Source organism: Zychaea mexicana (assembly GCF_025766255.1).
Source record: "Zychaea mexicana strain RSA 1403 chromosome Unknown BDB00scaffold_1, whole genome shotgun sequence".
NCBI classification, from domain to species: Eukaryota; Fungi; Mucoromycota; class Mucoromycetes; order Mucorales; family Lichtheimiaceae; genus Zychaea; species Zychaea mexicana.
In genome coordinates this window covers 1-1,056,481 of record NW_026516664.1, presented here as the reverse complement: position 1 = coordinate 1,056,481, position 1,056,481 = coordinate 1, and the positions used below count along the sequence as shown (strand labels likewise).

Here is a 1,056,481-nt window from a genome sequence, read left to right as displayed (position 1 = left end):
ATGAATGTGCTTCAATGCACATATCCTAATTGATACAATCCACGTTGCTACTGCTAACTTGCATCTATAACATTAAATAATAATAATAAAGCAAAGCAATAGAATGGGTGTGTAGCAACGTGGGTGAGAGGATCTGCAAGAAGTTTAAATTCAGCATCATGTCTGCAGGAGCGCAAACAATACGTCATAGTGCATATCTACTTGATTAACATACAAACAATTTAGACATGTTTATTGTACAGCAACACCTCAATTTTCCAATAATTCATAGCCAATGTCAAGAAAAGAAGGTCAGACAAAGAAGGCGTAGAAGCAGCTATGTTTTTTTTAAAATCTCGAAGAAGGATATAGGATGTAGTGTGAAGGACGTGTCTGAGAAATGAAATTGTATAGGATGATGGAATGCAAGTAGTTGAGCATTGTGTAGTACTGTGGATAGTGGATGCATATCCTTATAATATCATTAGGCGCTTAGACGAACGACATCACACCAAGAAAGGAAGCGTTATTGTCATGGATGAGAATGAACGGGTATTGAAAACAGCAACATCGTCATCAATAATTGGACTTGATCGATGATATGTTCGCTTGTATTGGACCTTCTACAGTGGACTCCAGCTTCTGCACCTCCCTGCAAAGGGAGTTTTCTACATTGCATCATGCACTACATCCATCCCAAAGCGTCCTTTAACCCATTTTGGGCGCCTTTAAACAATATGCAGCACCTTTTACGCATCCTAAACGGCAGTTACATGCATTCAAAAACATGTAAAAGCGCTCAAAGACTTTTTACACATTGCAACGCCATAGTCTTATTGCTTAAACAGCTCCCGTTCATTTGTTGCAGATTATCTATCTGATCAGCTATACAGCAGCCGCACACCATCCTTCTGTTTGCTGTATTCGGGCATCGCATTTGATGATCACTCGTCAAGAACACCTGTGCTGAGCTGCATGACGACCTGCATATAGATGGGATCACACCATCATCTTCGGTAACCGCAGCGCATGCTCAAAGATCGCCCTAGGCGACCATGCTGACAACCAATGGTAAACAGATACTCAAGTACACGGACTACATACATGCAATGTATCATTGGCAAAGGCGGGGTAACCCATTTGCCACGCGGCAGTTGGCTTCCGTGTCGTCGATCTCTTCATCTCACTGAATCCGCTGTCGTAGACTCTAGTCTGCATATATTCGACGATCATCCGCTCTGCTCACATCGCCATCGCTGCACCTTCTCATTTGCGCCATATACACCTTGACAGACATTACCAGCACCTAAGGCGCCACGTTACTAGCATTGGAAGTTACAGCGACTATCCGATCCAAAGGTCGATAGGCTTTACATTCTCACCAGTTTATCAGCAACACCTCCGGCATTGACACAAAACTTGAATGGTTTATCTGTTAGCGGCTACATGACTTGATTCCTGATAAAGCGGTAATTGAGCAACTGGGAAATGGCATTTAGCAGCAGCTATCTAGACGATGCCTAGGACAACGACCACGCTCTTGAAATTGGTTTTGGAACGCTGAGCTACAAGCTAAAGTAGATCAATGCGAAGCTGCCCTATAAACGATGACGCCAGCAGTCGCCAAGTACAGCCTCATTAATCGTGCACAACTTGGGTCGGATTACTCGTCCTGCTGCGAAGATTCTATCCGTGAGGTACTTTGCACTCGCAAGCGTATATACATGGCAGCAGTTTGGTGCGAACGTTCCAGTTAATGAAATAATGCTATCATCAAGAGGGTGTTGAGAAACCGACAAATCGGTCATCCTTTCTCGCACCCAGACAAATATTCAACAAGCGGCAGATACAATGGTGACACATCTCGCTCAGGTCTTTGGAGGGTGAGCGGGACCGGGCAAGGTGGTTCATCAACTTAATTTTTTGGGCTCCACACAACGACAAATCTTTCCGCCCAGAGGATAATGAGATAATCATAAGAAAACTAACACCAAGGGGTTTTCTAGCCAATGACCACACGGCCTCCCCCTCTAAGTTTGCTTAAATCGAATCTTTACATACACTCACTCTGCTGGCATTAATCCTGGCGTACCGCCCAAATCGTACCTATCGATAAGAAAGATCGCCACCATCAGCCTGACAAGTGTTATACTTACCCATTATCTCACCGATTCCTCATACACATGAACGCGTCTCGCCAGACACTGTTGACAAATGCACACTGTTTATGCAAACACTGCAAATACCCAAAGAGACTACTTTAATATGCCATTATTATTCTCAAAGCGATATCTACCTCGAGCAGCTCATACATCAACGTAGATCCAAGGCTACAGGTAACATGACACTTGAGAGGTTCATGGTAGCGTACCTTACATAATACATAACCTTTTAAAGTAACCATCACGTGAAAGACTCGACACCAGCCACTGTCCAAATGCAGGTCGCTTGGTACGCTACGTAGCGTTTTAAGGCGTCCCAAAAAGGGTCCCACTGAGCGTGATAAAGACCTCCGCTCTGCAAATAGAATCGCGCTATGTATTCAATTGTACTGAACTGCCAGATCATGGAAAATTGTCAATTGCTTGCATCCTCTCTATTTCTCTCTCGCTTTGCTTTCTCTCTCTCTCTCACTCTCAACAGCTTCCTCTTTTTTTGTTCGCCATGTGCCCATGTCCAACAGCTTCTCCGTCTTCAGCATTGTTACGCCTGAATCATTAGGAAATATGAGAATCATCTACTTATTTGTAGTCTAGGTACGCCTAACATTTAAAGACAAAGTCTTCGTATTTGTTTCGCGTAAAGTTAAATGAAATCAGCAAGAGCATGCTGTAAGTATGGCTAATATGATTGTACTACCCAAAGTTTAAGGTTAAATATTCTTCCCATGTTGTCCGAAAATGGAAGCACCGTTCTTTTACGGAAGGTACACTACCCTAAACATCTTTAACTAGAAATTCTCCAATACGGTATTAGATTTTGACTACTACCTACCGCACAATCGGTCGACCTGTTTCTGAATATGGTATAACAATTCTTACGGCTCTCTCCTCTCTCTCTGCCAAAACATCTTGCAAAGCTGCAACAAGCCCAAAATGGCTGCATCAAGACAGTCTTCAATCGCATTGCATCGAAACCGTTCCGTAACTATAGCACCATTATGATCTTAACGGACTTACCATCAATGCAATCTCAGGCTCACATTCTACCATTCGAGTTCGTGTAGACGCGCCTGTGCGAGCTACCGAATTTCACCGTCGTAGCCCGACTTATAAGCTTTCTTTCCTATAGGATAGAACAAGAATCGTGACGAATACTCTCTGGCGGGTCAGTCCCGTACTTGAGCTTGAAGTATCGTTGGTGAAATGGTTCGCTCCCGCATTTTTATTTCGTGTGTGATGTGTAAGCAATGGATCATTTTTATCGTCATCAGATTACTCTCTAGTATCTGTTATTGTTATTATATCCCCTCTGCTTTATTGTTTATGCGTTATTATTTGCTCTTGCTCTTTTACATGATGGGCTGCCTCTTGTCACGACTGACGAAGAGCTCCGTGCACAGCGCACCGAATTTTAGACGGCCAAATGTCTTTGGCCCAACCGTGTAATCAACCCTGTCCTCTATTTCGCTGCCTTCTCTCTCGCGACAGACACCTACCGGCTACTCAAATGGCGCATATATCTTAGCTCCCATCGTACCTCCCTCAAAGACTGTCGTTGTGGCACTCAACTAGCGAAGCACTATAGGACTGCCCCTCTTCTTAACCCACTCTACAAATGGGGCTTCTCGACGCGTTTGGCACCGTCCCAGAACTCGAGCCCCGATATACACATTCTTGACTGCCTTATTATACAATTGCGCATGATCGAATGCAGCACTCACACAAAGGAAAGTGGCCACCCCGTTGGCCAACACTCATTCGAGTGCTTCGTGAGATCGACCGCCTCAACGATCTAGTCGCCGACCACCCCCAAAGGTCGAGCCAGCCCGCAAGGATGTTCTCCTCAAGCGAATCATCACCGCTAGAAACAACCCTTGAGGAATCTTTGTGCATGCTTTTCTCTCTCTCTAACTACTATCATTTCATCTCTTCTCTTGCCACAATTGATTCCCACTGAGGGGCTTCTTAGTGATTGCCACCATATTCAACTTTTTTTTGTACTCTAAACAATTAGTACCGCAAGGAAGCGACCGCATGCTCATGGCGCAGGTCAACTTCCTCGGTTTCCATGTTTTACAGCTTCACCCAGTAGCCAAGAGGTTGCAGAAGCTATGGTGCACCAGAACAACTTTAAGCTATATTATATCGTCGAAAAGTACTTTTGATGGGACGAGGTACTCGATAAAGCAGACCACTAGCAACGCGTACTTTTAGTTCTTTGTTGAACCAGCCTCCTCCATAGTCAATGTACTGGATTATCTCACTGGCAATAGACTGCCAACAGGTACGATTGTGGCTATGAGAGTAGCACATAAGGCAATCAACCAGTGTCCGTGAGTTTTCATCGCATTTGAAGAAAGTTGGATGTGAGTGGGGGGGGGTGGATAGACGTGATGAAGAATTCGACCTCAGAAGCTTCTTCTTTTGCTGCTGGGTTGCATATCTTTAAACAAAAAAACACACTCGCTTCCGATATCTTTGTGCTTTAACAAATTTACACAACAACATCAACAATTATGCTTTTACGACTTGCCAACACTCATGTTCGTCGCCATACGCTAGCGCTGATTCGACAACAACAGCACCGTCAAATGCCACAAGTAGCAGCAGGAATCCGTAGTCCTTTCCGAATCCAACAACAAATCGCTTCATTTCACCACAGTCAACTGCGCACAGCATCCCTGCCAGACGGTTGGGACGCGTCCAGTGCTTCTCACCCAATCGTACAAAAGATCCGTGAAAATCCTCAAGTCATGGACCAACTCGTTGAATTCACAATGTTGTTGCAAAAGAAAGGTATCGATGTTGCTGGTAAACAGCCCGGTTTTGCTGACGTAAGGACATGATCTCACTTGTTTTCGTTTTTTGCTTTTCGATGTTATGTTTTGGTGACTGACACACAGTGACCATAATAAACTTGCTGATGGTAATAGATGATGAAAATTATGAATGATCCCGAGGTAAATGGATGGGAACATCAGTTGGAAGGGGGGGAAAACGGCACAAGTATACTAATAGGTGGATACCATTTTACCACAGATCAAGGAAGTCGTAAAGAAATTAGCCCAAGAAATGCAGGCTGCCGGTATTCAATTGGATATGCAGTCCATTGCTGAAATCCAAAAGAGCTTAGAAGGCTACAAAGATGAAGAACAAAAGGAAGGTGGTGTTGTCAACAAAATGAAGGGTCTATTCAAGAAATAACACAAGTGATTCCGCACCAAATGTATAATCCATCTGGAAAACGCAAAACCATTACAACACCCACCTCCTCATTTGATCGGAAATAGACATGATAGATATACATATTCATACAAGTTTTATTTAGTTTTTATATAAAGTATAGAGGAGCTGTTGTAGTGGTTGACTGCATCCTCCTTTGCACTGATGGAAATGGAGCGTGTTGCTGCTGCTCTCTTTCTCCTGTTTTAAAAGGGAAAACATATAACCTGCATCATGCTTGTTAGTTATTGACGAGGCTTTTATCCAGATTTGGTAAAGATGCGATGGAGGTACTTAGAAGCGAACAAATGCAAGGGTGCTACAATCATATTGCATAGCTGTGTACAAAATTCGGTAGTAGAGATGCATACATGATTGTCATGATCTGGGACATACACACACACACACAGAGAGAGAGAGAGAGAGAGAGAGAGAGAGAGGAGAGAAAGGGAGGGAAACAATGCATATGCGTCACCTTGCTACTACTTTTTAACTTACCAAGCTGCAACAATGAAAATCCTGTTGAGCAAGGTACATATGCCACGATGAAAATTCAAAGTGATGCGAGTCCGCTTGCTGATGAAACAATGACGACATGATAATGTCATACCCCAGAACTAGTTAATATATAAAGAGCCAAGCATGAGACGCTTTATAAAAAAGAAAGCTATCTGTCTTGAAAGTGATAAGAGAATGAACGAACACCATCAGGCCGATTTTTCAGCTGTGCCACCAAGCAATGCCCGTGGAGGTAAACACTAACATTTCCCCATTGTTCTCTCCTTTTCACATGCAGAGACAAGTCTCGCGTGGCCGCTCGGGGTGCTTTTGATTTTTTCTTCCCATTGTTACGCTATAATAATCCAGAGTAATTTATCCAAACTTCTTTTTCCCTTTCATATCCTTAAAATAGCACCGTGGCAACACCATCGAGAACCTGATCTAGGCGCCGAGGATCCATGGAACCATACCAAAAACGCTAGCGCGCATCCTGAGTTGTACAACAGTGCTCATGGTACTGTCGATACCGCAGATGAAGGGTGGGAGCAGCAGCAGCAACAACAACAACAACAACAAATGAAAGATCGTCATCATACCAAGAACAAACAGCACGCTCACCCAGATAATGAAGAAGAAGCCTCACCTGGAGTGTTTGGCCATACAGTGGAATCAAAACGGAGTCCACAGGCCTTTGTGAAACGCGATCTAGACAATGTATAAAATAAACTGTCATTCGTTCATACGCTATATTACAAGCTGCTGCTGACCTTCATTATTATCGTCACCTTCCCCCTTTTTATTATTACTATGATAATTACTGTCAAACGTCAAGACTGTGTTGTACAGAACCACGTTTTTCTGTACGTTTTTTCTTTATTTCTCCGTAGACAGAGAGAGAGAGAGAGAGAGCGAGATAGAGGTGGACGACGTTGGACAGGCCCACGTTGTTTTACGAGGCCGATCATCATTATCACCAGTATTAGAGCATAAAGGTACAGTAGAAAGCCACACAAAAAGTGGACCATACAGCTCCCTCCCCCCCCCATGGAGCCCTTTTGTTATTCTCCACGTGTATGTCGTCCGTGCCTGCGTTGTGCTATGTGTTGTTGTGCGTTTCATTGTTGTTCATCTCTGGACAATAGTAAATTTGATTGTTGGGTTGCTGATCAATAAAAAAAAACCTTGCTGCAGAACTGGGTTCCATCTTTACAGTTTACGCTGCTATGTACGATCAGGAGGGGAAGTATGTAGTTGGGTGGGGATTTGCAATCCCTTGCATACCAAAGAGAGAGTGAAAAGAGGGACGATCCCTATCTGCCCTTTTTCCCCACCTGAATTCTTTGTGCTCCATCTATCCAAACCAGAAACAGTGCCTGATGGTGACAAGCAAAAGTATTCGTCTCGGGGTACCCTTCCACCCGCAGCAATAACAATATTACAGTGGTGCTAGTAACCCGTATTATACTGGCTTGAAGAATTATACTAATATCTGTGTGTTGTACCATGGTCCTCTGTCGGACGAAGAAAACGTGCGCAACCTTTCCATCGTCAACTCCGCCCTTGTTCGCTCCCCCCTCTCCTCTCTAACTCTCTCGCACACCGTACATAATGACGGATTTCGTGAACCCAGATCGTTTCGCCACCTATATAATAGGGGCAGGCGATGATGATATGGTTGAAGGTACTAGACATTCCCCTTTGCTTCGATTACGGAAACGTATCTATCGCATTTCTCGCACACACATTCCATATGCTGTGATAACAACAAGGAGAAGAGCAAGTGAAAAGGGAAAGGGAAAGAAAGCAACAGAAATATTATCCGTTCTTTGCGTGGTTGATGGACGACGCACACAACGCACACATAAAAGAAGAAGGAACGTGTGACCATAACAAGGGATTCCGCACGATGTCGGATGCAAAAAAGACAGTTTTTTTATTCGCTCTTGTGTGTGTGTGTGTGTGTGTGCTGTGTGCTCTAGTATGTAACCTATGCACAACACCCGAGGCCCTCGCTTAGAGAGGACGATGATGATCATCGGCCACACTTGTCCCTCCTTTCTTTTTTCTTTATATATAGCGTTGGCTTTTTTCCTCGCTTTCGCGTTTTTTTTTCTTTTTTTTTCTCTTCTTCTCTAGATTGGTTCCCTTTCTCCGTCCACCTATTTTAACTTATTTCGTTTACTCTTTCTCCCACTCTAGTCTAGCACCACTTATTACGCCATCTATTAGCAGCAACTACTTAAGCTACAGCATACATACATCTATAAACTGCTGAAATACATCTACTGCCAAAATGCTTCACTGCATGCCAACAACGTACCCAACAAACAACAGCCAGGCAAAAGCAATGCTGCAATCGACTACCAAAGAAAGCGGCAAAGTATGTCACTGTGCTTTTTAATTTTTTTGACGTGTGTACGCAATTTGTGATATTAACCACTATCCTTGTTACAGCGCACGCCTGGGTTGCTTGGTAACAAACGCTCGTCACTTGGCAACCTGCGCAAGTCGAAATCATCAACAACCGCCGACAACCGTGCTCGTTCTGCGTCTGTCGGTAGAAAGTCGTCCATGGTCGTCGACATGACAATGAAACGCCGTTCGACCGGCTGCTTACGACGAGGCTCGTTTATCAACGCATCATCGACCAGCAACATGTCTCAAGGAGCAGGAGCAGGCAATAAGGTAACTACAGCAACCTTAGTGAATACCAGAATGTGTGACCCGATCACATGAACACCACCAAAGTGTTATATAGCAATCTGCTTTAATAAACTCTAAACACTAAAATTTTTTTTCTTCTATGTGACATGCTTTTAAATTCATTAGGAGATATGGCGACCTCCAGGATTCTACGAAATTCCCAACATCCTGGGCAATGCCTTTTTGAAACCCGAGCCGCCTGTGCCAGCAGCAAAGACATACAGTCTGCGTCCATACAGTCCCAACAAGCACATATCAAAGCGTCCTTGGCTTCCTGTCGGACCGCACTCCGAGATTCCTCAGCTACCACCGCTGGTGCGTACAGAGAATGAGTTCGAGCGGAGAATCCGCAAAGCGTTGCCCAAGGTTCAAGTGTCATCCCTCGATCCGCGCAACAAATATGGCACCTTCAAAGAAATCGGCACTGGGTAACCTATCTTTCCCTCCTTTCACACCCCCCCTCCCCACAACCCCCCTCTTTTTCCCAGACCTCATATACTAAGAAAATGACCTTTCATGACTATTTAGTGTCAACGGAGCTGTCATTCGAGCCAACCATCGGTACAAAAAGAACTTGCTCCTCGCGATCAAACGATGTCGACTTGATCCTGACCGTGAATATCGTGCTGCCATTATCCGAGAACTCCGTATCATGTCCTCAGGCCATGCAAACCTCATTCGATTGCGCGAAGTTACCTTGTGGCGTGACGACGTATGGATCGCCATGGATCTGATGCGCTGCTCCGTGTTTGCTGTTCTCTGCCAACGCGGCATTCCTGAAGAATATTCCATCTACATTACTCGCGAAACGCTCAAGGCCATCATCTATCTGCACGGCAAGGGCTTCATCCATCGTGATATCAAGTGCGAGAACCTATTGCTGGGTTGGAATGGTGAAGTCAAGCTTGGTATGTGTATTACCCTTTCCCCATTCCCCTTCCTAATCCTACCTTGATAACACAGCTTTTGATCGTTACACTACTTGCTGCTGCTGCTGCTGCTGCTGCTTATGCTGCTTTGCTTTGCCTGCAACACTTTATTATTTCGCCAAACCTTAAAAACTGGAAATGACTCACACAGCTCCCAAACTAAACGACTTTTTTTTTTTTAATTTATAATAGCTGACTTTGGTTTGGCTACACGCACCAACAAGCGGAACCGAGACCGTTTGGGCACTAGCAAATGGATGGCGCCCGAGGTGATTCGCGAGCAGTACTACTCTGAAAAGATCGACATGTGGTCGCTGGGTATCACTGTCATTGAAATGATGGACCGTGTGCCACCGCACTATCTGCTCAAGGACGAAATCGAGCTGTTTGCCGCCATTCTGAGCGAACCCAGCCCGTCATTCACTTACAGCTACCCAACAATGTACATGCGTGGTTTGGTCGCCTGGCTCTTGGACGAAGCCCCAGAAACCCGTCCTAGTGCAAAGGAGGTCCTGTCGGAGATCGATGCACATGTGCAGAGCCGTCTGTTGAAATGCGCAAGCCAAGCTGAAACGGCTCGTTTTGTCAATCATGTCTTGCCTCCAGCATAACCTCTCTCTTACTCTCCCAACACTCCTCGCTATTCGAACAACAACAACAACAGCAACCCCACCCAACCAAGCCAAAAAGATATATAAAAAAACCATCACAGTAAAACAAAACAAACTATCAAGCCCCAGCAACAACAACAACAACAACACCCAAAAACAAATTATACGCCATTTCCAACCATCCGCCGGCTTACACGCCACTTTATTCACACACACACACACACACACACAAAAGCGTTCCTATCACCAGCATGCATTTTCTATTTTCTATTTTATTTTTGCAACCCGTTCCATAACCAGCACACGTACATCTACCCAACCTCCCCCTTTTCTTTTAAAATTATCATTTATCCCCCCCCTCCGCACACCTAAACCCTTTTTCTATATACCCTTTTCTTTTACCTCATTTACGCCCGTCACAACCCGTAAAAACCACATCTACAGATGTCCGACTGTCCATCGACTGGACCGGAAACCCCCCCTCACCCCCACCCCAACACATAATGCATCCACTCTTCAAGAAACTCATCTAATCTCTTCTCTATGAAAACTTTGTATGTTCTTCTATATATATTTATATATACTCTACATAACTTATCTCCCTCTTCTTCTTGTATACATGCTTGCATACATACACATACACAGGACACATCCCCGTAGATGTGCACCCTCATGTGTATGTGTGGCAGGAAGTATCCACTATTGTGTTGATTAAATAAAGACAAAGCGTGTTCATTTTCTTTTGTACAAAACGTAAAAATAAACCGTTTCCGAAAGTATTGGTTTCTTTATTACAGTGATAAAAGCTTGGTAAGGAAGAACCACCACGTACTGTCTAGTTGTTCTCGGGATAGTTGTCGAGCTAACGAGTTGAAAAGTGAGAAAATGAGTGTGCAGCTTCACAAGGCGTATCCGAGGAAAGAAAGTGCTTACCATGAGTGATAAGGTTTTACTAGAGTTGATTGCCTGATCTCGATAAATTCCTACTAAGCTTTCGGCCTTTTCATAGAGCGTGTTTTTGAGCGAAATGACGATAAATTGGAAAGCATCATTGGCATGTTCCCGGATATAGGTGGCAATCTTCACCACATTGGTGTTATCCAGCGCTGCATCCACTTCGTCAAGTACAAAGAACGGTGAGGGTTTAAAGCTAGAACGAAAGAGAGAGAGATGAGAGTATATAAGTACGATTGTATACCCACAATAGACGCAGATCTGGTGTTTTGGTACTAGGTTACTACTACTGCTACTATGTACCTGTGGATAGCGAACAGTAATGCAAGGGCTGCAATACTCTTTTCACCACCGGACAATTGATCCATGTCACGGAACCGTTTCATGGGAGGCATCGCATGGTACCGGATACCATCCAAGTAGGGTTCATCCGTGTCTTCTAGACTCAAGTACGCAGTACCACCGGTTGGAAAATTGGCTGTCTTGGTAAGGTTCTTGTATATTTCATCGATGCGTTCAGAAATATGACTATAGGCGTCATAGAAACGCTTGTATCTAAAACGAGATGTGTCAGTTGCTTACTATGCAAGCTTGTTTTCCCTGTTTGACGAAGCAAACATTTACCTCTTTTGCTTGACATTATTGAATTCTTCCTTAGCCCGCTTAGCAGCCTTTCGTGCATTGTCAAAGGACTCTTCAACATCCTTTAATCGTTGCTCAACCCCTTCAAGTCGATCAATAGCCTTCAGATTCGGTGCCATTTGCTCAATCTTATCACTGAGCTCTTTAATGTTATCCTTGAACTTGGTTTCGCGTTCAGCGTCATTGTCATCACGTAGCTCTTCACCCAAACTTGTATAGTCCACCTCAACCATCCAGTCTGTTGACTTGATCGATGCCTGTGAAGAATCGTCTAAATCCATCGAGTTTCCGGAAGCAGTATCTTGATTCTATATTGAACTGCATAGATCAGTATACTGACTCACCCATGCTATACACACATCACACAAATGAACTTGGTGTAACGTACACCCAGAATCGTGCTTTCATCCATAATCACATCGTCCAACGTTCCTCGGGCCATGGGCAACTCAATATCCTCAAGCTTACACTTGCGGAAGATGGATACACGCTCGGCATGAGCCTTTTCAATTTCGGTTTCAAACTTGAGCATCTCCTTGAGGTACGACTCCACATCACGTCCCTTACTTTCCAAGCTGTACCGTAAGTCATTGATAGCCTGCTGCCGTTCGTCCTCGTCGTTGGTTTTTTCATACAGCTCAGCATTTAACAAAGCCATATCTTCCTTGGCAGCCTTGAGTCGATCCGCAAGCGCACTTGCATTACTCTGAAGCTGTGCGATCTTCTGACTGTCGTCATGGTACTGCTTTTCCAACGTAGTCAAGCGCTGTGCTAGCTCTGCAAATTGTTCCTTTTCGAACGAAAGCTGGGTTTCCAGACGAGAGCGCTGGGCAGCAAATTGTGCACGCGCTTCAATCACTTCTTCGGGTAGTCCGAATCGCAATTTTTCGTATTCTCGGATATTCTCAATGTTGAGTCGTTGGCACAGATCGCCAAAGATTTCGTCCTCAACTTGGGCAATAATGGCTTTGGTTTGCTCGATACTTGCTGACAAGCTGTTTAGTTTTTCTTGAGCCTAATAATGCGATGTATTGCATAATAGCAGCAACAGCAGCAGCAACAGGAAGATCAGAAAGAGAGCCCCATCCCCCGTGACAACAACAGAGAGACAAGTTGCATAAAGTAAAACCTATATGCATGACAAGAACAAAAAGTTGTAATACGTTACCTGGGCATAAGGGGCATCGGCGTTGGAAATCTGCTCCTCCACATACCGAAGCTCACCCTGCACGTCCTGCAGCTTTCTTTCCAATGTAGTCTAACCAAAAACCTTGTTAATTGAAAATCCAAATTACTTGTTGTAACCAAAGAAATAGAGAGAGAGAGAGAGAGAGTCCTCGAGGTTCTCGAACCGCCTGCTACACTGCTATACACCGAATCCATCTCTCACTCTCTCCCCTTCAAAACTTACAATTTCTTCACGCAGTACTCCTGATTGAGCTTCAAGACCAGCACAGCCACTCTTTGCAGCTTGCTCCGCGCTTCCCATGCGTTTGCGTTTGTTCAACTCGTTCAACTCAGCCAACAGCTTGTCACGCGTTCGCATTAACCCTATAATGTACACACACATCAATTCGTTGTTGTTTCTTTTGCATAAATAATGAAAACTAACCGTCAATATCTCGTTCTTTCCATCGAGGATGTTGTTGATTGCTCCCGTGGCCACCCGTCATTAAGCCACTTTTATGAATGACACTACCGTCCAATGTCACCGCTAAAATAATATATGTTTTTTAGAATGTCGATTAAACACACATTTAAGCATGTTGTTTTTTTTACCTTTAACTTGTTCATTCTTGTTATAGCAAATGTCCCGTGCAATATTAAGGTTGTCACAGACTAGACTGTTGGCACAAGCATACTGGATCACACTTTCAAATTTCTTGTCACATTCGATAATGTCAATGGCCAGACGACTGCCACGGGTGTAGTTCCGGAACCGATCGTTCAGTGGAGGTACGCTAATTGAGCTTAGTGGTATAAAAGTAGCCGTTCCTGCACGTTGATCTCGCATATACTATTCATTCGAATGTAACAAGAGAGGTGTCAGCTGGGAGGGGGCAAAAGGATGAACTCTCATTTTGAAACAGTAGGAAATCTTATACCTGGATGCATTCAATAGCTGTCCTTTGATCATCAACAATGATGGAATCCATGTTACGGCCTAGAACAGTAGCTACTGCAGCATCATACTTTCTTTGTGTTGGTTTGCATAAATCGGAAAGTTTCCCATGCATGCCTAAATTGTCATTGTTGTTGTTAGTCGTGTGTTACACAATTATCTGCTTTTCATGCCACTTGCTTCTTACCAGGAAAGATCTGCTTCATCAGATTCAAACATTCAGTGAATTTGCTTTCCTTCTCTGACTCTTTTTGACCAATCTTGGCTTCCATCAACTTGTTTAGGATTGTTTGAAGCTGTTCGTTTAATTCGACCTCGCGTTGACTTTTTAGAAGGACATAATCCTTAATATAAATACAAACAGTGATATACGAAGAACGGATTGCACGCTTGAATCGAATGGAAACGACTTACTGGGTAGTTTTTCGCTCGTGCTCTAATGCTTCAAGCTCTTTCTTGCGCACTTGTAGTTCCTGCGAGACCGTTTGTGCTTCAGCAGTGAGAGCATTACCATCTTCATTCAGTTGACGCTGATCTTCAAGCAGCTGGGCCTTTCTCGTTTGGAACTCTTCAGTCTTCGAACCGATCCGTTTGAGATTTTCTTGCTCCATCCGGTGTTGGCGTCGCAAGTTTTCCAATTGATGTTCTTCGTTCACTGCGCGAATGCTCACTTGTTGCTTCCTGGGAGATACAATGTTTGCTTCGTTGTTAAGATAAAACCAAAAAAACCCATTCCCGAGTCTAAAAAATCCAAAACTTACAGTTGTTCATATTCTTCAATCTGCTCAGGTGTTAATATAGGTCCCTGCACCAGTCCACTCTTGGGTAATGACTCTTCGTATTCTTGAGACGCCTTTTGCAGTTTGGACATATTTTGCTCCAAACCTTGCACCACTTCGGCCTAGTTATACAATGTCAGTATACATCGATATATACACCAGGTACATGTCATCTAGTGCTATCTCCTTTTCTTTTTTACCTGTTGATCGTGCTCACGCTTCAGACGGTCACCAGTCTTTTTAGTCTGATCCAATTTCTTTTGGATATGTTTGACCTGTTCTTCCATTCCCAACAGCTCTGGACCCTGTAATTTTATTGTGTAAGCTTTTGTTAACCAAATGGCAGGTAGAGACAAAGGAGATCCAATATACCTGTTCTTCCAACTGTTTCTTTAGTTTTTTGACTTGCAACTCTGTCTTGGTTTTTTCTCGATGAGCCAAGGCAGCGGTCTTTCTTGCTTCCTTGAACTGCTTTTCTAGTTGATTCTATAGATTTCGTCAATGCCATATAGCATTGTTAATATTCGTTCCATTTTCCATTTCTATTATCTTTCCTATCGAGTCCCATAATTAGCTGCTCTTGCCTCTTCCTTAAGCATATACCTGATCTTCAGTTGCACCATCCGCAGCCATACGTCGTTCCGAAGCTTCTTGCTCCAGTGCATTTGATCTTTGTTCAACATGATACAACTTCCACAACAAGTATTCGACTACAACATCACGGCGCTGACGTACAAGGCGTTCAAAGTTCTCTGCCTCCTTCTTTTGCTCCTGATACTGCTTGATTTCTGCTGTGATGCCTCGCTTTTTGTTGAATGTATGGGCACTGTCATCAATTGCACGATCCTGTTCCTTTTTCAACCGATCATATTCTTCTTTGTACTCCAACGACCTGATATCCCCGTATTCAAAAACATGATACATGTCAGTATCACGAACCAAAACCTCCACATTTTTTCTTATTTCAAGTAGCTGTAATATTATTTACCCGCTAATCTGTTCGACTAGCTTTGTCAAATCCTTTGCGTTCTGACTTGCAACGGATTCGACATCACCTTGAAACACCAAGAAGTTTTTAGCCTTGACCAAGATATTTTCTTTCTCGAGCGCAGCATTATATTCAGCATAGGGCACGACTTGGTCGTTCAATCGGTATTCGGCTTGACCAGAGAGATGAGCAATACGCATAAACCGAATCTCGCGGCCTTCGGACGTTTCGTATACGAGTTTGACGTGACCACGGTCAGGCTGCTGTTGTTGCTGCGCATCAGCACCATTATTGCTATTACTGTGCCCATTGCTTTGCTTTTGTTGTTGTCGAAGCGCGCTAGGTCGATAAATCATGTCGCGTAGATTTTGAGATCGTAGGTGAGAGGAATGGACACCAAGAACAAAAGAAATGGCATCCATGAGATTGGATTTGCCTATAGTAAAAAAGGCACAGAATTAAAGATCGAGAAAGATTAAATAACGTGGTATGATATTTAGGGAAAAAGAACCAAAAGAATTAATTAGGGTACCTGAACCATTGGGACCAATAATGCTGGTGAACTTGTGGAAAGGTCCAATGGTCTGTTGACCTTTGTAGGATTTAAAATTTTCGACTTCTAGTCGAACGAGTCTTCCCATGACAATTGTAAAAGAAAAAAGAACAAGAAAAAGGCAGAGCGCGCGGCGCGTGTCGACAAGTCTAAGAAAAAAAACGGAAAATGAATTTTTGGGCTTAAAACGCGTCGTTGCCGCGTGCGCGTGCGCGCTTCTCTCATCCATCGCGAAGAGCGGGGTTAATCTTTTTGACAGGTTTATAATGAAGAATGGTCAGGGCACTGTAATACTGTAGCTTGAAATAGCTTAGATTTTGGTAATGCACATCTCACGGGAAGTCTTAGTATTGAAGCGGTCATCAATTACCGCTTCGTATATAGAAGAGCGTATTCTCTTGTATCTTGAAAAAAAACGGAAATACTTGGCCGTTTGAAAAGTTACGCACGTTCGCTGTTTCATTCTTAATGATCAGGTGATGACGCTGCTGTTGCTGTTGCTGTTGACAAGAAATAAAAAATATCAGGTTTATTTAATGAAAAGTAAATTGTCTGACAAAACAGCAATATCGTTTGACCACTCATAATATTAAATAAGTGTCGTATTTCAGGATTTTTTTTAAAATTAAATTCAAAACATCCTCTTCTGAAAGCAAAGAGTAAAAGAGTACCACCTATATCTATTGACATCAAAAGAATAGAATGCCGCTTTTCTAAGAAGATCGATGATTCCGTCAGACTTATCAGTGACTGATACTAAGAGGAAGTTGCTATCGCCGGAGTATATGTTACAACTGTAAGTTGTTAGATATAAGGAAAGTGAGCAGTATTAGCCACATAGCGATATATATCGACGAGTCCCGGTAGTTACATTGGTGGTGCTACTAGAGTATCACACTAATTTAACATGTGAAGACTGCTTATTTTCATTATCCAAGTTAAATAGTACTCAAAGCCAAGTTATAGGTTTATAAAGCTGCCAGAATACCAAAACGCATGTAGGGAAGGTACATTTCTCTGCTAGCAAACATACTATACTAGACCTTCTTGTCATCGAATGCAAAGAAAAAAAGGACATTTTTAGCAAAGTCATTTCAACCACAACTATACATTAACCGTGAATAAATTAGTACGCCGGGCTGATGCATTTTATTGTATTGCAAAGCTATGCCCAACTAATGAGAATAGCTGCTTATCGACCAGTCCGTAAGAATGGGTGGACTAATGGCACAGCTGAGAAGGAAATCTGCCGGCGCTACTGCATGAATTGAATTGAGAACGAATCTCAAGCCACCCGAAAAAGGGACAGATTGACTGAAATTCATAACTTTTTTTTTCTTTCTCTCTCACTCTTTGGATATACCCCCCCCTCACACACACACACACACCCCTCTCAACCCACTAGATTTAATCCATAATAATGGGAAAGCGGAATCGTGCAGCTCTGCTTCCCACTCAACTGCCACAATTACAAAATCTCATCAAGCGAGATCCAAAATCGTATGAAGCCGAGTTTCAACAACAATACCGCCACTACCAGTCGACTTTATCCATTTTCTGCTTAAAACCCAATGAAGAAGCTAAAGAATTGGGTGAATTGGTGACATTCATCAGTCAGGTCGCTTCATGCTATCCGACCGAAACGGCCGAGTTTCCACAACAACTGGTCGATTTATTACAGCAGCACTGTGTCGTATTGAATCCTGATGTCCGCAAGAGTTTTGTGCAGGCTCTCATTCTCTTGCGTAATAAGGGTGTTCTTGATAATACTCGGTATATAAGCTCTCGTTGCTGCTGATTATGTGTTTGGTTATATAAATTATCGAAAACTGGAAGCTGGTATAATTAAACAAACCCCATTCTCTGTCTCTGTGCTTATTTTGTAGCTTGCTGCCATTATTTTTCACACTGTTCAAGTGCAAAGACAAGCAATTGCGAGAACTTTTGTACAGCCACATTGTGAATGATATCAAGAATGCCAATCTCAAGGCCAAAAACAACAAACTGAATCGATCTTTACAGTCATACATGTTTACGATCCTCGAATCCGTCAAGACGGGCAACAGTGACGAGAATGCTGTATCAGCTAAAAAGAGTGTGGATGTGTGCGTTGATTTGTATCATAAGAATGTCTGGTAAGTCTTTCATTTGTTCTATCTGACTGGAGTGTTTCACTACAAATCTAATTACGGAGAGATGAAAAAATCTAAAGCTAAATGACTGTACTTTCCAGGAACGATTCCAAAACGGTCAATGTGATTGCCGAAGCTTGCTTTTCCCCAGTCAACAAAATTGCAGTGACAGCCATCCGATTCTTTTTGAGCTCTAACGAAGAGAAAGACAGCAAGTCAGATAACGAAGATGAGGATGATATGCCAGATATTAAACGTATGCAACAAGCAAGCGTCTACACGAAAAAGACCAAGGCTCGATCAAGACGGTTGGAAGCAGCCAAGAAGAGAGTTTCGAAGAAGAATAAGAACAGCAAGAAAGCAGAGTCATTCAACTTTTCGGCTCTGCATCTGCTGAACGATCCACAAGGTTTTGCCGAAAAGCTGTACTCTAAGTTGAACGCCAAGGATGAACGATGGGAAATCCGTTTATTGCGTATGAACTTGATCTCGCGTGTGATTGGTATTCATCAATTGTCGTTGCTCGGCTTCTATCCCTATTTGGTTAAGTATCTGCAACCATCGCAACGGGATGTTACCATGGTGCTTGTTGCTGCTGCTCAAGCAAGCCATACGCTTGTCCCACCAGATGCATTGGAGCCCGTATTGAAGGCGATTGCCAACAACTTTGTTACTGATCGTGTGTCCAACGAAGTCATTGCTGCTGGGTAAGATATTAATTGTTTAATGATACCATGTGCTTTGAAATTGATGGTATTTTCTACACTAGTCTGAACGGTATTCGCGAAGTGTGTGCACGCCAGCCCCTGGCTATCGACGAAACATTATTGCAAGATTTGACACAGTACAAGAATCACCGTGATAAGGGTGTGTTGATGGGTGCTCGATCATTGATTGCATTGTACCGTGAAGTCAACCCAGAAATGCTGTTAAAGAAGGACCGAGGCCGTGCTGCTACGATGCAACTTAAGGATGGCTCAGCTCCTCACTTGCAATACGGTGCTGGTGGAGGCGATGGTGCAGGCTTGCAAGGCATTGAATTGCTTGATGACAAGGAACAAGACGAAGAAGGTGGTGATGACGGTTGGGAAGGCTGGGAAGTTGATGAGGATAGTAGCGACAGTGACGAAGAAGGCTGGATCAATGTATCGGACGATGAAAAGGAGGTCAATATTGCCATGAGCGATGACGAAGATGCCGACACGAAGGATAAGAAGAAGAATGGGAACGACGATGAAAAGAAAGAGACAGAGCTTGTACCTGGTGAAAAGAAACAACGTCGTATTGGCAAACGACAGCTGCGCAAGTTGCAAGACACGGAAGAACTCTCGGAAGAACAGCGTGAAAAGTTGCGCAAGGAAGCAGAAGCACGTCGCGAGGAAGAAGAAAAGAAACGCGAAGCGATGCTCAAGGTTGCGTCTAGCCGTATTCTTACACCTGCCGATTTTGTCAAACTGAACGAGCTTCGAGAGAACCAAGACGTCGAAAAGGCTGCTGGTGTCAAGCGAACAAACGACAAGAGCAACAATGACGATAACCAGATCGACGAGAGTGTAATTCTGGGAGCACGTAAGAAGGCCAAGATGGATTACGAGGAGCGTATGGCATCGATCCAGGAAGGCCGTGAAGGCCGTGAAAAGTTCGGATCCAAGAAGGGCAAGAAGGAGCGTGGCAGTACGACGAACCGCGAAAAGGCACGTCAAAAGAACTTTATGATGATTGCACACAAGCACTCGGTTGTCGCCAAGGGCAAACGAAGTTTGGTCGAAAAGCAAAAGGCATTACGAGCTGCGATCAACAAGCGCAAAAAGTCAAAACATTAGAAGGCTTGTCCTCCTCCACGCCCGTCCCCTTTTTCTTTCATTTTCTTTAATTTCTGCATTCTTCCATCATTTTCTCTGTTTTGTATACACAACGCACCATTTGTAACTCTTTAAAAGCATTGCCTACAACATCTCCTTGTGTTCTCACCCGTGCACATCGAAAGTGTTCTATTTATATTAAAAACTCCAAATGTATTACTACAGCACTAGCGCACTTTTTGAAATAGTCCCGACCTGTGTCCGACGATCGATACAATTTGACAGCTGTTTGTGTCTGTAGTATCAACCTATGAAAAGGTTCTCCCCCGCCTTAGTTTATAAGGTAGATGTGGGGGCCCTGACTGAGAGCACGCACTGCGAACAGTAAAGAGTGTCATTGACAATCAACTTGCTGCTTTGTTTACTTTTTGAACGGCGTTTACATTTTATAAAGCAAGTAGTGTCTTTTGCATTGACGAGCGATAGACCTGTCCTTTTCAGATCAACCTAGCAGCAGCAACCTAGCAGCGCTGAAAGTATTAGTAGCATAGTGGTACTAGTAGCAGCAGCAGCAACGGAAACGTTACCCAAGTCAGCACATGTTTTCCCTGCTGCTAGTCACTATTAGCGTACAGCCCAGGGACGTTCACGGTCTCCATTTGTGGGACGGAACCTCGTGCCGCATTGTAAAATGCGCATCATGATTGGAGCGCCGTTCCAATGTCGCGTGCAGGCAACTTTATAAGCTTTCATCTTTCCCCCCCCCTTCCACTCCAACCCAACCCTCTTTTTTTTCTTTCTTCTTACAATCGGTGTCCTGCCCTAATCTTGGAACTATCGACTTTCTAAAACCCCATCTACCCATCACTACTACAACAATTACTATTAAACAAATATGAGAGAAATCATCAGTGTTCACGTCGGTCAAGCCGGTATCCAGATTGGTAACGCTTGCTGGGAATTGTACTGTATGGAGCACGGCATCAACCCCGATGGCCGCATTCCTGCTGAACAAGAGACTACCGACCATTCGTTCGCTACCTTCTTTAGCGAAACCAGCGCTGGCAAGCATGTTCCTCGTACTGTCTTTGTTGATTTGGAACCCACTGTCGTTGATGAGGTCCGCACTGGCACTTACCGCCAGCTCTTCCATCCTGGTACGTTACCTTCTCTTTCTTCCGAGTGTGTGCAGAAGCGTCCAATTTTGTTCTATAAAGTTCTATATATTCTCTCTCTCTCTCTCCCTGGTGAAGATGATGACATATCTCATACATGACGGAGAGGCTTGGGAAAGAGCCATAGAAAGGACACAAGTGATAGGGATGATGGAGCAGGGAGAAAAAGGGGGTAATGGGTTTGGGAGGAAGAGAAATAAGGGGTGGAACGCTCTGTCTGCGCACGCGTACAGTGTGCGTGAGTGTATATGTGTACATACGCCATGTGTATAGCCATGTACTAACAGAAAAAGGGGCCCATCTGCTTTTATTTTGCTTATTGTAGAGCAACTGATCACTGGCAAGGAGGATGCCGCCAACAACTACGCCCGTGGTCACTACACCGTCGGCAAGGAACTCGTCGACTCTGTCTTGGACCGTGTCCGCAAGCTGGCTGACAACTGCAGTGGTCTGCAAGGCTTCTTGGTTTTCCACTCGTTCGGTGGTGGTACTGGCTCCGGTTTCGGTGCTCTCTTGATGGAGCGTCTTTCGGTCGACTATGGTAAGAAGTCCAAGCTCGAGTTCAGTGTGTACCCTGCTCCGCAGGTCTCGACTGCCGTTGTTGAGCCGTACAACTCGATCTTGACCACCCACACCACCTTGGAGCACTCTGACTGTGCCTTCATGGTCGACAACGAGGCCATTTATGACATTTGCCGTCGCAACTTGGACATTGAGCGCCCCACCTATGCCAACTTGAACCGCTTGATTGCCCAGGTTGTCTCGTCGATCACTGCCTCGCTTCGGTTCGACGGTTCGTTGAACGTCGACTTGAACGAATTCCAGACCAACTTGGTGCCATATCCTCGTATCCACTTCCCCTTGGTCACTTACGCCCCCATCATCTCGGCTGCCAAGGCTTACCACGAGCAGCTGTCTGTGCCCGAAATCACCTACTCGTGCTTCGAGCCTAACAACCAGATGGTCAAGTGCGACCCCCGTCATGGCAAGTACATGGCCTGCTGCTTGTTGTACCGTGGTGATGTTGTTCCCAAGGATACCAATGCCGCCATCGCCTCCATCAAGACCAAGCGCACCATCCAGTTCGTCGACTGGTGCCCTACCGGCTTCAAGGTCGGTATCAACCACCAGCGCCCCACTGTTGTCCCTGGCGGTGACTTGGCCGAAGTCCAGCGTGCTGTCTGCATGCTCAGCAACACCACTGCCATTGCTGAGGCCTGGGCTCGTTTGGACCATAAGTTCGACTTGATGTATGCCAAGCGTGCTTTCGTCCACTGGTACGTCGGTGAAGGTATGGAGGAAGGTGAATTCTCGGAAGCCCGTGAAGATTTGGCTGCCCTCGAGAAGGATTACGAAGAAGTCGGCTCGGATTCCCTTGGCGATTCCGAGCTCGAGGAGGAAGTCGAGTACTAGACACGTATAGCAGCGTTTATATACCTTCTCTCTCCCCCACCCTTTGATGATTCCATCCTTTTGATGATTCCATTGGAGATAATGAATAAAATCCATTGATCAAATACAATAACTGGTTCTCATCAATATTACGACGTATCAATAACGCTTGTGTGTTTTTATTAGCATTGGTCGTCGACGATGTATCCCTTGCATGAACCACCACAACTTCAACCACTGCGTTCTTGAACTGTTGCTAAAAGTGTACTAGCATTATGCTGTTGATAGTGTTTTGCAAGCTGAAATCACTTTGTTACCTCATCCGGCACGGATACCAAAAGCTTTTGGCACTCTGATATTTGATTCTGATTGTGCAAAAAGTGTTACCACTGACAACTTTAATTCTAAAAAGCAAAGGGAACGGAGCAGTAGAGTTATATAAACGGCCGATAGCTAGTGATTATCTTGTTAGATTATGTCTAGACCGATAGGTACCACCAGGAGCTGTCTTGTATGTTTGTTGTTATTGTATGCTGTAGAACTTGTCGATGGAGCATAGTCTGTAAAGTTCTGTGTCATCAGGCATTTAAACGTTTCTATGAGCGCGTGAAGTACGTAGTAACTGGCTTAGTCCTGGCTTCTCTTGCAAGGGTGCGCTTGATTTTCGTTGATCGCGTTTGGCTGCAATTGCTTCCTGAGGGAGTTGGGAACGATCAGTATGTGTCACAAAGATGGTGAAAAAGCAATCTTTATATATGCTATTTGAACTCATTTATCATCGCTTACTTTATGAAGACATAGACAGTGTCCTCCCATGAACTTGATCTTAGTAGCAACGAACTGAAACGTGTAAGAGCTACATAGATTTTGGCAGTCCCTTTGCGCAGTTATAAGTTGCTTAGAGAAGGTCGTCGCAGGTATAACAGTTTACGCTAACGGCTCTCATGAAAAGTGTGCTGATACTCTTTTCTCTGTGTCACTGTTAATTGTTCACGAGTGGTGAAGGCTGTCTTTCTGTGTATCAACAAACGGTGTGAGCTTAATTTTACATGTTTATATCTTTTACACGTTCAGACAAGTTCAGGGAGCAAACAGAAGATGGGTTACTAAAATAAGGTTTTTTTCTGGGTCATCAGGTCAGTGTACGTATGACATGTAATACGCATGTACACGGATCACATAGCCTGTAATCTAATTTATACCCCACACATCATCAACAGCCCCACACGCAGCATCAAAAATGCTCTTTAAGATAGTAGCTGGAGGTGGGTGTAGTGTATGCGTTGCCATTGGATACATACGTGCTTGTATAATAGATGCTTTAACAAGTACTACTGTTTAGCAAATTATAGAGCACTAGATCACTACTTTTCTGTTAAAAAGCAAGGGTATTTCACACACAGAAACAAAACTCACAGGCTAAAACAAGTAAGCATAATGAGTAATAGCACGGTCCAATAGCACAGCAGTACATACAACCGGCAAGGCTGCCCACACAACGGACCAGCATTTTATCCAGCTTTTTGGTGTGTGAAGAAAAGCAACACTTTGTCTCGATCGTTACGGAGCTACTAACTTGCTGACTGTTGTACACAAGCGAAAGTATAATCAGCAGAAGGCTTTATCGGCAGGTACATCATATGTTTAACAAAAAACAAACAAGTCAAACCTCAAAAGACATGCTCAGTAACAGTAGCAGTATTAGATCCTATTGAATTGTCGCTTCTGTCCGAAAGGTAGAACAATACAAAAGAATTCTCCATAACAAGCAGAAAGGTCATCATCGTCATGGTCACAACATGAAGGCTTGGAGGTTTCCATAGCTACCGCGGGGTACGTTACACACTGTCCAATTCTTTGCATGACACAAGAAATGATGAAAGGCTTTTTTTCTCCCATCTCGTCTTTCTCTCTCTCTCTCTCTTCTTCCCCTCCTCTTTCGTCTCCTTATCTTACAAAAATCACATCCTCCTCTCTCATTCCTCCCTTTCGACACTTTGTATATTTACACAGTCGCATACAAAGACACATCTCTCCTTCTCAAAGCCGCATCAGCGTTATCCAAAACTCCTCCCCTCACTTCCTTCTCATCCTCGTCCCACGGTTTTTCCTACGTTTTTTTTGAACTCATCATGTCATCAGATCATTCATCTTCAGCAACAAGCGATACGTTGCTGATGAAAGCAAAGTCATTATCCTCAAGTACCCTCGAGGTTCCTGGTGCAAAAATCAGCTTAATATCTCGAGTTAAACGATCGCTTTCATCTGCATCATCGGCCACGTCGTCGTCGTCGTCGTCGATGGGTACAGCACCAGCAAATAGTAACCACAGCAACAACAACTATAACAGTCATAGCTTACCTCGACGATTCATGTCCTCAGGTGCCATGTCATCTCCAAGGTATGTCATGCATTCTCTTTCCAGCGGAACAAAAAAGAATGGACGGCAATACCAAAGAAAAGGACAGGGAGATTATGGTGTGATTTAAAAAGAAGAAGAAAAAGCTTAAGTTTCCGGGCGATAGATTAGCCGATTCTTCAATGGCGCACTGGATGAGCGCTGTACGCGAAGAAGATGATTTTGGAGTTTTTTCAGAAACAACAAGGAGTAGCAGTACGGCTTCTTTCGACAACCAACAGTATTCACAAACATCGGGTACAGGAGGAGTCAACGGTGGCGCGATGTCAGATGTGATGAGTGAGTATCATATAAGGACTTTTGCAGATTCCTCTACGTATCTCGTTGACAGCTCTGCGTATCCCAATTTAACGATATTTCTCGTGTCTTGATCAGTTCAACAGCAACGAGACCATTATAGGCACGCAACAAAACAATCGCCACCAACGACACCTACTACAACTGCTGGTCGGAGTAGTCGATCGCCGATATGTTCAATGCACAGTGACAATAGTAGTTCGTTCAATCAACAATCGACTTCATTGTTTTCCTCGCAGAAAAAATCGAATCAACAGCAGCATCAACAGCAGCCGAAACGAATGAAAAATCTAGTCGTTTCAAACGATGTGGACATAATGTGGGCCCCTCCGCCTGCCATGTATTGGTCACGACCTGCAGTGCATGGTGCGGTACCTCGGCCACTGCGAGCACATGCGAGTGTTGTTGTGGATGATTTAATGTATGTTTTTGGTGGCACAGATAGTCATGGATGCTCGGAAACACTTTATGCATTGGAACTGGGTAAGTTATTTTTCGGACCTAGAAGAAAAAAGGGATAATAGAGACGAAGTGGGGAATATTACCCTCTGATGTAAAGAGCTGCAAAGGGTATTAACGGTCTTCCCTTTTGTGGCATGTATATATTCAAAAATGATAGATACGTTTAAATGGATTCGACCGACCGTATATGGTGATCGACCTCCACCATCACGTGCGCACAGTATGGTGGCACATCAAGGGAAAATATACATGTTTGGAGGTGGTGACGGACTAAACTATACTAATGATCTCTATGTCCTCGATACTGGTATATACTCATTCATTATACGAGTTCTTAAACGACTGTAGTATTGATTTTATACAACCTGTTTATACCGTCGTGTAGCATCTATGATCTGGAGTAAACCGGATGTACTAGGGCCACCCCCGTCACCGCGCAGGGCGCACTCATCCATTGTTTGGCAGGACACATTGTACATATTTGGTGGGGGTGATACAGATCGAGCTCTCAACGATCTGCATGCGCTTAATTTGGATGCAATGACATGGACACCCATTGATGTCAAGGGTACTAAGCCGTTACCACGCGGATACCATACGTCTACACTTGTCAAGGATCGATTGATCGTTTTTGGAGGCAGTGATGGACATGATACCTTTGATGATGTAAATATATTAAATTTGGGTAAGCAAAGTAATGTATAACCATTACCAGTCGGGAAGAGGCGATGTAACTTACACTATTAACATGTGAAATAGAAACGAATACATGGACGAAAGTCGACGTTCAAAGAGGAGCTCAGCAACCGGCCCGTTTAAAGCGATTATCCCATGCTGCCGTTGCTGTTGGATCATATTTGTTTATAACTGGTGGACACGACGGTACACGCTATTGTGATGATCTCTTACTACTAAACCTTGGTTAGTAGTGATGCAATTAGCTCAGAGTAATTGTAAGCATTAAGGAAGAGTTAACTAACCACCATTATTATATTCTTGCGCTCCTAGCAACAATGACATGGGAAACACGTAAAGTGTATGGGCAGGCACCTACACCTCGTGGATATCATACGATGCTCCTGTATGACAGTAGGCTGTTTTTGAACGGTGGCTACGATGGGAGACAGCTCTATAATCAAATCAATGTGTTGGATTTGAGCAGTAGTGCATATCTTCCGCAAATAAGCAATTTTTCTATCGATTAATAATGTTGTATAGTATATACCCAAATCCTCTCATACACTTCGCTTCTTTCTTCTATGTTCCTTTTCTCAACTAGGTTTTCTCTTCCCGTACTATATATTTCCGTACTACTGTACATTATAGTTTCGCCTCCTCCTTCTACAAAACAATAGTATGTAATCTAAAAAGAAGAACAAAGTGGACCGGTGCTTCATATTACATTTTATATTTTGAAGTTTCCGCACTTTTAGCATTTCACTGTCAGAACATAGACCTGAAAGTTGTCACTTCATACTGAGAAATTTGTGATAGATCTACTGTTGAACCACGAGAAATTAGTGTTGATGTAATTTACATTCTTTTCCTCTTTTTCGAGTGAGCTCCTTGAATGATCTTTGTATGTAACCCATTATTGTATACATACTTATCAAACTTGCTGTTATAGCATGTTTCTTAGCTGTACAAGAAACCTGAAGATGGTATAAAAGAGCATCATGCTCATGGAATTTTACCGGAATATCTTGTGAAGAACATGTCAAGTGTGACACGCCACGCATTTGGATTTCGAAAGGCTACGTAAACTAAAGAAACCGCTTTACGTGTTGGCTTATGCTCCGGTTATGATGTGCTCCCAGGACTAGGTCATGCTTGTGAACACAGTCTTATTGCCATCACCGATGTAGGTTACGCGATGACTATGAAGGCCCTGCTGGAAAAGGAATCGCATTCGTAACTGTCTTGCTTTTTGGCACTTCCTAGTAAAGATAAAATGCCATAATATGCAACATCGAGCTGTAAAATAAATTCTTGATGTGTTCAACTACGAAGATCCTGTAATACTATAGAAGCAAAAATAAATCGATTATTAACTGTACGTGTTTTATTGACATTGCTTATCGAAAACGCGTGCATAAGGCACCAGTCGCGTGTAGATCTGGATCGGGAATTTTTTTGTCGCGTACGCACTTGTACCTGCGAAAAAAATCTTTTTGTGTGACAAACTCCGGTTGCTTGTAGTGTCTAACACAGTGCGTACTATTCATTGTGCTTCTCTTTTATCATTGTGCTACTTCTACCACTTGTGTGCCTTTCCTCTTCTCTTCGTCCATTCCTTCTGCTTCTATAATAGCCTTCTCTCAAAACCTGACCAACGGGCTACTACATACAGAGCTAACATACCTTCATGAGTACCCTTGATGCTTTTGGATTCCATACACAGAAACATGCACCACAGCAGCAGCATGCACCGCAATCCAAAGGAGAATCTGCACAACAACGAGTAAAGTCCATTGCTTTCGACGCTGGAACCGTCGACGCTTCTTCCTCTACTCCTTCCTCCTACAAGCATTCCGCACTACATCAACAACATCAAGCTGTGCCCTGGCTCTGTGCACCTACCAGCAATTCTGAGCCATCACAATTGCAAAAGCCATCCCTATTCCTCGCCACTAAGAGCACCAAGATTCATACCATCACTACTGTTACAACGAGAACTAGACAATCTACTTTGCCCTTGGCCATGACAAAAACGCCAAAGAAATGCGGTAAAGGACCAACGGCACGGCCAGTAGCAGCAACAAAAAAGCCAGTAACGGGACCTATCACGCGTTATTTCACAGCCAAGCAACAAGACGCCTCTATGGAGATTGATGCAGATCAACGGCGAGTGCGAAAACAACTGTCTTTTCAGGAATTATGGCAGCGGATGGTTCAAGAGTACAGCCAGCACCGAAACAAGAATGAAGACGATGATTGTAATCTATTAAAGCAATCCAGTCGACGACGAAAGCATGACGACGATAGTGACGATAATATCAATAACGACGAAGAGTGCTGCGCAGTGGCGGTGACAAAAAGCACGTTGCGACAAGGACGACAGGCTACCAAAAAGACGAAAATTACAGTAGATCACGAATTCTTGCTAAAGTTCCAACAATTATTAACGGTCAATAACCCTCCACTGTACAAGATACCATTGGTTGAGAATAAGGATGAAGAGCAAGAACAGCAACAAATCGTTGTTGTAACGGTACGACGGCAGCTGACAGCGGACGAATCGATTGCTTTCCTCAAGCAGATTGCGGACGAGCTATTGTTATGATGTTCATAATTCCCCTGCGCTCCACAACAACGACAGAAAAAATTGTGTAAATATACCTTTGTTTTTTATTTTATTTTTCTCGTAGCGCCATATATGCATGCATGCGTGCATGTGTAGCGTTTTTGCTAATATTGTCTATTATCCCGAATCAATTGCACAATCTGTTTGACCCTGATAATAATCATAATAATAATAAAGCAAGCATATTATTTTTTAAAAGCAAAAGGAGAACTGATTTTTTGGAGAAAGTGAGTAATAGATAGACAAAAGAGAGAAATGCAGAGAGAAGATTATACAAAGAGAGATAGAGAGAGAGAGAGGAGAGAAAATGGGATATAATTGTTGAGGGTATGCCTTTGAAGGTGAGATGAAGCCAGGTAGTAGTTTGGTTAAAGATGAAATGATTTTGCTGACGGTATGTATATGAGACGTGCGATATGTATAAAGAGAAGGGTATCAATGGTATGCTTTTAGTATCGAAAGCCCCATACTTCCAATGCGAGGCATTCGAACTTTGAGCTAGTCGCTAGGGGTTTGTTATCAAACGTGGCACATGATTCTGTGTGTCCTTGGAGCAAATCTTCGTCGAGCCAGATCGCCACGCGGCCATCTCTATTAGGAATATGTGTGTGTGTGATCAGCAACAATTGAATAGCTACGGGTTTATTCTTACCCATATATGCACCGAGTACAATTTAAACTTACCCGCCACCCATGCTGATGTAGTCTCGAGCAGAATAGCATAAATAGTCGTTTTTGCCTGTCCAACGATAGATATCCAGAGGTAGTACGCTGGATTCTGTATTAGCAGCAGCAGCAGCAGCAGCAGCAGTAGATAGCACATCAATATCTTGATCAGCTACATGCATGCCGTTGTTGGTCGACGACGAGGAGGAATCCAACCTCCAAAGGAAACTGTGTCAAAAAAAAAGATGTTAGAAATCATTCCCGTTCTTTGGTGCTTGTTTATTTACATGTAGCTACATGTCTGATAATACTCCTGTTTTTTGTGCAAAAGGCTCAACCAATATTACTTACCATTCGCCTGATCCATAATATCGTGACTGGACATGTACTGGTTCTGATAAGTAGGCGCCAAAGATCTACGATTTGTTATGCATATGAAGTAACAAGTTTATTATTTTCGTTCTTCAAAAGAATTTTCGAAATAACATCATATTATCGTCACCAACGATTCTGCTATTGCGAATCAATTACCTCGTCGTCAATGGTCTGAATAACTAGCACACAAGGGCCGTGGTGCTGTGATAGCTGGCGATACATGGTCTGTAGACTCGCTCCATGTTGGTCCATACTGTACAGCAATGACCATTCGGAGCATACTGCTACGCGTGATGGAAAATGACTTCGAAGCTATTGTTTATCAATATTAAAATACGTACAATCAGTAAAGCGTTTGGTTTTATATCTTTGTGCTGAAACGTGCTCTTTTATATTTCTGTTCTTCGCAAAAAAAACAGCCAAAAATGAAATAAATCAAAACGTACACGTTCGGCCATGTTCACGTCAAGACATCCGGACGTATGCGGCAGACGCTGTGTGAGCTTGATGGATGGATATTGGGTAGCAGTTGCAGCACTAAGGATCGACTTTTTCTGCTCGCGTTCGTCATCGTTCACTTGTTCTTCATCTTCGTCGCTGCTAGCGCTGCTAGAGCTGGCCGTGCTGGCCGTGCTGACTGTGCTGGTGCTAGTCGAAAGCGATAACGAACTAAACAAGCCGGTGCTGCTTCGCCGCACCATTGTCTCTCTTTGTCGCCGCTCATCATGCATTTCGAGGTGTCGAGTAAGGGTGTTTGAAGAAGAGGAGCGTAAAACAACGTTAGCTTTTGCTGTCGTCGTAGAAGTTGTAGGTGCTGCTGCTGCTGTTGTTGTACCGCCTTCGTCGAAATAATAGAATTGGGTGCATTGGATAGGCGAAGTGTCCAGGACTGCTGCAATGATATGGTGAGGCTGTTGTTTCACATTGGTCGCTGTTGTTGTGTTTACGATAATTGATGGCAATGATGGAGATGCTGAAAGTTTCATGTTTTTTTTTTCTGATTAAAAAAGAGAAAAATAGACCAAAAATGAGGTTTCGAAGTCGAATGGAAGACTGGGCACATTTTTATATGGGCCGGTCCTTGTTGCATTTTTACGCCAACTTTTTTTATCTTTCGTGGGAAGCTTTTCTCCCCGCGGATGAAGCACAGACCCCCCTTTCTGTCTCCTTTTTTTTTCTCTCTCTCTCTCTCTTTTTTGCTCTTTAGCTGCCTCTGAAATAGTTAGCTAGATAACAGAGAGGTTGAAGCGGGCCGGCACCTTCCACCGTCAGTCCGTTTTTGTTTTGTTTTTCTTTTAAAAAAGGTATTTTCATCATAGTTTCCCACACCATTCAGTAATCCCCGCAAACAAAACATAGAAGAAAGCATCATTTATTTACATTGGATAATGGGCACATCGATCTCTCTCGATAAACAGATGTTGTAGTAACTCATGGCAACTAATAGCATAGGCACACGTTGCCCTAGCAACGGCGAGAACGGCGACGACGGTTCACTACTAGAAATAGAACCCTGTGGTAACCACGCCACCTTTTTAAAGGCAATCGGCATGACATTCGTATTACACCAACAACATCAACAACAAAAAGCAGCAACTGGCGATAGTGGGCGACCCGTGTGACCATCGGACCAATCAGTGCAGTGTAGAAACTTTCTTCTTGAACACATCATTTCAATCCTCTATAAAAAATCAACAACAACATGCAACAACATCGCGATGTTCGTATACCAAATGAAATGAACCGATCCAATTCTGCACCACTCGGAGTCGGATCCGTTTTTCCAATATTTTTCTCTTGCCAATCCCTCGCTCTTCTATTTATAACAGGTTTATTTTCGCCCTCGGCTGCTGCTAGCGCAAAGCTACATAGCACGATAAGGTTCAGCGTTAAAAGAGATGACAATACAACGCGAGAATGAAGAAAGCCAGCACTTGGGGAAGATGAATGTCACCAACTTTCTGTTTGCGGAAGTGTAGTCACCATGACCCATTGTTATGGTGTAGTGTATCTTTTATCCGGACAGTCGGGAGGCCCTCCTCTGATCTTCTGCCTCTTCTTTAATTTGTTGCCTTGGTTGTTTGTATTACCTCACCACTGTATTGCTAACTATGTTATACACATTCACGCGAAGAGAAAAAAGAGCGGACCGTGGGTGATTGAGAAATATGGAAAATGACATGAAACATTATCCGTGTGTGTGTGATAATACGGCGCACACTCACGCAAAGGGTGGGCTTGAGCTCGGTTCCGTCGTCGGCCATCACAAGCATTGTAATTTCTCGTGGTGTTTTAAAAAGAAGGATCTGGACTCACATTCACATAAGTGCTTGCGGCACCAATCCATGTGCGCACTGTTCTATTCTTACTGTAATGCACTCAATTCATGCTAGACTTGGGGCAAGATCTACCCTCCGCCTTGTACTACTGCTACACGAGAAGAAGAAAAAACACTTTTGCCTTTTTTATCCGTCACATGTCTCTTATGTACCGTTCTTAGCGATAGGTTTATCAGTCGTTCATCTACAAAGGCAATACAAGCACTCTTATTGGTGCAAAAAGTAGTATCTTTCTTTCAGGATACACATGTTTGCTACTACACAGACACCATATCATTGCCCTTCACTGTGGCTTCAGCAAGTGCCTGGCTACGCATGAAAACTAAGACACACATTCTTATTGTATGGAGAATTTGAAGGAAAGTAGTTTAATTTACAGACTACATATGTCTTGTTTGTAATTGAAGGGTAACATGAATAATGCTGACTGCTAAAAGAATGCTAGAGAAGACACTATTGGCGGTTTTCTCTGTTGTGATCGTGCCTGGGAACTACAACTACCAGCTCTTACCCACGTGAATGGACTGCCATACACTCAACATTGTGTTCTGTCCAGGACTCTCTTATTAATGCATGTGGCATAGACATGAGCTTTAAGATGTGAAACAAGAAGAAAGAATTCAATGTTTTATGTACAAACAAGATCTGGCTTCGTATTTCTGCTCATCTTTTTGTTGATGTTCTTCGATACAGAGTTTTGTACAGTGCTATAAAGATGCTTCAACATCGTTGTTACATACTTTACTGTAGTAATGACTCCTTTTTACACTACTATCAACCTTTTTGTCATGGAACATTGCAAAGAAAAGGCCGATAATCACATATATGCAAAACAAGAAAGATGTCAAGTCGATAAAGAAACGTGAGAATGAAGTGTCCATATGAGTAGGGAAACTGCTAACTGAAAACAGCAGGAAAAAAAAGATTCAATTGCCTATACAAGAAGATTAGAAAAAGAATATACATTATCTACAGAATTATCAAAATACTATTGCTTTCGAGCTAAGATTTTAAAAGAATGCTCTCATGCCCTTGGATGATGTTTATTGTTGGTACGCCTCTTTCTCACGTTTCTAGCGGTGCGATATCAAGCATTTAAGTGTATGTATCTTATTTCGTATGATCAACTGTGTATGTGCAAATTGTGTATTCTAAATGTTTTAGCTCAGTGACAGTACTTGTATTCGCGTATATTCTTTCCGTCGCCTACGACGATGCTTCTCCCCGCTGTGACAGTTGACGACGAATGCGCACGCGATTTAACAACTGTGTTTGATCAATACAGCACTAGAAGCGACATCTCTTAGCAATAATGCCGATGTTCGCATCGAGGAATCGTACATGCCACGCGGTAAAATACTCAGAGAGCGTTGTTGTCTTAAATTAAGCATATAATTTGAACAAAGAGTGCTCCAGTCATTAGCTCGGTTGTATTGTGCAGCCGGTCGTTCATCCGACGATGGTTCATTTTCTGCTGTGGTCAGGCCTTAAATACCCGTAAGTTGTCTTCAGGCAAATCGTTGGTGTAGAAGAAGACTGTCCACTACTGGATGAGATTTATATATCATTGAAACTGTTTAGACTAACAAGCGTTCGCCGATACATCTTCCGGCTCTCGTCAGTACCACAGGGCTCGGTTACTGCTACCAATTAATATGCTGTAGCGGCGCTAATGGCATCGGTATCTTTTTAATTTAACGGCTGTTTTCTTTGAAGCTCGCTACGACAGAAAGTCGCATAAGCAGTAATCGACGAGAAGCTTGACCCTCCATCAGCAGAGATCAGCCATTCTTTACTTAAATGTACGAACAAGGCATACATCGACCCGGAATGTTCTCTAAGTATAGTATGGTAATGATGACAATCATGGTACTTGAAGCATGTAGAATATGCCTTGAGCAGCTCTAACAAGCGGTTAGTATTTACTGTCAACAGCGATATAGCTGTTATACGAACTGGATAAATTGGCATCATTCACTTGACATCTGGAAGATTGCGTCGTTGTTGTTGGGATAAAATATCATCTTAAGATCGCTCTATATACTGTTAGATATTTCAGAAAGATCTTTACTCGTTTCAAGATAAACTCACACATTCCCTTATAGATCCCTTTTTCTTTACTAATAGCTCGTGGCTGGAAACAGTAGAGGCCATGCTGGCAGCATTGTCATCACCTGCTCTCAAACAACAACAATTGCTTATGATCAATGCCAACCGCTTAGATTCATCACACCGGAGGTAATCCAGATATTCTTCATTTTAATCCTCTTAAAGCTCGCGCCAAGAAAAACGGCAATATTCTAGGGTAACAAAATGCTTGACAACGGCACTATTGTACGTTTTTGATACTAGAGAAGCAACCAATTGGTCTTATGGAACCAAATCGTGACGAGTTCCACAAACGTGGTAGTATTACTGAGCGGCGTGCATACATAGATCGACAGTAATTTTAGGAGCAAATACTGCTGATGCAGATAAGTGAATAAACTGTTATACTGTAACTTATATATTATCGTAGACTTGGTCATTTATGTGCAGTTATAGTAGAAGTAAAACAAACTTTGACGTCGATATAATGAGGTTTCGTTACGTTGTTGCCATTCGGATATAAAGACGGGTATGGTTAAGAAAATTACGAGCATAATTTTTATGTTAAAGAGCCTAGGAAGTGGTAAGTAGAATCCTTCCTTTACCTTGGGGAAGTCTTGCAGAAATCAGTTACCCCTGGGGCGCGGGACCTGCTGTATTTCCAACAAGACATTGCGCAGCAAAAGTTTGTTGCATGAATCGGGTAGTATAAGCCTTCGAATTCAGAGTGAGAGAGACAGCCGTCACAAATTTCCAAAGAAGCTACTACCATATTTGGCATACATCAATTTCCATCAACTTTTTTTTCTTGTTGTAAGCTCTTTTTTGTGCCCTGCATAAATACACACGACGGTATGGAGGACAAACCGAAAAAGGCTCACAATGCCCCACAAGCGGGTAAAAAGGCCGAACGTAAAAAGGAAAAGAAGGCCGGAAAGCACTCCAATGCACCTAAAAATGCAAAGGTATACATAGATCCCCCCGGAGTGATCGATCTCAAAAAAATATGTCTATAATCTACTAACAGTAACGATGGCGATCATTAGGCTTTTACTTTCCAAAGCGCAGGCAAAGCAGAACGAGCAGCACGACGTAATTACGATATAGGAGAAAAGAAACTCCATGTCCCATTGGTCGATCGTACTCCTCTTGAAGCACCACCGGTGGTTATCGCCGTTGTTGGACCTCCAGGTGTACGTCTTTTTTTTATTCTTCGCTTTGCATACTCTCTTAATTTCATTCTGCTAAAAAAAAGCCATGTTTTATTATTCTTACAGTCCGGCAAATCGACCTTGATTAAGTCGTTGGTGAAGCGTTATACCAAACATAATCTCGCCGAAATCAAGGGTCCTATTACCGTTGTTAGTGGCAAAAAACGACGATTGACATTTATCGAGTGCGCCAACGACATGAACTCCATGATTGACGTTGCCAAGGTGGCTGATCTCGTATTGCTATTAATCGACGCCAGCTTTGGTTTTGAAATGGTAAAGCCTTTTCAGCTTTTTTTCCTTTTTCTCTCTCTTTTAAATTTTCAGTTGTGGGAAAGGACTCATAACTCTTTACTTTTTGCACAATAATTTTTTAGGAAACGTTCGAATTTTTAAATGTACTTCAATCACACGGATTCCCCAAGGTCATGGGTGTCTTGACACATTTAGACAAATTCCGTAACAACAAGACTCTACGCACGACAAAGAAACGACTCAAACACCGTTTCTGGACCGAAATTTATCAGGGCGCCAAACTGTTTTACTTGTCCGGTGTGATCAATGGCCGTTATCCAAACCAAGAAGTACAGAACTTGTCGCGTTTCATCTCTGTCATGAAATTCCGACCTCTTGTCTGGCGCAACACGCATCCGTATGTTGTAGCTGATCGTGTGGAAGACTTGACTGATCCAGAGTTGATCCATCTTAAGCCCAACTGTGATCGTACAGTGACACTATATGGCTATTTACGAGGTACCAACTTGAAACCCAACATGCGCATCCATATCCCTGGTGCAGGTGATCATACTTTGGCAGATGTGTCTGTGCTACCTGATCCGTGTGCCTTGCCAGACAAGGAACGGAAACGGTTGGATGAAAAGCATAAATTGATTTATGCCCCCATGTCGGATATCGGTGGTGTCATGTATGACAAGGATGCAGTGTATATCAATGTACCAGGCCATTTCACCAAAAAAGCTGCATTGGCTCCCTCTGAACGTCAACAACAACAAGGGGGCGAAAACGGAGAAGAACAAGAAGGCAATGAGGAGGACAAGGATGAAGAGGACGTACCCGCTGGCCCGGGTGAAAGAATGGTCATGAATTTGCAGGATGCTCAAGATACCTTAGCTGCACAGTTGGAAGAATCTCACTTGCGTATTTTCGCCGGATCCACTCCATTGCGTGCTGGTGATGTTAAAAAGCAACTGGTCGAGGAAGATTCTGAAGAAGAAGAACAAGGAGGTATAACTGAATCCATCGAACAAGACGACGCTGGTCGAAAGCGACGACGTGCAGTTTTCGGTAACGAGGATAATATGGATGAAGACGATGACGACGAGGAAGACGACGAGGACGACGATATTATGATGGATAGCGACGAAGAACTCGAAGAAGACGATGTCGATGATGAAAATATCCCTCAGCGTGGCAAAGCATTAAGCAAGTTTGATACACGCAACATCCCTCGAAAAGGCGATAAGGATGACAAGGAAGACAAGACGGACGAGCAGGATGTCCAGTTTGCCGACAGTGATAGCGACTTTGGCGGTATTGATGATGATGATGACGACGACGAGGGTATGATCAACGTCGACGGCCGCATGGCACATGACGACGATAAAGAATTGTCGGGCGAATTACGATGGAAGGCCAATCTGAAGGAGAAAGCTAGCCAAATGTTTTTTGGTAACCGCCGCGTCAACTTGATGAATCTTATTTACGACCGAGACGATTTGACGCCCGAAGCTATCATGGATGGTGACTATGACAATGAGAACGAGGACGATGAAGAAAAAGACGCAGAGGAAGAGGAATTCTTCACGTTGAAACGCGACAATAGCGGCAAGGTCAAAGAGGCAGTGGATACTGCTCGTGAATCTGTGGATATGGATGACCTTGACGTGTGGGGTGAAGAAGAGGTAAGCTCGGGTAAAGAGAAAAGAGTTTGTAACTCAATAAGTTCATCATTTCCGTTCATTAACACAACGTGACGGTGATTATTCTATAGATGCTTGACTCGATCCGCAACCGCTTTATTACAGGTGAAGACGACAATGGTGCCAACGGCGCCGCCGGTGGTGAAGAGGAAGAAGTTTTCGGCGATTTTGAAGATCTCGAAAACGGTGAAGGTGGCGAAGGAGCAGCAGCAGCCGAAGAAGAACAGGAGCTGGATCCAGTTGAAGCCGAACGTGCACGTATCGCCAAGCGTAAAGAAGAGTTGCGGAAAAAGTTTGATGAAGAGTATGAAGGCGATGATGATGAAGGCGGACCCAAGCTGGACTTTTACGAGCAACGCAAGGCTGAGATTGATAAGCAGTTGAATGTCAACCGAGCTGAATTTGAAGAGGATGATTTGCACACACGTGCTATGGTGGAAGGTTATCGTCCCGGCAGCTATGTCCGTCTATTGATCAAAGACATGCCTTGCGAGTTTATCCAAAATTTCGACCCTGTCTATCCTGTGCTCGTGGGTGGGTTGTTAACGTCAGAAGACCAGTTCGGTGTAGTCCAAGTGCGACTCAAACGTCATCGATGGCATCACAAGATCCTAAAGACCAACGATCCGCTTATCTTCTCCATGGGCTGGCGACGGTTCCAGAGTATTCCTGTTTACTCGCTCAATGACGGCACACGCAATCGCATGCTCAAGTATACACCAGAACACATGCATTGTCTAGCCACCTTTTACGGTAAAAAACGCTTTTTAGACATCTTTTGTGATAGTGGACAAGAGTCTAACTTTCATTGGCAATATTTCTTAATTACACTAGGTCCTGTACATACGCCCAATACTGGTTTCTGTGCTGTACAATCTGTTTCTGATAACAAGACGGTAGGTTTTCATCATTCGTAAAAGAAGTATTGGTATGTCATGGTTCTCATACTTTGATGTTTGTCCCTATTAGTCCTCGTTCCGGATAAGCGCAACCGGCGTTGTTGTCGATATCAGTCAGTCGGCCGAGATTGTAAAAAAGCTGAAACTGACGGGTACTCCATACAAGGTCTACAAGAACACGGCATTTATCAAAGACATGTTCACATCAGCACTCGAAGTTGCCAAATTCGAGGGAGCAACCGTCCGGACTGTTTCTGGCATTCGTGGTCAAGTGAAAAAAGCGCTTGCAGTATGTATACGGAAACTTCAGGGTCGTTTGCTGCTTGGTCAGGGTTTTCATTTGTTTTTGTTCTCACGCACATGACAACTCTATTAGAAACCCGAAGGTCATTATCGTGCCACGTTTGAGGATAAGCTGCTGTTGAGTGATATCGTTTTCTTGAGAGCATGGTACCCTGTAAAGCCTCGTAAGTATTATAACCCAGTCACGTCCTTGCTGCTTTCATCCAAGAATGAGTGGCAAGGTATGCGATTGACGGGCCAAGTCCGTCGTGAACTAGAGATGCGGGCACCACAGAAGCAGGATTCGGCATACAAGGTAAAGTGACACTCTTTTCCCGCGCCTGTGCGGTTGTGCAACATGTGAACAGAAGGAGAAGGAGACGATGGTGATGAGCTGACTTTTTATATTCTTTGTTGTGACCTTGTGCAATGGGGATAGCCGATTGAACGCAAAACACGTCGATTCAATACACTCAAAGTTCCCAAGTCGTTGCAAGCCGAGTTGCCATTCGCAAGCAAACCCAAGATCCCCAAAGCAGCGTCCAAAAAGTCGTATCTTGCCAAGCGTGCTGTCATTCTAGAGCCGGAGGAGAAGAAGGTCTTTACGTTGATGCAGCAGCTGAATACCATCAGGAACGACAAGGATCGGAAACGGAAGCAAAAGGACACGGAGCGTCGTGTGGAGAACATCAAAAAGAAGGCCAAGCTGGAGGCCACCAAGGCAGAGAAAGAAAAGGAACGAAGGAAGGAGTATTTCCGCAAGGAACAGCGCAAATCATCATCGGCAGCAGCCAGCAGCAAATAAAAGTCATCCCAACCAACAAGAACAACAAGAACAACAACAACAACCACAAAAGCATCATCCTCCCACAAACAGTCATCTTTTTTATTATCAATCTTATTACTACGACAGCAATAAAGTTTTGTACTTTGAACCTTTTTGCCATACCATATACAAACCAGCAACAGTTGCCAGCTTTGTATGTGTGTGAGCCCTGAGTCAAAGATCAGGGTCCCGTTATGTAAGAAGGAGGTCTTGGTTCATTTAGGACAACAGCAGCAGCAGCAGCAGCAGTAGCAGCATCGTCAGAGCCAGTAAGACCGGATTAGGTATATTGGCACAAATTAGGGTTGTTGTCCATCTTTAATTTCACAGCAGCATAAGCAGCCTCAGCCTCTCGAACACACAACACACAACACACATCACACGCGCACCCACACATAAGCTTAGAGACACTGCGCACATACTGCACGCACGGGGATATTTATAACTAACTCTTCCTCCCCTTTTTATTTTTTACTTCTTTTTCTTCAAGTAACCCCACTCCAACCTTATACACGCTCTACTACCCACTAACACTCGCTGCAGAGAATAGATGTCCTTACGCGATCGATTTTTCGCTGATCCGTTTACTGTTGAGGACGACGGGGAGGAACACGACGACAGCAAGTTAAAGCAGCCACCTGCCACTCGCAAAGAGCTATGGTCATACTATCTCTATTACAACGGTGTATGTGTCTGGGGTGATCATCATTGTCAAAATCATACAGAGGTGAGAGAAGAAACTCACAAGTCGTCACTCCCTGCATCCTCTAGGACAACGGGTACACCATGTTCAGTTACATACCCAACATCCTGCAATACCTGGCATATCGCGGCGGGTTCAACCCAGAAACACCAGACGTACGCGGATGTGATCTGCAAAACACGATGGCTCCTTGCAACGTATCGTGGATCGGCGGCTCGTCCGTGCCAGTGTCGTCAATGATGCTGTATGTCCAGGCAATCTCGTTCTCGATCCAGTTCTTGCTGTTCACGACGTTTGGCAGCTTGGCCGACTATGGACGGTGGAATCGGTACATTCTACTGCTGGCCACAGTGATTGGTTGTGCCTCGCAAATCTTGCCGATTGTCCTGGTCAACGATGACGGCTCAGGGTGGGGTGGCATGATGGCTATTAATATCGTGGCGCTGATCTCTTACGGCACGTCGCTGGTATTTTATGCAGCTGCGTTTCCTGTACTTAGGTATTTACTATGATGACAATAATGTGGACAACAAACAAATGACCAAGAAAGAGTTATATTTACATACCGTGTTTTACTTATAACGCACAACTATGCATGTTGGTAATCTATAATTATGCACTGGGCTTTAACAGTGACAATTTGCCGGCTGTCCGTCACGCCATCACCGACCCAAAGTTGACTCAGGAACAAATGCTGAAAGTCAGCGAGAAATGGCGAAACCATATCTCGGCATGGTCAACCACATTCTCCAACATTGGCTTTTTGATCATGACAGGTAAAGTGTTATAAAGAGCATGGTGAGCAAGAAAAAAAGGAAGAAAGCTGATCTGTCATGTGAACGCACGGCACACATAAATGAAATAAGGTGTGCTGTCGGGGGCATCGTTTTATCCGTGGACCAATGGCGATGTTTTGGGCAACGATCCTTTGTACAACTTTATCGGCACCGTTGTCTGTGGCGGCTACTGGGCACTTAATGCGTTGCCTTACTTTATGTTCCAACCTCGCGGTCGATCTGGTCCTCCGCTTCCTGACAGCGCCAACCATATAACGATTGGCTGGAAGTCTATTTTTACTGCACTCAAGTAAGAAGGTCTATTTCTAAAAAGTGGTGGAGCACGTGGATGATGCTGCTGCTGCTGCTGCTGCTGCATGATATCTGCTTGCTGTTACGAGATGATGAAATGGTGGTGCGATGTGGCTGAATACTAACAAGCAGTTCCAACCTTTCGAACTACAGAGAAATCCGCAAACTCAAATATCTGTTCTTGTACATTTTCTCCTACTTTATGTTTTCCGATGCAGTCAGCACGACAAATCAGATGATTGCTATATTGCAGGGCGAAATCACCCAGTTTTCCGCTCAACAAATCACCATCATGAACTTGGCTTCTGCCATCACTTCCATCATCGGCTGTCTCGGCTTCCTTTGGGTCTCAAAGACCTTTGGTGTTCGTACAAAGACCAACTTGTTGATCATCTTGTTCTTGTCTGGCCTGGTCTCGGTTTGGGGTTGCTTTGGTATCGGTCTGGATAACTTTGGCATCAAGGTATGCATGTCGATACCTGTCGCTAGAAGTACGCTATAGAGTGTGTGAAATAGGTTAATGTTGGATCAAACACTGTTTAGAATACATGGGAGCTGTGGGTGTTTTACGTTTGGACAGGCTTGTTCACTGCACCTATTTGGGCCTGGCAACAGACCATGCTGGCAGAACTCGTGCCCAAAGGAAAAGAAAACCTGTTTTTTGGTTTGTTTGGCGTCGTTAACAAGGCTTCTTCGTAAGTGCTTCCTTCTTCTTCATACTACGTTATCTTATCTGTCTATACAACACGTTGCTTTATATTAATTTGATCTTGATAGATGGATCGGACCGGTCGTCATTGGTGCCATCACCGAACACACATCTAGTCTGTGGAAAGGATGGCCATTTGTACTCGCACTATTTTTCATAGCCTTTGTGCTCGTCTGTTTCATCGATGTTGAAAAGGCAAAGAAACAAGTCGAAGAGTATCAAAAGGCGCATCCCATGCCCGATTATGGCAATGTCTACGGCAGCCACCACAATGGTGATGCTAACCACAGCATGCTGGAAAATGCGTCGTTACCAGCAGAAGATTCTGTAAAGTATACTGTGTAGTAATAAGTAACAATGCAATTTTTTGATTTGATGTAGTATATATCAGTAATTCCCTGTTTCTTTTTTCCCTTTTCTTCTCCTCCATGTATTACATCTGTTGTTGTATCTTCTTTCGCTTTTTGTTCTGACCTAATATCATTAAAGCCTTTATTTTTTGGAAATGGTAAATGTAACTAATCAATGGATCATAACATTGCTTATATAAAATGATGATTATACCTAGTAGATACTTGTTGTAAGAATCTTTGGCGCTTAATCTTGCTCTTTGCAATAGACTAAAACTGCTCTATCGTGTTGACCTCAGGAGAATGAAAAGGAAAATATACACATCGATATCCGCGATATCAATATATCTTGTTTTAAGCGGAAGTGTGTATCGATGCGTTATTCATTATTAAAGAATGACCTTTCATATGTTAGTATCTACCCATTTCATCTAATGTTTCCTTCAGAAAGCTAGTCTAGTGACTTGAAACAGTTCCAGTGCTTAGAGTTTGAGATTCTTGCCCAGCCTTTCTCTTTTTTAGGAAGGGGTATTATAACATTTACCTAAGGTAAATCCTGAAGCAGAGATGGTGCCCAACACTGTGGTAGTTTTTGCTCTTGTTGTTGGCGTTCTTAAATAGCTGGAGTACCAACCTTTGACCAACCTCTTGTACATTTCATATTTTGTTTTTGGACTGGCAATTCATCCGCAGTTAGTTAAAAAATCCCTATTTATTTGATCACATTCTCGAACACGGTCATAGCGTATATTAATCGTTTCTGGGCTATTTTCTTCAACAGGCTGAAGCTGTGCATTTTTCAAGTAGAAATTACATTCTGTTCTCATAAAGCTATGAAATGCGCTACGAGAGACTTTGAGGTCACTAGATCTAAGCTCATGTATTAAATGCACATTTATATCCACGGTTGCAGCAGAAGGATTAGAAGCAACACACTTGATAATAGTCAGTTTATGCTCCTCCTTAAGAATGAGTTTACAGTCCAGTTTCTTGGTATCAAAAATTGAATCCGGATTCTCCTCATACTGCTTTACCCATCTCTGCGCAGCACGAACATGTACACAAAATTGCCAACGATTATTTCAACAAGAGACCTTGACTACGAGGATCGAGAAGCATATATTATAACAATGTAAAACTAGCAGATTTCATTGGGTTCGTTTCTCATTCACATATAAGATGCTTAGAGAAGTGTCATATTAGAATAAAGAGCTTATGGAACTCATATATAGTATGTAGTGATGATTACCAAATTGTATATACAAAAGGTAAGAGAAATTGATAGTAAGATTATAAGGTAAGTGAAATCCATTTCTTTTCCTTTATTTATAGTAAATCATCAATGAAATACTATCTAAAATGGTCTTCGTTAGACAGTTTTACTCTACATTCTTAATTTTGCAGTTAAAAACAGACGACATCTAAATCAAAGTTACGATTTTACTACAAATAATTCGACTTTATTTTATCAGCATACGTCAGTACTTTATGGAACCTGTAATAGATAGGCTCGGTCTGAGTTTGTGCGTGAATCAAGGTACCATATAATCGGCATGACAATCTGGATATAATAACAACTGGGTGCAACCCAACCATTTTCTTCTCAAGCCTCCTTTCGTCCCAATAACACCCACACGTACACAAACGTTCTCCACTATATAAACAACATTCAAATACAAAACATGAGCTTATTGTTAACACCCTCGCATCGCTCCATTTCTGACAAAAACCCCTCCATTGATTTTATAACTTGCCTTCCGTACCATGTGCTCGATTCTATTTTTAGTAAAGTCAGCAGCTTACGGTATTTAACACGGTGTACACGCGTGTCTAAAACATGGCGATCGTTTTTGCTTTCCTGGCCAGGTTTATGGCGCGATCTCTCAGATTTAAGACTCAACATTGCCCGAGATCTCGTACAATATGAGCGTTACTTTGACGGAAAGCATGTGCGCGTAGTACATATTCTCGGCCGCTCGAGAAGTGAACAAGAGCAAGCCATATTGTTCTTGGTGCAGCACAACTGCTATTGTATAGAAACAAGTATGATATAGCTCTATTGTTTTTTCGCAGAACATAACTATGATACTGTGCCGGTTTTACTAAAGTACAATATACATGTGTAATCGTACTAGTACGTATTGCCTGTTATCCGGAGATCAATGATCGATTGGTGGAACTTTTTAAAACCACAGGTCGTAGCTTACAGTCACTTCATGTCTATTCCGGCGGGTCCCAATGTGTGCTCTATACAGTACTGCAACATTGCACCGCACTCAAGGACTTGCGATATTCCCATTCCACCGAAGGATTCGAAACACTATCGCCAGACGATGTAATTGACGAAAATATACCAACAACGACACCCATCCAAGACCTGAGTCTGGACGCGATCATGTCTTATCCTTTACTTGAAAACACATTGCGTCTGTTTCCATGTCTAAAACGAGTGGATCTCAATGCATCCATTGTTGGTCGTGATTGTGGACATATACTCGAGTTTCTGGCTACATCTTGCCCACAGTTACAACAAGTTCAATTTGGTGGTGATCATACAGCGCCAGCATACATCCGAAACATATCAACATTATCATCGTCACCACCGCCACCTGCTAAATCGGCTGTGACGGCAGCAGCACTGCAAAAGGATAACGGTAGTATCCGTGTTTTGGTATTGAGTCAGCTACTTGGACTCAGTGATACACATCTTGTACCACTGTTCCTCAAACATGGCAAAACTCTAGAAGCGATCCACATTGAAGCTTGCTATACCTTGGGCGACGCAACATTCTCTGCTCTGGCCATGAGAGGCTGTCCACACCTACGGTACTTGTGCATCCGGCTCAACTGTTTTATGTATGAAGCTGCAGCATCGATCGGTGATAGCAATCACGATCAACAACAACAGCCTATTCATTTCCAACCCCACGATTTGTGCACATTTATACGAAACGCGCCATCTTTAGAGGAAGTCAACTTTAGCTATCTTACTGGCGTCACGGATCCAATAGTGGAAGAGCTTGCTGAACTGAAGAATTTGAAAGAGCTTGAAATCAGTCATTGTGAGAACGTTACGCAACAAAGTCTATGTCGACTTATTATCCAGCAGCAGCATAACAGCAACAAGAACGGCAACAATCATGGACGACAGCTGAAAAGCTTACATTTGTTGGGAATGAAGGGTGTCACGGACCAAGTGCTCAGTGCCATTGCTCAATACATGGGTAGGCAGTTGGAATCGTTGGATGTTGGCAGCAATGATAACATTACCGAGGCAGGATTCAATGCAATAGTAGATCGGTTTTCGCGAACCAAGGTTTTGAAATGGTTGGGCGTCAGTCATTGCTCGAAAATCCACCCGGGTGCATATGATTATGCGTGTCAAAAGTTGAAAACAACAACGGTCTATAGAGTAAATATGAAACCGGGCTATAATATTGTCTTATCACGATAACAGTTTTATTGTACGTACTTATACCCTTGGTTCATACCGGTTGTATTGTTGTAATCTACTAGACAACAATGTAGTGATGGTTTCACTAAAACAGCGTCATGTGACCGAACAACATCTCCTACCCCTATACTATGCTCTTGCTCTTTCTCCAAATAACCCCAGGTTTAAGCGTATATAGCTCCTGCCTTTCTTTCTCTATGCCCTACTGCTATAATCTTTCTTACCAATCTCGTATAATTTCTGACACAAAGTGAGCCGCACACCAAACAATGAGCAGCGCGCAATTAGGCTCATCGGATGACAAACTGCAGCAAGCACTATTGGAAACGATTCGACAGAATGGACGACTACTTGATGAACTGCAAGCAGCGCGACGACGTGAAGAACAGCTTATTGACAAATGCTTTCAGCTGGAAGAAAATTTGCTTCAATATGTGTTGGGAGATGAGAAACGGTCGCAATTGCTGAAGGCATTGATTGTAGACCAAAATGACAAGGACGAACACTTGAAAGAAACTCTACAACAAGGGTCAGTTGTACTACAACAAAATAACCGTAATCACCATGCAACTACTACTGCTGCCACCAGCGTGAGCAGTGCTCAAGATACCGATCAGGACACGGAAGAATGGGTGCAGTGGCAACGGGTACCACACTATGAGGTTGTAGTTAATAGCAAGGTTGTGTCTGAAGCTTTTGTCGCCAACAACGCGAGTGTGTCCTTTATCAGGGAGGACGTTGTACGACGCGCAGGATTAAAGCCAAACAAACTGAACCCGCCGGCTCGCTTCAGACTCTTGGGCAGTGTTCAACCGGTCGTTGTTGCGGAAACTGTTGTAGTGCCGATGAGGATTGGTGATTACCGGGGCCAGTGCCCAATGTTTGTGTATCAGCACATACGATCAGAGATCATACTCGGTGCAAGCTGGCTGCAAAGTGAACGTGTCTACTGGAATGTGGATTTCATGTTGATTGGTCCTAAGAAAATCCGTGTGGATCCAAAGCCACCAGTCATGGTGAAGAAAAGTGATCCAAGAGCGACGATGGTGGATGGGCCTGTCATTATCGAACGTCTCAACTAATAGTGAACGTCTTCATCTCTCTTCTGGTTGTATGTATGTACAATGTATTATATAGTCAAATAACCTCATTACTTTGCTGTAGCGATGAGCTGTGAACTAAGATATAGTTACACAGGAAAATAAAAAGTTTAACAAACTTCAGTTGTTTTTAATGTTTTCCAAATGATGATTATGAAATGGAGAAAGAAAAACGGTATATAGTATAAATATATGCACAGGAGCAAGAAAGAGACAGACTTTTACAAATGGAAGAGATGAATTTGTATGGGGGGATGAATGGTGGTTTAATTGATGTGGAAGGCTGGGAGGCTGAAGTGTTTCTCTACTCCTCATCGCGCTCGTTTTCGTCGCGCTCGTTTTCGTCGCGCTCGTTTTCGTCACGCTCGTTTTCGTCACGCTCGTTTTCGTCACGCTCGTTTTCGTCACGCTCGTTTTCGTCGCGCTCGTTTTCGTCGCGCTCGTTTTCGTCATCGAACTTCCAGTGTCTTCTTTGGGCAATTTGAGCATGTGCCGCTTGTAGGTCGTCCACTGCTACAGCAGGTTCAGGCACAGCAACTGGCCGAGCCTCGGTAATGGAGACAAGAGCCATAACGGTGGCGATGGTCAAAGTGATATAGCGAAATTGCATCTTTGCTCGAAGTAATAATAGTAGTGTGTATAGGAACACGAAGAATAAGCTTGAATGGTTGTGATGATTTACTGCTGGAATCCTCAAAATCTCGCGTATTTTTATATTTTTTTTGCAGCAGCTGCTGCTGTGCGTGGATGCTTCCTTTGATAGGCTATATAGTAACTGATGCTGCCCTGACAAAGTATTATCATTGATGAACTTTGTACGGTATCCCGTCAATGCATTAGTGCAGCGTATATGCGGGTTTCCTACGGGTTGTATAAATAGTACTTATCGGACCCTCACTATCTCTTAGTGCAGCAACGTTAAGATCTACTTTGGTGAGCCTCTTTGTTGACACCAGCCAACCACAGAAAGTAATATCTCGGAAGGTCACGCCATAAAGTATGCATTTGGTAAATAGTCAATGAAAGCATGGATAGTGATGGTTGGCGTTCTTTTTGGTTTGTTCGTTCGTCAACTACGCCGACTAGTTATCAAGCACTGTTTGAGGCGCACCGTATAATACCATTAGATGATTTACAACATGCATGTTTGGGGATCTAATGCACTGCACAATACCACATAACATTATGTACCTAGAACCGCTCGCTGTTGCTGCTGCATCTGCCACCGAGCGCCTTCCCTCTGTTTCTCTCGCTCTTCTCTTTCCTCCACGTTTATGAATTTCCTTTAAAAAAATATTTTCTGTATATGTAATTTGCGAAAAAGATATCAGTAGGAAAATGTGATACTAGGTAATTTAACATCTATACATCAGTAGTGAACTGATCCACTGTAATAGCGTGGTGTTGATTTTGACGGCAATAACAAAAGTTATTGGTTGTATTTCTAGTCAATAAGAAGTAGTGCATACTTTTACCATTTCTTCTATATGCGCACCGAATATCATGCTATGCCTGCATCTTTGTGTACACAACGAAGATGGAATTCCAGCAAAGAAACAACCCATCATTAGCATTATGATATAATCAATCATGTAATGTAATCATACCAATTTATTCTGTGCATTTTATGTACAGTCTATAATGCAGCAAACAGCAGCAGGCTTCAAACCAGGAGAAAAGAATGTAAAGCAAACGCTGATCATGTTTGTCCATCCAAAGCGCAGGTTCAACACAACATTACTGCATCTTTCTGTCACTATATTCTTCTACTACATACAACGCTCTGGCTGGTTGGCTGGAAAATCATTGGCTTTAAGCGGTTGGTTACAAGTTTTATGATTCTCCGCTAACTTTATTGACAATGCACACTACGTTACTACAGCAAAAGACAGCCGCCTCTTTCCATGCACATGACACTACAGATAATACTGCTTTCCATTTAAACAATAATATAAATCACTCGTAAAATCGCTACCTTGGTCATTTTTTTTGTATCTCCATGTCATTTTCAACAGTAATCTCCGTCATTATGCAAACAAATAACAGCAACTTAGTTTCGAAGAAGGTATTTCAAAATGGGCCGCGCTATACTACTGCTGCATTTCTAGAAGATCAGCCTAATGCAACCATACCAAATATGATTTATTATCAGTGACGAATAGAAATAACTCAGCGACGCCAAGGTCTTACAGCTACCGGTGCAGGTCGATATTTTCCTATTTTACTAACTCGGGTGATAGTAAGAATAAACAACGCCGGATTTCTAGTGAAAATAGAGAACTGAAGATGCTTCTGTAAACATATAGCCTACAAACAAACGAGCGGCATGACTCTTTCGCAAGTCTCAGTTGAATTATGATCTGTATTTTGTATCTGAAGTAAAAGTACGTGACAAAAAATATTCGATGTTACTACTACTGCATCGCAGACAACAGCAGCAGGAGGGAGACCCCTCTGGTTTTTCTCCGTCAAATTGAGAAAAGATCCAATCTACTTTTTTTTTCTTCTGCTGCGCATATTTAGTGCATAACAAATGGGCTGCAGGAGCGGAAGAAAGGAAGGTATAGCATAGTATGTATCATACAAAGGGCGTCCAGGGGGTGTGTTGCTTTGGATGTTGCTGTACTAAAACATGAATTACCTTGGATATACATAGGTACCAGCTGCGAAATAAAGAAAGTAAAATCGCATGCCGTTGGCGGATCACTTTTCAACATTGACTATGTTTAAAACTGTATGTACGTTTGACTCTCCTCTTTAACTTTGAAACATAAACACAGATCTGCAACCAACATGCCCTTATCTTCAGGATGTTTCTTTTTCATGTGTGCCCTAAAATATATGTATAGCAGTAGTTTTTAAGGGAGAGTAGCCGGAGGAAGACCTATAGACATATATTCATATCGCTGGTCTGAGCTCCACCACACCCGGTTAATCTGCAAGGAAGAAGAAAAAAGGTTACTGTATGAGAAGTTTGATTGTGAAAAGCGAGGGTGAAGCGGGCCGTTTATCGTAGTCACTACTACAACGTTAAAATCTTGCATGATATGTGCCACTTACAAGTAACACAAAATGTGTATGTCACTCAGATTGTGTCTTCTTTTACGTAGTAGTTTCTCGTTTATTGATGCAATGCCACAGTGGTTTAAAAAAGAACATAAGATTTATCGTAGGATCGTTTCTGGCCGCCTTCCATTTCCATCAATGGGTGCATGTCTGCTGGTCTCGATGTAAGATGATGCACGTAACGATTGCTATTAGAATCGGAAGCATGAACAAAAGAAAAAGTTGGAAATGTTGTTATTAAAGAGGATGTGCGTCTCATAGTATACATCAAGCGTACTGAATACTATTCTATTCGATCTATTAAGGATTACTGATGTACCAATTGCACCTTTTCGTCGCCACATCAAGACCAATTGTAGTGCCCAATATACAGCCTGACCGCGATATATGAGTTTATGGGTTGCTGTACAGCTTGTTATTGTTTCCAAATTGGGCCATCTAAGCGAAAATGAGCTTTTTTTTAACAACAGTGAAAATGACTTCGGTCCTCATAGAAGTAAAATACCTTAGCTGTGCATAGCATGCAGATAAATGGAATACTTAAAAAGAAAAGAACATCTTTTATATAGCCTATCAACCTCAGCAAGTTCGCAGCGAAGGCACCCAAGCATTCCAATGGGCCCAAGAACGCCTGGCCAGCGGATCACGCCTGAAGAGCGTCAACAGCTCTTTAGGATGCACTTTGACGAGCGGCTGTCATACCGTGAAATTTAAATCATTTCACATGTCCCTTTGGCGACAATACACAGAGAAGCACAAAATGAAAACTTCAGATTTGACTTGACTTGAGAATGCGTATGAGTGAGTGGGTGAGTGGGGTTCGTGAGACTATGATTGTGTTATATCATTGATTTACAGTCAACCCCCGTTAACGTCAAACCCGATAACGACAACCCCCGATTTTGTGATTCTGGATGCTGTGATTGGCAGTCAAATTGCTTATTCTCGGCTGTTATAGAACTTACCAGTTGTGTTCGTCTTGAACAGTCATACAATCTTGCATTTGCCCCGTGTTAATGTTCCGGTCATCAACTTCTGATTCGAATACAAATCGTGAGGGTCCGTCGCTGTTAGCATTATTACTAAAGTTAGAAAAGCGCGAGATAAACATCCATTAGACTGAATCCATACCTGCTAGTTACGTTACTCGACCGTGTCTGTTCATCACTATGGTGCAGTGTTTTTGCGCGTTTAGTCGATCTCTCCTGAGTCGCTTCGCGCTCGTGCTTCTTGAGGCACTCAGCGACGTGTTCTTTTTTCGAGATTTCGCGTTTATTATACACACCGCAGCAACTGCAACACTGAAACTTTCTGCGTGGAAGATGGTAACGAGATCTAAGGTAAGTATTCGAGATCGATATTTGTTGCAGAAAGCGTTTTCTTTTCATGCTGCTATGGCTACCGCAAAATAACTCCGCCGCCTGAAGACCAGGTGTGTAGATTTACAGGTGCAGAACGTAGAATCTAAGTTAAGATAGATGATGTGTAGATTTCCAGAACAAAACAGGGATTTTTCGGTAAAAAATTCCTAAATTTAAGGATTGCTTTTAGCAATGTGCGCAGAAGTTTCTATCGCACTTAACAATGTCAAGCGTGAATATCTGATGTCAAATTAGTGAAGAAGATTTGCATTTGCGAGGCGTAGATTTGCAGCAAAAATAGATACTTTGTAGATTATCCAATATCTCCCGCGACAAATTTCCCGTAGTGTATAATATTACAACTACGCCTATAGTTTTAGCAGCAGCAGCAGCAGCAGCAACGGATGGTATCACGAGATCATATGCTACTATCCACACATTTATATGACCAAACGATTCGCCAAACATCATAATCCACTGTTGGGAAAACTTCCATTGAAGCGACGATCCATATTGGTGGGACGGATAGTCATTTCGGCGCTCATTATCAGTAGTCGCCCACGGTATGCAATGCCTTTGAAAGCGATCCAGAGACGAAGTCCTTCTTGACCGATTGGTAAAGATGACATGAGCTTGATGAACATTTCCGTACACTGACCAGATCAGTGGCTCAAATCAAAAACGTAGCCTTGGAGCGTTCATTATACGGGAAACCCTACATGGTTTAAAGCAAACGCATGTAGTCCAAGAGCAAACACATATTACTATCCCTGTCAACTTTAATTGATATGCCACCTTGCCACCAATCAATGCACCAGTCGTGAATGGAATCACTGCTGGGAGGAGTCTTGCAGCGAAGAAGCTGCTGGTCCCCAACACACTCTGCTGTGGCATCTAAAGACAAGACATAGTAAAAATTAAGCGGATCGTAATTTATACCAAAAGGGATTATATGTTAAGCTAAGTGGGACGTAATGCACAGTAAACGGTGCTCTTAACGTATATAAAAAGCAACTGCAAAAGAGCAGGATTTTTCTCTCGGGTTTCATTATAACATCATTAATTCGGCAACGGCAAGAAGTGTGCAAAGAGACGATCAGAGACACAATGTGAATTTTGCTGTGAAACAGGCAACAGTAGGGGTAAAATCGCTTTCTTTTTTATTACCACATAATGAAGGCTCCGATCACGTACGCACAAACCCACACTATTGACAAGCATAACGTACGCAAATCATCAAGGAAGCAAAGGTAGTCTAGGAATAAGAAAATCAGGAAGAGTGCAACACAGATCTTTCTTTTTTGGATAGTGACGAAGTTACGCGTGTGTCAAACCTTGAACGTTCCAACAGCTTTCCCCTGAAACGAAAACTATGCGCATTGTGACGCAATGATTTGGCCAACTGACTTCGCACTCGAAATGCACAAAGGGATGGCGAGTGAACAAGGTGATAAATGGAGCAACAAATTACGTGCAAAAGTGTCAAACGTTGTAGGAAGTCATCGTTTATAGTGTTATTCTTCTGATCGTCCCAATGGATCTTGAACGCTGCTTAAAAAGAACGTAGAACTGCACAAAAAACAAACGAACCGAATTACTTTGTCAGCAGCAATGAAAAACAATGAAGGATGAGTCGATTTCACTAGCGGCAGCGGATACTTACAGTATTTATGAGCGGGCCAACGTATCTGCGGCAGCACATACTTGGAACTTTTGCAGCAGCATAAACTGAGATGGAGGGTGGCACCTCACCAGCAGCAGTATAAATTCGAGATGGACGGAAGAGGTTACACGACGTAGTTCAAAGAACCGTTGGTGGATGGCGAAAATGGTTGACGAGCACAGTTTAAGATAAAAGGCAACGGGTCTTTTTTATATAGTGCAGCGATGGTGTCCAATGTGTTGTATCTATGCCCGCACACGCACAACATTATGCACCACACATACAATCAAAAGATACTAATAAAATCGAATAGTCTGTGGACTACGCTATATACACATGCTGTTGCCTTGATGGGTGAAGGAAATGGAAACTGGCTGCTGGGAGGATCGTGTTCTTGATGTTTACTAATGCTAGATCAGGAACAGCTGACGCCGGGGAATCTGTTATGTTGCTTATCTTGTCGGTCACTCCTATTTCTGTCATTCATTGCTCACAAAAAAGCAATTCTTCCGTGAATGTAGTTGCTCATTCGCATTCGTGTCTTTGTTTTCGCTTGACACGGTGCCGTGCACGGCCCCACTCACAAACAAGCGCCGATACCATCGGAGGGTACAGCTCCGCATGGTGAGAGACACGTACCACTACCGCCGCAGCACATTTGTTTAGATGACCACTAAGCACACCCCCTTTCCTTTCCTTTCGTGATAGTCCCTTTGAGCCATATGCTAAAGCCATACTATTAAGCAAGAGCCAATGAAAATCCATGGAACTTGGTGGAACTTTTTGAAGTCCCGAGCGTGACAGTCAAAAAACGTCTATATAAAGCGAGCAGTTTCGCTTTTCTTTTACTTCTTTTTTTTCTTCACTTTAGTTCGTTTTGGAAAGGCGTTGGGCTGTATGCGCGGGAGTCACTGTCCGTGCTATGATCAGTTCCGTGCCAGTGCTGGCGATTGTTTAGAGTTTTCTGATGATTGGATGGGCTCAGTGGTCCGCCATGAAGAGATGACTGCAATGTACCAGTGCGGGTCAGTGGAGGGTGAGGAACGAACAGATTATTATTACTATTATTTATTACACACATTATTACACACAAATAAGAAAATGATAAACAAAATAAAACAATCTTTTTCTTTTCGCACTCTTCTCATAAACGTTTTGCCGCTTTATTTTATTTTTTGCTTTGCCTTTGTTTCATGTGCTTGACAAGTTCCTTATTTTTTTTTGCCCACCCACAGCTCCGTGCTAAACAAAGCGCAGAACAATGACAGACGACAGTAACACGATCACAACGCGCTTTATCACACTTTGGTACGCCTTTTTCATCTTTTTTCTTTTTTTGTTCTTTACCTTCTGTGTTCGCGTAGTTCTGCTCGCGAAAATAATCGAAAGGAAAGAATTTGTTGGGAGGGTATGGACACCAGCAACAACGGCGCTTAAGGCAAGCTGTTCTAAGCTGAGAGAACCGGTTTAATGGTATGTTTCGCTCGCCACGCCCCTTTCAACCCCTTAATTAACCGGAAACATCGTTGGCACAACTTTCACTGAATAATAAACCCACATAGAAACAAGAGAGAAAAGAACGAATCCACGTTAGACGGACTCATGTGCCCAGAAGCAAGGCTAAGATGCTTGACTCTCGTACGAGCCGACCATCCTGCTTTTTTTCATTATTTTGTTTTTTCCCACATATATCATACATCACCCACACATACGCCGATTAAGTCACACCACGTCTGATTGACTTTGATCGCTACTGCTGAGGGAGGTGGTTGATAAAATGAGCAAACCAAAAAACAGTATCAACCTGAAGAAGCAGCTTGTATGGATAATAGTAGCTCTAGGATGACGCGCATACTATTTACAATGACATGTAGTGGCTTTTAATGCTGTCCTTGACGGAAACACTACCGAACATTTTGAGCTCTATTCTGCTGCTCTGTTAAGGCATACGAGATCACATTCACGTTTCCAGACGAACGTGTTGGTTTCGTCATGGATTTTTCTGACGCTCAGAAAACCGGATATCTAAACGTCTACAAGGGGATTACTGGTCGTGACGACAGTATTACTTATGTCAAGGGCTGTACGGTTCATTATGAACGAACGTCCGAAAACTTGTCAAGGCCTACGATGATGCTATGCATGATGGTGACGAGAGGAAAATGGAGGAGATGCAAAAGGAGCTTCTGAAGCTGCTAGTTGTTCAGACAAGGAAAGAGTACAAGAAAGTGTTAGAGCGTGTGCAAAACATGTATCCCAGAGCAGTAGGTTTTGTTGCGTGGTGAAATCGTAAGGTAGTCCGTGACAAACATTACGGTCAGGACAATCATCATCTGGAGACTCGACATGGTGGGGGCAACAAAAATGGAGAAGGCCAAGAAAACGGGAACACAACGAAGTAATGGCAAGGATCATGGTAATCATCATGGCCAAGACAGCCACCATGCAAAGATTCGACGTGGGGAGTCCAATGAAGACTGCAAGTAACAAGGTGACCAGAGAAACCATAAAAATCAAGGAAATCATTACGGTCAAGGTAACTAAGTAGTAGCACGTGCTTACCATTGTTCATTTGTTACTGTATAACATTTCTTTCTTTTTCTTTTTTGTTTGCTCTGTGGCACTGGCATTATTTGCAAACACAGATGTGTGAATGTAGATTGTTATACATTGTGTATTCGCTCAATTGTGTTTTTTTCAAAGCGATTACTGTACAATAAATGTATATTCCTTAAGTCTTGTACATTTGCTAATCATTGTAGTTTTTCTTGTACAAATATTTTGTAATGCGTGGAACAAGAGATCCAACGTGTGTTTATGATAAGCATCAAGAACCTGTAACTTTAGTGGATTATACAATGTCACTTACAGGAAATGCTCAGACAGGTATACACTATTATTAGCGACAGACATTGACATATGAAAATCTTCCGTCTTCAGGATCTTTTGTCTATCAAATTATATGCAGAAGAGATTTGCGGCGTATGTGATCTTTTAAGAATATGCAATATATTCTTTTACGATATACGAGTCACTTGAATGCTAAATTAACGTCAAGAGTACGTACTACGTGTACATCGTTCTCTAACATCATCTTGAGATATCATGTCATTCATACATGGTATTGTCGTCAGTACCATAATAAAGCTTCGAATGTTCTATTTTTACCTACGAGTGTCAAACAAATATCTTTTCAACCGCTGTTCCTGGAAAATGGCAGCTATTTGCAGTAGCTATATAAGATACTCTTTCTAATTTTTATGTCTAAGTATTATATAAATGGTGACGATGGCTTTGATTACACTGTTTGGATCGCACTTACAAAACAACACATTTTTTTTTGGAGTGGATCCCATTGCAGAAACAGCATTTGACGCCTACCCGTATACAGCATTAGCCATAAATGAATCGCTCGTTTTTACACTATACTTAACCTTTACTATTTAGTATATAAGTTAGGGTAATGTGAATTATGATGGGGAATTCTTGCATTACAAAAGTATTTGGACTAGGTATCATCTTTTGTCTGTTACTTATGATATCCACAGCCAGCTAACGGCGAGGCTTCATTTTATTCTTCTGTTTAAACCATTTAGAAAAGTCTTATGTAGATCCTTTTTAAAGTAAGACATATATAAAGATTAGATATAAGCGTACTAATATGTAGAGTATATGCACCGCAACTTGTTACCATCAAAAATCGATCATCATATGTAGAAGCGCCAGTTTCCACTAACCGCCCTATCCCTAGAAATGGGGGGTACTTTACGTAAAAAAAAGGCTAAGATACCGATCACCCGCCACTTTTTTTTGCACGTTGATTCCAAAGTTCTATAATACTCAATCCTTGACTGTAAATTGTTCCTATAACTGTACGCCTCTCGCAACAATAATGATAGTCGATTAAATCAGATACGCTGATTACTCAAGTAGTTGTGTGCATCATCGCTGCTAAGTAACCGTATTGTTTAGAAACCATTTTAATATATGCGTTCTACAATAACATACTTGTTTTTGTTTGAGATCCTTTTGTTCTTTCAAGATAGTTAAGAGAGTATGCATTACATATGAGAATCTCCAAAGGACTAAAGTCACTTGAGTTTGGAAGGCGTTTAGTATTGTGAACATGCTTTGCAGAAACTTCAAAAACAGCTTGTCGTGGAACCATTTACGTAGACAGCTGACATAACGAAGATCATATGATCAAATGACAAATATTCATTTGCGCGCAGTGATATGAAAAGCGAAAAAGCAACGGGAATGGTCACAGCTATGAATATATGCCATGCACGGTGGATCCTTAGAAAAATGTGTGATGAGGATCGACAATAGGGGGTAAAGCAACCCTTTTCTACTTTGGAAATCTCATTATCACGGGTAGTGGCAAAACTAGCAACTATTACCGCCGCTTTTTTTATCAATGGAAAAGAAAGACTTCGTGCATATTCTATGAACTAATGAAGATTTATGTAGAGCAAATGAGAAGGTATAATCCTAGCACTGCCGCTATTATATTCACAGTGTAGTGATTGCAAGGTTAGTAATTAATATTTATGCGCTAGTTTATTTGTTTGTTTCCGAACAACATCTCACATTTATGCTAATTTAGGACTTTAAAGCAAAATAGGAGGAACGGGAGATTCTTCTATACTGGAGGCTACTATGCTGTAGCCTTTCTACCTTTAATGCAGCGAAGACCACGGTATATTTACTATGCAGTGGAAGAATTAAAAACGAGCAAGAAGGAAAGAGTCAATAGTATTCATGTATGCCAAGCAAGACACTGAAATAAGAGAAAAAAAAGTATATAAACTCAATAAGCAAAGCAAGACCTTCTCTGTTTTATCACGCGTATATTTTTCTTCGCTTATTTACCTACTGTCATAAAAATGAAGTTCATCACACTTACTGCAATCGCCGCTACCATTTTGGCTCTTGGCTTCGTTTCCATTGAGGCTCTTCCTCAACAGCAGTCATCTCAAGCAGCAGGTGCTGTAGATAATTCTGGTGCGGCAGCACCTGCATTATCCAGCACTCCTCAACAAGGCACTACTGGATATACTACTGCTACTACTGGCGCAGAGCATAAGGACAATCACAAGAAGGCAAGCAAGAACGGCAAGAAAATGAAGCGAATGACCTTGCACTATGGTGACAAGTATAAGGCAAAGAATGAAGAAAGGCATTCAACTACGGGCCAGACTCCGAACAGTCAGACATCTAACGGCCAAAGACGATCTGATCAAGCATCAACCCGTCAAACAGCACCTGGTCAAGCAAAATCTGCTGAAACATCCTCTAGTCAAGTTTCTAAGCTGTCCACTGACGCGAATCAGGGCAAAAATAAGGGCGAAGACGAAGAAAAGGAAACAGTTGAAAAGCAGCCATCTAACGGCCAAAAATCATCCGGACAAACAGCTACCGGTCAAGCAGTATCCAGCCAGACATCATCTACTCAGACTGCATCTGAGCAGGCCGCTAAGAAGCCTACGGAAGAGGACCAGGACACGGAGGAGATCGAGGAAGAAAAAAAGGAAAAAATGAACGAGCAGCAATCTAACGGCCAAAAATCATCCGGACAAACAGCTACCAGTCAAGCAGGATCCAACCAGACATCATCTACTCAAACTGCATCTGAGCAGGCCGCTAAGAAGCCTACGGAAGAGAACCAGGACACGGAGGAGATCGAGGAAGAAAAAAAGGAAAAAATGAAGGAGCAGTTATCTAACAGCCAGGAAAATCGCTCTGACGATCAGCAAAAGGCTCAGGACAAAAACGAGGAACCGAAGACTGCTAATGCCAAGGAAGATTAAAAGGACGTGGACACTGACGCTTATGCAGCTAAAGTAGGCGAGGAGGAAGGACGCAACTAATTAATTTATATATCACGTTGTTGTTCATGAACTTCAGTTCTCAAGTGAATAAAGTAGCGAAAGCCAATACCACAATGTTTGGAGCATACTGTAGTTTGATAATTCCTCCTTGTCTTTGCACCCTATAATCTACAATAATGTAGAATTTAGTCATTATGCTGCCATCTCCTGATTTAAAAAAGCTTTTGTGTCTTTTATATGCACTCACAGCTCACTCCATACTATACAGCATGTGTTGTATTGCTATGCTATTTTGTTTATATTTCGCCTGGGAAATTTCCTAGTAAAAAGAAGGCTGAGAAAAGCAGTATTGCCGAAACAAAATGTAGTTTATGACTTTTGAGGTGGAAGTATGTACAATGCATTATATTAATTCAGGGGCGATGCTACCGCAGGAATTGAAGGTTAGCCATGTACGCTGTGCGGTCACTGTCCGGCTTTGACGCCACAACACAACAATAACTAATTATTACTGATATTTTATTTTATTAGAGCTAGTAACCTAGTTGGTACGCGGCTGTTTTAGGGCTGTTTATACATATGCGTAGGGCGTAATAAAAGACGATAGAAAGATGCTGTATCCAGCGGAATGAGATCCACAACTAAGGTAGATCGTCATGTAGCTACGATGATATCATATGATATACTAGTATATGGACTCTCTCTTTCTCTCGTAATAGGAACTTTACCATTCATTATGCTTCTTCTGCATTTACCCAGACTTGATCCGCGAAGACAGGAGTTAAGAAAGATGACATTTTAAAGATCTAAACAAACAAAATAACTTAATAATAACGCATTCTGTCTCGCTTGTTAGACTTTTTTGCAAGCTCGCGTTTGAAAACCATACATCGATGTAAGAGGATCCTTGTAAGAATTTAGCTCTCATGCGAGAGAATAACTAGTATTGTAATGACTGAACAATATATTATACTTCATTGCAGCAGTGTGCTCTGTGAGAAACGAAAAAGCATGGATAGCAGCGGTTTTAAGTTGGATGAAGCAGGGTGATGGAGCTCAAATTCTATATAAGTTACTGGTGATTACTTTATTGAGAATAAATGACGAACTGATCATTACCATTTTCCTGGATAAAGTTTCAAAATATTTACGGACCAATAACATATACTATGCTAACAGCTCTGTTAAAGATAAGAGAGGGAGAAAAAAAATAGTTTAACACCCCCGTATAGTGTTAAAAAAGCATATAAATGAAGTATGTATAAGTAGTTGTTAAAAGTATATAATATAGCGAAGTCTAACACTTTGGCTACCATTGCAGCTGTCATCATTCTGACCTTCAATATTATCTCCGCCGATGCCCTTACCGAAAAGCATCAACCCCAAGCAGAAGATGCTGGCCAGGTTATCAACCATCGGGATGTTATCAGTGACAGTAATCTGGAATCTGCTATCCCTGATATTGAAAAGTGTGCAACTCAACCACTCGGATAAACGTGCTCCCTAACACCGCGACAAACGTATCATCAATCTTCGGGATAAGCGAGTCATCAACCTTAGAGACAGGCGATCTAGCAATAATCCTCGGGACGGAAATATCAATGAGGGTGTGCCACAGCAAATTCAGAACATTGTCAAAAGAGTGATCGATCATAATAATTATATAGAACTAGTACTATACCATCAATTTCGCTGTTTTCAACCTTCTTCGCATGTTGCTGTATACCTGAGGACAAAATTTATGTGTCCATTTTCATTCGATCATACGGTCTGTATTTTTGTGTATACAATTGCCATCTTTCTCATGCTGGTGAACGTTGACAATCTTGAGGTCTAGAGAGCTTATATAAATGGTCTCTCCATTGTAGCCATTGGAGTGTAGTATCTTACGAGCTTTGTGGACCGCTGCGCATTTCATTCGGTTGGGGGCTTTCCGGATCATTACTGTATATCATAGCGAGCTCCGTTTTCCGTTCGAAGCCGGCTATGAGTAGTTCTTATTTCCACATTTGGATGCTTTTTGATCCACACACAACTGGCATAATAGTCCTTTTCATCGTGAGCGGCCAAGTATTATTCCGTGCAGAAGGGAACCTTGTCTTGTTGCCACATGTACAGTATTCAAGCGTGCATTAGTGCACGTGCTAAGGTTTAGGCCGAAACTACGAACGCGAAATTTCTAATCGCATGAGAGAACAAGTTGGTAACACAGAACACATAGTTCTTTTTCTTCCATTTCAGCTTCACTTATGGTCAAGCTTACGTGGTCAATCGTATTGTTAACCTGCTTGGGTACAGCCGTATCTGTAACAGCTGATCGACAGACGTAAGCCCTCTTTACTACGTGTATAGCTTCTCTCGGTAGCGCTTTTGGTTTTTGATACGACGACACGAAAATACGTAGTGCACCTGTCAGACCATTGCCACCAGCTCCACTCGCTTGTAATAACTTTCCAAAATATTACAACCTTCCCGTAAATCGATTCTTTTGGCTCGGTGCTCATGATGCCACTTCTCAAGATCGTTCATTGACCGAAATGCTTCGTGATGGTAAGCATTGACGGCTGTGCAGTGTCCTGCAATTACGTATGAAAGTAGCAGCTAATACATTACGACTGTTATGTATATAGGTATCCGATTGCTTGATTTGAACCTGTGCTCATCTTCCGAGTAAGGGCTTCTTCTTAAACCTCTCGCTTCATTCAATGCACAAGAAGTAGAAGAATAGAAGGATTGGGAGGAAAGAAAGGGAGCGAAGGATGAATAAAAAGGTGCGACCCTAAACTGATCAATTATATGGATGTATAGGAACGCGATTGTCGCTTGTTCAGATTCGAGTATGACGCTTCAGGATATAGCCGATGAAATACTAGACTATGCTCGCGTACAAGAGGAGCAAGTGATTACTGTCAATGCCAACATGCCCGATGATGTTTCTCTATCGGCGTTTGAGAAAACGTGGGATCAAGCATGTAAGGTACATACCGAGCGAGTTGAAGGCATTGACCCCTTTGAAGATGGCCAGGTAATTGGTTTCTGCAGCGAGAATTCGGTATAAGTACTTCCGACACGCAAATCAGTAATACATGAATATACGTAGTGTCCATTTATATACAGAAGAGACATAGCATGGAAGTCCTTGGGCAGCTTGGTAAACTACGACCCAGAAGCGCCACAGTGGGAAGGCGATGGTGAGCTTGTAGGCATTCGCTCAAAGATCGTATTGACAACGAATAGAAGTGGTGGCCCAAGAAACAGCGTCTATTTTTCAGAGGTAGCATTATTACGGTCGCAACTAATGAGCGTGACGGTATAAAGCAAGGGGTTAATGCCGGTTCTTCTACTTGATACATAGCAATTCTGGCGATCGACTCCTAAGCAGAATACACCGAATTTGAATGAACAGTTGAATACATTATGCAAAACACCCGGTGCTGTGGGGATTGAAGGTACCTGTCGGTTCTAATTGGGCTTCACTTGTATATATCGCTAATTATCGTGTCAATGTCGTACAGGGTATGTCGATCCATCATCTGATGGCGGCGACAGCAGGTACGGACAGCGTTTTTCTCAAGTTTTAATTTGAAGCACTGATACTAATGTGAAATTTTCTCATCATCCTTGATTAGCAGCAAGGACGAAGGCAAGGTATGGCCTAATTCCTGTCATCGATGATGAAAGATGAAGAAAACGATGCTCATTTTCCCTGATTGTGTAGGCTTATTTCACACCTACTATTTGGGAGAATGCTATTGTTTCTCAAAATGGATGCAATATTGACAATGCCGGGGCAGACGTGTTCGTGAATGCGATACTGGTCGATCAGTACCACTATCATCTGAAGTACCTGCATGAACTGCAGACACGCATGATACCCGTTAATTTTGCAAAGTGGCAAGGACAGTCAAAGATCAAATTGGCCCCCTCGAAGCTTGTCTCAGTCCACCATCCACACGAGCGAGATGAACTGTAGAGAAAGAAAGAAAGAAATAGCAAGAGAAATAAAAATAAATCAAATGGGTAATAGATGTTTGTTGTTACACCTGGATCTAAGCCCGAGGCAAGACACGGAACGTTTAAAAAGGGGGCGTTAATCTGATTGGGTTTTACTTTAGAGCTCTTATACACTGCCAAGTACTCAGCAGGCCAAATCCCCCACAAACAAAACTTGCAAGCTCCCTGCCCATGGCGCTGCCTGCGTTTCTTACCCGCGAAATGAATAACTGGCGAGTAGCTGGTCGGCAACGACTCCTACTCGTTGGCACTTTGGCTCTTTTGACCATTTCACTCTTGTTTTTCTTACCTGTCAGTAATTTCGTTTCTCTCAATGGAGCAGAAGAACAGAACGGCCTTGACAGCACAACCGCTGCACCAGAGTCACCAGTATTACCTGCGCAACCACCCGTGGATGCGCCTCTTTCCGACTTTAAGCCAGATGATCCCGTCCGAGCATGCTTTGTCATCCTGGTTCGTAACCGAGAACTCAACGGCATCGTTGGCACGATTGAGCAGATTGAACAGCGATTCAACAAAAAGTATCAATACCCATACATTTTTTTGAATGACGATGACTTTACCCAAGATTTTATCGATACAACGTCCGCACTGACGACGGCCGGTACGCGCTATGGCAAATTGGACAGTCAAATGTGGGGTTATCCACCGTTTATCGACCAGAACTTGGCAGCCGACAAACGAGCAGAAATGGCCAAGCTAGGCATTCCCTACGCAGAAAGCGAGAGCTATCGCCACATGTGCCGGTAAGTTGCAGATCCTGTTGTTGGTGGAGCGGCAAGGTTACACTGTGACATAAAAAAAGAGATATCTCGGTTTCTCTCTGTATGTGTGTGTATGTTTTTAGCGTTATCCACTCACCCCACTTGCTCGTCGTTATCATTACTCTCTTATTCTCTCTATCTGATATAGTTTCCAAAGCGGGTTCTTTTTCCGGCATCCTTTGTTGGACGAGTTTGACTACTATTGGCGTTTGGAGCCTGATGTGGATTATCACTGTGATTTGGACTATGATGTATTCAAATTCATGCGCAACAATAACAAGAAATATGGTAAGGATCATCATCAACTTGGCAACTTGGCATATTAACATCTATTTTTCACAGGTTTCAATATTGCGTTCCGTGAATTCGGCGCGACTGTCCCATCACTGTGGCAAACGGTTAAGGACTTTGAGCGTGATCGCCCCGAGGTTGTGAAGCACTGGCCCATCAAGGAGGATTCATTGTATCGCTTCATCACGGACGATGATGGCGGATCGTACAATCTATGTCATTTCTGGACCAACTTTGAAATTGCCTCGCTGTCCTTATGGCGCTCAAACGATTACCTCAAATTCTTCAACTATTTGGATCAGTCAGGTGGATTCTTTTACGAGAGGTAAGAAAAAAAGATGATATTGTACGGCTCTTGTGTGCATAGCGTTGCATGTATTAACCAAAAACATACGCGCACTACGGCTGATATTGCAGATGGGGCGATGCTCCCGTTCACTCGATTGCTGCAAGCATGATGCTCCGCAAAGATGAGTTCCACTTCTTCAACGATATCGGCTATCGACACACGTAAGTTCTCACATATTAATGTTGATGAATTTGCGCTCAGTTTGATTAAACGCAACCGTATTTAGCGCATACACGCATTGCCCAGTGGAGCCTGAATACCGTTCCAAATGCAACTGCAACCCAGATGACAACTTTGGTAAGACCATTTATACTGCCACAGCATACACTATTTTTTTCATGTCGCAGAAACTCTAATCGTTTCTTTTCCGCAGATTACAACCCCGGCCTCAGCTGCTATTCGGTTTTTAAGAAAGCATTAGAAGAATAGTTTTCTAATCATGTTATCATTAGCACCATCACCGTGTAAACATCCAACACATACTTAAAAACTGGCAACTGCACTTATAGCATACACGGCAGCATCTTTAGCACATGTAGATTCTATTCTTAGCAAGTAATAATTGGTTCTGTGTCACCCTAATCGAGTGGAGAGTTTCTTTATTGGGTTAAACATCCTTTTTTTTGCTCGTTTGTGTTTGTGCCTGACTCTATAATTTGGTCCTTTCACTTCTTTTCGCTCTCTCTGTCCGTCTCTTCTCTTGCTCTCTCTTCCCTCCTTTTTTCCTTCTCCCCTTCCGTTCTTTCTTTCCTTCCTTTCCCTCTACTCACCTTTTTACATATCCACTTGACCGAATGCGTCCTATCACGTTTGCGTTGGCTGCCGTGGCTGCTACGATGCTTGGTGTGTCTGCAAAAGACCAAGTTGAGCCCGTGCGTCTGCCCATCCGTCGCGTTGCACGTCGCAACCTGCCCAACGACGACGTACGCTACCATCGCAACCGTTTCCATGCTGTCGACTACGATACCATCCTCGACAATATCGGTGAAGACAGCGCAACCTCGTCAACAACTGACAGCAGTAACGATGACGAGCAGCAGTCGACAAAGAACGCCACGCACTACGTACCTCTACTTAATGACATTGAATTATACGAACTCGCCATCAACGTTTCGATTGGCACGCCCGCACAGGAATTCCTACTCCTATTCGACACTGGCAGTGCTGATACTTGGATCCCGTCCAACAAGTGCTCAGAAACGGATGGCTGTCTGTCTGGCAGCCAATTCGATCCCAGCCAATCGAGCACGTACCACGAAACGAAGTATCCCTTGAACATTACATACGGCACCGGTAATGCTTTGGGAGACTATTTTGTTGACACGATCAAGATCGGCGATTTGGAATTAGACAAGCAGGTTCTGGCCATGGTCGATACGAATGAAGGTCCCATTGCACAGCAAAACACGACCGAAAACGGCGGCGACGAGTATGTTTTGGATGGTATTTTCGGCGCCGGTTACCCAGGCGGCACGATCATGTACCAGCGCTTCAACCAATCCTACTATCCTTTCCCACAAGCATTGTACTTGGCCAACAAGATTCCTCAGCCACTGTTTTCGGTCTTTATCGGCGAGTCTGAAGAATCAGAATGGTGTGGTGAAATCATGTTTGGCGACATCAATGAGGAAAAGATGGCTGGCGATGTGGTGTATACCGATGTCGTGACTTACAAACACAAAGCAACAGGCTTGCCAGTACACGAGCGATGGACAGCATGGATTCAAGGCTTTCAGTTGAAGAACGTCAACTTCAAATTTGCCGCTCAGGGCACCCCTTTTGCCATTGATACTGGATCAAATTTCATGTATTTGCCCAAACACCTGGCCCAGCAGCTGGCGAAAACGATTGCGCCCGATGTGCAGGTGGTGGACAACCAATTTTTGGTTGACTGCAAGTACTTGGATGACGAGAACGAAATCAAGATTGTATTCCCTGAGTCCGGCGGCCAGGGTACATCCGTGTACATTGGCTTGCCCATTTCCCGCCTCGTGGGTCGTCGTGAAGAAGATGGCCAGTGCATGCTGTTCTTTGTCCCCTCTGAACATTACATCTTGGGCAACATGCTTTTGCGTAACTATGTCACCGTGTTCGACTTTGGACAGCACCGAATTGGATTTGCTCCAGCAATCGAAGGCAAGGACACTTCCACCTCTGCTTCGCCTAACGAGGATGCCAATAGCAACGGTGGCAATGCTCAACAGTAGCAACAGTAAACTCGCAATTTTTATCACTTTTCTTTTGTGTGTTTAGAGTAAACCTTTCTTGTAATATTTCATTGTGTTGTATACCCCTTCCTGTCTTGCTTTCTTCCCTTTCTTTATCCCGCCAAACCGATCATCATCAACAACAACAACACCGAACCAATCTACTTGACTAATAATATAAATTACTGTTTCTCAATTTTACTTGGCCAATTTCATCGAGGGTCCTGGAAAGTCCTCGAGAAATAATGATTGCAACCAGAGAGAAAGTGAAAGTAACGAGGTGTACTGCACCGGATTTCAAGCCGGAGGATGCCGAAGAATAGCATAACATACTACTCGATTTAGAATCATATAGAGAAAAACATGAAAGCTTAAGCGGAATAAAAGCAACACTTAGAAAGGCGCACACCGATGTTGCAGATTGTTCATCCTGCGCCATGAATTGACTCGGCTGAGATCAAAACAGTGTTCGCGTAATCTGTCGTCTACTTTACAACAGCTTCTCAACTTCTACAAAAGGGAGATAAAATCGGAAATTATAATTTGCATGGACGTGTATGGGATGGGAACGATAAAGAGGATGGCGTATGGTAATCAGTGGAATTGAGAACGACCTCGTCCTCTTTTTATGCACACGTTTGCATTGACGTAGCCAAAGGGATGGCGATAGAAGCAAAGAAGGGGCTCTTGTGGCTGCTAGTAGTTGCATGGCAAGCAAAGATTGAAAATCTCACGTAAATTAAATGAGTGTGAGTGCATGATCATCCCATTCCTTCCCGTTCCCTTTACAACGCGAGCCGGTTTTCACTGCTTTGTTTAAATTGATGAGCACCATCGTCTGTAAATTTGTTGTTTTGACTGCATTTTAAACAATTTATCTTTTTACATACATCTTTTATACCCTCTCTTTTTTTCCCTTTATTACCGCCAACCTTCCTTTGTTTACAATAACAAAAAGTCATGAATGACGAAAAGAAGGTTCCCGCCAAAGTAATAGAAGATCCGGCAGCAACACCCGAGATATACTATGATGCGGATTCGTCGATGCCATGGGAGGAAAGACAAACTACACAAAAAATAAAAGAAGGAGAGCCCGTTACCACAGCAAGCGATGAAGACGAACATTCGGATATCAAAGTCGTTAATGAGCTAGCCACAATGGAAGACGATGCGACGTTGCCCTGTCTTACTCTTCGTACGTTGATCGTTGGCTCAGTGAGTTAAAAGTTTCCCGTACTAGAAAGAAGAGAAAAAACAAGTTTATAATGGTAGAACAGCAGTACTGACGACGGATGATTTCTAAACTGACATGTGCGCCTACTCTATCATCATCATCAACAACAACACCCTGGTTGGCCCACAACAACTAGTTATTAGGATGTCTTAGTGCATCTGTTTATCAGCTGATGCTGTTCAAACCTGTTGGTTTACCACTTTCCAACACGTTCATGCTAATGGTCGCCTATATTGTATGCAATGCCTGGGCGCGCTATTTACCCAAAGTCGAATGGCTCAATCCTGGTCCCTTCAACGTCAAAGAGCACACGTGCATCTACGTTCTCGTCTCGGCTGCCAACACATCCGCTTATGCGACATACATCTTATCTGCACAAAACCTTTACTACAGTGACCCCCCGGGTGCGGCTGGCTCGATATTCTTGCTCTTTGCGACTCAGATTGTGGGGTATGGTATTGCCGGCCAACTACGCCAATTCTTGGTGTATCCTCCGGATATGATTTGGCCCACATCATTACCGACTGTCTCCTTGCTCCGTACTCTAAACTCAAGCAAGTCCGAAGCGCGATGGAGAACACGCTTCTTTTTTATTATATTTGGAGGCATGTTTGTATACGAATTTATCCCACAATACCTATTTCCATTGTTGGGCGGATTTTCTGTCCTCTGCTTGGCCAACACCTCGTCGGTCTGGTTTCAAAGACTCTTTGGCGGCCTGGCAGTCAACGAAGGTTTGGGCATCATGCAGCTCAGTTTCGATTGGAATTATCTGTCAGCCATGAACCCCTTGGTCTTACCACTATGGGTCCAATTGAATGTCTTTGGCGGCATCTTGCTCATGTGGTTCCTGTATCCACTCATCTACCACTATGACGTCTGGGATGCACAAAGGTTTCCTTTCTTGTCCAATTCAATTTACTTGTTCAACGAAACGTCACAGCAATCTGAAGTCTATCCACAGCATTTGGTCCTGAATCCGGATAATTCGCTAAACAGAACCATGTTGGATCAGGTCGGGCGACCTAGTTTTCCTGCAACATCGGCCATCAACTACGTGTTCATCAATTTTGCTGTAACGGCGTCGATTACGCATGTTGTGTTGTATTATGGCAAGCGACTATGGAGAAACATGCGCAATACGCGGGATCATTTCAAGGAAGGCAAGATGGATATACATATGCGATTGATGTCTGCATACAAAGAGGTAAATGCTTACATATAATATCTCTACCTCTTTGAAGCAGGAGGTGAAAAAGGAGCTTCTTGGAACGTACATACATATACTTAGAGATTATTAACTCCTATAACAAGCAGGTGCCTGCATGGTGGTACTATACGATTTTTGTTATTGGCATTGCCTTGAATATCGGGATCGCTTACGTTAATCACAGCCAATTGCCCTGGTGGGGTGTAATTCTGGCAATCGCTATATCAACTGTCTTGTCACTTCCACTGAACTTAATCACGGCCGTTACGGGGCAAGGATTTGGGCTGAATGTTTTTGCCGAAATGATATGCGGTTTCATCCTGCCTGGTTTGCCTGGTAAGAAATAACACAACCGAGCGAAAAAACTTGCATCCAATAACGCTTCCCTCCTACTAATGGTATACTCGTCAAAAAAATCATAATCATATCTATATATGCAGTGGCCAATATGTATTTCAAGACACTGGGCTTCAATACATTAAGCCAAGCTGGACTTATGGCTAATGACCTGAAGATCGGCCACTACCTCAAAGTACCACCCCGTATAGTCTTTTTACATCAAATCCTCGGCACCATTCTTGGCTCGTTGTTCAATTATATCGTCAACGAAGTAAGTTTATTTGTAACAGCACTCCCTTGGCCTTACTTACTTCCAGTATTCCCTGTCAGATCATTCTGTAAAAAACTCATTCTTTTTAAAGAGCGTGGTCAGCAACGAACGAGAGATCTTATTGAATCCAGTTGGCAACAACGTCTGGAATGGTGCTACTCCACAAACCATCAATTCAGCCGCTATCACTTGGGGTGCCATTGGACCTATGGCTATGTTTGGCCCCGGCACACGGTATTATATTGTCTTGTGGGGCTTTATCATTGGTTTCTTTTTACCACTTCCCTGTTGGCTACTGCACAAACGGTTTCCGCTCATGGGATTCGACCGCGTCAATATCCCCATGATCCTGGTCGGTCTCTGCACGTTACCCGGTGCAGCCACATCTTATATCACAATTGCACTCTGCTTGGTGGTGGTGTCGCAATGGTATCTGCGCCGATACCGTAGAAATTGGTTTATCAAATACAACTACTTGGTATCGACAGGCTTAGATTCGGCCACTTCTTTGATGGTTTTCTTTGTAGCGTTCGCTTTACATGGTGCCGCCGACGGTGTTGATCATCCGTTTCCCATATGGTGGGGCAATCGTCAAGGTAATACCAGAAAACAAAAGTCTACATCTAGTGGAAAATCTCCTGGTACACGTGACATGAAGCTAACCAGTGTTTTTACATATGTAGATGCAAAATATCTCGATTACTGCTGTCTCGACTGTAATCAATAGACGTATATACCCTCCTTTTACACACATACGTACAACTTTCCACTATTCCCTATATTACGCACTCCTTAATCATGTATACATTGCAAGCAACATTTCACAAATTCCGAATGAAGCAAACTGAAATTTTAATAATAAAGTAACAAAAACTATACTAACAACTAATTTTTAAAACTAAGAAAAACCGGAAGAAACCTGTATATCAGAGAAGAAAAGAGATACGAGTAAGCAATATGCTCGATATTATATGTTTATAATATCCAAAGAAAACACGATGCACAAAACCAAAACCAAAGGTATTATGAGGGAACGCTCACGTAGTAAATAGGCAATAACGTTTTTTCCCCATTATTGAGTCAGATCAGGTCTGTGTTGGTTTTCATCATAGCTAATTCCCTTTCCTCCAGATACCAAAGGGGAGCTTTGCACATACGCGTCTTTATGGAAATCATCGATATAATTTTTGAAATAAACTTGCCTTTTTTCTTGTATGAAAACTGTTGTACGAGAGAAAGATGTATGTTGAACGCAGGGGGCCCGGAGCTTTTTTTATACGCGAAAAAATTTATTACAAGCAGTCCCACTTCTTTTAAGGCGGCGCGTGCAATCTCGGCTGTCAGGGGGCCCGTTGCGTGGATCAAAGTTTTTCCTTATCAGGGTCGAGTGACAAAGCTGGACATTAGCACGGCCGTTTGGCATGGCCCAGTGTAGTGCCATAGGGGCGGTGTTATGCATTATGTATTACAAATGTACCATCCAGACTAGATATTCTTTTTTTTAACATTTTTCAAAATGTTTTATCTTGCTTCTTGCATATAAGAGTGCTTCTTCAGAAAAAGTGTCACATCCCTCTAATTTCAAGTTTCGTAGCGTCTTTACACTATCTATTACATCCTGAAGACCAATATCTGTGACTGTTGACATATCGTCCATCTCGAGCGTCTCCAGGTGGCTCATACTTGCGATTGCATTGAGGACGCAGTCGTCCACGGCATCGATATCCTGTAAGCACACCTTTTTCACAGTGGCAGCCTTATTCATCCTCTTGAAAAAGCGAACAAGTCCTTGTGTTGTAACACGGGACTCACCAGCAAGCTCGATTGTTGTAAGCGTCTTCAGCTCAGTCATGGCACTTAGCACGTCGTCATTTAAGCAGCTACAGTACCAAAACCGAAGCATCCGCATCGTTTGTTGAGACTCTGGAAGCGCAGCGTACGTCTTGCACATTTGCACTAGCTGACTGGCAGCATGGTCTTCACCCTCCTCTGATGAAGCACGAGCAATTTCCATGTCCTGTAGACTGGTCAGCTTTAACATGACATCAGTAAATGCTGGTATATTAGACGAGCATGTTGGGCTGAAAAACGTGACGGAACCAAGGCTGCTTCCAAGGGATCGTAAGAAGAGCGTTTCAATGTGTTCCTCGGGCCAGTAGGTCAATTTCATTAGTCGTTCGAACCCTAAGGGCTCTTCAAAGAGTGACGGGTTGTTATCGTAGTCCTGGCTTTCCTCCTCCATATTTGCATAAACTCTTTGCAACGTCTTTGCATGCTTCTTCAGCAGCGGCAAAAGTTTGTCAGCGGGCGCACCAGTACCACCATTAGGAGTATAAAGGGCTCGTAATCCGGGTCCGACACTCTCGTCTTCCAATTCATTAAGTTGCACAATTTCAAAACTTGGGCTATAACCAAAGATCACCAGGTCCGGGCAGCATCGTCCTTCATGGATCACGTCAAGGACACTTGGTTCGCACCCGAATACTGATAGTCGGCGTAGTTTAGGGCATCGTTTCAGAATCGCTTCAAGTGCTTCACCAGTAGCTATCCCTGTGTCCAAATCCAAGTCGACAAGCGCACGGTGTGACCCTCCCATAAGTTCAAGATCGCCGATGAGAGATGCAAGTGTTGCTGACCTTGCGCTGAACACCAGCTTTTCGATATTTGGGCAATAAAATAGTAAACTCGATAACGAAATCTCTGTGTTGCACGAAGCAAAGAAAAGTTCTAGACAAGTCAAGGTATTTTGCAATTGCCACAATGCACTTGTGTACAACATGTGCATATTTGCATTCATAAGCCCAGTAGTTTCTCCTAATACACATTTTGTGGATTCAATATGTGTGAGAGAGTGACTTAAAAATAGCAGACACTACCCATTTACTTCCATGTACATAACACATACTTGTCATTTTCAACGACTGGACATTCTTGAATCTCCCTGTGTCCATACAATCCAAGTAATGAAGCAATACTGATGTGTTCGACGTCGATATAGTGAGATTTTTGACATGCTCGGCAATATACGGTAGCACGCGTGCAACTGTAGTGTCATTTTCGCTTCCCTTGTTTGATATAAAGTTCCAGGCGGACTGACATCCCACCAAGTTTCTGTGCCATGTACCAGACACATCCAGTAAACAGATTGACCGTTCCTTGTCAGGCACTCGAGCGATAATGTTGTCGATAATAGCATGCGTATTCTCTGTATCATCCTTTGCAGCAAGCGCAGCAATGATGTCAAGACGTATGTCGTTCCTTTCCATTGCCCTTGTTTTGCATTGCAGAAATTGATTGTATGCTGGGTCGTCGGGCGAAATAGTTTCCATGGCTGCTTGACACGCCTCAGTAGCTTTTAAGTGTTTTCCTTGCATATCTAAAAGACTGACAAGACGAAGGTGTCCAGCCGCAGTGGTAGGTCCATACGAGATCATGGTTTCGGCATCTTTGACAGCTTTGGCAAACTGGCCTTTCATTCCAAACGCATAAGCGCGATGGTCAAGCAACGCAATGAGTTGATATTGTTGTACAAGTAATTCCGTATTGGTCGCATGTTCAATGAGCTGACTGTAGTCGTCGCATTGGTCGAGAACGGTCTTGATTAGCTGGAGTGAATTGTGGGCAGCAATGGGGTCAAAGAGTGACGACGGAGTTGCTAGGTCCATATCTTTCGTGCTTTCTGCTGCTTTATAAGAAGGAGCTAATGTAGAGTACGTTAGTTGTCAGCTAGTTACACAGGCGCGCCACATTGCATAAAAGTGTGATATCGAAATTCGCATACTTTGAAACAATTTGTTGCAAAGACAGAAATGTCACCTACGATAGTCTTAACAAAGTCATGGGCTTTATATATGATGGCAGGTTTGATCGTTGATGCAACAAAGTGTGTTACAATGAGGCTTTTCTTTTCTCGGAGGAAAATCCGTGTGATACGTATAGAAGAGGAGGCGCAGTTATTGTATTACCACCATTTCAGTATGCAGATTGAGCTGCCGCAGTCAAACGTCAGCCGTAGCAAGCGAAAATCTGTTAGCGTGGAGGCTTACGGATTTATGACTAGCAAACGCTACGGCAATGCTCGTAATTAAAAGTCATGATTTTCTGAGCCACGAACTTGAGGGTCGATTGGTCGCTATAAACTTCGTATCCAGCGCCATATATCGCTTATCTGACACGTTTCACCTATTGAGCGGTAACTCGGCGATATCATCGCAAGAGCAGCACCCCAATGTTAAACAGCGTTCCGATCGATTTGAATAGTGCGTTTTGCTTTTGGTAGTGATGGGAACAGAAAAAGGATAAAGCCGGGTAGCTTCGGATATCCATCCCTGTGGTGGTAATAATTGCCAGGTCATGTACTGTATTGGTCGTCTTCCTGTTGTGCTGCTTAGCGAGATTTTATTTTTTTATTTTTGACAAGAATTCTGGTTCCGCTGTTGCGGAATCGATTCGAAGTACTGTATGCAAATGATTTCCATAACTGAAATTCATGATACTTGTGGTGAATGGTAAGAAGTTAAACAGAAGCTGTTGATTGTCTCCCTAATCGAAATCCCACCGCTCCCATTCTCTCATCCAATCCTAATGGTTGGCTTCTTTCTCTCTAGTGTCTTCTTTCATTTGCAGGCACCAATACATAGATCTGAGCAACCAAACAATGTATCAACTACAGTTGTTACCGCACTCCATCTTATCACCATTATCGAGCCGTTACGCCTATATAATGAGCACCATCATGAACGCGTGTCCCAATACCAAAGACGTGGCCATTCTTTTAGGGCACTCACCGCTGCTACTACAACGACGACGCACGGCAGTAACAACAATAACTGTACCATGCAGCACCGAGTTTCAGCTTATAAAGTCCGTTATCGTAGCAAATCTTGTACCACGAGTAACAACCAGCACCCTACAAATGGTCACCGAGGTGAAATGAGTGAATTGCAGTGGTTTGGATTTAGTAGCCATCATCAAACAGTCTTCGCACCTACAAGAAGATGTCCTGGCATGTACGGGTGAAACTTGGCGCCAGATATTATCCGGGCACTTGCTGCTTTGGAGAAGCTTGCGATCTTTCTCTTGCGTATGTTTTGCGACCCGATCACGATAGCTTACTCTACAAGCTATTACATGCAGAACTCCGTTGTCGAACAGTCCATTGAAGATGTTGGTGTTTAACGTCGCGAACAATATCATCTTGAACCATGTCAGCAAGCTCACGACTCTTCATACGCTCTTCTTGTGCAACGGCTTCGGCTTGGCCACTCGACAGGGTCGTTTGCGATTTGCTCAGCAAGTTAGTAGCATGAAAATCGGGTACTCGACATGCAATTTCGACTTGCACGGTCCTGATTTCTTTGATTATCTCGCAAAGACGCCCAACTTGACGACCGTGAATTTCTTGCCATGTGGACAAGGAACGGTATCTGTATTTTCTGACCAACGAGCCATCGCTTCACAATATGAATCCGCCCATGCGTCGCACGTTTGGGGATGATATTGATAATCCAATCATGGTCTGTATTGGATGAACAAGACAACCGCTATCGCCGTATCAACATGGTTAATGTTGAAGAGCAACCAATCCCTGATTTCAACCGTTCTTACACCAGGCTTCTTCAAGGAGCATTGGAAGGAATCATTTTGCATTTGGAATCACAAAAAAAAGTCACACCTTTTTCCTTTGCTTATGTACTATATCAGAGAAATCATTTTGCTATGATTTACATACTGCAATACTTGCTCAATCAATTGAGAGGATAATCATCGAAAGTCTGTATGGCTTTTTTTATAAGTACTGGTGCTTTTCTACTAAAGTTATCAAATATGCACCGATATTTACACAGGCAGATCTGCTTATAAGTAAGTGGCCGTTGCTTATGCTCAGTATTAGTACACACATTTTTGTATAATGTACGATATATTCCTCGTATACATATGTCTTGTATGATAGTCAATTATTCAAGTATTTATAATTGCATGAGATACGAATACATACAACATTTTGAAGACGCAGCCTGTGCTATGCTGAGACACAAAGAAAAGAAAAAAAAACTTTGCTGTCATCACTCATCGATACCAAGAATTTTAGTATAGAGATAATGTAATATAAAGTATCTTTCTGGTACATCAAACCTAATTCCCCCCTTCCATCCCGATTTAACCCTTTTTAAATGCGCTAACATATTGTTCAAAGGAAACGAATGAGTGAAAAAAGAAGTTTATATATTGATCCTTGTCTTAGACAGTCTGAGATAGGCTTCCGTGGCAACACCGATTATTTACATCCGACCATGTTTTTTATCAACACGTTCCCCGTGTTCTTCCCTGGGGGTGGGCGGGGGGTGGGGTTTATTCCTGTTTCATTTGGCCCTACCACACGAAATATGAGCTGGTCCCTCCGCTTCGCTGCGTGTCAGCATCTGTCCTTCAGGGACCAGTTACTGGGGCTCTGCCCCAGACCCCGGGTGGGGGCAATGCCCCCCTATCGCCTCCCAAGTGTTCTTCAAACAATGCTGAAAATATGTTCTCAAAGTATTCTGCTTAAAAGTGATGTCGAAAACAGCTGTGGAAATTGTTTTTATTGTTTGGTTAAGAAAAGGGTGCCGTCACTGCTTATAAAAATGCCCAAAGTTAATACTTCATACACAGTAAGAATATTTGTATCATTTTACCGTGTCAACGCTAATTACCCGAGTTGATGCATTCCGTACTCTCTGATGATTCATGCCCAACACATCGGCAATCCTCGCAAATAATGAGGTGGTCGTGTAATTCGATGTACACCTCGCAACTGAACAGATCGTGTTCAGTTTCTTCGCAAAATTTACAGGTTAGGAATCTTCAAAGGTGGAATTCTCTTGCTCTTGAAATGGGTCTTGGACATTTTGTTGAGATAGAAAACTTTGGACATCAGGAAAGATGCGATGGTTACACGTTCAACCAAGCTCGCTCTACTTACTAAAGCAAAGACCGAAACCCTATTTTTTGTTACGGTCTGGAGATGCTTTTGCTAATATGACATTGATGATCATATTTGCGTCTCCCAACATCCGCTCTAAACCCGAACCCCTACCTAGTTATATTGTATTTTAGAATCAAAAAACAGGGCGACAGATGATGCTTGACAGCGGAATAGAAAGAAATAATAATGGAAATAACAGAAGAAAAAAGAAATCTATATTGTGATGATGGTGGTAGTAGTGAGGATCGGTAGAGCAGCGTAAAGATTTACTCGTCGGTAACAGTTGGTTGTGTGTGTGTGTGTGTGTGTGTGATTGCGGTTGCGGTTGTGGCGGTGTAGGAGGGTTTAAAAGCACCTCACGGTAGACGATGTTGGTGGTGGAAGCTGTGGCGGGGTCGGTGACACGCTCAATGTCGATGGCAACACGGATATTGTTAGGGTTGGTAGCGCGGGAGAGTGCAACATACAATTGACCGTGGGCAAAGACAGGCTCGCAAAGACGGATGCCGACATGCTCGAGAGATTGACCTTGTGCTTTGTGGATGGTCATGGCAAATGCCGGGCGGACAGGGAATTGCGTGCGTTTGAATTGAATAGGAGAGCGTGTTTGCGATGGTGTGAGTGTTATGCGGGGGATCAGGACAATGTTGCCGGCATGAGGTCCAGTGGCTATTTCAGCTTCAAGTACATATCGCTGGAAAGAGCGTACGATCAGCCGTGTCCCATTGCAGAGACCACTTTGGGTGTGCAAGTTTCTCAAAAGCATGATTGGGCAACCGACTTTGAGTTTTAGCAAATGCGGTGGGAGGTCGGATGGATTCATGGAATTGAGCAGCTCTGGTGGGTATGTCATTTGATCTTGTGGATCATCCACTGTAGCAGCGCTCTGGAATTCGTGTACAGCACCAGGGAAATGGTCGAGTATCAAATCGTTGATTGCTGTAACGTCGACATTCTTTGGAGTCAAGATGGAGCGACTGATGAGGTATTGACGATCCACGTGTGGTAGTTGAGGTTGCCGTAAATGGCTTCTATGAGCTCGTACGTGTTGTAATATGGCATGGGCATTCGATCTGGAAGCCGAACTCTGTCATCAGTGGTTGGCACCAACAGCTCAGCACCATCACCAATGCAAATCAAATATTGCGCAAACTGGGGAAGCTCGTTTGCGTCATTGGTGTTGGCAGCCTGTTGGACGCGCATATTGGTTTCCAAGGCGGTGGACGGTGACACTGGGGCAAATTGATGAACGATTTAGGCACTGCTGTACAATTTGCGAGCGCGATGCATTTGGTATCATAGGAAGGACCTACTATCAAAAACTTTACTGTGAGTACTACCGCTTAATAGTAAAAAAATGCAAAGTAGAAGAGAGGATACAATGTTGGATACCTAGCGAAAGTCAACACCAAAAACCATGATTTTCCACTAAATAGAACATTGGCAAGCGCTGGATCGTCATGTTTCATGAGATTTTGGATACTCCTGTACTGTATACATAGTGTAGTGAATACGTTGATATTTGTATTGATACTTGTATCCAGCGTGTTTTAAACGATGACACTTCTCAGATGATGAAGGATTTGAAGTGAGCTTCATATCGTGTTAATGACGGTTATCCTTTGAGTCTTTCCTCAATGCGATACCCGTCTACTCACAATGACATACATTCACTGTAAAGCAAAGTTTCTGACCTGGAGGAGCCACACACCTCGGCGCGTCATAACCATGAGAGAGCAATCTGATTAAATAGAATGAACTGGCTCAAATGCCGCGTAGCATGTGTGTTCATCATTACTATATAACCGCGCGGCCACAGCAATCATGCCACTCTTCTTCCTCTTCGTCAACTTTTCTAAACCAAAGCTTTTCAATATGATTGTCATTGGAACGGATTAGAGGATCGGAGAGTGTATGTTTATGGTGGTGAGTGAGAAGAGTGTATGCAACCGGTTGTGAGTATACAGTTATGATCCGTTTATCTCACTTTCTTTCTTTTTTGACACAGACCTTCTTCTCGTCTTAACCTGGTCCTTCTCCCCTTCACGTTGGCTCACTCAAAGCACAAATGCAAGTGTAAGTACACTATGGAAAGAGTGACGTGTACTTTGAGGTTTTGCATGTGGATGTGATATACGAAAGAAGATCTGAATTTTGACGTGTCCAAAGAAGTGTGTGTACAGCATACAGCCGCTAATGTTATCCTCCTTTCTTCTCTGCTACTACAGAAGGAATTCTGACTTTATGATACGGTTGTTTCGGCTTAGTGTTTGCATACCACCCATAAGCACAAGCAACAACTGTAAGTACGGTAGGGAATGAAATGTGAGCATGAGCTGGAGAGAAGTCGAGTGTCTGTTGGAGGTGCTGATGCCATGACGTGTCAAGAATAGTTGCATATTAAGAACAGCCTGCTCATGATCTTTCTTCCTTTCTTTCTACTTCCGGTTCCGCTTTATGCTGGTTGGGTTCATCGTGTCCGGCGGACAAGTAACAGATAGTAAGTATAAGCAAAAACAGGGGACGTGAACATTGGTAGGTGAGTAGGATGGCCTGGGTGCTGTAGATGACGTGCCAAGGGTGTGTAGTGTGCGCAGCAGCGTGACGGGAAAGGGTTCCTGACCATGACGTGTGCAGTATAGCAGTCTCTCAAAAAAGTTTTCTTTCTCTCCTCCCTTTCTTCTCTTATTCTTTTACAGAATTGGTCGTGCCCTTCTTGCTTTTCATCTCTCTAACTCAAGGCTCTCTTCCTCCAACTCAAGGATGTCATAATCGTAAGTATAGCTGTGCTTGTGTTTGTCTTTGCGGGTTTTACAAACCAGGAAGATGTCTGCCGTGACATATCAAAAAGTGTATGCAGCTGCTCATAGATGTCTTCTTTTTTCTATTAGAGGATGGCTCTGCGGTGATCTGTTTGGACTTGGATTGGCTTAGACCCCATCTCTCTCTGTCTATAACTTTGCTGTGAAACGACAAAACAAATGTAAGTCAGCTTGGGATGGAGGAGGATGGTAATGCCGTGTCAAAAATAAAGATAGCACAGTGGGTGCAGCCCTCTAATAATCTTTTCTTTTTCCAGCTAGAAGAAGTGTTTCTGTCTTGGCTGTGATTCTCTGCCATGCTCTGGCTGTGTGCTCGGCTCTCCTGTGTCTCATCGTAGAAGTATGGGTAAGCATAGCACGATAGAATCTTGTATGTGTGTGGTTTAACAGTTTCCCATTAACTGTTCATCTCTTTTGTTTCTCGGAATGGCGATAGTGCACAGACACCTCCATGCTAGTCAAGATTGATGCTCCACTGTCATCCCGCTCCTAGAAGCCGACCTGTCAAGTAGTCTATCGGCAGTGGTCAAGATCTATCCATCCATCTGGACGGTGGCGTGTGCTTTTTGCTTTGACTTGGACCTGAGGAAGTCCTTAAAAGCCTCATCTTCTTCTTTGCGTTCTTTATATATTTTATACCCCCCTCCCCTCCTCCCCTTGCTCTGACCCAGGAAGTCATTAAAAGCGTCTATTGCGTTCTTAATATAGTTTATCCCCTTCTCCTCCCCCTTTGCTTTTCTCTCGCAGTTCCTAGTAGCCTCTGTCTCGACCCATCTTCGGATGTTGCATCGTTTAACGCGAACGGCTGTTTTTTTACTCAGGCAGCCTCCGGGCGTAAGTCCTGCTTCATTTTCAAATTCCCCGTGCCCACGGGTCAAAAGTGCGGCCGAGGTCCCTCATGAATTTGGGGAATGCTTTGCGTAAGTACTTGCTTTCTCTCTCTCTCTCTCCGTGTGCGGGTGGAATCATATGGAAAGAGCGGAGGTTCCTTTTCTGGATTTTCAGAGATTTTAATAATAAAGAAGATGAGGAAAGGAGTAGTACTGTAGAGTTTCCAAAAAAATCAAACCCCTTCTCTCGAATATACAGTCAGGTATATAACAACAGCCATGCTTTTTTCCGTTTTAGCCCTACAAAATAATAATATGCTCCACCAAATCTACTGAGATGGTTCCACTTACAAAGCGATGACGGACATATGCATGGAGGCATCTACATAGATCTTAATTAGAGAGTTATAGCTCCGGAAAGTATATTATGCACATGTACGTCAGCAGCAGTAGGATTTATTCTCCATCGAGCTGAGGGTGAGTGGCGTGTCAAATGTGCGGAGGCATGATAAAAAAAAGCACTAGTCCCTATTTGTATAAAATACTCGTATTTGGTAAAAATGCAAGATAGTTACGTACAGTCATGCACACCTGGGAAAAGCACATTCATCCTATGATAGTGTATCGTTCTACAAAAGCGCTTTCTATAACAAATGGTTTTTAGACAAGGTACGCGCGCGATTGAATCATTTCTTCTGTAACGACTAAGTATACACTGATGAATAAGAATAACCGAACTACATTACATATGCGTCTTATGTTTGGAGCACATGCAAAAGATGTGTTTGTTTGTTTGTTTGTTTGTGAGTGTCTATATATGTAATACATGGCACTTTGTACAGTATAACAACTTTATTGATGCTATTGACAGGCTTTAGTAGCACTTTTTGATGATGGCGGTTGTTGCTGGATGATGGGCATTACACGGCGCAGCTGCTGCCGAGTGGGATTCGTGGTTACTCCTATTGGTGTAGCAGCAGCAGAAAGACGAGTACTAGTGTGTTCATGATATATATAATTTTGACAACACATTGGAATACTAGCAATCCAGGGCAGCCGTAGCAATTGCTGTGCTGAATAACGTCTGGAAGGATCCGGGTCCAAGAGTCGATACATCATGTCGCGTGCTTCAGGTTTAAAGAGCTTGTTATTGTTAAAGAGGGAATACTGGCGATGGGGATGGTAGCGCAAGTACGAGCGATAATAACTGTCGCAGAGTTTAGCGCTAGCAAACAGCATTTCGCCTCGGCGCATGACATAATAAACAATGCCAGCAGACCACATGTCAGCCTTGTCACCTCTGTATTCTTTCTGTGTGTAGAGCTCTGGAGCAACGTAGCTAGTTGTGCCACACAAATCGTAGCTATGTCGCTTTTGTGTCTGCCAAGCGTCCCGCATAACATCGGCTACCCCAAAGTCTGTAATCTTGAGTATGTGGCCATGTAAAAGCAGGTTCTCGGGCTTGATGTCGCGATGCGCGATTCCCATTATATCGTGCAAATATTCTAGTCCTTGCAAGAGCTGTTTAAAGTAGCAGTGAAGCTCGTCCATTGATCGTAACTTGCCAACGGTGATTGCTGTACAAAGGTCGCCGTCTGCACACTATTATCCATCGTTTTGATCAGCATAAACAAGATGTTCTGCGCGTGTTTCTGCAGCAGATATTAGACTGCTTACATATTCCATGACAGTAAAGTAGCGACCTGTATCAGGATCCTTTCCCAAGTCAAATGTTCTGACAATGTTGGGATGGTCCAAAGATGATGCAATGCAATACTCTGCAGCGATTTGTTTCATGTATTTGCGCTCGGGAACGCCTTTTGGCCGCTTTCGAAATGTTTTGATGGCAAGCAATTGTAGTGTGCTTTTGGATTGTACGAGACGGACATCCGCATAGGACCCAACACCAATTGACTTGCTTACATCCGTGTATTGGTCGCTGTCATCTTTACTATTGTAGCAGCTCTTTTCCTGCTGGTTTTCATTACTGTTGTTGTTGATGTTGTTGCTACTACTACTACTACTACTACTGTAGCTGGCTTTGGCTTTTTTGTTCTGGCTGCTACAGTAATCGTACTTTTGCTTTTGGTATGAGGGAGTAGACGATGGCGTTGTTGGGGGCGAGATAACTTTGGATTTTTCGCAGGTGGAATGCTGTTGGCAGTGATGATAACGGCGCAGGAATATACTGCCAAGTGTTTTTCGTAAAGAGGAATGTTGACGATGATGCGAGTGCCGCCATAGAAGGAATGAACGCGGAATATGTTGCCGGTGTTGCTGTTTAGCATCATAATCAACCTTCTCTTCTTCTTCGTAATGCTGGATTACTTTAAAAGAAGACGATAATGAGGTGGTGGTGGCTGGACTTGGAGGAGGATATGGACATGGCATTGTATGTATGATATGTACTATTTTGGTATGGATTGGAAAAAAAGGTTTAAAGAGAAGGGAAATATATAGAAAGAAAAGGAAGGAGGATAAAAAAAGGCCCAAGGTGTGTGGGTGCAATAACGCTAACTTAAGCGTGGTGTGCTCTGTCTGTTGAAAGAAGGGAAGCTCTTTCTTACTTAATATGCAGGACACAAGGTTCCGACAAAAAGAAAAAGCATGCAAGAACCATATACGCAGCATTGCGTCCTTTATCCTCCTTCTCCTGTGTACGTGCTCCCTTGTCCCCCGACCCCCACCCCCGCCCCACCTCCTTTTGTTTCTTTTCGTTATTTTTCTCTTTTATTCTTTTGCACGCTTTCCCTTGTATATGTACAAGGTCTCTTGATGCGATGTGTGAATATAAAATGGTTGTTGTGGCACCCGTGATTCTTCTTCTGTTCTCGCTATTAGGCACTTTCCAATGCAGCAGCTGGCTCTGTCGGTCGGTAATACAAGCCTTGTCGGACATAATTGCGCAATATGTGATAATGGTCACCTAGCGTTTGCTGTGCGTCGTCCGCACTTATCAATGTCTCGCAAATAGTAAACTTCCATCTCTAAATATGGTCATAATGTTTAGTGATCAAGGAACAGTTATTATTGTTGTTATTATTATTATTGTTTATCAGTCCAAAAACTGGGTTCTTTTTTGTTTGTTTCAAAATAATAACAATGAAAGAAGGAAAAATACCTGGCCCTCCACGGTATGTTCAGCTGTACGGTCCACTAAGTAGCCTAGAATATGCTCATTTCGTACCATTTCCTAGGTAAGGTATGCGGTTAATCAGTATATCCGGAAAACCGAATACTTATTGTTGTGCCCTTTCAAGAAAAAGACATCCGCCCCTTATTTCCATAGCCGCTCAATAAGCAACTTTTGCATTCTACTGTATACACCTCACAACTCTCTCCTTGAAAAAGAGCTATTATTATCTATCTTCATCTACGGATTATTAGTTTTACCTGGCGACCCCAAATGTGTGAAGCAATGGAGTTTATGCAGGTAAACGCTGCCACGCGAATGTCATCCACGGGCTGTTTTGCTGTCTGGACCAAATTATCCAGTGTCGTCGGTCTCCCTAAAGCAACAGTCCTCGGCACTCTTAATATTTAGACTTTTCCATCAAGTTATCCCACTCCCCCAACATAGAATCTTTAGATCACGTTATTACTATGCGCATGTATATTTTGTATTACCATCCATTGCTTCATAGACTTGACGCGTCATATGCTCTGCTGCAGGGTCCCCTCTTTTTGATGGAACACATAATAAATGTTCTCGGTCAGTTACATTACAACTGATAATGATAAAACACTCCACTTGGTTCCATGCTATCATTATTCTTCACTGTGGTAATGCGTCCTGCCGCTGCTGTCTTTAAGTCACTAACCTGACGCTAATAAGCTTGGATAAACTGTGAAGAAACTCAACCTTCAAATCACCTGCAGTTGTTTGGAATAATCCCATGAATTTGTTCAATAAGGATGACGTATTCTGGAGCAAACCTAGGCCTTGTGCAGTCGAACCGACCAGACCAATCGATCCAATCACTGCTGTCTACAACAATGACACGCATTATGCAAAAAAAAATGAATTCTTCTCGTTCGGCATTTACTATATCTTGGTGCGAATCTACTGCTATCTGCTACTACAATCTTTCAGATAGTGTAGTTTGTATACAACAGCAGTTCTTTTTCGTGATTGTTTTCATCCCCTATCTAAGCCAACCAGCATCGCCATTCTTACCAATATTTCCTTATTTGTATCGTCATCATCCAAGCGTCGCTGCAATTTATCCAGGTACTTATATTTGCGCTCGATCGGTTCGAATTGAATTTCCTTATTAATTTTTTACGAAGAGAGTATAAAGGTTGTTAATTCTCCTTATATTTTACAGTCCAAGATTATTGATATGCTCTCCATATATGACACATACATTAAAAGGATCGCTCTGTTTGTTACTAACCGTCCCCAAATATAATTACCTGGTTATGTGCAAGTTGTGAAAAGAATAGGATAGTGGCAGACTTGGTCAAGATCACTGCGGTATCATTATCGTCTCCTATATCCAAAGAGGACGACAGATGTCCTAACAAATTTGATTTTTCCAAAAAGGCCAACCCAGCGGGCGTATCTGCAATCTAACATGTGCATATAATAAAAGAGAAGCGTTTTGCATTCCTAAGTAATCGACTCATAATATTCAAGGACGAGAGCTGAGGTAATAATTTTCAACCTGCCCTCTTCTCTCTTATTGCCCAATATATTTAAATACCTGTCGCAAGATCTCAATGGCGTTCAAAGCTACTAACGTATCCGTTGACTGGACTTCATTGATAATTCCGTTGAACATGCCCGATGCTTCCCCTATTTCAAACGCTCGACTGGATGATCCCGCGACCCTGACAATCAGCTCATACACTCGGAAACGTACTGTCTCGTTTCTAAATGTAGTATGCATGTGTTATTTGACTCTTTCGTTTCGCAATAAATATATCAACGGAAAACCAGTAAGATATACGTAAAACACCTACGTCCCCAATAAATTTCGAAGAATAGCTGCATTTTGGGTAAAAAGAACGTCAGGTGCTTTGCAAGAGATCTATAGCCGATATAATAGTTAATAGTTGGATATCGTCCATTGATTTGGATTGGGTCTGAGGATACCGACTGACCTTGGCAGCAATATCCACGGCTTTGTTCGCTGTTTGTGTCTGTTGGAATGCAATAGTTGCCAACACAAAGGTAAACACATTTGATCGGGCCTACATGTGTATCAAGTATCAATGGAGTCGAGGAGATGTTAACATACTATATAGCAAAACATGATAGAAAACTATATATGTGTCAGAAATGCTGAAACAAACACATACTACTTGATCGATCGTCTGATCCGTCGAATTTAAGCATCTTTCCACTTGCAGCAATGATAAATATCGTATATCCGGCGAAAAGTGATTCAGACCTTGTATTAAGAACATCTATCGAAAATCGATTAACTATTTTAAATATTTTATTTTCTTTTTAGCTTCGAAGTACAGTAGTTGAGCTTACCATATTGTTCTCGTCGCCAGCAATCATGTCGTAGGTGAATGGATCTAAAAGTTTACGAATAACTTCACATAACACCCTATTCAATTCTTCTTCGTCATCGCTTCCTTCGACAACACCAAATAACATGTAGAAATTAGCCAGTGAAACAGTTGCGAAAACCGATTGTGCTTGATCAAGTGTGACATCTATGCCACACCAAAAAAAAGGGGCCCAATTTTTTTTTCAGTTGTCTACAATTGAAAATGCAACACGGTAAACCCTTTTACAGATATTCCTTCTTTACCATGAAGAGACTGTGAGAAAGAAGAGAGAGCATTTATTTTTTCTCGAACTGTAGATGTTGAATTCGGATCAATGATGTTTGCAACGCGTTCGAGTGGGGTTGTAATTGACGGCATGGTTTAAACTTCCTTGTTACTAAAAGCGAAACGCGCAAGCGGTTTCTTACGCGCACGGTTCAGCCGAGCGGCACTCTAACAGAACCCGAACATATCCGGGAGATCCAGCTTTTTAGGCGTTCTATACGGAGTATGAAATCGCCTTCTGAAATCACTTGGCTTCTGTCTGCCGTCTGTCTCTCTGTCACGCTTTTCGTTGCCATGACAACACTATGGTGTATGGTTGTATTTTACTACAAGAGACAAAATCCTCATAGCTTTATAAATTGTTGTACTTGTGATGGATTCTAGTTAAAGAAGAGTGGACTTCAAGATCAAAATAAAATTTATTAAGAGCGATTCTGGTACTCATTATTGCAATGGGGATGTAGCGAAAAAAACGAAAGGAACGATGCAAAAAGTGCTGCAGGAGAGAGAACTACATATGCTACCGTCGCACTGATATCCGGAGCGCAGCGTGGGGGCTCATTCAGCCGAGCGAAGCGAGGCACGTGACATTGATGATAAAGACAGTGATACTGAGTTCAATTACACACAACGGAGTATCAAGTATAGAACGCCTTGCCAAGGGTCGCCGCAGGCGACTTTTTTTACGCCAATTTTCAGACACATTGTGATATCATGGCAACACTAATAGCAGGATGAAGACAACGACAAACGACAAGCGACAGGCGACGTCCCCGGTACAATAAAATGTTTGGGGTCAACAGACTCCCTCGGACCCATGTCTTAGTGTGAAAGAAAAAGCCCTTGTTTCTCGATTGACTTGCTCTTTCTAAAAAAAAATCTAGCAACTCTGGTGTCTTTCCATTTTTTATCACGATAAACGAAATAATGTCTGGATACAAAATCAAAGCCTTTGCTACAACTGATAAAGCCGGTCAATTCAAGGAAATTACCTATGACGCACCCCCTCTCAAGGAGGACGAGGTGTACATCAAGTTGTTGGCCTGTGGTCTATGTCACACAGACGTGTTATACATGAGTCAGCCTGGCACGATCCTTGGCCACGAACCTATTGGTGAAGTTGTTGATGTCGGTGCCAAAGTCAAAAAATACAAAAGGGGTGATTATGTCGGGTAAGTGCCATAATTATATAACATGAAGCAAAATGCACATCAATTAAATGGTACATACCCAATTATAGTTACTCGTATCTGAGAGACTGCTGCCTAAACTGTCGTCAATGTAACTCGGGGCAGGATATTATGTGCCCTAACCGAGTCATGTTCCCCGAAGGCAACAACAACGCGTACGCTCATGGTGTAGTTTGCAAAGACAAGTAAGCCAAGTAAAAATAATAATTACTTATGATGTATCTTTCTGTTGGAACGATTGACTACTATCATAGCTAACTTGCAGTTTCAACAAAGATTTGTGTATGCGATCCCAAAGAACTTGAAGCCTAGTGAAGCTGCACCATTGATGTGTGCTGGGTTGACGGTGTTCAGTGCATTAATGCAAGCTAATTTGTCGCCTACTGCACGTGTGGCCATTGTCGGTATTGGAGGATTGGGCCATCTAGCGCTACAATTCGCCCGCGCTTGGGGATGTCACGTTACTGCTATCTCTCACACCCCTGTAAGTTTATTCAACCCTGCTTTGCCGGGTGTTGCTTACGAGTATTAGGTTATGTGAACCGCTGCAGTTAATTCTAAACAAATGTGTCTGATGTTTCTTTCATGCAGGGTAAAAAAGAAGAATGTCTCAAGTTTGGTGCGCATGACTTTATGGCATCCAAAGACTTTACACCTGAATACATTGAAAAAGCGCCTAGATTTGATCTGATCCTCGATACAGTCAGTGTTGACCTTGAGTGGGATACATATCTTGAATTGTTGGATCGGTAAGTAGTTTAATACAATTGGGAAACCGTCCTTTCTTTCTTATTTTTCAAGAAGCTACACAGAAGACAAGGAAAAATGTATTTTTAATTATAAAGTCATTTACAGTAACGGATCGTTCTTTTTGATCGGTATCCCTGAGAACCCTATCAAGATTTCAAACATTTTGGGTTTTTTGCAATCTCAGCGAGTGTTCAAGGGCGCCATTTTGGGTGGTCGATATATGGTGGATCTTATGCTCGAATTCGCATCTCGACATAACATTAAGCCTGCTGTTACGGATTATCCTATGGTATGTATCCAACATGTGTTTGTTTCTTTTCTATTTGATGAAGTTTTTTTCCCTAAACAGCCAAACCTTTTTTACAGACACCTGACGGTATAAGTCAAGCCATAAAGGACAGCGAAAGTAACAAGATTCGTTATAGAGCAGTGCTAATCCCTCAGCATAATGAATAACTTTTTACATGGATTGCTTCCATCAGTAAGGCTAATAATAAGTTAGCGAGCAGCAATAAATTGTGAAATTATATAATTGCTCCTTTTGTATGATGGCGTTTCTTTTCTTATTATTACAGCAAGAAGCGTGAATAATTAATGGAAACAAATGAAAGCAATAAACAAGAAGACAAAATAACAGGGCTATTGTTCTTCCTACAAAGAAATATACAACGAGCGTAATTTGCCCGTGGGATAAACAATCATTGCCGATGCATATAAGCCAACAGATAGACCGAGTGCGATCCGAAGCATGTGGATTGGATAGAGTCCTTGGCTCAGATCATTCTGATGCAATAATGCAAATGCATCTCGCACACCTATAAATTTTGCAGAAAAATTCTTAGTTCGTAATCACACAGAGACATACAGAGAAGGACAACGGGACCATGACAATAGCACCATGTTAGATATACACGTACCGATACTTCCAGGAACAAGCAGTGTAATGCCAACACAGAGTGGCGCTAACGGCGGATCACCCGTCAATTTCAGTGCAAAATTGGCGTACAACCCCATAGCGAATGCTGCTATCGTACTCAGTATCTGTGCATCTGTCACGATTTTGCCCAGAAAATAGAGAACACAAAAGCCAATGGCTGCACAGGCTGTTTGGGTAGCCCATTGATGTCTTGATGAACCATACGCCAGACCAATTGATATGCTCATAACTGGGAATAGTAGTAGGTAGAACCAGGGGGAAATGGGATCACCACAGGTACCTTCGTCTTGGATGCTTGGATTGATTGCCATATACACGCTGCTTCCAATTTGCAAGCCATAGGCTAGCATAAACGCATAGATGACAGCGTAGATGAGTCGGATGGCACCTGTTGTTACTTGGTGTGCAGATATTTCCATCTATTGATGTTAAGCTCTTTAATCGCTTTGACATTTTACGAATGTCCTGAGGAAAGAAAGGAATAAGAGTATATTTACCACTGCCATGGTCATTCCATATCCTGGCAGCAAGATCAATATTGACGATACCGCGACTTTGGAGAAACATACATAGTCATGCAAGACTCTGCCGAAAATACCGACGATGATACACGCTGAAACTTCAAACACGGGACCATAGACCGGGAAATTCATCGATGCAATAAATAGTACTGCCACAATAAGACCCAATCCGGCGGCAAGCGAGGCGTCAAGCCAAGAACCATTAAACATGCACACCGATGCAGAAAACCCAATGGCAGCAAAGGAAAAGCAGACAGCGAAGTTACCACATGTTGCTGGCGAATCAATGATTTCATGCAAGGAAGCCAAGCAGTCTTCTAGACTCAGATCCCCTTTGTATAGATTATTCATGGTTTTGGTCACTCGCACGAGCTTGCCTGTATCGAAGCTCTGTGCCGATTTGATAGTCAAGGTTTCTGGTTCGTAAGATTTTTGCTGCTGCTGCTGCTGGCTACTATTGCTACTGCTAGTATCGTCATGGTGGTATGTTTTCGCCATCGAAACCAGAACAAGATCAGGGACGATTGAAAAAGATGCTTCAATAGCCAGCATTTTGGCCGCATGCCGTAGCGTGTCTTCCTAGCAATTACATTAGTTAATATTGGACTTAGAAACTTGACCCTTTTTCCATAACGTTATCGATCCAAAAAGCGTATAAAAGATCCATTATATCGTATCATGTTTTGAAAAGAGATGATATAGAAAATTAGAGTCTACATTCAGTGCTTTTGCTTGCTTACCACACGATGGCACGGGCTTCCATATTGTAAAAGACATTGTCCAAGGGTTAACAAGATTGCTTTTTTCGTCTGAAATAACTGCTCGGGCGACGATAACCGACTTGTACTCGTTATCGAATCATTTCGCATGTCCACCAAGACGTCGCCTTTATTATTATTGTGTCGTCGTTTTATCTTTTGTTCTGCTGAACCGTCATGATTATAATGCTCCCTAGCAACGTGCGACGGTGGTGGTGGTCTTCTTATGCTACCCATCAAAGCAATAGAGTTACTCGCTTCAACAACATCGACAACAGCAGCCATATTATTGTTCTCGTGCTTTGTTGTACTGCTACTGCTGCTGTTGTCGGGATCATTCCTTATAATGTCTTGATCTATTATTTTTGTAGTTGATGTTGTCGAGGAATATAGGTTTTCTGTTGTTGTTGATGGGTGTTTAAGACCGTCGTTATCAACAGCACTGTCATCAAAGGGGGATGATGATGGATTGGCTGATATACTTGTAGGTGTTCCCACCACCGTGGACTTGTCCGACTCTTGCAGTAATTGTGCCGAGCCAACTGCGGTAGCAACAACCGTATCGCTACTCATTGACCGACCCGTTTTACACAAATCATCAGTATTTACATTATCCATGATAATTGTTGCTGTCTCTTCTGGCCGTTGCTGCTGATCTATGGATGGTCGTAATACTGCAGCTGTGCCGGACATTCGTGATGGTGATAATCGACGTCGCATATAATGAGAAATGTTTGTGTAATGATGTGATTATTGTGAATATGAAGCACAGACAGAGAGATAAATAACAAAAAACGGAATATGATAGGCTTGTTGGTGTGAAGTGTAACGCATTTAACGCTTTACAGAGTTGTTGTTGGTATACAGCAGCTGCAGAAAAAGTTGTGTGGAGAAAGAACAAAAAAAGAAACAAAGAAACAAAGATGGTGTTACGTTTATGATCGATTACGCCTTTGCTGTATGCTGCGATCGGTTATAGAAATTAAAAGATAAAGGCTACCAATGATGCGTGAGGGAGAAGGCTAGGATGGGGGAAGGTGTGGGGGTGACAGTAGAAACATGCGAGCCGTGCAAAATTGGGAATGGTTCGATCTCGAATTTCACTATAGCACTGCCGCGCACACTTAGCCTCAAGGCATAATATAATAAACCGAACTTAACATTTTGTTGATTTTTTATATAAAGCTATAAAGGAGATACCGTTAAAATTTACAAAAGTTATTCTTATTTTCTGTTTTTACATCTCTCTTTCCTTGTCGGCCAGGGTCAGAGGAAACGAGAAGTGGAAGAAATCCGAATTTTAAGCTATCAGCTTTCGTCTTTCTCTCTCCTTGCTACCTACTAAAACTCCTGCATACTGTATATAACGTCTACGTAACGTTTACAATAGTTGAACTGAAACAATCATTGTGATAACTATAAAGGATGTAGCATCCGACTGTTGTGCAAATCTAGTAGATACTGTATTTATTGAAACGAAAGAACAACGCACACACTTTTGATATGCTGCTGCTATTATCATATCATTATTACTTCTACTATGTACTACAATCGTTGGATTTTATTCTTATACTGTAAACACATACTATTCGAGTTTCCTTTGTTTTGCATTTCATATGCCTTGTTTGCATATATTTGTTGAATTAGCTCTTATCATACTCTTGCCTACCAAAAAAGTAAATTATATTACCACCATAGCACCTTTTAAGAGCTAATTAATATCATCGCCGCACCTCAGGAAAATAATATCTTCCTTCTAGAAAATGTGTGGTAGTGATGATATGTAAATTAATCACTCTACTAAGTACTCATAAGCTAAAATTTATAGAGAGGAAGGCAACGGTTTCTTCGCAAGTGCTCTCTCAATGACGGCATTTCGACATTGTTTCTAGCATAAAGGGGCTTGCTTATAGTCATACAGGCAATTTACATGACGAATGTGACTTATAACGTCATTTTCCCTTCTGTTAAAATGTGTGAGGGCCCGTTGTCGCCCGTTACGTACATGCGATTGGGCAAAACTACAGACGATAAAGCATTTAATCAGAAAACGCGCAATTCATCACCTACGATTTATTTGCGACTCTTTTTCACTAATCTATATCTCAGCATTCGTATGCAAATCTAATTCGCAAAACATAGCGGCAATAACAGGCACATTTCTTAATGCGCTCCCATATACACGAGCAGTGAAGAAACGTTGTATGAGCTTTCATTTTCTGTACTATGATAAATAGCAGTGTTGATAGCAGTTTGAAAATATTAAGGACAGGAGTAGAACATTGTACAGTATTTCTTTAACTTACGGCCCTTTATGACGTGGATGTTACATATGCCTATAAACTCCTTATTGCTGTTACCAAGATAGTATTGTTTCCGTCTGTCCAGATTTCTATAAGAACTTTGCAACATCATCGTAAATAACGTACAACAGTCAGACATTTGAAAGCGTAATCTTTAGCTTGAAAAATGTATCGTGAATTTATACGAGTGACAACACAAAAAAACCATGATCAAGAACCCAACATCCTCTCGACTGACTATTCAGCAAAGTCCCAACAACGACATCAATGATAAAATTCGACATTGCCATCGGTTTAATCCTCTGCAAGCGATTAGCAATAATGTTTAAATTTAGCGTTTTCTCAACTTGGCGGCAACTCACTATGAGAAAGCATTAGACGTGAACCCTTTCTCGACAAGCCTCCAAGTATCGTACACAAAGTTCCTCCACTAATGATCACCATCCATCATTGGCATCTCCTATTAATTGTGTACTACCTTTTTCTTGCGGCGAAACAACATCAGTAACATCAATATTATGACGAAGATCAGCGAGGTAGACGAAATCCCTTATCATTATAGCCAAGTAATATGCTACTAAGGACTCGCGATGACGCATTTGCGCAAGCAAACATCACGCTTCCTTGCTCCCGATGCGGCGCGTCGTCCCCTAGCAACAATAACCGCGCAACATATCAAAGGTATTTTACCTTTAACCCAATCTGGGCGCCTTTGAATGCATTTACAGCACCTTAAGATGCATTCAAAGACATGTAAAGGCGCTCTAAGGCTTTTTACAAGTTGAGATGAAACATCATCCTGGTAACCAAGGATCAAGGAAGAATGAGTCTGACTGGAATACCACATGGCTACCAGCGTGTGCTCACGTATTCTTAGCTTCGCAAAGACTATCGAAAAGAAAGACTTACTCTCGGGCAGCCATGTACCCCGTACACCAACCTCTTTGTTGTCAGCTGCTGACGGCAAGAAAGAAGCAACAATCTGTTCTACGGAACCAAAAGGATCAGAGCAAACCTCGACCAGAAGCAAGCTGTAGCTTACACAAACGAATCAGATGATCGATGATGATGTACATGCTCGCAACATTATATCAGTAAATATACCTTGATATCAGTGTCAATTCAAAGTACTTATTCAGTAGCATTAACAGTGGTATATACTTTCTTTCTTCGTGTAATACAAATCGTCAACACATACATCATCATCGCCAATTCAACAAGAGTGAATTGTTCTTGCTGAGCCATCTTAATGCTTTTGTTATAATAAAGCCTACATTCAGCAGCGGAATCTTTTTCAGCTTAAACGTATAGATATTCATCATCTTAAATCGGCTTCATCGAAACACATTTACAAACTCGTTTCTAAGTAAATAGTAAGTGTTTCATGTACTTTTTCTTTTTTAACTTACAACACCGAGGCGGCTGTGCTTTCCGCCTTCTTTTGAACGGCCCACAGCAATAAGTACAAGTATTTTCTGAGGTTTCATACCTCTATTCAATATAAGTTTGAGTTCCTGTGTTTGCCCTTCTTTCCATCTACTTGTACACTATTATCACCAGTACCGCAGCTCCTACACCTCTTTCCACCACCTCCTCTGTTGAAACATCTCCAATGACTTTTCAGAATCCCAGATTTTTCGTTATAGGTACGCTTCTACTAATTCAGGTATTCAATCTTACGACTGCGTCGATGCTAAGGAAGCCAAGAGGCCCAAGAAGAAAAGGAGTGTATAGCAATATATCTCTGGAACTCTAACTTCTCATCTTTCCACTTGACGGCGTGTCAATGCAAAACAATAGTTGATAACAAAGGCAACAGCAGCTCCGAAAGTAACGGCCAACTAGACTATGATATTACATATAACGCTCGGTGTGTCCGGGTAAACCTAACCTCCCCAGAACACTAAAATATGTTTCACTCCTCGGGACACCCACGCCTTCCCTTTCCTGACTCCACCCTTATTCCGTAGAGGAAATAGTTTCTTTGAGAATAGTCTACGGCACTGAAATATACATGTATATAACTACAACAGTGAGGAAACATCGCGCCTATTATCAGCTGTGGAAGGTCAGCTCCAGAACTTGTCTACGGAGGAAAAAGCTGGAATCGAAGATATTTATGGACAAGCCACGCCGATGCAACTGTATACAGACGGATTTCATTGGGCCAACAATACATAAACGTGAGAAGAAAAAGTCTGCATGATATTCTCTCTCTCTCCCCAAAGTCACATTAACAATATCTCCAGTTTCTTTTCTCTGACCATTATATATGCTATTCATGGGCTGAAGACGTACCGAATTCATATGTATGCAGGTGAAAGGTCCAGGCAGCAGCAGGCAACTCCAAAGCAAAAAGAGACACTATATGCTGCAGTCGTACAGTCAATCAGTGAGCTCGTTACTAAGCACGATCCAAGAAATAATCCAAACTATCAGCCGTCTTCACCATCGTAACTGTGATGAATAAAGGAACAAACTGTCGATCCTTTCATTCACCACTAATATGTATTATGTTTCAAATATGTTGACTGACAACAAGTTCATTTCAAACGCGTAATCATTGCTCTTCATCCCTGTAAGTTATTATGCTCAACCGTTCGTTTCTAGCTCCCTGGCACATCTCACCGCGCACAATATATAGCGCAATAACACCTAGTGCATATACACATTGGATCTCTTCATTGACTGATAATTCTGACTATATTCACCAAGAAAACGCTCAGTATTGTTGATGCACTACCTCTGGTCTTCACCTTTCATCCTGGTCGCTTGTTTGCTGCATAAAAGGTTGACGTGTTGCTGTGTTACACAACACGTCCATGAAGAGATTAGAACACAAGCTTTGTTTGCGTGTTACAAAAAGTTGAAACACCTGTGCTTAAGAAATAAACATGACAATGACTGATTGATACCGAGAAGCCCCTTGTTTGTTTATAGTAAGCGTGGGTGTTTATACTGTACCAACATGGTCATGCGACACCTACTTTTACAAACTAAACTGGCGAACTTCCTCTCATACATGATATCATAGACCCAGCATTCTTCACGGTTCTTGACACAACAGTGACATGTTATGTTACGTTATCGCTGCTAAATAGTTGACCTCTTGCAATGTAAAGATATTAGAAAAGAGGAGAGTAATGCACTGAGGCGCAATGCATGAGGTTGTGAATATTTCTGTACCAGGTGATGTACGAATAATAATTATGGTGTCAAAGTTTCTGTGAGCATGCGCGTAGTGCGTGTGTGTGTGTGTGTGTGTGTATAGTGCAGTCCTCTCTACTTATCCCAAAACCACAATAACAGTAACTTTTACCCCCTCTCTGGTTCTTCTTTTTTCCTTTTCATCTCACCACACACCCACAAACGCGTTCTTTTGACATTTTGGTGACAAAGGATCCTCAATTCACTGTAAAGCTAAACTTAATTTTTTTCTCGTTTTCATACGGGTCAAAAGATGGTTTGACTTATTTATTTGGGACTATCTGAATGGTCAACTGTTTCTTTGTTTTAAATAGAACAACTGATTATAATTTTAAATTTTCTTACGGAATGCGTCCGAGACAATCGTCGAATCTCACGTCGTCGTCTATGCCCGTTGACGACCTATATGGAAACGAAGGCATGGCGCCTGGCAGGTCATTGGGGGACCCCCGACTTTTATTCCAACAACGTGCTACCGGAGCAGCAGCAACAGCTGGGTTGGCACCTCAACTCATTCAACGCAGAAGATCGGGCCTCGATCTTACACCTACGGCTAGTAGCGATGGCAGCGTCGGTGGTGGTATTGGTTTCGGTGGCACCACTCCAGCTACCAATAGTAGTGGTGGTGGTGGTGGTGGGGCCAGCCGTATGTTTGGTTTGACACGACAACAGAGTGAAGGAGGTACAGTTAGTTTCTCCTGATGACTTGATTTGATAAATATCTATAAATGATATGCTCATTTACCAAACTACTTTACAAGGTGGTACAGCAACCATATTTCGTCGACGCGACAACAACGCACGCCGCTTGCAACATCGACGACCAATTCCTATGCATCGCAGCTTGGCACGAAGCCAGACAGACATTCGCCTGCCGCGTGAAAACAGCATACCTCTTACAAGAAGTCGATCACGTTCGCCTATCCGTTGGGCGCGTACATCTACTGTCAATGGCATGCCGTTTGATGCTGCTGCTTCTTACGATGATCTGTCGCGTGAAAATTCCGCGTCTGCTACTAGTGGTGCTGCGAGTAGAGGAGGAGAATCTGCATCGTCCGGTTGGCGTCGCCTTTCTTCTTCGCTGGCGCGCATCTGGGGCCGCTCCGAATCCGATAATAATAACAACGAACAACAGCAACAGCAACAGCAGCAACAAAATATTGAATGTTTTCAGGATCGTTTGGAAGGACCATCGTCTTCATCATCCGCGCACCATCATCGCCATCATTCTCTTGTGACTGCAGCGATTCCTGCTTCTGCCGTTGCTGCTATCCCTGCTGATGGAGCATCGCAAGTTGTTGATGAGGAGGAGGATACAGCAGAAGAAGCAATGATACCCACCAACGATGCGAATGATAATGCTGATGCGCGACCAAGTGCCGTGGATCGTGCAGACGATGAAGACCCCGATCCACTGTTATGCCCTATCTGTCGCGACCTGTTGAACTCTGTCGCAGTCACTGTGTGTGGGCATACATTCTGGTAAATCTTTTATTTGTCCCATGTTGATAAGAGTTGAGATCAAGGCGCACTAAAATTTGGTTATTTGTGTGGACATCGTGCATAACAATCCACAGTTATCCATGCATTTCACAGTATGTGGCCGCATCCCCGGATTGTCCAATTTGTCGTTCGCGACTTACACAACAGCAAATTTTGCCCAACTATCAGTGTACGTATCTCTTTAATATTAAAAGGAAAGAAAAGACGAATAGCGCTGTTAATACAAGACTTTAACTGTTCTTTATCAAAAAAATAAAGTTTCAGACCTAGTCGAAATGTACCGAGAAGACAAGCGCCGCGGTTCTCAGAGTATGATCCGCTCGGTACAATCAGAACCGAAGCGTAACAATGCCGCGTTACTTGAAGCTATTTTGAAAGACCTGCCGTACAAAGGTTTGTTGCTGATTATTCTTTCAAAGCGGTTTGATCCTACCAGCAAAAATAACTAATCAGCTGTTCTGCCATGCCCTTTAACTAACCAGAGGCGTTGGCACTTTTGCAACCAGCTGTTGCTCGAAAAAAGCAGGAAGAAGTCGATCGCAAGGTTACGGAAACTATATTGTTGGAAGAATTTCTGGCGAGACTAAAGGAAAAGCACAAGTGTGTCATCAGTGAACTAGAAACACAAATCAAGGTGATCGATAATGATCTGGTGCGTGCCAAGAGCAAACGTGCCGTTAATTACATGAATGGCGTAGAGGAAGGCCTATCATCATCCAGTCTTTTATTGGGAGGAACTAGTGAGGATGCCACCGTCATTGACACTGTTGAAGGTGATGCTAGCGGCAACAGTGCTACGACAGCTGACAACGCTGCAGACTCACTGGCTGTTGCTAACTCATTGCATCGCGCTGGTCACAAGCGAAAAATCCAAGTACGTATGTTAATGAGTTTTAGGGCACGGAGAATAAGAGTACTAGAAATTGAGAAGTCGGGAAAGATGATTTGCTTACTTCAAGCGCTTTCAAACATAAAAGGAGCTACTTGGGTTTGGTGGCGATACCGCTTTGAACGATAGTGTGAGCCAAGCCAAACGTCAACGACTCTATGAACGATTTGAAAGCTTACATGAACTATACTTGAAAGAAGCTTGTATCGCTAGTAGTAGCGGCAGCAGCAGCAGCAGCAGCAATAACAGCGGTAGTGGTACAGACCATCCATTTCATTACGACCTTGACAAACTTTCATCCTTGCTTTACGAGACAACTCGATTCAGCTCATTTCGTGTATTGGATACCCTCTTCCATAATGACAGCAACACATCGAGCATCATCTCTTCTATTGAATTTGACCGCGACGATGAATTCTTTGCCATTGCTGGTGTGTCACGTGAAATCAAGCTATTTGATGCAAGCATGATTGCGGACGCGATCTCGGTGCAAGACTCAATGATGGATAGTGACAACATCAACGATCCTTGGCCTCGCGGTAATCGTGATACGCGCGGCTCTGGTTTTATTGGTCATTTCCAACCGTCTCAGCTCGTGCATTGTCCCGTCAAGGTGATCCCAGTCGGTCAAAAGATCAGGTAGAGATATACTTGAAATCTCCCTCTCTCTTACAAAATGTGCTGGCTAATTTCTGATATCACGGTTCATGTGCTTATTTAAAGCTGTCTGTCATGGAACACATATGTGAAATCGCATATCGCAAGCTCGGACTATGAAGGCACTGTACGTGTTTGGGACGTGAACGAAGGCCAGGCAATTCGTACCTTTGATGAGCACGAAAAACGTGCTTGGAGTGTGGACATGTGCTCTGCCAACCCGACGTATCTTGCATCCGGTGGCGACGACTCCACTGTCAAGATTTGGTCGACATCCATGGCACATTCAGTCATGACGTTGCCTTTCAATGGAAATGTTTGCTGTGCCAAGTTTGCTCCTAATGTTGCTAATTATTTGGCTGTTGGTACAGCTGGTAAGAAAAGATAAGGGGCGCGATTGTAAAAAGGAGAAGAAGATGTGATAACTTTTAATTACCAACAATGGACGCAATTTTGTTTGATGACGATGATACAGATCACAGCGTTATTTGCTATGACCTGCGCAACACGGCGACGCCCATCCAATCTTTCAGTGGCCACAGGAAGGCTGTCTCATATGTCCGTTGGCTCGACGACAACCAACTTATTTCCGCGTAAGTTTTATTACTGCTTTCTACATTGTGTTCAGATCCACCTGTAATATAAGCTCACACACGGCATCTGTTTTCTAGATCTACAGACAATACCCTTCGTCGGTGGAACAATACGAATGGTGAATGTCAGCTCGTCTATTCTGGTCACAAAAATGAGAAGAATTTTGTTGGTCTGTCTGTGAGCAAGGACTGGATTTCGTGCGGCAGTGAAGATAACTCGATCTATACCTATCACAAGGGCTGCAAGACCCCCATCGCCAAATTCCGATTCCCTGCAGCGCCTATGGCATTCTATGACCCACAATATACCCAAGAAGAGGACCAGCTGTCTTCCGGATTCGTCAGCTCGACGTGCTGGAAGAGGGATACTAACACCTTATTGGCCGCAAACAGTAAGGGCATCATTAAAGTGCTTCAAATGGTCCCATAACTATGATGATTCCTCTTTACAACCTTCAACAAAATAACTGTACGTTATGTAAAAAAAAAACCTTGTTTTTCTCCTCAACACTGCAACCTAAACCTCTTTTTTATTTAAAAAAAAGCAAAAAACTTTAAAAGAGGGCGAAACAAACCAAATTTACAACTAGTAGTAGGAATTGAAAAGTAAAGGAAGGCCAAGAAGAAAAGGAACTTGGAAGGAAAATGTAGAGAAGATAACTAATCACCTAGATAGAAACTATAGAAGTAAGGTTAGCAGTAACAGTAGCAACTATACTACTACTACTACTTACTCCTTCAAAGCATCTGCCAAAGGTGCTGCTGGAGTTACCCCTTGAATACCGTTGCCATTGTTGCCACTTTGTTCAGCACCGTCTGTGCGCAACTTCTTGGGTGGCGGTGTGTTGGATGCCATTGATTCTGACTGTGCCACCAACTCTCGTACTCGCTATAACGTTCAAATATGAGTAAATTATGAATTAAAGTGAACTTTGTTCTTCCCTTTTCTTGTTTTCTTACTTTTTCTCCCTTCTGCACTTTTCTCTCGCCAGCCAACTCCTTGGGAAGCATCGAACTATAATAAGATAAGATTTAGTATGTATGTATCATCGTTATACAAAAAATTAATAAAATAAAAGAATGTATGAATTAATGAAGATATACGGCCATTTATTAAAGACCCTGTCACTTCATTTGTTCTTATCCACCCGTTACTTTTTTTTTACCTCTTAATCGTCTTGACATTAATTGCCATTGTATCTGGTTCATACTTGTCCCAACCTTTAACCAATTTGAGGAATTCTTGTGTAGGATACACCAAGTCTAATCGTCTTGTACCACCAGAGCCAGCTAAACGATACAACAACACTCAGTATCCAACATTCCTCGTCATCCTTGATACATCAAACACAGCCAACAATATTATTAATTTACCTGGTTTAGGCTCCACATAGAGACCGATAAAGAACGATGTTGTATAGATTGTTTTGATATTATTGACCTGTTCTTCTGTCAGACTTAATTTTTCCTTGATCTGCTCCAAATGATTTGCATCCATGTTTCCTTCACTAAGTGTGAACGAACGCTCAGGCAAATCCACGCCCTTTGCCACATCCTGCTGCTCTTGATCTGTCAAACAATAGTGTACTTTATCCACGCCTTTCGTACAAGGGTGGGCAAGAATCAACAACTCGACAAATTCGAGCTTAATAATTAATTGTCGCAACTTGGACTCCACCAGACCCGACCTAATACATAGATATAAACAATGCTTAGCGGAAAAACAAGCCAAGACACACACACACACACACAGAGCCAAAAAAAATACCATCATACCATTTCAATTGTGCCTCTGCTGATTCTGCGCACGCGACGATTTGGAGATAATGCTTGTACGCCTGGAAGAAGTTACTATTTTCGAACAGATCTACCCACTTTCCTTTTCCGCGCATGATCTGTTCCACCATTTCCGATGCTCGCTTAAATTCCTTGATCATGATCGTCCGTGTCGAATCCGTCACGTTGTGAGTCGAGCACATGGATGGATATGCCGGTGTGATGATAGGCATACGGTGACTCTTATCTGCTGGATAAAGCTGTTTTCAAATACATTAGCAGGTTAAATCTCTTTCTTTGTCTTTTAGATCACATTTCCCAACTTGTATAATACATCAAAACTCCCAAAAACCGAATATATACATAAATAATTACCTTTGGATTCCACACACGGACTTGCAAAGGTCCATCCTCAATTGGCCTTAAAAGTACGGGCTGCGGCCATTTCCACTGGTACAAAATACGGAAAAACCGATCGACGATCGAAGCACCACATGCATTTGGATACAGCTGACATATCCGGGCCACCAACATGGCCCATGCCACACCGCCCAAGAACCCCATCACATTAGAATAGATCCCACGGCGTTTGCCCCATAATTTGATGGTTCGAAGTGCTGTACGGAAAGTATCAATGTTCGGCACAAGACGTAAGATCTCGTCGGTCACACGTGAACCGTTCAAACTTCGAACACATCGCTCGTCAACATTTTTTAAAAGATTGTTGTCTGCCAGTTCCAAATCGTCCGGTACTCGAGCAATGGAGAGTGGAGCGCACAAAAGATCGATCTGATATTCTCAAATCGTGTGTGAATTAAGATCATGATCCCTTCTTCTTTTACTGCATGATGTCCCAAATAAATCTCTTCCTCGATGGATAATTTTCCTCTTCTTAACGCACAGAATAAATAAATTCTTACCGGAATACCCGAAAAGTGCATGTTGATAACAGGTACATAGGCATCTGGCACCGACTATGTGTAAAAGAGAGGAGTTTAATTTTAACATTAATCTTCCACATATTACCCTTCTACAAATAGATCTCTCGATATATACACGCGCACAAAATCAAATGGAAATACATTACCGTAAGCTCTGTTACTTCAGGCCGTTCCTTAAGCATATCGTACATGACCGTAAAGAAATGATCTCTCTCCACGTGTTTGGGAACAACACAAAGAGTATCAATATCAGCGCCTTAAAGATAAAGACAAATCAACATGCGATAGTGTAGTTGTTGTTATTGTTGCGAGCTTAATAGTCTCCAAGGAAAATAACAAAAAACATATGTGTGCCCTTTTCTTCCTTGATTGCTTGAGCAAGCAATGGCTGCTGTCGTCATCGCTACCACAATATGAAACAAGCAGAGATTAAAGTTACCTGCACCGTGTACACCCAATCGGTAACTGCCAAATGTAAAGATCTTGCCGCCAGCTTCTCTAGCTAACGAATCTGGGAAGCCTTTCATTTTGCTCACTTTGTAAACGAATTCCTTGACCAGTTTATTTAGTTTCCCCAAAACCACGACACTATATGCATGTATAAGATGATCAATAAAAATTGCAAATTAAGTTGAGACTGACAAAATCCTTTAAAAAGATCCATTCATTACCGCTTTTGTGCCTCTTGTTCGCTTTCAAATAATCCATGGTCATGGAGTGTTTGTAATAGATCTGTAGTGAGCTTCTTTTGCTCTTCTGTGGGATGTGCTAAAGAAATGGGTGCAGTGACGCCCCATTGGCGTCGTTGTTGTTGTTGCTGTTGCTGTGATTGCTGTGATTGCTGAGGTTGTGGTTGTGATTGTGACATTGAAAATAGTTAAGAAGGTAAGAGAAAGAAATAAGGATGCAATACACTCATACACTCAAAAAAGGGGAGCTTTCTGTTATTACCAAATTTGGTTGTGCTGGATTTATTTGATAATTTCACCAATGACAGCTGCTTTAGCCATCCGTACATTCACCTTTTTTTAAATACATGCGTAATTGTAGAGTTGTTTCCAGCACAGAGCTTCCGATTATGTAAATGTACTGATATGATGTACTGTCAAGAAATAATTAATCACTGTTCATCTCATTTGATTCTTCCCTGTAGCGATATATACAACGAAATTTGTTACAAGAGAAACATATCTTAGTTGTAGCAAAGCTATTTGTACACTAAAAGTAGAGTATCAATGCTAGAAAGGGAAAAGAGAGCCTCCTGATTTGGGTAGAGGTCTGCCAAAGTCCATTTTATCCGCCCCATCGAAAACAGCGGTCAGGTATGGATTCCGCAGGCGAAAACCGCTGCTGTCGAAGCCTGGTGATTGCACTGGCAACAGTTGGAGCATAATTATCACCAGACACGCCAAGGAACCCTCTTGAAGATGTGGACTCTGGTTGATAGCTACGGCAATGCCTTCGCCACTGCTCATTTAGTCACGAGAGGTAAATGTATCTGCTGACACTCTGTTTGCTCGATCGAGAACGCTTCTTTCTTAAGAGGACGACGACGAAGCTGATATACTCAAGTCAAGTTAACGAGCGATAATGTCTTCAGCGTAATGCTCTTTACCCGCATTACATGTCGCCAGTCCTAATTCGTTGCCGAGGAAGATAGACTGTAATGTGGATATTTTACTGACGAGGTCCAGAAATTGTGTCGTCTATTATGTTCAAAAGGAGTTTGGTCAACGGCATGTTGTTCCTGCGAGATATTAACGTGTTTGGTAAGCAATTTGTAAAGTGCGCCAGCGTCACTATCACCATCGTGGTAGCGAAAAGGAAATTTCAATCCGACATGGTTAATCAATACAAGCTCCTGCAAAGACGACAGTAGCGCATTTGCCTAGATTACGACGGATGCGATAATATCGCCGACGGTATTCAAGAAGTCTTCTTGCAGGTGATGGCTTTGATTGATGACGGATGCCAAGTCTGAGCCGCTGCAGTTAGTTCTGACCTGTTGCCCATTGTCTCCCGTGGCAGATGAAATGAAAAAAATTTATGCGGGGACTTCTGGGACAAATGCTCTGCTAATAACATGAACTTGGCGAGAATGAAAGTTCTGTTGTTGTTGTTCTGAGGTTGGCTACCGCTGCTCGTCACCAGCAAACGTTGTCGTTGTTGTCTTTGCTCGATAGAAAGAACTGATGTGGTAACCATTGCTGTTGGGTTGGGTTCAAAGCGACAACTGATGAACTTGAACCTCGGGCACGATGCCACAATAGGTTGTATAAACAATTTTCCCTTTTGTCGATTGAATTTCATGTCAGTGATATATTTGGACAGTAACTCCAAGTGTTTAGCGAACTGGACTGAATCGTCGACCGATCAACACGATTAAAATCCTTGTTTGTATAAGAAAGAATAATCAATAATAATGATACGTCAAACTTTTGTGATTTGAGTCAACAACCCAGCTCCTCCCTGTTCTGCTTGAGCGGTTGTTTTCTCTTCAAAGCAAAAAATACGGGCAACCGTCTCTTCCACATTCTACTGTCTAAAATCTTACCTAGATGGAGTAAATATGTACAGTTGCGGCTATACAAAGTAGATAGCATATCCAAAAGGTTGCGCTGGAGGTAAAACTGACGAATGACCAGTTCACGGACATGAGCGCCTAGACAGCGATGCAAAATCACTGTCTTGTCCGAATCATGCTTGACGCCGTTCGAGCGAACAGTGTGCCACATTTCTTGCTTATCATAAAAATCAGATACACGCTTCATCCAAAGTTTTGACATCCTCAATACTCTCAAACAGTCACTTTTGCCCTTGATGTACGAAAAAATGGTTTGGGCGAGTTTGTGTGCGCCGCGCATTGAACTGGGTCAACTTTTTCTGTTGTGATTACTGCACATCTTTTCTGCTCCTTTCCATCTCGAGCTTGTAAGTGAAGGTTTGGGAAAGAGGAAGAAATAAAGGCAAGAAAAGCGGATTGTGAGAAATTACATGCTACTAGCAGTGCTGTTGCACAGACATGACTATCTAACGTTGTCAATTATTTTTTTCTTTGCGATCTATTAGCTTAGAGTTCGCTTATCATAATTTGGAACCGTCTAAGTAGACCATGAGGCTTTTCGAATATGGCAAATTGACGGATGACTGCTGTTGGAGGAAAGGAATTAATAACGCAGAGCTACTAAAGTTATGTTATTGGTATACAAATTACTTTTTCCAGCCGATTACTCAATACTAAGTAACTATGTTCCTTACTCTTCATTGTGGCTCATAAAAATGTATGTCATACTCTTCGTATGTACTCGAAAGAAAGTAAATCAAAGATACAGTTTATACGCCATAAATTCTTAACGTTATAGTTTCTTTTTTCTTTGTCCACCCTTAAAATAAATCAAAATCAACATATAGTAGCCAGCTGGAATCCTCTAACTATAATGCATTGCTCATTTATGTACTTACTACTACATAGTTGTTGTATGTGATTAAAATAGCTCCTATCTATCAAACCTGGTTGAGCTCGTAGAAGACGACAGAAGAGGATAACCTTAATAAGAGCTCGGCCATCAATTGTACTAACATCTGAGTATGGTATGAGCAAACTTTGGCGAGAATAATGTAATTAGAAGTTAGAGAAGCAAATAGACACTTGTCTAACACAAGGTGACGTGCAAGCCAGGATAATAGGAAGGCTTGTACAGTAGAGAATAAGAGTGCAAGAAATGAAACACTTTAGGGTGAGACATCCGACAACTAAGTATAGCTGTTGTCTGACAAAGAAGCAAAGATGGTAAACAAGACAAAGAAGTTTTCAGTTTGAGGCATGACATATTAAAGTACCTGTATCATAAAGACACTACAGATTTTTTGAAATCGCCACGTAAGTATGGAAACAACTACAGTATAATCTTGTAACAATAATGCCTGCTCGTCGTTGACGGAACAATCAGTAGGCGTACATACTGTGGTAAGTTTGTGTAACCCTGTCATCAGAATCATGATTGCCAAGCAATGGATTAGGACCGCGATGTGATGCAAAAGTGCAGTATCAACTCCATATACAGTCAAGCTGTTTGGTTCCTGGTACTATAATGGCATTTTTGATCTTGGGCCGATAGTCATTAGCAGAGGAACGCATATATTCTTTTTCTGTTCGCTTCTACACGAAAAGCCAAAAGAGAAACCATGCATATGCAGAAATAAGATTTACGGAAGTCGAGAAGGTACCACAAGCAAGGGGGTGATGTATGAGAACTGTCAAAATAAGAGAGACAGGAGAAGCAGCGCATATATAATCCGTTTGCTGCTATGCTCTTGACTCCTTCCTTCCTTTTTTCTCTTCTACATTATTACGCGTTATCTTGACCTTGCTCTCAAATAGAGCCTATGCTTCCCTTTCGAGCATAACATGATTCGCGTTATTCTCAGTGTACTGGGCGTTTCACAAATCTGGATCATGTCCAGAGACTCGTGGCGGCAATGGAGAAAATTACGAGTCATGAAAAGAGATTACCAGGCTGCACTCCATATGTCTGACAACACTTGGTCAACGACGAACAACGGCAGCAATGGAAAAAGAGATAATGGCAGCAAGAGCAGTAGTAATTATAATGATACGCCGACAGCAACCTTGTTCGAAGATAAGAGCAATAAGCCGTATATGCACGATTCTGCTGCTGCTGCTGTTGTTGTTGCCGACAACGCAGCCATGTTAACGAACCACAACAATTCTGTGTACGTTGTCATCCCACCGGCGCTCAAGGAATACGCGAAACTGGTCTTGGAACTCAAAGCACAAGAGAGCAAGATGGTCAAAGATGCAAAGGATCGTATGCGGAACATTGCATCCATGCCCATGGTTCTATGCGCTGTCGGATTCATTCCCGCCTGCATCTCCTCGTTCGGTGGACTTTACAGCAACACTGCAACGCCCACTTACGACGACTACGACCAGTCCATTGTCGGCAAGCTGTTGATCGTGTTGGCTGTCTGGTGCTCTTTCAGCATCCTGCAAACCATTATCTGGTACCGGATCGTTCCGTCCTATGTCCACCGCAAGGTCATCCATAGACTCGTTAAAAAGAAAAAGATGACCATGATCGTCGGGATTAGTAGTAGTGGTAGTAGTAGTAGCCATAGTAGCAATAATCGTAGTCGAAGTGGTGGTAATGGTGGCGACTACAACAACCAAAAAAAGATGCCGCACAAGATTTATCACCAAGGCACATTGCTACGACTATTGGCAGCAACATCCACTGACCGTGGTAATGGCAAGAAGGCGATAGTGACACCGCATTTACTCGAGCAGTACCAACACGATATACGGAAATTCAAATTGGAAAAGAGGGTGATCAAGCTGACAAACCAGATGATATTCCTGCAGTTTGTGTATCCTTTTCACGACATCCTCAACTGGCTGACATATCCGATCATGCTCCTGTTACAAATCATCATCTTGTATTTTCTGTGGTGGTGGCCAAAGAGCGAGAACTACAATACCCCTATGAAGGCGCAAACCATGTTTTCAGTTTGGATCTTTGCCATCAATGTCATCCTTGTGATCGCTGCGCCGTCTGTACGCGATGAAGAAGAAGGAGAAGACGACGAGGATGAAGATGAAGATGATCTAAATAAGCACCACAGTTCTCCCCACCACTAACATCACGCATGAATGGCGTACATATTTCCACGCATGTACGTATTGTACATATCAAACATTGTTTTTCGCATTTTATCACGTTCTTTTGATTAAATTTTACGCTCATAACAGAAGAAATGTTCTGTTGGAACTTTGAATTAACATGTTGGCGATCATATCATTAGCTCCAAAACAAGTGATATTTAGAGTGCTATACTCGATAGTCCATTCCAAGCACAAAAGAAATTTTTCGTGGGGATTATCATAATTGCTGGCGATTCGCTCGGCAACGTTACAACTTTTATAGTAAAGGTATTGTATATGTGTATAGGAAACAGAAGAGTAGAAATATGGACAGAAAAAAAGAACGACGAATGCAAAATGTGAAGGTAAAGCAAGGGGAATGTAGTAGCGTACTGGAGAACGAGAAAAAAAATGTATACAGGCAAAAGAGAAGTAAATAGAATTATTTAGCAGACAGGCACATTGACGGCAAGACCACCCTGGCTGGTTTCCTTGTATTTGGACATCATGTCAAGACCAGTCTGACGCATCGTTTCAATCACTTGATCCAACGACACTCTATGTTCACCTTCACCGTTCAGCGCCAACTGAGCAGCTGCAATCGCCTTTACCGCAGCCAGTGCGTTGCGTTCGATGCAAGGAACCTGGACCAGACCAGCAATTGGATCGCACGTCAGACCAAGGTTGTGCTCCATGCCGATTTCAGCAGCGTTTTCGACTTGCTCGATCGAACCACCCATGACGGCGGTGAAGCCAGCTGCAGCCATGGAACATGCAACACCGACCTCGCCCTGACAGCCCACCTCGGCAGCCGAGATACTGGCACCACGCTTGTAAAGCATACCAATGGCCGAGGTGGTCAACAGGAACTCCATGACGTCCTTTTCGGGGTTCTCGGAGATGAATTCAATGTAGTACTTGAGCACGGATGGGATAGTTCCTGCAGCACCATTGGTAGGGGCAGTAACCACACGACCACCGCATGCGTTCTCTTCGTTTACAGCAATAGCATAGACCGAAAGGTAATCCAAAGCTATAAGATACATTCCATGTCAATCATCGTTCCATCCTTCTATCCTCCTCGACCGTCCTTTTTTCAAGCTGTCCTTACCTGGCAAGAAGAAGCGCTTGCGTTGGCGCTTGGGCAAAACAGTCAATGCGCTTCGGCCATCACACTTGGCGATGTCAGGAGCACTCGAAGAAGATGATGAAACGCTGTCAGCAGCAGAGGCAGGCTCGGCAGTAATCTGGGACCTGCTGTATCCTCCCTTGCTTGGTATACTGGGGTATAGACCCTTGAGAAGTTTCTGGTAAAGGGCAGGTGCACGTCGACGGATCTTGAGTGAACCAGGCAAACAAGCTATCAAGAGCCATCCGTGTTAAATTGATACTCTTTCCTCCTTCAATCACCTCTTTGTGTTACCTTCAGAGGATGCCATCACACCGTTCCGGATACTCTCATCCATGGTATCCCAAATGCGCAACAACTTGTTTTTGATTTCATCATGCGTATGCCATCGCAACTCGTTTTCATAGACGACCTGTGCAATGGTCATGTTTTCACGCTTGCAGACCTTGAGCAGCTCCTCCGCATTGGAAAAGGGTAAACTGACGACAGCGACGTCCTGCTGACGACGTTCATCCGCAACGACCTCCTTCTTTTCCTTGGACTCCTCCTTGTAGTATACGTTTTCACCGTGATCCAGCTGGGTATCCTCATTGACGACGAAGCCACCGCCAATGCTAAAGTATTCGTTGGTGGCAACCAGGTTGGAGTTGTCGTCGTATGCACAGAAGCGCAAGCCGTTGGGATGCTGTGGCAATGTTTTGAAGTAGTTGAATACCATGTGCTTGTCGTAGTCGTAGCTGATCCGGTGCGTGCCGTCCAAGCAAATGGACTTGTTTGTCTTGATATCATTGATGCGAGATGGGATCGTGAGAGTATCGACCTCGTCAGGTGCCTCGCCCTCAATGCCCATCAGAATAGCATCGGGCGTACCGTGACCATCGCCTGTCAACGCCAATGAACCAAAAAGATCTATTTTTAACACTGTAAATTTCTTGCATGATTTCCTGTAGACTTGACTGAGAGAAAGGGAGAGAGAACCTACCGACTCGCAACGTGCGCACTCGCTCCAACACCTTGTGTGCCTTGAGATCATTGATGAAGATTTTTGCAGCACGCATAGGGCCGACGGTGTGCGAGGAAGAGGGTCCGACGCCGATCGAGAACAAATCAAATGTGGATACGACGGCGTGGTGGTCCTGTTCTGGCTGATCTGCCATCATGGCGTCCTCCTGTGGCTGTGCGGCTTCGCTTGTCGAGGTAGAATAGAGACGAACAAGTGGCCGTGAATGGAGAATAATCCGCCGATGGCTGGGTGGTGGCAGACGAGGCAATGGCTTTGCTGCTGCTGCTGCTGCTGCTCTGCGAGCCATGGATGCTACGACGTTTGATCTGGTAAATGCCAACATGATCCTTTCTGATAATCGGTTTTTTGTTGTTGAAACAAAGAGTGGCGAGTAAAGTGGGAAGGAAGAGAAGGGAAAAACAAAAAGAAAAATCACGGCCCTTTTACACGGTGGCAAAACCGACTGTTTTCTTCTTGTGCTGTGTTGAAACGGAGTGGGGCGTTGCTTTTTTTTTCACACGCCGTATCCAATCAGAACGCTGATTCTGGCCTCTATCATGGTCTATCCAGGAGACCAACCCTCTCTGTCCCTCCACTCCTCCCCCAACGGAGGGGATATCGTTCTTAAAACAAAGGGGCTGGTGGGTGCGTAGTCATACCCGTGGTGGTAATGGGAGAGAATTATAGAGAAAGCCCCTGTGTGTATGTGTGATCTGCACTATATTTTCTGTGATCAAGCGTCCTGTTCTGATATACTTCCCAGCCCAACCCAACAGAATTTTTTATCTGCTTGCATGTCTCACAACTACTCCGGCGCCTCTTTTTGACAGATCCCTTTCATCTTGCCTCTGCCGCCGCCATCATCATCAGTTTGCCCGTACTTGCCCATCGTCTCTCTAAACATATTTGCTACTCTCCGTTCCCGCGACAGCTTTCTTTTCTCTCATTTTCGTTCAGTTGGAAACATCCACCCAACGCCATTCCATAAACTGATTGCACCGAGCCAAAAACCGTGTAAATTTTTCGTGGATAGCGAAAAAAAAAAGTTATGAGAGTCAGTGCTGGACCTCGTCTTTCTCCTCAGAGATTGCACCAATGTATAATCATACCAACGAAGATGCCAATAGCGAAGATATATACCGTATAGCCACCATCCGAGTCATGAGTGACTATCACAAAAAATGCAGGTGCTTTTCATACACTTCAATGTTGGCAGCACAAAAATTTGTAACTATTCCCCAGTTGGCCGTCTGTCATGCCGCCGCTCACCGTCCACTCATTGTGTCCGACTCTTTCTTTTTTTTTTTTTTTTTTTGACACGGTGGCAAAACTCGGTGAAAAGTGGTTTCCATTAACGGCTGTGTTTGGAAAGCCCTAGCCGCTTATAATCCGGGGTATGTTCCCCACCTCCTTTTGTGTTCTTTCCGCGCTATACAGCTAATCTCGGTGCAACAGATGACGATTACTGGGCAGCTGCTGCTATTATATGAACGCCACACACATTAACTGTGCGTAACACAGATAGATAAGTATTGTTGCTATATGCTGCCGTTACCGTGCATACCACCTATTCCTTTTCCTTTGACAGTTGGCCATACAAAATAGGAGAGAGGTGTTTCCTATCTTATGGAGGTGTATACATCAACTGATTCTAGCTCATTGCCTTTCTAATGTGTCACTACTCGACAATTTGTTTCCTCTATTTGCTTTTGCACGTGCAACAGATCCTTTTTTTTAAAATTACTGTCGTTCTTCTTGTGTCATCTAACTCGTAGATGGGCAAACTCTGAGGAGAAAAGCTAAATCAACTATATTGCCTCTGAATTTTTTCAAGTACATGACAGGATGTACTCCATTACTATCATTACTCTAGAATATCAGCGAAGGGGACCTTGATGAGTTCACGGGTAATAGAACCGAAACTAGAAGAGGAACTTTCATTTGATTGTCGCTCATCAACCGTATCGCTATTACTTTTGTTCTTTGGATGAAATGGAGAACTGCTGGTTGTATTGGTGTGGGAGAATATCTCTACAACGAGCAGCACCTGAGGAAGCAACCCATCCAATACGATGTTGCCTTCACGACTACGACGTAGCGACGGTCATGATGTGAACCGTAAGATTCAACGCTGGGAACATTCAATGTTGAGAAGCATGATAACATATGATAATACAATCAATAACCCGTGATATTAAAACCACTCTAATCGCATGAGTATGTCCGTAGCGTGTGGTTGAAACCATCGATCGCACCAAAAGATCTTACAAGTGTGCCAGCTTTTTCGGTACCTCAACCGCGAACTGCAGCTACATGATATTAGCTCGCTTTCCGATTGTCTCTGATTCGTTTGTGAAAAACTTAGCTACAATATCTCTAGCTACTTAAGTGGCTGAATTGAGTTTATGAGCTATTAAATCTTTTTAACGCATGAGTCGTCATAGCATGATGTATACTTTTGCTACATATCAGGTATCTGAGGAGATAAAAAACGACACTGCAGGATTTCTATCATATACAATGATGTATTGTATACTAGGTATCTGGTGCGTGGTTACGTTTATTAATTCTGTATTCTTGATTTATGAAACTACTCGTTGAAAGTTTAAGTTCTCGGTTCGGTCATAGCGGGCTTCTCACATCAGATACCGCGCCTTGGATGATGACGTTTCAACGTAGACTAATTGATCAGGTAAACAAAGTAGAACATATACGAGTTAGCTAACATCAAAGTAGAAGAACAAACGAAAGTTCTCCAAGTAGTAACTGTTTTAAAATATTTACAGAGGCTATGCAACAGTCGTTTAGTAAAATAAAAAGAACGTTGTTAGTAAGCTGAGTCATGTTCAAAAATCATAATAACATTTCTGGTGTAGGAAAGAGAATCACTAACAGAATGTAATACATACACATATTTTCTTCGCATGTCCATCTATATTTAAGACAGTAAAATGTTAGTCTACGTTCCGGTATATGTAAAAGATTAGCACCAGAGAAAACATATAAACAACATGCAACACCACTTCTTATTGGTTGAAAATAAAATAGCTCTACATATATAATCAACAAAAACCTATAGTACAAGACATACACTTTTTACAATATGCACATTTTCCATCTCGAGTAAGTTGCGTCCCAGAGTTTGGGTCGATTGGCGGCATTTTTGGTGACAACGAAAATGTTACTTGTTCGAGATACAGTATATAATGGGAAAGAAGGCAACAAAGAAAGAATTAAAATAAATGTTCAAGGTATATCTCTCTTTTTTATATGCAACGGAATTAGTACCATCGTCTCCACACCCGTTACTGGGTCTTGTCATATGACTTACCCGATCTTCCCTTGAACAGGCTCTATTGTGCTCACCCATATGATGTTTCATGGCGTACAATGCTTTGTTAAGCTTGCTACATAAGCCGAAAAAATATTCGCGATAAACGTATAATAAGCGTAGAAATATAAATCTGGCAAGGGCTGATTACGCCGTCTCATGAGGTTCATTGAGTGGAACTTGTTGCTAGAATCTTTTTTTGTCGCCCGTTTGTTATACAATAAAGCTGAATTGTGTAACACCTTAATACGTTGATTGCAAGTATATACATAAAAAAATATGGTGTAGAAATGGCGTTTTTATTTTTCCACAAAAAGAAGGTTATGCAATGTAAAATTCCATTGCTGTCAAGAAACAATGGTATATCTTCGTTTTGCATACTCCAAAGCGACCCGAGTAACAGATAGACATTGGACCAATGTGAGAAAATTTATTGATGCAGCTAGATTGTTAATCGCGATAATGACAGCATAATCCGTCACAGACCCCAAATTTCGTAACCAGGCGATTTTAAGATACGGCGTAGGTGCGCGACTGTCAAAGGCACCAATTAAGTGTCTGTAACTACTTGCAAAGAGGCAATCGAAAACTCTTTGAGGTTTTTTTTGACAAGGTGCTTGATCCCATCTGATGACACTGCTTGAAGCGGGACCGTATAGGGTAACAGTTGTCAGTATTGATATGTCGTCAATGATGGAGAGCACGCGATCAGTGACACTTGGACATTCCTCTAGTAAGATGCACTTTAGAAGACCTATTTTCTCGCCGACATTGTCTTTGATCTGTGGCTATTTGTCCATCCGATGTTGTTATTGTTATTGTTGCAGCAGTAGCAGTATCAGCATAATGCTTGTACAACCGGATTAAATCGGGTTCGATAACAATGGGCTATATCGAGGTGCTACAGCAGCGAGAATTTTCCCACGATCATATCGATCACAGGCTCAACGGCATTCATGCTGTTCAGTTGAAATTCGTCAGAGGAGCACGTCTAGGAATCGATCCTAAAATATATATTCCTAGCAGCCCATTCCAGTTTAAATGAAGCAAAGGCTCCTCAGAATAGGTAGTCTGATACCATTTATAAGAGATAATAGATAATGGGATCTCGTTTGGCGACATGAAAAGCTGCTTACAGAACTTCAATCGTGTCCATATGCTTTCGCAACAGTGATACTAAGGGGTCAGGTGTCGCACCACGAGTATTGTTCCCGGTATAAAATTGTCGCGCACTGGGTCGCTGGTGTCCGTTGGTATCGCTGTTTTGATGCAACTCTGGTACCACTTCACCCAATATTTAATCAAAGTCGGCTATTTGGAGATTTGTGCAGTAATTAGATCTCCTCAAAAATAGCATCTTCTACCACGTTATATAATACCACTCTTCGTAAGTGAGGGCCCTGTAACAATATGGGGCTGATGTACTGTATTCACGGTTGATTGCTAGTGAGTTCATTACTAGATCTAGAAGTGCGTGGTTTGAAGCCGCTGCTGTTGCCGGATGTAGCACCTGCTAAAGCCATCCTTACTGTCACAGAAGAAGTTAATGTAATCACCGTGAGAGGATGTGTTATAGTACACACCAGTTTGAATAAATTGATGCATACATTGAGCAGTTCAATTACTATCTCTCCTCCATATCAACTCGTGTGATATGGGCTGTTTACATACTTTCCCCTTCGGAACGACTCAAGCCTTTAATAGCGTCCTCCTACGGTACATGGTAGATGTGGTAGACAGATACACTCGCTCGTTGCTGTTAGAGACAGGTCTCGAATATATGGAGCAATTTGCGGCATGTGCTTGTTTATATATGATGTAATCAGCAACCGTCAGCGTCTTCCAGGCTAAGGAACATGCAAGTAATCGTTTTCCCCACGTTTTGATACGTATAGGGCAGCAGCTTCTTTGGCTTGCTGTGGCAAATTGCACAAGATGGTGTACGCGATTTCTTCAGAAAAATTGCCAAAAAAAGTCCACCCGCTTTTTTGCCGATGATGAAGTCAAAGAACCTTTGTTGTCATGTGTAGTTGTCTAAGCTTTCATTGCTAGTGAGATCTTCTATATACCGGAATTGAATGCGTCGATAGCTTTGTGTTGCTTCCCTTAACACACAAAGAGACAGCCAAGGCGATAGTAGCCCTCAAATGAAGTCGGGGCAAGAAGGGAGATCATTTCTTCGGCGTCATAGACAGCTGCATCGTATTTCCTACCAAGCCCAAAGCGTACGCGCGTCGATCCAGTGTTTAAAGTAGCAGCTCCTTAATATCGTCGATAGCAGTTGCTGTTGTTTCAATAAGCTTACTGGAGCCTATGGAGAGTTACATTGCGGTGTCAGGCATGTTTAGTGTATCATGGTTTTGGCATTAAAGATTGTATGTTCTCTATCATCTTAAAAAAATGGCCAGTGTATTATAACTAGGAAAGAAAGGGAAAACGAAAGACTTTGATTCTAATTAAATTGATAAAGATGCTACTAAGCCTCTGTGTATATAGTTACTGATATGTAGATGCTCATTTTGCAAACTACAGACTATCTATCTTTGTAAAAAGAAAAAGGCTTTTCCACCAGCTGTTTGTTTCTCTAATTATACATACGAGGACATCAATCATATGATGCAACAATATTAACCACCAGTTTGCTAACATCTCTGGAGAATGATGGTTTGACTGAACTCTTTTTTAAAATTAAGAGATCGAGAGAACTGACAACAGCGTTTCTCTGCCATGCTCAATGGATGTTACTTATGGAGTGAGAACAATAGCAGACATGTCTTGTGAAACTCGGGCTCCCGAGTCACTTATTGCAGCTGACTTGAAGACCAATGGGATTCTGTCCCCATTGTTGCTGTAGCGAGTGATAAAGACTCTATCAGGAAATGCGTTTCTCTTGCTGATATCTCGATGAAGCAATTTAATTCATCGTACAAATAAATACGCTAATGACATAACTCGAAAGCACGCAAATGAGTAAAGAAGGACTGAAAACTCACCGAACCAATTTGCAGTAATTTTAAATATATGATTTAGTTGTATGTCTTTGTGTAGTTCGAGCAATATAACCAGCTTTCTAAATGATATGTAATATGAAGAATCTTTTATTGTAATTTCTTTCAAACAAAATTTGTCATTCTTTATCATACACGGCACATCTTCGTTTTGCGTATTCAAAAGCAGTCTGAGTAATGGATCGACATTGGATTAATTTCAGTCTTTTCAGTGATGAAGCTAAACTATCTACGGCGATAATGACACCATAATCTGTCACATTTCTCAAGCTCTGCAGTTTCAAGGTTTGAAGATACGGTGTAGGATAGTTGTCAAAGGAGCCGATCAGAGTACCATCCGTAACCACATCAAGGTTACCTATGGCAAGCATTTCCACGTTGAATAGTTTTTTCACCAGCTGCTTGATTCCATTTGAGGTCAACGCTGGAAATGGCCCATGCAGCATAACCGTTGTCAGCGTTGATATGTCACCGGCAGTTGATAGAACTTGGTCCGTGACACTTTGACAATCCTGGAGAGCAAGAGTTTTGAGGAGGAAGCACGGTGGTCGGCGTTGAGATTTTTTAGTTGCTGGTGTAGTGGCGGCGACGTTGGCATACTTTCTGAAAAGCCGGATAAAGTCCCAATCTATATTTGACTCTTTGGAGAAGGCTAGCCGGAAACTATCGAGTTGCGGTGGTAATTTGTCGATGAGTAGGTCAAATACTGGCCCCATTGCAAGTATATTTAGTAGTTGAATACGGGTCAGAGGAGCATTACACGGAATCGATTTCCAAATATTTGTTTCCACGAACCCGTTCTGTTTTGAACATAGAAGCAAGTTCTTTAAGTTGGGGAGCCGAAGGTTAGTCATACTAGAGGATGAGAGGAATCTCGTGCGGCGCTGGTGCTCAAGCTCTTCAAGGGCTTCCGGGCCGACCAAGTCTGTTCGGTCGCCAAAGAAAGGTCGGCGAAAGTTTGCTTGGAGTACTTCGATCGTGTCCATATGCACTCGTATTAGTGGCATTAAGCTCTCGAGTGTCACGCCATATTTTGTGTTACAAGTATAAATTTGTCGCAAACCACGTTGCTGCTGACGATATTCGTTGTCGCTGTCTTCCTGCAATTGTGGAACGCTAGCGTTTTCAGGATTGAATCCGAGAATCTGTATATTCGGACAATTCATGTTGATAACTTCCAGAACATCATCCTCCGTCGGGCTATAGAGTGCTAATCGCCGTATGTTTGGGCACCGCTGCAGGATAGGTCTAATGTAGTCGCGAGTGATTAAAGATGACTTTATTTGTAGGTCTTTCAATGCGTGGTGGTAATAGTGATGGTGGTGGTGAGGATTGTCGAGGAAATGATTATGGTTGTGGTGGCGGTGGTGCTGCTGCTGCTGATAGTGGTGGCGGTGGTGAGGATTGTCGAGGAAACGGCAATGGTTGTGGTTGTGGTGGTAGTGAGGAATGTCGAGGAAATGGGAATGGTTGTGGTGGTGGTGGTGCTGCTGCTGATAGTGGTGGTGGTAGTGGTGAGGATTGTTGAGGGAATGGCAATGGTGGCGGTGGTGGTGGTGGTGGTGCTGCTGCTGCTGCTGAATTTGTCCACTATTGTTGCTACTGTTACCGCTGTTACCGCTGTCGCCAAGAGTAGTTACCGTGAGCGATTCTGTTGTAGTAAAAACCAATTTGGATAAATTGATGCAGGCAATGAGAAGATAAGCAACTTTCACCGAGATGAGCCTTTCGTCGATACTCAATTCCAGCTTGGTCAACGTGGTACGCATCCGCCAAAATGCTGTTAGCAATGACAATGGTGTAAGTGGGTTTAGATTCTTGACAACTTTGGCTAGACGTTTACGAATAGACAGAAGAGATTTACATCAGTGACATAATTATCAAAACATTTTCTCTTTACTTCCACAACTTTCACATTATAAAAATGTACTCAATGCAATACCTTCCAATCGAAGCGATTTAAGTCTTTTATACCATCCGTTTTTCATCGCTGACAAGTGTTGGTGCCAGATACGCTCGCTCGTTGTGGTAATAGACAGGTCTCGAGTATGTGGAGCAATATATGTCAGCATGTGTGCTATGCTGACATCACTAGTATTGTCAGCAACCGCTAGCGACCTCCAAGCAAAAAAGCATTGCAGTAACCGAATATTCCACCTTCTAGAGACATAGAGAATAGCAGCCTTGGCTTGTTGTGGCAACATCGACAGGATGTAATATACCAGCTCTATAGGTAAATCCCGAATAAAGTCGACTCGTTTCTTGGTTTGTAGTCGTGCTGCTTTTCTGCCGCTTCGAAGAAGTTGTTCCGCCATTGAAGGAGTCGAATCTTTATTTTCATTTATGGATTGAGGCGCCGTAGCTGATAAAATTTTTTGTAGACCAAAGTCGTATGCTTCGATAGCTTTGTGTTGCTTTCCTTGACTTGCAAAGAGACAACCAAGACGGTAGTGACCCATGAATGAAGTTGGAGCAAGTGAAATCATTTCTTGAGCATCATGGACTGCTGCTTCGAATTTCCCCGCCAAGCCTAAAGCTTGTGCGCGTTGATCGAGTATCAGAAGTAGTGATTCCTGGATGTCGTCAATATCAGCTGTTGTTAATTCTATATGGCTGTTTGGGTTAATGGTAGGCTCTACCACTGCGTGAAACATGCTGACTGTATCAAATGGATTTGACATTGAAGAGTGCTTTTCCTTGGTGGGGCTATTTGTGAAAAAGTGTCGGTTTATGAGAAAGAGAAGGACGGAGGAGAAAGGCCTTTCCTTGCCATTTGTACTTTTCTAATAGCAGGTAGATGTTGCTTAGCCTCGGTGTACGTATGCATTATTATGCAGTGAGCTAATGAAGAAAATTGAAAATCTCGACCTTCGTATAAGTAGGCGACTGTTTTTTCTATTAATTGTAATGATGCTAAGTGAATAACGTGAATGTGGTTATGATATCGGTTTGTTAGCTTATTGAAAGAATGAGATCGAAGGAGCTGACAACAGGGTTCCTTTCTCTGACTTGATGTGTGCTATGTAATTTTTGAAGCGAGAACAATGGCAGACTCGTCTTGTGACACCCAGGTTACAGATTCACGTATTGTAGCTCACATATAGGCAGAACGCAACTACAACGGTTTGGGTCGCCCATAGTGCGGGGAATCAATGCAATTATGCAATAGTTGTCTATCTCGCAAATATCGACGGGGAAGAAATAACTGAAAAGAGCGAAAGAACAACGGAAGGGGACGAAAAGAAAGAGCTACCACTAAGTTCATATGATATGATATGTGCTTATTTGAATTCGAAAGAAACTCGAGGAACAAGCGTAATAGCTGGTACTTTGTCAGCGATGATGTTTAATTTGATGTGTTTTTATTGATCTTTTTGTTTTTTCAAACAGAATTGTACAGTTATTTTATTGCTATCGATAATCATACACAGTGCACTTTCGTTTTGCAAAATTAACAGCGCTTTGGGTAACTGATCGACATCGGGTCAGTGTCAAAGTTTTCAATGATTTAGCTATATTGTCAGTTGCGATGATGATTCCATAATCTGTCACAGATTTTAGATCCTGTAGTCGCACGATCTCGAGGTACGGTGTGGTACGGTTGTCAAAGGCACCAATAAGCGTGTCGTCTTTAACTGTGGCTAGGATACCAATTGTAATCTCTTTCAAGTTGACGAGTTTTCTAACAAGTTGTTTGATTCCATCTGACGACACTGCTGGAAATGGTCCGTATAGTATAAGAGTCGTCAGTGTTGATATGTCGCCAATGGTAGAGAGAACTCGGTCCGTAATGCTTAGACACCCCTCTAAAAAAACGCGTTTAAGGAGGCCTGATTGTCGTCGTTGCGTTTGAGCTGCGTTTTCTCGCACTTCAGATGTTGCTGATGTTGCAGCAGCGGCAAGGTTGGCATAGTTTTTGTATAACCGAATAAATCCTGCTTCAAAATCGTGCTCGTTACAAAGCGCTATATGGAGGACTTCAAGTCGCGGGAAGCTATTGACAAGCATGTCGACCACCCGATCCATGGAGCTTATACCGATGAGATAAATTTGCGTGAGAGGAGCGCATCTCGGGATCAGTTTCCAAAAGCTTGTTTCCAGGACCGTATACCCGTTAGAATATAACCTTAAGCTCGTCAACTTGGGTAACCTGATATTCATCAACTGAGATGATAGTAAGCTGTGATGTCCCTGTAACCAATCAAAGGCTCCAGGATCCACCAATTCCGGGTTTCCAATAAAAGGAGGACGGAAGTCTACTTCAATAACTTCAATTGTGTCCATATTCTTACGAATAAGTGGTATTAATCTCTCTATTGATCCAGCAGATTTATTGCTCCAAGTATAAATCTGTCGCAAACCAGCTTGTTGCTGATGGCCGTTGTTGGCGTCTTTCTGCAAATCTGCCGTGGGGACCTCATTAGAATTGAATCCGAGAATCCGTAGATTTGCACAAATATTGTTGATATCGATAAGAATATCGTCTTCCACCGGGCTATATAACACCAATCGCCGCAAGTGAGGGCACTGTCGCAATTTCGGTCTGATGTAGTCGCGGGTGATTAATGATGCTTCTATTTCGAGGTCTATAAGTGCGTGATGGCAGGGCTCTAGATACTGCTGTTGCTGAACTTGCTCGTTGTTATTGTTATTGCTGCTACTGTTGTCATTGTCAAAAGAAATCACCATGAGAGGTTCCGGTGTTGTATATACCAGTTTGGTCAAATTGATGCAAACAATGAGCAGATCAGTCAAAGTTAAGCTATCAGGGGAGAGTCTTTCATCAACGTTGAGTTCGAGCTTTGTCAACGTGGTGCACATTCGCGAAAGGGCTGCTGTCAATGACAATGTAGTATGTATACCAAGATTGTCAACGACTTTGGCTGTACATATATAACAAAACAGAGGTTTTACATTAGTAATGCACAATTGTTTTTCTTCTCCCCATTTCAATAAGCATAGTAGCTTGACGCATTTCGTACCGTTCCAATGAAAGGACTCGATTCTTTTGAAGTATCCGCTGCTCATGCTTGATAAATGTCGTAGCAAGACATTCTCGTTTGCGGTTGAGAGTGACAGTTGTCGAATATGAGGGGCAATATACGGCAGCATACTTGTTATGTTGACGTCTTCGATTTGATTAGCTATTGACAGTGTTCTCCAAGCCAAAGGGCATGTAAGTAATCGTTTTCTCCACGTGCTTGAGACGTACAGGACAGCAGCTTTGGTATGCTGTGGCAACATGGACAAGATGACATTTGCCACCTCAACCGAAAGATCTCTAACGAAGTCGACTCGTTTTTGACTCTGTTGTTGTGCTGCTTTTCTGCCAGTCAAAAGCACTTGTGCCGCGGCAGATGGAGCCATTTCTTTGTTGTTGTCTGTTGCTTGAAACGTTGTCACCGGAGAGAGATTTCGTAAACCAGAATCGAATGCTTCGATTGCTTTGTGTTGCTTCCCTTGACTTGCAAAGAGACAGCCAAGGCGATAGTAGCCCTCAAATGAAGTCGGGGCAAGGGAGATCATTTCTCGGGCGTCGTGGACAGCTGCATCATACTTCCCCACCAAGCCCAAAGCGTACGCGCGTCGATCGAGTATGGGGAGAAGCCTCTGCCTGAGCTCGCCAATGGTAGTCGTTGCAACTTCAATGACATTGCTGGAATTTACGTCAAGCATTGTCATGGGTTGCTCTTTATTGAATGGATGAAATGGTCTTGTTTTTAAGATAAAGTTTCTTCTTTGTTGAATTTGTCAGTGAAAAAAGCGTTGGTGAATTCAAAAGAGAAAGGATTAAATATCTTTGTGTCTATTTAATAGGAAGCAGATACGGCTGAGTACATGTGAATGTGTGCACCATTATGCAGCGTATTGCTTTCAATGTATAAGATCTTCACCTTCACAGATAGCCTTTCTAAAAACTGTTTGATTTTCCTATCGACCGCGATGACGGCAACTGGATGGTCAGAATCTAACCATCAGCTTTGCTGACTCTCCAAGAAATTATCGTTGAAAGAATTCACGTTTGAAACTCATGGATGGTGTGGCTGACAACACAGTAGCTTTTTTTATGCGTGTTTCTTTGAAGTGGAAACAATAAAAAGTGTCAGATGTGCGTGTGACTCCTTGTTTAGTACACCTAACACCTTCCCGCAATGAGTCATCTACAGAGCCCTCACTGTTGGTCGTCAGTGAGCCCAATTACTATTACTTGATAGAACAAACTTTTTCTTTGTCGTTAACGAACCGAATTTCAACCGTGGTGTTGATCATTTGATTGTTCACAAAACCAGATAGCGTTGGATCATTTTTGTGCCCTTTTTTTTCAATCTGAGGAAGAAGTAAATCCACTGCGTCTAGTAGCAATCTCAATATCATGAGAACGTGTCAAAAAGACTTACTTTACACAGTATAAGTAGAAATATACACCATGCATGTGCCAAAGAGCAATGACTTCATGAGCTATCGTTATGTTCATGTTCCTTGAGTTTGATAATATGTAAATCGTCCTACCAAAATTAACATATTTCTATGCCCTGAAACTCTTTGAAAGATGAAAGCTTTTTTTTGCTGTCATTGTCACATCAAAATATCTACGCTTAAAAATGATTGATTGTATTAACTTTACTGTTCGCACCGGTAGGTAGCAAGTGTTTATACACATGTAGAAGATACAGGACTCTTCTCGTTTAGTTTAACGTCGTTGATGACTCTATCTAAATCGGACCTGAGTAATACAATTTCTTTAAACAAAACCTGCATTCAATAAAGCAATAAACAGCAACAGAGCTCCTCCAGTGTACCTAGAGTGAAGTAAGTCACAGCATAATAAATATGCAATCTGTTAAAGCATATGCAGAAATGCCATTATTGCTGTGCTGAAAGGAAGATCAAAGCAAGCAGATCAGTAAGATGCGTTGGTAATTAACTCGGTTAGGCTCTTACTTTGCAGCACTTGGAAATTCCCTCGTTCTGTGCAATACAATAAAAAAGGTGGATGGAGGACTTAGAAGCATCATTATAAATGTCATAAGCCTTACAGGTAGCTCGCTAACTATCCACCAAAGGTAGTGCTATTTGTCATTGTAGGCTGCTACAACACATTGTCGGTTCAAATCTGAACAGCCACACTTTTTTATCCGCGGATCAAAATATTTTTTTAACTCCGGCGGTGCCCGGGGCGACGGCAACAATGCGAATTCGCCAGAGGGATGATTATCAATTGCGGTGCGCTGCAATCGGCGGGAGATAATAAATCCTATTGGTAACTGGGTTGAACGAGCACCCGACTGGGTTCGTGCCTCTCTTTGCACACACACACACACACACACACAAACAAAGGTAAAGAAGAGATTAGAGCGACTACAAAATAATTTTGTGTATGGAGTGGCTGCTGATGTTGCTTTTGAGACAAGAGGACAACGATTTGAAGTGAAGTGAAGGGTCAAAAAGCCAAAGGTGGGGGCCCTGGGATCTAGGCTTAAAAAGGAAATAAATTGTGGACGAAGAGTGAGTCATTGAAATATCATCAGCCAATCAAAATAGCTCAGCGCATAGTTTATAAACAGGCTCGGCTTGACACCCATCAAAGCTTCTTTGTACTTCTTTTCTTTTTTCTTTCTGCTTTTGTGGTGAAAGCATAACACACGCTAATTTATTAATTAATCTCCTAACCCTCTTCTTTAACCATCCTATTCTATTTTTCTTTGCGCTTAACTCCTGTTTGTATCTTATTCACCATGGCTGCTGCCCACTCTTTCTCCGCTTAAGCGTATCTTCTCGTACACACGTTACGGATTCATTAATTACATTTTTCACCATATAACATTCACCACCACCCACACAATTTTTTTCTTCGATTATTCGAATAAGTTTTTATATTTCAATTACCCCAGCACATCCTGTGTTACTACTACAACTTACACCATGATGGTACTCAACTCTTTACGACTTTCCAACAACAACAACAACAACAACAACTTGAACAACAAGAAGACTTGCAAGAATCGAGTGATCAATAATAATTTGAACAACAACAATATCAATTGCTCCTAAATAATCAAACATCCAACAAACAAACAAGTTACATAACAATCGATCTCGAAATGAATAATTCCGTATTTGATCCTACTGTCGACCCCTTGTTTGACGACTGGCTCGTCCAAGACGCTCTTGGCTCGCCATCGCCATCATCGCCTTCCCCTTACATCAAGCACGAAGAAGTAGAAGCACTTCCCGCATGCTCTTCATCAACATCGTCGCCTGTCTATGCTTCAGCTGAACCGCTTACTTTGTCCTATCCGTCGCCCGGTTTGTCCTCGACATCGTCATCCCCCATATCGTCTACATCGTCTGCCGTGCCCTCCCCGGAACAGCAGCTCCAAGATTTGTTTGGCGGCTTGGCGAACAACCCGTTGACTGCAGCCTTGGCTGCTCTGATGTCCGCCGCTGCAGCCCAACACCAGCATCCAGTGCAGCCGTCCGTGAAGCAGCAACCGGTCAAGCAACAACAGAAGAAACCTTCAGGAACTTTCACTAGTACTACCACTACTTCTGCTGCTACTGCTACTGCTACCACCCCTGTCGCTACCTTCAAGGCGAGCAACAAGCGAAAGCGCGAATCATCCGACCCACCGCTTAGCCCACAAGACGAAGCGGCCATCAAGCGCCAAAAGAATACAGATGCGGCTAGACGATCCCGCTTGAAGAAGGTGCTCAAGATGGAGGCAATGGAATCCCGTGTGTCTGAACTGGAAAAGGTCAACTCCAGTTTGATCTTGCGCGTTGCGGTTTTGGATTCGGAAAAGACTGGGCTCCGATCCAAGGAATCCTCCTACGAGGAACGCATCAAGATGCTTGAATCCCAGCTTGCTCAAGCTCACAAAGCCTTGGCCAACCGCTCATAAAGAATTAGCTTTCTTAAAGTTATCCTTCCCTTTCTCTCTTTCCTTTCTCTGTTTTTAAGCAATGCATTTACTATCAAATATAAATATGTTTTTTGATCTGTTTCACTCTTGAATGATAATAAGTACATGGTCACCGTATACATAGTTGAATAACAAATGCAGAGAGAGTTTTGCGCCAACCCAGAAGCAGGCATCAACCAAGAATGATTATGTTTCACAAGATGTTAGGAAGCCCTTTTTGTTCCAAATGCTCGTTTATGCTTTGGCTCGTCTCCTATTGTGAAGCATCTATAGTAGTACATAAATTTGGCGCTGAAAGTAAACGAAGAAGGCTGCTACTGCACTACGGATTTGTAAATTTAACATATGACAACATAATAACGGAAACAGCGCCTACATGATGCATACAGAGTAGACGAAAACGTTTTGCAATTTACTAAATGCGACGGTGTGAACACTGCGTCCCAAGGGACATACTTCTTGCGTCAGATCTAGAAAGGTTTGTGGGACCAAGACAACCCTAGCTGGACAGCAGGAGAAAAAGTGTTGAGGATGAATGCTGGAAGATCTCGATGAATTAAGTGGGGGGAGGGAAGGCAAGTACATACTAAGTAGCGTAACAGTAACAGCCATAAGATTTTAAACCTGCAAATTTACGCCGAATAGATACATGATGATTAATAAAATACTTTAAAGAGAGAGGGGGATTTAGAAAACTTAGAGATCTCTACGCCTCAAAAAATAAAAGCAGTTTCTCAAAAAAGAATGTACTGTAAATGCAACAAGCAGATAAAGGGTTTGGCTTTAAGTATACCACTCCTTAGTTATGTAGTGAGTAATTATGTATGCTTTATAAACAACCACACCAGCATGCTCGTACGGCTATTTTTCAAAGTGTGGCATTTTATTAGGTGTCACCAGACGATAGTATGCCTATTGCCAGCTCTCTCCTAGACGAGTCAGTTAGACAACGACAACGATGGTACTACTAGTAGCAATCGTGCAACTATGTATAGATCGTTGAAATACAAAAAGTGTACATATATTAATAGCCCCTTGTTTAAAACTCTGTGTGGTAGCTCGCGGTAACGATATACGGATGTTATGCAAAAGGTACTATAAGGTGATAATACCGGTGACATTGCATGTAGTATGCATGCAAGTTGGGTGGCAAAAGGTAGACAGTAAAAAAGAGAAAGTCCACCTCCACAGAACATTCTATGTAGCATTAACTCATCGAGCAGTAATGGACGCTGTTTGGTTTGTACCATTTGCTTCGAGCTGTGTGCATGCATAATGTACATAAGTACGCCACGGCTGATTACACTGAATTTTACTATCATTTATGAGCCTTAATGTGTGCCTACGCACCTTCACCCTTGAGCCCCTTTGCTTCGTTTCGTGTCAATATCTGCGGGATTTTGACTTTGGCGGTTAGGTGGATCCAAGTGTTCTGTAAGAGTTTATCTGGAACCGCAGATGTTGATATGATATCGATGTATGTTACTGCTATTAATTTGTCAAATTATAATGATGCTTATGCAATAGGAGATAACATGTACATATTAGAAAGCCGATTTTCGATTCGAAGAAAAACTTACATATTCTATTCTACCCTTTTCCACCTATTCGAAGGCTTCAAGTCATTATTAGATCTCTCAACGTTAAACATATATACAGCAATACTTCATTGTTCTGCTGTATCAAATACCCTAATGTAATGAGCAGCACAGTGCTTAGAATTGAGTAGTTGGATCAAAGATGGCAGGGGAAGATGAGAGGAACCGAACCGGGAAAACATATTTAACTCAGGACAAAAGTGACAGTTTCGGTTTGTCTCAATGTTTTTGAGCCCTTGCTAAGCGTAATCTTGTCTTTAAAGTCCTTGCAACAGACACAAAAACAAAAGAAATATCTTCGTACCCCTTATTTTAAGACGTGATAACGCCGAGGTTGGAATATCGAATGTCCAAAGCAAATCCATGGTAGATCGTTGTTGCACACACGTACATTTTCTGTGATCCCGTGAAATGTAGGTACGCGCGTGAACAAGGTACGAGGTGACTGTAATAGTAAGGATCTTGATATGTCCCGATAGAGCAATCCCAAGCGCTCTGATCTCGTAGCGTTCACATATGCTCTAAGGAATTTACTGTAGGGATCCTTACATGGCGGCACTGCAAGTTTGTGGAAGATTTGAAAGAAAAAAAGCCAAAAGAGCCATACAAAAGCTTTGTGCACTGGGCCAGGAACAGGCTTAGTTTAAGGGTGTCTTTAATCTTGATTTCAACTCGGGGTTTACAAGCTACTCCTATAAGCACATACTCTCTTTAAGCCACACCTGAAAGGAAAAAAGGGTCATGAGCACGAGTGGTTGGTATGTATTTGAGCGATTTCAAAGTTCTTGCCTACAGACATACAGGTGTGACTGAGAGAATAATTGGATCATCCCTCTGTTACAGTATATAGTCAATGGACATATCGAGCTTTGAAAGAACAGAGCATCAGCTTAACGAAACCGATCCACTTGACGACGGCAGCAATAGCATCAAGGACATCAGCACACCGCCTGTGCCCCTCCAATCAAAAAAACCATCTCAAAAAGATCAAATTCAATGTGAAAACCCTATGAGTAACATACGCTATTGTGTTTATGCAAAAGCCAGTGTACCTAACAACAGAACTAGTCTAGTATGAAGTGATCACATAAAGTCGTCTTTAAAAGGATAACCATAACTTTGTTGAGAAAAGTAATAATTGTACAATACAACCCATTTTATACGATGGTCTGCCAATCTTCTTTGTCTTGCTTTCTTTCCGCTATTCCTGCTTTTTTCATTTCAGTAAGATGCGCACACCATAGGATCAACAAGTGGATTTTTAATTATGTGCCCTTTGAAGGTCTAACAGAGTGAATTATACGACGCGATAAAAAGAGCCAGGAATGTATGTAAATAGCGCTCAGCATTTATGTAGCTTGAATCGTCTACATAGATCATGATTAGTCGAACCTTCCTGCTTATGTGTTATACCCAACGTACGTTAATATAAACGAGAATCTGTTTGGTTTGTTTGCGTGTTGATCTGTCCAGCTAAAGAGAATGGTTCGGTGAGCAAGTTTGATATGGCCAACGCCTCTTGGCGTTCCTCCCTGCCGCTACCACTACCGAGCCCAGAATGAATAAAGTGCTTATACAACCAAGCGCCGCTGACGTTGCATCCTTCAATCGACGCGTTTAAGTGCTCTAACTTTGAACAAGTAGTACTGGGTTCTTCCAACCGTAGTAGTAACAAGTTAGTAAAAGGCTGCTTCTTCAAAATTTAAGACTTTCGCTGGATAAGAGCACCATGAATGTGTGCCTATACTGTTACATCGCTTGGCAATGGCTACCTGACCTCTTTTCATTTTTTTTCTACTCTCGCCATCACTATTATTAGCAAACTAGCAGCATATCCCAGTTTTCTTTTTATCGTCAAAATGATATGATAATGTATCACATGATGAATATCTTACGTGTTTCTTTTTTGTTTCTACTGTTACTACTACTGTTTGAAGAAACAACGGACGTTTTTCTTTTTCCATGATCTGCAAGTGCTGCAACTATAAATACAAAGAAAAAAGTGGGCTCATTCCACATACTGTACAGTAGTAGTGATTGCTGTTGCTGTAATATGCAAATTTAGACGGTTGGCAAAACCAGCACTTGCAAAACAAGTGATCGACAAGCTCTGTACGGCAGCACTGTTCGTTATTGCGATGAAAAAGGAATAATGCAGGGTTAAAGGGTGCAGTGACGGTGGCCTTGAAAATGCAAAAGAAGCGAAGCAATTTCTTCTCTTTTTGATAATCGAAACGAGGTGGGGGAGGAGGAGGAGTGTACCTACTAACACGCCAACCCCAACTAGTACTACACTCTATCTCTGTTTGATTGATGTGTGATATGATAAATTACATTTCACTCTACTGCTGCATACAGCTTGGCGAGGAAAAAAATACTAATGTGGGCTGTTATTATGTCTTCTGCATCATGTACATACAGTATGAGTTAGAAAGTCTGCTGCTAGCTCAGTAAACACTAGGTACACTACATCCCCATCATCATGATGTTGCGGCTTTCTGCCACATAGTAATACCCTTGATAGCACTGCTGGCTGTAGTAGGTCACATCTGCATATGTAAGTATGTGCATAACTCAAGAGCAGATGGTTTCATTACATAGCACAATTAAAATGAGTCTCTTTTCCAAGTTTAAAATGATCATGTTTGTATTTGTCTTCTATGTAAAAAAGTGTATGTGTGTGTGTGTGTATATAACTACAATGCACAAAAAAACAGAATCTTCTTTTGTTTTTGGGTGTTGGGGAGAGCAGTAATAAAGTTACTTTTTTGTCTTAAGTCAAAAATAATAAAAAAAAAGGTTCAATAGATGTGAGAAGTATGCGGGTGTAAAATAGAAAATAGTAAAAAAGAAAAAAAAAAGGAGAAGAATATGTAAGATAGAGTGTGATTTTGTGCCTTGTATGTTGTGGTTATGTGAGTGCGTAGAACAGAGAATGTGAGTGGAAATGTTGTTATTGTTGTGTAGTATGTATAGAACGTGAAAAAAAGTGATGTAAAAAGAAGAGATACAAAGTAGAAATTATTTTTTTTTTTTTTTGCACAGTGGAACACAAAAAAAAAGGGGGGGAGGGAAATCATGAAGAATGTTCGCGACATTGACGATGACCAGCATAGTTCAGCACGACGCCGACAAATTCATCCAGGATTCTTGTTTGTTCAACATATCGCACTGGCTCTACGTCGGGATTACGCTCAGAAGCACTTGCACCACTCTTGGGTTTGGCGGCGGCGGCGGCAGCAGCAGTCTTATCAGCAGTAACAGTAGCTGCGGTTGATGCTGATGTGGCAGCCGGGGAGGTTGATCCCGACGGTGGCGGATGCGGGTGTGCTGCTGCTGGTGATGATGATGCTGGCGAAGACGCGTGATACGGCGAAGGCGCATAAGAAAGCAATGCATGCATGGGCGGCAGAGCCAAGAAATCAGCCGAGCTGCTACTGCCACTGCTGCTATGCGACTCGTTATCATCCTCCGTTAAAGGGGATGTAGGCTGCTTGGTGAAAGCAGAAAGATGATCGCTGGTGAAACTGCTTAGTGTGCTAACACTGCTGCTACTTGTTCGGCGCTCGTTCCGCCAACTAGGTGATAAGTGCGGCAGTGCTGGCGAGGATGATGCGGACGAGTGGAAGGAGGAACGGCGCACGTCGATCGATGGTAGTTCGATTTTTCGCTGTGCGCCACTGTAGAATGGAAGCTCAACCAAGTCATCTTTAGTTCGGACTGAAGTGCTGCGGGTTACCATGGCCTCGTCTTCATCGTCTTCATCGTCATCACTGTTGAGGACAAGGTCGTGTTGCTGCTGCTTGGTGTGATGATGGTGACGGTGGACAAGGCGACGACCACGGCTTGGAAACATGAGATGATGCTGGCTCGCCTGTTGGTGTGGCGATGGATTCATGCTGTTGCTGGTAGGCTGCTGCTGCTTATCGATCTTTTGTTGCTCCATCATCATGCGACGTCCAAGACGGCGTGTGATCTCATCGCACACGAATTGCTGTTTCTCGGGTGAATCATGCTCGCCAAACTTTTGACGTGCCAGCCGATATACACGACATCTCAGATCGTTTTGTCGATTCTTTTCCCGGTTTTCTGCTCGCCACTTGCGCATCCTAAAGGCAAACACGGGCAAGTAATGGAAGTAGGTTCCCAAATGAGCAAAACTGTGTTGTTGTTTCTGAGTGCAAGTAATAGTCGCTGTGAGAGGGCTACCCTACCTTTCAGTGGTCTCTTCCTTGGATACGACCTTCTTGGCATGGCCCTTCCATCGTTTCTGGTCACGGCTGCGGATATATGGAATGTTGTGGATGTTTGGGTTCTCCATGTGGCGTTTCCTGTAATGATGTTTATGTCTTAGTGCTGGCAAATAAGAGTTGTCAAGACTAGCTGAGGTAGCGTGTAGACTTACAAGTTGGATCGCGTGGCAAAGACTGTTGGTGATGATAAAGTAAGGATCCTTGTTAGCATCTGTGAACAATCAAGGCTGTGCAGTGTGTGGCACGACTTACTCTTTGGACACTGGGTGCAGGCGAAGATACGTGTAGTAGAGGATGGCGTTGTGTCGAGTTGTGTGGTCATTTGCACGAAACGAAAACAAAGAGGAAAGGAGATGGAAGATATTAAAGAAAGAGAGGGTTTTATGTACAAAAACAAAAAGTAATTAATAAAGGGAAGCGTTTTTGAAAGGAAGAAGAAGAAGAAGAAGAAGGAAGAGGCAGAAGAAAAAAAAAAGGGCAACAATTAAAAAGGGAAGCTTAAACGAAGGCATTGACTGACTGTGAGCTAAATTGTGATTTTTTCATCTATCCATTTTATCACATTTCGGGTGCAAACACTGTACTCTCTACTACTACTACTACTACTACTACTACTATCATTGCTGCTACTTACCCCCCCCTCCCCTCCCCTCCACTACGATTGTACTGCCGTCTCCACCCAGTCATGTACAGAGGCTGCGCGCAAGTATGCGGCAATAGCTGATCAAATATTCCCTGACTACACATAACACAAACAGATAGACAGTGAGTCAGTTAGCACATATGTGCATGCGCATAGAAATAGCATACTCGCCTACATATATGAAGTTTATACCAAGGGCTCCGGATCACCTTCTTTCTATCCACACACACACACCCGCTAACACCCCCAAAATAGTCATCATCAACTCATTTCTCCCTTTTTTTACTCTTTTGCTCCATTCATTTTTTGGCGGGAAATTCGACCCCTCCTATCAAATTCTTTCTCTTCCCCGCCCTTTATAGTAGCAAGAGCAGTGGAATGAACGTAGTAGTAGTCGACGTCGTCGTCGTCCGCAGCAAAAAGCGTGGACCTATGTTGGCAAGTGCTCAAGGCAGGTCGGTAAGAAAGGGCAAAGAGATCATCCCCGCGCCCTTCCCCCCGCCCTCCCCCAAACAATAAGCAAAGAGAATAATAGCACTTGTCTGAAATGTCATTAGAACTGTCCCTGTTATTTTTGGGCCGGATTACAATTTTATTTATGTATGGTGCGCTTGTCTGTTTATCGCTTGTTTTGACCTTGACGCATGGTGCTGATAATAGTTGTGACTATTAGTATGCGTGCGTATGAGTTCTCTTCGTAGCACGAAAAGTGACTTACTTGATATGCGTGCTGTTGTAGCTTTCAAGTGGAAAAAGGCTGCGAAATGATACGGATGATCATAGCATACATGAATGTTGCAACTCCCTTATCCTCCTAGGGCTCATGGCAGAGGAATTCTTCAGGTGGGAAAAATGATGTGTCGTCTCCACTCTTTCTCTCTCTCTCGGGTCAAGTAGCGCGAACAAGAAGTGCCCTGTCGTTCGCAAAACATCATCACCAACATCATAGTCATCAGAAAGAGCATTCCGGGCAAAACTAGATACGTAAATTAAAAAAAAAAGTATACAATGTCACGCATAGACATGCATCACCATCGTCGCCACTTGTATCGCCATCGTCACCATTTATCGCCAACAACAACAGCAGCATCAGCAGCACCTTGTTTGTTTTTTGTCACTTTAAACTGTGCAAATATTTTCTCTTTTTCTGGTCATTTTATTTGGGTGGGGGGGGAAGGGAAAGCGAGTTAGAAGCGAAATGGAAAAGGCTACTACTACTACTATTACTATTACTACTACTCGCCATCACTTTACAAAGTGGGTTGAAAAGGGGGCACGCATTCGTGTCCATGTCCAGAGAGAAGCATACCGACGAGTACACAGACTTGAGGAGGTTCTCCTCTTTCTTTCTTTGTATTCTTTGCTATTCGGCCATACACTATGTAGCAGATCACGATATATGCTTACAGCGTCCTCTCCCCCCAGCAGCCCCCCCCCCCCCGGGGGCATGAAGCCCTTCATATCAGATAGAGTGGAAGAATAACAAGAGGTTTGATGATAGGGACATGGCAATTCAATTGGGTCGAGCAATGCACACGCCCACCCATATCGGAGGTGGCACGGGATTGATTAAAAAAAAGTATTTTGGACATTCCGCTCTCACAAAGAAAAAAGATATGTTTTACTTTTCGTGTGTGTGTATGTGTGTGTGCGTATGTGTGTGAGTGATGTTTAAGCAGTGCATCATCATCAAATTACTTTTTAGTTTTTATTTATTCGAAATCATCACTTATTATATGTCCTCTGCCTTATTGTTTGTGCATCATTGTTTGTTGTTGCTCTTCTACATGCTTTTGTAAAAACATGCCGCCCCGTTTTTTATAAAGGGTGACTGGGGTGGGGGGGGGGAGGGGAGTGTTTATCACTTGACCGTACCACTTTCAGCTGAATAAATATATCACCTTGGCAGATGTACTTACTTGGTTACAGTAACTATAGAAAAAACTTCAGCGCTTGCTCCTCTAAGATAAATCGTATGATATATAAGATGTCTATTATTGGCAAATCACGGGAGGAAGCTTGTTTGGTGCTGTCATCAAAGACTTATGGTATTCAAGCGTCAATAGCTTAGTTTCGCCGAAACTCTTTAATCGTATATTTAAAAAGGCAAAACTGGATACAGCAGTGTTTTGTACTTGTTGCACAGAGCTTTCCACTTGTCTACTCCTCTTTATATCTTGCAGCTTCCATAATTTTTTTCTAGATCCCGTTACTGTTCCGGCCTTCTTCACCAGAAGATTGACCACAACCTCACTCTGAAATGAAATAGCTCGGATAACTCGAGCCTTTAAACTCTAATGCGTGTATATCCTTGTCATACAGGAGTTGTCGTGCTCTGGTATACTTGAAGTCAAATCCTTTATCTGCTTGTTGAATTTACAGTACACTCTTTTTTGTATAACTGCTTTTTATTTTATTTTTGGAGACGTAAAGTAGAAAAAAAATGCATTTAAAGATCTTCTAAGCCTTCTCAACTTGCCCCCCTTTCTGAAAGTGCTTTTCCTGATCATCATATACCCACTTGGCGTAAGGGTGCAGGTTTCAAGTCTTACAGTATAATAGTGCTATTACTGTTACGCATAAAAGAAATGCATCATGTACCTATGAGTACTTTCCGTTAACCCGCTGCCGTAAGTTGATCCTCACCACCATAATATCACAGATGAACCGTAGCGTACTTTAGTTGCCTTGTTCCCTTACATTCAATGCGAAATGTGTACACTAGCTCTACAGTACATGCATCATATTAGGAAACGAGGTAAGCGGAATACGGCGTAATTTCCATAGATGTAATATTACCGATATATACTAGGTATCAGAGAACTCGCGGAGATATGATAACTCTTTGATCTACTATTCGCTTGTCCATACTCACGGAAGCAAAACTGTCATAGAACTATGTGCAGTGACACTACTACTACTACTACTACTACTACTACTACTACTACTACATTGCTACAGATTAAAATGGCTTAGGTTTCAAAACTCTTATTAGATGGCAGTGCAGTAATAATATACACGTCTAACCCAACGTCAACTCTACCGTAGACAAAAATAGGGCTTCTTGCCTTCCAGGCATCCTGGGTCGCATAATCATATTCTATATATACCCTCTTCTAGTCTGTCGTATAGCGTCACTACATAGCCGATACACTTCGCTAATCCCTTCCTCCCACCCTGTTATGCCAGCAATGGCTTATGTAAATAAGGGTTTAGAAAGGCTCAGGATGATGCGCTTTTCCGCCTAATATCATAAGCTCTTCCAGTTAACATTGATTCATAAGCACATACATACAATCATACCATCCGCCTTGAAGTTCTACACTTTAAATACTGAGTCGAATCTGACGCCCATCCTTTTCCTTTGCCGGATCTTGACGACCTTACAATCTTTTGTTCTGACGTCTCTCCAGTGGATTCTGTGATTTCAGACAGCATGTGGAAGATTGAACGGATCACATTTGGAGATAGGCACACAATAATATGTATATGAGCTCTTTTCCCTTTGCAGGATCTTGATGGCTTTACGATCTGCTGTTTGGCCATCTCTTTAATGGAGCCTGTGAGCTCTAACAGTATGTGGAAGATCAATCGGATCACGTTTGAAGATGGACACACAGAATGATATGTATATGAACATGTTCAGGGATCGGCGGTTCGTCCGCCCATGTCATGATGAGCGATGTTGAGCTGTGGTTCTTGTTGAAAAACTAAAATGAAGGAGAGTGTGCGATTGCTTGTCGAACTACTAACTTTTCTATGTCCTACTCTGTTGAATTAGCTCGTAGAGCTCTCTCTTGAACCTGAAAGAGTTTTCACAAAAAAAATTGCATATGACATACTAAAAAAGCCAGGCCACCAGGTTAAAAAAAAGGCACGCGTACTGGCGTGTATACAGATGTGGGAGTTTTTGGGGGGGGGGAAGAAAGGGTGGTGCGATAGGAAAAGAAGAAAGGAAGATCATGAAGCAGCATTGTTATGCATGAAGGAGCGCAAACGCAGAAATTATAACCCGTGATCCTTTATTTTGCTTTTAGCCCTGGGGGTCTAAACTGTAAGATGACAACTGATTTGTACGCATAAACACACATTTTACCCGGATCTTTGTTGTTTTGAGCCGGAAGCGCAATCCCGTTACTGCTTCTCCTCCCTAAGAAGCCCACGCCAAGTGTTGCCCTGTGGTCTCCTAGACAATAATAGTAGCCTGTTGTCATCAATCTTATTTAATACCGTGTCAAAGATGAGTAGAGGGTGACTTCCAATAAGCAATCTGGTTCTAGTTCTGCTGCCGCTACACACAAATGACACAGAGATAACGATCGGAAGCAACTCACATTAATGTGTATATACACATCCAAATACGCCGGTCTGGACGATGAGCAAAAAATTAGGAAGCATACGATCTTTGCGCGTTCATCATACATATGCCTTTTGACCTTTTAAGTCAGTCATTTTCCTTCATTGTATGCATATTACGTAGCATGGCATACAACTTAGGAGCACGCAGTAACCGGCTGTGTATCATCTCAGGGATGGACGGATGATCCACATGATCTTTTATACCGCCTGGGAAGGTTTAACTTGGCAGAAGAACAACACCAGCAGCAACTGCCATTAGCAATAACCATAACAACAACAAATAAGCTATTCTCTTTTTCGATTTTGTTTATCAATCACAAAAAAAAGATGATGCTACGTATACGTAACATACCTAACCTGACTGCAATTGAGCAACATATACAGCGAATAAGATAGTTGCAACATAATATATTAATAACGGAAAAATAAAATGGTTAAAATAAAATCAGGCAGTGGTGGATATTATCAGCATGTGGCGTAAAACCATCAAAGACAACAACAACAACGCCAGTAACATATACCTCTAAATACTAGCTTTACTATCTATCAGTTAGCTGTACATAAAATCTCTTGCTTCTTCTTCCTCTTCCTCTTTCACTGCCTGTTCTGTTTCAACTCCCAATCGACATAGCGGACAAGTATTATGTAGTTCTAACCAAGGCACCAGACATTCCCGATCAAAGTAATGACCACTAACATTGAACAAATTAAAGAATTAGAGTTGAGCACACGAGTATAACGTATCAATATAACAACGAACTACAGGTTGTTGCAGCAGCTATCACTACGTACACTACGAATACTAATACTGCTATCACTACTACAATTACTATAATAACAATAACTCACCAAGGCATTTGAGTGACGCCGCTTTCACTTGCTTTTAAATTATCTTTACAGATAATACAGGTTTCGTCACTAGTGAGAAGAAAAAGTAGTTCTAATAGTTTTACTACAAAGTGCTTTCCAGTCTATTCGTCCCACCTTTTCTATAGCCACGCCCACTTTTTCTTTCCCTGGTTTCTTCCATCCGAATATACAGGGACGATTTTTTCCCTTCCACTGACAAACCTGTCCAGTTGACTAGCTTTAATTTTCGGAAGAAGTCGAATAAACCGTTGTGAAGCCGGTGGTGGTCCTTTGGCATTGCTTTGCGACTCTTCCAGTAATTGTGAAACAAGATCGTCGAGAAACTGTTCCTGATCTCGATTACCTGTGGCCTGCATTTGGTCTCGAAACTGACCAAAGAACCTGTATAAAAATATTATTTTTGCGACCGTTTTAAAAACTTCGTCTACCTTCTTTTAAAAAATGAGAGAATGAAGTTATATTTACTGCGCTGTTTGCATCAGTTGTTGTAAATTTTGTGCAGCATCGACATGGGTTCGACGCGTTGTTGTCGAGGGGGAAGCGCCCATAAAATCGTCTAGATCGACATTATAGTGTTGTTGCCGACGATCGTTGGTCGTTGTCTTTATATTGAGATCGTCTGTATGCAGTAAATTAGCTTTTTTTCTTCTTCTTCTTCTTCTTCTTCTTTATTGTGTAATCTTTATTTGGCTACATATTGGCCAATTAAAGGAAAGAAAATAGGTCAAATCGTACACACCGAAATAACTCGCCATATTATAACTGCTTTACTATTTGTTTCAAGAAAAGGAAAGTTCGGTCGTTGCGGTGCTTACGAATGCGCATGAACTGGGCAATGCCAAAACTCAACCCATTCGGGCCTAGCGACTCCGAAACTGTGGCGCAGATACAGCGTATCCCAAAGGAATGTACACGCAAAGAAAAGGCAAGGTAACGCTTGCTTTGCTTAATATCTTACATACCGTAGGCTCCAAATACTAGTCAAATGCAGCACTTGCCAAATAATGATTTGTCCAACCGATTTTTTTTTTTCGTATTTGCGCAGTTGGTTTACTGTGGGTTTTTTCGTTGCGCAACTCCTTGATTTTCACATCGCGCGCTAGTCGATTGAATCTTGTCTTTTCCAAAAAGTTTGATATGTATTCATTCTTTGAACCATGTATTTCATCTCCTTAATCAGATGTGCTGAGTATGTTTAAAGGTTAATAATCTGTATCTCAACGTTTCCACCGTCAGAATGTTGTTCTGTTTCTTGCGCTGGTACCACATGCTATTGTCCATATACCACGAGGATTTGCTCTGTACTTTCGCTCTCTTGTTCCAACATAATATTGGTGTCGGATAGACGACAGAGGGCGACATAGTAGTAATAGCAGTTGAACGATTAAGGGTGCTTACAATGCATGTATCTACTGGGTTTACTGTCATCTCCAGCCCTGATCTTGCCTTGGTGGCAAAGATTACGTATTATGCCTACTGCTAATATATTAGAATCATTCACTTTCAGAGCACCCTAGAGTAATCAAGAATTACATATGCACATATATTATATATCGTTAGCATCAGATGAGCGTTAAAGCATGTATAATAGGTTATCGTGTTTTTTGGGACTTATGAAATAAGAGGCAGAAGCAGTAGATACACATAGGAAGTATAAGGCGGCGATCACTGCACACGCGGAGGCGCGCTCGATTTTTATTCGTTTACTCGTAGACGGAAAAACTGACAACATAAAGTACGCGTATTTGTCGCGTCAAAAAAAAAAAAGCTGCGCTTTCCTCTTCTTTCCTTTTCTATCATGGAGCAAACTACGATTAAGCTCTTTAAGAAATCGGACAAACAGGAACTTTTTGAGTTTCTTAGAAAACAATCGACCGAGGAAGTGAGTGTGGCCGTACCTAAATTTGTCTGAATTGATGGAAAGAACGAAATCTGACAAGATCCCCTCCTTTTCTTAGATTTCAGAAGCAATTCGAACACGACTGGACACTAGTGGAATAGAAGACGATGTTGATCCAATATTGTTTATACGTGCCATTATCGTCGGTAAGTGGATGCCGAACCGCGAAAGTAGTAAAAGTGTTTGCTCCCTATATATTCACACTGAAGGTTCTTCTTTTGGTGATACAAGGCTCACCTGTACAAGGCGGCGACGACTGCACCTATCGACGGTTTTTAGTTTTCCGAGAAGCTATTGCTTGGTATATACATAGGCCAGGGGTGGATGGGTACTAATGATAGAGGGAGAGGGATATTTCTCGTGATATTTGTTATTAACTTGGATCGAAAAATACGTCTCTGTCTTCTTCTTTGAAATAAAATGAATTGCAGGTTGAGCAAAGACACGGATACAACATCAAGTGCAAAGCAAGCAGCCAACGTATTCAACCTTTTACTACCTGAGGTCGACACTTTGGAATCCAACATGTTATCTCGATTTGCATATGATATTATATCGTTTGTGGAGAAGCAAGTACAGGTCCAACCACGATTATTTGAACTATTATCCAAAATCTGGAATGTTCTTTCTACGACAGATGCCCAAGCGGATGGCGTTATCGAGCAACTATCAAAGTCTGATTGGAACCCTCAGTCAGCCATCAGTATTGCATCCGCGTTCAACGAAATGGAACTATCTCCTATTCAGCTCGACAAAGTGTGCAAGCGGATGATCTTGTAAGGGTTCCTCTCTCTTTCTCGCCGTCTTTTCCTTTTTTTTTGTTCTCATGGAAGCTAAGGTATGGGTAATAACTTTACATGCTCAAAATCATTAAATAAAATAGAGAGTTAGGAGAACTTGATGTAGAAGAAACGCCTCCGTTTATCTATCAGCTATTACTCTTATCACGCAAGGTATGTTGGGAGCTGGTACTCAAAATTGTAAGTTAAGAAAGATTGATTATAAGGTGATTGTATTTGAGCAGGGCATGAAAAAGGAAGTTATCAGCGGTATCTGCAAACATTTTATTGCGCTGAAAAAGCATGCCAGTGAAAGCGCTGCTACACCAAGGTGAGAAACGCAAGTAGAATGGAAAGATGGGTTCTCAATGTGATGGGACTCTCAAGAAAAAACAGGTTACATATAACACTGACAGTTTTTTTGGTTTCCATTTGCTAGTTTTCGGCGGATGGAAGGAACTGTTATGTTACATATGTCATTTGCCATTAAACAGGATCAAGACCTCGGAAAAGAACTAATTAAATATGTCTCTAATGGAAAGACGGTGGCGCTAGAAACATTCCCCATCGCATGTTTACTATCCGCAGCAAGAATTCATCGATTGGAGGATACGGTAAGTCTCATTATTTTTGCTAAGCATTCATTTAAAATTTACTTCATTTGACATATAAGCGAGTTTTGTAAATATGCTCCTTGGTATACGTAGATATTTGACATTTTACAGAAAGCTATTGTCAACATATACAAAGATGGTGAAAAACTCAAACAGTGCGCTTGGATTTCAGGTAAGCAAATTGGATGGGCTTTACACGGGGGCATATGTGCATTACAAATAATCTAATTTCCTTATTGTTATGATATAGATTTTTCGCGGATAGATGGGAATCGTCTCCATCAAGTCATGATGGAAATTACTGAGAACTCGGCACATGGATGGGACCAGCTGATTCAGTCATTAACACAGTTAGCGATGCTATTAATCGATCATGCATCCACTCAAAGCTTTGTGCCCGGCAGACCTTCTTGTAAGTAACTGATAATCAAAGCTTCGTTAAAGTATCTACTTTAACTAACCAACTTCTATTGTTATTAGCATCTTCCTCCCCTCCCCCTCTGCCTGCGATTGATAAGAGCAAACAAGGACCGTTGGATTGTGCTACCCTACTGGGAAAAGATATCTTGTCAAAGATGTTCGAGGTAATTTATTCTAAATCCGTGGCGAGCTAAAATGATGGATCTATTATCATTCATAATCGAACAGCAATACTAATGATAATGGTACATATTGACACATATATCCATAGCTGCATAGAATTGTACGGTCTGAAATCCTCGAACAGATTACGGCCCGTATCGTGTCACATTCTCCAAGCACTATGCATTTTCTCGATATCCTGGAAACGATTGTAGCAAAGGACTATTATGCCATCGAGCCATTTATACCCAATGTAAGCGCGCTTCAATCCTATCATCAAAAATAGACACAGGTCATACAGAATGAGATCAACTAGAAAGGAGAAACCAACATCAATTCTTATATTTATTTAGTTGAGAGATACCTTGGATTATCTTTCCTTGCTTCCATACGTGACAGCAGAACGGCTGCTGACAACTATCCAACCTGTAGCAAGCAGAAATGACCAATTCCGGGATGGTTTAATGCTCGTGTTACGTAAGAGCATGTTTGCAAAGTAAGTTATGCTGGGCTAAATGGGTGGGGTACGTTTATAGACATTGACCAAATGATCTAGAGACTTGAACGGACGAATGGTTTCTGTGAATGGATTTCTTGCCCTCCTGTCCAATGTCTTTTCCCAACAAAATTCCTCTAACTATTCTCAAGGCATTGCTTATGAAATCTTGGGTAAATATATGTCCACGTTTATTGTCTTTATGAGATTGGAAGCTGTACCAACTAACGTCTTCTAAAACCTTCTTTAAGGATTATTACGACGATGTTTTAATCAACAAGCTGAGATTCGAGCTACTGCCTACAAGGGCCTTGCAACTCTATCACAACATAAGGATATCGCTGGCGATATCTTTGAAATCCTTTATGCTCAAGTATTGAATATGATCTTTTTTTTTGCGTCTGGCACATTTTAATGCCAAGTACATTAACTTTGGAATACGATTGTATCTTTTCAAAAAAAGTTTCAGAGAGTATACGAAAAGGATCGTGGCATGGTCACACCTATTCGACTCGACGTATGTGTCGAAAACTCTCACAATGGTGGTGCCCCCAAAATAGCCGAACCAATTCATATACTTCTATCCAGTCTATTCCAGTCGTTACGCAACTTGGAAAAATGTCTCAATAACACTAGCAACTCTGTCATCACCGATCAAGTCAGCAAGTGTCGCAGCGACTTAGCATCGCTAGTGTTTCGACTTTCAAAATCAGATTTGGAGGATTATGAGTTGGACAAGACTGCAGATTTGGACTTGGCAACTCATACTGGCATGCGGAACAACATCTATGCGGGTTTATTGCAAGGCACTTATGAAGCGGCCATGGAGTATGAATACTTTGGTCCTCATGAATCATTGGAATCCTTTCAAACGATATTGAACCTGTTCAAGAAACGGATGGATGCGGCTGCCTTGTTGAAGGAAGGCTCATCCAATGACAAAGGTAGATATAAAGCAGTTGAACTTTTCTTTCTCCTTTAGTCAGTAGCTGTTATTATTGTTTTACGATACTTCTAACATGTCCAACAACAACAACAAACAATCAGGACGTAAGAGCGTAGCCGTGCAAGCTGAATACTCTGTCTCTTCACTCGATTTCTTGACGGATGTGACTCGGCGAATGTTTACTGAAGGAAGTGTTCAAAGACCTATTCGAGCATTGCGTGGCGACATTGGTTATGTCCAGTACATTGTGCTAAGCATTCAAACGGCTCTCAAAAAGGTAATGAACGCTGTACCAAACGTCATAATAAGCATTCTTTTGTTACTAGGTCTTTTTTGGGGGTAGAAAGGGATAAAGGGTCATGTAACAAAAATTTTAAGGCACGCGTCTTACTAACGACATTACTATTCTGCTCTTGTTATACCTATTTTCGTGCAGACAACCTTACAAGGTGGCATCCAGGAACGTAGCTTTGACCGATGTACAGAGCTGGGCAAGTTATGTCTGAACATTCTGAAATCCGAAGATAGTGACAGTAGCTTTGTCAATCATCAAGCTAAAAAAGTAAGTGTTGTTTCTGTTGCTGTATTAGCCGCACACATACATGCAGCGTTCTTGTTAATTAATTCTGTCTGAATGTATCATTTATAACTTTCTGCAGGGACACTCGGTGTTGGAATCGATCTGGGATACATTCAGGAACATTTGCGAGACCGTGCTACAGCTATGGCCGGACCAAATTGTAACCTTATTTTCACGCTTGACAGGATCGCCGATGGAAACAGTTGAGGGCAGCCATATCAACACTCAAGTTTTCAATGTTGTCAAAATCATTGAGGTAGAGACAAACATTTGCTATTAACTACTGTTTTTATTATTATATTCAAGAGAAGAGCAACAGCAACAACTGCATAATAACGCACGCACGTACAAAACTAAATTCGATATGGTTAAAATAGGAAATTATGACCAAATATCTCAGCGACAGAACACCTCTGTACAAGGAAGCTGCAAATCTTATGCAGGTTGTCGTATTTCTGTCTAAGCGCATGGATAGAAATGCAGGTGGCTGTGACTTTCGAGAACGGACAATGCACATGACCAAATGGCTTGAATCAATCATCAAGGAACGGCCCATCGAAGACACTGCATTGGCCAAACAAATCATCAACCTGTATATCCAGCTAAGTGCTGAAATTAATGATTTCAAGCCAATAGTATATCTTGCTCAAGACCTGCATACAATTCATGGCGATTTGGATTTTGACCAACCAGTGACTAGCGGTGATGAAGATGAGGCACAGGTGCAGTACATGATGATCAACATCAAGACTTGTAGTCCCATCACGCTACAGCTGCTGTCGTTCATGGATCAGCTAAACGACGATATGATATGGGGTATCGGTCGACTCAAACTTGCAGGTAAAGTGACAGTTACGAGTGAATAAACATGTTTCATTACTAATTCATTCTATATACAGCCTCAACAGACGCTAATAATATACACGAGTTTGAAAATGCCATGTGTGGACGCTTGATATTTCATCTGAATATCATGAGTGAGTTTACAAAAGCAGTGTTACTGGGCCAGCATGCTGAAAACTTGATCAAGACTCTTATCAAGACATACAAGACACTTTCTACGCTCATCAAATACGTATGTACTACCATTAACTTTGAACTTTTATCCTTGCTGATATATCTCTCTTTCCACTTTCTGATACGATTATTCGCAAATTGGTATATATCTCATGTAGAAACTGGTATCACGGCCGAAAGAAATATCGGATGACTTTACCATGGTCGTCATGGCTGCTTGTACACGCGTTACCGACAAAATGTACCGATTCCTGACAGTATATGGTCAACATCACGAACATAACGCTGCAGGCGCCAGCGGCACATCCACAGCAAAAAAGAGATCCAAGGACGGTAGCAACAAGAAACAATCGGTTCACAGCAAGGAAAAGGCCAAAATCTTGCGCGAATCCAAAATGATTCCTAAATTAATTTTTGAAGTCGAGGAGTTCGAACGGCACTTGATCCAACTGACTCGCAGATCCAACAAAGATTTGATGCAACACATGAAGCGCAGCACTTCACGCGATTTTAAGATCAACTTGAATTCGATCGAAGCAGAGCCACGAGAAGAGAGCGCGGATGAAGATGACGATAGAGCTGCCAAGGAAGAAGCCATGCAAGATTATTTGGCAGAAAATCGACAAGAGGATAATGGTGAAGAAGAGGAAGGAAGCATTGGTGATGGTGGCAGTGGTAGAGCTTCCAAGCGAGCACGGGTAGTTTAAATAAACATGTAAAGTAACTCTTGTGTAGTAAATAGCAACGAAAACAAAGATCTCACTTATTGTACATTACAACTCTTGGAATATATGAAAATACAAAGTTCTCTCAAATTAAGTAGCACTCTGTTGCCTACCAAAACTGATACTTCATTTATATATGATATCTAAAATATAAATGTTGGTTTGAGAAAAAGAAAGATTATAATGACATACAAAATTGGAGGGGGAAGGATGATAAAGGTCCTTCTTACTAAGAAAATAATAATGATAATAATATATAGAGAAAAAAATATACTAAACTATACTTGAAGCCAAAAAGAAAATTTAGAACCGACTTTCTAATTCAAGAAATGATTGTTTTTGACACACATTCTTTTCACAATATGTAATGTGTGTGATTCCATGATTGTTTCCCGCTTCTCTTAATACTTGAATCCGCTCAGTGGTTCCCATACACTACTGGAAGCCAACAAATTGGCCTGATTTGTTGCTGTTGTTGCTGCTGTTGCTGCTGTCGCCATGACATCCGGTTTACTAGGAGATAATGTCTTTGTTGTTACCGTGACTGCTGCTGTGGTCAGACCAGCTGAACCATCGGTCAAGCCCATTACTTTAGCTGCGTCTGCCATATGATCTTCGTCGGGACTAATTGGTAAGGAAGGTGGTCGTGGAGGAGGTGGGGAAAAGAACGCATCATTGGTTGTTGTTGCGTGATGATCTACTACTACTTCTTGTGGGATCGGTGGTACAATGTGTGGCAGAGGTCCTGCTGGTGGCTGTGGTGGTGGTGGTGGTGCCCATGGGTAATGCATTGCAAACAGGTTTGACTGGCGTAATGTGGAGGTGTTTTCAGAAGGTGTAGTTTCGGTGGAGGAGGTGGAATACATGGTTTCGCTCATGTTTGGTATGCCTGTTTTATAATTGTGAAGTGGTTAGTAAGTTTTCGTTTTAAAAATCCGTATCTACTTAGAAGGAATAAAAGAGCTTTTTTTTATTACCAATGGATCCGACTAAGGGATTGTTGGTAGGAATTGTCGTATCACTGCTGTTAGTCAATGGCGGCAAAGGTTCTTCAGCAGCGGGGACAAAAGCTTGCGGACCTAGATACGGCTGCTGCTGTGGCTGGAATTCGCCACTTAATGATAAAGGATAGTGTGGCTGATGATGAAGTGTCGATGCTACTGTTGCCGCTCCCGCTGTCGTGGCTGGTAAACTGTGAAACGGGTGCTGCAAGAGTCTTGTTCGTGCGCCGTCAAGCGATTGAAGGTGCTGCTGCAATCGGACTGTATCATTGACTCCAGGTGGTGGTACAAAAGGGTCGGATGCTGGTGGTGGTGAAGGTGTTGTTGCTGCTGCTGCTAAAGAGTTAAAATTCATAGGATACGGAAGTGGTGGAGGAGGATGGGGATGAGGATGAACTACAGCAGCAGCGGCAACGGCAGCCGACATATACGCAAAATTCGGTCGTGGCCGAAACGTAGCAGCTGGTAGTTGAAAGCGCGGTTGTGCCGCTGGATGATGGGAAGCTTGCGGCAATGGGTGGTGATGATTATGATGGTGATGAGGTACCAGTCCAGGTGCGAATTTATCAAAATGCACCCGCAATTGTCGGCCATGGAACTCGAATCCATCATATATCACTACAATGCATCAGTTTGAAATTCTTTCCGACCCTTGCCCTACTTTTCCTGCTCTTACATGCTCAAAAAAGAATCCCACCTACCCATGGCCTTTTTGGCATCTTCGTGCGTAGCAAACAACACTGTGCCAAATCCTCTACTACGTCCATCAGGACCTTGCACAACATCTGCCCTAAGGATATTGCCAGCATTGCGAAACAAGTCCTTGACATCTTGCCATTGACAATGGAACGGAAGCTAATACGTTTTTGCCATCTTGGATGTTAGAAACTTCGCAGGCATCCTCCACATACACCCTGTTATACCACTCCTCTGTTTACAAATTCCGCAACGCATTACATTGCCAACAAAAAGCTGCCTTCCACCTGGAACAATCTAGAATAGTACGCATAAGCACTGATTAATTATCTTTTTCCTTCTGAAACCATATGCACTCTATTCGTCCTTACTTCAGCATTCCTGCCACCAGTAGTTCCAATATGCATATTCTCCACCATTTTCTGCTGATGCTGATTTTGCTGCTGCTGCTGCTGTTGATTCTGATGATGATGATGGTGATGTGCCAGTTGTTGTTGCAGCTGTTGCTGTAATTGCGGCAAAAAGGGCATATAGTTATGGTGTTGATGTGGATGACGATGTGAAGACGACGGCTCGACAAATCCGCGATCTTCGCGGACTTCTAAAACACGGCCCTGCCACTTGTAATTGTGCAACATGTCTATATAATATACTTGGTTTTGAGTATCCACCGCTAACCCAGGCATATGCAGCAAGCTTCCTCATCGTGCTACTGCTGCTTTTACTGCCGCGCTCATGTTGCTTGATACATTCAATCCCACTATTATTACGATTATTGTACTATACAGATGAATATACATTACCAATCGCGCGTTGTGCATCCTGTACTGTTGCAAACAAGACTGTGCCATGGCCCTTACTTCTATTATCGAAACTCAGGGCCACATCCGCTCGTTGCACATTGCCGGCTTTACGGAACAAATCCTTCAAATCTTGCCAGCGTACTCGAAATGGAAGCTACATAGTATCAATACGATACAGTATATCTCGATAATTAGGCGAACATATCATTTATCCTTTCTGATCGGGCCCTGCTGTTCTGCATTTATCTCACTACAGAAAGAAGAGACATATTTACATTGCCCACAAAAAGTTGTCGAACATGGGTCACTCGGCGCGGTTTCTGTTCAACAACAGCAGTAGCACCAACCGACGTACTGGTCGTTGTAGTGCTAGTTCTCTCTTCGTCGTCATCCTCTTTGTTGTATTGCTGCTCTACTACTGGTTGACACTCTTGTATTTGCTCGTTTGACGACGGTGCTTTACTGTCTTGTTTAAAGACGAGTTGTGGTGAATGAGCTGTTGTGTGCTTCTTGTGCGATTCCAAAGTGTGCTGCTGCTGCTGCGGTTGTGCGGTTGCTATCGTGTCAACGACGTTGTCGGTGTTGCTATGGTTGCTCATGGTCGTCACCACTGTTCTGAATGGTGCTTTCGGGGAAAAGGGTTCAAAAGGGAGGTAACTCTCTCTCACTCTCACTGTGGTTTCGAGAGAGAAGGAGAAGGCCAAAGTTTCTTCTTTTGGTTCTTCGCCGCGCAGTCGAGTACAAGCCCGGAGAAAGAGTAAAAGAGAGGAGGGGAAGAGAGGGGTGGTGGAGTGGTTCAAAAGAAGAGACGTGTGGGCTCTTTAGGAAAAGTTGCCACACACTATCTCGGCGGAAAAAAGAAGAAAGCAAAGAATAAAAGAGGAGAAATTAGACTTCACACAGGGCAAAAGGAAGGCTAAAAAAAGAGAACGAGAAGAGAGAAGAGATAAAGAGCAAGGAAAAGAGAGGATGCTCTCAATTGGTTGGCTGCGAGCTTTAGCTTTTTTATAAATTTGATGGTTTCATATCTCGTAACCGAATGGACAGAAGAGGAAACCGACCTCTCGTCTTATTTTTTTACTACTAATTATAAGCACTACTACTAACCTGAAGCTAGCACGATGCAAACGTGAATGGGCATAAACAGACAATGTGCTTTGAAATGGCGCGTGTTTCTCTCTTGGTTGCGATAAAGAACCAGGCTGTATCGTTTGTTTTCCTATCCTGTTTCTCCTCCTCCCCTTCACCCCCTTTCGAGTCCTGTGCGAGCTTATTCTCAAATTTGCAGACAACACGAAACCGGCTATTTATTCATGCATCCTTTTCTTTTTCACGCTCCCTCACGTTGCGGACAATGGTTTATTGCTGTGCCAAGGCCATCATGATGATCCATTGTTTTTGCTCAACAAAGTGCTCTACCCCTCCCCCCTCAACCCAAAAAAGATTGTAGATTCTCGCGTTACAGAAAAATAAATGTTGCGTGTTTCTTTTATTAATAACTTCATGTAAATTTATTATGTCTTTTATACTTTTTCGCTTGTATACGTACGTAGTAGTAGTGTGTACTATGCATGTTTATTTTGCGGGTCTGACTCTTGTAAGATGCGCTTCTGATAATTTCTTTTGCATACAGTACATTGCTTTAAATGGGGCATTACTTTTGCCGAACCACTAGCCGAAGCATACAGCAATCATGTGGAGAATAATAGCGTCATCGACAATAATGAAAAAATGTCGCTTGTGCAACGTCTGTGCAACCACACAAGCTTTTGATGGGTTAAGCTCTTTTGTTTCGAAAAGTTCTTCTCTTTGTTCCTTTCCCATCAATCTTTCTCATTCCTGCGCCATCGGCTCTTCTCACATTCGGTTCTTTTGCTCTGTGCCGTATGCCTGTTGCCATTGCAACCGTTAACGGTTTTTGTTGCTAGGCATCCTACGACAAGCTGTTTTTGTTGCTACGCAATTTAACCCCTATAGTGTTGCCAAGCGATACAATAGTATCAGCGCCTTTTTCCCTGTTGTTGGCGGTAATGCAGACATAGTCTAATATCTTGAGTTTAGTTAATGCCTTAATATAATATAGGCGTACTATAATTGTAAAGCATAATGTCAAAAGGAGTCATAGGGTTCTCACAAAGTGTCACCACCAATGCCGCCCTGTGTGCTTGTGGCTTGGGACGTTGACTCATTTTCCTCTTTTACTTGCCGCCGCAGAAAAAAAAGAAGCCTGCGCGCCCTATTCTGCTTGACTCTCTCCCTTTATCTCTCCGCCCCCACCTTCAAGTTACGATGGAATTGAGCGTTCCCGTCAAAGCCATCCCATTCCATGTGTTGGCCATTACCGCCTCTGATGTACAACTAAAGGAAACAGTCCAGCTTAAGCCTGTGAGCGATGCTACTGAAACCACCCTCAAAGTCGACAACAAGGTCACCATTATTGGTGCTGCTTCTGTCGCCCGCTACCTTATCCGCTCGCGCAACTTGTTGAACGAACACGATGCCGCGTCGCAAAACGCTGCCCGTCTTGCCGATATCATTTTGAGCCAACCTGCTCCTATTGTTCAACAAATTATTTCCCAACAACAAACCAAATACCTCCTGGGCGAAGCACCACAACTTGTCGATGCTTTGGCGTGGGGCGTCTTGCATTCCGCCAATTTGCCCACACCACACCAATGGGCCGTCACTAAAGCCGCAATGACTTTGAGCGAAGAAATTGCAGCTGGTGCAGCACCTCCCAAGGTCGACGAAATTCCTGCCATTCCCGGCACCTCGCCCGAAACCAACGTCATGGATATCTTTAAAAACCTGATTGCTTCTCAAATGGCCACTATTACGGGTGTTGACGCCAAGTTGATCTACACTGCTTTGGACTTGCCCAAATCTTTAGAAAACGGTGATTTGGCTATTGCTGTACCCCGTCTGCGTGTCAAGGGTAATCCTGCCCAGTTTGCTCAAGAATGGGCCAAGACCTTCCAGCCTAACGACCACATTTTGGGCGCCACCGCCAGCGGCCCCTTTTTGAACTTCCGTATCAATGCCAAACTGCTCGTCAGCAAGACAGTTGCTATGGCTGCTAAGTACGGCTTAGATTATGGTAAGAACAAGTTGAACCAAGGCAAGCGCGCCATTGTCGAGTTCTCGTCGCCCAACATTGCCAAACCTTTCCATGCCGGCCATTTGCGTTCAACTATTATTGGTGCATTCGTCCGCAACGTCTATGACGCCAACGGCTGGGAAACAATCGCCATGAACTATCTCGGTGATTGGGGTAAGCAGTACGGCTTGTTGGCCATTGGTTTCGCTCGCCACGGTGACGAGCAGGCACTCCAGAATGACCCCATCAAGCATTTGTACGATGTCTATGTCAGTATCAACCGCGACGCCGAAGCTGATCCCTCGATCCACGACGAAGCTCGCGCTTACTTTAAAAAGATGGAGGATGGCGAAGAAGAAGCGTTGCAATTGTGGCGTCGATTCCGTGACCTGTCGATCGTCAAGTACAAGGAGGTATACGGTCGATTGAACATTAAATTCGATGTGTACTCTGGCGAATCTCAAGTCGGCGACGGTATGATGCGCGGTTTGAAGGCTTTGGAGGAATGCGGCTTGTTGATAGACTCGGATGGCGCCAAGCTGATTGATTTGACGAAATACAAGCTCGAAAAGGCTATTGTTCAAAAGCGTGACGGCACCACCCTGTACTTGACGCGTGATATCGGTGCTGCCTTGGAACGTTACGAAAAGTTCAAGTTTGACAAGATGATCTACGTTGTTGCCTCACAACAGGATCTGCACGTGAAGCAGTTGTTCAAGACTTTGGAATTGTTAAAGTATCCATTTGCCGACAAGGTCGAGCACGTCAACTTTGGTATGGTTCAGGGCATGTCGACCCGTAAGGGTACTGTTGTCTTTTTGGAGGACATTTTGGACGAGGCCAAGGATATCATGCACGATGTTATGCGCAAGAACGAAGCCAAATACAAGGAAGTCGCAGATCCAGAACAGGTCGCTGACGAGATTGGCTTGTCTGCTGTCAAGATCCAGGATAACGCCGCTCGTCGTATCAAGAACTACGAATTCGATCGTAACCGCATGTTCACCTTTGAAGGCGACACTGGTCCGTATATCCAGTATGCTCACGCTCGCTTAATGTCTATTGAGCGCAAGAGCGGTTTGCAAATCAATCACAATGCCAATGTCGAACTGTTGACCGAACCAGAAGCCATCGAAGTCTTGCGCTCTGTCGCTCAATACCCCGATCTCGTACGCAGCTTGATGAACGGTTTGGAACCATGCAACGTTGTCACCTATGCATTCAAGCTGTCGCACGATATCTCTTCATGCTTCGAGGCTTTATGGGTTCGTGGTGCTGCTCCAGAAGTCGCTGATGCTCGTCTGTTGATGTACTATTGCGCTCGGGTTACGCTTGGCAATGCCATGCGTCTGTTGGGTTTGAAGCCGCTCGAGAGAATGTAAATTTGTTTGTTTCCCCCCTTATTATCTTCCCTCCATATTGTATAAAAAATCATTTTCTCGCCAATAAGAACTATATAATTTGTTGTTATCCCAATTTAAGAAAAGAAGAAAGTTGCTAACTTGTTGTTTTTTATTGATACAAATTAAATGGAAGCGAAGAAAAAGAAAGTGTGCGTGATGAGGAAATGTAAGCAGGTAAAGAGTGTACGAGGAAAAAAGAGAAAGATAAGTAACGATTAAGAGTCTTTTTTACGAAAGTATAAGAAATCTATTAAGCACCAAAGGTAAGCGGTCGCTCCAACAACGTTCGCAGCTCTTCGGATATGGTTTCGCTCGGTGTTCTGACCGTTAAACGGTACATCTAAACAAGATATAGCAAAGCAATCAGGTCAGATAACTGTCTCTATAGACACACAGGCATTTGTTCGTAGGAGAAGGAAAACTTACATTCTGTTCAAGGTTTGGTTCCACTCGTAACAGGACGCCAACCTTACCAGCGCCCTTGCCCATATCAATCACACCAGCACCGACAAAATTGTTTGGATTAGGATCCACACCGATCAACAAGCCAAATTTGAATCCCTGCAACATGTTGCGCACGGAATCCAGGTTGATGGGGATTTGAGCAGTGATAATGACTTGATTTTCACGTGGTGGGCCACCTATCTGGTTCCATCGTTTAAAGAAGCTGGCACCATCCATGGTCGTGATTGGCTCTTGGAATTTGGTAAGAACAACCGGTAATTTGATATGCAAGACGCTGGTATTGTATTGAACAAGCAGAGAGGGTGCATCGGTGAACATGTCCTGACATTCGACCTGCAGAAGCTGACAGGCTTGTCCACCCACACTAATTTCTTTGGGTGAGTCGCCCGTCAGTTGCACCGTTACTTTCTCTGTCGATGGGGCATGTATACGAAGGTTCGAAAGTGGCATCATGGCTTTGTTGGCCAGATAGAGTGCTAGACGACCATGAGCGCCGTGGTATTCGGATTTGATAGAAAGTTGGATCTGCGAGTCTTCGTAAAGAACGCCTTCTGATGTGTACTGTGAACGGTTAAAGCCGAGCTCGTAGCCTGGTGCCAAAGGAACGTCATTCGGCGATGGTGCAGGTTCTTGTTGGGTGTTGTTATTGCTGATAGAAAGATCATCAAACGCTAGTAAATCGACGGCTGTTTGTGATTGCTGCTGAGGTGCTTGTTGTTGTGCTGTTGCTGTTGGCGTTGCTGTTGGCGTTGCAGCTTGTGGCGTAGTAGGCGACGACTGTGATGCTGCTGATTCGGTCGAGTTCATGCGTAACGATGCCATACGCTTCAACCCTTCTTGTCGTTCCACATTGGCTTCCTTGCCACCAATAAACCACACACGCTTGTCCTCGGTATCACCAATCTTTTGGTTCAGCTTCAAAAGTAGCGTAGATTCACGTTCAGGGAACGGTGGCATTTCCTCACAGACCGTCTGGAGCATATCATCCGTCGGCATGGTCGACACGGCAAGGTATTCACAGGCACGTTGCTGCAATTCTGAATCGAGCACATAGCGATACTGGTTAAAGACGGTCAAAACCTGGCCCTTGATTTCAGGGAACAAGTTGACAAACTTGACATAGGTCGTCAGCAGCAATGCGCGGGTATTAAGGGAGCACAAGTTGAATTTGGCATGGATGGCTTGGAACTGTTCGATGGGACTACAACCGGGATAATTGGCAATCAAATGACCAAACTCGCCCAAAATATAGCCGCCGACCTTGAGCATGGTTTCATTGTATTGTGGCGAACCAAGATAATTCAAAACGGTCTTGGCAGCATATTCTTGCAATTCTTCGTTATTGGTAACAATTTGAACGACACGGTACCATACTTCTTCACCGACTTGTTCGCCTGCAGTGGAGATCAATTGCAGGATAATATCGACGTACCACGAGTAAGCAGTAGCAAACTTTTCGGCAAGAATGGCAATCTTGAGCACCATTTCTTCACGCATGGCATAATCGGCCACTTGGAGATAGCGCAAGAGTTCAGACACAACGACTTTGGCGTTTGACATGTCGCACATGGAATAGAGCAAGTCAAGACCACGTCTGCGTACGCTGATATCCTTATCGCGCAAGGACATCATGATGGTTTCTTGGTGCCGTTTAATGGGTTCGAGCGAGTCGACACATGCTGCCAGATGAGCCATTGTTTCTAATCCAAGGTAACGCACGTTTGTCTCTTTGCTCGAAATAAAGCGGCCGAGAAGCTGTGCAGCTTGGGCGCAGATGGTGGAGTTGCTGTCGAGGTGGATGGCGAGATTAATTGCTTCGAAAAGAACGGCATTTTGTGCGTTGCTGTGTTGTACGTTTTTGGGTGCATCTTGGGAATTGGCTAGGATGATTTGAAGCAATTCACTGATATCCGATCGTAGCTTGACGTCCTCTGCATAAGTAGTTTAGGACATTGTAGATAACAATCGCACATATACCCTTTGATATTTACCAGGAGGAGGATAATATTGCAACAGACGCAAGCATTTGACTTGTAACCAAGGTGTAGGCACCTTGTAATAAATGTAATCCAAGCTATAATCTCTGTCGATTAAAATCCGTCTGAGTCTGTGCACGGCCTTTTCGTAGCATCCAGCATATTCCATGGGATGGCTTTGTGCAAGTGCCAACACCAAGGTTGTAACCGATAGCGCTACACCCTGCAAATACATTAGTTTAGCCTTCCACGCCGTAATTTCCTTATTCTAAGTTTATAGATTACATACCAAATCATAATCTTCCATCAGTGATATAATGCGTTCGGCCCAATCGGTGACCGGCATCACATCTGGATGCTTTCGATACAAACGCAACAGGGTCAAAGCAGCCTTCTTCTTCACAAAGCTCTTGGACGTTCTAGATTATGCACGCATACTTAGCAAACCGGGTGTGATATTTGTAACTTTGATTAACCACATTTGCAATAATAACATACGGTGAAATAAGCAATCGATGAACATCCGGGGCCAACGATTCGGCCATTTCTCGACCACCAATATTCGCAATCGCATGAAGAGCTAAACAGTTGTTGATTTCATTCATATCGTCTAAATCCTTCTTGGTAGAGTTCACCACCAAGCGGACCAAATCGCTGTTTTCGTGAAATAGTAATGTTACTGCCAAATAACCCTACCAAGAAAAAAACGCATATACCTTTAGCTAACTCTGTCATTATCGTCCACTCCTTATTACATAAAAAAGTCAAACACATCCCATTCTTTTTGCCAACGACTTACAATTTGCTTTTCGCTGTATTTCGTACTCGAAATAAGATTGACAGCTTCCAGATGGCCAAAATCGATATCCCATCCAAGAATATACATGTACAACAGCTTGCAGACGTATTTCTTTTTCTGATAACCATTCAAATTCGTTTCTATATACAGGTATGGTTTTGCCCCCGGGCAAGTAAATTAGTTTTCTAGCAATGCCTATCAAAGGGGCAGCAAGATAACCAAGTTACACTTTTACCCACTTACCCTTGAATTTAGAACGAATGTTGGCCATCTCTTTGTTGATGCGCTTCTCTTCGAGTTCACGCACTCGACCTGTTTACAGCCCCCTTATTAGCTCACTCGAGGCAACATATTATAAGAACAAAGAAAAGACTTACAATTACGAATGTCGGCTGAAATTCAGGACATTAAACAAAACAGTGCCTGATGTTAGTAAATCTTATGCAAGGTACCACAAAACGCTCGCGCGCTTCCTATTAGAGAAAAAGCATCTCACCGATGAACCTTTTTAATTCAATAGATAACAAGTTGTTAGTTGAATCGCCAAAGTTACGATGACTGTGTTGCTAACTTACACCGTCAAACCCCTCATGGCAGACATGGTTGGTATTTTCTTATGAAAAGAGTGGATGTGTGTTTAATAAGTTACAAAAGCACGAGGCGAGAGAGCTGGAAAAATGTAAAGAATAGGCCGGAGTTCCTACAATCCTTATTAGAGTAGGTCGTACAAGGTTCTTTGCGATTTTTTTTCTTGTTGGCAACAAAAGCGAAAAAAAAATTATGTTCAAACCAAAAACGTTGCAACTAGTGTCAATAACAAGCACAACATTACAACAATGCAGTCGTTTTTCGCAACAGTTGCAAAAAAAAGTGACATTTACATCGACTGCCTTTGTCGCTTCAAAACGATCTCAATTACGTAAACCCAATTACTCCAGTTTGACCAAACACATTAGACCGGATGGCTTGACAGGCCGAGAACGGCGCGATGTCTTGCGTGCCAAACTGAAAGATCGCCACACAGGTGGTGGTTCACGCCATACACCCTATATTCCAGTCAAGAACCGATTAGAAACCATCAACTCGGCACTGCCTCAACAATTAGCCAAATCGTTTGATGATCTCGAACTCGATTCTACACTCGTGCAGGCTGTACAGTCTATATTACCAGAACAGGCCCAGCCAACCGAAATCCAGGCACTGACGATCCCTGCAGTGCTGTCAACAAGGGACGCTCAACATATCCTGTGTGCTGCCGAAACTGGTTCTGGCAAGACACTGGCATATTTGGCACCTACAATTAATACGCTGAAACAAAACGAAAAGAAGAGACGATTGGACCGACCACGAGCCATTGTCCTTGTCCCTACCCGTGAATTGGTTGCGCAAGTAGTTTCGACATGCAAATCCCTTGCACACAAGGTCAAGTTTCGTAGTTTGGCATTGGATGGCAAGACACCCAGAGGTCGGCTGGTTAAGGATTTGGAACAACCGGTCGACGTACTGGTAACAACGCCTACTACATTGCGTGGCTATGTGACAGACCGCACACTCTCATTGACCGACGTCCAATACCTGATTGTTGACGAAGCTGATTCATTATTTGATGCCGGATGGGGCGACGACGTCAAATTCACTATGCAGAGACTTAAGAATGCCAAAACAATTGTTGTTTCGGCCACGTTACCACGCTCGGTCCACCGCACACTCGACGATCTGTTTGGCGAGGATGGGATGCTCAAAATCACGACACCCTCTCTCCATCGCGCGCTGCCCAACTTGAAACAATCCTTTGTGGATCTACAACGGTTCAACGGCAACAGACAACTCGCATTGTTGGACGTGCTGAAAAGGAACATCAAGGACGAAAAGACGCTGGTATTTTGCAATACCAGGAAAGCGGCTCAGTTATTACAACAATGGCTTGCAAGTAAAGACGTGAATGTACTTGCATTACACAAAGACGTGGATCGCAAACAGACGCTGGGCTTGTTCTCGGGTGAGATTACCAGTATCGCTGTTGCAGATGATGCGGATAAGGATGCAAACAAAGACAAGAATTACAATGTGTTGATCAGCACGGACATTGCCTCGAGAGGCATCGATACCACGTTCGTGGATCATGTTGTACTCTATGACTTTCCTGCGTCCATGATTGATTACTTGCATCGAGTCGGTCGGACAGCCAGAGCAGGTCGCACCGGCAAGGCCACGTCACTGATAGGAAGAAAGGATCGCATGATGGCGGATCGTATAAAGCGGTCGATTCGTGATGGAGCGGTGATCACCTAGTTGTACATAAGACTAAATAGAGTTTAAACGATGTATCATATGTAGTTAGTAGTTAACAGTAATGTATAATATGGAGTAAAGCACGTTGTCTGTGTAACGTACTCTGCTGCTTTCGTTTGAAGCACACTGTCTTAATTTTCCTCATCCCTCCCCTGCAGCAGAATGCCGTGACACTGTTTTGCACTTAGTGCAGTGATATCTACCATCTTTTAGGGTATTACACAACATTATAACTTTTGGGTTTTAATATAATCTGGGGTGTTTATCTTTTTCTAAAAATAAAAGGGTCGATGAAAAACTGACGTGTTATACATATATACTTACTATGTATATGCTTCTTCTCTCTGTTGTGACATGTTACACTGCTACGATACACACGTTACTCGAATTCATTTCAAAAAATGCTTTGAAACTCTTGTAAGTGGGGTAAATAACAGCAACAGCATGACAGTAATAGTAATAATAATGAATATGTTTGATATTTGGTTGGGTTTATTATTGGTTCTTTTTAGCAGACAAATCCAAAAAGTTCCAAAGAAAGGTTTTCATAAAGGTAATTTCGACATATGTTAGAGACCGACAAGAAGAGAGAGAAAGAGAAAAATGGAGTAAAAGAAAAGAAGGCATATTACAAGAAACGAGAATAATAAGAGACACACACAATAGGTGGTACGTTTACGTTAGAGAAAGTTGAACGGTTTTTGGGTTAAAGAAAAAAGGGGGTGTTGGTTCGCCATCGGTTGTGAGTAATAGCAGTAGTAGTAGTAATAAAGGTAGAAATGAAAGGAAGGTGGAAGAAAAAGGAGTGGCAAGTTGTATTTTTTTTTTGTTGTTTTCATTCATCATTCGTTTCGGGAGGTGTAGTTGTTGGGTGTGCGACATGTGTGAGAGCGAGAAGTAGTAGTAATAGTAGTAATGATAGTTGAAAAAGAAAGAGTTTGTAGTAGCCAAATGCAAAAGGTGAAAAGAAAATGTGTACAACAGAAAAAGAAGATATGATGGTGATGATGGGTTTTTTGTTTACAGTCGGTGATGCGGATCGTCTTCGCGTTCTTGTCGTGCAAGAGTAGTAGTAGTAGTAGTAGTAGTAGTAGTAGAAGATGCAGCAGTGGAAGCGGTAATGGCATCATCGTAATCATTGTGGTCTTCTAGGCTTGGGAACGATACGTAATCGTCTTTGAAGGACCAGCATTGTTTGTCGTCATGCCAGTCGTCATCAAGAATAGGCCAGGTTTCAACGGACGATGCAGACGAAGGTGAGCGTACCATGGCAGGCTTGTTATCCGGTTTGCGGTGATGAAGATGATGGACAGCCACGACGTCGGATTTGATATCGCGTTGGTGGTGCTGGAGCTGGTGCTGTTTTCGCGCCAAATCAACCAGAAACTGGAGCATTATGACGGGATGTGTAGTTGCTACGTCGTCAATGACAAGGACTATCACACGTCCACGCTTCTTTTACAGAGGAAAAAAGAAAGACGCGAATGGTAGAGGTTGTGCTTATATGGCAGTGATGATGGGGAGGGGGTGGTGGTACTGCAAGTTGAGAGGAGAAAAGAACGATATGGAGAATGATGAAAGGAAGAAAGATAACAATCGCAAGTTACGAAAAAAATCCCTTGGCTTTCAAGTATTTATATTTTTTTCTATTTTCTGTCGAGAGAGAGAGTGTGTGTGTGCACTGCGTAGGTACAAGCGTGTCTGTGTGTGTGTGCTTGAGCCTGTATGGTGGGGTTTCCCATTGTTTCTTTTCTCGGAACATCAAAAAAGAGGAAAGGATCTTCCATGTGTTGAAAAGATATGTCCGTCGATCCGCATGCGAACGAAAAAGCAGGTCCAGAGCAAGGAAGACCAGCTCCGGTTAAATCATTCAAGAGGTGACCACCACCACCACGGCTGCTGCTGCTGCCACCCAGCACCACTCATTGTCCTGTTTCTCTTTCTAGGCTAGATCCAGTGCTGGTATGTCAAGCGATCGCCTTAAAACAATCCCTGAAAACCCGCGGAGTGCAAAAAATGGATGATATTTATAGCGCTCCACACGAGTTCGCATGTCTTTTAAGTAGTTGAGGTGGCAACTCCTTCTTCATTCTTCGTCAGTCCAGGTAGAAAAAAGAAAAAGACCCTTTTATTTATAGCAGCAGCAGAAAGAGCAGCAACTAGGAAGAAACTCACTTGCTGACAACCCATAGCGTCACGAGTAAACACATGTTTCTTTCTACACTGGAAAAAAGTCGTTTTGATTTATAAAGATAGTACAGCTAAGTCCTCCCTAACAAGAGACACCACTCTACTACAGTTATACATAGCACACCACGTCTCTCCTTTTGTTTCTATCTATAAACCCACCTCGCCATCACTTGATGTTCTAGACAAACAAAAAGTAAGGGAAGGATCTTCTTGGAAAGAACGAAAATAGGGAAACAAGCTTTTTGCATGTATATTCAACCAGCGAGTGAGAATATGTTTGCATGATGTGTCAAAGACCTGTGTGTGTGTGTGTATGATATATGTACGAAATGCTTATTCTTCTACACCATTGTCCGTCCTTATAAAAGTATATGTACAACCTCGATGGGCACTTCTTCGTTCTCTTTATCACCAGCAACATGCTTGGATCGTTTCTTGTGTCGTCGGCGGCGTGGGGGGCTGCTGCGTTTCTTGTCAGATATCGGCTCCTCCTCTTGCTCCATGTCATCATCACCATCCCCTTCTAAATGAACGTGCCGGTAATATGCCTTGTTTTTATCCTGTCTGTCGTCGTCTTCGTCTTCATCATCTTGGTCACCTTGTTCCACAATCACCGCAGACTCGTTTGACGTAAGCATGTCAAATGGATGGTCCATCATATAGATATCGTCGTCTCCGTCGTCGTCATCCAGAAATTCAATAATCGATCGGTGTAATAATGATGGAAACCAGTGATCATGTAGTATTTCTTGATCCTCATCCTCGTCTCTGTCTTCTTCATTACGATCGTCTTGAGGTGTGAGCATAGAGTATTCGTCTTCTTCTTCGGACGAAACCCCACTTTCGATCTCGTATGTCGGTGGTGGTGCTTTGAGCAAGTCGGGTTGTGCAGATTCGTTGTCGTCTAGTTCACGTACAATGACAGTACTTTGAGTCAATGAAGTTGTACCGTCATTATAATGCTCGTGTGTGGTGAATCGAAAGCTCATGAGTTTTGATTTTGTAATGGAAGACTTGAGAAAAATATTAGTGCTAGTTTCAGATTCCTCTCTCTCTCTCTCTCTCTCTCTCTCCAGAAAATTCATGCAGCCCACGCTTTTTTTTATCCCCAGGCGATGAGTGGTACCGTCACACTCTTTCTGATGTAATGTTTTACAATAGAAACCCTGAAAATGAAGCTCAGACCAAGTCTTTTCGAACGCTGGTTTTGCTATGCTATTGATGACATTAACGCCACCAGGCAAATCGCCCATCATATTTGCTCACATTATTTAATCACATGCTTGGGGCCGACATTATGGCTATTATAAGCACACATCAAGCAGCCTAAGGCGATGTAGTAAATGTTGTTGTTTTGATAGGTTTCGGTAGGGTTGAGCAAGCAACAATCGTGGGTATTCAACCTACCGATAGACTGTACATATTGCTTATTGCTATAGAAAAAAGCAAAACGTAGGTGCACTTGCTGAGACATAGCTGTAATTTGACATGTCAATCTTTTAGGTGCATACTGCAGATCTTTCGGGTTGCTCTCAAATCCAGATAATAGAAAGGATTGCCAAAAATTGCGATGATTGCCGTTATGTTCGGATAATCACATATGTACATATGTCACAAACAAACCAAGAAGGCCGAATAAAGCTTATATTTATATAAATGCTTACTTTTTTTATGCTTCAAATTTAACAAAATACTACTAACCATCAACTGCTTTTTTGAAAAGCGGGAAGGGGGTGGATATACATCCGTTTACCTATGGTAGTAGTCTTGGGGTGTTGAAGCTGAGCAAGTAGCTTTAATGCCAGGGAGACAGCAAAAAACACATGTGTGAATGGGACTTGAGTCGAAAATCCAAGTCTAGTAGACACGCCAGCATGCCAGGAGAACGGATTGAACGACCATAGTCCTTGATTGAGTGGTTGTAGAATGGGAATCGGGCCAATCCAGGGTGATAAACAAAGTGGATGAGGATATTGAGAGGCGCCCATATAAAAAATTAAGCCCCGGGATTCTTCCTATACTGTCCACCTTCTCATCCCTCCGTATCGTATGATAGACCGAAACCAAGCATTGAGTTCTTCTCTCGATGCCGGATTTAAAACAGCACCAATAAATAGCTTGCTTTGTTTGGCGTTGACCTTCGTTTTACGATTGGGCCGGTAAGTACAGTACGAGATAGAAAGTGCTTAACTAAAGTTATGCTTATTAGTTACGGAAGATCACAATTTTCTGATACAATAACGATGGAATGGACTGGTCATAATTTTACCTGGAATTTTGAATTGAAACCAAACCTACATAACAAAGAGTTTGCTATTTGGCCAATGTCAACAACGGCTTGGTTACCAGTGGAATTCGTTAATCTCTGCGGCGACTCAATGTTGTTACATATTAAAAGTGCAACCCTTGAAAAGTGAGAGCGAGTTAGTAAGTAAACAGTGTATACGGAAATCAAAGTAGAAGAGAATCAATGTCTGTGTGAACAGATGAGTTTGGCTGTGGCAGTCCAGCTGGATACAGCGTAATGTTGAAAACCAAAGATACCGCAGAACAATGTCTGCACCAGCTGAAAGCCGTTACGTTGACTCAATTGGAAAACGTAGCGTGAAGAAGCACTCTGTCGGGACTAAGAATCATATAACACTCATATCAATACTTACTGTATGAGGTTTCAATTACATGTGTACATTAGAGGCTTACAACTGCCCAAAATCGCTTCCTCAAGAACCAATGGTTCTGGTTCGGGTGCAGATCGGTAAATGCTGCCGGCGTCTTCTTCGCCATAAATCCAGCAAATTATTTATCTTGCATACATTAAGAAAACAAATATATATGTATGCATTGATCATACTTCTTTACTTCTAAAAAATACAATCTAAAAGGTAGAGAAAACTATGTATCTGCGTGATCTGCCGCTGGATTTGATCGGTTTTCGCTAATAGTAGCCATGAGGAGTTCCTTAATTGCCAAATGCCTCCACAGCAGCATCTAAATTAAAAGTTCAAGTCCTACATAAGAAACTTTATTTACACATAAGAAGCAAGTGGACCACAATGAAGCAAAACTACACCAAGCTCAATGACAGCATTCGCATGTCAGGTGGTGGACCTGAATCCGACTGGCATTGGTGAGGACATGTTCTCAGTCTTGAAGGAGGACCCCTCCATCCACCCACCATACACAACCGAGTCGATAGATGTAAGTGCTACTGGTCATAGCTTGCTCTTTGCAACGGCTTAATCTGACAGAAGCGCCAACAACGCAAACAACATCGTGACCGCCCTCAGTTCCAGCACTGTCGTCACCACCGTCGTCACCACCGGCTACGAGATGACCAGGCATTGGACGCGGACGACAAATTGTTTTGGACGTTGACGAGGTCAAAGAACTTCTGACAACAGCGAACAATGACTTCCGTTATTCAGCAGAAGGCGCTATATCGGCTTGTTGCGTGACAACTTGCAGGACGTGCTCAGCAAAGATATCAACAATCGAAAGAGAGTTCTTGAAGAAAACGCATGTTCTTCGGACACAGACGTGAGGCGCACCATCGCAAAAACGTAGCGTTGTTGCACGGATTGATCAGCATCATCCATGCTTTGTTGAGCATGGTATCAAATGACCGCTGTGAGCCTCCAGCAGAAGGAAACGAGGAAGGAAGTGGTGCCGAAGTTGTCTCTGATCACATGCAGTTCATGATTTTGACAAACAAGTAAATTTAAATCTCTTCGTAAATTGATAGGCATCAGTATACGTAGGTAAGGACATACTAATGCGGCCACTGTTTCCGTATCTTCTTATGCTCGTGCATTTTGAAAAATTTGTGAACTTCAACTTCTGATCTTGCTAAGAACGTTATTAGTGAACAGTCAAAAAAGCGACAAGAAATATGCGAATAGTGAATTTATTGAAGGCGTGAATACACAGACGATGCTAGATGCTGTGCAATGCTTGTCTTAATCCTACACGCTGTCTTTGTTCTGCTGCTGCTCTTCTTCTTTGGGATGTCCCGAGTGACGTTGCTGGAAGAATGCATTCCTCGAGAAGTTGTTGCCGCAATTGTCGGCCCTGTTCCCGTTGCTGGTTCTCAGTTCGTCTGATTTCTACAGTTGGAGTTCGAACAGTAGTACTTGGCATAAGCTTAAGCGCACATCCACTTATTGGTCAGATGATCCATTTCGGTCCTGGCTCTCCTCCTGACCTTGACTTTCTCTGCTGGTATCGTTTACAAACGCTTCATGACGACGCACAGTTTCATTTTCTCCAGCGGCTCCTTCTATACCATTGGCGTTCAAGCAAAGCACAGCAAGCATAGATCGTCTTCACCATTCGTTTAATGGTTAACATGTATATATGTTTCCACAAAGTGCGCAGCGAATAGTCTAGGCACCAAAAGCATACTTGATCGCTACCCTGGATGACGAGTGGACTTTATTGAAAGCCTTGGGTCGTTGAGTAGCGCCAGCATGATTGAACGAAGGAACAACAGCAGCCATCTTCGAAAAAGCGTAATCCATTGGATATGAGCTTTAGCTTGTTGATTTTATCAATCCATTTTGGCTTTCAATATATAAATCAGTTAACAGCAATGGTGTACGTGTTTTCCATGCACATACGTTCCGGCTTATCGATCAGGTTCTTGTAAATAGTGCTTGGTGTGAATACATGCGAATCATTCACGCGACCGTATGTTGTATTCATTGTTTCAAGCACAAATGTTCACATGAAATCAAATCGCTCACCGGAATCTCCAGATCACGTATAGAAAACGGTCGTACTGTTGCATATGGTCAATAAACAAAAGGACGCATTGCTTTTCCTGCTTGTCAATGAACTGATTTCCTTTGAGAGCAGGCTTTAGATATCCTCCAATTTGCCGTCCGTGGCACTGATTACACGCGGAAGACGTTGGCTATCGCGACCGCCTTTAGCGCTAAAGCCGTTGACGATGTCTCGTATTCGTTGCACGTCGTCTTTTGGCCAAGTGATGTCTCGTTCAGCCACACGGCGCATGGCCTGCAAGTACCGATTCGTAAAGTTGTTCACTGATTCATCGGTAAATCCTAACAGCTCATACAGCAACCGCAAACTAAAGTAAGAATTATCGAAGCGCCAAAGTACAACTGCGACCTAAACTACAACCGAATAACCGCGCTTCGACCGACTTTCGGCATTTTTTTGGTCCAAGGAGAGCTGATTTACAAGTAGTCCAAAAGACTGTCGCGTCAGAAATAGTGAGTTTCGGACCGTTCGCGATTGGTGCTGTTGTCGTTTAGATAAGAATGTCGCACGGTCCACCAGTAATGCGTTTCATACGGTCGAGGTCGACGTTGGTGCACTCGTATGCCGTTTATAGACATTGTGTTAGAGTTAAATATCTCGAAAAATAATTAATTGACAAGTAGTTTGTTGCTTGAATAAAACTCAAAGATTAAGCCAGCAGTGGTATTGACAAATATCTTCTTTTCAACGGTGAGGACTTTTGTCTAAGCAAAGAAAGCTGAACATATTGCTCGTCTTCTAAGAGCAGCAACTCCTCTTCCTCTCCCCCAATGGTTACCGGAATCATTGCAAGGCTGTGTTGTGTTACTATGAAACAGAGACCATGGGCGTAAGTAATGGATGGTTTTTGGGTCGATCGATGAGTTTGATTGAAAGCTGTAAACTGAATCGTTGTCAATCGTTGTCGAAACGCGAAAATAGTAAACAGAATAGAATGAAACGCAACAAAACTTTACTGACCGTACCAAATGTTGACGGCGGTCTTGTCCTCGTCTTCCGGTCAAATACGCACTTGGTGGTAGCCGCCCTTGAGGTCGATGCTTATGAAGTGGCCAGGATTGGCTGGACGTTCGAGACACTCATTGGTATGCGGCATCGTGTGTGTTGTGACTAGTCGAACGGTTTACAGCTCGGTAACCAACGCACATCGCATTCACATTTGATACACATAATTTTCTATTGTAGAAGCGATATACACAGGGACAACGTTGCTAGACTGCCCTTCCCTGGTGTACTATGAGAATTGGCGTTCTGTGGGAAGTATGACAGGATTAAGTACCTTTAACGACATCGTAATAAGCGAACATTATCGTCAAGTAGATATCAGATCAGGAGAACTAGCGGGAAGGGAATAGTCACGAATAAAATCGTTACTATGTCCATGGCACGGTTGAGTATATAAACAGCATCATCCTTAGGAATGGAAGACAAAAGAGCGTCTAAATGTTAGTGTGTATGTTACACTTGTTCATTCACAGTAACAGAAATAACTTATTGTCCTTGCTGAACTTTTAGTCTAAACATAATCTGCGGCGCCATGTTGTTCTATACATCTTACAATAATGATACTTTACTGCGGAAACGCCATTTAGGCATGTTTAGAATTATTGCCACAGTAGTACACGACATAGCTTAATTTCGCCTCTGTGTCGTTCTGGTGGAATATATCTATCCCCAAGGAGAAGAGCAATATCACTTTGATGACTTTTTTTATTTTTATTGAATCGACAAAACATAGTCTGGTTTAAACTTTCGAAAAAAAAAATTATAACATTAGATGCCTTTCATTGTCAGCGTTTTCTGTGTTACACACACCGTTTACCAAACTGACAGTCGGAGCGACACTTGAAGAAACAGTTGATTGTCGCGTGGCCTAATGCCTGCCTGTCCTTAGCATTGACATTAACAGCGGATGTCTACTATATTTTGTGGTAAAGTTCATCATGATGCTAGAATAGAAATTTATTGGGAGGCTTGCTGTTCATCAGATGATGCAAAGGATGGCATGATTTATGATCTTACCCATACATAGGACATTAACCCACGTAACATTGTGGGTATGTACTTCTCTACTAACACTACTATGATAGCCGCGCGTCTGTTGTTAAACACCGTCAATTGCTGTCTTGAGCCATTACCCTGTTGTAGCTATGAACTTGTGCAACACAATACTAGGGACCACTCTCATTGGATCTCATGGTATTTCTCTTCGTCGCTTACGCTTCCGCTACACAATCTTACATAAACGAACCAGCGGCGTCTCAAATACAACTGTACAAGGCTGAGGTTGGACAAACTTCTCCAAGCGTCTGATTGCACAATATAAGCCGAGGCATTGGGGAATCATCGGGAAGTCAAAGTGGGGTGATGATGTTACTTATACAGAAGAAGAGGCAGATCTAATCAGATGATCTGATACTAGAACTCGAGTTAGTGCGACGGTACGGCAAACTTTTACTATAGCTGTAAATCCTCAGCTCAAGCAAAAGTCATGCTATAGTAGATGTCGAGCTTCGCTTACATGAAAAGGAGAATGTTAAAACCAGATCCTTTCTACGTTAGCCCAGAACTTTCATTGTAGTCATGAACAATGGTACACAATTTGCTCTATCACGCGTTTACCCATTCTTAGTCGGAGAACACGGCGATTTCCGGCTAGCTTACACGATAATCGAATGGTGGTTTCTCACCGCTTCAAATGAACACAAAGCTTCCGAACGTATTTCAAGGTTTCACTCGTAGTGAGGTGAAGCAAAGCGTGAGATTATTTCAATGTTCACCATATAGATGATACTGTATATCAGAAAATTTATTATTGTATATTGTAAAAAATTAAATAATGGTCGTGTGTAGTATATAGATGCATTATATGTAGAATATTGTTGTGCTGATGCGAGAGGTATTTATAGACATATCCAAAAGAGTCTAGGTGCCACCTTAAAAGACCATGCCCTTGACTTGTTTAACGTCGTTGAGGTTAATGTTTCTGACCAGAAGGGTCCAAATAAAGCATAGCGCCATAATTGCGGTTCCAGCCGCAAGCATTCTCGTTTGCGCATAGCCGTACGCTTCTTGGATAGCGATTCTTGTAGCCGATCCGACCTCATAGCTGAGCTGAGTGTTCAAGTTTGTGTAAATCGATGTCAAGTTCGCTTTGGATTCCTCGGGAAGATATTGGGCAAGTGCAGGTGCAAACGTGTTGCTCCAGATTGCACCGCAAATGGTAGCGCCTAGAGCACTGCCGATCGTACCAACTACGTAAAGGAAGGCAAGAGCTACGGCGATGTGCTGATGGTCGACGGCAGCCAATACAGCGATCTGGCCCATCATGATGAAAACACTTCCACCGATGGAGGTAAAGACTTGGCACATGACAAGAAAGCCGACAGATTGGTTGGGGCGGCGGAAGTAGATCATCAAACCTTGTGCCAGGATATAGAGGGGTACAGCAATATACAATAGCCACTTGAAGCGACCAGTTCTACGCATCAAGTAGCCAACTCCCAGCAAAAGGAGACCGGAGACGACTTCAAAAGTGTGGCCGATATAACCAGCTTCGGCTATGGTGACGTTGTTGACCACTTGCAAAAAGGATGTAAAGTAGTTATACCAGCAGTAGTAGGAAATCGAGTATGTTGCATTGATCAAACATGCGCCGACAATGGTACGGTCCGTCAGTATGCTAAAGTCGATCATTGGCACGGGAGCGATATACTTCTCATAGAGGGCGAAAAGAACGAGCAGAACGAATCCGACAACAAGCATGGCGATAATGTAGTCGGAGGCCCAGCCATTGGGTGCGCTACTAGCAATGTTGAACGGAAGAAGGAAGATTGTGAGACCGGCCGAGAACAAGAAGACACCACCAACTACATATCCAAAGTTAGTATCATGTATTGACTCATCATTTTTTTTAACGGAAGAAAAGTAAGGTGTAATACTCACTATCGAATTCGATGGTATAGTACCAGATCTTCTGTATGAATGTACGCTGACTCTTTTCATTCGTCAAAATGCCTTGCTTTTCAGCCTTGCGAAGGTTATACTTTAGAACAAAGTAAAGTGGAGCGGCCACGACGGGGAAAACAATACAAAAAGTTCCATAACCCCAGCGCCAGCTGATGTCGTAGTAGAAGTCTTCTGCCATTTTGGCACCGGCGAAGGCTGTGATAATGTATGGAGTGTTGATAAAAGCGTATACCAAAGCTCGATTCTTCAGTCGGGAAGCATCAGCTGTGATGATAGCGAGGCAAAAGATCATACCACCGAAGCCTATGGAGTAGAACACCTAGTAGAAAGACGTATTCTAACTGTTAGTACATCATTTTTTTTAGGTATCTGTAAGTTCAAATCGTTTTATATCATCTTATGGTAGTTATAAAGAGACTTACATAGGCAGCGCAGAAAGTGGGGAGATTGGTACATACGGCCATTAACACTAGGCCCAAAGTAGCGAACACGCACATGATAAGGTAACCTTCAGCACGACCCCAGACGTCAATCACCTTAGCCAAAGGAATGTACGTTGCGGCTGACATGGCACTTGCGACAATGTAGATCACATTGATAAGTGAGTGAGAAGAGAACTCGCTGGTAACAAAGGGGATCAAACTATAAGAGACTGAGGATTGCATGGCATTAACAAAGTAAAGGAACCAAACGCTGTAAAAAAAACCACAAGAATGATTGCATAATTAGCATGAAAACTCAACGGTTTGGCGATTCGATAAATGGCTAGAGCAGAAATTTACTTTATCAAAACAGCAACCAATGTAGTCTTCGACCAAGTTAAAGTCACGGCCTCGGCACGTTTAACGCCTTGTTGTGCTTCATCGGCAGGTCGATCTGGTTGTGGTTCTTCGTTGCCGTTGCTTGAGGAGGCGCTCTCAGCATCGAGCTCTTTTTCCTTTTCGTTCACAAACGAAGGCTCCTTTCCAGCAGATGACGTTTGAAAGACGGCAGGTCGGAAACGCGAAAAAATGGCCATTCTCGTTGTTCAACCGATAAGGAGGAAAACCTGTGAAGAAGTACTTTTTTGAAAAAATCTTCGTATTTATACGTAAAACCTTTGTGCCCAAGTGGTACAGATAGTGTACAACATAAGCATATATCGTATGCAAAAGTAGTACCGATCGCGTTCTTGTCCCAACCTCTCAACCTGATTTTTGGATCTTGATCGCGATAGAGCATCAGTTTACGTCCCCGAAAAGTTGTATACAATTCCGACGGTTTCTCCAAATTCCATGAGGGATGGCTTTAACCGCTCAGCCACTATATCGGAGAAAACAAAAGCAGTGGACGACAGATCCGTTAGCTACCAACGACAAAATGTTTTTACTGCGAGAATACCAATCGTATCCTTCACCAACAATGGTCATCATAAAATATGTAAATGTAAGCAGCTATTCATTATTTACGAAGTGATTACGAATTTTACTCATACTACACAAAAATTTGATATACAGTCATACATTCGTTGACACCCATAAAGCGACCCAAAACTTCATTGTTGTTTGGGATGCCAAAGCGGTTTTGGAACTGATCCGATTGTGCATTAAATGAGTTTTGCGATTTTCTGGTTTGTGTAACAGCGCGTAATGAGTGATCTTGAAAGTTGCTGTCCGCTGATATTTGTGTTGTACTAAAGATTTTTTCTAAGTTCATATTTAAAAAGCACAAAAGCGGACGTTGCTTGCAATTATGCGATAGAAGGGTAAAACCGGGATTTGTATAAGCTCGTCAACCCAAACGAACGTGCAGCAGTCTCGGAAATTACGCAACTTGCGACACCAGCAGCAATTAGACGTATATAAATCTCTTGAATATGTAAGGCTCCTATAATAATATCAGTTTGAAGAATATGATATCACAAATACTAGCGAAGGTGTATACTGGATACAATTCTTTTCCAATTGCTGTTTAATAGGCATAAACTAAGGCATTTGAGATCCATTCCCCGCAGAGATGAGCCATCGCTGTCAACTTTACAAAGAATTTACTCTATTAGTGCAGCAGTTAAAGTAAAAGCACGTTTTTGAGTATCATCAAAGGACCTTTCACCATTACAATTATGATCTAAAGTATCTACCTCTAAGAATTGGCTTATCGCTATTACTGATTGACGGCTTTTTTATACATCTGACGGTAGAACATTTTTCCTTGTTTACAGTTATCGCGACGAAGGAGCCGCATTTGTAGCAGTAGCAATACCATGCCAAATGATAGCCGGATCGTATAATCGCACAAGCTCATACATGACGCGTATGTAAAATGATCTGCAATGTTCTTTTTTACGCGTTTCACGTTCTTTTTATGTGAATTATGATACCCCTGTCAAGTGATGGAAGGTCAAATCCCCAGTCAGCCGCTGCTTTTAGGGAGCGTCAGCCTTAACTAGAACTGTTCTCTGTGAAGGAGTAATACAGAGAACCTCCGTATCATATACATATGCATAGACATAGCCAATTGACCACCATGAAAATTATAGGTTTTCATTCTAATCTAAACATGACGTTATTATGTTGTGTTGTGTGTTGGATAATGGTGACTTCATCTGATTATAATGCTGTAATTGCTAAGGTTTAAGCAGAAGGGGTTTCTCATCAGCTATCTTCCTTTTCTTATTTATACATTCTACTTTTTTCTTACTTCAACGTAAACGCACACTACAAAATGATGAACGCAGCTGCCAACCTCGTACAAGACAAACTGGGTGCCCATCCCACATCTGCATCCAACCAAGACACTCAGAACAGCGACACCAATAACAAGATGCTCGCTTGCGTCTGGCTTGGCAAAGAAAGTCTCGAAATGCAAGAAGTGCCCGTGCCGGCCATTACCGATCCCGAAGACGTTATTATCAAGATCACTGGCACGACTGTCTGTGGCTCCGATTTACACTTGTATCATGGCGAAATCCTACAACTGAAAAAGGGCGATATTATGGGCCACGAGATGATGGGTATTGTTGACAAGGTCGGTGACCGTGTTACCAAGGTAAAACCTGGTGATCGTGTCGTTGCCGCCTTCAACGTCGCCTGTGGCAAATGCGATTATTGTAAAAAGCAACTGTACACGTCATGCGACACTACCAACGATAGCACTTTCCAAGAAAAATTGTATGGCATGCGAATTGCAGGGGTTATGGGTTATTCGCATTTTGTCGGTGGATTTGCAGGTAAGATCTTATTCCTGCTGCTAAAGTGCACGACATGGTAATTAAACTGGGGTTCTATTTCTGCCGTTGTGGAAATTCAAACATCTAGGTGGTCAAGCCGAATATGGTCGCATCCTGTTTGCAAACACCAACTTGATCAAGGTGCCGGACAGCGTACCTGATGAAAAGGCTTTGTTCTTGTCCGATATTGTACCCACATCCTTCCATGCGGTCTGGGATACGGGATGCCAAGAGAATGAAGTAATCGGTATCTGGGGTCTTGGTCCTATCGGCCTGTGCGCAGTTCAATGGCTTCGCAATGTGTTCAAAGCTGCACGAATTATTGTGATTGACGACGTCCCCGAGCGATTGCATCTGGCGCAAATCCACTGGGACGCCGAGCCAATCAACTTTAGAGAAGATTCAGACGTCAACAAAAAGATTTTTGAACTCGTACCTGGTGGTCTGGATCGTGCCATTGATTGCGCCGGGTTCCGCTATACAAAGTCGTTGCTGCACAAGGTTGAGCATGCCGTCGGTTTGGAGACGGACTCGCCGGAGGTCTTGAACGAGTGCCTGCGCGCTGTTAAGAAGTTTGGGTCGATTGGCATCATTGCCGACTATGCTGCTTACACTAATCACTTCTTGGTCGGCGCCTTGATGGAAAAGGGTATTCGATTAATTGGATGCGGTCAAGCACCGATCCAGCGCCACTGGGAAACCTGTTTAAAGCACATTGAAAGTGGTTTGGTATGTGTATTGCCATGTGTTATTGTAAGATGTATATGTATGCTAAAACAAGAATGACTAACAACTTCACATACATATATTAGTTTGATCCAACAACAATCTTGACAAACCGATATCCACTTGAGACCACTCCCGAAGTCTATAAGCGTTTTGATCAGAAGGACGCGGGTATCATCAAAGTTTTTATCGAGACTAAGTTTAGCAACAAGCCAACAACTGGTACTCCAGCATTGAGCAATCCCGATGAATAAGTTTGGCTGTTTTTCTCTTTACTGTACACAGTCGTCTCAAGTAATAAACATCCAATAAGAACATTTATTGAAATAAGTAATAAACTTATCTACTTTATGATAATATGCTTTCTCATTCGTCAGTTTTATTAGTGGGACTCACTAATAGCTTGGTATCATAACGAGAGGTTGGTGGTAGATGGAAGTGTGGTTGAAACTGCCAATCGGCTTCAGACTCTTGTTCTCCGACAAGCGTCACTTGGCTCACAATTTGGAAGATTTGTTTGTTTCTTCCAAAGTTAACGACAACATGGGTGGTCGCGCATCCGATCTGCTCCTAAAGATCCTGGTACAACCACCAATTTTCCTATACCATCGTCGGATAGCGTCTTCGTCTTTGCCAATTACACTATTGAAACGATGCCACGGGTGCGGCCGGTTCGTACGAGGAGGAGAAAGATCAGCATTTACACATTCGGTTTCCACTGCTAGGAGTACTTCGATCCAGTGGAAAAGGGGTCTGGTCACCCAGGCGACAGCGGCAGCAACAACAGAATCAGCACCACTACCAGAGCAAGAAGAGGAAACACGAACGACTGCGACTTTTAATCCTTTAATAGAACACCCACGCGACATTTCAGCTGCCATAATTAAACTGTCCCGGAAACGACGGACAACCGAAGCGCTGCACAAATACCTTAGAGCACTTGCCCACGATCAGTTTCCTAGCAAAGAATCATTATACCAACTCTCGTACGCGCTTTACCGACAAAAGAATCTCACTGGCCTCTATGCATTGCATGATACCCTCCTATTACAATATAAAAACCGGAGCAAGAGCATAATGTCACAAAGCAGAGAGCGATCCATGGTGTACCTGTATACAATGTTGATCAAGCTCATTGCCGACAAGTCAACTTCACCGTCCCGTCACAACAACAATGCGCCACTGGATATGAAATCTATCGCACGCCTTTGTCACGAAATGGCCGAGTACAACCTATCCGATCGCACAAGCTTGTACAACTCACTGATCCATTTATTCATGAAACGACGCGACTTGTCAAGTTGCCATGCTCTCTACGACAATATGAAGCAACGACACATACCACCAACAGTGTATACGTACAGCATTATGCTCGAGGTATATGGATGGCAAAAAGATTTGGATGGCATGTCAAGGTTATTGGACGACATGTATGACCGTGGTATTTCTCCGGATGCAGGAATCGTCAGTGTGGTTGTATTTGGTCTATGTCGACGACGCGAATATGATACAGCACACAATTTTGTCAATGGGCTTTTTCAGAGCAGTGGAGGTGACGCCCGTCTCATTGGGATCAAGATGCGCGAACGCTTGTTGAAGGGTATTAATCAGGCAGAAGAGAAACGACACAAGCTAGTCCGTGCTCGCAAGATATGGAGGAATAATTCAAAGAAGAATAAAAGACGCAAAAAAGTCTGAATCAAAAATATATCGAATTCTAAACGTGTGTGTTATTCGAAGGGAGTTGAGATGCGGGTGTCTAGGAGAAATATGCCGAAATTTGTTATACACGTATGTAATATTTCGCAAAATTTGGTAATAAGCCAGATGAGCCTGTGTATTATAATATATGCATACATTTTTATTACTATGATACAAAAAAGTACTTTACTAGATAATCATTAATGATTGTAAGAAGTGGGATAGGGAATAATATAATGAGAACAGATATAGTAAGTACAGTGCGTGGTCGAGGTTATTTTTTGGTTTGTAGTAAAGATGTAGTGTTATAAATGAGTAATGGTAGTGGTTTGAAATTAGTGAGGATTCAAAGTTAGCTAGAAAAACTTGTTCTAGTACTCCCTGCTATTCTTGTTTGTTTGGTAATCCAACAACTTTAAAAATACCGAGGGTTGAAAGCTAGCGGGTTTGAAATTAAAGGTGTCGACTGGAGGAGTGGTAGTATAGTAATGGAAGTGATAATATGTAGTACAGGTACGCTTAAGTGATGTATCTGAAGTCGGGATGCTATTGAATGTGTTGAATAATAGAAGTTATTAGACGCATTCCTTTCACAAACAAACACCAAGCAAAAGCGATAATATGAAACTTACATAATCACACAAGTCCTCGCCTTCGCACGCCTTCTTGTATTCTTCTTCGGTCATATTATCGCGCGCCTTATTCATCCGATGCAACATATACTTGAATATACAAGAGAGCACAATGGCACCAGCCATCAGACCGGCACAAATCTGATGACCACGGGCATAAAACGGGCCGTCCTGCGCACGGTAAATCTGACCGCCGACAGCACCGCCAATGTTACCGAGTGAGACGATGATCGCAGTAGCAACACCTCGCTTGGTGTGTCCACCAATGTTGTTACTGAACCACGAGAGCATAGCAGGAATCTGGGCAAACACACCAATGGTCGTGATACAGGCAGAAATGTACATGGCTACCATGCCGCGGTTATTGAGTGTAATAAGCAGAACGTAGCCGAGTAAACCAAGAACACCAGGAACAGCAACGTGGAGACCGCGCTCGACTCGTTTATCAGCGTGCATTGCAGTAAGAATAGTAGCGACACATGCTAAGTCATAGAATCGATTATAAGTACACACAGATACATCATCCAATCATCCACAGTATATATTATCTAGTTTTACTTACCAAAAGCGTAAGGAGGTGCACTCATTGCTTGAGCCTGAAGACTGTTTAAGCATATAGTCGATTAGTACAAAGATACACCCTAGGACTCATGGTGAAACGTGCCAAAAAAAATCATCATTTTTTCACTTACTCTGAGAATCCCATGCCTTGAATAATGGTAGGCATAAACATACTCAAACTATACAAGGGAGCAACGCAGCAAATGTAGACGGCAGAATGCATGTATACTTTCCAGTCCAAGAAAGCAGCATAAAACTGCTTCATGGAGAAGTGGGTCTCTGTCGATGGACCGGCATCGAGCTTAAGACGGCGAACAACGATCTCGCGTTCACGTTCGGTCAAAACTATATGATAGAGCGATATTGTCACAAAGGCTCAGTATATAAGTGCTACTAACGACCATCGTAGAGTGAAATGAAAATAGCACATACATCTGTTCTTTGTCTCGGGGAAGTCTGGAAGCACAAAGTATGTGGTGCAGGCAAAGAATAGAGTAGGGATGGCTTCAATAATGAAAATCCACTGCCATCCATGCATCCCGCGAATGCCATCCATCTGCATAATGCCATAGGCCTATATGTCGGTGCGCGTTCAATTTCGTCGATCAGTATATTTTGCTTTGCAGGCGCGCTCAGCGTGTTTCCCCCACCCCTCCCCGCCCTCCATCAGGCCCCGAATTAATCCATCCCCCGTCGTTGTAATAAACTTTTCTTACCAAGACACCGCCGAAAGCCTAAAAGTTACACAAAAAGGGGAACCAATTGTCAATGATTGCAGTTCAAGCTCCGGGGATGAATTATACTCCATACAATAGTACTTACACCAGCCAAAGTAGAGCATCCAAAAAATAACGCCAGTCGGGTTGCTTGTTCTTTACGCGTGTACCAAAGGGTCAAGTAGAAAATGACACCGGGGAATAAACCAGCCTTTCATTTTCCAGCGCATGCGTATATTAGCATATCTTTGACTGTGCAGCTTACAAAACATAAAAGGAAGATGCATACCTCGGTGATGCCCAAGAAGAAGCGACTTGCCATGAGACCAGCACCGTTATGTACAGCTGCCATTGCCGCCATGGTCTACATGGAGAAAGAAAGAAGGTGAGCGACGGCCGCTGAAAGTTCATGCAAAGGGCCAAAGATTAGCTCCTAATATGGTATTTACCACACCCCATGCCATCATGACGATAGAAATCCATTTGCTCGGACCAATGTACTTGAGCATCAAGTTGGACGGAACCTCAAAAATGATCTATAAAAAAGAACATTGGGATCAGCGACGGATCAGCATGAACAAGGTTTTTTCTCCGCGTCCAACCAGATAGCACGATTCGCTATGACTCTTCACACTTACATAACCGATGAAGAAGATCGAGAGCGCCCAGTTATACTCACTGTCTGTAATGTCAATATCTTCGGTCAGGCCAGCAACCTTCGCATTACCTGAATACGTCACAGCAAGAGCATTCCTCGTCAGTTGTTGCCTATAATATTACTGCTGTGGATATACTACATACCGATGTTGACACGATCCAAGAAAGAGCAGAGATACAGAACACCGACATAGGGAATGATGCGCAGATCGAGCTTCCACAAAAGCTTCCGCCATTCTTGCGGTGAAGGCTCCACGAAGCCATCGTCGCTGACGGACTTCTGTGTACTTTCGATATCACCATCAGCAACAACTTGTTCAGACTTTTCGACAAGGATCTTTTCTGAGACCACGGCCGGAGGAGGGGTAGTGGAAGCCATGATTGAAGGGAAAGAAAGGGCTAAATCTTTTAGTGCCTCTATACGCCCGATCTCTTCTTATATACCCATCAGAAAAGGAACGAGGGGAAAAAAGAACCCCGCAATGACTTAAAATGGCCAAGATGATCTGTTACATTGACTGACTGATGTGCGATGGGTCACATGTACTCGTTGATGGATTTGGAAAATTTGTCGTACGGGCAGATCGAGGTCCTTCTCCACGGCTACACCATCTTGCGTGGGGAACTGGAAAAAAAAATACAGCCCGTGCCCTTGTTATCTCGCTTATCATTTCTAAAGTCACTCCTTCAGTAAGTAGCGGTATCACCCGCCCTCTTCCTCACTTTCGCCTGGTGAAGAGAACACACTGAACATGTATTACTCTTTCTCTTTCAAAGGTATTGTAGGATTCTCTATGTAAGAGGTAACATGGGCCTACTGGTAAATTATTCTATGTAGCTGTCAAAGGAATGTTGGAAATATATTCAGCTTTTAGGCCTTTGTACAGCTGTGCTTACCAGACAGGCGCACGTGCTGTACTTGATGTGTTATTTCTCTAGCACTCTTCCGTGTACCGAGATTTACGGAACCTGAGAATAGCAGATTGAGAAAACCTTTCGTTGAACAATTCGTTTTGGGTCGTTTTGCTTCCGTTCCTTCTTTCAAACCTGATCAAAAGTCCTTTTGTAGTAGGCAGTATAAGCCTACGGACTTTTTTTGATGCTTTCACTATTTTTGCGTGCTCACTATGTGCGACTTGAAAAGCATCCAACTTCATTTTTTCACACACACGTAGCCCAACTGAAAGTCATTTTGTATGCCCATACCAGCATCCAACATACAGAGCCACTTTTTTTACAACCCGAAACTCGGCGATGGTTACTGAAGCATCTTCTTGATTGGAACGTATTACAAGTGCTCTCATTTTCCAATGTGTTTATCCGTTTATTAGAAGCTAGTTCTTCTCTACTACAAAACCTGGTCGAAACAAGAGCTACGCTAGTTTTCTTTCGGCATCTCTTCTAACGTATGTGAGAGTTGAGACTAGATCATTAAGGTGTTGTGCATAGCACCGTGAGCACAATATATAGATAGTCACGATCTGCAGGTTTTGCTTTTCTCTCGACAATGTATACACATTGTAAAAAATGCATAACCTGCATCTAATAAGTAGTTACAAATTAATTCCGCCAAATGTGTGCATATGCATCGTTATTATGTGTATGCATGTATGAATAAGCATGTTTTCAGTCGTGTGGCAGACTTCTATGGACTCTCGCTCTTTCTCCAAGCACTACAATTTTATCGGCATGTAAACGCAACAGCCACTACTGACTAATGCACATTGTATCCTTTATTTGGGCAGTATGTATACTGCGGTAGTGTTAAGAAGGCGTGTCGACTGTTCCTATTCATTATCTTGAAATTATAGTTTCTGCCATACTTTTGGTCTTGGAAAAGGCTGCCAAACCGTCTTATCAGTCTGTACTTTCCTCGTAAAAGTCGATACCTACCAAGTATGACACACACAGTACTAAGTAGTGATCATGCTCAGGAGAACAGCATCTATACCGAGTACACGCATATACAGTAGGCACATTTAGTAAAACTTCAAAAACTGCTACTGCTTGCAAAGTACACATCTGCCTTCAAACTGCAGCTGTTACAAAGAGATTTTAAACTCTGTTGTGGTTGAATGATCCGAGCCAAAATAGATACGTAAACGATTTATACCAATTATTGTTACATAATTGAGGTGTTGTGCGTGCGGGGAAGAAGATGGGTTCTTCCTTCTCCCACGAACCAAGTATTCTACTATGTAGTTTACCAACTTTAAACAGTATTTGGAGCATTAAAATTCACACAAATCACTTATGTGCCCAGCCAGGGTCTTGGAATTCGATTACCTTAATTTTGGATCGACCGTGAGTAATACTCTTATCTACCTCCTTCGTTTTGGGTACATAAGGATACAGTGTTCAGATATGCCACGACTGTTGATATATTCTCTGTAGATGGAAGAGAAGAGCTCTTCGGTCGGTGCCGGTTGTACAAAAGAAGATATCACCAGCCGTATATTATGGGTTTTTTTTTCTAATTATATGATGGAAAGATCGCTATCATAATAACCGTATATCCTGTCTTGTTTGAAGTATAATTAGATCACCACAAAAAATAAAATTCATGTCATCACAGGAACCAAACGATCCAGCAGGAGCAGCATAAGTATTTCTCACGGTCGTTTACACCGGTTTCTTTTTTCAATACCAGCAGCACTATGTACGTGTCGCTTTTGTAGTAGCGGTTTTTTCTGAAAGGCTGCAAAAAGTGAGGAACTGCGAAGAGTGAGAGTGGCTTTGACCGTGGGCCGTTCACCTTAATAAGAAGCCTTTTTGATGTACTATATTGCTATCGTCTTTGTTTAATTTTACCGGGTTCTATCACCTATCTTATCATATATGCCAACACATTTGCTAAAATATAACATATGCTGCTCTTGGTGACGTTGCAGATATTTCGCAATTGTCTAGCCGAGAAGCCCTGCACGCCTAGAGGTAAAAAGTCAGTATATCTTGGTTTTGTTTGTACATAGTATTTACTCACTGCTGCTGTCACGTTACTCTTATGCAAACATAATGACAGCATCATTACATTCTCTGCTGATTAAAACGTACTAATCATTATTTACAGTAGAAAAGGGTAGAAAATAGGATAGAAAAAAATATAAAAAGTACTTATTCGTCAGTTTTTTTATATAGAAACACGCTTGTTTCCTGGACATCTTAAGTCAATGTCCCCATGTATATTCAATGGCACCGAATCATTACTCTTTGCCTGTAGAAGGATGCAAACAAGGTGGAATTGGTCACGCGTTGCGTCGCGTCGCGTCGCTAGCATTAATTTAACAGTAATCAACAACTTCGCTGATTTGTATTGCTGGCTGCCTGATCTGACACACTCCGCTGTTGCCTGTTATGAGTCATTGACGGCGGCCTTCCAGCTGAGAGGCTTGAACGCGTTGCATTGGCTTGTGACATCGTCTTCCTAGTTTCAATTATGTTGGTGCTGTACCCTTATGATGCACTCGTGGCTTATTTAAAGAAATGCCCATAAACATATCTGCTAAAGAATGAAAACCACTTTTATCATCTTTCACTTGACATTTTTTCTTCTCCGTCCCTTGCCGGGAACTTACCGACAACCCAATCCTCATCAAGATTAAAATTGTCCGTGCTCGAACTGGGCTTGAGGACGTCAGAAAGTACACGGGGGAGAATATGTATGGCGCTCACCAATTATATACTTTGAACTGTCTACATAGGATAGCTAACACATTTTGATTAGACGCGCCTTCCTGCATTCCAATCCGAAGGACAATGCTTCCGTGCTCTGCCGCAAGTATTATGTTGGTATGAACGATTATCTGTTCGGCCTTCCTGGTTCGAAAATTTCTACGGCCCAAGAGAATATCATAGCAATATGTCCAATATGACCAACGCCCTCTTACCCTCCATGTTCTTTCTCTCTCCATCCTCATCGCTTCTACTTCTTCCAGTGCTGTAACGCCCCCCCTACCACAATCATCACCATCACCACCGCAAATTCCGTCTCCAGTTGTAGCATAATAATCAACAACAACTGCAGAAAGATATGCAAATTACTCAAACCGTTCGAAGAATGGGACTGCTGCGGAATTGATGAGAAGAAAAGCAGTAGAACTGCAACAACTTCAACAAAAAGTCGCCACTTTCGATCTTAGAATGGCAAAACCAGAAGACTAGCTGCTAGACTACAACTAATTTATATGTTCTTCTTTACAGCTAAAAATACACTGTGCAGTTGCCACAATGACAATATAAAAAGGTTATAGTAAAATCAGCACAAGACTGCTTCTTTAGATAGAAATTTGTGTGAAGAAGTGTACCCTATACGCACAGAAGAGCAAACGAAGTGAGGATCTTGGTGTCCTTTTCCCATAATCGGGTTATTATGTAGCTCCAAAAGAAAGCTCGCGCGTAGAAGCACGACAGGAAGACAGCAGCTGATACAATATGCAGTCTGGCAAGCAATGACTACAGTGATGGATATCTGGAACTATCCCCCCCATTCCCCTCCTTATATTTTTAGCGGATGTACTATACAAATATGATGATGTATACGTGTACTTTAGGGGAAGTTGTATGTCAAAGCGTAAAAAATAATAAGATATATTAACAAAAAAAACGTAAAAGACTCGTTAAGCTTTCAAACCTTAATACTTTCCAAAGTGTGGAGCAAGCAGACAAACAAAATATCAGAGATTACAAAGAAAAGTTGTCTCGCCATGCAACTTTCATTCCTCACTAGTTGCCAAATTTAGGGTATGTCATAAGCGGCTACTGTTTTTATATTATTTCAATTCATTCTTTTACAAGTTTTGAGTATATGGAGGATAAACATACAGTAAGAGAAACATAAATACTTTGTCTTGCTTTGCTGATTATTCCGCATCATCTTAACCATACCATAGCTGTGAAATAGTGTTACATGCACACTGGCTTTTCCAATAACGGTATCGTTTTAATGCAACGGGAGGTAAATTTGACGGTTGCGTCGGGCATCTAAAAATGGTAGTGGTGTTTGTTTGGCAGTAAGTCGACCTCCTCAATCGCCTCCTTGTTTTAATCCTTGAGTCAAGACGATGCTATAAAAATGATGCGCACACAAACACCGGACTTTATACAGTGTTCGGTCTGTATTAGTCTGTTATTATTGCATATTGTCACAGTTTGACAACGTTTATAAGGTGCTTGATATCGGATTGTTAAGGATATAATTGTGAAACTGAGTGATATCGTTGGCAATGCTAAGCCCGATTCAAGTATATGTTTGCGATTTTGTAACGTCACGATAGCACATAGCAGTAATGTCATCTTATTCTCGATATGCGATCATGATATATGCAGCTTGCACTTTGTATTATTGTTACTGATGCCATCATGACGTTGAATTGTTTTAATGATATAATATCAATTCTATATCTAGACCAACAACCATCGGCTGTTGCTTAGTGTCGTTTTAGTTAATTGTGGCGATGCCAAAGCAGCTTCAATTTGAAAATCCAAGGTGTGGACCGTTTGTGTGATCCACAGGGGGAGCTGCAGCTAGGGTAAGTGATGACACCGATCCGCAACTACCCTTATATGAACATGCGTACGGAAAAACTTGATATTCGATTCAATATCAACCTTGTCAGTAAAAAGAGTGACTACGAGTAGTAACACTACTGTTGATTATTCCGCTTCCATGATTATGTTTCGGACGCAATCCTTGGATCCCTACCCCCGCCTTCCTCTGTTTGTTGGTGACGCTGCTTTAGATTTTCAAGCTCGTACACACGCGCCTACTATCGCATTAACTCAGTACACATTCACACTTTCGTGCGAAGGAACGGTGAATGCTACGGGGGCTGCATGCGAAGATTAAACAGGGCAAGCATAGCAATCAGATAAGAGCCAAGTGAATACTGCGTGCGCTGTAAAGCTCGGTACTGTTACAGAGCGTTGCCAAGCAGTATAAGCAGTTAGTAAAAGTATGAATACATGGAAGGACCGATTTTATCACCGCCGTTTGCAGGGCGTGAACTGCTTTAACACAATCAAGGAGGAGTTCTGACCCCACTCGCTGCCCGCCTTCCCGCCCACGAACCCAGTTATAGGAACCTATTTTTCCTTCACAAATTCATCTACGGGGCTAGAGTTTTCACTAGTGGATGGGCTAATTTCGTACTCTGGCTAGAGTATTCTTCGTATGCAACCATTCTCCATTTATGATCAAGTTCTTTTTTTTTTGTGTTAGACTATGTAAGTGTTTTTCATCCACGAGGATAAGCTGAATCATCAGTAGCAAATCTGACGCTAGCACCAGCTGCTTGGTTTTTTTTCCTATAGTGCATATTGAATATTGAATGGAGAATAAAGATGGTACTCTCGCTTTTCTTTACATCATCTTTATAATGGATGCTTTTATCAATATTTCACATGATGTCCAAAAGCACAGAAGCTCCCATGGATGTTATACTCATAGATTTACGATTTACTGGAATGAAATTTGCATACCATCTTGTTTACGATGTTAAGAGCACTGCAAATACACGTTAGTTCTTATGTTGTCTATAAATGAGTCTCTTTTGTTGCATATAATGCACTTGAGCTTTTTTCTCTATCATTGTGTTACATGTATACATTTAGTTGTATGTGCTCAGTACATGACGATCTTTAGCCTTTATGCAATGTGGAACATCCAGTCGTCAAGGGGATCAAAAAAAACTGTTCGGTGATGATTTAATTTTGGTACCAAATCCTGTGGCAGCAAATAAAGAAATTCAGCATCATACCCCATCGCCAACGTGAGGCGCAATAAAGTATTATGTACGTAATAAAATGAAACAGTATTCTTGTTTTTAAGGGAGTATCATAAGTATTATCTTTATTATCTTTATAGGCAAAGGAGGAGCTGTTGTTGCTGTCTTCTTTACACTGGGTTCTTCTGTTAATGTTGCAGTTACTGTTGGAATATGCCATGAGCATGTGGACCGGCGGCGACGATGCCGTATATATGGTGAAATCAAAGAACGTGCCGTGCTGATCATTGCCAACGGAGCAAGGAGGAAGATAGGCATGCATCGCGTAGGCAATCGCATTTATGGTGAATTCACAAAGGCATGTATGTTATGCATAAAAGAACAGAACAGTTTGGCAAACATGCATATGTGCTTCCTACATCAACAACAACATTGATGCATGAGGAGTAACATGTCTTTGTTCTCTGTTTCTGATACTAATGTAATATATAGTATAAGCCACGGACTTTTATACTGCACATTACCCAACGTTAGTTTCCATACATGCATAGCTTTTGTACGTGTTGTATACAATACTAACATAATCAAAAATGGACTTCCCTGGAAATTAAGTTGCAATAAGAGCTCCTTGAGTTAGTATACTACCACCTTCCTTTATTTCAACAATAAAAATAAGGTACTAGATATTCCCTTTATGCATCACTTGTGAGCATCCAAAATTTGGGGGTGAAGTTGCTCGATTTAGAATATTTTTCTGCGTATCAACCGAGGAGCAACCAAAAATAGAGAAAAGATGCATGCATAACAAATATGTAATACGCAGCCTTCACCTCGTCTACTACTAGATACTGCTGCTGCATTAGTACATTAAAAAGCGACAACTTTCTGTAGAATATACGCCACAGAGAACCAACAAGTCCTGAGAAGATGAACAAATCGCTTTTTCGAATATCCAGAATTCCATCCGAGTAGGAAGCAGTCGGGGGAACAGGAACATGTTGTATACACAGTACATACATTAAAAGTTGGGTAGCATCTATCTACTAAATGCAGCATGAGCGGTGAGCATGGAGGCAGAAGTATGATAGCAGTTGCTAGGAGGTCGGAAGGCGGGAGTTACATTCTGAATACACAGAGATACATGGTGCAAGGGCTATTGTAATGATGTGCTCGTATTATAACAATATATATTAACAGATATTATATTGTTGTGCTCGCATACACACGCAATCTTCTCACGGCGGTTGATACGGGTTTGTCCATATAGGACCATCCTGTCATACCTTGGGAAAAGTCTCAGTGGTACCGGCAACTTAATCTATCGGATGTAACACTGGGCTTTCCTTCATTCCCTTTGTGCGAGTAGCCTTCTGCATTACACCTCCAATACAGCAGTAGTACATAGTACCACCAATAAATAAGAGGCTTTGTGTACACACTACTTGGAAGTGCTGGGTGTATTTGTAAGCCGTGACATATAGAAAATTTTGCTGTCAACAGTTAGAGTTTGTCGGTCATTTTTTTTTAAAACATATGTCGAGTAGAGTGACAACGACTAAATGCTGATATGAAAAAGGAACTTTCGCGTATAAATACAGTTGAAGTATACTTTCGTAGTCTTTGCCTATCATCGTTCGTAATTTTATAGAATCAGAGAGTAGAGAGCTACCTGTTAGCATATTTGTATACTGTTTTTAATCTAACCACATAGAAATATAAAACTGTTAGTAGGACGGCTTGCAGTACTGTACGTGGACTGTACGTGGTTAAAGTGACGCTCTTGTGCTATCATGCTGGGTATATGATTTTGCTTTTATAACAGATAAGCAACACACACACCCATACATAAGCATCATCATCATTCTTACCACAAGTTACTGTCATCGTTGTTATCAGCAACAGAACGGCATCACTAACAGCACCATCACCCGTATTTATATCATATTTAATGAAAAATTGCTTAGCATCATAGGTTGTATCCTTTGAGTCCAACACAGACGATACTATGATCGCCACTATGCCGCTGTGTGCGAGAAAAAAATTGGCACAAGGTTATGAAGACAGTATTGAGGAAACAGAAACAGGCAAACTTGAAGGTGATACATATATTGAGGCAAAAAAAGCTACGTTTTATATACGAGCAAAGTTGAAGTTTGTTGTGGTTGCGAATTACTCATTTATAGTGGATGTAAGAGTCGTACATAGTAGCAGAAGGTATCTCATTCTGCTTATTATCTTATGATATTGTGATAATCGTTTTGGACGCATGAAACGTTTATCTTTCTATATACTACTGGATGGCTGATTAAAGAGGGTCATGGTTCATTACTATTGATAAGCTTGATATACCACACTCCGAAGAAAATATGGTTAGCATCCTATACCAACTCACGGTACCTGCGGTGTAGTAGGTCCAGTTGTATTTAGAAGATAATCAATCATGACCAATGGAGTAGAAGGCACACAAAAGGTGTAAAAGTCTCTGTCGGTCATTTGCCGTTGTTTTCTAAAGTGGATGTTAAATTCCTTGCCGAGGAAGCACCAACTTCGTTTCGTTGTCAATTTTGTGACCGGTAAAGACGACGGGAATGGTGGTATGAAGGGTGTCCACGGAAGTGTCGGTAAAAACGTCGCTCCTAATACGAAGGACGGTAATAACAAACATTATGAGAATGTGCGCTCTCGGCTAGTATGCTCACAGCTAGTTTTATCTCTTCAGGGCGTTCAATCATACTCAGTTCGTCAGGAAACACAACATTTACTGACGATATCACTAGCACTATTATACATTTACTTAATATCCGGTAAATGAAAGAATAACTTTAAATCGGTGATGGTACTTGTAATACAGCGTATCACTTAGCTCTTATACTGCGTAGTGTGTACGCTAAGCATTATTTCAAGTAGCGCTAAAGCCATCTCTTCTTTAAAGTTATCTTACGTTGGGATTTTGCACCATTTGCGGTGAAATTTGCCTTTCCGTCTTTCGGGGTTTATGATGCCAATCCTTTTGAATGTCAAAAAAAAAGTGATCGACAAAGACTGTCCCGCAAAATAAAGACTCTAGACATCAAAGTGGCATATTAATAGTCTCGTAGAGAAGACCTATAAACAAATAAGTCTGTATACACTTGTAGTAGCACCATCAATTGCTGTGCAGTTCCTTACTATTGTATATATGGTTTATGTGCCAAGATCAAGAAGATTTTCTACAGTTTTCACTCATCCCCGTTTAGTTCGGTTTCAGTTTCAGGGCACTAAACCATATCAGAAATCAAGAGCTTTCACTGTTCACTCTTTTATTACCTGTGCAACGAATGACAACGAGAACAGCGACTTCTTTTCCACTCCTTCTCGCTTTCTTTTATAACGCACATACTTACATATCATGGACAAACTTCCCTCTTCTATAACAAAGGCATCACGGAAAACTATATATCTCATTACTGCAACGCTAATAACACTCACATTCATCTTTACGTTTTCGACATCCCTCCGGGAATCATCATCAATTCAACAATTATGGCAACAAGAAAATACAGCAGCGACGGGTGGATCAGTTAATGCCGACTGCATTGCCAATACAGCTGTTGCCCATGACCGACTTGTAGAAAAGCAAGAGTGGGAGGAGTGTCTTTCTGCAGAAAGCGTACCTGATACCTACTTGTCCATTGTCATTGTGACTCGAATGGACGATTATGCTGGGTAACTACAAGCAGTAAAGTAAAAAAACTAATAAACCTTGAAATATTTATGCTGTTTTATATTTCTTTTTAGCAATCAGCATCATCGATTACAAAACTTTATCGACAGCGCTTATTTGCTTGCCGAACATTCCAAAACGACCATCGAGTTATTGATTGTGGAATGGAATCCACCTAGTGATCGCCGACGTGTTATTGATTCTTTCGTAAGTTTTAACTTTGTTATTGTTTGCTTAAAAGAATGGGAAAAAAAGGTGCTAAAAAGGGGAAAATTATGGCTTCTATTTAGCACTTCCGACACTCGGATTACTTGACATACAGAGTTATTGGCATACCTAAAACGATCCATGAGGCATTACCCAACCGAGGAAACTCGCCCCTTCATGAATTTGAAGGAAAAAATGTTGGCATCCGTTTTGCACGTGGCGAATTTATTGTGTGCACAAATCAAGGTATGTTCTGTGGATAGAGAGAGAGAGGCAGCAAAGGGGAAGAAAAGCGTTTTCTATTGTATGTGTTGGGTGAATTGGAGAATAGAAAGCAGGGAGAGAGAGAGAGGAAAAAAACTGATAGATAGAACTAAACGCGCGCGTTGCTAAATTATTCATAACTAATTAGATGATATTTGGTCACACAACTTCCTTAATGCATTAAAGTCGCGAGTGTTTGAGAAAAACGTGATTTATCTCCAACGCCAAGATCAGCACAACATGTAAGAATCATTTAATAAAGCACTCGCTTTCTCCTTGGTTATTAAGCTCAGTTAATACTAAAACTCTATTGTAACAGTCATGATCCATTACCGCCTTCGATTGTGCGTCTACCACCCTTTGCGGATGACGATGTCTTGTTCAGTGCCTGCAAACTTAACGATCAAGACTGGGGCAACTACAAATTGCCAGAACCTCTCAAGGTGACGACGGAAAACATTTTGAAGATTGCAGATCAGGCAGGAGATTTCACAATGGCACATCGCGAAACATGGAAGGTCCCTCGAGGTTACAGAGAAGCGGGAGGTGTTGCATGGTAATGTTCAACTATGGTCTGGTTGCTGAGAGGGAGAGATGGCAGCCGCGCGCAAATCAAAGAAAAAGTGGTGCTAGAGGATGGTTAATGTGAGATAAAGTAGAAGGAGTAACGGATGAGTGATATGTGTGGTTCAAGGGCACGTGCATTGTCAGGTACACACACACACACGCACACATACATGTGCACAGTATATTGATGGTTGCTGTGTTTTGCAATATAGGATGGATATTGAGTTTATCTGCACGGCTGCATGGACATTCGATATTCCCGTTGTGTACGACGAGAAGGGATTTACTTGTCATCAGGATCACCAAAATATCTGGGAGTTCAATACTGAACAGCATACTGACAACAAGAACATTGACATGGGCGAGATCATGCGCAAGGAGAAAGTGTATATGAACGAAGAAGGACAATGGGGCTTACAAAACGTAGATGTTTGGGACCTTCACTTGGAATGTACAGAGTTTCAAGGCGGATTATGTTGGTAGTTAGTAAGAATAAACACAGCCATCTTAAGAAGGAGACCTATATGATTGGGTGGTGAAACACTGCAGTGAGTATCTACCTTTATAATGACAAGGAGTTTATGCAACAAGAAGAATGCCAAATGATTTTTTTTCTCGCATACCATAATTGATCACTTGGGGGTGGGACAGGGAGGATGATTAAAGTAACAGTACATATGACTTGTACCATACCATGAGACCAAGCGGTGTTATGTGTTTTGATATACATGCAAAATGAAATACGGTTGGAAAGGGACCCCAAAGGAGTCGAAGGAGATCACGGCAGGGGAAAAAGAAACTCTTTCCTTAAGTGAACTAGTAGTAAACCCCCTTCTCTCTCTTTCGTGACCTATCTTGCAGCATCATTGAACGGAAGAAAGAAGGAAAGGGTGATAGCCTCCCTATCTATGCTAAGCAGTGATCAGCTTGTTTTAAAAGAACCTCCTTTGCCTGGGTGCTGAAATAATGTTGCTGTGGCGCAACTATGGCCAATAACGAAACAGTTTCGATAATGACCATCTTTACCGGACAAAGACAAGAGAGGTGTGTGGGGAAAGGAAAGAGATGGTATGTATGACGCAATCCCTCACTTTGTGGTAACGTCATTCATCATGATCAAAAAAGAAAGCGAAGAACAAGCACCCCGTTGAATACAGTACGGCAGAATGGAGGAACCCAAACTTGGGGTCTCTTTGACACGGCTCTGGTGACCCGCATATTATAAGACTAGCCGATAGCTGTACTAGTAGTCGTTGGATCTTGCAAACCAAATGCCCTATCACACCTACAAACTCAGTTAGACCTTTGGAAACGTGACAACGACAAGAAATTCTTTCAAGACACTGGTAACCGTACGCCTAGTTGTGCAATTCTCATACTAGGCATAGCACTAGCTTCCTCTTTGTTTTTTTTTTCACACAATGGTGTTGGTGTTGGGTTACGCATAATAGGTATAACAGCAGCGTTGTGCTGCCGAGGTGAACAAAGGGCTAGTCATCGACATAGCATAGACAGAAGCAGCTGCCGATGATGGATGATAAACCAGTGTTGTGGTGAAAGATTCAACATACGATAGAACTTTTTCTCCTTTTGGATGCAATGAACGGGAAATGTGGGGGAGATAAGAGAAATGAGAGATAACACGGCGGATCTTTAAAAGAAGCATATATCGGCAAGCTTTTTCCGAATAATTGGCCGTGTTAGGGGAACTGAGAAGGACCTTTTGTGCTGCTCACCTGAACAAGATTAGATCCTTATATGTAGTCGTTGGTAGTGCGTTGTCGTTGTAGTTTCTAACGATGTCGTGTGCCTCTGTGTGTGTGTGAAATTGTGGGGAAGTAGTACAAGAGGTGTTTGCAGCTGCTTCGTAAGCAGAGTGCTTACTAAGTTACATGCGTTGCACAAGGCAGATGCTGTGGAGGGAAAGCAATGTAAGCCAGCAACCGAATTGCGCGACCTCACAACATAGCAGTCACTCTACTTTTTCCAGCAGCAAAAAAGAAGCGTCGAGATCCGATCTGACAACGACCGTGCGCTGCCAAAAAGACAAAATTTGGCTTTTTTCGATGCTTTATCTTCTGCCTTGCTTTTGACATGTTCTCTAGGTCAGAGTTGTTTGTCCGGGTTTTCTGGGAGAGGGGGTGGAATGGAATGATGACCTTGTTGTGCCCTTTCCGGGACTTTTACGAAAAAATAGATTCTCCAGTTTTCCTGGATGCTAACAGGGCTGTTTTTTCGTGTCCTTTGCCTTTTGGTTTTCACACGGAAGCTGAGTGGTGCGTAGGATTAGGCTTATACAATGTTCCGGGAGAAGCACCCAATAAGGAAGTGTTCCCGGACTAGCGGCGTTTGGAAACAAGCAAAACAAATCAAGGGCCATGTGTATGTGTGAGTGTGTGTGTGTGTGTTTGCGTCTGCGTGTGTACGAGGTGAATCCATGAAAGACGACGGGATTTTAGCGTCAAGAGCACAAGAGAAAAATGCGGGGAAACCGGATGTGTGTGTGTGTGTGTGTGTGTGTGTGTGTGTGGGAGGCAGTGGGTGGATAGTATGCGGTGCGCGTGTCTGGGTGCAGAGTGAAACAGAGTGGGTTGAGATAATAGACCAGTTCTATCATTACTGAGGCCGATCATCCTACGCAATTGATTAGAACGGGCAGCAGTCTATTGGCAGTAGCGATCGTCTACATACACACACACACAGAGACAGAGAGAGAGAGAGAGAGAGAGAAAAAGCGCCCAGATATAGACTATGAGCACTCTTTGTGTGTATATCTCGAGAAGCGAGCCGGGCACTTTTTTCACTTCTTCTTGTCTCTTGATCACAGAATCACAGAGAACATTTGGGGGAGGGGGGGGAAGTGGACGAGCTCATTATTGCGTGTGGCACGGCGATGAGAATAATAAGAAAGCAAGAGCAAGATGCTTTGTGATACGCCCTTCTATGCCCTTTTCCAATACTAATAATAATAATAATAAGTCTTTTCCAAAGTTGCGCTTAAGGCGAGAGAGAGAGAGAAAAGGGCTCATGCAAACACAAAAAAGAGAGCATGCGTGTTTTTGTTTCATTTATGGCAGTGGATATTGGCAATAATCTGCAGGCTCCCTAAGTACTTTATCTTTTGCTTTTTCACATAGGCCACATAGACACATAGCAGCAGCACATAGCGACATAGACACATACTAGGTGCATCATGATAGGGGCTTCTGCTCTTGCTCTCTTCGTGCTACAGCTTCCCCACTCTTTGCATCATCTGAGGATTTTCCCACCATGCATTGGGTGCCTCCCACTTTCTTTATATTTGAAAGGAAGGGAGACAGGAGGAGAGCAGGTTGGGGGAGGTGAGTGGACACAGTGTAAAACACTGGCTTTTGATAGCCCGACCCTCTCTCACTTTTTTTTTTTTCCCCCAACCTACTCCACAGATAGCCAAAAACAAAAAAAAAAAAAAAATTACTGGAAAGAATATAAATACGAGCTTCCATTCTCCTCGCCTTGGTCATTGGTTATTCCTTTACACACATCTTCTCCTCTGCTTCTGCTCTTACTTTGTCACCAAGTCAACAATTAATAATGTCTGCTGAACAAGATATCGAGGCCAAGTACCAGGCATCCACTCCAGCACCCGTCGTTGCTGCGCCTGTGACAATCGCTAACCCAGGTCCTCTTGGTCTCTGCGGTTTCGCTCTGACCACTCTGGTCCTTTCGCTCCACAACGCCAGCGCCGGCATGCCCACCGGATCGCCCAACAATGTCGTCGTCGGTCTCGCCTTCTTCTACGGTGGTTTGGTTCAGGTAAAGAACTTTGGGAAGGGGGGGGGCGGTTCTGTTATCGGGTTCTATCTGGCCCGTTTGCGGGGTAGAATCTGGTGAAAATGAGATGGTGGTAGAGCGTAACAGGGCGGATCAGACATCCAGACAGACATCCAGACAGGAAAGCTAAACTTACCCGTCTTTCTCCAGCTTCTTGCCGGTATGTGGGAGTTCCGCACTGGCAACACCTTTGGTGCCACTGCCTTCTCCAGCTACGGTGGCTTCTGGCTGTCGTACGCCATCATGTTCATCCCCGGTGCCAACATCCAGGCTGCCTATGACGATCATCCAGGCCTCTTGGCACACTCGCTCGGTATCTACCTCACCGCATGGGCTATCTTCACCGCCTTGATGTTGATTGCTGCCCACCGCTCGTCGGTTGCCATGATTGCTCTGTTCTTCTGCTTGACCATCACCTTCATCCTGCTCGCGGCCGCAGACTTCCACGGCAGCAACGGCGCAAAGGTTGCCGGTGGTGCCTTGGGCGTCGTCACAGCCTGCATTGCCTGGTACAATGCTTTGGCCGGCCTCTTGACCAAGGAATCATCCTACTTCCTGCTCCCCACGGGCCCATTGTCATAAATGACCCTGCCCCGCCCATGCGTTCTTTGTCTCTCTTTGTCTCTCTTTCTTTATTAATCTAGATGAAGCAAAAGGAAAAACTAGAGGACACAAAGAAAGCTGCGCCTTCCCGCCCTCTATTTTTTCTTCTTTTTTCCATTCTAAGTAGTACTACCACCTTTTTCTTACTTATACAATTCCCTCTTTTATAAAAACTGTGGAGATATTATATCCCCCCCCACATCTTTTTGTGGGCCATCCCTTCTTTTTCCAACCCGAGTTTCTTACTTAATTATATTAATAATAATAATACTATTCTCTCTCTCTCTTTCTAAGCTCTACAGTACCATGTCCTCTACTTACAGGATCCCATACAACAATCAACCATGTATCACGCGTCTTGTGTAAGGGTGCCTCAGAAAGTTACCCATTCACCGGAGAATTTTAATTAGTTAGCCTCGTATTGCATTCATGGTGGGTTTGTTCCTTATTAAATAAGCCACACTCCATTCATTGCTGGCAATGAAAAAACAAAGGGGGTGGGGTTGAGGGAGTAGGAGTAGTCCTGCGCGCCCGAGTGAGTGTCCGTCAATAGGAGAGAGGCACACTTCTTTTCAGGGTATCACAAAGAAAAAAAAAATGTATTTTGACTTTAATATTCCGTACTTGCCCGAAGTTGATGACAAGAATACCGATCGCTTGCGATTGATTCTCGCTCGCTTCAGTCAAAGTAATCTATGCATTCTCCTCTTTGTGGAAAGTAATAAGTTCTGGCTGTTCTTTTGATTAACTGTGTACAAACATTCCGTAGTTGCCGAAAGTGTCGTTGCGTTAAATCATGTCATTGACCATCCAAATAAGGTGTGATATTGGAGAGAGGGAGGGTCCATTCTTCTTTTTGCTAAACGAACAAGTATTTGTAATAGGCTCGAGCGATTCCGTCGATTCCGTTTGAAATTGTTCAGCATTCCGTAGTGCAACTCACGCGCGTTACTGTGGAAACCAACGTTACACCTACTCAAGTAAATGGATTACACTTCTTTGACTTGACGGACCTGGAAAGAAAAAGCATCTCGCTGACTAAAACTTTGATGAATAGGAAGAGATTGACAGGCTGCGATCTAAATACCAACTGGTTGCTTTACGAACAAGCAACGAGGCAACGTTTGAAGCGGCATGTCGAACCGCTCACATCGATATCATCTCCATGGACTGTAGTAAAAGATTACCCTTCCGACTCGATCGGGGCGCTGTTCAACATGCAATTGAGCGCGGTCTTTTGTTTGAACTATGCTACGGCGCTGGAACGCGAGGTAGGTTATAATTCAAAGCGAGAGGGGGAGGTCTATATTCGGGATGAAATGGAAGAAGTGCTATTTCGGCTGACATGTGCCGTTTGTGCCTGTCTCACCTGCTTTCTCTTCCATTCAACACTTTGTTGTGTAACTCATCATATATATAACGGGCATTTCGGGGATGTGTGTAGACAATACTCAGCGGGCTTATGTACTACAGTTGAGCAAGGAGCTCATTGCTTGTACCAATGGGGACAATCTCATCGTATCCAGCGAGGCAAATTCTGTCGCCGACATCCGTGCGCCCTTTGATGTCTTGTACCTGTAAGTTTTATTAGACTCCTCCTCAACGTGACTAGCAACAACGACAGGCGTGGAATGATTGATGACAACTGCCATGTGTGTGTTAGCATGAAAGCATTTGGACTGCCCAATGACAAGGCCAAGTCGACGACCGAAAGGAATGGCGAACGGCTCATCCGAAAATTACGGTTGTGATCGACCCTGACGCACTAAAACTCTAAAAAAAAATACAAAACGTATAATACCATCCCGGATCCCTCTCCTACTCCTACGCTTCCATCTCGCATCTCGGATCGATTGCCTTTTAAGTAAAGGAACCGTTTTCGAGTTGGGGGGTGCAAAGAGAGCCAAGGTTATTTTAGTCCAGGGATCGTCGCATTCTGCTCCTTCCACTCCCCTTGCCCTTCCCTTCTTTGAGCACCACATCCCTGGTCTTAGTAGAGAAGGGAGTCTGTCTAATAAATTTAATAGCGAAATGTCTAGGACCCTATGTTACTGAATTAGACTCTTTCCTAATTCTGCATTGCAACTCTTTTCCCCTCTCCTCCTCCTCCTTGAATTCTTTCTCTTGGATCGATAAGGATTGCTAATGAGTTACAGTTGTAAAGTAAAGAACTTGTTTAAAAGTGCCTGCCGATCAGAGATTAGCTTCAAGATAATACTGTTAGTATTATTTGCCTATTTCTAGACACGTCCGAGAGGGAGAAGGTTGCATTGCTTATGTGTAGAAGAAGGTTTGGGGTCACGAGTGCACTGTGAATGGTGAAAATGGCTCATCATGGCTCTTTTCTTTCCATTTTAATGTAATTGGGACAAAGGGTTCTATGACACCTTGAAGTAGTAATGTAGCCGAGGTTGTCAAATGGATGTGGAAAAAGGAACGTCTTTACATTCCAGGAAAAAAAGTCTGTCGGTCTCTGAATGCCGGGTTAATGCCGAATGAACCAATGACATCGAAGAACGACTTACTCACAAAGTTTATACCGTACTTGTTTCTAGCACCAATAGAAAGCTGTCAACCACACGCGACATAGAAGTTTCCGTGTCAATAAGCGGATCGTCGTAGGACATTGAAATCCAGCTATAGATATTTGATTGGAATATCTTGGTTCATCAAACGTAAGTGATCGTGGTGGCATTGCATGATAACATAAGACGTGTTGGCAAAAGCCATTTTTGAATGCTAAATGACACGACAAAAGTGCCAGCCATACACAGAGTTGACGGCATAGTCATTATACTGCGGTATGGCAGCAGTGGTAATTACGAACAAACGCATGGAAACCAATTGTTTTCGCCCCCTACACATCGGCGACGGATGTAAGCAGCAACAATCTTTATAGCGAAACAAGTATAGGAACCATCTTAATAAATCATTGATTGCTCTTACAAGCCTCGCCTCTTCTTCCGTCGCTGCTATGATTTTTAAAAGCGAAAAGCTTCAATTTAACAATGTGTACCTTATACCGCCCAAGACAAATGACAGCTGTAGTAAGCTTACTACATCATAGTAGTGCAAGTCGAGTTCCGGCCCATGATACTATTATTCTTTGTCGCATAAAAAATCGTCAATCTATTTTTTAAGTGATAAGATATTGCGTTCAAATAATGTTCGTACGGACAGCCTGATACTCGTAATATCATATCAAAGCCATTTATTTTACAAGTAGAAAATGGTTGAACGTATTGCTACATTACCATCCATCCTGTTCCTTCTCAAATTTACAGCATGCTTAATAATACTGACAATACCAGTTACATGAAAAATTCATCGTCAAATTACTGGGCACAAGCTGTTTACTCCACCGAATCGAGAATCATTATCGGAAACAGTGGCTATCGAATACGTTTTCATCAAACAAGAACAAGAACAATCACCACTATTCGGCTTCGAATAAAGAAAATGTTATGTGCGGTTGCCAAGGAGATGCTCGAATAGCGAATCCGAGCCAATACTTAATATGGATCTTTTGGATCAAGATCTTCGATTGGCAAAATTAGTTATCTGAAGGAATATTGGATAAGTATCATGCTTTTTAGTTTAAATGTTTGTTTTAATTATGGAAGGCTGGATTGATCAGCGCCATAAGGCATACGGTCGCTTCCTTGCGGTACGAAATTGTCGATGCTTGAATGGTAATTTTACAGAGAGGGGTAGTTAGACAATAAGAAAGCATTGATGAAATGAATAAAAATATAGCAGAGGAATGATTAAGGTAATCGCAGAATGAGCTGGAGAGAGCGAGATGATGTAAGCTAGAAGCAGGAGAGAATTGAATTACGATAGTAGACGTATGTATCAGTAGTAGTGATCATGTAAAGGTGTCCATCATCCTTATTGGTCATTGTCGTAGCAGCAGCAGCAGGGTGTTCCAACCTAAATCCTCATGTCTCTCCGTTGCATCACCGGGGCGTATAAACATTATTGGACTGAAAAGAATAATTCATCGCTGGAAAGAAGGACACATGAAAATTACGACAGAACAATGAAAGATATGCATCTGTATGACGCTTTGAAAGCTTCTGCGATGTGTCTTGACATTAATCATCCAAAACGATAACTAGACAAGACTTATAATGGGTGATATACGACTACCGGCATAACATTCAGGTCATATGGTGGGTGATAGAGTAAGTGTTATTGTGACAAACAGCAACAAGAACACACCAGCAATGATATAGTGTATTCACGGACCTACGAGTCCGTTGAGGAGGAGGCTGTGCTTAGCAGGCTACGGCTTAGGAATGTTATATGCAAACACGGGCTGCGTACACGGGCTGCGTACACGTCTGAGCCAAGGGAAACAGGTGGGTATGACTGCTACTACTACACAATACAGCCCAAGAGAACATAGAGCGAATAAGAAGTCGTATTGAACGCGTACGTACTCAAAAGAAGGCAGTGGTGAAGAGGCTATGGAAGGAAAGCGCTTAATCAGCAGGAGAAAGGGCAATGCATGGGTTTGCTGCTGTTTGGAGAATGGTGATCGTGTGTACTCAAAAAGAGAGAGGACAGGGGATGGAACTTTTTCATCAATCAAAGCTGTGACATGCACTTCAGTGCCTCTGTCACATTATAAAAATCAATCAAAGCTGTGTGTCTTCCCTCAATCTTCTCATCTCTCTTTCCTCCATCTTCCACTTTCAACCCTTGTTTTACTCTACTACTACCTCTTGATCGCAATACCCAAACAGTGCTTTTCAAAAAGAGCAACACATTACGTACACTTGTAACCATATATCTCTTTGTATACAACTTCTTGTAAAAACATACCAGCACAAAAAATGTGGAAATATCTCCTTGGCAAGACTTTCGTGACCACCGGCGGCAAGGCTCAGAACCAACAGCAAGCGACTAGTGATAGTGATACGACAACGATGGCGACAGCGGTCGAAACACGACCTAGTCAACCTAGTGGTCTGATGGGGCTGCTCGGCATCTTTGGCACCATGAAGCGACAAATTTTCGGCCCCTGCTATGATCCGTACCATCGGGGCCAGGTAGCACAGGAAAAACAAGAAAAGAAGAAGCGCGTGACGAGCGACCAACCAAAGGGCATTGGTCTCTTAACTCAATGTTCGTGAGCACTATCTCCACCGTGGCCTATGAGCTCTTTGGGAACACAACAACAGCACAACCGCCGACAGCGGTAGCAAGTTTTAACGAAAAACAGCTACAGCACCACCATTCGCGACGTCGTCCACTCTTCCGTGGCCGGGATATCGACTTTACACATTTCAAGACATCGTACGCTTACAGAATGCAAAAGGCCGAACGCTTCATTCGCGGTATTTTTTTTTGCAATGCCAACAACAGCAACGAGAGCAAGATTATGACATTTTAAGAGATCCCTCGGCATGGGGCTTGCCTCCAGGTGCAGCCGACAATTACCGACTTGCGGTAGAAGAAGAGGATAGCAGATGGGGCCTGGTGTACGAGAAGGATCTCGAAGTCTGCTTCTTGGTATGTATCTGTCTTTTTTTTAAATATATTACATCTTCCAACAGCAAGTCTTCTCTCTCTCACTCACACAAACCGTGCTGTTTTGCTGCTTTCAAAATATCATCAAAGGCACCCATACCATCTCCGGAACCCAAACGCACTTACATTATCATCCCAGAAGCGCCTACACCACCAGCTGTACCCGTAGGCGTACCTCACTATTAACAGCATCCACGCACTTGTCGCCATCTTTTTCATAACGCAGTAGTACTATCATAGCAGTAGTAAAATAGGAAACCTTAGCCTTTTTCTTTTCTTCTTTGTTAGATCCCCTCTTCATTGCATATACTTTTAGGACTTTATTAATCAATTCTCCACACGTCCACATCTGCAAGCACACACGCACACATCCAATTAGAAACGCCAGAAGATCTATCAATCAATCAAAGAAACAAAAAAACCGAAACTACTGTAGAATTACACTTAGCTTTATTTTTTTCTTTACATACAACACCAATCAGCAAGAACATCATACATAAAATTCAGACTCTATTATTTCATATCCGCCCCATTTTCTTAAGTTTACAGTATATGATATTGTGTTATAATGAGGAGAAAGCTGTGTGTGTGTGTGTGTAATGAGTGCACTATATGCCACTCGTAGTAGTAGACGGATAGGCCTGCCAATCCGCCTTCTTGTCTCTGTTAGCTGAGTGTCCGCTTAGTAAGCAGAAGGGCAACAGCTCGGCACTTGCAGTACATATACAGTAATCGAAATAACTTAGTTTCTATTTGTAGCTGGCTGCTTTACTTGTGGGATTGTTGACAGCAAACAACCAATGCAGGAAAATCGAAGCTATCATTAAAAATTGGTAACGCAACAATAGGCTGAATACGTAAGTATGAGATAACAGTACTGTATTATTATCAAGTGCTGTGCAAGGCAACGGATCTAAAAAGTATCCACTTGGGTCTTCTTCCTTAACAGCTTCTTTTTTATCACTGTCACTATGCTCGCTTCTACGCCTACCATTCCCTGGTTTCTACCAGCTCTGCTGCTTTTGTTTGTGGGCGTTATTGTTGCTGCCGTACGGTAATCCCAGTCCCACCCCGTCAATGCTGTCTCTTCTTTTATCGGGTTGAGTATTTGCCCGGGAAGGACATCAAGATAAAATATAAATTGACATAAGAACTTTAGCTGAAATCTTCTGTGTGTATCTAATAAGACTCAAGCACGGGAACTTTGATAAATTGTGACTGTTGGGGCCTATATGCGTGTGCTGCTGCCTGATGCCTGCTGCACCGTGTGCTTTATAACGACCGTATTGGCGGGTGGTTTTGGAAAGCATCCGGTAGATGGGCCCCTAGCATAGTGAAGGGATGACACTGGACTACAGCCAGCGGGGGTTGAAAGGGTACCGAGAAAGGACATATGGGGATAGCGAAAGCAAAGCAAGTGTGGTGGGGATGGGGACAACGCTTTGGTTTATATTGGCAGCAGAAGATGTCATCATCGAGACACATTTACAGCGGCTCTTGACAACACATGACAAAAAGGTTTGTAAGCTTGCGTGGTTATTACGCTATGTGCTACTTGGTAGTCTTTTTTTAGGCATATTCATTTATGCTAGGAATACTTATGCATATATATAAATATTTCACTGACTAATTCCTTCTATTGCCTCTCCTCTTTTTCGTATCGCCTCTGTAACTATTTCTAAAGGTCGGATGTGATATAGAGAAGACGGATAGGAACTAGTTTCGCTGGCTTTATCCTCTTTCTTGGAGATCGTCAATTAGTCTAATCCAGCTCATTTGCGATAATGTTGTTCCTGCGTATGCCCTTGCGACTAGAGCAACGTTTCTTTGACCCCTGCTACCGAATGCTATGCCTTGTTATCCTCGTTTTTCGTACCCCTGAACCTCCCATGCTCCAGGAGCTCAGCGTCATTGTCATGTAAGTTCAACCCCATTCCTGCACTTTTGCTTTGTGGATAAAAATAGCTGGGGCTGTCCTTCTTTGGGCAGGTGGTGCCTGCAGCCTTTGGCGGCTTGAAATTTTTTTACTGGAAAGGGAACTATTCCCGCACTGGAAAGTCTTTTGGCGTGAAGTCGGCTCTTGCGAAATGACCTGGGTGCCCAAGGAAGCCTTTGCCACTTGGAAGAGTAAGGAATCCGGTCTTTAGTTTGATCCTGGTTTCTTGGAGGCGAAACCCGGTGCTTTTGAAATTTGGCGCCTGATATCCGAACAATCTGAACCTTTCTTTCTCGAGTGCCTCTCAAAGAAGCCGAGTATGCATGTATCTGGTCGACCTTCGCCCGGGTCGCTACAGCTGCTGCTATTTTATAACTGAGCGAAACAATTTTGTATCATCTCCTGACAAAGATACCTTACTACGACGACTCCACTAAAACCTTGCACCAATCAGCTAGGACAGCATTGTCGTCTGGCGGAACACTGAAATGGAAAATTGGTGCATGGAGATTGTTATAGGTGGATTCGCGGATGATAGTAGTAGGAGGTCGTTCGACTGGTGAGGTTGCTACAGGAAGTTGATAGGGTTGTGTAACGTAATTGTATGTAGCTGCTGTACAGAAAGGTTCGATAGTGGATGCTTGAGACATCCAGCTGGCATGGGGATTGCGTCGGTTGGGATCGTATTGCTCCTGTTGCTGTTGTTGTTGTCCTGGCTAAACTCCATTGTTTAATAGTTATTCGCAGTGGCATGAGTCGGAGAAGGAGTCCAATGTCTATGTTGCCATAGTACTGTTGTTTTTCAAGTGTTGCGGGATCCACGGGCTGTTTTTCCACCTTGGATAGCCGGTTATTCTTGTTGTTGTGTGTAGCAACAGCCGATCCATCAGCTCCAGCAGCACCGGTCATACCTGCAGTTACTGACGGAGGTGGGAGCGGCGATGGCTCCAGCGATCGTTCAGAAATGGCTGGTTGAGTACCACCATGAAAATAGGCTTGGCTCCCCATGTTATGATTAATCGCACCATTGCCCGAAAGTGACAACGAGCGACCCACAGCTGTACCTGCAACGATACCCAAAAGTTGCACTTTGAAGTCCGATGAGCACCATGATTGGTGTCGCGCTTCACTCACACAGCTTCGAGGTCGTCCTCCGCGTCTTCTGTTGATATTTGTTCAAACCTATGCGCTAGGGTATTGTCTTGACGCGATCGTCGTTTTTGGCACATCATGTATACACTCTGCGCCTGAAACTGAGCCAACAGTAGTACAGGCAATCTGACCACTTGATAAATTGGCTGCTGTTATACAAATGCTATTGAGCATCTTCCCACTCGGAGGCTCATTATTTTCGGTCTTTCCAGAACATCCATTTCTACCGAATATTGCTAAAAGGGCATTTTTTATTTATTCAGTTGACGACCTCAAGCAGTATCCGCTGAGGCATTACTGAAAATAGTGAACGTTCTACGCACGTAAGCTGTACGCTCTATACAAGCATAAAGCTGTTGTGGTGCTTCAGCTTAACACGCAGTTTGACCACTGGTAAAAATACACTCTTTTTATAGCGCCGATTCTTTGTTCTACTAAAGCGCACAGACCCGTCGCCAACATTTGTTGGACCAGAGCGGAGCACATCAAGCGGAGCAGCATAGTGATACGCACAATAGAAAAAGACACTAGCATGACAGTTGACAGACAACAACGATAGTATCGTCAAGACAGTCCTTCAAACTGCTGCAGCTTACTGGCACTTGAGAGCAGCAGCGGCAGCAGCAGCAGCAAGACGTTCAACCCCCGTCAGTTTGTTGTGGCTGTATAAAAAAAAACTCGACTGCGCGTTTTGCCTTTTTCTTTGGGACTGGAATGATGCAAGTGTTGTGCGTGTAGAATCAGTATTCGTTATTGCTTTTCACCTTGTTTTAGGGCTATCATCGTCATAACCCAAAGTGATGTACGTGCAGAATCAGTATTCGTTATTGCTTTCGGCGTACACTCGTAACTTTCTTTCATTTGCACTTTTCACCTTCTTTTTATTCAGGACTAGTGTCCTAGTGGGTGTACAGAGTGAAGAGAGCTAGTAGTGCACGACCATATAATCTTCATCATTGTACAGTTGACCCCCGTTTTTTGCACCTCCACTTTTTGCAGGTCCTCAGTTTTTGCAGCTTTTTTTGGAGGAATCCCGTTCACCACTTAGTAAAATTGCAGTTTCCTCACTTTTTGCATTTTGCAGCTGCAATTTTCCGCTTGTAATTTTCATTCTATTAGAGAGCGGCGACGCTGAGAATCGAACCAATGATGTTTGTTCTGGCTTTTCTTGCACAAATCATCCTGGATTATTCTGAGTTCATTCCAGATGTTTTTGATGTTCTGGGGCATCTAAATACTAGTTGTTTTTCTTGCAAACTATATACTGGTGTAACAGGTTCAGATGAAACAGTCATGTTAGCATCTTCGTTGCCTTTGTCAACAACATCATCATCAGTTATTCTTTCATTATGAACAGCACCAACAATTTCTTCATCGGACAGCAGTGGATTAACAGCTGCAATTTCCTCACCTGGATCTGCATCAAAAGTGAAGTTTACAAGGTTATTGGCACCATAAATAAGGCTTATATGATCATTGATCTGGCTAAGTGCAACTTCGTCTGCATTGTTTGATTCACTGTTAGTGCTGTTAGTCATGACTGCACCTACTAGATTTGTGTAGTGCATTTTTTATAGTGATATAATACTGATAGGCTGCTTCATTAATTCGTCAGTAAGCTTTTCCTATGTTTTTCTTTTTGTCATGATGTATGGTGTGAATAGTGTGTATAAAACAATTGCAAAAAGAATTAGGTCTTTTTATTTGAAGTTGCAATGTAAAAGTAACCTCAATTAAGTACTGATGTTCCTTAAATGGTTCACATAATTGACACTAGGTAGGCCAAGCTATAGTCAGCCTGTGTAACACCCTTATACCCGTCCTCGCTTTTTGCAGTTCCCCGCTTTTTGCAGTTTTTTTCACGAAAAACCGCTACTGCAAAAAACGGGGGTCAACTGTACATTTGCAATGTTCTTTGTTTCATCTTAACTCTTCTATTTTTAGGAGCCGTGGAGGAGTAGGTTCTGCCGGGAACCTAGGCTTGTGGCCAACATGGAATGGTTCCCGCCATAGCGAGACCTTTCTACTGTTCTTCTTCTATTTGTAGGTACTATGGAAAAGTAGGTTCCGTCGGAAACTGAGGCTTGTAGACAAAAAGGGAGGAGTAGATTCTGCCGGGAACCGAGGCTTGTGGGGAACAAGGGAGGGAAACCTCCTTTGAGGAACGAAGAATTCATAAAAGTCGGTCATATGCAGGCAACAATCAATAAACTTATTTTCTTATTATCTTTGCTATTATAAACTTCATCAATGTCGCTTCGGTCTCATGTCTAATTTCTTGAATGATGTACTTTGGCGCAATTATACTGTTATGAACACGAGCAAATTGATTGACTATTAATTAAACGCGAACCTTTTTTATCTCCTTACAAACTGCCCTTGCGCTTGGTAGTTGTTGGAGCTTCACTTCTGTAGCAGTTATGTTATTGCGAACAAGCCTTTTGTGCTTGAGTCATCAAGAAAAATATACGTTGTGTATTTGCTTGTGTGCTCTCATGAACAATACATACTTCTGCTTTTTTTTCACGACTATGTAACCTATGTAACAGAGAGTGCAAATTGCAAAGCAAACAGACCATCTTTATATCCACATCCACAAATACATGAGCCATCATCACCGCCTCGACTAGTGTTCAACTTCGGCATCGATATTGAAAATAAAAAAGCTGCTGTTCGCCAAGTACTCTTACCAGTCTATAAAATCCAATGCATATGCTCATTAAGGAAGCTACATCAACATCCAACTTGTAGGTTCTTGCCACTACTAGTCTATCATGCTACTATCTTCCAACATTGCCACTACCGATAACGTATACCAATTACATTCATTAGACATATCAGCTATGGAATATACCATCACTACTTATGGCTATACTAAGTTATCCGGACAAGTTATTCACGCTTCTTATCTACAATAGCTTTTACCAGCGCCAAATTTGTTGTGGGTGCTTTTATAGAAGCCGAATAAATTTAGACTTGTTCTTTAGCTTTTTACTACATAACTTAATCATTGGAACAAGTCAGACGGTCGAGGAACATCGTTTTAACTAGCCTTTCAATGTAAGGACTCACATTCTATCATAAGGATTTACATCCGTCAATATCATTTCATTTTTTGTGTTTAGTCCTGATTTCCATTTCCTGTGTCGGATGTCGGCTGGGTGGTAAGTGCAACATGGAGTGGAATAGCTGATGATGCATTTTTTTAGTAGCATAAAAGATACCCGTTTGTAAAACAATACACCACCTCGGTGGCACACAATGGATGCACCGGCACGAAAACTCAAGATTCTTATTACTCGCACGACGAATATGTCTTTAAGGAGCAAACTGTCAAGATCTTATACAATCAAATAGAAGTGCAACCTTGTGTACTGCTTTAATCATCGAGGCCATCAGCAAAGTAGCCCAAAAAAGTGAAAAACAGAAAAATGCAGCTGCCATGTAGTGAATGACCAGAAGATCTTCCTTTGCTATCTTACGCTCACTTGCTCCATCAAATCAAAGGGATCTAACGCTGCTTCTTTATATGCACGGACAGATAGTCGGTGCTTCTAGAAACCGCGCTGGTGCAAAAAATCCCAAATGGAAAATCAGTTTGCAATAAAGAGAACAATAGCACATCATCCGTCAGGTATGTTCATATCTAGCTTTATACGGATCTCTATTCCAGAATCTCCGTTACGAAGTATAACATCGAATACTGATGTGACTTCGCTGTATTTTAGGCATCTGTCACACTGACATAGCTCTATTCATGACATACACAAAGACAGAAAAACAAAACAAATCTATGGGGTTGGCGGCGACGACGGTTATTAACCTTTCAGCAAACCTTACACGGTGCAATTATAGCATATCAATTACTTTCTACCGAACAACTTTACGACCGTCAACCACTGCTTCGATCGTATGTGCCATATGTTATCATATTCCTGTATCATGTATACTGTATATTAGAAAGAAATTAAATCTGTTTGTAGCACAAATCACCAATAAGGACCCATTTCACAACTAATTTTCAGCCATTCAAGCTTTTACGTAAATATATATACTTGCTTTGCTTTGTGGATAAACAGCAAAGGTTATTTTCTGCTAATGATGTGATGGACTGATGGAGGAAGCGGAGTAGCGTGTATAAGGGTTTCGCTACATAGAGACGGTTTCAACGGAGTCGAGAAGTACAACAGGTAAACCTCATGGTATTTTTGCAACTAATTTCGATGGGAGTTTTATTTGGTTGAAGCCCCTTATGAGGGTTTGCGTTTGCTGCTAATCTCAAACGTCGAGGATATTTTTTAGAGCATCAGTGCAGTGTGGTAATCTAGGTTGTCACTATGTGTGCCTTTACCATTTGTGCTCCAGTACTGCCAAAGTTTGTAGTAATTCGAAGCTTTACGTGACTGATCGACAAAGGCAAGTTAGATATCACAGCTCACATAACGGTTAATCAGATTGGGGCAACTTCATCATACATAAAAAGAGATCACTACTGATAAGACCCTCGGTTCAAATCAAAGGTACTCGTGTTCTGCCTGTCTTGACGATGTTGATGGTGGTTGTTTGGAGAAAGATTTGCTGACAATAATTTCAAATACACGTCTTTCTGACAAGAACAAACGCCTCCCAATAGGGTGTAACACGGTATGAGCTTATTCATAGCAAAACATCCTGATACAGTAGGAGTATTGCGAGCAAAAAGTACCAATAAGGTAAAAAAAGTTGCTTGTGACACTATTAACAAGTAAAGACTTGTATGTCATTACATTTAACCATTTCAAAAAGTGGTGGTATATCTCGGTGTTATAAGGCGACTCGTCAGCCACTATATACGTATCGCGTAAAATTGTTGTCTTTGTATAATGAGATGTGTATGGAATCGCTATCGTTATGATTCATAAGTAAAGTTATGAGCTAAAGACTAGCGCTCACACAATATGATTATTATTTATTAGTGCTATTGGACATGTTAATAAAGAAATGATAAAGAACAAAGGCTTCTGCTATGCTATCTATAAGGAATAAGCACGCCAGGCAATCTCAAAAACCAGCCAAGCTTTGCGCAACATCTGACGTGTGGAGAAGGGCAGTTTCCATTTCAGGGACCAAGAATCAGAATAGAAAGGGATTTCCAAAGGCGCCCTCTTATCGTGCTGTGTCTCACAAGACGGCGAGTGGGAAGACAAGTACTACGCTTTAAACCACGAGATTGCACACACGCTCCTCTAAAAGAAGATATTGCTGTGTTCACACACAAGAGGCGCCACATAGAAGAACCCTATTTTTGCTTGCTGCGCCGACAAAGCCCTACACCTCTCACTCTCTTTGTTTTCCTTTCCTTCCCCTCTCTTTTATGTTTACTTGATCCAATAACTGCATGTTATTCCTTTTCTTATATAATAACAATGATGCAGCTTCCCAACATCGCTATACGTAGACAGAAATCGGCGGCACAATTGCGACCATCCACACCGGTAATAAATTTGTTTGCTCCACACGTAACCACTGCCTTAACCTTTAATTTGTTCCTGAAAAATGGATTCAGAGACGACGACGAATTTCAGGGCCTTTTATTGTTGGCGGTTTCCTTGGAGCCCAAAATAGCCCCTCACCTCCACAAGCAGCGCCATCAGAGACACCAGCAATAGTAAGGTCGGTCGCATTAGTAGAATCATCTTCTTCATCCAATGGTACTACTTCAACGTCACCTCCACCTCCATCTGCACTAGAGGATCACTTTGCAAACGATGACGATTACATCAGTGCATATCGACCCTCACCCCAAATCCTAGTTGACTATGCAAGATCCACTAGCGGCACACCTCTTTATGATGAGCAAGAGGATTATCTTGTTCCAATCGACTCTGCCAACTGCAGTCTGCTTTCAGTCGTGTCAGAAGCGTTTGTCCGCAAGCTAGGAAGTCAAGAAATCTTTACCGGTGAAGAGGCCGCTGTAAGTAGAGTGCCTTGAGTCGTTTGTGGCAAGAATCTGTGAGTAAAACCAGATGCTAATGCTGAATTGGGAGAGAAATATAGAATGCTTTACATGGGTTACTGTCAGTAGCGTATTATCCTGAGTATCAATGCATTCAAGTGGCAAATGCACTCATGCATTGTAAGCCGAATGTCTTGTTTCAACCATTGGAAGATTATGGTAATCCACCACGAAGCGACGTGTCTTTTAGTGCAGCCTGGGATCAAAAATACCTGTTGCGTTACGATGCACTCGAGGAAGAAACGAAACCAGTCGCTGTTTTATCCAACTTGACGCCATGTTATGTGGGTGGCTGTGAACCTGGAAACACCAGTTGCTACGCGCCGCGTTGTCCTAATAACCCTGGAAACGCAATGAAAAACATATTGGTACGAAGGGTTTTTCGAGGAAGAGGATATTCAGGGGAAAAGTGTATAAAAACGTTAATTTTCACATAAAAAATAGCATATTGATCAATCAGCGTCAGGTCCTTCAGCGGTGCGGTCTATGTTACACGACAACGTTCGAATTGTAAGTACGTCCTCTTTTGATATATGCCACCTATTGACCAAAAACAGGATGTAGATTCATCGATTACTTTGGGTGGCGGAGGAAGCGAACAAGATATGACACGGTACAATCCTCACGATAGCATTAGCAGTAATGAGGAGGAGATATCAGTGAGGGAAGCTGCACGACAACATGCCATTATTGAGCTAATTCGGTCGCATCGGTCATTGTGTCAATCGCTTGATATTTTGCATCATGTATGTAGTAATATGTTATGCTCATGCTATATATCATTGCTAAACCAAAGATTAAACTATTTGTAGGTGATCGTGGCTTCCATTCTGTCTGCAGACGATCTTGGGACGCCTGAACGCCGCACGACACTCGTCTCAAATGTCTTCGGCACGTACAATACACTTCGTGAGATGAGCAGAGCCTTGCTCAACGACATGCAGCTCAGGCGGTCTGAAAATGAGCGTAATAAGATACCAATGATTGGCGATATCCTATATCAGCATCTCAAGCTGATGTGGGATCCACTAATCGCTTATATCTCCAACATACCTCTCACTGAATATATTATCGAGCATGAAAAGGTGACCAACCGCCATTTTGCTGATATTCTTGAACGAGTAAAACGAGACAAGTGGATTGTTAAGTCCGGCGTGACTGCCATCCATTATATCTATCTGGCACCACGAATGCAGCTGCCACGCTATTTGGCTTGCTTACGAGAGATAATAGGATATACACATCCACATCATCGTGACATTGATTACCTTAAGCGGTGTAAAGACATAATTGAACGGATCGAGCTTGAATCGAACAAGCGATCTAAGAGTGGCCCACAACGACGTGTTGAAGTCTTACGACTGGCAGATGCCTTACGCGTGCCACAGCACTTGAACTTGAACATGGATCTAAATCTGGCCGCGCCTCAGCGGCGTCTTTTGTACCAGAGCACGCTCAAACGGTCAGGAAAAATACGAAAAAAGACGGTGAATGTGTTTATACTTGATCATATGATTTTGACAACCACAACAACACAGCGGGATACCAAGCATGAAATTTGGGATCGTCCAATTCTACTACCGATGCTGCATGTACCTGAAAGCAAAACAAACTGGGTTACAAGGCCGTCTTCTGGATCGTCAGTATCATCAGGAGGAGGAGGAGGAGGAGGAGGAGGAACAACAAGGCGCTCAAGGATGCCGCTGTTACACAATTCGTCACAAGAGGATATCAGCCCAACCATTACACTGAAGCATTTGGGCAGAAGTACCCAAAAGGAACGCAAGTTTGCCTGTGCGCCCGATGAAAAGAGAAGATGCTTAGCGGCTATTGACGATGCACGCAAACTGTACAAGCAGAACAAAAAAGATGTTTTCCGCCTGACGGTGCTTAATCGTACGGCCTTTCGTGTATATCATACCTCCCCGTCAAGAAACGACGAAGTATGTGGCTACGACAAAGTCAATTGCTCGGTGCCGCTCGGTAAGTCTCCTTGTGTTTTTAAAAATTAAAATACAGTCATACTATGTATATATAGGTTTCGTAAACTTTAGATTTCTTTCAGGAACGGACGACCGTATGATCGCTGTGGGAACAAATAGCGGTGTTTATTTGATACATAAGGACTCCAGCGCTGCCGATCTAATGCTCCCAAACATTGGCAAGGTGACACAAATGGCCATTATGTCCAAAGCTAATTTATTACTGGTCCTCACTGGTATGAACTTTACGAACAAGTTTATATTTGTAAACGTTTGCAAGAAAAGCTTGAAGAAAATACATATTTACTAGTTTCTTATTTTTTTTGCAGCTGTTCATGAGCTTAGGGCATATACCATCGAGACTATCATCGATGTGTCGAGAGTGAGAAACGGACAGAGCTCAGCGCAATCCATATGCGTTGATCACTCAGTCCAGTTTTTTCAGGTTGGCTCCACTGAGCGACATCAAGATCTGCTGATATACAAGAAAAGGCGACATGGAGAAAGCGTGGTGGTTGCTGTTAAGCCTATCGACGAAGTATACCACGCAGCCACCCGAGATCGAGTTCTTCTTATGAGCCCTCAGTATTTCAGCAATCGTCATGTAGTCGACTACACCAACTACATTTTTAGGCGCGTGCATCAGGTATATAATTACAGTTTAGGCAGAATAGAAGAGCACCTTAAAAGTACTAGAAACTAAAGGAGAACTAACATTACGTTGCTGAACGGTAAATCTCTCTTTGACAGGATAACATTCGAGGTAAAGGGGTGCACGGAATCCAGTTTTGCGGTGAAGGGAATGTTGCGCTAGTTTGCTTGAACAATATCCGGTTTCTTTCCTTTGACGACGGGGAGCCATACGAGCGACGATCTTCCTTGTCATTAAATGATAGACGAAGGAGGGACGAAGATAACACCGAAGCCCGAGCCGCTTTCCATTTGTCGCCTACTTGTGTTCTCTTGTGCTATAATCGCTATGGCTACCTCATTGATGCACATGGTAACCCTGTCTCATCAAGCAACGGCCAAGCTTATTTGTTTGAATGGGAAAGCGAACCGTTACGCGTTGTGCGTCATAGAAATCATATTATTGGATTCTCGGAACACTTTATCGAGATACGTCACTTATCATCGGTGGGTTCAATAATAATCACTATTCGACTGTGTTTAATATCATTACGTACTAGTTTAAGTACTCTAACATAGATATTTGATATTAGGGTGAGCTGGTCCAGATAGTACCAGCGGATTTATGTCAGCTAACATTTGAAGGCTTAGTTGACGGGGAACCTGTGATTCATGGATGTATGGTGGAAGCACACTCTTTAGACAGACAACAGCTTTTCCAGCTCGAATTGCATAGAAGATAGTTGCTTTAGAATTATAGTCTGATATTTACACAGCTTTGCTAAATGATGTCATTGGTATTCTATTATATACACTACTTCTGTTTTTACGTATGCGAGCTGTATACTGTATACAAGGATAAGCTTCGTGCGTTATTGTATCCTTTATTACCGCATGAAAAAGTCTCTGTTGCTGTTTGCCTTCTCAAGGAATTAGGGCTAGCAATACTTCCCTATATACACATACGATCTTCAAACGTTTCAATATATCATCTTCTTCTCTAATGTACAGAGCATTGGTTAATCCGTTACTAATATGTGATATGCAATGCGTGCTGCCGATCCTTGCAAGGCTTGTGACGCTGATTTGAAAAGAAGCGTGCTTGTGAAACAGAAGAAGGCGGCGCCGCAACCAGAATGCACATGATGATTCGCTGAGCCCAAGCTTGAAATCCCATGAGATACAGTATTATACACTACATTTTCGATTCCATCTGATACTGATTGTAGAGTATATTGCTAAAGCCATGGGGCATCAGATACATTGCTTGAGAAATGTATGTCATACACGTGTTAAGCCTACTCGCTCATATACTACTTTGTAATAAGTACTGCGCCACCAGAAAATTAACTTGCCGTGATATAGCAAACAAAACCCTAATAAGGGCTAGGTTGCAATATGAAATATGTCTTTTTGCTAAATGGTCATCATATTATGGAACTTTCAGTGTATTTTGTAGAAAAGAAGTAGTTCTAGTATTGTCACTTCGCCTGGCGCTGTTTGATATGATCGTCGATGTTTCGTGCTACTGTTCTATAATTATTGCTCAACATAGAGTAACCCAGTTTTAACATGTCGACCAAACAGCTGCGTTTAACTTGGTACCACTGCAGCTTTATACATTGTGATGATCTTCATCTTTTGTTGGTCCGCTAGGTTTTTAAGGAGCCACAAAAGCACAAGCCTAATGAGCAGTGAAGTAGTATGGGAAACACAAAGTATAAGAAGCAGCCTGATAGGCAAGGGTGCGGCGGCGCTCTGTTCTCAATGTCCTTCCGTTATATATTGTCGCACATCCGTATTTAAATGCCACTATTACCGAGAACTACCTTTCTTTTGTTCTTCATCACAACAGCAAAATGATCCGCGTCATTCTCAGTGTCCTTGGTATATCTCAGCTCTGGGCGGTGTCTAAAGATTCCTGGTGTCAATGGAGAAAGTTACGGCAGATGAAAAAGAGCTACCAGGCAATTATGTGTGGAAAGGGCGCTTCCAGCACCGTAATAAATAGTGACGGGAGCGACATTACCGCCACTCAATCAGCGAGCGACAAGCATTATATAAACGATACCGCAGATATTACACCAACGACGGGCAGCACAGCTAACGACACGACACGTACGATACCACTGTTCCTTAGTTATTATGCAAAACTGGTACTGGAGCTCAAGGAACAAGAAAAGACATTACTCGATGCTGGTGAAGCGCGAATGCTGAACATGGCTTCGACTGCGATGGTCTTGTGCGCTGTTGGTTTCATTCCTTCTTGCATTGCATCACTGGGTGTTTTATACGACGACGACACTATTGGTGCAGAGTACGAACACGACCAAGCTACTGTTGGCCTCCTGTTGGTTTTGTTGGGAGTCTGGTGCTCCTTCAGCATATTGCAAACGATCTTCTGGTACCGCATGATTCCATCATATGTCAGTCGCAGGGTGTTAGGCAAACTTGTAAGGTCCCGACGAAGAACCTCCACCGAGATTTACCACGTACGCATTTTAAATCAATTACGGCAAGAATGGAAACCAAGTCGGCGAAGTAGCGGAGCACATAAGACGATGGTGAATCCACAGTTGATCGACAAATGCCTACTTGACATACACACAAATGGACTCGACGAAATCGTCATCGATTCTACCGACCGCATTATTGTTCTTCAATTTCTTTTTCCATTCCATGATATCATCAACTGGTTGATGTATCCTGTCATGCTGTTGCTCCAGGTTATCATTTTGTACTTTCTCTGGCGATTGCCCAAGAATGAAGATTATGATACGTCAATGAAGGGTCAAAACATTTTTTCGATTTGGATCTTTGTCCTCAACGCTCTTTTGATACTCGCCACGCCATCACACCGGTGTCCAGCCTGCCAAGACGACGACGATGATGTCGACAGTGATGACAACGGCTATAATCATCATGCGCTCCATAGACAAGATCTATAAGGATATTTTTGTTATATGTATATACCAACTACCACCTCCAGCTCTTTCATCTGTTTTTGTGGAAAACCTTTTAGAAATAGAATATATCATCGCTTTGAATAACGCAGAACTACTGGCATTATCTCCCACAGGATTATGTATACGCATTCTTCCACAGTACATGACTGCATTGTTATCCATTAGAATCTTTAGGGTCCGGAACAACGTTGACCGATGAAAACTATGCTTCTGGATGTAGACGCTTCACCATATGGTTACACAGCTCAGTGTGCATTGTTATGACTAAAGAGGATAATATATTTTCCCTCGCTCTGCTGCGGTTGAAACATTAAGCAAAAAAATTACAGTGTGCAGTTGCTGCTGAAAACTAACTATGCATATGTTTGAGTAAGTTTCATTTATTGTGTCGTCGTCTAAATGGATCAACGCGGCAAATTTATTATGAATACGGAATGGTTGGGGCGCTTCCGAACCGGCAACATGCCCATCTATCATGTAAGCAAGAACATTCACGTTACGACCGATTGATTAATTACCAGGTCATATACTAATCACAGTAGCATTAATCTATAGCCGTATTCATATTGTTGATGTGTTAAACGGAAATTGTTGATACCTTCTGCCGCGCCACTTTTCCTTATAATGTTTTAAAGACGGCAGCCTCATTGTGTAAAATGAAAGATTCACTAAGTGTCTGATATAGTGGGCTATTTTTTTTGGTAAATTGATAATGATAAGTATTTCTTTTTGCGACTCCTTGAGTAATTGGAATAAGTGTTAGCAAAGAAAACAATTACAAATATCATTATGATCACCTCCTCTCAATATTCCATACCTTCCCTAATCCTCCCTCTTTTTCTTCTACACCAATCCACCACCCTTGCTACTTCCCTTAAACCATTGTATTTCACCCAGTATATATCTCGTTACCACCCTCATGTTTTCCATCGCCCAAACGCTTCATGCGCTAGTTGCAAACATGTTTGTTGCTTTTAGCAGCAATGATGACGACGCAAACGATAACGCCCAAAGTCCTTTCATTGGTGATGGGATGCCATCGTTAGTGGCGGCACAAAAACGCGGCCGAGAAAACGATGATGACGAGAATATGATAGTGAATTTGCGACGAGAACAACTCAACAACTGTCGTTAGTAAATTATCTTATTCTGCCGATCATTCGTTAATATCCGACAGCGAAGATAATAATCCTTCTTCTGATGGTTCTAATCTCTGAATATGACATACTCATGACCGGATAGCGGTAGTGAGTCATTTTTTATACAGAATGGTGATGATTATGACGACTGTGATCCCAAACATTCAAGTTTGATTATAAAACGAGAAGTAAATCCATCTACATATATTCGTGAAAATCTTTGCCGTTGCAGCCTTGTGCTATATCAATTCATTGTTTCTCATTTAAATTGAATCATTTAACACCAATACCATAGGTAGCGATGATAACCATGGTAATGCAAAAGAGGAACAAATGATTACTACTGTACTGCCACAACAACAAAGACCCATATAACGTATAAGGCTCACTATAAATGGGAGGCACCGATAGCATCAGCAATAGCAAGTTCAGTGACGATAAAATCAGATGAACAGCGTACGTATAGATGTTCTTAAATAAAAGTTCTATGTGTTGGATATGATGTACAATTAGTACTAATCTTTTTTTAAAAAAAAACATTCAATAGTCTATGATTTTATATATAAGAGCAACGCCAACAACAGAGTAGACAACAGAGCAAATTTATCTTACGCGTTCTTCCTCCGGGTACCGATGACGAAGATAATTTTTTTCTACAATATACAAAACGATGGGAATGCCCATACAAAAGATGCTCATACTATACGATTAGTAACACATCGAATGTTACCAAACATATTCGCAGCAAACATAAAATCAGTTACCCCGCAAATCGACGACATGGCACAGAAGTTCTTCAAACCCTCTCGGGACATAGTATTACATATGATGGTATGTAGCATCATGTGATTGTTTGTGACAGGTGCACGGAATACAATCTACGATTATGCTAAACTTCTACCATTGACTTTTTTCGATTACCTATTAAAAGTAGCAAAACTGGTTGACGTTGGCGATCCAATTTTAGTGCGGCCTGCTCCTTTATGGGGTGATAAGCACCAGAAGGTAGTGTATTTTACTTTTAATTACATTATTGCTCACATTTCCCTAAAATCTCTTCTGTTCTCTTCTAGCATACTGCCCATGTGAAGGTTGTTCCAAAAGCTACACTTCCTTCAAAACCATCTTTATGCACTTTCAAAGTTGCCACAAGCAATACTTTTCACCGGTGCATACAAAGACGGTTTACGTTTGATAAAGAAATCAGAGAATAGCCAAGATAAAATCATTAACCTTCGTGATGGTACTGTCTATTACATCGTTCAATGGTATACTGATAATAACGACAATGACTTTGATGATATACGTATATATATCATTAATTCTGGTTAATTTGTACCTTACAAACATTGATACACAATGTAGTGTCGTCTCGAAATGCCCTTAAACAAGGAGAAAGGTCATTATTCAAAGCTTAAAAACAGTGATCGCACAAAATCGATCGGTTAAAGAAGACATGGATGATTATCTTGCACTGTTACACTGTGCATCGTTTACGTTCCCTCGAGTAACCCCCTATAAGTGGCGATATAAGGATGGCGATATATGGTCGATATCTGTTAATTTTACCTTCTGCCAATTTCCAGACATCATGTTGCTCTACTTAGCGATAGACCAGAGAATAATGAACGGGATAGACGATACAGAATCCCCACAAGTGGACATTCGTTGATTGTCCTTGATTCAATTCGCTTTATATCCACAAAAATGAAACGGAACTAGGGTACCTGACGCAAATAGAAGATGTGTGCTATGGAAAATCCCCGCCGATTCGGCCCGGCTAGCGATTATCCAGTGCTCATCCAGTGACGTGCCTGTTGACCAAGTTCCAGTGGTACCTCTGGTACTTTTTTTTTTTTTTTTTCAAGCGCCTTCTATTTTGAGGAACCCTTCTTTTTAAACTCGTTCCAACCAAACCAGCCCTTTACCATACTCCTCAAACCCACATATACGCAATACAAAAAGTTTATCGACATGACAACAGCTGAGGCATCCGCACTTGAAAGCATTCCCGCTGACCAGCAAGGTAGCTTTTCTTCCTTTCTCAAAACGTTGGCCTCATTCACGGGTGACCTCTCAAGCTTGACTTGCCCATCGTTCCTGCTTGCTCCCATTTCCTTGCTGGAATATTCGTAAGTGATCTGTTTCTCTCTCTTCCCGTATTCAGGGCAAAGAGAAGCTTGGTTGTCATGTCATTCGTTTATGTTGCCCTGGCGACGCGTCCTCACCCATCAAACGGGCATCGCAATGGAAGGAGGAATGTTGTGAATTGGGGTGGTTATTGCTACTTTTTGTTTTGCTTTACGGTGAGAGGAGGAGTTTTCACAAAACAGTTATCATATGAAACGATAAGCCGCGGTCAATGCTGCTCCTTTACCTTCCGCTCTTGGAACAAGTAGAGTGGAGGAACAGTCTCATCATAAACGTGTTTGGATGGTGTGAGAGAGAAAGCGAGTTGGCCATTTTCTACGTGCCATATCAATGGGAGAGGGCAGTTCTTTTCAGGCGTATAACAGTGACATCCAGGACCAAGTTCGACTTTCGAACACGTGCACCAGAGTTTGTTTCATCGATAAGATTTTTGTAACTAACCCCCCCCCTTTTTTTTTACTTTGTATAGCTCGTTTTGGGCTGATCAGCCAGTACTGGTAAGACGGTGGTATAGTAGCAACAAGCTACAACACTGTGGACAAAGGGGAGGGGAGGGGGAGGTGACAGTGTATGTACATTGGACTCACCGATATAACGATATACCATGTAGCTTACCACGATCGGCAATTCTGATTCTGCTGAAGAGCGTTTCTATGCTGCAATCAAGTGGTTCATTTCGTCCTTGAACGGATCATTTTCCAGCCGCGTCCCCAAGGGCGAATGGGAAAAGAAACCTTTCAACCCCATCTTGGGCGAACAATTCATCTGCTCGTGGGATGACGGCACACATATTGTATGTGAGCAAGTTTCGCATCATCCGCCAGTGTCTGGCTTCTTTATCGAAAACAAGGATGCCGGTATCATCATCAATGGCCATGACGGACAAAAGACGCGCTTTTCGGGCACACAAATGTTGGTTGATCAGGTCGGTTACTGCACGCTGAAGCTGACCCAGCGAAATGAAACCTATCTCTTTACGCTGCCATCCTTGTCGGTAAATGGTATTTGGTATGCAGCACCCTATGTTGAATTGTATGGCACATCCTACGTCCAGTCGTCCAGCGGCTTTTATGCATCGATCGAATACACAACCAAGGGCTGGATTTCTGGTGAACTGCATCATTTCAAGGCCAACGTGACCCACGCAGAATTACTACCCAAGGCAACTGTGATTGAAGGCCAATGGACGGGCAAATCGACTTTGACCAAAAATGGCGGCTCTGCTGAACCCTTCTTGGATTTGACGACGATGGAGAAGCCTACACCCAAGGTGGCAGAAATTGATCAGCAAGGCGAATTGGAATCACGTCGTATCTGGCACAAGGTGGCCGAGGCATTAAAGGCAGGCGATTACATGACTGCATCCGCTGAAAAATCGGCCATTGAAAACGAACAACGCGCATTGCGCAAGGAACGGGCTGAGAAGAACGAGACGTGGATCCCAAAGCACTTTAATAACAAGACAGGCGAGGCCATCTTTGGTGACTTGCGCGAGAAAATCCTTGCTCAGAGTGACAGCAAATTTGTGGATACCATGGGTGCAGAATCTGGTTGGCTGTACAAGGACTTTGAAACCTTGGCTCCATCCTCTAACTAAAGTATTACTAATATTGCGAGTATGGTTCACCTACTCTTTATAAACACACGCTTACCATCTTTCTCTAACCAACTTCCCTTCAATCCACCGCCCACACACCTTTTCATACACAAAAACACACACATCACATGTTTCTCTTTATACAAATTATCATCTTGGTTATTGTCAATGGATACACATAGCAGATATTCTCCCATCCCGGTTTTGTAGACATCCCCCTCTTTGTCAACTATCATTCCCTTTGTCTCCCACTCACACTACACAACATAACTTCTTTCTTTCAGTAATATAGTAGAATGGTTCTTCTCTCATCTATTAGTCTCGCAGTGCATGTGTGTGTCTTTTTTTTGGAATGTTAGCTAAACATATATTATTACCAATTATTAACAGATCTGTACAAAGTTGCTTGCGACATAGCCGCATGTTTCAGAAAGTCTACCGCTCGCATCATCCCATTTATGAGCGAGCCACCATTGGAGATCATCATTACGTACAATAGCTAGCCACTGTCCTCTAGTAAAGCTCAAATCCTCTGGCCGTTCGCTATAACAGTCATAGAGTGCACGAGCCCATATCATACGGTTACCGCTCATCGTTGTTGTCGTTATCACTGGAGTATTGGCGGCAGCAGTCATACCGGCACTAGCAGTGATGGACTCGGCAGTGGTAGTAGCCTCCATTGAATAGCGTTGATGGCCATTATTGCTGATATTATTGCTGCTGTTATTGAGGCTCTGTCGCCTCCGCATCTTATCCACTGCTGCCCTTGTAGTCGATGATGGTTGTTGTTGATGCTGCTGTACACCTAATTCTTGTAATAGATCTTTGATTGAGTCACTGAATGCTTCCTCCATATCCGCATGGTGTTCATGATATAAGCTACTCGTGGATCGCCTTTTCGTCTTGGAGCGTATCGAAGATCTGCGGGGAGCGGTTGTAGTAGTGTCTGTCGTTACGGTATGTTGATTGTCGACGGAAAACATGTTGTTTCCGATAGAAACCACTACTTGTGCCCGCGGATCAATGGATTCTTCCTCTTCCTCTTCGTGACAATGTTGGTGTATAGTAGTAGCAGTAGCAGTACCATCAGCAGCAGCGGGTGCAGGTTTTTTTAATTTTTCATTTACGCTGGCGTACAGGTTGACTCGACGGTTATCTAATCGTGTTACAATTTGCTCGTCCTTTGCCGATGATCGTTGTTGCGGCTGTTGGTGTACTACTGGCGGTAACTGCTTTGTTAATCGAGTCGATGAACGTCGTTTCGGCTCACAAAAGCTGGTGGATCGTTTGGCTGTTGACTTGATAATATTGGTTATTGCTCCTCCGGCAACACTGCTTATAGTTCCAGTCAATGTGGATGATGTGGGTACATTGTATATTGCTGTTGCTGTTGTTGTAGTCGTAAAATTATTATCATTTTCAGTAAATTGAGCTATTTGGTATCTGGGTAACGTCTTTGCTGGATCATCGTTGTAGTCGACATAGACGGGTGGCTCTAAAAACCATCCTGTTATTTAGTTATCCGACTATGCGAGTTTGTAAGAGTTACTGTAGATGTGTAACCAATTTTGCTTTACCTGGTATCATGTTTCCGGTCCCCCTTTCCTCAATAAACTGCTCGATGTCTGCCTTTGGATTGCATTGATCAAGGGCCTTCCAGAAGCGCTCATAAGACTAAACATAATTCGATCCATGTGAGCTTTAAGTACCTGGTATTCATTTTTATAAGACTCTAAGACGTATAAATACCTCTTGATCTTGCCCAGATGCTGTGGACAAGATATTGACGTAAATACAAAGACTATGATGAAGAAACTCGATCCTCTTTTCCTCCATATCTTGAAACCGCTAAGAATATGAATACATGTATCGATTAGCCGCGATGTACAATATATTTTCATATCTTGTTTGTAATATATATAGTTTGCTTACATAACAAGCAACTTTCCATTCGCTGTTCCAAGTGGCGGTGGCATCGGCAAGCTTGCTGCAGGCATTCTTGTATTCCTTCTCTAATATTGATAAACACATACATTCAGCCTTCCTTACAGATATGATGTAGGCTCCCTTACGAATGAGTATATACCATATTGGACAGGTGAAAAGAACAAAGATTTTACCCAAAGTTTTAATCTCATTCTGACTTCGTTCGAGTTTCTGACGAAGTCGATCTGCTTCCCTGTATCCAACCGACGTAGAAGTCAGCTGGCTTTCCAAACTGACTTGTTTCGCACATTCCGCTTCGTATTTCTCTTTTGCCTACAAGTCCGTGATTTAGTAAGAAATCCACATTTTCATCTTCTGTATAAACTCATTTCTGTAGCGTTGAATAAATATACCTTTGCGACATGAGCAGCGTGAAGCTGTTTGTTTCTATGCGCTTTGTCAACATTTGTTTGCACCTAACAGACATAGACCACAAAAAACTTAAAAATCAAGGAACGGGCACTGTTTTTTCTAACAAAGATTGACTTTCCATTCTTATGACTTACTAGCTTTCGTCGATCTTTTTGCTCCAATATAAAATTTTCTATCGATAATTCTAACTCGCTACGAATTTTTTGCGCAAGCTCAATGTTGGCTTGAGCTGCTGCTTCCATTTCCTTTTGCGCCGACGCGAATAGTATCTTGAGCGTACCGGTTTCTTCGCGTCCGAGTTCCATCTTGGTCTGTTTGGCTAGCTTTTTGCCAAAATCCTCGTGCAAAGATGCTCTGAATAACAACAATAGTATTGTGCCTGTGTTAGAAGCTTTTATCGTTTTTCATTCAAATATCCAGTACCGACCCGTTACAAAATCGCAACCCAGTATATAACAAGGCGGTCAATAGAAAGTATTTAAGTATCCTTACTTTGCACTATACAATGCTCTAAGATCTTCGCAGGTTTTTTTCGCCATGTTCATTTTGTGCATGAGTACATTGTACCCTGCATCGTCTTTGCCCTAAAGTGATATTGTTATTTTATTATCCAGCATTTCGGTCGTCATTAGCAATTGGAGGTAGCTGTTTACCCAAAAGTTGTTTGCGAACAATCTTGCTTCTTCCACTGCCATTCTGCTTGTGTGTGATTGCGATATAGAAACAGGTAGAAAGGAACAGGGAAGGAAACAGCGCAAACAACGCGTTTCTTTTTCTGCATAATGAAATCGTCTTAAAATGGCAATCAGTAAGCAGTGACGGTAATTTCTTGCCATATACGCGAATTGTCGTTGCACAAAGAGAAAAACTTCTTATGGACGGCTGCTGCAGCGATGCCTTGTGGTGCCTGTAATAATAGCGCTAATGCTGTTCTGTAGCTGTTCAGCAAACTGTTTTGACGGTATGAGTCTAATGCCGAACTCACTAAATGTGAGAACCTATATCTTTCTCAATATGAAACAACGCCCTGCTGCGAAGCATTGAGTAGAACTGCTTAATTATAGGATTGTAAAGGCTTATACAACGGCAAAACAAAGAGACAGATATTACAGGGTAATGTATTTGATATAATGTAAACGAAGGATTTGTCTTCAGAAAGGGACGACCGCTTGAGGTAATTCACTAGCCTATTTGAAAGACCCAAAATCAATTGCATTAGTATGGGTGTTGCAACAGGCGTTAGAAACTACTATTACATCCTACTTCCCCCACGCCCCTTCTTTACTGCCGTCTACCAGAGAGATGTTTTCAAAGACTTACTGGAATAGGACATGCAAAGTTGACAGTATGATGGATCGTTGGAATGGGTATATGCACACCAATCACACTCACGACCGGTTTGATATCTGCGTTCACGCTTAAATCTTGCCCATTGCTACATCTGGAGTGGATATCTCGAAGCATGCTGAAATTCGGATCGGCCGTGTTGTTGTAATGGATATGAATTGGAAACGTGAAGTTGGTGAACCCAAAGCGGTTGATATGAACATCGTTGATTTGACCATCGGCTATGGCTGTTGTAGGCGCTGTCGGATAAAAAGCAATCGCTTCGACAGACGCCAGCGTGAGTGTTTCAACGTTCGGGTTGTTGATGCCAAACATGAGGCCCAAATTGATGGTGAACGCCATGTTCTCATTATATTGTCGGCCCTGCCTCTGAAACCGTGGTAACCCACTTGGATCATTGGTCACCCCGTTCATTTCAATGGTAGGCACCTTGAACATGGCGACCAAGACACCTGCAGCAATGGCTAGAATGATAATTACAATCAAAATAAAACAACAGATGCAGCGTATCCACATTGGACAGCAACAGCAGCATGGACAGCAGATAAAGTTGGCACATGTTTTCTTTTTCTTTTTCGGCGCTTCTTTCTCTACAATGATTACAACATATAGTTTCTGTCATTAGTAAAAGAACTTGTCAATTCTGTATTGCTCGTCGTATTATCATGTGTTTGTACATGGCATACTGTACCATTGTAAGGGTCTTCTACTGGAGTACCGCTGTAGTTATTATTGGACCACGCTCCTGCTCCACCAGCAGCAGCTACAGGGCCGTGGTCTTCTTGATAGTATGGCGAGTCAGCACGTCTTTCTTCGTAGTAACCATGATCAGGTGTTGGCGTAGTTGATGGATGCGCCATTAGTTGAATAATCGCTTGGTGGTTTAGTTTGAGTCGATTCGTCAATTGTGTGTAGAGGTTGGTGGTAATAATTATTCTCGTACTACTACTTGTATGAGTCCACTAGAAACAAAGAGCAGTAGGATAAAAATGTAAAGCAACAAAAAGTAAATGCGAGCGGTGAAAGAGACGATCCCGCGCTCTCGGGGATGATCTGTTAATATATCAAAAATTACCGCGATTCAACCAGTCATCCATTTATAAAATATATAGAGGTACAAAGATTATAAAACACGAAGCATCCTTTCAAAAAAGGTCAAGTGTAATATGCGAAAGATTGTTTGTATCTGGGGGCTGACAAGGCATAGTGTATAGCATATGGTATCCAGAATTAGAGATGCCCTCCTTAAAGAAAAACTGCAAATCCCCCTACCTGTGTCTTATTTCGCTTCCCGGTCATGATCGTTATATATGGATGTAGCTCGCCAGGGATGTGCAGTATATATGTAGTCTAGTGGCGTACAACTAACGGGCCGGCGACGTACATCAAGTTTGTTTCGTCTTTCCGGATCATGCAGCTTATTACATCAAATACATTGGTAAGCTTCCGACGTGCTACACAATGACCAGCTTGCTCTCGTTAGACATACGTATATGATGGTGAATTGGAAACCTACTCCGATTTCGTTATTATTTGGCGAAGACGAAATTGAAGGATATTAAGGGATGATGATGGTGATGATAGAAGGAAAAAAAATTCTAATTTGGTTAAACTCGATCCAACGGTCTCTTTTCTCCTTTTACTACATGATCCATGCATGTGTCTTTGTTGAAAGAGAAAAAGAAGAAGATGAACAAGAGAGCACATCATTGGGTTGAACTTAACGAGCGCTAAAAGATACAGTAAAGAGCGTAGCAAGTATCTTACTGTTTTATTTATTTTTTCCCTGATATAAGATCTACTTTTTGCTTTTTACGGTTGCTTCTCTGTTTCCTTTTTCACCAACACTTGCACTTTCGCTGCTGCTGCCTCCGCTAGAAGGCAAATCAACGTGAGGCAATTCCATACCTCCGGCCTTGGCTTTACTCACAACCTTCTGTGCCCACTTTACAACCGGCATATCAATCCTATGATGGAGAGAAGAGTGAAACTTATTAGCGGTCTGGTCGACCCCAATCCATTTCGTTGATTCGCTTACATTTTGCCATCCAGGTTAAAAGCACCAACGCCTCGTTCAGCATGATGCTCAAATCCTTGAAGGATCTTGATAGCACGCTTCAAATCTAACACACATATTTTTCAGTGTCTCTTTCCTTTTTCTTGTACTCCATCGCTATGTATATGGAACGTACCTGAAGGATCGGGCAAAAACATCTCTTGAATAACATCGATCTGAGCAGGATGGATTGCTTGCTTGCCAGTGAAACCAAACTCTCGGCCTTCTTTGCACTCATCGTGCAATACGGCTGGGTTCTGGAAATCTACACATACCTGATTATCCGCATAGAAGTAAATGTCAGTGACTAATCGATGGTGATATTCGTAGCACCGTGTTCATCTATTATATACCAGATCCAACGACTGTAATCCGTATGCAGCTGCTGCATTGACGATCATTTGTCGTGCAAACAGCATTTCCTTGCGCGTGCCAGTGCGAATCAACCCTATATGACATCAGAGTCCGCATCCATTGCTATTAGTTGTCGACCTTCAACAGATACAGCCCGCACAAACGGATCGTACCTAAATCAGCGCAGTAATCTTCGGCAGCAAACTATAGATATATTAGAGTTTGTGTTGGTTGACCACATTGTTTCTACCTCTCTCTCTCTCTCTATAATCTATCACATAAATCATTTCCTTCGTTTTTACTTACAATAAGAGCATCCAATCGTGGATCGGCTGTAGCAATTTCCTTGATGTTCATGATACCCAAAGCACTTTCGACAGAAGCGATCAGTCGAATCCTTTTACGCCTATAAGACGTGACATTCCACCCATTTGTCGTAAGTTTGTTTGCTCTCGCGTTTTCGTATCGCTCCATAATGCTTGATCCTAATCTGTAAAAACTTACTGGGATTCAACAGCTACGGCATCAATCATCTGGCTGACAAAATGGATATCCTTAGCACTTTGGACTTTGGGAATCACAATAGCTTGGAGCCGTTTGGAGTGGAGCTATGATATCAATTTCGCTCTTTAGTAATCAAGACATGTAAAGAGGCATAAACGGGTATGTATACTCACAATGACATTGAGATCGTCCAACTCAAGGCCTGTTATCCACCCAATAAAATACATCATTTATTAACTTTTCTCGGCCACGCTTAAACACACATGTAAGACAGATTTACCTGATCCAACAGCATTGATGCGTACAGCCTTCTCTGCTTTACCGTGCTCGGATGCCTGTATATGCACATTTATCATCAGATCTTTATATGAACCGAGGAACATGTCTCTCTTCCCTGTCCTGCTCGCTCATCTCAGCCGAGAATTGCATGATATTTTTTTTACCTCCAATGCATCAATCACCATATGTCGAGCTGTGCCTTTTTTATTTAAAGATACGCTATCCTCCAAATCATAGACGACACAGTCAGCACCCACAGAAATTGACTTGTGAATCTTGCGCTCATCGCTACCCGGCACTGTTATCGTTTATAAAATTGACCGTGTAATAATAGATAGTGAGCGTACTGCCATTGCATACAAAGAAGAAAACCAAGACAACCCCTTTGAACATATACAAACCATAAAACAGAGCACGTCGCGATCTTGAGACACTGGCAGAATCTGCTGAAGTACTAATGGTTCGCCATGTACCGATAATGGCCATGGGCGTCACTGTCGCGCGTGCCGTTGTCGCCAGCCCTGTTTTTAAATATTTCTGCATAAGCTTCCTTCTCTTTTTCCAAGAAAGAGGGTTTGACTCCACCTCTCTCAATGAAACAGGCTTTCAGCAAAAGGTCTTACCTGAGGACAATGCAGGCTGTGAGATGCGAATGGCACTTGCAAAGAATCGCATAATTGGACAGAAGAAAAAAAGCGGTAAAGCAAAAGGAGAGAGGAAGAGACAAGGAAACAAGGCCCAGCAAAGTTATTATATCCTATTTTAATTTCACTTCTCACGCCTTCAATACAATATAAATTCATTCGCACGGTAAAAATCATTTCCGTGCAATATTTACATCAGTACACTTTGAGCTTATGTGTATATCTTTGCTGAAGAGGATAGTTTGTCTCTAGCATATTGCACAGTATCCAATGTAATCAAGGGACACTGGCCCAAATTCATCCATTTTAAACTATCGCCAAGGCTATCTATCAGGCGGCGGATGCCTGCACTAGTTATCTGCTCGTTGCCGTGGACGTCCAGCGTCTCCAATGAGTAGGTGTGTCGCTGTTGTGACGATAACACGTCCAGCACATTGTCAGTTACCGCTTGCACATTGGGTAAGTGAAATTCTTGGATACTGGGTCCAGCTCGTTGCAGGAAGTGGATCAGTGCTTGAGAAGTGAGATTATTGTTGCTATAACTCTGTCGCTGCAGCAATTTGAAATGTCGAATGCCAGATGGCAAGGCATCTAAGACGGGATCGGATACGGTGTTTGTAGCTGTAAAGGAGGACAGGGCAACGTCAGTCAAGTTGGGTGCATGGCGGATCAGGCTGCATAAATCACTGGCAAGCGGACTGTAGTGTGTCAACTGGATGTGCAGTCCGGTCAGTGCTGGGTATCGATAGGATGCCAAGCAAGCCATTGCATTGGATGTTAATGGTGTCCCCTGGATATGCAGGCTTGTCAGTGTAGTGTGATGTTGATGAATAAGCGGAAGAACGTGGGTGCTGGATCCTTCGTCCGTTCCAATGAGCCACAATTCGCGTAAACCTTGTCGTTGTGTCGTGATTTCGTGGTGTTGATGATTGAGGCGGAACGATAATAATGGAGGAAATGAAGAAGAAGATGATCGCGCAGCAGCGATACCACCGTAAAGGCGCAAATGTTGAAGCTGGCGATGATAGCTGTGGATAAACCTTAACGTAACGTCAAAGTAGCCGAATTGCATGTCAGATGAGCGTAGCTGAAGCTGTCGCAAGTTTGGACAGCTCGACAGAATGGATAAGAGTCTTTGCTCATCCAGTGGAATATCCAATACCAGTCGTAGTAAATCTGGTCGCTGTGCGTACCGCTTTCCTGTTGTTTCAAAGCCATTACTGCCAGTTTCTTGATGATGCTGGTGTTGGCGGTGCGGAAAGCTGTAAAAACCACTGTGTGAATATTGGAAACTAATAAGATTTGGGCAGTGGTCCAGGACAGTATCCAAGAGCTTATCGCCTACACCCGAGTGGATTGTAAGATCCGTCAATGTGTCACATGCAAACAGCAACATATCATGCACGCTCATGAGTGTTGTCGGTCGACAGGGCACTTCCACTGTAATTTAGACGTTGTTAGAAATATAAAAGTTACCACTTACACCATTCCTCTTCATCCTCGCTCTTATTGTCTTGAGGGACTCACAAGTTTCAATATATCTACATGATTGATTGATGAAAAACTGGACCGACTGCTGACTGAACTCGGGTATGCGAACCGTGCGTACGTGTTTGGCCGAAAAATATGCAAGGTACGGTAACAAGTTGGTGTCGAGGTTGACATAACGATCAGCGATCGTGTGCCAAAGATCGGGCCAGCTCAGTAAAAACAGTCGCCAGCTTCTGGACACACGGGTGCACCGTATACGTTCGCGAAACGACAAGTGTGAGAAAATTATACCGAGGACGTCGTATGTGAGTAAGCGAACGAGGTCGTCACGGTCGTTGCTGTGGTAACAGTCGCCTTTTCTGCTGCTGCTGCTGCTGCTGCTGATTAGCTCAAGGCGTTGCATTGCGAATGGCCACAGTAGTGGTTTTATTAGAGTAGTTATGGTAACAGCAAGTAAGTAAAGCGAAAGGAAATAATGAAAGGTAAAGGAAAGAGAAGAAAGGCTATGCGTTACTATCTTTTTCCTTGTTAGCGAACGAAGTTCGACCGACCATATTGCTTAGCTGGTAACACCGGCCAGGAACAGCACCCTGGTGTGTGAGCCTCAGGGGTTGAAGAAACCGTATCAAAACCAAGATCGCATTGGATATACATACAGCAACGCACCGTGAGAAAAAAAATCAATAGAGTATTTCAAGGTTCCGGGTCTTCCGAAGCTGCAAGAAGGCCACATACTTCGTCCAATCATGCCCTACGGGAAGCTTTCAACTTGAAAACTGACATTTTGTTCTGTTCTTCTCTCGTTCTTTTCCACTCGTCGGATCAAGATAGCAGCATTTTGCCCTAGTATATTCTCCGGACACATAGCTCCGCCACACCCCAGCCCAACATATCAGATTTCCTTTATCTTAACGAAAGAGTCCATCCTGATTCATTCCAACTGCCTGGGTAACAAACATACAACCAGCTGCGTACAAATAAAGAGCCGTTCCCATAGTATCATCATATCAGCAGCCCTTCAAAAGAGTACTGTTTCGGTTACGCTTTTCTCTCCAAACTTTTTTTTTACCAATCGACAGTCTCCTGTGAAAGTGGACACTTAATAAATCCAGCTGACTATAGGTGCACATGGCATGAAAGTACACACGTGCTGTCATGCATCAAACATTCTTGGTTTGTGAAACCACAACAAACCTATTCAATCATCCGATGGGCTAATTGTTCCAGGCAAAAAATCAAAACTTCGAAACATACAGCTTGTCACACACCTTACATGTAATTATCAGGCGAATGACGATTCGTTTAAAGACAGTATTGCCGAGTCACTCGTTGCTCAATGCGATTATCAGAGTAATGACCGAAAAACCTAGAAAAGGAAGGATGATAAGGAGCGTCGTTGTTTGTTTGTTGTCCGTACACTTTAAACTTGTTTTCAGATAAAGGCATGATCGAGATAACACACGACATTTAACATAGAAAATTGCGCAAGCAATCTAAGATTGACTTGCATCAGTCCTCGGCCCCACTAACTTTGATATGTGTAGATATAAAATTTTAAAATTCATTACTGTACAATTTTCTGTAATATCACTCGGTATACCTTGTATAGTTATCAACGATATATGATGCTTCAAGTCTAAAAAGACCTTGATATTTTATAATAAAGCTGTATATTAAGATAATATCAAGCTTTTTTCTACCCCTTGATATTCCCGTGCAAGCCCAGTGTATAATGTAAGGGCTAATCGATTTTATAAATAAAAATTTTATTTGCAGCTCCGCGTGCCAAAGGTAGAGACGGACTGTGTGAGTATCAGGTGTGTCGTCGAAAGTGCAGAAATGACAGAGATTGGTACAATACGTGGTGATCAGTGTAAACGTCTAATGAACTGGGGGATTATGTTTTTGTTTTTTTTTGTTTTTTTGCTGTGGATATATGTAATACAAAGTTAAGAGAGGGGTGAAGGTTGGAAGCGTGCTATTAGGGAAAGAGCCCATGACACAACCGAGGTAGAATTAAAAGGTTCGTCGTGAAATATGAATCGATAATAAGCAGCCCAAATGGACTGAAAAATACAGGCTGCAATCGTTGGTATGCTGAGTTGCTGAATAGTTACGTGATTAGAAGAGGTGTCTGGAGGAAAATCAAGTTGTCGTATTAGTGTGATGATGGCCTGTTGATCTGGATCGGCATGGCGTAGGCGACCCCAAACGAGTTGCCAGATTTCGTATTTGCGTGCGCAGCCAATGATAAAGTGTTCGAGGGTATCAACGTCCGTGAAACAAAGGTTGCAAGTTGCTGTTGGTGCTGTGGATAAATTCAAACGATGTCGTCGATAAGCTGTGGGAAGGGTGGTGTTGTGAATCGCACGAAACCAGATGTTCCTTGCTGTATGTTCCATGCGCCATGTCCAAAAGGTAGTCCATTGTTGGGAAGAAATGGCAGGGTTGCAGTGTGACGGAGGACAGAATATGCGTCGATATGTCTTGGTATTCCATTTTGAGAGAGTTTGTTGTAGGCGACGACTGATAGGTTGTGCATCAAGTGATCCAGGAGTGCCAGAGTGGCCGCTGTTGGGAAAGCTGCTGGGTAGACATAAGCGAGCAAATCCATCAACAAAATATAAACGTCCCTGTGCTAGATCGTTGAAAAAGCGGCGGGTCAGAATAGGTCAATGAAGTCCTTCGAGGGGTGTGCGTGCGCGAATGAAACCTTGATTGGTGTCGAAAGTGAAGAGATCGGATACTTGTAAATGTTTGAAGCCTGGTCGTCTGAGCTGTTCGTTGCTCATTGACGGAGCCCAGATGGTGTTCAGTGGAAGGTGAAGGACAGAACTTGCGGACAGGTTTGCGGACATCCAATCGATAGGTAGTTGGTCTATGGCGCGATATAGAAAATAGTTGACCGAGGAAGGATCTTTGGCGTCCGAACCACGTAGCTGAGGGAAAACGAGCGTAAAACGGGGGTCGAGTGGTGAATTGGATGTCCCAAGAACGTGGTGCCAAAGACATGTCGTGATGTATGAAGATGTTGGTGAGGGTAAGGCAAACAGTGGTTCAAGCCATCGTAGTTGTAGAGCAGACTGTTGGAGTAACGGGGCCAAAAGTCCTACTCCTCCGTGAGATCGTGGGAGGCACAGTGTATCGAAGCCAATCCGAGGAAACATCCTTGTCATCATAAACTGGCCGCATATAGAGCGTAGTTTGCGAAAGAAGGAGGATGGTGCAGCGCCAACTAAACGTAATACATGCCACAGTTTGGACAATATTAGAGAGTTGAGAATCGTTGCGCGGCCCCGTATTGATAGTTGTCGTTGAGCGTGAATGTTGCATGTTGTTTTAATCTTGAGTAGCAGTTGGTCAAGGAAGACTTGCAATTGATGCTGGGAAGAGGTGAGTGGATACCCTAAATAGATTACTGTATTTGCTGAAGCACGAGTATGACAAGGAGGATAACCTGCATCGTCCAAGAGCTGGGACCATTCCGAAAGGGGTCTACCACTGAGGGAAATAGCCTGGGTCTTGTGTGGGTTCATTTTGGCGTTTGAAGCGGCTTGATAATGATCCAGGTGCACTTGAAATCGGTAGAAGTCTTGTCGGCAATTAAGGAGAACGGACGTGTCGTCGGCATAAGCTAGTATCTTTAGAGGACCAGGGCTTGGCAGAGTCGAGTTAGTTAGGCTGCAATTAGGTTGAAAGCCACGAATGGCTGAATCTTGAAGTATACAACGTAGCAGTGGTTCTAGGGCGAGATTGAACAGAATGGATGATAACGGATCTCCTTGACGTGGGCCACGTTTTTGTGTGAATGGTTCCGTCAAATGGCCGTTGATGTTGAGGTGAATACGTGTTGAGAAAAAGAGGTTGCTGATTGATGAGATGGTGGTGTCGGGAAAGCCAAAACGTTGCATCACTTTCTGTAGATAGATGGGGGATACCCGATCGTAAGCTTTTTCGGCGTCCAATTGGAGAACGATATGGTTGCTGGTTGGGTCTTGGCGAGCTTGTTCCATGGCCAGTTTGATGAGTAATCCATTGTTGGCGACGAATCTGCCGGGCATAAAGCCCATTTGGAATTGATTGATGAGTGGATCGGCCGCCTGAATAAGTCTTGAGTTCAAAAGTCAAGTGAAAATTTTGGCGTCCGTGTTGATCAATGAGATGGGTCGCCAGTTGCGCAAAGAAGTCAAGTCACCCTTCTTGGGTAATAATGTAACGGCAGTGGAATACCACGATGGTGGATATACCGCTTCCTTGAGTGCTTTATTATAGACGGAACACGCAAGTTCTTGATAGGCGGGGTGTTTGAGAACAAGATACCACAGCTCGTAGGGTAATCCGTCCATGCCAGGGCTACTCTTATGCGGGGCCCTTTTCGCGCCTGCAATCAAATCCTCTATAGTAAAATCGGTAGTGAGATTTTCACATGCATCACGGTCTAAAACGCATGTTGAAGGAATAGCGTTGAGTAGATGGGTGATGGAGGTGCTGTTGACTGGATCTGGTGTGTATAGGTCGGTATAAAACGATCGAGCTGCTGATTGAATATCGGCTGAGGTGGTGGCGATGTTGTCGTTGTTGTAGGGGTGCTGAAGCGATAAGATGAGACGTTGAGTTTGTCGTTGCGCTGCTGTGCGTTTTAAATATCCTGCGGATGTTTCCCCTAGCTCCCGCCATCGTGTGTTTGCGCGAAGTGCTGCGGTATCAACAATCTCTTTTTGAATAGAGGCAATTTGTTGTTCGACACAGGGTAAAACCATGGCAAGGATCCCTGGAGGAGGTTGGGAGCGGAGCAAACGATTCCGTTTTGATTGCAGTAATCGAAGTTGTTCTTTGCGCCAATCAGCTCGTTGACGGCCAAAACGTTTCATAAAGCGTTGCAATTCCTCCTTGAGTGCTTCCCATTGATCTTGTATTGTGTGGTGGCATTGTAGTTGTGGTTGAATGGTGGATAAAATTTGCGTCAATTCTTGTCGGAATTCTTTGAGCTGGGTGAAGGAGGGGTTTCCACGCCAGTATCCTTTGCCGCGAGGACTGTCACCAAGTTCAATAAAAGTAGTAAGTAGACTGTGATCCGACCATGTTTTACTAATGTTTTGAACAGAGGCTTTAGTAATATGGGGGCGCAAGGATCGTGATGCAAATATGAAATCGAGAGTGGAATAGTAGGTGTTGCCATGACGATAGGTTGGAAGTGGTGATAATTCGTTGTGATCAGTGATACCGTCCACAATAGTAGTGTTTAACATGGCACGCCATTCGCTAGGAACACAGTTATGATGCTCCGAGCTGTAGCAATAGTAATTAAAATCGCCTGCAATGATTAAGCGATCAGTGTAGGTACCGCTGTCGTCGGTGAAGATTGAAGATGAGAGCAGCTGGTTGAAAAACGTGTGTCGTTCCCGTAAAGAGGAAGATGCTGGCGCATAGATAACCAAAAAATAGAATGGTGTGAAGGTGCTGGATCTCGATTGAATGTGGCTGAAGATAATTCGCTCGGTGTTCCGTGTTAGGTCGATATCAATTTTGGTGATGGTGATGTCGGGAGAAAAGGCCGGTAAACCGCATCGATGTGTCCATAAGCTTACTGAAGGTTGAAATTGAAAATCGAAGGATTGTGTGATGTCGTCTGTTGTAGCGTTGGTTTCTTGTAGTGATAAAAGTTGTGGTTGTTGTTGGTGTAGGTATCTAATGAGAGAAGACCTAGCGTCAGAATTGTGTGTTTTCCATAAACTAATACAGTTTAAGGAACATATTTTAAGGAGGTGTGTGATATCATTTTTTTTTGTTTGTTGTTCTTCTAGGTTTTGTTTGTTTTTCTTGTGTTTTTTAGATATTTGATTATAATGACAGATCGACGCTTATTTGCGAGTTGCAGGTGTCCCCGTTTTGTTTTCTGTAACTTTCATGGTCGGTTTAATGAGTCGACCACTCTTTGTTCGTTGTTGGTCCGTTCGTGTAACTGTTGTTTCAACTTGTGGAAAGTGGAGTCGGAGCATAATCGCTGCCACTTTCTGTTCAGCCTCCGGGAGTCCCGACAAGTGCGCTCGGTCATCGTTGGACAGTGGGTAGTTGGTATGCCATATCGGCGTAAGTTGTTGGTAGGCTGCGAGTTACAGGATGTTGTTGAAAGATGACGGGTTGGATGATTTCTCAGCAAAGGTGGTACTGAGTGTTGTAGCTACGTTGTCGATGGTTGCGTCGGGGCGTTTTTCGGTAACATCATTTTCCAGCTCCTTGACTATGTTCATCAAATCTTCATCGTCACTGTCGTCTGAGTCACTTTCAAGAGGCGCTGTCTCCTCGTTCTGAGTTACCGTGTCTGGTTGTGGAACCTCGATAGAAGGTGATGCCACGTCAGATTCAGGTGGCACAAGCGTTGTTGGAGCCGTAATTGGGTCGGTGAGGCCTGTAGTAATGTTACGAACTCGTCTTCGTTTTAAGCCATTGTTGCCTTTAGCGCCTTGAGTATAGTCGCAGTCCGCGGTGCAGTTAACTGAGATGTGACCAACTTTACTACAAGTTCAGTAGGTGCGGAAGTTACGTGGGTTAGACGGGCAAATGTGGACATGATGATCGGGCTTATGACAGCTTGCACAGTGTAACGGCATTGCGGCCCAGGTAGCATAGAAGTAGTCGTCGGATGTGAGCCACGAAATACTGTGTGACATTTCGCTATATGGATGAGCGTCCGCAATAGGTTGTTGGTCCAGTACAGCAAAACCGTTCCCCATGAATATACCGGAAGTAGCATCGCGATAAAGTCCACAATCAAGGACGCGACCGAATACATTCAAACTAGTAGTAATTCCTGCAAGCAAGTGTGCAGGGGGCATGAACGGGAGCTTAGACAAGCGCACTTTGGTAATGTTGGCATTGGAGGTTAAAGCCAAGCAAGGTTTGATGAGGACGTCGCTTTTGAACTTGAGACCGGTGGTTAAGGCAGATCGAATCTCGTCAGCAGTTTCAAAGTATACTTCTATAAGTACTCGAGGGCCTTCGTGGACAGGTTGTGCTCCACAATTATTGGGAAAGGTACAGCCGATAAAAGTCATCAGTTTTCCAAGGGGTTCAGTGCGGCTGCTTAGGTCGAAGAAGACACTAGGGACCGAAGTGGGAGATCCTCCAACATGGAAGAAAACATTGGAATAAATTATCTTGGTTGTTTTTTGAGCATCAGTGTCGTCAGGTATAGTGATGATCTCGTGTTCTTTTTGCATTAAAGATTGACGGTGCTTTTGCGCCACTTTTGCATAAGTGAGGCGAGGCACTGTAAGTGATGGGGATGTAGGGGTTGGGTGCCAGAGCCATTGTCTGGCAAGTTTTGAGAATTAGCGGAAGAAGCCATGGAATAATAGAAGATATATATTTAAATTCAAAAAAAGTATGCATGTTTTTAAACTCCGGTCGATTTAAATAGAAATTGCATTGTTAATTGTAACCTAGTGGGTCGGTACTGCATTACCTTAATGTTTAAAAATATGGGCCTCGTCAAAGTTGGTTGGACCTGGGATATCACAGGTTTCACAAAAAAAAAATAATATTAATTGGGTAGCGGAATTTCAAGCCCCCAGCAAAATTCAGCAAAATAGCTGGACCGTCTTTGATGCAGATACGTTTCTGAAGATACCTGTTTTAGTAGGTTTCTCGGCCCTACGAATATACTGGTTAATGCATTACAGATCAATTATTACACCGGTTAATGCAAAGAAGAGCACAAAACGTCAATGAACTATACACATCAGAATGAAATAAAAGGCATAACACTAGTATATAAGGACATATTGATTAAGGTTACTATAAACCTTTCTTTTTTTCTGCTTTGTCATGTAAAAAAGTAAAAGAAAAACTCAAAAGATCTTGTTTGACGAATAGAGAAAAAAATATTGATGAGCTATTAACAGATAATAGTGAAATAGAAGATAATAACAATGATAGTAATAAACGAAGTCTTTCAAATCTTAGTACTCCTGATATTAGTAATACTAAAAAGAAGAGATATAATAATAATAATAAATGTAGAAATTTTGAATACAATGGATGCTATGTAAAAGAAGATAGTAATAGAACATATTGTGAACATTGTTTAGAAGATGGTTATTATACAGATGATGGTAATTCAAATGATAATAATTCAGATAATGATAATTCAGATGATAGCAATTCAGATGATGATAAAGAAGATAATGATTGCAATAACATTGATAAAAATTTTCAAAGAGATGAATATTGTTTACAATTATTATACAATATATTAATGTATGAAAAGAAATTATTAAGTGAAAATAATACCAATAAATTAAAAAATGTAGATATAATATTTGATAGAATAAAGAGTATTTTTATTGATCTTAGATTTTCGTTTGATTTTCATTATAATACATAATAACTGTTTTTAACATTTCAAACAAATTATGATGATATCTTTTTTTAAAAGCATAATCTAAAAAATACAATGTATATAGCTCAGAATCTTTTTTTATATTGGGCATATGTTTTCTTAAATGCATCCAAAAACCTTCCATACTGTTAGTATGTATTGTTGAATCATTTGGATCCACAAAATATTTTGAATGATCAATTGCTTTATGAATATATCCCATCTTGTGTAAGCTTGTATAAGATCGTAAACCATCAGTGATTATAGTTGTTCATTGATAAACTTGATCCTTGATTATTGGTAATAATGTTGACATTTTTCGATTTTGAACAGGCACCAAAAAGAACAGATTTGAATTTCTTTGATAACCACCTAATATCCATATATGTTTTCTGTATCGTTTATGCTTTGCAGTAGTAATTTTTGTTTTGCCAAAACAGCATTCGTCGATTTCAACAATTTCATCTTATCTACCAATTACATTTTTCCATAACTCTTGATTGTTAAGGATCCATGTTTTTATCGCAAAGCGTATTTTTGAATATAATCGTGTAACTGTTTCATCATCGATTCCCATTTATAGAGACACTTTTATAGGAGAAGGATCTATATAAAAAATAAATTAATATCCTATATGTTATATTATAAAAGATACATACCAATCATCCATTGACATAATAGTTCTACTATTTGTATTGGTCGTAGATTTGTTTTTTCAAATAATGTTTCGGCAAATACACCTTTTCTAATATTATCTGGATAATAATAAAATCGATATCTTTGATAATATTTTCCAATGGATAATGGTTTTTCGCATTTTTTACAAATAAAAGGTTTTATAAGTCCTTGCTTTTGTAAATAGATTATAGCTTGTTCATCGTCGTAAAGTGTTTGAAATAGTGTTTCATTTGATTTAAACATTTTGATAAAGAAAAAGAAAATAAGTGTTTTATGAAAAATCAAAAATTTTTTTTTATATAACTTTATATATTTTGTGTAACTTACCAAAGAACGCTTGTAACCCTAATTTGTCTGTCTGTTAGAATCAATAGATAATAAGCTGTAGTATATTAATCCCATTCATGTTTTTCCTACCAGTTATATACATACGATCATACCTTTAAGCTGCTGTATCAAAATTATCTGAGGGTAAAACAACTACACATTGTATATGATGACATACAATAAGCAGGTGTTTCTATCGATTTATGGGGGCAGAAAAATGGCCTCTAGGCAAAAGGGGGTAGTCAGCTAAATTGAAAGTTAGCAATGTTAGTGACTAACTCTGGTTTGGAAAACTGCTAATTTTAGCAAATAAATGGATTTAGCAGGCAATTTTTAGCAGGGAATTCTGTGCGCCAGTGGTGGCAATACCTCTTGAGAACTCATGTTATGTAAAAAAACAGCTTGCAGGTGAAACAAATTGCTACAGAACAAAAAAGTAAGCTAGGCAATAGATACCAACGCCAGAAACAACGATGATGGGATATTAAATTGGTACTGCTTCTGATTCGGTACTAGATGTCTTTCTTTTTTTTTCCGGATTTTGTTGTTATTAGGATGAATGATGGCAGTAGAAGAATAGGTCGCTGAGAACCATATTCGTTTTCATCTTCAGTCTCGCTCAATAAATCATACACGTCAGTCATTGTTTTTTTTGTATGGTAAATGACTCGGATGATGGACTTGATGTTCTTCAGAAAATCGGATGCAGTCGATGGATAATGATAAAACCGAGCTGGACGATTGATCCTTGAGACACAACCACAAGGACAATCCATAACGATAGGAAGCATATTTAAACCTAGCAGTCAGTCGAATTAGTGGACTGGATGGATGAAGAATAATTGTAGTGTATTGCAAATTAGTAAATTAACTCACCAGAAATGATGATACCACATGTCTTTGTATTTATGAGTTGCGACGGACACTCCTGAACAAGATCATACAGCATATCTTTCAAGTTCTTTGGCAGCTTCATGCCTGCTTCATATAGTGTTTTTGTACTGTTGACATCAGATATTTTTCCTGCTTCCACAGTGCCGAATTCCAAATATTCCGTGGTGAAAAGAATGTCGGTTTTTGTACCGATTTTTCGTCTAGATAATGCAGCAAGGGAGCGATCGAGACTAACTCGGGTTGAAGAGGCTTTAGAGACATATTCTCCACTAATCAGAATATAAACAGACAAGTTAATTTATCATGATAATCCATACGCAATGTTTACCACCAGATACATACGAAATAACATCAAGGTCTCCATTGTTGAAACAACAGTCAATTATTGACCATGCTCTCTTCATATAATCAGCTTGAGTCTTAAATTTTTTGTGCAGGCCATGCATCAAGATCTCCAACACATTCCTCACTGATGAATGAACCCAGTAAAGGTCTGCATCACGAATTGGGTGGAGGCTATGTTTCGTATGTTCGTTCCAGAGTTCATCCAATGTTTTCTATTGTTGCAAAAAAAATGTTATACATGTCTTAAAGCAAAGAAAAAACAAGAAACAAGAAACCTACCAAGCTGTTGTAGCAATCCAAATATGTTTGCATGCTTTTAGGTAATTCTGAGAGTGTTACTTTTTTTTCATCCTCTATTTCTTTCAATTCACTCTTAGTGAAATACTCGAGCCAGACTGGATCAGAAGTGTCTAAAATCATTGAATGACTAGGGCTAGAAAAGAACAAAAAATTAAGTACGAGAGAAGAAGAGGAAGGGTAAAACAATCAAGAACAAATACTTACTGTTCGTTGGACAGTTTCATAGCAAGCTCCTTAACTTTATCTTCCACCACCGTCCCAGTACTAAGTGTCCATAAGGTGTTGCGATTGAGACTTTGGTACATCGCATCAAACTTCTTATAGTCGCCTTCTTTTAGTTTCGGGGTGGTATTATTGGTGGTGGTGGTATTTTTTGTCGATGATGCTTCTGAAGGGGTTGCCGATTGGTTTTTGGATAAATGTTCGGAAAATGCTGTGGTCAGCACACCCCAGTCAACCTGGGATTTAGCCTAACAATTTGCCAAATATATAAAAAATGAATAACGGTGAACTTTTTAAACATGTATTAAACTGCTCTTTTTTATGTCATATATATTTAAGTACCCACCACAGTCAAGTTATGTTTGTGGACAATCTTTGCAAAACGCGCAGACCACAAGTCTTTATAATTTTCACCGAGATCCATTATTGACGCGATGAACTGACGTTTGCTCTTGATGAACTCGTCCAACTTCAAAGGGTGATTTTCTTGGTCAAGAACATATTGCTCTATAACTTTTTGTAACACGGATTATAACATTTTAGTAGCCATTGTCGTGTTCTCATTCAGAACCATCGTTATTGTTACTCTTTACCTTCGTCAATGGTATCCATGGCAACAAAAGACCTAATGTTTTAAAACAACTTTACACCTGCTCCCCGTTTCCCAGTAACAATTTGGGCAAGAAGCGGCAAATGGTAATTTTAAAAAAACGATGATATTTAAATTTTATCTAAATTTGCATAATATTTTTTTTAAAAATTGAATTTTATAATATATATAAAACTAATATCAAAATGGAAGAGACACATAAAAAATTTACATCAAAAATAAAAAGATCAATTATAATTAATTTTATGATTGAAAACAATATTAAAAATGTTAATATTTTATATGATGAAAAATATAAACAAATTGATTTTGAAATATCATATAATAATGAAAATGGTCAACAAGAAGAAAAATATCAAAAATATTATAAAATAACAAAAAGAAGAGGAAGTAAAAGAAAAAATACAATAACAATAAAACAAAAAATTTATCAACACCATCTGTTACAGATGATAGTTCATTAGAAGGTAATGATGTATTAGTAAGTAATGAAAATTAAAATAGAGAAAAAAATATTGATGAGCTATTAACAGATAATAGTGAAATAGAAGATAATAACAATGATAGTAATAAACGAAGTCTTTCAAATCTTAGTACTCCTGATATTAGTAATACTAAAAAGAAAAGATATAATAAATGTAGAAATTTTGAATACAATGGATGCTATGTAAAAGAAGATAGTAATAGAACATATTGTGAACATTGTTTAGAAGATGGTTATTATACAGATGATGGTAATTCAAATAATAATAATTCAGATAATGATAATTCAGATGATAGCAATTCAGATGATGATAAAGAAGATAATGATAGCAGTAACATTAATAAAAATTTTCAAAGAGATGAATATTGTTTACAATTGTTATACAATATATTAATGTATGAAAAGAAATTATTAAGTGAAAATAATACCAATAAATTAAAAAATGTGGATATAATATTTGATAGAATAAAGAGTATTTTTATTGATCTTAGATTTTCGTTTGATTTTCATTATAACTAGCGGTCCCTGCCTCGCTTCGCTCGGCTGAATGAGCCCCTCCGCTTCGCTCCGTGTCATTCAACGGGAACGCGTCGCAAGGGGGTTCCCCCCTTGACCCCCAGGTTGGGGGGCAAGCCCCCCAAACCCCCCTCTCGTTGCTTATTCATGGCTGAATCAGTGATCTTGAAGTATTCAAGCCTAAACAACTTCGCTTTGCATATTACTAAACCCTAACTGCTAAAGCACCCGAAACCCTACATTACTCTAATGTGTTATGTGTTATCAATTGTAAGTATAAGTACATAATATATGTTCGGTATGAGTGTAAAAGAAGAGAAATCTAAGTATTGAAATGGGATTGAAAAAATAAAGTAGAGTAGAGTGAAGTCAATGGAAAAATGGAAAAGAGAACTATATGAAGCAACGGAAAGAGGGACAGTATATCAATAGTAATGGATAGAGAAAAGCATAAATGCTCGTATATGAGTTATAGAAGAACTTCATTATATACGACATTTCTTGTATTGAGCCCAGGTTGATCAGGTGAAGTAGAGTTTTCTGGATCGACCATAATGTGGATGGCAGATGGTCTACGGACCCGAGACATTGCTACATATAGGAGGCCATGTGTAAATGGCGGCTCTGGTAGGTAGAGACCAACGCTGTCAAAAGTTTGACCTTGGGCTTTGTTGATTGTCATTGAGAATGCCAATCGAACAGGGAACTGCGTTCTTTTGAATTGTATTGGGCAGCGGGCTTGCGACGGTGTGAGGGTGATGCGTGGAATTAGAACAATTGTGCCAGTTTGTGGTCCAGTGGCAATCTCGGCTTCAAGGACATATCGGCGGACAGAGCGAACAATCAATCGAGTACCATTGCAGAGACCATTTCCAGTATGCAAGTTTCGTAGCAACATCACTGGGCAGCCAACTTTAAGCTTGAGGCAATGTGGTGGAAGGTCGGATGGATCAAGGGAATTAAGGAGTTCAGGAGGGTAAGCAATTTGGTCCTCTGGATCGTCGACCGAGTCAGCACTTTTTAACTCCTCAAGGTATTCGCCTGGAAACTGATCGAGAACCCGCTCGTTCAGAACAGCAACATCCTTGTTTTTAGGTGTCAAAATTGCACGACTGGTTAGAAAATCACGGTCCACATTTGGTGAGTTCAGATCACCGAACACAACGTCAATGAGCTCGTTAGTGTTGTAACGCGGCATCAGCATTTGGCGAGGAATTAAGACTCTATCTTCTGTATTTGGAACTAATGGCTCAGCACCATCACCAATTCGAAGTAGGTATTCGGCAAATTCGCGTAGCTCTGTAGCATCAGCTGTATGAGCAGCTTGCTGAACACGCATATTATTGCGTAAGTGGTGGACTGTAACATGGCGCCAAATCGCAGTAGCTCTGTTCAAGCATTGCTCGACAATTTGCGGGCGCTCAGCATTCGGAATTACAGGAAGGACCTATTCATAACATAAGACAATATTAAACCGTATGCCGATGTGCTCCCATTGTTAACTCTGACCACCCCAAACCTTAGTGCTAAATTAAGGTCATACCTGACGAAAATCACCGCCAAACACAACAACTTTACCGCCAAAAGGGACATCAGCAAGGGCAGGATCCTCAGTGCGCATGGTATCTTGTATGCTCCGGTTCACAGTTTCGATGAGGTCGCGGCTTATCATGGACGCTTCATCCCAAATAATGATACGCGCCATTTTAATTAATCTTGCTGTGTCAGATCGAGGTGTAAAACTGCACATAGACGTTCGATTCACCTCCAATGGAATCTTGAAGGTTGAGTGAGCCGTACGTCCTCCATCCAACAAAAGAGCTGCCGTACCACTTGTGGCCACTGCAAGGGCGATACCATCAGCGCGCCGGACATTTTCAAGTATAGCATTGAAAAGATATGTCTTTCCAGTTCCTCCAGGGCCGTCAACAAAGTGCAGTTTGGGCTCGTTTTGGGGAGCATCGAGAGAGCGAATCACAGCATCAAAAACTGTTTGCTGATCCTCATTGAATTGCAGCTGACGCTGAGGCTGTAAAGCCAGACGTGCTGTCAATCGACGGTGCTCGCGGATGAGCAAAGGCTCTCCAGCACCGACGTCATCATCCTCATCATCAGGCTCTGGAACAACGAATCCATCAAAATCTCGCAGTGATCTCGATAACTGAACCATGACGGATTCGATTTGCAGTAAAGCGCGGTTATATATGGCATCTGTGAATTGCAAACTTTGATCGTTCATGTCCTGACGTGCAGTGTGAAGATAGTCTTCCGCCATACTATCACGATGATCTAACCACAAAGCATAAGGATCTTCAGGATGGCAAAACACCAAAAGGATAGCAAAAAGCCGCCGTAATGCATGTGGTTGCTGGTAAGTGACTGCTTGGTCCATACAATCACTCCATTCTTGCTGGCCGGTTAGAAGACCAAGGCGTCGAGCAGTGGCCTGGAAAGTAGGCAGGATCTCCTGTTCTGGAGTACCTTTGTTGATTGTGCGCATGTCAACAAACGATGTTGCACCAGGGACATGATAAAGTAAAAGTCGAAGATGGTACTTTTCTACTTCGCGAGGAGAGACAGCGTAGATACGACCAATGGTGCCATTGAAACCACGTTCACGAATTTTCCATCGACGTTGAGCAGAAACAAAGACATGTCGTTCTGGAAAATCAGGGTATAAAATCGTGCGGGCATGCTCATACTCTTGGTTGTATTGAAACCATGCTGTAAGCGTGGTTTCGTGTGCCCGTCCGACGACTTCGGCAGGAGTTTCATCGTCTCCGAAATTCACTGTCTGCTCGTTTTCCAAATGAACCGCCAATCGCTGGTGTGCAGGATATTCATGGTGTAAGGAAAACGAAAACAGTCGCCAACATCCTTCCGAAGCAGAAACGTAGCGTGCGTCAAGAAAGGTTCGGATTTCATCGACCGGTTGTTCGTCATTCCCATTTGCATTTGCAGGATCGTTGTTGACTTGTTGTTGTACAACTGCGGCAGATGCACGATCATGACCTTTATAGACATACTTGTAGACGTATTTGATCGAATGAATAGACGTGCAAATTTCCACATTGATATGCGCATCATATTTGGCGCACAGGTAGATGTTGTGAGGGACCACCCAGCGATTGTCGAGTCTGATATTTCCTGGTTTCGTAACATAGTCTCCATTGTTACGTCGGCGGTACACAGGATAGCCATCGTCATTCATTGCCGTGTCCTCGTGAAACTCTTTAGGATATCGCTTTGTACATCTACCGTCTTCCATGCACGGGGATCGAGCATTTAACATGCCACATGGACCGTGCATCATATGCCGCTCAACAGTCGCACGTGCAGTTGGATAGCGCTCAGCATCGGGGAGTTCAGCCGAAACGATATCGTCACAGTGAGCAGTTGTACGTGGCGTGTCTTCGTCCGAAAGGATAAGCAATATGTGCGCATTTGGGAGGCCACGTTTCTGAAACTCGACAGTGTGAACGTGTGCAACGACATCGCCCAAGACCATGTTCTTCGTGAGATCTTCCATCAGCTGCTTCAATTTCAGTCTAAAAACACGTGCAGTGATATCAGGGCGATCAGGGGCACGCTGTCCCGGTAAAAGGGAATCTTGAATTTCTGGCCAGTTCGGATTGCAGGTGAAAGTAACGAAAAGGTCAGGTTTGCCAAAGCGACGCACAATGCTCATGGCATCTTGGTACAGCTGCTGCATATGGCGTGGAGAGCCGATAAATGATGACGGCAAGATAACACGTCTTCCAACGCTGGTCAAGTCATTATCACCCACGTTCATTGCGTCTACAACATTGCGGTAAAGATCGGAGCGCAATCGATCTTGGTTCAGGCGTATGAATCCCAAGCGGTTGGATTCCATTTTCGCATACATATCAACGATGAATTGTTGGAATAACTTTCCGAATCGATGTAAATCGTTGGCATCAGCATCACCATCAGCACCGTCACGAACCATGAGGCGGTATTTGTACCACTCCATTATGGTAATGTCATGATTATTTGAGTTTGCGTTAATCGCCCACCCTTCATCACCTAAAGTAATCTCAATACAACAAAATACTAATAGACAGTGCTAATAATTGCAGGGACGAACCTTGAGGGAAAAGCAAAACATATTGAAGTGCATCATAGAAGCGATGCATTTCGCTAATTCTTTGCAACTCATTGGATCTTGTTCTCAACACAATATCGCGTGGGCCAGCATCCTCGTTATTGTTTTCCACGATAAGGATACCAATTTCATTGGCAGTTGGTGCGTTGTAACGTCGACGGTCTGGAGTATTCTCTGATCTGATGAGCATTCTAACATTGTCAACCCCTTGGTCGCGGGAAATTTCGTTCATATCTCGGAAGGATTCGACAAAAGGATTGATACGATGCATTACGGCCTGTAATTGGCGTAGAGTGGAATCATTAAGGCGTACAGGGGAAACGGCGTGTCGATTGGCAATTTCAGTGGATGGATCGTGCACGTAAATTTGAGCAAAGGCGGGTCTATTATTTTCAGCCGGTAGCAATGAACCTATGCGATGGTAGACACTTCCATGAATTCGGAAATTGTACGCTCCACCACGCGAATTAGCAACAGTTTGATCAACGTTGACACCAAGAGATGTGAAGCTTAGAACACTGTTGTATACTCGGATGTTGGTACGAAAGTCCTCAGCAGCAGCATCAGTACCACGTAGCAATTATGAAATCTCTGGAGGTGTTGGATTGAGGGGTGGGAGCTCAACCGACCCTTGTTGGCAGCAAAGATTGAAACGTGGCGTGCGGAGAGAGCTATGAGATACACGCTCTTGGATCCAAAGGCGAGCATGGCAGTTACTACATTCAGTATCCATGGAACCAATGAAATGGCGCAGTGGATGGGAGTTTGTGGAAACGCGGGCAATACTATGAAGCTAAATTATAACGGCGTCATCAGTAATCATCAGTGTCATTGTGAAGATCCAAATAGTAACTAACGTTTTCTTGCTCGATCTGGTTTGCAGGATTATTAGGACAGCTTCTGTGCGTGCGTCTCAAATGACCCTCTTGTCCACAGCTTGAGCATACATGAACTGGAGCAGCAGTAGGTGTAGTGAGATTCTCGTTGTTTGACGGATTATTAGGGCAATCACGATGTGACCTTCGTGAGTGACCCTCTTGCCCACAACTGGAACAGACAGGCACAGCTTCTGGCGCTTCGCGAACAATGTCGAAATCGCGCTCATCAATCTCATTGTTATGGCGCATTGCCAATCTAGAAGGATTGTTTAGGCAATCACGATGAGTTACGCGTTGGTGGCCCGGCAAACCGCAAGAGTTACAAATGGGTGTTGACATGTCAGAGAGTTAAAAGTAAAAGAACGTTTGACTATTACTGCGTTGGGATCAAAAAAAAAAAAAAAACTTTTGCGGGACGTTCTCCCCCGCGAGCCCTCCCGTTGGGGTGTACCCCCCAACCACACTTCCTTCTAAACCCGAACTCACTCGCTTCGCTCGTTTACTTAAGGCATAAATATGACAAACTAAAGTTTATTATAACAAAAAAAAACTATTTCTTGGTTTTCTCCATAGCGTGCTGTTTCTTCTGGTGAAATTCTGCAATTGCTTCGTCGATTTCACCTATGCACGCGTTTGGTTCCATATACAGAGTCTTGTAGCTGAATGCGAGGTGCTTGATTCCAGTGGGGTAGGCCTCACGTATAGACTCGTAGTGAGTACTTTTGCCCAGATCTCTTCATCTGTAGGGCGTGGCGGATACTTGTTTGTTGTTGTTGCTGCCATGTTCAATTTAGATCGCTAAATTACTGAAATAAAAAAAAGAAAGAAAAGAAAAAACGTGTTGTGTAGCAAGCAATTTATACACACCTCCGCAGAAGAGAGGATAAAATATCTGGCAGAGGAACACATATTTCCTTTTTTGTGTAATACGTAACTTTTATTATTTTAATAAGATAGATGCTACTTTTATATGTAAGTTAATATATTTATAATCACCTGTTTTTAATGTAGAGTTATTATTAAAAAATCGTTAAAATTATTTCCTAATTCACAAAAGTGGTTTTCTATAGCTGACCGAAAACTTCCAAATACATCATTAAAATGTTTTTCTTATATATTCAATTCTTCATTAGGATCTTTTCTAATAGGATAACAGAAATTATTATTACTTAATGAAATATGTTTCTTTTTACATAAGTCTTCAAACTGTTTAATAAATAATGTGTAACCACCATCAATAGCTAAAACATCTCTTTTATCCATTTTCGCATATAATTTCATATCTAAAAACATACCACTATCACTACTAACTCTACATAGTTGACTATCAGAAACTGCAATTATAAAATTATTAATATCTATTAATACTTGTGTTCTTAAACCTGATGCTTTTAATTTATATGACCATCGTTTTTGTGCAGAAATGTTAGGCTTATCATATTCAATAGTATTATCATGACCATCTAATAGTAATGTTATATTTTTAAAATTTTTAGGGTTTTTTATTAATGCAGAATTAATTCTTATTTTAATATTAGAAAACATATTTTTTAGATATATATCTACATATTTATTCAAACTATCATAATTTGTTATCCAAAATTCTTTATAAAATTTATAGAATGATGTATATGGTATATTTCGTTTCATATCTTTAGATGTAATACCTGATACAAGATGATATATTAAATATAACCCTTTTTTAATTTCAAAATATGGTGAAGGATAATCCTTATGTGTATATAATTTAGTTAAAAAGAAAAATACAGAAGTATATCCTAGCTTTTGTAATAATTCTTTCTTAATTCCATCTATTTCTTTAATATATTTCAATTCTGTTCGATGCTTATAATTATTTTGTTTTTTCTTCCAATTTTCATTTATAAATCCCTATTCATTTATAATTAATTTATCTATCTCTTCCTGTAATAATGTTTTATATTTTAAAACTTCTTCTTTATTTAGTAAGCTATTATGTTCATCAAATACCATTTTGAAAATTTATAATAAAAACCGTCCTTTTAACTTATTTACAAAGCAATTAGGAAAAACTTATAGCCTTAGGTAAAAACCAGAATTAAATATCTATATAATTATTATTTATCTTATATTTTGATATCTAATTCATATAATATAATAAAATTCAATTTTATAAAAAAAAGTATGTAAAATTATTTTATAAGATAAATATTAGGTCATTATAGTACTGATAATTATATATAATAAAAAGAAGTATAAAGTTATTTTGAATTTTTCAAAGACAAAAAATGTTATTTTTTTATTGAAATTCAAGAACCTTTCTCTAAGAGAAAGAACCACAAAGAGTCGTGGTACAAGTTTTTTTACAACTTACACCTTATAAACTATCAACCGCTTTGATTTATATTCACAATAAATAAATAGAATTGTTCCTCCATGGTAATAAATGTAAATAGTTTTATATATTAAATTGATATTCATCTTAAAAAAATTTCAAAATCTGAAAATTATATATACAGTATTTATAAGAAATTATTATTAAGTCATTGATAAATATTAAACAATCAAATATGATATATTTAATAGTTCAAGTTTAATCCCCATAAGCTGGCATGTTTTTTTACAGTCTCCTCACATAAGCTGGCATGTTTTTTTACAGTCTCCTCACATAAGCTGGCATGTTTTTTTACAGTCTCCTCGTATAAGCTGGCATGTTTTTTTACAGTCTCCTCACATAAGCTGGCATGTTTTTTTACAGTCTCCTCATATAAGCTGGCATGTTTTTTTACAGTCTCCTCTAGGGGTCACAATCTGACCCGCGGGTCAAAACCGACCCGCAGGTTGAGGACGGGTCAACGGGTCGGGTTGATGCTTTTCTGACCCGCGGGTCAACCCGTCTAACCCTTGACCCGACCTGTTGACCCGTTGTGACCCGTGTATACATATGATATCTATGAGGTACTTGTATTCAAGTAGTCAATCTTCTTGTTGGAAAGGATCATTATATTAAAGATGTAGTTGTCAATATGTCTGCTATAGAACTGTAACATAAAACGTACTTATATTCTTTTTCATTGTGGGATCATATTTTATATTCAAAAGTGTAAGATAAGTAAGCTATAAGCAATATATGTAATAGTAGTAAAGAAGTAGCAAAGTAAAGAAGTAGCAATAGTACAATGAGAATAGACAATAGAGAGTGGCAGTGAGAGACGAGATTTGACAAAAGACGTAGAAGGAATTAAGAAAAGAGAAATGAAAGAAGAAGGAAGAAATGAAAAGAAAAGGGAAAAGGGAAAAGGATTACGGGCATTTAAAGGAAGTCGATTTTTAACCACACTTTAACCATTATACTTTCTTTAATGCATGTGAGCGCAAACGATTTCTTTTGTTATGGCACAAACCCTTTACCTTTAAGAATAATCACACAAAACGTAGATATTGCTAGCACTGCTAGGAATTTGCGTGCCATCATCTTAGAGAGCTGTGTATACATGTAGTTTTGCACTTCCAGTGCTCAAGCTCAGGTTGATTGACACCTCCTTTGTCACCAAATCAAAATCAGTAGTGACCCGTCAACCCGAGTTTTGACCCATCGGGTTGAACGGGTCGGGTCGGGTCAGTGTTTTCTTGACCCGTGGGTCAACGGGTCAGACCCTTGACCCGACCCGACCCGTCCAATTGCGACCCCTAACTGATAATAAGTACATATTTGAGGTTAAGTGGGTTGGATATAGTGTAAAGGATAATAGTTGGTTAACAGTTGATAAGTTTAATTCCCGGGAAATGCTACATGAATATATGGCCACACATGGTATTCAGCTCTAAATTAATTTCTTACTTATTTGCTTATTAAAAAATCTCATATTGAAACTGACCACATCAACCTTTCGTTTATTTGCCCAATTATATTTATGTTTTATGCATTCATTAGTTATACTTGTACTTATATTAGTATCTGTTGATTTATTTTTGACGTCAGTTTCTTTTGTTATATCTGAATCATCTATTATAGCCTTTTTTATATCCTTATGCTTTTAAAAATATTCTTTTGGCTGTATTTCTTCTACTATTTGCTTGTTTCTCCGTTTATTTTTAATGTGTCTTTTTTTCTTTTTACGTTTTGGTATATTATTTGGTATGTTGCAGTCACTGCTTTTCTCTGATTCAGATGTACTTACATCTATGTATTTATGTTCCTTTATATCTTCTGGTGGGTTTTCCCAATCAGTAGTATCATTTACAACATCATCACATTTTATATCATTAAACACATCTTCCCAATGCCTACAATCTACTGATGATGGTACCTTTATAGTTGACCATCCTCTATTATTTTGTTGAGGCGGATTATGTTGTTTATTGTTCTGTGTATTATTACTATTATGTTTTTCTTCTTGTTCCTTCATATATTCTTCTGTGTCAGCTAATTCTTGTAGTTCCTCTACTGTTTTATCCATCGGTGTATATTTTTTAATATCATCCTGACCACTATTATGTGCATAACGGATAAATGTATGCTGATCTTGGTATTCGTTTTCGAATTCACCTTTGTATAAGTCCTCATACATATCCATGTTTTCATAATACATGAATTTATTTTCATAATCCTTCACCTTCATTGTGTATGGATTCCATATTATATGACCTTTACGGTTCTTATCAACATAGATAATATATAAACGATTGAGCGTTGGCTCTAACTCATATACTGATTTGTTCTTGTATAACATGTGCGGCATATAGTTACTATTCAGTATTATTGGCATATTTTTCTTTTTAGTTATTGACTTTGTGAATTTGCCATTAAGTTTTAACCGTGTTCCTTCTAACATTTGGTTTAAAAATGTTAATTTGAAATCAGAACCTGTTTCTTCATTATACATAAAATCATAATCATCATCCTTATAATCTGACCAATCATTTTCTTTATTCATTAGATATGCTCGATGGCCACCTTGTTCTAATACATCAATGTTATATGTCTTACCTACATTTGATGGACCTACAATCCAGTATTGTGGTATCTTATTTTTACCACCAAACATTGTTTCAATCCTAAACATAGACCATATATGTAATTTATTTCTAGGGTTATTTTCCATATCTGCATCATGAAAGTAAGAATTTAAATTTGATTTTACAGTATCATATTTCCATAGCAATTCTGGATATATTTCGGTAGCCTTCCGCATATTAAGCTGCTTCATAATTAATTGATATCCAAGTAACTGTTGGTGCATTTTTCTGGTCTTAACTTCATAATTTGGATCCATATTATAACAAATATAATCTTTTCCTTTCATACAGTAGCTAATGGACTTTTGTGGATTACCACCTGGTTTAATATTTGGAGTAACACCATCGATAGTAAAGAATTTATGTGCTGTTTTTGTGTCGAACCACTCATTCATTTGTATCTATATATGAACATGTTTCTCACCAGTTTCTGGTGCAATTTCATCACATGCAATTGCCTTTTCAATTCGATAACCAATACGTTTATGTTTTATAAACCATTCCATGATTTGTTCTTTTGTTAAATGGAAGTCCTTACAAATATATGTGAACAGCCCTTTAGTATTTTGGAATCGGAATTCTTTGCCGCCCTGCGAGGAATCTGCACCAGAGGTGTTACCCTCTAACATTGCATCGTAAAATTGAGGATTTGAGGATTTGAGGAATTTTGCAAAAGCCCTAATCCATCCCATTATTGCAGTACGGTTCTCGTCCCTTACTTCCTTTGTTATGTTAGCCTTTTTGAGGTCCTTTTCAAGTTCGACCCTCAGTTGGTCAGCAATTGTTTTTTCACTAACATCTTGATGATGTTCAGTAAGATGCTTTGCTCTTTCTATTAAAAGCGTCAATGTTATTCCTAAAATAGGAATAAATTCAGCCATAATGGCAATAAATGTGAGGAGGTTCATTTGGTCCATGTTGTGTTTTCGTTTGGGGTAGTTTTGTTGGAGTGCTAAAAAATATAACAAATATATTTTGCTTTATATTCTGTGGTGTTATTTTTATATTTAAAAAAAATTCAATTTTTATTTTTTTTTCAAAAATTTAAATGTATGCATGCCAAGACATTCGTGCATGAATTATTTCAATAAAAATTAGTTTGGCTATCCTGACATATTTCAGCTAATTAGTCATCTAGGGTTACTAGACTGCATTAAAATCATCATAACTATGGCCAGTCCCCTTTGGTTGTAAAAGTATCAGAACAATGGGAACATTTTACATTTGACATTATGGCCAAGTATAAAAAAATTAAAGCAAAAGAACAAAATTCGGCTAAAGCTTATATGAAAGCAATAAAAAGTTGGTCTTTTCTACTCTTTATTTGTAACACGAACTTTCTACTTTGCATGGTGAGGCTACCATCTTAGTCAGTATCTGATGCATGAAAGAGCCAAGTCTACTGTGTAAAACAAAAACGTTGCAAAAACGGTCCTGCTAAAATTAAAAAAGTTTTTATTTTAAAAACTATTCAAAAACCCCGGTTGGAGCAAAATAGTTTTTATTTCGAGGTTTTTAAACAAAAACCCTAATTTAAAAACGTCGGTTGGAGATGCTCTTAACCAAAATGACAAAGAAAATTGAGCTTATGAAATTTATTTTTTGTCATTCGGCCAATTATTTTTACGGAAATGACAATTATTTTTGCGAAAACGCTAATTTCCATAGGTTTGGCTGTATGTTATATTTTTGTAAAGAAGCAAAAGGAAAAAAAAACCGTCAAAACCATCTGCTAATTTTAGTTACCAACTTGTGCCAAAAATAATTTAACCCTGTGACATTTATTTAAAATCCGATCAATTTTTTTTTGACTTTCGGCTAATTATTTTTTAGAAAACGCCAATTTCCATAAGCCTGACTGTATGATGATGCACTACTCTTTGTTTGTTTGTGACGCAAACAACACATTTCTACTTTTAGAAACAGAAAAACGCAGAAAAAAAAAGAGAACTTAAACATGGAATTGTAGGAAATTTTCTGGTTCAACGGACCGATGAAACCATAGGATTTTTATCAATACCACGATACTGACTAGGGGTCGCAATTGGACGGGTCGGGTCGGGTCAAGGGTCTGACCCGTTGACCCACGGGTCAAGAAAACACTGACCCGACCTGACCCGACCCATTCAACCCGACGGGTCAAAACTCGATTGACGGGTCACTACTGATTTTGATTTGGTGACAAAGGAGGTGTCAATCAACCTGAGCTTGAGCACTGGAAGTGCAAAACTACATGTATACACAGCTCTCTAAGATGATGGCACGCAAATTCCTAGCACTGCTAGCAATATCTACCTTTTGTGTGATTATTCTTAAAGGTAAAGGGTTCGTGCTATAGCAAAAGAAATCGTTTGCGCTCACATGCATTAAAGAAAGCATAATGGTTAAAGTGTGGTTAAAAATCGACTTCCTTTAAATGCCCCTAATCCTTTTCCCTTTTCCCTTTTCTTTTCATTTCTTCCTTCTTCTTTCATTTCTCTTTTCTTAATTCCTTCTACGTCTTTTGTCAAATCTCGTCTCTCACTGCCACTCTCTATTGTCTATTCTCATTGTACTATTGCTACTTCTTTACTTTGCTACTTCTTTACTACTATTACATATATTGCTTATAGCTTACTTATCTTACACTTTTGAATATAAAATATGATCCCACAATGAAAAAGAATATAAGTACGTTTTATGTTACAGTTCTATAGCAGACATATTGACAACTACATCTTTAATATAATGATCCTTTCCAACAAGAAAATTGAGTACTTGAATACAAGTACCTCATAGATATCATATGTATACACGGGTCACAACGGGTCAACGGGTCGGGTCAAGGGTTAGACGGGTTGACCCGCGGGTCAGAAAAGCATCAACCCGACCCGTTGACCCGTCCTCAACCCGCGGGTCGGTTTTGACCCGTGGGTCAGATTGCGACCCCTAATACTGACTGGCGCAAATTTTACGATCCTATCGCATTTCATCGATGGCGCAGTCTGTATGACACTTTGGTTGCTTCACCATCAACAGCAGGTATAAATATATAAATCCTCAATTGCATTTGCTGGTGGTGTGCAGCATTGTTGCTAAAAAGCCGTGGTATTGTAACAACACCTAGCCAATGATTGGTCAAACCGAGACCGTCGCAAGTCGATATGCTCATCATCGGATATACGAGGAGGCAGCCAACAACAACAACAACAACAACAACAACAACAACAACCAAATATCCGGGACCGATTTTCCGTTTTGCTCAGCACATACAAACCGGAACGCATTTACAATCCAGCTTTGTACATGAAATTTTCGTCACTTGGCACAAATTAAAAAATTAGATGTGCCTGCGTTTATGTTGGAAGAATGGGACGATCGCGTTCGCGTGCTTCCACAGTCTTTTGATTCGCTGAACAATCGATTTAACCCTGTAACCGAGGTCCATACTGAGGCTGTGTATATTTTGGACGATGACGTATTTATTGATATCGACGACCTGGACTTCACATTCAAAGTTTGGCAACAAGGAAACAACAAAGACAGCATTGTCGGTCATTTTCCGCGCATCCATCAGTATAATCCGGATACCCACGAGGTTGTATACAAGGTCGCCAATAAAGATACATATTCTATGGTATTGACGAAAAGTATGTTTGTACGCACTGAATACTTGTTTGCCTATACATGGTAAGAGTTAGAGATCATGTTGTTTGCTTTCGTTTCATATTTCATGTACATAATATGAAGACCAATTACTGTGTAATGCATAGTTTAATGGATAGAAAAGTGCATCATGCTATTGATACATGGACCAATTGTGAAGATATTGCTTTCAACATGATGGTCTCTGGATTACCGGGTGCACCTGCTATTGCCGTAACACCGCAAAATTATATCATCGACTTTGGACTCAAGAACGGCATCAGCACGAACCTGCAGCATATGGGGAGCCGAAGCGAGTGTGTCGAGCATTTTATTACAAATTATTGGAATGGGAAAGATCCGTTGCTCGTCTCATCAACTGCTGTCGTGCCCTATCATCGTCCTACGATCCGACGCGGCAGCTGGCATAAGATCGAACAGGTGCTTGACCGCTATCACTTGCCAACAACAGAACAAGCAGCTTCCGCCACTGCAGTAACAACCCCAGCGTCATCTTAGTCCATCATCAACTGCAGCATAAACAACAGACATATTTTGTATATTTGGCATTTTTTCAATTCTCCTTTGTACCATATTTTGCTTTATATTTGAATTCTTGCATTCTCAACCAGATGTTCTGCCATTACCCATACATATGTTGACTAGAGTGAAAACCTGTATATTTCATAGCATACAACGCGGAAGATGTAGAAAGATCTGTCAACATGCTTTTTTTCCATAGTGCTATTCCTATTCTGACTACATTTGAGATCTGTTTTGTTGCTTTGCGCCTAGTGACTAAGATTAGACCTAAGATTTCCTGTGCATCCAACAAGGCAGTTGTCAGTAAGGAAAAACTATTCCTCCGTCAAGCATGACTTGCTTTTTTTTCTTTCGCGGGAACAGTACGCGCTCTTTTTATCCGCCACACAGCTCCCTTACGCTTTCCTTAAAAAACTTACGCATAATGGTAACAATAACCGTACGAATCGACGGGCAAAATGGTCTTGCTAATTTATAATCTTGCTTATTTAGGCCTCTATTTCAGTAAATGCTTCAGAATCTAAAGATCTTTTAAAAATGGAGCGTGTTGGTAATTACTTGTTTGATCTCTCTTCGTTTATTATAACAAAAGAACATACTGTGAAATCCACTACTTGCGAAAACCTAATAATAAACGTGTCTTTCGTTTTACAGGAGCCCATTCTCACATTCGAGGCCTCGGTCTTGACGATGCACTTGAGCCACGCGCTACTTCGCAAGGCATGGTGGGTCAACTCAAAGCACGTAAAGCAGCAGGTGTCATTCTTCGTATGATTGAAGCTGGCAAGATTGCCGGTCGCGCAATCTTGATCGCTGGTCCTCCATCCACTGGCAAAACCGCGATCGCAATGGGTAAGTGAAGCTGTTAACTTGTTTTGCTGTTTGCTCACTGCAATATTAGAGAGATCGCTTTTTTTACTAAAGTGTTCAAATTTTTTACTTATGTGTATAGGCATGGCACAAGGTATAAATAGTCCCTTTTCACTTTAACGCACTGGCGACAATAGACAAAAAGAATATTGATGGAAACTAACGCGTTCTGCTTATTCATTTCTTCGATTGCTATTAGGATTGGGTACCGACGTTCCATTCACCATGCTTGCAGCATCCGAAATTTTCTCGTTGGAAATGTCAAAAACCGAAGCACTTACTCAAGCATTCCGTCGCTCGATTGGTGTACGAATTAAGGAAGAATCAGAAATTATTGAAGGTGAAGTTGTAGAGATCCAGATTGATCGATCCCTGACAGGCGTAAGTGCTCCAATAGAATGTCTTTACTTGTGAAACTCGTTGCTGTATGCTGGTAGCGTTGTTATATGTAAATCTCACTAATAACTATTGGTGGTATTTGCAATTATAGGGCTCGAAGACGGGCAAGTTGACGCTCAAGACCACAGATATGGAGACCATTTATGATTTGGGTAACAAGATGATTGACGCATTAAACAAGGAAAAGGTTATGGCTGGGTATGTATTATTGAATGGAAAGGAAAGAAGAGGGAAAATATCATCAAAATGATTGCTTTTCTGACAAGATTTATATCTTCTTTAGTGACGTTATTGCTATCGATAAAGCCTCTGGACGCATTACCAAATTGGGACGCTCTTTTGCTAGAGCACGGGATTACGATGCTATGGGCACAGATGTACGTGTATAAAGACATAATGCAGCTTCTTTTTTTTCGCCACCAAAGAGTAGTACTGATGAGCTTATGTTTATGTATATCTACGTAGACCAAATTTGTGCAATGTCCAGAAGGAGAATTACAAAAGCGCAAAGAAGTTGTTCACACAGTTTCTCTCCATGAAATTGACGTGATCAACAGCAGAACACAGGGCTTTTTGGCATTGTTCTCTGGTGATACAGGTGAAATCAAAGCCGAAGTGAGAGATCAAATCAATGCCAAGGTGGCTGAATGGAGAGAAGAGGGCAAGGCTGATATTGTTCCTGGTGTTAGTATTACTGATATGGTTGGACGTGATAGATTGTGGTAGCTATGGGATATGTTGTATCTAATGGTCTCTTTCTTTCTGCTAGGTATTATTCATTGACGAAGTGCATATGCTTGATATTGAATGCTTCTCGTTCTTGAATCGCGCTTTGGAGGACGAAATGTCACCTGTTGTCGTCATGGCATCCAACCGAGGCGTTACCAAGATTCGCGGTACAAAGTACAAGTCTCCACACGGTATCCCTGTCGATTTATTGGATCGAATGCTCATTATCTCAACCTCCGCATACCAACTAGAGGAGATCAAGCAGATTTTGACGATTCGGTAAGTAGTACTGAAGAAAGAGAGAGAGCATTAATCCGTGTATGACAACAATTACCGAGTTTGCTGATACTTGTCGACCGACTTTTTCATGATACGTAGGTGCCAAGAAGAGGATGTAGAAATGACTGAGGATGCAAAGGACGTATTAACAAAGATTGGAATGGAAACATCCCTACGATACTCGATTCACTTGATTACAGCAGCTCATTTAGTTGCACGAAAGAGAAAGGTGAGTTTTTGGTCAATTTCACCTATTTATATTACTGTAAATACTGATCAATCAAACTCACTGGCGGTGTGTTTCTACTTAGGCAACTGCTGTTGACGTTCCAGACATCAGACGAGTATACTCCCTGCTGCTTGATGAAAAGCGATCGGTGCAGTATCTGAAGGATTATCAAGACCAATACATGTTTAATGAAACCAACAACGACATGGCTGTAGATGCTGCCATGGAAATGTAAATTACGCTCACGATATATTTTTCCGAATAACATACTTATACTTTTTTTGTGAAATGAAAACAACAAAACAGAACAAAAAAATTGAACTAAAAAAATGTCGCGAACAACGCCAGAGAAGTTGTGAATACTATACGCGGAATCGTCAAGCTTGTAGAAGAGGCAGCGGATTTGTTTTGTGGAGGAATTGCTGCAGCTTTGATTTCATTATCCACTGCGATATCAGAGTTCTCAGCAGATGTGGATGATGTATCATCCGTAGGAGGGATTGCTGCTGCTGCTGCTGCTGCTGGCTCGGTTAACATAGAATTTGCGGGTTCCGTCGAAGACGATGCATTATCATCCACAGACACGGCTTTGACGGCCAACTTGCCTACACCCCACGGGATTTTTTCACCTATATGGTTATATAAATGGTATGGTGGAAGGGGATGTATAATAATCATCAGCAAATGGTCTTTTAAAAAAAAATTCACATGTGTTGTGCATTCACTGTGAGCTTCTGAGCGGCAGAATAAGATCGATAAAGAGACAAACCAGATGGCTGTTTAAGGTTAGTAGGGGGCTCTTGTTTGCCATCCTCTCCGACAATCGCAAAACGAGTTGTCCACGCGTTCTCGCCGTCCTCTGCATCATCATATCGTTGACGTTGATATGGTTGTCGTTGTTGTTGTGCAGAGCTTGCGCATTAGTGTATGTGTTGTGCTTGACAAGAACTTTTTTTAGAGTTTTGGAAAGATACACCATACCATTAGTGAACATGAAGAAATAGATAGGTGAATAAGGCTCAACAGAAGGTGCCTTGTATTTGAACGATGGCGGGCCTGCAGCAGCCGACAAGTTCTACAGCGCCAAAAATGGTGATAGAAATATGAGCAAGGGAGTATGCAAAAGCGCTATCAGTTGAGCATATAATAAAAGGCACTTACACTTGCAACGTTGGTCAAAAAGATTTGGTCCATATTATCACCCGTCATCAGATCTTGGTATGATAGCAATACATGCACTCGTATAAGCTTTCTCTTGTATACGTCAAGTCATGTATGTCTTTTTCTTTTTACCAATCTTGAAGTTCTTCCAGCCCTTTTTCATAGAGGGCTTCGCACCGTCGTCCTCTGTTTATCAGTGATATTGTATAGACCATCAGTTTGAAAAACGTTGTCGATATCGATAACAGATATGGATACAATACACAAGCGTAGCCTTACCCCAGGTAATATCATACTCTTGGCCCACGGTCCACACCGTACCCGGCTCGGGATAGGACGGAGCAAGAGCGGCGTTCGCCAAATGTGATAGGGCGATACTCAGACCTAATGTAATTAACAAGCGAAACATTATAGACCGGCAAAACAAAAAGGAAGAGCGCGAGAAGAAAAGAAAAATTTTTATGCAATATGGATTTTCACTATTGAAGATGCTATGTGTTCAAAATACAAATAAAGCGTCGAAAATCCAATTTGCAATGCGACGAGCTGTAAACAACAAAGGATGATCTGTTATGAGTTTGCTAGAATTCTTGTTCGTGAGTTTGTTATTGAGAGCATGGGACATTCGAGTCGCTTTCCTATATGCAGGAAAATTTTGCGTTTTCAGTAAAATAACTGTAACAAGAACACATAGCGTTTGACACATGGTGTAACTCACGTTATAGAACACAGACAACATTTGTATCCAATGTATTGGAATCATGGCCTTTGTTTTCGTACTTTATCGTAGCAGAATCTTTAAATGAGTCTATGTTCATAGTAGAGAACACCTTTTTCCTTTGCTCGGTTCGGTGCGCCGTGCACCGTGCTAATCGTCGTCATCCCAACTCCACTCCTTCACTGCACCGGCACCCTCCACTGGCATCGTTGATTTAAAGACGATATGATATCATTCCTTTGTCGGAGAAGAACCCGATCCGGTCCTCGCCCTATGGCACGTCAAAGCGAGATGCCTTTTTCGGTCATTTTATACTTCCGATGCCAATTAAAAAAGGCGTGAGGAAAATAAGGTAGGCGGGCTGATTGTCCTGATCCGCAAAGCGATAGTGCGTAAGGTAGCCGAAATGATACGAGAATTTAAAATTATATATAAAGGCTGGTGCCTGAAACATCGGATCAAGCTTATTAACCAACAACAACTGCAACAAAGCTCTTATCTTCTCCTTACTTCTACACCATGATTGCTGCTCGTACTGCTTCCATTGTCCTTGTTCCCGTTACTACTGCTGCTGGCTACGCAACTTATGTTCGCTCTACAACTCAACCCACCCAAGCCCATTCGCAAATCATGACTCTTAATGGCTCCGACTCTCAAGGACACAAGCAATGGCGCAAGTTGAACAACGGCATTGGCCTCGTCGATGTTGGCCGCAGCGGTGGTGGTCTCTAAGCGCATGCGCATCACAACAGCCACAAACCTACTACAAGAAACGAAACATACCAATTTTACATCCGTCCGACCAATGAACACCATATCCACTCGAATTCGCCGTCTCTTATCCTTCTCTTCCTGATTTCTTTGTTCTTTAAAAATACCCCACACACGCTTTTTTTTTGCTTTACTTTGCTTTCTGTACCGACAGTCGCTGGTTGACTTGTCTCCTTTGTATCTATAGCTATCCCAAAATAAATGTCTTGATGACTTAAAGCTCTTTTTTTGTTATGCAACAGATGATACCTTGACATGATTATTGATGCTGGTTTGTATTTTGTGATGGGTCTTTTCTTTGCTAGTACTATTTTGTTTTAGCTGAGAAATACAATAGAGTGCATTAATTACTTACTACTACTTTGTATAGTAGCATTAAGATTAGTAGTACCAGGACTTTATGCAGATTTATAGATGCTAAAGAATAACCTTGATAAAATATAAGTAAATCTTCGACAAGCTCTCTATATAGATGTGTACGAAAGATCGTTCTACTTAAATCAACAGTTTATGCTGCTCTATTGTCTACAAAGTAATAATTTATACAAAAAACAATCTATATTCTTAATATCCCAAGTACTTTCTACGCAACTCCAATGAATTGACTCTATTCTCTCGCCATTCTTCTGACAAACGTCCAGTGACTGGGTCAGAGGACTTCCAGTCCTCGATACTGTCACCTCGATACCCTTCAGCCCAGGCACCAATACGATCCACATAGCCCAACTCGCTTTGTACACCCATCACTAATTCCTTGCGCGAATTAGTCTCGTCCTTGATGGTCTCTTGCATGGTTTCCAGGGAAGGCAACATGATGCGTCCGCTATAACAACGAGCAATCACTGTGCTTTGTAGTTGCATCATTGGCATAGGTACAACACGGATCGGAAGGCCAACAAAGGTAAGAGTAGGGTTGTTGATATAAAACATGTACTCGTACAAGCCAAGCACCTTCTGTCCATCCACAATCAAATTGCCTTGTTCAAATGGCAAGAACGGGAAAGAATAAAGGTAACCTGTGGCGAAGATGACCGTATCAACGCCTTGGATCTGCTTGCCGTCTTGACATTCAACCATACCGGCTGATGCTGAAAACCTGCCAAGAGCTCCAATCCGTTCGGCATTTGCAGGCATGTTTTCCGCCACAGTTCGTGAAAACGAGGTATCGTCACCTCGTACACAGTGATATACCTTGGTGGCTGTCGTGGAGATTTCCCGAACCATATCTGCAGAAGAAGATCCATTTCCAACGACTAGAACAGTCTAATGTCTCCCGAATATCCAAAAATTAATCAGTGTTGCATACAAAATAGATTCTTCAAGAATCTGTATATATATATATATATATGTATATATGTACCTTGCTTCCATAATCTTCCGGACGACGATAATCTCGAGAATGGATCACTTTTGCTATACTGGCGAACTCTGGTAATCCTTCAACATCTGGTAAATAGGGCACATAGTAGTGACCCGAAGCGACCACAACTGCATCGTATGACTCGGTATAATTTGTCACTTTATTGTCACGCCATTCAGTGACACTGACTTGCCACTTCTTTTGCCTATCGTTATCATCCACCGGCTCCGCTCGAACGACCGTCGTATTGAAGCGGATCATAGATAACAAGTCGTATTGCTCTGCAGTATCTTGAATGTAGTCAAGCACTTGGGTACGCGTAGGAAACAGTGGGTAGTTTTTGGGGAATGGAATGTCACGGTATGCCATAACATCCTTTGTAAGATTGGTGTGCAGATTGTCATAAATGGCTGAAACAGGTGGGTGCTGTAGTGCCGGCTGGTTTGGAGGATCGACGTCAATTGCATTCACTGATGGCAGAGGTGGTGGAAAGTTTGGCTTTTCAGAATATAACCTATACAGGCAAAATATTATGAAATTTTTCTTTTCTATTTTTCTTTGTTTAACGTACCATGTACCGCCTACTTTCGCATTTCTTTCAAATACTGTAATAGTGTCGAATGCACCCTCTTCACGTAGTGCTCGAGCAGCAGCGAGACCGCCAGGACCAGCACCAATGACGGCTACACGGGAAATACGAGGCAGTTGAAACATGTAAAGGCTGCGATAGTTTCAAAAGGACAGCTGACAAAGGAACACAAAGCTTAGCAGCTATACCGAAACATAGAGGGGCGAACTCTATCGTTGTGGAAGATAAGGTTTTCTATTCAGCAAAGAAATCCCACGCCTGAATAATAAACCAAGCAATGGCGATGCATATCACGTTATAAGCAAACCACAAACAACAGCATTTATGCATAACAATTAAATGCGTATGTACGCTGAGTGCATATGCGACAGATCTACTTTGCACACCATTAGGCACATAATGTTGCCTTCAATGTTTCATTCTGCTATCGGATCATGGGCATTCGATATGATCGTGAACAGCTGCAAAGATCCGGATATACGTATTTCCATCGTAGAAATTTCGTGGAGATGATCGATAGCGCTTTGTAGACAATTGGTAATCAAAGACACAGTCAGTGGAAAGTTAGCGCTGTGACAAAAACGGGTCTCATAGTACCACTGTGCGTGAACAATATCTCATTGGAACACCCCATAATTCTCTTTTCATATTTAGCAAGGGAAGCGTATTCAGCATACTAGTTCAATTACTATTTCATCATTTCAACGACAATTGTACAGTGTGATGAACAAAAAGCACAATTAGTGCCTGATAGGTAACATGGTGAATTGAATTATACGTCACATTAGCATTGAGCGAGCGCATACGGTGACCAAGATAAAAGACTCTTTTTCCTATTGAATGGGCAAGCTCTCAGCATACTACGGAAGGCTATCACGTTATACTTCCCCCATTTACTAACTTAGCCTCATCAACCACTCTACCAGTTGTGGACCACCAAAGCAAATATGCCTAAATCATAAAACTTATTTATGCTAAGAAAATGTATAAACATAGGAGCATATATATGTGTTGATATTCGTGATGTAAAATGAATATATTTGTAACAAAAAACCGGAAAAATCATGTTCTTTCATCGTAATAAAGCAAGGGAGGGACTATTTTTGTATGTGTATCTGTCAAAGATGGTACTGCTCGCAAACTTTAAAGGCGGGCATCCTTGGGGAACTTCTTCATCGCTTGTCTCACACCCAAGTCAGCCATAATCTCTTCGGAACCGCCAAGGATGGCAGTGAACTTGTAGGTACGTTGCAAAGTTTCAATGTTGCGACCCATACCAGTCTTGGTTATAGCACGACCACCAAAGATCTGGCAAGCATCATCGCTTACATCATGAAGCATACGGGTGACCTAATAGATAGTTTGTGTAGATCAGTATCCGCTTCTCCCAATAGTTCATAGTGTCGCCATCAACATCAATAAGTATATTATATGTATACCTGGTATTTGCACAAAGCAAGTGGACCAGCCAACTTGAGTGCCTGTTCCATATAACTCATGTTGCACATTTGATAAGTGAGGTTCTCAACCCAGCTGTGCACACTTTCAACACTGGCGATCTGTAATAAAGAAAAGTTGGTTACTATATCACAAAAGGAAAAAAGCCCACATATGTCTCTAGTCGATGAATGCCTCTGTATTGCTTCCTACCATTTTAGCCAACTTGTTACGAATGACAGGTTGATCAATCAGACGCTTGCCAAAGACCTTGCGCTGCATGGCCCACTTGAAGCACTCTTCAACAGCCAAGCGACCACCCTGGGTAGCACCAGCAAGCATGACCCAACTATAATTTATAAATTTTTCACACACGCATTAGATATTCTGGTCAAACACCACCTTTGATAACTACATTTACACTAGTTGCGGTACTTACCGTTCGTGGTTGAAGTTGGACCTAAGAAAAAAACAATTATGATATGTCAGTAAGACAGGGTATAAAAACGGAAAAAGATGTACATTTATACTTACATGATGACCTGGAAGCCAGCACCTTCCTTGCCGAGCAAGTTCTCAACAGGAACCTTGACATTTTCCAAAGTTATGTAGGCAGTACCAGCACTAGGCGAATACGAGGTCTTGATAGGCTTGGTTTCCAAGCCCTCACTACGTTCAATCAAAAGCATGGAGATACCCTTTTCGGTGCGGACGGCAGTTGAGAAGTATTGAGCCCAGTGGCCTTAATGACGTCAAAATATTCACATGTCAGTCAGAAATATTATCACTAACTCGATGATGTATGTGGATTGATGTAACCCTATCGGTGCTTTTAAAATAGTTACCAGTAGTGATCCACTTCTTAACACCATTGACGATATAGTGCTTTCCATCAGGCGTAAGCTTAGCAGTAGTGCGAATGCTAGCGACATCAGAACCAACATAAGGCTCGGTGATGGCCAAAGCCATTCTCTTTTTGCCAGAGAGGACCTCAGGCACAATCTAATAAGGGCGTGGGTTGGGCGCGTGGAGCGGGAAATACAGGTTTAGCCGCGGAGCTTCCTCATATAACATGGCGTGTGACAAGTGTCTGAAAGGTTTTTTTCCTGCTCTCGCTTACCTTCTGCTTGAGAGCTGGCGAACCAAAGTTGATAACAGTTGGGAGAGAGATGGTCATACCACCGATCAAACCATCATCAGTACCGCGTGTACCCCAGCGAGCCTGTCACAGAAATAATAAAATGACATGTAGCCGGTTAGAACACAATGAATGACCTTGTTTTGCTACTAATTTTGCATTATTTTACCATCTAGTTTAATATAAGGAGGAAGTTGGTTAGATCATATAATCAAAATGTTTGCATGTCTAAAACAAAATTTAAGGGAAAGTACCTCTTGATGAACGATCATTTCATGGAAGTAATCGTACTCCTCGGGAGCAACGCCACCGGGCAACTGAATGTTGAAATCCTTCAAAAATTTACCAGGACCAATGTTGGCTGCCAAAAGACCGTGAGATCCGAGCTTTTGCTGGAATTCGTCACTGGGTCGCTCGCCGCTAACTTCATATTCACGTGCTTCTTCAGCGAGCTCGTCCATGATCACGCGAACAGCAGTACGGAACTTGTAGTGAGATTCCCTATAGTAATAGAATAACGATGACCCGCTCGTTAATAAAATATCTCTAGAATGCAGCACATATTGTATGTTCGTATTTCCTGTATGTATACGTAGAAAAAGGAAAACAAGGACATACTTAAAGTAGGGCGATTTGAAACCTTGCCAGGCGCTGGGTTCGGCATAAGGAACCTTGGAAAGGCTGCCGGGTTGACGGAAATCGATTTGGGGCTTTTCACCCTCAATGGTGCCGATCTCGTAACGTTTGTACTTTTGAAGGACTTCTTGACGATGGAGACCGTAGAAAGCTTCGGTCGCGTCCTTACCGGCGAATTCCAAGATAGGGAAAGCACCGCCAGGATGCCTAATAGATAATTATATATTACAGCATGATACGTTTCTTGGTTGAGTACGATAGAGTATGACTGGGTAATGAGGAAGTAAAAGGCTCATTTACGTACATGTCAATGAAGCGGCTCATGTCATACACGACAGTGTCAATAATGATCCACAGATCGTCTTCGGAAGCATGGCGCTTGACTTCTTCACGTGTATAGATTTTAGAGGGAGCCATTTTAATAGTCACAATGTACGTTTATAAACGATGTATATGGGGAGAGAAAGAGTAGGGAGGGTTGTAGAGAAGAATAAGAGAGAGAGAGAGAGAAAAGAATAATTGTCTAGCCAACGAAGTGTACAAAAAGAAGTGGGGAAGTACGTTCCAAAGCACACGGAGATTCAATGTATTTTGCGTTTGTAATGCGGATTCAAGAGCGGCGAAGACATATGATTCTTTGAGAAGTCGGCAGAGGGGCGCGGGGTACGGTGTGGGGGGGAGGGGGATCAGTGGAATAAGTATAAAATTCAAACAAACAGATACGCCAAATGTGCAGTGAATACTAACTACACTGGCCATGGGAATTTCAAATGCACTTGCATTTTCACAGAACTCTGGAATTGCAGGATGATGATAGTGGCTCCTTAATGTTCACCACGTATGCCATGGTCAGGATGGGAAAAAAACATCAGCTGCTCTTTTTCTGCATGAGAATATGAGCTGGCTGAAATGTCATCAAATATATAAATGCTGAATTACCTTTTACTAAGTTAGTCGAGTCAGTTAGACATGGGGTCGCACACAGCAATTTTGTCCTCGGTTTATTCATTGTCGTGAGAAACGATGCACAACATAAGCCGGAAGGGAGAATGAGAGAAAGAGCACTGCAAAGATCGCCACCGTCCCTTTCGTTATGTCGTTTTAGTTGTAAAGTGCATCTCATGTATATTCGAAAGTGATGCTTCTAGAGAAAAGCACACTCCACTCTCCATATTACTTGTCACGATATCTTTCTTATACCGGTTCCATTTGTGTAACCATGAAACAAATGTTTATTTCCTTATTTAGTGGAGCATCACTGGGCATTTGGGACCGAACTTGGCAGGTCCTAGCTCTGAAATTCGGTATCCATTGGGATAGACCGTGCCATAGATGCAAAAGGTTGGCATGTACTTGCCGTTCTGTTCGGGCTGCCATGGTGTACGCGTCCAATACTGACGACGGGGTAAAAGGAAATAACGGATAAAGTTGGCACGTAGCCGCAAAATACCGTGTAAAAGCTGGGTCATCATCCAAGACGGTTCTTCAAGCCCGAATGCTTGTCGATCAACTTTTTCCAAGAAGCATGGCAGTGCACCCCGAACCACTGGTTTCATGAATCGAGGGAGACGGCTGTATAAGAGGCACAATGTTGGTTGAGCGACTTTCCAGTTGGATGGAGAGTAACGCACTCCCCTTTCTTCATACTCCTAAATAGTGTTTGTTTTTGACGTCAGATTTTACTAAAGGACAGCAACGTTATATGTGGTATAATACCTTTTTGAATTCCATCAATCGCTCATAGGTATCTGGTAGATCTTTGATATTCATCTTGTGACCAATATCATACCACACCTTGAAAAATGCCTGTATATGATAGAAATACAATTGAGAATTCGGGTTATTTAGCTTCGCAATGTATTATTGCATATAATCAAGCTTTTGATGCACACTTGCGTTGACTTCACGGATATCCAGTTGGCGCCATTCAAATGCATTAATCCATCGGATTGGTTCGTTTACAAATAGCGCGATCGTAAAGATATAGTCATCGTTTAAAATAGGATATTTGCTATGCAACTCGTTAAGACGATGGATCGACATTTCCGCGCGTTCATATTGCTTTGCCGTTTCCATAGAGCTGACTTTCCGATTCTCCATGAGCTGGTTTTGTATTCGAGGATAGACATCGATAATCTCAGACAAGATCAACTCGGTGTCCTCCGCACGGCGAAGAGGATGCTTTTCTAGCTCGCGGGTGCTGACCAAAATTTTGCTCACTGTGGGCGAAGTAAACGTTTTAAATAATGCAACTTCAACGGACTCTCGACTGATTACTATGTACAGTATTCGTCGTCAGGATCATTTAAATCTTCCAACGAGAGAGTGGATGGTATATGTATAACCTATGTATGATCATGGTTACTTACATGGAAATTCTTTGCGGAACGTTTGGCAGTAGATCTCTTGAGCGATCTTGCCGTTTTTTAGGATGACGTCCGGATCTGGATAATCACGTTTAAGATTGTTCACATATTGATAGCGATAATAGCGTACAACCGCAATGTAGGTTATCAAGGCACCGAGTAGTATGAGAAACATTGCTGTTTTTCTTTTGAAAGAAAAAAGAAAAAGGTGTACGCCTGTTCGAGCAGCATTCACACTATATAGTAATTGAAAATCCTGATCTTAGGCCCCTTTAGCAAGTTGGCTGTTACGAGGAGCACACGGAGCCAACTTTTTTGCCACCCAAGCAACTTGTTTACGCATGCATCATGTGGAGACCATTTTCTCCTCCTCTTCCAACTACTTTTAAAGTTATAGGTGGTGATAAATACCTGTTTACCAGACATAACTAACTTGACAAAAAACATACACAGCCCCATTCCAATTATTGATGCACAACAAAAATTATTACAGTTCATCTTTAATATGTTCGGTTGCAGTAGTTACAAATGAGGGTATGGTTGCGCTGCTAATCAGTTCATCGGGCAACAAAACGTTGGAAGCTTCTGCTAGTGTTTCAGTTATAACGCTAACGGCTTTTTTCGTTACCACTGTTGCTATCTCTGAAGAAGGAGTAGCAGCAGCAGAAGCGATACTGGATGACGATGACGATGATAAGGGAATGATTTCGGATAAGAGAGTACCGGATACTTGTGCTAACGTTTCAGTGACTACGTTGGTCGCATCTCCCGTTGTCATGGCTGCTGAAGGTGAGGCAGTTGCCATCATGGCGGTTGACGTGGTTCCTGTTTTTGTTGCTGCTGCTGCCGCCTTAGCGCCTTTACCAGCGATCCAGTTCACCCACGATATACCGACGTCATACGTCCGTTTTTTGATGATATACGCCACCACGGTGATGAAGACAAATAATCCAAACAGTAATAATAGTCGGTCCCACCAATCCGCTGCCTCGAGTTGACCAACCAATCTTTTTGATATCACCATTAACGATCCAAAGTTTTGATATTCTGTATAGGTCGTTCCCAAAGTCCTTGACGAATCAGCTAGTAGATACGAGCGAAAAGGAAGAGCGTTAAAGATGCTATGTTTCTTTAGTTCTACCATATATAGTACATATTAGCAAGCATATGGTAGATATTACCAAGCATGGTTGTGGTGTATGTGCTCTTTTCCAGCTCCTGCTGCATCAATGTGCTCGTGCGCCGCAGTGCCTCGGTGACATCCGTTGATGCGCGCAAGAGTGATTGGTCTTGTCTGTATAACCCCATAATGGTAAAGTGTTCTAAAACTATTAGCATGGTGGACGCACTCCTGGTTCTCCTCTTTTTACATTCTTTCTTCCTCATACCCACGATTTCTTCGTTGTTTCAGTTCGAATTGTTCAGTAAAGCTCTTGTCGCCCTTTTGCAGACCCCCAAACAGCTCCTGGCGCATTTTCTGGGTTTGCTCATCAAGTCGTTTTTTGGATTGCCACAGTGCAGCACGTGATGTTGTTTGTAATCTATTAATACATGTAAAGAAGTGTGTATATTAATATATATGCCATGCCCTCATTTTCTATCTCACAAACACTTGTACACACACTCTCTAAATGTTCGATGCTTTTTATGCATATTGATATTTATATAGCTTACTGTCGGAACTGAGTCTCATATTGTGACAGTCTGTGCAAGATTTGAACTTTGGACGAGTCTTCATCCTCTTCTGCTAGTTCTCGAATGGCCTAAAAGAGTATGTTATACAGCATACGATGAGACATAATCTTTCCTAAAAAAATTAGAGGAAACAGAAAAAGCTCATCACCGGTGGTGACATTGGGGCAAAGGCAAACCTTGATGTCTGTTTCTAGTTCTAAAAGATCGCTTCTAATGTGGCTGGCAACATCCTCTCGAGCACGTATAGACTCAACGTGGTTTAGCCTTTCAACCTGTCGCTGACATTCTGCAGCGCGTTTATTAAGAGATCGGAACTTTGTTTCGACGGACATTCCGCGTGCACGCGCCGTGTGTGAGCAAAGTGGTAAAAAAGAAAGAGCTCTGTAACGTGGGTGGTGGTGTTTCGGAGAATGATGCAGGAGTTTGCTATGTATAAAATAATGCAAGCCAACCAACTTTTATGGTTGCAAAGCAAGCAAGCGCGGATTTTATAATGTAAACGTGATAAATCACATTTAAAGCGATCGCATTCTGACGACTTTGCGGTCAAAGCTTTTATGCCTATGCTCTCCTTTTACTTTGATCCAGGGCACCAAGTTAGAAAACGTATATGTGTTGTATCGGGCCTGGTACCTGATTATGATAAACATTGTCACTGTGTCTTTCAAATGTACTAGAAGAGCTACATCAGTCTTGGTCGCATAATTTGACGCTTGCACCTGACAAGTGATTTGAAGCCATCCTTTGTTTTTTTTAATTTGATAATGCTTCTTTTTAGTGACTCGCTTGGGGCGGCAGACTACCCAGACAGTTTGTTTTTGAAGAACAGCGAAGTTCGGTTGCATTCTTATAAAAAGGTATTGTAGTGTCCGCAACATTATAGTTTTCTGCCATTCGTTTCTACTGAAATGGCTCGCAAGTGGTATAAACTGTGTAAAGCATCTTTTGCGGCTCTGAAAGAAAAAGCATGTTGATATTGAAACAAGAGCATAGAAAAATAGGAGGAAATTTTGTTTGTATATAGTAAGTGTTGTTATGATGCTACTGTATTCAATGGAATTGGACAGCAACACCTATTGTATGGCATTGCATATAGAGATGTGCATACTACTTGTACTGAAGCATCATGACGTTGCAGACATGATAATTTTTTTTTATCGTATCAGCCATTGGCATGTCCGCGCAGCTCATTTACTTCTCCGGTCCATCCGAGGCTCTTTTCTGACTAAATAGTATCGTCATAAGCTACAGGGCCCTTTCCCGTGCAGTATGTCCCAACCTTTAGTTTGTAGCTGATGATAAAATGCCACAGCCTCTATATTATCCTTTTCTGCCTCTTTTGCAAATTGCAATCGTCACTTTATTATTGCCGATATCCGGGCCCGGTTGTGTTCTGTATATTACTGGGGAAGCACATTTTTCTTCCGTCATTGAATTTTATGTTTTTTTTCGGAGCCGTAATGCTTATTATCATTCCCTGTATTCCGCTGACAACAGTCATCTCCTTTTGATACAAGATAGCATGTTCTCTTTTCTCCGATATACTTTTTCTCTGGAAGACAAGGTATGGAACGGCATGCTCATAAGCACAAAGAAAACAGTATAAGAGAATAGGAATGGTGATCAAATAAAGAACAAAAGGGGGGGGGAGGATACCAAGTTGGAGAAAGTGTTTTCTTCGTTTTACGTAGAGTAGCATGATAAAATGCATCAATCAGACAGCAATTTAATTTAACTGTTTGCCATGAAATTTTAGGGGGGTCACTGAGCAGTACCACTGATGCCTGATGGTTCCCGATGACGACTGAAATACCATAAATATAACAAAGTGGGTGGTACAAGGGGAAAGGCTGACACGCACACAGCACACACACACTGTCTTTCTATCTGGCGTTATATTACTGATCGCAAAAAAAAAAAGAGAAAACGGCGACTGAACAGAAGCCGAAGGGGGTTTTTGAAATTCAACATTTGTTGCTACGTTACCTACAGTAACCAAGGCAATATGCGTCACCTAGTAATCGTTACCATTTATCCGTCTATGCTACTTAAGGATGGCAGTACGTGCGTGCCAATGATTCCATCAACCGGGCTGTCACTCGCTGTGATGCTAACACGCAAAAGTAAACACCTTGCCACCGAAAAGAAAAGGCTTCACACGTGTTTGCAGTCAAAGATGAGGGTTACACCGAAGCGGAGCATACTTTAAATGCTGCTGCTGCTGCTGTTGTGAACAATGCGCTCTGTCTCCATGTGACACACAGTTGCGTATGTGTATTACCAAATAACTCAGAAACAAAGGCACTCCGCGCGCTCCATTTGCCTTCCTTTTGTGCGTTGTATTTTTCAGGGCCTCGTTACTTTTTTTTTTTTTTGTCTCCAATCACTTTCCCCTCTTCTTTCTCTTTTCCTTTCTTTCTTCTTTTTTTTTCCGGGCATGTTTTTTGATGATTCTTTGGGCTCTTTTCTGGCTGTCACTTTTCTCGGGGTCGTCGCTCGCTTATAGCAAATCACTCAGTAACCAGAACGCCAGTCTTGTTTCTGTATATGCGCGTTTGTCACAACTAGGATCAAAGGTAGAGAAAACTCTCCTCTATCAACTTTTGCATATACGCACAGAGAAGCGGAAAGTACTAATGTTAGAGACAATGGTAGACATTGCTAAACGGATTGGAATCGGACGATTACCAAGTCATTGAGGATGCATTAACACGACCCAATATTACGCTCTTCTTACCGAACGACTCTGCGATACAGTCGGCCGTGGCGACAGGCACCCTCAATTTCACGCAGGTTAATGCAACGATACCACAAATTCTACGACACACGCTGTCCACTCCATACAATTCCAATTTTTTACTACGTGGACGACAGTACTTTTACAGCGACGATTCCACGCATCTCCCGCTAGTAATTGGGTCCAGTCAGCAAGACAATAGCAACAGCACACTCCTCCAAGTGTCGTCAGGCATAACTACTGCGGATGTAATTGTGAAAGATATCCAATGTAGCAATGGTATGTGTTGCAATTGCATATCCAGAATATCCCCCTTTTCCATCCTTAAAAAAATTCACCCCCACCCCCAATATTTTCTTCTTCGCGTAACAGTACACACACATGCACACCCAATTATAACTTGCCCCCCTTCCCCCCCCAACCAGCCCCTGTCTTGATACAGGACTGTAAAAAACAGCATTTCGTAAACTCAATTCCATCGATTCGCCCTTCCCCCCCCCAAAAAAAAAGCTTTTTCGTTGTGTGATGTTTACTTACCAGCAATCCGTTGTGTGTCGGCAAATAGGCATAATTCACCTCATTGATCACTTTCTACAGCCGCCCATGGCCACGTTATCTACCATAGAAACGTTACCCGAACTTGAAACGCATGAATTGTTGATGAAATCACTGAATCTGACTACGGTTGTGTCCGGGCCAAACAAGACGGTGCTGGCACCCATCAACGAGGCCTGGGCCGAGGCCAATTCCTCCACCATGCCCTACGGTACACTGGTCCACAACCTTAAATTCCAGGTCTTGGAAGGCATCTACTTGTCAACGTCGCTGTTTTCCTCAGTGCCTGATACGACGGTCACCCTGAACACCATGAGACGTGATTCGTCTCTCACATTCGAACGCTCCGCCAACAACGAACTCTTAGTTATCGGCAAAAACAGGGAGGACATTGCTCGAGTTGTACGTGCTGATGTCATTACAACGGAAGGCGTTGTCCATCTAGTCGATAAGGTATTATCTGCAGACTTTGATGGAGCCAGCAAAGTTAACAGCCAAACAGGCGGCAATGATCAAAGTGGCAGCAGGGGTGGAGGCGGGAGCACGCTTGCTGCAGCGCCGGTAGATGACCCATCCAATATACCACCAGCAGATATTCTTGATTCATACGGAAGCATTGGCACATCTATCCATCACCGCAGCCCAAACTTAATTGCCTTCATTACTTCTTGCATTATTTACGTGGTGCTTTCCGGTTTAGCTCCATTATAATGATACCCTCCTTCCCTTTGTCCCACTATTGTGTTTTCTGTTTCCTCCCGCTCTTTTCCTCGTGTTCCTGCTCTTCATCTGCTCTCTTCCAGAGAAAAAGGAACACCTGTTGTAAAAATGATAATATACAAAAAACTTGTAACACCAGAGAAACAAAAAGAAATTACTTTTTACTGTGTTTTGCCTGATGATAATGCTGGTGCTTTTACTTTGGTCATGGGATGGACTGTGGAAAGAACCTAAACCCAATATGTCTTTTTTTTTTGGTTGCCGTTAATGCCTATTTTCATTTATGAAAGCTTTCTATTTGTAGCTAGTAACAGATATATTGTGTGCGCACCCTTTTTACACCCTGCCTCTCCTATACCATAACCAGTTAGCCTTACTTTTTACATGTTTACCAAACCCCATTATTAAAACAGGTGAACCCTGCTTTGAGATGACACAATATGCAGCAGCAGCAAATTTCCTATATCTATTTAAAGATTTTACGATAACCCGTTTGTATGTCGTTAAATCCTCATGGATGACGATTAGTAAAATACACTTTACAGCCCGTTACTGCCGATTTTATTTTCTCAGATTTGGGATTGATCTGATGGCATAGCCGTTGCTGTTGTATAGCTTTCATGATGGACAAATATCCTTTTCGAGTAGCAAGGTACAACGCAAGAAAAAAGCCTCGCATGAGATGATGGAAAACAGTGTCACACATGTAGCAAGGCAATCAATGCGCCACCATAATAGTAGTTGTCCCTGGCCGTTGTCAACGAAGCTCCTCTAGCCAATGTGAAATATTACAATAGGTCCATGATGTTGTTGACATGAGAATTTTGGGAAGAGATCCTTGATACTATTTATGTAGTTTAATGTAATTAAACCCGTCCCTTTCCAACTGTTTTTTTAATTAAGTCCAGCACTTGGCAAAAGTAATTTTCTATATTAATTGTGATCCCAAAAAAAATTGTCAAACTTTGGAATGCAACGTCATGGCTGGATATATGATAGATACGGATATAGTTTGCAATCTACATACATTTTTTAAAAGTACCGCTTTGTTATTTGTAAAAAAGATGATATAATATACAATGTGGTTTAATTCTCAGGAAAAAAATGGATTTACAAAATGATGACGGGTTTGAAATAATTAATGGTTGTTGTTGCTGCTATGGTAATGCTCATTCGTTGATGTCTCGTTGTTGTCGTTGCTAACGGTACGGCTACTGCTCGGTCTTCTAGTGTTATAGTATCGTTCAAAGCTGGAGGCAAAGGAGTTGCGATCCTGGGTACCAAACTCTGGTAAGGACGGAATATCATTAAGCAAGTCGTCATAATATGTGATGCGATAACGTGAGTTGGTAATGGATGGTGTGGCACTTTGTCGACCAGGAACAGTGCGCGACCGAACCAGTAATGAGGAGGGTGGTCTAGATGATAATGAGTTATTGTCATCGTCTTCAGTTGGCGGTCCTTCGGCTGTCCAGTACCACGATCGTCGACCGCCTGTAGATCCTTGAACGGACGTTGATCTGCTCAATCGTTGCTGTTGTGATGGTGAAAATATAACACGGCTAGTGGGTCTGGACGGTGGTGAAACCATGCCGTGGTCTTCATTGCCATTGCTCCCTCCTTCTTCTTCTTCTTCTTCGATGTTTGGGTCTTCCAGTTCGTCAATCAAAGGACGACGGTGACGTGATATCGGCATGGTTTTGTTCCGTCGTAATTGCGGAACTTCTTGTTGTGTGTTGTCTTGCAGTTCTTCCTCGTGTTGCTGGGATAAAGTATGCCATGGTGCCGAATTGCGTCGTACCTCTGGTGCAACAGGCTCCTTTTCGATGTCCTTTTTCGTCTTCTTCTGTCTCTTCGGTTCAGAGCGTAATAACTCAGGCATTGAGGCATGACGACGCAGTAGTTGTTGTTCAGTAGTAGCGGTAAGCCAGAATAAGGAGTTGCGATGCTCGGGTGCCGAGTTGCGTCGTGATATAACGGTCTGTACAATCATTGAATCCATGTCGTCGTCATCGTCATAGCTGTCGCTGCTATTGCTGATGCTACAAGCTTGAGTTTGCCTGGAAATAGCACCAGGTTCTTCGATGTCATTGCTTTTGTTACTGCTACTCGTTGTCGCTAGAATGTTTGTCACCAGAACCGCGGTAGATTGTCGGACATCTTTACTGCTTGCTTCTGAAGACAGTGATGTGTTGTAGCTGTTGAAGCTGCTACGGCGCTCATCAGCATTCATGTTATGGTTGTTATTACTCGATCGCCATGCCATATCCATATGATTACTCTCCATCAGTCCTTGACGGCTGTGTTTGTCGTAATCATCGTCGTCATCATCAAAGAACCCTCGATTACCGACTGCGTCTGTAGATCGATTCAATGGAGTCGACTCGTCATCGCTTTCTTCAGTGTCGGTCGTATCAGCACCTTGTTCGAGTGCCTCATTCTCTGCCACAGTACAAAACTTGATCGGCGATCCGTCGTCCATCTCCAGCACAGTCAAACGACGGCTTTCTCTTCCGGTGCCTTGTTGCTGCTGATGATTTTGTTGCTCAAATCCATACTGTTGGTTCAAGTCCATACGGTGACGCATCATCTCAATGCCGTCATGCATGGTGTTTTCAGCACGATGATATACTTGCGGCAACAAATGCTTGACGTCTTCGTGTACCATTGGCGTCATTAATTTCTTGTGTAATCCTGGATCCTGGAATTGTTTCGATAGATCGTCTTCCTTGTTGACCGCTGCCACCGTGCTTGTCTTTTTCTTCTTGCTCTTCTTTTCATAATCGTCGTCCTCGTGGTCCTCCTTTTTGACAGACATCAACTCGCTAGGAGGTAAGATAATACCGGAGGATGAGTCTGTACCATTGAGGAACGAGCCCAAGGTCTGCATTCGGCGATAATAAAAGTACTGGAACGCCACAGTCAGTACGGGTAGCGGGATTAGAGCATAGCATTGGGCGAATCCATCCTTGAGTCGCAAGACGATGATCATCAGTATCTGAAAGAGCAGTGTTGAAGTCATGATGGATTGGAACAGGACAGGCCAGATCCGGCCACCGCTTTCGGTCTTTGTAACAAAGATATACATCAACATGTACTTGTACACAACAGTGGACATGGCAAAGAATAGTAAGGCGAATGGCAGAACGAGCGGGGCAATAGCCGAGTAGAGCAGAGCAATAGTGAAAAAGAACAGCATCATGTTGTAGCACAGAGGATAGTCGAACTCGGGCGGTTGGGCAACGTCGCGCAGTTCTCTTGGACTGGGTCGAGTAATCCACTTGCGTAGCGTGATAATGAACAGCGGCACAAGCTGGGCCATTTCCATAGTCAGACCAAGCGCCTTGATACACACATAATTGATCCAAAACGTCGATACATCGGAAATGTTCTTGGCGAGCTGGCTGACATAGTCTCCGATCGATGTTTCTTGTTGGTCGAGCGTACCAGACAGAATAAGGGACCGGATCTGACCAAAGATACCAATCAGGATGGAGGCCAATGTAAACACAAGCAGGTTGTTGATGATGAAAAAGACATAGAGCTTGACGAGGACTTTACGGTCGAGGGTCGTGTGGGTCTGGTAGCCTTGTTGCTTGGATAAGAAGCGGAACAAATGCGGCAGCAATATGAAGAACAAGGCCATGACGATGGGCGTGAACCATGATTGGATGATACCCATAAGCATCGTGTTATTGTCAATAAATGCTTCCGAATTTGGAAACAGCCGAATCAGATTGACCACATTAGAAGTTGCTGACAATGCACCGACCGGAATCATCCAGACAAAGATCAAGATCCAGTACACCAATCGTCCGATCCATCGTCGCGTGCGTCGTGTCTTTGCATCCATTGGCAAATTGGCCCAAATCAAGTCTTTAGGGGGCGACGACAGCCGTACACCGAATTCGCGTTGTTGCTTCTTGTCAACTTGCTTATTGAATGCCTGGTTGACGGTATGAGCGTGCTCGATACGGTCAAAGGAAACCCAGCCATAGTTGGAAATTTTGCTGGTGCTGTTTTTGCGTCGCTTTCTGATCTCTGCTTCGAGTTCCTTGACTTGGTCAGTGTAATAATCAATTGCGTCGACCTTTTTGCCGCCACAGAAAAGGAAACCATCCACTCGCATCGTCGGTCTTTTTTTCTTGCCCATTGACTTGCCATCTATGAAGTATTAGACATGTGTATACGCCCTCTGATGGTACGCGCTTGGATATGTATACATTACCGTTGAGATAGCTAGACAAGGCATCCTCCAAGTGCCGCACAGCCGCTTCATGCTCCTCGGTCAAACTGGTCAATTTGTTGCTGTGGAGGCCAATGATGGCTTGTTTTACAGGATACGGCAAGCGCATTGAATCCATCCAGGACTTTAGTTTATCATCTGAGCGGCTGTCCTTGGGAACATTACTGACCAAAAGCGAGCGGGCAGACAAAGCGTTTGGCGGGTGGCGAAAAAAGCGTTGACGCATCTCGATATAGTCACACGATGCGCGGTACATGAACCAAGCAATCAATATGGAGAAGATCCATGTGGCAACGGCAGGTGACCAATACCATCGGGTATCCGGAACGAACTCGTCGTTGGATGAGTTGTAATTGATGCCCGAGATGGACAGCAAGTCCAATCCAGCGGGCGGTGGCCAGTCTCTAATGTCATGAAGAATAGGTGTGGGAGGGTGGATAAATGGATGAATAACATTTCATTTCCCTTTGTACTGTTTTTTTTCCTTTCTTTTCTGGGATTGTTTGTGTGTGACACGAGCAATAGCGGTAGAGTGGTCGGAACCTCAAAACCAGAAATTGTTAGAGGAGGTGGGGAGATATGTGTACTTTACCCAGTGTAGTAAGTTGCAACTATATTAACAGGGACCAAAGCACATATGCCAATGATGCTCATGACAATGAGCAGACGTCGAATAAGACGTATGAATCTGAGAAACATGACGGCATCATAGCCGATGCGATCCATCAGGAAGTCGTCGTCGGCTTTCAGCACAGGCTTGATCCAGCTGAACCATCCAGTCCCAACAGTCGGTGGCCGTTGCCTATTCGTACATTTTAGATCAGCTCACAGTTCACAGCCTAATTGGATAATCATATAATACTGCTTCCTACTCAGGCTTGGAGAACTTGTATTTGGGTGCATAGACCAAGGTATGACGCGGTCGTAGAAAGCTGAATCCAGCAAGAACGAGTAATGAAATGCCAATATTGATCCCCAATTGGATGCCCATGGCTTTGAGCGTCAATGTCGCATCCGTCTTTTTCTGGTCAGAAAAAGGTACATAGACATTCATCGTTTTTCTTTCACTCTCTCAAGCAGAGATCGAGGGGAAAAGGAAGGGACAGGGGAGGAGTTGAAAGAGAAGAGTAGAAAGAAGAAAAAAAAAAAAAGGTTAAAAAAGACAGGAGTGCGGGTTGGAGAATGAAAAATTACTGCTGAGTGGGTGGTGGGTGGGGGACCCCTTGTTCGTGTAACACAACGCAGCAAACATGCGTGCGTGCACTTTAAATAAACTCGCTTTGTCGAGTTACACATGCGAAATAGGGTGTGTGCTAAATAGGAATATTTCTGCTCCACCCTTTGTCATTTATTTCATGTCAGCCATCGTCCGCGCAACATTTGCTAGGTGTGGCGCGGGCAACAAAAGGAGAGTAATACAAGCAACAGCTCTTTTATTTTTACCTAAATCCTATTATTATCATTATTGCTGTTATTATATCGCTACTGTGTAAGGTATCTTTTTGCCGATGATGACATGCTGCTGCTGTTACGTTTACTCGCCGCTATCGATTTTGGCTTATCGTAAATGTGACACTATAAATTTGATGACGTTATGGTAAATTAGTCGTATTGCACTCATACTGCTACTGGTACGCAATTGTGGCGGGTTTGGTGCTACTTGCCTTGTGTGCGTGACGATACCATAAAACGCTCGTTTTCCTCTTTGCATTACAGATGGACACAAACTGTTGACACTGATGGCACAGACCCTCAACGACATCGTGATCACCCGCACGTTGCTCAAGAGGTTCCAGAAATCGTTTTCCAGAAACAGAGGAGATGCCATGAAAGAACTGCTTGTGGTACCAGTATGCGCTGTTTTTCAGCTGTAGCCATTTACCCAGTTTGCAACTATCGCAATACCCTTCTTTCAATTGTCCTGTATAGCGGACCCATTTGGGCGTATACTCGTCTCCATCGTATCGTAGCTTTTGGCGTCTAGGTACAGCGCTCGGGTTGTGTCGTGCTATGTCCCAGTCCACATCGTTGATTTCAGGAAACGCTTCTTCTACGTGTTGCTCGGTATTAAGCTCTTTCTGGTTTCGATTGTGGCTGCTGTGACCACTATCAGCGTCTGCGTCGTCTCGGCTGCTATGGTCGGCACTAGGAGAAGCGTTGGCAGTAGCAACAGCAGCAAACCATTCTTTACTGTTGTTGTCAAAAGCAGTGAAATCGACAGATTTGCTTCGCGCCAACACTGCCGCTGTTGCTGCTGCTGACGCCACTGCATGATTGGCTGGTTTGGTGGTGGTAGCTCCACCGTTGACAAGACGACGTTTGGTACGCTGTTGCTTAGGCGATGATGAGGGACGTTTCTTGTTGCTACCGTTGCTATGGTAATGACTGGCATGGTTACTGATCTTGCCATTGTCAGTCCAGGACGACATTGAGGATGAGGAGGATTGGGTCATGCCGGGAATGTAGAGATTGGGTAGAGATCCTCGGTGTTGGTGGTGATAATGATAGTGTTGTTGGAAGCCATCAGCAGGCAATGGTTGTGCAACTGCCAGCAATTGCTCGACAGCAGCAGCAGTAGCAGTGGTGTCAAAAGAAGAGCGCCGACATAGGTCTTCGTAATCTGGTGCATTGTTGGTCTTGACACTACTGTTACTGCTGTGTGACCCGTCGTCTGTTTGATACATGGGTGTTGGTTGTTGTTGTTGTTGATTTTGTTGTTGTTGTTGGTGAGTGTACTCATGCTGGGAGTACTGATGCTGCTGTTGCTGTTGAAGTAACTGAAGCGTCAGCAAATCTACATGATAGATTGTGTGGATCAGACAAGTAGAAATTGAAATTTCCTTTGACAAAAACAGGAGGCAAGTGCTAGTAAGGTTTACCTTCATTGTTACTGCTGTGGTCGGAATCCATACACGACATCCCGGTGCTTTCCATAGCTACTGTCGCCGCACCAGTTGAGTAATAGCTTGTAGGCCAGTAGTAATATGGATTGTCAATACTACCGTTGGCTTTTGTGTAAAAGGCCTGCTGCTGCGGAGCTTGTGGTGGTGTTAGCGTTGGTGCTATTGCTGATTCAGGAGCGTGTTGCTGATTTAATCCTGATGTTGACGTTGTTGAGAGAACCAGCTCGTCTTGTTGTTGTGAGTAGTATACATGACTATGTAGTGGTGCGATAGGTGATTGGCCTGCTGTGGATGAGTACACGAACGCATTGTCAGTACTACCATCGTCGTTGTACGTTTGCTGTTGTTGGAAAATAAACATGTCGTCTCCTCCTTCTCCGTTGTTGTCGCCGCCGCCGCCTCCATCATCATCATCATCAACATAACCGCTGCAGATTCTTGCTGGTACTACACTACAATTGTTGTTGTTTTTCAGCCCACCATTATTTACGCCACTCGCAGTATTCATAGTTGTGTCTGTAGCAGAGCTTTGAAGAGGTGTTGCTCCCGTTGATGACAATAGCGCAAGCAGATCAGACTGCTGTGTCAATGGTGAGAAATGATACATAAGGTCGAGGGAAAGTAAGGATTCGGAAATAAGAAAAGGTAACAGATTGATGATAGTCAGGAGTAACAGAAAGAAGGAAGAAGAAGAGAGAGAGAGAGAAGAGGTGTGAGTCTGTGTACGATGCTTATGATGCAAATGAATTAATTTAAAAAAGGCGTGGGACAAGGCAAAAGAAAATGTAAACCGAGTATCAATTTTTTTTCTTGCTTTCGTTCGCTTCGGCTCAAAGAGCGGGAAACGAGAAATTAGGAAGGAAAAGGAGTTTTGGGGGATTTGTGTAGAGAGAAAGATTTCTTCTCACTGCGTGAGCTCACTCTTGGCTGCTGCTGCTGCTGCTGTTACTACTGTAGCTGCTGCTTCTGTTGACTGATTGTTTAGGAGAGTACAAGAGAGTGTGTGTGTACGTGTGTGACTTTTTTTGCCATTCATATGTTTCTCCCTGTTGTAGTACCTCTTCTTCTTCTCCCATTTATGTTGCCGCATCCCAGTTAGCATGCTCACGAACGGGTAACATGCAGTGGACGTGTGTGAAAAACAAATAAATAGTGTTTGTGTTGCTGATGATTAATATTAGATACAGGATGTAGTAGTAGTAGTAGTAGTAGTAGTAGTGGTAGGTAAGCTATATTTACATGATACATATTATAACACGCACAGTGCACGAGAAGCTTACATGTACATACACGCACATACATATTGTAGAACCAACAGCAGCAAAAATGGCGGAACTGCAGCCGCACGGCTGTCAAATACCGAGCCTCAAAGCTCAAAATACAAGGGGGAATGGGTGATGTGTGGGTGGGAAGATGGAGGGAACCCCGTGGCTTTCCTTCTTCTCCTCCAAACGGCTCGGCTATCAGGCGGATATACCAGTAACGTAGTTATTTCATTCGCAACCAGCTTTCTTCCCCCGGCTCGACCACCGCCTTCCTTTCACACTCTTCTTTTATTTTTTCCTTGCCATAACGTGGTCAACGTTTCTTCCCGCTTTGATCAGCATCCCCTGTGAACCTCTCGACTACTATATACGTACTGAGGAGATGGAAGTACACTAGCAACTCCTCCCTTCTGATGATCAATCGTATTTATCACCAAGAAGAGAGAGCGAGCCAACGCCCGACGATTAAAAGAACAAGGGGGAGGAGCAGGAGGATCACACCGCCCAGGGTATTCATAATCCTGTGGAACCTTCTCATAATGTTACAAGTTAAAAGCGAGCCGTACTTTTACCGTTTTATATTTGGTACAACTACAACAACAGCCGAAAATATAAGCAACCTATTACAGATGCTCTTTTGCTGTTGTACGCCACGGTGAAGAGGGGGAGATCGGTTGATGATGTTGATCTGCTCTACAGGCCGCAAATTTAAATCTGTCTTATAAAAGCTGTTCTTATGCTCATCTTTTCAGATAAGCACTTTCACATGTTTATTAACTAGGGAAATCAAGAATAATTGTATCGCTGGTTAGGTTTGGTGTTTTGGGCAAGTAGACATGCTTGGCTATGTCCGCCGTGTACCCGTACGACGCACGGACCCACGCACTTTTATAGGACCAGCCGTGTGGGAGAGGGAGAAACGGAAAAATTTATCGGTCTCTCATCTGCGATGGTCAAACATACTAGAGTAGTAGTAGCAGTAATAGTAGGTACTGCAGTTTATTAGGGTTTGTGTGTGCCCTATTTTTGTTACTCATCGGCAAAAAGTAATACCACCCAGATTGCCAAACTCTCTTAATTTCATATACTTCTCGGATAACATTCCATCATATCGTACTTCTTGCTGCTGCTGTGGCCATCATCGTCGTCCTTCTCGTGTTTTCATGAGGAGAGATGTGGTTCTAATATTCTAGTTTGGAATAAAAGTTCTATATATAAACACAGCTTGAAAAACATGAAGAAGCATTGTTCGTCATAGGGATGATCGATTTGTTTACCTAAACAGATAACAACAAACAACAGGGGCATTTAATACTATAACACCCTCAAAATACACTCTCCACACTAAGCTACCAAGTCTTCAAGTCACTCTGCACATTGTAGATATAGTAAATTCATAGGAGTGGAAAATAGACCCTTCAAAAGAAGGGAAGGAAAAAGGTCATATATAAGTTTGCTTTCCAACCTGCAGATATGAACCAAAAAAAAAAGAAACAGGAAGAGAGGTGCTAGATTCTTGGCTACGTTCATTTTTATTCGGCTTACTTTGTTTACTTTCCATGATCCTCTTGGTTCGAATGCTCCAATCTAGCACCTATTAAACGCCTGCGATCTGTGCGAAGAAAAAACTAGATTTCGCGTATTAAAGCCCTCGTCGTTATCGTTTGTTGATCAATCTTATAGGCAACAACCCTTTATGTATTGTATAATTCCTGTGTGCGACAGCACTACATACTACTTGTGTATAGTATGTATTTAGAGTTTGCGATGGGCGTATTTGCTGATGCTTACTTGTATTTATTTTTTCATGGACCCTACACAAACAAAATGCACAAGAAACGTGCTCCTGTATGATATACAGTATATTGCATACAGAAGAGTGCTTATACCTGCGAGAAAAAGGGGTTAGTAGGGTACACAATTAGGAAATATGAAGGATGATGGATACGTGCAATAGTGTAGTATGTAGTAATAGTAAATTTGTATATTTGAATTAAAATTGGTATTATTGTACTAATTGATTAATATTATAAAGCAACGCGAATCAATCACAAATCAGAACAAAATTAAGTGTATGCTGCCACGTGAGTTATGTGTGTGTGTGTGTGTATGTGTGTGTGCATGTCTTTAGCATTAACATCGATCAGTCGTCATGGGGTTTGGAAAGATAAATTGATGAAATGATGAAGAAAGGACGAGAAAGAGAAAGAGAGGGTATATCGTTATTACTCGGTACGAGGGTTGCGGGAAGCTTGTGCTGCTATTGTTGTTGCTGCTGTTACGAAACGTGTTGTGTATAAAGCGATGTAAGAGCGATATATAGATATAGATATAGGTAGGTAGGTAGATGAAGAAATTTGCTTTTAAAGATGTACTATATGATTCTGAGCGAAAAGAAGTTGCCATTCGGGAGGTTGTCACTGATCGCAAAGACGATGTTTGCATTGAAGCTGCTGCTGCTGCTGCTGAAGTTGTTGTCTTTGTTATTGATGGTGGTAAGAGGGTATATCGAATGAAACTATAGAAATAAACGGGTATCCAAGCCAGTCGAAAAGTCCAAAACCATCAATCGATGATCCTGGCTTGCACTAGACCCAATAAAAGTAGCGAGAGGTACGTGAGGAACATATCTCGGCATAGATCGCGGCAACTATATCTACTTACCTGACAATTCTATTCTTATTAAATCGTACGTCAAAGACCCAACTCGTATGTGCGTTCTCAAAGTTGAGAAGACATGTACCCGTCCTACACTCAATAAAAAGCGTAAGTTTTGTGGTTGTTTTGCTATACATAGATATATAAACGCACTTTATGTCCCAGACGCGTATACTATGGTCATAACTTGCACTGACAATTCTGTCATTATCAAAATGTACAGTTCGCACGAGATCTTGATGGCCTAGGTTGTGGACAATATAGGATGAGCCTTCCTTGTTGTTGTATGATAAATTAGTGGATTACTTGTCGATGGATGATTTTTACCTTCGCAACTCATGAGACATTCACCCGTCTAAGGAGGAATATTTGTATATGTATTAGAAGGGCTGGAATGGCGATGACTGGGTAAAGGGGGTTGGTACTGAAAAAAAGGGCGCGCCAAAAAAAAAAAAGTAAGGGGGATGGGGATGGGAGACTGGCTTCCTTACCTCGGCATCCCAAACCTTGATTGTTTTATCATTTGATCCGCTCACAATCCGCTTTCCATCGAATTGAACGCAGGCCAGCCCGCGCCCATGACCAGCGAACTCACGGACACACTCGCCTGTCTGTACGTCCCACATTTTGATCAGCGAATCCCCTGAGGCTGATACGATGTTGTTCCCCCTTAATTGGACAGCATTCACTGGACCGCGATGCGCATGAATCGTCCGTACAAGATCACCTGTCGCTGTATTCCATATTCGGATAGATTTGTCTTTGGAGCATGAGATGATAAATCGATCGTCGAATGAAACATCCAGCACACCTCCTTCATGGCCCTACATTACAAATGCAAGCCATATACCGTTAATAAGAGATACTAGATTAATGATTTGGCCAATGAACTCGAAATTACAACAACGACAACTAGTGTGGCTGTTGATTTTAATTAATTTACAGAAATCATTACCGTAAGACGACGGATCGGCTCGAACGTCTTCATACTCCAGACGACCACCGTCTTGTCGGACGAACCCGTCACCATCAACGAGTCATTGTACTGCAACGACAAAACACTGCCTTCATGAGCCCTGAGTGTGCGGATGCATTCATGCGTGTTCATGTCCCAGAATTTGATGGTACAGTCCCTGCCACCGGTGATGATTCGATGCTCATCAAACTGCAAGCAGTAAACGCTGTCGTGATGACCGAGAAGATACTGCGTTGATACTTGGCCGAGCATCCATCGACGTTCGAGCTGATATCGTTGCTTGAACCAATAATGCCAATTTGGCTCTTGTTCTTCGGGCTCTTTTACTTGTTCATCACCGTCCTCCTTGTGCTGTTGTCGAATAGCAGCAGGTATTTCTCGTGGCAGCCAATGCATCTCCGACAATCGCCAACGCCAAATGTCGTTATTTCGGCAGAGCGTGTACCACGTTCGACACACGCCCGACATGGTTACCAAACTGGTGACATCGATCAATGTAATTATTTGAAGCACCAATTCGCATGGCAAGCAGGAGAGAAAATCTTTTAGAAGGTGTTGATGATATTAGTGTGTGATTGTTGAGTTGGTTCTTTTGGAGGAGAACGTAGTAGTAATAGTAGCTGTGACATGGAAATGTCTTTACACGCATATGCTGTATGCGTTATGTATTCCCCTCATTTTGAAAAGACCCTTTCTTCCTCGCTGCTTTACTCCTGTATTTGATGTGATTTGTCTTTGTATAGTGCCATACAGAGAAAGAGAGAGAGAGAGAAAGTGTGTGTGTGTGTGTGTGTACCTATTTTCTTTTCGTCGCCGCGATCGATATGCATAACCATACTGTTAGTAGTGGTGGTCAATGCTGCAACTGGTAGCGGTAACACTACCGATGGGTATGGCACGAATGGTTGATGCAAAGAGAGAGGCATTGTCAATCGTCGTTTAGGTACGATCTGGCGTTTTTTGCACTTTCCGGTTGGAGATCTCGAAGTGACAGACCGGCTGGTCAATATAGCGCCCGAATGACAAGTTCGGACGTTGGCTGTTGTGGTTGTTGTTGTTGTCGTCAATGCAGCTTCAGTCATGAGAATGTCACATAGTTGACTAGCAGGATCTTGATTTTCTAAAGTCATAATGTCGGAAATTGAGCTAAAAGTTTGAGGTGGAACGGGAGAAGGTGTTCTGGCGGGCGAGGGAAGAGAGAGAGAGAGAGAGAGAGAGAGAAAGAGAGAGAGAAAGAAAAGGAAAGTGAGAAGGAAGGAAAGTAGGAATAAGAAGAAAAAAAAATACCTCTCTCCTCTGTGTCGTGTGTGTGTGTGTGTGTGTTTCCCCTTCCACTCAGTCATTTTGCAATTGTTAAGCACACAGGCAAGTTCAGCTGCTTCCTGTACTAATCTCGAACTACACATGTTTTTTTTTGTGAGTGCATGCCTGTCTCAGGAAAAAAAAAAGTAAAAATAAAACACATCATCATCGTTAGTACGCCCTCACTTCTCTCCGTGTTTTGACTTCTCTTTGAAGCTTCAGGGATTTCAAAAAACAAACAGAAGATCAACAATGTAAAAAGATAAAAAAGAGAAACGAATCTCTGATGAATGCCTTCTAACTGTTTCATCATTTCACCTTTGGAGAACCGTGCGTTTGTTACTAGTATTCCATGTGTCACCATTCTCTTTTTCCCATTTTGCCCACTCTCTCCCAAACGTGCGGTTCATGATCGATTGGGCGCGCGTATTTCCAAACATACACACTCTTTCTATCTGTTATAGGCGAGCGTGTATAATGCTACACCCCGTTATTACTGTAAAGAGCAAAAACATGCACCGTCGTTTTCTTTGTGTCTCTATGTCGCACACAGTAAACTACCTCAAATTGGAGACAGCCAGATTAAGTTGAGCTGGAATTTATTAGCCATGAGTATCATACATCTCCAGACGGGGTGATCAACCTCGCATTTTGCCTCATCTCTTATAGTTGCTTTGTGCATATATGCTGCTTGTTGTAGGGCAAGAGAAAATAGAGATAGAGATCGATTGCTTGTCTCGAAATAAACCAGTGTGTCTACAGACACACTTTAGGAATACGTAAATGTGTGTACTCGATATTCGATAAAGTAGTGAAAACTCCTTTTTCCATCGTCATCATCGTCATCATCATCATCATTATGACGTTACCTAAGAAGAATTACTTTATAAATTTGATATATATATATATATATAGTAGGTGATAAGTATATGATTCGTTATGTACGATCATCGCCCAACAGCCTTTTTCTTCTTTAGCTCCGTATATCTTAAAGCCGATAGGGTGCAAAAAGATAAAATGAGAGTTAAGGATACCGTAAAAAGTCGGTTCCCTGGTGGTTTTGTCCGTGCTCATTTTACTCTTTTTCTTCTCTCTCTCTCTCTCTCCCCTTCATCAATTTCCTCCTCCCTCCTCCCACCCTCCTCCGCGCCGATCTCCTTAAATTTGGTCGTGTGTGGTTGATGCATTATGATCGGGGGTTAATATAGGATAGCTTATAGTAGTTTAACAGCACATTAATTACTTGCTTTTCAGCTAGGTATACCTGGAAAATAAGCCCAACAAACACAGGGCTAAGTATACTGATTTAGTAATTACATAGAGTAAACGCCCCACTTTCATTTCAGGATATCTAAACCCTTCGATAGACAGAGCCTACGTTGAACGGAAATAATATTGTTGTCATGACAAGAGCAATTTTTCTGTCTCTGTTGCCATGGCAGCATTTGTGGTCTGTTGTTGTGGATATTCGTTTATAATCACGTAGTGATAATACTGTTTTAATGATAAGCAATCTGCTTATAAGTTGATTATCATGACGATTAGTATGTAGTCGCGAGCGTATAATAGATCCCCTAGCAACAATATACGATCTCTCGATCTCCAAGTTCTGTTTCTCAAATGCAAATTTTGTGTATATCACATCAGATCGCATCAGAATGGCTTATATGTAGTAAATAACTTACTACACATCAGTGAGAGCCGGAGAATACACATGGAAAAGGATTATATCATGTCCTTCTTCCCCTCCTTTTACTTTTCCCCCTGCATCGCATGGATCTGCAGGGTTATTTTTTTTTCACCTACTTTTAAAGTTATGTTTATCTTTCAATGTGCTGCTTGTTGAATGCTGGTTTCTGCATCCATATCGCTTTGCATTAAAAAAAAACAGCATATGCATATATCTTTACTGTTTGTGTTTCTGTGCTACTCATGGTAACTGGCAGCAGTCGTAGTGCAAACAAAGCAATTGAAGACATATGGCATATAGTTACACTATCACCGTTCTTTAGTCTAGTATGCTCTTATTCATATGTTGATTCTGGAGAACCCCGCTGTACTAATTGTTCCACCATTGATTCATTCCGCGAGAGAGAGAGAGAGAGAGAGAGAGAGGAAGGGAAAAAAGACAAGGCTGATGGCGCGCATTCGGTGATGTGGGTGTCCTGGGGCCACCACCACCACCACCTTCCGTCGACGTGGGAAACCCAAATTTATGGTTTAAGCAGTTGTCAATACACATACCAGTTTCAGGAGCCAAATTCCAATGAACTGTAATACAAGTATCTTGGAACAAAGAGTACAACATCAACCTGTTTCTTCCTTCTTCTTTTACGTTGACCATGGTGGTTGAATCATGCAACAGTCTTGTTCTTGATGGTTGGTTTTATATGTATACTGTTACTGCTAGACGTTAACTGGGACTCTGTGTGGAAATGCATATGATAATAAGATCAAAGAGGAGGAGGTATATGTAAGCGGCAACAACTAATTCGGTTCTTGGGTACATACAAACATGACAGGAAGATCCGTTTAGTAGTATCGCAAATGAGCTGAGAAAGGGGGACTTCTTTTTGACAACAGGCAGCTCCTCAATTTTATTTTGTTTTCTAACCTATTCACGCACACGGTGACAACGAAACAATGACTGACGCAGACACTGGTAAACAATTGCAGCAGTGGCAAAACACACAAACGACGCAATCTCGCACAAGATTTAAATGTAAACAAGTAATCGTGGTGCGTGTGTGCTTGATTTTTTTTTTCTACAGATATAGTAGATCCTCATGCGCTGTTTATGCAATTCGCACCAGATCTATACTTTGATGCACCTAAGCAATCCAACGGCGATCCCGCATTCCGAACAGTAGCAGACGTTGAAGAAATGTGGTACACCGTGGCGGAACAGTCAGTACCCACCTCCATACTACCGTTTTGGAAGACAATTGTAAGCCTTTTCCTCCTCTTACTTCTTATGTGCTGTGGTGTATGAGTTACATACATAACCCGTATACGTGTATATAACGAGCCCACATATCTGTATGTATGTCAAACTCTAAAAAAAAAAAAGAAAACGTGGACAAACGAGCCGCACTTGCTGATCCCCCCTGTGGAGAAGGCCGAAATTCTATCCATGACTGCCACTGCATCAAACGACAACGATCAAATAATACGACGCAAGTTGATACCCAAACGAAAAGCCAAAGACGCACCTCTGGCCGAAGATGTTGAATATCATGGCTATAACGGTGATAAAAGTAATGTCAGCACAAAAAAAAAAAGAGAGTTGTTATGCATGTTAATATATAATCTATTGTGTTATCATTATCAAAAGGTCGCGGACGTGTCATCTATAGACCAGTTGTGCCACCTGAAAAGACAGTAGAAACGACACTGCCGTTCTATTATCCAAAGGTAACTCAAAAAATACAAACGGGAGTAATTTACGCGCTAAAGGAAACATGAGCTAATGCTCACCAACATCGTACGATGGGGGGGGCCCTCTTTGCCCGTTTGCATTGGGGGGGGGTGGTATGTGATACTCTGTGCTTCTTGTTAACTTGTACGACAATCTACCGAAAAGGTGAAAGCATATAGTTTCGTGTACGACGCCACTTGTCTGCCAAGAAGGTATAAATTTAATTGTTACACGGCCGCGTGAGACTTGTGTAATCACATCCCTGATATATACTCACTGAGTATATAACTTTAAAATGGGGAACTCAGCCAAGACAACGACGACGACGACGGTGATCATGACCGTAACATAGAAATTCAAGGAACATTGCGTTTACAGATTCTTCCCATCGACGATCATCAACCAGCTATTACAGATGTTAAAATGGTACCAAAAACAAAAAAAAAGAAGAAGCAGAAACGAAAAGGATTCAGCCTTTATTCACATAGGCCATCATAGCAATATGCGCTCAGAACGATCTTACACAAACTTTTCAAATGGTGCATCCAAACCCGCCTTGGGTACCAAAAAAGAGCACAACACGATACGCTAGTCCCAAAAGAGACGTATGTGAACATGTACCAGCACCTCAAAGCAAAATATGCCAGTGACTTGGTTAGGTAAGTTTACGAAGAACTGGTTTCTCATCCACTTTAATTACCCGGACCACTCAAGTTATTATTCAATAACCACTTGATAGCAACTGGACCGAAAAGACGGATCCACAAAAGTTTGTATTTGAAGATATTGCAATTGCCAGCTATCTCATTTGTTTGTGGCAACAAGAAGAACGGTATGTGTGTGTGTGTGTGTGTGTGCCTATAGTAGCAATACTTTAGACTTTAGACCGAGTCGTAGTCATACCCTAGTGGCGAGCTAAAATAACAGGTTTCCTCCTTCTGTCGTATGACAACGTGTTTGCAAAATCAACCCGTTCTACGTACTCTAGGAAGCCTACTTTTGTTGATTTGGGGTGCGGAAATGGTCTGTTGACTTATCTTTTGACGAGTGAAGGATACCAGGGATATGGGATTGACGTCGCAGAAAGAAAGATATGGGCGAAATTACGCAATGGCAAGCATGATCAGTTACGAGGTATTCATATCTGCAGTGGCATAATGTGTGAGATATATATGGCAAGACATGGTACTAATTATAAAGAAACAAAACAGTGGAGGCACTTTATCCAGCACAGGCAGTTTATCCGGGTACAGATTGGCTAATTGGGAACCACGCAGATGAGCTTGTGCCATGGTAATAACAAGAACCTTTTTTTTTTTTTGTTCGTGATGCACATATACCGGAGAAAAAAAAAACAAAGTTAGCAGAAAGCTAACCTGCTAGGGCCATGGACCTTATATTATGTGTGCGCGCGTCGGGTTACCCGGATAACTATCGCTCTTTTGACTGTTTATATTGATTATTGCTATATGCTGTTATTATTATCCATTACAGGATTCCTTTGATGGCCGCAAAATCAGGGGCACAATGCAAGTAAGGAGCCAGAAAAAAAAAAAAAAAAAGACAGAGGCATTTTCGGCATCATCCACCCCAAAAAAAAAACAAAGCTCATCATGCTTTGCATTGTCTGTTCCCTCTTCCAATGTCTATACTTAGATTCATGGTGATCCCGTGCTGCTTTTATGGCCTAGACGGTACTAAACGGCTCGTGCTCAATACAAGTGCCAACGATAGTGACAGCAGTAGGGACAAGGAAGAGGAGGAGGAGAAGAAGAAGAAGAAGATGACCGGTGGTGGCAGCGGGGGCGGAAAATACAAGGCATACACACGTTACGTTAAAGACATTGCCACACAATGTGGCTTCCAGGTGGAACAAGATCATCTTCGTATCCCGAGCACAAAGAACATTGCCGTGGTGGGAAGGAAACGACTGGATCCATCGTTAGCGTCGTCTGCTGATCGCATGGCAGCCGCCATCCGAGCGATAGAGACGGCCGGATCAGCGTTTGTGCCTCGCAAGAATGATCGCGACAAAGAGCTTGAGCGTCGAGAACGTAAAAGATCAAAAATAGAAAAAAGCACTACTTGAACGTCCGGGTTCCTAAAATAAAATTTTCGTTCCCGCAACAGCCTATTCTTCACTGGGTCCCTCCCCTTTTCCCTTTTCTCCTCTTCTTTCGCTCTTTCTTTATTTTTATTTTTTTTTGTTGTCCCCTCCTTCTTTACCAACCGCCAGTCCCTTCTTTATATTCTTAAAAAAAAAGAGCAAACAGAAAGAATGCGGATTCCAGGCACACTTTTACTATTAGCACTGCTCGTATTATTGCAGACAACACTCATTGTCGAGTCCCAGGAGTCCTCTGGAGGAGCACCTGACCCAGAGCCTTCGACTCCTGCCACCACGGGTTCTCCTCCAGCCGCCTCGTCTGACCCTCCAGCTGCTACGAGTGAAGCACCAGCACCATCGAATCCACCTGCGTCGAGCGACAACCCACCTGCATCTTCGGACCCGCCTGCATCTTCGAATCCTCCTGCGTCGAGCGACGATCCTGCACCCACGTCCTCTGCTGCCCAGCCTTCATCTTCGGACGCTCAACCTACAGACAACGCTTCCTCCAGCGAGTCTTCTTCAGACGCTGAACAAACAGCCTCGAACACTTCTGATGATAATCAAAGCACCACACGCTCGGAATCGCCTACTTCTAGCAGTGATTCTTCTGATGGCGGCGACGACGATACCAATGTTGGCGCAATTGCAGGAGGCGTTGTTGGAGGTTAGAATTGAGGAGAACTGGTTTCTTTTCTGTCCCTGTCCCTCTCCCTTTGCGAAAATAATCTTTTACCAACTGACCCGTTCTTTTCTTTTTACAAAATCCCACTATTCGTATCATATCGACATGAACCAAACAATTTAGGTGTTGGTAAGTTTTTTTTTATTTTTGGAAGGGTTCTGAAACCGTACCTGTAAAAATGCAATCAGTTTTCCAGAAGAATGCCCGAAAACACACGAAAAAACTAATCAATTGGATTCATTGTGTAGTCGGTCTTGCTTTGATTGGTGGTTTGTTGGCATGGTTGAACCGTCGTGGCGGATGCACCGCCCGCAACAAGCAAAAGCGCACCACGGACTTTGAGGACTTTGGCTTGGCTGAAACGGACTTCCCTCATCATCGATCGCCGCCTATGGCAAATGCCAATATCGCTGCAGGTGGTGCTGCCGCTGCCGCCGCTGCCAAGAACGCACAGTCGCCTACGTTGCCGCGGTTGAACGATCAGGGCAATTTCTACAACGATTCTGGCCGTCACTATTACGAGCCTCAATTGAATATGGGCCATCCTCAAGAATACGGCGCTGGCGCCATGTCGCCCCCACAGCAACATCAGCAACATCAGCAAGGCTACTACTATCCAGATCAGGGTGGAGGTTATTATGATGATCAGGGCTACTATTACGATAGCAGCACTGCAGTGTCGAGTCAGCCCATGTACGATCCAAATGCTGCCGCTGCCGCCGCTGCTGCTGGTGGTGCGCCTATGCATGGTGGTGGCAGTGACTACTACAAGCCCGATACCGCCGATGGCAAGCCGCATTTGCGATCGTAAAAGAAACTAGTAGACCCATGCTTTCCAATTAGGTCAGGTCTCTCGTATATATATATATTTTATATATTTTTATTGTTGTACATTCGATTCTCGTCACAGGATCTTTATCTCCCTCTTCTTTCCTCCACCACCCCCTCTTCTCTATCTACCCCGTACAAAACACTTATATTTCTCTTCCTCTTCGCTTGCATCTGGATTCTGCACACCCTCTCTCTCTCTCTCTCTATTCTCCCTGTATTCGTCATAATAGCTAACACCCACAGAAATTGGTTACTATTCTGAGTTTCTTATATAAACGTATAAATATCTTAATCTCTATCTCTCTTCGGTGCATATCAATTGTAATTGTATTGTTTATTGATGCACGGTAATTGTTATTGGGTTGCATTGTGCTGGCGGAATCTGTCCCAATATTTCTGGCATGTGTTGCGCACACCACTGTTTTTCCGTAACTGTCATTTTCCACTTGCTCTGCAGGGTCTTGTGTCCAATCCTTTTCCTCCACACAAGTAGCAAAGGCCAAGTGAGTATAAACAGAAATGTGATATAGCAGAACCAATGGACGAAAACGTTGTCAACGACTCGAGCAATCCATGATCCGGGCTTGACCGTCACTTTGGCTTCTCTTTTTTCAACGGTGATTTGCAGATCGTTCGAGTAACCGTGAGCTCGTATACCAGCTGTCAGTACTACATACCATGTTACGAGATGTTGTTGTTGTTGTTAAAACGCATACTACGAAACACATAATCCAATGTCACATTGTCATATTCAGACAACGAGTCAGTTTCTTACATCGAATCAGCAGGTCTTCGTCCCACTCAAGGACTTTTGTAAGCTGCAGTTCTTTCAAGCGATGGGTGTCTCGTACATATTCTTCACATAGCTCTGGGACAGTCTTGACTCTGCCGGTTTTCCGGTCTGGCAATACAAGGAACCCATCCGATACAGGGGACACCCAATTCCTGCAATCAATGCGGTAGTCAAAGTCCACATGCATAAGTCTCGAGCCTGGTTTTGTATTCACAGGCTCTACAGTCAACTGCCGGCCACTTGAATCATATGTGCGCCGATATTGCTCGTACGCGTTGCTTATTCCTGAATAAGTAGCAGCGAATACGAGTACATATACAGTTCAGCACGCAAGAACAAAAACAGTACCATTCTGAATACGTTACTGCTAACGTTGCAGACGTTCAATAGAGAGACACAGTGAGCCACTAACCCTTGATGCGTACTAGAACTTTTGGTGGAGCGGTATTACGCTGTTGTAAGAAGGCGTATAACTCTTGGGTGAACGCATTCACTTTACAATCCCGAGATAGTATTCTGTCGTCTTGTGCATACGTTTCAAAAGGTGCCTGGTACTGTGGTGGTGGTGGTGGTGGTATGGAGGAGGATTGGGGTTGTGTGGTGGTAGTGGTAGAAGAAGTAATAGTAGTGTGAATTGCTGCTGGTGGTGCACTGGGAGACAACAGCCCACGCTGGTATCTAGGTCCTCTATCTGATAGTAGAAAATCATCCTCGTCTAGAATGCCGTTGTCGTCGTCGGCTTCGATGCCTTCGTCGGCAGTGCCAAGAAGCAACGCTTGGTGATCAAAAGATTCCTCGACATCGGGCAAGTAGCTTCGATCAGCAAGAGGAGTCTCGTTTGACCGAGGTAATGAACTCTTGGAATCCAGATCGTTGCCAGGTGTCCAAAACGACATACGTTAAGGAGGGTGGAACTATAAGAAAGGAAAAAAGAACAAACAACTGTGTGTCTGTGCTCGTTTTACTGAATTTGATGCCCTCTCCTTTTATCCATTTAATTGGGTCGGTGCCACACGCCTTGGCAAAATCAAACTCTTTGGTCTATTCTACCATTTTCTTTTATATATACAAGCACTTGCTAGCTTTCGGCATTAGATACGTATATTTTCATATAGTTAATGGTTTCCTTACAGCAGTGTGCAGGTAGTACATACGGTTGATTAATGAGTGAGCAACGTCAAAAAGCAGCACCTTTAACGTTGGTTCAGCTCGGGATCAAACATAACTGGCAATGTTTAACTATGAGCAGAATGCATTGCTCTTCTGAGCAGTGTAGCGTTTTAATGCCGTTATATGTAATACTGTCGCCAGTTGTTATGCAAAAAGGGAAATATCGCAAGTTATTGCTGGAACAACAAGAAGTGTTTGCACTCTTGTGTAACAATCAAGGAACGCTGCCAATTATTTCAAACAATAGCTTCTTTAACAAAGTGAAACAAAATCTCAATTGATACTCGAGACCAATGATACGAGTTCACGTTTCAAGCGGGGTGTCCTAGATCACTTGGCTTTTTTTTTGACGGGTAGGAAGAAAGGAGGAGGAGCCCAGGGAATGCCAGAGGAATAAAAGCCCTGTGCGTGCGGGACCGACAACCTTTTTAATTTTCTTGGCCCCATCCAACGGTATTGGCGCCAAGCTTTGTATCGACAACCCACTTTATCTTTTACTATCACTCATTCCCAACCACTCGCCTCAACGTTCAATGGGCAAAGACAATCACGCCAACTATTATTACACATACACAAGTCCTTCTACCATACCACCACCTTCGTCTTCGTCTTCCTCTACTGCTGCTACACCGAGTGCCCCGTCCGCCGATGATATAAATGGATCATCGTCTAATGCACCTCCGTCTTACGATGACGCTATTCAACAATCAGATCACACTGGCCAAGTCCTAAATAAGCCTACCAACAACACTCCTGAAAACAACTCCTATGTTCGAGACGATTCTTATACCAATACGATTCCCGCTTACAATCCTGCCAATATACCCGATGCTGACGAAGACGATCACGAACCGCTCCTTACTCAACAACCACAACCACAGCAACAAGAAGATCTGTTTAGAGGACGTCCAGCCCCACCCGGTTATTCGGTCTATCGAGCACCTTATGAAACCCTTAAAGACGGTACAATTCAATCGCGTGATACACATTTAAACCATGACGGCGAAGCTTTGCTTCAGTTTTTGAAACAAAGAAACACTGCTCCTCTCATGGCTGTGCGTTTTTATGGTATGAATCGAGTGATGATGGACTATGCATGATTGTCTCCGCTAACAGGGATGGCATAACAGGTTATCACGAAGAGACACATTGGCGAACGCGTAGCACACGGGACCAAGATGGCAACCTCGTGGAAGAACGCGAACCAGTGACTCGGCGTATTGACGATTTTTGTTTTGAGATTGATTGCAGCAACTATGTGTCACCCAACTGTGAAGGAATGTATGTCCTACCGGATCGCAAGACTGGATTTACCAAATCGGTTCGCGAGCTATGTGATGATTATGTTCATGAAAGGAACCAGCTTAAAGAGTTACGACTTACTAAGGTCGTGGACTGGGATTATGCTCAGTTAACACGGGGTAAGTGTGCCTTTGAAATGATATTAAAAAGAGAGAGAGAGAGACTCACCCATTCTTTTTAGCTTTTACTGCTGCAATCAGAAATTATGGATATTATCATTCGGTTGAGATATCATTTGAGATGAAGGAGCACAAGATCGTTGTCAAGACAAACTCCAGGGTGTCCCGGTTGGCGGATAATTGGATGGTTCGGTGGTTCTTTATCCTCACATGTCTTTGGATCCTCACTTGGCCGATCCTTTGGTTATGTCGCAAGAAGTTTGGACACAATTCGCTTCAAAGCAAATGGAAAATGGCTGTATCTGAACGTGATTGGTATAACGAAAAGGTCCAAGAAGTGTTAGGCCAAGTGCGACATCAAGGTCAAGCATTCGGAACAGTACCATTTATCCTTTGAAAGTTCATTTAAAATAAACAACTTTTCCTTTTCTGTGTAGTGTGTATGATGTATAAAAGATATTAAAAAAATCCAATTTTGGCTCTTTGCTTTTGTATGTAACATATATACTCTATAACGTCTACCTATGAATTTGTACATGTGAATGCGGAAAAGGCTCATCAAGAGCGTTTTTTAGAGGTAGTGAGTTATTGTAGCACAGCCAGCATGTCCTCTACCTTTGTGAACTTTTCTCTCGGCTTTCCAAGCTTTTCGCCTGCAGCAAATTCAGCTGCTTCTATCCGTTTCCAGTCGACATAACTGACAGGTCGAATGCCTCGCGATTTAAATATCCCTTTTAAACCATCCGCACCGTCCTTATCCAAATCGTCATTAAGCATAGGTCGCGCTTCCTTGATATCCTCAACAATGGTATCTGCCGTCTCGTATGCATCTGTCATGGTCGACACAATCACACCTGTCGGGCCACGTTTCAACCAACCAGCGGTATACATACCCGGTACCTTTGTAAAAAATTAAATTAGCATAATTTTCGAAAACAATGCCAGCTCCTATCTTTTTAGTGAGCTTAATCTTTTTACCTCTTGGCCTTCCGAATCCAGGATCTTGCCATAACGGTTTGGCACAAGGCCCTGACGACTATCAAAGGGGACACCATCCAGGGGCAAACTCTTGTACCCGATACTTCTCAAAACCAATCCACATGCGCGATCCTCAAACTGGCCGGTACCGATTGCCTTGGCTGCACCCAAGGGTCCACCCGTCAATTGATTCAATTCATAGCGAATACCTTGGACCCGAGTTCGGTTCGTATCTGTCAAAATTTCGACTGGGCTTCTCAAAAACTCCAGGCTCCACGAACGGTCTGCTGATGTCGTTGAAACAGTCGATCCCTTTTCCAAAATCCCCATCATGCGCTTCAAGGGTCGGTTTTTACTCAATAGAGGTTGTGCAGCTTCAATTTCAGATTTGATCCACTCCTTGTCGGCCTTGAATGCAACGTTCGGCAAGTTCATTTGTTCACGCAACTCCTTGGATGTGAATGCAGCCTATATAAGCAAAGGTTAGTTATATGCATATGCAACGGAACAAAACAAAAAAAAAAGAATAGAAAAAGAAGACTTGCCTGTAAAGGACCTCGTCGACCCACAACATGAACATGTCGAATCTTGCTCTTGGACAAAGTTTCCAATGCATATTCGGTAATATCTGTCTTGCGCAGCGTATCAATTGGACTCAAAAGGACACGGGCAACATCTAATGCAACATTACCCTGGCCAATGACGACAGCCGTGTCTGTTTCGTCCAGTGGCAGCTTTAGATTGTCAAATTGAGGCAATCCATTGTACCACGCCACAAACGCGCGGGCAGATTCGACACCGTATACCTCTTCGTTAGGAACACCCAAGTGTCTGTCCTCGCTTGCGCCGTATGAAAAGACAATAGCATCATAGTGTTGCTTGAGCTCTTGCACTGAAACTGTTCCCTTTTCAGCACTTTCAGACGACGGGCCGATATTGACATTGCCGAGGAATCGGAAGCGATCGTCTTCAGCAACCCTGTCAAACGTTGTCATTACGTTCTATTATATCATTGCTTTTTTTAAATCTATAGAGCTATATGTATGTGTATTTGTTTAAAAAACGAAAAAGTATGTGAGTATTAATATATACCTTGACTTCGGGATGATCGGGAGCAACACCGAATCGGACAAGGCCATGAGGGACAGGAAGACTGTCGTATACATCAATTTTGACATGGTCGACTTCTTTGAGCAAACGATGCGTGGTATAGAATCCGGCAGGCCCGCTGCCAACGACTGCGAGGCGGAATGGTCTAGTAGCAGCAGCAGAGGAAAAAGCTCGAATACAACGTCGAAGCACCATTGCGTTCGGTTTGTTGGAAGCTGTATGCGAAAAAAGAAAATCCGGTATTAAAGAGTGGGGTTCTCTTGAAACCTTGTACATATACAGTGCGCGCTTGATCGGACCTGTCTCGATCGGCCCGCACTTCATTGTTCGCGGGAAACCGGGCAAGTGCACTTTTAAAGAGTGACAAACCTTATTAGCATCAAGTTCTTTTTCCTCGACCTTATTCAAAAAATATGTATCTAGCATGACTTGCAACCCATAGAGATTTAAAGTAGTTCAAAATAGTCCAAAAAGCGCTCCATGCATGATCTTTATCGACCGAGAAAACTAAGGTTCGCAGGGACATGTTCTTCTTCAAATATCCTACCATTACAAGTCTTCCAGGGACTATATAGTGCATTGACAAATACAGAAAATGCAGTAGGAAACGAGTTGGCATGCATACATGGAAAATATGCAATATTGTTGTCGGAAAAGAAAGACACGTTAAGATAGCAGAAAAGCGGGATTTTGACATTTAGCTTCTTTTGCTCTCATATATTCTCCTCCACAAAATAAAATGGTAAGGAAACACTGAATTTCCATCATTATGCAAGCCGTTTTGCACTCGTGAATCAATAATTTACTTACGTTTACGCTGTTTTACAGAATTACGGGCTTGAACTAACACAGCAAGGTACGACAAAGGAAAAAGTCATAAAAAAAACCACACACGGCGCGATCGATCAATCGATTTTAAGAAAGACTTGAAACTAAATCGTATTGTGTTAATAATAATATCAACAACAGACGCTATCCTTCAACCTGACATTTACACGACCGCTTTCGAACCGTTCATTGCCAATGGCGGTGCACCCATGGACGCAGTATCTGCGTTGTCAGAGTCTTACGTTGGGTATCCTTCCATGATTAAAGTAGCTGCGGATGCTGCGTCTGTAATGGGCATTGATTGTCAAGCGATTTTACGCGAAACTGTGAAAAACAAACTCATGAATAAGTTTGATCCAAAAGCGATCGATCGGGCCCTCCTGAATTCACAGGTTTGTTTGCATTTCTCTTTTTCTTGTTGTTGGAGCAATACGGAACGGCTGATATAAAAAATGTATGTATACTGTTATTTGTATAAAAAAAAAAGTCTCCTGCATCAATGGATTGGTTAGATGGGCTCGTGCACGATACGGAATGGCGCCATATGATTTATGAGCTACTTAACAAATATCCTCGCTGCGAATTTTTGAATTTTGCAATCATGGTAACTTTGATGTCGACGTAGTGTGCGTGATGGATTGGGTGGGGAAACAACAGACTGATCATTGTACCGAAAATATTATTAGCGAATGGCAGAAGGTGGTTATCAACAAGAAGTTGCGCAGTTAAGAACAGCTTCAAGTTATGTCAAGGTTTACAATTATATCTTGAATGACGCATTTGCCAAACTTGGAGGAGAGGATGATATTGGATTTGAGGAGAATTTGCCGGCACTTTTGGTAAGCAAACGGTACAACCTTTGAGATTTTATTTTGTTTTGGTTATATGTCAATTAACAAGTTGGTTTTCATGCATGATAGCGCGTTTGCTCCGATCAACAACATACTTACTTGTATGCTCTAGTGCTTATACAGCGGCTGTATGAAGAGTTTAATGATATTTCTTTTCTTCGTCTGGCAAAGGAGCTGGAAAAAGCTGCTATTGCCCGTGGACAGTAAGTTATTCTTTTACCTTCATTTGCAGTACATCTTTCCGAGAGTTTAAAAGAAATCGTTTGCTCAACATCACTTACTTTCTTTCGAAAGACATGAACTTGTTTATATCATCAAATCATGCACACTCAACATGCCACAAAATCTAGCAACCGCACTTAAAGCCATTCGCGCATCTAGACAGCCAACACCTGGTGATTTAATGACAGTAAGCTATCTTTTTTGAAAAGCACACTTCACAAGGAGCAAACCTACTTACAAGGATGTATGAAATATAGATTTACAACATATATACCTCAGCACACGCGCCTAGCGTATACTTTATTCGTGATTATGATTTTATTGGTAATGATTAGACAAAAAAAAGATTTCGATTCTGTCAAGTATTATCATATGTGGCATTCCTATATTTATCCTTATCCGAATCATATAGTGCTTATGCTACAAGCACTTTACGTACCTGATGCCGTACCTAACATGAAACCAGACCTTGTTGACAAGCTGATAAGTCTATTGGCGTACGCTACTGCGTATAATGATTCAAAACCCAGAGATGTGAGTATCTTTTCTCTTCATTGAGGCGACTGAAAGAAACATAAAACAATCAATCGAAACTGTATCTAATAACTCTCACATGTCTTCAATAGCAACAAGAAGATAATTTGAGGCGCGTTGGTCGAGCTCTGAAAAACCTCCACAAGAGCTTACAGAAGAAAACAGGGGCAAACTTTTCAGGTGCAATGATTGAAATCGTCGAGGGCATGCAGTAAGTTTGTAAATTTAGACTATGTACAACAATGAGAAAGGTTGGAAATAGGCCACGACTTAACGGGCTCATTATATAATCGATTGATAGGGTTCCGGCTGCATCAATGGGTATACTCTTATGGATTGAGTATATTTCCACCCGAACACAATACTACGACACCTACTATCGGACAAGCGAAGTTCCGTTACCACATCTATTACTGGATGAAATAGCTTCCATCCATCCATTACAACAACCTATCGTCTTGGAAGTGATCAAACGCTGCTTCTTGCATCCTTATCAAAACTTTGCTCCAGAAACACTGGTAAGTGCTGTTTTTGTTGAATACAATAAAGGCTCTTTGTTGTTTTACTGCTTTTCTTACCATCGACTTACAATCATATATCTTACTAGGCTGCATTGCAAAAGCAATGGATCGAACGATTGGTTCATCTCGTGGAACTGAACTATACACTTCCAGTGCTCAAGTTTATCCGAAACGTGGCTCGAGAAATTGATTACAGTTTGACTGTACACTTTGTGACCAAAGTGCTGGAACTGGCGCAGGCGCCTTACAGTGTTGAATTTGTCGAACATATCATTGATACTCTCGTCCCCATTGCTGATACCCTTGTTATTGTCAAGGGCTTCGAACCGATCCTTCAGAAATTTATTGGTGACTATATTTTCCTTTTCCTCTGTTCTTATCTTTATCAATTTGAGATGATGTAAATCCTTTGCTTTGTTCATGAGAGAGAGGACGCTAATGCACGTGATGAATCATGTATATAGCGCAAGTGCAAGTACCTGGCGCTGTAGAGGACGGTATATTGACTGACGAACTTGGCGAAAAAATGGCAATTTTGGTTGCAAAGCGAAAGCCTCACCGAAAATCTTTACATTAGCCCACATTCTCTTTTACCATGATAATATCTTGACAATAAAATTCTTGTGTTGGGAGCGAATTGATCACCTGTGTAACTTAAATTTTCGTGCTGAAAAACGCGAAAGTAATCCGCGTGGATTTTTTCCATATAGTAACCTCACTCAATGGCTAAGACTGATGAAGAAACCAATGCTGAATTAGTAAAGCTACAACAAGAAATTACTTTTACATTACATACAATTGACGAACATTTTGCTCGATGCGTCCGGATCGTTTCTCAGGGCATCATTCCTGAGGTTGATCGCTATGCAGCACACAGCAAGATTGTTTGGGATGGTTTACAAGTAATATAGAAAATAAATAATCAGTGATTGTACATGTATACGTGTAGTGTAACTAAACGCTAACTGATGCAAATAGACATGGCTGCACTTCTTCCAACACGTTGAAAATAACACTCGCCTTCAGCAAACGAATCGACCACCACTAGATCCGAATATACCACAACAAGATTCAGCAGATCGTTCGCCTTGGGATCGTTTCAGAGACAGATTTTCGCCAACGTCTCAAGACTTGAGCAGAATCCTGCGTCGACCAGCGCTCGCATATCCACACGGCTCACGCACAACTGCATCGTCGACGACTTTGGCACGACCACAAGCAAGCGCACTTGCTTCAAGCAATTTATCCAACACAACCAGCGATGCATCATCGACATCGTCGTTCCGCCGTCGTACATCACCACCTAAAACGATTCCGTTTCGTTTATCACCTAACGAATTGCTGCAAACACCTGCTCGAGAAGCAGCACGGATGATGGTCAATAACAAGCTCAGACGGATTGGCGCTATGAGCCCATCTAGCGGTAGTTCGGAAGACCCTGAATCATCCAGTCGAGAACAGCAGCAGCAACAGCACCAGCCACAGCGAAAGGATGGACATGGCAATGAGACACCGGCTAGTTGGGTGGATCAAAACAATGAAAGCGATCGTGGTCATTTTGAGGAGTTTATGCGAGTACGACAGGAACGATACCAGCACATGGATTTGGATATTGAATTGCCGGTTTTTGGAAATCGGCCTGCTCCAAAGTCCCCTGGCCGACAGCGACATCAAGACACACAGGAACAAGACTTTGCGTTCGCGATATCTGATATTGGATCACCTTCTATCAACATGGATCAAGATCTTCGACCATCAGCCAAACGCATCCGCGATGATATGGACTGTACATCGCTACTACCTTCTCCTTCTGTCGCTCCTGATACTCGTGACCAACATAATGCACAAGGAGTCAACGTTAATGACGAAAACGACAGTCATGATGAAGTCATGAGTGGTCCCTATGAATTTACACAAATCCCGCCAACGGATCTTGTAGCACAGACAGATGAACGACAAAGCGAAACAGGCACGCCAGCAGGGAGTGTGGGTGGTATCTCAGTATCGTCATCAGCAAGCCAGCTTCCAAGGGAGTTCAGTCTTCATTACTTTGCAAGCTCTTATCGCGAACCTCCAGCATCAACGCAACTGACGCGGATATATACCCTCTTTGCGGACCGGCCGGGCCGATCCATGTCAGCGGATCAAGTGCTTGAGTTGCTGGAGAATGATCAGTCCTTCACAATAGACCGTATCAAACTTTTTATCGACGTGCTTACGACGAAAAAGTTTCTAAGAAAGGAAAGTGCTGGTCGCTGGTTACTGAGGATTTGAAAAGAAACAAGTTTTCAATAAAGTACGATTTTAAAAAAAAAATGTATGAGCTACGTAGGAGGAAATTTGTAAGCTTTTGTTATTGTTGAGCCAAGGCTAACATACAATGTACATCAACGATAACGTGGCTGTAAGAGTATAGTTAGTGTGATGTATTACATGTACACAGTTGCCGATACTCAATGCGCAAAGAAGGAAGCTATTTAAGCATAAACCGAGTATGTCCCGTCGACAGGCTAACTATTTTGGAGCCACAAGTAGACCTCGCCCCGCTACTTTCAGCTCCGAGGAGATTGAAGTCTATGCATTGAGAAACAAGGACCCGATGGGACGAAGTGTGAATATTTACAAAATGAAAAGGTGACAAAAGCGCCTCCTTCCTTTTGGATTGCTACTCTTTGGCCAATGTGTCTACAGTGATATGGCATATTGGGCTGGAATTATTGGATTAGGTACTGTATCACATCTTTTAAAGCTTTATAAATTAGTGATATGGCTGGTACGCTCTATTGATTCCTATGATATAACATTTTCTGACCTTTCTTTTTGCGATCAATAATTATAGGGGTCAATGTTTGTAATGAATCAAGTCACAGCAACAATAAGCTCATGTTTAGTCGAGGCAGTAGCCATCTTTTCCCAGAAAGCGCATAGTGGTATACTGGCCAGTATAGTACTTCCTTAAATACAGTACAGCAATTGGTCTCGGATGCCTTACAGTCTTTCTTGCTGCAGCCTGGGACGCTTATAATCTAATAATGAACCCGAGGTTTAAGCTGATGTAATTATAAAAAGCAAGCATATCGAAGATTGAGTTATAAATATGTAAAACCATTTACAAGAACGCATATGTACACTTCTTGATGCAACAACAGAACACTCATTGTGGCTGCATAGGCAGTAACAGAAATTAGCATCGTATGATCGCTGCCACAACCCTTGTATTATTGTCGTGGTTTTTGCTGCCGGTGCATCATCAAAGGCATGTAGTTACTAGTCCACGTATACCTGTACAATATGAGACACTGTACAAGCCTGCTTCATCCTGGCTACTTACATCATTATAATGAGCCCTCCATAATACAGATATGCTGTGTATGGCTCACAAAATTTAGGTCTGAAGGCTTCAAAAAGTATCTCAAATCTCTGACGATGTCATTTGATATGTAGATGCACTAAAGAGTAATTAATCTAATATTCATATTTTATTATGTAACCGTAGCAGTCGAAATCAAACAACCTGAACAAGGATTGCGTAAGAATTAGATATAAAAAAGACACCAACCAGCAAGAAAGAGGGGAGAAATAATACTAACTAGGACTGCAGATGGACCATTAAGCATCGCTTAGTAAATCGGCTTATTATCAATTAATTTCTGTGCAATTCAATCTTTTACAATATACTGTATATGTACCACGAAGGAAGATAATACTTCTCTTTTAGATAGGTTTTTTAGTATCCATGCTAATCGGTGTACATACTGCGGATGACAGTGATCGTATAAGAGCAGAGCAGAGCCTCATTCCATACAATGTAAATTTGTGCGCAGCAGCATCACGCGCTAGAAAGTAATATATATATCCCACAAGCAAATGCTCTAAACGACGAAAATGAATCAAGCTCGATTGCCGCGAAACTGGCAATAGCAACGATGCCTGCAGTCATGTGGGGTGGTATATAGTAACAATAAAAAGTAACACGTCGTTACTGAGGATACAGAATAGAGTTCGATAATGCAAATTTGTTTACACCATTGCTACATATACTTTCATAAACAAACATCTTTTCTTATATATTCTTTCTGTATGTAATGTTTTTTATTGTATAAATGATAATGCAATTTTGTATATTGAAAGTTTCTAATTGAGTTTTTCTTGCCGATCCCACATTTCCTTATATACACCATGTTCTGCTTTAAGTAATCCACTATGATTGCCTGATTCGACGATTTTTCCTTCCCGGAGCACAAAAATTGTATCTAAAGTTCATCATAAAAAGAATGTGTGAATAAGTCCTTTATGCTGGAAAAAAAGGTATAATAATACTCACCAGCATCTCGGATAGTTCTTAACCGGTGGGCAATGTGGAAGCTCGTCATTTTCGTATCACGCAATATGTCTCTGAAATTGGCAAGCAGGGACTGTTCTGTGTGGGTATCCAATGCAGATGTTGCCTCATCCAAGAACAATATCTTTGGGTTCTTAAGTAGTGTTCGTGCCAGCGATACGCGCTGCTTTTCGCCACCTATTTCAAACCAGAATCATAGAAGCAAAATAGTTAGGCTTGACTCTCTTTTCCGCTCTCCTTCCTGTAACTCTGAATCCACGTTAGTTAGTAGTAATTATTAAATTTATATACCTGAAAGCATAAGACCGCGTTCGCCAACCTTGGTTTCGTACTTATCCGGTAGGCTCATAATGACATCATGAATCTTTGCACGCTTGGCTGCACTATAGACTTCATCTTGAGTGGCACCAATACGACCGTATTGCACATTGTAGAGAATGGTGCTGTTGAATAAACTCGTGTCCTGGGGAACGACACCAATGGCCTTGCGCACGCTGTCTAAACGGATATCCTTGATGTTTTGACCATCGATATAGATGTTGCCGGATTGAGGTTCATAGAAGCGGAACAAAAGACGCAGGATGGTGGATTTACTATGATAGTAGTCAATTACATAGTGCAACACATAGAAGTATTAGCTTTGTCATGTAATATGAAACAAAATCCTAATTTCAATGAGCAAAAAAAAGACAAGCCTGGTTACGATACTTTACCCACAACCGCTTGGGCCCACGAAAGCTGCCTTTTCACCAGCGTTGACGGTAAAGCTGACATTGTTCAAGATGGGACGTTCAGGGTGATATCCAAACACAACATTTTCAAATCGAATTTCACCGCCCTTGAAGATAAGATCCTTGGCGTCCGGCGCATCCTGGATCATTGCTGGCTGGTTTTCCAAATGGAACATGGTATCCATGTCAATCAATGACTGACGCAGTTCACGATAGACGGATCCCAGAAAGTTAAGTGGCATCGACAGCTGGAACACGAGCTGGTTGACCATGACTACATCACCCACTGTCATGGTACCGTCCATAACCCCTTGGGCCGAAAGGAACATCATGGCCGTTAGTGCTGTGCTAAAGATAGCGTTCTGGCCGGCATTCAATGCAGCCAGACTCGACGCGACCTTGAGGGATGCCTTTTCGTACTTTTGCAACGGCTTGTCGTACTGCTCGGCCTCGAACTTTTCATTGTTGAAATACTTGACAGCTTCGAAATTGATCAATGAATCAACAGACTTGGTGGCAGCCTCGTTATCCGCAGCGTTAGCCTGCTTACGGAATTCGGTACGCCATGCGGTCGTTACGACTGTGAAAGCCGTGTATGCGGCGATTGTTGAAAAGGTCACTGCAGCGTAAGAAGTACCAAACTTGTAGGCCAGGATACCACATACCATGGAGATTTCGAGAGCCGTTGGCAGGATGTGGAATACAATCGAGCTAAGCAAAAAGCTGATACCCTTTGTACCGCGATCAATGGCTCGGTTGAGACCACCCGTCTGTCGAGTCAAATGGAAGCTCAAGTCGAGTCGGTGGAGATGTGCAAATACGTTCAAAGCGACGCGCCGGATAGCCTTTTGCGCAACCGTGGCAAACACCGCATTACGAAGTTCTTGGAACGCACTAGCGCCCAACCGTGCCAAACCATAACCGATAATAGCAGCACCACATACGGCCCACAGGGTCGCATCCGCAGGAAACGTTGTACCGAGTGAATCAATGACTTCTTTGAAAAAGAACGGGACTTCGACGTTTAACAGTTTGCCGCCCACCAAAAGCGACAAGGCAATCGCTACGCGAGCTTTGGTACCAGCGTCATTCTTGGGCCATACGTATTTCATGAGTTGTCGAATAATGGCCCAGTCGGTTGCATTGCGTTGCTTGTTGGCGCTGGCTGCTGCAGTAACGGTGCCATTCGTCTTTGTTGCAGGTTGTTGCTGTGTGGTTGTTTCGACTTTTTTAGTGACTTGTTGTTTTGTTTCTTGCCATAAAGGCCGGTGGCTAGAGAATGTACGGCGTAATATTAAGCTTGAATGTCGGTTCGAAGTCGATGGCGTCGTTGTTGTCGTCGTCGTTAGTGAAGCAGCATTAGGACGGGAAAGTACGGTACTATGAAATCGCCGAGCAGACAATGCAAACGTGGTGCTGCTGCCTGCTGACCGGACAGCCCGGAAACAGGCGAGTGGTATCCTCGGCAGCATTTATATAGTCGCAACGGAGACGTGTAGCTGATATAAAAAAAGGTTCCCCCTCTGTTCCAACTTTATATGCGTCTTTTAGAAAAAGAGAAGGCAGAAAAAAAAGCGATCCTCGCCTTCCCCCTTCTTTTATGTAGAATGAAAAAACCCAGGGTCCGCCATATACCCGCTGTCAAAAAGTGGCAAGGCGGGGATCGCGGGTTTGCGGTGATACGCAGTCTTGCGCATTTTGTGCCTATTTCTTCATCGCTCGACTCGGTGAAATGGGGATTGCTGGTTAGTTTTTTTTTTTTTTCGTGGCCCTGTCTCAGAATCAAACATTTTCATCAGCTTTTCTCAAAACAGTGCAGAACGAGCATTTTGTGCTTGCACAGCGATAAGCTGGAATGATGTGTGGTTTCATCAGATAACACTGAAACATGCATTGCAACATGTATTCTATCTTGATGATGACACATGATGAAGTGGATTTGGGGGAGAATATTTTGAGAGCAGTATCAGCATCATCATCGGCAGCAGTAGCACGTATACATAATACAAGTGCACGTTGTGTGTTGCATAATATGATCGTATATTTTTAATCTATGTCTAAAAGATATTTCATTCGGGCATATACTGCAAAGCTGATGGCCATCATGGGAGCCACCTTTATGTATCCGATGCTCAGGCCCACATAAAACCCTTTGAACCCTTTCGTTTGATAAATGCTTCTAGCCGTCTCCATGAATCCTACAAACTTGTTTGGATGAAGCAATCCGCCGACCTGCATTCGCCGTCGAATCACCTAAATAGAATACGTTTAAGCATCCCTTGTGTTCTGACCGTCACTATATTCACGCGCTTATACTTTACCTCTAATGGGTAGCTACTTGTCTGGGCAACCAATCCAGAGACACCACCACAACACAATTCAGCCCATGTTTTCAATGGCGGTTTCTCCATCATACGTCGATTTTCGGGGTCTGTTATTCTAGATGCGCGTGTATAGGGTGAAATGGTCGGATCGAAACGAAACGCTTGAGTCATGATATGATATGTCCAGAAAGAGACGCCTGCGTACTATGTATGTCTTTGTTAATAAAAAACTAGTATGGTTGTTGATATACTGAGTAACAATGTCACTGCTTTACCGGTATCTAATTCGCAACAAAGGAGAAATGTATATGAGTATTTTTATACTTGTGTCAAGTTCGCATCTAAACATTTATAAATATACGCACAATTCCTGCCACCGTTGGTAAAAATCCTCGGTAAAAGTTCAACAGATGCGTGGACGAGGCTGCAGCAGGCTCTTTGTATATTTGTTTGCAGGTATCGATCAAAGTAGGCCGTTTTCGGTTCTCTTGCTTGACCACATAGGCCATCCGGACACGTACAAGGTCCAATGGATAGGTAAATAATACACATGTCATTCCTGTCGGCCACATGAGGGTAGTATCTAGTTGTCAATTTTTCTTCTTGCAACGTGAACGTATACTAGGCTTATTCCCATTACCTGCAAGTGATCCAGCAAAGAAATGCTTTGCTGCTGTCTCTTGTGCCTTTGTTGGTATTAATAGCTAATAGAGTGCCCTGTGCGTGAGCCTATTTTTTTCTGTGTGGTATGTGCCTCCTTGTAAAAGTCATGGCAACCCAGGACTATAACATACTGCGCGAAACTGTTCAAGGGCAACAAATTTGATCGATGCATATGGAAATATTCGTAGTAACGTCACCGAATGGCCTTGAAATAGTCCCAAAACGCCAGTGTGCTTGATGATATCCCGTCCGGCTTTAAAAGCGCCGGTAAACGTTCCTATGATGGATATTACAGGCATGCAGTGTTGCATTTTTATTTAGCCAACTACAAGCTAAAGTGGTGTCCAGCAAAAGAAGAAAGAAAAAGAGCACCCATACCTGCATACTTTTCAAACACTGGATTTTGCGCTTGAAATAGAATCTTGACTCGATCCAATGGTGCGATTGCAGTCTTGGCCTAATTGTCCACAGTTATTTTTTTTTTCATTGTCAACAACACACCGTGCAAAAGAAAAGTAAGCCGTGGAAATAGAAATGGTAGATCACTCACCACACAGCCTGCCATGCCACCTGCAATTCCGGAACGTATTACATAGCCGAGATTCTGTTTACGTTCACGTTGCTCTGTGCCATGTGCCATTGAACAAGGTGTTCGGAAAAGGAAGAATTGTAGCCTGTGCAGCACCCGCCCCTCGGCTTTGCTGCTGCCGATTATCGGAATAACTTACGTGTAGATTATGCAGATTTGCGGAAGATCATTTACCAAGCTTCGTGTGCAACGTCAACGCTTATGGGTCGTTTATTGTAACTCTACAGCTTAATACTCCTCGGCAGTAGATACACGATAAGCAGGATAGTATACAGGGGAAGGTGTAATGGCATGGGAAACTGGCATGATTACGAGAGAATTGATGATTATTCATTTTTGATTATGTGTCTCTATTATCTTTTCTTTTCGTTGTCATGCCACTACGCAATCCATAAAATGGTGAACAGGAAACGTTCCTTTGAGGGAAACTTGGGCTCGAGCTCAAATTCAACAAAAGGTATATTGTTGCTCTCCACTATTTTTGAGCAAGAAGAGGAGTAAGAAGAATGAGAGATTGTCATCTGTTTCTTTGTTCACTTTAAAGAATTTTATTCATGCTACTAGGAAGGGTTCAATATAAAAGCAAGGCTCTGAAAAAGAGTAGCAGCAGCAGCAGCGAAATTTTCATTCCCACTTTCTTTTTCTTTGCGCATAGATAGAGCAAAATCATGCAGCCTTTCATAAAAGCTTTTGATTTGATACGTAACCTTTGGCTGAGGGTGATCCTGTTCATCGCAGCACCTGTATTTCCTTACCTTTTACCTGATCCGTACACCCAAGCTGGCAATGTCCGAGACGAATCCAAACCTGCTCATGAAAGCCGCGTCACCATGACCGAAATCATTGCTCCTCATCACTGCAATGTCAGAGTAAGATTTGAATACTTTACACACATCAGCTCTTTATTCTCACTAATTGCAAATACTATGTTTAGGGGCTTTGTCGAGCAGGTTCTATTATGGCTTGGGTGGATATCGCTGCTGGTATCGCTGCGAAACGTCACGCTACTTTGCCCTCGGTATACAGATTTATAATAGCCCTTTATCTGCCCAAAGGGTTTGGTTTATACACATTGATTGACAGATAAGAGTTGTTATCGCTATTATACTAGGTGACGCGATCCATTGATGATGTAGCTTTTCTTCATCCCGTGAAAAACGGTGATATAGTAAGAAGCGTTTCATAGCTTTACTCTCAACATACAAAACCGAGAAAACAAAATAAAGTATAACCTTTTTCCTAACCGACACACGATATGCTAAATATAGTTGACAATTCAAGCGTCCGTAAACAAGTCATGGCGAACATCCATGGAAGTGGGTGTCAAAGTTGAAGCACAAACACCACTGACAGGCGAACGATTCTTTGTAGCCCACGCATACTTGACATTTGTGGCACTTTCACCACGGCCGCAACCAAAAACCTATCTGGGCCTCAAATGGGTCGAACATCGTCCAACGCAAGTTCCTGCATTGTGCCCGCATTCAGACATGGAAAAGAAACGATATGATATGGCTGAGCAACGTCGCCAGTCCCGCTTCAAGGAAACGAACAAGAAACAGCCACAACAGTTGCAAAGTATCCGTGATTTGATGCGAGAGTGGTCGCAGGGTTTAAGAGAGCACGCACATCAAAACACGGCTGCAATTAAATCACATCCAGCGTTACATGCAGCAGCAGCAGCAACAACAGCAACAGCAGCAGAGGGGGAAGAGCAACCACGAGATAAGCATGAAGATGAAAGTATAAGCAGTAGTACTGGAGAAAAATCAAGCGAGACACTCAAGGGTGACGAGGACGAACAGCTGTCAGTGCATCATGTTACTACATCCAATAAGAGAAAACGGTATTCGATGGATCCAATCATGCAGCTCCCCTTCACTGAGACGTCGATGGAGACAACATTCGCAGAAGTGGTTGAACTGGTCATGCCTCAGCATGCAAATACACTAAACATTACCTTTGGTGGCATCATTATCCAGTGGCTAGAGCAGTGTGCCCTGGCTAGTGCCCATCGATTAACTAGAGGCTATTTGTTGACAGCAAGGTATTTACGCTATTTCTTCTCAGGTATAGTCATAGCAATCAAATGGGAGCAGACATATCGGCTGTTACTAAATGATGTCTCGTCGTAATAGCATCGATTCGCTTTCGTTTATTACACCCACACATGTTGGCGATGTAGTAACCATTCGTTCAATTGTATCTCGGACTTATTCATCCTCCATGGAGGTCTATGTGAGCATGGAAGCCGGTACGCTGTCAATGTTGATGGACACACCCGTAGTGTGGATAAAATTCGTTGCTTGTGACTAAAGTAAATAATAGAAAACTTACAAACGGGAGAGACCAATTTTACAAACGACGCGTTTTTTACGGTTGTGGCGATCGATAAAGATCACATACCTGTTCGGATACCGCGAACCATTCCGCAAACCGAGGCTGAAATGACACTGTTTGAAGGAGGAGCGAACCGTCGAGCGAAAAGACTGACACAGAAAGTGGAATTGATCAACTTGGTGAATAGCGCCTCAAGCCAAGGTTTAGCAGCACCCTATATTAGTATTCCGATGTCTCCATAGAATAAACATATAGTGCGCGAATCTTGAATTTTGTACGTGTCCTTTTTTTCCCCTCTTCTTCCGCGTCTCCTTTCTATATCCTTTCGAGAGTGTGTGCTTACTATAAAAACACCCTAGTTTACATATCGTACCCCAACATTAACTTTAATCAAAATGACAGCCTCTTCCAGAAATTCGTTTCCCTCAGTGTCACCAACGGGACCGTCGAAATCCCATGGTTTTATTAGGATTCGAGGAAAACGTGCGGAACATGTCAAACAGAAAACAGTAACTGAAAATGGCGACAAGGTAAAACCTACTTTTACCAACTGACAAAAGGATTTCGTATGAATTGTGAACATTCAATTCATGTTTTTGTAGAAGGGTAAATCGGCTCAAAAATCGCAACAAGCAAACGCACCTGACAAAGAAAACGACCAAGACGACACTCACAATGACCCACCGACACCTCGAAAACCCCTAACGCGCAATAGCAACAACAGCAGAAGCAGAAGAAGACGCTTGGAACCAGAAGATATTGATACCATTGATGAGGCATCATCATTGAAGCCTAGCAAAGGCAGCTCCTCCGAAAACCCGTGCGTCTTTGACTCTTCTCCGTCTAAACGTAATAGTAACAACAGCGCTGCTGTGGCGCGTAAGCGTCGCAGAACATCGTCAAGATCCGCAGCTCAAGAAAAAGTAGCAATTGCCACTCAGAAACATGCAAACGCGGAGGAAGAAGAAAAGGATGAAGAGGATGTTGGTGAACAATTCGAGGTGGAGGCGATTATGGGACATAAGGCATACCGGGTAAGATGGTGTTTTCTCTCGTTGTAAACATGGCTTTTTGGGGTGGATGACGTGAAAAAGAGCCATGGCAAGGATACTGAAGGATGCACATCTATGCACTTATATAGAGCATGGTAGTCAAATACGAAATCAAATGGCTTGGATATTCTGAAAAGAACAACACCTGGGAGCCTGCCACCAGCGTCCATGAGTAAGTAGCGGGTTGGACCACCTGGCATTTCTGTCGATGATCTCATAGCGCACCGCCTTTTATGACTCGAGAAGCATGTGCACTAACCATCAAAAAACGTGTGCTTATTCTTCTTTTTCTATGACTCCGTCGTCGCAGGGACTGCCCCGAGTTATGCGCTTCGTATTGGTCAAAGCATGAGGAACGGCCGAAGAACATCCCGACTGCTACATCGATAGCCAAAGAGCAGGAACAGAAGAAATCGGAACCATCCAAACCGGAAGACAAGTATCTCAAGCGGCTCGAAGAAAACAACATCACCAACGACGATCTCCACGAATCCCTACGGAACCAAGGATTCAAGATCGCATACGGCACTGGATTCCCTGAAGCAACCACTGACTGGGCCCTCGAAATGCGGCAGATCCATCTAGTGCAGCGCGTGGTGGGCACGGATCAAATTTTAGCTTATGTGAGCTGGTAAGGAGCATGTCTTCCCCTCCCCTTCTTTCCACATCACGCATCGATATTTGTCGGACTCTTTTTAGTTTTTTCATGAAGAAAAGAAAAAAATAATAACATTGATGCGCTTGCTTTTGTTCGCTCCAACTCTGTTTGTAGGGTGAACAGAAAGAAGACTGTGCACGCTGTACAAGAGCTTCACGATCACTGTCCCGGTGAGGTAAGCAGAAAAGCACCCTACCCCAAAGAAAAAACAGACGCATTTAAAGCTTACTGGTACGCCTGCACGCCTAACACACGACAACCCCTCTCGTTTTCTTTCTCTCTCTCTCGCTCGATATAGCTCATCAGTTACTATGAAGCCCGCGTACGCTTTGTAGATTAGCTTGTGTGTATACGTGTATGATGTCTTGCAAAAAGCACAAAGCAGGAAGCAAAAAGAAAAGGCAACTGCGGCGTCGACTCTGCATACTCCTCACACGATCTGCCTGCCCATCCTCTTTCTCCTCTTCCTCCCTTCCTCCTTTTTCCGTTCCTCTCTTTCTCTTTCCTCTTCTTCTTTTATTGTTTTCACCCTCGCTTATGACCTTTTACTGTAAATCCTAAAGCTTTCCATCGACTTTCTATTTCCAATTGTACCATTGACTCCAATTAGCATCGCGATCACTAAAAAAAAGGAAAGAAAAATATACAAATCGACAGATATGTGGATCGTTACACGGATTGTAAGTGTTTTCTGTATGCACACACGACCGACAAAAGTGGCATCTGTCATAATTCTTAGAGTCAGATAACTAGCCTTCAATAATAAATGAACCTTGGGCTGTCTCTCTCCGTATATAGTTTGGTGATTCATGGTGGACACGAGCCATCTTTGTCAACATCCTCGTGCAAGCCGCCCTCGCCATCCTCTTTGAAGCTGTCATTTTCAATTATCATGCCGACACAATCGATATCATCAACCAGCAACGGCTGAACGAGCAACACTACGGACAAAACTTGCTGACAGCCTATGCCAATGCACGCTCATTACTCGTGTACTTTACATTATTCATCATTGCGCAGATATTCACTGTCGTTCTGGTTCTTGATGCGGTTTGTTTCTCTCTTTGTCTCCTCTTTGTATGTGTATGTGTGTGAGAGATCGACTGACATCTTGTCATTTTATATTAAAATTCTCAGATATATCAAAAGAACACCATTGAGCTTATTGCCTTGGTTGCATTTGAAGTCGGCATGAGCGCTTACTCGCTTATCCAGTACCATCAGTCATCCAATCTATTCAGTGACACGTCTGATCCAAACGTCAACTTGGTCGTTAACTTTCTAGGAGACTCGCTCCATGCATCCAGCTGGGCTGAAATCACCCAAATCTGTTTAATGATCATCAGCAGCATCATTTTCATCTTTCTCGCGTACAAGCTGTACTTGGAGTTTGGCTGGCACATTTACAAAAAGATAGGCGCTGATCTTGCGATGCGAGGTAAGAGCTTTTCTGAGAAGAAGGCCGGGGGAAAAGACGTTATAGAAGGGGCGGCGTATGGACACACACAAGAGAAAGAACGGTGAATGTTGTCGTGAATAGTCAAAAAGTCTAGAAACTGACGTGCATTTTTGTTAGACCGCTACAAGATGTATCAAATCTTCATGATGCTTTTGAAGTTTGACTTTTTCTTTTTTCTCGGATTCTCTATCCAGTACCTGGCCTTGTTTATCGTTGCATGGTGGCCAGAAGCAGACACACCAGAGCAAACGACGGAGCTAATCAAAAAGTTGATTGAGCATATTGCACTGAGCTGTCTGGTCACTGTAGTCATGCTGCTTCTTGCTTACATGGGTGTAAGTATTCTCAGTAGAATCCTTAAGGTCGCAACACCACCCATCATCATCAAAGACACTCCTTATCTTAGTAACCAGCGTTTCGATGCTGTTCGTACGTCCCCGCTCAAACAATCATGCTTTTCTTTTCGTTTCTTGCATAGCTTCGCCGCGAATGCAAGTGGCATCTGTATACTTTTAGCGCATTATCCACAGCCAGTATGGCGTATTTCATTTACGTGCTGGTGCAAATCTCCCAAGAGCCGCAAAAGTTTGTCGGTTCCAAGGCATTCCTTACCTTCTTCTGTAGGTTTAAACAATGACAATAATTGTATTTATAGTTGTGGCTATTATGACCCTAAACTAACACAATTTCTCTGTTCGCTATAGTATGCGTAGATATGGTTTTAATATTGGTACGTGCGTCAAGACCCGACAATAAGGAGTAGTATAAAAATAACAACAGCACTGATAGATGAAGATCGCCATCTTTTTCATCTACATAGGTTACTGTTCCCATATCGATGATCTGTGTCCGAAACTTTAACCATGGTTTAATTAACCACAGTAAGTGTGTGTGTGAGAAAGGATAAAAAGCAAGAGTGTCTCCTGTCGCTTCTTTTGCGTGTTGTGTCCCTGAAAAAAAAAACTGGTCAATTGCTTATAGTCTCACATGCCACTGGAGCGGCAACATCCTCACACTCTATGGGCCCCATGGGGGGCGACAGAGAAGAGAAAGTCGAATCGCCACAGCGGTGGTCGATCGAGTAAAAAAAAAGGTTTCTTCAATAATATACACTTTCTTCTCCCCATTCTCTGTGACGATGACTAGTAATTAATGGATTTTTTCTGGAACTAGTTTGGCTACATGATCATATCAGCGCCCACAACCTCTTCTTCCGACTATCACGCTTCGTCCATCCTTATTACTACATGTTTACTTATATTACTACCTACTACTATCCATTTAATCATTACTTACTACTTTCTATATATACTACAACAATACTCAAAATACAATTATGAGCAGAAAAGTATTTCAATTAATGTCTTGTAATGGCTAATATGTAGTCAAGTGGAATGGTACAGTAACTCTCTAACAATGTTGATGCCGACCACACATAGCATCAATTATATGAAACATAACTCAAACCTTGACAGAGTCTCTACCGGACTCAATAGCTAATTCGCGAAAAGAGGCTCTTACATCATTACTATAACTATAAAAAGGTTACGAACAACTCCAATAGTGATGTGGAAGCAAACCTGATAGCAATGGTATAGACAGCGAAGGATGCTTTATGGTTACTTGTAAATATCTTGCCGCCAGGACAATGGTGGGACACCCTTAGCAGTAGCAATTAATTCTGTTCTCAGGTCCGTTGTGGGCTACCGTCAGCGACTGGTGCCTAAGTCATTCTCATTCCTAGTCGCGCCGTTCACTCGCATCCCTTAAATTTCTTGTCATTGCCTTGCAGTCCATGTACTCTCAGATTATGTACTCAATGAACCTGTTGGCATTTCGGAACTTCTTGTACCTGTATTTGACGCGGAGGCTGGGTGCGTGCACTGACACTTCTTCCCAAAACAAGCGGCGACAGTATCGGAGGGCACATCGGCATGGTGAAACATATATATAGCGTATCATAGGGTGATACATGCCGATCACTGCTGCTATAGCGTATTTGACTTCTTGACGACGACTATCACTTACACATCTCCTTCCCCTTCCCTTTGCTTTTGTGCCAAGTTGCGTCATATGATATAAGCGGCCCATAAAATGAGCCAACCAGAGCCTTACAAATGAGAGCCAATCAAAATGATGGATTGCATTGAAGACCCGAGCGTGACGGCAAAAAATTGTCTATATAAAGAGACCAAAAACCCCCACCCCTCCCTTTTTTCTTCTTCTTCAGTTCCAATTACACAAACTTTATGAAGCGCAAAGTGTTGTGTGAATCCTTGACTTGGAAAGCTATTAGCCAGGTTGAGGTGGATATATTCTACCCGAAAGATGCTTCAATGGTAGCAAGGTTGTTGGAAGCATGCCCTAGGGCTGCATCAACGTAATACAACAACCTTGAAGTATCTTTGTGCTTAGTTGACGTTGTGGGCACACACGGCACGGGCGCCACTAGTGATTGGCGAAGGTCTCTCATTGCGTAGCGACCATTCACTACCTGCGTCTTCGATCAGGTTTTGCTGTCTTCCTGGAAAAAAGAGACAGCAGGAGTTTTTCCCCTCTTTTTCTATTGGAACTTCCTAGAAAAGAGAGTTTCTCTTTAAAATACAATAAGAAAATGACAAAAAGATAATAATCAACAAGAGAAGCTTTCTATGTTTGATTATCATTATAACGGAAAGTTAATCTTTCGTTGGGTAATGACATTCTAATTCACAAAGAAAGATCTCTCGCTTACTGATCGACCTTGTGAAGTACTTTTGTACTTTGTTTGTGAATGTACTATTTGAGATTTAGGATCTCTTTCAAGTGCATATAAAGCGGTGGCAACTCTTTGACACCGTGCTCTCTACGCACGGACCCTGCTATTGTTCTTAAAAGTAAAAAAACGAGGTTACGTCTGTGTTTTTCTTTTCTGTGATGCAAGATCCGTTTGAAACAAATGACCATCAACGGCAGCAATTGAGACACGCTTGACTTCAAGCCTGATTGATTGCTGCGGATTCGCGTTGGCAAAGCAGGATCCGAAAAAGCTCATAATAATGTGATGTGCACTTGTTGCTCAGACCCAAGGACATTATAGTTCACTTTAAGACGCGCTGGTATTACGCGTATGGTTTTTTTCGTAAATCTCAATTCTAATATTATTGCTTTGATTCATTCGCGATTTGTAAACGGATCGACAGTGTCGTTGATTGTGAGTCTGTCTTCCTTCTCCTTTGCTCTTGTCAGCGAAATTATTCTACCTTTTTTTTTTATCAAGCATCACCCTCCTTTTTTCCCTTTATCGCTTAGTTCTCATGGGACGTTGAAGTACTGTACATCATTGACACGCCCATGACGATGGCAATATGAGAGGCTTATGATTATCAATCAGCTTATCACTGTCGGCAAGAGCTGGCGTGACAAAAGGGTCTAAAGGATGCAATAATGTTATAATAATGAGATTGCTATGCTATATGGAGGATCATGGACGCTTTGGTATTGGTGATGTTTATTAAATAAAGAAATTGACGCCAAGGTTGAAAGACATAAGCACCAAATTGATAAAAAGTTCTCTACTGGAAGATCATATCCCGTATAGAATTTACTGTAAAATGGTAAAGTCGCATCTATTAATATCAATGCAAAGATGATGTATTCTTTTGCACCTGTCAAAGAAGAACGTTCATACTAATTCCCCTCCTTCTTTTCTCATGTTTAATTGCTTATTACATCATCATTACAGTACTAGAAAAGCAAACGCAATAACTACCACGCACCATCGGAACTTTTCTTGTCCATTTTCTCTCTCTTTCTTATTCCTATTGCACTCCACATTAAAAGATACATGAATAATCATGGCACTGGATTATAGCCACGACCCATCACGACAAAGCAAAAACTTAATTGTTCGCAAAGAACATCCTTACAATGCGGAGCCGGACCCAAAAGATCTTATCAGCAACTTTATAACACCTGAAAGATACTTTTTCTGCCGATCCCATGGGTACATTCCAGACCTGGACGAAGGAACGCATAAAATATCTTTGGAAGGAATGCATACAACACCACGCTCGTATTCGGTTCAAGAGTTGAAAACCCAGTTTGAAAAGAAGAGTGTTATGATGGCCATGCAGGTGTGTTATGGACTGGGATACTGCTGAGGGTGGCATGATACATACATTTAAATCAAAAGTAATGCTTATAATCACCAAAAAGAAACTAAATATCATATACGCGCTTCAACGTGTTCGGTATACAGTGTGCTGCAAGTATCTTTTCCTTTTCGGAAACATTGATCAACCATTCCGGCTATCATGTGGCTTACACACTATATAATGGATTTCTTCTATAACTTAAGGGTAATCGAAGAGATGGTCTTCATAATGTCAAACACACAGAAGGGGTTCGTATTATTATCAAGTTTTATTTTCTAGATTAGTACAACATAGCCATGTGTGCAGACAATATACTGATAACATACGGCTCTTCATCGTGGGATGTTTAGGTGATTTGGGGACCTTGTGCAGTAGGGAATGCTGTATACTCCGGTTGTCGTCTCAAAGATGTTTTGGAAAGCGTGGGAGTTAAGGAAGCGATGGGACATACTGCCATGCTACATGTTGCATTCAAATCAGTGGAAAAGGTAATATAGAAAAAAGGTGGACACACTGTGTCATATCTTGAGTCCCTTATTTCTAACTGTTTATTTTCTAATATTAGTGTGAAGAAGATGAATGTTACGGCTCTTCGATTCCGTTATCGAAAGCTCTGTAAGTTGTTAAAGTAACACAGGCGGTACCAAAAACTGCATAAGCATTGAAGGCTTATCATGCATACATATGCTCCTTTTCCATACGTAGGGACGAGTTCGGCGATGTGCTTTTAGCTTATGAGGTGATATATCCAGGCATCGATGAAAATTAAGAGAGGGTTAAAGACTTCTGTTCTTTCCCTTATGACGTACCAATGGGTATAACTTGCATGTATTTACATCACTCAATGTAGATGAATGGGGCTCCCTTGACGCGAGACCACGGTTTTCCAGTTCGCGTGGTCGTTCCAGGATATATCGGTGCTCGCTCAGTCAAGTTTCTCAAGTCTATCCGAGTACAGGATAAAGAGTCTAATGCATACTACCAACAGCATGATTACAAGATACTTCCGGAAGATGTAAGTCTATTCATAAAGAGAGTGACATGGTTTACGTATTTTGCTGAAAGTAAAATAATATATTCCAATGTGTGGCATGTCATAGGTCGCAAACGAGAAGCAGGCAGAGGAATACTGGTCAATAACGCCAGCGATCGGTGAATATAATGTCCAATCATTCGTATGTAATCCCCAGCATGGACTTGTTGACCTACCAGATCTGGCAAATGCCCAACCTGTAAAAATACAAGGTTATGCGCTTTCAGGTAAAAATGATAATGTGGAAAAATTATTGTCAACGTTGCTCTGCTATTGTTGTTGCATCATATCTGATATTCACGATTTGTAAAAAAAAATCTAACAGGCGGTGGACGCAGCATTCAACGTGTTGGTAAAGTATCGTTCCGTATCAAGTGTATAGATTGTATCGTAAGTGAGAGTTATCTTGTTTATAATGTACATTGCCATATAGATGTCTCGGGTGATGACGGCAAGACCTGGGTTCATGCAGAGCTCCTATGTCAACCATCAGTTGAAAAGACAAGCGCATACACATGGAGCTGGACTTTGTGGACTGCTCATGTCCATGCCACGCCTGGTGTCCGGGTTATCAGCCGAGCAGGTTTGTACCAGTTGTCAGAAGAAATTATGCGTGCCTCTTCCATCGTCTTAAAGTATGCCCCTGATGATTTTAGTTGATTCTGCCGGTAATATTCAACAAGAGTTTCCGATATGGAATTACCGAGGAGTGATGAATAATTCATACAGAACTGTCAAGCGTGCTGATGCAGCTACAGAGTGATAGGTTTGTATTGTTGATGGTGGAGGTGATAATACAAGTTTATCTTTTTTAACTTTCATTCATGAAACAACAAACAATATGACAAAAAAAAAGAGGGGATACAAGTAGGAGAAGAAGAAAAAAACAAGGATGTATGTAATGTGTGTTGTGCGTGTGGAGGGTGCTAGCAAACAATGAAGTTGTTATGATTATCTTTCATTTTTCTTTAGTTGGAAGTAGAAACAGTAACTTCAACCTGGGTCTTGTCCTCAACCACCACGGCAGCAGCACCGCCTTGCAGTGCACCACCAGCAATAAGTTTTGCGTTACCAATAACAGCCATGATTTCATTGAGACTTTCCTTCCAGGTGCTGAGTCTTGAGCTCAATTGTTGCCACTGCTCCTTGCCAAATACCCGATAGATGCTTCGATGAACCATGACAGTCTTGTTCAATTGGTCAAGCTTAGCTTCGGCCAAACCAGCCCGAATCACATCAATAACCCACATTTCAACCTCTTCCTCGGGAATCTCCAAAGCCTTTGCAATCTCAGCATAGCTAAGTTCGCGAGACAAGTTTTCACAGCCCAACGATGCCAATGCAAGCAATCGGATTTTGGTAATGTTGTTTTCTTCGTTCGTGCGCTTCAACAAATCGGCGTGCGAGGATGCAAAAGTCTTGTATGTCGAAAGCGAGCCGTTCAGAAACACGTCGAGAAGTTCATATTCGGGAGAGCCCTTAATCTTTTGCACAACAGAGTGTTGGAACAATTCTTCAAATGCGAACCAGTTTTCGATCGAAATGGCTTGCAAAACCAAGTCCTTGGCGAAGGTTTCGACGGATGAGTCGAATGTGGCATCGTCGTAGGTGGCGAGCTTCTTTAACGAAAAGTCGAACGACAGCTTTCTAAATAATTTTTTCCCATCGTATTCAGTTTCTCTTCTCTTCTCCAAGGTAATATATATCTAACCCAGTTGTTGTAAAACAATATATACGTACTCTTCGCCTGCCTGCTTCAACTTTTCGCTCAAATGGCTATACAATTGTCGCTCAGTTTCCTTGTCAATACCCCACTGTTTTATCCATTTGTCGATGTGTTCCAATTGGCTGTACAGAGAATCTAATTCGTCTGCCTGGGCTGTAACGTCTACTAATCCCAAGAATGCATGGTAGCGGAGCGTCGAGTCGTTGGGCAATGCGTTATACAAGTTAAGCAAGCTAAATAAAGAAAAATCCACACGTCAGTTACTGTTGCCTTCTCTTCCGATTGTTTGTGTTCGCATAGTCATGATATTATTCAATCCGTAAGTCACGTACATTTTCTGCTTCAAGCTCGTCTTGCTGCTTTCGGTCTGGGTCAAAGTATCGATCAAGGCCTTGACGGTTGCTGCTTGATCCACAGAGTTCAGTGCAACAACGATCAACAAGTTAAAGGCACCTTCAACCTCTAATATGATCCGAACACACACAATAGTACCGCATACCAAGATTAGTCACTGCATAAAGTTGAAAGACGCGGTACAGCAGTGAAATAAGGAGAATGGGGGAATGGTGGTGAAAACAAGGAGTATATATACCTCGGTCGTTCTCAGTCAAGAAAAGGGAGCCGTCCTTTGCGAGCTTAACGTAGATGTCGTTGTTCTTTGCTGACAAGAGCTTTGCGATCTCTTGAACATATGCAGCGTTCTCTTCACCATCTTCGCCCTTCAACTTTGAAATGTATGAAGCGAGATCTTGGATCTAACCGTGATAAAATTTAAAAGCAAGTATTTAAGTCAATTGTCGTGACAAACAAGAAAATGGTGTTCGTCCTCGTGTGCGGCTTTGCTTTTTTCATGGATTTAATCCACCCGCGTCACAATGGGTGAATCAAGAAACCCCAAACTTGAGTAGCACTTTGAATTGGGGCATACCTGCGCCTCAACAGATCCTTGGACGAAAATACTGGCAGACATTATCAAAGGTCGTCGATTGATTTAACAAGGATCGAGAAGTCGGAAGCGGTGGCGGTTTCCGTAATAACTTTTTTTTTCGACAGGCAAACACTATCGTCAAGTCACGAATCGACTCCGATAGCGGCAGGGCGAAATGATCTTAAATTGTTATTGTCCTCCTATTATGAGCTGTAAAGCAGTGTCGTTGCCTGGATACACGACGGCGTTTTCCTTTATATTGTCTCGGTCAGTTAATTCGAGCCATAAACTGAATTGTTAGCTTTTTTTCCACTTACATGAGCAGGAGCTATAAGTCATTCAGGAGGATAGTTGCTGAGGTCACATCAGCGTATTGATTTGTTCTTTGGCTATGGGCACCCCACTTCCGCCCCAAGTTATGAATCTCAAGAAGTTTGTCGATTCTACTGATAAACCAGGTGTGCTCCATTAACAGTTAAGCTACTTTAGTGACGAACAGTTGCTCCAAATTGCTGTACCAGCAGTATTTATAGCTGTAGCACAAATATCACCTACAGCAAGTCGTTGCCTCTACTGTTAATAATTGTAAATATTGCTAGTAAAATAGCTTTGTGAGTAAGCAGATATGCTCCTCCAGTGTTTATATGTTAAAGTGCGCGTAGATTAGACTTTCTTTATTAATACTTTCTGTGCAATCTTTCGGATTTACAGCTTGGTAAGGTTCCTGTAACAAAAGCCAAAGTTTGTTGTATTGGCCATTACCTGAGAGGGTGCAAGCCGATCAGTCCGCTTGAAATAGCCTGTGTTACTGTGCTAGCCAATACAGACTGCATGTTCTCTAACTATTTACTATATCATCCAACAACCGACAGCTCGACAGACGCACATGGCGACGCATTGCCCTCGCTGTCTGCATTTAATAAGAACACTGCTAAAAAGATGGTCTGTTTGCAGTTGACGCAATTGGTGAAGCAGACGGCCTCACCTTTTCTTTTACCTTTTTTTTGGAAATAATGTACCGTACCTTTTTGGAGAGCCACATCATAGAGTCGGGATCTTGTATGTGATCAAAACTCTACTGCGAAACAATTTGCCGCAGTAAAATCAAACCCATATCAGCTGATGCCTCAGCAGCAGAGACGCTCGCGCTCTTCACTTTTCTTCCTTTCCCTTTCCCTATCCTGCCTCTCTTCTTCATCAGGTCCTTGCTCTTTGAGGAAATTATAAAATATGCTTATGGACCCAAACGACGTAGAGGTACGTACGGTGGATGCTGTTGCTGCGGAAAATGAAACGGGGCACGCGTGCCTTAGAAGTACTTTATGCACCTCGAGTAACAAGCGCGCGCGACTCTTTTTTTTTTGAATTATACTGGTAATGCTGAAAGACAGAACGCCTTCTTTTCTTTATCGCTTCTTACTACAATTAGGTTGCCCACCCACCAAGTGATGGCGTATCGTCGATGGCATTCTCCCCTACCAACGATCATTTGGCTGTAGCTTCGTGGGATCACCAGGTAATAGGGTAGAGAACTGCGCGATCGAACAAGCAGTCAAAAGAAAGCTAATGAATTGCCACATTTACACATGACTTACGAACGTGCCTACACACTACTATAATTCACCTCTCTCGTGCATACATATTAGGTGCGTATATATGGCGTCCAGTCAGCAACTGGAAGCACGACCCCTATAGCAGCCTATGAGCATCAAAATCCCGCCTTGTCAGTGGCATGGTGCAGAGTAAGATTATATCCTTGAAATAATAAAGGATCCAAGGAAAAGGATGGGTTCGTTATTCTACGTAGCAAGATATTCTAAATCATTCTATTCTCTGGTTTGGTAAATGATGGCATCGCAGGATGGCAATAGAGTAATTTCCGGCGGAGCAGATAACACTGCACGCATGTACGACGTAATTCGAGGACAAGCAATTCAAATAGCACAACATGCTGCGCCTGTCAAAAGTGTCAAGGTTTTGGGAGGTTTGGGAGACAATGTTATTGCTACGGCCAGCTGGGATCAAACGCTCAAATACTGGGATACACGATCGCCTCAGCCTATTGCAACGGTACAGCTGCCAGATCGATGCTATGTGATGGATACGGTTGATCAGTTGTTGGTTGTGGGAACTGCAGAGAGACACGTGTGTATCTTTGATCTGAAGAATCCCACCGTAATTTACAAGGTGATGCTTCTTTGAAAAACAAATACATGGATGGGAGGATAGTCTTGCTGCTGGACATAATGTTCACTAACCACACATGATTGTAATCTATATAGCAAACTGTCTCGCCGCTAAAGTGGCAAACCAGAGCAATTGCTTGCTTTCCGGACGCTAAAGGCTTTGCAATCGGATCCATCGAAGGACGCATCGGTATCCAGTATGTGGATCCCCGAGATCACGCGTAAGTCTCCTCTTATGATGTAGTTCAGAGCTAAACTATTAACCGAACGATATTTGTATCTATTAGGAAAAACTTTTCTTTCAGATGCCATCGCGACGAAAAGACAAAGCAAGTATTTGCTGTCAATGATATTTCGTTTCATCCTACATTCGGCAGCTTTTCCACTTGCGGCAGGTAATTATCTTTTTTTCTTTTGAATTCTCAAATGAGCTTGGTCAACTTATATGAACGATGCGAATCTATAATTTGATTTCAGTGATGGTACCACGTCTTTCTGGGATAAGGATTCGCGCCAACGGTTGAAGCTATTCTCTAAGGTTCAATGCACTGTCTCTTGCACAGCATTCAATCGTAATGGGAATCTTCTCGCCTATGCGGTTAGCTATGATTGGTCGCAGGTAAGAAAAAAAGAATACACAGAGAGAGAAAGAGGGGTTGGGTTTATGATGTCGGGTATATCTTAGCACTAATAGGTCTTTGTTCTCCATATCAATGCTAAATAAAACATGTTTACTTGTTATAATTCTTTCAGGGATATAAGAAAGCACCATCGCCATCTGGTACAAATCCAAACAAGATTGGGCTTCATGCCGTAATAGGTGATGAGGCCAAAACAAAAAAGAAACGATGAACTTTTCGCTGCTCCCTTTTCATCTGCACACTTACACACGCAAATTCTATCTCTCACCCGATGCAATCCTCTTTCCCCTTTCAGAACACTCGTATCATATTTCTCCTCCCAGTAGTACTCAAAAAGAATTATGGAAAATAGTACTGCTCACCCATTTGCATTAGCAAACAGAAACCTATTACCAGCACCTTCTATTATTTCCCCCAGAATAAAAAATTCTCCCTGCCTTTTATTGTTTAAACGCTGGTCCGAACAAACAAAATGTTTGGCTCTTCAATACATATTTTTAAAGGACGTGACATGAGTTATTATATCACGTGCAACAGATACAAAAGCAGTTTTCCGAATGATAATGCTGCATCTACACACAAACAATCAAGCTGTCAAATGCTTATGTACCACAAAGAGCGAACATGCAGGAAACCATATGATCTTTGTACAGACTGAATAAAGCATGACGCCACCATATCGTAGTTCACATACGACTTTTATAAATTTACATATAGTGACTTTAAATCCTCGAGTAAGGTCATTCGCTGTAAGCATTAATAATGAGCACATTTTTATATCAATCATAGTCACATTGAACTGTGCGAACTGTGTTCTGCTGCATCAACGAGGGCTGTATATGTACACAGAGCCGCGGCTTCTGATAAACAACATGTTAAATATTAAGTACATCAAGCCATCATGTAATGCATAATAGGTGGTAGCCTTGAGCAAAGAACGAAAACCTACATAACGCGATACAGCAACGGTGATATAAGTGTGTCGGCTAATAATTTCATTGGTATTCACTAGCTACGCGATTTTCGGTTTCTTCTATGTATATTGATGAGTTATCGACGCTACTTTATTTACTACAGCACTATTACATGGCGTCAATAAGGAGAACAATGACTTCTTGATTGTTTCATGATCGCCGTCAGGAGAGAAAGAACCAAAATATACGCTTATTGCATTGCTAGTTGATCTCGTTGCTCTAGCAGGAATGCTTGTCCTTCATGTATGTGCAACCAGTATATAAAACATCATAACAACGAAGCTATCAGTCATTTGTGTATGTACACATATGTAGCGCTGCAGCTTTTTAAAACATGTAGTTAACTGCATTATGATATACTTCTCTATGATATAACCTTCTAAATATACTGAGGAATTGTTTTAAAACGATTCTAGATTATAGCGTACAGTCACACAGTGCGTACATAGTGAATGTTATAGAGAAACAAAGAAAGTAGTCGATGATCCTCATTCAATATGATCATCGTTGCCCACAATCCTTTTTTTAGCCGCACTGTAATAAAATAAACTATGAGAGAATGACCCATTATGCTACTCCTCCTTACATTCCACAAGGGCAAAAGGACAAAAAGAAGGTACACGTGAATGTGTGCGTGTGATTGCGTGTGGTCGGCGTAATTCATACTACATAGAGACATTGCTACAGTACTTTCTTCATTTTATTGCACTTGATGTGGCCATAGCCGCATGCTCCCACCTTGTCGCTCTCCCTTGTTATCATCTTCTCCCTATATAGGACCTTACTGGGAAATATCATCACTGTTGTACAAAAACCATTACCGCTGCTAGCCATGTCCATTAACCGTTTTAAGGGAGGGACTGTGCACTTTTTTATAAAACAAGAAAAGATACATGTGGTTGATGATGTTATCTTTTTCCCTAGCGTTTGTCGTATGTCTCATTATACTACCATAAGCAGGTGTTGCTTTAATATGTAAAAGTATCAATATAGAAATCATTAAACATAATTCTGAACGATAGTCAAAGGGATGAGAGGACAGGGTGACATGCCAAATAGATAAGAGTAAGCAAAAATTTGTTAAACCGTTATCGGTTAAGAAGAAAGCGTTTGAGTACATATTGCATAATGTGTACATCGTTTAGCAACAAAGGATTGGCGGAAATATTATATGATATGCATACATTTAGTTATCCTGTACACGCGTTGTTACAATAAGGATAAAAATAGTTGTAGTACCGTTGTTAAAAGTGTCATAAATATACAGTAGGAATGTGCTCGGACCCAGTAACGACCAAAATAGAGCCATGTAGACATGTCATACGAAGCTTAGACTACCACACCCTAATAACCCACATCAATAATAAAAGATATCAACTTGTACTACTATACCAGTGCTTCTTGTAATAAAAGTGTGTAGCAAATAAAATAGTCAGCTAAGGATAGAAAGAGAAAGAAAGCTTCATGGTTTTGGCTTAAATTGGAACAATAACGTGCACAATCTGTACTGCCCCATCTTTCACATCGGATTCGTACGTGGAAGTGTGTAATTTTGCAAAAAAAATATACGATGAGAATGCAGCTACCATCATATGATTTAGTAACCAAATTTGCGGCAGACATGTATATATGATAGAAAAAAAAAAGAGTGAAATGGAACGCCGAACAGGTACACTGTGGAGTGGGGGATGAACGGATGGGACTGCACGCTGTGGGCGCATTGATTGTGCATTTAAATAAGTTAAATTAGGATGTCATGTTTTAAGCACAATCTAAAGGCAATAATATTATAAACATCATGTACCGGCGTTGTGTCGTGGATTAAGCCAAAGTCATTATACTTATTGGTGGGGAAATTAAACTTAAAGGCTTTCAGTTTGTGGTAGCTATTCCATGGAGGACAATCACATTATGGATCGCTGCATGAATTCTAATACGATGTAGAAGCTGCCATTGTGCTAGTACTGCTAGCTGTTGCTAATCGATATGTCAAACTGTAGTTGCTAATCAGCGGCAGCAATATTATGCGCCTATGTATCAACATCCATATCTCTTTCTAGGTACTCCTATTTCGTTTTCTTTTGGAACACATTCATTACGATAACCAAAAGGAATAACTTTGAAGAGAAAGTGAGGAAAAAAAATAACACGTTGGGGGCTACCGGGTGAGTAGGAGAAATATAGATATGCGGCAGCGGCACCGTCGATGCAGGTACAGCAGGTACGATGATCTCTCCCGCTGATGCATCATCGGGAGGCTCTTCATACTGTAATTTTACTTTATGGACCCTGCTTGCTGACTGTATACACAGCGTCAGCAGCAATCGTAGATTGTTAAGCTGCGTGCATTGTTACTCAAAATAGACGTTTCAGAGAGAGCAGAGCTGAAAAACGAAAAGGGTTTTTTCCCTCACCCCTCCCGTTTCAAGGCTCAAAGAGCATCATCGTTCTGCCACTTTCGATCACGGATAGTGGTTCAGGTCAGCTTTTTTCTAGAGCTTAGTATCCGTGTCTATAAAATCGTTATGTAAACTACTACCTAACACATACATACACTACCTAAAACGTCTATATAAGTACGATCAATAAAAGGGAGCAAGGATGGCTTTGAAGCACTTTATCATAAAAGGGGAAAACGAAACAGTTATCAGACAGCAGTTGCAATCATTATTTTTCCGAGAATAAATGACTACCATTAAAGATTTGACCATAGCCTTGCAAACCCAAAAACGCGTAAAGCCCGAGTGTACAAGATAGGACACATACATCAAAACGAGAGATATGAAAGGAGGAAGAAGCAACATAAACGGGACAGGAAAAAAAACCGAGGAGAATATAAGTGTAAAGTTGCAGTAGCTATGTTTATGTGGGAAAGTACACAGCGAAGCAAAGTCAGAAAAACAAGAGTTTTGAACAAGCCATAAATCAAGGGAAGGAGGAGAATCAGGAGAAACAAACGAAGAGGTGTGTACGCATGCTATGTGTGTGAAGCATTACAGTCCATCCTCTTACTATACATACTTGGTTTAATTTTACCCAGAAAGAACAGGAAGAAAAAAACGAATAGGCACCCTGTATGTGGGCTTGTTGAAGGAGCAGCAAATTGAAAAAAAAATGTAGTGAATATAGTAGTAGAGACAAGTAGTAATAATTGCAGACAAGCAGACATTCGTCCCAAAATCTTTTCTATATGAAAAGAGGGGGATAGGTCTGAGAAGGAGAACAAAAGGTGGTATTCGTCTTATGGGGGGAGGAGAGTACAAGAGTATTCTTACTGTTATATATTGTCACTAACATGTTGTAATACCATGCTCGCAGACAGGTAATCTGTGTATGTGCTTAAATGTTTGAGAGACAAGAAGAGGACAGGCATAAATGTATCCATACATAAGAAAACACACACAGACACAACATACACAAGCAACACTCAGTACTGATTAGTAGTAGGAATAGTACTTCTACATTACATTTGCAGGAGCGGTACTGTACGTATGTAAAGGAACGATAACAAGTGCGTGCGCTGTACATACATAATGTAAAATATGTATTATGCATTGTGTGCATGTGTACACCCCACAATCTCGGGAGAATACATTAAGATAATTACAATAGAGCGCCAATGAAAGCGGGGATTTCTCCCCTTCATCTTTGCATTGTTTTAAAGCGGGGATCATGTTAGCATCACCCACATAGTTTAGCATTAAGTTCGCGCTAAAGCATAAGGTTAACCGCCAGCACACTCATAAGATGAGTGTCATTAGGTGACAAGCAATGTTAGTACCATCACTGCGACTACTGATACTATCACCAAAGCGTTTTTCAGTTCACTTGTTTAAATTGTGATCGTGGCACCCTTTCCCTTGCTGTTTTAGTGTGGGATTCTAAGGCGTGCCCTTGAAGGTGTATGCTCTGTCCGGGATAGAGGGGGGGAGTAACATGTACCTGAAATCTTTTGTCGTGTTTAAGTGAAGGAAAGGGTGCAACAATGGAGTAATTAGCCTCTGACTCGTCCACACGCATATACTCACACTGTCTCTCTCTTGTCGCTCACTCTTTTTCTCTTGTCATTGCTTATACGGACATCCTCTTTTTTTTCCCTTTTCCTTTGTTTTCTCTCAAATCCCTAATTGAGCAAACTGGATTGAAAGGGATTGTATTATAATGGAGAAATTGAAACTGAAGCATTTAAAAAGCCAGGCAGGTCCCAAGGATACAGATGCCCCTCCGCACTTCTTTCCATTTTTCTCTAACAATTTACTTTTACTTTCAATTCTTGATACTACTACCATTATTATTACTGTCACAAATAAGTCTTGATCATAATGACTACAAAAGCTGTCTCCGCAACATCAACTGTATTGTCAAACTCTTCATCACTTGCTAGTATAGATGAAAGCGAACCCACTACTATGGGTCCAACACCAGCAAAATCGTTTCAGGAGGACATGAGGCCCATTCGCAGTGCAAAAGAAGTTCTTTATGAGCTCTTGCCGCAAATTGATGCTGCTGAAGTACGAAAAGCAATGAGGTCAGAGATCAAGCGCATGATAACAGATCATGAAAGGCTTGTCACCATGTTGCAACAACGATCTCAAATGCTCGAACATGAAAACGACGAACTTAAACTGATCTCTTCAGAGCATCAACGACGGTACGAAAAGGCTGTTCGTGAAATGCAGTTTTTCAGACGCAAGTTCGACCGAGCGGTCGAAGTACACAAACAACTACAACTGGTGAGTCGTCCACGGAGCTTATCCATCGAATCCGAATCTTCTGGTGACACAAGCCCACATCCTCACTACCCTCATCAGCCTCATCATCATAATCATCACCAAAAACAACAAATGCAAGGCTATCCGTTGACCCCTACAAGCCCGCAACCTTCTTCGTTATCGAACTTATTGGTAGAGTCAGCATATGACCCTGTCATTGGCCCTACAGAGCTTCCACTTCCTAGCACTCCTCGCACCAAATCGACCATGCCTTCTCGATCCTCATCCACCTCAACAAGCTCATCCGCATCACAGTACTGGGCGAACGCAAACAATCCAATGGGAACAATTCCCGGCCCGCCTTTAGAGCCTGCTCCACCCGTGCCACGACTACGGCAAAATTCGATTGCAACCAGCGTGCACAGTTCCCAATCCACAAGCACAGACGGGCAAGGGTCTGCAAATGCTAATACTGCCATTGTACAGCAATCGCAAAAGCAGCAACAACAACAAACGGTGTCAGCTGCAGTGCCAGAAGCTAATCCACGACGAAAGCGATCATGGCAAGCTAATCAGCAACAACAACAACAGCAGGCCGGTCAACCTATTCAGCATTTGGCCTCGTTCAGTACCAATGCTAATGCCTCGGCTGCTCCTGCTGATTCATCTACTGTAGCAGCAGTAGTAGCAACTGGTGTGGCACCCAATGCTTCAGCTGCAGCAGGAGCATCGAGCATCAATAACACAGCGTCATCACCAATTAATAATGCCAATGCCCCCCATTCTGTTCCCATGACACCAGTACGCTCCAGCACATCAACGAATGGTTACACAGGTGCTTCCTTGATCCAACAACGTCGTGTCGATCCTCTTATTTTCGGTGGCTCAGACGGCTTGTGGGAGACAATCGCAAAATCCAAGGGCAGTGATGTTACCGTAGAGAAAATTATCAGGTATATAAACAACCCATATGTTTGTCCACCAAATTATCACAATATCCCCAAAACAGAAAAGTATTTTTCTTTCCATGGCTAACAAAATAAAATTGTGTGTTTGTGTGTGCAAACAGCAATTTCTTGCGTCGAGGCGGGTCACCAAACACATCCAAACAATCACCCTCAGCCAATGCAGTCAAGTACGGTTATGGCATGATTCACGCACTGATCGTCACGAAAGCGCCGGGTTCCTTGGATTTGCTTTTGCAGCAAGGGGCTAATCCAAATGTCATGACTCTAAGTCAAATCGAAGATGAGAAGGTAAGGAATGCCCTTTTTTTTTGATGTGTCAAAAACTGGACCGCTATACTTACTCACGCATAAATTATGCAACAAATTCGGTGTTGTAAAAAAAATTATAATAACAGGTGACACCTTGCTATCTTGCTGCAAGTGTTGGCTGGCTTATAGGTCTGCAGAAGCTGGTTCAAGCAGGCGGAGATCTCATGGCTGCCCGTGGAGCAGGTGTCAAAAACAAGACTGTGCTTCATGTTGCTGCTGAGCACTGCCATGCTGCTGTTGTCGAATATATTGTGAATGTGACACAAGGAGGCTTGAATCTGGAAGAGGACAGCAACGGTAACTATTCACATTCATTGTTATTGTGTAAAAGTTTTCTTTCACAAGTTGTTGTTGATGCGCTATGCGAGCTAATAATAACATTGTGAAAATACATTCTGTGTATAGGTGCGACGGTGTTGCATTATGCATGCGCATCAGGTCATACAGACTTGGTCTCCTTTTTGGCGCGCTCGTGCCAAATTCCCGTGAATCAGCCTGATCACCGTGGCGAGTTACCTCTCCATTGGGCTGCGCGTCATGGACGTCTGGAAGTGGTCACTCTGCTCGTAGAACGGTGTGGCTGCGATTTCAATTCTTACGTTCCACGCAAAGTCGGTACAACACTCGATTTGGCCAAGGCCGGTGGACAACGACGTCTAGTAGATTATCTGAAGGGACTCGGTGCACTAACTGCGAAAAAGATGGATAAGCGTCGAGAAGAAGAATTGGCTCGAGAAGTGCCCGGACATCTGGAGTCTACCTTGACCAGGAACGGATTTTTCGGCGAGGACATTTAATAAAGTCTGTGTGATGGACAGACAAGCCAAGAAAACGAAGAAAGCAGCAATAATGCTAACAGTAACAACAGCAACAAAACAAAAGATCGACAAACAATTCAGATAGAATAAGGAGCAAGCAAGCAAGCCAAAATTTTAAGGAGTGTGCAAACGAAGATCAGTTACTCGTCTCTGCCTCTCTTTGTCCCCAAAAGAACAAGAAAAAGGGAACATTAACTCTGCTTATTGCTTGGACAGCAACGATTCTCTTCTCTTGCTCCTTATTCCTATTTATTACTTCTATTATTACAATTACAATTACTATTATTCCACCTCATACATTATCAGCCATACCTCGTAGTTTATATCTTCTTTCTTTCTTGATCCCACTACTACCACTACAAGCATTTCCTTTCAGCACTATGAACTGTTCCTGACTTGTGCTTTTTCGACCTCGTGTCTCAAGTTAATAATAAAACTGACGATAATGCAAAGTGTGTACGTGTCGAGAGCACCACGCTTCTGTAAATAACAACAATAACAAGCCATCATCAATCATGCTGCACCAAGCTAATAGCTTTGGTTACGTCGCCCCTCCTGCTCCTCCTCACGTGCAGCTTGGAACTGCTCTTTAAATGAGGAAATGGACTATCACCAAGATGCAGATATCTGTAATTAGTATTAGGGAGGACAGGCATACGGTGTATGTAATATGTACATACATTGCATGCAATTCTTCCGGTGCTCAAGAGAAGATGATATAACGGTAATGACATATGTTGCTTCGCGCAGAATGCAGTGGCAAAAAGACGGAAAAACAGCACTTACTGCATATGGCAGACACAACAAGAGTTCCTTTTTAAGCGCAATGCACAACAACGCACAAAATTCCAATAATAATAATAATAATAATCCCACCTTCTTTTTCTCTTTTCCTGTTGTTTACTGTCTCTCTTCTTGGGCTACTAACACCGATCGACAGAAATAAACGACAACAACAACAACACCTACTGCTTACGGCTGGGTTTCTTTTTTAACTTCTTTGTCTTCTCCTTTTCACTTACAAACTCCCTTTCTTCTATCTCTTCTTCCGTCAAACAAACAGTTTTTTTTGTCGTGCGTTTTCCTCCTTCGTCCTTTCTACTCCTCCTCCTCCTTCGTTTTGCTCCCTCTCTTCCACTCTTCCCCTAATATACCCATTACCCGATTCCGCGCCATAGTGCTTCATTACAACCAACAACACAATGCCTCTTCGTCATGTTACGGACCATTTCCGATCGAAATGGCGGAGATCGAGCAAGATGGACTCGACGCTGCCACCCACACCGTCTTCAACAAAAAAGCCAGCGGCAGCTTATAGCGGGAGCCAACAGCAACAACAGCAAAAGAACACAGAGAATACCCCAAATAGTAACAATACCAGTGTCCCTTCTTCAGGGCAGCAACAACAGCAGCAGCAGCAGCAAAAGACGTCAACAAACAAAAAGACAACAGCATCATCATCCACAGTCCTGGCGCCACCCAATCCAGATCTGCTACTCCAGGGCATTGGCGAATACATGTTTGTGGAGCCTTTGGGCCATGGAAAATTCAGCAAGGTCATGCTTGCCGAACATTATCTCACTGGGGAAAAATATGCCGTCAAGGTAAATCCAAGAAAAATATCAGTAAAGAAGCAAGAAGAGAATACTGATGCTTTTGCTGTTATTTTTCTTCCTTACTAACCCTCTACTACCTCATCCCCCACCCTCTCTTCCCCCTCTTGCTCCCTTCCATCCCTCCGTAACTCCTTTAGATTATCGATAAACGAGTCCATGATTACCGTATTCTTTCACGGCTGATTCGAGAAATTGCATTAATGGAGGCACTCGACCACGACAATATTGTCCATCTATACGAGACGATTGAAACAGCTGACTCCCTCTTTCTGATCATGGAGTACGTGCCAGGCGTTAATCTTGACGAGTACTTGCAGCAGCAAACGAATCGAGCATTGTCCGAAACCGAAGCACGTGCCATCTTCCGTCAATTGGTCGCCGCTGTTGATTATATCCATTATCGATGGGTCGTGCACAGAGATCTGAAGGTTGGTTCATATACCTTGTCTTTGTTTATTATACTAAAATTGATCCTTGTTGCTCTTGCTATGTAGGCACCTAACATTCTACTCAAGCCCGATGGCCAAGTCAAATTGGCTGATTTTGGTTTGGGCAATCGATTTGGATTGCAACGCCTCAAAACTATCTGCGGTAAGCAGCTTTTGCTTTGCATTGGCGTAGTAGATGGGGGTTGGGGTGGGGGAGGGATATAAAGCTTCAATGCTAACATGAGGAGTTACACAAAAAAAGGAAGCATGTTGTACTATAGCCCGGAGATCATCACTGGCCAAAAATATGTTGGACCTGAAATCGATTGCTGGTGCCTAGGCATTCTTCTGTTCCGAATCACCGCAGGACACGAACCGTTTGGTCATGCGCGCAGTAAGTTGACTATCACCAATCAATTGCGATGAGCATCTTGTTGCGTACGATATTCTTACAAAGATCATCACAGCTGTGGGGGAACTGAAAAAGGATGTTGTAAGCGGCAATTATCCCATGCCGTGTCACCTCAGCGAAGATTTAAAGTCCACGATCCGCAAATGCTTGTCCCTTGATCGGAGGAAGCGGTTGGGCGTACGCCAAGCGCTTCAAGGCGACCCTTGGTTGAACGATCACGGACGGCTGGAAGATCCTTTCAGCCGAAACAGCAATAACAACCTGAATGCCGAAGAGGCCATTCGTCTACGCACAGACCGCGAGCGGTCTCGGCGGCAATATTTGCGAGATATGGAAGAGGAGAAACGAAAAGGCCTGCGTATTCGCAAGACGGCCATCTACCACCCGGTCAATACTACCGTCTATTTCACTGGCAGCGTAGCACATAGTGCCATATCCAGCGTGGATGAAAATTTCGACAAGGTTGAGTTAATGCGCGCAAACTTATTTCAGGAAATCCGGGTCATCTTGGACCAGGTGCGTCTACGGCCCATCAATCATATGAGCATGACCGACCTCAAATCCCCGTTTTTGCATATTTTCCGAAAATTCAAACTTCCTGAACAAGCGCGTATACGCAAAACCACATCCACCCTCAACCTATCGCAGCTGTATAAACGCGTGACAAAGGACCAGATCAGTTACTATACCATCGAGTGCAATGTACGCGCCGTCTCGTCCACAACGGCCGTATCGGGCTATTCCACAACCTCGCTCTCTACAAACTCACTAGAGAATAACAATAACAATAATGACTCATCAGCTGCTCTTCCTCCGCTCGCAACCACTACTGCTACTGCAGCTGCCACATCAACAACACAGCAATTCCCGTTACTTGCGACCTTATCTGCCCAGCAACAAGATGAATACGAGCTGATTCTACTGGTCCAATCCGCTTGCGAATTACTTGGGATTACCTACAAGTATGAATCCAAGACACAGCTTCAATGTGTGCTCACACTTCGTAATTACACGCCCGAGCTGCAACAAGAGGAACAGCAATCGGCATCATTCCGTTACCATCCAAAGCTATCCCAGCAGCATCATGGCAACCCTGGCTCTCGTGACAATTCTGATGTATGCTCAGGTACATCGAGTAGGGCGTATCCTAATCAGCAACGCCGTCGAAGCCAGCTCTCATCCTCACACGATAGCGAAAGCAGCAATTTCAGTGATCACAGCTGGGCTAGTCGATGGAACCGAGGCCTGAAACGCCTTTCGCTTCCAATGCTGTACAACCACTTCAGCAATACCAATCTCAGCCAACAACAACGGATATGGTCCAATTCAATCCAAGTCAACTCATCTGCCGCCCCTGGAAGTGTAGCAAGCACGGGTGGAGGTAGTACAAAGCACCACAAGTACCAGCAACATCGCCATCCTCAGCAACAACAGACCCAACCATCATCCCAACAGCAATTAGATACGGAACTGACTGATGATGACATGTCAGTATTCATGGTGGAAGCATTCGCCGTGCAGCAGCACCTCCATCATCAAACGAAATTTGGAAAACGAGACAACAACAACCAACACCAGCGTATTGTCGGTTTACGCTTTTCAAGTGTCAAGGGCTCCTCCAAAGTTTTCAAGTTTGCAACGGGTTGGATTGGAGGTGTTCTAACATCAAATGTGACAGCAAACACATTCACATCCCCATCCAACAACAATCCTTCCAAATAGTGGTTATAGCATATCGATGTATAATGCTAATTTTATACTATTTATTCAATCATCTTCATCATTTCATTTCGTGCGCGCATATATCCTCATCTCCCATACTCATACCACATCCTCCCTTTTCGCCGTTTTATTCTTCGCCTCTTTTACATCATCATACTTCTCGTTCCCTCTTACTTCCCTTCTTTTTCAAGTTTCTTGTTGTAAATATATTAGTATTTCTTTTTTTAGCTATTTATTAATAGTGCATATAGTATAATATATATCATTGTCACCTTTTTTGTACTTATTCGTACAGCAACAACAAAATTCGCAAATGTAAAGACCACTCTTTCTACTTCTTATCTTATCTTCTACTTACAATCTACTAGAGCAAGCGTACATTATTACAAATATATACGCTTTGATCAGCTCCTTGATGATATATACCCCAATATTGAAAATTCGTATCTTTTCTTATAATCAAGCTACTACAGTTCTAAGATTCATTATATATTGCAAGCGAACGAGCTTTTAAGACTTTCAGGTATGATATCATGGTTTTTATCCTTTTTGTATGAGGACGATCTGAAGGTCTTTATGTCTTTATTTCCAGAGAAAACGCTATCATGACACAACCATTCTGTCGCTCGTTGTACATTACCTTGATATTAGGGCGGTGGTATAAAATTTGAACCGTTGTCATGGCAAATAAGAGAAACACTATGAATATGACACACTGTTGCTACGAAAAATCTGAGGATTGCCAAGGAAACCGCTAGCTTAAAAGTCGGTTGCTATGACTTGAAAGATTAGACCGTTGCTGCGATGATCAAACTAGCTTGAAAGTAAGCCTTCATCATAAGACGGATCAGAAGTTGTTGTTGCTTCTAAGGTGTTATCATAGTCAAGGTCACTGTATACCCTACTAGCCGGGAAACAACATTATCAAAAAGACTTGCATAATGTTATATACTCTAAAATTTCTTTTCACAGCCCTTTCACACTGTAGAAGGTTTATAAAATGGTCATTCTGTACAAACATCATTGTTTATCAGACGCAACAATACAGAAAAGCAGCTGAGCCAAATTTTTCTGTTGCGTTAGCTGATGTGGCTACTAATGATTATCCTAAATAGGGGGCCAAAACTAAAAGTACAATGCTTGGCAGCAGTAGCTTTCTTTAATACAGCAACTGTCTTGAATAGCTGTCACCCCACCTACTAACTATGTCAGCCCCGTTTCCAGGCACAATATATTTTCATTCGCTCTACTTTAACTCATTCTCACACTTGATAATCTTCCTAACCTCATGTGATCCGCCTTCTCTCTCTTATACCCTGTAAAATCTTGGCCTCTTGGCGCATATTATTTGGATGATCATAACAAAATTCTTGCACTTTGTTATATGTTGCTCAGCATATTTCTTGTACCACAGGACACGGGGCATCATCATCACTCGAAAAAGCAAAAACCCGATGGTCGGTGTTTGCCACTTTTAGATATACCTTAATTTTGCGATTTTCAAACACTCTGCTTTGGTTGTGGTCCCCATTAAGCTAAGTACAGAAGATGTTCTCGACAAACAAACAAAGTCCAGCACATCCTTTTGTTTTCCAGAAAGAAACCGTTCCTTCGGGTCCAAGTAATCTGATACGTTTTCACCGCACCTTAACCTGTCTATGTTTTTCTAGCAAGGTGCAGAATGAAATAAATGTGAAAATAATGTTGCGGGCTCATTAGTACTAAAGAGGCTGAGGAATGGACAGTAGAAAACATACTGGTGTACGTGGTCGGGTATCCTATTGTTTGGATGCGCTTCTAAATGTCGTGTTACGGTCACACACGGACAAAAAGCATGAAAATGGATTCCGGATTGCCCTTTGCATGCATAAGCTATATATGATCATCATTCCACATAACTTGGCTCCTTGTGTATCCCCCCCTTCTTTGTTAATGAAACGTGGGTACTCTTCACTGTTTTTTTTTCTAATTGTCTCTCGCTCTTTGTCACGACTCAGCAAATTTCCATTCTTATCTCGTTACTGTACAAAGTTATTTATCAATTAAAGAGAGTCCAACCAGAACAATTACAAAGAAAAAAAACGTGCAATATTTGAGATGCTCAATCGATACTCTAACTTCTTACTCCCTACCTGACAATATAGTGAGACGACAGCTAAAATTTAGGCAATTATATTTTTTGAACATCGTGTTTCTACCGGGCATTTGGTAGTACATACAATATGTGTATTTTACTGTTGTGTAATTCGTTTACAACAACAAACTGGGTGGAGTGGAAACAAAACTTGCTGCTGCACAAAAACTTGTTTCATGAGCCATCTTTGGCAATGGCATAAGCGCAGTAAGCATGTACATTGTGCATATCCTAAAAGCTCTTTGATGTCAATTGCAGTTTGAAGAACAAATCCAGCAACTTTATGTGTTCTACAGCTGATTGACACTACTAGGTGATGCATGATGTTATGTCTTTTATTGCTTATCGTCATCAACCTTCAGTGTTTTTTTATACATTTACCTTTTCGCAGCAATGCAATTCTGTAGCCAGCGCCTCATTTCGCATGGGGTCCATAAAAATAGAGTATATTCTGTGTATATATAAATACCATAGCACCAATAACCTTCTCTGCAAGAATTACTTTATGGGCACATAACAACAATGATGTTCTCATTAATGGTGACAATGACGATGAGTCTGTTTGCTTTTCAAAAATATATGTAACAAACAAAACATGGTATATGCTCAGGTAGATCCGGTTAACAGGAGAAGCGAGATCAGGATTATCCCATGTGACATTGCTTTTTAATTGTGTAAAGACCGCGTAATATTGATCGTATTTTATCTTATGAGAAGCAGCAAACACCGCTTATTACGAAATTATATTTATTACAGTTCTGACCGTTTTATATATTTTACTGCTGTTTTTCATGCCTAGACATAGATGATTGTTAACAAGAGAAAGCAATAATGTACGATGAAAGTATATTTATCAGCAAAGTAGCCTTAACTGTTGCACAAAGTTCGTTTGTGTTTTTTTGGTGCGATTTAACTGGTTGCCACAAGGTTAAAAGAGCTGCTACAGTAAACTAAATATGTGGATAGCGGCCAAGTATGTAATGATCACAAAACACACTTGCTATGTATTGCTAAGTACTGCCCGTGGTATGGATATACTATTTCATTTTACAAATGTCATCGTTATTCTATCTGTATATCACACAGAATTACTGATATTAGGTGTGCTGTTCAATGAATGTGTGAGTATGTACATACTAAGTACATGCTGCTTAATGGATGGAAAAGAAAACTTAGATTTCACGGGGAACGTTGTCCTGGTGGAGTCAATTTTCGATATAATGGGTTTTGAGCTTGGTAATTCATCTAAACGAGAGAGGAGGATATACAGTATGCTTCATTACAGAAAGACCTGTTGCATATACATGGTGTTGTTATTATTGAGAAAGAAAAGGTAACAGAAAGAAAGGAGGATGGAATGCAAGAGGGTACAGGCATCATAAAATGGCGTTTTGCGGACCTAGTACAAGTGTCATCAAGAAATGAAACGCAAAAAGCATAAATCCGGGTGGGATCTGGGTAACACAACGTTAGGTCACTACAAACGTAACGGGATCTTCGGCTCCCATCGCTTTTCTTGTTACCACAAAAAAGGACTAGTAACGGCGCACTAAACTTCCTTTTTTCCCCTTAGTCTCCTCCCGCCTGCGGAACACAAACTCTTCTTCCTACTATACATACAACAACATTATGTGATCAGGTGAAACTCCCCCATCTTTTCCTCTGTTCCGTAATCATGTCTGCAGTAGCTTGGTACCACGATTATTCGGTTCTCTCTCGCTCGCTCTATTTTTTACACGACATAAACTTGGGGGTTAGGGAAAGAAAAAAGAGCAAGCGGAGGGAAAAGGAAAGCATCGGCTCGGGTCTTTGCTTAGTTGGTTCCGTTGCTTGTGTGGCTTGTTATTCTATTTGAGTTATCGATCGTATGAGTGGAATCTTGCTAACCGAACCATCGTGGGGTAAAAAGCTCGAAAGAGACTGCTGTAAAGCATCATATAACAATTAAGCTACACCTACAGAGTTTAATTAATAAACCAGAATGCGTTACAAGACAATAATAATAATCATGCAGGTATTTTCTGACACTCAAGGAGTAAAAGAGAGAAAACAGGGTTTAGTATCAAGCCGAGAAAGCTATGCTAAAAGGTATTTTGATGTAATGCGTAGCAGCAATATTATCTTCAGCAAACAAAAGTAGAGTAGTAGTAGTTGTTGTAGTAATACTAACATTAATAACCGTATAATGTATCGGAACAAAAGAAGGTTTATTTCGTCAGGATTTTTTCTTGTGTAGCTGTGAAACTTTCTATATGGATCACTTGTCACGACGGACAACATAACAAAGAGGGTGTGTGTGTATTTACAGGCTATAGCAGCATCAAAACATCATCCATGACCAGCGATTATATTCTATCGCCAAGAACTACTCTGCTTCATAACACACAGGAAGTATTAATTGGCATAACGTCAGGATAGACTTACCATGACGGTTGCGTATTTGTATTGTTTTTGTGTATCCCACATTAGGTGTTTTGGCGGGCAACTCTTTTGCAGATAATAGGATCGGGGGGAAGGTATCTTAGGGGGAAAGGGGTTGGACTCAGAAAGGGAGGAGGGTGGCGGGGGAACAGCTTGCTAATTGGGGGAGGGGATCGAAGAGAGGGCGTTTGAGAGCGGCGTGCGTGCTGTCGTTACGCGCGCTCGCGTTACTTGTTGTGCAATTGTTGCTATGCACAGAGTGACAGAGACGGACTGCCATGAATCTGGGGGGATTTTATGGAAATACATAGTTGGTGGCAGAGAGGTAGACAATGAGTGAATCCTGATACTACTACTACTATTATTACTACTGCTACTGCTACTGTGAGGGTTAAATTGTCAAATCCAAATACAGAACAACAGCAGATGCAGCAGTACATCCCATACTGCGAGCAGTGTTTGAGCGAATAGGCCAACTGACTAACTGGAGAGTAAAATAAAAAAGCAGGGCCACCACTGCTATCTTTACGCAGCGTAAACAGGTCATCCATCGTCTTCGACCTGTGAGCCCAAACAAAAAACAGTATACGCTTTTCTTCACTTCTTTCTCTCTTCTTCTACTACTCCCTCTGTTTACGCTTTTTTTTCTCACTTGTTTCTTCCCTTTTACTAATTTCAACTCTTTTGCTACGCAATGACCTCTACACGCTTCCGTTGGCTTTCCTGCTCTAAAGATGATTTCCCATTCAAGCGACACAAGGTACCCAAAGCCTGCCAATTATGCCGACAAAAGAAAATGCGCTGCGATGGCGGTAAGTCAAATGAAAAACAAGCAAGGCCTCAAGTTCAACACTAAAAAAACAAACGCTAATCCCGGATCTCATCTCTCCCATAATTGCGCATGCCCTCCACAGTGCTGCCGTGTGCCCGGTGCACTCAGCATAGTCTGGAGTGCTATTACGAAGACGAGGGCCGGCGCCAGCGGTCCGAACACACCAAAGTCAAAGATGAGGTTTCAAACAGCGACGACAGTAGTCATAGGGACGACAACACCATGGCAACCTCTGGACTTTATAGCTTTTCGGACGAGTCAAAAGCAGCAGCAGAACAGCTGTTAAGTCTAGACAAAGAACCATCTCGCGACGGTCTATTTCCACTTTCATCGCCACAATTACAGCAAAAACGGTCATCAACATCATCATCAGCAGTTTCGTCAGCATCCTCACCACTACTATCACCATCACCATCAACATCTTCCCAAAAACCACAGCAGCAACAGCAACAGCATGAATACATACGATCCAGCCTGAAGCGAATATCATTTGCCAACGATTTATACGAGTCGATGCGTCAAAACGACTCCAATGTAGTTACCAAAAGCTACTTATTTGGAACACAATTGCCGCCGCTTTTGTTTGATTTCTTCAACCTGACATCGCAACCATACAAGATATGGTCTTCCTTTATCACGCAATTCAGCCTTCTTTTAAACAAGAGCAACAGCAAGAATAACAGCAACAACAACCGCCATGCTACTATTCCGGACAGTCTCGCCAAAGATGTGATCACTTTGTTTTCCAGATTCAACTTATTGTACAGCGCCATGTTCAATTTCCCTCCACTGCATCACGCAGTTGCACCCGCATTGTCGCAGTTATTCTGCGGCAGCGCCTCCGTCAACAACGCAGCTACTCCCAGTACCATATCCTCGGGTTTACAGACACCCACAAGCAGCAACAGCCCGAACAATAACAGTAGAAATGACAGCAACAACACTACGAGTCCAATTGAACAGACGATGGTTCTTGCCATTCACGCAGTGGTGTTCCATGCTGCCTTTCAATCGCTCGCTACCAGCTGTCAGAATATTGCATCCAGCTTAGAGCATTATGCCGACCTGTTCTATCGGGAAGCACACCGTCAGTTTTGGGACGCAACGTTAACAGTTGACAAGAATCGACCGCTTGACACCAGCTCATTACTACGACTGACGCGAGTAGCTATATTGCTTGCACATTACCAATGCGCTGCGATATGTGAAGAGCAGGCCTATACGACGCTGAGAATAGGCATAGGTTATGCATTACGGTGTGGATTATTCGACATTATCAACAGTGGCAATGGCGACCCATCGATTACCGCAGCCGAAAAAAAGCGACTCAAAGCACTGTATCGCATCTTGAACGCATGGAACGTCTGGTTTTCTTTTTATTTGCATCGGAACGAATGGGACAGTGAGCTGCATGGTTATGATCAATCGCTTTCGCCTACCTTGCTCAAAATCAATGATGCAGCAGCTGACAGTAAAGGATCAAAGCAGCAGCGATGGGCCATGCAAGTGACCGACACGTACACCGAATTTTTGAAACGATTGGGAAAAACCAACATGAAGTGCTCTGAGATCAAGGTAAAAACCCGTGCCCATTTGAGTTACCCTCTTTATATTTTTCTCATCTGTCACTCAAAGCACCGCTTATTGATCAACTGCTTTTCATATAGCAACAATTAGAAGCACTTCAAGTTTTGTCCAACTCGCACGGCTATGATGCTCGCAAATCATCAGCCATCCAGCAATCAAAGCAGCAGCAGCAGAACCTTTCTCGACCATCGCAACAAGCAACTCTCCCTGCCTGCATTCTTTCGCTATACCACCACACTTTGACGATCCAAGTGTTCTTTTGCCAAATACCAGCTTCATTAAGTTTGTTTCGATGCAACTCAGCTTCGCTTGCATCCGCATTGGATGCTCAGAGCAACGATAGCAAGGTTACAACCAAACTATCACCACGCAACATGATTTTGGATATATGCGACTCAGCTGCTGCTGATATCGTTCACATTATTGACGACCTCACCATGGACTACCACACACTACCTGGGGAGACTGACCAGGTGCGCCATCACGATCCGATCGTTCATGCTGTCCTTTATCCGCTTTGCATAGCTGCGTCAGTTTCAGTATCCTGTCTTCGGCAACGCAAGCCATTCCAAGCTGAAATGAATGGTGTCCACGACGATAACGACAAGAGCAACAGCGACATTACTACTACTATTAGTAGTAGTGATAGTAGAGCCAGGAGTGCAAGTGGCAGTAGTGTCGGGAATAGGAATGGCAGCAGCAGTAGAAAACAACACCATCTCGGCAACAACAGAAAACGGTCGAGCACACATGCTGCAGAAGCTGTTGAAGCTGCTGCGGCTACTGCTGCTGCAGCAGTTGTCGCATCCACAGAACCAAAAGCTGCTACGCTTATGCCCATTTACAAGCTGCAACGATTGTTGAATCCGATCCGATCACAGATCGAAGTCGCAAACGTGTTTGCAGAGTCCTTTAACGAAATCCAAGCCACAGCAGCCAAGCGACTTCCACCACAAACAACAACATTGATCGACAATAAACGGTTCATCCCCGCACCACCGACGGGTGTGATTAATCCACAGTTACAACGTCCTCCTCCGACAAAGCCTTCCAGATTTGTCGATCACCAATGGCTCGATGCACTTGGACCGGGATGGCCTGACGAGAGTTTGATGAATGAGACATTTCCACTGCAAGCAGCGGGCGGTACAAGTGGACGAGGGCCTGGATATCCTCTTGATCGCAATGATATTGATCGCGAGCAACTAGAAAAGCTGTCGCATAAAAAGGATCTCCGTAGTAGCGGCAATAACAGCACGAGCAGTAGCAGTGCAAGCACTGTGGTTAACGGTATTCAAGCAACAAGTGCCACCACCATGACAGCGAATACCAACACGGATGCATTTAGGACAGCTCATATGTATAGCGAGGCGGCCGTCACTGCTGCTGCTGCTGCTGTAGCGGCGCATAGCGCTCCAGGATTGTCATTGCGAAATACCATGACAGATTCCCTCGATCCGTACTCGGCGGGCGGATTTTCTAGTCGCAAGAGACGAAACACTCTCGCCGTGCAACACCAGCAACAACAACAAACAATACTAGCCCATGGTCAGAAACGCCAATATGCAGCAGCAGCAGCAACAAACTATCCCAACTTGGATATGGATTATTCGCAGCATCAGCAAATGATGGCGAATACCCCGAAACGGATGCGCACAGATAGTGTTTACAGTGACGATGCTGTACGACAGATGGAAATATTGCGTGCTGACACCCGCCATCAGCAGCAACAGCAACAACAGCAACAACAGCAACAGCAACAACAGCGATTGTCAGCGGCGGCAGCAGCGGCTGCAGCAGCTCAGGCAACCACAAACGGCAACTTCAACGCGCAGCAGCACATTCCAAACAACTTGAATATGCAGGATATTCATGACCAATCTGGGTTATCCATGTATACAACCGATTTCTTTCTAATGGATTTGACGGATCCAGCAGCAGCGGCGGCTGTAGCGGCAACAACCAGTGCAGCCTCGGAACAAAACATCTATCAACCACGTATACCTGATCGGACGTCGTTACGTAACGAAGCGCCATCAACACCTGAACCATTCTCATCCACTGTGATGAACAGCACGAGCTCAACCGTTGCCGTGACTGCTGCTTCTGCAGGCAGTAACAACAACAGTGGTGGTTGTGGCATGGTCAACAACATTACATCAAGAGCGCCCAAGGTTACGTTGCTCCCAGCACCACAACCGAATCTAACATCTAACAAGAGCTGGACCCAGTCTCGACAGAAGGATTGGAATATTGACTTTCAACCTTCCATCATTGAAACGCTTCATCAAAACACCCATATGAGTATAGAGCCAGCTTCATTTGGGACTGCCAACATTGTCGATCCATCCTCCATGAGCATCAACATAGATCCCATGACTTCGCATACTACTGCACAGCAACCAAACTTAAACGACAACAGCAATGTGCTTCTTTTCTTCAACACTATGAATAGTCAACAGCAGCATCGGCTATCACAACAACAGCAACAGCAGCAACATCAAGGAGGCGGTAATGGCGGTAGTAGTGGATGGTATGCAGCATCCCCGTCATCCAGAACGCATGCATCATCCTTAACGAGAATGCACCACACACAAAGACCGCCTGGAATTTACACCGATGGTAGTAGACGGCAGCGACATCAGAAACGAACTAGGTCACCACGATCGTCATCGTCCTTGGATCAACAGCCTTCTCCTTCCTCTCATCATCATCATCATCATCCTCCTCCACCTTCACTTTCGGAACCGACAAACTCGTCTGCCAGTGATGGTCGGTCTACATCTGCATCTCCCGCCATGTTTAATCAGGACCAATGGATTAACGTCTCACAAAATAAAGTGCCAACGGATGTGCTGACATCGTGGCCTTGAGACGCGGCTCGCTCTTATAGCATCTTCTATCTATATATTTTACTCTATATTACAGTTTCTTTTATACATACACACGCACACACATTTATATATAACCCCCACTTTTTTTTTCTTTTTGTAGTACATACCTTTGCGATGTATATTTTTTATCACCCTTTTTATGTATTTGGTTTCGTTTTCTTGTCATTATAGTAGTACAATATGTATACATAAATATTATCCAGCGATCCGCATCTTCTTTTTCTCAATGATACATTTAAAGCATCGTACATATGTGCATTAGCATGAAGTAGAATTGGTTGATCAAACACTGGAGTGATTCATAATAAACATACCTGTCTCAGAAATGGGAATAAATTTTATTTTCCTAACAAAAAATCATTACAAACGGAAGACTACTTTCAACAGAGCCAAAGATCCACTGAACCAGCTTATGCTTCGAAAACATCCTTTTTTCATCATTTGCCCTCCTACAACACAATTAATCTGCATGACTGAGAATCGGTGCTTCCGGTGTTTAATATGATAGACAATTAATCTCGTCTACTGTAATATGTATCATAACACATGAATAAAATAGGAAAATGTCTGTTGTTGGTGTCCTGCTTTCGTTATGGTCATATACTTTATGTTATCTATTTAAAAGCATCAAGTACTGACACTTGGTATATGCTTAAACCGTTATTCAATGGTTACAGTATGCTTTAATATGTAAAATTTTTTTTGATACATCTGCACCTATGTACTACTACGGTATTGAGTTCTTCCTTTTGCACCACTTGGTACTTGACGCTATTTCGGTTTTTGGACGACTTGTTAAATTCTTCAAGTATCGCTCAAAAAATGGAAACACTATGTAAATTAAGGGTGATGTTTTTTTTTTCATTTTCTTATCGGCGGCGACAAAGCAGATACATAACAGAGAAGAGTCTGTTATCGAGGATGCGTCATGTACATTTATGCTGTGCACCTACGTACTACTGCGCGGGCCGATCAAGAACTAACATCCGATCCGTATATAGAGCGCCTAAAGTCCGTTTGATCAGCATGGCACTCTGTACGCGTACACAGCATTAAATCCTGCAGTAATTATGGAAATCATAATACTGGTGCTACTACAGCAGCTACAATTACACCGGAGAGAAATCTTTTGTTGGCCGGGCCGGTATCCGGATGACTCTATAAAAAACGAATACCGCGGACGCAATGTACCCTGTACAGTGCAGATCGGTTAACTCCTCCGCCTACTTAGTTTACATAGCAAGTTTGATTATAAGAATGTTTAAGCAGCATAAAACTTCTTTTGATGTGTACACTAGATGCGTTTGGCTGTATTAAGTGCAATATACTGTACGTTTAGATTCGATACCGGCAAAAGGAGGGTTACGTATACTATCAAGCACTCTCTTGATTATAGGGAAGCATGGCAACGATAGCGAAAAGCTGGACGTACATATTGCTTGCAATTATATCATCCAGTACCTGTGCTTCTTTCCCATATTGCCTCGCCTACTGTGATTAATGTACTATGTAAAGCTACGTATGTAACTGGCCCTAATCCTTCTTTACAGCATGTTTTGAAACCGCTATGTAGAAAGCAATAACGTCACTTTTACAGAATGGCGAAGAATGATGAGCTCTAATAGATTTGTAGCATGACCACTAACAAAGAGCAGCAAATGAATATGCATACTACTCTCGATGATATGGGAACAGTTGTTTACGTTACCATGAATGCGCAAATCCGCAGTGTTTTTCTTTCCCCTTCTTTTGCTAACATCCTAAGTACAGTACTGTACGTGTATAACACACGCAACATGCGATCAGTGCTATTTCTGGCAGCCAGTCAATAAACATTTGTTATCAGCGACATATATAGGAGGCTATTTAATGTATAAAAGGAAAAACGCTGTAGAGATATTTTTATGCCATGCTTTGTACAATAGCATTGACAATGCTTCGAAGAAAATCAAATGTCAAGTTTGTTGAGCTTGATGCTGTGTAGGTTGAGACATTGCTCACCGAGAAAAGCCAAGGAAAAACGTGATCAGATAGTGTAATCAATGTTTACGAGCATAGCATATCCACAATGCACATGGCATTATCAACAAAAGAATGTTCGATTGTTTCCAGCATCATAGCGCCATGGAATGATCTACAAGCACTCGCTATATTGATATATGTAGCAAATGCCATCCTTTACACGTTTTATTTATCAAAAAAAAAACAGATTTTTCTTCTAATGTCATCGTCATCCAAACCCTCGGAGAGAGAGAGAGAGAAAGGGGATAGAGGGTTTATAGGGAGGAAGAAAACAAAGGAGTAGTTGTTGGATATATCTTTTTACAAGTTGGCCGAGCCACCACCCATCTTTTGCAGAATCTGGTTCACCTTTCCAGCCTCCATGTATTCCTTTACCAAGGCACTGATGCCCTTGAACTTCTGATCCTTGGAGTCCTGAACAAGTTGGAACATGATAGATTCTGAGGTGGTGATGGTTGCACCTGCCGATCGCATACGCTAATATCAGATAGAGTGTATAAAAAGGGAGATGTGAGATTTTCCCTATCGCTCTAATGACATACATCGTTTCTTTGACTGTGCTTCCCCCCCCCTCCTTTCTTTAGCCCCAACTTACTTGGAGTGCAATGGCAATTTCCGAGTGATTCTGGGAGGAGACGCCGTCTGCAAGGACATGGACATCATAATTGTTTTCTAGGAGATCCAGAGCGGTTTGGAGCACACACACATGGCTCTATATAATTATATACCACGACAATAAAAACAGATTGAGTAACATTTCCCACACACGGACTCCACCCCCTTCACCTCCCGCCCCAGTATGTAGTAACCCTCCCCCCCACCCTTTCCACGCTCCTCGGCATTTCCGGGATTTGTTGATGAGCAGCATCCGCCTCAAAGATGATAATTATACAGAAGGGGAGGGGGAGGGGAAGGGAGGAGACACGAGTGCTTTTTATTACCTCAATGCCAACAAGGATCACGGACCTTGTGTTGTTCTTTTTGAGCACGGTTTCGACCTCAGGAAGGAACATGCTGAATTTAGTCTTACTCAGCGTCAAGGCGGCATCTGAAACGTCGATTTCCTGCACGGTTGGGCCGAAGGCTTTTTGGGTTGGGGAAAAGAAACAAGTCAAAAAAAAAAAAGGTCAGAGAGGAGGTATATAACACACATAACACGACGAGTCTCGCTTGTTGTTATTGTTGTTGTAATTACCTTTGGGGTATTGTTCAGTAACTACTACAGGAATGTCAAGGTGCTTGCTAACCTTCAACTTTAAAAGACAAAGCAAACGCGGGTTTTTTTTTTTTGAATATAATTCAGTTGACACGTTTGTCATTATGAGAGAGAGAGAAGGGGTACGAAAGAGACAAAGAGTTCTTATTTTTGGATTAGTCATACAAACCATTTTGTTGGCAACCGTAATAACCGAAGGGTACTGCCAAATGACGCCCTTGAAACGTTCTTGAATATCACAAATGAACAAACTTGATGTTTGAGGAGCAATCTTTGCAATTTTAGGCAAGGACATTGTATGTGTGTGTGTGTGTGTAGGTTGTTGAAAGAAAGGAAAAAGAAAAAGTTGCTGCAAGTGTGAATCAAAAAAAGCTCAGCGTGTGAATATATGTAAGCTAACGGATTGCGGATTGCGCCATAGCTTTCATCCGAAGCTTGTATGTGTACATATATGCTGGATCAGAGTGGATGACGTTGCACACACACATACATACAAACACACAGAGAATATTCCATGTAGCGCGGTGCACACGCACACATAGCAGAACAGAAAAGTCCTGTGTTGTGATCGACTGCACCAAAGATTTATGCTGTGCTCCACATGGCCCCATTGTTTATCAGTTGAACACAAGGAATTAAGAAAGAGGGCGGGCAACGCAACAATAGTCGTACGATGGATATAGAAAGAATGCAATGGGGGGTGGGGGCTGTTTGTATGTAATATAAATGGCAAGGATTTGCAGCAACACCACGGGCTCCTGTGTGTGCTGGCTATACCAAGTCAGTCAATCTATCTATCTATCTATCAATCAATCAATCAACCAACCAATTAGCATTCTTATCCAAACAACAAGGTAGCATAGCTGCATCGGGAAACTAAACAATAGGGTCTGGCAGGTCAGAATCATACGATAGGTGGTGATCTTGACCAAAACTAGAGAATGTTCATGTAGAGTTGCTGTTACTTGTTACTTGTTGTTGTGTGTATCCAGCAAGGAACCCAGCAAGTGCATGTACCTGAACCGGGACAACAACGACAACACCAACAACATGTAATATCATTCATTACCGGCTTGGAGTCAACCTGCGCGAGGAGCGGACGCTACTGTACAGAGAGTAAGATGCAAAAGGAGGAGTAGTGTTGTTGTTGTTGTTGTTATTACTACTACTACTACTTTTGAAGAGAGCACATAACATCCATTTACGGCACAGATCGACATTGCCCAGCGACGAAATAAGCAATGATCGGCAAGCTGTCTGTAAAACTCCCTTCTCCCTCTCAGCTCTCAGCGTTTCATTTAATTGAGGCCAGTGCCCCCGTCCCTCCAGCATCTTTCTCTCTTCTCTTTTCTTTTTCTTATTTCCCACTTCCACCTATACCTCTTCTTTTCTTCCCCTCTCCTCCCCTCCAACAACACAAAAAGGTTCTGCTGTGGTCTGCCCTCCACCCACCCCTTACTTCTTTTTTTCTTAAAAAAAAAAAAAAAAAAAGACGACCCTGCCTCCCTTTTTTTTTTATCTCTCTTCTCTGTCCACCCTGTCAAGACACACACACAGCCAACAACGACAACAACAACCAGCAACGAAGCAGCAACAACAAACCAGCCAACAATTTGTATTTTCTTCCCTTTCTTCCCAAACATAACAAATACATCATGGTGCCAACGCCCGCAGCCGCCGACGAATATCTGCTTAGTCTGCGAGCCGTGCGAGAACGCTGTTTCCGTGTAAAAGACGCCGGTGCGCGCAACGGACTGCAGCACTTTGACGTTGACCCGTCGAAGCTGCAAGATGTTGTCCAGTTTGTGGTGGCTCTGATCAAGCGTGATTTTGACAATCCCTCTTCAATGCCCGTCCACGGAATCTGGCGTCACTTTGAGACCGGCCGTCCTCGTATCCAGCATCTCCTCAATTCCTGGTCGAGTCTAGGCTTTGACGCGACAGAGCAGACCAGACGGGTTCTGGACTTGTTTGTCGTGGGTGTGTTGTTCGACACCGATGCTGACCATGTTTGGTCGTTCCGCGAAAAGGCCACGGGAAGAACTCACAAGAGAGCCGAAGGTGTCGCTGTCGCAGTGCTGGAACTTTTCACAGCTGGCGCATTTTCGAGTGATGTAAACAACCCTCATCGAGTTGACTGTAAGTAGTGATAGTAGTAGTAGTAGTAGTGTTTGCTTGTCGTGGGATGGCTGGGATGGCTGGGATGGACGTCGGCTCGGGAAGAAAGAGGAGGACAAGAAAGCTAAAAATTTTCAAATGCTATAAACATGTGTAGCTGAGGCTTTAATGAACTTGTCGCTGGAAACCCTTCACGAAGGATTCCAGGTCGATCACGAACGTAACGTTCTCATCGGACTTGAAGACCGTCTTGATCTCTTGCGGCATTTGGGTCAAGTATTACAAGAGCGCGCCGACTTCTTCCAACAGACTGGGCCTGTCCCACGTCCTGGCAACCTCATGGGTAAGACACACTGGCAATGTTTGGTGAGGTTAGCAAGATTAAAAGAGAGAGAGAGAGAGAAAGAGAAAGAGAAAGAGAAAGAGAGAGAGAGAGCGCTAAAAGCCCAGCGGGACTTGTTCTACTGCTTACGTTACTTAGATTATCTCCTGGAACACAAGTCCACCATCAAGACCAAGAAGGGTGCCCTGATTCTCTTGGAGACGCTCTGGCCGGTTGTGCAGGCCATGGGTGAAGTGTATGTGGCCGACCGAGCTGAAGGCAAGGGCGGGATCCCTAGCCTTGGCGACGTGTACCCATCCAACTCAATCCAGTTCTCCAACAACCCGCAGTCCACCGATCACTTGGTGCCGTTCCACAAGATGTCGCAATGGCTTGTCTATTCCATCATTGAGCCCATGGAACGTCTGCTGGGTGCTACCATTGAAGGCACCGAGCTATTGACACCACTTCCCGAGTTCCGCAATGGTAAGCCTGCCTCTTTGTTTGTTTGCTTATACGTAGCCAATGAATCCACCGGGAGGAGCGGCAGGGATAGATAGATAGATAGATAGATAGATAGAAAAAGACACACGCTTCGTCAAGGAGGCTAACACAAAAAGCGGGGATTATTAGGTGGGTTGCTGATGGACACTGGATTCATCTCGCTGAAGCAGCGCGAACACGCTCGCGGCCTCGAGAACTATCACAAGAACTCGCTTCTGCCGGGCCAGCCCAAGATTGAGGTTGCGCCGATGTTTGAGATGAACGACCCTGTGATTATCGAGTGGCGTGCATTGACTACAGCTTATCTGGACCTAGTGGCGGAGCGCGTGCGCGACGTCCTACGATTGAACCGAAACAAGCTTACATTGACACGAGTGATGGACGGTGCCACTTGGGCCGTAAGTGCCTTCTCTCTCTTGCCTTTGTTATTATATTAAATCTTATATTCAACAATGCAGAGCTTGTTGACTCAAAACAAAACCTTATTTCTTTAATTTAGGCCGGCCGTGAGCTTGCTGAGATTTCTCGCCCCAACACTCAAGAGCCGCCGATTATCGTCAAGGTAAGAAGGGCATAGAGAATCAATTGTTGGATAAGGAAAGCTTACCAAACGTTCACGCATTCGTTTCTCTAGTACGGCAAGTTCGTGATGCACTAAACGACGATCACACACACACACCCGACAGTCCTTTTCAAATAACAACAACAAACAATAACGACCAGCAAAAAGCAAAACAACACACACACACACACACACACACACACTCAATAACAAATTACCAACAACAACAACAACAATTATACTTTCTACTATATCGATATCTCTTTTTTTTTTCTTTTCTCTTGTTTATCTATACACACATATGACGACGAATGAACGAACGAACGAACGTACGACGAACGAACGTACGAACGAATGAACAAACAAACAAACACCTCCTTCTTCTTCTTCTTATATAGCCCATTTCTATTATTATTGTTATTACTGTCCACCTTACTCAAGGCCCCTCCCCGCCCCTCTTCACCACCAGCAGCAGCAGCAGCAACTCATGAAAAAGCTGCAGGTTGAATCCTGCCATCCTTTCCTTCTTGCCTCTTTTTTAATGACTATCCCCCACAATAGGAGGCGGGGAGGCAGAGACCTTCTTTTATATTTCTTATCACTTGACCTACCTACCTACCTACCTACCCTCCTCTTCGCATCAAAGCACGGCATCTCCTGTCCTTTCTAATCCCTACATCACTCTAAACCTCCTCCTCCTCCTCCTCCTCCTCTTCTTCACCGCAAACCCCCGCTCTTATACTCTCATTCATTTACTTTTTTTGAAAAAAAGAAAATATGATTTTAATTTTACTACCTTGGCCATTGCTTGTTCAATGGCCAAAAACAACCCTATTTGTGTCACCCAGTATAGATTGTCTGCCCCCTGAGCGGGTGTTTCTTCTTTCGCAGATTAAAGTGTATGTGTGCGTTGCGGTTGCGAAGCCCCGTTCTGTGCATTGTTCCACAAAGGTCATAACAGCCACCCCGACTTACAACAAATTATTTAACGTTAGTTGAGAATACAGTCACATCAGAAAGTAAAGTCGCTGAATTTGATCTTCTCAGCCATCCTTTTTAATTTAGTACCCATCGCCATCAACATGCTCATATCTGAAAATAATATAACCATCGTTTTCCATCCTTCCTGCCATAGAATTATAAACGTATATTAAGCAGACAACTGAAACAGTATAGGCACCGTTCAATAGCTTTATTTTTTTACAGCATTCCTATTACTACACCAAAAGCAACGGGTTGCTCCATATAATGCTATAATACATCTATCATAGCTTCATCATACCTTTTTATCGACCACAGTCAATACCCTCTTCATCACAACCGTTTTTTATTTATGGCCATATTCACGCCGCCGTATATTCACAGTTGTTGCGGTCGTCGAATGTGCTTACAAAAAATCATCGGTGGACAGCAAGACTTTTTGCACGACATCAAAACTCAAACACCGCGACTTTACTTTCTGATGATATGACTGTATGCTAGTATATTCTGGACTGGACACTACTTTTTATATACACTTGATCAAGAATAAGCAGTACAATGTCAGCTCTTGGCTTAATAATGCGCGCTTCTTCTTCTTCCTTTAAACGACGTTTGTTAGACCAGGCGTCTCCTCGAAGAACTTGTCCACTAGGTTGTTGGCAAATGTATAGAGCTCTGGATCTGGAACTGGATTGACAGCACCCAGCGCCTCGACGCATCCAGGTGTTACCTGCACCACCTCATTTCCCTGAGCATACAAAATCCATAAAACCTTGTGAGCTCACCCCACCTTAAACTGACCGAATGTGTGTGTTCATGGAAAACTTACTCGTGGCACGCGCGTCAAAAGCATCTCAATGTACGAAAGCCCAAGTCTCATTTCTTCTGCGTCTTGGGATTGAACCAGGTCAACATATGCTAGACATTTAAAAAAACAGGTTTTAGCGGGATCTCTTTCTTCTTTGAGACACTTTCTTTGGTTTTTTTTTTTTACCAGGCAATAGTCGCTGATGTGGCAGCAGTAGCATATACTTTTCACCGTGATATGCAATGTTCAAAAGACAGGTTGCGGCCTAAGAAAAGAAAAAAGGTAGGTTTAGCTTTGAACTATTTAACCAAAAGACATGTGCCAATTCATACGTACCCCCTTGCGGATATCCAATGCACCATGCTGCACGAGGGTGTCGGCAAGATATGCGATTGCATTTGCATCCACTACTCTTTTAACAATTTCTGGGCGTTGTCTGTGCGGGGGATCAAGTCAAATTAGTACCCGATGGGGCCATTGTATGCATATGCATCTAATTAACTTTTTTTACAAAACTTACGATGAAGTGATATTGGATAGGACCCAAAGTGCTTCTTTTTTGACCACTCTGTGTGTAAGATTATCGTCAGTTATTGAATCCTAACTAATAAAAGAGTCCTTTTTCTTATACCTGTGCTCAGAGTGAGTCAATAGAAGCAAAGTGAAGAGGAATCCATCTTGATCAAGCAGAATTTCAATGTATTCGTCAGGACCGCCACAAAGATTGCCTAGCGTACGCAGCAATGGCAGAACCACAGGTCCTTGTTGGCATAAATCACGCAGCTCGCGTACCTAAATCCATATTTGTTAGAATTGCAGATGCCACGTTTTCTATCACTGTCTAATGCATCATATTGTATTGAACAGTAGCGGAGAAGAGAGAAAGAGAGAGGGAGATACACACCAGTATACCCGCAATTCCTTGCTGCATGATCTGTTGTCTGAACTGGAGCGATCCAGCTGTCAGATAGCTCATGACCCAGCATACTTCAGTTACAGTATCCGGCTGGAAGAAAAGAGAGGTAGTATGTGATGAGGAGCCAGTTTCCCAACCAAATAACACACATACAACACGTCAAACTTACCGTCTTGTCTCGTAAGTGTCGGAACAAAGGCTTTGCAATTGCTGCCACGATAAATTCATTCAACTGTCTTTCGTTTCCACGTGCCAAGTTTGCAAGTGCAAAGCATGCAGTTTGTACTAAACGTGAATCCTGTAAAGAAAGGATTTCATTTATCGATAAGTTGTCGACGCTGCTTTTTCTCCCTTACTCCTTCTCTCAAAGTATTAACCATACATTGGAATCCAAGAGTCGAACAAGTGGAGGCACAGCGCCATTGTTCCTAATCAGGGTCCGCACTTCATCATCCTCGCTTGTCATATCACCTAATTCTTCGGCTGCCATATTACCCAGTGCACCTGCAGCAGCTTCACGAAGACTCTATATCGAAGATATGCATATCCTTCTTTTTCAGCTGCTATTCTGAAATGCCACCTCCCAACAACAAACCAGCCCATATCATTTTCTTCGTTTAAAGAAAAAGTTCTTTACCAAACTGTCAGCATCCAGAAATGAGACCATGTACGGAACAGTTGTTACAGACTTGATCCACAGTTCTTGCGGTCCAGCTGCGATATCTGTTATAATCTCACATAAGAATCAGCATTTACTACTCTCAATCTCTACAGCCCTTCTTGTAAACAAAGACTTTTACTTGACAATGTTTGGACCGCCTGCAACCGTTCTTCGGGATCCGTGCCAGACATCATACGCTACTCTCGCCCCCCCGGAAAGACAAGGTTAATCTCTTATCCAAAAAGTTCCAATCTTTCAGGGAAATCAATATCCATCATTACCGTAAGCGTTTCAATGCAGTCACCGTGCGTAATATAGTCGATGAGTGCTTGACAAGGTTCAACGAGATACTTGCTCAAATACTGTGCTGCTTCCATGCGAGCGCTTTGATCGGTACTTTTCAGGTCTTCAGCAAGAGCACTGATTTGCGCTTCCGACAAACGATAGTAAGGGTCAATGTCCTCTGAATTGATTTTCATCATATTCAAGCAAGAAATTAATATAGGTTAAAACGAGGTCTCTCTCTCTCTGTGTGTGTCTCTCTCTTACTCAACACAATGAAATGGCTTAAATGTAAACATATAAACTTTAGTTACCATCGTGTTCATTGATTGAAGGCATTTCGTCACCGGAGCTCTCTCGTTGTTCATGACGAGACAAATGGCGGAATCGTTTGGCACTAATGAGCTGCTCGCGATGTTTCTTTCGTAATGATTCATCGAGAACGACGCGTCGCTCACGAAGTTGTTCTGCAGAACCAATACTGTTTCTTTTATATTGGGCTCGACGGTCGGGCATGTTTTTTTTCTTTTTCAAACTATTTGTTGTTGTCTGTATGTATGAAAGAGTTGCATTAAAAAGAAAAAAAATGGTTACTGGGGTTTATGGCCAATTTTCATGCAGGTTTTGCATAATGCAACCAATGACAGCTTGTATGTCGTTTAGGGTCTTTTTATTGGATCAATATCATCATTGGACGTGATAGCATCATGATATTTCTCGCGCACACTGATAAGCTGGGAAGTGTAACATATGTGATCATCAAAATATAAGCAGGTACAAATATCTGCACTTGAACGATAACTGCTGATGACGGTATGCTAAGTACTGTAAGCAAAGAGCTCGTAGCTACACATCACCGTTTACTGTGGCGAGGTTAACCATCCCATCTCTTATTATGATAGCAGTCTGTAATCAATATATGGTTTGCTACTATTCTAATAGCATCAGCTTCCTCCTTAATCATTCATTACACGTAACAGTGACGTGCAGTAATATCTGCATATCACTTATACTAGTGAATAGTAGCTTAAACAGCTTTAATAAGCCTTGTGTCAAATCTGAAATCAAACAAGTGCTATATAAATCCCATAATAATAGGAGCATCCGAATGTAAAGGAAAGGTTGGATTATATGAAGGAGATGAACGTATTAAAAAAGTCCCTTTAAAAGTTTGGGTCTATAACGTGAATTCTTCTCGTCAACACGAGACACGCTTCTCAAAAAAGGTTGGCTTTTCCTTGAAGCTAAAATCATGTCCAAAAGTTAAAGGGCTGATAGGGTTTTGTAATGCTTTGACATGCCCAAGAAGACAAGGAGACGACCAGCGACTGACTTGATGTAGCTGGCTCATGAGCTTGCCCGGTCATGCCAATCAGCGTGTCGGTTCAAAACCGTTGCTCCAACTTGATGGCTTCAGTGACAATGTTTCCAATACACTCGGGCAAAAGCAGGTGGTGAAGTTGAGAAAAAGAGCAAGTAAGTGAAGCCGGTGTTCTCTGGAACACAACTCATTGCTGGAAGCGAGGCCGGACAATGGGGCGACCGTGCTCCAAGGCAAAAAAGAAGGAATCACGGAAAAAGAATCTACTCTCGAAGGCAGCAAAAGTAATAAGACATTCAGCAAAAGAGCTGTTGTAGATTAGTGCTTGCGTTTAAAGCTAAGTAGAAAGGAGCATTATATGATCGCAGCAAATCTACTTTAAAACAGTTGCTTGCTTAGCGATCGCGAAGATAACTAGTATAGTACAGCTACCTCCATTTTTTTCACTATGATAACTTTTTGACTTGATATAGTCGTACGCATTCCACCACCTTATCTCACATACTCCAAGAAAATGATTTACTCACAGCTGGTATCCCTCGTCGATATCTTTCATTATAGCTCTTTGGAGGGTATGGCTCGAAAACCAACAATAATGATCATTCTATACATCTGCTTAGCAGCGAAATATATTCATAACAGTTGATATTGTCGATACAGAATGGAGTATCATATTTTATACATACCACCATGAGCAGAAAGTAATTAAAACAAACAAAATCGTGGATATCTATATCTACTTATAGTTAACTAAGCGGTGCAGTATAAGCCTTATGAATAGGTTCTTGTAACTCTGAGCTATTGTCAATGCTGCATTGCGCTGCTGTGGGACTAACATTGATCGAAGTGTAATACAGCACCATCTAACTTGCTTTATATACATCATTTACACTTGATCTGTAGTTGTTGATGAGCCATGATTGCTTGGAAAGCTCTTTTTGATTAAATGGCAATAGTCTCAGCTGCGTTCTTCGTACATACTGATAGTGTTCTTTCACCCAGTTAAAGAAACGTACAGCATCACTACAAAGCACTAATTATACTTTCTTTTATCAATCCAAATTCTGGTGTGGCTGTAAGCATATAGTTTGTGCAACTTGATTAGGGAGCAACGAAGAGAGCTTAAAAATAACTGTGCTAGACTTATCCAGAGTATTTAGACAGTCTATTTATAGATAAAAGCCATCTTCGTTGGGATTTTCTATATTCTTGTTTATGTCGTTGATGATGTTTATGAAGCAGAGAACGAGTTCTTTGTTCATGCTTATCTTTTCACTTGGCAGAATTTGTGCCCCCCCCAAAAGCAGCTGTCTTTACGTGGCGCTGTTTCCGACAAATGAACTAAAATTAGACACTTAGCTTTTCAGGTAACTGCGGCCCATCACAACCTTTCTTCTACTTCCTTACAAAACCAAGTTCACTTTTACAGTCTAACAACCACAACAGCAAAACAATGCCCACCGAAAAGGAGAAGATGCTTGCTGGTGACCTGTATGTTCCATACGACCGAGAACTCACCCAAGACCGTGACAAAGCAGCCTTATTACAAAAAGAGTTCAACGACACTGTGGACGACAAAGAACGCTATAGAGTAGCCAAGCGCCTTTTCGGTCGAATTGGCAAAGATTCTAGCGTCAGACCCAATGTTCGATGCGATTATGGCTACAACATCTTCCTAGGCGATAAGGTCGATATCAACTTTGACACGACCTTTTTGGACGTTGGAAAAATCACAGTCGGCGACCGTACATACTTTGGTCCTGGCGTTCACATTTATGCAGTGGGCCACCCTTTGGATTCCGTTGAGAGACTAAGTCATCAGGAATTCGGCCAGGACGTCAAGATTGGTGATGACTGTTGGATTGGTGGCAGAGTAACAATCTGTCCTGGCGTCACGATCGGCAACGGTGTCACCATTGGTGCCGGCTCACTTGTTACCAAAGATATCCCTGATAATGTGCTGGCATTTGGTAGCCCTGCCAAGGTCATCAAGTCTGTTTGAAAAAATAAATAGAGAGTCTAGTTGCCCAATAAACTAAGAGTTTTAAGCAAAAGGGGGTTGGTTCAACAAGTGGATGAAACTTGCCAATAAGCAACAGTGCGGAGGCATAAAATCTGTAAAGTAGCAGCGTTTCCCTGCTTGGAATCTTTCTGTTCCTCTTTCATAACTTAATTTTTTCATTTTTTCAAAATGTATAACGGCATTGGTCTGAATACACCCCGTGGTTCAGGTAAATCAATGCAATATATGCATCCTTACAACAGTAAACTATTGCCAGTGTATTAAACTAACACTTTCTTCCTCATGTTATGATTTACAGGAACGAATGGTTACGTTGTTCGTAACTTATCGCATGTGCGACCGCCCAGAATTGACAAATTCCAAGATTCGTCAGTCAACGATCTCAAAGCTGATCGCCCTACGTTCAGAGCTCCCAACAAGGACATTTTGCTTCATGATCGTAAAAGAAAGGTTGAAGTCAAGTGCATGGAGCTCCGGATCAAGCTCGAAGATGACGGTGTCGATGCAGACGAAGTCGAGACCAAAGTCCAAGAGCTTCGTGAATCCTTATTGAACAACTTTGAAGAAGTCCAACCCAGAGATGCTAAAAGGTATAGTATATTCCTTTGTGTTTTGTATTTCTAATATCACCATTGATTGTGTTTTAATAACTGAAATAACTTCTTCAAAAAAAATAGTTTGCAAGAGCATGAGACTCACCAACGTAACGCTGCAAAGGAGCAGGAAAACAAGAAAATGATGCGAGCGTTAAATATTGACAGTGAATCATACGTTGAAGGTGCAGCTTTTGACCAGGAGCTTCAGGAAAAGAAAAGGCAAGAACGTATTGCCAAAATGGAAGAAGAAAGGGAGAGAAGACAAAAACTTCTGGAGAAGCGAACAAGACGTGAGCGCAGTCCAAGTCCACGACGTAGCAGCAGCAGAAGAGATGAAGAAAAGCGAGACAAAAGAAGACGTACTACCACTTCACGCCGAAGATCACCAAGTCCTACATCATCATCACCTGATGCTTCGTCCGGGTCTGAAGACGACAGAAGAAGAAGAAGAACAAAGGCCAGCAGCAGCAGACGACACAGATCTCCTAGTCGTAGCAACAGCAGTCATAGTGACAGCGACCGTGGTAGCAGAAGAAGCTATCGTCGCGACGATCGCCAGCAATCCTCCCGCAGTAGCCGCCGTCGATCACCAAGCTACAGTGCATCAGAAAGCGAAAATGACCGTCATCGAAAGTATAGCAGCAGCCGTCGTTCTCGTCGTACGTCAGTCAGCAGTGCTTCTAGTGTGGATCGGGAAAGAGGAAGAGGAGACCGTCGTCGAAGAGCTCGGAGTGCGAGCGTCAGTGATAGCGGCAGCGGTAGTGAAAGTGATTAAAAAGAGCAACTCGTATACTATTCTATTACTGCAATTTAAATGGAAATAACGTTCTTTAAATGGAATTTACCCAGATACCAAATACTTCTCGTGGTTGTGTTGCAAAGTGGAATTACTTTAACATAATGTGGTCGTGTGGGAGGGTGATTCATCTCAATGCAAAAGAGGGTTGGATAAACCATTATTCCGAATTCCTATAAATGCGGATTCTTTGAGGGTTTTGCACTTTTTCACAGCTTACTAATCTATTTAACAATGGCAGCCAAGTTGAAGATCGACATTATTAGCGACACAATCTGCCCTTGGTAAGTCATATAGAGTATAAGGATAATGATGTTTCCCGTTCTCGCTGTCCACCTCGAGTGATGTTTTTATGTTTTGGCTCATATGGTACCAAATTATTATAGGTGCTTTATTGGCAAACGCAGACTGGAGAAAGCTATTGAACAGTTCCAGTCTACGAATCCCAACGTGTCGTTTGACATTGAGTGGCACCCATTCCAACTGTCGCCAACAATGTCGAAAAATAACCCAAAGTCTAAAATGGAACACTATCGCCGCAAGTTTGGCGAGCAACGCGCTGCAGAGATGGTTCCTTATATGCAAAGCGTTGGCGCGCCTGAGGGTAGAATAATTTACATTTCTCCACTCTTCTAGCTGTAATGGTTTTTTGCTAACATATGTTTATGGTATGTGTTATATGTAGGTATCAAGTTCTCGTATGGAGGTGTTATGGCCAACACATTGGACTCTCACAGACTCATCTATTGGTCCAAACAGTTTGGCAAGCAGAGCGAGCTGGTCGAAGAACTGTTCAAGGACTACTTTGAACGCGAACGCAATATTGGTGATAATCACGTATTGGCAGCAGCTGCCGGCCGCGTCGGTCTCGATAGCGAACAGGTAATCTGGCGTTATATGGAATTAAACACATCGGAAAAGGGAAGAATTAACTTGTTAAATACAAATAAATAATTGAAGGCTTTAAACTATCTCGACTCGGATGCTGATGTCGATTTGGTGAGAGCAACTGCCGAGCGAAACAAGACCGAAAGCATTAGTGGTGTGCCCAATTACACCATTCAACACAGGTAAAAATAAAAGAACACCGTTTTGTATATTTAGTACACTGTTGTGGCTACTGACATCCTTCTTATTAGATTCGGTTTCCCGGGTGCTCAAGAACCGGGAACGTTTACTCATTTCTTTGAAAAAGCTTTGAGAGAGCTAAAGGAAACCCCTTCGACGCTTTGAGCAGACTTGTTCGATCAGTTTAAATATAGCAAAAAATAATAGTTGTTGGTGTGTATTAATAAAGATATGAATAACCCATGCACGTGACATAATATATTTAACAGACAAGACAGGAAGCAAAGGCTGTTCGACAATTAAAAGTTCATCGAGAACTTGTTGCCCATTGATTCTAGAAAAGCTTTTTTCTCCTTCTGACCACCCTTCTTTCCATCCTTTGGCTCCTTTTTGTTCTTATACGATCTACTTGGCTGAGGCGAGCCTGGCGATCCTAACGAGTGGACAGTTGTGGGTGTTTCGGGGAACGCAGACGCAACAACGCTGCCATGACGAGGTGTTTGGGGCGGGCTCGACGATGATCCCGGGTATCGATACGCCTCTGCGCCTGCACCGGCATATCCTTGACTACTGAACGACTGTCCCATTGCAGCGCGTGTCGAAGTGCCCTTTGTCAATGGACTTCCCATCGGCGATGCATACGAGGGTGTCCTGGTACGTGTGGTAGCGAACTTTGGGCTTGTGCCGGACAAATGATCAAACATGGAAGACATCGGTACAGTGTCTATTGATGCTTGCCGCTGCAGAGGTGACACGCTCGAATTTCTACCATATGGAGATGATGTCGGCGAGGAGGGTCGAACGCCATCTTGCTGTGACCGTCGAGGCATAGTTTGGCCCTCGCTTCTTCCAGATACTGATTCAGCATACATTGAGTAGGTATTCTCACGAGGCGCCATGGGCGAGAATTGCGACTGCTGCTGTTGTTGCTGCTGCTGTTGTTGGATCATCTTTTTGGCTGCAATCATCATCTTTAATGCGCGCACTTGCAAGCTGGTTTGGTGGGATAACGCGGCAGTTTCAAAAATTAAGGGTGCGGTTGACATGTTGAGCATCTGATGAAGTGCGTGCGTTGCCAAGGCTCGTAACCGGGGTAAATCGTACATGTCTGCCAGCAGAAGAAGCTGTGAAAGGATATGCGGCTGGTATTGCTGTGCGGTCAACAGATTATCTGTATAAATGAATTGCAAAAGAGCAATTACTACTGGGTGCGGGTATGGGAAGGACATGCTATGTGCTTTGAGAACTTGCTGCTGCTGCTGTTGTTGTTGCTGTGCTTCAGCTTTTGATTCGTCACCATTGGCGTCAATGTCGTTCTTCTCCTTTATCGCGTCAATCGGTTTGCGGGTCATGATTGTTGCACGGTTCTCCTTCATCAACTGCTCGAAATAAGGCCATCGTTGACACAAGACTGCCGAGTTGACCGGGATGGACTGGTTTTCAATAGTGACGATACGGAAATCCGAGACAGCAGGCTCGTTGAGCAAGCTGAGACCCATCTCTTGCGCCAATGTCGAGCAAGTAGACTTGGGAAGGTTGTAGACGCCAAACGCCTCCATATCTACCATCGCAACGTGATCAAAGTTGACTTGGCGATGGTTGTAATCATCCAGCAAGTTACGTCCACGGTGACCGAAAACGATGAATCGGTTCGTGGCTTCGTGAAGGACACCCCGGTTCCATGAACCTTGAGTAAAAACGGAGCCGGTTTCGATGCGCGACCACGTCAACGTGCCGAGATCGAGTGCCCATACAGTGAATGACTGGCTTTGTGGGGACAAGTAGGTGCCTGCAAGTACTAGATGGTGACCCAAGGTATGGCCAGTCGGGAATCTCAAACCAGGAGGCATCGCAGACCCAGTCATGTAGTTTGAGCAATCCTCGATGGCCGAAGAAGCGCCGGAAGGTGTAAAGATGAGCTGCAGTTCGCGTTTGACATCGGCAAAATTATAGTTGGTATATAGATAAATGGGGCACGGCGCGTCGATGTTATTGTTGTTGCTGCTGTTGCCGCCTGCGGCATACTTGCTGTCGTCGAGTGGTGCTGTTGACGGGCTGTCTGTCGGTGCTGTCACGCCCATACTCTCTCTGAGCATAACCGGCAAGCGAGTCCGAGGAGGAGCGGTGATTGCAATGGATCTGTAAGCACCCACGTGCTTGTCAAACGTTTTGGCGTGCACCCACTCCCATGTTTTGAGATCCAAAACATTGATTTCCCCAAGATAGCCGTTGTTCATATCCTGACCTCCAATGATCACCAGCTTATCTTCAACGATCGCAGACAAATGCGCATAACGGGGTCGCGGCGCAAACAGAGACGGCTCGACCGTCGGTCGTTTCCAGGTCATTGTTTCCACATCAAACACAGAAATGTCGTCGAGCACGCACAGACCGTCTGTTGAGATGCGCGAATAACCCATACCGCCAAACACAACGATGGTGTTGTTGTAGACATCAGCTGAATGAAAATAGCGAGGTTTGGGCGGTTTGGCGGAGTCGGGTGGTGGTATATGGCGCGTCCATTGGAGCGTATTGAGATCAAGCACATACATGTAGTTTGTCATTTTTCTGGACGTCACCAGCCGTCCAGCAAAGACAAATACTCGGTCACCCACGACGGTCATGGATGCGCCAACCAGTGGCGGAGGTGTTTCTCCACTCGTGTTGTGAACTTGTGTGATGATTCCGGAGATGGATTGCATCTGCATCGTTGCTGACGGCATTGTTGTGTGTATGTTCTATTTGGGGGTTCAGTGATATGTAGAGATAGGACGAGGTATATGTATAAATGTATATGGTCTAGTATTAAGTAAAGGAAGGGAGGAAGAGCTGGTGGCCGAGCACAAGATAGAGTCAACGTCTAACCCTTATTTTTTTTTTAATTCGACCTGTTTACACACAAGGAGTGAGAGAGTAAGTGAGAGAAAGAAGAGAAAAAGAGAAGGTGGGGTTACTTCTAGCCTTGGAAAAGCCAAGCAGAAAAGCGAAACAAGGAACCTGAGTGGAACTAGGAAATGAAAAAACTTATCCTTGTGTTGCCTTGGTTGCATGCCTGTGGAACATGGGAAAATGTCCGCACTTGCTTTTTCTACAGCCTTGTAGCGCGTGCTGTTGCATTCATGACAGTCTTGCAATCATGCTTCATTTCAGCGCCAAACACCCCCTTTACTTGACTGTAGTTCGTCGCCAGATAGACATTAAAAATTATCAATTTCTCATTGCATTGTGTGCTGTATCAAAGGAGGGGGCAAGAAAGGTTGTGTCGGAGCCGTAACACAGGAGTTTGGAGGACCCACACAATGCCGAAACTAGTTTAGATCAGTTACTGAAACCAAAGCTTATTATGTACATTCAAGCTGCACCTATTACCTCTTTCTTGAGAAATATAACCCATTGCTGTTTCCCTTGATGGTGCGTCACGCATTAATATCAATCTAGTTGTGTATCTTCCGTTTCTTCTTCACTGGAAATATCAAAGTACAAGCACCGCAACAATATCATTCATCAAGCTCGTTGATATTCCAAAGAGAAAGCGCTTAACCAAGGACGGTTGGTCCTTTCACACCCGCCTTTATGTCTAAAAGGGAAATCAAGCTCAAGGAGAATCACTGTATATTTCAATGACGTAGCAAGAAGCTCTCCAGGTTTTTTGTCTATACGTTCTCATGAATATATATATAACCTTTCAAGGACGGTTCCTTTTCCTGTAGCGTAAAATGAAAAAGATACAAAAGCCTGGAGCCTAACGCTCAGAATAATGATCACTCAAGTCAAAGGAGGGCACAGAAAGAGTGCGATCGCCCAAAACTTATATTATCCTTCCACAAGCAATTCTCAACTGTTTAGGAACTAGAGTAGGTATTCAACCATGTGTAAAGGCGGTTCTTTGAGTTACACGATTCAGGTTGAGGTTACACACTAGCTTTCTGAACACTTGATCATTGTTTGGTATCTTAACGACGATAATACACCGTATTGCAAGTATTGGAAAAAGATTGTGGCGTAGGGCATGTTGGGTTATAGTTACCGAGACTTTATGTGTTTTCTGACTTTCTGCTACAATCAACTAGTAAAAGCTTTGATTATGGAAGAAACGACACAACAGTAATTACTTATTTATACGGTCGACATAGTAGTTTTGTTTTGACTCGTTTATCCTTAGATGCAAAAGATTAATATTTGCTCGAAAGATGACCTGTAATATTTGAATTTATTTGAGTATGCATATAACAGGCTTAAAATTATGCATCGTTAAGTACCGTTTACCAAAGTAACACAGTACGTAAAGTAGCGATTAATGCCTCAAAGGCAGAGCTCGAACCCCACGAGTGGCTTGGCATTGCTCCGGACCGGAGTATGGGAGGAGGGAGAGGCACATCCATTAATCCTGCTGGCCCAACTCAGATTCGCCCTCTTTCACGAATATGGTATGTAAATTGATACAGGAGAGCATAGTATGAATGGATGAGAAAGCGATGGTGGGAAAAATGGATGAATGGATGGATGAATGGATGGATTGGTTGATGGGAGAGGATACAATCAAATGGGGGAGAAGGAGATACTACGATCACCATGGCCACGACGTATTACGACCCGACCGACCATTAAATATTATACGCACCTCACATATCAGCAATCATCAACATCATCATCACCAAAAGAACAACGATATACGAAAAGAGCAGACACAGCAAATTAACGTGGAAATACGGGTGGATAGATAGTTGGATGGATGGATGGATGATAGGGGTGCTGGTCGTGCTAATGGGGGAGAGTTTCGAATTTCCCAATTTCTTTTGGAAATTATGCGCATGTGAAATTAACTCGAATCTTAACTCTCATTTTAGGCTGACGCTGCAACTGTTACTATCCGCACCCGCAAGTTCCTTACGAACCGTCTGCTTCAACGCAAGCAAATGGTTGTGGATGTCATCCATCCCGGTCGCGCCACTGTTGCCAAGGAGGAGCTCCGCGAGAAGCTTGCTAAAATGTACAAGTCCAACAAGGAAGTTGTCTCCGTCTTTGGCTTCAAGACTCACTTTGGTGGTGGCAAGACCACTGGCTTCGCCTTGATCTACGACTCCGTTGAGTCCCTCAAGAAGTTCGAGCCCAAGCACCGTCTTGTCCGCGTACGTGTCTTTTTTCCAAGCATTACTATACAATTACGTATTTACCCGCAATTTGAATGGAGCTGTAATTAACGTGGGTTTTTATAATAATAGATCGGTCTTGCTGAAGCTCCCAAGGGTGGCCGTAAGCAGCGCAAGGAAAAGAAGAACCGTGCCAAGAAGCTCCGTGGTACCAAGAAGGCAAAGGCCGCTGCTGGCAAGAAATAAACGAACAAGTGAAAAGAATGATGCACTTTCTTTTTACAAAGTCAAGGAGCTGGAACTTGTTCATTATTTCATATACACCGCAGTAGCAAATAAAAAAAGCATTACAATAACATTACGGTCGACTCTTTGGAACTTGAGCTTATAGGGATTTTGGATGCAGGCAGCGAAAGACGTGGAAGCATTTACGTTTGAAACAAGGGCACGATTCATCGAGTTGTTTTATAACATGGATGAGCAAGGCGGTTTATTCTAGGACCCACTGTTTTGGTTTGTGCACAGTGGCATGCTAGCTTACTATTCAGGAACCGTGAAAGCTGACAAATAATGGCATCTCTGGTGGAGTTTTGAAAGTCTTAGTGTTTTGCATGATAGTATGAGCTTCGCCTGTAGGCGTTAAGCCATTTCCTGCAGTAGAAGGCGTATGCAGTTATCATCACTCATTGAGGAAACGTTGGGCATATTTTGATTTATGCAATTAATTGCAGAGCGATATTGATTGGTTGACATCAGCTGTACAAGGAGTCGACGAACGTAGCGGTGCGCAACAAGTTTAATGCATGGTTTCTTTTCCAGTACAAACTGAAATGCATCACTCATCTACAAAAAGACGACTGAAAAGATAGACAGCACAGGAAGATGGATGAGGTAGCCTTATTCGTTGACTTGATAACTAGCGTATCCCCTACCCTCGAGAAGAAATATACATAACATGCTTTTTTATACGATATATTTCTAAATGAAAGTGTTCAGTATCTTAGAGACGAAGGATCTTTGTCAAGCTACTATTCACTTTACAAAATTGCTAATCCGAATTTGTATGTAGTGTATGCAGTCTTTTCTGTTGCTTGAAGTTGCTTGGCAGTAGTACTCGAACCCTCGCCGCGCAAATCGTAGCGTACAATTGTGAGATATATTGGTTGTTCCGTTTACCGACATTGACACCTGGATACGAGATAGATAGCACAAGCATGGAACATTGGTTGCATGAGATTTAGAATGACCAACATCCGACGTAGCTACTATAGTAATCGGTCGGTCAATACACTAGCTATCCCGCTAATGCTATATGCCAACAAAACCATTATGTGTAGTGTATATGCATTGAATTAAACCTGAGTGAGGAGAAAAACCACAAGATACTGACCACTAGCTATTTATACATTCTCAGATACACAGTGGAACCTCAATTAACCTCACCAGGAATGAAAAATAACATAGTAAAATTTCACATCTGCGTATATTTCACATTCAATGGATTATTCAGGGTTGGAGCCTTGTAGGATCATAATAAAAAGTACTCCTCCATATATACTTTTCAGAAAATAAGCACTGCACATTATTAATTTCAACTGAATTGAATATAATATAAAAAAACCCAACTTGGAAAGAAGTAGCTAAAGAGCTTTGTCTAGCGAACAGTTTTGCTTGGAGCTAGTCACGTAACTCTCGTAGTTTGGTAGGGAGACTAGTTATACAGTAGCTTCTTCAACTTCACCTGAGGCCAAGAAGTTCAAGACAGTGTATGGTACAGTTGGGCGCCAAGCAGTCTCTGTTCCACCGGGTGCTTCTTGGTCGTCCATTGTCTCTTCATCTGGTGTACATATCTTTATCTATTATTTATGTGGAGAAAAGGTCAATTCGGCCAGGTAAAGGTGTTAAATAACAGGCTAGGTGAATTAGATGATCCATCATCAGAACCGAGCAGTACATGTGAAAAAAAAGGTCAAATCCGGCCAGGTAATTATATTGGATAATAGGCTATGTGAAATACGTGATCATTCTAGTGAAAGCTTCATGAGCGTTGGTATCATAACCCATGTAACATCAAGATGTGCCTGAAAAAAAGAACATCCTTACATGGCAGTTTGTCCTATTATTCGTTAACTTCCACAATCCGTGAATTTCAGGTTTGAAATTATAGAGGGACCACTGTATTTGCGTCGTACCCATACTCTTTGACATATAGTAGTGTTGGATTACTCGGCCACATCCGATATAAATCATATTGTATTCATTCGATAAAGTTCTCTGAATTCGTTCTTGAGCTTTCTACACGTCTCTTTGTTATATAATTACATCATACTCAATCAGCTTATTTGCATTCCATTTTCTAATCAGTAGATTATTTTCTCATTTCTATACATATGTAATCATAAACAAAATCGTTTCTAATTTATTAACCCCTTCAAGGGTTCAGTCACTTCTGCGCCTGGGAAAGTGAATATCAAGAGAAGGTACAACACAGTGAAAATGGCGTGTATGCGCATTCTATGTAATTTTTTATAAGAGAGTCAAAATGCCATTAGTGATTAGGGTCGATGTCGGCAGATAAAGCTCCTGGCAGCTGTACCAGTGCACCGCGACGTTGTTGAGGGGTCGTTCTCGATTTGCGTTGCATCTATCTTCGGCGTTTCTTCGTTAATACTTGCTTTCATATCTACGGCAATAGTAATGACACTTACCTTCGTTAAAATAAAGAATGAAAAAGCTGGACAAAGTTTAGCAGTACTGGTTTACTTACCAAAAAAAATATGTAATTTTTTAATCTTTCACTTGCTTTATTCGATTTTATTTTCGGTGCTTCATGATCCTTAGTATATGGCACCATAAAACAACATTTCCTCTGATTTTTACTTTTTGAACAAACAAAATCAATACAACAATATAGAAAAGGGGAAAGTATGTATTTTTTATAGGGTTCTATTCATTATGGTATATATCTATTTAGCGCCTATACGGCATTCCTTTGCGTGCACCATCTTTACAAGGAACTCGTTGAGTGGCACAGGAACATTCCGCTCTCTTCCCAAACGGCATAAATAACCATTGATATATTCGATCTCGGTTTTTCGCTGCGCCAATACGTCCTGTACAGTACTACAGTGATATGGCCCAGATACCACCAGTGTATTATACACGCTATCATAAAGCTCGTCCTCGGTAGCATTTAGCTCCGTAAGCACCTGAGACGCTTCCTTGGAGACCCCACGCAATAATTGGAGGCCGTAAGGATTATCCAGAAGCGATTCATTGGTACATTCCAGTAAGGCCGCAACAGCATTAATCGAGCCGTTGACAACAAGTTTCCGCATGAGGCGTTTACGTAGCTCAGGCCATTGTACAAGTGCGACATTCAATCCGGGACATTCGGCAAAAGCTTGCATTAATGGCTGTACAATTTCATTTGAAGCACCAGGCATAGGACCCAACGACATCCCCTCATTCAATCCATCCCACCCGGAGCTATGCTTTACTGAAAATGGCTCGAGTCTTCTTGTAGCGTGCTTGTTTACACCAACGATGATGGATGGTCGTAATAATTCTGCATATTCGTCATCGCTCTTGCTGTCGTCGAGATTACCATTTATCGGCCATAATTTGCCAAGTAGTTCGTCTGCAACACCCATTCCATTCTGGAGTAAAACCAAAGAGCTGGAGCGTGACAAATGAGGCTTGATTGAGCGTACAGCTGCCAGCGCATGCTGAGATTTGGTCGTGACAACAAGGGCGCTTACAGGCTCGGTGAGGCTACTACTATCACCAATTGATACGGCATCAAACCCTCGTAATATGACCGGGTCCGGGCGATCAACGCGTCTGAAGGTGATTGCGCTTTGATACCGATTGCGAAATTCTTGCACAGCGCTTCGAGAGCGAAGAATTAGGGTGACATTATGTTGACGAGCACGAAGCTCGGATGCAACAAAGCAACCAACACTGCCTGCACCAAGGACATGAACGCGCATATGAATTTGCGATAATATAAGCGTTGAAGAAGAGAGTAGTGAAAGAAGAGGGAAAGTGGAAGTGTTGTAATGATGTGATTTTACCGCTCCCCCTCCACTGAATGGCCATATTAGTATTTAATCTATAAAAAGCTACATAGTGACACAGCTGTCTTTTCGTCCTGCTTTAAAGATTAGCTACAAACTGCGTCAGACCGCCGTTTAACTGCAACATGTAGCTGCCTTTGTCTGCCATGCACAAATGGGAGAACGTGTTGATAAACACATCGTAGCTATATGTATCGTTCATGATGATGATGATGCTGTTTACAGTAAAGGGAGGGTAGCTTTTCTTCTCAAGAAGATCGACAGTTCTCCAGTTTTCCTTTTTATGAGCGCAAATGATCAATGTCCAAAAAAAAATTCCATTTAAATGAACTTGTGGAAAACCAAGCCATTGTGGAACAACATAACGTCATTGTTGGTCCTTTTCTCTGTGTAATATTTTGCGGCATGTATTTTAGGAGCTATTATACAGTACTTTCCTGCATCGTGAAACGTCAAAACACAACAAGCCAATCAAGATTTTGATCCACCAATGACTCACCTTTTAAGTTTCTTGGCTATAGCAACTGATACTGCATTATAAATACGATCATCGTTGAAGGCATTACAATTACGTAGGTAGATATGTCTGTCATAAATAGCAGTAGTTTACGCAACACGATCGCACTTTAGTGTTGCAACGGTGTGTTACAACGGTGAGCTCGCTGCTGTCCCCATTCACTACTTTGCTATGCATCAATGCTATATATCAGCCTTTAGCTTTCCCAGTATAATTATCGGGGAAGAGAATATTTCACGAACATACAGCAAATCCACTTGATTATTAATACATACGTAAAAAGCAATGACATGCAGATCTACACAGCTGTAATTACTGCGTAGACACGAGTAAATAAACAGGAAAATAACAACAGCAAATTAGAGGATATCACAAACTGCTACTGAAAACCTGTGTAAATGCTCCAATAATAATATACAGTACATTGACGAGACTTACGCTTTCATTTAAAATTAAGAATGGAGGTAAATACTGGAGTCAATACAGATATCGTAAAAAGCTAAATTAAACAAAGCTGTCGGCGATGATGACCTCATTGCGACTGATATAAGGGCTGAGGCCTATCGTGTATCATATCGTGTGCACATGTGGCGGCCACAACAAACGCCCAGATTTCGGACTTCAGTGTCTTATTTGCACTGATAATAAAACCCTCTTGAGATGTATACTGCTGTGAGGTGCTTTTATTAAATGATTTCAAGAGAGGGATTTATGATTCAGACTAGTAACGCTATTTTGCATGAATCTGATGCTCCTTGGCATGAAGCAACAACACAAAGAACGTATTTGTTGGGACAGGGATATTGCGCTCTTTGGCTTTTCGGATGATGTAGCCGTTGATATATTCAATTTCTGTTAGGCGTTTTGCCATGATATCCTGGACTGTGCTGCATTTGTTTGGAGCTGCATCAACAGCAGTGCCGTGGACGATATCATAAAGCTCGTCTGGTGTTGCATCCAATTCAGGACTCAATACTTGAGCACATTCTTCACAAATCTGACGTATCAATTGACAGCCCTGCTCACTGGCAATATACTCTCCATTGGAGCACTCCAAAATACCAGTTGCCGCGTTCAACCCACAGTTGACTACAAGCTTCTTCATCATGAATTGGGATAGTGTTGACCAAGGTACAATTTTGGTGTTTAATCGAGCAAGTCCAATCATGCCTTGCATGACCGATTGGACCTGATCCCCTTGTTCTGCTCCAATTTCGGGCGATGGCGAAACAAAGTAGCCATCAGTAGGTTTGTCCCAACCGGCATTGTGAAGAATGTCGAACGGTTCCGTACGCATAACGGAATGGCGATTAACACCAATTACGATTGCGGGTGCCTCTTGTCGATCAGGGCCAGGCCATAGTTTTTCGAGCAACTCGTCGGCAACACCCATGCCATTCTGGAATAACACCAAGGTGCTGGATCGTGATAGGTGTGGTTTGATGGATCGTACAGCTTCTGTTGCATGCTGGGCCTTAGTGGTGACAATGACAGCATCCATATGGGTGTTGTATGAAGTGTCGCCGGCTACCATGGCATCGAATCCACTAATTCTCACGGTTTCATCAGGTTGGTTGACACGTCGATACGTTATCTCGTTTTGACGGCTAAGGAAATCCTGCAAGGCTTTTTCTGATCGCAAGACAAGAGTGACATCGTGTTGAGAACGAAGATCTACTGCAAAATGACAGCCGATAGCACCAGTACCGAGGACGTGATATCGCATTGAGGATGAAATGTCGAGAACGACGACGGCGACGACGATGGGGAACAAGGGATGAATAAAGCTACGACCTTTAAAATTAGAAAAATGAGTCACGGATTCGCTTTTATCGGCGATACCAAGCTTCGATTCCGACGTAATACCTAGAACGGCAGTGCATAGTGAATACATCATTTTAGTGAGCAGAACATATGAGATATACACGCCCCTGGCATATGCAGGCGTCAATATAACGACACATGTATAAAGAGGCTCGGTCCAAGTCCTTGGAGTGTTTATCGATCACTATAGTCACTCCACTGATAGCTTGCTCTGGAGTAACTGGTGCCTGGCCACCACCCATGTCTGTTTGTACGCATCCGGGGTCTATGACAGGAACCACACAATCCTCGTCGCCTAAGAAGCTGGCAAAATCTTTGATGAGGAGCACATTCTTTGCTGCCTTGGAAACCCGGTACGAAAACCCGTATGTGTTTACAGTAGTATAATATATAAGCTCATGGAGCCGTGGGAATTTTCTTGTAAAGATAAGCATAACAGTAGGTGAACTTACAGCAGTTGCATCGAAATCTGTTTTCTTTTCAAAAATTGATTGTAAGATAATCTATTCAGTGTACTAACGGTCTCTCTGTGATTCCTGTGTTGGCAGCAGCGGAGCATATAAAGACGCAAAAGAAAGGCATGTATATACATACCGGAGGCTTGTTTGAAGCATTGTTCAATTTGATTGATGCAAGAATAGAACATATATTGACAATGACGCGTGTAACTCGTTTGCGCAGTAACGGCATCAGAGTTTGAGTAACGTTGGACGTTCCGCCCATGTTAGTTTGAAAAGCTTAAACGTAGTTCGATAACATGATAATTTAAGCGTAAGAATGAAAAAACACAAAGCTTGAAAGATTCCAAGCTGAGCTCACTTGTTCGAAATATTATGTCCTCGTCCACCGTATACGCCCGAGTTATTAAACAACGCATTAATACCGGAAGGCGCTATTTGTTGGACTTGTTCAACTGCTTTTCTTTAAAATGATATTGTGAATTCTTCTGTTGTAAAGCAACTGCGTGAAACGGCCTTTCCACTCACAAGTGCTTGCAGTTACACAGACTTGCCCAGACGACATGCATATGCGATAGCCGTGTCACCCTTATTAGAAAGTTGTTGGACAAATTCTACATTAAATCCGTATGATGCACCAGATCCGACATATGCATAAAAACATAATCGTCATCGATTTACACTTCAAGTGCAGTTGTCGAGAATTTGTATATGCGCTCCTGGTAAAAAAGAAGGTAACGTTGTATTAATTTGTTGCTTTCCAAGGAGGGTCCTTTACAAAACTGCGTAATTTATAGCTAACAACAATTAATCTAAGCAGCTACAAATGAACGGACCCTCAAACAACGACATGACCTTTCTGCCATTTATAACCACCAACTTTTTGAACCGGATAATGGGCTTGAAGAGCATATATGTAATATAAAATGGTCGCCTTCAGATGCGTTTTCGATATCTTAATGCTTCCTAAACAGCATTTACAGTCATTCAAAGACATGTAAAAGTATGCTCGAGCGCTCAAAAGCCTTTTATATATTGGGATCACGTATTGCCTGCTTGAAAACTTCCACAATCTCCCCTAGAGGAAAATAGTGACATTGACCAACAAATCATCAAATGTTTCGACCGCTTCGCTCAGGTTGTTTCTTTTGAAGAACACGCCAGCGTCACAATAGGCGACCAGCGCTCTTCAGGCTTCGTCGAGTTTACCATACTGTTCTAAGCTTCGGCGCGAATGGTCAGGAACTACTTTTTGCAATGGCGTAAAGCAAGGAAGCCTGATAATATATTTGCTGATACTCCACACACTGACCGCTTGTTGATTGTACTACTTGCCATCGATGAACATAATCAACAGTATGTTTTGCATCGTGGATAATATGAAGAAAGACACTGATTGTGATTCTGTAACAGAAGTGAGAATGAGTCTTCCTTTTAAACGAGAGTACCCCAGAACTTGTATAGCTTGAACGCCGGGAGCACCATACCAGGCGATCGCAATCCAGGGAATAATGAGTGCGTAGATATACGGTCGCGATCATCGGCTGCTGCCTTTTATTAAGCATTCAGTTGCAGTTTACAGTTTGAGAGAGCAGACAACTTTGTGTATTTGGAACAAGAAGAGTTTATTCAACAACTTTTGTAATATGTTTCATATAGTAAAGCTCTTGACAATTGTCTAATTGCAATACTTCCAGTAACTACAGGATGTATCAACAACGAGGAGTTTGCACTGTTTTAACTTTTAAAAATTTTAATCATCCAAGCCCCAAGAAGTGTAAAAGGAGGCGATTTATAAAGAGAACGCAGTGCAAAGTCCAACAGGAGAACCAAACATCGTAGAATTGAAATGTTCTGATAGAATGACACATCACCAGCCCTCGTCATCTAGTCTGACAGCGCTATTACCCAATCGCAATAACAAAGGGTCCGTCCGATTTGCTAGCTCCGGTCGTCTCCGCAAAAGGCACTTGCCACACCTTCGCCACCGTATACATAGCAAATCAGCAACCTACAATAAAGTGATATGGATTGGGTCGAGTGAACCCTCAACATAATATTTATAGGTCGAACAGACACGACAGTATCACTTGTAGATATCTTGTCCGCCAGGGCAAGTGATGTGAGTCCTTAGCAATTTAGCAGCAGTTACTGCTTCCCAGATCGCACACGAGCACTCATCCATCGTTCTTAATCATCGTTGGCATTGTGTCTTTCTTCCTTATCACTTCTGATTGCGTTGCTCAGTCGCATCATTTTATCTCTTGTAGTTCACGTACTCGATGAACAAGTTGGCATTCGAAACGTACCTGTCTTTGACGCGGAGGCTGGGTGCGTGCACTGACACTTCTTCCCAAAACAAGCGGCGACAGTATCGGAGGGCACATCGGCATGGTGAAACATATATATAGCGTATCATAGGGTGATACATGCCGATCACTGCTGCCAACATATTTGACTTCTTGACGACGACTATCACTTACACATCTCCTTCCCCTTCCCTTTGCTTTTGTGCCAAGTTGCGTCATATGATATAAGCGGTCCATAAAATGAGCCAACCAGAGCCTTACAAATGAGAGCCAATCAAAATGATGGATTTCATTGAAGACCCGAGCGTGACGGCAAAAAATTGTCTGAATAAGAATACCAAAAACACCCCACCTCTCCCATTTTTTTTTCTTCTTTAGTTCCATTTACACAAACTTTATGAAGCGCAAAGTGTTGTGTGAATCCTTGACTTGGAAAGCTATTAGCCAGGTTGAGGTGGATATATTCTACCCGAAAGATGCTTCAATGGTAGCAAGGTTGTTGGAAGCATGCCCTAGGGCTGCATCAACGTAGTACAACAACCTTGAAGTATCTTTGTGCTTAGTTGACGTTGTGGGCACACACGGCACGGGCGCCACTAGTGAATGGCGAAGGTCTCTCATTGCGTAGCGACCATTCACTACCTGCGTCTTCGATCAGGTTTTGCTGTCTTCCTGGAAAAAAGAGACAGCAGGAGTTTTTCCCCTCTTTTTCTATTGGAACTTCCTAGAAAAGAGGGTTTCTCTTTAAAATACAATAAGAAAATGACAAAAAGATAATAATCAACAAGAGAAGCTTTCTATGTTTGATTATTATTATAACGGAAAGTTAATCTTTCGTTGGGTAATGACTTTCCAATTCACAAAGAAAGATCTCTCGCTTACTGATCGACCTTGTGAAGAACTTTGTTTGTGAAATGTACTATTTGAGATTTAGGATCTCTTTCAAGCGCATATAAAGCGGTGGCAACCATTTGACACCGTGCTCTCTACGCACGGACCCTGCTATTGTTCTTGAAAGAAAGAAACGAGGTTGCGTCCGTGTTTTTTTCTGTGATGCAAGATCCGTTTGAAACAAATGGCCATCAACGGCAGCAACTGAGACACGCTTGACTTCAAGCTTGACCGACTGCTGCGGATTCGCGTTGTCAAAGCTTGGTTTAAAAAGGCTTATACGATATTTTATAACGCGCTGGTATTGCAAGTAGGATGTTTTTTTTTCCCGCTATTCTCCGGTTTCCAAAAGTACCACTTTCCTCTTGACCATTCGTTTTTCGTAAACGGATTCCACCTTGTCAGTGGTGTTTTAAGCTCAAGTACGGGCAGGTACGGGCAGGTACGGGCAGGTACGGGCAGGTATGGGCAGGTATGGGCAGGTATGGGCAGGTATGGGCAGGTATGGGCAGGGGTGGTATAGTAGCGAGCCCAAATGTTTTACCACTTCCTCGCCGTTTTGCAGCGCGATTCCTTGGTATGGGAACTCGGTGGCAGTGATGGTAGCAATGAGTTCGCCAGGTTCGACCTGAGCGCTTTCGCCTGATAGGCTGACAGCTACCGTCGTGATAGTACCCTTTTGGTCTGTCCATGATGTCGGCATGACATAGATTCCTTGCAACACGGCACCCAATGCAGGTTCAATGTATTGTCCACCTGTCGCGTCAGCTTTAAACTCTAGTATTTTGATTTCACTAGGGCCCAACTTCAAGGTCTTTCGTTCTGCAATTGCCTTGGCATCGCCTGTTTGCTCGACCACGGACACAGGAATCAGATCAGGTTTGTCCTCTTCGAAGTTCGGCCCCTCGCTGGTGTTGGGCATCCAGTCTGATCTCCCAAAGCCTTCGTGGGTAGTTATCAGCACGTCTTCTGCCCTCCCATCATTTCTCGGGTCCGAAAATAGAAGCAGATTTTTCCTTGCCATAGGGACAGCATTTGCCTTAACAATGAAATGGAGCCCAAGAATGAAAGGTGTGTAAGGGTTTGCTGTCACCACAAATGAATGTGATACCTCCAACTTCTCAGAAAAAGGTGAGGCGGACTCGGTTCAAGGCTCCAGTGCAAAGTATCGTCGTGCCTCCAGCAAAGCGCAGGATGCGATTGGTTGGTGTGAGTTGACTAGTCAAATCAGCGGCTTCCATAACACTTGCAGGCATTACGGAGGTAAGCGATTCACCATCAATCAGGGCTTCAACCTCGAGATCCCCAATCATGAGCAGCACAGCTTGCAACTTTTTGATGTCTGGGTACAGGCTTGAGTCGATAGTGATCACCTCATTTACAGCTGCTGTCGTGCCCATGTCGGATGAGGTGTGCTTGTTGGCTTCTTCAACTTGACGCACCCGGCCGGCGTAAGGGCTGATGGACACCAACAGACTCCAGAAAGTTGTCGAACAGTGCAGGGGCATGAAAAAGCAATTGTGGTATAGGTACCGATATATTGGTTTCCCATAAGGCCTGACGCATATCGAAGCTTTTGTACCTTGTTGTCTTCCCCAAGAATCAGCGGAAAGCTCTTCACTGCTTTTTCTTGGATTGATGGATTTATCTTGCCGCTGGTTACTGACTGATCATCGGCTGCCTTCTTGGCTATCTTGGCTGCTCTAGCCTTTTCCAAATTTTGCAATCGTCGTCGTCTTGTTGTCTCTGTCCTCTTCCTTCTCGTCGTCTTTTCCTTCGTCGTCTGCAGCTCTTCGTCTTTTTGCTGATGTTGATGCTTTGGTGTTGTTAATTGCTAAACTCTCCAGCTCCTCCTCAATTGCTTCAATCAGGCTTACGGGCATTATTGTAGAAGGGTCCCTCATACCCGCCGATGAGGGCCCCGGCGAAAACCCGAACTTTCCTCCGCTGGCTGATTTTGAAGGTAAGGATTCTTCTCGCACTCCATTCAACTATGCATCTTCTTGCAGTACTAACATGGTTTCGGACATTTCCAAGCACTGTGACGTTTTCACAGTTGAAGCAAGAAAATGACCTTGTTGATTTTGCATTGTCGGCCATCATTTGCTTCATTTGGGCTTGGATCTGGTCCATGGCATTGGCAACCGCACTTTCAACGACGATTTGTACGTCTCCGGTTGATGAGGGGGCCTGGCTTGTTATTGTTTGAGCATTTCTTCGACTTGGTTCTGGAGTTGTGTCGTTCCTTGCTTGTGCAACGTTTCGGTTGCTTTGTTGTTGTTGTATGATACAAAATTGATGGGTTGTACCATCGCAGATGATTGTGATTGCTGATGCTGCTTGCCTTCTTCGCATTCATCCGGCCAGCTCAATGCCTCTGGCAGCTCGCTCAGGCTGTTTGCTTGTTTGTGATGAACATAATATTGGTACCCAGGCAGCAAGCCGTCGCATACAACATCGATTATGTCTTCATCTGTCATCTTTCCCTTTGGATCGGCTCTCTTTCTGAGCTTTAGCATGGCACAGAGGTAATTGTATGCAGATTCTCCTCTCTGTTGCTGACGACTGCGGTACTGTTCTCCATATATATAGTGTCGCGTTCCTGCGTTTGGAGTATGTATACATGAATCGCATGCGATTTAATAGGTTATGTATGATTGCTGCTTTCAGATAATTCTTTTCTAACATCATCCCACGAACAAAAGGAGAAAGAACATCTTTACTTTGAGTCTGATATCCTACTATAATAAAAGGAACACCAGCTACCAATGAACGGACCCTCAAGCAACGACATCGCCTTTCTGCCATTTATAACCACTAACTTTTTGAACCGGATAATGAGCTTGAAGAGCATATATGTAATATAAAATGGACGCCTTCAGATGCGTTTACAATATCTTAATGCTTCCTAAACAGCATTTACAGTCATCCAAAGACATGTAAAGTATGTTAGAGAGCTCAAAAGCCTTTTATATATTGGGATCACGTATTGCCTGCTTGAAAATTTCCACAACCTCCCCAAGAGGATAATAATGACATTGACCAACAAAATCATCAAATGTTTCGACCGCTTCGCTCAGGTTGTTTCTATTGAAGAAAACACTAGCGTCACAATAGGCGACTAGCGTTCTTCAGGGCTCCGTCAAGTTTACCATACAGTGGTCTCCCGCTTTTTGCAGCCCCACTTTTTGCAGATCCTCAATTTTTGCAGATTTTTTTGGAGCATACCCGCTCATCACTTAGTAAAATTGCAGTTTCCTCACTTTTTGCATTTTGCAGGCCAAAAATGGGGACCTGCAATTTTCCGCTATTAACTCGAGAGCCTGGGACACAGAGTCTTGAACCAGTGACATCTACATGTAATGTTGATAGATAGCGTCCTTTTGCTCGTCAGTAAGCTTTGGGTATTTTGCTTTTACCATAGTGGTGTGGAGGTGTCGATAGTGCAGTATATAAACATCAAGAATTAGACGACAGCCTTTTATATAAGAGTTGATTTATAATAAGTAGCCTCAGTACAACACCGACACTTTCAATTGGTTTACTATCATTGACACTTGATTAACATAATAGACTCAGTCTGTGTAACATCTCATACTCATCCTCACTTTTTGCAGTTCCCCACTTTTTGCAGTTTTTTCCACCAAAAACCGCTGCTGCAAAAAGCGGGGGACCACTGTACTGTTTTCAAGCTTCGGCGCGGATGGTCAGGAACTACTTTTTGCAATGGCTTAAAGAAGCCTGGTAATATATTTGCTGTTATATCTATTTCCACAAATTGACCGCTTGTTAATTGTACTACTTGCAGTCGATGAACCCAATCAACTGTATGTTTTGCATCGTGGATAATATGAAGAAAGACTTGATTGAAAGTCTGTAAAAGAAGTGAGAATGCCTCTTTCTTTTAAACGAGAGTACCCCAAAACTTGTATAGCTTGAACGCCGGGAGCACCATATTAGGCGATCGCAATCCAGGGAATAATGAGTGCGTAGATATACGGTCGCGACCATCGGCTGCTGCCTTTTATTAAGCATTCAGTTGCAGTTTACAATTTGAGAGAGCAGACAGCTTTGTGTATTTGGAACAAGAAGAGTTATTCAACAACTTTTGTAATATGTTTCATATAGTAAAGCTCCTGACAATTGTCTGATTGCAATATTTCCAGTAACTACAGTATGTATCAACAACGAGGATTTGAACTATTCTAAGTTTTTAAAAATCTTATTCATCCAAGCCCCAAGAAGTGTAAAAAGGAGGCGTTTATATAAGAGAATGCAGTGCAAAGTCTAACAGGAGAACCAAACATCGTAGAATTGAAAGGTCCTGACCAAAAGCGGATCCGTTTATGTATCCCATACCCCGAGAAATACTGCGACATAGTAAGGCCTAACAACACAGTTATGAGCAGAAGTGCATTCATAATTTTGCCAGTACTTGATGAACTTACAGAAACGACCTCAGTTGGTATGAGATCAAGAATAGCTTTCGACTGTAATGTTTGTAGGTATACACAATTTTATTTCTGCTTTATAAACAAATATATAATTTATTATCGCTGATCATCCGCTTCTACAGCACCACCCGTTGCCACTCGAGAAAGATAGCTGAAATCTGCCATCAATGCGGTTTCCTCTTCAATGATTCTAAAGATGCTGGAGATATCACTGCCTTGTCGCTTCAGCATCATCATTGTTCGTTCACGGATGCCTTGGTCTTCTTTGCTGAGCGCGGCAATCACCAAACAGACACGTTGCAATGTGAATAATCCTGCATCCAGTCGGCGTAAATAGAAATCGTCTTTCAAAACCTCGATATCTTCCTCATCATATTCTTCTTTTTCCTTTTCGATCTCTGCGCGAACACGTTGGTCTTTGCCCTCGTAAAATTCTTTCATTTCTAATAAGCGGTCAATCTTTTCGAAATTGTCGTCTATGAATTTCTTGACCAAACGTAATCGTTGGACGTCGTTTCGGGATAAGTTTCGCAATAATGATAGAATAATACACATGATATGTTCTGTAATAGATGGGATAATGATAGAGAGGTAACTCGTCAGTTTTGCTCACAGCAGTAACGGCTTTCTTTTTATTACCTTCATCTTCTGATTCAACGAATGTCTTGCTGTACGCCTTTTTTAACTTTTTGACACCCTAAAATTCCACATTTGTTTTAGCCAACTTACCACAGAAAATAAAGCTGCCCCAAACAAACAGAATAGTAATTCGTTACCTTGCCCATAAAGATAGGGAACAACACCTTGAGACCCATTGCATCCACAAATCGCAAACAGTTTCCACGACCTGCTTCAGTTGTCAAAGCGTAGTTCAGCACCTTCATTGCACGAATACGAGCAAGCGTTCTCTCTCTATATTTTTTTACACGCCCAAATAAAGGTACCCAAGAAAAAGTTAGTAAATGAAAAATCGTTATATAGATAAGATCAAGTACATACTTAAGCATTATCACCATTAGTTCGACACCTTCACCCTCTAAGAACTTTTCTTTGATTTCAGGTTCATTAAGTCCAGAGCATAACGCATTGAAAAAGTTCTCCACCATTTCACTTTCATCCTCATCCTCTGGATCCTTTTTACGATAACCCTGTAAACAGCAACATATAGTGTAGAGTTAGAGCAAAAAAATGCAACCATAAATAGTTGTATACCGTAACTAAGCTCCTAAAAGTATCTTGAGAGTAGTGCTATGTTGTACTTACTGAAAGTGCACGAAGTAAAACATCGACACCATTCAATTCTCCTAGCTTTAAACGGATATCTAGAGTAGAATGTTTGACCAGGAGCGAGGACATTGTTTGTAAGCACGTATAGTACAATAACAAGACCATCTAGTTCAAGAGTAGTTTATTGCTCTCACCTCGGCTTTCTTGTAATAAGATCGAAATGATTTCAGCGGCATATCCACGATTAGAATCATATCCTTTCCCTTGCACACGCTTCAACAACCAAGGCATTATCTCTGTTTTTAGAGCAATTCTTTCAGCCAGCTGAGGATCTAGACCTAATAAACTTTCCATGATTCCTAAAGCATGATATATTTGCGAATTAGATTCGCATATGCAGACACTTTCGTTCTTTTTCTTTTTTCTTTCTTACCCAAAATTTTGAATATGCCTTGTCGATCTGCTTCTTCCTTTTCATCCAAACGCTCAAGATTTTGGACAAGCAATTCTAACAATTCGTTTTCAAGCTAACACATACATATCCGGTGTATACAATTTTTAGCAAATTTCAAAAGATAATTAGGAACACGGAAAGGTGAGGGGAGGGAGTGTTGCTTACCAATGCATTTGCCAACGCCTTCATACCGTTTGTTGCTTCTTCTGATCTCTCCAATTCATCTTCACCGGTACCAACGTCTTCATCGATAAGCTCATTGATAAGATCAATAGCATCAATCGCGATATCCGTATTTTCATGGCTCAACAGCGACATAATGGATGGAACGCTTCCAAGTTTTACGATTTCCGGATATAAATGAGGTGCTTCGGTCAACGTCGCGAGGTTTTTTATTTCTTCGTCCAAATCTGCTTCTGACTCCATAAACTTTTCAGGCTGATCAGCATATCGGACACGTTGTTCTTGGTTCTTGTTGATGGCCTTTTCAAATTTCAGAATCATTTTTTTGACATTAAGATCGTTTAAAGAGTCAGGCTAGAGAAAAACAAAATATATAGACCGTTAGAGTGAGTGCGCGTGTATGTAATAGAGCTTTAGTTCAATAAATTCCTTACTTCTTCAACATCATATTCATCCACTAGATCAAGGAGTCGACTTTGTTCTTCTGTTAAACCGCCACCAAAGAATCGACCTTCGTCGTCGTCTGCGCCATCCATATATTCGTCATAACCGCCGTTGTCCATGGGATAATCGTCATCGTCCTCCTCCTCAATAGTAACTGCACGTCGCTTTTTGCTGCTACTACTGCTTTCACCAGCGTCATTATCTTCTGTTGTTGCTTGTGCTGAATATTGGTCCAAGAATTGTACATCGGGTGTTGCTGGCATTTTCCGTTTATTCCTGCCACTAGGGATGGCAGGAATCTATTAGTTGTTATTAGCCTTCTCTTTTTTCAGGTAGGCGTATAAAAGTAAAACGTTCATTCACAAAGATCGCTAACCTTGAACATTTCATCGATATTCATTTTATTTATAGTGGTGTATACGTGATCGCTTAGTGAAAAAAGACAGCCGAACGAAATAAATTCAACTGAATCGCGCTCTTTTCCATTAGCACGGTCAGTCGGAGGTTGTTATATATACGTGACACGAAGTTGTGCATTGGCAATAGGATATGTGATCGTAGTAGTTTATATGTAGTGGTATAATTCGGTCATTTTTATTTGATTTATTCATTCAAGATACCAGTAATATGTGAGATTGAGAGAGAGATTGAGAGAAAGAAAGACAATGTCTAGATGTTTTTTATGCACCTCCTTCGTTCCATGCAATAACAGCCATCAGGCTTAATCCAACCAACATGGCTCCAAACTCGGCCAAGGCCTGTCGACGATCCTTCTGCATCTTGCCTGTGACTTGCAGCAGCTCAGGAATAACGCCCACAGTTGCAATGTACATGAATCCTCCAGCTGTGAACGGGATAACCAAGTCGCTCCATTGCAATCCGGTATCAAGAATACCGCCACTGCCGCCGTGGTTGTGCAGCTCTGCGTGAAGCTTATCGTCCATCGATGCTGAACCCTCGTCACTACCGGCCCGCGAGACCTGCTCAATAACGATACCAATAATTGTGCCGAGGAATGCGCCCACGGCCGTGGTGAACTGTGCCATCATGGCGCGCTGCTTGCTGAAACCAGACTGGATGAGAATAGCATAATCGCCAACCTCGTGTGGGATTTCGTGGAAAAACACAGCAACGGCTGTTGTCGCGCCAACGCTCGGGGACGCATAAAATGAAGCTGCCATGGCCAATCCGTCCGTCATGTTGTGCGTAAAGTCGGCAAACAAGTTCAAGTAGGCACTCAATTTGATACCATTGTCAGTCTTGGCCTTATCATCATGCTCGTGCTCGTCCTTTTCTTTCGTGACGTCACCGTCATCGCCCTTCTTACGTTGGCGAAGACCTTCCGATTGCTTATCGTTGTCATCGTCCTTTTTATGAATAGCCACGCTCTCGTCCTCGTTCTTTTTCGTATCGTGATGATGGTGATGATGACCGTGTTCTTGACCATCTCCGCCATTAAATACGCGCATCAACTTGTCCATGACGAAAAAGAAAAACAGGCCACCAAAGATGCCCATGCCAATCAGTACGTTCTTTTGTTCATTTACATGGACAGCGGCGCCACTTTCGACGTGTTCTCCGAGAAACGCGTGTGGCAGCAGATGTAGAAAGACATCGCCCAACAAACCACCTATTTTTTTTTGTGGTTGCTCGTTATTAAGACATACGACCCCATGAAGAACAAGCACTCTAATTTCGGAGGGGAGAATAGTTTGTTACATGATGGAAAAGAGCTTTCTTACCAACTGCAAAGCTGACCAACACGTTTAAGGCGGAAGTGTTAATATCAGGTGGCACGAAATAAAGAAGCAGATTTGGAAAGATCGAAATGTAAGCTGTTGCCAGAAGCGAATTGACCATGGCGCTGCCTGGAAACAGGTAGGCAAACGCAGTTGCCTGGAACGACATGGTTGAGTGTGTGCTGTTGTTGGAAGGAAGGAAAGTGGGGGAGAGATAGAAGAAAGGCGTGGTGTGGCAGGATCCAGACCCCCTCCCTCCCCTCTCTCTTTTACCCCTTTCTTTCTCGTACACGGATCGTCATTTCATTCGCCGGGGTCGGGATTAGTTAGTGGCGCGTCTTCTATTTGAACCCTAATAGTAAAGCAGACCCTTGATGGTGTTGTCCGCATAAAACAAGGAAACTATGATAGAATTGGATCTTTTCATCTGCTAGATAGATTGGAAGCCTCGGGCTCGTCTCCTGCCTGCAAAGAATAACATAAGCCCTCGTGATGAAGGACTTTGCAGGAGGAGGGAGAAAGGCCGATGTTTAGCTCAGCACTGGCAAATCTTCTGGTTCAGTATACAGCTGCTGAGCAACAACTTAAACAGAACGGCCTTAATTAGACACCTACATGCATAATGTGTGTGCGTGATAACTTGATACATTAAGAGCTCATGTATGCTTTGACAGGCCTGTTGATTACCGTTGGCTAATGGTAGTGATATTCAGAGCAGTTGGCGAATGAGGGGCAGCTTGGTTAAAGTTTAATGTTGTTGGCATGAAGAAATGAATTGAGTGTATATTGATAATGACATGTTGTGTGAAGTGTGGGTCGTGGGATGATTGCTGCTGTTGCTGTTGTTACTGGGATATACATAATAAATAGGCGGGGGAAAGAAAGAAAGAGTGGGAGAGAGAGAGAAGGAAGAAAGCATGGAGGGTATACATCGCTTAAAGAGTTAGAAAGAACGGTATAGAGTGGAGAGAGAAGGAAGAGAAACAAAGAAAGAAAGGAAAACCTTGAAAGAATTAGACGCTGTGCTTTTTTCTTGCGGCAAAAGCCCTGCGCATAGCAATTTCTTTCTCGTCTAACTCGTATAACTCGACCTTGCTGGTCAGCGCCGCCTGTCCCTCTTCAATCAGAGACTGCAGACGTTCTTCCATGCGGGCAAACATCTCGTCTTGCTTCTCTTGGGCGGCCTGCGCACCAGGATTCGTTTTGGGAGGTGGGAGCGACTGCGTACGTCTTTTCTTATTCGATGCCGTCTGTGCTTGTGCCTGTGCTTGCGTTGGGTCGGTGGCGGACTTGGTGGGAACAGAAACCTATACCACACAACATTCCCGCCAAGGAAAGCTTAGTTTCATTATATCTATGGCATGTGCATGGAATATGCTTGATATCACTCTTTGTAGGTGTAGGCCATACCTCGGTGTTGTCGTTTTCAATAGTGTCATTATTAGGAAATTGGACCATTTTCGTCTTTTGGGCAGAGCGACTGCTGCTACGAGAATGTTGACGATGGTGCTGCTGATGATGGTTACTTTGTTGTTGCTGATGCTGTTGTGATACTGCCAGGGTTTCTGCCCATCGTTGCGTCCGTTGGCGTTTCGAGTCTTCTAAAAAGTCATGCTGTTTCACAACAGCGTCATGGTTGAGTTTAGGGGCATGTGTCTGTCTCCACTGTCTGATATCCAGCACGGGTTGCTGCTGTGTCTGTTGATGATAGTGACTTGATGCTGTCAGTGATGCTTGTGGAGCGCTATTATCGAGAGCACCTATCCAATAGTTGTAGGCCGTGATAGCGATGGCTGACGTAAAAATCAAAGCGTCCACTATTCTCGTAAATAACATTTCGATTATGTCGGATCGTGAAGACGACGACGATGTCAATGAGCTATTGTGTGAGCTTGACGACTGGCTGCAGGCGTTGTTTTCACGGTACCGCCGGTACAGGGCGGATATCCGGTCAGGAACCAAGTCGGTTGTTCGACCGTACTGTTGCTGGTGGTTGTGAATATTGAAATCATTCTTATTATTACTATGTCTTGGTACTGCTGCTGCTGCTCCTGCGGTGCGACCCTGGTGACCAGTTTCGAATGAACGGCGGGGTGACGATTGCAGTCCATTGAAAGCGGGAGGTTTCTCGGGATCAAAAAGGGACATATTGTAATATAAGACGGCGATTATACACACGGGGAGAGTGGGAAAAAAAAAGAGTGAAGAGAGAAAAGAAAAAGAGAAAAGTATAAAAAAGAAGAGGAAAGCGAAAAGTATCAAAGAAAGCGGAAAACGGAAAAGCCGGCAGGTTGCAGGCTCTTTTCTGTTCGCGTGATTACAGTTTGGACACGACTGGTTCGAGCATGTGAAAGTGTGCACCCAATCGCTGGGCTGATTGCCAACACTACAACGTTTGTATCTCTTTTTCACTCCTCTTGTTTCTTTTTTGTTTTGCCCCACTTTTCTTGTCGTAGAGATGCACAGAACGGGCCTACGAGAGTTACTCAAGCAGCGTGCTTCGTTACATACTATTTATTGTCGCATACTATGTATTGTTGTTGGCGAGAAGATAACAACTTGGAAACGAGAAGAAAGAAGACAGAGGACCGCACATAATCTCATTTTGATATTATGTCATCATCACCTTCATTACAGTATCATTGCACACTCCCCTCACTGTGCACTTTGCGTACGACAATGACAAGATATCCTTAACAAGGGTGAGAAGCGTTTCCACTGTAACGTAGCCAGAGGGGACTGTCACACCAATTTAGTTCGAATGCAGCTGAATGTGTGAGTGCATGCGCATTCTACAAGAAAACCTTGTCAAGAGCTCAATTCTTTCCAAGAACGACAATGATTTGAATACTATAGCCCGGACATGAATGATGCTCATCCTGTAGCAGTAGCAGTAGCAATAGATAGCAGCGGTTAAAGATAGTAAGATACCTGTATAACACCCTATGGCGAATAAAGAAAGCCGATAGAGATCAGCATCCCGCCACCCTCTATCTTCTTCGTGGCATGTGAGCAAAGGAATCTAAAAGCAATGTCTGTCTTCGGAAAAACACCTCACACGCCTACAGTAATAGCAATGCAGGTTGATATGCATGTAATATAGACACACCACAGGGATTATGCGGACCGTCTCTTGAAGACATATTAATCCTGGTGTTTGCATGTATATTGCGTCGTGATGCGCATAGCGTAAACGAGTTGACGATATAACGACGATGAAACATCAGTTTCATTCTCTATAGAAATGATATTGCAAATGATAAGGACCCCCTCGTCACTTAAAGAACTCTTTCAATACTGTTACTTCACACACTGGCTTTCATTTTGAGGTCTCACAAGCACACAAGATGCGTTGGTGAAAAAGAACTCTAATATTCACCTGGAGATGGAATATATTCTATTTTGCACCATCACTACAGTGTATGCCAGCAAACAAACCGATACTTTAATACTTCTAAATGGTGGTACGCGCATTTACCTCTTCAACAGCGCATCTTCCCGTTCTCTAAGACACTGCTTTATCTTACTGCTGCTGCTAATCACATATGGCAAAGATAGATCTCTCCAGAATTGGATACTTTATTATCTGTTGTCGGTACGATAACGGTGTATCTGTGTGCATCTCACCTCGATCTACTTGTGCAAACTTTTTCTTTTTTGGTCCGCACCTTAAAATTATATTGTGGCGCCACAACTTTATATTCGCTTTCTTTTTCGCCTTAACTTTCTTCTCTGTCGAGTAGACTACTGGCGAAATAAGAAATCCGCTTGGTTTTACAACCACCGGTCACGATATGAATCGAAGTATCACTGCTGTCAGTTTTGCATGGTTGTTGCTGGATGTCATCGTTAATTCTACATAGTAAGCTAAAATGCATACTTATAGACGTATTTTGGCCAGTCATCTAGGTTAGAAGATGTCCAACGGATATACACAAAGTACACAGCATATCCGTGAAATCAGTCGGGATGTTATAATGCTAAGTTACTTGTATGTACCAGTAGCATCGGTCTGAATCATTCACACAAGGACTGTTTAACAGCTAAGGGCAAGCTGCGCTATTATTGGGCTAGCCGGATAATACAGTGCTTTGGTATTCAATATCAAACACGTTGATAGTCGACAAAAATAAATTATCAGATGAGAGTATCGTCAAAGAAATACAAAAAGCTGAACAGGATGCTTGTAACAAGGCAAATCCTCCCAAGTTTTGGTGGTAAATAGAGCGACGCTCAGTGACTCCATAGCAAAGTGGGTGTCATGTGAATCCGAAATATGTTGTTTGCCATCAGTGTCGGATATCCAGTCGTTTGTGTGATTTAGGTTGTATCATAATGGTTGGAAATCATGCCCTGTTAAACCCGAAATTTACGAGCATTCGATCTGTGTTCAAGCGTATTTTCTTCAGCCCGGCTTGTCAGCATATGATTTAGGACAGCTGCCAGCCATTCTATGAAGACCCAACCTACTCAAAGTCGTGCACCATCACCGTATAATATGCCGATGTAATAGTTCTTTGGATGATTTTAAGATCGTCAATCTATCACTTTTTGCTACCCAAAGAAAGCTCTCATACAGATAAGATATAATTTCTTGTTATATGACAGTCCCTGGCATTTGCTTGATAAATTACTATTGGTATGGAGTAGTGTCAAGCGAATGGACACGTAAGTTTGTTTTACATACAGTAAGTTTATGCCAAACGACAAAGGTATATATCACCAGAATTAGAAACTTCTTATTTGATTTGCTTAATACAACGATGATATATTAAACTTTTTGATCTACTTGTACAACCTTTTTCTTCTTTGGTTGAATCCATGACATTTTATGGCGTCACAACTATCTTTCCCAACTACTGTCTTCATCCTTCCATTAGATAATAACCGATCCCTTCCTTTCATACATTCTAGTTAGAGAATGATGCGAGCGTCTAAGTGACCATCATAGTTATTTTATACTATTGTTGTTGGGTGGGGTTGCTTTTCTTCGTGGCAGACCAGAATGCACACTCATAGACGTATTTCAGCATGCCATCTGGGTTCGATGTGTAAGTTGTGTTTACAGTTTTTTCGTTCTGTATATGTCATTTAAAACCGTCTTATGTGAGCGTTTCTTTTCCCGTCTATGAAATCTTATACAAGAAAAATGATGGATCAGCTAACCTTAAACTCGAAACCAATTTCTCGAGAAACCCTTTTAACGTCTTCAAGGCTTAATTCTATTGAGCCTTCGCCAGGAATATCCTCAAAATGGTATAAAAGGGGACCTAGATTTTTTGTTAAAAGCCATTAGAGCTATAATAGCATCTACAATAAGCTCGAAAGCATGACCATAAAGGACTTCTGGAAACTTACCAATATTAATCCATGTGCCGCCTTCCTTCAGAATATTATGAATCACTTCGAGATAAGCAATGATGTTTGTTGCGGTGTCGATAAAGAAGCATGTTACGACCACATCCCAAGTGCCTATAGGGTTAATGTATTTCTTTTCGCGTTACTATAATATCTCAAAGATATATTCTCATCAAGCAACAGTTATTTCTTACCGTAACCATCCTCGTCGCCTCCATATACTTCAACAAATTCTCCAGCAGCCATTGAGAAATCGGCAGTAGCTGGTAACTGCGATGGTACAATATCTGGTATACGGATCGGTTTGAGCTGTTGTTCAGAAGATCGGATGTTGGAGAACGAATGCACAAAAGGATGTATTTCATATTCATGCGGTCTACTGATTCTATGTAACATACCGCGTTTGAAACATCAGTTTTACAGATACTTTTCTTCCATACACCAATTTAGTTTAGAGAGGTAGACCTAAGCTAGTTTACCTGTTCAGTACGAAATTGGATGCCACCAGCTACCGTGAAGACGAAAATCAGAGAATAGCTTTAGTGAACGAGCTTTTTCACATAAACTCCCGACCATATCAAATAGAGCTGATCAACATACCATAAAGAACGAGAATTCATTGCCTACATGTTGTTTTTATCATGATATAGAAAATTTACGATTTTTAAGTAATGATTGTCACAGTTGATATATCGGGTTCTGTTTCAAGTCTGCTTTACCCTGAGAGCTGAAGCCTATTGTCGTCGTCGTCGTCGTCATTGTTGTTGTCGAAAATAACATTAGCAAACAATAATACTACTTGGACTGCATAAAATACAATAACAGCTGAACGTACCTTTATTGGCAATATCATATGCAAGGCGTCCTAATCCAGCTCCAGGAACAAGCACGCGAACATTTCCCCTAATAATAGTAGTACACAGATCAGTTAAACTCAAAAGTATATTTTTCGACGATAGAATGCACACACGCACCTGTCTTTTACATCCACACTGCCATATATGCTTTCAAGTTCTTCTAGAATCGGTCCGTATGTTGCATCACGCTCTGCTTTTCCCTGGTTTCGTTTTTAAAAGAGAGGTAGAAAAAGAAGAGTGCATAACAATTGGCTTTTAGTTTCCCCGTACGTACATACACGATATATAACCTCTTCCTTTTTCGTTCGGGTTCATACCTCTTCTGCCCAGTCTCGAACAAACTGCTTCAGTGTACTTCGCACTTTATCCATATCCATTGGCGTCACTGGAGGCTTGTCACTCTGTACAACAGCAACATTAAATATCATTGTTTCGTGTATATCGACACAAACGCGTTATATACCACACGCGCATGTGTCCTTTTGATATACGTTTTCTTATTACCTGAATTTGGGAACCTTCGGCGACAAGCGCCCGAGGATCGATACCCATAAACATACCAGCGCACTTTACGATATCTCTGAGCATAATCATATTTTTCTCTATACAACGATCAACCTGATCAATTTTCTCCAGGCTACTAGGAATGAGGCGCTTGTGATGTTCTGGAAGTGCCAAAAAGTTGGTTCGACGACGATGATTTCGATTGCGCGCGTGGGCCTTATAGTACGTGAATGCTGTCAGGACCGTTCGCAAGTGAGCTCGTTCGGCCTCGGCTGGATCAATGAATTCACCATGGTCATGGCCGTGGTGATCATGCGCGTGGTCGTGTGTATGTCCGTGTGTTGCCATTCTCAAAGTGTATTTTTATACTTCTCTGTACTATATGCAAAGGAAAGGGACAAAGAACAACCGCCGCTACTAATCTCATCATCACATAATAGCAGCAGCAGCAGCAGCAGACGAGCGGGATCAACAGTCACCACCTCTCTCCGCGATACTGTGCTCCACATCGTACTAAAGCGGTATATTTTCGTTGTTATAGCATTTCATATTTATAGCCACGACACATAATGAACACAAAAAGCATTCTGATTACGCGCTGTGCTTAACAGTTTACAATAATGATCTTTTTTTTCTTCATCATTAGATTCTGGGCTAAGGAAAAGAGCTCTTTATAAAGTAGCACTGATCATGGTCCTGATCGAAAAGTAATTTTATATGTCGGTGACGATATCAATGGGAGCTTTCTTGAAGCTAGGAGTAAGCAATAACAGCAGTAAGAAAACAAGCGATGTCCAGGGACATGTAATGAAGCTTATTTATTATTAAAAGGTCAGGAAACATAGGAAGGGTAGCTGGACACCATAAGAAGCGGTCAAACCTCATGCACTAGGAGGAGTATAGCACTTGTGGCGCATGACTTATTCAGGCCTGATGCTACCCGGATTTAGCTATATTGAAAACGGCCTGCTGCAGCTTATCATTAACATCCGTCCATCATGTTACAAAAGCATCCCGCTCTGACACAGTGTGCTGGCATAAAGAAAGAAGCAGGGAATACGGGTTTTGTCAGTGACGAGCTTGTTTGTTCATACACCGGCGATGTTATTGAGATACCAGGCTCACGACCCTTACTTGGGAAAACTGAATACATATAACAAGAAGTATGATATGTACTTGCTATCTAAGCTCCGTTGTAGTGTATTGGGTAACATGTCCGCTAAGGAGCAATTGTATGAACTTACAGTGCCGAAGAAAACAATCCTCAAACGTTATAAAACGATACAAGGCATTAAAATGGATTTCGTTGCAAAAGAAGATTATTGGAATATCCCACATTGGAGAAGAATTAAATGCGAAAGAGGTCGACTCACACGAACCCAACCACAACGCTCATTTACTATCGTGGTGATCATTGCGCTACTTTGATTATCGAAAACAGAAGTAAAAGATCCAAGCAAGACCGTGATCCGACAAACGATCAGGATCTAAGCAATTCTTCCAACCACCTTACGTCTCTCGGGGAGCGTTCAACTTTTCTGGAGCATACACGTTTGTGCTTGTATATATTTTGTCTTCAGCCTTCAGCTTTCCAGGAATTGTTCAATATCAGAACATTAAAATTCGCCGGGATTTGCGACGAACAGCTTATACAAGATGGTGAGATAGTCAAGTAATTCGGTTGTTGACATCCTGCATACAAACATTGACTTCTCATGCTCGAGCAAAGGGCCTAAAAAATCAGTCATTCTTAAAAGCGAGTCAGTCGCATCTCTCGATCATGACTCGTTGCATAAGCGTTCTTGCATTTGACTTGTTTATATCTGAGAGCATTGACGTTGTGACCAAATAGTTTGGGACCAGAGTTTTAGTAAGAATGTTATCAGCGTAAAAAAAAGAAGAGAAAGTGGTGGCACGAACATGTTAAGCACCGGATAGCGACTGCCATTTCGCCTTCTTCTCGACCATCATCCTTCAAGAGTAAAAGCATTCTTGTATTTTCGCAGCTCTATGAATCTATGCAGTCTATTAACAAGAGTGCTATCGTATCTGGAAGAAAAATCCACCTTTTTTACGCCGCCATTTCTGTGGTTGTTTACAAATGAGATTAAAGTCGTAAGCGGAGGAGATGAGATGGCTCGGTTGTTGCGCTTCATACAATTTACTGATGAAGAATTATATATGTGTAAATGAAATATATTATATGTACATGATGCAAAATAAATGTCATTAGCCCATTCATCACGCGTCTAATAATATTATTGCATCGTTTACTCATACATTCTTTAATACCTCGTGCCACGCCAACTCTTACCACGAAAAATAAGCTGACTGATGCAATTGGCAATCTGCATTGTATATGTGTATATGTGTATAGCATGACGTGCCACATTAAATTATTCATGGAGGTTACGCGACAGAGATAATGCGCGGGTAATAACTAAAATGATAAAAGGGTCATTCTTCGCCTGAAAGCGCGAGGGAGACATAACGCAAGCTTAAACACCACTGACAAGGTGAAATCCGTTTACGAAAAACGAATGGTCAAGAGGAAAGTGGTACTTTTTGAAACCGGAGAATAGCGGGAAAAAAGGCATCCTACTTGCAATACCAGCGCGTTATAAAATATCGTATAAGCCTTTTTAAACCAAGCTTTGACAACGCAAATCCGCAGCAGTCGGTCAAGCTTGAAGTCAAGCGTGTCTCAATTGCTGCCGTTGATGGCCATTTGTTTCAAACGGATCTTGCATCACAGAAAAGAAAAACACGGACGCAACCTCGTTTCTTTCATTCAAGAACAATAGCAGGGTCCGTGCGTAGAGAGCACGGTGTCAAATGGTTGCCACCGCTTTATATGCACTTGAAAGAGATCCTAAATCTCAAATAGTACATTTCACAAACAAAGTTCAAAAGTACTTCTTCACAAGGTCGATCAGTAAGCGAGAGATCTTTCTGTGTGAATTGGAATGTCATTACCCAACGAAAGATTAACTTTCCGTTATAATAATAATCAAACATAGAAAGCTTCTCTTGTTGATTATTATCTTTTTGTCATTTTCTTATTGTATTTTAAAGAGAAACCCTCTTTTCTAGGAAGTTCCAATAGAAAAAGAGGGGAAAAACTCCTGCTGTCTCTTTTTTCCAGGAAGACAGCAAAACCTGATCGAAGACGCAGGTAGTGAATGGTCGCTACGCAATGAGAGACCTTCGCCATTCACTAGTGGCGCCCGTGCCGTGTGTGCCCACAACGTCAACTAAGCACAAAGATACTTCAAGGTTGTTGTACTACGTTGATGCAGCCCTAGGGCATGCTTCCAACAACCTTGCTACCATTGAAGCATCTTTCGGGTAGAATATATCCACCTCAACCTGGCTAATAGCTTTCCAAGTCAAGGATTCACACAACACTTTGCGCTTCATAAAGTTTGTGTAAATGGAACTAAAGAAGAAAAAAAAATGGGAGGGGTGGGGTGTTTTTGGTATTCTTATTCAGACAATATTCTGCCGTCACGCTCGGGTCTTCAATGAAATCCATCATTTTGATTGGCTCTCATTTGTAAGGCTCTGGTTGGCTCATTTTATGGACCGCTTATATCATATGACGCAACTTGGCACAAAAGCAAAGGGAAGGGGAAGGAGATGTGTAAGTGATAGTCGTCGTCAAGAAGTCAAATATGTTGGCAGCAGTGATCGGCATGTATCACCCTATGATACGCTATATATATGTTTCACCATGCCGATGTGCCCTCCGATACTGTCGCCGCTTGTTTTGGGAAGAAGTGTCAGTGCACGCACCCAGCCTCCGCGTCAAAGACAGGTACGTTTCGAATGCCAACTTGTTCATCGAGTACGTGAACTACAAGAGAAAAAATGATGCGACTGAGCAACGCAATCAGAAATGATAAGGAAGAAAGACACAATGCCAACGATGATTAAGAACGATGGATGAGTGCTCGTGTGCGATCTGGGAAGCAGTAACTGCTGCTAAATTGCTAAGGACTCACATCACTTGCCCTGGCGGACAAGATATCTACAAGTGATACTGTCGTGTCTGTTCGACCTATAAATATTATGTTGAGGGTTCACTCGACCCAATCCATATCACTTTATTGTAGGTTGCTGATTTGCTATGTATACGGTGGCGAAGGTGTGGCAAGTGCCTTTTGCGGAGACGACCGGAGCTAGCAAATCGGACGGACCCTTTGTTATTGCGATTGGGTAATAGCGCTGTCAGACTAGATGACGAGGGCTGGTGATGACGATGTTGAAGATGTCTAGCAAGCTCCAGCCCGTGTATTTTGACTTGAAACTACCTAACACAGTGGAGCATGTATATGTACTGTACCAGTAAAAGAACAAGTTTTCTCTAAAAGTCGGTTATACAATACAATATAACTTGCAATAGATTTGTTCATTACAGCTATCGTTTACTGTACATTCCACCCACTGTTGTTTGATAAGAATATCGTTGATGATAGCTCAAATAAACCATTTATTGTGATACTTATCAAGTAACCGATCCATTTTATTGTGATTGACCTCGTCTAGTTTTTATTATTGATTTTGTGACGAACTTGATCGATGCCTATCAAGAATCTGTTCCGCATGGAAAGCTGTTGCACATAATCATCTTTTAGGCGATCTAGCATGCCCACAAGTGTGTCGCTTAAAAATATCTTAACATCGCATAGCTGATGTGCTAGAATATGAGTGTAGCACGAGTAATCGTCATTGCCAAGCTGCACAGAAAGTTTCCACCTTTCTAATACATTCAGGATAGGAGAATACAGTATATGTAGACTCGTGGATGATACGTTGAGAACCTTCTTAGGCTAGCCTGCGTAAGAGAATACAACTTGGTTTTGGTCTGCTCTAGGTATGCAACCATAAGGCGGAGACAGCGTTCTTGTTTAATTACTGCCGCTCCTGCTCTTCCTCGATGCCCTCATGTACTTCATCCTCGTCTCCTTCGCTGTCTTTATGTATCCCTTTTTTTCGTTGTCAGAGATTGTCTTGATAACCAATAATAGCTTATCCGTAATCTTTTCAGCTGAGTGAATCTGTCCTATGCATCAACGATTCGGATATGCCAAAATCCATTACCTCCCATTTCGATTCGATGAGCAGGCAAAGATGAGCCCGCTCTGGTAACTGTAAAACGCCAATGAAAGATTTACCTTGTGGTTTAAGATAGGCTCAAACTAAAATTCAGGGCCGTATTTTGACTTTTGATCATCATATGCAAGCTTCTAACATTTTTTGTTGACAATCTAACACCATGATCATAGTCGCGTGTTACAGCTCTCTACAATCTCACCAGAAGAGGCTAAACAATATGCCCAGCGTGTTAGAGAATTGTTCCTTTTCCTTGAAAACATCATGAGACAGCACAATCGCATCAGACGCTCTGCCACGCAACGTCAATAATCACAATAACCATCCTTTTCGTGAGCAAACTAGTATTATCGAAACAAGAAGTTGTTAACCTTATCGTAAACACTTTTATTGGTAATTTTGGGAAAACTGCTTTGCCTGCTTTCATATAATGTATTGCATTGACTTATTAGGATCGTTAATTATTGTATAGGAAAACATACCGTTGACAAGTACAAGGCAGTCCCAACCGACTGGCCCGACGTTGTCTATGAACCTGTCTCGAATAAAGATCGTGAACTATCCCAAGTATTGATCGAAATTTAACACACTGCTGACATGACGTTTTGTTTACGAGTAAACGAATACTGTTTTCAAATGGCCGAACGATACTCTGTTACGCCTGTTGGTGGTTGTGAATATCATCATTAATACATTATTAGGTATTGTTAGCTATGGTAATTAAGGACGATACCGACCTTCCTTTCGCCGCAGCACTTCCCTGTCCTGGTTGGGCGCGCTCTTTTTACTTATTGAACGCTGGCACGATCCGCCCATATCTTAATACTGAGCCCTGGACCCGTTGTTGCTGTTGCTCAAATTTTTATTGAACAAAATCAATCCTTGATATCTATGACACGACGAGATGATCCCATGATCCGAATGCTTTTCCGGGCTGGCCAAAGAAATTTTTGGAGTTGATACATATCCAAGAATACGAGTTTCGATTTCTGGAAAGTTTCGTGTTAAATAGTATGTAGTCCAATGGGACTCCAAGAGCTGATGGGCAATCCTTACATGTTACAAAAGATCTGGCTGCTTCAGCTAGTCAAGATATGGAATTGCATAAACTACAAATACTGGACCCCTTGCATGTCCTGTTCTTGTGTAAGTTGTCGGTTTTTTTAAGAAATGCGCTCGAAAGCCTTGATGTGAGAGCTTCTAAAGTATGATGGCATTTGTTGAATGTTGCACAGAGTTGGGGAGCTGCTTTATGCTTTTTGCAGATAAATATAATCTATCATAGCACAAGTCGTCTGAGACCAGGAGATGACAGCGCCCTCTATGCTTTTGTTTAAAAACAAAGATGTATGTAGCTTTTGCCACGGATGTTGATGTTTCAGTGTATCGCAGCGTGGGTATGATACACTATCCTCTACATTTACGAACTGAGACTCTTCAATACAATTTGGAAGCAAGCGCTAGTAGTTGGTAACAATCCATCATAAACTGAGAAAACGAGGCGCGAAAGTCGGATTATCCTTGAGGAGCTGTATGAGGCTATTATAGTCCATCTCGTATGTGATCACGAGTCGTGAGAGAGAAGCCAGAACATTGCGATAGTTGAAAGACGTCGCCCGAGCGCTGCGCCTGGTGTCTAAATATATACAACGCAGGATCATCGTACTGGAGCACTCTAAGAATCGAATATATTAATTACGCGATCATCGTGTACACTTTATTATAAAGTACTGTACATAGAGAATACACCAAATAGAGAATTAATAAAAATAGCCTATGCTATGTATAGCAAGTTGTATGAAATAATGTATCATATGCTAGAGCTTTAATTTAATTGTTTCCGGATGAAATATGCAAAAAATGACAAGGGTGATTGTATGTGTAGCTTATATGTAAATTGTATGGAAATATCAAATGTAAGAAAGGTATGGATTATGCAAGAATGAAGAGAAACAAAGAGAGGATTAATATCATAGCGGGAGGGGAAGGTTGTTAAGAAAACGCAAATGAGGTCCCAGGACTGCAGGGGCAACCAAAACTGTTAAAAGCAGTGCACAGACCATGACAAGCACGATGCCGTACAGTACTGCCGTACGTATGCGCCTCTGTCTTTGGGAAAGCGTGTATACAGGATGTCGGATTTGCTTGGCTGGCCGAAGCCAGAACAGCATGAGAGAGTGCCATTTATCAATCCCGGGTACAAGACATACCATAAAGAGCACAAATAGGATAAAATGTGCTAGGACAAAATCTGTTGGAAACAGCGTCATTTCGATAACTTTGCAGACAAATTCACGTAGCGGTTGTGATAATGCGTACCACCCAAGCTATTTAAAAAAATACCTATGTCAGTATACGGATACAGTACTATTTCTTCTTAGAAGATGTCATAGTTATATAGACCTACCCCTCGGCCATACCAACGGCCAGTCCACCATGCTTGATTGCTTTCGCCATTGTTAAATTCACGCGCCAGCAGCACTGTAATGGCTTTTGATATCGCTCGTTGGACACTTGCAATCGTTATCAACCCCAAAAGTGCTCGCTCAAAATGCCATCCTTCCAACAAGTAAAGCGCCTCGAAAAAGCCAATAAATGAAACAACTGCCCAAGTGTGTGCCACAGCTGCAACAGTAGATCCGAATTTCACGTTGCAGCACAATGAAGCGAGAGGACCGAGCAGAACGGAAAAGCCGACGCAACCGCCAAGCACAGCAGCATTCAATACAATGGGGCCCATCGATAAAGCACCAATACGTGTCAACCCGCTCGTCTTGCTCTTTTCGTTACCATCAGGCATGCTGTGAACAAACAGGTATGCGATAGTGCAGATGCATGCGAAGCATACAGGCATGACAATCTCCGTAAAGAAAACAACGGAAAAGTTTGCTTTCGATTGTACTTCCTTTGTCTTGGTGCTCTTACGCTTGACACCCGTGACCTTGATCCGTTTCGAGCGACAGAATCCAATCCACGAGCTGGCATGGAGCGCACCGTTTCCACGCGAAAGCCAACGCAGGAATTCCCGGTAATCAATCAGAAAATCGACGAGGGCAAACTGGTGAGGGTTGAAAACGAACGGCGACAAGATCAATGCAAAAACCGTCACCCAGAAATAGAGGAGGTGAGGCATCCATATGACGATTGATCCGAAGAGGAGAATCAAGAAGCTCCTGATAGCAAAGTAGGTGCTCGAGTCAGCGTACCGGGCATACAACTGAGAAAATGGGACCCTTGATGTTGCAAAACCACGTCCGGTCGCAATGTAGCGTGCACCGCCAAATGACAGGTTGCTCAAGATGGCTTGGGCATAACACTGTGTGACAAAGATCTCAAAGAACGGCGAAAACGACAGTAGCTGTTTGACAAGACGGGTGATGGCTCGTAAGAAACCACGCTCATTCACTTCTTGCAGAAACAGCGGTAGAAACGAAACAGCGAATATAACGAAGATGGAGATCACCACACGCTTGAGCCAATCAAAGACCGGGACGAGATTATAGCAGCCTTCAGGTATCAGTGGTGCATCCTTGGGAGCATCAGGGTTGAACTCGCACAAGGTGACGGGCATTGCTAGAGCGCCAAGAACCAGGATCACAATCATGAAGAGCTGCACCGAGAGCATGATGAATATGTTGTTGACATGAAATCCTGGGTGTGCATAGTAGAAGGTCAAGAATCGGTCCAATGGTAGCTGCGTCCCAATATAGTAGTACTCCCGCGAAAGCATCTGCTCCCCCATGCCAGTGCCGATTTTTGTAACAAAGTTGAGAATCGAGCCGAACCCAAGATCACGGCCCTTGCCACACTGGAAATACTCCACGTGCTTAATACGTCCGCCTCGCTCGAAAGCATTCATACCGGCATAAATATCCTCGTTAAGATGCAATCCCTTTTGTGCCTTGCTAACGCCCCCTCTCGTAGTCATGAAAACGCCGTTGAGGAAATCAGGATGACCATAATGGAGCTATATGCACGTAAACAAACAGTTGAAAGGTTAGCGTTTCTTCCCAAAGAAGAAAATGGTTTCCCACGCTTGTCAAAGCTTTACCTTGCCACCAATGGTTGCCATGATACGTTGGCTTAGCGTTCCGAAGGTCTGTTCCTTGCCGGCAGCAATGTCACCAAGCACGCCAATATTTTCAGAAAAAATGTACTCGCGAGCGCCAACAATAGCCACAGGTCCACCTGATTTTGATGGTTTACGGTACGGAGATGTGTTTGTTCCTTGCTCGAATTCGGCCAAAACGTTGCGGATCTTGAGGCATTCTTCGAGGTAGTTGTCCTGGTTTGCATCTATCAGCTGGAGGTATTCACCACGGCAAAAGATCAGCGCGTGGTTTTGGTTGTCAGACTTGCCATCGCCCAGGATAGGATTACCAGGCAACCGAATTCGGTACTTGGGCGAGCGCGTGCCGTCCGCCAAAAGAGGGCAGTGTCCATCAATGAGCACCGAATAATAAACATCTTCCTGATCATCGCCCTTGACCTTTTCGAGATATGCAATCTGTAAATTCGGATACGCCTTCAACAGAACCTCGGTGCTTTCCCTCTCCTCATAGTTGAAGGAGGCATACCGCTGCATGGCAAGTACGAGCCTAAATTTGCGATGAACCATTTGGTCGAGTTCAAGGTCTGTCTTCTTTTCATCCACAAATACGTCGGGCTGCTCAACGCGGTACAGAAGTTTGATGGCGTTGTCATAGTTCATGAAACCAGACACTGTTCGATACAACGTTTGCGATCGCAAAGATGCCCATATCCGAGTTCGCAACGTGTACTCTGGAGCCGAAGATTTGAAACCGACGCAATAAAATGGCAAATCGTCCGTATCCTTGTGCACGTGTGTACGCTCCGAAGATGTGGCGCTTCTGCCATCTTCACATGTTGATGAGTCCAAAGCCGCGTTCAAGGTCGTGTCGATCGCTTCATCCGCCAGTATTTTGGTATCCTTGACGAAGTTGTCCCATTCAAACGGGTGAAGACGTTTGAGGTATTCGAGCAGCGTGATCCGTGTGTTTTGGTCTTCTTCGCGGATAATTTCGCGCAGCGTAAGCAAGATCTTCTCCCCGCAGTGGGGCGTGAGCACCGTAAATGTTGGCATGTTAGGAACAGGAAGTGGTTCGGGCATAGGTGTTGTCAAGCTTTGAGCGAAAAACTGCACGCGACGCTCAGCTTCGCTGTGTTGTGGATAGTACTCATTCTCATATGCAATATCTTCCTGAGCAACGAAGAACGTGGGCTCTTCTAGTGATGTCTTCTGGGAATCTGAGATATCAGAAACCTATAGAGTCAACACTCTCTGTTTTGTAAGTATACGACAATAATATATATATGCACAATTCAGCAAGAAATACAGTTAGAGAGCTTCTTGTACCTGCTGGTATAATAGCTTTGCAACGTGATCGGCAGATAGAAGATGATCCCGATACATGGCGATGATAAAGGCATTCCACACTTGCGAGCAAAGAGCTCTGGGCTTGCACTGCACATTGAGTTCGGACACTGCCAGGATCTTGGCGTGAATACGTCTTGGTAACCGAGAAAAAATATTACGCCAGGGTGTCCAAATGGAAATGCCGAGATAGAAGGAGTGTGCGACAGAGAACATGGTATTCCAGACGACATACCACAGGTAGGTATCCAGGAAGAACAGGATTAACTCCATGAGAGTCATAAACGCCAGCGTAATCATAGGCATATATGCGCACAGAGCAGAGCCGATAATAGGGTCGCTGCAATCTTTAACCTGCATTCTTGCCATGGCTGTCAGTGAATCCTTAAAGGATAGTGCCAAGAAAAAGTATGACTCGAGAAGCTTGCAACCGAACACACAGGCCCACAGCCCCATCGATGTAGCTCGATCCATGCGTCTCAACTGTGGAAAGTTCGCTGTAAACGTTTTATGCACCAGCGCCTTGCGTTTATCATCTTGCTGGGATCGCTTTAAAAATAAACGAGATTGGGGGGTGACTGCAAAGAAAACGCTGGAGGCAATGCTTATTAAAAGTTGAATGACAGAAATTGCCGTTGCAAACGGACTCGTACGATCGAACATCAAGCAATACACCGAAGGAGCGGTGTTGAGCAAGAATATGGGAACAAGGAACGTAAATCGCCGCATGAGTATCCCAGCACGATTCCAGGACATAGGCACATATACATACTCCACCAAGCACGCCAGTAATACAATGAGAGTGGCCACACTGCCACCAAGAGCAACAATGGATAACTGGACGGGTACCTCCTTTTCAGCTTCATCCTTGTCTGTGCTGAGGTACAGGGCACCGGCATTGGCGCTAATGTAGTACCAAAACGCCACCACATGGATAATCCACACACGAGTGAAGTTGATTGCTAGATGCATCCAGGAACGCTTCTCCTTGAAGGTCTTGCTGAATGCCTTAACCCATCGGACATCACGCAGAGCATGATATCGTTGTTCTGCTGGCAGATCCATCAGTTTACTCTTGTCCTGCAACTTGAGCTTTGCAATGGTGTCTTGCGACCAAAACAGCTGATTGACGTCGTCGTATCCAATGATTTCTGCATGATCCCGTTCGCGCTTCTGTCCATCGGCTCTGTAGCTCTGTTCCCGTATAAAGTCATACAGTGGCTGGATGACACTGTTTAGAAAATCGCCTTCGGGCGCTACCTCCATGGTTTGCTGTTGTGATATTGGCTTGTAAGCATCGTTTGCGCACTTAAAGATGAAACACAGTGCTTCCGGACAAAAGCGCAGGTTGGATGCTTCACCCCAGATCAGTAGCCAAAGCGCAAGTTGTTGTATTCGATCAATATTTGATAATCCTTCCATTGAATTCATCCAAGCTTCCAGTGCATCGACAAGCGTTGATACCCCGTTCTCGATGTTGTTGGTCTCGCCGTCGATATCTTGTTGAGCGGCAAAATACCACTGTCGATAGTTGGCGTCTGGACCACCAATATATTCAGCATGTAAAGTATGGAGTGCTGCCAAAGGAGACATACGCGACGAGCGTGAGTCGAGCATTATCATAAGATGGTCATACATGTTTTGCATGCTGCAGAGCTGAAAGCCGAACGCATTTGTAAGGTGAACAAACGTCTGTTGAATTTCGTCTGCAGTGCATGGTACAGCTGAGTTCCAAGATGCATAGTTGGTTGCTGCTGCTCCGTTTGTCGTTCCTGATCCACCTACCAAGGTGTCATTGGAAAGGCTCGCGACGCCATTATCGCATTGTTCTGCTGTTGGACCATAGGTCGTTAGTCGAGTAGGTGCGCGGTGTCGTTTGGTCTCAAGCTGTGCAACGAGTGAATCGGTTGAAGGCGCGTAGCGGAAATATCGCCCAGAGTTATGAATGTCATCCCGCACATGGCCATAAAAGTCGACATCATATCCTCGCGAGGGGTCACGGACAGTAGGAATGCTGCTACCAGTCTCGAGCGATGCGTTGCTTCGTGCAGTTGAAGGGTACTGATAAGCAGATGATGGAGATAATGGTCGGTTGTTGCTAGCGTTATTCCTACAATAGCATTAAGGAAATTAGTTACAATTGATTGTCTCTACTACCACTGTTTACTTGCATTGTTGAACCGCGAACTGTGTGTATTGGATTGCTATCCTGCGGAGCATCATTGTCTCCTTCTTCAGATGTAGGCATTTAACAAAGAAAAAGCGCAACGACAAACTGAAAAAAGGAACGAAAGAAAGGGAAAAGAAGTACAATATGGAATGATGATGGCCAAGTCTATATAGGCTTTTGGTTTGAGTGCTGTTACCGTTATCTGTGGAGAATGACGATACAATTTTTTAATCTCGCCAAGACGATATGCATAACTCTCGCCGTATCGCTTCAATCATCGTTCTGCGTTTGCTTTTACATGGGTGTACACACGTGCATTTTGTGAGGCACTACGTTCCAAAGCTCCCCCTATTTATTAATTTTTACTTTCGAATGTACACATGTTGATTAAAAAACTATTTACACTTTTAATACCATTCATAGGGGTGATGTGAGTGAGGATGAAGACTTGGTGTTTGAGGCGGTGAGGGCTGTACTGGTACTGGCATTACTTGCTGTGGTGGTGATAATAGCACTGCTGCTCGTGCTTGTGTTGTTGTTGTTGTTGCTGTTGCTACTGTTGAAGGCATTGCGTGCTTGAGTCCAGATAACGTGGCAAAGCATATTTCCAAGGCTCGCGATCTGTTCTCCGTGTGGTTGGATCGAGCGACTGCTTTCTCGGCACACCATCCACCCCTGGATTTGGTTATTTGTGTCAAGCTGCAGATGAATCAGATAGTCCATGTATCGACCGTGGTTGTAAAGAAGCAAATGTCGTTTTCCATTAGCCGCTCTGACATCCTTGACACTTTTCTTACGCTGCAATGCAATTAGCTGATCAAAAGCTATGTGCCAATTCAGCCGTGTTTTAAGCAATGAGGTCATATTCCGATCCAGTTCGCATAAATCCGTGTGATCAAATTCGCTCAGTAATGTGGTAAGCCTTGCTGATTGGGGCCCAGGAAAAGTGACGAGCTCGGATGCATATAGCTCGCTCCAGTCGTTGTGACGCTGGCAATATACAATGACCTAGACCACAGGGGGCGTTGCGAAGGATTTGTTATATGTATTTTAGCCACCTTTTCTCTCTCTCATTCCCCTAGTTCTTTATCCCTGTCATCCCTTTATCCCCTTTTTTGAGCCTTTGTAACTTACATCCGCAACAATAGCATCTAATCGGTCGCGAGCATTGGTTACAATGTCGTCCAACGTATAACCCTCGAGAAGGAGCATATTATCGATTGGATCTGTCAGGACAGCGCTTGCTTTGGGTGATGGACGTACATTCTTGTACATGGTCGTTGGACTTGTGTTGCCTTGATATACGACCAGTATAAAATATTCTAGCCAAAGCCCTTCTTCATCTACTGTCGCCGGTGTTACGACGAGTGTGTGCTTCCACTGCCCCGGTCGACCACCATTAGGACTGAATGATAGATCGTGGCTTGTCACCGCTGCAGCAACAGACTTATCCTTTACCAGCATACTACGGAGTCCATGGCGCGGCGAACTTCCAAGCAAGTTGTCAAAGAACTTTTGTCTGCCCACTGTAACGTCTGAGCCGATCTGATAAAATCCGCGCACGAGTCGGTTGCGTGCATACGAAGCGGGTTGTTTATGTATTGTCGCGAATTGATGAAGGACGTTGAGAAGGTTGAGATTCGCCAATACTGCAGTGCCGACGTTTTCGCCGCCTTCAAGCATCGTTTGAATATGTCGTAGATGGAAGTCATAGATGAACGAATTGACGTGGATAAATTGCTTAAAATTACCACTGGTCTCTTCGAAACGACGGAAGCTCTCACGATCTCCTTTATAGCCTTGTCTTCCGTAACGTCGATGTAGAGTGTATAGTGTAACTGACACATATGTGCCAGTAAGGCGCAGTTCGCACAAAATGGAGCCACCCTTGACTACCCGAAGCAAGTAGACGGGCGCACAATCGATGGCAAAATTGCGTGATATCTGGAATACGCTCGTGTCTGTTTCTGAATCATCTGACGATGCTAAATCAACAAGGTGCATATCCACACCTTCCAAATACTTGCTGTAATCCAGAACGAGCTCGTTCATCAATTTGGTATACCATTGCGCTGTCTGCTCTCTGCCTGCAGGATCCTCGTCAAGATTATCCCAGTTTTCATCAAAGCGCGAAAACAAGAACGGCGTGCGGCAATAGTGCAACAAGCGAGATGAACGCAGGATCGCCCGTACATCCCGACGCGTCAACAATTTATCAGGGGCGCTGGCTTCATCGACGATATATTGGCGACTCCATCTATTGTAGACTTGACGTGCCTTGCGATGGATTGTCTGCACACCTGTCCTCCGAATAACTGCCTGAAAGAACGGGACGCCATGGCGTTTTAGAAGATCGTGGTCTCGTCGCGTGTCGTCTTCAGCTGCTGTAAATTCCGTCAGGGTCGTATCCAATTCGTTTGCTTCACCCGTCCATAATTGAAGCTGTTGCTGCTTGTCATCGTGATCAGTAGACTTGGTCGTTATAGTGGGGGCAACACTGCTGGTATCGTTTCGCTCCGTCGTAGTAGTAGCATAGTTTATCATGTCTTGAAGCTCAAACATGGTATTTGTCTTTTTTGCGGACCGTGCAGTCGTGCTCTCTGCCTTCGATGTAGTGGTATCGGATTTTTGCTGCTGCTGCTGCTGCTGTTGTTGTTGTTGTTGCTGTTGTAACTTTGGTAGCTGTTTAGGCGATGCTATATGGATATGAGGTGTCAAATGTTGGTTCATGACATGCTGCAGCGACGGCACTGCTGCTAAAGAGACATAATTTTCCACAGTCTGCTTTAATGGTGCACTGTGATGAAAAACACCCATCTTTTGTTGAAGAATATTCAGCAGGACAGCATGACGTGCTTCCTGCCGGGTCACTACACGAAATATACTATCGAATACACTGAGACTCGTCTTTTCCGACCAGTTGTACGTGTATACAGCAATCCCTGTCACGTCCACTCGTATAAACAGGAAGCAGTGTTTGGCGACATCAACACGAGGGACACTGCTTCGAGACGCTCTACTGGTTAAGCCGGACATGGACCGAGATGTGCTTGATGACCGTGACCGATCTTCTGTAGCTTTGTTGCTATCTTCTGCTTTGAGCTGTTTTTTGATCGATACCGAATTTTGTGATGTTACCGAGCTTCTTCTTGACCATCCCGTCGTTGAACGTTCTTCGCTGGCTACACTTGCACGCCTTTGTTCTTCCATGCTACCCAGCTTTTCAACAAATTCGCTCAGACCGCTGATACCCACAAGCCGGATGTTGTTCCGTATACGATCATGGAGGAGTTTTTGACCTTGATAGAGCTCCCAGTTCGTTGTAGCTGATTTTTGTTGGTTGAGTAGTGTCCAGGCAACCGTCATTTTTAAGTTGGTGTCCAGGTTACAAAGCTCACAGTTGATATAGTCAACCAAATCGTCCATTGACCAAGGCATTATCCGGATAGCTTGGTCAAAGGAGTAGACGGTAGGGCTCTTCCATTCGGCTGCTTTCTCCAGAATATACAAGATTGAATCGATAAATGTCTTACGCAGGGCTCTACCAACATTGGAACTGCGGTCGTCGAATAATAATGCTCGATGTAGCAAGGCTGCACCATAATCAATCGACACAGTTTTTTCGATCAAATAATCGCAGAGCGATTGCCGGAAACACTCGTAAAGATGATGTAGCAAAGCAGCGGAATCTACAGCACCAGTGACCCATAGCTCAATCCAAATGCGACACGCCTTGTTGTTGCTTTCTGCTTCAGCTATTGCGGATGTACTTTCACGAAACTCGCCTTCTAGACACGCCTTTATTCGTTCAGGGCTGATATCCATGACATGGTCATCTGGTGAGTTGCTGTTGCCGTTACTGTCATCGTTTCGGACGGCTTCGCTCGTCACGCAGATACCCGCAACACCTTGACCTACTGCCAATTCCAAGGGAGTCGAGGATCCAGGGACACGTCTTGTGCAGTTGTAGTAGAAGCAGAATTGTGTGTTTTCAGTGGTTTCTGAAGCAGCTAGTCCAAAAAATCGTTTTTGATTATATTCCTTCACCGCATTGGTTACATGAGGCCCAGTGAATGGCTTAATCGTATCGGCCAATATTGACTGCTTGAAAAATATCAACAGCATAGTGGGATCACTAACGAGCAAAGGCATTCGTAAAGTCTCCTTGCCTGTTGGAGGTTTATCCATTGGCATAACGAATTTGACATCCTGTATACAATACAAAACATGTCAGTTCTTTCTTTACTCTTATACTAGCCAAAGAAGCGAAATGGCATAACATACGGCAGGCGTTGGCTTGCTATTCGGATTTCTAAGGAAGAAGTGCTGGACTTCGTTAAGGGTGATCTCTGTCGTCAATCGGTTCTCAATAAGATCAATAAACTCTTGTTCAATCCATGGTGGTAAGTCGATACCGTGGACTTCAAGTACAAGCTCGCGAGGCCTATCAGATCCACCGGTCGACGTTGATGCATTTTTAGTTCCCTTCCTCTCATCCGGTGATCGCAAAGGTGATGCGTCGGCTTTGGCGGGCATGGGTTGCGGGCTACGTGATACGGTCGCGGGAGTTGGCGTGGAGGTGACGATATCACCGCCTACCTCTTGTTCAAATATTTTGCAGTACACAATTGAGTCGTCACGTTCGATAACATACATGTTGGGGCGATTGCCCACGACGAAAAGGCGTAGAACATCTGCTGTCAGATACTTGAGCGCGACATTAGGCTGCAGTCGCCAGTGCAATGGGAATCGTTTGGTATATATGACTGGACATGCGAACTGGCCGGGCTTAAATTTGCCAGTTGCCACCAATGACCCGTCGTTTTCTGAGACTGTGTATATATTGTCCTCGTCCTCGTCCTCGTCCTCTTCGTCGGACGAATCGATTCCATGATCAGAGACAACATTGCTCGGTTCGAGGAATTTACTGCAGGAACGTGTCTCTTGAAGACTTTCGAGAAGCATGAGTCGGTTGGTGCGCTCTTGGATTTCTGTAAGCTTCTCCTTCGCACGCTGCAATAAATCAGACTGTATTTGAAGTTTCGAATAGAAAAATATCGATACATAGCGCTCGTGAGGTCGCAGGACAAGCCAGTAGAGCGGTCGATCTTGGAAAGGTACTGCAGTAGCAGATTCCCTTGGCGCCGTAGTAGCATCGTCTCCATCTGTTCCAAGTGTACTAATACCGAGACCGTTGCATAAATCGTCATCCCCTTCATCATCGTCGATACTAGGTTGCGTTGCCGTCGTCGAATCTGTATGTCGTTCGTCGTCAATTGATCCTTTCTCGGCAGATGATGAAGAGCATAGCAGATCCTCCTCTCGCATGTTGTATACTGCATCTTGACTGACATAGAAATAATCATCGACTCGCTGTAGTAGATAGCTTTCTGGAACCTGGCCGCACTTTTCGAGCTCATCCATAAACATTTGACGGCTATGATGCAAATCCTTGACGAACTGGAACGGGACGTTGATGACAGTGGGAAAGTTGACAAACAAGCTTCCTCGGCCAAGTTGCCGATCAACGTATTTAAGAATAGGTTTGGTGATAACAGATGCTTTGAGCAGGCCATGTAGCGTTTCTTCTGTCAATAACCAACGGATACGAGCTTCCGTTTCTGCCAACGCTTCCTGTTGGTCACGTGGCAAAGAAGGGAAGCAGGATGGCCGGGACCGCATTGAATTAATTAATGACCTACATTTCCAATACTTCCATATTAGTAAACCCGCTCTTTCTATAAATCATTCTCTTAATAAAATAAACTTACTCGCGGGGGAAAGGCGTGGATGGATTCGTGGTAATATACTCTTCATCGTGTGAGCGAGACATATTGAGACAGACAAGATGTAGTAATACGGTCGTCGATCTAGAGTTCAACGGAGACCAGTCACCATCGGCGCTATCAGGAATACTGGGCTCAAAGTTAAAGTGCTCCTTGTTTGTCGTCTGGCCAGCAAATGCCGTCGGTAGTGATGTGATTGGTATTGTTACTGTGGTGCCTTTTGCAGGGTCGGTATAAACACATTCTAGTCGAATGAGCAAAGGAATTTGTGAATAAGCAACCAAATCCACTAGAAGCGCTATTTGATCATCCAACGACGAATTCTGGTCACTTGTTCTGCTGAACGGAGGTTTGTAGTAGAACAAACTCGGTTCCTGATCATCGGTGGTGCGTAGAGGCTCAAAGTAATATCGAAATATGGATGCAAAGCGCTCCTGAATTTCGAGTATGCGACTTTTACTGCTTTTAAAAAAACATAAGCCTAAGAACAAAAGAACTTAGTGTAAATGAAAGTGACAATGTCTTTACCTATTGTTTTCACCTGCTCCATGTCCTTCCAAAGCCATCACATTGACAAATTCTGTGATATCAATATCCATAACTGACTCATCACAGACATTCAAGACTTGCGCCAAATCATCTTTATCCACTAGAAGGCCACGCATGAGACACGTATAAAACGATCGAAAGAAGCTTTTGCAGTATAGCCGCTTCACATCTTGCACCACTCGCAGTGCCCGCTCAGTCAGACCGGATGTGTGCTTGTCGTTGAAATGGCCCTCGATCATTTTTGGTCGCATGGTATCTCCCAGTCCGTCATCTTCATGAACGAGCCAATCGATGGGTTTTATGGAAACCTCGTTGTCATCGTCATCTATAACTAGCTTATTAATGACTCTACTACCACTGTCGGCACGTGGGTCACTTTTAAGTGGTTTGAGTGGTTTTCGACGAACGCATTCAAACATAATAAAGTCCACGCAACTGTCTGTCGTAGTGGGCCTTTTGTCAGACGACAGCCCGTGAATCACAGTATGGAGACCAGGGAATAGCGTGATCACAAATGATCGGACGTCGAAGAATGTGACGAAGCAGCGCATCTTGCGCAGGTCTGTCGCAAGCTGCATCCCCGAGAAATACTGCTTATTAGCAGACTGCAAAGCACGCTTCAATTCTGTCCAGAACCGTGAGCCACTGTCATGATGGGTCATGATGATTTCTCCGTCTGTCATCTTTTCCAGGGCATGCTCCGCAAAGTAATGCAGCAATGCATAACTTTGCAAACCCAGATCAAGCTGCGCAAGAGTCTTTTTATTCTTGTTCAGCGTCGGGTCCGGTCGGAGGCATATGTCTTTATGATTCTCTGCTTGTTGCTGCTTGAGAAGGGGCTCAATTGAATGATGCTGGTGCTGTTGATCTTGTGGTGCGTTATGATAGCCATTTCCGTTTGGCAGCTGTTTTATGGGATCCTTGGGTAAAGCTTGGAATTGGGGCGATGCAAAGCTGGCAAGGACGAACACGTTTGAGCGGAGCACAGAGGTGACATCAAACAGTTGTGGAAGCATCATGACCATGGTAGCATCTTGTTGCGGAGCAGCAGGCTCCCTTTGAGACTTTTCCTTGATGTCCCCCTTCCCTTTAGCACGAGCAACAGCGTGAACTTGATCAAAAGTTACTAGTTGAGATATCGTTTTGCGATCAGGATTGACGGTCCATGCCTTGAGGGTTTCGTATTGATCATGGCTACTGCTAGGCTCCATCCACAATTCAGTGGTAATTTTGCCAGTGTCTGCATCTTTCCATATAAAATACTGGATCGCGCATGAGTCGTTGCTTCCAGGCAGGTGAATTTCTTGGTAAAAGTGCGTGCCGTCTGGTCGTGGTGACACCAACTGGAAGCCTTGATCAAGACGTGCCTGGCACAAGAATTGGAATGCCAGATCATGCAGTGGCATCATTTTATGCTCGCGGTGATATTGATTTTGATGGCTGTCGGTTTGCCACGTCCACGTTATGTGCCGCAGATAGTCCCGGACAATATGTTCACTCGTTAGCCACATCGCAGCAGGCAGATACCAAGCGCGCGACCGAATCCTTTGCGCACCTCCGTCGTTCTCATGGTAATGTCTCGAATCTCTCATCAACAAACGAGAATACGGTCGATGGCATATCATGCTGGATGGCTCATTAGGTAGCTCCAAAATATGCAGCAGATGTTCAGTTGTCCGTTGTCGTGCAAGCACATCCATGTTAAAGAACAGCAGCCGTATGGAAACAAGTCGCCCGTATTCTCTTCGTACTCGTACCTCATAAAATGAAGGTGGATAGCTGAGACTAAACGAAAACAATCCTTTCGCGTCGTCGTCGCTCATTTCCGGATTCGTTACAAAGCGGTTCATGACCCGCACAAAAGTACCGTCGCCACCTTGGAAATCAGCCCGCGATGCCAATATTTGACCCACATTTTCAAGTGCCTCGTTGATTGCAAACTCAACTTTAGCGACAAAGTCTTGATTGTATGCAGACGACAGTTTTGGCGACATGTACGGCGAGACATCACCTAACAACAGATCGATACAGTTGTCATCGTACCAGCTGCGTGTCCGCGGACGGTTGGGAGAAGCATTGATGTGTTCCCAAAAATTACGAAACGTATCAATGAATGTGCTTCTTTGTTTGTTTGCTTCGGCTAGCTGCAAGCCTGAAAGGTATTTGCTGTTGAACCCCATAACAGTCTTGAGCACTTCGTCGCTTTCGTATATGTCGACAAGGTAGTTTTTAAGTTTTTCTGCTTTGACATAAGCTGGTGCATTGTATGTATCACTTAGGTAAGGCGCGCCAGTCACTACACCCATCATTTGTGCACGTCGTCGAAACGCATCCCAATTCTGAAGCATGTGTGCAAATTCGGCGTCCGTGCGCACGAAAATCTCTGCTCTTGGTGCTTTGGCTCGGCTGAAGATGCTTCTTGGTAGAAGGCACGGATCCGTTTTCAGTTCCTTTAGTGGTCCAATGATTGTCGGCAGCCATGTTGCACGGATGCGATATTCAATGACAACATTAGGTTGCCATTGTAGTGCCATGATGATCTGTATACGCTCCTTTTTCACAGAGCTGAAATCCGGGGCATCGAAAGTGCGTAGCGCACTAATATCTGCTGTCGTTGTAGCAGTTGTCGCAGCTTTTTTTGAGTTTTCGAAAGAGACCGAGTGGAGTATGAAACCTTCTCGAGCACGCGAAGCAATTACATGCGAGAACTCTGCAGGTAGCAGGTATTCGCGATATCGTAGTAGTCGTAGCGCATCCTGGGGCGCGGTGGAGCTTGGATCCCAAGGAAAATTGTACAGTGTCTGCTGTTCATTCATGGCGAGCCTATCACGTCCCCCAGTATTGCCTCTTTCTTGTGTATCATGGAGTCGTAAGTCGTGATGTCGTGGTGTTAAAGTAGATTCTCGAAGCAAGAACTTGGAGTGGTAAATGTTGGGTGACTTGACATCGGTTTGATTAGCTGGAACAACCGTGAGAACAGGTTGATCATTGCTGGGTGCTGTCGTTGTTGTTGCTGATGTAGTATCACCAGCCACCGTCTTGCACTGATCCGAGTATGTAAACGATCCGCCCGTCGCTTTGGCAAGAAACATGAGAATCTCGTTATCAGGAACAAACCCAAAGTTTCTGCCAGGGATAAAGCTATGCATGGATCCGACCTGAATGATGTGGCAGGTAACATCCTCTTCAGCAAATTGGCGCACAAATGTATTGTCGTGCACGTTAGATTTCATCGAGCCATCAGTGATCAAAATCATCTGCGGCCGTCCTTCTCGAGAAAGTAACTTCAGTGCGAAATGGCCAGCATGTAATATACGCGATAAGTTGGCACCTGATTTGCCGAGACCCCATACTTCCCGTTTTGAAGAATGGTAGGAGGATTCATTATGCTTTTTTATGTTGCTAATGTTGTTGCTATCCGTGGGCGATTGGCGTTCTGTCGCTGTGGATTGATTCGGTCGCTGCTGGTCTTGTTGCTGCTGCCGCTGAGACGGTGGAACAACAATAGGAGAATTTTCAGGAGGTAGCGATGTTGCATCCAGTACGCTGACATCCTGTGGAATAACAACTTCGCCTCCGCCCACGTCCAAATCATATTCCAGCGTGGATCGTTTTCGCTGCATCAAATTTCTAAAGTTGGCCGTGTCTTTTTGAAATGCAAGGAAATCCGAGTACAACTTGGCGACGATGTGGTGAATGTTGTGTGTGTCGACATTGACATTTTGCATGAATACGCGGATCGTTGGGTGCTCGGCAAGCATTGGAATAACATTGATATTGGATGCAAACTGAGAGCAATCAGCCATTACAGTTAACCGGATCTTTGGCCGCAGCTGCATGATAGTATATGCTGGTAAGTAAACAAGCTCATTTCGCAGTCTACTCCTTTCTCATTATTGCATACAAGAGCACTTACAATAGCCTTTTCTTTATCGGATAACGGCAGTGAAAACGGCTGAACAAGACCTTCTAGAGAGTTTCTCAAACTGTAGATGGTACAAGTAACGTGGTTGACATGTTAGCGTTACACTAACTTCCCGTGGGGTGGTGCAGCTGCAGGAAGGAGAACCCCGTTAGTTACCTTTCGAAAGCACCTGACAGCAAGATCGTCGGGGTTGTGCTTCCCACGGTGGCAAGACTGGAACTGAGATCCAGGATATAAACGAGCCGGTACACATATGTCATTGTCATGAGATTCGTTCGAGGTGTCAATGCAAACACCTCTTCTGGACCAAGCGACGGATCGCCTGTAGCATCAGGCCAGGTTGCTTCTGTACAAAAAAAAGTATGAATGAAATCGTCCATACACTAATCAGTCTTGACTGGTAAACTCGCATACACCGTCCTATACCTCTTACTCTTTCAAGTCAAATCCCCCTCTTTAACTTATGCATTACCTTCGGGTCTCCAGATAGCCTTTCGGCTTCTTGAAAGATACAATACTTTCATGACCTATATGAACGAGCAAAAACATTTTAATGCGCTATACCCTAAAGGATTGCTTAGCGCAGATATACGTGGGTAATGCTTACATCGTTCTCTTTACTTGTCAACGGTTGAAACAAGCTCTTGAGGAACCATTGGATATATTCATTATTTGTGGACACACGTGCATAGTTAAGCAGCACGATGGCCGTTCGAGCTTCTACCACCTTTCCAAATACATGTGTCATTGACCTTGCACACACGATTCACTTGACCAAGGAAGAAGATCGAAAGCAGCTTTTACCTTGACTTCATTACTGCGCGTCTTTTGATCAGAAGTTGTGTCAGGGTCAGCGGTGGTCGTGTCATTTACAGTTCGTAAGTTATCCGGACGCGCGTCGCCAGCGTCGCTGTCGTCGGCATTGTGTGGCATGGACCAATTGTGCTAAAAGACAAACCAGTAAAGAACACACCAGTGAAGAACGCACTGCTATCGGGCATTTTGGTCTGTTTCATTCTAGCGAAGCAGGCGGAGTCGACCCTTCGCTTTGCGTTTTAAAATTGTGTTATCAGTAAAATGATTTAAAACAAGGGCCTATTGCAATTTATTTACGCGATATGCTTTAGTGACATGTGTTTCGTCAATATAGAAGCGAGGGCTACGAAGAAATGGCGAAAGCGGGTTCTTTTGGAGAATGCATGATCTACAGTAATACAGAGTGACGAGACCAACAGCCACAGCCCACTGTTTACCGATGTTTATTATCTCGCATATCTATTTATATAATATAACTCTACCATACATCTCTTAATTAGTGGACGAAAGTCTAGTTCCTCTCTAGTTTACTCGCTTTTCATACGATTTCCAAAGTTCCTCGCGCATTTTGAACTTTTGTGTTTTACCTATAGATGACAGACATGTGTGTTAGTTCTAAGCTACTGACCATACCTAAAGTAATCATGAGGATAGAAGAAATTCAATTCCTACCGGTACTATTTATGTAAGAGGAAATGTGGTCAGCGTTATCATCGTTGCTCACAGTATAAATTAATGTAAGGAACGGTTGAACAGGTTGCTCACCTCGTCTTTGGAATGCTATCAACGAAAGTCACTTTCGCTGGACACTTGTAGCCGGCCAAGTTCTTTCGACAATGAGCGATTATAGCTTCAGCTGTAATAGTGCGACCCTCCCTTACAATCACGTACGCAAACGGTCGTTCGCCCCACTTCTCGTCAGGTCCGGCGATAATGGCACTAACAAAAGCACATCACGGTATCAGCAATCGAGGGTATCACATAGACACTATGTCCTCCACACTGAAGTTCACACGAACCATTCAAATACTTCTTCCATTGCCACAATTGTATTCTCCACTTCAATAGAGCTGATATTTTCACCACCAGACACAATCACGTCCTTGGATCGATCCACAATCTCAATCACGCCATCGGGATGTCGCACGGCCAGATCGCCAGACCAGAAAACGCCTTCCCTAAAGCATCTCTTAGTTTCCTCCGGATCGTTATAGTATCCTAACATGGTGACGTTTCCGACTAAGCAAATTTCCCCTATTTGCATGCCGTCTGCTACAACGTCCTTGGCAGTCTGCTGATCCAGTACGCGGACCTCGTCCTGCGTGATGATATTGTAACCCTGTCGTGCAACGAGTCGCAAATGCTGGTCCTCAGGATATTGAGTAAGGGATCCTTTATCGTATGTGAGGACACAGGGACCGTATGTTTCTAAAAAAAGATGATATGCATAATCCATCAGCTTGGGCAGTTTCATATGCTTTTTCAGTCATCTAGTATAAAACGTGAAAGAAGAAGAGACATGCCTGTTAATCCATAAACTTGTGTGAGGTATATGTTAAGGTCACCAAGGCCACGGATGATCTTAGGTGCCAATGGTGCACCGCCACTAAAGGCTAAGACTGTGTGGTTGGGACGGACGGCGTCCTTGTGATGGCAGATCTCATTCTGCACAGTAGGTGCACCGCAATAGTGCGTGATACCGAGCTCCTTGATGAGTTTCCAAATATAGGTATAATCAAGCTTGTTAAGCATGACCTGCGTTGCTATTTCCTAGTGGTCAGTGACAGCCCTTATATCACGGAAGCCTTAAGATTCAAAAAGTTGAACTTACCTCCAACGGCAACAAGCGCCCAAGGGAAATTCCATCCATTGCAATGAAACATCGGAAGGGTCCACAGATAAACCGTTTCAGGTGTAAGGTGTGCCTGCACACACATCCCCACAGCCATCATGTAGCATCCGCGGAACGACGCCATTACCCCTTTGGGCTTGCCAGTCGATCCCGACGTATAATTGATCGAAATAAGTGCATTTTCGTCTGTCGTAAGAGGCAGGTCGTTCCATCCCAACACCGTCTTTGTATTTTGCAAGAGTTGTTCGTATTGACAGGGCGGGTCACCATGGTTCTGATAGTCTGCAACGTGAATCATCTTAACTGCCTCCTTGACGCCAGCAGAGACACGGGGAAGCAAGTCATCTTGTACTAGCAGCACAGAAGCACCCGAGTGCTTGACCACATACTCGATTTCCGGACCAGCCAGACGCGTATTGAGAGGCACCATCACAGCGCCTGCAGCAGGAACGGCGTATTTAGCTTCGAGAAAGGCCGGTATATTTTGGCAGAGGATAGCTACACGGTCTCCTGGATGCACGTCAAAGCCGTGGATTAGGAGGTTGGCTAGACGTAGAGCTCGATCTGCAAGCGTCTCGTAATCAAAAGAACGGTCTCCGTGGATGACAGCGGTCTTGTTGCGGTACACCATGGCACTTCGCAATAGAAAGTGAATCGGATCAAGTGGAGTGTGATAGGGTACCTGACCAGGCTTGCGGTGAACACGATCTTTATTATAGTGAAACCAAGAGTCAAATTATGAGTATGCACTACGTTTCATTCCCATTAGGGAGATAGCAAGTGCTGCTACCAATACTGATGACCACGGATATTATATTGTTTATTTCAGTGAGGTTTACATTTTTCATGGTCGGGGGTATCTTTAGACGCTAGATGGTTGGCAATGGACTGGACTCGTCCTTTAGCAACTGTAGAGGAAGTCATGCCGTGTGAAAGAAAAAAGGAAGATTTATGTGCGTGGAAAAAATTTCCCATGCTCAACCTTTATAGCCGTGCTGCACTGACATACAGCCCGGAGTTTCTACAGGTGCAGCCCTCTTGACCAAAAGCGTGCTGACATGAATTCGGTTTCTTTATGCCGAAGGAAAAAACATGCAAAAGCAGTACCCAACCCTTTTAATTCCTTGCTATGACTGATAATCAGGATGATACGAGTTTGCCAAAGTCAACAACAAGTCTAACTGACGACTCCTGGACTCTCATACAATCTTAGCGATTAATACAAAAAAATGTATGTTTATCGGTTACGTAAGCGTCACCTAAAGGGCCGCCAAAAAGAGAAAAAAAGGATTATTTCACTCCCTTACATTAAACGACAAGTTCTGCCCAAAAACAGCATTCTGATGGCTGAAGAAAGCTTAAATAATTGACTCGAGTGTAAATTCCATCAGGCCTTGCAGTAGCTCAAACTGGTTGACTGTCCCCTCCACCATCTTTTAGATCTTTTTAAAATACAAGACAAAAGACAACCCGGCTCAGTGAACAAGAGCAAAAACCTCGGCTGCTATATTTTTCAGTGTTAATAATCCAACCACACTTCTCCTTTCCGGTAACGTCACTTCTCTTTCTACTTGTGTGTCTTCACCAATGGTTACTTTTATGAATATCATCTTTTTTTTTCACACGCGTTTTCTGGCATCCGTGCCAACCTTATCAGTAAGCTTATCCAAAGCATCCCGGTCCGGATAATTGTATAAGCTATTCCAGAAAATCCTCATATGCTCTTTGTTTCCAAGTTAACGTGCTCACTCGCGAGATATTGTTGTTATTTGACAACAGTTAGCAAAAGATTGATCGGGTCATTGTTTCGTCTTCATATAGTGCTATATGGTAGTGCCAGATCTTTAAAAACATGTACATCCTGGAATATCGTAATTGCAGAGTATAGTCATACTTGGAAACTGCACAAAGTGGGTCGTATACGTTGGTGGATTGACCATGACAATAAGAGTAAGGGTGTTGCATTACAGTAAGTGTAAGAGTGCTAATGCTGCATAATATGGGAAGGAGAATAGCACACTGACAGCCTTTTAACTCATATACATATGTAGATGGCACTGTGACGATACGTCCTAACGCTCACGAAAGAACATGGTGTGAAATAAAATGCCCATTTCTTTGTAACACTCGGTAGTACCTGAAGTATCAGGTACAGCTTCCCAGACAGTGTTACCATCCTCCATGTCCACTTGGAACTTATGAGTAATCGTGTTAAACTGCCGCGCCTCCCCAGTTAGCGAGATTCTGGCATTACCTTGTTTTATAGACCTTTTCTTATTAACTGTTTTCTCGCGAAGAAAGAAGTAGAAGTAAAAATATGTCAACACTGCATTCGTCAAGTAAAAAAACGCATGCTTGTCTGTTTACCAGACGGGCAAAAGAATTTCTGCGTTACAGACATGGCAAAGTGCTGCTTAAAACAACGATTATAATCGTATGTCTATATAATCTCATTGAGGTATCCTGTTTCCCCATTAGTGACCCCATCATCAGCTAGCCACTAACGCTCCTAACTACTCTCGCTATTCATTATTTGCGCGACACACAACCACCCTACTTCTTCTCGACGGTGGTCACTACAACATCTTGCCTGCTTACATCAGCTTCTTCATGTATACCTGCTATTTATGTGGAGCAACGCTAAAGATATGAAATAAAATAGCAGATCTAATCCATTAAACAACATGTCAACAATTGCGTTGATACGGCAAAATCTTATTGTTCAATTTAAAGAGTGAATCCTCCTGTATACCTTAGTAGAGCAAATGGTCCGATTGCTCTTGTAATAAAAACATAAAGCAATATATTTTGCCGTTGGAGCTAAGATATAATAGCTAGTGGAATACATAGCTTTGCGAGCCGCTTTACTTATTCGACTAGTAGGTATATGCAATATACTATGCTTTTTTACAAGTTTCTGTTGGTATGCTAAACGTTATATGTGTGTCATGTTAGAAATTAGTATGTCGTTCTCAGGACAATAATGGTTTATTATCCATTTTGGAATAAATGCCGCTTCAGCTCTTCAACCATCAACAATATTACCAATCGTGTTGTTTCTATCTTTAAATAACCACACATTAACTAACTGCGAATGCGTGGCAACATGAATCTGTTGAAGAAAACAAAATGACCCTACCACTTTGTGAAACAAGATTCAGCCAAGGCGACGAAAAGCAGGAGATCCGATTAGACGTTAAAAGCTGGGAAGTTACATATGTTTTCTAGTGCGCTATGTATTCATGAAGCATATACGCGCAAGCCACTTAGTACTCTATGGAATAATCCTGTATAAAAACCGGTTAAGCATCAACAGATGTTTGTTTCCGCTTTAAGAAATTGATAAATATAACATAGCTAGATTAAGAAGTATGTGTTTACATGCTTCACGAACATATATAAGACGTCATGTCAGCTCAGATACGTTACACTGAAGAACGGATATCAAGTCATTCTTGATCACATAAGAATTGTCTAAAAGCTGCCAAATGTTTGGACATTGCCCACCCCAAAAATCCAGTGAACAAAGCCATATGTTAGCTGTTCTACCGTTGCAATAGTTCACTTTATAATTAGCCAACATAACGTGAAACGACGACCAACCGAAAGTCAAAATAGAATGGTAACAGGCTTAGCTCTTGGACGACGATAAGAGTTATGTAATTCTTGCTAATATGTATGTATGTGCTATCTCAATTATTGCTTTTCTCTTCTCATAACGCTGAACTGTTGCCCTATAAAGTATATATCACTTAATCAGCACTTCGTTACTGTTTGTTTTAGAAGAAATAAAACTTGGAGTACATATATTACAGGTCGTGGCTATTGTACAAAACGTTTTATCAATGCACCACAAAAGTATATGTGCTGTGCTACTATGTGCGATTTTGATGCAAAATATCAAAAAGACAATACGGTATCCCGTGAATTAGCTAAAATTAACGAAAATGATCTTTGGCTTTTGTATGTTCTTCTACTTTTCCGCATAACACTTTAAATCGACCTTCTCGTCATTCGCTATTTAATAACGTTAATAAAGCAGAGAAGAGCGAAGGCACTAACAGCAACAGCAGGACCTATTCCGAGCGGATAATAGGCATTTTCCAGCTTGTTACAGATGCGTATAACTGTAACCAGACCATACAGACCCAGTTTCTAAATACTCTGCGATGATATCTGTAACCTCCTTAAAACATGCCTTTCGGTTAAAAGGGGCTAATACTGTACAGACAAGGTCTAAATTACTATTCCGTCACTGAAATGCGCCATTCTTTTTGATTTTTTTGAGCTACAACAAGGGCAATAAGCATGATTAAGTTGCGTACAGTATGTGGAAGCTCATGTTTATCTTATTGTTTATTATGACTGCTCACTATCAGTGTTCGTTATTGACAAAAGCAATGTCAACGGTCCGCTTCGACTATCTGAAGTAAAGTAATAAGCCGACGTAAAGATTAAATGCTTATTTTGTTGCTAAAAAAGAGTATCATACACACTCCGTGCCAAGAAATGAGAAAGCTCAGTATTATAATTGCAGTCCGTCTCAGCATTATATAGCATATCGGCAAAACGAAGCCGTTGTTTGGCACTTTTACCTTTTGGCGACTTGGAGTGCCACAAATCCGAACGCGAGTCGCTCGGAAGAATGCGTTTGCTGCGTGCATTGTTGTACAATGATGTAAAACGTTAAAAAATGCGACTTACCTTTCCTTCCCGTTTTGCCTCTTCTTCGAAATATAAAAGGATGACATTGCTTCGACGAGCAATTTCTTTCAAAAGTACACCTCTGTTTCACTTTATTTTTCAAGCAACTATAAAATATGGGATTCCCTGCTGGTACTCTTACTGTCGAACTCCGTAAGTTTTTCGTTTTCTTTTTAGAAGCGCTTTCAAAATAAATAGCTCTACTCGATTTGAAATTTCTGCTCATCTATTAACATCGTCATGTTCCGTGTTATCTGAAACTCTAGGTGAAGCTAAGGATTTAAGTAGCGAGGATTGGTTTGGCAAGGTAAGCAAAAACAATCAAACGTCTTTGGAAGGAGAGGAGAGGAGTGGGTAGTAATAAGTGACGCAGCAAAAGATACTCATACACTTCCATCTGTTCTTCTTGTAGAACGATCCTTATGTGTAAGTTAGGGTTATCGATAAGTCCGGGGGATCAGTGTAAAAACTTTCGGGAAAGTGACTAAAACAAATGCTTTCTTGAACACTATAGCGAGTTGTGGCTCGATGACGATTACAAGCAGCGCTCGAGCGAAGTCTCCAACAGCAACAACCCCGTGTGGAATGAGACCTTCACCTTCAACATTGCCGAAGGTGACTCCGACAAGAAGCTTCACTTGAAAATCATGGATAAGGATTTGTTCAGCGACGATAAGATCGGTGATTGCAAGATCAATATCGAGGAAGTTATTGAAGAAGGTCAAGTCTTTGAAGACTGGGTCAGCTTGCCTGCCTTGCTCGGTTTGTCCAGCAACGGCGAAGTCCTCGTGAGCATCAGCTTTGAGCCCAGCGAGTAAAGGAAAAAAACAATACCCAAGTTTTATGCAAAGCAACCATACCATACACCCCAAACCAGTGTGTTGTAGATTTATTAAACATTATTTTTCTCTCCTCCACCTCCATTTGTTTTTTGTTTGTATGTATCATATACAGTAACCTGTAAAGTACCTGATTCGAGTACAGTTTTTGAAATGATGATGTTAGACGAGTGATGGAGCACGTATGTACATAAAAACGTAATAGCGAGCAACATCATTTAGTTTACTAAAGAACTATTGCCTGACTGGTTTTAACATGCCTTCTTTGAGTGACATCACAAAAAGATCGACCCGATTTATAAATTACATACTAGTCTTTGCTATCTATAAGTAGAAAACTGAAAACGCGACGATATCTATAGTAATATATGGTGTGCTCATCCTTCCAGGCACAAAGGGTGTTTCTTTTCTTCCTTTCTTTGCACTCGCCAAACTCAAGCAATAGAGAGGCCGAACTATGTAATGTCGGCACGGCACCCTTCCAGAAAGGCCACGAAGGCTCCTCATAGAGCACTGACGAGACTCATTGTGGGACTTGGGACTATTGTTGCCAGCCGAACACGCTGCAACCCTGGGCAACACGTGTCATCCATCACCTAATTTTATAAGCCATTATAGTGTACAACAACAATGCGAAGTCCGGCCGAGTGTTCCGAAAAAGATTGTCTTATTCCTTGTGTCATCCTTTACTTGGTATTTTTTGTTCCTGCCGCTTGGTACTGCTAAACCTTGTGTCCTCGTGGCTCGTGTCCCCCTATTTACATTTGTTCTCAAGCCGCAAGATGAGTGTAGCGCACATGAAGTTAACGTCGCTACAGTAAAAGAACGGTTATGCACTTCGCCGGTGTGGGTAACTTTCAAATCCCAGACACAGGCGCCGCTACAGATACTGCATATTACTGTATGCACAGTTACTCAATGTTTTTGTTGATCATGCTTCGGCTAACAATACAAGAGCGACATATGCAAAGTGAGAAACAATATATATGATGTGTTTATACTAGATATATATGTACCTTAGTTTGAGGAGGGTACCAATAAGAGGAACAAGAAAAGAAGGTTGTTCTATGTTCATTTCGCGCCTTCACGGCGGGTAAAGGATGCTTAAAGTAACCTTTTTAGATGGATGCACCTCTGATCTCCAGAAAGAGGTTTTCCATACTGTGGCTCTCATTGCTACATAGAAACAGTTTAAGCTGATTGCTTACACTCTGTCTTGACTATTTCGAGTCTAGCCGAGCTGAAATCAGGGTCTTGGACTTATTGCTCGTGGATAAAAGTGTTTTCAATCGCAAAAAAAAGGAGTGCCCCTAGTTTCTCAGAGGGACTAAGAATCCATTACCATATGGAGCGTAAAGGCCGCTGTACAGAATATTTGAGTATTTCAAGCAATTTTAATCTCTTATGTCAAGTATTAGTAAAGATAGGAAGAGAATGCGTGCTCAGCGATGATTCTAGCCCTTTCCAGAGGAATATATAATGATGAAGCCGCTTTTTGCTAATTGGAGTAGTACGAGGTGCTAAAAAAAGACAAAACAGATGCTATTCCTTGCTGCATTGTCGCACAATGACGAAAATCGCAGTAAAAATGCAGCTCACCCTTATAACACCACTTTCCGTTTTGCCTCTCCCTTATATAAAGGAGCGTGTTAGTTGAAGGGTGAGACATTACCTCTTTTTTTCAACTCTTTATATTTGGCAACATTAAAAATGGGTTTCCCTGCTGGTATTCTTACTGTTGAGCTCTGTAAGTTTTCTGTGTTGCTTTTTTACGCGTTCGACAAATGTCTATAGCTTTATCTGCACATACTTAACGCATGTTACGTGCTGCCTGAAATTCTACTACAGACGAAGCCAAGGAGCTGAAGGGCGAAGATTTGTTCGGTCAGGTAAGTTGTTCGAATTGGTGGCACAATAGTTGGATGGATACAGCAACAAGTGTAACAAAAACAATACTGATGCCACTATTATTGTTTCTTTCTCTTTTAGAACGATCCCTATGTGTAAGTTGGATTTTGTATTGAATGTGGAGTGTGTCAGTTGTCTAGTGCAAGAGATTCTAATGAGGAAACGTGTACAGTGAGTTGTGGCTGGATGATGATTATAAGCAGCGCTCTACTGAAGTCTCGGGTAGCGATAACCCGGTCTGGAACCAGACCTTTGACTTCAAGATTGAAGAAGGTTCCCATGACAAGAAGCTCCACTTGAAGGTCCTTGACAAGGATTTACTAAGCGACGATAAGATTGGTGATGCCAAGGTCGATCTCAGAGAAGTGGTTGAAGACGGCCAGGTTTTTAACGATTGGGTCGAATTGCCCGCCAAGCTTGGTTTAACCAGCCATGGTCAAGTTCACTTGAAGATTACCTTCGCCCCCAACTAAAAAAAAAAAAGAAACTCATACCTCGTCATTTGCCATACAAAACATCATATCCCATATCTCTTACTAGTGTATAATAAATGCATACCATGTTATCCTTCATTCTTTTTGCTGATAAACTCTGCTTTCACAATTTATTGGGGTGATTTTCAGACCGGTGAGATGGATGTGTACGACGGGCCGATAGTAGCACCATACAGAGTCTGTTACACACCTGTTGACAGATTGCAGCTGTGCGCATCCGTTTATCCCATGCATAAACACTTGACTCCATATAATGCTTCGTATTGGAAATTATAACACCAAGAGGCCATCGATGCAGAAAGTCGCCTATATCAGATATCCCCGAAAAAAAAAAAGAGAAAGCTTCCATACTAACGTTGTCGAGATTAGTAGCGCATATATCTACTCCGAAGAGCTACTGCTTGCAAAAAGCGTTACTGATAGATACGGTCCAAACACACAGACGGTGGACCATCATGAGTTACATGCATATTCTGCATAGGGAAATGAAGAATATTGGCGTGTCTTCCCTACATGAATCATTTTTTTCCTTCGTCAATACACAATGAACCTTGTTTACTGCCCACTTTTTATATGATAGTGGTATAAATGACAGGCATCCTGACTTCAATCAGAGGTTGCTTTCATTGGGCCTTAAGGAAGTCGTTTCTCTGAAAAATTTTGACACCCAAGTTTAAAATCCCAATCTCTTGAATATCGTAATGTCTGATTGTGCGCGCATATCTGGCTCATGCCTTGATGTTATTTATGTAAAAGTCATATTATACCTACAAGAAGTGCGAGAATGGGCAAACTCAATATGACATAGTGAACTATGAAAGGAACCTAATAGTGTGGCACAGTAGCGGCTAGTCCAAAAACAGTTACATTTGCGCTTTGTCGTTAGGGGCTTTTTTCAATTCCAGATACAGTTAGCCTGACGATGGACAGTTTCCATATCATTCGCATAATTACCTGTTTTAGTATTTGGATGTAGATCATGTTGGTCTGTATTTTGCTTTATTGCCCACTTATTCAACTAGAGGTGAAAAATATGAAAGTTCTTTTGAATCGGTGGACTGTTTGCGTTGACTAGGATAAATGAGATTAGCTGTTATGCACTGATGATAGATAGGGTATGTGTGAAGTATGATAGCAGTAATGGAGTACGAAAAATAACAGTGTGCATCTTAATCTGCTCACCGCAAAAGTAAGATAGGACACTATTTCGCGCGGATTATAAACTTGCTGTCAGTCGTTTGGAAATATACATACAATGACAGCTCTAATTTGGCCACGCATGGTGAATTCCGGTTAAAAGGGATCGCTGGAAGGGTCTTAATTAATGCAATAATTGATTATCATAGCTGCATTTCACCAGCCATCAGTCCATCACTACTTTTCCCAACTACACCCTGGTCACATCCTCTTTGTTTAACTTGACTCTACCGACGCTATTTATCTCAACCAACTTTAGCCATATGAAAAGCCAAGATACGTGATCACATACTGCTGGTCTTTTTCTGTCAGTTTATTTTCACAATGACAGCATCATCTATTGTCTTTGATAACGTTGTCAAAGGGGGCAATAAAGGAAAATGCTTTACTAAATTCGGCTCAAAGGCCGATAAAATGGGTACAGAGCAATGCAATGCTCAGCATAATATCGAGCACAATCGGCCGTTTCCCATACAGTTTTTTTTTTGCGGCTTCGAGTGTCACAAGCGCACCAAGTATGGAAGAGCGGTTTACAGCTGCTGTTGCATTGTTGTACAATGATGATGTAAATAATTGTAGAGAAAGTACAACTCATCCGCACTTTCCGTTTTGCCTCTCGCTTCAAAACATATAAAAAGATGTTGCTTCTGGGTGGCATGAAGAAAATCATAACTTTTTTCTTTTACATATTAACAAAAAATGGGTTTCCCTGCTGGTGTTCTTACTGTCAACCTCTGTAAGTTTAAAATCTCTATTTTATTTGCGCATACGCTTGGCATTCCGCTAAAGTAGTATTGCTACTACTTTACTATTGCTGTTTACCGTGCGCTTATATGTGTTGCTTATATATGAAAAACCATAGACGAAGCAAAGGAATTGAAGAGCGAGGATTTCCTTGGCAAGGTAAGCAAAGCGAGCAACTATTGAGAGGAAAAGAGAGGGCAACAACAAGTGGCACAGCAGAAGATACTCATATCAATTTCATTCGTCTTTCTTCCAGAACGATCCTTATGTGTAAGTTGAAAAATTGATTAGTTGGGATTTGTATGAATGGTAAAGAAAGTCATAACTAAAGCAAACACATCCATGAATATTATAGCGAGATGTGGCTCGATGACGACTACAAGCAGCGCTCAAGCGAAGTCTCCAACAGCAACAACCCCGTGTGGAATGAGACCTTCACCTTCAACATCCAAGAAGGTTCGCATGACAAGAAGCTTTATTTGAAGGTCATGGATAAGGATTTGATGAGCGACGACAAGATTGGTGAGGCTAAGGTTAAGATTGCCGATATCGTTGAGGGCCAAGCTTTCGATGACTGGGTCAAGTTGCCTGCTAAGCTTGGTTTGTCCAGCCACGGTGAAGTCCATATCCGCGTCGAATTTACTCCTAACTAAACAATAATTAAAGTACTTTTGTATCATACAAAAACCATCATACCTCACTTGCTATAAATAATGCGTAGTACTTATATGTAAACATCACGTCTTCCTTACTTTTTGTTTGTAATAAATACAACATCTATAATACACTTTAAAGCATTGATTCCCTATATATTGGCAAAGTTTACTGCTGGCGTAGTACATCTACATGCTCATAAAGAATAATTGCATAGAGACACTAATACAACTTTGCTGGCTAACCTCTAGAACTAGTGCGCTTCTGCCTATCCCAATCGCCAACAGCTGCTATTGGAAATTATTACGCTGTTATGTAAATCGCATGTCTTCTGACTAAATGAAGCCTTTTCTTCTGATGCTATGTTTTATTATCAATAAGCTCTACTTGAGAAATGAGCCGTGTTGTATCCAATCGACCCCATCACCGCCCTTGTTGCGTCCTATCCATTCATCATCATTGTTCGTGAGAGGAGGAGACAGCAAACAACACTACATAACTGCTTATATTTTGGAGCAAAAATTTCGATTCGAGAGTTTTCATAGCAACAAAAAAATAAGGACAGAAATACTATGTTTCTGGATGATCTACACAACCTTCTAGACTTAGTCCAGCATGTGAAATCGAAGCCTTTTCTCACATTTAAGAGTCACACGGCATAGATAAAAGGAGAAGGAACCGGGCGCGATCGAGAGAGTTTTGGGGCTTCGACAAAATGATTTTGTCGAAATGCCTTCCAAATACAGAACAACTATCTTATTTTAAAAAAGTAGCTTGTGTCATACTCTCGAGGGAACTATTCAGTAACTCAGTAATAAATGGATGCTAAGATGACCCCACTGATTTTTTCCCTCTGAAAACTTTGAATGACAATGCCACTTATCGGCAGGTTGGTCAATTGAATATATGCTTTCTTATTGGAGCGACACAAGAATCTACTTTGCATTCGTGTTCCGCTTTTAGAATTCGTTTTGTCAAGTGGTTCGACAATACGATCAGCTTCAGGAAATGAAGTGACCAGTATTTCCTTATAAAGGTTCGACAAAACCGATTTTGTCGAAACCCCAAAACTCTCTACATCGGCCCAGTTGAAAGCGGATTAAGTGTGTGTTTGTTGCTTGTGTGAGAAACGCTAGTTCTAATTCTTAAAATATAATAACAGCAAAATATAGGTTTCCCGGCTGGTCTACTTATTATTCAGCTTCGTAAGTTACTTGATTTTTCTTTTTCATGGACGCTAAATCTATCCATAATAGCTGGTATGTCCTTGCTGCTTGATGTAAATATTTTCCTTTTAACATGTACTACATGTTTAAACCTCTGCAGGTGAAGCTAAGGAATTGAAAATTGAAGATTTATTCGGCAAGATATGAAAGCGCAAAAGTATCTTGCTGCTCCTCCCGGTAAAACCAAAAGCCAGCAGCAATGATACGAGAAAGAAAATGCTCATGTATTTTTACCATGTTCATTCATCCTCCAAAACGACCCCTACGTGTAAGTTGTATGACACATGTACAAGAAGCTGCTGTATATGCGGATAATAAGAACGGGTTACTAAGGAAAGCAATAATACGATATACGCTACTAGATGGTAATTATAAGCCACGCTCGAGTGAAGTCGAAAACAGCAACAACCCTGTCTGGAATGAAGTGTTCAATTTCAATATCACCGGAAGGTTCGCATGAATGACCATGCCCAGACATTTGATGACTGGGTTAAATTACCAGCTAAACTTGACTTATTTAGCCACGGTGAAATTCACCTGAACATATCATTCATCCCAAACTAGAAGCAAAGAGCTTACAGCAATATGTACAATACTATATTATATCTTAAAGAATGTGATAGTAGTTGTCTATAGTCATCATCCTCATATCTTTCTAGTCACAGAATGATATAATAAATCGCGAAACGTGTGAAACGTTATATTCTGTATCTCGGCTGGAGGATATCCGACGAGTTGGAAGCATGTAAAGCAGTGATAGCTTTGATAGTAGTCTTGGTTCCAAAAGCCATTCCATTATTTCCATATAAAAAAAGGTTGCCTCACAGTATGTTCCTCTGATTCAAAGCCTTTTTACTTTGATCGAAGCGAATCGAATTCTTATTGTGTCTAGATTAAAATGCAATGTGTGTATGTATGACAAATATAGATATTGTAGGTTTCAACTTTTATGCAGAGATGAAGGTCTTCATGCTATCGAGCCAGTGGACATATTCCTTTTGTTCCTTGTACTCGACGTAGTCAGGCAAGAAAGCGGCCAAACCAGCATTGACACCGCGTTCTTCCAAGTAGCGGGCAAACAAACCCTGCAAGTTTTCATCCAATTCAGCAAACTGAGGACCAATGTAAAGGCCACGACGTTGCCAGTCAGCCTCAGCAGATTGCTCGTTGGCCAGTCTGGATTCCTTGTAGAACATGACGCTTTCAATGGCCATATCGCCATCTTGGGCGACTGTGTCAATGGTCACGGCACCCTTACCATCCTATTGTACGCATATACATATCATTCATTTTGTTTAGCGAATTAATAAAGATTTCTCTCTCTCTATCTCTTTCTCTCTCTCCCTATCATGATGGCATTGCGTTATTACCTTTTCAACAGTGATGGATGCACGGACGGGGAAGGAGGGAGCAACATCATCCTCAGCTTCTTCACCTTCAGCCAAAAACTCATCGGCAGGGCCACCGTTGTTGATGTCGGCAATTGAGAACAAAATACGGATCCTTACAATTCACTTATATAAGTTTACCATGTACTCACATCCTTTCATCCTCTCTTATATATTGAATAACAACTCACTTTTCATTGCCAAACGAGCGGGTCAGAGAAACTTCGTCATGGCCAAGCTTGTCCTCAAGCTAAAACAGATACATTTTTCTCAAGTAAGTCTACAGCCAGCCGAGCTCAATCTTTTCATTTTGTGTGAAGATATATATATATATATATACCTGGAAGGAGTTGGCTTGCAAAAACTCCTTGACGAATTCGGGCTGGTCTGATTCCTCATTAGCCTTTTCATACTGAAGTTCTTCTTCAAGCTTGTGTACAAGATCGGCATCAACTTGGAAATTTTATAGACAAGAGTGTTAGTAGGCATTATCGGAATTATGATAATAAAAGGTTAAACAGATCATGTCTTGTTTTTGGCGACAACAGTATGTGTTGTTTACTTACCAGTGCCACTGCTATAGAAACGGGTGGCGATAGGGCGAGCGACCATGGGAGCCAATCGAGAGGCAGTAATGGGAGCACGAGGAGCAGCAGCATAAGCAGCAGCCTTGAAAGCGGGACGGCTGAGTGCACGAAGAGAAGTACGAAGCAATTGAGAGGCCATTATGTTTTTTCAAGAGAGAAAAAGAGAGAGAGGATTTGAAAAAATGTTGGTAAACACTGCCGCACACGCAGGAAATTCGGGTCGCGCGACTAGCCCGGGCACAATGGCTGACATTTCAGTCACGCAAAACCGCGGGATCAACGAACTATTTACAACTTTGTGGAGAAAAGTGGGAGTGGCTCCACTAAACGAGAGCCTTGGTTGTCTAACTTACCTCACCGCCTGCAGAAACGTACTTGGCCGCCTATTTAAGGTTTGGTGACATAAATTCAGCTGGTAGAAATATGCCACAAGAAACACTGCTTGTGGAAACAGACTATGATTTTTGAAAATTGCCAAAAAAAAATAAAAGGTTCTTTTAAACATTTTGCATCAACAAACTATCATGAAACATGCACAAGTCAATAATGGATACGAAAAATCCCTTCCTCACTCGTCTACTAGATCATGCTCAGAAGGTTGATTTTTTTGTCTTTATGAATTTTCGAGCACTTTATCTTTGACAAACTAACTTATATACTTCAAAGCAGTAGCTAGACGTTGGCACGGTAATGGTGAAAAAAGACCCGTGGGATATGATACACGAGAAGGTTATAGGAATGGCGAAACGATACTGAAGCGAAGGAGACAACTATCACGAGAAGCCAGTTATTGTACTGTTGCAATAACCGAGAGCTCACCTGAGTATGACATAGAAGTGGGCTTAAATGACAGCAGCAGCGAAGAAAGCTAATCATGACAGCAGTGGTGTACAGAAAGGCTTTGCTGATCGATTTGCTGCAGACCAGAGAGCAAGTCCTCTGGATGACAGCTGAAGAAGGACATGCACCCTTGTCATTGTTTCTCGATACAGACTTTGCGTGAGTTCTTTGTACTGTATCTCCTACGTGTACGGGGGAAGAATACAACATCTTTACCCTCGCAGACGTCAGTACGCACACAATCTATCGTAATTATTTCAAAGGTGATAAGTTCGCCGACGTATTTTGAAACCAGAAAGCGAACTGCGTCAGACCGACGATTGAACGTCAACAGTCCTTCCCAGTGTGGATCACTGTAGTAATCGTTCTGGCAATATAGACGATATGGGTTATGCACCTTGGTATACATATGTGCTCTAGGACTAGAAGAGCATCGGCTCGTACGCGTGACAACAATGATGTTTGAGACATTCGTCGTTGACGTTCTCCAAAAAGCGTGGTAATACCTTGAGTCTGTGTGGGCAAAAGCTCAGAGAGGCAAAGGACGTGTTTTCTAAGGAGCTGTGCTGTACACGTTCCATGCAGGCGGTCACCTGGATTCTACTGCCTTGACCACGATAAGCGTCCCGGGAATCAATGGCAGCTCACAGTCTCCAGAATTTTGCTTTTTAAAAATTGCACATGCAAAAATTTCCCGAGTTGGAACGCTACATTAACCACACAAAAAGATCCAATTTAGACGCGTTTGGTGCAATGCACACACAGTTGAATCGGGCAGTTATTTGCCAGCAACTATTAGCACCGCAGCGCCAGGAATATTGGCTTACCTCTAGAAAAAGTCGATACGCTGTGGAAGCTCGTACGTCGACATCAACTCTGTCACTCAGGTGAGCATCCCTTATTGCCCAATAACCCAAATTTCGCACGTATTATATCACTTTTTCCAGAATACATGACCTAACTGGACATTACAGTATCTCAAAATGAATTCGTGCTTACAGTGCATACATACATAACAGGGACTCTTCCTATTCATATTGTAGACCTACAGCAAGTACAATACTATTGTAGCCCCGAAACGTTGCATCAGTTGATGTTGTAAGATTATTAAGAAATGAGTTGAGAATGTTATATTTTTTTCGGTAAAACATGAGAGAGAGGCATTGTAATAAACATATAGGATGAAGGTTGGATAATGGGAAGATGTGTGTTGCTGCGAGGGGATTCGAGTGTGTGTGTGTGTAAGGAAAAAGTAGAAGAAGAGAGTGGGTATAAATATAAAGTATATGTAATGCAGGTAAGTTCATAAAAAGAGCGGGTTAAATGACGATATTTGGGGAAAATGGGGATGGATAATACAACACAGGGCGGGTGAATAGGAGGGTTTTTCGGATCGGGTGCAAAGGACGTTTTAAAAATGACGGTACTACGTTACATGTAATTTGGGATGGGTAGGAAAAAAAGACATATGAAATATGAAAGACAGGGACATATGCCGTCGGGAATGAAGATGCTGTGTGTAAATGTCGTAATAGAATAGACGCGTTGCCACCTTTTTTTTTTTTTAGCGCTGTACTGACCGGTGCTGGTTCAGTGCAACTGCAGGCTCGCTTGACGCTGGAATCTCTGTTGCAGCAGCAGCGATCGATCCTGTCTCTGAGTCTGGATGCGTCAGATGCTTTGCAGGAATACCTGTATTTCGTCTGGTACTACTGCTGTTGCTGTTATTGTTGTTGTTGCCGTGACTATGATGGTGGAATGCTACGTTCGATTTAGCAGTTGTAGAGGCATGGCCGAGTAATGCGCGTGGCACTGGCAGCAATCCAGTCATGCGCTTGACAACCCAGAGCGTGATGTTGAGTGGCAACAGGATTAACGTAACAACCATACCATGTGCTGATTGCCGTTGATCTTGCTCAATACGATAGCAGATGAACTGGTCGAATTCGTTCACTTTTTGCTCGATCGACGAAAAGCGTTCTTCAGACCATGATCGCAACCCGGTTTCCTTCTTTTCGAACCGTCGCAATGTCTTGGCCAGTTGTTGGATGGTCGGGTTAAGTCCGTCTGTAACCTATTGCATCACAATGTTCGTGTGTGTGTGTGTGTGTATGTGTTAGTTCAAATAATCACATGTTATTAATATTCAATTTGGAGGAGAGCGAGAACAATGGGCCTGTGTGTGTTTGTGTAATGGCCCAAAGAAGAGAGAGACAGTGAGCAATCATGGTGTTACCTGTCCCAAATCCTTCTTGGTGGCAAATGCTTTGCGCAACGTATCCAGCTCATCCTCCATCAGGTCTAATTTGCGCTGCAACATCTGCACCTGACTTTCAGATGCCTGCATTTCGCTTTGGAGGTAGAGTGTTCGTTCGCGCAAGAGAGTCATCACATGTGCCAAGGGTTTCAACGATGCGGCAAGCACGAATACGACGACGTTGAACGAGCTCATGTAGCGCTCATAGTTGCTCAGGAAGTAGCGACTGTACTGTAAGGTGTAACCTGCGAGCAGAGGTGAAATGATAACCCAGAACAAGCCAACGAGTTCATGCCGGCGTAGTTCTTCGGCAATGATCGCACGACGCTGGAGCTCAGTAAGTTGCTTTCGTTCATCTAGAAGAATGCTGGATTTCTGATGGATCATACGGCGAGATCGTGCACTTTCATAGTACGACCAGGGAACTACATGATAGTGTTTGTAGTCAAGAGTTGTGTGTGAGAGTTATCGGTTAAGGGAACAGTGTTGCACGCAAGTGAGGCAAAAAGAGCGTCTCCTAGCGACGTACCAGTCATCCATTTAAAGACATAGTAAAGAATCAGTAGTATCATGACAAAATCGCTCCAGGCATCGGCACTGCCAGCGAAAAAGGAGCCTACGGTAGGAACAACGGCCAGAAGGATAGGCCAGGAGATATGGGGCGAGAATGCACTGTCGCTTGACGTGGTGGTGGTGTGTGGACGAGCAGAACGCGGTTGATATCTGGCACCGCCGACGCCGGCAGCAGCAGCAGCAGCAGCAGTCGCTGCTGTGGTTGGGGCAGGTGCAGGGCGCATTTTCGCTTTATGATGGAGTGGTGGAGGTTGTTGCTGTTGGCGTTTGTGGATGTAGACGTCTTGTTCGGTTTCTGAGAACGTCATAGCGTGGCAGTATCCTTTCTTAGAGAAGTAATTAGAATAATAATTAGAATAGTAAAGGAGAGGAGAAACAGGGAAGGAAAGAAAAGAGGAAGGAAGAAAAGGAACTGGGTTTTCGTGACCCAAGAAGAGGAAAAGATGTGTTAGAGGAAGGCTGTGAAAAAAATACACATCCAACTCCGTCCTCTCGAATTTTATGCCTTGCTTCGTCAGCTGAATGTAACTGCTTTCGGATTGACTACGTTGATGTTCTACAGCACAGAGAAAGGGTTACCGGCTGACGATGCTCCTGCTGCCACGCTGGCCTGTTCCGTCTTCTTGGCCCAACTTGAATGTCCGTAGCGTGTATATGAAAGTATGTGCTGCTGTTGTTGCTGTTCCAGTTGTACGATAGCGTATGTGCATTGATATCAAACAACCATGGGCGGATGTTTTTGATATAAACAACAACAACACGGATTAGGTTCAAACTGCTGTGTTTCGGACCCTCCAATGGATTGATATATGTGCATTCAATGCGGTCACAGTATCATACCCACCCAAACGTAAGATGTATTCCTTCTGTGTATGGAATATAAACAAATGCCACAGAAAGAAACTTATATAAATATGCGTTGCGCCTCCTGTTCCTTGCTCCCTTTGATGTATCGTTTCTTTAATGCGATACTATGACTATTTGCTAAAGTGAAAGTGAAAGAGAGAGAGAGAGAGAGAGACCAAAAGAAAAAAAAAACGTGTCATGTGTTTCAGCATTATTTTTTGCCCGCCAGACTAGACCTTCCCGTCCTTGCAGTCGCTTTGCCCCTGGCTCGTCGCAACCCAGCATATAATATACGCCAGCCAGCAACAGCTGCCATCACTGGACACTAGTGCTACCGATACTGGCATAATCTAAAGACGGATCTGTGCGTGGGACGGTACGTACGTGCTATATCTATCTACATCAACAAGGTTTATTAATTTTATTGTTTTCGGAAACAGACAGCGTGTGTTGGTTGTTTTGTCGTGTCCGGTGTGCGAGGGTGTAGTAGTGCGTGGAGTGTTGTTGTAAAAGTGCAAAATATATATAGAGTGTGTGTGTGTGTGTGAAGTGGTGTATGAGAAAGAAGAGTAAGAAATTCTTTTTTTTTATATATAATATAGAAAAGCTATCACTCTATGACGATGCTGCTGCTCCCGACCGTGCTGGTGGCACATAGTGATCGTAAAACCCGCTATCTACTTCTCGTGAAGAAGCTGCCGTCGTCGTCGTGGGCGGCATGCCATCATTGTCGTCAGTGACAACGGCATCATCATCCTCGAAAGGATTGACATAAGCCGGCTGTGTTGATTCCTTGTTTTGCTTGACGGCAATCGCTAATCGCTGTGCCAATTCCCAATACTCGTCATCCAGTTCGATACGCGGCTCAAGTGATCCGTGCAACCCCATTCGCAATCCATGGAACACGTACATTGCATCCCGTTCGGCATGGCCCAGTTTCGACTCACTTTCCAAACAATGTTCAATGATTTCACGTGCCCGTTCTACGATATCTTCAATGTCATCGTCGTCGTCGTTGTTGTTGTTGTTGTTGCTGTCGCGACTACGTCGATAATACTTTTTCAAAACGTATCGTAGACTGAAATGGACTTCCATACCACCTCGTCGCAATACATGCTGTCCATCGCCAATCTGTGCAAGCTGTTGCTCTAAAACTGCCAAGAAGTGGTTTCGAATATCGCATGTCGATGGCAACACAAACAAGATATAATTGAGCGTGTACAGGCGATGCGTCACGAGTTCCCAGAGAGGGTCCGGTGTTGTGTGCGGTGATGATAATGATGATGATGCAAGGATGGGCTGTAAGGTTTGCTTCAGCCGTGCAGCCATGAAGAAGGCACGGTTCTGACATCGTTTGTCGCTGAAAAAGAAGGAGCCAAAGACGTCGGCAAACTCACCGCTCTGTGCTTCCTTGGACATGGCTCGTAGGGTGTCGCCAAAGCTTTGATGGGTCAGGCCTCGGCCACTGACGGTGCGACTGCGAGGTAGGGAGCGGCGTTCATTATTGGACGACGGCGTTGATGTCGGCGTTGTCGAGCGAATGGGGACGGTGGGCTGCTGTGATGGCGTGGAGGATGATGGCGGCGGGTTCGGTGACGGTGAGCGTTGTTGTTGTTGTTGTTGTTGTTGTCGATGGGCAAAGGCAGATAGTTTGACGGAGCGGACCCTCGAGAGTTTAGATGAAAAGCTGGACATGAATAAGGGTTAATGCAAAGGTATGAGTTGGGGTGTATGTGATGTGTGCTGCGACGCAGTTTGAAGAACAAAGATAGAAAGAGAGAAGCGGATGGGAATGGAGAGAAAGAAAGAAAGAAAGAAAGAAAGGGGCGTTGTGTGTGTGTGTGTGTGTGTAAGTGTGTAAGTGTGAAGAGAAGAAGAGAGAGAAAGAGAGGAGAGAAAGACGAATAAAAAATAGAACAAAGTAAAGCTGTTGGCACCCTGCCATAAAAAGCCAGCCCGGACACGTTGCTGTGTGCCCAAGGCTGTCCCAATTTAGCAAATCTTTGTGCAGCTTGTTTTCTTGTTCTTGTCTTTTTCTTAGTCCCGTTCGCCCAATGCGCGCATCAATTGGTCTCGCTGCTGCTCCGTCGCCGAGAAGCTGGAAAGTGTCGATGACGACGACGGGTACTACACAGGTCCATTGATGTGAGGTGAGGAAACAAAAAACATTCAAGGGGTTCGGACAACACAAAAAAGCAGCAGCAGCAGTAAAAACAAAAAGGGGCTTTTTTTTTTTACCAGCACATCCCGAATACGGGATTTCAAGTCGACCGAGCTCCGCGAGTCTGCTTCCTCGACCAGCCTTTGGATGTACTGCTTCATGATCTCGTTCTGTGCCTCGGTTGTGCGATGCTGCAGCCATGTCGCAAAGTTGCCGCACTTTAAGAACTGTGCGTACAGATCTCGCAAGGGATCTGCGGTTGCTGTGCGAGTCTTGAACGTGGATTTGAACGGCAGCTGCCGTTGATGTTCCTTGAGCGACTTGATGAACTGCTCGGTCTGGAACGGTCTCAATTGAGGAGGCCCAGCAACAGCGTCCGTCTGGTATTGCCTGCCATTTTCAGAAGGGGAGTAGTTGTTTTGTTACATTAGCGCACTCTGTGTGTGTGTGTGTGTGTCATTGACATGCATAACTGCTTTCATAAGAGAAGATAAAAACCTGTTGCTACTTACACGGGTGCAGGTATAAGCGTGCTAAAATAGCGATCCAGTGGCACGAGGAACTTTCCCGTGAGATCCACAAAGTGCCGTCGCAACATGTTATTAAGCACCCAATCTATGAATTTTTAAAAGTCAGTGCGAAAAGATTTAATTTCAACAATCGTCCCTCAGTCCTTGGACTTTACCCGGTGGATGTCCACGCATGCTTGCTTCTGTCAGCATCTTGAGCAGTTGTCGGTCCTTGGCAATAACTGCCTTACGCTTCGATGTCACCCCCTGCATTGGTGTGTAGTGTGAACGTTTAGATTTGACACTGCCGCCATCGCACTACTGTCTCCATGGTAAAAACAAAACAAAGAAAGACACACACCTGAACAAATTCAAATAGGATATTGGACTTGGCACCCAAGCCGGCCTTGGGTTTATGCGTCCTTACATGATTACCGTGGGCAGATATCAAAGTGCCGTCCGGTTTCCTGTCGTAGTGTATCATTGTCATCACGTCAGCTTACTAACTATTCGGCCGCCACTGATGATGCCCTACTTGCATCGCTCTCTCACTCTGACTGTCACTGTCGCTTCTGCTTACTCCCCTGCATCCGCTTCTTTCTTGCCTCCTCAAATTCCTCCTCTCCTTCTTATCCGACTCTATCCAACGCATAGTGTCGTTTAGCCTACCTTAATTGCTGTCTGCCTACCCGCACCACATGCGGCCAGTGTTCAATCGCAGTATTGAAGAATGGGTTGGTAACTCCAAGGATAAGGTTTGTCGGTGGCTATATATAAACCACAGTCAGCAACTTGGATAATCACAGTAGAGTGAAAGGCGAATGACCTACCTTGCTTTTCGTGACAAACGATTTGAAATCTGTATCCTGAATCGTAAAGTATGGACGATAGTCTCCGCAATAAGGGATCTGCATGAAATCGCAAGCTTAGCATACACAACTTTCATGCTTAAATTGATGATAGCCGCACTAATAAACTTACGGGATTAATGAGATCCACCATTGATACCACCGCCTCACTGCAGACACCTGGATCCGGTGCTATCACAACCAATGGTTCTGCTAACAGCATCAACTCCCATAATAGCCACAAGTCTTGAAGGATATCTTTGAAATGATGGTATAATCCCCCGACTGGTAAGGAAGCCATGATCTACCGTAGCACATGTCATCCGTTTTGGCGTTACTAAACACTTGTTGGTTCCCCACCTTGTCATTGATTTGAATCATACCTGCATATCTGGTTGTAATCTGTTCATATCGAATGATGTCGTTTCTAACAACTGAGGTTCGTACGGACGGGAGATCTCGACTTGCAGTAATTGCCCCAGAAAAGGTAAATCAAGAACTTTGCCTTCAATCACTGCACCCCTATTTTACATTAGCATGCATACACAGCTCTGTATACCACCATCGATCCACCCCGTCACTAACTCACTACTACTACTGTTCAGTCATCCTTTTCGCCCCCCCCCTCCCCCAACCCAAAAGCATACCAATGAGCGATATTCATGCATGCAGCCTCCAACATGGGCTGACCGGTGTCAAAGAACGAAGGGCCCAAAATAGCCACTATCCGAGAGAACAGCCCAACATAGGGATGCTGTGACAATAGCACCAATGATTTCTACAATGACTGTCAGTCAAACAAAAAGGGCATTTGCTGATGCTGGTTACACACGCTCTGTGGCATACCTGGAAATAGCCCCGACGAATTCGTGGATCCTTTTTCTGTCGAAAGAAAACATAACCATAAAGGAATCCCGCGCTGGTTGTTGGTCCTGTCATTGTTAAAAAAAAAAGAGAGATAGATCGGATCGCAAAAATTCCTTATTTAGAGTGTGGTTTCCCTTTTTGAGTCGAGCCAAACACACCGTTGTTCTCCCTCGGCTTTAATTTACCAGATACAGCCAATCCAGCAGTACTGGCGCGCACTCGGACATTGTACACTTGATCGCCCACTTCAAACACGTTTGAGTCTGGGAACGCTGAAAAACAGCTACACAAGAAAGAAAGTACGGGATTATTTACCATCGGGGCTTTTCTCTGAATGGATCACAACATGACCATGTAAAACCTTACATGTTTTTCTTTTCGTCGTCTGTGAGTTCCATAGGCGGATACACATAATCAAGCGCTGTATAGATGATACATATGTGTCAACAGATCAAAACAAATTGGCAAAAAAGAGGGTGACGCGCGTACACGAATACGCGCGGTAGATTCCGTCCTGAACATGTCCGACACCCACACAGTTTCTCTGAACAAAAAACCTATCCCCTTCCTTCTGACTTTTTCTTTTTCCCCCCTCCCCCCCCTCTGGCTATTTTACCTTGTCCAATCTCCAGATCAAAGTTGACGATACAAAAGCCAATAACCCATCTCCGGAAATGCTGCAGTTCTGCCGGTTCCAGCTTTAGCATGGCATCCTTTGCCCCGTTTTCTGTAATATCCACGCCCATCACGTTTTCATCATCGCTGCTGTTATAATTGGTATGTGCTAACGACGACGATGATGTCTGTAAGATGGATCCAGCCGATGTTGGCTGTGATTGTGCTGGTAATAGATGATGATGATGTTGTGGAGAGGGTTGCTGTGATAATGAGGATGGCGGAGGAAGAGGAGGAGGAGGAGGAGGAGGCGATGAGTGTCGACACTGAGCAGATGCTAGTTCTTCCAAAAGATTCGGTTCCGAGCTTGACTTTTCTAGGCGAGAGCTCAAATAGGATTGAGACGACGGTTGTTTCCGTATAGAATAGAGTCGAGGCGTGTCGCCAATATCTGCTTCTTGGTGACGTGCTGTTGCTGCCATGGCTCGTCGTGCTACTGCTGGAGATGCAGAGGGCGACGACGGCGATGTCAACGAGCTCCGCGGGTTACTCGATGCATAGGACCACGGACGCGCTGCTCCTGCTGCTCGATTCGACGCCATTGATAGATCGTCGTCTGCATCGTCATCGCTTAATAAAGATTGCATGGACGAAGTAATTCGCGAGCTGGAGAGATCCGATTCCATATATTTAGTTATTGAGAGGAAGGAAAAAATGAGGGAGAGAGAAAAGAAAAGGGTTGGCGGAAAGAAAAAAAAAGGCAAACGTTAAAAGAAAGACACAGGATCTGATTCGTGATTATTATGTGAGAGCGAGGGTGTGTGCGTGTGTGTGGTGCACCTGCACCAAAACGGCCTTGCCGTAATCGGTATCCCAAATGCTAAGATATAGTTCCGCCGTTTTTCATGTACCTTTCGCAGCCCATTTTTTGATTGGGCATCCATTGTCATTGGGAAATTGTACCACTCTACATACTCATGTATTCTATATAGCCACTCTCTCCTTGAGTCTTTAGTCACTCAGAATACCACAACAGGGCGACAAAGGGTAGTGTACCGTTGTTGAGCGCATCTTTTAAAAGAACAAAAATATATCATGTGACGCCAGCTTGCTTGTCCTGTAATGGCTGATACATATAATTTGTGACTATAGGTTTTTGAATGTTTTCTACCGTTGCAGAACTACTGATATAGAACTCTATGCCTTTTGAAGGTGTAATTTTACCGTCGCTCTCTTCAGACTATACAAACAGAGGCATCGATTTGCTGGAAGGCTTATCGGGATGCTCTTTTGTCTGATAGCACTTGGTTAACGCAAGCTGCTCATAACGAGAGAATTCATCGACCCTTTACCATAGTTGTATCTTTGGTTGGGATTGATGCCGCGAAATTTGTGATCCACTTGATGCTACCTCAGCGAGTAGCTGCTTTTGCATTCTATCGCTTATTGTATATTTATGATCCCTCTTTTATCAGCGGGTCGTTGCGTATATAAGCCATCATCAGCAAGCCTGAACTTGTAGTGCCTTTAATGCGTCGCTTGCAACCTTTTCTTTATGGAAAGAGTTTTCTAGGTTAAATTCTGAGAAACTACAGAAAACGAAGACACAGTAGCTGTTTGAGAATCATAGGGTGATGATACGACGAGATATGTCAGTGGTTTTGGCTTCTATGCTCTGTACGATGCGATTGCACATGGAAGATACAAAGCAATTGGTTAGCGAGTGACAGGGACGAAAGCTCGGTCATGCGAATGTTTTGCGTATCGACATTGCATCTTGAGTCAAGTCCGATAAGCTTCTTGGAATCAAAAGCAAAAGTAACAGATAATACGGAAACGAGCTTGATTTGATCCGTTCATCGCCGGTGTAATCTATTGGCGGAGGAGAAAAAGCCAGCAATCATCTGCTTTCGCTGGGACCAATCGTTTCCATTTCTTAGCTTCTGCCTTTTCGTTTCCCTTTCGCTTACAAATTCAGCCTGCCTCTTTCTTTTATTTTTTACCTTACTCCCCACTTTTTTTTTTTGACTTATCAATCGCCCAAATGGTTGTTGCCAATTTCGAAGCTTCTCAGGGTGAATCGGTTCTCTTTGTCTCACCTGCTACTGTTAATCAAGACGCATTGGCAAAGGCTAAAGCCTCTGCTCAAGATCAAGTCGGTGCCAATGGCACTACGGCGTTTGAAGCAATGGAACGGGTTGCTGAAGGTAAATAATATATAAAGTTGGAATCCGAGGATCCAGTACTTGCATTGTAACAATTGTTTCGGCATTCATTCATTCACTCACACATTTGATATATTTTTTTCTTGAATAATTGAAACAGCACCCTTGGCCAAGGCGAGCTACAACAAGATCTATTCCAATGCGATCCCACCCACCAATTCCGTACATACACCTCAAGTTCTTTCACGATTCCTTTCAACCCTCACAGCCAGTGGCTCGCTTGTTTTGATCGAACCCGTTTTGTTGACGGAATTGAGCAACTCCATGTGTCCAGTGACCCGCAAGGAAGCTGACCTTGTTTCGCTTCTCAAGCTTACGGGTTTCGTGGACGTCAATGTGACCCGTGTGGAGCCAGTGTCGGACGCGGACCTCGCCGAATTCATCCAAGCTTGGGGCGCTGTGCGTGTCGAGCAAGGTGTTGAGGCCTTGTCAGGCAAACTCGCTTTGGCCCATGTCGAGGTGAAGAAGCCTGCTTATGAAGTTGGCCAAAAGATGACATTAAACTTTCGCAAGAAAAAGCCAGCAACAACACCTGCAGAAACCAAAAAGTCTGTTTGGAAAATATCCGGCAATGATGACGACGAAGATGAGTTGGAAGACGCCGATGCTTTGTTGGACGACGACGATCTGGTAAAGCCAAGCAAAGAGTCTCTTGTTCGTAAGTACTTACTGATCTACATACATATATATATGCGGATACGAGAATAGACTGGTTAAATGGGTTATCGCACACATAGGTCCTGATGACTGCGAAATGACCGATGGTCGTCGCAAGGCATGCAAGAACTGCACCTGCGGCCGTGCTGAAATGGATGAAACCGATGAGTCGGATAATGTCGTATCGCTGGATCTTATGGAAGATGACGGTGATACCAGCGATGATGTGGTGGATGTGGATCCAACACCCAAGGCTGTTGGCGGCTGTGGTAGTTGTGCCCTGGGCGATGCATTTCGTTGCTCGACTTGCCCTTTCCTCGGTATGCCAGCCTTCAACCCTGGTGAAAAGGTCACGTTAGGTGGTATGTTTGAGAAAGATGATATCGACATCTAGATCTATCTATCTTTTCCCATTCCCCTCGCTGTACATCTGTTTTTCTCTTCCTCCACCCCTTTCTCAAACATTCCCCCATTTGTTCCATCATCCTCCTGTCTTTGTAACTAGCAAAAAACTCTCTTATCATGCAAAATTGCACCGCAAACCCCACACACATAACAATTCACACCTATTTTCCATCAAAGTTTCTACATATAACAACAACCCACGTTTATTTGCATCGTTATACTTTTTTCTCTTAATGTTTCTTCTACCTACACAGTAAATTGAAAGCAGGTCTTACTCCTGTTTTAGTTTATCAGATTCTCTGTCGAGTAAGCTTAAGAGGGACGGATGCACGATTATCAGTTTATATGCACTTTTTGAGCAGAGATCATGCACGTCATCCACAGTAATTTGCATCATTGTTTGAAAAGATTCAAAAGGTCAGTCGTCATTCAACATAATGATAAGTAATGTGTATATACGGGGACCCTCTCTCCGATGTTGGTACTATAGCATTCCGCTAATTTCTTCTACTACTAGTAGTTGTTATAGCGTGTAAATCATATACCGGATTCTGCTTTCTTTAAAGTGTCTATATATATAGCATGCTGCTGCCCATTTCATGTATCTGATGCCAACTTTTTTGGTTGTCAAAAACAAGCTGCCGTGTAGCAGGAAACATAACATGTTGTAAAACAAGAGCTCCCAATGGATAAGGAAAGTAAACAAGTATATACACTTTAGCGATTAATATCGGCACTGTATATAGAAGAAAGTCGGCTTATGATTTCGCTTTTCATGTATGTATCCATTTAATGTGATGACTAGCAGCGTAGCCAAATCTTCCTATATACGTTTGTTTTAAAGTAGGCTAAGCATATATTATAGTGACGCGTTCCTACGTTTGGAGTAAGTATACATGAATCGCATGGACTTAATAAGTTATTTATGATTGCTGCTTTCAGATAGTTCTTTTCTAACATCATCCCACGAACAAAAGGAGAGAGGACATCTTTACTTTGAGACTGATATAATACTTTAATAAAAGGAACACCAGCTACCAATGAAACGGACCCTCAAATAACGACATGACCTTTCTGCCATTTATAACCACCAACTTTTTGAACCGGATAATGGGCTTGAAGAGCATATATGTAATATAAAATGGTCGCCTTCAGATGCGTTTTCGATATCTTAATGCTTCCTAAACAGCATTTACAGTCATTCAAAGACATGTAAAAGTATGCTCGAGCGCTCAAAAGCCTTTTATATATTGGGATCACGTATTGCCTGCTTGAAAACTTCCACAACCTCCCCTAGAGGAAAATAGTGACATTGACCAACAAATCATCAAATGTTTCGACCGCTTCGCTCAGGTTGTTTCTTTTGAAGAACGCGCCAGCGTCACAATAGGCGACCAGCGCTCTTCAGGGCTCCGTCGAGTTTACCATACTGTTCTAAGCTTCGGCGCGAATGGTCAGGAACTACTTTTTGCAATGGCGTAAAGCAAAGAAGCCTGGTAATATATTTGCTGATACTCCACACACTGACCGCTTGTTGATTGTACTACTTGCCATCGATGAACATAATCAACAGTATGTTTTGCATCGTGGATAATATGAAGAAAGACACTGATTGTAATTCTGTAACAGAAGTGAGAATGACTCTTCCCTATAAACGAGAGTACCCCAGAACTTGTATAGCTTGAACGCCGGGAGCACCATATTAGGCGATCGCAATCCAGGGAATAATGAGTGCGTAGATATACGGTCGCGACCATCGGCTGCTGCCTTTTATTAAGCATTCAGTTGCAGTTTACAATTTGAGAGAGCAGACAACTTTGTGTATTTGGAACAAGAAGAGTTTATTCAACAACTTTTGTAATATGTTTCATATAGTAAAGCTCTTGACAATTGTTTAATTGCAATACTTCCAGTAACTACAGGATGTATCAACAACGAGGAGTTTGCACTGTTTTAACTTTAAAAAATTTTAATCATCCAAGCCCCAAGAAGTGTAAAAGGAGGCGATTTATAAAGAGAACGCAGTGCAAAGTCCAACAGGAGAACCAAACATCGTAGAATTGAAATGTTCTGATAGAATGACACATCACCAGCCCTCATCATCTAGTCTGACAGCGCTATTACCCAATCGCAATAACAAAGGGTCCGTCCGATTTGCTAGCTCCGGTCGTCTCCGCAAAAGGCACTTGCCACACCTTCGCCACCGTATACATAGCAAATCAGCAACCTACAATAAAGTAATATGGATTGGGTCGAGTGAACCCTCAACATAATATTTATAGGTCGAACAGACACGACAGTATTACTTGTAGATATCTTGTCCGCCAGGGCAAGTGATGTGAGTCCTTAGCAATTTAGCAGTAGTTACTGCTTCCCAGATCGCACACGAGCACTCATCCATCGTTCTTAATCATCGTTGGCATTGTGTCTTTCTTCCTTGTCATTTCTAATTGCGTTGTTCAGTCGCACCTTTTTTTTCTTGCGTACTCATTGAACAAGTTGGCATTCGAAACGTACCTGTCTTTGACGCAGAGGCTGGGTGCGTGCACTGACACTTCTTCCCAAAACAAGCGGCGACAGTATCGGAGGGTACATCGGCATGGTGAAACATATATATAGCGTATCATAGGGTGATACATGTCGATCACTGCGGCTGTAGCGTATTTGACTTCTTGATGACGACTATCACTTACACATCTCCTTCCCCTTCCCTTTGCTTTGTAATTTGCGTCATATGGTATAAGCGGTCCATAGAATGAGCTAACCAGAGCCTTACAAATGAGAGCCAATCAAAATGATGGATTTTATTGAAGACCCGAGCGTGACGGCAAAAAATTGTCTGAATAAGAATACCAAAAACCCCCCACCCCTCCCTTTTTTTTCTTCTTTAGTTCCATTTACACAAACTTTATGAAGCGCAAAGTGTTGTGTGAATCCTTGACTTGGAAAGCTATTAGCCAGGTTGAGGTGGATATATTCTACCCGAAAGATGCTTCAATGGTAGCAAGGTTGTTGGAAGCATGCCCTAGGGCTGCATCAACGTAATACAACAACCTTGAAGTATCTTTGTGCTTAGTTGACGTTGTGGGCACACACGGCACGGGCGCCACTAGTGAATGGCGAAGGTCTCTCATTGCGTAGCGACCATTCACTACCTGCGTCTTCGATCAGGTTTTGCTGTCTTCCTGGAAAAAAGAGACAGCAGGAGTTTTTCCCCTCTTTTTCTATTGGAACTTCCTAGAAAAGAGGGTTTCTCTTTAAAATACAATAAGAAAATGACAAAAAGATAATAATCAACAAGAGAAGCTTTCTATGTTTGACTATTATTATAACGGAAAGTTAATCTTTCGTTGGGTAATGACATTCCAATTCACACAGAAAGATCTCTCGCTTACTGATCGACCTTGTGAAGAAGTACTTTTGAACTTTGTTTGTGAAATGTACTATTTGAGATTTAGGATCTCTTTCAAGTGCATATAAAGCGGTGGCAACCATTTGACACCGTGCTCTCTACGCACGGACCCTGCTATTGTTCTTGAAAGAAAGAAACGAGGTTGCGTCCGTGTTTTTCTTTTCTGTGATGCAAGATCCGTTTGAAACAAATGGCCATCAACGGCAGCAACTGAGACACGCTTGACTTCAAGCTTGACTGACTGCTGCGGATTCGCATTGTCAAAGCTTGGTTTAAAAAGGGCTTATACGATATTTTATAACGCGCTGGTATTGCAAGTAGGATGCCTTTTTTCCCGCTATTCTCCGGTTTCTAAAAGTACCACTTTCCTCTTGACCATTCGGTTTTCGTAAACGGATCCCACCTTGTCATTGGCGTTTGAGCTTGCGTTACTTCTCCCTCGCGCTTACAGGCGAAGAATGACCCTTTTATCATTTTAGTTATCTTCCTCGCATAATCTCTGTCGCGTAACCTCAGTGAACTTTTTATGTGGCACATCGTGCTATACACATATACACATATACACATATACAATGCAAATTGCCAATTGCATCAGTCAGCTTACTTTTGTTGGTAAGAGTTGGCGTGGCACGAGGTGTTAAAGAATGTGTGAGTAAACGATGCAATAATATTATTATACGCGTAATTTTGCTTACGGATATATAATTCTTCATCAGTAAATTGTATTAAGCGCGCAACAACCGAGCCATCTCATCTCCTCCGCTTACGACTGTATTCTCATGTGTAAGCAATCACAGAATTGGCGGCGTAAAACAAAGGTATGTGGTTTTTCCAGATACGAGAGCACTCTTGTGAATAGACTGCATAGATTCATAGAGCTGCGAAACTACAAGGATGATGGTCGAGAAGAAGGAGAAATGGCAGTCGCTATCCGGATCTTTTTTTTAACAACATGTTCGTTCGTCTCAAATCGTGGCGCATTTTAATGTACTGATATTGAATAATTCCTGGAAAGTTGAAGGCTGAAGACTAAATATATACAAGCGCAAATGTCCATGCTCCAGAAAAGTTGAACGCTCCCCGAGAAACGCAAGGTGGTTGGAAGAATTGCTTAGATCCTGATCGTTTGTCGGATCACGGTCTCAAGCCAATGATGTATTACCGAGCTTACTGACACGGGTAGCAGCAATTTGTACAGGGGTGATAACAAAAGCAACGAACAAATACACATTTTAATTTGTATTGTAAGGCGGAAAAACAGAGTGTTTGGATACGAATCTATGCGTACGCCTCCCACTTACGCTTAAAGTACTAATGAGTGTAGACTTGAATTGTCTCAAAATAACCGTCTTTTTTATTGTGTCAGTGGTAGAACTGGGGCCGGAACAACAGATATAATATGCACCAATGCTACTGATTGACGCTTTACAGTGTAAAAAGTAGACAAACGAAATACACAGGGAAGAAAGATAGAATAGGAGATTCCTCTAATAGAGGTACAGCGATGGGTACACAAAAGAACCAAAGTACTAAGTTGATCTAGTGACTACTATGATAATGCGAAATTCGCTGTCAACTCATCAGTATGCACTAACGAGGAGATGATGGTTAATCGTGCAAGAAGTGAACTGAAGTATACACAGAGGGCACACAAGAGGCGGAGGTACTACTAGCCAGGGGAGATGTGTTTTGATAACAAACACATAGAGAAAGCTAAATGAGCTAAGCACGGGGGCTCTGCAGCAGCATGTGAGGTAAAGTAACGATGGCAACGATTGCTATGTTGTAAGGAGGTGATCATGACACATCCGGTTCTTTAGTTTATCCGTGCGAGTATAGCGGTATATATGAACTACACCTTCACTTACCGCTGTTCTCTGTATCAGATTGTTCTGGACTTGTTGGAGGTGTTGCTGGGTAAACTTTGTACTTGTATGGATTTTTCGCGATGATTGTTTTGGCTAATGCAAAAGGTTCAAAATGGCCTTTGGTACTTGTATAAGTCACTCCAAATGGTGACGCTGCCATGATGTCAACGGCCTTTTTCCTGTTTTCGTCAGTAGGCACCATGTCGAGCACCAAGCATGACGCTTGCCCAAGTGTGATCATTTTGTAAACAAGAAACAAAATGAACAAAAAAGGGGACAAAAAAGGCGTGTCTTTTTTTTTCTTTTTTTTTTTTGCAACCCGCCACCTTTCCTTTCAGCAGAGACCTGCCACTTTTCAGCAGAGACCTGCCACCTTTCAGGCGAGACCTGCCACCTTTCAGGCGAGACCTGCCACCTTTTTAGCAGAGACCTGCCACCTTTCAGGCGAGACCTGCCACCTTTCAGGCGAGACCTGCCACCTTTCAGCAGAGACCTGCCACTTTTTAGGAGAGACCTGCCACCTTTCAGGCGAGACCTGCCACCTTTCTAACAGAGACCTGCCACCTTTCAGGCGAGACCTGCCACCATTCAGCAGAGACCTGCCACCTTTTAGCAGAGACCTTCATCCACCTTTCATACCTTTATCCTTTTTTTTTTGCATTTTTTGAAACCATTGTTACTTACCTCTTGCAATCTTACTGTTATCGATAGTCATTACATGGATTCTCTGTTTCGGCATTTATCCCAACTCTTGTAAGAATGCGAAACGAAACCTTTGAAGTGACTTTTCTCCACACTGTTGCAGGCTTCCGTGATTCTTTTTGATAATGTGTCCTCCTGTAAAAACCTATGACGCTTAACCTTACTCTTTGCCACTGCCCAGAATTGTTGTATTGGGCTAAGCTCAGGGGAGTAAGTAGGAAGATACACGCATTTATAACCTCGATACTCAATATACTTCTTTATGTTTTCATGTGTGTGAATCGGTGCATAATCCATGACTACATGGTGGCCTTTCATGTGAGGATGCTTGTCCATTTCATCTAGAGTCGTTTTTAAGAAACTGATATAGTGACCTGTCACAGTTCCTGAGCTTATATATCCATCAACTTTTCTCTTCTTCGCAGGTTTTGGTTTTTTTTACGGCAACCGTAATCAAACCTGCTGCTGAGATAGCACCCAGTATAGACGTTGTATTTGCTCTCGTTGTAGGTTGGGTAACAATGGCACGTGTGCCTTTCTTGGACCAAGCTCTTGAACGTTTCATATTTATGTCAAAAGCAGACTCGTCAAGAAACACGCAATTCGTCAGGAAATTCATTTCTGTATTTTCCCATTTGCAAACACAATTGTATCGCTCATCGATCTTTGCTGGACTGTTTCTTTCAATAGAGTGGAAATCTGCTTTCTTCAACGAAAGGTTGCATTCACTTTTCATAAAGTTATAAACAGTGCTGCGAGAAACTTTAAGATCATGAAATTGCTTCAACAAATGCTCGGTCACTTCAACGACAGAAGCGGATGGATTAGCATCAATGAAGTAGATAACAGTCATTTTATGATCTTCCGTAAGGATACATTTTCGACCTACTTTTTTAATATTGTCAAAAATGCTATCAGGATGCATATTATACTGCTTGACCCATCTGTACGCTGTTCGAATGTGAATACCCAACTGCTTCGCTGCAGCTGATGCACTCATACACTTTTCAATCTTCAGATCGAAAAACCGAGCTTTATCCTGGACCGTATAACGCACATAATTCCGTTTTACATCTGCCTCCTTCATACAAATATCTTCATCTTTTGGCTTTTCTATCAACATTGGAGAAGTCAAGGAAGATTCACTGGAGGACGCAGTTTTCATGTATTCACTATAAGTAGCAAGTGTCTCAACAACAAATTCATTTTCATCAACAATGTAATCCATGGGCTCAGGACCACCTTTCTCATCAACAACATTTCCATGTCCATCTTCATATAAAAATATTGTGCTCATGTTAAATTGTATAAAGTATTGGAAAACAAGAAAAAAATATTCACTCTGTATTTATACTCTTCTGGTGCCAAGAATTATGACGACGTGATTTCTAAGCAAAAACACGGGGTTTCTATTTCTGGGATTGATTTTTATTGGCCTGTGACATTATTGTTCATTAGCCAATGACATTAATTTTAATTGGCCTGTGACATTGATTTTGATTGGTTGTGACATTACTTTTTGGAAGCACTGTACATACACTGTGCTATGGAAAACAAATTTCAGCAACCTGTTTGACAAGCACGTTTTCCTCGGGGCTGAATCGTGCTTGTCGTACACACGATTTTACAGCACCAGTACTTTGCGAATGCAGTCATCAGCAGTTTGTGATGCTTCAACGGACTCATATATCTTGGAAACGTATCAGTGTTTTGACCACCATCATCTCCATCACAACAACAACAACAACAACAACCGCAGCAGCAGCAGCAGCAACGCTTGCTGGTGAGCAAGAACAGGATTAGAAAGAGCGAGCAACAATAGCACCCGCACCTCAGACAGTAGAGCTCGCACAACAAAGTGCTGAGCCTTTCGACGTGGATGTCTGATTAGCAGAGGGTTTCGGCGGTTCGTCGAACTGATTTTCGTTTTCTTTTTAAATGTCTTATCTTATGGTCGACGGAAGAGTATTGCGCTGTTTGCTGTAATGGAGAGATCATCAACAGGGTTGAGCAGCCCGCAGCGGCACTGTAACCTGACAACAGCTCAAAGCTAAGATTCCCGATTTTTGTGTGAAATTCAAAGAGGTGTGAGAATTGACGGATCCTGCATTTACGTAAACCGTCAACTCCTATGTATTAAGTACATAAAAATAAGCACTGGCTATGGTGTGCTTGCATTTCGGTAGAATACCTTCGCCACAGATTTTATTATACTATAAAAGAGAATACAGAGCGCAAACACATATATAAATACACTGTGGTAAAACACATCATTACACTACCTAAACCATCATCGGAATAAGGTACTCGGCTAAAAATCAAGCAAAAGCATACACAGCAATTACCATGGCAATAAGCTAAGCACTGTCGCATAGAGACAATCCAACCGAGTTGTGTAAAGCACGTAAACATTATACTCGGATGATCCAGCATATGTAAGGCTATTATAACCCGATATGGACTGACGCGATATGATGCACAGATGTATGTCATTTGTGATCTCTTAATCTCTTATACGATTATTTACCAAGAAAAGGGAGCCGATGATGCACTCAGAACGGAAGTTTTGTCACCACAAGTTATATTGACGAATTCAAATCAGAAAAAAGGAAAAGTATCTGGGGTATGATAGCGGATAGTGTTATGCAAGTTGTTTAATATGATATCTTATCACCAGCATGACTGAGCGTGTATTGGATTGGGTTGGAGTAAATGTGTGCTGAACGCCGTAGCCAGCGTCTTCTCATACGCAATGATGGATGTGGGCAGCTTTAAACAAATTGTCAAATTATAGACCAGCATGGCTGTTTTCGGTTAATCAAGGGGTTGAAAGGGGCGTGGCGAGCGAAACAAACCATTAAACTGGTTCTCTCAGCTTAGAACAGCTTGCCTTAAGCGCCGTTGTTGCTGGAGTCCATACCCTCCCAACAAATTCTTTCCTTTCGATTATTTCGCGAGCAGAACTACGCGACCACAGAAATGTAAAAAAAGGAAAGGTGCAAAGTGCATTCCAAAGTGTGATAAAGCGCGTTGTGATCGTGTTACTGTCGTCTGCCATTGTTCTGCGCTTTGTTGAGCACGGAGCTTATCTTTGCCTATTTTAGTTTTTTGCACGCAAAAAAAAAAGATACAGGAAAGGAAAAAAAGCAAGCGTCCCTTCTTCAGAATCTCATTGGGCCCAAGACCAGCGTTCTTTTTGGAAATGAACTTTGCCCATAAAAAGACACCCATTTTCCGCAGCGTGTTGCTTCCTCGCTTTTTCTTTCACTTTTCACTTTTTCACGATCACATATGGTAAGTTCCTCTCTTTTTTCTGTGGATGTGTGGGGAGGGAGGGGGGGCTAACGCGGGTTTTTGTGGGTCGTGGGTGGGTGGTGGTGCTTGTTTTGTAGGCACGGGCGACGAAGGCGTAAGGTAGGTGGTTGAAGGTAAGTGGGTGGGTGGGTGGGTGGGTGGTGGTGCTTGTTTTGTAGGTACGGGCGACGAAGGTGCAAGGTAGGTGGTTGAAGGTAGTGAGTGGGTGGGTGGGTGGGGGTGGCGATTGGTGAGACCGGACTGGGCATCTCAATACCAATCGACCTTTGATGATCCACAAAGCGACCAAGACAAGACCCTAGCTTTGTGGTAGAGGGTTACTCCCTAAGAGCAGGGAAGCTAAGACATTGACCCCCTCTTATTGATTAGTAGTATCATGTATCAAGTAAAAAAAGCTTCTCATTCGCTGAACTTATTTGTGCGGTGTTTTATATTGTTGTATGCCTTCTTCATATATGCGAGCGAGACTCGTAATTCTCGTTCCTAATTGCACAATAAAGACATTTGCTTCGAGCAACATGGTCGCCATTAGAGATCGTCGTCAAAGTGACATTGATTTTGTCATGAACAATGCTGTGATTCGGGAACAAAGAAGTCGACATTCAGAATGAGGCAGCCAACACTGATGCAGCTCTGTTTGTTAAAGGCTATTATCAAATAGAAGGGCTGTAAACCAGATCCTCCTTCTCCTACCGTTACCGAGCTTCACCACTTTGTCCTTGTCGTTTTTTTTCGTACACTTTGCTTTGGCGCAGGTGTACTGCACGGTCATCTATTTTTGCGTCCTTACTTCTTGGTGAATTACCTCTCCTATGTCGCTTGTTACTCTCCGTCGCATTGCTGGCTTTCTGCACTGACTGATCGCTTTGCTCTCGTCGGATCTGCGCCAACGACGACGATCTCCGATACAATAGTTTATGCCGTAATGCATTGTGTACAAGACCGTGCGCCGGCAACGTTTTTACCCGATACCTTCGTTGACATATGTGCTGCCAACATGAATAGCATGAGTCTTCGTGACCTTATAGCACAAGAAACAGCTTTTAACGTACTTGAGCCTCAAATGGTCTGTTGTGCTTTTGTAATTCATATACCCACTGATCCACCCGAAGGACAACAACACACAAATTTTAAAAGATACTACCAAAAGCGTGACAAAACCTACTTTTAGAAGCTGCAATGACAAATATCCATAGCAAAGAGATAAAAGACGATTATATGTCATGAGCCAGCCAAAAAAAAAACAATAGTTTATAGACACAAATCATGACTTTTAAAGCTTTTCGAGCCGTTGCAGGATTACTATCAGCTTTCATAGCAGTGATCATAAATTCTGGTTGGCTCGTTTGATGTGAGAGGATAAAAGTAAAGGAGAGGGAAGTACAGTCGTCGTCGTCGTCCCCAAGGAGACGTGTCACCCTGCACTAACATATGCTCTACTATGCGAGTTGTGTACATACTATGCTCTGAGAGAGTAGCCGCTTATTTTGATAAGATGCCAGCTCCTGTAAGAAAAAGATACGTTCCACTGAGCATGTCAACCGCTAAATAAGTGGAATGACGTTACTGTATTAGGATCGATCTACTGGCTTTTAATAAGAGCAATACGATGGCTGCTTGGAGTACTGAGACGGTTGCTAAGAACTATACTTAATACATCAAGAAGACAGCAAGATCAATTTCTTTGTAAATATATCACGTAGAGAAAGATCCAACAGTAGTAAATTTATTGCCTAGTAATATATCTGCTGATACTCCACACACTGACCGCTTGTAAATTGTACTACTTGCAGTCGATGAACCTAATCAACTGTATGTTTTGCATCGTGGATAATATGAAGAAGACCTTGATATTTGGACTGACTTTCCTTTTAAACGAGAGTACCCCAAAACTTGTATAGCGAACGCCGGGAGCACCATATTAGGCGATCGCAATCCAGGGAATTATGAGTGCGTAGATATACAGTCGCTACCATCGGTTGCTGCCTTTTATTAAGCATTCACTTGTGTTTCACAATTTGAGAGAACAGACAGCTTTGTGTATCCGGATAAAGAAGAGTTTAGTCAACAACTTTGGTAATATGTTTTATTTAGTAGAGCTCTTGACAATTGTCTAATTGGAATACTTCCAGTAACTACAGGATGTATCAACAACGAGGAGTTTGCGCTGTTTTGACTTTTAGAATTTTATTCTTCCAAGCCGCAAGAAGTGTAAAAACGAGGCAGTCTTAAGAGAATGCAGTGCAAAGTCTAACAGAAGAAGGTTCTGATAGAATGACACATCACCAGCCCTCGTCATCTAGTTTGACAGCGCTATTACCCAATCGCAATAACAAAGGGTCCGTCCGATTTGCTAGCTCCGGTCGTCTCCGCAAAAGGCACTTGCCACACCTTCGCCACCGTATACATAAAGTGATATGGATTGGGTCGAGTGAACCTCAACATAATATTTATAGGTCGAACAGAGTCCACATTATCACTTGTAGATATCTGGTCCGCCAGGGCAAGTGATGTGAGTCCTTAGCAATTTAGCAGTAGTTACTGCTTCCCAGATCGCACACGAGCACTCATCCATCGTTGTTAATCATCGCTGGCATTGTGTCTTTCTTCCTTGTCATTTCTAATTGCGTTGTTCTGTCGCACCTTTTTTTTTCTTGCGTACTCATTGAACAAGTTGGCATTCGAAACGTACCTGTCTTTGACGCGGAGGCTGGGTGCGTGCACTGACACTTCTTCCCAAAACAAGCGGCGACAGTATCGGAGGGCACATCGGCATGGTGAAACATATATATAGCGTATCATAGGTGATACATGCTATCACTGCTGCCAACATATTTGACTTCTTGATGACGACTATCACTTACACATCTCCTTCCCTTCCCTTTGCTTTTGGCCAAGTTGCGTCATATGATATAAGCGGTCCATAGAATGAGCTAACCAGAGCCTTACAAATGAGAGCCAATCAAATGATGGATTTTATTGAAGACCCGAGCGTGACGGCAAAAAATTGTCTGATAAGAATACCAAAAACACCCCACCCCTCCCATTTTTTTTCTTCTTTAGTTCCATTTACACAAACTTTATGAAGCGCAAAGTGTTGTGTGAATCCTTGACTTGGAAAGCTATTAGCCAGGTTGAGGTGGATATATTCTACCCGAAAGATGCTTCAATGGTAGCAAGGTTGTTGGAAGCATGCCCTAGGGCTGCATCAACGTAGTACAACAACCTTGAAGTATCTTTGTGCTTAGTTGACGTTGTGGGCACACACGGCACGGGCGCCACTAGTGAATGGCGAAGGTCTCTCATTGCGTAGCGACCATTCACTACCTGCGTCTTCGATCAGGTTTTGCTGTCTTCCTGGAAAAAAGAGACAGCAGGAGTTTTTCCCCTCTTTTTCTATTGGAACTTCCTAGAAAAGAGGGTTTCTCTTTAAAATACAAATAAGAAAATGACAAAAAGATAATAATCAACAAGAGAAGCTTTCTATGTTTGACTATTATTATAACGGAAAGTTAATCTTTCGTTGGGTAATGACATTCCAATTCACACAGAAAGATCTCTCGCTTACTGATCGACCTTGTGAAGAAGTACTTTTGAACTTCGTTTGTGAAATGTACTATTTGAGATTTAGGATCTCTTTCAAGTGCATATAAAGCGGTGGCAACTCTTTGACACCGTGCTCTCTACGCACGGTCCCTGCTATTGTTCTTGAAAGAAAGAAACGAGGTTGCGTCCGTGTTTTTCTTTTCTGTGATGCAAGATCCGTTTGAAACAAATGGCCATCAACGGCAGCAATTGAGACACGCTTGACTTCAAGCTTGACCGACTGCTGCGGATTCGCGTTGTCAAAGCTTGGTTTAAAAAGGCTTATACGATATTTTATAACGCGCTGGTATTGCAAGTAGGATGCCTTTTTTCCCGCTATTCTCCGGTTTCAAAAAGTACCACTTTCCTCTTGACCATTCGTTTTTCGTAAACGGATTCCACCTTGTCATTGGCGTTTGAGCTTGCGTTACTTCTCCCTCGCGCTTACAGGCGAAGAATGACCCTTTTATCATTTTAGTTATCTTCCTCGCATAATCTCTGTCGCGTAACCTCAGTGAATTTTTTATGTGGCACATCATGCTATACACATATACAATGCAGATTGCCATCTCATCTCCTCCGCTTACGACTGTATTCTCATTTGTAAGCAACCACAGAAATGGCGGCGTAAAACAAAGATATATTTTTCTTACAGATACGAGAGCACTCTTGTTGATAGGCTGCATAGATATATAGAGCTGCGAAAATACAAGAATGCTTTTACTCTTGAAGGATGATGGTCGAGAAGAAGGAGAAATGGCAGTCGCTATCCGGATCTTTTTTCAACATGTTCGTGCCACCAATTTCTCTTCTTTTCTTTTTACGCTGATAACATTCTTACTAAAACTCTGGTCCCAAACTATATGGGCACAACGTCAATGCTTTCAGATATAAACAAGTCAAATGCAAAAATGCTTATGCATAGATTCATGATCGAGAGATGTGACTGACTCGCTTGTAAGAGTGTCTAATTTTCTAGGCCCCTTGCTCGAGCATGAGAACTCATTGTTTGTATGCATGATGTCAACAACCGAATCACTTGACTATCTCACCATCTTGTATAAGCTGTTCGTCGCAAATCCCGGCGCATTTTAATGTTCTGATATTGAACAATTCCTGGAAAGCTGAAGGCTGAAAACTAATATATACAAGCGCAAACGTGTATGCTCCAGAAAAGTTGAACGCTCCCCGAGAGACGCAAGAAGTGGTTGGAAGAATTGCTTAGATCCTGATCGTTTGTCGGATCACGGTCTTGCTTGGATCTTTTACTTCTGTTTTCGATAATCAAAGTAGCGCAATGATCACCACGATAGTAAATAAGCGTTGTGGTTGATTCGTGTGAGTCGACCTCTTTCGCATTTAATTCTTCTCCAATGTGGGATATTCCAATAATCTTCTTTTGCAACGAAATCCATTTTAATGCCTTGTATCGTTTTATAACGTTTGAGGATTGTTTTCTTCGGCAGTGTAAGTTCATACAATTGCGCCTTAGCGGACGTGTTGCCCAATACACTACAACGGAGCTTAGATAGCAAGTATGTTCCATATTGAAGCTTTTTACATTGGCATCATATGGTTTCCTCTAGGCGTATCAGATTGTCCACTTTTTATAGACTCCTCAAATTTTGTTTAAACATTTTTTTCAAAATGATAGTGAGTGATCAATTCGCAGTATTCCGATAGGCAGGCCAGTAATACAAAAAAGGAATCAACCATTATAATGTTCCAACTCTGGTGGATCGATTCTGAGCGTTTTGACGAAAAATACTGTTGACAGCAGGTTAAAAACTGATATTCAAGCGTATTGAGAATAGATCAAACGCCCCGAATATAGAGAAGAAGAACGGCACAAAGGCATTAATTCATCTCTTAAGGTGTGTACAGTGCAATTAGGCACTTTCTCATCTCACTCAATTTCAACCAAGAAGGTACGACCTATCAAAAAGCTGGTTACGACAAATGGACTTTTTTTTTGCGTTGTCAACTACACGTACAATTTTTTTATAAATTAGCTGCATCAATAAGATTAGAATGAGTGCATGCATAAACAGTTTAATGTACAGTATAGCTACACTTATGGTTTGGTATGAACTTGGAATTTAAATGAGTACTATCATAGCCTGCACTCTCGCGAGTAACATTAACTTAAGTTCACAAGACAGCCTGTCGCCCTTTGTTTGTATTTTTTTAAAAGGCCTTTTTTTATCTCCACATGTAAACGTTTTCGAACATACGGATGACATACATAGTGAAGTAATAAATCATCCAAGCTTTATGCCGATGGTTCTAGCATATGGAATATATCATGACCCTATTAAGGAGACTCTTAGTAACCAACCGTGACCTGCTATCTGTCGGTTCGCTAATAAACTGGGATGGAATTTATGATCCGGGTTTATGTATCAGTGCGGGGTATGTATGATCTCAAATTGGTGATCTAACCTTCTTCTCAGCTTTACTTTTATCCGTAGGAAAATTTTCACAAGCATCTGGAGGTACAGCTACAGCAATGTCTACATTGAGTAACTCAACTCGGTAGACATAATGTTGAATTCGAGAGACCTACACATGAAGGCGAGAAAAGAACTTATAGTTCCCATTGTGCGTTGACAGCGATGTAGTCTATAATCAACGAGTATATAGCGATAACTCTAGTGCATTTAATAACACTGTATGTTTCTATGTAACATGACTCAGTCAGTCTGAACAAGGTCTGTTGTCTAGATTGAATAGCCCATGTGGTAGAATAGGTTCTTTCTTTGTTATTGATCACCTTGCTTTCGGATTTTGGATCCATTTGTCCGCTCCCATCATATCTCCACACGTTGCTATTTATATTATCATATCCTCGTAAAGTCGCCCAATGAATGCCCGTTCCGTACACACAGATCAACACAACCTCTTTCTGAGCTATTGTTGTTCTCTCCAAGTGATACTTCTGTGCAATACACCGTCGTATAATAGATTGACGTACGTGATTTCTGTACATGTGCCTGAAAGTGCGTTTCACAATGTTCCGCTTTCACACCGAGTGTAACATCGATAAGATGGCAAATAATGATGTTCATGCACCGAAGGAGAACAAGTAGAACCTTCAAGAATGGGATAGAGGGAAAGATTTATATTTGTTTGGGTACTACATTTTAGTTATTGAGTATATAAAAACGATGAAATATACGCTGACAGAAAGATTTCCCCATTTAAGATCTACAAGAACCTATCCCATTCTTTGTCTCCCCCCAACAAATCTCATCCATGCCCCCCATCGTTTCTTTGGTCCAGAAAGGCATTTTCTCCACGAGAAACTGTACATCATCATTGTTCGCCTTACTTACATTCCGCTTAGTACAATAATGTTTTAATAGAAATATCAGTCAGAGACACTTCAATCAAAGATCTTCGATCAGTCTGTATAGATAAGCTTATTATACTAGTCGGTCGTCTAAAGAGATGTCACAATCTTAACATAGAATTTCAAACGCGGACTTGGCCAAACTGGATCTCGGATGCACCGAGAGCGATAATGCGTTTCAAGTTGGAAATATCTACTGGACGAAAAGTGGCGTGTTACCAATTGGACGAAAAAAAAAGAAGTTTCTTTGCCTTCCTTCCTCTAACACTGGATGCATCGGTTTTGTTAAAGAAGTAAAAGAAGACAGCAAAAGAACTGGGTTTTGTTATTGTAAACTCGATTAATCCATTACTACTTTGAAATGTGAAATTGCCGGGAAAAGGGATGACAAAGATTCCCCTATTTCAGTGTGCATGTGTTTCAGGACGAAACGGAAAACTTGCTTACGTGTTGTTCACCCTTAAGTCAGGGTTAGCGTAGGGTTCACTCTGTGTGCTGTTTTTTTCCCACCCGACCTGCTTTACAAAGATATACCGCCATTTTTTTCCCCAAGACAAACGAGGTATTGATCTGAACCAAAAAATACAGAAAAAAGAGGTATCGCTCTGCTCGGTGATACCTCGTGTGCGGCAGAAAATAAGAAAAATGTAACAGAAAAGACGGATTGTCTCGACATGACGTAGAATCTATACTTCATGCAAAACTGATTAGTCCCGAGAGAGAATGAGATCCATCCATCTCCCCACCCGCCCTACCCCAGCTTAGTAACCTGGTCCCCAATAGCAACAAAGAAATCCGAGGGTACCTACACCATTTCGATCCCATCCCATCTTCTCCCACTCCCGATCGCTTCGTTCCGCTACGTCCCTCTCGTACACACTCCCTGTTTTGTGATCGGTTGATGAAGTTTTAGGTGAGACAACGGCGAAAAGACGGAAGGCCACTCATGCTCATACGGAAGGAAGGATGGCCCCAATTTTAGAGAGCGGTGTGGCCTGGGTAACAGCGGCAAAAATCATGATGATGAAGGGTGGGACGAAACCTTGGTGTGTGTGTGTGTGCCATTAGGCTTGCTGTACATTCGCCATAATATGTTTGTCCTTGTTTCGCATTAATAGATCAAAATAGTCGGTACTTAGCGGAATTGCTGCTGGCTGTATCATTAGCATGACAGCACAGCTTTTTCATAGCATCGTCCGTGTGTCTGCGGCCGTTTTCTTTGATGGGGTTTGAATGCACTCTCTCCTGTCCTCTCCACTCCACTTTGTTTGGATTAGAAGCTTCAAAATAAGGCCAGCCCTTTCGGCTAAATTATGTAAAAAAAGGTTGTAGCGCGGATCAAGTTGGGTCTGTACTTCAATTAGAGGATGCACAAAAACTTTTTTTGAGCCTCTTTATATATCTGATTTAGTGCGGGAACCGGTATGAACTCTATATTTACTGCTACGAGACTCGTAAGTTTTCTGTCTTTGAGAGGATTTTTTTGGTTTTTCACAATTCTATTTTGTGCTAATATATACAAAATGAGTGTTTCCATGTTTTGATAGAATTACACCTCTCTGGGATAAACTGTCGTATTTGGTGAAATATCTTGAATCGTATTTTGTATAAAAATGGAACTGTGGGAAAGCAAGTGATTGGTTAGCTGCGTCTTGCAAACCATTTTACTGCCCGCTCGCTCACACGCAAGAGTATTGCCTTCTTTAGAAGGTGGATCCGAACGCTCCCGCGGAGAGTTGTTCAAACGACGGGCTAGGATTTGTCGGTAAATGTGGGGAAGAAGCGGAGTGCCTGGGATCCAACGCGGGGTGGCCCGGTTGGTGTGGTGAATGAATGAGAGGAGTCGGCGCTAAATATGCCACCTAGCTTACTAGGGGAAGGATGGAGGGCAGCAACAGCATGGAACTGAAGAGGTGGAGGTATATAAAAGGCGAGGCGCCTGTTCTGATCATTCATAAACCTGCCCCAGATTTATCTCAGCCCCACACCCACCCACATAATCCTTTCTTCTGCATATCACCATGGAGAAAGAACATCGGGAGCAAGTTGAGACCATCGAAGCCTTGTCTCGTACAAGCAGCCGACATAGCAGTTCTACGACACCTGTGCCAGCCGACTTGACACCTGAAGAACTTGAAATCCAAAAGAAACTCGTCCGTAAACTAGATTATCGACTTATGATTTGGGCGTAAGTCTTGATTGCTATACAACAAAGACATATTGCTGCTTTTGATTGCATTGAAACTGATGATGTGCTGTGCTTTTGATGGTATAGTTTCTTTGCCTACTGGGTCAACGGTCTCGATCGAAACAACATGCGTAAGTGCCATCTTCTCTACTACTATTCTACTACTATTCAAAATCTTGTAAACGTGTGCTTGTAGCTAAAGTTAATAATTTCCCTATATAATTAGCTAACGCCTATACGAACGGTATGAAGGAAGAGCTGGAACTTGAATCTTCTGCTTATAACTGGGCTATCACAATGTTCTTTATCGGCTATGTCATGTGCGTATATTTATGGAATGATGGCGGCAACGGATCTTTGAGATGATGAGAATTGTTCTAACTAACCGTTCTCATCAATGTTTATATAGTCTCCAGATTCCCGCAAACATGATTATCACCAAAGTACGACCCAGTATCATGCTGCCCGCCGTAGTGACCCTCTGGAGTGCTATTGTGTGCTTCATGGCCCTTGTAAGTAACCACAGCTCGCTTTACGGTTTGCGTATCTTGCTTGGTTTCTCAGAAGCCCCATTCTACCCTGGTATGGTCTTTTTACTCGGTAACTGGTACACTCGTCAGGAACTTGGTACCCGTACCGCCTTCTTCGTTGCTGGCTCCCAGTGTAAGTAGCACACATCTTCGCGACAATCAATGCTATCACATTTTTATCCATGTGCCCCTGGCTAACATCTTTATTGATAACAAACATTTAGTCTCTGGTGCTTTCAGTGGCTTGATTTCCGGCGCTATCGCTGAAACCCTTGACGGTGCCCACGGTATGCGTGGTTGGAAATGGCTTTTCATTATTGAAGGTCTTATCGGCGTTGTTATTGGCGTTGTCGGTTTCTTTTTGATTCCTGACTACCCTCACAACACTCGCTTCATCCAGGGTGAGGAGCGTAAACTTGCTGTCAAGCGCCTGGAGCGCCAGGGCAAGAAGGTCATAGCCACCGGTCTCAACCTTAATACCCTCCGCAACGTTTGCACCACGCCATATATTTATCTTTTCATCTTGATCTTCACCTGCATGCAGCTTGGTATGGGTATTCTCCAGCAGTTCGCTATTATCCTCCGTGAATCCGGCTATGATTCTTCCTTTTCCAATTATATGACTGTGCCTGTTTGGTGCTTGGCTGCGTAAGTCTCCTCTCTCTTCTCACTCTCACAAATGTTAGAGACCCTATTGTATGATCGTTCATTTACTGACCCCCAAAAAAACTTTTCTATGTCTACAGTGTTGTCATTGTCGCCCAAGGCTGGCTTTCCGATCGCTACGGCGAGCGTCACTGGCATATCCAAGCTGGTGCTCTCTGGACCCTCATCTTCTACGTTCTTCTTGTCGCTGTCAATGCTGGCGATGTCCCCATCCCTCTTTTGTATGTATGTGTCTACATGGTCGTCCCTGTGCTCGGTATTTCACCCATCATGATGACCTGGAACAACGAAATCCATCAATGTGATCCTGAAACTCGTGCCTTGGCCATCGCTATGGTTAACTCTATTGGCAACCTCGCCCCCAACTTCATTAACGTGGCCGCGTGGACTGTCACCCAAGCTCCTGCTTTCCGTATCGGTAAGATCGTCACCACTGCCACCACCGGTGTCATGATGATTTTATGTCTTATCGTCTACTACTTGGAAAAGAAGAAGATTCTGTTGCCCAAGGCTCAGCAGCGCATCGAAACCGAGAGCGTCAATGAGAAGAAAGAAGCTGAAGAAGTCTAAAATATTGTACCCTTTTCTGTTAAGCAGCTTATCCCTCCCTTAATCCCTCCATCTCTACTCTTTCTGTACTTATACGTATATATATATATATATACATATATATTATACATGTCTTATCTCTGTTACTGTAATTCTGTAAATACTATCGCTTTTTTCCATCTATTTTTTAAAGTTTTTTTTTTTCTGCAAAATTTATGTTTGTCCCTCTGAAAAGTTGCATAGTAGTACGTGCTGCTTTACGGATCTTTATCCGTTCTCGGATCAGTTGTTCCGAGTATGTAACGAAAGGAAAGGTTACTGACCTTTGCAACAATGGTTACAAACAGCGGGTTAAATCCGTATATGACATGATTGCAGTGATACAAAAGGATTAATACAGTATGCCTGAATTTCCTTGAGGCTCCATCTCCCAAAATGGTATAATTACCGCACGGAATTGCAATCACTTTTCTTCTGTGGCTTTCGCTAAGCGATATAGCTTTGCATAATGCGCACCAAACAAAACTACTTGTACAATATAAATGCTTTAAATGATGGTCATGGCGTCAAGAAGTGCATACATCATATGGCACGGTTATGTACGTTATTTGCGATGCGTTGTTTCAAATTGTCAATGATGTCCCGTCTTTTTTTTTTTTTTGAAAGAAACAGTTTCTACACTACTGTACATAAGTATTCACATATCTTGCGGGTGACATATATCCTCATTTGGCTGTCGGCCTTTTTATTAGTCTAATTTTTATGGAATGAGATATGTATCTGAAAACTCATTGTTCATCATGTAGTCTATTATCATCTGATGCTTAGCAATTTATTTTAGGTATACATTTATAAAAAAAGCAGACGTTTTATAAGTACATGAACGATGTGTACTGCTAGTTATGCTTTAATAAAATGCTTGGATTCCAGTAATGCTCTTGCCCAAGATCAAAGCATGCACGTCCGATGTTCCTTCGTATGTATTAACGCTTTCCAAGTTGCAGAGATGACGGATTATGTGATATTCATCCACAATACCATTCCCGCCCAGCATATCTCGACATTCACGCGCAATTTGTAATGCTTTACCAGCCGAGTTTCGTTTCATCATGGAAATCATTTGTGGAGCGGCACGGCCAGCATCCTTGAGTCTACCCACTTGCAGACATGCATTCAAACCGAGAGCAATCTAAGTATGCGCATGATTTATAATCAAGGTGCTCGGTTAGTGTTTGTTTTTTTTTTGGCTCGTTGCATGTAAGACACGACAAAACAATTCAAACTTACTTCAGTATGAGCATCTGCAAGTTTCTTTTGGATTAATTGGTTACTAGCAATGGGTCGGTCAAACTGTTTTCTTTCCATAGTATAGTTGCGTGCCACGTCCAGGCACGCTTCTGCTGCGCCTATTATCAGCTTGCTTGATTAGTAAAAAACGAAAGGATGGGAGCATATGACACGTACAATGTCAATTTTGAGATACGATACCTAGAGCTCCCCATGCGATGCCAAATCGAGCATTATTCAAGCAACCGAACGGACCCGACAAGCCCTTGGCATTCGGTAGCATATTCTCCACCGGAATGCGCACCTCATCCATCATGACCATACCGGTGATAGATGCTCTCAAGGAGAATTTGCCTTCGATCTTGGGCGTAGCAAGACCAGCGGTACCCTAGCAAATACACATAAAAGCTGTAAGCCTACCGTATCTTCCTTCTTCCTTTTCAAGTTTTGCCATAGTGCAGTAACAGCGGTAAACTATGGCTACCTTTTCCACGATAAATCCACGGACAGGAGCACCCTCTTCATCCAAATTCTTTGCCCAAATCAAAAGCATGTCAGCAATAGGAGCCATGGTAATCCAAGACTTGCTACCATTCAATACATAATGATCTCCCTCTTTGCGAGCATGTGTTTCCATGCCAGCTGGATCGGATCCATGGTTGGGTTCGGTAAGACCAAAGCTTGGAATTATAGTTCCCTTAGCTTAGTATGTAGTCAGTATACATAAAATCGAATGATGAGCACTGAGAGAGTAGAAGGGATGATATATTGAACTGGTTACCTAAGCCTGGAAGATACTTTTGCTTTTGTTCCTCCGTGCCATACGTATTGATGGGATGCATGACTAAAGAAGAAACCACAGACATGGCAGAACGATATCCCGAATCAACCCTAATGACGATCAGTTTTTGGTTAGTCTTTCTCACACACTTTATCACTTTCAAAAGAAATTGACATTACTTTTCAACTTCACGGGTAATCAGGCCATAAGCGACCGAAGAAGCACCTGCGCACCCAAAGCCTTCAATAGTGGCGCCTAGAAGACCCAGGTCACCCATTTCTGCCAATACTTCGGGGTCAAACTCTATTTGGGATTTTGATTGTTAGTATCACATGATGGAAATCTTGTTTGTGAAAAGAAACTTGCTTTCATGTCTAAATGCATTCACTGCGCGCGGCATAAGCTTGTCTTGGCAATAATTTCTAGCCGTATCTCTGTAGACAATATTTTTATTTAGTCGTCATCCGTCGTTTTCTCTCTTGCTGTTGAAAGCGAGGAGGAAGAGAAAGACACCGTGCCTAAGGCTTGGTATGCTATACCTCATGATACGCTCTTCATCGGTGAGCTGCGACTCAAGATCCAATGGATCTTCCCAATTGTACTTGACGTAGGTGTTTGAAAGAGCGCTGCGAACACCACCACTATGTGAAAACGTGCGTGTTGCCAATTGTTGTCTCGCGGCGTTGTTGTAAAAAGAAGTAGACGTATTGTTCTTCAAGGTAAATGCGCGCCGTGCCCACATGGTGTATACAGACCACTACTCAGAGAAGCAAAGAAAAAACAGTAAAAGGAAGAAGAGTACAGGCTTGTTTGCTTACAGAACCATGTAAGGCAACGCCTAGAGTCGTCAACTTCTCACGGACTAACAAAGTTTGATGCAATTTTCCCATGCTTTCTTATTCGTTTGCATGTATTTTGTAAAGAGACAGAGATAAAATCAAACGTATGAACACAAATGCTATTTTGATCTGTTGTTGTTGCTGTTGAAACTATGAACAAATGAATGAGGGGAAGGAAAAGAAATCCAAGACAAAGGTTCAAGGTAGATAAATGAGCTACTCCTTCTGCTAGTGCGTTGAAGTGATACTACTACTACAGCCATTGCTGATAGTTGCCCCACAATGCATCGGGCCTGTTTGCTCCCCACGAAGGGCTCTTGACGTAAAGCGTCGCATCATGTGGTAAAGATGGTTGCTGTTGCTGATGGTAATGCTTGTTATTGTTGTGTCTGTGCGTGTTCCAGCCAATGCCCTTCCTCTTCTTCTTGTTGTTGCCATGGTTATCCAAATGCTGCTGTGCTGAATAGACCATTTTATGGAATGAAGATGCGCATGGTGGAGAAGGCGGTGCATTGGCCTTGTTGTCGTTGGTACGACGCGGTGGGCTTTCATGAGGATGATTATGATGATAATGATGTTGTTGCTGACGACCATAGTTGTTGTTACTATTGTTATTGTTGTTACTGCTGCTGTTAATGCTTCCCTTGCTCATCGTTAGCTTCCGACTGCTGTTTCGACGTCTGCGTCCCGTCCCGCTACGCTGCTGCTGCTGCTGTTGTTGTTGTTGTTCTTGAGGTTCTTCCATGTTCGAAAGCTCGTGGACTAGGTCGTCCATCATGAATACTCCTTCTTGATTGTACATAGGCGATGGCCCAATCTTGACGTTGTTGCCGTTGAATTTCGGATGATGATTCGCCTTGATGGATGGATGTCGCTTATTACTGTTGCGACGACTGTTATTTCCACCCGAATTAGGAGGGTGTTGCTGCTGCTTTTGTTGCTGCTGATGCGGCTGTGCTGGAAGCCGTTGCTGTTGCTTTTCCTCAAAAGCCATGTTGTTGGTGCTGGTGTTACTACTACTGCCACGTTGCACCAACTGTGACATGCTGCTGTTTCTATCGAGCGAGTCCCGCATCAGTTGCCGCAAATAGTCGTAATCCGGTTGATCCGAGAACCGAAGGCCACGAGCGTAATCGATAAACCGCAGAAAACCCTGGGGCAATCCAGCACAAAGATCAGTCAACAACGTCTCTTCCTTGAGCTCCTTCATGCGGTCCCAGCCTGCCTTGGAATTGCGGGCTTGGATGCCCGTCCAGGGGAGCGATCCTAGAATAAGGTCGAGCAGCAGATAGCCAAGGGATTCAATGTCATCGCGACGTGAATGCGTCTTCCCCCGGTGCACGTTCAAGGACGCATAGCGAGCCGTTCCTGTCTTGTTCTTGATCCGCCGCTTGCTCTGTGGATAAGGTTTGTTGGTTGCCGGATTGCGCCACCAGGTGGCCAAGCCAAAATCCACCACGGAAAGCATCGGAGTAGCCGAGGATGAGCTGATGCCCCACGTTTCAAATATGTCCTGACAGGAAGGCTTAGGACTGTGCGTGCCACCCGTGTTACCACCGTTATAAGAAGCAGTAGCAGCAGCAGGATGGTTGTGCATGTCGATGCCATACTCTGGCAAGTAAAACTGGGACGGAAACAAAAAGTTGTCAGGCTTGACATCTCGGTAGACGATGCCACGGCGGTGAATGTGTTCCAAAATAGATATCTGGAATAATCACGTTAGTTGGTTCTGACATCAACCCACGAGCAATCTTTCAGCCGTACACTCGGATGCTCATGAGGACTTTACCATTTGGCAACCGAGTTGGACTATAACGTCCAACGAAATAAAAGACACTGCTTCATGTAGCTCTCGTAGCGAAGGCCCCAGGAGATCGATGACGATGCACGCAAAATCGTCATGCTCTCCATACCACTGGCATTGGGGAATACCTCCTGCATCATCAAGAAGAATCTTAGTCTGAAAGACGACTTCCTGTTCCTTAAAAGAGGAAATAAACCAAAGAAGAAGACTTACGTCCACCAGCCAAAATATCATACATGATGCTCTCATGCTTCAGTTGGGGGGAGCGCACATCCAGAGGCTCCCGCTTGATGGCATAGAGGCGAAGGGTGTCAATGTCTTGGACTATTACATATAGAAATATTAATGAACTAAAGTCACGATACACACACAAATTACAACAAGAATTTATCACGAGGTTTACTGGGTAGTGCTGAACACAAAAAGAAACACACCTTCGAATACTTCGCCAAAGGAGCCTTCGCCGATCCTCGACAAGACGAGCCACTGGTCGCCCACAATAACATCTCTGCTGCTTGCACTGATTGTGCTGTCTAGCGAGGATGCTGCCCCGATGCCGCTGCCACCCTGGGCATGTTTGTGTTTATGCGGCGGAGAAGGAGGCAACGGTGTGTACGACGGAAGCGTGACACCTGATTGGATCGTATGCTGCTGCTTCTGCCGCCCATGACCACTACCGCCATTATTGTTGAAAGCACCGACGCCACCGACGCCGTGCATCATAGCCGGAATAGTGGTTGTTGTTGTTGTCGTGGTAGCAGAGGATTTACTACTACGCATCGAGTACACGGTTGTCATTACAAAGGCGCGTGGTCAAAGCGGAAAAAAAAGGGGGGGAAGGGAAAGGAAGGAAAGGGTCGCGGCAGCAGCTGAGGGGAAGTCGAAATCACAGTCTGGTCGAAATGTATGAGAGAGAGAGAGAGAGAGTCTGCAATAAATAGTGCTTAAGGAACGAAAGGGTCGTATCGTTGTTGCTGTTGTGCAAATTCGAAAGAGGGATAAAGATAGAATAAAAGGAAACGTGCCGTTGAGTCAATCCGCAGGAATGGAGTGAAGAAAAAGAAGCCGTTTCTTCCTTCTCTTTCTTCTGGCCCTGTTGCGAACGACCAACAACCGCTTTGGAGGGTAAGAAGACTTGTGGCTGCAGAGTAGACTCCCGTAGCTCTTTACACTACAGCGCTCGTATGGCAAAGAGGACAAAGTGAGTTTCGAGAAGCAAGAAGTGTGTGATTGTGGTGGTGGTGGTTGTTGTTGTTGTTGCTGAATTGAGTGGGAGCGCAGAATATTTAATATAAAGTGTCGGATGCAAGTGCGGGAGAAAAGAGAAAGAAAAAAGGTGGTGTGAGAAAGGAAGAATAGCGAGCGGCCTTTTCGTTGTTGTAGGATTCACTCTCTCTTTTCTTCTCAAACTTCCAATTAAGGCAAGTGGCGATTCACCTCACTTTTCCTTGCTTCTTCTTTAACTTTTCTTCTACGGTTTTCCATCGGTCCCTTTCTCGATCGACTCCCCTGTAGTAGCAGTCGAGAAGTAGGAAGCTGTCTTAAAGCAGACATCGTACATGCTACCATCTGTCTGTTCATCTTTTAAGCTCGCAACTCGGGGACCACGGTTACACAGAGTAAAATGACATTCAAGTGATTTCATTACGCCCTTTCCCACAGACTGTTTCAAAAAGCAATGCCCTTCCATTCCGACGCAGGTTTCTCTTTTATTGTTGGTTGCTGTTACTTCCACGATAGCGCGAGCTAATTGCCGCCGTGTTTGCAGATGCTTGACTGGTACTAGCATCCAAGGAGATGTCCAGCTCGCTTTGTCCTTGTTTTGCCCTTTTTCCCTTTGCAGGGTTTGGCACAAACACCCACGCTACAAACATGGCGATGGCCAAGGCAACGCAGAATGGAACCATGCTTCCAATGCCTTTGACACCAATCATGACGCCAGTAATGTAGGGGAAGAGGGCTGAACCACCACTTCCAAACTATAATTACACGGTTAGATAAAACCACACACAAAGCACAGGGTATACTTTGTCGGCATAAAATACGTACAGCGGACAAGAACCCGATGGTCACAGCATAAAGTCGCGACGGGACAACCTTGTTGGCCAAGGCTACTGTGGAAGGATAGATCGGACCAAGTGCAATACCCATAATGGCAAGCGAAGCGGCACTTGCTGCAGCCACGGGCACGAACCAAAAGATGAACAGCATGCCAATGATCAGTGTAACATAGCAATAAATCATTCGCTTTTCGCCGAATCGCAATGTAAAGTAACCAAGGAACAGCCTGCCTGCGCAGATGCCAGCCTAGTGTATATCGCATGAAAGAATGTGAATCAAGGACTGTGAATCATGTGGAGGTTGACTTACCCAATAGCCACTCATAAAGTGCGCCATAGCTACCGTGTCACTGCTTCGAACCGTAATCAAAAAGGTGTATCCCCAGTTGCCTATGGTGACTTCGCAGCCAACATACACCAACAAAAAGATCGCTCCCATGTATGCCATTCGACTTTGGATCACTGTCGATAGCATCTTGCCATTATCATAGCTCTGCTGTTGCTCCTCTTCTTGTGCTTGCTGGCGACCCTCAGAAGATGACGATGACGACGAAACTGATAACTCTTCTTCTTGCTGCTGGTCCTGCTGCTGCTCTTCGTTCTCAAGTTCGGCTCGAGTTTTAAGATTTCGGAAAACCAACAGCATGGATAGGACATTCGCCCATTGCATACCACAAAGAATCATGTACGTTACTGCCCACGATTTTCCTTGTTCCAGTATGGCCGCTGCTAATAAGGGTGCAAGCAAGGCGCCAGCTCCATAGCAAGCTGTTTGTAGAAAATTTCCAGCTGTGAGTGCGTACTACGTACTTGCAGTAGAGAATGGTTGTTTTATGTACCGTGCAAAACGTTTAAAACAATGGTGCCTCGAGGCATTTCTCCGCAAACAACGTTGGCACATGACTGCATCAACGCCATGCCAAATCCAACAAAGATCATAAAACAGCACATTACTGGGAAAGGTAGTGCGAACAATATCACAATGTAACCCACACCCATGAACACCGATCCGATCATTGCCGTCTTGGCCTGTGATGTTTTGTGGATCAAGTAGCCGTTTGTAAACGCAGCTGGTAGCAGTATTATACAATGATACCCAAACGGTTAATGATACGATCACGTTGTAATTTTTTAAGGAACGGAAAGGTTGTTGGGAGATGATGACAAATCAAGTCAAAGCAAAAAGATGATCGCACTCTTACCTATGAAGTACCCCAGAGTTGTACACAAAAAGATTATGGAGATAACATACTGCGTCAATCCATAGTGGGCTTGTAAGCTTGGTAGGATAATGCCGACATTCGCATCATTCATTCCAGAAACAAATTGGATATAAAAGGATTGTATGGTATGAGGCAGCAGGGACTTCCACTGAAGCGAGCCATCTTGTTGATCACCGTTTCCTTCTTTTTCTGAATTCATGTCTCCCGAAGCCGTACTCGCTTCATGAACATTGAACGTTTCGAAAGTCTGTACCGTGGGATCTCCCTCCGTAGTAGCAAGAGTTACAGTATCAGCAGCAGTAGTGATGGGCGGCATCAGTTTGAGGCAAAAAGAGCGAGAAGAAGATTATCTTTTTCCTTGGTGGCCGGAAAAAAACAATTCTAGTAAACCGCGACAGGCTTTGAGGACAGGCTTTTTTTTTACTTAATTTGGTTAATGGGCTGTTTATCGCCTGTCTACTTCGAATGCAGCTCAGGCCAAATAGCATGGTGCTTAGTTGTTGACCGTTAAAGTTAACAAGTGAACAACAACATGGCAAATGCCAGTAGGGTCACCACTCAGAACAGTATTGACTGTTTTAGTAGAATTGTATATAGATGTTTATAGTTCCTGGCCTTCGCTGTTATGTATTATGTAATGGTAGCTCTGCTTGGTTATTTTATAAATAAAGCAGCCTACAGTAACGTTGTACATCTGGCAACAAACAAAAGAGTGGCCTGTATGATTCATAGCAGAAAATAAATCCGATGTTGCAGTTTAGGTACTGGACGTTGTTTGTTCAAGCAAGACAACCTTCCAGCTGTACTGTCGAATTGGTGGGGAAAGCTTCCTCTTAGTCTACGTAGTAATGTTGCAAATCACAACAAGCAACATTGTCAAGCTGTATATCATTTTCATCATCTTCAGCAGGTCAATGGTAAGAAACCTCAGACTTACACATGACGAAAACATTATAAGCTTTTCACCAGTGCTCATGTCTCAAATACAAGTGGCTTTGCGGCAAAAGAGCATGCATCACGTCCATTAAGCGAACTATATACCCAGACCATGTTTTCTTAATAAAAACAGTGAGATATTTCAAGGTTTTTATTTACAACAATGAAGATAACGAAGGTATTTTAGCATTTTTTGCACATGCAACCAAGAAGTCAGCACCCTGTGTATAACCGGTCAAAAGGATTCGATATCTTTAGCCGATTCCCTGCTTCTCTATCCGACATCCATGAACTTTCATTTTTATTTGATTGTGTCTAATATTTCTTGCTATGTAAGAGAATAGTGACAGACAGGCAAGCATGTACACGTTTCACTTTATGTAATCCGGTTGTTAATTCATCCGTTAATCCCATAGCAACGGGTCGATGACTTGATGTTGTCGTTGCCTTGTCATGCATGACGCGCCGAATAGAAGATCACCAAAATCTCCTGATTTATCGTCACACGCAAATATAAATAGTTAAGCTATTTGCTTGTCCTGCATTTCTTTTCTTTATTTCACATCTTTCACCTCCTCTCAACCTCGTTACATTTTTAGCCATGCCTCTTAATAAAAAATCTTCAGGCACCGGAAGTAACTCATCCTTATCATATGGAGCGGTCGCCAATCAGAGATTACTTGCAGTCCAGAAACGCTTAGTCACACCTTCTTCTCCATCGGTCGGATCTCCGAGTAGTAAGGATGTATTTATATCAAGCTCAACTGCAGTAAGTTTACACCACTGTGAAAGACATAGTCAGACCCAACTATTGAATGATACTTTCACTCTCTTTTCCTCCCGCTTTAATAGGCTGACGATGGAGTAGTAATAACCGAACACGCAAGTGGTATCTACGAGATCCTTTTGAATAGACCGACTAAATTAAATTCGATTACATTCAGTATGTGTGATATCATTGCTGAAAACCTGTTGGTATGTAAAGTACACGATAGAATATAAAGAAAATGCGGATGCTTTTATCATTCTAGGCGAGAGAAAAAAGATACTAAGATTATTAAGGCGTGGGAAATGTCTGAAGTGAGCAAGGTTGTTCTTATCAAAGGCGCTGGTGAGAAGGCATTCTGTGCGGGTGGCGATATTAGAGGTATGTACGTGCATAATTTGAAAATTTAGACTTCAGTCTGCTTTGTGTACTTTTGGGTCCTTTTTGGCGATCTGACGATTTTCATGTGAATTTTACTGGCTCACAAAAAAATTGGACGCGTTGCAATATGTGAAAAAGATCTAGTGGATTTAGAGCTAGCTGGTCGTCACGATGAATGCATCGACCTTTTTAAAAAGCATTGTCGTTTGAATCATGTTGTTGGCACTCGACGTAAAACTTGTTTGATAGCGATCATGGATGGCATTACAAGTAATATACGATGAAGCGAAATATGGTTACAAAAAAGGCTAGTACTCTTTTTATTAACCAATAACGAACAAAATGAATAGTGGGCGGAGGAGTCGGCTTATCCATCAATGCTCCATTCCGGATCGCTACAGAGAACACAGTGCACGCAATGCCGGAATGCTCAATTGGCCATTTTCCTGACGCTTCTGCCTCGTTCTGGTATCCTCGTTTAGACGGATATCTTGGGCTTTATCTTGGGTTGACAGGGCACCGCCTGCGTGGGGTAGACGTGTTGTAAGTAGAATGAGAAAATACACCTACGCATATAGCCATCATAGCTTCGGCAATGAGAAAGGTTAGCTGATCATGAAACTACTTTTTATTTGTTAGTTATGCCGGTATCGCTACTCATTATGTCTCATCGAAAAATTTAAACAAGCTAGAAGATGCCCTCAAGGAGCTTGTACGTAACAACGGTACATTGGAGCAGGATGCCATCAATGCAGCTATAGAGCAGTTCTACGTTGACATGGACCAGGAGAAAGCACCCATGTTCTCGCTTGGTGGCGACGTTTACAAAGCAATCAACAGGTATACATATACTCATGCTACTAGCACACATACTAGGGCTACACGTATAAGTTTAACGGAGAGAGCCTTTACTTATACTTTATGTTTGCTTTTCTTGTTTGAATAGATGCTTCCAACATGACACAATGGAAGAAATTGTGGTCGCACTCAAGGATGAAAAAATAGCAACAACGTGGGCAAAGGAGACTCTCGATCAACTCGCTAATTTGTCGCCGACCTCATTGAAGCTCTTTTTGCAGCTGTATCATGCTGGTGCAAGTCTCTCGTTTACTGACTGCATGAAACTGGAGTATCAATTGACAAACCAAACTCTGGTAAGATCACACATTGCGTTTATTACCCTTATACGCGTTTAAATTTCTTTTGCGCCTGTGATAATAATTATGCTTGAATTGGAAAAATGAAGGCTGGAAGAGAATTCAAGGAGGGGGCTCGAACGACTTTGATCACTCGGACAGCGCCAAAATGGGATCCGCCAACTGTGGAAACGGTTAATGCCAGCGACATCAAACACACTTACTTTGACACACTTATGGACAAGCCTCTTACTCTTTTATGTGAGGGTGGTGACAACAAGGATTATCCCTTCGCACGCTTCGCGTTGCCACAATGCTCAGAAATATTAAACATGGCAGAAAGGAGCAGTGATCGTGAGAGTACAATCATGCAATTTATAGAAAAGTATAACGGCAAGAAGGGCATCAAAGCCAAAGTTATTAGTGTTCTGAGTATATAGATATATTGAGGTGATAGCTCTGATACTGAGCGAAATATATAAAGTGGTTAGATATAATAGATTCATGGTATCATACCTTAATCCTTCTAGCAAGCATGCTATACACTGTACCTGAGGAAAAGGCAATCGCACATAAGACATGAGCATGTAAGATACTGAGATGTAAACAACGTAGCATGCAGACACCCACCGTCTCAATTGAGGCAAATTATATTATATGCTGGACGTACTGAGAGGTAGTGTTATATAGACATGCACCCGCTCACTATTAAGCTTTTTTACGTCTGATATTGAGAACCAAACGATACTGCGACTCGTTCACAACAGCTCGACTTGTTCTAAAAAAGGACCTCGTGGGTTACAAAGCTCAAAATTCGAATGTCGTACAATACCAAATATGGTGTTTGAAGCATGTTAAGAAAAAAAGTTTATTTTCTCCAGTGCTCAGCTTACTGTGGCACCGCCCATTTTCTCCTATTTTCTTCTCCTCCCCAATTTTTTTTACCGCAGAAAATGGAAGAAACGAAAAATGAAGATTTCACCTCAGTATTGATATCACCAGCAAGCAAAGCAATGTTGCGAGGGAACAAAAAAGATTCAGCACTAGTATCTGATGCGGACGACTCTACGAAGACCAGCGCTAAAACTAACAAGCATTCAAAAAAACCACGTTGTATGGGTCTCAGTATATTATCTTAAAACAATCGTACATGTATACACAAGATAAAGCGTCTGATACTGAAAGTCATATTGTGTATGCACTACAGGGACCTTTAGAAGTATGTTTGTTTGCATTGCTGCATGCTGCCTTTTGGGATTGTACTGTCTCAACAGTATATATAATCAGGTAAGCACCATATAAGTATGCTGATTCGTAATATAGCTGTGCACCAGATAAAGGCATATGCAAAGCACACATATACACAATTATTCATGTTTAGTTGTAGTTGTCTCCGATTTCTGGCACATGTGCAGAAGAATGGGAGATTTCCATAGACTACCCTGTTAGCTTTCCAAGAACACGCGAACTGCTAGTGCTAAGAAGGTCGATCCGATTCCTTGCCAGAAGCTACGGAGAAGGTAAGTTATATTCTAAGCAACAAAGTGAAAACCAACTGGAATTAACAAAAACGACATATCCTCTTTAGACATCATGGGCAAATGCTACCGTCCGCAGACACTGCTAAATGATTTCCTTGTATTTTCCAGAATCCCAGAGCTATCGTCTACCTTCAGCAATAACGGCCGGCCATTTCCTACACCACAGCCATCTGCTAATTATTCGGGAGCACAGGCACCCTACTCAGAAACAAAGAGCTTCTCCTCTCTTCCACCATCGCCATCCTCCGCATTCCTTTCCCCATTCAATCACAGTGGCGCGCCCATGCCCACCTTTAGCGCTGCCCATGATAGTATGGTGGTGGGATCAACAAAGACACGCGGATATGTGGCAACCCCAAGTAGCAGCACTACCTTCTCAAATCGGTACGGTTATATTGATTTCAGTCCACTCGCAGTTGATTATGCACAAAACATATCCGTGCCTGGAGGATCCATCCGCGGTCTAGCTATCCAAGTCGACGATGATATTGACGTTTCTGTACACATTTTAACGGCATCTCAAGCTGGCCTTGATTCTACCGAAATGTTGCATATCTATCTGAAACCATCGTATACCTCGTATGACGGCCATTATGACAATAACAGCGACAACGATGACGATGACGATGACGATAATGGTTTCAGAGATGCGGGGCTTCAGCTATACGGTGGCTATGGGCGCTACAGTCTATGGCTTCGTAGTACAACATTTCATCATGTCAAATGTTCACTACGGATTATATTACCAGATATATATTCTAGCACCAACGAAACTAGCGCTTCTTTCACGAACGGCAATGGTGGCTTGCAGCATTTTATGTTCCATGCAAAAGCAGGAAATGTTTATGCCAAAGATCTGAATTTTTTACGTTTTACGGCTACTGTAGGACGGGGTACTGTGAATCTAACAGTAAGTGATGTGCAGTTGTCATGTCTTATACTATTATTAAGGAGCGATCTAATATCATACATGTTTAATTTGATATATTGAGTAGTCTATCGACACCGAGAACATGCGTATTGCTATTTTGGACGGGCATATTGATTTGAGAGGAATTAAGGTCAAAAGAAGCCTTGCTTCTGGTGTTGTACGCGGATCATCAACGGTTCTTGCCAAGATACATCCAGAATTGAATAATAATACATACACTCTTGTTAACATGTGTGCAGATGGATATACGTATACAGATGTCATGGTAAATTGTCATTTTACAACTATGTTATTTATTTTTCGTAAAATAGTCTCCTATATACTGCCACTATTTTATATTATAACCAGAAACTAATATAAAATTAGACTACAGAAGAGGACCACGACAAGTTCGCAGCCAATTTGCATGTTTATCGAGAAACTGGAACACGGGCCTTAGACGAATTGGAACCGATGATTAAGCTAAAAGGGGACACGTATTATGCGGATCCTAGCCTGGCTCTTTTACACCCAAACAGCACGGATGTTTACAAGACGGGCTATATGATTGCGCCAAACACCGATTCGAAAATTCTCGTGTACACTGGTGCAAAATCCGACGCAAGTCGCGCCATGAAATCTCGATTTTTGTACGGATACTACTACGAAAACCAGCAATAAGTAGTAACATGTACTGCTACCGTTATACATTTGTTTTGTTCTGTTTTGGCAAAAATAAACGCTGCAACGTGACTATGATTTTATTGCCAACATAACCGCCGTCTTGCAACAGCACATCCTTCGTTTGCGTAACAACAATTTGACAGAAAGACCTCTTCCGATAAATGGCTCAGCAATTGATAATTCAAACAAACGAATTGAACCTCACAAGCAGAACACATTCTGTACGAGACACAGTTAGCGATCTATTCAATTACTCGAACAACTGAAGCAGCTGATAATGAGTCGATTGCAAAATCCACTATAAGAAGTATGTTCGAAAACTTTTGCTTCTCGCACGGGCACAAGCGCTTGGAAATTAAGACAAGTTTGGGATGCCGTTTCAGACGCATGAAAAATGATAGAGAACCGACTAGCAATTGGAGAAGGTTATCTTGTTACAGGGCAGCTGTAGCACTTTATGCAAGGCAAACAGGAGAAGGCGGTTGATGTACTGTATCTAAACATTGTCTACGGACAGAACAACCATGCTGTTGGCCGTATTTATATGAACTGCGCGAAAAAGCAAAGACGGATTGCGAACTATTGCACTCGCAAAGTGTTGTGATGTCATTGAGGCGATACTAAACCTATTCGCAATTATCATTATTACGGTGCTATGGATCACAATTAGACTTATCGACTGTCCCGTGTCGTCTGATGAGATTGCAATATTCGTTCGTAAATTGCGATCGCTTCCTCGCTTAAAGATCGTTGAACTCGAGGGTATCAAGGAATTTAACAGAGACACGATCATAGAACTGGTGAAAATCTAATGGTGTGGAACAGCTGGTTCTTCGCAGGTTGCCGACTATTGCTGACCATGCTATACACATCTCAACAGACCGTGCAAGTTCGTCTCTCAAGAACGTGCTGATTATTTGACTGCCCACACGTCCTCCCAAAAGCTGTAGAATATTTTGGAGGATGATCCCAAACTATTACTTCTATAAGTCTCTGTGGAGCAATCGTTGTATATCTCGTTATGTAATTTAGCTTCGTATAAAATTTTACGTGCTGAAAAGAAGACACCGCCGCTTTTCTTGTTCTGCAGCTTATGAATGAAAATCTAGTTACAGCCATCGCCACATACTCACAAATCCTAGAAGAAGCTATGACACCACGTGTTGCCACTTGGAAACCGTTTTTTATTGAACGGTGTACTCAGTGGTGCATGTACATTGAAACTGAATTACTTGCACTTTCGGATCAAGAGTGCGATGAACATCGACAAGCAGCCGAAACACAATGTGATAATGCACGCGTTCCGGAATTACCAGAACTACTCGACGCCGAACACCAGCTCAATAGCAGACTTATAAAAAACATATATCTCAGTAACGAAATGTACTGGACGGTGATATCCACGTATGAGTTTCTTGCTCTGGCGTCGTCTTCTCGTCAGGAAACACTTATCCAGGTAAGGCAATTAAACACCGGGTATATGTAGAAGGAGGCTATTTTTAGAGTGTTAAAATGAACCGTTGTTAGGACGTTGCTCAAAATGCTCATGAAGCAGCAACGATCGACGTCTTGGATATCATGATTTCGACACTTCGTGGATGATAAATTCACGTCACGCACTCTCACACTGTATATAAACTATACCGCCATCAACGGCTCATCATGCATCCCCTTATACTTTCCCTCTTCAACAAAAGAACTACTTTGTACATAGTCGCATAGTAATAAAAACAGCTGCTTGACAGCATTCAAATGAGGATGTATGCGTGGCAGGGCAAGAATGAAGAGTATTGGTTTGTCAGCCTTGTCTTTATGATGTAATATAGTCGCATAATAATATAAAGTAGTAGTAATTGCAAGGAGACAAAGAGACATTGTCATTCATGCAGGTTGTGCGTGCTCCAGTATTGGCCAAGTTAACATAAACAGAGGATATTATAAAAAGATACACAGTATACATTCTAATTATCAGCAATTAACGATAATAGCAACGTGGTTGGTTGTTCGGAGAGTCAGGAAAGCAGAGAAAGAAATCAAACTAAAAAAGCTACTTCTTTGACCACCCAACCAACCAGAAAGCCAGTACACTCACCCCTCTGCAGTTGTTGGCAATGGCAGCAGCAACTTCATCATCATCATGGCTGCATCCTGACATGGTTGTTACAATCACTCACCAAATCTCATTTCTTCTTACCGGGTTATCGACAACACTTGGAACCCAGTTTTTATTCTATTCCGGTGCTGCCAGCAAGTATTTTCTTTTCTTTTTTTTTTTTTCATCGTGAACTGTCAAAGATCTTTTAATAGCTAATGGCGTTCCCATCTTGAACTTTGTTGAATATAGCGGGTGACAGTTATTTAACACAACTGGCACAATACACAGGCATGGTATTGGTGGGATTAATCATCCCTATCATTCTATCCCGGCAAAAGCAGCAATATACCAGCGTAGCAACAACCGATGATGCAGACGACGTAAGACATCCCTGCCTTTTATGTCTGTCTACGTCAATTATTCTTACATGTTGTTCATCTTTACTCAATAGGTAGCAAATCGAATCAGTATGGATGTTTTGGATGAAGACGAAGAAAAGCCTGCGAGCCCAACTGAGACGACAATGAAAGCGTCAAAAATATCAGACGGACCGATTCCGCACAAGTCCGTCATGAAGCTGGCCTTATTAGATGTAATGGCCAATTTCTCGGTCACTATGGGGTTTGCAGCCATTGGCTCAGGGGTAAGCAGACCAGATTAGGCGTCTAGGACGACAGATAACAATAACGGAATTGCATGAGTGCCAAATGACTAACTAATGCTAGCTGCTATAAACATGTATAATATGGTGATGATGCGATTACTGTAGATGTATCAGGTCATCTATTCCAGCGTGGTGATCTGGTGCGCCATTCTAACCTACTTTCTCATGGGACGAACTTTATCAAAGCTTCAATGGTTCGCCATTTTTGGAACCAGCGCAGGATTAGCGCTCAGCTCGCTTGGAAGTTTCGAGACGCCTGACAAAAATTCGTCAAGCGGTGCTATGAGCTTGACGACAGGCACACTGTTGACGATGGTCGGGACTTTCGGCTACTGTAAGTTAATTACAGTATTGCGACTCTATTACCTACTCTGTATTTTGTAAATATATCCTGAAACAGCTAATCATCATTACCACCGTTATTCTTATTATTGTTATTGACTTCTAGCATGCATGTATGTGTACTCGGACCATATCTTATCAAAGCAAATACCATCCCCCCTACCAGCCCGTGTGTGTTTCACCACAGGCATCTACGCCACTGTTTTGGCTTTGGTTTGGATTGCTGCCTATACTCTGCCGCGTTTCGATACCCTCATTCAGATACAACCGAGCGTGAGCATTTCGTCAGTGTGGGGAATGTACGCCCTTGTGGCCTTGTCCAACACTATCCATTCTTACAACTATTACGAGCTGATTGACAGAACGGGCAATGTGAGAAAACTTTTTTTCTTTTTTTTTCTGTGCTGTGGCAAAAAGAGCAGGAGGAATGGAACACAGGACTCATCACTCATCACTCTCACTCTCACACACATGCACACAAAAGGTCGCAACAGGTATATTGCAAGGTCTTCGAGCAATCTTGGTATATGGTATTAGTCACGCTTGGTATTGCAGCATTGATGCAGCTCAGTGTGAGTGTTTTTTTATAAATCTCTAATGTATATCTTGTAAACAGTGCAGAACCTCGAGGAGTTGTATTGGACAACTGACTATAATATTGACAATAGGCTTTACGGCATACAAGGGCTGCGGATCGATTCTGGTGATTGGATGTGTGCTGTTATTTACTGTTGGAGGTGGCGGTCGAAAAAAGAAATAAACATGGAGATTATTGTCAACCGCGTGACAATCGATAAAGTAGACAAAGAGAAAGATGTGTTGTTGTTGTTGTTGTTGGGGGGGGATGGGGGATGGGGGATAGGAATGGAAGAGTGGAGAAGACAGGGCGTTGTGTAAAGAAAAAGGAAATAGTAACATCGTGGGAATGACAGGCATCCTGCAGAGATAATAGAAGGAGGGAGTGAAGGAGTAATAAGCACCACATCCAGGGTAATATCATGTGTCTTGAAAACTAATCTTTCGGATCGATAAAGCGTTTGCGTCGAACCCAATTCGTCTTTGATGCAAGATAAAAAAGTAAATCGCCGATAGTAGCTGATTATAGGGCAGGGCGTGGGTGGGTGGGTGAATGGGGCAGAGACAAACGACGACAGCACAAGAAGAAGCTGCGAGAAACAAAAAGAGAGACAAGTAACTCAGTCCCACAAGATACCCTCCTCACAAAAAATATAAAAAAACTGCTGGAACTTATTTGTGCACACACAGAACTTCTTCGGCTTTACTTGAATCTTAAATTTGCGCACCCTTTCGTCTTTGCTTAATGCTAGTCAACTCGCACACGACAACCACCGCTTTAGGTAAATAAAATGCGGGAAAAAAGAGGGCCATCGATTCTCTCTCTTTTCTGTTAATCTCTTCTTGCCCACTTTTAACCTTCTCATCTCTCTTCCTCTCTTTCTCCCGACACTGCGCAACGTATACTCTGTAATAATGATAGAGCCTGTCACCATCCATGAAGGCAAAACCACGAGTCCCCATACCAGCAACCATTCGATAATGAGCATATCCTACCATGACTCTGAAGAAGACGATGATGCCACAACAGCCGACAACATTGACTTTTTCGAAGAAGAACTCTCCGCTATGGAAGACTTGGCATGTTACCAGAACACTTATTTCATGGATGGCGGTAATCGCTTCATATCAGTAAGTCTTGCTTTAAGAGGGCACACCTTTAAAAGTACTCATTGCTTCTTCGTTTCAAGCTAATTTCTGTTTTCTGTAAATATTGCAGCTCCCTACACTGGGCAATACCAACACTAAAGCAGCAGCACAGGTTTCAAGGTTCTTTGAAGAGTGGCTCGAGCACAAAGTCTACAACAAACAACCAGACGACCCGCTACCCATTCTGGAAGATGGCATCGATTACATCGCACACGACATCTTGGCACAGCTGAAAAACAATAACCGGTTACTGGGCCTCGCCAAAGTCTTTGTTAAGATCCGTACTGGTCACGTCTATACCTACCATCAACTCGAGGATGGTCAGCCACTGATCACACAAGATATGGAAGAGTTTTTTCAGCAGTTTCCACTATTTGTCGAAGTAATCATCCGCACCTCGTCCTCGCCATCAACTTCTTTATCTAAAAACGACGACGATGAAATCAGCAATAGCGATACTAGTAGTTATAGTAATACCGTTCTACTCGAAGTCGAAAACGTTACCGTGAACCCGGGCAATCCATACAGGATTATGGAACATATTTCTTAATTTTTGTTATCGTTATTCATCTTTTCTATGTGTATACCATTATCTCTTTTTACTTTTTTTGCTGTTGTTCTTCGTTTATTGTATATAGCGTCATCCCACATCTCACCTACTAAAGTCTAACCTCCACCACTCCCCTCGCAAAATATTTACTATAATAATAAAAAGAGAAATCTGTCAAGGATAATAAGGCAGGAACAAGCACTAGTATTAGCAAAAAAACATGGTTTGACGTTTTTCCATTATCCATGCATGGTAATGCATGTCTGTCCTGGAAAAATGATTTGCTTTGATTGAAAGGAGGGAAAATTATTATATATAATAACCGTTGTCAGCTGACACACTCTTCTAACATCATTTCATTCACGTGCTCTCCTGCATTTCTCTATAAGCGCCTAAGCTTCCACTCGCCTTGACCACCACAGGCTTTTGATGAATGACGTTTTGAGAACAAGGGCTAGTATCGCCTGGTGCACCATAACCTCCGCCACCAGGTGTTTGGATAATGATGCGATCACCTTTACCAAACAATGCAGTGTTCTTTCCCGACAAATTGAGCGTCAGTATCTTGTCACCAACATGTCGGACCCACAAGTTCAAACCCGGCTTAGCATCCTCACCACCATGCAAACCATAAGGTCTAAACACACGGCGCTCGGACAAGATGGAGACTTCAATACCCGCTTCTAAGAATTCAATATCACGGATCACACCATCACCACCACGATGATATCCTTTTCCGCCAGAGTCTAATAATTAATTCAGCTAGTTAGTAGCAGCTACAAAGAGCTGTTGTTGCTATTTGGTATAATAACAAGATGTCCTACCTGAACGCAGAGAAAACTCGCGTAAAAGGACTGGGTACCGTCGCTCGAATATTTCAGGATCCGTGATGCGCGTGTTGGTCATATGCTAAGAAACAAAGTTGAGCACAAAGATTCTTTTTTTTTTTCTTAAGGAGTCGAAAAGCAGAGCTAGCTTTGCTAAGAATTAAGATTTCTACTTACTGTGTGCACACCATCTTGACCGATCCAAGTAGGTCCAGCACCGTGACCACCTGCAATAGTCTCATAATAGCCCCAGCCATGATCCTTGTCACTCTTGCCAAAAGTCAGATTGTTGCAGTCGCCTTGACTAGCAGCACAAGCGTTGAATGCCTTCAATACGACATCGACGATTCGCTGACTCGTCAATACGTTGCCCCCAACGACAGCGCTCGTTTCGGATGGGCTCAAGATCGAATTTGGCGGGATACGAATGTCAATTGGATCCAGACAACCCGAGTTGAGCGGTATGTCTTGCGCAACCAAGCAGCGGACACAATAGATGATCGCACTGTAACAAACACTTTCGGGTGTATTGGTGTTTCCATAGACCTCGGGACCGGTACCATCAAAGTCAAATACAGCATTGCCCGTCTTTTCGTCAATGCTGATCTTGAGACAGATCGGCGTGCCGTCGTCCATGTAGTCCACTGCAGTGAGCGCTTCTCCTTTGTGTTTCGCCACAACTTCCTTGAGTAATGCGCGAACGGCTCCCTCAGCATTGGCGCGGATATGACGCATATAAGCTTGCACGACCTCAAGTGAGTATTCCTCAATAAGCGATGTGACGAGGTTTATACCCTTTTGGTTGGCTGCAATCTGCGCCTTGATATCTATAATGAACAAAAAAGGACATCAGAGTTCGTTTGTTCTGATGATGTCGATGATGATGGAGTTGTTTCTCTTTTTCCACTATTTCTTTTGCGCACACACACCTGATATATTATCGCGTAGCAACCGGGTTCCGGAACATCCGGGGTAAGATCCTGGAATGTCATACATGTACCGTTTCAAACCATCCACATCAAAATGCCCATTGCTGACAACTTTGAATGATTTGATCGCAGCACCTTCCTGATAAAGCTATATGCACGGGGTGTCATACGTTTCAAAAAAAAGGAAAATAGTAATAATAATAAATTATAGACAGCAAAGCCCATACACCTGTCCTTCTCTAAACTAACCTCCTTTGAGAACGGTGGCATCGAACCTAAAATAGGAAAAACGAGTGGTTAACAGTGATGTCAATGTTAAACTTTATATTAATTCGCATCTCTCTTCCTAAATGAAGGTCACCTGCTGTTAATCCGCCAATATCCGCATGATGAGCACGGGAGGCGACGAAAAATACAATTTTGCTTTTATCAAAGACGGGTGTGATGATGGTAATATCTAAGACAGGATATTTTTCATACTGAGAATGAGTTTCTGTTGGTGTTGCACTAGCTGTATACTTGTGATGCCATTGTTTGTTTTCTCTGAAGACAGGCAGAGAGAACGTACAGAGCCAAGGACAGACAAAAGCACAAAAAAAAGCACATACCAGGCAAATGGGAACCGCCCGCGCTGGGGTGGTTCGTCATGATCACATCTCCTTCTTTTAGATCGTCCTTATAGTAATTCATTTGATAAGTCACTGCATGACTTAGTGCGCCAAGATGTACGGGCAGATGTGGAGCATTGGCAACCAAACCTCCCTCTGAGCTAAACAGAGCACATGAGAAGTCGAGACGTTCCTTGATATTTGTGCTGATAGCAGTCTTTTGCAAACTACGACCCATTTGCTCTGCAATGCTCATGAATCGATGCGAAAAGATGGATAGCTGGATAGGCTCCATTTCTGTGGTAATCTTTTTCTTTTCACCCTTGCCAACAGTGATCGTAATGTGCTGTGAGGTAACAACGGCCGTACATGCGGGTTCGACCACCACCGTTGCCGTCGCATCGATAATGGTAGCTGGACCATTGACTCGAGTCCCTGGGGCAAGCTTGTGCAACAGGTACACGGGAACCTTGTCTTCACGGCCGGATTCAAAGTACACAGAGGTTGTGCTCTCACATTCACGATCTTCGTCAACGTCCTCAATAGCCAGCGACTTGAGTTCATCTTCAGGCGTTAACCGTTTGTTGGTGCTCATAGTATGGCCGATACCGCGCACACGGATATCATCCACAACGATACCACGGTCGCTAAGTGAGAAGCCAAATTCTTGCTTATACAACTGGACAAACGAGCCCTCAAAATCCCAAGAACCAGCAGGCTTGAGTGTCATTAGGGCACAGTCGGTACCCTCGTAGCGCAAATTGAGATATACTTCAGTGCTGATATCGGAAACAGCAAAACCTTGTTTTGCGGCCAATTCGTCGGTACAGCTTTTAACCAGCGCGTCGACTCGTTGTTGCAGTCCGGGGATACTCTCAGCGGAGAGAATCTCAGCAGAAGGTTCCTGGACTTCGTGAACCACATCTGCTAGAGCGAGACCAAAGGCGGACAGGATCGAGCTGTGGCGGTATAAGATAATTTTGCTGATACCCAGGTTACGAGCAATACCACAGGCTAGTATTGGTGTTAGTAATAGCCATTTTAGTTAGCCGATATGTCCAAAACCGTCCTCTTTGCGCTCCTTTTCCCCCTTATCATTATTCGTACCATGCTGACCACCAGCTCCACCAAATACGGCCAATGTGTGATGACTTGTGTTATGGCCCTTGGCTTCAGTCAACGAGCGAATAGGTCGACACATCGTTTCGTTGGCCACTTTGATGAAACCATAGACAACTTCGTCGACGCTCTTTGGATCACTTGGGTTTGCGGCATTGATTTCTTCGGCCAACTTGGCAAACTTTTCACGGACAATATCCACATCCAACGGTTGATCTTCGGTAGGACCAAAGATTTTCGGGAAGTAATCCGGAAGCAAGCGACCGAGATACAAGTTTGCATCTGAAACTGCTAATGGGCCCCCCTTTCTATAGTGTTTGTAGGATGAGCACAAGATCACCACTTCAATATGTCCTCAAAACGAAAAAAAGCACTATATGATAGCAGCTACATATCCCTTGTCTTCTCTTTCTTTATACCTGTAGCAAGCAGGACCTGGATGAGCACCAGCACTCTAGAATATATGTAGAGGCGATAAGTAACTCTACAGTTTTACTTTCTGCACATTAACAAAGTTCCCTTCTCTCCTCCCTCGCTGCCAGGTTGTTATTACCTCTGGCCCGACGACGAACATTCCATTTTTGAAAAACAGCATTGAGCCACCTCCAGCTGCAACTGTATTGATGTCCAATTGGGGTGCTTGGATTGTAATGCCGGCTGTTGTTGTCTCAAACACATGTTCAAACATACCACCATAACGTGATACATCTATTCATGGTTTTCAAGTTAGTCAATCACAACACTCACAATTGGGGAAGAGCATCAATATAGCATATCACGCAGAAAAAAAAGAAAAACAAATGTTCCTGACCTGTACTTGTGCCCCCCATATCAAACCCAATGACAGGATCTTCCCCTTCGTCGTACGATGTTGCACTATATCCAACCACACCACCAGCCGGGCCTGAGAGAATAGCTCTAAAACCCGAAAAATTGCTCACAGGAACCAATCCGCCATCGCTTTGCATGAATTGCAATTTGGTCGTTCCCTTTTCGAATCCATCATCGAAGCCGCTAGTAAATCCCTCAATATAATTTTGGATACAAGGCGTCAAGTAAGCATCAGCCGTGGCAGAGGTGCCGCGAGGAACAATCTTGACCATAGGCATGACACTATGGGATAACGAAATATGGGTAAATCCGATCGACTTGGCAATGTCGCCAATCATGCTTTCATGATCTATACAAAAAATTGCGATGATTTTACTTAATAAGGTTCTTTTGCATGCACGCACATCCTCAAAAATGTTTGGTTTATCTGCCATGTACTGTCCCCAATTTCTTCGTTTTTTACCGGGAAAAGTATAAGAATGCATCAGACAGATGGCAATACTGCGGACACCATCGTCATAGACCTTTTGTAGCTGTTGTTTTACAATTTCCAAATCTTCATATACATACAGATAGTGTGAATTAGCGACACGACGTCTTACTCCCTCCAACAATCTCATCCACGTTCTTGGAGAAAAAATAAAACTTACCTGGCTTCTTTTGAACTGTAATCCATTCTCCAGAGATACCTTCCTTAGCACCTGAAACATCCTTATGATCGACGCGGTCAATCGCTGCAGCCGAGTTGAGCAAGACAACACTAGTGATGTAAGTTATCGAACCAAGTTGAGTACTTGTTGTGAGCACACACGTATGCATAAATCCAAGTCCAACTAATGGAAATTTACCGCTCATCGATTTCAATAACACTTTGTTGAAGAACATCCGGCTTAGTAATAGCCAGATCGAAGATTCTCGGTCGCGATTGGTTTCCTATATTCATTTAAATTGTCAATATCCTTTACTTCCATTCCATCTTTCCACATGCTTTATAGAAAAACTGCTGTTTTTACCAATAGATAACAAATCTTTGAAGCCCTTTGTAATAACTAGAGCACACCGTTCTCCTTTACGTTCCAACAGCGCGTTGGTTGCTACGGTGGTACCCATGCGAACGCTATCTATAAAGTTTTACCCACGAGTCGACACAGATAATGTATGCATTTTGGTTAGATCAGCAAAAAAAGAAGCCTTGTTTGACGACGTGCAACCCGATTGACTCAATATTCTGACAGTATTAATTTACCAATGGCATCGGTAGGAACTGGCTGGTTGCGTTCGAGCTTTTGACTTGTTGCTAACTCAACAATGCGACGAATGCCTTCAGTGGGAGCGTCTTTGTAATTCGCCGGATCTTCAGACAAGAGTTTCACGACAAACTCGCGTGTCCCTGGAGCACCGGGCTTGCCATAGAAGCCAATACAGTCAGTAAAGGTGCCACCACGGTCAATGCAGATGGTAAGTTTTTGCTGCTGTGAGGACATTTATTCGGTATTGTATAGAGTATATTGGTACAGGGAATCAAAAATAAAAAGAGGAATCAAAAAGCAATGAGATATCTCGAGTTTTGTATTAGCACAACAGGAGCATAAACCTAATTTTAATAACAGAGCTAACGGGCGAGAGAAGCAAGAAGCTGGGAAAACGTTGACGCGTATACGCGTTTCATGCGTCAACTACGATGTAGAGCATCTTGCATTGACAGATAAACAAATACTAGCGGTCCTTCCTCGCTTCGCTCGAATGAATGAGCCCCTCCGCTACGCTCCGTGTCATTCAACGGAAACGCGTCGCAAGGGGGTTCCCCCCTTGACCTCCAAACCCCACTGTCGAGCGAGGTTGGATCAATACCTTGGAATTAGATACTTATTGTCTGTTTTCAAAAACAAAAGCAAAATTATTGTGCAGTGAGAAGTATTCTATCATAGGAAGTCGTCAAAGTTGGATACTTACTATCTCCAGTTCAAATGCAAAGCGAATAGAAGTGTGGAAAAAGATGGTGTAGTAATACTGATAAAAAGAGAATAGGTGGTGGTAACAAATGAAAAATAGGCGATAAAAAGAATTAGAGAAGAACTTCATGGAAAACAACATCTCGGATGTTTTGACCTTGCTGACCCGCGATACTCGAGTTCTCGGGATCTAACATGTTCCTGATGGATGAAGGGGTGCTGACGCGTGACATGGCTACATAAAGTAGACCATGCGTGAACGGAGGTTCAGGCAAGTAGAGGCCGACAGTGTTAAAAGTTTGATCCTGTGCCTTATTGGGGGTCATAGTGAATGCCAGGCGAACAGCGAATTGGGTGCGTTTGAAGAGAATGGGAGAGCGTGGTGGTGAATGTGTGAGTGTTATGCGAGGGATCAAGACAATGTTGCCGGCATGAGGTCCAGTGGCTATTTCAGCTTCAAATACATATCTTTGAAAAGAGCGTACAATCAACCGTGTCCCGTTGCAGAGACCACTTTGGGTGTGCAAGTTTCTCAAAAGCATAATTGGGCAACCGACTTTGAGTTTTAGCAAGTGTGGTGGGAGGTCGGATGGATTCATGGAATTGAGCAGCTCTGGTGGGTATGTGATTTGATTCTCTGGATCATCCACAGTATCTGCGCTCGGGAATACGTGGATGGTGCCTGGGAAATGGTCGAGTATCAGATCGTTGATCGCTGAAACGTCGACATTTTTTGGAGTTAGAATGGAGCGACTGATGAGGTAATCGCGATCCACGTGTGGTGCGTCAAGGCTGCCGTAAATGGCTTCGATGAGCGATTTAAGCACTGCTGTACGATCTGCGAGCGCGACGCATTTGGTATCACTGGAAGGACCTATTACCATATACTTTACTGTGAGTACTACCGCTTAATAGTAAAAAACATGCAAAGTAGAAGAGAGGATACAATGTTGAGTACCTGGCAAAAGTCAACACCAAGGACCATAATTTTTCCACCAAATGGAACATCGGCAAGCGCGGGATCGTCATGTCTCATGAGATTTGGATACGCTTGTACGTATACGTTGATACTTGTATTGATACTGGTGTCCAGCGTGTTTAAAGCGATGACACTATTCATATGATGAAGGACGTGAAATGAGCTTCATCTCGTGTTAATGAAGGTTATCCCCTTGAGTCTTTCCTCGATGCGATACCCGTCTACTCACATAGTCATACATTCATGTAGAACAAATTTTCTGATCTGGAGGAGCCACACATTTCGGCGCGTCATAAACGTGAGAGAGCAATCTGATTGGATAGATTGAACTGGCTCAAATGCCGTGTTCATTACTACTATGTAACCGTGCGGCCGCAGCAATCATGGGGCTCTTCTGCCTCCTCATCAACTTTTCTAAACCAAAGCTATTCAACGCGAGTATCATTGGAACGGATTAAAGGATCGAAGAGTGAATGGTTTTAATTGTGAGTGAGAGGAGTGTATGCAACCGCTTGTGAGTATACCAAGTTCCGTTATCTCACTTTCTTTCTTTTTTGACACAAACCTGCTTCTCGTCTTAACCTGGTCCATCTCCCCCTCACGTTGGCTCTCAAAGCACAAATGCAAGTGTAAGTACAATATGGAAAATGTGAAGTGTACTTTGAGGTTTTGCGCGTGGATGTGATATACGAAAGAAGATCTGAACTTCAACGTGTCTAAAGAAGTGTGTGTACAGCATACAGCTGCTAATTTTATCCTCCTTTCTTCTCTGCTACTACTGTAGGATTCTGACTTTTTGAAATGGTTGGTTCGTTTTGTTTTTGCACCCCACCCTTAAGCACACGCAACAACTGTAAGTACGGTAGGGAATGAAGTGTGAGCATGGGCTGGAGAGAAGTCGAGTGTCTGTTGGGGGTGCTGATGCCATGACGTTTCAAAAGTAGCTGCATTTTTGGAACAGTCTGCTTATGGTCATTCTTCTTTTCTTTCTACTTCAGGTTTCGCTTTATGCTGGTTGGGTTAATCTTATCCGGCGGACAAGTAACAGATAGTAAGAAAGGGGATTCGAACATTGGTAGATGAGTAGGATGGCCTGGGTGCTCGGAATTGACGTGTCAAAGGTGTGCAGTGTGCGCAGCAGCGTGACGGGAAAGGGTTCCTGACCATGACGTGTGCAGTATGGCAGTCTCTCAAAAAATTTTCCTTTTTGAACTCAAGGCTCTCTTCCTCCAAGTCAAGGATGTCATGATAGTAAGTATAGCTGGAAAGGATTTTGTGCTTGTGTTTGTCTTTGCGTGTTTGAAGAACCAGGAAGATGTGTGCCGTGACATGTCAAAAAGTGTATGCAGCTGCTCATAGATGTTTTCTTTTTTCTATTAGAGGATGGCTCTGCGGTGATCTGTTTGGACTTGGATTGGCTTAGACCCCATCTCTCTCTGTCTATAACTTTGATGTAAAACGACAAAACAAATGTAATTATAGCTAAATCCAGCTTGGGATGGAGGAGGATGGGCATGCCGTGTCAAAAAATAAAGATAGCACAGTGTGTGAAACCCTCTAATGATCTTTTTCTCCAGCTAGAAGAAGTGTTTTTGTCTTGGCTGTGATTCTCTGCTCTACACTGGCCGGGTGTTCGGTTCTCCTGTGTCTCATCGTAGAAGTATGGGTAAGTATAGCGCGATAGAATTTTTTGTGTGCGTGTGTGTGTTTTTTAATAATTTCCCATTATCTGTTCGTCTCTTTTGTTTCTCAGAATGGTGATAGTGCACAGACACATCCACGCTGGTCAAGATTGATGCTCTACTGCCATCCCGCTCCTGGAAGCCGACCTGTCAAGTAGTCCATCGGCTGTGGTCAAGATCTATCCATCCATCTGGACGGTGGCGTGTGCTTTTTGCTTTGACTTGGACCTGAGGAAGTCGTTAAAAGCCTCATCTTCTTCTTTGCGTTCTTTATATATTTTATACCCCCCTCCCCTCCTTCCCCTTGCTCTGACCCAGGAAGTCATTAAAAGCGTCTATTGCGTTCTTAATATAGTTTATCCCCCTCCCCTCCCCTCCCCCTTTGCTTTCTTTCACAGTTCCTAGTAGCCTCTGTCTCGACCCATCTTCGGATTTTGCATCGTTTCACGCGAACGGCTGTTTTTTTTACTCAGGCAGCCTCCGGGCGTAAGTCCTGCTTTTAATTTTAAATTCCCCGTGCCCACGGGTCGAAAGTGCGGCCGAGGTCCCCCATGAATTTGGGGAATGCTATGCGTAAGTATTTGCTTGTCTGTGAATTTACATGGATGAACCGAGGTTCCTTTTTTGGATTTTTCAGCTAACTTTTAAAGATTTTAATAATATAGATAGATAGATAGATAGAAGATGCTGTAATTCGTAATAAAAATTGTTGCGTGTTCAATCCTTTCTTGTTATTTTTTTTTCCTTTGAGAATGCTTCTTCTCAAAAGTGCGTTTCGCCAAGTTGCTTCCACCTGCAGCCGTCAACGGCAATGTGCAACTCCTATTAGCAGGATGACGACTCGCATTATCAGAGTTGGGGTTATCCACCATTTCCGATTTAGCACTTGTCAATCGCTCATGAGTATGCTATGATAGGAAAGTCCTTAATCTTTTTCGCAGTAGTATGGCTGATTGCGGATGTCCCTTTTCCATCTAATAGCAAGAACGGTGTACACCAAGGAGCATGAATGGCTGACAGTTGACGGTAATGGCCTTGGTACTCTTGGAATAACCGACTATGCTCAAAAGTAAGCTTCTTCGTATCTCTACAGTATTCGTACCACTCGTAAATAAAACAATAAACAACAATTATAGATCGCTTGGTGATGTCGTTTTTGTCGAAACACCCATCATTGGCGACGTGGTCAAGAAGGGCGGTTAGTATACCTTCTACATAGAATTAGTCCTGCTTCCCCGTTACTCCCCGCGGGCGATGCAACACAGGATGATAAGCATTCGTACTAATATACCACATATCTTGTTAATTTTGAACTTAATAATACAGATCAAATTGGTGCCATTGAATCTGTCAAGGCTGCTAGCGACATTTACACGCCCGTCTCGGGAGAAATCATCAATGCCAACGAAGAGCTTACGGATTACCCCGCGTTGATCAACAAGAGCCCCGAAGATGAAGGTATATTTCTGGGAAAAGAAACAACTGTATTAGGTGTGAGGATAAGTGAGAGTATATATGCTCGTGTGTGTTGCTATGATGTGTATGTGATTCCTTTAATGAATGAGTGCGGAAGATGTGTAAGGGGGAAAGAAATTTAGTATTAAATGTACATATCAATAGGGTGGTTTGTCCAAATCAAGCTGTCAAACCATGACGAAGTGGAGCAGCTAATGGACGATGTCGAGTATGCTGCTTTTATCGAAGCAGAGCATCCTTGTGAGCCCGAAAATCAATAAGATAAAAAATAAAAACAACTGGTAACGGGAGCATGCTGTATGCTGTTTCGGTTTCTATCGAGCCAAATCCAACGCGGATTTAGGTTCCCAGAAAGCCTAGAAGAATCAAAGTTTGAGCAATCTTTTTCGACCCTTTGAATATGTAGTGTATACATGTGTACGTTGTGTATATCTCCGATCCTGATAAACCGGCGCATCTTGTAACTTTATGATGTCCGGGGAACAAAGAATCGTTTTCGTGCGTAAAAGGAAGACATGACTATAAGAACAAGTTCTCTTACTTACAAGATCATCCGAAGCAGTAACCATCATCATATACTGTGGATTGAATCCGACCGCTCGAATATTTCCGGCATGCGGCGTTGTTAACGTACACATAGGCCGATTGTCGTGGATAGGACCTGCCACATTCGCAGGATTTTCTAAATCCCATATATGAAGATCTCCATCTCGTCCACCTATTTATAGTACAGTTGAATGAGTTAAATAAAAACGAAATTTGGATTTGATTTGTGATGTATATATTCTTCCTCACTACCGCTTTTTACCTGCAAACACAAATCGACCGTCTGGAGCGAAGCCCGCTTCTTCTCCATATGAGGTCTCCAAAAGACGCGAATGACCACTTAACCGCTGCTTTACATGGCCCTCAAACGCATCAATGAGATAATTGGTCTGTCCAACCGTGCTTATCAATATGCTCTTTCCAGTATTTGAGAATTTAAGCCCTGTCCAATCTGGGATGCCATCTGGGTAGTAGTAGTCGTCGCGTAAATTCCATGTTGCAAAAGGACCCTACAAGCAAACAAAAAATAAAGGATTTTAAGTACATCATATATCTATTTAGTCCCTACCTCAAATTTAAAAGGAGGCTTTCTCTTACAGATTCGTAATTTCGTAAGTCGTATACTTTGACAGTTCCTGAGTTAGTGCCCACTGCAAATACTAGGCCAGCAGGATCAAATGCAGCGGTGGGACGACCAGTCGTGGTGACAACTCCCTGAAAATAATGTTTTATTAGCAATGTGTCCTTCTTTTACACTACTAATCCGCTAACTATACTATCCAGTTACTCTCTGATGTACCTGACAAGCCGACGATCGCAAATCCCACAATCGTACAGTATTATCCAAAGATGCTGACAATAAACTATCGTCTAAAGGTGACATTTCTAACGACACCACCCTTAATCACAGAGCAAGAGTTAATAACGCGTAAAGTGTCTATTCGTCGTACTCGACCACGGTACCTTTGTTTATGGCCTCGAAAGTAGCGGATATACTTATTATCATGTAGAGACAGGTAACGTAGCGTATCTACATATCCCATCACAGAGGCAAAAAAAGACGCGTCAGTGTTCTTGTTCTTACTCACAGAAAGAGAGCTAGGCTTCATACCATGTTATTACTAACTTACCATCTTCTTTAGTGGAAGCATATACAACATTGCTGCTTGCGTGTGTAAATCTTGCCAAATTAACGCCATACTTTTTACTAAAAAGAGTCGATCGCTTTCTGATTGCATCCACCAACTTTTTGTTAGACTTCTCTTTTTACCTGGCGGGTTGACTAGATGCCCTTAGAAAAGACTTACTCGCCATCCTTGCAATCATATACATTTAAGCTCTCGTCTTGTGCTGAGGTAACACATAGATCGCCCGTGTCATTAAAACATATCGATGTAATGGGTTTCTGATTATCTTTGAATGTTTTGGTTGCTTTGAAATCTTTTAATAGCGTTGTTGATATGGGAATTTCCATGTTGAAACAATAGCAGAGGAGAAAAGTTCGTGTCGACGGGGCATTAAAAAATTGAGGGACAAAACCTTCGATAATTCATATGGATCAGCTCGCTCTAAAAACACAGACATTTAAAGTGTTTATATTTTGCATAAACTGACTGGCTGATGTATCAAAAAGAAGCGTATGAAACATTTCAAGACATACCTGATTAGTAGCATCATCGGTACGCGATGTCAAACATAGCTTTTCACTGATGCTACCGTAACAGACCCGTATCACTATATTTAACGGTAGCAATTTGGAGGCGACTTGTATACAGTGTTCTTATACCATTTGTATTATCTATATAGCAGTGGATTTTAGTTGTAGATGGAAGGATGTGCATAAAGTCAGCAAGCTTCGACCGAAGCAGAAGCAGAAAAAGTATGCTTTGTCTAGTACTGCTGCAACAAAAACTGTAGTAGAGTCGTCTATTTGAGATAGACCTTTGCTAGTACGAGGGAATCATTTCTATGCTAGTTTATACACAAACGTTTGTCACTGCTCTTCCGCGCTGCTCATACTAGTATCTTTGTCATTGCCTTGTACTAAAAAGTACTTGGAGTATGTGGTTTTTGCAGCGACTTACAACTCATTGCATCTATTCCGAGAATGCGACATACAAACTCTTTTTTTTATCAATATCTCTATTTTCCTCTACGTATCAGGATACCTACATACGTTTGTATGCTACGGTGATGATAAGGTACTAGAAAAACATTCCCCAACATATGTATGGACATATCCCTACCGAGTCAGTAAAACACGATTTGCATAATGTGCAACATATGAAAATCGAGGACGGTTAAAGCCGAAGGAGCATGAGTTCACAAACGAAGTATCGATGAACGTAACTTGTCATATAGGTGTAGTAATACCAAGGCCAAGAGCAACGCCAAAATAAAAAAACTGAGTGTGATACTGTGAAGGGTGAGTAAAAGGTAATTTTTGAAGGCAATTGTCTTTAACCCTTCTCTTTTTCTTCACAACACCATGCAACGTGCCCAATCACGCCCACGCCTGGAACGCCACATGGCAACCATATTTGACGATTCAGCATTTGCTGATTTGTCACTCGACGTTATTCATCCTACCCATCCATTCAGCATGCGGTTCGAGGTCCATAAGAACATTGTCTCGCAATCTCCGTTCTTCCACAAAATATTGAACAACGTGAACGAACTGCACAGCCACACAACTATTTACGTTTACGATAAAGACAGCGATAAGAACAGCGACACTGAAGCAAATCCTCTCCAAAAAGTTGAATCAAAAGTGCTAAAGATCGATTTGGCTGGGGCATTACTTCGTTGTGGATTTGTACTGACACCATTCCAGCTCATCATTCGTCGCAAATGGCAACGCCCTGAAGTACCGTCGCCGTCTTTGTCAATACCATCACAAGTACCAACAGAAACAGCAGAAGAAACTGAGCAACAACCGTCAGGTGGTACGGTCAAGCCGCTTGCAAACTACATTCTCTCCTCTCACATTCGATTCGCATTACGATGGATGTACGCATATGACCGACAAGAACTCGTTCAAACGTTGGAAGACCAAGATACCTTACGTGTTCTAGTCATGGCTATACTGTTCGGACTGGACGACTTAGCAACATCATGTGTGGAAAAGTATATCGAACAGCAGCTGTCCATGGAGACGATTATACGCGACCTGGAACACATTAGTCAACTGCCACGAAGTCATCACGCGTACTTGCAGCTTAGGGACGCGGCACTATTGCTACTGTTGCGACACGGTCCAGACGAACCAGAAGTTTTGAGCGAGCTGCCAGTCGATTACATGGCCGATGTTCTTAACGCGGATATGCTGTTTGTTGGATGCGAGTATGATCGATATTGTCTCATTCGCGAAGTATTGTCTCTGTTCATGCGATCCGTCGGAGAAATCACTTGGACAAAGAACGGCCCTGTGGATCAAGACCGCAAGCGCCTTTCTGGCTTTGTCAAACCGAAGCCAATTACAGCCGTTGACATCCGTTCAAGAAAACGAAAGCGCATACCATCGAATGAATTCGCGTCAGATTACACCTCTCCTCATCGTGCCAGCAAGCTTGCCCGTCTCAGCTTTTCAGCTACAGTCCCTTTCAAAAGCTTGGCTGAAGATGCATCATCAGGTGGTATCATTGATAAAGCAACGGTCCTTTCCCATTTGCTAAAAACGACAATCGATTACAGCAACATGACGCTTGACCAGCTCACCAAAGTTCACCGGGACGGGATCGTTGATGATGAAATCGTGTTTCGAGCACTATGGCAACAGAAACAGTTTGAACAACTTCTACTTCCTGCGATGCGTGGCTATAGCTACGACGACGATATCGATGAAGAAGATAGTGATGAACGACACGCAGCATTGAATGATTTCTTTGATGTCAGCGATTCGGACGATTATCGACGACAGATACTGCTAGGAACGGCCAAGTATCGATTCTGCATGACTATAACGTTGTCACCACCATGTACTGAAAATGGCTGGATCCGGGACGAAAACGTATCATCATCGAGGGCGGATGATGATGATGATGATAGCCCGGGTAATCCGGTGAACGAGGGGCATTCGCCTCCCAAAGAATTATTAGCGGAACAGCATGGCAATGTCGATGAACCAGAAGAAAATCAGGGAAAAGAGGAAATCGTGAACTTGGAGGACGACGATGAAATCGGCGATCATAAGGTTGGAGAACTCGTGGTTGGCTCGCCGCCACCCACAGAGCTACCAAAACAAGCATCATTTTCCAGAACTCTGAGCGACAATGATGACAACAATCCAGATACCCACGACGAGCAGTCGCATGACGTACACGACAACAACAGTGCACCACAGGCACATCGGTATGGCAAGCACATATACCAGGATGTCATTTGGCGAAAGACGTTTTATTCGCAACCTGAAGTGATCTGGGGCACAACGTACCGCATTCAAATTGAGGCCCAAGTGATTCCCCACCATCTATTGGTTATCCAAGACGACGACGACGATAGTGATACTAATGGAAGCAACATTAGCAGAGTTGTTAATGATGACAGTCAACGAGATACCCACAAAGACAGTCGGGTTTTGGTTTGTCGCTTTGAACTACAACGAGCGCAACTAGGCAGCAACAACAACTTCTCAGTGATGTCGGCGGCACACCATCACCAAAACAGAATACCCGCGCTATCACGGCAACCCACAGCTGGAATGCCTTCATCACAGCCAACAACGCCTGCTTCAAAAGTAGCGTTAGTGCCATCATCAGCAACACAACCATCCACGCTCCGTCGTCGCTGCTCAGCACCTTCCCAATTTACTTCAACCACTATCCCCAAGCAACCACGCATTCGATACACCATCCATTGCCTCAATCGACGGGAAGGTTTAATTGAAAATCATCGGGTAGATCCTGAAGACCGAATGTTGGTGGCAGTAACAGACATGAGTGAAGGGGAAGATAATTCCCAAACGGGATACGTCGGCCAAGTTCAGTTGGATGGATATGACCTCCGAGAACACATCAAGGTCGATACCGTTGTCTGCTTGGATGTGTTTGGATTCAACAAATATGTACAATAACCACTATTTTTCCTAGCGATTCCTTCTTACTTCAACACTGAACAATAAGGATGTTGTATATTAGTAGTGGTTGCTGTATAATTCATCATCATCTTTATCACTTTGCTTTGTGCCTGTATTCCTCCGTATATACTCTCAATTTATAATTCTTCCTTTCTGCTTGTAAATACTTTTTCTTCTTGGAAGCATATAAGCGATATTATCACAGTCTCTTGGGAATCGCTATTCATGGAGATCCTTTGATATACTTATGTCATCATTAAATTGTATTAAACTTCTTTGTGTCTACTAAGTCGATGAAAAACTGTATTTGTCTAAAATATGGAACCCCGGTTAGCTCAACTCTGTCAATGTTCACACCTCGAGTACAGTATGTCATTCAAAGCACTCTAGTTTTTATACACGAGACTGTATTCCTTCTAAGTATGTACTTTAAAGCATTTATGTCACTTCTTTTTACCGCTCAATATGACGTAGTCTGTAATAAAACTCGACGCTCCTTTAGCGCGCCTAAGAAAATAAAAAAATAAAACCTTGAGTATGGTCAACGAATATCAAGTGGGATTTTGACTCAACGAATTTCGCTTGTATTATGATACTGTAGTGTTTCTGTCGGTCAAGACGCCGAGAGTGAAAATTTATTTGGTGTAGCTTTCCCTATGATTTTGCCTAATAACATGTTTAATGCTGCTGCTGCTTCTTACCTTGTTATATTCTTTGAATAAAAATATCAACTGAGCTACTTCTTTCTTTGGCTTTTGTGCGTAATGATACTTTTCAGGACAAAGGTTGGCATCTTTTTATATTGGAAAAGCACATCAAAACTGCAGACGGAGCTGCTCCTGTGTGTACAGGCACGCATAAACCTTGGAGACTTACAAATGCATCATGCGTTACAGTCCTAACTTGACGACCGAATTGACAGAGCGCATGCTGACAGCGTAAGCATATATGGTGGTCCGTGTTCTCATCTTAGAAATATTGCTTAACCATTGAAAATCTGGACATTATGTTTATTTCTGTTAGCTTTTTTGAATTCCCTCACCCCAGGTTAACACTCATTGATAGGCGATCATTTTTAATGCAGTACTACTACCAGCATCCTCAACCACCTGAAAAGCATCTTTTTTATGCGGTGTGCGCTCTCGGCTGTCAATTTATGAACAAAACAAAATCGATGGAGGAATATGCGTTGGAGCGCAAAGTAGGACGACATTTACGAGAAAAAGCCATGGTAAAGGTCAAGGAGTTGGTCTTTCAGCGATCCAGTATCAGCGCGATACAGACACTGCTTCTGATGGCAATGCTTGCACCGAACTCAGATAGTGAAGGAACATCGGCCAACTGGTAAATTGATTTGAATATACGCCAAAAATAAAAGTCATTTTGAATACTAACCTAGAAATATATATACATACTGTCATGAATACCATGTTATTTTTTTTAGGTTAATACTAGGAGCGGTAATATTTAAATTGGGTTTAGGATGTTACAGCTTAATTTGTCATCAAGCGCTCTAACGGAAATCGTTTACCGGACCACGCATCAACGTGCTCACTGCATAGGCAATCCGCATGGTAAATTAATCATAGTCTTTATCTTCTATCATCAAGTCATTTATAACTTTGAAAGGAAGGAAATATCTGATGCATCATGATGAGTTATATTTGATCAGGGTCAAGATTTGGAGTTATTTCGTGATCCAAATCTACAAAGATTCCCAAAATATGAGCAAGAAACACGAAGACGACTAGCATATACTCTGAATTTGTGGGACAAGATTTCCGCGGCAGCAACTGGAAAACCGTTTATGATACTATCCGCGAGGAAGATTTCGATGTCGAACTGTCATCCGTCTATGAAAGCGCGCCAGACAACTATGACGACCAAGTTGGAGGAGATCGGGCTGTCATGGATAAATACTCGAGTGGTTGTATCCCACAGTTACTGATTGAGACTGATGCAGATATTCGTGAGCAACGGCCTATCTTCAATTCACATCTACAGATTATTCCTCTGGCACAGATGATTGGTCGTGTTCTCTTGTCTCTCTATATACCTACACAAAAGATGGTTGCTGCCGTCTCTCCCGCTAATAACTGGAATGGTATCGACATTGATGTAGTGAGCAATTTGGATACAGCACTCATTACATGGAGACAAGAAGCAGATATGAGAAAAACAGGGTTTCGATATGAAACCGGTATGTAATTTTCAAGTGCTTATTGATGACATCAACTGACAAAACAGTGCAGTTGAGTTTAACAACTCTAATTTTCTCTGTGGCTGTAGAAACGTTTGACATGTTTTACAACAATGCGTTGCTGCTTCTTTATCGACCACTTATTTTATCAAGACAAACGATGTTTGACAAAAGCCAGTTGTTGAGCTTTTGCACTACGATCGCCATAAATATTATCGACTTTTTGGATCAGACACCAGTAATGGGTATGCCGTGTATGAAAGATTAGTAAGTGCTATGTACCGTTGTAATAAGAAAACAATGATCAGTGCTTATTTTTGCCTCTTTATTTCCTATGATAATAACAGCTTCTTGTTTTCTTTAAATTGCTATTAGCACGGTCGCGCAATGTGCCACTGTTTTCTTGCGAAATTACAATAGCGAGGACCTGGATACTCAGTTGCAGGCACGTAGAAATTTGCTACGATGTGCAAATTTGTACAGAAAAGATGATGTAGTCAACCAATGTCAGAACGCAGTAGTCCTTGAACAGCTTGCTAGCCAATTGACATTTGAAGATTCCTCAACGTTAATCAGACAAAGGGCAGCTATACAAGATAAACCATCACTTGGGATCCACCACCACCGTTAGCAGCACATCAATTTCCAATATTACAACATCAAGCTCATCTTCTTCACAACAAGAAAAAGAGCCTTCTCTACTAAGACTTGATTTTCTCCTGGCAACGCATTCAAGAGCAACAAGTCGGCCCAGAATCATCATCACGAGAAGTGCAGAGTACTCTAGATCAACTTGTGTTAGATAACTTTTTGAATCGAGAGCCATTTGATATGTCGTGATACTCATGCACTCAAATGGAATTGTAAGATACTTAATATAACTTGTACATCCTCATGTAAAGCAACTTGTGCACATAGTGCGCATTAAAAATCTATAAGGCTCAGACGGTTGATTGAACCCCAGTCGTCTGACCACATGTTTTGATGAATTTTTTTTGTTGCCTTCTTAATACTCGAAAAAGTCAAAATGTCAACTCTTGTTCGTGTGAGTAAATGGTTGATATTCGTCAAGTTATTTCTCACTCTCAATCTTACTAGCACTTTGTAAAATATAGCAACAAGTCTGTAAATGCACACGTTCTATAGCCAAACGACAGTATTCAAATGCACGACCACATTCTACGGATTCTTTACTAACGCCTGTGGCTGCCGACATGATTGGTACACCTGATCCCGTTTCCAATTTACGACCTGTACGCTACTATGTCGCGCCTAATGAATCGGAAGCCGTATGTTGATTATTCTTTCACATAAATTCAATTCTTAAACCATATATGTAGCTTCGTGAGCAACGAGATAACCTGAAAATCTTTGTTGCTTTATGCAGGAAAAGGAATGGCGAGAACTACGCGAACGAGTGGACGAATTCAACCAGAAATTTTGGACGAACAACAATACAATGTTTGTGGACGCCAAAGCCGAATATGAAAACAACTGTAAGCTACACAAGGACTGAGCTCCTTGCACACTGCAGATAGACAGATATCTGTGAATTAAGATAAATTGACGCATCAGGTACCATTATATAGTAAAACAAAACGGAGAGCACGTAACACCAGAAGCACTGTCAATATTCTACAAGGACTTTTTGGATAAGGCATACGAACGACAAATGGAATATAATAGAGAATGGTGGAAGTTGAATGTAGGCCTGCTTTACCCTGGGATGAAGGCTGCCATTCGATGGCTTACACAATCCAACAAGCAAGTAGCAGCTGCTTCTCAAAAAAAAACTAGTTTCTGGGAAAAGAGCTTTGAATCATAGAGAAAATGCACAGGCTTTTGTATGTGCTAAAAGCATTAAAAGAAGGATACCGTATACATATCTCGTCTGTTATGTTTTATTTTGTGCACACTCATTGTTGCTTTCCGATCTATGTTACACAAACCTTTTCAATTGTTGGTAACTTCGCTTCCGCCCCTGCAACCTTTCATTCTCTCTTTTTTTTTGTTGCTGAAAGCCTCAAAGAACATGACAATCAACGAACTTGATATTGAAGACTGCGTTCAAACAGGTTGTCTCGCTCACGGCAATTTGTACCATACAGTGTCTGCTCAAGATCGAAGTTTGATCCAAGAGCGATTGCTTGATTACTACGATCGCGAAAAACGAACGAATATGCCTTGGCGTAAACCAACGCGTACCGATCTCGACTTTGAGGTTAGCGATCACCTGTCATTTTATATAGTTTGGCTCCCAAGGACGAATAGATACCTAATATTTTTGCGCAAACACAACAACAGGCTCTCAGCCAAAGAGCATATGAAGGTATATGCTATATATTATGCTTGCTTGGAAGATAAAGAAAAAAGCATGTTGCCATTATGGCGTCTGACACGTCCTCTCCCTTTCCCTTTTTATAGTTTGGGTGAGCGAAATCATGCTGCAACAGGTAAACGAGAGGATCCAAAATCTTGATACCTTGAAAGTATCTCTGTATAGATTGGTTGATAGAAGCATCGTAGACGCAAGTTGCTACTGTCATTGAGTACTACAAGCGATGGATGACAACTTTTCCAACGATGCAAGCATTGGCGAATGCCGATATTGAGGTACAAATTCAATTTATCTGATTATTGTTCCACAGGATACTGTACAAATAACCTAAAAAGAACATGTATTTAGAAAGTTAACGAGCTATGGGCAGGATTAGGCTACTACTCTCGGGCACGTCGGTTATGGGAGGGTGCGCAAAAAGTGTGCAATGAATTCGATGGGTCTTTGCCAAACAATGCTGACGACTTGCAAAAACACATCTCTGGTGTTGGACGGTATACGGCTGGTGCTGTTGCATCCATTGTGTTCAACCAGTGTGTACCTGTCGTTGACGGTAACGTAATCCGTGTTATTGCTCGTCTGCGTGCCATTGGTGCCGATCCTAAGAAATCCAGTACTGTCGAGTTGTTTTGGTAGGAAACGGTTCCATAGCAGATGCTAGACTTAGACTCTGTTACTTATGTGAATCAAATACCCCTATAAGGGAAATTGCTGCGAAATTAGTATCAAAGGAAAGGCCAGGCGATTTTAATCAAGCGTTGATGGAGCTAGGTGCAACTGTTTGCACTCCACAGAATCCTCAATGTGGATCTTGTCCTTTACAAAGCAACTGTTATGCTTTTACACAACGAGACGTCTATTCACGATTAAAAGCAGAGAAGTTCTGGGAACAAAAGAAGCGCAAACGGGAGGAAATGGAACATGGTAAGTTAATGTTTCTTTTTACCTTGCTTGTTTTACAACGCTCATTGATTTACACCACGATTGTCTTTAGAGTGCGCTCATTGCCCTGAAATACAAACAGTCTTGCGCGAAGACGAAGATTATGCTGTCACTAGGTATGATATTGCATTCAGAAAACATAACATTTAGATTGAAATATGCTTCAATAGATATCCGGCAAAGCCAGAAAAGAAGAAGGCTCGAAATGAAGGTTAGAATATTTTAAAAGAGAAAGTACGGGAAGATCAAGAGGACTAGCTGTGCATCTTTCTTTCTGACCTTTTTTTACATTGTTATTAGAATGCGCAGTCTATATCATCCAACTTGATTCGAAGTTCTTGATTTCCAAAAGGCCGGATACGGGATTATTGGCAGGGCTATGGGAATTTCCAAGCTTAGAATTGGGAAGTTTGACCACAACTTACAATGAACGAGCAGTCAAGGCAAGCGACTATCTATGCGAACGTTATGACCTGGACATCACTGCAAAGGGAGCAGTATCACAGAGACAGGATCTTGGAAACGTTGTGCATCTTTTTTCCCATATTCGCAAGGTGTATCATGTCGAATGGATCCATGTTTCGGAGGGAACTGTTGTGGATGACAAAGAACAAGTCAAGTGGGTCACTAGCGATGAGTTGAAAACTTCACCTATTCCTACAGGGCTAAAAAAGGCCCTGGCATTGTTGGAAAAGTTTCAAAACAAAAAGGTAAGAGATTTCACATGGACCTTTTCTCTTCTCATTCGGTCCCCCTCGTCATTGGTTTGATATTGATATACCAAATCATATGTCATTAATACAGACCACAACGGCGACAAAGGCGAGCAAAAGCAGTACAAACCCAACAAATGCTAAAAAGAAGAAGACGACTGCAGCGCCGAAAACAGCGGACATCAAATCATTTTTTGTCGCTGCTGCCAACAAGTCCTAAGGTTACAATCTATTAGCACAACATCTTGCTCCCATCACCAAAACTGTAATGTACCTTATACAACTTAGTTTTCGTATCCACCCAACACACGAAATCATATTCATTACCTTTACTCTTATGTACATATACGGCATACACTTACCGTATTAATTGAGGGTTTATCTTGTTGAGTGTGAAATTAAACGGGGAACCGCTGTATATATTCATATTTCCTTCGATTTATTATTGCTGGCAAATTGCCTATCATAAAGGATGTTGCCACTTTGCCATCTTCACCTAAATGCTGTTTGAACTGCAAAAAACGGAGTCTGGCTGTAGGTGAATTGATATATGTGGCGATGATCCCAAAATATCTGCATCTGCACAGATACATACTTTAAGGAGTGATGTGCTGCATAGACGCAATCATGCATAATGATCTTCATTTCCACATATACGACGCAGAATACAGAGAAGGTATGAGATTTCTTCTCCAAGAAATACATTAGCTGTCAGCACATTTAGAATAATAGTATTTATATTCAACATTTGTGTAATGGGCTGTCAAGTTAATAGGTAGAGAGTATCATCTGTAGTGTTACTTTTTCGTCAACTTTTTCAATATAAATATATAGCCAGATGTGCTCAATTGATGATCCTTGTGTGGCGTAATAAGGAAGGGCTGGGCTTGATTTAATGCATATGGTTTTTACTTCTGTATCATAGGAAGTTACAATGCAGTATGCTCTACAGATGGCGTTACATTTCCTAGCCCCTTTTACCTTGCAGAGGTAGAATTACAGTCAGTCTTTTAGTATAAAAGGCTCGTTTTTCTACAGAACGCTTTTGCTCTATATCAAATATTTTTGTGATCCTCACTCATTGTAAGTCATCTTTTCTTAATTTCACTACTATGTACCTTTAAATCTATTCAACTACCATAATTTATATGTACACGCTTATAGTAAACAAGACAAACATGGTTCAAGTTTTCTCTCTCCAACGCCTTTCTCTTTCCGTGGTTTTGGCCTCAATGCTGGCTTCCGTGCTGGTTTCTGCTGATGATAGTGGCACTTGTATTGCTACTGGGAATGTTTGTGATCCTCGTAGTCAAACTCCTTGCTGCTCCGGTTGGCCATGCGAACATGATATGTTGGGAAAATTTGAATGCGTGGAATAGCTTATATGAGTGAAATGCAAAGATAAATGTTTTGCGCGCTTAAACTATCTTGTGCACCTTTTCATGAATAAAGTGGGTTGTAAAGTGTCATCAGCGTACACATCTCATTATTTGACAATTTCTCTTTAAACATGTTAGCAATGAAGAGTATAGGACAACAGATAATTTGTCATGCAAACACACAACAAAGAGTTTTCTCTTCAAAAAGTTAGGGCAATCGCAAACTCGCGACAAATTTCGCAGCGCCTGATATTGAGGAAGAACGTTCCTTTTTTTCAAGATGTGACAGTTAGCCCCTACTACTATATATACTCATCAATATCACTAATCGAATAAACGTTGTTCTCTTTCAGATAACAATCCCTTTCACACAAGAGTAGTACATGAGATATCTAAATATAAAAGTTGCACGTACTTAACGGTACTGTGATTTAGTTTCTGGTATTAGGATTTTGCCAATTTAGTAAATTCGGTTGGTGTTGCACCGAATAACCCGAAAAAGGGGTTCTGATCTGCATAGAGCGAATTCGTAGGAAATAAGGGTGACGAAAATCGAAAACTCCTTTCCTCTGAGTCAATATGCTTCATACTGGAAGAAGCAGAGGTCTTGGCTCCGAAACCACCGTGCCTTATTTTTCTAGTACTATTTAAGCAATTGTGTACTTCCGATTGCTGGTTCTTCCAGCTTACGTATCTGATAACTACTACACGCTAAGTTACAACAGCAACAGCAACAACTCTTAAATCACCACGAGTCAGGAAAAAAGGATGGTAAGAGAACGTTGACGTCTTGATCTCTGGTGCTGGACCACTTGGTCTGTTTTTTGCTTTACGGGTAACTATACATTACGCAGGATTGCATAAACAGTTATTTGAAATAAAGTACGCATTAACCACTGTTTTGTGTTATACGAGAATACAAATGCTAACTATCTATAAAGATATTACTGTATGCACTATTGGAAGGCTTGTTTGTTATTGGCAACACACGCCTCGTACGATTCGGGTTCTCGGCCAAGCAGTATCGGCAGACCGCGAACCACAGGGTTGGTGCGATTATAGGCCGCCAAGTAGTACGCCAGAGCATAAAAATTAAACATTTTCAAGTAGAAGTCATACAGCTCTTGGACAGGAATTTGCTTGTAAGTGATTTTTCGCCTCACGGCACCGGTCAGAATAGCTGCACGCTGCACCGGAGTGATAAGGTCACCAATGAGCTCATACGCGGCATCACCGTGTTTTTCCACCGGATCGAGCAAAACATTGACACCGACTTCAGCTATGTCTCGTGGGGAGATCCATTCTTGCAGTTCTTCCGGGCTAGCCGCATCAATAATGGCATCTTTGGTTTTGATCGAATCCACCACATAAAGAGTATCGGTCATAAAGTTCGTGGGTCGCAGAGAAACATAGCTACCGCGGTTCGGCAAGTTGAAGATTTTTTCCTCTGCTTGTTCAAGTACGTTGGTAAGAGCATAGGTTCGCCAAGGCAGCTCTATTGCTGAAAGGTCTACCACCTGCTTTACACCGGCGTCATATGCCTTTTGTGCAAGCTCGGTTTTGGTTTTTGCGTCGTCGGCGGTGCCCACAACGAGCAGAACAAGCGGGTGTGTCCGGAAATGGCGTTTTCAAATGGTGTCAAGTCGTTGAAATCGCCTTGAACCACGGTCGTATGGGCGTTTTTCTGCACCTTTTCTGGAGAACGAGCATAGACAGTGACGGATACGTCTCGTTTAATGAGTTCCCGAACTACAAGGGATCCAACTTTTCCAGTGGGTCCGGTAACGAAGATGCGTTCGGTTGACATTATTTTTCTATAATAATTCAAGGATGTAATAACGATAGCGGCTATGATATAGATGGAACTGTGAGAGCAAAGAGATAATGGGAGTACAGTACAGTTTTATGCACTGGAATTTTTTATACCTTACGCATGCTCAGCCTTTTGTGTAACATCCGTCCAGCTTGTCGCACTGAGATCAATGCATTTTTCATCAATTCATTACTGAGCAATCCTCCATGGCAACGAAATGGCTTTCTTCTTTAAGATGTGAACACGTAGGTTATCGTCCTATAAAAGTCAATCACCCTCCGTAATATACGTTTCTGGATATTCGAATGTGCTATTAAATACTTGCCGAAGAACGCACCGGTCATCTGTTAGTTGTAGTAACAAGGGTACAAATCATGCCGTGCTATCCTAAGAATTGAAGTTATTTTTCGCTGCCGTCCATCAAAACGAAAACGGAAACGAGTTTTACATATGAGAAAGTTTGCCGGAAAAGAAATGCTGCTAGTCGTCTTAAAAACGATAGAGGATCTTGCCTACATGTCGAAATAAAATGACCTAAAAACTAATCAATGCAGTTCCCGATCATTGTTAACACTTTAATTATTATTTCATTGTAAGCTCTCACATTACAGTACTGTAGTTGGAATCATTTCTTCAGAGGTAACAGAGTTTTTATATAGAATTAGAACCATGTATACATAATCAACATCAGTTATGCATATATAAAATATATATATTGTGTGGACTCGATGCTGTGAACAGCGCCGCGGTGGTATCCAAAAAATATGTAATTTTTATTATAAAATCAACGACAACCATGGATCATGAAGCAACTCCCCTGCTTAAACTGCTGCTATCTCTATAGTGCAAAGAGTGCTTCCTCAATTCTTATTATATATAGGGACGACTATTTTTTTCATATATACCATTCGTAATATCACACATGGATAATTTATAATGAGAACTGCGCAACGAGAATTGATAAATACTGTAATCGCGAAGAAAGAAAGCAGTAGGCAAGCAAAATATTACTGTACATTCTTTTTTTTTAAGATATACATTAACACATATTTTAATGATATAGCAGTTTCCAGGATTATGAAATGCCATAAAAATTTCGTATGGCACGACTACTGTTAGCTATATATTCCTTGACTCCTGCAAGTGAAATATGACCTGTCGATTCATACACTGCCGCTGTAAAAGTGACACGATTGGTTGTCAGAATTTTACAGGTATCGCGGACGGCATCCCCAAATATAGGAAACGCGGCAGCATCTATTCGGTAACCAGTATCTTCTATAGCACTCGTAATAGGCATTGGTGTCATCGCGCCAATATGTGTCGTCTCTTTGGTATTCTTCTTGTCGTCCGGCATCTGAGGGTTGCAGAGCTTAATTGGGCCGCCGGGATGAACACGAGGAAGCGACTGATCCCATTTTACATCTTGTTTGAGCATAGTCACCAGATCATCAATGGTTTCGTCCAAGACATCCAAATTGATGAGTCTTCTAGCGATATTCTTGAGCAAGCTTTCAAATCGATCCTTGAACGGCCGTACTTGTAATATCTTGTTGAGAAAACCGCGGTTTTGGAACCCTGGATACTGAGTGTAGTCGCCGTCAAGCATCTGAGATATTGGTAGTAAAGTCTGTCCAAACGTAGAATCCAAATCGGCCGGAACAAATATAAATTGAGTCGAATTATATCCGTTTTGGTACAAGCAGTAATTATCAGCCATGCTAATGAATCCGTCTGCAAAACCAATTATGATCTCTAGTGCCAAACTTGTTTCATTCAAGTAGATATATAATAGATATTATGAGAGTTTGTTTCTTGGTAGTCATGTATCCATATATTTTAAATATTTGATGATTATAGGATAGGAGATATACCTTCTAAGGACGCTTTCCATATCAAGATGTTGTTGCCACTCTCTGATTGTTTGCGGACTGTCGTCTGTAGGCGCTTGAGCAATAAATTCTATAAGTTCGGCAAGCGGAATAAATGAGCTGTCACCGAGCGATGGTTTAGCCTTAATCTTGTACTGTCCCTGAGCATAAGGATACTCTTTTGGATTGCTGATATTTTCATTGTCGTCATTACTACTGCTGCTGTTGTGATATCGTAAATCTGAGATATACTGTGTCGGTCTACCAAGAACTTTCACGGACTTGGCTTGATACAGGAACCCTTGTTGGTACTCGTTTTGGCCATACCCAAACTCGTTCTGTGGCCACGAATCAGTGTAAGCTTCTACCAACCCAAAGAGACCGATTGCTTGATCATTGATAAACATTCTAGAGAACAAAGTAAAGTTGTTTGATTTTTAATATAGCGATAGCACATTAACTCCTGACGCGGTTATATCATGAGTTACAGTACTCTGGCCGTTCATGATTTTTCGCATACACCACAGTACTTTCGGTCGGTACAATGAGGTACACAGTACATACCTGACATAAGAGAAAGATGAAGCAGGCATACCCAAAGACTCCAATACTCGATAAGCCAAATTTTCGCGTATATACGAAGGGTCGTAGCCGAAGGCACGCAGTTTGAGACGACGGTATCCATTCAGAGTTGCATCTGCTTGTTTGCGGATCTTTATATCATAGCTCAGTTTAGGTATGGATCGGGAGCTCCGCCCGGCAACCCTGAGCCTAACATTCGAGAATTCATGTATTTGGGAAGAGCTACATGCAGATTTACATTAGCTTATTTAAACAAATAGGAGCGAACAAAAAGCATATTTTTGTTCTTTTGGATGGACATATATAAGCTTCTTGTAATTTCACTTTTACCTAATGTAAAACATTCTGGCTGTTACTTTGATTTTCTCCATTCTATGTTCATGCATCGAGGCTATCTCAGCTGGGTCTGCAATAAAATAGATTGTTGGCACTTCGTCTGTGTAGTATTTGGTACGACGGTCCATCGTAGTAACAGGAGTTGGATCGACGCGATGGATTGCCGAGAGCGGCTTATAAAGTTGAGGCAAAGGACGGATAGGCCATTTGTTTTGTGTCCGATTGTAAAAGTCATGTGTCGGCTGACGGTACTTTCTCATCCGTTTTAAACGTGCAAGAAGGTCATCGTAGCCGTCATTTTCACGACGGTATTGCTGTGGTAGATGGAGTCGATGATCTCTTCGCCTGACAAAATGCTCGCGCTCGTCGATGGTAAGTGCCATTGCGACATCATTATTGCTGTTGCTGCTGCTGTTGCTGTTGCCGATGTGGGTTTTAACATAGTAGTAAGCGCCGCCATTAGCCATAGGCGCAATTCCACAGTGTAAAAGAGGTATTCCACGCACCCCAGGTTCCAAGGGATATGGCTTGTTGTCAACCATCACGGCCATTATTGAACTGCTGCTACTGCGGTTCTCATCATCACCATGCTCGGGATGAGAAATGACACAATAGCAGCTTTTATGATGATAATGACTTTTGAATTGTTTTTCTTCGATCACACCATGGCAAGGCAGCGAAAATCCAGTATCGTAGTGCAATTTGTACAAGCAGAAATAAAACACTGTGGCAACGACTAAACGTATTCATGAGTTTCCTTGGGTATGCTAACTCCTTATAGTGAAAAAGATGAGCAACAACTTCCTAGTGTGTATTTACTACTTACCAAAAAGAAGAACTCGAATCATCTTTTTATCAATGCAGATATCTTCGGAGAGAAAGAGAAGCAACAACAACAAGCGGGAAGATGAATAGGTAAATAGTCTCTTGTTGTTTCATCATCTCTATCTATGCACAGGCTTTTCCTGTTGTTGTTGCTTGTAATGTTTACACTTCCTTCAATAGAAGGGAGAGTCCGAGCCCAAAGGCTGAAACTTACATACATACCGCTAATCATGTCTTTCTAGCAAAGGTGCAGTCATATCTTCATATAATGATAAGCAAACGCCACAGACAGGCAACTACAGATTGCTTTTTGGACACACTTTAGGGGAAAAGAAGGCTGGCATTCTTATTTGCATTACGGCGTGCATCTTATCCTATTTCGCTCTTTGTCTGTATGCTCACAACAAACAAACAAATAGAAATGTCAATACAATTCAGGCTCACGAAAGCGTAACATATACTCGTGCTGCTCCTTATATGTTTCCTTATATACAAAAGTAGAGCACATCCAACTTTTTCTTGATGTGGGCTCTTTTGCTTTCTTCTGTGTGTACGACGGCCGCTTATCCAATCTGTAAGCGGGTAAGCACGAGAAAAATGGAACGCTGGTTCATCCGATATTGTCGAGTTCATACATGAGTGGCACATGAAGCTCACAAACCATCGGCGTAATAAAAAAAACTGTCCTAGCAATAAGTGCACACCGTATTACTTAAAGTGTCTTCAAAAAATGCTTTCAGTTATGTTTAGCTTCATATTAAGCGCTGCTGATGGTGTTTAAACATTTTTTAAACGATCATACATCCGGGGAAAGACACATACGAAAACAATAGCTTAGTTTGTATGGTGGAAGCACAGTGTCTAGCAACGCGGTTTCGCAGCTGTCAGTCAATATTTGGCTTCAGATCAAGCGCTGCTGCTGATGGTAATGCCTTTCAGAGGGACTATGCTGCAGATAAGGAGACATTTCCTCGTGAAATGAGATGTTATTACCAAGGGAAGATTGGCTCGCCTTATGGGCCGCTTATACCATGTTACGTAAAAAAGCACAAAAGCAAAAGGAAGGGGATAGAGATGTGTAAGTAACAGTTGTCGTCAAGAAGTCAAATATGTTAGCAGCAGTGATCGGCATGTATCACCTTGCACAATCTATGTTTCATCATGCGGGTGTACCCTCCGATACTTTCGCCGCTTGTTTTGGAAAGACGTGTCAGTGCACGCGCCCAGCCTCCCGGCCGAAACAAATACAAAAGCTTCGAGTGCCAAAATGTTCACTGAACACATGAGCTACAAAAAAATTTAAGGGTGCGATTGAATTGCGCGGTTAGAAATGAGGACGAGGAGGATGAATGTTTGTTTTAACAAAAACAAGGAATAAATGTGTGCGGCGATCTATGGAAGTACTGTAGTTACATAGGCAGCAGTGTTTTTTCCTCATACGTTGAAGGTGAGGGCGCAGCAGAATACAGAGCAGAATTGCCATTGCCAAGGATCCCATCATTGTTTTAGCGGCAAGATATTTACAAGAAGTCAAGTGGACCAACAATCCCTGTTGGACACTCTGTTCCTATATATTACACTTGATCCAATCAATATCACCCATTTGACGGTCGCAGGTTGTTATGCGCAGGTGCGTAATATGTAGCCCTTTTGTGTCAAAGAGTCCGGACGCATACTTTAATATTGCTACCTTGTAAGTAGAGCCCTGGCAGGTTGGGTGTTAAGTGCTTTTAGTACATTGCTTTGTTAGAAACTTTTGATCTATAAACGGTCAGCCTAGCCACAGTAGTGGATTTTGCAATGCGTTCTCTGATTCTCTCTTTTTACTCTTCTTGAGCTCGAATGGACAATCTTTTTGAAAAATTAAGATATTGCCACCTAACCGTTGATAACTCCGGGAAACATTGCAATTAGGCAGTGGTCAAAAGCTGCTCCACACACTTATTATAAAAGTCAACATTATAAACTTGCTTTAAAATCTTTCCCTTTAATTTAAATTACCAGTAATTAAATGTGATAGAAGTATTGGTGTGCTTGTATGAGGTGTTACACTTAATTGTGATTACATAGTATCAGACAGGTACACACGATGTACTAATTAGTGGAAGTAGCCGCGCACATATAAAAAATGGCTCCTCTCTCTATATAGCACTTCTCTTCGATGTTGTTATAGATGCTCAAAAATGAGTAGTTCATCGAGGATTTGGCATCTAGAATAAAAGGCTGTCGAAGGGCTTGAGGAAACTGAGATGCTAATATGTGTCGATAGCATTTCGCGAGGCTTTTATAAACCGTTAACCTGCGGCAGCATCTCAGGAGCCTTCTAATACCCAATATTTTTCTCGCACAGTGTGTTGCTTTTGTGGGATTTGATAGCATATTGATGAGCTGCAGTACTCTTTGGTATGGTTTTGTGCAACGTGGTCATTACATGTTTCGGCATCATATGAAATGGATCATTAAGACGTAAAATATGATAAATATGCTACTGTAATTACAATATCAATATGGTTAGCCAGGGATGAGCACGTTATATACTAGTTGATGCTGACTGCCTTTTATTTACCAAATACAGATCGGAAAGTCTCGGCTTGATGGGAACCAGCGCAAGGAAATTGGAAGATTAACTATATAGATGTCTTAAACGGGGTTACGCTGATACCCTTATGGATCATTATAGCCATTTAAAAATTAGCAAGCACACATGCTCCTTACCTGAAAGAAGTCCAAGGCTGTCATTTCTACCCGAGTGTGTTGTCAGACTGATAAACTTAATGAAGCACCTATGTCAATCACATGCACATCTTCATATATATTTGCTTTGATCAAATACAAAACTTTTTCGAAAGAAAATTTTTCTCTTCATACTTTTTTGGTATAAAAAGCAACAGGCGTGTATAATCAAAACGACAAGAAGAATGAGCTCACTCACTAGTCCTCCAAGGATAAAGGACTTTGGTCCTGTCGAACAATGGCAAATTACGATAACTTTAAATCCACAACCTCGTACGATCATGTTTGCTTTCAAAGGCAATTTAAGCTACTCCACTGCCTGCAATATCTTACAGCGAAAGTACGGCACAAATTCAATCCGTTTATTGCAGAGAGTTCGAATTAACCCAACAGACGTGTTATCAATCACCTACTACTCGACCCTTGTTGAAGTAGAATTTTCTGACAACACCATACGACAGCAAGTGATTGCGCGATCCGTACTGCGAGAACAACATACTCAATTACAGTATATCGACAACGACGACGACAACAATATTAATGACGAAGAACCAACTGCTACGACAATAGATGTACGTGTGGTGCTGGCCTTACCTCTACTGAATTTGAGAGCGTATACCGTGGCAAATGTACCAGTTGAGTATTCAGAGATGGTCTTTATCATGGTCTTTGATACGCGGTTGAAAGGCGGCTCAAGAATCTTGCGCGTGGTCTAGAATGGTGCGAAGAATATCCTGAAGACTTCCTACTGGACATAGTGCCTGGATACAAAAATCACATCCATATTAACAGCGACGGCAGTAGCAACAAATATGCACTGGACGGTACGGCTTGCATCGTTTTGAAGAAATTCACGGAGCTCGGTAGTTTTGGAATGAAGCGTCGTCTTTTTAAGGTTTTTGGCAAGGGTATTAGAATATCTGCTACCGGATTGTATCATGCATATTGTACAAATTGCAGGACTCTAAATTCTCACTTTACAAATGATTGCCCGTATACCTGTCTAATAAAAACAGCAGCAGAATGATAAGTTGCCGTTGAAGTCATCCATGCATCTGTAGCGCTAAATGCGTCTACTGTCCAATTGATATTTGCTTCATTTCTTCTCATGATATGTGCGGCGTGGTTCATATTGAACAGCCAACAAAGATGGTTGTGGTGTATTAATCTGTATTATGTTATCAGTGCTGCTAAGAGATGCATCCGTATCTATCATCGTCAGCACGTAGCGTAAAAGTAATTGATCCCAGCACAATAATCAATGCGCGGATAGAATACACTACGTAGAGATTTTCGAATTAGACAATTTATAGACGAGACACACAGCTACGGAATGATCAATGATCTACTGATCACCTTCGTATGTAGCCTACTTTATTATGTAGAAAAGCGGCTTAACTAGCATACTCAGAATGGTTTTCCTTGCAATCACTGTGAGAAAAATTTGCGGGGTAAGCTGTTTGGTACCACCAAGGAACGCCCTGAATGTGGACAACCAAAAGCACAGCATTTACGGACTCCGAATCGCAGTGTACTGCAAACAGTTTTTTTCCCACGATTCAGTGAAAAAGAAGCGTGTAATCAGCAACACACTACACTCCTTTTTCTTTTGACTTCCACTCTTCTATTTTTTTGCACTTCCTCACCACCATGTTCCAAACGCGGTTATGTAGGCAGTTTACTCTGCAGACAACGTCCAAGCCTCTTTATGCTACTATGAAAACAACGTCCATACGATTCTATTCCAGTAAATATCAATAATTATTACCGCACGCTCGCGACGTATACATACATACGCCTCCTCCCCAAAGAAAAAACCCAATTTTTTTCACATGTCAACAAAATAAAAGAAAGCTAACGGCCTTATCTTGTTTTGTCTTATTGCTGTAGCTCGAAACCCATTATTTGAAAAGATCCTAATCGCAAATCGGTAAAGATACATATGGTGACGAGTCTCAGCGGCACGCAAAGAGAAGCAAAGAAAAGGAAGAGTGAGGACTAATCAAAGGAGTCATTGTAGTGGTGAAATCGCGTGTCGTGTAATGCGAACTGCCAAAGAACTTGGCATCAAGACAGTTGCAGTGTACAGTGAAGCCGATGTTAACGCGCAACACGTCAAAATGGTTAGTGGCTGGAAGGAAAAGGGAAAGGAATCTCAAAAAGGCATAGGGGACAGAAGAAGACAGGCTGATGTTTTTATTTCTACTTCTCTCTTGATCATAGGCTGACGAGTCGTTTTTAATCGGTCCACCCCCATCGGCTCAAAGCTATCTGAGCATCGATAAGATATTAAATGTGGCTCGCATGACAGGCGCACAGGTAAATCATTAAGAAAAGATAAGGAAAGAAAGGAGAGACGGGCTAAAGAAGAGCGATGAAAATGAAGGCAATCCATCCCGGATACGGTTTCTTGTCGGAAAATGCAGAATTCGCAGACCGCGTCAAGACCGAAAAGCTGGCATTCATTGGCCCGTCTGGCGACGCCATGCGATCCATGGGTTCCAAGAGCGAATCAAAATACATCATGGAGGACGCCGGCGTACCTGTGGTTCCTGGATACCACGGCGAAAACCAAGACGTCCAATTTTTAAAGGAGCAAGCCGAAAAGATCGGCTATCCGGTATTGATCAAAGCCGTCAAGGGTGGCGGCGGTAAAGGCATGCGTATCGTGCGCTCCGCTAGCGAGTTTGAAGAAATGCTAGAGTCGTCCAAACGCGAGTCGATCAAGTCGTTTGGTGATGACAAGGTTCTGGTTGAAAAGTATCTGGAGCGTCCACGGCACGTCGAGGTGCAAGTGTTTGCGGATAAGCATGATAACTGTGTCCACTTGTTTGAACGCGACTGCTCTGTTCAGCGCCGTCACCAAAAGGTCATTGAGGAAGCTCCTGGTCCTGGATTGACGGAAGAAATCCGTGCTCATTTGGGTGCAAAGGCTGTTGCGGCTGCGCGTGCTGTCGGCTATGAAAATGCTGGCACGGTCGAGTTCATCATGGACAACGTGGATAAGCAGTTTTACTTTATGGAGATGAACACGCGTTTACAGGTAACGGTCGCTGAAGGATAACAGACGAGAAAGGAAGATGAGTCAAAACTGATTTGTTTACGTTCAATAATCTGTACTAGGTCGAGCATCCTGTGACTGAAATGGTCACGAACACTGATTTAGTCCACTGGCAGCTGGAGGTAAACAGCAGATGAGAATGTATTGTTGAATGGAGGGAAGACGCGGAATACTAAAACGCGTGGTCTGATGTCATGACAGGTTGCTGCGGGTAACCGATTGCCAATGTTGCAAGAAGAATTGAAATTGCGTGGACACGCCTTTGAAGCTCGTATTTATGCTGAAAACCCCTCCAAGTAAGCGTGTGTTTATGATTGACGGGAAAATGACGATGGGGTAACAGTAGCTTACGCCAAAACCTTCCCTTTGTACAGCCACTTTCTTCCCGACACTGGCACTTTGTTCAGCGTACGCACCCCACAGCCATCAGCCGATCTCCGTGTTGAAACGGGTTTCATCGAAGGCGATCAGATAAGCGTGCATTACGACCCCATGATTGCCAAGCTGGTCGTGCGTGGAGAGGATAGAAACGATGCACTCCGTCGTTTCAGAAGAGCTTTGGAACAATATCAGGTGAAGGATAAACCTTGGACAATGGTGAAACGACAAACAATAGCAACTGATACTGATGCTAAAATAAATAGATTGTGGGATTGGAAACCAACATTGGATTCGTCAAGCGCGTCGCAGAGCACCCCGAGTTTATCAAGGGTGAGGTGGAGACGGGATTCATACCAGACTATGAGAAGGATCTCTTGAAACCACCAGCTGCGCCTAGCGCAGAGACTTTGGCCACAGCTGCCAACGCCATCCGACTAAGCGAAATCGCTCAAACCCAAGCCAACGCCAAGGACCCTTATAACCCTTGGTCTACTTTGCATCAAACGTTCCGACTGAACATGAGGGACACGCGCACCGTCACTTTTGTTGATTCCAAGGACAGCGACAAGCAATACAAGGTCGAGATCACTACCCAAGACAAGGGCGATGCTGTGGATATTAAGGTTGTGTCGGCGGATGACGGCAGTGTCTTGAAGACATACACGGATGTGCAAGCACAATACAACGAGCAAGGCGAGCTGGTCTCGAGCATCGACAGCAAGCAGGTCAAGAGTAATGTCGTGATGGATGGCGATGAAGTGACGGTGTTTGACGAATATGGACGTACAGAGGTGCGACTTGCAACCCCACCTTACGTGATTGCCAGTGCCAAGGGCGCTGACAGCACTGGATCTATCAAAACGCCGATGCCATGCAAGATTTCTCAGGTGCTGGTAACACCAGGTCAGAAGATTGAAAAGGGAACCACGCTGGTTGTTTTGGAAGCAATGAAGATGGAGCACGTTATCAAGGCACCCATGACGGGCACGATCAGCGAAGTTTTGTACAGTGTCGGCGACCTGGTCGACGAGAACAAGAGTCTTGTCACCTTTGCCGACGAGTGAATAGAAGGCGATATTAATAAAGCATAGTAATGATGACCACTTGTAGAAAAAGCTGCTATCATATCGAACGTCGGATGAATCTAGTCTATTTGGTATTGTCACGATATCCTCCCATTTCACACTCTTCTCACGCCGTCGTCTATCGTGTTTGCTGTATGTTTACGGCGGGCTTGTTTTCTCTCTTCTGTCAAACACAAGGAGTTTGTGGGGTGGTTGTGTATATATTTGTGGGCGCATACACAAACATCGTGCGCAAAGAAACGCAGGCGACTGCGAACATAGTCGATGTTGTTGCTTGTTGAACAAGTGAAGCCACCTTGATAAGATACAATAACAGCGACCGTTCCGCTCAAGGGCGCAAAGCAACTTCTTTCTGCTATATATAAATGGCGGACACCATGTCGTTTTGTCTCTTTTCTTCATTGTATGATAAATACACACACCTTCTCTTTGTCTTCTCCTGCAAAGCCTATATTTGTTATCTCCCCTAATCCCACATCCTCTTAAAAGGAGTCTTTTGGGTCGCCTACCCCTGAAATATATATCCCTGCTACATATGGTTATCACTGTATCGTCGCCGCCGTCGCTATCTTTGCTACTGCCAAGTCACCCATACTCATGTGGTGCTGCCACATCATGCTCATATTGCGGACACACGGATCACATTACATGGAACTGTCCTAGGCGACACAGGCCTCGGTGACGGATCTGCCACACAAGAAGACATTGCGCATGTATTGTACGATACACCCTTACACCGAACCAGCAAATCAGATACAGAATGGCCCCGAAGACCAGTTTTTTTTTGTGAGGGGCGCCTCTTCCTCAACATGGTCTATCACCATCATTGTCAGTAACATTATAGCTATATTAATAGAAAAAGACTCCCCTTCTCTCTTGTTTATCCTTGATATGGTATGTACAGTGGTGTTAATTGTATACAACGCTCGAATCTTCTTGCACCATTTATGGTAATACCCAACAAGACATTGGTGCTGAATAGGGGGAGGGGAGAGGACGGGAGGGGAGGGGAGGGGTCAGAGTAATAAAACATAAGTGATTGCGCAATCGAGTCAAGACCCAACAGATGTCACTACAGTATAGAGACGGAAAGGAGAGTAAAAGGAAAGCGAGCTCAGATCAGTTCCATGTAAACTTCACACACGGGCCCCAATCTGGTGAGTTGCGGACGAACGTGTGAGTGGTTGTGGTGCGTTCTGGGGCGTGTCATTTCTCTTTTTGCTACCATCAGACTCCATACACCTCACCACATCTACACACTACTTCTGGACACACCCTTTCTCGCGCGCTCTCTCTTTCTCTCTCTCTGTGTGTGTGTGTAGCGTAATTATAGCAACAAACTTGCTCTCCTTTTTTTTTATCTTCTCTTTTTCTATACACTTTTAACAGACCTGACCATGTCTCCTTTGACTGTTCCTCTCTCTCTTTTACTGCACCGTTCAACTAAGCTTGTCCTCTCAAAGCTCCATTCCAACAACAAGAAACGTCAATCCTCCTTCCAGTCATTTACAACGATAAGCAGCAGCAGTAATATCGTTGACTATAATTATAACAACAAAGATAATAAGACTATGAATAAGACAACAAACAACAACGAGAGTCCTGCGGCAGCACAGCACTTGTTTAAACTGGGCAACCAGTTTTTATTCGGTCGCAAAGGGCATAAGAAGCAGCCAAGTCTGGCGATAACCTATTACAAAGGCGCCGCCAACCTCGGCCACACTCAAGCACTCGGTGTCCTGGGCTTTTGTCATGAATTCGGCCTAGGTGTCGACAAAGATTTCAAAGAAAGTGAACGCCTCTATTTAGAAGCGGCCAGACGATATCAGGACGGATTAGCCATGGCACGATTGGCCTTTTTACGCAAGTACGGTCGTCCCAATGTCAAAATTGATCGTGCTGAGGCTGAAGTATGGGCCGATCGGGTCCGGCATCTACGACAACCTATGCGTTGGATTGTGGAAGCTGCTACGCTGGACAGCAATGCAGCTGCACAATATGCGCTTGGCGTGTACGTTTCTTTTTTTTTCTTACTTGATGTAACAAAAAGCAGATAAATAATTTCTTTATTTTTAAACAACAGGTGCTATCATGACGGCATTGGCATGCCCAAGGACGAACATGCCGCTTTCCGGTGGTACAAAGCCAGCGCAGATCAAGGAAACGCCCGGGGCCAGGGAATCCTCGGATACTGCTACGGCGAAGGCTTTGGTGTAGCCAAGGATGAAGTTGAAGCCATGCGCTGGTATCGCCTCGCAGCAGGACAGGGCGAAACCGTCGCCATTTACAACGTTGGGTACGCAACTGATGGAGAAAAAACCTTATATGTTATTATTGCTGATCGACCATTGGGGGTGGGGGCAACAATGCAACCTCCTTCTTTTCTTTGTCTTTGTTTGCTAACATTTCTCTTTTGACGTGTATTAATGGAACAACATTCAGATACTGCTATGAAGACGGCATTGGTGTGGAAAAGGACGTGAAAGAAGCGGTCAAATGGTACCGTATTTCCGCAGATCAAGGCAACGCCTTTGCTCAAAACTCGCTCGGGTATGTATGACGAGAACTATTCCCATCCGCATGATTTTCTCCTAATGTGACTAAATTGCTTCTATGTCGCTCTCTCTTTCTCTCTCTAACACGCACAAAAATCATGCAACATAAATTGTTATCATGCATCAGATACTGTTATGAAGACGGTATAGGATTGCAGCAAGACCTTGAACAGGCTGCAATGTGGTATAAACGCTCTGCAGAGCAAGGCTACCCCTGGGCTCAGTGTAATCTCGGGTATGTGCATAAAAAAGGGTCTTTATCGTCACGTTTTTCTTCTGGTCATTAACTGACCAGTACCAATTGTTTATATTTACTCACGCTTCCTCATCACCTTCCGACGGTTACCTGTATGATTATTATAGATACTGCTTCCAAAACGGCATTGGTATTACCAAAGATGACGCACAGGGCGTTTATTGGTATCGCAAAGCCGCCGTCCAAGGCCATGCACGAGCACAACACAATCTTGGATTCTGCTTCCAGAATGGTATTGGTGTTCAACGCAATGAACAAGAGGCTGTAAAGTGGTACCGCCGCTCTGCAGAACGAGGCAATATTTTCGCCTATCACTCGCTTGGGTATGTGTAATTTGCGCATTAAAGTATCTGCTCATTCAAAACCGTATTGATTTGAGTGAGTGTGTGCGTAAACTGTCTTTAGATACTGCTTCCAAAACGGCATTGGCGTAGCTGTCAACGAACAAGAAGCCGTCTTTTGGTACTACCTCAGTGCCGAAGAGAACCATGCACCAGCCCAATTATCATTGGGATACTGCTATCGAAATGGTATTGGCTTACCTAAGAACGAACGGGAAGCTGTCAAATGGTTCAGACGATCAGCAGAGCAAGGCAATGCGCTTGCACAAAACTCGCTGGGCTTCTGTTACGAAGAAGGACTGGGTGTCAAAAAAGATCCAGCACGCGCCGTATACTGGTACCACAAATCAGCGCGTCAGAACAACCCATGGGCCCAATGCAACCTCGGTTTCTGTAAGCCGTCACTGTAGCTTGTATACCACTTTACAGTTGCAATGTGTACTCACCTTTTATTTCGATTACGTTCTTTCTTCAAAGGCTATGCTAATGGTATCGGGTTGGAGAAAGATAATGTCAAGGCAGTTCATTGGTATCAACAAGCTGCAGCACAGAATCACGCACGGGCAATGGATAAACTGGCTATGCATATGCAAAACGGCGCTGGTACTGAAAAGGATCTAGATGGTGCTTTCGATTTATTCAAGCGAGCAGCTGAGCAAAAGCACGTATCGGCTGCATACCATTTAGGCAATTGCTTTGAGCGAGGTCTCGGCTGTGCTGTTGACTTGCAAGAGGCAAGCGTTTGGTTTGAACGAGCAGCTTTAGGTAAATTCTTTAACAATTCATTTGAGGGGGGTGGTGAGGGTAAAAATAAGTTAGCTGTAGTGATGTTTGTTGTTGCTAGAATGTACCCATTGACTCTTATTTGTTTTTTTGCACCTATTACCATGATCCAGCTGGTTGCCGAAACTCTCATGAACGGTTACGACGATTGCTATTCCAAGTCTGCTTGTCACCAGGATCATCAACGCTGAATATGACTGATGATGTGCTTTTGTGCTCAGGTTTCATTAATGGACATAGTGCGCCGGCCGCTTAAACAAAAACACACTGCTAAACACATCCTACACAACATGCACACACTTATCCTCCTTTATACCTATACGTACACTATATTACTTCTTATAATGTCAATCTAATTCGAAACCACACTCTGCAGTGCTTTCTAATGAAACGCTTATCTCGAGTAACAAAGTAGCAATAAAGTTTTAATCGCACGTTCTTTTACTACAACAAATCACATATTTGACTATTATGAAATAAGGAACCATGTATACGGCTACACGTAGGTGGATGCAAATGCTCACTTCAATGTAAGCTTTTGACAACAGCTGTTGTATGAGCGGAGATATTTTGTATGTATCATACAATCCGTCAGCTTCAATAGCTACGCTCCTCGATGCAACAAGCACGACAGACTGTTTGAGATAACTCCTTTGAAAATGCACAAGTGGCTCTACGACAGCCTCTTCGCTCAATTCATCTAATTAAAATAATGCGTTTATATCTAATCACTTGTTGTCAGACATATGAAGCAGTATATACTAAGTATAGTCAAGTTTGACTAATAACCACTATTTACAGCTGATACGCTTGAGTAATTAAAATGATATCAGGGCACGGTACACGAAAGGACTGACAGCTACTTTCAGAAATGAAATAGCGGTAAAGAGCGCAATCAGAATTATCACAGAGCTCGAGATATCATCGAGCTCACGCACAAAACGCGCATGCAGAAGTCATTTGGAAAGAAAAATAGAATGTCAAATTGGCGAAAGGTTATGAGAATTACTACACGCGCTGCACAAATCGGACCCTTTTTAGAAGCGAACCAGTTTTTATTTCCATCGTCGTGTAGCGTATATGGTCCTTTGCAATGATGTAGTCTCTATCACCGTAACATTTAATAGCCCACAAGACATCCTATGAACCGCCGAGACTACAAACACCATCGAACACAAAAGTTTTATACAGAGTAATTAAGAAGTCCAAGCGCAGTCGAGCGTAGTGTAATTCTCAAATATCCTTTTCTGATTACTGTCGTGAATGATGGACGTGACTACATAATGATCATTGTTGTTTGACTGAAAACAACCACAGCAACAGCAGCACCACCTTGAGTCTCCATTATTGTCACGGTGAGAAACTTCATTACTTGATGCTTTACAACATGTGATATACTGGCTACTAAAGAACCATGGGGGCATCCATTGTCTTGAATGTTTTGGTTACCGAGCTTGCAGTGACAGGCTATCATAACTTACTGTACAGTATACAATATCCAATGCAGCTAATCCTTTCCGCTCAACAAGTCCTTGTACCCGAAGCAGCTGCGCGTCTTATTCGGCAAAACTTAAGTGTGTTACAAGCATTATATGACACTAAACCTTTAGGCAATAATACGTTTCCCTATGGACGAAAATGATAGTGACAGCGATGATTATTTCTCTACGGTTATTTTCTTACATTTCTTTCACACACCTTAAAATTTTTCTCGATCTCATTCGCTTACTTCCCACACAGATTTGTTTTTGCTGCGCTAATCGTTTCTTTTTATATTTTGGTCTTTTGATTTTTCCTTAGTCATTTATACAAGTCTCTAAATATATCTCTCTCAGTACAATTCCAATGGGCCTTTAAGTGAAATTCTCGTTAAAAGCTCAAGTTTGACGCAATTACATTACATAATGGATGTAGATTGTATGTTTCTGATGATATCTATTACTTGCCTACGTACGCTACAACACGACGGAGATGGCCATTACACGCCAACCCTCCTTCTCACATCCGTTAACTTCCAGATAACTTCACCAAAAATCTCGGAATGGTAGAAATAACATCAAAGAATTCACATACTCGCATATTTCACTTTCTCTTTATAAGAAATTGTTTATCCTTGGCAACTACCACAGCGTGTGCATTGAGCGGATGAATTAATTTAAATTTTTATGCTATACATGGGGATCAAATAAATAAGAGTAAAAAGTCAACCGAGGTGCATGCATAGATACATAGGTTATGTGATTTACGTGATCCATATAGTGACAGCTTCTTCCAGAGTTTTGGTAGCTTTTGTAACACCAAGATGTATCTGGATAAAAAAAAAAGTCCACGCACGTGAGGCTATGAGGGAAATAACAGTAATCATCGATGATGGACAAAGAATATAGATTTTATGGACCATGTTGGATGATACAGCTGCTGAAGTCGGTACGCTACTTTATACATATACGTCATGAAATTAAACCACAGTTGTGTGTTGCTACACAATGTATGTCTGCTATACATAGTGCATATAATCACTCTGGAACATGTATCATAGTTTGTTTCACAATCCAATTTTCATGTGTGAAATTAAGGGAGTCCACAGTGTATTACGCTTTACAGACATACATGCTAGACCCAGTCCAGTAACCATTCGTGGTACTGAGCTGCTTCGTCAAATCTCACAATCAAATATTAGAATGAACCTGGTTTGGCGCAGGACGTCAAAGTGTGATCATCATTTGGTGTAGTCGCTAAGTTGGGTACAACATGTACGAAGAATGCTATTCAAAGCAAGTGCAGTAGGTATCAACCTGTATCTTCACCAAGATATGATAGCTTTGATATCAAAATGATTCGTAAAATGTACTTCTTCATCATGTGAAGATGTAACAATCCACGTTGCACAAACCTAATAAAGTGAAAAGAACGTATTGGGAATACAGCCTTTCATGGCAATAAATTTTCCAGCAAATTTTATAACGTTTTTGTATTCTGACACCCTTTTTTCATATTAATATTACAAGGCGATGAAATGAGGTGGACGAAAAAGGGACATATGGCAATAGGTGAAGGGGGGGGGCGAGAAGAAGACATACAAGATCGGGAGATTGAGACCGTTGAGGGTGATTATCATTTAATAATTTACGACTTGACCTTATCGATCAAAGCCTGAACAACGGAAGGATCGGCAAGGGTGGAAATGTCACCAAGCGAATCAGATTCATTGTTGACAATCTTGCGCAAAATACGGCGCATAATCTTGCCAGAACGGGTCTTTGGCAAATCACCGATGACATAGATGCGCTTGGGCGTAGCAAATGGACCGATAACCTTGCGGACTTGCAGGGTAAGCTCCTTCTCCAAACCTTCGGCAACATCCAAATTTGGCTTGAGAGTGCAGAAAGCGTGGATGCATTGACCAGTTAAATCATCCTGACCACCAACCACAGCAGCTTCAGCAACAGCATTGTGAAGAATCAATGCGGATTCAATCTCGGCAGTCGACAAACGATGGCCAGAAACGTTGATAACATCTACAGCATAGAAAGTTGATCAGCAACCGTTCTTTATAAACCCGGACATTTTTGTTTACGAAACTTACCATCAACACGTCCTCTGATCCAAATGTATCCTTGGGCATCTCTTGTGCAGCCATCGCCAGTGAAATAGTACTACGATGTCAAAGAAGGCTAATTAGGGTACCGAGCAACATTATTCACGTTTTGTTACTGAATATACTTACGCCTTTGTATGGGTTGAGGTAAGTATCGAGGTAGCGGTAATGGTTGTTGTATACAGTACGCGCCATGGATGGCCAGGGCTGTGCGATAGCGAGGACGCCAGTGACATCGTTGCCTTCGAGCTCCTTTCCGGTGACGGGATCAAGGACGACAGGCTTGACGCCAAAGAAGGGGAATGTGGCTGAGCCAGGCTTGGTAGCGGTTACGCCAGGCAGGGGCGTAATTATGATGGAGCCGGTTTCAGTCTGCCAGTAGGTGTCGACGACAGCGCACTGCTTCTTGCCGACCTGCTCGTTGTACCACTCCCAAGCTTCAGGGTTGATGGGTTCACCTACAGAGCCAATAACTCGGAGCGAGGAGAGATCATAGCCATCAAGCCACTTGTTGCCTAGACGACGGAGAGCACGGATGGCGGTGGGGGCAGTGTAAAGCTGGGTGATCTTGTGCTTCTGAACGACTTGCCAAAAGCGGGACGGATCAGGGTAGGTTGGGGTAGATTCGAACAGTACGGTTGTGGCACCGTTCAGTAAGGGGCCGTACACAATGTAGGTGTGACCAGTGATCCAACCAATGTCTGCCATACACGCGTGGATGTCACCTGCATCAGCATGATAGTCGAAAACGTACTTGAGGGTTGCAGCAGCACCGAGCAAATAGCCACCAGTGGTGTGCATGACGCCCTTGGGCGTACCGGTCGATCCAGAGGTGTACAGCAAGAACATTGGGTCTTCGGCATTGACGCTCACAGGCGGGCAGTATGGGCGGGCCTTGGCAGTCTCTTCGTGCCACCACTTGTCGCGCGGAGCAGACCATGGAACCTCGGATCCGGTACGGCGGCAGACCAAGACGTGGTCAACGCATGGCGACTCCTTTACAGCTGCATCGACGATACGCTTGGTAGCAATGTTCTTGCCACCACGACGACCTTCATCAGCGGTCAAAACAACGCGTGCATTGCAGTCAAGGATACGGTCGCGCAACGAGTCAGAGGAGAAACCGGCAAAGACAACAGAGTGCAATGCACCGATACGGGTACACGCAAGCATTGCATAGACGGCTTCGGGAATCATGGGCATGTAGATACAAACATTGTCACCCTTGCGCACATCCAAAGACAACAAGACGTTGGAAAGACGCGAGACTTCTTGCAACAACTGACGGTAGGTGATCTTGGCAACGTTCTCGGGCTCGTCACCCTCGTGGATGATGGCAACCTGAATGGAAATAGAGGATGGTCAAGATGTGTGATGAGCAACCTGCATACGCCCATACAAACATGTGCACAACCCATACATGTTGCCTACATGTATCCCCTTATTTATATTTTGTTTTGTTTGTATAAATGTTTATATGTCACAGCTTACCTTGTCAGGGTTGGCTAGTGCATGTCGGTCAACACAGTTGTAGCTTGCATTGAGCTCACCATCCAGAAACCAGGCCACGTCGCCTTCCTCGAAACTGCCGTTTCTAACTTGGGTGAATGGCTTGGACCAGCTCAACAGATCGGTCGCGAGCTAAGAACATTTTCAAAGAACCGCAAGTGAGCCATCAAGATTGGCTACCTAAAGAAAAGGGAAGGGGGAAGGGTATCTGTTCCTGGGATCTGACCTTGCCAAAGAATGAATCAGGGTCGTTGACACTCTGCTCCCAGAGCTTCTTGTAGTCGTCAATGCTGGAAATGTGAGGCTTGGGAACGCCCTCACCCAGGAGCCGTTGAGGGACGGGGTAGATGGGGTCGGCTTGTTCACTGGCAGTCATGGTGGTCTTTGAAGTGAGTAGAGAAAATAAGTAAAAGCTGGAAGAAAGGATGAAAAAAAAACTGCGTGCGAGGCCCCAGGAGTTTAAATAGGGAACGGACGCAGCTGATTAAAGTTGGTCTGCATAAATTTGCCTACGGATTGGGTGTGTGTAGCACCAGCCCACAGCACGCATTACATATCATTACTGGAGAGACTCATCACACTCCACTCTACTCCCCATACAGAGAGCCTTGAGGTTTTCCCTGTTCTTGACGTTACGCGTAGATCCCACGCATCGAAAATGGGTTACAAATCAAGCGTTACCCCGCTTCTCGGCCCAATGACAGACAAGAGTCATAAGAATAAGATGGAGCACATTAATACATACACTCGCACACAGACAGCGCTTAAAGTCCCTTCGGGTTTAAAGTCTAACCATTAACTTGTCCATGACTTCAGTCGGTACAACGCCAATCCAAGAACTTTGAGATGAGCTTGTGCTGTCACAATTCTCACGATGAATTCTTTACCTTCACCACTCTCAATCACACAGAGTGGAAACGAGCGCGAGAGAGAAAGCAAGATTGACGAAGTTGGGGGGTTATGGTAAGGGGACGGTGTAAGCGAATTGTTCGACGAAAAAAATTGCTCGTTTGAATTCGGAATATAAAGCAGATGATTTGGTGTACTATTTCTCACACGCACACAGAACGAGGCGATAACCTATCCCCCGCACATCCTAGACGGGACAGACAACACGACATCTGCTCGATATCTCACGGTAATGCGTCGCAGTCTATGTTGTGTGTGCGTATGTAATATACTTTTGTCCGCACGGGTCGGGTAATTAAGGGAAAAAGCACGTAAATTGCTGTGAAATCTGTACGACTTTGGCAACCCCACATTTTCGACGGTGGAAATCAACACCCGTGTCACGATGTACTGTGTTAGCTACTATGATCATTTTGGAGGTGGGCCGTGATGATACTTCTCGTTCTCGATGGCGAGTTTTTCGGTGAGGTTGGCACTGTACACCATCCTCATCAGTCATGTGGTGTGACCTTTTCTTTTCGTCTGATTTCTGATTCCAAAAAGCTCAAGGGAACAGCAGATAAATGATGATGTGTATAGTACGGGCTTGTGTTCTTTTGGGGGTAGCTGCTATATAGTGTGTCACACACATTACATTGCTGTATGCGTATGTGAATGGACGAGCCGGCTTATTTTCGCACTGATGCTGCTGCTGATAGGCGAAGTCCAGGGAAAGGCAAAAGTACGGTGTCGATGGGGCAAAATAGACAGGCAGGGGCAAACCACAGGAGAAAACGGCTATAACACATCGTTCCTTTTATACCTACAGTCGTGCATATTATCGCCCAATTCTTTAAGTAAATCCATCCGCGGCCAATACTCCACGTTTGGCTTCATCGACGCTGCGATACCGATCAGAAACGATAAGCAACCGATGCTAGCGCTGTCATACTTTCCCATACAGTTTTGTGGGGCTGCGATGCACAGAGTCGCACAGATGGGTAAAATGCTATTTTGGTGAAATGCCCGGTTTGTCCTGTGATAACCTGGAGGAAGGTGGTACGGCAATTTCTTTTGTCCCGCACTATATACGAAGCTGTTTATTATATTTATTAGTGTAGTATTATAGAGTTACATATAGCAACAACGGTTATCGTTGTCGTCCGTGTGATGCAACAGTATTATGAAAAACATACATTACAGAGTGAACCGTGTAAACCCCTATCGTGCCCTTGCGCTGCTTTGTCATCGTTCACCATTTCGTGCTATTCGTCGCTGCGTCCCTCCGTTTATCCATGGATATATCTGATCTTGTGAAGGCAGCGTGTCATCTGGAGTAGAACGTGTATGCCTCATCACCTAAAACAACAGGTTTACTGAACAATTGTTATATACCGATGGATGGTTTCAACCTTTATCATCATGTAAAATAGTTGTTGCTTTGTTCAGAGTTCCACTCTGACTTTTGTTGCCACTGTCTAAACACTCGTTGTAATTTGCCCATAAGACGGCGGTCTTCTTGTTGACCGTTATCGGGTTCACTTTGTAGCCGAATACGAACAGCTCTTCAGCACTGACACGGCTTAATAATTGGCTTCTCATCTTCTATGCGGGCACTCCAGCTACCGGGGTGATTGCTTTGTAAGCGCTCGAGGAGGTGTCTGCTGTCTCTCCAGTAGTGTCGTAATGACGTTTTAGAAACCTTTTGATCGATCGTTCGATATTTCAGAAATCACATGGCGATTGGATTGTTGTCATGCACTGGATCCTTTCAGCACCGATCGCCTTGAAACCACTGATGATGATTTCCTACTTTCTGAAGACTAAACGCTTGTTAAAACAGGGGTAGTGTTTGTTCTGGTGCATATTTTTTTTTTGCTTGTGAACCACACGCAGACGTCAAAGGCAGATGCTTTTGCTTGTTTTCAGTTCCAACAACTGTATCTATATGTACGGCTCCCCTCTTTGGCTTTGATTATGGCACTTGTACAATCCAGCATCTTTCCAAATACACTTCTATACTTGATTTATTGCCGTTGCTATGGCTACAACAGGCACTACTCCCGAAAAAAGTAACATCTTGATAATAAGCTTCTTTTCATATCGAAAGCATATATCACTGTTGGATACTCAGGCATTTAGAATGATACCAATTTATCCTTAGTGTTCTAGACAGATCGAATTCAATCGAAATATAGCAACAATTTTTATAGGCTTTTTTTTTCTTGCCAAGATCATACTTTACAGTTGAAAACTGCAGGACGAAGCCGGGAAAAACTGGTGAAGACGCTGGTTATACTCAAGGGCAAATGCAGGCGTATTAAAAAAAAACCTTAAAAGCTCCACACACACAAACTGCTGTATGTTAATAAATTATGCAGCTGGTTAGAGATCTCTCATATTACAAACAACAGACTCTTCAATCATATCATAACAACAACAACGTCCCACCTGTGGTTCCTTTGGTGAAAAACCGGTCATCTCGCGGAAATTCCTGTGACAATCTGTATACCCACCCCTCCTTATGATCTATTTAGTCCTTAGTAGCACACCGGTGTGCCTTAGTCTATTCATTTGTCAGTTTCTGATCTTTGCACACTTTATAAAATGGTTCCCGACCAATGGTCTCCTTACATAAAAAAAGATATCATAACAACATGTGTGCAGTCTTTTGTTTATATGGAGCACCTGTCATAATGATAATCATGATGGTTATTCTGCATAGCCTCATTCTAAGCGGAATAATACATACTTCTATGACAAAAATGTGGATATACACTCTTTCCGGAAAGTAAATTCACCCAATGACGAAAATGAATTCGCTCTGAAGGAAAATCAATTCACCTGATGACAAGAACAAAATTTGTGTTGTACGAAATATAAATTCGTCTTGGCTGACAAATCATATGTCCTGTTGCTAAGATTGTTTTGTAGGACAAGTCTTGGCATACTTTAAATATAAAAGAGCACGCCTAGTGTTTGTCTGTGTTTTATTTCTTTTTCACAATTACATCACAAATCACAGATAATGAACATTCAATTCTTGTTTGAAAATGGGAAAGGATCTGTCGTCGATGAGTATGGCAGACCTGAACCAATGGATTATATTGTCGATGAGGAACAGTTTCGTCTTGAAACGTTGAGTTCTCATACACAATATTTAGCTCAACTGCCTTTGGAGAGCGAGAAAAGGATAGATGCAATGCAGGTAGAAAAGAAGGCAAAGCCTAACGGTGATGTCATTATGAGGGAAATTTCAGTGAAGCGAAATTATACACGCTATTCTGATCAGGACAAAGTGAGGTTCTTCAAACTGTTGTTTGAGAGATGTTTGAGTGCGGCCGCTGCTGCAAAACAACTTGGGATTCTGTTCGTACAGCACAAAAATGGGCTGCGCAATACGAGAAAGATCCTGACAGCATCTTTGAGAAACGGAGAAAGACTGGCCGTCCACGTATTCTCCATGACGAACACAAAGCGCTATTCTCGAGTCCTTTGATGAGAATCCTTCCATCGTCCTAGACGAAGTAATGAAGAAGTTAAAGCAAATGTTTACCGAATTAAAAGTATCTAAAACTACCTTGTTCGATTTTGTAAAACAACTTTGCAATTTATCTCTTAAGAAAGCTCGGCTTCAACCCATAGACCGGAATAGTGAAGAAAAGATTCAAGAGCGCTTGGATTGGGTTCGTAAATGGGAAAAAACAGACTTGAATTTTACGAGTAACTGTGTCTTTCTTGACGAATCTGCTTTTCATATTAATTTGAAACGTAGTATGGCGTGGTCAAAGAAAGGTGCACCAGCAGTGGTCTCACTTCCCAAAACACGAGCGACAACAACAACCATTCTGGGCGCGATTTCCGCTGAAGGTCTAATTAAATGCAGCCTTAGACTTCCTCAGCCTCCATCTAATAAAAAGAGAAAGCGGGGAGATGGCGTTGGGCAAATGAGCAAAGGAACGGTTTCGGGACACTATATCAGGTTTCTCAAAGCTACGATGGATGAAATGGACCGGTATCCGCACATGAAAGGTCATTACCTCGTGATGGATAATGCCCCTATCCATACATCAGACAATATAGCCAAATACGTAGAATCTCGCGGTTACCGCTGCGCTTATTTGCCTCCATATTCTCCTGAGCTCAATCCAATCGAGCAATTCTGGTCAGTGGTCAAAAGCAAAGTGAAGCGCAATAAGTTTCTCGAGAAGGAAACTTTGATGACCCGGATCAGTGAAGCTTCTAATAGCTTGAAACTAAGTGATTTTAAAGGGATTGTTAGACATTCTCATAAATGCTTGGACAAGTGTCGTAATGGGCAAGCACTCTGAAGAAGTGTTTATTCTACGGAAGCAAAGGCGTTTGTGAAAAAAAAAAAAACTTATTGAATTGAAATCACAGAGTAAATGAGGGAGTGGGTCCTCGAGGACAGGTAAAAAAATGGGGAGGGTTTTTTCGTGCTTTGTCTAACAAAACAGAATTGTTTGGAAAAATGCCGTAAGAGAGTGTAACTTTGAACAAGAGGAAATCTTTGTAGCTCTGGTCGGTTAATGTCATCCTCTCTAAATCTATGCGAATATATTCAAGCCAGTAAGCATATCTTAGAGCTTCATTGAAATTGGTGCACTTTTTTCGAATTATAAATTATGCATGCCCTAAAATTCCTGATACGGAGAAACCGGAAAGATTGTCGTTTTTTTCAAAATATGATGGTGCTTCTTCTGCTTCAGATGGAGCATTCATTTTGTCGAGATGGCGGCAGCACAAGCACTGAATTGTCGTTTTTGACGTGCCATGCTGTACTATTTTTTTACAGTCAAAGAAAAATGAGACCAGAATAGGGCAAAATGAAAACGAGTCAAGCTTGCAAAAATGACACTGGCCCATGGAAATGAGGCTGTCGCAAAAATAAGCATCTTCATAAGCATCTTCATAAGCATCTTCATAAGCATCTTCATAAGCATCTTCATAAGCATTATTTAAAATGCCGCGTTGTATTAGCCAATAAAACGCAACAAATAATCTGAAATCGCTTATTTTTATTGGCTACAATATGCATCTTCATAAGCATCCCCATAAACATCTTCATAAGCATCTTTTTTTGAAGGCCAGCTCGCCACCAGCCAGAAAATTACTCATCAGCATTTTTTTGTGTCTCGTTACCATGGTAAAATTGTTTCGAAAACATTGCTGTCATATTTGTCATGGCAACGATTTTGGCCAGAAACAAAATTTGCGAAGGCATCTGAAAAATGTTCATGATATTCAACTTGAAGCTGGTGTGAAAGGCAACATCCGGAAAGTGAAAGATCATTTGTTTGTTTCAAATGAAAACGATGCTGATAAGACTGTATTCGTTTGCCCTTCCTGTCCCAACTATTTCTCGAAACTCGAAGAATTGGATTGCCATGTTCCTGAACATTTTAAAATGTAAGTCCTTTTATTTCGTGTTCTTTGCCTTAATCTGAAAAGTTTTAGTTCTTTTGTTATTGTTTCTCAGACTCAGTAAAGATTCTGATGCTGCGAGAGAACACAACGAGGATGAAGACGAAGCAGAAGATGTCGACGTAACCCTGCCTATTGACGAGCTTATGCCCAGCAAACCACCATTACACTTCGAATCAACAGCCATAACACACAATGAAACACGAACATATTCAGACGCGACGCTTTCCGCAATGGGTGCAATGGATTTACCGGATGACGAAAAGCAGAAGAAATTGCTGATTGCAGAACTCGCCGATTTGCACCCAATGGCGATCTTTGATAAAAACAATAGGGAACATAATATGCTTGGTCATTCCGCAACCATTTCTAGCCTCTTGGCTTCACAATTTGGTTACCAGGCTCCAGCGTTCAAAGCAATCACACCGATGAAGCGCAGTTATTTCCAAATGTTGGATGCAGGCGACCAACGACCTGCTGCATCCATTTTATCCCATCTGATCGCTAACAGCCATCTGACATGTCTCTCTGCAACAGATTATACGGAAATGGATGAAAATATCGCCACCATATTGAACATTGATTGGACACGGCGTCCGTGGATGCGTGTAGTTTGTGCTCGTGCAATGGAGGGACTGATTCTTGTCAATAGGCGTGAAGGTCTGCTTGTGAATTGTGCAGAAGTGTACAGTCGATATCCCACATTGGATGCTCATCATGAACAAACCAAGATCAAGCGCTATCAACCCTTAAACACAACCTTACCGCATCCAACTACGAAATACCCAAATGTGGAGCTGTTCATTGTCGAAAAAGATAACAGTCATAAACTTGAACTTGGCACGAAAACAATGAATGTCCTCATTACATCATCCATCCGAATTGACAAAAATCAGCCCCCAGCTGTCGGTCCATCCAGCGCAAATGGGTTCAGTGTCAGCAAAGATACCATCATCTTTATCCGACGATCGTTTATTAAATGGTATGGCGATCTGCGACAACGAGGATTCAACGATCTGTCCATCCGCGAATTATATCCATTTGACGAGTACGCGCAATTACGACAAGTGCGGTCCAAGTTCCACAGAACCACCACTTATCTTCTTTCTCGATCATGTTCCATCTTCGCAAACGATCTGTGCTCGCGGCCTGTTACGATCTGGACACTTGCCGACCACAACACCGGTACGAACAAGGATTCAGATGCAAAAATAGCATCCCAGTTGTTTCGAGTAGTCGCGGCATCTGTTTGGGAACAAGGTGAAAACGCTATCCTTAGCCGACATTGTGTTAATGATCAACAAAAGAAATGCAAGACGAACGGCAAAGTTTGGAATATTATGGATGAGATTCTCAGTCTGTTCAATGACAGCTCAACCACCAACATCATTGGCAATGAACAACTCAATCGTCCTTTGACCAATTTGGCGAATGAAATATCGCCCTCTCTCATCACTGCAAATGCCGAAGTGACGCGCACCGTTTGTCAAATCTTCGCCATATGAATAAACAATTTTTCTCATGGAGCAGCGAATCAAAGTGGATATCATTGTCAATAAAACAAATGACGTACAAATATCTCCTGTATGCGATGAACTTTGAATATTCATGTGTTCTGCCGTGGGATATAGTATAAGAGTTTCTGCAGACGTGTGAATACATTGCAGCCAAACTGTCAATGCATGCTTATGAAGATGCTTATGAAGATGCTTATTTTTGCGACAGCTTCATTTCCATGGGCCAGTGTCATTTTTGAACATTTTTCAGATGCCTTCGCAAATTTTGTTTCTGGCCAAAATCGTTGCCATGACAAATATGACAGCAATGTTTTCGAAACAATTTTAACATGGTAACGAGACACAAAAAATGCTGATGAGTAATTTTCTGGCTGGTGGCGAGCTGGCCTTCAAAAAAAGATGCTTATGAAGATGTTTATGGGGATGCTTATGAAGATGCATATTGTAGCCCATAAAAATAAGCGATTTCAGATTATTTGTTGCGTTTTATTGGCTAATACAACGCGGCATTTTAAATAATGCTTATGAAGATGCTTATGAAGATGCTTATGAAGATGCTTATGAAGATGCTTATTTTTGCGACAGCCTCATTTCCATGGGCCAGTGTCATTTTTGCAAGCTTGACTCGTTTTCATTTTGCCCTATTCTGGTCTCATTTTTCTTTGACTGTAAAAAAATAGTACAGCATGGCACGTCAAAAACGACAATTCAGTGCTTGTGCTGCCGCCATCTCGACAAAATGAATGCTCCATCTGAAGCAGAAGAAGCACCATCATATTTTGAAAAAAAACGACAATCTTTCCGGTTTCTCCGTATCAGGAATTTTAGGGCATGCATAATTTATAATTCGAAAAAAGTGCACCAATTTCAATGAAGCTCTAAGATATGCTTACTGGCATTGAATATATTCGCATAGATTTAGAGAGGATGACATTAACCGACCAGAGCTACAAAGATTTCCTCTTGTTCAAAGTTACACTCTCTTACGGCATTTTTCCAAACAATTCTGTTTTGTTAGACAAAGCACGAAAAAACCCTCCCCATTTTTTTACCTGTCCTCGAGGACCCACTCCCTCATTTACTCTGTGATTTCAATTCAATAAGTTTTTTTTTTTTTCACAAACGCCTTTGCTTCCGTAGAATAAACACTTCTTCAGAGTGCTTGCCCATTACGACACTTGTCCAAGCATTTATGAGAATGTCTAACAATCCCTTTAAAATCACTTAGTTTCAAGCTATTAGAAGCTTCACTGATCCGGGTCATCAAAGTTTCCTTCTCGAGAAACTTATTGCGCTTCACTTTGCTTTTGACCACTGACCAGAATTGCTCGATTGGATTGAGCTCAGGAGAATATGGAGGCAAATAAGCGCAGCGGTAACCGCGAGATTCTACGTATTTGGCTATATTGTCTGATGTATGGATAGGAGCATTATCCATCACGAGGTAATGACCTTTCATGTGCGGATACCGGTCCATTTCATCCATCGTAGCTTTTAGAAACCTGATATAGTGTCCCGTAACCGTTCCTTTGCTCATTTGCCCAACGCCATCTCCCCGCTTTCTCTTTTTATTAGATGGAGGCTGAGGAAGTCTAAGGCTGCATTTAATTAGACCTTGTTCTTGTCATCAGGTGAATTGATTTTCCTTCAGAGCGAATTCATTTTCCGTACAACCTGAATTCGTTTTCGTCATTGGGTGAATTTACTTTCCGGAAAGAGTGTAGTACTTCTTGATACGATATATAGCTTCTCATATTTTTCATACGCTTTTATGATACATACGTATACACATAATAGCTATATAGGAAGCAAACGCATCCAAAATGACTAGCACTCCAAAAACACGCTTCGCAGTTGTGCGAGTTGTCTCAAAATAACTCTCTTTGATTTGTAAATTTGGAACTGTATTATCTTAGGTGATTGTATTACGAGGAATCTACCAAAGCAAACCGTGTAGCTGCTCTGTCAAATAAACTGGATTTTAAATCTAGTTCTTGAAGGTAAGGATGCGATGGAGCGACTTCGCGAAGTTGGCTATACAAACATGAGCGATTGATGATGCAGTGAGTTGCTCTGTTCTTTTTTCCTCTCTTTTAAACATTCTCTTGCATTGGATAAGCTTTAACATACCTCACATAGCGATTTACTACATCATTTGGTTTGGATGTCAAGTTGGCGCATACAATCATATTTACTAATGTCTCAGGGTCATCATTGTTCTATATAACAACAATTTAGTACACCCATTCCTCCATCGTTATTACAAAAACCAGAATTTTTCTTTCGAGCCATGATGTGAACGTAAGAAAAATGTACAAACCTTGTTTAGAGCTTCCATCAAGACACTTTCGGCCTCTGGATATCTTCCCAAAGCAATGTTGGCTGCAGCCTGTCCATTCAAGACCTTGATCGAAGGTTCTGCATTGGATTGTCCAAACTCTTCAAAAATGTAAAAGGCTTCTTGATACTTGTCACCGCCCTATAATCATACATAAGCAGCTCAGTAATTGGAACAAATCCTCCCTTCATTTTTATACGGCAGAAACTGCAATTTTCCACTATGTATTTAACATTTACCACTCGGAGATCCACCCAAGCTTCTATCATTTGCAACAACAATGCGTCTTCTGCCCACGACTTAGCATGTGCTACCTCCTTTCTTGCCAAATCCAAACGATCCATTTGCAAATAGATTTGCACTGCTAATGCACAACTAAAAAAACGTGTGCGTAATATAGATGCCTATGTGTCAAGTGCCTTGTACTTTGCTTTCCGTGTGATGATACCATATGCATACACGCGTGCCAAAACGAACAAAAAGGAGAACATACCACTCGAGTTTCTTGCTGCGCGTATGCAACACTTTAAGTGCCTCTTCAAGCTTTCCATCGTTGACAAGAATGGTAGCCACAACAACTTGAATGGTCTGATCGACTCGATTAGCACCCTCCTCCAACAATGCCATTGCTTGTTCAATGACTGCCTGTGTATCCTCGGTTTTTTGCTTTGCGCGCAAGTAAGTAGCCAAAAGCCGTACTGCAGCTAAGGGAGCCTCGACACCAGACTCTCCAATGTCATTGATGACGAGATTATATTTGCCTTGGGCAACGTATGAACGGTACAAGAATGCTTGTGATTCGAGTTTGGCGACAGGTGACTGCAAAGCGCGAGCTGAACTGACTTCGTTAATGACAATCTGGTAGTTTCCGAGAGCAAACGCATTGCGAATGCCAAAAAGGATTGATTCTTCGTCCATGATGAAAATAATAGAAAGTGTAAAAGAAAGGGTTAAAGCAAAAAAAAGGACCTGCTGAGCTGAGTGCTCTTTCAGGGCAGCAGCGCGTTTTCCACTTGGCGGCCTCTCATTCAAAGACCGGCCATCGTCCATCATCGTATCACAGGCGAAGAGCCCGTCTACGACTTGTCAAGCGAACTATAAATTTACTTGCGATAAGTGTATCACACATGCGTAAGTGAACTTGCTTTTAGCGAGTATCAGAATTTATAACTCTATAAACGCTCGAAATATTGAGATATCCCTTGTAGAATCTCATTAACATTGGAGTTGCCGACCCTCACCTCAAATCTGTGCTAAATCGATAACACAAGCTTAAAAATGTTTACTACGGGGGATAAATTTGTTGCTATGCTTAAATCCAGCTAATAGGGAACGTTAAGTCGTTGCTATGATATGGTTGCTTTAAATTTGATTGCTAAGGATAAGCCCGTGGCTAGCCTTAAACTCTGGTTGCTGCGAGATATTAGTTGTTGCTAAGGGTCGCTCGAAATTAGGCTGCAAAAAGAATTAATCCTTTGATATGACTCTAAAGGACTTCAAGTTGCTACTATTGTGCTTAAAATCTGATATGTCTAAAAGAATACATGTGCCGTTGCTATGGTTAAGAGAATAGGTTTTTACAGCCCACTTGGTACAGTTTGTAAAAAAACATCGAACTTTCAAATGCAGCGCTATTACTACATACCATGAAGAATGGTGGCCGGTTTTTCTTCCCAATTAACAACGATGCAATATACAAGGGCTAGTGGCCCGGACAATGGTGTACAGATCTACATTATCATCTACCAAGAGTATGGTGTATAATTTATTCGCGTATATGGTTACATTTGAAGCTTGTTAGTATATAGCAATGCTTGAAAATTTTTAACATGAAAGCGTGAGAAGGGTAAAAATCGATTGTGATCGACGCTGGCTCAGGCGGTGTTTAACAAAAGATTGTTTAACAATACCGATACAACTTTGGGATCAAAGATTAATATGTAGAGTAAGATGTATGTCTTGTTACGAGGTATATATTCTTATGATTAAGTGATCAAGCTTACTATCACTGATAGAAATCATAGTTGCTAACACCGACTAACTTGCTTTTTTGTGTTTGCCCAGTATGTACGCGTGCTCACAGCGATCAACTTGGAAGTATGATATAACGCACCTCAATAATGATGACTAGGTACTACACTTCAGGTACCAGCGTCATCATGACCTTTTCTTTCATCCATGGGTCGATTTATGTCGTCCGAGCTGCTCCATCACGCAGCATATAATCCCGTTAGGCCCCTTTATTTTTTGTTGCAACATTTGACAGATTGCATTTTCACTGTCATTGGTAAACCTTTTTCGGCAAGAACGATGTATCAATTGTGCAGACCTTCAAGAGTCTATCCTTCGATCGGTCGCTAAAATGTGTTCCTGGACTTATACTAATCATATGCTGCTGCCATATCATACATGTTATGTTGCTTACTTGTTCAGAAGTTTTATCATTTCTCAGTGAAAACAAGAAAATACAGATCCCTTTCCAAGGACTATTAATCATGGATTGTAGCAGAAGAAGAAGAAGGTGTATTGAAGAAAAGAAAAAGAGAGAAATAAGCTTGTCGGAACAAACCGCGAAGGGTCCTTTGTCATTGAGTTTGACTTGCTTAAAATCGTGGGAAGACTTTTGACCCAGCACATGTGAAATCGATGTGACGTACTTGCCGAATCTCTCTCTGTGTGTGCGGGTCTGTCTTTTTGCTCTTTTCTTTTTACTCCTCTCTATACATTCTTATTAATTACATCATGTCCAACCCTTTGAGAATCTTCGTCCCCGTCAAGCGTGTCATTGACTTTGGTAAAGAACCTTTTCTTTATTCATAAGAAGTGTGTTACCTTTTATTAAGGTACCAACGTTGCAAGGGTGTTTCCGTGACCATATGGGTTAACTGTATTATTTATTTTTCTTTTGGTGATAAAAAAAATAGCTGTCAAGGTTCGCGTAAACGCGGGCAAAACCGATGTCGATCGTAACGTGAAGCACAGCATGAACCCATTCGACGAAATTGCTGTTGAGGAGGCTATCCGTATCAAGGAAAAGGCACCCAAGACTGAGGTTGTTGCTATTTCGTGCGGTTCTGCCAAGGCACAGGAAACTTTGCGCACTGCTCTGGCCATGGGTGCTGACCGTGCTGTGCACGTCGAAGTAAAGGACGATAGCACCTTGCAGCCGCTGGCGGTCGCCAAGTTGCTCGAGGCTTATACTAACAAGGAGGAAAAGAAGCCCGATCTGTTCATTCTCGGTAAGCAGGCAATTGACGACGACAGCAACCAGACTGGTCAAATGTTGGCTGGTTTATTGAACTGGCCTCAGGTACGATATATATTTTCTTTCCTTCTTTGGGAGAAAGTGTCAGTCAGGGAGGGTGGAAAGAGTTATTGTGTAAGATGAACTGGGTGGATAGAGACAAGGCAAGTTGAATGCATATCTGTCTCTTTGATGTATAGACCACCTTCGCATCCAAGGTCGAATTCGAGGGCCAATCCTTGAAGGTCACTCGTGAAATTGATGGCGGTCTGGAAACCGTCAAGACCAAGATGCCCGCTATTATCACCACCGATTTGCGGTGAGTCATCAAGAAAAAAAATCATGCCTGGCGAATAGTAGTAATAATCGTACTAAGACACAACCTCTCTGGTTGAATTTAGTTTGAACGAACCCCGTTATGCTTCGTTGCCCAACATCATGAAGGCCAAGAAGAAGCCCCTTGTCAAAATCACTCCCGAAGACTTGGGTGTGGATATCTCGCCTCGTATCCAGACTTTGAAGGTAGAGGAGCCACCCAAGCGCGAAGGTGGTCGCAAGGTTGGAAGTGTGGATGAGTTGCTCGATAAGCTCAAGAACGAGGCCAAGGTTTTGTAAATGTGAAATATATATTAAATATGCAGTATAAAAAAGTCTATTAGATGTTCCCTCTCCCTTTCTCTCTCTTTCTCTCTTACTCTTTTCCCCACTCGTCTTTTGTTGTTACCGTCTTTACTTAAACAGAGCTTTCAATACCTTGATTTCAAATTTTAATTCTTTTTTTGGGACCGTGGAAAAATAACTTTATGGCTTCGGATCGGGCTCTTTCTCTTGCATCCACTGACACCCTGTTCAGTGCAGACTCCACCGAGTTCTGCCCGATTCCTGATCATGCTCGATTCCTCGCTTGCGGCACTTACCAGCTCACCGACGAACGACAAAAAAGCAACGATGCCCAAGTCCGTAAAGGCAAACTGTACCTTTTCCAAGTAGAACCTAATGCTACAACCACAACCAACTCCCTACTGCAACAAAAGCAGGTGATTGAGACACCTGCTATTCTCGACATGAAATGGAGTCACGCGCTCGTTAACGATCGTCCAGTACTTGGTGTGGCTGACTCCATTGGTGGCCTTCAATTATACGCAATCGACAATCAGCAGTTCAAGCCAGACACGCATGTCCAAGTAACAGAGGATGACACTGTCCTTTGCTTGTCGCTCGACTGGGCCAGCCGTGTTGGTCGTAGCATAACACCTTTGATTGCAACCTCGCATTCCAATGGCGATTTGTCACTTGTCAAAGCGAATGAAACAGATTGGCTTGTTGAACATCAGTGGCATGCGCACGACTTGGAAGCATGGATTGTCGCGTTCAACTATTGGAATCCACACACGCTCTATTCAGGCGCTGATGATGCCACGCTTAAAGTTTGGGACACGCGTACGTATCAGTGCACCAGCACCAATCGACGACAGTACATGATGGGTGTTACGGCTATGCAGTCGTCACCACACAACGAACATACTCTGGTAACCGGTAGCTATGACGAACACATACATTTCTGGGATACACGAAATATGCGCACGCCTCTTTCTGAAGTGCATACACCGGGTGGTGGCATTTGGCGTCTCAAGTGGCATCCTACACGATCAGATCGGTTATTGTCAGCATCAATGCATGCGGGTGCTTTCGTCATTGACACGGAAAACTCGCAAGTCGTTAAAAGTTTCCTCGACCATAGATCCATGGCATACGGTGCCGATTGGTCGTTCCAACAGCCGGATCTTGTTGCCTCATGCTCGTTTTATGATCACATTATGCACATTTGGGATGGAGCAACGTAGGAAAACAATAAAAAAACGTATTGTCTATTACATTCAAATGGCAATATACATTTGTGCGGGGTGCATCTGCTACTAGAAAATCGGGTGAATATAAAAAAGATCGATCGACCAGGACCAATTTACTGTTGGAGGGCGGAATTAATTTCGTCAATAACTTTGACAAGGATATCTGCAGGAGCAATGGTGAAAAAGGTGGCAGGATAGATGCGACTCTTCCAAGCAGGATGCAACAGAATATGGCAGCATCCGACATTCTGAATGTCATAGCGTGTCAATGCAGTTGTTGCCTGTACGTCCGGATAGGGCGAAGGGCCGGCTTCGCTAAGTACCTGTCAACCATAATCCCACATTTGTCTTTAGTTTACTCTCCACCTTCAAGTATGTTCGTTTGCATCTATGACAGACAAACTTACGGGAAAACCAGATGCAGGGTCTGTCACATCAGCCCAAAAACCAACTGATGCGAGTCTGTCAGCGACACGTTTACCCCAGTCAACAAACTAGATTTGGAAAAATCAGTCAGATCACATCTATATTTCTCAGTTCAGATAATACAAAGATATTTTTTACCAATTCAAGCTTATCGTCTCGCTCTTTGTTGACCTCATATGTCAAGCCGACCATGTCATTTTCACATTGTTGAATAACTGGTACAACCAAAAGATCTTTACGTTGTCGCACGGAGAGATGCGGGAAAACAGTAGCCATGTCTCTCAGGAATCGATCGGAGGGGGCATGAACAGAATACTCAAATAACGAGTCTTTGAATTCAAAACGTTTAGGTTCAACAAGACAATCATTTTTGCTTTTGGCCGTTGATGTTGCTGTTGTTGAAATCGTGTGGAATTGTTGCGATGCGTCAACAGTGGTGGCAGTTGCAGCTGGTGACATGACGTGTGGTATGTTGTGGGGGGGAAGAAAAGTCAAAGCTGGAAAAAAAAGTAGAAAAGAATCCCAGATAGAAAATCATTGCCGATTCAGACCGTTTTTATTAAAAAAAGATGGGGAAGTTGGTGACTATTTGGAGTTTAAGCAGAGCTCGACTTTTGCATAGACGAGGTACGGCGTCTCTCGATCTTGCGGTCCTTGGCCTCCTTAACGCGCTTAGCCAAAAGCTGCTTGTATTCAGCCTCGGCCTCGGTCTTGCGCTCAAGACGCTTGCGCTTCTCCAACTTCTTCTTGCGCTGACGACGGAGAGTGACGGGGGTGACCAAACGCTGAATCTTGGGAGCCTTGGTGTAGGGCTTCTTGTCAGGGTTAGCGGGTTGGATGGTGCGGCGAATGACGTACTGGCGAACATCGTCCTCCTTGGTCAAGTTGAAGAACTTGCGGATGTTGTTGGCACGCTTGGGACCAAGACGCTTAGGGACGGTGGTGTCGGTAAGGCCGGGAATGTCCTGTTCACCCTGCTTGATAACGACCAAGTTCATGACAGCCAAGTCAGACTGGACGATACAACCACGGACAGACTTGCGCTTGCGCTCACCGGTGCGGCGAGGGCGGTAGCAAGAGTGGCCCTTGCTCAACAACAAGCGCACACGGTGGGGCAAAAGGACACCCTGCTTCATGGGGAAACCCTGCTTGTCGTTACCACCGGAGATACGGAAAACGTAGCCCTTGAATTCGTCACCGAGCGCATCGCCAGCAACTTCTTGAGCCATACGCTTATCGTAAAAGCCACGCCTACAATATACCGTATGGTCAGTTTCTTGATTCGCCGATTTCAAATCATATCTGCCCGCCTTTTCGGGTACTCCTTCGAAACACGTCTATATCAAAATCAAGAAAGTCAACTCACAGGCGACGCTCGTCGTCGATTTCGATCAGCTTCTGACAGCCGGTGGCTGGGTTGGCAATGTTCAACTAAGAATGTGTAGAGATGCATTACGTTAGTGGCTGTCATTGGAAATTTCTCGGTGTTATTGGTAATGTTGGTAGAATGGAAATGGCATCATGTTGGATTCAAGAAGTCGCGTCGAAAATCCGTTCGTTCGTCGATCAATCCATCTACTGGGTCATCCATCTATTCGTACACGATATCCTTGATCCAACAAGGATGCTGATCCGTTTCTATGTGCTCATTACCTTCATGTTGGCCTGGAAAGAGGGAGACCACCTTGGCAGCGGCCATGGCTCAAGTCTATCGGCGTTTCAACTGTCCCGCTGTTCTCCAATCCATTTAATTACAAGCTTTTTTATGCTGCTTTTCATAAAAACAGCAGCGTATATTTGGATGTGGTCTAGTTTATCAGCACTTTCGATTAAACGGTCCAGGTAGTTTGTAACCAACACAATATATGTCAATGTCTCCTCACTCCTCTAACGAGTACTAATCCATAAACTATTAATGACTAAACAATGACATTTTTATTTACACAAGAGGAGGGGCAGAAAGAAAGAGAGATGTGCTGCTGTTGATAAGATTAAAAAGTTAAGGTTGTGGTAGGAGATGGTGAGGAAGTAGAAACAAAAGGGTATAGATACGTTATTCTAATTTATCAAGATGATCAAGTCGCGTAAGCACGATATTTTTGCTTGTTTCCTCAATCTCTCCTGCTAAAAACACTTCATCCAAGATTGCATAAACCTAACATCATCCAACCCAAGACAAACATTAGCACCGATGAGATACCTTACTCTGTTTCACTTATAACCATATGTATCCTCTTTAACCATGTTTGAGAATCCATCGTACCTTGTAAAAATTGAATACCAAATCCAATTCACAGACATTTCCAAAGAAGGCATCCAGTACTTCAACGAAAAAGTGAATTGCTTCCAAATAAGCGAGCTCGTTATCGTTGGCGTCCACACATACGCAGAAGAAAAGACCTGCATATCGACGGTACACAATCTTGTAGTTGCGGAACTAATGGTCATTTCCATAGAAAGCATGATGAGTTTAAGTTTGTTCTTCTTTGTGTATATTTATATGCAAAAGTTCAACCCAGTCGTATATGTCAGAAGTGAGTGGAGAAGGTTATGAATTACCTCAATAAAGTTACTCTGATGCTTTTGGTCCCTCGGTGCAATTAATCGATGCACTTCTCCCTTGAGTTTGACCTTTTCATCATCCTCATACGGAACGTACCACTTTGCTAATCTCGTTTTGCCCTGACGATTCTGCACCAAAATAAACCGGATCTGTATATACACGATAATTCACGCAAAAATGAGGTTCAGGTTGTCAATGCGAGCTACAGAGTGAGAATTGGCCCGAAAAAGAGCAATAAGGTTGTTTACCATGTTATCACCAAGTTGACTTAAGCAAAGTAATAATATATACGAACAAGAGGCACGTACTCACTCGTGCTAAAGGTTTCCTGAAAAAGTAGGCTACACGCAGGGAGCGGAATTTTTGGTGGTACACAGCTTTCACCCAATTCAAATGGCTTTCTCCTTTTGCAATGAAGCATTGGAGAAGAGTAAATATGAGCGACTGTTTCTTGCTAGTTCTGTTTTTTAGTTGTACAGCTGTCATGCAAAAAGTTCTTACAGACATTTTTCTAACTGCTGTTATAACAGCTCTCGACTTATTATCGCGCACCCATCTTGTTGGTGATGCTCGTTGTTTCCGAATATCGCTTCGCACTGTTTACCGCAACTTCTTGCCCTGAAATGCTAAAATATAAGCAACAGAAGTTTTAATCCAGGCTTATAAGCGAACCAGCGCACAACAAACTAAAATAAGCCCGGTATTAAAAACACTAATGACGAAACAAATAAGCTGTAAATAAAGGGACAGTGAGAAACTGAGTGTGAAACGCCATCCAGCTATGATTATGTACGCTTCCAGCTTCAAGTAGCATCAAGGACATTCCAGAACAGCGATCCTGGTTTTAACGTGAAAAAGGGCTCAGGTAAATGACATCTTTGCCCTAGCAGCATAAAGGAAATGGCTTTTTATACCAGTACAGAAATATAGTAATAAGGAGCTTTATATGGTGAGAAAGTATATATCTGTTTGAAAACGGGTCAATATAAGAGGAAGGAGAAGAGCATGTGTATTCATGATTTATGTGGAGTGAGTACTAAATACAATAGGTAGAATAACGCTGATGAGATGATCGGTAAATGTAGAAAAAAGAGTACAGGGGGAAGGGATAGCTTATGCAATATACAAGATGTTTAGGCACGCTTCTCGACAGTGACCTTCATGCCATACTTCATGGGCAAAGTCAAAGAGACCTAATAGAATGTATAATCACGATCATCAGTCGACCTATAAAAGATACGGATTCTTTACTTGAGCTTACCTGATATGTGACATTCTGACCTGGAACCAAAGAGAATCTGTAATATTTCATGAGGTACGAAATGGCAATCAAGCTTTCCAAGGTCGCCAAGTGTTGCTGTAAAATGCATATATAGTTAGCTGATCAGCACCATTGTAAAGAGGAAACTAAAATCATCTTACCCCAAGACATACGCGGGGTCCAGCATGGAAAGCTGGCCATTGGCCTAAAGTGAGGTAGAAGAATACAGATTAAAAAACCTGAAACACTTGGATTGACATGTGTGCAACCCTAGAAAATGAGATCAGCATACCTTGGGATTCGCGTCTCAGTTCACCATCAGGGGTAATCCAGCGCTCGGGAACAAATTCACGGGCATCTTCGCCCCAAACTTTTTGCGAGCGACCCTGAGCAAAAGGATGCCAAAGAATGTAGTCTCCCTTGCGGATATGAGTGCCGTCAGGCCAGACATCGTCGTTAAGAGCATACTTCATATTGAGGGGCACAGATGGGTAAAGTCGCAAAACTTCATAGAATCTATACAAATGGATTTTTTGGTATCAAGATGTGCTATATATCTGTGATATACTTGGAGTAGCTTTCAGATAAACGTACACTGCATGTGCGTATTTCATGTTTTTGATGACTTCAAAGAGAGCGGGTGCATCGCGTAAAAGCTCTTCGGTGATATTTTCGTCAACTTCTTTGTACAGTTTTCGCTCGACACGAGGATGCTGGCACAGTAAATGGAAACACCAGCTCAATGCCTGCGCAGTTGTGTCTCGACCAGCGATGATAAAGTTGAGCACAATGTCGCGAAGCTATATTATATGTGTTTCAAGAAATAGAGAACATCAGCCATTTAAAAAGGTCCGATATCGATTTACGTATGGTCAAGGTTACTAAATGATGTCGTTGCATACCTCATCATTGCTTAAATCTTGACCGTTCATGTTCTTTGCGGTCATAAAGCGCGACAAAAGATCACGATACTCTTTGCCGCTGGCAAGCTCTTCGCGACGCTTTTCAGTGACTTCACGAGCAAAGGTATCAACAATTTTGAGGTTGTCCTTCATGGAGTTACTGTTTGGATAAAACAGTTTGGTTAACGCTTCGCTAACAACATGTGCAGGGTTGATGAAGCGTAAAAAAGTATTCTTCTGGGCATCATCGAATGCTTCCGCGAACTAATTATAACCAAGTATCATAGAAAGTGTGCTTTAGTGCTTTCTGTAAAAAGAATAGAATAGAATAGCTGTCTTTCTTTCTATCAATGGAAGGATGTTCGTACCTGAACTTTGCCCTTTTGAGCCATTGCATTGAGATGTACGCCAAAACCGAGTCTAGATAGCAGAGCAGCAGCACAATACAGTTAATGGCGATTCGTGATGCTACTGGTAGGTGATGATAGCATGATTGTAAATGGAGCTTACAAGACAAAAGAGTCCAAGGTGAACTTGTACATGAGGTCATGAAAATCAAGTACTTGACACTCATCGGCGGCCTTATCAAGGATGTGCTTTGACATAAAATCCATTTCTTGCACAAAGACGCTACAATTTTTTTGTGAAACCTGTCAGATAATGGTCAAGATTTTCTTGGCCTGCCAGCCACCAATCTAGTGAGTTTTCTTTTAAGCAAAAAACAAAGAAAACGTACGATGTAAAATCATCTCTGAAGTTCTTGACGTTAAAAACAAGACTGGCCGTCTTTCTTTGGTAGCGCCACTCCTCGCCGTTGGCATTGAAGATACCGTTACCGAATAGGTCACCTAGGGCAGCATGGAATTCCGGACCTTTGATATAATTCTCAAAATTCGCTAAAGATAGGCGTTAGTTATGGGTCTTTCTCACTGTTCAATTTGTAAAAAGACAATTGATTTAGTACTTTTGAGAATGTGTTCGACGTTTTTCGGATTGATCGTGGCAATATAGGCAGGGACAACAAAGACGCTTAATTTACTGATAGGCGTCGAGTCAAGAAAATAATGCACAACACATTATTAGTTCACAGTGCTTCCTTTGTGAATTTCATGGGCATCGAAAGAAGGAAAATAAAACACATACCCAGTCAATTGATCCATGCGAGTAAAGGCTTCGTGACCGAATTCATGGAAATAAGGGACCCATTTAAGTATTTCCGGGATATTACCAAGGATGGGCCAGCCGGATTCTTGGTGGATATCCGGCCGCTTTTCATCAAAGGCAGCACGATCTCTGTAAACAAGACCAAGGGCAACAAGACCAGCAAGCATGCCTCGACCCCAGTATTGAGGGACATCTTTAACCATCTCGAGAGCAGTTTCCATGGTGTTGTAGTGAATGACGCGGAATATTTAGAGGAAAAAGCGGGTGGAATTCCATGTCGTTCCTAGACACCCGCTTTTTATATACTCGAGCGAATTTCTGAAGCGTGACACAGAGAAAACATAGCATCTGTGATCGCACTGTTTTTTTGCCTTGTGGTAGCAAGTAAGATAGAGCAGCACCTCCATTATTCCCAGCCCTTTTTCACATGTAGTCAAGCAAAAACAAACATACATACAGCAATCCATCCGATCAAAGGGTGCAAATCCTGTGGGTGGGGCTGCGGTCGTACTGAGTCGAAATAAGGCAATAGTTCCTTTAAGCTTAATGTATTTCTCGCTCGCCCCACAATTTAAAACTGCCTACAACCCCACTCGCATATGATTCTCTATTTTATTTCCGCTGGCCTGCCAAAAATCCACCCGATCAATTGTATTGTTTGACGATGAATTTGTCGGGACCGGGAATCAAAACACCCCCTTTTTTTGTATCAACATCATGCGTATTGACACCTTATCATAATAATAATGGATGGAAAGAAGAAGGGAAGAGAAACGCATACATACAACGTGCAAACTTGAAGGAAAAGCAACAAGAAACCACGTTACAGCAGACGTAAACGTAGCACGACGACGACGACGACTACAGTTCTCATGGCCATGCCGTCACTGTTTCGAAAATTCTTACGTTACAATTATGCTGCTAGCTCCTCAAACTGCTGACAGGATCAGCAGATGGCCCCTCCCGCTGATGAACCCCACAGCCAATTTCTGAAAATCAAGTTCTCACTTTGTATACCGTGTGAAACCTACGAAGCAAGCTGGAAACAAATGAAAAAGAAGTATTGATGCAGTGGAAGGGGGAAATGTAAGAAGGCCAAACGATTAACCAGATTTTTCATATACAACAACAGCAACGCATGGCAACAGAATACGTGGATCGAGAGAAAAAAAGTAAGTGCGTGAGTAAGTAAGTAAGGAAGAAAAAAAAGAGAGAGATGGATGAATGGATGGAAGAAAAAAGCAAATGAAAGGCATACATACAAGCGATGGTTAAATTAAGAAAGAAAAAAAAAACATAAATAACAGAGTGATTTGGAGAAAAAGAAAGGCGAGGCAGTGGGTGTGGGTGTGAGTGTGTGTGGGGGGGGGCATAGTAAACAAAGAAGTCTCTTCATTATTGCTATCATTGCTGGAGCAAAAGACGAACTGTGCCGTCGGATTTGATCTCCCATTCTACGCCAACCACAGTATCGTTTGCAAAGCCGGTGGCAAGTACCTTGTCATCGACCCGAACGAGCGTGCTGTCACTGCCATTGGCTCTTGCTAGTGCTGCTTTTGTTGATGTTGCTGTAGTGCTGCGATGATGACCGTGGCTATCCCAAGCAGAGGACGGGCCTCCGACAGTGCTAGAAGTAGAAGCACTTTTTGGCTGACGCCATAGCACTTCTGACACCTGGCTGTGATGGAGCGATAATACTGGACATAGCTTCGCGATCAGCTCTTGTACGGCTACATGCTCAAGGACAATGTGTTGAAGCTTCTTTTTGTCGGTACGAGACCGTGATGTGGCGGTCGGGGTAGGTGACGAATGGAAACGTTGGTGTTGAGTCGTCTTGACGTTAACGTAAAGCGAAAGACCTACTGAAAACAACAACCAGTTAATTATTTTTGTGCACCTCTCTTTCTTAAACGGATTGCTTTCACAAAAATTACCTGTTGTGGTAGCCGTGGTCGTGGCTGTAATGTGGGCAGCGGTAGTACTACTGCTATTATCTGAAAGTGTGAGAGAAGATACGGGTACTGTGGCAGATATATCAAAGATATTCGCCGACTGACGGTCCTCAACTTGAGAATACGAGCGTTTATGCTGCAGCTGAGTTGCCTGTTGCTGGTTGGTATACTGAGTCATTGTACCGAGAGATCCTCCGTTGGGAGACGTAGACGTCATATTGCCCAGATCATTCATTGAGTTATCGTTACTGTTGACTTGCTGAAACAATGAAATTTGACTAGATTGTTGCTGCTGCTGCTGATCCTGTTGATCATCCGTAATTGCTGTTGAGAACAATGTATCTGATGCTTGAGGTGTCGTAGGAATCTCACTGAACACACTGAATGGTTTGGGCTGGTTGTACATGAGCCAAAAAGGGTGCTGACGTGGGTTTCCTTCAGCTAAAGATGGCAAAATGCAATATGGTACGAACATGTACTATGTGAGTATTTCTATATGCCAGACAAAAGGAAGAATAAAGAGGTGACCAATGCTATTCTTACCATATACACGCTCTAGATGCTTTCCAATTTGCTTGGCATCGTCTTTGTTTTTGCGCTCTGCGCCCTAAATACAGAACGAAGAGGAAACCGACTTGTTGAGCTATATTGGATAAGAAGAGGTTTTGACCCTTCTCAAACATACCTTATCCCTGAAAAGCTTAATCTTGCAATAACATTGTTCAATATACTCATTGCTGTTGTCAGCCGAAGAGGCGGACGATGACGATGATAATGACGAAGCCTGGTGGTGCAAAGTATTTGCCAAGATGTGTGGGTCTGATGGTGTTTGCATTGGAGGTGCCAATGTTGTCTTTGTTTCCATCTGTGCGCGCAACGGGATGCCCTTGACACCTTTGATGCGCGAAAAGTCTGTCGAAAGACAATTGAACCGAACGAAGACCTTGGCACCATAGCGGCCGTTCCAATCAAAAGTGATGCGATCGAAACTTGGAAACCGGATATTATGGATCCCCACGGACTGGTCTTGATCTAGCCAATTCATCAAAGGGTATATTAATAGCATAGTCTAATAAAGAGCACTTGGAAAAATGCCTTTTACCCAGTGTTACAGCGCGGGCCTCTGTAGGATTCTTCTGCTGGCCAAGCCAGAACTTCCAATAGTTGAGGGCTACTTTGCGATGGGATGGTTCGTGGAACATGATAATAAATGTGCTCGTAATATTAATGTCGTGCTCGTAAGTATCTTGCAGATGGATAGCATAAGCCTGGCCTCGATTGAGGTAGGTCGTGGGAGAACCTTCGCTGATCTGTGTTGCAGCAGTAGATGCTATTGGGATTAACATAGAGTTTAGCACGAGGCTGGTGTGCTCAGGATTTGAAGGAGAGGTTATTTGAGGTGGTATGAAAAGAAAAAAAAAGAGCCCATTCACCAAGTACCTTGTAGGATAATGTTACAGCGTAGCAGCCTAAACGAATTCAAGTCGTAAAGAAACGTCAGCTCCTTTTTTGCCACTTGCATTCCAACCAACAACGAAAAGGTAAAATCACTTGTGCGACACTTGATTCTCTTGTGTAACTCTTGCTGCACTTGTCGTCGCTCAACTGCAGACTAAGAGATTCATTGTCGTTTTCTCTCGCTCTCTCATCGCGCTGTTTCCTTTTATGCCCTCGCATTCAATCACTCCTTCACTCTCCCATTCGCCCCCCCCCCTTCCCCACTAGCACTCTCTCTCGCTTGTCTTTCCTATTTATCCCCTTTGCCTCGGGATCAAAGCATCTCTTTGTTGTTGTCTCACATATTTTCTGCCCCTAGATTCCCCATCAATTTTTCCTCCGTGAAAAGCACCCCACCCCTTTCCATAAACAAAAAACTGTGTTAAAAAACAAAAACGTACATGTTTGCATTTCGCTGATCCATCATCGGCTGTCCAGCTGAGGAGGACGAAGACGCAGATCCCGGAAAGGAGCAAGGTGACGGTGTTCCCGTGGCAGATGATGTTGGTGTTACCATGGTGCTTGTAGAACCTGATGCTGCTACGTAGTGCTGCTGTGGTTGCTGCTGCTGCTGTTGTTGTTGTTGATGATGATGATGATGTCGATGCTGCGACTGTACATTCAAAGTCGGTTGGGAAGGGATTGGCGAGTAGTAGTGACCGGACATGGCTGTAGCAGCTGTAGCAGTAACAGCGGTAGCCGCAGTGACAATCACAGACTCGTGCTGCTTTTGTTGTTGTTGTTGTTGGTGGTGAGGAGCATGAACGGTATTACTATCAACAATGGTAGCAGCAGCAGGAGCAGCATCATGCACGGGCGTGATCGCCAAGGCAGATGAGCGGCGGCGTTTGATGTATGGTTGTGGCCTTCCAAATGATGCCATTCCGTTGCTACTGCTGCCATTTCGGCTATTACTGTTATTTGAACCGAGAAACAAGTTGGGCGGCGGTGAGAAATCTGAGGACGGGCTGGACTGGATAGCCGATGAAGGGGAATAGTATGTGCAAGGTGTTACAAGGCTGTCATCGGGATAGCCTCCGCTGCCACCGCTGTTACTGCTATTGACGCCGCCGCCCAGCATCACCATATTGACGATCGGATCTTGTCCCGGTCGGCTGTCACTCCAGATGCCATGTTGATTATGACCATGACTATGATGATGATGGTGTTGATGATGATGGCGACTATGACTTTGGTGCTCGTCGACGATAACTTCATCCTTGACGACTTTGTCACTAATGTCCGCTGGTGGCTTGAAATAATCGGTCGACGTTGTCGCTATCGTTGACCCGCTCGTAATTGGTGCCACGTAGGATGGTTGTAGCTCTAATGAAGGGGTATTTTGCTGCTGTGGAGGGTATGAGATGCACTGCTGCTGTGGCTGCTGGTGGTTTTCTGCTGCCAGTAGCGATGCTGAATGCTGTGGTATAAAGCTATGGAATGATGACACGTAGTTGTTGAAGCTTGGGTTCGATGAGGGTGGTACATTGCTGCTGCTCATCATATTAGCTGCTGCAAACACGTCATAACTCGTAGCGGTACTGCCGTTTGACTTGAGATCCATAATGCTGGGTCCCACGATAAACAAGCAACATATGCAACATAGAACGTTTAGTGGTGGACTCTATTTTGGTGAACATAGTAGTAGAAACAGTAACCACGGTGGTGTCTTCTCTCACCTTTCTTTGCGCGTAGTAAAATCAAGCGGTAAATTACTCTGCGTGGTGGTAGTGTCGTAGTAGGTTCTGCGTTGGCTTGCAATTATCATGCGAGTATAAAAAATGTGCGCTGGAATTAAAGAGCAGTAAGATATCAAAGAAGGAAAAAGACGTTCCTCCTTTCTGAAGCGATCTTTTGTATGTCGTGCTGTAGCTTGTTCCTTTATATAAATCCATCCCCAGCAACCACTGTCATACCCGGCGGATGATAAAAAATTACCTCAGATTGGCTGTATAAAACTTTGCTTTTGAAATCAAAAGTACGCTGTCTTGATGCTCTTCTTCTCGGGTAAAAGCACCTAGTTTGGCCGCTATGTGTGCAAAAGAGAACGAAAAAAGGCTGGGAAGCAAGACGTCGTCGACAAATAACGATCGAATGGTGCTGCTGTTGGTACGTTGAGGAGGAAGCGGCTGGGTAGCAAGAGAACGACAGACAAGAGCCTCGCACGTAGATGTACAATAGAAAAAGAAGAAAAGAAGAGAACAAATAATGAGAAAGAGAGTGGAAAGAAGAGGGAAGAAGAAGTTTGCGAGTGAAGAAAAGGTAAAAAATTAGATTAATTTTAAAAGAAAAAAGAGAGAGAAAAAAGGCAGCTGCACTATGGGCTCAGAAAAAAAGAGAATAAAAGGCAAAGGGGAAAGGATAAGGGCCAAATAGATTCGGGACGCTCTATATATATTGTAGCCAATATGCGTAGAACGCTATATAAACAGTAAGACACACACACACGTAAAGCGAGAACATGTAAATAATTATTATTATCGGGAGTACAAACAAGGGAAGAATCGTGGACAGACCAGGCCAACAAATGTAGTGATCCCACCTGCCTCTAATAGCCGTAAGGTCAGGGAAACACATGCAAAGAAAGGCATTCTACATACATATTTCTTAACGCATAGCCAACCCTCCAAAAAACATACCGTACATGGCCTTTCTTCCGATCGAAACCATGAGCCTCAACTCGTGAGAGATCAGTAACAGGTCAAAACGTACTGCGGCATACACTGTTATCGCACGAGTGTGGTCTCTCTGCTTTAACTCAGGTAGATTTGGCATGGTATACATATGCCCATGATCGCATAATAGTCGTGTAGCTGCATAAAGCGTACTAATGTAAGCCGATAAAACGTACACATACACTCCAAAGCTGCTGCCATGTCATTGACCGCAAAAGGGAGTTTGAGGGATGGGGGATAAATGGAACCATTAGGAGGTCGAGGGGCGGTAATGACAAAGTCAATCGGGACGCACCTTTAGTCTCACATTGTCTTTCCTCCTTTAGCAAGAGCTAATGGCAACTGTCAATAGCTTATGTTTTTAACAGAACGAACTCTTACCATTGCACAAAACTTATGGTGGCCAAGTTCATTTTTTCGTATGCACAGCAACTACCCGATTTGTCAACAAGGCAAAGAGAGAAACCAGGCTTGTTCTTTTTGGACTCTATTCCTGTTGACACATGTAGTACATGGCTGTAAATTGCTAATAGACACAAATGCGGAGAGCAATGTTGTTGTTGTTGTTGTTGTTGCTGCTGCTGCTGTTGTCGTTGCCCGTTTCTATCCTTTGTTGGACTTCAGCAACACTAGCAGAAAGCAGGTACGGAAGGATGGAGAGAAAAAAAGGCACAGCTGTTTAGGAGTGAAAATGCCACGAACTCTCTGATATGCCTTGGAGCTTTGGAGCCTTCACTGATCGAATAATTGGCGTCCATTAAAGAGCAAGAGAAATAAAAGGAGGGATGAGCCCGGAAAAAAAAGGAGCAATAGTGACCCACCCCAAGTTGATGCTGCTTCTGGTGTTGCTCTGCCAATACGGCAAGCTTGAAGAAGCTGACCGAAGAATAGAGCATATGCACATTGAAATGGGAAAGCCTTCACTGCGCTAAAACAAGTTTTTTATGCACTGTCGGATTATTGCAGCGCATCATGGTTATAGAAAGGCAAAAATAATAATTCCCCAAAATTCATATAGTAAGTAATATCCGGAGAAGAAAACCTAGTAGGCGATGCATGGACATGTGTCTAACCTACTTTGATCAGTAACATTGACGTGCGCAGGAAGAATGACCAAGAAAGGCAGTGCGTGAGCACAACATGCTTCTGCTGCTGTTTTTGTTTTTCTCTCTTTTCAAGTGCAGCAGCATATAACCTACTTATTGGGAAAAGAAGCTCCTTACAGTGTCAGTTCAGTTTTTGAGATACAATTGACAAAAGGGCGGATATATGACCTTTCTTTTATCTCTTGTGTGAGACCACTAATCATAGCAGTGATAGGGAGTCAGCTTCAGTATATTTTTCACGTTCCTTTCTCACAAACAAACAGTTGACGCGTACTAGGGATCGTAACAAACTCTTTCCCTTTTGATCGCCGGGCTCGGAATAGCAAATGATGGACATCACATCTGCACGCTGCCACCATACAGTAGTATTTTTTGGCATTACATGGGCGTTGCACAGATCTTTGGTCGATCCTGCTTCTTGCCCCTCCACAGCATACATAATGTAGGTGCATATAACCACAGACCTTGCCAAATTTCGCGGGGGGAGACAAATGGATATTAATAGAGATCAATGCAGCATCCTTTATGTGCATTGGCCTCCTTTCTGTTGTCAATCCTACTTTTGTTTCGTCTTTGTATGCCCTTGGAGCGCTGATACATCTCTTTTGTACAAATTGCGATTCGAAAGGGTAAAGAAGGTTGACCTTCTCCCCCACTCAAATACCCCCATCGAAAAGCACGAGGTACTTATAATAGTACGAATGGCATCCAGCAAGTTCACCAATTAAGCGATATCCAATAAAAGTGACTAGTTTTGTTTACTAGTCTTCACGATCTGTACAACATTAAGTATGGTGCTTTACTGTTGTTGACTTTATTTTACCACACTGAAGGAAACATATGCTTACTATAGGGTGCTACCAGTACAAACTATGGGATACTTTGGAGCCTCCTGCATTGAGGCTAGCCCCCTTGCATTAAAAAGTTGGCCTTGTCTTTATTTATGTACCTTCATATTGTAATAAAATAGAAAAATGTTATTAGTTTCCTCCCCTACTTTTGATTATATCAATAGAGATTCCCAACAATACTTCCAGCAGGTAGTACTACTTCGTTGGCACACAACTCCCATTATTTATAATGTATAAATTGTTATCCGTAGCACAGAAAAACACAGAGGAGTATCTTGTAGTAGTACTAGTGTCTTAGTGAAAGAAGTAGTAGCCGTTTTTGTGGGGAACCTGTTCATGCTTTTTAGAGTTAGAGTCGTCGTCGTCGTCGTCGTTAGTATAATTATATATACGCATCACTTTACTTTATTTTCCTTTTTGTGACATATGCAGACTTTATGCATAGCTACATACTGTATGGGAATCTGTGATATGATGTCGTCGTAAAGAGTATCAAACTATGTACATATGATATATACTAAAAAAGCATTACATACCATTGGTACATATACCGTTTTGGTGCACACGTTTCCCTCACATATGTACCATTGAGATCGATCATGAGCATATGCACATACTATGAAACGCTGTTGTTTAAGATGTTGCAATTGCTAGTGGTACTGCTCTTCCGTCTATGATATTGTTCGTCTAGACCTTGGGACTGACGGCGCTGACAAAAACTATTTCAAATAATGGTAGTGCAAACATCAAGAAAGATATATGCACACCAATGCATCGACACAATCCTTCGTGCCTCTTTTTGTAATTGTGACAACCTTGAGATTTTCAAATATGCTAGTGAGATCCCTATCTTTGGCGCAATGTAGTCATCATCCCTGCCATTTGTATTAATAAAAAGTAGTTATATTACATTGTATGTGTCAGAGGGTAACATTTCCTATAATATACAGTAATGTTTCAATCTCTCCTCTTTCCAATTACATTTGCAAAGTACACATATACGTCTGTTAGCAAATAGCAGTAGAAACATGTATCCATAAAGTGATAAAGTGCACCACCAACTTCTACTAATAGTGGCTGCAAAATACAAGCATATTTTCTTTCTTAAAGTACACTTGTATTTTATCAGCAAAAGATCTCTTTATCTTTCTACATATTCACGTCATAATATATTGATGTGACACCGAACAAACAGTATTGTTTTGTTTGTGTGTTTGTTTGATGATACTGTATGCTATTCACGAACATGTGGCCCAAAAAGTACTTATAAGCGGAATGGAACTTTTGTGAACGATGAGATTGCAAAATACCACTAGTCTGCATCGTTTTTGTTGCGTTGGATCAGCATTATAATTTGTCATCTAATTGTGACCCTTTAGAAATGAGTAGGAGGACTTAAGAGCAAACATGTGAGGTCTTCACCAAAGTGTTTCTAAGAATACTAGTATCGTCCTACGTAGTAATTCGACGAAGTGGTTGACATAAAGTTGATCGTCGCTGTCTCTGTTATATTATAGGCAGCACAATTCTATTTAAATAAAACAAGCCATCGTTTTCTCTCCCTGTGATTGCTAGCTCATTGTTACCAAGAGCCTTTTATACATTTTATACCGTAGAGTAGAGTATGCAATGTATATAGTAATGAAACATAAGTCAGAAATTGGTTTTATTCATCAGCCCATAAATATCAAAACAGGCATGCACAGGAAGAAACGTACACGAGCCCTGCAAAAATATTCCTCGTAGCTGGAAAACTAGGACGCATCTACAGTATGTTCTTGCTGCTGGCGTACTTTATAAGCAGCAATGACTTCATACAATATATCCCAACATGCAATTGCTTTAATTTTATATGTAAGCTTTCTAACACGGAGTGGTGAAAGCGTTGTAATATATTTTTAGAAAATATGTCTATATCCATAAAAGTGTACTGTAGATGTTTATGTTTTATGAAGCTAGTACTAATCGAAGCGGTGATGTGGATAGTATACTATTGTACAAAGTTAATGGTAAAGATATGTCTTTTGATCCGAATATGCGCTGAATGATGTCAACAATAGTTGTGTAATGTCTTCACCCGATACTGCCTAGGTATATCCTTGGATAACGGCTTCTAGATAGCAACATGCAATGACAGTGCTCTTCAAAACACTAACAACGCACGGAACGTAATTTGATTTGGCTGCTGTCAACGTGTAGACTTTTATTTTAAAATGACACATTAATGAGTACAAGAAGGATAGCGAAAAATAATTAGTGCCATTATGTGGGCTGATGGTCTACCACTTTAATCATGGTGATCAGTGGATAAAAAGGAGCTTTACGCTGGACACTAGGTAAACAGAGTTATGAAGGTTTGAGAGAAACTTTAAATCAATGCGTATGATAGTTCAACTCTATATTTCGATCTCTTTTATCCTATGTTTGTCAACACTCCTTCTTATTCGTATCTTTTTTTGCATCTTTTAATAGCTCTCACAAAAAACTGGTACACGCAAGCCAATAGTGATAGTGTAAATTATAATCTAGACACTGCGTAATTGCTGTGCTATATTGCAGTCTAATATAAGCGCGCACTTGGAAATAAAATGGGCCAAAAGGATATAAAACAGAGGATTTTGCTAATGGCATGGCCCCCAGTATGTTCAGAAGAACAAGTACTACAGCAACGGCAACATCTGACGAATTTTATGATCTAGTGTTACACATTAGTTTACAGAGTGTCTTCCAGTGGTCTTCTGACATGTGGTCGTGCATTTTAAGACCATGCGGGATCAGTCCTTAACATTTAGCCTCGTACAAAGCTCGATATCTGAAACAGTTTCTATCAAAGTCATAATTGGACCCGTAAAAATCTGTGTGAGCCAAGCTTGTCGAGTAAATACGACAAACTTATTGTTGTTAGAAAATGTAAAGTACAATATCAATTATAGCAGAATAAACGGCGTGTGCTGCAGTATGTAGCAGCAGCATCAGAGATTTATTGCATGTAGTTGTAAACAATATATTGTAGTGCAAATTCACATCCTCAATAATAAAAACCCATTACTTCATACCAACACGCCTAATTTTTGTCTCTCCAAACTCAATCTCTCTCGCACCCTCATTGGGTTAGTCACCAATGCCTCGCGGCAAGTGCTTTCGCCACCTTAGTAAATGTTTCCACTGTATTAGCAAATGCTTCTGTCGCATTAGCAAACGCTTTGCACTAGCATTAGCAAACTCAATAATTCCTTAGCTAGAGACACAAGAGCACCGATTAGTATAAATAGCCTTTCTCTTTTCTTCCAATATCACTTCAGTTCATATCTTATCCTTTTCTTTTACAATACTTCTTTATAAAAAAGAAATGTTTTAAGTGGTTTTTCGGACGTAAACATTCCCAATTCTCAAACTCCCACTTTCCATTTATCATTAGAGTTGTAGCTTTGATAGCATACTTACGGCCTTTTCCCTTTTATTCACACTTCACTTCGTCGTATCCAGAGTCGAGCCGTCACTCTGCAATACCACAATATTGTTTGTGTACCCATACACTCGATCCTCATATGAATTTAACAAAGTGAACGGTACATACAAGGGGCAATGTTTATAACAAACCTGACATCAGCAAGAAAGAATACTGTGACTGTGAGCATGTTTATCGATGGTAGGGTTTATATATTATTGAGTTCCCAAACACCGGCATAAACATAGCATGGTGACTGTCCTTGGAGATTTTGATAAGGTTGTAAGGGAATTAAATCTTTTTCTCTAAAATTGACGCTGTGTGACCAAACATCTCGTCAGCAGCTTTTGATTATAAACTTGCTCCAGAAGTGCGGTTCCCCGGTGCCTTGTATGACACATCAAGCTTATTTTTTGTTAGTCGACACGATGGGGGAAATATTAGATTGCTTTTACAGGAACGGAACCTTTTTATATATATGGTACTTTTTACATTTTTAGCCTCTACTTTCTGTTTTCGTCACGCACTCCAAGATCTGCGGACGGACAATTATATTTAACTCGAGCGTACTATTTACCAGATCACGGGTTCCCGTTACCCGAGGGATTTCTACTCCTTTGGGTAGATGGTGATGGGGTTGTTGAATAAGGAAGCAAGCGTGGAGGAGCAGGAGTAAATGACTTGGTCTCCTTTTAAATGATAATGGTGATCATCTACTCCAATACTGCTACCTACAACATGATAAAGTCAGCAATTTGATTTGACCTGCAAGAAGAACGCGGATTGCCATGCTTATTTATCTACCCGAAAACTGCTTGCTTGAAGAAGAAACCGGCCGCACTTGATCTCGGTCCAGACAGCTAAAAGTAAATTTGCAAACATATGATAGCTGGCCTCTTCATTATTTGCAAACGATTTTTGACTGTCTTCAGCGGATCCTTGATCCAATGTGGCGGAGCAAAAGCGTTTGGAGACGAAATCGAAGAGGACCCGAACAACTGTCGTACAAATAGAAGTTTTTTAGGCTCGGCATTTCGGGACTTGGGTCCGAGCTTTATTCGTCATAATGATGATGGTGACCGTGTATTTATTATATAGGACATGCCTCACGTCTTCTAGCTCCTGACATCAGATAATCGTCTGCTCTACAGCGATCCCCATCAAGGCACCCAGCCATAAACCTATTTCTCGTTTCGTATTTTTCATTGGAAAGAAGGAAAACACAGGACTTGCTTTACAGTTAGTATTTAGCAGTTCTCAGCAGTCATCTGCCACAATCAGTATTGAACGAGAACCGCGCCGCTTTCCTTTCGTCCCAACCCCCAGGGAACGCCCTGTCACTAAATTCTTCTCTCTCGAGAGTTTTCACAGATTCTTCTGATAGAAGACAAGCGTTTGTTTCAGCATTGGTAATTCTTGCTACAGTTCGTAATATACTGGTTCCTTTACTGTAAATGAGAATTTGCAGTCTCATTGAATTGTTCGATACAAAGTATTGCATGCACACTCTTATCTAATAATATTATATCTTATACACAATTTGACAGTATATGTTGACGCATCGATTCCCTTTGTTATCCTTGCTATACAATCAAAATACAGTCAATGTGGTAGGTCCGTGCCACCCGTTCTATAAGGCTACCTGATATGCAAGTTTAAATGCCCCGAAGGCATTTTGTATATTGCCTCAGCAGACACTACTGAATAAGTCTCACATGCTTGTAGCTGGATGCGCACATCAGATGGTGGTGGTCAACAAGGAGTAGCAAGTTTCATATCTGGCTCATGACTAGCGAATAAGATTTCGGCATGCTTTCTCGCAATCCCGAAGCTAGCTCCCTAGTCTAGCATAGAGGAATCCGAGGTTCTCGACGGCATGCATTAGTCCAGTCCTGTAAGAAATAAGGAGAGCTATGCGCTTCTTTGTTGATGTCAGTGACTAGAAGAAACCAAGAAGAAGACATGATATATATACAGCTTCAGTAAAAATGTTACTGTCATGACAAATAAATAGCATTCGTTAGGTGGATAATTTCGCAGCATCGAGCCAATAAAAGCTGCGGCGCACCTTTTCCTGGGCACCTTTCTCTCAATCCGGCGTCTCTAGTATATGTGAAGAATGTATGCTGGCACACAGGACAGCTGATTAGGCACCACCGGCGAAGCCCGATGCTAAGTTATTCCTATATAGGGAACAACAACATTGTACCACGATAAGGCGATGTCTTACTTAAAAAATAGTGTACGCTGTTTGCTTTCCAGACTTTTCTTCTTCTTTTTCCCCTCTTTCTTTGTCATAAAATACCTTCTGATTCAACAGCTTCATCTTTCTATCTCCCTCTCTCGACGTATCCCTTCATTTCTGTCAAAAATATCCCACCCTTCTTTATACCTTTGTCGTGCATAGCATCACAATCATCATGGTTGAATACCTCGGGCACTCAAACACAGTCGAAGATTCCGGCAATCCATACTTGTACAGGCCGCATGACACGACACAACCACAAGCAGTAGCAGTAGCAGTAGCAGAGACGACACCACCGTACGCAGGCTCGCTTGAACCGTACTTTACCGACATATTCCAGCCAAAATCTCGCAACAGTAGTGGCAGCGCCCTGTTTACACGGCAGTTGACATCGATAGGCAATATAAATTCTATGCTAGCAGGCCTTCAGCAGCACTGCCCAGACAGCTTTCTGGAATCACTCAGCGGAACGTCATCGGATGTGTCCGACGGAACTCAGCAGCAACAACAACAACAACAACACGGCCCATTTTTGCCAGGACAGCAATATCCCACGCCTTTATCAACAATCCCTGCAGCTCATGCAAGACATAATTCAACACCTCCACATCAACAGCCGTTAATTCCTCCACATCACACTTTCACATCTAACGTCACTTACGATACTATTACTGGTAGCAGCACTAGTTTTGGGCAGGATCCCAGAGACACAGCTACCGGTATATTGACGAATCCGGACAATAGCAATTGCTTCTCATGGTTGACTAGCGAAAGCATTAATACATACACCACAGCCAGCGGCAGCACCAGCACTGGTCAGGTCAATCACCATCCTCATCATCTTTCTCATAATCGTACTGCATCAAACTGCTCGTTGCCGTCGACGACAACGACTGAGGACTTACCGTCACCTGCATCTCATACAAATGATGAGCAACTACCACCACAGCTTTATCTCCACGACGGCCAGTTTTCAAGCTGCAGTAATGAATCTTTTGCGCTGTCATCTCCGGTCAAACAGCCAAGGCATAGCCCTCTAATCACTCAACACTCGTCGGGGTCGTCGTCATCATCCGATTTTCATCTTTTGGGGTACGGATATACCGGACAAGTTCAACGAGCGCAGCCACTGTTTACAGAAGAAGAGCTCAAGGACAACAACGAGTTTTTTCCGCCGCTACAAATGCTGCAAGATCAGCAAAACAACAATAATAACCGTCGCCGTCGCCAGCAGCGCCATTACCGGCAATCTTCGTGGCAACAAGAGAGCAACAGCATCGGTGGCAGAAGGAGACAAACACTTCCAGACACTAATGCGGAACGCGCTGGCAGTAGTAATAGCAGCAGTAGTAGCACCAGCAGTAATGCATTACCATCGCAATCTGATCTACTTAAAGAAGCTGACGAAAGGCCACATCAATGTAACCACTGTAAGAAGGGATTTAATCGACAACAAGATTTGAAACGACATAACAAATCGATCCACGAGAAGCAGTTCGTTCATGGATGCTCTGTCTGCCAGCGATCCTTTAGCCGTCACGACTCACTATTGAGGCATCAGAAGAAATGTCGCAGCGACCCTTCATTCTCCTCGAATGAAAGCACCAGTAATAATAGCAGCATCATTAGCAATAACCGTCATTATCATCCTCTTAACAGCAAAAATAATAATCGCCCTCATCCAATTCAGCGTCGCAGTGGTAGATTATCAGCAGTAGTTCCACTACCAACAGCAACGCGACGGCATCCCACTTTATACAATTGATCTTCCACCTTTCTTTTTCATTTTATTTTTTCCGTTATACAACTTCATCCTTTTTTCTATTATTTTTGCTACTATTATTATCACAGAACAGTCATCGCCGTATTGTATTCTCTCTCCTTTCCACCTTTTGTCATTAATATATTCATGCATGTGTATCTTGTATTTTATCATTATGTGTATCGAATTGTGAGCAACTATCACATGGTAGCGACAATAACAAAAGAGTACCCCGCATTCGGGAAACCGAAATGCTGAGCTATCTCGATGGCGCTCAATGACGCTTAAGCATTGATACTGTGAGAAAACTAGAAACAACGAAGCCGGAAGATCCTAACTAATCCCGGAAAAGGGGAATGCTTATCGTGCGCGATCACATCGCGTGGCACTGCTGTCAGTCAGTCAGTCAGTCATCTATCTTCTATTCATCCATACTCAAACTTACTCATCTCACATCCATCTCGCATATGATCGACGTGAGTACGCCGTATAGGATGTTATCATCTGACAAAAACAATCACAAGTGCACGTGTACTATACGTTGTCTAAATTTTTATTCAAAGCCGAGCTTCAAAAGGCAAAGAGAAAATAGAATACCGTGGGACAGTGAAAGGCAGGAAGAGAAAACGAAAATGGTCAGAGCGCACAAAATAAGAAATAAAAACAAAGGAAATAAATTAAACTTACTTTACTATTTACAAGGCAATTTCCTTGCCGGTAAGCATATGATACGCCTCCTTGTACTTGGTTAAAGTGTTTGAGGTAACGTCAGCTGGGAGCTCAATGGTGGTCTTTTTGTCAAAGCCAATCGATTCGAGATAATTGCGCACAATTTGTTTGTCAAAACTTTCTTGACCGCGGCCGGCTTCGTATTTGCTTGCAGGCCAGAATCGAGAAGAATCTGTTTTGTTGTTTGGGTTAGCCTTTTTCTTCTTTCTCCTCGTGGAAAAGTCCCTTTGCTCTCATCGAGCTACACCAAAACAGATACAGAAACAACCGAAATCCCTTACCAGGTGTTAATACTTCGTCCACTAAAACCAGATTATCATTTTCATCCAAGCCAAATTCAAACTTGGTGTCTGCGATGATGATGCCCTTCTTTGCAGCATACTCGCTGGCCTTGGTATACAATCCCACTGCAGCCTTTGTTACTTTATCTGCCAATTCCTTGCTACCGAGAATCTCTACCATTTTTGAAGGGTGGATGTTCTCATCTGTTCAAAAAGCATAGAATCAATAAGTATTTGCGTCACAACAAAACGAACATATAGCCAGGACCAACATCTTGCAGAAAGTTATTGGTACTTACCGTGGTCACCGATCTCGGCCTTGGTGCTTGGTGTAAAAAGAACGCTTGGTAACTTTTCGCTTTCGATCAATCCCTCGGGAAGCTTGATGTCGCAAATCGTGCCCTTCTTTTTATATTCGTCCCAACCTGAACCCGTAATATAACCTCGTACGATCGCTTCAATAGGCAAAACACGCATTTTCTTGACCAAGATCGAACGGCCTTCCAATTGGTCACGATATTTCTGGACGTTTACTGGCATCTTGTCAAAGTCGGCCGTGATAAGATGGTTTGGTAACACGTCCGATAACAAATCAAACCAAAACAATGATACTTCAGTCAGCACCTTGCCTTTACCGGGAATGGACTGCATATAAAACATTTATTAGTATACTATGAGATATCATAACGCAATCTCGGCATTCATGAAAGAAGCGACAAAAAGTGTTTAAAAAACGGCATTACGTTCTTCATGATAACGTCGAACGCGCTAATGCGGTCAGTAGCAACAAAGAGCAACGATTTGTCGTCGACTTCGTACAAGTCGCGAACTTTGCCGCGCGCAATCAGCTTCAAATCGGGGCATTCGCTAAGATAAACGAAACGTCAAATGGTTATTAATTTCATTTCACCTTCTACTTGTGGTGACCCGATTATTATACCTATTCAAAAGTGCCATGGCGATTTTTTTTATGCAAACGTGGAAGAATGAACAGCTGGAGATTAGAATTAAACACCGGCAGAAAAAAACAGATCTCTCGGAGTGGACAAAAGCCACAAATTTGATGTCATGCTGACACAGTGTGTAACACTCAGGGCACTTGGCAGCAACGAAATCACCACAGCAACGCAGCAACCAGGGAAACCGATCACTCAGAGAAGCATGTGGTGCAAACGATTGGCGATTATTGAATGTGGTCAAAAGCGCATGAATGTACATATTTTTACAAATATAACTCCTCAAAAGCTGTACGTTTCTAGGGTCATCAAACGCATGACATGATTTTCTTATATGAACGACATCTGTCGTGAGTAGACCGCACTTAGGATACGTTTCGCTGACAAATAACATATCCCTCACACACCTTGATTTCTTGCGAATAAGACATACGCTTGCTGAGTGATACTATTCGAGCTGGCTATCGGGGCATACCGACGAGAAAGAAGGAGAAGGGATAGAAGGTTCAAAGGTACATTACAAGAGAAAAGTCAATTTCAACAATAGCGACATATATCAAACACCGACACGACACATACACGCATTACAATTCCTAAACTGTGCAGTTGTAAAAGGAGAAACAAGAGGAGTTGACATGGTAATTCTAGCCCCAAGAATAGAACCTTTCAAATGCTAAGTTTATCCACTTTGTTGCTCAAAGAAGAACAACCATGCGCGTTCGTTTCCTGAAATATATCCAACGGATTCCGTCAGGTTTATTATAGAAACTAATGTCCGATTTCAAACAGGATGGTTTCAAAGATGGCTATTGCTATTGGGAAGGTTTAGAAGGGCGTATACGATAATGAGAAGCCCGTGATGGTTCATATAGCACTAGCATATGAACCAGAAGAAACCTGCTTGAGCAAAGTGGTATCAATGGAATGCAAGGCTTCATAATGCAAGATCTCTGTGGAATAAACAGATGCAAAGAGGATGGTGTGCTGTGCGGTGCGTGTGTGCACCAAAGAACAAAGTGCATGTTAAAAGTGCCTCGAAAAGGAAAAATGCAAGTTAAAAATAGCGAATTGTGACACCTATGGTTTTACTCATGGCATGTAACGACGTGCTTCCAAGGGCCAGCGTGAATAACAATACAAGGAGAGCCTTAGACACCGGAAAAAGTTAATCCAGTAATCCAGTGTAACGCTAAACCTTGACTTCCAAACTCAGCGTGAAAAAAGGCCCTGAAATGGTATAAATTCTCTTGAAATGGAGCTTGTCTGGTTGTTTTCACAAAGACAAGAAGCTTATTAGGAATTATTGTACCGCCCTTTTTTTTCCCTTTTCCAAACATTTTTCTCTTCTTCCCCTCGACGCTCCTTTCCTTCCACCCACACCGCTTTCTCACAGTTTACGTTCTTTCTCTCTTTCTCTCCTAACATTTTATATTCACATCCTCCCCTTCGTCCCCTCGGAACCCGTCTCCACACACACAAACACACACTCACACAAACATACAAAAAAATACTGATTTAAAGCCATGTTGACTTCAATTATTGGTTCGTTGTTGGCCACTTCTTTTCTGTTTGTGGGCCAAGCTCAAGCTTCGATGCCAGTTGCTCAAGTGGTCGACGCCAGCAACTTTTGCACATTTCTTCCGCCATCCGATTCTACGGACCGTGTAATCTCGGATACTGAGTACATGGCCCAAGTTTTCTGTATGGGTAACACCCCGTTGGCCGTTGGTGCTGGCACGATCCCTGATGGTTTCATTCAGTCTGCACATTTCGTTGCTACGGACGATTACGTTCAAGTGACGGGACAAATCGTAGGTCCAAAAGTCACAATATTGCATATATCTATGTACATACTTAGAAATATGACGTCTTGTTAGGAACCTTCGAAAGCGAACTTGGATGTGACCGATTGGGGAGGGTAAGCTCACTGGCTTGCATATTACTTAACTATAGAAAAATGCGACTAAAATCGATAAATGTATTCAATAGTCAATACGATATCAAGGCGCCCAATCCATCCGCATGCGCTGGTTACAACTTCTACGTGAACCTGGTCGAACCAGCCAGTTATACATACTGTATGCGTTGCTGTGTAAGTAATCATCAACATCCATCTGTAATTCCCAGAACATACTACCGACAGTATCGATGAAATGAAAAAAGCGACACCTGACTTATTACTATCCAACACTACTACAGAACACCGAAACAAACTGTAACCGTGGCATTTCCGAGAAGGGTTGTGCTCACATCATTCCTGGTGATTATAGCGGTCCCATTTCAGGTGCAACGATCGATGCTGGCGAGGCCTCTGCCGATGCTGCCGTTAGCAACAGTGCTGCTGCTAGTGATGGTAATGCTGCCCCCGCTGCAAATGCTACTCCTGGAAGCAGCAGTGGTGGCGATAGCACATCCCCTGCTGCAAGCAGCGACAGCAGTAATTCCAAACAATCTAACGCATCTTCTTCTCCAGCACCTGCTGCATCCACACCCGCCGCTGCCGCTTCTTCGGGCTCGCCATCCTCAGTAGATTCATCGTCCGCGGGAGCTTCATCAGCAGGAGCCTCAACATCATCGTCGCCATCATCATCATCATCAGCAGCAGGAGCAGCAGCAAATGGCTCAGCAGGAGCTTCATCGTCAGACGCACAAGCATCTGACGAATCTGTTACAGCTCAATCTGTCGACAACCAAGATAGTGCAGCTATCACCTATCGCCCCAAACTCGCTCTTTTGCCGACATTGGCTATCGCTGTATTTGGCGGCATGTCCTTGTACTAGTTTATTTAAGTTATTATTATTGTTATTTTGTTTACAATTCTCAATCTTACCCGCCGCCCTTGACACACACACACACTCCATCAACTCAGATTTCCTACTCCATCTCTTGGAAACCCCCAATCGAACCTGTAATTCTTATTATCCCCTATCCAACATATACACCCACTGCGCCATCACACCTTTCCCGTTCTGCACAAGATGCTCCTTCTTGGCACACTTGCTCGTGTAAAGTAGTACTTCAGTGTATTGTTGTGCACCCTTTAGCTATATTTAATATCAAGTGTACTTTCTTTTAGCACTAGGGTTGCGTGATTTTAACCACCGAGTCAAGACATTAGTATTATTATATGTACAACTTAATCAAAATGATGTATCTTGTACTACTACATATTACTCGGATGCTCAATTTTGTGAATAGGGCGAACCTCGGGAGTGTATACTAAGGGTTTTTTCTGTTTATGTGTGTGAAGGAGGTGTGTCTGTGTAATGCAGCTGCGGGATATTTTAGGAACAGTAATATGTTAATTACTACCATTACTGGTTGATGTATGTGTGATCGACAAAAAGCGAGTGGAGGGTTTGCGATGATCATAAAGGACGTGCGAGAGTATGTCAAAAAATGGAAATATTCTCTACTTTTGAGTTCTTATGTACATAAAAGGAGGAAACAAGAATCAGCCTCTCTCATCGCACATTTTTCCTTCTTGACAACTGTTTCCTGACACATAGCAGTAAGTAGAATACCGTTTCCTCGTTGCGCTCTGCTCCATACATAATTTCTCAAAACCCAAGAACTTTTTTCGGAAAATCTAAATTGTGCACTACACAAACGTACTTAGTGTCGCATTTATAAGTTAACAGGAGCTAAAGGATGGGTAAAAAACATTTCGTACCACGTCCTCTCACCACTTGGATAACACATAATACTCCATCGTTCCAAGTTAACAAGAGTCGCACGCAGACAAGATTTACTTTGCTCTTAGCCACAATAGAGAATTTCAGGACCGAGGGATAATTGTAATTTCTAGTGATAGCAATGTACACGATATATAGCTTTTACGGAAGCTATCATCATCTGCAATAGTTTATATAAACGCTAATAAAAACCATGGTGGGTATGCGCGCTACGCTAAGCTTTCACGGTAAAGTTTGAGAGCTATGGTTTGTGCAACATTTTTTTTGGCAGGTGACCGTGAGTCAATTTTTATTTGCCTATTAGCGGCCCTTCCTCGCTTAGCTAGGATAAATGAGCTCCTCCGCTTCGCTGCTGGTCATTCAACGGAAAAGCGTCGCAACGGGTTTCCTCCTTTGGCACCCAGGTTAAAGGGCAGGTCCACATACCCTAGTATGGAGCGAGGCTGCATCAGTGTTTGGGAATAAATGTTTATTGCCTGTTTTCAATAAGTAGAGCAGTATCACTGTGTAGCGAAAAGAAGCTTAATATAGAAAAAATGATAGCTGAAGCCTAATGTATGTATAAGCATCTCCCGGCTTAAACGTAAGACATAACACGTAATAAAAAAATGGAATCCCAGAATGTGTATATATCACTATTTTGTTATGAACATGGTCCTCCAAAGACCAAGTATCCTCCTAAATAGGTGGTATCATATACGTAAGTCTGAATTGACACCATCACAAGGATTGTACATGCTGCTACGGAATCGAATGATTGATGCTGTTGATGCTGAGCGTGCTACTGTACTACCGCCAGCGCTTGCTAATCCATCGTCCCATAGCATTCTAATTCTGTTGTTATTGTAGTCACCAGACTTTATTTGGATATGTTGAGGTCTCTGCTGCTTCGATTCGGCAGTACTGTAGCATCGGAAGCAGGACCATCGTTATTGGCACTACCTGCAACGGTTGTTGCTGTGATGCCCAGAGTCACGCGCGACACTTGCCGATGCTTGCTGCCATTATGCAGCTTCCGCGCTTGCCGCCGCCGCCTCTTAAAGCAATCATCTCTTGTGATTGGCGTGGTTGATCATGGATAGTAGGTACAAGTGCTGGTACATAGGCGCCACCACCAGCCAAAACCAGCCGGGACCGTATTGTCATCTGGCGGAACACTGACATGGACAATTAGTGCATGGAGATTGTTATAGGTGGATCCGTGATGACAGTACTGTACTGTAGTAGGAGCTCGCTCGATTGATGGAATTGCTGCAGAAGCTTGGCGCATTTGTACAGTATGAAGCTGCTGTACAAAAAGGATTGATAGCGGATGCTTGAGGCATTAAGCTATATAGCATATGGATTGAGTTGATATGGATCATATTGCTCCTATTGCTGTTGTTGTCATTGACCTGAACCCCATTGTTGTCATAGTTATTCGCAATAACATGCGTCGGAGAAGAAGGTCCAATAGCCAGGTTGCCATAGTACTGTTGATCTTCAAATGTTGTTGTATCCACAGGCTGTTCTTCCACCTTGGGTTGCCGGTTTTTAATGTTGCTGTATGTAGCAACAGCCAGTCCGCCAGCTCCAGCAGTGGCGGTCATTGCAGCGATCACTCAGGCATGTCTAGTTGAGAACCACCAAGCGAATAATCCTGGCTCTCCATATCCATACTGCCTAAGCGTGACAACGAGCGACCCACAGCTATACCTATCATGAGCGATACCAAAATACTGTGCTGTGAAGTCTATGGTTACTGTGAATGGCGTTGCGTATCACACGCCCACAGCTTCGGGGTCGTCGTCTGCTGCCATCTTCTGTTCAACTCTGTTCAAACTCGCGCGCTGGGGTACTGACTTGACGCGATCGTCGTTTTTGACGAGGGCACACACAAAAATAATCGCGCCTGTAGCTGAGCCAGCAGTAACACCAGCAATCCGTTCACCTCATACGTTGGCTGCTGTTATACAAATGCTTCTCAGCATCTGCACATTCGCCGGTTCCTTATTAGTTTTTGGTTTCCAGGATGTCCAATTCTACCGGATATTGATAAAAGGATCTTTTACTCATCAAATTGACGACCGCAGGCTGCCCTGCAACGGCTCGAAAAGCTTTAAAAGTCATGATTTGTGTTTATAAACTATTGGTTTTTCTTGTTTTGCTCATGACATATAATCGTCTTTTATTTCTTTGCTATGGGTATTTGTCATTAGAGCTTCAAAAATGTAGGTTTTGTCATGCTTTCAATAGTGTATGATACAGTATTTTAGTTTCTGGGAAAGTGCAGACTATTTGGTGGGTTGTTCAATAACGTCAGTTTTAAAAATAAAAGAGGGGCGGGTTCCTTGGCGCCATTAACAAAAGAGGACGACAACGGAAGATTGTCAACCTGCGGAATGGAAGACACGTGCAGTGTAGTGCAGCACTGAAGGAGTGGCGCTCTATCTATGATATTAAATGGGAAAGACATGTGGCATGTTTTGAAAAGAGATTATCAGACTTTTCTGTACACTAACCCATCATTCATCAAGGAAATGGTGTATTGCACGTTTGATGTATATAAATCCCCAAATAGATATTAGCCTGAAGTAGCCGATGAATTTTTCTCATGAGAAAGCGCAATACAAAAGGTGACGATAAGATGCTGTACAAACTTACTTTGATTTGATACAAAGCAAATGTGTTGTGCTATTTAAATCAATATCAGTATATTCACTACATAGCCTTGTACGGCAAACCATCGAAAGGCGGTCCGTAGCTTAATTAATTATTTTCGCGGGCCATTGGTCACAGCGACTACGTTCCATGTCATATGTGGGTGACAAGTGAAAAGTACGACACGGCAGCTATCTTTATCTAACTGTATGGACAAGCAGGATCACAGAGAAAGAGTAATAAAGAAAAGCGTAGTTGCTGTACATGTGTCGAACTGCCTCCACCTGAAAACATATATGGCGCTCCAAAGGCAGCTCAATCTCAGGCGATCTCCCAAACAGATGGGCACATCCACGTGAATTTAGGCTGTGATAGAAAGCGCTTTGAAACGTTTGTAAAACAATTCTACTAATGAGTATGATCGTTACAGTATTCGGTATCAATAGATTTGATCTTGGCTGTAGAGTGCATGAGAAACGACATTTTAAGCACACAAAGCTCGATCAACTTGTTCCAAGTCCAAAAGAGTTTCTAATGTGCCCAGTACTGATATTGCTATGCAACGGGTTTCACAGCAATTTGACATTGTATAACATGGTCTGTGCATTATGCTTGCGTCAAACAGTTGCAGAGATATTATGTTTAGAATCGATCAAGTCATTGCAAAGTAAAAGTAATTACGAATCTAGTATAAGCCATATGACTTGTCAGCATTGTATAAGAACAAGGACACAGCACGCCAAAACATGAGTTCTTTCCCAACTGTCAAATGAAGCGGCGAAGACGATTCAACACAGTCAAAAAGAAAATGACTATTGCAAGGTGAAGCAACACGTAAATAACTTCACAAGGAAAGAAATTGTAAATGAGTTTGAGCAGGACATAAAGTAAAAGAGCAGGCTTTTTATTCATTGTCATAAGAGAGTAAAGAAACATTTTATTGAAGACGGAAGTTATCGTTATGAATATCAATAGTCGAAGAGTGCAAATTTTATTAGATGAACACAATTAGTGGACAATAAAGACAAATAATAAGAACGATTTTAGAAAGTGCCCTCAACAAGCAGACCGCACAACCTGCAGGCTATACAAAAAGCATGAAGAAAGCAAGAAGAAACAGAAGAAGTGTGTAAAAGGGGAGGAAGGGAAAACCACCAAGTGCCTCGGCCTGGGAGTCCCAGTCTCCCAATCATTTGGCTTGGGTCAATCAACCACAAACCCAAGCCATCATTGGTACAAACGAGCGGGAGCCATGGCGTACACTACGTTTGAGAGTCAAGTGCAAGCAATCGGTTGAGGATTGCTTGTGAGTGGAAAAAGTGGAAGGGGAAGGACGGGAAGAGGAAAGGGAAGGGGTCGGGGAAGGAATTGACTCTCGAAACACCCAAAAGGACGGCCATTTGCTGCAGGAGCTGCTTACTGGATACTCGGATGCTGGGAGCCGAACACTGAAGCTGAAAGCTGATTGCCGAGAGTCGAATGCCAGAGAGACGATCGCCAGACAGTCGATTGCCGAGAATCGAGTCCTAGGAGTCGAACGCGATCCACAGAGGCACCTGGCTCCTATTGCGAACCCCACCATGGCAGACCAGCAGACAAGGCATCCAACCGAAAGGACGCTACCATATGTCGATGGCGAAAAACAGAAAAGGATTTCTCCGTCCTCTGATCTCGCCTAAAGACCGGTTGTGACCAACATTGTTGAACGCCAGACTGGACAGCCCAAAGCAGGGACCGGTTGTAGGCAGCCAGGGGGACCACGGGAAAAAGGCTGAGACCAGGACCGACAGAGGCAAGACCAGGACCAAGGGAAGAGCCAAGGAAAGAGCCAGAGCGAGGGGAAGAGCCAAGAGAAAGACCAGGAGGATCCCAAGGGAGTGAAAGAAAAAGAAAAGTGAAGGAAAGAAAGAGTGAAGAGAAAAAAGGCGTATTCATGTTTTTTGGATTCACCCCCGGCCCAAAAAAAACCACGTCACGTGACTTGTGATTCGTCATTAAATTGGCATGTGGGAAACTAAAATGGCAGGGAACAAACCATGTGAAGAAGAGGTGTTGAAGAGACACGGTCAAGCTGTCAAGAAGAAGGCGTATGTGGTCTGCGTGTATTACGAAATATGTTTCACCGGTATCATGCAGGGCGTGCCCCGACGGCGTCGCCGCCTGTTTCCAAATAGTATGATACGTGCACCCATCAGGCCACAAGGCGCACAGACAGGGTTTAGAGGTCTCAGCAACAAGATCCCAGATAAAAGTAAATGGCAGGTGCCGGAAATGGTTGACGTTGTGGGAAGAAGCTCACATAAGAAGAGATTACTTCTGTGGTGGCCGATGCACTTAAAACTGAAAAGGGTATTGGCAGCGATATCTTCGAATTTATAATATACGAGAGAAAAACTTCGAAACATTCTCAGTTTTTTTGGTTCAATATCTTTCACAAAGAGCTAAAAGTTTGAAATACCAGAAGTAAATGATGGTCACTGAAGTTGGCCATATTTATGTATAAAATGCGCTTATGCTTACCGTGCACGGTGCACCAAATTCAAGACGGTCAACCGAGTGTGATCAATCCTGTCCTCTATCTGGCAACCTATCTCAAGACAAGTGCCGGCTGCTGTAATGGCTGTTGCATTGGTTTTCCTCGCATCCAGTCCAAGATCGTCGTTGTGGCACTCAACAAGCGGAACGCGAGCACTGCAGCGACTGCCCGCTTCTTTAACTACCACCAGTAGAGCTTCTCTAAGCATTTCAGAACCCGCAGCACACAACTAGTTAATCGTGGACTCCGCCTTCAAAGCAGCCGCTTCCTGCTTCGCTTCCACCAAACTGTGTGCCAATGTGGGAGCCTAACGAACAATTGCTTCTTCGTGCTCCCACGCGTTACAAAAAGAATGAAGGAACATTGTTTGTTACGCCGAGACGTGTGGCGTGGCAACAACAAGGCACACCACAATTAAATCCTTCCTTGCTTTACAGTGACATGGGAAGTACGTAATCGTTTATAGATCTAAATCTACAATTTTTTTGGAGCTAGATCGGGGAAGTCTTATTGAGTAAAATACAACAATTAACGTCGTACTGTCTTTAAAGCTTTATCACAAACACCGGATACGTCGCCCAAAGTTTTACTCAAGATCTCTGTGACAGCGCCGAAACCCAAAGATTATACGTTCCACTTCATATCCCCCAAAGCACTAACAGAACGCGAAGCCGTCAAGTCGCAAGTTGCAGAGCTGCTTAGTCGTGTTCGAGGATCGTCGCGAGGATCTACACCTGCATTGACACCAATGACAGCAGCAACCGCTTCGCCAACGCCTACACCTGCAACTGCAACGGGATCGCCAGCAGCAGCAACAGCTTCGTCTTCCGCTGTCGGTAGTCCTGCACCTACACCGGCAGGTTCAGCAGCAGCTACACCTGGCAGTCCACATTCCTGGCGACAAGAAGAATTCAACGCTAGAAAGCACTTACTGTCGTCCAGTCGTGAACTTCATACTCTACATATGGAACTGGTTGTGCACGACAGAAGCGTTAACGAGGAAGAGTTTTGGGCCAGTCCCTATGTGAAGCGGATACGACAAGTGAGTTGTTGGAAATGTTTATTTCTACCATTATCCAGCAGCATCAATATTACACAAACATTCAACTGACGTTTCTGCCAAATCATTGCTCTAGAAATTGAACAAGGAGTCAGTGTCAAAGGAGGGACGACAAAAGGGCAAATCGTCGAAAATGGTTGAATTGATGCCTGGGCAACAAGAGGGCTCTGATGTAAAATATACATTGACAAGTCAGATTATTCACAATATATTTACAGAATTCCCATCTGGTAAGTGGAGATTTTTTTGTCTATTATACCGTGCTATTCTTTCATGCTTTTCTCTTCTAAAATGCGACATATTCTTTGGATTGGTTAGTGAAACGCGCATATGATACAAACGTTCCTGACAAGGTTTGTCATAGTAGTTTGTGCTCTTGTTTGTTGGTTCGATGAAGCAGTGATGGAAAATGCTGGAAGCTAACAGAACCGGTGAATCTGGGGGGGGGATCATGGCAATAGGTGACAGAACAACAATTCTGGAAGCGATTCCTGGCATCAGAGTTTTTTCATCGCTCTCGGACAGGGGCACGATCTCAAATGGCACCGTATGACGACATCTTTGATCGATGCCTTCAAGAAGAGGATGAAGGTAAAAAAATTGGACATTTTCTTTTGCTGTTGATGTACATTTGATGTGATAGTATGTGTATTTATGGGGTTGGGGTATGGTGATTTAACGCTGAACATGTATACCATACATATAGAGAATTCAAAAGCACCTCAGATATCACGAATAGATCAAATCAAAAGGGCAATAGATTTGACGGCTACAGAAGAAGATCATATTGATAGCGGTAATGCACCGGATTTTACCATGAAACCGGGTGGATCTGCTCAAGTTTTGCCACTGATTCGGCGGTTTAATCGACACGCTATGCGGGTATTGGAAACATCACCATCAAGGTAAGAGTCTTTTCTTGTGTATTCGTCTAAAGCAAAACAAAATAGCTAAATTTGATATGTCATCACACAAATAGTAAAAAAAGAGATATTAAAGCTTCAGATAATGTAAGAAGGGGATACATGGATAGGAAGAGTTAATCATGGAGATGAAAGGAAGGGCGCTTAATTTCATCATCATTGCCAGGACGATATTGAAAGGGAAATCATCATAACGGATTTGCAAGACGAGAATCCACCAGAGAAGATTGTTTTAGATATTGAGGACTCACGGCGATACTTTGAAAGTCAAAGTGGGAAGCGGCAGGATATCAGCATTAGCGAGGAGGTAATATTCTCTTAGTTACTAGGTTTACTCGCTCGGATCCAAACATACACACCCACTCCATCGTTATTTGGAAAGCGAAAATTTGGTTATAGTAGCTCATTCCTCCTTTCAGGATGCAAAACATCTATTAGATGATTTCAAGGAAGACTTTCAAGGATGGCAACCAGACCTTAACAAGGTAAGAACAAAATCTGTCGTGATGATGGTTGTGTGTATATCACAGTTCAAGCTTATCGACTCCATTTCAGTCTGTTATGGAACCAAGGGCGGCGAACAACGCCTATTCTACTCTCACAGAATATATCAAGCGCAAGGTCCAGCATGATCGGAAGATATCGGCTTCAGGTAAGTTGGGGAAGCCTGGACCCTATCTCTTTCTTCCCCAAAGAAGACGGCTTACTGATCCAAAAAGGAATACTTCCTGCTGCTGTGGTTTAAAGATGCCAAACTGCCGCCGATGATCCAACAAAAAGTCCAGAGCTACCATTCAGCCACCAACGAGATCTTGCGCCATTTCTGGTCATCGTTTGAGCCGTACAGGGCTGACAAGAACATACGCATGGCGGAAAGCTTGAAAAAGCAAAAGGAGAAGCTCAAAGAAGTGTTAACAACGGTGAACCGATACGAAGGCGACGTAGAGCGTTGCAGAAAGGTAAAAGAAATAACTACCATTAAAGGGAAAAGTGGTTTCAGATCTGTGTTTCTCTTCCAAAACAAGAACCTTGACAACGATGTGGTTATTTATCACGCCATTTTGTTGTTTGCTTTTCCGGTTCCGCGAATGTTTGTAGATGCTTCAACCAGTCATCGATGCGGTGGACAAAGCGTTGGAAGCGTCCCAGAAGCGCGGTAAAAAGAGGAAAGCAATGTAAATATAGCGACACACCATACAACAACAACCCCTACCTGGCAATTCCCCCGCTTCTCCCAATCATCATGCACTTCATCGATTTTTTGCATTCGTCTAATAGTAATAAAGCCTACCATCACGTAAACCCATATCAGAGAAAAAAAGAGAGGGTGAAACATTTTTGCTTAATACGTAAAACGACCCTCCCTGTGCATGTGTTTTCACCTCTTCTTTCCTTTGCTCTTTATAAGCTATACACTTGGTGATATATATTAAACAGTGCTTCTGTTCCAATGTCGGGCATTGAGTATCTAGACGTTGGCTCACCCGAATACGAAAGCTTTCGACAAGGGAGCTGCTCATCCAGTGGCTCTTCCGCAGAATATGCCACCATGTCACGGGTTGGCTCAGAAAAGTCCACAGAGCGTTCTACAAAGAATGTCAGCTCCTTTATTAGCAAACTCTACAGGTATGCCAAACATATTACCTTCATACAAGCATATACCAACCATGCACTTTTTTTTAGCCTGGTCGGTGATGCGCGCCACCAGGATTTAGTATCGTGGAATCAAACTGGAACGTCGTTCTTAATTTGCAACGTAAAGCGTTTTGCCCAAATAGTCTTACCGGAATATTTCAAGCACGGCAATTTTTCAAGCTTCGTACGTCTACTAAACATGTAAGAGCCACACCCAACATCTACTACTACACATACATACAAACACAGTAGCATCTCAACGTGAGCTCTACAATTATGATTAGGTATGGTTTTCACAAGATTAACAAGTCTCCACGAGGACAACGTGGCAATGAAAATGAAATATGGGAGTTTTCACACCCACAGTTCCAACGCAACCGACCCGATATGCTTAAGGATATTCGACGCAAGGCTATGGACTCCGAAGTCCTACGACGGGAGGCAGGCGACATGCAAACATTCTTTTCTATGCTCCAAGTGTCCCAAGCGGATCTCCAGCGACAGTTCCAATCCCTGCAAGAGAGCTTTTCTGGACTTTTACAAGGGTTTGAAGAAACCCGCAAGATGCAGCTCCAGCAGCATTTTATGCTGAGACAATTGGCCGAAAAACAGGGCGTCCCGATGGAAGAGTTAGTGCCAGCCGCTAGATTTCAGGATGGCCCACCGGATGTATTTATTACTTCGCCACAGCCAAACATCAAGCAAGAGCAGTATCAACACCTGCGGCAACAACAGCAATCACAATCGCAGGCACAGCAACAGCTATCTCCATCACAACAACAGCCACCGCCTCCACCGTCAACATATCAACAGCAGCAGCAACGCACGTCAGCACAACAGCAACAGTATGATATTTGGAATGAACCTGACCACTGGGATACCCCGTTTGCTCAGCAGCAGCATCAGCAACCTAGTTTTATGCCGCAGCAACAGCAACAATTGCAAAGTCAACAGGCGCTAACTCCGGATATGTTGTTGGAAATGGCTGCACGAACCCCGTTACCACCAAGCCCTAACGTTGATCCGATGAATACTGGCAGCCCATTACCGCCAAGTCCTATTGGGAGTAACGTTGATCCGATGAGCGCCATGTTCAGCACTGACTATTAATATCATATATGCTAGCTAATAAAACCTATAATGTATTGTCTTTTTATTACATTACTTGACACGCATACGCTGAAATTGATACTTACGGTTAAAAGGAGGGTGCTTGAAAAAAACGCCTTTTCTGCATTTTCGCAACCTTCAGACAAACATGTGCAATTTCTAATCCACGTGTAAGTGCCATACCCTTGCTTTGATCTTGTCTCTGCTAAGAACACGCTGGATCGAATGCAGGAAAATTCACGACAAAGTGTTCACCGTCTCATGTCTATCAATGTGTAGATATTCTTTTAAAGATATCTTTAGTGATGGCCGTGCTGTCTCATTTGACATTTCGTTCGATAATAACTCTAGTTGACCGATCCTTCTCTTTCTAACCTGGGTTCCGTGATTAGGCATATACTACATCTGGTGAGTGATATGCACTTTTTTCCCTCGTTTTTAGCATCCTAGTCATGCATCTAAGGTCGCTTATACGCTGCTGAATTCCAAGAATTGCTAGACGCTCCACCGGATTCACTTTATGTTCTCTGATATGAGCATATTGAAAGGGTGAGCGGCTGTATACGAAGGAAAAGGACGAGAGGAGATGCAGCGAAAATTAAACCGTGTGCAGTAGTTGTTGCTGTCATTATTTGTCTTTTCAGACCGGTTTTTCGTCTATTCAAGTAAACAAGGAATGGTAGATATCCCTTTTACTTTCACTAGTAACGAAAGAATGCAGTGTCTATCGAAGCTATACCCGCGACTTGTGTATTTCTTGCTATTCCTGCGTGCACACACGCGGACACGAGACGGTGAGTTCTCGCGAAATCATAGGAGCCGCTGAAAACCCCCGTAGACCATAACCGGTTATATATATATATTTATATCCGAAGCAAAAAGCATGACATTTTGCTTAGATTTCGAAAAACAGAAGGAAAAACAGCAATAGGGAGGTAATATTGTTAGTAATTTATAAGTAACAGATGTATAGAATACATGATGAAGATGATCCTATTGCTAAATATCAATCTACATGTAATAATACATCCGATGGCATTATTAAAGACTACAAAAGTAACACAGAATTGTCGTCAGGTTTCGGTTCCGACGAAACTGGCAAGGTCAGTTTCGACCCTTATAAAGCAATGTTTGGGACGCTTCGATGCTACGAACAATAGTAGTGAAGCGCAAATGTAGACGCGAAGATAAAATAAAATTAATGGGACGCGAAATTGAAAATATGAAATTGAGGTCCCCGCGAAATAAAAATGGGGGGACGCGAAGTTATAGAAAAAATCCAATAAAAGCTACAACAACAACAATAAAATCTTCTCAGCAATCTCCTAGTTGGTTTGCACGTGGTCGTTTTTTCTGTGATACGTGATACAATAGATTGAAAACATGCCCCAATCCAGGTAGCCGGTTTATATTGACGATAGTGTGAGTTATGTAAAATGTAGTATTAATAAAAGTACTTTTCCTCTTTACTGAAGAGTTATTAATATATAAAATGGCAACAGTTAATAAATTTTATCCATATAAGAGTGTGTATGAGTAATTAGTAAGGGAGGGGGGAAAGACCATAGTAGCAAAAGGACGAGAAAAAAGAAGAGTGATATCTTTGCAGATGTCGGCGAAGGGGGAGGCGGGTGGAGAAATTAAAAGTGAAGGGGGTTTTCTCTGTAGAGGCGATAGGCAAAAGACAAGAGAGAAAATTAGGAATAAAGGAGCGTATAGCAGTAAAAATAAATTAGAAAGTGGTGTACAATTTGTAGCCAGCACTTTGTTAAAATCCCCAAAAGATTAATAACCTATTGGGCCACAATAAGCTTATCCTCAATGCGTTCTTTAGGCGTTGCTTTGCTTGTGGAAAAGAACACGGAACGAAGCAGAGCAAGCACGGAAAAAGGTCTTGATTTTACCGCCAACAGAGCTGGGGAACCCAAACACAAGGAAATTGAGCACGGTTTCCTTGTCTTCTGTATAAGGCGGGTATCTAGCAGCAATCACGCTTTCAAACGCAGTTGACTTGATCATTGTGGAACGCTCATGGGTGAATGTATCGAACGACTTGTCACCATGGTAGCTTCCTAAAATGGTCATCAAGAAAAAGTTTGGTTTTGCGTGAGCAATCGGATAATCAAAAGGCTCGAGCTTGGGGAAGTCTTACCCATGCCGGAGGGACCAACGCCACCGAATGGTAAAGAAAGCTCTTGCAGATGCATCAATGTGTCATTGACCAAGGCACCACCAGAATTGGTCTGGTTCAAAACTACATGGATTTAAATAACGGTATATCGTCAGAACACTTTTGTCGAGGTACTTACATGGCCGATCAGAAGAGCGGGAATGTAATAAAAGATGGATACTTACTGTTATTGTAGCTCTGAGCGCTGCTGGCGAAAACGTACAATGCAAGGGGTTGTTCCCTGCATCAAAAGAAGGAGGAAATAGATATAATATTAATTACACGTAGGTTTTAATTGAAGAAAAGGGCTTGATATATTGAGATGGATAAGGCTTACTTTGAGTTCACAACATCGATTGCTTCTTGCATATCCTTGACCGGAACAATAGGCAGAAGAGGACCTAATACGTAACCAATATAATGTTAGTATCTCCAGAAGAAAGAATTCACTAAGAGACAGAAAGGGGTGGAGATAGGGGAAGTAAAAAATTAAGCTTACCAAAGATTTCGTCTTGCATGATATGAGCATCGTTGACTGAAACAGGGCTGATGACCGTAGGTGCAATGTATAATTCATCCCGATCAGTTTCACCACCAATGACAATAGACTTGGGATCCAATTTTTCAAGGATAGCCTTCAATCGATCGAATTGACGGGTGTTGACAACACGACCGTAGGATTCACTCTTTTGTGGATTCGTCGAATAGTATTCACGGATAACATTACGGAACGCTACGACAAGGCGTTCAGTCTGCTCTTTGGACACAAGTACATAGTCAGGTGCAACACACGTCTAGAGAAGATATTGGACGAGCAGGTGAGCGGAAGTCAAAAATAAAAGGGAGTGAGGGACAGCGAATCAAGGTTTTGATCGTTCTTCTTGAATTGATGCTGTCATATTACTTTTTTTTTTTTTTTTTTGTAGGATGCTGTCATATTACTGTACCTGGCCAGCATTAAAGAACTTTCCCCAGAGGAGTCTGTGGGCCGTAATGTTAAAGTCCGCGTCAGGTGTGACAATAGCGGGGCTAAATCGATCCAACAGTCAGTACTCCCTTTCTCATATGCTTCTTCCTCCTTCAATTTTTCAAAGGATGTGTGCTTACGATTTGCCACCCAGCTCTAGAGTCACGGGTGTTAGATGCTTTGCAGCAGCTGTCATAACGATTTTGCCGACAGCACCATTACCGGTGTAGAAGATATGACCGAATCGTTGTTCTACAAAAAAAATTATGTCAGTTTTATGATCAAATACGCAATAAGAAACAAGTGAAAATGTAATGCTTTTATCAATTACCTAGCAGCGCAGTGGTTTCAGGCACACCACCATTGACAACAGTGTACGTACGCTTATCGAGATACTGAGGCAATACGCGACTGATGAGGTCAGCAGTGTTTGCAGAGACTTCAGAAGGCTAATGTATCATCATCGTTATCATGCACATATGCATTAAGGGTGAGTATTGTGCGGGCGGACTTGTTCCAGTCGAGTTGCTGCTGGTGTTTCTTAAATGTTGAGTGTAAACGTTATTTACCTTGATGACAATACAGCATCCGGCAGCAATAGCACCAACGACAGGAAGTAAGAGCAAGTTAATCTATTTTTGACAAATTCCGCCTTGTTATTCTTTGAACATGTAGAATTCGTATTATGGCGATCTGCACTGATCGAGTAAAATAAAACAATATTTACTGGGTAGTTCCACGCGCCTAGGTAATAATACAGTGGTGTTAGAATAAAATCATGTTTCTAGCAAAGAATGTGTATTTACCCAAGACAGCAACGACACCCTTGGGCTCCTTGCGAATGTAGGTCTTATCCATCGCGTTCATTTGAAAACGTTTCTTGGTATAGATGGACTTTGCAAGACGATCCAAATTCTTTTTTTTTTTAAAATTTGTGTTATCGTGTGATTACGTTCATGTCAGTTCATGTATTGTTACACGCGATAGGATACACACACATGTGTTTAAAACGAGAGATAGTATCGAACCTTGATCATGTACTTGCACTCGTCGACGACAGCAGAAATCTCACCGACGTTGGTCTCCATGCGGTGCTTGTGTAAATCCTTTTGCAAAGCTTGCACGATGGCATCGGTCTGCTCCTCACAGAAGCTGATCAAGTTGGCGAGCTGTTGCTTACGGAAACTGAGATCCTTAGTGAGGCCTAGATATATGTAGACGATGCTACATTGATAAGCTCCTGTGTCTTTTGCCATGCTCAAACTTTGATATAACGTGTTATGAGAACTGACCGATATTGAAGGACTGACGAAGATCCTGGACAATGGCAGGTATGTTTTCAGGTGGTGTAAATTGAAGTTCAACCATGATCGAATAAGCGGTCGTTTGTTGTATTTCAGGCGAAGAGGCTAAAAGGTTGGATGATGTAGGTTAGAGATACGAGGACGAGGAGGAGCAAGAGGGGAGAAAAGAAGTTAGAAAAAAAGGAGGGAAGAAGAAAGGAAGGGAATTGGATAGTGAGAATCTTGATTCGAAGATGTTTGTGCGTTGAATTACCAGTTTTATCACCAAACAATTGTAACCCCGCATTAGGGTTTTACAAATCGCGAGATATATTAAAAATTGGTTGTTCTTTTTGCTCGCTCTCTACCTCGTTCTTGCAGCACTGCTGGGAATAAACCCAAAGGCTTGCGGTTGCACAATGACACCGACCAAGGTTTTGTCACCTTTCTAGCAGCGACCGAAAAAAAAAGGGTTAAAAGAAGAAAGGTTTAGCGTATACAGTATATAGCGCGTAGTTTATAGTAGTATGGCTCAACCCAATCAAGTACAACGACCACGCTTCAATTTCTAGGATGCTACTTTTCTGTGCTCAGCTGGTACAAACGTACACACTCGATCAATCTCACTAAACACACGCAAACCCCAAGCGCTGCATTCCATATTACATGCCAAATAATGATCGACAATGCAGTGGTACTTTCTCGCTTGTTCTTTTAGTAAACCATTCATGCCGCTTCTCGTCATATCCATCCACTTCTCCACACTCTGCCCTTGCTGCACATATATTTCACCATACATCTTTTTTTAAATGGTGCTTTTGCCATGGCCTAAATATAGCGCACAGAGTCGCGACATTCGATTCCATGGCACTTTTTTAATAATCCACTCGCGAGTAATTAATTATACTCAAAGCGATTCGCTTTTCATTTCATAACCCGCTAAACCTTCATCTCGGAACAGGATGATGAACGCGTTTAAAATAAAGCTATCGCGATAGGCAAAGAAAGCCGCGGTTGCCGGAACAGGTTAAGGATCAGCAGCGCCGACTTGTATGCACATGGGTGCCGTTAACATGTCAGTCAACGTACTAATAGAGTATCTAGAGATGGTCGCGCTTCTCGTGCGGAGCAATCATTCACCATCATCGAGTTGGCATTATGTTGTTTTATCCAAGTGATGAAAGAGTACGATTTTTATTTGCTCGCGGTCATATGATTGACAATTTACACAATAAAAAATTGTTACACTCTGTGTAAATTTCTCTTAGTTGGTGATAGCTGGGACAGTAATAGCTGAATTGCTAAACCTAATGGGATATACACTCTATCTTTAAGGGAAGGATGAAGGGGAGAAGGGAGGAAGTATGCAAAGTGTGGAGAGAAGAAGTTTCTTTACAAGACCATATGTTTGGTTGTTCCAAGCAGAAAAGCGAGTCCTTTCCCTTCGATTGATACGCGTGTGTGTAGGAAGGATTGTGACCGTGCGAAGTGGCTGACTGTTCATATGTCCATATGCTCCCTGGACTTTGAGCTGCTCATGCAATCAACTTTGTCTTTCCGCTGGTATACCGCGATGCCAGTACAGTCATGGCAATACATGACAGAATGTATCCGCTAAATTTGAAAAATGCGTTTCGTGAAAACTGCCGTTCCTCTTCTCGTGTTCGAAAAGAAGAGTAGATTTTCCATAGATTGGGTAACGCCATTGTGTGTTGTGTGGTTTTTGAACCAAGTGTATTATATACTAAGCCCCCTCACCACTCCCCTGAAAGGACACCAAATTTCATATCGGGCATTTAACCTCGGCGGGTGGGCCGCTCAAACGGGTCGCTGAAGATACGTTTTCGGGCCGTTTTGAAGAGAAGCCGTTTTAGCAGCATTTTATATCATAAGCTAGCGTGTAACGATACAATAAGCTTTGAAGCCTACAGCATCTTAAGATTCTATCTATTCAATGCATAAAAATAGCTTACTTTCTAGTTGTGTAGCGAGTATCTATTATGCAGAAGATGTTTAACCGAAATTGCTCACACCCCTTCTTTTAAGTAGTAGGCAATAAAACACTTCTCTGGGTTGTTGGATTCCACATGATATACATACATACAGCCCAATTAATAGATCTATGTACAGAAAAGTAATTTCAAGATGTGTGCACTGTAATTTGCTTTACTTTAACCGATACTATTGTATATGTGCATATGTATTATCGTTAAGTGGCGGAAGATTGGTTATGGCCCTTTTCGTTGGTGTGAACGAAACGATTATGTAGTTGCATTCTTGCAGCATAGTACAAAGAAAAAATTCAGTGAATTTGCAATATGTGTGATATAACTGTAAGAGATGGGTGCTGTCAATCTACGCCATTGTGCATACCGTTTCGATTGTATGTCTGGATGGATAGTACTACAGCACAGTCAATACCGCTCAACGCTCATTAATGCAATGGCGTCAGAAGAGGTTGGAAGGTTTATCTTAAGAGGGTGTATTTTACTAAAAATGAATCATAATGTGTCTTTTTGTACATGAACATATCTGCTGGTTTCAACCTTTTTGATGTTGTTGAGTGTCGTGTTAACGAATATAAATTATAATGTAGATAATCTTACGAAAAGACTACATGGAAGTCACTTCATATAAAGAATCAAGCATTACTTCTCTAGTGCGTTGTGCCACTTCGAACTGAACTTAAAATCTGCTAAGAGCTTAATAAGGATAGAAGTGGATTACATACAGTAGTAAGTACTGTTGATGTGCTGCATTAGCTGATTGTGGGACTCGAAACATCCACAGATATTTTTTATGGTCCAAATAAAATAGTAGTGTGTTAATGGAATGAGCAATTTAGAGGCCATTGTTGGTGATATTGGTTACGATTAGAGAAGCAATACAGTATTGGTGTATTCCTGACATAAAGCGCTGAATAGATTCATATGAATGTAATGTGAGCCAATTATGACTTTTATATGCTGACGACTTCGATGCATGTGTGACTTCGTCCTGGTTATCATGCAAGCATATACTACCACCTGATTCCCGTCGTTGGGTGCATAATATACTTGAGCCACTACAGTACCGGCTCAAAGCCATTTCATTATTATGGTGGGCGCCTGTGCTATTTCTGTATTGATGACGGAGCGACAAGCAACAAGCAACAACGGCACCAGTAAAAGTGTACCTTGATTGTACTTCTAGTAGTATTACAAAAGACGGGGCATTCTCGTGTCGATTGAAGAGGAGGGTGCTACTACTATGCGAAGAAGAAAACCAACGTTACGTGTAGAGGTTATCCATAAGCCATTACAAAACACGTTGTACAGGTTCTGTAATGCAGTTACATGGCTGTTTGTGCTAATAAAGGTTTGCATCCCAACTAGCATCATTATTGGTGCACTAAGTACTGCCGAAGGAGGATGACCAGGTGGTGCTAGGGAACATAAAAGATGTAGATCTTTTTACAAAGTAGTTGCGTGTCATGCATGATTTTGCAGAGATATTATGGCTTAACCCCATGGCGTCATTTATTTGTCGTTTTGTTTGCTTCCTTATACGTAGCAGCTGCGCATGGATTGGCAGCAGTAATTGTTTGTTGTTGTTGATAACGTAAGCAGTAGTGGTAATAGCGGTGTAACCTCTATAGAACTTTCAAGTAAAGGGGAAAAGTTGACGTATGCATGACAATCAAGTCTTTTTCTAGAGATATCTTATTGGTTGATGGATGCGGAACTGGAGGAGGGATAAACTGTCCCCGTAATACCGTGACTATTTTGGAGCTCAACAACATCAGCAGCATTAATTTCGGAAACATAATTTGTCGTCGCTTCTTTTCATTTCCCTTTTCTTCTCTTCTGTTTCCCATTTTTTCTATAAAGTATTCTGCGTATTTGCTTATAACCCTTACTATTCCATTCCATCACACAATAAGGATAATGAAAAACCACACTGCGAGCGTCTTGATTAATACCATCGGCCTAGCATCGAATCTCTCGGCACTTTACTGCGTACACTGGGTATATGAAAATCCATATGCAATTGGATTTGGCGGCCATTTCCAGGTACCACATAAGAACGCTTGGCAGCTTTGTACATGAATGTTGATAAAAAGGCATAACTTTAGTACCTTACAATCCTTGGGTTAAGTACAGCAACGATTGCTTTTCTGTTTAGACTCTTCATGTGTTTTATGCCAGGAGTTTTTGAAGGTAAAAGTTATAAGAAAGATTGCTCTTACCATTATTTTGGTCCTCCAGCCTTTTTCCCTTTTATCCTTCCATCTTTAGAATATACCTTACTTATCGCAATAATCGGCCCGATGCCGTTTACAACACAATTAAACTATAGCTGCTTATGAATTCGTGTTCAATCTTGCACTGCCCGTAAGTTTCGGTGGGATAAAAATAAAAAAAAAATAGGGGAAAGAAGGAGAGGGGGTGAATGGCGGAGCGGGATAAAAAGAAGTGAGACGTATCGCCTACGTGTAGGGCTGACGAAACATATGGTCCTCGTGTTTTTTTTTGTTTAGCTGGAAGGCCTTGTCTGTTGCTTATATTGGGGAATGAGCTTAATAGACCCGACATTCATTACTCCCAAGGACATGCCACCAATTCCATTAATTGTAGACTGTACATTGCATCTATATCCGGCCGTATTTTTGTGGATTGATTTCCTCATTTTCAATACCGAGTTTAGACGTTCTGCACGCCATGTTACGGCCATTTACGGATCCGGCATATCGTACTATGTCTGGTCATGCATCTGCCACTCTATGAACAGCCACTACCCTTATCCCTTCCTGGACAAGATGTCTGAGCAACAACGTATCATGTTTTATGCCGTTGCTTCCACACTTGCCTGGTGCATGTATGAAATCGGTGAGTTCGTCATCATATGTTATGAACGGCGAAATGGAAGGGAAAAAGATTAGTGGGAAGCGAACATGTTATACGCTGTGTTCGTCAATTGGGATATAGCAAGTTAGGGGTGGATATTTTTAAAGATGCACACACGCATACATATCCATCTTACTAATACTGCTCCTATTGCTGCTTCTACCATTACCATATTACTGTAGGTGCGCTGCTGCATTCAAAACTACATGACGTTTCTGCGACAGTGACAAAAGGCGCACCACGTGCCAGCAAAAAATTATAGCTTGCTGATTATTTTAGGAAAATATACGCATCCTCACCCATTCATCACATCCCCAGTTTCATCTCCTCAACAACAAACAATAAACAAAGAGCGAAATAGACTATTGTCACTCCAGCTGCTAGCGCCCATAAATTAAGAACTACATGTAATAACCGGGTTTGTTAAGATAAGCAAGTCGTAAACTTGCTTAAATGCCACTTTTCTAGTAGCGTGCATTGTACCACCATGCTGACAGTATGCACTCACACATTTGCACGCTTTCAATACAAGAGCTATCATCATCACTTCCCTCACCCAGATCATCAAAAACTTGTATTCTTTGCATTATACATAGTATATACTCCATGTGTGCACAACTGCATTCGTATTTAAACATGTTGCAGCATTAATAACCATAGCGCACTATGAGGTTACTTGGTCTCATATTTATATGTACCGGCAAGACTTTTGCCTAATGTATTCAGACAATGAGCAGAGTTAATCTTTTGAATCCTGCAATGTAGCTTGACATAATCATGCGCTATAGATGGATCATATATCATAAAATCTACAAATTAATTTTTTTACAATCGCTTCTTTTTATGCTTACAAGCATATACCCTCAATTCCTTTTCTCTAAAAAGCCAAACGGAGAATCATCGCCTATGGTTTATGTGTTGTAAGTTTCTGTTATTAGTAAGTATAAGAAATCTTCGGAAATGTTAACCGCACAATATATGAAAGTATCATAGCGTGATGTTTCCCGTGAGATCCTGTAAATCATTGACACGGAGCGAACAACTTTTGAGCATGTTTTCTATCATAGCTAAATGTTTCAATCACAAATATGCATAAAAGTATTCAGAAAATATTCAAATGTGCAGAAAATATTTCTAATGTGATATCGTCACAGCAGGTGTGCCTCGTCGTGCCAGATGTGGTTGGAGATGTTAGTCTTCATACAACGAGCTGTACCCCTCCCATCCTATTTCCCGTTTTCATTCTTCTTTGATCTCCCTTCCACTTTTTGACCCATTATGTCCTACAAAATCAAAGAATCAGAGTCATTCAATGCCTTCCAAGAACTCAGCGAGGGCGGTAACCGCAAAGGTATTGTAACTCTTTTGTTGTAGTAATGTCATCACCCGTACTAAACAAATATCACGTATATATAGGTGGTTGCCGACTCCAATGCCACTTGGAGAAAGTCTGGCATGATCTTTGAGTCCAGGTTCACTGTTTATGTCAGAGCCTATTCTGGTGCTATGTATAAATGTCAAGTTGACATCGATAAATTCTACTGCTGGTATTATCAATCGCCAATTCCGGTACGAGTGCTACGACGTAGTTTGCATTGCTATATTTCGAATATATCTGCTTGATTTCTTTGATTCTTTTCTGCTTCATCCTCATTGTTGACAAACCATCGGTCGTACCAAAGATAGTCGATGTCACAATCTTTGCATATTCGTTGAAGGACATCTCCAAATTTGACGTAGTGTATCTCAGTAGTAGGTGATGATGGTGCATTGTTAGTGTCTTCACCCTGCATTATAATTGGGTGCTTTGCTGATCGCCAGCTCCTGTTTTCCTGTTTCTTTAATCTTAATGCTTTCACCCAGCCAAGCCCTACTTTATTACGATAATGAGCAGTAACCAACCATAGCTTTGGAACCAAGAACTCACATCATATCGGGTGCGCGGATAACCAATGTAGGTCGATGATGTTCATCTTGCACGGGTGAAACTTTTGCAAACGCTTCTGATTGCCTGTTTTCACCGTAAGATATCCGATCCGTGTCGTAGGTGAAATACATTTCTTTGCTCCGTATTGGTTAATACTTCTTAAGCAACATAACAGCATTCACGATTCAAAGAAGTATCGTAAGCTATTGGTGACGAAAAAGAGCTACAGTGAGAGATCCAAAGAAAAAAAAACCAGGAAGTAAAAGAAAGCTGAAGTGAGCAAGAGCTCGAAAAAGTAAGCCAGGCTTGGTAGTGTTGATTTTTCGCCAGGCGAAAATAGGCGAAAAATTAATTACTTTACTTGGAAATACATTTGAAAATCTAAATCTCTTGAAGGGAAGGGGTGAAAAGTGTATTTATAAGATTTGTTTTCTGCTGGGTGCACTTGTATGTCAGGAGTTTCAGCTGTTTCACTGTCAACTTCACCGTCAAGATCCAAGAATCCCCACTGCCAGGTGAGTATCAATTGCTGCTCGTCCTTGTCTTCGTAACTGTCAACAACGCGCTGTCCGGTGTTCGGAATGTAGCCCCCGACGTTACCGCCACCCTATAGATCATTCTCTTGTACGTCAGATACAGCCTTGCTACCATGGTCGGCTGGCCCGGAAAGCCAGCAGATGATGTTGTCGGTTTCGTGCTGCCTGCTGGACTTTGCACCGCGCTTCTGTCATTATTGTTAAAGGCTGGCTAGTAGCATAGAGTGAGCCTAATTAAAAATGCCATTTCCAACAGTATCGTCATCTAAAAATAAACTGAAATTTCAAGGCGAAAGGATAAAGAGAGAGGAGTTGAGAAAGAAGGATTTACAACACTGAGCACCTAAGAAGTCAAAATGAAGCTCGCATATACATTCCGATCCCGGAAATGACGAACTCATTGTGGATGCTACTGTATAGTATGACTCTTTTTGAATGTGTACATAATTTTCAAGCATAATCCCGTCCCTGATCGTGTGCTTTCCGTGGTACCGCTTCTCATTAATCACTTAAGAATATACGCCTTCGCATCAGTAAAGACCAAACATTTACTGGGCATACGGTGTCCAGCATTTAATAAATTTGAGTAGCAGTGGTGGTGGCATTTGATTTGACTTTCCGAAAGCGAGCGTGTCTGGGTTACCAACCTACTTTACCTGCTTGTTCAGTACAAAATATACATTGCAAATGAAGCTGACGACTGACGTAATTAACGGGTCTGTTTCTCGTTTGAACTCGCTTAATCAAAGAGAATTAGTGCTGCGAGGTTAGTAGAAAATTTTGTGTATAAGAAAGAAAGTAATCGCTCACAGATCGGATATCCTCTGTTTTTTTGCTTCTTTTTCTTTAAGATCTCCAACTGCCTGCCATTGAAAACTTGGGCGTGACCAAGGTCTGTCGCCCGTCTTTTTCTTTTTGGTTCATCGTGAGAAGGAATACACGTGTCGTTTTAATACGAGATTGAATGATTTGGTTAGGATTTGAATGACACGATCGATTTCAGCAACAATGATCTGCGAGTTTTGGGCAATTTCCCGCGCATGGTGCGATTGCAGCATCTATTATTAGCCAACAACCGCATCAACAAGATCGAGTTAAACCTCGCTGAATATGTACCCAACTTGACGACCGCCATAATGACAAACAACTCGATCCATGAACTGGGCGATCTGGAACCACTAGCAAAGTGTAAACGACTGACGTTTTTGAGTCTGTTGGATAACCCTGTTACAAAGAAACAATATTATCGTGCGTATTTGATCCACAAGCTTCCTCGACTTCGTGTATTGGATTTCAAAAAGGTCAAACAAAGAGTAAGTACGACTCTCTCTCTTTTTGTCTTTATAGAGGAGAGACGGTTTTCGCATCATCCGTTAGTTTAATCTATGCGCGCTGTACTGATTTGGCGACGCGTTTCTGTCATATAAAGGAACGTGAAGAGGCAGCTGCCTTATTCATGGAAGACGGCGTAGAAAACTCTTTGGGTCAATCAATTACAGATACCAAGAGCAGCAATACCTTTGAAGTGGGTGAAGGATTAAGCACAGCTCAAAAGCAAAAGGTCCTTTCTAAAGAAGAACAATTGAAGATCAAGGTGCGTGATTAAACATATGTGGATACTGAGAGTTAGGGAGATTGAATACAGCAGCGAAATCCGCTAATTTCGTATCGCTTTATTTTTGGTGACAATAGGAGGCATTGAAGCAAGCGACATCGCTTGACGAGATCTCTAGGTTAGAACAACTACTCAAGGCCGGCCAAATGCCAAAGGGAAATTAGGATTTAAAAGCAGCAAATAAAAAAAGCAAGTCGTCAGATGCGAGTCATACACGGTTTTGCGAAGAAAGAGAGGAAATTTAATGAGTGTATATATTGGAAGAAAAGACGTGTCAACATACGCAGCAATGAATGGGATGGACTATGAAGTGCATAGCATAATAGCAGAACTGGGAGAAGGGTGGAGTTGGGATGAGCGAAAGTAGCACACACAACTCCAGTAGGTCACAGATGGATATAAGCAGTGACACGCCTGAGTTTTGGTTGTGCCTCTAATAACCTTTTCGATGTAATTTATTTTGTTTACAGTATATGGTGAAGGTTTATCTAGCAAGTCCTCGTATCCATGTACACTCACACATGCACCCACACAGGGACAGACTTGTGTTGAGGAGTGAGCAATGCTTTGGTGCAAACGGCACCATCCTAACCTCCTTCCTCGGGCAGCGATTCATATTCCATCTGTAATTCCTTGATTTTCATTCCAACCTTGCTTTGTACCTCTTCACGCATTTCATCCGTAGGCAAGTCTGTGAGAAACTTGTCAAATGCTTGCAAACATTCACCCACTGCTATTTCAGCCGTAACCCGATCTTCATGGTAATAAACCGAGCCAACCGACTCGTGTGCAAACTCCATCTGATAATGTAGAATACCGATCAGATACAGACGTATTAGTAAAACGTTTTCCCGCAGTCCTACTACACCAGGGTCATCATAGTTATACGTTGTGTGCACCTCTCCACTTGATTATCTCAAACAAACCTCGTCCTTTGCAGCAGAAAAGAGCTCCTCGATGTTGTTCATGGCTTCTTCCATATTATTTTTTTGTTGAGCGGCTGCTGCTGCTGTTAAGTTTCGACGTGAGATATTACAGATAGTGGCGACACGGTTGTTGTTGTTGTTGTTGTTGGCATGGATATTTGCTGGAGCTCGCGTAGAAAGCGGTAATCGTGGCCGCAATTGTGACGCTCTTCTTGTGTTTACAATGGCTGCTAATCGTCTGTACATTTTGTTCTATATTGCCAGAAAACAGAGAAAGGAAAAGAGACCCAAGTTGACGTAAGAAAAATGCTGCGTTTGCATTTATACGGTGTACTATTAAAATCCAGTTTACCAAAAATGGTTAAAGTACTTTTATGTTTATACCTGCCCTCGTATAGGAATTCGAAAGAAAGAACTGAATGAACAAACCTGTCCTGCTCCATGTTTGGTTTTTGCTCTCATGTGCATCAATCCATTTAGAGAGAAAACACTAGTATCATGCTAAGCATCATGTTGTTAAGAGCAATCACGCAGTCACAGGTACCAAGGAGGTGTGGTTCACCATACATCGATAGCCTTTTTCACAATATACATGTAACATTCAGCGATAGTAAAAACACAAGCATATCGTGTATTGCCTGGCTACCACGTCCTACCTTAGACACAGACGGTAGACATAGCAGAGCAGAGCAACGGATATGTCCTTTGTTTGCCGTACTATGAACGTGCATAAACATACCCTGTGTAACCAAGGATCCTTCTGCAACATAAAATAAAACGAAGCTTTACGGAATTTGAACGCATATCAACTCTTCTGCTTAATATACACGGCTCGTTAGGCATATTATGGCCGTGTCTTTCTGGGTAACCACTACGCTGGTATCCATATGGCTAATATACCGATTCTTGCGATTACGCACTTTAAACAGTGTTGACGTGAATCGCCAACGCGTACTGCAAGATCTTGGACGAGATCATACAACGGATGCTGGCGATTCACTTCCCATTTTCCTCGGCTTTTTCCATCCGTACTGGTAATAACCATACCTACCCATAAACTTTTGTGTTTTAGAAAAGAGCTTATTTGCGATTGTGTACTATATGTTTCTTCAAAAATTAGTAATGCAGGCGGAGGAGGTGAACGAGTTCTATGGACAGCTATTCGCGACGTTCAAAAAGAGTTCCCTCACGTTATTTGTGCCGTGTATACTGGTGATTTGGATGCTTCGAAACAACAAATCCTTTACAAAGTAAAGGTAAGCGCCATTATTTGTCTAATAGTTTGTACCAGTACTATTGATAAAGCATCTATCACTTTGTTGTTTAGGATCGTTTCAATATTGATCTGGATCCACGAACACTCGCCTTAGTTTACTTGCGCACACGCTATCTTGTTGAAGATTCCAGGTAAGGCGTGTTTAACCGAGTAGATTGACCTTTAATTGACGAGCTGGTTGTATTCTGTGAAGATATCCACGCTTCACGTTACTGTTTCAAAGTTTGTCATCGATCGTGATGGGTTATGAAGCCATTAGCAAACTTGTTCCTGATCTCTTTTTCGGTATGTATTACACTTTGCTCAATTTCCAATTAACACCATTTCGAACATCTCTAACTCATATTCTTTCGCGATATGTATTCACGTATTTTTTTAAAAAAAAAAAGACACGATGGGTTATGCATTCACATATCCATTGGTACACTATTTGACACGTGTAAGAATTGCAACCTACACACATTATCCGACGATCAGGTACCAGAATTTTGTTGTCAGTGACTGATTGGTGGTAGTGGCGGAAAAATTTACTGACAATACCGGAAAGTTCGGATATGTTGAAACGTGTATATGAACGACGGCAACAACACAACAATAACTCGCAACTTGCCCAAAGTACTGTATGGACCTACGGAAAATTGATGTAAGATTATCTTGCATTCGCCCACGTTCTTTATGTTTTTTTTTACCAAAGAAAACGTTCCTAATGGATGATGCAGTTACTATCACGTGTTTGCAAGGGTGTATGGCTGGTGTGGCTCGTTTGCAGAGATTGTCATGGTCAATTCAACTTGGACGAAAGACCACATCGATAAACTCTGGAAAACCGATTCAGAGATTGTTTATCCACCATGCGATACTGAGCGTCTCAATGGGTTCAGTCTCCAGTGCCGTGTACCGAAAATAGTCAGCGTCGCCCAATTCAGGTATTGATGGATTGTCTCTTCCGTGTGTCCATCTACCCACACTTACCCCCGGGGGCGGATGGATAATGTAGAGGAGGAGATAATAGAAAAGAGAAAGCGAGCTGTAAACTGATGGTGTCTACGATAGACCAGAAAAGGATCATCCAATGCAGTTGCAAGCATTGGCCAAGTTATTCGAGAAACATCCAAAGTGGCGACAGGAAAAGGACCTAGAGCTTGTACTGATTGGAAGCGCCCGAAATGAAGGTGATGAGAAACGAATTGCCGAGCTTAGGAAACTAGCACTCGAGTTAAATATTGAGGTAAACAGTCGAAAAGGGGTTGTTGCCTGGCAAGCAAGAGATAACTGACATTTGACCGTCTATACAAAAAAAGGAACATGTTCGGCTTGAAGTGAATGCTTCTTTCGACACGCTGGTGGATTGTTTGGGCAAGGCCAAGATCGGAATACACACAATGTGGAACGAGCATTTCGGTATTGGCATTGTAGAATATATGGTAAGAAACACGGGTGACAAAAAGACACGAGACTGTGTGGTCGATTCCACTTTGTAACCGCGTTGCTGATTCATTTTATTATCATTACCCACCCCACCCCTTCTTTTTCCAATCCAGGCAGCGGGAATGATCCCTGTGGCGCATAATTCTGCAGGCCCTAAATTGGACATTGTGGCAGATTACGATGGCAGACCTACAGGGTTCCTTGCAGATTCTGTCGACTCGTTTGCTGATTGTCTCGACAAAGCTCTGTCGCTGCCCGAAGACGAGTTCACAAAAATGGCATCCAACGCACGTGCAGCTGCATCTGATAAGTTTTCCGAGGTTGCTTTTAGCCGAGAAATGATGCAGTCCCTGCGAAAATGGTTGACGTGAATCCAAACACAATCATACACCCACAAATAGAACAAGAAAACAGAATCACTTTTCATAATTATTCTTTTTTTTGGTTTTGCTGGAAGAAGATTGTGAGGAAAAAAAACACAGCAAGTCTAGTAAAAACAATCGTGATGTGCGTGTGTGGTGATGATGGTGTTGTATTTTGCGAGACAAGAGAGAACAAATTGGATAAACGCGAGTATATGTAGACATCGGATGGATACTTGAAATTTATGCTTCTTCTTCAGCCTTCTTGTAGCCCTTGAAAAACGAATCTCTGACTTCCTTTCGCTCCTGCAACGTCTTGCCTGACAAAGCGCCCTTCATTTCACCAGAGTATTCGTATGCAAACATCGTAGCACCAACACCAGCACAAGCAGCGCACATTTTGGCGATCGAGTGGGCTATGTGACAAGATTCATTAATTTAATGAAAATGCCATTGGAATAATTCAAACCCTCTTCTCAAGTTATTCACGTAGCAAAAACTTGACTTACTCTTGACACCGGCGGCCAAACCAGCAGCACAACCGGCAATACCAGCGTTCACTGCATCGTCTTCACCACGAACGCTCTTTGCAGCACATTCGGTAATGGAGAAAATACCACCCATTGCAGCTATATTAAGTATTAATATGCAATTAATTAGTCGAATCGATCCAAAAGTAATACATGATATTTCCGTTATTCGATTGGTGTTGACTTTGTTGTTGTCGTTGCTGTTGTTATTATTGGTTGCAAATCTTTACCGAAGAGCGCGACGGTGCCACCAGTTCTCGTAAAGACACCTTTGGCGCCTTCCTTGTGCTTTTGTACGGTGTTCTGCATGGCAGAAACAACAAGACCGAGCGAACCGGCAATGAGGGTGTTCTTGCCGGCTTCGTAGAGGCAATCCTTGTTATCGTGCGCGGTCATTTGGTGGTATAGCAAAAGAGCGGGGAGTTAATAACGGTGGTAGGGCAGTGAGGATATTGTTGTTTTGAAACGGGTTGAATTTTGGTTTTTTTGCTGAGAGTCTGTCGGCGCTGAACTGACGTCACACTCAAGCGCTCAGTTAGCAGTTATACTGAATGGATGTATACGCTACTGACATATGAAATGCTGCTCTTTTGCCCTATTCAGTGCTCCTACAAACTAGCACAGTGGTGTGAGTGCATACGACAAGTTTGATGCGACTTCTAACTCTTGCTATACACATCGCACGGTATATATACATAAATCGCCAGCATATCAATTAATCTACACGAGGCACAGAAAGACATTGCCTGCCTGTCACAGTTTTTGGTAGCAGACAGAAAAAAAAATGAAGCCTTTGGTATTTCACGAGAAACAAGTAGTACAATAAAAAGAGAAAAGTAGTTGGGTTGGTAAAAGGAGAAGAGAGTGTGGGTGTTTGTGTAGGAAGGGTGTATATCGGATTGTTTGTTGTCGTGCGTTTTTTTCTGTGTTCTTTCTAAAAAAAATGGATATGGTGCGATCTTAATCCGTATCGAACGTGCATGTCGTGCCATATGTTTTACCACGAATAACGGCTATTGGGAGAAAAAGATGTTGGTCAGTATTGATGGTCTTATATTTATATATACACAGAGACTCTTGGAAAAAGCCAACAATGGTCTTACCTTCTACTCGAAGTTCGACTTCACCAAAGTACATTTTTATAGACAAGTCAACCTTCTCGCCTTCCATGACACCTGGAAGTGTTGGCATAGGGATGGTGAAGTTGGCGACCTTACGCACGCCAGGACTAGTTGTATAACGGGGTTGTTCCTCAGTGTCAGCAGCATAGAGTGTACATGTGGTATGATGAGGGTAGTACGCAAAAAAGTCTTTCGACACGCAGTTATCGATGTCTACAAAAGATGTGATGAATTAATTTTCAGCTCCTACCCCGTGTTCCATTACCCTTGTCCAAGAAGCACAAGCAGACAACATACCAAGGGGCTCCCCACGTCGTACGTAGACCGAGAAACGGTTATCACAGCGTACACTGCCATCCGCTCGTACGATTTTGTAGCTTGGAGGATCGATGCCTTCTTCAAAGGTGGTGGTCGTGTCGATACCGTACCAATATCGGGGAATACGCGTAGTGACAACTCGGGGGTTCAGACCAAAGTATACAGCGCCACGCACAACAGCCAACTCACAACGAGGAGGGACAGCCACCAATCCTACACGGGATGCAAACTCCTGCTGCACCCGTTCAAACAGATAATTGGAAGAACCGAAACCACCGACCAGGAACACAGCCTGCAACGACTGTGCTTTGATAAGCTGATCTTCAACCAGTGCCAACACCTCACGGATCACCGGCTCGAATACTTCCTGCTTCAGCTCAGCAGCCGTGATGCACAACATGCCATCCTCCAAACCGATTGCCGGGTTGTTGAGCGAGTCCAAGTTCATCGAGGCTGGCAGCGAGATAAATTGGTCCTCTACGCCGTCGAACTGTGGCTTGATCAGATCGACAAATGTATCCATCATGGTTTCAAAAGCAGATGCTGGGATCGACGACAGGTATTCCTTGAACTTCTTTTTCAGCAACTTGCGCATACGTCGGTCCAAAAACACGGAACCACACGATTGACCATGACCTTTTGTGCATTCTCGAAGCTTACGGCCCGTTCGCTCATCAATCTCAAACACAATCAAATCGACAGTACCACCTATACACATATACGTGAGTCATCCAAGAGCTAAAACAGAGGGAAAGATGAAAGTTGACTATGCAGAATCGATGTATCTCTTACCACCAGCATCACAAATCATGAATCGATCACCATGTCTGAGGTTGAACTGATCACACTTCTTCTCACAGTACAACGCTGCGGCTTCGGGTTCTGAGATGAGCATGAGCCGGTCGCGATGGTCATTTTCAGTGATCAAGCCTGCTTTGATGGCTGCGTCACGCATAGTGCTCTTTGCCTTATCGGACCACATGGCGGGAACCGTCAAGCACTGCATGCATTGTGTTGTATATGTTATCCCATGTCCGGCTACTAACTGTCGGTCGTTGCTTCCTCCTTTTCGTTCCCTATATTGTGTGTGTACCCCCCCCCTCATCCTCCTCCCATACACAGGTATGTGTTTTTTCTTGTAACTTACGTATCGGAATTGATGCTGTCCATAGTTTCGGGCAAAACCCTTCTTGAGTTCGTTAACAACGTGATCGTGGAAAGCACCGAGATAATCGGCAATAGCATCGACAATCGTCAAGCCATTAGGAAGGGGAGGAAGGTCTTTGGCAATATTTTCATCCAAATATAGCTTATACTGCTTTAACAGCACCGAGTTACGAGCCGTTGGCCGTTGCATCTCAAGTCGAGCTGCGTTACCCCATTGTGTCATTTGATTCGAGTTGCCATGGTAAAAGTTAAGTGTAGGTGTCTATGTCAACAAAACGTTGTTCAGCCGTTGCGTATACATTCTCTTAATGGATTGAAAGCTTATTCTCAAACGTATATTACCTTTGGATAAACGTTATTGTTCTGCTTGGGCCTGTAGTATGTGTACAAGAATTAACAGATAAGTTTAAAAATGGTCAACACAGACACACAGACCTTTTCCCCCTTTTTTTTAATATATCACCACGGTAAATTACCATCTGACAATGTCCACAACTTCGTCGTTTTGTATAAAAGCATAAGAACATCCGGAGAAAGTGGTACCTGTTCATTTTTTATTTTATATATATAACAGTTTAGAAGTGTGCCGGTGTCATCAATTTGATGGCCCAAAGGGATGTGCTAAGTTCTTGGCAATCACGGTTGGTGGTTGTCTTTTTTTTTTGCCCTTTGTTGAATGAAAAGCGAATAAAAAAAGTTAAGCTAATCGAGCTACTAACCGAAATCGATGCCAATGACTACCGGGTAATCGTTGGGATTAAAAGGACGGGCTGCTGCTACTGCCATTGAAATATCGAACAATTGAGAGTATGTAGAGATGACAGCACAGGAGGAGAACGAAAAATAAGAAGAAGAGGGAGAGGAAGAAAACAGCTGTGGTTCGCGGGGCTGGTGGAAAGGCGCCTTGCCATGTGTAACATTACATGCCAATTTTAGTTACGTTCGAGCATCTACTTTCTACTTTTGGCGATTAGAGAATAAAGAAGCTGCCGCCATCACTTTTGTCTTGCAATATCGGCTAATTGTTGTAGAAAGAGAAAGAAAAGAAAAAGGTACATTATGTCTTTCTATTCTCACCATCTTAATAGCCTTTTAATAACAATCGTGTTGTTGCGCAGTAACATAACCTTTGATGTGGAACAACAGCGCCACATCTTCTGAGAGAATAAACTTAAACTTTTGTGTTTGAGGTACATTATCACCGTTAGCATCCTGCAATATGTCTATCTCTTATCACATATCAATAAACGGTTAATAATAAGCTCTTCTTTATCTTTGTAGTCGAAACTTTAGTAAAAACTCCATTTATCTACTATCATGAATAGCAATAGTAGCAATTATAGTGCCATTTGAGTCAAGTCATATAAATCGTTGTGTCGTAATTAAGAGTAACGAGAAGTGCTTAGAGCTGTGAAACAAAAAAGTTACCCACGTTGAACTATGTTTGCTATATATAGCAAGCAAAAACTTTCATTTCAAACAAAATGGGAGATAATGAGGTTAATAGCCAGTAAAGAATGAATAAAAACCAAGGATTAACCTTTCTCGTCATTGAGTGCTCGTATTTACGTAAAAACGCCCAGGAGTTTTCAATTTAGTACTGTAGATGTCATCTTGTGGCTAAAGTACTCTTCTTAACACGAGTAGCAGCATTGTACATACCACGCAGAGATAGAATCGCATTCTATAGTGGATTTGACCAGGATTCACCATATCAAAGCAGTTCAAAATATCCACATCCATTTACAGCCGCGGTGCTGATTCTGAACGGGAAGTCGTGAAAAGAGCTTTTTGCAATACTGTTGTCGGTTTCGGTAGTGTTTCAATCGCTGACTACCATACCTTTGTAATTTAGATAATAGTTCATTATACTATGCATACTATTTGCTTACACTCTAAAAGACAGCAAGTTTAAAAAGAAACCACGCCGACCCCAAAATTTCACTCTGCCCGGGTTCTAGTCAGTTTCCAGCGGATCGACTGTATACAGTAACTGTCAATTTTGTCTTATTGAAGGTGTCTGTATCCTTCTTCTTTTAAGTTGTAATCATCAATGTTATTTTATGATACATTAATGCAAAGCTTGCCCACTTTCAGTTTTGCTAAAGGTAAAATCCTGCGATGATACATGGCGGGCGTAATAGTACCGTCACACATATATATACTCACGTTTGACCCCAATAAAACAACTGACAAATCTGTTAAAGGTGATGTATGTCGTGTACATATTATCAATAGTGGTTTAGATAATTTGTTTTGCACGCAAACGTAAGTAGGCTGATGACGATATGCTTCAATGTTATATCGTATGTGCTTCTGCTTGTTTCCTTTGCCGTTCTCCTGCTTGTATGCGCAGCAACTGTCTCTACAATTTCACGAGCAGTCTGGTGGCAGTTAGAATTTTAAACAAGAGTAAGCTTCTTCGACTCCTGAAAAACTCGCATCTTTACCCCTCGTCCTGTCCCGCTCAGCGTTCCCCTTATTCTTTCCAGCTTTTGATAAGAAAAGTATGGTAGAAAGTGTAATACTATATGCAGCTGCCTGTTGATTCTCGCTATGTGTCGTCCAGTTATATGTCCTGTTCTGTTATACACAACCGAAGAGACACAGCCAATCCATTTTAGAGATTAGCATCAGACATTATTTTACTGTAATACTGTATGTGCTGTGATGATTAAAACCAGTAACATGAATAGACAACTTTGAATCTTGATTAACCGATTGATGAATAGGAATGTATTATCATATATCTTTACGAACCTCCTAGTAATTAAAGATCAGTATAATGACGTATATATGTGAATGTGTGCTTGACCAGCCCTGAGAAAACAAGGAAACAATATATGTATACCTAGCTGCCAAGGATTGTTCAAGGGCATCCTGCAAAAGATATTTGTAAAGTGTAAAGTTGGCAACGCTATTGTTATACTCCATCAACACAAAAATGATGGTCTGGACAACATGTCTGTATGACGAATACTACTACAAGTAGTAGTAGCAAAGCAACAATATAAACAACGTTGTCGAAGCACCCTGAATTCAAATCAGGTTGATCGTCCTTGAAGGTTTACACCACAACTACAAGAAAACAAAGAAAGTACATTTGTACACAGCAGTTGTCGAGTGATCCAAAACACTCGGCTAGGCTGTACTCTCTCCAGCTTTTCTGGTTGGAGCTCATATTGATCATAGCACATAGCTTACTGATCGAGGAAAGGTAATTTAGTATATGTATCTCATTTTCGCACGTTCAAAACTTCTCAGTTTGTTAGTGAGCGTTTCCGAGAAATCGGATCACACACACATTTTTCTATACTGTACAGCATCATACATTTCATAAAAGTACGCAATGTAGTGCAAGGCCCGATGAGCATTCTTCATCCTTATTGATTCTTTTTATAATGACCACGCATATGCACTTTTTATTCAAGAAAAAAAAAACAAGCTCATACTAAAAAACCTGCTGGCAGGACCCAGCCATGCATATGATACGCATTATCAAACATTTTTGGTACATACATCTAATAAAGAATATGTAGATACATATGCAATCGGATGAACTGACATGATCCCGGCGATATAATTGCTGTGTATTGTCTTTAGTCAGTCAAACACATGACAGCTCCCCCTATCTTTACCGCCGTTTACTCATGTATGCACTATATCAGTTTGGCTTTTTAGAGTTTACTTTCTATTTTCTCAGCCTCTCCTTTTCCATTAGGCGCGGAAGGAGGGGAAGAGGGTTGAATGAGGAGTTATTGGTGCTTACGTCTTATGTGATACTTATTGAGAGGAGTACTATTACGACAACTTTTCTCGATAAGCTAACGTAAATACACTCGTATATTAGAGACCCAAAAGTATGCATATACAGAAGCGTGTGTGTGGTTGTTTCGAGGGTCGGGAATGGGGCTGTACGACATGTAAAGGGAAAGGAAAATTAAAGTGATGACCTCTTTTGTTCATGCACAAACAAGTCCGTTGCGTCTGTTGTTTTGTTAGGAGAGTCTCGGGGGAGGAACACACGGGGGAAGCCCGCAACAAAGCTTCTTGTTACACGAAAAGAACATAGTATAATCTCACTTGCCATAAAAAATACAGCGTAGCGGAATTAGACGATTGCGGTGTTCTCGCAACCATTATTTTCTTCAGATAACTTCTCTTACACGATACTTACAGCCAAAGTACCTTTTGTTCAAAAGGCTACTACCAACTCACCCACTTGGTTTGGTACAATACATATATATCACAAGAATGATCTTGCTCCACATGTACTGCTGCTGTGCTCTTTTGACAAGCGATGTTTCCTCCGTTTTGCATAATGCAATTATCCTTTTTGCCCTAGCTACATATAGATTATATACAGCTTGTCGATACAACACGTGTGCTCTTCTTTGCCCTAGCTCCGAGCAAACTACATATTACAGCTTGTTGGTATTGCACATGTGCAGGCTTCTCGGAGCAATGGAGGTCAGCGAGTGCATCATATATTTACGCGAGCAACGAAGAATAGCTCGGGATTATATCATGCACTTTATGCATAATGTTCATTACAGCAGTCCTCGCATTTGAGGCATTATAGTAAACTGTATGTCCGATCTTTCCCAGATGTGCCATACATATCGTTAACATTATGACGATGAGTGGTGGCTGCTTGTCTCGTCATGTTGACAAAAGGAGATAGAAGAATAGATAGAGTAGCAGACGACTTTTTAACAGCAAAACACAACGCTACATGGCAGTATTGCAAAACGGCCCGATGCAAACGAAAACTTACGATCTGATAGATAAAGCTGGTGCTTTATGTGCATCTCATACAGCCTACTGACCCGCTGACACATTGCACTGTGCTTCAATAAAATGCGGGTGCATCAAGGTCCCTGTTTTTTTTCTTGAGCAAAAAACCACAATAAGCTGTGATATTGTAAAGGTAGAGTCAGGGCGGTCGCTAGGGTCCCTACTTTCTAGTCATTTAGCCAAAGTGACCCTGCTAGTCCAATTTTTTGAGCGCATAAAAAACATATAGTGTCTTGTTTCATCCAGTCGATTACTCATTCAATAAATTATCATAGTCATAGCGTATTGTCCATACAAGATCATCCTATGGATTGGCTTCAAGTAGCTCTTTCAGCAATATGCAAAAAACTTTTCGCGGGATCAGGTCGAGAGGAAAAAAGATTTATCGGCCTTCAAGTTCTTGATTTGAAGAGAGACGACGAGTGTCAGTTCTCTCACAATAAGGCTGATAGAGCGATACGTGATTTTCTCGCCCAAGATCAGCTTAGAAAGATCTAGAGACAAGAAACATCACATGTTTTTGCACCTATATATTAAAGCTCAAAAAAGAAGTAGAATGTCCCTGTGGCTGTCAACAAATCTTTCACTGCCGCAGTAGTACTTCTTCCTCCGGTTAACATAATTAGCTGGGTGGCGTTTTTTTTTTCTTTGACGAGGTGACGCGTTTTTCGGCTGTCCGCCCGGATTGAAAAAAATTTGTGAGCCAGCCATAAGATTTTTTTTTCCTTCTCTCTCACTCTACATTCGAAATGAAGTACTTGGCCGCTTACCTTTTGCTCGTCGCCGGTGGCAACGCTGCCCCTACCGCTGAAGACATCAAATCCGTTCTCGGTTCCGTTGGTGTTGAGGTCGAAGCCGACCGTGTTAGCTCTTTGATCAAGGCTCTTGAGGGCAAGACTGTCCAGGAGGTAAATTTCGCTACAATTGAGTTCTTCCTTGACATTCTCGCGCGATTGGGACATTTTCCTCCCTGTTGTTATAGCTCCAACAAACTCGGAAACAACACGAAACGGAAAGAAAGAGTGGACACCTTGCAGAAACTGACGCCTTGTCCTATTTCCTTTCATTGTTGCAATTTAGGTCATTGAGGAAGGCAAGGAGAAGCTTGCTTCCGTCCCCACTGGTGGTGCTGCTGCTGCTGGTGGTGCCGCCGCCGGTGGTGCTGGTGCCGCTGAGGAGGCTGCTGAAGAGGCCAAGGAAGAAGAAAAGGAAGAATCCGATGAGGATATGGGCTTCGGTCTCTTTGACTAAAAATTTTGCTTGTCAACAACCAAAACGTCATTACATCCCGTCCTCGTGTCATGTAACAATAAAAAAGCACATTTTTCTTCTCTCATTACACACACACACACACAATCACAAATGAAAGGAAACGCACGTACACTGGCTATCTGGTGTGTCTGTGATACAGATACCATCCGAATTTCGATCGTTTCCCGACTAGGCAAGGATCATCAATGAGGAGTCATGGGTCGTGTTTGGCAGACAAGAGGTCTTTCGAATACTTCCCCCCAAAAGGCGGGCTTGTTACTTCTTGTCATCCCGGTCCCTGAGCTCTGTGTTATGATGAAACCAGTCTTGGGGGTGGTTGGGGTTGATGTTTCCGCTTTAACTGAGATGAAAACGAAGAAAAAGAGAGACCTGGGATGTCAATAATTGGGAACGATCGACATATCAAAAAAGTCAATGATCGGCAACTAGGTTAAACGTGATCATAAGCGTGCGTTGCACGCATATGTTATTATTATAAGCGAATGATGTAGCTAGAGAGAGAGAAAGAGATCAAAAAGGCAAAAGGTGGGGGAGGGGGCATAATTATAAGTGACTATAAAGTGGTAAGTACACGGATTTACTAGCTACTCGTGACAGAAAGAAAGAGTAAAGTGGCGCGCAAAGTTAAAGAAAAAGAAGTATTTACAACTGAAGTATGGTATAATAAAGAAGAAAAGAGGGTTCTTTTTGTTTTGTTTTCTGCCTTCACTTTCAGACGAGGATATTGCCTGCAGGGCCGCCGCTCACAATAGAGTGATGATAGGCTTCCATGGATGCTGGTGCTACTGGCGGTGCGTGTGCTGGTGCTGTAGAGGTAAAGATCATGGCTGGATTCATAGACATAGCTTGTTCGTAGTAATAAGGAGGCGGCACCGTTGTCAACAACGGATCGCGCTGATACATAAATGATGGCGCCATCAAGGCGGGATCACTGTCGTAGAGACAGTAATCTCTTTCGGGCATGGTGGTAGCTGCAATCCAGCTTTGGTAGTCGGCAGCAGCAGAGATAAGTGGATCCTCTACCTGATACTGTTGTTGTTGTTGCTCATGCTCTTGCTGTTTTTGTTGTTGATTTTGATAGAAAAGTATATCCTTCTCTAGTTGCTGCCGAGTGGGCTTCTTTCCCTGTTCTTGTGCGTATTGGGGTGCTAGAACGTGTTGCGTCGTAGCAGCAGTCGTAGCAGTAGTGGTTACTGGTTGCTGCTGTAGTGGTTTTTGCGTGATAGGTGGCGAAGGCAACGACGAAGGTGACGATGCGTTTGTTTGAGGTGGCGTAGACAATGGACTGCGTCGTTTGGGCTGACCGGAAGAAAGGGTCGAGGCTTGCTTTCGAAGTCGTTCGTTTTGTTTGCGCAGATCAGTGATTTCGTTTTGGTAGTTGGACTCGCGACTAAGGCTGTTGGCAACTATAGTGGTGTAGTGATAGCAGTAGTTTCTGTTGTTTAGCTTCGAATTCCAGTCATACACAAGGTCCAAGAGGTTTGGGGCTGCAAGTTTATGCAAAGAAACTTAAATGGTTAATTACCAAACTCGAGCGACTTTGCAACAATCATGGTCTTGCTTGGACGTCGGACAGTTTGCAAGGATGGCAAAGCATGAGCAAGTTCCTGGAACTTGACGTTCAGGTTTTCTCGGCGTTGACGTTCCAAAGCATTATGAGCCGAGCGTCGGTCAGCTTGTGAGGCAGCGTCGCTATAAACACAAACAAAAGGTGTGTATGAGTTTTATGTATGAAGCATACAGACAAAGATGGAAAGAGCAGCTAATGACATACTTGTCTTCGAGTAGAGTGAATGTATTGGGAGACAATGACAGTCCTATAGAGTAGTGTAGTGGAGGGCAGTAGATGTTGGAGTTAGTGGTACTGTTGACGCGCGCAACAACACTCATCGCTCCCCCAAGTCTGTGCGCTCACTCATTCTTACCAAATGAATACGGGGACACGGCGCTGAAGTTACCAAAGAAGCTCTTTGCGGCGTGGCGAAACGAAGTCGAGCGTTTAAATTTTTCCGACGGCATTGTTACTGTGACAGGATGCTGCTGTGAAGGTCAGGGAGAAGGCACAGAAGAAGAGAAAAGCAGTAGTAGTAGTAACGATAAGAAGAGAAGAAGAGACAGTAGTGAAGAAAAGAGAGAGAAAAAAAGCAAAGCACTTTGCCCCTTTTATACTGTTTTCCGGTCCAAGGCCTATTTGATCGTCAAGCGTACTTGCCCTTTACAAACAGTACATAATGTTATACAAAAATACATGTCATCGCTGTGCTATCTGCCTGCCTGTCTGCCTGTCTACGTGCCTGCTCCACCCCCAAGGTGTTACCAAATCTGAATTCGACGGCCGAAAATGTCTGTGCAGATGACCTAGTTTGTTTGCAGTAGATAGGTGGGAGCAATAGGTGAGCACCCAGCTCACCGGGACGTGCGTGTTTTCCCACATGTGCAAAAGTTGGCACCACTGGGCTGACTCGCGATCGAAGATTTGGCAGAGGGATCTTGATCTCGATAGACAGTGGAGCAACTTTGTGATTTTTGTTGTTATAGGCAGCTCACTGTGGGTGTGTGTGTGGGTGGTGCCGTTTAATTATATTGTATTTCTCCTTTTGCACACTGTTCTCCGACCACCACCACCACCACCACCACCACCACCACAGACAGCATCTCAACCCCCTTCAAAAAAACAGTCGCTCACCCACCCACTCACTCTGATTCTTTCAGCTCACACCCTTTCTTTCCTTTCGTCTGCTATTCGTCACACCCCCTTGGTTTCTATTTTGACATGACGCTGCATGCAAATGTGATGATTTCTTAACGGAGATTGTTGACCCACCTACTATACCTACTATGGCATTTTTTAAGCTCGCTACTAGACAGACAGACAGCCAGACAGAGAGAGAAAGAGCTTCTCGACCCGTAGATCTCATGTGACCTTTCTCTCTCTCTCTCTCTCTCTCTCTCTCTCTCTTTCTCCTCCCCCAAATGCTGCATTTACTGCGGGCAGAGCAAGAGAAGGAACCTTATGCACTAGGGATTAAGCTTATTGCTCAGAAAATGATGAACCAGACGTTTAATATTCAGAGAATACAGCAATGGTAATATCAGAGTTATAGTATGTAATAATACTACTACTAATGATAATAAGCGGGTCACTGGATCCTATCTAATTTTCTTTGTTCGTGTTGTGCTCACGACAATCGGACATTGTTTTTGGTTGCTCACCACGCTGTTCCACTACTTTTTGTCTCGAACCGTTGTCGATCGTCTGATGTAACACACTTCGAGAACGTTTTTTTCAGATACACCTAGTTTATGTCTGAGGGTATGGCGCTCTCCCTCACTCACAGTGATTAAGCGTACATTATAGGCGTCGATCAAGGTTATTAAGGAGCTGATCGCGAGGGGCGAGGGGCGAGAGTATTGCACTCTATTCACAATGGTCTATTATAGACAAAAATCTGATGTCTTGTGATGATAATCGCGCGAAAAAACAGTGCTGCGTTTCTGTTCTTTGACTCTCGACCACTCGCACACTGCTGCTCCCCTCTATTATTCTGCACAGCCGGTGTGCATCCACAATTGGTAAAAAATTCGTGCACACAGACCATTCAAGTGCATGACGTGGACACTATCGTCCCTTCTCTCTTTTGATAACTCCAGCTCTCCCCACTCAAACCAACCCCCGCGCCCTTTAAATTTGGCATGCTTGCTTCCCCTATCCCATCCAAAGAACATCCTCGTCCTCTCAATTGAGGAAAAAAAAGGTATATATTTACAAAAAACTGTTGCAATATATGCGTATGTATGCGTGGTGTGGGGAAGAGAGGGATGGTAGTGCTAGTGGTAAGGTGCGAGAATATGTAGGTTAAGATGTGTATGTGTATGTGTGCTGTTATATGTGTGATCGGGGCAGTGTACAGTTAGAATAAGGGTGACTTGTATCTTTTTGTGTGCTTTTTTTTTTAGCTTTCAAGTTCTTCTTGATCGGGCAAGCCGCCAAAGCCAAGGAAACGGCCAAACATTTCTCTCTCCCAGAAGCGTAGCATGTACTGGTCGACGTGTCCGACTGCTAGTTGCATTTCTTCTTCGTCGTTGCCCTCTTCTTCTTCCTCTGCTGCTGCTGCTGCTGCTGCTTCTTCTTCTTCTTCTTCCACTACAGCCATCGGCTCGTCAAGACCCTCCTCGTCATCTGCCCCGCTGACAGCTGCAGGTGTGACAACAGCCGATGTCGAGGGCTTAGGTGAGTCTGAAGGGCTACGCGACTGACGCGTCTCATTGAACTCTCGCTCATCCATATCCATCTCGTTGCGCGCCGTGATTGCTGCACGTGCGTCGTTTTCGTCCTCTTCTGCTTGCAGTAGTGCTTGTTCAATGTCCATGGTCGGCGTTACTGCATTGGTCTCTTTTCCAGTCACCTCAGGCAAATCGCGCCACCAGTCCATCTTTTGAAAGTAGTCGTCCGTAAAGCCACCCTCTTGGATCACCACATTGTCCAAGAGTCTAGTGATGATGCATCGAGCAGTTAATAACGACACCGCCTGGACGGATAGATGGATGGATGATGCTTCACCAAAAGCAGCAGCCAAGGAAACAAAGAAGAATAGAATAATAGTTTACCTTTTTTGGTTGGCCTTTTTGAAGATGTTTTCCTCAATGGTATATTCTGTGACAAAACGGTATATGTGTACATCGCGTGTCTGTCCAATACGATGTGTGCGGTCTTGGCATTGTTTATCCTGGAATCAAGGTGAGGTTATCAGAATCAATCGGGTGCGGAAGTATGAAAAAGGGAGGGCTGGGGATTAGGTGGAAATGGAAAGATCGAGAGCAAGGGGGGTGGGGGTGCGTGTAGAAGCCCAAGTCTAATAAATACAATTACAATAGTTACCATCGACGGATTCCAGTCAGAGTCATAAAAGATGACTGTGTCTGCGCCTGTTAGGTTGATCCCAAGACCACCACTGCGGGTGGAAAGAATAAAAGCCAGGATACGTTTGTCGCTATTGAACTGTTCCGTCAGCACCTGGCGCTGCTCGATCTTGGTTGCGCCATCGAGTCGCAGGTACCGGTGACCATGCATATTCAGAAAAACCTCCAGAACGTCCAGTACGCGCGTCATCTGAGTAAATATCAACGCACGATGTCCACCAGCTGCAAGCTGCCTTAGCAATGCGTCTAGCTTTTGCAGCTTGCCACAATCATACTGCAGCAGCCGCTTATCAGGGAATGCTATAGAGAGTCGTGACTGGATGGGATGGAATATGTCGTTATTCAGCGCTTGTCGCAGTCTGGCCTGCACTTGCATGGGTGCATCCGACGGCACAAGCTCAGGTACAGCCGTGGTCGAGTGCTGGATCACAGCCCCTGGGGTGACAAATCCATAGCGTTCAATAATGTCCAGGTTGCAGTCGACCCGTTCCTTGTAGCCTAATACGAGACTACGGATGATGTCGCTTCGATCAAGATAGCTGCGCTCGTCATGGCTTGCCGATGGGAAGTACACTCGTTTGTATCCTTGTGTGGCTGTCAGACACATGTCAATCAGACTAGCGCCCAAAATGGGTCTCCGCACGCACCGAAACTTGTTGATGGACATGATGGATTCCCAACGATCGACTGCGTCGCAATGCTGCTCCAACTGCCGGTATTTTTGGTATTTCTTTAGATCGTGGTAGCCATAGCGTCCACCGTAGCTTCTGAGATCTTGGTAGCGACTCGACGTAATGCCACGCGCTTCTGCAATGTCAATATAGGTTTGATGCTTGGCAATAGCGCGAACGAAACTCTTGGCTGCATCCAGTCGATTATATGCTTCTGCCACAGCCATCGACATGTCTTCGTTGCGAGAAATAACCAGGTTGACGCTGTTCAAATCTGGTGGATATACACTGAAGCGCTTGCGGATACGCGATTCAAGAAGTTGTCCTGACCACTGGACTTGGTCATCCATTGCGAAACTTGTAGTGATCGGCCGCTCCTCAAAGAGATCCGGGTGGTTACACACCTTGCGGAGTTGCATAAGGCAATTGATGATACTGAGGAAATTGCCGCTTGCCAAAGTCTCCTTGGTCTTTGCGCGACTCATGAAGTCATCGTACAGATAGCGTTGTCTCTTAGATAGACGACAATAGACCACGTGCTCGTGCTTCTCAGGCAACTGCTTCTCCACATCAGCTTTGAGTCGTCGCAAAAGGTACGGCCGCAACACTATGTGTAGTTTCTGGATCGCTGCCCGTGAATCAGCGTCCATCCCTTGCTGTCCTTCTATCATGCGGTCCACCGGATGGGAGAACCATTCTTGAAACTCCTTTTGGCTTGCGAATCCAATGGGCATGGACTCGGAAACGCCGTTAGGCATCAAAAAGTAGAGCAGCGACCATAGTTCCATGAGATTGTTCTGCAGTGGCGTGCCTGTCAACAGCAGTCGGCGGGCAGAGTTGAAGTTGAGCAGGACTTGCCAACGCTGCGACCGAAAGTTCTTGATGTGGTGTGCCTCGTCAAGAACCAAATACTGCCATGCCTTGCGTCTAAACACATTCTGATCCTGTATCACCAGCTGATATGACGTGATGCATACATGAAACGCATTCTCCTTGGACCAGCCAGATCGCTTTTCCTTGCGCTCTTTCGGAGTACCATAGTACGTAAGAATCTTGAAACCCGGCAGCCAGCGCTTGAATTCCATCTCCCAGTTCAAAATCACGCTTGTTGGCACCACGATAAGATGAGGCCCCCAAATTCCCATTTCGCATGCCAGATATGCAAGCAGCGAGATCGTCTGAATTGTTTTGCCAAGACCCATCTCGTCTGCCAAGATGCCATTGAGGCCGTTGATATACAAACTCGCCAGCCAGTCCAAACCGACATGCTGATATTCACGCAGCGTGCCACGTAGGAGAAACGGGATTTGAGTGTCCACTTTTGTTGTGGATAACGTCGTCCCGGTTGGCTGCGCAGTAGGTTGCTGGGAAACTGCAGTGCTCGTCGTCGCATCCGATGCCGTTGCCACAACGTTTTGCGAATTTTTTTGGTTCGAGTTTTTGGTTCTCTTCCGGCGTTCTCCGTCCTCTTCTTCAACATCGGTCATGTCTGAGCCGTACACCGTGACAGTCTGATCATCGTCATCGTCGTCGACACCCTCCTCCTCCTCCTGTGTATGCCGCTGTTGCTGCTCCACTTCTACAGCCTCTTTATCTTCGTCCATTACATCCTCCGGTGTCTGTTGTTGTTCCTGTTCCTCTACTTCCGACTCTAGAGTTTCGAGCTCCACAACATTGACATCGTCTTTCTCCACCTTTTCATATGCAGAACCTGCTGCAGGTGTTTCTTTTTCCGTCATTTCCACGTCGGATTCGTTTTCCCCTTCTTCCCGTACATTTTCTTGTTGTTCCTTCTCCTCCTTCTCTTCTTCTTCATCTTCGCTTTCCAACCGGTAATTGTACTTTTTAATCAGCTCTTCGACGTCCAAATCCTGATCTGCTTCGAGCTCCCGTAACTCGTCGTCATCGTCCTCACTCTCCCCTTCATCATCAAAAATCACGTGATCGTCGTCTTCTCCCGCTTCGTCTGCCGAAAATTCTTCATCCGATACAGTTGATGCAGATGTTGTGGGTGCCGCTGCTGCCGTAACTTTGTCTGGCGTTGGCGCATCCGGCTCGTTAGTTCGAGACGTTATTACTGAAGACGAGGAAGATATTACTGGTGGGGGAGTTGGCGATTCGTCTGCTGATGCCGCTGCCGCTTTGCGTGACGTGAGCTCTTCCATGCGTACACCGAGCATTTGCTCAGAATGCTCAAGGATCTTTTGCAGGTGCCGACGACCTTCTTGTGCTTGCTCTTCTTTCAGGATTTCCTTGTATCGAGCCTCGCACACGCGCTCCACGACCTTCCATTTTTTCATTACATGTTGCGCAGTACGTTTCGCCAGCCGCATCATCCTCCGCTCCTCATTCTTTTGCAACCGTTCGTCATGTGTCCGAATAAGTTCCCAATGTCGTTCGATCGCTTTAGCACATTTCCGAGCCGCATTCCGTCGATGTTTTGAGTTGCTTGCAAAGAGTTTGGATGTAGTCACTGCCTGTGCAACGACTGCATCGTGCACGCTATCGTTTCTGTTACGTTCGAACTGAGGTCGTCGGTTGGCGATTGTTTGTAGACGGGTCGAAAACCCGCCTCGCGCGTTGAGTGCATTAATCCGTTCGCGTATACCTGCCTCCTTTTCCACAACGGCATCAGCCTCTTCTGGCGTAATATCCTCGTTATCATCGATAGACACAAAAGTCGATAAGTAATCGTTTAGTGTTGGGTATTGTCGAATGAAACGTCGAACTTCGCTGCCGGTATAAATTTGAACGCCCTTTTTCGCCGCTGAGGATGACGCCACTGCTGTACTGCTTTCAGCAAACACATCCTGTAGCATATGGACCAAATCATTCCTCCCCAAATATACAGCCGCTCTTTCCCATAAGTCATACGGTTGGGCAAACTATTAATGATGGATCTTCAGTATACATATACACACAATTGAGTTAGAGGGAAAAAAACTATGTAGCTATACCTTGTTGAAACGCTCGTCAAGGAAACTACCAGGCGCAAACGCACTAGGGTTGTAGTCCAACATGTTTTGATTGACCTCGAGATGATATAGCTCCCTGAGGTTATTGGCATGTTGTTCGTAAATAGTCTGTAGTTCTTTAGCCTTGTCACTCAACACACCGTTACGCACTTGGTCTAAAGGCGTTGCTGGGTTTTGTTCCAAAAGTTTCTGCTTTGTTCGTTTCGGCGGTCGTCCTCGCCCGCGTCCACGCATAGGTCGATGATCGTAGAGTTTTTGTCGTTTAATAGGAGGTAACAATCCATTGCTGTTGTCGTCGTAGTCATCGGTTGCCAACTGCTTTCGGGCATTGCGCGTCGATCGAGCAGGGCTGGCTTCAGGATCCAGAATATTCTGTGAGCTGATATTTCCGTCCGTATCAAACAATGTTCTGGGCCGATCTAAGATCTTTTCTTGTTTCTTTGTTGACCGTCTCCCAGGACCTGTTTTCTATGAAAAAAGGGAAAGGAAATAACGAGAGAAAAAGTATAACCACGATTCAGTACTGTTTCTTTATTGTTAAAATAGATGAATCAGGAACAAGCAGTAATTACCACAGGAGTAGGACTCTTTTGTTTGGAACCATGACCAGGTTCCACGTTGGGAGGGTCCTGATCGACCATGGTTGCTCCACGTTTAAAGTAAGGAAAGACAGAGTGAAAGAAGGAAGAGAGCGCGGTGCAGGATGCTCCCACCGGCACACAGTTTAAAATGCTGGGCTGGAAAAAATGGTAGCGCTTGTTGTGAAGGTCAATGGATAGATACAGGGTATAGAGCATAATAAATGACCCAATATCAAAAAAGCATCTATACAGCTGTTAGTGTTGGTATATTGAGCTCGTACTAAAAAGTATATCTATACGATAGTCGATTGTAAACACTTGACCGCTTTAGATGAATCGCAAACCTATTAAACTAGAACAGCGGGTGATGCTTTGTACTTGTAATAACGGGACGACATCGGTATCCACTGAGATACATTTTGAATATTGGATAGCATATATTAAATCTCTTTTGAGCTTATCGATTGAAGAAAAAGATAGTTATTATAAATAGATTCAACAGCGCAAGTCAAAATCTATGTATGCTGGAGGGCAAAGCCATGCGGGGGAGTCTGTGTGTGGTTTATTGATTAGAATTTAAGTTTCTTCTTTATTATTAGTTCAGACATGTATGTACATTAGCAACTAAGCATATTTGAAGCGCTTCGCAATAAGCTACCGTGCTTTTAGTAAATCGCTGATTGGAATTGGAAAACGTATACTAGGCGACACGACGGTTCAGTTTAATTTGTTGTATGTTTGGTTGTTATAGATATATCCAATCGTTTTTGCTCTCTATCAAGCAAAAGCACTTTACCAAGTTGGCAGCCAGCGTTGGTGATGGATATTTCAACATCAATGATCCAGATGCCTTTTTGAAAATACAGATATGTGCATGGGCGACAGTAAGCATATCATCAAGAGCGCCAATGATACCGTTAAATGAGTTTAATGTGCTCGGCATATGAACGGTACATAATTATAAAGATTTGTTAACAATCACGACCACAAAGTGTAAGATGGCATTTCATTTATGCTCTGCGCTTTTTCCACTACATATAACTGATTGTCATTATCTTATAGTATCGCTTTTCACTATTGCCCGTCATCTGTCGAGCTCCATTTAAATCTTGCTGCTGTCAAGTATTCTAACCATTATATTTTTATCTCAAGTTGTAATATTAATATGGCGGTAAGTAGAACATGAGAAGTGGTGTATTCTAGATCGCATGGAATCATATAGTATCCATATAGTATGTAGTATATAGTATAGTGCTGTATTATAGTATCATTATATACCAAATAAACCTCTCTTTCCCAATCAGATATTTTTATACCTTGCTTACTACTATTGGATATTATCAGAGTCATCAGCTTAAAAACAGCAATCTAATTGGATATAACCAGAAACGCCTGTTGAATACTAGCGATTCTATTGGAAGCTATAGTTGTTGATACCATTATGATACCTTCAAAATTTAAACGTTGATATCTTAAAAATCAAAACGTTGATTTTCGACAACTCAACATTTTGATACCCTGATGTATAACTCAGATATTCCTTCTTATTGGTACTCCAAAACTCAATATGATATCATCAGGGTTTCAATAAGGTATCATCGTAAGGATAATAGTAATTTTTTGCAGTGGGATAAGGTGAGGGCAGTTTAATTTTTTCCAGGTTCTTAAAGATAACAGCTTCCTATTCTCTATCCAAGCCGAAATATAGAAGCAGGCTGTTATTATGTTTTGAAGCGTAACATAATGAATAAACAGGAAATGGACAAAAGAGAATAAAATGCAAGCTTACAAACTCAAAGGAGGAAAAGAATTGATTTGAGTAAATGATCAATACAAGGAAGAGGGAGTGCTAACCGACAGAAAGACAAACAGCCGCTCTGTTTATGTAAAGAACTAATCACTTTATACCATTTTATCCATCTAATTTTGAAAACTGCAACATTTTCAGTTGCAAGTATAGGATGGACAAACAGAAAGAATATTATTTGGCGCCAATTTCTGTGTACATTGATGGGGATGATGTGACAATATGAGAATATTAAGAATAAAATTATATAAAAAGAATTGGAGAGGTGACGCTATATGATTTTGCAAATGATGTAGGGAAATATGACGAGAAATGGCTCAGAAGACCAGAAGAAAGATTATGCATAATCTGGAGATGTCGAAAGAAGGGGAAGATGAGGTACTTGTTGTTATAAACTTTCATATCAATTCCAAGATTGACTAAGTGACAAAATTGGCTCTTGGTCTTTGACAAGTACATTACACACAGGTCAAGTTGCACTTATGATATAATCTATAAAGAAGTAGATGAATGGAAGAATTTTATCTGTTTTCTTTTTGAATAAAACCAGACAATCTACACTTGATAGCTTCATAAATAAGTACGTGAATTTTCTCAGTGAATATAATACCCAGTGCTGTAGTTTTCTACCTAAATTATATTTTGGACCACATATGCATCGATTAGTTTATTATGGCATTCTCTTTTGTAGTCGCCATTGTTTCATCAGAATCTTTACCATGAGCACGAATTATATGACCATGTACTTTCGACATGTTTTCAAATGATTCAAATTTGTACATATCACCAATATCGGCCAATATGCATAATACACCAAACATTGACTTGATATGATCTAATCCCACTTTTCTATGATACCATCAGTTTTAGCTTACCCAGAAAATTAATTAATAATTAATAATTATTATTTATATATATATATATTTAATGAAACTTTTATTTTAAATATGAAACATTGTATGATCTTACACACCCTAAGCAACTCATACCTCTATATATCATAATCAAGAATATATCGTACACAAGTTCCTCATGTTAGGAAGGTGCTCATTACCATTCCACTAGAATTTTTATTCCATAAAAACTTATTTATCTATCTTTATTATTATTTAATTATTATAACTATTTATAATATGACATTGTTTTTTTATCATTAAAAATTTAAAAAAATAATTAAAAATAAACAAAAATATATGATTATAAAAAAACTACATTATATTTTATATTTTTATTTTAAGATTAAATTAAATTATAAAATCACAAAACTTTCATATATTTTTTTATATTTAACTTTATTTTTCATATATAAATTTATATTAAAATCTATAGTTATGGATGAATCTTCCTAGAGCATTGGATGTCTCTAATGAAGCAACTTCATGGGATCATGGCTGTCACTGTGGGAATCAATCTGCATCTCTTAAATATTGGAAATCTACCATTTCCATTTCAATCTGAAGAAAGAATAATATCTAAAAATTCCAAGTTCAAGAGGCGATGCCCTTTTTGATCTAAAAAAGACACGTTGTTCAATCCATATGGCATTTAATTCTTATAAACATATTTATTCCATAATTTTTTTAATTCATAAAAAATATTTTCTTTAGTGATTAATATATAATAATTACTTCATCATCATATTAGATAACTGTTTATAAAATCTACTAAATCCACTATAGTTTTTTGTTATTGATTAATTCCCTGTCATTCAAATAATGAATCGCATCACTATAATAAACCTCTATGTGTTTTGTTTCTGCTTTGTTGAGTTGATTGGTCATAGAATGTAACTTTGTCTCACCAGGGATGAAGCATAAGGGCATTTTCAGCATCATTGAGGTAGAGACCAGATTCTATCATTGGCTTCTATATTGGTAAAGGTTCCATTATAGGTAAATTACCTTCACAAATAGAGTTAAAAATTATTGTATAAATGAAAATGTTCTTAAAATAACTACATGTTTTTTCACTTATTAAAATTACAACATGAGATGGATAGACCATAATATTCAGTAGCCACTCGTTATAGTGATATTCGATATAGTGATATTTCGATATAGTGATGGGTTTTTGAGGTCCAAAACTAATTAAGCAGTGAATTATTACTAATTCGCTATAGTGATATATGATATCAACCATCAGAAATATCATTATATCGAGCGGACCAATAGTATGATTTTATTTATCAGAAAAGGAAAAAAGATCAGTTAATTTTGCACTGGTTTATATCTCAGAGTCTAGTCTACACATCGTTCTTCTAATAAGTCTATATAACTGAGCATGTAAGTCGTTTTCAACCACCATTGTTTTCAATAAATTGCTCATATACTGCTTCCTCTCTCCTTTACTATGGTGCATGCCACCTTAAACCATACCTCCAGCAAAAACTACTGTCAATTTTTTAATTTAAATCCCCGATACTTTTCAAATGCCGCATATGAAATGGATAGATATTTTTTTAACATGTTCTTTTTTGTTGTCTTCCAATTAGGGATCCGTATCAGAACCGTAGAACCGGAACCGAACCGAACCGAAACCGAGAAAATACGGTTCGGTTCCTGTCAAGAACCGAACCGGAACCGAACCGGTTCTGTATAAGTAGAACCGAAGAACCGAGAGGCAGAAGATTGCAATCAGCGATTTTGGTAATTAGTATAAAGTAGGCTATAATGGAAGTTACGAACAATGTTATTCCGAAAAGACCACGAAGTAGTGTATTTGCAAGCCATACTTTATTGAAAAACTTAACAAAACCTGCAAAAGCAGAAGGGAGTAAAAAATAGTAAAGAAGATAAGAGAAAAAAATAAAAAAAACACTTCTTCTGACGGCAGCTTGCTTTCTCCGCCCATGACGCACATCATTACTTGTTCCTCTACTTTGCTACCCACAATGCATTTTTCTCCATGACGTACTACTTAACTAGACTTATCATGGCTTCTCGATCAGTTTTATCAAGTTTGTGCATTCCGTTTGAGATTGCGCATTCTGGGGCTCATAACAGAATTATCTTACCCATTCACCCTTTGCCTTTTATGAGACACTATACACTATACACACGTAGAGACACAGCAGCTGTATGTACTGCCGGTTGTGGTTCAATTCCTCCAATGTTACGATAACATATTGTACTAGTAATACTAAGTCGCTCTAAGTAAGTACTATAAGCTCCACTTTTTTTTGTAAAAACTGTGCTTCAATCTTTTAACCATGCAATGACCCACATCGTATGAGAATGTTTACATTCTGTTTCTCTTATTCATTTTGAGATCGCTGTTCAATGTACAATAATAAATTATTCTTTTTTACTGCAGTATTCAAGTATACCGCGACATTTGAACACACACATCAGCTTTCATTTAAAGATACCGAATCTTGCCTTTTTTATATACATGATGGGTTCGGTTCTTCGGTTCGATTCTTCGGTTCTACGGTTCTCGTCGGTTCTAGTCGGTTCGGTTCTTGCTTTAGACGGTTCGGTTCGGTTTCCTTTAAGAACCGAACCGAACCGAACCGTGCGGATCCCTAGTGATGGGGCTTAGGTCTCACTAGGCATATCACTATAACAAGCAGCCACTGTTGTAATATATAAAAGAAACAAAATATAGATTATCTATCATATACATTCATTTATAACATTGGATTTTAATATTAAAGTAAAAATGAATGAAATAGATTAAATATAAAAAATAATGATTTATTTTTAAAAATATAAAAGAATTTAATATTATATATTATAATAATGTTAAAATATTCATATTTGAAATAATAAATAACAAATTTTGAACATAAATATTAAATTGATATAAATAAAAGAATTAACTTGATAGTGATATTGATAAAAAACAAATTCTTCTATATGTCATACCTTTTTTATAAAGGGATTATTTATAATAGCAACAGTAATATAATAAAGATAAACAATGTTGAATTGAAGAATCAGAATTAAAAAAGTAATGACTAATTAGAGATGATAAAAAGAATAAATGAAAATAATTATTATATAAATAATAAGTTTGTTAAAGATAGAAAAGAAGTTAGTATCAACTTCAAAAATGACAGTTATTGTTAAAAAACTGTATAAACATATTATTATTTATTAAAACACATGATGTTAGAAATATCGAAAATATAATAGAAATCTTAAAAGAGATAGAAAATGTTTTTGGATTTCATTAGTTATTTTAGTTATTAGAGTTTCTAAATACAGAGGACATTCTTATTTGTCAGAATTCAAACTCCATTTGTATTCTCCATGTCATCCTCCATCATAACATATTGCTTCACTTGAACTAAGATTTGGGGTAGTTGGATCATAGACATCAGCACTAAACAGGAGGTAGATATAACCATTTATGTTTAATTAATTGTAATAGGCATACCTAATTGTTTTGTCAAGGATTGGAAATGGGACGAGATAATTCGTGAGACTCTTAACAGTCAAGTTTTTATTATGAGAGAAAGAGAGAGTTCCAAATATTCTTATTACTAGTTATTCATATAAAGAAATTGTCTTTGTGGAACTTATTTGATGTCCCAATCCTCTGGATTAGGGGTCGCAATCTGACCTATGGGTCAAAACCGACCCGCGGGTTGAGGACGGGTCAACGGGTCGGGTTGATGCTTTTCTGACACATGGGTCAACCCATCTAACCCTTGACCCAACCCGTTGACCCGTTGTGACCCGTGTATACATATGATATCTATGAGGTACTTGTCAATCTTCTTGTTGGGAAGGATCATTATATTAAAGATGTAGTTGTCAATATGTCTGCTATAGAACTGTAACATAAAACGTACTTATATTCTTTTTCATTGTGGGATCATATTTTATATTCAAAAGTGTAAGATAAGTAAGCTATAAGCAATATATGTAATATTAGTAAAGAAGTAGCAATAGTACAATGAGAATAGACAATAGAGAGTGGCAATGAGAGACGAGATTTGACAAAAGACGTAGAAGGAATTAAGAAAAGAAAAATGAAAGAAGAAGGAAGAAATGAAAGAAAAGGGAAAAGGGAAAAGGATTAGGGGCATTTAAAAAAAGTCGATTTTTAACCACACTTTAACCATTATGCTTTCTTTAATGCATGTGAGCGCAAACGATTTCTTTTGTTATGGCACAAATCCCTTTACCTTTTAAGAATAATCACACAAAACGTGGATGTTGCTAGCACTTCTAGGAATTTGCGTGCCATCATCTTGGGGAGCTGTGTATATATGGAGTTTTGCACTTCCAGTGCTCAAGTTCAGGTTGATTGACACTTCCTTCATCACTACATCAAAATCAGTCTTGACCCGTCAACCCGAGTTTTGACCCGTCGGGTTGAACGGGTCGGGTCGGGTCAGTGTTTTCTTGACCCAACCCGACCCGTCCAATTGCGACCCCTACTCTGGATACAACACTAATATATGAAGAAAAAAAACTTGCCAAATTTCAATCATATTTCTTAAAAATATAGAACGTGGGCTGGTATCATGAATGTTAGAAACTATAGCCTTCTTCATACTTTGTAAATCAGGCTACATGAAAAAAAATATGCCTTGTTAATAATACTTATCAATATTCCTCTCGATCCTCTCTCTTCGAGTAACCCAGGTCCAGCTTACCGAGTCTAAAACATCATCAATGTATCGTTGCAATTCTTCAGAAATGTCTTGATCATGTTGGAATTGTTCTTTAAGTTCGGATTGTAAAGTACAGTGGACCCCCTTCAATGTCAACCCCTTTAATGTCAACCCCCGATATGGTCAACCTTTTTCTGAGAACCTCACATTTTAGCAGAGATAAATTTCAACTTTTACATAAGGTCAATGTCAACACCTTGGCCAGGGTTGACTTCTTATTGAGGTCAAACATATCCAATCAAAAGAGGTTATTTCATTATTGGTTGAAAATACATTGTTAGGAACGACTCTGTTGCATACATACATTGTGTCGGGGTGCGCTGGTTTAATATTTTTATTATACGGTTAAACTTTGTGCCACCCCCTTTAACGTCAACCCCCGTTAGCGTCAACACTTTCAGGTGTACTTGAGGGTTGACATTAAAGGGGGTCAACTGTATTGTAAAGATCCTCAGGAAGTTGTTTGCGCCGATGAACGCCGTTTTCACACTCAATAACACCATTCCTTTCTGGACTGAACGTTTTTATATTAGATTATGAGTACTAAAATAAAGTGGATTAAATTAGAAAAAGAACACCATTTTCTTCTACTTACCAATATATACTAAAATCTTCATTTCCTTGGGCAGAAGAGTGAATAAAAGCATCCCATTGTTCCCACACTGTTGTAACTTCTTTCTCTTCGATGATTATTGTTTCATAATGGAAGTTGTCAAATAAACTATCATTAATCGTCATCATTATTTTCTGGATAGGGACTTGTGCAATAGCGTTTTGACAGAGAAACAGAGACATCCTACGATTAACATCATCGTTAGTAAAATGATCATCTGAATTCTCGTGGTTGCCCGACCGTTTGGATATTTATTTACCTCCTGTTCATCTGTAAAAGGGCGCTTACTGTACATATAAATCAGCAAAAATTAGTTGGTTTACTATTCTATGGATATAGCAGTTTTACAGTTTTTTTTCTTTTCATCTTACCTTGTATCATTGCTTTGGCTTGGGTTAAAATCAGTAGTGGATTCAGCAGCAATAACAAAGGCTTCAGCCTAAGCAGGAGCAGCGGCGGTGGAATTTGGTTCTGAAACAGGAGATATTACTTTTTTCTAGATAGACAAGTTATTATTTATCAGCCTCCTTCCTCTTACATATACCCCACAGACAACAGACAACAGCTTACAACCGCAGCTTTGTACAATTCAACACAGTGCTGTGAAGTTTGTTCTTGAAAAGTCAAATGACTTTCCATCTTCTTTATAGTCTGAGTATCGACCACGGTTTTCGCGTATATCTAACAAATATTCATGTATCAGTATCCACCTGCAAAAAAAGAATGCTCGCAAAAACCCACGTTGTCAAACGTACTTTAACCATGTTTAACACAAGATCATTCCAATTGATGCTTCTATAGTATTTATCAACCAATTAGCACAATAATTTAAATAAAATGTGTATTTATAGTAATAAGCACAAAATGCCAAGTACCGTCTCGAAAATAATACTACTTCACTTATTTTAACGGATGCATATTTTTGACTTGCTCTTGAGAACATTTGGGTCCACTTTTGTTTTAAATCAACCGCACTGGTGACGAAGATGTTCTCATCTAAGTTCAAGGAGCCATCGTTCATGTGTCTTTAAAAATAATCGGATAATGAAGCAGGTTGTTTTTGTATTTGACAACGTTCGAAATATTCTTCCATTTTTGACAAGAAACAGAATGAGGAAGGATTCGTTTTTTGAGTGCGTAAAAAGAAGAGATATTCAGCGCTGCGACTTTTTTTATTTGAAACAAAAAGAGTGGCCAATAAGCTCTTTCATTTCATTCAAGCTACGCATAATCCATACTCACCGCGTTATTATGAATCATTTCCCCCCAAGGCTTATCCAACATATTAAATTTTTCCTAAATATTCGCGGTCCAATTTTGCGCTTGGGGGAAAATCAGGATGTTTTTTACTTCGCGCGAGGTTTTTTTCACATTTGCGTCTCATTATTATCATCTTCGCGTCCCATTATTATTCATTCATCTGAATTGCTAGACTACATATTATGTTATATGGTTGATAATGAAAAGCAAAGCATGCTGTTATAACACAACAGAAACTAATTAAAGTAATAACCATGGCTTACATTATTGTACGAAATGCATAATCTACAACATCTTTTCTTCTAAGATACATCGTAGAAAAAATGACTTTGAGTGCGAGATTCATCCTTGGCAATCCCGGGGAGTAACCAGTTTGGCAGATTGAACAATACGCGGTGTTAATGTATCATCTTTCGTCGATAGCTCGCGTCGAACACCTGCCTTCAATTTTGACCAAAATAGCTCGATGGGGTCAAAAATGGTGAAAACGGGGGGAGATAAAGTGCTTTGAATCCTTTACTTTCAAAAGGCTCCTTAACAGCCTTCTAATGATGAATCCGAGCATTATTATTCATTACCAGCGTCTTTCCCTTCATATTATTCATGTCCAAGTTGTCCATAACAATTTCGATAAAGTCAATAAAATGTTGTGTCCTGGTACCGACTTTCGCCGTGATTCGTTCTTCTCCGTTTTCAAGCTTTCTTTTTTTTTCGATCCAGTAACCAATTGAGGTCTTCGCAAAGACAAATTCACCACGCCTTCGGCAGCAGTTTCCCCCAGTATCGTGAGATTTACACCACGGTTATTGGACACTCTTGCCTTTGCAGGAGTACCCCGAATCGACCGACCGAAAGTACGTTGCATGTGGAAGTTGAATCCGGCTTCATCGATAAAAAACACAAGCACCGAAATCGATATTCTCTTTTTCAACATGTAATACGCAATTCATTCGTTCGGTGATGGTATCTTTGGAATTACGAGCTTCTGACACCTTTTCCAGTTTTTTCATTGTCAAACCGCAATGAATAACCAAATGTTTCTGTAGGTCGCTTTGTGTGATGGTCAATTTGTAGTTTTCGTAGATCATTTGTTGAGCTTCTTTGATAGTCACAGTGGGAGTATCTTCATAAAGATTTTGAAGGGCCATGGTGTGTTCCTTTTGTCAATTTTAATGGTGGGCCTAGTGATTTACCACGCTGGCTTGGCAAATACGGCTCACCATCTCTAAAACGGGCAAAGTACTGTTGTGCTGTACGTTCTGGTATGCGCAACATGCGACCGGCTTCTGCATAATTCAAAGTTACATTTTGAATTAAATCGATAAGACCAACGATATCTTCATCTGTATACTTCCTATACCTTCCTGCAAAGAAGTCTTACATATATGCACATGTATATAGAGTAAGCTACAACGGTTTCAATATTCACCGAATAAAGTTATTTTGATCTAAACTACCTCTTTGGTTTTTTCACTTCTTTTGGAGGATTTTTTCTAGGCCTTCCTCGTCGCTTCTTTGCTTCATCATTATGTACCGGAACGTTTGCAATTTGTGCTTTTTTTATCCACTATAATGTCGATATCCACATCGTTTTTCAGTACTTCATGTTTGAATAACATATTAATACTTGTATGGTGGTATGAAAAGTTGTAGTGTTCTCACTTCTCTTTTTACCTTTTCAGAGTAGTTATTAGCCGATCTTGTCATCAAAACAAGGGAGCGAATTCCTTCAGCTCCCACCAAATTCAGTGCATACAACCTGGTATGCATCTTGAGTTTCGATGACTTCTTCCATCGCTTCTATTTCCTCCTCTTCAGTTGCCTGCTTTTCTGTAATTTTGTTGTCGCCACAACTGTCGTGATCGAGTGGAAGTTCAGAACTATACTCAATCTCTTCCGTCTCTAAGGTTTTTTTTTCGTTGGAGCATGACATTGGTGTATACGCAAGATACATAATGTCTAAACAAAAAGCAGTTTTCAACTTCCAAAGCTTAAAGGTGGCTCTCTAGCAGTTATTTCAAAACAAGCATGTGATGCAACACGGACTTCAGTGTTACTTTATTGTTTCTATAAAAATTTTTATATCCGGGTAATGTAGGTGGATCAAACGCCTATATAGCCGCAAAGATGATAACAATGAGACGCAAAGGTGATAATAATGGGACGCGAAGATGATAACGATGAGACGCAAATGCGAAATAAACCTCGGGCGAAGTAAAAAACATCCATCCGCGAACCTGAATTTTCCCCAAGCGCAAAACTGGAACTTCAAACCGCGCAAACTTGGACCGCGAATGTTTAGGGAAAAATCCAATATATGAAATATGAGGGGTGATATCTACAATTGATCAGCCTGCGGTCGGTTTTAATACTGTATGTATGCACTTTTTTTTTAGCAGGACTTATACAAAAATGATGACACATGGTTACCGAAACGACACCCTCCTTTCTTGTCCTTCACAACGCACAGCTTCTGTGCTCCTTGTTAGATCATCTTTGAACATCATAGTGTTTGCTTGCCTGTTGCTTGATCACAAACTCCTTCGATATATGATGGTTACTACTGTATAGCGGAAACATCATCTGTTATTCTACTGCTCATTTGTGTTAATAATCTGGTAGACTTGCTGCCCGGGCTTTCCAAGATCCTCGCTTGCTGTAGATATGTCCAACATGTTGCAAGCTTGAGCACAGTTCGTTCAGTGCGATAAATATTAGGCTCCGTCCTGTCGTGCCGTTGAGGGGAAGGTGAGGGGAGTTTGTTGTCTGGCTTGTGCTATATCTTTACATGACTCAGTAGACGTCATGCAGTAGGTGGGGGGGGGAAGATAGTGGAATACTGTATTTGAAATCCAAGCTGCACATTTGCCTTTGAAGTCTACAGTAGAAGCTTACCTGTGCATATACCAGCCATCTTGCTATTAAGTAACACTAGCTTTCCTTTGTGTCTCGTGCGTGTTTGCAAAGCGATATGTAGCTCTCGTATAGCTCGGCTATCTCACCATTTTGCTTTTGGGACAGTGTCAAATGTTCTGCAGTACAGGAAAATCGCATAGATGCAGCAATCGAAAGATGTAATTGTCAATATTGATGCAATATCATGTCATCACTCTGTCATTAAATATTTTAGCGCTGTGCAAGTGACATATACTACATTGCATATGTCTATAGCTTTTCTCTCCATTCTTTTTTAAATATTTCCCTACATGGCTCTATCATATGAAAGCCCTTGGCTTCATTGTTTAACAAGAACATACTGTATGTATGATCAATTCTGGTGAATGTGAGACACCCATTGGAACGGACACCAGGCTTGAGTGGGCCGCAATGTTTCTCAGATAGAATACCGGGAAGAAAACAGTAATGTCTTGCCTGTATAGGCACGTGCTATAGTCTCTGCATTGTGGGCTACATACGAGTTATCTAGATGTCTAATATATGTTTTTATGTATCATATGGTTGGGCTGATTCAAGTGTAAAACAAAGGTCGTAGAAGCCAAGTGTTTCGAAACGTGCGCGATGCCATTGATACCAGCAGTAGTAAGGTCAAGACACAACAAGATTTTAGTTCATGGGAGCAAGAGTTCAAGTGGGCTATATCTGACCTGTAGTGTTTGCATGGCGTATGATATCTTTGAGACGATTGTGACAGATTTATTTGTATAAACATAACCACTATATATAGCAACTACCCCTAAACCATCACACATACACAATTCATATAAATATCAAATAGCCTTGATCATAAATAAAGCAGTTCTCATTCGGTCCTTCAGCTCTGATAGCGAATGTAGTACAGTTTCACTAGGATGGAAGGACCCTTATCAACAGAAAAGATCATCAAACTCAAGATCCATCTCCAAATTAATGCTTTATCTCTGAATTCACTCACAGCTAGTCCCGTAATTCATTCCTTTACCAACTACTTGTGCCACACCCAATATGAGCAACTATCCTCCGATCGAAGGTGGCGGATCGCTTGTCGTCGCCTACCGTATTGCCGACAAGAATGTACTCATTGTTGGCGGCGGCAATGTTGCTGCCCAGCGTATACAATCTGCAAAGATCGCCGATGCCCGAGTCACCATCGTTGCTCCTGCAGAGGGACTAAACGATGAAGTCCAGTACCGAATCAATACCAAAGAAGTTACATGGATCGATCGACCTTTTCAAGATGCCGATCTCGATAAGGTTGACATGGTACTTACAGCACTTGACGATCACGATGAATCACTTCGTATCGGACACCTCTGCCGCGAACGGCGTATTCCTGTTAACGTCGCCGACGTGCCACCTATGTGCGATTTCTATTTTATGAGCCAGCACCGCGACGGCCCCGTTCAAATTGCCGTGTCGACCAACGGCCAAGGACCCAAACTCGCCAACATGATTCGAACTACCGTCAGCGAGGCACTCCCGGCCAACATGGGCGCCATTGTCAAGCATATGGGCGAGCTTCGTGCCAAAGTACGCGAGTGGGAGCCTGCTATCGAGAACTCTGAAAAACGCATGGGATGGGTGACGCGCGTGTGCGAAAAATGGGGCCTACAGCAGATGGCACGTCTGACCACGGTGCAGGATCATGATGCATTTTATGCTAGTTTGCGCACCTATTTCGAAAAGAACGAAATACCTGCTGTGAGCGACGTGTTCCCACCAGCAACCCCATCGATTGCCCTGATCGGTGCTGGCCCAGGCGATCCAGAACTTATCACAGTCAAAGCACAGAGATGCTTAAAGGAGGCAGACTTGGTTGTCAGCGACCGGTTGATCCCACAGCCCATGCTCGATCTGGTCGAAGGCGAGTTGCGGATAGCACGCAAGACGCAAGGCAAGTCGGATCCAGCACAGGACGAATTGCTAGAATGGTGTCTAGAAGGATTGAAGAAGGGACAGCGGGTGGTGCGGCTCAAGATTGGCGATCCACTTGTATTTGGACGAGGCGGCGAGGAAATTCTGTGGTTCAGAGAAAGAGGGTATGAGCCAGAGCTGGTGCCCGGCATCTCAAGCGCCTTTTCGGGCCCCATGGCGGCTGGCATACCGGTGACGATGCGGGGCGTGTCGGACCAAGTGATCGTCACCACCGGTCGTGGAACAAAGGGCTCCATGCCCGACCTGCCCGACTACGGATCATCCAGAACGCTGGTCGTTCTCATGGCTGTGGGCCGTGCTGCTGATCTGAAAACGATCTTGTGTGAGCAGAAACATTACCCGAGCGACTGCCCTGTAGCATGGATAGAGAATGCCAACTGTCCTCAGGAGCGGGTTATACTCGGCAGTGTGGCCAATATGGATGCCCTCGTGCAAGAGCAGGCGATTGTTGCGCCGGCGGTGTTGGTTGTCGGAAACAGCGTGCGGGCTCTATCAGAATAAATGTAAACATTTTTCCCGTGTAACAAGGACGATCTTGGTTTGCTACCATGGCAAGCGGGTTGCTACGGGTTTATGTCAAGTGGAGCGAGCGAGAGAGGGTGGGGGAGTGCGAGGAACAGCAAGTAAGAGGAGCGCAAGTGTGGCAAGCGCCAAGTTCCTTTCAAAGGGATGTGCTACCGGTTAAACCATATTAAAATTGACAGCATGCTTGGGGGTGTTGAGGCAGAACATCTCCTCTCCCTCATGTGCTGGGAGATTAGAAGCAAGGAGGATATGATAGGACCAATGATCTACCGCTTTAGGGAATCATTGGTGTAGCACACTCGCTCACACTCCCTGCCCTTTGGGCGAAATGCAGCAACCCACCATAGCCACCCGCCCTCTTCTCTTTTCTGTCGCTGCTTTCCGCTCTACTGAATTTCGTAGCATATTATACCCTCCCCCCCCCAAAGGTACACACAAAGTAGAAGAGACAGGCCACAAGAGATACTTGAGAGAGTCAAGATACATTTTCCTTTTCTCTTATTACCTTCCATAGAAACGTCGCAAAGCCTGGCTCTATCTTTTTATTGCTACGACAAAACCTACCACTCCCCCTCCTCCTGTCTTCATATGCTGTTTCGACCAGCACACCTCCATCCGCCATCATGACCAGCAGTTCATCGTCAGCCAGAACATCCCCATCACCCTCGACTCCACCTCCGTCAATAAACGCAGCCATGGTAACAGCAGCAGCAGCAGCAGCAGCAGCAGGAGGCACCACCTCTGCCCTGAAACAGCGGACAGGGACAATGTCCTTTCGGGATCCGGCGGCACCGACCATCCGAACAACCGTCAAACAACGCGCACGACAAAACACAATTAGCGATGACGATTTCGTACGCAATCTCGGCGCTGACTACCAGGACGTCGAAAAACGCACGCTCACCCGCTGGGTGAATTCACAGCTTGCAGCAGTGGGCGACCGTATCGACCGCATCGAAACAGACCTCAAAGACGGCAAACGACTGTTGAAGCTTTTGTCTGTCGTTTCTGGGCAAGCTGCGCCCAAACCAGAACGTATGAACATGCGCATCCATCAGCTCGCAAACGTAGCACAGGCATTTAAATTTCTGGAAACACAGCTTGGTGCGGATGCCATGCCTGATATCGGCAATGAGGCTATTGTGAACGGCGACGTAAAGAAGACCCTGGCGTTGGTCTTTTTCATCATGCTCAAATATCAGATCCAAGCAGTACTTGGCGACCATGGTGAAGATTTCATGACATCGCTTTCAGTAAGTTCTCTCTCTCTTTCCCTCTTCTCCCCCAGTTTTGCGAGCTCAGAATGTTGAAATTGAATGTTTATGCATAACGCATTTCAATTAAAATGATAGCTTCTCTCGGAAAGAGAACACCTACACAACAGCAACAACAAAGACGCAATGTCGGTTGCATCGACCGAAACGGACAGCACAACCGAGCTAACAGCACCTGCTACTCCACGGCCAAGCGGCCGCAAATCACATCACCACAACATGACTGAAAAAGGCAGCCATACGACAAGCGAAGCAAAAGTTGCACTGCTATATTGGGTGCGGATACAGCTGGAAGATTACATTGCTGCCAACATTATACCCACCATCCAAGACTTCTCGCGATCTTGGCGCACCGGCCTAGCATTTTGCCTGCTCCTCCATCGCCATGATCCAGTGCTGATGCCTGATCTACTGACTACCCGTATCAACAATGCCGATATATCTGAAAAGCAAGCATGGCGCGAGTTCCTTGAGCTTGCATTTGACACTGCAGACACAAAACTCAATATACCCTCCTATTTGGATCCAGATGACCTCATTGACGTTGAATATCCACATGAACCAAGCGTCATGATGTATGTCAGTGAGTACTACAAGGCCATGTCAAAAACACAGAAAGACGATCCACCAGCTGCAAAACGGGACAAGCGTACAAAGCGGCGCGCTGCCATTGCAATGGCTGTAGGCGACGTACCCGAAGACGAAGAAGATCACGACGACGACGAGATCGGATCAGTGATATGCGACACACCACCATCAATGGATGATGAGCCTGAAGAGCTCTCAACAGAAACACTGTCACAACAGCAAGATAAAAAGCAGCACGAATTCCACATCAAACCAATTGAAGTCGCCACAAAAACACCACTCGAAGCACCAGTACCAGTGCCTATGCCATCAGCACGGCGGCATAAACGGAAACCAGCACATCAGCGCGAGTCAACACTCGGCGAAGAAGACAAGGCCAGAATCAAAGCTGACCTGAATAACCGTCTGATGCAGCAACTTACTGGTCATTTACCGCGAGGCGTGCATCCCGTGCTTGACCAGCTCATTACCATCCACGAAACGGTCATTTCTTTCATTCGCACCAACACACGCACTATTGATGAAATACCAGAAGAGTTCACTAGCTCGTCATCAGTCACCGAGTACGTCGATGCGCTCGAGATCATTGAAGAACAAATCGAATCCGAAGCAGAGTACTTGGATACCGCAAAAGAAGCACGCGATTCACTCATGTCGCCACCCGAGAACGCTGAAGAGTCACTAATGATCCGACTCACTGATCTACAACGAGGCCAAGTCGACCGACTCTACGACGTGCTAGTGAAAGAGTGGAAAGAGCTTGTCGACCTATTGCAGAGCACAAAATCAGATTTGCTGCGACTCGAAAATGATCTCATCGAAACCGAAGAACGTGTTGCCGAGTATGAGCAGCAGGCTGTTGCTGTCGAATTTGAAATAAGCAAGCTCATGGACATGCTGGCCAGCGTACCGCCCAAAAATGATCAAGGACGACTGCTGCATCCGCTGGATGGATCTGCTGAATCTGCCACAACACTCGATGCGTACAACAAAGCTGTTTTTAATGCATCCTCACGGATACAGTCGTTCGATACCGCAAGCTGGAAAGAATATCGTGCGTACCTTCGAGAACTTTCCCCGGCAGTACGGCAAGCAGTATCACAACGTCATGCTGTAGTGGAGCAAAGATACCAGATGCTGGAAACCAACATGCGCAAGACCAAGCGACGCTTCAGCTTATTCAAGCGCGGGATGGCATTTGGAAAGGTTCTAGCGGGCTTGGACCAAGAGCTTATGAATATCCAGAAAACAATGGACGAGAAGCAAAAAGCCATGACCGACGACTCTATCCTGGATCTCGAGAACCGTGTCAGCATGGTACGCAGCAAAATGAACGGCACTCGCGAAGAGTACTATGACTTGTTTGAAGAAGAAGGCGAGGACCAGGCCGGGTTTGTCGATCGATTCGAGCAGGTCCAGCAGCGCTATCGCAAAGTAAGCGATTGGGTTGATCAAGTACGTGTATGGTTCATTGAAGCCGGTCGGATACGCAACTGGATCGAAATACGCATCGCCACGCTCCAAGAACGCAAAGCATTTGATCCGCTGAGCACAGACTTTGTTTGGCTCGACAATAACGCCGCACGGTTACACAGGGAGCATGACCAGCTTAAGCGTGAAGTGGAACGATTTGAGTTAGATGACATGACACGTTTACGCACCCACGTCAAAAAACTGACAGCTGTCGGGCGTGACCAAAAGCTGAGTCCGGCAGACGCGTCGACCATTGAAATCACTTTGGAGACACTCAACATGCTGAGCAAGCTGACTGTCGCGTTAAGCAAGCGCTCAGCGATGGTCAATATGCTGATGCTACACGTCAAATGGCACGAGCTTTTCAGCAAGGCGGACGACTGGATTGCCGTGACGAACAAGGAGGTATCTGTGTTCTTGGGTGGTATTGCCCGATGGACACCTTCGAATGACAATGACGATGATGACGAAGATGCAAACAGCAAGAAGAAGGCGGACAAGGTCATTCAGACGCTGGTCGGACTGGAGAAACGCATTGCCGAGTTCGATCAACGACAATACGCTCAAGTGTTGGACGCGTTCCAAGAAATGGAGGATTTGCATGACAACAGCACACTGCCCGATCATCTGGAAAAGCGCCAGACGGCATTCGAGCAGAGCTTTGCTGATTTGATGAAGCGCTCCGCGTTTTGTCGAAAGGTCGTGGAACAGCATCTCGTCACAGTCGATGTTGTTGCTCAGTTTGACCATCTCAAAGGCCAAGGCGAAAAGTTGCGTCGGGAAATGGATTCACAAGAAAATCTACCGGGAGATCGCGTGCAAATGTTCAAGGAAAGTTCAGCATACTGGATGTCTGAAGTTGCTGCAACAAAGATCCCGTACCCTCAGGAGGCTCCCGAGGTGGATGCCGTTCAAAATGATGAAGCAAACGCAAGGATCTGTAAAACAATCGACGACTACGGCTTGGAGCTTATTGAAATCGTTGAGAGCTTAGAGGAGCTTCTTGTTGGCCATCGTCAAAATATGTCCTTGCAAGAGCGTGCTAAGCTCGTGTACGACGAGACGGCTCGCATGACGGCATGGTTCGACGAACGGATACGCAATATGAAAAAGTCGCATCCATTTGCACTTGTGGAAGCCATGGACGAGGAGTCGGATATTGGAGAGCTAGAGCGGCTTGAAAATGAGCGCAAAGGCACTACTGCACGTGTTCATCAGATCGAAGAGAGCGACTATCCGAAATTGCTCGAGCGCATGCGTGTTGTGGAGGACGAAATTGATGCGACCAACGCTGTAGCGATTGATCGAAGCATGCTGATCAACGCGATCGAAGGTTTAGAGCAGAGTCATACTCAGCTGCAGATCCTGCTCGAACAGCGCGAGCGTGAGCTGAAACTTTGTCGCAAGCACGTCGACTGGATGACAGCATGGAACAAGGTTGAAGAAACGATCATTGCTGCTGCACGAGATATATGGACCTTCACTGTCAAGAAGGCGAAATTTGATCCTGGTCGAGAAGAAGCAGCCGCTTCCATGGGATCCGATACAAAGGAGGGAGATGTCCAATCTAACGTACACACCTTGCGAGACCGAGTCGCCGATATTGCGAGCCAGGTCAATTATGTCAACGACTTGCAAGCCGAACTGGTTTCAGAAGCGAGCGAAGAAATGACTAGCGCCATCAATACGAAGCAAGACGAGCTTCATGCAAAGCAACAAGAACTGAACAATCTGCTTACCTATGCCGCCAGTGCAGCTGACCAACGACCATCAATTAGCCATTGGTTGGCGCAAGCCGACAAAGCTCGGGATCAGGGGCAACATGTACGAGACGAGCTTGAGAGACGAAAGCAAGAGCTCGAAGATGGAAAGGTGCACAGCTTCAAGCGCCTTGCACGATCTGTATATGAAACTTCCGTTGGTGAATCCGTGGATCCCCAGGGCTTCGGCGAACGACTGCAGTGGGACTTTGAGGTTATCAATCCGCAGGATTACCATGTCCGGATAAATGCGCAGATAGATGCGCTGGTACAAGGCAAGATGAGCGATTTGAAGCAAGTCGAACAAGAAATCGATCATCTCTACGGTGTGCATCAGAGCACTGGAAAATTAAAGCAGTTGGTGAATTTGTACGATGCAGAGATTTCTGAGCTGCACCAGTGGATCGCCGAGCACATGCATCGGCTCAAGCAGCAGCACTTGGATGCCCTGGCCGACGTCGCCGAAAGTGACTTTGTCGAAAGGAGGGAAAAGCACATCCAGCTCACGTCCGACATCAAACAGTTTGAAAACACCAACGTCCGCGGCCTTTGTGACAATATTGCCCAACTATCATCACAGTACCAGGATCAAGAAGGGCAGCTCGGTGTAGATGTTGCAGCCATCGAACAGCGGCTCGATGAGGTCTTGCAGGATATGGAAGAGCTTCAATCCGTCCTATCTGACCAGACATCCGCGTTTGATGCGGCGTTGAAGCGTCTCGAGTGGGAATCACAATACAATGCAGCATCCATGCGGCTCAAGGACATGAACGAGCAGCTTCGCGAAGTGATGAAACAGCGCGATACCGCCAATTCTGATGCAAGCAATTTAGGCGATCGTGTCTGTCAATGGCGTGAAGAGCTGGCCGCTTTGGAAAAGAGCCAAGGCCAATTTGTCAAGAGCGATCTCCAGGGTGTTGAAGTAACGTATCGTGATTTGGGCAAGGCGTTGACAAAGTGCAACCGCTCGACGACAGTTATCCCTGCTGACATTGACGCGCGCATGGATTCGCTTAAGCATATCCAGCAACGGCTCGGCGAGAACTTGACTGCACGACAAGACGAACTGGCATCTGTCAAGCGGCGCATCGATTGGCAACAAGCCATGGATAACGCAATGGACCAGCTAGCCAAACATGAGCATGATTTGGAGACGTTTGTACGAGGTGACGCGCGATGGACGCCAGACATGCAGATCCGCGAAGACGACGAGCAGCGCCTCCGCAATCAGTATGCACATCTTGTGTCCAAGTATAAAGCGTTTCACAATCAGCAAGTAGCACCGCTCCATGCTCAATTCAAGGTGCTGCAGGATGAACAGAAAGGACCTCTTCCAGAATCGACTTTCAGTCGGATGCAAGCGCTCGAAAAGGCCGAGGCACAAATGTCTAGCCAGTTCACGTTTGCCACCGAGGTGGTCACACAGCATTGTTTGGTTTCTGCATTTATTTTGCGCACGGACCAACTAGAACAAACTGCAGAGCTGATCAGGGAAGAGTTCCTTAAGGAGGTTAACGGCGATCGTCTCGACCAATTCAAGGCCAGCGTTGCTGACGTCCAGGACAACTTGGTCCGCCAAATACGCTATCCCGTCCGTTCCTTCAAAGATGACAGAATCAAGGTCGAAACCCGAATTCAAGACGAAGCTGTCAATGAAGTCATTCGTGACACCATTGCGACTCGCACAAGCCGCTTGGAGGAGCTGGTGGCGAGCATGGAGTTCCAACTCGAGTCAAAAGAGACCATTTCACGTTTCCAGGTTCAGCTGCACTTGTATAATCGCCATGCAGAAGCATGCGAGCGATGGATTGAAAGTCACGATTCTGCGTTGCAACAGAACAACAAGCTACTCAACATCGGTTGCGAGCGTGTGCTCACTATGGAGGAGCTACAGCAGGCCATCAGTGCCGTACGCGGTACCGAGCGCGCCATGACCAAAGTCAAGGACAATATTTTTACATCTCTTGAGAACCGATTCGAGCAATGCGTCAATGCCTTTGATGACACCAAGGCTACCGAAGAAGAGGAACGGGCGCTCGCAGAGGAGTTCGATTCGATTGCTGCAGTCCAGAAACGGGTTAGCGACAAGTGGCACCAGCTCCGTGATGAGACACATCATGTTGCAATCATGCTGACGGATGTCTTGGAGCCGACGGAAAAGCATCACCTTGCAGAGAAACTAGTTGGCTCGCTCACTTCCCTGCAAGCCAACATCGACGAGATTGATCCAGCTACGCTCACTGATGAACAGATTCTCCAGTGGCAGAAGCGCGTGGATTCTTTGGATGCTAACGAGTACCGCAAGCTGCAATCCGAAACACCCACATTCACTGAGGGTGACGATCTGGTCAAGGTTCCTATGGAGGCGGCCAAGTCACAGCTCGATACAGCTGGCGACATGATCCTCGTAATTCGTGCCTTGCTGACGGGTCTTTACGATACGGTCAACATCAACCGTCTTCGGAACACCTACAGTGATAATGCTAGCGTCGCGCGAAACATGATGGCAACCGTTCAAACCATGTACAAGGATGCCTGTCAAAATGTCCAAGTCTTGACTGCCAAAGATCGAGTGGCACAGCGACAAGCCGTTCTCGCATCACACAAAAATGCACAAAATCAAATGGACGAGTGCAAAGATGCCTACGAGGACCTGTGTGGCTACTACGATTTTATCAAAACGCAAGAAGGTTTGGGCGATGAGCTTGATGATCTACACAGCCAAGTGCAGGAAGAGTGGCGTGCAGTCCAGGCAGAGCAATCTACGCTTGCAGCGCTTGTGACAAGAACAGATCGATGGGTAGAACGGTATGATATGCTTGATAAGTTACAGCGAAGTTTATCGACGGTAGGTCGAGACTTGGAAGAGAAGCACAGTGCCAGGAACTACAGCAGCAATACAACGAGCAGCAGTATCAAGAGTCGCACTAGCAGCAGTGATAGCGAAGCCAGTCTTCTTGCCTCGTTGGACAAGCGCTTGCATGCCGCCACCCGTGATTTGGACGAGCTGCAGGCTTGTGCGCGATCAGAAGGCAGAGACGATCCAGCCAATAGTGCGGCCTTTGTGGAAGAGTGCGAGTTAGCAGGTGCAAAGGTGTCGTCGCTAAAATCTTCCTTGTCAACGCGCAAGTTCGACCTTGAAAAAGCCCATCTTCTGAGCACGTTTACGGAGGAGCTCAAGCGCCAGTGCTCGACGTGCGAAGAACAAACCGCTTTTCTCAAGCAGCAAGCAAATTCCAATCCTACCATCGCCGAAAAGAAACCTACAGCAATCCAGGGCGTTATCCAAACATATGCGGCTGCCTTGGCGAATATTCGCCAGATACACGGTCGTTGCAAGGCCAATCTTGAGAGTGGCGTTCTGTCCGAGCAGTCAGATATCATGGTCGATACCTATAGCTTTTTGCGTTCTGAGGTAGAGCGAATGAAGCGACCTCTTGGAAAGGCACTTGTGGATCTAGAACAGAAGATGACAATCGAAGACGAGTATGTTGCTGTGCTCAAATCCGTATACAGACATGCAGAGAGCGAATCTGATAACATGGCATCTCTCAACGACTTCAAGGCTACTGTGGCTCGATTCTCTCGCAGTGCTCGGATTGCTCGCACTAAAGGATCCCTCTTGCCCGATCTCAACGAGTTTGAACGTCGATTCAAGGCTATGGAAGACTGTGTCCAGGATTTCTACGCTGTGGGGAGCAAGGTCAAAGGAAGCTTATTGCGGGATCGCGTCGGTGGTACACGCATCGCCAGTATCAACCGCTCAGTGGATCGGCGGCAAGATGCCATCAAGCGTGAATGGCTACGAATCAAGGGCTCGGCAGAAGAGACCAAAGTCAAGTTACAAGAGACACAGCAGCGACAGCACGCAAGCGGCAAGCTTTCTGAAGCGATGCGATATGTCAGCGACCTCAGACACCGCGTTAATACACTCCAGCTTTCCGGAAAGAGTATATCGATCGAGCAGCAGGAGCTCAAGGAGATTCAGGACGACTTGGAGAATGCGCTTGTCAAGAAACTGCGCGACCTCGACACTTTGCTAGCAAGCGTTTCTGACAAGGACGGGAAATTCAAACGACAACGCCAAGAACTAACTGTTGCCGTGGACGATTTGCATAAGCTGGTCCAAGAACGACAGAAAGAAGCTGAGATGGAAGGCAACATCACACTTTTTGTCGGTATCATTGACAAGATGGACGAGCAGATTTCGGAGCTGTCACGACTTATTGACAGCTGCGCACCCAGACATGCCCAAGTTGTCCAAAGCAAATTCAATAAGTCGGATTTGCAACGCCTACGTCGAAGATTGGTGTCAGGATATAAGGAGCAAGAGCCCAAGATAGCAGAGCTGGTGGAAACCGCCAAGTCAGAAGCACGCAAGCAGTTTGTCGACAACGAGCGTGTTGTGGATAAGCTCGACAAGATACTGGAAAAATGGGCTAAAGTACAATCCGAGGCAGCAGCCCGCGAGAAAGAATTGCAAACGTGTATCAACCAACTCGACCACGAATTCTACACAAAGCTCGCTATGGCAAAATCAACGTCACCTACCAACAAGAGCCAAGACAACAAACGGACGCAGCGACAGCGCGCCACTCCATCACCTACAAAGCAACGAGCAGGCACACGTCGTGCCAGCTTCCGGTCATCTAACTTGGCTGTGGAGAACATTAATCGATCGCCACGCTCGCGCACACCTACAAGCTCAGCGTCCCGTAACCGACCCTATGTTGCCGACCCCAAGAACGAGCTCGATGTACACCTTGGAAAGATTGTCAATGAAAGTCCTTATCGTATGAAAGTCAAGATGGTGCATGGCGAAGTTGGCAAGTATTGGTTTGGTGAGGAGCAGCCTCGACTTGTTTACTGTCGAATCTTGCCTAGCAAAACCGTCATGGTGCGGGTCGGTGGTGGATGGCTTGAACTGTCGACATTCTTAAAGAGTAAGTTTTATCGGTATTCATATGTGTGTATCATGCAAAAACAAGTGAAACTTATATACTGCATTGTAGATCATGGACATAGTGAAAGCAACGCAGCAGCGCGCTCACATCCAAGCGACCGAACCAACGACTCTGTGGACAGCGAGGCATCCTCAATGCGCAGCGATTCACCATCGGGTCGTGTTACTTTACGAGGAGGCGGTCGATCACCAAGTCTATCCACAAGCAGAGCAGGTGGCAAATCACCTATACCGCCAACCAGCACAAGCCGTGGATATGTCGATGGCGATAAATATATCCGTGTCGATGACGAGGGAAACCAAGTGGCCGTCAAAATGTCCAAGGCAAACGACAAAGCAAGAACGCTAGCCTCCAACAATAAACACCGATTTACGTAGACCCATAACCTTTCTTCTTCAAATATACCCTAATCCTCTTTTACATTGTATGCATGTTTTTTTATCACAGAAAAAATATATATTTATTAGTATTTATCCAATTCAATTTCATTATAATTCACTCCAGCACCAAATGAACCTCAGCAAACCACCTTAAGTCAAAGTTTTTTTTTCTTTTTTCGGACACATTATTGCAGTTTTTTTTGTTGTCACCATGCACTGCTCATGTTTATCACGAATGAGTGTGCAAGGACTAGGTACTATACATATCTGTGCTATAATTCTCTATTAGATACCTCTACTAACAAGTCTTTCAAAGCGATCCGTCATGTACGATCGTATGCTATTATGTCTCGAGCAAAGCGAAGGGCCGGGGTTCCTCTCGATCTCATTCGACCAAAAGCCAACAGCAAAATACCACGACCCGTGGGCAAACGGAAAACAGAGCTAAAGTTCAAAGACGAAGAGCAACCAACCAAACTGTCGCCGTCACCATCAGGATGGATGACAGCAGGTCTCGCAAAAAGAACAGCTGAACGACGGAAAATCGTAGAAGATATGTCTAAAGAAGGCATGAAGCAGCAGCACCATGTCGGCCTCGGACGACCGCGTGTACTTGAACAGTTGACCCCACGACAGCCAGCTGGTTTGGCAGAACGAATGGTTAAAGTGTCTCGTACAATAAAGCAACCAGAGAATCCTCATTTACTTCGCGTTGCTGTCCTCGGTGCTGCTAACGCTGGTAAATCAACACTTGTCAATGCAATTGTTGGTGAGGATGTATCTGTGGTTTCCGGAAAGGCGCATACAACCCGCGATCGTGTTTTAGCTGTTCTGACAGAAGCAAACCACCAAGTGGTAAGTTGGGAGTCTCGTATGGAGAAAGATGTTTCTGCTTAGAAAGGACATGCTTCTTAAGGGCCTATTGATGCTATAGGTGTTTTTGGATACGCCTGGTGTCGTTCCCGACAATCGACATGCCAAAATGAATAGAACATTGGTAACGACCTCGTGGAGATCTTTGGATGAGGCTGATCATGGTAAGCATCCTAGAACTTTGGGGATTTTAAGTCAGGCACCGAGACGCTGGGCTAATATAACAATTATACACAGTGATTTTACTTGTGGATGGCCATTGGGCTTTGTCAAGTCATGAGAAGAAGGCTGATATGCTTATCCTTGATCGACTACGTGATTTAAACATTCCAACGACTTTAATATTTAACAAGGTATGGGCGGCTGGAGTACGGTCTCTAAGCGATTATACTGGATGGTCGCTAACAACAGTATTCTATTTTTAGATGGATTTGATTGATTATGACGAAAACGAACTGGCTGAAGTGTCCACAAAGTACGAATCTGGCTGTCCTGTAATTTCCAAAACATTATACGTATCAGCATTGGATGGAGAGGGACTGGATATATTGAAGGTAATTGTATTTTAGAGAGTACCGTATTTTATTTCATGGCACTAAAGTATGGTTTGATTGATTAGAAAGAGCTACTTGATGCGTCGAAACCGAAACCATGGATATACCCACCAGAACAGAAATCGGATATGCCTGCTTTAAAGAGAGCAGAGGAACTTATACGCGTCGAGTTTTTTAAACGGCTACATCAATACATACCATACATGCTGAAGCAGGTAATTACTAAGACGACTAATAATTGAAAGACGACAGTTATTCCGATTTATTAACGATGGTTCTGGTACTATTATTGAAGGAAAATGTTGGATGGACTGAGACGGAGGACGGCGTCTTACGTATCGATCAGAACGTGTATGTGGAACGCGAGAGTCAGCAACGAATTGTAGTTGGAGCAAATGGGGCAGTCATCAACCGCGTGGTTTCCGATGCTCGAGCTCAGATCTCAAAAGCATTCAATCGACCTGTCAAACTGTTCATTCAAGTAAAGACAAAGAAGCGATAGTATCTTTTTTTTTCTAGACATTTTACAAATATATTACATGCAACGTTGCTGCTTCTTTTTCCTTTCGTTTTGCCTAACATTACTACTTTGATGGTTGTTGACCTAATAATGCATCTATTTCACGCATGCCTTGGATAAACGCGTTCTTGTCCAGCAGACCGCTACCCTGAGGATCGCACTGTTGCCATATTTTTGCTAGTGCTTCGTCCGTCACTTTGCTCCGTTTCCAGATGACCTTGGCTGTTGGCCCGTCAACATACCCTTCATCGTGGATGGCGCTGAATAACTCTTCGTATCGGGCTGGAACCTTTGGACCACTCTGCACTGGTCGAGAGGGTGGTGGAGGTGGGGGCGTCTTTTTCGCTGCTGCTATTCCCACTGCTGCTTCGACTTTGGGTGCAATATTTCGAGCTGGCAGAACAGGCGGGGCGTTCTTCTGGGTTGGTTGCGTCCAGCCATTGGATTTGGATCGCGTTCGCATCAAGATTTCGGAGGGCTTAACATTCGTACTTTCATTATCATCATTATCGTTATCGCTGGTTTTGTTGTTGTCGGGTAATCGCTGCCACTGTTCGCGTCGTGCAGCGACTTGTCGTAGAGGGACAGCAGGGGTGGTTTTTGAGGCTGTGGCAGGGGCGGGTGGGGGCTTTTGGATCCCGTCCGGTTTACTCTGGTTGGGAACATCTGGTTTACTGTTATTAAATTTTGATATGAAAGGCTTGGGTTGAATTGGCGGCGGATTAGAGACACTGCGACCTTTAGACCGTTGCGATGGCGAGCTATTTACTATGGTAGCAAGCTGTGTTGGCTTCGGTTTGGTGTCGGGCGACAGTTTTGCGCTTGTTGTCGTTACTGGGTCCGGAGATGTCCACGCTGTTGTTTTGGACGATCGCGAGCGTCGGCCAGCCTTCGAAACCGGTCTTGAAGGCAGGCGAGGTGCCGGATTGTTTGCTGCTGATATCCCCTCGAATTTGTTATCCGATGGCGATGATGATGACGATTTTAAGGTGGATGGCAATGACGTTGGCTGATTCTTATTTGCTGCATTGTTGTTGTTGTTGTTGTTGTTGTTGAAAATGGATTGCTTTGAAGTTCCAGACGTCATGGATGGTAGTTGCTGCCTGTAATTGACTCGTGCAAGCGTTGGCATTGCTTTTGGTGTGGTCATAGATCCTTGTCGTTGTCGAATTTGCGACGGTCTGACTAGCTGGTATCCATCCACGTCCTCTACATCCTCTTCGTTCTCGTTTGCAGCAGGATTGTCAAAGATTACGCGCTCGGGCTGCTCCTTTTTCAACATTGGTCGGTTATCATGAGGTGCACTCGACTTGATAGTATAGGGCTTTGGTCGGATGATCGGCATTGCTTTACGGGAAACACTGCTATCAATTGTTTTGTTATCGATCTTGTCTGCCGCATTATTCTGTTTGCTGTACAATGACGGTAACTTGACAGGTGCTGCATTGTCTGCCCCAGCTGCAGTTGCGGAAGTGGATAGTGATCGTACACGTGAAGCCGCCAAAGGCAAGGCAGCATGGGTTAGTGGAATGACAGGAGGTTGAGTTGGAAGACGTTCCATTGCCAGCGAAGTGTTCTTTTTGCTGCCTAGCGATGGTTTTTTCTTTATCAACTGGGTCGGTTTTGGGGCAACTGATGGCTTTTGCGCTTCACTTGCCAATTTCCCTACTGTGCCTGTGTTTTTGACCAAAGTAGGCTGCTGCATCATGGCTCTTTCAAAGGCATCCAGAACTTTGTCTGTGCGCAAGGTGGGAGCGTCGGCCTCGATACTAGTATCTTGTGACGATGTGGACGATTCCTTTGTGGAGATGACTGACCATGTCGAAGAGAGGGTGGAGTTGGGTGGCGAAACGCTGGAGCTAAATAACGTCCTGGAGGAGTCCGAGGTACTGCTGAGTGGAATGGCTTTGGATGGTGTTAATGGTTGTTGCCGTGGTTGTGGCTGCTGTTGTTGTTGCTCGGGAATGAACTCTGCGTAGTTGAATGGGAATAATCCCCGGACGGACGTTCCTTGGACACGGCCTTCATACCAGCCATCCTCTTTCGATTCCGTTACATCCACTAGAGTATCGCCTTCTTTGAATGAGAGTTCGCCAACGTCATCGGCTGTACAATCGTACAGTGCTTTGGCTCTCATCTCCGTCTTAAGGGATCGCAAAGAAGCCCTTCTCTCTTCTTCAACTGTACTTTATAAAAATATCTCCGCTGAGCCCAGCAGTTTACCTACATGAGGCTTACCATGCATAGAAGTACCTTCTCAGAGCAACGTGGTTTTCTTGTTTCAGAAATAATACGCACCGCTACGTCTGAAGATGACTGCTAGAGTACTGGCTGTGCAGTTATATCGCTCTATTTGGCCGTGGTCTTTTCTCTATCTACGGACATTATGCGACAACGACTGTTGTGACCCGTCAGCCTAATTTAATTATTATTTTTCGAGTAGTGATGTTTATGTAGGAAAGCATTGAAAAGATTGTTTTTCCGACGTCATAACAAGTATGACGCCAGAATAAGCAACAAGAAGAGTACGCTAAACAGCTCAGCTTATATTGGCCTGGTGCCTCTCATAAAAAGATCAATCTAAATGGGCGATATATGTGTCGGCACAGGGAGGCAACCTTATTAAGTTTTCATATAAATGATAAAGAGCTACTATGTATAGAAGGCATCATCTACTGTACAGCAGTATATTGTAACTTCTTTTATGGTGAGAAAAAGCAATTCGTTTTCAAAAGTGGACTACTATTCTGGCGACCAATGAATGGGCTTCAAGTTTATCACTTTCTTTCTCTCTCTCTCTCTCTTTCATTCATTCTTTTTTAACAAAATCCGCAAAAACACAAAAAATGAACCTGCCAAGCCAACCTATTGAAGATTGGCAAAGCGATATGCAGAGCTACTTGTATGATCTTATGAATGATCAAGAAGTGTTCAAACGATCAATGGAAAGAATACGGCATGATGACCACTGTCCATCAATATCACAACCCGCAAAAGAAGCTTCCCATTTTGGTACGATGCTGCTTTTTCTACTAGAGCTATAACCAGAACATTTTGTTTTAAAACCAAACTAACGCATTTACCCACTGTTTTCAATTTGTCTTTCTTGCATGTAACATCAACGCTGCTATCATAGATGACGTCGCTTCGTTTCGCGAGCGATTATTCCGAGACGCATGCCGAGAAATCATCAACGATCAAAATCAACACGGATCAAATATGGCTAACAGCGACAAAACACCACCCGCATGGACGACAGAAATCTACAACGACGATAACCACGCTGTTTTATTAGACGAGTGGATTAAGCAAAAGGGCGGCTGGCAGGTCAGCAAATCAGCATACGACCGCCTTGTTGATATGGAAAGACAATTCAATATGGATATATCTTGGCCTCGAGAGAATTGCAACAATGATCAAGACATTGAATTTGCTCGATCCTTATACATGTTGGAACCCCCAGTTATTCCTCTGAATACACGTGTATTACCGAAATGGACGCTTCAAAACAGAGCACGAATGCTACCCATAATGAAGGTGCCTCGAATCGATGACGTGTCGATGAAGCAAACAGCTGATTTTATGCAAGTATCATCTATGTCTGTGCGTTTTTGGGTGTTGCAATGAATCAATATTGCATGATTTTACTGCTGCTGCTGCTGCCAGTCATTATCGCTGTACCTCTTTTACTTACCAATTTAACGCATGGTATACACAGTGACGATGCACAACGCGTCAGTGTTGTTCAGGTTGTTTTCGATCAGCTTGCTCAATTGGATCTGAAACCGTATGACGAATCGCCCAGCGCAGATATTGAAATTCCTGGCGAAAATGGACCGGTAACCAATATATACTTTCCATTGCATACAACTTCTTGATCATTACACAAAGATCCCTCTAGCCATAGCCGCTAATGAGAGTAAGAAATATAACAGGTTTGGGCTGACTTGGAAGCCAAATTCTTTGAAAAAGAGCCTCTACAACGATGGCTATCACAGGAGCCAAGCTTCTCAGGAACGACAGCGACAAGCAGAAAACAACATGATGACCATGAAAATGTTGATTCGCCATTAATCTCTTCACCATCGACATCTTACACGCAGCAACTTGGGTATGACCTCGGTGCACTCCTTGAATACGACGAACAAAATAAAGATGGTTGCGAAATGCCTATCAGCAGTAGCATAACCAGCGACGACGAATTTGACCATGCACCAAACAGTGATGGAGCAAACAACAACGGTTTGTTCATATCCGACCATGATGTTCAGTGGCACGATAACATTCCAAAAGCGACTAAAGCAGAAGCAGCAAAGAAGGATGTAGAAAGGAAAGCTTCAATGTATATCGACGCACTTGCAGGCATACGAAGAGTTAATGAATATGCCGGAAAGCGACGACGATTGGACGACTTGACAGATGTCACCGACAATAAGCAGCACGAGCATGATGATATCGAGGAAATGAAATATAATATATTTTCAGAAGAAAATCAAAAAGAGGAACCCGTCGTCGCTGCTGATTCTGATGGTGCAGCATACAGAAGCTCGCCGGATGGAGCGCGTTTGTTGCCAATCAGCCCCTCAGCATGTAGCGATTACTCGGCAAAAACAATGACAACAACACAAGGAAAGCTCTTTGCTCCTCGAAAACTGGCTTCGCCACTAAATATACCCTCAACAGCAACATCTCTTCGTACTAGTGATACGTTATTTTTCGTGCCAAGAAATACTCCCTCTCACTATCCCCCATCTGCTGATCAAAGTACAACAACTACAACTATGATCGCCAATACCTTCCAATCGCCTAGTATTCCTATTTCACCTGCTCCTGCAGGAAAGGGAAAGCTGATTTCACGCTGTGGGCAAGCCTCGACATCAATGCAGACACAGCACCAAAACGGCAACCCACGAGCATCACCACTATCGACATCTCTAGAATATCGCACTACTGCTTTCCATCCACGACATGATATCAACAACAACCAGCGAGCAACTGTCGCTTATAAGAGTCCAGAACCATTTATACAAACAGCTTCGTCTTTTGAGCAGTTCTTGACGGCAACCGGCTGCTATTTGAAAAAGAGGAGCAGCAGGCCCACGACCGCTTCTAATGTTCAAAATATTCCACATCAACAGCAACAACAAGAACGAAGCAGCATCGTTTCAAGCTCTATGCAGCCTTTAGCGTCTTCGGGTAACGATTGGAAGCTGGCTGGTCCAAGCATCAGTATTGCTCGTGGACGTGGTGGTTTCTCTGCAGGTGCGAATGTTAGCGACTTTGTTGCCATGCGCAAGCTTACCAAAGGGAACGGACCTCATCTACAAACACCAGCCCGGCCACCTATGCATCATCAACAACGCCAAAGTCGGAACAGTAGGGATAATATCAAAGCTTTCTGTGAATTGCGTGGACCATATAGTACGATGGATGAGAAGTATGAATTTGATGAAGAGACATAGTACAATAGTGCGTGATACCAATAAAATAAACGCATGTATGTACTGTGGTTATTATGATTTTTGTAACTTTTTTTTTAATTGCTATAGCCCTTTTTTACTAATTTTTTTATGTATCATTAGAGGAGAATGCAGCGCTCTTTTTTATATACACAATTACAGGTTGTTGGAGGAGTCCTTTGCGTGCTGTAGGCGTTTCAGTAAGCGTGCACAATCATGGCCTGTTACGCTATTGTCTAATATGTAAAAATAAATAAATAAATAAAAACCCCAATAATTTTAGCAAAAAATGTATATGTGTAATATAGCTTCATGTTGATTACTTAATATACCTTGACATTGCATAACGATATTTGCCCAAAGATTGTTTCCCAAGAGAAGGTTCTGTTTTCCCAAGATAATCAAATGACGTCTTGCTCGAGTCAGGGCGACATTAACGCGAGGGTAATTGTCGATGAAAGTACTGTTGGTGGTTCGCACCGTCGATAGGATAATCACTTCTTTTTCACCTCCCTAACAAAGTACCATAGTTATTAAATACCGCTCTGCTGCACCCTCGCTGTGTCTTTCTTTTTTCCGTGATCGATTTCTTCATTCCTATACCTGAAACGCATCCACGGTGGATATCTATACATGTACATTTTTTAGAATATTTTTTTTACATATTTATATTGTTATATATCACTCCTTTCCTTCTGAGTATTACCTGTACTGTTTGCTTCTTGTCCGGTCGGTTATTGCCAACAAATCCCATTAGCTTGTCTGCTTGTTCTTTATCTGTGCATCGACAAATAGTTGTTAGTAAACTTTCAGATTTTTCTTATTCCGTAACCACAAAACTCACACACACGCGTGGCTTACATAATGAAATAATACCAATATCACTTGGAGACACATCAAGATCCAAAAGACCTTCGATGATATGGGTAGCTATTGATGCCTCTGTCTCGTTCCAGAATGAGTTGTTTCGCGCATTTCTTTGCTCCTAATATCGCAATTAGTTAAGAATAAGTTCTAGACTTTATGTTATCCCACTCTCATATTTTAATGATGCCAGATTTTTTTGTATAGATACCTGTCCTCCAACGTCGACAAACATTAGGTTTGGTAGCCCCTCTATCAATGGTTTTCGATCCTCTTCGCTAACACCATCCTGCAGTTGCCGACTGTAAAACAGCTGATTGCTAATGCAAGATATACGAGGATGACACTAAAAGTAATATCAAAGGAAAATGTCAGATCCCTATTCTATAATGATGCTACGATTTTGATTTACTCTGTATTGTGTGCGCAGCATTATTGACTGGTGACCCAACTATTAGAAAAATCAAATTGCCATAGGTCAAAGTTTCAGTAAATGTTCTAGCTGTAAGAACCTAGTGATAGTATTCTCCTCGGCGTTGTACATGACTAAAAGTGCACAACAAATGATTATAAATTACCTCTGTTAAACGATCAAAGAGTGTCTTGTCCAATCCTTGGCCAATTTTTTCTTCTTCAGCACTTGTCGTCACAGTGGGTGGTAACTACGTTATTATATTTCATCGCCTGTGAGATTAAAATTTCTTGGATCCCTCTTTTATTATAACTAAAATATTAACAAGATAAAGGATGCTCCCGTTACCTGTAGTGGATCTCCGATCATAATCAGTCTACTGCACGTAAACCGAACAAGAGGAAGCATGGATAAAGGCTCAGTTAACTGCGACGCTTCATCGACCAAAGCCAGCGAAAAACATGTGTTGCCAAAGATATCAAATGTCGAGGCCATGCACGTTGTTCCTATCGTAAAAAGAGTGAGATGGAAAAAAATGTATATTTTTGACTGCTTGGAAGAGTTATTCAACTACAAGTACCCCAAACGATAGTCATAGATAATTTACCAACAACATCCATGCTTTGTAATTGCATCGTGTTCCCGGATTTGCGGAACTTTTGGATAGTGGAGGCGATCAACTCAATGTCTTCTTCAGAGTTTTGTGGATCCTCAAGCATTTGTTCTAGTTCCTTTAATTCTATTGTACGCGTACAAGATACATAACTTGGTGATCTGAATGTATAAGAAAACCCGAAATATTGTCGAATTTTTACCTTCGTTGCTGGACATCTTTGCACGGATGGTATACGGAAGAATACTTTTTGCAATTTTTTTTAGACTAGTTTAAATAATAGAATCAGTAACAGCGTAGAGATTCGAATAGACTGGGTCCGATGTTCTGTGCCTTTTTTATAATACCTTCCAATCCGGATAAATGAATCGTATCCGAGTTTTTCCAAAGACTGGGCAAAGATAAAAAATTAAAGGTATGTCAAGTGAGTATATAGTTTCATCATCATCCACGCGATTTTTATGAATACGTACGATGAGGATTCGATCAACAGCCACGTTCTGTATGTCAATAACGTTTAGTAGAGTAATTATCTTTAGTACGATAGTCAGAAATCAATAACCTTACCGTCATGGAATAGATCAATATTCTGAAATAGATCAAATCATCTGGTTCTCGCATAGCATTGACTGTATCGATGACATCCCGTAGAAAGATTATAAGCACAGCAGCCAAATAGCTGGTACAAACAAATATATAAACAAAGTAACGATAACGTTAGCCGCTGGCCCAAATGATATATGATATATATTATACAAACAAATAGAATTCTCACGAGAGTTACTGACCTTTTACCAGAGCCGAAAACGCCTGTTATGCATTTTATGAATTGAGAAAAAGGGTTAATTAGCTAATGTGTAAGCTTGGATGCAAAGTAAAGACGTTTTCCATTACTTACCATGTACTAGCGTGATAGGAGAATCAGGTTCATCGTTCCAGTTGGGCGCAACTATGACGGATTTTGCAACCTGGCGCAGTACACTATAATCATCACAAATTTTTAGCGAGGGCGCAACATAATCTTGCTAGCTATAAATTCCTCAGGCAGGGCCAACGAGCAGGACAACACTTTACCTCTGCTGATCTTCGTTCAAATGATACCTCTCGATCGTTTCTTGCAACTTATGCTCAATACTAATATTGTCCTCTGATGTGAGCATGATATAATCGGGGCTCTTCACTGGCGTCGTCAGCAAACTCTTCTCTTGATCCTTCTTTTTTCTGTTTCTTTTCTTGTCATCACAGAGTATGAAAGGCAATAGTGGCAGTTTATCCAGCTTCTCCTGCAAAGAATCTAGTTTGAACATAATTATACCGTAAGAAGTTAAAAAAGACGTTTTTTTAAGTTTCCAATATGCATATATGAATAGCTGCCACTGCATCTACGACGAATTTATTTACCAAGCATCAAGAACTCAGTACTGGCTGAAATGGTTCGGAGTGCATAGACAGTTGATCTTCCATCCTGTAGAGAGGTAGCCACTCGAGCATCCCGCGCTGTTAGACATTCTACCTGTACATATACACATACTAGTCAATAAATTATAACAAACTCTATCATGCTGCCTTTTAATTATGATCCCATTACCTCCAAGTATCCATCCGAAAATGGTCCGTAATAAGTGCTTCGAGAAAGAAACGTCGTATGTGGATCAAATGTTGGGTTCTTGGAGATTACCCAAATATCATCTAATAAATAAATATACCAAATACGGTGGAGGACAGAGATAGGGGAGAAGGGATGCAAAAAGAGTGTTGGATAAATGATTCGTTTGTTTATTGTAACAGAATATAGATATACACGTCGATCATGCTAAGTAGCTAATCTTTTGCAGATGATATATTGGGCCATTTTCAGAAAAACCAATTATAAACATACCTTTGCTATATTTTGAATGATGCTCTCGATTTCGTAACTGAAGGCGATAACGATCTTGCATGCTCATCCGACCATCTCCCCTAATTGTTGTTTTTAAGTGCATGGATGATACATTTTCAATAAAAAAATTCTTGACAGCACTACTCACCTTTGCAGCTCACACGAAGCATAAAATCCAATGCCTTTGGAACGAAAGTTGCGCTCGGAGTCGTTTTGCTTTAGTCTCAAAGATTTGTAAAACATATAGTAAACCATGCTATAGTTGAGCAGCAGAATCTATATCGGTAAGTTATTAATAAAAGGTAGTAAAGTTTATGTATAGTTGCTTACTAAAACCAGTGTTGTGCGCTCCATACCCCACTTTTGAAATTAATAACCTTATTACCTGCAAATGCTCGTGTATAATTTTTTGGAAAACCTCTCGATATTGAGTAGAGTTGCGCTACATTCCAATTCACAAACGAATATGAGCGAGTTGATCTTTGCACATGAAATGGGATAAACAAAAGAGAACGAGAACCAAAGAGTTGATAAGAAAAACTTACAAAGCTAGATGGCACTGTCTTTGTACGTTTAGGTATGTTTCGAGATTTGCCGAGAGCTAGCGCTTTTTCACTCGAGGGGAATTGGAGCACAACTGGTGGCACAGTCGCTCCATCGACAAGTGGAACTTTGAACGGCTTGGGAGCATGCCTACATAAATGACAGAAATCCGTATTGATAATAGTCGTTAGAAAACATCACTATCAATATCAGTAGGAACGAAACATAATGAAATGAAATGCAGATACGTACGAAGAAGACGCATTGGTATTATTCGTGGTGGAGCTTTCGCCAGGGTCTTCAATGGCAGATGCTTTAACAAACAAGCTAGATATAGGTGCTATCAGTAAGCCAAACCGTTGAAGTTGTATAAAACGTAGACCAGTATTTAAGATTTACCTGGTAGTTTGATTGTTATTTCCATTTGTATCCCCAGTTTGTCTGGATGAGAAGTACGCCGAGGAGGAAGCTGATATAGTTGTTGCTGTTGTGGATGTAGTGGTATCATCAGTGGTATGTAAATAATCGCTATGCAAAGCATTATTCGTGCGCTTGGATAGACCCATACGAACTCGGCGCTGCAAAGGTGGTTGTTGTTGATTTTGGATGGTGTTTATTGGTGTTGTTGAAGCAGGAATGTTTGCACTACTGTTACTGGATTGATGGTGGCTGACGACTGTATGTAATGAAGTTGTGGATTCACTGATAGTATTATCTACTTCCATAGATTCGTTTTCCTCCTGCATTTCAATTGGTAAGGACTGCATTGGACGCTTACCCATACGTTTGATTGATGGTGCGCGATTAGTCCTTTCATCATCTGCCGGTCGAGAGGGAGACATAGATATACCCTCTTGTTGTACATCCATTGCTGACGGTCGGCTTTCACGAGGTGGTTGACGAAGTGCATGTGTTATTACGGTGCTGTTGATTTGATTGCTTCGACTGAGTAGTGCAGCTTGCTGTATCTTCAATGTCAATTGCTCCTCCTCTACCAAACGATTTTCAACGCCATTGTTGACAACAGAAACCGGAACAGTCTGTTGTTGTTGTTGTTGCGGAGGCACTACTGCAGCACTACGTGCTGATGTAGGTGGTAAATCGATTTCGTGTAATGGCGCAACAGTGCCTCTTGACCGTGTTGAAACATTAAAGTTTGAGCCGGCAAGTGTACGGAGACGTTTCCGAGCGGACCGGTAATTATTGTTTAGTGGTGGATCATTTGAAGCCTATTTCCCCAAATTTGTGTACACTAGCCTTTAGCATCATTACATCTCTGGTAACACAACGTCATGTACCTGCATACTCTCTTTCTCTTTGTGTGTGTGTGTGTGTGTTGATGTACCTGTTGATTAAGACTATGTTGTTGCGCTACTAGCGGTGGCGTCATCGGAATGTGAACTGTAGGAGCTGCTGGTATTGCTGATCCAGCAGCGGCACGAGCCGCAGCCGCCGCAGCAACGACATTCTGAGCAACATAAGGCTCTTGGCTCGTAAATGACTCGACCGTAACGATATGTCCATCGAACTCGACTTCATCGCCTACGCTAGGGGAGCCCGTTTTGGAGAATTTTCTTAAGGAGGTAGCAAGTTGCTATCAGTGGATACTTTGTATATGCGTCGTAGCTTCTTTACACATACCTGTCGATATTGTACCCCTTTTCGTCCGTTAACACGAGCTTAATGTAAGTGTCATATATTAATATTCAGAATGTTCTATGCTTTCTTCTCTCTCTTTTTCTGTTAATGTTATTGCTATGTTTAGTTACCTTTTTGTTAAAGCTGTAGTACTTCATTGTACCTAGGTTTATATAAAGAACAAAGGAAGAGTTCCCACTGTCAGAGAACAAAGAGTATACAAGAAAACGTTGAAGATCCCGAGTAAGAATGGAACATACCATCTTGCCATGTCTTGAATTTTTTGAGCTTTTGTGCAGTAAATAAAACCTCGAAATGAGCAACATGTTCGTCCATGGCGGGTTTATGTAAAAGCGTATATATTTTTCTAAAAACGCGACCGCGCGCATTTGACGCGAAATATATTCACGCGTGAGCTATTTTTGGCAAGTTTTAAGCCTGCTAGTGGTGTGACGTGTTTCCCCAAGTAGCTCGAAGAAGCTTGTCAGGCGGAAATTTCCATACTCACCTCTTGTTTATATATAACTCCGCACTTATTAGACATATGGCGCACACACTGGCTTTTCTTTTTGCAGGAGCAAATTCTTGGCCCAAAAGCGTTGTTGCTGCATAGAAGCTGAACATAGAGCAGTCGTTTAATATTCTCCCTTTTCCCCTCTCTCTTTTCTCCGACGTGTCTATGTGTCACAATTCCTCGGCTTTAGATAAACTCCTTCGCTTACAGATTATATATATTTATATATATATATTATTGCTCTCGTAGGTATGGTGCGACAAAGTAGTTTTATGCAAGAGCAGCGGCTCATAGATTTGTGTAACAGGAGCTTTTGCTTTAGGCGATAATATACGAGCTATCGGTAACCATAATGGTTTATATGGTTTTCGACGAGCATAGCATAGCAAATACACTAATGTAGAGCAGCTTGAGTACGTGAGCGACTTTGTATATACTGATTATCTACTATGTATTATCAACTATGTAGAGATTTACTGTCGTTCATCAAAATATGATACTGGTTTGTCTCCGCCTTTATCATGCTTTCTGGTGTCCAATGGCGCCATCAGTTCGTAGTAGTGATTGTCCAACTGGATGTTAGTGCACACAAGAAGAAGTATACTTTACAGGAAAGCTGTCGAGTGAAAGGGGTTGGTCATGGCGTATCTACAAATAGCGGTGAGCGTTGTATGCACCACAATGTTCTATCCTCGTAATTAGTCAACGCTTCCTCTCGAGCCACATATCTGAGCTTATCCAGCTGAAACCTGTCAAAGAATTCGGACCACATCTTAAGAGAGACCAAGGTAACACTGCATTAAGGAGGACACTGATTAAGGTAAAGGTGACTCTTAGCACTCGAAAGGCAACATCCGTCGTCATTACATGCATCTCCACCTCTTTCACCCTTCTTCATCTTTTGGAAAGATTCAATATCGGCATGTGCGTTATTCGTCCTTCAATTTATCTAAAGGACGCTGGACAGCATCTCAGACAGCATATAAAGGATCGTGAATTTTCAATAAAAAACCATCTACTTTATGATCTTATCTATACCTTTTTTATTTGATCTCTTTCATTTCTACCCATCAACAACTCACTTTTATCACAAGAGGAGATGTTTGACCGCAGCCATGATAGCTAACCCCCAAGTTCGACAATCTACCACTCGCGGACTAGCTATTGCTGACTAGCAATAGCGGACTCACAAGAGCGAGTCTATCAAAGTCTGTCAACTTTGACAATGTGTCCGACAATAGCTATCCTTTAATTTTACAAAGTTCTTTTGGCGAGTCCGCTGGAATGGAAATTGGTGATTTAGCGAGTCCGCTGGACTTGTTCGACAGCTCTTGCCAAATTGGTTTCTGGTAAATAGGCTGTCGGGACAAACTCTTTTTTTCCACTTGCCTTTCTTCTTCACTTTTAATCATGACAAACCAAGCGCTCGAAAGACCCAACACAAGGGTACTGGAGCTTTGGAAAATCAATGGTAATTAGGCACTCTCTATAATCACTTGGTGTTTTCTTGAATGTTACTCATTTTGCTGGTTTTATTTCCCTTGTAGATCTCCTTGGAAGCGGAATCATTTGTCTGGTAACTTGATCAATAGATTAAAAAAGAAGGAAGAGCTGCTCTCGACATTCTGTCGAGATAGGCTGAAGAAAAAGGATTGCTGTATTTGATCTAACCAGTATGCATGTCTTGTTTGTTTGTAATTGTGTCATTCTTAGGATGCTCCTTATCAACGTGAAGTGGTGTGGACCCAACCGAAAATGTGCGCTTTGATTGATTCGGTGATGAACAACTATTATATACCACCTGTTGTTCTTGCTGTACGAAAGGCTGCGGATGGAAAAGTTCTGCGTGTTTGTATCGATGGAAAGCAACGTCTTACTTCGATCTCACGGTATGTGCTACTCTTGATTTATCTCCTTTCAAGGCACACGCACACACACACCTTTTTAATTTGAATGATATTTTTGGTATACTAGATTCATGAACAATGAAATCCCATACTCGGATCTCAGTGGCGGAACCGCAGTGGACAGGTACTATTGCAACAACACTGCAGGTACGTACAATATAGTGGCAAGTTTTAACGGGTCTTGACAACTGCGGTCAATTTTTTAATTAACTTTGGCTGTAATGGAATTCGATATCTTTAGAGGATGATGGCCGGGAGTATTTGGATGACGAAACTCGCGATCAATTTGATCATACCCAGCTTGTGTGTGGTAAGTCTTTTCTTGGATCTTTTTGGGGCTGTGAGTGTGTGGCAGCGGCAGAAGAAGGGTGATAGATGTGCGTGCGTGTCAAACATTTTGCTTAAAATTCTGTTATACTTAATAGTTGAATATACCAACTTGGACACGGATTCCGAGGTGAGTGACAGAGAGCAAGGGCGTTGTCGTTGCTTTAACAAAACACAACAAAGACGCTACTTTCCTTGCATTGTTTGGCATCCAGAAACGCTAATCTGACTGTGTTGATGTTTATCCTTTCCTTTCCAGATTGAAATCTTCTCACGTGTGCAACTCGGTGTCCCGCTCACTTCCGCCGAAAAGCTCAAGGCCAACATCACACCCGTCGCAAAATACTGTACTGCCGTCTACGAGCAATACCGCTCCGATTTATCAGTGCTGTTCGCCGATGTTCGATCATACATCTTTCAACACATTGCATTTCTGGTGCTCATGATCCACAACCCGAATCCCGCAGTTTATGCAGCCTCGAGGCTCAAGCTTGTAGCTTTCTTGGGCGACAGCGAAGTTGTACTAAGTCAGGACATGAAGCGGAGTGTAACCCATGCGTTGAACACAATCGTTGCACTAGCCAAGGAACCTTCGACGATGATTTTTACACACGTCAACGGCAGGAAAAAAGTCTTTAGACCAATGGAGTTCCTAATGTTTGGTCTCTACGTGTCACGATGCCGTCGTCGTCGCCAGCTCAAAGAATACGAAAGCGATCTGGCGCAGTTGCGCTTTTACCTCGATCAGCGTGCGCCGAGTGGTGTTCGTTTTGGGAAATCGTGCTACAATGTGGGAATGGAGTGGATCGAGGAACAGATGGATTTGACGGGACAGGCGCCAGCGCTGATTCGATACCCTGGAGCAGCGTCGCCTTCGACAGATGATACGGACGAAGTGCCTGACGAAGATGAAAATGCGATTGAGGATGTGTTTGCTTTCTACAAGACCAAACGTACTAGGTCGGATGATGATTGCATGGAAGCATCTCAACGAGCGCGTTCTCGATCGCGTCCTGTTGCCCGTCGAGGTGGTAGATCACCACACTTCCGTCATTAATCATCATATATCCCCCGATTTTCCTTATCCCCCCCTCTCCCTTTCTCTTCATCCGTGTCTCCTTACCATTAAAAACCATGAACAAACAAAAAAAAATTGCCAAAATACCTTTCATCTGCATCTCTGTACATATCTTTCTCGCTCTCACATACGCACGCACTCACTCACTCACTCACTCGTTCGCTCGCTCTTCCTCCCTCTCTGTATCTTCTGCGCTCACTGTAAAATGATAAGTAGCAATAACAACTCGTTCTAACCCTTATATCACTGCATACATGTACTTCATGCTTGAACCAGAAAGAATCCCATCTCCGGTAATATAGGACAAATAAATTCGCATACATATAAACCGATATAGTAAGTAGAAATATTTTGGAATGCTCAATTTGCTATGTACAAAATGTCAGTTTGTTTATTGTTTTAGAGTTTCGAAACGCGTGAATAATATCAGCCCGAACTTCTTCATTCGCTAGTCTCTCTTTCACCGTACTACCGATCGACGTCGCAGCCTTGGAAACTCGTCGATGCCATCGCTATCACTGATACCATTGCTGTTGTCACCGGCCTTGTCGTCGTCGTCGTCATCATCATCCCAAGCCCAGTCATCCATGGGCTCTTGTGGGTGATGGTCCATTGAATGTCTTAGGGGTGATGGGCGCGGTCGTTGTTGTGCCGTGCTGTTATCCAAAGGTGACATGTACATCATTGTTGACGATGAAGGGACGCGAGGTGATGATGCTGACTCCCGAGAGTCCAAGGATTGGCGCCAGCTGTCTACTCGTTCTTTATCCTTGGCTATACCCAGATGCTGCTGTCGTGGTAATGGTGATTGTTGTTGCTCGCCAAAGAACGATGGATCCCATTGTGAGGAAATTTCACTAGTAAAGCTTGCTCTTGTTGATATGTCATCATCTTCGGTATCGTAAAGATACTGGTTAGGATGGTAATGTTGATGATGCGGCATAGCCAGTTTGTGCTGTTGTCGTTGACTTGACCCAGCAGTTGTACGGGACCGGCCCCACGTGGTTGATATTGTGAATGATGCGATCGCCTCGGCTGCAAATCCTGCACACCCACCAATTAACGTCCCGCAACATATGGCTGCAAGACAATACATGGCGACTGGATACAGCGCATGACCAATATTGAGAAGCAGCTCAAATGGCCTAGACACCATGTTGCGCCAAAAAAACGCTAGTACGTAATAAACTGGCAATAATAAGGTGGTAATGACATTGTAAATGCTGAGTCCGACCAGTCGAAAGAAGGAAAATGCAAGCGATCCGGCACTTAGCAGAACAATCATGGCAAGCGATCCGTCTGTGGTTGCAGTCGTGTTCGTAGCTGTTTCTGCTGCTGTATTTGTTATTACGGCTTCTTCTGCTGCTGCCGTTACTGCCGTTACTACATCGCGAACTGGGCCTGTGCTGTTGTCTTCATTGTTGTCGCGATTCGCAAGTGATACTGCAGCTATTGCTGCTGCAAGTAATATGAATATTGAAAGACGTGAGATTGTCATGTAGGAAAGAGAGAAAAAAAAAGTGAACAAGACGGGAAAAAGACGGTATGTGACAAAACTGGGGTAAGGCGTGTGTTCGTTCGTCGGCTTTACAGTCAGTACAAGCTGGTACGACGTAGTAGGATCACCATTAATGTTTAATGGAAGGGGCATAATTGTGTACTGTGCGACAGAAATAAGGACCGCCCGCACGTGCCAATCAAGGGGGTTTTGGTATACTGCTTAGTTATGTTGGTATGACTAGACTCTATCACTTTGCTTTGTAACGAGACATGGCGCTTTTCATGTATACTAGCTATTGCTCACAATATAGGAGGTGATTAAAGCAGGATGAGCATCGTCGTTTCGAATGCATCTTGTGTGATACCCATTCTAAAGCCATAATAGTAGCTTGATAGCATTTATGATGAAAAGAGGTTAGCCTGTGAGTCATAGGGCATATGTGTTGCTCATATTGAGACGAACAAGGATGTTTATCAATCAGCAAAAGACGAACCAGGTGATTCTCATCTTTTAAGCTCGCAAAAAAACAGAATATGCATGAATTTACGGTGAGCGGGGTGGCTTTGCCACCATTCTACATTTTATAGTGCTTGGTAACTTGAATCCCTTCTTTTTCTAGTAACACAGCAGAAGAAAAACAGAGGAAGAAGCAATGCCACCCAAATTTACAAAGCGAGGCGGTCGTCCGTTAAACCCACTCGAGCGTAAAGGTAAAGCTTACCCTCCTATAATACCAACATTTGCGTATATTTCTATCGTTTTGTTTTGATCGTGTCGTTAATTCGCTCTATTCGGTAAACAGTTCGGAAACGAAAGCATGAGTTGATCCACAAAGCAACGGTTAAAAAACAGTATTATAAAACACTCGAAAAAGAAAATCCACAAGACGATACCCCTGATTATGTCAAAGAGGTACTTTATATTTATGGCTCGATCTAAGATTCCGAAGATTTAACAGTGCTATTGATTTTCTTAAACAATAGATCTTTGGCGAACGCACGATCGATGACGATGGCAACATTGTAGCTTACGATTCTGGAAAACCCTCACAGTCCGCTTTTGATGAAGAGAAAGAACAGGACAAAGTCCATTATTTGGATGAAGAGTCTTCTGAGGAAGAGGAACAGGAAGACGATGAAGAGAGTGAGGATGAAGGAAAGGGGTCATCAAAGAAGCGAAAAATGGACGATCAGCCAAAACAGTAAGGATTATGATTTTTGCACAGTGTGTTTAATTGTATACTAAAAGAAGATCGATGTGTACGCGAACAGATATAAACCCAACCCATTCAAATCACATATCGACGAACGCAACAAAACACGAAAGTTGACACAAGAAGAACGGGAAAAACGAGATCGAGATTTTGCAGCACAAGCCAAAGATCGACAGCAGTATTATAGCAAACGTCGACGCGAACGTAGCCAGATGTTAGCAAAGAATAGCAAAGGTCAACCCAAAATGGCCCGACAGATGGATAATCTACTTGAGAAAATACAAAAGCAAATGGGTGCCAAGTAGGAATGAATGGCTAAAGTTGGCTTCTTGTTTTTCTGACATATCAAATTACAAATTGTACATACTATTATCATTTTACATCATATATAAATTTTCAATAGAGAAGGTGATTCGTATCATTAATCCGAAGGAAGTGAAGACCTTTGTGGTCTAGCTCGATTGTCGTGATCCCTGTATTAGACCATGCAACATCAACCCAGGCAGAGTTGTAGGAGATGCAAAGAGCATGGATAAGTTCTGTGAGAAACATGCCATGTGACACCAGCAATACATGATGCTCTGCTCCTTCTCCTTCAGTATTGCTCAATAGTAACTCTAAAGCTGATAAGGCACGAGAAAGAACGTCATTGAGAGATTCTCCTCCACCGGGAAATGGCGTGTCACGGGTCTCGATCTGGTATGGGACAGCCCACGACGCTTCTTCCAGTGTACCCATATGCAACTCGATGAGTCGAGGATCAGTGATGATCTCGGGTGGCGATGATGGTTGCTCTAATAATGCTGCTTGAATTGCCTTGGCTGTATCAAAAGCGCGACTCAACGGGCTGGAAAAAATGGCAGAAAACTGGTTTTTGTCAGTCTTATCAATATGTGGCGGCTGTGCATCCTCGTAAATGCTTTCTGTTAAGTTCACCTTATATTTACTCAACTCATGAGCTAGAAGCTCTGCTTGCATTTTCCCCTTGTTGGTTAACCTATCGTTCTTACCAAGTTAAAAAGGAATTTCACATTTGCACAAGGTTGAATGATAGTGGGATCTCTGAAGGTCATGTAACTTACGGTCCGTCAGTGATTCCTTGCCATTGTTGCATTATGTTACCGTTACTCTCACCACTACCAATACATACATATCAAAATTGTTGCCAACCCGTTTTTGTCGATTAATACTCGCGATTAATGTCATACTTGATAGAAAACTTACTGTCGAACCAGTGTTATCAACATGAAACAAAGAGAGGAAATTTTCATGCCATGAAGCTCACATTATCATGTCATTTTCGTTCAGACTGCCAAAATTGGTTACCCTCTATTTATAGTATTAGGCTTTATTATTCATTAACAACGACAACAACCCTCCATGTGTTTATGATACAGCGTGATGTTGCTATGAAATACAAGCCTGATACTAACAAAGTCCGTCCTCAATGCGCAGACTAAAATATCATGTTCAAACATCAAGACATGATGCATGACAACATCAGTGTTAGTAAACACTTGTGCTTCGTATATCGTTGGTTGAAGCATATAAGAAAGCTTCATTGCCGATACGCTACTGTATACAGTATAGGGAGGTCGATTTATTATATTGCGTTTATGGACACATATAAATACTTCATGCTTTAAAGCAATGGACCAAATTTCGCAGAAATACATTATTAAGCTCATGTAAATAATATAAAGAAGTTTCTTCTACTCTAATAAATCATCATCTTCATCATGGTGTAGCTGTTGCTGACTGGTACTTTCAGATGGTGATGAGGGCTCATCTTGTTGCTTATGGCCTTCTCGTTTACTTTCAAAGTCACGACGACCGTAAAATGTGCCTGTCCTCGTTGGTGTTGCTGGATTGATGGTATGGGCCCAGGTATGTTGCCTTTGTATTTGTTGATGCTGTAACCTTCTAGGTAATTTTGGGCTGCGAGCAGCGATCGGTAGAGAGGATCGACGCTGTGCTGTCAGTGAAGGTGGATGCTGCGGCTGAGATTGTGCACTGCGCTCTGCGTCCGTTAGCGTTGCCTGTGCTGCTGCCGTTTCGTCCTCTTCTTCATCACTTAACGGTAGCCGAATCTCCTGGCTACGAGCTGTCCCATTTTCTTCGTCTACTGTAGCTGTCGTTGCGAATGGAAGAGGAATTTCGTTAATAGCTCGATAATCGGCGCAATTGTTGAAATGCTCGTTTTCTAGCCGAAAAAAGTTCCATTGCAACCGGCGATAAGCTTCCAACAAGGCGGTCAGATAACCAAGGACATCGCTGTGTAGTGTGAGACTGGCCGTATTGAGTGCCCACGCAAATCGTAATACCACATTGAGAGGCGCTGCCACATAGTATACCTTTTTTTAAGAGAATAAAGTGTGAATATGTCGTTGGCTCCTTATATACCTTCTTGTTAAATATTTCACTACTCTCTTACCCATCTGTAATAGACAAGATCATCTCGTAGCAAGAAATGTCGGCTGGGTGTCTGTAACAGCCCCCAATCCATCTTGATATCCCAAATGGAAGTATATGATGAATTGATCATTGACGCAAGTATCCAAATGAGATCAGTGCCTGTAGATGCTATAAGCAAAATGCATTTTTCAAGGTATCAGTATAGTTTAAAACTAAATTCCTTGCGTAATATCATCACAACAGTATATACATACGGTACATGCGACGCAATCCGGTTGCAAAGGTCGCTACTATGGTGCTGGTATATTTTGCTGCATTGACCAAATGAACCCGCTCAGAAGAGTCTTGATAGCGGCGAATACATTGTAAGAACCGCCACCATGGAGCTAAAGCGGCAAGAAACGGTGTAATCCACATATGGGTAACATGGCAACGGTAACCTTTATCTGGTTTTCTTAAAAGTTAGAATATATACATATTGCTTCTTGTTTGCTGAGCTACTTTTCAATTGTGAAGCTTATTACGAACCAAGACCACTCCAGTCATACGCGTAGGCGCAGAAAAAATAGTTGATTGTCCAAAACGAATACGACAAGCTATTTAGTTCATCAGCGACAAAAAAGTCTCGGAATTCCACAGGGAAAAAGTAACTGAAGACAATCCGGCCCTATACAAAAGTTTAGCAAGCAGAAAGTTCATTGTGAGCACTTTTGTCTAGTACATAGCAAGGATGTATTAGAGTAGCCTCGACAAAAGTCAAAGTGTTATTACCAAAGTCTGACAAAGCCATTTACGTGCTGATCGATACAATACGTTGAATGGACAAAACAGAATGGCCAGCAAAACGATGAACAAGGCCATTGGACAGAAATCTGATGGTAGCCACGGTTCCAAGATGTTTGAAAAATCGAAAAACATAAACAGAGTCAATAGCAAAAGTACAAAACATGGAAGCTAAATGGGAGCAATCAAGTTAATATTAAAAAGTTCTTTAAAAAGCTGTCAGATGATTAAAATGTCTTCTGCTTACTTCTGCAAATTGACGATAATCCAAATTATCCCCTGGATTCAGCTCAAAGATAAATTTGTAGTTAACTTTGCATCGGGTCCACACCATCATGTTTATAGAAATGCCAAGGACGAACAATATAGGAACCGAAAAGCATGCGTAAATTTGCAAATGTGTATGGATATATGGAACTTGTCGAGCGGTATGAGGGTCCAACGCTTATATTTTAGATAACAAATACAACAATGATGAGATTAGATACTGTTAGCTGCGGGTGCTGCATGAAGATAACAATAAGGAGATGTCCCTGCAACGATGTGTCTCCTACCTAAACTGATATCATATAAGAGTAGAAACACCGCAGCACCAAGGTAGAAGCCGACGCGCCAGGATGTTGCAGTGAGACTCTAGATATCGGCACATTATCAGTTAAAAAGATAGCAGTGCTCATTATCATTGACCCTGATTCTGTAAACATTTCTCTTACCTCTTGTTTTTTCTCAAGTGTTTTCAGGCAGCGTGCACTTTTTGCTCGGTTACCTCTGGAGAATTCATTAGCAAACAGACTTATTGTATCCTCCATGACTTTCTCAAGGTCTTTTGTTGATGCCCAATGGTATTGCTTGATTTTTTCCATATAATGTTTGTTTGCTTGCCATCCTGCAATCTAACATAGCACATGCACTTGAATACTTTTTACATGACGACGAAGAAGAGTGTGCTGTCGTCAATATTGAAGCACACAAAAATTAAACATACCCTATCAAACTTTCGAAGGATAGATTGAAAGCCCTGCAAGTTTGTTTCCTAAAACAAAAAGTTAAGCCAATCTCTAATAGTCCGTAGTATAGATACAATTATGAAGACGTTTTGTTATTCTCCTATACCTTGTATGATTGGAGGAGCTCAATACTACGGTAGAACTCGGTAAGCGCACGCTTTAATCGACCACGAGCAACTTGATAACTAAAATGATCATTTTTCGTTGCATATCGGAGGGGTATCGGCAAAGTAGATAAATTGGCCAAAAAAGGTGGCTTTTTCGTGGTAGTGCTTGTTGTCAAGATTGATCGACAACGACGTAGTCTTTTAAACCAGCGAAGCGGATTACACCTGGCTAGAAGGCTACAATATTCAGCGTCTCTTTCTGCGCCTCCGTCTTCCTCTTGTTGTTGATCTTGTTGTTCTCTCAATTCTCTACTTTCTTGTTCTTCGGATATAAGGCGACCGTAATCCGCCACAAGCTCCATTTGAATCCTTAAAGCTGTCAGCTTGGATTTAATCTCATTTTCCCGCTCTACAGAAAATAATCTATCGTTGTCAGCTTTTCTCCAAGGTATCTTTATGCTAGCAAATTGTCACAATGAATGTCCGTTGCTCTTGGCTTACCGTTGTAAAATCGTGCTATACGGTCTAATTGTTCATCCAGCTTGTGAAAAAATAGCCGCTCTTGCTTTGTTCCATGACTAACAACATTGTAAAATGACGCAAGATCTAGAGGATGTGTTCAGTTTCAATTTTTTTGGAGTGGGGCAGAGGTGCTTCTCTATTTATCTTGTCGTTACCTAGTTGATTATGCTCACCCAACTGAGCACGTTCCTGTTCAAAAGTGTCAGATAGTTCGTTGCTAACAGCTTCTGATAAACGGGAATGATGGGAATGTCGTGAACTGATAGGGCTTTCGATATGCGACGACGGCGTTTGGTGGAGCAATTCATCGGTATCTTTGGTGGTGGGTTTTGATCGTTGCTAAAATGAACGGCAAAACTTCTTGATCAGTGATGCCGAGATGCAGGCTAAAGAAAATGGAAGGTTTCATACATCTATTCTACGACTGATACTGTTAAATTGTACCTTCTGGAGTAACTCCAGTGCAGCGCAAAGACCTTTGTAGTCCATATAGGCCTTGCGCCATTCTGGAATGCTCGCTGCTTCCAGATAGGCTGAGAATGGCATAAGACGACTGATGCAAAGAGAAAAAGAAAAAACAAAAACTAACACGCATGCACATGCAACAGTTTCCGAATCATTTTGCATGTAGTTAAACAGTAATTGTTTTGCCGGAAAAAACAGCATGCGCTGGTTGATGGTTAAAGAAAACCGGCGGCAAATCATATTTTCCGAAGACAAAAATTCAGGGACGGACTCAAAGTGACTAACGTTATTTACAAATCGACAAAGGAGGGAGCAAGCAAAGGAGAGAGTGTTTGATGGGGGGGTGGATATCTATATATGTACAGCGCAAGTTGGAAGAGGGGGAAAATGGCGACGAGTCTTGGGTTTCTTTTTACAAAGCTTCATCAGGACATGTTGGAGGATGGATAGAAGTAGTAGTGGTAGTAGTAGTAGAGGTGATGGTCTCGTCGTCGTTGTCAGTGGGCTGTTGAGGACTCAAGACAATAGAAGCGTCGAAATTGAGTTCATGCAGAAAAGTTGCGATCTCATCGGTATCAATGTGCAAGTCCCACTGCAAGAATCGCAGCAGTGCGAGCTCCATTCGGGTCATCTCCTTGATAGACCAGACATCGCCAGTTGCACGGACAAGTTGTTTCGTAGACAAATAGCGGTCCTCACTGTATTTGCTGGCCACCAAGAGACTAGCTGCAAAGATACGGTGAGCTGCTTCAGATTCCGCTTTGTAACCTATGAATTGTGTAATAACAAGGAATGTGTGAGTCAACGACAATAGAAGAAACGTCATTATGAGTTACACTGCCGTGCGTGCACGCTTCTATGAGTGCTGTTCAAAAACGTACCGGGAGGAAGTGAAGCTCTGAACCGCTGCACATATATCAGTGCCATGACCAATTGGACAGGTTCAACGTTGCATTTTGCGGTAATCAGTTCGATAAACGGTAGCAAGTCTGGCAAATGCGAAGCACGTCGTCGAATTTGGGGCGGTTCGTCGTGATAGCTATCGCTAGTGTCGTCAGCAGCGGTCGATGGGTGACGCTCACGCTGATAAAAGATGGCATCGAACGACGACGAAGCGAAATCTTTGAGAGAGACATTTAACCAAGTCAGAGAACAAAAAGGGAAATGGAGGACTGTGCGGGGGATGACCCGACATGGTTATCCTCTTCACAGCAAGATGAAGAAGTACAAGACATACCGATGAATCCTGGAGGAATATGGACTTGTTTGGGGACGGAAGGCGTAACGAGCATGTTTATGGCGGGGGCAGGGAGCCCAAAGAAGAAAAAGAAGAAAAAAGAAAGCCAAAAGTCATCTGAAACCAAAGGTACTTATACCTCTGCCGGTGTGGGCACAATTGGTGCTAGTGCCTATCGGGCTTTGGACTTTCTCTCTCTCTTTATTAATTCTGCTCTTGCGCGCGCACTGATAAGGAAGCCTGCTGGTTGCTCTGTTGCGTCTCTTACGTCTTATCACAGCCATTTTAGCCCGCACAACGTTTCACCGAGCTACTCGAGTAGCGAGCATGTGCAGCAACACAGGCTAGTATAGCGTTGCAAGTACATTGTATGAAGGAGCCGAGTCATAGATCACCACCCGGCCCTGGCATGTGCATACACGCACATACTCCCTGTGATGATCATCATCATCATCATCCCAACGTCAAGACGTCATTCGTCCATTTCTTGTGCTACGCCAAGTCAAAATTCATTCCTAAAAATCCACATCACACCCCACGCATTCAGACTTTACCACGCTCTATAATGGGAAATTATTTCTTGCAGCTTCCCTGTGGCTCTTTCCTCCCCCATTCTAACTCTTTTTATTATTAATCAGCAATCGGGTCAAAAAATAAAATCTCGCTTGCCAAGAACATTTAGGCCCAATCACGGACGACGAATCGCTTTCCAGATTATGTTGCTGCCTTTCAAGTTTAATCGGTCCTCGTTTATACAAGGAATTAATTCATGACACTCGTGGCATTTTGGCACTACAACCATTACCGACTTGGGCCGATGAGCTGTTGTCAAACTACTATACAATTATCCGAGTTCTTGATATACATTATTGTGATAAAACAACTGAAACACCCTTCTGCTGCTGTACAACATCAGGAGATGACATCATGTGTTCTCCATTAAACGTTTTATCGTATGCTTTGCGCTTGTGTACGTATCTAACTGTTCTTTTGAAGCATCAAACGCATCATGCATCGAAAGATGATAATAGAATACAATGCATTCACATAGATTGATTCACATTGTTTAGTACACAATTTTATCACAAACGAAGCAGCAGACAACTTTTCAATCTTACGCAACAGCAAATAAACAGCATCCACCAGTATGTGAATATAATATATATACACAAACGGCCGTGTCATTTCTTATCTAAAAAGGTGCCAACATGTATCGGTATGGCCACTACATGGGCATCTTTGTGCACACAGTAAAAACCGAAAGCTAAACAACACTGGTCCGACTTTCCATAGAGGTTGCTTCACTGTAATCTCGTCCGTGAATGCATGCTGATCCACTTCAGGCACTAGTGGCGTCGGATATTTACGGAGAGTATATGATGACAGTTACATATAAAAGATACCTGTAGTATTACTTGATGACAACACTTTCTTGTAAAACAGCCCAATAAATAAGCATATAATAACAGCCGATGCCTTGTCATACTATGATTAATGTGTTGATGTTAGCTCACTTAATGGAAGCAATGACACTAGCACGGCACTTTGTCGGCTGTGGGCTGCCTTTCATCAATTCTCTGTTTCATCTGACATCAATTGATTATAGAAACCGACGAGGAGCATAGTATTTCTATCTGTCGTATAAAATAATACAATGTTGTTATTAGAATGGCAAGTGCCTAGTTTTTAATATTCATCAAAGCATCAATTGTAACTTACTTCAGAATCTACAAGCTTCTTTCTTGCTCTTTTCACAATATCGTAACATGCGACAACCCCATCTCTGCTAGCTGCAAAAAGGGCATATAGAATAACCAATAAACACGCGTTACTTATATTTCCAAGCTCCCCCATAGAGTTACCTCACTACATCTTTGCCGAACCCTATTTAAAAAGCCAAACTAACGTGCTTGGATGTCTCGAGCAAAGTAATAGCACAAAAACTTATACTCGATTCTCCTGTGGCACGATTCACCTAGACAAGTGCGTTTCAGGAACACGTTTAAATATCGATCTTTAGAAACTACTGTTCCTTGACATAACCGATCCAAGCAAGCTGATCTCGTTTAGCATTCGGATTTTGGGTAATGTGGAGAAACGCTGACAATATTGGTGTTGAAAGTCGCAGTAAAAGGTCAATCCGAGTGATAATACTAGCCGATTTGCTATATATTTTTGCAAAATTGACAACTTCTTTGTGGTACAAGATTAAGCAATCATTCGATTGCTATTGACGACAAAACCAGCACACGCTCGAGAATTATTGATCGCAGATAAGTCACTAATTCGTGAAGCACTTTAGCCATTTCTACAACACTGCGGTCAACGACTGGGGGAGGGGTCGCTGTTGATCAGCAATTGCTCGGACGATGCTATTCTAGATATCATCAGCAACAACTGTCCAAACTTGGTTCGTTTTTGCATGTAAGCGATAACTCGGTAGACGGAGAGTTGAAAGAAACTCCCTGCCTTACGACAACTGTAGATCGCACCGAGTTTGATGTCATGGAATAGCACCACAGAAACTTCTACCTATGATCAAAAAAATTGCCGCAACGCTTGACAATATTACGGCGAGTTATAATATGAATAAAGCCTCGTTGTGGATTAGGCACAAACCCGTTGTAAAAAATAAACTATAAACTATAACAAGCAGCAAACTACGTAGCGTTTATATGACTTGAGAGCATTAGCAATGCTAAAAATGCAGCAAAATATCATAGATCAATGTTAATGCGTGTATCATAGCTGTCTAACTTTGCGCTTTTCCATTTTTCTGCTTTTTTTGTTATAACTCTTATTAATTTTGCGCAAATCGACCAAGACTCCATTCTTGACAAGATTCTCCAAGATGACTACAACATCAGTTACAAGATATTGTCTATTTGCTCTTTACCAGAACAGCGAATCAGTCAGCCGAAGTTTACGCGGCTTACCGGATGGGTACCTGTATCATTTTAAAATAATTGAAAGTGAGGAGTGTGTGCTGTATGATAAGAAGAGAATAATGAGTGCAAACATGACTTGAGAAAGTGGGCGCCCATGCTTCTCAAGATAATACAGCTCACATCATCGATTTCAGGATACAGAAATGACCATTTTATGCTTTGGTGAAACAAAAATAAAATACTAATCGCAGGAAATTAAAATAACAACAAAAATCAAGGGGAAGCAATATGATAATAATAGTACGTCGTATACTCAGTAAACAGTAAAAGGGGTGTGTGTTACAAAAACTAAAAGTGGAACGCATCATTTCGCATATCGGTATGCAAAGGCGGAAAAGATATTATCACCAAAGAAAGAGACCTAGTCGTTCAAAAGTTGATCGTAGCCATCTGTTGTCGTCACGACAATTAAAGAAGGTTCAAGTGTTATAAATTCAAAGGTAGATCTCTTTGCTCGCAAAAAGAGAAACTTTCAAGACAACGGATTACTTACATGCATTAATGCCTTCCATATAACAAGCGAGTACAATCCCTGCTCCCACTTGGGACACCGGATGCGTGAACCTGTACAAAAGCATTTGAGTTAGTATTTGCATATCAAGGGGTGGAGGAGCGGGGGGAGGGAAAGCTGCTAATCACACTACTACTACTGCCAAATCACCAGTGACTTCATAATTTTCAGCGTTCAAGTAGATCCAAGCGATAGTCCAGTGATCTCTTTACCTTGTGAAAAAAGCTAACATGTAGAAGATCTGCCAGTGGTGCAGATGCAAGTTGAGCTTACGGGTATAAGGGTTATACAACTCGGGTACGTTTGGCTGCTGCTGTGTAACCGGGTCTATGGAAGTGGATGATTCTGGATTCACGCCTTCATCCTGTTGCGGCTGCTCTTCATCATTGCCATTGCTTTTCTTGGAAGAGCGACGGGTCGCCCATCGGACGCGATAACCGTGGATCCATGTACGAGCCCAATTCTCATTGTTCTCCTTGATCAGTGCAAGTGAAACAGTAAATAAAAAAATTGGGATCAGCAGCGCGCAGATATAGTAAATGACGAACGGCAGGGGAAGCGTGGCGGCCCAGTAGATATGGAACGCTGCAAATGCAAGGATGATCCTATAGAATGTTTTTTGTTGTTGCTTAGGTGGCTGTTTTTATTTAAGCCAAAGGTATAGCCATGCACACGCACTAGAACACTTACGCCACGGCTGTCAAGAACACGGCCCACATGCCAAACGGCCAATTCTTGATGTTTGGCAATGATCTATTGAATCCAAACAAGAGCAGTATTAGCTTACATAAAGAGCTTGTGGTATTTGTATGTGTATACGGACGTCTTTGTGAAAGGAAGCTCTGCAATTAACGCGTATCCAAAAAGGGACGGATAAAAGGCGATGACGGTGATCCAGCTATAGGCACGAGTATAGTTTCCAAAGACAAACAAGATTGTGCCGTAGGAAAAGCCCAGCATGAGATCACTCCAGTGTCGTGCCATTGTCTTGTTGTTTGTTTCCCAGCCGTAGCGTTTGGCAATCACTTGGTAGATCGGATAGGGCACGATCAGAAATGACAGCATGAAATAAAGGTATATGAGTGGGTTGAACGAGAACAGCGCCGTCTCACGGACACTGTTCGGATCGGAAAATTCTAACTCTGGTTCGTATGCGCCTGGGACCGGCATGATTGATTGGCCTTTCAAGGGTATATACAGGTAGAAATATAATAGAGTGTGGGGAGAGAGAGAGAGAGAGAGAGAGAGAGAATAAGAAGAAGAGAAAGGAAGAAGAGGAAAAAGTAGGCCGACGATCTTCAGGACGCCGACGAAGAACATGCAGACACTTGGGCGGACTGTGTGCTACACCCAAAAAAAACACTCAAATAGGACGACTTACTGATCATCGATTCCATTCTTCACTGCCCTCTTTATGTCAATCACCTACTCAAGGCGATATATTATACAGGAACACACTGTTCATATATTACAAAGTGTGCGCTGCTGATATGCAAGGCCGGGGCTAACAAATAGAGAACATAGCAGAGGCCGTCGTTGCTGTAATGTGTATACTGTATGTAGGACAGAAATGATGCGTGCCCCTTATTTTTTCTTCTGATCTGAATGGCGAGATCCATGCGTTATTAAAACTTGAGTTGTGCAAAAGCGCACACAACATATAAAGCTTCTCGTGAGATCTTTCTTTTCTAGAAGCTTATCACCGATCTATACGTCGCCCGTCGGGAGGAGGAAGAGCTTTTAGCATGGCAGATAATAAAACGAGATGGCATTACTAAGCTACTACATGTTTTGACCGTGGTCCTGGTTATCTCACTATGTATGTATGATAGGATCTTTAAAGAAAGAAAGAGCAATGTTTATATGTGTATATTGAACAGTTGAAAAGTAAAGAAATATTATTAAGAAGAACCCGGTGACTTGGACACGTGGTGTATGGAACAATAAAATATGGGCAAGTTCACACATGATAAGAAAAAGTACACGGTGAAGCGTGTAGAGATGCACTAGTGATAGTAGATTACATACTGCTTGCAACAACATAGAGAAAGAGAAACAAAATGAGGTGGATGCTGCCAAATAAGGTGTGTGGTGTGCTAGTTGTACTAGTTAAGGAAATGTGAGTGTGAACTGTAAAAGAGAGATTCATGCAAGAAGAACGATAGGGAGTGGGGTGGTATAACAAGAAGTTTACTGTACAAAACTGTGTGTGTGTGTGTGTGTGTGTGCAAAAAGGGGAGCAAGGGGTGTGAGGGAGCGTGTCGTTTGAATGAGCGGGCTTCGGAGAAGCATACATAAATCATGCGGGCATGCTGGGTCGTGTCGCTGTTGCTGCTGTTGATGAGGATGAGGATGAGATTGAATGATGGTGGTTGTGTAGCATGACCAGCAAGTTGGCCGCATCTTCCTCATCCGAGGAGAACACCATGGCAGCATCGTTGTGGCTATCATTGTTTTTCATGTTATTGTGTGGGCGACCTCTTGGCATAAGTGTCGTACTACTGCTACTACTACTACTACTACTACTACTACTACTAGAAGCTGCCGCAAGTCTAGCAGTAGCAGTCGATGTAGATGCAGACTTTTTGATAGGTCGGTAACTGCTGTTGCTGTGATGGTGTTGCTGCTGGAAGCGGTATCTAGGCGATGTACTTCGCTTGGCCGAAAGAGGGCTTCGGATACTATACAACGGCGTACTACGCGTCGCTCTTATCGGGGGTGAGGGTGAGGAAGCGTCATCGACTGGAGTAAGTTGTTGTTGTTGTTGTAGCTGTAAATGGCTATTGTTATGTATGCAGCTGTTGCTGTTGGAATAGTAGCGTGGACGATAGTAATTGGGAACGGCGTCGTTGTGGTTGTCGTCATTGTCATCATCTTTTCTCTTGCTCTTTTTCCTTCGTGGCTCGGTGCTTTGGAAAAGGCTCAATTCGAGTGTGTGCAAGTCGTACTTTTCGTACCCGTGTTGCCGCTTAAAGTTGGCCAGTGCCAGTCTTGTCTTGAGCCGATGCATCATCTATTTTTCCAATATTGCAGGAAAGGGCGTTAGTGATAGGTTCGTGAGACACAGACACAGAGAACAGATTACGCATGAAAATAACCCAGAACACGCGTTGGTGTTTGTCCAATAGAATATATATATATGTATATTTTTCGCTAACCTCGGCAATGTCGGATCCCTGTGCTGCTGATTGCGACATTTTTAATAGCAGAGATTTCAAAAATAACGCGCAATGAGGGAGGTATGGAAACAGAGAGTGAGTGAGGAAAGAGAGGAACGACAGGGAGAGTTTTCTTGTGCTCTTGTTTGGGAAAGGGAAGAAGATACGGAATACGCGAACGCGTGCAAAAAAAAAAAGAGAGATAAACGATCTAGGGGCGGGGGACGTTGGCTAGACAAACGAGAAGCGAAACGAAGATAAAGAGGCGGCAGGAGGAAGGGAGAGGAGAGGAGAAAGAAGAGGGAAGAGGTGTTGGAGTGGAGTAGAAGAAGAAGAAAGAAAGAAAGAAAGAAAGAATATTGGAAAACGAATTGGGGTGTGCGCTCTTTTCTTCTTCCTTGTTCGCTTGTCCACACTCACTCACTCACTCACTTGGCTCACTCACTTGGCTCACTCACTTACACACTCGCTCATATCCACTTTGCTCAATTTACTCGTTTTTAACCAGCCCTATCCGCATGACCGTCCCCCACCCTTTCTCCTCGCTTGACTTTGGAGCGGAGCCGTCATACACGGCATAGATGTCGGCTCATTTCTTCAAAAAGCGATAGATAATGCGCCTTGTTCTTCCGATCATGCATATCTGGGAATTGTAGCAACAACAACAACACACTATGAAAGTGCCATCTTGTAGATCTACTCAATGAAAGCCTTATAAAGGCGATGTGATCCTCGAGCGACAAACGGTGGTTGCTGTGTGCACGGCCCCCCAACAGAAAACGCTGCCATCGGGAACAAAAAAAAAAAAAAAAAAAAAGACGCAACAACAAACTGGCATTCAATTGGTGCTGGTACGATTCTTTCTTTCGCGTTTCTTTTACTTTTTCTTCCCACACCACACGCTATCATGGCACCTCGCGTTCCCGTCACCATTCTGACTGGTTTCCTGGGCGCCGGGAAGACTACGCTGCTCAACCATATACTGGATGCCGCAAGGACAAACGGCATCCCTGAGCGTATCGCCGTCATTGAAAACGAATTCGCTGCTGCGTTTGGCATAGTAAGAGAGTCTTTTTGATGTCTGTTGGGCGGAGGCACAAAATGAAAAAAGCACTTGAGCTTAAAAAAATCTCCGTTCAAAGGAAAACGAAATTATCCATCAAGACAAGACCGAGGACATCCAAAACCTCTATGAATTTGGCTGGTTCGTCGACTCAAAACTGTGAAAACACAATAGTCTGGAGAGAGCTAGCCAAGTGAGGGCGCTGACAAGGATAGGCTGCGATCGGCCCTCTCTACGTGTGTCTCTCTCTGTGTGTGTGGGAAACGATAAGCATACAACGTAACTTACCACACACTTATCGTCCAATTGTCAGGGGATGTGTCTGTTGCTCGTCGTCCGGTGAGCTGATAGGTGCCCTGAGTGAGATTGCCAATAGGAACGAGCTCGTTGAGCCCGAGAAACGGATCCAACATGTGATCCTTGAGTCCACTGGGCTGGCTGACCCGCAGCCAATCCAAACTATGATCCAGCGCGGCGCCGACGGCAAAGGCCAAGATGAAATCGTGCAAAACTTTTATCTCGACGGCATTGTCACGCTCGTCGACGCAAAGCATTTCTTTAGCCGACTTGCTGCTGCATCGGAAAGACAAGACACGTACAAGAACGAGCCGCTGGCACAGATCACAACGACAGACTGTATCTTGCTCAACAAGATTGATCTCGTCTCGAGCAAAGAGGCATTGTCCAAGCTGACAGACTACATTCGGCAACACAATCCATCGGCTCGTTTGGTGCAGACCAAATATGCTCAAGTACCTGTGCAATCCTTGTTTGGCTTGAGGTCTTCGTCATCATCATCCACTGAACAAACAGCAGATGGACAAGAACAGGAACAGGAAGCCCTGCCTGTAAAGCAACATGATCCGAGTATCGAACAGACCATGCTCTTAGTGAGTGGCAATCCTGTTAAGCAGAAAGAGGTGCTGGCGTTTGTCCGGCAGGAGGCGCAAAAGATGCATGATACCCTGTATCGCGTCAAGGGCGTGCTGGCTGTGCAGGGCAGTGACTACAAGGTGGTTGTCCAAGGCGTGGATGATGACCTGGTGGTGACGGAGGACCGCAAATGGGATGATGACGAGCCAAGGGACAGTCGCCTGACCTTTATCGGCAAAGACATGAAACAACATGGAGACCGTCTACAGAAAGAGTTTGAAAGATTAGTCGTTGAACTAGAATAATAGCTGTGGTTGCTGTGGGTTTGGGTGCTTCTTCGCCATGGTGCTGCTGCTGCGTACGACACGAATAAAAAGTTTTTTTTCTCAGCCCCGACTGAACCGTGTTCTTTCCCTTTCTCTTTTCCCATTTACTTACTACGCCATGAGTGATTTCAACCAAGTCGCCGAAGCATTCGTAAAGTTCTACTACGAGACCTTTGACTCCAACCGAGAACAACTTGGTCCCCTTTACGTAAGTGTTTGTCTAGGGAGAAGAAAGGCGTTATCCAAAACAAAAAACATCTCAAGGATTGAATCGTATTTATAAAAACGAATAAAACAGAGAGAGCACTCCATGTTGACCTTCGAGGGCCAACAATTCAGTGGTGCTGGCAACATTGTCCAAAAGCTTGCGGTAAGCTTGACTGATTCAGTGATTGAAAGATTGGGGGTGGGGGGGGCAAAATGACAAAGGAATAGTTGCTAACCTTTGTAATGCGCAATGATATACAGTCTTTGCCCTTCCAAAAGGTGGCTCACCGTATCAGCACCATCGACGCACAGCCAAGCAACCCTTCCGTTGCCAGCCTCATCGTTTCTGTGACCGGTCAGCTTTTGGTAAACTATCCTGGCTTGTGATTACCTTTTTCTCCACGCTCTCAAACTTTCTCGTTTAGTTGAACTAACTCTTTTTCAATATTCTTGCTGGATAACCACATAGGTTGATGAGGAGCAGAACCCTCAAATGTTCTCCCAAAGCTTCAACCTGGTTCCTGAGGGTAACTCGTACTATGTCTTCAATGACATTTTCCGCTTGAACTACGCGTAAACATATGTCAGCTATCGTTCCCCATCCCAACTCCGTTGACTAGGTGCCCTAATTCTCCCCCGCCCTCTCTCTCTCTCTGTGTGTGTGTGTGTTGTCATTCTCTAAACTCTCTTTCCAAATCTTAATATACAGCTGCTGGCGAAACGCACAAACATCACTTACATATATCAAAAAAATAGGCGTTATTTTATTTTTTTATATCAAGGATGATGGTGATATGTTATGTTCGCGGATAGGTTTCTTTTTGGTACGGGTTGGGTTGTTGTTGTGTGTGTGTGTGTGTGTGTGTGTATACACGTGTGGAGTTGTGTTGAAAACGGAAAGAAGAGTTATAGAAAAGTGGGTTTTAAAGAGAGAGGGTGTGTTTATTTACAGTTCATCCTTGGTAACAGGCTTGGCTTTCTTGTCGAAAGCAGCAAGAATGTTACGACGGATGGTGAAGTCGTCGACCTTGTTCATTGCAACAGTGTTGGATTTGATGATACGATCAACACGTGCGGATTCGGTCTTTACAAAAGAATCGCCGCTCTCCAAGATCTTCTTCATGAAGACGTGATAGAACTTTGCATTACGCGTTCCCAGTTCCTTTGCAATTGACTCTGCCTCAGCCTTGACCTTTTCGCGTTCACCCTTGTCAGACGTCGATGCAAATTTGATTGCCAGCTTGTCCAAGTCAGAAACACGACCAGCCTAAAAAAACAGAAACGCACGTATATTGTCAGAAAGTCCCCAATCATTGCGCAGTAAACTTCGTGCTTATAGCGCTAGTAAGAATAAACATACCGTAGCATCAAGACCACCGCCAACAACACGATGAGTGCCGCACTTTTTGTTCAGGAACTCAATAAAGCCAGCCTCGGAGCGAGCGCTTTCGTACAAGACAGGTTCCTTATCATCGCCAGCAGGGAAGAACTTGATCGTGGGGAACCCAGAAACATCATATTGAGTGCCAATCTCACGTTCACTATCGGCATCAATCTTGGCGACCTTGCACTGTACATTTTTTGTTTCAACAGCATGTTAGTTATCAGTAATCTGGCGCTCTATGACACTTTCAGAGAAATATCTGTGAAACATGAAAGGGCAATAACTCACGTTAGGTTCATTAGCAAATGCATTGGCAACCTTTTCATAAATAGGAGCTAATTATATAGTAAGCAATTGAGTTAGCACAAGTGTTCAGAAAATTAAAGATTGATTGTTCTTACCCAAGTTCTTGCAGTGACCACACCAGGGAGCGTAGAACTCGACCAAGACATTCTGCTTGGGATCCTTGACGATTGTATCAAAGTTCTTGGTGTCCAATACGACAACATCCGACTTTGTCGACTTGATACGAGGACGTACGCCCGACTTTTCCTGCACAAACTTGGTCAACGAGTCCAAGTCACGGCCGCCACGATAATCCTCGACACCCTCGCTCGTTGTCACGCCCTTGGGGAACCATTTCAACGTAGGGAACCCCTGAACACCAAACTTGCCACCCAAGTCACGGTGTTCATCCGCATCGACCTTGGCAATCACCACTTGATCCTGAGCACTCGCGAACGCGTCACCCAATTCTTCATAGATCGGAGCCAACTTTTTGCAATGGCCGCACCAGGGTGCATAAAACTCAATGAGTGCAGGGCGTTGTCCATCAATGACCTTGTTGAAATTGCCAGTCGTCAAAACAAACACGTTGCCCTCCATTTGGATGGCCCCTTGGCTGCTTCCACCAGAGACAACACCAGAAGCTTTGGCACGCAAGTAGTCGACAACGTCAGTAGGCGAGTTGAAATCCTTCAACTGGTCAAAAGCAGAATTCACGTGGCCAGCAATTTTTTCGGGTGTCGTGGACTTAATCTCGGTCCAGGCGTTTTGTAAGTGCAACTGTACGGTAGGGACATTGAGGTGTTTGGCTTGGTCTACCAAACTCACGGCAATGTCGCCACCTTTGTAATGGTCGTAACCGAGAAACGCGGCATTCGCTAGCACGAGCAAGAGAAACACTGTGCGAAAGAACGCCATTGTGTGTTTTTGATTAAACAAAAAGGTAAAGAGTTTCTTTGTCCAAACAAAGAAGAAAGAGAGAGAGAAAGAAATAAAAAGGGCGCCAACCTTGTGATAGTAGTATGTATAAAATTAGAGTCCCCCATTTGCATACGTACGTACGCGCATCACTTGGAGCGACGTGATTGGACAATTACTCGTAATCAAAACGAGCAACATGATGCACAGGTCCGCGCTCCTTCTTCGACCGGCCTTATTTTTATCACCATTCTATAACAGTTACCGCACTAAGCCTTGCACGCTGTAACTATAGCCTAACAGAGCTGTTTGGTACTTGTACATGTATTGACTAGAGACTGCTTGCTTCAACTCGATCCCCCTTTATATAATACGCTTTGGACAAAAAAAAAGATCACATTCATGCACCAGCCGTGGGTAAGGGCAAGGGTGGACAACAACGCCGAGTTACCGGTTGTACGACTCGAATGTGGTACCCAGATTTGCAAGTCGTGCTGTGCCCTTTTTTTATTTTGGAGAAGCATACACAAACAATTAGTCATCTAGCAACGTCATCTGTTATCATGTAGTTTCTGGCAATTGGCAAGTATACCGGCATCTTTCAGGTTACTTGAACTTCTCTTTCGGAGGTACATTGTCTCTCCTGCTGATTAGGTAAGGAAAGGAAAACTGGGCACGACATTATAGTAAGAAATATGTTGCGTTTTATCAAGCCATCCTCATGCTCTTTTTTTCGTGATGTTTACATATCTGTTGTTGCCGAACTTAAAGTAGAGTCGATATATAACACCGATGCCTCTATTCATAGTTTATCGCTTTGTATATATTGGGAGAACCCCGTTGTGAATAGCTATTAATAAACCAGCAAGCATTATTTCTGAGCTACGTACTCTTTAGCATTAATACGAACAAATAAGCGGCCGTATTGACGGCTGGCATTAAACTGATTACACGCTCGCTCTACAATGTTTTATTAACAATGTTGCTATACTTGGAGGCAAAAAAAAAAGAGGGAGGAACTTTAGATTAAAAGAGAAAACCAAGAGTCATTTAGCCATATAGCGTCTGAAGTAGATCGGGAGCTTCTTCTAAAGCAATCATCATTCCTGCCGTCATATGTGGTTCAATATGACAGTGTACATTCCCTGAAAAAAAGGGCATATGATTAGTAGGCGGTATAGATAATGGTAGCACATGTGCAAAACGGTGGAAAGAAAAGACAACTACCGCTACTACTTACATATGCCCGGGTTATCAGCAAGTATTCTGACTCTTGCCCATCCACATTCTCGTGGCTCGCTTGATGCAGCAGCTTCTTCTTCAATAGCAGGGTCCTCCAGAGGATATACCAAAGAGACATCACGCCCATACGGATGAGGGACACTATAGTAATTGTTTGCATTACTGCCGTTGTATCGTCCTGGTCCGTGCGCAAGCTCCCAAAAGGTGTGACCATGTGTATGCCAAGGATGGCCAGTGCATGGCCGATTTGGGAGATGTGTCAACTGGAACACAAAATCAATCACCTCCATATACTTGATTGGATACGTGCCTCGATATGAATAATATCCATTCTCTGTCAATTGATCGGGATGTGGTAAAAGTGACTTGTTATTACCCTCGCTAGCTGCTGTTGCTGTAGTTCTTGCTGACAAAATGGTTGTCAGGATGGTTTCTTTAGGATCCGTAAAGGATACACCATTGACAAACCATCGCGTTGCGCCATTTGGTAGCATACCCGTTGTTACTCTGAGAACGATGGTTCTTGAAGGTTCTGTTCGATGGTCGACAAAGTCTGGTACTGGATAAATAGGTGCAATCCCTGGCCAGTGCCAGTATGCTACTTCTGGAGGAAACGCGAATCGTTCGTCTGGTACTGAAAATACTGTCTGTTGTTCTTGACGGCGTAGTTGCGATGTTGTCGATGAAATTGTGGTAGTAGTAGTAGTAGTAGTAGGCGTATAGCGTAAAACTGCCAGTCCATTGGAAGATCGATTTGTATTTAAATCAATCCAGCGACGGACAGTGCTGATCGCATAATCACCTTGTTGTTGGTAGTTTGTCTTGATGGGTCGCAGTAATACTGAAACCCGTTGGGCAGTTGAGAGCTCCAAGAACGGAACGTCGTATGGCTGAACAAGGGTGCCGTCTACTTCGATGATTGTTACATTATGGTGAGCGAATGCTAATCCGAGAGTTTGGAATATTGCTGCGCTAATGATACGGATTCGATAGGTCTTTTTGGGATCCACAGAGATCACTGAATAGCCAGAGCAGTCAGATCCTACAGGCTGCTGAGTTGGATCATAGAGCGTGTGGCCATTCAGCAGAATGCTTGGTGCTTGTGGTATTCCTGTGTAATTTGGGCCAAGAACGTAGGCGCTGAGGTCTTCGGCGGTCCGGTGCCACCACTCGCTCAGGATAATAGTACGTTCGTCATCGTAGTAATATGGGCCCGCGATCAATTTTTGTTCGACATCACCACCCTTATCAGTATCTCGAAATTGAGGCCGTGGACGGGCATGCACGGACTCGTAGATAATGAAGGGGCCAAAAACAGATTCAGAATACGTCGCAGTATGTGCGTGGTAGAAGTAAGTTCCCGCCTGATTAATCACTTTGAATTCGTACAAGTAACTTTGTTGAGGCGGGATTGGATCCTGAGTAAGGAACGGTGTGCCTTTTCAATGTTGGTGAACAGAATTATAAACGCATGTTATATATAATTCAACATCTATGGATTTTTTTGTTGATTTTATGCCTACCATCTGAAGCTGGACTGCCGTATTGGTGTATCCCGTGGTAATGGATCGTTATTTGGCCCAAGTGATGTCCATCATTTGCTGCAAGCCCAAGGAACTGAACGGCTTCGCTTACTGGAAGCAAGTTGCGCACTAATATCTTGACATAATCGCCTGCCGTAACCGCTAATGTGGGCCCAGGTAGTTGGCCATTCACCAAAAGCTTGCCACCCGCGTAGCCGGAGCAATCTGGATCGATGATCTCACGCGTAACATTAAACTCAAAATAGTGAGTTTGTTGGCCATATACGACTGCTGTGGCAACATAATATGTGACAATAATAACCGACAAGAGAAACGAGAACAAATGGGTCATCGTTTCGACTCTGTAAAATTATCGTAAATGTAAGATGAAGGAGTGGTTTATGTGCAACTAGCGTTTTTTCAAATGATCAAAGCTTTATTTATATATACTGGACAGTGATGATCTGTATATCCTTGATCACTGCGTTAGAACGATGGCATTTGTTTATTTTTCTTCAATTTTCATAGACATGATAGTTAACATGTGCCACATGAATAGCAAAAGCTTGCAAGAGAATACCTCCTGCAGTGCCGATGAAGGCATGGGAAACTTTATGCGGCGACGTTGTCTGAAATAATACACAGCGAATATGTGGTTATTATTTACATTGCCATGCACGAAGAGTAACGACAATAATGCAATACATACAATGATGGCTAAAAGTAGCCATCTTTGAGGATGCGTGTGTGTATTGCAGCAACGGCCATTCTTTACAACAGCAAGACAATGTGAACGGAAGAACGCATTCGATGATATTAAGCATGAGATTTTATTTTCAATGAGTATTAGAATGCCAGTTTTTGTTTAATATATGTATCATAAGATATAAACACACAGTGGAAGATCTTTAGAATAGGGGAATTACTATGTACAGATGGGGGAATCGTTTGGGAAAAAGAAGGAGAAGGAAGAAGAAGAAAATGGGAGTCAGAGCGTGGTAGGTTGGCCATAGCTTTTCTCTTTGGAAGAATGGCTCTTTGGGGTGGGGAGTGGGGGAAGTGGTGTGAAGAGGATGGAGTGTGGGACGAAAGGGAATAATCATTCACGGGGAGCACCAAGAGGAGTGCAGCACTTGGCGGACAGTGTATCGTTTATGGGGATCGACTTGAAGCAAGCCGTGCAGAAGCTGCTGCAGGCCTTCAGACAAACAGCTGGGCATTTCAAATTCCCCTTGCAAAATCTTTTGCTGAAGACGGACATCATAGCAATCCTGGAAAGGCAGACGGCCAGTGACCAAAACATAGAGCAAGATTCCCAGCGACCAAAGATCCGCTGCGGGAGAAGGCAGCGGCTTGACCGATCGGACCTGTTCAGGAGCGGCATAAGCCAACGAGCCGCCAGCGACCTCGTTGTCCAGAAACATGGGGGGTGCTTGATAGATGGCCAAACCAAAATCACACACCTTCACACAATTGGAGTCGTCCAAGAGGACGTTCTCCAGTTTGAGATCCTTGTGGCAAACTCTAGCATCCTGATGCAAGTATTGCACTGCATGGCAGAGCTGAATGATAATCGCACGGGCCTCTTCTTCCGGCAAGGGACCTTGTTGGTTGACACGATCCAATAAGGATCCGCCGCCACAATAGGTACAGACGACGTACATGGCATGATCGGTTTCCAGTATTTTCTCAATGAGCACCAGGTTGGGGTGATTGAGCGATTTCCAGATATCGAGCTCGCGCTCAAGCCGTGCATGGTCTTGCTCATTCATTTTGGTCTTGTTGATGACCTTGACAGCGACCTTGTGGCCATCCGAGATACTGTATCCGCTGCGTACAGTCGAGAAGCCGCCGTGCCCAATGATCTTGTCGAGCACATAGTCGTCAATCTCGTCGCCATCTTCTTCATAGGCAGGCGGGAGTACGGGCGATGCGAAACTGGCCAAGAACGAAGCTGCTGGCGACCTGATGTGTTCCCACGACTTTGCAGAGACGCTTCCCGTAGGCGAAGTGAGGGAACCCTTGCGGATTTGACACTTGCTGCGTGGAATGTCACGTCGAAGCGACGGTGATAACGGGCCATAGGTGGGCGATGCTGCGGCAGAAGAACAGGACGAGCTTGGTGACGGGGATGGGGATAGTGAGGGGGGTGCTTGCTGAGCAGAGGGTCGTCTGAGTGTGTGATGATGATGGCTGCTAGTATTATCAGTGAGATGGTGGTTATCGTTATCGTCGTTTGCTGGTGCTGCTGAGGAGGAGACTCTTGGCTTGTCGTGCGGGAAATTTAGACTGCGGAAGATGTCAGAATAGTATTCATCGCGGTGCTGGCTAGAAGGATCGCTACTGTTGTGGTCATACGAGATACCAAGTGGGTCGGTGTCGATGTGCAAGTTATTACTATGATTGCTCTTTTTCCTCTTTGCAGACTCCTGCTCTTGTTGTCTCGAAGGACGAATAAATTGAAAATATGAATTGAAACGAGTATCAGCGCCTTTATTAGGGTTCATTCAGCTGTTCTTTGAGGAAGTGTGTAAGTGTGTGTGTTAGATAAAAAGCTTAAAAGCAACAGTGTTTGTGGAGAAGCAATGCGGGGTGAAGGAAGCAAAGGCAACGGTGTGGGGAGAGAGAGAGAGAGAGAGTGAGTGAATGGAGGAAAAAGAAAGGAAGAGAGGATCAAGAGACAGATAAAAACTCGCTTGGCCCAATCAATCTGCATGCTCACGCTTATCTCCCGGGCTTATCTTGGATCACTCGTGTTATCGTCCAATCAAATGCGATAATCCCCGTCAAACAATAGGTTGCGATCCCAATCTCCCTCCCCGCCGTGTCCTGTTTGGCCAATTTCATCGCTCCCTCCAACTCCCCCCATCCCATTTCTACCCTTTGGTTTACACAAGACACCGTTTGCTCGCTTAGTGGGTCTCTCTCGGGGTTGGTAGTGGAAGAAGTGTTTCCACGCAACCGTTTCCATGGGCGACTGATGGCTCAAGTCTGCCACGCCACCGGCAAGAATACCACAGTTTCCGTCTCTGACCACCCCTTCCTCGCTGGCTTCCGGACATCTCCGAGAATATGTCGTTTGCAACCTGCTTGTTTATGTCTCCATATGGATGTGTTCTTGTCCTAAAGTATATGTGTAATATATGCTACTTCAATTATTAAAGTTCCGATCTAAAATCATCACCTTAAAGTGCAGCTTCACTTACTTGCCCCGGCATCCCCCCTTCTCTCCCCGGGCAGATTCTTTGCTTCTTCCGTTTTAACATACAAAAAATGTGAATCGGAAACAAATAAAAATGAGTGACATTCATGGCCAGTCATTAATACCTGCACAATACAGATCACTTGTATACTTTCAAAGCGGATAAAAAATTTGTTTATCTTTTTTTGGTTGTTTTTCCTTTTGGATGCTCACATGATTTTAAAAAAACTTCCGCTATTTTCTCTCTATTGGGGGTGGAGGAGATTGGGCACGTGCCGCTCCTTCCGTAACCTAACAACACCAACAAGTGCCCCTAGTCCTCCTATAATCGCAGTACCCACCCCTTTTACTTTTTGAGCATGAATACATCATCATAAAGATAAAAAGACAGAAAAACAATCCTATCTCATGCGCATGCATCCTCCAACTGGTACTGAGTTACCTGAAAAGTTTAACAGATGAAGAAGCTTACACTTGATCATATGATACAGTATGATGCGTGAGTGGTCCATCAACTACGATACTGACGCACGTTTGTGTTTCAAAGGATATACCATTAAACAGACATACAGGGTTTCCACTATTGATTGCGGCACCGAGCCTTTTCAACTTTGCGTGACACGAAATTCCATTTGGCCGATGGAGAGTTTACTCAGCATTTTGTCATTTGGGGACGAGTAGACATTTGATATCTTTTATTTTGGCGCATTTGGTCCTTTGTTATAGTGTACTATAATTAAATAGGCTAAACTAATAGCTCATAAGGCAAAGAGGTATCTTTTGTTAAAAGTTCCTTTTAACGCCTGCCTTCGCGCTCTTTGATAGGTTAAGAAATGAACTATATGGGGGTATATACAATATCTTTAATCCACAGGCTTCCACTGCTTCTTTGTGGTTCTTCACACAGTGAATATGTACTAGTGCTGTCCATAATTAACATCTTGTGTGTCAGGCGTATTCCAAAATGTGACAAGATGATTTTTTTTCTGAAGTTAGCATAGCAGCATACACAATTACAGAACGTTATCTTTTATCATATTGAGTGTATAAGAAACGTGAATTGCATAGTTATCATCGTCGTTGTTGGTGGTTGTTTGTAGAGGAAGTGAATATAAGGAGGGAGGTTCGGTAGAGCCCCTCTCACCACGAAGGGTGTTGTGGTCGAAACTTGACGATGGTAAAGTTGGTTACCAACTGAACTCGTTGAGGACGTTTCGAGAACCTACTAAAGTGCACAACGGAAGTTCCTGGGCTTACATTTTTGCCGATCAGAAGGCTGTATAAGAATCCTTAAAGCAGCCAATGACAGCTCTGAATAAGCTTTTGCGTGTAACACTTCAAAATACTGGTGCATGACATTGCTGTAATTTTAACTTGATCGAGTAATATGCCATAGCAGTGTCTTTAGTTGAAAGAACCAATATTCATTCTATGACAACAATTGCAGGGGATACAAAGGGCTACAGGTGCAAGGACATAACTTTTATGCAATACCATTTTTTATACTAGGTCCTTTATTTAAAATGCGTAATGGATTTGCGCATAACTGATACACGGATTATCACTTACGTTTTGTTTGATCACTGATAAAATGTTTGGATGGTAGACTAAGTAGCATTATGCTCTGTCAAAAAGAAGCAGTGTTAAAGATAAAAGGATGTGTGCGATAAAAAGGAGTCCATTCTCTATTAACCAGTGGTCATTGATGAAACAAGCTGCTTGTTAAGGTGCGGACAGGAACAAGACAAGACAAGAACAAAGAGACCGGAGGGAAATGTGCTAGGTGCTTTCAGAAGAACAAGACAAGACAATAAGAAAACCTGAAGGTAGGAGACCATATGTTGAGAGAAGAGACGAGGAACAAGATATAGGCAAGGAAACAAGATATCTGACTGATGTTTCACTATTCAAAGACTTATGGTGTTTATATATCTCTTACTATGGAATTTAATAATGCGAATAAACGGAAAGATTGGTATTAGGGTTGATAATTCGGACGATGATGATGGATGATATTGTTACTTGGGGATTTAATAAGTGATCATCGAGGTTGAGGGTGATCACTTGTAGAGGTCGAGGAATGTTCATAACACTGTTGACGACACTAGTGAAATCATGTGATTGATATGATCTCATCGAGACGTTGGCTTTTCTTCCTCACTTCAACGCGCTTGCCCCGCATCATTTTTTTTGTGCTTTTGGCCTTTTGTACGTATGACTTCATTGACATTCTGTCTTTGCAGTTGCTGTTTGATCGTCACGATTGGTGATTCTTTATTTGCAACCTGGTCTAACATTCTTCTTTTAAGTTCTGTCTCTCTCTCTCTCTCTTTCTCTCGGGCACTGGCCTGCACAGTGTAGCGTCATGTGAGTTGTGCTTTTATGCTGTGAAGCTGTGTGAGAAGTTGTCATTCGTGTGAGAATTATCAATTCTCGTTATTGTAATCGGTTGCATAGCCCACTATTGAAGACCAGGGCTCTGGTTGAATTCTGCGTTGCCCGGCGGCGCCTTCACTTGGGTAAGTGCACCTGGCACGACGACAATTTCTTATCAACGACTAAACCCTTTCTGTATTACCGATATAGTGAGGATGACGTACCCTGTCAGCAGTGTGCGTAGAAAGCTCGTAAGTACTCTTTGAGTATGGGAATTGATACGGGCACGACAAGTTATTTCCTTATTTGTTCGGGGCACGACAAGCTCTAATAATAGATATGATATGTTACACAGAGCAGCATAATAGCTGACACTCTTAGTGTTGATTATAGCAGATGGGTGGTGTCGTGCCCGTAAGAAGCACAGCGCGTATGTATTATGTAAGAAGGCAATTCGATGACATATGTAGGTGGGACGCGTCGTGCCCGTAAGGAGGAAACTTTGAAGACGTATTAGTAGAAACTTGCCTTGTTTTATTCTTTGGCACGTTTTTGTACAGCAGCGCTTCCATTATACTTAATATATCACACATTCACAGCGCTACATAGAAAGGTTTCTCTCTCTTTTTTACATTTTGAACCATCATAAATATCTTCTCTATTTTCCTCTACATAGATTTCTTTTGTCTCTCAAAGTGGTATTAATTTATACCAAATGCAGCTGTCAGCTTGATAACATACGTTTTCTTGACGTACATATTTATATAGTATAAACGTTTGCTGGGCAAATATTTATAAAACTTTTTCATATTCTATGTAGAAATAGTATGGAATATCCTATATCAAGTAATTTTACACTGTACTGCAGAATTATTCTTTGATTTATTAAAATCTGGCTGTGATCTATGAGCAAGTTTGAACAGAAGACTTATAAATAAGCACAAGAAATCAATGCTTCTTACGGGCACGACGCGTCCCACCTACATATGTCATCGAATTGCCTTCTTACATAATACATACGCGCTGTGCTTCTTACGGGCACGACACCACCCATCTGCTATAATTAACACTAAGAGTGTCAGCTATTATGCTGCTCTGTGTAACATATCATATCTATTATTAGAGCTTGTCATGCCCCGAACAAATAAGGAAATAACTTGTCGTGCCCGTATCAATTCCCATACTCAAAGAGTACTTACGAGCTTCTACGCACACTGCTGACAGGGTACGTCATCCTCACTATATCGGTAATACAGAAAGGGTTTAGTCGTTGATAAGAAATTGTCGTCGTGCCAGGTGCACTTACCCAAGTGAAGGCGCCGCCGGGCAACGCAGAATTCAACCAGAGCCCTGGTCTTCAATAGTGGGCTATGCAACCGATTACAATAACGAGAATTGATAATTCTCACACGAATGACAACTTCTCACACAGCTTCACAGCATAAAAGCACAACTCACATGACGCTACACTGTGCCGGCCAGTGCCCGAGAGAAAGAGAGAGAGAGAGACAGAACTTTAGAGAAAAAATCGAAAAGAATGTTAGACCAGGTTGCGAATAAAGAATCATCAATCGTGACGATCAAACAGCAACTGCAACGACAGAATGTAAATGAATGCATACGTACAAAAGGCCAAGAAAAAAAAAGATGCGGGGCAAGCGCGTTGGAAGTTAGGAAGAAAAGCCAACGTCTCGATGAGTCGTGCAGTATGCTACTTTTATAACCTTTTTGGTCATATCAATCACATGATTTCACTAGTATCGTCAGTAGTGTTATGAACATTCCTCGACCTCTACTAACTGATCACCCTCAACCTCGATGATCATTTATTAAATCCTCAAGTAACAATATCATCCACCATCATCGTCCCAATTTTCAACCCTAATACCAATCTTTCCGTTTATTCGCATTACTAAATTCCATAGTAAAAGATATATAAACACCATAAGTCTTTGAATAATAAAACGTCAGTCAGATATCTTGTTTCCTTGCCTATATCTTGTTCCTCGTCTCTTCTCTCAACATATGGTCTCCTACCTTCAGGTTTTCTTATTGTCTTGTCTTGCTCTTCTGAAAGCACCTAGCACATTTCCCTCCGGTCTCTTTGTTCTTGTCTTGTCTTGTTCCTGTCCGCACCTTACAAGCAGCTTGTTTCATCAATGACCACTGGTTAATAGAGAATGGACTCCTTTTTATCGCACACATCCTTTTATCTTTAACACTGCTTCTTTTTGACAGAGCATAATGCTACTTAGTCTACCATCCAAACATTTTATCAGTGATCAAACAAAACGTAAGTGATAATCCGTGTATCAGTTATGCGCAAATCCATTACGCATTTTAAATAAAGGACCTAGTTTAAAAAATGGCATTGCATAAAAGTTATGTCCTTGCACCTGTAGCCCTTGCAATATTGTCGTTGATATTATGCATTTTGGTTCTTTCAACTAGAGACACTACTATGGCATATTACTCGATCAAGTTGAAATTACAGCAATGTCATGCACCAGTATTTTAAAGTGTTACACGTAAAAGTTTATTCAAAGCTGTCATTGGCTGCTTTAAGGATACTTATACGGCCCTCTGATTGGCCAAAGACTTTATTTTGTTGCGAGCTGAGATGCGGATAGCGGAGTCAGGACTCGGGGTGGGGATGTATGCAAAGAAACTATAGCTATCCTTCAACAGGAATATAAAGGAAAGGGGAATCCCAAAAAGAAAAGGAACAAAAGAAACCCAAAGTAAGGATGAGCTATCACTCTATGTATGCTTTGGCCCGCATATATAAGCGCCAGATGATTTGTCTTTCATGCATTTTGTATCACCGCAGCATTGAGTTGATACACGAGGATTACAAACTTCCCCCCAATAAGTGTTGCAAGTGTTACTGTCAGCAGCAGAAACCAGCACGGAAGCCAGCATCGAGGCCAAAACCACGGAAAGAGAAAGGCGTTGGAGAGAGAAAACTTGAACCATGTTTGTCTTGTTTACTATAAGCGTGTACATATAAATTATGGTTAGTTGAATAGATTTAAAGGTACATAGTAGTGAAATTAAGAAAAGATGACTTACAATGAGTGAGGATCACAAAAATATTTGATATAGAGCAAAGGCGTTCTGCAGAAAAACGAACCTTTTATACTAAAAGACTGACTCTAATTCTACCTCTGCAAGGAAAAAGGGGCTAGGAAATGTAACGCCATCTGTAGAGCATACTGCATTGTAACTTCCTATGATACAGAAGTAAAAACCGTATGCATTAAATCAAGCCCAGCCCTTCCTTATTACGCCACACAAGGATCATCAATTGAGCACATCTGGCTATATATTTATATTGAAAAAGTTGACGAAAAAGTAACACTACAGATGATGCTACCTATTAACTTGACAGCCCATTACACAAATGTTGAGTATAGATACTATTATTCTAAATGTGCTGACAGCTAATGTATTTCTTGGAGAAGAAATCTAATACCTTCTCTGTATTCTGCGTCGTATATGTGGAAACGAGTATCATTATGCATGGTTGCGTCTATGCAGCACATCACTTCTTAAAGTATGTATCTGTGCAGATGCAGATATTATGGGCTGTTTATATTTCGATGATCGCATCATCGCCACATATACTCAGTTCACCTACAGGCAGACTCCGTTTTTTGCAAGATGGCAAAGTGGCAACATCCTTTATGATAGGCAATTTGCCAGCAATTATATACAGTGGTTCCCCGTTTAATTTCACACTCAAACAAGATAAACCTTCAGTTAAGGTTGCCCTCATTTCGCTCCGAACAGAGAACCCAAAACAGTTTTGCAAAAATTTAAAGTCCTCTCTACTCGGATCGAGATAAAGGCGCAACGCGCCGAGAAACTTCCTTTTCTGTACATACCCCGAGGTGTTGCATGAATAACAACGCGATTGCGAATAATAGCTGATGGTGGAATATTGTTCATTTTTTGATAAAAGCAGATAAAATAGATGAAAAATAGAGGTGTATTTTTCTTTCAATCTTTTATTAGTCATGAAGTGACAGTTTCCTTTTATATCGATCCGAGCGAGCCACCACGGAGGCGTTTCCATCGGAGAAGCCGTTACCAAAATTGGAGGCCTCCGAGAAGCCCTCTTTTGGAAGGAAAACGGAAAATTTATTTTCCATTACTACATTGGGGTATGGTGTTCTCTGTTCGGAGCGAAATGAGAGCCTTTTTTAGTCCTGTAGGAATAGGTGAAGTTTTCAACTCATCGCTGGTGACCCACTTGACTTGTTCTTTGTCATCCACAACAGTTCCCTCCGAAACATGGATCCATTCGACATGATACACCTTGCGAATATGGGAAAAAAGATGCACAACGTTTCCAAGATCCTGTCTCTGTGATACTGCTCCCTTTGCAGTGATGTCCAGGTCATAACGTTCGCATAGATAGTCGCTTGCCTTGACTGCTCGTTCATTGTAAGTTGTGGTTAAACTTCCCAATTCTAAGCTTGGAAATTCCCATAGCCCTGCCAATAATCCCGTATCCGGCCTTTTGGAAATCAAGAACTTAGAATCAAGTTGGATGATATAGACTGCGCATTCTAATAACAATGTAAAAAAAGGTCAGAAAGAAAGATGCACAGCTAGTCCCCTTGATCTTCCCGTACTTTCTCTTTTAAAATATTCTAATCTTCATTTCGAGGCTTCTTCTTTTCTGGCTTTGCAGGATATCTATTGAAGCATATTTCAATCTAAATGTTATGTTTTCTGAATGCAATATCATACTAGTGACAGCATAATCTTCGTCTTCGCGCAAGACTGTTTGTATTTCAGGGCAATGAGCGCACTCTAAAGACAATCGTGGTGTAAATCAATGAGCGTTGTAAAACAAGCAAGGTAAAAAAACATTAACTTACCATGTTCCATTTCCTCCCGTTTGCGCTTCTTTTGTTCCCAGAACTTCTCTGCTTTTAATCGTGAATAGACGTCTCGTTGTGTAAAAGCATAACAGTTGCTTTGTAAAGGACAAGATCCACATTGAGGATTCTGTGGAGTGCAAACAGTTGCACCTAGCTCCATCAACGCCTGGTTAAAATCGCCTGGCCTTTTCTTTAATACCAATATCGCAGCAATTTTCCTTGTAGTGTATTTGTCCGCATAAGTAACAGAATCAAGTCTAGCATCTGCTATGGATAATAAAAATCGAAGACCTACCAAAACAACTTGACAGCGCTGGATTTCTTAGGATCGGCACCAATGGCACGCAGACCAGCAATAACACGGATTACGTTACCGTCAACGACAGGTGCACACTGGTTGAACACAATAGATGCAACAGCACCAGCCGTATACCGTCCAACACCAGGGATGTGTTTTTGCAAGTCGTCAGCATTGTTTGGCAAAGACCCATCGAATTCATTGCACACTTTTTGCGCACCCTCCCATAACCGACGTGCCCGAGAGTAGTAGCCTAATCCTGCCCATAGCTCGTTTACTTTCTAAATACATGTTCTTTTTAGGTTATTTGTACAGTATCCTGTGGAACAATAATCAGATAAATTGAATGTGTACCTCAATATCGGCATTCGCCAATGCTTGGATCGTTGGAAAAGTTGTCATCCATCGCTTGTAGTACTCAATGACATAAAGGACGCTGTAGTGATGGATTTAACTATTAAGAATTTTACCGCACTTTACTGTAATCAACAATTGTAACTCTCGCTACTTTATTGATGCCCTGCGCTTCTCGGCGATTGAAGCAATCGAAATCGAGAACTGCAAAAGGATGAACCAGACCACCATAGCGTATCCATGGGAACATCATGTTAAAACACAGGTTCGCTATAATGGATTACTACTGTGCCTTCCAGTCATGTTGCCATCCATCGAGCGAGAAATACCATATCGCCGGTGTAAGAACATAAATAAACACAGATAGCGTGATTATATCAAATTTCCAGATATGCAAAATCAAAATTTGCCCACATCCCAAGCTCTTATAGGTCTAGGAGGGGGAGGAGATTTTACTCGAACATAATCATCATCGCTACCACTACTACTACCATCGCCGCTATCAGTCTCCTCTCGTTTCTTTCTTTTTGATGATGATTTTTTCTTTTTGCTCTTTTTCTTTTCCTTTTTATCCTTCTTCTTCTTCTTTCTCTTCTTCGTGCTGCTGTCGTCATCGCTATCATTGAATTCGGCAAGAATCATCCTGTCCAAATCAGGTTCAATGTCTAACGCTGGATCATATTGCTTGGAAAAATACTTGTCCATCTTACTACTGCTGCCTTGTGTTGCTCGACCCCGTCCACGAATGATAACGGGTATAGAAGCTTTCTCTGAGCCTTTTGATCGTCGTTTATCATTTTGTTTTTTTGAGCTGTCATCTTTATGTGATGGTCGTCGTCCTTCTTCTTCTCCATCATCAAAATTGCCATGCTTTGATGCTGATTGATTATGATCCTTTCGATGCATCCGAGAAGAAGAAGATCGATCATCGTCCGAGTATTTATCATCAACCTCGTCATCCCGCTCGCTGTCATGACGGTGGTAATGATGGTGCTGTCGCCGAGATGAATCGTAGTCGTGCCTTCGTCGCCTTTTTCTACGCTCGTCACTCGAATCGTCATCGTCACAATGTCCATGTCGTCGTCTTCGTCGAAGGTATCTCTCTTTTTCTCGAGCAAGTTCTTCTTCTTGTTCTTTAAGTGATTGGTTGTAACTATCGGTTGCCTTTATCATGTTAAAAAAGAATCGTTTATTTGGTTTTGGCAGATTGTTGGGTTGAGCTCTAATATGAAATATTAACAACAACAATTTTTGATCGTCTTGCATAGCTTATGCGAGCCAATACATCCACAATGTTTATATTATTTAACACAAAAATAAAATGGAAGAAACTTACGCTCCAAAGTCAGGTTGATACGCACGCACACCTTCATTGTCGTACTTTTTTCGTTTGGCCTCGGCTTCTTTAAGAATTAAATCGGCAACGTACTTGTCGATATCGTCATCTGGTACAGCACTTGTATCGCCGCCCACAGCAGCACGTACTAAATCGTTTACGACATTGGACACTGCAGAATTGTTGTTATTGTTGTTGTCGCTATTGGTGTTTGATTTCGAGCTGCTCATGGAGAGGACAACTTGAAGGTGTTCCAAACGAGGATAAAAGAAATGAAAGCCAGAACATCGCCTTTTCGGGACAGTCGGGCGGTGGAGACCTAGCCAAGTTCAGAATAAAGTGCGGTATAGAAAAACTGACCAATTGCTTGTAAAAAATAAAGTGCGGCATTGTTACTTACGCCAATAACAAGGCGAAACAAAGTCTGTCCAATGGGGAGTGAAGAATAACATCATCCAGCATTACTGAACTCTGTATATACATAGTATGCCATATGAATAACTTTCTTGCTGAATATATCCTTGACGTAATACTATCTGATACATCAGTGATAGATCAATGATATATTATTAATGATGGGACATCCGGTTTCCCAAGATCATGCGATAAACTACTGAAAGACCCCTGTTGAAAAGAAATCCATCTTCATCACCGGCATCCATCTTCTTCTTTCTTCACTATATTCGTTCCAAATATGCCTATCATTCAATCCTCTCCTCATCATCACCACATTTATTATGTTGTGTGTCCTCTTTCCGTTGGCTGCCTTACTTCTCCTCTTCTTTTTTCATCCTTCTCTTGTTTCATGTACAACAAAGGTTGATGGCATCCGAAATAGCAAAGGGACTCGTTGTTCAAAGAGTTAAGTCCTCCCAAAGTTCTTATACTCTCTTGTTTATCGTATTTTTTTGTGATTACTAATGGTGTCAGGCTACACTTGATCAACATAAACTTATAACACCATGTTTGACAAATGGTGTGGGTCTGAAATGGCCCGAGCTCGGAAGACGTAAGTATCATTTCATGTGTTGTTGTATGGCTGGTGCGTGACAGGAAAAATACAGTACGCTAACGGGTTATTATTTTTATCCTACCACAGTCACCATCACCGAGCCATGTAAATTAAAGCTTTTGGTCTTTGTCGCCAGCATTTCTCTCTCTCTCTCTCTCTCTTTTCTTATTCGCCATTTCGCCGAATTCCAAATGAAAAGTACCCGTTATGGACACTTTTTCTATACGTCTTCTTTATTCTTTCTCATTTTCCTGACAGCCGTATGCATTGCGTTATCTGCTGCCGACGTTATTGTTCAAGCGTTATTTGACCGAACTGAATCAGGTCCATTCGATTTACGCAATCTTTTTGTCGTTGCTGCAAGCTACGTTGTCCTGGTACGCACGCACATAAGTTTCAGGCACACAAACAACAGGTAATCTAACCTTGTACCTCTTACATTTCCTGAAAAAGGCCATTGCATCTTTGGCGTTCTCTTGTAGTCGTTTCTTTACAGTGCGCGCTTCGTTACAAGATATACCCAAGATATATATACCCATAAAAAAAGACGATTTACCAAAGGTATTACTAGTGATAAAAAAAACACTCGATCTCCTGCAGCTTCATGCGCAAACACATGTATACGTTGGATAGCAGTAACTCATCAATTCTATTTGATGGTGATAGAAAGTCTATTCGCATATTCAAGGGCAATTTGACGATGTGAAGAAGGTGCGAAAATCAGCAGAACCTCGGCCTGAGGATATCGGTCATGTAGGCTGGGGCAAGCCAGGTAAATAATCGCGTTTTAGTGGAGGAAGGCTGGTGAGAGAGAGGGAGCAAAACAAGGGCAGCTTGTTGCTTATGCTTTTGAGACCCAATGATGATGGGGAAAATTTACAATTTCTCGTAATACTACATAGGTGATGCACAATTCGAAGGTGTCGATTTCAAACGAGTAGTTGCTAGAACACCAATGTTTATAGGTAACTCCAAAACGGCACATCCAGCTCATTAGAAAGCAGTCTGTTATTACTTTTTCTCACCATGCATGTCATAGAGCAAGCAGCCATGAAGATCAGCTTAGATTTTGCGCGACCTTCACATGTTCCTACTCGAAAGTATATCCATTTTTTGATCCAACGCGGTTTGATTGATGGACAAATAGGCCAAGTCTATGTGGATGGATATGAACAAGCACGGTTCAGTCGAGTACCCGTAAATCAGGATACGTTTCGCGAGATCATGACCCATTTAGCAGTTATTCTAAAACATCTCGGTTATCCACCTCAGAACCCTGCAGCCGCCGCAAGTGGCAGTAGACAAGAAGATGGCTCGTCATCAGTTTCGAGCGGAAGCGGATCTACATCTCACTATCACCCACTGCAGCGAAGAAAGTCCTCCGGTGATCCGCTCTCATCGGTACAAACGAGTCGGTCCCCGCGTGATGATGATGTCGCATCACTGGCTCAATCAATAGCCACGTGGACTTCTCGATCTACTTCCAATACCCGTTCCCGGTACACGCGATCAAATTCCCAAAGATCAACTTCCCAAAATGGCGGTGGTGATGATTCCGCCAGATACGATGAAGACGACGACGATCAAGATGATGGTGATGACGAAAACCACTATGATTATGATCAACATATTCGCGAAGTAATCTTTTCACGGCTGATGATGGATCGATGAAAGAAAATATCGATTATGCTGGTTAACCTTTTTTGTACATATCTATACCCAGACCCACACACCTTGTATATATCACAATATGTATACATACTACCATAATTAGAAACTAGTACAATTAGTATTTCTCTATTTTTAAACAAAAACAACAGCGAACCATTTATATTGCTAGATGCCGGTAGGAGTGGGGGAGGGAGAAAAATGTGGAGGGATAGTGAAAAAAATGACGATACGGATAAAGTGAAATGGTATGGTATTATAATCAAGTTTTTGCTTGCGCTGGTTCCTTGATACACTCAATGGTTTCAGATGTCTTCTTATCGTCATCAATGATATCATCGCCATTATCTTGTTGCTGTCCTTTGTTGCTCTCGGACACCGTGTTTGCCACGAGGAATGCAAGTGGGAATGAAATAAATACCAGAAGCCAGCAGATCAAGCATTCCCATCGTAGCGGAATATCCGCTGCATCGATTCCAAAAGAAACAGCTGCTCCAGCTGACTGCATGGCCTTGTAGAATCCGGCATAGCGTGCAAGCAACGCAGGGTCGTTGGACATGGCACCCATCAGCCAATAGATGTATGTCTGATATAGCGAATCGGCAAATCCATAAAACATATACAGTACAAACGGGCCAGCGAACCTAGACGCCGTCCAATGAATCGGATCCGCATAATCGTTATCAAATGTAAGCTGGAAGGCAAGTCCACCGGCCCACACGGTCATGAGCACCACAAACAAAACACCGAGTCCAATCAGGCCACGACGTCGCCTTGACATGCCCCGGTAGTCAAGCAAAACACCAATCAATAAGGCACCAATGATCTGGAGACACCAGTACATTGCATCGTTTAGCGCACGCGTCGATGGATTGAAATAAACGGCATTGATGCGGAACTGGTACGCATAAAACCAGTTGGATGCAAGGAATGCTGGTATCAATGCAAGCATACGCCACTCTTTCCAAACCAACAAGGCGCCTTTAAATTCCGTTGTCCAACATGGTGAACAAGCTATAGCAATACGAGTGCCGTCATCTCGAACCACGCGTGAAGGTGGCAACAACGCTAGAGATAAACCGACGCCGATGAGCATGATAATGACAAACACCGTATACGTGCCTGTCGACACACCACCACCAGCCTGGTTTTCGAGATTCAGTACGAGCGCAATGACGGACCCGGCAATACCGCCCAGATTGAAAAGAGCCCAGAAGACGGCCACGTATTTGCCCTTGTTGTGCTCTTCAGGGTAAGACATCATGATGGCACCCTGGGCAGACCAGAAGATTCCGGCACAGCAGCCGAGGATCGCGCCTGCTGCAATTACAAACCCACCAATTTGTAGTCGGTCGTATACCCAGAATGAACTTGCGTATAAAGCGTATCCTAAAGATCCAACCTATAGGCCCACCATCAGTCTCTCTCTCTTAGCTGTATGGGGCAAAACCTCTCATCCTTACAGTCAGTGTGGTCTTGACGCCCACGGTATTCGTGACAGAGCCTGCAAAGAACCCAACGATCGCAAAGCACCCGTATAATGCGCTATTGGCCGCATCAGTGAGGCCTACATTGGAGCTCATAGAACCCCCAGCACCTAGGCCGGTTAAAGCGTTCCACATGCCAGGACAACATAGACATACAAAGCCCAAGAGTGTGACCTGAACGAGTGGTCTACTGAAAAGTGGATGGTGGATGAACATGGAAGTAAAAACATGGAATTAAGAATTATCAAAAAAAAGGAAGTGGGGGTTGGGTCCAAGAATGTCATTGCCTTTTACCCCTCTCTTCCTTTGTTTTAAAACCACCGGGAATTTCTAACGCGATGATATATAAAACGGCAATTTGTTGGAAAGATTACAGAAGAACAAAAAATAAAATTATGAATGCTTAATAGATTATAGATTATGTACACTGCGGGGCCTTCTTCATTATCTGGTTTCTAACGGTTAATGTAACAAAACAAAAGAGTATAAAAGACAGGAGATAAAACATTGGAAAATAAAACAACAAATTACAAATGATCAGAGTCGATTTGAAGCATTAGCTTATCCAACTCCCAGTCCTCCATCACAGGAACACCTCCACCCATTGACATCTGTGCACCATCACGATGATCTGCCATTTGAGCAACCCGAGAAAGTTGGTCAAAGTCAAAGTCTGAGAAGCGACCATACAGATTCAGACGACGCCAGACGGTTTGGACGCGTGTACGTTGCGACTCATCCTCTTGTACAACAGCGTTCTTCTCAGTGGTATCTTGTTTCTGAGGAACAACAGGTCGTGCTGCTGCTGCTGCTGCTGCTGCTGGGGCGGTGGCTGTTGGCGTTGTGATTGCATTGTTGCTGATAGGTTGTCTTTGTTGTGCTGGAGGTGGAGGAGATCTGGCACCATGGCTACCAGCATGACTGCCAGCACGGCTGCTACTGCTGCTGCTGCTGCTGCAACCGCTGCCATGGTTGCCTGGTTGTGTCGTGTTGTTGCTAAACAACGCCAAATCGTTGTTGCCAGTGGCAGTGAACAAATTGACGTCGGACGATAAGTAAGCGTCGGCAGAAGGGATGTTGCAGCGGCGCCCTTGGACGGCGGTGGCGGTGGTAAAGTCGTCCTGTGGTTTCTCTTCTGGACTGAATTGAACATAAAGAGCAGGATGTGAGCTTGCACTGCTGTTGTTATTATCACTAAATGGTGTAGAGGAGGAGGAAAACGCGTTGTTGTTGTTTGGTAAATATTGTTGCTGTGGTACTTGATGTTGAGGTGAATGCTGATATTGATGAAGTTGATGTTGATGAATGTGTTGTTTTTGCACGAGATCGTTGCGCTGATCCGAGTTGGTCGACTTTTTTGTCTCTTGCTTTTGTGGCAGTGTCGGAACTGGCCGCCGTTTGGCCGCTGCAATGGGACGCTTTGCTGGGGATGGCGGCGTGCCTCGGGGGGCAATCGCCACAGGGCGTGGTCGAGACAGAGTCGGTGTGATCGGTGAATGCGGGCCCCCTGCTCCTCCCAGTGTCAGAAATGGTGCGAGATCGCTAGAAAGTGGTGCTGCTGACGGTGTTTGTGCTGATGTTGCGTGCTGCCATGCAGGCAACGGCGGGATCACATCGCCACCGCTCTCCAGGGGCAACCCTTTAAGCGTACAAAGCTCGGCTTTCAAGCGGTGGATAACGGCGCGCAAGTATTGGTTCTCTTGCGACAGCTGAGCGGTGGTATGCAGATGTTGGTTCTGAATCTGGCGGATCTTTATTTCAAGTTCACGCACATAGCGTTCCTTTCGTTCTCTGAACGCTCGTTGCGCAGCACGGTTCTGGACCTTACGTTTGACTTTCGGATCCTCGTCATCATCCTAAGTTGAAAAGAGAGATAGAGAGAAAGAGAGAGAGGAGAAAAGGAAAGAGTTTAGTCTTTCAAGCTCATGATGATGATTTTTTCCCTGGTAATAATTACGTCAAAAACGCTTTCCGTCAATGGCTTGCGACCGGGTTTGCGAAGGTCATCCAAGGACAGCGAATCATCGAGTAAGACTTCTTGTTGGTCGCCTATCATATATATATATATATACATATAAGTAAAGGTGTATGAGCGCATGGTTTACGACAAAGTAGGTCCGTTTGCGGGGAAACTTTTTTGATTCACTGCTATCACTTGAGAACTCCGGTTGGTTCAAAGAAAAAACGGTGGAGGCTGATCGTGCTCCCCGCTCCCACGAAAAGAGGTCCCATTGCGCCAGCGATGGAGAAAGCAACAGGTTTGGATTACTTACGTTGTGATGGAGCGACTGAATGTTCAAGGGCTTCTACAGAATCAAGTGAGCCATTTCGTTTGCGTTTGTTTTGCTCATTTTCGTTGCAGCTGTTGTTGTTATTGTTGATGTCGTGGTTGTTGCTATTCGAACCAGCCCAGTGTGGGTCCTGAAATTCTGCAGGGGCGGACAGGTTGGTTGTGTCGAATAGAAGAGAAGTATTGTTGTTCGAGGGATCAGTAACAGTAGCGGTAGTAGTAGTGGTGATAGTAGTAGAAGGCCCACTGCCGTTGTTATCGATCATTTCACACGAGGAAGAAAAAAAGGCGGGAAGAGCCAAGAAACGGAAAAAGAAAGTGAATCGAACGAGTCACCGCGCTAACGAATCAAAAGAAAGTAAGAAAAAGTATGCCGACTACTGGTTATGGCAAGTGCGCTAGCGGATTATATTTTCGCACTCTCTCTCTAGGTCTGTGCTGTGTCGAGATGTGTCATTTCACTCGATTGAACTCCACTTGGCGGGCAATCTGTAAGTCTCACGGTATTTTAACATTTGCCGTTTCTTACTGTACTATCACGTTTTCTAATTCGGCTGCTCTCGGCTCTTGTGCTCTTTGCGCACGTTCATTCGAGATAACTTTCTTTTCCAGATCGGTTCTGGGTGTCGGCTGTGATAGGATACGCTTTTGCTGATAAGCCTTGTCGGAGAAGCGAAGAAGCGAGAAGACCACGGGATTTCAAAATAAACATGAAGCTCAGCGCAACATGAATGCCGATCAATGACATTTTCTTTTTCCACCACGCTTTCGCCGAGACGCTGAATGGGGTACATAGTGCGTATCGGCGCCGGAAGAAGCCCAATGGTCTAGTTGGAGACTCTTGGTCTAACTCTTTATTACCTGCAGTCACGTTTCGCTGTGTAGCACCCAACTTTTTATACTTGGCAAATTTGATTATTGCTTATGTGCGTAGCAAGTGTTATCGCCACACTACTACTAAGCTGAATGTGAAAAAGATAAAACAGAACTTTGTTTGGGAGAGGGGAAGAAAAACTCTATCGATCAACAGCCAAAGTTTGGCTCTTATAATGGGCATTCGGCTCTGCGCAACATGCATGGTGATATGACCTTAACGATGGTATCCAGCAATCATGTACGTGGTCCATGAGCAACGGATGCATCGGTTGTTATGCCACACAACGCTTTGCATTAAAAAATTGGACTGCTACATACAAATTAAGCAACTCGTGAGGAAAAAGGAAAGTCGTTCCCTTTTATTGCATCTATGATCTGAAAATAGATACGCGTTTCTTCAAGGTTAATGACCCATCTTTACTTTGTGAGGTGCGAAATGTGAAATGAAAGCAAAAATGTAATATGGCAGACCCGAGTATGTGTATCATTACTGTGTCACCCATACTCATGGAGAGGCTGTATACATAAATTTATACTATTTTGTGATACAATGGATCCTGATGCCATCAGCAACAACAGTAGGCTGAACAAGACACAGGAGGGGATCACACCATCAGGGACTGCTCGCAGAATAGTTATCGTTGGGTTGTTCAATCCAATAGAGATGGAAGGCGATACAAGCAATGCTCCAGCTGCCAAACTACAATCAATGCTGGGAACCTCGCTAGTGTCGAAGGTTTTTGACTATTAGGTCATCAATATTTTTATCGATAGAATGATCAGTAACTCTTGCCATGTATTACTATCACGCAGTAGTGATGGCCTTTATTGATGCTGAGCTACCACAATGATCACTACTGATAGTATACCAGTAACAATCCATAACAGCATACGGCGACAGTCCCGGACATTTTCTCCCTTCTAGTTTGTGTAAACGACAAAAAAAAAGATCTTACTAACATTTTCCTACGCACGATTAATAGCAGCAATGTACACTTTAGTCGAGTACCTTCGGCGTACCATTGATAGATGTGTCGTCTGTCATGTATCATTCATTAGTGACTACAACCATCATCTTTTGCATCAGACAAACAGCAAGGAAAAGCGCCAAATGTACGACATTGGTGAAATGCGTTTGTGCTCCAGAAGACGACAACAGCAGCGATTCTAAATGGAATCGAACCGGCGTTGCAGAACTAAACTTTGTTTTCCCAGTTCGAATAACATATATCATATGTAAACAAGAAAAAAGTCAGAAGATGCTTACTCAAGCAGGTATACATCATCAATGTTGGTAAGTAATTGCAAACACGTAACTGACCGTCTGATTGACAATGATATTTTTAGTACCTTTACTTACGTGGGAAGGTTTGTTTACGAGCCCGTGCGTTTGGTAAATGAAATGACAAAGCAACAGGAGTCCAAGGACATTGCGGCGAGTCACTTGTCATTCAGTACATATTAGATGTGAGAAGAAGACAAAAGACAACTAAACCTTCTTGTAAGATGATGGTGGTGCTGGATAATTTTTAAAGTTTTTTGAAGTACATCTTATAGTGATATGTACGAGCAGCGTTAGTAATACCAACCCTTTTCTTATATATAATTGAGAAGACGACAACTTTTTTTCTTTGTCAAAAACCTAAGATGATGTACGACATATCGTACTGATCTAAGCAGTAGTTGGTCCCAACGAGAGAATACAATTTTTGGGTACCTTTCTAATGTTGACGGAATTTCCCAAACTGGAATGCGTGTGGAAACAAACGCATCCAAGCAGCTTGGCAGCTTCTTAGTAAATCGATTTTGGTAGAAAAGAAGAAGAAGGCTCATGCCAAAATTAGGACGATGGTGTATGTGTTCCACAACGTACCATAAACGTATGTGTATATGTGAGTGATACCAATTTGTCTCGCGCGTGTGTCATCATCAGCAGCAGGCAGCACAACAACTGCACTCTCGCAATTCCCAACGGAACAAAAAAATTGAGCGTCTATCTTGCATCTTGAATAATATGCACGTAGATGCCGGTGAGATCACAAGAATGCACGTGTGTGGTAATAGGTTTTGTGCGAGTGTTTAGATGCAAGCGATCGGCCATGGTGCCTGAACATCCACAGGTACTATTATCGGAGATTTGAGGAAGGCTGAGTATAATACAACTAGGCCCACCCATAGAAAGGAAGAAAAAGACAGAGCGTGTCAATTTGTCAGATACTCGTCCTTCAGAAATTGAGGAAATATAGAACGCTTTTCGAGATTTAGCAAGATATCGTCTATTACGGTCCTGCAAGTAGTGCCAAGAAGTAGCAGGCACTGGTATACTTTGATTCTCTCTGTCTATCTCTCTATTTTACGGGGATGTTTCGCTAAAAGAGAAAACAGCCGTAAACAAGCAAACTCTTGCACATATTTGACTTTGCCCGGACAATTCCAAGTCTCCTCTTCTCTGCCCACCAGGAATAGACTATTTCTAACCTACTAAGCGGGAAATTATCTTTCGTGGCTTCGAAGAAAAACACACACACCTTTTTTCCCTCTTTCCTTGGACCTTTGAAGTAAGCGTAAACATGTTTAGGTATTAGGTGCAACCCAGCACATGGAGGCTCTGTAACCATCTTTTCTCTTTCCACCCCCCCAAACAGTGTTTCCTGAGCCCGCCAAAATCGGAGAAGAAAACATGAGGTACTACTACTACGAGCACGGGCCAAGGTTGGGGCACGTTTCAACACGCGAGTGGTTCTACTGACGACTCCCATTTCACATATCACGCCAAGTGGCATTACTTACTAAGGAAACCAGAAAAGAGGGCAAAACAAATTGGTTGGGAAAAAAATCTGAGGTTGTAATCAGAAAAAAAGAGCCCGGAAGTTCACAAAAATGGACATGCACCAATTTTTGTGAGATGGGTGTGATGACCCTGAAGGTGCCAAAAAGAAATATCGGCGAAATTTGCTTAATAGAGTCGACAAGTGTTAAATATAGCAAAATTCTCTTGTGTTCCTTTTTGTTATACGATGTCATCTGCTATCGAAGGATAGAGGGCGTGGTTGGCTGCTAAGTAAGCGATTGAGGACGGGGAATTAGAGTTACCACGACAATGCCTAATGACCCAGAGCAAACAACCACAACAACGGATCGTCAGACGGGGAGTTTACGTAATAAAGCTGACGACATTGCCGGCTGCAGTGTCCCTTGTTTGAAGCCTTTCCTGATATCTTTCTTATCTCGTTTGTGTACGCTATATGACCCATTCCTCTTCTGTTCCATAGCTCACACGCTCCAGCCACCACCATCACTAAGTTGAATCTGTAGACATAGGATGGGGTGTTGCCATAAATGAAAAGAAGAGAGAAAGCTAGCCATGGTGTGCATCTACAATTTGGGTTGATGATCTAGATATGTACAAGATACATTGTGATAAGGGCTTGCTCAACAAGCTTCTGAAACAGAGTGGGGGCCCCGTGGAGAGGGAGGTGGTTGGATGAGCAGAGAGACAAGGGTTGGGGGGGGGGACGTGAGGCTAGACAGGACGTTGCACAATCTAAAATGTACAAACAAGATCTCGATATACTCTGAGCACAGGGAGCAGTAGCTTAACTGTCTGAGCCCGAATGAATCCCAAACACCTTGTTTGACCAAATTCAAGACAAGAGCGATATGCTCAGATTAACAGCTGTAGCAGCAGCAGCAGCAGCAGCAGCAGAACAAACAAGCGGTCGTGAGCATTTTCTGCTGACTAGCATTGTTGGAGAGTGTTTGTTTGTATGACACACAAGTTAGGTTTCAACCTTCTTGCTTTTTGGGCTGGAGGGGAAAAGTATGGGACAAAGAGAGGGATATCAGACCACGCAGAAGGAATCTGTAGCCAGATCGAAATTGTACAGTTGATGGGAAAAACTGTAGATTGCTGAACATTCTTGTCCTCCACGTGGTTGCTGTCTTGGACAAGTCAGTGACACGGTCACTTCTTTGCAAAGACGCTTGTCAACATGACCTTTTTTCTCTGGCTGACTCTCTTCTGAGAACAGAAGATGGCTCTGCGATGATGGGTAGCTTGTCCATCAAACAGCAGAGGTTACACCGGAGGAATGGGCGTTACATGTGAAGGTCGGTGCGGGATGGATGAGGTTTTGCGCCTCCTCGTCTCCCCCCCCTCCATCCATCCATCACCACCAGCACGGAACAAGAAAAACAGAGGGAGTTGAAGAGGCAATAATCCAGAACAAGAAAGGGCCGTTTGCAATGTCGTTGATTTTGTCACACGCCAAATCACACACACGCGCCTCCTCCTTCGAATGGCCGGATAAGAATCCCGGAAAAAAAAAATATAAACATCTTCTTTTCCCTCTTCTCTCTTCTTCTTTTTCTCCCTCTTTTGCTGCTCTCTTTTCTGTTCTTCTAGTGCTGCCCTGTTCTCATCCTGTCGTCCAATATGTGTCCAGCATCGCAGAGGTAAAAGAAAGAACAGACACGTCCAACAACATTGGATTCCTTCAGACTGTTGCCCAGCTCACATTTGGACCTGCTTCTCTTTATACTATCTGCCCCATTTTCAATCCATTGCAACAGTGAAGAAGGATTGCATCTTCCTCCTATATCCGTGATCGATGATTTCCTGCCCGCCCGTTCCTGGCAGCCACAGATACCACCACCACCATCACCATCACCACAGCCGCCGTTACCGTCAATACCACAGCAACACCCACAGCAACCATCGCCGTGGTTACCCCTCTCTCATAACACGCCCTTCCAACCCGTCATCACACCAGCGTCTTCCAGCAGTCGTTCTTCGCCACCATCCACATCGTCATCGTCCTCCACACCCGTCGCCCGCTCCAGATTTAGCCCTCCCGTTTACCACGACGTTGATCAAGTATGAGAAATAATTAGCGGTGACAAATAATGCCGCGCGCAACCTAATCAAACCAGCCCCTATCGTAGTAAATTTTATTTTTAAAACTCATCATGCACGACCTTTGTGCTCTGTCTACAGATCATCGAGCATTGCCACTACTTGTGCAAAAGTATTGGCCAGCGCAGAAGCCAGTGGACGGATGACGACGATCCAAAGCCATGGTTGGATGACATGATTGGTCGGGCGAATGAGGTGCTTAATGCATTATTGCGGCTGAGGAAACAGCAAACTGCACGACCACAGTTGGAGCATCCTATTCGGGTAAAAATTAAGCTTTTCAATCATGAGAGCAATCATTTCCATTTCTTTTCTTTGACCTGTTCTGATCCCGCTTAATGCTCGCTTGTCGTCACTACCATTATCACCAGTCCGATAGGCCTACCACAACAGTATCATCGCCCCCAACAACGACTGCAGCTTGGCATACAGGAACTTTGTCTCTAACCAAATTACGGCAACGACGACGCGGTGTAAGTTTAATCTTCTCCATCAATGATATAGTGTATAGGCTCACTGTTCCGATTCCTGTTCATCATCGATTTAATAGAAAAGTGCAACGTTCCAAGGACGATGTCATTCATGTAATATTTCGGAAACACCAGAATGGCGAAGAGGCCCAGATGGTGCTCGGACGCTTTGCAATGCATGCGGGTTACGTACGTCTTCAACAGCAAGCATTGGTTCTGGATGCGCAGTTTGTAGGATAATGACAAAACATTGAACATGCATTCTTGTTGTCCTTATAGATTATGCAAAGCTGACGAGGAAAAAGGCACAGCTAGAACAACAACAACAGCAACAACAGCAGCAGCAGCAGCGGCAACAACAACAACAAGAGCAATCACAACCACAACCAACAATCCCACACCATCACCATCACCATCATCACAACATGTCCTCATCATACCGATGAGAATCATCTCTTATTAGTAACCATCGTTGTCCTTATGCCTTGTTCTTCCGCAATCAATCTTTTTCCTCATAAGCCATACAATACAAGCACACACATACACATACACACACCGTATCAAGATCATACAGACCTCTTATTCATTGTCGTTCTTCTTTTTTTTTCACATTACGCGTTGCCGTTGCGCACAAAATAAAGACATGTGAGCTGCGTAATGTGCAGCATCAGAGCCAGATCTGGAATATGATCCTCATGATATGTGTTAGATCAAATGAGATATTAATATCTACATACGTACCGATTGACAGCTGTGAAATCGCATGCACAACAAACATTAAAGTTGTGCGGCATGCTATCCTGCCATATTATAATCAAGATCTAATCATGATGAAACAAGATTTTGTTTTTATCATTGTGCACACGATCTTTTATTTAATATCGTCATCATCACTACTCGGCTACGCTCTTTCGTCGATCTTTAGCTACTGTGGATGCCTTTCGAGTATGCGTTGTCGTTGTTGACGAATTACTATCTGCGGTTTTGAACAGTTTCAATTGTTCGTTCACATCTTCAAGCATCTCCAATGCCATCTGGTATATCTCGGTGCCCTCTTTGTTGTACATTAAAGAGTTGGTCAGCATCAAGACGATGTCCCGTTCAAATTCAACAGTGGTTTTTATCGCCTAGTAGAATGAAATAATAATAGTGTAAATACATTGTCCCATTTACATCAACCACAGCTAGCCTCTAACTTTTGTTCTCATGGGCTCACGTTACCCCATCTCTGATTCTGTTCTTGATGGTCTTGAGGTCAACAGGATGCTTGACGACTTCGTAGTACAGAGGTGCAGTTGCTTCCTTGATTGGGTTCATGAACATGGCTCCATTCTTGTGATTCGCTATTTCGCGCCACAGGAGATTGATGTTCTTTTGCCAAGACTTTTGCTGCCGTTGTTCATCTTTGCTCTTGCGTTTATCAGAAGAAGATGTGGGGGTCGGTGCATTGCTTTCGCTGCCGGTAACACTTTCTGTTCCTTCAGCATCCGCCCCACTCATTACCGATAAAGGGCCTTCGGGTGATTTCAAATTCATCGCCTCAGGAGATTTGGGCTCTACAGCAACAAAAGTCATGATTAGATATCACATTGATTTTTAATAAATCGTCTGTCCCCCCTCCCTCTTCCTTCATTATCCCACAACCGCCTCCAAAGAAAGGTTGTTGGAAAGAAGCCAAAAGCTCACCTGATGATGGTTCTGTCTTTATACGTTCTTCATCTGCGGACAAGGATGTGGCAGCTGCGGATCCAAGTTGTTCCTGAGAGCCTTCGTTGTCTTGATATTCGGCTGTTGATTCTAATATATTATGCAAAGTTTCATGCGTGAATTTTCCAACTAATATCCAGTAGCATTGCTAATTATGTTTTTTTTTACCCTTAGAAGGCTGCTCAAGACGTTGGCGTTTGGTTGCTTGTTGTTCATCATTATAGTTTTCAGTCATTTCAAAATCCTCGAGCTTACGTTTTTCGCCTTCAGAGGGGAGTGCTGCCGCTGGCTCTCCTGGCGGTAAAGCGGCTTGCTGGTCAGTGGTTACTGTACTTTCGTCGAGTGTTGCAGGTTGGACAAGTGTCGCGGCGGGTGTGGCTTCCAGGGCGGATTGGTAGCTGGTGTCTGATTGTGGTGAAGCGCTCATTGCAGGTGTAGTTGGTTTTTGTTGACCTGTCGTATCACTTTGATGCTGGGGCAACGGCGGCGAAACTGTAGGCTGTGCTGTGACATGTGGCTCATGCTGGAGTGCTTGTGCAGGCGCTGCCGTTTCCTCAACTACTGAAGGTACCATGGTAGCCTCGGGTTCTCGTGTATCAACCTCCATCGGTTCCACCTTTTCTACAGGTGTCGGTACTTTTTCTTGCTCAGGCGTTGGTGTCTGTACCACTTGCTGTGGGGGTGTTGTACTCATTGCTTCTACTGTAGAGGCTTCAGCTTTTGGTTGGGATGACGGTGGTATTTCTGATACTACTTCCATAATATCTGCGCTTTGCGTAAGTGATTGGGCGGTTGTTTCAGCAGATGTTCGGGCTGGGGTATATTGTACATCTATAGTGCTGGTAGCTGGTGCCATTGTAGTAGTAGGTGTGGTAGAAGTTACGGAGGATGTAGTCATGGTAGGGGTTGCTGCTTCTGACGTGGGAGATACTGCTTGTGATGAAGTTTCTTTCACTTCTGCTTTCGGTTCATCTTCTTTTCCTTTCTCTGACTTTTCTGAGGATGATAATGATTCTTGCTGCTGCTGTTGTTGTTGTTGCTGAAATTCTGCTTGTTGTACAGTAGCCGTAGTTTCTTGTGGAGTAATAGTAGTTTCTTCAATCTCTTCGACTTGGGACCCTAGTTTCGCGTCCCATTTGCCAGCACGAATCTCTTCAATTTCACCAATCAATTGCATGAATTTCACATCGTCTTGTTTGATCGCCCTTTTTAATTCATCGATACGTTGAATATAAAGCTGTTTGGCTAACTTGACCACTGGTGGCATGTCCTGTGCCGTAGCACTGGCACTCGACTTTGTCTGTCGTCTACATATACATGAGTATCGTAATTAAAGGGTGCGGGAGGAGGAAGAGGAAGTAAAATGGTTGATATCTTACTTTTCATTTTCAAGATCTTCAATCAATAAGTAGTATTGTAGTGAGCAATTCTAATCAAGAAGTTTCAGTGTGGGATTAATAAACAAATTTGCTTTGTTTCTGCCCAACATGAAAGGAAAAAGGACTACTTTTTGATTGAAAAACTCGGGTTGTCGATCCAACATGCTGTGCTGCTTAAGATTGCGTGCGATCTGGAACCAGTTATCTTCGCCAAACTTATAGACAGCCTGAGCTAGAAGTAGTTTCTCCAGTACGGTCCATTCGGCAGTTGATGCCATTTCTGTCGTCGTGTTATGTAAAGTGCTGCTGAAGCAAAAGAAACGCGTTCCGACGAGTGGTTGTATGTGGTCAACCAATAACCTGATGTCTAGAACCCCGCAGGCTTAATAGAATATTTGAGTACTTGTATAAATCCTTGACTTTATATCTACAATCATTCTATCAACAGCAAAATGATGTATAGCAGCATATACTCTTGTTATATAAATAATAGATACTACCTGTCTCCTGCTACTTATCCCTCCTGTCCCTTCCCTCAATTCTTCTTCGATAAAACGAGTTCCTTGACAAAGCTATTGTGTACACTGCATTACAATGCTTATAGTACTACTACCACTTTGCCACCAATAAGTATGTAATACTGCGCAACTCTTCCAAGAAAACATCTGTATTCAATGATAAAGCTCCTACGCCCTGCATGCTTGCCTTCAACTGATCAGTGAGCGGGACTTTGAAAACCGGGGCGGAGGCACGTGTACAGCTCGCAGTAAGAAAGAAAAAGGCGTCCGAATTTTTGAACCTAACTCGTTTTTTTTTTTTGACGCGTGTCAATCTACGAAAACTGTCATGGCTCTACGCATACCCAAAAGCACACTTCCTCAACTCTTTAAGGAGGGCTATAAGGTAAGACAAGCATGAGCAATTGACACGGACTAGTACACAAACATATAAAAGAACTTTGACTGATGTCGAGTCAAATTGTTTTTGTTATTTTTGACAGTTCCAACAAGGCGTTGATGAGGCAGTATTGCGCAACATTGAGGCAACTCACGAACTTGCCGAAGTTGTACGCACCTCGATGGGTCCTAATGGTACATATAAGATCCCACTCTTGCCTCTATTCGATAGATCAAGCATCATCTGAAGTGTAAAGAAAACTAAACATCTCCCCTCTCCATCAACAGGTCGTAACAAAATGATCATCAATCATCTCGAAAAACTTTTCGTTACCAACGATGCTGCAACCATCATTCGTGAATTGGACGTTGTACATCCTGCCGCAAAGCTACTTGTCATGGCATCTCAGCAACAAGAATCCGAGTTAGGCGATAATACCAATCTTGTCATCGTCTTCGCCGGTGAATTGTTGAAGAAGGCGGAACACTTGTTGCGTCTCGGCCTTCACCCTTCTGAGGTTATTCAAGGTTATGAACTTGCAAGAGATAGAGCTCTTGAGATTATTCAAGGTAATGTTTATGAAGTTGGATGTCATTGCTCCAGGAAAAAGCGAGTTGCATTCTAACATAAAAGGGGGGAATTGCGCGTTTTCGTTTTACATTTTTAGACTTGTCCGTGGCTAAAGTTGAAGATTTGAAGTCAAAAGACGAATTGCTTAAAAGTGTCAAGGCAGCCATTGGATCAAAGCAATATGGTCACGAAGATTTGTTGAGTGAACTTGTTGTTGAAGCCGCACAAAATGTGATGCCCAAGAACCCTACTGATTTCAACGTGGATAACATTCGAGTTGTGAAGGTGATGGGTTCCAGCATCTATGAATCAAAGGTCGTGCGAGGCATGGTTTTCGGTCGTGAGCCAGAAGGTAAGCGTTTTGATCAACATTTTTAGTGTGTGCGTGAGAGAGGAAGGATACGCAATTTGTGTACCTTACGAACTTTGATGTTTTTTTCTCGGTTATTATAGGCCCTATCCAGAGCGCCACTAAGGCCAAGGTTGCTGTTTTCACTTGTCCCTTGGATATCGCTCAAACGGAAACTAAGGGTACCGTTCTTATTCACAATGCACAGGAAATGCTAAACTTTAGCAAAGATGAAGAGAAGCATATGGAAAAGGTAAGGCTCTAGATATTTAAGAAGCAGGCATAGTGTTAAAATGTGATTGAGTTTAGGATGTGGGCTAAAACTGGATTTCCTTTCTTTAGATTTTCCAAGAACTGTCCGATGCTGGTGTCAAGGTCGTTGTTACCGGTAATGGTATCGGCGAACTGGCACAACATTATTTGAACCGTTTCGGTATCTTGTCTGTCAAGGTCTTGTCCAAGTTTGACCTTCGTCGGTTGTGCCGCGTTGTTGGCGCTACCGCATTAGCACGTTTGGGTGCTCCTATGGCAGAAGAAATGGGCTACTGTGATGTTGTTGAAACTGTCGAAATCGGTAGCGACCGTGTTACTGTGTTCCGTCAAGAAGAATTGGACCGCTCGCGTACCACCACTGTGGTGATCCGTGGCGCAACACAAAACCACATGGATGATATCGAACGCGCTATTGACGATGGTGTCAACGTGATCAAGGCTGCTACCCGTGATCCTCGTTTGTTACCTGGTGCCGGTGCTGTTGAAATGGAATTGAACAAGCGTTTGCAAATTGTTGCCTCCAAGACTCCTGGTTTGAATCAGCACGCCATCAAGAAGTTCGCTGAGGCACTTGAAGTGGTACCTCGCACTTTGTGTGAAAACGCTGGTATGGATGCCACTGCTGTCTTGTCCCGTTTGTACGCTGCTCATTACCAAGAGGGCGACTCTGGCCTTAGTGTTGGTGTTGATGTTGAGGTATTTGCCATTGATCTATACATATTTCATAGTGAATGATTGTAAACTGATCACGACGATATATTGCTATTTAGAATGACAACGACGGCACTGCAGATGCAGCCAAGATTGGCGTCTACGACTCCTTCCCTGCCAAGCACTTGGCAATCAAACTTGCCGCTGATACAGCAATAACAGTTTTGCGCGTAGACCAGGTACGTCTTTCTAATAGAGTTTTGTTTTTGCTTGTTAGCTACAAGAATGTACAGATGCTGATATGTCATGTTACTTTTTCTCTCATTAGATTATTATGTCCAAACCTGCAGGAGGACCCAAGCCCCCCAAGCAGCAGGGCCACTGGGATGATGATTAAATAGTTCCTTTCTTTACTCCATCTGCATGATTTCCATATCACACAACAGTATATTTCTCAATCAAAAAGTCATTTTAAAATTGTTTTTTCAAAAAGAATATTATATTATGGTAATACAAATGCTATGCATGAATATTTTATCTTTTGGTCGATAGATGATGTGATTATTATATACAAGGAGAGCTTTGGAATCTATTCTTCGTCTTCGTCCATATCTTGATCTCCACTTTCTTCTTCTGCCTTTTTAACTTCTTCCCATGCAGCTAGTGTGGCCTTGGCCTTTGTCCTTACGACCTTGTTGATAGATTCAGTCGCTGCAACTTGAATGGGTCGCTCAATTGATTCCATGCTCAAATGAACCTCTTCTCCTTGTTCCCGTTGCAGTTCCATCACCTTATCGAGCTCTTCGAAATAAACGTCAAAAATATGGTATCGGATGGAATCAGGCTTTTTTCGGTCTGTTGGACTAAAGTTGGCAAAACATCTATGTGAGCCATCGAACAAGTTCTTAACTGCATTAAGTGTAAAAGTCAGTTGGGATCAAAAACTTACTGTAGGGGACCATTTAAAAGCATGGTAGTATACTCTTCCACATTCTCCTCATTCCAATCATGGTTTGCCAAAAACAAAAACGAGTAAAAAATAACGCGCCGTAACAGCATGTAGTACTTGTCCAATCTGTGTTATCAATTCATAATCCTTTAGCCATTTGGTAAAATTGTTAGATAAACTAAAATTGCATCAATTACCTTATTCTATCCAAACCGTGCCACTCTGAGCAATGTGTTTCCCAAAATGCTTCGAGGAACGGAATGGCATTATCAGCTGGTATGTCTAATACAAGAGATCCCAGTTTTTCAGAGAGGTCTTGTTGTACCAAAGGCTTGTCAGACATCCAATAACCTAGATTAATATGCAAGAGTAAAACGTTAAATATACAGACAAAAGCCTCATCGCCACACACAATCAAGACCATTCGTATAACGGTCTTTTACTGTATTCTTACAATAAAATAAGCCCTTCCATAATTTCAAAAGATCTACACGAGAAAGCTCAGGACTGCTGGAAATGTAACGACGTAATGCACTGACGGCTTTGTCGCGAGTTTTCTTTTCTATATGTTTACAAGTTCAACGATTAGTGCGCCTCAGAAAACAGTAGCGAGCGTTCCATGGAATTCAAGAATGTACCATTGGCAGCCAGTTGCTTTCCGAAGGGCAAGGTCGTTTCTGCCGTGATCGTGTCGCTCATATTTTCAAGTTTTGCAGGAAAAATCTAAAAGAGCCCGAAATCGGTTCTGTCAAATTAGTTAAATGGGCAAAGCGGGAAATAGGAGCCAAGCCACCAACTCAACCTTTCCAAGGAAGAAAGGGTCGTATGTATAATGCTGTGCGAGGGGGGTAGTGGGTTCCGCTCTTGTATATGCTATATTAATAATGTTTGGCGCATTTCGTCAGTCACTTGTAGCTCAAGGTGGTCTCCTTTGGTACTTAGATTCTCGCTTCCAAAATGAATATGCATATGCTATAGATCGCAAGACCATATTAACAATAGTTATTTTTAGGAAGAACCCTTTTCGCATGTCCGGCACTCGTAAAGCCAACGTACGCAAGAGACTCAAGGCTGTCGACGATGTCATCGCTACCGTAGCAGATTCCGGCGTTCGTTGCAAAGCTTTAGATAAGGCCTTGGCACTTCCTAAAGAATCCGAAATGCACCCTCGCGACAAGTATACCGTCTTTAGCAGATACGCACGAGGTCACCGCAAGTCGCTTCACAAAGTACCAAAATTCACCAAGAAGACCGAACGAACGAGCCCTGTTGGTTTCTAGATGTTATATCATTACCTGTACAAAAAGCAAAAACAGATCCAGTATGTATTGTAAAAATACATTCCATGCTCAATAAAACATTCTCGACCTGCGCCAGCCATTTTCCCCCTAAAATCGTCACCACATACGATATTCAATATATACGTTCAACGAGTCATTAGTAATCGAAGGAACGAAGGGAGCATGTTGGTGGAGTAACACGCAATCCTTTTTTAATGATAGCTTGGGCCTGTTATTCATCGCTTGTGATATACTGTAGGTGTGATGACCTGGCGGTCGATTTCGTTGCTTGGATAGCGTTGTAAGAGTAGCTTTGTTCCATCATTATGATTGTTACATGAGGGCAAACATGCTGCTTTGTGGTTTAAAGAGCTGCTACATAGCTAATGTTAAGCAAACTCAGGGTATTTGGAGCGAAGTAGAATGACCTTTCCGTGTGTAGAGCAAACGCTGCTATGCGGGGATACACTGCATTGAAGTGCGCTACTAAGAAACTGAGAAAAGGCTCGAACCTGTTTTTTCTTTCACTTTCCCTCATAAACCTCGTGGCAACAAAAATCATAATGTCGAAAAGAAAGCATCTTTACGAAGACGTCATAAACTCGGCAGCCAAACGTTTTCACCGGAATGGTGAAGCTGAGCAAAACAGTTTTCGCGTATTACCAGCTCATCGATACAGTGGACGCTGCCCTGAGTACAGACAACCTATTGAGGTCAATTCTTACAGCATCGATGCTGATCGCAGGGTTTGGTTCGACGACAGAGAGCTTGTACGTAACTTATTAACTAGAATTCGTTTTGAACGATATTGCTATACGTACACTCATTTGTAACAATCTTAGAAATATTATGCAGCACCGCGATTAACTTCCACGACTCCTTCGCTTTCGTACAACTATGATCGTTTTGTTCAACGCGACGAAACTATACCGGAACATATTGATACGCTTTTGGATGCTTTGACTGACGCCAAATCAAAAAGTACTGTTGATGACACACAAGCTGATATTGTAAGAAGAGGAATACAACGGATAGAGAAAATATGTATTAATGGAATGCTGAACCATACTCGCTTTTCAAGGTAACTTGGCGAGGTATTATGACCAAGCTCTTCTGTACACCTTTTTCGCGTAACGAGCCTTGGGAATTGCGAGTGACGCGATCAAAGGTAACTCTTATGTCATCATCCAAAAATAAACGTAGATTCAGCAAGTAACCATTCTATGCATTTATAGGGTACGATTTATATCGAGGAACAACAGACAGAGCAAAAACGCCAGCGCGAAGCAACGACGGATGATCGACAGCGGCTTATGAGCTATTGGGGATATCAATTTGAAGCAATGTGCACATCAACAGATCCAAAAGGGGAGGCTCCCATAGTAAACGAAGACATGGAACCACCGAATACCAATGTACAATATTGCGTGATCGTACGGACTAGACTTGGCGGAAACTCTATTATTATGGGCGCCGAGGTGGATTGTATTGAAGGTGAGAAATGTTAAAAGCTCGGTTGTCGCTCCTGTGGTTTATCTTGGATGCTGAACTTGCATATCTATAGGATTGAAACCGTCCAAGGAAGAACGAAATCCTTTGAAGCAATACATTGAGCTTAAAACATCAAGACGCATTGATGTCGAAAGGCAGCAGATATCCTTTGAAAAGTAAATGCTAGCAACTTAACACATCATAGACAAACTTCATCCGCTTATGTAACTCACTCTTTTCCTTTATTTATTAGATACAAGCTACTCAAATTCTGGGCACAATCTTTCCTTGTTGGAGTACCTAGAGTGGTATGCGGTTTTCGCGACGATAATGGAGTCATTAGTCATCTTGAGACTTTAAAAACTCTTGAGATTCCTCGCAAAGTGCGGGGAAAACCGAACATGTGGGTATGTACATATGTGTCATGTTCTATCATGGGTATACCATATACAAAAAGCAGATACATATACTAACGAAGCTAAAAACCTTTATAGGATCCATCCGTGTGTATGAATTTCACGGACCAGTTCCTGAATTGGCTGAAATCTGTAGTGACCGTGGATGATCCTTCAGTGACTTATTCGGTTGCTTGGAAGGAGCCCTGGCGTGAAATTTTCATCGAATGTAATGGCAAAAAAGACGCGTTCTTGACCCAGCGATATCTGGATGGCACAATGAGTAATGATATTGGAGGTCCAAGAGCATCGTGATGTCCTTTAACCATAAAAACTGATATATCGGTTTTTTGCGTGACTTTGGGAGGAGCTTTCTGTATATAAATAGATAAAGAGGGATGATTCGGATGTATTGACAGCCAAATTCGGTCCACTAAACTCTATTATGTCCGAGAACAATAAAGACTTACAGGAAGAAGAGTATATGGCCTTAGAAGCCATTTACGGGCCGGACGTTGTTAAGAAAGAAAACGAATCGTCGGACGACGCATATATTGTGACAATCAACCTCGACGACGATGACGAAACTTTAAAGTCACCGAGAATAGTCGTTGTGCGCTTCTTTTTACCTCCCACATACCCCAGCAATGATCCACCCATTTACGAAGTTTCTTCGGTATACTGCGGCACCCACCGCATCGATAATACCATGCTGGACAAGATTGACAACGAATTCCAAGCCATGTTTCAACCGGGGGAGGTGGTATTGTTCGCGTGGATCAGCTGGTTACGCGATTACTTGGAAAATGAAGTTGAAAAACCCGATGAAGAGGCACTATGCAAGCAACTGGAGCTTCAAAAGCTCGAAGACCAACCCGAAAAAAAGGTATGAATGAAGATAGGGTTTGGTATAAGAATTGCACGGGTGACAGTTGGGGCATGAAAAAAGTGCCCATACATATAGTTGGCTTATATTGCGGTTTGGTTTTCCTGTAAAAAAAAGGATCCAGTACAAGAAGATAACGCAAAGGAGAGTAGGATGAACGATATTGCGGCTGCAGCACCACCCATATATACTTCTCCAGATGCGATTGTCGATAGAAAGTCGACTTTCGTGGCACACGTCGCCAAGGTGCATAATGTTGAACAAGTACGGGCCGTCGTGGCAAAGCTTTTGGAGGATAAAAAGATTGCCAAGGCTACTCACAATATGATGGCGTACCGAATTGAGTTACCCGATGGGCACATACTTCAAGATAACGACGATGATGGCGAAACGGCTGCAGGCGGTGAGTGTTGCTATCTTTTTCCCTTTCTTTCGTTAATATTGGAGCAATATGGATCTAATTGCAATATGGATATGCATATATTAGGTCGCATGATGCACTTGTTGCAAATCACAGATGTCAAGAATGCAGTTGTAGTCGTCAGCCGGTGGTTTGGTGGTATGTATAACGACTGCCAGTTATGTGTAACATTGTGAGATATTATCCAGTAGGCAAGTCATATATTGAATTATACTATTATTAGGCATTCAACTCGGTGCGGATCGCTTCAAGCATATCAACAATTCGGCAAGGGCCGCTTTAGTAGACTGTGGTTTTATCAAACAAGACAACAATAAAGCCAGTAAAAACAAGCGCAAGAAATAGAGAGCTTGCATAAAGTGCAGTATTTCAATTTAGTTCTGTTTGTTGTTTGGCACATGTGTGTGCAGTGTATGTGCTTATATGATTCGAGCGGTGTGACATTATTTACATGATATCAGTGGTGAGACTGAGGGAATGAAAAAAAGACAGTGAGTTGGTTTATGCGAATACTGGTTTTCCAGAGGATGCTTGAGCTTTTTTGGAATAAGGATGGATGTTGTAAAGTACTGGATCGCTAATAGGAATGGATACGACATCTTGAGAGTGTTGTGCAAAGTGTGTGTTGGATGATTCGGCATTAGGATACTTCATTATGTAACCATCCAAACCTGCTAAATCTGGTTCAAATGATCGAACTATTCGCAAAGTAATATTACAAGGTTCTGCGAAGTAAAGAAAGCCAGTCGTCAATTTCTGTAAAACCAAATCAAGGCGCTAGATATCTTTGTGGTTCTTTTACCTGTCCAGCCCGAATAGTGTAGTTCAACCTTGGCTTTTAGTTTGTAGCAGAAGGGTGTGGTTGGTATAAAATCGTTTGATACTGGCCAATATACTTGACTACTTTGATCCGGATTGGTGATCTAAGAGTAGCAATAACAACAATGAAAACCCGTTAATGTCTAGGCTTTATCATTACCAAAGAGAACATCCATGATGTCAAATTTACCTCGATGGCAATATCGTAGATATCGCTGGAGTTGTATATAATTGCTTCAACGTCCAAGTTGACCCGTATGTTGGATTTGAATTTGAGCGGTTTGTCCGGGTTAGGTTGCGGATTAGTGATTTCTGCGCTTGTGTGTTTCACGGCAGTATCTATATCCAATTCCATAGGGAGGAAGCCCTAAGATACATACAAGAACAACCCAATGTCAATTCATGTCTATCTAAGGGAGTATACGTCAAAAAGGATGCTTACCGTCAGAAACGAGTGCAATCCAACCCATTTTGCAGCAGTAGGGTCCGTGCTTATTTTAACGAGGATACTTCTAAGATCGCCAATAGATAGCATTTGGTAGATTTCCTTATCCAAATGTCTAACTCGCACATTTAGTAAAGAATTCTACCTTTTCCACAATTTTCCAGACATGTTTTTCACTATTCAACCTACCGACTCATTTGATCGATACGATTAACAAAAGCAATGAAAATACTTTGAAGTTTGAAGGCTGAACTGGTACTATGTCGTTTTTGTTATAAAAAAAAAGAAGAATCAGAGAAGATCTTGAGCAAGCATATTCGGGTGCTTATAATCACTTACACTGGCATGTCTTTGATTATACCAAACGTCCACACGATGCTGACGAGGATTCGAAAGTAGATTATAGCTTGCATGTTCCATGCCGAGAGACCGATAAAGCTGTATTGCATGATATAAGACGCTTGAAGTAGGTTGGTGGCAGCGATTTGTGCTGTTGATGCAAATGATGGCGTCCCAAAGTTTTGTTTTATCTGATCCCCTTACGGTTAGTATAATGTTTCACGTGTACATACATGTATATAAAACGAGCAGTATCTTACCCTCAATACCAATTCGTAGCATTCAAGGTATGTAATTGCTAAGCGCACATTCCCGGACGGCCGTAGTGTACAGATATATTTATAGTTCCTTTTTATAAGAGGATGAGGTAAGCTAAATAACTCTCACATTCCAGGATGATAAGGGAAAACGACTCACTTGATAGCATCTTGTATCGTCGCTAATGCTGCAGAATATTCCCATCGTTCGGCTTGGCGTTTTACGATTTGTAATAAATGTGATGTCGTTGTTGTGTATTCCGAGATATCTCTCAGACTCATCTTTGCAACTTATCGCCAATAGTGATTAATCATATGCCTAGCAATAATTATTGAAATAAAAGAACATGGTAGGCGTTACCTGTCTCAGAAACAAATCCATCAATGCTGGCATATTCCGGGCTCTTCATCAACCCATTTTCATGGAGCACCTGGAAAAAAAGAAGAAAGAAGTTAGATTTGTATTCTGGCTGTGTAGTGATTAAAATTGTTACGCCAATTATTTGTTACCCGTATGTCTTGGACACAATCTGGGTATTTTCTTCGATAATAAGCAAAGTGTTGGAACATATATGATGGTAGATCCGTGGCTAATGAAGGCTGTGATACTACAGCATTTACAAGTAGTATTACGCGGGCGGTATCTATCCAATTCCTTGTAAGTTAAAAAGTACATTATGGTCAGCAGCGACTCCACTTATATATAGACACTTACAAACAGGACTTTCAATGCTAGGTTCTTTGGTCAAATAGCGATTATCAATGTCAAACAAGCTTTTGCGGCATTTAGCTATTGCACGTGATTAGACCTCGTACCAAAAACGTATGTTGTATAACGGATACGATCTGCTGCCCTCAAGTAGCAACTTACCAACTATAGCTGGGTGTCTTTTACCAACTTCACGTATACAACGATATATTGATAATAAGTCTTGAGGATATCGTTTGATATTTTCCATTAGCTCGGTCATTAAAAGCAAGAGCGACTCTTCGTTTTCAATTTCAACAACACTACGAATCAACTTTTTAGCTTTCAAAGTACCTTCTTTTTCTTTCCTTTTTTTACAAACTTACGCCAGAAGGTCATGCGTTGTGAATCGTGTTGTCTGATCAAAATCGTCTAGAGTACCGGCGGAAATTTCCAATTGCTCTATATCAAATTTCAAAGGCCAGCGGGTACCGATTTTGCGCAAACTGTTGATCGCATTGATACGCACTTGGGGGATCTCATCGTTAAACATATCTGATATAATAAGAAGTCGATCATTAGAAACATAAAAGGATGGCTAGCAGTTATTAGCTCATAACTACTTACCAACGAGAGCATCCACAGCCTTGTTCACAAGATGCCCATTATACATGCAAAGTTCGCAAATGGAATCTAATACGTAAAAAAGCCGAATGATTATGATCACTTCTTTACAAACTGCCAATTCAAACAGCTAGTCACATACCGATGGATGCATTGCGTACTTCTTGAAATTCGTCCTCAAGACCATGTACAAAAGCACCGCAGGCACCAGAATCCATGATGCGGAATTCCTCCGTTTCCACATCCATATCCCCTTCTGCTACGGGAATAATCTGCAAAAAGTACAAAACAAATGTGTAAAAATGACATACATACATGAACTATAGAGTATGGATACTCACTTCATGTTTGCGTTGTCTCTTGCGGTCGAACCTGCGTCTTAATCGTGACATGATTTGCTTGCTGAATGTTTGTGATAAGATATCTGCATTGACATGTTGATATGACGACATGATCACACACGCCTTTGTCCGAATTACAACAGATACATCGTTGACCAGGTCGCAAATTTTCGAGAAAGCATCATCGATCAAGCGAACAGTCTCATATGGACCGTCCTTGGGCAACCATAATAGAATATCGGGATTCAATGAACTCACTGCCCTGATAATTGCGTGTTTGATGTACAATTAGCATATTTTCTGTGTTATCATATTTGTAATTCATGATATAGAGAGTTCGAATAGAAATACCATATGAGATTAAGACCTCCAAGTCGAACTTCTTCAAAATCGTCGCGCAATGAGACGACAGCCAAAGAGTAGAGAGAGTCATAGAGTGGCGATCCACGTAAATGCATATCAACCAATGAGTCAAGCGCACTCTAAGTTACCGGATCGCTTCAGTTAATTACAAGTCCATTGTCGTTTCAAAGTAGAGTGACACACACAGAGAGGTCCTTCAAGTATTTGCTGCTTACTTTTCGAACACGTGGATCATTATCACGGACAAATCGACTTATAAGCTTCTGAACTTTCATCTCACTCAAATTTTCAAGAACGCTGATCTGAAAGCCTGCATAGGCTTTAAAGACAAATGGTAGCAGTGAATATAGACGAATGCACGCAGCTCGCACGCGATAGTCTGGCTCCTCAAACTCCAGTACAGCTTTTTCATAAAGAAGAGTCAGTGATTTATGGTTCTCCACAGTAATCGAAAGTTGTCGTGCCTACGAAATAGTTAATTATGCCCATCCAATAAGTTATTTAGCTAATATCCCACCAAAATACAAGTGGCATCGCTCTAGTCTTTTCAAATAACTTGCCTTGAGAAAGTCGTAAATGCAATTGTATAACAAAGTGCGCACTGAGGTTGAGCTTGACGATAGCTGTGTACAAACAGTGATTTAGTATGCATAAAAGTAATCGCTATCGTGAGATAAGAGTCACTTCTCTTTTTGTACCCGAAGAACCAGGTCCTTGAACAATAGTGGGCCATTGACTTGAGGTACGACCATGAACTTTTGAACAAGTGACATAACAATCCCCTAAACAAGTTTTATAGATTGTTAAAAGATCGCCCGGCAAAAACCATAAATAAAAGTGATGTAGCATGCCTTTATTTCTTCGCTCGTAGTTTCGCGAAATATTTGCAAGAGGGATCCCAATACTGCTTGTTGCTGATCATGCATCAATATAGGAATTGTTGTACTTATCCGCCGCAGGCACTAAAAGAGAGAAAAGTTTGCACTGTCAATACATATGCAACAAAGTTATAATTTTTAAGAACTAAAGGGAGGACGGACCTGTATCTGCAACTGTATGTTTGACGACTCGAGATCCGTCAAGCGCAACTGTACTCAAGACAAGCGAAAAAAGTCAGTTTGTCGCGATCCAACGAACGAGCCCAAACGTACTACTACTTCTTTTTCTTCAACGCGCTGTAGTAAACACATTTACCTGATTCCAGTCGGCACCGCTGGCTTGCATATAGTCCATATTATTGCTATGTAATGCAACAATACCATTCCTTACATCGTTAGAGAGTCTGCTACGAAAGGAAAAAAGAATGCATTTCAAATTGATCAGGGCGATCCTCGGGGAATGACAGCAACATTAAACGCATTTGCCAGCAAAATCAAATTCGTTCAAACATACGACACGTACTGCGCCTCAGATCCGTCAAAGGACGAGTCAACCTCGTTCGTGGACCGCTTCATGAGAAACCGAGGATGCGTCGGTGGTTCCTTTTTCTTTTATACGCTCTCAAGAAAGAGTGAAAATTGGTTCCGCGGCATTTGAAGAAGTTAAAATTGCCGCTGACGTTTTTTTTTTCACTTCGCGCGCTTTCTTTTTCTGTTTAAACACAATGTCCATTCCTTACCAACCGTCGTTGCAACCTAATGGGTCTTACCCAACAAGTGCTGGTGGTATGCCAATGGCACATCCACAGCAACAACAATTTCAACATTATCAACAACCATTTGTTCCGATGCCGTACATGCAACAACAGCAGCCATTACCACCTCCACAACAGCAACAACAGCACTTTCCACCAATGCAGCAGCAACAGCAGTATCCAATGCATCACTATCCACCACCGCACATGCAAGGGCGCGTTTCATATCCTCACCCAATGTTTCCGTCACAAATGGTCAATAGAGGCTTCTCGCACAATATACAAGGCGTTTTTTCGACATACCCCGCACGATTAAAGCAATCTGAAGACAACGCGTTGTTATTGCCCAGCAGCTACCTTACAAACAAAAAACCACGATTTGCTCCTGAATCCGACGATGATTTCGACGATGGGGAGGATTCAGACGAAGGAACACCATCATCGGGCATGCGGACACGATCGGCTGTTGCTGCTGCAGCCACTGCCGCTGCTGGACGGACGTCAACGCCAGGGAGTCAAGGTCCACCACAAGCAGAACTTCGTAAAGTGTTGCGTAAAAAGAACCATATCTATCCTCCAGAGAAAGAACTTGAAAGGGCATCTAAGATGGAGGAAGTACTGGTGCCAATTCGGTTAGATATTGATTTGGACGAGGTGAAATTGCGGGACGCGTTCTTATGGAATATGAACGGTAAGGAGAGCGATCGTGCTCTGCATTTTCGTCGATGGATTACAAGGATCAGACAATGGACTGTGTTACTAACCCTCTCTTTTTTTTTGGCTTTTATCAGAGCAATTTTTGTCACCGGAAAAGTTCGCAGAGTTGCTATGTGAAGATCTAGAGCTTCCAGTTGTCAAGTTTGTACCGCTTATTGCTGAATCAATACGAACTCAAGTGATGGATTTTGAAGCAGTACATGAAGTTGAGCTACCTTCAGAGAGCATCCGAGTGGTGATCAATGTATGTGCTTTAATAATATACAAAAACGAACAAAAACATATTCATGCTAAGTTCGCTATTGTCTATTATCTAGCTTGATTTACAAATTGGCAAAATTAATCTGCGAGATCGTTTTGAATGGGATTTAAACAATACGTCGGACAATGCACCTGAAGTATTTAGCAAACAACTGGCGGCTGAAGCTGGACTGGGCGGCGAATATGTTCCCATCATTGCTCATGCTATTCGGGAACAGCTTTACAGACACAAGAGGCGATGGGTTGACGAGGTTAGCTTTCTTTATATAAAAGACTATTAAGTATCTGTATTCTGATCCATCTATCGCTGTCGCAATGTAGTCGCTACACGAAGAGCTTGCCGAACCTCTCTTAAACGGATTCAGAAACATAGAAGACGCAGCAAGTTGGGCACCACAGATGGAAGTACTATCGAATGAAGAATTGGAGAAGTTGCTGATTGCTCAGGAGCGTAACATGAGGTAAATACACACATTACGATTACAGCGCAAGCCGAATTATAACCTCTATCTTTCTTATTTTGTAGACGTCTGCGTCGAGAAACAAGATTTAAGCGATCAAGACGACGTCTATCAGCGACACCATCTCGACGCCCTCATGGAACACCTTAAAAATACAAGACCAACTACAATGCATTCAGTCCCTTTTATTTCTCTGTACATACGCGACAATTTGGAACGAAGATTAATAATAATATTATCATTGTTATTTAGAACTACAACTCAAGTTAATATTGCTGAATCACAGCTTACAAAATTGGTTGGACACAAAGGGAACACGAATTTAAGCTTGTTTGTGCATTAAAATCGAAACGTTTCAGCGTGGAGTCTGCCAAGCAATTCTTGGACTTGACACCTTCTATTACTTTCTTTTCTCTTCTTATATGCACTCCTTTCTATTATCATTATGATTTTGCTAAATTACATCCTCACTTCACTTTTCTCCTGGCGAGGTCTTCTTCTCGTCACTCTATTTTTCTTCCTTTGGAGGATCTCTCGAGATTACCCTGCATGGCGAATGCGGCAGATTCAAAAGACCCAATCCCGAGCTAACCATGTCAAAGGCACGACTTTGAACCAACAGCAGCCACAGCAGCAGCAGCAGCAGCAGCGATCCCAGCATGGCAACGTAAACACAAATCTCACGAAAAGCTTCGACGAAAGTTACGACGAGCAGATCGCTGAACAACAGCGAGAACAAAAACAAACCGAGAAACCAACAACCCAAAAACAACAGCTATCTATTGTACATTATGTGCTGGCAATGCCATTAGCAGCAGTATATATTGTTGCGCGTGCTTTACTAGATTGCATTCGCGGCTCAGTCTTTTGGACGCTTTGGTTTATTGAAAAATCAGCACCTATGATTGACGCCTGGCTTTTTGACAAAGTGACAGTCTGGCTACCAGCAAAATACGCACAGTGCGAGCAATGGTGGACGACACGCGGCGTGCATGTCTGTTATGAGACTCAACAGTATGCATTGTACACAGCCATACCCGCGACCATCCATTGCATCGACCATTTGTTTATCGGGATAGTCCACTTTTATCGATGGACCCACAAGATTTCGATCCAATTCGGTGATGCTTGGCAACGTTTTGCTAAGCAACATGACTGGAAACAGTTGGCTTCGGATATGGCAAATGTCTGGACCGCGGTTGTCTGGAAACCCACAGTATGGACAGTTTATCGGTTCTACCGACTGGGTGTCTTGCTCTACTATGGCAGTCAACAAGTGCTGCGATCCATTAAAAACGATCTCACTTGGCTCGCAACCATAGCCCTTCCAACAATATGGAGTTTCATCAAGGCGACGCGGATGTACGACTGGGTGAGCCGCAGTGCATCATGGACCAGCATGCAGATGAAATGGGTAGTGGCTAGAGCCCTGGAACAGGTTGCCTTACCCTTATTACGAAACGCGCGATGCGGGATCATTACGACTGTTGATTTTATTGCTTCAGTAATTGAGTCGCATGGCTTTCAAACGCGGTTACAAAAAATGAGAACCGTATTTTTTTCGAACGTCGTCTGGCTGATCGAAGAACAAGCAGGTTTCTTCACCAACAACGTCGAGCTCTTGATGCCGTGCATCGCCTACTTTACGAACGAGATCATGCCATCATTGGCAAAGGCATACAAACGTCTAACAACAATGTTATGGGCATTTTACATACGGCAAATACGCCCTGCCTTGATCAGCGCTTACTTTTTTGTCCAACCAACTATCATTGCGTATTACAGGTTCGTATCCGACACTGTATCCGACCCTATTATCGCCGTGTGGATGTTTGCACAATCTGTTTCGTCGAGAATATGGGTTGCCGTCCAGCTTCATGGTCACCATACTCTCGCAGCATCCATTCGCAGCATCCAGCAATCTGCGAATCACACATGGCTGCTGAGTAAGCAACTTTACGTTTACTTGACACTGTGGATCGAAAAACATGCACCGTATATTCTCGACGTGTTTAGCAAAGCATGGGAACTTGCTGTTTCGAATGGCTGGGCACTCGTGCAACTCGATACAACCGAAATGAAGGATTGGGTAGTCAAAGTATCCGCGATGACCTTTGAGTCGCTTGAAAGAACTCTTTCTGAATGGATCAAAGAGCAATCACAGACCAGCTACACCGCTACCAACAAAGAGAAAGCAAACTAGGAAACCTCATCCCACCAACTTTATCTATCCCTCATTCATCTTTCTCTACCCGCCAACCCAAAATGACCATTTTTTCCTTGTATATACCCATATCTGTATCATCAAAACTATTCGCCCCCTCACAACCGTTCAAAAATTACTTGAGGCCTTTGTATGTACACCATGCTGAAATAAAACTAATCCATATTGCGTTCAAGCTCGTCCAATGTTTAAAGATATCTTTAAAACAAATTGCATGTAAGCAAATCTATTAAGAAACGTGATATACCCAAAAGAACAAAAAAAAAACTTTGGTGGGTTGTTGGGTGGGGAAAGGTGTAAAGAAATCCGTTCATTTCGGTGATCAGGGTTGTGCATTTACGTTGTGTGTGTGTGTGTGCTAACAATTCGTCAATGGAGGTTTTCTTAATGCTGTTAAAACATTTTAGTGGTGTTCTTCGCCATGACCGTCATCGTGGTGGTGATCCCAAGGATGTTGCAAGCCCTACACAATTATTCAGTGTCAATAAACCGAAAGTCACTCAAAAGCAAACGGCTGTTTTGTAGTAAATTCAGATATATTACCAGCAAAACAGGACCGTCCTGCTTAGCACGGTACATCATCCAGAACCACATGCTAGCGCCAAGGGTCTTTCCGGCAAATCGGTGCCAGAAACCAGCAAAGTGAGGGTGGAATCCAAAAGCAGAAGCGCCAGCCATTGAGAAACGTATATAATGAAAGGAAATCGGGTGTATTGAGCTTCGCGGAGCGTGTTTACCTCTTTCCCTCGCAGGTTGGAGTGAGCCAACAGTCACACGCTTGGTTACACCGCTGACGGGTTTTTCTGGATTTTTCATGCATTTTTTTCACCTAACATCCGGGTGAATAAATCATCGCTAATAAATAGTATTCGTAAATTTGAAGAAAAAAACCACATGTAAAAAAACTCTTTATTACTTGTTAAATGAAATTTACGAATATCTAGTTTGTGCGTGAGCATTAATGGTTTTTGATACGGTAGAAAAAGGAAAGGAATGGAGTTTGTTGCGTGCGTCGAAATGGAAGTTTACGTTAAACAAAAGAAAAAAGTCTTAAACGAAATAAACATATAAAGGATATCTTTATGCTGTAAAAAAGCAAAATATGATGGATGGTACGATGACTGTATGGATAACTGCTTGGCCGTCTTGCAGCCAAATTATGTAAACAAGAAGGATACTCGTTAACACGTTACAGAAGTAAGGAGGAGGAGGAAAAGATGTAGTAGATGAATCAGTTAAGGTTTTAATGAGCTGCTGGACGTCTTTTTATCTTGTCCTTGTTCCGTCTCTGCGAAGAACGATAGGTTCATACGAGACATGCCGACCTGGATACGTGGCAAATCGTCAAATGAGATAGACTCCATAGATGCTTTGGCCCCAACTTCTAAATCGTCGTGTCCTGCTGCAGTAGTTGCAGCTGAATCATCTGAGCACCAGCTCTTGGCATCTCCGCGTAGCGACTTTCCATTTGATTTCTGGTGTTGCTTACTGTCATACTGTTGCCGATGATGTACATTGTAACTTAGATTGTAGATGGCACGAATTGAGTCCGAGGTATCCATGCTGTTGTCGATCTTCTTAGTTGCTGATGACGGCACGATTGCTGCTGATGGGAACTTTGGTTTTTGATATGGCGCGATGGATTGCATGGTCGATGACTTGCTGTCGGCGCAAAGGGCAAAGGCGCTCGCTGATTGTTTTGTAAAATAAGGGTTTTCAACGGTAAATACAGATGCATGCATTGACGATCGTGTCAGCGTAAACAGTGTAGCTAGGATGACCAGCAGCCAGCCACCAACAGCGGCAAATGCTTTGGGTTTTCGTGTTAGTCGCATTCTTCATAATTGGTTGCGTCACGAAAAGATAATGTAGCACAAGGTCTTTGACAGCACATACCGAGAACGATCGAGTAATTGAGTAAGTCGCATGCTTGGCCGTACAGTTGTACGAATTCTGTACCATCCAAACGGCAAGGAGATGAAACTACATGATAACAAAGGCAATGACGGTTTTAGGCTTATTCGCTTCGTTTTATCTTATGAAGTTCACAACCAGGACTACTATACTCACCATGGTAATTGGTCAAAATGATGGATGTTGCTGAAGCCCACAGAGCAATGAGAATGACGCCAGTTGTCATTTCTGACGCCAAGATTGTTTTGGATGGTGCGAACGGACGATTATCCATCAATTGGAGAAATACGTGGAGGTGAAGACATAGTAAAAGCGAAGCGCCAAGTAGCGAAATTGCTCCCAGGACGACCAGCAAATAATCTTGTGGGCCAGGATTTGACGCAATGAGGCCCTGGCTGGAGCTACTGGCGACGTTCAGTGCGATGGCGTTGAGAACGATGGCAGCTATGCTTATCCATTGGACCATCACTAATAACGTAATATGGGCGATAGCGTCGTGTTCTGCTTTAGCTGCCATGGTGCTTTGTGGAAGGAGCGACAAAAGAAGAACAAGTAGGAAGTTGAGAAATAAGAATGAAGTAGTTGCAGAAAAAAGAGCGGCCGTTTGTGGATAAAGAGAGTGATCAAAAGGAGAGTACCTCTTGGGATTTTACTCTTATTGTTATAAACTACAAAGAATGAAAAGTGAAGGAGTGACCGGGACACAAGAAAAAAAGAAAAAGCAAACAGAATAAGAAGAAACAAAAGTAGGTCGTCTTTATTTTTATTGTTTATGGACAACTTAAAACGCGGTAAACAAAAAAAAGTTAAACTTCTCCTCACTGGCGAGCACTTGTTCCTTTATGTACTGAATATAAAAATTGAGCATCATTTTCTCCCTGGCAACATATAAAACAGTAACAGAGAAAAACGGGACAAAAGAATTACTGCGCTGAGGTATATAGCAAGTCCGGCATATCGGGAATGTAATGTATGATAGACAGAAGGTGACGGCAGGAATCAAACCATTACTTGTTCTAAAGGAAGAAGCACAGCTAAGTAAAGTTTGATGACGATGAGGTTGGCGATGAGGAGTAACAAGAGCAGGACAACAACAACAACAACAACAACAACAACAAAAACAGCAGCAGCAGTAGCAGTATATAGTATTAGTACTATCAGAGGTGGTGTTGTTGCGTAAGGTAGCATGCATTATAATTGAAAACACATATAATTTAACCGCATTTGTTGCTCCAAAGATGATAGCTCTGTGATTCGCGCGTTGGATAGATTGAAATTTACGTTTACTTTGTGTCGTCCTCTCTCCACTAGAGCTCCACTAGAGCTAACCAAAAGGATTTTCCTAATCCCACTCTTCTCCTCTCTCCCCTTTTTTCGCTTTCTTTCCTCGTTCCCTGGGTGTCCGGCCATTTCTTCTTTTTCGCTTTTCCTAGCGGAATAAATATATCCATACCGTTGGTGTTCCTGTTTCTGTGCTGCTCTCAACACACGTGCGTATATTTCTTCAGGAAAAGGAGATTGAATGATGGTACAAAATAAGGTACATTAACTACAGTGGTCTCACATATCTAACTACATATGGTACGTACAGCTATCAGGTATGTCACTATTGTTGTTCCTGCTGTTACTGCTGTCAATTCATGAGATACTACATCCTACGTGCATACCATTTGATCGCCCCATGATCTTGTCTTTTTAATCAAACACTAGTAGTGCAGCGCATGGTCCTTAATTGATGCATGCACGTCTTATCCATCACAGACTAGCAGCTGCTGAATATGACACAATTGCTGAAAAGAAATGTTAGGAAAGAATAATAGTATACTAAGTATAGGAGTACCTCCATGCTATTCCCAAACTGACGAAGATATACAAAATATCATCAGAAGCAACAAAAGAGGTATGGTGGACGCAACGTAAGGAGATGTACCTTTTTTTCCCTGTTCAGAAAAAGGTCCAGAATAATCTATCGTGCCGACAGAACAAATTATGTACGGATAGATCTTCTAATCTCGAGCTTCCACACAGACACGTACATACGCCGAAAAGAATTGCTAAGGTTATTTCGTCTTCCTAAAAAACATGTAGACTTTGAAGCAGGAACATAGGATATTGCGGATCTAGAGGCGATTTTATAGATTAATTATATATACGCAAAATGATATGTACACATGATGGGTTTTGCTTTAGGGTATCGTCGCTGCATGCTTATCCTTGTTTCTTTGCCCTTCTAACCACGAAATTCTTGCATTACGTTCTAAGGTGAAACATCCCAGTACGTTAGAAAGAACTTCTTCCTCTCCTTCCTTAAGCCTGTCCCCTTCGCTAACCGATGAAAAGGAGTATGTTTTTACCTCGACAACCTCCATGATTTCGTCGATTGTTATTTTATTTTTCTTGTTAGTTTGAGCAGCCTTGTTTGATTCTTCTGCCAATCGCTCAATAAACATGATATAATTCATATAGATCTGTGTGTTATAAGAACTGCAGATCAGCTAAGTGTAAAACAAAAACTAAAACACGATGGGCTAAAAAAATACCAATACCAACCAAATGCTCTACAGAAGCATCTAAGACCATATCCGGTGGTAAATGTCTTTGCATGACTTTGCGAATCTTTCGTGCTGGGTCTTTTACCATCTTCAAAGTGAATAAAGAGCAGACAGCAACACAAACTTAAAATTTCGTGCGTGCTTCATTGTACACGCAGCGTGTCGGAGACGCAGGCAAACGCGTAAGACGCGTCCTATATCAGACTCACCAATCCTTTGCAGCCTGCGGTTCACAACATTATTGACCGTTATTTTGACTGAAGTATAGTCTCCAAAAGCATGCTACCATGTATACATAGCGAGTAACTTGGTTCTATACTACGACAAGTGGGCCATGGTACTTGTATACGGTAGTACAAAATGCCTTTGCTCGTCGGGTAAAAAAACATTCATGTGATGCAGCGTAACTGTGCACAGTATAGATAGTAGCTGTAGGATATGCTTATACCTGGTGCTTCTTGGTGAAAGAAGAAAGATACTGTACATCTGTTACTATGTCAACGGCGTATTAACTCCTACGTGGCATTGCTAACTCTTGATCTAGAAACAAAAGATCATGATATCTGTAGTAGGCAGTACGTATTGTATCTTATTATTGCGCAAGTCAGGTGGCTCCTTTACACGGGTTATTATACGCGATGAGAGTAGTCGAAGGGACGATCTTTCTCCTTCTCGAAGAACAAGCCAAGAAAGTCGAGAAAGTCCCTGGGGAAAACCTACTCTTAAGGAGCATCTGGAGAAAGTACATACATGAAGAAAAGTACGTAATGCGCGTTTGCATCTCGCGTCGGTAAAATGAAGAAGAAAAAGAAGGCAAAAGATGAGGTGAAGTGTAGCTTCTCGGAAAGCTAAAAGAAGAGCATACATACACACATGACATAAGTGTAAATTTTATCTTTCTTGTTGTCGGTACTTCCACAAGTAAGCACATGCGGGCTGGTAACGGGTTTGAGCCGAAATGCAAAGAAAGAAAAGAAGGTTGTATGCACAGTGTGACAAGGTAGTTCCACCCGTTTCCGCATTGCCAAACCACTTGCAATAGCAGAATACCTGTCAATGGCAGCAACTAGCGTGAATGCACACCGAAGGTGCCTGCTGCAGTGCTACAAGGCTATGTTAGTGTAGGCCTGTCGACCTGTGAAGCTGGGGCACACTTGCAAACATGCCAAAACCAAAGGCAGCATTGTCGATCAGGACCTCAGACCATTGATGCTACCACCATCATAAAGATGGAAGTGAGTAAGACACGCTCAAATTGACGAAGATTGATTACTAGGAAGATTACAGGACTTCCTTTTTTGGGAAGATTGTGAGGAATCTGAAGAATCAAGGCATGAACTTGGTTTGTCTAATTCATTCAGAAAAATAAAGTCAAATTGTACTGTAAAAAGTTCTAAGGATTGCCTGTGAGCGTCACTCGTGTTTAGAAGCGTAACAAGATATATGATTAAGGAACAGCAGACGAAGCGCAATGTGTCAAAAGCGTGATTTAAAATGGCACAGCCAACAGCGCAAGTACAGAAACGTAAAATGGATGCTGATTTTACTACGATTTTAATTGGGAGAAAAAATTCAGTACATACAGCTCCATTTAGCAATATCTATATTTATTAGTAGTATATGTAATAAGCAAGGAGTTAAACAGTACACAAAAATAAAAGGAGTGGAGGATTCAATCGGTCAATGCACAAGCACACAAAGCGGAGATCATGGGTGCGCGCACCCTCCGATCAATTGTCTATCGATGGAATGGGCTACCTTGTACATATTAGCAGGCGACATATCATTTCACCGGACAACCCATCCACGTAGGCAATAGACTGGGCCATTGCCTGACTAAAGTCAAGAGCGATGGACAACCGTAACCTACGATGTGGAACGCCCATCCATATACGATGGGGATCAAAACTTATGAGCAGTCACAATGGTGAGAGCTTTGAGTGAGTGGGTGTGAGGGCTCTTAACTTTCTCCCTCGCTCGCTCACTAGTAGGTGCCGCTTTCCCTTTTCTTCTACCACGAGCTTGCGTTCATCTCTGTTGAAAACTTTGTACATTTATTTTCTTTTCTGTGTTGCCCTCATTCGACGCTTACAAAGACGAATGCTGATCGTATTCTTCGACACCTCTCTCCTTCACTAGTATTGACGAATTCGAAGATAAAAACATATACTGCAACACACACACAATCTCTTTTTCTCTTTCTTTGCTGTATCGACTCTATATTATCAACGTAGCGCTCAATAATCGCAATGGCTGGTAATTGTCCATATACCCTTAACTAATACTTGCTATCTTACTATGCAATCGGCATTCATTCGGGAGGATTGGATGGAGCGCAACGAAAACATTTTTTTTGTTCTTTCTCCTTCAAACCTGAAACAACGAGGGCCATTTTTTGCGTCGTTATCGGTGCGTATCTGACCCGGTTTTTTTGTCATTATATATATAAAGAACTCGGCTTCGATTTTACAGACGAGCACGACGATTTCAATGCGGGCAATACTGTCTTTGGAACGACTATGGCTGAAGACGAAAAGTCGACGTTAACGAAAGCAACAGCACCAAAGGTTCCAGAATTAGCAGAGTCGCCAAAGGATATAAAAGTGACTGTAAACAATGGTAGCAACGACGACGACGACACCGAAGATACACCGTCAATAACACAGCATGAATCGCCAGCATATAACGGCATATCAATTCCTGAGACTCGAGAACTAGAGAATAGCAGCAATACCCATTATAGCAACAACAGCACGGACTCTCACCCAAAGGACGATGATAAGGAACCGAACGAAACCGTCAAAGTGACAGAGCAAAGCAAAGATTATGATGATGAGCAACATCAAGAAGAATACCAAGGTCAAGATGAATACCCGGAGCCTACACCTGCCGAAGGATTTAGTACAGATTCATTACTACAAGTCATGTCAGAAGGTTCGTTTCTCTTCAACAGTGGTTCTTCCTGGGTCAAGATATTTACACTTTAAACCTTCATCTTGCGCTTTGTAGAAGTCTCTGCCGATGATCTTGAAGATGAACTAATAATGGACGACTCGTTGACACCTATGGAACGTATTTACATGTTTAACAAAAGTGACATGATAATTCACAGGTAAACACAAAACGGTTTTGCTTTGGAAGTTATTCAGAATAACTAAACACAGCAGCTACTTGTCTTTATGCATATAGATTACTTGTCGCAAAGGAACTGTCAAATACAATTTACGAAATTAGCGTATCTGAAGCTGTAAATTATGTGCTTCCTATGGTGTTGAAAATATGTACTGATCCGGACGATACGGTGCGTGAGACAATTATCAGCGAATTTGACAAAATAATGATGTACTATTATACAGTAAGTATGAGGAATCAATGGCAGCGATGTATGAGTTGGAAGGAAGGATGGGAAAAAGTACAATGGTTAACTGGCTTGGGATACAGAATGCACCGCCCCTCCTTGACTCAGCCACACAAGAACAAAGGTCGCCATCCACACAACAGCAAACAAATGTTGAAGACGATGCCCAGAATGCACCTGCTCCAGCGCCGTCGTCGTCACTCCATTCGCAACACGAAGAGCTGGACACAATCTCTGTTCCGGCACCGGCTGTTGATACACCTACCGAAGAATCAACAGAGCGTCAGATAGGTGGTAGTGACGATGATGGAACGAAGGAAAATCTTCAGCAGCAAGAACTTAATGATATGGAACAAGTTCATGATGAAGGCGAGGATATTGACATTGAAGACCAAAAGGTATCATCCACAACCTCATATTCCACGATTGATGCGGAAGATGCAGCCAGCGACAGTTCTTCTTCACCGAGTGGGAGCCGAAGGCAATCTGAATCTGTTCATGATGGGTCAAAGTCAGCCACGGATAACGACAGGGGATCAGCCTTGCACATTCCTCAGCACGTGTTCGCCCCGCTCTTGATCGAGTTTCTCTTGGATCAAAATTCGAGTCTGGCTTCTTTGGCCCAGCAATGCATTGTATCCGTGGCAACTGAGCTTGCTTCAGCAAAGAGAACTGAAGACGAGGGGCTGCACAAAAAGCTGTTGGATGTTGAGATTTTCGAAGGCGTGGTACTGGGTCTAATGGCAATTGTGAACAAGTCGTCGCGACAGTCGGACAGTGATCAGTCTCAGGATGGTTCAGGGAACCAGGATGGTGTATATGACGAGGCGTCAGGATATATGAACCATCATCCATCAGCTGACGAAATCGATCAGGGCGAAGTTAATCTTGCAAAAATGATGTGTCTTTCGGTATGTGCTGTATATCCAGTAGTCTTTCTCCAAGAAAAATGACTGACATTTATTATGCAATAGCTCATTTCTGCATTGGCTAACGTGCTGGGACCGGAACGCTGCACAAAGCGTTGTTTGCCTTTGGTTGAAAGCATGGCAAATGACGGGATGTTCTATGTACGGAAAGAGGCAGCAGCAGCTATTGGTAGTCTAGCAACCGTGGTGGATCCTCAAGTTGCTATGGATCGATTGGTAAGGCACATCTAGTTTGTTCTAAAAAAAATCGCGGCAATGCCTACTATTTGTACATGATAACCAACCTCAAGTCATCTATCACATGTGTACAGATGCCTCTTTATCTTAATTATTCGCGCGACACCATTTGGCACGTCCGCCGCTCGTGCGTTCTTACTCTACCATTACTATGCGGTGTCCTCCCTGATGATGTTAAGAACCGTATTGCTGTGGAAGGTGTGAAATTATTCAAAAATGACGTTTCACGAAATGTACGAAACACGCTGGCGGAAATAATTGGTGAATTAATAGCGAAGTTCCTGCCAGAGGATTGGGAAACAACGGGAAAGCCTGGCAAGGTAAATCTTAGCGAAAGACAGACTCGGCATCGCGGGACACACATAGAAAACAACATCGGGCTTTAGATATTGACTACGATTTTTATGTAGGTGCCAGAGCCATTGCTCGAGTTTTTCTTGTCATTGGGTCCAAGCGCATCTCCAAACCAGATGTATAAACTGGAAACGGATCGTGCGATCATATGTGCCTACAACTTTCCTGCTGTTGTTCTCACTGCTGGCGCAGATTATTGGGATTCGCATCTGAAGGACACCTATCTTAACCTCACAAAGGATTATCAAATCAAAGTACGACGTACTTTCGCATATTCTTTGCACGAAATTGCGCGAATCATCGGGCCAGAACGCACAGAACGAGACCTTGTCCAGATTTTTGCGCTTTATTTAATGGATTTAGACGACGTCAAGCAAGGTGTGTTGGAGCATCTGGCAGAATTCCTTGGGACCTTGGCAGTCAGCTCCCGTAACGAGTATATACCTATTTTGACGGAAGTTTGGGATGGTGTCATGACAAACTGGCGTTTGCGCGACATATTGGCTGGTCAGTTGCGCGATATCGCCCTACTTTTTGACGCCGCGCGCGTGGTTGAACATATTCTGCCTCTGGCAATTCGAGCTTGTCAAGATGAATTTGCAGCTGTTCGAGAGACTGGCGTGGAATCTGTAAGGAATCATTTTGAAAGAACTGACTGATGTTCGTGAAAGTATCCTCTTTTATTAACAATCACTACTCTTCGTTTTAGTTCCCTATCATTCTGGATATTGTAAAGCGTGCTGTAGATGAAGATGGTGAAACATTGTCACAAGCAGACCAAGAGAATGAAGACAGTATTGATAGCCGTCGTGAATTTGCTCTGGCGCTGTTGAATCACGTTATGGAGAAGTTGGACGAGTTTGTACGATCCAGCTCGTACCGCGGTCGATTAATGTATGTACACACACCTGGAATGCAATATATCTTTTTGCTGCGCCGCACTAACTGACAACATTCTTATCGCAATGGATTTCTAGATTTGTACAGATCTGCAGAGTTTTGCTAGAAGCCGGGATTTGCGCTGCTGATTTTGCATCTTTCTTCCTCCCAAGACTTGTACCGTTGGCTGATGATCCCGTAGTTAATGTGCGCATAGCAACCTCGCGCACTATTCGTGCTATTCAGATCCACGGTAATTAATAGTTAGCAATTATCAGTGGGTGGTTCTTTTCCACCAATAGTCTTCTGTCGGCTGCTAATCGAATCGGTTTTGCAGATGCTTACCGTCAAGAGCTAACAGAACTCGTGCTCTCTGATATGATTGGTGAACATGATATCCAGCCTGGCTATACCCTTGACCAAGCTCTTTACCACCTGGCAATGGATAATGATCCAGATGTTCGATCATTCGTGATGGATTTAGTTGATCTCCAACGTCTGGAGCACGAAAAACAGATTCGGGAGCAACAGCAAGTTGAAAATGCAGGCACGCCTATGCAAGGTATAGAGGTTTCGCACGGTCCATCAACGCCCACCGAGTCACAGTTGGAAGATGAGACGGCGCCAAATGCAACAGAAGCAACGGGTGGAGAGGAAGGTCGACATCAGGATCATCATAGTGACAACGACGGCGACGAAGATGATGAAGATGAAGAGCAAATGACAAGCGCTGGTACACCAATGGATTGCAGTGCAGAAGGGGATGAAGAGCACGAGGACAGCAAAAGGGAAAATGAGGTGTACATTAAGCATGATCATGATGAGGACGAAACAATGACAGATGCTGAAAAGCACGATGAATATGATGACGCCCACAACAATAGCAACCATCATCATCATCATCATGACGACGACCACCAGCCTTCGATGACCGAACAGCAGCAACAAACGCATCAAGAACACCAGCAGCAGCAACAAGCACCGGCTTCGCCAACGCATAACCACGAGCAAGTATCACCGAATTTGGCGGACGATAAAGAAAAGGACGAATACGTGTACCTATCCAAAAGCATGGTACATCAAGATGATTCTCCACACACACCATCATCGTCTACTGCAACTGCACCTCAACCACAACAATCCAAGGAGACTGCATAGAAAATGACCGCTCTTCACATCTCATTGCACATAGCAAGCCACAACACGCATATTATATATAGTAGCCCCACCCCCACCTCTCCGTATATATAACTATCTAGCAAAATCATTACTACTCTTTTTCTACTAGTCCTTTCACTTTAAAAAACAGCACCCTCTCTTAAACTCTTACTGCTATTCTTTCCTTATCTCTCTCATCTGCTATTCCTTTGCTAGATATGTTTCATTATATATAACTCGCACACACTTTTTTGTGCCCAATCACATCCCCCCATCTTGACTCCACCTCTTCACTTTCACTCTCCCATTTTGTGATGTAACTCTTCTTCCTCTTATAGTTTTCGTTATCTGTGTACTTACACCATTGTATTCAGTAGTGCTTCTTTCACTCAATCAGACAGTTTTCGGTTATATATAATATATTAATATTTTTTTATTACTCGGTTGACTTAAAAATATAAAAGGTTTAAGGATGCAGCAAGATAGAACAATAATGAAATGCAAAAGAAACAGCTTTTGCACAGCAAAAGTTGATGTCGGATGGAATGGAGTGGACGAAGTTGTTTACAGACGGTCACGGGAATATTTCTTGTCGAACTGCTGGTTGACCGACATAAGCTTCACTTGGGTTCCCTGATCAATGCCCTGCCAAGGGTAGGGGTTGTTACTATTGAAAAACGGACATGAGCATATTGAACCGTCTTTTTGGCAAATTGAGTTTCTTCTTTTTGGTTAATGTGCTTACACTCTGTCCCAGACAACATCTGGACCGCGAGCAAGACGGGTCAGGTACCAGCCTGCAAGACCCACGGCACCGCCAACAGTAACGTAGATAGGGATGATCTCAGGCTTATACCAGATTTTGAAGAAACGGGAGGCGGTAGACATGTTTTGATATACAGAAGAGAGGGGTGATAGTAAGATGCAGCTAATCCATGAACGGGCCACGTCCTCCCCTTTATATAGATGTTGGAAACATGGCATCGGAACTTGGAGAGCGGCCTGGATTATTGGCAACGTTTGGAATTGATTGGTGATCGTTTGGAACAAAAGTCAATAAAATGAAACCAAATCGGTTTCGTATGTATTGCAAGCCGATATCGTTTGAACGTTTTTTAACTGTAATACATGATATAGAATGTTTTTTATGTACAATTGAGAAAGCGGATTTTTCAGGGCAGTAAGAATCGTCGCTTTTCTCATAATTACTAATAGTAGAAGGCGACTACAACAACATCATTTAATAACTGGAGTAGTAGCAGCGAGGTCGATCTACTTCAACCGTCCTTGGTTTTTCAGGTCCTCTTTTTCTTTATCTGACAATGTCCAGAATTGGCTTCGTTTAGCATTGAACCAGCGACGCAGCTGGACCAAAAACAACAAGGTTTCTAGTTAGTTATGTTTGACGTGCTGTTTAAAAGTAGGAAGGCAAATGGCATAAAAGTTCTGCCTTACCGGGGAAAAGCAATGATCCTCAGGTCCAAAGTCAGCAAACAATACGACGTAACCGCTTAACGCTAAATGAAACAACAGTCATCGTTAACAACAAAAAAACATTCAATTTTCTCGCTATCCTAAAAATTTAAACGAAACCCCTTACGGATGGCAATGGCCCATGTCAATAAATGAATTTGTCTCGATCGTAGATTGGGTGCTAAAGATCCAGGCGTGCTCAATCTTCGTTGGTATCGCTCTCGAAGCCGTTCCTCAGCGACAGGCTTAATAGGTGGATTCTTCGGTGTGTCTTTAGACATGAATTATAAATTATAAACAACTGAGAAAAACAACGTGGTTCGGATGTGCGCATGGGCGTCTGGACTGCGGTATTTTAAAACAATTGAGAAGCCAACACAGTGAATTATGATCAATCCTGCATAACCAGTAGATAGCACAATTGAAGAAATGATGTTAAGAGCTTAAGGATGCCGGAACTTCATTGGGGGACGCTGTGAATTTCCTCCAGCTATTGCCTCCTTTGCTTAGTGTAGACGGTGTGGTATGTATTTCATATGACTGATTGTACCGCAGATAATTCTGTTGAATTGAAAGAGACAAGCAATTAGCAACAGTAGTCAAGAGCATTGGCATAGTATCCAGTGACAGCAGTGGTCAGTTACTAATCATCGGTGGGGTACAGATATTATTAATCCTATTCAGTGGGAAGCGCGAGGAAAAATAATTTCCGCGTACAGTTATTATACACACCTATGCGCTTAATTTTTTATTAATATAGAAGATTTGATGTGCAGGCGATAAGATAAAATCGGGTCGATTTCTAATGGATGCCGACCTCATGAGCTGTAAGGCGTGAGCTACCGTTCAAATTATGCAATAAGTCTAAAGTATGGGTAGCGATAGGAATGGATGGTGTTGTTGATCTTGGCTGCGCTTAGTGATCCACCTACTCTGTTTTCTTCCCGAAAACCTAGTTGCTGTTAAAGCAAAAGAAAGGATTTGTAATATATACCTCATTGCGTGGAACGCGATCGCCCTTGATTTAATTCTCAGTTGGCCAACAAGATGAAGAAAACGTCCTGGCGTGCGTGGTGAGCGCAATAACACCATTGCAAGAGGATACGATTGGCCGATGTCAGATCGCGACTTCCATTTTGGGAACAAGAAAAGAGGCCAAAGCACGCCATCCCGACTGGAGCCATATATAAACAACGGACACAACTTTCCCCCGCAGGTTTAATACACAATCATCCTCTACTCCTCACTTTTTATTACAAGTGAATAAAATATTTCATCGTCGAAAATATGCCTGTCAGCACCAACATTGCACGTATCGAGTCTTCAGCCGACCTCACACCTGAAGTTCTTAAGAAATTGAACGAGTATTTGGGCACTTTGGACCCTCGCGAAATAATCGAATGGGCTATTGATCACTTGCCCAACTTACATCAGACAACCGCCTTGGGCCTGACAGGTATATATACATATATATTACAATAAAGTAAACGTTAGAACTTGTTATTAAATACAACACATGGATTATCAACTCTTTCTAGGTCTAGTTTCGCTCGATATCATCAACAAAATCAGCATCGACCGCGACCAACAGCATTTGATTCCACTTATCTTCTTGGACACACTTTACCATTTTGATGAAACCATTGAGCTCGTTCACCGCTGCGAAGAAACATACGACGTGAAGTTCAATATTTACAGACCTACCAACGCTGAAACCGCTAAAGAGTTCGAAGCAGAGCACGGTGAACGTCTGTGGGAGACCGACGAAGCAACATACGACTTTCTCGTCAAGGTCGAGCCAGCACAACGCGCATACGAGCAGCATCAAGTCAAATCCGTCATCACTGGCCGCCGCCGCAGTCAAAAGGGTGACCGTGGCGAGATCCCTGTACTCGAAGTTGATTCGACTGGTCTTATCAAACTCAACCCACTCGCTTTCTGGGACTTTAAACAAGTCTGGACTTATATCCGCGCCAATGAGGTGCCTTACAACAGCCTCGTCGACCAGGGTTACCGATCCATCGGCGACTGGCACTCGACTAAGAAGCCTGCTAGTGAAGAAGACGAACGATCAGGCCGATGGAGCGGCAAAGAAAAGACCGAGTGCGGTATGCACCAGGACTATTTCAAGATGCGCGCAGCTTTCGTGGCAGCAAAGAAGAAGAAAGAACAACAACGACAAGCTACTGTCGCAGCTGCATCGACACGCAGTCCAGCAGCACCTATCGCCGTTGCATCTTCGTCCTAAAAAAAACTTTCCATCTGTCATCTCTCTCACAAACACACGCACACTTGTCATATCCCATATTTTATTTTTCTTACCTCCTCCCTCTAATCTGCTACCTACACATCATCAATCCCTTGACTTTTTTTGTATAAAAGAGTACATCATCCTTTGTAAATAGAAATTTCTGCACATTAAACTTGCCATATCGTTTATACAAGAATAAGCTTGTTCTTTTTTGTATGTAAACAGTGCACGCATAACCTTTTGGCGTATGAACAACTAGGAACATTCATATTAGCTCCTAGACGGATGCTAACTAGGGTTCCTTTAAAGATAATGCCGGTATTGCACGAATGAAATTCAAAAGCGCTCAAGAATATCGCATACAACATAGCGTGTTTGCCATAGCATATATCGTGGATAACTTGATATGAGAGGAATCCAATCTGAATAGAGTTATTCTATCACAATTGATCCGTACATTCGTTCTAATCAGATTTACACTGGTGTACACTGGTCGGCCTTGCGCTCCTCACAGCGGCGCAACAGCCATGCACGATGCATGTGGGCTTTCATGATATAAGCTCGTATGTAATCAGCTTATCAATGATAATGATGCGCCATATTTTTACGGCAACATACTCTATAATTCCTGTGGCCGCAGCTGTACTTCATCAGTAATATGGTTGTATCCTTTGAGCCATTCTTTCGTGCATCCCACTAGCATTAATATGCACTTAGTCGGTTTTTGTAAGGAGCAACATATATTCAAACGTATAATACAGTGTACATATGCGACAATATATAATTACAATGCACCGTGTCTTTCAGTGAAGATAGTAATTTTTGATTCTTTGATTTGAGAAAATTGAATTGATGAAAATGAGCTATCATATTGAACACACATGCTTTTCTAGGAACATTGCCCAGTAACTTACAATAAAAATACAGGTTCAATCAAATAAAAAGAGAAGAGTATATGCAACGTTTCACAATGGAATTGTAATGTCCTAGAGTCCTAGCTACTACTATTTTTCTATGAAAGAACAGTATACCTAAAGGTCAAATAAGAATGGAAAACGTTAGCGAGTTATTCTATTCTCGACTCTTTATGAGTAATGCAGTAATAACGATTGTAATATTTACCATCTAGCTCTACATTCGACAGCTTCTTTCCGGACAAGTCGTTTCTTATCGTCCAGTGGTTTGACGAGTTGTTTGGTAACAAAACGTGCGTGTGGTTGCAGTACATCGTTGGTGAGATTGGAAGGAAATTGTGCAAGACATTTGAGGACAGCAATCCGCACTTCCATTGGGTTCTGTCGATTGCTGGTGTCTAATAGTTCTAATAGTGCGGGGATAATAGATCGTACATGAGGTGTGATAGCATCTGGGGCTTCAGCAATTGCGAGTCGGAACGTATCCAATGTTGAGACCTTGAGTGTCGTGTCAGGTAGCGAGAGTGATTGGATAAGCAATGGAACAAGCTAAACATTTTTTCTTAATGATTAGTAAAGCCTAAAACGATTATCATGCGTCGTAAAAAGATCATGTAACGCACTGGTGGTAATTCGTTCAGGAGAATTTGCTTTGGAACATTCTTGAGAAGATAAGAAAGGGCAATGAGGTAGTTGTGTTTAATATCTGTATGGAAAATATAAGAACACACAGATAAGCAATTATTATCATCGTCGTCACTAAAATTAAGCCAATACAATCATGGATCCACAGCATACCACTAGAAGAGTTACGGAAGCCATCCACAAGTTTTGGTAGAGAGTCCGTAAAGAAGCGTTGCTTATATAGAATCTAAACATAAAACACATTAGTATTGAGTAATGATTACATGGCATTTAATTTCATACCGTCATTACTGCAAATGCTGCCTTGTTAAGGGCTAGCTCATCATCACCGATGATGATATCAAAGCCTTGTGATGCTTGTTTGCCCAACTTTGCATTGGCACACCATCCAATAACAGTGTCAGTCATTTTGTAGCCCAAGGCATGAGATCGTAATACCAGCGCTTTGGCGATCTATGTATATCAATAAGCACAAAAAGTGTGAAAGAAAGTAAAATATAAACGGAACTGAAATCGAGGGTCGTTGCAGTAACGTTGTTTTCAACTTACCCATAGATAAATGTCCAAAGCATTGGAATAGCTACCGTCATTCTGGGAAATGATTCCTTCCAATCTGGCGGCCAGAGCTTCAACAAACTTAGCAGCAGCAGCAGCTAAGTTAAATTATAACTTTAGTCCTATTACCTTGCCTACCACAACAACTATGCGAATGTCTATTACCATCACGCCATTTGTTAATCAATGAGCCGATAATTCGCACAAGTGAAATCTGCTGAATTTGGTCTGTTGATTTCAGGGTGATATCGACCAATTGTGTTATAAAATCTTCTGTGCTAGAAACAGGGAAAGACACCTAGAAAGAATGAATTAGTAATTTTAATAACGGCATATTATAAAGATTATCATGTTGAATACATACATCTCTTCGGCAAGAAGCGATTGCTGCAGCAAAGAGCTGTGTCGTTGCTTTTTGGGCACTCGACGATTCATCCTATTTCCCATATATATTAAGTAGTAATAATTAGTTCCTAAGTACTTCGACTTAAGAAGAAAGGCTCAGTTTACCTTTAATGGTTCGAAACCGGATGCCTGAATGTTAACTTGCGAAAGATCGACATGAAGATAAAGCTGGAACATGCGGTCGATAAAAGCTTTCTGTGCACTACGATATTATGTCAGATCACATCTCACATGTGTCGTATACGTGAAATTTCGTTTACTTACTTTGATTTGAGGCTCTCAACGACAACCATGATCACCAAGGCGACGTTTTCAAGTACATCTTTTGACAATACCATTTCTTCCTTTGATGAGGCCAAAGATGCATTGATTGCTGCTCCAGTTAAATGAAGAACAATTGAATCAACGCACGGTGCAACGTCGTCGTGCTTCTCAGCAGCTTTGACCTCCAAAATGGCCAACAGAGTTCGAAGAATTGCACAAGGATATGCGGAATCTTTGTCTTTTAAAAAAAAAAAATAATTAACAAATATTTTCGTGGTTCTTTATCTCTTTCGTATAAACTTACCTGTAGCGCAAACAGTATCAAACTTTTGTAACAGTGGTGGGATGACTGCTTTGAATAGGGATGGTTCAGGGCATAAGGCTTTCAATGCGACCAAGATTTGTTTGTATCCAATCTGTGTCTTCTCCTCAGCTAAATTAGGCAGGCATTTCATGAGTGACGGTACCGTCTCTTCGACGATGTACTTTGTGTCAAACTGAGAAATAGCTTTTAATGAAGCCAAGGCTGCTGCTCTGTGATTATTCACAAAATAGTCGTTTCAGTAATTAAAAAAGTGCATGATTACAAAGAGTTACACTACCTTAATTCATCGTCGGTTTCCTCGAGCAGAATCTTGTTGAACGATTGAATGGCTATTCCTCGCTAAAAGTTTAATTAGTAATCTGTTTCATTTATGCATCGCCACAAACTTTAACACCACAAAAATTACTTCATTTTGTGATAGATAGTTCCTGGATAAAACCATCAACTCCAATCCTTTCAGACCAGAAAGCCGAAGACCGTTATACTCGTTGGTTGCAGTGATGGCAGATTCGAAGATGCCGAAAAAGCGATCTTTGTATGTGACCAAGGGCGAGACTTCAGCTCGATCCACTAAAATTATACAGAAGGTGATCAGGTAAATATGGTGAAGCTCCTTCTTTTGTAGCTCTACTTACTATCAACATCGCCATCAGCAGCACCATAGAGGCTCTTGCTAGCCTCCAAAAATTCCAAAATGACATCCATTATAGCCTTGCGTCGTGTTGTTATTTCAGTTTCACGGTATTGACGTAGCAATAACGGTAGTATGGCGTTGACGATCGAAGTGCAAGCAGCATCTACACCATTTTTTCAGAAACTATTGAGAACCATTCCAAACAAAAACCCAGGTGTTAAAAAGCAGAATAATTACATACAAGAAGCTGACGAAGCTGCTCGCAAAATACGTCCGGCTGGCTTGGCGTTTTTCAGCTCCGGTTCCTTCAAGTTTGCGATACATTCAACAACCAAAGGCTTCAACGTTTTTTCTATTGTTTCACCAGCAGTACTTGCAAAACCTGCACTCAATGTAGAAACCACGCTTTCGATAGCTACAAGAGCTGAATCCTCAAGTGCTTGATCCGTGGAGTGGAAAACCTAAATAATGATTATGACATTCATTATAAGAAAGAGCAAGTTTTCCAAAGAGATGGACAAACACCCGTGTACACACACAATCTCAGAAAAAAAATTACCTCTACTTTCAAAGAGTCAACAATTTCATTGATGACAGGAAGTAATACATTGGCTCCATAAACAGGTGCACAGGCAGCAAGTGTTTCCATCGAATCTTTCTATTTTTCAAGTTGTCAGCACCAAATTTACGTAGATCAAAAGGTACATATAGACCTAGCAAGGCCAAACCAACGAACCTTTGCACTACCAGAAGTAGATGATAATTTTTCAAGAATTAAGGGAATTGCGAGCTTTGCAAAGAGACCAGTTGAGGAAATACATTGACTAAATTGAATATAGCAGATGTCAACACACTTTGTTAGTAAATTCTACATGTAAGATCTCATAGATATATTCTTACCGAAGACTCTGCTTCAAATCATCTGCCGTGATTCCATAGGGGTCATCCGGAGGAGGCTTGAATGTAATAGGAAAGTAGCAGAACGTCACCTCAAAAATATCCTATAGAATGTTTAGTAACATTATCCACCACGTTCACCTCTTTTCATTTAGAGAAAGCAAAAATATGTACCTCCACATGAGCACCAATATCAAAATGTTGAACAATCGATCGCACAAGCTTGAATGCACTCATCAAATTTCTTGGATCCTTTTCACCATCCATGGCTTGCGTAAATCCATAAACAAATTCATTGTTGATTGCCTTCAATGCTAAATATCGAAAAAACACGGTCAATAACAAATCTCCATGTAGATTATTAGTACTATTAATTATACCTGATAGATGTCTATCCATCAAATTCTCCAAGATATGGAATGCTGTACTGCGAGCGGCCTGTGGGAAGCGTTGAATTTCGACACGTTCGAAAATTCTAAATGAATGTACATGTACACAGACGTTCAGCAAGCATAGATAGTTGATAAACTCCCGTCTTACTAAGAACATATCAGTCCTTGCTGAATATATACCTTGTAGCAATAGTTACCGCATTTGTGCCACTAAAGTTTTCGGCTTCAGTCAACGCAACCAAACCTTCCAAAAGATTCGGAACACACGTTCGGTCAGTCAATCTATCGCAGTAAAAATCCACCAACACGGAAACTGTGTACGGTAGTAACGAGATGCAATCCATCGATTATGTTAGTTGAACCAACATTCTTCACCCTTTTCCAAAGGAGTTATTGCTCGAGTTGTTGTATTACCTGCTGCTTCGTTGATACTATGTTGGTCGCAATTATGTAAGGTATGCGAAAGAAGACCCGTGGCTTAAACAGAAAAGTACGTGTTGCAATTTCACCACACATACGTGATCAATCAGTTTTTTCCTTGAAATCTAATCACTTTACTTTTTCGTGTTTGCGGTTAAAGGACGCGATCAAGCTCAATACCTTTTGCACGGATATGGTCATCGTCACTCGTCAAATACTCTTCCATAGACTGGATCAGCTGTAACAAATTCGCTTGGACTGAAGCACTGTTGACGGCTAAGCAACATGTCAGAACCTCGTGGCAACAAAAAACAGTAAGCGCGCATGAGACTGTCTATACCTTGGACAATGTTTCCAGCTGCTTGAGAACCCTCGGCCGAGGAGTCGCCTGTGGAAACCATGTGATTCGTAACTTCTCTTTCTATAGAGTCCATAGTATGTGGTCAAAAGGTGAGAGAAGAGAAAAAAAGTGGGTGGTGATACAGAGAGCTGCAGATCCGGTCTAAAAGATGTGACTTTCCGGGCCTGCTTGTGAGTTTGTCCCAGATTCCATCTATCCCAGCATCAAATCATCCAGAAATTAAGCAGCGCATTGAGACAAGAGATTTGCCCCTTGTTCGGGAACCAAACAAGCAGCGTCACTCTTTGGTGACATGAAGTAGACTGATCGCTATCAATATGATATATTCATCAAACGTGCTGTTGGTGCTGGTACTAGGGAAATAGTAATCCATCCACACACTCGATATGTACCAATAGGGCAACGGTGACATCTACTGCACAATTATTACAAGGAACGTTGACGCCGTGAGTTCCAATGCTGGCTCAAGAAAAATGAAAATACAGTACGTAACTTCTTTCATATTTTCTTTGCACTTGGTTGGTACGGGCTATTTCGAACTTCCTAAAAAATAATACAAACAGATAAAGCATGTAGGGTAGTAGCTAGTGCTGCAATAAAACAGTATGCTGTTGATATGCGCATTCATCATCATATGTCGAAACCAAGGAATTCTGCATCAGTTTAATGACCATAAAGACACCAGACACGCCGGGAGCTTTTGGACAAGTTGTTCTTGTAGAGTGTGATATCTCAAATAGATTAACTGGAAGCAAAGGCACTGTAAAGACATTACTTAATTCTTACCTGTATAATAATGTGGTCATACGTATGTAATAATGTTCCCTGATGTGTCAGTTCTCCCTAAAAGCATAAAGCATTACTGGAGTTGCTGCGGTGCTAACAGGAATCATATGTTGTACTAATTAGTGTTGTCAAACAAAGATATTAGCAACAAGCAAGAAGTAGTGCAAAATGAGCAACATTAGATTACGTTTTCGTATCAGTAGCAACCACAACAACGAAAGTATGTAGTATCTGTAAGGGCAGCATGTCCTCTGTATTGGAACATCACTGTTTGATTGAATGCTTTGTTTACACTGCTACTCCTTTATCAGTCATTCAACAAACTCAAGCACCCTTCTTACTCACCCCTAAGACTGAGCTTCGTATTTGTACGTACATGCATGTATACAATACGCGAGTGTGTATATGAAAAATCATCATCTTCTCCTACAGCTACCCCCACTCCTCTACCCCTTTTTTTCTATACGATCCGCTCATATAAAAAGCCGGGAAAAGAGAAAAAGATGTATCACCTTGTTTTTTACTTTATATAATACTATCTATCTTACCAAACGTATCAATATGAGACTCGCCTTTGCTACTACTACTTCCTCGTCAACATCGAGTCATTTAACTTTGGTTTTGGGTTGTTTATTTATGACCATGGCCGTCGTGTCGAATCAAGCCGCGGCGCAACAAGCTCCGGCTGGTTGTACCGCTGCAAATGTGTACGTTACACTTTACTACTACATATGACAGTTTCACTTTTACTTTTCAGAAGTAGAAATACAACTTTTAAAAATCATCCGATGATATGAAGAAACTAGTCAAATGACGAAAATGAGATGATGAAAAGTTCTTTATCTCATGTATTACCTTACATAGATTCACTCAATGCTTACAGAACGAACAGGACTACTTGAAAACATGCAAAGATCAAGGTAATATGGTTAAATTCATTTTACTTTTCCAATGTGCAAAGAAAAGGATATATATAGCAAGTTATTTACACGTTAACCGCTCTGGTACGAATATATTGTTATAGATTTTGCATGCTTGTGCAAAGTAAGTACATTTGTTCTCAGAGTTTAAATACGGTTACGGTGCTTAAGTCAGAATCCGTTTCTTTTTCATACAGTGGAACACTGCTAAGCTGTCATGCTGGGATAACTGCCCGAACGACCCTGCTCGTGCAACGCAGGCTGGACTCGTCTCAAACTATTGTGCAATCGCTGGAGCCAACGCGCCGTAAGTGTCACGGGATCTTCTTTTTGTTATTGTTGGACACCATGCAAACGCGACAACGTCTAAAAGCACACTTGGCGCATTCCGTTTTCTTCATTAAATTGTGTGTGATTGTCCAATACTGTACATATTAATGCGATTTGTTTGGATATTTTATACTCGTCGTGCTACGTGTGTTTAGATCCTCAAGTGCTGCACCTACAGCCACCATGTCAACAAGTGCTAGCATCAGTTCTGCCGCCCCAAGCTCTTCTTCTTCTTCTTCTTCTTCTTCAACAACGACTAAAACAAGCGACGCTACTGCAATTGCATCACGGATGATGGATTCGAAGGTCCAGCTCCTCACAATGGCTTTCGCCTGTATTCTGTCGGGAACTTTAGCCACGTTGTTTTAGGACGGCATTCCAAGCCGCACTTTTCGTACGTAACTGGGAATTCGTTCCCTTCTTTGATGCCGGTGGAGTACTGTAAACGTTATTTTACACACAGTTTTTCTTTCATTCTCCGGTTATTCTCACAGAATACTAATTTTCGTCGCGTATATCATATATCTCTCATTGACATTTATAAAAGATCTTTCACTAGTACTGATCGCTTTCAAAGAACGTATAATAAACAGCAAAATACTTAAAGCTAGTTTTATGCACAGTCTAAAATGCTTGCTCAGAATATCTTTTGCTATGCCGATACTGTAAAATCAAAGATAAGAAGTCCACGGGTTCTATGCAATATAAGACTGTTTCTTTTCGGATATAGTTGTATGGAAGAAGGATATACACATGGGGTCATATGCTTCCTTCAAAGAGCATCCGTAAACTATAAATTCAGCGGTTTTTAAGCCCATGACGAATATGGATTGCGCCGCTGATGTGGCTCTGCTTCAAAAGACACGAGGACGATACAAAGAAGGCCGCAGTCCCGAGAATCTGGGTCCGTCAAACGATTATCATGGAGCTTATTTATTTTAATTACACTTTGTGGATGTAGTTGCAAAAAATGAAATATACAGCACCCTTTAGCGATTATGTAAATGGTATGGCTACTACTACGCTTATTGTCTTACATCCACTTCAATGCGCTTTAATATAAAATACAGTCCAACTTCATATTACTTCTTTTACACCATGCTCTTCAAGTAATCTTTTCCACGGTTTTCTTCTGTTTAAGCTTTTCTTTAGGATCCGCATCTCTGTTAAACATACCTCTGTAATAGGAAATAAGCTGCGCCAATGACTAGTTTGTTGCTACTACATACTACATCTTCTGTAGCTAAGCCGAAAATCGGGCTGGGGCTGTTTTGTTACACTATTACCTCTTAGAAGTTTAGTGATTGATGTATGCACTACCACTTGTTTCTACCAGTAGGAGCTTGTTCCCGGTACTTTTCAAATGTAAAACAATGGGCGACTCGTACCTATCAACAAGCAAAAGAGCTTGTAAAAGTTTGAAAGGAAAAAAGGAAAAATATATAAAAGGGTGCCCTTTTTTCCATCCTTCCATGCTGCCTCTTCTACTCTACACTATTCTAGAGCGTTTTTCCTTCACATGCAGCTCTCCATTATAAGTCTAACTCTTGTTGCGCTCTCTGCGCTGTCATTAGCACCACAAGTGCAAGCATTCACGGTAGACCCAATTCTCCGTCGTGGCAATGACGATAAAATGGTGATCGTGGTCCCTATGGGCTACCGCGATGGTCTGGTACGGTTAGATACAAAAACGATGATGGCAACGTATATTTGCTATGGACTAAATATATATTATCCGATCAATTGCGTTATCATAGCTCACTAACTTTATTGAAGTTGGTATGTGATTGCTATTAGCATATTTAAGAGATCTTGACTATGGTGACCCATTCTTGGTGATATAATTTACACCTATTGACCGTCATATCTTTTCCTTGAATAATAGGTGAGCCACCTGAACTCTTTGAGGTCACCTTGGACACCGGCAATGGTTTAGCTTGGGTTCCATCTACCAAGGTATGTAATGATAGCATAGTCTACACTACGCTCTTACTAATCGTCTCCCTTGGAGAGTCTACGACGTTATTAATTGGAGTGAAATGCACCTTCTTTTATTCAATAATAGTGCACTAGTCAAAATTGTGAAGGTCAAAAGCTGTATGATCCAAGCGAATCGGAGACTGCCCTAGCACTCAATCACAAACCACTTGAGCTCAAATATGAAGATGGAAAATGTGCCACCGTTGATCTCTACTCTGTGCGTTATGTCCCAACCTCTCAATATTTAGCTTTCATCTCTTATAAGAAATGGTATCCTAAACTGTTGATCGGAAAATACATTCCTACTATTTTTATAGGAAAGTATCGGTTTATATAACGATAACATGGACGCTTTCACTGACCTTTCCCTCGGTGCTGGGTATAAGATTGAAGGCTACGATGATGTCGATGGATATCGTATGTATCTTTTCTATCGAGTTACTTCATCTCCATGTCCGTGTGATACTGATGCACTGTACAAAACTATCTTGATGTAGTTGGCACTCTCGGTTTTGGCGGTCCTGGTGGCCTCAATGTCACGAATTATTTGCGAAAGCGTGCTTTGGATCGTACGTATTTACTATTGTTAACTATCGTTGTTTACATGCAGACAATTTATTCACCTTTTTTCAAATTCGCAATGACTCCGTGTTTAGAGTTATTCAGACGAGGACGTGAGTTCATTACATTGATTAATAGTAATAGTTTCAGCAACGTGTGCCCGAAATGGTATGTACTAAATAAGTTCTATACTTCTTCCACTAGTTGCCAAACGCAGTATTGTTAGTCAAGTCGGTGGTAATGCCGGACAAATGGGTGTTCGTACTGGTAACCAAGGTCGCTACCATCCTGATACCAAAAAGAAACGCGACAATGACGAGTACGCTGCCTATTGTATCATCGGTGGTATCGATCCCAACTTGATTGAGGGTGATCCCGTGTATGTCCCACTGCCATCAGCAGAAGAATGCGGCGAAGAAAGATTCTGGAAACTGAGCTTTGATTCAGTAACTTTTGGAAACACACACATTGACATTTCCGAGGGAAGCTATGCCCAATTCTATTCGAGTTCTCGATATATCCATGCACCTAAACAAAGTTCCAAGGCTTTGCACGAGCAAATTGGCGCAACGTTTAACACGGACAGTGGGTTTTACGAGCTGCCATGCGCTAGCATGCAAGATGTGCCCGATTTGCAGTTTACCTTTGGCTCCCAAAACACAGCATCTCTCAAGCCTATTGATTGGATTTTCCCCATTTCTGAAGGAAGCGAAACGTGTCGCAGCTTCGTCAAGCATGTCACAGTGGATACCAACAACTGGCTCCTTGGCACTGCTTTTACGAACCCTTATTATATGGTCTATGATTACACGAATGAGCAGATTGGCTTTGCCCATAATAAGGGAGAGGAAGTTACTGCCACCTTCTCATAAAAGAATAGTTTCCTTATTCCCTTCTTCCCTCTCAACAACTGTTTCTCTTCTTTATACGACCCTTACTATATATAAATTGTATACACACATCCTTTCTACATAAAAAATAATTATATGCCATCAAGTGCTCTAACTTTGTTTGCATTGATTCACAGAAGATAAGCTTAGATGCATATGCGCATACACAGATGCATAAAGAGTCTATTTAGTGTGATGCTGGCTTCAAACGAAGTACTGCGATATTTGAAATAGCAAATAATTTTCGAACCTTTATTAACCAACAATATTTTTTCCTTTACGCCATTGTTCTGACGTTTTGGCCATGCCGTCACCAGAGAACAATAGTTTCCTTCTTAGTCTTTTCGGCACAGTGAATGGATCTGCTTCCACACCATCCGATCCACCGCGATCAATATCATCGTCTGTAATTGGTGCGTCCTGGATGTCAAACAATTCCACTACTAACACGTCTAATACCACTGCTACTGCCGTTTCTCGTGCTTCTGCAACAAGATCTGAACCAGCTACTCAACAATCAAATCAATCTCAAGAATATCCTAATAATGATCACACTACTACTGGCACGATGAGTAGTCAGCACAGTGTTTTCATGAATCACACGACTAAGCTGGATTACGAAAGATCGCCAACACTGACCTCTGCAACAACCAGCACAGCACATTCGACGCCAACACGATCACCGCCAATGTCAACACAACCTAACGGCAAAAATGGTTCACTAAATAAGAATCACGACTTTCTAGAAAACCTTTTAAACAACTTGGCATCGAATCCACAAGCAAGGTCATCGGCAACACCTCCACCACAGCGACTCTCAACAATAGAAGGCTCGAATGCGGTAAGAAAGAGAGAAAGGAACGAGCAGTGTATGTATGTATTTGTCAAAAATACTGACATTTAATTAATATGGCAACATAGTCTTCATCAAAGCCAAAGGCGGGGAAGAAAAGAAAGCACAAACGAAAAAGTGGAGAGAGGCCACCAGCCAAAAGCCCCGATGACGATATGGACTTTGACTCACTTTTGAAAGCGCACGAAGGCGCTGAAGAAAAGAAAAGCAAGCATCAGCACAGACAGCAACAAGAACAACAGCATCGACGTCAAAATCACATCAACAATAAACGAAAATTCGATCAATCGTCCAATCTTGTAAAACCCAGCCAGCTTCGTGCAGGTAATATGGCGAGTGAAACACCCGCTGATATCTCAATGATTGCAAATGAAGGTATGAATCGTGCTTTATCAACTTGAATGTTTGAGTTATTTTATACAATATGAGGAAGCGGTGGTAATGGAACTTGGAACGATTTTTTTATAAACGTAGTTCTCGGTCGAGATCCCAAGCGACAAAAATTGCTTCAGGAGATATACCAACAAAAGTCTCGACCAGCATCATCATTTAAGACTGCGAACGGTACAACGACGACGGCATCAACGACACAACCTTGTCAAAGATTAAAAAGACATCCAGGACGGGAAAAACGCAAAGAAGGAACAGCACCTCTTGACAAGCGTGTTCCGTGTAGATTCTTCAAGGCCGGGAAATGTAAAGAGGGTAAAATGTGCCGGTTTCAACATGACGGCGAGTCATTTAGGATGGTTTGTCGTCACTTCAAGGTGGGATCATGTAACAAAGGCGACGAATGTAATTTTATTCACGTAAGTCCAGCAGGGAGATGTAAGATGTACACACGCCACCAACAATGACCGACGGAAGTATAAGGATGATTATATGACTAACTACTTGAAAACCATGCTTATTGCGATGTAGGATCTGAGCATGGAGCCTTGCCGCTTCTATCACGTAACCGGAAAATGCGACACTGGAGCCAACTGTCCGTTTTCTCATCAACCACTTAACTCAGAGCTCCGGAGACGTCTGCATGCGCTTACTGGACCATGTAAATATTACCATCTAAAAGGTTTCTGTACGAGCGGTGAAGAATGCCTATTCTCGCACGAAATGATTTCAAAGCACCAGCTAGAGGAACTCAAGGCGGCCCCTGGTGCTTCGGAAGTGCAACAAATCAAGCCATGTATGTTCCATCATTTGCGCGGATACTGCGCCAATGGAGACCGGTGCACATTTTCACATGCACCGTTAACACAAGAACAACGCATTGAACTACAGCAATCATTGAAACCAAATACTCCTAAATAAAAATGTTAAACGTGGACGGCATCACGGCAACAATGAAAGTACGTGTGTGTGACTTGGTCTGTGCGTCCTCGAATTGTGGCAAATAGGAAATAAAAACAGAACAGCCCGACATGGTTGACGATCTTGCAATGTTTTTGCGCAACGGCCTTTCTCTAACCACCGGTCGAATTTTCACCAGACGATATTTAATGACAATGCCGCAACAACGACAGAAACAACGATTGAAATACCCCATTAGCGTAGCACCCATGGTGGACATTTCAACTCCTGTAAATATATATCAGAATATATGCTCGGTTGCCTGAGCTGTCAAAAAAAAGATCTACTTTCGTCTTGGCAAGGGGAAAAGGCACATTTTAACTTAAAATAATGATAGCATTTTCTAGAATTACTGCATATTATATCCGGAGGAGAACGCTATGCCTACTATACCGAGATGCATTTCGATCAAGCCATCATTAATCATCAGTCGCATTTGGAGGCATTCATCGGCCCACCTCGACCCAACGTCATTGTGCAACTCGGCGGGTCCAACCCTGAAACCATGGCGCAAGCAGCAAAAATTTTACAAGACCAAGGTTATGCGGAAGTGAATATCAATGTTGGATGTCCAAGTAAAGCTGTACAGCATGGCCAGTTTGGAGCTATCTTGATGAAGTCGCCCGACGTTGTGGCTAACGTCTTGAGCGCCATGCAAAATGCTGCTGCCTCAATACCCATTACAGTAAAGTGCCGACTTGGTGTGGATCAGTTGGATTCGTTTGAGTTTCTACATGACTTTGTAAGTGTCTCTTCGTTAATGTTTCCATGATATCACAGGGTGTTCAGGAGGATTAAAAATTTAAAACATACATGTAGGTACACACAGTCAATAGCACTTCTCGGCCTTTACCACATTTGATTGTACATGCTCGCAAATGCTTATTGCGTGGATTGTCACCGAAACAAAACCGATCCATACCTCCCTTGATGTACGATCGTGTGTATGAGCTTTCAGAAAAGTTTCCAGAGTTACCTATGACTATCAATGGTGGATTTGATAATACTGACAAAATTTCAATGGCTCTTGATCGTGTGGATGGATGCATGATTGGGAGAAAAGGTAAAATTTTGTTGTGAAGCGAGAAGGAGGGGCTGCTTAGAATAGCAGTGTTTATCGATTGCGTATATATTAAAAAGATGCTGATTTCTCTCTTACGGTGCGTTGTCTGAAAAAGTCATGGATAATCCGCTGTTCTTGCAGAATATGGATCGTGGTAAGTGAATAATGGCGTTGTGAATATTAAGGACTGCATCATCTAAAACCTCCTTCCTTTAGATATATATCAAATCCCTGAACATGAAATCAAATCTACAGCTTCCATCATCTCAGAATACATCGGTAAGAACAAAGCATGATTCAAGCACCATCGTAACAATCACTTACACTTTAATGTGGATTTAGATTATGCCGAGTCTTTACCATCAAAACCTGTCTATCAATTGGTCGGTGTACGGCTACCTCCTCTAACCATCCTCACCAAACCATTGACCATGCTGTATGCCGGACAGAAAGGACGCTCATTCCGTCGCTATCTCTCAGATGAAATGCGGGATCCATCGAATACCATTCGACAAGTAGTTACCAATGCGCTTGCCAGGGCTGACATTGCTTGATGGATAGAAAAAGTACTGTGTAGTAATGATGGTTCCATTCTATATCTTTTAATAGTATTTTTCAAAAATCAAACCTCTTCTAGAGATGGTAATTCCTTTTGTATATATATAGAATAGAATAAAGATAGAAAAAAAAATAGGATGACAAAAGACAATTTACAGTGTTCAAAGGGGGCGGGAGGACTGGAGAGGCATGTGGGGTGTATATATGCGTTTATATTATTTCTTTGTTGTTGTTGCGTTCTTAATGGGACAGGTTCTTTCTACCCTTGGCACGTCGCCTGGCAACAACACGACGTCCGTTCTTTGTTGCCATGCGAGAAAGGAAGCCATGGCGTCTCTTACGGACCAGATTCGAAGGCTGGAACGTGTTTCCGTACGTGACAAAACGCATTTGTGTTGAGGCAAAGGGGTTGACAGCGCCCATTGGTGTAGCACCGGTACTAGTGTGTGTTATACAATTCAAACATTTTTTTAGCAAGTCAAAATTATTCTTCCAATTGGAAAGAAAGCAATCTTTGAAAGCTCACGTTGTTGAGGGCAAGCTGTTGAGCAAGCTAGGTCGTAAAGTTGTAGTCGAGATAGCAGATAAACGAGCTGGCATGGCAGAAGTCATGCGGCTCGGGACCAAGGAACATAAGCGATTCAGTAACGACATGATATCTGGTTATGTTTTTGTTGTTGTCACTAAACAAAAGGACAAATCTTAAGCTCTGTCAGAATGTGACGAGTCCTTTCCACGAATCAAATCTCGGCATGCGGTTGAATCTATATCCGCTTATCATCTTTCTGAATCGTTTACAGGTCGGGCGTACCATTTTGGCACCCCGTCGTCAATAAATTATACAAAAAAGACAAGCGTATTTCGCCGAGGTTTTTAATCTTTCTCGTCTTTTTATTTTCCCTTTCCAAATAACTCGAAAGGATAACGTGCAAAGTAGTACAATGCCACCGAGTAATAATTCAACGCGATCCGACGAAGCCAATGAAACTACTCCTTTGGTATTATCCACAGATCCAGTCTCGTTCACTCGAGGACGTACGGGATCTGTAGTTTCATACACCATGGTCAACCAAAAGTGTGCCAACGTCTCGAATCGAGACGGCAGTGTAGCTCGATCGACCAAGAGGAAACTTTTATTTGCTACCGGATTGGCACTTTTATTTTTTGCTACCGAATTGATTGCCGGTTACTTTGCTAATTCGCTAGGTATTTTATTACTATTCTTTTTCTAATTTGAGAAAGAAGAAGGGCTGAGTGGAGGATAAGATTACTAAGACACTCTTTGGACAAAAAAAAAACACATCTCGGGTCGGTTTTATCTCGTTACAGCGTTAATGTCCGATGCCTTCCATCTGCTGTCGGATGTAGCCAGTTTCATTGTTGCATTGGCTGCAATTTACCTGGCAGAGAAGCCACCTACAAAACGTAAGTGACTAATGAGGAAAATTACATATAGCGCTTCTGGAGGACAATGAAAAAATATTTATTGTGGTATTCACGCACGCGCGCGCGGGGCTGGGTTTATGCAGGCCATACTTTTGGTTTTCACCGTGCCGAGGTGATCGCGGCCATGGTTTCCGTATTCACTATCTGGGTGCTGACTGCATTTTTGGTGCGTGAGGCAATCGAGCGGATCAAATCTCCTCAAGAGATCAATGCACGTTTGGTAAGTTTGTTTTTTGTTGCTGCATAAACTATGCTTTTCTGGATCTCGGTGTTAACGGAGTCTTTTTTTATAAAAATTGGCGGTTAGATGTGTTTGACAGCCTCCATTGGCGTAGTTGTCAATATCATGTAAGCTTTTTGTTTCTCGTTTCAGCTTACTCGTAGGACTGGAATTTGCTGACCTGAGATACGTTCTGTATGGGATTTTGTAGCTTGGCGTATGTTTTAGGTGGCCATCATCATGGCCATAGTCACGGTGACGACAGCCACAGCCACAGCCATAGCCATAGCCATGATGATGAGGAAGAAACGCACAGCCATGACCATGACCATGACCATGACCACGACAACGACAGTACTCCACACAAGGTATTCTACATTTGCTCTTCTCAGTTGATTAGACGCTCGAGATATTAATGAGACATCTTTTTTGTTTTATTTTAGGAGACCAACATCAATCTTCGTGCTGCAGCACTCCATGTCGTGGGTGATTTACTGGCCTCGATTGGCGTTTTGATATCATCCATTGTTTTGCTTTTCAAGCCAGACTTGACCATTGTGGATCCAATCTGCACCTTTGTCTTTTCATTGCTCGTCCTGTACACCACATACCATCTTGTTCGCGATTCGCTGGGTGTTCTGATGGAAGGTACACCCGGCCATATTGAGCCTGAAGCCATCCAGCGATCCCTTGAGAACATCCCCGGCGTTGTAGCCGTGCATGATCTGCATGTGTGGACCTTGTCGCCGGGCAAAAGCTCATTGACGGCTCACATCACCGTTTCGCGCGATGCAGAGCTTAGTTACGACGAGATCCTTGCGCGTGGACAACGCATCGTTTGCGATCGGTACGGTGTTCATCACTCGACGCTTCAAGTCGAATCAGAACAAGCCAACTTTACGAGCCACTGTCGACCCGAGATTTGCACACCCGTTCATGAGTATTAGACGAAAACATAACCCCACGCCTCCTGTTGACAGCATATTATAAATATCATATATGACTTCTTTTTTTTGTGTACACTAGATACCATCTCATTCTCTCCACTTCTCTATTTTTCATTCGCATTATCCCAAAATATACAAAATATTCCACTCCAAATCTTGGCTTTTTTGCGGGGAAGACGAGTTCTGGGTCGTCAGTTTCGGTGGAAGGAGAGGAGAGAGAGGAGCGAACAATAGGAGAAATAATAAAGGACCATCGGTACAGACATGGTATTTTTTCTCCGTGAAAATGACAAAATGAGGGGAATTTTGAGTTGAATCTCCCCGCGGCTTTTGGGCGGCAGACACACAAAGCAAGCGTGGGCAAGAGCAGGAGTGGTGCGTTTGGCGCAATGCAGTGTGTCACCTACTGCAGGATTGGTCCATGTGATCAGTGATCCTGCCTAGAATATATTTTGGGTTCCTTTTTTTCCACCATCTTCTTCCCCTTCTTTTTCCATTTTCTACTGACTAGACCTCTTTTCTTGGAGCTCGATAAACAACCAATCATGACAAAACTCGTGGGCGCTATTGATCAAGGCACCACCTCAACGCGCTTTGTTATCTTCGACGATCTCGGTTCCATCGTCACCTATCATCAAATGGAATTTGAGCAGCACTATCCTCATCCTGGGTAAAGACATAGAGAGACCCTAACACCAAGGAAAGGAAAGCTCACTGATGGATATCTGATAGCTGGGTAGAGCACGATCCTCACGACTTGCTAGCAACAGTGCAAAGCTGTGTCGAGCAAGCTGTACGCAAACTCGAGGCAACCGGAAAATACCATGCGAGCGATATAGCCGGTGTTGGTATCACGAACCAGCGCGAGACCACAATCGCCTGGGACGCCGAGACGGGCGAGCCGCTGTACCCTGCCATTGTTTGGAGCGATGGACGTACCGCCGCCACGGTGCACCAGCTTGCTGAAACGTCCAAAGAGGGCGTAAACGCATTGCAGCATATTTGCGGGTTGCCCCTGACCACCTACTTTTCGGCTGTCAAGCTCAGGTGGATGCTCGATCATGTGCCTGCAGTCAAACAAGCTTTAGACCAGGGGCGGCTGCGTTTTAGCACCGTCGATACTTGGCTGATATACGTGAGTACCAACGGCGCTTTTGAAATGGGAGGGTGGAAGGAGAGAGTATGGCATAGTGTATGCAATATCGTCCAAACTAAACAGATTACTTCACATAGCATCTGACGGGCGGTTCCAAAGGCGGCATATTGGTGACGGATGTTACGAACGCAAGCAGAACCATGCTGATGGACATCCACACCTTGCAGTGGAGCCAAGATGCTATAAAGTAAGCTGGATAATAGAAGAGAGACACAACACATCCCAGAAGGAAAATTCAAGTTTTGCTGATGTTCACACACTTTCGCGACACCTGCTTGTGCGTGTAGCTTTTTTGGGTTCCAGGGCCTTCAACTTGCGAAAATCGTCTCATCGTCTTCAGTTTATGGGAACATTGCCAGTGGTGCGCTGGAAGGTATTCCAATAGCCGGCTGTTTGGGCGACCAACAAGCTGCCCTAGTGGGCCAAAAGTGCTTCAGTGTTGGTGAAGCGAAAAACACCTATGGCACCGGCTGCTTTATGCTTTTCAATATCGGTTCAGAGCCTGTACTGTCGAAAAATGGACTATTGACTACCGTCGCGTACCAACTTGGATCCGACAAACCCGTGTATGCTCTCGAAGGCTCAGTGGCTGTCGCTGGCTCGTCGATTCAGTGGTTACGTGACAACATGAACATCATTTCAGAAGCTAAAGAGATCAATGACCTGGCAAGCCAAGTTGAGGATACGTCAGGCGTTTATTTTGTCACGGCATTCACGGGCTTGTTTGCACCGTACTGGCGTGACGATGCGCGCGGCACGATTTGTGGTATCACCCAATATACCAACCGCAACCATATTGCCCGAGCCACGCTCGAAGCTGCGTGCTACCAATCTAAGGCAATTCTAGATGCCATGAACCAAGAATCTGGCAAGCCTCTCAAGTCACTCAAGGTGGATGGTGGCATGTCAAATTCAGACCTGGCAATGCAGATCCAATCGGATATACTGGGCATTGATGTGGATCGACCAGCCATGCGCGAGACGACCGCTTTAGGTTCGGCGATTGCAGCGGGTCTTGCAGTCGGTATGTGGAAAGATGTGCATGACATGGATAAAGTCAATACAGAAAATAGCACATTGTTTACCTCAGGAATAACGGATGAAAAGCGGCAGGAAATGTACGCTGGCTGGAAGGAAGCCGTTCAACGATCGTTTGGGTGGGCTAAGTAAAAGGAAAAAACGAGCATCTCTCAATACATGTAGATAAATAAAAACAGCCAATGTAGATATGTCCTTTCTTTCGCTCTTCCATAAGACATATTCCATCGCTTTCCTTTATTGTTGTTGCTCTTTGAATATATCTTCAGCAAGCTTGGCTACAAGAGTAGCTGCAGGCAAAGTGCCTTGGTCGGTGTACTGGCCAGCAGAGCGTGCATTTGTACCCGACCACAGCATCATGTAATCCGACATGCCCTTGGGTGCTGCATATCCGACAATATCCTTGGTTCGTGCAGAATGTATATCATATGAAGGAATATCCGCATCGCTCAATTTGTCCATCTTGTCCATAAACGCATTCGGGTAACCCCGTGCATAGCGTCCCGAAAGGCCACGTGTCAAGCGTGTCTGTGCATCCGACTCGATCATGATCTGGCGATGGACAGGTGGTGTCGATGATTCCTTGGAGAGCATAAACAAGCTACCAAGGACAGCACCATCTGCGTGGAACTTGTACAAGAGCTCTGCTACATCCGCACCACTGCTGAGTCCTCCAGCTGCCAGAATGGGTACACTAATTTTGGTCGATGATTGCTGTCTTTGGAACGCTTCATAGACACCTTTGGTCAACTCGCGCGTTGACAGCTGCTGCTCATCAAACAAAAATGTGCCTCGATGACCGCCAGCTTCTAATCCTTGCGCAACAATAGCATCGGCCTTGCGTGTCGGGTCAGCTTCGTCCAATCCGGCCAACACCATTGCTTCCTTAACAGACGTGGCGGTACCAATTAAGTACACACCTGCGCTCCACAGTCGCTGAAGCTCATTATCGGGCAAAACACCAAACGTAAAAGATACCACAGGCACTTTCTCCTCTAGAATCACGGATATTTGCTCATCCAGTGGCGGTGAACGTAGCAAATATTTGGTTGGCGTGGGAATCTTTAGGTCGTTGCGGATTTGGTCGAGCACAGCGTCAGCGTTTGGGTATTCTTGGTGAAGTTCGTCGGCAGTGGGCGTGTGTGCAGCACGACAGAATAGATTGACCGAGAATGGTTGTGTCGTCTTCTCCTTGATGGCACGAATTGTCGACCGCATTGCGTCAACCGGCATCATGGCAGCACCAAGGGAACCAAGCGCTCCGGCATTACTGACAGCTGCCACGAGATCGGCACTGGTATGGCCAGCACAAGGTGCTTGAACCACGGGGTACTTGATGTTAATTGCGCGAGTAAATGCAGTTGCTAAAGTAGAATTCATTAGCTTAACTTTTAGTTTTTGAAGGAAGAAAAGAAAGAGTAAGCGCAAGTTCAGCTAAAGAAGAGTATGGGGAAAAGCATTACGCGTCAAACCGACAACATGTGTGTATGTGTTTGGCTGGGCAATTAGAGTCAAAATTATGCGCCCGGTCGGCAGTCTTTCATCCGAGGGCTGAGGCACCCTTCATATCCATTATGGTTCACTACGGTGACAAACAGTCTAAAAACGCGAAGATTAATGCTGACAGAAATGCATTGATTTGGTCCTTTCTACTTTGTGCAGCATCCAACAAAGCTAAAAAAATCCCCTTCACTTCTGATCATAATTAAAGGGCTCGTCGTCAAAGACCAACGTCGTAATTTACAGTGTGAATCGCGAAAGTATAAAGACTTTCAAGTCCCGGATTACGATTGCATGATTTTTTTATGATATCGGATAGGTCGGAAAAACTTCTTAAATGTTTACAGTAGATGTGTACAAAACGCGGGGACGTTGTTTTTGACATTTCTGGAATCAGCAGTACTTCACATAAGTTTCTACAGCCATATATTAGAAGAATATACAAAACTGTCATCATCAACCCAGCCTGTTTTGTACGTACAGTATAGTAGTAGACCATTTCTTCTGTTCAACCAAAGAATTACCAACAACATATTAGCATCTAGATTGTCAACATTGTTAAACAGCGTTATCACATCAAGTGCATTTCATACAAACAAATATGATGAATTTATTGATTACAGTAGGTGCCTACTACGTGTGGAAGATGCTACCTTTCCAAGTTTGTCTTTAAACAATTAGGAAACTCCTCAGTAATAGCCTCAGCGGTGTTGACACGAGGTTAATTGAGAAAGGACATATTTTCCCAGGTAATGTCATCACTAAGATTGAGCACCAGCAATCGACCTGCTGGAACATTTTCTATACCCCAAACATTGTAGGCCTCGTAGCAAGCCATCATTGTTTCTAATTCGTTAAGAGCTTTTCCATATCTTGGAACGCACCATCGAGCCATATAGTTTTAAGCATCTGTCTTTCTCGCATAATCAGCTCTGTTGGATCCTGGGTATGTCTGCCACAAGCTTTTGAATAGTGTTGACAACTGACTTGGGCCAGCTGTCAGCATCTCGCTTGGTCAATATAACTTTGGCGTCAGGATAGAATTTCGATCAGCTGGCGAACAAGGTGGGCTGTAGGGCTAATTAAATAGAGGTAAAAGGTTTATTTCATCGTTGTTAAATATTTATTCAGTATTAGCTCTGATAATGGTGCTTGTCGTGAGATTATTGAAAGCAAAAGAAAAAAAGATAAATGTAAGTATACCAAGCAACGCCAGCAGTGTGACCTTCATAGAGGAATTTTTAATCCACGGGGTTCTCAGGGTGCTTGTATGCCTCTTTAAAAGCTTCCGGTGATGTCAGTCAAATCCGGGTGCTGTGTTTTATATATTTTTGTACATGCGCAATTGAATACGTTATGAAAGTACTCGAATTAAGAGCCTAAAGGATTTTGCTAAAAGATACTAACTCCAGCATATCGAGGGTTACTCTTAAGCTATCAGTCCCGGTACGACCATCACCAGCCCCAATAACCTCAAGCGGTGCCATACTCAATGCTCGAATGCTGGTAAGTTGATGGAAACAATAATGTTGGTTAAATACGCCTTACTTATATATGCGATGTAAAAGTACGGAGCATATCTACCATTTTAGATTTGTGAACTGATCCAACTGAATCAAACTTTCACGAGTTACATACGATGTCATCAAATCTGTGCTCATATGTACTTTGCAAATCTCTTGTTCTCTGACGTGTATATGCTACTGTAACTCACCGCCGACAGCCCCAGTTCTTCACCAGGCAATAAGTTGATCCCTCCTAATACTCAAACTATTGTTAACTTTGTTGCTATACCAATCTAAAATGAGATTGATGGTTGGAAAATTGTAGAGATGAATTGCTCAAATTTATGCAGCACCCTGCATCTTTGCTACTGCTCAAATTTTGTATACGTGATTGACGGATACAAAAATGCTTACACGCAGTAAGTAGCCAGGCTCAGTCATAAGATGCTTATATGTAGTATATCAGCACTGCCTGCTACTATAAATTTGATATTATACCTAGGACTTATATGTGAAGAAGAAGACGACCATAATCTTTCTGAAAAATACTTCACTACAACGCAAGAGATTTATGCCGTACAGACTTCAGGGTTGTTTCAATTCACGCGTGCTACGCTGCTCAAACATTTTACTGCTTTCCTGTTCATCAGAATCCATCGCAGCCTGTAAAAATTTCTAAAAATGGTTTCGATGACAGCAAACGTCTAAAATGCAATATGTATCCGGGATATGTAAAAGGGTTTGAGGTGAATTATAGCAAGAATAGCGGACCAAAATACTCAAATTACTTTGTGAGAGCATACACAAGCTGACTTGTTGCACATCAATATGATATTATTCTTGGAAAATATCTGAAGCATTGACAATATGTATTGCTTGAATGGATTCCGAACTACATGCAAGAGATGACCATAGCTAAGCAAATGTCGGGCATAAATAAAGTAACGAAACGGTTTCCTGAACGGGGGTAGCTTCCTAAAACGACTTGCACCGTTTATACTTCAAGCTAATAGGAAAAAAGGTGTTCAAAATTTTTTAGTGCTGCTTCCCCGAGAAGCAGCATCAGTGGAGTATTCATTTGTTTCGTTCTCGAGGTACTGGTGGGATCCCTCGTGTGGTTGTATTGATTGCCTGGTTGCCGCTGCATTTTCGGAACATCTACAGTATTGGAATATGTGGGTAGCGTCTCAAGCAGAAATACAACGAAGATGATAAAGACAACGCCAATGACACCGAGCATAATCCAAAATATTTATCTGCGATAAACAATATAACTCTGCGCTAGTAAGTATAAAAACCAATTTTTATGTCATAATTTCGGGAAAACTACATATGTATATGGACTGGTACCGCCATGAAAGGTGCTGGGCAATCACTCCTCCACCAAGTATAAGACCAGAGGCTACCAACAATGTACCAACCATACCATAATAGGAACTATATCCTGTTAGCCTGCGAACTATGATCTTCTTACGTTGAAGGTACCGATATGTCAATAATTACGCCATTACCTGAAATTAAAACATTGATCGGTGATGTCAATGGCTTGATGACAATTATAGAGACAAACATGTAATCACTGTTACCAATATTAAAAAAAGGCACTCCCGCCTAGAGCTTGCATCATTCGAAAAGCAATAAGAGCATGGACCGTTTGTGAAGTAGCAACACCTATACAAGCACCGGCCGCTATAACTATCGTTAAGACATTGTGTAAGCGTCGGCCCTGGGATCCGAGAGTGGGCCCCATGATAATGGCGCAAATGCTTCAATAAGCCTGTAATCCGAAACGCTAAGATCGACCAGGATGTATGCGACAGTTATTAACCTAGTGGAGCTTACCAATCTTTCTCGTGGCTCACGGTAAGCTTACCATTAATCTTATACTAACTATGTAATGTGGTCCATGAAAAAAAAAATTATACTTTGTTCTTCACAGAGAGTACCGGTTTTACAAGAATGCTTGCAAACATGATGCAGGCTGAAAGTAATTCAAATGTGGATCTCAGCATCAACAATCGTCTATTGTGATTCTTTTGATAATGACTTCTATCACATAGTGACTGTAGCAGTTTGATGCACAAAATAGGTGCTTACCACCAAATTATGGACGACTACCTCAGTTTTCAATCTCAAGAGGTATAGCTGATATCAACTGCTAAAAGTTTTTTTTTAATATGGGATGTATAAGATTAACCATTAAACATACAGATATACATCCACCAATAGAACGAAGATGTTATGTACAGGGACGTTTTGTGAAGATATTGAGGATGGAATTTCTCGTTCCCTATAATTCACTCAGTTCAAACAAATTTACAACCAAGAGATCTAATTAATAACCTGAAAGAGCACACAACAACATTCGAGCTATGATAAAGCAGTATACGCTGGGTATATCCCTCACAGAAGATACCTAGCTATTGTTGCAAAAATCTCGAAAACGAAATATGTCATACGACACGAGATTCAGAATCAAGAGGTAATGATTTATTTGAGGAGCTCATGGATGCTATTAGTACTCACTATTATACGCCCTATTTATAATTCTTACACTTTTTTGTAAAGGTTATCCCAGCTTTCTTCCTAATTTATCACATAAAAGGCAATTAATTGGTGAACAAGCCTACAAATGTTATATAGATTTTATTTCTATATTCGACTTTCTGTTCGAAGATCGTCTTTTCCTCAATAAAAGTATAGAGTAATGAAGTAAAGTATATACCCCGTCTTTCTCTTTCTTATTACAATGAACAGCAGTGCACTGCTTAAAAGCATAAGACAACGTATTTGGGTGTGATTCTATTTCGCCTTGCTTTTGATTAACTCTGTCGATCATGGCGCAAATAAAAAAAGAAGGCAATGCAAACCTTATTTATTTATATGTTATTGCTACTGCCTTTTAGCCCGACGTTCCTTTTACTACCTGCGCCGTAATTTTGTTGGGCTTCTAAGCAATGAAAACAGCACCTGTAACTCAAATTATAAATAAATGACTGAAGATGATGGAAGGCGGCGTTAAGTGTACTGTTATTGTTTGCTTGTTATCTGTCCTGGCATATGTACCCACGTAAGTATTATAATTCACAAGAACAGCAAGTATCAACTGAATCATTGGGAAAAGATCGGCACGTTTTTATCGCAGCTTAACCTCAAGAGCTAATATAGACTTTGTTACCAGTAATTCGTTCTTTATGTTTTCCTGAGGAAATAATGTTGGCGCATATCACCAATATAGGGTAGCACCTTCACTCTGATACGTTAATGATAGAAACGAGCATCAGTACGTATTTGTACCAGTCATTGGATCAGCAGCATAGCAGTAAAATATCACACATCATACAAAATAATAATGGTGATCGGATCTTGTCGCGTGGAGGAGACTTTACTACTACTACATAATATGCCACACAAGTGGCCTTCTTTTGGAAGGAAAGAAACGTGTGCTTAATTATTTATGCACACGGAAGCTTAAAATTAAGCTTATTTTCCCTCCAAACAGGGATGAAACTCTTTCTAAAATTTTAGACTCATCCCCAATGGTGAATTCTACCTTTATTAATGAAAGAAATGTAGTATATACCCGCACTCCAGCTAAGACAGGGTGAACCTTATCGTAACCATGTTTCTTCTGCAAGTGTCTCGAATATCGGTTTGTCTGTGTATATGTGTATCATATACTTCCACATGTGATACTCATTCATCTACACAGCAACGAGCAGCAATGATGTTAGTTTATTATGGAAATCTTACTAGTTTACAATGCAGTAATGCCAAGGATCATGATGCTGTGCTCGTATATACATATTTAATCTGCGTATTAGACAAATGTAGCACCGATACTTATACTAAATTTTAGTCAACCACTACCATGATTGAATAAAGAAGCTGCAGTATTGATATCGTATATGCTACAGTACTTAGTGTGCGATCTACTTTTCGACGAGCTGCCGAGCCGCAGATCCGTGACTTGTGGCACGAAGCGAAGCGGAGGTAATTTCGAAGCTGCGAAAGCGGCAAAGGCCCGTGCCATTATTAGCATAATACACCCGGCCCTTTATTTTCTTGTTGTATCTCACAAATTTCAGTCCTACTAAATATATGTTAGCTCTTCTGAGAGTGGTGTGGTAATACACAATACTGTACGTACAACTCAGATGTGCATACAGAAAATGATATGCCGCGTATAATTGCGTGATTATGCAGTGTTTCGTAACGTATAATAATAGAAGAGAAAGATGTTCTGTTTATAAAGGTGATCCTACCATTTATCTATTTAGTGTTTAATCCGTAAGAGGTCGATGAGGAACATTGTGCAAGCAAAAGCAGATAAAAATGCCAGTTGCTAAGGTCTCGACTCTTTTTTGACGGGTACGGGTGACTTTCTGAAGAATCGAATTTAGCTTATACTCTGTCGCACTCATGGACGGCTTTGGAAAGGTACTTCTATAGCCGAGCACGAGCTTTCAGGAAGGCTTCGGAGAACACTATACTATATGGGGGCATATCTACGTAGACAATGAATATATACACTAATGGGGTCTCATTTTATGCTGTTGGCTACAGGTGCTTGATGAAAATAGCTCTTCCTCTTGGGACCGAGTACAGCAATTGCGCATCATTGTTGTTGCACTGGAAAGAATTACAGCAGCAAATAAACATATGCAATACAAGGTCCGACGATGCCTGTGTGTAGTCGGGTAGTGGGTGGGTTAAAAGAGAATAATGATCAGTGACATGGCTTAAGATGTATCAGTGCTATATTGTCATCATTGGAATGAAAGCATGTCCGATGATCACGAAGCATTGGGGCCTGGTTGTCATAATCATTATTTGCTGATCCTGCTCTGCCTCCACAGTGATACAGAAGAAAGCATCATACAGCTATACGCGGTTTCTCGTTCGATTACACGTTTTTCACAAATCTTGCTTTGTATGAAGTAAAAGCGCACTTGAGTACCTCCCATAACCTGAGTCGGTGCAAAAGTTCCACGCGCGTAGTGTGTGGGGTGGATGTATGGGGAGGGTAGCGATCGATACATACGGAGCCAAAAAAACGTGCCACAAGTTTTGCATGAGCAGTTGGGCGAAATGATCTATGATATTCATTTAACTGTTTTCGAAAGTATGAGCACAGGGGTGCACATATCGGATTGACGAATAAGGTATGCAGAAAATATTAGTTTTTCATGACGACGAGGGCGCGATAATGTTAGCCCCTTTCTCGTTTCATATTAGCCGTCATCATGATAGCAAAAGAATATTAGAGAAATTAGTGCAGTACAGATTATGGAGGACTTGGATCATTTGCTGCATTCCGCAAGTAGTGTGTGTGCTAGACATCCCCTAACCCAGAATTCTAGCCTGAAACCCTATTTCCCTTCTGTGTGGTCAAAGGGGGATAGGTCTGTAGTAGCGTGTATGTATTCCTTCTATTATTGTGTACTTGGTGATATTATATACTTGTAATCGAGAATACTCATTAAAGCATCTCAAAAAGAACGTAACATTCAGAAAACAACCAAAGATGCTGCGAAAATTCGTTTTCACCACTGATTCCTGTGTTTCATATTATCTCTTATGTATGAGGTGGAAGGAAGGCTGCCATCGTCATCTACCACAGTTTTTTCTTTATGCTTACAATATTATGTGCTCCGCCACAAGTCATTGTTGTTTAATCTACGAACCAGGTTTCAGAAGTCGTCCTGTTTCATATCCTGCGGAACAACATCATCGACATTTACCAAGAATATATGTGATAACAACGAACAGGTCTGTGCGTCTATCTCTGAACGATTTTTACGAAACAATACATACAAAAGTGTGTGTAGCTTGTTCGTCACGTGGACGAGGAAAAGAGGAGTCAGTTGCCACCTGCCGATGAAGCAGCAGCAAGGTTTGACCACGTTGGATCACTTGTTTCTTTTAAGAAAATAGGAGAAGATGTTACGACCACTGTCAATACGATTACATATCCCCACATAATACATTTTGTAGCTTGTAGTAGTATCTGAAGCGAAAGAAAGCGTGGCCGGATATCATATGTGCACGAGTTTGGATGGCTGGCTGTCAGTCCTATTCAAAATGGGCTTTTGTATCACAAAAAGTCAACAGACAAGGTTGGATTGCATGCAGCCTTGTCACGATTGCAAGTTACAAGCAACGAGCTTTGGACTATTACAAGAAGAACAAAAGGTAAACTGCGGGGACCCTGGAGATGCTTCCTTTCATGCACTTGTTGCCATGAGATTGCTGGGGAAAAAAAGGGATATGTAAAGACGTTTTTTTTTGCCAAGATGTAAGGAGTCGGTTCCGCCTATACTTATAGCCAGATTGCATAACTCCACTAATTTATGAGTGCTGATACATCACGATTATGTTGAAGTGACAAAAGAAAGATAACAAACAACATCTAACATGCATGCACAGCACAGTTACGAAAATGATGAGTTATCAGGAGGGAAAGGGAATCAACCGATGGAGTCGACGTAGTTGTGCTACTACTTTTGGCATTGTATTTGTTGCTTTTCTCGCCCGAATAAAAACATAAACAAAGATAATGGTGCACTATTGCTGCTAGTAGCATTAGTAGCCCCTACATAGACAGAGTAGGTGGGGGACCTTTTAAAGACTGTATATTGGGGTCTGCGCCATGGTCCCTGGCCCTGCAAGAGCTCGCTTCTGCTGCTCACCGGCGAGACTGTGTATTTGGTCAGGTACATGAAAGGCGGGCTCTTCATATTCAATCCCCCCAAAATGCGAGTTCAGCAACATGTTAGCTTTATATGGAGCTCACAGGACTTTATATTATATGTGGGGAATATATACAGCAAGCACGGTGGGCCTTGTGTCATTATCAGGGGAAACGGAAGGATGAGCACACTAGATTCGATGGAGACATACCTGATATCTAATTCTGATGGATGGATGGATGGAAGTCGACATCTTTACATCCGCATCAGCAAGTGGTTGCATGTTATCCGACCATCATTAGGGTGTATATGGATCGACAAGCGTCGTACTTTTCTGCGAGAGAAACAAACAGGTTATGGGATATATGCTACCGCTGTGTTTCAAAAGATCCGATTAGAGTTCTTGCTATTTCATCATCGAAATGCATTTGGGGGTTGCGGAAAAGAGCAAAATTACTCCCGTGACCATTGCTAGCATCAGCATGTCAGTAGATGTGCGTGAGTAGGTTGGTGTGCGTGAGCGTGAGCGTGTATATAAAAGCTATCTCTTCCGGAGAGATAAAAAATGATTGCTTCTTTCATTATTTCAACAGTCGGTCTTCCCTTTTTTCTCCGTCTTCACAAGCACTTTTCTTCTGTCTTTCTTTCTTTCGTTCTCACTCTTTCTCTTCTTCTTCTTCCTCGTCACCACCGCCGATACATACACCTTGCCCCCAATGACGACCGAGCGGTCTTCGTTGCTAGAGCGTAGACGACAGTCAAACTACAACAGCGTCCAAGAATTTCCTACGCTATCATCTTCCGGTGACATCCGTGCCATCAGCAACATTTCTGCCCCACCTACACTCATCAGCCCTGGGTTCCCTAGCACACCCAGTCTGCGAGATGAGCGCCACCAGAACCGCTTCAAGCTGTTCAACAAGCGCTTAGGCTCATATGACGAGGACCGTCAAGGACTGCTTAAAGAAAACACTGGTCTTCGAGTGTGGTACGAATCTTATTCTACAATCGGTAAAAACGTTCGCTCCAGGCACATATCATCATCATTAGCCTTTTTTGAGTCGGCGATTTAATGCTTACCAACCCATACAACACAAAACCTTTTTCTTTCGAATGCTCTGTTGTTCCTATTAGATTGGATCCACGAAATCATCAAAGAAGGCGTCCGTGTGCGTAAGCTGCGGGAAGCACCTGGCTGGCGCGGGCGTTGGGACAAGGCCAAGGACGCCTCGCAAGCGTGGATCCTCGTCATATTGACGGGAGCAGTAGTGGCGTTTATTGCTTGGTTCATTGACGTTGTCCAGGAATGGATGTCCGATCTCAAACAGGGATATTGTACGACCAACTGGAGGTACAATAGCAAATTCTGTTGCTGGGGAAAAGAAGGTGCGTAATAATGATGATCACGCGGCACACACACGGATTCCCAAATCTCCAGGTTTGAACATGATCTCATGCATCTTCATACACATAAATATTATACTGTAAAATATGAAGCTTGCTCAGAATGGCGGACATGGCCCGAAGTCTTCCACACTAAGACTGAAAGTGGCTCCTACCATGTTGCTATGCTCATGTACACTGCTCTTGGTGTAAGTAGTTCTTGTCGCCAATCCACCCCCTTCGCTCTTATGGTGTCAAACAAACAAGGGATAGCGTTGACTAACGCTCCCACCCCTTTTTTCTCCTCTTTGTTGATGATTGATTATGTACTAGCTACTCTTGTCATTAACTGCGGCTCTGATGGTCGTATGGTCGGCTGAAAAAGTTGTTGCCCGGGCACCACCTTCGCAGTCCATGTCAAAACCCACAACGCCAGCCATCTCCTCATCAAAGCTGGAAGACAACGGTCCTACCAAACAGCAGACCAAGATCGCATATTACAGCGCAGGTTCTGGCATTCCAGAAGTCAAAGTCATCCTTGCCGGTTTCGTAATCAAAGGTTTCCTTGGCATTAAAACCCTGTTCGTTAAAAGTATTGGCATGGTAACGTACAGCACCATTTATACATCACGAGAACATCAGCTTCAACGTAAGAAGACGAAAGAAGCTTAATTCTTGTTATTCTTAGATTTTCTCAACATCATCAGGACTGAACTGTGGCAAAGAAGGACCGTTTGTGCATTTCGCTTGCTCAGTCGCCAACATTTTCTGTCGATTGTTTGATAAATACAACAAAAACGAGAGTAAGTTAGTTGGTTGGCTGGCAGAAATCTTGTTTATTTGTTGTTTGTGGAGGAAGACTTAAAAACCGGTGCTGACGATCAAATATAGGCAAACGGCGCGAAGTGCTTTCGGCGTCAGCTGCAGCTGGTGTTGCTGTCGCATTCGGCGCTCCAATTGGTGGTGTTCTTTTTAGCTTGGAAGAAGTTAGCTACTACTTTCCCATCAAAACCATGATCCGCAGTTACTGCTGTGCAATGGTTGCCGCCATGGTGCTCAAGATCATGGATCCTTTTGGCACAGGCAAAATCGTGCTGTTTCAGGTTCGATATGACAAGGAGTACCACATATTTGAACTCTTGCCATTTTTGCTCACTGGCGCCTTTGCTGTAAGTTTCTTTGTGCAATTTGTTATGGACGGCATTTACTTAATCTTTTTTATATATTAGGGTTGCTTCGGTGCATTTGTCAGCTACTTCAACATCAAGTATCAGCATCTACGGAAGACAACGTTTATCAAGAAATATCCAGTTGCTGAAGTCCTTTGCATCATGCTCATCACGGCTGTCGTTAGCTTCTGGAACCCATTCGCACGGTAATAACCTTAACAAGTATTCTTTTTTTCACCGCGAGATGTATACAAGAGAGGAAATTTGCGCTAAAACTTCTTCCATTGTACATACCACAGGATGGGCTTGAACGAGTTTGTTGCCAATCTGTTCTCCGAATGCTCTGAGGAAGATGATAACGGAGGCCTTTGCGCGTATGTTTCGTCTCTAGTTTCGATTTATCGGTACTTGTTAAAGCTCTCCTCTCACTCAGCCTCCCTTTAATAATATAGTGACGACGTATCCGAGATTCCGCGACTTCTATACCTGTTGCTGACCACTTTGGTTATCAAAATGTGCTTGACAATGGTCACATTTGGATGCAGGGTACCTGGCGGCATTTTCCTTCCGGGCCTCATTGTCGGTGCCGTCACTGGCCGTATTATTGGATTGATCATGCAATATCTTACCTTGACCTATCCTACGGCTTGGCCATTCACTGCATGCGCTGATGACCTTGCCTCGCGGGGTGAATGTGTCATTCCCGGAGTATATGCTATGGTCGGAGCAGCGGCAAGTCTTACTGGTGTCACTCGTACAACAGGTGAGTACAATGACGAGCCATGTGTAACATTTGCGAGAAAAAAAAAATAGAAAAAATGTCTGACCCTGTGCTACCACTACCACTACTTTGTATACTCTATAGTATCCTTGGTCGTCATTATGTTTGAGCTGACATACTCGTTGACATACGCTGTGCCGATTATGATTGCTGTGATGGTGGCTAAATGGGTTGCTGATGCCATGTTCGTTGAAGGCATATATGACCTACTCATCGATCTCCAGATGTACCCTTACCTCGATGCACGTAAAGCTTACGTTCACACCCACACGATTCAAGATCTGACCGAGCGAAACCACGAAACCATCGATATCGATAAGCTCAATACCGTTGGCAAGCTCTACGAAAAATTAGACGATATCGCTGCCATGGGATACAGCGAGGACGGTGGTTTCCCGATCCTTAGTAGCAACCGCAAATATCTCGAAGGATACATTGCAGCTTCTGAACTGTCACATGCACTCAATGAGCTTTGTCGGTATTTCGACAACAACCCATATCCCATGACTGAACAGGAACGCAGAGAGGTGCCAGTTTATTTCCGCCGCAGTGATCAAGACAACAGTCTGATGGTCGAAGCAGAAGACAATCCAGTGCTATGTCTATTGCCTTCAAACGCTTCGGTTGATACTACCGATACTGAGCAACGCACACGACCGCCGCTCAACGACTTTTCAATTTATGTTGATCAGGTAAACATAAAAAATCTGTATTTCATTGTAATTCATTCATAGGGTTGCTAAATATCTTCTCTTATTTTCTTTCTTCTTTTTTCAAAAAGGCACCATTGACTATTAATCTCAATGCATCCATGGAGTTGCTCATGGAAATGTTTGTCAAACTTGGCGCTCGTTATGTGTGTTTGACGAAGACAAACGGCCAATATCTTGGCATTATTCACAAGCGTACCCTGCTTGCATATTTGAAGACCTTGGAGGAAGAGGAAGGAGAGTAACAATCGTACATCCTTTGATTCTTCCTCGTACAATAGTCTTCTCTGTTACATATATTATTCTAGATTCCCTCTCTCATGATTAACATGTTTGATCCGCTTTCCCTTATTATTTTTTCCATTCTTTTTCGTGTAATATATATCTCTTTTCTCCCTTCTCCCTTCTCGCCTATTGCTTTTTATACATACATATCTTCTTTCTTGTTCTTTCTTCTTTCTTGCTTAAATATTGCTTAAATAAAAAAGTGCTACACATGCTATACATATCAGATCATTATTTTCATTATGGCCTGGTCGAATCTGCAAAATACTTCGAAGGTTTCAGTTATTTTAGTATTGTTGTGCATTTGTGGCGGCAAATTCCTGCGCTTTTTACCGTGAGTTTGTAGATACATACACATACATATTAAGTTACTTAATGAGCTTGTAAATATTTCACGACGTATAAAAGGTTGGCCTTTTTTTGCTGCTTGGGTAGTTAGCTTTGTTATAACATGAACAAATTGACATCGATTTTGTGACGTCTTCGTTGATTGCACCGCGAGCACAAGAGTATGACCAATGACTTCGATACACTATGTTCATCACCTTGTTTGCCAACGTCTAAGGTTCAGCGCAGACGCGATTCGGCGCCAAACGCCGCAGCGTTTGTTGATGAACCAGCAAGACAAATGGGTGTTCACGACTTAGTCGAAGTACTGACAAGTGGCATAAACCTACTAGGTTCAAGCTTTGAAACGGAGTTTGTCTGTAGAAAGAACCTTTGTGGTAACTCATTAAGACTTCTACATAACTTATATAACACAATGTACGATTTTATGGAACATTGCCTCCGTTGTTACTATCGTCAAAGCGGCTGGAACGAAGAAAATCAGTACTCTAATCTTTGCTCATGGTCCCGAGCATTACTCGACTTCTATACTCCACAAGGACTGTCCCTGTACCTGTCCAAATTACCGACACCACAATTTAAACCGTCTTATACAATGAATGCACTACCTTCACTCAATGGCAGCATTGGTTATCTATACACCTCCCGGTCACTGGACATTGCCACCAGTGCCACAGTTGATTTTCAGGACATGGTCGATCGGTTTCGGATCGTAAAACCGGACGATTTGACTTCACGAAAACGTACGTTTGTGTGTACTAAACCATATTAAATAGAAGATGAATGGAATAGACTTGCATATTTACTCGAGTATTTTATATTTTTCCCTTTTCTAGAAGAATCAGTAAATCATTATCTACTGTATGGACGCATGTTTTTTCCAGGTGCACGATTAGAATCCATGTACGTCCGAAGGATATCCGATAAAATGCAATGTTTAATAACAGCCGTCAATAATCCTCGAATGCCCGGGTTACCAGAGGTAAATACATATTTGACATCTGCGCTGTTCATCGGGACCAGAGTGAATTGATATGTATTGTATGATCATGAAATTAAAGGTCGCTATGCAACTACAATATGACGTTGGCAAATGGTGCTCGGAGTGTTCCTATACAACGGACGATGGGTTACTTGGACTACGTGCTCTATACAACTTCGATCAACCTGAAAGTGCAATTCCCACTGGTCAATGGGCGCTTGGTACAGAAATATATTACGGAATGCTAGATAAAAGCGCAGGCTGTAAGTCTTAACTCATTTCGGATAGAAACAGCGGTAACACGTCTAAAAAAGAGAGCTTTGGCTTGTTTATGCTATAGTATCTACTGGTTTGCGGTATCGGACATTACCCTCCTTTGGATCACCACCTATCTGTTTTACGTATACACTCAATCCCGTCGTAGGACACATGTCAACGGCCTATGTAGCGCAGATCTCCGAAGAGCTAGCAATGTGCTCACGATATGATTTCAGCATTTACTCATACGAAAGCGACCTTAGCTTTGGATTTGAATACCGCACCAAGAACAAGCAAGATGATGGATTAACTCAAGTAAACAGTGACACTGAAAAATTGCAAGGACTAATCAAGGCGCGCATAGGTTTTGCTGAGGTACACAACAATAATGTGTCACTTTCGGTTGTAATGATAGCTTTCTCTAAACTGACTGATCTATGATTAGGGATTGGCATTAATGTGGGAAGGACGATTTAAAAACACTCTATTTAGTGTTGGACTAACAGCTGATCTGTCAAACCGGTCAAGCCCTATCCGAACTATCGGAATAGAAATGCAGTATTTCGGATAGAATGACGGTGGTGCTCAACGATTGAACTGATACCCGTCACTGTGTATAAATACATTTTCTCACCTATGGATGAGCTCAAGATTTCATCAAAAACGAGCGTTTTGTTTTTCTCTTGTTACTGCCATTAATGGTATGATGAGCCACCCTCCTATATTCTTCACCATTACATAATGCTTGAGCATTAAGTTGGGAGCAGCACATGACCGATGGTTGTAAGTGCATATATATAATTTCTTAGATGAAGCATAGTATCTACAAATTAAAGACATAATGCAATAGCAAAGTAACCATACGTTCAGGAACTAGGCTCTTCTAACTATGACGGGAAAGCTCCCCCCTGCTTCCCTCTGCTGATGGGGAAAGCAGCGGAGTTCGTATCACAGTTTCGCTTTACCAAATATGGTTTTAGACTTAGCGGTGATGTACCTTAGGTGGCTTTTTACACACAGAAATTTTGTAAAGCAGGAGTCCTGGAAAGTCCACTAACGACTTTTTTGTTCTTTGCCCATCAATTAAACCAAACATCTGCACACATATCCGCTCATCATGTCCGCAAGTGCAGAAGGCCAAACTGACCACAATGTCGAAATGTGGAAGATGAAGAAGCTCATCAAGAGCTTGGAAGCAGCACGAGGGTGTGTATCTTTCTCGCCTGTCCTTCTTTAGTTTCTCTAAATATGTATCGTTATGCTTTTGCCTAAACTAACTTTTTCTTACCTCAATTAGCAACGGCACTTCAATGATTTCCCTTATTATTCGTACGTAATTGAGTCAAAACAGTGGGAAGCTGGGGCAAGAAAGGGAACAATATCTTGCGCAACTGGTTTGTATATGCGTTTGTGTATGTAGGCTCACGTATGCATATATGTTTATGATAGCCCCAAAGGATCAGATTTCCCGTGTTGGCAAAATGTTAGCAGACGAATACGGCACAGCATCCAACATTAAATCTCGCGTTAACCGTCTCTCTGTCTTATCCGCCATTACATCCACCCAGCAAAGATTGAAGTTGTACAACAAAGGTTAGCCAGAGGAAGAGGAACACACGATTGCATCCTTTATTATCCGTGAAACGAGTACCAGTCGCCACACAACCAACAGAACAGCTCATCGCTTTAATTCCCTCTCTCGATGATTTCATTGATTGTAGTGCCACCAAATGGTTTGGTCGTATACTGCGGTACCATTGTAACTGACGAAGGCAAGGAAAAGAAGGTCAACATTGACTTTGAGCCACACAAGCCCATCAACACCAGTTTGTATCTTTGCGACAACAAGTTCCACACCGAAGCTCTGTCCGAATTGCTTGAAGACGACGCCAAGTTTGGTTTCATCATTATGGATGGTAACGGTTCGCTGTTTGGTACCTTGTCCGGTAACACTCGTGACGTGATTCACAAACTGCAAGTCGATTTGCCCAAGAAGCACGGTCGTGGTGGTCAGTCCGCTCTCCGTTTCTCGCGTTTGCGTGAGGAAAAGCGTCACAACTACGTTCGCAAGATCGCAGAATTGGCCGTCTCATTCTTCATCACTGCTGACAAGGTTAACGTTGCTGGCCTTGTGCTGGCCGGTTCTGCTGATTTCAAGAACGAATTGTCACAATCCGATATGTTTGATCCTCGTTTGCAGGCAAAGATTGTCAAGGTTGTTGACGTTTCGTACGGTGGTGAGAACGGTTTTAACCAGGCTATCGAATTATCCGCCGAGTCGCTTTCCAACGTCAAGTTTGTGCAAGAAAAGAAACTCATTCAGTCCTACTTTGACGAAATTTCCCAAGATAGCGGCAAATACTGCTTTGGTGTCGATGATACGCTCAAGGCTTTGGAATTGGGTGCTGTGGAGAACTTAATTGTCTGGGAAAACTTGGAAATGAACAGATATGTGCTTCGCAATGCAGCTGGTCAGGAGATCATCTATCATCCTACCAAGCAGGAGGAGAAGGATCGATTGTTCATTAAGGACACCTGCGAAGAGGCAGCACCAAATTCGGAAATGGAAGTTGTCGATGTCAAGCCCCTTCTCGAATGGTTCGCTGAAAGCTACAAGGATTTCGGTACCAACCTCGAATTTGTTACCAACCGTTCGCAGGAAGGTGCTCAGTTTGTCAAAGGCTTTGGTGGTATTGGCGGTATTCTCAGGTAGAGTAATCATTCATAAATGTCTAATGTCTGAAGAGGGAGTTGACTCTATATCTTGTGGAGAGTTACAAAGAAAATGCGGTTATAGTCAATCGTACTAACTTACATTTAATACTTATACTTAGATACCGTGTCAACTTTGAACAACTCAATTATGACTCTGATGAATTCTTCTCTGATGACGACTTTTAGATAAACCATCATTTGTAAATGATATAATCGCTACTGGTGCGATGCATTCGTCCAACACCTCCCTTTACGTCTCCTCAAACCCGCCTTCTCTCATCTCTTCTCTGTATACTTTCGCAATAAATTCTTATTAACTAGCCTAGAAGGTCCTCTACTAGTAGTAAACCCGAAATTGCCGCTGTCGCTGTTGCTATATACATGGTGTCGTTAAAACATTTTTCAGGAAATTGACAATGCTATTGTTGTATATTACAATACATACCATGTCGCTCTTTTCTACATATGAAAATGACGATGCTTGTTCAAGTCGACGATTTTGCCGGCGCAGCAACAAGCCAATGAATACTGCAAAAAAGGCAGTACCAAGAGCAGAGATCAAATTAAAGGTGTGACCGAAAGCTACCAAAGAAATGTTGATGTACAAGTTATACAGACAGGTCAGATTAGTGAAAAGTATCAAGACGTGAAGGCATGCTTACTGTGATTTGTGTCTCCTGGAACAGTGTAGATAAAAGAGGCAATCACGTTTCCGAAGTTTCCCATCATGTTAACTAATGCAACGGCTACAGCACGAACTGTCAAATCCGGGTAATTGATAGCTGACCAGCTAACACCAACGGGTGCTTCAACACCGATACCTGCAGCAATGATGAAAAGAGCAGCATAGCACGCTAATCACATAAAATTAATACGCGTAACAAGCGGTTGACAGAAATATATATTCATAAACATACCCCAACGATCACGAAGAAGCATTAACATAGTGTAACCAAGAACCATAATGCCTGCTCCAGAGCTGACCATAACAGCTCGTTTATTTCCGCGATCTGCAAGAAATCCGCATAGTAATATTACGAGGAAAGTTACAGCAGCAGGCGGGGCCGAAAGTAACTGCGTTGTAAGAGCATTCGCAGCGGTGCCTGTAAAAATTTCCTGTAAAATCGGGTCCTGTAAATAATTTATCATTTTACAGGTCTATATTTCACAACGGTTCCTGTAAAATATAAGCGTTAATTGCGAGTGTAACGCGAATAACGCGAAATAGCGACGTCATAAATTGTTAAAGAAATAGACCGGGGCAGCGTGAAATATATTTCGGTTTCGCTACCTTCTCTTTCAAAATGAATCCGCAATCTATTGTTCATCGAATCGTGCAAAGCGCATTTATATTTGAGGAAGAGAATCACCAAAAACGCAAGCAACAGAAACGCGGCTCGAGACGCCTTTTGGAGTTGATCGACAAGATCCAAGCTCGCAAATACTCGGTCGGCAAACGCAAGGGTAGCAGTGGCTCTGTTCCTGGACGACGATACAAGGATCGCTTGCGTCCGCTTTTTGAGTGGTTGCTCATGAGAGACTACTTCAATGAAGACTGTATGAACGATGCAGCCACTTTTCGACGCCGCTTCCGTATGAGACGTGAACTCTTTCTACGTATCGTGAACGTGCTTGAGACAAAGTACACCTACTTCCAGCAAAGACGCGACGCAGCTAATAGACTTGGATTTTCGGCAATTCAGAAGGTATGTGTGGCCATCAACATGTTGGCGTACGGCGGATCTGCAGATGCCGTCGACAACTACTTCAGAATGGCTGAATCCACAGCCAGACATACTCTGAGGGAGTTTTGTCGAGGTATCATCGAATCGTTCGGCGAAGAATACCTCCGGCGTCCAACTGACGAAGACCTGAAGCGTCTTCTTGCTTTTGGCGAGCAGCGCGGATTCCCTGGCATGCTGGGATCTTTGGATTGCATGCATTGGCGCTGGAAGAACTGCCCAACAGGTTGGCATGGCCAGTATACCAGTGGCAAAGAAGGCGGCCCGTCAGTTATTCTTGAAGCCGTTGCTTCGCAAGACCTTTGGATCTGGCACTGTCATTTCGGCGTACCTGGATCGAACAACGACATCAATGTTCTGCATAGGTCTCCTTTGTTCGACGATGTCATCAGCCAACGTGCGCCAACTGTCAAGTTTCAAGTAAATGGCAAAGAGTACAATCAAGGATTTTACTTGGTTGACGGCATCTACCCCCGGTGGGGAACGTTTGTGAAAAGTATTAAGTATCCTTTGGACAACAAACAAAAGGTACTGTTCTATTTATTGACGATAAAAAATTAGAAACAGATAACATTTGTCCAATATTATTTACCAAACTTTTTAGTACTACAAGGAGAGACATGAAGCTGTCCGTAAGGATATTGAGCGTGTGTTTGGCGTGCTGCAAGCGCGTTTCGCAATTGTCAGGCACCCGGCACTTTCTTGGTCAATTTCCGAACTGTCAAACATAATGAAGACGTGCATAATTTTGCATAACATCATTGTTGAAGATGAGAGAGATACGTACGACTACAACAAGAAAGAAACCTTCGATTACGAGAAGGCTTCTTTCCAGGTTGAGCCGTCGTTTTCTCGCGATGGTGCAGCCGAAGCTCACATAATGCAACGAGTGAACAATGCCATCATGGACCGCACTGTCCATGACTCACTACGCAATGATCTAATCGAGCACATGTGGCACCAATATGGATCTCACGTACAATAAATACTTACCTTTCGATGCAGTACAGCTGTTTTTTTTTATATGTTCGGAAGAACGGTCATCGTTTCTCGCGCTTTATTCACACTCTTCCTCCGAACAGTCTCCGGACTCTCCTTCCTGGACCACATCCTTCTCCGTCTCTTCTTTCAATCGATCTACGATTTCCTGTTGCTTCTTCTCGAAGTACCATCTCTGAGCAGGACTAAGAGAGTCCAAGTCCTTGCTCATGATGGCTTCTTCTCTAGCCAGTCGCGCCTCTTCGTTCGCCTTTTGCGCTTCTTTGAGCATCTCTTCTAAGAGTCTGCGTCTCTTCTCTTCCTCGACGACCTCGAGACGGGCGAGCTTCACCTGTTCATCAGCCAGGCTCGCGAGATCGTCGTCTTCGGCGTGTCGTCTCTTCAGAGCCTTGGCTTTCTTGTTACCAAGGGGCCGCACATCCTTCTCACCATCCACGCTGACCTCGTTGGCCTTGTCGCTGACGAACTTAAATTTCTGCTCATTCTTCAGCAGAGGCCAGCAATGAGCCATCTTGAAAGGCTTATACCGTGCTTCGGCTTTGCTGTTATACCTTTCGACGATGCGCTGCTTCTATTATATGAACTTTATCAGAAAGAAAGGAACTTCTCGAATCTGTTATATGCATTTTAATGTGCAAAAGACTACCTTGTCATCATCGGCCTCGCCACTTTTTGGTGGCCCTCTCTCGATAAAGGCCACAGCCGCTGCATATCTCGCGATTTGCGCGCTGATAATCTCCCAACGACCTTGACAACTTTCGGGAGTGCGGTTCTTGTCGTTACCACCTTTTTCAAACTCTTCAAAAACGCGTTGCCAAAACGTTTTCGAATCTTGGTTGATGCCAACCTTTTCATCTTTGTTGATTAGAAGGTAGGCTTGGACCAAGAGCTGATCCTCGTCATTGCGCCACCAAGCACCTTTCGTCTTCTTTTGGTCGGCAGTTGCGACAGAGGAGGCAGCGGTAGCATTTCGGCTTGAGGGGAGGGTGGTTTCGGGGGCAGAAGTGACCGTAGTCGTAGAAGTGGGAATGCTGTTGTTGGTGTTCATGTTAAAAAGTTTGTTTCAAAAGAGAAGGGGGTTTTTACAGGAGCTCAGACAGGACCTGTTACTTTCAGCTAGTATTACCGCCGCCGCAGTAATGGTTATACTGGGCAAATTTTTGCGGCCCCAGTATATTCATAACGGCCGCAAAAGCCGCAAAAATAAATTACGCCGCAAACTCAAATAGAACTCTGCCGTAATTGCTCAAAAAAGTGTAATTGTCGAGAACCTTGTGAAATGTGACTCTGTAGTGAATGATGCGAAAGTTTGTGAAACGCTTGATAATAGAACAGAGAGAAGCCAGATGTTGAGACACCAACTTCTTCCTTACTACTTCTTACCTCCCTTTTTCTGCAATTTTAAAATGAATCCCTTGTTGACAAAAGACCATATTGAAACCGCTTTTAAACTCTACCGACTTTTTGTCAAAGAGAATAGAACAACAGAAGAAGAGACGGAAATATTTAATAATGATGATTTCATTGATTTCGTTTCCGAATGCAATTACGAAGCGGCAGTAATGAAGGAAAGAATTGAAGCTGCAAAAGCTTCATTCGACCAAGCTCCAATGACAACTGATGCAACCGCTGACGTGGCGACTGCTATTGAGCAGATGGAACTCGAGTCTGCCTCCAGCAACGTAGTAGATGCTGCAGCTGACGAAGCAGTTGCGTCCGCTGTGGCCGAAGCCGACGAGGAAATGGAGGCTGATCTGGCAGCTCTTGAAAAAGAGTTGCTTGACCGCATGAAGGCAGGTCAAGCCCAAATTGCCGCCAAGTATGGAAAGCGCGTCGAGGAGCTCCTGCCGGTGAGATTGCCATTGCTTCGCAAGCACGCCGGCAAACGAAACACCTGGCAGCATTTCCTGTCCCTTCATTACGATGCAGAAGGTTATATCATCTTAATAATAGCAAATACAAGAATGCAGGCACGATACAACACTCGTATTAATCAGTATTTTTCTGTACGCTTAGATAGGGGAATGCTGAAGGACGATAATCGTCACGCTGGATATATCGTTCAGCAAAAGTCTGACGAATACAAAGCTTTGATGAACGATCCGGAACTGAAGGCGGACCTGATCCGAGCAACAACCGAGCACAACGAAAGCATTGGCGCCACTGAACAAAAGACCGTTCAGTCGGCAAAGTTGAAGCTGAAGTTGCTCATCGACTGCATGGGCCGCAACCTTGTCCAGCTGAAACGAGAATGTGGTGTTGAAACCTTGTGTCTTTTCTCGCCGGACAAGCTCACGAGCAAGGTGGTTCCCGTTGATGCAGTTGGATCAGGTGAGTTTCATTTTCCTTTCGTCGTGAAGATCAACAAATTAAAAACTCGATTTAGACGCAGGAATCGCCTTCTTAGAGAAGGTAGAAGCAGACCAGGTCGAAGACGTTTCCTTCAGATTGAAGGAAATATTCAAAAGTGAATGCTATGACTTCAACAGGAAGGGTATGTATATGAATGTATTAAGTAAAGATGTAGAAGTAGCTCTGACTTTCCTATTTAGCCGCTACTGAGACCGTCCCAATTGATCCTGAAACCAACAATGCCACCGAAATCCCTCCATCTCCATCATCATCCTCTCCGACAACTATTGCAGCCGACAATCGTTCCTCTTCTTCCCGTGGAGTCAAGCGACCCCGACTCTGCAGCTCATTTTCGAGTGCTTCCAAGCAGCAGGTCGAAAGTACAATTGTCAACAAAATCATCAATTCGTACAGTAAGTAACTAAAAAGGCTTGATATCAAATGGTTCAGCCACTCAGTTGCGATGTATGCCTTACTAGATGAGACTCTGCTTGGTAAAGTTGAAGGCTTCAAAAAGATCACGAATTTTCCGTGGAAAAAGTTTGAAGATGGAAATGGTGTCATCAATCGAAAAAAGTACAGCATTTCGTTAGTTGGCTGGCCTGATGACGTCCCTTTAGCAACACCCAGCCACTGGAAAGAGGACGCTGCTGAATACAGGCGTAGAGTGACGGCTGTGTTGGACGGAATCACTTTCCTCTACACGCCAGTATCACAGCAGCAGCAACAACAACACCAACAAGAACAGAGTCAGCAGCAGCAACAGCAACAGCAACAGCAACAACAACAACAAATAGAGCTTCTACAGCAGCAATTGCAACGGTTGCAGCAGTTGCAAGATCAACAGCAACAATGAAGTCCTTAAATCCGATCCTCTCCCTTATCTTATTTCTTTTTTATATACTACATATATTTCTACTTCAAACGAATACTCAATTCTAACCTATATACAGTTTCTTTTTCTTGATGGGATAGTATTAGATTCAAGCTGCACGCAGTAGATGGTAAGTTTTATGTTTTGACCGTGAACTTCTGTTCTTATTAGCTACGGCAAGCTGTTTGTACATAAGCTTGAAATCACATTTGTATTGTTCAGCAGACAACAATGTATCGTAAGCTATTTCTATCTATGAAGTACACCAAAGGTGTCATATAATAATACACAAGCAGTTTTCTGTCCATTAATTCACTCCTTATTAACATTATCCAACTGCTGCTAAGGCGGGGTTATCTTTTTTCATCATCAATCACTACCACCGCTCTGCCACCTCCAGCACATCAGCACAAAAGTGTTTTTAATATGTTGTAGAGTAGCGTTTCAGCATTCGAATGGTGCCAACTGATGAGCTATACGATCATTTTCTGTGGAGAAAAAGCTGAAAGGTATAGGTGAAAGATGAGGCGATTTTTGAAAAAAAGCAAAGGGGTTGTTGTTAACCTGTAGTTTTTGCTAAAAAATGGGTCGTTTCGACAATATTTCCGGCAGATTTTCATGTTTCTAGCCAAGTGTGTAAAGAAACGACGAGACGAACACGATGATACCAACCACAATGCTTTACCCGAGTCTTATCGTCTGCAAAAGGGCACTTTTGTGGATATTTTTGATTTTTTCTGTTTTGTTTTTGCAAGCCGCTCTTTTCGTGAAACGCTCCTTCCTTATGCGGGTGAAGGTACGCGAATTCACTTCGACCTAGTAATGTTGCGTCATCAGCTCACCTCTCTTTTTTTTTTGCCAAGTCGATTCTGCAAGGTACAGCTACTTCCTCTCCCCGCACGAAGATGTCCACTAGCTTGTATAGTACGAAAGGTCTCACTCCTGAAGTCAGCATCTGAAGTCACCTATGTCAAAGGGACGCTACTTTTTTAATCCACTGTCTGTAATAGAGTGCACGACATCACTTATGCTATACTTTGACAAGATCTTCGAAACGAAGCAAAAACAATGCGAGTATATCATCACTCAGAAAGATTTTTAACCATCTGTACACTGATCCATATAACTATGCTTACATATACATATCATTCCACAAGTACACACTTAACCAACAAACAAATAGAACAAATAAAAACCATAATAACGTGTTCCTTTTACTTCGTTAAATATAATACAAAGGTAACTAACTACATATTCTTGTTTTTTTACTAGTCACTAATTACTTTTAACACATACATACCAGTGATACATACCAAAACTGAGGCTCATAAGCACTGAAAACTGCTTTATGACCAAAATCGATACTTGCATTCCAAGATATTGCTGGAGAAAGACACAAATACAGTTAGGAGTAAGGTAATATCTGTACACCACTAACTAAACAGACAATAGCTTCCGCTAAGCTATTACATCTTGAGTAACAAGAGCTTTCACGAAAGGCATGAAACATAACGACAGTCAGTCAATGAGAACGGTGAGACAGGGTTATCAAATGCAACAACAAAGATATCCAAAGGCAGTACTGGCAATAGCAGTAGCAGGTAAAACCACACTAGATAGCATGGCAACAACAACCAAAAGACCGAAACATAGTAAACAGCATAATAGAATGGAACAACAACCCCGTGTACAACATCTGATGGAGAGCACGACAGCAGCAACAGTGACATATAGACACCATGAACATTACCACAGGATCACCAGCAAAGATACACCTTGGGCATTTCGATAGCAGTAACGGCATGGAACACAGCTAGGGTTTGACAGCAACAACAGCAGCACGCAAACACCTAGGATACCACAGGAACACCAGCGGTGAGCAAAGGCCTGGGATATCACGAAGGCAACACCAGCAGCGAACATACATCTTGAGCATTACGACAGCAGTAACGGCAGGGAACACACACTTCGGATGTCATCTGACAAGAACATCAGCAGCGAGCACACACCAAGACATTTCGAAAGGAGAACCAGCAGCGGCTCCCCATAGACACCCTAAACAGAACAGCCATGAAGAGTGTGCCTACAGCAACTGCAACGAACTACATCACGCAATTGACTGAAATGAGAATATAAGAAGAGGAGTAGAAATAATGATACAGCAAAGTTTCAGCAGTAAAGGAAATAGGATCAAAGAATGCTTACCTTCATCAGTTTCAAATCTGCAACAGGCCAGTAGCTAACATCAGAGCGAAAAAGATAACGCCAGGAAACGAGGGACGATCATGGTGAAAGTATAATAACCGCAAACGATAGAAGTTGACAAAAAGGAAAACAGAAAATGAGAGGAAAACACGTTCCAAAATCAGGCCCCGGGATGCTCCTTTTTATACTGAAGCCATAACTCCTACAGCTGATGCTCAAAGATGCACCCGAGCCATATTACGTACTACATTCATCCGATACCGCGGTTTATGAACATTTTTTTTAACCCTTCTTCTCCGCTGGTACGACAAAAATTACTGCGAGGAAAAGTAGCCTTGCTTTCGCTTTTATTTTCTTTCTATATACAAGAGAGGGAACTTACATAACATATGCATAGCCTTATTAAATGTATTTAGGAAAGGACGTTATAGCTTTTATTTATCTCAAAGAAAAGCAAAGGAGTGAAAAGTTATCCTGAGGACCACAACAAATATTACAGCTAACACGCTCTTTCGCCGCCTCATCATATTTCCCACTGTGCAACATTCAAGATTGATTCTCAGCCTAAACCAGCATCCATCTCTACTTCGGACAATATCCCCGCAACACCCTTTTCCCCAAACATCATTACATTGGAACAGCGGTTTTCCTTTTAGCCGACGAGAATCATTTGCCTTGTGTAAAGATAGCAAAAACAAATGGAAAGAGGAAGCTTCAACCGTATTGCTCATAAAGGTCAATGTCGATTAGGACCGGTGTTATACTCACTGAATAGAATCAGTTTTTAGCTGCTCGCTACGTGGCATTATCAATCAAGGGTGATGGAATGCTGACAAAATAGATAGAGGAAATATCACGAAGCGTTAAGCGTTTTTTCCGATATTAGCAAAATACAGGGATTAGGGTTTTGAAGTGACGGCATACTTATGGTCTCTAAGGCTTCATGAACTACATAAACTGCCATCTCATGCTAGAAAACTATTTACCATTTGCTCTAATAGCGTCAAGTATATCTAATACTAGAAAAGTAACGGTTTTGAAGAATATAGAAAAAGAATGGAAGATTTTAATGTATTAGCTGAGAGAACGCACATTGCTAAGTCGATGTCTGATCCAATAATAAGCACTATAACGATGCAGCCTTAGTAGAAAAACAATAAGTACTGATTTTACCGTTAACTACAGCACATAACTACGTGCGTTTTGCAGTTATCCTTTGAAAAAGGAATGTTGTAGGTAGCTCTTTTATGGGATAAATGTTCAAACCATTAGTTATTCTTCAATAGTCGGTTTTACTGGCTACATACTTAATGTGAGACAATGAGAACAATAAATGCGTATAGCTTTCATACATAGACATCATTAAAACATACTCTTTTACAAAACATATTTAACTTTCATCTTATTTATTCATGAAAAGTGTCTACTAATAATTATAGAGAAATGTCGCTCGTTCACGTGTATTAATGTATGTGAGGGAGAAGAAGACTTAGAGTATCATGGTAGATAAGAATGACTTTTACGGATTTCTTTAGTACTTGGTACACGAACATAGAGGTATAGATTGATTAGAGTAAATCTTGTAACAACGATTTGCATAAAAAAGTTTTGCGGTTTACAAGTTGATATACAGGCTGGTGTACTTACTGAATGAGCTTTCCAAATGAAAATAGAAATCAAAATATGAATGGAATGTACGATTAACCAAGATCATACACACATATTAGAGTAAATAAATAGATAAATATACTAACGATTGTATTAATACCAGTCAGAAAAATAAGAATGAAACCTGTTCTATCGATGTATGATACAGTAGACGCTAAAAAAAACAACAATATATTGCATTATAACAACATAACTGTAGTTTGCTGTATATGACGATCGAGATTAAAAAGTTTGTTGCTAACTTTCTGAATTGATCAGTATGTACATTCAGCTACTTATATATGTTTCTTCAACTTTATATATGCATAGTGGTAACTTATTATAGTTTCTTTTTTTAAATTAGGCTACTGATACAAGTATAGATAATATATAAGAAGTTAAAGAACAACATCAAAATTGTTCGTTAATAGCATTTACAATGAAATTAAGTGATCTACTTTATACTACTATTTAGATATTAAGCATTTATATAAAAGATTCCTCATTTGTTTGTTTCTATCCTCTGGTACAAACTTATGTAAAAGTAAAAGACAAACAGTTTTCTTAGTTTCACATCAAGTGATATTTTCTATCACATAGTAACAAAGCATTTATAAACAGTAATATATATGCATTGAATCATACTGCAACAGATGACATGAGAGGTTAGAAATGAGAACATGTCATACTTGTTGTACTTGCTGAATCTTAAAGCATTTACAAAGTACTATAATAAAAAGGTTATATTATCTTATTGTGGCTATGGTACATTCGTAATCGCCATGACGGCTTTTTTTAGATAGCATATATCCACCGCCATAACTTTAAAGTGTATTTGTAGTTTGCCCTTTCATCTCCCCTTTTACAACGAGCTGATAAGAATGCGACAAGCGTTTTGTTACAGTTTCCAAAACAAAATAAACTCTTGTTTTCAAAAGAAGTAGATGATGAGACATATTTTTTAACGTCATAGTAGCAGTACATAGACTGATATATGCTCAGATAAATATGTTAGAAACTTTTTATGTGTAGACATTCTTCCTTGTAATGGATCACATTAACAATGCAGGCAGTCGATCAAATAACAAAGTACATAGTATACACGTAACCATGAGAAAAACAAATTATAAGGAAATAGAGCAAACGGGAATGCAAATTTATTCACTTTACATTAGTGATGCAACAAGTATTCTTTCTTACCTTCTAATGATTGTACCAAAATTTAAAATTTCAGTTCTTTGCTCTACGTTTTCTTTGAGAGACCTTGTTCTATGTACATAGCAGCATATGCATTTAATACAAAATTGATATTTCATCTTTAAACATTGATTTTGACCCACTGCTTCTCTTTTTGCGTCTGTCGTATGATGAGCGACACTTCTTCCACGCTTCAAATTTCGGAATTGCGACGCTGTGATGGTCACGTAGATGGTTATAGAGGTCGGCTTTGCGTGTATACTTTCTCTCACATTGTGACCAGAACGCGTAGCGTCTTGGACAGATCAACCATTGGCACCGGAATTTACCATGCTCTAAATGACCAACACCCGCCATTTCTTACCTTTGTCCATGCTTTTGGTTTATCTACAATCCACTGAACAGTGTGCCGGTGATGATCCTTGCGATATATCCGATATAAATGTTGTCGAACGCCAATCTGTTGTTGAAGTAAGTACCGCCCCAATAACCTTCATCGTGAAATCTACTCGAGCGTTGCTGGTATATCATATCCTCATTCGTATCATTCACACGAATATTGTAGTAGTTAGATATAATACTAGATAGAGCGGGCTTCCCATTAGACTAATAAAAGTATATACATGCATTTACGGATGAGTTTCGAGCTCATACCAGCATCAATTTGAGGATAAAGTTTAGAAGAAGCTACGACGTGATATCAGTATCCAATGCAACAATAAAGAAGGGTATGAGTACCTTCTTTAAACTGAACGTCAGGCCAGATGCGCTTTGCTCTACACATCAAGTCGTAAATCATATTGGATGATTCACTTTCCTTTGAAGATCCTAAAAGATAATTTTCTGCTTCGCTTGCAAGTTTTCCTGCATCTTCCCTGCGCTTTGATAGCAGTTTTTCAAAGCTATTAATTTGGGCGTCTGTTGGAAGACGAAAAGATATGTATGCTTCATGAAAAGTATCCGTGTTCCCTGTTGTATCCCGGCGTTTGCCTCTATAAATTAGTCATACATATTTCAGGCATACAATTATACATCGTTTATCACATGCGTGGTTTGGTTGGAAACTTTACTTCTCAATGATAGAGACATTACTCAACTGGCTGATTATTGGCTCAGTTTGATAAGGGGGACAAGATCTTCTCATCGACTTCAACAGGAAAGAATTATATTGATCAGAATAATTCCAGAAAAATAGAACAGCAAATTTTCATACCATAAATTGATAAAAAGTTGTTTGAACCATTTGAATAAGGAATAAAGAAAATGCCACTGCTTAACGTAAGTGGTAAGTGGGGGGTGAGTGTAAGTATCAGGATCAGAGCTTTCAGTGAGCCGTCAATTCGATGACAAGTTCCGGGGTTTTAAATGAAGCCTCGCTGTCCGCCGTCAATTCGATGACAACACCCGGGGTTCTAAATGGTACCGCGCCGTCAATTCGATGACACGCGCTTCTCATTAAGTGGCACACATATTTGAAGACCTCCTAGTGAGCTTTGTACGTTTTAAAGTTGTTCAAACGCAAAAATGTCGTGTACAAGTTTTTTTTACTCGCGAGCCCAATATCGCAGCAAAATTATATGATCGACAATGTAGAGTTCAGCTCCTCAGCGTTATCAAAAACGAACTTCCATATCGTCAACCGTTTAGGGAAGGAGCGTTTCACGAAAAGAGCGGCTTACAAAAACAAAAAAAAAATTATCCACAAAATGCCTTTTTGCAGACGATAAGACTCGAGTAAAGCATTGTGGTTGGTATCATCGTGTTCGTCTCGTCGTTCTTTACACACTTGGCTAGAAACATGAAAATCTGCCGGAAATATTGTCGAAACGACCCGTTTTTAAGCAAAAACTACAGGTTAACAACAACCCCTTTGCTTTTTTTCAACAATCGCCTCATCTTTCACCTATACCTTTCAGCTTTAATATATTTTTCTCCACAGAAAATGATCGTATAGCTCATCAGTTGGCACCATCCGAATGCTGAAACGCTACTTTACAACATATTAAAAACTCAATTCAATCCATTACTTTGTGCTGAGGTGCTGGAGGTCTAAAAAGAACGCAGTAGCTCTCCTCTGTAAGTCTATGAAGCTCTTTCTGTCTGATAACAAAAGAGATTCAAGTACAAAGTGACAGCAGCAACAGGTAGGTTGCTATATAAGTTTTGATAGACCGTAGGTTTTTATTCAGTGTTGGTAGCTAATGAATTATAGTAGGCCTGTATGCTTTGGTATTATTATTGTAAATGTGTCTCCCTATACACCATTTGATCCAATTGTGCTAATATATACAAGTTTACGATCAATTTCATGATACAGTACCTTGATATATAGCGCAAATTTGTTATGTGACAAGCTCTTCTCTTGCCTGTTTACTGCTTTATTATTTATCCATTAAAAGTGTACTTACCTTAGGACAAATATATAGAACAGTTGTCATTAAGGTTTTGTTCACCATATAATAATGACCTTGTCAATCTCATGATTGTACTCGTTGTCTGTGCACTATAAACTATTAGAAAAGCAAGCATGAGATATGGCAGTGAATATATTTCAGTGTGTATGGTCTAGGTAGTATAAAAAGAGAAGTGTACGTAATAGAGTTTTGCTGCTTTTCATCTAATTGATGCTTTCAATCCAGTTTTCGAATTGAGCAAGGTCTGCACATTCTTCATCTTCAGCTTCTTCCTCAACTTCCTCGCCATCTTCACCTCTGACATTACCACTGCTTGCTACAGAATGGAGACCTGCAGCAATGCGAGTAAGCCGGCGTTTTTGATCCACGTTCCAACGCTCAGCCTCTACTAGCTTCTGCTTGCAGATGACAGCCATTCCAAGAACCTCGTCCGACAGATTATCAAACAGTTCTGGACCTTTGGTGGCCTCGGTGAGCTTATGAACGAGCTCTTTTCCGTATTTCAGAACCGACATGGCTTCCTCCTATAACATAGCATTTGCATTAGTACCTAGGAGCCCCCTTCCCCGAAAACCATTTCATGCTTTACATACCCTCAACATTTTTAACTCTTCTTGGGCTCTGAGGTAACCATGAAGAGCATCGTAGGGTAGGTCATCGCCCATCGTTGATAACAAATTGGCGTGCTTTCTAAATTTGCTGTTTTTCGCCAGTAAGCTGGAAACGCTGTTATCAAACGGGCTTAAACCTGTAAAACGAAATTTTTAGTTTGTGATGTGTACGCATTGCACATAGCAACCTATACTGTTTTAACTTTACCTATAACTGAATGGTTTCTAGCCACAATGTTATAGGCATCCAAGCATTTTTGAACCTTTGCCAAGGCAGACTTCTTTTGGTCGGAAAGGTTTTGCGTGCGATTATGGCCTTGAATATATATACATATATATCGTTTGTCGGGTAAGTAATTTATGCTTATAGTTTGAACGAATGAGATGTATAACATTACCATTTCCTTGTATCTTAAATGCTTGGTCTATAATGTCATAGATAGAAACAGCTGTACGAAGTATTTCGTACGCGTTGTCGACCTTTTTTTTGATGCGCCCTGTTTCGGTCGTAGGTTCCTGAGTTGCAAGTGCTATATGCTCTTCCCATTTAGCTAGCAAGATCTCTAGTTTATCAAGATACCCTGCTTCTTGGAGGGCCTTTCTAGCATCGTCCAGCAATTGTTTGGCACGCTGCTCTTTACGCTGAATTGTGATACCTAAAATACTAATGTTAGTTGGGGCCTATACTAAGTCTTTAGGCATTATATAAAGTTCGTGTACCAATGTTGTCAATTTTTTCTTTTGCGAAAAAGTCGAGCGCAATAGTAAGGGTGAGTCGCCTGTTGAGAGACGACATAGTACGTGTGATGGATACAAAACCGTTGAGGTATGACCACATTCGCTCGAGCCACTCGCCATCGATCATGCCAAAGCCTTTTACCAAACGAGGATGGAATTGAATTTGGCAAGCAGCATTGTGTCCGGTAATATGGAAGATACCGACTGCAATGGGAACATCTTCGATGTCCTTCAACTCTGGTGTTTTCTAGAAGCTTATGTTAGGATGTGGACATCGTGCACATGAGGTAAGTTATAAGTAGTACCTTTAAAGCAGTTCGTAGCTTACAACCAACATCGTACATAATACGAATGTTGTTTCCGTACAGTTCGTTGTATGTCACTTTTTTCAAGACACTAAGAACATAGGTATAACTAAACGTACATAGAGTGAGTACTTTATACATGATGACAAAAATGAGGAACAGCAAGCTAAATACCGTTCGCCTTTGCTACGCATATCGACTATAGCAAGTGGAAAGCCGTGGCGACCACAGGTACACGCAAAAGCACCGGTTTGATCAAGACCCTTGGTCGATCCGCCTTGCTTTTCAAGCGCGCCAAAAGAGGCACAGCCATCTCTGGCCTTATACATGTAATCAATATAACTGTATTAGATACTGTTACATGACTCTCAGAATATTATCTTACCGATTCATTATAAGGAATGAGCTTTTCATCGTCAACCCAGAGCATGTTCACTTCTTCTTCATCTTTAAAGTTTATACCCTGGACATCCTTTACATGGCGAAAGCGCCGTAGCTGGAAGTTTCCGTCTAGTGCTACAGTCTTTTCGTGCTCCTACCATATATTAACCATGACAACCATTAAAATATGTATGCATACTTTTGTATATCTTCAAATCAAAAAATTAAATCACTACAGTACCACGTATCTGCAACCTGGGCAGACATCGTTCTCTACGCCAAACTCTTCCCTCAACTGCTTTTTCAAGCTTAGAAGTATTCTGCCAAATATAGGCAGCACCTCGTTCAAGCGAGACTTGAGAGAGGCAGGAACCTAAAAAACAAAAGTATATTTAAAAGCTTGCTAGATGAAAGATTGCCCTAGAAAAAGTAATACCTCTTGCTCAAAATCTGCTTGTAGCCATTTTGCAATATTGTGCACGGAGACGCGGCAAATGTAATGCAAATTGTGGATTGTCTGCATCAACTTGATATGCACTGCATGGCCGGGTGCCTTTGGCGTCAGAGGAATCATATGACTGCGCATTAGCACCAAAGGCAAAGCATAGTCAGGGCACGACTTGCAGTATTCGATGTCAAACTGTCGAATACCTAGATAAGACAAGGGTGTTAAATTTTGCGAAAATATCCCAAAAACAATACTTACCGCACTTAAAGATACAGGTGACAGCCTTGTGTGCTTTTTTATCAGCAGCGCAACCACACATCTTATGGGTGGCAGGCTCGAGTGCCTCTGCGACCGGTGCTTGCTTATACCCTTCTCTATAGGCTTTGAGCAACGCAGGAAAAAGGCTAGACCAGCGTACTGCACGCTTAACAGCTGCAGTCTGACGTCTTGGCTGATCGTCAACTTCGTCCGCCTCATCATCAGTTGACCATCCGTCAGATGGAGAAGAATTGGCTGGGAGTGATGATGCTCGAATTTCGAATGGCGTGGTTATATCACTTGCAGTCGACTTATTGACCGTGCTTGTCAATCTGATAAGCTTCTTCCCTTTATCCGAGAATCGATAGGCTTTTGTTGTTTGTTTACGCTTTTGACGTATATTGAAAGACATGCTTATTTGCGCTGATAATAGGAAATGGGAACGAAGGGTTAGGCTTTTTCAGGCACACTCAGCCACTTTCTCCATGAGCGGAAAAGTCATTAGCCGTACAGGCATAATTTGCGGCGCGGATTTGCGGTTTGCGGCCGTATCAAAAACACTGGACGCCGCAAATTTTGGTTCAGTATTCTTTTCATTGCGGAACCATTGTTCCTAGGACTTTACAGGTTTTGGAGAAAAATTTACAGATTCTCATTTTTACAGATAATTTTACAGGGACCGGTGCGAAGACAAAAGTGTAAAATGACCTGTAAATCGGGTTTACAGGAAATTTTACAGGGTCCGTTGCGAGTGCTCTAAGAGCTGTAAATCCGAATCCTACATAAATTAAACGCTAGTTCAATTTTCTTTGTTTCTGTGTAACCACGAGAAGCATCAATTTCGATAGACATGTAATGCATACCATTGATCATTACAGGCATGAAGACAACAATACTGGTTAAGTTAATGGACGCAAGAAGGAACACTGCCGAAAACAGCCAAGTCTTTTTATCGAGGAGCACAATCCGTATAGTGTTCAGGCTAATCGGCTCCTGGCTACCACCATCCTTGGTATGTGCCGCCATCCGTACCTCCTGAAGTTGCTTTTGCTTCTCGCTGAGCCATCCGACTTGCGTAACGTCGTCGAATAGCACCCAATAGGATAAAAGTGCCAAAAGGACCGTAGGGATACCTTCAATGATGAACAAATATTGCCATCCATGTAATCCCAACTTGCCTTCCATGCTGGTGGCGACGTAAGCGACGGGCCCTGAGACAATACCTGATAATGCACTCATGCATAACAGGATGGCGACACGGAAGCCCATTTCCTGGGGCTTGTAGATCCGTGACATTTGAAAGAGAATCCCAGGGACATATCCGCTTTCTGCGGCACTGTTCAATTTTTCAAGTTTAACATCGAATACACATAACGTATACAACGTAAAAAGTGAATTATCGCCGCCCTACCCTAGAAGAAGTCGAGTGATTAACAGGCCTGTGAAGCTGTTGACCAAAGCCATCGACACAGTAATAAGACCCCAAGCAAGCATAATGGACGAAAGCCACCAACGTGCACCAATTCGCTTTAGAATTATGTTTGAAGGTACTTGAAATATGATCTATAATTGATTTAAGGAGAGTCAGTAATATGGATTTTTGAAAATTTATAACGCAGTAGTTCTTTTTAGATTCCATTGCTTACATATGTAATGAAAAATGCAGAAATAGCAGTACTGAGCTCAGGGCCCGTCATCTTTAATGTAATTAAGTATTAACCTTACTGTTTGCTGCACTTGGAAAGTACTTTTAAAAGTGGCACAACTACCACCGACATCTCCTCCAATTCACTCTTTGATCAAGGGTCAACTTACCCCGAGATCCTTTTGAAGACCTGCTATACTAAAGTAAGTAAATTGTGTAAAAATGTTAAAAGCCAATATTAAAAGTGCATTTTCCATAGTTACATAGATCGAGTAAATACATTGGTTTGATCTAAATGTCTAGTAAAACAGCAAGTAAATATTCAGAATCTTACGTAGCGTTTCCGATGTTTGCTCTATCTAGATAGTCGACAAAATAGAACATGCAAAATAATGGGATAATATGCAGATCCAGTGCTCGTACTAGTTGTCGCTCTTGTTTTTGCTTCGCTTTGTCATTATCATCATCCGGCGATGATAAAACAGTGACTCGATCATAGTCGTCCTCCTTATTCATTTTCGTGCTACTACTGCTGCCGCTAACGACGTCGCTCCTAGTGTCGATGATGTCGACAGATACTTCCACCTTATTGCTTCCACGGTCTTCGATTCCATTATCATTAGCCACAACGGTACTAATTGTGGAAGAGTTGTCTTCAAGATGCCACCCAACTGTAAGGTTTTGTTCACAACCTTGCTCCTGTTGCTGCTCCCGTTGTGTTTTGGTATGACCCATAATCCTGTATGTACCAGCTGCTAAAACTTCTTTTTCTTGCTGTTTCTGCTGTAATAGTAATAGTTTAGATATTGACTAATATGCTTTTTGTCGTCGTGGCGACTTCAAAAAAATCAAAATGAAAGAAAATAAATTGCGTCTCTTTTTCAAAGGGATATTATTAAATAGGGTTCTACAGTCATTTTATATATGTGTGGAGCGTATGTCCTATCGCCCGGTTTAAAAAGAGTCAGAACTTCACTCCTATTATGAGGCAACTCACTCATATAATAGGAGTAGTAGAGTCATTGTTAAAAACGAATGAATTTCAGGGGCGGGAAGCAGAAGGCAGGGGACACAATTTTTCCATTGATTTTGCCGATGTAATAGTCTAGTCATGGCAAGGCCAAAAAAACATGGTACGCATAGCGATTCAAGGAGAAGTGATACCTAGACAAAGTTGAGCTATATATAAAGTACTGGTCTCTCTGTTCTTTCCTTCCTCTTTGTATGAGGTTTTATTCGATTTAGTATAAAGCCATCGTGGTCTAGACTGGTAAGAATGTTATACGAGACTAAGTACGTTTGACAATAAAACATTTGGTATCTGAAGAAGAGCTGCTGACCCTTTTTGATACCTAATCGACGTATGTAAACTATTAGGTTTGGATATGAACCGGCGGAAAAACCTGAACATCCGAGTGAAAAGTTAATTGCTACGTCCATATATTAGTTTCTAGTTGGGCTGAAAGATTACTAAAATGGAGCGTATCATATGCGTGCCAGACGGGTGACAAGTAAAATTTGCGGTCAAATCATTTCAGTTAAAAATCTTCATCTTGCGCATGTATGTCATCAGCTTAATCATATACCAGGTAAATGTATAAACTATTTATGCATCCATCATCCTTCTTTTAGAGGTACTGCATATGAGCTCTTATGTACGTAGTGATTTTGATATAGTAACCCTTGATAATCATGGATGTTTTAATGTATACTAGCGTATGTTATAGTATGTATTTAATCAACGTGAGTTTCGAAAAACTTTGTTGTCGCACGACTTTGTTTTGCCACAAACTCCTTAACACCACACAGTGAGATCGTCCCTATTGGACCAGTCACTGCTTTGCCGAACGTTATATCAAGCATGTGTCTAACGTAGAACATATCGTACACTGTTTCGTTGTCTACAGGCCAGGGCCAGTCATTGATCCCAATATTGATATCGTCTGTGAGCTGACCGTCAGCAAGGGAGCTAAAATTGAAAAGACTCAAGGGTGCAAGCGTATGATCCCATTCGACGTCCTCGCGCACCATGGCAACCGTATCGTCGATGAATGGTTCCATGACATCAAGGCTTACAAGAGTTCTGGCAAGGTTCTTCAGCAAAATCTCGAAAGGTTCTTTGAATTCAGGCACACGCAGGAATTGACTTGTCAGTGGCCGAATGCCTATAGCTGGGAAATCGCGATAGTCACCGCTTAAACATATCGGATAGTTTGACAAGCGTACTTCCAAATGTGAGATCGAGATCTGCTGGTATGTAAATAAAGCGCTTGGAGTTGACGGCTTCTTGGTATAGATAATAGTTGCTCACCATTGCGATGTATCCATCTGAATAGCCAAGAAGCACTTCCAGCGCCATGCTAATAATAAACACCAGCAAAAAAAAGTCGATTCAATATTTGGCATCCTTATTATATTAAGAAATATATATCACTTTTTACCGTTTGGGTGCTTGACGAATAAATATTACCTTCGCAGTACGCTGTCCATGCCAAAATGCTCTTCCCATTGGCTAACTGCATCATCGGATTCAATAGGTGCTTCTGAAAGAAACTTGGTGAGCTCCATTAAAGGACGATAATCGGGATCTCCTTCAGACGGATCTTCTTTGATTTTGTACTGTCCATCTGCATAAGCCGTGACATTATCGCCGTAGTAGCTTAGATCAGATGTATGATTGTTGGGTGCCAGACCTTCAGAATCGCCTGATCCAATTCCTTGATACGCTTTTCCTTGACTGTATTCGTCCTTGTTCCCGTTGCCAAACTCGTTACGGAACCATGGGTCCTTGTAATTCTCGATGTATCCAAGAAATCCAGCTGTTTGATTGTTAACAAACACTCTACAAAAGAAAAAGTTGGTAAGCAATTGTTTCTTGGAATCGACTCACGGAGTAGTACACGAAGACGTTTATTTACATAGCATAAGAAAAGTGATTGGATGCCAATCCAGTAGATTCAATTGCAGCATACGCCAAGGCTTCACGGATATATGACGGATCGCTGGAAAGAGAACGTAACTTGATTCGACGATATCCGTATAGCGTATCACCGCCCTTAGGGATCTTGATGTTGTAGCTAACTTTGGGATTGACGCGTGCAGCTTTACCGGCTAGCTCAAATTCAACGCCGTTAAACCTCTGTATTTCGTTTTCTCTTCATAGGAAATATATTTGATACACGGTATAAGAGACTTTACCCATTAATGCTTCTTGAGCATGGTATGAGTTTAAGTGAATCTTTTTTTAGCATTTACACACCTGATATAAACCACGTCTGTCATCAGTTGATAATCCTCAAAGATGTTGGTGTGCATATAGTCTATGTCTGTCTGGTTTCCGGTGATTTGGATGGTGGGAATTTCGCCAAAGATATGTAAATTGCTGTCGATTCGATGAATCGGTAAAAGTGGATCTACAACTGCGGGCAACGGAGTGACATTCCAGTGATCTTGTGAACGATTGTAAAATTGGTATGGAGTAGCGCCGTCGTAAATAGTCGAGCGTGCCTTATACTCGTGCTCGACAATCGCACCATCTTTGGTTTTGGCATAATAATAGCCATCATCAGAAGACGCAGCTGGGGCAGTACCCGTATATATCAATGGCGATACAGTTGATTGGGCCAGTGGATAAGTATGATCGTCCACAATCACAGCAAGAACGATGTTGCTTTCTTGGGTAATTGGGGATATGACTTGATTTACTCGACTTGTTGTTGGGCGTCAACTGCTAGAAGAGCTTGTAAAAGCGCTGCTAAGCAAAAGGCTGTACACATGTACCACAAGAGTTGTAGTAGTACGTATGTTTGTGATGAATTGGATGCTGAGCATCTTTATGATCTAAAAGTGGCGCTATGTAGTTGCTCGCTCAATAGAAATTTGAGGAAAGAAGATAAAGTTATACCTGGAGTGGTTTCTGACGAAATCATAACTTATGTTGTCGTTTAAATTGTGTTAAAGCTCACCGCTATTATATGAGGGATATGCTGAGCAAAAGATTATCGTGTAGTCACTTGTTTTGTACACATTGAATGTCACAGCCACAAATCTACCAATTGAACGATGAAACATTGAGTATCAGGTAAAGCTAATAAATACACAACATGGTTAGAGGTTTAGTAGCAAGATTTATAACGCGTACACATTATCATCCGCTGTTCTAGTACAATACGTCTCTCTTTTAGTCCACAATACTTTTTGCTTTCAGTACATATTAGCCTTAATCAACGGTACACAGCATAATTCTAGTAACAATGTATGAAGTAAACTTGTTTTGCTGATCGGGCTCGTTCTTTGTTTGTTTCTCGAAATACCGGAAGAAGGATGGGGCAGCTATATCGGTCGGATTTCGGCATGTTGTCGCTGAAAATGGTTAGCAATAACTTTGTTAAAGATACTTCTACACTACACAATCCGTCATGGTTATTGCTGAGCATCAGTATATCCAGAACTGTCTTTGTCTTGACAGTAAAGTAAAAGTTGCTTTTGCTGACCCGCAGATAATCCTTATTGTATGTAGTGCTTATATTTATGTATCTGCTGATTACTAGATGTAAATGATGATGATGATGATGATGACGGGACTGGTGTGGACGACCGTGCATCTTATAAAAGTTTACGCGGTAATACAATGGGAAAACTTGTTAATTTTAGACCCATTATGCCATTCTGATGTTTTTTTTTATTCTAACTCATAGCTTGGGCTTTCATCTACAATAGACCTTCCTTTTTTTGCTTTGTACTATTATTGGAACCGTGGTCAGTATTATTGCCGACATCTACATTGATACAAGCTGCACTTAATGATTATTGCATCGGTGATATTTCCGTTGCCCATGTGTGAATTCATACGTGCAGATAGACACGATCTTAGTACATCTACTGTAAGGTATAGAAATGTACACGCACGCACACGCTAAAAGTCTATAACTGAAAGGAAAGAGCATGTATAACGCGGCAGGTACAACATACAGGCATGAAATAAAATAGAAACACTCCTGTTTCTGTACAAATGTATGCGTTGTTATCATACATACTTTTTTTTTGCCCAGAACATTGTTATGTCGCTGATTGTGACTATAAAACTTAGCATCATGTCATGGCAGCGATAATGGCCACGTGGTTGATGCATTTTCTTGCCTTGCCAATACTTTGGATTCTGCTAAGCATATACAACTTGACCAAATTATACAAGTTTATAGAATATGAAGATGATTTTCCATTCGAGAAAAAACTGGCACTAGCATCGACCTTATTTGTCCATTTGTCACGTCATCATAGCCTACAATTGAAAATCGCGATTTGCCTATTGTAGAACGGTGTCTAGGTCATTATTGCTCTTGTTAAGCAAGATATTCTCCCAAAAACGCAGAGCTTCGTCCCTTTCTATACTCAAGTGCCATTAAATCACGAGAGGTAAGTTGTTACGAGAACGAAACATAGGGGAGAGGAAAGGTTTGAAGCCAATAAATCATTGTCTTTGTGAGACTAAAAGCTCAGCAGAAATATGATTTAATCTTTTGGTCCTTGTCCTTGAAAAAGCCCACTATCTATCCCCTTTTCTAAATGCAACAAACAGATTCTCGCTCCTCATCGGGATCGTCTTCCGCACCAACACCTACACCTACGAATCAAGCAGAATCATCCCAAAATAACAGCAATGCATCAAAAGCAGCCCGTCGGGCGCTTGAAGAACAACTTAATGATCTATTACAAGTTTTATTCGAATTAAGTGTCATGGTGTACGATTTCCAAGCAGACGGCAATCAACTTGTTTGGAACAAAATGTTGGTTTTCTCTTCTCGTCTTTTTGGCTGTACATAGCACGCTGCATTTACTGATGAGAGGTTGGATCGATCTGTTGTGATTCCAGTAATACTATTCTGGAGCACTATGCAAAAATCGACGAACTCAAAGATAATATTGATACACATATACCCGAAGAAGTCATCAAGTAGGGCAAGACACACGTCTGTTTTTTGTGTGTATTTCCGTCTTTATTACGCACGGATGACAGTACATCAAAAAAGCTCACAAGAAAATCTACGGTGATTGTATTTGTTATAAGCTTTGTAGAACAAGGACGAAATCCTGATATCTTCACTCAAGGTTTCGTTGAAAGAGCAGCAAGCGAAAACCAGTTTACTAATGGCAAAATCAAAGCTGTCGATGTAAGAAGAGAGAAATAATGTATCTACGAGATTTTGGGGTTATAACGAAGTCTACTGGGACAAATCACATCTTTGTAGGAATTTCGCTCCATACTTTCAGACGAGTTCCAGAAGCATTATCCGAACCTTTACAACAACGATGACGATGGATATGATTTGTCTCGGCCGTCAACAACAGAGTAAACAGCAAATCATCTTCTCTTCCGTCGCTGCGCAGTCGCTTTGTAAGCATCGGGCTTGCCTTATAAGGGATTCTCAAGATTAACAAAAAAATAATAAACACCCAGATGGATTAAATTTATATTCCTTCGCTTTCTACTTTTTTCCCTCCATACTACTACTACCACTAAACACACATAAATGACATCCCGATTACTCTCAAGGACAGCCAAAACCTGCTTTTCCAAACCCTTAGTACGTAATTTGTACCTAATTGTTTTTAATAAAAGCAGAGCGAGACTGAGTGGAGAAGGACATTGCGCTTCTATAAGAGATTAAAATGTACTGATTACTATTTTCATAGTATAATCGAGGTCTTGCGACTGCAACCAACCTTTTACCCACATTTCGTACCTCCATTTTGCCAAATGGCTTCACTGTTGCTACTGAGGAAAACCCTGCTTCGCAAACCGCCACTGTAGGCGTTTGGATTGATGCAGGTTCGCGTGCCGAGAATGTGAAGAATAATGGATCCGCCCATTTCCTGGAACACATGGCTTTCAAGGTACTATTTCTTACGGGTGTTGGGTTAAAAATTAAATGCACATATTAACAAGTTAATGGAATGTAAAGGGCACGAATCGACGTACGCAACGTGATCTTGAACTACAAATCGAAAACATGGGTGGCCATTTGAACGCTTATACCTCGCGCGAACAAACAGTGTATTATGCTAAAGCGTTCAAGCACGACGTACCGCAAGCGGTCGACATTCTATCCGACATTTTACAAAACTCCCGTCTAGATCCAGGTGCCATTGAACGTGAACGTGACGTTATCTTGCGCGAACAAGAAGAAGTGGAAAAGCAAATGGAGGAAGTTGTGTTTGACCATTTGCACGCCACAGCCTTTCAAAAGGAGCCGCTCGGTCTGACCATCTTAGGCCCCAAAGAAAACATTCAATCATTGACGCGTAACGACTTGTCTTCATATATCAAAACCAATTATACTGGCGAACGAATGCTTTTGGTGGGCACGGGTGGCATAGACCACGACGCTCTCGTCAGATTGGCCGAAAATCACTTTGGTAGCTTGCCAACGATTGCCAGCGCACAGACCAGCAAGAGTGCCATCAAGAAGCCTGTTTTCACGGGCTCCGAGTTACGTATCCGCGACGACAATTCGCCACAAGCACATATTGCCATTGCTGTAGAGGGTGCTAGCTGGACTTCGCCCGATTATTTCCCTTTGCTGGTAATGCAATCCATCATTGGCTCGTGGGATCGTTCCTTGGGCGCAACCGGCCATCTCGATTCCCGTTTATCGTCTGTCGTACATAAGCATCAGCTCGCCAACTCATTCATGTCGTTCAATACCTCGTACAAGGATACTGGCTTGTGGGGTATCTACTTGGTGACCGAAAACAAGGATAGAATCGACGACCTGGTCCACTGCACACACAACGAGTGGATTCGATTGGCATCAACAGTGACGGCTAGTGAGGTCGAGCGTGCCAAACAGCAGCTCAAGGCAGGACTGTTACTTGGTTTGGATGGATCCACTGCAATTGCCGAAGACATTGGGCGCCAGCTTTTGACTTCGGGCGCACGCATGTCGCCAAAGGAGGTCGAGGAGACTGTTGCCAAGGTTACAGTTGATGATGTGCGTCGTGTGGCTCGTGAATATCTCTGGGATCGTGATGCAGCTGTTGTTGCCATAGGTCCTGTTGATGGCATGGCCGACTACAACCGCTTGCGATCAAGTGTATCTAATTAATAAGAGGTAACTGTTGCAGCAGTGAGGTGGTGTGTTTGTATAGGAGGAATTGGAGTATCAGCTATAGCTAATGTTTGCTTATGTTTATCATTAGCATTTTTTATAGTTTGTATGTAGTTTTAGAAAAATCATTGTTTTATAAATATCATAAACAGCAATAAAAATACGATGAAGAGTAGATCATCACTTCTGTACAAGTTACAACGCTTTGTTGCGGAAAGTTGTTGAATCAGAGAGAGATTGTGAGTAATACAAGTAAGATGCCCAGGGAAGACAGGCTATTGGCGGTGTCTCGGGAGATGCGCACACACCTGCACCGTGGGTCTTGTGTCACCCATTGCCATAAGCAGCGGTACCTACTCCTTTTGTGAATGCTCGCGACCGCTTCTCTTATAGTACTGGCTCTCTCTCTCTTTCTCCACACACGCACACACGCACTTCCCCTTTTTTTTTCTCACTTGAAAAAGCCTCTTTGGGTTCATCTTGCACTTCTTCGACCCCAATTGCATGTCTTCACAAGGATAGCGGAACCCGGTTCTTTTCTTTTTTCCTGCGAACGTTTGGCACCCCTTTTATATTTCCTTTCTTTCTACTTTTTAATACTATCTACTAGTCCTTCTTGTTTTCTCCCCCTTCCCTTAGACCACACAACAGCAATTAGCGCAATTTAATTACATCATGACTGACCATTCGTTAGCACCAAACCTTGTTGAAAGCTTCGACCGTTTAAGCTTGAATCAGCTGTCAAAGAGCTCGCCATCTCGGCTGCCGCCTTTCCAGCTGAAACGATCCCGCAGCCAACAAGGCCCAGTGCCACCTCTACCTGGTAGCAGCGCTACCACAAATGCAGTACCTCATGATTCATCTTATGCTATTAGCACCAGCACCACATCTCCTCCTCCTATTCCTTCTGCATCGAAATACACCAATCAGACAAACCACCACGGCAACAGCAACAACAGTAGCAATAAGCGTGAGATATCGTTCAAGATAATATATAGGCTGGGTGGGAGGAGCTACTGGGACAAAGGTAGAAGGATGATTGATGCAATATTAACCCATCATCAACACCAACGGTTATTAGCATCCAACTTGTCGCATGTTCCATGCAAGTTTTTCAAGCAAGGCACATGTACTGCCGGGGCCAACTGTATATTCTCACACAACCCTGATCCAACGTGCGAGTCAGCTGTGTGCAAGTACTTTTTGAAGGGAAACTGCAAGTTTGGCTCGAAATGCGCCCTCTTACACACCATGTCACCGTACACCCCCGACGGGCGCAAGCTATTGGTCAACCAGCACCGTGATCGAAACATCAGCAGCAACAACTCGCCATCCAGCTCGATGACTTCTGCAATGGCTGCTGCTGCCGCCGCCGCAGCAATGGCAAATGGCAACGGCAACGGCAACGGCAACGGCAACGACGGGTTGGCTTTATCGTTGGGTTCTTCTGGCCTACAGAACCTTCGTTCGCCGCCGCTTGGGGGCCCGCTTGATTTTGGCCCGCACATGTACTCACCCGCACATGCGACTTTCTTGGACCAGACACATCATCTCTCGACCAGCGCAGATGCTCGCTCGTACAGCCACCTTACGGCAGCCATCCATCGTCAGCAAGATACGGGAGGCACCAGTTCATCTTCATCATCCTACCATGACCAGCGCCGAAAATTACCGTCGAATGGCTACGATTCCCTTTACAATGGGCAGGCAAGTTTGCGTACATCCTCGTCACCTGGTGCAGCACGCGATGCCGATCTCAGTTCGTCGCCTTTTGGACAGCGCTCGTTGTTTCTTCACCCAAACACGCCATCATCTGCTGTCAGCATGCCCCCGCCGTCCTCGTCCTTGTCGCGCCACGCACAGGCTTTGCACAGTATCCCCGAGTCGTCGTCGCACTTTTTGGACGTGCCTCACCGTGGTAGCTATGCTGACTATTTCGAAGACGAGCACGACGACAACTTGAATGATGCCATGCTACCATCGTCATTGAACGAGCTGTTGACACCGACCGAATTGCAGCTACGTAAAGCAAGAGAGCAACAGCAACAGCAGCAGCAGCAATCGATGCGAAGTTATATGTCAGGTGCCGGGCTGGAGCGCTCGCCATCAGAATCGATGCGATACAAGACGTCTTCGTCGTTGGCTGCAAAATCCCTCGATATGCCTCATTCGTACGATATAGGGTCATGGCAGCAGCCGCAGCAGCAGCAGCAACAACAACAACAACAACAACAAACGTTCAGGAACGATGATCTTTACGATGACCAATTATTGCAACGGGGCGGCAGCAGCGGTAGCTTCGGTGCTGGTGGTGTCACCAATGCTATCAACATCCCGGGCGGAAGCAAACTGGCTAAACCGCTATCCTCCGCAAGCCTTATCAATCAGCAAGACGAGTATCGCAAGACGGATAGCAGCAACGACTTGTTTTCGCCATTTGCTCTAGCGGATGATGAAGGGCCATTTTACATGGAGGATGCAGAGCCAGCGGTGGTCAGTGCTTCTGCTGCTGCGGTCGCTGTTGGTGCCACGGATAATGGGCGGCAATCGAAGGTATCGACGACAGACGATCATCATCGTCTGCTAACTCCGTTTGAATTCCCATCTCTAAAGTCTTCTTGATGGAGATGCGCTCTCGCACCAGCAACATCCATCCACGCCCCACCCAAACCTACCATCACTACCACCAGCAACAACCTACGCACAAAAATCACCAATATTCCTCTTTAAAACGATGGCCCCACCCAAAAAAAGTTATATTATATCCACTCCCCCCCCAAAAAAAAAAAGTATTGGCGCTACTGTACGAAATACGTACTCTGTAGAGAGACATGCGCTCACAAAAAAGTTATTTGAGTTCTATCACAAAAAGATCCCCCTTCCTTCCTATAATTCCACCTCTTCACACACCCTCCCCTAAAAAAACTTATTAACCGTATACCTTCTGTACGCTCTTTCTATTATTAGCTCTTTTTCTTTTTTATATATATAAAACGTCCTCTTTGTAATCTTCAATCTTGAAAAATAACAAGCAAATAAAATTCAGTTCAGTTTATATATCAGCAAAAAGAGAACAAGAAAAACATGAACGATAAATGCAGCAATGAGTATTTGTGTGTGTATGATACATAATACGACAATTGTCTAATTTGTGTGTATGAGAGAGAAAGAGAATGCGTGTATATATGACGTGTGAGATGGAAGGGAGAATAAGCTACTCTTCGATTACTACAGTTCGAAAAACACCAACGGGACCCAGAGAAATATGGAGCTCGCAACAGGGATTATAAGATTGTCGTCTAATCCAGCACTGTCCCCAAGAGCTTCCGATAATCCTGCCACAAGACCTCCGTATAACGCCAGTGCATAGGTTGGGATGTCGCTCGAGACTGGGTCATACGACTCGGTCAGGAACTGGGAAAAGAAGTAGTAGGTCACAAGCGCACCCACTACCATTGCACCCAGCGTTCCTGCCAACGACTTATTGCCGTACTTTGGTGTATACTTGCCCCACAAACGGCCGCATATGCTCGCTGTTGGATCCGCCCACGAGAGATAGATGATCGATAAGGATGCGATATCCTTGGGAAAGACGTACAATGCAATGAGAACGCCAACCAGATAATAGGCCGTACCATTGATGCGTGACTTGACCTCACTTTTGCGCATTAACGAACCCATTACTCTGCAGTACAAAACGTTGAAACTGTCCCAAGAAAACCGTAGAGCTTCCGTAGCCAGTACAATGCTCAAAAATGCCACCAGGGCAGGGTATGTGTCCGCGGAGTCAAATCCATTCTTGAATAAATACAGTACAAGAAACCCTAAGAAAACAGTTATGTTCTTGCGGTAAGCCGACCGATCGATCGTATGAAAACCAAATGTAGTAACGAACCAATAGAATAATGAAATGTCTTGCGTGGAATCTCCCAACTCCCTTGAGGTTGAATGTGAGCGAACCGGTCATGTTTTGGTGGCTTTATTATCTTCTTTGACCGTGGCTGTTGTTGTAATCGTACCGTCATCAGGGTTTAAAGTGAAAAGTAAAATATTATAATAAAAAGAGAAAAGAAGAAAAAAAGCACTTCTGGAGCGGACATACACATGTTATTAAACGCACGGCGAATTCGGAGTAGATGCCGGTCCCTCAAAATGCACAACATGTAGTGTTGTTTTAAGCACACATTACATTATAGCACTTTGCTATACGCCTAGGTACATAATATACTGCTAAATGAGCTTCTTTTGTTACAGATAAGAAGTTCCCTTATCGAGCCAACCTTCAGGTACCCATGAGTTCTTCATTCGAAAGCTTATTCTTTACGATGTATTGGTCATTATTGTCTGTGAGGCTAGATGGAACCTTTTTTGCTGTCGCCTCCTGGCAACAAATGCACATGATGGAATAGGTAACCAAGCAAAAATGCTCACCGACAAAAAAAATGGCCAGCCCGGTGCAGTTTAGTGAATTGGCATGCAAAGCTGTTGCTGTCACACAAAGCCAAGTTGCATTATTGGTAAATCAATCCGTCGCTTGGGTGACTCAGAAAAATGAGTTCGCCCTAATTTTATTTTCTTTATTGTTACGTGTGCTGTATACACAATTTAATCGTCTCAATTCACCCCATGGCCAACAAGTATAATCTCAAAAATCCAGGCAAGTATACTGCTCTTCCGCTATCATAGAATTTAGTTATTTTTTCTTGTTGATAACAAATTTACGTTGCTATAAAAAAAAATAAAGCGGTCAAGCGGATTATGCAAGAGGCGAGAGAATTGGCGACAGAGTCATGTTACGAATACGAGGCTCATCCTCTAGAGGTATTTAACGTTAACTTCATATTTGAAGTATAACTTTTTTTCTAATTGACTTTTTGTAATAATTAGGACAATCTTTTTGAATGGCACTTTACGGTACGTGGTCCTGGCGACACAGAATTTGAAGAGGGAAGGTCAGTTTGCTTTTGTATTCTCTCTTTTTCTTTCCGTGAAACAGAGGTCATACGTGTCGCTCAATAATTTGCCCAGGTATCATGGACGCATATTGCTTCCCGCTGAGTACCCGTTCAAACCTCCAGAACTCATTTTCTTGACGGTAAGAACCAAGTCTAATACTTTTACAGGACGATTTTTTAATCTGACGAAGCTAATCTATCTATAACGATAGCCGAACGGACGTTTTGAATTAAACACAAAAGTGTGCTTGAGCATTACTGGATATCATCCCGAGTATTGGCAGCCGGCTTGGGGTAGTAAGTACAAATAAATGGCGATTTCATCTTGGTTTATACTGAGACATACTCACTTTGTTTTAGTTAGAACAGTCATACTGGCCGTCATGGGCTTTTTCCCCACTGAAGCTCGAGGAGCAATTGGTGGACTCGATTACACAAAGGAAGAACGGCGAGTGTTTGCAAAAAGGTATGGGCACGTAGTAAATTTTACCAAAAGCATGAGAGATGGGGAAAGCGCGCAATTACGTATGTGCGTTTGAGGAGCATTCTAAGAACCGGAAGACGCCTAATCTTTTTGTGTGGTTATCGCTTGTATTTTAGGTCGAATACGTGGATGTGTAGCGTATGTCAACTTAGGAACGGTGAACTGCTTAGCGATAATGCTCCACGGAAAAAGATATCCTCATCCGATCAACAAGATATACCCAACTTCTCGCTGAGCTACCGGAAAGACAACAACGACAAAAGCAAAGACGAAACTGAGCAGAACCCAGTTGAGCAAAAACAACAAATTGCCGATAGCACCAAGGAGATACAACCTACCCTATCAACTTCTCTTTCTCAGTCTTATTCATCTTGTTCGTCAACAGCTGATTCGTCTTCTGCACCACAACATCAAAAAGTTCAACAAGAGAAGAAAAAGCAGCCATCCACAACTTCGCCCTCAACACTACCAGCCAAGCAACCAACAGTCACTGATGTTAGCAGTAGTGGTACTACCAATACCAACAACAACAACAACAACAACAACGGTGCTTCTTCTCCACGTATACAAACAAGACGTAATCGACCCCCTCTTTGGTTGGACGGGCTAATAGGTGCACTGGTGATGCTTGTCATTGCATTGCTTATCCGCCGCTACGCTTGGTAGCAAAGGTCATAAATTCCGACATACCACTTATCCATCATTTGCTATTTAAAATAGATTTTGAATCCAGAGTATTGTACTTCTCCTTTAACACTGTCAGTTGATATTGGTGAGCCACAAGAGTCCAGTGAGGCCTATTGTAGCTTTCAAAAGAAAAAAACACCTTTTTAGGTCTTCAATAGCGTATACTATGGATAAGAAGTGCTATATTATTGCGGTCAGTACTAGTCGATAAAGGAGGATGCGACGTCGAAACCTTATGTCCTTTGGGAGACAAACCCATGGACAAGGCGACTCCTACAGATGATGCAGTTGGCCGCAGTAAAATCTCATTCTTTTACACGGGAACTCTCTATGATCTTTTTATGGATAAAATTGTAATGACCATTCCTCGACCTCTACTAAGTGATCATCCTCAAACTCGATGATCACATATTAAATCCCCAAGTATGGTGCATACTGTCCGTTAAAACCTTATCTTGTTCGAAATTTTGAAGAAATCTCAAATCTCGCGGTTATATAAATATCGGAGACATGCATTTATTTTCTCAGAAGGCAGCATCAACTCCAATTCGGCAGTGGGATCTATATCTACGGCTAGTAAATTGTACAACAGATTCATGGGCTTGTCTGCCATTTTTCATTTGGCTATAAGTTCCAATATATCTCCGACAGTGCTTGTAGAACCGACGGATCTTAGTGGGTGTTGGCTGCATAATGGTTCCATCTTTTTCTTCAACTGGTCAAGGTGAAATGGAATCTAAGAAAACTGGTAGATTACTACGTAGCGAAGCAAAGGAATAATCACATTCTCGACGTGCGATGGCTTTTGCACCTCTCCAATAGCGCTCTATCCAGTTAATTTCACAGTGGTATCGTGGGTAGAACTTGCAAATGTGCCCTGCTTCTTCAATCGCTTCTTGTAGCTTGGATTTTTGTTCTTGAAAATCGGGTTGTGCTTCCAGCATATAATCGCGGGCCCTTTAACGTTGTCGGGCACCAGGCACAGCAGCAGCAAAGTATGGTCGACGACGTGGAACACTCTCGAGAATTGATACTGGACGTTTGCACGCGTTGGAATTCAACATATGCTATGTTGCAACGAGCTATTACGGTGAAGCGGGCTTGCAGAAATATCGCTGGTCTCGAGAAGTACGAGTTGACTAACAAGGAGTGGGCATGTTTGGAAAGGAATTCCGATCTACTACACGAATTTGCCAGGCTAACGCCATCGCTCTCCGGATCTTCATATGCCACAAATGAACCAGGTAATTCTCGCCTACAATCGTTTGTTAGAGAAGCTTGAATATTATTACAAGCGCACATGGAAAGAGTAAGTAGAATAAGCCATAAACTATGATACCATATACCTGGATCATGCTTGATATATCGTACTTACACGATATGCTAAATACTATAGAAGTTGGCCTGGGTTGGTTCAAGCAACAGATTGCGGTTGGAACAAATTGCAGGGTTACTATTGCAAGGCTGAAGGACACGTATATGCTGTTGCTACTGCTATGGACCCGCGCCTCAAGTACGAATGGTGGGAAGACGAGAACTGGGGCCGTTACTATACAGAAGCGATAGCACTAGTACAGGAGACATGGCAATCCTACAAGCCCACCACAGATGCGAGCAAAGGGCCCTCCAATCCGGATGCTTTAATCAAACGTAAGAGATTCAACGTCGACCATTTAGAAAAATACACTGCAGCAGACACAATTGTTGACGAAACCGAGGGGGAGGACAACAAATTGGTTCACGACTACTGGCGTTTGGAGATGAACAATTGGCAAGAGTTAAAGACCATGGCGCGCAGGTACCTGGCAATCCCTGCTGCCTCATCGACAGGTTCTGAACAGGCATTTTCGCAGGCAAAACATTATATTCCTATTGAACGAAATCGGCTTGGCTACAAAAAACTGGAAGCAAGCGTGCTTGTCGATTCGTGGTGCAAATATTTCGGCGAGGAATAATTCTACAATTGCTGGTTGTGGGTTGGTGTTTGGTGGAGAGTGAAGTGTTTTTTTCGGGCAAGCTGTGCATAATGCTAAAACCTGTCACTTATAATCCAGCAACACCCCCTTCCCTTTCATTTTCACTTCCCCTTTTTAGGCGTTCTATACGGAGTATGAAATCGCCTTCTGAAATCACTTGGGTCGTCTGTCTGTCTCTCTGTCACGCTTTTCGTTGCCATGACAACACTATGGTGTATGGTTGTATTTTACTACAAGAGATAAAGTTCTCATAGCTTTATAAATTGTTGTACTTGTGATGGATTCTAGTTAAAGAAGAGTGGACTTCAAGATCAAAATAAAATTTATTAAGAGCGATTCTGGTACTCATTATTGCAATGGGGGTGTAGCGAAAAAAACGAAAGGAACGATGCAAAAAGTGCTGCAGGAGAGAGAACTACATATGCTACCGTCGCACTGATATTCGGAGCGCAGCGTGGGGGCTCATTCAGCCGAGCGAAGCGAGGCACGTGACATTGATGATAAAGACAGTGATACTGAGTTCAATTACACACAACGGAGTATCAAGTATAGAACGCCTTGCCAAGGGTCGCCGCAGGCGACTTTTTGATATAGGACACACTCTATATAATGGCAACACATAGAACATATAGGCATAAACAAAACATCAACTTTATTGAAGTAAAACTCTCTCTCCACATACCAACCATGATATCATACTCCCGATCATACGTATACAGTTTCACCCAGTAGTCCAACATATAACCCAGCTCTTCTGCTATTTATAACAGTGTTCCACAGTACTGTGCTTTGACTTACGTCCATAATTATGCCATGTTCCATCCAACCGCGATTTTTAGCTTCTGTGTGAAATAATGACTAGGTGTGGATGCTTCGAGGAAAAGACTGACGGCAAGCCTGAGTCGCAGGAGTAGTTTCCACTAGAGTCGCGTCATGAGCGGCAATGGCAACGGCGTTTGTCAATGGCAGTTGAATGTTTGTTGTGGTAACAATGGAGTCTAGAGATCAGCAACGAGTTTGGTGGAGGAGGCAGAACAACTTCACCCACAGCTGCTCATCTTGAAACAGTCGTACTTTACATGCTGTGCTGTTGATCGCGTTGGTCCCATTCTGCCCAGTTATTACGCCATGTAGAAATCGCTCAGTGTGTGGAATGGAGCAGCCCTGTAGTAGCATAGTAATGGCCAAACAGCGGTCGCAAAAGAAGCCATAATAGCACACGAAAAGTGAGCAATATAAACCCGTCAATATTACCCTTATCCTTGCTTCAACAAGGCCGTTGCAATTAGTAGTCGTTTCCCTCAATCCTTCCATCAATCGTTCAGGCAATTCTATTCGAAATGGCGTAGCGTTCTTGTTAGCTGTGCTGTGTCAAACAACAGACAAAGCCAAAAAAAAAAAAAGCCGCGTTTGCAACTGTCTCCTCTGCAATACGACGTACCTGTAGGCACTGTTCTCTTTTCCATTATGCTGCTACTAAATCTGCTGCTGAAGGTCCATGTGGATTAAATGTGCATTCTTCAATTGTTTGTACGTGAAATCGTCAAAGACCTTGTGGCATGTCGCAATTGGCAGCTCTACAGAGAAAGGAACAGAAACTCACTCGTTGCAATGCCCCTCGATTCTACTGCCCTTTACTGCACTACTTTTGGTCATTCATAGAAATAAGCAAAGTGTTAATACTGTGCCGTAATTGCTTTCGCTCCAATCAGTCAATTATCGTCGTGCTTTTTATACTGCTGTATTGGCCAAATTAAGAGGAGACACTATTCTTTCTCCTGAAATTTTCTTTATAGCGCGCTCCACCAACGTCATCGACTCTCTGACTTTGAAAAGAAATTTGAATTGTGGGGGGGAGGCAGCTCTTATATTGGTGATATAAAACACGCACAAGCAAGTTTAGCGAACGGGAAGAGAAAAAAAAACATTTTTTATTTGATACATGATACTACTAATCAATAATAGGGTGTCGATGTGTTAGCTTCCCTGCTCTTAAGCAGGTACTGACAGGAGCAACCACGAGAAGGTCCATCGACATCTGCTCCCGTAACCCTCTCCCCACAAAGCTAGGGTCTTGTCTTGGTCGCTTTTTTGTGGATCATCAAAGGTCGATTGGTATTGAGATGCCCAGTCCGCTCTCACCAATCGCGAAGCTACAAAAAAAAAGCACCACCACCCACCCACACACTCACACACTTACCTTCACCCACTTACCTTACGCCTCCGTCGCCCATGCCTACAAAACAAGCACCACCACCCACCCACCCACACACCCACTTACCTTCACCCACTTACCTTACGCCTCCGTCGCCCATGCCTACAAAACAAGCACCACCACCCACCCACCCACACACCCACTTACCTTCACCCACTTACCTTACGCCTCCGTCGCCCATGCCTACAAAACAAGCACCACCACCCACCCACCCACACACCCACTTACCTTCACCCACTTACCTTACGCCTCCGTCGCCCATGCCTACAAAACAAGCACCACCACCCACCCACCCACACACCCACTTACCTTCACCCACTTACCTTACGCCTCCGTCGCCCGTGCCTACAAAACAAGCACCACCACCCACCCACACACCCACTTACCTTCAACCACCTACCTTACGCCTCCGTCGCCCGTGCCTACAAAATAAGCACCACCACCCACCCACACACTCACTTACCTTCAACCACCTACCTTACGCCTCCGTCGCCCGTGCCTACAAAATAAGCACCACCACCCACCCACACACTCACTTACCTTCAACCACCTACCTTACGCCTTCGTCGCCCATGCCTACAAAACAAGCACCACCACCCACCCACCCACCCACTTACCTTCAACCACCTACCTTACGCCTCCGTCGCCCGTGCCTACAAAATAAGCACCACCACCCACCCACACACTCACTTACCTTCAACCACCTACCTTACGCCTTCGTCGCCCATGCCTACAAAACAAGCACCACCACCCACCCACCCACACACTCACTTACCTTCACCCACTTACCTTACGCCTCCGTCGCCCATGCCTACAAACCAAGCACCACCACCCACCCACCCACCCACCCACGACCTACAAAACCCGCGTTAGCCCCCACTCCCTCCCCAGACACTCACAAAAAAAAGAAAGGGACTTACCATACGTGATCGTGAAAAAGTGAAAAATGAAAAGAGAAAGAAAAAGTGAGGAAGCAACACGCTGCGGAAAATGGGTGTCTTTTTATGGGCAAAAGTTCATTTCCAAAAAGAACTCTGGTCTGGGCTCAATGAGATTCTGAAGGGACGCTTGCTTTTTTTTCCTTTCCTGTATCTTTTTTTTTGCGTACAAAAAACTAAAATAGGCAAAGATAAGCTCCGTGCTCAACAAAGCGCACAACAATGACAGACGACAGTAACACGATCACAACGCGCATTATCACACTTTGGCACTGTTTTTTATCTTTTTTTTTTTACTTTCTGTGTTCGCGTAGTTCAGTTCGCGAAAATAATGGAAAGGAAAAAAGTTTTATTATTATTCCAATGCACATCACGTAGTTCAGTTCGCGAGAAAAATGGAAAGGAAAAAAAGTTAGTTCGGAGGATACGTTCCGAGCCAATCTGGTTTGCTTTTTTCACATGTATCATACTTCACGCGCACCCTGGGAAAAGCAGACAGATAGGATATACGATCGACGCTGTTTTTCTTGAAAAGAATCCCTTTCTCTGCATCCACCACGCTTGCCAGCTTACGATTATCGTTCGTTAAGCTGACCACCGAGCGAGCTCAATGTGAGACTAAAGACGACAAGCAGTCTAAAACCACACCTCCATAAGCGTATACAGTGTAGTGTTTTCGCCTGGACGAGCGACGTCCCCCAACTTTGGTTCCATCCCCCCATCCAACCCCCCACCCCCAACTTTATTCACGGCCAGCACGGAAGGTCTGCGCATGAAGAAACCGAGCATGACAGCAAAGTACAATGGAAACCCTGCGCAAAAAACATCGTAACTTGGCCTCAGAGCCTCGAAAAAACAAGGGTTGAGTATGTGCGTGTTGCTACGAGTCTGCCCATTGCGCTGGTTGCGGTTGTGTGAAAAAAGCGCTGCGAATCGCTTCGCAAGAGCAGCCGCCATTTCGCTCGGAATTGGTCAAAATGGGTGACGCGAATAAAATAAAATGTGTTTTGACATGCTTGTCCTGGCAACAAGCGGCTTTCAGGAACATGGATTGTCATGACTACTGAATGCCATGGCAATAAGCAGCTTTCTTATACAGCGTGGTTATAAAGCAAGCCTCATAGAGAAGGATGTTAAAACGAGCAAACCAAACAACAGTATCAACCTGAAGAAGCAGCCTGTATGGATAATAGTAGCTCTAGGATGACGCGCATACTATGCTGAAAACAGCCATGCTGCTCCATATTCTACTCTTGACAATCTATTTTAAGCTGCCCACATCCATCATTGCGGGCTTGGAGGATCAGCAATCGTTAATTGCCGTGCGCATATACTCGTACAAGAGAGCGTTTTTTATTTTCGTTACACACGCCACGACAGTCGATACAACGATGGCCGAGTCTTTCTACAATGTCTCACTGATCCCATGAAGACGCTGGCTGCGGCGTTCAGCACATGTTTATTCCAAACATAACCCAAACAAACAATTTATTGTTCAATATAAACAACATTGACCCGAACCCTGTACAGAGACCCTTTGATCATTGGCCTGACCTTTGCGCTATCCCAATCTAATACACGCCCAGTCATCCTGCTGATAAGATATTAACCAACTTGCATAACACTATCCGCTATCTCCCCCCTTCTTTCCTGATACTTTTCCTTTTTTGGATTATAATTCACCAATATAACTAGTAACAAGACAACCATTCCAAGTGCATCATCAGCCGTAAATAATCGTTAAAAGATCACAAACGACATCATATCACGCCAGCCCATTCGGGTCATAGGCGTTCATTGCTGTACAGATGTTGTTTTACATAAACTGGATCATCCGAGTATAATGTTTCCGTGATTTATGGTGCATACTAGTGTGTCTCAAAATCTGGAGATATCTGGAGATTTTATCATGTGTGAAATAAGTAGGGCATAGGCATAAAAGGGAAATTATGGGGGTTGATGAGGAAAAAGAGCTTCTTCCTGACGGAAGGTGATGCGTAATTTGTGGGTAGAGCCGATGACAGATTGAGGGTGGAATGGGATAGAAGAAAATATAAAGCCAATGGGCTCGCCACACTCCAACTAGAATACCTGAAAGAATCTGAGCGGTTGTATGATAGAGGAGATTGAGATGAAGGCCACGAAGGCATAGTAAGGTGGCGTCGGAGACAGTGTGCTCGGAGGCCGGCATCCCCTTATTTCTAGTATTTTTCGGTGTTAAAAATAAAGAAATTTGGCCGTTTTTTGGGAAATGTACGGTTATAGCTGTCTTGCACCATAGAAGGTTAAAGGTGTACACTGCTTAACGATAGTACCTATACCAACGCAACTGAAGGTAAGTCAGTAAATACAAGTATCTTTTATATACTAGTTAGCCTCCTATGTTATTAGGTAGCTCGAAATGGATATGATGTAGTTTTTGTATTAGTGCACGTCATACAAAGAAAGGTGTGACGCCTGGTGAATTGGATTTGTTTATCTGGATGATAAAGCACCAAGAAGGTAGATTTTGCAAAGGAATAAATCAAAGGATTTAGCAAAGGTTTCCTTCACCAAGTATAAAATGCTCACCAATGCCTTGACTTTGCATTATACTAGAATGTATGCAAATAGATATGCTATTGATTAAAGTAGTAGTGGTATCATTTCAATGTAAAGAAACATGCTTTTCTAAAATAAACTCAAGATTATGATGATGGTGGCGAAGTAAGGGATAATAAGTATTGGTAAGCAGAGAAGAAGTAGTGCCGATTCGATGTAGAGGTATAATAAACGGCTATAGCGGCGACTGCTAGGGTCACGGTAGTTATGGCAACAGAAGAAGGCCCATTCTTGGATGATTGTTCGTCGTTTGGACTATGAACATTACAGCCTGAATGTCAGTGAGATCTCTCTTTTTTTCTTATTCAGTATGACTCCACATAGGCACAAAAAGAAAAAACAGAGCTTACTTGGAAGCCTCGGTCAAATTTAGCATTCCCCAAAAACGTTTAGTCGATAACTTTTTGCCTTTGGCAAAAGAAATCGCCCAGTCACCCAATGACCCGAATGGTGTAAAGACAAATCCTTGTTTCTAGAAGAAGTGTCAAAGCAGTCTTTCGTCAGTGCTTATTAAACATTAGCAGACAATGAATTAAAGCATACTTTGCCGAATGTGATTCCCATTAAAAATTTGTTGTTCGCCTTGTATGTCCTGGATGGTTCTTTGCCCTTTGTTGAATTCATAATGTTTGCACAAATAACACGGGTGTGACCCATACTCCTTCCAGCCAGCTTGTATTCATCAATATCCGCCACATCGCCAGCAGCATAAACATTGTCGAACCCGGGCGCATCCACTTGTAATGTAGGCTTGACCTTGATGAATCCGCCATTGGATGCCAAAGGCAATGTGTCCTCAAGCCATCCTGTTTCTGCGCGCATACCAAACATCAACATGACTAGATCCACTTGTAATCGAGTACCTTTACGGGTCGTAAGCGGCTCTTCAGGCTTATAGATTGTCTGTTCGATAGATGTAGCAGCAGGCAGTATGACCGGATCGTCCAATAGGACCTCTACATTGTTCTTTTTAACTTTGTGTAACATTTGTGTGCGCGACCAGGCGGGAATATCATCGTTCAATAGCTGCTTTTGATCATGCGCCAATATGATTTTCTTGTCACTGTATTTTTCCAGGATTTCACCTGCTACTTCGACACCCGTAGGCCCGCCACCGATGATCAGGATCGAATGGGCTTCTTTGACTAGATTTTGAATTTCACGTTGTTATTGTGCCCAGCGTCGTCGATGTTGAGTGCTCGAAGCATGGATGGTGTAGGGTAACGGATACCGGTAGCAAGTACTGTATAAGCAAACTGTAATTCAGTGGATCCTTCGAATCGTTTATCAAGATACAGCTTGTCTTTTTCAAGGCGCACGACCATCGCTTGTACCACAAGGTTTTTTTCCTGGTCCTTGAATGTATGCGTGTAAGGGATGACGTTGTTGATGTGTTCTACAGCAGCACGAGGACCAGCGATGATGTGGTAAAAGTAGGATTTCTAGAAAATCAAACAGATTTAAATGATTTTCTCCACCATGTATTCATGTAATGGCTACTTGATTTCTGCCAAGCTTCCTTCTTTTATTGATTGTACCTTGTCAATGAGTAAAACCCGGTATTCGTCGTTACCAGAAAACCGTTTTTCGAGTGCTTGTGCTAGGCGGACCCCGGCATAACCACCGCCAACAATAACAATATTATGCGTAGCCGCAGTAGAAGACATGGTATTAGTCTTGGCAGCAATCAAAGTATCAGATAGAGAGTAACGTAAAACAAAGGTTTTCCTCTTTATATATAGCCTTCATGACGGATCTTGATTTCATTTTTGTCAAACCATTCCAGACCGAGTTTGCGCGCGAATCAGATTTCAAGGGTAAAGTTTAACCGACGAGAAAATCCATTTTAGGCACATTGGTCGGTTCAACTCTCCCCGATCGTGCCTGTGTAAAAAAAACACCGAAGGTAGGATTATGCAGAAAGCAACATTTTCAGAAACCTTGTATCTACTCAATTGCAGATCTTGTGGCTACCTCATGCTTCTGGGGAGAGAAAATCCTTTATACTTTGTTGATTCTTATATCTATATTTGTTGATGACTACTACTTAAATGTATACAACACAACTGTAGCAATATGAGCCTGATTTGGGCAGAGTTCAGCTACTACTTCTCAAGTGAGCGTTACTAGGCTCTTCACTTTTTTTAAAAAAAGCACCAAATCAGCGATCAGCTCTTACTATTATCATTGCCTGCATTCTTGAACTTGGAAAGTAAAACATATATACTACATGTCGCCACTGCTGTAAGTTTGATTCTGATGTTTAAAGTGTGCCCGACGATATCACGCTGTTCCCAACGTAGTAGATACCCGCGCCTACTACATATTTCTTTTTCGGTCACGCCTTCTTATTCTCCTCTTAATATTTAAATAACAGGGGCATGAAATGAAAAAATCTCGCTATTACCAAATACAGTTTTCATTTCAAACCCAATAATTGGGGTACTCAATTACTCAATTTTTTTTTTTTCATTTTCATTCAACTTCCCCTCTTTCAATTCTTTCATCAAAACATTCATCTTTGTTCCCAAGTATGCCCAGATACAGTGAAAAACAGCAAAACGAACGTGTCCTGGAAGTTTTGGCATGCTTACAGCAAATCGAGAGTACGATGGCCATGATTGACGATGATGAAGATATGTCAGGGGACTCTGATAGCGATAAAGATGATGTCTTGCTATCGCATAATTTACTGTTGTCTATTCCTTGGACGGAAGTGTATAACGCAAGTTGCAGTCGACGATACCTTGATAGAGCACAAAAAGTCGCTCGTGCTCCTAGTAGGATCCACTGGCTTTTCAACGAGTTGGACGAACAACGATTTATCCAAGAAGTTAGGATGTCTAAAGATGCATTCTTAATTCTCGATTTGATTAAAGAGAATGCAATCTTTGTTTCAAGTGGCCAGAAACCACAAAAATCTGTATTTGTGCAACTGCTTGTCGCTTTGCGCCGTCTTGGTTTCTACGGAAATGGTGCAAGCATCGGGAATGTTGCCAGATACTCTGGGATTGGAGGTACTACGCATAATAAACTTAGTTGTATACATACGTCTTACACGTGAGACTAATGTAAGGTAATACGTTTTAGAGGGCTCTGTGATCAACTACACAAATAGGTGTATTGAGGCTATCTTGGCTCTTGAAAGTACCTATATCCAATGGCCTAACGATGCAGAAAAGTCCTTGTCCAAAAGTGATATAAGTCGTGGATCCGCTTTTGAAGATTGCATCGGTATCATTGACGGCACTCTTTTTCCCTTTGCAAGCGAGCCTTGCATTCAGCCGCAAAGCTACTTCTCATATAAAAAGAAGTATGGTATTTCTGGCATTTTGGTATGCAATAGCCAGAAACAAATCATCTATTCATATGTCGGCTGGCCAGGCTCTACCCACGACAGCCGCATCTTCAGCAACAGCGCTCTCCGCCATCATCCTGAGCAATACTTTAAGCCTGAAGAGTACCTTCTGGGTGACTCAGGTTTTGAGTGTTTGCCAAACGTTATTGTTCCATTTAAAAAGCCACGCAACGGCAGCTTGACAGATGAACAAGAAATGTTCAATTACAAACTTAGCTCGGTAAGAAAGTATACACATGGTGTGCTGTAAGGATATAATTGTATTCACTTAACATTGCGTAACATCAAAGGTACGAATTCGGATTGAACATACGATTGGAATGCTGAAGATGCGCTTCCAAAGCCTTCGGGAACTGCCGCTGCGCTTGATAGATGAAGAAGATGCGAAGCCAATAATCCATTGGATTAAGGCTTGTTTTGTTCTACACAACATCATAACTAAGCACAATCTCGAAGACATGTACGACGACGAAGAACTTCGGGCTGTCGTTGATGATCAGCAAGAACAACAGCCTGAAAACAACGCGAATTGGACAACCCCGAATAGTGATAGAATGACACCAGGAAAGGCCAGAAGAGAAGAGCTCTTCCATCATGTTATCCACAATCACAATTAGATCATTCTATCTGTCATTATGTATTGTATATTTACTCTATTATTATTACTATCATTGTTCTTCTTATCGTATCAACATCAATCTTCTACTACGGACTACTTCTTCCATCTCCTCCTCGTCGCTGTCATTCTCGCTGTCATCATTGCCGCCCTGATCCTTATCTACAATCTCCTGCAGCTCGCTTGCCAATGACTCGTCATCATCATCATCACCCGAGTTGAACTTGTCATCATCATCGTCAAATACGGCTTTTTGTATCGCATTGTTGGTGAAACCAGCTTCTAACATTATCTTCATCATTGCTGTTTTGGATTCACGATCCTGGATCCGTAACTTCTTCGCCTCTAATTGCTGCCGTTGACGATCCATTCGCTCTTGTTGTATTTGTTGATGAATATCTAGCTTGCGTTGATGCTCAAAAACATCCATCTTGTGCTTTGCGAGTTCTCGCTTGAGCTTCAAACTTTCTTCCATGAACCGCTTGTTGTCATTATTTATATCCCAGAGTGTTGCTGCTAAGGGGTTTTTTCTTATTTTTTCGGATTTCTTGGATTGGGCACGAGTCGGTTGTGACGATGAGGCTTGTTGGTGCTGGTGCTGCTGTGGGTTGCCTTCATCAATGTCTTCGCCGTCATCGTCGTCGTATATGTTGTCAAGGTCATTGTCGAAGCTTGGACGGTGTTGAGTTGGTAAAGAGGGTAATGGTGATGATGAAGATGGCGGTGAAGATGTTGTTATGGCTTCACCTGAGCGGTTTGTTGGCATGTGCAGAGTTTCTGAAAGATAGAGGGGGCGACTGGCGTGGTTATCGCTCATTATCTGTTCCAACTCGTAATAGTACTTGAAGGCGGCTTTAACATTTTTGTCTATATATTTTGCATATAATGTGTTAGCTTCAAACAAGTATACATTGGTCGATAGTTGTAAACGTTTGCTTCGCCTTGCGATCGTTTGAGTACATCGGGTTTTCTTTCAATATCCTTGTATTCATCCGAAAGCATTTTGTTGATAACCTTGGTTCCGGCTTTATCAATCTGTTGGGCTCCAGACCATTATCCACACGATATTTTCCTTGATCCAAAAATTAAGTACACAATGACTTTTGTACAAGCTAGTATCCGCGTTGTGATTCCTACCTGTCAACTCCTTTCGCTTATCAGCAGCAAACTGCGTCCATATGTTGCGTGATTTTGAAATGGTAAAAAGCCTTATCGGCTCGCCACCAAACATCTCCTCGACTTGGCTGAGCGCTATGCTGCACGCGTTTGCAATATCTAGCTTCTTCTTGGCAAGTTCCTCTTTCGCCTCGCGAATAAGCTTGCCAGCAAGCTCTAGATCCGGGCTGATTCCTTCCATGCCCTCTTCGCCTTCGTTTTCTTGATCCGATTGTTGTTGCTGTTGTTTGTGCTGCTGCTGTTCCAGTTGTTGGCCTTGCTGTTGTTCCTGCGGTTTCGACTGCAGTCGCACCTTTCTTCTTTCGAGTTCGCATAACCAGGAATTTAGCTTTGGTCGCGACTCATCTTTGGGTTCAAGGTCAAGCAAATGCATAAGTCTGTTTTCAATTTCTGAGAGATTGCTCATGTTAATAAAAGCGCGAAAAATAGGAAGAGGAGGAAAGGGGGTTTATTAAGCAACGCGGGTGCACAAGCAAAATGAAGGATGCACCGGCGGGGAGCCGGAAACCAGGCAATTAATCAGTAGAGGGACCGTTTGAGAACCAGCAATATGGCAAATTGGGTGTGTGACGCGAGGCCAACGAAATGACCGACTTCTTGAACATTTTGTCGGCACCGGCCAATCTTGGATTGCTTGAACTTTCTTCGTAGATGGACAAATTCCCCTGGCTGTAATACTTGATAACCAACGAATTCCGTATTTCTTCACGTTGACCACCAACTTCGGCTCACGTAGCTTTTTCGAGTACCCATCGAACGTCTTGTAAGTGTTCTCTGCATATTGCCGGTCCACCGAATCTCTGTCGCAGGTCACCATTGTTGCATATGGATCTCAACAAAAACCCACAAAGATCAAAAAAGTTTGTTGTGATTCCGTTGGCATGTAGAATAGCCGTGTAAATAATTTAAAAGGGATTAGATTACATAGATGCACACATCAATGAACAGGGTTTTATTGGTGATGGTATGTCGTATCGGTAGCACGCTTGCGATCCCGGGTTTTCGTAACAACACTATTTTCAATATCATTGGTTTTTGCGTTTTCGGCTGCACAACATGTCCTTTGTAACGTCACTGCAAGGAGTGCACTGCTGATATATGCTGATCACATTCAACAGTCGATGTGCCTGGGTGGTATAGGTGGGTAAAGCGTATACTGATGCAGGCACTTCGATCTTATCGATTTCCAGCATAATGTACAACCCGTCATGCACTAATTTCGTCAAGTAAAAAAACACATGACGGCCCACAACCTGACAGACCTAAACACCATTCATATTATGGATATCGATTGCATTCATGGAGAAATGACCGAGACGGATAAGGTCTTTTGCTACGGCAAATTTGTTTTCAGCTTGACTGAAGCACTTGACTTCACCAAAACCACGGCTAGTACCCCAAACAGCACCACCATTCAAAGAAGTGATGCAGGCATCAGGACGATCCTAATTGATTGTGATGCTAGGTGAAGCCCGGCATTCGTTATTGGTTGTGGCCGTCCAGCGGAATAAGATATCTGTCGTTGCATCTTCGAACAATGGTGCGAACGCAGGTTCCACGAATCGATTTATCAGCTCCTGCTCCAAGATTGTGCTCTCGATACTGTCCACCAGCAGCTTTTGGATCAGCAATGCAACTGATTTAGCGATGCAGAATTCTGTGGGAGACAATTCATTTTTTGAGAGAAAAAGTCGACCCGTTACTTCGTCAACGTCGATTTTTTTCATTCGCAAATCCTAATAAAAAAAATCAATACAGTACCTATCGTACTTGGCCCCCAGATATTTCAAACTTACATCAAGCGATCGCAGTATGGTGGATAATAGATGGATCGGATTGCGAAAGGTATTGATCTGGTGACGCTCATATAGCTCGTGGAGGATTTGCTGCATTTTATCGCGAGGAATATGAGCAGTAACATCCTCGTGGTTTTATCAAGAAGATCGACGATAGTGCCAGAACATGCTGAACGTGTGATTCAAACATAAGCAAATTTCCCTTGGCGATCCTCAGATTCACAGCGCACTGAAAGTCGTAAAAAGCGTTCGACACGTCGAATCCCTTGACAATAAATTCGATCATTTTGAGCAGGAGGTAAAATTGACTCGTTGTTCATTTAGGCTTTTTCACTGTCCTGAACCACGATTTAGTCTTCACGGGAACTTTAGGACTGGTTACTGTTACTGATCTGGGCTGTGTCCTCGATAACAGAACTGGTGTTCTTCGTCGCGTAAAGGTGTTCTTCCGAATGAGTTTTCAACTCATCAAACAACTCGAATTCAGGCTCGCATGATGGGCAATACTTGATTACTGGAGGACCATCTCCATCGAGTGTGCCAGGTTTGTTTCGGTTACCAAGTTTTAAAGCTGGTAGAACTACGTGATGGACGTTCTGCAGATGTCGGCGCAATATGTGCCTATCAGCCAACAGTTTGATTGATGCATCAGTTGGACATTTATGGCAGCAAAAAGAAAATCGTAAATGAAATATGATTTGGGCTGTGACGTCAACTTTAGCTAAACAATGACATCATTTTTAATGGATCAGTGATATTGAGTTAAAGACACTGTAAAAGTTTAAAGCTAAAGCTTAGTGTACTGGTCGGCGTTGTTGGAAAAAATGTTGCTTGGTCACTTTCCCTACTCTTTGTATACGTATACATCACTGTTCCTAGTGTCACCGAGAAGTTGGAGGTCTATTAACTGATTGGGCACTAGACAATGTTATACACATTGCATAATTATTCATGAAAGGGGAAAAAATTGCTAAACGGGAAGAAAGATGTGGGAGGTGCTGCGGAACTGCATCCGCTAATAGTACTATGTGGCAATATCTTTCCCCGTTTTGCAAGTCAGTTAATAAAGGTAAACACGTAAACATCAACACAAGTCATTACCCCGGTTGAGTGAGATTGAGGTGAGACTGTAACATTGCATGCAGAATTTGTCATGTTATTATTTGTTTAAGTCATTATCATGGCTTAGGCGAAAAGGGGGAAGTCGATGCAACATCACATACACATACTACCACTATTACATTATACGCGCCACTATTACATTATAAGTGTAAACCATACTTGTGGGTGCAATGAGCATGTGCCAAAACGAAAAACATGGAAAGTAAGAGGTGCCGCAGCAGCACCAGCAGGAGTTGTATTAGCCGAAGAAGCATAATTGACGCATGGATACTGCGCAACATACACTGCATGCCCGGTGCCACTCACCCAGTTGCGTAACCCAGCACGCACTTTACACCCGTTAGCCTTGAATCCCAGCAAGGGGACTGTTCGGTATCTCAAAAAAGTATCTGGATTGCCTGTCTATCATCAATCTTCAATCATTAGCGTTATCAGATTACGAAGACGTGCCAAACTTGCTTTGTTGTTACAATTGGGCGTTTCCGGTGTGCAACATGTAGCTGAAATGTTTGTTTATGCAGGCGGATCAGATATGCAGCTTATGTTTCCATGAAGGGAAGGGAGCAGAGCGCGTGTTGTTGTCATAGTTGCGCTGCGGCGGCGGCTGTTCAATGCGTGGGGTTTTTTTAGTCTTTGCTGTGGTGAAGGACGACTGTTGCACAAGCTATTCGAGGGCTTTTTTTTTCAAGCTTTTCTTGCCCTTTATATACGGTCTTATCGTTTTTTCTTTTTCTTGTTTTTTTTTCTCCCTTTTTCTTCGTGTGTATTGCCTCAATATCGCTCCATATATACATGGAAGAAGACAGTAGTATACCGACGAGTTTTTGGCTAGCGACTGCCTTTGCCGTTTCAGCATGTGGCAGTGCCGTCATTCTGTCCTTGCAACGTGTGTACGACCATAAAACCCGCCAACGTCTAGAAGAAGCTGGCCCCGACCTTTCTCCACTCCATTTCGACAATGAGCGCGATCTCACAGTCCCTTATGCAGACAACGATCGCACAACGCGAATTACTTTTGAAACAGCCGTCCTCTTGCTCTTTGCAATCTACGATCTCTATTCGACCGTGCAATCGCTCTCGGACGAGCGATCTAGTCTCGGTATTTACACTGTCATGGGTACTGCGTTCTCGCTTGCAACGTGGCTATATGCTTTTGCGCTTGCAGTGACCTCGCAACGGCACCGTTTGCCAAACGATTGGGGATTCGCGCTGAACTGTCATTTGTGCGCCGTGTACTTTGTCGGCTTAATCGTCGCCATATATCAATTTTATGCACTGACACAACGCACGCAAGATTCGGTGACATGGTCCGAAGGTGTACCAAGGCTCGTGGGATTACTCTTGACGATGGATATGCTCTACGTTACTTCCACGGCTGAACGTGGTCCACCTTTCCTGGATGAAAATGGCCGTACGGTTATCCATGTCAATGTGTCATCCGTGTTTAGCTTCTTGTTCTTTACTTGGCTCCGACCTCTTATTAAGGTTGCTTACACGAAACAACAGCTAACCGACGACGATCTGCCGAGTCTGCCGCCCATCTACCGTGGTTATAATCTCTTCTATATGTTCGGCTTTTCACGTGGTCGGCGCTTACTCTATCGCATCTTCCACGCGAATCGAACGGCTATCATCATCCAAATCATCACAGCGTTCGTGTCATCGCTATTCTACTACGTTCCTGCGTTTTTCATCAACCAGCTATTGCTCCTTATCCAAGAAATGGGTGCTGGTGGTCACCAGGAAACGGGCCTGAGGGATGGTTTATTGATCGTTCTGGGACTCGGAACATCTATGATAGTTCTGTCCGTCATTGTCGGACAGCTCTGGTATTGGGGTAAGAAAGAAATGCATTCATTGATTTTTTTTTAAAAATATAAATGTGTTTACATATGTCATTCGACATTACTCATTGGGAATGTTTGGATAGCTGCATCGTCGGTCCAAGTACGTATCAAGGCGATGCTCAACATTGAAATTTATCGCAAGACATTGAGACGCAGAGACACGGGTGTGTCTGCTGGCGACGATCAAAATAAAATTCAAGACGGCTCAAAGACGAACAAAAACAGTGACCACAGCGACAACGATGGCGACAAAAAGAAAGGCGATGACGAGGACGAAGAGGATGTATCATCAACAGGCCAAATTGTCAACTTGATGAGTACGGATTCCAACCGAATTTCTGAGTTTAGCACCTGGTGGTTCACCATCTTCGCTGCTCCTACCGAGTTGGTCATTGGCATCTACTTTCTGTACCAACTTCTTGGTCTCTCCTGCTTTTTGGGTCTGTCTGTCATGGTGATTGCGCTGCCGATCAATCATTTTAACGCCAAGCTGTTCGCCAGTACTCAAGATAAGCTCATGGATGCTCGTGACAAGCGTGTTTCACTCATGAACGAAGTTCTTCAAGGTATTCGCCAAATCAAGTTCTTTGCCTCAGAAAAGGGGTGGGAAAAGAGAATCATAGAGTCAAGAAATACCGAATTGCACCATTTGCGTACCACGTATATCTGTGAATCTCTTTTCACTCTCATTTGGCAAGGGTAAGTTCAGCCACCTTTTCGAGGATCTTACTCTTTTGCGTGCTCAAGTGATATTCAACCACCGTACAACTAGATCACCTCTCCTGGTTACTATTCTATCATTCTGGTCATTTACAATGCTTGAAGGCAAGGAATTGACCGCTGCTATAGCTTTCACGGTAAGAATCTCAATCTAAACTTATTGGTACTTCAGGGGCATGGCAACTTATGACTACAAAATAGAGTATTGTTGTGTTTGATGAGCTTCGTTTTGCTTTGAACGCACTTCCCGAGACATTTATCGAGTTATTGCAAGCCTTGATTAGGTAAGAATCAAGTTCTTTTTCTGGTTAAATTGGGGTTTCTCAAGGGTCCTCAGGTGATTAAGAAAAACACGTAAATTCGCGCACTTAGTGTACGTCGAATTCAGCTTTATTTGGATCAAGACGAGATCGAACCAGCTTCAGCGGTAGATCTTACCAAGGATGTGCGTATTGCCTTCAACAATGCTACCGTGTCTTGGACGTCCAAATCTCCCAGCATTGAAGAGCAAAACAGCACCGTGTCTTCGAGCAGTGATGAAACGGCCTTGGAATCGAACGCGTTTATGATAAAGGATATCAACGTCCACTTCCCCAATGACAGGTTGAGTTTGATTTGTGGTAGCACCGGTTCTGGCAAGACGCTGCTCATGTTGAGTTTGCTTGGCGAAACTGTTGTGCTCAAGGGTAGCATTGATTGTCCTCGAACACCTATCTGTGAGGATGTTTCTGCTGACTTTGCGATCCAGCAATCCATTCCAGAAGAAGACTGGATCTTGGATCATGCCTTGGCCTATGTCTCTCAAACAGGTAAAGATCTAATTTATTGCCATAAAATCCCAAGATATACTTATTATCATGACTCGATGATGTCTGTGATTGTGTAACTGATGTCAATTCAAACCCTTTACTGTATAGCTTGGCTTCAGAATGCATCTATCCGTGACAACATTCTATTTGGCTTACCTTACGTTGCAAAGCGATATGAAGCCACGCTTACGGCTTGTGCATTGGACAAGGATCTGTCTATTTTGGAAGACGGTGATATGACCGAGATCGGTGAAAAAGGCATTACACTTTCCGGTGGTCAAAAGGCACGCGTCGCTTTGGCCAGAGCAGCTTATTCTCGAGCAAAAAATGTATTGATGGATGATGTCCTCAGTGCTGTTGATGGTAAGAAAGGTATTTTTTTAAAAGCGTACAGCTGTTGTTATTCTCAACACGGTTAATCATTAAAAACCTTATTTTCCCTCGTTTGAATATTATTAGCACATACTGCTAAGCATCTTTATGACAAGTGTCTTTTGGGTCCACTCATGAAAGGACGTACTCGTATCTTAATTACGCATCATGTCAAACTTTGTTTGAACGGTACTGCCTATTTAGTACATGTTAGTGGCGGCCGTACAGACATTGCTGGTACTCCAGCAGAACTTCGACAGTCGGGGTCTTTGGCGACTATCATGGACGAAGAACACGAAGATCAAGAAGAACCTATTGAAGATGAGATCCCAACAGAGCCCACTACTGATACCACGGCAAGTACTTCCACCAGCGAACCTACCGCTGCAGAGACTAGTCAAAAAAAGCCCCGTGCATTGATCGAGGAAGAGGGTAAGTCTTGTTTCGTTTTCAAGTAGAAGTTGCAAGAGTTTATTAATGCATTTTAAAAATGGTTCGAATTCTCCTCTCTTTTCAAAGCTCGATTCACTGGAAAAGTCAAAATGAGACTGTACAAGATGTATTGGGCAATGGTCGGCAGCTATTTCTTTTGGTTCGTTTTCATCGCAGCCGTGTTTGGAGCTCGTGCGCTGGATATTGCAGAAATCTGGTGGGTCAAGGTCTGGACTCAAGCCTCCAATTCATCAAGCGTTCACAGCATGACGCTACAAAAACAGCAACCATTCGGCTACCTACCAGTTTTCTTGTCGTCTTCACCGTCTGGATTCCATGCCCTTGAAGGAGAAGAATCTGGAGCAAGAGGCGTCAAGTTCTATTTGGGCATCTATATATTGATTACGGGCTCTAACATTTTTATTGGTACTCTGCGATTTGTCCTGATATACTTTGGTGGTCTGCGAGCGAGTCGCAAACTCTACGAGGGTTTATTGCAACGCGTGTTCCGTGCGCCTTTACGATTTTTCGACACTACACCCGTGGGCCGTATCCTCAACCGCTTCTCCAAGGACTTTGAAACCATCGACTCAAACATTCCCAGCGACATGTTGAACTTTCTCATCACTGCGCTTGAAGTTCTCTCCATTGTCGTTGTGATAACTTTCGTCCTTCCCATCTTTTTCTTCCCAATAGTCATCATTGTTGTGCTCAGTCTTGCTGTTGGAGCCATGTTTGTCTCTACTTCGCGAGAACTTAAACGAATGGACTCCGTGTCTCGCTCACCGCTTTTCAGTCACTTTTCCGAAACGATCGTGGGTGTTGCTACGATCCGTGCCTTTGGTGTGAGCCGCCAGTTTATGCAAGAAATGCTGAAACGAGTGGACACCAATGCGCGACCGTACTACTATGTCTGGTCCTTGAACCGTTGGGTGAGCACTCAGTTCTCCATTCTTGGTGCCATTATCAGCATTGTTGTTGGAATGATTATCCTTTCCAGCTTGGATCATTTGGATGCGTCAGCTGCTGGTTTCTGCTTGAGTTTTGTCTTGAGTTTCTCTAATTATGTAAGTAATGAACTTTCATACTTGGTGCTCATCTTCGCACTTGATAATCTTGTCTTTACTAATGACGATTCATTGTTATCAGATGTTCTGGGGTATCAGACGCTACACCAGCTTGGAAATGAGCTTCAACGGTGTTGAGCGTGTTGTTGAGTTCATGGAGATGGATCAAGAGGCTGCTACTATCACTGATGTTAGACCACCATCGTCGGTATGTTGATCAAATAGGAAATTCAAAGGATTAAATGAAGAGTTCGTTTGCTAACTCCTACAATAACATTATCTAGTGGCCATCCGAAGGTCGTATCGAAGTGAATGACCTTGAAGTCCGCTACGCGCCTGATCTAGATCCTGTATTGAGAGGTTTGAGCTTCTCTGTCAAGTCTAGAGAAAAGATTGGTGTTGTCGGACGTACAGGTAGTGGTAAATCCACGCTTGCTCTGTCATTCTTTCGATTTGTCGAAGCTACACGCGGTAGTATTGTCATTGATGATTTGGATATCAAGCATATTGGTACCGAAGACTTGCGTGGCAGTCTTACTATTATTCCTCAAGGTAGATAACCTAAATACACTATTGATGATCGATATATTTAACAAAAAAGTATGTGGAATCGATGAATTTTATAACTCTAATCCAAATGTTTAGATCCCACACTCTTTTCTGGAACACTGCGCTCCAACATGGATCCATTTGAACAATTCAGTGACGATGATATCTTTAGAGCTCTAAAACGTGTTCATTTACTACCGTCAGACGAAAACAGTTTTGATACCGATGAATTAGAAGCAGTCAACGCAAATGTCTTCCGTGATCTGGAAACATCTGTGAGCGAAGGAGGCAAGAACTTTTCGCAGGGTCAACGACAACTTTTGTGTTTGGCAAGAGCCTTGCTCCGTCGTTCGTGCTTGGTCTTGATGGATGAAGCTACTGCCAGTGTAGATTTCCAGACCGACAAGGCTATCCAAAAAACAATTGCGACCGAGTTTGCTGAAAGCACCATTTTATGTATTGCCCATCGATTACATACGGTCATTGAGTATGACCGTATCTTGGTACTGGATCAAGGACAAATTGTTGAATTTGAAAGGTAAGATATACTAAGCTATTTTTTTGCTTTTTGAGAATTAAAAAACTGACAATCTTCTTTGTGTACTTTGTATAGCCCACTCGAACTGATCAGGAACCCAGATACTGTGTTCTACAAAATGTGCAAAAACTCTGGAGAATTTGATAGTCTTCTTGCTCTCGCTAAGGCCAAGCATGAACTTGTAGATATTTTATAAAAAAAGTTGTAGTAGTTGATCCCTTTCTTAATAGTAATAAAGTAGAGAAGATATCGTTTATCATTTATCTTCTATTTCAACTGTTTGCTCAAAAGAGCCTTCTAGATTTAAGATTAACGATGTCCAAAGTATGTACCCCATTTTCCTGCTGGATACGAGGTATGTATCCATTCCGTCAAGTACGTGTGAGTAATGGTACAGTAGACGGAAATTTCCAGTAGTATGAATACAGTTACAAAGAAAACAAATTAAGCTCCAGCTGATGAAGGGAGTAGTACATATGACTGTACTGTACATGCGTGCGAAATAGATTTTAACAGTTTTCCAAGTGTAAGCAGTTTAAAAGAAGGATGATGAGTATAAATGTATGTACCCGTAAAGGTTTGTCAACTTTAATAGCGTGCACTTATAAGTGATGCTTTCCTGATAAGTCCGTCGGTCGACGATTGAGCAGTTGTTCAGACATATTGGATGGTATTGGTTGAGGATATGAAAAATCTGGAAGACAATTGATACGGATAACTCTCGTACTTGATCTGGATAAGCTTTTTTATGGTGCTGCCTATACTGTACCGTTTGGATTCATGATAAAGCAGAACAATGGAATGGTGCTATATCAGCGCAAGCAGTTTATGCTTGACCATACACAATTCGCGCATAATTTGGTTTATATGTTTTTATAGCCTGTATACTACCGATAAAACTAAAGAAAAAAGCCTATCTATTCTCTGTGTCTTATAGATACCGCAGTTGTAGCCCTTATGGTAACTCATACTAAGGAATTATATAATATGGATTGGGGGCTATATCATTTTTAAAGATTATACTAGGAATTCCGATGCCATCTAATATCAACACGAATATTTCAAAAAACAGTGATGCTGCCATAACCGTTGGTGGTGGGAGTTTGACAGATCCTGTCAAAGAACTCCACAGCGCTGGCCGATGGCTTGAAAAAAAAGAGCCGACAAATATTAAAAACTCCGCCTCGTATTCGAAGATGGCTGTGAGGGCAGAACTGGTTGAATCCTCCCTTTCTATCGCGTCGTGTACGTATAACACTAAGGTGGGATGGTGAAAGGGGGAAACGGGAAATACGATAGCGACAAAAGCCCTAGAGACGATGGATGCAACAATTAAAGAATAGATGAACGAAGTTGGATGGATAGATGGATGGATGGGTGGAAACTATATGAGGAGAGAAGAAAAAAAATTATGAATGGGCCAATTTCAACATTCGTAAAAGATGGTAAATAATTCTGACTTGACCCTCTCTCTTTCTCTTTCTCTCTTGCATTCTTACAGCACAGCATGGCTTCTCACAAGATTACCAAGATCGCTGGTGCACAGCCCACGACCGAATTCGAGCTTACCGTCGCTCAAGCTCTCGTTGACTTGGAGAACAACGTTCCCGAGTTGAAGAAGGACTTGCGTCCCCTTCAAATCACCACCGCTAAGGAGGTAAACTACTCTTCAATATACTTAAACAACTGTTACGGCAAAAGAAAAGAAGGAACTCGTCGTGGGCAAGAATATTAAAGACTTGACTTTGTTTGGTTTTATCATAGGTTGAGGTTGGCAGTGGCAAGAAGGCCATCGTCATCTTCGTCCCCGTTCCTTCCCAGAAGGCATGGACCAAGATCCAGGCTAGGTAATTAGAAAAGAAAATAGGGCATGCTGCAAAAAACGCTTTTGTTTTGTCTCGATATGATTGATTAACTCCGTGCTTGTTTGTTTTTTCTTTTCTTACAGAGTGACCCGCGAATTGGAGAAGAAGTTCTCTGACCGCCACGTCGTTTTCGTTGCTCAGCGCCGTATCCTCCCCAAGCCCTCGCGTCGCGATAACCCCAAGCAGCCTCGTCCCAGATCCCGCACCTTGTCTGCTGTCCACGATGCCCTCTTGGAAGACCTCTGCAATCCTTCCGAGATCGTTGGCAAGCGCACCCGTGTCAAGGTTGACGGTTCCAAGACCATCAAGGTGTAAGTGACCTTTACTGATTATATAGTCTTAAGTGGGAGCGATTGAAAGAGTATACACGGATGCTGATATATGCGCTTTTTATAATTGATTAGTTTCTTGGATGCCAAGGATGCCACCTCGTTGGAGTACAAGTTGGATACGTTCTCTGCTGTGTACAAGAAGCTCACTGGCAAGGCTGTTGTCTTTGAGTTCTCTGCCACTGATTCGTTCTAAATTGTTTTAAGGGACGCTCCAATTGCCATGTAATAAAAATTGTTCTCCATCTGAAACAAGTTGTTTTTGCTTTTATGCCGTGTGCTTATCAGGAGGGGGTCGCATAGATTGGAATGACAAGGGAGGTTGAAGGGAACATTTGTATAAAGCTGCGGTTTTTTCTCTTCTTTTTACCATATTCAAATTGTTCTTATCCACATGAGAAGCAAACTTCATCGTCATCACCACCATCACCACAAGCACGATAACAATGTTATCAATGATGATCACACTCAGCAGATTGCACCCGCTGTCACCATTTCGCCAAGTCAACCGCTACTACCACGATCACCTAGCGAACAACAAGAGTTTGATGAGCTTAACCAAGTCGACTCAAAAGATGAAGCTGTCCCACAAGCTACCATCACCCATCCACAACCAGATCAAAACAGACTGTCGCCATTGATGCGCAATAAAACGCCAACAGTGCTATCTTCGTCATCGAGCTCGGACGAAGATGAAGGCGAAACGTCATCAGCATCATTATCCTCTGCTTCTCAAATCGATATGCTCTCTAAAGAACTCAAGGAACATCAACATGAATTGCAAGAAGTAGACAAAGAAGAAGATTTAATTGTGGATAAGCAGCTATTGAAAACAACCGAGCGTAATCGACATATCCCATCACCCGAGCCAGTATCAAATCGTCTCAACAGCACCGCCTCCTCTTCGTCGTCATCTACACAACGTTTTCATCGACGACTTGTGTTTACAGAGCCCATAGGCAACGAACAGGCTGATCGTGTCACTTTGAGTCAGTATTACGGACAATCCACGCCAGAGCAAAAGCCACATCGCAAACCACGTGTGTATCTCGTAGCCAGCGATTTTAGTAAGGAAAGCCGTTCAGCGATGGAGTGGACAATGGGAACGATGTTACGTGACCATGATGAGATCCACGTTGTTACTGTAGTAAGCCAAGAGCAAGATTTGGCAGAATTAGACATGACTCCAGCAAAAGTGGTAAGCCAATTAATTGTAATTTGGAGCGCATGTGAAGGTAATACTAATAATATGAATGATGTGTAACAGCTACAAGGTGTTTCGAAAACGCTTAATGCGAGAGCAAAACAGTTGTTAAGCCATATGCTTCTCTTTAACGTGAAGCTGGTGACAGTGGCTACTCGTGGTCATGTTCGGGAGGTTTTACACAATTTGGTATCATTAACAACAACCTTTCGCCTTATTATTGTTGTCTTAACAGTAACTCCTGGATTGCATGTTAAAATCAATATAAATAGATTAACGAATTACCAGTGACAATGGTTGTGTGCGGTTGCCGGGGACGTAGCACTATGAAAGGGTAAATATTGATTTCAATTCATCAAAGGAAAATAGCGCACATTTGGTGGATAAACCTTTTTAAGATGATGACCTGTCAAAATCGTTAACACAAAAGGTAATGATCTAGAATGCTCATGGGATCTGTATCCACGTACCTACTCCACAAGGCTCCCGTGCCTGTCTCAGTGATTCGATACCATAAGAAAAGGAAACATAAATCAAAGAGAAAGTCGGCAGCCCATGCTGCCGCTCTCAGCGAAAGTAGGTTTTTTTTCTACATCACGGGAGACTTCCTAAAACTTGGCATTTTTTTTTTAAACTAAACACTATGTATTAGGTATGAAAGCAGGCCATCTTGTTGTAGATGAATTAGGTGCTGCACGGTAAAATGTTACTGCATAATAAAGAAAAGGTGTCGTCACTCTCAACTCAGCATCAGGCGGATATATTCTCGTGCTGCATTTCCCATATATTATTGTAAGCATACGAATGATAAGGGAAAAAAGACTTTTTGTGCCACCATCTGAGATGAATCTTGATGATCGATTCTTGGTTATGTTCGGTGTGTTTACAAACAAGGGTTGAGTTCACTGCAGTAAGTACAATATAGTCAAGAGATGCGCATCGCTTGACACTTTGTTTGCTTTTAGACTTTTAATTAGCCTGCATGTACGTCAACCCTCATCGATGTGCTAAGCATACAACCACATCCCAGTTCTATGCTATTGTCTTTACCAGTTTCTTGTTTGCTGGTGCGTCATACATACGGTATTTGACTTAATGAGACGATAAAGTTTTTGTAAGACAATTCGGATTCCGAGCGCGGTGAAGCGACTATTGGTATATTTAACTCATCTGGAATAATGTGCGTCCCAAACCCTTCTTTTCCCACTCTTCCTTCCCCTTTCAACTTACTCCTTTGTGTGTGTGTACTGTGCACATGCGTGTAGAGAAAATGGGCAATAAACTATCATCGAAGCGAAAATCATCCTCAGCCACACCTACCCCTCGGTCCGCATCTACGACGACGACCGCGACCTCTTCTAAACAGGAAGGCACAATTGACGAAAGTCAGCAACATACTGTTTCTAATAATTCGAGCGTCAGACGTCGTATCCATCAAATTTCCAACTCGACATATTGGTTTCCTAATGATGACGAAGAGATGGACCGTTTGATCGGCGTATGTATTATGCACAAATTTCTAGTTCAATTGAAGGCATAAATTACTGAAAAAGTATTATTATTACAATAATAGCAACACTTTGCGTTGAAAACATTTTTGGAAGGGTAAGCTCTTCTTTTCTCTCGTTCTCTCCGACACAGTGAGCACAGATTGCATACGTACAAGGAAAGATGCAACTGAGGATCTTAAGTTGTTATACTAACGATATCATTCTCGTTTTTTATTATTATTCACAAACAGCAATGTCGTAGCAAAGGGTATCCCACTCATTCCTACGCCATTTGATGAAGGTGCAAAAGTCTTAGACTTGGCCTGTGGACCAGGGACTTGGATTATGGTAAGACAAAAAGACAACATCCAGGAAAAAAAGTATGGCCGAAAAAAACCCAAAGAGTGGGTCTAATACCTTTTCTTACTTTGGATGTCACAAAACTCAGGACTTCGCAACGGAAAATCCAAACGCACAATGCGTAGGCGTAGATATGGTCGACGTGTTTCCCAAAGAAATTCGACCGACTAATGTTGAATTCAAGGTTGCCAACGTTATGGAAGGTTTACCATACCCTGATAACTCTTTTGATCTTGTCTATGTGCGTTTGCTACTGATCGGTTTGCGTAAGGACCAAATGGCCTGCCATGTGGCGTGAAGTGTATCGTATTCTAAAGCCTGGCGGATGTGCTCAATCTGTTGAAGCCGGCATGCTGGTAAGCCAAAGTTGTTTTTTCTGATGGCTTAAGGACAATGTTTGCTTGTCAAAGGTCAACGACGCACACATGCATGCAAATGTTTCTAATCGGCGTTTTGGTTTGTCTTTTCTAATTGTATAAATTAGGAGAAAGGAAATGAGTTTGTAAACAAGGCTGGACAAGCATGTAAGTGTAGCGTCAACAAAATATACAGGGCAGAGTGCTTATCATTGGCGTCATCTCCTTATCGAATGTATTAATGAACCCGAGTCATGTAACGATTAGTTATCGACATGATGTATGAGCGAAAGCAAGAACCGTTTGTTTCTCAAAAGATGGATAAGATCATGGCCAGCGTCAACTATAACATTATTCACTAAGAACTCAAAGACATTTATTTAGGTAAATTTCTCTACTTTAAACGTTCAAATTGTATCGTGTGCATGATGCTGACTGTGTACTTATTACTTTGTACTTTTTATAGCTAAACAAGACCAATTGACACGCGAGTTTATCCATGACATTTGTTGCATCTTTACCGGTGCAGAGCCCATTTTGTCTAAAGCTCTAAACATTCCTTCCGAAGAATGGCCTGCATTTGTCAAGGAACTTGGCATTGAGATGAAAAAACAACCAGATGCCATGTGGTCCTACGGTGTATGTTTTGCACAAAAGCCTGTTGAGGAACCTTCGACTTAGAATGGCTGCTATGTATATCCCAGATATAGAAAGAAACTAAAAAAAACCCACTATTTCGCATACCCAGACAAGCTTGACTTACCAAAAATATTTAACAATCCTTTACACAGATACTCTAGTGCTAATGTAATTTGTATGCTACTCTTATAAAAAACATCCATTTTTTTATAAAGGAAACGTGGCAAACAAAGCTATGACTTAATTCTCTCAAAATGTTACTGTATGTTGGTCTCTCCTATACATATGTTCTTCATATATCATTTTGTTACGATATAACATTGCTACTAAGACAGTGTCGCTCTGAACCATATGTTATTTGCCACTAAAAGTTAACATTGCTTATGGGACAGCCATCTGCAGATGTATATAATTCATGATTATAAATACAATGGAAACCATAATAAGCACTCGCTTTATACAGCGAAGATGCGTAAAAGTTAAGTATGGCGCGCTTTATCATCTGTGCTGTACATGGCTAACCAGCGTATTTGGGATACCTGAGTATTTTTCCCTAATGTTCACGTGTTACATAAATCAGTGATATTATACATAGTAAGCTGTAAGAACTAAATAGTCTCATCTCCAATCGATAAGCAATATATGTAGAAAATGAGTAAGTCACAGTAGCTCTTGTAGGTAGATTTACGAGTTTCTGGTGTAGATGGGTCGTTTCATCAAAGGCTATCGATTGGTCGTTACAATTTTCGGGTATAGAGAACGAGTATCTTTTGTTAGCATCGTTCTCGAAGTCCCACATTGACCCCTTCGGTTGGCACATGTATCTACATACTTAAATGACCACCAAAATCTGCACTACAATATTTATACTTGCTGCTAATGCTAGCATCAGATCTGCCCGCTGCTGTATATGTTTCTGCAACTAGTATATATAGTTAATCGTACACTCGGTCTCTTCAAAAAAACACTGAATTAACTCAGTAATTTTCTTCATGACGCACTTAGGCAAGTTTCTGCAGGGTGTACTAATACAGCACTTTAAAAGTCTGACCGAAAGTATTCTCAGTATACGTTTGCACAATACAACAGCACGACTAGCAGCGCTAGAAAACCGGTTCACTGCCCTAGTAGCGGTACTGAACGGCGTATTCGACGAGAGAGAATAACCCCTGGAACATGCAATCGGGACTAACTGTCTGTTCACGAAGCACGACGAAGGCCAGAGATATGATTACAAATTAGCGAGACATACTCTTAGCCATCACCAACGGCGAGCAATGCACCATAATAGCTGCAGTAATGACAATGGTCATTTTTTAGAGCCCAATTTCCTCCTTGTGAAAAGATACCACCTTTGACTAAGTTACATACGACATAGAAGGCGTTTACGCTAGCGTTTATTAGACAAAAATTGCCGAGTGGCTACATGGCAGTGGGGTTTAGATGTTTGCATGGATCATTAACAATACTCTATTCCTCATTACAGTACAACTCTGGATACAGAAGAAGACATAGAATACTAAAAAAAACCCAAAAAATGAAGAGGTATCATATAAAAAAGTAGACAAGAAAACATATATACAAAAGAAAAAAAAAGTGCATGTAAAGATGAATGAGGGAAAAGCAAAAGCAAAAACTATACACATTATGACCAAAAATCGTCGTCATCTTCATCATCCGAGAATAAAGAAGAAGCCACTGTACGTCGGCTGCTAGCAATACTTGCGGTGTCGTCACGAACATAGCTGAACCCTCTGAATGCGGACTGGTTGGATGAGCTAAGTGGTGATGAGGGTCTTGTGGCGTTCTTTCGTACGGCAAGGAATGATGGTGGTTGCTTCATGGTGAATGGTGGTTGGAGCGATGATGAAGAAGATGTCTGTCGTTGGTTTGCTAGCACAGGTTTAAAAGGAGGTCTGACTTGTTTTTGAGCGATCAAATCCCATTGGATATTCCTGAAGAATGGGTGTGCCTTGACTTGCTCAGCACCAACGCGTGTGGCAGGGTTTCTATCAAGGAGCTGGGCAATCAAATCCTTGGCTTCCGGCGATACAGAAGGTTGTGCGGGAAACTTGAGCGGTGCTTTGCAAATTTTGCGATAAAGCACGTCCAAATGCACAGAATGAAAAGGAGCGCCGCCTACAAGCAGTTCATAGAGCAATATGCCTAAGCTCCACCAGTCAACGGCCTGCGTGTATGGTTCTTGCCGCACCATCTCAGGTGCAAGGTATTCTGACGTGCCACAGAATGTAGTAGTCGTCTCGTTCGCTCGCTTAAGTTCTTTGGATAGTCCGAAATCCGCAAGGGCGATATGCCCCTGTGCATCCAGCAAGATGTTTTCGGGTTTCAGATCACGATATACGACTTGGTGCATGTGGATATGTTCAAGCGCGCATACGAGTTCAGCAACGTAGAACCGTGCACGATCTTCGTTGAGGTAGTGCTCCCGTTGCAGGTAAGAGAACAATTCGCCACCAGGCACATAATCCATGACCAGGAACAAGTGATCAGCGGTCTGGAAACTGAATTTGAGCGTAACAATAAACGGATTGGATATGGTCCGGATCATCACGTTGCGTTCAGCTATGGTATGAGTGACTTCGTTCTGGGCAATCAGCAGCTTCTTTGATAACACCTTCATGGCATAGGTACGCTTGCTGTCGCGTTTAACGACCTGGTATACTTTGCCGAACGAGCCGTGGCCAATCATTCGTACAGTGCGGAAGGCCTCTGGTGTCAGTTTTGCCTAGAACATTCATTAGAGCCATTTAGTAAGAGTATAAAATAGCCCGGCCATTTATTACTATATAAAGGTTAACTTACAGGACCCACAGTGGTATATTCTATTTGTAAGCGTAATTCGCCAGTGACCTTGCCGTCGTAAGCTTGAGAAGCTTCATCTGCGCGTGGCACAAGCCGATGCCACTGATCAAACATCTTTTTGGGAACTAACGAAGGTTTGACGGAGATCATACCCAAAAAACGATCGTCACCATTCGGCAGACGGTCGCCACGGTCATAAATGTGAACAATCAGTTCGTCATTGTCGTTGCACACGTCGCTAATCCAAATTTAGAACTGTGTCAAAAAAAAACATAAACCGAGAATAACATGAAAAAGTCGACTAGTACTTACAAGGTTGCGTTGTAACGCCATTTAGGACAGCTCACTTCCATTGCCAATTGAAACACATCGACATGACGTCGTTGTGAAGCGTTAGGGATAGGGATACTGGCTGTAGGTGCTGTTCGTTGTTGTTGTTGGTCGCTGCTGCTATTGTTGCCGTCATTGTCGTGAGTTACTTGGTCATTAGTTGAAAATACATTTTTATCGTACTGGACAAGACAGTAAATGTCTGCTTTAGTGGGATCAGCAATGGTAAGATTGCGAGCCTCTGTCAAGTTGATAGACAAGCGTCCCTTGGCGTGTTCAGGCGCAGGTGGTGTTACTGGAGCAGTGGCGGTAGATGATTCTGCTGCGGTATCTTCACAGGTACTTGCAGGACTACCGATCAAAGCTTGACTTAAGGACGCAAGCGACAAGGATGTACGAGCATAGCGCAAGGTCTCGCCAAGTTGTCCAATCTTGTCGCTTAAGTTGACAGGCGACGAGAGTCGTGGGGCTGCGTGCAGGCCAAGATTCTTGATAAGAGAATCAGCAAAATCGGCCATTATTATCAGGTTATAAAACGGCGAATATGCATTAATTGATCAAGGGGAAAGAAAACAGGAAAGGAAGTAAGAAAGGATTGGGGGAAAAGTGAGGGATTAATATTAGCGTTACAAAACTAGAGTGTCCATCTCTGGGTTTGTTGGGGGCAATGGACCCCGCAGGATCCAATGAGAGAAGTGTTTGGCGGAGACAGTTGGGGCGAACCCCAATACCGGCACCTCTGTCCCCTTTTCCGACAGCATTGGAAATGGAGGGGCCTCAAATGATTTACGGCGACGGTAACATCGGAAACTTGTGTATGGGCGATATATACAAATCAAATCATGAGTGAATTGCACTATTACTTCTACAAGTGACACTGGTTAATAAGGGAAGAATTAAGTGTGCTTTATAGCATATTAGGCTCTACTCTACGATAAGTTTGTATGCTAATTTTTACAGCAGCAAAATTTTCTCGTGAAGAATAATTGCTATTCTCCATGTATGTCAAGTTAATATTCTATGCTTTGTCCAAATGTTTGATTTCTTTCACGTCAAAAAGAGCTTATCATCAGAATGATGACAAATGGTGAGCACAAAGTGTGGTGCCGAGGTAAGATGAAGGAGGAGCAGGTAAGGGTTAAACAGAGTTTGTACTGCTGGTCATTATGTCTCGTAGCAGTGGAACGAAATTGAATAGACTCTTGTATTGCGTTGCCATGTTCTTTTTTTTAAGGCCTATAGGCAAAATTTTATTTATCCGACATAGTGTTCGAAAGAAGTGACTGAATGTCGGGTTTGATAGCCATGTTCTTTGACAATAAGCAACCCATAAATAACTAATACATGTGAAAAAATATTCCTTGCTTGCTCTTCTGGACAACCAAACAATATAACTGAGCAGACGACTGTACTTTCACAACCGTCATATGGAGCGATGATTATGTACACAAGCGCAATGGACCTATTGTTTCCATGAAAAATTGATAGAAGCTTTCTAAGGCAACGATTTATTATTATATAAAACATATTGCCGGATGTGTACAGTAAAAAAATATAACACTGAACACCATTATACACGTACTTTTGCTTACCGGCTACTTGTTGAGCTGGAATTTACTCGCCTGTCTATAAGTTGAAACGTTAATACTCATCAATTTATGTTTCTCAAATTTTCATCCCTCTCCTGTATAAATCACTTTTCAAAAAATGCCTCTGTAGAATCCATACGACGTAAACGTTATGCTTATCATAATGCGTTGGCATACTTTTCGCATCAGCTGGGAAGTTATTGTCATGTAATGATCGCCTGCTACCAGAAGTATAGATCTGGCGGATACGTCAATTTTATGCATAATCTAACGCCATAGACACTGTAAAGTCGCGTTCGCCAACAAGGGAGGAGTTCCCAGTAGAATAATCCAAAACGCTTTCCAAGAACTAGCTGCTATGTTCATTCAAATGACAAGGTCCTACCTTAGGCTTCTGCAACGCGTTGTCCAGCACGACGGCAGATCGAGGTAAACACTGCTACCCGTAGCCAAGCACCAGCAAGTAACGCACATGCCTATTGACCGCTGAGTTTTCTACCAAATACCAAATGTGTATCACACTGCCACCTCATGTATTGGTAAGTTTACTTTCTGCACTCTAGAAGTGTTATATATACACATTTAAAAGGAAGCAAATCTAACTGCGAGTGTTAGCGCCCAGGAGAGCCAACAGCGGACGGGAATTCTTTAAACAGCGAGCGGTAGTTTTGCCAGCTTATCGAGGTGCAAATGGAAGAGATTTGGGAGTATCTCTTTTCCTGAACCATGTTACCAGAAGAATACCAACATACTGGGACCTACTGGGTCAGTTAATATAGGAGTGCTGCATATATTGCTTCTGAACGCTTCCCTCTTTGACAGCTATATACTCAAACTTGTGTTTCTTAAATTCCAAGTAGTAGAGGAGAGGTGCCACAAGAAAATCGAGGACCGCAAATTTTCAATAATTATATTGAAATGGATGGCGTGTTAGTGTCATTGACGTTCAAGAGGCTCAGGACAGGAATACGAGGAGGTACAGTTTCATCCAGTCTCATTTCCTATTTTGCTCGCTTGCATCCCGAGACTTATTCACTGGTTGCTTTTTTTAACTACAGTTACAGAGCGGTCACCAAATAGCTCGAAAGAGGTCAAACACTTTCGTCTTGAACTTGGTCTAACGAGCCCTAAAAACCTGTGTTTATCAAAATGTGACGAACATACACGAGCTGTTTATTCGGATGTGAGCGAATTTTCTTATTGTATGATACACACAGTGCAAGGTTTCGAGGCTTATATTCGCATGATAGGCGAATCTCACAAAAAGTAAGTATTATATTATTTCCACAATCCGTAATACTCACAGCATTATTTATAGAGCCTTTGGAGAATTTAGTTGCGACTGTCAACATCGCGAGATGCAGTTGAGGTACTTTGGCGCCCGTCGCTCTGCCATCGAGCGTTTAGCAAGCAAACTGATGGGAATTTCTGGCCCAGACGATGTAAGTAGCGTATGACTATATAAAAGAGATATTATATCTTGCACATCAAGGCAAGAAATAGCCCACGTTTTGTTTTTTAATGGCATCCTTCCCCAAAAGCTCAAAGAAGGAACGCAAAGATCACCGTCGCGCGGCACAACGCGAGCGGCTTCGTCATCCTAATTATCAACCGCCGTTGCCTATCATTGTCGGCTATGGAGATGCCCGGCTTCAAGGGATCAAAAGACTTGAGCCCTTGTCGGTGGAGTTTATGATTGTGTTCAATATCAGGGCAACAATATAAACATCACAGCCATATGTGAACATGGTGTATTAAACGACGTTTCACTTTTTCTTTTTTGTTCAGACTTTCTGGGGCATACTGGCGCAGCGGACTGTTGTCGTCGTGATCGGCGAATTGAGGACCAGCATCATATGCTCTGTTTGCCTTCAACGGGTTGTAGCAGCCGTCCACTAAAGTGTTGGTTAACATGAACAAGACCTTTACACCTGCAGAGAGCACAAGTATGTTACGTACCTTTATTTTGCTCTTTTGTATTCAAAGTTTAAGTTTCCTTGTTACTAACATTGAGGTTGTCTTGCAGTTTTACCAACAAGTAAAAGTTTCGGCGCACCATCGCGAATAATCGAGAAGGTAGAATTATCCTTTGGTGCTGTGATGCTGTATATAATCCGCGCACACCAACGTCTCAATGCCCTATCTGCCGGTAAGACATACGTGATTCTTCTGTATTACTACGTGTATCTTCTATCATACAGTTCAATAGCAGCAATGCGAGTACGCTTATCTATACCGACCACACTACGAGCGAGAAGTCGATGAGATTGGGAACACATAGTGGGCCGTGTCATCGATCTTAAATATAGCGCTGGAAATAATTTGTGTCGCTTTTATGTGGCATACGTAAAAACAGCGGTGGTGACATTTACTCAAGAACAGTTGATCTGCGCTGCCCAAATAGCAAGGCCAAAGCATCAAGGCGCAAATCCAAGAGCAAGATTTGAATAATCAGGATGAGGTAGGAAGCGAACCGAAGACGAGGACGATGATCAAGAGGATGGGGGTGGGGATCCTGGAGGCCAAGAATAATGAAGACATTAATAATGCGCTAGTGAAGATGTCCTGGCACCTTTGGCATGAAAAAGCTGGTGTGAAATGAGTTGCGCGCTTCTTTCTGCAAATAGACTGATATAGTACAGTACTTGTATTGACTAACTGACTTTTACCACCGCGTTAAATTGTATGATATGACATCAATTTTGTGATGAGTCAAGAACTGCAATAATAACGGCCAAGCAAATTTGGGTCAATGCTCCATGACTATTGGACAGGATATACTAGCTTGGAGATCTTTGTTTTTGTCATTTTATGAGTGTCCGTTGTTACGAAGAAAACAGCAGGTCCGTGAGAATCAGAAAACGGGTATCCCACTTTTTGCAAAATACTCTTTGCCCCTCTCTTTTCCTCCTTGTAATAGGCCACTTTTTACTGGCATCTTACCTCCTTGGCTGTTATTCGCTCCTTGATAGACCATGTCAACATACGGCGGATCAAAACTTGATCCTCTCGTGCAACAAACGATTCATTCAATATTGATCCTAAACTAAGCGATTTTGCATTGGGCATCTTTGCAATATTGGCTTGAACACTTTCACCGTGAAGTGTTTCTTCCTCTGCTGCATCCACTTCGTCATCCTCGTCACTGCCACCACTATCGTCATCATCGCTGTCTTGTTGGCTTAGTAGAGAATCGCCCCCAAAAAAGATCAACTTGTCGATGTCTGGGTACATGCTCATTTCCTAGAATGTATTCTTTTAACTATCGTTGTTGTTGCGCCTGGAAAGTGTATCCTCCGCCCGATCACATCCTTGGCTTTCTTCCTTTACCTCTTCCTTGACTTCAATAGGAGGGGGGCCTAGCGAACGCACTATCATTCCAATTTGTTCTAAATCGCTTTGTCCATCAAATATCGGATGTCCTAGTAACAGGTGACAAGATATAGTGCCAAGTGACCAAATGTCGGTTGCCGGCTGATACACACGGTATCCGAACAAGTGCTCAGGTGCTTTATAGTATCTAGCAAAAAGGCACACCCAATGTTATTTCTTAAAACTCTGCAAAGTACACACTCAATAGATGAATATTTTCTTTTTAATACCTGGTACCGATTTCTTCCATCGAGTTGAAGCCAGAGTCTGGGTATGTTGTACTTGAAGAATACAGATGGGCGCACCCAAAGTCGGCGATGACCACCTGTTGGTCATGATCGACCAAAATATTAGTAGGAGCCAGATCGCAATGAACAATTCCTTGCGAATGCAGAAAAATGAGCCCCTGTGCAATCTGGTACAGTGCACTCAAAGCAAACTGGCGGTCTCTGTCTTCCACAAAATTCATAAGCGTATACTCATAGTAAGGGAAGGTCAAGTAGTGAGCGCCACCTGTTGAATCGGCACTCAGTAAACAAATGACCTAATCAACATAACAGTTTAGCAGCATGTCTTGAGGTTCATCTCGATTTAGCGATTAATAGCAAGTTGATTATATTGCGTACGTGATTCTCTCGTGCTTCGGCTTCAGATTCCAAGGACATGGTCCGTAATGCCCAGAGCTCCCGCTGGTAGTGTCTTTGCACCAATTGACCGTGATGTTTTTTGTACTTTTTGACAGCAACGAGCCGCGTCTCGAGTACCTGCTTTTCCACTGTTGAGAACATGCCTTCCATGGTAATAGCTTGTTTATTATGGCCAACGGTTTGTGTTGGTCAATTCTTCACTTTAGAAATTTGGTTCGTAGCAAAAAGTTGAAGGCAGAGACACAACTGTCAATTTCGGTTGCATTTGCAACTCACTGCTTGCAACAACTGCATGAAATTCCCGAGTCTTCTTTTGATATTGAGGTGTCTGTCAAAACACATAGAGTAAAAAAGAAGTAACTTTTCTCACTCTACTATCTTATGCTTAAACTATTTAAAATGAAGCTAGCTTATGATTACTCGCTTTCATTGTTTTTAAATGCGCACACGATCTGTCGTCATATCGACCAAACACATCCACAGGCTGTCAATATCGAGGAGGCGAAAAGCTTTTTTTTCGGAAACATTTTGCTTTTCATGATATATAAAGGGTCACTAGATTAGACAAGAAGACGCGAGGAAATCAACAACCCATCATGGAGGGCAGAAAGTTTTTCTTGCTCGCTGCAGCATGCCTGCTAATACTTACACTAAGTACGGTTATTGCCCAAGGTGACGCCGAAGAAGTCGAAGTGCCTAAGAACGAGGCTTGGCTGAAAGAAGTCGATCTGGCCCAAGTACCCGACGTTGCCATCCGCCCCATTGGCTCCGGTATTTGCGAGAACGTCGATTGTGATGGACCCGAAAACGATCGATGCTTTGAGACATGCGGCAACACACCCACCCCAGCCGATATTTATGGCTGTCCGCGCGATCACGTTTGGGCGTTGACATTTGACGATGGACCCAGTGAATACACTGGACAGCTGCTCGATATCTTGGACAAGCATGATATCAAGGCCACATTCTGCGTCATGGGATCCCACGTTGAGAAATACCCCGAAGTGGTTAAGCGCGCCTATGAAGCAGGTCACCAAATTGCTTCGCACACATACTCGCATCCACACTTGATGAGCTTGACGAACGACGAAATCATTTACGAAATGAAGGCAACCGAGAAGGCCATCAAGGATGCCATTGGTATCAAGCCCAAGTATGCTCGTCCTCCTTTCGGCGAAGCTGATGGTCGTGTCAAGGCACTTTTAAATTCTATGGGCTACAAGGTTTTGCTATGGAATGTTGATCCTACGGATTACGATGTGTATATGCGCGCGGATGCTTCCAAGAAAATACGTGGTGCCTTCAAGAGTGCAGCAGCCGGCATTGACACTGGATTGAACCCCCATGAGGACCCTGGATATATCAGCCTGCAACACGGTAAGTTTTCCTCTTTTTTTTTTTCTAAGAAAATCGCTTCACTATGTGTCTACACACCTCCTCTGGGCACTAATTGTTGAGGAATCGGTTATAGATTTGTACAACCAATCCATTGCGCAAGTGCCCCATATCATCAACTATCTGACCCAACGCGGTTATCAGTTCTCAACAGCTGCAGAATGCCTTGGCGATGAAGAGCCGCATGACTCATTAAATGATCCTATTGAGGCACAGAACGTTCAAAACGCAACGCTTTCCTCCTCTGCTGCTGCTGCTGGCAGCTCCCTTGCATCCTCTTCAAGCCTCGCCTCTTCATCATCTGCACCGAGCAGTAGCGATCCTTTACCACAGCAAAGGCAAAAACAACACACGCCTCACGTATCAGGCGCTTCCTCAAATACGGACGCAAACGCGCTGGCCGGGCTCTTCATGTCAATTCTTGCAACACTTATCTTTGCACCCTTTGCTTTATAAAACGAATAGTTTTGATACATTCACGCACATATGATACATGCCCATACTTTTGCTTAGGTAGTCTATACTACTATTTACTTCTTTCTTGTTCTCATGTTTTCCTTAATGTTATCCCCTGTTCCATATCATTCCCGTGCTTTTCTTTTTTGTTGTTCCTCCACTTTTAAAAATCAAAGATAGTTATAAACTCCAAGTTCGAAAAATCCATAGCGTGTATATTTATTTGGTAAAATCACTTTGGATAGAAATATCAGTAGCTACGGTACGGTATAGACAGTTGAATTTGGCTATCCTCTATCGAAACTGGATGCACAAAAAAAACAAGAGCATTATGTCTCTATAATGTTTTCCTTTGCCAACACATGTCAAATGGAAACCTACTGATGTACGGCACTTTCTTCTTTCTTATATTCTAACACAAAGGGGTATCTCGCCAAGAAACCACTATTCCAACTTATTACATAATGGGAGTTCCCGTCATTACAATTGATAGCACTCAGGCTTCAAACTGTTTGTCCGGAAAAACAAAATACATCCAAGTTAAGACGAAAGGTAGATTACCGAAAATGGGCAAAAAGAAAGGGAAAGAAAATGATGATTATCATTTATACATATAAATAGAGAGCTATAACTATCAGCTTTGATTAGTTAAATTGCATCTTTCAGTACCTATCTATTGAAAGAGCCGTTATGTTCTGTAAAAAGGAAGAAGATCGAAATGCAATTACTGACGCGCTCACTATGACAAGCGTAATGTGTATGGCCAAAAAATAGAGACAAATTATCTGCCGGTCGATTGACTCTACGACTAGGGTAAGATGATATGTTGTTACCAAATCCTGCTCAGCGGGTCAACACCAAAGACTTTCACGGGTAGATCAAATATTCCCTTTCATTTGTGCCTCGGTGCATGGAAGGAGAGAAGGTGATTTTTAATAACATCGTCTTGTATGGGCCAATCACCGCCATGTCGGAAAAAACCTCGCTAATCATTAGTACTATTTTGTGCCAATGTCGGTGGTACAAAATCTCGCTTCAAGGGTCGTCATCATGCAGAAATCCATGGCGTTTCATCCCGGTTTTTGCTTCTCTTTCCTTTTCTCCTCTTCTCGTTTTCGTGTATATTACCACACAAATAGAAGAAAAAAATGAAGTTCATGACGTTCAACCTTCGACTGGATATGGGTGGCAGTGAACCGTTTGCTTCTGCACCACAACTGCCATCCAAATTTGAAGGCGAGTTGCCGTGGTCTGTACGCAAGTGGAAAGTTGGCGACACGGTATTGATGTGGGAACCGGATATCGTGGGCTTTCAGGTATTTGTTCAACCACAAAAATAATCCCACACACGCAAGAAGTTGCCTAATAATACATATTCAATTTGGCCTTCTGATTTTTGAATAGGAACCGTTTAATCAACAAGTGATGGATTTGGACTCCATACTCGGTGACGAATATGCATGGGTAGGTGCTGGTCGTGTTGACGGACAGAAAGAAGGCGAATTCTGTCCTGTCTTTTATAAAAAGGACAAACTCAAGGTGGAAGACTGGCATCTCATATGGCTCTCGGAGGAACCCGACAAACCAGGCACCCAAGGCTGGGACGCCAAGCACCCGCGGATTGCCACGGTGGTGACGTTTAGTCGCTTGTCGGATGGATCCCGCTTCCATGTTTACAACGCCCATTTTGACCATGAAGGACCAGAGTCGCGCAAGGGTGCTGCTCAAGTCATCCTCAACCATGCAGTCCAGAAAAACGAGCTATTAATCTTGATGGGAGACCTGAACTCGACCGAAGCGGATGGCGGATACGTGACGCTGACGGGTGGTCAGGCAAAACAAGATAACTCCACGTGGAAAAACATTGATCAACTCAACCAAAAGACACAGCTCAAAGTGGCTACGCATACAGGAAAGCCTGTACGCACAACGGAAGGAATGACGTTACCGACGCATCGCGTAGTACGACCTGGCCAAATCATGCAGAACATACAGAATCAAAAACAAGAGGAAAACTTGTTTGTGGATACCCGGTATGCGCTCGCAACGACTTTAACACATCAAATGCCAAGTGGATCAACCTTGAGCGGGCCCTATGGCGATACCGATACATTTACTAGCTTTGGCGAACCTGAAATCGTTGCACCGCTCCGGATCGATTATATCATGATGATGCATCATCACCAAAATAACGCAACCGTGCGTCGCTTTGGTGTGCTTCCCAACATGTTTGATGACCGTTTGTATATCAGTGACCATCGTCCTGTCGTAGCAGTTATCGATTGGTAGAGAAACAAAGAATGGTGCAAATTCCAACATACATACAGTGTTCACAAGGAGAAAATATATTATTTACCCGGAAATTGTGGTTTAATTCGCAGTGGATCTACTTGGCGGTTTTTTAATGTTTTACCAGTAACCTGGTGAAGGGTGTTGAGGAGTAGGAGGAGGAGCATTGTCGTGGGAAATGTGTGGACTATGGAAGGAAGATTGGGATGGCCAATGTTGTGGTCCAGGTCCAGGCATCAACGGCATTGGCATTTGCAAGTTGGGACTGCTGCCATTGCTGAAAGGGGATGGAGGTGGAGGAGGTAATGGTGCGTCGAATTGAGGTGGTGGCGGTTCTTGTCCAGGGAAATATGTTGTTGGAGGCGGTGGTTGATGATGGTAATTATGCGGAGAAGAGGAATAAAGCTGGTTATGTGGTGATGTCGAATATTGCTGTGGGGGAGGGGGTTGGTGATGATGTGGATAGGTCGGTTGCTGTAGTACGTGAGGCATCGGCATTGGTATAGGCATAGCCATTCCTGATGGCGACTGTTGTCGTGGAAACTGTTGCTGTGATGGTGGTACTGGCATAGCAACAGGCATCGACATACGCACGCTGTTATTGCGTGATGCAGACGTACTTGTGGATGGGCTATTATAGGGCGATGTGGATGGCGTGGATGAGTGTGAGATGGTACTGTGGAGTGATTCGTCTCGGTGCAGCTGGTGGTGTTGTAGTTGAGGAGTAGTTGTTTGATGTTGTTGCTGATAGTAGGACGAAGAATGTTGACTACTGGATCTTGTATGGTAGTTGTCCTGTGCAGGTCTTCTGCTACTGCTTGCAGTACTGGCAAAACTGCTATTGCGTGACAAGGGATCATGCACTTCGGCAATACTTCTTCTGCTAGCTGTGCTTGCTAAGCTGTTATCTCGAGATAGAGGCGCGGGTGGTTGCTCAGCAACAGGAGCAGCGGCGGCGATGCTTCGTCTGCTGGCGGTACTGGCAACGCTATTATCACGAGATAGAGCTGCTGTTGGTGGATCTGATCTTATGCTGCTGCTAGTGGTGTTGCTGCTTGCGACGCTGCTGTTTCTTGATAAAGATGCTGAAGCAGGTTCAAGTTCCTTTGCATTAGTAGTTCTAGTCATGCTGTTCTCGCGTGACACATACGAAAGCGGTGGCGATGCATATACAGGTGCTGGCGCATAGACCGAAGATATTTCATGACCATCCTCGCGCTCATCGCTCAAATCGAGTTGCTCCATATCCTTTGACAGCTCTGGAAGCTCATCTTCGGCCGGTTCCTCTTCGTCACTCTCCTCGTCACTGTCAATAGATACTTCTGCTTTGGGCGTTGTACCGATTTTAACAAAAATGTCCATATAAACAGCATGAGACTCCAAATAGCGGGGATCCTCACGATCCACCGTGTTCAGATCGACCGAGATATGTGCCGTGTAGTCGACACGCAAGATGCGGCCGCTGGAAGATGTGGTTGGTGCCACAGACTGTGGAATGAATATCTTTGCCACAAATTCATTCTTGTATTCGTTATCGCTCGTCAGTTCCAGATCATATACACGTGATTTGATGGTGCGTTGTTCAACCAATTGTTTTCTACAAGAATCATGCGCGTCAGCGATTGATATAAGCCATCGTTCTTCCAGTTGATAGTGTAATACTTACTTGCCCTTGCCGAATAGATAGAACCGTCTCACCAAACTGAGCTTTACCGCCTTTGGCTTTACAAAATCCTTATAATGTTTGATAATTGCTGTAACAGGCAAGATGTCGCCTGGTGTGATACAAGAGAGAGAGGGAACGAGTCAGATGGGTTTGTGTGTGTGATGCTGATGATGATATGTTATGTGTTCCCTCGCAATCCCACCTGTTTGGATTTATGCTTTACCTCGTACAATGGCGGTTTTGGGAATATGCATCGAAACTACCGCTGTATTCTCTTGGTGTTTGACTTGTTCATCCGCCCGGGCCTTGACTTTATACTCGGGGAGACTTACATCAATATCTTCGACAAGTGATATCTCTCGACTGTCCTGAGGAGACCATGACTGTACCAGCGTATATGGAATCTTGAGTACGGCAGTGATTGTGTACCTTACACCGCTTTGTTGTGTCAGCTGTATAATTAAATAATAATTTAGAATGTACCAAGTACTCCATACTATACAATGAACAAACGCGGAAACAGTTTTTCTTACCTTCATGCTCGTCGGAAGTTCTGCACTGGACCCGGGAATGCTAAGCTCAAAAGGGAATCGGTTGCTTTTGGCTTCCAGCTGATGTGCACTGCCTGACTCGTCCGGGGCAGTAGCGATCTGGCATTCACGGCTAAACAAAGTCAGGGTGTTGGCGCCAACTTGTACGACACCAGCTAGTGTTACTCGAATATGGTGTATCTTTCTCGCTTTTGCAAGGTCAAGAACAACATCCCCTATGCAACCCATCATTGTTTCGAGATTGGTGATGTTAGATTGTATATACATACACTATCTTACATTTCTGCAACCTTTGTTGTTCTCCTAGCTTATTGGATTCTATTTTTATATTATTCCTCCTTCGAAAAAAGCATATTACCTTTAATGGCCTCTCCTGGCTTGTAGTAGCGATTGGTTTGCAAGTCAATATAGAATTCCTTGGTCTTCCCTGCCAAAAACATGCGGGTCTATTTCTGCTATGATCAAAGTTTATGTATGGTTTAATGGAAGACTATCAAAAGAAGGTCGTGCTTTTTTAAGAAAAAAAAAGAAAGAAAGGGAAGAGAAAGGGGAGAATAAATTTAGAAGAACAAAGTGTATATAAAAAAAGACTGCATGTGTAACGTCGGTGCCATGTGACGAGTAATCCAAACCCCCCAATTAACTTTGCTGGGATTGTCGCCTGGTGTTTGTCCTGACAGGAAAACATACCTTATAGACATAAGAAAGAAAAATGGTGCTCAGGGTCTTGGCATCACGCGTCCCCAATGCCTCGCGATCCAATGCTGCCCCTTACTTCTCCTGTAATCGTTTATTTTTCAGCATGCCTGACATTTTGCCTTCGAGCCGAAAAGAACATTCCGAACGCCAATTGCTAAAGTAGGGACTACTCTGCTTAAAATATATATATATATCGAATGCGTATGTGTGAATTTTCTCGGGAGGGCTGACGAAAGAACAGTTTGTCACAGGAACAAGTGTACAATGTAGTCTCCAATGTCAAAGATTACGAGCAATTTGTCCCCTTCTGCACGTTTTCTCGTGTTTACAGTGCTCGTCCAGTTTCTGGTCAAACCAAAAGGACGGTGTTTGATGGTGAACTCGGCATAGGATTCAAAATGTTTGAAGAGAAGTATACCTCCCAAGTAACCTGCGAGCACCCTAAATTCGTCGAGGTACATGGAAAGTTTATATGCATACTTGGAGCTCACCAATCGCACCATCAACTAAATTTTAACCGAATACCGAATCTAATATAGGCCGTTTCGAGCGATGCATCGTTGTTTAAAGAGCTTGTCACGACCTGGCGGTTCACACCCAATTTGCCTGCACACAAACTCAATCAGCCCGATGCATTACATCATCCTTCGTGCTATGTCGACTTTAATATCCGGTTTGAATTCGCTTCGCCACTCCATGCCCAAGCTTCCACTGTGTTTTTTGAACAAGTGTCCAAGATGATGCTGCAAGCCTTTGTCGACAGATGCAATGCTGTTTATACAAAATGATAGAACCCAGAAACCTTTGAGAGTATCTGTTCCTCCTCTTTCATCTCTCTCTACTACCATTACCGTCACATCCAACATATATCATATTACCTTTTCCATAGACACACAAAAAAGAGGGGAGATCACCCCCTCCCATCTTTGCTAGAGCCCTACTCATTTTGCTTTTTTGTATATAGTAATAGACTATCTTGTAATCTTCGTCCGGAGTCTTTACCCCATTCGTCATACTTCTTCATCAGGAGTAACAGGTTTTATTTATTTTTCTGTAAGGAAACCATTAATCGGGTATCATTAATTATAGTGTGCAAAGATCAGAAACTGCCAGTAACGACTAAGGCACACTGGTGTGCTACTATGGACCAAACTGATCGTCAGGGAGGGCTATATGCAGATTGTCACAGGAATTTCCGCGAGATGACCAGTTTTCACCAAAGGAACCACAGGAAGGATGTTGTATCCGGACAGCAGGAATCGAACCTACTGTCCGATTGAGCAAGCTCAGAAAGGCCACCCGCCTCGACCGAAGTCGTTCGGGGCCGGCGCCCCTGACAGGTTTTATTATTTGCTAGACGCTCCATAATCTTATCGCGCATTTCCATTAACAATCCCGAAACATCGACACCGTCAATATACCACTACCCATTCTAGGTTAGCTATCATTCTCCATTTTACTGTATGTAAAATGTATCATTACCCGGAGATTATCACGCTCCAAATTGCTATTTTTTTGCCCGCCCGATTTAAACATGTTGGTCTTTCTTCTTTATACTTAAGAACAACCTTGGTGATAGAGTAACATACTGTAAAATCTTTTTGCAGTACTTTTCTACGGGACACATGTTCATGGTTTCTTGAATGTTACTCGGCAAGTTTTTCTGTCTCGTTTGTGAGTAGATAATGTGCTTCATTTTTGGTGACAGGCTTTACAAGAGTACAACATCTACTACACCACCCTCTACCCAAGAGAGGCGATATGGCATACCTGGTGGCAACATCAAGACACCAGGGGCTAATCAAACGATTATGACGATGAAGATCAGGGAAGAGATCCACATGATGTGGTTGAATCTACTACTTCTACTGTATGTAAAAACTGACATTTATCTCCGTTTGGACATTTTTTGAGGGGGATGGACACCAGGATTTTGCTGCTGTTGTTTCCGTGGACCACTAGGCGACCTAGGACCCAGGTGACGTCAAAGGAGACATGGAACCAGAACGAGCGGACCCAGGAGAACTTGGAGGAGATACCAAGGGTGCAGGATGTCGAAATTTAATAGGCTCCATGTTGAAGATTCTTCTTCGCACCAACATTTCGATAAGGAGGACACCAAGGTCATAATCTCAAAGCCTAAAAAGTGAAAGTGCGTGACATGAAAAAGCCATTCTCTCCTCCTTTCTCTATTCTTTCTCTACAACTACAAGCTGCTCGAAAAACTTCCTCTTCTTTTTTGTTTCTGCGAGAAACTCTCAAGCTCATTTTTCATTGCTTGCTCGTAGCTGCGTTTGAGAGCCTCCTGCTCCTTTGCCTTCTTGTTTCCGGTGGGTCTTGGTTTACATTTGGACGAAGATCCACCATCCACACCTTCTTGGACAACATTAGGAGCGGCAGCGGCTCCTTCCTTGCCCTTCCCTTTCTTGTCCTTCTTGGGGCCGCTACGCTTGTCGCTGATTTCCTTTGCCTTTGCGCCCCACTTGTCATGCTTGCGCAGAACTTCCCAGCAATGCTCGAAACCAAAAGGTTTCTTCTCGAACTTCAGGTACATATCCTTCGCTTGGGTGAGCTAGAAATTACCATTACGTATCAGGTCCTGTATAATATGCTTCTATTCATACTCTATATAGTGTATTTACCTGACCCAGTTCGTTCTGTCCACTCTGTCTGAGGTTCAGGACCTGACTGTGGTAGCCAGTGAACTTTGCTACTTCTTTCTGCAAAGTTCGACTCCAGCGAGTTGACAGCCCTTTCGCAGAACGTTCACAACGGGCTTCAACGTTGGCTGCGAAGTGTGCTCGAATTGCTTCCCAGAACGTATCTGACTCTTAATCAGCGCCAACAATGGGATTCTGCGAAATCTTCAACCACGATTTACAAAGTTGAAGGTCCTCAACTACCGAGTAGTTGAGGTTTCCTTCCCGTCCTCCTGTTTTCTTCAAAGTTTTTTTACCCTTAGAGGTAGTATTGGGGGCAGCGAGAGAATGGGGTGTTTCTGCTGGGGATGGCGAACGATTGTTTTGCATGTTTTCGGTTGAATTAGGAGGTTGTTGTTTTAGTTATTGCATGAGAAGCAGGTTTAGCGAACTGTGAGAGAATCGCGAAATTTAGCATTTGTTGACTCTGAATCCAGCAATCGACTAATTTCGCGTATTGTTTGGGGGATCCGCTGGGTGTGCTCTTTACTGAGCAAAACTTTATGGCTTTTCAACGGAAACACTTGGAATATATATAACTTAAGTATAATCTCATCTTTCTTTTTGATAAAAAAAATTATTTAGGAGCTACTTTGTATTGTTGTAGGGTGAATTTCACTTATACAGTAGTGTAGAAGACCAGGGCCAACCGCTGTATAGTTTGTAAATAGCCGAGTCTAACAAACATTTGTCCGCGCGTCATTGCGCTTTAAAAGGCATCAACAACATTAAGAACAAACAAGTAGACGTGTGGTCTTGATCATGAAAAATCTTGTTAATTTTACAGGTCATTTAACACCCCCCCCCTTACCCTATCTAGAGGCGCAGAAATATCATGCGAAATAGTTGTTCCTTTGGAAATGCTGACAGAGGAGGCCAAACCTTATATTTTTTTTCTGTAGTTATGGTTATGTTCCAAAAAAAAATCTCCGACAATAAAAAGCTAGCGTTTTCTATATTGTTTGCGACCGCCCTTTCTTGCGTACTAGACTCTTTTTCACTTATCTCTCTCCCTCTACGCAATAACAGCAACAACAACAACAACCGCCCTTCCACATTTAGTACACACTTTCCGTACACGCTTCTATGGATAACCTGCGACCCGAAGGCAGCGGAAATAGTCGAAGAAGCAGCGTCAGTAGCAGCACTCGGCCGCCTTTCGTCCACTCCGTATCCTGTCCAAATATACCAGAGCTTAGAGTGACCACTGATTCTGTCCACCCGTGCGAACCTGTTGAAGCCACACCCAAAGACGACCCAAAAAGAGAACAACGACGACGACAACAACAACAAAATGATACCAGCAGCACAAGCAGCGAAAGCGATACCATGGAAGATGATGACGGCGAAAAACAAAACAACTGGGCTAGCGTGCCGTCTCCTACTCGACACAACCGAATCTCGTCCCGGAGCAGAAGCAGCATAGACAAGGAAAAAGAGCATCAGTCAGCAGCGGGTGTTGGATCCGATAACGAGCTGTTGGAAGCAGCACTCGACCACCAGGAAGCTCAAGACCGCCATGTTCGTTTTCAGGACCACGTCATGGAATCAGCCGCGCTTGTTGAGAGAATGCTGAGTATTCGTGATGGGACTAGCCAAGACGATCGGTTGGCTCGACGCTTTCGTTCCAACAGTGTCATGGACGAAGCAGATCTGGAGGGCGGGGAGCAGACGGTCAGTAGCCCCGGTGGGATGCCGGAATGTGCGCAACACGAAACGATCGACTCTGGTGGAACCTCTACCGGAGCAATGAGTGGTGCGGGTCTAGGCATGGGAGCCGGTGGTGGGAGTGTGCTTTCCAGTCTGATGAAATTGGAAGCACAAAGACGTCGAAATGAGCAAGAACAGGAGAAAAAAAACCAACGTCGAAAGCAGCAGAAGGTACCTTTTTAGTGCAAAACAAGATCAACTAGTTGAGAGGGCAATGAGGATCCATGCCGACAGTGTCTCAAGTGCTTGATGAGTCCCTGCATTTTCTGAAGATAAGCCCCTTTTATTAATTTTTATCGACTAAAATAATTTTCAGGAAGCAAAGAAAGCAAAAAAGCATCTGAAGAAGAAACCTGCATCGTTGTACGACGTCCCGATGCATTCAAGCACAGACCCCAATTCTGCCGCCGACAAGCTCACTCCGCAGCGACCGAAAATGATCAACCGTCCATACAGCTGGCTATCCACAATGACCGCAAGCAACCATTTGGTTCCTAGTCTAGAGAAGAAGAAGCTTATGTCGCCCTCCGTATCGAGACGGTCGTCCATCGACAGCATGTTCACCACCGCCTCCCAGTTTGAGCCGATCACTCTGGAAGATCGTATTCGAATCACCTTTGAGATTGCCAACATTCTGCAAAAGCAAGAGTTTTTGCGCAAGCTTGTCAAGTCACTCATGCTTTATGGTAATTACTTACTATAGCAACGACATCGCCGTAGAATTATACACATCTTTAACACCATGCATCTACAGGCTGTCCGGCACATCGCTTGGAATATATCATGCGGCACGTATCCACAACTTTAGGGGTCGATGCGGAGTACGTTTATATGCCAAATGTCATGTTCATGACCGTATTTGATCAAGGCACCCATACAACCGAAACGCACTTTATACGACAATCACAAACATTCGAAATGCACAAGCTCGGAGAAATATATCGCTTGGAAAAATTAGTTGCTCATGGTGAAGTTCCCGTGGATGAGGCATTACAATTCATTGATACGGTCGCCAATGAACCATCGTTCTATCCGCGTTGGCTGAATCCATTCGTCTATGGACTCGCAAGTTTCTGTGGCTGTTTGATCTTTTTCGGTGGCTTTTGGTACGACGCATGCGTCTCGGCCGGTCTAGCCAGTAAGTGTCCTTATCCAAAAAAAAATGATTTACTTGCGAGAAAAGGAAACAACAAGCAATTAACCCACGATGGGTCCCGATGATAGTGATTTTCGCCATTTATGAATTTTTCTCCGGCCGGATCCAGAGCTTTCAGCCTATTTGGGAAGTAACTGTGTGTATCATCATTGGGTTTGTGGCGCGAGCAGTGACCCAATACGGCTTTTGCTTCACACCCATTGCATTCTCGGCCTTCATTGTCATATTACCTGGTTACCCCATGGCGGTTGCCGTGGTCGAGCTTGTCTCTAGGCAACTTGTCAGTGGTGTGGTGCGCATGGTGTACTCGATCGTCTACTCGTTCTTACTCGGCTACGGTATTGAAATGGGTTCCGAGCTGTACCGACTGATCGATCCGGACATTACCAACAAAGGGAACGCCAGTGAATGTCAAAGAGCAACCGATATTACTACCTGCGATATCCAACGTATTGATCAGCGCTTCTTTATTTTACTTGTACCACTTTTTGCCCTGGCCTACTGCGTCTTCGTCAGAGCCCGGCCGTTCCGTTGGCCTACCATGATTATCGTTTCTGCTATTGGTTATGTTGTCAATTACTTGCTGCAGTGCTACGCCCATGCGCCAGCCCAGATATTGCAAACAGTGCCTGCATTTACCCTGGGTCTCCTGGGCAACCTGCTGACCAAATTTACTGGCAAAATGTCATTCGACGCTGTCCTATTGGGTGTATTCTATCTCGTACCGGGAGGTCTTAGCATCAAGGCCGGCTATGGCATGTTTTCAGGCGACGATTCCATGGGTACCCAGGGCGCATCTTTTGCGCTTGCCATGATTGAGTCTTCGATTGGAATCACCATCGGTTTGTTTGTTGCCACATTGGTCGTTTATCCAAAGGGAAGTTCGCATACACCACTCATGAACTTTTGATTATTTTACGTCTCACCTCCCATCAATCCACATAAAAAAAAAAGTTTATTTGTATTCTCCCCATCCTTTTTCCTCTTTTTCGTATTTTTATTATGTTCGACAGTTGCCACCTTTGTAAATATCTTTTACCTCCTTGTAGTTCATCCACTCTTTTATTACTATTGTTATTCCGTAAATATTATATTACCAACCCGTATCGTCTACAATTGATCGTTTTGTACGTTGATATAGCGAAATCAAAAAACGCTGAGAACAACGCTAAAGCATAAGAAGGCGTTCTTTTCATCTTGGTCGGTCAGACGAGATGACCTCCATGACATATACAAGCTTATTTATGGTAGCGGGATGAGTAAAAAGGCGCATGTATTGACAGCCTGCGCCTTTAATACATAGGCGCCTCTTAAACATTCGAATAGAATATTAAATGTAGCGGTCTCCTCTTCATTTTCCAATTTTATCACTATAGCATGGCAAAGACATCGGTCCTTGACATTATAAATTCCAAAGATCGGGTCAATGTATGTGCGCCCATGGTGCGCTACAGCAAGCTACCATTTCGGGAGCTCGTTCGCAAGTAAGTTTCGTTTTCTATCTTGAAGAAAAAAAGGAAGAATAGGCTTCTATACCTCAAAAAGTGGATCTCACACCCACCCTGCAAATTCAAGGTACAACGTCGATATCGCATATACCCCAATGATCCTCGCCGATGTCTTCAAGAACTCAGATCTCGCTCGTGAAACCGATTACTCTACCAATGAAGCAGACGATCCCGTTGTAGTTCAGTTTGCAGCAAGCAATGGTGTTGATCTGGCAGCAGCTGCAGAAATGGTGGCTCCGTTCGCTGGTGGTATTGGTATGTACTATTACTACTACAAATACACCTGCTCTACGATAAGGGCGCAAAGAGATAACACTGGAAGTGAATGTGTATATGTGTAGATTTGAACTGTGGTTGTCCACAAAAATGGGCTATTCAAGAACACATTGGATCATATTTGATGTCGGATCCAGAAGCTGTTCGGGACATGGTCAAGACTGTCAAAGGCCGAGTAAATATTCCATGCAGTATCAAGATCCGTGTGCATCCAGACTTGAAAGAGACCTATGAGTTCGTCAAACGAGCCGAGTCAGTGGGTGTGGATTTCTTGACTGTGCATGGACGAACACGAAGGCAAAAATCGACGGAGCCTGTCAATTTCGATGGTATAAAACTGGTCAAGGAATCCGTGAGTGTACCGGTGATTGCCAACGGAAGTATCTTCTCCAACCAAGATGCAGAGGAGATGTATGAGCGGACGGGAGTGAACGGCGTCATGTCGGCGAGAGGCTTGTTGCAGAATCCAGCATTGTTCGCAGGTCATGATGTGACACCTTGGGAATGTATTGAAGATTACGTTCGGTTGGCGTTAGGATACGGCACAAACCATTTCATCTTCCATCATCATTTGATGTATATGTTTGAAGATATTATGAGCAGAGCTGAGCGCAAGACGTTCAACACACTCTCCAGTATACCCGCCATCTTGGACCATTTAGAAAGCAATTGGGGACTGGATGTCACCAAACTTGTATAGATTCTCCTTAACATATAAATCAAAAAAAAGTGTTGTATTTTTGCTCTAGTCTTCTTTTCCAAGTATAAGTGTATAATAATAAACAATTATGTGTATTCATATGTACAAATTTCGCATGTATGGTAAATGGGGAGAGAGAGAAAGAGAGAGAGCGAACGGTGTGGGTTTAGGATGAGGATGATGCTGCACCTGCTTATTGTGATGGCGTTAATTCTACTACTCGACTGCTGATAGTTTTAAAGATGGGGAACAGGTTGGATTTTTCAAACGAATTGACGTAAGATCCGTCACCGTCCGTTTCCACCATCATAGTGAAACCCGGATCAATTGGCACACGTCCCAAAAACTCGATCCCATACTCGCCAGCCATAGCCTCGCCACCACCGGATGCAAAGATATTTGTGCACTCGGTACAATGCGGGCACACAAAGCCGCTCATGTTCTCGACAACGCCCAATACCGGTAACTTGACCTTTTTACAGAACGACAGTTCTTTACGCACATCCGCAATCGCCACGCCCTGAGGTGTTGTCACAACCACGGCACCATCCGGAGAATATTCCTTCAAGTTTTCGATGGTAGCAATGTGTTCGTCCGATGTGCCAGGTGGTGTATCAATCAGCAGATAGTCGAGTTCGCCCCAGCATACATCTTGTAAAAATTGCTTGATCATTGCTATATTGCATAAAAAAAAGAGAATTAATAAGCAGCTCTCTCTCTCTCTCTCACACAATCTAAATTTTTCAAGGCATACCTGTCTTTTTAGGTCCTCGCCAAACGACGGAATCGTTTTTATTAGTAAGCAAAAAGCCGATCGACATGCAGGCCAGATTCTGCTTGCTGTCTGCATATACGGGCACCCAGCCCTTGGACGATTGGTGCACTTGGTGTCCATCAAGACCGAGCATGCGAGGAATGGAAGGGCCCGTAAGATCAACATCCATGATTCCACATTTAAATCCCTTCTCGACTAAACTAAGGGCCAATTGTGTTGTTACTGACGATTTGCCCACTCCTCCTATATGGTGAACAGTGATTTTGTTTTTAAGTATTCCTGCGGTAGTCAAACACAACAATGTTAAAGACAGCTTTCTTGTTTTTTTTTACCTTTTCCACTAAGTACTAGCACAATGTGTTTAACGCCGGAAAGGTTTGTTTCGGACATGATCGATTGAAATAAAGAAAGGAAAGAGAGTAAAGTTGTAAGCGGCTCACGGGGGTCGCATCAAGTTTTAATCCGATTTCCAATCCACCAATTGGCGGCCTCGATCAATGCGGCATTATATCTGCTGCATCTACTCAGTGACCCGTGTTGCCGTAAACTGTGTCAAAGAGCTGCTTTGTTGTTAAGCTCGTGGTATGCGTTTTTCACCTCTCTTCATCTTCGCACAGCCGAGTATATAATCATTTAACGGAAAAGAATGGAGTTGGGCGGCGGAGAAGCCGGAAAGCACCAGGATAGCAATGACCTGAAGCTCAATCCGATTCAACCCCATTACACAGGACCTCAAAACATAACTTTTTTATTACCTAAAGCTCCCAAAAGCATTGAGAACATGCCAAGTGCTGCTGCAAGCAACGTGCTAATTTTAAAGTAACACAATGTAGCTTACATGGGTGTTTTGCAGTAGGATAAGTCTAGTACACAGCAGTTAATGGTCAATTCCTCAAAGTCCCGCAAACTACATCCGTCATGCTACGCGCACTCATATGCCTTTGTTTTAAAATCTCAAGTATGGTGCAGAAAATCAAAACGACACCTTTCAAGTGTCATAACTTTAGTGTATGCATGAGAAGCCACTGTTTGTTATATTTGCATATTTGTTGTTGGTTTATTTTGTTGTCTGTCACAAGAAAAAGGTATGGGCACTGAAAGTCAACCCCTCTTAGCTGGTCCTGGTGTGATACATATAATCAATACAATAGGTTATATGACATATGCTGCATGAAACACCTTTTGAACGTATCCAAGATATTCGGTTAACCATCAATAGCACACACAGACAATTACTACGACACTGGCTGAACACTATTGCATGAAAAAAGTCAACTAAATTATAAAAATTAAAGAAGCATTCTACTTGGATGTTCCGATTTATATAAAGAAGACAATAGGCCTATCAGCGAGTATTAACGCGGCCATAGACCAGCTAACGCCAGTCTCAGAAAAGTATCCCAAATAATATAGCGACCTGTACACATTCCACTGCGGATGCAGTTGCATCGAGCGATATTGTTCAGATGTCAAGCGCAAAGTACGATCCCAGTGTGATTACACTTGAATGTTCAATAAAGAAGAAGTTGCCAAGGACCTTGGATTATGCATCACCAGCAGTGGGTGTTCTAACAAAAATCTAAAAGATGTATGTGCTATATGAGGTGTACAGCTAGGTTATGGACGTGTGGGTTACGGACACAGGGTCAAAAAGTTTACAATGTAGTGTGTTATCATCATATAAACAGAAATGAGATAGAATAGGTCAACGAGACTCAAAAAGATTCAAGACTGGTTTATTATCAAATATAACACAAGTTTTCACTACTTTTAAGAAATGGCTTTTCCATTTAGTAGTAGTGACATCTTTTCTTGAGGGTAGATAAAACCGTATATACCTAGATGTGTCTCGATGAAGAGATGTCCGCACGCGTTGGAGAGAAAGACATCCATATTAGGAGGCGGGTTTTAAAAACATGAAAGCGAAGATGTATCAATTAGTCTGTACTTGGCAACGACTATGAACAAACCCAATCGACGAACGACGCACAAGTACAAAAGGTAGTTGCTGACTATGCAGCAGTATTATCCACAAACCTCGAATGTATTAAGGTACTTATTTTGCTATATATCGTTACAATAAGTTGGGATTGTGAAGTATGCAATCAATGAAAAGTGACATGGCAGCTTTGATCCGCGTGATAAGCTTCTTTATGTTGGATGTGCTGCAATGCAGATATTACCATTACTCATAATCATAAACATTGTAGCTGAGTTGTTGAATTATGCTTGGATGGCGTCAGAACACGAGACGTTGTTGTTTAGCGTCGATCTACTGCACCGCATCATGTCATGCTCATATCTCTTATTCCTTAATTACCAGAGCCATAGAGTTTTAGGGGGTGCGCGTAATGCTTTAATTTGATAAAGTTTAGTGTACAAAGCACATGTATCATCACCATGGAAATAAATAGCACCCTCTTTTGGGATATATGTAGGAGACACGAGTTTTTTATTGAGTTGTTAGGACCAGATTCAGGGCAGCAAGGGTATCGGGGAAAGGGGGTGGGGGGAGAGGGATATATAGGGTGCATAACGAAAACTTTTTTTTGGATATCCAGAATAGTACTGGTCAGGTAAAAATAGATCAAGCATCGTCCGGAAGGCAACGATTACAGAGTTTTCTCTTTTTGTTATGAACAAGACATTACCGTCAACGGTCGCTGCCGTCATAACTATATCACTTCTTTGATGCCCTTTTGTCGGTTGGAAGCGAAAAACGATCAAAGCACGAGCACGCTTTGCCTGCAAAAGTATGGCATATCTTATCAGCATCTCACATCATCTCTCAAGTACGAGATGGTCGGCTCGGAAGTGCACGGACGGTTATAGGAAGGACTGGTGCTACCTCTGGGTGGGTCACCTTCGGAAAATCGCAAGAATGGTTTGAACCACGAAAACGGTCGGGGTTTATTTTATGTACAAATTATATATAGAAATTAACAAGAAAACAAAAATGTTGATGCTGCGCTGTGCGTCTTGCCATGAGTCTGTCTGTGATTTTGTAAAAATGAGAGAAAGAGAGAAAAAGGGAGAGCTATGAGTGGTATATGGTCCTGACGACTAGAAGGTACAGGGAACAAAGAAGGATGACATGAAGGAGAGAAGTGGAAGCAGGCGGTTTGGGGAGGGGTGCGGGGCAACGGAAGCGGATAATGAGGAACGAGGAACAGATGCAATATAGATGGGCTGTATGATATATGAGCAACAAATTGGCGAGAAATTTTTAAATGGAGAAGCGACGACCAGCACCATCGGTGCTCGTAGCATAGTAATCGTCCTGCTGGTATGACGCCATCGAACCGTCATAGAAGTAATCCATTGCCAGCGCTGCTCCTTTACTGCTGTCGTATGGGCTGGCCAACAGGTTGTGCTGGCTGTTGACATAGACTGCAGGGAACTCCAGATGCAGAAAGCCTCGCCACTCCTCTCTTTGATCGCGCGACTTGGGAACCAGGGTAATGGTGAACGGATGTGGAAACGCCTCATCCACCAGTGACAATTTGGACCGGTCCTCGTCTGCCAGCGCTTCTAAACGGGCCTGGTTCTTGTAGTCGAAGCGACACATGCCTTTGCTTCCATCAATAACCGAGTCTTGCTCGAACCACCACACCGGCGCCACGACGCGTCGCACAGTCTCATTCAACACCCAGTCATCCTTGGCTGCTGTAAAATGCACAATGCAATTCTGGCCCAGGTCACACGATGCCTTGTTCTGTCGATAGGCCACTTCCAACACGGTTTGACAATGCGAGTCAAATTGAACCCAGTCCATTCCCTGCTCAACTTGATGTGTATCATTGTCACTGTTGCTGTCACTACCGTCGTTTCCATTGGGATCTTGTTGTTGTTGTTGTTGTTGTTGTTGTTGATTGGAATAGTAGCCATAGTACCACACCGGCTCGAGTGTGCGGAAGATGCCGCGATTGTCATGGATAAAGGGGCCTGATGTTGGGGTAGTGGGTGTGGATGTTGAGGGCGTAGAACCGGTCGAGGATGAAGCGGTGGAGACAAACGAATTCTGTTTCTTTTTCTGTTGTTTGTTGCGTTTGCTTTTACCAAAAACCTTTCGAATGGATAGCATGATTGATTGGAACTGAAGAGAAGAAAAACTTTTTTATGGTAGATAAAGAGGAGTGTTTGGAAGGAGTGGCAAGCGGAAACTAAGGGGAAAGAGTCCGTTGTTTGAGCGGGTTATTTATACCAAATTGGCAGCGATGAGTATAGTCACCGCAGCGGCGGAACTTTCTTTTGCCAGTCTAAATAACACGCCCCCTCTCTGCTCTGTTTTATTGATGCTACTATACTTTCTATTATATGCTGCGCCCGCTCTTCTCCTTCTTCTCTTCTGCCTCTGCCTCTGTCTCGCTGAATTTCTTTCTGTTACACCGAGCCTGAATGGGCGTTTTGCCCAAAAAGATACCCATCCACACAAGGCTCAGGCGTTGTGCCCTTTTGCCCAATTCGAGGCATTAAATGCGGGAGATTTGTTTGTCTCTAATATTACCACTGTTTTCAATGTTATGACCAGGTGATATGGACTATTCCTCTAGATTCATATGCAATGTCTTGTCCAATGTAGAATCCTCAACCTTTCTCATTTAGAGCCAACGCGTTCGCTCCGGCTCGAAGAAAACCATCAAAAATCTACGTTTACAGGTATCTATAATGCACATATTACTAGCAATGTTATTTAACTCTGTATATAAACCAATTGTGGCGTTTACGGTTGTACAGTGGTTTTGTTGTCGTATTACAAGCTCAGCAGCTTGGCTTTATCACTATTAAAGTAATTGGGCGAGGAGAGTCGCTAAGAAGTACATGCTGCTAATGAGGCAATATCAATGGTTTCTGTCTATATTCAGTAAACATTTTGTGCGCGAAGCCAGCCAATTAGATCTTTAACCATGATTTATCCATGATTAGGTTATCATCCCTTGTAATATCTTATCAATGAAGCAACAGCAATGCGTATTCTTAACATGCCTTTGCTCCTGTTTTCTTCTTTCAACGTAACGATAGTGCCAGTCGCTATTTACCCAAAATTCATGCCTGAGGCTGTGACAGGAATCTTTGACTTTGTGATGTTGAGCTTCGAAACGTGAGAAGAAGACATTATCTAAATTACGACTATCTAGATTTGTCATTATGCCTATGAGCCTAGCTGTATATGTAAATATGCAGCGCGCCGTTGAAGAAACCTCATGATATAAATACGATCGATGAATCAGCATTACAGCAGGCAGCAGCAGCCGATGGCGGGGTGTCTCCCATATCGTATCATAATTGTATATTATAACATTGATTGTGCTACACAATCGAGAAAAACCTAATTTTTGCTAGCATTAAATAAAGATGAAGGGACGTAGCATTAAAGCTATAGAAGTTGATCCTTGATTGGGCTTATTTTGAACACGAGAGGCATATATTTAAAGGAAAATATATAAATATTGGTAAACATAGGTATAATATTTCTGGGTAAATTGTTGAATATGAACTGTGCACACCATGAAAACAATGGAAAGACATAAGAATAAAAAAAAGGACATATGAAAAAAAGGAAGATGCATAAGTACACAAATAACCAGCAGAAGAAAATATAGAACATAGAAATAGGTTTGAAGGAGCATACAGGAAGGTAAAACAGTAAGTAAAAGTAAAGTGAAGAAAATGAGCGGCCGTATTTCAGTAGACGATTATATGGTACTATAGCAGTTATGTTGAAGGAGAGGAGGACGACTGGGTGTGTTCATTGCTGCTTCCAGGGATCGCCCGAGCACGATCATTGACGTCTGTGGGCGGAATTGGAAAAGGCAAAGACGCGAGAAAACCTCCAAGCTCCAAAAACAAGTCAAAGCGGCGCATGCAGCTCGCTGAACCACGATGCTCAAGAAGAAATCCGCACGATTGATTCAAGAAGACTTCACCACAGACGCTACATTCCATGCGACGCTTATGCGAAGCTATTTGATGTCTCATTAGGCTGTTCTTTGAATGGAACACCTTATTGCATGCCCAACACATGTTACAGCTTTGCTGTCCGAATCGTAGCCTGTGCCGACATTGTTGGTTCCCTCTGTGTCTCCGTACGTTGTCACGACGGGCCAGTAAAAGCCCACAATCAGGGCATTGGATCCCGGTTCCTGGGGGTCGATGTACGGTTCGCAAATGTCGATCAAGATCACGGCTGCGACTGAACGTTTTGTAACATGTTCTACATGTAGGCTGCTCGTCATGTCCTTGTTGCTGTTCAGATTCCTGTAATATTCGAGGCGGCGGCTCTGGCTGTCGTCGGCGGCGCGAAACGCCATCGGGTCGAGTGCTACGACTATTTGACATAATATAGATATAGTAGGATAATATATAGATATATGTATGTGTGAAAAGTTACGATAAAAGAAAGTTTTGTTATGTGTCTTTTTAATAAGTGAAAATAGGGTAGAGCGATGAATCAAAGAGGATATTAAGCGTGTGGTAGCAAATAAATACTTTAAATTTATTAAAGGACCGCTTATTGATGGACCACACTTATAATGAGATTATACTTACGCGACGGCGCCGTTGCTGGTCACCAGCATCTTTAAACATTCACGCAGCACGTTAAAAGTAATACGCTCTATTTGGGAGATTTGAAACAAGGATTCTCGATCAATGCTTGTTTCACACATCGCTGCCTTCTAACCATCTATTATTGGTCACTGTCATTTGTGCCTTTACATTGTACACTGTTCAGGTTAGACGTCTGGTCATAAGTGATGGTTCATGTGTGCCTGTCATTGTACTTTTCTTTCTGCACCAATAATAAACACGGAAAATATTTATCATAATAATACTTCGCACTGACTTTTGTTATTATAATGATTTATGATCGCAGTTGCATGAAGTGTAAGGCAGCGGTTTTGCTGCTTAAATATTACGTCTATCTACTACGATGTAGCTTCTTGGTCATACCTCTCTACATGCACATAAACAGAAAGTATTAGAACCATTATTTTGTTTGTTTCATATTTTTTCTGTACAAATCCGTAAGCAATTTTTTTGTACGCTTCGTATTTAAGCAATTTGAAACGTGTTGCTATTTTAAAAGCTTGCTTCAGGACTATGTTGTTGAGGAATCGATGATATTGCCTTCGAGCTTTATCAAAACGATGCCGTAATTACACCCACCATGCGCGTAAGTATGGAGCGGCGCTTTCCTTTCACGGAGGGAGCGGGGAGCTTAAGAAACCGAATTACCGGTACGCGAGTACTTACACTTCTTAGCATGTAAGCTTAACTGGGCTCATAGTGGAACGTTCCACACGTTGGTAGTGATGGTGGCGTATTCAGATCAGATGTTCGCAATTACACCCGCCACCTAAATTGTAGCGCCCGTTTGGATCAAGTACTACCTGCTGCATTGTAGACTTGACGGTTGATAGCAGGGTCACATGCATTAGCGCTATATACTCTTGTTGGCCCTATAAATGGCTATAGCATCCATGGACGGACATAATAAGCAGGTAACATTGCTTGTTGTATTATTAATTGTTATCGTCGCTCCTCATTGTTCGAGGCAATGAAAAATGTGTATAATCAACACCATCAGCATTTAGACTTGATTGATCGATACAAACGCATTGATCGTCAGTGCCCAGTAAAGATGGCGGGCTCCGAATCAAAATATATAATGCAGATATGCACAGCACTGTGCAGTCAAAAGCAGGGGAAAAGTAGAAGCACCTGCAAGGAAGTTTTCCTAAATTTTACACGTACATAATTGACAAGTTTTAATAATTTTTATGGCTTCTTTCAACTTGTAAAAATCCGCTCATATTGTTAAAAGAAACACGTGAAAAATAGGAGAAGGGAAAATTCACTTCTGTTTGCGGAAAACCTTCTAGAATTAATGTCGTTTATGGTAACGTTTTATCATGTCACTGGTTAATGCTTGATTTATTTAGGTCTATGCACAAGTTCCAAGTGGTGAGAATGCCTTCCAACAATAGTGTCCCATACATGCAGCCAGTACATAATATTACATATGCAATCATCACCTGATTGCAGCAACGATTGTGTGTTCTGCGACAGAATTCTGTTTTTAAGGTACAGTGAGGCACCTCACTAAAAAAATAAGCCAAGATAATTCATCAAAAGTATTTTTTTTTGGGCAGCTGGATATTTAGCGTATCGCAGAAGTTTATAATGTCAATAAAGGTGGTGCAACTAGTGTGAACTACTAGTAGCAGTTATACATAGATTGCAAGATCCACCAGATTACAACATATACTTTTAAGTTAACAAAAGATATAGTATAAAATAAGTAAAAGAAGGTAGAGCTACTGTATATATGTAAATCCTACCAAGGTGAGATGTTGCATCAGACTCATAGAGCTGTTCATGCACATAATGCTGCTTATATAATATGTAGCTAATCCTTTTAATATCATTCCCGTATCTGGTGCTTGTATATTTAAATGACACAAAATAATTTTATTAATGACGCTATATGCTAATGAAAAGTATCCAAAATCATCTTCCTCATGTGACAAAATGACTGCCGTTTGATATGAATGATAAAGGTTATGGAACTTCTGTACGTTTGCCTTTTTAAGTTATATTTGATGCCAGACACAGTAGAGGCTTGCTAGCTCATTATACGTCATTCTTTCTTTCTTGCTGCGATCACACTAATAAAACAAGCATCGTTAGAAAGAAAAATTCACTTCTACGCGCGATATATGATCACTTCCCGGCCTCTGGCTTCTCGATCGACACTCCTCCCCTAGGTCTACTTTTTCGTTGCTCTCTTTAGAATTCTTTTGTCATATATAGATAGCAGCCTCGAAAAATATACGGCTCAACAGATAGAAGGATGCTGCATTGAATGTTATAATACTAGTTATACTGTGCAAAGTATCATAAAACGTATACGTCATGCATGCAAATAAACTTCAGTTACAGTACCCGAAATGCTTATTTGTTTGTTTATTGACATTGCTTGGATTTTCCGTTTAAGCGGGTATAAGTGGTCGCTTAATTAGTAAAGTCCAGTATCTCACTATTAAATAAAGCACACTAGGGCTTTATTTATCAGATGAATACTCTTTGCCCTCTATAATGGCAATGTGAGCTATATTCATGCGGAGGGGAATTTGAGGAAGCATACCGAAGGTGATGCGCAACTACCGTCAATATGATAGGGTGCGCAACATAGACCTATAGGCTTACCCAAAAATATTACAAAGCTAAGCCAACAAAGTCGTTGAACTGGATGCCTAGTCAGCACGAAGAGTGATATGAGAGTTTGCACGCAAGCAATGATAAGGAGGCGTCACATGGTTGGTGGTAGTGAGGTGGACCGTGCGTAAAGAAGTAAATCATTCAACGAGGTAGCGTTTCTTGAGTCACAAAGAGTAATACAACAAAAGTCTGACTTTAATAAAAAAGGACTATATTCAATTTTTAGCATTTGAACTTATGATGATTTGTTTTTTTTATTTGATAATAAGGTAGATATGCGATGAGCTTACCGACAGGAGAAATCGGCTGACTTGTAAGCCATCGATGTATGATGCATAGCTGAAGTACAGTTTGAAAAAATGCATAAAAAGAAGAAAAGTATGACTACATATATTGTACTGATATTTATTGTCATGACTTAATTTTCCTGCCTACAGCAAAACAAAATCAGGGATTTGCTGCTAATGATTTCCTTTTGCCAAGTCCCAAAGCCAGGCCGGATCGGACTCGATCGGGTGGCTCCCGTAAGATACAGTGGCTACATAACCACGGTCGTCTGGTTGCTCCTCAAAAGCGGCCGGAGACGATGAGGACGATGAGGACGACAAGGAAGACGAGGACGACGATGACGCTCTTCCTGCATACCTCTGTTCACACTCCAGGACGTGATCCTCGAATAGCTCTCGTTCAGCAAAACTGGTAGAACATCGAGAGCAATCATATACGCAATTCTGTTGACGCAACAGTATCGAGCAGCGAGGATTTCTTTGGTGTCTCCTCAAAGAGTCCAGTCTCGCGCATGTTGTACCGCAGGCTTCACACTTTAAACCGAAACTGTTCGAGACGTGTGGCTCAACACTTCGTCTATGTCTATCCAGATCCCTTCTACGAGAAAAGGCTACGCCGCAGCACCTGTACGGCTCTTGCTCTTGGGCAGCGGGTTCAGTGGAGGTACTTGGCCTGGTAGTTGACATGATATAGCATGTGATAAAACGCACGCTTGTAAGGTGCGTTTGGAGAAAGAGAAAACAAAGGAGAAAGAAAGAAGTTGGCTTTTTTTTTCAGACTTTTTCTAGTGCCATGCTGTTGGGATCTCGTGACCCACATTTTCAAACATAAACAGTGCCGCATCTGCCACAGTGTGAGCTCGGGTGGCCTCAAAATGGGCCAGAAAAAAACCTCACTATGATACTGTACTTTTCCAACTTGATGAAATCCTTTCCAGCCTGCCTACCTTTTCGACCGATATACGATATGCGGAAGAGGTTATCTTATATTCATACATAATTTGGCCCAGAAGTAGATGATCGCGAGAAAGTCGCATTTTTATCCATCACTCTCAGTGCATCGGTGCTGCATTTTTAAATAATACATATCACATACATGTCTGTGGTCACTTTACCGCTATTGTTCTTTCAGAGTGTTTTCCACACTTGTCCATTAGCAATTCTGAAGGAAGATTTTGTAAGTTGTTTAGCTCGGCGTGACCCACTCAGCTACACTAATTAGATCAGAAAACTGGTAGCATCTATACGTAGTACATAAGTTTCTACATCCTCTCGCAAAGTAATGATACACATCAAGCTTGCAAACATCCAATTTGGAATAGCTTTTGATGAGGTCAAAGTCTGGCGACAAGTGATCCCTTCTTTTTGGGAGGGATGAATGTCTCTCGAAAGCTTATAATATGTTAACAACTCGACGGCCATACATTGCTTCGGCTGTAAAATCTATTGTGCGTCACTCCATTTACCAATCAAGTACTGTTTTCAACTAATTACCACAATCTGCACGATTTATTACACGCGACTTAAAGTTGAGAAAGCTTACCGTATGTTCGGTTTGAAGTTGAAAGACTGTTTCTGCAATGAGAGCAATGGATAACAAACATGATAAGCAAGAAATGCATAAAAATGTTTTGAAAACAGAACATAAACGGTTTGAAAAGTTGATTCTACAAAATAACGCGAAAAGCAGGGCGCGCCTCCAACAGCCTTTTGTTCTTTTTAATCAATATTACACATGGGCAAACCGTATACAAACACAACTAAAGGCTAACCACTTTGTTCGCAAAACAGTGCTTCTTCACGACGATTTCGTGAGTCATATGTGGAAAAATACTTCTTCATTACCGGAACCTGCAGAAGCACTTACAAAGTGGATCGCATGATAGACAAGTCGCGTAAAATACTCGAAAACAACGTCTCAAACTTTTTTCCTTGGACCGAGGACGGCATCCCAGCCGTATCCATCAAGTCAGCTGCTCCCACCGTTGCTACACATAATATCAATAGGCAAGCTGGACCTAAGTACAAATATCGCAGCTGGCGAAGGCCAAGGAGATGCTCAATTTGTTGAAATTGACCTATCTGCTTGCAGTGTAGTGTAATGTAGTTTTTGACAGAAAGCTTTGTTGCTGAGTAAACCGTGAATCTTTTAGAGGGTGAAAGGCTTAGACAAATATGGGCACTGAAGCCCATCCTTGGCAGCGTAAACTTTCCATTTCGTACCAAACTTGTTTACCTTGTTCGTGCTTGATGCAGATATGATAGTCCGTCAAGCAATTCTCAATAAAATATCACAAATGCTATTAAGTTTGATGCTCAAGGAAAAGCCATGGAATCGATCAATCTGCTAAGGTATTTGGTCTATGTGGCTCAACGAAGTTATGCAAATGGTAAAAAAACTGGTAAATACGAACAATCAAGATACGATCTTATCGACTACACTCTACATTAAAATAAAGCTTTCGAGAAATGATCTTACATGATGGCGACTATAACATGTAGTAAGGATCGCTTTGTATCTTGGCTTTTTGTAACTATAGTTACGGTCGGGTTGCTCTTAAACATTGCTTATGATACTGTTGGTGAGGCGACCATCTTAGATACAGCTCGTATCAAAGTCCAAAGAGGAATGTATGATTTAAAGATATTCTTAAAATGTGAAGTATAACAAATGAGCTCATTAGGGTTCTGCCTCTTATTAGCAAACTTCTTGGCAGACGAAATAGCAGTGTAAGGGTCAAAATATTTCAAAATATCCGCGAAAAAAAAAAGTAATTCTTAGTTCACATGACGTGTACCTCAAGAAGAGTGAAATTTTACATGTAGTAGCAGAAAATCAGGAATAGCGCATGTAAAAGAGAAGGGATGTGCCAATGATAATACATATTGCGTTTTTTAAAACTATTACTACTATTATTGAAGATATGCATACAGCAACTTTATGCCTTATTTGACATAATAGGGAAGAAGGAGATATTGTCAAACGCTAGGCTCCATGCACCTCCAAGCAAACAACAGCATCCACCTTGATAGACCCTCGGAAATCGCATCCATCCAACCAAACTTGGCCAACGTAACCCGTATGAGTATTGTCTTCGTCTTCACTCATGTCAGTCACCGCTACCAGCACTCGGTCTTCGGGATCCACAAGTCGGTTTTCGATCAAGCCTTCCCGTTGGTTTAGGCAATGGATAGTGTAACGAATGCGTGGTTGCCTGGATACTTCACTTGAAGCGAGCTGTGAAGGTGCTGAGCGGCGACGCTGAGGTATATTTGGTTGTGTTGCTGCTTTTGGAGTTGCTTCTTGTTTAAGAGCGGGCGATACCGGCTGAGATGAGAACATTTCTGTAGCAGTGGGTCGTTGCAACAGTACGGGTGTTTTGGTTTTGTGGAGGTGTGCTGTCGACGCAACTGAAAAATTACCCGAGCTGTCCGGGAGCATTTGTTGCAACTCAAAGCGACAAACCAGTACTTGATTATCTTTGGAGCCATCTCGTTCACTGTCGTCCTCATCAACAAGGCTACTGCTGTTTTCGCCATTATTTCTTTTCTCGTCATCATGCTCTTGAATAACCATTAAATGCCGGGGAATGACTTGTGCCTCGATTTGAACGCGATATGTTGCACCCCATATTGCCTCGGGTTGTGAATAAAACTTCTTTCGCCAGATAACATGCTTGTGATCTCGACTCGTCTGCTCTTGTTCTTGTGTTGGTTTGTCGTTGCTGTCATCATTGAAAGCGCTGAGAGATGACGTCTGTATTGACAGCCGCCTGGATGGGGATGGCGGCGAAACAGCAACGGCAAGCTCACCAACTTTATGATTACCAATCTCGTCGTCATCCTCGTCGTCATCTTCGTTAAAATTCAAAATTTCTTCTTCCTCTTCATCATCGTCATCACCAGATCTTGCGGACACCTCTTTCGGATACAGATGATCCCCATCCACTGCAACACAAGAACTATCACGATCATCCCCGCGATGCTCTTCCTCGTTTGATGACACGCAGTCTCCTCGGATCCAGCCGTTCTCAATAGATGGTGGTGACAATTCGAGGGACATGCAGAATCGATATTTGGGCGTTCCCAACAGCATTTGTCTTCGACGTTCATCCGAGTCGCTGACATCAAAGAAATCATTCAACGCTGCTTGTCGCTCGTCACTGGCTTCTTCATCAACAATGTCGTCGTGGTCGCCATCATCACGCAGTAGTCGTTCAAACGCTTCACGTTGCCAGAACGCCCGGAACACAATCTCGTCATCGACAATGCCATCCTGGAGAACCTTGGTGAGCTGTTCAAATGTCATGTTGCTGTAATTGATAGTTGTCTTTAGCAAATGTGACAGGACGGTTGCTTTGTCAATGACGCCACCAGATGATCCATGCTCAGCCAAGCTCTTGAACGGGACAGTCGCCGAAAAGCTGAGACGGGCAAGCTTATGGGCACGATGCGTTGAGGTATGGCCTGGCATGAGTTCATTAGATGGTATGCGCTTTCGTTTACGCGAGCGAATGTCAGAGGCTGTAACGGGTTTCGGTTTGACGAATCCCGAAAGCCGCTTGCGATCTTGATCCACAGGGCCGTTCTTTGTCCAAGTGATTTCTCCGACGGATCGCATGAACAGGGACAACACCTCGCGAATGAGACAGTATCGCTCATACTCGCATCCGACAAATAGCATATCCGCGTTGAGTACATCGGCCATGTAGTCAACTGGCAGCTCGCTTAATAATTCTGGTTCGTCTGCGCCATGGCGTAGCAATAGCAACAGTGCTGCGTCCCTGAGCTGCAAGTACGCGTGATGATTTCGTGGCAGTTGGCAAATATGTTCCAGATCGCGTATGATTGTCAGCATGGACAGCTGCTCTTCAATGTATTTCTCGACACATGCCGTCGCAAGATCGTCTAATCCAAACAGTACAGCCATGGCAAGAACTCTTAGTGTATCTTCTTCTTCCAATGTTTGAATGAGTTGTTGTCGATTGTACGTGTACATCCATCGCAACGCGAATCGAATGTGCGAAGACAGAATGTGGTACGCGAGTGGCTTGATAGTGCCAGCGCCCGACGAATGCGCACCAGCTGTTGTTGCTGGCGTTGGCTTTGTTGATCCTGACGCTAATGACAACGACGAGGCTGGCGACGCTGACGTCGAAGCCGACGTCGATACAGGACGCTGCCATTTGCGGCGAATGATATGTTGACACGGTGTCAAGACGAATCCACGATTGAGTAGTGCACCAGCCAAATCGATCGTGAGCACTTTTGACTCGACTTCTTTGGATAAAACCGCTTCATTGTTGTTGCTGTTGCTGGTATTGCTACTGCTGTTTCTGTCATAAACATACACTGTCGTGTGGTTGTGGAGTTCAGTCAGGTTACTTAGTATGTCTTTGAGAAAGGGCGATTGTGAGATAATATTCTTGTGGACGTCGAACCGCATGCTGAATGGGTACATGGGGTGAACAAAGGTCAGTCGTAGATCAGCGAATGCCGGATCGTCGAATATGGTTGACAAATGGCGTTCAAGTCGTGGGCGAGTTCGTGCACGGAGCATGGTGAGGGCTATTCTGGGAACCAAAAAAGGCGAGAGAACAGGAAGGAGAAGCGGGTTTTTTATACTGAGCATTGTTTTTAAGGTTTATGCGATCGTCGCGTGTCACCATTGCTAAGAGCTGCTTTTTTCCTCATTATGCATGATTACTCATAAATTCATGTAAGAATTGAAAAATACTTGCTTGCGACCAGTTCAATTGCTGACAGTATCAGTAGACTAATAATTTGGCGAAGGTCATGAGACGAGTGCATTAAAGCAGCATCGAGGTTACGTGTATTGTACTTCAAAAATTCTTCTCGAACACGCTTCTAGCCCTTTGATCGTTTCATAGATCATATTTAAAACGTGCAATTACTGTTTCTCTCGTGGTTGAGGATGAATTATAGATGATACGCTCCTACAGGGAGTTATAGAACCACACACCATTCATGTGACTGACAAGCTAAGGAGAAAGATTGATTTTGGTGATAATCGTGATTAGATAGCAGCCTTAAATGAAATCACTTGCTACTGCTACTACTACCGGTTTCAATCTGGTACACTTTAATGTTATGCGCCGCAAGTTACATTAAGTACACAGCAATTATCGTGGCTCTGTACGACGCCGCGTTCCGTGAGAAGATATTTAAAGCGGACATTGTTCTGCAAGCAATTGTGTGTGTATATGCGGTCGAAGAAGCTAGATTTAGGATTTCTTCGCTGGTTAGCCGTAACGAAACGATACACATTGAGACAACAAGTTTTGATTAACGTGACGCGTTTTGACTCGCGTTCCATGACGACGAGCCCAGTTGTTTTGTTTTGCGAGATCCGTCCCCACCATGTGTTAGAAGAAATGGAAGAAACCGCTCACTTACAGCAAGATGGTAATAGTTAGGGAATTACTACGCGCACGACAAAAATTGACCTCGCGCACGACATTTTTTTTGGCAGTTGTCGTGCGCACGGTCTCTCGCACAGTTTGAAAGACCCTGCGCACGACAGAACTATGATGATATATGCCGAGTAACTGGAACGTTAACATACCGTGTATCCAAATGGCAAGCAAACAACTTTGTGCCAACATAAGTATTATAATATATTGAAGCACAAGCGAGACGATTTCTTAGTCAACACAAAAAGACGTAGCCAAGACCATAGAAAAGTGGGTAGCCGGTGCACCAAGTGTTGTCACCAATTTAATATCAATGACGATGGTATTGGCTGCAAAGACATATCCTGTGTTTCGTGTTCCAAAACTTGCCAGAGCTAGGGCTGTCATGTAATTCTATTCAAATAAAATTATTTTTGACGGTCAGTGTAATATTCGACGTATATATAACGAAAGATGATAATAATGTGTCAACCAAATTGTTGAATATTTGGAGGGCGAAGAACAAGAACAATTAAATCCGGAGACAAGGCACAAGAGCTTAAATATGAGACAAAAAGAACATAAATCGTCGAGTACGTTGAGGTAAACGACAACTGCCAAAAAAATTGTCGTTGCGCGAGATCAGATTTTGTCGTGCGCGGGTCTTTCAGGCTGTGCAAGAGACGGTGCGCACGACAACTGCGGAATACTAAACTACCAAAAAAAATGTCGTGCGCGAGGTCAATTTTTGTCGTGCGCGTAGTAATTCCCAATAGTTATATGAGCGCCCCAACATGTAAAAAGCCTTAAATCGCCTTCACATGCCTTCGTGCTTGAAATGATATACTTATTATGGGTAGTTCTACCACAAGGCAACGCCTTTCGTATTCCTATTACAAAACGATAATGTTTGTCAATGAGAATGGCAATGATAGACTAAGTAACCACAGTGAGAGACTCACTTATGTCGTATGTAAATGTCAAAATTAACGAAAGGCGGGACACTAGTGATCTGTAGGTCACACAAAAACCTTTTGGCTCCCCTCACAACAGGAAAATAAAAGCAACTACACACCAGTCTCACGAAATGAAGAGATATAGAAGAGCACCGCAATTGAAGGACTTTGTGAGAATTGTGAAAGAAGAACAAGGGCTATCATTACCGCGATTCAGAACTGACTACTGTATCATTTATAGGACTGGAGATGAGTACGTACTAATCCCTAGTAGTGGTCATTTCTATCTACTATTATTATCATTATTACTTTATACTTTATACAATAAATTAAATGTACCCAATTAAATCGCACACCAAAATAAAAAAGTGACATGCAAAACAACAAAAGCATCTGTTACGAAGGGTAGTTCACTAATAGGTCACATCGGCGCGCCGAACGCCACCACACAAGATCAAAATATGCATACATACACGTAAAATAAAGGTAGCGCAACGTAGTTTTCATTACTTTTGCTTGAACTACCACTATGTTACATACTCCCTTAATGAAAAGAATCATCATTCGAGACCACTAAAATGCTTACATATTAATTATGGGCAGGAGACATTATAAAAGAGAGTAAGTTAGAATATGTGATGGGATTACATATAGACCATGTAATTAGCATATTACTCCTACTACATCACAACAGCATGGTTCTGCGATACATGTGTAGTATACATACATATGTAGTGAGTTATATTCGTCAATTTTGCGCTTCCGATGTTACTAAGGGTCAACTTGTGTATAGTTCTCACTAGATAGTAGTATCATTATCAGCAACTGTGAGTTATAAATGTGCCGTAGCTTCTCCTGATACTGTATTTGATACAAAAGTGAAAGGGAGTATCATATGTTTTAAAGAAAAAGTATTTAGCCGGTCTCTGCAAAAAAGATAAAAGAGAAAAAAAGCCTTAAGGAGCCCACTTCATTATTTGTTATTTCCTGGATTCCACTCTATCTAAAATGCTTGATGTGTTGCAAGAATTATCATCGTATGATACGAGCATATCCAAATAGGCTCACAACCAGTGGCTTTTCGTCAAACTGATGTATGCAATTTATCTTAATTATTGCCAAGAGACCTAGGTTGCTATACTCAAGCACAGTAGATCCTCGTTAATTACATAGCGCGCAATTCTAAATTTTGTGTGAAATTAGTGAGGGTTGAAGGTAGGCGTTAACAACTTGTAATCCTTGCTAATCTTGTTTGTTTGATAACTCCAACAAACTTGAAGATATCATAGCGAGGGGTCAAAGCTAACGGGGTTGAAAGTAAAAGGGGTCGTCTGTATGTAGTTCGGTGGTGGAGGCCGTGGAGTGTTCTTAATATAAGTGTTTGAAAAATCAATCCTAAAAACGAATGGGTGAAGCGAAAGTTGTTTTTTGATTTATGAATTAATCGTTATCCTTTGTACAATATGATATCCAATTAACCTATATGCATACAGTACTAGATTACAAACAAGATAAATACAGTAATAAGAGCATAGAAGTCGAATAAGGGCAACACGCGAGCAGTGTAATGAACTTTAGCTCAGAGGCTCCGTACATTTATGATACACCGAATTCAAAAACAGCAAGTTTGACAGCTGCCGTAACTCATTTTGGGTCGATTTATCTTTGTACATCCAGTTTATCAAACTTATCAAGTGATGACAGTGTTGCCGAAGACCGGGGTTCAATCGATATCTATTGTCAAAAAATCTAGAACTTGGCACAGCATGCTTTTGTTGTTAATCTGGATATTCTATTTAGAATGATATATCTAAATTCAGCCTGCGTATATACTTTGTATTTTTAGTGACGATTACCTGCGTACATGGCTGCTACAGTATCTTACTGCAGTAAATTTATAATGGTGCTTTTTAGGATAACGCAATAGATTCTTTGTTATTACTCAGATTATGATCGGCTTCAGTTTGTGCATTTTAGTCTAGTTATAGGCACAATAACATTACAGATCACGTGCGAGTTGGGAGATCGTAAACTCTTTCTCATTGTCATCATCGATTCAGTTGCCAGAAGCCAAATTAATAGATATGTCTTTGCTGTTATTTAGGCTCGAGATTAGGCAAGAGCCAAATGACTCCACTGTTGTCCCGGTGGTGAGAGAGGTGAGTTATGCACACTGATCCATTTCAGCACATCACAAAGGTCGTCGGGGTTTAACAGTAAAATGTCTGCATAATAGTAAATAAGTCCACTTTCTAGCAAATAGGACAAAGAAACATGGAACAACATGACGTATTACTCCTTTCACGTCTCTCTTGATTTTCTTCTTCCTACAAATATAATTCAGTAAAATAGTATGAGCAACCTCGATCTTACCGTCCGTATAGGTGCATCGCTGGACACACTCAAACCTATTACAATCAATGACGATGCCCATCCTGGACGGATCCAAACCGACAAGTTTGACGGCTACATTACAGCACGTATACGCGATTACCCAGACGCACCCCACAGCAAATACTTTGACGACGAAAACAACACAGATTTGTTCTGCATACAGATCTGTGGTCGGTTTCTTCTAGAACAGCCTTGTATCACCGCTGACGATATTCAATTCGGTAACCAGTTTGAACGACCGTTGCAACTCCCCTTTGGCAGCTCCTTGTTGCTCAAATTTGCACAATGGTGGGATCCCGGTTTACAGGCTAATTTAAAGGATCCAAAACCGTATGCATTCAGTCCTCTCATTATCACAATGAACCAGATCCAGGTTGAACCATACTCCTCATTGTCATTACCAGGACAACAACAACAACAACAACAACAACAACAACGGAAAGAAGAAGAAAACACAGCAACAACAACGGTAACTTGGCCATCACCCAATGGTGAGTCTGTTCAAGAAAATATCACTGCATTGTCCATGGACCTTAAAACACCCGAAGACCGTCGTGCGTTCTTCAAGTATCCACAAAACCGCAAGGCAGTTGATGTTGGCCCAAATCAAGTATGGAACATGCAGTTCTCGAACCCATACATTGATTTCAACAAGTGTACTGTCAAAGTGCCTGGATTCGAGATGGACGTTCTCAAATATTGGGACGGACAGCCGCTGCGCTATTATGCGAAAATATCTACAACGGAGGAGGTGATTTTCATAATTGAATTTGATTTGCGTCGCACGACAACGACGTCATAATGATGTAATTAGAACATGGCTGCTGTTGTATAGATGTGCCTTTTTTATCCTTGGCAAATCTTGTATGCACTTTTGTATATTTCTTGCTGCACTTGATGCCTTAAGAATTCAATGGTTTCGGATGCTTCCGGAAAAAGAATTGGTGCACTACGACACATCCGGTTTAGTTGTCTCCTCCTGCCCTACTCTCCACTCTTTTTAACATCCTCCCTTACCCCCCCCCCCCGGTTTTTCTAACTAACCTTCCATCATTGAAATAAAGACCTTCAATGGGCAACAGCAATCGTGAAGTACCTAAACAACGAAGAAGAAATTAGCCTGTTATTGCATGTAATGGAGATACTTTCTCGATTTGAGAGTTGGGAAACTCAACTGGTTATAAAACAGCCTTGCCATTTGTTGGCCCGTGCGTCCGCAATCTGCGGGAAACGCCACTCGATCGGAATGTGGTGCTTTTCACAGACACTCATTACGATTTTCATGACCGTGCCTAGCAGCACATGTTCAAGGGGTGCACACATTACCACGGCCTTGCCACGCTCGTCTGTCTTGACTGCAAAGAAATTGGACGACATGCCTTCGTACAAGTTCCCGGTATCGTCGGTCAGCACGACTTCATTGACATCCTGTGCTTTGCTCTTTTCCAGTCCAGCTCGTTCCCTATGCAAAAATTGGTGTCATTACCCACACTTCCTCTCCCCATAGGTAGTATTCTTTTTATATACCTGACCCATTGAGAATCCTTCACTACAGGCGTATTACGTGTCTTGTTTTCCACTTTCACTTTGACCCGTTGTTGTACGGGTGCCGCCAATGGCAAGAATTGTGCGGCAAAGCATGGTTTCCCTTGCTACAGGTTCATAATAACAGTCAAGTGAATTCTCTTAGCAAACAAGCACACAGAGACAGAGACAGGGAGGAATTATCCTTTTAGATATTTTTACCTCGTGAGAGTAGGCAATAATGATCGTGATCTTAGTCTCTTGCTCGCCATGCTTGAAGGACGACAGACCTTCTTTTAGCAGTGGCACAAGCTTTTCCTCGAGCTTCAACGGGTCACGAAACGACGATAGCTCGCTGCTTACATGTTTGGGCTCGGTACCATTAGCGCTGTCGTTGTTGTTTTCAGGCACAAACTTCATTAGCGAAAGCGAACTGCTTAACCGTTTCAAATGCGACAAAAGTTCAACCACAGCTGTTTTTTGAACTGTTCGCATACCGGTGTAAGCGCCTGTTTTATTGTGGGATACAACAACACCATTAGATGTAGTTTGAGTTTCTTTTTCTTCTTTTTCTTACCTCGTGGAAAAGACAAGATGAAATCGTTGCCATTCATATTCTCGGCGTGTCGAATGACATATTTGGCTTGTTTGCCTACTTCCAAAGGGTTCGTCTGTTCCACAGTGACTATATATTTTCCGGTGGCGAGTTTTTCAGGCGTCAAGGGAAGAGAAAAAAGAAAGTGTTTAGTTTAGAATGTGGGGATGTTTGTCCAATTAGAAATGCAGTGGGTTTTCTTTTTTTACAAATGCAAGGAAAAAAAAAATAGGAACTCACGGCTCGAGATTTTGGTAGAAGCCATGAACAGTCGGTTGCAACACTGCACGAAAAGGCGCCGCTGCATTAAGAAAGGTTGTTACAATTTCGCTATCAGCCACACTATTTATCACCACAACAAGAAGCAGCAGTAACAAGTACGCCACACTTGGTGTGCGTATCATCAAATGCACGACGGATGGATGATGATGGTGATGGAAGTATATAATGCGTACTCTTGTGTGTGTGTTCGCGCGTATGTGTACATGTGTGTGTGTTTGTGTGTGTGAATGTACAGCAGTGCGTTGGATAGAAAAAAAAAACAAAAGCGATGGGTCTCTCTCTCTCTTTTTTTCTTCGTCAGCGTAAAGTAAATACGACTAGTAAGTGATGATGATGAGGAGGTGGGGAGGCTAAAAGGATCATGCTTCTTCTTCTCAGTTTTGTGAATCTTCTGCAGACGAAAGTGGAGGCGTAGGCTCCTCAACATGTCCAAAGTCGTCGAAACGGGTGTGTAAGAATGGATGGTTAAGCGCTTGCCCTGGAGTGATGCGCTTTTTAGGGTCGTACATGAGCATTTTACGCAACAGGTCTAGAAATAGCCGATTGTACTGTGTCGTGGGTGATATTTTTTCCTAAAATAAATTCGGCGGTTCATTGTTAGTTGTCAACAGCAGCCTACACACACACACACATGAACAAAATGTCAGTGCGGCGCAACTAGAATTAGCGCCTACTTACAGCAAGAGGCTTTGTCTCTGCAAAATATTCGCGAGATTTGACACTTGTGGTTTTGTCAGGGTATCGTGTGCGGCCATTGGAAAAGTACTTTTTGGCGTCTGAACTTGCATTTCGGATGATATGCACTGGAATTTTGCCCAGGACAACCTCCATCATGGCCAGGTGCTCCAGGTTTTCGTGTGTTTGGAAGAGGGCATCGCCAGTAAAGAGCTCGACAAGGACACAGCCGATGGACCAGATGTCGCATGGGTAGGACCAGCCGGTGCCCAGGATGATCTCTGGTGCGCGATAGTGGCGTGTTGAGACGATGGATGAATGATATTCGTCCTCAAACGTGGCTGAGCCAAAGTCAATCAGCTGGATTTCTGTGTTGAGGAGTACTTGTTTGTCCCATTTCTATTTAGCAGTAGTAGAAGAAGTCTGTGTGAGTATTCCCGACAAGTTCTTTTTCTTTATGTTCTAGCTAACCTGTGCTTTGCCATTTTCAATGGTTCGCACAGAAGTGGTCCGACTGGCGCTATTGACCAGCATGATATTTTCTGGCTTTAGATCGGTATGGACTAGATTTTGTCCGTGCATATCTTCAAAGTAGTTGGTAAGTCTTTTTATTCGATGTAGACAGTAGATAGCAGCAGCAATGGAAGGAAGGCAAAGGCTTACATGCAACACTGCGCAAAATCTGACGGGCCATGTCTTGCACGTGGGCCAGTGGGAACGGATGGAAATTGTTGAACTTGAGGAAATCAAAGACGGACTGGTCGAGCATATCAAAGACCATGCAGACATGATCATAATGGGTGAACGTAGAATGGAGCTGGATGCACTGACTAAAACGATATGCGAAATGCAAGTGTGAATATCAAACAAGAGCAGTAACAACAAGATGGTGCACTTACTACTGGTTGGTGGGATCATGTTCCTTGAGTGTTTCAAGGACACGGATTTCGATCTTGCTGGCCTCGCGGTACTTTGGAATCGCGCGGATGACCTTGACGGCTACATAGTTGCCAAAGAGCAAATCTTTGCATTTGAACACCTGGCCAAAGGTGCCTTTGCCCAGTTCAGCCACGGCCTTGTCTGGAATATTTTGCATGGGAAAAGGGGGGGGGGTAGGGTTAGGGTTTTAGTGAGTGGGATGGTGTGTGCTGTGTGGGGTTACCCGGAATAAAGGAGAGACGAACTTCAATCAAGAACACCACGTCACCCACTCAAAAAGCCATCCGACAGGTAACCATGGGAAAAGACTTACATCGGCCCTTGAGGACATAATTGGCCCGGAAGACAAGATGGCCGTCTTTATCGACGACGCATGGGTACTTTTAAACCGACTTGGTTAGTCTGTGTGTAGGAGGGGTGGAGGGAGGGGGGAAGGGAATGAGCAGGGTCCTGTGTTGATTGGAAAGACAGTCTGCAGCTTACCTTGAGACTGGCGGCCGGTGGTGGCTCGGCTAGTAGGTTGCGTTCGGTGGTGGTGGTGGTGGTTGTTGGGTTTTAAGGGGAGCGAATTAGCGTTTGGGTCTTAGCAAAAGGGTTGATTGAAAGCAGCAACCACCAAAACGAAAATAAAACCCGCGGTAAAAATTTATGTAACAATAGGAAGAACCCAACCAACCTTGCACTCGTCTTTTGCTTGCCACCGGCTCCTCTTGAAGACGCTTCCGCTTGGAGCGCGTGCACTGTGCTGGCGGCAACGGAGGACTGTCTTCAATCACGATCACTTCTTTGGGATAGCCCGCAGTCTTGTAGAACGTCGTGTGCCAGTTTACGCCCCGTCGCCTTGTCGTTGTTGTTGTCGTTGTTGTTGTTGTTGCAGTCGTTGGCAGCATTGCTGCGATTGGAAGAGCACACATGGATTTTCAATGAGTGAATGCAGGTTGATTGACAGAGGAAGATGAGGCAGCGCAAGAGTGGAAAAAAGAGAGAGAGAGCAAGCAGGAAGAGCTGCAAAGAAAAAGGAAAAGGCAAAAAAATAAGAAAAGAGTGTTATCTTTTGTGTGTGTGTGTGTGTGTGTGTGTGTGTGTGTGCGGTTGGCTCTCTCTCTCTCTCTCTCTCTTTGCGGGTGTGTTAAGTGCTGACTGCTGCTGTGCAGAAGGGAAAACAAGGCCAGAGAAAAAGTGATCGAAAACGGAAAGTGACACCCTCCCCTCCCTCTCTCTCTCTTCCCTCCCCCTCCACCCACCCCCCCCCCCCACCTTCCCAATCCAACTCTCCCTTCTCCCATTGTTTGCTTGGCCTGCTTGCTTGCAAAGGAGAAACCGGCACTTAATAGCAGGCAGCACACCATGTTTCGTCGAATAATAATAGTCCGCACCTTCTTTTTCTTCTCTTCTTCTTCCTTCAAAGTAACTGAGCACGCATGGGTCGGCCTCTGTTTGAAGCACACGGCATATCGATGCGCCTCGAAGACGGCGGTCGATGGCTGTTTAAGGATATCGACTTTGAACTAAACCAGCGCGAGATATTGGCCTTGCAAGGTCCCAGCGGCACTGGGTAACCATCATCCGTACTCTTTCCTAAAAAGACTTTTTTTCCCACTCTGTCTGCAAAATAGGCTCACATCTTTCTTTTTCCCCTTGTAATATCTTCCTCCATCATCTGCTGTTGATGGTACGGTACACTGCTATAGCAAGACAACCTTGTTAAAATGCTTGGCCGAGCTAGTCCCCTATACGGGCGGCTACAGCAAGCTGCGAGGCAAAAAACCGTCCGAGTATGGGATCCCAGTGTGGCGCTCACGTGTCATGTACATTCCTCAACGGCCTACCGCCCATCCGGGCTGTCCTTTGGACTTGTTCAAGATTGTCAAGAAATACTCGAGCCAAACGGCCAAGCAGCACATCGGCGACCCTGTCCAGATCGGCATGAGCTGGAACCTGTCCGAGTCGCACTTTACCGAAAAGTGGAGTAACTTGTCTGGTGGCGAGATGCAGCGCTGTGCACTGGCCATCGCCTTGGCCTTTAAGCCGGATGTTCTCTTATTGGATGGTAGCTACTATTTTTGTTTATGAAGAACAAAGAAAGAGAGATACTAATGATCCCAGGTATCCTTCTTAAAAGAACCCACATCGGCATTGGATCCGGACTCGGCAGGGAAAGTCGAAGAAACGTTGAAGAAGTTTGCTTGCATTTGGATCACTCATGATGCTCGACAGGCAGATCGTGTTGCCACGCGACATATTAAGCTTACCCGTTCCCAGCCACCCTCACCGGGTGACTCTGAGAACGAACATGACAACGACGACCAGCACCAAGTCCAAGTCCTCACTGTCCCACAAGATCAAGACCAGGACCAGCAAAAGAAGAAATCACGACGCTTGTCGCCAAGCGCTTTCCGAGGAGGCTTGCCCGTAGACGTCACATAGATGGTCTCAATAAAAGAAAAGTGATTTTTAATAGTATATGTGATGAGATACGTCGTGCTTGAGTGAATTGAGTAAGTGAGAGCGAAGAGAGAGAGATGAACAAGGAAGAAGAAGAAGAAGAATAAATACACAAAAGGGAGAAAGAATGAAGGGAAAACTAGTATAAAGGAAGAAGAGGAAGAGGAAGAAGAATGTTACATGCGCCCTTGTAGTACATTTTCAATGCATGCATTAATATAGTCCTTTCGGCCCGCCATGGAGACTCCAAACACCGCCTGCAACTCCTCACGGACCTGCTTCTTGGTCACCTTGGTCAAGTCTGCCGCCGCAAGGATCTGCTTCACCTCGGCCAAAATCTCCTCGTTCGACGGTCCGCTGTAGTTGTTGAAGTCTTCCATCAGGAGCGATTGACTGCTTCCGTGCACGGACGCCGGAGGAGGAGGTGGCTGCATCATGAACGATGACGACGACGCCATCATGGACGGCCGCTGCTGAGGCATCTGCTGCGAAACCATCGACGAACGCATGTGCGGCTGTGACGTGGTGTACGGCATCATGGGTATCGATGCAGACGAAGGCATCATGACGCTATTTCCGTCTGCATAAAAGCCCGCTTGAGACGGTGGATTGTTGATGTTGTTGTTGTTGCTTGGACTGTTATTGTTCATCATCATGCTGTGGGTATACATGCTCATAGTGTCGTTCATCGGTGCGCCGCCATACACACTTTCGTTCATTGGCGTAGCAGCACCACTGGCACCTCTTGCGCGGCTGCGATGTGTGAAGCTGCTTCGACTGCTGCTGCCTTGAGACATACCGTCGCTCCAGTAGTCATCCGCCAGAAGCATCTTTTCGTACTGCGACCAGGTCATGGTTGGAATCGACTTTGGATCAAACTCGCCCTCGTCAACAGTCTGGATCTTCTTGCCCTTCTCACCTACGACCACACGCGTGTTACCCCACGAGAAGTCATCAAAGTGCCAGTACGAATACAGAGGAATGTAGAACCAAAACACCGGAATGGCCAGAATCGACACCAACATCCACAGAATGTACTCCCATCGTCGCTTAACAATAAACAATAAAGCCTGCAAGCCGTAGGTACCAGCCAACACAATGATAGTAAGGTACGGCACCGTGTTTTCAAGCTGGGTCAGTTTGTAGATCAGGTAGCCGAGGTAGCCAACGATGGCTGGCATCACCAAGGTACTGATAAGGTCGAGCATGACAATGAAACGCATCGAGAAACAGCAGAAACCGCACAGACGGGGCAGGAACGCCAGCTCGCCGAGGTTGTGGATCGTAGAGTTGATCCATCGTCGACGTTGAGACACCAGCACGCTCCACATGTCCGGAGCATTGGTCTGGCATTGAGCATCGGCCGCAAACTTGGTCTTGAAGTTGGGAAAGTGCTTCAGCAGCAGCGTCGTCAGGTATCGATCTTCACCCAAATGCAGCAAATTCTTTTTGTGTAACGTGTCGACCTTGTTAATTTGATAGTCGTTGATGATGTCGTTGCTGCAGAACAATGGGCGCCTGCCATCCACTGTGCGGATACGATACATGGTAAAACAGCCGGGCAAACAGGTCACAGTCGAGAACAGCGATTCGAAAGCCTTGATCATGTGATGGGAAATAAAGTACTCGTACACTTGAATCATCGTCGTCCACGTCGCTTTTTCGTTCGACAGGTTCGTTTCACCGCAAACGCCAATGATCTTGGAGTCGTGCGCCATGGACGAAGCCAGGTACGTCATTCCGTCGGGCATGACTTCGGTATCGGCATCCACCATCAGCACATACTCGTAGAGCGACGGACTGACACCAATGACGTTCTTCATTTGATGATAAATTTCGAGCTGCAAAGGTGTCATGGGCGCATCAAAGTGGACGCGGTTCAAGAACTGCATCAGGATCAACTGCGAGTCACGCTTGCCTCGATTGCCGGGCTTGGAACGCTCCGTAGGCTTGCCGCACTTGACGACGACCAGATAGGGGACGACGTGACCGGATGTTTCGTACAGACCAGAGTAAATCTTGCCCATGTTGTGCTGCTTTTGACCTTCGCCGACCGAAACAAACGACAATGGTTCGGGATCAACTTGCGGATCGACGCCCAGGATATCCAAGACAATTCGTGGCGTGGGCTTGTCGTTTCCACTACCGACAATCATGCCGTCGCAAATGACAAACAAAAGCTTGCGCTTGTCGTCGTATCGCAAGGTGGCAATCGAATCGATCGTTTTCCGCAGTGATTCCTCGTCTTCGGTGTAACAGGTGACTTGGGTGATGATAAACTTGTCGAGTTCTTCAGGTACACGCGCGCTGCCAAGACGGAAGGCGGCCAAGAACTTGAAAACAATGACGGCACAGAGCAAGCAGGTCACAATCAGCAGCAGGTACGTCGAGAACTGACACTTTGCCGAGTTACGCCCGTCGACCATACCGACAAAGAACAGGTTGCGCAAGCACACAAGTTGTCGCTGTTTGGCCGCTGCATCCATGTTCAGGTTTCGCCAATCTTCAGAAATGTCCTCACCGCTCTTCTGTCGGAACAGATTCACCACTGCCTGGTCCATAAAGTTGAGGTCAATGTTGCCAGGCGCTTGTTCGTTGGGAGGAGCAGCTACATAGCGACCGCCCATGTCGTACTGCGTCAAATCGTAAACGTGTTCGTCAATGATAGCCCACTTGCGCGTCGTGCGCACACCGTGCACTGTGGTCTCGCTAGATGCCTGGTCACTGATGGCCTTTGGTTCGTAGCCCATGTGTCCCAGTTTGTAGTTTTGTCGCAGCATGGTGATCTTCTGATAGTACCAATCTGGTTGATAGGTGCCCGAAGAATAGCGGAAGTCGTGATATTGGGCATTGTCGTCCGTCAAGTTGACCTGGTAGTTGAGCGACACGTATTCGGAAACGGAGCCAGTGGTGCCTTCGCACAAGGCAGACACCTGAACAGGGAACAGGTCGGTGACGTCGGTGCCACCGTATTCAAGCACCGTATCGGTTGGAATAATGTTGCTTACATAGTGGCGTGGGGCGTAATTGGTCAGGTCAAACACCTCGCCACGGATTGACACATATGACTTTTCCTTTTCGCTGTAGCTCTGCAACTCGCTTTCCGAGAACACGGCCTGATGAGGACACACGATTTCGCCGAAAAAGACCAGGAACCAGATAATGAAAGCACAGAGAAATACAATAATCATACACAGCGCCACCTTTTCGCGCCACGCAATGCGGACATCCTTGCGCTTCATGCGGCCGCACCAGATCAAAAACTTGGATGGGATCCACCACGTCACTGCCCACACGAAAAACAACCATCTCTTGCGTTGGCCCGACTGCTGTGATTCATCTTCTTCGGTTTCGTCCAGGTTTTCCTTTTCCATGACCGGTGCCGTAGGTCGCAGCATCATGTTTTCCTGGCCATACGATTCGGAACCGTACACAGAGTCGTCGTGGTCTCGGTAACCACCTCCTCCGCGGCTTGAGTTGTCATGGTAGTAGTATTCGTCGTCGGAATAGAACGAGCGCTGATCGTCTTGTTGCTGGAACCGACCCACAGGCGGTGGGGGCAGACCGGTAGGGCCCATGAGGTTAAAATCTGAGCCAGACTGGCGCGACATGTCACGCTGCAAGAGTGACTCTTCGGGGTCGTGGCCATCGCGCGTCATTGGTGGTGTGTCATCGTACATGAGCTCATCGTCCTCCATGGCTGCCGCTGCTCCTGCTCCTGCTATAGCTCCTCCTGCCGCAACTTTGCTTGCATCCTTGTTGCGTCGTTGTTCATCTTTTTCCAGCACCCGCAGCTGGTCTTCCATCACACGCCATGCAGCATCGCCTAAAAAGATCTGAGAAACCAACGTTCATTTATCAGTGCATAAAGTTCATTTTCTCTCCAAAAATTATTTTTAAATTACCTTTGTGGATCCGACAGCTGCATCAGTAGCTGTCCAACCCATCTGTTGTACAACCGATTCAGTTTGAGCGCGTGGTAATCGATCTGGTTCACCGTTGAGAACGGCAGCATATCGCTCCAAGAACTCTTCATGGGTATACGCAACGCCATACTGCGCTGCAGTCTGTTGAGCGACATCAGCCAGGCCAAAGGCTGCGACTTGCCGTGAAAGACATCGAGAATCGGCTTGAGCAGCAGTCTGAGACTCGTTGGGCCGCAAACAGTAGACGGTCCATATCTTGGCTTCTTCGAGTGTACCAAACAGCTCGTCCATGGAGACTTGAAGATTGCCAAGGACACTGGTGGCAGCTTCTTCCTTTTGTTGCTGCTGTTGCTGTTTGGCGGTTCTTCGTACGCTTTGACGCATGGATGGCTGACGCATGGGCTTCTGCTGGGCCGACACGACCGCATCCTGGTCCTTGGGGTGGCTCTGTGTTGCCAAATTCTTGTCCCACAATTCAACCAAAAAGGCATTCCAGGAGGCGGGCATACCCGGACCGCCGCGAAACAGGGACACAAAGTCGACCAAGACCTGGTCACTGTTGGCCTCCAGGAAGCCGTTGGGATCGTACGTGACGTTGCCCTGGAAATGCTGGATAGCAAACTGTCGCTGCTGGCTGCCAGGTGCATTGGACGATGAGAAATACGCGCTGTTGCTGTTGTACTTGATGAGCGAGTCGACAAGGTCGGCATCCGTTAATTGCTTCTTGCCCTTGCGCACATTTTCGGACATGCTGTGGACGAGGGAGCACACGCCACGTGACGGCCGGTAGAGGAAGTCATGGACATTGGCAGCCTGGTAGCGCGGTGTGACATGTGGCACCGAAATGCCTTCTTGGTCGTACACGTCTGTTGCAAAGAGTTGGCTGGTCATGAATCCGTGGATACGTTCCGCTGCTAGATTGACCACCAACGAATGGAACTTGCTCGCCTGCTGCTGCTGTGCGGGAGGTTGCGTATAGCCAGGTAAATCCACAATACCGATAAAACTGTTGAATTTTTCGGCGCACAGCTTGCTGTTGACTCGCTCGACAATCCAGGCAAACAAAAGCGAGTAAAGGGTGCGTGCCAACTCGTCCCGCTGCAGCGAGGCCTGCTCTGCATTGAGGATGAGTGTCGTGACATCCTTACGGATCATGGCGGTCTTGAACACCAGCACGTTCTCCAAAGCACGCGGATCGACACCCAAAAAGTCTGCGACGAGGTCCAGAATGTCTGTGTTTTTGACATAGGCGGCGTCTTGGTTATTGACACCGCCAGGGTCAACGAATGACAGGTTGCCGAGATGCAGAATGGCTGCCAGGAGCTGCAGGATGCGGGAAATATGTTCGCGACGGAAGCCGGCGAGTTTCAAGGCAGATTTCAGATCCACGAGGTTGTCCTGTTCGGACACCCTCTGCTGGTAGTGGCGCAAGTAGTTGAATTCGTCTTGAAGCTGCAGTTGCTGGCGCTCGTCGTCGGAAGCGCCGCGGACGAGATGGTAAAATACCTGGAAATTGGCGTCGGACGATGAAGTCAGGCGCGACTTTTCAAGAAAATGGTGGATTATTTTGGCGCCAATCATGCGGCCTCGCTCGCTGAACTGGACCTCAGCGTAGTAGCCGTAGCGCGATGCATCCTTGTTTTGGTGGGTGGCAGCGCTGCCAAAGCAGTCGAGAATGGCTTGCGAATGCACAAGTTGAGCTTGAACCTTGGTTTCCTTTTTATGGCTGCTCAGTCGCACCAAATGGCGGATAATCAAATTTCGGATCTGGGTCTTGCCACTGCCCGATTCACCACTGTCATACCGTTCATGAGAGAAAGAGAGCAGAGCAAAGAAAACATTTGGGTTATTTCGTTGTTATGTTGTTGTAACTAATTTTTGTCATCTTTCTTTGTTTGGTTTTTATACAAAAAGAGGTCATACTTACACTACCAGAATTCCTTGATCATTACCGGTACGGCGCATGTAGAAATACGCTCGATTCACAAGGTCGAAAATGTGTGGCTGTTGTTGTTGTTGTTGTTGCTGTGGTTGGGCGGTGTCTTTGTAGGCTGCGACATATTCAAGACCGGTCTGATCGTCGTTTAACGCTAACGGTTTATATGCATTGATGGAGACGAGCTGATGCGTGCCTAGACGGGTATATATTTGGTACGTTTCGTATCGTGCGCGAAGGCATCCCACCACATTATCGTCGGTCAAGTTGGATAGTGTCGTCAGATCCGCCTTGGCGTCTCTTTTCTGTTTACCCATTTTATGTTATATAAGTATAGAGTTGAGTTGTTGTTTGTTTATAAGGACATAAAGAGTAGATATATGGCTTGTTCTCTTTTTTTGGGGGGAAGGATGCTTTTTCTCTTCTTTGTTGGATGGTATGTGTGTGTGCAAAGAGAAGTGTGAAGAGGGTCTATAAAGAAAAAAAGAAGGTGAGAGGGAAAGAGGAAGCAAGAAGAAGAAGACGACGAAAAGAAAAAAAAAAGAAGAAAAGGGGCGCGGATTGGGACGGGGGAGAGAAGGGCGGAAGAGCTAAAGAGAAAAAAAAGGTTTATTTTTTGATACGAAAAGACATATTTGGATTGCGAGGAAACCCCACCCAGTTCCGGAGTCCAAGATGTTAAAAATAGTGTATGTGTGTGCGTGTGTAACCCAGAAATGTTAATGGGATCATTTTGTCTGGATTATATCACATACAGTATTTAAAAAAAGCAGCAACAGCAGCAGCAGCAGCAGCCTACGAAACTGCCAGTAACTGACCACTATCGGACTGCTATTACTGAGGTAGGAGTTGATAAACATGGTAATATGTCGTGCGTGATGTGTGTGTGCTCGGGTCTTGCCCTTCTTTATTTTTTATTGTTTCTTTTTTAGCATATATGATTAATTAACTCAAAGAGGGGGGAAGAGCAGGAGGAGGAGGGATGGCACCTTCTTATGGGTAGATGATACAGTCTCTGTGTGTAATATTTTATAGTACAATCTTCTAGCCTCGTATTACTGGCATCTAGCATGCCCAACCCCCTTTAAAATAATTGCTGCTGGGCACTAGTAGTATTATTATTGGGTGTTCTTGTTCTTGTTGCAACAATGTCCTGCATTGTTGCTGTTTTCATTTTGGACTACTCGATATTTTCCTTTACGAGTCGTCATCGACGATGGTTTTAAAGCAGGATTGGAATGGCTAGGAAGTACAACAGCTGATGCTGATCGCCGAACATCGTGGTGTTGTGGACCTTGGTGGTTGTGCTGGGTTTGATGATGGTGACAAGGGTGACAAGGAGGAGGAGGCGGGGAGTAAACGTTACAACAACAGTGATGATGATGATGATAATGATGGTGGTGGTGGTGGTTGTGCATACAATGATTGTGGTGGATACAATGGTTATAGTGTTGGCAATGATGTTGATTGTGATAAGGTTGCTGTAACGGTCGATTCGGACACGTATGGTGAGCCATGCACGGTGAATAACTAAAAAAAAAATTAGTTCAATCAAAATATAACAAAACTTTTAGTTTCTTTGATTCTCCTACATACCTGTCCATGGTAGGGTGGTGATGGTGGTTAGCAGTACAATGATGATGATTATGATGACTATGTGGACATGATGAAGGAGTGGTAGGAGGTTGGTGATGACAGTTGTCGTTGCTATGTTGATGGCAGTGATGATGGTGATGGTTGTCATAGTGATGGTTGTTTCTACAGTGACAGTTGCTGTTGCCATGGTGACCATGGTTCGTTGTTGCTTCTTCGTCTTCTTCTTCGGCATCAGGTGGTGGAGTTGGCGGTAGATGCACATGCAGTGCGTTGCCTGGTTGCAGCAAGTCGCATTTTTGTGTTGCACAGTTCTGCATTGGCTGCTTGTGCTGCTGCTGTCGTTGTGCGGAAGGCTCGGCAGAAGCCGTGGTTGGCTCATTAATGACAGGAATTTGACGGCCGCTGCCCGGCACAGATCGCGATCGTCTAGATGCTTGATGTTTTTCTTTTTTTTGCATCCGCTGTGAGACTGGTGGTGGCAGAATATCCGACTAAGAAAAAGTGCTACTGTTAGTTTTTCTTAAAGTAGAAATGTACATTTTCTCTCTTATGCTTACCTGGAAATTATAGTAATGCTGCTTGCTCTTTCTCCTCGTTTGATGATCGACATCCCACACGTCCGGGCGCGCAAAGGGTTGTGGTGGTGCTGCTGGTGTCATTCTATTATTAGAAGATCCAGGGTTTGCATGGTTATGATGTAGCTGCTGGCGACGACTATTTGCTTCCATATAATTTTGCTCAAGGAAGCCTTGAGAACTCGTGTTATTGCTATTACTCCTGTTGATTCGGTGTCTGGGTAAAGCGGCGCTTTTGCTGGCAACAAGTGTTGGTTTTGTATTTTCAAAGGCTGCTGTTGATGTCGAAGCTGAGGAACACGGTATAATAGGCTTTCTACTACTCCCCTGCAAGTCGAATTGTAATTCGCTGTAAATGTCATCCATCAAGCTGCCGCGCTCACCAATAATGGCTCTGAACGCGCTGTTGCTGAAAAAGTCTCGGCTGACTGTCTTTTGCTGTCTGCTGGTGTCCTTATTGCTGCTGACAGGGGATGGGATTTCGAAGCGTCCGGACGTTGATACTGATGAAGTCGTTGTGCTCGTAGTTGCTGACGGTTTGTCCTTCCGCGAGAAACGCAACAGACCCATGGTGTGTGAATACTATAAAGTGTAGATGCGAAAAAGATAGAGAATTTGAAAAGAGAGAGAGAGAAAGAAGAAGGTTTTTCTGGTACGAGAAAGAGAAAAAGAAGAGCGGATATGCACGCTGAGACATTAATAAATAGACACGCTCCACATATACCATAACTGCATCTATAAAAGCTTACTCGTATTCTCCCCATCTTCCCCCCTTGTTCAGCACTGCCCAGACATAAAGTGGCTGCATGAGCTGCTGCACGTTGTTGAATGAACAAGGAGATTTGCCATACATTTCAATTTGACAATAGTTAAAAGCAGAGAAGCAGTACCAGTAGTCGACGATGTGTATAATTGAGTGTAAAGATCAGATTGACTCCTCCCTCCGTCCTTCCCTTCGATCATTGCTCCACTTTCCTACCCCTTTCTAAGCTGCTCCTAATGACAAGCTCATGGTAATGCTATTACTTTTATCTTCTTTCTAGGTTGTCTCTAAGGTACGTCTAAAAAATTCTAATGACGCTAATATTTATCCTCTACTGCTCTCTCCAGATACGTTTACCAGGCTTGCCCATCCGACCCCTGGGGTTTTTACCACTCATTCGCCGACTACTCCTTACGAGCCTGAAAGAAAAAGCAAAAAGAAACAATATAATTCGCAATATAGAACCATGGTTTTTTTTTATTTCCAATATCTTTCTTAATGTACGAGGCTCATGCACACAATATAATCTCAGAAAGGCTAACTGCTGCTACTGCTAACTAATCCGATTCCTCCTCAGACGACTCTTCTTCGGCATTAGCCACCCATTCCAAGAATGGCTTGGCTGCCTTCTTGACTTCCTTGGAAACCTCCTTGTCAACATAACGCTTGGAAGGCTTCTCGCCCCACTTGAGGTACACGTCGTCTTCGAGCAATTCGGTCTCATAAAGCTTCATCAAGATTGTGGGCACCTTCTTCAACAACTTGTCCTTGTGCTCCAGACCAACCAGACGCTCGATGCCACCCAGCACGGCCTTTTGATGCTTTTCGCCCGTCACAAACTTGCGCAAAAGCTTTTCACGCTTGGGAATCTGCACGGCAACGTTATCATCGAAAACGCACTGGATCAGCACCTGGCAAGCTTTGTACTTGCCCAAGACGCCCAATTCTTCGGCCTTGGCGATGATGTCTTGGTCGCTGGGATCCCCTTGCTCTTCAAGCCACACGCCGAATTGTTCGTACTTGTTGGCATCGTCGTCGTCATCGCCCATTATGCCGTCGACGGTCAGTTCTCTGAGACGCTCAGCCACAGCTCGTTCGCTTGTATCCTCAGACCAATCTTCTTGCGCAAGCTTGCTCTCGAGTTTAAGGCCAGCAGCCTCCTTGTTGATGCGCTGTGTGATCAGATCGTCGTCGGAGCCAGCCACATCGTCACCGTCTTCTTGCACAGGCGAGTCTGGCATGCCGTCTTCATTGGTGCCATTGGCTTGAGCTGTTGCAGCTTTGCGCTGCTTGCGCTGCTTCTTGGATTCTGATGCAGGAGGGTTCTTGACAATAAAGGCGGCCAGCTTGTGGCGGTTGTCGCCCAGGTTGCGTGCGCCACAGGCCTTGCAGTCCATGTGGATCACGTCACCCTTGATAACCTATCCGCAGCAACATCATAAAGATAAATGTTGAGTCATTCCAATCCATAAGCATCGGTTATTTGACTTCAATTCATAGTGTAAAAGGAAAATGCAACTTACAAAGTCTGTTTCAGGGTTCTGGCACGAAGGGCACAACACAAACTTTGAAATAAAGCCATCCAGGGTCGACTGGAGCTTCTCAGCGTCGTGTTCACCATTTACGATGTAGCGTTCATTCTTGTCGTCGCACTTGACCTGTGCGCCCAATTCGAATCCAAAGAACTTTGTGGGATACGAAGGAGGACGGGACAAAGCGCGTGCAATTTCTGCCATGTTGGGAATAACAGTTTTAATACCATTGCCTCTACCTTCAACCTAAAAAGAAATATAAAAAAAATTAGGTTCCTCTATTTTTTTATTTATTGCAATAGAACATCATGGAATAATTAAGAAAATTGTATTATTACCTTTGCAATAAGGCGAGGCATCTTGTAGCGGTAATAGGAATCTTTGACGTCACGTCGAACGTTGATTGCTGCTGCCATTGTTGCTTTTTAAAAAAGAATAACTTGGGGGAATAATTGGAGAGGGTGGAAAAATTGTAAAAAGTGCGGATTGGCTGGCTTTAGGAAATGGTAAGAAAGGCCTTCTTTTTAACTTTGAGAAAGTGTTGTAAGTTGTACTGCTCTATACTGTCTTGCTGCTGCTGCTGGGAATATTCGTTCCAGTCCAGTGATGAACAAAACATGAACAAGTCGAGACTTTGTTGTTTTTGTAGAGATTGGGTGTGATTGCGAAAATGCAGCTTGGGAGGATGGGGGCTTAAGCAAGAGTAATGTGTGGAAGAAAAATTGTCAACCGACCAGAAGAAAAAGAGAGAAGAGAGAGAGAAGAAAGAGAAAAATCAAAAAAGTCAACACACTTGTAAGAAAAAATATTTTTTTAAAGCAAAGAAGACTGCGAAATAGAGGGATGGGGGAGAATTCGGTTAAATAGATTGTCCGAGTGTATGTGATTGAGTAAGTGATAGGTGCCAAGGATGATACATGCAAACTTACTTTTTTGAAAGAAGCGGCGCACAAGGCTGAAAACATTCACCAGTTGGACACTTCCACCAAGCACACGCAAACCTTCTTCCCACATGACTACATGCAGTACGACTCAAAAGTGAATGACAAAGATATGCTATTCAATTATCTGCAGCCAATTTATTAGGTGCGCTCTTCTTCCATTAATCGGCGTCTATTACTGCGCTGCCTGTTGTGCTTCGAATGCAAAGAGAGCCAGTTATACAGCGCATATTCTACCATCATGTGCTTGTGGACATTCAATGGTCTGCTGTTGAGGAATGATGGCTGCGGAATTGTAAAAATACAGCAAGATTCTCTCACAGAGGATTCCAATCTATGCATTTTGATGCGTGATCAAGCACACACGCAAAACTTTTACGCCCAGTAGGTTTTACCTTTTTTTTTCGTCACGCAAAATGAAACCAGTTGACCCATCATAAGAGTCGCTTTCTTGGATGATATGGTGTGTCGTCTTTTGGCTAAGCGACAAAAGAAACACTCTCAAACAATAGCTATATATAGCTTTGACGTTCAATCCACATATTTCTCTCTTTCTTCTATGAAGTCTTTCTTGGTTCTTTCTTTCTTTCTTTCTTCCTCTTTATATATTCCTCTCTTACTCACTCTTCATCTCTCTTCCTGTTCCTGTTTTTAAATCGTCTGCATTGCATTGCATCTGAACAACAAAAACATAAACATTGTCGTTAAGCATACCAGTCGTTGTCAGATACCATGGGTGCACAGCAAAGTCATCCTCAGAAATCGACAAGCACCTCTATCTCTCATGTTGAGAGCGAGATTTATATGCTCTCGAAGAAGAAGTCGCCCACTGCATCGACATCGAACCATCGTCATCGAAACATTAAAAGCAGTGATACAAGCAAGAACCAACATCATCATGGTAGTAGCCGTGGTTACAACAAGTCGTCGCCAACTAGTAGTAATAGTGGAGGTAGTGCTAGTAGCAGCAGTAAGCATAACCAGCAACAACAACAACAACAACCAAAACAGCAGCAGACCCGCCGATCGATTCAGCTGTACACCAATGTCCAGGAAGCCTCCTATCGTCTAGTAAAACGCCACCTGAGCGAAAAGAAGGTTTCCGAACTTTTACCGCCATCCACATGTCCAACAAGCGAGCAGCTGCAGGGCTTTAGTAGCAGTAATAGTAGTAGTGCTGCTGATAAACGGATATCCTGTTATTCAACTGCAACTGTATCGTCCAGTGAATCGCTCGCCACAGCTTTATTTTCTGTTGCAGCCAGCACATCATCTTCAGCAATAAGTCCACTTTCCTCACTATCTTCATGTCATTCCAAGCTGGGGCACGAGTCGGCAGTTATTACCGGCGGAGGAAGTGGCGGTGGAGTAAGCAGCGTCATTACACCTTCTAGCACACTTACTGTTGCTACTAACGGATCATCATCATTACTATCGAGCACAGATCTACAGCATACCTCACCCCAAGATTCGGATGTACGACATGCGTCGTCGTCATCATCCTCCTCGTATTACACTTTTACTAGTTGCACCACAGAAACCGAAATGTATTCGAGTCACGTGAACGATGCATCCTCAAAAATGGCGCGCGTTTGGGTAGCACAGTGCAAAGTGCATGGTTTTGGCACAGAACCAAAGATCGACCAAGGCTTTCAGGAACTGGAGCGACTTGCCAAGCAAAACACACCGGAAGCATATGCGCCGCTCGCCGTCTGTTTTGATTATGGCCTGACACCGAACCGACAGCCCGATCCACAGCGGGCATTCAAGTGGTACAAAAAGGCAACAGGCACAGACACGACTACTATTACTGCTACTGCTACTGCTACTCGAATGATCGCCTTTGCCTATTACAGAATGGGCGTGCTTGTTGCTGCTTCGTCAGCGTCTTTCTCTTCGCCTTCAAGACAGGCAGAGGCTTTCAAATACTTTCATAAGAGTGCGATACAAGGCAGCTCCATGGGCCAGTACATGTTGGGTCTCTACTACCACCACGGCATTGCCCTCAAGCAGCCCAGCCTGTCGCATGCAACAAAGTGGTATACCAGCTCGGCCGAACAAGGCAATGCTGATGCACAGGCAGCCCTAGGTCTGTTATTAATCGACCATGTGAACGAGCCCGCACAAGGCGTACAGTGGCTGGAACTGTCCGCTGAACAGGTAAATGTAAAAATTGAAACAAACAAAAACAACCCCCTCATTTCGGGATTTCCTTGAATGGGAGTGGATCCATTGTTCTTCTCTCCCTTTCTCATTTGAAGTCTCACTTTTAGCTTTGTTGTTTTTTTTTACTTACTTTTTGTTTCTTGTTTTTGTTTCCTCTTCTTTTTTTCCCTCTTCTTTCTTTCTTCTTGTGCTCTTCAACAAGAATAATGCACGAGCGCTGTTACGACTGGGTTCTTTCTACGAGGAAGCACAGGACAACTTACGAGCCATGGCATACTACCAACGGGCGGCAGCAACCGCTACAGCCGATCGTGACCTCGCGCTCGCACACTATCTTGTTGGTATCAACTACCGGATGGGCGATCTGGGCCTGGCCATGGACGCGGCGCGCGCTGTCCAACACTTGACTGTTTCAGCGAACGCTGGTTATGCTCCTGCCCAGCGCGCACTCGGTCTAATGCACGCACGGGGCATCGGTACGCCCAAGGACGAAGTCAAGGCACATGTGCTCTACAACAAAGCCGCACTACAAGGAGATATCCGTGCAATGGGTCTATTGGCCGAACAAAACGAGCACGGTCGAGGCTGCATCATGGATCTTAAAAACGCACTCCAGCTTTACGAAAAGGCTGCCAATGCAGGGTCTGTGGCTGCACAGCTGTCACTTGCAGAGCTCTTACAACGCATCGGACGGCGTGCACAAGCATTTCCCTGGTTCGAAAAGGTCGCCAACGCATCCCTATCCGGAGATAACGAACTAAATATCGAGCTGATCCAGCAACGCAACACAGCACGACTCATGGTCGCCCGCTACCGACTTCAGGGCTGGGGCGGCATCGAAAAGAAAATAGCGTGGGCGTTTAACGAGTTGATCACACTGGCCGACTGCGATCACTTTGTCGACGCGTATTACTGGGTTGCAGCATGCTACGAAGAAGGCGTATTTGTCCAACCCAATATCTTGAAAGCGTTCGAATATTACGAAAAAGCAGCTACAAACGGCGACACCGACGGTCAGTTTCAGGTTGCTCTTTTGTTGGCCAATGGCGTGTCCGAACCGCCTGTTGTTCTCATCAAACGCAATCCCGCAAAAGCCTTCGAATGGTACGTCAAGGCAGCCGATGCTGGACACAGGACTGCCCAGTACAGTCTCGGGCTCTATTATGCAAAGGCCATTCCACCCATTACCGAGATTGACAGTGACAAGGCAGCCAATCTCTTTGAACGGGCAGCATCGCAAGGTCTGGTCGTCGCCATGGTGCAATTGGCAAAACTCATGTTGGCCACTGATTCGGGACAAGAACAAGAAGCACTTTATTGGCTCAGACGGGCAGCTTCTCAAGGCGACGCCGCTGGAATGCGCGAATTGGCTGCGGCTTACGAGTCTGGCGCAGCCTCTGCATTTATCAAGGAAAACAGTGGTGATGTCAACAATATGCGTGCCATTGCCCTCCAGTTGTTGAAAAAGGCCGCTGAAGAAAAGAGCGATGCGTTGTCGTGGTGCGCTATGGCACGTTATTATGAAGATGGGTGGTCCGTGCCAGTGGATTTACAGCAAGCCATTCGTTGCTATGCTCAAGCAGAGTCGCTAGGTTATCCAAAGTAAGTTTCCATAAAAAGGTTGACACTTTATTTGGGTATTCGAATTGTGTAACTGATCTTTTCTTCTCTTTCTAAAAAACCAGGGCAGGGTTGGCGTTAGCCGATATGTACGAACGCCATGCCATGTGGCAAGAAGCTCTCGATAAGTATGATCAGATGGCCAAGCAAAATGAATTGTTGAGCTCTGTGGGATGGAAGTCCAGACTTGCCAAGGGCCGCCTTGTGGTGTTCCAACACAAGGGTACAGATGACGACATGGCCATTGTATCTGCCTGGCTGCATGATATGGTCGAGCAAGACTCAGGCGCAGTAGAACCATTCGAGATGCTTGGTAATAATTTAAAATAGTCTGCTCACATAGAATATTTGAAGCAAAAAAAAATTAACAACTTTTTGCTTATTGATTAGGTGCATGTTACGAATACGGGCGAGGAACAATTCAAGATATCAGCAGCGCAATCACATGGTACGAAGCTGCGGTTGCGCAAAGCACCTCAGCGAAAACAGTAGATTGGATCAAAGAACGAGCACGCTTCCGATTAGGTGCTCTTTGTTTTCAACAGAAGCAGCATGCAACAGCCCTTAAACAATTCGAAGCCATGGTCCCCTTGCTTGAAGATATGAATCATCATTCCGCCGAAACACGACAACATGCTCGTTTGGCGAGATACTATCTTGGTAAGACTTTCTAAGAAACAACGCTATAAAAAAAATCCAAGCATGCACCACCTATTAACAGAAAGATAATCTATATATTTAGGCTTTTTGCTTTTGCGTGGAGAACATGTGGACCATCGAATCGATCAAGCCAAACAATGGCTCAGCAAAGCTGCTGATGAAGGTGAGGGCGCTGCCGCATATGAGTTGGGCATGTGGGCACTTGAAAACGACGACGACGAACAAGAAGCCAAAAGACGGTTCGATCAAGGTGTTTCCACACGCCATGCAGGGTGCATGCGCCAGTTCGCTCTAATTCTAAAACGTGAACAACGATATGACCTAACTTGGGATGGCCGCGACACACTCGAATGGCTCGAAGATGCGGCACGCCTTGGTGACGTAGAAGCGTTGGTACATTTGGGTCTTGCGTATGAACGGGGTCTCGGTACCAGCATTGTCCGAGGACAAATTGAAAAGTCTTTACCGCTCTATCTTGCTGCAGCACAGCATAACAATGTTCGCGCGATGATCAAGACAGGAGAAACGTTCAGCAAGTTGGGCAGACACTGTGAAGCCGTCAGCTGGCTGAAAAAGGCGGAGCCACATAGCTTGACAGCGCGCACCATGATTGCATCATACCGACTCCAGGGTCGTGGCGGGTTGCAGCAAGAAGGCGGGTTTGCAGCTCTGCAATCAATTATCAAGGAACCAGTTGCTTCTAATGATGATAATCAAGACAAGAATGGAATGAGCTTGGCCATGTTTTTGTTGGGTCAATGTTATGAGCTTGGTCACGAGACGGAAAAGGACCTGCAAGAAGCTGCAGCATGGTATCACCGAGCAGTCGACATGTCTGAGCACATGGACGCTGCTTACCGCATTGGTGTTCTCAGGAGCATGCAAGGGGACGACGTTGGTGCATTGGAATGGTATCGCCGTGCAGCAGAAAAGGGACGCCATCGAGAAGCGCAATATCAAGTTGGTATGTTCCACAAGGACGGTCGAGGTGGACTAGAAGCAAATCCGATAGTCGCACGGAATTACTTTGTACGAGCGTCAGATCAAGGCCATCCACGTGCCAAATACGAACTGGCATACATCCTGTGGCGCAAACGAGAATATCATAATGCTTTCCATCTGTATGACGTGGCCGCGAAACTCATGGTTCCAGAAGCCCTGCGCGAGCTGGGAAACCTTTATCATCAAGGATTTGCCAGTGTGGTGCCTCGCGACTACAAACGCGCGTTTAAATGCTTTTGCGAAGCTGCCCAGCTCGGCGATGCGACAGCCGCGCTTATGGTGGGAACCTACTTTGAAGAAGGCTACCTTGAACAGCAGCCAGATGCTCCGTCTATTGGCATTGACAGGGACCAGGCACTGCAGTGGTACGAAACGGCATACAGACTTGGATGCGGACCGTTGGCTGAATTGGCGATCGGCAACCTCAAGCACACAATGGCGGATGAGTTGGTCCCAGAGTTCAGCGAAGAAGCAGAAGACTTGCGTGAGGAGGCATTTGACTGGTTCAGCGAAGTTGCAATGCAATTCAGAGAAGAGACTCAGCATGCTAATATCATGGTTGCTTTGTACCACATCCATGGCTGGGGACGTATACCCATCGATGAGCATGAAGGTTTCCGACTGCTACGACAAGTTGCAGATGCGGGTGGTGCACAGGCTTTTGCTGAGGTGGCAAAATGCTATGATGAAGGCATCGGTGTGGAGCAAGACATTGTCCAAGCACTCATGTTTTGGGAAATGGCGGCTGAAGCACAGCAAGACATCAGCGCGATGATACGTGCCGGTGAGATTCACGATGCGGGTCTCGCTGGTCAAAGGAATCCAACAAAGGCATCACACTATTATGTCAGAGCTAAAGCATCAGGTACTTGTTTTCATTACAAATACATATAAATTTACATGTGCTTTACTGACTTCAATGTTTACTTTTTCAAACAGCTACGAGTCAACGAAGTCCAAGTGAAATCACGCCATCTTCCTCCTCATCCTCCTCATATTCATTGTCGACAAAATCCTCCTTGGCATCTCTCCGTCACCGGCCATTCTAGCAAAATCTCCCTTTTCATCCACTTCACCACCATATTGTATAACATTTAACTTAATCCTTTATTCCACTGTTTCGCAGCTCATATACATAGACATGCTTATTTTACCAAATCATTATTGCTAATAGTATTACTTAATGCCTATCGTCGTCGTTGTTCTAGCCAAATGTCCCAAGGATCATCGGGCTCCTAATTTTGACCTTACACACACTCTTATTTTACATTACTTATCTGAATAAATTGCCGTTTACATGCAAATCCATAATACTGGCACTGAAGCAATATCCACGTCATGAAACGGACATATTTCGCAGGTTTCGATCAGTGGGGCATCTACTATTCTAAAGTGTCGTATGTGATATACATTACTACTAGAAAGCGGAGCCTTGGTGGTGTACCTTAGACAGCATATACTTGGTCGCACATGTAGTATGCAGTACAAAGGAGGTTCACTGCAGATACCTCTTTAACTTTATTGTCAGCACGCACAACACAGCTCCAAATAGTACATTGTCCCACCAAATCAATCCATTTTAAAGACCTCTTCTTCGTGCCATCTCCTGTCTTTGTACATTTGTTTTCTCCATTGAACTTCAGTGCACCTTGCAATATCCTTTCGAGAAAAAAACTTGTCCTCTACTGCTCCCACAAATTGTCATAGATTTTGGTGACTTCGTTGAAATAACTGTAAGTAATATCGTTCTTTGCTTCTTTACATTGCTGTTGTTCTCAAAGCTGTGTATATCATTACTATTATATAGAGCTCTTGACAATTGTCTAGTTGCAATACTTCCAGTAACTACAGGATGTATCAACAACGAGGAGTTTGCACTGTTTTAACTTTTAGAGATTTAATTCATTTAAGAAGTGTAAAAAGGAGGCGGTTTCAATAGAGAATGCAGTGCAAAGTCTAACAGGAGAACCAAACATTGTAGAATTGGAAGGTCCTGATAGAATGAGACATTATCAGTCCTCGTCATCTAGTTTGATAGCGCTACTCATCAATCGCAATAATAAAGTGTCCGCCCAAGTTGCTAGCTGCGCATGTCTCCGCAAAAGGAGCTTGCCACACCTTCGCCACCGTATACATAACAAATCAGCAACCTATAAAAAGCGGGTCGAGCGAACTTTCATCAGAATATTTCATGGGTCGAACAGAATCCACATTATCACTTGTAGATATCTGGTCCGCCAGGGCAAATGACGTGAGAACTTCCCAGATCGCACACGAGCACTCATCCGTCGTTCTTAATCATCGTTGGCATTCTGTCTTTCTTCCTTATCATTCCTGATTGCGTTGTTCAGTCGCATCATTTTTTCTCTTGTAGTTCACGTACTCAATGAACCTGTTGGCATTCGGAACTTCTTCTTGTACCTGCATTTGACGCGAGGTTGGGCGTGTGCACTGACACTTCTTCCCAAAACAAGCGGCGACAGTATCGGAGGGTACATCGGCATGGTGAAACATATATATAGCGTAGGGTGATACATGCCGATCACTGCTGCTATAGCGTATTTGACTTCTTGACGACGACTATCACTTACACATCTCCTTCCCCTTCCCTTTGCTTTTGTGCTAATTTGCGTCATATGGTATAAGCGGTCCATAAAATGAGCCAACCAGAGCCTTACAAATGAGAGCCAATCAAAATGATGGATTTCATTGAAGACCCGAGCGTGACGGCAAAAAATTGTCTGAATAAAAATACCAAAAACCCCCCACCCCTCCCATTTTTTTTTCTTTTTCAGTTCCATTTACACAAACTTTATGAAGCGCAAAGTGTTGTGTGAATCCTTGACTTGGAAAGCTATCCGCCGAGTCGAGGTGGATATTTTTACCCGAAAGATGCTTCAACGGTAGCAAGGTTGTTGGAAGCATGCCCTAGGGCTGCACCAACGTAGTACAACAACCTTGAGGCATCTTTGTGCTTAGTTGACGTTGTGGGCACACACGGCACGGGCGCCACTAGTGAATGGCGAAGGTCTCTCATTGCGTAGCGACCATTCACTACCTGCGTCTTCGATCAGGTTTTGCTGTCTTCCTGGAAAAAAGAGACAGCAGGAGTTTTTCCCCTCTTTTTCTATTGGAACTTCCTAGAAAAGAGGGTTTCTCTTTAAAATACAATAAGAAAATGACAAAAAGATAATAATCAACAAGAGAAGCTTTCTATGTTTGATTATTATTATAACGAAAAGTTAATCTTTCGTTGGGTAATGACTTTCCAATTCACAAAGAAAGATCTCTCGCGTATTGATCGACCTTGTGATGTACTTTTGTACTTTGTTTGTAAATGTACTATTTGAGATTTAGGATCTCTTTCAAGTGCATATAAAGCGGTGGCAACTCTTTGACACCGTGCTCTCTACGCACGGACCCTGCTATTGTTCTTGAAAGAAAGAAAAGAGGTTGCGTCCGTGTTTTTCTTTTCTGTGATGCAAGATCCGTTTGAAACAAATGGCCATCAACGGCAGCAACTGAGACACGCTTGACTTCAAGCTTGACTGACTGCTGCGGATTCGCGTTGTCAAAGCTTGGTTTAAAAAGGCCTTTTTTCCCACTATTCTCCGGTTTCAAAAAGTACCACTTTCTTCTTGACCATTCGGTTTTCGTAAACGGATTCCACCTTGTCAGTGGTGTTTAAGCTTGCGTTATGTCTCCCTCGCGCTTACAGGCGAAGAATGACCCTTTTATCATTTTAGTTATTACCCGCGCATTATCTCTGTCGCGTAACCTCCATGAGTAATTTAATGTGACACGTCATGCTATACACATATACACATATACAATGCAGATTGCCAATTGCATCAGTCAGCTTATTTTTCGTGGTAAGAGTTGGCGTGGCACGAGGTATTAAAGAATGTATGAGTAAACGATGCAATAATATTATTATACGCGTGATGAATGGGCTAATGACATTTATTTTGCATCATGTACATATAATATATTTCATTTACGAATATATAATTCTTCATCAGTAAATTGTATTAAGCGCGCAACAACCGAGCCATCTCATCTCCTCCGCTTACGACTGTAATCTCATTTGTAAACAACCACAGAAATGGCGGCGTAAAAAAGGTGGATTTTTCTTCCAGATACGATAGCACTCTTGTTTATAGACTGCTTAGATTCATAGAGCTGCGAAAATACAAGAATGCTTTTACTCTTGAAGGATGATGGTCGAGAAGAAGGAGAAATGGCAGTCGCTATCCGGTGCTTAACATGTTCGTGCCACCACTTTCTCTTCTTTTTTTTTACGCTGATAACATTCTTACTAAAACTCTGGTCCCAAACTATTTGGTCACAACGTCAATGCTCTCAGATATAAACAAGTCAAATGCAAGAACGCTTATGCATCGATTCATGATCGAGAGATGCGACTGACTCGCTTGTAAGAATGACTGATTTTTTAGGCCCCTTGCTCGAGCATGAGAAGTCATTGTTTGTATGCAGGATGTCAACAACCGAATTACTTGACTATCTCACCATCTTGTATAAGCTGTTCGTCGCAAATCCCGGCGCATTTTAAATGTTGTGATATTGAACAATTCCTGGAAAGCTGAAGGCTGAAAACTAATATATACAAGCGCAAACGTCCAGAAAAGTTGAACGCTCCCCGAGAGACGCAAGAAGTGTTTGGAAGAATTGCTTAGATCCTGATCGTTTGTCGGATCACGGTCTTGCTTGGATCTTTTACTTTTGTTCTCGATAATCAAAGTAGCGCAATAATCACCACGATGGCAAATAAGCGTTGTGGTTGATGCGTGTGAGTCGACCTAGTTTCGCATTTTAATCTTCTCCAATGTGGGATATTCCAATAATCTTCTTTTGCAACGAAATCCATTTTAATGCCTTGTATCGTTCTATAACGTTTGAGGATTGTTTTCTTCGGCAGTGTAAATTCATACAATTGCGCCTCAGCGGACATGTTGCCTGATACACTACAACGGAGCTTAGATAGCAAGAATGTTCCATATTGAAGCTTTTAACATTGGCACCATATGATTTCCTCTGGGGGATCAGATCGTCCACTTTTTATAGACTCCTCATATTTTGTTTAAACATTTTTTTTTAAAATGATAGTGAATGATCAATTCGCAGTAATCCGATAGACAGGCCAGTAATACAAAAAAGGAATCAACCATTATAATGTTCCAACTCTGGTGGATCGATTCTGAGCGTTTTGACGAAAGAAATACTGTTGGCAGCAAGTTAAAAACTGATACTGTATTCACGCGTATTGAGAATGAATCAAACGCTCCGAATATAAAGCAGAAGAATGGCACAAAGGCATTAAAACATCTTTTTAGGTGTGTACAGTGCAATTAGACACTTACCCATCTCACTCAATTTCAACCGAGAAGGTACGACCTATCAAAAAGCTGGTTACGACAAATGGACTTATTTTTTGCGTTGTCAACTACACGTGCTTTTTTTTTATAGATTAACTGAATCAATAAAATTAGAATGGGTGCATGCATAAACAGTTTATTGTATAGCTACACTTATGATTTGGTATGAACTTGGAATTTAAAGGAGTACTAGCCTGGCACTCTCGCGAGTAACATTAACTTAAGTTCACAAGACTGGCCTGTCGCCCTTTGTTTGTATCTTTTTTAAAAGGCCTTTTATTATCTCCACATGTAAACGTTTTCGAACATACGGATGACATACATGGTGAAGTAATAAATCATCCAAGCTTTATGCCGATGGTTCTAGCATATGGAATATATCATGACCCTATTAAGGAGACTCTTAGTAACCAACCGTTACCTGCTATCTGTCGGTTCGCTAATAAACTGGGATGGAATTTATGATCCGGGTTTATGTATCAGTGCGGGGTATGTATGATCTCAAATTGGCGATCTAACCTTCTTCTCAGCTTTACTTTTATCCGTAGGAAACTTTTCACAAGCATCTGGAGGTACAGCTACAGCAATGTCTACATTGAGTAACTCAGATCGGTAGACGTAATGTTGAATTCGAGAGACCTACACATGAAGGCGAGAAAAGAACTTATAGTTCCAATTGTGCGTTGACAGCGATGTAGTCTATAATCAACGAGTATATAGCGATAACTCTAGTGCATTTAATAACACTGTATGTTTCTATGTAACATGACTCAGTCAGTGTGAACAAGGTCTGTTGTCTAGATTGAATAGCCCATGTGGTAGAATAGGTTCTTTCTTTGTTATTGATCACCTTGCTTTCGGATTTTGGATCCATTTGTCCGCTCCCATCATATCTCCACACGTTGCTATTTATATTATCATATCCTCGTAAAGTCGCCCAATGAATGCCCGTTCCGTACACACAGATCAACACAACCTCTTTCTGAGCTATTGTTGTTCTCTCCAAGTGATACTTCTGTGCAATACACCGTCGTATAATAGATTGACGTACGTGATTTCTGTACGTGTGCCTGAAAGTGCGTTTCACAATGTTCCGCTTTCACACCGAGTGTAACATCGATAAGATGGCAAATAATGATGCTCATGTACCGAAGGAGAACAAGTAGAACCTTCAAGAATGGGATAGAGGGAAAGATTTATATTTGTTTGGGTACTACATTTTAGTTATTGAGTATATAAAAACGAAAGAGATACATGAAATATACGCTGACAGAAAGATTTCCTCATTTAAGATCTACAAGAACCTATCCCATTCTTTGTCTCCTCCAACCAAATCTCATCCATGCGCCCCCATCTTTTCTTGTTTGAAAAAATTCAAAAGGTCAGTCGTCATTCAACATAATGATAAGTAATGTGTATATACGGGGACCCTCTCTCCGATGTTGGTACTATAGCATTCCGCTATTTTCTTCTACTACTAGTAGTTGTTATAGCGTGTTAATCATATACCGGATTCTGCTTTCTTTAAAGTGTCTATATATAGCATGCTGCTGCCCATTTCATGTATCTGATGCCAACTTCTTTGGTTGTCAAACAAGCTGCTGTGTAGTAAGAAACATAACATGTTGTAAAAGAAGAGCTCCCAATGGATAAGGAAAGTAAACAAGTATATACACTTTAGTGATTTATATCGGCACTGTATATAGACGAAAGTCAACTTATGATTTCGCTTTTCATGTATGTATCCAATCAATGTGATGACTAGCAGCGTAGCTAATTCTTCCTACAGTACTTAATACTCCTTTTCTTTTCCAACGAAAACTTGAATTAAATGACGAAACACAGTATTACGATAAAACCTCAAAAAGAGCTGGTACTGGCTCTATGCAGAAATTTATGAACAAGGGGAATCAACAACATATGGTAACGCAGCGTGCAGCTGTGCGAGTAGTTTGGACCTAAGTACTATGGATATAATGATTTTTTTAGCAATGAGAAATACAGCGATTTCGGAAGTATGCTTTTAATTTAATGAGAACACTGTAGAGAATAAGGGGGGAGAAATTCATATGCCATGCGGCTATTAAACAAATCGTATGTTAATGTCGGTACACCTGTAGCTTAAATCTATCCGAGACAAACCACAACCGCTTCTAACGGTACACAAATGAATTTGTTCCACAGGGTATGAAAGCATGTGTCATAAGGTAGATCACATTGACGGACAAGTGCAGGAATAAGTTAGACATACATTTTGTCAATCATCTATGCCACTATATAGTTCGTCGCTGGTTTCCTGATAGCTTTACTATATTTGTACAGTATCTATACCTACAAACAAAGCGGTCATCATCGCTCAGTCTTCCAGTGCGGTAGGTGATTATAAGTGAGGAAGCGCTATTATACATGTGCGAGATTGATTGAAACGGCGCCCGTTCGTTTGTTGTGACGTCTGAATGGATTAGTATCAGCACATAGGCGAGGATAACGATTTGTCGTTGTCATTGTTACATTAATTGTTCTTATCATGTACACTAGCTTATTTACCAGAAATAAGTAGTGCTGGGTCTATGTTTATCGTCTCGCAATCTCTGCTGGGAGTACAGAGACACAGAGTTCAATTCTTTTGGAGGAGGGAGAAACAAGGAGCATATTCCACAGGTTCTGACATTGACCAGCCAATCAAATCTCTCATTCACCCAAATTTGAAATGCAAACAGTAAACGGTTTCGCCAAACTGTATATGCCTCCTTTTATGAATCGCGATTTTGTAACGACTTGTGGCTGCACCATTACTCAGAAAAAGAAAGAGCCGATGGCTTCCTCGTTCATCGAACATCATCACTGTCCCACCACTAATGCAACTACTGCAGCCACTAATAGCTCCAAAGACAACAATAGCGGCATTTCTAGTAGGTTGCTTCAAACCCCTCTTTCTCTCAAGAGACCAGATTTATGCGGCTTTCCGGGGAGGGTAACTTGAAGTTGTTGGGCTATTGCGAATCTGTCTCACCAACGTGTAAACTGTTCTGCGTTCCATTGTTAAAAAAAGGCCGCTTCAATTTACCTAAGCGATCATGGACGGCGACAACCGAGAGCATTAACTTTTTCAGCGATACTACTGAAAAGCCAAGGCGACAGACCTCGACTACAAAGACGACGACGACGACGAACAAGACCAAAGGAGACAGCAACAGCACCATCAGTGGTAGCAGCAGTAGTAGCGACGTGAAGCCATCTCAACCTGAAAAAAAGTTACACGATTTTCTTTCCCTTCTCGTTTCGTCACCCAATTCTCATTCCTCTGGTGATACCGCGGATCTCGAAGAACTCGTTTCGCTCATGAAAGCACATACCTTGTTTGACCCGGCTCATATACCCCAACCCCAACACCTCGAACTTGTTCAGCAACTTGCAGCAGAGTTGCCTTCTCTTATTCCCAGAGCCTCTAAATTCGGTTTTGATTGTGGCAGCAACAGTAGCAACAGCGAACCTCGAGCAATCGGCTCGAAAAGTCCTTCCAAGACGCCGTCGTCATCGGCAACAAGTAATAGCGATACCACTAGCAACAGTGGTGGCAACAGTTTTGTCCCGGAGCAGAATTTCAAGTTTTCATTTTCCTCAGATCGACACGCAAATTTCCCGTCACCACCAGAAAAGCCGCTATATACAACAGATCGTCCAACGTATAGGCGAGGAGGCGTTTATGCGGATGAATACGACGACATGGACACGCAAGACGATTTCAGAGACCAAGCGTTTATGGATCCGATCGAATTAGAAGCTATCCTTCAGCAGAGAAAGATATTGCCACTACCTAAACCGCGTTGGAAAAGAAAAGCTTCGATAGCATCAACAGTACCAGCGGCAGTATCAGAGGCTACTGATGAGCAGCAGTTAGGACAACGACGAAAAAGCATGCAGCAAAATCAGGATGACAAAGGGTTGAAATCTGCTGCAAGTACGGGTCGGGAGCGAATAGCAAGGCGATCGGCGGGTGAACCGGGCAGTAGTAGTCGTAAACTGGCAACTGAAGAAGCATCACCTTCGTCCGGATCGCCAGAAACATTACCAACAATGGAGCCTCGAAAATCCGCGTCAATGAGCAAACGTGGGACGAAAAATGTCAAGCCCTCATCGAGTAAATCAAGTGACACGACTGCTGGAATCAGCACGGGAAACGGCGACGGGTCTAAAGCAGCTGCTCCGGCAAAACAACAACAACAATCCAACATACCGAAAACGTCTTTGTCATCAAAACCAATAACAGCATCCTCACCAACATCTATATCATCAGCCCCAGGGCAAGGTGGAAGTAAAAAGAACAAAGTCAAAGTCAAAAAGAAAGAAGCTGCTGCTGGCAAGACGACCACCAAAACCAATGAGGATAACAATAAAAAGAAGAATACCACCACCACCACTACTACTGCTGCTGCTACTACTACTACTACTACTACTACTACTACAAAAGGAAAACTGCAAGCAGACATCACGACTTTGACAAAGAAAGGCAAAAAGGCACATCAGCGAGAACAGCAACAAGTACAACAGCAAAGAAAAGCAGATTGGCTTGATGTGGATCTCAGTACCTCGGACTTATCAATGATTAAGAGCGATAATCCGGACGAATGGATCTGTTTATTCTGCCAGTACGAAATATTCTCCAGTGGACTGGAGAGTGCTATACGGAAACGAGGAGGGTATAGGCGGCGGCGATTACTGCGGTCCAAAGAAATTAATGATAGTATCCTCCAACAAGAACGTCTCAGTGAAGACGAAGATCCACTGTCACTCGTTGAAATGCCCGTCGATTCAAGGATCCGGGTAGTTGCTGGACTTTCTCATGGGCCTACGCTACCTCCTTTTCAGTAATGCAACTACAAGTGGTGATAATAATAAAACACATTTCTTCACACAATAGTGTGGTTGATACATAAAAACATGTGACGTTCATCTGTGACGAAGAGAGGGAATCTGGTGCACGGTGACGTACATATCAGCGTGTAAAAACTAACACTACTAGTATATATCGATTATAGATTTGAAAGCGATATATCAGTCTCTCGCGCATGTTAAAGTTTAGCTCTACAGCCAGATATGAGCTGCTCTTTAGTATATGCACCAAGACCGGCGTTCCATCTAGCATGGAACACTGTGGCCCATTATGTATACTACTTAACCTGTGGACAAAGGTTTCTGTGCTCGTACCTTTTGGCAATGAAAAGCATGATAGCACTTATAGACGACTTGCCTTGAAAGTGTCGTCACTATTGACTCTCTAACATGGTGATGCGTTCGTAGTATAGTAGCATCTAGTTCTCTGTACCACATTATTAAAGTTATCCGGATCAGATAGGCCTCTTGTGTCACCCATAGAAAAAGTGTGTTATTCTTTTTTTGGAGAATTGATCTTCCTCGACATAAACCACCTCATGCGTTTTTTAGGATGTCATGCAAGCATGTGTGCTTGAGCAAGAAGTATGTGACCCTGTTAGATAAATCAATTAGGTGCACACACCCAACACATCTCATCTTATTTCCACCTGCTGCTTTTCCCCAGACAGCATGTTGTTGAAAAGTTTCAAAACGACTATTTTTGTAGGCACAAAAACAGATTCCATCTTTTCCTTTTTTTTCATGCATCTGGAGTCTGCCCTTGTCATTGTACCTTTTGCGCTAGTGCCTGTTAATCTTCGAGACATACATATCATCAGACAACAGTAAGGTACGAACGAACAGCATCCCTTTGGCTATGCCCTGTTGAGTAAAGGCTGAAACTGATTATGTGGCACTGGTGACCCGAATTTCAAACGACGATCGATTCCACACGAAATTTGACTCCCCCTTCTTTTTTTCTCTTCTTCTTCTCTTTTTTTCTTTAGTTGAGGATGGATAGAGCAAGAAAATGGAATGGTTATCGAAATGCGTGAATAGTCTATACCCATCCGCTTGTCCAGATGACTGTGCTGCATCCTGTCTACCATCACTTCAGACGACATCAATACCTAGCGTTTCACCTGCCAGCGACTGTCAGGGCTGCGTCAAGCCCTGTGCCTTGCATCCCATTGTCCCCACCCAACTCAACATTGACCAATCACGACCCCTTTACAACACTGTGCCGGGTTATGCGGTTCATTTCATCATTCTGACTGGCAAAACTGACTGGCCACCACATATTGAAGACGACGACGGACTAGCACGAGCGTTGATTGAAGCAATCAACAAGGACAACAAAAAGAAACAGCGATGGCAGCGCGACGATCCAAACCGGTTTCATCCGATCCGGTTCGCGAATACGACGCAACAGTTGGAACAAGATAAGGCGAGCCATCGGATTATGGTGACAAACGCGTCTCTCCCATCACGCTTCTCTACACAACGGAACGCACATGATGTGATCCTGATGCCAGATAACGTTATCATTGCCAATGTTACTCCGCGACGTGCGACGGCCTTGTTGGACTTTGTCTATGGATGCCCATCTGGATTCGTAACGCACCCTTCGCCGTATATAAACTTGTTGCTTGTGTGTGGTCATGCACGCAAGGATAAGCGCTGTGGTACCATAGGCCCAATGCTCCAAAAGGCACTAGAAGATGCATTGAGGCTGTGTCAGGTGGAGGCTCAAGTGGCTCTTGTTAGCCATCTCGGAGGTCAGAAAGGAAACAATCACGACTTGCTGTAATCAGATTGGAATCTTTTTTACTGATGCTCTTCTGATATATCACATAGGCCATGCGTTTGCAGGCAATCTGGTGGTTTATACCCATCAAGGTCAGCGAGCTATTTGGTATGGTCGAGTGACACCGTGTCATTGTCTGGATATTGTCCAACAATCGGTGGCTGAGGACAAAGTCATCCAGCAATTGTTACGAGCGGTCTTCCAAGCTGGCTGCGCAAAGGCACAGCAGCAGCAGCAACAACGACAACAACCCCAGCCATGCGCTCCTTCGTTACTTGACTGGTGATTGCACTTTTAAATGCTAGTGCTAGTAGTAGTCTGCCATATGAATATACCTGTATTACAAAGCAAATGCGGTTCTTTTTACCTTGTTGACTGTTGTCTCACAGTGATTTACTCTCCCTCCTGTGCTCTCTCAGCTGTCATGCAGCGCCGTTCACGCTAAACCCCACCGGAAGTCACCTCTTATTTGTACCTTTCCAAAACTACTACTATTACTACTACTATTATTGAAAAAGAAAAAAGTATAGCAGATGTTCCTCAACAATGATGCTTCTTTAAGCCCTTAGTTGCTATCCTCTACATGTCTATCTATACTTATGAGCCTTTGTAAAATTAAAGGGGTTACCACTAGCTTAAAGCGTATTAAGGGTAACAATACAGTTGAGGGTCATGGGCCCGAGGATTATGTTGCGGCACCCAGAAAAGTGATTCGCTGTAAAGAGCATCAGTGATGATTTTCATTGGAGCTTAGGTACTCCCCAGAATCAGTTATTCAAGTCCGCATCGTAGTTTTGTAGAGTAGCAACCGCCACCATGGAAGTACCCCCTCTCTTATTCGACACGCAAGGTGAGAGTCATTGAAGCCCCCATCCATATCCATCCATCCATCCATCCCATGTTATCACGTCCATCAACGTTAACAAACGATCATGTACACTCCATAGATGCCTCCCAAATTCGATCCCTCAGAGGTGAAGATCATCTACTTGCGCGCCACTGGTAAAGTATCCATTTCAACCACACTGTGGTGCTTACGACATTGTCCAAAAATAAAATGTTAACCCCCCCCCCTTTCCAAATTTAATAGGTGGTGAATTGGCTGCTTCTTCGGCTCTCGGTGCGTATATACAACAATGACAGCAAACGATTTTAATTGAGAAAAGAATTGCGAGAAGGGGTAAAGCATGTCAAAAAACAAACTAACCCATAGAATTTTGGAACATGTGAATTTTAGCCCCCAAGATCGGTCCTCTTGGTCTTTCGCCCAAGAAGGTCGGTGAAGACATCATGAAGAACACCAAGGACTGGAAGGGCTTGCGTGTTACCATCCAGTTGACGATCCAGAACCGTCAGGCTCAGGTTGCCGTCGTCCCTTCGGCCTCGTCTTTGGTCATTAAGGCTTTGAAGGAGCCCCCACGTGACCGCAAGAAGGACAAGAACAGTACGTGTTTATACATGTTGAGGATCTATATTTTTTGCTTTGTCGCGACAGAAGGGAAAACTGAGGATTTTTTGGGGTGGTTAAAATCTAAAATGCTTTTGAATTCTCCAACTACTAGTCAAGCACACCGGTAACATTGCTCTTGATGATATCATTGAGATCGCCCGCACCATGCGCTTCAAGTCCTTTGCTCGTGAGTTGAGCGGTACTGTCAAGGAAATCCTCGGCACTGCCAACTCTGTCGGCTGCACTGTTGATGGTCAGAGCCCCAAGGATCTTTGCGATGCCATCGATGCCGGTGAAGTTGAGATCCCTGTAAGTGTGCTCATCCATTTTAAGCATTATTGTATAAAATCGTTCATATGGATAGGTTGCTAATAAGGAAATTTGTGCATTGCATTGCATCATATATATCATTCTTTAGGAGAAATAAGCGTTGTTTTTGTTTCATTCTGTGCATTAAAAAAAGGCTTGCCTAAAAGAAAAACCACCGAGATGTACATGTTTGATTGTTTTTCACGTAAACTTCTTGTTTATTAGGAGTTTTTGCATGTATGAATGAGAGAAATGGATCAACCTATATGGCTCCTGGAGGGATGAGTATGTGTTGTGTTCGTGTGTAGATTAGTAATATGCGCGAGATAGTTGTGGGAGTTATTAATAAGACATTGGAGTGGACAATTGCGCCCATGCTTTTGAATCTTGAGGGATAGACGCATGCTAAGATGATTGGATCGGCCTTAACATGTACCTAGATATGCAACATGTATAAATGTAATGCACATAAAAAAGAGCATTGGGTGAGGGAGACAATCAGAAGACGACTTACATTCTGACTGTGAAGAGGCCTGCAGGGAGCCCTTGCTGCACTTCTTCTTTGATCACTTCTAAACCAGCGTCTGCATACAAACGCTTCAAAGCATCATTGGGTCTAACATTGAAAATTTTCTGTTGATCAACGGCTCCTTCAAAGCAAACCAAGAAGAGCAGTAACCCCCTCCCCCGCCCTTTCCTCCTCAATATGTACATGTATTACCTTGTGACGCTGCTGTCTTCCTCATCAACGACATAATCCTTGGACGAATTATTCTCCTTGATACCAATTAATCCATGCGGCTTAAGTCCCTTCATGCATCGTTTAAAAAACCCGATCAGATCATCTAATAACCCAAAACAAAAAAATCCAAGCATTAAACTCTCCCTTCTTTCGCCTAGCCCACCTTATCATCAGATTTACTCATACTTTAAACAATACCACCCCCACACCCCACCCTTCCTAGCCTCCTACAAAGTTCTTTCAAGAGTCTAGCTTGAACTTAACTCACCATCTGTCAAATGGCCCAACACCCACTGACACCAGATCAAATCATATTTTCCCGGGTTGGGACAAAAATCCTGCAATCCTTGACACTTCACGTCCTTGACAGTCCCCTGGTTAATCTCGTTGCGCAAATACGACTCTTTGGCTTGTTGAACAAAATTGGGCGCCTGTTCCACCAAGTCAACATGCTGGAACGGTACACGAAGTAAAAAGTTTTTTGTCACGCGTCCAATCCCGGCTCCACAATCACAGGCATATTTGTTGCTAATCACCGGTTCTTGACGCATGACATTGTTGACACCGCGTACACCATGCACAAACTCATCAATAAAGTTTAATGAGCCTTTTACATCGATCGGATCCACCGTAGCGAATCCCCCGAGCATGCCGTTCACGGTCGGTTGTACACTCGTCCAGTATTTTTGCGCATTACTGTACCAGTCCGATTGGTCCATTAATTGCAAATGGTCGTCTTGTTTAAGTCCCTAATCAGTCAATAAAGTGAGAAAGGGTTGGAACGTTTCTTGTCACGCGCGAGTGAATTTATTGATTTCTCACTTACAATGGGCATGAGCGATTAATTAAGAAGTTTGGTATTTTAACTAGCAAAATAAATAAAAAATTAGCGGCTGGTAAATTTATGCAAATGGTCCTTGACGTTTTTGTTTGTCAGCTCTTCCTCTCTTTCTCTCCCATTCCCTTCCTTCGCCCATCATGTTGATGAAAGTTCTGATTCCTAGCAGCGTATACCACATCATTTTATCCCATGCATTATCAACCGAGAAGGTCTGATTAGGAATCGTATACGACGAAACATATATCCGATTGATATTGACTTTAGACTCTGAAAATGCAGGAAGAAGTTATTGGAATGCTCATTGGCGAATGGCAGGTACTGGCTGCCCTTATACAGAATTTATAGAGCTTTTGTACTTGTGACAAATACTTTGCTAACTGCTGATATATGTTAGGGTTTGAAAAACACCAATCCATTCATGTCAAACCGGGCACTCGCCAGTGTGGAGGCTGTTTCGCTGCTTACACGCTCTGATAAACGCAAAGATAGAGTGGAAATTGCGCCCGAACAACTTCATCTTGCTGCCCTCGAGGCTGAGGTATAAAAAAGATTGAGGGGAATTATATACTCGCATTATCCATGTGCTGACGCTACGTTTGAAAAACATGTAGCAAGTTGGTAAACGGCTAGGTCGAAAAATGTGTGTCATTGGATGGGTGAGTATTACGAAAAAAATAAACGGGAGTTCTGTCTTTTTTGAATTGTGCCAACAGTGTATAGCCCTCCAGGAGTAAGATCTGACTGTAATAATAACGATGTAGTACCACAGTCATCCTCATATCACGGTGTTCCCATCACATGTTGGTAAAGTGGAAAAGGTCGATTTGTTGCTAGCTGTTGAAGTATACTGTGCGTTTACTGACTGATGGAAATGGACGTTTATACTACTAGATTTACGAACACAGTTATCACAACAATATCTCGACAGCCACTTTTTCGGCATAATCGTATCCTGTTTCGACAGCAGTTCCGACCACACACAGCGTGTCCAAATAACATGTTTCCAATCCGAAAATGCACCAGACGGCACGGTGTCTCGCGTCAACGTACCAATCGAAATCGTTCCCAGCCGTACCGTACCTCCTGTTATGCGAGAAACCTTCTTGGATCTGCCAAAGCGGATGTTTGAGGAACACTACAAGGAGTACGAAGCAGCGACGTCAAAAAGAATACTCTATAGCGATCATCGGAATGTGACGTCCGATAAAATGACCGAACTGTACAATACGGGTGTGTATGGTCAGTCAATCACGCATCTTGTCGATAACGTCATCTGTCCAGCAACACACATATTAGAAAACACAGCACAAGAATTAGATCACAAGGTAAAGCTTGCGTAATGTCTTGTTATTGTCTTAGAATGGATCTCACCTCTGTGCGTGTGTATATATGTGCGCTTGCTATTGGAGAGGAGTGAGTGGAAAAGGCGGATGTGATGAAGGTCACTTATGCTCATTTAAATTTTTGTGACTTAAACCAACCCCAACAGATTGAAGAGGTGAAGCGAAAGCTATCTGAAACCAAAAAGCGAAATGATAATGCTTTTCTTATTGAGCTTTGACACCCGCGCATATTCGAAATAAAATTTCTTTCTCTTTCCTTCTCATATACTTCTCGCACTTGTACATACAATGATGAGGCTACCGGAAAGTCGTAAAAAAGAGCTGTTGACAATATGGTATAACCATCAAATGATAAAAGGGGGCGTGAAGCTGCAGTGCCTCTGTATAATGACGGTGCTGTACGTGTATGTTATAATTGTTCACACGTGTAACACATACTGGCTTGTCTTATAGGTACGCTGCAACCCTAACCCCAAGAGCTAAACGACTGTCGAAACGAGAAATCGCAGCAATCGATGTGGCCAATATCTGGTATGATGACATAGCATTGCCGAAGCGCGAGAAAATAATCACTTTTCTATAAAGATGAATACAACGACTCATTACCAGTGGCATTATTGATATATTTTGCTATGCTCAAAGTAACGTCATGCTTGACGAGACCAAAGATCCAATCACATTTCCTGTGATTTCTGCACTTCTTTTGGGCGCAGCCAAAGTACTGCGACAGCAATCACTCATGGTTTACTGTAACTATCATCACTATCTCCTTACTACATTAAAAGGAGAATGCAGCATTTGTATCTCATATTGTTAATGCTGACATACCTTTCGTCTTTTATAATAGCGGATGTGCTTCATTTGTGGTCTAGATTGCGCCCAAAGCTATTCGAGCCACAAGCAACGAATACAATTGATTTGCCAAGCTCTGTTGCAAAACTGAGAAACATCACATTAACAGAGCTTGAAGCCATCGGTGGCCATCCGTCCACTGAAACATACTATCCTTTTGCAGATCTGGTAAGTTCGATATACAAATTCTTGTGGAAACGAAAGTGGATATATACAGAACAAACCTTTCTGTTCTTCGTACGATTAACTCCTGTCTATAACGATTACCTCGATATTGTGTGCACTGTGAACTCATTGTCGACCTGGACGCATCAAACAGTTCGATTGGACCTATGTGGACCCTCCTTTGGCGTTATATACAAACGACAGTGCTTCAGCCACTTCGTCGGCTGCCGGTACTATCGAGGAGCTACAAGATGCTGACAACTATTCAATTGGTGAACAGGTGAACAGAATGAACGACAGCTATCTTTTGTCACCCGTTTTCTTGGAAGGTGACCACCGTGCCGATGCTGCTGTTAGCTACTACAGCAACATGGACCATCACGTAATGCCTCACATTCCTCCGAGAATAGCAGAAGGGAGACAACAACCAAACGCAGAAGGCTACTCTATACCAGATCTTTTCGTCGACGACTTTTACGACGACGGTGACATTGGAGGAAGCGAGAATTATGGTGATGAGAACGACGACCGGCACGTATGGGCGGCTATTATGGATGATCAACGACGTCTGTTGTTGCGACGTGCTGCCTCCTTGCCACCTTCAACGGACGATCGCACTCCAACAGATGAGTACTGCAGAGTTACAACACCAGCCGAAGAGAACGGCTCTTCTCACCCCCACGAAGGTGATACTAGTGATGCGCATGTGTACGACAACTACAATGATGGGGGTAGAGGAGAACATTTCATCAACATGCTACCTCCTATAGTATCATCACGACGATCGACATTTGCTACTGAGGACATGTCTGATTTGGTCCCTGTCAGTGAGGGCAGCAGCCCTTCTTTTGACGCAAACGAGGACCGCGACCGCAATACCGATGACGGTGTGGATGTACTTGATCAGGCACAGGCAACAAATACAACAGCAACAGGGATGAATGCAGCACTTGCTACCATCACTGCTACTGCGCCGCAGCAGGAGCAACAGCAACGCCGTTTAAGACTAACACAAACTCGGCGATTGATTAGCGATACAACAACCACAGTGCCTGCGAGCTTTTATCAGCGACGAGATACGCTCATCAACAGACGTGATCCATACGACATCTTTATAAATCAAAGGGGAAAAGGAAAGCTTGTCAAGGCCAAAAAGGCCGCCTCAATCGAGCAACGGCTTCATCGACCGCTTGTGCCAGGTACAGTACTACTTTTCTCCCAGATGGTGGTTGTAGCTTGCATATTACAAGCACGATGATGTATTATCATGTTACTATTATTAACAGTTAAATACAATAATAGTTGACATTGCGCAGACGAATGCAATGTGGCAGCATCAGCTTCAATCGGTAAATTGCACACTATTAAGTTTATACTTGACATATCAGCATCATTAGTAAAGCAAAAGAAGTCTATTTTTTTAATTTTGAGTATTAAATTACTATCAAGACAACTACACACTATATTTATACATTAATATATCTGTTAGGAATTCTTGCTGCCGATGGCAATGACCAATGTGGAACTGGAACGGGCCAGAAGGAACCAGCAAGCCGTCGATGACGCATCATCTTTACGTTCTTCCATGGATTTCATGTTAAATGACAATTCATCGACTGGTGCTGATCAACGGTTCAATACTAGCCGTGGTAACGTTTGTTCTTAAAAAAAAGGGGGAAGAGGGGTGGATAAAAAACAAAAGAGGAAAGGGAGAATCAGACAGTAATATACTACGGTTAATTGAGGGAATATGGATATACCATTAGAGGAGTCTTACAATAAGATTCTGACGTTTACATTTTACATTCTACACACACTTTTTATAAATAGAACGCTCGGGTTCATCTGAGTCCCTGCTTTTTGATACTTCAGATGATGAAGAACAGAGAAGATTATCACGCATTCGTCGGTCTCCGGAATTTTCCCGGGTTCCTGAAGAAGATGATTACATGGATTATGACAGCGGCGCTGGTGGTGACGATGACGGCGATGATATGGTGTTTCAAGGTATAACCATTGTTGCTGTGCTGCATTGCATTATTATTTCCAGTACTACTAGTACTGTTGCTGCTTATTAGATGATGGTGGTGTTTTGGCTATAGACAGTAATGGTTGTGGTTATGCTACTACTGCTTTGCATTGCATGACATGATTCCTAAAAAAGAATGCTACGCTATTTTTTATATGTGTGTGTGTATGCATCTCAGGCACAGATGCAGCAGCAATGTTGGCAGAAACAGCTATTACTACGACGAATAATCTCTATCATGACAGAGATGCAGATGTCTTTTTTAGGTAAGACACATTTCCTATCACTGCTTACTGATTGCTTTGTAGAAACTGCAAGAAGAAACGTCAAACCTTAACTCAAGTTACTCAACACAAAATAGCTATGCACAATGGATGCTCTCTCAACAGGGGGAGCCAGTCGCGCTCCAAACATTACTCTCTCCGACCGCGCATCGATCAGAAGTTGCACAAGCGGTTTATCATCTCTTGCGTACGTTCACCATCACCATCACCAGCAATATCGTTATATATTATGAGCAAGCATCTCTCTTTTAGAAACTAGCATCGCCAACAATTAACCATCCTTAATGGAAAACAATAGTTCTCGTTTCAAAAGGCAAATTGCAAGTGAGGCAACAAGACGCGCTTGGTGAAATTCAAATCTACTTCGGATTTGACATGAATATGGTTAATGCAGCTGTGTCTGCTGTGGGATACAGAGATGAAGAGCACACAACCCCCTAGAAATTGGATGATGATGGGCCCGCGTGGTTTCTATTCTCACTTGCGCACTCTTGCTTATAATTTACTTGCAACGACGTAGCTGATCCTGGGTAAATATCTTATCTGTACAAAGTGTAGTTGCGCGCACTACCTATATTGCTCAATATTCGCACACACATAAGCTACTTGATAAAAAAAAGAAGTTTATAACAAGTCGGCTTTGAGTTAAAAATGGTTTATATTTGACCCATGCTGCTCATCTCTTTTGCTCCTAATATAATGGGTGAATAATAATAATCATGCACCCAAACAAAACTTTACTGTCCCACTCAATAACGCAGGGGCATATTGATCAGCGACAGCAGCGTCTACAGAAGCAAACTTGATGCAGTGTACGTGGGATGGTTGATGCAGCCAATAAGAGAGATATGAAGAATAAGCTAATATTGGGATTGCTGCAAAAGAACGATCGAGTTCATTTTCCTCTAATAGTGCTGCTACTAACGAGTATGTATTATTGTATTGTATTGTATTAGGATCATGCAAAGTATTCAACATTGTAATAGTGTGCTTTCTATGCAGGGAAACGGTAACAGCTATTCGGCTAAAGCTTCTTTTTTTTTAAAGTGTTTATGTATATAAAATAAGGTATATGATGAGAAGAACTAACTATGACTTTTATAAAGATATGCAAGAATAAAAAGGGGGTCTCTTTTTGGTTGATTGGTCGATTGATTGATTGATTGAAGAAAGCAAATAGGGATATGCGGTTATGACTTTGTTTTTTGTGCCAAGGCATACACATAGAGAGAGAGAACGGGAAAGTAAAAGAATTGGCTTATATGGTAGTATGCGGTGCTGTATAATGTATATGTAATTTTTTGGGGGAGGGTGGGGTTCAGAACGAAAAAAGGAGACAGAGAGGCGCAGAGAAGTGATACGATGTGAAAGGTAGCAGCCGTGTGTGTAGGGGAGAGATAGAGAGTAATAAGCATAATAAGAATAATAAGAATAAGTATAGCATTGAAACGGAACGATGAATGAAGATAACAGTGAAAGAATAATGGATGGATGAAATGGATTTTGGAGGAGTTTGAGAAAGAGCTCGGGCGAGGCAACAGTAAGTGGCAGTAATGTAATATTCAATGGGAATTAGCTTGAGTGTATTTTTTTTTTGTCTTGCTTCTTTTTTGGGAGGCGCGAAAATCAAACGCTTTGTTTTTGAAGGAGGGAATGGACAGGGATGGGGTACGCATGGGGGTGGATAGACAAGTGAACAATAATGATAAGAAATAAGAACGAAAAGGTTTTTTTTTAGAAAAAAACGAGAGAGAAATAAAGAAAGGTAATAATGCACCGAGATCAGAGATTGCGATACCGACGTTTGCCGGCACACTTCATGGCTTGTACTTCGGGACTTAGACGACATGCCTCCTCCATTCTAAGGTGACGTTTGAGAGCGTCTGTTCGAGCAAATGCCTTTTTGCAACACAAACAGACATAGGGCTTGTCACCAGTATGGACGCGGACGTGCCGTTGCAGATCATGTTTGCGCGCAAAAGCTCGAGTGCACATACAACAGGCATAGGGCCGAATCTCGCCGTTTGTCGTTCCTGCCGTTGTTGTTGCTGTGGTGGCAGCAGCAGCAGAATTGTTGGTAGTAAAATTAGCAGTTGTAGTGTTTGACAACGGCGATGACGGCGACGAAGCTTCTGAGCTTGCTGCTGTTTCATGTCCTTTGGTTACTGTTGCCATGGTTGTTGTTGCTGCTGCCATGGTTGCTGCTGCCATACACATTCCCGGATCGATATCCACTGGTGTGATTGGGGACATTGGGTGCTGCATAGTATAAAAGGTAGTATCGTAATAGCTTCCACCAACAGCATCACTAGGAGACTCGGCGGGACATGTGCAGGATGACGCACCATAATCCATAGGGTGGTGATGTTGATGATGATGATGATGCTGATCGTAATCGGACGACCGACGTACCATGGTGTTCTGTCGATAGTAGAGGTCGACGGGCGTCGTTGGAAGAGGAGGCTGCTGCAAACAGCAGTCTGGCGAGAATGGCGACGACGATAGCGAAGAAGATGGCGACGCGTGCGAAAGGCATGGCGGCTTGCCGTTACTACTCTTCATGCTTTGGGTATCGTCGGCAGCGATAGAAGCACTACCACCACCATAGAGCTCGTCCACTACAGTATTAGTGGAAGACGACAATGCCGAAGGAGCAGAGTAAACTGAAAGACGATGAAGATTGTTGTGGTGATGCAGCATATCATAAGGTTGTTGCACATTGTTGATGTCGTCATAATAGTGTGGACCGTTGCTGCTCGTCGTGGATGTCAAGTTGGATGGTATTACAGACTGAAGCGACGGAGGAGGAGGCGCGTGGAACATGGTTGGGGGATAACATTGCTGCTGTTGCTGTTCAGGCTGTGGCTCATGCTTTATAGAGGCCCAGTTCATCAAAGAATGCATGTCATTGTTATTTGGCGTGCTGACGGCATCATGGGCATAAACTTCATATGAGTCTGAGCTGTACATTGTTCTATAGAGCGATGATCTTTTTGGTAGCAGTGCTAATAGTAGTAGTAAAGTACACAATACAGAGAAAAAGAAGTTGAATTAAAAGAGTATAGCGGTTGAGCGAAAGATAAGAGACAAAGAGAGAAAGAGAGGTGGGAAGGGCCCAGTACGTTGGATCATTTATAGAGAGTTCAAACTTTACAGTTATGCTGCAGCGGCAACTATTAAGGAAAAAGACACCCACACTCTCAGCGATCAACTCCATAAATGTACAATGCCCAATGTAAACCAACGGTATAGAAGAATCGGTACCTTTTTTTATGTTACCCAACGATCCCCCACCCCCTCTCGTTCTCTCTCTCTCTCTCTCTGTCTCCCCTCATCCAAACAAAGTGAGTTGCATATAAGACATCTAGCGCACCACATCATTCCCCCAATTCTTCCCCCCCTATTTCTTGACATAAAGAGTTATCTGAACATTACAGAATACGCATTTCTTTTCCGCTGCTGATTTTCAAAAGAGAACGTAATCTGTTGTTCTTTTGCCGTATCGTCGTCGTCGCATGTCGATCATTTAGAGTGGAGCTCAATCCTGCTTTTATTTTCGCTATTACAAATTACCACAAGTAACACCTCACCCCCCTTTCTTTTGTTTTGCTTTGAATGATCGGTGAAAACACGGAAAGAATCGCAAATCAGAAGCTTATGGAATAGTAGTAATAAGAATAGCGCTCTTGTATTTTCTGTTGCAGATGATGTATACTTGAGATGAGGAGTAAAAAGATATGCAATCAATTACAGCGGGTTTTGTACGGAAGACAAACACGACATGGTGCCCAATATTTCGAGGTGCATATTTTAGCTGCAAATAAGCAAGTGAGGGAAAGAATGCAAGACATATGTATGATGTATAAGGAGATGCGGTAACAAGCGTATCTGAGACAGCAAATGATGATGATGGTGGTGTTGCTGATGTTGATGATGATGAATACGTGCTGCCTGTGTGTGTGTGTTGATGTTTTGATAGGAGGACCTTTCTATTTCCAGTAGATGATGACATTGCATCATATCACCATCATCGCTGTTACTGCCATTATCTTGGAGTAGCAGGAAAGAATCGATCCCATTTCTTTAAACAAAAGCGGATGGTGCATATGCACTTTATGTGAAAATTGATGGGTCCATTATTCTCTGTCTTACTGCCCACTAAACGTGGCTCGTTACTGCTATTACAAAGGAGGCTGAAATAGAATGGGAGTGTAGAGATGTGAGACAAGTACCAATGAGTTTTCGCTGATGAGGGTTTATGAGGAAGGAGGGGGTGCAGGGGAGGTGGAAAGCTATATACCCACTGCTGTTACCGATGGTTGTCAAAGATTTGCATTAAGCTCTAATTTACATCTTATCACATACACGTCAGGCGCTTGCTCAATCGTAAAAGGTCCGCAAAACATGTATATTTAAACATTACAGTTAGAGTTGTCTACAGAACAGTCTCTCGGTTTCTGGGGGGCATCCAGGAGAAAGGATGGTTCTTGTGTTTGGTATGTGCTGCCCTGTGTGTGAGTGAGGAGAGCCCTTTTTTATTATTCTTAGTGCTCGTTGGCCGTGTGTTGTACTTGTCCATCTTTTTGAAACCAATCGATAGTAGTAATGGGAGTACATGATACGAAAGAAAGACCGTCTCACCGTATTTGGGGCAAGGGCCAGATTAATATGTATCGCGTGGTCTTTGCTTATTATTATTGCTATTTGCTCGCTATATATGACAGCGTGGCTCCTAAACTGAGAAAAGAAGGAATAAACGTTGTTTTGTACGATATTAACGAGCTTATTACATACTCTGTAAAGGATGTAAATCATTTCCATTTAATTTCATGTGCAATATTCTCTACTTCAAAAAAAAGGGTCGTTTTAACAGCGATCGCGCTTCGCTAGGCCTGCATATTATCCATCATACTAGTTGAAACAACGCAATCCATCATTTAAGAAAAACCCGTGGGTGTCATGGCCCAACCGCAGGGACTTGGCCAATTGTAGATACTGCAACCTATCGCTAAATAAGAAGGAGATTTGGAATCTCAGTCTAGTATATCACGATTATACATAATAGCTGCAAGTTTATGAGGAGCCCTTTTTCTTTCTCGTTAATGGCTATGTGGGGGGGAGGTTGGATCGCCTTTCTCGTTTGCAAAAATGATAGATGATGAGCTAGGTCAGAGAGGAGAATAATTTTCGAACGTTACATCAATCTAGGGAGCCATTGTTGTTGTTGTTATTATTGCTTTCTGCTAAGTCATTTGCTCGCTCGCTCACTTTCCCGTCCCCCTGACCTCCTCCCGTTTAAAAGGAATTACCCAAATTTCGGTTAGCAGCAAAGGAGAAAAAGGGGGTTACGATAGACACTTTATTTTCGAGCGAGCGAACAGATAGATAATCTTGCCTGTTTACGTCTCGTCAGTAGTAAGGTGGCTTGCTCCCGTTGACAGCACTGCTGCTGTATTTCACATACACATAGGAAGCCCATTCAGCCCCCCCTCCCCCAAATAAGAGACGAAGATTATTCCCCTTGACGCCCCCCTGAAAACAATATCACACGAGACCACATCTGTCGATGGATAGCGGTGATGCCTTGATTATGGTCAAGCGTCAACGTGGCACTTGTACTCACAAACGAGATTGAGAACAACCTGTTTACCGTACATGGCATCATGTACGTTGGTCCCTGCACATATGAGCTTTTATTTTACCTTTCCATCATTATCTTTTCTTTTATTTCGCTCACGTGGTTATGTTGGGTTTTGTTCCATTTTGTTTATTTAGTTTCTACGAAAGACAAAAAAGCATTGTTTTTTATTGTTGAATGATTTTGCAAGGTTGTTTGTTTGATTTGATTGTGTGTGTGGGGGGGGCATGTCTTGGTTTTTCCTGTTATAACTCTCTAAGCGGCGGCTCTCTCGAGCTCGTCATCTACTTGTTTGCCCTCAACATAGGCTTTGGTGCACTTGGCCATCGTGCTTGATGCACGCGAGATAGAGTCGGTCTGGTAGAAGTTCTTGATCACAGAAGAGAGTACTTCACCACTACTCTTGGCATCGGATTTACGGAGGGTCGAAAGACCAAGTTGGCTGGTGGTGGGTTGCTCGACAACGTCGTAGCGGGTAAGGGCAGGGCTGATTTCGGAAAGACGTGCACGAACAGACGGGAGGTCGTCGTAGGGAAGGGTCTTGCCTGCAAGCTCGGAAAGTGCACGAATGATCTTCCAATCCTCACGGGCAGCAGCTGGTGGGTTGACACCAGCACGGGTGATTTGTGTACGGCCTTCAGTGTTCATATAACTATATAATATATATATTTTACATTGTCAGTAGTCTTAGCATTACGGCCATATGCATTACCCGCTCTTTTCTCTCTAATTTCACATATTCCACACAAAATCCTGCACAGCAAACCATACGTGGCATTCTTTTCGGTAAAGGCAGAGCCTGGAAGGATGACATCGGCATATTGGGCACCAACATCACCGTGGTGACCTTGGTATACAACGAAGGCATCCTTGGGCACATCAGCAGCATTGATTTCATCGGCGTTCAAGAGGTAGAGGAACTTGGCGGAGGTAGAGGCAGCTTCCTGGGATGTGGGAACGAAGCCCATTTCATATGCAGCGGTTCTGCCAGCAGCCTATATGATATTATATACAACCACGAGTAATCAGTTAGTCCCCATCATTCTCTCATGTTTGTTTTTCCTAGGATAAGCTACTAAAGATACTTACACGCTGGAGAACGTTGAAACCGTTCCAATTATCCTGGAAGACGGTGCTCTTGTGCTTGTCAGCAAGCTCAGCGACCTTGGAAAGCAGGTATTCACTGTCCTTGGCGTTCTCAACAACACCCGAGCCGACCAAGATCATGGGCCGCTTGGCCTCAGCGAGACGCTTGGAGAAAGGATGGGAGCCGTCCAACAAGGATTCGATCGACTTGGCATCCTGACCAATGTGTGCGTAGTCATAAGTCAAGTCAGCGGCCTCACCGACAAGACCAAAGTCTTGACCGTTGTGCAAGTAGGCCTTGCGGAGACGGGTGTTCAGGATAGGAGCTTCGTGGCGAGGGTTAGAGCCAACGAGCAAGACAACATCAGCCTCCTCAACACCAGCGATGGTCGAGTTCAAGACGTAGTTGCCCCGGAAGTCGGCATTCAAGGCAAGAGGCTTGCCACCGTTGGGAGCATCGATAGCCAAGTTTTCAGAGCCAACGCGGTTCATCAAATCCTTCAGGGCGACCATGGATTCGGCATCGGCAAGGTGACCAGCAATGGCCTTGGCGTTGTTACCCTCAACCTTGCTTAATTCGTTGCTGACGCGCTCAAGGGCCTTTTCCCAGCTGGAAGGGACGAAACGGTCACCCTCACGCACCAAAGGCATTGTCAAACGCTGGACGCGCAAACCGTCGTAGAAGAAACGAGTCTTGTCCGAAATCCATTCCTCGTTAATCTCGTCGTTCAATCGGGGCAAAATGCGCATGACTTCAACACCACGCGTGTCGAGACGAATGTTGCTGCCAATGGCGTCGGACACATCGATCGATTCGTATTTCTTGAGCTCCCAAGGACGGGCCTTCATTTGGTAAGGCTTGGAAGTCAAAGCACCGACAGGGCAGAGGTCAATGACGTTGCCGGACATTTCAGATTCGATCGTCTTTTCAATGTAGGTGCTGATTTGCATGTCGTTGCCTCGACCGCTGGTGCCGAGTTCGGGAGCACCAGCGACTTCGTTTGCGAAACGGACACAACGCGTGCACTGGATACAACGGGTCATTTCGGTCTTGATAAGAGGACCAAAGTTCTTGTCCTCGACAGCACGCTTGCCACGGGGCTCGTGGAAGCGACCACGGTCGCTACCGTAACGCATGCTCTGGTCCTGCAAATCACACTCACCACCCTGGTCACAGATAGGGCAGTCCAAAGGATGGTTGTACAGCAGGAATTCCATCACACCTTCACGCGCCTTGTGGACCATGGCCGTGTTGGTCTTGACCTTCATACCGGGCATAACTGGGTAAGCGCATGAAGCAATGGGCTTGGGGGCGCGTTCAACCTCCACCAAACACATACGGCAGTTACCAGCAACGGATAAGCGGTCTATTATAACAGAAATCCAATCGTCAATGCCTTTCCTTCTTCTCCTCTATCGATCGTTTTTTTTTATCTCGTGTATTCAGTTCGTTTGTTATTTACCGTGGTAGCAGAAACGAGGAATCTATCAGAATTTTTAAAGTACCATTCAGAATTAGGTAAGGCTGTTTCTAGAAACAAAACAAAGTGGATCGTAACGACTACGTACATCAGCACCAGCCTTCTCACAGGCCTGAATCAAGGCAGAGCCCTGCTCGATCATGACAGACTTGCCATCAATAAAAACTTCGATTTCCTCCTTTTTAGAGACAGTGGCAGAAAACGCACGTGCTATATTAAAATTTGAGTAATTATATAATTATTAATAATGGCGGATTATATTGTTTCGTTGTCAATTTTTGCTGTTGTTGTTGTTGTTGTTTTCGGGTGTTGAGCGGGTTGTAATTGCTATTGTTGTTGCTGTTGTTGCTCGGGTCGAATTAAGTAAAGAAAAATGCGTCTTGGTATATATACCTCCGGTTTTCAAAAGAGTAGGCGTTCTGCGCGCAACACCAGCCTTGTTGATGACGCGCAACATTACGGAATGTGTGAGTGGGGGGGTTATAAATAAAAGTTTAAGAAAAAAAAAAGGTGGTGTGGTTCGACGCCCGATACCTGTTTCGATGCTGGTGTGTCTGTTATGTTGCTATTCAGCTCGTAAAACGGGGTCTGGAGGCGAAAAAAACAAGTGACGTCCTACCCCAAGTGACTATGTTGCCTTTTGAGGAATTTCGTGCCCATTTGCCTCGTTTTTTACGACGCGGTACACAGGCCCTTTCCTTTGCGTTTTCTCCTTTTCATAGATCCATGTTGCCCTATACCGGTTCTGGGCTAATACGCCACTTTGTGATTACGGACGACACCTCACTGTAGCTGGCTTCAGAAAACACCCTATCAACAGAAGCTTATATATGCATGTTTAGATGGGCATAATATCTCGCCGATCATGTCTGTATATTGAGAGCTAATCACATCTTACAAAACAGTGATTCATACTACACTTCATTGTTCCATTTACACGGTTTTTGATGATATGCAGAGCATAGCTTTACAATGTAGAAAACTCTATCACCGTCATTTACGCAAAAAGCTCATCATCTCAACATGTGTTATGCTAACTTTATGCCACATGGAAGCTCTAATGACTTGAAGAGCACACTGGTGGGTGTGCAGAAGTATCAGCTATGGACAATAATGGGACGGGTTTGTTGAATGAGTTTAGATACCATGCTGCTCGTAAAGGATAAGATTCTCTGATGGCAAGTGCACTTTGCAAGTCATCCAGCTTCTTTCTCTTAGCACGTATCATTCAGGGCAAACATCACAGTGTCATTTATTAAGTATAGAGCAGCAAATATAACGATACAGAGCATGTCTGTATAATATGCTCCTATTTTTCATATGCCGTAGTAGAGCTCTCGTTCTTATTCTATACAACCTCACTCTTTAGTCGTGGCCCATCCACCAACTTTAAGACTGACCCACATTGTGCACGTTTGATAATTGATTACTACAATCACCAAGACTGATGATTTTTTAAAGTGCAAATGTCATGGAAGGCTTTACAAAAGCGAAACTTGCAAATATGATGGCTTGCTTTTCAGTAACATGGAGATGCAATATCAGAAAAAAACTACTCACACGATCGATGAATGGGATCAAAAAGGAGGGAGATTTTTTTTCTTTTGAAAATGTCGCCTGCCATTAGTAACGCAGTTACAGTAATATTTGTTTCATTAGAACTACCCATCATGACACTTTTCTTCAAGGTACAGCAGTCCCCGTCATGAAAAGCAATGTTTGGGGCAGAGCCTTTTTTTTATTTATGGCTGGTAAGCATTGGTTTTACCTGTGCAGATACCTGATCACAACAGAGCTCTCCTGATCATGCATATTCTCAGATCGGGTATAAGAAAAATAACCAGCCGCAAGGGTGGCACGCCAAATCAGGTCACACAACAAGCCCAACCGATATGGACCCTGCAGGGCAGATGACGAGTTTTTTTGCAAAGCACTGAGACAAGCACTTAATAATTGCGTTCCACACTATATAAAAAAAAAAAAGATAGTTCACACGTACAACGTATAACCCAGATATTTCACATACACAAATTCATACAATATCTTAAATGGTGGTGGTAACACGTACAAAAATAACGAGTAATATATGTAAGAAATTATAAATACAAGATAAAATAAAAAAGCATGTACAGTAAGAGAGAAGTTATTACACACAAAGGGGCGCGGGGATGAAGTTTACTTGTGTTGTCGTTGTTGTGGAAGATAATGAATAGAGTATGGATTCAGAAGGGGAAAGATAAAAATCTACAAACGCATGGATTGCCGCTGTCTCTTTTGCTCGGCCTTCTTCTTTTTGCGAACAATACGCAACAAGTCTCCGTCGTCATCAGACGAATCGTCATCAGATGAATCTGTCATAAAAGTGTCACCAGGGTGGAGCATGGTGGTAGGTTGTTGTTGTTGTTGTTGTTGCTGTAAAGAAAGCGATGAGGATGATGCATGATCTAGGATGGGCTGATGATGAGGTCCTCCTACTACGGATGGTGGGGTTGGTAGTGGTTGGAGAACATGGTTTGGGACGTTGGCGTTTTGTGGCGTGGTATAAGGCGGTGGCGGTACGGATGGATAAACCATAGAGTCATCGTGGATTCCTCCTGCTCTCATTGGCGCTGGACCCCCATAGGACCGTGGGGGTGAGATTGAAAAGGCGGTTGCTTGTCGACGAGGGTCTTGCTGTTGCTGTTGGGGATAGTGATTGGATGTTGGATGAGGATCAAAGTACATGAAACTATTGCGATTATTATTGTTGTTGTTGTTGTTGTTGGTTGGTAAAGGTGCTGGTTGTGGCGGGGGTAGAACAGGTGGTTCGGTGACTGAGGGCGTTCGAGCAAATGACGATGACGAAGATAATTTATCCGGCGTGGTTAACGACGTGTTGCGTGAAAGCGGTTGTGAGTCCCAGGATTGGTTTGAACGCCAAGACGACGCAGACCTCTTTGACGACTTGCTGTCCGACCGATCCACAGTGTCTTCCTTGGGTGTCAATGCGATATGCGGTGCACTGCTCCGTACGTGTTTGTGTTGTTGGATGGCGAAAGCAGTAATATCGCCGCTCATGCGGAAAACATTGTTGCTCTCGTGTGTTGTTGTTGTTGTTGTTAGTGTTGGCTCGTCGGTATCCGAAACAGACATCATTAAGGAATCGTCGTCGTCGTCATCGTCATCGTCGATGGGTATATCGGCCAGGGGCCAGGTGCCAACGACAATAGGGAGTTCGAGTGTAACTGTCTTTGGCTTTTCGATAATGTCTGTGAGACGCACCTTGGCGCGAATTTGGTAGTACATGCGTAGCGTCATTCCGTCATACCCAATCGTCGGGGGTGTTGACGTCGGAATGGGCATCTGGCATGATATGGCTTGTGAAAAGTTGTAGGGTCCAATCATGTTCAGGTCATGCTCGGTTGTCTTGAGCACGTCCTCCTTGACAAACTGATGTCGTCCGCTACGAATATCCGCCATCCGTACCAAATCCAGCCGTAGACCCTTATTGACAACCAACGACTCTGAGCATGTGACAATTATGTGGATGGTGACGATATCGCCTTTAAGAAAAAAACGATGATGTAACCGTGATATATGTGTGTGTGAGCGCAATGGGGTTTTTTTTTTCTTTCCCTAACTTTCCCTCTTGTTGCGTTGTGTGTGCCCTTACCTCGTGCAAAACCGGTACGGGGAATAGACATCTTGAGTTGACATTGCTTGCTGGATAAGGATGGCGCTTTGGCAGTTTTCTCTTGAGGGATCCTGAATTGAGGTGCTTCGATATCAAGATATTCGAGAATGGGCACCACGTATTGGGCCTTTGGACAGAACGACTCGGGCACCATCGGTCGATCGTGGATTGCAGTAAGCACATATCGCACCTTTGCTTTTCTGGCAAACTGATAATAGCGTTGATAATGGATGCACCACGATTAAAAAAAAAAAACCACAGTTATTCTGTGCTTGCTAATTAGATAATTAGTTTGATATACTACTAACCTCCATGGTGCTGGGCAGCTCGATTCCCTTGGGCACCTCAAAGTTGAAAGCAAACGAATGCTGCTTGGCTTCTAGAATGCACGCCTTATCACCAGGAGAAGCTCGGATGTTCTGGGTGCGTTGGAATAAAGTGATGGTCTCTTTGTCTTTGACCGAAAGCACGACTTGGCCAGTGAACCTGAGGATTATATGGTTTGTCTTGGTGGGACTTTTGGGATGCACAATGACCGTGCCTGGACATTGTCAAGATGGTGTGTAAGTTCTACATGGTGCGGGCATAAACAGAGGAAAGGGAGAAAGAGAGAAAAGGCAGTGGCATGTGTATGCGCAATATACCTTGCAAAGAGTCTCCTGGAAAGTAGAACTTTTCTTCGTTCAGTACAATATCAATTGTCTTGCCAGACTTTGCACGGCCTCTCATGATACGCGTGGTGGTGGTGGCGAGTAAGAAGCACCGAGCTATTGTAGAAAAGGAAGCGAGAAGGAAAAAGAAAGGGCGTTCGCGGGTTCTATCTTTAGCTTTATTTCAAAAGAAGGAAAATAAAATGGGTGGGAAGCACACTGCGCCCTTTGTGTTGTGGAGATGCAACTGCGCCTTTCCCTCCCCACCCACAGATAATACCTTCCACACACACACACACACACACCCCCCAAGTATTAGCCCGCCTTTCATTCTGACCGGTACAAGTGCCACCCGTCCTCCACACATATACACACACACACACACACACATCTGCGACCCTTATTTTCTATCATCGGAGGGTGGGTAGGGTGGGGGGCGGGGGCTAAAGGCTTTGTTGATTACTGTTGTGTTTGGTGGAATGGGGAATCGCTGCGGTACATCATCTACATGACGATTAAGGCTTCCACACGTAAGCAACCCTACGTTTCTCTCTCGTTTCTTTTCCGTATTCTTTTCTCCCTGGTTTTGATACAGACCTCCTTGGCTCCCACGCTGCCACCACCACCAGTGATGCCAAAGGTGCTGAAAGTGGTGATGTTTGAAGGCTCCAGTGAGGGCCATGAAATACCGCTCGTCTTTTTCAGTTTGAGCTCGACCTTGGTCGACAGCACGGTGAAGTTTGAGTTTTCAGGTTCAATCGACTAAAAATATGACAAAAGATGTGTTAGCTTCTTCTTTACCACCACACACTGCGTAAAAAAGGCAACTTACAGCGTAGAGTGGGAATGTCCTTTTGTAGCGCTGATTCTTCTTCATTTTCAGGTCCAGCAGGACAGAATCCTTGTCAAACTTGATCTGACTGTCCACCTTGTTCTTGGCAAATACGCTGAGGATGATGTGCGTCTGCGTCTGGTACCAGTCCGTTCGACAATCAACCAGCTCTTCCTTTTCCGCACCCTTTTGACTTGCAACAAACAGATGCTTTCCTTCCTTGCAGCCTTGGATCTTGAGGAACTCGTCGAACTCGAGCACGCGTCGCTTGCAGCAGCTCCATCCCTTGGAGCCCTCGTGGAAAATGGGTGTGCCGGGATGATACACACATTTTGCTTCAGCGCCCTGACCACGGGACGTCGCGTCATCCTTGTATTGCACTCCACAGCCTTTCCGCTTACAGGTCGCACCTGCAGCAACGGGTACACTTTCGTCATCCTCTTCTTCCTCTTCAATTTCCTCTTGGTTTTTCTTCTTTTCTGCTTCGGCAGCAGTAGCTGTTGCCTTTGGCACTGCAGGCGACTGTGCTTGTTGTCCGTATACTTCTACGCCCTCCTTGGTCACTTTGCTGGGCTCGGGTTTAGCTGCAGTGGTGGTGGTGGTGGTGGCAGTAGCTGCTGGTGCAGCAGCGGCTGGCTTCTCAGTGCTATGACGTCCGAACGTACAACCCGGGATCTTGAGGAATTCGTCAAACTCAATGACTCGCTTTTCGCAACATGACCAGCCCTTCAAACCTATATACGGATTTATTTATTTATTTTATATTTCCACACACGCACGAGTAAGGATACATTCTCTTCAAAAACACATTTAGAGTGGTACGAATCGTAAAGTCAACTTACCTTCATGGAACACGGGTGCGCCAGAATGGAATTGACACGCTATATACAACCACGATTCTCTCCGTTTTGAGTACATGAATCGACGCATCGGTTAGATTGTATAGAGTGTTACCATTGTCTTTGTTGTCTTGCTCAGCGAATTCCTTGTCGCAGCCTTTGTGTGTGCACTTGGGCATCGTGTCGTGTAGAAGCAGAGTCTGTTTTTCTTTGTGCGGGTGGGTGTCAAATATGTGCGTCGACTTTTTTTTTTTTTTTTAAATATCCGCAAAAGGCTTCTCGTGGTTTCTAGGCGTCCTAATAACACGGGGCTGCAGACGAAGAAGAAGGTACCAGCATCTACCTAGTACAGTAGTACTACATAGCAGAGAGAGCTTGGCTCTCATGGGCAACCTCCCACTCTTGTTCATCTTGAGATATTAAAATAAGGAGCACAGCATACTGAAGTGTATGTGGATTAATGAGCTTTTATATTGCGTACATACACCACCACCATCTCCACCACCTCCACCACATTTCTTCTTTGTTCTTTGTTTGTTCGTATTCAATTATCCTTTCACCTATCGCTGTGGCAATCACTGCTATGTCCATTTGACAGATGGGTCAGCTTCAATAGACATCGCCCCCTCCTTCCTTATTTTCTCCTGTACAAGTTGTTGCTTTTGGAAAGCATCTCATTCTTTGTTGTATACACCTTATACAGACATAGGCAAGAATGGGCAACACTACTTGTTAATAATAACATGGCATCCAATACAGACAATTCTCCCTGTTTCTCCACGACTCTCCCAATTCCTCTGCGGAACGGAAGCAGGGCGAAAAAGATAGTGTTGGAGGTTCCTTAGGAGGTGTAACTCTTTTGACTCTAGAGTGTGTCGGCTGCTCAAAAAGGCAGGCAGGCGGAAAAATTGAGCATGGCACACTTGCCCTTTTTTTTTTTTCCTTGCTTCATTCCCTTTTTTTTTTATTTCATTTCAATAAAGCCCACCAAAAGAAAAAAAGAAAACCTCCTCTTTCCTCTGGCAATGTCCTTTGCAATTCCTTATCTTTTTAGAAACAGTGTAAAGAAAAAACGAGAGCATGTGGGACATCAACATTCGCAGAATCCGTTAGCTTCGACTTCTTTTGGATTCGGCTGCGGTCATGGCGGCGTAGGCGGCGGAGGCAACTTGAGCAGCAACAACTATAACTATGCAATCAGCAGCAGCAATACGAATAACAGCAACAACAACAGCAACAACAACAACAACAGCAACATTGCCAATAACGAAAGTAATAGAGACCAACCGTACCCAACACTTGTGTCCATGGTGCAAGCCAAAGCAGCAGCGTCACCCAACCCCTCGCCTTCATCGTCCACCTCGTCCCGATCACGCCCTACGTCCATTGCTGCTCATCCTCCTGCCATCGTACCTTTGGAGCCGGAGGAGCTGGAAGATAACCGCTTCTATCGGTACATCCGCTCGCACTTTAACCTGATCTTTTCTCGCTCTACTGTCGTATGCGTGCCTCACTCACGGTCCCTGGAAGGACTCATACTGACAAAGGATTTCATTGGTACGTTCCCATTTTTATATCTTTATTTTTTCCCTCCATTTTCTTCTTTTTCTATTGGGTTATACTCCCTTTGCTGCATAAAAAATTTGGGGATCTTTTTTTTTTTTTTTTTTTTGCTGCGCTATTTCAGGAAAAACTGGAAACTTTGGTTCTGATCGCGAACATTTTTTCTGGGGATGCCCCGTTGGTTTATCCCCCTTCACTCTTTTCTTTTATGTCTTTGTTTCTACCGTTGATGTTTTTGCACCACAATTGACCCTATGGATCTCCCCCACCCCCCTTCTCCCTCCCCCACATCCGCATGTGTCACTAGAAACGCACTGCTACAATACCTCGCCGTACTATAAGGAGCAGTACCAAGCAGCGAATGGCAAAGTGATTGCGATTGAGATTCCGCTGCTAAGTACGGTCTCTGGTAAGGCACAATAGGAAAGACAAAGAGCGACAAACCCGTGTATGGTTTTGATGCATCTGACCCGAATATTTTTAGGCTTCAAAGAGCCGAGGACGCTGCATGTCATGGCCGAGGAATTGGTCTACATTGGACGGAAAAAGATTCGAGTGCTGATGATTGAACGTCCCTTGGAAGGAGAAGCTCCTGTATGGTTGCATCCTGTGTCTTTCTTTTCTTTTTCTCTTTCATGTCTTTTTTCCGATGGCTCACCCATTTTTGTTTCACAGCTACGACAGCAGCCTCGGAGCCCAAACACGATATCGATCCCAACCGCTCGAAACTCCAAAACGTAAGGTTATCAAAAAGAACACACACTGTGTGGCGCGTGCCATCACTCTTCGCTCACGCTCAGCTGATTGTGATTTCGTCTAGCGACCTGGACTTTCTCAACATGTTTCCCGAAAACGCGGAGGCCATGCACGAGCTTCAGTTGACGGTGCAGAAGTTTGTAGATACGTATGTGTACATTCGAGGATTCAACGCATACACGGTGGAGAAGATCCAGCACATGTATATAAAAACATACAAGGTAGTACCGCCAGCGTGTAGCTGCAACCGCTTATTATTTGGTACGACGCTGCTCATGCATATACACACATGCTCTCTGTTTTTTTTTAGACTATCCTTCAAAGAAATAAGCTCCTACGCGATGCTTGCAGATTGCAGACTGAGCATGATCATTTTTTGGAACTAGTGGAAAAGTATGTCGTCATTTGGGCTTGTTTTGGCAAGAAAACTGGGCTAATTTCAATTCTCTTGTTATTGTTGCTATTGTTCTGCCCTTCCCCGCGGTGTGTAGCGTCGTCATGGGATTCTTGCACGAAAAGATTTGGGTCCAGTCATTGCGTTCCATCTTACATTCCCAAGACAACTATCTCGACTCCATCTGCAGAGCCTATGCCCGGGAAACCATCACGCTGAACCGGTACGCTGTGAGCCATCCGATGGCTAATATGTCGCTCGAATGCTTCGAGGCAGCTATCGTGTGCTTGCGCCGCGTTGATACCGACATTGCACCTCCGATATCCGTCTCCATCGACGAAGAGCGGCCGTCGGGACCCTTCCCCGCAGCATCCGACCAGCTGGCGTTTACCCCGCTAGAAAAGCTTACATGCATCCGCACAGTCTTGGATCTAATTACTGAGGCCGTGTCGACCTATATCAAGAGCACTTCTGTCAACATGGTGCCTGATGGTAACTGAAAGGAAAACCGTCTGGCCTTCTTGCTCTTCTTCTACTAACCTCCCACCTTGATCTTTTTTTTTCAAAACGGCTAGATTCACCCGTCACTGCCGACGAAATGATACCCTTATTCGCTTATATTCTTGTCCATAGCCGTATATCCCGCATAGCCAGTCTAGTATTCTACATGGAACATTTCCGTCTATCTCGCATTGAACGATCTGAACATAGGTACAACCCCCCCCCTTTTTTTTTCGGCACACTTGACGCTGACAGCTTTTATTTTCAAGCTTTGTACTTGTCACCTTGAAAGCGGCGACCGACTTTTTAAAAGGAGATCCTCTCTCGTTGCACGACGCTAGCTCCGGCATGTCAACACTATCCACCACCTCCACCTCATCAGCCCTATCGCCTAAACTATCCCACTTTCGAGGGCGATCCACTTCCTTCAGCTCCACTCCACAAGCATCAGCAAACGTGTCCCATGCACCTTCCCATTACCGCTCCGTTTCCATGTCCTCGCAAACCTCTCCTGTGGTGTCTTTAGCTACTGTTAGTGGTGGTACTAGCACTGCTGCTGCTGCTGCTGCTGCTGCTGCTGTTAATAACAAGCTGCAACCAACGGTACCATCCGCACGATTACGGCATCGAAAGTCACATAGCGCTGATCTACACAACCTTGCAGCCGAAATCCAAGAACAATATCAAGAGCAGCACCTTGCGAGAGAAACGAACAGCAGTAGTCGCCGTAATTCACTGACACCAAGCGTTGTTATTCGACCACCTATTGTACTCCCCAACACACGAGACATTAACCGAAGAAGTCTGGATATCACAAACGACTGGATGCTCGCCAACAACAACAAAACCTCTTACAGTCATCATAACCATCTTCATCACGCAAGCTCTGGGCGACCTGCATCACTCGGTACGCTTGATGGCAATAATAATATTAATATTAATAATAATAACAACAACAACAACAACAACAACAGCAGCACTTTGAGCAACAGTAGCAACAAAAATATCAGTCATTCAAGGCCAATCGTATCCACTACATTTCCTACCATTTCCAACTCGAGTCCGCTTCCCGGACTGAGCAGCCCAACATCGACCGCGAACCACACTAATAATAGCAGTAATAACAACAGTAGAACATCCTCCCCATCACCCATCCGCAACTTTGAACATGTCAACGATGCACGTCGACTAGCACGATCCCTCAGCTCCACGTCGTCCTTGTTTAGCAAAAAGCTGACCCATCCGCCGGAAATTATCAACATCCGTGGGAAACCTGAAGCTGGAGTGCGACGACCGGCATCGATCTGTATCGACCCACGCTCCATGCATCGCGAAGACGAAGACACCGAGGATGATCTGATGGGCGATTTTCTTCGTGGATTGCAAAGCTTAGATGGTGATATTGTCGGTGAACGTACAGGTTCATACCGCACTGTCCGTCGCTTATAACCACACAAAAAAGAAAAAGAAAACTCGGCACCTTGTTCTTTTTTCTCCAGTTTGCATTTGATTTTACCCACCCTTTTTTTTTTACTACGTATTATTTTTTTCAAGAGAAAGAGAGGTGTGAATGGGAATTTACGTACATCCTCTTATTCCTTTTTTTTTTTATTGTGTACACATATTGGACTTTGCTTTTCTTTGCGCCCCCCCCCCCCCGCCCACCCCGCGCCTTTTTCTCCTTTACGACTTACTAGTACTGATAACTCTTTTTCTTGGTTTTGTTTCTTTTCTTTTTTTTTGCCAATGTGAGAAAAAAAAATGTACATAATATATATAAATATTTTTTTTAAAAAAAAAAATGGTTCTTTTTTTAGTCTTCTTCTCTATAAATCTCTTTTGTGAGAAAAGCCGCCACATCTAGATCCTTCCAATACTGAAGATGTGTGCTAAGTGCACTCCAGTATGGATTCTCAAGGTTGTTTTCTTGTAGACAATAGTCGACACGGCCTGTACTGTTCAGCATACGCACACGCCGTGCACCTTCTGAGTAAACGTTCAATGGCGCCGGAGGAGACCGTCGCGCACCGCTGCCTGACTGTCGCTCCATCCTGCTAGCCCAGAAACTACTGGTTGCATGAACAGCTGAATCGCTACTAGATCGTGCATGTGTATATTGCCGTTCAGGTGATAACCAATCCGTTGTTGCTGTAGCAGTTGTACTGGCGCTAAGCGCTGCATCGTCAGCATCACCCTGGCTATCATTTTCATCATCGCTGTTGTTTGCCAACGTCATGTCGTCGTACATTTGCTGTCGAGAAAGACCCAGCCCGCGCATCACCAGGTTGGCCGTCAATCCATACTTTATTGACTCGTACATGGCACCTGCTCGGTTCGTAATGTTCTTGCCGCTTCCCGACTTGTTTGCTGCTTGGTATTGTCTTTTGATCAGTTCTTTCATGCGTGGTATAGGCTCCGGTTTCAAGTTTGTTCCGTATTGTCTTGATATCAATGGCTCTAGTCTATAAGCTACTGGATCAGACTGAAGAATACATTTGCCCAATTGTTAGTACTCTATTTTGCGGATCAACAAAACTTAAAAGAAAGCGTGACTGGGGTGAGTTCAGAAAAATTTAAATGAACGTTTACCTTGTGAAAGATATTATACAAATTTTCAACTGCTGGGTAGCAGAATTGGACAGGTCCACGACTTGGAAACTGCGCTGTATTTGGAATATTTTTTCGTGATGCAATGCGATAGCCTTTTAACAACATCATGACGCCAGCGGGAGATCCAAGGCTAAAGAAGTTTTGCGTGTTGAACAACAGTGAGGTTGATGATACGCTACTACTACTACTACTATTGTTATTATTGTTACTAGTAGTAGACTTCCTGTCTTGCTCTAATGCAGCCAAAACTTGGTTTTTCAAGTCCGCTGGTGAGGTGTTTGCAGGTTGCATTGACAGCATGTCAAACGCGATTAATGCCTGTTGTTTCTTTGTTAGTCCAAACATCCTCAGTAGGCTTTACGCCGCCCTCCTCGAGTATTTTGAGAGAAAAGGCTTACACCCAAGGAATGGCCCACTATGGAAACTTGACCGTTACGCTCCAAAAAATCTGGGTGTCGGCTGACAAAACGTAGATAAATCCGATTTACCAACTTGCATAGTGTGATGGTCATTTGCTCGCGATACTTTGGAGTCAAATACAAGGGCACTAGAGCATGACGTATAATTTAAGAATATTAGCAACCATTTTATATACAATTCTGCTAAAAAGGTTTGCCTTTTTGCAGAGAATAACGTGTTTACCATCCATTATGACATCGGATACCATATTTCGTATATTGGGTACGCTGTCTACGGTCAATTCATCCAGTGTGGGGCATCCATCATCTCCGTCCGGCATTCCAAGGTCAGCCTCGGCTCCGCTAGTTATCTGATCCTTCACCGATAAGCCAAATCTCACACCTTGTCGCCATGGTATCGGAAGCACTTGAATACCGTTTGAACGGTCAGATGCAATTGCTGTGGGGTATACTAATTTCATTGATTTACGCAGGTCATTGACGTCTATGATAAAGGGCATAATGAATATAAAAAATTGTTTGTAGCAGTGCCTAGTAATGTAAACGACATGTACCATCCACTACACTTTGTCCGGAGAACTTCTGCCCTACTCTATACACAACAGAAATCATACTTTAGTATCAATCTATATCCAAAGACTGCATGTGTAAAAACAATCAATTACCCAGGGACAACAAACACCAGATGATCGATTCGACGTTCTCCATCACCGTCATCCTCGGTAGCTTTGAGCTCTTCCTCGTTGTCACTTTCACTAGTCGATGTATCCAAATATATTGCATCATCCTGGGCTTCGCTGTCGTTCTCTGTGGCGGCTTGAGTCTTCGTTGCTGTCGCTGTCGCTGTGGGCTTCCCTTTCTTAATTCCTCGCAACTGTTCATCCACTGCACGATAGCCTCGAACCAATCGTGTTCCGCCCAGATTCTGCTTGTTGGTGAGTCGTGTAATGATGCTTTTGGCCAACTTGCTACTTGTGCTATTTCTAAATTCGTATCCAACCTTGTAAGACTTCACCACTTTTTTATTTTCTCGTCTGAGTGCCTAAAACTTACGACAGCAACCAAGCGGTATCTGTTCCAGTATATGCCACATACTGTCCAAGATAGGGACCCAGCAAGTTCCATTGGCGCTCCACTGGCCTCTTTGCTAACGCCATCTCCAATTTCTTTTCCTCGATCGTTGTGCTAGATACACCATCGCTTTCCTCCTTTTTGGCTACCGGGAACGACTGCCGTTTGGATTGCCGAAGTTCTGCCGCACTTAAAGCTGCTTCTGGGTTCACATAGGGCTTGTGTTTACTGGATCGATGATGAAATAATAAAAATAGAATTTAATTCATTTTAACCGTGCCACGTTCCATTGTTATGTCTGTCAATCTAAGAAATCGCTCTTACCGATATCCAGCCTCAATCTGCTGCGCCAGAACTTCTTCACACGGCACCCATTTCGATCCTTCGTATTGCATAAACCACGTCGCTCGTCGTACAGGATACACAGGTCCTTCCCAGTAAATTGGCGACAGCGTGCGATAAAATACTTTGACCTCAAACAAATGGTCTTCGTTGACAGGTACTGCTACTGACGTATCGTCACTCTGTGTATACGTGTATGTGTGTGTGCAGATATCTACTTTTTAGAAAAAAACTCTTCTTTTTCTCTTTTCCTTAAAGTTATACCTGAAGAGCACGTTCAAGTGCTTCTGAATCGCGCTTTGAGAAGGCTACCCATTTCTTGTTTTTTCTACTGGATCGAAGCTGGGCATCGCCTTTGACGATTGGTCCATCCACTGCATAAAACCTGGAAAAAAGGACACAACTCAATCTCAGTATAACAAACGGACCCGGGAAAAACTCATGCCGGGTTTCTGGAAGAAGAAAATAAAGATCGCTTTTTTTTACCATCGTACGTCAAGCTTTGGTGCGTGAGGATCTGGTTGAAGTCCTATGCCTCTTGGACTCCCAGGCGAAATCGCGCGATGGGGAATGTCTCGTTCGAGCATCGTGGGTTTCGAGTCTCCCTTTTTCCCGCAAGCAAGCAAGCACACACAGAAGAAGAAGGGAAAAAATACCAAAAAAGAAAAAAATCCCGGGTAGAGCGTGAAGCGCTCGCTTACTTAATGCCGACCCTTTTGGGGATGAGGCTTTGGCAACAAGGAAAAAATACAAAAAACAGCTCTTGTTTCTGGTAAATCCATTTAATGACATAAAGACGAGATACGTTGGAATTACAATTGATAAACAGAACACACTCCTTTACGCCTGTCAAAAAAAATTCATGCGCAGGAATTTGGTTTCCATAGAAACAGATGTTATTTCTTGGGTCGTTTATAAACTAGTGAGGGGAATCGTATCAAGGAAAGGCCAAACGCTGCTTTTTCTGGTTTTCTGCAAGTCAATTAACCTTTTTTGTTCTTGTACATCACCATTCAAGGTGCATGTACGGTTTTTTTATGTCTTTATGGCTGTCTATTACCTACTATATTGAAGAAGAACGCATCTTTTGTAGAAGATAGCTTGGGATAATAAGTTAAGGAATCATCTCATACATCAGGTTTTTCTCCTTCAACTTATAAAAAGCGGGACTATCCTCTACGATTTACGTACGTTTTGGTGCCATATTTTATCGTAGGTGCCTTAAGCTTTTGCGATGGTATTGAGTAAAAAATAATCAGTGTCTATTGCGCACAAGAAAATGTTATTGAAGATTAATAATACGGTCAATTGATAATGATTTAATTCCTCTAAGCAGTATGGAGTCGAAGAAATAAAGAAGCACCACATAACTGTCAGGCAAATTATTGTTCATTGAACCACGATGTTGGTTATCACTGGTTGTCTCCTCGATGCTTGCATGATTTCCAGAGTTGTTCACTGATGTCAAACTTTTGAACTTTGCCTACAAAGCAAAAATGTAAAACTTAGCATCCTATTCTCTGGCATTTCACATCCATTGAAAAGTATCAAGATGTTTTTCTTGTTTTACCAGTGCTATATGCAAAATTAGGCAGATAAGTAACCCTTGTCAGTTTTTTAAACCGTCAGATAGACTTGACGACAATTATTCTACTAAACCTTGTTTTTGGGAGGCTTCCAGTGAAGACCATTTTAGAAGGGCTCTTGTGTTTTGCTAAATGTTTGTGGCAGTGTGCAATGACTGCATCTTCAATCGTTTTCTCTCTTTATTGATAAAAGCATGCGGACGCTCTCCCCATTTTTTATCAGGTCCAGCAACTACCACGCTAAAGTATAAATACATTGTCAGTAACGCATATTGATTTGAATGCTACATTACCAATGTTTTTCTAAAGCTAGCCCAGAAACTATGCACCAGTCCAATTGGAGGATTGCACCTTCAACTTCCAAAGTGTTAATGTTTTCACCGCTTCGATATTATCAGGTCTTTGGATCGATCGACAATCTTGATGGCGCCATATAGATATCTTCCTGCCATATCGCCACTCCAAAAGACGCCGTCTTTGAGTACTTTTGCTGTCTCCTGTGGATTGTTATAGTACCCTAGCATGATACAGCTGCCAGAAAAACACACTTCACCAATGAGCTCTCCACTTGGTGTCACATCATTGGATGTCTCTTTGTCGAACACGCGTACTTCATGGCTACGACACCGTAGCCCTGACGAGCCGCGAGAATGAAGCACTCCTTCTCCGGATAATTAGCAGATGTAACAGGAACATATGGTATACTTGCAGGGCCGCAGACTTTTGTCTGTTTAGTAGTGTAAGTAGATATATGACTTTTGTGTAAGCTGCCTGTTGATTATATATGACCATCATAAAGTATATGTTGTATAATGTTTCTATTGTTAAACAACTCGGTCTGGAAATACGAGTAGGATAGATATTGAGAGCGTGTAAATTTTGGATGTGTGCTAGATACAGTGACACCGCAGCCAAAGGCAAGTACAGTGTGTCCAAGTGGAGCAGCATCCTTGTGATTGCAGATTTATGTCTGAATAATAGACGTCGCACAATATTATGTACCCCGTGGCTCCTGCTTAAATGAACCCAATATCTGCCTTGTTCATCATGAGTCGGATATTTATAATACAGTCATAGATTCCGAAGGTTTTATATCATCTATTGGTTGACTTTAGCTACTGCTGCTTCTGCTTTTGCGGAACAAGAGAATACACACCTCCTACTGCCACCATGGTCCAAGGAAAGCTCCGACCATTACAATGAAACATGCGTACTACCCAGAATCACACTGACTCGGATGTGAGTTGTTTGGCGTAGATACACGTGGATACAGCCATCATGTAGCCCGCGATGAGAAACCATAACACCTTTGGGTCTGCAAGTTGAACCAGATGTGTTTAAAAGTATAACGTTTTCGTTACTAGTAAGAGGCAAATCGTTCCAAAGCAATATAGGATCTGATTAATACAGCTTTTGTTCATATGAACATGGTGCAGCGTCGCGCTGGCTTTACGTGTTTGCCACTTGGATATATCCCTTGAGTTTTTTAACCACATTGGAAGAAACGTTTGACACAAAGTCGGAAACACCAGAATGGTTGACAATGTATTCGATCTCTGAGCCCAACAACTGTATATTCATTGGCACAAGAATAGCACCTGTTGCAGGCGCTGCAAAATGCGTTTTTGGAGAGGCAAGTGTACTCTCACACAGAAGTGCAACACTATCATCTGGTTTTAAGTTACAATCTTGGATAAATACATTGACAAGATGCAAAATGCGATCAGTAAGTGTCTCGTGAACTAATGTGCGGTTACTATGAATCACGGCGGTCTTGTGGGCATAAACCATGACACTCAAAACTGAATACTGCAGTTGGGTCAGTGCGATATCGTACGGCTACTGGTTTGACACATTTTTTTGATAGAATCTATGATAAACAAATAACTTACAGTTAGCTTTCTGACTATTTCATCAGTTGTTCTTGATGGTAGCCGCACTTACATCTTTCTCAAACCCGGGGTTGCCGGACTATGGCCTGCCAAATGAGCAGCTATACCATTGATTCTGCGTTCGGGAAAAGGTGTGTTTTGCTGATATATCTAACTGATTAATTTTTTAACGGTCATGAAATCCAGTAAGAAAAAAAAAAGTTTTATAAAGAGAGACAAAACAGAGCTTTTCGTTTCGACATGCAAGGATGCAGTATTTATATGTGAACGAGAGAATGCATAATGTCGATGCATGTATAGGGCCTATATTGGTAAGCAGCCGCCACCAGGTCTTGCGACAATAATATGGAATGTTTGTTTGCCCGCCAGAAACGACGCCATTTGGGTTTTTAAAGAGGTAGTGCACTGGAAAATGCCTGAGAAGGTCGCCAAAGTGTACGGCATAGGGTGGAACTTTTGAGACGGTGAATAAGCTGCTGCTGTGGATGGGGATGCGGTGTAAAATTCTTGCCTTAAAGGGTTGTGCGGCCATTGTAGATTGTAGTTATATAAGTAAACATTTGGTTAGTTAACAGCAGCCTATATAGGGGACAATGGTAGTAGATTATTAGACATCCATAAAAGAGCTGACTATTGTTTAGAAAGTAGCTACTACAATATGTAGTCTGGGCTTTCTATTTTAGGATTCACATTTCAACATTGTTGCAACAATCACATTTTTAGCCCCCTATGCTACTTCAAATCCTATGAAATCCTTAGAAAAAACCATGATGAAATTATTATTCTTTTTATAAGCAAATGCCATCAATATGCAATACATTTCTCCTAGTAGCTTTGAGTTTTATCAACAAGCTGATATATAATTCATGAACAAAACAAATACATTTACGAAAGCAATGCAGATAAATACATAAAAAATTTAAAAAATATATAATAAGTTACTACTAACAATGTTTTGTATATAATGCAACGTTTGAAATAAACAAGTATGGCTCGATGGTCTAGTGGTATGATTCTTCCTTAGGGTGGAAGAGGTCCCGGGTTCAATTCCCGGTCGAGCCCCTCGTATTTCGAGGATTGCATCGTATAGATGCGGCTCATTTTTGATTTTTTTGCAAAAAACCAGTTTTCACTCTGCGTCGAAACCTTTCGGCGGATATGTCTTATTTTTTGTGAGTGAGACCACGAAGAGAAAATCACAAGAGGGAGATGACCATGAAGAAGTGTAAACACAAAGAGAATATAGCAGTTGTAAGATAATTAATGACTAATGCTTAGCAAAAGAGTAGCTGCGCATTAAGACGCCGCAGTAAAGAAGTATTGTCGGTAATAAAAATAACCGATCAATGGCTACGACAGATATACCGTAGCCAGGGGATAAAAGAGAAGGGATAGAAAAGAGTATGTAAGATGATGCTGATTGTATGTTTCTATTGCGATTGTTGATCCAAGATTAATGACACATTGTTGTATCCAACATGATCAGTAATACATATTCTTTAATCTGTCATTAACGATTGCTGTTATTTCCCTCATAACCTCACTTCTGCGGACATATTCTTATTCACACACATCTTGGTGAAACACCGATTAGCTATGCTCAGGAAGAAGTTGTCATTATATGGATCACGTAGTTCACATTAGCTACTATCTGAGGAATTACCCGGATGTACCTTTTACTTACGCAACATATATTACTTATTCCTATATAAATGATTTATAATATCAATTCATCCGTTCAATGTACACACTGTGGTAATTGCCAAGGATAAGCCATTTCTTATAAATAGTGAGAACTTCTGTGATCATAATAAGCTAGAAACTGGATAACTCAATGATAAGAGCAACCCGCAAAGATTGCTATAGAACATACTAGAGGATATCTGCTGCTTATCTACGTGTCATCTACTGCACTGGTCACTTGCTGAGAAGCTATTAGCTTTTAGCAAATGGCCAGTAGCTTTCGACCCATTTAAAGATGATATATGCTGCTCTTTACGAGTCGTTTAATGTACTTGTCATATCCTGTACTGAACATTTGATATCAGCTGCTCGTTTATGGGACAGACCGACCGAGTTTCCAGCTGGTTACAGCTTTTTGGCGAGGCTTTGATAAGTTGTTACCAGCACTCAGCTCAGTAATAGAAGCAAAGCCAGTACCGTATTTACATATGAGCCCTTTTATTGGAGGTAATGTACATATATAATTATGGAGGCTATGTTGTCTTTCCCCCACCTTGAATGTCAGGTCTATTGTCGTTCATTGTAACGGTGACAGAAGGTAGCTGTTTATCGTTTTCTGCCGGGGCCAACGAGCTTGATGCTGATTCATCCATTAAAGAATTCATACCGGATTCTTTTGCAGAGGTTTCGCTGGCAACGACTTGGGTATATGTATGGATCGAGGCTTCCATTTCATCTTTGCGTATTGGCTTACTGACGTATCCGTTCATACCTTAGTACACAATACAGTGTTAAATACCTCCTTAGAATAAATAAAAAACGTGTGAAGTGTACAAGGTATATGAAAAAGAGCTTACCTGCAGCCAAGCACTTTTCCTTATCACCAGGCATAACACAGGCCGTCATGGCAATGATATAGGGATGAGCAGGTGTTTCTGAAAGATTCCGTCGAATATACTCGGACGCTTCAAAGCCGTTCATTTCAGGCATCCAAATGTCCATAAAAATAAGGTCAACTGGATTTTCATCGCCTTGTTTAGATTTGCGAACAATATCACACGCCTCTTTGCCATTCTGAGCAACGTCCGGATGGATACCAAGTCGACTAAGCATACGTGTGACAACCTTTTGGTTGACCGGATTGTCGTCGACAAGCAATGATCGGACGTTACCAGCAATTTCATTAAGCGGTTTCCCAGACGATCCACTGGATATACTTGACAGCGTACTTGTCATAGTGTTGGATCGCCCTCGACGCATTGTCCTTGCAGAGCCGCTTTTAATGCGCTTTAAAGAATCAGCTCGAGGCTGACCAGGAGTCGCCGTATCACCGGTACTAGTAGTTGCTGCAGGTGTCACTATGCCATGCGGTGCGCTGCTTTTCTCAGACTTTTCGTCCTCTGGTACAAGAGGCGGTTTCAATAATCTGAGCATCGTCGCAAAGAGCTTGGATGCCTTTACTGGTTTTGTTATACAAGCGATACGTTCAATACAGGCCGACTCAAAAGGATTGCCGTATTCCATGCGCGGTGTAGGCGAATCTTGCTCTCGCAACGGGGCATCCTTGGATAGCTGTGGTAGCATGAGCTGCTGATCAGAACCTCCGGAAGGTCGCTCTTGACGTTGATTACGCATGTCTTTGACACATAATGTAGGTACGGAGCGTAGGCTTGGAATACGGTCCTGCAAAGCGGAAAGTGTAGCATGGGTCGTAGTTGGCTCGGACCCTAGCGCTTCAACCACTACGAATTCTTCATCAACGATAAAAAGCGAGAGGTGTGCTGTTCCTTGGCGCTTGAGTTGCTCTTCAGCATCCTGAAAGCTTAGCACATGTGCTTGTGGCAAGGGTATGTATTGGAGAAGAGCGGTCCATCCTTTTTGCGTGTACTTGTGATCGGCTACAATGATAGCAGACTGGCAAAGGGTACTAATTTCATCAAAGCAATTGAACGACCCATAAGTAGGACTGTCTGCCTGCCTTTGTAGCTTGACAGTGAAATTAAAGGTAGATCCTTGGCCATATTCAGAGTCAAACCACTAAAGATTTTGATATATGTTAGTACAAATCGCAGCATGGAAGCATCGCAAAAACGAAAACTGCAGTGATATATTACCATATCGCCGCCCATCATGCGACTAAGTTTGCGACTAATGGCAAGACCCAAGCCCGTTCCGCCAAAATTACGCGTGGTAGAAGCATCAACTTGAGTAAAAGTCTGGAATAGTTTGTCTGCTTTTTCTTTCGGGATACCAATACCAGTATCACGAACAGAAATTAGCAGAAACTCTTTCCCAGAGCTCTGATCTAAGTTCGAATCTGAAAGCAGCCCCTTGGTCTCGTTGTTGCCGTCAAATTCGCTATTCAATGTGTCGGTCGGTGTAGAAGGCGCAGACTCATAATTTGCCACATGTATACGTACATATCCTTCTTGCGTGAACTTGAGAGCGTTGGAAAGTCTGTAGTATCAGATGAATCCAGATTAGCATCAGCTTGCTTGCAACCTCCAATAAAGGTCCAAGATGGTTCTTTTAACTTACAAATTAAGCAATATTTGTCGCAGTCGAACTACGTCACCGTAGACTGCGGTTGCTATGTTAGGATCAAATGTGTACCACAAAATAATATTCTTGTCCATATAATTGGGAGCAACTAGTTTAAGAGCGCTCTCAAATACGAAAATCTATTGCTTCGATGATTAATCCTTGACCAAAAGTTCTATATATTGAGCTGTTTCAAACTTACCAAATCCATGCGTCGATGCTCTAACGAAAGTTTGCCTGATTCGATCTTTGAGTAATCGAGTATATCATCAATAATGGCCATCAAATGATTGCCTTTTTGTTTTAAAAGATGAAAAGCAATTAAATCAGCGTTTTAACCTGAAGCTCTGGGAAATAAGCAGTCAACTTTGAAAAAGCAGCTCACCTGAAGATTCAATAGTTTCAGCACAGTCATGTAATTCCGCTGGTAAATTACTCTCCATCAAGATACGAGACATGCCAATTACCGCGTTCATTGGAGTTCGGATTTCTTTCAAATAATTAAATATGAATAATTAAGAAGATAAAGCATTACAAGCTTTCTCTTTCTTTCTTTCTTAGATAATCTTCTTACCATGAGACATGTTTGCTAAAAAGTTCTGTTTTGAAGCCGCTGCAGCTTCTGCTACTTCTTTGGCATCCTTGAGATCTATGTAGATATAACATATTAGTTATTTATGTTTTTCTTTTTCGCGAGGTATACTATCACAATAAAATATACAATTTCAGCTATACCTATTAGCAGGTTCTGCGTTCGTGTACGTTCTTCTTCTAATTCGAGTGTACGTTGCTGGAGATTTGCAGTGCGCTTACGAACTAAGTTCTCCATATCATTGGCATATTTTTCAAGCTACAACATCATAAAATACACGGATGTTATTATAAAATTCTTCCACTAGAAGGAATTTAGTGAGATTAAACATACCAATAAGGCCAAGTTATCCACTACATTGTCAGATCCTGTTATATGTGGATCGATGATCTTGATTTGATTCTTCATAAGACGTAATGTCAGTATATCACAGTATAATCTCATCAACAATCACATATTAGCAGTTAATCTCTCACTTACTCTGACATGACCAATCGAAGGTCTTGCTGAAGCTTCACGCCTCAAGCAAGCTATGATGATCTCATTCACTTGACCAACATACATATCTTGTTCTGAAGTCAACATATCCGGAAGGAGATCATGATTTTTGATCCGGTCGAATACTGCCTCGTAATTTCCTTCGCCATATTCTCTGAGCTCTTTTTGATAAGGCTTAGCACGTGTTACTATTTCATTCATAACCACCCCGAGACTATGAGAAGCATTGGAACGTCAGTGTTATAATTTTTGTTCAATGGGTATATCAGTACTTGCCTGTATATATCGGCTTTTTTGGTTGGGTATGTGACCCATGTGTCGAATGTAGTAGGTAGCACAGATTCCGGTGCCAGCCACAACAGATTCTCGGCATGTGGCACGATTTGCATGGGTGAATCATAATCACCGATGTATGAGGTGCCTCTCGCACCGGAAGGTATACCGCTTACACGATGGTAAATCTTTGGGTAGCGTTTGGAGAGCGCCGTAAGCGTCACTGGATCTAACTGGGTTTCGCGAACCTTGTAAAGACCGTAATCCGTTAACTTTAATTCCCACCGGCCGGTTATGACACAAGCTTGAGACGTAAGGCATCCATGAAACAAAAACTTGGATCGCTGCAAAAACTCAAGACCTTCAATCAGGTCATTGATCAGAGAAAATCGAAAGATCCAAGTGAGATCCAGGTCCGGATTTTTTAGAACGTCGTATAATGTTCCCTTGCTGCAATACTCTGCATATTTTTTACTAGTGAGCAAAAAAGATGATACATAGCTCGCCTTTGCTATCCTAGGTAGCACTAACCTTCGACAATAAATGTGCCCTGCGGTTCAATACAGAGACCAATGAACTCGACCAGTTTTGAGTGTCGTGCCATTTTCATCAGTGAGATTTCATGGTAGACAGTGTCATTAAGCTGAACCCGTCGAAACCCGATCTGTTTGACAAAAACCGGTAAGTTGCGGCTATACTGAATATATAAGTATAAACGTGCACTACTTGGCTAACCACAAAAAGATGAGGATAGAAAGTGAAAGAGCTTACTGAAAGCCAATTGCCCGTATCAATCGCTTGGATTGCTTTTCGGGGTAAAAAAGCAATCTAGTATAATATATAACAAATTTTCTAAAGCATTAGGTATGACACTCGTCGATATAAGGTATAACCAGTAACTTACTTGGGTGAATCATGCACCGTTGCCAAAGTAAAATAATCTCGAGTGGCAGAAATACTATGACGACGCGGTGAACTGACTTCGGAGTCAGGAGCATTGACGTCCGACATGGATCGCTGTATCTTTGGTGCTAACGGTGCCGCCAATGCCGCTCCTGCATCTACAAATTCAGGTGTGCGAGCTGTATCCATTTGAGGCGAGGTTGATGGTGTAGTGGGATCCTGATTGATGCCCAGCAATGGTGTAGCTGAGGGTGATAAACTAGGCGACGCATTTGGTAAAGAATTAGGTGATGGTAAAGAGGACATGTGCTGCATCGGTGGTCGCATAAGCTCGTCAAGTGATAATAGCCATGTAGCTTCTGAAGGCGTTTTAGGCTGTCCATGTTTGCGTTGCCGGAGATAGCGCCAAATGCAAAATCCAAGGATGGCGCCCACTATGATACAGCCGACAGGTACAAATACGCCAACATATATGCGCCTGCGTTTCTCTGCTTGATCTTTCAGATACGTTACGCATTGGGAATGGACTTGAGGAGTATTTTCATACTCATTATCGCACGACAGGCAGTTTGAAGCCATTTCTTCAGAAAAGGTACCATATGGACAAGGCGTACACATCGACTGGTTTGGCTCGGAGGAAAAAGTATCTGGAGGACAGGGCGCACAGCGAAATGATGCGCTCGTTATTTCGTAGTCTACAAGTTCACAGTAGGGAGAGTCGGATAGCTCAATGTAGTATTCACCCGCAGAACAAATTTCTTTCACTTCTGGCACTGCCAATCCACTTTCTTGCCATGGACGATGTGGTGCAGTCTTGGATAGCAAAATATCCAACAATGCAAGAAAACCGTTCGCATACGTATTGTAATGCCTAGTGAGAAACATTGTCAGCTATCATTTTACGATAATAAAGCAAGACATTAAGTACATTCGCACACTTACCATACACGTTTTACGCGGCCTTCCAAGAATGCTTTGAATTGATTATATTGGCTAAGAGCTGAATAAATATTTGTGCTGTTGTCTAAAAGCCCACGTAACATGCGCTGTATATCAACGTCTTCTAGGTTAATTTGTATCTCGCAGTACAGGTCAAAATACACATTTTTATCCGTAAAATAAAGCTTACATAGTCGAGAGCACTAAATACATGCTCGGAGAGTGTGACGTACACATCCGGATCATAGCCTCGTTGCTGCAATGAGTCGACCGCTTCTTGGAAATCAATTTCCATTGTCGCAAGCGTAGACAAGTTAAGCGAATGCTGAAAATCCTCCAAAGACGGGATGTCACTTGCATTTCCTATTGCGGAACGATATGCGAGGTAGATGCCTTCGCATAAATGACTCTTTTTCCAAGGAGTGTGAGCACTGAAACAAACTGGTTTTTTAAAATTGTCGAGAGCCAGATTCTGTGCGACAGAGTTCGCAAGCGTTATGGAGTCAGTCAGGATGTTTGTATTCTGTGAACTAGATAGAGGATTTTCCAAGTTAGTAATCTTGTCATAATACAACATTACAAACGAAAGTTGAACAAATTTACTCCGTAGCATTATATTTCTGGAGCTCCAGATTTTCCCAGAAGGTACCAATAACTGCCAAAGAAATATTGCGACGGTCCGTTAACTGCATTGTATAATTTAATACAAGAGGATCACTTGACTGGAGGATCAATCCTCGAACTCCCCCATCAACAAGCGCCTTGACATGTTGTATCAGCGTCGTAGCGTTTCCAATCAATCCGTCCTATGAACACCCCATATAAGTTATCAGTTGTAAAACCAAGTACCAGCAATAGAGCAAACTTGATATAGTCCTCGTGCTACCTCCTGTGAAGGCGTAACTGTCCAGTTAAGTTTTCCTGCTAGATCATATATACCGGCCATGACGCCTGCTTGATACGTGTCCCCTTGAGTGTTTGCTATGACAGCACCAATATTGGCTCCGAGATCGTGGCTTGGAATAATACTAAGTTCATCTCCATGAACATATTCAGGATAGTTTTGTTTGTTCACAAGATTGGGTCCAGTGCTGACTGTTTTGTTGATAAATGGACCGTAGCCTGTAGTGATCTATAAGATGACAATATTCAGTAAATGCGCTACATAGAGGACAACTTCGTTTGTACCTGCTTACCTGAATATACATGTAAAACACTGGTAATGCTGCTTGATAAAAGGGAAGTTGGCTTATGCCGAAGGCATCGGGAAAACGGTTAAAAATGTCAGTCATGTTGCTTTTACTGCCGATATCATAAAAAGAAACGCCGATCTGACGGTATGGGTATACATCGAGAGCTTGGGAAGCAGCCGTGGTTACGAGATCAATTCCAGCCTGTATATAAGAGATCGGCAAGCTCTTTAATATTTCGTCTGCAACAATATACATTATCATGAGCCGAAGGTTTGATATCGACGTACCAGACCCCCTAGTGACACAATTGAGTCGTAAGGGCCAGCTATAAACGCGTCCCGAACTTCACGAACAGCGTCATCTATATTATAAACAGGTAGAACATCAACCGTTCTACCTAGAGCATGACTGATCCAATTCAGTCGAGCATCGAATGCTGTATCGTCAAGGTGACCGCTGCCAATAATTTGAACTGCCAGGGGGTTTGAGTAATTGCGTTTCTGTAGTTCTTGAGCCATCATATCCGCAGATTTCTCGTCGGACTGCAGCACACGTGTGAGACCAAGCCGCTTGGCATATTCCAAACCAGTGTTGAATACGATAATTGGGATATTGCTTTGTTGTTTCGCATCTTTCACAGCTTGGAATACCTCGTCGCTGGGAATTGATACAATCATACCGTTAACACCCTGTCACTCATCCAGGTTAGGTCCAGAATTACATAAAAAATCGATATTAATATATAAAAACTCTTACGCGTTCCACTGCACTCTTGATATCTCGGCTCATTTTCTCGGTTGAGCTGACAACATGGCGATCCCATTCTAGCTCTATATTAAGTAATGAGGCAGCTTCTCGTGCAGCTGTCTCGGGGTTGAGGAAGAATGTAGAAACAATTGAGAAATGGGATATTACGGCGATCCGTAGACGTGTGGATGGCACCAGCGCTGTTTCATTCGCAGCACAAGACGGTACTAGAGATGAATTAGCCGCGTCTTGTGCTAAAGAAAGGCTTAATATAGAGCTGATGATAATGATAAAAAAGAAAGTCATGGTTCAGGCATTTTGTAATGGGGTGGGGAGACAACAAACAAAGAAGGGAAAGCAAACAAAAAAAAAATTGTTTGCATGAATGCCTGTCTACCGGGGATTACACCCGTTGTCGGCATGTTTTACTTGAGCTGAAATAAAACCAATCAATTATTAATTTCAATAGAGTGTATTTTATATAGGAAATTGATGTTTACAAAAAAAATAAGAATCGAATGAGGCATTATGTTTGTATTATACTCCTGTGCTAAATCTGTACAAAATAAAAAGAAGAAATGGGGGCGGGGGCAATGATTATCAGTAGAAAAAATGGAAAAATGTACTATGTGCATAATGAGGATTTACATTGTATCGCATAAACATAAGAAGAAAAGTGATAAGGGAGGGGCATGTTATGTATAAATATCTCTGTGTGTGTGGGTGGAGTGTGTACGTGCGTAAAGAAAAAAAAAGATATGTGCGTATTATATACGTGTGTGTGTACTGTGCTGCGTCCATGATGGAGTAATGTCGGATTCAAATATACAGAGGAGGGAAAGGAATAAGAAGGGTGAAGGGATCGTATGGCGAAATAGTAGTAGTGATTAGCTGGGATCTGATCGACAGGTCACCGTCAGCGATGTTTAATTACTTAGAAAGATGGTGCATGATGATGATGTTGTTGTTTCTTGCGGATAGAACCTGAAATTTTCGTCGATCGCAGTTCGCACTCTTTCCATGATCGACATCCGATTTCTTCAGCTACGGTTTTCCAGGCCTTTTTGAACAGACGTGAGTTCTTTTTGACAGCGAGCATCAATAATCGATCTTCAGCGCTCGTCCATTTGCGCTGCTCCATGGCCTTGCTCTGAAGTGTCTTGTAGCGGCCCCAACAGCATCCTCGAGATCGATGGGGAAGATAGGTAGCGGAGATCATGGCCCACGAGAGGCCCTGACTGTATCCCTGCTCCAAAAGGTAATCTTCCTCGGGCGTCCATGGTGTCCGAGTTTGTGGTGCCGATCCTCCCTTATTGTGAGCTGATCTGCTATCCTGTTGTTGTTGTTGCTGCTGCTGTTGCTGCTGCTGCTGAATCTGAAGGACGTTTGTGAGGGGTGGTAAGGCTGCAGTAGGCGAGGTAGGCGGGGATGGAGGTGACGAGTAACTCGACGTTGGGCTTCCAGCTACTGAGCACGACGAAGCCGTTGACCATGTCATTGGCGACTTTGGCAATTCGACAATTTCGTCCTTGCTATTATCGGCGTCGAAGAAATACTGCTGCTGTTGGTGTTGCTGAGTGTTGAGTAGGTTCTTGATATCCATTGTGAGCAAAGTAGGTTTAAAGTTGGAAAAAAGGTAGTAAAGAAATAGAAAGGATAAGCAAGGTTAAGTAGAAGTGAAGTGCTTGGAATAAGGTAGAGAAACAATGGTAGATCCCAACATGTCGGTCTTTTTTATAGTTTTCCGGTGTAAACCCCACCCCTCTTCTGAAGCTAGTAACACGCACTCCTGGGTATTTTACTCACGTTGCATAAAATGTCAACAGAGGCCCATATAGGAGCGGAGGGGAAGCAAGAGGAGTATGGCTCAAGGATCGATGGTTCAACACGCACCATGATCGGATCGGGATGGTAAAAATATATCAGCAGTAATATTGAGTAGCTCCTATGATCCTATAATGTGGTCCTCTCCTCAATTCCTTCTCTTTTTGGGGGGAGGAGCTACCACCTCCTCCCCTGAGAGACCATTACGGCTATTTCGTCATAACATCTTTTACTTTGTCATAATTAATAGTTATTTTTCTTTTTTCTTTTTCGTTTTGCGTCATTGACGGGTCTTGTTATTGTGCTCCTCCTCATTTCAACATCGTCATAATGAACTTTATTTTATAATTTCCATGATGTTACGCTGCTTTTCTATCCATGCTTTTTGTTAGGTTTTGCGCTTTCAACCCTCAGCAGCAGGGCACTTGGGAGTTTTCATTCTATTTTCTCGAGTGTTATATAGCCGTCGCGTGTAAGTGGCCCGTTTTTTCTATTTTGTTTTGTAACTGACCCGTGGTTTTCTGGATCCGTGAAGTGGCCCTAAGTGTCCCCATCGTCCATGCGAACGAGCCCAGGATGTATTGTTTTGATCTTTTATAAACTCCTTGCGATCGGACAAGGGTTTTTTTTCTTATGTGTGGACGGCTTTCTCTAGGGAAAGGACCAATGTGTGTTTTTATGTCATCCACTCGCCCACTGCCCCCGCCTGTAAGATGAAACGTGGTAGTCAACGTGGAGATGCATGCAAGTCAAATGCGCGTGAAATTTGCCCAGGGAAGAAAGGAAGGGTCCATGCTTATTTAGGGGGTCTGACGGCCAGCCCTGAAGCGCTAGTACTTGGTCACTTGCTATTCGGTCGATGAAATCATGTATCACTATTGTTTTGTCAATAACCCAGGAGCATGTTCATTCCTTCGTATCAGATACATTTGTGACAAATGATCGCCGTCATGCAGTCAACCTTCTCTATTTAATAAAGAATAAACATGAAACAGCAAGCCGCTGACCACAGACAGCCTGTATGCTATTTCGCTGTTTGGCTACATTTTTTGCTTGCAATAAGGCATGGAATCAGCACTTACTTTAAATTTTGCCCTGCTTGGTAGAAATCGTTTGAGTAGACTGTATGGATTTTCACTTTATAGAGACTTTTCTAATAGCACTAACAAAATGGAACAAAACAACCCAAGTGAGAACATGAAAAAGCAGTATTTCATTTGCGTGCGCTTACATCAGATGTGTTGAGACCCACTAAGCTGCCACGGGCACCGGCACAGAATTCCACATGCGAGAATAGCTCTTACTGCTATCATTACTACATTGCTACCCAATCTTGTATCGCGCGAAAGTACACAGGGGGAGGGCATAAATGAGGAACTTAACTCGAGAAAGGGCAGCTTCACAAGGCGACATGAAAATGGGTACGAGGCCCACGAGGCACCTCCCCAAAAGCCACGCGAACAATAGCCCTCTTGTTACTTCACATATCCTGCTCCTTTCTGTATGCGGGGTTTCTTCATCGCACAGACGCCCCCATAAAAAGTATGTGTATAACATCAATAGCGTATTTACAACGACATAAGATAGCGAAAAAAAACCTCGTTCACCCCTTAAAATCCTAGATATTGGAGCCCTTTTTTTTAATTATTGATGTGTGAAATATGTGGAAAACTGGAAAAAATAATATGCAAGATGTAAAACTCAAAAAATGATGCCTATCTCCTTTCTTTTCTACACCATTTTAACCTCTCCATTGTGGTAGCAGGCGATTAACTGGACCCGGAATTCTGCAAGTTGATGGTAGAACAGTTTCTAAAACAGTGCATAATGGTAATGCAAGTTTAATTCATTGTACCCCACTGTCTTTATCTCCAACACCCTCTCACGTATCATCCGCTCCTTTCACAGCAAAGATTACAGCAGCAAGTATCACTTACAAGAAGATGTGCTTGGTTTGTTGACAGAGTTTCACCCTCCTTGCAGATAGCGTAAGGAATAGGTAGGGTAACAATGCCATTTTTGAGCATCGTGGGCATACCCAAGGACCGCAACAATGTCTCCATATTGTGTGGCATAGGATCAGCACCTCGTTGAACAGGGCCTTCCGGTAACTCGATCGACTGTGTTGCAATAGCGCCCGACCGTGCATAATCAGGCTGTGTGAAATCACTGAAATATTTAACTACTTCATCGTATGGCTTGCTTGTGAACAGCAGACCGACTTCGTTGTGGAGTTCCTATATGCATGTACTAGCATTAAATATCTCCAATCTGCATATACACACACACACACATTCTTTCTCTCTCTTTCTCTATATATAACCGCTTCTCTTATTTACCGATGCGATCTTTGATAATCCTTCTTTATATTCTTCTTCGGGTGTAGTACCAAGTGCCTTGGCCATAACTCGGTTTTTGCCGTAAAACAAACGGGACGTCTTGAAATCATTACGAACTTCCTTTAAAAACGTGTTGCGCATGTCCTTGACAGAGAAAACCCAAATGTAATCATATCTATCACAGCATTCGTGAATCTAGAGAGAATTTTTATAAGATCTTATGTTCACCTGCTGTCAACTAACGGTGCTATAAAACTCACTTCTTCGATCAACTTTTCCTTTCCTTCATGGCCCTTTTTCTCGGTCCGGGTGAGTGATACTATAGATCCAATTGTTACTGCTCTGCAAGAAAGACCTCTAAATTCGTCAACGACTCTTAATAACAGACAACTTACCGACTGTGGATCTCTTTGACTTGGGCATTGTAAGATAAAAAAAAGTGAATGTGCTTAACCAGGAGTTGTTAAGCCACCACTTTTTTGAAAAAGTGTCGAGTGCGGTTTTGGGATCCAGCTCACTGTGTGACCTTCCAAATCCGTAAAATTTGTTGTCAGAGAGCTGCAAAGCTGCATGGCAGCATGCTTGCTTAAGAACCTATAATAAACATGGAAACCAGTTGCTTTTACCTGGTTACATTCAATGCCTCATAGTACCCGAGCGTTCCCATGATAAAAAATAGCTACAGGATGCTGTCTGTACATAATCTCTCAAATATCGTCAAAATCAAAAAGGAGCACACAAAATAGGACTACCCATTTTCTTGACCCATGAGATCAAGAGTCAAGGATCATACCAAATCGTAGCAGCACTTCTGCTATTAAAGCAATCATACATGATCAGAGCGTAGACAAAGGAAAAGAACGACGAAGATACCGAGCTGTATATATCACGAACGCGACAAAATTGATTTTTTGCCAAAATCGCGTCGCGTTTTCGCGAACGGCGTTTGGCGTTTCTCAAAAAAAAGTAGTTCAGACAAAGTACGAGGAACAACGGCCCTTTTTTGTCCACTTTCACCACCATGAATAACGAAGAATATTACGACATAGACTCCATCCTAGCAGAACATTCAGTGCGTATTGTCACTCGAGTAAGCAGTATAGAAATTGGGAAATTTAATGTCAATGTTTCCATTCCCCTATAGAAAATACCATGCATTTTTCTTCATGAGATGGATGCTTCTGCAAACCTAACAGGAGACGGCAACGAGGTGAACCGATCGTTCCACTTTCCTTTTACTTTCACAAAAATAAAGATGCTCCCACTCACTATTAGAGTGGAAATTCCAGATTACAGCCAATTCGCGTGTCGAACTGCCGTTTTGGATTGCCAAAATGCTCGCACAATATAGGTTAGCTCTACAGTTTTGCGGAGAGGCGCGATAAAAAAAAATGCAATACTAAAAAATGTGGCACTGCTACTACTTCTTATGTGATCCACGACAAAAAACTCATCAGGCTTCCGGACGGCGGGTAAGTTGTTCCTGTTATTGAACGTTAGCAGTTCTAGACCTAATAACCTATGTACAAAAAAACAAACAAACCAGGAGTATAGTGACCATAGAGTTACCCAGAGCATACGGCACCCGGGTGCGCAACGCGCTAGATGCAAGTCCAACCAGCATTGACTTTCGACAAATTTCCCCGTATTTCTATCAGTTTGGCACAAAGCTATACGGCCTGATCATCGACAACGAGCTTCCAGCAACACTAGAAAATACATTCAAGATACGGCTCAAGGAAATCATGAACTTATCCTTGACGGGGTCGACCAACGTGGGACAGGATTTCTTGCAGAAGTTGGATGAAACTGAAAAAGAACGTAAGAGGAAAAAGTTAAATTGGAAGAAAAGTGAGGTGTAAAAGGTAAAACGGAAAACAATTATACAGCATGTCTGATATATACTTTCTTAAAAGTATTTAAGGCTGGCCAAGAGAGCACGGCAGAGCTTAGAAAGTGGCGCCACAGAAGGCGACAGCAGCTGAAGCCGGTGTCTCTGGGTCATCGGATATCTTCCCAGTCGTCGTCGACTAGCTAATATTCACATACACACTGCAACAAGAAACACATATATCTGTATAACCCTACTTCTCTCTTTATCCCTGACCCGCCGCACCACCACTTGGCCCATCCTTATCCTTCTCTGCATATCTCCTCTTCTCACTGCATTTGGCATTCTAGCAAGCATCCTATAGCAATAAAAGACAAAAAACAGTCCTACTGTATAGGAAACCAACTTGAAACACCCACGAGCTCGATTTTTTTTTTGTGCTCTTTCTTTAATAAAACCAAAATGGCGGAACCCGCATCGTCATCGTCGCCAGCATCATCAACAACAACAAACGATCCGAAACTTTGTATACGGACGTATAGACCCACCGATCGCGAATATGTCGACTACCTCTTTTACAGCACCTATTTTGCGCTTGTCCCAGAAGGCGTCAAGCGCAAGCTAATGTCGCCAACCACTTGGATAATTTGGATTGCCGTGTACGCATATCTACTCGCGATTGTACCGGTGCTGTTACATGGAATGAATATGCCAAGCTGGACTGGCATTGCACTACGTATCTTTTTCACCGTGAGCTGGGCACTCGTCGGTTTCTCAGCACTCTTTTTTCTGACCGATCGTTTCGAAACCGTTGACCAAGTCGAGACAGTGCGACTAAACGACTTGAGCGACCCGGAAATCTATTATCTTAATTACAACAAGTACGAACAAATTGTCGCTACACCAGAGCATACAGAAGAAGAAGAAGAACAACCACCATCATCACCACCGTCAACAAAAACAGCAGCAGCAAAAGAAGAAGAAAACAACGACGATGATGACAAGCAAAAGAAAAAGAAAAAGAAGAAGCGCGTTACTTTTGACAAAGATACCAAACCAGCAACTGAACTCGTGCGGGAACTACTGCCCGAAGATGAACGGACACCAGGTCATTTCTGGGTGCTCGAAGTGGATGGGGCACCGTGCGGCATAGTCGGATTGGCCTGTTATAAGAAACCCGTGATGGATGCAAGGCCGATAATGGGTCCTAGCTGGCAGCGGTTAGGTCGCTGGGTGTGTGAACGTTACCATTTGTCGACGCCAAGTTTACTCGTTGCAAAGGAGTCGAAGCCTCGCGTGTTTGCTGAACCGTCGCCGCCACATACAGCGACACTGCAGCGTATGGCAGTGAAATATCAGTTCCAGGGATGCGGATTAGGCACGGTGCTGATCAACCGTGCCATGGTGTGGGCCAATGACCACGATATCCACACAGTCAATGCAGTGACAAACGAATTGCAAGGCACAGCTGCTCAGTTTTTACAGAAGCACGGATTCAGGAAGGTCAAAAAGGTCAGCAGTGGATGGTTTGGACAATATGAAGCGCATTGGTCTTGCAATGTAAAGACATGGATGGATGCACAACAACAACAACAACAACAATAAATAAAACACAAGCAGAAAAGAACAACAAATAGATTATACATACAAAAATCGATATATATCAGTTAATGCAGGAGGGGGGTATCCATTCTCTCTTTTGACTTTTTTGTGTGTGTGTGAGTGTGTATGTGCGTGTAAACAACAAGGAAAGAAAAAACATGTAATGTTGTAGTGAGTGTATGCAGAAGAACGAATGGTCTATGTAAGTAGTAGATGTATAATGTGTGTGATGAGGAGAGTGAAGAGAGAAAAAGAGTGTGTGTGATTTTTGAAAAAGTGACTGGATAAGTGGGTGAGTTATTGAATTAAGAATGCAACGGTGCCATTGTCGTCAACAGGTTGGAAATCAGAAGCATAGTCAAGTATCCACTGTCGATCAGAAATTATATCTTGTCTGCTTGGATCTACATCGCTGTAAAGGAAGGCATAGCGCGCCATGTGTGCCAACGGGGCAAGCTGCGCCTTGACATACGGTGAGCTCGTGGCATGGTTCTTCAAATGTGCTACCACTGTATGCGATATCCGTCCAAAGTTCTTGGCAGTGTAGTGCCAGATGTCCTTGGCCACGCCAGTGTTTTGGACCCCCCTTGCAAGCATGGTCCAATACCGAAGATTAAGTGTCTCATATTGCAAAAGCAGAGCGCCAGCATCGCCGGCAGGAACGGACAGTGACTGCAATCGTGTCTGGACAGACGCGTCCTGATACGGCTGTGAGCCATCCGCCATAAACTGTTTGCCGATCCGCATGCGGCACCGGTTGGCTACACGAAGCAACAGTCGAACATCGTCTGTGAACGCTGCAAGGGCGGTTACCTGCAGGTCGTACAGCACCCCATGGTGATTTGTCAACTGTGCAAGATGGATACCGGTGGGTGAGGTGATGAGGAACTCCAACACCTCTGCCATGGATGCCTGGAGCTCAATGTATTCCTTATGCGTGAGCATCTGCGTGCGACGCAAAAGCCGCATCGAGTCGAGCAAGGCGGTGATGTCAGTTTTTGTGAGATCTGATGCTTTAACGATCCGATTCGTAGTGTATTTTGGTACAACTCGGGGTACCCGACTGAGGCTGGGGAACGAATAGCCTTGGTCTGACAAAAAGTCCAGAAGATGCGTGTTGTCCGGAATCATGCGTGCAGAGCTGTATTCGTCCTGGTCTTCAAGCGCAAACTCGTTAAGGAAATATACGCGCACCAAGTTTGCTGCCCATCGCCCGTACTTTTCCGCTCCCAAGAAGTAGTTTGCCAACGTTAACGTTGTCACGTTCTGCGAGAGTGGTCCTAAATAAGCTGACGCATCTTCTTTTGCAAACAACGACGGCAGTTCCTCAGGCCCTACTGAATCCATGTCATCCGTCACCGACATTGGTGCGAGACGTTTTTGCGTATCCTCCAAGATGACCTCTGCGCGCTTTTCCAGCTCCTCCATCATTGTCGCCACATGTCCGTCTTTGCTCCAATACGCTTGTCGAATGCTCGCCATTTCGGTCTCGTTGTATAAGAACAGACGATCTTGTCGGAACGTCCGTCGCGCAATCTGCTCATCTAGACCGTCCAACGATGACTGAATCGCCAAGAGTCGATTAAATGCACGGATCGATGACGCCTCCTTTTTGTTCTCCTCCTGCTGCTGATTGCCCGAAAACAGTCGAAAAACCCACCCGATCGTACGAAAGTTTCCCTTGTCCTTGCTGTATGGACGCTCGATCGGTTCCCAAGCAACCGTGGGTCGATTTAAGCGACGATCTTCCTTTGCACCAAGTCTCCATAGCAACTCGAGCTAATTATCCAAAATTGTTAGATAATTCCATCTTCCCAATTACTCAATATACTTAAGTAAACTTGTATAAATCGGCTAGCCTACCTTACTGCGTCGACCATACCGCATGTTCAGATTGTATTCTTCGGTTGCATCGTATCGAAAAATAATCTGTGGTTCCTCCAATGCTTTGGGTTTTTCGTCCAAGTTATTTAACAGCACCGAGTTATTCAACAGACGAGTCATTGGTACGACGAAATATTTGGTGTCTGCGCCGTGCCGATCGAGCTGCGTTTTGATCTCGTTGAATGCGTTGTGGCTCAAGTAGCAGTTGCCATCAAAAGGCATGATCCAGCGTGCGTTGCTGATAGATCGGCCATGTTGTATAGCCGTATTACGTCCTCCATTCTAAACGCTATCCAGTTAGCGCCACCCTCCCAGTTTGCTTTTGTTGATCGAAGACAGCGAAATGGCAAGAAAACTTACATTGTTCATTGCATAAAGGTTTTTGTCATGGTATGTGTAATCCAGTGTACGCAGCTTTGCAACTTTGGAGAGTCGGCGGTAATCATCAGAATGCAAAAAGTCTGGCTCAGGAAAATGCTCCAGCCGAAAGTCCAGCTGCTTGTACTCTTCTTCGACAAAGGGAACACGGATGTACTCCATGCCGTATTTTTCCAACAAGCGCACGACAGCAGCTTCGCTGGTAGGATCGGAAATGCGGTTTAACAAAAATATTTTGCGAAAGTTTGGAAACGAGGGCTCGTGCTCCAAAATAAAGTGCAGATTCGACAGGGTCTGGCCCTCTTTGTGCCGCGGCGGAAGATCATTGCCGATGATGCGATACAGGAGGATCTGGTCACGTTGCGGCTCTGCAGCAACTGCAGTACCCGCAGAAGTAGGAGTCGTTAACGTCGAAGCTGTCTTTGCAAAGTTGAAAAAGGGTATGTATCCGAAAATGAAAATAAACAGAAAGAGGCCGGCGCCAAGCAAGAAGAATCGTCCCCAGCGCGTCCGTTGGCGATATTTTCGACTGCTGTATTGAAAAAACCGTCGCGGTTCCAGCACTTTGTCCTTGATGGAAAAGTACGACGTTGCTGCTGCTACTGTTCGCTTGGTGCTGCTCTCTCGCCGCGGTGGATAGCCGAGGTTGACGGTAATGTCTGACAGATGAGGGTTGAGATTGTTCATTCGGCGTTGTGTGGTGTTGAAGTCTAGCGTCTTGTTGACGGGCGATGACGGTGGCGAAGCGGAGGACGATGATCGTGCAATGTCTACATCATGTTTTATATAGGGTGAAAACATAATGTAGGCGAAAATAAAATAATAAAGAATAAAAAAGGTTTGGAGGAGTGTGCGGGGCAGGGAGGAAAAGTGAAGGAGAGGGAGGAGAAAAGAGAGAGAGAGAAAGAAAGCAAAACAGAAAAAGCCCTCACAATGCACTTCGGTGAAACACAGGTCACGGGCAATCCAGCCTTTTTCCTTAGCTTGGAGATAGACTACTACTGTGTCAATATTTAGTATGTATACGATAATAGTTTATGACAGTAACTAAAGTTAGTGTGTAGTGGTGCTATTGGCAAGCCCCGCTGTCTACTGCGCCAGAACGTTCTCGTTGAGAAATGTGCACAAACCTGGGATCTCACCTCCTTTTCACACACAGCACTGTTTGTACACTTCCAGTGGCATCTTGAACAAAGCCATCAAGAGCCGAGAAGAGGTCAAAGAATGGATAAGAGAGGTTAGCCATAAATGGCTAAAGATCTATGGCTGGTATATGCCGTAGTCGCTACTAATCAGAGTAGGTTTAACACAATCAAATGATCGGACCTCTTTACTATTGCGCCCCAGGTGATGTAAACAAAAATCGTTACCGTTCATGCTATTTTTAGACGTTGGCTTTGAGAATCGGTTTTTGCTTTTGCTTTGAAAGTGTGGAACACCCCAAAATAAACTGTATTTATTCAACTTATTCGGTTATATTTGAGCATGTCGTAGATCTCTTCAGAATTCTGAGAAACTTCTCCAGTGTTTGTCATCAACGGGCTGTGCAAAAAAATATGCTAGGGAAATCTCCTGCCAAGAAGAGAAGAAACAACAGCCTTTTGACACAGGCACATGTAGATCCAGCAAGCTCCGGTTCAAATTAAAGATGGCGCGCACTATCATTATAGAGAGAGGACAGAGCTAGCAATGTTCTTTGTTCAATATGCAGGTATCTGTAGTTACATAAGAAAAACATTGATGCGTAATGAGTGTATTTCTTTTTTGGGCGTCTCAACCCTTTTCTGGGGGTGAGGCGGAGACGGTATTTTACCTGGTAACTGACAAGGCATTCCTTGTTACGCCATACATATTCTCGCTTTAGCAATGTAACGGTGCTGTTGCTGGGAATGCCGTGCCAAAACAGTCCAAAATGTGGCACTTCCTCTGTGGCGAATTCTGCTGATCGAGCAGCATCCTTTATAATACTGGGCAGCAGTGGTTGCGCAGTAGTATTGATTGATAAATAAAAAAAAAAGATCTACTGCGGAGGCTAATATGTCATTAGTTTGAAACAAAGGGTCGTCACTTAAAACCGAAGAAATCTGACTTCTATTATGTGAGAGCAGATCATCAAGGAAAATGCGCCGGTGTTTAGTATACGCTAGTCGATATATGGATGATGATCGAATCCTATTACGCTTTCATCGATGAGTTAATAATATCATCATTTTTCTTTTGCACAGCCACGTCTCGTTGTTGAACGAAATGATTCATAATAATGCGTTTTCGCTAGCAAAAAGTAGATTAGAGAGATATGCAACGTTTTATGCCAAACATAATCTAATAAACTCCCCAGGTGTATACACACTGCAAGAGCTCAAAGCTTTCCCTACCATGTACTAGGATCAGGCAAGTATGAGTCCGGCTTTTTTGTGATCTTTCATAGTCCTGAGAAAAAGAAAAGCCTTCTCAAGTGGCTTGCTCACCTGCGTCGCCACATCACACTGAATTTGTCCTACATATGCACAAGGTTATAATTTCTGTGCAGTACAGCATTTAAGCACATCGTACATATCGCTAAATGTGCTGCTTCTCTTTAGAAATACCTAAAGGCGGCAACCTTGTGATACAGATTTTATAAGCGCCACACTCAATTTCTGTCGTTCCTTTTTGCAATTTTTCGGAGGTAGTGCTTTAAAAAGTTGTAGTAGTAGTATTCAGCTTTACTATATGTATTAAATATGTCTCTATATTGAAAACTGTTCCACTTTACGTTGCATAAAAGTGGTCCAGATATAATCGTAGCTACATCTGGCCGCTCCACGTTGTCTGAATGTGATACGTACTACTGCACTTTATGTTATCTATTGACTTGTGAAGTTCGTTATGCAGTAGCTGGGGAAGGTCAATAAATTGTGCAATTTTTTAAGAGCCAACGATAAACCAGCATTGATTGGGTTATAGAGATCACCTATCCCAGCCCCTACACTCCTTTCTATTTTTTTTTGCTCGCAACAACTTCGCCTTAGCACTATGGTGGACAACACCTTTCAGTTTTATTGCTAGTATGGGATCTATAACCGGTTACCTAAACAAGAGAGGATACTTCAGTTAGTCTGCTACGTCTCTTCGAGTACCATCCTCGTTTAAACAACTTGATGGATCAGGCTGTTGAGATCTGTGCCCAGTCAATGGCCACGGACACGCCTCGTCTTTTGACCATTGATGCTATCCAATGGGCTGGTTTCGACATGACTGTCTCTGCTGCCAAAGAAACACTCGCTACTGCTAGAATCACACCTAACGATGTCCAAGTAGTCGAATTGCACGATTGTTCCTCCGCCAATGAGTTGTTGACATACGATGCTCTCGGCTTGACTGTCCCAGACAAGGCTCACACGACTCGGGTAATAACATATATGGCGGTAAATATGTTATCAACCCTTGGGCGGTTTGATCTCCAACGGCCATCCTCTTGGTGCCACTGGCTTGGCTCAGTGCACAGGTAATTAAAAAGTAAAATAATTGACTTATTTGTAAAGTAAATGCTCATTGTCACTACCATCCAAAACTTTATAAAGCGCACATGACAGCTTCCGTGAACGGGCTGGCGACCGTCAAGTCCCCAACTGCAAATATGCTCTCCAGCATAACGTCGGTCTCGGTGGTGCCGTCGTCGTTGGTATCTACAAAAAGGCTAACGGCAATGCTACCCAGCCTCATGTCGGCTACCGTCCAGTACGTACTATTTTTGTTATCTACCAGACTTGGGCTAGGAAAATAATAATACAAACCCGTCATTGTAATCAATAGGCAATCGAGGCTCATCTCATTACCCAAGAGCATTACAACAAGGCTTGCTCAAAGCCAAAGAACCGAGCCGGGTAATACGTTCGTCTTTAATAAACCAAGTATATCGAAGCTTCTATTATCCCCTCGCCTGTACCTTTTTTCACATCAAATAATTTGAACAAAAAAACTCAATATAAAAATAAGACTTTTCAAGAATATATAACCAAACGTCATCAAGGAAAGACATTTTTCATAACATGTTGTATCGACCGATGGTAATATTAAACAACTAGTATAATACCCTTTTGCATAAAAACAATCTTATTTTCAATAGAAGTGCTACATACATTTATTGCTTATTAGATCAGAGAATACGCTGGCAGTCCTTCAAGTCAATGACTTTGTTAAGGTTTTGGATAGAAGCTAGAAACAAATTCACGACAGTCTAGTTGATTTGTTGTGGTGGACAGTTGTAATGTTGCAAATACGTGAAAATGAACACAGTTTTCGATGAAAGAGCAAAAGAGAAGGAAAGAGGGAGGAAAAATGGCGTGGTGGCGGTGGTTGTAAACAACTGGTTTTCATCTTGCTTCTTGATTTGAAAGATGTTCTTTCTTTGTTGTTTTTGTAGAGGGCAATGTACGGACCAATTCAGCGTTCCTTGGGAATGTTTGTTTTTCCATGTTGCGTCGCATGACTAGTCTCCCGGTTATAGTCATTTTGGTGTTCTTCGTTTTGTCATCAAAACGTTTTTGACGAGCTTGGACCTTTTGTATGCTTTCTATAGCCTGTCCATGTAATATTGGTATGTGGGTACTGAGATATAGTACATCCATGGTTCTTCTTAAAAAGTTTTCGCGGCTGGGCACAGCTCGTTTGGCAATGGTACTACAGGGCGACGACGATACATGAGCTCGAGCGGTGAGTAACCAGTAGACACCTGTTTGGCTGTGTTGTATGCATACGTGACAAAGGGCAGGACCTCGTCCCATGCAGCAGGGTTAGTTGCGATATACGCGGCCAAAGACGTCTTGATCGTATAGTTGAACTTTTTTACCAATCCATCAGACTGCGGGTATTCGATTGACGTTAACGAGCGAGATACTCCCAGTCGTAGAATCCTGCTTTCATGGCGTCCGAGACCATTGTCAGTGATTAGTCTGTTTGGGATTCCATGTCTTAATGCGACGTCGAAGCTTGGAAGTGGTGCAATGACAGCCCATTTGGAAAGATACTCGATTGAAGACTAGCAGGAACTTGTTTCGCCTTGTGCTTTCCGGAAGGGTAGTGATATCTGCAGCCCAGATTTCTCCAGCAAAACGAGGCAATATTGGTTCCATGGGGGCGGTAGTGGAAATAGTGCTGACCTTATAAATTTGGCATGATGCGCTGACATTCTCGTTCATGGTCGTCCACCAAGCTAAATGGTTCGCCTTGTCCGGTGTTTCGTCTACTCCGAAGTGGCCGGTGAGGTTATCATTGTATGCAGCTGTGAGTACCATCGAGATCATCACACGTGGGCAAGACGAGTTTGGGTGGTTGATCTTGGTGTTGTCGAAAAAGGATGTGATTGGCCCACATGTATGGCTTCTGGACATTTTGTTGCAAGATCGATTTGATGAAGAGATCGATTCTTTGTTAGCGGCGAAATTCTCCACAGTAAGGCCAATTTGTTCTTGGTCAAACGGCTAAGCGCATCTGGCGCGGCATTGTTGATACGTTTGCAACGATGAGTCGTGAATTCGTATGCTTGTAGTAGAAGAATCCAACGGGCGAGACGACCTCTGGCAATATGGTGGCGAGAATGGACTTGAGAGCGGCATAATCGGTATAGATCGTGAGGGTCGCACCATATACGTAACAATGGAAGTATTGTAAATTCCAAACCATAACAAGACACTCAATTTGTGTTGCTGAGAATGACGATTCGGATGGCGTGAGTGTGCGACTTGCGAATGCGGCAGGGCGGCCATTTTGGACAAGAACAGCTCCTGATCCCAGATACTGCTATCAACATGCAGCTCGTATGGTAATCGTGGGTTGGGGTAGGCCAGGGTCGGTACAGTGGTGATAGTCTGTTTTTAGAGATTGTCGAATGCGCACTGACATTCTTGATCCCAGGCAAACTTGGTGTCTGAGAGGAGTAAACAGTATATAGGAGCGGCAATTGTTGACAGGTGGCTGATGAACTTTTGATGAAAGCCGCAGAACTATAAGAATCGTTGTAAGGCTTTGACCGATTGGAGTTTTCCAGGATACAATGGTTATAGTCTTCCCTGGGTTCAGATAGTTACAATGTGCGCTGATATAGAAACCAAAGTATTTGACTTTTGACTTGAAAAATTGACATTTCTTAAATGAAATTTAGAGGATATATTTGCTGAGAAGTGACAAGACGGCGTCACTCTCTGTTTTATGTTGTTTTACCATAGCAGCAAAATTGAGTACATCGTCTGAGTATACCATGGAACCTTCAAGGCCTTGGACAGCGCGTGCTAAATAAAAAATTGAGAAGTATAAGATGGCGCATTGTATAATCCAAAGCACATAGAGTTGAACTCGTCGAGTGAACTGTTGGCAACGAAGGCAGTTTGCATCTATCTTCTTCCGTATAAATAGGAGCCAGTAACTGCTTTGTAGGTTGATTTATGTTGTTTCCTGTAATTTGTCCAAGAGCTGGTTGATTATTGGGAGTGGAAGTTTATTTTGGCAAGTGATATGGTTGACAGCTTAGAGGTCAGCAGCAAAGCGCCACGAATTATCTGGTTTCTTGATGACAGGAGATCGCCATAGGCTTGTGCTTGGGCGGACTACGTTACGATCGAGCATTTTCTTGACTTCTTCGGCAATGATCTGACTTTCTAGTGGTGATCGGCGGTACTCGGGTGCTACCACAGGTGGGGCATCATCTGTGTCGATTTAATGTTGATAATATGCGTTCGTTACAGCTTGTTGTGGTCCGTCCTTGGTCAGATCGGGATACTTGCGCAGAATAATGTCATCGATGATCTGCTGATGGGTGGTCGTATTTTGCTCTGCTGGTTTGCTGATGGTGCCAGTGCATGGATCTAAGCTGATGTCTTTGCGAGTGAGCCAATCCATGCCCAAGATGAAATTCTTTTACAAGCAGTACGTCACATCTCGGTCTCCCAGACCCCATTAGGTCTATATACAGTAAAGCAATCTACAACTAATGGAATAAAGGAACATACCTTATCCTATAACTCATACATGTCAATAACTGTCTCTTGTTATCTCAATGCTTTATAATAATTTTGTCGGTCGTCGCGTTCTAGTTTATCTCAATCCGAGTAGAAGTCACACCTGCAACAATTGGGTGAAATATGAAAATGTGTTACAGTTATGTAATAGGTATCGGGAGTTCATTTTATAGAGAGGTCTGAAAAGACGAAGGATCGAAGACAACTTGATACTGGAAATTATGATGATCTTTATCAACAAAATATCTTGAGACTATATATATGTTTTTGCTGATATACGATTTTGACGCAAACGGTCCATCATCTGTACCAAAACGGATGATGGATTTTTATCAATACATTCTGGAATGACTCTCTTATGTTCATCCTTAAGATTTTTTCCACTTCTTAGACACGAAAAATATGAATAAAAAATGTCGTGCTTATAAACGTGACGATTGACAATCTCTTTACCGATTTATCAGGATCGCGATTTGCAAAGGTCGGGGAGCATTTAGCCACGGGTGCTGATACAACATCAGCCACCTAAAAGCTACTTGGATGAAAGGAACCAGGCGAAGAAAGCTTTATAACCTTTAGTCTTTCGTACATTCAACATACTAGGTAGGATATTGGTGAGTATCTATATAGTTCTGAGCATAGATATCGTAACGGCGTGGACCGTTACGACGATATCCAACCTACGGTGCGGCTGTTAGAACTACCAGTGATCGGGACGATGAATAATATAATAGCGACACTATATATAGAGGTATGATAGTTCAAAATATCCATTGGTCTACTGTACTAATGAAAAGGTCAACGACCGTTGAATGGCCATGTGTTAGACATTATGTGCAAGAGGATCATAGAACTATGGGAGAGGCCAAAAGATTTGCGAAAATACGCGTGGCGCTACTTGGCGATAAAAAAGTCGCCAGAACAAGACCCAGCGGAACAGATCACAGACTTAACGCAAACTTAATAGGTTAAGCTATAGGCCCAGTAAAACAAAATACACTAAATGTTTTTTACTCTAACATGCTTTGCTTAAGACCTTAACACTTATACAGGAGCGCCTGTACATACTTAATACTTTACATATACACAGCGCGCTACATAGAAAGGTTTCTCTCTTTGTATTTCTCTTTCTAACATTTTAAACCATCATCGATTTCTTCCTTTTCTTATTTTTCCTCTACATAAATTTCCTTTGTTTCTCATATTTTATATTTTGTACCGAATGCAGCTGTCAGCTTGAAACATACTTCTTCTTGACGTACATATTTATGTAGTATAAGTGTTTGCTGGGCAAATGTCCATGAAACCTGAAATTTGCTTGAAAAGAGTACATCATTTAAAAAAATGCACACCAGTTCTACGCGTAATTGTATACTCTTGAATATGTATACGAATTAGAGAGTAGTATATGTCGACGGATTAATCGAAGTATGTACTAAATAACAACATTTCACGTTTGGAAATCCGTAAATTGACAAGGCTCGGCCCACTGCCTCTGCTGATTTCGTCAATATAAAATCCCATTAGCTAGTGTAATTTTCACTCCTTGAATTTATGCGATCTTTCCAATTTGGTTACAAGTAATCGGCATCAATATCAAACGTATGATGACAAGATAAGCAAAAGAGTGAGATAAGATGTAAATTACAATAATAAGGCACTTACAACGTCGTCTCCGTTATCCGATACTTTAATATATTATATTCTTGAGAATTTCACTCAAGCAGTAGCTCTGGATAGTTTCATTATAACGCGATCTATCTAGTTCATTGATAGACTCATATTGACTGCTTAATTAACATATAAGCAAGGCCACATTGTATACTCCCTTTTTTTGCAGCAATTTAGCACGGTCACTATCGTGACCATCTCCTTTGATTATTATTGCTAATATGAATACTGCTGTATGTAAAGCTCTAAATATATGATTGAGGTAATATATTGTAAGGGAAAAGCTAATTGATTTCTTTTATACAAGGTATCTTGCTAATTGATGGGTGGACGACATACGCAGGAGCGGGATCGGTTTGCTATCAGAAAGATGAATGATTGTTGCGATGCATATGTCAAATAGCTACCCGTAATTAGAGTGTAGTATGATACGGTAAGTATCCATAAAACCGACATAGTAGTAGAGAGTAGCATTTCATACTATGCACGCCTGAAAATCTCTATCCATCAATACCAACTCTGTACTGAAAATAGTAGTATCCTGTTATGCTTACCAACCGGTCAATCGTAGTCTAGCAGCCGAGTTAAGTCAGAAGAATGAGGATGTTGTGCAGTATAAAAACCCGTTTAAAGTTACACAACCGGTATTGCATTACCGTTGATCATTTTCTAGTGCTCTCCTCGATACTCCACATAATTTCAGGGGTAGTATGTATACTTTAAGGTTCCAAGGGAGGAGGTACATAAGGTTTCGATTTAAGTAGAAGGCGACAAAGTAACTTACACTTCATCTGTTTTCTAAAGCTAACCGGGAATAAGAATAGCAATTACAACTACAATGAAACCAATCATGACGTTTTAAAAGAGGAAAGGATACAACCTTCATAATCAATAGATAATAATGGAAAAAGCAGTTTGCCAACATTTATCCCTCTTTATGATTTCTAAGAAGGCGAAGATCATCTTATTTTTTGCTTTCTGCTGATGTTAGCGTGTGTTGTTGTCACCTCGAAAAAGGAAAAATGCAGGAGCTGAACCGCGATATATTATTCTTACTGAGACGATACTGGGCTAACTTAAATGATTTTTACAGAAAGATTTTTTCATTGCATGGCTCTTTTACTGCAAAGAGGTCCCATTTACTTCACCTACAAGGTCAAGGTGCTGCCAAACATACATTGGCGCACAGAAATTATGTTTCACAACAGGTTGTCTGAAGATGATATCAGCTCATCAGCTGTATATGATATGGGCGCCATCAGCAGGGCATATTCATATATGTATCTTTCCTAATACTACGCTTGCATGCATGTATGCAATGGGTAAGAAGTAGCTCCCTTTTCCTAGATGCAAATATTAAACGCCCAATGTTCATATATTACTCAATGCAGACTAATCCATTTCCACGATCGTCATAAGTTACATGTATATCCATTTTAAATTCTTTTACGCAAATCTCATGCTAGTGCAATAGACATTAATGGCTTTTCCAATAATTAGCCCAATTAAGAGTATATTCATTAAGCTACATCAGATAATTGGCGTTGCAGCGCAGTAGCTCAGCTTTAGAGCTATATGGGCTTTTATAAGCAGCACCGTATATGCGCGATCTATCACCGTTCGATGAAAGTATTTTACCATTAAAAAAAAACAGCACGAACGACAAAGTATGTATGTATTTAATCATGATATAATGTGCTCTTGCCAAATTGTTGAGTTCTCATCAAAGTTTGCTACTCATATGTCTATTTTTAGTGTTTAAAAACAATTCCTTCGATATCACGCCTGAGCATGCTCTAGCTATGTATTAATGTGTAGTAGTATCGTTACTCCAGCAGCAAAAAGCGAGAAGGGTGCTCTCTGTTCCCCCGCTAATAGGATTAGCTTGTCTTGTAACCATGTGTCACCACATTCCTCTCTATTCGTTTTCTCGGGCGTTTGCATGAAGGAACGTACATTAGCATACATGCATACATACTGAGCAGTACACAGTACATACAATCTGCTCATTCATTGTGCTATAAATCAGAACACAGAAATCACTATAGTGACGATTAATTAGTTTTCTTTTCTTTTGAGGATTGAGAAGAAACAAAAGGTACACATGATGACGATCGATGATGATAATGATAGCAATAATGAGGAAACTCATAGTACCAATCGGGTTATCTGATTGACACTGCTGCGCGTAATACATATGAAACGCGTAATTCAGGCCTGATTATTAAGAACCCAGCACTTGGGATTCTTTATATTCTTTTTAACTCACCTAATCAAGTGTCATCCAATCATCCGCATCACGCGACCTTACTGATATATCTTTGTTCCAAAAGCTTCAAGCAAGAAAGATATGATAGAGAGAAAAGGAGATGAGAGGGGAGACTTCATTAGTGGCAGCATTGATTTATGCATAATATGTGTATCAGTCCACCCTTAAAAAAGGCAAGGAGTGATAAGCAAGATTGGGGCATTTATCAGCAGTTGCAAAAGCAAGCGTCGCCAATTCTGCGAGTTCATGACCATCTTCTGCGCACGCCGCATAATTGCTACACTGACTCTGTTGTCAAGTAATTACGATAGATAGCAATATGTAGCATTCGTGTTCCGAATCAATTTTTTTTTTCAAAGTCTGCACATATCAATGCCACTGCTAGTTTGATATATGTAATATATATGAATCGCAACAAAAGAGGACGGATTGCTTTCTTGCATTCGTCCTACATTTAAAGCAATGACTACTGTTGAGCGATAAAACGGCCGTGCTGTGCAATTCTCATAAGAAAAAGAAACCTTCCTAAATAAGTTAAGCACCATGGGGACCAATAAGGGTCTCATTGTTAGAGATTATATTGCGCGGAACTTATAGCGGTGAATTTGACAATGAAGGCTATTCTTAACTACTTGCTGGTTTGCAAACAGCAGTCGGTTTCAGCCAACAGACATAACTGTTTATGCAGGCAGGTGCAGGGTGTGCGCTCACTCGATTCTGCAAAACGAATGGGTTTCACTACAATGATACACTTTACATGATTGTTTGCCTCCAAAAGGGTAGCCACAGGTAGTCGGTTGGCCTGGTCAACCAGTGAAAAAAGAAAAAGGGAAAGGGCGAAATTACCAATGATCTGTGTAACGGGACGGCCAGTACCAACAGTGGCAGCACTTGTTTCTCTCCGCACGCACACACAGCGTGCGGCTTATACTAAATCTACAGCGCACACGTTCGTCGATCTATGTAGCCAATTAGCGGTGTCACCACCATCATGTCTGTTAGCATCGCACAGGGCGCCACATAAAAACAAACGAGCCTCGACCTAAACTTTCTTTTTGGGTTTGCGGCTTAATAGATAGTTACCGAGAATAGGTCGTTGTTATTGTTATTGTTGATTAATTATTGTTGATGGCGATGCTGCTGATGCTGATGCATCCGTGTCTTCCCGCTCTACCAGCGAAGCACCCATAAATAGCACATTAAATTGTTTGTTTGGGGAAAATCAGCACATGCATTTTTTCAGCAACAACAAATTTTTCGATACGTCAACCTAAAAAGAAAAGCCCGCAGAAGAAAGAAAGCAAGCTATGATAGGCCCAGACCCCAACCACGCACCCTGCTTTCATTCTTCTTTAATTAGAGGTGGGCCGTCACCAATCAATTGTGATAAAGTATTGTAGCTCTTGTTTTCTTTTTTCTTTCTGGATTTGATTGAGCGTCTCGAGAGACCGGGAGAGAGAAAGAATACCTATTTTTGTAATATACTTAAGCACCGCACGCGCAAGTTGTAGAGATACTGGTCAGGGGAGAAAGGGATTTTTGGAGTACTCCTTCGCCACGTCAAAATAAAAAAAATGTTCTTTTTATAAAAATTCTGATTACCGTTTTGTTTTCCTCTCTTTTCCCTTTTTCTCTTTATCTTGCAACACGCTTGCTGTTTCTTGAAAAAAAAAACCCCTTCTGTAACAATGTCCGTCGACAATATCGCCCTTGATCTAAGTCGTCTTTCATTTGACACCACGCCAGACTTATTGGCTGGTAAGAATACCCCCTTGCTGACAACTCGTCCAAAGCCTCGCACCACGAAAAACAGCTCCACTCCCTCCATTACCATTACACAAGGTAAGAAGAAAAGTTTAGTGTGTGTGTGTGTGTGTGTGTGTGTGTGTTTCTTTCCTTGTTGCATATGCATACTAAGTCAATCGTGCAGAAAAGAAAACGCCGCGCAGCAGGGACCGTAATCGCCAATGCGTCCCTAGTGACGACGAGGAGGATGACGAGGATGAGGATGGCGAAGATCAGGATAGCTCGGATGATGAAGATCGTCCTCTTGGAAAGAACAAAACTAGCGCTACCTCTACAACAGTTCAGCGCAAGATCAGACAGCCTTTGCCTAGCGATGATGAGGATGACGAAGACGAAGGTAACTAAGCAACTCAGCTTCCCAAATTGATTCCGTCATATCCTTCATATCATTAACGCCATGTCTATTTCATCTATCAATTAAGATGATGATGGTGACAGTGACGCCGAGTCGCGACCCAGCCCGATATACCGACGATTGAGCGGCATTGGCTCCACGAGCAATCTCCACGGACGATCACCTACCCCTCAACAACAACGTCCCCACGCTGAGATGACAAAACGCCATTCCGATGGCGGCAACAGCAGCAGCAACAACAGCAACAGCCACTACTATAACAGCGACTCTGAGTATCATCGTCACAGCTCAGAAGATCAACAGCAACAGCACTTTGCAGAGGGATCGCACCTCCACCATCTGCAGCAAATGCAACACCATCACCACACTCAGCTAGCTCAGTTTCAACATCAGCACCCGTCCTTCTTACGAACCCCACAACAAGCTCAACAGCAACAACAACGGGTCAGCATGTCTGGCATGGATCTCCTAAAGCAACTCGAGCAGGAAAAAGCCGAAGCTAAACGCCAAAAGCCAAAGTTGAATCCCTCCAAAGTTAAAATTGAAAAGGGACTGTTGGCCAACTTGCCAGAACCGGGATCGCATAATATTAGTTTCCAACAAATGGCCATGCAACAGCAGCAGCAGCAGCATCATCCTCACCATAATCATCATCATCATAACCATCATCACCATGCTGCCCATCAACAACGACCTCGTCATCAACGTTCCGCTTCATCCTTGGAAAATATCAATAAACAACAGCATCGTCAACAACAACAACAGTATGGATATTACCCCGCTCATGCAGTACCAGCAGCAGCAGCAGCAGCAGCACCCGTAGGCTACATGTACCCACAACAGCAGCAACCTGTATACCCCTATTTGAACACCGCCAATACTGGTAGCGGTGGTAGCACTAGCAATCTGATGGCTTCACAGTCATTTAATGCATCATCGCCGTCTTTAATCATGTTGGAGAACCACCACCACCATCACCACCCACCCTCGAGGCCAGGGAGCGCCCTTAGCAACTCATCCCGCCGACGTTCCCAGGACTGATTTACCCGTAACCCTTTATTCGCCATCTTACCACGACCTTATATAACATATACTCATAATACTAGCCTATCAATCTCTTCTTCTTTTTGCATGAAACAACAAGGACTAAAAAGCTGCCCTACAAAAAAAGCCTATCTTTCCAGGGGTAAAAAACCCCACTCTTCCAACATCATCAAAGGGAGACAAATTGCGTTCCTACCCCTCTCTCTCTCTCTCTCTGTCCCTCTCTTTCTACATTGACACCTTCTTTTTTCAAACTGCACCCCCACGCCTTAGTACATATCTATTTAGTCCGTGAAAACTTTGTTGTGTACACTTTATAATAAATTAGGATGATATATAAACAAAAAGGAAATGTTACAAGTAAGAGAGATGAGTGAATGATATTTAAGATGATATATGTACATATATATGACAATGATGACGATGAAGTAGTAATAGCAGCAGCGGCAGTAGTAGTAGTAATCGTAGTAGTAATAATCAGTAGTAGTTATTGTGGGAGCCTGTATAATAGCTAGTTCGCAAAAGTCAATATGGATTGGTGGGAGAGGAGGATTCTTCAATGACACAGTTCTCGAAAACAGTCTGAGCAAGCGTCAAATGTCTGAGAACATCCACATCCGCATAATTCAATGCCGTCTTCTCTCAAGATCGAAGTTGGTTGTTCAGAAGAACGTTTTGATGGCGGCGCATCCGAAGGGAGACATATGGCGGCAATGGATAAGCGTCGTCGGACGTCGTCTGTCGCGAACCCAGTGTAAGGATCATTTTGTCCCTTCATGACGCGTGAAGGGTGTGCATCACAGCCAGGACAAGCGCATGAATCACCGCATCGACATGTGACTATCCGCACTCTGCCGCTGCTGGCTTCTGTTGGTGGCGATGATGATGATGATGACGACGACGATGCTTTTGTTCCGCAGGAGGAGGATGACGGGGAAGACGATTCAAGATGACTGCTCATTTCGCTTGGTAATATTTCTTTTATACCACATCCACACCCTGAAGGAGGACATATGTTGCTGCTAGTGGTAGTGTTATCGTTGCCGTCTTTATGCTGGCTAGCAGTAGTACTAGTTGTAGTCGAAGTTGTGTTGGTGTTAACCGTTTTAGTCGAACAACAATTGCTGCTGGTAGTAGCTGGATTGTTCGACTTTGTAGAACAACAACTGCTGGTATTGGAAGATCCACAGGACATTGCTGGGGGACTATCACTTGTAAATACTATCTTTTGCTGCTGCTCCAAAAGTTGTGGCGGTGGCGATGGTGATAGCCGTGGTGGTTGCTGTGGAGATTGCGGTTGCTGCTGCTGCTGCTGCTGCTGTTGTTCTTCCTGTGGTAACGATTGTTCAAGTTTCGGTGCAATCAAGCGCAAGTTTGACTTTGCAGCCTCTTTCATCATTTTATCTAGTTGGATGGAACGTGTGAATTGTCAAAATGCATAGATACATGCACGCTTTTGCAATATCCTAACTTAATACTCACCTGAAGGCACTGTTCGTTTTCTTTTTCGCGCTGTTTCTGTAATATTCAAGAGATCACCATTTTAGAAAAAACGTGGGCGATTTTTCTTCCCTTAACAAAATCACGCTTACCTAAATTGTCGTCGCAGTCGCACTTTACATGTAATTGCCTCACTGTGCGCAGCTCTCGGCAACGCTCACACTGTGTAGCTGGGCGACCCTTTTTCTTAATTTCTACCAATGGACGGTCTTTGTGTTTGCAATGCGATGCACGGTGGCCCTAGGAAAAAAAAAAGAAAAATTGTTATTGTTTAATTCATTAAATTTTCCAAAATTATGCTTTTTTGTTTATTTGTTCAGCGTTTCTAATGTTGACCACTTTACTTTGATACATGTTGCTAATGGGAAAATGTATGTAAAATTTGGGTACTGTTTATCAGTAAAACTATATCTTTGTAATTCTCTCAAATTAAAAAGTCAATGCCGTTCTCTAAATTACCACATGCAAGCTTTTTGCCGTCAATAATCATTCTTTCGGCTGCTGTTGTATCTGTGTGCGCGCACCAGCGCAGGAAAGGGTGGAAGGGTGGTTGGTGGTGGGACAAAACAGTAGCAAGTTAGGAAAATCAGGTTTTTAAACGCCGCCCTCGGGTTATTTGGGCATTTGGGCTTTATTAGCATGTTTGGTTATGTCATACATATAAGAGAAATAGATGCATTAGTAACGATAAACAGCACGCTAGAATTACAATATAGAGTAAAGAAGTATATAGGTCAGTTTGCAGCAATTTTCTTTCTCAAGGGATAAAAGTGATAGTACTTTTATCCATCTACTTACGTACGCTGCATCCTTACGGGAAGCGGTGTAGGAGCGTCAATACTCCGTGACATTTCGGCTATCGATGGCTTTATAGCCATCCTACCTTCATCGATACCTTATTGCTCATCACCAGTCACCAGCTAGTTGTTGAGCGTTCTCTAAGCGATCCATTAATTAATTTCTTTGCTACTCAATGTCAGCAGGCCTTTGGAGTCCTAGAGGACGGTGCAGAGGACAGCCGTAAGTGACAACATATGTAATAAATCAAATATTTCGAATTTATGAGAGCAGCGTTTCGTTCCCTGTCAACAGCCTGTAAGAGATACATATAAGATTAAGCGTGCTACACTTCATTGCGAACGGCCCATGAGGTTCGAATCGTAGTCATTTAATACTTGCAACTGGCTGACCTTGTAATTCAATGTTATGGTATTGCTCTAAGTTCCAGATACGACCATCTAAAAATCGTTTCTTGCTGGTATGGTATATAGACAGTGTAAGGAGTAGTAAGATATGAACATTTAATATACCTCTTGGTTGAGCGGCGGAGTCCTTGAGCCGTCCTAGTCTTGCGTCTTTTTTCCTACAGCAAAAGAATGATCTAAACTGTTGGAGTTGTTTTAGAGTATTTGAGCAATGTGGATGTCGCTTCATAAGCCATGTATTACCTAAGTGCTCGCAATGAAAGTATCGACTTGGGAGCTAGTAAATCATCCTTAGATTGCAACTAGCGTGAACTTGGCTTGTCATAGTACTCTCTTATCGGTCATCATCACAGTAGCATGCTTTGATTAAGTAAAGATAGTACCTTGATATGTACTATTCATGGTACAGTAGCACAACAGTACTCGTGTCATAGCATCTACGTCTAACTTTACTAATAAAGCCTATAGATGATGCACATCAGGTGCGGGATGGGACCAAAAGCAGGTAATCTTGGCATTTCAGATTAGCCGTTACGACGACCGTTGGCCGTTCGTCGCGGCTCCCTGCAGCCATTTTCAAGTGCGCGCGCCTGACATAGCGATAATATCGCTTGCGCTGGCGATGTGTTGTCTTATGTATCATTAATGGAGGTGTTCCCCGAAAAGCACAATGTTCATCACATACCAGATACAAGCAAACACGTACTCCCAATATCTATGCCATTTACTTTTTGTATGATCTAAGTACTCAAACGAGGCACAGAAAAGATATGAAGTTACGTAAAGCCGTAGATAGGAAGTACGCAAAATCATGTAGTACAGATACACAGCGTCAGAACCGATTTACGTATTTGAGTGGCGAAGTACGTACGGCTAAGTACATATTAAAATCCAAAGAAGGAAGGTGAACTAACGTAAAGTTTACAGTACCCATATTTATTTATTGTTTGCTTCCATTTGCAGCATGTCATCACTTTGAATTGGTGTTGCTAGCCTCCATCCCTTCCGTGTTACCAGAAATAAGGTAAGCAGTAACCAATAGTGTCTATGTCATCCCCAGTGTAAGTGAGCATTCCCCCTCCACTCACGTCAAACAGCATGAAAGTATACATATCATACGCCGTCATCCTACTAATTTCGTATATGATATGAGCTTTAGAAGAAGGGAACGGATACGAAATAACAGAGTTTGACTTTATGTAAATTGCTCTTGCTGATTGGTGTTGTATGTTAAGAAAAGAAAAGAGATAATGAATTAAGCTAAATATTAATGCTACAGTAGCTTTGTCTTTTTTTGTTTCTTTGATTGACTGATAGATGTTGTGGGGGTTTCTTTATGGATGTGTGGAGAGTTGATATGTGTGTTTGTGTGTAAGAGGCGATAAAGTTCCAATAGTATATGCAAAGAGGGGCGGGTGTAACAGGGATAGCGGATAGTGTTATACCTTTCATCAGCAGGATGACTGGGCGTGTATTAGATTGGGTTAGCGCAAAGGCCAAGCCAGGGAGCAGAGGATCTCTGTACAGGGTTCGGGTCAATGTCGTTTATATCGAATAAGATGTTTGTACTGCGTTAACCTTCATGGGACGAGTGAGACATTAAAGAAAGTCTCGGTCGACTGTGGTGTGATGTGGTGGATTGTGTAACAAAAATAAAAAAACGCTCCCTTATACAAGTATATAGGATGTTTGCTCGTACGAAAGTCAAGCATACATAATCTTAGCCTTGCTACTGAGCACATGAGTGTGAAATTTATGTTAACGAGGGGGTTGGAAGGGGCGAAACACACCATCACACCCGTTGCAGCTGGTGTGCATACCCTCCGAACATTTTTTTCCTTTCGATTATTTCGCGAACGGAACTACGCGAACACAGAAAGTAAAAAAAGAGAAAAGGTGAAAAGCGCGTACCAAAGTGTGATAAAGTGCGTTATGATCGTGTTACTGTCGTCTACGATACAGAGGATCTGTCATTCTTTCCCGCGTTGTTAGCACGGACCTGTGGACTGGGGTTGGGTGCATTTTCTTTTTTATAAAAAAAAGGAAGCGGGATCTGAACGTGTGCATAAAAGGCACCCATTTTCCGCAACGTGTTGCTTCCTCGCTTTTTCTCTTCTCTTTTCACTTTTTCACAATCACGTATGGTAAGTCCCTTCCTTTTTTTTCTGTGTGTGTGCCGGTGTGAGTGCGAATGAGGATAGATAAGTGTAGGTGGGGCGACTTCTAAGGTAGGTGGTTGCATGTAAGTGGATTGGTGAGTTAGCACTGGGCAGCTCAATACCAATCGACCTTCGATAATCCACAAAGCGACCAAGACAGGACCCTAGCTTTGTGGTAGAGGGTTACGGGAGCAGATGTCGATGCACCTTCCCGTGGTTTCTCCTGTCAGTACCTGCCTAAGAGCAGGGAAGCTAGAACATCGACACTCTATTAGTGATTAGTAGTATAATGTACCGTTTAAAAGTTTATTTCCTCTTTGCGTTCAACTTGTTTGTGCGTGTTTGTTATTGTTGTATGCCTTCTTCATATGCGAAGCGAGGAGGGAGCTCAAGGGCTCGTTCAAGAAGATAAAATATGCTCAGATTTGCTGCGAGACTCATCAATCTTGTTCCAGTTTGCGCACAATAGAGACAATTGCAACGAACAATATAGTTGCTACTGTGATCGTCTGCAAAGCAGTCAATGTCGATGGAGAACAAAGTGACATTGAACTTGTCTGAGAAACAGCCTTACAGTTTATTTTACCGGTATATGAAATAAAATTTGCAGCGCGTGTAGTGATCCTCTACAATTTTCCTTTACTCACCTCCACAAATGGTTTTTCTCATTCTCAAATTCCAATTCTCCATATATCCGCAGTGGATGCGCTGGGTAAGGGGCGAATAAGAAAAAAGAATATGAGTTTGCTAACTGTGAGTAATGTTAGCTGGAAGTGCGCATACTGTAGGGATTCACATTGAGTTGAAGCGTTGCGGCAAAGACAATTCCTCAAGTTATCATCTTGATGTTCATATGCATCTTTAATAGTTGGCATTCTTGCACAATCAGTTATAAAAGAAATGTGCCAATAGATCGACCTCTTTACGATTGCACAGTAGTGCTGCTGCTACGTTGATGGAAGAATTGCTCGGCCTATCGGAGGAATTGGAAGCGTGGTGCCGCAAATGTGATTGACAACCATCTGTTGTTCCTGCTGTCGTGCAGAGAACATAATTGAGCGTATTTCTCAATGTTTTAATGTAATTGCAAATTGCGTCATTCTGTGGTATTGTAAGATTGAAGTTTTTCTCCTTTGAAGATCCTAAGCAGATCAGTACTAATACTTTACAGGAATTGATAGTACCTGTCACATATTTGACACATTGTCTCAATGTGTGCAGTAAATGTATCGACTCCACTAGGAATGAACTTTGGATTTCCGCTTATTTCTCGATTCGTTCGTCGGATTGATAGGTAAAATGGAGGTCTTTTTCTTTGAGCACAGCCCGCTTATATATCATTTACCTATGAGTACAGGACAGGATCTTGAACACCAGATAAATCATATGATTAGTCCAAGATCAAAGTTTTTTCTTGCATTCGGGAAATTATTCGGTTATGCGTGGTATCTTCTCCACACAAAAAAGTAACATTCGACCTGTTTTTTCTTCCGATAGATTACGAAGAACTTGTGATCTTGACAGCCTTTATCTCGCGATAAGACGATCGTGTCGTGTATAAAGTATCACGAAAGGAAATTTTATTAGTTTCTGGGTTAGACAATGATTTGGATGCCACGACATACTTAAACGGCTATTGTTCGCTCTTGTCACTTGTTATTGTTCTTGTTTCATTTTCTAAGACCAAATTTTATGACACTTATCCAAGAAAAAGAAAGGCGGAGTCGGCGCTCAGGACTTAAGGAAATATCGGTCCAGTCAAGCAAAATAGTACGAAAGAGCGAGCGAGATAAACACTCCGCCTTGTTTTCTCTCCAATCCCTCGATCCGAACTTTTCTATTGAATTTCCTCTCTTTCTTTGTTTCTTCGTCTGAATTTTTTATTTTTCTCTTTATTAAACACATAAAGTTTTTCTCCGTGCCGATGCTACTTGGCCTTTCATTCTTATGAGCATAAAAGAAATCACGGCCGAAAAGGGCCACCATACCCCAGCTCCTAGTACAACAGAATCTGTCAAAGAGAATCAGTCAATAGGTATGAAACAACAGCAACAGCAACAACAATAGCGAAAAGAAACAACCCCCCTGGAAAATTATTGACGAGAATCTTATTCAATAGTTGATTACGAACTCGGCGGCAAATTTAGTCATGGTGTTGAACGTGAAGCACAAGGATCCTCTTTCTATGCCTACTTTAACGTCGTTTGTGTCGTAGCTGGCACTGGTGCTTTACAATTACCTGTAATTATCACAGTGATTCCTAAGCTCAGCGTGCGAGTAATTCGAGAGAAAAAGACGACTAAACTTTGAATGTTTTAATAGTATGCTTTGGCACAGGGCGGCTGGATCGGCCTGCTTATTTTATTTCTCAGTTGGTTTTTCTCAACATGTAAGCCAAATGTTCTGTTTTACAGCGACGAATAGACGAAAACGACGGAATCAGGAAATAGGAAAGAAACTCAACGATGTATTTACCACTATCATAATTACCATCACTATGACTCACTAGATTCGGGTGTTGTGTTGATTCGATGCCTATATCACGATGGACAATCTCGACTCACTTCCTACCAGGAAGTAGCCGAAGCAGCATTCGGAAAAATTGGTGGATGGATCGCATTCTTCTTTACGGCTATCACGCTTATTGGTGTTCCTATCCTGTACGTCATGTTGGCTGGCCAAAATATCCACCAAGTCTGCCAAGGCACATCCGCCGAATTGACGTTTGAAATCTGGACCATCATCTGCGCCTGCGTCGTTGGTGTTCCATACATCTTTTTCAAATCACTTAAAGAAGTCGGTGTCACCAGTCTGTTTGGCGTCTTGACTACCGTTGTTACCGTCTTGATTGTACTTGCCATGGCTGTCAAAGACGACAGCGAGCGTGACTTGAACCCACATCACGACCCTGTCATTTGGGACATGTTCCCAATCGCACTTAGTTCCATTGCATTCAGTTTCGGTGGCAACCCTGTTTATCCTCACGTCGAAGCAGGCATGCGTACCCCACAACATTGGAACCGTGTTATCGTTGCTGGTCTTTCAACTTGCGTTGCTATTTATTTTATCACTGCTGTTCCCGGCTACTACTACTATGGCGTCGATGTCGCATCTCCAGTTTACAACAGCTTGCCCGAAAGTGACGCTAAACTTGCCGCTATCATTATTATTACCGCTCACGTATTGCTCGCCATGCCTGTCTTGATGACTTCGTTTGCTCTCGATCTCGAAAAGATGCTGCGGATATCCACGTTCCATCACTCTCGCTGGGTCGAGTTTCTCTTGCGCGTGCTCGTACGTGTTATCTATATCGTCATCGTCACCGTCATTGCTGTTCTCGTACCCTCTTTTGGTAACATCATGTCCTTGCTGGGCGCTTTCTCCAACTGTACTCTGATTTTCATCTTCCCTATCATTTTTTACTACCGGCTAACCGGTTTCCGCAACAAACCGATCTATGAGTTGGCCTTTGGTGCTCTTGCTATTGTGCTTGGCATCGTTGGTTTAATCTTTGGTAGCAAATCTGCTATCGAAGGTCTTAAGGAAGAGTTTGGCAGTTAAATCGTCATTATCATTCTTCTTTTCCTTATTTTCTATTCCTATTAGTAATATTTTGTACCTCCATCTCCTCCACCATTCATATTCCTATATATTGTCCTATTTATTTTAAACACCTGCTCTAGAAAAGTCCGCCACTCTTTTAGCGCTTATGTATTGATCGCGCTACTTTCTACTACCTCCCTTTTTTGCTTTTTTATTTACCAAAGATGTTCCTAAAAGTAAAATGTATTATATTATTCACTAGCAATTACACCATAATCTATTATATCACATTTGGAGCTCTTCTTTGTTTTTGTCTGATCTTGTCGTTCAATAGTGAATTATGGTCTGCCTATTCTTTATAATCTCTTCTTTAAAAAACCATTTCCAAAACCAGCTGTATCCTAACTGCTTATTATGTTGTCAACCTTTCGAGGTCTGTGTCATGGCGTTTATCTTATTGTGCACGCTCAAAGGAGGGGCTTAAGGTTATGATAAGAGAAAAGCATCTACTGCTGTCGTTTTACGTATTTTGCTAGTCCTAATGACATCATCTACCGTTGCCTCTCGGTTCTGTGCGCCTCCATTACCATACACATATCAACTGTGGTAAATTCAAGCCAAGCGCCTGTTGGCTCTCCTTCATTTGCATGAATAATTTTTCAGCTCATCGGCAACGCTCGAGTATGATCGCCCGATTCCATCCACTTGGCAGTGTGGTAGAGACAGCCTGTACGGACCCTTTTTGCGAATTCATGAGTGCATTATTAGGATACATCTTATGTGGATAATTGGATGTCAAATCCCGCCTGCAGTATTCTGCAATGATATCGGAAAACTTATCTTCTTACACAAAGTTATCTGCTCTCTCAGAATGTATACTACATCCCGATCACTTTGTTTTTTTTCAAGACACAGTAGCTGATGGTCGCTACTGTATACTCACCGAGCTGTTCCTTAGCAAACTGCGGTCGTTTAATGATTCTCATCTATCGAAAATTAGCTTGAGGGTGCCCGCGTAAAAAAGGAAAGGAAGTCCCTCGTTCCCGTCTGGCAACCGCTCAACGTGTGGAAATAAGCTGAACGCCTACTGGATCTACGGTGCGTTTATCTCTCTTGCACTGGGCAATACTGCGTCAGATGAGAAAGATGCTCAGGGGTTCAGTGCATTATACGGTATGGCACATTGATTAGCCTTGCTTTATTAAAAGTTCGCTGTAAGGCAGCTAATAAAAGGTGACTCGTCCGTTACTGTTAATACTAATTTTTTCGTTTTAAATCATCAGAAGGCAGAGAAAAAGATATTACCAACAACGACTTTTTTTTCCAACGAACTTTTGTCTATCGCGAGATACCATCCAACCCCATACTGTAGCTGCAGCGATCTTCATTCTTAAATCTGCAGTTGTTTGATAAACAAGCACCGTACAAATGTTGTCGCCTGTTAATGTCCTCTACAAGGAAACCGTGGTTGACCACATACATACTATGGGTTTGATACTGGCATTGATACCGCTCACTACTTTTTGGTCCCTGTATGATAATCGATCAAGTCATCGAGGAGACGTTTGAGTTATTTATCATACTCTAGCTCTCTTTCTGTTCCAGTAAGTCCTGTCCTTATTTCTTTTATATCTTCACTTCTTGGTATGCGATGGCAAATAAAGGGGACTGATACGAGATGTATGACGCTTTTTCGTTGTATCGTCTCGTAGTCTGGTCCATTTCTTTTCAAATCATGATGCATCCTTTGTGATCATGCGCTGCTGGCCTTTGTGTTAGCTACATTCGATCAGGCAAATACTGCTAAGCACAATAAACATCAGCTAGTATACATCGTTCTTCATTTCTCAGGTGGCCAGTGTCTTGCGCAACGTCAAAGACCGCAGGTAAAAGGGACACTCGTTGTAAATCTTACTGTCGGAATTTTAACTGATGGAGTGTGGATAATGTGATGCGACATTTAGTCCAGCCTTTACTTTGCACACATCTTTTTCCTTTACTCCACCATGAATTCTGAATAGTATAGTATCGTGCCCTTTTTTCCTATTTGAAAAATCAACAACACAATAGACGTTCTGTAAAAAGGCACTTGAATGCTGACACCTTGGCTATTAATTGTAGCGATTATCTCTTTAAGCTCCTTCTGATCGGTGATTCTGGCGTCGGTACGTTAGACGAAAAAGAGTGCTTTTCTACCACTGTTATACACAAATGTACGCCGTTATGCTCATCTTGTAACGATTTTACTAGGCAAATCTTGTCTTTTGCTTCGTTTTGCCGATGACACCTACACTGAGTCATATATCTCCACTATTGGTGTAGACTTTGTATGTAAATGCTATATTTATATCGCTCATTTTTATTAACTATGGAAGAGATGAAGATAAGATGAAGACAGTGGAAGAGAAAAGGGTAGAAACGATTTGTGTTTTTAAAAATGGCAGAAAGTGAAGAACTAAATTCAAACTGTTTAAATAGAAAATCAGAACCATTGAACTTGAGGGCAAGACCGTCAAGTTGCAGATCGTAAGTATAAAAGTAGTAGTTAGTGCTCACACGGGTGGCCACACGCGCATATTTAAATACACATCACGCATAGAAAACGCAAAATCATTAATATATATTCTTATTGTGGGTGGGTTGGTTCGGGCTCTTTTTTAGTGGGATACGGCTGGTCAGGAGCGTTTCCGCACAATTACGTCGTCGTACTATCGCGGAGCACACGGTATCATTGTCGTATACGATGTGACTGATCAGGATACCTTCAACAATGTCAAGCAGTGGATGCAGGAAATTGAGCGATATGCTGCTGAGGGCGTGAGTAAGCTGTTGGTTGGCAACAAGGTCGATATGGAGAAGGCGGTCGAAAGCGAACAGGCGGCGGTAAGAATTTCAAGGAGAGATAGAGAGACTTGAGTGTGCAGTGCATTTAACACAAAACTAATCCATGCATTGATTGGGTTTGGGGGTTTTGGTTACTAGGAATTGGCCGATTCGTTGAATATACCATTTTTGGAGACTTCGGCAAAGGATTCTAGCAACGTTGAACAGGCATTCTTGACGATGGCCAAGCAAATCAAGGACAAGGTTGGCAGCACAATGCAACAACAACAGCCCAAATCGACAGTCAGCGTTGGCCAGGGTGCTGCTGTTCAGCCCAAGCAAGGTGGTGGATGCTGCTAAATATATCTTTTTATATATAGAATAAACCACAACATTCAAATCGTCCATCCATTCACTGTGCTGATTCTTTGGCAATCCAGCATATCCCATCTTTTTCTCTTCTTACTATCTTTTTTCTTAAAAGTGGAAGTTGCATCATCTTCCGCTTCTCTATCTCTACTTCGTCTTTGTTATATTTCTCTTTATATTTTTAAAAAGGTGGGTAAACAATGCAAAAGGGCAGTATATACACCACCCTTGTCTGATACATAAGCAAATTGGTGGAGTAGAGTGAGTATCTGCGTATATGGCCTTTACTTTTGGACGTTATTGGGTGACAGGAGCGAGGATGGCATAGTAGTCATTGAATTTTTGTTTTGTAGAGTACTGTCTAAGTATGTATTACAACATCGTCATCGTGAGTTAGGTACCTTTTGGGAAAAGACTTGTTACTCATGCGTTTAAGCATAGAGAAATATTTAATAAAGGGGGGAAAAGAAGAGGGACATATGCTAATACTAGAATAGGAAGGCTTCTTTCAAAGGTAAACCAATTAGAGTTTAATATGGTCGATGGATTGTAATAGCCGACGTACTGGTAAATAAATGCCATTCAATTCTGTAGCACAGATACTACTTGCTACGATAAATAACGTTTACTGTCATATTAGCGTTAGTGAGACAGGGATAAATGCCTGTTTCAGTTGTTGTGTAAAGTAGCACGACGATGGAATAAACAAGGAAGCAGAATGTGGGGTTCAGTGTATGAATTAAACTTAGACTACACTCGTTATAGACATGCATTGCATTTTTTCATTGGTTTTATCAAAACATACTCTGTCATCCTGACTCTTACTGTAGCGATGGCTACAGTAAACGAGAATATATTAGGAAAGCATTTGCGTGTCCGTGATGACGACGTGTTATGTTATTCGTACCCGTGGTGATGGCAGCACTGCGAATTTACTATTTATGCGTTAGTACGTCAACCTACGTGTGCAGTTGTTCAGGTACATTTCCTTTTTCCGGTGAGAGCATGACTTGAATTTTAAGGTTATATTAACAAGAGAAACAATGCGTGTTTCAACAGCTGTTTTTTTCGGTTAAGCTTTTCGTTTAAGAGGCTACATGGACATACTATACAGCACATCTCATATCGAGCCAAACTATCCCTTACAGTAATAGGACGTTCCTTGATATGTGCGATGCCGATTTGGTGCACTTACTGCATTGACAGCATAAAATGAAGTACCCACATACCCTGGATCGTGTGGGGTTATTTCCGACAGCTGCGAGCTTTCATGTAACGATGAGGGAATATAGTAACCAATAGCAATAGTAGTCGACGAGCATCTGCAAACACGAGGGAGTCGATCCGAAAAGGGCGCATCCACAGCGCACAAGAATCGGTACGTCAGCAGAAGCCGGAAACAAAGCTGTGCTACGTTGAAATAGCGGCATTTGGTGTTCCGCCATCTATTTGCTTCACATTTGATGTCTTTTAGGCAAAAAGACAAACACTCTTTTCTCCTCTCTTTTCATATCTTCTTTTTTCCCATCCATCCTACTCCACCGTCCTCTCTTTGTTTTCCTCTCTATTTTGAGCCATGTCGCAAGACGAGAAAAGATCTGACGTCCTTATAGTTGGCGCAGGTAAACATCAGCAAACAAACAAATAAACAAGTAACGCACGGACCTGAAGCATAAGAACTATAATAACATTGTTTTTGCAACAACAACAACAACAGGACCGACTGGACTCTATGCTGCTTTATTGCTCAGTCATATGGGCTGTTCTGTATGCATCATCGGTAAGAGCTATGACGAGAGTCCACAAGCTGAACCAATTTAAGCAAGTGATTACAATGTCCTAATTTAACAGTAATAATGTGTGCTTTCACAAAAAAAGACAAAAAAGATGCGAATGACCCTTCAAATAATCCCACGTACCTTTGGTCACCGCGATCCCTTCAACTACTGCAAGCCTTTGATCTTGTCAATTTTTTACTCGAGCACGGTGTACGCCACTGGGGTCTCGAAACATTCACAAACAAAGGCCACGGAAACGCAGCTGTGACGGGTAGCCACAATAAGCATCCTGTGTGGGAAAACGAAGCAACCGAGTTCAACTGGAGTTTGTCATGCGAAAGTGACCATGTATGTCGAGTGCTTTCCGACGCGCTAAGCCAGCGTAAAGGCGTGCGCGTGCGATACAACCACGAATTGATCGACATGGAAGATTGCGAGAACGACACGTGCTTGGCGACGATATTACCCACCAGCAGCACCCATACGAGTAAAACCAGTAAGAGCAAACACCATCAGGACAACAGCCAGCAAGGCCCATACTACTGGAAATCACAGATCGTTCTCGGCGCGGACGGGACACACAGCTTTGTTAGACAGAAATTGGGTACGTCGCCTTGTGACACACATGATCTCCAACCCTCCAAGGTTTTAATCGCACGTTATTTTCACAGGCATTGCGTATGAACGCCTGAAATCAACCTCGGTATTCTATACTATCGAGGCTACTGTTACAACCAATTTCCCTGCCGCGCGAAAAATGGCAGTATTGAGCAAAGGTCCAAACTCGCTTTTCTATATTGGTAAGGATGCTGTTTTTGTTTTGGCTTCTTTGGCTCCTTTGGAAAGGAAGCCCCCTATATTATCATAGCTCGTCTCGTCCATTCCATTGTATAACCCCAAGCGGACTTTATAAGCTCACTGCCTTTTCCTTTTCTAGGACACCGGGACAACAGGGCTTACATTTCGTTTGAGCATAAGCCAAAGTGGAGTCGCTTGACAATCGACGACGACGTGCCGTTGTTACTTGCTCAGAAACACGTCAAATCAATCATGGAGCCATATCAGATTGAATTCAACAAGCCTCATTCATATCGACGGTGGACAGGTAGGAAATATATAGAGAGAAAGGGGTTTGGGCGAGTGAGCAGGTGCGGGTCTTGCTGTGAGTGTGTGCAGACGAACACTGTGACCCAACAAAACTTTATTCTTTATTCATCATGTATTACTGTCGTTCATTACTATTTTGCAGCCACCGAAAGGACATCTGAAGAATTCAGTTTGAACCGACGCTACTTTTTAGCCGGTGGAGCGGCACAGTCGGTGTGCCCTGAAGGCATACTGGTCTCGGATCTTGGATTGGAGCAGGTCAATAATTTGTGCTGGAAGCTGTTCTTGTGTCTTAAACATCGTGGATCACCTGAACTTTTGGATACGTACGAGGAGGAGTGCCGATCCAAGCTCAGCGATACCCGCCAGGCTTCGAAAGCATTGATGCACCTGTTCACCCAGAGCGCACCGTCGAGTGGACGTGGGCTCAACTCAACGCCGAGTCGAGAGTTGATTTACATGCTGAGCAAAACAAAACATGGATTCATCGGTGAGGCACCGTACCATGCCAACATGCTGAACGTTGACACTGCAAGCACTATATCGATCACGTCGGTCGATGAAGCGGATACCATACAAGCTGTTACTGCATCCTTTACACAACGCGCACAACGTAAAATCCAGATGGGCGCACCAGGAACCTTGGCGCCGAATTCCAAACTTAAACCTTACACCCTTTTCACGCTCCTCGTCAATACCAAAGAAACCGCCACTCCGCCTGGAAGCATCGCTAATGGCAGCAAACCACTGTCGTCCTCGCATAACAGCAGCAAAGATAGTAATAGCAACGATAAAGACGATAGACCGCCGCGTACTAGCACGCTACGATGGCGTCGCGAGCGATCCAACTCAACAAGCAGCACATCCTCAAGCACCACCAGCTGGCTTTTGTCACCCATCATCAAACGCAGCAGCACCAGTAATCCGAGCGCTATCCCAGCAATGACATCAACAACAACGACCACTGCCACAGCAGTACACAGCAACACAACCAGTACAGCTGAACGGTGGCGTAGAATAAAAACCAACCACTACAGCGTACTCGATCGCATGGCTCAGAATGCATCAACGTCGGCATTCCGATTGGTGATCTTTTGCGGATCGCTAAACGATGCCGAGAATTTGGCGACTTTGCAACGTTTCCGACGACACCTTGAAGAACCACACTCATTTATGCAGCGTTACGAAAAGCTGCAATCAAATCATCCATTATTATCAGGCTCATGGATATTTGACGAGCCCGTCAAACGCAACTCCAGCCTTTCCTTGTCATCCATATCACATCGTTCCTCAGTTTCCAGCAGCAATCGTGTCTTCTTTTACTCTCCTCCCACATCTCCGGTCTCAACGGTCCGAACATCCCTTGACCAACCCCGCTTAACTACGTCCTCTGATTTCCACCCATCAAGCGACACAAACGGTGCTTCAACCTCGACAACAACAACAACAACACCCTCTATGTTTTCATTCTTGTATATTACTAGCTCCAGTCGAACAGAAATCGGCAAGTTTCTCAGCGACACCAAGCCGGCCGTCGTGCATGCCACTTTCCCACTCGGTCTCGACAAGGTGTACTTGGATCACGACCAACAGGCACACACATTGTACAACGTTAGGCACAGCCCATCTGTTGTTGTTGTACGTCCGGATGGTTACATTGGCGCTTGTGTTCGGTTGCAGCACGATCTGGATTTTGAAAAACTCGATGCATATTTTGATGCATTTCTCCGACCGCCGATCGATATGACCAGTGCCGCAGCCATGGCTGCTGATTATTACGACCTGTAGATCCCTCCTTTAATTAATCACATATGCTTGAATTTCAACCTTTATCGTTTTGTATTATAACCTTTGATTTCCATATTTTTTAGCTTATCAAAATATACAACTGTAATTCTAGTTTTACTGTATAATAATAAATCCTATTTCTGGCATCACAAGCCAATACTAGTAGTAGCAAAAGTACATAATGTTATACATGGTAGAAAAATCAATAATAGGTTGCTAATCGCATCTTAATGACGCTCAATAAGGGGAGGCGGCTGATGTTCTGTAGTAATTTAACTTGGGAAGAAGAGCGCCACAGTCCTTCGATTCTGTCAAAGTGGTAAACATCATTGGTTGGCTTAAAGCCTTTCCGTATAGCGTATGTGCCTCATGTTTGCTTACACGGGCATTCGCCAGTCATGTGATGCACCACACACATTACCAGTCCCTGACTCTAGCTTTTTGTTGCAAGTGCAGATGCTCAAAAATCAAGACAGAGTGAGTAATAGAAAAACCATTAGATATGGAACAACAATTGAGAAGACCATCGTATCACAAACGGAGGTAGTCCAGCAGTTACAACTTTTTTTCAGCATATAGAATCACCGTCAACAGACTTAGTAATTTCTTCGCCTTCGCGTTTGTCGCTAACTATGGCACTAGTTATTTGTCCTATAATATGAGGCTTTTAATGTTTTCTCCGTGGTTAGTACGAATTTGGATCGTTTAAAATTGGATATACGCATTAATTACAGAACCTCGTCACACAGGATGTTTGCTTTCCTTGACTATACGTTTTAAGGTTAAGCCAACATTTGGGGTAGGCGTAGAGTAGGCACTGGAAGTAGTAAGTAGGTCTTCTTTCTCATATGAAAACAGTACAATACAGTCAACGGCATCTGGTTTGATTCTTCTTTTTCCTTGTTTTAAAGCAAATGCCTTTCGTAGATTACAAATGCAATTGAAACGTCGTGCGGCGTAATTATCAATCAAAGGTATGCGTATCATAGTACCGTCACGATGAGTATATTAAATGGTGCTGAATGTCAAGACCTTATAAAGTAGTAGCATGATAGCAGATTGAGAATCATTAAGTTTTCAATCAACACCTGCGACAACTATTTAGCTCTACTGTAGTGAGATACATCTTTGTTTCTGGAGTACCAAGAGAAACAGTGAGTTCGACGTTTCAAACCACAAGGTCTCGTCATACCCGTGCCAAATGTGATGAAAAGAGGGCTCAGAGATGTAGATGGATTAAGTGTCCTACGCTATAATGATATCATATATAAATTAAATGAGGACAAAACCATTCTATATTTGTTCCGATAATGCGGGGGAAATGAAGAGGGTGGCTGTTGGGTTGATGCAATTAATCCAAAATAAATGACCCAAAACAAGGCATAGTACGAAAAAGAATGTTCTAATGGTGGTGGTGGTAGGACAATTAAAAGTTAGTTTTCGTGTGTACGGTGCTTCTTGGAAGCACTGTACTGTATGTGTACCATCAGCACAGTTACAGTCGCTCGTATACACATGATCTAGGATTACAATAGCTGGTTGTGTTGCTTATATCAGTAGAAACACTATACACTATAATATCGAGTATGCTTCTAAATACTTGATATACGTAATGTAGACATTTGTTCGTCTGTTCAATATTAGCTTAAAAGACGAGACGTACACACTTCCTTTCACTATTTAAAGTGCATAGGTGCAGAAGGCTCATGTTTAATAATATCTAGCACAATCATTGCCGACGATAATTTTATGCTTTTTCACTAGTTGTTGGTAACTGGAAAAGCTCCGTTTTGAGGACTAGCGCGCGCGCTCCGAGAAATGAGAATCTTATCTACAGCATATATGAGGAACTCTTTCAAATCAAATATATTAGATACCTACAATGTTCGATACTCATACGTACGCTTTTGATGTGGTCGCGCCATCAACTTTATCAATGCGTGGCTCTAATATCAAATCGAATTCAAATGGACGGGGGTTCCTGAGCCACGTCGTTCGCAAGAGAAGATGTGAAGCATTTACTGAGGCGGGTCCGATTTTTTTGTCTATGATACCGCATCTACCAGAGCGAGAAAGTCACTGGAGAGAGACAAAATAATCTAGTCAATCATATAACATTGTATCCATGTGCGGGATATTTACCCAAGGTACGCATTGTCCAGTCTTTTTGTTTCGCTATTTTTTTAACATATACAAAGAAAGTTGTATATAAGCTCTTGTAGAATAATTAATACCGCAGAACGACAGTCAGATACGCGCTTACTATGATAGCATAAACTACATACCAATGACGGTAAGCTGCAATAAAAAGATTACATACGACTATTGTGGCAGCGGCATGCTGATAATTATGTAAACCTATCAATCCGCATGCATAATCATAGAGTTCGCAGAGTGAGTGTCTTTTTTTGTGATAAAGCCACGATGAAGCTACCTTACACATTGATAACAGCTGGCTCATCGTCCAAGTCAGTTTCCGTCTCCTGGTCCTCAGGTAATTCAAATTCTTCGGATGGTAGCGAGGGAAAGAGGGAGGAGCTGATTGCGGCTGTGTTTGTTGATGTTGTTTCTGATTGTGATAGGGCAGACGCAAACAAATTCTTTGTCGTGGCATCGCCTCCATCCAACCTTGAAATTTTCAACCGCTTTAATGCATTGTCAATTTTGTTTTTGTTGCTTGTTATAGTTGCCGTCGGCTATTTCTGCTAACCCATCTCGCTTGATTGAGGAACTAGACGATGATTTGTGATTTTTACGTTAGTGAGACGCAAGGTAAAAATATTGACATTGTGTATACAAAATCGAGTTTAACTTCAAATAAATACGAATGACAGCCCTGATAACACCTCGCTAGTGTAAATTGTGCATGACTGAGGTTTTTTCATCCGTTTTTCTATTCTCTGAGAAAGAGAAATACTTGATTGACATATAGGCCTACTGTTACTAAAAGCAATCCATTCTTCATGCTGCTTATCATGGTGACATAAACTTAACCTCCTGATCACCACCGATTTCTTGGGTTTATCTTTTTTTTTTTGTTTCTGTTATTGCTGATCATGTGGCAAAATATTTACATATCTGGCAGCAGCAGCAGAAACAACGCCTCCCGCCCCTGATGATCTCCTGTGGTCCTTCTTATATAGTATATGTCTTGTCAATGGTGCGAAAAGGGAACCAAACCGCACCAGCCTGCCAACTTTATAAAGGCGTTTTAAAGGAACAAAACTCTAGTTTATTTTCAACTATATTGACTATGCAATGCACAGTTCCCTTCTATGCAGCATGTTGTCCTTGTTCTGCTATACGTGCCAAGACATATTGGGGTAGGAGGGTGTGCATATAGTATATAGTTTTCAAGGAGAGTGACTAGAGGTGGGGTACCGTATCCGGCTATAGACGCTTTTTCTTGAACTCTTAGTATCAAAAGTATATAGAGTCGGTAAATAAGTTGCAGTATACTTACTTCTGCAGCTGTCTTTTTTGCTTGCAGCAGGTCATCACTGAGTAATCATTAGCTCAAAATGTCTTGCATGACTATAAATATCTTGCATATCTGCAGAGTAGTCAACAACAACAACAACAACAGCAGCAGAAGTGGTGATTATACGACTCGTGACCGGTCCCTCGACTCCTCGCTTCATGCAAAACATTAGGATAATGTCAATAGTTGCAAGTGGGACAAAAACCAAAGCACCAAATGTTTACTTTTAGAGAAACAAGGTTGGTACCCGGATTTCAAATTACATAAATTTTTATCTTGGTTTAAGAATGTCGCCTTCGTCGCCGCCGTTTTAGTGACCATAGTAAGTTCAAGAGTTTTTACTGGAAGAAAAGCCATGGGTATGGCAAAATAGCATGGCGATCTACACGTAAAATAATAGAGAAGTAACACTGGGTATACTTTTTGAAGGGTTGGTGGTAAGTGTGATGGTGGCGGGTCGTAGACATAGGAGTGTACAGTAAAAGGGGAGCCGCTGTGATAGGCAAAGAGCAGCGAAATGCAGGACGTAATGTGAAGATCGTTCTATTAATAATTATATGAAAATTCAAAGAAAAATTTGGCATGTGGTCACATGTCACTGTTCGTGTTTGACCACAAGGAACAATAGGATATAGCGCTCCACATGTAGGTCTGTTGACGCCCAATGCGAGGCACTTTGTCAGAATGTAAACAAAACTTACAATGAGCCAAATCTGTGATTTTGTCCAGCTGTCGTCATTGAAATCATGATGCATTATATTATGTGTTTCATTTAATGATAACTATTACAGATGGGCATAATGTATATTCTTATAAGAAGGAAAGAACGAGCTAATGGGTGAGTTGGGATGTGTGATCGATGGTAGGAAATTAGCGAAAATGAGGATGAGAGACAGATATACAGAGGAAGATTGTTGCTGGTGATGTAAGTGGGGGGGGGGGGAGGTTGCAGATGAAAGTCAGTTGCAAGGGAAGCATGGAGATTAGTAGAAAGCAAAAGAGAGTGTGATTTAGAAGGTAAGAAAATGCGAGGTATACGGTTGCGGTACGATAGATTACATGTGTAATGTGGTTGTAACGGAGAGATGAGTGTAAATGCAAAGAAACAAGAGAAAATGCCAAGAGAAATCCAATGCGTCACTCTCCTCCTCCTATCAAAAAAAGAACGTACCCTATCGTTCCCTCTCCGCAAAAGGGGGACGGAGCAGGTGGAGGAGTATGGAAGAAAGTGAGATAATGCAAAGAAGTTTCGTTTTTATGCATGACCCACAGCAGCCGAGAGCGACACGGAATGATGATGAGGGCTATAGAAACGTTCTGGGGTTTGTGGATCGTGCGAGATGGCATTGATGAAAGTATCGAGCTGGATTTGTGCCGTTTGCAATGTCAATGCGGGCGTTGCAGCAGCAGCAGCACGACCATGGTGGCGCAACAACATTTTGTGTGCAGTAGCCAAGGTTCGCGAAGGGTAGCGTTCCAAGAGGGAAGCGTCGCGATCCAGAGCCAAGTACACCGAAGCGCCTAGCCCATCGACGGACATGACATCCAGGTTGCCGCCAAAATGGCTTGCCAACACCTTGGCCGAACGCCATCCGCTCATGGCGTCCCAGACGGCGCTGGAGTCGAGATGTTGGTCCAGCTTGGTGTCTGAGGTTTGGCCTAAGATGCGGGCACAGGTGGGGATGCCAATGGGATCACGCGGTACGTCTTGTAATAAGTCGCTTGGAAGTAGAGGCACGTCTGAATTAAGTCGGAAACCCACGCTTGTAGGACCGCCAAAGACTTGTAGCTCAATGCCTTGCTGGGCATTCGTTGGGTTATTGCGCAATTGGTTCCATGTGCGTTGGAGCCAGCTTTTTTCACTAGAACTGCTACTGCTAGGTTGCTGTTGGTCTGATATCTTTGCCCGCAAGGCCATCAGTGATGTTTCGTATAGAACTCGATGAAGGATGTTGGGAATGTATGTCAGTTCGGTTTCAATACGTGGCTGCAGGCGGATCTCAGGAATATCGCTTTGGCTACCGAGAGCGGAAGCACATGCGTGTCGAGCATCGTCAATGGCTTGTTTGGCAATCGTAACTGGACATACGGCTTGTACCTCGTTGCCGTCTTGATTGGACCATGAAAGATGTTGATCTAATTATTCGGGAGAACAGACGAAAGAAAGAAAGAAAATGTATGTGAGATTAATTGGCATGAACACGCACCTATACAATGGCTTTAAGGGGGAAGCTGGAGGAGGAGGAGGAGAAGGAGAGTGGAGATACAGACATAGTGGACAAAGGTTGTGAAAGTACCGCCCGTCATTTTGTATGCCAAGAGATTTCAATAGGGGCTTAAGGGGGTATGAGGTGGGGGGGGGGGGGAAGAAGAACAAGGGAAGGGAGAACGAAAGAAAGGAAGAGAGCTATGTGCTAGAACATGTCTAGACGAAAGAAAAAGTTATTCTTACCAAGCAAAAGCTGGATGCCAAAGCCAATTGTATTGATGTTGTCCAGCATTGTCGAATTCGATAAGGCGTATCGTAAGCGAATAAGACTGTTAGCCTGTCGTTGTTGGAGTTTGGTCAAGATGTTTCGTAGGGCTCGAGGCGATGTACCCTGAAGCGAAGGATGGAGCAAGGTACAAATGTCGTGAAGATAGCTGTGCGCGACATTGCGAACAATGGGTGATTGGAGCGCGTCGGGCGAGAGTGTGCTCAAGAGGCGCAAGATGTGAGTGTATCTGACAGGTAGTTCGGAGCATAAAAAGGAAGGCGCACTGGCAGCTGGCAATGATGGCTCATTGTGTTGTTGTTGCTGCTGCTGCTGCTGGTGGTGGTTACTGATACTACCAAAACAAGTCAATTTCTCTTGTCAATAACAACAATCATTTCCATATGTGTCTGTGTCTGTGGAACCTTTCAATACCTCTTGCTATTGTTGTGTGCTGGTGGTACGACTGACGACATATGTGATAACTAGAGAGGGTACACAAAAAAACTATATATCAGAACAACTGTCCGATCTGATCGAGAAAAAGAAATAAGATTCTTTTGGAGAATATTTACCGAAACGCGAGTTTCTTGGGATGCCCACAGTCCTGCGAGGATGCGACGTGGAAGAACATTGATCACTTGTGATTGGAGCATTATTAATTCGTTTGTTCTGACAAGGTAATAGTAATAGTAGTAGTAGTAGTAGTAGTAGAAGAAGAAGAAAGCGTATAGCAGTAGTATAAAGACTAGAAGTAGTAGTAAAGTGGAATAATAAAAAAGTCGTCAAGGAGACACGGTCCTTTTATATTTCACGAAAAAACAAAATCCTCATGTCGGCCCTTTTCATTCTACGGCTTCTATACAGAAACACTGTTCTTCTCCCCCCCTTGCATTGACTCTCCTCCTGCTCCTTTCCAATTCGTTGCTCCCCCATCGACCCAACACCCCCCAAATGAAAAAATAAGATATGCATATTGCAATTTGCTGCCATGCCTCCGACTCATCATCCACTCAACGCACGTTATAATAGAACGCGCGTCTGTGGTGTATATATTGCAGGGCGTGGATTGAGTGGCCTCTCCCTCTCTCGCTTCTAACTAACTCACGTCTTTCCTCGATGTAACCTCCAACTGCTGCCTCTTCTTGCACAGCAGCAGCAACAACCAGCATCAGTCCCGGTAATAAGATGTAAGCGCTGCTTCTTTTATCTTGCCACCACGTCTTATGTCTGACAACGATACAGCAGACACTATGCATGGTCTATAGATTCCATTGTGCTCTAAATGACAGTACCAAACCTTCTCTTTCGCTCTCCAACTGTCTTTCATTTTCAGTATGTCGTCTATTTCCATGTGCATATCGGAGCTTTTGTTCGAAATACAATGCCCTGTAGACAATATAATGTTTGCTGATGAATAATAAAGATTAGAGCAGTGATGACGGCCCATTCCCCGCGCCATTTATCTTGTTGCTGCTGCTGCTGCTGCTGTTGCTAGTACCACCATCACCGGAAGCTGCATGAGTCTAAGGCAGTGCAACCATAATAGCAGCCGGCTCTAACGCTTGGTTAAGCAACCAATATGTAGCAGTTCGTATTGGTTATTAAAGAACATGGAGAAAAGGATAAACACAGATATGCAAGATCATCCCTCTCCTACTCAGACGCTTGGCCTCAGCCCTTGTTTGTACCAGACAGACACATACACATCCTTTTACTACTTCTTTTAGTGAAAAAATATGCGCGCATTAACAGTTCCAAAAAAGAGAAAAGTTCATTTGACCTTTTCCAAACAATGTATGCTGCCGCTCTGTATAAACAACAGCAACGATGCTGATTTATACACGTCTATATTTACAGTACCAGCTGTCTATTTTGAGCAAATTGCATAATCTTGGCCTTTATTTACTCTTTCTTATCCGCTTTGATGGATCGGGTTAGTAGTACTGAAGTAGTAGTAAAAGTAGTAGTAAGCAGCTTTGCAAAATTTAAGAGCTCATGACATTAAGGTCCAGCAGTCTACAGTGGTTAAACTTGTATTTGGCTATTCGCGCGCCGTAGTTGTATGTCTGGTGTTTCATCTGGCAGACACGTGTTGGGGGATTTGGATGAAAGGGTTCGAGATCCAACAATTAGGTCGTCGTGATAAGGGGGGCTGGAGATTTTTTCGGTCACTGCTGCTGCTGCTGCTGCTGTTGTTGTTGTTGACGTCGTAGTAGTGCAGTTTCTGGTGGATGTCAAAGAAAAGCACATAAAAAGGGAGACCCGTGCGTTCTCCAGAGTGTTGTCTCTGTTGCGATGGCAGCAAATGTATTATTGCTTGGAGTTAACGCCTATAATTTAGTAACTTCACCTCATACGTATGTAGGGTGTTTCGCATGGTTTTACACTAGGGACCATGGCTAGTACAGTAGGAGTAACGGCCATTCTTTTTTTATAGATCAGCCTTCTCTTTTGCCGATCCATCTTCGTCATCATCATAGTACACTGGTATACACCTTAGCCACCCACTGTATTATCTTTAATCTAAAACAATCGGAGAAGAAGAACGAGGGCTGACGGCTACTATTTGTTACGCTTTGAGAAGTGCGAGGAGAATAATCTGGCGGAGAGGAAGGGGGGGAGGCAGCTTGATCCTTTGTTAGAGGATTATAGTTATATTTGGTGCATTTGCAAAGACACCATTTTGGGTAATGGACAGAATGATAACATTTTCCTTCGTCAAATTTTACTGAGGATGTTAAAACGATCGACATGGTACAGAACATAGCACGTATTTGAAATTTAGTAGCCTTCAAATCATGGCTTACACACAGTAACTTTCTTTAAACCTAAACCCAGTTTGTGGCACCATAGACACCATGGCGTCGCCACATCAGCAGCAAATCAACCGTGCATTAAAAAGTAGCTTTATACATTTGTTATTTACGGTATTTAGGGTGACTGATATATACATACGTGTTCTTGCTGCACCTTGATGACCTGACTAGTGGAATAGTTCGTTTGAGAGTTTTATTTTACCTATCTTTTCAGCAAGGAAACAAAAAAGACAAGAAATGGACGAGATGTTGGAGGGGAGCTGATGACGCCAAAGAAGATGTGTTGGTGTATGATGATGAAGGAACGAAAGAAAAGAAGAAAAAGAAACAGACAATTAATTTATAGCAGAGAAGCAAATAGAATTTACAGAGAGTGATGATTGCGTAAGATAGAGAGTAAGAGAGCGCAAGGAGCTGTGAAGGGAGAGGGAAGGGATGCAAAATATTATTTTTAAAAGCGCAATACACTTGATGTCCCTGCCACCATAGTCTGGGCCTGGGGATGGCTTGAGAATGTCATCATGTTTTGCTGCATACTGTTGGCGCTATTGTTGGTATTTGGAATGGACGGCGACGACGACGACGACGACGATGGTGATGAGAACCGGGCATGATGGTGGGCTGATGGTGCTTCTGCCGTTGACGAAGGATGGTGCTGCTGATGATGATGACGATGATGGTGGGCTGGAAGAGGTTGCTGAGAATGATGAGAATGAGCATGCATGAAAGTAGTGGTGTTATTGTTATTGCTAGCAGCTGTTGTTGCCATGGTATTCTTGTTTTGCTGCTGCTGCTGCTGCTGTAAGCCGGTAAACACATCGTGCTGCTGTTGCTGGGCGACAGGACAGTCCTTATGCGCCAAAAGCAGCGTTTTCAAGCTGACGATTTCCTCCCTTAGAGCGTTGGTCTGGATCTGCAGTTGTTCATTGTCGTTTGTCAAGTACTCAACCTTTGCCTGCAAATTATTGAGCCACTGCTTTTTACGTTGTCGACATTTCAGCGCAGCTGTGATGAAAAAACAATCATTAGTAATAGTCTCTCTTGCACGTCCAATAGTAGTAGTAGTAGTAGTAGTAGTACGACTCTCTTTGGTTTTCCCACATCGACATCACTATTACATCAACCCGCAAAAAGTTCACTCACCAATCCGATTCCGTTCAAGGAAATTTTTGCGTTTCTCGTCATCCTCGTCCTTGTCATTGGATATACGTGTTCGTTTTTTAGTTCTGGTATTATTACTGCTATCATCATCATTGAAAGGATCGATGTTGTCATCGTCTTCGTCGTTATTAGTATCGTATGAGGTCACAGTGGTAGCGGTAGTGGCTGTCGTGAGGTTAGCTTCCGCAGAAGATCGACGTGACCGTTGTTGTCGCTGTTGATGGTGGTGGTCTTGTCTGAATGTTCGATAGGTGCCACCACCACCACCACTTGGACCACCCGTCGCGGATGAAATGCTTGGACCACTAGCGGAGCTACTCATGGACCCGGACCGTGCGTTCACATAGTCATTGGACGCAGGAGTTTCATCCACCGCCGGACCAGCCATGGCAAATGAAAGTGCGGGATCTATCAAAACAGAAATGATTTGAGTCTTTCACACTTTCAGCTTTTGAGAACGCGTCTCCAGAGATTCACCACACACACACAGCAATAGTTCCTACCAGGAGCATATATGTGACTCATGGGTCTTTGTTGCTGTTGTAAGGGTGACGATGCCGATATGGAAGTGGTACCAGTAGCAGCCGTGCTGTGTGTGGTAGCAGTGCTGCTATTACTATTACTATTAGGTGGAATGACTCCATCGCCAATCCCGGGCGGTCTCTGAGGACCCTGTAGCATGGACGGTGATAACGGACCAGCACGAAGCGAGTTCCACGCAATTTGATTGGCAACATCTTTGGGCAATACACCACTGCGCAACAAAGGCGGGACTGGGCTAGTGATAGCTGCCACAGGTGGCAATATTGTCTTTTGCTGCTGCTGCTGCTGATTATTATTATTATTATGAAGTTGGTGTTGTTGGTTATGTTGATGGTTACTGCCAGTGTGACTATGAATGCTACCACCACCACCATTGCTGCTGCCACTACTACTAGTTGCTGTGCTTATGCTCCCGTTTCTTCTGTCTGGTCGATCGGATACAGCGACAGTCGAGAAACTTTGCTCAAATGGATTAGGTTCCTGATCCAACTTGGCGCTCGAGTTGAGTGGTAGTACTGCCATAGGAGGGCTGGGGCTGCTGTTATTATTGTTGCCTATGGATTGTATTTAGTATTTTTGTAGGTGTAGCAAAATTTTTCGTTCATAGCATGGTGGTGTAGTTTATTGACGACAACAACAACGACAACGAACCTTGCACCGGCGACTTGGACTGATTGACCAAATAGTCGACATGGGTCGCATTAGGAACATTGTCTTGGTTGCTGACCATTTCCCCCTTTATGTATGTATAAGCTCTCTTGTTTGTATACGCCTTTAGGGTTCCCGAAAAAAAAATAAAAGGTTATTGTTTCTTTTCCGCACACACAAAGAACTTCCCCCTCCTATTTTTTCCCTCTTGTCATGAATGCCATGGTTTACCTGTTTGTAAGTTTATGTAAGTCAAGAAGAAAAAAGATTTACAGATCAAGTATTATGAATGGGGAAGAAAGAAATAAGGGAAAAGGAAGAAGGCAAAAAAAAAAGGCGTGCTCCTCTCTCTCGGCTAAGGAGACTATTTTTTTTTCGCTCCCTCTCGTATCTCTCCACATTCACACAGAGTATGTGCGCGTGCGTGCAGTATATATGCCAGACCAAGCAGGACACTGGTTAATACTAATTTTCTTTTTTAAATACAGCCTGGCAATTACATCATGTCCTTGTCTTTGGAGGGATGGCATCATTCTGCCTTTGCTCTCTTCCTTTCTTTCTCCTCCCCCCCACCTTTAGTCTCTGCTTTGGACAAAGAGTGGCATCAAGACAGAAGGGCGGAGTAGGGGAGGGTGGAATACACAAGACAAGCGGACGATGGGATGATGGATGGGTGGTGACATGAAACTCAATGGGGCCTATTTGCAAAGGTGTCACAAGAAGAAAAAAGAAATGGGTTTCACCGATAAGGAGAAAAGGGGAAGGAGAAAGCGTTGGTAGGATGATGATGATGCGTTCTGTTGCCTGGGAACAAAAAAGAGTTACAGATTGACGATTTTGTATCGCCGCAACCTAAAAAAAAAACCAAACCAGAGCTGTCAAATAACATAAGCCTTCCCCATATTGCCCTTTCTGAATGCTTTCCTAGGTTGCCATGGAAACTTTAATAATGGGGACACACTGTGCAGTGTATATATGTGTGTGTGTTTTGTTTCATTCCCTGTTGCGGGCATTGTATTGGCAGACACCGCATATTTGAAAACGGTTAAAGTGCGTAGCGATAGTAGTCAAAGGGCTTTAAAAGCGGAACCCTCCATCTCATTTTCTTTTTCTTTATTCTTCTTCTTCTTCTTCTTTTTACTCCAGCATTCGAAGAAGATGTCTTCGTCACCTATTCGTGTGCCTTCAAACACACATCCTTCCCGACTGCCACCCAACTATGGATCACTTTACCCCGCATCTAGCGACCAGCACAACCACCAGCAAGATCACTATGTCTCTGATGCATCTCCGCGGTCTTTTCGCGACGCTGTGGAATCGTTTGCTGGATCATACTCCCGGGCCTCGATCTTGTACGTTGCCGAGAACCTGAATGCTCCAGCAGGAAGCATTCACGAAGACACTCTGTCTTCAGAACATCGAGCCATGGACGAAGAAGAACGAGGCCGGATGAGCGAAGACTCCAAGTATTCAAGGTAAGATTTCTTGTTTTTTTAGTCTTTACAAAATAGGCCAAAATTGCTCTATTTCCCTTACCCTGAAATGTGGGGCTTCAACAAGTTAGCAATAATAACGCAATCAGGTTACCCTATGTAAATTATATTGTATACCCAGACCTCCCATCTTTGACGAAGCATCCTTGAACCGAACCTTATCACAGCGTACTGCCGCAGGCAACAATTATCATTTGTTTCCTTCGTTATCACGCCACACGACCGTGGCTTCTGTTCTTTCCCAGCAGATCTTGCAACACTACGAAGATACCGGTGGTGCAGCACAAGGCAGCACCGGTGCTCCCTTGAAATCGACATTCTTGCAATCCGTCTTTAACGCAGTCAACGTCTTGATTGGTATTGGCATCTTGGCTCTTCCTCTAGCATTTCGATGCGGCGGCTGGCTGTTTGGCTCGTTGATCTTTTTTTTCTGCGCTGCGGGCACCAATTACACCGCCAAAATCATTGTCCGCTGCTTGGATGCTTCAAGTGGCGCTGCCACCTATGGCGACATGGGTGCTGCTGCTTTCAATGAAAGTGGCCGCACGCTCGTCAGCGGGTTCTTTATTGTCGAGCTCATGACGATCGGCATTGCCATGGTCGTGTTGCTCGGCGACGGTATCCAGTCGTTCTGGCCCAATGTTGATCTGGTCACCGTCCGCATCTTTTCGTTCTGTGCCTTGACGCCTACCATGTTTCTGCCTATGCGCAAGTTGGCATTGACAAGCTTGGTTGGTATCCTCGCATGCATCTGTCTTTTGGTCACGGTGCTGTTTGATGGTTTCTCGAAAAAGACACAGCCGGGTAGTCTGCTGGAACCTATGGTAAAGAAAGACAACGTGTTTTTTCTGCTAGTTACTCCCTCAATGTCCGTCGTCTAACTGGTTACTCTGTGTGTGTGTGCGTGTTTTCCAGGAAACAGAAATAGTTCCTTCAGATTGGTACAACGTGCCACTTGCGTTTGGTCTTGTGATGGCAGGCTTTTCGGGGCATGCCGTGTTTCCATCCATCTACCGCGACATGGACGATCCAAAACAGTATGAACGCATGGTTGACATTGCATACCTGGTCACTGCTGGTGCCTATATCACTATGGCCGTGGCAGGCTACCTGATGTTTGGCCTGGAAACAATGCAGGAGGTATGATGCATACACACATCTTCTTTTTCATTAATACCAATTTTGGGAGGATGAACTGTCTGTTTGGATATAATGAATCGTTTGTTCTCCGTTTGTTCGGAATGTTTCCTTTTTGTTTATTATCATGTAAAGAAAGTAAAAGGTGCCACTAACTTGTTATAACTACACCAACACTCGCTTTTGCCTGCCTCTGTTAATAATACATAATAGATAACACAAAACCTGGCCAACACTCCAGGTTATTACAAGATCGTAACCCAGTTTGGCATCGGATTGATGGTTTTAACCCCTCTTGCGAAATACGGATTGATGTTGAATCCAGTCAATTTGAGTTTGGAGTTATCCTTATTGACCAAGTTTGAAGATTGGATTCGGTTTCATGCTTGGCGAAAGCATCTCATCACGGCCTCGATTCGGATCATTGTCAGCCTTGTGATTGTCTATACTGCCACCGTCTTTCCTGGTTTCGACCGTGTGGTGGTAAATATTATTGATTTTTACTTACCCTCTGTTCCCTCTCTTCCAATCGTATCAATAGCTACTACTACCAGCAGTGGTTTACCTGCTAACTGTAGCTTTTCGAATATGGAGCTAACTCACTTGACTGATTTCTCTAGTCACTCTTGGGTGCCTTGTTCAGTTTCGGCATTTCTGCTATATTCCCTTTGCTTTGTTACCGCCGACTCTTTGCAGATTCTATCACTTGGAAGGAGTCCATACTGAATAACTTGATTTTGCTTATATCCACATTTATGGCTGTCCTCGGTACCATTTGGAGCTTTCTACCCAATAATATATGAACAGCTTACATTTTACATAATATATATGATGCAACAGCAGCGCAGATTACACACACATACACACACACACACACACACACACACACACACACGAGCACATACCACTATAACTCATCACATCACTGAAGCCATCATCGTCTTTATCATCATCACCATCACACTCTCCCTCCTTTTTTTTTGTTACTACAGTTAGAAGAAATCAAAAGAAGCCTTTTTTTTGTACAAGAAAAAATAGTCGTGTAAGACATTAAATCCACAAAAGCATAATTGATACTACAAGGAAAATTGGGGAGGGGTTAGCTGGGGTGTGTGTGTGGTTGAAAATATAAGATTCAGAGTGACAATAGGTCCAAAAAATAGTTATGAAGAAAGAAATAGAAAATTGCTTCGATAATGGAAAATGTAAAGGGGTGTGTGGTGAGACTACGGAAAACAAAGCTAAGAAAAGATACGTGTGTGTATATATAGAGTATATGTAATGTGTACGTGTAAAAGTTTGTTATATGGTCCGTTTGGTGGCTTCTTTTTTTTTCTTTTCAACTACTTGAGGACCCATAGTGAGGAAGAGGAGGGGAGGGAGAGAGAGAGAGAGAGAGAGAGAGAGAGAGAGAAAGAGCGTATATATATAGAAAGGGTGAGGTGTGGGGAAGGGAAAGAAAGGGCAAAGAGTTGATATGTACTATCCTGTAAAGCATTCTTGGTTCTAATCAGTTCGATGGTTTATCAGCCTGGCGTGTATGAACTGTGTTGCCCGCACAAGGAAGAAATGTTATATTTCGCCCTGTTGTTCTTCTTCTGACCGGTAATCTTTTGCTAGCTTTGAGTCTTCCTCCTCTTTCGTTTTGACAGCTCGCACGTAGTCATGCGTAACCGTTTGCTTTGGATCGTTTCCAGATGTTGGTGATGATTTAGTGGTTGTGGATGCTGCTGTATTACCCGTCGATGGCGTTGCATTTGTTGTAGCCGACGGCGACGACGACGTACCGTCACCACCACCAGTGGCCTTGGTACCATCTTGTGAGATATGTATACTCTCGAACTGAGATGTGAAACCTTGGCTCCAATCCGTGTTGTCATTGTCACTGCTAGTAAAGTCACCAAATGGATCGTCTTCATCGTCGTCATCGTTGTTTTGTCTCGTAGCAGTAGTAGTAGCCTGTTTGGATTGCTGCTGCTGTTGTTGTTGCTCTTGTGATGATTGTTGTTGCTGTTGGCTTTTGTTTTTGGTCAAGTCCTCATTATCATCCTCATCAGCATCATCGGCTTCGTCGACATGACTCTGCGTGCGATGCAACATGCTAGTTTGTGGGAATGGTGCAAATCCTCTCGACCAATCTTGGGGTACTCTTCCGGATTCCTGAAAAAAATTATTTGTGTATTATGCATGATAGATAATTAGCTCACCAACTCACGAGACTTTGACCTTCCATCCTGCGCGGCAAAAGCATATTTAGAGCGATTTATTACCTCATCATCGTCACTACCATATTCCTCGTCATCCTCAAGTTCATCATGTGTACCGGCCATGTGATGCGCTGCAAGTTGATCACTGTTACCCATACCAAATGCACCGCCATAATACTCTCGATCATAATCATCGCGTCCGCTGAAAAAAAAAGCCCAATAGTAAGTTTTTTTAAATTCTCGAGATCTCGTTCTTCGTATGCGTTTCAAACAGAAAATCATAACTTTATCTTGCATTAGCCACTTACGTGATCCAGTTCTCATGTTCTTCATCCTCATCATCGTCTAGATCACCATCTGGACCATGTCTGCCTAGATACCGCGAATACTAATTATGAAGAAAAGAGTATGCAATTTTTTCAAGTCAGTGTCTTTTAGATGACACAAAAAGTGCAAGTCTTACCTGACCGGCGGTAGCATCCTCCAAAGGCTCTTCCTCCTCTTCTTCATCCGTGGCTGCACCATCCATACCATCATTGGGTCTAGGGCCAGCGAGGGGAAGACGATCTCGTTCCTTGGTATCCTTGAGCTCGCCATTGCAATAATCGTTCCAGGCATCCATGTCAACATCATCCTTGATCATGCCGACGATCGCTTCGGGATATCCTTCGAATAACTTGATGATCTCATCGGCAATGAACGTCAAATGACCCATGTAACCCAATCGCATTCCCTTTGGCTTAGCACTATGTTTATAAACAAAGCACCATGGCCTTTTGTAAATCCTGATGCCAAATCATCCATTTCCTTCCATCTTTTTTCATAAATAATAGAACCAGAAAATACTCTTTACCATTCCTCGTCATTGGCCTTTTGTGCTTGTACCATTTTATCCGTCAGTTTGCCATCCTTGAAGACCGAAATGGCTAAATGGCAGTTATATCCCTTATCCATACGACCATTGAATACTTGGTGAAGCATATCATAAATGACGTAATGTAAGAAATTGTTCCACGGAAATGTAAAGAACAAGTCCTATAGCCATGATGGTATTCAAAAATCAATAGCTTTCATGAGTGGATGATGTGCCAAAAAAAGAAATGAGCTCTTTTAGAATAAGGTTTACACTTACAATGCAAGTAGGCATAACGCGATGCTCCACAAATTGAACCTTGAGATAGTCGCCAATCGATAAATCATCCTTCTTTTCTTCTTCAGCCGAACCAGCAGCTTGCTTTCCTTCGTTGCCGTCCTCTTTGGATGTTGTTGTAGTGGTAGCGGCGGTGTTGTTGGTTGAAATAGTAGTAGTAGTAGTAATAGTAGTAGTAGCTTCTTCGGTAGCGGCGGCAGTGGATGCTGGAGTTGTAGTAGTAGCCTTTTGCGTACCATCATCACCATCATCCTTCTTTGTCTCTTGCTGGCCATCCACTGCATTGCTATCAGACGCGGTAGTCGTAGAAGCAGCAGCAACACTTTCTTCGTTCTTAGTAGATGATGCATCGTCATTCTTTTCCTGGTCCACTTCTTGTTCCTGTCCTTCTTCCTCTTCTTCCTCATCAAACGTGTTGGAGTTCAAATTGGACATGTTGGAACAATGTAACAATTCAGCAAATAGCTCACAAATCTTGAGCCTTTCAAATCCAAGCGGCACTTGTTCGCCTAATGTTGTACGCATGGGTCCACTCTATTACCAAGCCCAACATACAGTAAAGTATTCGCTTATAGTTAGTAACCAACATAACCTCAAATTAACTAGCGATAAATTGGAAATTACCACTGATCGAGGCTTTATAAGCAGATTGTTGAAATCGCCAACATGATCCGCCAATACTTTGAGCATGTCAGCCAGTGATACCGATGTTTGACGCATCATTGCATTTGCATTGTAACCGTACGCGCCATTAAGCATAGGATCATTATCCATGTCACTAACAATGTTTTTATACATGTTGTCAGTCGGATTGCTTTTCTTTCTCCGGGCGTTCCCGACCAATCCCATCCATGGAAAAGTTTCTCTTATTATCCTTTCCACTCCCCCGCAAGTTTCCTTTGGGACGAACCTGTTGTTGTGTCGGATAAGATCAATAATAATTGTGACGCCGTTGATCAAGGTTGAAGTCGAATTTGGTGCCTTATCATCCAGCATGAAATTGGCCAACTTTCGAATCACTCGCTCACTAGTGATATGGTTTTAAGCTAAGCTTAGTATTTTATGTTCTGTATGCGCGTCATTATACCCTGGTTTGAGTCTGTTTTACAGCCATTTTCCAACCCTATTTTGATTTTACCTCTTAAGGTCGATGATCAAGTCGTTTAATCCAATACTAGGCGATTCCACAAGACTTGTTTGGGACATACGGATGATCTCGCAAATGCATTGTTGCGCAACAGAATGTTCCTACAATACAAGGACGGCATTTGTATTAGGCACTATACACGTATATACACCTTAAAAAACGATCCAATACCGTTCCTTAACTTACTTCACTATCCAGGTACGGATCGAGTCTGTCTACCAAATTATCCAATAACCCGTTATCACTCAGCCACTATTTAGGATTGGAAAATGAGCGGTAACGACAGATATCATTAGTTAAGAAGCCATCATACATCGATATATTATGGAAATTGACACCTTATTCAGTCTCCAATACACCTTTTCCTTTTCTCTTTACCTGCACAATGCCTTTTCCTTCTGAGAGTTCTTCTACGCGCACCAACGTCAATAACAGGTCCATAATAGCAGACGTTTGTAAATGCGCCAAAATCTGTTGTAGATGTTCGGGTTTGGATTTGATAAAATCAAGTACCTATTCAACGACATAACGGATGAATAAAATCGCCGACAAAATATCCAGGTTCTTGTCACATGTGGAAGGGTTATGGCGTTTGGGCCACACGCCCCCATGTCCCCCACCCTTCCTCCCCCCAACACAGACACACACACACACGCGCATACCCAAGTCTCTCCTTCCCTCATTTTCTGGTGTTCTCACTCTATACTCGAGCATAGATCAACGCGCGCAACACGCATATCTTACCTCAATGGTACGCTTTGTTAAGAACACACTTATGGTCTTGCAGAAATATTGTGCTTGGAGCGAATCTAGACCCAGTTCTTCTTCAGCTTCCTCGTCGTCGTTGTTTTCATCATCGACGTTTTCTGTGTGTTGTTCCTCTTGATCCTTTTCTTCTTCTTTCACTTTGTCCTTCTCGCTCTCGTCTTGCTGCTTTTCCTCTTCCTGCTGCTGTTGTTTATATTCTGCAGGTGGTGTAGCCGCTTCGGATGTCTTGGGTTGTTTTTGCTTTTGTTCTTCTCCTTCGACTACAGCTCGACGTCTCGGGGCAGCAGGACGATCCAAAAATGCCCAGAATGATTCGAGCATCTCCTTATTATCCAAAACGATACTATCGACGATCTGTGGGATTTCGCAAGCCATAATCTCGCATGCAAGGAACGGATACCTGCCGTGATCGTACATATGGCATATCAAGGAAGAGAGAGAGAACACATTAATGCTACAGCTCTTTTTCTGTTTCTCCTTCAAAAAGCTAACCCAAACCAAACTCACTTGAAACGTCGGCTTTCATCAAGATCGGTTGCTGTAATATAGTTCAACAGTTTCGTCAAGTTTTCTGTTTTGCAGAAGCTAAGTTTTTTTAAAAGAAAGATAGTAGTCAAGGGTTGAAACAGGACATAAATGTATTGTGTGTATTATCCCGCGTGTGGGCTGCTTCGGCAACAAAAAAATCCAAGTTCCCAAAAAAAGGTTCTTGTTTGCGTAATTCCAGTTCCACCACCACCGACATCCTCCATTCATGAAACGATGGTAGTCCATGTTGCCGAAATGGGGTGATGTTTGAAATGGATTCGCAAAAGCTAAAGCTGCACAGCAGATATAACAGAAAAGTTAAGCTAATCTATAAGAATAGTAATGGTTATATAAAAAAGGATACTAGTCGACCAGCTTTTGGTTGTGAGACTTGGCTTCCTGTAAAAGATCTTCCTCCTCCATGATATCTTCTAGCTCGATATCTTCTCGATCTAACAGCGTGTCTATCGCCGAAGGATTATGGAAACCAAAACGCCAAAACATGATGATCTCGTTTTTAACGTGGAAAAAGGGAAAAAAAGTTAGAGTGGTAAAAAAAAAGAAGGAGGTGAAGAGAGAGGTGTAGGTTTTTTAGTAAACAGGCAAGAGAAAGAAAGGTGTGTAGTTTAGTAGGTGGGGTTTGTTAGTGAGAAAGAAAGAGAGAGAGAGAAAAAGGATATAAAACAGCGAGAGCCTGTTGGAGGAGAGCGAACTTGCAACCGCCAAAGCTACACCAAAGCACAGAGAGCAGAGAGACTGATTGTGAGCCCCGTTATGACATCACTTTCCTATTGGCTGATGGTGATGAGGATCGCGCGGGCCCTATGAATCTTTATCAACGGCAACCTCTTTTCCTAGGTTGGGCGATCTACAAATCGTTGGTCATGTAGAACATGTACGTGCATGTGCGGCTGGCATTTTTGTAATTCTTTATTTATAGCTATATAGCCGCATAATATTGTCACGTATTCTCTTCTCTCCTTTACTGCTGCGATGGTATTCAGAGAGGTATAGCTATGAGTAGTAACAAGCATCATGTCAGTGCGCGCCACAGCAACAACAATAATGATAATACCCTCCCACCAAACACCCCACCCAACCCCTCCCCCCCCCACGCCTCCATTTCCCCGCTACGACGATGGAAGAAATTACGCGTAGTACTCATAATGTTACAGGACTGGTATACGCCAAGAACGAAAATAGAAACCCTATTTTCTGCTGTTTAGCCCACCACAAAAAAGAGTCGAGACTACTTTTCTCCCACTGCAGGTCTTTTCGTGAATCCACTACCGATGATGATCCTATCAATACCGTCACGATAGTATGCACCAGGTACATAAAGACAATTGGCATAGAACACGATGATCGGCTGCATCGCGCGTTCCATAACAGTATCGCCCCCTTCTTTTTTTACCTTTTCTTTCCTTTGTAACCCCAAAAAAAAGGAGGTTTCGAGTTAAACTCAAGGGACCCTTACACATATATGGTGTGTAGTGAGAAAACTATCAAACAAGAGTTTCAGCTTTTTTGCTTATGTTTATACGTCATGCCCTTTTTTTCTTGAGGCAAGGAAAGTATTTACGCGAAGAGAGTTCTCGTTACCTAAACTACTATCACATATCAGCTACATCAACAAAAGAAATGCAACAACAATAGAATAGACTTTTAATGCTTTGATACTGATGAATGCTATTGGGAATGGTCGCGTCTCAATATACGTCTGTCCTACAATCGTGTTTAAAACGTCGCCCGGTTATTGTGTTTTTTCAAGTGCTGAAATTTCCGTTCTGTAACGGTAAATAAGAAGGAATTTCCATATTGAGAGCTTATACCTTTCTTCATGTCTCCAATTAAGTTAAAAGGGCCTTCTTGCTCTGAGCATGTACAGTGTCTAGTATAGTTACAATGAATTACATTTTTCAAAGAAAGGTTCCATCGTCGCGAGTTTTTTTAAGAACTTTAATATAACGTCAAGGCCAGGTTTATTTTTTTCGTTATACCCCTTCTTTATCTCTAATCTTCACATCAAATATGCATCATTTAGGGCTTCACTTAACTATCCTAAGCGAATCCTTCGGCATTACGCACATCTCTCTTCTGATAACATCTTCATCCAGCACCGGCAGCTCCCTTTTATAAACGATGGGTGTCACTGGTTTCCATGAAAACGGTCGCCATACTAGCGCTTGCCATGTAAAATATAAGATATTTATCCAAATTCTTGCCGTTCTTTGCTATATTCTCTTTGTTTTCCAGTCCATCTGTCGTTCATGCGGTTTATGTAAAAAGTCATTACTGTACAATTAAGGAAGAGAGGCATGATACATATCAAGTTATCGTATAGTTTCGGCATCGTACCTGGACCTGCCTTAAGCCCATCCGAATTCCCGGATTGGGTGTATGAGCGTTCATTCGCCAAATGAGGGAAACAAAAGAAAATACTTTCACGCCGTACCATTCTGTCCTTCAACCCCTCAGATATCGGATCAGATGATATGACAAAGGTATACGAACAGCCATCTAAGCTGCACTGATTCATTTTGACATGATACTTTTGAAATAATTTACGTGGATATAAATGTATTATCACCGGTGTTCAAGCCGCTGAACTGGCTAGGTCGCTGTAGCGAGGATGACTTGGACACTTTTTTTCCAGTAAATTAGTTGCTATGAAAACATGCATCTTAATCTGGCAACATATGCACCTTTTAACATCCACTGGTAAAGCGAATTATCAAAGACCTTGTCCACTACAAACTAAACACGGCAGAGTTCAGAGATGCCAATGCGGACCCCGATGCTGTCAATCTCAACCGTATTCGACCTGTGGATCAATAAATAACATTAGAGTCGATGTCGACCTCTCAAGTCAACCTTCAATCATAAACGGTAATGCTTGAAGACTGACCTTCGGTTAGAAGTGAGAGCTCAAATACTATAGTACAAGGGTCGGTTCGAATCTTTAATTCGATCAAGATCCATCTATATATCTTTAAGAATAAAGTTAAGCGATACTTCCATTTATTAAAAAAACGGCCTGAACAAGCCATTATTCGTAAATTAGTACAGTAGGTGTCACAACGGCACTTACACTTTTTGGTTAACTAAAAGACAATACTAATTATTTGTACGATGAAGCCGCTATCTAAAGGTATGTATGATGCTGGCACTGGAATCAAAAATAAGAAAACAGTTATATCCATTTCATACATATATTATCACCAATGACACCAATCCATAAAACATCAATACTAGGTTATGTTGAGATTTTAACAAAAGTGCTCTATACGATATAGTATGCTGGAGGTTAAATATATTTTCTCGAATGAAAGTGATGACTACAGTATAGCAGAAAAGAAAATTAATGCTACTACTGTAGATACGATACAATAGAACTGGCATAGCACAATTTTAGAGCGGGAGAAAAAGGGGTAAATTAGTGATGGCCATCATGTTGAAGGGCTTATTCAGAGTTGACAGAAGCACCAGTGGTCTTGAAAAATAACGTCGCTGCTGGTAAGGATACCACTTTTGAGCGTATTGGTAAGCTATGTAACAAATGTAAGGGAATCATCGATAAATTAAACTTGTTACCAAGAAAAAGAATAGCAGTAGAAGAAAGTGGTGTCCACTATGTGGAGATATTTTGTTATTTTTAAAAGCCAATAAAACTTACAATATCAAGACTCCACCTTCATTGTTACTGCCACCAGTAGCAGCGCTTAAAGATGAGCCAAAGTCGGCCGAAGCGACGGTGATAATAATAGCAAGGACATTGAAAAGCGCTGAGAAGTTTATCGTAATGACATCGTAGCTGTAAAAAAGATCTCGAGTGTTCTTTGTTAATACCTGAGTACAATGAATACCTTTTCTCTTTAGACAAACATAAGAGGTAAATAAAGTTTCACAGTATATTAAATCCATGTAAGTGTCTTTGCACTGATAGTGTTATCGACACTTTTCTGTATTATACATGGCTAGTGTAGAAGTATGCTTGTCATCATAGCCACTGTAAAAGAATATTTTTTTTAATCGGGAGATGCTTATGTTATTGTAGACCATTGTCAACAAGAAACGATTATTGGAGAAAGGGGAAGATGATTGGGGGAATATATTAATCCTTAGTTCATACTAAAAGTTTCCCTGTATTCAAAATGACGACGGGAGTAAGAGGAGTCGCTAGGGATAGTAACTGCAAGTAGTCGTAATCGATTGTATGTGTATAGTATTTCGGGCGAGAATTGGTATTATGTACATATGATTACTGTCTACTGCCCTAACTTTTGGGGTCGACAGTAATAAATGTGCTCCTCCTAAAGAATCGCCATGCACCTTTTCATTTCATGGCGAATAATATGTACTTTTCCGGAAATTCTGCAAAATAATCTATCTGCATGTTTCACGCGTGGGCACACTTTTCATTTATTGTATGTACCTCCAAAAATTATTGCGCAAAACGTAGTTGCTTATGTAAGGGATCTTACATATCGGTTTAAAAAAGTAATGCAACCACTCCCAGTTATCTTTCTCCTTGGTAGAAGGTATACTTTTTTACCAGTGTTGATTTTTCGCCAGGGCGAAAATAGCCGAAAATAGGCGAAAAAAGGCGAGAATTAGAGGCGAAAAATCAATTACTTTACTTGAAAATACATATGAAAACCTAAATCTGTTGAAGGGGGGGGTGAAAAGTGTTGACAATTTGTATTTATAAGATTTGTTTTCTGCTGGGTGCACTTGTATGTCAGGAGTTTTAGGTTCGACGTCAACTTCACCAAGAATCCCCAATTTTCGCTAGGCGAAAATTATGAAGCACTTTTTTTCACTAAGGCGAAAAAGGTGTTTTCGCCACTTGGCGAAAATTGCAGTTGGCGAAATTTGTCAACACTGTTTTTTACTAACCTGGTAATTGTTCACTTCGTAACACAGGGATACTAAGGATGGAAAGATGATTGTGACAGGAAACATCTCATAGATGATACTGTTTGTTGCTACTATGACTGATCACAATGTGTGCTATACTTATATGGCATATCGTAACGAATTAACATCAAGCTTTGCAGCAGACGACATGCCTCCATCGTACCGGTCAGTAGTTATAATACTAATATGTAATAGTCCCAATTCCTATCAATAGAAGGTGTAAAAGACAAAATCTAATTCCGTTTTGCCTATATATACAGCTACCGCAATAGTGCTGGTATACAACGACAGTATCTTTAGTAAAAAAGAAGGCATTTTTGTTTCTAATATCTCTCATGTACTTTGTATCCATGCTCTATCCTCCATAGATTTGCTGTGAGGACGACAACTACTACTACTACTAAAATAACTGTTATTGGGCAATTCAGAATAGCAAATATGATAATTCCTCAACGAAAAGACCCCCCCCCTAAATAGAGGCATACGATGATGTGTTATATATGTACCAGAGCCACTAACATACAATTCTTAAACGGCAGAAGAATGCCAATGAACGAAGAGGACAAAGGCAGCCAAAGTCATGGAACGGATTTCGCCTTGGAAAAATCAAAGTTTCGGATAGAGATATGAGCCCCCGCTTTCCATGACCTCTCTGCTCATGTGCGGAGACAGCACACCTGAGAATGACATCTTTTTTTTTGGTATGATAGTAAGGACAACAGCACAGAAACAACGATATTACTGCTTATGCTTCTTTTTCTTTCTTTCCAATTCAACCAAATAAGGAAGATGCTATATGCTTTATCAGTTGTGCGTTACTGCTCGGTAATGTAGCAGCAGCAGCATCAAAACTTTTGTACTCGTGCATATTGTAACAGATAATGAAAGCTTATGCCTTGTTTTACATGCAACAATGACATCTAGTACATACTATGTGTACTTACTTCTCCCTGACTTTGTACTGCGTGTGCAACCGTAAGCCTCGATTTTCCGTCAATTGATTACCTACTTTGCATTATGAAGGTGGTTTCTTCTATGCTCAATAAAAGATTCCACCCGTCTTAGAGACTTGGTGCACTCTTATTTATTAAATTCAAAACCCAAAACCAGTATTTCTCTATATTTGTTGTGAATGTCTGCTACTGATTTTGTGTAAGACAATACACGATAAAATTTATGTCTCATGAAGTAGTACAACGCAGAAACACGTGCATCACGTACCGCATCTTTTCGTTTGTGAAGTTTACCATGTAATAAAAGAAGGGGTACTGTTTTCGCCTTCAGTCATGTGATGATTTTTTGAGTGATGAATATGATGCCAGGGCGTACGAATATATTGAACCTGAGTCGATGGAAGGGAGGTATAATTAAATTTTGACGACGAATGCTACTTCAGGGGGATTGAAACTAGCTGCAATTCTGCTGCCTGCCTCACTCCTTCGTGTCCAAAAGCTCGACAATTCTTGTTGTGGCATCTAGTTTTGATGAGGAAATGTATATAAATGAGCATTAGTTCTCGGTTTCCATCTTCTGGTCATTAGCACCTGCTACATCAGCTCTTCCCTTCTCTCTTATTAATATGATTTTATTGTTATTATTATTATAAGCTTTTCCAGATATTTACTTATGAAATAAGTTCAGCTATGCAAAGTCGCTTTTCTATCGCTCTTAAAGGATCACAGCTAGCCTTCTCACAATGGTATGAAATGAAATACCGCGTTACTGGTGCAGTAAGCCTTCAACTCCATTATAACTAGGTTACTCCACATGTAGTGATAGAAAAAGCTCACTAACGAATGTGATATCTTCTCTTTTATTCTCATATGGGTAGATGACGAACACTGCACCCAAAGAGTGGTATTCTCGCCGCGATTGACAAGAATGCCCAGAGCTTACGTAATCGCTGATACAGAGGAATAGGTTACCGTTTTCTTCATCGCATATAAAAAGAAAAAAACATACCATAATCATTAAGTCCCTAAAACACATCTTACAGTATGATCCCTTCTCCCTACTCTCCAAATAACCATCCCTATATGTTCATTTATTTTGTATCTCAAAACATTTACACTGCTATTATTTCTAACTATATTATGTAACCTACTACACTTCTCACCATAAACTAATCGTACGTTCAAGCCATTCACAACTATTGCAAACTGCCTTCTCAAATACATATCTATATACTACGTAAAATAATAAAACAACGAAAATCTGTTGTTACGTTATATATGGTAACAATTATCTTATCTACTGTAACATATGTTTAAACCTCACACTGCTGCTTTCATAGAGGAACAATTATAATTATTTAACAATACTAGAGCCTTTTTATTAGCTTTTTTCTACATTTTTTCCTGGAAAGGTTGTAAAAGAAATAGGTTTTTTTTGGGGGTATAAAATAGCGCATAATTGACAACATATGGAATTCTGTCTATGTAGCGGTTTTTCTTGGAGGATGAGTTTTTCAGCTCAAGTGCAAGTAAAATGTTTTCTTTTTCCCGTAGTCATCAAAAGCAGTAGCTGCCATTCAACGGTGATGCTGTCGGTGTTGGCAAAGCAGTCGTTTGGGTGTCATCGACACGTACGCCTTTGGTAGCATAATTGTTATGCTCACCTCCTCCACCATAGTATCCTGGAGGTAAAAGTAGTGATGGCGATGATAACGGTAAAAGTTCGTTTGTTGCCCAGCAGCTACTGTCGTTAATATTATCGTTGTTCAACGACAATGAGGAAGAGGAGGAGGACGAAGAAGAAGGAGGTGTTGCCGCTGCCATGATAGCTTCGATTTCCTCGGTTTGCTTTGGTGCAACAGTCAGGTTTTCACAGCCAGTTGCTGTAATCAATACAGAATCTTCTATTCGGACACCACCGACAGGACGATAACGTTGCAGCAAATCCATATTGAAGTACTTTGAAAATCCGGGGAACTCGGTCCAGATACGTAAATAAGCATCATTGAAGTAGAGACCTGGTTCGACAGTAATGATCATGTTGGGTTCAAGTGGGTGGTGCATCATAAGGGAGCGTCCAACGTCATGAACATCCAAACCTACTGTATGTCCGAGACCTGTTAATAGTTAGCATATCAGTTATTAAAGAATGAGCCAGTTTCTTCTTTTTTTTATAGGCTTTCATTAAACTGCGCTACTTGGTCAGTGTTACTGTTTTTACATACTATGAAAATAAAATGCGTACGGGACGCCGAGGTGGATGAGCTCATCCTGGTCACCGACAAGAATTCCAATGCGAACAAGCTCGTTACACAGGACCTGGACCGCCAAATCTTCCATATCGTCCCACATGACCCCGGGGGCTAATTTGTTAAGGACCGCCTTTTTGCATTTGTTTGTATCTCTGTGTCAGTATTATGTATCTGTACACCAAGACATCACATGATGAGAAGAAATAATGTTGTTACCTCTTGCATGGCGAGTACAATGTTATAAATTGTTTTTGCTAATTTTGTTCTTAATCCATTTAGTAAACGTGTCGCTGGAGGTGTTTCACACACACAATATGCTATGTATTTGCCGGAAGTCTAAATTACCTTCAGGGGAGAATTTCCCAGTTACTGGGAACGTCCTTGTTATATCGGACCCGTAGCATCGGTATTCGGCTCCGGCATCCACCAACACCAAAGCATGTGGATCCTGTATTGGCAACGGCATATTATTTCGCGTGTAATGCAAAATTGCGGCGCGGGGCCCGGAGGCAACAATTGGGATGTATGCTTGTCGATCTAGTCCGGAACAGGCGCATATCCATCGAAAATAGGCGGCTAGCTGGGATTCAGTGATTGTCGCTTTGATTAGTGATTGCTGTCCTCCTCGGCAGCGCTGCTGCTGTTGCCATAGAGCCATGTGAGCGCGCGAAGAAACCAACGTTGCTTGGCGAATAGCATCAATCTCCCATGGAAACTTTGTGAGTCGTGCCTCATTCAATGCGTGCCGCAGTGTGTGTGTATCAAACTGTAATTCATGCACATTTCGAAAAATGCTATTCATGAATGTCGTGTTGCTGTTGCTGTTGCTGTTGCTGCTACTGCTACTGTTGTTGTTGTTGTTGTTGGTGGTGGTACAGATGATGGTGTTGTCGTCGCTATTACTATTTTTGCTGCTGTTATTCATGATAAAAGTTGGTCTATCGAGCACGTGGACTTTATGGTAGCCTTGTTGAATGATGAACTCGGCCAGTTCCTTTTCGCTAATGATTCGATCAACGTCGTGTTTACGTAACAATTCGGATGGGCTGTCTGGAGCCCCTTTCCATACTGTTTCGCTTTCAGGCACCGTCGGAGGAACAAGATACACAAGCTTAGTCTGCAGATCGATCATCACATGGAATCCGGGTTCGTCCACCCCTACAGTACGTACAAGATCAGTACATGTAGTATTTTAGTAAGTATGGTGATTTTAAATTTTGCTTGGTGTACAAGTATAATCCATATGAAGCGACAATGAAGGGGAAATATTGAACGTTAGCAATACCTGTTAAATAAAAGAAGTCGCTCAACTGCCGAAACTCGATTTCGACGTCTGTACCATCACGTACTGAGTCTAAGCCTCCCGAGAGAAAAATTATGGCATTCTCCTCGTCGTTGTGATAATGATCGTTGCTGTCGTCTTTTGCAGCATTGATGTTATTCAACAGCTTGTTCATCACTTTAAGGCAATGCTGCCGTGTAGGTAATTTGTTCATCGGACGAACAGAAACTGGATGCGGCGTCATTCGTCAAGGAAAAATTAAATTAATCTGCTGAAATAAAAGAAGGAGAACTGCAAGGACAACAAAGGGAGAAAAGGAAGAGAAAAAAGAAAACTGAAGAATGTTTCTAAATACACTCATTATGATGGTAGTATGGTAGCAGGTTTTGTGTGCGTATCACCCGACGAAGATCGGAAACCACTTCTCTGGTCACGCACACTTCATCCGTCCCCCGTTTCTATTAGTGCTTGGCGAGATGGAGTACAAGAAGGAACAGCAATAAGATCACAATGGCATTGGGGGTGGGGGAGCACGGACGTTGCGATCAAAAGAAACCAAAAGCCGATCATTCGGTAACACACGCAAAGTATAACCTTGCTCTCTTTCTACTATTTGCGATGTAGTACAGTCGTGCACATTCACACTAGAGCACCATCGCATATGAGCTTACTGCTAGCTGGATTGAGTGATGTACTGATGAACACACAAACTGACACGGTACCACTGTTGCTATACACAGTGCTACACGGCGGGACTACTCAATGTATTATGATTAAGAACGGAGTCTACTCTGTTTACATAGGTTTATGCGAATGCGTTATTTCTCAGTCATTTTCCATCAGCAAATTGCGTTAGAAAGCTGGCCTACAGTCCCGGCTGTGGCCACAAAATGATAAAATAAGGGGGTGGGGAAGGCTGAAGAGAAAAGCCATCTTACCAGCCACACGTGAGGGAGGCTAAGCAAATTTCTTTCGGATATCAAGCTTAATACAGTAAAGACATCTACTTGTGGACCAATGACAACTATTTGCCGTTAATATCACCGCAGTCCAGTGGCTTCGTCCCACTCACCTCCCACAACAAGCTGTTAGTATCATATCTGAAACTGTTGACTGTTAACTGTAAAAAGAGAAACAAACAGTGATCATGATCATTTAGCTGATAACGATTTGCGATTGATATCATATGGCACATCTTAGTGTAAGTTGGAAGGTTTATATGCTGCGTTACATAATTCAGAATTGGTATGCATGCTGTAACAATTCTTTCCCATTATGAATAGCATTAAAACTGCCCTTCATATCATACTGCTTACTTTGCGTCTGAAGCTACCAGGTTTCGCCATCAGAAAACCGCATCCCAACAGTAGTAAAAGCTATGTACGTGTACATAAAACATTGTGGCACGGAATTTCCTTTTATGTATTGGCATCGTGGCTAATGGAAAACTGTAAATATTGTACGTCCTAGTTTAGAACATGTCCCAAAGTCTTTCAAATTCTTTCTGATAGGCTTGTACAACAGAGTCGATGTTGGTAACAAGAACGTTCTCCTTGTTGTGGTAGCGAGCACTAAGTGAAGGAAAATTGAGTTATGTTAACGACGACGGAATCTGAAGGCAAATTGGCGTTACATTTATATACTCACGAAATAGACCAGTTGAAACTTCCAGTGAGAACCATTCTCTGATCAATAACTGCAAACTTGTTGTGCATAAACTGATCCCTGATACGTCACAAAAAAAAGAGGATTGAGTTGCCATTTCAAAGGACCATGTCCGGAGCTAGATAATCTGCTATAACCCTCCGCCAGCACAAAAAGAACGTAAACTAGCAACTTACCCGCTGTCCATCTTATACGGAATGCCTTCCTCCTCGTGCAACCGAATCACATCCGATCCCTTCGCGTCGCGCTGCTCGTTATCCGAAATAATTCTTACATCCACACCGCGACGTTTTGCCTGAGCTAGCGCCTTGGCTGTGGTGTTGTCCGTCATTGAGAAAATGCACACGTACAAAGTTTCTTGAGCTGACTTGAGCGCTGTCACAAATGTATGGTAGCTGTCTTCGGATGGGAAAAAGATGGGCATGCAGAAGGTTTCACTGGGCAACTCGGGTAAGAACTGGGGCTCAAAGCATCCCCAGTCCTCAGGTTCCTCATCTTGCTGTTGGTAATATATCTTGGACATTTGACGAATACGGGCATGTTCCCGACGCTCAGCAGCTAGACTTGCTTCGTATCTGCCGCACCAAGCGTTGCGTTGCACCGCCGTTTCCTGCTCTTCCGACTTCTTGGCTGCTACGTCCGCCCATGACATGGCGGGTTGGCCCTCTTCTTCTCCTTCTTCATCCTCTTCTTCTTCATCCTCCTTCTCGATGTACTCGGGCAAAAAGGCGTCAACACCCAAGGTCGTACCAATCAAACACTGCATGTAGTTCTTGAGCAATGCTACTCTCTTTTTGTCCTCGTCGGATTCCATGGCAGCAGCTGTGGCACCAAACAGTCGGTTCATCAGCTTCACAGCGCCCTCGTCATCTTCCTTTCCACCTTTGCGTGGACGTTGTTCCAAGAGTGTGTTAAAATGAGACGTTGCTTTTTCGCGCAGCTCGGTGTCGGATACGACAGCGTCGGCAGATGCCATCGACTATATGATAGACGGAAACCATCCGCAATAGACTGCTTAGTAAATCAAGAAGCGCGACAGGCAGGTACTGCATTAACTCTATTACCTTTCGAACAAGCTGGCGCAAGCTCATTTGGCTATCTTCTTCGTAAGGGAGTCCAGTCATAATGTTTTTTTTCGAACGCGTTTGCTTTCAGTAAAGAATAAAAAGAAAGAGGCGTCGAAAAAAAGAACGCAACCTTCTATTTAAAAGTACAGTAATAAATGGCTCGGCGTCTTCTGTTGCACAGCTTTCCGTATAAGGTTCGATGCAGCAAGAGCGTCGGATGTCGCATATTGCATCCCGAAGCTTTTTGGTCAAAAACGTAGCTTTGATATACGGAAATCCATGTAGTTCGGCTTACATTCTTTTCACTTTGTAAGCATTCGCTTTTTAAAGTACTGAATGTTATAGAGACAAAATTCGCAGGCATAGGATACACAGTGAGGGCTAAATACTCTCTTAGCGCCAGAGTTGATCAACATCCCAATATTATCTGTAGTGCAGTACCAATATTGTAGCAGCTCAAAAGTCCATTTTGCCGATGCATTTATTAAGGTACAAAGTAGCATCGCTCATCATCAAACAAAGAACTAGATGCGCTATGTTTTCCCGACTGTAAGTATCACTTTCCTCCGCTAGACATTTTCCTTATGACTGGCGGGGCTTTTTTTCTCATGATGGCGGGGTGTTTTTCTTACTATGGCGTTCGGGGGTCTGTTGATTGGCGGCGTGTTTTGTGTAATTAAACAAAAGCTGAAACTTACAATGGCGGTGTAATTTCAACAGATGGCGCCATCCAGTTCTTTTACTGGATTATATCGCTTGTTGATACAATATAGGCGCACCATTACCAACCTTCGACTTCGTTAATCGTGTTATTTAATGCACGATAGACGTACCATTCCAAACTTCAACTTCAAAATTAAACAGTATTTTTCGGCTTGATGCAAGCCGTGGAATCTTTTTACAAACCATGACCAGCAGTTATTCACGTATGGATCTGTATTTGCGACTAAGCTGAAAACTCATTGTATGTCTTTATTGTATTGTAGGAAAGCGATTGATTACAGAGCCATGCTCGTCTTACTCTTGAACGGTGGGTCGATTACGCAGCCATTCTTGGTCGTTCCTGGATAGTGGGCGATTACGCAGCTATCATGTTTCTTCTTCTTGTTCGTTCTTGGATGGTGGGCGATTACGCATTAAGATATTATAATTATCTGCAGCAAATATGTGCCTTGGTGCTTGTTGCATCTTATCAAAGGGATGGTTTGAACCGATAAAGGTATGATACTAGCATCCAAAGGTATATCGCTTCCTCCATATCTTGCACGAAAAATATCAGTATACATTATTGGTACGATATTACAAATGGTAATTTTATTACTAGGAATCAAATCATAACTTGCAGAGTATTTCTCTTTGCTCATGTCCGTATGAATATTTTTTTCCCTGTAGGTGACCGTCTGTTATTTGAGTATGGTTGGATATGTTTCTTGTGCAATTGACGAGAAAAATTGGAATGTGGTGTTACTTTATGTATCCTAGGATACTTGCTCTGGAAAAAGCTTTACAGCTCCTTCAGCGATTTGGCGCCACTAGTACGGCTATAGTCCACCCAGATACTATCTTCCTCCTCGATTGTACACTTTTATTTTCTCGAATAGAAAAAGTGGATTCAACTAGAAAGATTACTAGGACACAAGAACCACAAATCATCATCTATGTATACTAAAAAGGAAATTCATTCAGTTACTCGTGATAAAGAATTATAATGCCCCGCTGTCTGCCCATAAAAGCAACTGACACAATTTCATAATCTTAAAGTCTCACACAGCACTGTGGTCGCTGCTTGCAGGAAAATTTGTTGTGGAACAGGTGCTGAAGGATGGTGTATGCGTAGTGCAGATGCATTGCTTGCTCAAATGTGCACCAGGCCTTTCATGTAGCACGAGAATATTGATCGCTTAACTGGGAAAGTGGCTGCTTGCGTTGTTGTCGGAACGTTATGGGATCTAAGTCTTCTAAGACGAGGTCATTTTGAGAGGAAGTAGCAAAAGACAGTCCGCTTGAAGGGGGTTGTTGTTGGAAAGAAAAGTTGTAATAATTCAATTATCAGTTGGTGGCACTGCAACGAAATGCTGCCGGAAAGGAGAGCCGCTTAAGCAGAGACCATTGTCGAGGAAATTAAAAATACGGCGAAGGTGGGTGCAGTGCGATTGGCTGGCCATAAGATGCCTTAGTTGAAGCATACTGTAGCAGAAGTAAACCTGAAAGCTTGTTTGATCAAAGAGGCTGGACCAGCTGAACTTGCGTGGTAGAATGAACTGTGAGTGGGTTGGAAGCTTAGGACAAGCTAAGGTGAGGGGAAGTTCAGAGACAATAGATGTAGTGAATGAGAAGAAAATAGGTTGTAGTCCAAGTTTATCACAGGTGTCCAGGAAGGATCAAAGGCTCCTGAGATGCTTAGTACCATGGGTCAACAATCTGCGAAGACGAGTAGTACCAAGTGATGCTATGCCTCAGAGTAGGTGGATTTGCAACCAAAGCGCAGGACAAATAATGCAAAGATCCCGATCGAGGTGGAGTAAGGATAACAGTGGTTGGACCGAGCATACTTATAATGCTGCGAGTTGGGTGGCCAGATCCAGAGCAGCAAGACCCCCTTCATGATGTGGACGACTGCAAGTATCAAAGTTGACGGCAGGAAAGTTCTTGCTCGGCAAGACTTTTAAGAGGATGGAATGTGAGCTGGACAGATATGTTTGTGACACTGGCAATATATGCATACAAATTGAATCCATGTCCAGCTGAGGAGTACGGAACTAACAACTAAACTGCAGCCAAGCACGGAGAGGCCACGAGAAGCGAGCAGTTGCACGTGAGTACTGATTCTAGTAGTATGAAGTTGCTGCAAAAAATTGTCGAGTTGTCGGTTGGAGCTGGTCAACGGAAAGCCAAGATAAATGACCGGAGTGGTGGCAGTGGCGTCATACTAATAATCGATGCTGTGCTGGTGTAAGGTGTGGCGCCACGTCGGTTGATCCGCGCCATTGAGCGAGACAGCAACAGCTTTTTTCTCGATTAAGTTTTTGCATTAGATGCGCGACCGTGTGTATCGATAATGGTCAAAAGGTAAGATAGCTCATGGCAGATGTGACAAAAAGGCCTAGATATCTGCATAGGCAAGAGCTGTAACTATTGGGACACATTAATAGTAGAGGCTGCGCGAATCATACACAACAGTGGTTCTAGAACAATGTTGAAGACTAGCAGTGACAGTAGGTCTCTTTGACGCAATCCCCATCACTGATCACAAGGCGCCTAGATATAACCATTGCTATTGATGCATAAGAACGTATTGAAAAACAATAGCGACAAGCAATATATGATTTGATCTAGGAAGCCAAACGTGACAGGCAAGCCTGGAGGTACGCGGGGTGCACTCGATCGTACGCTTTTTACTGGTAAAAAAAGCTGTTGAATACTGGTAATATAGTGTTGTTGAGCAACATCCATAGCCAGGCGAGCAAGTACTACATTTGAAAAAATCGTATAATGGGAAAAACGTTAGGGTGAAGGAGAGACTGCGGAAGGTTGAAATCGATGTTGTAAGTGATGGGAAACGAGGTACGCAAGAGAATAAAAGTGATAACGGAAGAAAGAGGGGACAAATAATGAGAACGATAAGAGAAACACTTTGAAATATGCTGTATAAACGAGTATACGTGTGTATGTCTAGGGGACGGCACCCTCTGGAGCAGTTTCTGATCTACCGCCTTACGTTGTTCTATGGATGGCAATCAACCGACAATTGCTCTGATCACGGGATCTTGAAGCTCTTAACCCTGTAAAGCAATATCCTTGCACGGGAACTGACTACAACACCGGCAATACCTACTGCTATCTTTTTGTACCACCAGAAGACTTCCAACATATAGCGGACTCGAGCATTGGAGGTCAAGTTCGATTTTATCATGTCATTGATAACTACCCGGGAATCACAATAAGCATTCACATTGAGCTTTACGATAGAGACAACAACCCCAATCTGTAGTTACTCAACTACGGCACGTCGAATTAAGACCTTGATGATAACGAAAAAATGTATTCTTTTCTATTCAAGTCAAACGAGATGTGTGGATCGGCTATGATTTGCTAACTACCAAACACCACGGGAAAAAATCCTCGCAATCCTCGCAATCCTCGCGAACTTTGGAACTCAGTGTAGTATCCCCAATACCTATTTAGTATTTTGGTGTAACCATCAGTGGTCAACGAGCAGACACAATAAAATCATACCCATTAAAAAAAGAAATGTATTTATTGGGGATATGCATCTACAGTCATGTATCTTAGCAAAGGACACATTTAACGACTACTAGGTGCATATCCTGAGCTTTTACGCTTTCTAGTAGTACGTGGCTGTTGCTGCTGAGATGACAAGGATTGTGAAGGAGGTGGGGCGGGAATGGAGAAAGGAGAGGCGGTCGACGTAGAGGAAATATCAGCAGTGGTAATGGAAGTTGTAGTAGTGGCAGTAGTAGTGGTGGGGAGGGCGAAAGGAGTGTAAGACGAGGACAGCACCCCGATCGGACAGGTGGAACACGGCCCTCTCTCACCAAAGCTCAAACATCACAGTGTATGTCAAAAATAAAGAAAAAGCTGAAGCACAGCGATTGTTATTGTAATATGACATATCTTTGTGAACTTTCAGTAATTGAAGAAATCAATCTATATACAGATCTTCATCAATATTTCGTGATCCATTAAATAACATAGAATGTAGAAACTTTATTAATGTGCAAATATTGAAATCATCTTTTATTTATCATTGTGAATTATTAGGTGCATGAAGGAACAAATATACGGGTTATATACAGACGGCTTTCCTAGTTTAAAAGTCGTCGTGATTATTATTGCAGATTGCCAGAAGCACAACTTATTCGCTCTTAAAGACACTTGTTAGAACACTTGAAAACGTGCGCATAAATGATAAGCGCAGTGGAATTATTGGCTCGACTGCATATAGCAGAAAAAAACGAAACATACAAGACAGACGCTATATTAAAGGCACAAGTTCTATTAAAGGATAATACTGGTATTCGAATATTGATAAGCGGAAAGAAAAGAAAACTTTTACAGATTGCAGTGACAAATTGCTTATTATGTCATAACTAGCAGTGATGAAAGAATAACAACGCAATATGGAAGAGACTGAAAAAAGGGTGGTATAATACATACACTGAACAAGGATGAATTTGGATGAGGGAAGGGGCGATGAAGAGGAACAAAGGGGGGTAGTACACGAGAAATAGATAAAAGCAGTAAAAGCCCGGAACCGAATGTTATTTCATTCGACTGTATATGACAGCAACGATGATAAGCGCAATGATTAATATCACGCTAAAACTGAGCGACATAATCAGATTCAGCTTTTGCCATCGCTCAGCCATTTTGCCTGCGCGTTCCCTCGGATGTCTTGGCCAACATGCACCGATCCACCATAGCGGTGGGAAGATAAACCCAAAGAGAAAAAGCAAAATTCCAATCGAGAAAATTCCATCTTCGTCACTTTTTAGCACCCACCACGGGTCTGCAATCTGCTGTTGTTGTTGTCGAGCTCGCTCTTCATCATCATAATCAAAGGCTCGGGTATTGTTTGATGCTGACTGTAGTGGTGGCGTTGGTTTTGTTTTTGCTTGTTGTTCTGTAGTTTCAATCGCCTTATGCTGATGTTGCTGTTGCTGGCACTGCATGGATGCTGGCGATATACTCTTGGTTTGCTCGGGAGGTAACGAAGCCCGCTTGTGCAAAACAGCAGAGTAAGGTTGGAATTGACGATCAATGTACTGACTGAATGACGAATCTGATTCAGCCTGATCCATCGGTCGAAATACAATGGACTGCTTGGGTAGCGGCGTTACGTGCGACAAATGTTTTTTCTGGTTAGGTAGTTCGTGTTTTTCATTTGCTTGCATATTGATAGAGGTATTACTCTTGAAGTGCGTTTTTGATTCTAGTGATAATGATGTTTGCAATGTCAAAGGTCTTGAAAAACAAAAATGATAAAAAAGCAAAAGAAGGAAGAGAAGAAAAAGACTATAAAATGATATGCGCACGCATAGCACCCTGTTATCGTATATTTATATATAAGGGAGAGCATGTTCCTATTTAGTTTTACTTCCCCGATTTGATTTACGAACAATAACGGATGAAAGACCCTTGCCCTGCCCCTGAACTGAAGCAAACTAATGATCCTCCTACTCTCTCTCTCTTAATGGATTTGCGTATATACATGTTCCATTTTGGGAGCATACGGGGAGCATAGCGGGTCCGCTAACTAATGTTTGGATTGTTTACACAACCTCGTTTGAGTATACAGAAGACGCGTTTTCTCTTACAGTCCGTGTCGTAGCACAACGTAAACTTTTGCTCGTTTTAAGCGCTGGTCAAAACAACCAAGCTGCATAAACCCAGTCCGCTGTTGTAGTATGCGGTAGTCGTATGGCCATCCTCATCCATACGATTTATTGGTCAATGCGCAGGCGTAATACATATATATATATATATATATATATATATATAAGAGCAAGACATATAGCATACTTGATTATTTACATTAGACGACAGCTTTCCCTATACGGTAACAAGTACATTGCAGCTGTCACTGGTAGCTCAAGGGGCCCATAATAGATTATACATTCCTCCTAAAGAGCATTTTGATACCTCGGGTTATCAAATTGACGCTTAAATCGTTTGAAACCGATATGTGCTTGTATACGCTCTGCTGATATTGGTTATAACAATTGAGAAACTTCATTTAATTCAACAAGACCTGAAATTTATTATGTAAATTAGAAATTAAAAGCGATCCAAAGCGCACCAACAACAGTGATTTGACAGAAACAAATCATGTGCGTATTGAAGAGTACATATAGGTCCTCTTCATGGAAGATATAACCAAAGATAATGGTGTGCTCTGGAAATCATAAGCATTGACGTAGCGTAACAGTCGATATAATAGAAAACGCCATTAAACTTACGGAATACATCTGCAGTACGAATAATGCATGAGGTACAGGTTGGCGGTCTTTTCCTTGTGATGTGTGGCGGAATCCTAAACTATGATACTGGGTATTAAAACAGTCAGAAAGCAAAACGAAAATACCTTCTGTAGCAATTCATGCAGGTACAAAGTCGGAGCCGTTTGCTTAGGGCCATAGACTTGAATCTTATCATCGCGTATGATTTGATAGGTAATTATAGCATTGCTGGTAGCTGCTTGTGGACAGCAGTGACATACGTTTTGGGCGAGATGACATTGGAAAATGCGAGCAACATGAGACTATCCGATATCAAAATGTAATATTGCTTTAGCATACTGAGCGATGATCAAGATTGCTGCAATTGAATCTTGGAATATGTGGTGGGTATGCATGTGCAAGAAGAGATGTGGCTCTAGCAACGGACAGTCCAGCTTATCAATGATTTTGGCACCACTGTTGCAAGCTTAGGTTAGCGCGGATTACTCTATAGTTTGGCCATCATGCATCCTTGGATTCCGCAGCCAAGCAGCAAAAGAACAACCTCGAAACTCCCCTCTCCGCAAAGCAAAGAAAAAATTCTTCTTTATCACAAACTTGTCATCAAGTTCATTCTTAACTCTTTTATTATTTTTTTCCTTTTCAATTCAAAGCCTACTTTACATTTTCTTTTCTGTCTTTTCTCCACTTGAAAAGACGCATTTATTTTTCGCTATTGTCACCCTTTGCGACAAATGTGTCATTCTGTACAGCGGCCCAAGATTTTCGCCAAGCTGACGATATCGAACGAGACGATTAGCAGTACATCTCTGCGTGCAATTTAACACTTAGCTTCAACACACACAAACACACTTTTGCTATTTTAACAGAAAACAACAGAAGCAAAACCTTGCGTTTTTTCCTACAAGAAAACAAATTTTCAAACAAGACAACACGCACATGAGCAGGCCATCCCGACGCTATAGTAGCAAACAACAACTAGGGGTTGAAGGACGAAAACTGTTCGACCCGTTCTCTGACAACCCCATTGAATTCAACAAAAGTCGTCGATCTTACCTTAACCAGCGTTGTGAAGGTATTGCCTCAAAAAAAGAATTTGACAGGCCTGTTGACGGCTATAACAACAACAGCGACGTCCACCACAACGACGACGACGACACTGACGAAAACGAGTATACTAGACGGGTACCACCAGCTGCGGCAGGTCGACGATTATGGGATGGCGACGGGAACAAGCTGGCCAAGAAAAAGCAGTCAGTGCCCCCAAAGCGGTTCATCACAAAATCTGAACCGTTAGTAGAAGGAAAGAAGCATCACCAACAGCAGCAACAAAAGCAACAACAACAGCCGCAACAACAACAGCCGCAACAACAACAACAACAACAACAGCAGCAGCAGCAGCAGCAGCGAAAGCAGCAGCAACAACCCCAGGTGGTAGACCAGCATAAGCGAAAAATTAAACTGATGTTTGCCGATCTCCAACAAATTGAAACGAAAATCGCCAATACCTGGGCAGAAGCCAACCAGCTTGCGTTCTTTAACAACGACGTTGACGAAATGGTAGACAGCACAGATCGTCGACAGAAACACTTGGAGCGACGCCTTGGCCACCAACTGATTGTAGCTGACCTGCAAAAGGCGCGCGATGTGTGGAATCAAAAAATGGACCTACATATTGCCTTGGCGAACAAATACCTGGACATCATCCAATTCGACTATGCGTATGCAGAAAAGAAGAGTCTGGATAATTTGTGCTGGAAACGTGCAATTTATTCGCTGGTCGAGCAATTTCGCCAATCGCTCAAGGTCCGCATCAAGACAAAGCTTGACGGGGGTGAGGATGAAGAGGAGGAAGAGAAACAGGAAAAGGATGAAGACGTCGATATCGAGATTCCGGTGATATCTGAGACGGGCATGACCATGGTAGCATTGTCACCAAGCGACGACGAGGACGATGAAGCTGACGACTACAATACCAAGCATCATGCTGTCAGCAAAGCTGACGAAATTGTTATGCTGAAGCAATGTTTTAACAAATTTCTGGATCTCGCAGACGATTTCTACCGACGATCCATGGTTACTCTACATGCTATGGATGAAACAGAAGCTTTTACACGACAAGAAGATCGGCAACACTCCTTAGATGCATCAACACAAGATCATCTTCAAGAGTGGCGGCGCACACGACGCTTGAAGTGGTATAAAGGTGTACCAAACCGTGGTGACTTGGCACGCTATAGATGGGCTTGTTGCTCGAAGGATCGCCAGCTAGCATTCGATGAAGCATGGCGATGGTATGCAGTAGGTGCCTGGCTGATGCCCGCCACCGGCAAGTTGTATTTCCACCTTTCGCTGCTCATGAGTGATTCGAGCCACAAGGATAATACGCGACAAGATCTACATCGCTTCTACTTCAGCACGCGCAGTTTGATGGTGCGCCGTAATGGGTTTTTGAATGCGCGTGAAGGCATGATTGTTCTTTTTGAGAGCAACCGCCGGTGGGTAGACAAGTATTTGAATTCCTTTCAGGCTGCCCGGGCGAACGCTAAGCGAATGAAGCGAAACAAGCAGACACAGCAGCAGCCACAGCAGATGGACGACACAGTGCCCGCTCAGGATGTGGTGGCTGGCCTCTTTGTGCGACTCCACGGGATGATGTTCACCAAGATTGGATTGGACCAGTTTGCTCATATCAAACGACGCTTCTTTGAAGCATTGTTTCCTCCGAAACTCGAGCAAGAAGGACGGCCAGACAGCGAAAGCAGCTTTATCGAAAATGGACGGTTCAGAGAAGGCGCATTGTCGGGCCAGCAGATGTTTTGGTTTGAAGCCATTGTGCTATGCCTCTCTTCACTGTACAACTATGAATACTCGGCATCCAAATTAAACCGCCTGATGATTCTTTATGGAAAACAGCTGTTTCCACCGAAAAGCGATAATGGAGCTCCGTCGTCTACAACAACTTCATCATCATCATCACCACCTCCGCTGGCAGATTATCAGGGATTGCTGGATGAGTTCAAGGAGAGCGTCTTGTTTGCCTACGATATTGATTTGATGTGCCAGATCGCCACCGAACTGTTCCGCCGCTATATCAAACCTTCATTATCTCGCCCGGCACCGCCCTCGTTACCCTTGCTTCCCCGCTCGCCACTTAGTCTTGAAAAAAACCGGGAGTTTTTGTTCGAAGCCCGAGATCCGTCTCTTGCATCAGCAACCACCACACGGGGATCGGCTGATAATGAAGATGACGAATCTTGGCTGGTTTACATTGAGATGCTGCTCCACTGGATGGTGGTCAACTGTGTTTGCATGCGACCGCATCAAGGAATCAGTCTTTGGGAATCGATTGTTGGCAATGTATCGACGACGACGACGACGACGACGACGTCAGCGACAGAGCAAGACAGCAAAAAGGACGAGTCCAAGATTAATCCTGCATTCTGGACTCTTTTACTTCAATTTTTCAACAAGTTGTTATTTTCGTTGCCCGAGGATACCAAGTACGAACTAGTGAATCGACACTTATTGGATGAAGAAGAGCACCAGCATCAAGACGACGCGTGTATGAGCGAGATGGCATTTGCCCAACTAATGAGCAAGGTCTTGGGTGAAAAGCCCGATTTGCCCGAGGAAGATCATATGCGTGGTCTGGGGTGGGTTGACGACGTTACGGGCCGTCTCTTGAAGATGAACGTGAATTGTCAAAACAAGCAGGTTCCGCTCCAAGATCAAGTGACACGGCGCAAACTTAAGATTCTCGATTATGCTTTTGCTTTAGTCAAGGTAAACAAGGATTGCGCCCATTGCATTTTGCTATTTGTGGTCGCTGCTTTTGCTAACCAATTTTCCTATAGCAAATGCACCATGTGCTTTATTATGACCCTGTGTTGGAAGTTTTCGCCAGTAAAGCAGTCGAAGACAAGCAAGCTCTCGTGTATATGGCAGAAGAAGGAGTCAGTTTGGATACCACACCAGCGGCAACAGACAGCGCAGGCGAAGTTGGAGACGAAGGAGAGGGCATGAGCACAACTTTGCAAGCTATGGATGATGCTGTGCTTTTCTCCAATGAAAATGACTCTGTGGATGAAGATGGTGACGACGATATGTTGACGCAGCTGAAGAAACGACGCGAGCTCCTACAAGCAATGGTGACCACAACGACGGCTGAAGACAACCGTACTGGATATCGCCGTGCACCAGCCCGTGTCAAGGAGCGCGAAGCACGTTTGAACCGCTTACGCAAGCGCGTCATTCCTGGAAGGACAACCATCATCTTGGATACCAATTGTTTTATTGGTCATTTTGAACATGTGAAACGGCTTATTAAAAGCAGCAAATGGACTATCGTTATTCCCCTTGTTGGTAAGTTATCTTTTTCAAAAAATTGTGCGTGCATTCTGTGTTTTGATGCTCTTCTACGGTACTAAAGTATGAGGCGCTTTTGAAAACTAGTGATTACGGAATTGGATGGTCTTCGTAGTAATACCCCTCCGTTGGGATCGATTGCTGGCAACGCACTGAAATTCATCGAATCCACTCTGGCAACCAAGCAACGAACAGGCACATCACTGAGAATCCAAACGTCGCACAACAATTTTATGCACGACATTGCTATCCGCTCTGAACAGTTTGTGTTTGGCGAGTCAGACAAGAATCTAGACGACTTGGTGCTTTCAGCATGTTTGTGGTGGGCCACCAAAGGAGATGACAATTCGCACACACGTGTATGCTTGGTGACGGGCGACAGAAATTTGAGTGTCAAGGCACGCGCTAGAGACATTGATGTGATGTCTGTGTCAGCCATTATGCAGCTGACACCCAGATAAAAGGCGATGTACTACTGCATATCGCGATTATCATCTAATCACAGATTCTGGATGTGTCACATGTCAAGTGAAGCACATGTTATGAAGCTATAAAAACGGCGTTTTTTTGACAGAGAAAAGGAAGGAGAAGCAAATGTTGTGGCATGTATATTTATAGATGATGTGAGCCCAATGGGTAAGGTGGGTGTGGAAATGTTTATGTTATATGTGTGTTGTGCGTTGTGTGTGTGTGTGTGTGTGTATATGTGTATATATGTTTGTTATTTGTTTATCGGGGATGGCGGTGTGTGTGTATATGTTTTCTAATGCAGATTCTAGAAACACAAGAGTTAGAGAGAAGAGGTAGTAGAGACCGTGGAATCGGGCATGGGTGAATCAGGTTCTTGAGTCAAGGTATCAGTAAATTGAAGAGGCGGTGGTGGTCCAGTGAATGACGAGCTGCTGCTGTTGTTGTTGTTGGATGCAGAAGTATGCGCGATGGTCGTAATAGCAGCCGTGATCTGACCATTCTGGGTGATCTTTTTGGCAGCTGCCACGGATGACTTGCGGCGACGACGATGCGCATCTTTGTTTTGTCGTTCGATGGCTTTTTCAAAGAACGTGTCAGGATCGGTGATCATACCCAATGCACGGCGCATTTGAGTATTGAGTAATTTCATACCGAGCTGATATGACGCGTTCATCCATCCGAATCCTTCGCGGGTAACGTACTTGAAATCGACGCCCACATTGCCGTATTCAACCTGAACCTGATGTGTTAAGCTGACCACGTCGTATTTCTCTGGAACGACTCCATTGAAATCTACAAACGACTTGGTGATCCTGCATAGAAGCAGTTAGTATTCGCTACACTTTTATGAATAGCAAGCTGCTCTCTCTCTCTCTCTCTCTCTCTCTCTCTCTCTCTCTCTCTCTCTCTCTCTCTCTCTCTCTCTCTCTCTCTCTCTCTCTCTCTCTCTCTCTCTCTCCTCTTATTTAGCTGCACACTTACGTGTAAAGCCATCGGTAAGCTAAACGACGCGCAATCTCGGGCATGTCATAGTTTTCGTAGCCACGCCAGGCCATGATTTGATGAGGCGCCCATCCGAATGGGAAATCCCACTGTCGGTTGGGTCTATCCAGAGTAATCGCACCGCGAGACTCTTCCGTACCAGACACCAAGCCGCCTAATTCTTCAAATTTGTGCAGTGATAACTCGGTCATTCGTTGTGCTTGCTCCATACTGGCACATTTGGCCCACATGGCCCAAAGTGCCGTTACCGAATCGTACGTGCTCTGCTGCTCTAGGACGGTATCGTAATCATAGTAGAGGCCTTTTTCTTCGTTCCAGAGATATGTATCGATGCGCTCACGACGCATCTTGGCGCGCTGTGCCCAATCCAATGCGGACTGACGCTCACCGTCATCATCCACAAACTCATCGTCAAAAATGTCACGGATGGCGTCGGCCAAATCCGTCTCGTACTTGTACAAGAGAGCGTTCAGGTCAATGGTTGCCAGATTCGCACACCGTTTCTCGAAGCGATATGTCGTGTCGTGACCCGACTCTCGGACTGCACGGTCGTGCAAGAAATACTCGTCGAGCTCAGGCTCGGCCACAGAGCCGTCGTTGTACGCGTGCATGTATTCCGTAACCGTCATGCTGGCACGCTCTGCATAAGGCTGGATGACATGGTCGAAATGGGATGCCTCGGTCTCGGGAGGAATACCTTTGCCGGCTGGTCTGAACCGAGACAACCCTGTCTTGGGATCCAGTCGAGGCTCAGTGACCCATACAGTGTGGTACTCTTGGATCGCCGCAGACAACGAGTGTCGGAGCCATGCTTTGTTTTCCTCTGTTTGTGGTAGCTTGTCGTACACGCTCAACGCCATGTCGGTCAAGAATGGCGGCTGGGAACGTGACAAATAATAGGATCGGTTGGCATTCAGGATCTTGCCATAATGCTTGATTTGATACACAAAGTTGTCGACCATGCTCTGCGCTAGGTCGACTCTGTCGTCGGCGAGCAAGCCCAGAGCGATAAAGTAAGAGTCCCAGCCGTACATTTCGTTGAATCGGCCGCCCGGCACCACAAAAGGTACGCTCTTGAGACCTTGTTCGGTGCGTTTCATGGCGAGGGCCAAAATGCCCGCTCGTTCGTTGATGCTTTGGACAAATTCTGGCGTGAGCTGGGCAGGCAGTCGTACAACTTCCAGTTTAAGATGTTTTCGTTGGTCAGCGACTTCCTGGTAATAGTTGAAAGCGTCGTCGTCGTCATGCGGGATGTAGATACGTGGGTTGGTGTTGCTGCTGCGGTTTTTAGGGTCGTTGCAGATAATCTCCATAGCTTCGGCATCCATGCGGCGTGTCAGGCCATCCCAGAAATGATTGCGGATCATACGTGATAGTCTGTCCACGGGGTTTTCGTTCAGTCTGGCTTCGTCGAGCACGATATGCTTGCGTCCAAAGTCTTTGGCGATGGCCAACTCTTGCAACAGGTTGGATAGCATGTACGTGCCTCGAATATCGATGGTACGGTAGCCACCCGAGTCTGCAGTGCCAACGGTAAACGTTTTGGGGCCTAGGTCATTGACGGTAATCTGGAAATCGCCGTCCGTGTCCTCTTGTTGAACCAGTACTCGCAAGGTTTCTTTGACGTCAAGCAGAAATTTCTGTGCTTTGCTCTTGTCGTCTATTTATTTAATTGTTGGTGTGTTTTCAAACCCCCACCCCTTTTGCGTCAGCATTCCACTCGTGATCATATAAGAAAGAGAACTTTTTTTTGTTTATACCATGAGAAGCTCGTCGTTTGCGGTAAGCATCTGCAGCATGTCTGTCCTATTGTGTATATACAAGCGTCAGGATATACTCTCTTTTCTCTTGGTTGTGTCGTGCTGTTGTGATTAGTTTTCACGGGATATTACTTGGAATGTTTTGAGGCGGCTGATTGAAGCACCAGAGTTGCTGCCGGTAGTGTAATACGTGCTCGCGGGTGCATGGGCGTCTACCTCTTGGTCCGTTGCAACGTGGATGGTAGACTGCATTGTGGTAGAGAGAAGAAGTGAATAGCGGAGAGAAAGAAGAGTGGGGGGGTATAAGTTTGGAAAAAAAAAGTGGGAACAAGGCGTTCAGCGATCTGTAGCTTATAAACTAAAATAAGAACCCATTTTTTTTTTGTAAACGCGTGGTTCGAACGAACTCAGGTCATCCATGTAACTGGGTCTGCGTTTGATTTGTTCAGCTTCTATTCCATTTTAGGACTGGTGCTCTTTCTTTCTTTATGCTCCCCCCTAGTGTATCATTCAGGGACACACCACAGCAGAGCACACCGGTATACCAACGGTGGAAGACATCAAAAACAAGGGAAAAAAAAGAACATGACATGTATTACATGTTATTATCAAAACACAAACAGACAACGATTACAAATAAGCAGTACGACGAGCACTTGTATTGGGATTCCACGCATACAAATGATCACCCGTGAATTCTGGAGGTATGTTGTTGTTGGATAATAGTAGCGAGTTCCGCGGAATGCTGCCTCCAGTGCCTCCTCCCCTACTGCTACTTGTCGTGCTATTGCTATGGCGTAGTACCGGCACTGATCGTACGCTGGTATCGGATGATTTCCGGCTGCGCCTCCTAAGCAACGGCCGTTGTTGTTGGTAACCATAGTAATAGAATGGAGGTGGCAGCATCCGATTATCCATGCGCTGCTGCTGCTGTTGTTGCTGCTGTTGATGATGGTAAACAGCTGACCAAGGACGAACGTGATCCGATTGTGGATGTGGAGGAGGGTAGAAATAGTACGCAGCAGCTGGATGAGGATAATGACGTTGGGGGATATACCGCCTCCGTTGAAGCTGACACATCTCTTCCCGTTCATTCGCGTTTTGCTCTTCCTCCTCGGAGACATATCCGGAGCTCTCGTCATTGTCACTACCTTGGTCATCATCAGAATAGTAGCTACTACGATCCTCATCATCAGCAGCAGCATAAAAATTTTCAGGCACTCGATATTGCCGCCAAGGGTGATTCTGATTGGTGCGTGACCGATCTGCTTCGTTTTCAACGTCGGATGTTTCCTCAGGCTCATCACAAAAAGCCTCGTCAACAATGGGACGATGTTGAGATTGTTGTTGTTGATAGGTCGCCAATCGCAATTGTTTCAACTGTGCACGCGTTTCTTGTAGTTTCTTGTACATCCATTCCTCACGCTTACGATGCTCACTTTCCCGTTGTGCCCATGCTCCATACTCTTGCTGGTACGTCCATAGTTTGTGATACAGTGCATTAATTTCGGACCGGCTTCTTTGACGATGCCGATGTTCTACTTTGTATATTTTTCTTAATTGGCTATCTTCACACCTGCTGATCTTAGAGTATGTTCCATCTAATTACCTGGCTTAGGAGCTGGTGGAGCTGGTAGTGGTGGCGGCAGTGGCAGCGCTGATGATTCAAGTGCGGCGTCTGCGCGTGACGATGGTTCATCTCGTGAATACCCAGCTGCTAATCCATCTTCGTCCAGGGTCTTATCAGCCCATGGATTATTGGATTCTAATAACATCTGCTTGGTAAGTGGCACGGCCATTTGTGGTGTCGGCATGATGAGTGGTGGCGGTGACGATGGTGACGATAAAGCTGCAGTTGCTTGGTCATTATAGACGGTAACGCCGACTTTAGGTTGGTGCCGCTGCTGCTTATGTTCGGTTAATGGAGGTGATGGTAGCCGTTGTGGTTGTGGTTGTGGTTGTGGTTGTTGTTGTTTTTGTTGCTGCTGCTGCTGCTGTGGTTGTGGTTGTGGTTGTGGCAATGGCTGTGACAATGATGTTGTAGATGCAGGAACAGCAGCACTTCTTGAAGAAGTAGGATTTTTCATTGTAGTGGGTGAAAAGGAATAATATGATGCTCGCCGCGGACCAACGGAGGGACGTTGCTGGCGTCGTCGTTGTTGGGATGAAGAGGAGTCCGGCGGCGATGCAAGATCCGGGCTCGAAGCGCTTGCTGGGAGACGGGGATAGCCAACCATGTCTAACAGATCGGTGGGCGATTCGACTCGGGACTTCAAGTCGATAATGAATCCTCGTGAAAGAATATCATCCATACGGTGCCTTGATGAGACTGGCCTGGAACTGGATGGCTCACGCAATTTGCCTTTCTTTTTAAACAGTTTGGGCAGAGGCATTCGGAGAGTGAGAAGAAGAAAAGGAAAAGAAATAAAAAGGAGAACCGGGGCGTTACTCTCTCTTTTTTTTACACACACACTATTACGACGACGACAGCAAGTAAACAAAAGCATTGCACTGTTTTTGGGCGCATCCAGCTGATCACATACATGAAAAAAAAGTATCCGTCACGTGAAACTCTTTATTCTGCCATTTCAGGGTGTGTCAAACACTAGCTGTTTACAGGCTCTTAATCATATTTGCTGCTGCGGCTGACAGTTGTTCTTGCTCGTTGTTTACTCTTATCGATGACGCATGCACATGTTAGGAAAATAGTGACGTGCGGAAAATATCATTAGATTCAATGAATGTCAACACAAGTTTCTAGCGTGTCTCTTCATGTAGAGTATTACTTCATCTCAGGTCTTATTAAGCAACGGCATTAGCAATACAATCTTTTTTACTAGAGAAACAGTACCAATATGGTAACCCCGTATATATGGAAAGGTGTTTACAACTGCATACGAGTCACCGAGAGTAGTATAAATAGGCTCTTTGAGCTCCCAAACACCATAGAAGAAACTTCAGTACAACTGCATGGCTTTATTATATTCATAAGTAGAGGATCAATCTTCCTTCATTTTGGCACAGTAGATGATACAGACCAACTGCCCCCGTAGAAAATGCTCTATTTTGAAACCAGAGCACTGGATAGTTTCTGTTCCTGGATTCGTCTCACTTTCATGAAACAAACTACTTGCTTTGTGTTGTTGCACAGAAAACGTGTAGTACATGTCTTACGCCACTTTTTTGTCTCCCGATTCCTATTGTACATGATAACAGCATAAACAAAGATATCGCGTCTTTGAAGA

At 42.8% G+C, this 1,056,481-nt stretch overlaps 315 protein-coding genes and 1 non-coding gene across 316 annotated transcripts; 152 read left to right on the top strand and 164 right to left on the bottom strand.

Annotated features, from left to right (window-relative positions):
• Positions 1–4,519: 4,519 nt before the first annotated feature.
• Positions 4,520–5,804, top strand: BDB00DRAFT_795354 (uncharacterized protein). The gene is made up of 3 exons (XM_053121388.1): positions 4,520–4,975; positions 5,075–5,101; positions 5,181–5,804. Exons 1-3 carry the CDS (start codon positions 4,658–4,660, stop codon positions 5,343–5,345), a joined length of 510 nt encoding a protein of 169 aa, XP_052986001.1. The 5' UTR covers positions 4,520–4,657; the 3' UTR covers positions 5,346–5,804.
• Positions 5,805–6,056: 252 nt separating this feature from the next.
• BDB00DRAFT_783203 (uncharacterized protein) lies at positions 6,057–6,584 on the top strand (the record flags this gene model as incomplete). The annotated part of the gene is made up of 2 exons (XM_053120360.1): positions 6,057–6,114; positions 6,310–6,584. 2 exons carry the CDS (start codon positions 6,057–6,059, stop codon positions 6,582–6,584), a joined length of 333 nt encoding a protein of 110 aa, XP_052986000.1.
• Positions 6,585–8,453: 1,869 nt separating this feature from the next.
• BDB00DRAFT_753146 (kinase-like domain-containing protein) lies at positions 8,454–10,107 on the top strand (the record flags this gene model as incomplete). The annotated part of the gene is made up of 4 exons (XM_053118670.1): positions 8,454–8,549; positions 8,697–8,995; positions 9,096–9,475; positions 9,689–10,107. 4 exons carry the CDS (start codon positions 8,454–8,456, stop codon positions 10,105–10,107), a joined length of 1,194 nt encoding a protein of 397 aa, XP_052985999.1.
• BDB00DRAFT_14364 (uncharacterized protein) lies at positions 9,669–10,798 on the top strand. The gene has a single exon (XM_053116237.1). The coding sequence runs from the start codon at positions 10,088–10,090 to the stop codon at positions 10,652–10,654; it is 567 nt and encodes a 188-aa protein (XP_052985998.1). The 5' UTR covers positions 9,669–10,087; the 3' UTR covers positions 10,655–10,798.
• A 73-nt stretch (positions 10,799–10,871) lies between these two features.
• On the bottom strand, positions 10,872–16,285 carry BDB00DRAFT_795346 (RecF/RecN/SMC). The gene is made up of 18 exons (XM_053121387.1): positions 16,125–16,285; positions 15,593–16,028; positions 15,208–15,496; positions 14,977–15,090; positions 14,805–14,909; positions 14,587–14,726; positions 14,240–14,506; positions 14,013–14,149; positions 13,809–13,942; positions 13,483–13,720; positions 13,316–13,417; positions 13,115–13,254; positions 12,872–12,961; positions 12,092–12,718; positions 11,686–12,011; positions 11,365–11,616; positions 11,041–11,257; positions 10,872–10,969 (listed from the first exon to the last, which is right to left on the bottom strand). The coding sequence occupies exons 1-18, from the start codon at positions 16,231–16,233 to the stop codon at positions 10,943–10,945; spliced, it is 3,750 nt and encodes a 1,249-aa protein (XP_052985997.1). The 5' UTR covers positions 16,234–16,285; the 3' UTR covers positions 10,872–10,942.
• A 1,222-nt stretch (positions 16,286–17,507) lies between these two features.
• On the top strand, positions 17,508–20,312 carry BDB00DRAFT_795344 (SDA1-domain-containing protein). The gene is made up of 4 exons (XM_053121386.1): positions 17,508–17,918; positions 18,032–18,280; positions 18,379–18,984; positions 19,047–20,312. Exons 1-4 carry the CDS (start codon positions 17,566–17,568, stop codon positions 20,098–20,100), a joined length of 2,262 nt encoding a protein of 753 aa, XP_052985996.1. The 5' UTR covers positions 17,508–17,565; the 3' UTR covers positions 20,101–20,312.
• A 1,267-nt stretch (positions 20,313–21,579) lies between these two features.
• BDB00DRAFT_795340 (Tubulin/FtsZ) lies at positions 21,580–22,864 on the top strand (the record flags this gene model as incomplete). Its single annotated transcript, XM_053121385.1, has 1 exon — positions 21,580–22,864. A coding segment is annotated over one exon (1,088 nt), but the record flags the coding sequence as incomplete, so codon positions are not given.
• Positions 22,865–25,679: 2,815 nt separating this feature from the next.
• Positions 25,680–27,029, top strand: BDB00DRAFT_753141 (uncharacterized protein; the record flags this gene model as incomplete). The annotated part of the gene is made up of 5 exons (XM_053118669.1): positions 25,680–25,845; positions 25,982–26,131; positions 26,210–26,509; positions 26,584–26,745; positions 26,833–27,029. 5 exons carry the CDS (start codon positions 25,680–25,682, stop codon positions 27,027–27,029), a joined length of 975 nt encoding a protein of 324 aa, XP_052985994.1.
• Positions 27,030–27,876: 847 nt separating this feature from the next.
• Positions 27,877–29,512, top strand: BDB00DRAFT_795329 (uncharacterized protein). The gene is made up of 3 exons (XM_053121384.1): positions 27,877–28,126; positions 28,186–28,392; positions 28,477–29,512. Exons 2-3 carry the CDS (start codon positions 28,190–28,192, stop codon positions 29,105–29,107), a joined length of 834 nt encoding a protein of 277 aa, XP_052985993.1. The 5' UTR covers positions 27,877–28,126; positions 28,186–28,189; the 3' UTR covers positions 29,108–29,512.
• Positions 29,513–29,577: 65 nt separating this feature from the next.
• Positions 29,578–30,870, bottom strand: BDB00DRAFT_752770 (TLD-domain-containing protein; the record flags this gene model as incomplete). The annotated part of the gene is made up of 6 exons (XM_053118646.1): positions 29,578–29,719; positions 29,813–29,899; positions 29,993–30,022; positions 30,146–30,210; positions 30,326–30,481; positions 30,616–30,870. 6 exons carry the CDS (start codon positions 30,868–30,870, stop codon positions 29,578–29,580), a joined length of 735 nt encoding a protein of 244 aa, XP_052985992.1.
• Positions 30,871–32,723: 1,853 nt separating this feature from the next.
• BDB00DRAFT_795319 (uncharacterized protein) lies at positions 32,724–33,443 on the bottom strand. Its single transcript, XM_053121383.1, has one exon. It carries the CDS (start codon positions 33,387–33,389, stop codon positions 33,216–33,218), a length of 174 nt encoding a protein of 57 aa, XP_052985991.1. The 5' UTR covers positions 33,390–33,443; the 3' UTR covers positions 32,724–33,215.
• A 2,007-nt stretch (positions 33,444–35,450) lies between these two features.
• Positions 35,451–39,733, top strand: BDB00DRAFT_866584 (uncharacterized protein; the record flags this gene model as incomplete). The annotated part of the gene is made up of 9 exons (XM_053126242.1): positions 35,451–35,561; positions 35,643–35,789; positions 35,874–36,083; positions 36,185–37,729; positions 37,819–38,500; positions 38,582–38,643; positions 38,717–38,935; positions 39,023–39,244; positions 39,368–39,733. 9 exons carry the CDS (start codon positions 35,451–35,453, stop codon positions 39,731–39,733), a joined length of 3,564 nt encoding a protein of 1,187 aa, XP_052985990.1.
• Positions 39,734–40,167: 434 nt separating this feature from the next.
• BDB00DRAFT_795313 (autophagy-related protein 22-like protein) lies at positions 40,168–42,920 on the top strand. The gene is made up of 7 exons (XM_053121382.1): positions 40,168–40,439; positions 40,526–40,956; positions 41,091–41,233; positions 41,324–41,543; positions 41,699–42,008; positions 42,089–42,240; positions 42,323–42,920. The coding sequence occupies exons 1-7, from the start codon at positions 40,305–40,307 to the stop codon at positions 42,597–42,599; spliced, it is 1,668 nt and encodes a 555-aa protein (XP_052985989.1). The 5' UTR covers positions 40,168–40,304; the 3' UTR covers positions 42,600–42,920.
• Positions 42,921–44,088: 1,168 nt separating this feature from the next.
• BDB00DRAFT_795303 (uncharacterized protein) lies at positions 44,089–46,180 on the top strand. Its single transcript, XM_053121381.1, has 2 exons — positions 44,089–44,647; positions 44,740–46,180. Exons 1-2 carry the CDS (start codon positions 44,287–44,289, stop codon positions 46,056–46,058), a joined length of 1,680 nt encoding a protein of 559 aa, XP_052985988.1. The 5' UTR covers positions 44,089–44,286; the 3' UTR covers positions 46,059–46,180.
• BDB00DRAFT_795301 (uncharacterized protein) lies at positions 46,181–47,257 on the top strand. The gene has a single exon (XM_053121380.1). The coding sequence runs from the start codon at positions 46,328–46,330 to the stop codon at positions 47,138–47,140; it is 813 nt and encodes a 270-aa protein (XP_052985987.1). The 5' UTR covers positions 46,181–46,327; the 3' UTR covers positions 47,141–47,257.
• Positions 47,258–47,462: 205 nt separating this feature from the next.
• Positions 47,463–47,768, bottom strand: BDB00DRAFT_783192 (uncharacterized protein; the record flags this gene model as incomplete). The annotated part of the gene is made up of 1 exon (XM_053120359.1): positions 47,463–47,768. The coding sequence occupies one exon, from the start codon at positions 47,766–47,768 to the stop codon at positions 47,463–47,465; it is 306 nt and encodes a 101-aa protein (XP_052985986.1).
• Positions 47,769–55,295: 7,527 nt separating this feature from the next.
• BDB00DRAFT_795270 (uncharacterized protein) lies at positions 55,296–55,954 on the bottom strand. Its single transcript, XM_053121379.1, has one exon. The coding sequence runs from the start codon at positions 55,811–55,813 to the stop codon at positions 55,385–55,387; it is 429 nt and encodes a 142-aa protein (XP_052985985.1). The 5' UTR covers positions 55,814–55,954; the 3' UTR covers positions 55,296–55,384.
• A 1,901-nt stretch (positions 55,955–57,855) lies between these two features.
• Positions 57,856–59,190, top strand: BDB00DRAFT_886251 (uncharacterized protein). The gene has a single exon (XM_053128429.1). It carries the CDS (start codon positions 58,138–58,140, stop codon positions 59,059–59,061), a length of 924 nt encoding a protein of 307 aa, XP_052985984.1. The 5' UTR covers positions 57,856–58,137; the 3' UTR covers positions 59,062–59,190.
• A 2,112-nt stretch (positions 59,191–61,302) lies between these two features.
• BDB00DRAFT_795269 (uncharacterized protein) lies at positions 61,303–63,102 on the top strand. Its single transcript, XM_053121378.1, has 9 exons — positions 61,303–61,408; positions 61,487–61,632; positions 61,713–61,752; positions 61,891–62,107; positions 62,183–62,356; positions 62,438–62,531; positions 62,598–62,634; positions 62,715–62,730; positions 62,801–63,102. Exons 1-9 carry the CDS (start codon positions 61,332–61,334, stop codon positions 63,053–63,055), a joined length of 1,056 nt encoding a protein of 351 aa, XP_052985983.1. The 5' UTR covers positions 61,303–61,331; the 3' UTR covers positions 63,056–63,102.
• Positions 63,055–65,125, top strand: BDB00DRAFT_13669 (nucleotide-diphospho-sugar transferase). The gene is made up of 7 exons (XM_053116206.1): positions 63,055–63,102; positions 63,198–63,842; positions 64,009–64,148; positions 64,203–64,476; positions 64,569–64,661; positions 64,727–64,797; positions 64,874–65,125. Exons 2-7 carry the CDS (start codon positions 63,268–63,270, stop codon positions 64,927–64,929), a joined length of 1,209 nt encoding a protein of 402 aa, XP_052985982.1. The 5' UTR covers positions 63,055–63,102; positions 63,198–63,267; the 3' UTR covers positions 64,930–65,125.
• Positions 65,126–65,336: 211 nt separating this feature from the next.
• On the top strand, positions 65,337–66,707 carry BDB00DRAFT_880867 (aspartic peptidase domain-containing protein; the record flags this gene model as incomplete). The annotated part of the gene is made up of 2 exons (XM_053128042.1): positions 65,337–65,372; positions 65,550–66,707. The coding sequence occupies 2 exons, from the start codon at positions 65,337–65,339 to the stop codon at positions 66,705–66,707; spliced, it is 1,194 nt and encodes a 397-aa protein (XP_052985981.1).
• Positions 66,708–67,751: 1,044 nt separating this feature from the next.
• On the top strand, positions 67,752–70,488 carry BDB00DRAFT_753194 (OPT family small oligopeptide transporter; the record flags this gene model as incomplete). Its single annotated transcript, XM_053118676.1, has 5 exons — positions 67,752–67,926; positions 68,211–69,148; positions 69,259–69,487; positions 69,592–69,761; positions 69,853–70,488. The coding sequence occupies 5 exons, from the start codon at positions 67,752–67,754 to the stop codon at positions 70,486–70,488; spliced, it is 2,148 nt and encodes a 715-aa protein (XP_052985980.1).
• A 741-nt stretch (positions 70,489–71,229) lies between these two features.
• BDB00DRAFT_13630 (uncharacterized protein) lies at positions 71,230–72,721 on the bottom strand. Its single transcript, XM_053116204.1, has one exon. It carries the CDS (start codon positions 72,556–72,558, stop codon positions 71,263–71,265), a length of 1,296 nt encoding a protein of 431 aa, XP_052985979.1. The 5' UTR covers positions 72,559–72,721; the 3' UTR covers positions 71,230–71,262.
• An 8,439-nt stretch (positions 72,722–81,160) lies between these two features.
• Positions 81,161–83,057, bottom strand: BDB00DRAFT_795225 (kinase-like domain-containing protein). The gene is made up of 2 exons (XM_053121377.1): positions 82,055–83,057; positions 81,161–81,979 (listed from the first exon to the last, which is right to left on the bottom strand). Exons 1-2 carry the CDS (start codon positions 83,006–83,008, stop codon positions 81,239–81,241), a joined length of 1,695 nt encoding a protein of 564 aa, XP_052985978.1. The 5' UTR covers positions 83,009–83,057; the 3' UTR covers positions 81,161–81,238.
• On the bottom strand, positions 83,058–86,408 carry BDB00DRAFT_795220 (26S proteasome non-ATPase regulatory subunit 5). The gene is made up of 13 exons (XM_053121376.1): positions 86,146–86,408; positions 85,863–86,047; positions 85,682–85,789; positions 85,484–85,573; positions 85,343–85,410; positions 85,084–85,252; positions 84,794–84,949; positions 84,555–84,647; positions 84,199–84,365; positions 84,005–84,057; positions 83,771–83,886; positions 83,499–83,570; positions 83,058–83,364 (listed from the first exon to the last, which is right to left on the bottom strand). The coding sequence occupies exons 1-13, from the start codon at positions 86,258–86,260 to the stop codon at positions 83,215–83,217; spliced, it is 1,542 nt and encodes a 513-aa protein (XP_052985977.1). The 5' UTR covers positions 86,261–86,408; the 3' UTR covers positions 83,058–83,214.
• Positions 86,369–86,810, top strand: BDB00DRAFT_795216 (uncharacterized protein). Its single transcript, XM_053121375.1, has one exon. It carries the CDS (start codon positions 86,393–86,395, stop codon positions 86,549–86,551), a length of 159 nt encoding a protein of 52 aa, XP_052985976.1. The 5' UTR covers positions 86,369–86,392; the 3' UTR covers positions 86,552–86,810.
• Positions 86,811–87,094: 284 nt separating this feature from the next.
• Positions 87,095–88,563, top strand: BDB00DRAFT_752919 (uncharacterized protein; the record flags this gene model as incomplete). Its single annotated transcript, XM_053118656.1, has 6 exons — positions 87,095–87,339; positions 87,408–87,528; positions 87,623–87,841; positions 87,949–88,106; positions 88,213–88,396; positions 88,474–88,563. The coding sequence occupies 6 exons, from the start codon at positions 87,095–87,097 to the stop codon at positions 88,561–88,563; spliced, it is 1,017 nt and encodes a 338-aa protein (XP_052985975.1).
• Positions 88,564–88,758: 195 nt separating this feature from the next.
• BDB00DRAFT_753099 (uncharacterized protein) lies at positions 88,759–90,434 on the bottom strand (the record flags this gene model as incomplete). Its single annotated transcript, XM_053118665.1, has 5 exons — positions 88,759–88,922; positions 89,025–89,463; positions 89,542–89,981; positions 90,030–90,144; positions 90,306–90,434. 5 exons carry the CDS (start codon positions 90,432–90,434, stop codon positions 88,759–88,761), a joined length of 1,287 nt encoding a protein of 428 aa, XP_052985974.1.
• A 5,440-nt stretch (positions 90,435–95,874) lies between these two features.
• Positions 95,875–99,966, top strand: BDB00DRAFT_795204 (WD40-repeat-containing domain protein). The gene is made up of 10 exons (XM_053121374.1): positions 95,875–96,040; positions 96,148–96,515; positions 96,595–97,315; positions 97,411–97,505; positions 97,595–97,729; positions 97,819–98,210; positions 98,314–98,864; positions 98,949–99,256; positions 99,358–99,475; positions 99,554–99,966. The coding sequence occupies exons 2-10, from the start codon at positions 96,182–96,184 to the stop codon at positions 99,903–99,905; spliced, it is 3,006 nt and encodes a 1,001-aa protein (XP_052985973.1). The 5' UTR covers positions 95,875–96,040; positions 96,148–96,181; the 3' UTR covers positions 99,906–99,966.
• On the bottom strand, positions 99,967–103,124 carry BDB00DRAFT_795194 (Poly(A) polymerase central domain-containing protein). The gene is made up of 10 exons (XM_053121373.1): positions 102,864–103,124; positions 102,632–102,780; positions 102,339–102,448; positions 102,172–102,225; positions 101,627–102,040; positions 101,252–101,511; positions 100,850–101,163; positions 100,642–100,765; positions 100,436–100,490; positions 99,967–100,364 (listed from the first exon to the last, which is right to left on the bottom strand). The coding sequence occupies exons 1-10, from the start codon at positions 103,058–103,060 to the stop codon at positions 100,206–100,208; spliced, it is 1,836 nt and encodes a 611-aa protein (XP_052985972.1). The 5' UTR covers positions 103,061–103,124; the 3' UTR covers positions 99,967–100,205.
• A 4,121-nt stretch (positions 103,125–107,245) lies between these two features.
• On the top strand, positions 107,246–107,951 carry BDB00DRAFT_795187 (uncharacterized protein). The gene has a single exon (XM_053121372.1). It carries the CDS (start codon positions 107,282–107,284, stop codon positions 107,849–107,851), a length of 570 nt encoding a protein of 189 aa, XP_052985971.1. The 5' UTR covers positions 107,246–107,281; the 3' UTR covers positions 107,852–107,951.
• Position 107,952: 1 nt separating this feature from the next.
• BDB00DRAFT_795184 (L-serine ammonia-lyase) lies at positions 107,953–110,342 on the bottom strand. Its single transcript, XM_053121371.1, has 4 exons — positions 109,966–110,342; positions 109,278–109,892; positions 108,966–109,214; positions 107,953–108,887 (listed from the first exon to the last, which is right to left on the bottom strand). Exons 1-4 carry the CDS (start codon positions 110,327–110,329, stop codon positions 108,301–108,303), a joined length of 1,815 nt encoding a protein of 604 aa, XP_052985970.1. The 5' UTR covers positions 110,330–110,342; the 3' UTR covers positions 107,953–108,300.
• Positions 110,343–116,404: 6,062 nt separating this feature from the next.
• On the bottom strand, positions 116,405–117,276 carry BDB00DRAFT_795176 (uncharacterized protein). Its single transcript, XM_053121370.1, has one exon. It carries the CDS (start codon positions 117,177–117,179, stop codon positions 116,445–116,447), a length of 735 nt encoding a protein of 244 aa, XP_052985969.1. The 5' UTR covers positions 117,180–117,276; the 3' UTR covers positions 116,405–116,444.
• Positions 117,277–119,724: 2,448 nt separating this feature from the next.
• On the bottom strand, positions 119,725–120,461 carry BDB00DRAFT_795174 (uncharacterized protein). The gene has a single exon (XM_053121369.1). The coding sequence runs from the start codon at positions 120,349–120,351 to the stop codon at positions 119,737–119,739; it is 615 nt and encodes a 204-aa protein (XP_052985968.1). The 5' UTR covers positions 120,352–120,461; the 3' UTR covers positions 119,725–119,736.
• Positions 120,462–124,910: 4,449 nt separating this feature from the next.
• On the top strand, positions 124,911–125,213 carry BDB00DRAFT_745293 (uncharacterized protein; the record flags this gene model as incomplete). Its single annotated transcript, XM_053118526.1, has 1 exon — positions 124,911–125,213. A coding segment is annotated over one exon (303 nt), but the record flags the coding sequence as incomplete, so codon positions are not given.
• A 4,710-nt stretch (positions 125,214–129,923) lies between these two features.
• BDB00DRAFT_948749 (uncharacterized protein) lies at positions 129,924–131,583 on the bottom strand (the record flags this gene model as incomplete). The annotated part of the gene is made up of 6 exons (XM_053129557.1): positions 131,353–131,583; positions 131,253–131,274; positions 131,062–131,178; positions 130,805–130,956; positions 130,306–130,597; positions 129,924–130,050 (listed from the first exon to the last, which is right to left on the bottom strand). Exons 1-6 carry the CDS (start codon positions 131,420–131,422, stop codon positions 129,924–129,926), a joined length of 780 nt encoding a protein of 259 aa, XP_052985966.1. The 5' UTR covers positions 131,423–131,583.
• A 4,881-nt stretch (positions 131,584–136,464) lies between these two features.
• On the bottom strand, positions 136,465–137,777 carry BDB00DRAFT_795168 (uncharacterized protein). The gene is made up of 5 exons (XM_053121368.1): positions 137,712–137,777; positions 137,438–137,591; positions 137,174–137,353; positions 136,952–137,020; positions 136,465–136,794 (listed from the first exon to the last, which is right to left on the bottom strand). The coding sequence occupies exons 1-5, from the start codon at positions 137,725–137,727 to the stop codon at positions 136,653–136,655; spliced, it is 561 nt and encodes a 186-aa protein (XP_052985965.1). The 5' UTR covers positions 137,728–137,777; the 3' UTR covers positions 136,465–136,652.
• Positions 137,778–138,694: 917 nt separating this feature from the next.
• BDB00DRAFT_795167 (uncharacterized protein) lies at positions 138,695–139,325 on the top strand. The gene is made up of 3 exons (XM_053121367.1): positions 138,695–138,854; positions 138,931–139,018; positions 139,104–139,325. Exons 1-3 carry the CDS (start codon positions 138,771–138,773, stop codon positions 139,205–139,207), a joined length of 276 nt encoding a protein of 91 aa, XP_052985964.1. The 5' UTR covers positions 138,695–138,770; the 3' UTR covers positions 139,208–139,325.
• Positions 139,195–144,688, top strand: BDB00DRAFT_12849 (FANCI solenoid 4-domain-containing protein). Its single transcript, XM_053116181.1, has 18 exons — positions 139,195–139,648; positions 139,756–139,825; positions 139,897–139,982; positions 140,091–140,265; positions 140,359–140,437; positions 140,516–140,677; positions 140,746–140,849; positions 140,957–141,100; positions 141,201–141,343; positions 141,404–141,516; positions 141,595–141,716; positions 141,807–142,287; positions 142,391–142,566; positions 142,726–142,851; positions 142,949–143,125; positions 143,247–143,709; positions 143,769–143,944; positions 144,045–144,688. Exons 1-18 carry the CDS (start codon positions 139,293–139,295, stop codon positions 144,591–144,593), a joined length of 3,702 nt encoding a protein of 1,233 aa, XP_052985963.1. The 5' UTR covers positions 139,195–139,292; the 3' UTR covers positions 144,594–144,688.
• Positions 144,689–146,168: 1,480 nt separating this feature from the next.
• On the bottom strand, positions 146,169–146,467 carry BDB00DRAFT_727287 (uncharacterized protein; the record flags this gene model as incomplete). The annotated part of the gene is made up of 2 exons (XM_053118260.1): positions 146,169–146,230; positions 146,314–146,467. Coding segments are annotated over 2 exons (216 nt in total), but the record flags the coding sequence as incomplete, so codon positions are not given.
• Positions 146,468–146,781: 314 nt separating this feature from the next.
• BDB00DRAFT_12840 (uncharacterized protein) lies at positions 146,782–147,852 on the bottom strand. Its single transcript, XM_053116180.1, has 2 exons — positions 147,387–147,852; positions 146,782–147,265 (listed from the first exon to the last, which is right to left on the bottom strand). The coding sequence occupies exons 1-2, from the start codon at positions 147,708–147,710 to the stop codon at positions 147,089–147,091; spliced, it is 501 nt and encodes a 166-aa protein (XP_052985961.1). The 5' UTR covers positions 147,711–147,852; the 3' UTR covers positions 146,782–147,088.
• A 1,467-nt stretch (positions 147,853–149,319) lies between these two features.
• BDB00DRAFT_795158 (uncharacterized protein) lies at positions 149,320–151,700 on the top strand. Its single transcript, XM_053121366.1, has one exon. It carries the CDS (start codon positions 149,401–149,403, stop codon positions 151,588–151,590), a length of 2,190 nt encoding a protein of 729 aa, XP_052985960.1. The 5' UTR covers positions 149,320–149,400; the 3' UTR covers positions 151,591–151,700.
• On the bottom strand, positions 151,701–155,695 carry BDB00DRAFT_795156 (adaptin N terminal region-domain-containing protein). Its single transcript, XM_053121365.1, is given in 11 exon segments — positions 151,701–151,951; positions 152,038–154,007; positions 154,068–154,275; positions 154,342–154,471; positions 154,551–154,744; positions 154,852–154,991; positions 155,095–155,163; positions 155,229–155,243; positions 155,404–155,409; positions 155,425–155,568; positions 155,660–155,695. The coding sequence occupies 10 exon segments, from the start codon at positions 155,450–155,452 to the stop codon at positions 151,862–151,864; spliced, it is 2,850 nt and encodes a 949-aa protein (XP_052985959.1). The 5' UTR covers positions 155,453–155,568; positions 155,660–155,695; the 3' UTR covers positions 151,701–151,861.
• On the top strand, positions 155,612–157,567 carry BDB00DRAFT_795154 (P-loop containing nucleoside triphosphate hydrolase protein). Its single transcript, XM_053121364.1, has one exon. It carries the CDS (start codon positions 155,632–155,634, stop codon positions 157,141–157,143), a length of 1,512 nt encoding a protein of 503 aa, XP_052985958.1. The 5' UTR covers positions 155,612–155,631; the 3' UTR covers positions 157,144–157,567.
• An 844-nt stretch (positions 157,568–158,411) lies between these two features.
• On the top strand, positions 158,412–159,232 carry BDB00DRAFT_12715 (uncharacterized protein). The gene has a single exon (XM_053116174.1). It carries the CDS (start codon positions 158,540–158,542, stop codon positions 159,092–159,094), a length of 555 nt encoding a protein of 184 aa, XP_052985957.1. The 5' UTR covers positions 158,412–158,539; the 3' UTR covers positions 159,095–159,232.
• A 5-nt stretch (positions 159,233–159,237) lies between these two features.
• Positions 159,238–160,489, bottom strand: BDB00DRAFT_795149 (uncharacterized protein). Its single transcript, XM_053121363.1, has one exon. It carries the CDS (start codon positions 160,320–160,322, stop codon positions 159,693–159,695), a length of 630 nt encoding a protein of 209 aa, XP_052985956.1. The 5' UTR covers positions 160,323–160,489; the 3' UTR covers positions 159,238–159,692.
• A 6,563-nt stretch (positions 160,490–167,052) lies between these two features.
• Positions 167,053–169,102, bottom strand: BDB00DRAFT_752964 (major facilitator superfamily domain-containing protein; the record flags this gene model as incomplete). Its single annotated transcript, XM_053118660.1, has 4 exons — positions 167,053–167,984; positions 168,061–168,403; positions 168,507–168,777; positions 168,867–169,102. The coding sequence occupies 4 exons, from the start codon at positions 169,100–169,102 to the stop codon at positions 167,053–167,055; spliced, it is 1,782 nt and encodes a 593-aa protein (XP_052985955.1).
• A 1,784-nt stretch (positions 169,103–170,886) lies between these two features.
• BDB00DRAFT_948734 (chaperonin 10-like protein) lies at positions 170,887–172,313 on the top strand (the record flags this gene model as incomplete). Its single annotated transcript, XM_053129556.1, has 3 exons — positions 170,887–171,292; positions 171,381–172,021; positions 172,105–172,313. 3 exons carry the CDS (start codon positions 170,887–170,889, stop codon positions 172,270–172,272), a joined length of 1,215 nt encoding a protein of 404 aa, XP_052985954.1. The 3' UTR covers positions 172,273–172,313.
• Positions 172,314–172,370: 57 nt separating this feature from the next.
• Positions 172,371–173,900, top strand: BDB00DRAFT_795127 (uncharacterized protein). Its single transcript, XM_053121362.1, has one exon. It carries the CDS (start codon positions 172,451–172,453, stop codon positions 173,714–173,716), a length of 1,266 nt encoding a protein of 421 aa, XP_052985953.1. The 5' UTR covers positions 172,371–172,450; the 3' UTR covers positions 173,717–173,900.
• On the bottom strand, positions 173,878–176,682 carry BDB00DRAFT_948731 (major facilitator superfamily domain-containing protein). Its single transcript, XM_053129555.1, has 11 exons — positions 176,430–176,682; positions 176,267–176,355; positions 176,078–176,164; positions 175,918–175,992; positions 175,735–175,839; positions 175,629–175,646; positions 175,345–175,486; positions 175,044–175,257; positions 174,914–174,954; positions 174,352–174,833; positions 173,878–174,265 (listed from the first exon to the last, which is right to left on the bottom strand). The coding sequence occupies exons 1-11, from the start codon at positions 176,662–176,664 to the stop codon at positions 174,239–174,241; spliced, it is 1,515 nt and encodes a 504-aa protein (XP_052985952.1). The 5' UTR covers positions 176,665–176,682; the 3' UTR covers positions 173,878–174,238.
• A 6,417-nt stretch (positions 176,683–183,099) lies between these two features.
• On the bottom strand, positions 183,100–183,652 carry BDB00DRAFT_795123 (uncharacterized protein). The gene is made up of 2 exons (XM_053121361.1): positions 183,588–183,652; positions 183,100–183,520 (listed from the first exon to the last, which is right to left on the bottom strand). The coding sequence occupies exon 2, from the start codon at positions 183,344–183,346 to the stop codon at positions 183,107–183,109; it is 240 nt and encodes a 79-aa protein (XP_052985951.1). The 5' UTR covers positions 183,347–183,520; positions 183,588–183,652; the 3' UTR covers positions 183,100–183,106.
• A 2,545-nt stretch (positions 183,653–186,197) lies between these two features.
• BDB00DRAFT_795120 (uncharacterized protein) lies at positions 186,198–188,323 on the top strand. Its single transcript, XM_053121360.1, has 6 exons — positions 186,198–186,712; positions 186,785–186,917; positions 187,001–187,163; positions 187,330–187,423; positions 187,501–187,737; positions 187,961–188,323. Exons 1-6 carry the CDS (start codon positions 186,396–186,398, stop codon positions 188,229–188,231), a joined length of 1,215 nt encoding a protein of 404 aa, XP_052985950.1. The 5' UTR covers positions 186,198–186,395; the 3' UTR covers positions 188,232–188,323.
• A 2,938-nt stretch (positions 188,324–191,261) lies between these two features.
• On the top strand, positions 191,262–192,544 carry BDB00DRAFT_795116 (GPR1/FUN34/yaaH family-domain-containing protein). The gene is made up of 2 exons (XM_053121359.1): positions 191,262–191,543; positions 191,712–192,544. The coding sequence occupies exons 1-2, from the start codon at positions 191,322–191,324 to the stop codon at positions 192,141–192,143; spliced, it is 654 nt and encodes a 217-aa protein (XP_052985949.1). The 5' UTR covers positions 191,262–191,321; the 3' UTR covers positions 192,144–192,544.
• Positions 192,545–192,669: 125 nt separating this feature from the next.
• Positions 192,670–194,351, top strand: BDB00DRAFT_795112 (RNase P subunit p30-domain-containing protein). The gene is made up of 6 exons (XM_053121358.1): positions 192,670–192,852; positions 192,934–192,983; positions 193,049–193,144; positions 193,222–193,435; positions 193,609–193,741; positions 193,828–194,351. The coding sequence occupies exons 1-6, from the start codon at positions 192,762–192,764 to the stop codon at positions 193,913–193,915; spliced, it is 672 nt and encodes a 223-aa protein (XP_052985948.1). The 5' UTR covers positions 192,670–192,761; the 3' UTR covers positions 193,916–194,351.
• Positions 194,352–197,168: 2,817 nt separating this feature from the next.
• BDB00DRAFT_795104 (uncharacterized protein) lies at positions 197,169–198,296 on the top strand (the record flags this gene model as incomplete). The annotated part of the gene is given in 5 exon segments (XM_053121357.1): positions 197,169–197,221; positions 197,263–197,509; positions 197,545–197,684; positions 197,793–197,873; positions 197,892–198,296. Coding segments are annotated over 5 exon segments (572 nt in total), but the record flags the coding sequence as incomplete, so codon positions are not given.
• Positions 198,297–200,057: 1,761 nt separating this feature from the next.
• BDB00DRAFT_866541 (uncharacterized protein) lies at positions 200,058–202,328 on the bottom strand (the record flags this gene model as incomplete). The annotated part of the gene is made up of 3 exons (XM_053126241.1): positions 200,058–200,354; positions 200,476–200,702; positions 202,049–202,328. 3 exons carry the CDS (start codon positions 202,326–202,328, stop codon positions 200,058–200,060), a joined length of 804 nt encoding a protein of 267 aa, XP_052985946.1.
• A 3,775-nt stretch (positions 202,329–206,103) lies between these two features.
• On the top strand, positions 206,104–210,254 carry BDB00DRAFT_924339 (CNH domain-containing protein). The gene is made up of 10 exons (XM_053128766.1): positions 206,104–206,264; positions 206,336–206,743; positions 206,827–207,153; positions 207,230–207,295; positions 207,343–207,531; positions 207,598–208,768; positions 208,851–209,003; positions 209,097–209,413; positions 209,518–209,904; positions 209,991–210,254. The coding sequence occupies exons 1-10, from the start codon at positions 206,196–206,198 to the stop codon at positions 210,138–210,140; spliced, it is 3,237 nt and encodes a 1,078-aa protein (XP_052985945.1). The 5' UTR covers positions 206,104–206,195; the 3' UTR covers positions 210,141–210,254.
• Positions 210,255–211,256: 1,002 nt separating this feature from the next.
• BDB00DRAFT_924338 (uncharacterized protein) lies at positions 211,257–212,345 on the top strand (the record flags this gene model as incomplete). Its single annotated transcript, XM_053128765.1, has 1 exon — positions 211,257–212,345. The coding sequence occupies one exon, from the start codon at positions 211,257–211,259 to the stop codon at positions 212,343–212,345; it is 1,089 nt and encodes a 362-aa protein (XP_052985944.1).
• A 3,026-nt stretch (positions 212,346–215,371) lies between these two features.
• BDB00DRAFT_12265 (uncharacterized protein) lies at positions 215,372–217,442 on the top strand. Its single transcript, XM_053116152.1, has 3 exons — positions 215,372–215,634; positions 216,123–216,150; positions 216,264–217,442. The coding sequence occupies exons 1-3, from the start codon at positions 215,477–215,479 to the stop codon at positions 217,248–217,250; spliced, it is 1,173 nt and encodes a 390-aa protein (XP_052985943.1). The 5' UTR covers positions 215,372–215,476; the 3' UTR covers positions 217,251–217,442.
• A 191-nt stretch (positions 217,443–217,633) lies between these two features.
• Positions 217,634–220,303, bottom strand: BDB00DRAFT_866537 (uncharacterized protein; the record flags this gene model as incomplete). The annotated part of the gene is made up of 9 exons (XM_053126240.1): positions 217,634–218,745; positions 218,828–218,924; positions 219,000–219,098; positions 219,183–219,262; positions 219,371–219,509; positions 219,590–219,652; positions 219,743–219,962; positions 220,101–220,192; positions 220,262–220,303. 9 exons carry the CDS (start codon positions 220,301–220,303, stop codon positions 217,634–217,636), a joined length of 1,944 nt encoding a protein of 647 aa, XP_052985942.1.
• A 628-nt stretch (positions 220,304–220,931) lies between these two features.
• BDB00DRAFT_746402 (uncharacterized protein) lies at positions 220,932–221,393 on the bottom strand (the record flags this gene model as incomplete). The annotated part of the gene is made up of 1 exon (XM_053118549.1): positions 220,932–221,393. A coding segment is annotated over one exon (462 nt), but the record flags the coding sequence as incomplete, so codon positions are not given.
• Positions 221,394–222,680: 1,287 nt separating this feature from the next.
• Positions 222,681–224,885, bottom strand: BDB00DRAFT_795080 (Pyruvate/Phosphoenolpyruvate kinase-like domain-containing protein). The gene is made up of 12 exons (XM_053121356.1): positions 224,772–224,885; positions 224,550–224,669; positions 224,313–224,446; positions 224,150–224,204; positions 224,043–224,071; positions 223,870–223,973; positions 223,672–223,771; positions 223,539–223,569; positions 223,365–223,459; positions 223,148–223,286; positions 222,994–223,078; positions 222,681–222,922 (listed from the first exon to the last, which is right to left on the bottom strand). Exons 1-12 carry the CDS (start codon positions 224,821–224,823, stop codon positions 222,754–222,756), a joined length of 1,113 nt encoding a protein of 370 aa, XP_052985940.1. The 5' UTR covers positions 224,824–224,885; the 3' UTR covers positions 222,681–222,753.
• A 118-nt stretch (positions 224,886–225,003) lies between these two features.
• On the bottom strand, positions 225,004–226,686 carry BDB00DRAFT_866534 (uncharacterized protein; the record flags this gene model as incomplete). The annotated part of the gene is made up of 2 exons (XM_053126239.1): positions 225,004–226,232; positions 226,338–226,686. The coding sequence occupies 2 exons, from the start codon at positions 226,684–226,686 to the stop codon at positions 225,004–225,006; spliced, it is 1,578 nt and encodes a 525-aa protein (XP_052985939.1).
• Positions 226,687–236,527: 9,841 nt separating this feature from the next.
• BDB00DRAFT_753200 (uncharacterized protein) lies at positions 236,528–237,327 on the bottom strand (the record flags this gene model as incomplete). Its single annotated transcript, XM_053118679.1, has 3 exons — positions 236,528–236,831; positions 236,905–237,119; positions 237,187–237,327. 3 exons carry the CDS (start codon positions 237,325–237,327, stop codon positions 236,528–236,530), a joined length of 660 nt encoding a protein of 219 aa, XP_052985938.1.
• A 14,499-nt stretch (positions 237,328–251,826) lies between these two features.
• On the top strand, positions 251,827–252,356 carry BDB00DRAFT_866529 (uncharacterized protein; the record flags this gene model as incomplete). The annotated part of the gene is made up of 3 exons (XM_053126238.1): positions 251,827–251,868; positions 251,960–252,062; positions 252,148–252,356. 3 exons carry the CDS (start codon positions 251,827–251,829, stop codon positions 252,354–252,356), a joined length of 354 nt encoding a protein of 117 aa, XP_052985937.1.
• BDB00DRAFT_12002 (glycosyl transferase family 64 domain-containing protein) lies at positions 252,288–253,538 on the top strand. The gene is made up of 2 exons (XM_053116138.1): positions 252,288–252,710; positions 252,794–253,538. The coding sequence occupies exons 1-2, from the start codon at positions 252,379–252,381 to the stop codon at positions 253,182–253,184; spliced, it is 723 nt and encodes a 240-aa protein (XP_052985936.1). The 5' UTR covers positions 252,288–252,378; the 3' UTR covers positions 253,185–253,538.
• A 39-nt stretch (positions 253,539–253,577) lies between these two features.
• Positions 253,578–256,033, top strand: BDB00DRAFT_795055 (RuvB-like 2). The gene is made up of 11 exons (XM_053121355.1): positions 253,578–253,635; positions 253,701–253,758; positions 253,863–254,060; positions 254,161–254,172; positions 254,278–254,459; positions 254,569–254,675; positions 254,761–254,854; positions 254,943–255,161; positions 255,247–255,485; positions 255,585–255,714; positions 255,797–256,033. The coding sequence occupies exons 1-11, from the start codon at positions 253,633–253,635 to the stop codon at positions 255,947–255,949; spliced, it is 1,395 nt and encodes a 464-aa protein (XP_052985935.1). The 5' UTR covers positions 253,578–253,632; the 3' UTR covers positions 255,950–256,033.
• On the bottom strand, positions 255,993–257,488 carry BDB00DRAFT_12032 (uncharacterized protein). Its single transcript, XM_053116139.1, has 6 exons — positions 257,155–257,488; positions 257,008–257,061; positions 256,876–256,928; positions 256,696–256,789; positions 256,484–256,573; positions 255,993–256,343 (listed from the first exon to the last, which is right to left on the bottom strand). The coding sequence occupies exons 1-6, from the start codon at positions 257,282–257,284 to the stop codon at positions 256,036–256,038; spliced, it is 729 nt and encodes a 242-aa protein (XP_052985934.1). The 5' UTR covers positions 257,285–257,488; the 3' UTR covers positions 255,993–256,035.
• Positions 257,489–257,979: 491 nt separating this feature from the next.
• Positions 257,980–258,618, top strand: BDB00DRAFT_967263 (uncharacterized protein). The gene has a single exon (XM_053129809.1). It carries the CDS (start codon positions 258,113–258,115, stop codon positions 258,323–258,325), a length of 213 nt encoding a protein of 70 aa, XP_052985933.1. The 5' UTR covers positions 257,980–258,112; the 3' UTR covers positions 258,326–258,618.
• A 310-nt stretch (positions 258,619–258,928) lies between these two features.
• Positions 258,929–260,438, bottom strand: BDB00DRAFT_753005 (uncharacterized protein; the record flags this gene model as incomplete). Its single annotated transcript, XM_053118661.1, has 2 exons — positions 258,929–259,627; positions 259,725–260,438. 2 exons carry the CDS (start codon positions 260,436–260,438, stop codon positions 258,929–258,931), a joined length of 1,413 nt encoding a protein of 470 aa, XP_052985932.1.
• Positions 260,439–261,317: 879 nt separating this feature from the next.
• Positions 261,318–264,241, bottom strand: BDB00DRAFT_967259 (acyl-CoA dehydrogenase/oxidase). Its single transcript, XM_053129808.1, has 10 exons — positions 263,829–264,241; positions 263,507–263,731; positions 263,140–263,389; positions 262,871–262,972; positions 262,596–262,752; positions 262,285–262,492; positions 262,190–262,210; positions 261,964–262,099; positions 261,753–261,872; positions 261,318–261,663 (listed from the first exon to the last, which is right to left on the bottom strand). Exons 1-10 carry the CDS (start codon positions 263,939–263,941, stop codon positions 261,457–261,459), a joined length of 1,539 nt encoding a protein of 512 aa, XP_052985931.1. The 5' UTR covers positions 263,942–264,241; the 3' UTR covers positions 261,318–261,456.
• A 236-nt stretch (positions 264,242–264,477) lies between these two features.
• BDB00DRAFT_924327 (uncharacterized protein) lies at positions 264,478–266,065 on the bottom strand (the record flags this gene model as incomplete). The annotated part of the gene is made up of 4 exons (XM_053128764.1): positions 264,478–265,173; positions 265,241–265,330; positions 265,415–265,800; positions 265,894–266,065. The coding sequence occupies 4 exons, from the start codon at positions 266,063–266,065 to the stop codon at positions 264,769–264,771; spliced, it is 1,053 nt and encodes a 350-aa protein (XP_052985930.1). The 3' UTR covers positions 264,478–264,768.
• Positions 266,066–266,281: 216 nt separating this feature from the next.
• Positions 266,282–268,057, bottom strand: BDB00DRAFT_795032 (Sec20-domain-containing protein). Its single transcript, XM_053121354.1, has 5 exons — positions 267,762–268,057; positions 267,565–267,653; positions 267,279–267,431; positions 267,072–267,184; positions 266,282–266,973 (listed from the first exon to the last, which is right to left on the bottom strand). The coding sequence occupies exons 1-5, from the start codon at positions 267,915–267,917 to the stop codon at positions 266,378–266,380; spliced, it is 1,107 nt and encodes a 368-aa protein (XP_052985929.1). The 5' UTR covers positions 267,918–268,057; the 3' UTR covers positions 266,282–266,377.
• A 1,914-nt stretch (positions 268,058–269,971) lies between these two features.
• On the top strand, positions 269,972–271,773 carry BDB00DRAFT_795029 (uncharacterized protein). The gene is made up of 3 exons (XM_053121353.1): positions 269,972–270,161; positions 270,241–270,601; positions 270,888–271,773. The coding sequence occupies exons 1-3, from the start codon at positions 270,033–270,035 to the stop codon at positions 271,586–271,588; spliced, it is 1,191 nt and encodes a 396-aa protein (XP_052985928.1). The 5' UTR covers positions 269,972–270,032; the 3' UTR covers positions 271,589–271,773.
• A 783-nt stretch (positions 271,774–272,556) lies between these two features.
• On the bottom strand, positions 272,557–276,969 carry BDB00DRAFT_795028 (uncharacterized protein). The gene is made up of 4 exons (XM_053121352.1): positions 276,716–276,969; positions 276,436–276,645; positions 275,826–276,247; positions 272,557–275,761 (listed from the first exon to the last, which is right to left on the bottom strand). Exons 1-4 carry the CDS (start codon positions 276,895–276,897, stop codon positions 272,736–272,738), a joined length of 3,840 nt encoding a protein of 1,279 aa, XP_052985927.1. The 5' UTR covers positions 276,898–276,969; the 3' UTR covers positions 272,557–272,735.
• A 464-nt stretch (positions 276,970–277,433) lies between these two features.
• On the bottom strand, positions 277,434–278,513 carry BDB00DRAFT_795026 (uncharacterized protein). The gene has a single exon (XM_053121351.1). The coding sequence runs from the start codon at positions 278,294–278,296 to the stop codon at positions 277,469–277,471; it is 828 nt and encodes a 275-aa protein (XP_052985926.1). The 5' UTR covers positions 278,297–278,513; the 3' UTR covers positions 277,434–277,468.
• A 3,536-nt stretch (positions 278,514–282,049) lies between these two features.
• Positions 282,050–282,468, bottom strand: BDB00DRAFT_795024 (uncharacterized protein). Its single transcript, XM_053121350.1, has one exon. The coding sequence runs from the start codon at positions 282,454–282,456 to the stop codon at positions 282,145–282,147; it is 312 nt and encodes a 103-aa protein (XP_052985925.1). The 5' UTR covers positions 282,457–282,468; the 3' UTR covers positions 282,050–282,144.
• A 61-nt stretch (positions 282,469–282,529) lies between these two features.
• On the bottom strand, positions 282,530–283,897 carry BDB00DRAFT_880847 (WD40-repeat-containing domain protein; the record flags this gene model as incomplete). Its single annotated transcript, XM_053128041.1, has 6 exons — positions 282,530–282,599; positions 282,676–282,759; positions 282,823–282,913; positions 282,997–283,024; positions 283,161–283,493; positions 283,625–283,897. 6 exons carry the CDS (start codon positions 283,895–283,897, stop codon positions 282,530–282,532), a joined length of 879 nt encoding a protein of 292 aa, XP_052985924.1.
• Positions 283,898–287,258: 3,361 nt separating this feature from the next.
• On the top strand, positions 287,259–290,494 carry BDB00DRAFT_795015 (uncharacterized protein). Its single transcript, XM_053121349.1, has 13 exons — positions 287,259–287,326; positions 287,470–287,609; positions 287,719–287,894; positions 288,018–288,204; positions 288,282–288,361; positions 288,531–288,577; positions 288,674–288,791; positions 288,864–289,024; positions 289,105–289,197; positions 289,354–289,499; positions 289,577–289,658; positions 289,860–289,898; positions 290,022–290,494. Exons 2-13 carry the CDS (start codon positions 287,591–287,593, stop codon positions 290,452–290,454), a joined length of 1,581 nt encoding a protein of 526 aa, XP_052985923.1. The 5' UTR covers positions 287,259–287,326; positions 287,470–287,590; the 3' UTR covers positions 290,455–290,494.
• BDB00DRAFT_795013 (uncharacterized protein) lies at positions 290,495–292,256 on the top strand. The gene is made up of 2 exons (XM_053121348.1): positions 290,495–291,139; positions 291,400–292,256. Exons 1-2 carry the CDS (start codon positions 290,644–290,646, stop codon positions 291,966–291,968), a joined length of 1,065 nt encoding a protein of 354 aa, XP_052985922.1. The 5' UTR covers positions 290,495–290,643; the 3' UTR covers positions 291,969–292,256.
• Positions 292,080–293,725, bottom strand: BDB00DRAFT_795009 (uncharacterized protein). Its single transcript, XM_053121347.1, has 3 exons — positions 293,194–293,725; positions 292,764–293,066; positions 292,080–292,657 (listed from the first exon to the last, which is right to left on the bottom strand). The coding sequence occupies exons 1-3, from the start codon at positions 293,675–293,677 to the stop codon at positions 292,323–292,325; spliced, it is 1,122 nt and encodes a 373-aa protein (XP_052985921.1). The 5' UTR covers positions 293,678–293,725; the 3' UTR covers positions 292,080–292,322.
• A 1,122-nt stretch (positions 293,726–294,847) lies between these two features.
• BDB00DRAFT_735220 (uncharacterized protein) lies at positions 294,848–295,733 on the top strand (the record flags this gene model as incomplete). Its single annotated transcript, XM_053118374.1, has 3 exons — positions 294,848–295,019; positions 295,082–295,376; positions 295,532–295,733. Coding segments are annotated over 3 exons (669 nt in total), but the record flags the coding sequence as incomplete, so codon positions are not given.
• A 111-nt stretch (positions 295,734–295,844) lies between these two features.
• BDB00DRAFT_934828 (uncharacterized protein) lies at positions 295,845–297,731 on the bottom strand. The gene is made up of 4 exons (XM_053129169.1): positions 297,443–297,731; positions 296,896–297,351; positions 296,351–296,818; positions 295,845–296,272 (listed from the first exon to the last, which is right to left on the bottom strand). Exons 1-4 carry the CDS (start codon positions 297,653–297,655, stop codon positions 295,958–295,960), a joined length of 1,452 nt encoding a protein of 483 aa, XP_052985919.1. The 5' UTR covers positions 297,656–297,731; the 3' UTR covers positions 295,845–295,957.
• A 112-nt stretch (positions 297,732–297,843) lies between these two features.
• BDB00DRAFT_794995 (TH1 protein) lies at positions 297,844–301,069 on the top strand. The gene is made up of 13 exons (XM_053121346.1): positions 297,844–298,202; positions 298,289–298,316; positions 298,430–298,680; positions 298,776–298,892; positions 298,975–299,127; positions 299,209–299,342; positions 299,434–299,548; positions 299,619–299,685; positions 299,774–299,895; positions 299,988–300,106; positions 300,197–300,413; positions 300,503–300,764; positions 300,881–301,069. The coding sequence occupies exons 1-13, from the start codon at positions 298,200–298,202 to the stop codon at positions 300,991–300,993; spliced, it is 1,701 nt and encodes a 566-aa protein (XP_052985918.1). The 5' UTR covers positions 297,844–298,199; the 3' UTR covers positions 300,994–301,069.
• Positions 301,070–301,138: 69 nt separating this feature from the next.
• BDB00DRAFT_866513 (DASH complex subunit Ask1-domain-containing protein) lies at positions 301,139–302,690 on the top strand (the record flags this gene model as incomplete). Its single annotated transcript, XM_053126237.1, has 2 exons — positions 301,139–301,318; positions 301,395–302,690. 2 exons carry the CDS (start codon positions 301,139–301,141, stop codon positions 302,688–302,690), a joined length of 1,476 nt encoding a protein of 491 aa, XP_052985917.1.
• A 1,798-nt stretch (positions 302,691–304,488) lies between these two features.
• On the bottom strand, positions 304,489–307,157 carry BDB00DRAFT_794991 (P-loop containing nucleoside triphosphate hydrolase protein). The gene is made up of 4 exons (XM_053121345.1): positions 305,472–307,157; positions 305,050–305,351; positions 304,741–304,935; positions 304,489–304,669 (listed from the first exon to the last, which is right to left on the bottom strand). The coding sequence occupies exons 1-4, from the start codon at positions 306,959–306,961 to the stop codon at positions 304,551–304,553; spliced, it is 2,106 nt and encodes a 701-aa protein (XP_052985916.1). The 5' UTR covers positions 306,962–307,157; the 3' UTR covers positions 304,489–304,550.
• A 145-nt stretch (positions 307,158–307,302) lies between these two features.
• BDB00DRAFT_794985 (mitochondrial carrier domain-containing protein) lies at positions 307,303–309,144 on the bottom strand. The gene is made up of 8 exons (XM_053121344.1): positions 309,027–309,144; positions 308,855–308,933; positions 308,608–308,753; positions 308,454–308,517; positions 308,179–308,372; positions 308,089–308,094; positions 307,811–308,017; positions 307,303–307,742 (listed from the first exon to the last, which is right to left on the bottom strand). Exons 1-8 carry the CDS (start codon positions 309,114–309,116, stop codon positions 307,536–307,538), a joined length of 993 nt encoding a protein of 330 aa, XP_052985915.1. The 5' UTR covers positions 309,117–309,144; the 3' UTR covers positions 307,303–307,535.
• Positions 309,145–309,733: 589 nt separating this feature from the next.
• BDB00DRAFT_866510 (HotDog domain-containing protein) lies at positions 309,734–311,647 on the top strand (the record flags this gene model as incomplete). The annotated part of the gene is made up of 6 exons (XM_053126236.1): positions 309,734–309,934; positions 310,000–310,083; positions 310,177–310,233; positions 310,334–311,112; positions 311,204–311,319; positions 311,394–311,647. 6 exons carry the CDS (start codon positions 309,734–309,736, stop codon positions 311,645–311,647), a joined length of 1,491 nt encoding a protein of 496 aa, XP_052985914.1.
• A 36-nt stretch (positions 311,648–311,683) lies between these two features.
• On the top strand, positions 311,684–313,615 carry BDB00DRAFT_10805 (uncharacterized protein). The gene is made up of 6 exons (XM_053116079.1): positions 311,684–311,935; positions 312,011–312,439; positions 312,547–312,629; positions 312,768–313,088; positions 313,230–313,290; positions 313,414–313,615. Exons 1-6 carry the CDS (start codon positions 311,801–311,803, stop codon positions 313,453–313,455), a joined length of 1,071 nt encoding a protein of 356 aa, XP_052985913.1. The 5' UTR covers positions 311,684–311,800; the 3' UTR covers positions 313,456–313,615.
• BDB00DRAFT_10913 (uncharacterized protein) lies at positions 313,594–315,929 on the top strand. Its single transcript, XM_053116084.1, has 8 exons — positions 313,594–313,795; positions 313,914–314,165; positions 314,253–314,553; positions 314,692–314,909; positions 315,053–315,194; positions 315,279–315,304; positions 315,395–315,455; positions 315,556–315,929. Exons 1-8 carry the CDS (start codon positions 313,775–313,777, stop codon positions 315,657–315,659), a joined length of 1,125 nt encoding a protein of 374 aa, XP_052985912.1. The 5' UTR covers positions 313,594–313,774; the 3' UTR covers positions 315,660–315,929.
• Positions 315,930–318,410: 2,481 nt separating this feature from the next.
• On the top strand, positions 318,411–320,506 carry BDB00DRAFT_866508 (uncharacterized protein; the record flags this gene model as incomplete). Its single annotated transcript, XM_053126235.1, has 9 exons — positions 318,411–318,689; positions 319,061–319,198; positions 319,276–319,325; positions 319,416–319,449; positions 319,561–319,725; positions 319,811–319,970; positions 320,069–320,095; positions 320,177–320,326; positions 320,400–320,506. 9 exons carry the CDS (start codon positions 318,411–318,413, stop codon positions 320,504–320,506), a joined length of 1,110 nt encoding a protein of 369 aa, XP_052985911.1.
• Positions 320,390–322,439, bottom strand: BDB00DRAFT_948678 (uncharacterized protein; the record flags this gene model as incomplete). The annotated part of the gene is made up of 5 exons (XM_053129554.1): positions 320,390–321,390; positions 321,484–321,702; positions 321,802–321,931; positions 322,062–322,224; positions 322,344–322,439. 5 exons carry the CDS (start codon positions 322,437–322,439, stop codon positions 320,712–320,714), a joined length of 1,287 nt encoding a protein of 428 aa, XP_052985910.1. The 3' UTR covers positions 320,390–320,711.
• A 1,123-nt stretch (positions 322,440–323,562) lies between these two features.
• BDB00DRAFT_794957 (WD40-repeat-containing domain protein) lies at positions 323,563–325,761 on the top strand. Its single transcript, XM_053121343.1, has 8 exons — positions 323,563–323,654; positions 323,827–323,913; positions 324,044–324,139; positions 324,258–324,584; positions 324,680–324,804; positions 324,871–324,978; positions 325,061–325,202; positions 325,337–325,761. Exons 1-8 carry the CDS (start codon positions 323,628–323,630, stop codon positions 325,433–325,435), a joined length of 1,011 nt encoding a protein of 336 aa, XP_052985909.1. The 5' UTR covers positions 323,563–323,627; the 3' UTR covers positions 325,436–325,761.
• Positions 325,762–330,643: 4,882 nt separating this feature from the next.
• On the top strand, positions 330,644–333,462 carry BDB00DRAFT_948672 (ankyrin repeat-containing domain protein; the record flags this gene model as incomplete). Its single annotated transcript, XM_053129553.1, has 6 exons — positions 330,644–330,931; positions 331,109–331,365; positions 331,723–331,863; positions 331,980–332,166; positions 332,274–332,484; positions 332,593–333,462. The coding sequence occupies 6 exons, from the start codon at positions 330,644–330,646 to the stop codon at positions 332,982–332,984; spliced, it is 1,476 nt and encodes a 491-aa protein (XP_052985908.1). The 3' UTR covers positions 332,985–333,462.
• Positions 333,463–334,264: 802 nt separating this feature from the next.
• On the top strand, positions 334,265–335,962 carry BDB00DRAFT_753191 (kinase-like domain-containing protein; the record flags this gene model as incomplete). Its single annotated transcript, XM_053118675.1, has 5 exons — positions 334,265–334,609; positions 334,759–335,049; positions 335,116–335,212; positions 335,312–335,443; positions 335,517–335,962. Coding segments are annotated over 5 exons (1,311 nt in total), but the record flags the coding sequence as incomplete, so codon positions are not given.
• A 9,957-nt stretch (positions 335,963–345,919) lies between these two features.
• Positions 345,920–347,400, top strand: BDB00DRAFT_794938 (uncharacterized protein). The gene has a single exon (XM_053121342.1). It carries the CDS (start codon positions 346,017–346,019, stop codon positions 347,028–347,030), a length of 1,014 nt encoding a protein of 337 aa, XP_052985906.1. The 5' UTR covers positions 345,920–346,016; the 3' UTR covers positions 347,031–347,400.
• Positions 347,401–349,373: 1,973 nt separating this feature from the next.
• BDB00DRAFT_753176 (Isochorismatase-like protein) lies at positions 349,374–350,392 on the bottom strand (the record flags this gene model as incomplete). The annotated part of the gene is made up of 4 exons (XM_053118673.1): positions 349,374–349,550; positions 349,669–349,785; positions 350,015–350,157; positions 350,269–350,392. The coding sequence occupies 4 exons, from the start codon at positions 350,390–350,392 to the stop codon at positions 349,374–349,376; spliced, it is 561 nt and encodes a 186-aa protein (XP_052985905.1).
• A 1,552-nt stretch (positions 350,393–351,944) lies between these two features.
• On the top strand, positions 351,945–353,891 carry BDB00DRAFT_866501 (uncharacterized protein; the record flags this gene model as incomplete). Its single annotated transcript, XM_053126234.1, has 6 exons — positions 351,945–352,428; positions 352,565–352,750; positions 352,889–353,215; positions 353,363–353,631; positions 353,733–353,795; positions 353,868–353,891. 6 exons carry the CDS (start codon positions 351,945–351,947, stop codon positions 353,889–353,891), a joined length of 1,353 nt encoding a protein of 450 aa, XP_052985904.1.
• Positions 353,892–354,423: 532 nt separating this feature from the next.
• Positions 354,424–354,860, top strand: BDB00DRAFT_794935 (uncharacterized protein; the record flags this gene model as incomplete). The annotated part of the gene is made up of 1 exon (XM_053121341.1): positions 354,424–354,860. A coding segment is annotated over exon 1 (218 nt), but the record flags the coding sequence as incomplete, so codon positions are not given.
• A 517-nt stretch (positions 354,861–355,377) lies between these two features.
• Positions 355,378–357,971, bottom strand: BDB00DRAFT_753052 (armadillo-type protein; the record flags this gene model as incomplete). Its single annotated transcript, XM_053118662.1, has 11 exons — positions 355,378–355,524; positions 355,606–355,694; positions 355,771–355,849; positions 355,921–356,020; positions 356,216–356,376; positions 356,489–356,590; positions 356,670–356,798; positions 356,883–357,026; positions 357,138–357,233; positions 357,443–357,591; positions 357,791–357,971. Coding segments are annotated over 11 exons (1,377 nt in total), but the record flags the coding sequence as incomplete, so codon positions are not given.
• A 2,984-nt stretch (positions 357,972–360,955) lies between these two features.
• On the top strand, positions 360,956–362,158 carry BDB00DRAFT_752961 (cwf21 domain-containing protein; the record flags this gene model as incomplete). The annotated part of the gene is made up of 3 exons (XM_053118658.1): positions 360,956–360,995; positions 361,086–361,377; positions 361,465–362,158. 3 exons carry the CDS (start codon positions 360,956–360,958, stop codon positions 362,156–362,158), a joined length of 1,026 nt encoding a protein of 341 aa, XP_052985901.1.
• Positions 362,159–362,286: 128 nt separating this feature from the next.
• Positions 362,287–363,447, top strand: BDB00DRAFT_10208 (thioredoxin-like protein). The gene is made up of 5 exons (XM_053116055.1): positions 362,287–362,463; positions 362,566–362,783; positions 362,865–363,061; positions 363,140–363,249; positions 363,319–363,447. The coding sequence occupies exons 1-5, from the start codon at positions 362,414–362,416 to the stop codon at positions 363,410–363,412; spliced, it is 669 nt and encodes a 222-aa protein (XP_052985900.1). The 5' UTR covers positions 362,287–362,413; the 3' UTR covers positions 363,413–363,447.
• Positions 363,448–364,134: 687 nt separating this feature from the next.
• Positions 364,135–365,970, bottom strand: BDB00DRAFT_732776 (uncharacterized protein; the record flags this gene model as incomplete). Its single annotated transcript, XM_053118344.1, has 3 exons — positions 364,135–364,493; positions 364,611–365,248; positions 365,300–365,970. Coding segments are annotated over 3 exons (1,668 nt in total), but the record flags the coding sequence as incomplete, so codon positions are not given.
• A 1,341-nt stretch (positions 365,971–367,311) lies between these two features.
• On the top strand, positions 367,312–368,780 carry BDB00DRAFT_10102 (40S ribosomal protein S24). Its single transcript, XM_053116049.1, has 3 exons — positions 367,312–367,674; positions 368,095–368,376; positions 368,470–368,780. Exons 1-3 carry the CDS (start codon positions 367,672–367,674, stop codon positions 368,581–368,583), a joined length of 399 nt encoding a protein of 132 aa, XP_052985898.1. The 5' UTR covers positions 367,312–367,671; the 3' UTR covers positions 368,584–368,780.
• Positions 368,781–371,135: 2,355 nt separating this feature from the next.
• Positions 371,136–372,671, bottom strand: BDB00DRAFT_794921 (ketopantoate reductase PanE/ApbA C terminal-domain-containing protein). Its single transcript, XM_053121340.1, has one exon. The coding sequence runs from the start codon at positions 372,327–372,329 to the stop codon at positions 371,304–371,306; it is 1,026 nt and encodes a 341-aa protein (XP_052985897.1). The 5' UTR covers positions 372,330–372,671; the 3' UTR covers positions 371,136–371,303.
• Positions 372,672–373,548: 877 nt separating this feature from the next.
• On the bottom strand, positions 373,549–375,099 carry BDB00DRAFT_948653 (ketopantoate reductase PanE/ApbA C terminal-domain-containing protein). The gene is made up of 2 exons (XM_053129552.1): positions 374,800–375,099; positions 373,549–374,727 (listed from the first exon to the last, which is right to left on the bottom strand). The coding sequence occupies exons 1-2, from the start codon at positions 374,828–374,830 to the stop codon at positions 373,664–373,666; spliced, it is 1,095 nt and encodes a 364-aa protein (XP_052985896.1). The 5' UTR covers positions 374,831–375,099; the 3' UTR covers positions 373,549–373,663.
• Positions 374,832–375,492, bottom strand: BDB00DRAFT_753186 (uncharacterized protein; the record flags this gene model as incomplete). The annotated part of the gene is made up of 2 exons (XM_053118674.1): positions 374,832–375,152; positions 375,352–375,492. Coding segments are annotated over 2 exons (462 nt in total), but the record flags the coding sequence as incomplete, so codon positions are not given.
• A 3,219-nt stretch (positions 375,493–378,711) lies between these two features.
• Positions 378,712–379,616, bottom strand: BDB00DRAFT_10034 (uncharacterized protein). Its single transcript, XM_053116048.1, has one exon. It carries the CDS (start codon positions 379,437–379,439, stop codon positions 378,834–378,836), a length of 606 nt encoding a protein of 201 aa, XP_052985894.1. The 5' UTR covers positions 379,440–379,616; the 3' UTR covers positions 378,712–378,833.
• A 502-nt stretch (positions 379,617–380,118) lies between these two features.
• BDB00DRAFT_866491 (uncharacterized protein) lies at positions 380,119–380,895 on the bottom strand (the record flags this gene model as incomplete). The annotated part of the gene is made up of 3 exons (XM_053126233.1): positions 380,119–380,287; positions 380,490–380,605; positions 380,725–380,895. 3 exons carry the CDS (start codon positions 380,893–380,895, stop codon positions 380,119–380,121), a joined length of 456 nt encoding a protein of 151 aa, XP_052985893.1.
• Positions 380,896–382,965: 2,070 nt separating this feature from the next.
• Positions 382,966–385,054, bottom strand: BDB00DRAFT_752909 (Catenin-beta-like protein; the record flags this gene model as incomplete). Its single annotated transcript, XM_053118655.1, has 8 exons — positions 382,966–383,432; positions 383,509–383,566; positions 383,694–383,781; positions 383,869–384,017; positions 384,133–384,191; positions 384,291–384,455; positions 384,530–384,623; positions 384,716–385,054. 8 exons carry the CDS (start codon positions 385,052–385,054, stop codon positions 382,966–382,968), a joined length of 1,419 nt encoding a protein of 472 aa, XP_052985892.1.
• Positions 385,055–385,755: 701 nt separating this feature from the next.
• On the bottom strand, positions 385,756–387,085 carry BDB00DRAFT_794890 (ZIP zinc transporter-domain-containing protein; the record flags this gene model as incomplete). The annotated part of the gene is made up of 2 exons (XM_053121339.1): positions 385,756–386,864; positions 386,920–387,085. The coding sequence occupies 2 exons, from the start codon at positions 387,083–387,085 to the stop codon at positions 385,858–385,860; spliced, it is 1,173 nt and encodes a 390-aa protein (XP_052985891.1). The 3' UTR covers positions 385,756–385,857.
• An 844-nt stretch (positions 387,086–387,929) lies between these two features.
• On the bottom strand, positions 387,930–389,064 carry BDB00DRAFT_866488 (uncharacterized protein; the record flags this gene model as incomplete). Its single annotated transcript, XM_053126232.1, has 2 exons — positions 387,930–388,223; positions 388,327–389,064. The coding sequence occupies 2 exons, from the start codon at positions 389,062–389,064 to the stop codon at positions 387,930–387,932; spliced, it is 1,032 nt and encodes a 343-aa protein (XP_052985890.1).
• Positions 389,065–391,640: 2,576 nt separating this feature from the next.
• BDB00DRAFT_794877 (N2227-like protein-domain-containing protein) lies at positions 391,641–394,034 on the bottom strand. Its single transcript, XM_053121338.1, has 11 exons — positions 393,636–394,034; positions 393,449–393,532; positions 393,249–393,331; positions 393,110–393,177; positions 392,994–393,008; positions 392,875–392,897; positions 392,754–392,782; positions 392,469–392,659; positions 392,275–392,388; positions 392,083–392,186; positions 391,641–391,994 (listed from the first exon to the last, which is right to left on the bottom strand). The coding sequence occupies exons 1-11, from the start codon at positions 393,981–393,983 to the stop codon at positions 391,878–391,880; spliced, it is 1,176 nt and encodes a 391-aa protein (XP_052985889.1). The 5' UTR covers positions 393,984–394,034; the 3' UTR covers positions 391,641–391,877.
• Positions 394,035–400,549: 6,515 nt separating this feature from the next.
• Positions 400,550–406,562, bottom strand: BDB00DRAFT_9736 (1,3-beta-glucan synthase component FKS1). The gene is made up of 5 exons (XM_053129887.1): positions 406,317–406,562; positions 404,128–406,255; positions 402,802–404,034; positions 401,158–402,717; positions 400,550–401,077 (listed from the first exon to the last, which is right to left on the bottom strand). The coding sequence occupies exons 1-5, from the start codon at positions 406,391–406,393 to the stop codon at positions 400,721–400,723; spliced, it is 5,355 nt and encodes a 1,784-aa protein (XP_052985888.1). The 5' UTR covers positions 406,394–406,562; the 3' UTR covers positions 400,550–400,720.
• On the bottom strand, positions 406,563–417,752 carry BDB00DRAFT_9755 (uncharacterized protein). The gene is made up of 10 exons (XM_053129912.1): positions 417,380–417,752; positions 417,183–417,302; positions 417,048–417,102; positions 416,732–416,921; positions 416,567–416,636; positions 412,630–416,483; positions 412,087–412,563; positions 410,600–412,013; positions 407,450–410,524; positions 406,563–407,323 (listed from the first exon to the last, which is right to left on the bottom strand). Exons 1-10 carry the CDS (start codon positions 417,506–417,508, stop codon positions 406,733–406,735), a joined length of 9,975 nt encoding a protein of 3,324 aa, XP_052985887.1. The 5' UTR covers positions 417,509–417,752; the 3' UTR covers positions 406,563–406,732.
• A 19-nt stretch (positions 417,753–417,771) lies between these two features.
• On the bottom strand, positions 417,772–420,186 carry BDB00DRAFT_794835 (uncharacterized protein). Its single transcript, XM_053121337.1, has 6 exons — positions 420,083–420,186; positions 419,223–419,951; positions 418,915–419,154; positions 418,411–418,819; positions 418,150–418,330; positions 417,772–418,078 (listed from the first exon to the last, which is right to left on the bottom strand). The coding sequence occupies exons 1-5, from the start codon at positions 420,165–420,167 to the stop codon at positions 418,153–418,155; spliced, it is 1,641 nt and encodes a 546-aa protein (XP_052985886.1). The 5' UTR covers positions 420,168–420,186; the 3' UTR covers positions 417,772–418,078; positions 418,150–418,152.
• A 3,767-nt stretch (positions 420,187–423,953) lies between these two features.
• Positions 423,954–425,071, top strand: BDB00DRAFT_794834 (C2 domain-containing protein). Its single transcript, XM_053121336.1, has 4 exons — positions 423,954–424,100; positions 424,214–424,254; positions 424,360–424,373; positions 424,462–425,071. Exons 1-4 carry the CDS (start codon positions 424,064–424,066, stop codon positions 424,763–424,765), a joined length of 396 nt encoding a protein of 131 aa, XP_052985885.1. The 5' UTR covers positions 423,954–424,063; the 3' UTR covers positions 424,766–425,071.
• Positions 425,072–426,496: 1,425 nt separating this feature from the next.
• BDB00DRAFT_866483 (C2 domain-containing protein) lies at positions 426,497–427,167 on the top strand (the record flags this gene model as incomplete). Its single annotated transcript, XM_053126231.1, has 4 exons — positions 426,497–426,533; positions 426,635–426,675; positions 426,776–426,789; positions 426,867–427,167. The coding sequence occupies 4 exons, from the start codon at positions 426,497–426,499 to the stop codon at positions 427,165–427,167; spliced, it is 393 nt and encodes a 130-aa protein (XP_052985884.1).
• Positions 427,168–428,944: 1,777 nt separating this feature from the next.
• BDB00DRAFT_948630 (C2 domain-containing protein) lies at positions 428,945–429,930 on the top strand. The gene is made up of 4 exons (XM_053129551.1): positions 428,945–429,121; positions 429,248–429,288; positions 429,386–429,399; positions 429,485–429,930. Exons 1-4 carry the CDS (start codon positions 429,085–429,087, stop codon positions 429,780–429,782), a joined length of 390 nt encoding a protein of 129 aa, XP_052985883.1. The 5' UTR covers positions 428,945–429,084; the 3' UTR covers positions 429,783–429,930.
• A 1,791-nt stretch (positions 429,931–431,721) lies between these two features.
• BDB00DRAFT_9427 (mitochondrial glycoprotein) lies at positions 431,722–433,203 on the bottom strand. The gene is made up of 5 exons (XM_053129410.1): positions 432,964–433,203; positions 432,738–432,850; positions 432,589–432,647; positions 432,380–432,512; positions 431,722–432,271 (listed from the first exon to the last, which is right to left on the bottom strand). Exons 1-5 carry the CDS (start codon positions 433,121–433,123, stop codon positions 431,957–431,959), a joined length of 780 nt encoding a protein of 259 aa, XP_052985882.1. The 5' UTR covers positions 433,124–433,203; the 3' UTR covers positions 431,722–431,956.
• Positions 433,204–435,388: 2,185 nt separating this feature from the next.
• BDB00DRAFT_753056 (uncharacterized protein) lies at positions 435,389–436,653 on the bottom strand (the record flags this gene model as incomplete). Its single annotated transcript, XM_053118663.1, has 3 exons — positions 435,389–435,898; positions 436,061–436,506; positions 436,611–436,653. 3 exons carry the CDS (start codon positions 436,651–436,653, stop codon positions 435,389–435,391), a joined length of 999 nt encoding a protein of 332 aa, XP_052985881.1.
• A 976-nt stretch (positions 436,654–437,629) lies between these two features.
• On the bottom strand, positions 437,630–439,191 carry BDB00DRAFT_794817 (uncharacterized protein). The gene has a single exon (XM_053121335.1). The coding sequence runs from the start codon at positions 438,917–438,919 to the stop codon at positions 438,116–438,118; it is 804 nt and encodes a 267-aa protein (XP_052985880.1). The 5' UTR covers positions 438,920–439,191; the 3' UTR covers positions 437,630–438,115.
• Positions 439,055–439,761, bottom strand: BDB00DRAFT_794816 (uncharacterized protein). The gene has a single exon (XM_053121334.1). It carries the CDS (start codon positions 439,443–439,445, stop codon positions 439,176–439,178), a length of 270 nt encoding a protein of 89 aa, XP_052985879.1. The 5' UTR covers positions 439,446–439,761; the 3' UTR covers positions 439,055–439,175.
• Positions 439,055–443,284, bottom strand: BDB00DRAFT_794815 (uncharacterized protein). Its single transcript, XM_053121333.1, has 14 exons — positions 442,502–443,284; positions 442,252–442,306; positions 442,071–442,168; positions 441,865–441,950; positions 441,666–441,796; positions 441,402–441,540; positions 441,152–441,322; positions 441,001–441,078; positions 440,840–440,937; positions 440,532–440,637; positions 440,347–440,437; positions 440,174–440,276; positions 439,739–440,051; positions 439,055–439,627 (listed from the first exon to the last, which is right to left on the bottom strand). The coding sequence occupies exons 1-14, from the start codon at positions 443,184–443,186 to the stop codon at positions 439,538–439,540; spliced, it is 2,244 nt and encodes a 747-aa protein (XP_052985878.1). The 5' UTR covers positions 443,187–443,284; the 3' UTR covers positions 439,055–439,537.
• Positions 443,285–444,404: 1,120 nt separating this feature from the next.
• On the top strand, positions 444,405–446,128 carry BDB00DRAFT_794811 (cytokine-induced anti-apoptosis inhibitor 1, Fe-S biogenesis-domain-containing protein). The gene is made up of 3 exons (XM_053121332.1): positions 444,405–444,707; positions 444,826–445,383; positions 445,463–446,128. The coding sequence occupies exons 1-3, from the start codon at positions 444,545–444,547 to the stop codon at positions 445,774–445,776; spliced, it is 1,035 nt and encodes a 344-aa protein (XP_052985877.1). The 5' UTR covers positions 444,405–444,544; the 3' UTR covers positions 445,777–446,128.
• A 4,891-nt stretch (positions 446,129–451,019) lies between these two features.
• BDB00DRAFT_794789 (uncharacterized protein) lies at positions 451,020–451,397 on the bottom strand. The gene has a single exon (XM_053121331.1). The coding sequence runs from the start codon at positions 451,306–451,308 to the stop codon at positions 451,060–451,062; it is 249 nt and encodes an 82-aa protein (XP_052985876.1). The 5' UTR covers positions 451,309–451,397; the 3' UTR covers positions 451,020–451,059.
• A 12,588-nt stretch (positions 451,398–463,985) lies between these two features.
• Positions 463,986–466,123, top strand: BDB00DRAFT_943988 (major facilitator superfamily domain-containing protein). Its single transcript, XM_053129478.1, has 6 exons — positions 463,986–464,209; positions 464,297–464,340; positions 464,436–464,529; positions 464,619–464,872; positions 464,964–465,387; positions 465,486–466,123. Exons 1-6 carry the CDS (start codon positions 464,043–464,045, stop codon positions 465,973–465,975), a joined length of 1,473 nt encoding a protein of 490 aa, XP_052985875.1. The 5' UTR covers positions 463,986–464,042; the 3' UTR covers positions 465,976–466,123.
• A 536-nt stretch (positions 466,124–466,659) lies between these two features.
• On the bottom strand, positions 466,660–468,764 carry BDB00DRAFT_886022 (glutaryl-CoA dehydrogenase; the record flags this gene model as incomplete). The annotated part of the gene is made up of 8 exons (XM_053128428.1): positions 466,660–467,143; positions 467,242–467,360; positions 467,443–467,629; positions 467,726–467,943; positions 468,023–468,132; positions 468,202–468,325; positions 468,389–468,456; positions 468,562–468,764. 8 exons carry the CDS (start codon positions 468,762–468,764, stop codon positions 466,862–466,864), a joined length of 1,311 nt encoding a protein of 436 aa, XP_052985874.1. The 3' UTR covers positions 466,660–466,861.
• Positions 468,765–469,915: 1,151 nt separating this feature from the next.
• BDB00DRAFT_728877 (kinase-like domain-containing protein) lies at positions 469,916–471,181 on the bottom strand (the record flags this gene model as incomplete). Its single annotated transcript, XM_053118281.1, has 5 exons — positions 469,916–470,348; positions 470,493–470,566; positions 470,651–470,796; positions 470,879–470,989; positions 471,100–471,181. Coding segments are annotated over 5 exons (846 nt in total), but the record flags the coding sequence as incomplete, so codon positions are not given.
• A 1,328-nt stretch (positions 471,182–472,509) lies between these two features.
• Positions 472,510–474,048, bottom strand: BDB00DRAFT_729443 (major facilitator superfamily domain-containing protein; the record flags this gene model as incomplete). The annotated part of the gene is made up of 6 exons (XM_053118287.1): positions 472,510–472,644; positions 472,715–472,972; positions 473,036–473,216; positions 473,289–473,493; positions 473,565–473,795; positions 473,928–474,048. Coding segments are annotated over 6 exons (1,131 nt in total), but the record flags the coding sequence as incomplete, so codon positions are not given.
• A 1,401-nt stretch (positions 474,049–475,449) lies between these two features.
• Positions 475,450–477,775, top strand: BDB00DRAFT_794672 (ClpP/crotonase-like domain-containing protein). The gene is made up of 8 exons (XM_053121330.1): positions 475,450–475,653; positions 475,737–475,859; positions 475,947–476,031; positions 476,170–476,301; positions 476,382–476,574; positions 476,671–476,871; positions 476,978–477,185; positions 477,278–477,775. The coding sequence occupies exons 1-8, from the start codon at positions 475,486–475,488 to the stop codon at positions 477,605–477,607; spliced, it is 1,440 nt and encodes a 479-aa protein (XP_052985871.1). The 5' UTR covers positions 475,450–475,485; the 3' UTR covers positions 477,608–477,775.
• Positions 477,776–477,957: 182 nt separating this feature from the next.
• Positions 477,958–480,531, top strand: BDB00DRAFT_794669 (uncharacterized protein). Its single transcript, XM_053121329.1, has 6 exons — positions 477,958–478,280; positions 478,375–478,454; positions 478,555–478,687; positions 478,756–479,618; positions 479,704–479,904; positions 480,006–480,531. Exons 1-6 carry the CDS (start codon positions 478,019–478,021, stop codon positions 480,297–480,299), a joined length of 1,833 nt encoding a protein of 610 aa, XP_052985870.1. The 5' UTR covers positions 477,958–478,018; the 3' UTR covers positions 480,300–480,531.
• A 772-nt stretch (positions 480,532–481,303) lies between these two features.
• BDB00DRAFT_924278 (uncharacterized protein) lies at positions 481,304–482,059 on the top strand. Its single transcript, XM_053128763.1, has 2 exons — positions 481,304–481,758; positions 481,830–482,059. Exons 1-2 carry the CDS (start codon positions 481,396–481,398, stop codon positions 481,902–481,904), a joined length of 438 nt encoding a protein of 145 aa, XP_052985869.1. The 5' UTR covers positions 481,304–481,395; the 3' UTR covers positions 481,905–482,059.
• A 151-nt stretch (positions 482,060–482,210) lies between these two features.
• On the top strand, positions 482,211–484,577 carry BDB00DRAFT_794663 (uncharacterized protein). The gene is made up of 7 exons (XM_053121328.1): positions 482,211–482,549; positions 482,647–482,777; positions 482,849–483,040; positions 483,167–483,395; positions 483,510–483,775; positions 483,888–483,975; positions 484,072–484,577. Exons 1-7 carry the CDS (start codon positions 482,414–482,416, stop codon positions 484,161–484,163), a joined length of 1,134 nt encoding a protein of 377 aa, XP_052985868.1. The 5' UTR covers positions 482,211–482,413; the 3' UTR covers positions 484,164–484,577.
• Positions 484,578–485,047: 470 nt separating this feature from the next.
• On the top strand, positions 485,048–485,678 carry BDB00DRAFT_753221 (uncharacterized protein; the record flags this gene model as incomplete). Its single annotated transcript, XM_053118682.1, has 2 exons — positions 485,048–485,110; positions 485,199–485,678. The coding sequence occupies 2 exons, from the start codon at positions 485,048–485,050 to the stop codon at positions 485,676–485,678; spliced, it is 543 nt and encodes a 180-aa protein (XP_052985867.1).
• Positions 485,679–486,038: 360 nt separating this feature from the next.
• BDB00DRAFT_753199 (Hydantoinase B/oxoprolinase-domain-containing protein) lies at positions 486,039–491,476 on the bottom strand (the record flags this gene model as incomplete). The annotated part of the gene is made up of 16 exons (XM_053118678.1): positions 486,039–486,424; positions 486,503–486,587; positions 486,683–487,332; positions 487,435–487,582; positions 487,684–487,709; positions 487,796–487,891; positions 488,043–489,056; positions 489,150–489,469; positions 489,581–489,615; positions 489,715–489,869; positions 489,973–490,341; positions 490,456–490,548; positions 490,643–490,752; positions 490,841–490,925; positions 491,006–491,113; positions 491,239–491,476. 16 exons carry the CDS (start codon positions 491,474–491,476, stop codon positions 486,039–486,041), a joined length of 3,918 nt encoding a protein of 1,305 aa, XP_052985866.1.
• Positions 491,477–495,564: 4,088 nt separating this feature from the next.
• On the top strand, positions 495,565–496,341 carry BDB00DRAFT_752851 (glycine cleavage H-protein; the record flags this gene model as incomplete). The annotated part of the gene is made up of 4 exons (XM_053118650.1): positions 495,565–495,674; positions 495,742–495,803; positions 495,932–496,063; positions 496,226–496,341. 4 exons carry the CDS (start codon positions 495,565–495,567, stop codon positions 496,339–496,341), a joined length of 420 nt encoding a protein of 139 aa, XP_052985865.1.
• Positions 496,064–498,543, bottom strand: BDB00DRAFT_8535 (WD repeat domain 82-like protein). The gene is made up of 9 exons (XM_053125636.1): positions 498,288–498,543; positions 497,935–498,195; positions 497,758–497,855; positions 497,591–497,657; positions 497,427–497,526; positions 497,225–497,341; positions 496,890–497,136; positions 496,627–496,799; positions 496,064–496,437 (listed from the first exon to the last, which is right to left on the bottom strand). The coding sequence occupies exons 2-9, from the start codon at positions 498,099–498,101 to the stop codon at positions 496,396–496,398; spliced, it is 1,011 nt and encodes a 336-aa protein (XP_052985864.1). The 5' UTR covers positions 498,102–498,195; positions 498,288–498,543; the 3' UTR covers positions 496,064–496,395.
• Positions 498,544–500,324: 1,781 nt separating this feature from the next.
• BDB00DRAFT_753133 (uncharacterized protein) lies at positions 500,325–501,698 on the top strand (the record flags this gene model as incomplete). The annotated part of the gene is made up of 3 exons (XM_053118668.1): positions 500,325–500,687; positions 501,000–501,171; positions 501,421–501,698. 3 exons carry the CDS (start codon positions 500,325–500,327, stop codon positions 501,696–501,698), a joined length of 813 nt encoding a protein of 270 aa, XP_052985863.1.
• An 888-nt stretch (positions 501,699–502,586) lies between these two features.
• BDB00DRAFT_783084 (uncharacterized protein) lies at positions 502,587–503,909 on the top strand (the record flags this gene model as incomplete). The annotated part of the gene is made up of 4 exons (XM_053120358.1): positions 502,587–502,639; positions 502,767–503,045; positions 503,264–503,275; positions 503,453–503,909. The coding sequence occupies 4 exons, from the start codon at positions 502,587–502,589 to the stop codon at positions 503,907–503,909; spliced, it is 801 nt and encodes a 266-aa protein (XP_052985862.1).
• Positions 503,910–505,360: 1,451 nt separating this feature from the next.
• Positions 505,361–505,726, top strand: BDB00DRAFT_753280 (uncharacterized protein; the record flags this gene model as incomplete). Its single annotated transcript, XM_053118686.1, has 2 exons — positions 505,361–505,397; positions 505,491–505,726. 2 exons carry the CDS (start codon positions 505,361–505,363, stop codon positions 505,724–505,726), a joined length of 273 nt encoding a protein of 90 aa, XP_052985861.1.
• Positions 505,727–505,933: 207 nt separating this feature from the next.
• BDB00DRAFT_753195 (DNA glycosylase) lies at positions 505,934–507,951 on the top strand (the record flags this gene model as incomplete). The annotated part of the gene is made up of 8 exons (XM_053118677.1): positions 505,934–506,122; positions 506,206–506,230; positions 506,435–506,514; positions 506,588–506,871; positions 506,943–507,163; positions 507,234–507,297; positions 507,352–507,392; positions 507,482–507,951. The coding sequence occupies 8 exons, from the start codon at positions 505,934–505,936 to the stop codon at positions 507,949–507,951; spliced, it is 1,374 nt and encodes a 457-aa protein (XP_052985860.1).
• Positions 507,952–510,229: 2,278 nt separating this feature from the next.
• On the bottom strand, positions 510,230–511,080 carry BDB00DRAFT_880815 (uncharacterized protein; the record flags this gene model as incomplete). Its single annotated transcript, XM_053128040.1, is given in 2 exon segments — positions 510,230–510,790; positions 510,802–511,080. The coding sequence occupies 2 exon segments, from the start codon at positions 511,078–511,080 to the stop codon at positions 510,230–510,232; spliced, it is 840 nt and encodes a 279-aa protein (XP_052985859.1).
• Positions 511,081–512,479: 1,399 nt separating this feature from the next.
• Positions 512,480–514,111, bottom strand: BDB00DRAFT_734237 (coth protein-domain-containing protein; the record flags this gene model as incomplete). The annotated part of the gene is made up of 5 exons (XM_053118360.1): positions 512,480–512,852; positions 512,961–513,135; positions 513,172–513,365; positions 513,522–513,761; positions 513,870–514,111. Coding segments are annotated over 5 exons (1,224 nt in total), but the record flags the coding sequence as incomplete, so codon positions are not given.
• Positions 514,112–517,618: 3,507 nt separating this feature from the next.
• Positions 517,619–518,149, top strand: BDB00DRAFT_866457 (uncharacterized protein; the record flags this gene model as incomplete). Its single annotated transcript, XM_053126230.1, has 1 exon — positions 517,619–518,149. One exon carries the CDS (start codon positions 517,619–517,621, stop codon positions 518,147–518,149), a length of 531 nt encoding a protein of 176 aa, XP_052985857.1.
• Positions 518,150–518,995: 846 nt separating this feature from the next.
• On the top strand, positions 518,996–522,051 carry BDB00DRAFT_794607 (carbamoyl-phosphate synthase L chain, ATP binding domain-containing protein). Its single transcript, XM_053121327.1, has 9 exons — positions 518,996–519,180; positions 519,324–519,363; positions 519,454–519,556; positions 519,657–519,752; positions 519,820–520,476; positions 520,557–520,616; positions 520,696–520,790; positions 520,869–521,067; positions 521,139–522,051. The coding sequence occupies exons 1-9, from the start codon at positions 519,084–519,086 to the stop codon at positions 521,937–521,939; spliced, it is 2,148 nt and encodes a 715-aa protein (XP_052985856.1). The 5' UTR covers positions 518,996–519,083; the 3' UTR covers positions 521,940–522,051.
• A 1,113-nt stretch (positions 522,052–523,164) lies between these two features.
• Positions 523,165–526,341, top strand: BDB00DRAFT_794602 (uncharacterized protein). Its single transcript, XM_053121326.1, has 8 exons — positions 523,165–523,971; positions 524,044–524,256; positions 524,403–524,510; positions 524,643–524,750; positions 524,879–525,094; positions 525,177–525,505; positions 525,590–525,877; positions 526,009–526,341. Exons 1-8 carry the CDS (start codon positions 523,358–523,360, stop codon positions 526,149–526,151), a joined length of 2,019 nt encoding a protein of 672 aa, XP_052985855.1. The 5' UTR covers positions 523,165–523,357; the 3' UTR covers positions 526,152–526,341.
• Positions 526,342–528,819: 2,478 nt separating this feature from the next.
• BDB00DRAFT_967134 (acyl-activating enzyme) lies at positions 528,820–531,537 on the bottom strand. The gene is made up of 5 exons (XM_053129807.1): positions 531,229–531,537; positions 530,985–531,134; positions 529,623–530,834; positions 529,482–529,551; positions 528,820–529,413 (listed from the first exon to the last, which is right to left on the bottom strand). The coding sequence occupies exons 1-5, from the start codon at positions 531,376–531,378 to the stop codon at positions 529,022–529,024; spliced, it is 1,974 nt and encodes a 657-aa protein (XP_052985854.1). The 5' UTR covers positions 531,379–531,537; the 3' UTR covers positions 528,820–529,021.
• Positions 531,538–535,678: 4,141 nt separating this feature from the next.
• BDB00DRAFT_794587 (uncharacterized protein) lies at positions 535,679–536,809 on the bottom strand. The gene is given in 6 exon segments (XM_053121325.1): positions 535,679–535,799; positions 535,931–536,139; positions 536,175–536,217; positions 536,290–536,356; positions 536,367–536,458; positions 536,545–536,809. 5 exon segments carry the CDS (start codon positions 536,775–536,777, stop codon positions 536,008–536,010), a joined length of 567 nt encoding a protein of 188 aa, XP_052985853.1. The 5' UTR covers positions 536,778–536,809; the 3' UTR covers positions 535,679–535,799; positions 535,931–536,007.
• Positions 536,810–537,002: 193 nt separating this feature from the next.
• Positions 537,003–538,981, top strand: BDB00DRAFT_794584 (uncharacterized protein). Its single transcript, XM_053121324.1, has 2 exons — positions 537,003–537,320; positions 537,391–538,981. The coding sequence occupies exons 1-2, from the start codon at positions 537,055–537,057 to the stop codon at positions 538,838–538,840; spliced, it is 1,716 nt and encodes a 571-aa protein (XP_052985852.1). The 5' UTR covers positions 537,003–537,054; the 3' UTR covers positions 538,841–538,981.
• A 1,446-nt stretch (positions 538,982–540,427) lies between these two features.
• Positions 540,428–542,220, bottom strand: BDB00DRAFT_794577 (coatomer epsilon subunit-domain-containing protein). Its single transcript, XM_053121323.1, has 5 exons — positions 541,684–542,220; positions 541,430–541,565; positions 541,173–541,331; positions 540,983–541,071; positions 540,428–540,886 (listed from the first exon to the last, which is right to left on the bottom strand). Exons 1-5 carry the CDS (start codon positions 542,106–542,108, stop codon positions 540,778–540,780), a joined length of 918 nt encoding a protein of 305 aa, XP_052985851.1. The 5' UTR covers positions 542,109–542,220; the 3' UTR covers positions 540,428–540,777.
• Positions 542,221–543,769: 1,549 nt separating this feature from the next.
• On the top strand, positions 543,770–545,221 carry BDB00DRAFT_794573 (uncharacterized protein). Its single transcript, XM_053121322.1, has 4 exons — positions 543,770–543,984; positions 544,115–544,500; positions 544,635–544,753; positions 544,836–545,221. Exons 1-4 carry the CDS (start codon positions 543,933–543,935, stop codon positions 545,047–545,049), a joined length of 771 nt encoding a protein of 256 aa, XP_052985850.1. The 5' UTR covers positions 543,770–543,932; the 3' UTR covers positions 545,050–545,221.
• BDB00DRAFT_794567 (putative WD40 repeat domain 85) lies at positions 545,222–546,296 on the top strand. The gene has a single exon (XM_053121321.1). The coding sequence runs from the start codon at positions 545,238–545,240 to the stop codon at positions 546,276–546,278; it is 1,041 nt and encodes a 346-aa protein (XP_052985849.1). The 5' UTR covers positions 545,222–545,237; the 3' UTR covers positions 546,279–546,296.
• Positions 546,297–547,228, bottom strand: BDB00DRAFT_794566 (methylmalonic aciduria and homocystinuria type D protein). Its single transcript, XM_053121320.1, has 3 exons — positions 546,849–547,228; positions 546,692–546,778; positions 546,297–546,607 (listed from the first exon to the last, which is right to left on the bottom strand). The coding sequence occupies exons 1-3, from the start codon at positions 547,167–547,169 to the stop codon at positions 546,398–546,400; spliced, it is 618 nt and encodes a 205-aa protein (XP_052985848.1). The 5' UTR covers positions 547,170–547,228; the 3' UTR covers positions 546,297–546,397.
• Positions 547,229–547,306: 78 nt separating this feature from the next.
• On the bottom strand, positions 547,307–548,606 carry BDB00DRAFT_794559 (40S ribosomal protein S6-B; the record flags this gene model as incomplete). Its single annotated transcript, XM_053121319.1, has 3 exons — positions 548,364–548,606; positions 548,077–548,141; positions 547,307–547,961 (listed from the first exon to the last, which is right to left on the bottom strand). The coding sequence occupies exons 1-3, from the start codon at positions 548,367–548,369 to the stop codon at positions 547,307–547,309; spliced, it is 726 nt and encodes a 241-aa protein (XP_052985847.1). The 5' UTR covers positions 548,370–548,606.
• On the bottom strand, positions 548,607–549,716 carry BDB00DRAFT_794557 (AP complex, mu/sigma subunit). Its single transcript, XM_053121318.1, has 4 exons — positions 549,522–549,716; positions 549,270–549,422; positions 548,974–549,147; positions 548,607–548,865 (listed from the first exon to the last, which is right to left on the bottom strand). Exons 1-4 carry the CDS (start codon positions 549,522–549,524, stop codon positions 548,764–548,766), a joined length of 432 nt encoding a protein of 143 aa, XP_052985846.1. The 5' UTR covers positions 549,525–549,716; the 3' UTR covers positions 548,607–548,763.
• A 690-nt stretch (positions 549,717–550,406) lies between these two features.
• BDB00DRAFT_753129 (cytochrome P450) lies at positions 550,407–552,803 on the bottom strand (the record flags this gene model as incomplete). The annotated part of the gene is made up of 11 exons (XM_053118667.1): positions 550,407–550,466; positions 550,535–550,630; positions 550,696–550,739; positions 550,827–551,050; positions 551,129–551,334; positions 551,437–551,700; positions 551,805–551,856; positions 551,947–552,066; positions 552,173–552,308; positions 552,401–552,474; positions 552,580–552,803. 11 exons carry the CDS (start codon positions 552,801–552,803, stop codon positions 550,407–550,409), a joined length of 1,500 nt encoding a protein of 499 aa, XP_052985845.1.
• A 914-nt stretch (positions 552,804–553,717) lies between these two features.
• On the bottom strand, positions 553,718–556,559 carry BDB00DRAFT_967109 (CP2 transcription factor-domain-containing protein). Its single transcript, XM_053129806.1, has 7 exons — positions 556,451–556,559; positions 555,993–556,021; positions 555,655–555,882; positions 555,238–555,584; positions 555,096–555,159; positions 554,535–554,993; positions 553,718–554,462 (listed from the first exon to the last, which is right to left on the bottom strand). Exons 1-7 carry the CDS (start codon positions 556,474–556,476, stop codon positions 554,005–554,007), a joined length of 1,611 nt encoding a protein of 536 aa, XP_052985844.1. The 5' UTR covers positions 556,477–556,559; the 3' UTR covers positions 553,718–554,004.
• A 9,833-nt stretch (positions 556,560–566,392) lies between these two features.
• BDB00DRAFT_794551 (uncharacterized protein) lies at positions 566,393–568,290 on the top strand. The gene has a single exon (XM_053121317.1). It carries the CDS (start codon positions 566,550–566,552, stop codon positions 568,137–568,139), a length of 1,590 nt encoding a protein of 529 aa, XP_052985843.1. The 5' UTR covers positions 566,393–566,549; the 3' UTR covers positions 568,140–568,290.
• A 541-nt stretch (positions 568,291–568,831) lies between these two features.
• BDB00DRAFT_880807 (phosphoribosylaminoimidazole-succinocarboxamide synthase) lies at positions 568,832–570,103 on the bottom strand (the record flags this gene model as incomplete). The annotated part of the gene is made up of 5 exons (XM_053128039.1): positions 568,832–569,037; positions 569,147–569,350; positions 569,446–569,791; positions 569,890–570,013; positions 570,087–570,103. 5 exons carry the CDS (start codon positions 570,101–570,103, stop codon positions 568,832–568,834), a joined length of 897 nt encoding a protein of 298 aa, XP_052985842.1.
• Positions 570,104–571,694: 1,591 nt separating this feature from the next.
• BDB00DRAFT_752880 (uncharacterized protein) lies at positions 571,695–572,373 on the top strand (the record flags this gene model as incomplete). The annotated part of the gene is made up of 4 exons (XM_053118652.1): positions 571,695–571,913; positions 571,980–572,020; positions 572,092–572,194; positions 572,302–572,373. Coding segments are annotated over 4 exons (435 nt in total), but the record flags the coding sequence as incomplete, so codon positions are not given.
• A 2,117-nt stretch (positions 572,374–574,490) lies between these two features.
• BDB00DRAFT_866441 (uncharacterized protein) lies at positions 574,491–575,387 on the bottom strand (the record flags this gene model as incomplete). Its single annotated transcript, XM_053126229.1, has 3 exons — positions 574,491–574,701; positions 574,784–574,955; positions 575,093–575,387. 3 exons carry the CDS (start codon positions 575,385–575,387, stop codon positions 574,491–574,493), a joined length of 678 nt encoding a protein of 225 aa, XP_052985840.1.
• A 3,820-nt stretch (positions 575,388–579,207) lies between these two features.
• BDB00DRAFT_794531 (uncharacterized protein) lies at positions 579,208–582,285 on the top strand. Its single transcript, XM_053121316.1, has 12 exons — positions 579,208–579,422; positions 579,526–580,016; positions 580,111–580,264; positions 580,353–580,387; positions 580,496–580,625; positions 580,741–580,939; positions 581,014–581,044; positions 581,124–581,264; positions 581,377–581,442; positions 581,513–581,609; positions 581,705–581,916; positions 582,056–582,285. The coding sequence occupies exons 1-12, from the start codon at positions 579,272–579,274 to the stop codon at positions 582,134–582,136; spliced, it is 1,788 nt and encodes a 595-aa protein (XP_052985839.1). The 5' UTR covers positions 579,208–579,271; the 3' UTR covers positions 582,137–582,285.
• BDB00DRAFT_794528 (HSF-type DNA-binding-domain-containing protein) lies at positions 582,286–583,815 on the top strand. Its single transcript, XM_053121315.1, has 4 exons — positions 582,286–582,365; positions 582,442–582,583; positions 582,641–582,793; positions 582,877–583,815. The coding sequence occupies exons 2-4, from the start codon at positions 582,507–582,509 to the stop codon at positions 583,700–583,702; spliced, it is 1,056 nt and encodes a 351-aa protein (XP_052985838.1). The 5' UTR covers positions 582,286–582,365; positions 582,442–582,506; the 3' UTR covers positions 583,703–583,815.
• Positions 583,816–585,532: 1,717 nt separating this feature from the next.
• Positions 585,533–588,207, bottom strand: BDB00DRAFT_752944 (Aldehyde/histidinol dehydrogenase; the record flags this gene model as incomplete). Its single annotated transcript, XM_053118657.1, has 13 exons — positions 585,533–585,774; positions 585,855–585,956; positions 586,058–586,113; positions 586,210–586,273; positions 586,372–586,666; positions 586,820–586,901; positions 586,980–587,091; positions 587,171–587,288; positions 587,409–587,471; positions 587,567–587,583; positions 587,646–587,754; positions 587,868–588,043; positions 588,132–588,207. 13 exons carry the CDS (start codon positions 588,205–588,207, stop codon positions 585,533–585,535), a joined length of 1,512 nt encoding a protein of 503 aa, XP_052985837.1.
• A 3,672-nt stretch (positions 588,208–591,879) lies between these two features.
• On the top strand, positions 591,880–593,726 carry BDB00DRAFT_794518 (FAR-17a/AIG1-like protein). The gene is made up of 5 exons (XM_053121314.1): positions 591,880–592,174; positions 592,237–592,321; positions 592,461–592,495; positions 592,642–592,990; positions 593,191–593,726. The coding sequence occupies exons 1-5, from the start codon at positions 592,049–592,051 to the stop codon at positions 593,268–593,270; spliced, it is 675 nt and encodes a 224-aa protein (XP_052985836.1). The 5' UTR covers positions 591,880–592,048; the 3' UTR covers positions 593,271–593,726.
• Positions 593,727–594,286: 560 nt separating this feature from the next.
• On the top strand, positions 594,287–595,686 carry BDB00DRAFT_783059 (uncharacterized protein; the record flags this gene model as incomplete). Its single annotated transcript, XM_053120357.1, has 3 exons — positions 594,287–594,364; positions 594,425–594,577; positions 595,549–595,686. The coding sequence occupies 3 exons, from the start codon at positions 594,287–594,289 to the stop codon at positions 595,684–595,686; spliced, it is 369 nt and encodes a 122-aa protein (XP_052985835.1).
• A 472-nt stretch (positions 595,687–596,158) lies between these two features.
• On the top strand, positions 596,159–597,250 carry BDB00DRAFT_753206 (leucine-rich repeat-domain-containing protein; the record flags this gene model as incomplete). Its single annotated transcript, XM_053118680.1, has 5 exons — positions 596,159–596,237; positions 596,323–596,363; positions 596,449–596,784; positions 596,901–597,065; positions 597,164–597,250. The coding sequence occupies 5 exons, from the start codon at positions 596,159–596,161 to the stop codon at positions 597,248–597,250; spliced, it is 708 nt and encodes a 235-aa protein (XP_052985834.1).
• Positions 597,251–597,312: 62 nt separating this feature from the next.
• BDB00DRAFT_794503 (uncharacterized protein) lies at positions 597,313–598,218 on the bottom strand. Its single transcript, XM_053121313.1, has 2 exons — positions 598,013–598,218; positions 597,313–597,886 (listed from the first exon to the last, which is right to left on the bottom strand). Exons 1-2 carry the CDS (start codon positions 598,064–598,066, stop codon positions 597,674–597,676), a joined length of 267 nt encoding a protein of 88 aa, XP_052985833.1. The 5' UTR covers positions 598,067–598,218; the 3' UTR covers positions 597,313–597,673.
• A 640-nt stretch (positions 598,219–598,858) lies between these two features.
• Positions 598,859–601,087, top strand: BDB00DRAFT_753215 (glycosyltransferase family 4 protein; the record flags this gene model as incomplete). The annotated part of the gene is made up of 10 exons (XM_053118681.1): positions 598,859–599,046; positions 599,133–599,268; positions 599,340–599,419; positions 599,482–599,573; positions 599,678–599,765; positions 599,836–599,931; positions 600,008–600,214; positions 600,342–600,516; positions 600,590–600,712; positions 600,830–601,087. 10 exons carry the CDS (start codon positions 598,859–598,861, stop codon positions 601,085–601,087), a joined length of 1,443 nt encoding a protein of 480 aa, XP_052985832.1.
• Positions 601,088–601,321: 234 nt separating this feature from the next.
• Positions 601,322–602,004, bottom strand: BDB00DRAFT_866434 (Tim17/Tim22/Tim23/Pmp24 family-domain-containing protein; the record flags this gene model as incomplete). The annotated part of the gene is made up of 3 exons (XM_053126228.1): positions 601,322–601,494; positions 601,588–601,707; positions 601,839–602,004. 3 exons carry the CDS (start codon positions 602,002–602,004, stop codon positions 601,322–601,324), a joined length of 459 nt encoding a protein of 152 aa, XP_052985831.1.
• An 83-nt stretch (positions 602,005–602,087) lies between these two features.
• On the bottom strand, positions 602,088–605,080 carry BDB00DRAFT_967085 (uncharacterized protein). The gene is made up of 7 exons (XM_053129805.1): positions 604,934–605,080; positions 604,691–604,757; positions 604,557–604,587; positions 603,840–604,476; positions 603,027–603,755; positions 602,712–602,942; positions 602,088–602,621 (listed from the first exon to the last, which is right to left on the bottom strand). The coding sequence occupies exons 1-7, from the start codon at positions 604,998–605,000 to the stop codon at positions 602,569–602,571; spliced, it is 1,815 nt and encodes a 604-aa protein (XP_052985830.1). The 5' UTR covers positions 605,001–605,080; the 3' UTR covers positions 602,088–602,568.
• A 4,452-nt stretch (positions 605,081–609,532) lies between these two features.
• On the top strand, positions 609,533–610,722 carry BDB00DRAFT_948536 (60S acidic ribosomal protein P2). Its single transcript, XM_053129550.1, has 2 exons — positions 609,533–609,919; positions 610,092–610,722. The coding sequence occupies exons 1-2, from the start codon at positions 609,761–609,763 to the stop codon at positions 610,260–610,262; spliced, it is 330 nt and encodes a 109-aa protein (XP_052985829.1). The 5' UTR covers positions 609,533–609,760; the 3' UTR covers positions 610,263–610,722.
• BDB00DRAFT_794486 (uncharacterized protein) lies at positions 610,719–612,395 on the bottom strand. The gene is made up of 4 exons (XM_053121312.1): positions 612,209–612,395; positions 612,058–612,100; positions 611,809–611,975; positions 610,719–611,689 (listed from the first exon to the last, which is right to left on the bottom strand). Exons 1-4 carry the CDS (start codon positions 612,300–612,302, stop codon positions 610,995–610,997), a joined length of 999 nt encoding a protein of 332 aa, XP_052985828.1. The 5' UTR covers positions 612,303–612,395; the 3' UTR covers positions 610,719–610,994.
• A 1,383-nt stretch (positions 612,396–613,778) lies between these two features.
• On the bottom strand, positions 613,779–620,118 carry BDB00DRAFT_794480 (SNF2 family N-terminal domain-containing protein). Its single transcript, XM_053121311.1, has 5 exons — positions 619,422–620,118; positions 618,832–619,317; positions 615,163–618,759; positions 614,892–615,010; positions 613,779–614,774 (listed from the first exon to the last, which is right to left on the bottom strand). The coding sequence occupies exons 1-5, from the start codon at positions 619,644–619,646 to the stop codon at positions 614,237–614,239; spliced, it is 4,965 nt and encodes a 1,654-aa protein (XP_052985827.1). The 5' UTR covers positions 619,647–620,118; the 3' UTR covers positions 613,779–614,236.
• A 1,588-nt stretch (positions 620,119–621,706) lies between these two features.
• BDB00DRAFT_753271 (uncharacterized protein) lies at positions 621,707–622,085 on the bottom strand (the record flags this gene model as incomplete). The annotated part of the gene is made up of 2 exons (XM_053118685.1): positions 621,707–621,867; positions 621,956–622,085. Coding segments are annotated over 2 exons (291 nt in total), but the record flags the coding sequence as incomplete, so codon positions are not given.
• Positions 622,086–623,803: 1,718 nt separating this feature from the next.
• On the bottom strand, positions 623,804–624,088 carry BDB00DRAFT_794476 (uncharacterized protein; the record flags this gene model as incomplete). Its single annotated transcript, XM_053121310.1, has 2 exons — positions 623,804–624,036; positions 624,057–624,088. Coding segments are annotated over 2 exons (265 nt in total), but the record flags the coding sequence as incomplete, so codon positions are not given.
• Positions 624,089–627,283: 3,195 nt separating this feature from the next.
• Positions 627,284–628,240, bottom strand: BDB00DRAFT_783050 (uncharacterized protein; the record flags this gene model as incomplete). Its single annotated transcript, XM_053120356.1, has 7 exons — positions 627,284–627,377; positions 627,459–627,659; positions 627,765–627,803; positions 627,848–627,915; positions 627,967–627,972; positions 628,047–628,157; positions 628,232–628,240. The coding sequence occupies 7 exons, from the start codon at positions 628,238–628,240 to the stop codon at positions 627,284–627,286; spliced, it is 528 nt and encodes a 175-aa protein (XP_052985824.1).
• A 4,372-nt stretch (positions 628,241–632,612) lies between these two features.
• Positions 632,613–634,127, top strand: BDB00DRAFT_794468 (tetrapyrrole methylase). The gene has a single exon (XM_053121309.1). It carries the CDS (start codon positions 632,679–632,681, stop codon positions 634,107–634,109), a length of 1,431 nt encoding a protein of 476 aa, XP_052985823.1. The 5' UTR covers positions 632,613–632,678; the 3' UTR covers positions 634,110–634,127.
• A 629-nt stretch (positions 634,128–634,756) lies between these two features.
• On the top strand, positions 634,757–644,569 carry BDB00DRAFT_783048 (uncharacterized protein; the record flags this gene model as incomplete). Its single annotated transcript, XM_053120355.1, has 3 exons — positions 634,757–635,386; positions 635,486–644,171; positions 644,241–644,569. The coding sequence occupies 3 exons, from the start codon at positions 634,757–634,759 to the stop codon at positions 644,567–644,569; spliced, it is 9,645 nt and encodes a 3,214-aa protein (XP_052985822.1).
• A 348-nt stretch (positions 644,570–644,917) lies between these two features.
• On the top strand, positions 644,918–646,501 carry BDB00DRAFT_866426 (P-loop containing nucleoside triphosphate hydrolase protein; the record flags this gene model as incomplete). Its single annotated transcript, XM_053126227.1, has 6 exons — positions 644,918–645,427; positions 645,507–645,609; positions 645,683–645,798; positions 645,871–645,999; positions 646,065–646,214; positions 646,295–646,501. 6 exons carry the CDS (start codon positions 644,918–644,920, stop codon positions 646,499–646,501), a joined length of 1,215 nt encoding a protein of 404 aa, XP_052985821.1.
• Positions 646,502–646,521: 20 nt separating this feature from the next.
• Positions 646,522–647,632, bottom strand: BDB00DRAFT_794463 (uncharacterized protein). The gene has a single exon (XM_053121308.1). It carries the CDS (start codon positions 647,604–647,606, stop codon positions 646,584–646,586), a length of 1,023 nt encoding a protein of 340 aa, XP_052985820.1. The 5' UTR covers positions 647,607–647,632; the 3' UTR covers positions 646,522–646,583.
• Positions 647,633–649,738: 2,106 nt separating this feature from the next.
• On the top strand, positions 649,739–651,981 carry BDB00DRAFT_885946 (uncharacterized protein; the record flags this gene model as incomplete). The annotated part of the gene is made up of 3 exons (XM_053128427.1): positions 649,739–649,846; positions 650,269–650,358; positions 650,455–651,981. The coding sequence occupies 3 exons, from the start codon at positions 649,739–649,741 to the stop codon at positions 651,979–651,981; spliced, it is 1,725 nt and encodes a 574-aa protein (XP_052985819.1).
• Positions 651,935–658,316, bottom strand: BDB00DRAFT_6776 (P-loop containing nucleoside triphosphate hydrolase protein). The gene is made up of 28 exons (XM_053118163.1): positions 658,188–658,316; positions 658,059–658,090; positions 657,931–657,968; positions 657,635–657,863; positions 656,689–657,518; positions 656,542–656,616; positions 656,292–656,439; positions 656,132–656,188; positions 655,895–656,022; positions 655,747–655,808; positions 655,456–655,556; positions 655,269–655,380; positions 654,942–655,161; positions 654,766–654,848; positions 654,656–654,677; positions 654,435–654,546; positions 654,341–654,367; positions 654,215–654,258; positions 654,070–654,134; positions 653,862–653,978; positions 653,603–653,760; positions 653,421–653,504; positions 653,054–653,188; positions 652,840–652,963; positions 652,685–652,755; positions 652,582–652,605; positions 652,311–652,491; positions 651,935–652,214 (listed from the first exon to the last, which is right to left on the bottom strand). Exons 1-28 carry the CDS (start codon positions 658,261–658,263, stop codon positions 652,135–652,137), a joined length of 3,435 nt encoding a protein of 1,144 aa, XP_052985818.1. The 5' UTR covers positions 658,264–658,316; the 3' UTR covers positions 651,935–652,134.
• A 1,473-nt stretch (positions 658,317–659,789) lies between these two features.
• Positions 659,790–662,084, top strand: BDB00DRAFT_794451 (uncharacterized protein). The gene is made up of 6 exons (XM_053121307.1): positions 659,790–660,017; positions 660,155–660,330; positions 660,416–660,495; positions 660,590–660,658; positions 660,774–660,805; positions 660,935–662,084. Exons 2-6 carry the CDS (start codon positions 660,197–660,199, stop codon positions 661,730–661,732), a joined length of 1,113 nt encoding a protein of 370 aa, XP_052985817.1. The 5' UTR covers positions 659,790–660,017; positions 660,155–660,196; the 3' UTR covers positions 661,733–662,084.
• A 17-nt stretch (positions 662,085–662,101) lies between these two features.
• On the bottom strand, positions 662,102–663,668 carry BDB00DRAFT_6566 (uncharacterized protein). Its single transcript, XM_053118158.1, has one exon. The coding sequence runs from the start codon at positions 663,402–663,404 to the stop codon at positions 662,214–662,216; it is 1,191 nt and encodes a 396-aa protein (XP_052985816.1). The 5' UTR covers positions 663,405–663,668; the 3' UTR covers positions 662,102–662,213.
• A 273-nt stretch (positions 663,669–663,941) lies between these two features.
• BDB00DRAFT_794443 (uncharacterized protein) lies at positions 663,942–664,877 on the top strand. The gene is made up of 3 exons (XM_053121306.1): positions 663,942–664,041; positions 664,148–664,455; positions 664,526–664,877. Exons 2-3 carry the CDS (start codon positions 664,436–664,438, stop codon positions 664,770–664,772), a joined length of 267 nt encoding a protein of 88 aa, XP_052985815.1. The 5' UTR covers positions 663,942–664,041; positions 664,148–664,435; the 3' UTR covers positions 664,773–664,877.
• Positions 664,878–665,786, bottom strand: BDB00DRAFT_794436 (uncharacterized protein). The gene is made up of 4 exons (XM_053121305.1): positions 665,692–665,786; positions 665,550–665,603; positions 665,404–665,464; positions 664,878–665,314 (listed from the first exon to the last, which is right to left on the bottom strand). The coding sequence occupies exons 1-4, from the start codon at positions 665,736–665,738 to the stop codon at positions 665,294–665,296; spliced, it is 183 nt and encodes a 60-aa protein (XP_052985814.1). The 5' UTR covers positions 665,739–665,786; the 3' UTR covers positions 664,878–665,293.
• A 393-nt stretch (positions 665,787–666,179) lies between these two features.
• BDB00DRAFT_783039 (EXS family-domain-containing protein) lies at positions 666,180–671,058 on the bottom strand (the record flags this gene model as incomplete). The annotated part of the gene is made up of 14 exons (XM_053120354.1): positions 666,180–666,821; positions 666,902–667,050; positions 667,411–667,549; positions 667,913–667,977; positions 668,220–668,298; positions 668,379–668,558; positions 668,651–668,698; positions 668,779–669,188; positions 669,281–669,385; positions 669,457–669,640; positions 669,746–669,854; positions 670,183–670,534; positions 670,648–670,887; positions 671,004–671,058. The coding sequence occupies 14 exons, from the start codon at positions 671,056–671,058 to the stop codon at positions 666,180–666,182; spliced, it is 2,757 nt and encodes a 918-aa protein (XP_052985813.1).
• Positions 671,059–671,481: 423 nt separating this feature from the next.
• On the bottom strand, positions 671,482–672,494 carry BDB00DRAFT_794416 (uncharacterized protein). Its single transcript, XM_053121304.1, has one exon. It carries the CDS (start codon positions 672,186–672,188, stop codon positions 671,982–671,984), a length of 207 nt encoding a protein of 68 aa, XP_052985812.1. The 5' UTR covers positions 672,189–672,494; the 3' UTR covers positions 671,482–671,981.
• Positions 672,495–674,140: 1,646 nt separating this feature from the next.
• BDB00DRAFT_924234 (uncharacterized protein) lies at positions 674,141–675,663 on the bottom strand. Its single transcript, XM_053128762.1, has 5 exons — positions 675,286–675,663; positions 675,153–675,215; positions 674,675–675,067; positions 674,445–674,515; positions 674,141–674,341 (listed from the first exon to the last, which is right to left on the bottom strand). Exons 1-5 carry the CDS (start codon positions 675,630–675,632, stop codon positions 674,313–674,315), a joined length of 903 nt encoding a protein of 300 aa, XP_052985811.1. The 5' UTR covers positions 675,633–675,663; the 3' UTR covers positions 674,141–674,312.
• A 1,098-nt stretch (positions 675,664–676,761) lies between these two features.
• BDB00DRAFT_866415 (uncharacterized protein) lies at positions 676,762–677,659 on the bottom strand (the record flags this gene model as incomplete). Its single annotated transcript, XM_053126226.1, has 2 exons — positions 676,762–677,475; positions 677,621–677,659. The coding sequence occupies 2 exons, from the start codon at positions 677,657–677,659 to the stop codon at positions 676,762–676,764; spliced, it is 753 nt and encodes a 250-aa protein (XP_052985810.1).
• Positions 677,660–678,527: 868 nt separating this feature from the next.
• Positions 678,528–679,861, top strand: BDB00DRAFT_866414 (CobW/HypB/UreG, nucleotide-binding domain-containing protein; the record flags this gene model as incomplete). The annotated part of the gene is made up of 3 exons (XM_053126225.1): positions 678,528–678,680; positions 678,763–678,842; positions 678,997–679,861. 3 exons carry the CDS (start codon positions 678,528–678,530, stop codon positions 679,859–679,861), a joined length of 1,098 nt encoding a protein of 365 aa, XP_052985809.1.
• A 139-nt stretch (positions 679,862–680,000) lies between these two features.
• BDB00DRAFT_752822 (uncharacterized protein) lies at positions 680,001–680,666 on the top strand (the record flags this gene model as incomplete). The annotated part of the gene is made up of 4 exons (XM_053118648.1): positions 680,001–680,090; positions 680,181–680,252; positions 680,351–680,455; positions 680,559–680,666. 4 exons carry the CDS (start codon positions 680,001–680,003, stop codon positions 680,664–680,666), a joined length of 375 nt encoding a protein of 124 aa, XP_052985808.1.
• Positions 680,667–680,874: 208 nt separating this feature from the next.
• Positions 680,875–682,798, bottom strand: BDB00DRAFT_948513 (thioredoxin-like protein). The gene is made up of 4 exons (XM_053129549.1): positions 681,875–682,798; positions 681,762–681,808; positions 681,450–681,659; positions 680,875–681,356 (listed from the first exon to the last, which is right to left on the bottom strand). Exons 1-4 carry the CDS (start codon positions 682,674–682,676, stop codon positions 681,036–681,038), a joined length of 1,380 nt encoding a protein of 459 aa, XP_052985807.1. The 5' UTR covers positions 682,677–682,798; the 3' UTR covers positions 680,875–681,035.
• Positions 682,799–683,726: 928 nt separating this feature from the next.
• BDB00DRAFT_885911 (Cupredoxin) lies at positions 683,727–685,793 on the bottom strand (the record flags this gene model as incomplete). The annotated part of the gene is made up of 3 exons (XM_053128426.1): positions 683,727–683,821; positions 683,917–685,356; positions 685,442–685,793. 3 exons carry the CDS (start codon positions 685,791–685,793, stop codon positions 683,727–683,729), a joined length of 1,887 nt encoding a protein of 628 aa, XP_052985806.1.
• A 751-nt stretch (positions 685,794–686,544) lies between these two features.
• On the bottom strand, positions 686,545–687,486 carry BDB00DRAFT_741818 (kinase-like domain-containing protein; the record flags this gene model as incomplete). Its single annotated transcript, XM_053118468.1, has 1 exon — positions 686,545–687,486. A coding segment is annotated over one exon (942 nt), but the record flags the coding sequence as incomplete, so codon positions are not given.
• Positions 687,487–691,715: 4,229 nt separating this feature from the next.
• BDB00DRAFT_794401 (uncharacterized protein) lies at positions 691,716–692,155 on the bottom strand. The gene is made up of 2 exons (XM_053121303.1): positions 692,004–692,155; positions 691,716–691,922 (listed from the first exon to the last, which is right to left on the bottom strand). Exons 1-2 carry the CDS (start codon positions 692,071–692,073, stop codon positions 691,825–691,827), a joined length of 168 nt encoding a protein of 55 aa, XP_052985804.1. The 5' UTR covers positions 692,074–692,155; the 3' UTR covers positions 691,716–691,824.
• Positions 692,156–694,728: 2,573 nt separating this feature from the next.
• BDB00DRAFT_794396 (NUDIX domain-containing protein) lies at positions 694,729–696,227 on the bottom strand (the record flags this gene model as incomplete). The annotated part of the gene is made up of 5 exons (XM_053121302.1): positions 695,909–696,227; positions 695,778–695,840; positions 695,683–695,724; positions 695,215–695,593; positions 694,729–694,785 (listed from the first exon to the last, which is right to left on the bottom strand). Coding segments are annotated over exons 1-4 (647 nt in total), but the record flags the coding sequence as incomplete, so codon positions are not given.
• Positions 696,228–696,563: 336 nt separating this feature from the next.
• Positions 696,564–698,301, bottom strand: BDB00DRAFT_794394 (uncharacterized protein). Its single transcript, XM_053121301.1, has 2 exons — positions 697,900–698,301; positions 696,564–697,785 (listed from the first exon to the last, which is right to left on the bottom strand). Exons 1-2 carry the CDS (start codon positions 698,127–698,129, stop codon positions 696,963–696,965), a joined length of 1,053 nt encoding a protein of 350 aa, XP_052985802.1. The 5' UTR covers positions 698,130–698,301; the 3' UTR covers positions 696,564–696,962.
• An 801-nt stretch (positions 698,302–699,102) lies between these two features.
• Positions 699,103–700,582, top strand: BDB00DRAFT_753060 (uncharacterized protein; the record flags this gene model as incomplete). The annotated part of the gene is made up of 5 exons (XM_053118664.1): positions 699,103–699,288; positions 699,578–699,683; positions 699,814–699,876; positions 699,951–700,403; positions 700,485–700,582. 5 exons carry the CDS (start codon positions 699,103–699,105, stop codon positions 700,580–700,582), a joined length of 906 nt encoding a protein of 301 aa, XP_052985801.1.
• Positions 700,583–700,841: 259 nt separating this feature from the next.
• Positions 700,842–702,282, bottom strand: BDB00DRAFT_866407 (major facilitator superfamily domain-containing protein; the record flags this gene model as incomplete). Its single annotated transcript, XM_053126224.1, has 2 exons — positions 700,842–701,981; positions 702,043–702,282. 2 exons carry the CDS (start codon positions 702,280–702,282, stop codon positions 700,842–700,844), a joined length of 1,380 nt encoding a protein of 459 aa, XP_052985800.1.
• Positions 702,283–702,593: 311 nt separating this feature from the next.
• On the bottom strand, positions 702,594–704,622 carry BDB00DRAFT_783030 (uncharacterized protein; the record flags this gene model as incomplete). The annotated part of the gene is made up of 4 exons (XM_053120353.1): positions 702,594–702,845; positions 703,110–703,922; positions 704,024–704,115; positions 704,340–704,622. The coding sequence occupies 4 exons, from the start codon at positions 704,620–704,622 to the stop codon at positions 702,594–702,596; spliced, it is 1,440 nt and encodes a 479-aa protein (XP_052985799.1).
• A 4,960-nt stretch (positions 704,623–709,582) lies between these two features.
• On the top strand, positions 709,583–711,295 carry BDB00DRAFT_794374 (uncharacterized protein). The gene is made up of 6 exons (XM_053121300.1): positions 709,583–709,687; positions 709,805–710,108; positions 710,229–710,411; positions 710,519–710,620; positions 710,698–710,806; positions 710,897–711,295. Exons 1-6 carry the CDS (start codon positions 709,668–709,670, stop codon positions 711,061–711,063), a joined length of 885 nt encoding a protein of 294 aa, XP_052985798.1. The 5' UTR covers positions 709,583–709,667; the 3' UTR covers positions 711,064–711,295.
• A 179-nt stretch (positions 711,296–711,474) lies between these two features.
• On the bottom strand, positions 711,475–714,052 carry BDB00DRAFT_794370 (uncharacterized protein). The gene is made up of 6 exons (XM_053121299.1): positions 713,832–714,052; positions 713,704–713,753; positions 712,493–713,631; positions 712,304–712,414; positions 711,839–712,173; positions 711,475–711,744 (listed from the first exon to the last, which is right to left on the bottom strand). Exons 1-6 carry the CDS (start codon positions 713,979–713,981, stop codon positions 711,511–711,513), a joined length of 2,019 nt encoding a protein of 672 aa, XP_052985797.1. The 5' UTR covers positions 713,982–714,052; the 3' UTR covers positions 711,475–711,510.
• Positions 714,053–716,945, top strand: BDB00DRAFT_948497 (T-complex protein 1 theta subunit). Its single transcript, XM_053129548.1, has 8 exons — positions 714,053–714,606; positions 714,704–714,794; positions 714,888–715,169; positions 715,268–715,522; positions 715,624–715,772; positions 715,862–716,488; positions 716,563–716,682; positions 716,772–716,945. Exons 1-8 carry the CDS (start codon positions 714,550–714,552, stop codon positions 716,838–716,840), a joined length of 1,650 nt encoding a protein of 549 aa, XP_052985796.1. The 5' UTR covers positions 714,053–714,549; the 3' UTR covers positions 716,841–716,945.
• On the bottom strand, positions 716,946–718,246 carry BDB00DRAFT_794361 (uncharacterized protein). Its single transcript, XM_053121298.1, has 6 exons — positions 718,195–718,246; positions 718,031–718,115; positions 717,847–717,954; positions 717,590–717,743; positions 717,393–717,518; positions 716,946–717,306 (listed from the first exon to the last, which is right to left on the bottom strand). Exons 2-6 carry the CDS (start codon positions 718,089–718,091, stop codon positions 717,033–717,035), a joined length of 723 nt encoding a protein of 240 aa, XP_052985795.1. The 5' UTR covers positions 718,092–718,115; positions 718,195–718,246; the 3' UTR covers positions 716,946–717,032.
• BDB00DRAFT_794355 (mitochondrial ribosomal protein L31-domain-containing protein) lies at positions 718,247–719,107 on the top strand. The gene is made up of 2 exons (XM_053121297.1): positions 718,247–718,326; positions 718,405–719,107. Exons 1-2 carry the CDS (start codon positions 718,277–718,279, stop codon positions 718,670–718,672), a joined length of 318 nt encoding a protein of 105 aa, XP_052985794.1. The 5' UTR covers positions 718,247–718,276; the 3' UTR covers positions 718,673–719,107.
• On the top strand, positions 718,901–721,134 carry BDB00DRAFT_5372 (RAI1 like PD-XK nuclease-domain-containing protein). The gene is made up of 7 exons (XM_053117773.1): positions 718,901–719,442; positions 719,515–719,682; positions 719,754–719,840; positions 719,908–720,166; positions 720,237–720,339; positions 720,417–720,570; positions 720,658–721,134. The coding sequence occupies exons 1-7, from the start codon at positions 719,128–719,130 to the stop codon at positions 720,871–720,873; spliced, it is 1,302 nt and encodes a 433-aa protein (XP_052985793.1). The 5' UTR covers positions 718,901–719,127; the 3' UTR covers positions 720,874–721,134.
• Positions 721,004–722,470, top strand: BDB00DRAFT_885854 (ribosomal protein S5 domain 2-type protein; the record flags this gene model as incomplete). The annotated part of the gene is made up of 4 exons (XM_053128425.1): positions 721,004–721,444; positions 721,523–721,847; positions 721,932–722,003; positions 722,089–722,470. 4 exons carry the CDS (start codon positions 721,004–721,006, stop codon positions 722,208–722,210), a joined length of 960 nt encoding a protein of 319 aa, XP_052985792.1. The 3' UTR covers positions 722,211–722,470.
• On the bottom strand, positions 722,214–727,287 carry BDB00DRAFT_794344 (armadillo-type protein). Its single transcript, XM_053121296.1, has 24 exons — positions 727,134–727,287; positions 726,936–727,023; positions 726,782–726,829; positions 726,593–726,703; positions 726,440–726,523; positions 726,302–726,364; positions 725,957–726,205; positions 725,730–725,860; positions 725,379–725,640; positions 725,180–725,309; positions 725,041–725,106; positions 724,800–724,968; positions 724,597–724,736; positions 724,441–724,515; positions 724,236–724,369; positions 724,087–724,156; positions 723,886–724,015; positions 723,729–723,816; positions 723,469–723,659; positions 723,319–723,387; positions 723,127–723,244; positions 722,875–723,051; positions 722,668–722,788; positions 722,214–722,590 (listed from the first exon to the last, which is right to left on the bottom strand). Exons 1-24 carry the CDS (start codon positions 727,193–727,195, stop codon positions 722,367–722,369), a joined length of 3,000 nt encoding a protein of 999 aa, XP_052985791.1. The 5' UTR covers positions 727,196–727,287; the 3' UTR covers positions 722,214–722,366.
• A 57-nt stretch (positions 727,288–727,344) lies between these two features.
• On the top strand, positions 727,345–728,963 carry BDB00DRAFT_866398 (uncharacterized protein; the record flags this gene model as incomplete). Its single annotated transcript, XM_053126223.1, has 5 exons — positions 727,345–728,065; positions 728,166–728,335; positions 728,409–728,603; positions 728,674–728,813; positions 728,879–728,963. The coding sequence occupies 5 exons, from the start codon at positions 727,345–727,347 to the stop codon at positions 728,961–728,963; spliced, it is 1,311 nt and encodes a 436-aa protein (XP_052985790.1).
• Positions 728,964–729,369: 406 nt separating this feature from the next.
• Positions 729,370–731,016, top strand: BDB00DRAFT_866397 (uncharacterized protein; the record flags this gene model as incomplete). The annotated part of the gene is made up of 1 exon (XM_053126222.1): positions 729,370–731,016. The coding sequence occupies one exon, from the start codon at positions 729,370–729,372 to the stop codon at positions 731,014–731,016; it is 1,647 nt and encodes a 548-aa protein (XP_052985789.1).
• Positions 731,017–731,208: 192 nt separating this feature from the next.
• On the bottom strand, positions 731,209–731,747 carry BDB00DRAFT_794339 (uncharacterized protein). The gene is made up of 2 exons (XM_053121295.1): positions 731,581–731,747; positions 731,209–731,500 (listed from the first exon to the last, which is right to left on the bottom strand). Exons 1-2 carry the CDS (start codon positions 731,713–731,715, stop codon positions 731,441–731,443), a joined length of 195 nt encoding a protein of 64 aa, XP_052985788.1. The 5' UTR covers positions 731,716–731,747; the 3' UTR covers positions 731,209–731,440.
• Positions 731,748–732,272: 525 nt separating this feature from the next.
• Positions 732,273–733,468, bottom strand: BDB00DRAFT_866395 (uncharacterized protein; the record flags this gene model as incomplete). Its single annotated transcript, XM_053126221.1, has 3 exons — positions 732,273–732,847; positions 732,934–733,020; positions 733,108–733,468. The coding sequence occupies 3 exons, from the start codon at positions 733,466–733,468 to the stop codon at positions 732,273–732,275; spliced, it is 1,023 nt and encodes a 340-aa protein (XP_052985787.1).
• Positions 733,469–734,833: 1,365 nt separating this feature from the next.
• Positions 734,834–735,627, bottom strand: BDB00DRAFT_794337 (uncharacterized protein). Its single transcript, XM_053121294.1, has 3 exons — positions 735,502–735,627; positions 735,306–735,419; positions 734,834–735,208 (listed from the first exon to the last, which is right to left on the bottom strand). Exons 1-3 carry the CDS (start codon positions 735,589–735,591, stop codon positions 735,182–735,184), a joined length of 231 nt encoding a protein of 76 aa, XP_052985786.1. The 5' UTR covers positions 735,592–735,627; the 3' UTR covers positions 734,834–735,181.
• A 2,205-nt stretch (positions 735,628–737,832) lies between these two features.
• On the top strand, positions 737,833–742,654 carry BDB00DRAFT_5104 (armadillo-type protein). Its single transcript, XM_053117660.1, has 10 exons — positions 737,833–738,437; positions 738,513–738,615; positions 738,693–738,858; positions 738,945–739,772; positions 739,836–740,006; positions 740,102–740,347; positions 740,438–741,010; positions 741,091–741,275; positions 741,359–741,513; positions 741,598–742,654. Exons 1-10 carry the CDS (start codon positions 738,023–738,025, stop codon positions 742,416–742,418), a joined length of 3,663 nt encoding a protein of 1,220 aa, XP_052985785.1. The 5' UTR covers positions 737,833–738,022; the 3' UTR covers positions 742,419–742,654.
• Positions 742,655–742,982: 328 nt separating this feature from the next.
• BDB00DRAFT_866392 (NADH-ubiquinone reductase complex 1 MLRQ subunit-domain-containing protein) lies at positions 742,983–743,306 on the bottom strand (the record flags this gene model as incomplete). Its single annotated transcript, XM_053126220.1, has 2 exons — positions 742,983–743,085; positions 743,164–743,306. The coding sequence occupies 2 exons, from the start codon at positions 743,304–743,306 to the stop codon at positions 742,983–742,985; spliced, it is 246 nt and encodes an 81-aa protein (XP_052985784.1).
• Positions 743,307–743,690: 384 nt separating this feature from the next.
• BDB00DRAFT_866391 (uncharacterized protein) lies at positions 743,691–744,172 on the bottom strand (the record flags this gene model as incomplete). The annotated part of the gene is made up of 3 exons (XM_053126219.1): positions 743,691–743,783; positions 743,874–743,935; positions 744,019–744,172. 3 exons carry the CDS (start codon positions 744,170–744,172, stop codon positions 743,691–743,693), a joined length of 309 nt encoding a protein of 102 aa, XP_052985783.1.
• A 1,006-nt stretch (positions 744,173–745,178) lies between these two features.
• On the top strand, positions 745,179–746,139 carry BDB00DRAFT_880785 (phosphoadenosine phosphosulfate reductase; the record flags this gene model as incomplete). The annotated part of the gene is made up of 2 exons (XM_053128038.1): positions 745,179–745,347; positions 745,430–746,139. The coding sequence occupies 2 exons, from the start codon at positions 745,179–745,181 to the stop codon at positions 746,137–746,139; spliced, it is 879 nt and encodes a 292-aa protein (XP_052985782.1).
• Positions 746,140–746,952: 813 nt separating this feature from the next.
• BDB00DRAFT_794325 (RNAPII transcription regulator C-terminal-domain-containing protein) lies at positions 746,953–752,086 on the bottom strand. Its single transcript, XM_053121293.1, has 24 exons — positions 751,934–752,086; positions 751,774–751,869; positions 751,588–751,650; positions 751,354–751,486; positions 751,162–751,256; positions 750,956–751,095; positions 750,785–750,885; positions 750,621–750,708; positions 750,444–750,542; positions 750,126–750,345; positions 749,886–750,047; positions 749,657–749,820; positions 749,528–749,589; positions 749,230–749,459; positions 748,926–749,163; positions 748,767–748,863; positions 748,621–748,692; positions 748,422–748,554; positions 748,251–748,354; positions 747,984–748,154; positions 747,855–747,927; positions 747,680–747,762; positions 747,265–747,605; positions 746,953–747,173 (listed from the first exon to the last, which is right to left on the bottom strand). Exons 1-24 carry the CDS (start codon positions 752,025–752,027, stop codon positions 747,155–747,157), a joined length of 3,078 nt encoding a protein of 1,025 aa, XP_052985781.1. The 5' UTR covers positions 752,028–752,086; the 3' UTR covers positions 746,953–747,154.
• Positions 752,087–753,301: 1,215 nt separating this feature from the next.
• BDB00DRAFT_783016 (uncharacterized protein) lies at positions 753,302–754,435 on the top strand (the record flags this gene model as incomplete). The annotated part of the gene is made up of 5 exons (XM_053120352.1): positions 753,302–753,447; positions 753,605–753,660; positions 753,765–753,784; positions 753,858–753,967; positions 754,360–754,435. 5 exons carry the CDS (start codon positions 753,302–753,304, stop codon positions 754,433–754,435), a joined length of 408 nt encoding a protein of 135 aa, XP_052985780.1.
• A 371-nt stretch (positions 754,436–754,806) lies between these two features.
• BDB00DRAFT_924209 (aspartic peptidase domain-containing protein) lies at positions 754,807–757,427 on the top strand (the record flags this gene model as incomplete). The annotated part of the gene is made up of 9 exons (XM_053128761.1): positions 754,807–754,894; positions 755,565–755,662; positions 755,748–755,769; positions 755,876–755,946; positions 756,056–756,187; positions 756,288–756,387; positions 756,468–756,539; positions 756,627–756,644; positions 756,736–757,427. The coding sequence occupies 9 exons, from the start codon at positions 754,807–754,809 to the stop codon at positions 757,401–757,403; spliced, it is 1,269 nt and encodes a 422-aa protein (XP_052985779.1). The 3' UTR covers positions 757,404–757,427.
• A 650-nt stretch (positions 757,428–758,077) lies between these two features.
• BDB00DRAFT_4889 (uncharacterized protein) lies at positions 758,078–760,051 on the top strand. The gene is made up of 5 exons (XM_053117573.1): positions 758,078–758,290; positions 758,343–758,649; positions 758,749–759,083; positions 759,196–759,854; positions 759,962–760,051. The coding sequence occupies exons 2-4, from the start codon at positions 758,430–758,432 to the stop codon at positions 759,583–759,585; spliced, it is 945 nt and encodes a 314-aa protein (XP_052985778.1). The 5' UTR covers positions 758,078–758,290; positions 758,343–758,429; the 3' UTR covers positions 759,586–759,854; positions 759,962–760,051.
• BDB00DRAFT_880783 (tRNA-dihydrouridine synthase) lies at positions 759,834–760,983 on the top strand (the record flags this gene model as incomplete). Its single annotated transcript, XM_053128037.1, has 5 exons — positions 759,834–759,854; positions 759,962–760,366; positions 760,444–760,687; positions 760,803–760,841; positions 760,904–760,983. The coding sequence occupies 5 exons, from the start codon at positions 759,834–759,836 to the stop codon at positions 760,981–760,983; spliced, it is 789 nt and encodes a 262-aa protein (XP_052985777.1).
• A 502-nt stretch (positions 760,984–761,485) lies between these two features.
• Positions 761,486–761,899, bottom strand: BDB00DRAFT_783013 (ribosomal protein L34-domain-containing protein; the record flags this gene model as incomplete). The annotated part of the gene is made up of 2 exons (XM_053120351.1): positions 761,486–761,684; positions 761,772–761,899. The coding sequence occupies 2 exons, from the start codon at positions 761,897–761,899 to the stop codon at positions 761,486–761,488; spliced, it is 327 nt and encodes a 108-aa protein (XP_052985776.1).
• Positions 761,900–762,186: 287 nt separating this feature from the next.
• On the top strand, positions 762,187–763,858 carry BDB00DRAFT_866383 (cation efflux family-domain-containing protein; the record flags this gene model as incomplete). The annotated part of the gene is made up of 6 exons (XM_053126218.1): positions 762,187–762,451; positions 762,575–762,670; positions 762,775–762,911; positions 762,999–763,039; positions 763,123–763,279; positions 763,355–763,858. 6 exons carry the CDS (start codon positions 762,187–762,189, stop codon positions 763,856–763,858), a joined length of 1,200 nt encoding a protein of 399 aa, XP_052985775.1.
• Positions 763,859–764,403: 545 nt separating this feature from the next.
• Positions 764,404–766,184, top strand: BDB00DRAFT_783011 (glycerol kinase; the record flags this gene model as incomplete). Its single annotated transcript, XM_053120350.1, has 4 exons — positions 764,404–764,528; positions 764,591–764,993; positions 765,092–765,201; positions 765,302–766,184. 4 exons carry the CDS (start codon positions 764,404–764,406, stop codon positions 766,182–766,184), a joined length of 1,521 nt encoding a protein of 506 aa, XP_052985774.1.
• Positions 766,185–766,235: 51 nt separating this feature from the next.
• BDB00DRAFT_4679 (2-nitropropane dioxygenase) lies at positions 766,236–767,772 on the bottom strand. The gene has a single exon (XM_053117488.1). The coding sequence runs from the start codon at positions 767,430–767,432 to the stop codon at positions 766,290–766,292; it is 1,143 nt and encodes a 380-aa protein (XP_052985773.1). The 5' UTR covers positions 767,433–767,772; the 3' UTR covers positions 766,236–766,289.
• Positions 767,773–769,878: 2,106 nt separating this feature from the next.
• BDB00DRAFT_794309 (uncharacterized protein) lies at positions 769,879–770,554 on the bottom strand. Its single transcript, XM_053121292.1, has 2 exons — positions 770,532–770,554; positions 769,879–770,313 (listed from the first exon to the last, which is right to left on the bottom strand). The coding sequence occupies exon 2, from the start codon at positions 770,295–770,297 to the stop codon at positions 770,064–770,066; it is 234 nt and encodes a 77-aa protein (XP_052985772.1). The 5' UTR covers positions 770,298–770,313; positions 770,532–770,554; the 3' UTR covers positions 769,879–770,063.
• A 2,037-nt stretch (positions 770,555–772,591) lies between these two features.
• Positions 772,592–772,951, top strand: BDB00DRAFT_794287 (uncharacterized protein). Its single transcript, XM_053121291.1, has one exon. It carries the CDS (start codon positions 772,680–772,682, stop codon positions 772,914–772,916), a length of 237 nt encoding a protein of 78 aa, XP_052985771.1. The 5' UTR covers positions 772,592–772,679; the 3' UTR covers positions 772,917–772,951.
• Positions 772,952–776,310: 3,359 nt separating this feature from the next.
• Positions 776,311–780,313, top strand: BDB00DRAFT_4093 (chloride channel). The gene is made up of 11 exons (XM_053117276.1): positions 776,311–776,760; positions 776,884–777,135; positions 777,256–777,341; positions 777,466–777,735; positions 777,821–777,935; positions 778,024–778,301; positions 778,362–778,507; positions 778,601–778,675; positions 778,754–779,064; positions 779,167–779,774; positions 779,864–780,313. The coding sequence occupies exons 1-11, from the start codon at positions 776,466–776,468 to the stop codon at positions 780,035–780,037; spliced, it is 2,610 nt and encodes an 869-aa protein (XP_052985770.1). The 5' UTR covers positions 776,311–776,465; the 3' UTR covers positions 780,038–780,313.
• Positions 780,314–780,840: 527 nt separating this feature from the next.
• On the top strand, positions 780,841–782,236 carry BDB00DRAFT_752834 (uncharacterized protein; the record flags this gene model as incomplete). Its single annotated transcript, XM_053118649.1, has 5 exons — positions 780,841–781,168; positions 781,262–781,407; positions 781,487–781,670; positions 781,748–782,040; positions 782,111–782,236. 5 exons carry the CDS (start codon positions 780,841–780,843, stop codon positions 782,234–782,236), a joined length of 1,077 nt encoding a protein of 358 aa, XP_052985769.1.
• A 473-nt stretch (positions 782,237–782,709) lies between these two features.
• On the top strand, positions 782,710–784,702 carry BDB00DRAFT_794275 (eukaryotic peptide chain release factor subunit 1). Its single transcript, XM_053121290.1, has 5 exons — positions 782,710–782,871; positions 782,963–782,994; positions 783,115–783,258; positions 783,387–784,374; positions 784,500–784,702. Exons 1-5 carry the CDS (start codon positions 782,783–782,785, stop codon positions 784,564–784,566), a joined length of 1,320 nt encoding a protein of 439 aa, XP_052985768.1. The 5' UTR covers positions 782,710–782,782; the 3' UTR covers positions 784,567–784,702.
• BDB00DRAFT_4219 (major facilitator superfamily domain-containing protein) lies at positions 784,548–785,609 on the bottom strand. Its single transcript, XM_053117323.1, has 4 exons — positions 785,298–785,609; positions 785,043–785,234; positions 784,826–784,962; positions 784,548–784,753 (listed from the first exon to the last, which is right to left on the bottom strand). The coding sequence occupies exons 1-4, from the start codon at positions 785,527–785,529 to the stop codon at positions 784,718–784,720; spliced, it is 597 nt and encodes a 198-aa protein (XP_052985767.1). The 5' UTR covers positions 785,530–785,609; the 3' UTR covers positions 784,548–784,717.
• Positions 785,610–788,248: 2,639 nt separating this feature from the next.
• Positions 788,249–790,266, top strand: BDB00DRAFT_794262 (uncharacterized protein; the record flags this gene model as incomplete). The annotated part of the gene is made up of 4 exons (XM_053121289.1): positions 788,249–789,053; positions 789,138–789,452; positions 789,508–789,615; positions 789,674–790,266. Coding segments are annotated over exons 1-4 (1,226 nt in total), but the record flags the coding sequence as incomplete, so codon positions are not given.
• Positions 790,267–797,809: 7,543 nt separating this feature from the next.
• BDB00DRAFT_794226 (uncharacterized protein) lies at positions 797,810–799,574 on the bottom strand. Its single transcript, XM_053121288.1, has 7 exons — positions 799,465–799,574; positions 799,142–799,406; positions 798,820–799,077; positions 798,630–798,737; positions 798,404–798,558; positions 797,989–798,334; positions 797,810–797,906 (listed from the first exon to the last, which is right to left on the bottom strand). Exons 1-6 carry the CDS (start codon positions 799,501–799,503, stop codon positions 798,014–798,016), a joined length of 1,146 nt encoding a protein of 381 aa, XP_052985765.1. The 5' UTR covers positions 799,504–799,574; the 3' UTR covers positions 797,810–797,906; positions 797,989–798,013.
• On the bottom strand, positions 799,501–801,053 carry BDB00DRAFT_3974 (uncharacterized protein). Its single transcript, XM_053117232.1, has 5 exons — positions 800,552–801,053; positions 800,282–800,496; positions 800,087–800,218; positions 799,927–799,999; positions 799,501–799,779 (listed from the first exon to the last, which is right to left on the bottom strand). Exons 1-5 carry the CDS (start codon positions 800,961–800,963, stop codon positions 799,664–799,666), a joined length of 948 nt encoding a protein of 315 aa, XP_052985764.1. The 5' UTR covers positions 800,964–801,053; the 3' UTR covers positions 799,501–799,663.
• On the top strand, positions 800,868–801,232 carry BDB00DRAFT_3954 (uncharacterized protein). The gene has a single exon (XM_053117228.1). It carries the CDS (start codon positions 800,962–800,964, stop codon positions 801,166–801,168), a length of 207 nt encoding a protein of 68 aa, XP_052985763.1. The 5' UTR covers positions 800,868–800,961; the 3' UTR covers positions 801,169–801,232.
• A 182-nt stretch (positions 801,233–801,414) lies between these two features.
• Positions 801,415–802,861, bottom strand: BDB00DRAFT_967005 (major facilitator superfamily domain-containing protein; the record flags this gene model as incomplete). The annotated part of the gene is made up of 5 exons (XM_053129804.1): positions 802,531–802,861; positions 802,367–802,394; positions 802,198–802,248; positions 801,963–802,114; positions 801,415–801,887 (listed from the first exon to the last, which is right to left on the bottom strand). Coding segments are annotated over exons 1-5 (885 nt in total), but the record flags the coding sequence as incomplete, so codon positions are not given.
• A 1,069-nt stretch (positions 802,862–803,930) lies between these two features.
• BDB00DRAFT_866372 (coth protein-domain-containing protein) lies at positions 803,931–806,125 on the bottom strand (the record flags this gene model as incomplete). The annotated part of the gene is made up of 6 exons (XM_053126217.1): positions 803,931–804,446; positions 804,508–804,556; positions 804,667–805,038; positions 805,115–805,351; positions 805,456–805,870; positions 806,101–806,125. The coding sequence occupies 6 exons, from the start codon at positions 806,123–806,125 to the stop codon at positions 803,931–803,933; spliced, it is 1,614 nt and encodes a 537-aa protein (XP_052985761.1).
• Positions 806,126–806,564: 439 nt separating this feature from the next.
• On the top strand, positions 806,565–810,301 carry BDB00DRAFT_783002 (Metalloenzyme, LuxS/M16 peptidase-like protein; the record flags this gene model as incomplete). The annotated part of the gene is made up of 7 exons (XM_053120349.1): positions 806,565–806,668; positions 806,747–806,748; positions 807,054–807,079; positions 807,523–807,611; positions 808,213–808,366; positions 808,890–809,090; positions 809,159–810,301. The coding sequence occupies 7 exons, from the start codon at positions 806,565–806,567 to the stop codon at positions 810,299–810,301; spliced, it is 1,719 nt and encodes a 572-aa protein (XP_052985760.1).
• A 678-nt stretch (positions 810,302–810,979) lies between these two features.
• BDB00DRAFT_866370 (uncharacterized protein) lies at positions 810,980–812,926 on the top strand (the record flags this gene model as incomplete). The annotated part of the gene is made up of 1 exon (XM_053126216.1): positions 810,980–812,926. One exon carries the CDS (start codon positions 810,980–810,982, stop codon positions 812,924–812,926), a length of 1,947 nt encoding a protein of 648 aa, XP_052985759.1.
• Positions 812,927–813,370: 444 nt separating this feature from the next.
• On the bottom strand, positions 813,371–814,369 carry BDB00DRAFT_794196 (uncharacterized protein). Its single transcript, XM_053121287.1, has 2 exons — positions 814,200–814,369; positions 813,371–814,128 (listed from the first exon to the last, which is right to left on the bottom strand). The coding sequence occupies exons 1-2, from the start codon at positions 814,327–814,329 to the stop codon at positions 813,533–813,535; spliced, it is 726 nt and encodes a 241-aa protein (XP_052985758.1). The 5' UTR covers positions 814,330–814,369; the 3' UTR covers positions 813,371–813,532.
• Positions 814,370–814,875: 506 nt separating this feature from the next.
• BDB00DRAFT_794194 (ubiquitin-conjugating enzyme/RWD-like protein) lies at positions 814,876–816,873 on the top strand. Its single transcript, XM_053121286.1, has 7 exons — positions 814,876–814,961; positions 815,049–815,125; positions 815,192–815,256; positions 815,333–815,399; positions 815,472–815,556; positions 815,620–815,725; positions 815,860–816,873. Exons 1-7 carry the CDS (start codon positions 814,931–814,933, stop codon positions 816,407–816,409), a joined length of 981 nt encoding a protein of 326 aa, XP_052985757.1. The 5' UTR covers positions 814,876–814,930; the 3' UTR covers positions 816,410–816,873.
• A 7,797-nt stretch (positions 816,874–824,670) lies between these two features.
• On the bottom strand, positions 824,671–825,827 carry BDB00DRAFT_782998 (uncharacterized protein; the record flags this gene model as incomplete). The annotated part of the gene is made up of 3 exons (XM_053120348.1): positions 824,671–825,305; positions 825,392–825,602; positions 825,699–825,827. 3 exons carry the CDS (start codon positions 825,825–825,827, stop codon positions 824,671–824,673), a joined length of 975 nt encoding a protein of 324 aa, XP_052985756.1.
• A 3,337-nt stretch (positions 825,828–829,164) lies between these two features.
• Positions 829,165–829,716, bottom strand: BDB00DRAFT_782997 (uncharacterized protein; the record flags this gene model as incomplete). The annotated part of the gene is made up of 1 exon (XM_053120347.1): positions 829,165–829,716. The coding sequence occupies one exon, from the start codon at positions 829,714–829,716 to the stop codon at positions 829,165–829,167; it is 552 nt and encodes a 183-aa protein (XP_052985755.1).
• A 546-nt stretch (positions 829,717–830,262) lies between these two features.
• BDB00DRAFT_880775 (uncharacterized protein) lies at positions 830,263–831,202 on the bottom strand (the record flags this gene model as incomplete). Its single annotated transcript, XM_053128036.1, is given in 5 exon segments — positions 830,263–830,323; positions 830,364–830,563; positions 830,579–830,755; positions 830,921–831,046; positions 831,107–831,202. The coding sequence occupies 5 exon segments, from the start codon at positions 831,200–831,202 to the stop codon at positions 830,263–830,265; spliced, it is 660 nt and encodes a 219-aa protein (XP_052985754.1).
• A 1-nt stretch (position 831,203) lies between these two features.
• On the bottom strand, positions 831,204–831,392 carry BDB00DRAFT_752901 (uncharacterized protein; the record flags this gene model as incomplete). The annotated part of the gene is made up of 1 exon (XM_053118654.1): positions 831,204–831,392. One exon carries the CDS (start codon positions 831,390–831,392, stop codon positions 831,204–831,206), a length of 189 nt encoding a protein of 62 aa, XP_052985753.1.
• A 1,628-nt stretch (positions 831,393–833,020) lies between these two features.
• Positions 833,021–838,758, top strand: BDB00DRAFT_866361 (P-loop containing nucleoside triphosphate hydrolase protein; the record flags this gene model as incomplete). The annotated part of the gene is made up of 12 exons (XM_053126215.1): positions 833,021–834,065; positions 834,159–834,774; positions 834,848–834,932; positions 834,997–835,079; positions 835,168–835,604; positions 835,713–835,967; positions 836,064–836,408; positions 836,496–837,475; positions 837,558–837,683; positions 837,760–838,027; positions 838,121–838,562; positions 838,638–838,758. The coding sequence occupies 12 exons, from the start codon at positions 833,021–833,023 to the stop codon at positions 838,756–838,758; spliced, it is 4,803 nt and encodes a 1,600-aa protein (XP_052985752.1).
• A 1,311-nt stretch (positions 838,759–840,069) lies between these two features.
• On the top strand, positions 840,070–840,952 carry BDB00DRAFT_753225 (40S ribosomal protein S7; the record flags this gene model as incomplete). The annotated part of the gene is made up of 4 exons (XM_053118683.1): positions 840,070–840,219; positions 840,327–840,409; positions 840,511–840,738; positions 840,832–840,952. The coding sequence occupies 4 exons, from the start codon at positions 840,070–840,072 to the stop codon at positions 840,950–840,952; spliced, it is 582 nt and encodes a 193-aa protein (XP_052985751.1).
• BDB00DRAFT_2883 (uncharacterized protein) lies at positions 840,894–842,999 on the top strand. Its single transcript, XM_053116801.1, has 6 exons — positions 840,894–841,954; positions 842,024–842,149; positions 842,233–842,294; positions 842,403–842,536; positions 842,613–842,870; positions 842,991–842,999. Exons 1-5 carry the CDS (start codon positions 841,151–841,153, stop codon positions 842,660–842,662), a joined length of 1,176 nt encoding a protein of 391 aa, XP_052985750.1. The 5' UTR covers positions 840,894–841,150; the 3' UTR covers positions 842,663–842,870; positions 842,991–842,999.
• Positions 843,000–843,230: 231 nt separating this feature from the next.
• On the top strand, positions 843,231–844,847 carry BDB00DRAFT_866358 (S-adenosyl-L-methionine-dependent methyltransferase; the record flags this gene model as incomplete). The annotated part of the gene is made up of 7 exons (XM_053126214.1): positions 843,231–843,458; positions 843,534–843,565; positions 843,702–843,798; positions 843,899–844,051; positions 844,128–844,166; positions 844,295–844,334; positions 844,633–844,847. 7 exons carry the CDS (start codon positions 843,231–843,233, stop codon positions 844,845–844,847), a joined length of 804 nt encoding a protein of 267 aa, XP_052985749.1.
• Positions 844,848–846,450: 1,603 nt separating this feature from the next.
• Positions 846,451–848,476, bottom strand: BDB00DRAFT_782993 (kinase-like domain-containing protein; the record flags this gene model as incomplete). Its single annotated transcript, XM_053120346.1, has 3 exons — positions 846,451–847,551; positions 847,629–847,866; positions 847,941–848,476. The coding sequence occupies 3 exons, from the start codon at positions 848,474–848,476 to the stop codon at positions 846,451–846,453; spliced, it is 1,875 nt and encodes a 624-aa protein (XP_052985748.1).
• Positions 848,477–850,465: 1,989 nt separating this feature from the next.
• Positions 850,466–851,272, top strand: BDB00DRAFT_782992 (uncharacterized protein; the record flags this gene model as incomplete). The annotated part of the gene is made up of 4 exons (XM_053120345.1): positions 850,466–850,523; positions 850,765–850,813; positions 850,866–850,989; positions 851,051–851,272. The coding sequence occupies 4 exons, from the start codon at positions 850,466–850,468 to the stop codon at positions 851,270–851,272; spliced, it is 453 nt and encodes a 150-aa protein (XP_052985747.1).
• A 1,236-nt stretch (positions 851,273–852,508) lies between these two features.
• BDB00DRAFT_2689 (kinase-like domain-containing protein) lies at positions 852,509–853,939 on the bottom strand. Its single transcript, XM_053116729.1, has 3 exons — positions 853,546–853,939; positions 853,150–853,463; positions 852,509–853,067 (listed from the first exon to the last, which is right to left on the bottom strand). Exons 1-3 carry the CDS (start codon positions 853,714–853,716, stop codon positions 852,806–852,808), a joined length of 747 nt encoding a protein of 248 aa, XP_052985746.1. The 5' UTR covers positions 853,717–853,939; the 3' UTR covers positions 852,509–852,805.
• Positions 853,940–854,162: 223 nt separating this feature from the next.
• Positions 854,163–855,417, top strand: BDB00DRAFT_866355 (uncharacterized protein; the record flags this gene model as incomplete). Its single annotated transcript, XM_053126213.1, has 2 exons — positions 854,163–854,943; positions 855,038–855,417. The coding sequence occupies 2 exons, from the start codon at positions 854,163–854,165 to the stop codon at positions 855,415–855,417; spliced, it is 1,161 nt and encodes a 386-aa protein (XP_052985745.1).
• A 1,142-nt stretch (positions 855,418–856,559) lies between these two features.
• Positions 856,560–857,706, top strand: BDB00DRAFT_753114 (Endonuclease/exonuclease/phosphatase; the record flags this gene model as incomplete). The annotated part of the gene is made up of 2 exons (XM_053118666.1): positions 856,560–856,721; positions 856,822–857,706. Coding segments are annotated over 2 exons (1,047 nt in total), but the record flags the coding sequence as incomplete, so codon positions are not given.
• Positions 857,707–857,772: 66 nt separating this feature from the next.
• BDB00DRAFT_794134 (uncharacterized protein) lies at positions 857,773–860,469 on the bottom strand. The gene is made up of 5 exons (XM_053121285.1): positions 860,282–860,469; positions 859,906–860,138; positions 859,596–859,824; positions 859,373–859,481; positions 857,773–859,303 (listed from the first exon to the last, which is right to left on the bottom strand). Exons 1-5 carry the CDS (start codon positions 860,361–860,363, stop codon positions 857,827–857,829), a joined length of 2,130 nt encoding a protein of 709 aa, XP_052985743.1. The 5' UTR covers positions 860,364–860,469; the 3' UTR covers positions 857,773–857,826.
• A 166-nt stretch (positions 860,470–860,635) lies between these two features.
• On the top strand, positions 860,636–861,410 carry BDB00DRAFT_866352 (uncharacterized protein; the record flags this gene model as incomplete). The annotated part of the gene is made up of 3 exons (XM_053126212.1): positions 860,636–860,781; positions 860,864–861,077; positions 861,162–861,410. The coding sequence occupies 3 exons, from the start codon at positions 860,636–860,638 to the stop codon at positions 861,408–861,410; spliced, it is 609 nt and encodes a 202-aa protein (XP_052985742.1).
• Positions 861,411–862,589: 1,179 nt separating this feature from the next.
• On the bottom strand, positions 862,590–863,208 carry BDB00DRAFT_782986 (uncharacterized protein; the record flags this gene model as incomplete). Its single annotated transcript, XM_053120344.1, is given in 3 exon segments — positions 862,590–862,753; positions 862,969–863,194; positions 863,206–863,208. 3 exon segments carry the CDS (start codon positions 863,206–863,208, stop codon positions 862,590–862,592), a joined length of 393 nt encoding a protein of 130 aa, XP_052985741.1.
• Positions 863,209–863,974: 766 nt separating this feature from the next.
• On the top strand, positions 863,975–865,311 carry BDB00DRAFT_2329 (uncharacterized protein). The gene has a single exon (XM_053116576.1). It carries the CDS (start codon positions 864,408–864,410, stop codon positions 865,212–865,214), a length of 807 nt encoding a protein of 268 aa, XP_052985740.1. The 5' UTR covers positions 863,975–864,407; the 3' UTR covers positions 865,215–865,311.
• On the top strand, positions 865,051–867,578 carry BDB00DRAFT_2533 (uncharacterized protein). Its single transcript, XM_053116667.1, has 5 exons — positions 865,051–865,202; positions 865,275–865,717; positions 865,786–866,169; positions 866,256–867,434; positions 867,564–867,578. The coding sequence occupies exons 2-4, from the start codon at positions 865,408–865,410 to the stop codon at positions 867,095–867,097; spliced, it is 1,536 nt and encodes a 511-aa protein (XP_052985739.1). The 5' UTR covers positions 865,051–865,202; positions 865,275–865,407; the 3' UTR covers positions 867,098–867,434; positions 867,564–867,578.
• Positions 867,579–867,651: 73 nt separating this feature from the next.
• Positions 867,652–868,763, top strand: BDB00DRAFT_794091 (uncharacterized protein). Its single transcript, XM_053121284.1, has 2 exons — positions 867,652–867,950; positions 868,037–868,763. Exons 1-2 carry the CDS (start codon positions 867,791–867,793, stop codon positions 868,669–868,671), a joined length of 795 nt encoding a protein of 264 aa, XP_052985738.1. The 5' UTR covers positions 867,652–867,790; the 3' UTR covers positions 868,672–868,763.
• Positions 868,764–869,861, bottom strand: BDB00DRAFT_794089 (cytosolic Fe-S cluster assembly factor NUBP2). Its single transcript, XM_053121283.1, has 3 exons — positions 869,779–869,861; positions 869,426–869,689; positions 868,764–869,346 (listed from the first exon to the last, which is right to left on the bottom strand). Exons 1-3 carry the CDS (start codon positions 869,834–869,836, stop codon positions 868,865–868,867), a joined length of 804 nt encoding a protein of 267 aa, XP_052985737.1. The 5' UTR covers positions 869,837–869,861; the 3' UTR covers positions 868,764–868,864.
• A 2,811-nt stretch (positions 869,862–872,672) lies between these two features.
• BDB00DRAFT_866347 (uncharacterized protein) lies at positions 872,673–873,530 on the bottom strand (the record flags this gene model as incomplete). Its single annotated transcript, XM_053126211.1, has 1 exon — positions 872,673–873,530. One exon carries the CDS (start codon positions 873,528–873,530, stop codon positions 872,673–872,675), a length of 858 nt encoding a protein of 285 aa, XP_052985736.1.
• Positions 873,531–874,791: 1,261 nt separating this feature from the next.
• Positions 874,792–875,890, bottom strand: BDB00DRAFT_794084 (uncharacterized protein). The gene has a single exon (XM_053121282.1). The coding sequence runs from the start codon at positions 875,783–875,785 to the stop codon at positions 875,162–875,164; it is 624 nt and encodes a 207-aa protein (XP_052985735.1). The 5' UTR covers positions 875,786–875,890; the 3' UTR covers positions 874,792–875,161.
• A 3,005-nt stretch (positions 875,891–878,895) lies between these two features.
• BDB00DRAFT_794082 (uncharacterized protein) lies at positions 878,896–879,752 on the bottom strand. The gene has a single exon (XM_053121281.1). The coding sequence runs from the start codon at positions 879,640–879,642 to the stop codon at positions 879,130–879,132; it is 513 nt and encodes a 170-aa protein (XP_052985734.1). The 5' UTR covers positions 879,643–879,752; the 3' UTR covers positions 878,896–879,129.
• A 2,189-nt stretch (positions 879,753–881,941) lies between these two features.
• Positions 881,942–883,264, bottom strand: BDB00DRAFT_753149 (uncharacterized protein; the record flags this gene model as incomplete). The annotated part of the gene is made up of 3 exons (XM_053118671.1): positions 881,942–882,204; positions 882,481–882,698; positions 882,960–883,264. The coding sequence occupies 3 exons, from the start codon at positions 883,262–883,264 to the stop codon at positions 881,942–881,944; spliced, it is 786 nt and encodes a 261-aa protein (XP_052985733.1).
• A 5,413-nt stretch (positions 883,265–888,677) lies between these two features.
• Positions 888,678–889,520, top strand: BDB00DRAFT_782980 (uncharacterized protein; the record flags this gene model as incomplete). Its single annotated transcript, XM_053120343.1, has 2 exons — positions 888,678–889,091; positions 889,215–889,520. 2 exons carry the CDS (start codon positions 888,678–888,680, stop codon positions 889,518–889,520), a joined length of 720 nt encoding a protein of 239 aa, XP_052985732.1.
• A 368-nt stretch (positions 889,521–889,888) lies between these two features.
• BDB00DRAFT_880767 (uncharacterized protein) lies at positions 889,889–891,102 on the bottom strand (the record flags this gene model as incomplete). Its single annotated transcript, XM_053128035.1, has 5 exons — positions 889,889–890,180; positions 890,246–890,370; positions 890,465–890,751; positions 890,820–890,927; positions 891,078–891,102. The coding sequence occupies 5 exons, from the start codon at positions 891,100–891,102 to the stop codon at positions 889,889–889,891; spliced, it is 837 nt and encodes a 278-aa protein (XP_052985731.1).
• Positions 891,103–891,493: 391 nt separating this feature from the next.
• Positions 891,494–892,890, bottom strand: BDB00DRAFT_752855 (kinase-like domain-containing protein; the record flags this gene model as incomplete). Its single annotated transcript, XM_053118651.1, has 5 exons — positions 891,494–891,691; positions 891,798–892,193; positions 892,266–892,378; positions 892,458–892,624; positions 892,694–892,890. The coding sequence occupies 5 exons, from the start codon at positions 892,888–892,890 to the stop codon at positions 891,494–891,496; spliced, it is 1,071 nt and encodes a 356-aa protein (XP_052985730.1).
• Positions 892,891–893,979: 1,089 nt separating this feature from the next.
• On the top strand, positions 893,980–895,164 carry BDB00DRAFT_794059 (P-loop containing nucleoside triphosphate hydrolase protein). The gene is made up of 3 exons (XM_053121280.1): positions 893,980–894,288; positions 894,425–894,783; positions 894,856–895,164. The coding sequence occupies exons 1-3, from the start codon at positions 894,155–894,157 to the stop codon at positions 895,158–895,160; spliced, it is 798 nt and encodes a 265-aa protein (XP_052985729.1). The 5' UTR covers positions 893,980–894,154; the 3' UTR covers positions 895,161–895,164.
• Positions 895,081–901,263, bottom strand: BDB00DRAFT_2115 (chitin synthase-domain-containing protein). Its single transcript, XM_053116479.1, has 3 exons — positions 901,037–901,263; positions 899,084–900,899; positions 895,081–899,014 (listed from the first exon to the last, which is right to left on the bottom strand). Exons 1-3 carry the CDS (start codon positions 901,051–901,053, stop codon positions 895,355–895,357), a joined length of 5,493 nt encoding a protein of 1,830 aa, XP_052985728.1. The 5' UTR covers positions 901,054–901,263; the 3' UTR covers positions 895,081–895,354.
• Positions 901,264–901,868: 605 nt separating this feature from the next.
• BDB00DRAFT_794054 (uncharacterized protein) lies at positions 901,869–903,890 on the bottom strand. Its single transcript, XM_053121279.1, has 3 exons — positions 903,194–903,890; positions 902,637–903,127; positions 901,869–902,570 (listed from the first exon to the last, which is right to left on the bottom strand). Exons 1-3 carry the CDS (start codon positions 903,779–903,781, stop codon positions 902,159–902,161), a joined length of 1,491 nt encoding a protein of 496 aa, XP_052985727.1. The 5' UTR covers positions 903,782–903,890; the 3' UTR covers positions 901,869–902,158.
• Positions 903,891–904,421: 531 nt separating this feature from the next.
• Positions 904,422–906,309, bottom strand: BDB00DRAFT_966948 (domain found in IF2B/IF5-domain-containing protein). Its single transcript, XM_053129803.1, has 3 exons — positions 905,845–906,309; positions 905,498–905,752; positions 904,422–905,395 (listed from the first exon to the last, which is right to left on the bottom strand). The coding sequence occupies exons 1-3, from the start codon at positions 905,920–905,922 to the stop codon at positions 904,532–904,534; spliced, it is 1,197 nt and encodes a 398-aa protein (XP_052985726.1). The 5' UTR covers positions 905,923–906,309; the 3' UTR covers positions 904,422–904,531.
• Positions 906,310–906,941: 632 nt separating this feature from the next.
• BDB00DRAFT_794051 (uncharacterized protein) lies at positions 906,942–913,244 on the top strand. The gene is made up of 6 exons (XM_053121278.1): positions 906,942–908,607; positions 908,816–910,215; positions 910,299–910,546; positions 910,624–910,893; positions 910,976–912,760; positions 912,835–913,244. Exons 1-6 carry the CDS (start codon positions 907,180–907,182, stop codon positions 912,942–912,944), a joined length of 5,241 nt encoding a protein of 1,746 aa, XP_052985725.1. The 5' UTR covers positions 906,942–907,179; the 3' UTR covers positions 912,945–913,244.
• Positions 913,245–919,991: 6,747 nt separating this feature from the next.
• Positions 919,992–922,391, top strand: BDB00DRAFT_1769 (uncharacterized protein). Its single transcript, XM_053116347.1, has 2 exons — positions 919,992–922,177; positions 922,331–922,391. Exon 1 carries the CDS (start codon positions 920,247–920,249, stop codon positions 922,161–922,163), a length of 1,917 nt encoding a protein of 638 aa, XP_052985724.1. The 5' UTR covers positions 919,992–920,246; the 3' UTR covers positions 922,164–922,177; positions 922,331–922,391.
• Positions 922,392–922,959: 568 nt separating this feature from the next.
• Positions 922,960–924,552, top strand: BDB00DRAFT_1764 (Sucrase/ferredoxin-like-domain-containing protein). Its single transcript, XM_053116342.1, has 3 exons — positions 922,960–923,016; positions 923,174–923,944; positions 924,024–924,552. The coding sequence occupies exons 2-3, from the start codon at positions 923,197–923,199 to the stop codon at positions 924,257–924,259; spliced, it is 984 nt and encodes a 327-aa protein (XP_052985723.1). The 5' UTR covers positions 922,960–923,016; positions 923,174–923,196; the 3' UTR covers positions 924,260–924,552.
• Positions 924,553–924,920: 368 nt separating this feature from the next.
• BDB00DRAFT_794027 (60S ribosomal protein L12) lies at positions 924,921–925,850 on the top strand (the record flags this gene model as incomplete). The annotated part of the gene is made up of 5 exons (XM_053121277.1): positions 924,921–924,975; positions 925,064–925,093; positions 925,211–925,417; positions 925,536–925,732; positions 925,842–925,850. The coding sequence occupies 5 exons, from the start codon at positions 924,921–924,923 to the stop codon at positions 925,848–925,850; spliced, it is 498 nt and encodes a 165-aa protein (XP_052985722.1).
• A 135-nt stretch (positions 925,851–925,985) lies between these two features.
• On the bottom strand, positions 925,986–927,331 carry BDB00DRAFT_1760 (alpha-N-methyltransferase NTM1). Its single transcript, XM_053116339.1, has 5 exons — positions 927,301–927,331; positions 926,743–927,210; positions 926,454–926,577; positions 926,247–926,348; positions 925,986–926,168 (listed from the first exon to the last, which is right to left on the bottom strand). The coding sequence occupies exons 2-5, from the start codon at positions 927,191–927,193 to the stop codon at positions 926,138–926,140; spliced, it is 708 nt and encodes a 235-aa protein (XP_052985721.1). The 5' UTR covers positions 927,194–927,210; positions 927,301–927,331; the 3' UTR covers positions 925,986–926,137.
• Positions 927,332–927,398: 67 nt separating this feature from the next.
• Positions 927,399–928,977, top strand: BDB00DRAFT_794021 (JAB1/Mov34/MPN/PAD-1 ubiquitin protease-domain-containing protein). The gene is made up of 7 exons (XM_053121276.1): positions 927,399–927,524; positions 927,595–927,630; positions 927,710–927,853; positions 927,927–927,971; positions 928,077–928,119; positions 928,207–928,640; positions 928,805–928,977. The coding sequence occupies exons 1-7, from the start codon at positions 927,453–927,455 to the stop codon at positions 928,874–928,876; spliced, it is 846 nt and encodes a 281-aa protein (XP_052985720.1). The 5' UTR covers positions 927,399–927,452; the 3' UTR covers positions 928,877–928,977.
• A 330-nt stretch (positions 928,978–929,307) lies between these two features.
• BDB00DRAFT_934690 (uncharacterized protein) lies at positions 929,308–931,827 on the top strand (the record flags this gene model as incomplete). Its single annotated transcript, XM_053129168.1, has 8 exons — positions 929,308–929,407; positions 929,506–929,678; positions 929,830–930,406; positions 930,446–930,874; positions 930,978–931,024; positions 931,165–931,324; positions 931,506–931,682; positions 931,754–931,827. 8 exons carry the CDS (start codon positions 929,308–929,310, stop codon positions 931,825–931,827), a joined length of 1,737 nt encoding a protein of 578 aa, XP_052985719.1.
• Positions 931,828–933,785: 1,958 nt separating this feature from the next.
• On the bottom strand, positions 933,786–933,989 carry BDB00DRAFT_732251 (uncharacterized protein; the record flags this gene model as incomplete). Its single annotated transcript, XM_053118336.1, has 1 exon — positions 933,786–933,989. A coding segment is annotated over one exon (204 nt), but the record flags the coding sequence as incomplete, so codon positions are not given.
• A 3,548-nt stretch (positions 933,990–937,537) lies between these two features.
• Positions 937,538–940,787, bottom strand: BDB00DRAFT_794011 (G subunit of NADH dehydrogenase). Its single transcript, XM_053121275.1, has 6 exons — positions 940,587–940,787; positions 940,282–940,403; positions 940,176–940,197; positions 938,716–940,079; positions 938,398–938,621; positions 937,538–938,278 (listed from the first exon to the last, which is right to left on the bottom strand). The coding sequence occupies exons 1-6, from the start codon at positions 940,648–940,650 to the stop codon at positions 937,882–937,884; spliced, it is 2,193 nt and encodes a 730-aa protein (XP_052985717.1). The 5' UTR covers positions 940,651–940,787; the 3' UTR covers positions 937,538–937,881.
• Positions 940,788–942,437: 1,650 nt separating this feature from the next.
• BDB00DRAFT_752815 (uncharacterized protein) lies at positions 942,438–944,595 on the bottom strand (the record flags this gene model as incomplete). Its single annotated transcript, XM_053118647.1, has 6 exons — positions 942,438–942,544; positions 942,923–943,194; positions 943,324–943,735; positions 943,846–944,074; positions 944,175–944,320; positions 944,511–944,595. The coding sequence occupies 6 exons, from the start codon at positions 944,593–944,595 to the stop codon at positions 942,438–942,440; spliced, it is 1,251 nt and encodes a 416-aa protein (XP_052985716.1).
• A 364-nt stretch (positions 944,596–944,959) lies between these two features.
• On the bottom strand, positions 944,960–946,449 carry BDB00DRAFT_771 (chord-domain-containing protein). The gene is made up of 5 exons (XM_053119928.1): positions 946,303–946,449; positions 946,191–946,229; positions 945,349–946,082; positions 945,114–945,278; positions 944,960–945,020 (listed from the first exon to the last, which is right to left on the bottom strand). The coding sequence occupies exons 1-5, from the start codon at positions 946,364–946,366 to the stop codon at positions 944,976–944,978; spliced, it is 1,047 nt and encodes a 348-aa protein (XP_052985715.1). The 5' UTR covers positions 946,367–946,449; the 3' UTR covers positions 944,960–944,975.
• Positions 946,450–947,494: 1,045 nt separating this feature from the next.
• Positions 947,495–949,400, top strand: BDB00DRAFT_752895 (uncharacterized protein; the record flags this gene model as incomplete). The annotated part of the gene is made up of 7 exons (XM_053118653.1): positions 947,495–947,744; positions 948,058–948,159; positions 948,235–948,361; positions 948,446–948,487; positions 948,571–948,727; positions 948,817–948,899; positions 948,998–949,400. The coding sequence occupies 7 exons, from the start codon at positions 947,495–947,497 to the stop codon at positions 949,398–949,400; spliced, it is 1,164 nt and encodes a 387-aa protein (XP_052985714.1).
• A 1,625-nt stretch (positions 949,401–951,025) lies between these two features.
• Positions 951,026–954,350, bottom strand: BDB00DRAFT_793982 (DDHD domain-containing protein). Its single transcript, XM_053121274.1, has 8 exons — positions 953,826–954,350; positions 953,484–953,729; positions 953,096–953,413; positions 952,985–953,022; positions 952,654–952,914; positions 952,410–952,558; positions 951,991–952,329; positions 951,026–951,883 (listed from the first exon to the last, which is right to left on the bottom strand). The coding sequence occupies exons 1-8, from the start codon at positions 953,894–953,896 to the stop codon at positions 951,215–951,217; spliced, it is 2,091 nt and encodes a 696-aa protein (XP_052985713.1). The 5' UTR covers positions 953,897–954,350; the 3' UTR covers positions 951,026–951,214.
• Positions 954,351–955,806: 1,456 nt separating this feature from the next.
• BDB00DRAFT_866326 (uncharacterized protein) lies at positions 955,807–957,220 on the bottom strand (the record flags this gene model as incomplete). Its single annotated transcript, XM_053126210.1, has 2 exons — positions 955,807–956,047; positions 956,883–957,220. The coding sequence occupies 2 exons, from the start codon at positions 957,218–957,220 to the stop codon at positions 955,807–955,809; spliced, it is 579 nt and encodes a 192-aa protein (XP_052985712.1).
• Positions 957,221–958,311: 1,091 nt separating this feature from the next.
• BDB00DRAFT_t1 lies at positions 958,312–958,383 on the top strand. The gene has a single exon. It is a non-coding gene; the product is annotated as a tRNA-Pro (tRNA).
• Positions 958,384–959,537: 1,154 nt separating this feature from the next.
• Positions 959,538–967,112, bottom strand: BDB00DRAFT_866325 (uncharacterized protein; the record flags this gene model as incomplete). The annotated part of the gene is made up of 22 exons (XM_053126209.1): positions 959,538–959,776; positions 959,862–961,041; positions 961,119–961,461; positions 961,543–961,685; positions 961,748–961,839; positions 961,931–962,035; positions 962,120–962,194; positions 962,281–962,395; positions 962,471–962,539; positions 962,618–962,809; positions 962,908–963,368; positions 963,440–963,600; positions 963,680–963,736; positions 963,813–964,682; positions 964,754–964,857; positions 964,941–965,280; positions 965,354–965,556; positions 965,637–965,882; positions 965,947–966,144; positions 966,231–966,632; positions 966,700–966,944; positions 967,088–967,112. 22 exons carry the CDS (start codon positions 967,110–967,112, stop codon positions 959,538–959,540), a joined length of 5,865 nt encoding a protein of 1,954 aa, XP_052985711.1.
• A 52-nt stretch (positions 967,113–967,164) lies between these two features.
• Positions 967,165–968,107, bottom strand: BDB00DRAFT_793979 (uncharacterized protein). The gene has a single exon (XM_053121273.1). The coding sequence runs from the start codon at positions 967,907–967,909 to the stop codon at positions 967,625–967,627; it is 285 nt and encodes a 94-aa protein (XP_052985710.1). The 5' UTR covers positions 967,910–968,107; the 3' UTR covers positions 967,165–967,624.
• Positions 968,108–970,110: 2,003 nt separating this feature from the next.
• Positions 970,111–971,766, bottom strand: BDB00DRAFT_793976 (ribosomal protein L10-domain-containing protein). Its single transcript, XM_053121272.1, has 6 exons — positions 971,480–971,766; positions 971,249–971,379; positions 971,114–971,172; positions 970,854–971,048; positions 970,452–970,751; positions 970,111–970,326 (listed from the first exon to the last, which is right to left on the bottom strand). Exons 1-6 carry the CDS (start codon positions 971,518–971,520, stop codon positions 970,246–970,248), a joined length of 807 nt encoding a protein of 268 aa, XP_052985709.1. The 5' UTR covers positions 971,521–971,766; the 3' UTR covers positions 970,111–970,245.
• A 108-nt stretch (positions 971,767–971,874) lies between these two features.
• On the top strand, positions 971,875–972,891 carry BDB00DRAFT_866322 (uncharacterized protein; the record flags this gene model as incomplete). Its single annotated transcript, XM_053126208.1, has 6 exons — positions 971,875–971,943; positions 972,025–972,063; positions 972,143–972,204; positions 972,311–972,325; positions 972,400–972,674; positions 972,770–972,891. 6 exons carry the CDS (start codon positions 971,875–971,877, stop codon positions 972,889–972,891), a joined length of 582 nt encoding a protein of 193 aa, XP_052985708.1.
• Positions 972,892–973,146: 255 nt separating this feature from the next.
• Positions 973,147–974,289, top strand: BDB00DRAFT_752963 (acyl-CoA N-acyltransferase; the record flags this gene model as incomplete). Its single annotated transcript, XM_053118659.1, has 2 exons — positions 973,147–973,578; positions 973,711–974,289. The coding sequence occupies 2 exons, from the start codon at positions 973,147–973,149 to the stop codon at positions 974,287–974,289; spliced, it is 1,011 nt and encodes a 336-aa protein (XP_052985707.1).
• Positions 974,290–974,583: 294 nt separating this feature from the next.
• On the bottom strand, positions 974,584–977,235 carry BDB00DRAFT_753162 (alginate lyase-domain-containing protein; the record flags this gene model as incomplete). The annotated part of the gene is made up of 3 exons (XM_053118672.1): positions 974,584–976,065; positions 976,150–976,452; positions 976,531–977,235. 3 exons carry the CDS (start codon positions 977,233–977,235, stop codon positions 974,584–974,586), a joined length of 2,490 nt encoding a protein of 829 aa, XP_052985706.1.
• A 2,453-nt stretch (positions 977,236–979,688) lies between these two features.
• Positions 979,689–980,418, top strand: BDB00DRAFT_782955 (uncharacterized protein; the record flags this gene model as incomplete). Its single annotated transcript, XM_053120342.1, has 3 exons — positions 979,689–980,035; positions 980,124–980,268; positions 980,344–980,418. 3 exons carry the CDS (start codon positions 979,689–979,691, stop codon positions 980,416–980,418), a joined length of 567 nt encoding a protein of 188 aa, XP_052985705.1.
• Positions 980,419–980,896: 478 nt separating this feature from the next.
• Positions 980,897–981,562, bottom strand: BDB00DRAFT_885667 (uncharacterized protein). The gene has a single exon (XM_053128424.1). The coding sequence runs from the start codon at positions 981,312–981,314 to the stop codon at positions 980,904–980,906; it is 411 nt and encodes a 136-aa protein (XP_052985704.1). The 5' UTR covers positions 981,315–981,562; the 3' UTR covers positions 980,897–980,903.
• Positions 981,563–989,042: 7,480 nt separating this feature from the next.
• On the top strand, positions 989,043–991,022 carry BDB00DRAFT_924149 (uncharacterized protein). The gene is made up of 3 exons (XM_053128760.1): positions 989,043–989,325; positions 989,414–989,626; positions 989,712–991,022. Exons 1-3 carry the CDS (start codon positions 989,172–989,174, stop codon positions 990,683–990,685), a joined length of 1,341 nt encoding a protein of 446 aa, XP_052985703.1. The 5' UTR covers positions 989,043–989,171; the 3' UTR covers positions 990,686–991,022.
• BDB00DRAFT_534 (uncharacterized protein) lies at positions 990,965–992,285 on the bottom strand. Its single transcript, XM_053117761.1, has 2 exons — positions 992,281–992,285; positions 990,965–992,206 (listed from the first exon to the last, which is right to left on the bottom strand). Exon 2 carries the CDS (start codon positions 992,085–992,087, stop codon positions 991,245–991,247), a length of 843 nt encoding a protein of 280 aa, XP_052985702.1. The 5' UTR covers positions 992,088–992,206; positions 992,281–992,285; the 3' UTR covers positions 990,965–991,244.
• On the bottom strand, positions 991,989–992,743 carry BDB00DRAFT_793957 (copper fist DNA binding domain-containing protein). Its single transcript, XM_053121271.1, has 4 exons — positions 992,648–992,743; positions 992,533–992,546; positions 992,171–992,428; positions 991,989–992,092 (listed from the first exon to the last, which is right to left on the bottom strand). The coding sequence occupies exons 1-3, from the start codon at positions 992,676–992,678 to the stop codon at positions 992,216–992,218; spliced, it is 258 nt and encodes an 85-aa protein (XP_052985701.1). The 5' UTR covers positions 992,679–992,743; the 3' UTR covers positions 991,989–992,092; positions 992,171–992,215.
• Positions 992,744–997,166: 4,423 nt separating this feature from the next.
• Positions 997,167–999,569, top strand: BDB00DRAFT_793956 (transmembrane amino acid transporter protein-domain-containing protein). Its single transcript, XM_053121270.1, has 4 exons — positions 997,167–997,587; positions 997,672–997,793; positions 997,875–997,941; positions 998,062–999,569. The coding sequence occupies exons 1-4, from the start codon at positions 997,500–997,502 to the stop codon at positions 999,111–999,113; spliced, it is 1,329 nt and encodes a 442-aa protein (XP_052985700.1). The 5' UTR covers positions 997,167–997,499; the 3' UTR covers positions 999,114–999,569.
• A 1,011-nt stretch (positions 999,570–1,000,580) lies between these two features.
• Positions 1,000,581–1,002,278, top strand: BDB00DRAFT_782952 (GTP-binding protein ypt1; the record flags this gene model as incomplete). Its single annotated transcript, XM_053120341.1, has 8 exons — positions 1,000,581–1,000,627; positions 1,000,684–1,000,699; positions 1,000,947–1,000,981; positions 1,001,217–1,001,260; positions 1,001,346–1,001,422; positions 1,001,574–1,001,621; positions 1,001,757–1,001,978; positions 1,002,078–1,002,278. The coding sequence occupies 8 exons, from the start codon at positions 1,000,581–1,000,583 to the stop codon at positions 1,002,276–1,002,278; spliced, it is 690 nt and encodes a 229-aa protein (XP_052985699.1).
• Positions 1,002,279–1,003,675: 1,397 nt separating this feature from the next.
• On the top strand, positions 1,003,676–1,007,096 carry BDB00DRAFT_924145 (FAD binding domain-containing protein). Its single transcript, XM_053128759.1, has 6 exons — positions 1,003,676–1,003,909; positions 1,004,005–1,004,067; positions 1,004,166–1,004,669; positions 1,004,737–1,004,865; positions 1,005,003–1,005,170; positions 1,005,315–1,007,096. The coding sequence occupies exons 1-6, from the start codon at positions 1,003,864–1,003,866 to the stop codon at positions 1,006,958–1,006,960; spliced, it is 2,556 nt and encodes an 851-aa protein (XP_052985698.1). The 5' UTR covers positions 1,003,676–1,003,863; the 3' UTR covers positions 1,006,961–1,007,096.
• Positions 1,007,097–1,011,696: 4,600 nt separating this feature from the next.
• BDB00DRAFT_753248 (uncharacterized protein) lies at positions 1,011,697–1,013,571 on the bottom strand (the record flags this gene model as incomplete). Its single annotated transcript, XM_053118684.1, has 3 exons — positions 1,011,697–1,012,577; positions 1,012,894–1,013,248; positions 1,013,491–1,013,571. 3 exons carry the CDS (start codon positions 1,013,569–1,013,571, stop codon positions 1,011,697–1,011,699), a joined length of 1,317 nt encoding a protein of 438 aa, XP_052985697.1.
• A 2,614-nt stretch (positions 1,013,572–1,016,185) lies between these two features.
• BDB00DRAFT_866311 (uncharacterized protein) lies at positions 1,016,186–1,018,168 on the bottom strand (the record flags this gene model as incomplete). Its single annotated transcript, XM_053126207.1, has 4 exons — positions 1,016,186–1,016,739; positions 1,016,878–1,017,303; positions 1,017,399–1,017,992; positions 1,018,090–1,018,168. The coding sequence occupies 4 exons, from the start codon at positions 1,018,166–1,018,168 to the stop codon at positions 1,016,186–1,016,188; spliced, it is 1,653 nt and encodes a 550-aa protein (XP_052985696.1).
• Positions 1,018,169–1,019,177: 1,009 nt separating this feature from the next.
• BDB00DRAFT_793925 (transmembrane amino acid transporter protein-domain-containing protein) lies at positions 1,019,178–1,021,662 on the top strand. The gene is given in 6 exon segments (XM_053121269.1): positions 1,019,178–1,019,561; positions 1,019,701–1,020,403; positions 1,020,495–1,020,719; positions 1,020,930–1,021,199; positions 1,021,337–1,021,589; positions 1,021,600–1,021,662. 5 exon segments carry the CDS (start codon positions 1,019,245–1,019,247, stop codon positions 1,021,517–1,021,519), a joined length of 1,698 nt encoding a protein of 565 aa, XP_052985695.1. The 5' UTR covers positions 1,019,178–1,019,244; the 3' UTR covers positions 1,021,520–1,021,589; positions 1,021,600–1,021,662.
• A 626-nt stretch (positions 1,021,663–1,022,288) lies between these two features.
• BDB00DRAFT_866309 (SIT4 phosphatase-associated protein-domain-containing protein) lies at positions 1,022,289–1,027,020 on the bottom strand (the record flags this gene model as incomplete). The annotated part of the gene is made up of 14 exons (XM_053126206.1): positions 1,022,289–1,022,876; positions 1,022,987–1,023,125; positions 1,023,232–1,023,311; positions 1,023,387–1,023,669; positions 1,023,777–1,023,958; positions 1,024,056–1,024,607; positions 1,024,698–1,024,851; positions 1,024,984–1,025,100; positions 1,025,212–1,025,321; positions 1,025,407–1,025,472; positions 1,025,599–1,025,733; positions 1,025,965–1,026,388; positions 1,026,496–1,026,573; positions 1,026,881–1,027,020. 14 exons carry the CDS (start codon positions 1,027,018–1,027,020, stop codon positions 1,022,289–1,022,291), a joined length of 3,048 nt encoding a protein of 1,015 aa, XP_052985694.1.
• A 2,959-nt stretch (positions 1,027,021–1,029,979) lies between these two features.
• On the bottom strand, positions 1,029,980–1,031,481 carry BDB00DRAFT_782946 (uncharacterized protein; the record flags this gene model as incomplete). Its single annotated transcript, XM_053120340.1, has 3 exons — positions 1,029,980–1,030,064; positions 1,030,193–1,030,389; positions 1,031,416–1,031,481. The coding sequence occupies 3 exons, from the start codon at positions 1,031,479–1,031,481 to the stop codon at positions 1,029,980–1,029,982; spliced, it is 348 nt and encodes a 115-aa protein (XP_052985693.1).
• Positions 1,031,482–1,033,763: 2,282 nt separating this feature from the next.
• On the bottom strand, positions 1,033,764–1,036,251 carry BDB00DRAFT_948346 (peptidase M24, structural domain-containing protein). The gene is made up of 5 exons (XM_053129547.1): positions 1,035,927–1,036,251; positions 1,034,987–1,035,799; positions 1,034,858–1,034,895; positions 1,034,615–1,034,771; positions 1,033,764–1,034,506 (listed from the first exon to the last, which is right to left on the bottom strand). The coding sequence occupies exons 1-5, from the start codon at positions 1,036,165–1,036,167 to the stop codon at positions 1,033,947–1,033,949; spliced, it is 1,809 nt and encodes a 602-aa protein (XP_052985692.1). The 5' UTR covers positions 1,036,168–1,036,251; the 3' UTR covers positions 1,033,764–1,033,946.
• Positions 1,036,252–1,037,394: 1,143 nt separating this feature from the next.
• On the bottom strand, positions 1,037,395–1,038,712 carry BDB00DRAFT_782944 (uncharacterized protein; the record flags this gene model as incomplete). Its single annotated transcript, XM_053120339.1, has 4 exons — positions 1,037,395–1,037,494; positions 1,037,571–1,037,648; positions 1,037,765–1,038,567; positions 1,038,653–1,038,712. The coding sequence occupies 4 exons, from the start codon at positions 1,038,710–1,038,712 to the stop codon at positions 1,037,395–1,037,397; spliced, it is 1,041 nt and encodes a 346-aa protein (XP_052985691.1).
• A 4,951-nt stretch (positions 1,038,713–1,043,663) lies between these two features.
• On the bottom strand, positions 1,043,664–1,044,690 carry BDB00DRAFT_793910 (uncharacterized protein). Its single transcript, XM_053121268.1, has one exon. It carries the CDS (start codon positions 1,044,568–1,044,570, stop codon positions 1,043,938–1,043,940), a length of 633 nt encoding a protein of 210 aa, XP_052985690.1. The 5' UTR covers positions 1,044,571–1,044,690; the 3' UTR covers positions 1,043,664–1,043,937.
• Positions 1,044,691–1,047,005: 2,315 nt separating this feature from the next.
• On the top strand, positions 1,047,006–1,050,703 carry BDB00DRAFT_934670 (PIN domain-containing protein). The gene is made up of 3 exons (XM_053129167.1): positions 1,047,006–1,049,421; positions 1,049,493–1,050,000; positions 1,050,091–1,050,703. Exons 1-3 carry the CDS (start codon positions 1,047,100–1,047,102, stop codon positions 1,050,462–1,050,464), a joined length of 3,204 nt encoding a protein of 1,067 aa, XP_052985689.1. The 5' UTR covers positions 1,047,006–1,047,099; the 3' UTR covers positions 1,050,465–1,050,703.
• BDB00DRAFT_793904 (neutral trehalase) lies at positions 1,050,626–1,053,604 on the bottom strand. The gene is made up of 4 exons (XM_053121267.1): positions 1,053,369–1,053,604; positions 1,053,237–1,053,282; positions 1,051,456–1,053,136; positions 1,050,626–1,051,286 (listed from the first exon to the last, which is right to left on the bottom strand). Exons 1-4 carry the CDS (start codon positions 1,053,486–1,053,488, stop codon positions 1,050,794–1,050,796), a joined length of 2,340 nt encoding a protein of 779 aa, XP_052985688.1. The 5' UTR covers positions 1,053,489–1,053,604; the 3' UTR covers positions 1,050,626–1,050,793.
• Positions 1,053,605–1,053,780: 176 nt separating this feature from the next.
• On the bottom strand, positions 1,053,781–1,055,170 carry BDB00DRAFT_793902 (uncharacterized protein). The gene is made up of 2 exons (XM_053121266.1): positions 1,054,846–1,055,170; positions 1,053,781–1,054,777 (listed from the first exon to the last, which is right to left on the bottom strand). Exons 1-2 carry the CDS (start codon positions 1,055,048–1,055,050, stop codon positions 1,053,867–1,053,869), a joined length of 1,116 nt encoding a protein of 371 aa, XP_052985687.1. The 5' UTR covers positions 1,055,051–1,055,170; the 3' UTR covers positions 1,053,781–1,053,866.
• Between the last annotated feature and the right edge of the window lie 1,311 nt (positions 1,055,171–1,056,481).

What these genes read in the sequence shown, in the direction of transcription:
- BDB00DRAFT_948630 (XM_053129551.1), top strand. Translation starts at nt 429,085, where the DNA reads ATGGGTTTCCCTGCTGGTGTTCTTACTGTCAACCTCT. An exon ending in TGTTCTTACTGTCAACCTCT is followed by an intron (nt 429,122 to 429,247) that starts GTAAGTTTAAAA and finishes GAAAAACCATAG; the next exon opens with ACGAAGCAAAGGAATTGAAG.
- BDB00DRAFT_795216 (XM_053121375.1), top strand. Translation starts at nt 86,393, where the DNA reads ATGAAATCGCCTTCTGAAATCACTTGGCTTCTGTCTGCCGTCTGTCTC.
- BDB00DRAFT_924339 (XM_053128766.1), top strand. Translation starts at nt 206,196, where the DNA reads ATGATGCAGCTTCCCAACATCGCTATACGTAGACAGAAATCGGCGGCA. An exon ending in TACACGACAACGTTCGAATT is followed by an intron (nt 207,296 to 207,342) that starts GTAAGTACGTCC and finishes GACCAAAAACAG; the next exon opens with GATGTAGATTCATCGATTAC. An exon ending in TTTTTAGGCGCGTGCATCAG is followed by an intron (nt 209,414 to 209,517) that starts GTATATAATTAC and finishes TCTCTTTGACAG; the next exon opens with GATAACATTCGAGGTAAAGG.
- BDB00DRAFT_794468 (XM_053121309.1), top strand. Translation starts at nt 632,679, where the DNA reads ATGAGCAACTATCCTCCGATCGAAGGTGGCGGATCGCTTGTCGTCGCC.
- BDB00DRAFT_795346 (XM_053121387.1), bottom strand. Translation starts at nt 16,233, where the DNA reads ATGGGAAGACTCGTTCGACTAGAAGTCGAAAATTTTAAATCCTACAAA. An exon ending in AATAATGTCAAGCAAAAGAG is followed by an intron (nt 11,617 to 11,685) that starts GTAAATGTTTGC and finishes ATCTCGTTTTAG; the next exon opens with ATACAAGCGTTTCTATGACG. An exon ending in TTACTGTTCGCTATCCACAG is followed by an intron (nt 11,258 to 11,364) that starts GTACATAGTAGC and finishes CTTTCGTTCTAG; the next exon opens with CTTTAAACCCTCACCGTTCT.
- BDB00DRAFT_794443 (XM_053121306.1), top strand. Translation starts at nt 664,436, where the DNA reads ATGGACGATCAGCCAAAACA. An exon ending in ATGGACGATCAGCCAAAACA is followed by an intron (nt 664,456 to 664,525) that starts GTAAGGATTATG and finishes GTACGCGAACAG; the next exon opens with ATATAAACCCAACCCATTCA.
- BDB00DRAFT_948497 (XM_053129548.1), top strand. Translation starts at nt 714,550, where the DNA reads ATGGCTCTACGCATACCCAAAAGCACACTTCCTCAACTCTTTAAGGAG. An exon ending in AGCTCTTGAGATTATTCAAG is followed by an intron (nt 715,170 to 715,267) that starts GTAATGTTTATG and finishes TTACATTTTTAG; the next exon opens with ACTTGTCCGTGGCTAAAGTT. An exon ending in CAGTTTTGCGCGTAGACCAG is followed by an intron (nt 716,683 to 716,771) that starts GTACGTCTTTCT and finishes TTCTCTCATTAG; the next exon opens with ATTATTATGTCCAAACCTGC.
- BDB00DRAFT_3954 (XM_053117228.1), top strand. Translation starts at nt 800,962, where the DNA reads ATGCTTATTTGCGCTGATAATAGGAAATGGGAACGAAGGGTTAGGCTT.
- BDB00DRAFT_948346 (XM_053129547.1), bottom strand. Translation starts at nt 1,036,167, where the DNA reads ATGACGCCGCATCCAGTTTCTGTTCGTCCGATGAACAAATTACCTACA. An exon ending in TGGGAAATTCTCCCCTGAAG is followed by an intron (nt 1,034,896 to 1,034,986) that starts GTAATTTAGACT and finishes GAACAAAATTAG; the next exon opens with CAAAAACAATTTATAACATT. An exon ending in GTACGCATTTTATTTTCATA is followed by an intron (nt 1,034,507 to 1,034,614) that starts GTATGTAAAAAC and finishes AACTATTAACAG; the next exon opens with GTCTCGGACATACAGTAGGT.
- BDB00DRAFT_9736 (XM_053129887.1), bottom strand. Translation starts at nt 406,393, where the DNA reads ATGCCTACATCTGAAGAAGGAGACAATGATGCTCCGCAGGATAGCAAT. An exon ending in TGGCAACCATTGGTGGCAAG is followed by an intron (nt 402,718 to 402,801) that starts GTAAAGCTTTGA and finishes ACGTGCATATAG; the next exon opens with CTCCATTATGGTCATCCTGA. An exon ending in GCCGTTGGTATGGCCGAGGG is followed by an intron (nt 401,078 to 401,157) that starts GTAGGTCTATAT and finishes TTTTTTAAATAG; the next exon opens with CTTGGGTGGTACGCATTATC.
- BDB00DRAFT_795176 (XM_053121370.1), bottom strand. Translation starts at nt 117,179, where the DNA reads ATGACTAACCTTCGGCTCCCCAACTTAAAGAACTTGCTTCTATGTTCA.
- BDB00DRAFT_794663 (XM_053121328.1), top strand. Translation starts at nt 482,414, where the DNA reads ATGGCAGCAGCAACTTCATCATCATCATGGCTGCATCCTGACATGGTT. An exon ending in CAACCGATGATGCAGACGAC is followed by an intron (nt 482,778 to 482,848) that starts GTAAGACATCCC and finishes TTTACTCAATAG; the next exon opens with GTAGCAAATCGAATCAGTAT. An exon ending in TTGCAGCCATTGGCTCAGGG is followed by an intron (nt 483,041 to 483,166) that starts GTAAGCAGACCA and finishes CGATTACTGTAG; the next exon opens with ATGTATCAGGTCATCTATTC.
- BDB00DRAFT_795187 (XM_053121372.1), top strand. Translation starts at nt 107,282, where the DNA reads ATGACCATGATCGTCGGGATTAGTAGTAGTGGTAGTAGTAGTAGCCAT.
- BDB00DRAFT_794815 (XM_053121333.1), bottom strand. Translation starts at nt 443,186, where the DNA reads ATGGAATCGGATCTCTCCAGCTCGCGAATTACTTCGTCCATGCAATCT. An exon ending in TTCGTCGGGGCTATTTCCAG is followed by an intron (nt 441,797 to 441,864) that starts GTATGCCACAGA and finishes CAGTCATTGTAG; the next exon opens with AAATCATTGGTGCTATTGTC. An exon ending in ACGCTTATACCTGCACCCGT is followed by an intron (nt 440,052 to 440,173) that starts GTAAGTAGCAAC and finishes TGAAAATGGCAG; the next exon opens with GCAATACCAGACGGACGCTG.
- BDB00DRAFT_794082 (XM_053121281.1), bottom strand. Translation starts at nt 879,642, where the DNA reads ATGTCAACTACCAGGCCAAGTACCTCCACTGAACCCGCTGCCCAAGAG.
- BDB00DRAFT_794194 (XM_053121286.1), top strand. Translation starts at nt 814,931, where the DNA reads ATGGCCAACAAGTATAATCTCAAAAATCCAG. An exon ending in ACGAGGCTCATCCTCTAGAG is followed by an intron (nt 815,126 to 815,191) that starts GTATTTAACGTT and finishes TGTAATAATTAG; the next exon opens with GACAATCTTTTTGAATGGCA. An exon ending in TTGGCAGCCGGCTTGGGGTA is followed by an intron (nt 815,557 to 815,619) that starts GTAAGTACAAAT and finishes ACTTTGTTTTAG; the next exon opens with TTAGAACAGTCATACTGGCC.
- BDB00DRAFT_795174 (XM_053121369.1), bottom strand. Translation starts at nt 120,351, where the DNA reads ATGGATCGGGTGGTCGACATGCTTGTCAATAGCTTCCCGCGACTTGAA.
- BDB00DRAFT_13669 (XM_053116206.1), top strand. Translation starts at nt 63,268, where the DNA reads ATGGCGCTGCCTGCGTTTCTTACCCGCGAAATGAATAACTGGCGAGTA. An exon ending in GATATCGGCTATCGACACAC is followed by an intron (nt 64,662 to 64,726) that starts GTAAGTTCTCAC and finishes AACCGTATTTAG; the next exon opens with CGCATACACGCATTGCCCAG. An exon ending in CAACCCAGATGACAACTTTG is followed by an intron (nt 64,798 to 64,873) that starts GTAAGACCATTT and finishes TCTTTTCCGCAG; the next exon opens with ATTACAACCCCGGCCTCAGC.
- BDB00DRAFT_948513 (XM_053129549.1), bottom strand. Translation starts at nt 682,676, where the DNA reads ATGGCGTTCTTTCGCACAGTGTTTCTCTTGCTCGTGCTAGCGAATGCC. An exon ending in CATTTGCTAATGAACCTAAC is followed by an intron (nt 681,660 to 681,761) that starts GTGAGTTATTGC and finishes AAAAATGTACAG; the next exon opens with TGCAAGGTCGCCAAGATTGA. An exon ending in GCGGTGGTCTTGATGCTACG is followed by an intron (nt 681,357 to 681,449) that starts GTATGTTTATTC and finishes CTGTTTTTTTAG; the next exon opens with GCTGGTCGTGTTTCTGACTT.
- BDB00DRAFT_795344 (XM_053121386.1), top strand. Translation starts at nt 17,566, where the DNA reads ATGGGAAAGCGGAATCGTGCAGCTCTGCTTCCCACTCAACTGCCACAA. An exon ending in GGTGTTCTTGATAATACTCG is followed by an intron (nt 17,919 to 18,031) that starts GTATATAAGCTC and finishes CTTATTTTGTAG; the next exon opens with CTTGCTGCCATTATTTTTCA. An exon ending in TTGTATCATAAGAATGTCTG is followed by an intron (nt 18,281 to 18,378) that starts GTAAGTCTTTCA and finishes TGTACTTTCCAG; the next exon opens with GAACGATTCCAAAACGGTCA.
- BDB00DRAFT_948731 (XM_053129555.1), bottom strand. Translation starts at nt 176,664, where the DNA reads ATGGCTTCCACTACCCCTCCTCCGGCCGTGGTCTCAGAAAAGATCCTT. An exon ending in CTTGGATCGTGTCAACATCG is followed by an intron (nt 176,356 to 176,429) that starts GTATGTAGTATA and finishes TGACGTATTCAG; the next exon opens with GTAATGCGAAGGTTGCTGGC. An exon ending in GCGAGGACTTGTGTGATTAT is followed by an intron (nt 174,266 to 174,351) that starts GTAAGTTTCATA and finishes CACATTCAATAG; the next exon opens with CATCCCGACTTCAGATACAT.
- BDB00DRAFT_795270 (XM_053121379.1), bottom strand. Translation starts at nt 55,813, where the DNA reads ATGGTAAGCACGTGCTACTACTTAGTTACCTTGACCGTAATGATTTCC.
- BDB00DRAFT_794587 (XM_053121325.1), bottom strand. Translation starts at nt 536,777, where the DNA reads ATGGGCCAGTGTCATTTTTGCAAGCTTGACTCGTTTTCATTTTGCCCT. An exon ending in CCCACTCCCTCATTTACTCT is followed by an intron (nt 536,218 to 536,289) that starts GTGATTTCAATT and finishes ACACTTCTTCAG; the next exon opens with AGTGCTTGCCCATTACGACA. An exon ending in GTCCAAGCATTTATGAGAAT is followed by an intron (nt 536,140 to 536,174) that starts GTCTAACAATCC and finishes CTTAGTTTCAAG; the next exon opens with CTATTAGAAGCTTCACTGAT.
- BDB00DRAFT_948653 (XM_053129552.1), bottom strand. Translation starts at nt 374,830, where the DNA reads ATGATGTATTCACTATGCACTGCCGTTCTAG. An exon ending in ACTATGCACTGCCGTTCTAG is followed by an intron (nt 374,728 to 374,799) that starts GTATTACGTCGG and finishes CTAATTTTAAAG; the next exon opens with GTCGTAGCTTTATTCATCCC.
- BDB00DRAFT_924234 (XM_053128762.1), bottom strand. Translation starts at nt 675,632, where the DNA reads ATGCCGGTCCCAGGCGCATACGAACCAGAGTTAGAATTTTCCGATCCG. An exon ending in ATGTTAGCTTTTTTCACAAG is followed by an intron (nt 674,516 to 674,674) that starts GTAAAGAGATCA and finishes GCTTTTGTACAG; the next exon opens with GTTCACGCATCCGGTGTCCC. An exon ending in TATGGAAGGCATTAATGCAT is followed by an intron (nt 674,342 to 674,444) that starts GTAAGTAATCCG and finishes TGACGACAACAG; the next exon opens with ATGGCTACGATCAACTTTTG.
- BDB00DRAFT_794486 (XM_053121312.1), bottom strand. Translation starts at nt 612,302, where the DNA reads ATGCCGTCGGAAAAATTTAAACGCTCGACTTCGTTTCGCCACGCCGCA. An exon ending in CGTGTCCCCGTATTCATTTG is followed by an intron (nt 612,101 to 612,208) that starts GTAAGAATGAGT and finishes ACTACTCTATAG; the next exon opens with GACTGTCATTGTCTCCCAAT. An exon ending in TGCAAAGTCGCTCGAGTTTG is followed by an intron (nt 611,690 to 611,808) that starts GTAATTAACCAT and finishes ACACCACTATAG; the next exon opens with TTGCCAACAGCCTTAGTCGC.
- BDB00DRAFT_794021 (XM_053121276.1), top strand. Translation starts at nt 927,453, where the DNA reads ATGTTGATGAAAGTTCTGATTCCTAGCAGCGTATACCACATCATTTTA. An exon ending in TGCTCATTGGCGAATGGCAG is followed by an intron (nt 927,631 to 927,709) that starts GTACTGGCTGCC and finishes GATATATGTTAG; the next exon opens with GGTTTGAAAAACACCAATCC. An exon ending in GGTGTTCCCATCACATGTTG is followed by an intron (nt 928,120 to 928,206) that starts GTAAAGTGGAAA and finishes TTATACTACTAG; the next exon opens with ATTTACGAACACAGTTATCA.
- BDB00DRAFT_794528 (XM_053121315.1), top strand. Translation starts at nt 582,507, where the DNA reads ATGTCACGGGTTGGCTCAGAAAAGTCCACAGAGCGTTCTACAAAGAAT. An exon ending in TTTATTAGCAAACTCTACAG is followed by an intron (nt 582,584 to 582,640) that starts GTATGCCAAACA and finishes ACTTTTTTTTAG; the next exon opens with CCTGGTCGGTGATGCGCGCC. An exon ending in TTCGTACGTCTACTAAACAT is followed by an intron (nt 582,794 to 582,876) that starts GTAAGAGCCACA and finishes AATTATGATTAG; the next exon opens with GTATGGTTTTCACAAGATTA.
- BDB00DRAFT_795055 (XM_053121355.1), top strand. An exon ending in ACGATGCTATGGGCACAGAT is followed by an intron (nt 254,855 to 254,942) that starts GTACGTGTATAA and finishes ATATCTACGTAG; the next exon opens with ACCAAATTTGTGCAATGTCC. An exon ending in TAGTTGCACGAAAGAGAAAG is followed by an intron (nt 255,715 to 255,796) that starts GTGAGTTTTTGG and finishes GTTTCTACTTAG; the next exon opens with GCAACTGCTGTTGACGTTCC.
- BDB00DRAFT_795303 (XM_053121381.1), top strand. Translation starts at nt 44,287, where the DNA reads ATGAGCTTATTGTTAACACCCTCGCATCGCTCCATTTCTGACAAAAAC. An exon ending in CTGCTATTGTATAGAAACAA is followed by an intron (nt 44,648 to 44,739) that starts GTATGATATAGC and finishes TAATCGTACTAG; the next exon opens with TACGTATTGCCTGTTATCCG.
- BDB00DRAFT_795184 (XM_053121371.1), bottom strand. Translation starts at nt 110,329, where the DNA reads ATGTTGGCATTTACCAGATCAAACGTCGTAGCATCCATGGCTCGCAGA. An exon ending in AGTGCGCACGTTGCGAGTCG is followed by an intron (nt 109,893 to 109,965) that starts GTAGGTTCTCTC and finishes TGTTAAAAATAG; the next exon opens with ATCTTTTTGGTTCATTGGCG. An exon ending in TGTGATGGCATCCTCTGAAG is followed by an intron (nt 109,215 to 109,277) that starts GTAACACAAAGA and finishes GGCTCTTGATAG; the next exon opens with CTTGTTTGCCTGGTTCACTC.
- BDB00DRAFT_794985 (XM_053121344.1), bottom strand. Translation starts at nt 309,116, where the DNA reads ATGGCACATGGCACAGAGCAACGTGAACGTAAACAGAATCTCGGCTAT. An exon ending in CTTTGCTGGATCACTTGCAG is followed by an intron (nt 308,373 to 308,453) that starts GTAATGGGAATA and finishes TGTGGCCGACAG; the next exon opens with GAATGACATGTGTATTATTT. An exon ending in CAAGTAGCTACCCATTAGAG is followed by an intron (nt 307,743 to 307,810) that starts GTAAAGTATAAG and finishes TATTCTATTTAG; the next exon opens with GTGATTCGACGGCGAATGCA.
- BDB00DRAFT_2115 (XM_053116479.1), bottom strand. An exon ending in CAGCTGTCGGATCCACAAAG is followed by an intron (nt 899,015 to 899,083) that starts GTAATTTAAAAA and finishes TTGGTTTCTCAG; the next exon opens with ATCTTTTTAGGCGATGCTGC.
- BDB00DRAFT_794789 (XM_053121331.1), bottom strand. Translation starts at nt 451,308, where the DNA reads ATGATCACACTTGGGCAAGCGTCATGCTTGGTGCTCGACATGGTGCCT.
- BDB00DRAFT_2329 (XM_053116576.1), top strand. Translation starts at nt 864,408, where the DNA reads ATGGATAACCTGCGACCCGAAGGCAGCGGAAATAGTCGAAGAAGCAGC.
- BDB00DRAFT_794877 (XM_053121338.1), bottom strand. Translation starts at nt 393,983, where the DNA reads ATGGCAACACACGGACATACACACGACCACGCGCATGATCACCACGGC. An exon ending in CCGAAGGTTCCCAAATTCAG is followed by an intron (nt 393,533 to 393,635) that starts GTAATAAGAAAA and finishes GCTGTTGTACAG; the next exon opens with AGTGACAAGCCTCCAGTGAC. An exon ending in AGTGTGGATGTAAAAGACAG is followed by an intron (nt 393,178 to 393,248) that starts GTGCGTGTGTGC and finishes TACTATTATTAG; the next exon opens with GGGAAATGTTCGCGTGCTTG.
- BDB00DRAFT_795220 (XM_053121376.1), bottom strand. Translation starts at nt 86,260, where the DNA reads ATGCCGTCAATTACAACCCCACTCGAACGCGTTGCAAACATCATTGAT. An exon ending in CTTCGAAATTTATTGGGGAC is followed by an intron (nt 85,253 to 85,342) that starts GTAGGTGTTTTA and finishes TACTACATTTAG; the next exon opens with AAACGAGACAGTACGTTTCC. An exon ending in AGTCTATGAAGCAATGGATG is followed by an intron (nt 83,887 to 84,004) that starts GTAATACAAAAT and finishes CTGTTGCTTTAG; the next exon opens with GGAGACCGACGACACTGGAT.
- BDB00DRAFT_794361 (XM_053121298.1), bottom strand. Translation starts at nt 718,091, where the DNA reads ATGAGCGACACGATCACGGCAGAAACGACCTTGCCCTTCGGAAAGCAA. An exon ending in CACGGTTTGGATAGAATAAG is followed by an intron (nt 717,519 to 717,589) that starts GTAATTGATGCA and finishes TTGATAACACAG; the next exon opens with ATTGGACAAGTACTACATGC. An exon ending in CTTTTAAATGGTCCCCTACA is followed by an intron (nt 717,307 to 717,392) that starts GTAAGTTTTTGA and finishes TGCCAACTTTAG; the next exon opens with TCCAACAGACCGAAAAAAGC.
- BDB00DRAFT_794344 (XM_053121296.1), bottom strand. Translation starts at nt 727,195, where the DNA reads ATGAAGCGGTCCACGAACGAGGTTGACTCGTCCTTTGACGGATCTGAG. An exon ending in TCTGAGGCGCAGTACGTGTC is followed by an intron (nt 727,024 to 727,133) that starts GTATGTTTGAAC and finishes CTTTCGTAGCAG; the next exon opens with ACTCTCTAACGATGTAAGGA. An exon ending in ACACTATTCGGGCTGGACAG is followed by an intron (nt 722,591 to 722,667) that starts GTAAAAGAACCA and finishes TTTACTTCGCAG; the next exon opens with AACCTTGTAATATTACTTTG.
- BDB00DRAFT_794834 (XM_053121336.1), top strand. Translation starts at nt 424,064, where the DNA reads ATGGGATTCCCTGCTGGTACTCTTACTGTCGAACTCC. An exon ending in TACTCTTACTGTCGAACTCC is followed by an intron (nt 424,101 to 424,213) that starts GTAAGTTTTTCG and finishes CTGAAACTCTAG; the next exon opens with GTGAAGCTAAGGATTTAAGT.
- BDB00DRAFT_10805 (XM_053116079.1), top strand. Translation starts at nt 311,801, where the DNA reads ATGACAGCCTCTTCCAGAAATTCGTTTCCCTCAGTGTCACCAACGGGA. An exon ending in CCTGCCACCAGCGTCCATGA is followed by an intron (nt 312,630 to 312,767) that starts GTAAGTAGCGGG and finishes CCGTCGTCGCAG; the next exon opens with GGACTGCCCCGAGTTATGCG. An exon ending in ATTTTAGCTTATGTGAGCTG is followed by an intron (nt 313,089 to 313,229) that starts GTAAGGAGCATG and finishes CTCTGTTTGTAG; the next exon opens with GGTGAACAGAAAGAAGACTG.
- BDB00DRAFT_795354 (XM_053121388.1), top strand. Translation starts at nt 4,658, where the DNA reads ATGCTTTTACGACTTGCCAACACTCATGTTCGTCGCCATACGCTAGCG. An exon ending in AACAGCCCGGTTTTGCTGAC is followed by an intron (nt 4,976 to 5,074) that starts GTAAGGACATGA and finishes TGATGGTAATAG; the next exon opens with ATGATGAAAATTATGAATGA. An exon ending in AAATTATGAATGATCCCGAG is followed by an intron (nt 5,102 to 5,180) that starts GTAAATGGATGG and finishes ATTTTACCACAG; the next exon opens with ATCAAGGAAGTCGTAAAGAA.
- BDB00DRAFT_2883 (XM_053116801.1), top strand. Translation starts at nt 841,151, where the DNA reads ATGAGAAGCAAACTTCATCGTCATCACCACCATCACCACAAGCACGAT. An exon ending in GGGAGGTTTTACACAATTTG is followed by an intron (nt 842,150 to 842,232) that starts GTATCATTAACA and finishes CAATATAAATAG; the next exon opens with ATTAACGAATTACCAGTGAC. An exon ending in TGCTGCCGCTCTCAGCGAAA is followed by an intron (nt 842,537 to 842,612) that starts GTAGGTTTTTTT and finishes ACTATGTATTAG; the next exon opens with GTATGAAAGCAGGCCATCTT.
- BDB00DRAFT_771 (XM_053119928.1), bottom strand. Translation starts at nt 946,366, where the DNA reads ATGCCCAAGTGCACACACAAAGGCTGCGACAAGGAATTCGCTGAGCAA. An exon ending in CGCACCCGTGTTCCATGAAG is followed by an intron (nt 946,083 to 946,190) that starts GTAAGTTGACTT and finishes ATCCGTATATAG; the next exon opens with GTTTGAAGGGCTGGTCATGT. An exon ending in GGACATTCCCACTCTACGCT is followed by an intron (nt 945,279 to 945,348) that starts GTAAGTTGCCTT and finishes TCATATTTTTAG; the next exon opens with TCGATTGAACCTGAAAACTC.
- BDB00DRAFT_4679 (XM_053117488.1), bottom strand. Translation starts at nt 767,432, where the DNA reads ATGAATTCTACTTTAGCAACTGCATTTACTCGCGCAATTAACATCAAG.
- BDB00DRAFT_6566 (XM_053118158.1), bottom strand. Translation starts at nt 663,404, where the DNA reads ATGCCCCTTCCATTAAACATTAATGGTGATCCTACTACGTCGTACCAG.
- BDB00DRAFT_795015 (XM_053121349.1), top strand. An exon ending in TGGCTATAACGGTGATAAAA is followed by an intron (nt 288,205 to 288,281) that starts GTAATGTCAGCA and finishes CATTATCAAAAG; the next exon opens with GTCGCGGACGTGTCATCTAT. An exon ending in GCAGATGAGCTTGTGCCATG is followed by an intron (nt 289,659 to 289,859) that starts GTAATAACAAGA and finishes TATCCATTACAG; the next exon opens with GATTCCTTTGATGGCCGCAA.
- BDB00DRAFT_794416 (XM_053121304.1), bottom strand. Translation starts at nt 672,188, where the DNA reads ATGACACGGCCGTTTGTGTATATATATTATATTCACATACTGGTGGAT.
- BDB00DRAFT_534 (XM_053117761.1), bottom strand. Translation starts at nt 992,087, where the DNA reads ATGATGAAAGAGGCTGCAAAGTCAAACTTGCGCTTGATTGCACCGAAA.
- BDB00DRAFT_795112 (XM_053121358.1), top strand. Translation starts at nt 192,762, where the DNA reads ATGTATTTTGACTTTAATATTCCGTACTTGCCCGAAGTTGATGACAAG. An exon ending in CCAACGTTACACCTACTCAA is followed by an intron (nt 193,145 to 193,221) that starts GTAAATGGATTA and finishes TTTGATGAATAG; the next exon opens with GAAGAGATTGACAGGCTGCG. An exon ending in CCCTTTGATGTCTTGTACCT is followed by an intron (nt 193,742 to 193,827) that starts GTAAGTTTTATT and finishes TGTGTGTGTTAG; the next exon opens with CATGAAAGCATTTGGACTGC.
- BDB00DRAFT_795028 (XM_053121352.1), bottom strand. Translation starts at nt 276,897, where the DNA reads ATGAATGTCTATGTACCTTTTTCTGACCAGAAAAAGACGGATGCGACA. An exon ending in GTTGCAACTTACTACACTGG is followed by an intron (nt 276,248 to 276,435) that starts GTAAAGTACACA and finishes TCATGACATTAG; the next exon opens with AGACTGGCCACCGCCCGCTG. An exon ending in CTTGTCTAGCTATCTCAACG is followed by an intron (nt 275,762 to 275,825) that starts GTAATGTATACA and finishes AATACTTCATAG; the next exon opens with ATGGCAAGTCAATGGGCAAG.
- BDB00DRAFT_13630 (XM_053116204.1), bottom strand. Translation starts at nt 72,558, where the DNA reads ATGAATGCAAATATGCACATGTTGTACACAAGTGCATTGTGGCAATTG.
- BDB00DRAFT_794567 (XM_053121321.1), top strand. Translation starts at nt 545,238, where the DNA reads ATGGCTTCGGATCGGGCTCTTTCTCTTGCATCCACTGACACCCTGTTC.
- BDB00DRAFT_795127 (XM_053121362.1), top strand. Translation starts at nt 172,451, where the DNA reads ATGGAAGTGTGGTTGAAACTGCCAATCGGCTTCAGACTCTTGTTCTCC.
- BDB00DRAFT_795329 (XM_053121384.1), top strand. Translation starts at nt 28,190, where the DNA reads ATGAGTACCCTTGATGCTTTTGGATTCCATACACAGAAACATGCACCA. An exon ending in CATCAAGCTGTGCCCTGGCT is followed by an intron (nt 28,393 to 28,476) that starts CTGTGCACCTAC and finishes CAAGATTCATAC; the next exon opens with CATCACTACTGTTACAACGA.
- BDB00DRAFT_2689 (XM_053116729.1), bottom strand. Translation starts at nt 853,716, where the DNA reads ATGGAAGGCATGTTCTCAACAGTGGAAAAGCAGGTACTCGAGACGCGG. An exon ending in CCGAAGCACGAGAGAATCAC is followed by an intron (nt 853,464 to 853,545) that starts GTACGCAATATA and finishes TATGTTGATTAG; the next exon opens with GTCATTTGTTTACTGAGTGC. An exon ending in ATGGAAGAAATCGGTACCAG is followed by an intron (nt 853,068 to 853,149) that starts GTATTAAAAAGA and finishes CCTTTTTGCTAG; the next exon opens with ATACTATAAAGCACCTGAGC.
- BDB00DRAFT_794451 (XM_053121307.1), top strand. Translation starts at nt 660,197, where the DNA reads ATGTGCGCTTTGATTGATTCGGTGATGAACAACTATTATATACCACCT. An exon ending in CGTCTTACTTCGATCTCACG is followed by an intron (nt 660,331 to 660,415) that starts GTATGTGCTACT and finishes TTGGTATACTAG; the next exon opens with ATTCATGAACAATGAAATCC. An exon ending in CTATTGCAACAACACTGCAG is followed by an intron (nt 660,496 to 660,589) that starts GTACGTACAATA and finishes CGATATCTTTAG; the next exon opens with AGGATGATGGCCGGGAGTAT.
- BDB00DRAFT_794991 (XM_053121345.1), bottom strand. Translation starts at nt 306,961, where the DNA reads ATGCTGCCGAGGATACCACTCGCCTGTTTCCGGGCTGTCCGGTCAGCA. An exon ending in GTGGGCCCAAGCGGTTGTGG is followed by an intron (nt 305,352 to 305,471) that starts GTAAAGTATCGT and finishes CTACTATCATAG; the next exon opens with TAAATCCACCATCCTGCGTC. An exon ending in ACGCGGTCTTATGCTTTCAG is followed by an intron (nt 304,936 to 305,049) that starts GTATATAAATTT and finishes GGTTTGAAATAG; the next exon opens with GTGGCGAAAAGCAGCGCGTA.
- BDB00DRAFT_794531 (XM_053121316.1), top strand. Translation starts at nt 579,272, where the DNA reads ATGTGGGAGCCTAACGAACAATTGCTTCTTCGTGCTCCCACGCGTTAC. An exon ending in ATATTAAAGCTTCAGATAAT is followed by an intron (nt 581,045 to 581,123) that starts GTAAGAAGGGGA and finishes CATCATTGCCAG; the next exon opens with GACGATATTGAAAGGGAAAT. An exon ending in ACGTAGAGCGTTGCAGAAAG is followed by an intron (nt 581,917 to 582,055) that starts GTAAAAGAAATA and finishes GAATGTTTGTAG; the next exon opens with ATGCTTCAACCAGTCATCGA.
- BDB00DRAFT_795116 (XM_053121359.1), top strand. Translation starts at nt 191,322, where the DNA reads ATGTCTGCTGAACAAGATATCGAGGCCAAGTACCAGGCATCCACTCCA. An exon ending in TCTACGGTGGTTTGGTTCAG is followed by an intron (nt 191,544 to 191,711) that starts GTAAAGAACTTT and finishes GTCTTTCTCCAG; the next exon opens with CTTCTTGCCGGTATGTGGGA.
- BDB00DRAFT_795225 (XM_053121377.1), bottom strand. Translation starts at nt 83,008, where the DNA reads ATGCTGCGTATATGGTTCTTGCATGCTTTTTCTTTTTGTCGGAACCTT. An exon ending in ACTTTACTGTCATGGAATAT is followed by an intron (nt 81,980 to 82,054) that starts GTAAGCAGTCTA and finishes GATGGATAATAG; the next exon opens with TGTGCAGACGGCGACCTTTG.
- BDB00DRAFT_794084 (XM_053121282.1), bottom strand. Translation starts at nt 875,785, where the DNA reads ATGTCAAATAGTCGTAGCACTCGACCCGATGGCGTTTCGCGCCGCCGA.
- BDB00DRAFT_4093 (XM_053117276.1), top strand. Translation starts at nt 776,466, where the DNA reads ATGACGACCGAGCGGTCTTCGTTGCTAGAGCGTAGACGACAGTCAAAC. An exon ending in CTGTTGCTGGGGAAAAGAAG is followed by an intron (nt 777,136 to 777,255) that starts GTGCGTAATAAT and finishes AAGCTTGCTCAG; the next exon opens with AATGGCGGACATGGCCCGAA. An exon ending in TGCTCACTGGCGCCTTTGCT is followed by an intron (nt 778,302 to 778,361) that starts GTAAGTTTCTTT and finishes TTTATATATTAG; the next exon opens with GGTTGCTTCGGTGCATTTGT.
- BDB00DRAFT_5104 (XM_053117660.1), top strand. Translation starts at nt 738,023, where the DNA reads ATGGCTGAAGACGAAAAGTCGACGTTAACGAAAGCAACAGCACCAAAG. An exon ending in TCGTACCGCGGTCGATTAAT is followed by an intron (nt 741,276 to 741,358) that starts GTATGTACACAC and finishes ATGGATTTCTAG; the next exon opens with ATTTGTACAGATCTGCAGAG. An exon ending in TCGTGCTATTCAGATCCACG is followed by an intron (nt 741,514 to 741,597) that starts GTAATTAATAGT and finishes TCGGTTTTGCAG; the next exon opens with ATGCTTACCGTCAAGAGCTA.
- BDB00DRAFT_794566 (XM_053121320.1), bottom strand. Translation starts at nt 547,169, where the DNA reads ATGTCACCAGCTGCAACTGCCACCACTGTTGACGCATCGCAACAATTC. An exon ending in GAGACGATAAGCTTGAATTG is followed by an intron (nt 546,779 to 546,848) that starts GTAAAAAATATC and finishes TTCCAAATCTAG; the next exon opens with TTTGTTGACTGGGGTAAACG. An exon ending in ACCCTGCATCTGGTTTTCCC is followed by an intron (nt 546,608 to 546,691) that starts GTAAGTTTGTCT and finishes TATGGTTGACAG; the next exon opens with GTACTTAGCGAAGCCGGCCC.
- BDB00DRAFT_794957 (XM_053121343.1), top strand. Translation starts at nt 323,628, where the DNA reads ATGCTTATGGACCCAAACGACGTAGAG. An exon ending in GTGGATCCCCGAGATCACGC is followed by an intron (nt 324,805 to 324,870) that starts GTAAGTCTCCTC and finishes TGTATCTATTAG; the next exon opens with GAAAAACTTTTCTTTCAGAT. An exon ending in TTAGCTATGATTGGTCGCAG is followed by an intron (nt 325,203 to 325,336) that starts GTAAGAAAAAAA and finishes TAATTCTTTCAG; the next exon opens with GGATATAAGAAAGCACCATC.
- BDB00DRAFT_948536 (XM_053129550.1), top strand. Translation starts at nt 609,761, where the DNA reads ATGAAGTACTTGGCCGCTTACCTTTTGCTCGTCGCCGGTGGCAACGCT. An exon ending in AGGGCAAGACTGTCCAGGAG is followed by an intron (nt 609,920 to 610,091) that starts GTAAATTTCGCT and finishes GTTGCAATTTAG; the next exon opens with GTCATTGAGGAAGGCAAGGA.
- BDB00DRAFT_12032 (XM_053116139.1), bottom strand. Translation starts at nt 257,284, where the DNA reads ATGTTTCGCTTGTTAATTACATTAGGTCTGAGTATCGCCCTATCACAT. An exon ending in CTGGAAGAACTTCAAGATTG is followed by an intron (nt 256,929 to 257,007) that starts GTAAAAAGAAAA and finishes TATCATACCAAG; the next exon opens with ATCTGATGACGGGTGATAAT. An exon ending in TTTTGACCAACGTTGCAAGT is followed by an intron (nt 256,790 to 256,875) that starts GTAAGTGCCTTT and finishes TTGGCGCTGTAG; the next exon opens with AACTTGTCGGCTGCTGCAGG.
- BDB00DRAFT_4219 (XM_053117323.1), bottom strand. Translation starts at nt 785,529, where the DNA reads ATGATAAATTATTTACAGGACCCGATTTTACAGGAAATTTTTACAGGC. An exon ending in GCTTCTTCGTGATCGTTGGG is followed by an intron (nt 785,235 to 785,297) that starts GTATGTTTATGA and finishes TTATGTGATTAG; the next exon opens with CGTGCTATGCTGCTCTTTTC. An exon ending in ATGTAGAAAAGAGCGACATG is followed by an intron (nt 784,754 to 784,825) that starts GTATGTATTGTA and finishes CCATGTATATAG; the next exon opens with CAACAGCGACAGCGGCAATT.
- BDB00DRAFT_794339 (XM_053121295.1), bottom strand. Translation starts at nt 731,715, where the DNA reads ATGGCTGGCGCTTCTGCTTTTGGATTCCACCCTCACTTTGCTGGTTTC. An exon ending in AGGACGGTCCTGTTTTGCTG is followed by an intron (nt 731,501 to 731,580) that starts GTAATATATCTG and finishes ATAATTGTGTAG; the next exon opens with GGCTTGCAACATCCTTGGGA.
- BDB00DRAFT_924149 (XM_053128760.1), top strand. Translation starts at nt 989,172, where the DNA reads ATGTCCGTCGACAATATCGCCCTTGATCTAAGTCGTCTTTCATTTGAC. An exon ending in CTCCATTACCATTACACAAG is followed by an intron (nt 989,326 to 989,413) that starts GTAAGAAGAAAA and finishes TCAATCGTGCAG; the next exon opens with AAAAGAAAACGCCGCGCAGC. An exon ending in TGAGGATGACGAAGACGAAG is followed by an intron (nt 989,627 to 989,711) that starts GTAACTAAGCAA and finishes CTATCAATTAAG; the next exon opens with ATGATGATGGTGACAGTGAC.
- BDB00DRAFT_794607 (XM_053121327.1), top strand. Translation starts at nt 519,084, where the DNA reads ATGTTCCAAACGCGGTTATGTAGGCAGTTTACTCTGCAGACAACGTCC. An exon ending in CTCGCATGACAGGCGCACAG is followed by an intron (nt 519,753 to 519,819) that starts GTAAATCATTAA and finishes ATGAAAATGAAG; the next exon opens with GCAATCCATCCCGGATACGG. An exon ending in TATGCTGAAAACCCCTCCAA is followed by an intron (nt 520,791 to 520,868) that starts GTAAGCGTGTGT and finishes CCCTTTGTACAG; the next exon opens with CCACTTTCTTCCCGACACTG.
- BDB00DRAFT_795156 (XM_053121365.1), bottom strand. Translation starts at nt 155,452, where the DNA reads ATGTCTGCCATGAGGGGTTTGACGGTGT. An exon ending in CATTCGTTCTAAATTCAAGG is followed by an intron (nt 154,992 to 155,094) that starts GTAAGTGGGTAA and finishes ACCTGTATATAG; the next exon opens with AAACGAATTTGAATGGTTAT. An exon ending in GCAATATTATCCTCCTCCTG is followed by an intron (nt 154,008 to 154,067) that starts GTAAATATCAAA and finishes CTACTTATGCAG; the next exon opens with AGGACGTCAAGCTACGATCG.
- BDB00DRAFT_967085 (XM_053129805.1), bottom strand. Translation starts at nt 605,000, where the DNA reads ATGGCAGTAGCAGCAGCCCGTCCTTTTAATCCCAACGATTACCCGGTA. An exon ending in CATGATTTGTGATGCTGGTG is followed by an intron (nt 603,756 to 603,839) that starts GTAAGAGATACA and finishes ATATGTGTATAG; the next exon opens with GTGGTACTGTCGATTTGATT. An exon ending in AGTCGAACTTCGAGTAGAAG is followed by an intron (nt 602,622 to 602,711) that starts GTAAGACCATTG and finishes TTCTCCCAATAG; the next exon opens with CCGTTATTCGTGGTAAAACA.
- BDB00DRAFT_795013 (XM_053121348.1), top strand. Translation starts at nt 290,644, where the DNA reads ATGCGGATTCCAGGCACACTTTTACTATTAGCACTGCTCGTATTATTG. An exon ending in TGCAGGAGGCGTTGTTGGAG is followed by an intron (nt 291,140 to 291,399) that starts GTTAGAATTGAG and finishes ATTGGATTCATT; the next exon opens with GTGTAGTCGGTCTTGCTTTG.
- BDB00DRAFT_1764 (XM_053116342.1), top strand. Translation starts at nt 923,197, where the DNA reads ATGGAATGGTTATCGAAATGCGTGAATAGTCTATACCCATCCGCTTGT. An exon ending in TCTTGTTAGCCATCTCGGAG is followed by an intron (nt 923,945 to 924,023) that starts GTCAGAAAGGAA and finishes TATATCACATAG; the next exon opens with GCCATGCGTTTGCAGGCAAT.
- BDB00DRAFT_793956 (XM_053121270.1), top strand. Translation starts at nt 997,500, where the DNA reads ATGAGCATAAAAGAAATCACGGCCGAAAAGGGCCACCATACCCCAGCT. An exon ending in CAAAGAGAATCAGTCAATAG is followed by an intron (nt 997,588 to 997,671) that starts GTATGAAACAAC and finishes CTTATTCAATAG; the next exon opens with TTGATTACGAACTCGGCGGC. An exon ending in CAGTTGGTTTTTCTCAACAT is followed by an intron (nt 997,942 to 998,061) that starts GTAAGCCAAATG and finishes ATGACTCACTAG; the next exon opens with ATTCGGGTGTTGTGTTGATT.
- BDB00DRAFT_4889 (XM_053117573.1), top strand. Translation starts at nt 758,430, where the DNA reads ATGGACTTTGACTCACTTTTGAAAGCGCACGAAGGCGCTGAAGAAAAG. An exon ending in CTCAATGATTGCAAATGAAG is followed by an intron (nt 758,650 to 758,748) that starts GTATGAATCGTG and finishes TTATAAACGTAG; the next exon opens with TTCTCGGTCGAGATCCCAAG. An exon ending in ACGAATGTAATTTTATTCAC is followed by an intron (nt 759,084 to 759,195) that starts GTAAGTCCAGCA and finishes ATTGCGATGTAG; the next exon opens with GATCTGAGCATGGAGCCTTG.
- BDB00DRAFT_795029 (XM_053121353.1), top strand. Translation starts at nt 270,033, where the DNA reads ATGATTCTTTGGGCTCTTTTCTGGCTGTCACTTTTCTCGGGGTCGTCG. An exon ending in TGTCACAACTAGGATCAAAG is followed by an intron (nt 270,162 to 270,240) that starts GTAGAGAAAACT and finishes AGACAATGGTAG; the next exon opens with ACATTGCTAAACGGATTGGA. An exon ending in AGATATCCAATGTAGCAATG is followed by an intron (nt 270,602 to 270,887) that starts GTATGTGTTGCA and finishes GTCGGCAAATAG; the next exon opens with GCATAATTCACCTCATTGAT.
- BDB00DRAFT_794394 (XM_053121301.1), bottom strand. Translation starts at nt 698,129, where the DNA reads ATGAGCAGCTCGAAATCAAACACCAATAGCGACAACAACAATAACAAC. An exon ending in TATCAACCTGACTTTGGAGC is followed by an intron (nt 697,786 to 697,899) that starts GTAAGTTTCTTC and finishes ATTTCATATTAG; the next exon opens with AGCTCAACCCAACAATCTGC.
- BDB00DRAFT_12002 (XM_053116138.1), top strand. Translation starts at nt 252,379, where the DNA reads ATGTTGGAAGAATGGGACGATCGCGTTCGCGTGCTTCCACAGTCTTTT. An exon ending in TACTTGTTTGCCTATACATG is followed by an intron (nt 252,711 to 252,793) that starts GTAAGAGTTAGA and finishes TGTAATGCATAG; the next exon opens with TTTAATGGATAGAAAAGTGC.
- BDB00DRAFT_795009 (XM_053121347.1), bottom strand. Translation starts at nt 293,677, where the DNA reads ATGTCGTTTTGGACACCTGGCAACGATCTGGATTCCAAGAGTTCATTA. An exon ending in AGTTCTAGTACGCATCAAGG is followed by an intron (nt 293,067 to 293,193) that starts GTTAGTGGCTCA and finishes CTACTTATTCAG; the next exon opens with GAATAAGCAACGCGTACGAG. An exon ending in CGAAGACCTGCTGATTCGAT is followed by an intron (nt 292,658 to 292,763) that starts GTAAGAAACTGA and finishes CATGGTATGTAG; the next exon opens with TACTGACAGCTGGTATACGA.
- BDB00DRAFT_794370 (XM_053121299.1), bottom strand. Translation starts at nt 713,981, where the DNA reads ATGGCATCAACTGCCGAATGGACCGTACTGGAGAAACTACTTCTAGCT. An exon ending in TCTTGAGCAGCCTTCTAAGG is followed by an intron (nt 712,415 to 712,492) that starts GTAAAAAAAAAC and finishes ATAATATATTAG; the next exon opens with AATCAACAGCCGAATATCAA. An exon ending in AGAACAGAATCAGAGATGGG is followed by an intron (nt 711,745 to 711,838) that starts GTAACGTGAGCC and finishes TCATTCTACTAG; the next exon opens with GCGATAAAAACCACTGTTGA.
- BDB00DRAFT_794054 (XM_053121279.1), bottom strand. Translation starts at nt 903,781, where the DNA reads ATGGGTCTGTTGCGTTTCTCGCGGAAGGACAAACCGTCAGCAACTACG. An exon ending in AGCATTACTATAATTTCCAG is followed by an intron (nt 903,128 to 903,193) that starts GTAAGCATAAGA and finishes ACTTTTTCTTAG; the next exon opens with TCGGATATTCTGCCACCACC. An exon ending in CACCACCCTACCATGGACAG is followed by an intron (nt 902,571 to 902,636) that starts GTATGTAGGAGA and finishes TTTTTTTTTTAG; the next exon opens with TTATTCACCGTGCATGGCTC.
- BDB00DRAFT_794089 (XM_053121283.1), bottom strand. Translation starts at nt 869,836, where the DNA reads ATGTCCGAAACAAACCTTTCCGGCGTTAAACACATTGTGCTAGTACTT. An exon ending in GCTAGTACTTAGTGGAAAAG is followed by an intron (nt 869,690 to 869,778) that starts GTAAAAAAAAAC and finishes TTCACCATATAG; the next exon opens with GAGGAGTGGGCAAATCGTCA. An exon ending in GCGAGGACCTAAAAAGACAG is followed by an intron (nt 869,347 to 869,425) that starts GTATGCCTTGAA and finishes TATGCAATATAG; the next exon opens with CAATGATCAAGCAATTTTTA.
- BDB00DRAFT_794134 (XM_053121285.1), bottom strand. Translation starts at nt 860,363, where the DNA reads ATGTTTTTGGCAGGGAAGACCAAGGAATTCTATATTGACTTGCAAACC. An exon ending in AACTTCCGACGAGCATGAAG is followed by an intron (nt 859,825 to 859,905) that starts GTAAGAAAAACT and finishes TTAATTATACAG; the next exon opens with CTGACACAACAAAGCGGTGT. An exon ending in TATCTATTCGGCAAGGGCAA is followed by an intron (nt 859,304 to 859,372) that starts GTAAGTATTACA and finishes TGATTCTTGTAG; the next exon opens with AAAACAATTGGTTGAACAAC.
- BDB00DRAFT_794669 (XM_053121329.1), top strand. Translation starts at nt 478,019, where the DNA reads ATGTTAAGAAAAAAAGTTTATTTTCTCCAGTGCTCAGCTTACTGTGGC. An exon ending in TCAACAGTATATATAATCAG is followed by an intron (nt 478,455 to 478,554) that starts GTAAGCACCATA and finishes GTTTAGTTGTAG; the next exon opens with TTGTCTCCGATTTCTGGCAC. An exon ending in TGCCAGAAGCTACGGAGAAG is followed by an intron (nt 478,688 to 478,755) that starts GTAAGTTATATT and finishes TATCCTCTTTAG; the next exon opens with ACATCATGGGCAAATGCTAC.
- BDB00DRAFT_794011 (XM_053121275.1), bottom strand. Translation starts at nt 940,650, where the DNA reads ATGTTGCGCGTCATCAACAAGGCTGGTGTTGCGCGCAGAACGCCTACT. An exon ending in GTGAGAAGGCTGGTGCTGAT is followed by an intron (nt 940,198 to 940,281) that starts GTACGTAGTCGT and finishes AAATTCTGATAG; the next exon opens with ATTCCTCGTTTCTGCTACCA. An exon ending in TTTACCGAAAAGAATGCCAC is followed by an intron (nt 938,279 to 938,397) that starts GTATGGTTTGCT and finishes TATATTATATAG; the next exon opens with TTATATGAACACTGAAGGCC.
- BDB00DRAFT_794463 (XM_053121308.1), bottom strand. Translation starts at nt 647,606, where the DNA reads ATGACGTCTGGAACTTCAAAGCAATCCATTTTCAACAACAACAACAAC.
- BDB00DRAFT_12265 (XM_053116152.1), top strand. Translation starts at nt 215,477, where the DNA reads ATGACAACAGCTGAGGCATCCGCACTTGAAAGCATTCCCGCTGACCAG. An exon ending in ATTTCCTTGCTGGAATATTC is followed by an intron (nt 215,635 to 216,122) that starts GTAAGTGATCTG and finishes TACTTTGTATAG; the next exon opens with CTCGTTTTGGGCTGATCAGC. An exon ending in GGGCTGATCAGCCAGTACTG is followed by an intron (nt 216,151 to 216,263) that starts GTAAGACGGTGG and finishes TATACCATGTAG; the next exon opens with CTTACCACGATCGGCAATTC.
- BDB00DRAFT_5372 (XM_053117773.1), top strand. Translation starts at nt 719,128, where the DNA reads ATGCGGGGATACACTGCATTGAAGTGCGCTACTAAGAAACTGAGAAAA. An exon ending in GGTTCGACGACAGAGAGCTT is followed by an intron (nt 719,443 to 719,514) that starts GTACGTAACTTA and finishes TAACAATCTTAG; the next exon opens with AAATATTATGCAGCACCGCG. An exon ending in CAGCAGATATCCTTTGAAAA is followed by an intron (nt 720,340 to 720,416) that starts GTAAATGCTAGC and finishes TTTATTTATTAG; the next exon opens with ATACAAGCTACTCAAATTCT.
- BDB00DRAFT_794325 (XM_053121293.1), bottom strand. Translation starts at nt 752,027, where the DNA reads ATGGACTCTATAGAAAGAGAAGTTACGAATCACATGGTTTCCACAGGC. An exon ending in ACTATCTATCACAAAATGAA is followed by an intron (nt 749,590 to 749,656) that starts GTAATTTTTGTG and finishes TTAAACTTTTAG; the next exon opens with CGAGGAATAGCCATTCAATC. An exon ending in TCGCTTCTTGCCGAAGAGAT is followed by an intron (nt 748,555 to 748,620) that starts GTATGTATTCAA and finishes CATTCTTTCTAG; the next exon opens with GTGTCTTTCCCTGTTTCTAG.
- BDB00DRAFT_794059 (XM_053121280.1), top strand. Translation starts at nt 894,155, where the DNA reads ATGGGTCGGCCTCTGTTTGAAGCACACGGCATATCGATGCGCCTCGAA. An exon ending in CAAGGTCCCAGCGGCACTGG is followed by an intron (nt 894,289 to 894,424) that starts GTAACCATCATC and finishes ACACTGCTATAG; the next exon opens with CAAGACAACCTTGTTAAAAT. An exon ending in GGATGTTCTCTTATTGGATG is followed by an intron (nt 894,784 to 894,855) that starts GTAGCTACTATT and finishes CCTTCTTAAAAG; the next exon opens with AACCCACATCGGCATTGGAT.
- BDB00DRAFT_12715 (XM_053116174.1), top strand. Translation starts at nt 158,540, where the DNA reads ATGACGGGATGTGTAGTTGCTACGTCGTCAATGACAAGGACTATCACA.
- BDB00DRAFT_794672 (XM_053121330.1), top strand. Translation starts at nt 475,486, where the DNA reads ATGCCTCTTAATAAAAAATCTTCAGGCACCGGAAGTAACTCATCCTTA. An exon ending in TTATATCAAGCTCAACTGCA is followed by an intron (nt 475,654 to 475,736) that starts GTAAGTTTACAC and finishes CCGCTTTAATAG; the next exon opens with GCTGACGATGGAGTAGTAAT. An exon ending in GTTTACAAAGCAATCAACAG is followed by an intron (nt 476,872 to 476,977) that starts GTATACATATAC and finishes TTGTTTGAATAG; the next exon opens with ATGCTTCCAACATGACACAA.
- BDB00DRAFT_794401 (XM_053121303.1), bottom strand. Translation starts at nt 692,073, where the DNA reads ATGGGTGGTGTCGTGCCCGTAAGAAGCACAGCGCGTATGTATTATGTA. An exon ending in AAGGCAATTCGATGACATAT is followed by an intron (nt 691,923 to 692,003) that starts GTAGGTGGGACG and finishes ACTTGCTCATAG; the next exon opens with ATCACAGCCAGATTTTAATA.
- BDB00DRAFT_9427 (XM_053129410.1), bottom strand. Translation starts at nt 433,123, where the DNA reads ATGGCCTCTCAATTGCTTCGTACTTCTCTTCGTGCACTCAGCCGTCCC. An exon ending in TGCAAGCCAACTCCTTCCAG is followed by an intron (nt 432,648 to 432,737) that starts GTATATATATAT and finishes TATCTGTTTTAG; the next exon opens with CTTGAGGACAAGCTTGGCCA. An exon ending in CGCTCGTTTGGCAATGAAAA is followed by an intron (nt 432,513 to 432,588) that starts GTGAGTTGTTAT and finishes GTGAATTGTAAG; the next exon opens with GATCCGTATTTTGTTCTCAA.
- BDB00DRAFT_794995 (XM_053121346.1), top strand. An exon ending in GCTGCTATTGCCCGTGGACA is followed by an intron (nt 299,343 to 299,433) that starts GTAAGTTATTCT and finishes TTCTTTCGAAAG; the next exon opens with ACATGAACTTGTTTATATCA. An exon ending in GATCCTTCAGAAATTTATTG is followed by an intron (nt 300,765 to 300,880) that starts GTGACTATATTT and finishes TCATGTATATAG; the next exon opens with CGCAAGTGCAAGTACCTGGC.
- BDB00DRAFT_794091 (XM_053121284.1), top strand. Translation starts at nt 867,791, where the DNA reads ATGATCCTCGCCGATGTCTTCAAGAACTCAGATCTCGCTCGTGAAACC. An exon ending in TCCGTTCGCTGGTGGTATTG is followed by an intron (nt 867,951 to 868,036) that starts GTATGTACTATT and finishes GTATATGTGTAG; the next exon opens with ATTTGAACTGTGGTTGTCCA.
- BDB00DRAFT_795301 (XM_053121380.1), top strand. Translation starts at nt 46,328, where the DNA reads ATGAGCAGCGCGCAATTAGGCTCATCGGATGACAAACTGCAGCAAGCA.
- BDB00DRAFT_3974 (XM_053117232.1), bottom strand. Translation starts at nt 800,963, where the DNA reads ATGTCTTTCAATATACGTCAAAAGCGTAAACAAACAACAAAAGCCTAT. An exon ending in CACCTGTATCTTTAAGTGCG is followed by an intron (nt 800,497 to 800,551) that starts GTAAGTATTGTT and finishes TGTCTTATCTAG; the next exon opens with GTATTCGACAGTTTGACATC. An exon ending in GCCCAGGTTGCAGATACGTG is followed by an intron (nt 800,000 to 800,086) that starts GTACTGTAGTGA and finishes AATATATGGTAG; the next exon opens with GAGCACGAAAAGACTGTAGC.
- BDB00DRAFT_8535 (XM_053125636.1), bottom strand. Translation starts at nt 498,101, where the DNA reads ATGGAAATTCCCATATCAACAACGCTATTAAAAGATTTCAAAGCAACC. An exon ending in TGCGATCGTCGGCTTGTCAG is followed by an intron (nt 497,342 to 497,426) that starts GTACATCAGAGA and finishes CATTATTTTCAG; the next exon opens with GGAGTTGTCACCACGACTGG. An exon ending in CGGTCGATTTGTGTTTGCAG is followed by an intron (nt 496,800 to 496,889) that starts GTAAAAAGCGGT and finishes TACTATAAATAG; the next exon opens with GTGGACGAGATGGAGATCTT.
- BDB00DRAFT_794337 (XM_053121294.1), bottom strand. Translation starts at nt 735,591, where the DNA reads ATGGTAAAAGACCCAGCACGAAAGATTCGCAAAGTCATGCAAAGACAT. An exon ending in ATGCTTCTGTAGAGCATTTG is followed by an intron (nt 735,420 to 735,501) that starts GTTGGTATTGGT and finishes TATAACACACAG; the next exon opens with ATCTATATGAATTATATCAT. An exon ending in AAATCATGGAGGTTGTCGAG is followed by an intron (nt 735,209 to 735,305) that starts GTAAAAACATAC and finishes GTTTCACCTTAG; the next exon opens with AACGTAATGCAAGAATTTCG.
- BDB00DRAFT_793957 (XM_053121271.1), bottom strand. Translation starts at nt 992,678, where the DNA reads ATGATTATTGACGGCAAAAAGCTTGCATGTG.
- BDB00DRAFT_794811 (XM_053121332.1), top strand. Translation starts at nt 444,545, where the DNA reads ATGGTTGTTGCCAATTTCGAAGCTTCTCAGGGTGAATCGGTTCTCTTT. An exon ending in AATGGAACGGGTTGCTGAAG is followed by an intron (nt 444,708 to 444,825) that starts GTAAATAATATA and finishes TAATTGAAACAG; the next exon opens with CACCCTTGGCCAAGGCGAGC. An exon ending in AAGCAAAGAGTCTCTTGTTC is followed by an intron (nt 445,384 to 445,462) that starts GTAAGTACTTAC and finishes TCGCACACATAG; the next exon opens with GTCCTGATGACTGCGAAATG.
- BDB00DRAFT_10208 (XM_053116055.1), top strand. Translation starts at nt 362,414, where the DNA reads ATGGCAGCCAAGTTGAAGATCGACATTATTAGCGACACAATCTGCCCT. An exon ending in AAGCGTTGGCGCGCCTGAGG is followed by an intron (nt 362,784 to 362,864) that starts GTAGAATAATTT and finishes TGTTATATGTAG; the next exon opens with GTATCAAGTTCTCGTATGGA. An exon ending in AATTACACCATTCAACACAG is followed by an intron (nt 363,250 to 363,318) that starts GTAAAAATAAAA and finishes CCTTCTTATTAG; the next exon opens with ATTCGGTTTCCCGGGTGCTC.
- BDB00DRAFT_793902 (XM_053121266.1), bottom strand. Translation starts at nt 1,055,050, where the DNA reads ATGCCGACACCACAAATGGCCGTGCCACTTACCAAGCAGATGTTATTA. An exon ending in TCCACCAGCTCCTAAGCCAG is followed by an intron (nt 1,054,778 to 1,054,845) that starts GTAATTAGATGG and finishes AAATATACAAAG; the next exon opens with TAGAACATCGGCATCGTCAA.
- BDB00DRAFT_793904 (XM_053121267.1), bottom strand. Translation starts at nt 1,053,488, where the DNA reads ATGCAGTCTACCATCCACGTTGCAACGGACCAAGAGGTAGACGCCCAT. An exon ending in GCCGCCTCAAAACATTCCAA is followed by an intron (nt 1,053,283 to 1,053,368) that starts GTAATATCCCGT and finishes TATACACAATAG; the next exon opens with GACAGACATGCTGCAGATGC. An exon ending in CAAACGACGAGCTTCTCATG is followed by an intron (nt 1,053,137 to 1,053,236) that starts GTATAAACAAAA and finishes TTAAATAAATAG; the next exon opens with ACGACAAGAGCAAAGCACAG.
- BDB00DRAFT_794503 (XM_053121313.1), bottom strand. Translation starts at nt 598,066, where the DNA reads ATGGAAGAAGCCATGAACAACATCGAGGAGCTCTTTTCTGCTGCAAAG. An exon ending in TTTCTGCTGCAAAGGACGAG is followed by an intron (nt 597,887 to 598,012) that starts GTTTGTTTGAGA and finishes CTACATTATCAG; the next exon opens with ATGGAGTTTGCACACGAGTC.
- BDB00DRAFT_967134 (XM_053129807.1), bottom strand. Translation starts at nt 531,378, where the DNA reads ATGACTGCCAGTGAACAAGCCGACCCCATCTACCCCGTCCCTCAACGG. An exon ending in ACCTCAACCCATACAAAGGC is followed by an intron (nt 529,552 to 529,622) that starts GTAAGTATATTC and finishes TTGACATCGTAG; the next exon opens with TACTATTTCACTGGCGATGG. An exon ending in GATCAGAGGACGTGTTGATG is followed by an intron (nt 529,414 to 529,481) that starts GTAAGTTTCGTA and finishes TCTATGCTGTAG; the next exon opens with ATGTTATCAACGTTTCTGGC.
- BDB00DRAFT_795194 (XM_053121373.1), bottom strand. Translation starts at nt 103,060, where the DNA reads ATGTCACAATCACAACCACAACCTCAGCAATCACAGCAATCACAGCAA. An exon ending in CTATGTGGAGCCTAAACCAG is followed by an intron (nt 100,766 to 100,849) that starts GTAAATTAATAA and finishes TGTATCGTTTAG; the next exon opens with CTGGCTCTGGTGGTACAAGA. An exon ending in AATGTCAAGACGATTAAGAG is followed by an intron (nt 100,491 to 100,641) that starts GTAAAAAAAAAG and finishes ATCTTATTATAG; the next exon opens with TTCGATGCTTCCCAAGGAGT.
- BDB00DRAFT_794374 (XM_053121300.1), top strand. Translation starts at nt 709,668, where the DNA reads ATGTGTCCAGCATCGCAGAG. An exon ending in TTTACCACGACGTTGATCAA is followed by an intron (nt 710,109 to 710,228) that starts GTATGAGAAATA and finishes CTCTGTCTACAG; the next exon opens with ATCATCGAGCATTGCCACTA. An exon ending in TTGCAATGCATGCGGGTTAC is followed by an intron (nt 710,807 to 710,896) that starts GTACGTCTTCAA and finishes TTGTCCTTATAG; the next exon opens with ATTATGCAAAGCTGACGAGG.
- BDB00DRAFT_12840 (XM_053116180.1), bottom strand. Translation starts at nt 147,710, where the DNA reads ATGAGCAACCATAGCAACACCGACAACGTCGTTGACACGATAGCAACC. An exon ending in GACAACTTTTTGTGGGCAAT is followed by an intron (nt 147,266 to 147,386) that starts GTAAATATGTCT and finishes GATACTATGTAG; the next exon opens with CTTCCATTTCGAGTACGCTG.
- BDB00DRAFT_794480 (XM_053121311.1), bottom strand. Translation starts at nt 619,646, where the DNA reads ATGCTCTATACCCTGTATCTATCCATTGACCTTCACAACAAGCGCTAC. An exon ending in TTGACGAGCGTTTCAACAAG is followed by an intron (nt 618,760 to 618,831) that starts GTATAGCTACAT and finishes CATCATTAATAG; the next exon opens with TTTGCCCAACCGTATGACTT. An exon ending in AAAAAGGCCAACCAAAAAAG is followed by an intron (nt 614,775 to 614,891) that starts GTAAACTATTAT and finishes CATCATCACTAG; the next exon opens with ACTCTTGGACAATGTGGTGA.
- BDB00DRAFT_794557 (XM_053121318.1), bottom strand. An exon ending in ATCAGAGTAACTTTATTGAG is followed by an intron (nt 549,148 to 549,269) that starts GTAATTCATAAC and finishes AATGACCATTAG; the next exon opens with TTCCGCAACTACAAGATTGT. An exon ending in TGGTATTCAATTTTTACAAG is followed by an intron (nt 548,866 to 548,973) that starts GTACGATGGATT and finishes GGATGATGTTAG; the next exon opens with GTTTATGCAATCTTGGATGA.
- BDB00DRAFT_795204 (XM_053121374.1), top strand. Translation starts at nt 96,182, where the DNA reads ATGCGTCCGAGACAATCGTCGAATCTCACGTCGTCGTCTATGCCCGTT. An exon ending in AATTTTGCCCAACTATCAGT is followed by an intron (nt 97,506 to 97,594) that starts GTACGTATCTCT and finishes AAAAAAATAAAG; the next exon opens with TTTCAGACCTAGTCGAAATG. An exon ending in GAAAGACCTGCCGTACAAAG is followed by an intron (nt 97,730 to 97,818) that starts GTTTGTTGCTGA and finishes TTAACTAACCAG; the next exon opens with AGGCGTTGGCACTTTTGCAA.
- BDB00DRAFT_793910 (XM_053121268.1), bottom strand. Translation starts at nt 1,044,570, where the DNA reads ATGCAAGCAAATGAAAAACACGAACTACCTAACCAGAAAAAACATTTG.
- BDB00DRAFT_12849 (XM_053116181.1), top strand. Translation starts at nt 139,293, where the DNA reads ATGAATTGCAGGTTGAGCAAAGACACGGATACAACATCAAGTGCAAAG. An exon ending in TTCATCGATTGGAGGATACG is followed by an intron (nt 140,266 to 140,358) that starts GTAAGTCTCATT and finishes TGGTATACGTAG; the next exon opens with ATATTTGACATTTTACAGAA. An exon ending in CGGTCGACTCAAACTTGCAG is followed by an intron (nt 143,710 to 143,768) that starts GTAAAGTGACAG and finishes TTCTATATACAG; the next exon opens with CCTCAACAGACGCTAATAAT.
- BDB00DRAFT_794816 (XM_053121334.1), bottom strand. Translation starts at nt 439,445, where the DNA reads ATGGCAGGGTGCCAACAGCTTTACTTTGTTCTATTTTTTATTCGTCTT.
- BDB00DRAFT_924145 (XM_053128759.1), top strand. Translation starts at nt 1,003,864, where the DNA reads ATGTCGCAAGACGAGAAAAGATCTGACGTCCTTATAGTTGGCGCAG. An exon ending in CTGTTCTGTATGCATCATCG is followed by an intron (nt 1,004,068 to 1,004,165) that starts GTAAGAGCTATG and finishes TCACAAAAAAAG; the next exon opens with ACAAAAAAGATGCGAATGAC. An exon ending in TTCATATCGACGGTGGACAG is followed by an intron (nt 1,005,171 to 1,005,314) that starts GTAGGAAATATA and finishes ACTATTTTGCAG; the next exon opens with CCACCGAAAGGACATCTGAA.
- BDB00DRAFT_1760 (XM_053116339.1), bottom strand. Translation starts at nt 927,193, where the DNA reads ATGGACCAATCGGACTGGTACAGTAATGCGCAAAAATACTGGACGAGT. An exon ending in GAAGACAGCAGCGTCACAAG is followed by an intron (nt 926,349 to 926,453) that starts GTAATACATGTA and finishes TTTCAATGTTAG; the next exon opens with ACCCAATGATGCTTTGAAGC. An exon ending in GGCCTCTTCACAGTCAGAAT is followed by an intron (nt 926,169 to 926,246) that starts GTAAGTCGTCTT and finishes TTGCATATCTAG; the next exon opens with GTACATGTTAAGGCCGATCC.
- BDB00DRAFT_794573 (XM_053121322.1), top strand. Translation starts at nt 543,933, where the DNA reads ATGTCCAACCCTTTGAGAATCTTCGTCCCCGTCAAGCGTGTCATTGAC. An exon ending in CAAGCGTGTCATTGACTTTG is followed by an intron (nt 543,985 to 544,114) that starts GTAAAGAACCTT and finishes TAAAAAAAATAG; the next exon opens with CTGTCAAGGTTCGCGTAAAC. An exon ending in ATTATCACCACCGATTTGCG is followed by an intron (nt 544,754 to 544,835) that starts GTGAGTCATCAA and finishes GGTTGAATTTAG; the next exon opens with TTTGAACGAACCCCGTTATG.
- BDB00DRAFT_794196 (XM_053121287.1), bottom strand. Translation starts at nt 814,329, where the DNA reads ATGACGGTACGATTACAACAACAGCCACGGTCAAAGAAGATAATAAAG. An exon ending in GACATTTCATTATTCTATTG is followed by an intron (nt 814,129 to 814,199) that starts GTTCGTTACTAC and finishes CTGTTTTCTTAG; the next exon opens with GGTTTCTTGTACTGTATTTA.
- BDB00DRAFT_793979 (XM_053121273.1), bottom strand. Translation starts at nt 967,909, where the DNA reads ATGATCTCCGCTACCTATCTTCCCCATCGATCTCGAGGATGCTGTTGG.
- BDB00DRAFT_943988 (XM_053129478.1), top strand. Translation starts at nt 464,043, where the DNA reads ATGGAGAAAGAACATCGGGAGCAAGTTGAGACCATCGAAGCCTTGTCT. An exon ending in TTCTTTATCGGCTATGTCAT is followed by an intron (nt 464,530 to 464,618) that starts GTGCGTATATTT and finishes ATGTTTATATAG; the next exon opens with TCTCCAGATTCCCGCAAACA. An exon ending in CCTGTTTGGTGCTTGGCTGC is followed by an intron (nt 465,388 to 465,485) that starts GTAAGTCTCCTC and finishes CTATGTCTACAG; the next exon opens with TGTTGTCATTGTCGCCCAAG.
- BDB00DRAFT_795024 (XM_053121350.1), bottom strand. Translation starts at nt 282,456, where the DNA reads ATGCAAACATCGTCTTTGCGATCAGTGACAACCTCCCGAATGGCAACT.
- BDB00DRAFT_795269 (XM_053121378.1), top strand. Translation starts at nt 61,332, where the DNA reads ATGGTCAAGCTTACGTGGTCAATCGTATTGTTAACCTGCTTGGGTACA. An exon ending in ACCCCTTTGAAGATGGCCAG is followed by an intron (nt 62,108 to 62,182) that starts GTAATTGGTTTC and finishes GAATATACGTAG; the next exon opens with TGTCCATTTATATACAGAAG. An exon ending in ACAGCGTCTATTTTTCAGAG is followed by an intron (nt 62,357 to 62,437) that starts GTAGCATTATTA and finishes CTTGATACATAG; the next exon opens with CAATTCTGGCGATCGACTCC.
- BDB00DRAFT_886251 (XM_053128429.1), top strand. Translation starts at nt 58,138, where the DNA reads ATGAAGTTCATCACACTTACTGCAATCGCCGCTACCATTTTGGCTCTT.
- BDB00DRAFT_924278 (XM_053128763.1), top strand. Translation starts at nt 481,396, where the DNA reads ATGAATGAAAATCTAGTTACAGCCATCGCCACATACTCACAAATCCTA. An exon ending in GTCAGGAAACACTTATCCAG is followed by an intron (nt 481,759 to 481,829) that starts GTAAGGCAATTA and finishes AACCGTTGTTAG; the next exon opens with GACGTTGCTCAAAATGCTCA.
- BDB00DRAFT_793925 (XM_053121269.1), top strand. Translation starts at nt 1,019,245, where the DNA reads ATGTCTTCGTCACCTATTCGTGTGCCTTCAAACACACATCCTTCCCGA. An exon ending in GCCTGGAAACAATGCAGGAG is followed by an intron (nt 1,020,720 to 1,020,929) that starts GTATGATGCATA and finishes AATACATAATAG; the next exon opens with ATAACACAAAACCTGGCCAA. An exon ending in CTGGTTTCGACCGTGTGGTG is followed by an intron (nt 1,021,200 to 1,021,336) that starts GTAAATATTATT and finishes TGATTTCTCTAG; the next exon opens with TCACTCTTGGGTGCCTTGTT.
- BDB00DRAFT_6776 (XM_053118163.1), bottom strand. Translation starts at nt 658,263, where the DNA reads ATGGACGAACATGTTGCTCATTTCGAGGTTTTATTTACTGCACAAAAG. An exon ending in CTGTTGATCGAATCCTCATC is followed by an intron (nt 654,259 to 654,340) that starts GTACGTATTCAT and finishes ATCTTTGCCCAG; the next exon opens with TCTTTGGAAAAACTCGGATA. An exon ending in CCACCGTGGATGCGTTTCAG is followed by an intron (nt 652,492 to 652,581) that starts GTATAGGAATGA and finishes GTACTTTGTTAG; the next exon opens with GGAGGTGAAAAAGAAGTGAT.
- BDB00DRAFT_795032 (XM_053121354.1), bottom strand. Translation starts at nt 267,917, where the DNA reads ATGTCCGTCGAAACAAAGTTCCGATCTCTTAATAAACGCGCTGCAGAA. An exon ending in AACTAGAAACAGACATCAAG is followed by an intron (nt 267,654 to 267,761) that starts GTTTGCCTTTGC and finishes ATACTCTTTTAG; the next exon opens with GCCATTCGAGAACTAGCAGA. An exon ending in TATGAGACTCAGTTCCGACA is followed by an intron (nt 267,432 to 267,564) that starts GTAAGCTATATA and finishes ATGTATTAATAG; the next exon opens with ATTACAAACAACATCACGTG.
- BDB00DRAFT_2533 (XM_053116667.1), top strand. Translation starts at nt 865,408, where the DNA reads ATGCATTCAAGCACAGACCCCAATTCTGCCGCCGACAAGCTCACTCCG. An exon ending in CAAGTCACTCATGCTTTATG is followed by an intron (nt 865,718 to 865,785) that starts GTAATTACTTAC and finishes ATGCATCTACAG; the next exon opens with GCTGTCCGGCACATCGCTTG. An exon ending in CGTCTCGGCCGGTCTAGCCA is followed by an intron (nt 866,170 to 866,255) that starts GTAAGTGTCCTT and finishes TCCCGATGATAG; the next exon opens with TGATTTTCGCCATTTATGAA.
- BDB00DRAFT_966948 (XM_053129803.1), bottom strand. Translation starts at nt 905,922, where the DNA reads ATGGCAGCAGCAATCAACGTTCGACGTGACGTCAAAGATTCCTATTAC. An exon ending in TGCCTCGCCTTATTGCAAAG is followed by an intron (nt 905,753 to 905,844) that starts GTAATAATACAA and finishes ATTTCTTTTTAG; the next exon opens with GTTGAAGGTAGAGGCAATGG. An exon ending in AGAACCCTGAAACAGACTTT is followed by an intron (nt 905,396 to 905,497) that starts GTAAGTTGCATT and finishes TGCTGCGGATAG; the next exon opens with GTTATCAAGGGTGACGTGAT.
- BDB00DRAFT_10913 (XM_053116084.1), top strand. Translation starts at nt 313,775, where the DNA reads ATGTGGATCGTTACACGGATT. An exon ending in GGCATTCCTTACCTTCTTCT is followed by an intron (nt 315,195 to 315,278) that starts GTAGGTTTAAAC and finishes TGTTCGCTATAG; the next exon opens with TATGCGTAGATATGGTTTTA. An exon ending in TAGATATGGTTTTAATATTG is followed by an intron (nt 315,305 to 315,394) that starts GTACGTGCGTCA and finishes TCATCTACATAG; the next exon opens with GTTACTGTTCCCATATCGAT.
- BDB00DRAFT_10034 (XM_053116048.1), bottom strand. Translation starts at nt 379,439, where the DNA reads ATGGCAAGGAAAAATCTGCTTCTATTTTCGGACCCGAGAAATGATGGG.
- BDB00DRAFT_9755 (XM_053129912.1), bottom strand. Translation starts at nt 417,508, where the DNA reads ATGCCACACAATGCCGACGACAGCGACGCTGGCGACGCGCGTCCGGAT. An exon ending in GGCTATCTGGAGACCCGAAG is followed by an intron (nt 416,922 to 417,047) that starts GTAATGCATAAG and finishes TTTTTTGTACAG; the next exon opens with AAGCAACCTGGCCTGATGCT. An exon ending in TCCACGCCTTTCCCCCGCGA is followed by an intron (nt 412,014 to 412,086) that starts GTAAGTTTATTT and finishes TTGGAAATGTAG; the next exon opens with GTCATTAATTAATTCAATGC.
- BDB00DRAFT_795149 (XM_053121363.1), bottom strand. Translation starts at nt 160,322, where the DNA reads ATGAGCTTTCGATTCACCACACACGAGCATTATAATGACGGTACAACT.
- BDB00DRAFT_885667 (XM_053128424.1), bottom strand. Translation starts at nt 981,314, where the DNA reads ATGGGACGAGGTCCTGCCCTTTGTCACGTATGCATACAACACAGCCAA.
- BDB00DRAFT_967109 (XM_053129806.1), bottom strand. Translation starts at nt 556,476, where the DNA reads ATGATGGATCAGCGAAATGCAAACAT. An exon ending in GATCAGCGAAATGCAAACAT is followed by an intron (nt 556,022 to 556,450) that starts GTACGTTTTTGT and finishes GAATTCGTTTAG; the next exon opens with GCTGCTACGCTGTAACATTA. An exon ending in GCATCTAGAGCGTGTATATG is followed by an intron (nt 554,994 to 555,095) that starts GTAAGAATAGCA and finishes TGCCATCTTTAG; the next exon opens with CTGAAGGAAACCCACGTCAG.
- BDB00DRAFT_794275 (XM_053121290.1), top strand. Translation starts at nt 782,783, where the DNA reads ATGTCCGCAAGTGCAGAAGGCCAAACTGACCACAATGTCGAAATGTGG. An exon ending in AGCTTGGAAGCAGCACGAGG is followed by an intron (nt 782,872 to 782,962) that starts GTGTGTATCTTT and finishes TACCTCAATTAG; the next exon opens with CAACGGCACTTCAATGATTT. An exon ending in AATGATTTCCCTTATTATTC is followed by an intron (nt 782,995 to 783,114) that starts GTACGTAATTGA and finishes TGTTTATGATAG; the next exon opens with CCCCAAAGGATCAGATTTCC.
- BDB00DRAFT_794551 (XM_053121317.1), top strand. Translation starts at nt 566,550, where the DNA reads ATGGTTGAATACCTCGGGCACTCAAACACAGTCGAAGATTCCGGCAAT.
- BDB00DRAFT_934670 (XM_053129167.1), top strand. Translation starts at nt 1,047,100, where the DNA reads ATGTTTGCCGATCTCCAACAAATTGAAACGAAAATCGCCAATACCTGG. An exon ending in ATGCTTTTGCTTTAGTCAAG is followed by an intron (nt 1,049,422 to 1,049,492) that starts GTAAACAAGGAT and finishes ATTTTCCTATAG; the next exon opens with CAAATGCACCATGTGCTTTA. An exon ending in TATCGTTATTCCCCTTGTTG is followed by an intron (nt 1,050,001 to 1,050,090) that starts GTAAGTTATCTT and finishes TTTGAAAACTAG; the next exon opens with TGATTACGGAATTGGATGGT.
- BDB00DRAFT_795123 (XM_053121361.1), bottom strand. Translation starts at nt 183,346, where the DNA reads ATGCGATTGCCTACGCGATGCATGCCTATCTTCCTCCTTGCTCCGTTG.
- BDB00DRAFT_795319 (XM_053121383.1), bottom strand. Translation starts at nt 33,389, where the DNA reads ATGGACACTTCATTCTCACGTTTCTTTATCGACTTGACATCTTTCTTG.
- BDB00DRAFT_794584 (XM_053121324.1), top strand. Translation starts at nt 537,055, where the DNA reads ATGGTAAAATTGTTTCGAAAACATTGCTGTCATATTTGTCATGGCAAC. An exon ending in GTTCCTGAACATTTTAAAAT is followed by an intron (nt 537,321 to 537,390) that starts GTAAGTCCTTTT and finishes ATTGTTTCTCAG; the next exon opens with ACTCAGTAAAGATTCTGATG.
- BDB00DRAFT_10102 (XM_053116049.1), top strand. An exon ending in CCAAGCACCGTCTTGTCCGC is followed by an intron (nt 368,377 to 368,469) that starts GTACGTGTCTTT and finishes TTATAATAATAG; the next exon opens with ATCGGTCTTGCTGAAGCTCC.
- BDB00DRAFT_794602 (XM_053121326.1), top strand. Translation starts at nt 523,358, where the DNA reads ATGTCTCCTTTGACTGTTCCTCTCTCTCTTTTACTGCACCGTTCAACT. An exon ending in GCACAATATGCGCTTGGCGT is followed by an intron (nt 523,972 to 524,043) that starts GTACGTTTCTTT and finishes TTTAAACAACAG; the next exon opens with GTGCTATCATGACGGCATTG. An exon ending in GTTTGAACGAGCAGCTTTAG is followed by an intron (nt 525,878 to 526,008) that starts GTAAATTCTTTA and finishes ACCATGATCCAG; the next exon opens with CTGGTTGCCGAAACTCTCAT.
- BDB00DRAFT_794921 (XM_053121340.1), bottom strand. Translation starts at nt 372,329, where the DNA reads ATGCGCGTTCATGTCCTTGGTGCAGGCAGTGTTGGTTGCTTTGTTGCA.
- BDB00DRAFT_794309 (XM_053121292.1), bottom strand. Translation starts at nt 770,297, where the DNA reads ATGCTCGGTGTCATTGGCGTTGTCTTTATCATCTTCGTTGTATTTCTG.
- BDB00DRAFT_794817 (XM_053121335.1), bottom strand. Translation starts at nt 438,919, where the DNA reads ATGTCCAAGGAAGCACAGAGCGGTGAGTTTGCCGACGTCTTTGGCTCC.
- BDB00DRAFT_795026 (XM_053121351.1), bottom strand. Translation starts at nt 278,296, where the DNA reads ATGACCCAATCCTCCTCATCCTCAATGTCGTCCTGGACTGACAATGGC.
- BDB00DRAFT_934828 (XM_053129169.1), bottom strand. Translation starts at nt 297,655, where the DNA reads ATGGTGCTTCGACGTTGTATTCGAGCTTTTTCCTCTGCTGCTGCTACT. An exon ending in GTCGACGAGGTCCTTTACAG is followed by an intron (nt 296,819 to 296,895) that starts GCAAGTCTTCTT and finishes TTGCTTATATAG; the next exon opens with GCTGCATTCACATCCAAGGA. An exon ending in TGGATTCGGAAGGCCAAGAG is followed by an intron (nt 296,273 to 296,350) that starts GTAAAAAGATTA and finishes TTTTTTACAAAG; the next exon opens with GTACCGGGTATGTATACCGC.
- BDB00DRAFT_14364 (XM_053116237.1), top strand. Translation starts at nt 10,088, where the DNA reads ATGTCTTGCCTCCAGCATAACCTCTCTCTTACTCTCCCAACACTCCTC.
- BDB00DRAFT_794226 (XM_053121288.1), bottom strand. Translation starts at nt 799,503, where the DNA reads ATGTACGATGTTGGTTGTAAGCTACGAACTGCTTTAAAG. An exon ending in TAGAAACCATTCAGTTATAG is followed by an intron (nt 798,559 to 798,629) that starts GTAAAGTTAAAA and finishes TTCGTTTTACAG; the next exon opens with GTTTAAGCCCGTTTGATAAC. An exon ending in AAGAGTTAAAAATGTTGAGG is followed by an intron (nt 798,335 to 798,403) that starts GTATGTAAAGCA and finishes GCTATGTTATAG; the next exon opens with GAGGAAGCCATGTCGGTTCT.
- BDB00DRAFT_1769 (XM_053116347.1), top strand. Translation starts at nt 920,247, where the DNA reads ATGCGGCTTTCCGGGGAGGGTAACTTGAAGTTGTTGGGCTATTGCGAA.
- BDB00DRAFT_794518 (XM_053121314.1), top strand. Translation starts at nt 592,049, where the DNA reads ATGAAAAACCACACTGCGAGCGTCTTGATTAATACCATCGGCCTAGCA. An exon ending in GATTTGGCGGCCATTTCCAG is followed by an intron (nt 592,175 to 592,236) that starts GTACCACATAAG and finishes GCATAACTTTAG; the next exon opens with TACCTTACAATCCTTGGGTT. An exon ending in TGTTCAATCTTGCACTGCCC is followed by an intron (nt 592,496 to 592,641) that starts GTAAGTTTCGGT and finishes TTTTTTGTTTAG; the next exon opens with CTGGAAGGCCTTGTCTGTTG.
- BDB00DRAFT_795167 (XM_053121367.1), top strand. Translation starts at nt 138,771, where the DNA reads ATGGAGCAAACTACGATTAAGCTCTTTAAGAAATCGGACAAACAGGAA. An exon ending in GAAAACAATCGACCGAGGAA is followed by an intron (nt 138,855 to 138,930) that starts GTGAGTGTGGCC and finishes TCCTTTTCTTAG; the next exon opens with ATTTCAGAAGCAATTCGAAC. An exon ending in TATACGTGCCATTATCGTCG is followed by an intron (nt 139,019 to 139,103) that starts GTAAGTGGATGC and finishes TGGTGATACAAG; the next exon opens with GCTCACCTGTACAAGGCGGC.
- BDB00DRAFT_794051 (XM_053121278.1), top strand. Translation starts at nt 907,180, where the DNA reads ATGGGTGCACAGCAAAGTCATCCTCAGAAATCGACAAGCACCTCTATC. An exon ending in GAGTCGCTAGGTTATCCAAA is followed by an intron (nt 910,216 to 910,298) that starts GTAAGTTTCCAT and finishes CTAAAAAACCAG; the next exon opens with GGCAGGGTTGGCGTTAGCCG. An exon ending in TTTGGCGAGATACTATCTTG is followed by an intron (nt 910,894 to 910,975) that starts GTAAGACTTTCT and finishes CTATATATTTAG; the next exon opens with GCTTTTTGCTTTTGCGTGGA.
- BDB00DRAFT_793982 (XM_053121274.1), bottom strand. Translation starts at nt 953,896, where the DNA reads ATGCAATACGAAGGATCGAAATGGGTGCCGTGTGAAGAAGTTCTGGCG. An exon ending in CAGATTGAGGCTGGATATCG is followed by an intron (nt 953,730 to 953,825) that starts GTAAGAGCGATT and finishes TCATCGATCCAG; the next exon opens with TAAACACAAGCCCTATGTGA. An exon ending in CGGACAAAGTGTAGTGGATG is followed by an intron (nt 952,915 to 952,984) that starts GTACATGTCGTT and finishes CCTTTATCATAG; the next exon opens with ACGTCAATGACCTGCGTAAA.
- BDB00DRAFT_794938 (XM_053121342.1), top strand. Translation starts at nt 346,017, where the DNA reads ATGCAGGATATTCATGACCAATCTGGGTTATCCATGTATACAACCGAT.
- BDB00DRAFT_794355 (XM_053121297.1), top strand. Translation starts at nt 718,277, where the DNA reads ATGTTTGGCGCATTTCGTCAGTCACTTGTAGCTCAAGGTGGTCTCCTT. An exon ending in GCTCAAGGTGGTCTCCTTTG is followed by an intron (nt 718,327 to 718,404) that starts GTACTTAGATTC and finishes AGTTATTTTTAG; the next exon opens with GAAGAACCCTTTTCGCATGT.
- BDB00DRAFT_795313 (XM_053121382.1), top strand. Translation starts at nt 40,305, where the DNA reads ATGTCCTTACGCGATCGATTTTTCGCTGATCCGTTTACTGTTGAGGAC. An exon ending in ACTATCTCTATTACAACGGT is followed by an intron (nt 40,440 to 40,525) that starts GTATGTGTCTGG and finishes TGCATCCTCTAG; the next exon opens with GACAACGGGTACACCATGTT. An exon ending in TCTATTTTTACTGCACTCAA is followed by an intron (nt 41,544 to 41,698) that starts GTAAGAAGGTCT and finishes TTCGAACTACAG; the next exon opens with AGAAATCCGCAAACTCAAAT.
- BDB00DRAFT_793976 (XM_053121272.1), bottom strand. Translation starts at nt 971,520, where the DNA reads ATGGGAACGCTCGGGTACTATGAGGCATTGAATGTAACCAG. An exon ending in GTCAAAGAGATCCACAGTCG is followed by an intron (nt 971,173 to 971,248) that starts GTAAGTTGTCTG and finishes TTGGATCTATAG; the next exon opens with TATCACTCACCCGGACCGAG. An exon ending in CAAACCAAGCACATCTTCTT is followed by an intron (nt 970,327 to 970,451) that starts GTAAGTGATACT and finishes GCACTGTTTTAG; the next exon opens with AAACTGTTCTACCATCAACT.
- BDB00DRAFT_794577 (XM_053121323.1), bottom strand. Translation starts at nt 542,108, where the DNA reads ATGGACGAAGAATCAATCCTTTTTGGCATTCGCAATGCGTTTGCTCTC. An exon ending in CGCAGCAAGAAACTCGAGTG is followed by an intron (nt 541,566 to 541,683) that starts GTATGTTCTCCT and finishes ACGTTTTTTTAG; the next exon opens with TTGTGCATTAGCAGTGCAAA. An exon ending in CTTGGGTGGATCTCCGAGTG is followed by an intron (nt 541,332 to 541,429) that starts GTAAATGTTAAA and finishes GTATGATTATAG; the next exon opens with GGCGGTGACAAGTATCAAGA.
- BDB00DRAFT_794436 (XM_053121305.1), bottom strand. Translation starts at nt 665,738, where the DNA reads ATGAAAATTTCCTCTCTTTGTTTCATGTTGATAACACTGGTTCGACA. An exon ending in TTGATAACACTGGTTCGACA is followed by an intron (nt 665,604 to 665,691) that starts GTAAGTTTTCTA and finishes ATGTATTGGTAG; the next exon opens with TGGTGAGAGTAACGGTAACA. An exon ending in CAAGGAATCACTGACGGACC is followed by an intron (nt 665,465 to 665,549) that starts GTAAGTTACATG and finishes TAAGAACGATAG; the next exon opens with GTTAACCAACAAGGGGAAAA.
- BDB00DRAFT_794835 (XM_053121337.1), bottom strand. Translation starts at nt 420,167, where the DNA reads ATGACTTCCTCTACAGTTGCTAAAGGACGAGTCCAGTCCATTGCCAAC. An exon ending in ACAAGTTTATGGATTAACAG is followed by an intron (nt 418,820 to 418,914) that starts GCATGTCTCTTC and finishes ATCTTTTTTTAG; the next exon opens with AAACATACGGTCCCTGTGTC. An exon ending in ATGGAAGAAGTATTTGAATG is followed by an intron (nt 418,331 to 418,410) that starts GTTCGTGTGAAC and finishes TGCTTTTGTTAG; the next exon opens with TGCCATTATCGCCGGACCTG.
- BDB00DRAFT_795154 (XM_053121364.1), top strand. Translation starts at nt 155,632, where the DNA reads ATGTTCAAACCAAAAACGTTGCAACTAGTGTCAATAACAAGCACAACA.
- BDB00DRAFT_795080 (XM_053121356.1), bottom strand. Translation starts at nt 224,823, where the DNA reads ATGCGATTCTTTGCAAGTGCCATTCGCATCTCACAGCCTGCATTGTCC. An exon ending in ACAGCCTGCATTGTCCTCAG is followed by an intron (nt 224,670 to 224,771) that starts GTAAGACCTTTT and finishes ATTTAAAAACAG; the next exon opens with GGCTGGCGACAACGGCACGC. An exon ending in TGGACGATCTCAATGTCATT is followed by an intron (nt 223,974 to 224,042) that starts GTGAGTATACAT and finishes TTGATATCATAG; the next exon opens with CTCCACTCCAAACGGCTCCA.
- BDB00DRAFT_795120 (XM_053121360.1), top strand. Translation starts at nt 186,396, where the DNA reads ATGGACAAACTTCCCTCTTCTATAACAAAGGCATCACGGAAAACTATA. An exon ending in CGAATGGACGATTATGCTGG is followed by an intron (nt 186,713 to 186,784) that starts GTAACTACAAGC and finishes ATTTCTTTTTAG; the next exon opens with CAATCAGCATCATCGATTAC. An exon ending in CGCCAAGATCAGCACAACAT is followed by an intron (nt 187,424 to 187,500) that starts GTAAGAATCATT and finishes CTATTGTAACAG; the next exon opens with TCATGATCCATTACCGCCTT.
- BDB00DRAFT_795168 (XM_053121368.1), bottom strand. An exon ending in CAACTGATGCAAACAGCGCA is followed by an intron (nt 137,354 to 137,437) that starts GTAAATATAACT and finishes ATTTTTATACAG; the next exon opens with GTTCTTTGGTCAGTTTCGAG. An exon ending in GGCGTCACTCAAATGCCTTG is followed by an intron (nt 136,795 to 136,951) that starts GTGAGTTATTGT and finishes GTTCAATGTTAG; the next exon opens with TGGTCATTACTTTGATCGGG.
- BDB00DRAFT_967259 (XM_053129808.1), bottom strand. Translation starts at nt 263,941, where the DNA reads ATGGCTCCCTCTAAAATCTATACACGTGAAGAAGTCAAGCGCCATGCT. An exon ending in GCTGGCTTCCAGGTCATCAT is followed by an intron (nt 262,211 to 262,284) that starts GTAAGTATAAAT and finishes TTTTTTTCTTAG; the next exon opens with GTCCAACTTCAACCACGAAC. An exon ending in GTAACAAGTTGGCTAAAATG is followed by an intron (nt 261,873 to 261,963) that starts GTAGGAAGCAAT and finishes TCTTTATTACAG; the next exon opens with ATCGCCAGTGTTGAAAGTGT.
- BDB00DRAFT_794287 (XM_053121291.1), top strand. Translation starts at nt 772,680, where the DNA reads ATGTTTCTTCTGCAAGTGTCTCGAATATCGGTTTGTCTGTGTATATGT.
- BDB00DRAFT_795158 (XM_053121366.1), top strand. Translation starts at nt 149,401, where the DNA reads ATGGAATTGAGCGTTCCCGTCAAAGCCATCCCATTCCATGTGTTGGCC.
- BDB00DRAFT_967263 (XM_053129809.1), top strand. Translation starts at nt 258,113, where the DNA reads ATGATTGCTGCTCGTACTGCTTCCATTGTCCTTGTTCCCGTTACTACT.